This window comes from Camelus dromedarius, chromosome X (genome assembly GCF_036321535.1).
Source record: "Camelus dromedarius isolate mCamDro1 chromosome X, mCamDro1.pat, whole genome shotgun sequence".
Taxonomy (NCBI): domain Eukaryota; kingdom Metazoa; phylum Chordata; class Mammalia; order Artiodactyla; family Camelidae; genus Camelus; species Camelus dromedarius.
In genome coordinates this window covers 109,241,062-110,394,494 of record NC_087472.1, presented here as the reverse complement: position 1 = coordinate 110,394,494, position 1,153,433 = coordinate 109,241,062, and the positions used below count along the sequence as shown (strand labels likewise).

Below are 1,153,433 nucleotides of genomic sequence, written 5' to 3'. Positions count from 1 at the left end.
CTTCACAGTTCCGTGCTCATGACCACCACCATTATCCTTGTATTAATCAGTACATAGTGAACAAAGAGCTGAAGGACACGTTTATCCACTCTTGATGGAATACAAAATTGTGCGGTCAAAAGGCCATACTACAGATTTCATACTAAAGAAGAAATAAGTCCTTCAAATGGGCTATTTCATGAGAAGTGTGTGAGAGGGCGCACCAGAAACTCCATTATTTTATAGTTTTCTTCTAGCCCAGGTGGCTTCCTGCTGGTGCTTGGACTCTTGGGAAATAATCTCTTGGCAGATCCTTCTTGTTTGCGTGATGATGTATGGGTAACTTGAGTTCAGTTTTCTGTCATGGTGGTTGTTGGTTTCTCCAGTCACTGACCACTCTGTCTCACCTCTGCCCGAAGCGCCAACACACCCACGGACCCCACAGCTCAGCCTGAAGACCTCTCTCCCATCATTTGTAAGGGTTTCTCTCAGGATCATAGCTTAGGGGCAGAATGAGGCTGTTTCTGATGAGTTTGTATCTGCTTCTGTCTTACATGCAGTCCCAGGAAGTAGATTCTGGGACGAGATGTGCATTCAGGAGGGTTTGGGGTGGGGTGAATTCCTGGATCAACCCTCGTAAGGAGGATGAGGCCGAGGGAGGAGGTGAGCTGTGTTGCTGTGCTGTTGGAGACCTCAGCCCGTTACAGGGCAAACTCTAGAGCCAGGACGGTCCCTCACTTGTCCCACTTGAAGGCAAGGAGGCTGCCCCTTTGGGGACCACCCATTGTCTTTGGGCTACCATGGAAATAGATGATCTCTGAGCTCCCCCACCGGTAGGTGACATCACCTTGGGAAAAGAGACTCTGGCTGAAGGCTGGTCCCAAAGAGAGACTTACTGACATCAGTTTTCAACACGACCAGCCACTACAGGGTGGGAGACCTCCGTCCTCTGTTGACATCTACACTCTCCCTACACGTCCACCAAGAATATTCTGTTTGCAAATTCCTGAGCGCCATATCCTGCTGCTTTATGTTGAGAAGATGCTTTTTCACCCTGGATTTCCATCAGGCGTCTTTCATTCCTTCGGTCAGTCTCCTGAACCCTCACACTTGCCTTCACTGTCTGCTCGTACATGGAATATCCTGTAAGTTTTCACAGGTAAGTAGGCTTATTGAGACGGCCCCAGTTTGAAAACTAGAACCCCTAACCCCAGGGAAACTAGGTTCACCGGTCATCCCAGGGTAAACCCATCGGTCAAATGTCAGTCACCTGCCTCTCCAAGTCTTTACCGTCTTCCTACACCGTCTTCTTCAAGTAAGAGGCGTTGGAGGCACACCCCGGTCACACTGGGCTGTTGCTAATGACAAACGCTTTCTTGTCTTCCTATCACTGTTACTCGCGGGGTGTCTTGAACACTTCTTGATGTTTTCCCAGTGCAGTTGAAGCCTAATGTTTCCCAGCAAGGCACCACGATACTAGCAAACAGCAGAGGCGGGTGGGTCAAGACAAGACGGATGACTCCGTCAGTTCAGGTTGGGTTTTGCTGCCAAATGAAAAGAAAAAGATTTTACAAAAACCTTTTGGTTTCCAGGGCTTTGGGTGTCTCAGAATCAAGGACAAGGGACAGTGGGCTCTCACTCTGCCTTTAAATCACTGTCACGATTTTCAGATTTGAGTAACTAAAACCTCGTGCGTAGAAGGGATGAGAATAATGAAAAAAATGACCAACTGCATGACAGTTACGATGATTATAAACAGATTCATACATTACAGATAAACATGCTTATTATTTGTTAACTCACAGAGTAAATCAAAATATAGGTTCCTAGTGATAAAGCAGACCTCACCACTTGACCGCCTTCCATCGTCTTGTTCTGTGACTGTAACTGGGATTATAAATTTTGTCTAAAGCGACTTATTTTCATACAACTTACTATAGTCATAGTGGAACCACCACTCAGAATTGGCAGTGGATAATTGTTTGAACAACCTGGGTGTGACCCCCCCCCTCCAACCCCATCAAGGCTTTGGCCAATCTCTGTCGTCACACCCAACGTAATGATTGCTGGACCGGCCATCTGATGTGGTTTGTAAACCTTGGCACCACTGATGGTTGAGGCCAACTCTTTGTGGTGGAGGGTTGGGCTGGATGCTGGGTGCTGGAGGGCTGTCCTGTGCTTCATAGAAATTTGACAGCGTCCCTGGCCTCTACCCAGTGGATGCGGGTGCTCCCCATCCAGTTGTGAGAACCAGAGATGCGTGTAGACCCACGTGGGGCAGAACCACCCTGAGCTAGAACCACTCTAATGATACTTTGAAAAGGGGGCCTCTGAACAGGAGCTTTTCTGTTCTTCTTTGCGTGTTTTCCTTCTGCGGATAGAGTCCCTGGTGGCAATACCACTGTGGCTGGCACTGTGGCTTAATCTGTTTACATGTGTCTGTTGCTCTGCATAAAGTATTGAGTAGGGGATCAAAGGGCTCCGACTGCTGAGGTCTTACAGTATTTCCTGTACATAAAAGATGTGGGCAAGAGAAAGGGAGAGGAGGACTGAGATCTTCCCTGCCTTGCAAGGGGGCAGGGGGTCCCCCACTTGTTCAAATCCATGTCCTTACCCACTTGGTCTTGCCCAGTGATGTCATGGTGAGTGGGCAGAAGAGATGACCGTGCCCCCCCCCCAGATGGGGTGGAAGGTCAGTGCCCACCCACACACCATTCCTTTTCAACAAGAATCTAATGTGGAAAGCCACACGGGAAGACCGATGGCAGTTTCAAATGCCATCTCTGGGGAGGGGGAAGAAGGACATTTCTGGGACACTGGTGGTACCTAAGAAATTGTGGCTGGAAGCGGACCTTCAGTAAAGCAAGATCTCCATTTACAAAAATCGGTAGAATCGTCATTTTTCTGTACCGTGGCGTTGTCTTGTGCATCATCTTTACCAAGTGGGATTGTACGTCCTATTTTAAGTGGATAAACACTATTGTCTACACATTAAGTGTTTCAAGGCACGTGCTGGGTTTTGTCCAAACGCCAACAACTGAAAAGTACGTAGGTTCCTGAGGAGGTTCAGAGCCATCCAGCTGGTTTTCTTTGACTTCATTCTCAGCTCCCAGGGAGGGCTCTATCCCAGAGGTTGAAAGACTTTTTTCGGTAAAGGGCCAGATAGTCAATATTTTCATGTTTTTGAGCCAAACGATATTTGTCTGAACTACTCAGCGTGGACTTTGTAGCATGGAAGCAGTTACAGGTAATAAATGAATGGCCATGGCTGTGTTCCAATACTTTTGGGCTTTGTGGACCTTGAAATAAGGACTTCATGAAGGACTTTTCATATATCACAAAAGTGTTCTTACAAATGTAAAAACATTCTTACTTGGCTACAAAAGCAGCTGAGGTCAGAGTCCCATGCGCCGCTCTCTGTGACCCCAGCTGTATTTGGAAAATACTTTCTGAGCACTTGTAATGACAGACAGATGGCCCCTGCCATCTTGACCCATACAGCCTGTGGGGAGGACAGATACCAAATAAAAAGAAGCCAAATATAGTTTTGCAGATAGTGACAACTACTGTAAAGGGGAGAGGGGAGGTGCTTTGATTTATCAACACTGGGGCAACTGCTTTAGATTGTGCAATCATGGGAGGCTTCCTGGAGGTGGTGGCTAGTCAGCTGACACCTGTGGGTGACTAGGAGTTGGGCAGAGAGTGGAAAAAAGAAAGAGGCAGGGAGAGGAATCCCCTAGGCATGACAGAGGACCCTTTCATTGAAGTGTTTCAGGATGTGGTTATTCAGTACCTGACTCTTCTGCTTTTGGATGAATTCACAGGATGAGCCTGGCGCTACCCAGTTTCTCTCTGCTGAGAGGTAGTCACCGTCTCTGTACCTGCACATGGTGGTCTCAGTGACGGAACGTCTCCTGCAGGATGACCGCTCAAGTGTGAGTACAGCTGCTTTCGCTCTCAAAGTGTCACTGCCTGTTGACAAAGTGCTCCCCTCACCCTGACCACGTCGTCCAAGTCACGTGGGGCATTTATTTGGTGACCTTTGTAATGACGTTTCAGAGCATTCTGATATTGCAGGGATGACGTCCATTTGGAGCTGCCCCAGGTCTCCCTTTCCTTCACAGATGACTTTCCAACAAAAGGGGAGCAGCCGTGGGGACAAACATTTTCCTGGAGAACAGCTGCCCTGGGCTAGTCCGGGCCGTACACCCTAGTAAACTGTCATAATAAGTGTGTCGCTTGAAAGATCTTGGAGAATACAGGGGTGGCGTTTTATCGATGGTTTCACACGTATCCTGGACCTTCGAGGTGACAGTGGTTGAACCAGCAGAGGTACAAACACTTGGCACTGTGGGAAGACTCGTGGTGCTCGGGTTGGTCTCCACACCTGAGGGACAGAACAGCTTTCTTCCTGCAGCAAAAGTGAGTGTGTGGTGCTGATGGGGACGGGATGAAGGAGGCGGTTTCCAAACCCCTTGGAGATGAGAGTCCCTGTTATGCGCCCTCCTCTCCGGCAGGGGCTGCTGCTTGATGATGCGAAGAGGGCCATTGTGATGTCAGGGGGGCCCTGCTGGGCATTCAGGCCCCATGTAGCAGCAGGCTCAGAGAAGTGGGCAGGGAGATGCTGTCAGACAAGGTCTGGTTCACATCGTCCCCCAAAGGCCCCCGGAAGTGGGACCATGTGGAGTCGGGGAGACCCGGGCTTTGGATCCCACCCCTGGGCCAGTGTGCTCAGGAAGTAGGTTAACCTCCCCTTGCTGGGGCTTTTCTCTGTAGAATGGAGACTGAACCATCTTTGAAATACAGCTTTGGGACTCTGGGGCTACAGGTGGCAGTGTTTCTCCTGCACGGAGATTTTGCCCTCCAGGGGGAATATGGCCCAGTCTGGAGGCGTTTTTAGGTTTCATAAGTCTGGAGGGACGTGGTTACCAGCATGGAGCGGGTGGAGGTCAGGGTTGCTGCTAACCGTCCCGCCATGCACAAGACGCCCCACCACAAAGTGTTACCCAGCCCCGAATGTCCATAGCGCCGAGTGCAGAAACCCTGATCCGTGGAACAGGAGATTCAACTTAATCTTCTCTTTCTTCCTAGAATACTCGATGGTCTTTCACTGTAAGGGATCAGAGTTAGAATACGAATTAAAGAGAAGAAAAAGACAGTGACCTTCTAGGATTTCCTTTTGTGTTCAATTTAAGCCCCCCAACAGAGGGTTCGCGTTCGGCAGCAAACATCCTTGGAGGCTTAGCACCGTGGCTTGTGTTCCCTGTGAACGCTGAGCAGCTTAACAGATTCATTTTCCATTGTGATGTCTGTAATTTGTTCTTTAAAAGGATCATGTATGCCTTTTCTCTTTCAGAAACAAACTTTTTTTGGCGGGGAGGGAGGGTTTTAAAGAATAATTTATTTTCTAAAGCTATCATCAATGCAGGAGCCGGCTTTGATTTCTGACCTAGCTTTCAAAGCCTTAAGCACCTGCTAAGTAGAGAGTTTTATTTTTATTCCTCTGGAAAAACAACTGTGCGTTTTGCAGGGAAGTGCTTTGGGTTCTTTTGTTGTTGTTGTTGTTGTTGTTATTTTAGTCTGGAGGGGAGATTGACAGTCTTTGGACCCAGCTAGAAGGGCTCAGAAAAAAAAAAAACTGACAGACTCGGTAGCTAATTAAAAGTATGCAGAGACTCATGATTAATTCACAATAAATGAATACAGCGTTCATCATCCTTTTGTAATGCTCTGCTGTAAAGGGGGAGTCTTCCAGCGGGGGCTAGAAGTTCTGCTCCTGAATACGTAGTAACAATATCCGTTATATCTTACCAACGTGAAGCCATCCTCCCGGGGGATTCTGAGGTACCTCGCAGTCCAGAGTTTGGGGTTCTCGAATACGGCATATTAAACTATCCCTCTCCTTAAATGGATTGAAGACTTTGATGATAATCAAGAAAACGCTTTGATCTTGTCTCTGAGAGTTCTCATTTGTTCGCTCCAAAGAAAAAAACTTGACGGATATTGAAGTTTTCTTAGAAATGACGGAAAAAAGAAAAAGGAAATTTCCTTTTTATGAGATGTCATTCTAGCTGACAGGACCTGCCGTCAGTCGGTTGCTTATTCTGCTGATGTCCGTCCTGGGATAGTCAGTGATTTATTTTTTAATCCTTTGATGAGGATGAAAAGGTTTCTCAAGTGGACTGTAAATCCCTGAGAAGGATATTTTATGGCAGCAAATACCCGTGAAAATAAGCCCATTTGGGGGGTCAGGATAATCCAGAGCAAAAAAAATTACAGTGACCGTGTTGTGTGTCTCAGAGAAAATGGCGGAGAGAAGGTTTCATTAAAGAGGTAAATTGGGAGAGAAAATGGGACAATCTGGCGGCTTTCCTTCTAACCAGGAGACCAGCAAGAACAGGGCAGCTCGGTGTCCTGTGTCTCCTGATACGAGGCAACAAGGACACCAAAAAAAAATAGATAAAAAACCTGTGTGACACCCCTGCCAAAAAGGTTCAACCTGAATTTGTGCCCAAAGAAATGAACAGGCTAATCCAGAATATACGACACTGTATGAGACAATTGACCTGGATTCTTTCTCCCGAAAAGTCAGTGCCACGAACAAACCAAGAAAGGCCAGGGGTGGGAGTGGGGGTGGGGGGGCAGTTACAGTTTTCAAAAGGTGAAGAAACATAACCCTGAGTGACTCTCGAATGGATCCTGGATTGGAGAAGAGAGCACGGTGGTGCAGTTACCTGGGGACTGTGTAGGGTGCGTTGATTGACTCAGTGTTATTCTTCAGCGGTGTCGTGGTTGTGGGGGACGCTGTCCTCGCTCTAGGAGACGCATGCCGAACTTCCTAGTGGGGAAGGGCCGTCGTGTATGCAGCTCGCTGTGAAGCGTCATGGCACACAAACACGAGGACGTTCCTTGTCCTTTCTTAGTCTTCCGGGGCAGGAGAAACAGGATGGATGCATAGATTCATGTGTATGTATACACACTCGTGCACACATAGAGACACAGAGAAAGCATGCAAGCCCATGTGGCAGAATGTCCCACGCCCAAGTGAAGGAGCGTACCTGTGTTTGCTTTTATTCTTGCAAAGATTTTCTAAGGTTGAAAATTTTCCTCCTTGCAAAATAATGTTTTTTGGGGAAAAATTTGTATGACGTTTTATGTTGCTTCTCCTTGGTTTTTTTTTTTTTAATATTTTATTTTATTTTTTAATTTAAAAAAAATTTGGGGGGTAGTTAGGTCTATTTATTTATTCGTTTATTTTTGGAGAAGGTCCTGGGGATTCAACCCAGGACCTCGTGCATGCTAAGCACACGCTGTACCCACTGAGCTATGCCCTCCCCCGACATTGCTTCTCTTCGTTTGAAGGGATGCTTTAGTGCCATTGATTTTTGTTTTTAGAGTTTGGTACGGGATCCATCATAAGAGGTATGTGTTGCGTGTCCTCCTTTACCTGAATCGGGGGTGACTGTGCCGGCCTGGTGTCCGTGATACTCTGGTTCCCTTTTTCGTGGTGCGTCCCCATGCAATGTGGTTGTGGGTTGTACTTGGCAGAACCTCGTCCCTGTGACTCCAAAGTTGATGAATCCATTCCTTCATTGGCTGTATTTACAAAGTAACTGTGGCACCTTTCCATGTAGTTTCTCATTTTTTTTTTCTATCATTCATTACTTTTTCATCATTTACAGTAGTGTGTGAGTTTCTGGTGCACAGCATAGTGATTCAGTCATATACATTTTTATACATATGCTTTTCCATCTTCTTTCCCATTATGGTTTATGGCAAGTTACGCAGTATAGTTCCCCGTGCTGTGCGGTAGGACCGTGTTGCTTACCTGTTTTATATACGAGTTTGTATCTGCTAATCCCAAACTTGGTGAACTACTGAGTGGAGACTGGATTCTGGTCCAGAGGTGCATTCATAACTAACCTGTACCGTCTTCCAAACGCCTGTACCGCCTTCCAAGTCTCCCCGGCTCCTGGTCTCTTTGCCCTGAGACAGGGTTCACAGGACTGTTGAGTCAGTGCCGAGAGCCGTGGAGGGAGCTGTCTCAGAGCTTGCGGAAACGGCGTTCTGGCTCCTCCCTGCCATTCTGCGCTGGTCTCTGTGTGGTTTGCCGCGGCAGGGTTGAGGCAGGTGCTGTGGGTCTGCGGGTCCTACTGTGAAGATCAGGAGGAGCAAAACCCATCGGACTCCTCTGTGACCAGCACAGCCTGCCTTCAGAATTCAGAGCAGTATTTTTGTTCTAAGTTTTAACAGGTCACATGTGAGAATGCCTGAGCGACAAGGCCTTCCCTTTATAAGAAGACATCTGCAGACACAATCCAGGCAAGCACTGAATTTGCCATTGTTACATCCATTCCAGTGAAGACATTTAGAAGGTTAAATTAACCCGATCAGCAGCACTTGGCCGAAGGGCTCGCCAGGCTGCTCAGGCTCCTCCGTGGGCCTGGAGGGGGTGGTCTGAGTTGCTTCCACCCACCTCTGGTGGAGCTCCTCATGGACAGAAGGTCTCGTGAGGAAAAACACTGGCGGTTTTGTCTCCACCGTAAGTGAGGGCAGCACACAAGCTGAGGCGTGTTCAGTTATCCACATGGGCTGAGGCCCATGGCCTCACCTGTGTCTTAGCCAGAGTGTCTTCGCAGCCCTGCTGTCCATCCACGGGGACTCACAGCAACAACACAGAGCCCCATGGATGACCTTGGAAGAAACGACTTTTAAACGCACAGATCTCCAGTGCAGAGAGATCCAGAGGCTCCCTAAGAGGCCTTGGCTTCTCTGTCGTGGCTACATCCGGACCTGGCACACCTTGGGCTGAGCCGTCTTCAGGGGCTGAGCCCCTGGCCTCCGGGGATGTGTCTGCCTCTGTCCCCGTTAGAGCACCCCAGCGGCCTTCCACCGGAAGGAAGGGGGAATCCCGGAACCAGGGCTGCAGGGGGCTCCACGGTGGGGCGCCTGCAAGCCTCCCATCCCTCAGCTCCTTCCTGCACGGCGTTCACCTTTGCTTTTTTTCTTCCCCACCAACACCTCGTCTTAGGAAATCTCTCCTCCCCGCCGGGCTCTCCCTCCTGCTCTGGACCTCCGGCTAGCCATGCCCTCTCCGGGCCCCGCACACGTTTTTACAGTTTGGTACCATCCTGGATGTGATTGCCCGGTACTGATGATTTGAATTCGGTCTGTTTTTGCAAACGCGTGGCCAGACCTGTCTGTGCGGGAATCCCACGATGCTCCCTGTGGTTGTCCAGCAATGTGGGGTGCCCTGTGGCGGTGGGGCAACTCATTGTGGAAGACGTGAATGAAAAAAACTGTTTCCTCTGTTGTGTTCATGCTGATGTTCGATGATATTCTTGGCAGTTGAGTCAAGTAAGAAGGGTACATGCAAAAAAAAAAAAAGAAGAAGAAGGAAAGAGATCACCTTTCTGATACGATCAGCCCTCTAACGTACACATGTAAAGTACCTCTTATCTGGGATTGCTCAATCTTTGTCTTTGCCAAGTTCCGACGCGTGTATTTTAGTTGTCTTGCTGACAGTCATTGAGGTTCAGCATTTCCTTAATTTATGCTAGTCCCATGCTTTCATAACTTAAAAGATTGGTTCTTCCTTTGAATTCTTAGGTTTTATTAACTGGACGTCAGCCTCTAGTCCTTTGATTTTTGCACTGTGTTTCCAGAGCCCGAGCGGGTTTGCCGGGTACGTTTAATTGTGTGGTATTTCGTATCATGTGAATGGGGAGTCCATTGATTCTAGCTACCTGCCAAGTTTATTTATTGCCAGAGTCTCGGGTTCAGGGCAGGGGGTGACCAGATGCATAGCTTATGAGCGCTTACAAGGATGACTCAGGTGCCGTTTCCTCACTGAGTTACTTGTGTCTTTTGCTTTTTGAAATAAGCATCAGGCCAGTTGTTCTCAGGTAGGGGAAAGAAGAAACATTGCCTCCAGGATAAATTTACTTTTCAAGGACAGTTTTTTTTTTGATTTGACATGTAAGTGATATCATATGACATTTATCTTTCTCTTAGTTCACTTCTTAGTATGATAATCTCTAGATTGATCCATGTTGCTGCAAATGGCATTAATTCATTCTTTTTTATGGCTGAGTAGTATTCCATTGTATAAGTATACCACATCTTTATCCAGTCATCTGTTGATGGACATTTAGGTTGCTTCCATGTCTTGGCTATTGTCAATAGTGCTGCTGTGAACACTGGCAAGCACTATTTCTTATATTCCATAGTGTGAGTATGTCCATGGTACACTCTGGTTTTCTGGGCACCCCATTCATTTGCTGAGGTTCTAAGTGGGCGTCAAGGTCTCTGCTGGTGGGGTCCAGGAAGAAGGCTGGACTGCTCCCAGATCCAAATGGCATTGCCTTTCTTTTTCTTTCTTCCTTTCTTCCTTTCTTTCTTCCTTCCTTCCTTCCTTCCTTCCTTCCTTCCTTCCTTCCTTCCTTCCTTTTTTTTTTTCCCCAGTCTCAGGGCTGGAGCATCCCTGCCTTTCTTGAAGCGGGTGGAAGGCATCTCTTCAGGCTGGGATTAAATCCACGTATCTGGATATCCTCTCCTTCCCTTTCTTCCGGGGCCTCCCCCACGCACATCCATCATGCAGACACTTGTCTGTGGGTTCTTGATGCTCCCTCCCCCTCCTTGGACCAGTCAGCACTCATCAGTGCATCACTGCATCATTGCAAATAACTTAACAGTGCAGAAGCGAAAAAATTCAGTGTGGGCTGTGATAGCATTAGGTGTTTGCACATAAAACTGTGGCTTAGTGGAAGATCTGAATTGAGAAGGGGATGCACTTATAAATACTTAGAAAAGAACTGTGTCTCAAGGTAGATAAATATCTGTTAGACTTGGTCTCATTGAGCATTTGCTGTATAGAGAGGGGTTTCCTAAAATGGTGACACCTGATTTGGGGGTCTTCTTGCCCTGGGAGTTAGTTGTTTTAAATAGTAACCATGCACTGATTCTGAAGATAGTCACTCTGAGATCACGCAGATATTTACGTATTTACTTACATGTGAGTCATGTTTCTTCCCTTTCGACTGTGCGATGAGGCGCTGTGCTAAACGGGTCTCTTGCTAATAAGCGTGGTGTTGTCATGAATTTGCGTGATATCATTGTAATCAGCATTCATTGCAGGGGTAGCTGTCAGTGTCTGCACATCTCGTTGCTGTTGGAAATGGTTGCGTCTGAATTGGCAGAATCAACATACAATTTAAGAGGGGTTGTTTCCTGCAGGTGGGCAGTTAGCTCTGTGTGACTTTGCTGTAAGTTCTCCTTTGCAGTTACTGGTAAGGGGCCTTGTGCTATAACTTCACCCCAATACAGCACCTTCTGCAGATGTGTTCTGTCACTCCTGGATCCTTTTGGAGACAAGCCCGCAAGAATATGAAAAGTCCTCATTTTGCCATGGCAGCGATACATTGTCTGATCTTATTCTCTGGTGACGATCGGCTTTGGCAGCTGTTGGGGATAAAGACATTTTTCTCTACTCTTCTAGGGTTTTTTGGCTGGTGTAAGAATTAAATGGATGTGAGACAGATGAACAGGAGAAAATCACAAATGTTTAATGAGGAGAGACCCAGGAGAACTGAGTCACTCAACCAAAATGGCCAAAACCCTCACCTTAAATACCATCTTCAGCTAAAGACACAAGAGGACATTGAGGGTAGTGGTTTGGGAATTCAAAGGGGAGGAAGGCAATTCACAGCGGGATGGAAAAACAAGTGTTTCTTAAACAAATGTTTGCTGGGCCAGGCAGACCGTGGGATAGAGTGGACTCTTATCTCCAGACCCTACCACGTCTCTCCCACCACCGCTGGCCCGTATTTGTTTTACCAGATTTCTATGGTGATATCTCTGTTTAGAGAACAGGCCCTCTAAATTTTTTTAGGCAGTTAGGGGGAAGTTTCTTACTGAGTCTTTTGGGCTGTCATATTTTTTAGCCTGCCAAAGAGATGTTTTGGGGTAGTGAATTTTGCTCCCCTAAATAGCCCATTCCTACACCCACAAGGCCATGCATGGTGTCCCTGAAGAGGGACAGGAGCTGTGAGTTTGCAGCTCATGGGTGTCACAGGTGGAGCAAACATACTGGGCTGCAGTGCTCACTCAGCCCCATAGGGAACGTTCACCAGAGTAACTGAGTCCCAGCTTACCTGCCCTGCCTTACCGGACCGTCATGTGACTCGCATCTGACGAGACGCGGCAGGCACACGCCTGCACCGATTCTTGTCAGAATGATGTTTAAGTGGCACCTGGATCTCTGTAGCTGCTACACAGCCAGGACGTGGCACCGAGATCTGTGATCCTACAGTGTTGATGCTGTCTCACGGGAAAGGGAGGTTGATTTTATACAAAAATCAAACTTGAAAAGGGGCTGCAGCCCTGCCGGTCCAACTGTCTCCCCCAGCCAGGCTGGTCTGCGTGGTGTCCAGTAGAAAACCAAATCCAGTCTCAACAAGGAGAGACTTTTACTCAAGAGGATTGTTTCAAAGGGGGAGACAGATTATTGCTGATCTGCCGATAAGGTCTGCAGGCATCTCAAAGTTTAAGCCAAAAAATAATAATATTAATAATTTTGGGGGGAGGGTATAGCTCAGTGGTAGAATGCACACCTAGCATGCATGAGGTCCTGGGTTCAATTCCCAGTACCTCTTTTAAAATAAATAAATAAATAAATAAACCTAATTACCTCCCCCCATGAAAAAATTAAAAAAAAATTTTTTTTTTAATAAAGAGGAGTAAGGAAGGCTAGAAAGAACCAGGTGTGGGGAACGAGGATCAAAGGGTGGCATGATTGGATGGTCAATCAGAGAGGGTAATGATTTACCCGGAGGCCAGCCTGTCCTCTGGAGGGGCTGTCTGTTGTCTCAGGCTGAGTGTGGATCCAAGTTCAGGGTCCTGGGTTGAGGGGAAGAGAAAACTTGAACCAGTTCGGTTCACAAACATTTTGTTCCAGTTCATCCGTGGGGATGAACCATTCAGTGAATGATTAATGGGACAGAGGATGGGAATCCCCAGGTTCTGTGTCCGGCGTCGCCCTAGGTAGGCAAGGGAGGCGTCTGTGAAGTCACAAGGGGAAAGGGGCTTCTTTGAACGCTGGTCTGGTTGGGTTCCTTTCCTATGGCGTATGCTTTGTTCGTTTGTTTCCACTTCAGTGTCTCTTAGGTGACAAGTTTCCTTATGGACTCATGGAGCCTCCTGGTCAGGAAGGATTACACTACTCTGTTCAAATTCCCTGCTTCTCGGTGAGGTAATCCCTCTGCAGTATCCTGACAGATGGGGTCTTGTCAATCTTCTCCCTGGTCGTGGCAAGGGAAGGAAAGGTGGGATTTGACAGGCTGATCATTTTGTGGTCTGGCAGCTCTTGTAAGGTCATGGTCCTTATTTTAGAGACAGCCCTAGCTCTGGCCTTTGAGACAGCAGCTAAGTCCTTCCTTGCTCAGATGAGCCACGCAGAACAAATTGAAAGACAACTCAAGTGCCTTTCGAGCTCAGGGTGAGATGTTCCTGATTCCTGAGTGACCACTTGTGCAAAATGGTGTTTGCCCTCCTAGGGGTCCTGTTTGCTCTCATCTTATACACCCGTTTGTTCCCGTACTTCTTAAATATCAGAGGTCTGAACTGAGAAAAATTATTCCCACTAGGGTCTGACATGTGAAGAGTCAAGTGGAAATTCTCTTCCCGATCTCAAAAACATCTCCGTATCAACAGGCAATAAGTCACACTCCCTTTAGCCCTTGTGACTTCAAGTCCCGCCACTGCTTGCCTGGCTAATTTGTCTTAAATCTTCTTAATTTGATTAAAATCTCCTTCATAGGAGTTGCAGTCAAGCCGCATCTGAATACCAGCATCCTTGTGCCGATGACTACGCTTCTTAAATAAAGAGGGTCTTGCCGCTGAGTTTAATCCTGCTGTTCCATTTACCCATGTCTAAGACCTCATTCGCTTCCACAGCACCATCTGTGTCCCCCACGTGTTGGAGAAATAGTCTTGTTCGTTCATCTAAATCATTGGTTTAATTCATTGAACAGAGCAGGATGTTGAAGCACCTTCTCTAAACCTTTCCCGTTTCCTGCAAGTCTTTTACACCTCAGCCCTCTTTGGGGACATCTGTTTAGGTGGCTACAAGTCATAGACGCTATCGCATGAGATTTTTCAGATCCCAGGCTAAAATTACCGTTCAGTCCATGGCTCTTGTTACCAGGGGTAGAGGTCTGGTAGCTTGACCGTAAAGGATGGGAGATGTCCTTTGCGAGCTCAAGACGCTACCAGAAGTGACCGTCTCCCTTCTGCACCACACACAGACCATCTGTAGAAATATTAATTAGGGCCAGTTCCCTCTGGCTTCAAGGACTTGAATGCAGGGTCCATTCTTCCCCTTTTTTAAAGGCTTGGGAGCTGAGTATGCATGAGGTTCACAGGTATTTCTCTGCTTTAGAGCCTGGCTGCTGGCTCGTTGGGTCTTTCAGGAAAGGTCCTGTTCCCTCTCCTGCCGTGGTTTTGGTGATCTCACGTTCCCATCCTGGCTGGGGGGCAGGGACACGGGTGACTGCCCGTGGTGAAAGCTCAGAGTGCCTTGGGGAGTGGGGCTCTGTTTCCTGTCCCACGCAGCCCTGGTGTACCACCACCCAGGGGGTGAGTGCAGATTTGTAGAAATGGGTCCAAGGGTTGGGTGTAAATGGCTGGCTGGCTGTCTGTCTGGACCTTCTCAGGATCCTGGCTTTCCATGCCTATCAGCCTCCACGCAGCCAAACAGAGCTTTCCATTTCAACTGGCATCGCCCTCCTCCCCACTCCCCCCACCAGGGATGCGAGCAACCAAGGATCTGAGCTTTGCAGGAAGTGTCACCACAGCCTCGGCTCTGGTTCATGTCCGTTTCATGGCATCCTCAGCTTCCCGATGGGTTAAAAAGAAGATGATGATTTTCACTGAGAGCCTCCTGTTGCTGGTGAGAAGGTGAAGTGGTGCAGCCGCTGTGGAAAACGGTCTGGCAGTTCCTCAGTTAGTCAAACATAGAATTTCCACATGACCCAGCCCCACCCCCCCACTCCTAGATACCCACCCAAAAGACTTGTAAACAGGTGTTGAAACAAAACCCTGTACATCCATGTTCATTGCAGCACTAGTTAAAATATCCCTAAAGTGGAAGCAACACAGATGTCCATCAGCAGATGCATGGATACACAAAATGTGTCATGGCCCTACACAGGGGAATATTACTCAGCCCTGAAAAGGACGGAAGCACTGACACAGCCTTCAGTGTGGATGAACCTTGAACACATGATGAGAGAAGCAGACACAGAAGAGAGAAGAGATGAGAGATGAGAAAAGCAGACACAGAAGACCACATACTGTATGATTTCCTTAATAGCAAATATCCAGAATTGGCAAATCCATAGAGAAAGCAAGGTAGCAGTTACCAAGGGCCGGTGGGAGGGGGAAATGGGGCAGTGAGTGCTTAGTGGACGCAGGGTTTTCTTTTGGGGGTGATAGAAACGTTCTGGCCCTAGATGGAGGTGTTGGGTACACAACTTACAGAATGGACTCTGTGCCAGTGAGTGGTCCACTTCCCAGTGGTCTGCATGGGGGGGTTGATAGGACGTGAATTATTCCACAATCAAGAGAGTCGTGGTGATTTTGAGCCTTCGTGCTTTATCTCGTCAATGTGAGCAGGGCAGGGAGTGGTCTCCTTTGGCTTTGTACATCTTAAGTGCAGTGAATGCTGAATGCTTCTTTCATGTCCTATTTCTTTTCTTTTTTTAAATTTTTTTGGGGGGAGGAGGTAATTAGGTTTTTACTGATTGATTTTTTTTAACCGAGGTACTGGGGATTCAACCCAGGACCTTGTGCATGCTGAGCACACACTGTACCACTGAGCTATACCCTCCCCACTCTGCTTCTTTTCTTTGAACGTTTTCCACTGTGCACCTGTGTCTCGAGTGGACAGAGATGTGCTGTCAACATTTGTGTTCTGGGGTGTCCTGGAAGGGTATTTGGGGTCTGAAGGCAAACAGACAGACAGTGTGGATCTGGGGAAGCAAACTCAGACCCCAAGCCCAGAGGCCAGGAGCTGGGGAACTGGTGTGAACGGGGGGCTCTTGGAGGAAACAGAGCAGAGAGATGCGTGGGGTGCCATTCCCCGAACACCTGAGTGTGCTGGGAGGGGAAGTGCTCCGTTCATGGACTCCTGACGCTTAACACGTGCGTTCTGCTTAACCAGACATTTATTGGGCTTTTTTCCATTTATTTTTTAACCATCTTGAAACACAGAGGGTGGTTTCGGAGACAGCAAAGGGACGACGTTTAGCTCTGTTGGAGTCTGTGACTTCCTCTGCCTTGGCTGGTTTCTGAGCCCTCTTCTCTGAGCGGAAGAGGCTGCTAAGGTTCCCGCTCCAGTTTGCGTTCGCTTTTGCCAAGACCCCCGTGGTGGATAGGACAGGGGAGCTGTGTTACGGTGAGTGCCATTTCCACGGGTGCTTCGGCCAAACCCCCAAGAGGCCGCATCGTGAGCCTTGGGGACCTTGCTGGGATGCGGAACGCGGAGACAGCAATGTGAGAATCCCACTCACGGACTCAGTCCAGTGGCTTCCGAGCGGAAAGGTGCGGGCACAGAGGAGGGGCGTGTACAGTTGTAGCAGGCGACGTCTGCTCGCTTCCCGCTGGCTTCATCCACGGGATGCCTCTCTGACTGCCAGAACTTTGAACCCCCGTACAGAATGCTGTTTTAAAATTTTTCAGTCTTCCAAAGCGTATGAAAACGAAAGGAGATGAAGCGTTAGCAGGGATTTTCTCTGTGGTTCGTCAACGTCTATCACTGTGCTGGATTCTGGTCTTTATAGCACAGCTCCATCTCAGAAGGCGCTTTGCTTTTTCATTCAGAGGGGGAAGAAGTGTATCCAAGGGTTAAGATGACCTCTTACCTTAAAAGACAATGCACTCCTTACAAAATAACACTTTTCACAAAACATCCTTCATCAAAGCTCTGTCACGTCAGGTGTCTTCCGGGGAGCACGGGACAGGACTGAACATTTGCTCACGGTAGTGACGGGTTATGACGTGCGGAGTACGGAAATGGCTCATCTTCTTTTGTCTCAGAAGCGAGCCTTTCGATGTCAGTGTCCAGCTGCAAGAGGTTCAACTCCTCAGAATGAAAATAATGCATCAGCAGCAACAAAAATCTCCTTTGTGAAATTTGGGGAAGACATGAAGGTAGTACCATTTATGAAGCATTGATGTTCACAGACGTTTCAACGTATTAACCTAGGGTGATATATGTGTGCATGTGTGTAATCTATTTATCAACTGAGACAGAAGCATATTTTGTCATACTGCTTGTCACAACATATATATATATATATATATTGCATTTTTGTAATTCTATGTATGTATGTGTATATGGTATACACATACATATAGTGTGTGTGTTTGTGTTTGTGTGTGTGTATGTGTGTGTATATATATATATATATATATATATACTGTGCCCAAAGTGCCTTTTTGTTTTTCCATTATTTAAGAATTCAGTGAGTCCAGAACTAGAACAAATCATAATAAAATTTATATGGAACCATCAAAGACCTAGAATTGCCAAAGCATTACTGAAGGAAAAGGAAAGAGGCTGGAGGAATAACTCTCCCAGACTTCAGACAATACTATAGAGCTACAGTCATCAAGACAGCATGGTATTGGTACCAAAACAGACGTATAGACCAATGGAACAGAATAGAGAGCCCAGAAATGAACCCACAAACTTTTCGTCAACTAATCTTCAACAAAGAAGGCAAGAATATACAATGGAATAAAGACAGTCTCTTCAGCAAATGCTGTTGCGAAACCTGGACAGCAGCATGTAAAGCAATGAAGCTAGAACACTCCCTTACACCATACACAAAAATAAACTCAAAATAGATCAAAGACTCAAACATAAGACAAGATACAATAAACCTCCTAGAAGAAAATATAGAAAAAACATTATCTCACATACATCTCAAAAATGTTCTCCTAGAACAGTCTACTCAAGCAATAGAAATAAAAGCAAGAATAAACAAATGGGACCTAATGAAACTTACAAGCTTCTGCACAGCAAAGGAAACCATAACTAAAACAAGAAGACAACCTATGGAATGGGAAAAATTTTTTTGCAAATGAAACCGACAAAGGCTTGATCTCCAGAATATATAAGCAGCTCATACGACTCAATAAGAAAAAAATAAACAACCCAATCCAAAAATGGGCAGAAGACCTAAACAAGCAGTTCTCCAAGGAAGACATACAAATGATCAATAGGCACATGAAAAAATGTTCAATATGACTAATTATCAGAGAAATGCAAATCAAAACTGCAATGAGGTATCACCTCACACCAGTCAGAATGGCCATCATTCAAAAATCCACAAACGACAAATGCTGGAGAGGCTGTGGAGAAAGGGGAACCCTCCTGTGCTGCTGGTGGGAATGCAGTTTGGTGCAGCCACTGTGGAAAACAGTATGGAGATACCTCAGAACTCTAGGAATAGACTTACGTGACCCAGGAATCCCGCTCCTGGGCTTATATCCAGAAGGAACCCTACTTCAAAAAGACACCTGCACCCCAACGTTCACAGCAGCACTGTTTACAATAGCCAAGACACAGAAACAGCCTAAATGTCCATCAACAGGTGACTGGATAAAGAAGAGGTGGTATATTTATACAATGGAATACTACTCAGTCATAAAAACCGACAACATAACGCCATTTGCAGCAACATGGATGCTCCTGGAGAACGTCATTCTAAGTGAAGAAAGGCAGAAAGAGAAAGAAAAATACCATATGAGATTGCTCATATGTGGAATCTAAAAAAAAAAAAAAAAAAGAACATAAATACCAAACAGAAACAGACTCATAGACATAGAATGCAAACTTGTGGTTGCCAAGGGGGCGGGGGGGTGGGAAGGGACAGACTGGGATTTCAAAATGTAGAATAGATAAACAAGATTATACTGTATAGCACAGGGAAATATACACAAGATCTTATGGTAGCTCACAGAGAAAAAATTTGACAATGAATATATATATATGTTCATGTATAACTGAAAAATTGTGCTCTACACTGGAATTTGACACAACATTGTAAAATGATTATAAATCAATAAAAAGAATTTAAAAAAAGAATTCAGTGAGTCGTTACTATGAATAATGACTCACAGATAAAATGAATAAAAGCATTCCAGTTGTTCATAATGTACGTAAGTGAAGTATTTTCTGTTCAGAGCTGTGTGCAGCTCAGAGTGATCACACGTGTTACGAACACGTGCATTCCGTAATTATTTCTAAATATGTAGGTGTTCTCAGATGTGAATCCTGCAGACAGCCCAAAAAACAAGAAAACTGTGTAATAGTGGTCAAAAGTCCAGGGTTAGCGTTAATCGTGATTAATGATTTGGTGTCTCATTGTCTATTTTATCTTTTAAAATTACTCAGTTGCCATCAGCAGAGGAGTGCGTAAACAAAATGTGGTCCATCCCCACAACAGGATGTGATTCGGCCTTAAAAAGGGGGAAGATTCTGACACATGCTACGACACAGGTGAACCATGAGGATGTTGTGGTCAGTGACACACATCAGACACCAAAGGACAAATCCTGTGCGAGTCCACTGGCAGGAGGCACCTGCAGTCATCAGATTCAGGGAGACAGAAAGGAGATTGGTGGGTGCCCTGGGCAAGGCGATCAGAAACTGTTGGGGGGGGTGTCATTTAATGGTGATAGAGTTTCAGTTTTGCAGGGTGAAAAGTTCTGAAGATAGAGGGTGGTGATGGTTTTTAATGAGGTGAACGTACTTCGTGGTCCTCAGCTGTACGCTTAAAAATGATTATGATGGTAAATTTTGGGGGATGGGAATAGCTCAGTGGTAGAACACATGCTTAGCATGCACGAGGTCCTGGGTCCAATCCCCAGTATCTCCATTAAAAAACATAAGGAAAACAAAAAGGAAACATAAAAAAACAAAAAGGAAAAAGAAGATGGTAAATTTTGTTATGTGGATTTTATCACAGTTGCAAATAATTTTCAACTGACTCCACGGGTCATAAAATAAGTAATGCAGCCATGTACGAAGTATAATCGAATCCTCCCTCCAGGCACACGTGGCCCCGCCTACGTCCCGGGCAGTCACTACGGCACACTCTAGACTGGGCAGCTCTCAGGACCTGTCTCTCTAAATGGATCTGGGGTCCCACGGAGCTGAAATGTGACTCCTGCACTCATCCACTCGCCACATGTCCTCCAGCGGGTGATGTCACCTTTCAGCCTCACTTTGCTCACCTGTAAAATGGGTACAGTGCACAGCCTGTTGCATTGGTGGGGACCTGTATAAAACAGACACCTGGAGCTTGGCAGTTTGATGCCGTCTGAAGGGGCTGAGTTGTTCTTGCTGCCTCATTCTGAAGCCTTCTGCCCTCCTTTTCCCCACCAGGGTTGGATTTGTATTTTTCTGCTGGTCTGAACTCCAGGGGCCTTTCAGGGGCCTGACGTGGTGGGGTCTTTAAGAGATGGCAGGACAGTTAGTACCTTTGCTTGAGAAGTTCCCCGGCTCCTGGACTGGACCGGCAGGGACCAGGTGCAGTCACTTCTGTGCCATTACATCAGCCTTTTCTGTTTCTCTGTCTTGGACCTTTGCTGGGACACCTCGTGCAGCTTGAGGTACCCAGAGATGAACTCTGACAACTGGGAGGTGGGGAGGAATGCTTTTCAGGAGGTCAAATAGGATCCAGTGTCAAATGCTCCTCAGACTCCAGTTTTCACGGTTTTCCTGGAATGTTCTGCTGTGCGATGATGCCTTGAGAGCTTGTATGTCTTCTATCTAATGAGCAAACCATGCAGACTCGTTTCCAGGCAGACATAGAGAAGAAACATCAGGTGTGGGGGGCAGAAACAGCATGGGGTGTTAGGCACGCGAGGAGCCCTTTTATTGTACGAGGCAGAAATGAGGCAGTCTGCAGGGACCGGTGCTGATGGCTCATGGGTGGCTGCTGGGGGCTGGGAGCTGGGGGCGTCGCGCTGGGCTCCTTGCCGACAGCCCTCCCTCCTGTCTTGGGCTGCATCCGCTGGACCAGGGAGCCAGGGACGATGTGACTCAGGGCTAGCAGATTCTTCAAACGTGCGGAACAGAGTGTCTCCCCAACTCTTCTGCAGATTTCGGATGTCCACGTAGACGTTGGGCAAGACTCACTTTTTAAAAAATAACTTTCTTTGTGAATACTCTTTTTTAAAAATTTGTATGTGTGTGTGTATGTATGTATATAATTGAAGTCTAGTCAGTTTACAATGTTGTGTCAGTTTCTGGTGTACAGCTCAATGCTTCGGTCATATCTGAACATACATATATTCATTTTCATAATCTTTTTCTCCTTAAGTTAGTACAAGATATTAAATATAGTTGCCTGTGCTATACAGAACTTGTTGTTTATTCTATGTATGTTAATATCGGCAAACTCAAACTCCCAATTTATCCCTTCCCCCTCCGGTAACCATACGTTTGTTCTCTATGTCTGTGAGTCTGTTTCTGTTTTGTAAATAAGTTCATTTATCTTTTTTTTTTTTTTTAGGTTGCGCATATAAGTGATCTCATACGGTATTTGTGTTTCTCTTTCTTGCCCACTTCACTTAGAATGACGATCTCCAGGTCCATCCATGTTGCTGCAAATGGCACGATTTTATTATTTACTTATGAATACTCCTTACAGCATTGATTTAATTGTACTACGTGTACTGCAGTAGGCTGAAAACCACAGAGACCAGACCAACCAGCCAGGGTTGCACAGGCAGTGAAAACACTGAATACATGAGAATATTTAGTTTAGAAGAATCACAAGCGATCCAAATAGGTTATAAATCAATAGAAACAGTGTTTAGACACATATTCAGATGGGGTTTTTGCTGTCCTAGTGTCAGACTATTTTTCTTCACAAATTTAAAACAGGACATCTATTAGACAACACTTTGTGGACCTAATTTCATAGATACGTAGCTTGAATTGAACAAAAACTGCATTTCTTCTAAACAAAATATGCTTTGCAATACAGGTTTTTCTTTGTTTTCAATAACCCTTTTCCCCATCAAGCAAATAGATCGGGAGCATTTTGGTTGCCCTGGTAAACTTTCCATTATGTAAGCGCAGTGTTAATTTTCCTTTAATGAACAAATTTAATGTAATTACATCTCTAGTTATGAAAATGTTCTTTTGTCTCTCTGCTTCATAGTAATTCTGTTTTAGGAATAGCTACTTCTTTGAAAAAGTTTTTTTCTTCTGCTTGCTTTTTTGCCAAATTAAGGTTGTTGAGAAAAATAATTTAATATTTTCCAGGAGGGGAAATTATTCTGTTTTTCAGAAGTTAATGTGCCATACTTTTGATATCTTGGAGCACTTCCATTTAATTTTTAAGCACTTTTATCAACTACCTCTGTTTTAATAGTTTGAAACATCTTTATAAACACCTTGCTCTAATCCATGTTTGTGGGGAAAAAAAAGTTCCGGTTACTTCAGACAGTAATAATGTAAATGCAGGGGGATTCTAAGTGGCTATTAAGAAACGTAAAATTTCAAACATTCTCCCTTGGGCTGGTTGCTATTTCTCACGGTAGCCCTAATATCTACCCAGGCACGTTTTGGAGATATAATTAATGCTCCACTGTCCCGGCGAGCTAACCAAAACCATCTGGCAGTTCAGAAATGAATATAGATACTAATAATTATTAATGGGGTTTTACCCTATTGGATTTCAGTTAAAAAGTTCTACACCTGAACTAGCCCTCTCACTGAAAACACAGAAAGTTGAAATGATTTTTTTTTTCCAAAGGTCATACGTATATAGAATGGATTCTTAAGACGGTGACATCTTGGCACAGAGAGGGTTCAAAATCTTAAATCCTACGTGTTTTCTGCCCTCCTGGTGCTGTTTGACGGCTAACAGCCGCAATCTTGTTCCACAGAGCAAGTGTGAAGTACTGTTCACTGCCCTCTCTTTTTAAATCTTTTACCTTATTTTATTTTATTTTATTTTTTATTGAAGGGTAGTCAGTTACAATGTGTCAGTTTCTGGTGTACAGCGTCATGTCCCAGTCACGCACATATACGCCCTTTCTTTCTGACACTTCCTCTCTAGTCAGTTACCAAGCTCTATTGATGGCATCTCAGTGCAGTTCTGTTCTGCTCTGTCGCCTCTCCCCACCTCGTCTGGGTACCACCCTCTTTGTAGGGTCATGGCCATCATCTTCACATCCGCCACAGCCTCTGCCCGTCTGTCCATCACAGAGTAGCAGAAGGACCATCTGAGAAAGGAAATCAAACCTGCCTTTCACTCCCTGATTAAAATCTTCACAGTCCCTCCATCACTTCTAGATAAAGAGGAATATCCTTAGTAGGCTGACTACACCCTCCCTGTCTGACCCCTGCTATTTCTTAGACTTTTCCCCCCCTCATAGTAGGAGAAAAGACAGTTTTTCATGAAAGAACAAAAACAAACCAAAAAAAACCCACCAAGGCACGCAGTCACAGCAGTGCTGTGCATTCAGCCGTTGACACAAGCACAGGAAAAAAAAAAATCATCAAACCATGGAGAGAAATACTGTAGCTGAGTGGTTCTCCGAATAGCTGGTTTATGTTTGTTTGTTTTTTCCTTCTGTATGCTTAGCCTGTAAGTCAATATAGAAGAAAAATTTTATTTGGAAACAAAAAATCAGATTCAATTTTTGTGTGCAGTAAAAGCAGAGTAGCCCAAAGCAGGTGTCTGAAGAGCTGGATTTGGGGTGGAACTTTACTTGAGACTCACACAGAGCCTGAGTTTTGCTCCGTTTAATCTCTTAACCACATCTGTCTGGGCTGCTACGGACTTTCTTCCTCTTCTAGCATTTTCAATTTTCAATTGTAAAACAAATTCATTTTTTACATGTTTGTTGAGCTGAGCCACGTATCTCTAAATTACTTACATAAATTCTGACCACTTACTCATAATGAAACATTTTCTTAAAATGGGTCCATCATGACCTTGTGAGTCACCACCATGGAAAGCTTTTTTCAGGTCCTCATCAACACAACTGAACTCCTCATCTTCAGCTGTTATACTTTGTATTAGTTATCTACTGCTGTGTAACAAATGACCCCATCCCAAACTTAGCAGCTTAATGCAACAGACATTTGTTATCTCCCAGGCACTATGGGTCGGGAACCCAGGCACAGCTTAGCATGCTCTTCTGCTCTGATGAAGGTACCAGCCAGGGCGGTGGTCTCATCTGATGGTTCAATGTGGGCAGGGTCCATTTATAACCTCACTGAGATGGTTGTGGGCAGGGTTGAGTTCCTTGTAGGCTGTTGGCCTGAGAGTCCCAAGCTGGCCTCCCTCAGTTCCTCGTCATGGGATCTCTCCAGTGTGGCAACTCAGTTCATCAAAATCCAGCATGAGGTAGAATCTGCTAAAAAGATAGAGGTTATCGTGTTTTGCAACCTAATCACACAAGTGATGTCCCACCACTATGTCCATCTTCTGTTGGTTGGGACCGAGTTGCAAGGTCCAGCCACGGGGAGGGGGTTATGCAAGATGTGAATCCCAGGGTTGGTGTCATTAGGCCATCTTTTAGTTGCCCCCCACATTTTCTTTAAAGCTTTATTCTGCTACTTATTATTGGTTACACAGAACTGTAATGACAGTGCTGATAGCTACAACTAACAAGTCGTGGCCCCTGTGAGTCCCTAACTGAATCATAGTGGTACGTACACCATGTTATCCTCACAGTCATCCCCATTTTACAGAAGAAAATGTCGACCAAGAGGCTAATGAACACCCCATGGTTTCTCTGCTAGGAAGTAGGGGAGCCGGGATTGAGATCTAATCTGCAGGGACCCCGTCTGTCAGTCTGCTGCTCGTTTTAGTGGGTTCTGGGCTCACGGACTCCCTCCCTGGGCCAGTTGGGTCCTTGCAGAGCGGTTCTGTGTCTCATTCAACCATGAAACCACCACGAGACTGTCATGATGTCTCTTTGCCAGTTCTTAATGCCATAAGCATTTGTTAAATTGAAATGGATCTGGTTGAACTGTCAGTGAATGACTTTTAGTTGCAGGGGTATAGGTAGATTAGAATACTCCCAAAAAGTTACATTTGTCTCGCACTGCATCATTTTGGAAGCTTTTTATTTCTTTTTATTCTTGGAGGAAGGGAATGTTCTTTTTTTTTTTTTCAAGCTTAATTAAGGTATAATTGGCCAGTAAAACTGTATGTATTTAAAATGAAAATACAGCGATTCGATATAGGTGTACATTATACAGTGATTACCACAGTCAAATTAATTAACACATTCGTCACCTCACATAGTTAACAGGTTTTTTTTTCAAATGGTTAGAAGAATGCTTAAGATCTACTGTTTAAGCATATTTCAAGTCAATAGCACAGTATTATTAACTAGTTACCTTGCTGTGTGTTGCTTCTCAGAAGTTGCTCATCTTCTAACTGGAAGTTTATACCCTTGGACCAACATCCCCCCAGTTCTCCTCCCGCCTTGACCCATGGCAACCACCATTATACCCTCTGCTTCTGTGAATTCAACATTTTTTTTAGATTCCGCACATGAGTGAGACCATGTATTTTATGTGATTCCGCAGTTGGCTTATTTCCCTTAGGATAACGTTCTCCAGATGTATCCATGTTGTTGCACATGGCCGGGTTTCCCTCTTTTTGAGGCTGACTAACATTCCATGATACCATGGAATTCTCTTTATCCATTCATCCATCCCTGGATGCTAAGGTTGTCTCTGTATCTTGACTATTGTGACTAAAGCTGTAATGAAGTGGAGTATGGGTATGTCTTTCTGAGATCCTGACTTCATGGAAACCCTCTATTTCCAGCCTCTCAGTGGACTGCTCGATGCCACAGATGGCATCTCGGTGATACACAACTCACCCAAGTAGATCACGCTTGTTGCCCAAGACCTCATGACTGCCGGCCTGAGCTGAGACCCCTGACTCTTAAGCCTCCACTCCTTCCTCTACCTCCCAAGAAACAGAAAAGCCACCCAAGAGAGCACTCGAGAGAGAGTTGGGAATGAGAGGGTGGTTCCTAGAAGTGCAGATGGAATGGTCACATTTCCCTGGCTCGTTATCTTTAGAGGAAGGGCGAGGGTGCCGAGTTTGCATTTATGGAAAGGTCTTTGGAAGGGGGGTAGATGAGTGGGGAGACTGATCGAGAGAGAGAAAGGTGTAGCTCCAAGTTGTCCTCGCCTGGGGGTGAGGATGCTTTCGTCCGGGCAAGATGACTGGAGAAGGAATCTCTGATGAAAAGGCACAGCTGGGGAGATGGGCCGCGAGGACCAGAGACAGATGAGCGAGATCAGGCAAGAGGAGAAGGAATATTCGGAGGCTCGGGTCCTCTTTGAAGAGCCCCTGGGAGAGTGTTGCCCATGTGCGCAGGAATCCAAGGACTTCTGTGACCGGTGGGGGGATGTTATGGCCTGGGAACGTTATGTGTTAGCATTGAACATGTGCTTGTGGGCGCGAGGAGAAGTTCAGTCATTCTGATGGGTTGCACTTTCCAAATCCTCACACAGAAGCCAAGCTGCCCGCCTGTGAGAGCACAGGGAGTGACTTGTAATCATGTTACGTCCAGGAGCAAAGTTTCACTGATGATTTTATAGACGGTGAGAAGGGTGACAGGCGGATAGTAAATGGGTGGTTCTCCACTGGGGGTGATTGTGTCCCCCAGGGGATAGGTGGCAGTGTCTGGAGACATTTTGGTTGTCATGACACAGGGTGAGAGGGTGGGCTCCAGGCATGGAGTGGCTGGAGGCCAGGGACACTGCTGAACACCCGCCAGGGAGCTGCCCAGGCCCCATCACGGGGAATCGTCCCATCTCCCCCACACTGAGAATCATCCTGTCCCGAATGTCAGTGCTTCCAAGGCTGAGAAACCCTGATCACTGTCTGCTCAGTCATGTGACAAATAGGTGTTCTTATTTTCTTCACGGAGGTGACTTGATGAAGATGTAGGCAAAGCACCCAGAAAACTGTGGTTGTAAAATACGACATTTTGTTTATTTTCTACATAAAGTGAACCACGATAATGTGAAGTCCTTAGAAACACACGACCACGGCGTCTTGGCCGTTGATTTCTTGGGTCTGAAAGCTCTAGGCTGCCTTCTTAGGGAAGGCAAGAGGTCGGGAAGCACACTCTTCTCTGTGTTGCTGGTACTAGTTTTCATGCCGTCAAAGCCGTGTAGGGAGCCCTGAGCCCCCAGCCCTAAGCATTTCGCAGGCATCACGAATGGGCATCCTCAGTAATCTTCAGAACCTCTTGGGTGTCTCACGCTGTATATTTAGAGACAGATGCTAAATTCTAAATCCTCCCTGTTACCCACAGTAGGGTCATTGCAACTGCTGCAACTCCTGAAAACAGACTTTCCTGACCTTTCTCGTTTTCTCTTTGGTTGAGTCAGAGGGAGGAGTTTTAATTCAACAGAGTGAACGTGGATTCTTGGTTTCATGCAGTTTTCTTTGGTACTTGTTCAACCAGCCACGGCCCTCATGGTGCCTCCCGTCCAGGTAGGAAGGAGAGAAACCTTCCAATCTTACATCCACAGAAGCTGTCTTTACTCATTTGCTCAGTGACCAAATATTAGCTGTTTAGTGTCAAAGAGTGTGTTCCCAGAGAAGCAGCTTCTGGCATCCTCTGAGACTCTCTCTGGGGGAGCTGAGGGTGGCAAGCAATGCTGGTGTGATGGGAAAGGGGAGTGCAGACTAAGGCCAGGTGGTTCTGCCAGGGCACACCCTGACAGGCGCCTTTGTGCTCCTGAGACCCCGTGTTGAGAGTCAAAGCACAAAGAGAGAACAGAGGGCCAGCAGTGCTCAAAAGGGCCCAGTTGCAAAATCCAGGAGAATTTTCCCATCTCCAGAGCTTTCATCCCGTCTGCAAAGCCCCTTTTGCCACGTAAGGTAACACAGTTAGAGGGTCCAGGGATGCAGGCGTGAATGTGTTTGCGGACAGGGCTGTCGGCCGCCTCCCACACCAGGTGTGAGGGTCAGCTTGATGGAGAAGAAGGAAACAGATACAAGAATGGGGAGGACGAACGTCGGGGTGGCTGGGTTGGCGTCCAGGTGTCCTTGGAAGGCAGCACCGTGTTGTTTTCTCAAACGAAACCACCACAGGATTCCGGCTCCACGTGGCTGTCATGCCTCATGCAGAGACCCACAGCTCTGGTGGGATCCATGTGTCCCAGGCCCCTCCACACCCCAGTGAGTTCCCGATGCCATAGGTTCTGCTAAGGTCTTGTCTCGCTTGCCTGAGTCCTGAGTTCTCTTGGGGTGAGAGCAAGCTCGGGTGGGTGCGTCCTTCAGCCTGGCCCCTTGGTCTGGCCCGTGGGCATTTAACCGCACCCAAGGGATGAGGCCTGAGGAGGCTTCTGCCCCCGGCTGCGCCGATCCTGGCGGGTCCTGTCCCTCTTCTGAGTATTCACTGGGCTGTTTCTGTGGGCATCAGGGAGGGAGTTCCAGGTGTGCACCTTCCAGCGGTGTCTTCTCCCAGAGTCCTGCAGCCCGTAGTTCCCGACCAGAGTGCAGTGCCATCGGGTGGGTGTTGGGTGAACGGGTTCCCCTCCTCCGGTGTGCTGGCTGCCCCCCATGAGCTGGCGCCCGGAGCTGCCCCAGGCTCTGAACTTTGCGTACCTGGAGTTTGGAAAGGTTTGCGTCAGGCCCACGTGTACATGTTGCCTTGTAAAGGCTGCTACTCTGACACTTACAGCTAATTTTAGAAACCATTTCACATTGAGAGTTTGATGGCCCCGGAATGACTGTCTTTCCACGGTTAGCGGGTGACAGAGCCCGCCTTCCGTAAAGACATGATTGTGCTTTCATTTCTCCAGACAGAGTCTGTATTTCAGTTTGGGATAGAAAGGAGAGGTCGCACGACGATCCAGGGAGAAGGGCATGTTTGGTTTTGGAAACAACCATGCAGGAAAGAGAGGCTACAATTCAGTTTGGAGCCCGCATGGTCCGGGGCTGGCAGGGTGCGGGTAGAGAGCGCCCTCTTCTAGAAGAAGGGGAGGGTCCCAGAGAAGGAGAAGGGTCCCCCTCATGCCGCCAGCACCCCTCACGCGTCTCTTCCCCTCTGCCCTCTGCAGGAAGATGAGGACCCTTCTGCTCGTGATCCTGTTCCTGTGTGGGGCCCGGAGCCATGCGAAGTCAAGGCCCAACTTCGTCCTGTTCATGGCGGACGACCTTGGCATTGGGGATCCTGGTTGCTATGGAAACAAGACCCTCAGGTGGGGCGACGCGGCTGCCGTATGAACACAGGCCTCCCTTCGTAGGGCGTCACCCCATGACGGGGGACACGAGTTCGCAGGGCACAGGCCGCGTGGAGACGTTTACCGCCCCCCAGACTGCACACCTGGGCGTGTGACGTTACACATACGGGCGTCAGGAAGGGAGGTGTGATGGCGTTTCCTGTTGGAATCACCGTCGGCGGTTGGATAAACTCCAAAGGCGCACTGGGGAGACATTCACAGTCATTCTTTCTTCCTCGCCGCTACTACGCTGCTTTTTCACTCCCTTGTTTTAACTCCGTTTGGTTCACTTCTTGTGTTTTGCCTTCTTTTTCGGCGTGTGGCTCTGGTCCCAGCGGGGCCCCGTGCCACCCGGCGTGTGAACCGCTCATTTGCACCTCCCGACCTGCTTCCTGCTCTGGCCCAGGCTGTTCTGGATGGGCAGGCTGGGGACAGCTGTCCCAAGGACACGGGGCACGTTTGATGATGACAGAACTTTCCAAGGACCAGGGCAGACGGCAGTGGGAGGAAAAACAAAACACACAACAGGAACCGGACCCAGGGACAGAGGACGGCGTTGCGTGGGTCCCTTTGGTTTAGAATCGAAGTCGGTCCTTTTGCAGAAGAATATTGGCATTAGTGTTGCACCTTCTCTCTCTCTTTTTTTTTCTTTTTTAACTTTCCCTTAAGTTTTTTAAATCTCTTTATGATCACGGAGGAGGGTTGACATAATGCTGAGTCTTTGCAGGGCTTCATGTCGCACATGACTATTGCGAACGGAATTAAAGGAGAGGAGGGTTCCACTAGAATTTTCTTGTAAGATCTGTGAATAATTACTCTCTGAAGCTCAGGACGATGGACAGCTAAGGGTCGCACGGTTGGATTTTTCGTCACTTTGTTCCCTGGGAACCCTCATCGTCTTACCAGCATGACCGCGCCTCTGGGGAACTGCGTTTCCGTGTTACTGTCAGATCAAACAAAATGAAGTGAATTATTCTTTGGAGGAGAGCGGGCCAGTGAGACGCAGCCAGACGTGTGTCAGTTCCCACCCGAATCTGTGCATCACATGTTCCTTCTTATTTAAGATGTGTGCTGACCTATGACACTTGTTAGATTTTAAAAAAAACAAGTATTCAGTGTTCTCTTAAAATTTTAGCGGACCACGTATGTTTCCTTCCCCACCTTTTGTGAAAAGTTTAGCTCTCACTGTTTGGCATTTTTTGATATGAACCTTGTTATTAATTTAATTTTTTAATCAACGTCATGACTTCTCTTTTTTTCATTTGAAGTATTATTTTTAAATAGCACAAGATATTAGTTTAATATTCGACATGATAGTCCTCAAGTTTGCTGAGGTAGCAGGTAATTCTCCCTACTAAGCTGTCTTAATTACAAAGTTGCAGTCAAGCCTTTAAGGTTCAGAGTCTACCAGTTACCAAAAGAAAACAAACAAAAAAAAGCTATAAAATCCCAGAAAAGAATTCACGTCCATATTACCCTAAATCTGACTTCCTCTCCTTATGAGAGTCCGCTGATTTCTAGTTGTTCTTTTTTATTTTGCGGGGAGGTGGGAGATGCGTGTAATCAGGTTTATTTGTTCGTTTAATGGAGGTACTGGGGATTGAACCCAGGACCTTGTGCATGCCAGACAAGCACCTTACCACTGAGCTATACCCTCCCCCTCCTAGAGCCCACTGCTTTCTGAAGTATGTTTTTTCATTTTACATTTTATAACATCACAGTGTTGAATAATCAAATTTCTCGGTGCCCAGTCTAGTCACTGGGAGGTTTAAGTCAGATGCACAGACAGGTTCTGCAAGGGACAAGATGAATGCCCCCACCCCTTAGGCAGCCGTCTTGCAGGGAGTGCGGTGAGCCACGCCATCCCTTTACTGGGAGGCGGCTACCTTGGTGGGGGCTACAGAGGGGCCTTCTCCACGTGAGACAGGCCCCTCCCAGCGGACAAGGAGGCCATGGGGACGGAGGTGTCCCATCTACACTCAGAACTGAAGTGTAGAAGACGTAGAGCCTGGCAGAGAGGCAAGGTCTGGGGTTCATGTCGGGGGATGTGGGATAGCCTCTCGGCCTGGTCGCAGACCTGATGGACCTTCATTTCTCAGTGCTGAGGAGTCTGGCATGACTTCCTACGGTTCTGGGCCCAGCCGTTCCTGGAGAAGAGGCCCCAGGATGGTCTGTCTTATGTAACGTGTCATTCTAGAAGTGAGCCCACGAACAGGGGTTCATTTGTGTTAAAAGCCCTGAGCCCACAGAGGGTGAGTGACTCACCGCATGTCGTGGTTTCACACTGGCATGTGTCCATCTGTCCTGGAGTCTGTGAGCCCCTTTGTTACCGTTCACTGGCCGGTGCACGTGGGCCCCATTCTCTCTTTCTCCAGGGAATTCTCTCACCACCCCCCCTTCTTCCTGGGGGCACGTGGAAATTAGACAGAGCAGGTGATAGCTGGGTCGGACCTGCTCTTTGGCTGTGGTTGAGAAGAGAAGAGTCAGGCTGCCCCCAGAGCTTTCGTTCGGGGGCACAAGGGAACAGGGTAGGGGGCCCAGGTGAGGGAGGGCTGAGACTTTGACCCATCTCCCTCCCCCTCCTCACAGCAGCCCATCCTCGAGACTTGGGTCCTCGCTTGTAAACCAGGCCTCGGGGAACTGAAGCTCAGAACCTCCCAGGGTGGGCTCAGGCCCCTGGAGCGGGCAGACCTGGACCCCGTTGTCCCCCGCGGGGCTTTGTTCTCACTCTGAATCTTGGCTGTGTGTCACTGCTCCCCTCCCCCTCCCCTCCCCAACTGCACACAGCCCTCAGCGTCCCCATATTCCTGCGAAGTGACTAGCTTTACGAAGCCACAGAGAAGGCTTTCTTTCCAAGGTCACGATGGATGACGTGAGTCTTTTGTTCCAGGACTCCCAGCATTGACCGGTTGGCCAACGAGGGGGTGAAACTCACTCAGCACCTGGCGGCCTCGCCCCTGTGCACGCCCAGCAGGGCGGCCTTCTTGACCGGCCGCTATCCCATCCGATCAGGTAACCTCCCGGCTTCGTTACTGTGGCCCTGGTCCTCCAGCCAGTCTTGATGGCTCTCCCGTCTTAATGGCTGATTTCTCCTGCTTCAGGGATGGCATCTCAGTCCCAGGTGGGGGTTTTCCTCTTCTCGGCCTCTTCTGGAGGACTTCCCCCCAGTGAGATTACATTCGCCAAGCTTCTGAAGACTCAAGGCTATTCAACAGCTCTGATAGGTACGGGCCGCTGAGGGGGAGGCGAGGACCGGGACGAGATGAGTGCAAGGGTGGGGAGGGCGCGAGAGCAGCCTTCTTAAGGGTGACGCTGCTGACACAGTTTGCACAACTGTAAATAGGGAAGACATGATTTCGGTTCTAAATTAAAGCACCATGCTCCTGTGTGTGCTATTTGAGTGTGTAGATGGGCATCCTTCCCTGTGTACGTGTGTGGATGGATGGGTGACAGATGGAAAGATAGGTGAGATAGTTGATGGAGACAGGGATAGATAGTTCAGTTGATGAAATGGATGGTGGGTGGAGGGAAAGGACGGTTTGTGGGAAAGGAAGTGAACGTGGTCGAGTAGGGTTTGGCGGATGGATGTGCAGAAAGAGCCCACTGTGCTGTGCGTGGGGGCCGGCGGCGGACCTTCACGTCAGGGTGTTCACTGGGACTAAACGTGCCGCCCATTTGTCTGCTCAGGGAAGTGGCACCTGGGGACCAGCTGTCAGAACAGAACCGACTTCTGCCACCACCCCTTAAGCCACGGCTTCGACTACTTCCACGGGCTCCCGGTGACCAACCTGAGGGACTGCAAGCCTGGAGACGGCACTGTCTTCACCGCGGCCTTCCAGCTGCTGGTCTTCTCGCCCCTGCAGGTCATCGGCGTCACGCTGCTCACCCTGGCAGTGCTCAAGTGCCTGGGGCTGCTCCGTGTGCCCCCTGTCGCCTTCTTCTGCCTCCTCTTCCTGGCCGCCCTGATCCTCGTCCTCCTGCTGGCCTTCCTCCATTACTTCCGGCCCCTGAACTGCTTCCTGATGAGGGACCACGAAATCAGCCAGCAGCCCATGTCCTACGACAACCTCACGCAGCGGCTGACGGCGGACGCGGCCCAGTTCCTACAACGGTGGGTGTCGCCTCCGGTCCCCATGCTGCCAGGGAGACAGAACACGTGATTTCGGGTATCTCCACGGGGGAGGGGGTGTTGCCGGAGATTAGGTTCTTGTCTCTCCGCAGAGAGAACTCAGAGATGGGACACAGAGGTCAAGAAAGTAAAGTGAGGATTTGTGAAGTGATAGGACGCTCTCAAGGGGAGAGCGGGCAGGCTCAGGTGAGCGGCTGCCCTGAGTTTCTTTGGCAAGTTGGTTACACAGGGTGTAAAAATGAATGGGCGGAATACATTGAGGGGGGTTTGGTGTGGGGTCCTATTCCCTGATTTTCATCCCAACTCTACCTTCTCGAGGGTGGGAGAGAGTTTCGTCCTTATTTAATCTGGATCACAAGTGTCACGGCGGCGGTGCGTGGTGGGTACTTCTAATCTGCAAGGCTAATTTTGTTGTAATGAGGTCATAGTGAGCAGAAGGCTACATTCAGACACTGCAGATTCCTGCCCTTTCCCGCTTTTTTGTCAGCCTCCAGGGCACTTGCCAGCCTACAGTGTGTGACTACTTCTCAGCCCAGAGGTTCCTGCTTTCCTTTCTCTGCCCACGGGACCCCTGGTGCTTACATGATGTTGATTTTCCTGTATTTGGCCCCCTGCCTCTCTTTTTGCCCAATTCCTGCCATCTGGCCCGTGTCCCCCTTTCTCTGCTCATGTCTAGCTGTCTTCCTGCTCTGACAGAAGCACGGGATGGTCCTCCTCACCACGTTTCCCCTCCCATGCTTAGTGGATTTCCCCAGCCTGGCTCTCTGCAGGATGGATGGGGGAAATGAAATGGCATGTATTGGGGGCTGCGGGGGTGGTCTCAGGAATAACGATGCTGTAGGCTCTCCCCACAGACACTTTGCCAGTTTTCCCATGTCCTGTGCTTGTGAAGCCACACCCCAAAAAGTTCTGTGGGGTGACAGCTGTGGGAAGAGGGGACTGGGTATCAACACAGTCTTGAATCTTCCAATGGGCGAGCAAGAGAGGAAAAGGAACTGTGCGTTGTTGACTGTACACGCTGCCCTTGTGATGTGAACGGTGTGGAGAGAGCCAAGCGTTCTAGGCACGTTTCTGAGCAAAACCACCCTGTGAGGGCACTGGGTGATCCCTCTGGGGTCTGTTAGAGCTGCTTGAGTTTATACTTTTGGGGGACTGCAGTCAGCCAAGGGCATAACCAGGAACAGAGACACTGACACAAGTCTCTCTCAGTAACACTTGCTGTTAAAAACTAACAAAATGTTTTGTTCCCTTTGTAACGTGAGAGGACAGTCGACAGACAAAGATGGAAACTCGGTGTGGAAATCAGATGTTTGGTCTTGGTGGGTCCTTGCTACGCCCGTGAGAGCGGGTCTGTTCAGGCAGCAGAGAGTGGAGAAACCTCGTAAGATGGTGCGTTGAATGATGTAACGTAATTCGACTCTTTAGAGAAGGGGGAGGTGTTACATGGCCGTCGTGCTCGTGAACATCTATGTCTGTGATTCTGCACGTGGAGGTACCATTGGGTTATCATGCCTTCAGTAAGCCTAGCCATCTGCCCACAACGCCGGAGGCGGGCATGCCTGGGGTGGCCACCCACATCCTGGGCACGGCGCTTGCTCAGGACTGTCGATGGTGGGGTTGCCTCTAATAGCTTAGTACGTGGTGGCGAGTGAAATTGGGTCACTAGAACTTTCCACAGGTAGACCAAGAAAGGGAGAGGGGAGATGCTCTTGGCTGGAGGTGTAGAATTGCGATTCCTCACACTTTGTGTTGGGAGATCCTGGGATGTCGGTTGAAAGTGGAGAGTGCCAGTCCTCTCTGTGGAAATCCCTGCTGGGTGGCTCGAAGGTGACAACACTGTACCTCCCCAAGAGGTGTTTAACTGAAACGAAAGTTTCCTGAAATGATTTTTATTTTCTCTGTAGTGATCACGTCTGATGCGTTCCACCCGATCCTGTTCTGTTTCTTTTCTTTTCTTTAATACCTGACTGTGATGCTCCATTCATGTCATGACTCAGCCCTGGGTCCCAGTCTGCATGGTTGACAAAGCTTTCACCTCGCCAGTTAAACTTGCAGTGTCCTATAAACAAGAGAGGGGCCGTTCCAAGGTAGAACGGTGTTCCACGGAGGGCAAACCTATCCTTTTAAGCCAAAACGCACAAAAAAGTCTGCTGTTTGGCAAATTTGCCAGTATGGCTGGACCACTCTCCGTCTACAGCCATCTCTCAGAAGCATGCGGGGAGGAGATTAATACTTCAGAGCTCAATGCAAAATGACAGGAATCAGGAGTGTTGCTCAGCTTGCAGGGTGAATCACTTTTTTTTTTACATGTGGTATTTTGACGAAAAAGATTGAATCTATACAGACTTTGAATATTTATGTGATTACAAGACGTTTTCATGAGTTCCTCAGCATATGATTTTAGGAGGGTGGCAAAGCAAATTTGATCAGCTTCGGGATGTTGAAGCCTGGCCAGTTTTTCTTGATTACATCGGCGTTTCTTCCGTTTTCTTCCAGAAGTAGAGATTCGGGTGTTCTAGCAACACCATAGTTGGGGGTTCTGGTTACTGAGTTTTTTGGGGGTTTTTTAACGGTTTAGTCTTCAAACAGGTGACTGTAGAGTGAATGACCACTGCCCACGTTGGAGCACTGCACAGATGGTCAGTATCAGTGACCATGCTGCCATGTGTTTACCACGAGGCCATTCTCAAAAAAACTTCTCGCGTGTGTTATCTGATGATTCAATGATTTAAAGCATCTACGTAAAGTCTCCCCTGGGTGACACTGACTTCCTGTGTTATATGGTACATATCTGATCTGCTGAAGGCTGATGTCCAAGGTTCTTGAGAGAATTGCCTTAATGTGGCACCAGAGAATCGTAACCCACGGTGACACTACCATTTCTATAAACTTTTTTTTTAAGGATCCAGAGACACATTTATATGAGTTACCTCATTGACCAGAGTGTCTTGAATCATTGGGGCAGGTCTCACCACATTTGTGAGACACGCATTTTGGGCTCATCAGAAGCAGGGACAGCTCATCCAAGCAATGACAGTGTCTGTGCGATTGACTCAGGTGCCTGGGCATCAGAATTTCCCAGTCGAAACCAGTGCCTTATTTCAGTGGATTGCTGTGGAAACAGTTTTCGGGGGGACACAGCTCCCCTTCAGTGCACTTGTCAGAGGCGATGAGGAAAAGGATTTAAATGCTCATTTCTAATGTTCATATTCTGTCTCTGAGCCTGGGGACTGAAATGGTTTCTGCTCAAGGGTTTGTTCTCGAGATGCTGACTTGAGATTGGAAGACACGAATGACGGGGACTTAAGGGGAGGCAGTTGATTGCTTCTTGGTCCTCTCAAGTGTGGTCTGCTTAGCTGCATTCAGGTCCATGCGTCAGGATTACAAGTGTGTATTTCCAAATTGAAGAGAGCGATGGCTTGGAATATATAACCGTGCCCTCCACCACAATCCCTCACCCTAATTGACTCTTTTAGGGATAAAATTTGTCTTGGGAAGACGTTTCTATGGCTAGAGAGGTAGATAATTAGCTCACCATATGTTATAAGCTGTGTAGTAATTCAAGACACAGGGCATCCTTAATATACTTTAATTAGCGAGAAATCCCTGTTGCTGTTGCAGGCAGGAATGACCTGTAGATTTCTTGAGAGATACTCAACTCCCCTTATGTGTGCCGAAGGAAGGGTCCTTCAGCCATCCTGCGTTCCTCCCGTGCCGTGACTCTCTTCCGTGCTTTGTGAAACAGGTCCAGCTGGGGTGCCCAGCGTGGGGCACGTTCGTGTGTAACCGGCACGGGTTAATTACATGCAGTAGGCACTGCGGATACGCACAGCATCTTGGGCACGTTTCGTAGCCCTCACCTCTTACAAAGCTGCCCAGGGACCCTGGGAGGTGGGTAAAGAGACGGCTTCTTGTGGGAGAATTGGAGACTGAAAACTTGTGAGTGATGGCAAAAGCCGCACAGCCAGTAGTCGACCGTGGATTAAAACCCACATCTAACTCTCCACGAGGGCTCTCCTGAGCGAGCCATAACGAGCTAGGCATCTTCTTTGCTTCCACACCTATTCTGCCATCTTAGTAGTAAGGTCTGAGTATGGATTCATCGGAAGAGGGTAGGGAGTTCCACACCCCTTCTCCAAGCGGAGGAGTCCACGTCTCACACCCCAAAAGGAGAATGCGCCCTGCTGGCTCTTACACAAACTTTCACGAGCGTAGTGTAATCATTACCGTGGCGAGGGAGACGGATCTGGGTGTCCTGAAAAGAAGATGAAGGCTGCGTGGTGATGGATGGTGAACTTGAACCAAGTTAATTCTGTTCCCAAGGTAGTTTTTGTTTTGTTTGAGTCGCGGCCACGTGTACAAAGGTTCGATGCCAGTGGGTAGAGTGACATTCATGTTTCCAAGGTCCCCCAAAGAGAGCGGCGAATCCGGGTCATTCTGCTGGGTCAACAGCCAGGTTTGGTGGCTGGTTTCCTGTCTAAATTCTGTGAAAACAGTGCTTCGTTGCTAAAAAAACGTTTCAGTTGAAAGAAACCACCGTGTGTTTCTCTGCCAATCAAGACGTGTTCCGTCCGAAGAGGAAATTTTCTGAAACGATGATGACTTTATGCACACCCACTTGATTTGTGTAGCTCAGGGTGTCCAGTCAGCGGATTCGTAAGTTCGTATGAAATTGACCAGGAGTGTTCTCTTCTCAAAGTCCTGCTTTGCGGAAGTTGTGTCACCATATTCAGTGTGTATGTGTGTGTGTGTGTGTGTGTGTGTGTGTGTGTGTGTGTGTGTTCAAGTGTATTTTGAAAGGCTGTCATCAAGAGTGAAATACATGCTAATAACTTTCGTTTGAGTTCATTTGGGGATCTCTCTCAGGGTTCATAAACGTGTCCCTTAGGGACTGCTGGACAGCAGATCCGAAATTTGGGAATGACACAGAGTTCTAGTTTTCATCTCTGGCTCCCCAGAGTTGTAAGGTCGCTTTTTCTGATTTTAACAAAACTCGGTCCGAGACCTCTCTCCACGGGGAAGCCAGCGGGACATCTGAAGTACGGGGAGGGTGAGTAACGGGGAGATCACCTGCACAGGGAAAGGCTGAGCCCTCAGGGGGTCCTCACAGGGAGGAGCTGCCTGTAGCACTTTTCAGGGTCTGTAGTTTTGTGGTGAATAAATACGCCTTTCTTACCAGCACGGCTTATGTCATCATCACCCCCTAAAAGCTGTGACAGCTGAGAAATGCATCATCGGGAGCTTTGACCTTTTATCTTGTTCCGTTGCATCACCATTTGGCTCCGTCCGGTTCCTGAGATGCGTTTACAGAGCACCTCCAACCCAGCCTTTCCCAGGTCCAGCTGGGCGATGGTGTAAGTGGCCGTGATGGATGGCTGTGAGCTGACCCAGAGGTGCTTTCTAGAAAAGGGATCGTGGGATGATTTTGTTAGTTCAGAGAAGAGATTAAGCCAGAAAGGAATAGGGGTGACATTGATTTTTAATTCATGGGGAGAAGAGTAAATCAAATTGAAGATGAAGGGACACAGAGGGACACACACACATACACGTGCATGCACTCACTCTCAAGAGTGGAAAGGTTAAATAATTAAGGAGTGGTCTTGTTCCGTAGAGGCACATGGTACTTGACTGGCTTGTCACTTTGATGGTCCAGCGGGATATGAGTTTAGGGACGGGAATGTCCTTTGAATGCGCCCCCTCGTTCGGGCCGGGCCAACCGCAAGCTGAACGTGGTCATAGAGGAGGCTTGTCTTCAGCCGCACGGGGTCCGGGTCCACGGCACGCCTCCCTGAACGGGGCGTGCACAGAGCACTCTCAGACCACCCCTGCTTCATCCAACGCACAGATCCCTTTCAAGACCTGGGATTATGACCCAGACTGGAACCAGGAAAGGTGAGCTTTGCTATAATAGATTTTCAAGGACAGGTACGCAGGGGCCCCAGCTGGCGAGGAAACGCCTGATGTGAGGTGCGAGTCTGGGGGCCACGGGGGCTGCACTTGGCCCACCTCGTTCAGGCTGCTGAGTCATGAGGGCTCCAGCTGCCCGCGATCCCGCAGGCATGGGGGCCGGTGCTGCTGACTTCCCAACCTGCCACGGAAGTCAGAAATCAGAAATATTTTGCAGGGGGGAGCTGTTTGGGGAGAATTTTTCTAAACGGCAGGGGTCTCAATTTTTTAAATACTAGCTCGGGTTTTTAGCCCTGCGTCCCCGTGCTCAGTGAGTGGGTACAAGCACCGTGCTTTGAAACGGGTCCCAGGTACACACATTTCCCACGTTCTGTCCAGTGAGCATGAGGGCCGTCGGCTCACGGCCTTTCAATGTTTCTTTCCTGTCTCCGGGCGGGGAGGGAGCCTGTAGAAGAGGGGGCCTGTGTTTATATCGTGCGTCAAACTGACAGAGGTGTCCCAAACAGGGCAGAGGGACTGTGGTGGGCTTCTCACAGGCTTCCTTGTTTGTTTTCCGTGGAGGGTCCATCCAAGGAGGCGCCCCCTCCACTGGGCTGTACCCCCTTCCTTGTAAGACACTGCTGAGCGGCTGGCATCCCTCAGGCAGCCATGCTTCCCCTAGGTGCTTCCAGAACAAGTCACAACGAACTCTTAGGCTGGGCGGTCCCCACTCACCGCCCACCTGCATTGTCCCCAGAGATAGTCTGCAAGGATCCTTGCGTCCACTTAACCGACGGCTCCTCCAAAGACACAGGGTCTCCGTGTCGGAAGCTCAGAGTGGACAGTGTCTCTTGTCAGTGTGCTGGGAGTCTGTCATCTTCGCCAGGGACCCAAGGGGACATGGATGGACTTGGAGAAGGACGAGGAGGAGGAGGAAGAGGTTGAGGAGGAGGGGGAAGAGAAGACGCAGGCGAGAAGGGCCTAGAAGAAGAAGGACCCGTCCAGACCATGGTAACCCTGCTAGGAACTAAGCAGAGACACGACTGGTTCTCCAAAGGCAGTGTGGGACTCAGTCTTCTTCCTTGGTGCCCCATGTCCTAGTACAGTGATGCTCCATCCTTACTTCTTTCATAGGGAAATTTTTACTCTCTCCCCCTCCCCAATGTTCAGTGTCTTCCCCTCTCTGGGTTAGGATCCTTGAGGAATGCACAGCAGGTAATTTAAAGCCAGAAGCCCCCAAAGAATCTTTCCTCTGCCTGTTCCCTGGTGGGGCGTGTGGATGAACGCGGGCACCTTGATTAAAGTTCAGAGCGAGTGTGGGGGGTGGAGGGGGGTTATGGATGGTGTCTGTAGGCTGGCTTCCTCAGTTTACTCCACAGTGGGTAAAAAAAGCCATCTATTTGGTAGGAATATTACCGAGCCACGGAGAAATCTCTCCATGAACGATCCTGGCACAAAGAGAGCCCTTTGTGAGCCTTAATGGATGAGGTCATCGTGGGGAAGCTGGCGTGCTGTTTGTAGCTGGAGGGACGCAGGTGACACAAAACGCAAGGCAGCATCATAGGTCCCGTTACACACCTCAGCTTTCAGACCTGGCTGTCCCTCTCTTCCACCTCTGTCTTTGTGGGGACGAGGTGGCTGTCCTAGTTTTCCTGTCAACTTTTTAATACCCAAGATAGATCTTCATTTGTCTCTGGTTATGAACATAGCACATGCTACTTTGGAAAAACATTGAAGCAGGGTAAAAAAGGTAGACAAAGTAAAATTGTTACCAGCCCTCGTTCCCCCCACACCCCTCCTCAGCTATCTGTCTGTTCGCGGTATCTTTCTGTTGCAGGTAAAAGTCCTTGCCTATGGGGGTTTTTGTTAAAAAAAAAAAAAGTACTCTGAATTATTGAATGAGTAATTTGGGGCCCCAGGCCGTAGACACTGTGCTTTTAGCTCACCAGGTGAATACCCAGGTAATGTCTGTGCCACCGTCCCACGTCTGAATCTCTGAACATCTTACAGGGACAAGAGCTCAGACGCCGGCGTGTTTATGGAAAGCGTTCACGTACCCCGTTGCACTGCAGTGACCTTTGAGGTCTCTCTCTCTGGGAGCGCATTCTGACCCCTGCCAGGTAGAAATGTCCTCTCCTTCTCTGAGTCCGTCCTCTGATGCGCTCTGTCATAGCACTGAAAGCAGCTCAGACCAGTTACTAATGGTTTTGTCTGTGGGTCACAGGTGGCAGGGTCTGGTCCAGCTTACCTTTATATTTTTAGTGCCTGGTGTTGGGTCAGGAGGATCGATGTGGCAGCCTTGGATGGAGGAAATGAACAGCTGGGCATGTCCATCTATGCGCGTACAGAGTGGCGGTCACACGGGCTCCAGCTGGATGGCTGCCGGAGCCACTGTTTGGTTGATGCCTTGCTCGGGTCACCAGCATCCGAGGGCTCTCCGAAGGAATCCCCAGGCATCCCAATTTCATTCCAGTTGTTCCCTGCGGCACCGACTCAAGTGCGGATGCTTGTTGAAAAATAAAGGTCAAAATCTCCAAAGAGGAAGATGATATTCAAGAACATCGTGGCGGACAGAAAAGAAAAATGACGCTGGCACCATCCTCCTGTCTGGGTTTCACTCCCGCGTGGACAGGATGTAAATCTTCCGATTCTGAGATTGAAGTGATTGCAGGTTGCTGGGAAGATGCAGAGCTGCCTTCTGTATTTTTAACAAAGAGAGAGGGAAGGCATGTAGCAGCTGAAAGTTCTGTCTTCTCACACGGCGTGTGAGACAGTAGCAATAAATTCTCAAGAGTTGTTTACTGAAGTGCTCCAGCTAATAAAAAAAAAAAAAAAAAAGGAGTTAAGCTGTTATGGAGAACTCTCCCTCCCAACAACTTGCTCGAGTGTCATTTAGTTTTCAAGGTCACAGCGAGGAAGAGAGTCCTGGGCCGTCACAGTGAGCCTGGCCGTGACAGTGGTGGCTTTTCCCACTGTCTCAGAGGATATGGCTAAGGAAGAGTTCCTTCCTCCGACAGCCAGCTGTCAGTCACAGCCCAGCGGTGATGGCTGTCTGTCCAGCCCGCAGGCCTGCGCTCCACGGATCACACCTCTGTTCTGGGGTGGTGCATTTTGTGCTTCGGTGTTTTTGCAAGCCAGGTGTGTTTTCTTTAATGCTCCAGGTTTGTTTTCATGTATAAAAACAAATCACTCTGCTTGGATGCCCAGCACCTTGTCTGGTTTCTGTGATGTGGATTCTACTGGATGGTAGAGAGATGTTAGGGTAGTAATTCTCCACACGGGTGCGTACTGATAATCAGTGCATGAATGGGCCTCTCCCCTTCCACCGAGGGTCCCCCTCCATTCCAAGACAGAAGTCACATTCCGCAGTGCTTGATGGAACTCCAGAGTGTTCTGTCTTGGACTCGGACGCAACTTGACCGTTCTTCCTGCACGCATCGTGAAGGACGTTTACCTCGGCCTCCCTTATTGGCCTGTTGTGCCGACTTGATCGTTGACTCCTTCATTGTCACCGCATGTGTTGACATGCCTGCATCTTCTGACCCCTGTGATGCTATAAAACACCAGTGACGTCGTTGGCCGCCTCTTCCTTCAGCTGTTTCCTTTTTTGTCCAAGTTGCTAGGCACACAGTCGTTCTTCGTTCTCAGCACATACTGCCAGTCACATCTCGCATTTCCAGCTATGACCAGCTATGCCCTGGGAAGACTTGACTTTTTAAAGCTTCCTTATCTGTCTTCCTTAACTCTAAAAAAAAACGGGAGAACAGATGAGCCCGAGATCGTACTGAGATGGTACCCGTGCGTAGTGTAGCTTTTCTATTTAGGGACGAGTAGAAAGAGGGTAATTTTGTGTTTGTTTTGGGAAATCCAAGCCAGTTTTTAGGGCCCTCGTCTGCTTCTTGAGAAGGAGGTGCAGCTTGTCCAAGCACGGATATGCTTGCGCCCCAGAGCGACCAGGACGGACACGTCACAGACCTCCTTGTGTGCCGACGTCCTCAGTGTGCCATGGCTTCGTCTCATTCTTCCAGGTTCTTCAAGGATACAAACCCTTGGAAGCAGCTCACGGGACGCCTTTGGGACACATTCTCACATGCAGATTATCAGCTAGGAAGACAGCTCGCATGCTTCTTCTGAACAAAAATACGTCTTCTTTCTGGGGAGTAACAGAGTTACAGAGCAGAGGCTGTGGGTTCTTACTCTCTTGCCTTCAAACGTCAGTTGCTGGGAGATGTGGAACAAGCTGCTTACAGCCTTTGTGTGTGTGTGTGTGTGTGTGTGTGTGCTCGTGTACTTTCTCAGTTGTGAAATAATAATGACATTCCTTCACCATATACTCTTGTAAGAGAAAAAACAAGGCAGAATGCATCGCCGAGCCCCGGACCTAGGAAACACGACGCGACTGATTCACAAGCAGTTGCTCAGTTCGGTCTGTTTTCCGAAGAGGGGCCGTGCCTGGCTCACCCCGACTGTGGCAGGCTGTGCTTCTTTTTTGTGTCAAAAGGCGGGCGCCCTCGAACAAGCGCTGCCTACCCCAGACGTGTGAACCGCTGGCTCGCGGGTGCCGCAGCGGCTGCAGGAACCGAAGCCGCGTTCGCGTTAGGAAATTAAAAACGCGTCCGTCAGCGTGTCGTCCGTTTGTGTATTGGAAGTAAAGTCATTGCAGACATGCTGCCCAGTTACCCAGTTCCTAAATTTGATACGGTTTTGGGTACGATGAGGCCACACTGTGTGCAGAAGTCTGTGGGGTATCGTGAGGGGTTCGGGGATTAAGTAAACGTATAAAAGCACTGGTGACTTCGTTAAATAGGTTATTTCTTTAGAACTTGTACTTGCTGGCAAAGATGTTGAACAAGGGGTGTGATCCCTTCAAAGTGGCCAGAGACCCGCACAGTAACTGGGCTGCCTAGCAGGGGTCCAGAAGGGCCCCAGGTGCACATCGGGAATGGCTTAAGACTCTCCAGCGTCTTTCCATCCGCAGCAGTTCCAACAGGGGGTGCTCAGCGGTAGAACGTGTGCTGAGCATGTGCGAGGTCCTGGGTTCAGTCTCCAGTACCTCTGTGTCAAAAAAAAAAAAAAAAACCCTCAGGAAATCAGTTCCAGCAGGGTAGCTTTAGGTGCACTGTGGATTACGAGATGCTTTTGCAACACCATTCATCTCTCTCGACGAAAGCACTGATGATTTGGGCTGGTTCAGAGAACGGTCCATTTAACTTCCAGAACTCAGCATTGGCCATTGAGCGTTCGTTCTGGGACACCTGCTCCGTAGTAGAAGGTGGGCAGGATGGCGGAAGGCAGACTTGGCTTGGCGTTGGAAAGATGTGGATGTGAGTGGTTGACAATGCAAGATGGTGTCAAGACACTTGAGTGTGTCCAGTGTCAACTACTTCTGTATGTATATTCCAGAGAGGGTACTCTTTTGAAGGTGCCTGCATTCATATTCATCTCATACAGAGAGGGAAGAACAGAATTCAATTAAAAAAAAAAAAAAGAAAAGAAAAGAAAATGCAGGTGGTTCTCTGGTGCTTTTCATTCAAGGACGTAGCACTTCAGTGTGCTGGTCTGTAGAAGGTCATCATGAGTAACCTGTGCAGGCTTCTCTTCCCGTGAATCAGAGATTCGACATTAGGCTTCCTTTGGTGGTGGTTCCTGAATTCTCAAACGGCCTCGTGTAATCCTAGGGGGACCCTAGTCAGAACGGTGGCCGACGTGCTTATTTGGCTCTGGGATTTTTTTTTTCCCCTCGCAGGAATGCTGAGACACCTTTCCTGCTGGTCCTGTCTTACCTGCAAGTGCACACGGCTCTCTTCTCCAGCGAGGACTTTGCCGGCAAAAGCAAACACGGTGCTTACGGGGACGCTGCGGAGGAGATGGATTGGAGTGTGGGTACGTGGACCTTTATCTTCAGTCTGCCCTTCAAATGCGGTTCAGTCTTTTCTTGCTTCTAGTTGACTTCCTATGAGTTTCCACCCGTGTCCCTGACGCCTTGAGAGATAGCATGTGTTTTTTTTTTCTTTGTTTTGTCCTTTCAAAAAGGGTAACCAAACAAACACTAATAATGAAAGGTAAACAGAGTGTAAAAAGCATCTCAGCCCCGAGTGCGTGATTTGCAGTTGCCAATGGATACGGCACCAGGGGGAGTCTGTGTCTGGGGGTTGGGGGCTGGTGATGGAAGACATTAATGAAGAAAGGGAATTAAAGCGTTAATCCTTCTCACTGCTTTATTGTTTTAGCAATTAAATATGAGCAATCCCTTGCCTTTCACAAAGCTAGGTCCGTGGTGAATTTGGGGTACAGAGGCTCTCGGTGCCATAGCCACAGGGCCTTCCAAGGCTGCTATTAGCTCACATCATGTCTGCTTCTCCTGGACCTTGTGTTCTTCTTGCTGCAAAGACCACCTCGTTCCCTGCGTCCCTTCTCCTTTTCCTAAGAGGTTACCCTGTTTCTGAGAAATGGTGGCATTTTTTTTCAGAGGCCCCAGAAGGACGTCTTTTTTAGGGTCTTCCCTTTAAAATTGTGTCTCGCACGTCTACATGAGATGATGGAGACCTGCATTCTTCCGCACAGCTGAGCCATCTCGGGTCTGTTCCAGGGTGTGGGTGTAGCCAGAGTACGTCGGTTCAGCACAGGGACGGCAGATCAGTGGGCTCTGAACTTCTCACTCAGTTCCTGTCTTTTGTACTGCATCTCTCATGGTAACATTGCTTGGTCTGGCCGGGAAAAATTGGACAAAATTGGACAAAATTGAGCAAATGGCACCATCAACCAGGTTGCTTAAGATTTTTCTCTATTTCCTTTTTTCCGTGTCTCGTTCCTCCTTCCTTTTCTTCTTGTCCACTGATTGGACAGTTTTGGAATCTAGATGTTTTAGAGATACTTTAGCGTGGCCACAGAGTTCTCCTGTTGGTTTGTTTTAAGCAGCAGACTGCATTTCGTGAGGGCCACCAACTGTGTTGATTACAAGAGCAAGCGTTGTTCGGTTTCGTCTCCATCTTGGTGGGAGCATGGTCTTCACGACTAGAAGACTGCACCATTATTCAAGCTTCTAGCTCTTGCTTTAACGATCTCTGTGAACTTGAAAGATGTCTTCAGTCTCTGGGCTGGGTGGAGAATTCAGACGAGGCAAGTTCTCAGTGTCTTTCTTCCCTAACGATCTCTGTGATGTTAGTGGATAACAGAAGTGAGTACAAATGATGGATACGCACTAGGAAAAACAAAACAGAACATTCCCCCTAATGAGGTTCGTGAGGAGAATGCATTATACTCGGGGCTTTGACAGACACCAGTACAAGCCTGCCTGAGTCATTTTTCCTTCTGAAAATGTCGCATGGAAATTAGTTCACGTCGTCCACACCTTGGTACTGTGAATCAGTAGACTGTTCCGCAGTGTGAATCCGTAGCATATTTTATCTCTTTAATGAGTGTTACATGTTAATGTAACAGGTTTTGTCTGTGGCCCTCTAACGTTTGTTGGCTACGGAGCAAACTCAGGCTGCTTGCATCACACTGACTGATGAAGTTTTATTTAATTAGAGCAGCTCATATGCCTACCCTGACTTCTTAAAAAGTCTGACTTCCAATGCTTTCCTGCTACTGGTGCATCTGGAATAGAACGGAGAGGGGTTTTTAATCTTTGAGATCTGCGTTAGACCCTGATATCATACTACTAGAGGATTGTGTTGCTTCTTTTTCGCCAAAAAATATAATCTTCCCCTTAAGCCATCCCGTTCGTTTCTCAGGGTGTCTGTTGTTTTACAAATCCAGTACCTCTGAGCAGCTTGAGGAATATTCTTTCTTTCCAGGAATATTCTTTCTTTCACTCTCCCAGAGAAGGAGACTAGCGTTCTGAATAATCATGTCATAAAATAACACAGGGATATTGGCTTAAAAATGAATGCACCCAGCACCGGGAGCCGCTGAGAGAGAAGCAGTCAGCTAGAGAGGGCAGATCTCTGTCCCTGAGAGTATTTCCTTTCAGAATGCCTGGAGGTAGCGTCTTTCTATGGAGCATAACTTTCTCCTCTGCAGGTTTTTCTGTCCCGGGAAAGCCGTGTTCATAAAAACAACCTTTGTTATTGAATTGTCCTCCGCGGCACCCCCGCCCCACATCCTGGTGCCACAGCGTCTTATTCTTTGTGGCACGACCGTTCCAGCTTGTGTTATAATAACACCAGAAGAACTGGCCACACAGCTGTGGTGTGAGGGCTACACCAGGGGTGTCGTGGTGGCTGCAGACCTGGAGCTTGAACACCACCGTGCAATTCGAGGGGTGGGCCCATTATAGTCATCACAGCTACCGCCTGCTGAGCGCATGTCCCCCACACCTGGCCCGGGACTTCCCGGGCATCCCCTCCCTTTGTGCTGGCGACAGTCGGGGCATCACTCCCGTTCTGTGGATGAGGCAGGGGGAGGCTTGCAGAAGGCTGAGTGCACCTGGCTCAGGTCACACAATGCATGAGCAGTCGGCCCCCATCCGAATGCAGTCGCCTGAAGTCTGCTCCACCTCCCGCCACGGCTTTCCAGGTAACCGGAAAGGCCACATCAGTGTAGTGTCGTAGTGCACACAGTCAACAATAAATCACAGGGAAAGAGCTGGTTCCTTCATTCATCACCTTTATTAGATGCCCCCTCTGTGCCTCTTTATTTTTTTTTTAATTTTTGGATGCAGAAATTAAAATGTAATGATGGTAAGACCCTGGCTTAAGAGAATTGAGGTGCTGCTAAGGGGTTTAAGATTCTTCCAGGCGATCTAATAAGAACCCAGAGGAGAAAGGGACAAATGAGTGAAGTGCACATAATTCTTGAGAGGTTTGAAAAGGGAAAGGTCCCTGTATATCGGCCGATGGCCGGCCTCACCATTGCAGCAGGACACACAGGTGAAGCCTTTGGGCAGTTGTGGCACTATTGCAAGTCTGATTTTCAACCCCAATTAATTCCCAAGCTGCAGAGCTTTAGGGGAGGAAGAGCGAGTGGGTGAAATCGTGGTGTTCTCAAATGCACACCAGTTATTTTGGGTGGGAGCCATTGTAGCTGATTTTCTTCCTTCGGAAATGCAATGATATTTACCTGAGACCTGTGAATGGGTGGTGGGAGGGGACAGAGGGAGCAGGTGGAGGGATGGGAGGTTTGGAGGTGGTCCCAGCCAGTGCTTTCTTGTCTGTGCCACATCCGTTTGCAGCGCTCACGGCTCCAGGGTGTCAGGTGGCATTTGCCTGTAGTTAGCTTTTATTAAGAACCCTGTGCTATTCATAGAACCGCGTGAAGGAATCAAAAATCAGCACCTGCTTGGGATGAGACTAGCAAATTCTCTAGACTACAAAGAGGAATGCAAGTCGAGAATACAATAAGGCAATTGTGAAAATAAATCTCTGGCTTCAAATCAAACCTTCCAATTAAAAAAACAAACCTCTGTCACTTCTGAGGGTTGTGACCCAGTGACTAATGCGAGATTCTTTCCAATGAAAACAGTGAGTCTCTTTTTTAATCTGGAAGAAGCACCAACCCTCCTACTGGGACCCCAGAATCCCTCACGAGTTTGGTTGTGAGTTGCTTAGGACCTGTGATGTGGCACCCCCTACTGGCTGTGTCTGGTAAGGCAACCTCAGTTTCTCCCAGTGTCTCTCCCCCTGGGGCACCTTCTGTGGGTGCAGAAATGAAGCAGAGAACCCACCAGAAGGAAAAATAATGGATGAATTCATGAAAGACGAGCTGGGGGTGGGGGGGTGCAGAATGAACCCCTCTTTTCTGTGCCTGACGTATAGTCAAGACATGGGTCAAGATCGTGTGTGACTACCTGTCAAATGTGTCTTGAAGAGCGGAGAGTAAATTGGAAGTCCTCATTTAGCAAGAGGTCAGGATAGTCGCACAAGCCACGGGAACCACAAGGAAACTCTGAAAATCAGGAGCCTTAGGGGTCGGTCCAGGTCCCTCAAACATACAGCATAATTCTAACCAGGGTTTGGCTTATTGGATGTGGGTCCAAGGGATGGTCTGTTTAAAAATGGACTCTTTCTAAGAGTCGTGGAGTAAGTGAAATCATTCTCAGAGCCTGCAACGCAGTGGACGTTGAGTAACTGCTCGGTGATAGGTTTATTTACCCTGACAAAAGGGCTGTGGCTGAGTGTATGTAGAAGACATTTATTTTAGGGTGCTACAGACCAGGCCCACAGTGGGTGCCCAGTTAAGTAATTTTTGAAGATGGCGTCACGAAGGGCAGATGCCTGTTGGTTGCAAGGCCCTGTCCAAGGTGCTGAAATCACTAGGCGAGCTTAGCTTTCTCTTGCGCACGTGGATACCAGTCCAACGGTGGGAGTGCATAAGGATGCTTTGCAAGAATATTAAAAACCAGTTGAGGGGGCAAGGAATAGCTCAGTGGTAGAGTGCATGCTTAGCATGCGTGAGGTCCTGGGTTCAATCTCCTGTACCTCCGTTTCATAAATAAAAAATATACCTAATTACCCACACACACACAGAAAAAAATAAATTAAAACAACAAGACAAACAAAAACAGTGGGGGAGGGTATAGCTCAGGTGGTAGAGCGCATGCTTAGCATACACAGGGCCCTAGGTTCAATCTCCAGTGCCCTCTCTAAGAATAAATAAGTAAAGCTAATTACCTCCCACTCAGAAAATCAGTAAATACATAAAAATTCAGAAAACAAAACAAAAACAAACAGTTGAGCACCTTGTGACTCAAGATTTATCTCCATGTAAATCCAGGACCGAAGTTTACAAATCCACCTCCGGGTTCCTACTTCTCGAAAACTAGCATTTCGGGGCCAACCAAAGTAGTGCCAGGTATTCTGTCCTTCTTCTGTTCTGTAGAGAATGTCATCTGAGCTGTAAGGCTGTGTCTTTCCCTTGGGATTCCTTCAATGCATCGGTGTTCCATCTTGAAATTTTTAAATGCTCTTATTCCTGATAAATGGGACCTTCTTTAAAGTGTGAAAAATCAGGTGCTCACTTCTGAGGATTCCTAGAAATGGAAGGGCAGGGCCAGTAGAACATTCAAAGGAAGGGAATATCAGGAAGAATCCCCAAAAGAAAAATGAAAGGCCAGCAAGACACTCAGAAGAAAGACTAGGAGAAGTGGGGTCATGGGCCTCAGAGGGAGGAACATCTCCGGGAAGGAGGGTCAGCACCAACTAAGACTTCTGAGACCTCATTTGAGGAAGAGAGAAAAAGGGTCCAGTGGATTTCACTCCTGTGAACTTTAGGGTTATACCAGATTGCAAAGTGAGGGATTTGGGGGGAGCTGGGGGTAAGTGAGGTTGGATATTCCTTTTTAAGAAGCATGGGAGGACTTGGACGCAGGATGACTTATCATACTGTGTTGAACTTAGTCTTCCTGGAAATGGTGAGTTGGGTGTGGGCATCCATCAGTCGGAGTGTGTGCTTTTCAGTCCGACGCAGGGGCAGGAAGAAGGATCGTGACACTGATGGATAATTGAAGTTTTGCCGGGGAATGTCACAAAAGTTGACTGGGCATGGGACTTGGGTGATTGGCAAGAGAATGACGAGGATGGCAGAGTACGGGAGGGGAAGGAGGATGGAAGGGGGCTGGTGGCTTGGGAAGTGATGGGCTGAGAGTCCAAGTCGGATTGTAGGAGAAGTGGTGGAAGGCTAGAACAAGGTGCAAGTGTTTAACTTCAGAGGCAGAACAATTCCAGGTGTCTCCAGACCTGTGGCGTATATCTACGATGATGACTGAAACACTAGATGCAAGTTCCTGTGTCAGGAGATCAAGGAGCTGGGAAGCCAGGGCACCAGTTCGGTGGGCACCTTTGCTGTGACAGAGATGCAGCAGAGATGGCGAGCTCGGCCGTCCTGCAATGGTTACGGCTGAGTGGCTTCATTCACTTTCAGAGTGAAGGTCTACAGCTGGGGAGCGAGGGTGGCAGGCCAGTGGTGGGCTTTATGGGGAGAAATGTAGAGCCATTAGGGACGACATGTTCATGAGCTGAACTTCCAGTTGCATCAAATAGACACTCACAGTCGAGGTTTGGAAATTATTTCAGGGGTTGGTCACCAGCCAGAGGACCAGGTTTTTAACCGGTTTCAGGGAGGGAAGGGGGATGGTCCACGTACACTAAGAGCGTGCTGGCTCCCAGCTCTGTGCAGCAAAGCCCCATCTGTCGGCTCCGTGACGCCAAGGCGGTATTGAGAGCTAGGTGCTCATGACACATGCATCGTTGTCACGTTGTAGCCATGGTGCCCGTGATGGCGAGCTGTGCTGGGGTGCACTTTGAGGCCATAGGAACCAGAACGTGAAAGTGTTCCATCATTAAACTCCTGAACTCCTGAAGGAAAGCACACATGTATCTCCTGGTCTTTCTGCAAGCAGACGTTGGATGTTGTGTGAATTCTTAGATGTGTTTTTTTAACTTGCACTTTTGTTTAAAAATGTGCTCTACATAAATGCTCAATATTGCTAATTATCAGAGAAATGCAAATCAAAACTACAGTGAGGTATCACCTCACACCAGTCAGAATGGCCATCATTCAAAAGTCCACGAATGATAAATGCTGGAGAGGCTGTGGAGAAAAGGGAACCCTCCTACACTGCTGGTGGGAATGCAGTTTGGTGCAGCCTCTGTGGAAAAGAGTATGGAGATTCCTTAAAAAACTAAAAATAGATTTACGTTATGATCCAGCAATCCCACTCCTGGGCGTATATTCAGAAAAGATGAAAACTCTAATTCAAAAATATATGTGCACCCCAATATTCATAGCAGCACTATTTACAATAGCAAAGGCATGGCAACAACCTAAATGTCCATTGACAGATGACTGGATAAAGAAAATGTGGCATTTTTATACAATGGAATACTACTCAGCCATAAAAAATGAAATATTGTCATTTGCAGCAATATAGACGGACCTAGAGATTATCATACTAGCCAAAATAAGTCAGAGAAGGATAAAGTTCCTATCCAAATATAAAAAAAAATAAATGAATCTATATATACAAAACATAAACAGACTCATGGACGTAGAAAACAAACTTATGTCTACCAAAAGAGAAAGGGATTTGAAGCAGGGATAAATTTGGAGTATAGAATTAGCAGATACATAAAACAGATAATAAGGTCCTACTGTAACGCACAGGGAACTATACTCAATATCTTTTAATAACCTATAATGGAAAATAATCTGAAAAAAATGTATGTGTGTATATATATGTGTGTGTGTGTGTATATATGTGTGTGTGTATATATATATATAACTGAATCACTTTGCTGTACACCTGAAAATAACACAATATTGTCAGTCAACTTTCTACTTCAATTATTTTTTTAAAAGTTGTGCTCTGTAGAGTTTAAATTAAAATAAACAAACCATGTGGCCCTGGCTTCATAATAGACAGAATGATGGAAAAGAAAGAGGAAGTGGGGAAAGAGAATCTTGTGTAAATTTTAAAAAGGCAGTTCAGGCAGACAGGTGAGAGTAGATGCATTCACTGCAACAGGGTGATTGAACTTTTAGGGAGACATTATAGTGACCTCCCAGGGCCTGGCACGGTGGTGAGTGCTCTGCGTGCATTTGGAAGGTGTGATGATGGTGGCAGTGATGCAGATGGTGATACAGGTGATAACGGTAAATGAAGAAGGAAACGGCGATGGTGATGAGGGTGGTCCAGTGATGATGACGAGGAGGCGGAGAAGGAAGAGAGTGACGGTGCTCACGGGACAGAAGTCAGTTGTCCAGGAAACTGAAGTTTGGAATCCGAGAGTCGCTCAACCAAAGTGATGGATGCAGAGAGCTAGGAGTTCAGTCCAGTTCTGTCCTGCCTGCTGTGCGACCCTGCTGTTCTCCATTTATCTGAGCAAATTCCTTGGGCAGGTGGAATTTGGAAAATGGCGCTGCTGGAGAATGCGAGAAAATATATTGAGGTCTGTGTCGAGGGGAGCAAGGTCTTGCTGAGCATAAAAGCGAAAGAACCAAGAAGAAAGGAGAATATAACACATATATGTACATATATGTGTTTTCTTTTCACATTCTTTTCCATTATATGTTATTAGAAGAAATTGGATACACTTCCCTGTGCTCTCCAGTAGGTCCTTGTTGTTTGTCTACTTCATGTATAGTAATGTGTGTTTGTTAATTACCAGCCCCTACTTTATCCCTCTCTCCCTTTTCCCCTTTGGTAACCATAGTTTGTTTTCTATGTCCCTGAGTCTGTTTTTGGTTTGTGAATAGAATTTGTATCATTTTTTTTTAGATTCCACATATAAGTGACAGTATACGATATTTGTCTTTCTCTGTCTGACTTATTGTAATAACATGATGAAGAAGAATCTGGAAAGAAAAATACATACATGTATGTATATATGTATAACTGAGTCACTTTGCTGTACACCTGAAACTAGCATTGTAAATCAGCTACACTTCAATACAAAATTGTTTTTAAAACAGCCAAAGAACTTTAAAAAAATTTTTTAAAAAGGGAAAGATGGCGAATTTAATGACATAAGATCTAAAATTTCCTGCTGTGAAAAAAAAAACAACATAGTAAAGTAAAAAGACCAAGGACAGAGCAGTTAAAAAACATGTGCAACATTCATATAAAACAAAAAGAAAACGTGTGAGACGTGGAAAGAGGTTGTACAAAGAAGCCGGTAAAAAGATAAATATCAGAAAAAAGAACGGGTTGTACCAATTGATCGTATCAGTTGACTACACACGGCTAGCATTGTGATTTCTGAAACAACACCCCCCCCCAAAGTCTTTGTTAACGTAATGAGTGAAAGCGGGCAACTGTAATTTACTTCATTTTTTATTGAATTGTAGTTGATATACAACATGATGTAAGTTACATGTGTGCAGTACAGTGCTTCACATTTCTAAAGGTTATATACTCCGTGTATAGCTCGTATTAAAATATTGGTTATATTCCCTTTGCTGGGCAGTATATCCTTGTCAGGTTGCTTTATACCTAATAACTTGCACTGAAAGAGGGCAACTCTTTTTCAGAAAGTTACATATGCCGTACTGTATTGACTCCTAAACAGATCAGACGTTTTTCTTTCTTTTTTTTTTTTTAATTAAACAAACAAACAAAAAAACACGTTGTCATTTAGCCAGCATGGATTCATAAGTCCTGTCCTCCATGGATGACATGGCTCGGAGGAGGTACGCAGCGGAATCTTCCAGGAGTTTGCCTCTGCTAACCGTACCTCTGTGTTTAGCTTACAAAGTGTATTTTAAATATTCAGCCAGCAGTTTGGTTTTTTTTTTTTTTTTAATTTCTGCATCCCAAGCCGTCAATGACACAATTATTAAAACTCAACTCAAGCAACAAATTGGATTTTATTTTCACATGGGTGCTTCTCTTCATTGAAAATTCCTCAAGGGAATTTTCAAATAGAGTTTAAGGTGTCTGGGAGTGTCTCTGTGTGTGTGTGTGTGTGTGTGTGTGTGTGTTCATGTGTACATGTCCTTTTGCATTAAGTTCCTCTTCAACGGCATCCTAAATAGCACACCTTAAAAAATGCACGCGTGGGTAAAATTTGCTTAATCGCGTCAGCGTGATGCTAACTCCCTGATGTGGCAGCTGAATTTTTAAAATTGGAAATGCATGAGTTTACTGCAGAGTATCAAATCTTGGGTGTATGTGTGGAACGGCAGTTTAGCTCTGAATGAGACGAAAGATGATCTCCAGCCCCACCGTTGCAATCCCCTCTTACCCAGATAATCAGCAGATAGAGCCTGCAGACAGGCAGCATCGACCCTGGGACTTTTGACAGGGTCTGGTATTACAAAAACCTCTGCCTAATGAACAGATTTTTTTATTCAAGCCGATCTAGACAGGAGAGACATGAAATACTTTCCATTACAGCCCACTGTTTACCTGAATGCAAGATACATAATGAGGTTTTGAAACTTCAAGAAGACGTTTGGGAAGTGATGACAGCCCGTCCCTTGTAAAGGAGTGAGTCCTGCAGACCCACCTGTGTCTAATTTTCTTCCCACAACTGTCAAACTTATTTAATGAAGAGACAGTGTAAGAAAATCACATGCTAGATTTCCAAAAATAGACACTAAGCTTCAGGATATATGCAAAAACAAAAAAAAAAATTAGGGAGATGCGCTGTTAGACTGTTTGGGAGAGTTTAATGTGAACTTTTAAAAATGCAGGGCTTCCGTAAATAGTGTGTGGGCTATGGTTAGTGGGGTATACGTTTGTTTAGGTTCAAACTCCTTGCAGCCTTGAAGAAGAAAATGAATCTATGATACGTTAAAGTAAAATTCCGTTTGCCAGGATGTTCCATCGTTGACACTTTCTGAAATGTATGTTGGAGGGGTTCTTGGTGAGCGGGTGGCCATGGGGTAAATGGTGTCCCTGACCAGCCTGGGAGCGGATGGGCTTGGGGGCTGTTTTCTGTTCGTACAGGGTCCACCAGGTGTCAGGAGGAAGTGACCGCTGACTTCTAGCCTCCACATAGTTCCAGGGCAGAGTTTTGAAAGCCCTGTCCAGCGGCATCTCCTATACCCCTTTGCAAGAGAAAAACTATTTTTTTAATTGTTGACTGTGTCATCCGAATTTTTTTTTTATGCTGAGTGTTTGACTCACTACGTGTAATTCTTTTTCTGACGGCCCAGGTCATCCGTATTATACAAAACCAAAGAATGCAGAGACTGAGAAGGGAAAGGGGGTGCCGTATGTGACCCCACCCCATTAGGTAAACTCGTTCATGGGTCATTCCATACATTTCTTTTTTTTAATAGGTCGCCAGTGCTTTATAAGAATGTTCGGATAGGATTCTTAACTGTCGTGAGTGTTTGATACAAATTCCATCCAATGTTTTGCAACATTTCTTTATCCCTCACCTGTCTACTTGGGCATCTTTCAGTGTCAGCATTTCGGTTTTCATGTCCTCTCTCTTCAACGACAGTTTATTTAATCATTCTTCTCGGGGGTGGGCATCTGACTTCCCAGCAACTTTCTGCTGTTCTATTTACAGCTCTGCTGTCGCAAACATTCTTCTCTATGTATATCTGTGTGAATCTGTGGGAGCGGTTTTTACAAGGAAGATTTGCCAAGATTACAACGCGGGATCAGAGTATTTAAAAGTGGAGTTTTAGTAGCTGTTACCTGCAGCCTCTTACCCGTGCTTTTCGCCGGGACACCCGTTGGTCTGTGATGTCGCTAATTCCTCCGTCATCCTACGAACTCCAGATATTGTGATTCCAAAACTGCGGTTGCCAGAGGACGTTTCCTTGTCTGTTTGTCAGGTGAAAAATGCCTTTTCACCGTTTAAATTTCCCTTGCTGCTGCATGTGGAGTTGAGACTTTCCGTTTTAGTCCACGGTTGTCTGTTTTCTCCTCAGAATCCCCTGTTCACACTTTTTGGCCACTTTTCTCTTGAATTGTTGGCCCCCTAATTGAGTTGTATGGGCTGTCCATGCGTTAAGTCATGAATATTCACTTGTTATGTTGCAAATGGTTTTCCTGCTTTTTTGTTTGGCACGTTGCTTGTAGAGTCGTTTTGATGAATTCCCGTGGTCGAATTTGAAGGCCTTTTCCTTCATGACTTTAGGGATTGATGACTGGCGGGAAAAAGGGCTCTCTCTACCCACAAAATTATATACATTTCTCTCGTACTGCTGCCTGTTGTGTTTATGTTCTTACAATTTACAGCTAGGTGTTTAATCTATGGAGAGGAACGTGTGTGTGTGTGTGTGTGTGTGTCTCCATGTACAGTGTTTGCTCATCATTGTGGGCATCAGTCGGGGTTGGGTAGCACCCTTGGCTGGTGTGGGACCTCACAGAACTTGAGTGAGACATGTTTGGTGGCCCGAGGCTGTACTTTGTCTCCAGGTGGGAGGCACCAGGTCGGGCTCTTTCTGCAGGTCTCTGCGGAGTTCACAACAGAAGAGCCGTTACAGCCACCACGCGGCAGGTGGCTGTGGTCCAGTGGTCTCTTCCCAGGCTGAGCAGCATGGAACAGTTCATCACACGAGGTCTGCCCTGTGAGGGGCAGTGGGGATCAGCTCACGCCTGCCCCGACACCCCCGGAAGCTGATGTCAAAGCGTCTTAGGGCAGGTGGGGATGTTGGCCACACCCCTTCCACTACCTATTTCCCTCTGGAGTCACTGTTCCACCTGGCCCAGGGCACAAAGCCTTCAGATCATGCCGCGGGGAGAGGCCGTCCCACAGAGGGAGATCCCTGCTCTGCTCCTCAGTGTCTTCCTGGGCAGTGAGAGGGGAGCAGTTGGTAGGTGCTGTGTGAGCCCACCTGCATCCAAAGCTCCAGGTGGGCACACCTGGGACCCCGCTCTGCCTTCCTATGATGGTCCTCTGTCAGTTATTTTCCTTCTAGATCAGTTCTGTCACTTTTGCAAAAGAGAGTCAGGAAAAGGAGGGGGGCGGAAATGGACGTATATCCACCATGTTTCCAGAATCCTCACTAACCAGCGTGAAAGCTTTATTGAGTTTTGCTTTTAGAAGAGGGAAGAGGGGAGGGTACGGCTCAAGTGGTAGAGCGTGTGCTTAGCATGCACGAGGTCCTGGGTTCAATCCCCAGTGCCTCCTCTAAAAATAAATAAACAAATAAACCTAATTACCCCTCCCCTGCCAAAAAAAAAAAATAGAACAGGAAAAATAAAAATATGGGCTCATTCGAAGACTTTTATACTATGTGAGTGGATGTGCGGTTTCACGAAAGTGGGCAGTTCACGAGCGGAGTGCTTTCTTCCACCTGTTGAGACAGGCTGTTAGGGATGAGACCGCCCTTGGCTGTGTTCAGTGGGAGGTGTGGTGTCAAGTTGTCGTCTCTGGTCCCGGCCTTTCCGATTCTCACCACCTCTTCTGGCTTTGTACCCCTGTCACCCCACCGCCGCCCGCCTCGCCGACCGTGCTCCTGATTCTCATGGTGGCCGTGCACCTCCTCGCTGCCCACCCTCACTCCCTCCAGGTGCCATGCATTCATGGTCATCCCCGTGTGGTCCTGTGGGGAGGAGGCTGCATGAGCCCATTTTACAGATGTGAAAACCAGGGCACACAGCAGAGCAGCTTGTCTAGCAAGCTGTCACAGCTGGCCAAGGGCAGAGGCAGAATTCGGACGTGGGTCTGTGCCGTGACGTCCCACATGGTGTTAACTGGGATGGCTGTCCTTCCGGACGTGGCTTCTGTGGGTTGATGGCAGTGGGATGGCCAGGGAAAGGCGTAGACTTTGGGGCCAGATGCCTGAGGTTCCACCGCAGGTGGGTAAACCTGGGCAGGTTACCTGTCTCATGGGCCTCTACTTCCTCATCTGCAAAATGGGATTCCATCATTGCCTGTCTTGCTGGGATGTATTGGAGAAGGCCTGGGATGTATTCAGAACTGTATTGATGGCCCTTAGGATTATGATGGCTGCACACAGCTTCCGTCGCCTCGCTGCTCGCATAGTGTGTCTTCAACTCACCATCTCTCCTCTAACTAGACTTTCAAAGGCTTTTTTTGGTGGGAAAAGGGAGCAAATGGCCCAGTTTGATGTGTTAGGGTCTTGTGACCCTCTGTTGGTTTGATGTGTCGCCATGAGAAAATGGAGTATTTGGCATCCTTCCCTCAGCCTTTGCCATCTGAGCTCATTGGAGCGTGACTTGCTGCCCATGGTCTGAAGGAGCTGCATCTCCAGGGAGTGGAGTGGAAATTCAGGGTCGCCAACTGTCTATGTTTGCAGGTGATTTCTGGGCTCACCCACTGGGCTGCTCAACATGGTGCCTGGAGCCCTGGGTTGGGGGCAGCGATGGCTGAACGTTCTTCAGTTATCTTAGGGACGGAACCATGTGGGAAGGGAAGTCTTCTTTAGGGCAGGGCTCTGTTAGTCTCTTCGTTTGCTCCCAAGTAGCAGATAAAAGTGAAGGCAGGTTATAAAACAGCAGTATTTCTATAAACAAACTTCTTCTCTATCGCAAATAGATCTTGTCCATTTGGGTACCCCAAGCACCACGGATGTGAAAAACTGAGATGGAACAAGCTTCTGTTCTTTCTTGAGTTTACTGAGTACTTGCTGTGCTTAACACGAAATTTCATTTGCTGAATGTCGTTACCGCCGGCACCCCTATCGACTCTAATTTAGACGAAGATGACTTTGAACGCTTATCAGTTACTTAAATTTTAGAACAAACACTCAGTGACATTCCCCTCCATGGTCTCCTTGGAGTCAGTCGTGGCAAAATGTAACTTTGGCAACACATTCACATTTCCAGTTCGTAGAAAATTGTTACAGAAGGAACACTGTTGTCATAATATTTTTTCATTCCTAAGTAAGACAATAGCCAGAAAAGAGCAAAAAATGACAAAATTACAGCATTTTAAGCCTTTTAACTGGGATCATTTGAAGCTAGAATTGCCTGTCAGGTACTCCCGTCGACATGACCGTTTCTTGCCTGCCAAACCGTGTCGGTAACAACCATCTCATCAATGCATTTATGCATCTGATTTTTAGCAAGTAAAAAAGCCTTCCTTTTAGAAGGAGGAAAACCTGCAAGAAATAAGCTTCTCGGACAATCTTTGAAGCTTTGAAGACTGACTTCTCACTCTATCTGTACAACTTGACGTTTGGGTTTTGCCTAGCGCAGCTTTGCCGTTAAGCCGAGGCAGGCGGAGAGGACAGAAAGGGCGCTGTGGTTTATGCTGAAATAGAAGCACAATTACCATAATTGCCAGTAGGGTAGATGTTTCCGTTCTCTGCCACCTTGTCCTCGGAAAACTTCCAGAGAGGTCATCCCACCACGGGGAAGCTTCTGTAGAGAGCGGCTCTTCTGAACAGGGGTGAGGCTTGCTCAGACATCATGGCCACAGAGGGAGCCGTCCCTTCAGCTGGGGTTACAAGAAAGGGCACGTAGGCCAGGGCAGGAGAAATAGACTGAGGACATCCACAGGTGTGGTGAGCACTGATGACACCCCAGGGTGGAGTCCACACACCCCTGCAGGTGTGTGTGCCTGCACCTGCCTGCACAGAACTCCAGGTCGTGCCCTACACATGCGCCCCCCTTGTCTGCCCACAAGCCAGGAAGCCCCTTGGCGAATCGTGGCTCTGCACGCGGCCTCCTCTGGCTTTCGGCCACAGCTCTGTATCGCACGACCTTGTTCTGCCTGCAAGTCTTCTTTATTCTCATGGGAGAAAGCTTTCAATCCCTTTGCTCGCAGCTCTGCTCCAGAGTCCCACGTGAAGTGTCTCTTCCTCCAAAGGATGGCTCTTCTTCCTTTGAAACTAGGCAGGCCTAGGTGGACTGGAGGTGGGGGTCACTGGTCAGGGTCAGGTCTGCTGTCTGGCGTTGGTTTCTCATTCTGCTCTGAAAGCAACCGTGGGAGAGGGTGTAGGGCTTGCCGTTGTTTGAGGAGGGAGAAGAAAGACTTCCAGATTGTTGGCTACTTAAACCGTGGAGATCAGCTCCGCCAACCCTGTTGGCCCTCCGTTGCCGTCTGCACTGCAGGATCAGACATCTCCGCCCTTGGGCTGCGTCCTGGAGTCTCAGAGTTGAACCACTCTTGCTTGCTGGCCATGAGTCCCTCATACACATTAATCAGGCTTCTTTATTCAGGACTTTTTTGAGAGTAAAGAGGTGGAGTTCCTAACCCAGAGCCATTGCCAAGAAAATGTGGTTAAGACAAAGGCAAGTTAGGGCCACAGAGGACCTAAAGATTAGAGCCGTTTAATTGTCCCGCTTCCTCAAGCTTGTATGGGTGGCAGTGTTGAAGTTCTTTTCTGCTCTGTTCCTCCATGACCCCTGCCCCATCCATTTGTCCAGCAAGTCCACACACCCGACGCACGCCATGGTCAGTCCTGGGCTCTGCTCTCAACTGCATGCGTGTTAAATGCTTTGCTTGTCACATTGAGTCTCTGTCTTCCAAAGTGCAACTTTTTTTCTCCATAACCTATACTTGATTTTATCTCTGCGCGTTAGGTGCGCACATCTGGAAGGCTGAAGGTAAATCAAGGTATCAGAAAATCCGATGATAGGGCAGCTAGAATAAAGGGGAAAAATATACATATTTATGTTTTCTAGTTCTCCCCCCTTTCTGTGGGAGTTCCCAGGAAATCTGTATATGTCACATAATAGTGAAGAGGTTTTTGCAGCCTCAGCCCAGAAATGCAGACACTACAAAGTTAAGATGGGTGGGGAGGACACTGGAGCAGGACCAGTGCAATTCTCTCGACCCAAAATTTGGCCGTAAGATTTAGTTGGAAATTCATCATGTAGAATATTGATTTTCATTCCCTAAATTAATTAATCTTATAAATCATTAACCTCTGAGTTTTATAAACTCTGTAACCACATTACCATTTTTGCAAAGCCCAAAGCTTAATTTCATGGTCTTGGGTCTGAAGTGGTTTTTTTTTTTTTTTTTTTTTTTACCTTGAATTTACGTCTCAATTTAAAATGAATAGTTTCTTTTATGGAAGTATCATTGATTTACAATGTTGTGTTAGTTTCAGGTGTATAGAAAAGTGATTCAGATATATATACTGAATTCTTTTTCAGATTCTTTCATTATAGGTAATTATAAGATATTGAATATAGCTCCCTGTGCTGTACAGTAGGTCCTTGTTGTTTATCTATTTTATATATAGTAGTGTATATTTGTTAATCCCAGACTCCTAATTTATCCCTCCCCCAGCCCTTTCCCCTTTGGTCACCATAAATTTGTCTTCTGTCTGTGGGTCTATTTCTACTTTGTAAATAGGTTCATTTGTATCATTTTTTTTAGATTCTACCTATTAGTGATATCATATGATATTTCTCTTTCTCTGTCTGACATTTTACTGACTATGATCATCTCTAGGTCCATTCGCGGGGCTGTAAACTCTAAACTCTTTCGTAAATAATTTCCATAAAGAAGATAATACTGCTTGAGATTTGCAGATACAAACTACTATATATAAAATAGGTAAACAATAAGTTCATACTGTGTAGCACAGGGAACTGTATTCAATATCTTGTAGTAACCTACAATGAAAAAGAAAATGAAAATGAATATATGTGTGTATATGCATGACTGAGCTATCATGCTATACATGAGAAATTGACACAACATTGTAAAGTGACTCTACTTCAATTAAAAAAAAAGAAGATAATACTGTAAATTATCATGGAATCAAGCTGCCCTATTAATTCAAACATTATTAACAAGATTTATAGTAACATAGCAATAAAGACCATCACCACAGTAGTAGTAGACAATTATTGGCTAACAGCAGCTAAAATTTAAAAGCCTTTGATATGTGTGTTATTCCTTCCAGCTAGATTTCTGTCCACTCCTGTGTCCCCGACTTTGCCGCACATATTGAAGGTGTCTTTGTTCAGAACTGAACAGTGGATGCAGGGAACTGGAGGATGCAGATGGGGGAATCACAGGGGGGTTTTGGGTAATAGTCCCTCCACCTTCAACCCCTTCTAATGAGCACATTCAATTTGCTAGTTAAACGTTTCCAGGCCCAGAAAGAAAAGATACGTTAGGATTCGAGAGATGGGGTTAAAGCAATGCTCAAATAATATTCCACTGAGAACCAGTGTATATATTTGAAGGAGGAGGTCCAAATTCAGGGTCAGGAGTACACGAATACCTGTTGCCTTTGAGTCATGACCCAATTAGGGTCTGTCTAGAAGCCACATGCAGCAATCCCCTTGCAGTGTATAATGTGTATGTGCAGTCAAACTGTAATAAGTCTACATGATAAAACTGAAAAAGGAAAAACAAAATCCCCCTGCAGAGGTGTGCTGCACCTGCTCGAATTAGCTGAATTAACCAATCAGTTCAAATGAAGTTATGTATTTAGAGTAGTCAGCACGGTGCCTGGAATGCAGGGACTGATAAGTGCTAGCTGCCATTTTATTATTATTATTATTATTATTATTATTATTATTATTATTATTATTATTATTATCCCTTTCACAGGTGGGCAAAGCGTCTTTGCTTACAATGCGCATATGCCCCCATTATTTTGAGCAGAAAAATCATAAATGGGAAAAAAAGTCTGTGATGGAACAGAAGACACAGATTTGCAGTGTCTCATGGGTTTTTATATTATTAGCAGTATTTCCGTGTGTGTTTGAGATGTCCCCTTTGGACTTCCCAGTTTTTGGAACAGCCCATCTGCCCACAGCCTTGGTATTTAGGTTCTTGGGGGAAAAGCTGACCTGTATCTCAGAGCCTGAGCTCTCCCCCGTGAAGTTAACATATCATCCCAGAGTTAGGCCACCTGGATTCAGAGCCAAGCATGAGAGAGAAGCTTGGTGTGCGGTGTTAGTCAGCGTGTCTGGGTTTTAATTTGAGCGTCGTGTGTGAGTGGAACCCGTGATTCTTGTACAAGGTGTCTCCAAAGGGAAGCGTAATTTTCCATTTTGTATCTTCAGCTTTAGAGATGGTAGAATGTCCAATGCGAAAAAAAAAAAATCTAGTCCTGAAATAAGGAGTATGGACGATGTGGTGGAGCATCATAAATGAGAGTGTTCTGAAGGGGTTAATTACCTTGATCGTTGTCCGTGGCCTCGAGACCTTCTCTGCTCACAGCCCAGCTCGGGTGGGAAGCGTATGGCCATCTCTCCCACTGCTGGAGAAGCTCTGGCAGGTCTGTTTCCAGCACTGGCTTCAATCAGAGGAATTGCCCCGGGGGCGTGCAGGCAACGCCATACTCCGTCACAGAGCAAGTTACACCAGTGGCCACTCCAGACAGCAAACGGCTGCCCCGGAATCTGCAAGCTTTCTTTTCCGCAAGACAGTCAGGTCTGGCGAATACAGTGGCGTGGCCAGATCAAGAGACTGCGTGTTCACTCTGAGCGCTGCCCTTTACAAAGACTTCCTGCCGGTCTGATGGCCCGCTGCTCAGGTCAGCCAGCCCACTGTGATCCTGGTAACCCTGGGGAAGCCCTGACCACAGACCCTTCCTCGGACTCGCAGGCACACTGACTTCAAGTGTTCCCCTAGACACACTGTATGGTCAGTGACACTGTCCTTCTCTGTTCGCGGGAGAGCACCGGTGTGCTGGGTGAGAATGAGAACTGGCTGGAGTTATTTAAATTATTTCCAGCCAAGGTAACACCCTAGGGGGAGAAAAGAAAAAAAAAACACACACACACACAAGATATTGTCAGTCCGAGAAGATAGCTGAGCAGAGCCGTGAAGGTATCCCAGATGGTGCGAGCAGACGCCGGTGCAGCGGGATAAATCACACATTATGGCTGGGGTGAGGGTGGAGATAGGCTTCGTGGAGGAGATCAGAACATCATCATCCAACCAAGTACAACACAAAATCAGGTGGACTTCCTGGAAACGGTGTGGACTCAGATGGGGGCAAACCCAACAGGGAAGGGAAGCAAAGGGAAGGAAAGGGCGTCCATACTCCGGCAACATTTCCATCTTGCTGTTTCCTGTTTCTTACTTACCCTGATCACCCTAATGATCTGTTTATTGTGTTTAGGTACCATGTTTAAAAATTACATGTTAAGTTGCGTGTAAGCACCCGCTTGCTCCCCCTCCCTCCGTTCCTGAAACCATCCTGCAGGAGTTTCATTTTCGGTGCCTCCTTGGACCCTGTGTCTTGGGGGGGCATCTGAGTAAATGGGTCCCAAACTGTACCTCATGCAACAGTTGTGTTGCAGCCAAATAGAGTAACACAAAACGCCAAGTCTTTTTTTTTTTTTTACTTATATGTATTTTTTTCAGATTCTTTTCCATTACAGCTCATTACAAGGAATTGAATATAGTTCCCTGTGCTATATAGTAGGCCCTTGCTGTTTATCTATTTTATTTATTTTTTTATTAGTTTTGGTTTCCTATTTATTTAATCAGACTAGCTACATAAGTTATCAATTCATATTTTTATCCAAGAAGTATACAAACATGCTTACTTATACAATAGTATGCTAGAACCACCTTCTACTGGCTTGCAAAATTTCTTTTGCATGCAGGATCCATTCTACATTTTAAAAATCTATTTTATATATGTATATATGTATATGTGTGTGTGTGTGTGTGTGTGTATATATATACATATATATATAGTAGTTTGTATCTATTAATCCCAAACCCCTAATCTGTTCCTCTTTCCACCTCCCCCTCTGGTAAGCACAATTTGTTTTCTGTGTCCATGAGTCTATTTCTAAAATACCCCATCTTCTATTCACTATTACAGTATTTTGCTTGCTTCTGTTTAAAAATATCCTGGAATCAAATAACAAATGAAAACTGTGTCAAACGCCACCAGCTGTGTCCCCAACACACACCGCAGACACCAGCACATCATTTTTATATCTTGACCAGCTCATGGAATGCAGATAAATAATTCAATCCTACGACTTTTATTTTCGGCCGTGTCTTGTTTTTTGTTTTTTGTTTTTCCTTTTAGGTACAAGGTTTTCAACTTGACTTTATACTGTAGATTACTCATATGGTTTCAAATGTCCCATCTGGGGGATAACCTTGAGCTCCTTGTAATGGAGAAGATCAGGACTGCAGTTTTGGAAATCTCAAACGTTTATTTTGGGAGGAAGTACAGGGTTGAGTTTACCTGCACGCCAGGGGCATTGCTCCCAACCAGAGACATTAAATCTGTGTGTGCGTTAACCACACGTCCTGATATGTGGCGTGGCGGTTTTGCTTCTAACCCCCCGTAAGCTGACAAGGAATTGCCCTTCTAGGGCCAGTGACAGCGGAATTTCTATATGCCAGTCGGCAACCGACGCAGGACAGCATCGAATCATAGAGTGATGCTTGCTTCCCGGAGCAGCGCCTGGCGTTTTCCGTGCCCCGTGGACAGTCGGCGCTACCACCTCGTGCTGCAAATGGGCGCTCTCCTTTACCTTAAAATCCTTAAAGTATTTCCGTCCTGTCGTTCCCCTGTTGATCACAGGAAGGACTTACTAAAAATAGTTTCAGAGGAGCTTTTTAGGATTTCCTGTGTTCCCCAGAATTACGTTGAGTAGGTGGAATTCTCTCTTAATGGCTCATGGTGGGTGGCTGCTTCAGAAGATTTTTTTTTCCTCATGAGCTTGACGCATCCCAAGGGGTAGGCACGTCACAGCATTTTGCTTCCATATTTTGTCTGAGCCGACCTACATTGTAGAAGAAAAGAGAAAAGTCAAATCTGTTGAAATAGCAAGTCTTCTTTCTAAAAGGCAAGCTGATTTTTTACATCCTTTGAAGAGCTTGGCTGCACTGAACACTCACAGTCCTGCGCTCAGAGTTCTGAGCGCATTTCTCCTCCCTGATTTTCTCGTGGCAACTCTCTGCTGCTCTACATTCTCATCTGCGACTTAGACACGAAGGACCTCAGTGAGCAAGCCAGCCACCCAGGACTCAAACCAGGTCTCCTTCTCTCAGGACCCAAGAGCCACAGCCTGAGCATTTAATGCTACGTGATCACACCTCATGCAAGACCGAGGTCCTACCTGTGCGTCCGAAACCCTGCTCCCTCCCGCGTGGCACGTCCCAGTGCTGACCCCAAATGCTGTCTCAGTACTTGCTTGGGACCTGAATCAATGGAGTGAACAAACTCCCCAGAACCCAGGCCTCCTCTGCAACCCACATTCAGACCTGAAGGACGTAGGACCCCGATTTTCACATCTGCACGTTTTCTCTGTGAGGACGACGGAACACTGGCCAGCTAGCCCTCGTTTGTTTCCCATCACACTCGCCCTCGTTGTCGCCGGTTAAATAACAAAGTGCCCTTGAAATGGCTTGCTTTCTGCATTTGTCTCATCTCAGGAACCGTATGAGAAAGCTCTGGAAATAAAACATTTCATTTATCAGCTATCCTGCAGCCCGGCCCTGGTAATTCAAAACTATCATCCTGTATAAATTGGTATCATTATACCTTGAGAACCTTACTGAAAGATAATACTGGCGGACCCCTGACGTGCCATGTGTTGATCTGAAAGCAAGAATAAATACAGCAGTATTTGTTGCCACAGGAGGTTTCTGGGCAGAATTTTTAGGAGAGAAATACGTTAGGCTTTTATGGGATCAATCTCATGAAAAATGGGATGGTTCATGAGCTTTCCGAGTGAGACTCCGGCATGAGATCCAAACGGTATGGGATTCCAGACTGTATCCCTTGAGAGAGAAAGAATGAATAAAAAATCAGAAATCTGACACTTTATTCACAGATGGAGCCAACTTTTCCACCACGTGTACCTGCATAGTGGCCTCGTCTAAATTCTCTTCTATGAAGCTCCGCCCGGGGGTATAAGGTGCTTCTGATGAAAATGATACAAGTTGCCAGTCTTGGCAGTGAATCAGAAAAATGGATGGGGGCAAATAAACCATTGTGGTCATTTGAAATCTAGGAATTTGGAGGAATCCCTAGGGAGGTAGTGTTACGATGGGGAAGGATGCCTTATGCATTTTAGTAGAAGGAACGTGGGTAGTGAATGCAGGTGAAGGTTCGTCTGGAGATGAGAACAGCCTGGAGGGGAAACTGCAACCAGGAGATGGAGGTGGCTTGGGAAAAGACAAGGGTGCCCAGGTGGCTTTGGGAGCAAACACTGTCCCTGACACCCCACGTGCCCCAGTCTGTAGCCCGCGGGCGGGAGGCTTCTCACAAACACGTGTTGACTGCGTGGATGAGGAAGTGTACAAGCCAACAGTGTCTTTGAAAGGCATTTTTTAAAAAATTAGTAGACAATTTTTTTTAGCACTTTTAAGTTTACAGAAAAAGAGAGTAGAAAGTACAGAGAGTTTGCCTACATTCCCTTTGTGTTAGGGCTGGACATTTGTTGCTATTAAAGACCCAACACTGATACATTATTATCAGTTAAAATGCATAGTTTACATCAGAGTTCACTATTTGAATTGTGCCTTCTATGCACTTGGGCAAATGTATCATGATTGCAATATCATACACAATATTTTCACTGCCCTAAAAATCCTACCCTTGGCAACCACCATTGGGTTTTTTTTTGTTTGTTTGTTTGTTTGTTTGTTTGTTTACAGTCTGCATGGTTTTGCCTTTTCCAGAGTGTCACAGAGTTCAATCATGCAGTGTGTAGCCTTCTCAGGGTGAGTCCTTTTACTTAATGATATGCATTTAAAGGTTCCTGCATATCCTTTCACGGCTTGATGCCTCATTTCTCTGTATCACTGAATAATATTGCATTCTCTGGATAGACCACAGTTAGTTTATCCACTCACCTACTGAAGGACACCCCGGTTACTGCCAAGGTTTTGCCAATTATAAATAAACCTGCCATAAATATTTGTGTACAGACCTTTATGTCCACAGGAGTTACCATGGAAGCCACATGTTTTAAAAAAGGCATGACTGGGACATTGTGCTGTACACCAGAAATTGGCACATTGTGACTGACTATACCTCAATTTAAAAAAAAAAGACATTTCTTCAGCACTTCTGTGTACTGAAACACTTCTGTATATATGAAAGGTGAATTTCATTTGCAATAGAGGTGCATGGTTGTATGCCCATTTGCAAAAGACCAATTACAAGGAAGTAAGATCTTCAATCCTCTGCTGTCTGCCTAATCCGTGTTATTCTACTTAGAAATTGTTATACGCACCAAAAGGGGCATTTTCCCTTCAAAGTGTAAGTGGGGGTGTTAGTGGTTATTGCCTCTCCCTTTGTCAACTCACTAAACTAATTACCATTTTCAAAGTGATAAACCTGAAATTAGTGTCAGAGTCAAATTACCCCAAGCCCGAGTGCACAGGTGGTTTGCCTAGCTGGACCGAATAACACGGCAATAAATGTCTGCCCGACGATGATTTATCGTGGGAGACAACGCTCTAAAGTGGCCCTGTGTGTCTCATTCCTCGGTCCTGAGTATGACATTTATGTATATGGCGTGGCTTCTAGGAGTTTGTCATATGAGTTAAAAAAAAAAACTGAGAAAGATTGAACGTACTCTGGCCTGTGGCATTTGCAATCAAATAGCAAAAAATATGTCTGGGAACAAATGACTTGACTTGGGTCTTGCTTCTGCGTCGGAAATCATCTCTGCCACCTCCGTGGAGGGTTGACCCTGCAGAATTCTATGCCTTTTCTGGACCATGGCGGTGAGGGTGCAACCCCGGGGTGGAGGGCCTGCCTTCACTGGCATATGACCTACCTGCCAGGTGTCCCCATGTGCAGTTACTGTTTCTGCTGCAGAGGGTACCTGGTGTCCTTGTAGAAGTCCAGTTGTTGTGGTTATCCTACAGTGACGAGATGGACCCCACCCGCAGTGTGGGTCCCACATCTAAACTAGTTATGCCACAGCCACGCCAAGAGGCTATGGAAAGGGTTGTAACTCACAGAGTGAGGCTTTCTGGGAGGAACAGGGCAGCTCCTAAAATGGTCCGAAGATAGCTTGAGAGAGATGGAAAAGAGACAGAGTCAGCTTTCATGGTGGGTGGGAGCTGGATCTTGGATGTGGGTTCCTGCATGGAGGCAGGAACTGGCGTAGTTAGCACCTCCCACAGACACTGAAGGAGGGAACCAACCCCCAAGCTTTCATATTAGCTTACTGGGGACAAGTGGAAAAGGCAGAGGTGAGGATTAAAAGCTCTTAGTAGTCCAACATCAAAAGGCAAAGTCAGGGAAACAACCTAAATGTCCATCAACAGATAAGTGGGATAAAGAAGATGTGGTGAATGTATGTACAGTGGAATACTACTCAGCCATTAAAAAAAGAATGAAATAATGCCATTTGCTGCAACATGGAAGGACTTAGAGATTATCATACTAAGTGAAGTAAGTCAAAGACAGATATCACATGATATTACTTATATGTGGAATCTAAAATGTGATGTAAATGAGTTTATTTACACAACAGGAACAGATTCACAGACATAGAAAACAAACATATGGTTACCAAACGGGAAATGATGGGGGAGGGATAAATTAGGAGTTTGAATTGGCAGATACAAACTACTATACATAAAATAGATGAACAACAAGATTATACTGTACAGCACAGGGAACTATATTCAATATCTTGTAATAACCTATAATGAAAAAGATACGGAAAAAATGTATACATATGGATACTGAATCGCTGTGCTGTACACCAGAAATTAACACTGCATTGTAAGTCAACTATAATTCAATTAAAAAAAAACAAAGTCAGACCCTTTAATACCTCACACTATGACTGTGCGCATGAACTGACTGAGTTAAAGGAGCAGCATATGAGTACATAGATCTCTGTGTAAATTATACATTTTTTTCTTCTAGTTTGGACATCATTGCCTTCTGATTTGAAAGAGGATGATAGTAGCTTCCTAATCAGAGATAACGTTTTGGCCCGTGATTCAGTCTTCACCTGGCTTCTGTGGTTGGTGGTGGTTTTTTTCCTTATGGAAAATTTTAGGCATAAATAGAAATAGAAAAGTGCAGTGAACTCCCTTGTGCCCCTGATCCACATTTAACAGTGAACGAAGTCATCTTGCTTAACTCACATCCCTTCTTCCTGGGTTAATTTGAAGAAGGCAGCGGCTATCCGTGGGTCTTCCAGGAGGTAAATCTGATTTCTCTCCTGAATGTCTTTTTCATTCCTGTGTGATTCTCAATGACTTCATCCACTTAACTACGTGAGGTTTGAGACTGTGGGATTTGGAATCAGATTTAATTCTTTTTTCCTGGGTCTCCCACTTCCTAACTGTGTGGCTGTGAGCGGGTCATGTACCGTCTGGGAGCACTGTGGCTGTCACCTGTAAAATGGAGCCAATACTCCTTACTTGTGAGGGTCAGTGTCGCCTAAACAGGAGAACGCGGAATAAAGTCCTTCGCACGTAGAGAGTGTTTGACAGATGAGAGGCGTTGTTCTCATTGTTGTGGCTGGAATCGTTGTTTTGAAGGGTTGTGAAGTGGGGGTTCGTACACAATGTGGGTGTACGGGGTGGGTGCAGGGGGAGGACAAGGTGGGTGGAGAAGGTGAGGACAAGGAAGAGGAAAGCATGAGGAGTATCGATACTCGTGATGGGCAGTTTTAGATATGGGTGTCTATGGTAAATATTAAAACAGATCGTTCATTCATCATAAAATGTTTATAGGGATATTTGTTCGTGGGAGAAGAACACTGCTGGGTCGGGTTTTCTCCCGGTCAGTAAGGAAAACCAGTAGACAGCTTTATAACTTCAGGACCATGGACAGCAGCTGCAACCCAGAATCTTTTTCCAAGGACTCATGATCGGCAAGCCTGGTTCTGTTAGAACCCTTTATTCAATCTCTCTACAGAATCACCCCAGCATGCCTAGAGGTTCAGATAATACTTAGCGACGATACTTTATTCAATGACTGCGTCTTCTTGATGCAAGAGGCCTGGCACCCTTGGTCCTCCTCTTTAGGCTGCACCCCCTGTCAGGAGCAGCACGGGAGAGCTCAGCGTGCAAGACTGTCCCCTCCTCACCAGAAGAAATTAATGGACAAGTCAATGAGGGCAAACAACCTCCCTTTCTTTTGTGAAGACTGCACTGTTTTCAAATTGAATACTTTCTCCCCTTCAGGGCAGATCTTGGATGTTCTGGATGAGCTGAAACTGGCTAATAACACCTTCGTCTACTTCTCCTCGGACCAAGGAGCACACGTAGAGGAGATGAGCATCAGAGGAGAAGTTCACGGAGGCAGTAATGGAATCTATAAAGGTGAGAAGTCTGTCCAGGTGGGAAATGCCCATGGGGCTCAGCTCTGCCCACCCCACCCCCAGCTCACCCCATGGTCACCTTTTCCTGGATCTCGGAGGCATGGGGTTATTCTTCTGCAACTTGAAACATGTAGGACTTTGTTGGGTCACGCGCACTGAAACGTCAGATGGCCAATGTGGCCATTTCTGGAATGGTCCCCACAGAACTTAAGAGCACACATCCTGTGTCAAGACATTAGAGTTTAGGGCGTTGTCCCCCAAATGTACATGCAGCTCCATACCATGTAGCTGATTGAAGCAAGACCCCGTCCACCCTCCATGTAACCATTCCCTGCGGCCACCGTAACAAATGAACGCAAATGTCCTGGCCTAAAGCAACACAGGAGTATTAACTTGTAGTTCTAGAGGTCAGAAGTTTGAAACGGGCCTCACTTGTCCAAAATCAAGGTGACGGCAGGGCTGCGTCCTTCTGGAGGCTCTAGGGGAGAGTCTCTTTCCTTGCCTCTTCAAGCGTCTGGAGGCCACCTCCATTCCTCGGCTCAGAGCCCTTTTCTCCCATTTCTAAAGTTGACAATGCAGTGCCTTCAGACCGTACTCTCTCTCTCTCTCTCTCTCTCTCTGGCCTCTGCTCCCGTAATCTCATCTCTTTCACTTGCTCGGACCCTCTTGCCTGCAATTCCAGGGACCCTTGTGATTATATTGGGCTCACCCAGATCGTCTGCAGTAATGGTCCCATTTCTCGACCCTTCACTTAATCATATCTGCACAGTCCCCTTTGCCATGGAAGGTGACATATTTACAGTCACCTGGGGGCTGAGGACGTGGACAGCTTTGGGAGGTCATGATTCTGCCCACCCCAGTCTGCTGTAGCACCTTGGGCTGATGCTTGATTCCTGACACAGCATTAACTAAGCCACTGCCAAAATGGATCAGGCCTGTCACTGGGGATATCAGGTAAGACCCAGCTACTGACCCCAAGCTGCTTGTATAGGACAGAGTCGGCGAATACCAGACATACATATCTAACTATAGTAAATGTGACCCAATTCACAAAGACTTAGGTGAGATATCTCAGAGGGCACATCGGTGCTAAGGGTTAAGACACCCACCCAGATCTGCAGTGGATGTGGGTTGGTTGGAGGACGATGAGTGGAAGTGACCATGCAAAGAGGTGAAGCGTGGTGTCCCAGACAGTGGGGGCTGCCTGATAAAGCAAGAACACATGTAAGACGTAGGAAAGCACGTGACCATTGAATTTTGCTACTGTAAAGAGATAAAGTGCTTTATAGCTCCTTGGTTATTCTCTCATACGGACGTTTCACAGATTACCATGGACTCAGGAAATCAGAGTTTACCTACAAAGTTGTGAAAGGATAATGGTGGAATGTTTTCCTCCATTAGTTTATAAAATACTGATTGAGCTGTGTACCTGATACTGGGCTAGAGGCAAAAATAAATATGAAATGGAGTGTCTTCCCTGAAGGAGCTCATGGTCACTGGGTTGGGTAGGTAGGTGGTTGGTTGGGTGATTGGTTGGGTGAGTAGTTGGTTGAGTGGATGGGTGGGTGGGTGGCTGGTTGGTTGGTTGGGTGGGTGGCTGGTTGGGTGAGTGGGTGATTTGGTGATTGGTTGGATGGATGGTTGGGTGCATGGGTGCCTGGTTGCTTGGTTGGGTGGGTTGTTGGGTGATGGTTTGCTGGTTTGTTGGATAGGGGGTTGTGTGGCTGGGTAAGCAGTTGGTGGCAGGAAGCCGAAGGAGACCCATTAGATTTGACATTTCTTGGCACAAGATACTAGTGGTGCATACAGCAAGAAAAGAGCCTCAGTCGGCCAGTGGTGCCCAGGAAATGTTTTCAAAGAGGGCAAGGCTTGGAAGGAGTTGGCCGGTGTGTGCTCGCTCTCTTGTTGTTCTTCTAGCTCCTTCCACCCTCCCAACCACTTAGCCTCCTCAGTCGTGCTGGGAATGAAGAGAAGCAGGTGACGTACCCTGCACACTGCCAGCAGTGGAGTAAGGCTGGGTCATACCGGGCCTTAGCCAAAGGAGCAGGGAAAGGGTGATCTGTTACCCATCCCAGGGGTGACATGTAGCTTATGAAACCTTACGCTTCTGTTTACATCCTCATGTGCACATCTGAGTGTTTTAAATTCTTTTTAATTCTGAGTGCCTGGGGGCAGGGAGCTTTCCTTATGCTTTTGGTTACTTGGAATGCAGGTCAAAAGGATTCCAATTCAGTGCTGTCTGGACACCCTCACTAGACGCTCATACCCCTTCCTTCCGTTGTCATCGGTAGCTCGCCAGTGCAGGATACACGACCAATACTCAGCACGGGTGACATGAATGAACAGGGGTGTTTAATTGGAACAGGACTAACCTGCTCTCTGAGCTAGTCTTATTTTTGATGACTGAGGAATGAAAACTTGTATTCCTGTACATGAAGACTATGTGCTTTTGTCGTATTTCCACGAGGTTATGGCCTGTGTGTAGAGTTGTTTTTATGTTATTTTATAGATGATAGCATCTCTCGAGATGGAGTTGCAGACTGCATTTCATGCATCGGTTCCCCCGACCATTCATTCTCCCGACGAAGGTCTGTTAGTTTCCGAAGTAGCTTAGTGGCTGCAGGTGAGACATGTACATAAATCACAGTGATAAAAGTGGTTTTAGCAAGTAATACGTTATTTAAGAAAGTTACAGATACAGTGCGATGGAGCCTCAGTTCAGGGACAGATGACCAGATGACCACCAGCTGATAAATCTGAGGAAAACCTCACGAGCAAGAGGAGGGGTTGGCATCAGCCTTTCGCTTTGATAGTTGGCTCTTCGGAGACATTAAGTGGATGGTGAGGTTGGATCAGAAAGGGAGCGTCAGAGGTCTGAGTGATGGCTGGGAACTGGGGTTCTTACACAATCTGAAAAGCATGCTCATAGCGGCTCCCTGGTATTTGTAACAGACGCATTGGGTGTGCTGGAAATGCTTTGCTTGAGTGCTAGGAATAGCGTCAGTGCATGACACTGTATTAATATCTCAGCCGCCACTCTGTTGCAAACATTATCCCTTTGTCAAATTTAGTTGAAATCAAGTTCACAGTGAAACATGGTTACAGTATGATGCTCAAAGAAAAAAAAAAAAAAAAAAGACGTGGTTTCCATCTAGCTACGGGAAATGACCAAAGACTTCTAAATGTCGGGCAGGGAGGGTCTAGCTCAGTGGTAGAGTGCATGCTTAGCATACACGAGGCTCTGGGTTCAATCCCCAGTCCCTCTGTTAAAATAAAACAAATAAATAAAATAAACCTAATTACCTCCCACTCAAACAAACAAACAAAAAGACTTCTGAATGTCAACGCACCTTGTTTTCTAAAGCTGAGCACTCGCACGTAACAGTAATGATTTCCACTCTTGATCAAAACCACACAAAAAGATCTGTATGCTTTGAGCTCAGCGATTCCACTGTATTCCCCAGGCAGGTCTGTTTCGCTAATGAAATCTGTGTGTGAGCCACCTTGATAGAGTGCCTGTGACTAAGTCACTTCACAGAGTTCAATAGGTGATTCCTTTTAATCGTAGGAACGTTAAGTTCTGCTGCAGTCTGCATTTGAAAAAATAATAATAATATAATACTTGGGGGTTTAGGAAATAGTGATGCTACTTTTCGTTTCTCTCAGTTTTTGAAGGAAATGTGTTTGCAGCATAACTGTCCTGTTTAGATTTCAATATGGGTAAATTTTCCCTTTGTCACAAGCTGTAGTATGAAAGGGAATTGTGAATAGACGCAGGGTCCAATGTGTGTTTTGAATATAACATTAGTTAACACTTTAGCAATCTTGATGATGTCCGTCATACAATACTTTCTGAACTACTTACTTCTGAGAAGCTTCTAAAATCAATTTCCTTCTCCCGTCCATATGTTGTGAATAATTGTGTCAACCTGAAAAAAAAAAATGAGTTTACCAAGTAACAGCCCATCTTCTCATTTGAGAATTGAGGAATCATTGTTTCCTTTGGAGCTTCTGGGTCACCTGACAGTGTTCGCGTACTGACTTAATTAGGCTTTTCATCGAGAGTGAGATAAACAAGCAAACCCAAAAATCCCACGTGCCTTTTACACTGAGTAGCCTGTGACCTTCTCAGAGCTGTTAAATGTAGAATTTTCAACTTGGCTTTGAAATACTGAAAATGTCCGCATGACTGCTCTGGAACGTGGGATAGGAACCACAGTTTGAGATGAACAGAGGAGTTACAATTTCCTTGCGATCCTGAACCATCCCCAGGAAACATAGATGGTGGCTCTGAGTTGGTGTAAGTGCACACCTGTCCGTGGGCAGGTGTTGGGTCTCCTGAGGTCAGGGGAGTGGGTGCCCTTGTGAAGGGCCTTCAGTCTGCTCCCTTACCTGTGTCAGGGCAGGGCAGTTGGATAGGAACTCAAGACTGTAGTCTTGCAGATGGTGGTTCTCTCTTCCTTTAATTTTTATTTTTTGGAGCGGGGAGGTAATTAGGCTTATTTATCTCTTTACTTGTTTTTAATGGAGGTACTGGGGGTTGAACCCAGGATCTCATGCATGCTAAGCAGGCACTCTAGCACTGAGCTGTACCCTCCCCCGATTGCGGTTCTCCTGGGGAAGGAGCCACTGGCCCCGCCCCAGCTTCACAGGATGTCCCAGTCAGGGTTAAGCACCTGGGGCCCTCCGTACAGAGAGATGGGTGCCAGTGAACTCACGGATGCTCCTTCCTGACTTCATTGGTGCCTCATCCTTCTTGGATCTACCTCTCAAAGTTGGAGGCCTCTGGGGCCCTGTTCTGCGCCCCCTCCTTTCTTTCTCTGCACACGCACCCTGTGTGATCTCATCGAAACCCGTGGCCTCAAAGAGCACTTGAGAGCTGGTAACACCCATACCCAGTGCCGACCCTTCCTGGAAACGCCCAACTCTGAAAGGTCACCCAGCAGGAGGCTCCCCACTCAACCCCTTCCTCCCTTTTATTCTGCCTAAAGCAGGTAATAAATGTCAATGGACTGGCTACGTTAACTCTATAGACAGCGTCTGCAGAAGCACTGGTCGGTGGGGATGGAAGCTGAGAATCGTATTTTCCCGAGTGTTTAAGAACATAGACTTTCTCCACGCACAGAGGCGTGCTTTCAGAACTCCCTGATATCAGCATTGGGGGCACCGCAGCTTCTGGGGTTTCTCATCAGAGTGCAGACTCCAAAGCAGCTGAGTGGCTGGAGTCCGTTTCACTGAGGAGCCACCGCTTACAGCCACTGAGTTGGGCGTCTCTTTCCCTCGTGCAGTCACACAGCTTTCAGAGCAGTGGATACCTTCATTGTAAAAAACAAATAAATAAAAGCAAAAGGCTCTGGTAGTTTATTAGAAGCTGGCGACATTCAGGGTCATTCTTCAGATTTTAGCAAACGTTTTCACCGGCTCCCCAAGAATGGGCAAAACCTGGCCGGTCTCACCAGTATCAGTGTTTACGTGCCGGGAGGCATCCTGCAGCCTTCTCACCTTTGAAAGAAGCTCACGTGTCATCCTCAACTTAGCTGTTGACTCATTCAGTTAAATTCAACCGACAAGCATGCATGTGTTGAGTCTGTATGGTATGGCAGGCACCGGGCTAGTTTCTAGGTGCTAAAGACAATTGACCCGGGGTCCCTGACTGCCAGCAGCTTGTATTCCTTTTTGAGATGGAGGTGTAAGGAGGAGATTTCAGAATGGCAAACTGGTAAGGGAGCTCTGACAAGGGACGGTTGCAGATAGCTCATGCAACCTGGGAACTGAGAAAGCTTGGCAGCAGAGGCTGGCCTTTCTGCAGGCTGATGTTGGGAGGTGCTGGCTGGGAGAAGGAGATGTGGGAAGTTCATTCTAGGCAGGAGTGAGGGGCTTGTGGGTAGCAAAACGCCGCTCATTGTTGCTAGAGATGAAGGTGTGAGCAAAGGATGTTGGATGTGTGGCTGAGGCAGTAGCCTACGTCCACACTAATGTGTACAGTACAGTGAATTTGTGTGTGTGTGTGTGTGGCCATGTGCGTAGTAGTTACATTTAGACACGAACATTCTCAACAAAATCCAGTATAAGGAAAGGAATGGATTGTTATTCTAGGAACACCGTAGAGGACTGTCATGATTAAAAAGCCAGCACACGCAGGTTGTTTTCTAAGTGCCCTTCGTAAGTGCAGGGTGTGGCTGTTACCCGAGACACGACAAGAACCATGACGGTAGATGTGTTCTACTCACGTGTGTATCCCCATAACCCGACATGTTTTAGGAAATAATTTTTGACCTAAACCGTAAACGAAAAAACACTTGAGTTTCGGTTTGAAGGATGTATTGTTTAACCTCATGAAGATTGCAGGTGGAAGAGCATGGTGAATCCATTGGGTATGGGCGGTAAATCCTTTGCGTACTGGCGATTGATTGGATCCTGGGTTTCAGGGAAAAGAAGGCCTCAAAGCTGGCTCTCCTGTTTCTGGCTGGTGTCACTGGGTACGTGGAGGTTCCCTTGTAGGAATGAGGACGCCCAGGCAGAGACTTGTTTTTGGTTGGCATGCGGGGAGGCGTATGCGATCATTTGGTGTAAGAAGAGAGTCAGGGACCAAGACGAACAGAAAAGTCGGGATGGAAGATGGTGATGCAACGAAGCAGACGTGGAGAGTGTGACTGGGGAAGTGAGGACACTAGGGAGGGAAGAGTCAGGGAAGAGCACGGTTCGGAGAAATGACTGCTGCTCAGCAGTCGAGGAAGCTGTAGACCCCACAGGGCACGGCATGTATTACACACGTGATGGTAAGGCGTGTTTTTTCAGTGACAGTGAGGGTCAGGGACGAGACGGTGGAAGAGGAAGTGGAAGGTGGGCAGGATCTCAGATTCTTCTCAGAAATGTGTCTACGCAGAAAGGGTGGCTGTGAAAGGGGAACTTTGTATTGGGGGAGATCGGAGTGTATTTCATTCTCCCAAGTCAACTTCAACAGAGTTAAGAGACAAGGGATCATTGAGAATGTCAGGTTTCTAAGAAGATGGTAGGAAATGAGATCTAAAACTTACAAGGAAGCTTGATGTTTGAAAGGAGGCGGGACAGCCTCTTCTCTACGAAGGAGCAGTGACAGGAGGTGCTGGGGAATTGGGGAGCATAATGGTTGGAACTTGAAGACCTTCCCAAAGAAAGCTTTCAGTCTCTTCTACTGAGGAGCTGGGAAAACAACCCACAAAAGCTGCTCCCTGGGTCTTCGGGGGAAACGTATGCCAGCCCCTGACTCAGATTAGTTAGCCGTTTGGTATCTGGCTTAAATCGTCACCCTTGGGGGAGGGTCTAGCTCAGTGGCACAGCGTGTGCTTAGCATGCACGAGGTCCTGGGTTGAATCCCCGGACCTCCATGCTAAATAAATTGACCTAATTACCCCCCCCCCCAAAAAAAAAAACCTCACAAACCAAATAGTCCCCATTAACTTTTCCTACCATGTCAGTTACTTGATGGGTGTCCTTTCTGTGTTTGCCTCTCCTTGGACCCTGACGTGAGCAGATCGCTGTTCTTTATTTTTGTCCCCGATCACAGGTGGATGCTAGTTTGACAGAACCTGGACAGTGTCGTCAGCTCTCCTGTCTAGAACGGGTGGGTTTTTAGACTGGAATGAATACGTCGAGGAGAGTGGGAACCACAGCATCTTGGGTGAGAAAGTGTTTGGTGTGAGTTGCACTTGTCACGTGCCTGTTTGTGGCTCCCATCCATCCAGGGAGTCAGCGTTACCTGGGCGGGGAGAGGCCCAAGAGGAGGGAAAAAGACAGACAGACTGTGTCGTAAACGTCTGTGCCCAAATCAAGGAGAAAAATGAGGAGCATGTGCTCTTGCCATTCAAAGGCATTTGACCCGCTGGGTCGCAGCGTTTGTCGGGGCAAGAATAGAAGGCTGGCTTGCAGACAGCTGTTCCCAACAAGAGCCTCCACGTAAATGGCAGAATTGTCTCTGAATTCTCTCTTGCCTGCAGAGATTGAGTAACTCAGCCATCCTCCCTCCGTGACTTCCCATCATGGCCGAGTGCCACCAGGATGTTAAAAGCATGAATTTGACAATTACGCGACCAAACTTTAAATTTAGACCGTGCTCTTTTCTCTGCTCATACGTTTTTGGAAAGAAAGAATCTAGAATCCTTTACCTGTTTTTCTTGTATCTGCCCTGCAGTCTCACCTCCTCCTCTGCTAACCTTATTCTCCTTCACAAACCAACTCAGAGTCTGTTGATTTAGGGCAGGTGTTCTGCGGGAAGAGGAGTGCCCTGTGCTTTCTGTCGGCCCCCAGTCAGTTCTCTGTGGGTGTGTCTGAGCTCTCCTTTGAGACTTGGAGCTTCTGTCGGGCAAGAAGAAGCTTGTTGGCATATCTTTGAGCTCCCTTTGGGATTCTAGTCAACAAAATATTAGCAAACAAACTCCAACAACACATTTTAAAAAAAAAAGGTCATACACAATGATCAAGTTGGATTCATCCCAGGGACACAAGGATGGTTCAACATACGCAAATCAATCAACGGGATACACCACATCCACAAAAGAAAGGACAGAAGTCACACGATCATCTCGACAGATGTGGGAAAAGCATTAGATAAAATTCAACACCCATTTATGATAAAGCCTGTTACCAAAGTGCATATAGAGGGAACTTATCTCCACATAATGAAAGGCACTTACGACAAACCCATAGCCAACATAATACTCATTGGTGATGAGTTGAAAGCCTTCCCTTTGGGATTCTGAGAATAACAGCAGAATCTCGTAATTTGCTAGGCTAGGAGTAGAGTTTCTCAGCGGCACAGATTCTGATACCATCGCTTACTTGCTGTGCAGTCTTGGCCACAGTTTTCCCAACTGTGAAATGGGGTACTTACTTACTTTGCAGAGTAATGATGAGTTAATATCTGTCGCGAGCTTGGGTGATTCCCGGAACACGGTGAACTCCGTCACGATTCCTGATTCTAGTAAGCCACTGCTTGGCGAATGTCGGGTGAGCACATCAGGTGCGCGGGGCTCAGTCTTTGATTCCTGTGAACTTCATGATAATGACATGACATCTCCCAGCAGTTCCTGGGAGAGCAGCGTGCTGGACTTTTAAAGACACGTACATTTTGTGTGTATCCTTTTCCATGGCAATGCAGCAGGACGGAGAAGACTCAGAGCCTCGCCATCTGACCAGCAAAGATTGTTACTCATCAACATATACTTGGAAATGTGGAATCCTGCGCCGTCAAATGCCTTTTCCCGTAGGCAGTGTGTGCACGCATCTCTTAAAAGTTTTTAAATATATATATATATATATATTTTCAATCATATTAATAATCACTTTATTTTTTTAACTCTTTTTATTGAGTTGTAGTCAGTTTACAATGTTGTGTCAAATTCCAGTGTAGAGCACAGTTTTTCAGTTGTACATGAACATACATGTATATTCATTGTCACCGTGTTTTTCACCGTGAGCTCCCACAAGATCTCGTATGTATTTCCCTGTGCTATGCGGTATAATCTTGTTTATCTATTCTGCAGATGCCTGTCATTTTTTTTTAATCACTGTTGTTCTAAAAACACTGCCTTCCCCCAGCTTCCCCCAGTGTTAACTTTCTGCAGAACCCTCGTACATTTGTCAGGAAATGAAGCTTAGTCCATCGTTGTCAACCAAAAGACGAATTTTCCGCCACGAATGCCCTTTTGCAGTTTCAGGACCCAATCCGCAAGGCCACATTGCATCTGGAAGGGTAGACTGTTCAAGGATGCTTTTCCGTTAATCTTAGCATTTTGGTCCATCTTCCCATTTATTTTGTTCTGTTTTATTTTAACCAGGGGGGCGATCAGTGTACAGACTAGCCACTAGTTCAACTCGCCCTTTTTTGTTCGGTAGAAACCACTTTTTGTTTGTTGGTTTGTTTTTGTTGCCGTTAAATTTAAAGTGAGGGTGCTGTGAGCTTGATCTGCTGGAAGGTTAATCAGACACTAACTCACACGTTGAGGCGCCTTCTGCAACTGCTCCGCTAGTGACAGCTTGAATAAACTCTGCCAAGTGATGCAAACTTCTCATTTCTTCGGTGTGAAACCCACGAAGCAGGAATAACAGTATTGGTCAGGTAATTACCTTAAGGTCTCACTGAAAAGATGACGAGGAAGAGTTTTAACTTTCCTAGGAGGCCGGCCACCATAGAAATTGCAAACTGGTAAAGAATTCACATGTGAGTTTTCCCTAACTGTGCATGTAAAACATAACGGGTGCCGGCAGCGGAAAGATCTTGCCCGTATAAGGAATTGAGTCCACAGTCGTCAGCGTTCAGTCCGCAGTTCACTGGAAACTAGCGTTAAGAAATGAAGGTTTGCTTTTCAAAATCCCTCAAACCTAGGTCTCCATCATTTCATTTTTTAAGTTTAAGTGGAATTTATGTCCGTGTATGAACCATGCATCAGTCATGTCCAGGCACTGTCTCCCTGCTCTGAATCTGCATTCTCTTCCAACTTTATTTGACTACTTAATTTTCCATGCCAGTTGTGTGTTGGGAAGGTGTTTGCGAGGAGCTGAACTTGAACCCGCTCCATTCCTCCCCAGCCTAACTTCCCAAGGTTACGATTCCTCTGGGGTCCAGCTCTGTGCTCAGCTAGGTGTAAAGTCCTGGGGAAATACTCCTGGGGAAGCGGCACGTCCGGTTCCCCGTCCACGCGTGCGCTCCCGGCTTGAGGGACCCAGCCCCGACCTCCCTGAGCACGAGGCTGCTGGGCTGCTGTCTGTGTTTTGCAGGGTCCGCGGGGGGGAGGCCCTGGGGAGCAGCTTCTGTTGACATCGTGGCCCTCTCCCAGCTCACCCCTCCCGGCCCCTCCCAGTACCCGTTTCCTTCTCCGTTCAGTTAATTTGGAATCGCCTTATGCGTACGAAGCTGGTTTTCCCGACTGGAACAGCTATAGAATCACAGCGGTGGTGACAACGGTCATCGTGTGTGCTCTCCTGCCTTTCAGGCCCCGGGGATCATAACCCCATGTCGGACTTGCATCTAACGTGTCTGGACTGCGAGACGCAGGATGGTTGTTCCGTGTGCCCAGCTGGTGCTTTCACTTCCTAGGGCTGCGATAACAAATCACCACCCATTTGGTGGCTCAAAATAACACAGACTGGTGTCCTTACAGATGTGAAGGTCAGATGTCCAAAATGGGTCCACCTGGGCTAAAATCAGGGTGTCGGCAGAACTGTGTTCCTTTATGGAGGCTCTGGGGGAACGCCTGTTTCCTGGGCTTTTCCAGTGGTGAGAGGCCACCTGCGTCCACTGGCGTGGGTCAGCGCTCTCCATCTTCAAAGCCAGTGACGCAGCATCTTCCAGTCTCCCTCTCTGACTACGGCCCCAGCTGCTCTGACGCCATCTCTCCCGCCTCCCTCTTTCCCTAAGAAGGCCCCTCGTGGTTATATTCGACCCACTCACATAATCCAGAATAATCTCTCCTTTTGTCATATAAGGTACCAGGGATTTGGACGTGGACAATTGAGGGCACCATTCTTTTGTCTGCCACCGCTGGTTTAAAAAAAAAAAAAAAGAGGTAGAATAGAATTGGGACTCCCTGACTCCAGTGTCATTGTTGATAAGTCTTTGTTGCTGCGAGATTTGTGTCTCCCTGAGTACAAAGGCGTGACTTGTGCCCACCAGGCAGTGCCGGCCATGTGTCATGCCTGCAGTGACCATGCCGTGTATTTATGTATCTTTTTTTTTCACCACAACAGATAATGTGAAATTTTCATGGACTCCATGTCTTTAAAGCACTTCGTTCTTCCAAGTGGGCTGCCTGACGTTGGGCACTGAAGAGTGCACTGAAGTGAGTACTGGAAAGACGTGCACATTTGCTTCATGCTTCTCCTTCGGTGTTTGTTTTAGGGGGGAAAGCGAACAACTGGGAAGGAGGTATCCGGGTCCCAGGCGTCCTCCGCTGGCCAGGGGTGATCCAGGCTGGGCTGGAGATCGATGAGCCAACAAGCAACATGGACATATTTCCGACGGTGCTCAAGCTTGCCGGGTCGCCGCTGCCTGAAGACAGGTACTGTGACTCACGGGCACTTGCGATCGTCTCCTTCACAGTTTGCAGGCGAGGGCGTTCTGGTTTTGCCTGCTGGACCTGTTATCCATGCCCAGTTATGGGACTTACTGGTGGGTCTGCTGACGTAAAAATCTGCTCCGTCCACCCCATTATCCCAGTGGGAAACAAAGTCAGAGGTGCGATGGGATGTGTGGCCTTTGAGACTTACTGCTCCAGGATCCCGCTGATGAGTTCTGTCTTGTCTGTGCCCACTGTCAGCTCGCCGAAGGGCAGCTGGACCGATGCCCCTTGTAACCACCCACATTTCACCCCACAGCTTCCCGCCTGACCCCACTCGGCAGGTCTTGGCTGCAGCAGTGAGAAAGGCAGCTGCTTCCCGCCCTGGTAAGGGCCCAATTTCCCAGCACGTCATCATGGAGCGAGTTCTAAATCCGTCTTTCTCTCAAATTTAGATGCAACGTCGTATGACATGGCCGATGGTTTCTTGTTAAGTGTTATTGCCAATCTGAAGAGTCCTGAGTGAGGCACGCTGATGAATTGTTTTCATTAGTTTGGTGGCAGGCCACCGTAATGGCTGCAAATCTCATTTAAATTCAGCCGCCAGCAGAACCAAGAGGAAATGGGAAACTGGAGACAAAAACAATAGCTCGGCCGGAGCTGAAGTCCGTTGATAGCTTGGCTCCCCTCCTACTGTTGGCAAGCTGGTTTCGTTCTTCATTTTTTTTTCCCCCAAATTTCTGCTTGAGAGATGCCTTCGTCTCCAAGGGCACACATGCATGCACATGCACCCAAAAGGGAACAGCGGAATTGTAGAGTTCCGTGGTTCTCAAACGTTGTGGTCTCACGACCCAGGTACTCTCTTTGCTGATCCAGGAACCCAAAGATGTTTTGTGTCTGTGGGATGTACCTGTCAGTGTTTATCATATGAGCAATTCAACCAGGAAATAAAAGTTTTTAAACACAAGAACACCCAAGGAGACATTGCATCAGCTCACAGCTGGTGTCGCCACTGGGGAAATACACCGTAAGCCCCATGAAGCAGTGGTGCTCCAGGAGGCAAAGAATGTTTTGAATTATCGTGAAGATAGTTTGACCTGGTAGACCCCGTAAAAGGTCTCAGGGATCCCTGTGGGTCTCGGGACCACGCTTTGAGAGTAGCTGGTTCCAGGAGAAGAGCAAAGAGCCTAGAGGCGTACTGCTTGGCTTCAAATCTTGGCTTCACTCTTGCCTAAGTGTTTAACTTACTGGACCTTGACGTCTTCTCTTGCAAATGTGTTGTATAACAGCACTGCCCTCAGAGGGTTGCTGTGAGGATGGAAAGCGTGAGAGCATGTCATGTGCAGAACAGAGAACGCATGAACACTTGCTGGTTTTGCTTCGTCCGCCATATTGCTTTTCATCCGCCATGTTGAGAGGTGAGAAGCATTCTTTCCACTTCCACGTTTACTGTTCATCTGGATAATAAAGTCATAAACTCTGTGGCCCAAGGGGACGTCTAAGATCTTCTACCCCAGCCACAGTATTCTCTTTCCACTCAAATGACAGGCAGAAAGCTCGGCAGCTATCACTCGTCAAAATCTTTTCTTATAGAAAACTGAAACTCTCACCCCATGTGTCTGTCTGCTCTTTGGGAATAAATCTCAATATTTCTGTAAGAAGCTCCCACAGAGTGTTCAGGTAGTTTCATTCACGATCTTTTATTTGTCTCACGGTTCATGACATTAAAATCATCAGTCTCTTTAGATGGTTTTCCATCTGACTGGGAAGAGGCAAGGGAAGGAAGAAGTTCAGGGGCAAAGAGGAAAATCCCTAAAGGGAAGTTTGGTGCTGACACCTCCTACGCGCCCCATTCTGAGGCCGATGGAGGTCAGCCTGTTTATCTGGCACGAGCCCGTGGATGTGGGGAGCAGCCCCCTCAGTGGCAGGCCCAGCTCTTTTATACGTGAGCCAGCGTCATCGGTAGAACCCATTCTGAGTATCGAAGGTTCTTTTCTTGGGTCTCCCCCATTGATGGTCTCACTCAACCCGATGATAGTGTCTCGGGGTTGAGGTCCCAGGTCCTGCAAAATGTTATCACCATCCTGGAGACAGCAGACGTAAGAAAACAGAAATCTTCTTCCAACTTGCTCATGGGAATAAAAGAGAGACAGAGAGAAAGACGCAGTGCATTCATGGGGACGTGACGTCACTGTACCCCAAGGAAAGTTCCCCTCATGTGCTCTTTTCAGTTACATCACAGTCATCCCCGCGTGACCGAATTTGACCTGAAATTCAAACACAACGTTTCTTGGCACCGAATTGCTAATATCCACATGGCCATCGTGAGTCAGGACACCACAGAGGGTAATCTCACGTTCCAAATTAAAAACAGTCTCCAGTGAACACGGTTTTCACAGAATCAAGCAGACAGCAGGAAAGAAGGCATCTAATTGTGTAGCAGACGCTGTCTTGCAAACTTGCTATGAAAACTTGAATCCGTTTACAGAAAAGGCCAATGCAATGATTCCCACAGAAAACAGCAATGCTTTGTGTCACTTTGAAGGCGTGTGGGCCCCTCTCGCACAAGTCATGATGTTACAGAAACGTGTCCACACCAGCCACACCAAAGGAAATGTGCCGTTTCTGGGCCGTTGGCCACAGTTAAATGTGACTTGTACACGTGGCTTTAAACAATCCCGAGTGTTTTGATAACTCAGACACCATCTACAAGTTTAGCTCAGTGGGGTCACTTTTCATTTTTCATGGCAGGAATGAACCTGTTTTTGACAAGCTGTCTGTCCACAGCACTGTTCAACTGTGGTTTTTCCATCGCAGTGTGATTTATTGCCTGCTTCCAGGAAAGAGCACGTTAGGTGAAGGATATTTTAAAAAATGAGATCTATCTCTGCATTGGAAGAAAAAAAAAAGTTTGCAGAACAGACTTTGCTTCCCTCCTTAAAAAAAAAAAAAAAAAAAAAAAGACAAATGTCTTGCTAGGGAAGAAAAAAAGTTGGTGAGACTTGGAGTCTGGTTTTTGTCGTCAAATCCCCTGTTGTGTGATCATGGCCCAGGTCAGTTGTGAAATACTGATTTTCAGAAAAGACTTCTGTCTCCTGTGTTCTTAAGGGTTGAGTTTTGTTGGCTTGTGATGAAAAAGAGCTTCAAGAAATGGAGGTGGAGGTCACGTCCGAGGAATGGAAATTCACTCTCACTCTTGAGCTGTCATGGAAAGGCCTTCTGTCCCCTTGGAAGGGAGAGGTGGTGGAGGAGGTCCGACCCACCTGTCCTGGGGTTGCCTCCAGCTCAGGTGCTCAGCCCTCCTCCCTTCCTTTCTTCCCACCTGTTTAGTATCTCACCGTCTTCAGGCCTGAGTCTTTCTTCAAAGGCACAACACCTGTCATTTCAGGGTAGAAACAGCCTCTCGCGCAACTTGCCACTTCTGAACACAACTGTCTCTCTTCCCTGTTCGTCTCAGGCAGATAGGAACCAGGCTTGGGAAGTGAGCCAAGTCTGTCTTTTGTTCTTATTTTTAGCTCGGGATAAGAGGATATTTTCAGTTCTGTGGACCTCGGCAGAGCGCGTGATCAATAACTGAGGACTGGGGCTGGAGGAGCAGCGAGGCTGTAATTACATTAGGCGGATTTTAGTGACACCAAAATAAACCACAAAAAAAAAAAAAAGAAAAAAAGAAAAAAACTCAAAGGACGTAAGGCCTCTTAGTCTGCAATACGAATTATATCATCAAGTTAAACTTCCAGGTTCTCAATCCTTCAATAATGGAGGAGGACAGAGATGCAGTGGTTTTCATGAGAGGAAGAAATTTGTCAAGTCCAACAGTCTCTTTCCAAGTAGCTTTCTGCCCCGTGTTTCGGTGGAAGTAACCTGATGCTGTCAGTGACCATGTAATTTCCCTAGTGGCTGTGAATGTGTGTTACACTCAAAACAAAATTTTAGGAATAGACTTACCATATGACCCAGGAATCCCGCTCCTGGGCATATATCCAGAAGGAACCCTACTTCAAAAAGACACCTGCACCCCAGTGTTCATAGAAGCACTATTTACAGTAGCCAAGACATGGAAACAGCCTCAATGTCCATCGACAGATGACTGGATAAAGAAGAGGTGATATATTTATACAATGGAATACTACTCAGCCATAAAAAAAACAGACTTTTTTTTTTCTTTAATTAACCTCCAAATAGCCTTAATTTCCTCACTGCCAGTTGTCTATGGTTATTGTTTGCCACTAGAATGTTATCTGGTTGGTGTAAACATCCACCATAGAAGAGGTATATTTACTTTTTATACCCACGTAGAGGAATATATTTACTTTTCAGGGCATAGCAGTATGTGTCATGGGTGTATGTCATATATAAATGTATGCAAGAGTCTTTACATCCTCAGGGCATTTAATGCCATCATTGTTATTATTTACAGATTCATTCATTCAGACTTAGGACTTCGTTTTCATTGAAGTCTATCCAATTCGTGTTGTCCCGTGTTATATATTACCTTTTTTTTTTTAACCACAGATTGTCAGGAATTCTTATTTTTGATAGACCTGGAGTTTGTGAATAAACTGTTTGCCAAGGCACTAGGCAGAAAACTGGGTGTAGGAGAAGTCGTGGGGAGGGCAGTTGAAAGCATGACACCCAGTCAGCTGGGCGTGGTTCACATTGGCCCTTACAACACACAGGACGTTGGATAAGTCACTCCGTTTCTTCGTTCCATCATCCTAAGGTGATAATAGTCCCAACTCACGGAGCTCCTTAGAGGATGACATCAGCTGATTGCTGAGCCCAGCTGGCCTCCCCGCATTGCATATGGCGCCCAGCTGGGTCAGCTGGTGTTCTCAGCGCCAGTTGCTTAATTACCCCTTTGTAGCTCTCTCATGCTCTTGTTGGCAGGAAGGACCACTCAGACATCAGGACGTTGTGGCCGCCTGGTAACCACCTGGTTTTTCCCGCAGGATCATTGACGGGCACGACCTGATGCCCCTGCTCCGAGGGGACAGCCAGCGTTCGGATCACGAGTTTCTCTTCCATTACTGCAACTTCTACCTGAACGCCGTGCGCTGGCACCCGCGGAACAGTGAGTACACGCCTCTTTCTTTGCAGCCTTCTAGAGCTGCGTGCAATCGGCACTGTGGGAATAGAACAGATCGCAGGAGGACCTTGCTCTCACGAGGCCAAGACCTGCCTGAAGGATGCTTGGTTTTGATTTCCGCTTCCTCCACCTCCTCCTCCCTTCTTCTCTCATGCCTTCTGGTTCCATGGTCGTCCAGGTGGGACATCATCGGAGCACGGCCTCCGCCCACCTTTACACCAGGGCTGGCTCCTCTCTCCTGGGAGGCAGGGGAAGCCCCGGTTCCCAGCAGGCACCGCAGCCCCTTCCCTCCTGCTCCGCCAGCCACTCAGCTTCACGTCCTGGCCCTGCCTGCTCCCGGAGTCTCAGCCGACCCGCCGCTCTGCTCTGGGCATGCCTGTGGGGTGTGCTCGCGGCTCCCTCTGCCTGGAAGGGCTTGCTCTTCCTTCCGCGTTCATGCTTATCAATCCCCCCCACCCCAGCCCCCCGAAGCGCCGTCTGCTCGGCCTGCACCTCCGCCCTCCTGTAGCTTTGCACCGTGGCTCTGCGTGGCTTTGCACCGTGGCTCTGCGTGGCTTTGCACCGTGGCTCTGCACCGTGGCTCTGCGTGGCTTTGCGATGTTTACCTCGCCGTCCCTCCCGAGCCTCCCTCGGAGGTCGGGGGTCGTGACTTACCGATCTGTATGTGGTCTCGGCGCGTGTGTGTGTGCTAGATACAAATGCTTCGGTGTTACCCTGGCTCCCAAACCAGGTTTTTTTGTTGTTTGTTTGTTTGTTTTTAATCATGCCCTGTATCAGTGACGGGATCTACTTTGGGTTTTCCGGTTACCAGTCACAGAGTTGCATTTCTCACAGGCATTAATGGGCACGAGGAACCAAGTGACCATTCTACATGGAGGGAAAGGTTCCACAAATGGTTGTCGTGTATTTAAACTTAGAATTGCAGTTGGGTTCACATCACTAAGGTGGCTTGCAGTCTGTGGGGATCTCACAATGATTATACCTATGCTCGACGTGGGTGTTGGTGTTGGATTTTGAGTTCCCTCTTCAGAGGTAAAAGGAAAGTCCCCTTTGCTCTAGTGTGCCTTGGGGTTCTGCTCCCAGAGGCAAGATTCTCGCAGAATATCTTGTAACCGCTGCCGCCCCCGGCGGGTGGTGCATTCTTAAACTCACATGATGCTCCTTCAAACTGGTATTCAACGCAGTCCCCTCCCCACCCTGCTCCCCCAGCCCGTGTACCAAAGACGTCATGTAAAGAGCAGCTGCTCCATTTTTTTTAAAGTGGAAAACTATAGCCCTTCCACGGAGACCATGCCAGGTTCACCCTGCAGGGTTTATGCTTCCAATCTGAGCAGCTTCCTTGAGACATTTTCTGGAAGGAGACTATGGCAGAACCACACAGGCTTACAGTTCTAGACCCAGAAGGGTCCTGGTTACCTAGCTTATCCATGTGTCCATCGTTCCTACCACCTGCAGGAATGCTGTCTCTTTTTTTAGGTGAATTGGCAGCAAGTAGCTCTGACCCGTCTCATCCATGAGAGATGTGGCCCTCCCCATTTCCTTTTAGACAGAGCCCGCGAGGGACGTAAAGAACAAAGTTTCCATGACTGTTGGCGGTTGAAAGCAGGGTGACATCACATCCTGAACCGTTGCAAAACTGCATTTAAATAAAGCCGACCTCCCCGCCTCCAGCCCCGACGCCCTCAGTTAGAGAAGCCGGAAGGAACATATTGGATCAGGGGCTGGAGAAACACATTATGTGGAGGAGGAAAGAGAGAAGGGACAGGAAGAGACAGAAAATAGGAGTAAGTGAGAAAAACAAGACCCAGATTCTGATAGGCAGCTGGCCCTGGGATAAAATTTGCTTCGAAGACAGACACAAGCGACATTCCTTCTTATGCAGTTCCTTAGAATCTCCTGCCTGGAACCAGCAGCCAAAGAGGGGCCACGGCAGCATTTCAGTGCTGGAATCACTCACCTGGCCATGGGGTCTCAGGAAACCATGGCTTTTACGAGTCGCCTGATCTACTTCTCAGGGTGTCCCCGAAACTCAGTCCCAGGGGGAGCTGCCTCAGCTGTCACACTGTCCCACGTGGCTTCGGGGCTGTGTCCTCCGTGTTTTCATCTGTCCGTTTGTTGTGCGTGTATGGACTTGGCACCTGCTGGGTGGAACCTTCTAGGCTAGGCTGGGCTGGGCACCTGTCCGGGAGCTTTTTACATCTTAGCTCTGGATGGGCTGCAAGCCGTGGGAAGGGCTGGGAAAAAGCAGCTGTGTAAGGTAAGGGTCACTTGTCCTGTTGACTAAAGAAGACAGACATATTCAGCTGAGGTCATGTCAGATCTACGCTGCTGGCAGGGCGCCGTCCGTCAGCACTGGATGACCCGGCGGACACTTTCCGTAATTCTTAGGGTTAAGAGGGTGGCCCCCTGACCTCCAAGTGCTCTGTTAGGAAAGAAGAGAGGATTTTACGGTCAGGGTTTTGTAACCGGCAGCAGTGAGGTGCTCAGGAGTCTCGCCAGCCTGTTGTGAAACCACTGCTGACTTGAGGTCGGCCGCGCGGGGAGCGTCTGCGCCACGGCCACGGCCACGGCCACGGCAGACACCGTGGATCGCGGCTCTGTCCCTCCCTCGGAGACAGCCAGCTCACCAGCGCTGCCCTGGTTCCGGGAGACTGGAGCTGGCTGGAAATGCCAAGATCCAGTTCCCATTTGTCTGGATTAGTTGGAAGCTTGGATATTACGATTCCAGACTTACTTTTCCAAAAACGTAGAGCCAGAAGGCTGTTTCCACCCTTCCCAAAGCTGAATCCCTTTCAGCTTTTATATACAATGCCTTCTCTGTAATTTAATAATTCTGTGTTTCTAATGATTCTGTCATTTACTTGTCTCTGCAAATGGTGTAACTTCATCGTCATCTGAGAGCGTTATTTCCATTACGTGTTAGAAGTCACAAGAGCATTGTCATAATGTGGATAACTTTTCTTGCATTACAATGGGAATTTTCAGTTTAAATTTACTATTCAATATGTATTTTAAAATTTTGACTTTAACTTTTGACGTACAAACCAGTGTTACTAAAAATTAAATGCGAAGGCAGCTTGATTTTATGGTAAAATTTATCGCAGAAGACTGGTAGATATGTGACTCTGGGATTCTGTTGCAGATTTTTGAACGGATGGATGTAAGTCTGTAAGTTACATGCTTGCATTAACGTGACGGCCCCCCAGACCAGCTGATCATACAGAAATCCACGAGGGTTAGTCATTCTGGGGCTGATCCCACAGAACCTCATAAATCTGGCTGCTTTTTCCAACTCAGGTTTGTTGGAAACTTCTGTGATTTTGTTTTAAAGCATCCTTTGAAAAATCACAACAGTGCACCTGAAACTTGCATAATTAAGAGAAAAGGAAAAACAGTAGACAATTTTGTCTTCCAGAAAAATTAAAAATTTAAAATCACAAGAAAAAGCAGTAAGATATTCGAATTCATTCTAAAGGGAAGTGTTTATAAAAGGTGCCTTCTTTCCACAATAAGAAATAAGTGAGGTTTAAAATCAAAAACAGCATTACCGTGGTAATTGAGGGGAAATGCTTGCTTTGTTCAGCATCTAAAATTTTCACAAAGGTAAAAAAAAAAAATTTCGCCTCTAAAATACACATAAGAAAAGAGACAAGATTCTGATTACAGCTGTTGAGGTGTCGGGACCTAACCAGTGCAAGAAAGGCTGTGCGTGGCTTTTGTCTTTGCTAATGATTCTGCTGGGTGTTCACTGGATGCCTGTCTTTGTGTGATTGTCTGAAATTGGATCCAAAGGGTCAGAGATAATACATGGAGGTTCTAAAACTGAACAGCTGTGGGCTGTGCCGTTTTCAGGTGAACGCTTGCGGAAAACTGTCCCGTACTCCAAGTTAGTTTAAGGAGGACACACTCTCACCCAACCACGACTTTTGTGGCCATTAAGAAAAGCATGTCTGTGTAAATCCCTTCGAGGCTGTGTTTTTGAAGTCTTAGGATTTCGTTGTCCTTTTTGAAAACCTCGCCCAACGGCTGCATTCCCAAGCACCTTGGACCTTTCCGATATTCACCCCCTAACTCTTTTACCTGCCTTCTCAGCCCAGTATCGAGGGATGGGACGCGTGCCCGTAATTGCAGAAACGCAGGGTGACGTGTCCCTGGACGGACGCAGGCTCCCTGGCGATAACCTAAGAGGAGGGGTGACGCGGGAGGGTGGAGAAGGCTTCCCTGGAATTGTTAAATGTTTATGCAGTTTGTTTATCTCATCGTCCGTCCGTCTCTCCAGCCTCGGATGTAACTTCCTAACCGTTCATCTCCTTTCATGGAAAAAACCCTCCTAGGTGGATTTTTTTTCTCCCCCTTTGTCTATTTAAGATATATTTTCGTACCACCCTTCACATGACCTGATACGCAATATTAGACCGTTTTTGAAACCGATACATACTTTTTGACTAAAGTTTTCACGTGTCTGAGCTGCGATGACACTGCTACTTGGGTGAAAAATGTGGCAGCCACGGCTTCTGTTCGTTTGTCCCGATGCAGACCTGCTCCCTTGTAGACACAGAATACATCGACATGGGAGTTTGTTTCCGGAATGCCAAAAGCCGCGTTCCTGAGCGCTCTAACGCGGCCTTCGGTCTTAGCTCAGCACCGTCTGATTCCAGTCTCCTGCAGGCCTCCTCTTCTGACCGTCCCCCCTTCCATACTCACTCCTGTCAGCTTACCGATTTGCTGCAGTATCTGGCACACCTCTTTGCTTGGATGTCGACACGGGACATGTCTCCGTTCTCCCCGGATGCCAGCTTACTTCTGACTCCGTCCTGGTTCACCTCGGTCCGCCAGCAGAGCTGGCGTTTTCTGTGGGGACGTTTCGGTTCTAACTGAGGAGTCTTGTATTCCATGAGTATTTGGGCCTTCGTGCATTTGGATCTTCCCTACAAGAATGTTTCGTAGGTGGTTTTACGCGTCTCCCTTTGTTTGCTCTCCCTCTCTTGAAACGTGTCATCTTTTCCATGTGACCGTTCTGTATCGTTTGAGGACACACTTGGTAACAAGAAACAAGGACATTCCGCCCTGATGTTGCTTCCGTATCTACTCTCCGGCAGACTCCATGGTGGCAACAGGCAGTTTGCACTTGATCCTCCGAATTACAAGTGATCTTGATTAGTATTCGTATCAGGTTTGGCTATAACAGAAAACAGAGAAACAGGGGCTCACGTCAGAGGGAAGGTTCTATGTTGGAGATGATGACAGTGTCCGCCCAGGGTCAGCAGGATGGAGGAATGGATGGAAAAGATGAGAGGAAAAGGGTGCGTGCCTCCTACCTCCCATGGAGGGTGTCCTGCAGGCCAGAAGCTGGTCATCTGTGCACACCTAGCATCACGGGAGGCTGGGCAGTGTAGCCTTCATCGTGGCTGTCCCTGTGTCCTGCGGACATGACCGTGGGAGGCTGGCAGTACTTAGCAGTGTCTCCCAAAGTTATTTACACATGAGGAGGCAGAGGTTTGTAAAGTCACGTAATTGGCATACAGTCCACGGGGTTGAGGGCAAAGCTGGATTCGAAACCGGCCACCTGCTCTCGGTCTGCCCTGCGGTAAACTGGAACTTCTCCACCCAAAACCATGAGTTATTTTACTCACAGTCACAGGGATGATTCTTCCTCCTGAGTGTCTGTCTGGCCGTCTCCATGGGCTGTTTCTGGAATTCGTCCCTGTCTTCTTACTCCCTGAGTCCCGCCATCCTTGGGGACATCGGCTCTGGTCTCCCCTCAACCGACTCCACACCCTGATCCGCACGCTCCCAGCTGCCCGCCTGTCCACCCCTCACGCCCGTCCATGCTCATTCTGTCCTGAGGTCACGGGGGCTTGTGTCTGCTGTGTCAGTTCCTTGGGACTGCCCATTTTCTGATGCCAAGAGACCCCGAGATGGATGTACCTCCTAAGTCTCTGACTTCCTCGCTCATTTATCTGCCATGACCAGTGCCCCCAGGCAGCCTGCTTCTCTGCCTGGCTGGAGGCAGTGTTGGGCACTGACAGGTTTTCGGCAGGATGCTCCAGGTGGCTCTGCAGGAGAGACACACAGAACGCACTGGGCTTCCTGCCTGCCCCTCGCCGGCTTTCCTGACAGCTGGCTGCTTCTCCCCTCTCTTCCAGTCCCTTCCTGCTTGTCCCATCACCTCATTCATTTATTAATTCACCCAACACATTGTATTGACCATCTGTTCTACATAAGGCACTAGATACTGGGGATCTAAGAGGTGCATTGACCATCTATCCATGTAAGGCACCAGGTTCTGGGCATTTAAGACACGTGAGAGATACATTCTTGTGTTCAGAAAGTGAATAACCTAGAGGGAAATAGAGGCCGCAGACCGTGAGAGACCTCACGGGCTGAATGCGTGCTGAGAACTGCCAGACGAGCGAGGACCCGCTCATACCTTCTGTCCGGGGATCCACACAGGTCACAGAGGAGGCGTGGCTGCAGGGCCTTGAAGGATGGGTAGGAGTTCAATGTGCAGAGGCCAGAAGGGAAAGGAGCCGGGTTTAGCATGCCTTGGGTACCCATGTTGTGCAGGATTCATATTTGTACCCCCCAAGTGCAAAACAGAGGCTTCGTGAAAGGGAGAGTTTTGATGTCAGGCGTCAGTTGGTGGAGCTGGGGTGGTTCTGCCTTTAAATTGACAAGCAGCTGCTTTTGGCCACAGCCCTGAGCTTCTGCGTCTTCCTTCTCCCTCTTTTCCTGTGGCGAATGTCCCAGTGCCCCCAGCTGCGGGAACCTGGCAGGCATGGATCTATAATCCCCAAGCCCAGGGCTGCACCTTTGAGAGTCCGGGCGGCAGAGATGAGTAGAGATGAGCCTCAAGAGTGAAGAAAAAGGGCACCTGGGTCCACAGATCTCTGGGATCGTGTGTGACGACCCTGGTGCCCCAGGTGGGTCACATCCTGAGGTCTTTGGGCCAATGAAAAGACTGTGGCGTTGGTCCAGGGTGGCTGGCTCAGGACAGAGGAACGATGTTTGAGGGTGTGTCAGGGAAGCAAGGAGGTCTCCGTGAGCTTGGGGACCGTGGCATGGATTTTCAGACACTGGTTCAGAAGATGAGGTCAACATGACTGAGGGGACGAGCTGAGGGTCCCAGGGGTGTGGAACGCGTCACTCCTAGTGGGAGAACAGAGCAGTATTTGAAACGGTCCTTGTAGAACTGCAAGATGGCGCGCTGTAGTGCGAAACAGTGCTGAGACTGAAAACCCCAAAAATCTGTGTGTGGCTCCTAGGATATATACACGGAATTCTCCAAGCATCCAAGATAAATCTTGCCAAGACTAGCAGATGAACAGCATTCATCAAGGGAAGTCTGAATCTGGGTGATGAATTAAGAGCCCATGTGTTGAAGCCATTTCAGTGTAGTTCTGCATATTCTTTAGGAATCCTTCGTTGGGGGAGGGAAGTGTGTCAAGACTCGGATTACAGCAGCAACAGATGTAAGACCAGGCAGAAGCCAGCGTTCTTCTCTTAGATAGACGGCAGCTTTCTATACAGAGCTGACCCGTGGGTGGTCTTCGCGGTGCACTGGCCACTGGAATGAGAGCTTTACTTACAGGAATGCACGGTTGATCCCCAAAGGGAGGCCCTGAGGCAAGGACTCTCATTACCCTAATTTCTCAGAAAAGGAGGCTGGGGCCCAGAGAGGGTAGGGTGTCACACAGCTAGGGAATTGCAGAGCTGGGATTTCCACCCACACTGTCAGCACCAACAGAAAAGGGGTGGGAGAATTCAAACAGGTCACCCTCGCCAAGACAGCAGGACACTCGGAACAAAGGGTGTCCGCCGGTGATGAGGGTCGAGGCTCCAGACCCACGGGGTTACCCACACGAATAGAAATGCATTTGGAAAAGCGGATCTCTGTTAGGCAGACTGAAGCATCTTATAAATGTATCTGCAGAGGGGGCTTCCAACACTGGTGGATGGCGTTGGCTGGAGGAGTAAGAGAAACAAGATGTGTGTGATTTTTGTACCCCAAAGAGGCCCTCCGGTCACCCACAGAGGATTCCCCTTTAAAACGCTGGCCTGAGCCCCTGCCTTCTGGCCACTGCATTGTCTGTCTGTCTGTCTGTCTCTTTGTCTCTCTCTGTTGACTCCCGTGCTACAAGTCTCACATAGCAGCGTCAGGCCAAGAAAAGCCAGTGTGTCTAACTCTACTTTTATAAAGACATCTCTAACCCCCCAGAAGGAGGGAGGCCTGAAGGCCCCGTGCCCCGTTCTCCACTGTATTTTGGAAGAGCGCGACAAACACACATCCTGGCCTCCCCACTAGTTCTGCACGGCCACGGTCATCTGACACGTGCGTTTTCCCTTCTTCTGAGCTGGCCGTTCGTTCACTCTTCCAAGTCTCCAAGACTTAAGGAGGACCGCACATCTCACTCTGGCTTCTGATTTCTTTCATTCACAATAAGATATGTCATATTTTATAGTTTAGCTCTCCGATGGTCTACGAGCAGGGAGACACAGAGCTGTGCTGCAGTGACCATGAGCCCTGAAATCTCAGGGGCTCGAGCCAGCAAAGGTTCATTCTCACACGGACATTGCTGAGGCTCACTCACCCTGGGCACTGTTGGCATTTGGGGCCAGGTGATTGTCTGTGGTGGGCTGGGGACAGGGGACAGCACCCTGGCCTTGACCCACTAGACACCAGACACCAGTAGCAACGTCACTCCTTCACCAGCAACTGTGACAACCCAGCTGGCCTCCGGACATGACCAGATGTCCCCACATGGTGGCCCCCAGTGCAGGAGAGGGTCCAGGAGGAGGGGCCTCGGGCATCCTGAGTCCCACAGGGACACAGGCCCCACCGGCTGCAATGTCACCAGCAGGAGAGGCAGTGCTTCTGTGTTGTGGAACTGGGAAGGACACGTCCCGCTCTGTCCTCACTGGGCAAGAACTCCCCGAGTGGCCTCATCTCACTGCAGGGATGTTGCAAAAACGTGTGGGAGCAGGTAGCTTACCTGGGGGCTGGCTCCGTGCTCTCCAGGAGAGAGGAGTGGTAGTCTTATGTTTGTGGCATCAAAGTTCCAGGTTGGGGGCACCTTTCTTCAGCCCCCGTGGGCTCAGAGTGCCCGGTGGTGACGTTTGGCGTGTCCAGTCGTCTGCTGGGGTGCGTCATTTATATTCCTGAGGTACCGATCTCATTGCCAGAGGGACAGAGACAAAATGCGGCCTTGGGGACCGTCTCCAGGACAGCAGGAGTACATCTGTAAGGCACGGAGCGCGACCCCACTCAGAAACGTCACGAGGAAGCGTGATGCTGCATACGGATGCTCACGTCTGTCCGTTGCGGGACACCGCACGTTTCAGGTGTGGAGTTTCAGCCCCTTTCTTTACAGAGGAGCGGCAGCAGCCCAGGGGCCTTTCTGTCTCTGTTTTTGTTCTTTGTGCTCATTTCGGGGGCTTGTCTGCCGAGTCACCTGGAACCCTTCCCTGTGGCCAAGTACCCGCAGCCCGGACGGGACGGAAATCACAGAGGGTGTTCCTGTTCCAGGATCACGCAGCCCTGAGGTCCCCAGAGAATCCCACAGCATCCGAAACTCCTTGATTCAGTTTATCTCGCAGTTCATTTTAACACTGATGAAGTAGCTGTTTTAGGATTCCCCTTGGAAGCTGACGAATGCAGGGCCCAGCTTAGCTGTCAGGCTTTTCTCGCTTAAATTCCATTTTCCTTTTGGTCAGAGGACGGTCAACTTTCTTTTCTATTTAATCAAGTCATTTTTTTTTTTAAGAGATGATTTTACATAAAAATATCTTTCACCCGGTAAGTGCTGAGGATCACGGCATTTTGTATGCCAGTAACAGAGCCCTCTCACGGTATTATGTCACTGACAGCTTTGTCCTTTAATCCTGACAATTATTTCTCCTAAATTTCAGAGCATTTTTAAAACCTCTGCCAAATTATTGTTCCTGTCACTACTTAGAATACATTTTTAAAAATCCCATTTAATTTCCCCACATTGTCACTGTAAAATTTAATAACTGCTTCTTCTGGTCACTGGACCTCAATTACAAATGAGTTTAAGATCCCTTGGTGGTCAAAATATTTATCTGTGACAGGTGAGACAGAAACAGTCTTTTTTCAGAGTAGACTGGAATTTTAGCAATCGAGGAAACAATTTTTCAAAACCTCAACTTTTTTCAGTAGTGTAGAGAGAAATTCAGGATGAAATACGTCATCAAAATCATTTTGGAAAATGAGACTAAATCTGCCCGTTAGAAATGGAAGGTGATACCAGGTGCCTCCTGTCTTATCCCATGATTTACCAATTCGCTCTTTTCCATTGAAATGACACCCTGGACAATGTCGACGCCTGGGTTCCTGGTGAACCACAGACCAGACCCTGAAGTGAGGACTCCTGTCTTGTAAACCAACATTCAGTGAAGTGCAGCTCTGTTTGTCTCACGTGACCAAATCCAGAGCTGTCTAAAGAAATAATACAGAGAAGACACAATCTACTCTTTTTTATTAAAAGTTTTTTTTTTTTTTTAAATCCAAGTTGGGCAGTAAAGAGGCAAACGCACGAAACAGATTTTTGGAAAAGTTAATTCTGAATTCTGTGCTTGTCCGAGCTACGTGGCGATGCTGTGGCCCCTCGAATGTCAAGCTCGAAACACCCTCCAGATCTGCAGCCCTCGGAGCAGGAGCAGAAGAGTCTCCCCCCGACCCCCACCACGCGCCGTGCACGCCTCTGTCTGTAGCAGCCTTGGCCCCGCTGACCCGGCTTCTCCGTGGCTGTAGCTTCTTGCTGCTGAAAAGGCTTCTTTCTGAAACCGATCTGGGCCTCAGGGGAAGGAGAGAAGTGGGTGGATGTACGGACTGTCAAGGGAACCCACTTCGTCTGTAAGCTCCCCTGGGGAGGGACAGCGGGCCCTGCAGTTTCTCCTCCAGCCTTGCTCGACCGCGGGTCAGCCTGAACTCCTCCTTAAAAGGCAGGTGTGCTGAGCACCTGTCGCTTGTGTACATTGACAGGGATGTCCTGTGCTGCTTCTGCCAGCTTCAGTGATCCGCATAACGGATTCCTTTAAGTATAGATTCATCGTTCACGTCGCTTGTCTGGGCTTCCCGGTTCTCCTCGGAAACCAGAGAGGCTGCCTTTCCCTTGAATGTGCATGTCTGAGGTCAGGGGCTGTTTTGGGGCACGGCAGACACCCGTGACGATGGCTTTCAGTTGATTCCATTAATTTATTTTCCGTCTGCATCCGTGGGTCCCTCAACACCTGTAATTGCAAAAGCCACCGTTTGCATGATACAAGCAAACGATTGAAGTGAATTATGTAGGTGTGTGGTGCTCTGTAGTGGGAAAGCCTCTGTGGTTGTATGTGACAACGCTGTAAGGATGGAGCAAAACAAAGGACATTTTCAGGGAGGAAGGGTATATGTGGCTGAACTGGTAGAGCACGTGCTTAGCATGCATGAGGTCTTGGGTTCAATCCCCAGTACCCCCTCTAAAAAATAAATGAGTAAACCTAATTACCTGCCCACCAAAAAAAATAATTTAAAAATTTTAATAGGACATTTTTAGTACATGTTAGCTGTCTGTTTTTATCTGCCACCTTTTTCTACCCAGGAAACAGTTTGTAGACCTCTGTCAGGGGATGTGTGGTTAGTAGTCAGTTCTCAGGAAGTCTTATCTTTGTGGAATAAACAGGAGATCAGTCCTCTCACAATTATTTGTTGGCAAATCCCTTTTTTTCTAAAAATGTCAATATTGGGTATCTCAGGGAGCACAGAACTTACATTTTAAAACCTATTTAAGCACTCCGCCCTTGGGTGGACTTGGGATTTTTAACACCTTTATTAAGTATGCATTTATCACATACACAACATTAAATTCCGATTTAATCATTTTCAGTAAATGTACAGAGTTTTCTAACTGTAGTCAAAATCTAATGTCCAAATGTTTCCTTCACCCCCAAAAGATCGTTTCTGTAAGCCAGCTGCAGTCTGTCCACAGCCTCACTGAATTCTGGACTGGATTCATTTGGACTTTCTCAAAGCCAAGGAAATCGAATGTTAACCGAGGTCCTACCGTGTTTAAGATCATTCCTGAAGGCTGTGTGTGTGTGCTGTGTACCGAGCCTCACCTCCGTGTCAGCCTGCAGCCTGCCTCTTCCCTCTGCTTTGTTTTAAACAAAAGTACAGGCTGCGACCTTTGAACGTTGAAGGTGGAGAAGAGGGCCCGCGCCAGGAGCGGAGTCTGTTAGTTGCTGTGTGTGTCTGCTGACTGCCTGCCCTCCGGCTCCCAGCTGGGACGTTGATTCGGCTAAAATGACAGTCCTCTTACAGTTCTCTGCTCAAACAGTTAATAAGCTTTTTTCCTTTCTTGCCAGCACTGCCTCTCCCAAGAAATTAGGGATTGAGGAAAAAGAAGGAAGAGGGAGAGGGCAATAAGAGAGAGAGATGGATTCTGAAAAAGGAGAAAATGCCGGGGTTTTTGATACGGCTGAATTTGTACCGTAACAGCTACTCCTTTATCATCTTCTTTTATTGCTTCTCAGTTAAATAGCAGCGCATGTTTTTGTTTTGTTTTCTTTTAAGCTGTTGTTCTTACTCTTTTGAGCCTTAAGCATGAGAAATTCATTTCATCCAGAATCGACAGGTCTCTGCCTTCTTTAAGCACCAGCAGTGTGATTTCTGTGCATGCTCTGATTCGGGTGAGTGTGACCTAGTCCCCACGATGCCCACTTCTGTCCTTGTCAACCGCAGGCACGTCCATCTGGAAAGCCTTTTTCTTCACACCCAACTTCTCCCCCGAGGGCGCCAACGGATGCTTCTCCACACACGTGTGTTTCTGTCACGGACGACACGTCACCTACCACGACCCGCCCTTACTCTTTGACCTCTCCAAAGACCCGCGGGAGAGAAACCCGTTAACTCCGACATCCGAGCCCCAGTTCCGGGAGATCCTGGAGGCCATGCAGCAGGCGGCAGACCGCCACACCGAGAGCCTGCGAGACGTCCCCAATCAGCTGTCGCTGGGGAACATTGTCTGGAAGCCGTGGCTTCAGATGTGTTGCTCCTCGGCCAGCCTGTCTTGCCAGTGTGACAGAGAAAAGCAGGACGGAACAGGGAGCCGCTAGCTGTGTGTGTCTGAGGACGCACCGTGCCCGCCCCACCAGCTACATGACGGACGCACACTGGGAGCCACACTGGGTAAAGCCGGCCCGGGCAGCACCTGCAATTTGGATCATCCTCTGTCTTATCACGTGGAGACTCCGTCAAGAGCCCCGCACTTACCCCATGGGGTAAATAGAGGCACGGATGTGAGAGTTCCATCCTCCATGGCCAAATGCGGGAGAGGGGATTCCACTGGGTATGTCCGACACCGGTGCAGACAGAGCGTAGCAAGGTGCACAGCCCACCTCTTCACCTCTCAGCCAACGTGTATGATCCACGGCAGGAGGTGTCACTTACCCGACAAGCTGACGTGGGGAGGGTGTAGCTCAAGTGGTAGAGAGCATGCTTAGCATGCGGGCGGTCCTGGGTTCAGTCCCCAGTACCTCTAAAAGTAAGTAAACAGACTTTACCTCCTCCCCCCACAAAAAAAACAATAGTAAAAGAAATTTTTTTTTTAAAACTCTGTTTAAAAAAATAAAAGGTATGAGCTGATGTGATGCTGTGGGCACTGTGATTCTCACAGAGGTCACTGATGAAGAAGAGAATGACGTTTAAAAAGTGCTCTCTGCGGCTAACATACGCAACTGGATCATGAATAAAAGACTGCTTATTAAACAATAATGGATGATGGTGAGTTCCCGCTTGGCTGTTGGAAGGCGATTACTGTCAATATTATTTTCAAGACGTACGAAATGCTATCATGACATCTACTGTTGTGTATACGTAGTTTCTTCAAGAAGTTTGCAGTATTTAAAATCTGGAACTAGAAGCTTATTACTGTTTATGTAAGAACAACAGAGACTCACAGACAGATTTGTTTGTGCAGCAGACTTTGGGTGGAACCCCTCGGGAACAATAATGCCAAGGCAGATCTCTTCTGTACAAATTTCTGTCCCATAATTTATAGCATTGTATTTGGGTTCTACTATTTCTTTGGGGAACGGAGGTTCTGAACTGAAGGACCACTTCAGCGATGCTACGGTTCAAGGAGTCCCTTGTGATGTAATTCAGAATCATCGGCGTGGAGAATGTACGATATTTTGTGTGGTGTCAGGGGGACAAGCAATCCATGATCCTTGCCCATAACCATGACATCCTGAGTTCTCGCAGAATTTAGTGCTGAGAGAACAATAGTTAATGTCGGTACTTGTGTTTTGTGTGGTCTGATCCTGTGGCTAAGAAATATCTATTCCTGGAATCCGCCATGAGATGTGCACTGTTGTTTAAATTCCATTTCCCCCAAGCTCAGGAACGCAGGGACAAGGCGTCACCGGATCTCGTGGGAGATTGGCGGATAGGGACAGAGCTGGAGCGAGTTCCACCGGCCCCTCCCGCGGAAAGACGTCACCCACGCGGAGAACACACCTGTCACCTTCAGACACTGTGCATCCTCCGCCCACACCGCGCAAATTCCTCTGTCGGTCAGTCCGCAGGAGCTGCCGTCCTTCCGCCTCCCATTCATCTCTTTTGGGAACATGTCTGAACATCACTCTCAGCTCAGAGTTTTCTCAATTCCATGAGGGTGCCAGTAAATGGAATGCCTGACCCCGCCGTGCACTTTGGAAAGGATGCGTGCTCCTGTGCCTCAGGCTTTCCGAATGTGGGCTGGAGTTTCCTCAGTATGTCCCCACTGGAGAATTTCTGAGATTCAGAAGCCTTTCCCAAGCTCCTGTTGAAAGTCTGCTAGTTTGGGTTTTAACCTTTCTTTTTCTTAAAAAAAAAATAGAAATGATTTCCCCTGCCTCCCTGGGAATGGTTCAAAGTTGGAAAGCAAGCAGGATTCTTGCTTACAGTGTGGATTTCTCATTCCAAAACAATTGCCAAACATCTGTCACATCGTTGTAGGAAATACTCTCGTTAAAGAGTGCACGTTAATAATGTGTTAGGATTATTGCTCGTATTATCAGGGAAAATACTCTGTAAGATCACTGTTATGAACTTAATGTTTAAGATGATTGTGTTTACTCCGAGTTGAACATACTCAGTGAAAATGGACTTTGACGGAACACTTTATGACGTGGGGATGTGTGTTTGAGGACGAAATAACTTGAGGTACTGTCACAGTGTTTTTACACATGGCTATGTATGGAATTAGTTGTTTAATCTGTGCAATACTAACAGCCAAGAAGGACACACGTACGTCTGGATGTGCAAAGAGCTTTCAAGTATTTGCCTCAGAATAGCTTCAGTTGCCATTACCTTTCCGGGTATTTGAAAATCAGGTTTATTTATAATAATCACAATTACCTTTGACTTCAAATCACATACCGTCTGAAAGTTTTGCTTGGAATGTACAACAGGAAATTTCAGTTCCCATTGGTATGAGCTCTTGAGTTGCATGTCGAAACCTTAGTGGGTTTTGAAGCTTTAAACAAATTCTTCTTGGAAAGCAACTTTGTATTTCTAGCATTTCATGGATGTGAAAAGCTAAGCAAATGGTAACCTATAGATAGGCATTATTTTAGAAGGCCGGTAACGCCGCATGGAAAGCAGAATCCCGGCCTACCCATTGTGGGAGCTAAGGAGTCAAGACAGGAACGTGATTTCAGGTGGCCCTGAAGGGCATCCAGTGAGGCGTGGAGACGGACAAGTCTTTGGCACGCGTCTGAACAATGCTGTCTGTGAAGTGAGTGCACCTGTGAAGGTTTCCCAGGACCTTGTTCTGATGTTACTACAAAATTACAATAGAAGGTCTCTTGGCAATTAAAAAATTCCGTTCTCTGGGGCTGTGGTTTCTCACGGGACTCAGTTTCAGCAAGCGTGCGGAGTGTTTGCTGTGTTTGAGGCATGATGTTAAGTGAGGGGGAGACGGGTTTCAGGTCAGCACGTGTTGATGGAGACCCCCGCCCCCGGGGCTCCACGGAGGGGTAGGAAGTGTGGAGACGGATAAGAAATGCAGTAGCCCCTGACTTCCACTGACTGATTAAAGGGCAGCCCAAGGCCACATTATCCATCGCACACTCGGCCTCTTTCCAGGGGCTCACAAACAATGTCTTCGTTTCTTCTACAACCAGCAGGAAGAAAACCTGAACGTTTGCGGTTGAAGATCAGATACACATGGATACCAGCGCAGGCGTAAACTAGAATTTTTGTGTGTTTTCATCCGGTTTATGTTTTGATGTAACCTGTCTTTGCCTGAAGACATACTTGTCTGTGTGTCCAGCTCTTAACTGGCCCCAGACCCAGATGAAGCGGCTTCTTGGCTGGACAGATGTTTCGAGCAGAGAAGTTAGAGGAAGCTCAGTTTCGTTTTGTTTTTAACGGAGGTGCTGGGGATAGAACCCAGGACCTCCTGTGTGCTAAGCACGTGCTCCACCACTGAGCTGTTAGCCTCCCTCAAGAAGCTAAATTTTGGTACGAAGAACCTTGTCCACCCTTGTCTGGTTTTCGACTGGATTCTTTAGGAAAACAGAAGTGGAGTCAGCCTAAAAGCACTTCTGCTCATGAAGTTCAAATCCTCAAAGTGACCTTTTCAGGGTGACGCGGTTCATTTTACCCGGCACACCTGTCCCGTCTTAAGAGGAGCAGGTTGTCAAGTGAATCTATACTCAAAGCAGAAACAAACTTACAGACTGGAAAACAAACTTGTGGTGACTAAAGGGGAAAGGGACTGGGCAGAGGGAGGGACACACTGGGAGTCTGGGATTAACAGTTACACACGACTATACATAAAGGAGGTAAGCAACAAGGAGTTACTGTATAGCACGGGGAACTGCATTCAATACTTTGTCATAACCGGTAATGGAAAAGACTCTGAAAAAGATTAGGAATAAATGTATGTGTAGATAACTGAATCACTTTGCTGTACATCTGAAACTTAACACACTATTGTGAAGCGACCATAATAAACATCTTATGAACCAGAAGTCTCCATGGCTGTTTTGGACAGGACCACATTTCAAGGACCTTTTGATATGGATGAAATGTCTTATGGTTGTTTTGCACGGAAGCAATTATCCTACAAAAAATACATTTTTTTAGCATTTGATAAAATTCAACACCCATTTATGATAAAAAGTCTCGCCAAAGTGGGTATAGAGGGAACATATCTCAACATAATAAAAGCTATGTATGACAAACCTACAGCCAGCATAGTACTCAACGGTGAAAAACTCAAAAGCTTCCCACTAAAATCTGGGAGAAGACAAGGATGCCCACTGTCACCACTCCTATTCAACATAGTCCTGGAAGTCCTAGCCACAGCAGTCAGGCAAGAGAGAGAAATAAAAGGGATCCAAATTGGAAAAGAAGAGGTAAAAGTGTCATTATATGCTGATGACATGTTACTATATATAGAAAACCCTAAAAGGTCCACACAAAAGCTACTAGAGCTGATTGAAGAATTCACCAAGGTAGCAGGTTACAAGATTAACGTTCAAAAATCAGTTGCATTTCTTTACACTAACGATAAATCAACAGAAGAAGAAAGTAAAGAAACAATCCCCTTGAAAATAGCACCCAAAGTAATAAAATATCTGGGAATAAATCTAACCAAGGAGGTGAAAGAATTATACACAGAAAACTATAAACCATTGATGAAGGAAATTAAAGAAGACTTTAAAAAATGGAAAGATATCCCATGCTCCTGGATTGGAAGAATCAATATTGTTAAAATGGTCACACTGCCCAAGGCAATCTACAGATTTAATGCAATCCCTATCCAATTACCCAGGACATATTTCACAGAACTAGGAAAAATCATAATAAAATTCATATGGAACCATCAAAGACCTAGAATTGCCAAAGCATTACTGAAGGAAAAGGAAAGAGGCTGGAGGAATAACTCTCCCAGACTTCAGACAATACTATAGAGCTACAGTCATCAAGACAGCATGGTACTGGTACAAAAACAGACATATAGACCAATGGAACAGAATAGAGAGCCCAGAAATGAACCCACAAACTTTTGGTCAACTCATCTTTGACAAAGGAGGCAAGAATATACATTGGAATAAAGACAGTCTCTTCAGCAAATGGTGTTGGGAAAACTGGACAGCAGCATGTAAAAAACAATGAAGCTAGAACACTCCCTTACACCATATACAAAAATCAACTCAAAATGGATTAAAGACTTAAACATGAGACAAGATATAATAAACCTCCTAGAGGAAAACATAGGCAAAACATTACCTGACATACATCTCAAAAATTTTCTCCTAGAAGAAATAAAAGCAAGAATAAACAAATGGGACCTAATGGAACTTACAAGCTTCTGCACAGCAAAGGAAACCAGAAGTAAAACAAGAAGAAAACCTACGGAATGGGAGAAAATTTTTGCAAGTGAAACCGACAAAGGCTTGATCTCCAGAATATATAAGCAGCTCATATGACTCAATAAGAAAAAAATAAACAGCCCAATCCAAAAATGGGCAGAAGACCTAAACAAGCAATTCTCCAAGGAAGACATACAAATGATCAAAAAGCACATGAAAAAATGCTCAATGTCACTAATTATCAGAGAAATGCAAATCAAAACTACAATGAGGTATCACCTCACACCAGTCAGAATGGCCGTCATTCAAAAATCTACAAATGACAAATGCCGGAGAGGCTGTGGAGAAAAGGGAACCCTCCTACACTGCTGGTGGGAATGCAGTTTGGTGCAGCCACTATGGAAAACAGTGTGGAGATTCCTCAAAAGACTAGGAATAGACTTACCATATGACCCAGGAATCCCACTCCTGGGCTTGTATCCAGAAGGAAATCTACTTCAGGATGACACCTGCACCCCAGTGTTCATAGCAACACTATTTACAATAGCCAAGACATGGAAACAGCCTAAATGTCCATCAACAGGTGACTGGATAAAGAAGAGGTGGTATATTTATACAACGGAATACTACTCAGCCATAAAAACCGACAACATAATGCCATTTGCAGCAACATGGATGCTCCTGGAGAATGTCATTCTAAGTGAAGTAAGCCAGAAAGAGAAAGAAAAATACCATATGAGATCGCTCATATGTGGAATCTAAAAAACAAAAACAAAAACAAACAAAAACAAAGCATAAATAAAGGACAGAAACAGACTCACAGACAGAGAATACAGACTTGTGGTTACCAGGGGGGTGGAGGGTGGGAAGGGATAGACTGGGATTTCAAAATTGTAGAATAGACTACACTGTATAGCACAGGGAAATATACACAAAATGTTATGATAACTCACAGAGAAAAAAATGTGACAATGAGTGTGTATATGTCCATGAATAACTGAAAAATTGTGCTGAACACTGGAATTTGACACAACATTGTAAAATGATTATAAATCAATAAAAAATGTTAAAAAAAAGAAATACATTTTTTTGTAATTCCCCGCAAACTTTATCACTTTTGAAATATTTTAAAATTGCTTCGTGTGCATTATATGAAAGACAGCAGTGAAGGTGATATATTAGTTTCGTTGATCTGATTTTAGTCTTAGAAAAAGCTCAAAAGACAGTGGAATGTTTTTAAGCCACCTTCTTTCAGCAACCTTTGAAATAATACCATGTATCTTGAGTGTAATATTTCCAATTAATTCATGAGATGCTTGTTTCCTGTGCTTTCGTGTTCTTAAAAGTCAGGGTTGAAAACGTTCACTTAATGCAGAGCGTCAGCTCCGTGTTAAAAAATCTGAGGGACGTTCTGCAGCAGGATTCGAAAGCGGCATAGTGCGTCTCCACTAAGGTGACAAGTGCCATATGGAAAGGTTGGGAGAAGTCAAGAGTTTCAGATAATTCGGGAAAGGGCACTCGTGGCGTTTTATCAAGCACGGGAAATGCATCAGGTCGGTAACTGCCACGAGAGAGAGGCACCAGACAGCCCATCCGTCAGAGCTGGTACCGAGGGCACCTGTTCCCAGCGGCCACATCAGGAGCAGAGCCAGTGTGACTTAGTGCCACGTGTTTCAGTGCACCGAGGGTGAGGTGGGACACATCCCGGGGACACACGCTGCTGTGACCAGCTGGCGTATGGGGTGATGTTTGGTTAGACTCATTCATTCTGAGTGCTTCTGTGAGTTCATTTACTCAGTCTTCACTGCTTACGTATCAGATGTTATCATTGTCCCGTTACCGATGAGGAAACGGACGCAGAAAACAGGATCTAAATAGGCTGCTTTATGTTCAGATTTATGGAGTGATGTTTTGGTTGGAGAAAAAAAAAGCAAATGGATGGATTTTCACCCTCTCCATGGATGACTGTGTGTGCTGTCTGTTGAACAGCCCCAGGTGTGACATGAACACACCACAGTGGGAGCAGTGCTGTCTAAATCTGTGCAGTGCACAACCCGTGCAGCCGTACCTAGCAGCACTGGCTAGACTGCGACATCATACAGATAGCTGGATATGCAAGTCATCGGTGGAACTTATTCTGATCGGCCTCACAAGGAACACAGGAGGGCGCCGTTGTGTGAGTTAAACCCGGGTGTTGACTCCATGAGCTGGCATATAGACTTGAGCCATTTCCAGAGTCAAAGAAGCCATTTAAGTATACTGACCGTTAAAAGAGAGTTCAGATTAACGGATCTGATTTATTGCATTCAAAGAAACGGGCGCCTGGTTCTGGGTTTGTTTACCGTTGTACAGCCGGCCATCCCTGTGGCGTTGGCTGAAGGATTCTGGCTTGTTGCACAGTCCAGACACATAATAAGGTTGTGCTCGGGGGTAAAGGTCACGTGTCACTTCACAGTTACAACACTGGTTGCCAGCATAAAACATTCTCTGGGCTCGCTCAACATCCCAGATAGAGGCTGCTCCCCCAGGTGGATCTCAGGGTAAAGATGACACCAGAGCCCCAGGTGGCCCGTGATGAACATGTAAGGTGAGCAAGGAAGACTCTCCTTTGTTCCTGAAGTGACTGAGATTTGAATGTTGCCACTGCACCAAAGCCACATTCTTGTTGACTAACTCTGTTTCCGCAAAAGAATAATTATTACCATTTGCAGAATACTTCATCGCTCATTTTTCTCCGTTAGTGAATGTCTGCTAAGGAATCCTGGGGCATTTTTGGACCCTGGAATATGTGAGGCTTAATCAGGCTTAAAAAGAAACTCATTTTAGATAGTTGGACTAGAGGAAAAATGAGGATGGCTTTGGGCCAAGGTGAAAAAGCAAAACAAGAAAAAACCCCACAAAAATTAACATTTACGTTGACTGTATCTTCAGAAATATACACATCTCCTAACCTTTCCTGAGGGGGGATTAGGGAAGTAAATACCACTTCCCAGGGTGACATGTTACATCACATGGAAATTTAGCAACAACCGGACAAGTTCAATGTCTTTGCTTCAACAGGAACAACAAAGCCTGCACTTCATGCCATTTTAAATGTGTTTAAAATGTTTTCATCTTGTTTAATTGTATCCTAAGATCTTTGACACTCTATTTAAACTAAAGAGAATGCATGGGATGAGCAGGAATTTGCATCCTGCTATTAGCGGTTTCAGTGCCAGTAAACCATCCTCTGACCTTTTATCATTTGAATTGTTTGCCCTTTTCATTTTCAGCCCAATGATGTTTAGTGAATTCTGGTGCTTAAAAAAAGAAAAAAAATTATATAGTAGTATTGTTTTCCCACAACAGTGTTTTAAAGGGCAACTTGTGGTAGGGAAATATTTAAAACTGTATTGTATCATTTCCATCTCAGCGAGGCGGTGTTGAAGATTTTCTGGGACAATAAAGGGGCCTTCTGCTGGTGCATGGCTGCTTAGATGCAGCAGTGGTGACAGTTACAAGCAGGAATGAGCCCGTGAGTTATGTGCGGCAGTAGGAGCCCGGGGCGGGGGCGGGGGGGGGGGGGCGCGGAAGGCAAGAGGAAGATTCGTGTTCAGTTTTGAAGCAAGCGTGAGTCACCGCCACTTCTGTTTGTGGCCCAGTTCTCCTAAAAGATGATAAACTACAGGTAGGACGCCTGAAGTTGCTGTGGGTCGCAGGGTAGCAATTACCCCGAAATGGCCCGTCTTCCGTGATCTTCGATAATGCATGAGAGAGCACTTGATGGATACCTCTGTCCAAACGGCCGTTTAGCTCCAGGGCGGACGCAAGAGCCAGAATCTCAGACCTCCCTCGCTCACGGTCCTGTGTGTCTGAAACGCGCAGGCATCCAGTGTCAGTACATCCCTCACCGCGCTTCAAAACTACAGAGTTCTCTGCAAAACACGGCCTCTGTGCCTGTTCCACAGAAGCCTTCTAGAAATAGAAGAAATCCCTTCTGAAGACGCAGACATTTGTTCTGAGAAATGACAAGGCCTTTGGATCATCTTGCGATGGGATCTGGCCACGAGCAGGCTCCCTAACCGCTCGATGGCACGCGGCCTTTTCTAGAAATTAATGGCCGTGACAAAACTGGTTTTGCCCCAGCCCCGGCAGCTATGATCATGCATCCGTACTTAGTGTCGCCTGTCCAGTTTGAAACATTCAGCAGCAATGTGCAGCAAGCCCCGTCCCGCTCTGCCCCTCGGTGTCCATCTGGACTGACCTCCTTGGCTGGACTTCCAGTTTACTGTTTTTGGACCATCACCACAGAAACGTGCATGCCACAGAAGGAAAAGGATTTGACCGAAGGGATGAACGTGTCTCTAAATCACCGATTTTGAGGAATGAATTTCAACATAAAGTGGTTCCTTTATCCGGGATGCCAGTAACGCCAATGCCTGAGAAGAGGGGACGGTCAAAACGATGGCAGCTGGATTTTTAAGGCACCGTTACGATTAAACGCAATTATTTCATATAACATATTTTAATTATCCTAATAAAACGGGGTTACTCAACTAGAAAATGATTTCAGCAGTACCATCTTCAGACCCATTTTGACACATCTTTCCTGCTGTTTTAATTGTGGTCTATAAGCATAAGCACAAACTGAAATAGTACTCAAAACCATTTCCTAGTTGGTCGAGGAATATTTTCCTGAATGAGAAAACATGGATTTGCCAATGTCGGGAGTTAATCACACTGCCCTAGGTTTTCTTTCATGTTGGCAGAGAAACAGAGAGTTCTTTCCAGCATGGAACTGAGCGCTCTGATTACTCTGTGGCCCATTTTTGTGGCCAGTGTCTTAGGTGTTATAAAAGCAAGCCATCACCATCAGACAAAATATGACACGGACACACAGCAGACTGTGCATTTTGATTTTTTTTTTTTTTACATCAACTGGGATACGAGTAAAGATCATTTATTTATCATTTGCATGGGGTTGTTATGCTGAAAGGGAAGTACTTTCAATCTGCCTCTCGAAGTCTCAGCCATTTGAAACGAAGGCTTAGAAGAAAAATAACGTAATCATGTTGAGAGAGAGAGAGAGAGAGAGAAAGGCACAGTTGAAAATTTAAATCTTAAAATTCAGTCTCGTCCATGTTATTCTGAATGGCAAGGCGGGATAGAAAAAGTGCGTGGTGATTGCTAACCATAATTTTTAATAACAATAAAAAAAGCGTTGTGTCGTGGAAAATTTCAAACAAACACACAAGTAGAAAGACTGTGATACTAAACCTTCCGTGACCTCATCCGCAGGATTCAAGCATTGTCACCACTGTGCCAATCTTCGAATACAGCTGTAGCCCTGATATCTTCAAAGTTGGCCTGGTCGTTCGTGAGCCAAACATAACGATTCTGATGTTGCAAAGGCAGACTGCAGAAATGGCTACGTTGTTCTCCAGAGCCGATGCATGTTCATAGAGGGGTAGGGTGAAGACGGTGAATTTAATAAAGACGTAAACTGTGTCAGGGTTCTTTGTGTATTGCACCATCTCAAAACTTGGTGGCTTCACACAGTACCGACTTATTTAGCTCCTCATTTAGTGGGTTGACATTTACACAGGGCTCAGCTAGGTGGCTTTTCTTGTCCAGGATGGTCCCTGTGGGTGGATCTTGGCTCCTTCATCTGTAATCCATGGATGAACACCTGGGGTCACTGGGCTTAACAATGGCCTCATCTGTGAAGGTGGTAACATCCGGGGCCTCTCTCCACGTGGCTCCCACGTTCTCCAGCAGGCTGGTCCAGGCTTGTCCCTGAGGCTGCAACTCCAGTGGTTTCAGCACCAGCAGATGGGGGCAAGTACGGGTGTAGGTATTTTGCAAGTCTCTGCTGGTGTCTGTTTGCTACTTTCTGTTGACCAAATCCAGGTGCCAAAGCTTGATACATCTCAACGCTTCTAGGGAGTAATTGCAAATTCACATTGTAACACGACGTGCATACAGAGAGGAAGGTGGGAATCTGTGGCCAGTGTTACAGTCTACTTTATAAAGTTTTATCAGTGAAAGCAGAACAGAATGACTGTGGGTGGGAATGGAATTTGGTGCAGCCACTGTGGGAAACAGTATGGAGATTCTTTAAAAAACTAAAAATATATTTAGCATATGATCCAGCAAACCCCCTCCTGGGCATATACCTGGAGAAAACTCTTAATTCAAAAAGACACCTGCACCCCAATGCTCATAGCAGCACTATTTATAATAGCCAAGACATGGAAGCAACCTAAATGTCCATTGACAGATGACTAGACAAAGAAGCTGTTGTATATATATACAATGGAATGCTATTCAGCCATAAAAAAGAATGAAATAATGCCATTTGCAACAACATGGATGGACCTGGAGAATGTCATTCTAAGTGAAGAAAGTCAGACAGAGAAAGAAAAATACCAGATTATCACTTGTATGTGGAATCTAAAAAAGTGATACAAATCAACTTATTTACAAAACAGAGACAGACTCACAGACACAGAAAACAAACTTATGGTTACTGAGGGGAAAGGGGGTAGGGGAGGGATAAATTATGAGTTTGGGATTTGCAAATACTAAGTACTATATATAAAATAAACAACAAGGTCCTAATATATAGCACAGGGAACAATTCAATATCTTGTAGTAACCTATATGAAAAATAATATGAAAAGGAATATGTATGTATAAATGAATCACTATGCTGTACACCAGAAGTTAACACAACATTGTAAATTGACTATGTTTCAATTAAAAAAATTAATTTGGAAGAATAAAGTGTAAAAAATACCAAAAAAAAAAAAAAAAAAAGAGAGAGAGAGCAGTGAACATGGCAGAGTAAGGACCTCCAGAATTTTTCTTCTTCATAAAATCAGTGAGACCACTAGAAAAAGTTGTCAGAAATAACTGTTTCAGGAATCTGGAAATTAACCAAAGGCTTGCAGCCATCCTGGCAGCATTGGTTTGAGGAAAACAGTTGAATCTCAGTGAGAACAGTGAGCTCGGTCGTATTTTAACATGCCTGGTGCAGTCCACCTTGGCCCAGCTCCACGGTGGCCTTGAGCAACAAGAGCCCCCAGGTTGTCCTTGCAGGCTGCAGAGAGAGCAGGGAGGGCTGGGCTCTGGCAAAGCCTCATTCCTGAGGGATGGTTTATTGCTCTGTTTTTGACCTGACTCGGAGCTCGCCTCGTGCAAAAAGGCTTTTCCTGGAGGGAAGAAAGTGCTGATATGTGCAACATTGTGGACGGACGTCGAAAACATTGTGCTAAGGGGGAAAAGTCACAGACAAGAAACCACATACTCTATGATTCTGTCGATAGGAAATTTCAAGAATATGCAAATCCGTAGTGTCAGAAAGTAGATTTAAGGTTGCTAGGGTTCAGCAGACTGAACATTTATGTCTTGCCCAAAATTCATATATTGAAAATGCTAACCGCCAGTTGGATGACATTAAGAGGTGAGGCTTTGGGGAGGTGATTAGGTTGTGAGGGTGGGGCCCTTATGAAGGAAATCAGTGCCCTTATCAGAGAGACCCTGGCAAGCTCCGTCACCCCTTCCCCCATGTGAGGACACAGTTCAAGGACGTCCTTATGTGAACGAGGAAGGGGGTTCTCGGCAGACGCCAGGTTCTGCCGGCACCTTGACCTTGTGCTTCCCAGTCTCCAAACTTGTGAAAAATAAATTTTTATTTAAGCTACCCAGTCTAGGGTATTTTTCCTGTAACAGCTCAAACAGAGTAAGACAGAGGCTGAGGGTGGCTGGGAAGCGGGTGGCTGGGAAGTGACCTGTAATGGGTACAGTGTTTCTTTGTGCCGTGATAAACATGTTCTGACATTAGACAGTGGAGACAACTTTGTGACTGTACTAAAAGCAATCAAATGGTCTACATTAAAATGCTGACTTTTATGGGATGTGAATTGTATTGCAATAAAAAAAATGAAATCCATTATTTCAATACATGAAGAAAGAAGAAGGTAAGGTACGTCTGTTAGCTTTCAGTGATTCAAAATTGCCCCTGTAAATGGACTTTATTACAAAAGTGTTTAACTTCTACACCGTCTTTAGGATGGAGTCATGGGCTTTTAATGGCACTTAGTATTTTTCCCTTTGTTTGTTTGCCTTGGTAAATCCCCGAGTCTATGTTCCAGCTACTCTTCTTGCTTTGAATGCCCCCTTCTCTACCCACTGACTCTTATCCCCAAATTTATGAGCCACTGTTTTTCTTAGAATTCTCAGTTCAGTTATCTTCTCTGTGAAGCATACTGTTCCCTCATTGGAACCCACAACCACTGCTGTTATATCTTCTCTAATGTGTAGTTTCACCAAGATGTGGTTTAAACTGCCAGTTCCCTGAGGGAGGGGTGGATTTTTATTCATCTTTGTATCTGAAGTGAACAGAATGAAGCCGGGCACCTTCCCAGGAAGCCCCTACCGCCTCTGAACACTGGGAAGCTTATGCCTCCCACGATCTCTGCAGCTTTGACCTGGAATCAGTCCACAACATCCATTCCTAGCACTCTGCCCATGTTGCAGACACAGCGTGAACACAGAGCGATCCCAAAGGAGCTGGAAACTTACATGCATGCAAAAGCCTGCACATGGATGCTTACAGCAGCTTTATTCATAACCGCCAAAACTTGGAAGCACCCAAGGCGTCCTTTGGGAGGTGAATGAATAAACTGCGGTCCAGCCAATGAAATATCATTCAGTGCTAAAAAGAAAAGAGCTGTCAAGCCATGAAAAGACGTGGAGGAACCTTAAATGCATATTACCAAGTGAAAGGAACCAGTCTGAAAAGGCTGCAGAATGTGTGATTCCAACTATATGATATTCTGGGATGTGTGAAACCATGGAGACATTAAAAAAAAAAGAAATCAGTGGTCGCCAGGGGTGGAAGGTGGGGATGAATAGGTGGAGCACAGAGGAATTTTTAGGGTGGCGAACCTGTCTTCATACAGAATAGGCACTGTCATGGTGGATACACGTCATTCTACATTTGTCCAAACCCATAGGAGGTACCACACCAAGAGGGAACCCTAAATGTACACCGTGGACTCTGGGTGATGGTGACTTGCCCGTGTGAATTCATCTGAGGCATCTGGAAAGTGAGGGACACGTGAGAGACCCCCATCAGCTCAGCTGTCATCCAGAGCGGTCCCAACTACCCAAGTGAAAATGACTCTCTTGGGAAATACTTCTCTCATGGGAATCACAGTGAGCTACATTTATGTATCCACATTGTATCCATAGAATAATGTATCCATATTATGTATCCACATTATATCCATAGACTCTTCCAGTGATAATCATTTAATTTCTCATGAACCTAAAAATCTCTTTTGTGTCAGGCACGTGTGTCTTCAGTTTCTCCCTCAGTGGAGAACTCCTTGTCTTTCTTCAGGCTACTTTGAAATAGTTGAACTGTCTCATAGCATATCCTGTAATAGCAGATTCTTAAACTTTCCCCAGGGTTCTAGATCCCAAATTATATGTTGGTGTATGTGGAAATCTAGATGTTTAGCAATAAAAAATCAAAATGCAAACTTAGCTAGCTCTGGGAATAAAAACACTAAAACCCCAAAGCAAAAAGTTATTATTTTTTTTTTCTTTTTGCAGATAACACAGGCTTAAAATAGCTTAAACTCACACTTGAAGATAAGAGTAGGAAGAAGGCCTTGGCCTAATTAAAATCACTCCAAAAGCTATGGAACAAACGTTCAACTTTAGTTATCTAAGAGATCATAAATGTAGGGGTTTGCAAATGATAATTAAACTTTAGCCATGGAATTAAAGCCTTAAAAACCAGCAAAACAATTTGTATGTGTTTGTCCTACCGCTTCAATCAAATTGATTGTTTAATTATTCCTTTGTTGTCTGAACTTTTTTTTTTTTTTTTTGCTTTTGGGGGATAAAAGCCATGAAGTAATTTTCCTAAGCTTTGCTGTTCTGAAGAAGGTGTAGGTCTTCTAAGTACAAAGTAGAATCAGTCTGAGCTAAAGTGCTGAGTGTGGCATCCAGAATTGAATGCCTGGCTGTTACTCACTTACACGAAACTGCTAGACCCATCACAGAGGACTCAACTTTATGTAGATTGTTAGTGAACGGGCTTCATCATTTTGTTGACTTTAAAAAGCAACATTCCTTAGCCATGTAAGATGTGGTTATTTGTATAAACACCTACATACTTTGAGTACCTGGCATTCAGTGGATCTGGCTCAGAATAGACCTTCACTTGAATAGGTTTGTTTTCATACTATTACCAGTTTCTTGGTTTTGAAGCCATTTGTTGGCCGTCTTTGATCATTAGCTCTTTGATACCAGTGCCTCATTCTGTTTAATTCCACATGGCAGAGAGCCTCAGGAGCAGATCTTCAGAGAAATACATCAACTCTGTCCCAGGTCTCACAGGCTTTGTCTTGGCAATGTCCATGTATTAGTCAGCTCTTTCCATAATAATGGTGTGTAACAAGCCAGCCCTACTCAATGGCATAAAAATACACATTTGTTCTCCTCCTCTCCTACACCACAGACCAAATGTACTCCTCTACATTTGGTCTTTGGTGTTCCAGTGTGGCTCAGCTGCACATGTTACATTTAGGACCTAGGATCAAGGGGCAGAGAACAGAAGCACCCAGAGGAGCAGGAAGAAACATGTGCTGGTCTTCAGATTTATGCCTGTAACTGTCATTTCTGTCCACACTTCTTTGAGCTATGATTGCTGCAGGTATCAGTTGGGATGAAAGTTTTTGTGTGAGTCACAGAGACTGAGATTAAATGTGACTTACATAATATAGAATGTGACTAGTTTTTAGATGGCTTTCTGTTGAGACTCTCTGAGTTCAAACTCCTTCCATCCTGTTTTTTTTTGTTTGTTTGTTTGTTTGTTTGTTTTTTGGTCATCCTTAGCATGCTGTTTCCTAAGACGATTGACAAGCTTGTTTTGTAATTTGGACCATGTTTCACTTTCCTTGCTCACTGGCTAGAACACAGTGACATGACTGAACTGAGCCACCAAGGAGTCTGGTCAATGTAGTCTATATCAGGGTAGCTCCGTGCTCTGACAGTCATTCTATAATTAGGAAAGAAGTGCAGAATAGACATCAGCATGCCACTGGCAGCCTCCACGACTCTCCCTAATGACTTACGTTCCAGCCCATTTCAGTATTGTCTCCACTGTGTTCTTTTAGTGTCAGACTAGGTCCACGAGGGAAAAATGATCATCGATCATCTCCACTGACAGGTGAGGAAAAAAAAAAGTACTTTAGTTGAGGGAGTTGTTGTCAGTGGGTGGATAAAGCAGTGAAGGAATTCTAGGCAGAAGGTAGGGAGCCAAGGAAGGGAGGGAGAAATCGTATGTTATTTCTACCAATTGCAAACGCTTTGGCCTTCTGGCGTCTGCCTGTTGGTGTGTGTGTGTGTGTCTGTGGGTGTGGGTGGGTGTGGGTGTGTGTTTGAAGATGGTTTCATGTATGTTAATTGTGAGGGCTGAAAATTAGTACTGTGGTTGAGAAGGCAGTCATTGAAAGGTTTCAATAAAGGGTCTTCCCAGAAATTAAACTAGAGCTGCAGCCTCTTTGTTGAACCCTCTTGGTGCCTACAGAGTGTACGTGGTTCAGTTGGGCGATGAACAGGAAAGTACAAGGTTTTGTCCTTGAGGCAAGTCAGTCACTATGTCACTGTGTAGACAAGTGATGCTCAAACCTGGTTTCTTGGAAGGGACAAAACACCCCACTCTGTACAATATTCTGGCAAATGCAGAGATGCTCCCTTGTGCTTCGGGGAGTTAGACTTGACTTTTGCAGTTCAAAGAAGAAAAGTAGAGACTGTGCTGGGAATCTCCCTTCCAGTATTGAGAGCACCATTTTTACAAAAGGCTCGTGTGTCTCCTGGGATGCAGGAGGAAACGACCCTTCTCTAGAGGTGGCCGGCTCCCACTTCTTCCCGGCCCCTGTCCTGCTCCCCTCTGCGCTAAGTGTCTTTGCCAGAGGCTTGAGTATCATGTCTCAGGGCAAATTTCAATCCCGTGGGGACTGTAAGTGAATTCAAGCAGTAGCGGATGCAAGAAATGGGTTTCTGTCTCGAGATGTGACGTCTGTACCAAGCTGTATGTCTCTGAGGAAAGACGTCTGTTCTGTCCTCGTCCTTATGCACTCTGAGGCACCATGTGAAACGCTCTGCAATTAAATAAGCGGTCGCAGGACGGGAGCATGGGGTCTTTAAATCCCACACGTGATAGTGTGTGCTAGATGGGTTTTGAGGAGACCACTCTACCTAGAAGTCTTTTCTTTTTTTAATTGCAGTACAGTCAGTTACAGTGTGTCAGTCTGGTGTACGGCACAGTGTCCCAGTCATGCATAAACATACATATATTTGTTTTCATATTCTTTTTCATCAAAGATTACTACAAGATATTGAACACAGTTCCCTGTGCTATACAGTAGGACCTTGTTGATTATCTATTTTATATACAGTAGTTAGTATCTGCAAATCTTGAACTCCCAATTTATCCCTCCCACAACCCCTTTCCCGCTGTGGTAACTGTAAGTTTGTTTTCTATGTCTGTGAATCTGTTTCTGTTTTGTAAATTCACTTGTGTCCTTTTTTTTTTTTTTAGATTCCACATATGGGTGATATCATATGGTATTTTTCTGTCGCTTTCTAGCTTCACTTAAAATGACGATCTCTGGGTCCATCCATGTTGCTGCAAATGACACAATTTCATTCTTTTTTATGGCTGAGTAGTATTCCACTGTATGAATATACCACAACTTCTTTATCCAGTTATCTGTCAATGGACATTTAGGTTGCTTGCATGTCTTGACTATTGTATATAGTGCTGCTATGAACATTGGGGTGTATGTATCTTTTTGAATTAGAATATATGGCTAGGAATAGGATTGCTGGATCATATGGTAGGTATATTTATAGTTTTTTGAGGAATTTCATACTGTTTTCCATAATGGCTGCACCAAACTACATTCCCACCAGCAGTAACAGTAGCTAATTTTAGGGGAGGGAGGGAGACGAGAGGTTTACTTATTTATTTATTTATTTATTTATTTATTTATTTATTTATTTATAGAGGAGGGACTAGGGATTGAGTCTAGAACCTTGTGAATGCTAAGCACACGCTTTACCACTTGAGCTATAACCTCCCCACAACACTAGTTAATTTTGATTGACAGCTAGTTTTGCATGACAATTTTATGTATATATATATTTATAATTAGCTAATGTGTATTGCCTACGTCCTGGGTACCAGGCGCTCTTTAAAAGCCTTCTGTGTATTGACTCTGTCACTTCTCAAAAAGCATTATGAGGTGTTTCACCCCTACTCCCCAGATGTGGAAACTGAGACCTGGAAACGACAGTCCCTTGCCTTAAGCCGTCACCTAGGTAAGGGTTAGAGCTGCCATCTGCAGCTTGGCGGTGTGGCTCAGATGTCACACTGTCAGCCTGTGAATTAGCCACCCATCAGAGAGTCTCCCAGGAGCACATTAGGTTGTACGTTACGTGGAAGGAAATGTGGGTTTTATACACGGTGTCCTTGGTGTGTTTATTGGTCGGGTTACGATGTAGGATCCTTGACTGTCCTAGAACAGGGTCGGACCGGTGTTCCGTTAAGATGTCTGTGGATACCAAGCCAGGGGTTTCCAGTGATTCAGCCGATGAATGCTGTTGGATATTGTCGGATATTGCCAGATGAATGCTGTTGGATATTGTCGGATATTGCAGCTCTACCAGAAAAAGAAAGGAAGTGGCACGTATTGGGGGACAGTGGCAGCGGTGTAAGGACCAGGAGCACGTCACTAAGCGGGAGCATTGTTCCCTGGAGTGTAGCTGGGACGAGGTGTGGTTTTGACTGAGTCGGGTGAAGGCAGCTCTCCCCTCTGGACAAAATCCTCACTCACGTTCTTACCCCATATTCTGCAGGTGTCATCCAGGGAACCTTCTCTCGTTGTCTCAGAGAACACGGGCTTGCCCGCTACTGCACCTGCTTTTAAAACTCCACATCTGCCAGTGCTGCAGCCCTCTACTCAATTCCTTTCTGCGAGGTGGACGTACCTACCGCCTTGGAGGGTTATGATATGATGTGATCAAGACACACACGCTGGCATATCAGAGTGATCGCAGTATCTAGACCGTACGCCCCACGCTCGTTTGTTCACACTCTTTGGCGTCAAATGCCCCACACCCTTGGCACGCCCCCTGGTAGACCTTGTGTCCTTACTGCACGATCTGTCCCATTCCCCAAGGCAGCAGCTGTTCACACACTATTTTCTTGTTTCTACCCTTGGTCCCCTCCTCTCTCCCTGACTCTTACCGAACTAAGAACACGGTCTTCCGTGGACCGGGGCGTCTACCAGCTTTTGCACCTTCCATCTTGAATGTGCTCTGTGCCCTTGCATTGTCCTTCCATGTTGGCAGACTCCCCTCCAAAAGGCTCACCGGTTCTACTGGGCTCTCCTGGTCTTGAATCCACTCACGGCCCCCTCGCTCTGGGATCCTGACCCACCACCTGCATGTGTCTTCTGTAGCTCTAGCCTCTTCCTTTCCACCGGATTTCCCTCCCCTAGACATTCCCTTCAGCCCTCCTCGCCTGGCACGCTAACGCATCATCCCATTCTTGGTTGCGTCTCAAAGCCTTGCTGCATCATAGTGCAGAAGGGCACCTGTGTGGTTTTTGCCCCTGCCTCTCTGGCCCAGCCTCCAACGCTGGACCGCAGCGCCTCCAGTGCTGTCCACTTGGAACTCTCCTTTCAAAGGCCCCTAGTACCCTGTGCGTCGCCCACTCAAGTGGCCTCCTTTCAGGTTCATTCTAGTGGAATTCTTCATGCCACGCGACACGGCCAAGCAGCTCTACTTTTTAAAACCCTCCTTGTGGGTCCTGGGAACCAGTCATTCCAAGTTCGCCTCTAAGCTCATTAGATCACTCATTTTCCTTTGAGGAATTCTCTGTTTCCCCACCCTTTGTCCCTCATCCGACCCCCTGCTCCCTTTCTATGAAGTCTCGGATTTTCCGCTAGAACTCTCTGATCGCCCGTTTTCTGTTCACTCCTGGCTGTCACGGCTTCCTCACAGCCCCCTCCTCTGCGAGCCCTAACTTTACCTGAAACTGCAGTCAGTGGTATACATTGCTCACTACACGCTTTAAACCCAGCACATCCCAAACAGATTAATTAACCTCACCTTGCCCTGCGGGAAAGGAAAGAAAAGAGACTACAGGCAGCCCGACTCCTGCTCATAGCTAATTGCATTACCAGCCTCTGCGTCCTCTAGCCTCAAAATGTGGAAGTCACCTTTTCTCTCTTCCTCAGCTCTTCATGTAATTTTTACCGAGTTGTGTTGATTCCACTTTAGAAATGTCTCTTGAACGGGTCCACATTTATTGATTCCAGGGGCCACTCTCTTGTTTCCAGGACTTGTCATGTCTTGTCTGGATTACTCCTGACTGGTCATCCTTCCTACGGCTTCTTGCCCACGCCAGTCTGTTCTCCAGACACATGCTGGTACTTTCGTTCTGGATACTCATTCCCGAGCCTTATCCTCCTGTCTCTCGTTGGCTCTTCTCTCTGTATTTCTTACGTTTCGTCCACATCAGGTAACTTGCCTTTTCCTCTGCTTGGTCACGGCCACGTACCTTCGCTCATGCTAACCGAGCTTGCCGACCGGAATGTCTTTTCTCCTCTGCTCCCCCGCCCCCTACTGAAGTTTTCTCATCCCGCCATTAAACAGTGATCGCGAACTTAGCAGCTCCAAAGGTCACACATTTATTATCTCACAGGTGTTGCAGGTCAGACGTAGAGGAGACAAGGTTGCTTTGTTTCTCTGCTCTGGGTTTCCTAAGGGTAAACTCAAAGTGATGGATGGATGGAGATGCACTCTGGAGTTTCGGAGGGAGAATCTGCTTTCAGACCCTTTCAGGCGGTTGGCAGAATTCAGTTCCTTCTGGCTGTAGGACTGGGTTCCGTAGCTTCTTGCTGGCTGTCAGCTGTGGGGCCATTCTGAGCTCCTCATGGCCCCCCGTGTTCTTGCCACATCGCCCCTTCCATCTTTAAGCCAACAACAGCACACCGTGTTCCTGCCATGCTTCTCCTGACACATCTCTCCCACTCCAGCTGTAAAAAGTTCTCTGCTTTTTAGTATTCATGTGATTGGGTTGGGCCAAACTCTATAATGCAGGATTATCTCCATATCGTAAAGTCTGTAAACTGGATTACATCTGCAGATGTCATTGTCACGTAATTTGACATGTCCATTAGTTCAGGGGATTAGGGTGTGGACATCTTTGTGTGGGTAGGGGGGGGCATTCTGCTCACCACAAAAACCCAGCGATTTTTCACAACACAGATTCCGTCTCTGTAAGGCGACGTTTGCTCTGCTGCGTCCTACAAGGTGTTATTGTAACATTGCACTCATTCATGTCTTCTTCATGCAGGATCTCACTTTACACAATATTTAATTTATAGGAACTTGTTTGTAAGTCTGCTTCTGAACCAACAATGATAAATTCCTCAGAACTCAGGAAACACACTCTGATCGCCTTGATATTCGTAGGTGGAATCCAGCACAGAGGCCTCATGCATTTGTGAAATAAATTGAGAGCGTTCTACAATATTTCGGTGACACTTTCTTAAACACTTGCTAAATCTGAAGCACTTTGACCTCCGGATCAGGAGCAATTGAAGGTATCAGTAGGGGGAGGGTGTAGCTCAGTGGTAGAGCCTGTGCCTAGCATGCTCAACGTCCCGGGTTCAATCCCCAGTCCCTCCATTAAAAATAATAAATAAATATATAACCTAATTCCCTCCCCCCACCAAAATAAACCAAAAAATAGTAATAATTTAAAAATTTTTTTAAATAGAGATATCAATAAATGTAAACTGTGATTGGCGAGTCTTCGTGTGTTACACACATCAAGACCCACTCTGACTTACAGAGGAACAGAAGTGCCCCCCCACACCCATTGCATTCAATATTAAAAATGATTGGCAGTCCCATGGAAGTTTTATTCCTAGAGATTGTATCTATTGATGTTTCCCAATTAGAAATTAAAACAGAGACACTTAAAAATATTTAGACATTCATTTAAAAGTAACAGTAATAAACCAATGTTACATTAACATTAAAAACATGTCTAAAAATAGCTATATTTTCCTAAATAAAAGAAAATTGTTAAATGTGGCATTCTTTTCTTTTTTTTTTTTTTTTTACATTTTTGCAGATCTTTATAATGTCTGTTGTTACTGTCATATAATTTAATTATTTTGTTTTGTCAGGTAGGGGGAGATAATTAGGTTTATTTCCTTTTAGAGAAGGGACTGGGGATTGAACCCAGGACCTTGTGCACGCTAAGCATGCACTCTACCACTTGAGCCGTAGCCTCCCCCTTATAATGGCTGTTTTTAATAATAGCTGGATTCTCATAGCAGCTGATGCACCCAATCTGTTGCATTAGGTTGTTTGGGTTGGTGTGTGTGAAGAAAATCTGGTTTCTCACAAATACGTTGTTGGAAAAAAATAGGTAATTAAATAATCTTGGGCATTTTTCTTTAGTACTACACCAAAACTCAACAAGGATAGATTCTTACAGGTTAATTAAAAGTCTGATCTGAACCTATATCAAGATACCTTTTTTCCTCTGTGACATTAAAATCCATTTTTTTTTATCTTGTACTTAACATACGCCTTTTATCCATGCATAATTTCGTATCATGGTGCATTAATCATTTTGAACACGTCGGTTCACTAAGTTATGCAGGACTTCCAAATACTCACCCATTTCATTGCACAAAATGAAAAACTCACGTTTATTAGCATCACGACTGATTTTATTAGGAACGGATTTGAGTTTGGGGAGCCTATCAGGTTCCTATTGGCAGATACATGATTTCTAAAAGGGATTTTTCCCTGAAGTTTTGAATTTGTCATGCACAACAGATGCCATCAGCTGCTTTCCGTGAAGTGGCAGGTGCACTTTGTTCATTTGTGAGAAAATATTTGCCAGATACCCACGTCTGAGTTGCCATAGGTTGTCTGTCAGTCACTCTATCAAATAAGAATGGTCGCTGCCATTTCACCTCGCTACTCAAACAAACGTCAAGCATCATTACTTTTTTCTCCTGGAGGCAAACATCAAACATCATTGTGCAAGAAAAGACCTTGGTGTGGACCTCCCAATTCTTCACACAGAATATTGAAAAGGGAAGTCCTCAAGAGAGATGTAAGAAAACCGACAATGTTTACCACTTCGTCCGCAAACATTCTGAAGTGAAACTGGCACTCTTTTCTTGCACAGCGTGGCCGCGATGGATGTACCGTCTGGGGTCATGGCCTTGATCACTGCTCAGGTGCCAAGGGTTTTCCCTACGTTTGCACCATCAGTGCAACGGTGAACGAGGTGAAGACGGTAAATGACGCTTCTATATTAATAGGAAGGTGGATATATTCTCAGGGACCCTGTGAAATGTCGCCCAGACTACCCGGGGTCTGAGGTCCACACTTGGAAAACCGCCGTCCTGGAATTTGCCAAGCCACGTCCTTGAGTGACGCTTGAAGAGGTGACAAAAGTCAGCGTCTACTGACCCCGGAGTTCCTGTGCTCTGACCCATCAGGTCTGCAGCCGACACTCAGCTCGTCGTAGGGTTTCTGTCCAACCTCTTCTCTGATGCCAAAACTAAGCCAAACTTCGCCACTTAGAAAGAAACTTACCACTGGCTACTTCCGTGTGAATCCAACCCGGGTCTTCAGAGCCACTTGGGTTTTTATTGGGTTTTTAATATTATTGTTTCCAATTAATTTACTTGTAGCGTCTTCATTCTTTTGTAGCTTTTAGTCATTTACTTACCATAGTCTTTCTGTGTCAGCCACGGATGTATGTCCTGGTAGTTTTGCCAGTGCCTCTCTGTCCAGCTGGATTCAGTCCCTCTTTGTGGAGTGTGTATGCTTCCTAGTGTATTACACTAGACTTTGAAACATTCAGCACTGGTTAAAAAAACAAATATGTACCATCGAATGAAACTACAAAGAAAATAAAGGTGGAATTAAGCATAGAAAGCCCATGGAGGGTGCACGTACCCTTGTGTTTGTCATAGCAAAGGAGGGAAGTGGAAAGAAAAATCGAAATCATCCTTTAATTCTGTTCTGAAGCACACCTTGAAGGGCTCATAGAAATGCATACCAGTGGCAGCATGAGCGATTATAAATAGAAGTGGTACTAGAGAGAGAGAGAGAGAGAGACGGGGAAATGAAGATTGATTGAATACCTCCACAAGCAAGCGTTTCATAATTGTTCTTTAATCAGTCCAGTTTACACTGGGGAATGACCTTAAAAGGTCGCTGTGTGTGTGAACGTTCATGGCCCAACCACATCCCCGTTTAAAGCTTGGTGTGCATCATGTGGACTGGAGGCTTGTGTCAGTTCCTGACTGTGGACCGTTCTCCATCCCGGGTGCATCACTCCGCCTCTGCCCAAGACCTCAAGTCCCTGGAGGGCTTCTATGTACGGAAGCACCGACTTCTCCCCGTCTTCTCTGCATCCTGGCCAAGACGGGAGCGCTCTGGGGTTCCAGGAACCAGGCGGTGGTGCTGATAATGGAGCCTGCCCAATGTCTCTCCAAGCCTCAGTTCCCTCTTCCACGAAATGGGAATAAAACCAGTTATGGCCCAAGAGTGCTGTAAACATTAGAAAAAAATGTTTGCAGCACCTTTTGCCCATGCTAGGTACTCAATAAGGGTACTTGCTGTTTTTCTAAAGCCCTTTCTGTGCCTCACATACCCATGTTCCCCTTTCATTGCTCTCTGAGAAATGGATTTTCTGAAAAACTCTATTATCCCTGTGACTCAACCCGTTCCTGCAAGAAAACATTCTCAGAGGAATTCCGTTTGTCACTCGCGGCGCTAAATGATGTCTCCTTGTCTCCCCGACACAACTGTACCCTGGACGCATCTGCTTATCCGGCCGTGTGCTTCCATCCACACCTGGGGAGGGGGGCTTTAAGGTTGCGATGGTCATTTCTTCTTCGTAAACGTTTCCTGGGAGAAGCCCCTCCAGGAGGTGTACTTTTGGGTGACTGTCCACGGCGTGCGGGTCTGGAAACCCTCAGGAAGAGTGACAGCACCTGCGTCCCACACTGTCCTGATGGTCTCACTCCCACTGTTAAGAGATCCGAGATAAATGTGGCACGGTCCTGCAGAGAATCCCCCTTGAATACTCACTATGGATGTCTGCTTCCAAATTCTCCGGCCCCTTCATGCCCTTCCTTTGTGCGGCATTTCAAAAAGAAATGAAAGAGATTAAAAGAGAGAGAGAGAGAGAGAGTGCTTTAGTGGGTTTCTGTAATTACTATGCGTTATTAATTTTCTTAACCAAAAAAAGGCAAAAAAAAAAAAAAAACCAAAACCCATGTGCATGTCAAGATCGATTCGAATTCTTAACGGAGATTTAATTTCAGGGTTGTCGCACCACGGCTTCTACCCAACAGAACGGATGGTTGGAAGAAATGACTCATTGTCTACTAGTTACACTAATTCTTACACATGAAGATCGTGCCTCATGGCCTCAGACAAGCTGCCTGGGAACTGTGTGTCAACACATCCATTTACACGTGTTTTCCCTAATTGAAATTAATTGGAATAAGATATGTCAAAGAGTTAAACTCGGTAGCCTAATTTTAATGGAACGATGGAGCTGTTCTTCAGACGCCGGAGCCTGGCTGGGTTTTTTTCTTTCTTCCTTTACATTGGTCCTTTGACTGTGCCTTTTAAGGACAGTGTGCGTTTCATATCCTGGGTTTTCAAATCTCCCAGAAGTCAGGTGGGATTCAGGATGTGTCTGCAAAAACGGGAAAACGGCTTGTGTATTTGAGCAAGTCACGAAAGCAGTGACGGCAGAGAGGGATTAAGTCCTTAAAATGAATGGGTGGATGTTACGTTGAGTAATTATTCCATAGACGTTGAATAAATATGTCTGAAATGAATAAAAGTCACAGGTGAGGCTTTTTGACCTTGTCATTCTGCGCTCGTATGAACACAGCCACAGACAACTGACAGGCAGTCTCCAGAAGTTCTGAGGACCTCCTGCATAGTCGTGAACTCCTACGTCAGCACGAAGCCCATCGTTGGCAACGACCTTGCAGAGGACGCATACGACTCCTGTGTGCAAGCTGCTTAGCAGAGTGTCCGCTGTCTTCTCAGTTGAACGTGTTAACTAGTGTCACGTGGGATAGCCTCTGTGGTCCCGCAGAAGTTGTGCCCGCAGAATTTGGAATGCATTTCATGTGATGGGGTCAGATTCCTCTGCTACACTGTGGTGCTCATATAAACCAAATGACTCTGTTTCGCCTAAAGTTCCACCTACTGACGGCCAAGGAGATTGAGGGGAATCTGTGCACCAAGGGAAACCGTCCTGAAGCCAACGTGGTCTTGCCACGTTAAGCACTCGTGTTGACGGATTCCAGAAGTGTCACCTGCGTGTGGCCAACCGTATCTGACTGAATACCATCAATTATTACCCTGCTAATTACTGAGTCTGTCGAATGGATATCCATGTGGTTATTAACATGTTTCCCGTAACCTGTGGATAGATGCATGGTTGCTACCCAGGAAGGCCATAGCTTTTGCAGACAGTCCTGATGGCTGTGGACACACACGCACAGTGTGTCTCTAAGGGCGCGCTCTGTAAACCCAGCCCGAGCTCTTGGGGAAAGCGGCCGTCAGTTAACTGGATACTTCGGGTTCCCGTGCACCCTGCTGTCAGCAGTATACGCGTCGTTTTGCAGCCTCTGACTCACCAAACACGCATAGGACTAGACTGCAGGGGGTGAGTGCTAAGCGTCTGTGTCAGGCTGGCAGAAGAAACCACCTCGAGATCAGCTTGTGGGAAATTCACAGAAACAATCCAAGCAGAAGAGAGAATCGGGGCCACCGTGCCAGTCATCGGGGTAAGTGCTCTGAGTCTTTTTGGCTCTGGATTGGAGCCTGTTGGATGAATCCCAAAACAACCACCAAAAAAGGTCAAGGAAAGCGTCTTGCAATCGGTGCAGATTCCCGGGCCGGTAAAAAAACCTACGTCAAAATGTTCACACTACTTTTCAGGTATGCACACACACACACAGTGCTTTTCATTATTTTCTGTGTACCCTGATCTTATGGTCTAAACTCTCATGTGCAGGGGTGCCGAGGGAAGAAAAAAATCTCAAACTTCAGCTTGCCTTTCGGGAGAACAGACTCTGACGCTCTTATACTTTGGATAAATATGCAGTCAACTCTGAATTTGAACACCCCAGCACGCTAGAGTCCTCCTTCACCCCAGCTCCAATAGCAGGTCCGTGTCTAAGCTCTCAGTGTCTTTTTACAGTAGTAGGTCCTTAGATCCAAAGGTGGATGTGCGAAAGCTTTTCATATCTGAGCACTCAAATATCTGCGTGTCAGTCTCCTTCGTCGTCTTGGTTTGAAGGTCAGTGGAAAATCGTACTGATTCGTGTGATGCTGGATGGTGAGAAGGAAGGGCTTGGCACATCAGCGCTGGCATGCGCTGACTCCCTGGAGACTTAAAGAGGAGAACTGGTGTGCGCGTGCCCGAGCAATGGCGGGTCGAGTCCCAGGATGGGGGTGTTTTATATGTGTGGAAAAATCCATCTGCTGCCCGCCTCTAAATGCCCTGGCAGGTGTGCTCATATCCATGAACAAAACTCAGTGTCTGCCAGGAGAGCTGGTTTCTGTTCAGGAAAAAAAATGGCATGGATATGTGTTACAGCCGAAGCCGGGAGTTAGAGGTCAAGAGGAATAATCCTATGGGTGGGTAAAGAGGAAAAGTCAGAGAGAAGGCTGGGGTGGGTGAGGAGTGGGGGGCCGGCGAGGGGAGGGGGGTCGGAGACAGAGGGAAAAACAGGAACACAAGTGGATTCGGCTAACGTATGCCCATCCCTGAGCGCCCTCCTCAACCCAGTTAATAACCTGACACAAAACCACCGGTTTGCCTTGAAGAACATTTTCAGATTTCAATTCTTCGTTATTTTGTACACCTGGAGGTTCCCTGGTCTCAACCAGAAGCCGTCACAAGGCTGCAGTCACAGCCAGACACTCTGCTGCCAAGTCCTCCCACTGCTGAATTCAGATCCTTCCGACGGTCCCAGCCCCTCACAGGTGTGGGGTGATAACTCATTTTTGAACACACTCTTCTGAAATAGTACAAACGGTGCATGAAAAATATTCCATGTGATAGATTTCATAGGTCCATCCGCTCCCACGGCCGCTGTGCTACAGGACAGATGTGCAATGGGAGGGCATTGGCTGATGGCCCCCGTTTTATTCACTTCAGTGGTCGCTGCTCTCAGCCTCTGAGGTTGGCACCAAAGCACGCATGCTGTCGTTGAGAATGCTGCACGTCCTGTCCTGTTAAATGCCCGTCAGTCCTCACACGCCTGGGATGTTTGTGGATGCCTCACGTACCCCTAACCGCTGAGGTCCTCACCGATGGAGCCAGCGTGTGGCTCTAGCGGAAGACTGGGCTGCAGGCTTGGGAGCCCACACGGAATCCCATGGGTGCCGAAACCGGGCTGTGTGACCTCCATCAAGCGGTACTTCATTCTTCAGGCTGACTCGGGTCCCCATGAAGAGGCAGAGACTGAACCAACTCACAGAGGCCACCGTCCCATCTTTCTGGACCTCCCAGACCAGCTTCCTTGCGCCCTCAGGCGTTCCGGCACCCACCAGGCAGCATCCTCCCTTGGCGGTCCAGTCCCGTTGGCTGAGCTCCGCGCTTCCCGTGACTCTGGGTCTCCTAACCCCTCTCTCTGTGCCGAGCCGAGGGATGAAAGTCCCTTTGGCGGCTGTCACCTCTGCCTCTTCTGTGGCATCCCTTTTTGCTTTTTGAGGACTGAACAGCCTTTGAAACGGATTTGCAGTGATGAAGTTCTCTTTGTTGGATTTACTGAAGCGGTTTGTCCTTTCTCAGCCGGATCTGACACAAGAGCTGACAGCTGTGGTTGGAGAAGGGCTCCTTCCGAGCCGTCCTGTGTGATGGGGAGCAGAACCGTGGTGCTCACGGCCGCAGGGCTTCCCCCAGCCCGTGCTCACGTCCTTTCCTGTGTCACCCTGCAGGGGACCTGTGTGTGCGTCTTGGTCAGTGGGACGGGATGCAGGCAGAGGCTCCAGGAAGCATTAGCTTGCTTCCGTTTCCCCTTTCTCCCCGCCAAAACCATGGCGTGGCTGAGCCCAGTCTCCCGACAGGTCCCAGGAGGAGGATGGAGCAGCATTGAGGCACAGACTCATCCCAGTTGAGGTCATTTATCTCGCCCAACGTCCGGCGAAATGCCAGACGTGGCAGCACGGCTCCACCCCCAGATGCGTGGACACGACCGGCTTACTTCCCTGAGGAGGGGAGGGTTGGTTACGCGGCCGTCTTGTGGCTGGCGGAGTGTGCCACATTCACCAGCCTCGTGGCCCGTTCCTCTGCATCGTGGCGCGGAACAGATGCCCTTGAGGTGACTCTGGACGCGGGGCAGACCCGTCCCGTCCTCACTGAACATGCGTGGGCTTTGTTCTGGCGGGAAACCCACAGCCCCTTCCTAGACTTCAGGGCAGCCTGCTCGGCTTTTGTCAGGACCCTTTTGTGTTCTTATGGTTTCTTGTGCTCTCTCTGGAGAGTTATCTGAACGTCTCTTCAGCTGTGCGGTAGGTGAGTGTCCTCCAGGGGTCTCTCCTGGAGCCCACGACCTTCCTGGACGTCTCTGCAGGACACGTGTGGTCTCTACCCTGCACGGCTCACAGCCCTTGGCCAGTAGACCCTTCCGGTGATCACCCCAGTACTTCCCAGCCTCCTCTGCTGATGTGCAGGGTTCTGATATATTACCTTGAAGGCACCAAGTGTGAAATTAAACTTTTATGAACACTGGCTCCCTAAGGGGCGGGCCTATGCTCACCTCACTTTCCAGACGTGCAAACTGGGCTTGGGTCAAGCCTGCAGAGTTCGTTCTGCTGAAGCATGGAGGTAGTGGAACCTTCATTCATTTTTTAACACACTGTTTTCAAGCAATTTTTTCCAAGTGCCAAGAGGTGGCAGCTTCTGCGCCGAAGTGTGCCGTAGCAGGGAACGTAGGGGCCATAAATGCACACAGACGGGGATGGACGCGTCAAAGCCGCTTGACAGAAAGCGGTGCCTTCCTCCAGCCCAGGGGCACAGACGTCACCGTGGGAGACCTTCCCAGTGGGTTGCAGCCTGACTATGTCTTAAAGAAGGCGTAGGAGTCAGCCAGGTCAGGCTGTGGGGAGGGCGCTCCAGGCAGGGGCTGGAGCAAGGAGCAGAGGCGGGAGATGTCTCCTGGCATCTGGAGACAAAATGAAGTTGGGGACTCAGCAGGTGGACGGGGCATTTGTGGAGTTGTGTCTCGTTGTGAAAGACATGTAGTGGGAAATCCATATTTGTGTTTCAAAGAGCTCGTGCCAATAGCTTAAGAGTAGTTAGGGTCTGTTTCTGTTTTGTTATAGTCACTAATTCATTTTATTTTTTATTTTCTGGATTCCACTCATCAGTGATAACAGACTTGTTGGCTTTCTCTGTCCAATTATTTCACTAAGCGTAACATCCTGTAGGTCCATCCATATTGCTGTAAACGGCAAAATTTCGTTCTTCTGTAGCTGAGTAGTATTCCATTCCATTCCATATACATGAGTGCCACAGATTCTTTATCCAGTTGTCTGTCATCGGACATTTGGGCTGCTTCCATATCTCAGCTATTGTAAACGGTGCTGCTGTGAGCATTGGGGTGCGTGTATCTTTTCAAATGAGTGTTTTCATTTTCTTCAGATGCACACCCAGGGGGAGTCACATTGAGTGTTTTGAAAGGCAGACTCAGAAGAACATAGATTTGATTCATCACACGTCGTGACTCAGGGCTGCCGGGTGTGAGGAGAGGGAAGGTGGCAGGCAGACGGGCCAGGCCGGGCACGGGGACAGAAGCGTGAGGAAGGACCGCTGCCACAGGTGCACGCAGGCCGCAGCCCTGTCCGTCTGTGACCCTGCCAAGGTTTCCGGGCTGGACGAGGGGGAGCAGCAGTTCCCACCACGTCTCTCCGACTCGTCATTCCTGGGCAGGGATGCCCTTGTGAAGCCGAGTTACCTGGGATTTATCCAGCCGGTTCCTCCTCGTCCAAGAGTCAGTTCTCACGCTCCTTCCCAGGCAACGGTGAGTTCAGCCAGCTTCTAGTGACCGTCTTGTCTTTGTTCCCTGAGGTCACTGCATCGGACTCCCAACCCTCTTCAGGTACAGCTCCTGGTGCACTGACTCTTAGAGTCGGATTCACAGCGAGGTTGGAAGGAAGGAACTAAATGAAGACCTTCCTGTCGATTCTAGGGTCCGTTTCAGTGTGCAAGGCTCTCTGTGCCCTGTGCGTGGCGTTAGTGGTTCTCATCCTGTGCTCGGGCTGAAGGTTGTGGACCGTTGTTTTTATGGCACCGTATAACGTAGCAGGGAGTCCAGTGCTTTCCGAAGAGCCGTAGTTAGTGCTCAACATAAAGGAAGGTCAAAGAGGGGAAGTCTTCGGTTGAGCGGGATTTTCCTTGAGCCTGACTCCTTGGTGTGAGATAGGAACTAAGGAAGCTACTTGGGTGGGGGGTGGGGGGGGTCCTTCCATTGAGAAGAGCCTCCTCGTCTCGGTGGGTAGCAGTTCCGGGCGGGATGGAGAGGTGTAGTTCTGTTCTGCAGCTAAGAATCCCGTCTTCCAGGGTCCTCCATCCCCGTTTTCCTAGTCTCCTTCAAATCCCCTCCTATTTGGGGTGATCCTAAGCCTGTCCATCAGTTTCCAAACAAAGGAATCCATTAAAGAGGAGAGGTTTTGACTTCTTTTCACGTTCTTTTAAAGTCATGGGAACAGGCACCCACAGGCTGTATCTTCTTCGGAGAGACTGAATGGGTAGAGAGAGGAATGGAGCGAAAATGTGCATCTTGGTTGTGTTCATCAGTGTCCAGCGTGTGCCTCTGCACTGGGAATCCAGGAGGCTTTCTAAAATAAGCGGGCGTTATCCGGAGAAAATGCCTTCAACATCAGTGCAAGACTGTTGTCGAGGTCGACGAAGAGACAGCTTGCTTGTTGTGAATACGTGTTCTGTCTTTTCTTAACGAGAAATCAGGACATCATAAGAAAGGAAGGAACAGGGAAGGGAATGGAATGAAATTATCATTGGAAGACTAGATGCAGGCGTTCATTCTTGTAACTTTTATTTCTCATGTATGATTTATTCGCATTGAATCTTTCTATTAAAGTGGGCGTGCGTGGAGTCAATGAAATCTATTAGAGATACTTACTAAAGGTCTGTGTTCTAATCGATGTAAAATTCATTTTCTCAGTTTAAAATAGAGAGGCAGTTTTTTTTTTTTTTTTCCTGGCCATCTCATAAAAGGCTGGAACAAATCAACACCCTGTACAAACACAATAAGTGTGCTGCAAGCCAGTCGGCGGTTTGTCTGCTCCCGTCTTCCCAAAGGTTTTGGACAGGCAATCCACAGTGGAACTTCAGTTGACTAAAAGCTTGACCGATGGAATAAATCTAAGTGCCAATAAAAGAAAAAAAAAAACCTTTTTATAATGGAGAAGATACATAGATACGGATATATATATAGACGCACACATTTCATCCACAAGTTTTGTTCAGGACGTGTATCGGCATGGCTTTGCCGTTTCCCCAAAGCATTGCAAAAAGAAATGGATTTTCTCCACGTCGCGTGCGAATGTGCAGCTGACGCATTTTCAGTAACACAAACAGGCACTGCTCTTGCCAATTCCTCCTCTGACGCAACTCGTAAGAAAATAATAATCAGTGTGTCTAACTTTCCTTGGGCATTCGTTATGACCTGTGGACTAAGCAATTTGAATAGACTCTATAATCTTTTCCTAATGGCACAAAATGCTGTTTTCCCTGACTTTTCAGGTTATGATATCCGTACAACTAATTTCTTTCAAATAATAAATGCTTCTAGAGAGAGGATTCCATTTTTTTTTTTTTTTACTGAGAGCGAGATAATTAGGTTTATTTATTTATTTGTATTCGGAGGAGGTACTGGGGTTGAACCGAGGACCTCGTGCATGCTAAGCGTGTGCTCTACCCCTTGAGTTATACCCTCCCCAAGCTTGAGCTATACCCTCCCTCCAAGAGGATTGCAGATTAAGCCAAGAACGCTGTATGCTGGCAATCCATTTTCACTGGAGTACAAAGCAAAGAATGCATTCATTCACTTGTTGATTCACTTTTTAAAATACCTAAAATAGTGCTCAGCACTTAGTATGTGCTCAGGAAATATTTCTTCAGTGAATGAATGGATGCATGAATGAGTGGGTTGGTCACGTGCAAGAAGCTACGCTTAGGGCTCCGGGTACAAAGGTGACCCGAACAGGGGTATTGTCCTCCAGGCTGATTTGGGGGTCTGCCTTGCACCCGAATGGCAACAGTGGAAGACAGAAATGGCATAGTGAAAAGGAGTTGGGGGGGAAAATACAGCTTGCAGGTGAGTGACCCCAAAAGACTAGTGGGAGAGAGGGCGTTGTAATTTGACCAGCATCGGGGTTGAGAAGCCAAGATTCATACAAAGGAAAGAGAATGCATTTCACTGGGGACAAAGAATGGCTGGAAATTCACGAAGCAAAGACCTGGAAGGCGTAAGATCAGGCCATGGTGAGAATTCACTCTGTTTATCCAAGTAAGGAAGTGTCTTCTCAAAATCCATTTGAGGAGTCTGAGGAAATCTCTGGACATTCCCATTAGGATGAGTATGGTAAACAGAATAATGACCTCTCCCCACCTGCCACAGACGCTGACGTCATAATCCCCAGAAAATGATGAACCTGTCACTTTGCATGGCGAAGGGGCTTTGCAGACGTGATTAAGTTAAGGAACTTGAGTTGGAGAGGTTATCCTGGATTGTACCCACAAGGGTCCCTGTAAGCGAAGGGCAGAAGGTCAGAGCCAGAGAAGATGTGAACAGAAGCAGAGGTCTGAATGGAACCGAGGAACCTGGTCGCCTCTGAAAGCTGGGGAAGGCAAGGGAATGGATTCCTCTCGGAGTCTCTAGAAGAAACGCTGTTCTGTCAGCACCTGGATTTTATCCCCTTAACATCTCTTTCAGACGTACGACCTCCAGAACTGTAAGAGATTGCATGCGTGTTGACGTAAGCCCTGCAACGTGTGGTCATTGGTGACAGCAGCCGTGGGCATCGAATCCAACGACCTAACTTCTTAGACAGGCACCTTTTTTCTCTTCTCCTGTACTTTTTCTCCTCCCAATGTCCCCCACTCAGCCCAAGAAAGCAACTTTGGAGACATTAACCCCAGAGCATTAAATCCAGCGCCCTGACCCGTACGGGCGTACAGGAAGAGCCGTGTTTAACCCTGAGATGTTTCAAGATACAGCACGGCATCCTGACCCTCTGAAGTGAATCCTCTCTTGATCATTGGCCTCTTGTTGCTATGGCGCCCAGATAAAATGGTCCAGATGCTTCTTCCCCCTGAGGGCAAAACCATCAGCTCACATATTCCAAGAAAGACATGCCACTTGTCATCTTTATCCCAGGAATACAGATGTGCTTTTTTTTTTTTTTTTTGTAGAAGTGTATGTGTCAGAAAATCATTTCAGTGAGCCTTCAAAATATTTGGAAAGAAATGCAGTCGAAAATGCACAACTCTTTCCATCTATTCCGTTAACCTCTGGCTTGCTAACCTTTACTTTCTTACTTTCCCGGAGAAACTCATAAATTGTCTCTACAAAAATATAAAAGACATTAGCTAGTTGGACAGCATGTATTTTCTTATCTTTCCTCAGTGTCCAGGATGAAAAATGACTCTTTTTAGATCATCCTCAATAATTATGACATTTTTCTCAGTTGGACAAAAGCCCACCATCAAAGTCATCACCTTCAAGGATTCACCAGAAGACATGGGCTGTGTGCTGCGGTTTTGTTTCTGATCTGAATGACATGTGGACAGCGAGGTTCTTTGCTTGACTGCGACAAAAACGTCGCAGATGCTTTAGAATTCTGTGCCACTAGAGAAACCCAGCTGTGTTCCAAATTTAATGTAAAGTTGTCAGGACTTTTTCCACCTTCACCTCGACCCCGCGTGAACCGACATGGACACAAAGATGTATCTGAGCTGGTTCTTGATTTGAAAGCAGGACTTCTAATAGGACAGACGTCGTAGACACACCATGACTTCAGTGCCACCTTCTTGATCGTGGGGCATAAATCAAACCCCCAAATCCAGACAGTCATATCTTTAACTCGCTTTAAAGCTCACAGAGGTGAGTGAGCTTTGATCTAACAGGTTTCCTGTTTTCCAGGACCGCAGAGAAATTTTGTGCACATACTTGCATGGGTATAAATAAAGGCTAACGTTTGTATGATTCCACTTTTTGTAACTGGCCACAAGGATAACTGAGGTAGGAGGCAAGTGCCTATTTAGAAGACATCAGAAGGTGCCCACACGATGAGACGGGTTCGCCTGGTCTTCACGTGTTCAACTGTTCTCAGTAAGACCTAGGTGAGAAGATTTAAAGACCCCAAAATTGAACTGATATAAAGAACTTTCCCAAGTACTGGTACCAAAAAGTGTCCTATATTGTTTGATTATATGATGTCTTCGTCTGTGCAGGCTGGGCTATCACACTGAGGGGCGCAAACAACAGACACTGGTTTCTCACAGTTTTGGGGGCTGGGAGTCCAAGATCGAAGTCCCAGCTGCCTCAGTTCGTGGTGACAGTTCTCTTCCTGGCTCATAGGTAGTCACCTTCTCGCTGTGTCCTCACATGGAGGAAGAGGCAAGGGAGCTCCCCAGGGTCTTTTCTGGAAGGGCCCTCATCCCACTCGTGCGGGCTCCACCCTCACGACCTCATCACCTCCCAAAGGCACCACCTCCAAATACCATCACATTGGGAACATCAGCACATGGATCTTGGAGGGACACAAACATTCAGTCTACGGCAAATGATGTCAAGAGAAGGGCCGAGCAAGACAAAACTCGAAGAATGCCAAGTGCACTGTGGACATCCAACTTGAAAGGCAGGGTGTTAGGAGGGTGTGCTCCTTCAAGGTGTGCTAGATAACCTCCCAGGGCCCTAGACTGTTGATAGGCGTCACGCAGACTGCAGTGGTGAAGTCAGGATGGTGGTGAGAGTGTTTGTTGAGTAAATCTAAGCGCAAGTACCAAGAGCTTTTGCGCAAGAGAGTACCCGTGACATCAGCGTGATGAGATATTCATTTCCAGGAAAAAATGAAGACTTGGGATGACCTTTTCCCACAATAGCAGGATGAAGATTGGACTGATCTGTCAGTAAAAGTAAGGAGAGCCAAAAGCTATTTGAAGTGAAGCCATCCCGAGGGCAAGAGTCAGCATTTTTTTTTTTTTTTTTTTTTTTACTAATCACAGTGACGTTTTGTGATGAGAGAGGAAAACAGTGGAATGTGACTTTCTTATCGTGTGTCCAGCCACTTTTGAATATATGGCGTGATTCGTCTTGGTTTCCATTTTCAATATCCATTCTTTCTGTGAATGCTTAGTTTCGGAATTTAAGAAGGGAGCGTGTCCTCAAGGGACAAGAAGCATCAGGAAATATGTGCTGACGTCCCAGTGGGTTCTGGTCTGGCAACAGAGAGCGGGGAACCCTGGGCAGGAGACCAGGGTGGAGGTGGACAGTGAATGTACGCAGTGCTGGAGGAAGTAGTGTGTCTTTTCTGGGAGGGTCTCCGGGACATTGCAGAAGGGGGCTGCAGCACTGCACCAGGCTGCGACTTGGCTGTAGTTGCGTGTCTGCTGGCGGAGAGAAAGCTGTAACCCCTGTGTGCCTTTTCTCAACTACTCTCACTCTAGAGCAGGGAGACCCAGCTGGCGGCCGTCTACGCTGTGTGGCCTCACCAGTCTGCTCTCCAAGCCCAGCAGCGGCTGTGATCATGAGCTGGACAGGAGCTTAGGGGCACCTTTTTCGAATGGCAGTCTAGGTGTGGTTCTCCTGGTGGTCTGACACCATGCATCCCAGAAAACCCCTGATTTTCGGTGACGCTAAGGCCCACTTACTCTGGGGAGTGGCGAGCGGGCTCTGGGCTCGGGCTGCCCACACGTGCATCCCAGTTCTCCTCCTTTCCACCCTTGCGGTCAGGAAAAGTTTGTGGACTCTCCCCTAGGGCTCATGGTTCTCATGCCTGAAACGTGACGGATGAGACAGTACCTCTGTGATGGCACCGTTCGGAGGATTAAAAGGGGATGGTTCCCAGATGGTGCAGCGCAGTGCCTGGTGTTGGCAGAAGGTGCTCAGCCAGTGCTCACCACGATGCTTGTGGTACTGCTGAGAGGTCTAATGCTTACGTTCTGTGGACGGTGGGGGATCATCTCACAGAGCCGAGGAGGACTGCAGACTATCATGGCGCTGCTGTCCCGTGGGGATGGCGGCGTCTCCTCACTGTGCTACGTCATCCACTTCACCTGCCTACATCCTTTTTTTTTCCTTCTTGCTCTGGGCCCTGGGAGGCTGATCGGTGCGGATAAGATGAGTGGACCCTGTGTTTCTGGCTCTAGGGTGGTCTGATCAGCAGTGAGCCCTGGAGGCAAATAGGAGGGAGGGAGGGAGGGAAATGAGGACCGAGGTGCCTCTTATACTGACTCTGTCTCCGTGAGGACATCTGGGGCTGGAAGGGCCGTCAGCTGAACCTGGCCATCTTGTCCAGGTGGCTGCTGCAGACGCACCGCTCTGGCCCCAGTTGCTAGGAGCTCTGTCTTCGCCAAGAGGGGGAGACGGCTCCGTTGCTATAGTTCTGAGTGCCTGCACGGTTCATGGTTTCTCGACACACATTTCTAATGAGATCATTAATTAAAACAACAAGAAGAAGAACAGAATCCTTCCAAGGGTAATCCGTGTTTGAATTTGCCCTTGGTTTGTTGTCAGAACATTCCTATTCCCTGATGCTGTGTGTTCAGACACGCTTTGGAGGTGAGGACTCACAGAACGTGGCTCTGAGGATGCCAGCCTTTCAGGATTACACGTGGCACTCTAAAAGGCTTTGGGATCTAAAAGCACTGGTAAACCTTAAGGTCTGGCCATACAGTCATTTCACTGAGCTGTGTCACAAGGTGATACATTTAAGTCCATGGTCTGGGAGTGTGGGTTTTAGACTGAAATTTACCATCAGAAACCATTAGCATTAAATGAACCCACACTGGACTCACAGTCACAGGGATAATGCCATGTGTATATTCATCAGTATTTTGAGCATGTATCTTTTTTTATTTCCCTGGATTGCTGACACTCAGATTTTACCCTTCATTGCAATTGGTGATGATAATTTGTGAGTCTGGCCACGTAGACAGAGTAAATACATTACTTCTTTTTTTTTCAGATTTGTTGTTTAGATTCAGAAACCTCTGGAAACAGTACTTTTAAATTTTTACACAAATGAAATAGGGAAAGAGATTCTTTGATTTCTCCCAGCCACTGTAGGGAACCCTAGTACATCATTTCACTGGTTTTCAAAGCCCCATTCAACCTCTGTATTTCTGTCCGTCGGATACAATTACCATTACTTCCTTCTGGTTAAGACAGAAATTCTAAAACTGTTTTCTGATCCTTTCCTAATAGCCCATGATGCTAGATTTCAGGTTGGGTGTTGGAAGGACCAGCCAGGTATAGTAGAGTCGGTGGACTTTGAAGGGAACGCAAACATTGAGCTCTGGCTCTTTGACACAGGGGGCTGCATCCGATGCGGCGTGTCTCCCAGGGCGTTTGTAGAGCACAACGCTTTATTGTGAATTTGCCCCTACCTCAACCCCAGACCCTTTACCCATTTCTGGCCGCTTATGTGTTTCCTTCACTTCAGGCACATTCAAAACGCAGTGGGGGAGCACTGGAAACGTGTATTTGCAGAAAATGAATTGACAGATGCAAGCCAGAATCAATAAAACTGCCCCTACACCCGAAGCTGGATGCATCTGCGAACAGTATATGTAATTTTTGAGTTGTTCAGTATTTATTGAGGGAAAGCAGGTTTGATAGCCTTCTTTTGTATTTAAACGTTAGTCTTCCAGGGAATCTAAACTTCCATTTGATAGTCTTCCGTTGTATTTAAGTTGGAGCATGGAATATCAAGGTAAAGGATGGATTCCATATTAAGAATTCACCTTGGGGAGGAGGGTGTCGCTCAAGTGGTAAGATCGCATGCTTAGCGTACACACATGGTCCTGGGTTCAATCCCCAGTCCCTCCTCTAAAAATAAATTACTAAACCTAATTACCTACTTCCCCCCAAGTAAATTTAAAAAAAAGAAGTAAAGAAGCCCGGAGAGGATTGACCTAAACACCCAGTGCTTATCAGAGTGGAGTTTGGGGACCCCCCCTGGAAGCCTATTCATTACGTCTGAAAGACAGTCCACATCGTGGTTAGTTTCAGCTTGGGTCATACCACATCAGTGGTCCTCAAGCAGTGGCATTTTTGCCTCCCTGCCTCCTCCTGTCTCCACTCCAGGTGACACTTGGCGGTGTCTGGAGTTTTGATTGTCACTCCTTGGGTGCAGGGCTGCCACTGGCATGGACTGGGCAGAGGCCAGAGACTACGTGAAGCATCCCCTCGTGCCCAGGACAGCCTCCCCCGCCTCCCACAGCGCAGTTGTCTGGCCCCAGATGTCTGAGGAACGCTGACTTCATAAACTCTGTTTGTCAGACACTGCTTTTAGAAAAGAGCTACCCTGTTGCTCCTATTTGCTATTTTGCAGTGCTTATGCGGGCATAAATATTCACCCCTGCTGGCCGGAGCCTTTCATCGAGCTCATAGTGAGGATTCTCGCCTCTTACTTCTTTCCAGCTCTTTGTGTGTGATGTTTCCCGTGGGTGAGGTGGTGATGTTTGCCGCCGCCCCCCGCTTGCGTGTTGCTGTTTGTTATTTCCCCACGTTTGGCTGTTTATCCTGCGACCCTGCGATCCTTCTCGGGAGTGCAGTATGAAATAAATAACCACAATGACGACGTTTGCAGCACTCATCCCCGGCAATTTCGGGAGCATCGGGAGAAAGGACACAGAGAAACCAGTGACAAAGGAGTCTGTTTGCGTCTTCGCGTTCCGTCTATAAATAAGCACAGACCAGCTTTCCTCTGTCGTGAAGCATTCGTAGATTATCTTTTCGGCATAAGTACACATTTAGTGCGTGAATGTATTTCACCCTTGGATACATTCAATTTGTCTTCGTTTTATAGTTTATTCTGTTAATTAGAAAAGGTTATAAGATTGATAACTAGTCGTTGCTAATGCATTCAGTGGACTGCACCACCAGCTTGATGAGGGGTTACTCCCCCCAAAAGGGACATAAATGATCAGTTCACAGGCATCATATCAACCGTCTGATGAAGTGCACTGCAGAGAAACTGCTCAGGACCGCAGTGGTCTTTAAATGATTTTCAGAATCATCCGAACATCACAAGCGCAATTATATTCCACGTGCATAATCAATGGACTGTCGTAGGAGGGGCGAGCTGCTCTTAATTGAGATGATGCAAATCATGAGAATAGATTCTAGTTGAAGATGGATAATAATAATAATAGGATTCATGTGCATAACAACAAAACTTTATACTTGCACAGGGTTTTACCATTGCCAAGGGATTTTTGTGTGGATACACATACACACATGGATTTTCACAGTCAGGTCATGTATGTTTTTTTTCCCCCCATAGCCATTAAAAAATTGATTTAAGGTTATGTATTAGGTGAAAAATGAGAGCTAAACCAGTTTCTACTGAGTTCAAGTCCGTTCCTCTTCATATTATTAGATCATACTAGTTTCTGGGAGAAGGAAAGAGTATTTGCAAAATTATAGAGTTTGGGCATAGTGTAGTATTTATTTTTTTAATGGGAGCACTGGGGATTGAACCCAGAACCTTATGCATGCTAAGCACATGCTCTACCACTGAGCCATACCCTCCCCAGGAGTAGCATATTAAATCAATGAGTAAAGAAGTGAAGGAATAGTGTATTCAGAGGTTTGACAAAAAGAGCTCGATGAAATGATGATGGCCCCTTACCCATTCAGCTGAGTTCTTGCAACTGCCAGCAAATGCTCGAGAGGAACTGAAGCACAGAGGACACGAGTCATCGATAATTGATATCTGGCAGCTTTGCTGTAGCTATGAAGAGGGTGGGGACCGCCTTCCTGCTGTGTCCTCCCCTGGTGGAGAGAGAAAGAGAGAGAGAAGGGGAGAGGGAGCAAGCTGTCCGGTGTCTGTTCTCCTAAGGGCACTCATCCCATCATGAGAGCCCCACTCTCAGGACTTCCTCTAGCCCAGTCAACCTCCCAAAGCCTCCCATCTTTAAATACCAGCACAGTGAGGGGTGCAGCTTCCCCATGCGAATTTGGGCGGGATACAATTGAGTCTACAGCAGTGCCTCTGTTTATCGATTCGGAGGTAACTATTACATGGCATGTAATTTCAGAAAACAGATCTAACAGACTTCCTCTGAATTAACAGTGCAATTTCGGGATGACTTCCTGTTGTATTTAGAGGGGTCTGACTTGACTTTCAGGGCATCTGCATTCATGGAATAAATACCCCCAGTCATTTTTTGTTTTATGCCACAATAACCTTCTGCCTACTGGGTAATTCAAATTTTTTCAAGCACCACACTTTTAAATTGAAGTGGTACAACACTTTGAAAGGTGGAAAAGTGGCTTCCAGTAATTTTTTGCTCATTAGTTAAATACGAGAACCGATTTTACAGAAGAAATAGCACCGTGATGTTGGAAATAGTATTTAACATTCTGGCATTTTTTAAAAAAAAGTTTAAAAGTTTCCACTGAATAGATAATGGTACTACCTTAATTGAATGTTACTTTTTTTCTGATTATTTCAGAAAGGTAAGATTTAGAGAACAGGCATTGCTGTATCTTTCCTGTCTCATAATTGATAAACAGTTGGTTTAGCAAAACCAAAGGGAAAAGGGTAAGTTTCCCATGGTCTGTAAGTCGTGGGAAGGAAGTCAGCTTGAGTTAGTGGTGATGTCTCCTTGAAGGATCAGAAAATACTGCTTAGCTGTTGACACTAACATTGGGGATGACAGATTTTAGTTGGAAAAAAAAAGGCGGAATAATATAAAGTGCAGGAATCTGTCATGAAAACATGCCATGCAGAGGAGTGATGTCTAATATTTCTAGATTTGAGATAGGGACATTTGAATAGAGCCGTACATTTAGGACCATTCCCCCCAGTCATGTGACTTTGGGAAATTCTCACAATAACTTCCATCACTGTTTATACGTTAGTGGTAATACCCATCCCAGCACCGTGTGTTGGTTAAGTGTTGGTTAAGCATCAAGTTTAAAAAAACAGTCTTTTATGATATGACCCAGGAATCCCGCTCCTGGGCATATATCCAGAAGGAACCCTACTTCAAAAAGACACCTGCACCCCAATGTTCAGAGCAGCACTATTTACAATAGCCAAGACATGGAGACAGCCTAAATGTCCATCAATGGATGACTGGATAAAGAAGAGGTGGTATATTTATACAGTGGAATACTACTCAGCCATAAAAAGGAATAAAATAATGTCATTTGCACCAACATGGATGGACCTAGAGATTGTCATTCTAAGTGAAGTAAGCCAGAAAGAGAAAGAAAAATACCATATGACATCACTCATATGTGGAATCTAAAAAAAAAAAAAAAACAAAAAACACAAACAAAGCATAAATACAAAACAGAAATAGACTCATAGACATAGAATACAAACTTGTGATTGCCAAGGGGGCGGAGGGTGGGAAGGGATAGACTGGGATTTCAAAATTGTAGAATAGATAAACAAGAGTATACTGTATAGCACAGGGAAATATATACAAGATCTTATGGTAGCTCACAGAGAAAAAAAGTGACAATGAATATATATATGTTCATGTATAACTGAAAAATTGTGCTCTACACTGGAATTTGACACAACATTGTAAAATGATTATAAATCAATAAAAAATGTTAAAAAAAAAAAGTCTTTGAGAAGTTAAAAACTACACAAACAGAAAATGAGCAGTACATAATTATAAAGTAACAGTCAAGCATATTTTCATAAAGCTTTTTCCCATCTGGGAGGAAAAATGATTGCAAATTACTTTGTTAGGTGTTCCCTGAATATGTGGTAATGACTTGGCATGATATGGAATTAGCCTCGTGAATGATCACCGTTGGGTGATCTAGCAGGCTCTCCTGCATTTACAGATCTTGCAACTTGAGGACAATTTCATTATTTCCACAAAGGAAAAGGGAAAACTAATTTATTCCGCATACTTAAGGCATGTCTGTATGTTTTGAAGGGGAGGGAGCTACATCAAAATTATGTTGTAGTTCCAGTCTGTCTCTTACCCATCACAAATCCTGAAAAATGTGGCACGTTATCCAGGATGTTGGTACAATAGGTCATATGCTCTTGAATTTGATATATAAATCCTTTTCTGAGACCATGATGTTATTTCTGCTTTTGTTTCCAAGAGTTTAAAAATCTGTTGGAATTGGGGCATATGGAAGAAGACATAGAAGGTTGCCATAAATACACTGGGTTTGGCAGTCTAGATTTTCAGGGTTAAATCTTAGTGGCTTAAAACAACACACATTCATTATCTTCACCATTTCGGTGGGTCAGGCACCCTGGTATGGCTTAGCTGGGCCCTGAAGCTCACCGTCTCTCACAAGGATGCAGCCAAGCTGTTGGCTGGGCTGCAGTTTCAGTGGAGGGTTTGAGTGGGGAAGGATCTGCTTTCAAGCTTGGCTGTGGTTATTGGTGAGATTCAGTTTCTCGAGAGCTGTTGGGCAGGGAGGGTTTTCGTTCCTTGCCCCCTGTTAGCAGGAGGTCCCTTTGCATTCCTTGCCATGGAACAGCCAGCACGGGGTAGAGTGTCTCTAACACAGATCTTGTGCCATCGAAGGCAGAAAGCGCGTCTGCCAGCAAATCTTTTGTACGCTAATCATGGAAGCAACCCCCGTTACTTTTGCAATATTCCATCAGTAGAACTAAGTTACTGGGTCCTTGCCCACACCCGAGGAGTGGGAACCAGACAAGGACTGGAGAACCTGGAGACGGGAAACACTGGGGGACCATCTCAGAAATCTAACTTCAACAGACGTCTGTGCTCACTTGACAAAATCCCAAAGTGAAGGTAACAAAGACCAGTGAGATAAGTGAATTGGCCAAGTTTCACCCCAGGTTAGCAAGACTGCATAGACTGGAACTTTTCTTCTTAGTAATATGTCCAAGAAATAGGACAGTCTCCTGCCTTTTTGGTCTGTGGGGTATGATGCAAAGTGTCAAGCAGAGATTCAGCCTTGGACTCGCCTCCTTCTGGCTTCCGACTTCATGGTCCCACCACGTAGAAGGAATCAAGCAGTTGGTCACTCTCTCATCCTGTTGTCTCTTGGTGGACAGACCCTACCTGCATTCATGACCTTCAAAGCACCGTGGCAGCCAAGAGACGAGAATTTCTTTTAAAATGTGCTTCTGCATCAGTTTTACAGACTGTCACTGCCCGGAGCGATAACCTTGAAATCTGAGCCGCAGATCTGCAAACCTGTTCAGCTGCATGGTTTCTGGGCAGTCTGAGATGACAGTGCTTTTAGCTTTTTAATTTTTTTTTTCCCCTCAAACACTAGAAAGCTCTTTTATGATTGCTTTCAGGTCAAATAGTTACACTGCCCAGTGTTCTGAGGATGTCCCTTCCTTGTTTGCTTTCAGAGTAGGGTAATCCCTCTGCTTTAAAAATGGTTGTTTTCCGGAGAATGAGCTCTGGAGTGGACATGTCCACAGTCCTGCCCGAAGGTTGATTGTAAATTTCTATTTCCTTAGGTAAGAATTCCGTAACAAGGAGGATTTAGCTCCATTTTGGGAAAACTAGCCAGTGAAGCGTGGTGTCAGCTGGTTATTGGTGCTCTACTCTCTGAGCACAATGGTGGAAAATGCCAAGTAGAAAAACAGAGCTGGTCCACTGTTGAATTTCCCAGTTTCGCTTTCTACCGCATTTCTCTTGAAGGGAGTTGTGAAAAATGATGGCCATAAGGAATTTCTTAAATTAACAGTATCTGCTGTTTTTCTTCCCAACCTGACTCCCCACTTGTCCCCCTACTGTCCCCTTTATATCATTCTGGTGAAGAGACACATTATTATGTCTACGATTGATGCATACTAAGTACCGTGGACCAAAGGCTGGGGACACGAAGCCAAATTAAATCTGCCCTTTCCCTCGAAGAGCTTAGAGCAAGTCTGACAAGGAAACTGGCAAATAATCCAGCAGGGGAAGTCGTAGGAAATATGAGCTTGCTACTGGGTAGGGGGCAGAGGGTATAAGTTGCTGTTAACTAGACAAAGAATGGTGAAAATTTCTTCCTGGTGAAGCAATCAGTGTTGTGAACTGTTAGGAAGTGTTTAAAGAAAAAAATGTCATTTCTATATAATTGGCAAAAACGATGAATGACTAATTAAAAACATAGGAGGGAGTCAGCTCATGCCAGAGCCGGTGCGCTAAGCTAGAAAGGTTGAATTTTACCCTGAAGATGATGGGAGCCATTGAGGGACAGGGACTGTCAGGAATAACTCCCTAGAAAATGAATATTTAAGGGACCCCTGACAGAGGGAGCATCCATTAGGAAGATGGAGAATGGGTGACAGAGAAGCTTAGAGGTGACCTCTAAGGCGTGATGACACCGAGACCGTGAGATGGAAGTCTTAAGAAGGAAGAAGAGGTAATATGGCAGGCCGTTGTGTCTGACACAGCCGTCTTGGTGAACGCAGGTGAGATATTCACAAAGAAGTGTCCTCAGTAGGACTAAAGAGGTAACAAAATAGTAAGAGCTCATCTGGTCAAATGTAACTGATCTGGGAAATACGGAGAGGCAAGCAGAACGCGGAAGACACGATTGCTCGGGAGACATTCATGGAGCCATGGAGCTTTGATGAGGATCAGGACTGCAGGGGCAGAGGCGAAAGTCTGGGGTCAGGAGGGTCTGATAGAACAGCTAACTCCATGGCGTTGAGATGTTGGGATCTGCAAGAGTGAACGGTGTCTAAGGGGAACACATCTCACTCCAGCTCAGCCCCTAGAAGCCTGTGTTGGTGCTGTCTAGAGAGAGATTGGACTGCTGTCCCCATTTCCCCCAGATCTGAGATGCACTGTTTGTCAGCTCAGTACAGTTAATCCCAGTAGACAAATGATAAGTACACCCCATGCAGAAGGTTATCCGAGAAAGACATTTACCTTAACAGTGCGGTTTACTGGAAAAAGTAACATGGAAACTATACATCCGCATATTTTTTCTTTTAAAAATCTTGTTTATGGATAACATGAATTTGATGCAACAATTAGCCAGATTTAATTAACCCATGACCTACCTTCAGCCTTATTTTCCAAGCAGTCAGATCCTTCCTAACAAACTACAAGTTATTTCATGTGGGTTTTTTTCCTTTTTGGGGGGCGGGGGGGAGTAATTAGGTTACTACTTATTATTATTATGATTATTAACATTTATTTATTTAATGGAGGTACTGGGGATTGAACCCAGCACCTCGTGCGTGCTAATAAGCATGTGCTTTACCACTGAGCTATACCCTCCCCCTATTTCACTTCTTTTTGATTCAAGGAAAGCAATCAAGTTATTAATTTCATATTTAAATGCAAATAAATGCAATAAAAATGTAGTCGATAAGGAAAGGTTTTCAGAATGACACTAATAAGTTAAACTGGTGCTTTGCAGCCCTGGGATGAAGCCACTTGCTTATGATAAATTATCATTTTTTTATATACTGCTGGAAGTATTTGCTTAAAATTTTCTTTAGAGTTTTTTATTCTTTTTTGCGTCTGTTGAGAGAGATTGGCCCATAAGTATTCTTTCTCATGCCACCTTGTCAGATATTGGAATGAAGATTATGTTAGCATCATAAAATGATTTATTGAGTGTTTCTCTATTCACCATAGGAGTCTGAATAAAATTAGAATTACCTCTTCCTTGAATGCCTTATACTATGCATTGATGAACTCGTGTGAGCCTAATGTTTTCTTTCTGGAAATATTTGACTGGAAATTCAATTTTCTTAATGCATATAGAACTTGGACTGTTCTATTTATTCTCTCAGCTTTTAAGTTACATCTTTCTACGGGTTTATTGCCATAATGTTTTTCCTGTCGTCTCTTGAATGCTGCAAGATCTTAGGGTATTCCCTTTTTCATTTCTAACGTTGGCTATTTCTGCTTTCTCTCTCTCCCTGGACTGTTGACTCCCTGATCAGGTTTTCTCCTCTGTTTATTTTTTAGGCCTTTAGAAGAACCAGCGTATGGTTTCGTCAGCTGGACCTGTTACGTATGTGTTTTCTGTTTAAGCAAATAATGCTCCTGTCTCTCTGTTTCCTTCCTTCTGCCTCCTTCCTGGTTACTTACTAATTTTTTCATTTGTAAGAGGGTGATGAGCTTATGAGTTTTCAGTCTTTCTTCTTTGCTAATGCACACGCAACACTGCTCTTAGCTGTATGCAAATTAATTGCTATGTATTCTTCAGAGCATTCATTTAAAAATATTTTCGAAATTCCATTGTGCCTTCCCCAGTTACTTGTGGCTAATGCAGACTTTAAAAACCTATCCAAGGGGATGAAAATTTCAATGTTGATTGCATAGTGATCAGAGATCTGTACTGTATGTTTTCAGTCTTTTGAAATGTATTAAGACTTGTTTCTTGGTGCATCAACTTATGGGAGAGTTTTCTGTGTGTGTACAGAGAGAGTGTACTTTTTTTAGTGCAATGATGTCTCTAGGTATGTTAAGTCAGATGTGTTTATTGAATCATTCTCATCTCATCTATCTTACTAAAATTTTTATCGAGTGGCTCTTATCAATTACTGCAAAAGATATATTTAATTCCTCTGCGATAATTATAGATTTGTCTATAACTCTTTTTATTTCTTTCAATTTTTACTTTATATATTTTAAAGCTTTGCTGTGCTTTTCTCACCATAAATTTTATTTATCTAGCAGAGTCATTCTTAAAATACATTTTGTCTGAAAATACAACTGCACTAGTTTTTGTTCATTTTGGGTTGACAAGGTTTATTTTTTCCATCAGTTTATTTCAGTATCTTTATATATTTTCACTTTAGATATGAAAATACCCTAATACATTTACTCGTTCACGTCTTGATGGACTTTCGGGCTGTTTCCTATTTTTGGCTCTTGTGACTCAAGTGACTATGAACATTGGTGTACAAGTCTCTGTGTGAACATACGCTTTTATTTCCCGTGGATAAATATTTTGGAGCAGGTATGTTGTTTTCCATAGTGGCTGCACCAATTTACATTCCCACCGACAGCGTAGGAGGGTTCCCTTTTCTCCACATCCTCACCCAACACTTGCTAACTTGTGTTCTTTTTGATGATGGCCATGCTGGCAGGTGTGAGATGCTATCTCATTGTGATTTTGATTTGCATTTCTTTGCAGTTCTTCTGCCCATATTTTAAACGGGTTTGTTGGTTCTTTGCTTTTTAATTGAAGTACAGTTGATTTAAAATGTTGTGTTAGTTTCTGGTGTACAGCATGGATGGACCCGTTGCAGAATACAGGTATTTTTAATTGCCCGTTAACTAAGGAGATTTGACAGAAGCTAACTATAGACTGAGGCACGTCCAGAAATTACACTGTATAGGAAAAAATATCTGGATAGAGGAGTCCCATTGTCATAAAATGCTATTTTTGTTTTTTGGTGCCGAAGTAACAATGTCAGATTCAAAGAGAAACAGGTCCTCTTTTTTTTTTGTTGTTGTTACACACAGCTACATTTTAGGTACAAAATATGCTTATCATTAAGAAAGTTACAGGAGGTAGAAGGGTTTATGATCTAGGGACAAGGCTTACAATGTTTGCGAAACTGATTTCATGGTAGAACAGAATTAGATTTCGCATGCGTTTAATTTTAGGGGAGTAAGCTCCATTAACTTTGAAGGTTACCCACTCCTGAATGATAGCTTGATCGCTGAGACCTGGAAGAAATTCGAAGAGGTTTTATTTCTACACGGGAGAAAGAAGCAAGAGTGCTTTGTGTTTTGTCTGCATTTCCTTTTCCATATCATTTGAGGAGAGTCTCTTACCGCTATTTCCATGGCTTGTTCTTCTATGTATGTGTCTCCTAGTATCTTTTCTAATGTTTAATAGTTTCTGAAATTGTTAATATAGTCTGAATTTTTATATTTTAATATTTAATGATCTTACACGATTCAAGTACTCTATTATGTCCAAAAATTGCTTTCATGGTTCCTGAATTGGTTCTCAGTCACCTGTGTCCCCCACCAGAGGAACATCTGGCAGTTCCTGGGGGCATTTTGGGTCACAACTGGGAGGGAGTTTTACTGGCGTTCAGTGGGTACAGACCAGGGCTACGTCTCGATACCCTGTGAAGTCGGGACAGCCCCACCACAGAGTCCTGCAGCCCCACCTGTCAGCAGTGCTGATGCTAAGAAACCCTGCTTTAGAAATTCCCCTTTCTAATGCTTCTGTTGGCCCATCTGACTGGTCAGGAAGTGAGCAAAAACTTGTCAGGTCGCGAAGTCTATACTGATAGTTCTTCCATCCACTATTCTGTGGAGGCGGGGTTAGGTACTAAAGAGAAAGCCTCAGATTTAGTCTTTAAGATCCGAATTACACACCAAGACAATGTGGACCAACCAACATAAAAGGAGAAACCAGGCGACAGGAAATTAACCAAAACATGTCATTGGGTATAGAGTATGTGTTCTAGAAAGTTAGAGAAAAGAAGGATTATGATTTGAAAAAATGAACTAGGTCATGTGACAGTTTTCTCAAAAAACCCTTGTAAAAGTCTCCACTGTCAATAGCTTATCATTTCCTAGAGTCCTTCTTTCATGCTCAAATCTCCATGAGCTCCCTCTTATCTTTTTCACAGATGGCTCTGATTTTTCTTTGCGGTGCTCACAATTTGAAATTCTAGTTGTATTTTTAAATCTTGGCTACATCCCTAGGACACAGGCGTTTTTGTGTGAGTGTGTTTGTTTGCGAACGAGTGCCGTGACCCTGGTGCACAGCAGATGCATCCTCACTGTTGTCCAAGGACCACGACTGTCCCTTGTTGTGGTCCTTAGACGGTGGGGAGAATTTTGTGTTCTCAAGGAGGAGGCAGTGATGGCAGATGGATGCAAGTGTGACTAAAGAGTGTGCCTACCTTAGATGGTGGGCAGAAATAAGATGAACTTCCCAGTAGAGAATGCTGTAATGGGATCCAATTATTATGATGTCTTGACCTTGGAGGAATTTAGACCTCATGGCGTAGCTGATAGGGACAGAAACTGTTAAGCAGGAGTAAGACACACGAGAAGCTGTGTTTGTGAAACGTAAAATAATCTTCCATGGAGATTTTATTCTTGAGACCTAAACTCAGTGTAGGTAATCATCTCTTGCCTAGTTCATTGTCCTACATACTAGGTCCCTCCTCCAAAAATGTCTTCCCTTGTATGCCTGCCAGAAGAGGCATGATGTGTATCAAGAATGTTAACGGGGGGGAGGGTAATAGCTCAGTGGTAGAGCACATGCTGAGCGTGCACGAGGTCCTGGGTTCAATCCCCAGTACCTCCATCAAAAAAAAAAAAATAATAAATCAACGTAATTACCTCCCCTGGAGGAAAAAAAAAAAAAAAGAATGTTAAGAATGAAGTTCAACCCTAAGGAACTTTCTCTTGACTTATTTTGCATTTGTTTTCTTTGAATCGCAGTGTGTTTTGGTTTTGAAGAGCTTCTCTCTAAAACCCAACATCATAATTATTAGCAGGTATTTGGCTACTTTTGCTGGACCATGACTGCATTATGTGACTCTTATCAGTTTCCAATATCTTAGCCACATGTTATTTGGGGAAATTTTGCCTCTCTCCTTGTTTTTTTAAGTTTTGAATGAAGTTCCTGTGTTTCTCACTTTTTCTGGAAGACAGAATGTTGGAAAGGTCACGACAAATGGGAAGTAGTATATGGGAAAACAAATTTTGTCATAGATTTTTGTTGCCCCCCCCCAACTTCTGTCGCCTCTAGGTGAATTCCCTACAATGTGCAGAACCTAATGTGTAAGATGCATTTCCCACTCAAGATCCACCAACTCTGCACTCTTCTTAATTTTTTGAGTTTGCTTTTGATTCCCGAGTTCTGCTCCTTTGTATTTTATGAGAGACTCTGCCTACCAGGCCTTCTTTCGTGCCAAGTGAATTTCTAAGTCCCTCTTACCTTGATATGATATGATATCATTCTAATCTTAAACAGTTATGATCATTTTCTCTTTTTTTTTCCCCAGTGTAGACATTCTTCAGAGACATGTCCACCAGCCTCCATTTTCCACGTCACCCTCTGCTCTAGCCTGCAAGAGGGCTGTCCATCAAGACTACTTGTTTGTGTCTCTGTGATTCTGTCGTAGTCCCAGGCTCATTGAGGGGGTCCAAGGATGGACTGCAGCCCGGGGGACATGCTTCAAGTTCATTTCCCTTAGAGGGCCCAGAACTGGGTTCATGGGTATGTGACTTCTGGTTAGAAAGACCCATATGTCAGGACCCTGTGCTTGGGTTTAATGTTCTTCTGCCACTGTCTTGAAATTCTTGATAACTGTGAACAAGGGGTCCTCACATTTTCATTTTTCATGGGGCCCCTTCATTCAGTCTACTGACTGCCTACTCATTTGGCCGACAGTCCAAACTGTGTAAACCACACTGAGTTGCATATTTGCATGAGACTTTTACACTGTTTTTTTTCCCTTATAATACATATCTTCAAACCTTTCTCTAAATTTCCTTTTTACCTTACTATTAAATACAGATTCTGCCCCCAATTATTGTTAATCATTTGAATTGTACAGTTTATAGATGGTTAAGTAAGCTGCAGCTAATTCATAATATAAATAAGAAAGAGTATTTTTAAAATAGCTTATGATATGATGTCCTTATCAACAGTTAATGACTTATGACACATATATTTTTAATATCCTGAACGTTTTATCTGATATTGCAATGTGGCTTTAATAAGCTAACCTGCTGTTTCCTTAGAGCTTCCTCCATGGACTCATTACTAGATTCTTTTGTGTATAAAATTAACTCTCTCCACCTTTCACTCTTCATTTCCTGTTTGGTAAAGAACATCACCTACCCTCAAACCCACCCCGACCAGGTCGCCCGAGTTGAGACCCCGGAATCATCATCTCAGTCCCATCAGCCACCACAGTTGATGGAATCCATGGTCAACATCTCTTGAGCGTCCCCTTTGCTCTCGTCATTGCCACAGTCTTAGCTGAGGTATGTCCGTTACCACAAGAGTTTTCTCTCTGCTCTTCGGTTGCTGTCTGTCTGTGCAGGAGCCAGGAGGATCTTTGTAACACATCAGCCTTGTCACCCCTCTGCTTAGAACCCAGGAGGAGGCATTCCTCATTTCCTGTGAGATGCAGCTCCCAACCCTGCAACAGGGCATCCGAGTCCTGGGGGAACCTTCCTTCATCAGTGGGTTGCTATACAGTTACCCACGTCTGACCTCTTTCACTTTGCTGCCCTTCCTGGAAAGGACACCCCCCCCCCCCGGCCTTCTTTTCTCGGCTAACGCCTCCTCGTCCTCACAGCCTCACCCTCGCTTTCGGGGAGACTTCGCTTTTACTGTCTCCTGGGCTGTTACCTGACTTCTCACAGGTCCCCAACGCCATCCTGGGCTTGCCGCTGCCCCCACACCCGTTATGTTGTAGCTCTGTTCACGAGGGTGTTGTGTCTGTGAGGCCCCACGTGTGATTCAGTCAGACGGAAAGGAACTCTGTGGAACCCTGGACTATCTGCGACTCAGCGTAGTAACAGAGAGGAGTGAGTGACTGAATACGTATTTATGAGAATGCTCTCTTAGACTCTCTCGAATGTCTTTGTCACCTGCTGCTGTAATCACCCTGAAGTCATTTCATTCAGACCTCAATGCTTTCTACTTGAAAACCAGTGAAAAAAATATCCCCTTTGTCTAGATAAGCATTGACAGAAATTACAACAATTGAGAACCTACTTCCCACCAAATAATGCAAGAAGATAGTCTGCTCAGCTTCTTAAGTGTCAATAAAGCTCCCCCTACCCTAGAAGGTCCTTTGGAAAATACTGTTCTTTTTTGGAGGGGTTGGCGGGCAGGTAATTAGCTTTATTTATTAACTTATTTATTTAAACGGAGGCACTGGGGATTGAACCCACGACCTTGTGGATGCTAAGCACACGCTCTGCCACTGAGCTACGCCCTCCCCCCAGAAAATACTATTCTTTCCCCATTAACATACTTCCCCAGACTGAAGATAATCTATAAGCTGTCACATTAATGACAAGTAATACGTTTTCATTATTTACATCCAAATCCTTGAGTTTCGAATTAACAACACTTGAAGGAGACCTGCTCACACAAGTGAAATTTGAATTGTAGATAAAGTGACACTTTGGAAGGGCTAGGTCACGTTGCAGCTTCTCAGCGCCACCAAGATTTAATTTATGTAGTGTCATCGCGAAGAGAGGACTCTAATGGCTTTTTAATTATTCTCAACTTCAAAGAATAAATGGGAGAGAGACCAGTTCCCAGACAAAGGAAGGAAATATTGGAAGCTGAATGGAGATAATTATGCAGCAATGCCCTAGCGACAGTATCTGAGAACTTGAGAGCGTGCGACTCTTTCCTGCCCATCCAACGCAGACGGTAGAACACAGCTGTAACCTTCGTCCTCTTCCTTATCATCACGCTCCGTTCTCGAAGGCTGCTGATCATAGTAAGTCACGGAAAACTCAGAAAGCTGCAGTGAGATTTTCATGGGAGCCTGCTGGGCTGTGGATGAAGCAGTTTGCCGTGTCTGTGTCTAGGAGTCAGAGAGAGAGTGACTTGGACACAACGCCTTCAGAAACATCCACAATAAATATTGTCCAAAATAAAATGCTGTAAACATTGTGGTGATAGCAGGAAAATGTTATAAGCTTAGGTCTCTTGAGCACGTTTGGGCGGAAGAATTCTGGCCATTGCTTTGTAAGCACTGATGCATTGCCCTTCAACGCTGAAGGTGGATGTTGAGTAAAATGTAAGCTTCAGAGGTAGACGTCCTTCATACATGATTCTTTTTTAGTTATAGAGTATAAAGCTTGTGTGATAGCTCATTCTCTTGGAGGACATGAAACCGGTATGTTCAGCAAGCAAATGCATTTCTTAATAATGATAGTGAGCATTTATTGAATCTTGGTAGTAGGTCTAGAAATTTGCTTCCAAAAGGGCAACTCTGAGGGGCCTTAGAGATATAGAGAGATCCAGTTTTGTTCCAGTGAAAGTAAGGATAAAGAACAGACGGGGGGAGGGTATAGCTCAGTGGTAGAGTGTGTGCTTAGCATGCACAAGGGTTCAATCCCCAGGACCTCTGCTAAGGAATAAATAAATAAATAATCCTAATTACCTCCACCTCGCCCCCCCCAAAACCAAAAAACAAAGCCGAAAAAAGCTTTAAAAAAAAGACCTAAATAAATTAAAAAATCTAATAAAAAAAAAAAAGAACAGATGGAGGGCCAAAGAGGGCGTTACAGAAGCAATGAAGAACTGTGTAAAGCCAAAATATGGATGTCATTCTTATGAATACAGCACGTGGACAAAAGGCCTCTCCTCCAGCCATCCTTACTGCCCAGCAAAAACTCCATTAAGAGCATCTTGGGGGAAATCGGATATATGCACGTTTTTGTTAAATAAATCGGTTTATAAGCCAAGACATAAAGTGTTAGTCTCAGGGCAGAAACGCCCAGCCAGGCACAGTGTGGTGACAATATTTTTTGCAGGCAGTGTCTCTTACTTACATCGTGTATAGTTGGGTAGAATCTTCAGCGCCAGCTGGAATGAAGCTGCGTGCACATTTGCAGAACCTTCCTATGACATGTCTGCCAGTGCTGGTTTTCTGACTTAAAGTATTAAGACTTTAATTCCCTGTAAATGTCAACGTGGTATCAATGATACAGGGAAAGGTTTACAGTTGTGAAGTTTTCAAAACCTTCAGTTACAAGGCTCAAGGAAACAGTTACAAGTGAAGATATTTCTTCCTAGGGAAAGGGAAAAAAAAAAAAAGAACACATTTAGTTAGGAGGTTCTCCTGATACCCAAGAATTATTTTATTGACCCCACTTCTAATACTTAAGAGGTGCGTGTGTATTTTTGTGTTTGTACTTCCTGTCCCAGATTGTGAGCAAAAATGTCTTCTAATTCAGTCTCTTGTTAAAAGCTTAATGTCCCATTTTTTTAAAGTCATCGGGCGGGACTCATTGGCTTCCGATGCGGTAAATAAACTGCTGGTCCTGGAAAATGTTCCCATGAATGTGGTCTCAGGAACGGTCTTGAAAACGGGAGTCCTTAGAAGCTGTGGACAGAAAGGTCTTTTAGTTCCATGTTAGTTCCTTCCTAACACATTCTCGCTCTTTTTTTTTTTTTTTTTTTTTTTTGGTAGGGGACGTATTTAGGTTTATTTGTTTATTCTTAGAGGAGGTGCTGGGGATTGAACCCAGGACCTCATGCATGCTAAGCACACGCCCTACCACTTGAGCTGTACTCTCCCCACCCCCCAACACATTCTTTTATTGAGAATATGGACGCGATGTATATAGAATGGAGCTGGAGGTATTTATTTGTTCTACAGTGTGTCTTTCTTCCATTGCTGTTTCTACTGGACACCTTTGACTTCCCTCTTCTCTGGGCAGAGGTATCATTTTCATTCGCAGTCCCTCTCCCCTCCTCTCCAGCAATACACACCCAAGGAAGAAGCCAGGTAGGGCAGCCGGTGATGCAAACTTGCGGGAGATCTCAGGAAGGTGACCCTCTACTGCAAAATGTCAGAGACGTGCACAGATGGGCAACCCAACCCTCGTTAGGCAGACGTCAAGAAAGAGACCAAAAGGCAGGAAGCATTAGCAACTTTGAGCATAGAAATCTCTCAAAAGGCCATGAAATAAATCACCTCTAAGGCCAATGGGATGAAACAAGAGTGTTCCGTGTGTCAGGCCACCACAGCCAAACCCCTTCCTGCGTTTCTCCAAATCGCACGGCATCCTAACCACTGCAGGATTCAAACATGGACACGTGGCATCCGTCTATGCAGGGATGTAAAATGCAACACACATAGTATGGGATACATTTACCTGCTGCTGTGAACTGTGGGGCAACTTCTCAGGGATGCAGGAGAACCTTTCCCTCTTGTGGCGGCTCTTGAAAACAGAGAGGTCACGTCCTCTGCTCGCTGCCCGACTTCTGCTATTCTTAAAAATTCAGGACATGAATTTTCCAGGAATTTTTTTTTCCAGAATTCCAAGACATGAAATAATGCGACAAAGGGGAAAACATTCTATGGGAATTAATGAATGTCTTTTTATTAAACTTTATAGTGAAATGTTCCAGTTTTATGTCAGCAGATTCCGTGTTATGCACGGTTTATTTGCCAGCGATTTATAAGCATTGCATAGCTTAACGGCAAAACTAAATGGCTGTTATTAAGTAAACGGATTGGAGGCAGGACTTTTTCTTACCTCCCTTTGCATGATTTTGATTCTCAAGTTTAAACCGGATCTTTGGGTGCAACTGACATAATGAGAACTTTGGAGTGTTTGGGTTTCCTGTGTAAAGACACACGTGTTCCCATTACTGAGATTTTCCCTCTGTCCTTCTTTATCTATTCAAATTCCAGCTGTACTTGAAGGCATTCATTTCTTGGCTGTTCCTGTCTGCTGGTATTTCTCTCATGTGTGCTAACAGAATTCTCACTCCTTGGAACCTGCTCTGCTTTTTGACTTTTTACAAATCTGTTTTGCATTTATACTGTAAGATCTTGAGCTTTTAAGGTGGGCCCCCTGTCTTATTTATTGATTTTTTTTAATCCTCCTACGACCCAAAGAATGCATAACGTTGACTGAATTGTAACATTACCCAACCATGTGGTGCCTAGCTTCTTGGGACCTTAGGATAAAAATGAAATCTGGATAAATAAATATATTTATTTATTCATTCTTTTTCTTTTTTTGGCCCTTTTATAGTTGCTTTCTAGATTTGAAAATGATAACATGATTATACATTTTAACAACAGGATTACGGTACGTGTTTCTTACATTGAAAAATGACATTTAATTAACAGTTATAAGAATGTGTATCATTCATGGAATTTAAGATTTCAACTCATACTAATAATTCTAATTGCTGAAACTAGAAAAAATATTAATATTAAAATTAAATATTAATCAGTAAAGGGCATTGATAGAAAACTACCTGTATTGTAATTCCAGGCATTTGCAATTAAATCCCATTTTTTAAATACGCCAGGAAAACGGAATACAGAGGGTAGTGAGTGTTGACTGATGTGCTATTCATCATGATAAGCTACTTAAGTCTAAGATTCATGTTCCCATACAGATGTAACTCACTGGAAGATGTATTACTGAGATTAAAATTCAGTCTTTCCCTTGCCTTCCCAAAAAATGAAGAAGAAATCAAACTCAATTGCACCTTGGACGTTTAATAACAAATAGCAATAACAAATATTTATTTTAACTAGGCAGTAATCCATCTGGGAAAATGAGTATGAACACTGATAAAGAAGAATATGAATTACAGAAACAAAAGAAGACAAGACACCCCCCCCCCCCACTTGGAGATGTATCATTTGCCATGATTTATGCACACTTGCTGTTCATGTAAGGTTGACAGCTCCTCAGACCCCACAAGGCATAAGTAGGGAGTGAACATGCGTGAGAAACTCACCAGACATCTGTGATTATCCAGCAAGAATACGCTCGCTAACAATGCGGTTCAGAGACCCTTCCAGGAAGGATCAACTTTATTTTTTTTAATTCAAGTACAGTCAGTTACAATGTGTCAATTTCTAGTGTACAGCATAGTGTCCCAGTCATGCATATACGTACAGATATTAGTTTTCATATTCTTTTTCATGAAAGGGGTTTTTGTTTGTTTTTTAAATTTTTATTTATTTACTTTTATTATTTTAGGGGGGTAGTCAATTAGTTTTATTTATTTATTTATCTTTGGAGAGGGTACTGGGGATTGAACCCAGAACCTTGTGCATGCTAAACATGTGCTCTACCACTTCAGCTGTACCCTTTCACCAAAGATCATTATGAAATATTGAATACAGTTCCCCGTGCTATACAGAAGAAATTTGTTCATTTTTGAAAATCTGTTTTTATATATAATGGCTAACATTTGCAAATCTGAAACTCCCAAATTTATCCCTTCCCACCCCTTTTCCCCTGTAACCATAAGATTGTTTACTGTGTCTGGGAGTCTGTTTCTATTTTGTAGATGAGTTCATAGTGTCCTTTTTTTTTCTTTTTTCTTTTCTTTAGATTCCACATATGAGTAGTATCATATGGTATTTTTCTTTTTCTTTCTGGCTTACTTCACTTAGAATGACAATCTCTAGGTCCATTCGTGTTGCTGCATGTGGCATTATTTTATTCTTTTTTATGGCTGAGTAGTATTCCATCGTATAAATATACAGCAGCTTCTTTATCCAGTCATCTGTCAGTGGACATTTATGTTGTTTCCATGTCTTGGCTATTGTAAATAGTGCTGCTATGAACATTGGGGTGCAGTAGGACTTTTTGAAGTAGGATCCCTTCTGGATATATGCCCAGGAGCATGATTCTTGGGTCGTATGGTAGCTCTACTTTTGGTTTTTTGAGGAATCTCCAGAAGGATCAACTTTAGATGGTGTTCATGACGGACAGGAAATCCATGTATAGGAATTTATGGAAATCATGCAAGAGTATATACCAGTGTGGTAAGAAGCTCCATTCTTGCCAGCCTGTTCTCATGATGATTTTTGAAAACAAACTGATCTATCCCATTGAGTGCCAGTAATTATTCATTGTCAGACAGTTAATATGCTTCTCTAATATTGAGAGTACAAATACTATGAGAATAATTGATATATTGTATTTGTTTTCCGTTAGGAAAGAGGAGGGAACTTAGGAAAAACTGATTTTTATCCACAGCTCTGAGTATATTGAGTCATTTTAAGAAATGGGTTTATTTCTTGAAAGCTACTACAATGCAGATAAGGTCAGGAACCTATCCTTTGGCCATAGCCATTGGAAAACTGTGAGAGGAAATTGAAAGTTTCTTCAGTGGGGCAATAAAATTGATAAGAACTCGGGGGGAGAGTACAGTTCAGTGGTAGAGCACATGCTTAGCATGCACGAGGTCATGGGTTCAATCCCCAGTACCTCCGTTAAAGAAGAAATAATAGTGATAATAAGTAAAAGTAAATAAATATTACCCTACCCCCCAAAATGGATGAGAACTAAGAAAAGATAATTGCGCCTCTTTAGATTTGCATACTCGATCAGGAAGATCGTTTTTAATCTTATAAAAGGGTGTTTTACAGTAAGGTCAGTCACTGACCATATGCATTACTGAGTCCAAACTCTTACTGCTCACCGCACAACAGGCCAGTATGTCGAGAGACCAAGTGTTGGGGAAAGGAATAGCGATTGTGTTAGGAAAGCCAGCAGACCGAGAAGATGGTGGACTAGTGTCCCAAAGAACCATCTTCCCCAATTTAGAATTCAGGTTTCCTTTATACTAAAAGGGGAGGGAGTAAAGTAAAACATTTCCTGGTTCCAGTCAGCCTCCACAGGGGATGTGTTAACGTCTTCCTTCCTGCAGTCATTTACAGGTGGGCGGGGTCAGGATGCTTTAAAATACACAAATATTTTAGCTTAGCGCTCATTACCTGGGAGGCAGGGTTCCCAGAGATGGACCATTATGTATAATTTAAGCTTATAGGCAACATCCCTTTAGTGATTAATTTGTAGCAAAAGCAATAGACTACAAAGGTGGAAGTAAAAGAAACAGGTCCAATGTGGAGTCAGATTTGTTCTTCCTGTTACATCTATACTCAGAAATACATACAAAAGATAATATTTTGGCACTACGGTCAATGAATTAGCACATACACTCAGAAATGTGTTCAATTAAGAAAATGGCTGAAAGACATAAATGTATTGACTGAAAAGAGACTGGGAGTTGGAGAAATATTTCAAAAGTTACCCAGTCTTAAATGATTAAAAGACACATGAAAAAATGCTCAATATCACTAATTATCAGAGAAATGCAAATCAAAACTACAATGAGGTATCACCTCACACCAGTCAGAATGGCCATCATTCAAAAGTCCACAAATGACAAATGCTGGAGAGGCTGTGGAGAAAAGGGAACCCTCCTTCACTCCTGGTGGGAATGCAGTTTGGTGCTGCCACTGTGGAAAATAGTATGGAGATTCCTCAAAAGACTAGGAGTAGACTTACTGTATGACTCAGGAATCCTGCTCCTGAGCATATATCCAGAAGGAACCCTACTTCAAAAAGACACCTGCACCCCAATGTTCATAGCAGCACTATTTACAATAGCCAAGACATGGAAACAGCCTAAATGTCCATCAACAGATGACTGGATAAAGAAGAGGCGGTATATTTATACAATGGAATACTACTCAGCCATAAAAACTGACAGCATAACGCCATTTGCAGCAGCATGGATGTTCCTGGAGAATGTCACTCTAAGTGAAGCAAGCCAGAAAGAGAATGAAAAATACCATATGAGATCACTCATATGTGGAATCTAAAAAAAAAAAAAAAAAAAAAAGGAACATAAATACAAAACAGAAACAGACTCATAGACATAGAATACAAACTTGTGGTCGCCAAGGGGGCGGGGGTGGGAAGGGACAGAGTGGGAGTCTGAAATTTGTAGATACTGACAGGCATATGCAGAATAGATAAACAAGATTATACTGTATAGCACAGGGAAATATATACAAGATCTTGTGGTAGCTCACAGCGAAAAAAAATGTGACAATGAATATATATATGTTCATGTATAACTGAAAAATTGTGCTCTACACTGGAATTTGACACAACATTGTAAAATGACTGTAACTCAATAAAAAAAAAATATTGAAAAAGAAAAGTTCCCCAGTCTTTGAAACAATATTATCTCAGAAATGCTACAGTAAAAAGTGTTTGTTCTAAGTATTTCTCTCCTTGCCTGAGTATATGCATGGCTTCAGCTTTTGGAAAACAAGAGATGACAGGAACCATAAGACAGGAATGCACATGATTTTAGAAATGTTCACTGGACTGAGTCATTAGGGGACATTGGTCTGTTCATGTAAATGTGATGGAGACCCAATTCACTACTGAGCGATTCATCACCTAAAAGGTGTTGGAAAACATGCCCAGTTTATGAGTGGCATACCATTAACCCTTTTGAGTTAGCTGTGTCCTTTATGTTTGCGACTAGGAATGACATCCAAGGAGTTTTGACTCCTCTTACTACTTCGTAAGTAAAATGATGCTCTGTATTAATAAATTAAAAATCAACATTTAAATCCACCCGTGTGCCAAGTATGAACATTAGTCTACAGGCTCAGGAAGGCAGAGGCAGGAAGATGGAAGTAGGTAACTGTCCACATTTCCATCTGCCATTCCTGACAACTAAAGTGAATATAGTGGCTTCCTTTTTCCATCCGCTTATTATATTTTTGTTTCTCTTTAATATCTCCAAAAGCATCTACTTGGTAACCCTAGCCATATGCCCTTACCTACGTGAAAAACCTACGTAACAAGCCTGTGAATTTATGCGTCTTTGGGGGTTTGTGCTACAAACTGTGAAATTGTAATATATCAACCGTGAACACCACCTTGGACCCTCAGCATCAAAAACCACACCAGAAGATGTTGGCCTTTTAGACTAAAGATTTATAAATACCTGGAGGATGAACTGGACGATCTGATTTACATTGACTGGTCACAATGTCACGATCTGTGCAAAATGACTGTGTTTTGAATGTGAACGTCTTCATCTCAAAATACTGACATCGAGAGTAGAGTAAAACTGAACCTTGCCTAACATCTTTTGCTACTTTTTTCTTTTGGTTTTGTTTGTTTGTTTATTTGTTTTTTGGTTTCAGTAACAATGCTAGGATTAGACGGTGTTAAAAATAAACAACGTGGGGGAGGGTGTAGCTCAGTGGCAGAGTGCACGCTTAGCTTGCATGAGGTTCTGGGTTCAATCCCCAGTAACTCCATTAAAAAGTAAGTAAATAAACAAACCTAATTACCTCCCCCTTCAAAAAATAAGTGAAATAAAGATAAAGTAAATACATCTATTTTTAAAACAAACAAACAAACAAACAAACAACGCAGTTGTTATTATAATTTGGAAAACTTTGGAAATGTTTAGTGCTGTACTTTTGAAAGAGGATTATGTGACGGTCAAGACACATTTTATTCTTTGGAAACAGGTCCTGTAATCTGTGTCCAGTCGCGCTTCGTTTTTCCCTGGAGGGATCTTGCCCGCGTCTGTATCCCAGAAGCGTAGTTGGTTCAGTCACCGTGATAGCCAGTGTCCTCATAACTGGGCAGGAAAAAACATCCCGTTAGGATAGAGCTTTCTGCTTGAAACATAGCAGATGGTATGCGCTCTCCAAGAGGTGAAGTGGGGTGGGGGAGGGATTGGAGAGGAAAGCAGAAATAAAGACCAGAGATTACAGGAGCATCAGATAGCAACGTGCTTCTGGGTTTTGCTTCTCTCCTCTCACTTTCCTGGGGTCATACAATGTGCTTTTCTTAAAACAAATATAATAAAGAAACGCACTGTGCCCCAAGGAGATGGAGAACGGAGATGATCGTTCTCAACTTTCTCCTGGCGGCTCCCTTGTAAAGTTGCCGTTGGCGCACTGCGGCCGTCCCAGCACGCAGTACAGATCAGAGTCATTTAATCAGTGAAGTCTGCTTTAGACACATCTCTGTCATCCCCTAAATATTATTTGGGGAGGGGACGGTAGAACATGGTCAGCATTCAGCCATGGCCATTTTGTACAGCTCATTGTGTCTCTCTACAAGTAAGTTGAGTTAATTCTGAGAAATACATGAATGGTCTTTTTTAAAAAACGGACTAGGGGACTTCAGGGCAGTTGCGTTTTGCTCACCGTCGTGGTCCAGGCGTGCTCGCTGTTCCTTGCCCTGGCTGATTTGCATCATTAATAGCCCTACCTCTGCTTCTCCTCTTCTTCTGGGAACATGGAAGGAAAAGTCCATGCCTCTGAAGGCACACTTGCTCAGGTGACTCCCTCGGACTTTTCGTGATGAAACACAACGGGAAGTGACGGGCATCGCTTCTGGGCTGACGTAATCACCGTTCCTTGCCTCTCTGGTCGTCTGCCACTGCAACGCCTGGTGCTTCATGCTGAGATGTGGCATCGTAAGATGGTAACACCTCCTCAGTCAGGCCTGTGAGTGGTAAGGATGAGCAGAGTCTTTCTGCCCGCCACACTGGGGACGGAGTCTCAGCAAGAAAGAAACCTTTGTTTTACACCAGTGAGATTGCAGAGTGGTTAGACACTGTCGTGTGACCTGGCTAATTGTGGCTAAGAGAATCTTTGCAGAAAATTATGAAAGAAGGCGATACTCGATAATGCTTTCCACTGATGATAAGTTTAGGGTAGGGATTTCTCTACGTAAAATTTGCGGGGTATAAATTGGCATTCCAAAATCTCTGGCTGGTCCCGGAGATTACTACCCACTAGGAATCCTATTTGGAAATACCTTTTCCTGGGAGGTTATCAAAACTCCCGACATGAACTCTGAAGTTGTTGGCCCCTTCCTGGCTGAATACATGGCTGTGGTGCTTTTCATGAAGTCAGAAAACCTGAGACGGTAGGGTCTAGGTCTTTGCGGTGATACACAGTTCCTGGCTACGTCTGAGCCATCAGATGCCGCAGTAAAAACATCTTGAGCATTTATAAGCACTCCCAGGACCGCTAGCAATTAATAATAAATGACACCCAGAACTGACTATCCAAAGTCAATACACAGAAATGTCATCTCTTTGGAGTGAAGCTGTTTTGATATGTTAAGTCTCAGTATTAAACACAGCTGTCATTTAAGTACGCGTGGCTGAGGACGCAGGTAAAGTCAGAAGGTCGACCAAAAGGGGGAAATTAAGACAGGCTTGATGCAAAGAGTTGATCTCAGTAGGAAAATAGGAGAAAGGGTGAATTGATGCAGAGAATACCCTCCACGTCATGCCTTTTATCCGCCAGGGGAGAATACAGCTTTCAACGACTATGTTTATAGGTACAATTATAAATGTCATTTAATCCTCTTGAATTTTAAGAAATCCAGGAGACGAAATCTGTCGCAAACACAGCGACAATAAGCCGAAGCTGCATCGTTTAGGGCAGATAAAAGGCTTTTGCACAGAACAACCAGAAAGAAACAACATAAGCTTTGCTACTTTTTTTAAGCCAAGCTGTAGATCTCACAGGCAACTTTTGCTAAAGTTCCTGTTTTGTGATAATAACGTTTATTGATGACATTTATTTTGATGTTGCACTAATCTCGTTTTAAATTAAGTAACAGTAATTCTAAAAGAAGAAAAGAAGAAAAGGGCATACAGCGAGTTAGAACTGTTTCATCCGTACCTGGCTTTCTTTTTCAAGAAATCTGATTTTGTATGAAGAGAATTATTTGCTGCTTTGAACAGAAGTAGTGGATGGAAATGCTTTAGTCATTTGCGTCAAATTTAAAGAAATAGTTTAGTGGATTCAAAACTTTAGTTCATGAAAATCAAGTGACCGCGTGACCTTGGAGAGAGAGACAGTTTGGTGATCTATAAAGAATGTCAAGGTCATGACACAGGCAGAATTTGTCTTTTCTTTCATTCCCCTTCATTTCTCTGGTCTCCAGCCCCTTCCTACCTCCCCTCAGGGTCCTGTTTGAACGAGGATGACGACAGGGTGAGGTGAGACATAAGCACTGCGATGAGTGCTCTGCTGACCTCAGGGCAGTGAGGCTTCTCCCTGATGGAATTTGCCAGTCTTTGGGGCTCTGAGGTTTTAACAGCATTTCTGGCTTCTGACAAGGAACTGGGACCCACCTTGTCCCCTGGAGAGCAATGCTCTACCTATCTCCCCATCGCTGCGAAGTAGATCTTAGGGGCGCCGGCTGGAGGGGCAGGGGAATTGCACTAAAGGCACTTGTCTTGTGCCTCAGGCTCTGGTCTGTGTAACCCTGGAGGGAGAGAAATGAGCAAGATGATGAGGAAACAGAGGAAGACAAGAGATAGAACGTGTAGACAAGGGCCACGACCAGGAATGGAGGGCGTGTTCATTAGAGCGCTGCTTTGCTATTCCCAGGGAACGGGGTGGGTGCCACGTGGGAAGAGGCAAGGAGGAAGAGCATGACACCTTGCAAACGGGTGGGCGGAACCCCTGGAAACATGCACCTTCAGTGCCCTGAAGCTGTCTGGCGTCTCATCCACGCGGCCTTGCCTGGGCTTACAAGCTATGATGAAGGGCTTGATGTAAGCAGTATGGATATGAGTCTAACTCATTTCAGTGCCAAGTGGATTCCAATCAGCTGCCTCCTCCATCTTTCTTAGTTTACTCAAAATGCCACTGCCTTTCACTGCAACTTTTTTTCTCTGTCTGCAAATGAGACAGTCTCTCTTTTCAAACTCCTAACTGTCGGCCCTCCAAGCATCCCATTTTCCCCTCCTCCTTGGTTCCTATCAAAGCTGCTGCTTTATCCAAATCGACTGCACTGAGCACCTGATAAAGGTCTCACATTGTCCTGCACAACAACACAGCGACAAAAATCTTAAGACCTGGTTAGGTTTTTTTTTTTCTTCCTTCTTCCAGATTTACGTTAATCATTACTTTACACAGCCTTTATTTACTCTTAATAAGGATTCCGGCATGAAATCAATATGATATGATAGACTTGAAAGTCAAGTGGGTTTTGAATATTTTCCAAATTGTGAATGTGATGGCTGTCTGAGGTGACAGCTGGTTGGTTTGTTTGTTTTTGTTTTCGTGTTTTTTACGGGGGGGGGGAAGTAATGAGGTTTATTTATTTATTTATTTTTAATGGAGGCACTGGGGATTGAACCCAGGACCTCATGTGTGCTAGGCATGTGCGCTACCACTGAGCTCTACCCTGCCCCAAGTGGCCGCTGGTTTGGACAGCTGGTTAGTGCCCCCTTCTAAAATAACAAGGTTGAGGGTCAAACACGGTGCGTGCTGGTGGGTGTCTCTACCCACAATCCAAACCCTAACCCTGGAATCTGTCTCTTTTTTTTTTTTTTTTTTTGTAATTTTTGTTGGGGAGGAGGTAATTAGGTTTGTTTATTTATTTATGTATTTATTTATTTTTGATGGAGGTGCTGGGGATCCAACCCAGGACCTCGTGCATGCTAGGCATACACTCTACCACAGAGCTATACCCTCCCCACTGGAATCTGTCTTTAAACACACAGCAGGTCTCACTCAAGGGCCCAAACTCTCATGCCAGTTTGATTCCACTCTGGGGGCAAGGGCTCAGAGCCCTGGCCTCATGCCTGGTGGGTGTGCACCCTCCTTCAGAGGAAGGACAGAACCAATCCAGGCGGCTGACACAGAACCTAAGATCCATGTCTGTGATTATGCAAATCCATCCGATGTTGACACAAACAGAAGCTACCGACTATTGCTGTAGGACTTTGCATTTGAATACTTGAGAGTCCTCCTCTCTGTTTAAGGCTACCTTTGTTCCTCTGCTTCGTCCGAAGCCCTTTCCAGCTAATTGGCTTTCCTTGTACTGTAATCTGACATCAGAGAGTAACTCGAGTACAAATTGCCCCACTTCTCAAGAAACGCGCGCTACCATATAATTGAAACTGTTTCAAGTCTTTTGCAAAGCTATTATGAAGCACTCGGTCTGAGTCTATTTTTATTTATTGCAGGGACTGGCTCGTCTCTTTAAGAGCCTCCCTGTGTCCCCAGCAGGGGGAGGGGGTCCTTTTGCAGGAGAAAAGAGCAGAGATACCTGCAGTGTGACTGAGGCTGGAAAAGCCTTCCTTCCTTGATGCAAATGGGAGTGCGGCTTTAAAGACAGTTTCGCTGGTGCCTAGAATTGGTCACAAGCAGTCTATAATGAGTGATGGGAGGGGGGAAGTTAGAGCTCAAGTGTTAGAGCTCATGCTCAGCATACACAAGGTCCTGGGTTCAATCCCCAGTACCTCCTCTAAAAATTAATTAATTAATTATCTCCCCTCACCAAAAAAAAAAAAAAAGAGTGATGGGGACAAGGTCACTGACAAGGCCCTTCCTCTATGGTACCAGCTGAGTTACATCTCCCTAAAATTCATCAGGACCGCAGAATAATAAGATTGTATTTGGAGATGGGGTCCCTAAAAAGGTAATGAAGTCCTAGCCCTAATGCTGGGTGTCCTTAGGAGAAGAGGACACTGGGACACAGACATGCACAGAAGTGATGAAAAAAATGTCCGTAAGGAAATAAACGTCTGTTGGTTAAATCCTTCAGCCCGTGACATCTGGATGTGGCAGCCGAAGCAAAGTGATGCCCTGTGAAAGGGCACATGTCATGTGTGCGGGCACCCGTGTGCGCGTGCGTGCATGCTGCGTCTGCGTGTCTTTCGGGTAAACCCAGAGAACTGGCACACACCTGCCCGCTGATGAAGTGAGGAGAAGGACCTCAAGGTGGTCATGGTGTGGCACCGTGAGGCACGGTGGAAGGCAGAAGGACGGCTGCCCAGTGAGTCCCACGCCCTCATTCCCAGCACCAGGGAAGACGTTGCATCCCACGGCAAAAGGGACTTTGCAGATGTGATTAAAGCCACGGGCCTTCAAGTAGGGAGATTATCCTGGATTATCTGAATGGGCTCTGTTGAATCTCTTGATCTCTTTAAAGTCCGGACCGGAAGGCAGAAATGTCAGTCGGAGAGATACAGCAGCAGAAGAAGAGGAAGAAATACAGAGGCGTGAGAAGGAAGCCAGGCGTCCTTGGTGCTTCTGAGATGCAGGCGACTTCATTCCAGGACCCAAGAGGTGCCTCTAGGTGGGAAGTGTGGCCAGAAAGACAACAGGGATCTCCGTCCTGCAACTGCAGGGGACTGGATTCTGCCAACCAGCGGAGTGAGCTCGGATAGGGACCCTCCCCCAGAGGCTCCAGATAAGAACCCAGCCCGGTGTGCACCTTAATGTCACCCTTGGGAGACCCTGAGCAGAGAACTTCATGGAGCCTCCTGGACTTGTGACCCTCAAAGCCATCAACTAGTACATGGGCCCTGTTTCAGTGAAGCTGCTCAATCTTCAGTGATCTGTTACAGCCGTGGTAGGGAACTAATACAGCTGCATGTCACCGTGAATTCGGATCTCTGCCTGCTGACCCCCGGTGACTCTGAGCCTTATCCCACAGGATGGGGTCTTTGGAGCAGCACCATGGACATCCCTGGGGGCTTGTGGGGAGCACAGAACTTGGACCTGCGGGATCACAACCCGCATTTGGACAAGACGCTCTGGGAGTCTGTGGGCCACGCAGCTCCGACCTCTGCCCGTTCAGAGATCCGACCACAATGACAGGACTTACTTCTTAGGGTACGTTGTTTTCTATTTAATGACATTGTGAGAGGTTTCCAGCATTCTGTAGAGAAATTAAATCTTTCAGCTTCACCCCGGTTGTAGACTGTCTCTGAAACCTCACCTATTTGAAGCCCTGTTTGAATAGATGTAATTCGCGTGATCTGTTTCACGGATGGCAGGTTTGTTCCTGCGGGAGTGACAGGAGCCTTCCTGTGATCCAAACCGACTTCAGCCCGACTCTTGGCATTTTCCGTTTCAAGCTCTCTTCTCGGTGAGCGTTAATCCAGGCAGAGCCGGCCAGCAGCTGTTCCACAGGAGTGATGCCAAGATGAGAACTTGGAGAGTATTAGACATTTATAAAACTGCCTCAATATCCTCCGTTTCATCATGGAAACCTGTCCTCTTCCTGAAGTCTCTCTCTCTGTCTCTTCCTCTTGTCAGCTGGTGGAGTTTATTATCCTCTGAATCCAGCCAGCATCTCTCTTCTCCCTTTGCCAACTTCTTAAACCCGGAGTGATGGCCACTCATTGACAGCTGCTCTGGGGAACCGGTGGGCATGTTAATCATTGCAGCTTCTTTTCTCTCCTCTGCCTTCTGTCGCCTTTAGAACAGTCTCTGCCGTGCTTTTCCCACCCAGATCCTTGATGTCACCAGCAGCAGTAGTCACCGTAATAGTAGTGTGGTCAGTCCCTGTTCTTATCCTGTGCGAGATGTTAGCAGCTCAGATTTCCCCACCCTTCAGTTTCGTCTTCTCCATTCACTACTGCACCAACTGGGCAGTTTAGCTTTTAACTATGCTCTCAAGCATCCTGATTGTGAAAGGTTCGGTGAAAAATGCTGCCTTTACCTAGCATTTCAAGAGCTAGCATATTCCTAATGGTAGTTTCCTAGGGGCAAACCCAGATAGATGTCTTGAATAAAAGCAAACTGACTGCAGCTCAATGAGTAAATGTGATGAGTAATTCGGGTAAATTTGGGATTAATCTATTGAACAAAAAATGACCGCTAGTGCATCGAGAGGAAACTCATTTGATATGAAATTATCCTATGATTTCAAATATTGTAAACTTCCTGCTGAATTTTTTTTTTGTACTAAACAACTGGTGTTGCTTAAATCGTCACGTTTATTAAGAATAGAAACCAAGAGTTACTAACATTTACTAAAAGTAGAAACCAGAGAGTTACTATGATGTTACTACTATGATGAAGAAGACGGTCCTTTCGAGGTGGAGGTCCTGTTCTATGTATGATGATTGAAATAGACAAATGTACAAGGTGCAACTTGTTGGAAACGCATCTTGGATGCGTTCAGTGAAGACTGTGGCTGAAATGAGTGCTTCTGAGTACCTGTGGGTGGGAAGTGGAGTCACCAAGCAGATTTAGGTTATACCACAATCAAAGATAAAAATATTTACGACTTGTCTTCATCACAACACAACAGTAAATGAGTGAGAAGGCCAGTTAGAGAGTTGGAGAAAGTTGTTGCAACGCATATCTGAGATATATATATATATATATATATATATATATATATACACATATAGATAGATAGATAGATAGAATATATAAAAACTATATAAGTCAATATCAAAAATGCAGAAAACCTAATTGTAAGACGGATGGAATAGGCACTTTAAAAAGAGACTTCAGGGGTATATAGCTCAGTGGTAAAGTGTGTGCTTGGCATACACAAGTTCCTGGGTTCAATCCTCTGTTAAGGCAGGAAAAAAAGGAGATTGTCTAAATAACCAGTAAACATACTAAAAGCTTCCCAGGTTTATCAGTCATCAGGGAAAGGCAAATTGAAACCACAGCGTGATCCCACTATGCAACCGCCAGCATCTGCTAAAATGAAAAAAGACAACTTCAAGTGTTGGTGAAGCCATGGACCAATGGGAACTCCGTCAGGGGGTATGAACTGGTCGTCGGGGAAATTGCTTGTCGGTCCGCACTTAAGTGGAATGTTCACCCTAAAAACTGAGCAGTCCCACGCTTGGAAGTCCACGTATTTTCTCACTATCAACATGGAAAAGAAAAAAAACATTTTTTAACAGTACTGTTTATAAGCCCCTCAAACAAGCAGCAGCCCAAATGTTCCTCCATAGTAAAGAAGAGAAGGGAGCGTTCGGGAAGCCTTGACGAAGGCAGAGTCTTGTGGACCAGGTGGTGATGAGCTGAGTTTCATCCGTGGAGGGGTCTGAGTTGGCTTCTGCTCACGTCGGCACCATGCATACTCCTTTAGTGTCACGTGCCTCTTGGCGCCCTGAGCTTGCCCGGCCGTGTCTCTGGTTAATCACTGGTCCGCTTCCCCCTGCCAAACCCAGTGCCCCGCACAGACTGGATGCCTGTGAAGCTGCCCACGTGCGTGTCTACCGGAAGGAAAGTAAAACTGCTTCTCGTACCGTGGAAACACGGCCTGCTGTTTCTCCCCCTGAGGTTTATTCAAAGGGTCCTTTCACGTCTTGAAAAAAGGAGATTTAATTACAAGAGAGCATATCTTCCCTGTGAAATCTCTAACACTTTTGTGGGCTAATTGGATTTGGCCGCTGAGAAGGATGAATGGGCTTTGGAGAATGAGAATTGTAGGCCCCACCCCCATGTTAAAAGGCTGGTGGTGAGAGGCACCTTGGACAGCGAAGTCCTTGGCCATGATCCTTGACCTCTGTTTACTTCTTCTAAGAGACAGACTCTTCAACATAGGACCCTCATTTCTGAAAACTTCTATTATTCCTCACAGTCTGTACGAAAGCCAGCTTTCTTTTAGAGGAAGAGGTGATAATGATCACTGTTTGTTAAATAATAACGGTAATAATGAAGACCCTTGAGCTGTCTACTCTGGAGATACGGAATTCACAGCCCTGGCATTAAAAACGCACACACACACATACATTTATAAAGAAATCCTTTCAGAGAATACTTGTGCTTAATTTGAGGCATAAAAAAGCCTTTTTAAAAAAAGAAATCCTTACATAGAATCCTTGTGTTTAATCTGCAGCTACAACCACAAGAACAGGGAATGAGGACATATATCTTGTCATGGGGTGAGCCCTTGTTCTCACATTTCCAGTCTCTGCACCCACCCTCTTCTCCGATGTGGTCGGCAGCGGTTTTATGACTTCTCCTCAATGTCCTACCCTTGAAAATACATTTCAAGACCTCACGTGCAGGGGGAGACCCTTTGTGGTTCTCCTGATCTGCTCTCAGTGGAAAGCAGGTGCAAGCTTAGCCCTGATTCTGGCTTGTTTCTGGAGTTGTTGGTTTGACGTGTGAGCCCAGGCAAGCGGGTGAATCCTTGTGACCACTCGTGTAAGGAAGGTCCTTAACTAAAGGGTGTGACTCCATTCTCTTGACATTGGGCTGCGGACTACTACCAAGGCCACCTGTCCCCTTTCGCCTTCTGTCCACACCCGGGCAAGCTGGTGGGGCGCCCAGGTGTCCCCTCCTTGCTCATGGTGGGAGGTTTAAACGGTGCAAGCTCCAGCCCCTGTGGAGAAACCCTCACCCCGGGCTCATGCCCTAACCTCATAAAGGCTCTCATCTCCTTTCCCTGCTCTCTCGAGCCTTTTTGTACCATACCAGAAAGCCTCATCATGCGAGTGATAAACCTTTCCAAGCATTCTTGACGTTCGTGGCATCAACCATCTTGATCTCTAAACCAAACTGTGGGTGGGAGGAGGGGGTCCAGCCACCCTTGTGGAATGATTCTAACAGATGCTCAGTCCCAGCCCCGAGCGATGCCATGGATGAGTCCAGGATCATTTTGCAAAACAAGCAGAACTTTACTCCTTTGAGCCGAATAATGCGTTCACCCATCGATATTTGAATAACTTGCTTTTTATGGACTTTCCAATAGTGATGTGTTTCATTTACTGTCCTCTCCTGAGATGCTGCCTCCGTGGAACTTTCAGCCTCAAGTGATTGTCTTGCCCTGTGAACTGCCAAAGTGCCTTGGTCATCAATCTCTGAATGGATTACGGTTTTCCCTCTGTTACAGTTACGGGACACACTGCAGTGCTTGGGGCACGGCGGTTCCCTGCTCTCTGTGGGACAGAACCTCACACTGCGTGGAAGAGTGATTCTGCTTTGAGCCCCCACAGCAAAGACGTGATAGGAGCTCACTGCTGTTCATTTTACACCAAGCGTTTTAGAGGACACGTTTAAGAAGGCCCCTAGCTCCGTCCGCCACAGCCTCCTACACCCCCGTGTACAAGAATGCATGTTCTCTTGTCCGCGAACACTGGACAGGCAAGAGAATGGGCCCTGAATATGGCATAACCAAGTGTCTTCCAGAAATAACGGCCGTGCTAACTTCTTATTTATGGGAACTGGCCATTTGGCCAAGCTCACCGCAAGTAGTGGTTCCGATGTCCGTCACAACAACTTTATAAAGTGTATACCATTTTTAACCCGGTTGGGCAGATCTGTAGGCTGAGGATCCATGGAGCTCAGGAGAGGTCAGGGTTATTATGTTGGTGAGCTGGGATGAGCCCTGGTGTTCTGACAGTTCTGAAGAAGGCAGCTGCCACATCTCAGGGGCCCATGTGGCGAGGAACTGAGGGCCGTCTTCAGCCAACAGCCAGCAAGAAGCTGAGGCCTTCAGTCCTCTGCTTCACAAGGAGCTGGATTCTGCCGGCCACCATGTGAGCTTAGAAGAGAATGCTCCCCCATGTGACCCTCGGATGAGAACACAGCTGTGGCCGACACCTTGATTTCAGGCTTAGAGCAGAAGACCCAGCCAAGCCACGCCCAGATTCCGGATCCACAGGAACCCTGAGATGATGGACGTGAGCTGCTTGACGCCACTAAGCTTATGGTAATTTGTTGCACAAATATAGATAATTAATGCAAGAGGGTTAGTGTGTTTAGAGAACAGCTTGACTCTCAGAGAGTCTTTTATCGCTGGCAGCTTCATGGCTGATCACTTTTTTTCCTGCTTCTTCCCTCTCCATTCGTCTTAAAGTAGTGCTTCCTACATGCTCCTCATCTTAAGGATAACCTTGGGGTGCTTGTGAAATGTGCAGAATTCTAACCTTTTAGGACTCAGTTAATTCGGTGCAGCGCCTTGAATTTCAGTCAGAGGCTTGTGGTTTCCTGTTGCGCAGGCAAGGCTGCAAAAAGCAGAGATTGATGCGGTTGGACTTGACCTTGGTTGTAGTTTGGGCGCCTGTAGCATTTGGAGTGCCTCGTCTGGGGTGAGGTCTGCCGCCTGGTAATTTTTTTTAAGAGCTTACTCAGGTGATTTTAATATGTAAACTCTGTATCAACAACCGCCAAGAGCTCTATCGAACATCCATGCTGCTTGTCTAATGGAGAAGAGGGATGGAGGCAGGTAATATTCTAGCAAATGTCTACTTTCCTACAAGACTGACTTCCTCAAAACAAGATGGCCTGCTCCTCTTTCAAGTCCATCTTGTTAGTGACTCCTTCTGAAATTTCCCGGCAGGTCAGCGTCATCGCACAGCGTTTGCTTGTGTGATTTTCCAAGTGACGAAATAAAAGCCACCAATGACAAGAACTGAAGGATTTCTTTTTATGTATATATATATATATATATATTTTTTTTTAAATTGAAGAACAGTCAGTTTACAATGTTGTGCCAATTTCTGGTGTACAGCACAATGCTTCAGTCATACATGAACATACATATGTTCGTTTTCACATTCTTTTTCACCATAAGTTACTACAAGATATTGAATATGTCCTGTACAGTAGGACCTTGTTGTTTATCTGTTTTATATGCAGTAGTTGGTATCTGCAAATCTCAAACTGCCAATTTATCCCTTCCCACCCCCTTCCCCCCTGGTAACCATAAGTTTATTTTCTATGTCTGAGTCTGTTTCTGTTTTGTAAGTAAATTTGTTTGCCTTTTTTTTTTTTTTTTTAGATTCCACATATGAGCAATCTCATACGGTATTTTTCTTTCTCTTTCTGGCTTACTTCACTGAGAATGACATTCTCCAGGAGCATCCCTGTTGCTGCAAATGGCATTATGTTGTCGGTTTTTGTGGCTGAATAGTATTCCATTGTATAAATATACCACATCTTTATCCAGTCATCTGTCGGTGGACATTTAGGCTGTTTCCATGTCTTGGCTCTTGTAAATGGTGCTGCTATGAACGTTGGGGTGCAGGTGTCTTTTTGAAGTAGGGCTCCTTCTGGATATATGCCCAGGAGTAGGATTGCTGGATCATAGGGTAAGTCTATGTTTAGTCTTTTGAGGAATCTCCATGTGGTCGAGCTGAGATCTTACTATTGTAATGAGGTGGTAATGAGCTGCAGGGCAACCTTCGTCCACTTTTGGAGCTGAACCGACTTGCACAGTTTATCTTTGGTTAGACTCTCCTTGTCCTGCGGTGTAAACGCAGCTGGAAGACGTGGTTGGTTTCCGTTTTCTGCAAGTTTACCTGGAGGCAGGGGCAGAAGTCTGGTTCCGGGGCAGGAGCCTTGGTAACAATACCTGGGAGGCTTGCCCGTGTCTGGCACTGGATAAAGAAACAGTCCACTACCTTCCTTTTCCTTCTTACCTTCAGAGCCCTGCCGATCCTGGGACTATCATCAATTTTTTTTTTTTTTTTGAAACGTGCTCTCCCCTCGAGCAGCACACCCATCTAGGGATCCTGCCTGACCTTGGCCCATACGTCCAGCTTAACAGACCGTGGACCATTTGTCCTGCGAGGCTCTGCTCTGCAGGTGCATTTGTGGTCGGTCACGGACGTGCTTCCCGCAGGAAGCCTTGAGGCAACCGCAGTGGGGAACACAGCACAGCGATGACAGGTCCTCCCCCTGTCCAAAGGTGGAGCATTCCTGAGACACCATTTGTAAGCCAAAACGCTGTGAAGTGGGGAAGCAGTTACCTTAGGACACGTCTTGCCAATGGAGGCACTAAGTAAGCACAAAGTATAGGTGCTCACAGACTCAGCCCACAGCCCTGGCGGCAGGATGCTCAGATGCTGAGTGTGGTTCCAGGGGAAGGAGCTCGGGGGGGCCACGCTCTCTCCACTGGGCGTGCGAGCTGCCTCTGTGACGGCTGCAGCCAAGCACATGCTGGACACATCTTAGCTTTTCAAAAGTAAAATCGAGAATCCTGTTAGGATTTCTTCCGGTTGGTGAAAACAGGTAGCAGTCTCAGGTCTCTCGCGAAAGCAGAGCGAACTTTGGAAAGGCGGCGGGGGCGGAGCAGACCGTTATCTAATGAACACGTCCTTCTAGTCAAATACTTTAAACCCATTAAATACTGACTCTAAGCTCTTAAAACCGTATCGTGTCTCTAATGTACTGACGCTTATGAAGAGTAAATTTGCTTAAGAGTAAACTCAGCTTGAGGCTTTTTTTTTGAAGGAACTGTTGGCAGTCCTGTGAGCTCCATTTACAGATATAACCCCGTCTTATTGCCTTGTCTTGAAAAACTCAGGCCGCTGTATCCCATTAGCAATTATCTTGCACTCGTAATAATTAGATTTAGTTCATTAACCTGGATGTCTTAGGTTTTTGTTTTTTTTTTTTTAATCACAAATTTTGCATTTACTGATGCCCGGAAAAGAAAATGGAAACCTCAAAAAAAAAAAAAACAAAAAAAAAACACCCTCAAGCTGCTCTCATGCAGGGCCCTCGGTTTAATTTTCTTTCCCGTTTTCAAATTTGGGGAAGAAAAACTTTTCCTCTCTCATTTTAGGTTCGTAAACTGGGAGGGTGTGCATTAAACATAACAGAAGAAAGAGGGACAGGAGAAAAGACACACCATTTTTATTAGTATTTATGTGCACAGAAAAGTAGTGAGACACAAAGAAATGGTTAGACTCCAGGCCTTATACACTGGTTTTTGTTGTTGTTGTTTGTTTGTTTTTTGTTTTAACTGGAGATGGTTTGGGCTCCAAGGGACGGTCAGTTGTGGGAACCAGGAAATGGGTGATGAGCTAATGCAAGATGCAGGCTGTTTTAGGGGGAGGGTATAGCTCAAGTGGTAGAGTGCATGCCTCGCATGCACAGGGTGCTGGGTTCAATCCCTAGTACCTCTTCTAAAAGTAAGTAAATAACCCTAATTAACCTCCTCCCCCAAAAAAGAAAAAGATACAGGCTGTTTTAGTAAGTTCTGTTTACACAAACTCATCTTGTTTTTCTTGATACGAGACACTCTCTCCCTGACGTGCGCCTGCTTCTAGGCAGGTAACTCTCCCTGCATCTCATGGTTCTCAAGTGCCTGTGGCTCAAAGAGTTCTTTCTGTGAACGGGGCATATTTGGGAGAGCTGTATTCTGACTCCCCTCCCGTTTTTCCCTCTGTACACAGTTGGTAGCTGCACACTCTGTTTTTAATCTTTCAGTCAACATGTTTAGCTATAAAAATCTACTATGAATTAAAATCTTTCCTACCATTGGACTCTCTTAACTGTTCAGCTCCATGCTTTAAACAGAACATCTTCTCCCCACTCCGCAAACAGCAGTGACACCTTTGCCCCAGACCAAGCAGGGGTCTCTTTCTGGACTCCCCAGTCTTTTGTGTTTGTCCGTTCTTGCCCCAGAGCCACACGCTCCTAATTCCTGGGGCTTTACCCTGAGAGTTTGAGTATCACGTGGACAATGCCCAGCTCACATACAAAAACAGAGCTTGAACCAACCCAGAAGTCAAGCCAGAGTTTCTGCAGAAATTGACCCAGAATGGTCAGGACCTGGTCAGTGTCTGCCAGTTTCCCTAACGTCTCCCTTCTTCCAACTCAGAACCAACTGGAGAAAGTCAAACAGGCTCTGTCTCCAAGTTCCTCATACAAGAGCTTCCAATCAGAGCTCACCTGAAGCCTTCCCTGCAGTCCCTGGAAAGCTTTCCCACTTCCCTGCCTGCTCTGGGGAGGAGGGGGTCCTCAGCTAAATGCAGATATTGGCGGCTGACTCCCTTTTGCCGTAGCAACCTGTCAATAAACAGCCTCTGCTGGTTCTCATTTAGAATTAGAGGATGTTTATTTCCACAGTTTTAATCCCAAATTGGGATAGTAAGTCTTCCATCTTTATTCTTCAAGAATGTCTCGATTCTGCGAGGTCCTTTGAATTTCCACATACATTTTAAAACCAGCTTCTCCGTCTCCACAAAAGTCTGCTTGTTGTTTTGATTGGGATTTAATTCAGTTTATACACCAACTTGGGGGGGGGGGGACAGCAGAAGTCTTAGTAATACTGAGTCTTCCAATCCATGAAAATGGTATATATTTCCATCCGTGTGTATCTTCTTAAATTTCTCTCAGTGGTATTTTGGAAGTTTTGGTGTAGAAATTTTATATATCTTCTCTTAAATTTATTTGAAGATATTTGATGGTTTTCTTGATGCTCTTATGAAGTGCACTTGAAAATTTAGAAAGTTCTCTGATTTTCTAGATTTCTTGTGTATTTCATAATTATGTGTGTGAACGAGAGACAATTCATATGCATTGGAACTGGAATATGATTTGCAGAAAGTCTGCATTTTTAAATGATTTCTTCAGTGATGGTCTGTGTTTGCGTCCACCAGGCACCTCCTGACACTTATAGATTTGTGGACGTTGTAAAGAAATTGTGACTTGGCCACACGGGTGGTGTAATTCCCAGTGACGAACTTACCACGGAGGCTGTGATGGTTAGGGAGAGTTGGCTTTTTGCAAGAATTTCAAACGGCCCTTTCATTTTTCACACCGAATCCTTGGACTTCTGTCCTCAGCACAGAGACCCCTGGCATGACAGATTTGCGGCAGCTGGAGGGAGACTGGAAGACATCTTCGGGGCAAGCAGGCTTCCTCGTGTTAGTGCAGTCATTTGTGGGCTTCCATAGTATTTGATTCTTAGTCACCAGCTCAGATTTGCTTTAAGGAAAAAAACATTTAAAAAGGATGCTTACATTTCATCTGTCATTTTATAGTTTCTATACTGGGAGAGGTTGTTACAATGGACAGTTGGACCTAATGCTGGAAATGGAGACTCTAGACTGTTAAAAATGTTCTTTAATTAATGCTGCTAAGTTTTGCAGTCAATTAGGTAACCCTGTACCACATCATTACTGGATTTCCCCCCTCTAATTTCTTCTTCTTTCTTTAATACTGGGGCTCTAAGTGAAAAGAAATGGTTGTACCCGGAACTAAAAAAAGATATTTATAAAACTGAAGAAAAATTATTGACAGAATTTTCTTCTATAAAGAAGTTTGCTTGGATTTACATTTAGTAGTGTATATTACCAAAAAATATATACGTGTATATATATATTTTTCTTACCTATGTGAGTAAAGGTAATTAGAAAAAGTTTTCACAAAATTATTTTTGTAGAAAGAGCTACACACCTCTAACAAATTAAGATGTGTAGAGTCTTTTGGACTTTAAAATTACATTGCAAATACGGAGAGATAGACACATGTTGTTAATTTGACGTTTTATAAAAATTTAGCAGCATTCTTCTTTATAGACAAAGATATCTTTATAGCCCACTGAGTTTTCTCTTTCTGGGTTCCAATAACAGTGGTGATTAATCCGACAGCTCAGAACATTACCTCTTCAATGAGTAATATCAGTGTTATAAATCATATTTTCATATTTTTATTTTCCGTTCACTGACTTTTCAAATATTTCTGGCCTAGAATACGTTCTTTCCGTGTATTTCTTTCAGCGTCTCTGTGAAATGTTCGCCACGGCTTGTAAAGCCTGACAAATGGTGGAGAAGTTGGCTTTGCCTCTGGTGTCATGATGGGCAATGTGTGCATACTAGCATTTATATTATTCTGTTTCCTCCCTCCCCTCCCTCCCTCCCTTCCTTCCTCCTTCCACCCTCTCTCCCTTTTCCATCATCACAACAAGAGGGTTGTTCACTGAGTAGCTCTAAGTCCATTGTGGTTTGGGTACCATATTCAGGAGGCTGAGCCTCGCAGACAGTTCATTATGCTCTGTCGTGTGGTTAAAGCCTCCATCTACATCGTGGTTAGTGACCGTGGTCTCTGTTTCATTGGCTGTAAAGTGCTTTTGTTGTATCAGTACACCACGGGCACAAATCACGCTTCTCCATCATGTACCAAGGTGACGCACCTCCTCCAAAGGGAAAGCACACAGGAGTGCACACTCTCTGCAGTTACGCACACGGCACCTGCTAGGTGCTCAAATATCTGTGTCGTGGGTGCATGGGACGTTGACTAGCCAAGGATTTCCGGCCCTCACATAAACTTTTCTTTTCTTCCTAACTGGGGAAAAGAGGGGGCACTTCTCCGTGCCTGGTGTGTCCTGCCAACGGCTGATGTAGCACTGCCAACTTCTGTTGCCTCTCACCTACTGCTGGCCTCCCTCCCACCCCCGTGAGAAATGGACTGACTTGCCTGAGTCCTCAGGGCCAGCATCGTCTTTTCTTCTTTCTCCAGGGAGCCAGCAGCCAAGAGGAAGCAGTCATGCTTCTCTGTTTTTACATGTTGTGGGTCGTGGAAGGGAAACCTAGCTCAGACCAGTGTTGCCTGGAGCTGAATGGGTGGGTCGGTACGGAGGGGTCATTCCTAAATTGCCCCCGACCCTGACAAGACCCGCGTGGTCTGTCATATCTATGTTAATAAGGGTGACATTTTGGTCTCCATATACCTCATTTTTTTTTCTTAGTTACTTCAGTGCGTGGGTGGAAAAGTGGGGGGCTGTTAACTGGTCCCCTTTGACACCCAAAGAGGGAGCCTGGTTTCATGTGATTTTTTTCTTGAGAATCTTCTGGTAGGTGCCCTGTAAGCATAACAAAGTGTAATTTTCATCCACGTGTGTATGACACCATGAAGTTATGTGTTAGTATGTGTGTGTGCACACGGAAGACTGGGTATCCGTGTATCTCATTGCTACGATTCGAATGCTCACGTTATAAAGCGTACCCAACAAAACGATGCATTGATAGTGGTGCCGAGACAGGAAACGCTCACCTGTGCCTTATGTAGAGTGGCAGATCTCTGATTCTTCTTCCTTCCATGGAATATAGGCAGCCAAGCCATAACCTGGCAGTGGCTTGCTTTCTTTTCGTTTTGTTTCATTTATTATGTATAAGTCACATCTTTAAGATTCAATAAGCCTTCGAGTAAATTATATACACTTTCATGAGTGATAAAAAGCATTGTGTATCTTGGTCAAAATGTCAGTTATCTAAATAAAACATGGCACTCAAATTATGTTTACGCAGAGGGCCGTGGGCCAGTAGGTTAGGGTGGAAACGCACTTGGTTTAATAGAATCAACTGTGATTATGAATAAACTTTATAATCTGCATCTCCTTGCTGTTTTGTTTAAAGTAACTTTTTGGAAATGTTTAAAATCAGGCAAGTATGGGTTCAAAAATAACGAACTGTTATAACTCTGGAATATTCGCTACCAGATTAATAGCTCCATGACTGTTGATGAGATGGGTAGGATGTGATTTCTCTTAAAACCTGAAAGTTAACTGACCTTCTCATTAAGATCCCTGAAAATAATTTGCAAACACTTTCTTACAGAGCAGAAAGTTAATTGCTTCCTCTCTTTTGAAAATCGCTCAGCACATTTTGTCCACTACAAATATCCTTCAAGTTTGTACTTCCTTTAATGGAAATGCTGTAGGACTTCAGTTGTTTGAAATGACCTTGTGAAACAAAAGAGAAAACCAAATAGTGACCTAGCTTGCAGTGATTGCCTTCACATCCCAGATCACATGTCTGAAAATCAATTCCTGGAAGCTGAATTCTAAGTGGATCCCTCAACTCTCTTAAACCTATGCTAATGAAGAGGGGAAATGCTAATGAGGATTCAGAGGGAAATGGTGGCCTTGGTTTCATGGGGATTTTATGTTTAACTTGGGTTTTACAACCAACTTCCCAGTGATGTTCAGCTTAAAGTGACATGAAATGAATTTTTCACCACCAAGAACATATTTAATTGGGCAGAAGTGGTGCAAAATCCAGGAGTTAGTGGACATTGCATTGGAGCAAATCCAGGGTCATCTTCTGTACGTGTCGTTTGCTTTGGAGAAAATGAAGTGGCTTAATTATTTTCGCTAGATAAGTGTTTTTCTGGCATACAGGTATTCATTGTGACTGTCCCATCAATAGTGACTAGCTCTTCTCAGAAAATTAGAAGTGAACTAGTATCAATTCTTTATCTATCAACCTATCCATCTGTCCATCTATCCATCCATCATCCATCCATCCATCTCTGAGGATCTGTCATCTTTGACAGTAGAAAGTTCCAAACACAATTGCCATATTTTTTTCTATCTTTTCTCCATTCATTCCCATCTTGCCTCCCCCCCTCCCCCAGAAAAATCTGAATCCCACGTTTGGTATTTATTTGTCACCTGTTTGTCTTTAAAATGTCGCTATGGGTCAAGCATTCACAAACAATATGCAGACTTGTTTTGCATGATGTAAAACTTTACGTAAATGGTACTATATTCTGCACATCCTTCTGGTACTTACCATTCCCTGCCTCCCTTCCTCCAGTTTTGTTCGAGATTTTTGTACGTTAATATATGTTTAGTTGATTTCCTTTGATCTGCTACCCAAGTCTTTGAATGTCCAATACATGGTTTTACTTTTCTACTGATGGAAAATTAAGTTGGCTTCAGTTTTCTGCTGTTATAGGAGATGCTTCACGGAGCCTTCCTGTACATGTCATTTTTTTCTTCCTTTTCTTTTCTTTTTTTTATTAAAGTATAGTTGATTTATAATGTTGTGCTAGTTTCAGATGTACGGCAAAGTGATTCAGTTACATGTGTGTATATATATATATACAATATTCTTTCCATGTTCCCTTCCATTACAGGGGTTTTTCTGGTGCATGTCACTTTGAACACAGATATGAGTGCTTTATTTTAAACACAGGTACGTATTATTGATACAAAATATTTTATATACTATGTATTTATACAACAGGTGTCCTATAATGTATCTTTCTATGTGCCTTAATTATATATTACTGCTACAAAACTTTCATCAGTTTTATAGACAAAAATTTAGAATCAACCATGGTTTATATTTACATGTTTTGTTTCTTATGACCAAAGAATTTATTTTGTAAGTTTGAGGTTATTAATGCATCAATCATTTCCTTGTTGATTTGCATTCTTTGTCCTGGTAAGGAAAACTTTTGCTATTCAAAGCCATGACAACATTTTAACATATTTTCTTCTAGATGTTTTAAAGTGTTGTTTTTCACATTTGGGTACAATGGATTTTATTTTCCTTCAAAACCATCTGGCTTCTGAACTCTTTAATTGTCCTCCAGTCAGATAATTAATATGCAAGAAGCCTTATCAGAGTTGGAGAATGGAAAATAAAATGTAGATAACAGCCTCAGGCTTCATCGCTAATACAAGGAAAGATTGTCACTGTTAACTGTGAAGTGTCCTTAACAACCTGAACAGAAGCAGGCAGAGACGTGAGACTAAGTTGAGGACAAGGAAAGCATTTTGATATGAGTTACCTGCCGTTTGCAAGCAGTCAGCACTCCAAAGCAGTGAGCTTGGAGGCAGGCACATTTCCTGCTAATTCCACATGCAAATCCCTCCTGTTGAAGCTTCTCGGACGTTTATGCTGAAGCCTTCTAGGAACTTTCTTTTTTTTTTTTATGTTACTAGTATTTTTTTAAATTGAAGTAGTCAGTTACAGTGTGTCAATCTCTGGTGTACAGCACAGTGTCCCAGTCATGCACATACATGCAAATACTCATTTTCATATTCTTTTTCATTAAAGGTTATTGTAAGATATTGAGTATAGTTCCCTGTGCTCTGCAGAAGAAATTTGTTTTTTAATCTATTTTTGTATATAGTGGCTAACATTTGCAAATTTCAAACTGCCAAATTTATCCCTTCCTACCCTCTTTTTCCCCAGTAACCATGAGATTGTTGACCATGTCTGTGAGTCTGTTTCTGTTTTGTAGATGAGTTCATCAGTGCTCCTAGGGCCTTTCTTAAGCCTCTCAAGCCAACAGAAGGGACCAATGATGTCTCGGTACATCCTAATACCAAGATAATGCATCTCCCTTCCCCAGCCCATCATAACCGGCAGAGGTGGGCTGAGCTGAACACACGCCACGGTAACTAAGCTTGGTTTCATTCTCTTCGCTGTTACGTACACCGACATGTTGTTTCACAGATTATTCTGTGTCATCGTTCTGAATCAGTTTACCAGGGTCTGATCAATGCTGGTGAATAGATACAAATTGTATTTTTGAGCCCGTCCACACTGTGCTGATCCAAGAGCAGAGGTGACTGTATTAAACAATGGAGATGCTACCCTTTTTTGCCACCTCGGCCACTGATCAGAACCAGATGGAAGTATCGAGAGGTGGGCACGCAGAACGGGCCAGAGGGGTCTGCTGGGAACACGCAAGCAGCGATAGCATTGTCTGGAATGGTCACTCAGTGTTCCTTGGACTGAAGATGCGTTTGCATAGGGACTTTTCAATGATGTGAGCTGTGGCAAATTGAAGACTTCAAACAGAAGGAAGGGAGGTGGGGAGGAAGAGAGGAAGGAAGGAAGGAGGAAAGAGAGAGGAAGGAAGGAAAGAGGGAAGGAGGGAGTGAGAGAAGGAAGGAAGGAAGGAAGGAGGGAAGACAGACCAGAAACCCATCTCCATCCCAAATATACCTTGCAAAGAAAATAACATTATTGTTGAGGGTTTTCTCAGCAATCATCCTTAAAGAAAATTGCCTAGTCACAGAAGGTCCTTTTAAAAGCAGATTCCATCAGCCATGTGTGGCTGATCAAAGCTGGCGTTTGTAGGAAGGAAGGAGGCTGATCAGAAAAGACAGAGGGGACTTGATTTGGGGGAAGTTATTGAAGAGATTTATGCCGTGGCAGAAATGGTTATAACTTGGGAAGCAGCCAGAAAACGCTGAATCGGAGAGATTATAATATAATCAATACTCCAGGGAACAGGTTGCCGCAGAAGAAAACTACATTTTGTGAAGCGTGGTGCAAAAGCAGTGACAGCGTTTCGATTGGAGAAGAATTCAGAAGGTCAGTATTTTTCCCCAGTAAAGAGTTTTCACAATTGATTGTTCACTCACGTACTTGGATGGATTTTTACCTTGATGATCTTTAATATTATTATTATTACAGAATAGACACTGTTCTAGCAATTAGATACAAGGGCTGTTTCATTTCTTCAGTGTTCTTAACTAGTCAGTCCTTGTCAGCGTTTGGCACGGCAGGGCAGGAAGTGGAAAATTACAGCTCGTGGGCGAAATCCTGTCCACCACCTGCTTCTGTAAATAAAGTTTTATTGAACACGAGGGTGCCCGTTTCCTTTATGTATTGTCCATGCGTGCGTGCTTTTGTGCACCAGAGCAGAGATGTGTACTCGCAGCAGAGACCTTATGACCCACTAAGGATAAATTATTTACTATCTGGCCCTTTGTACAGAGAAAGTTTGCTGCCCCCTGTATTAGGGTGTGGGGGAGTTCCACGACCTTCAGCACCCCTTCCTTCCTCAACTGCTTTTTCCAGACTTCTGGGAAAGTATAAAAGGTCAGAATTGATTTCAAGAAAGACAGCATTTTCTATTTTCTAATCTTTTCTTTAAAAGTCTCCAAATTGCGTAGTGAAAAAAGAAAGAATAAAAACCACATGCAACTCTAAATAGTGATTTATCTCTGGGTGATAAAGTGATAGATGAATTTTATTTTATTCTTGCTACATGTATATAGTTTCCAAGCATTTTAGCAATAAACTTGGGAGAATACCGTCTGTAATAAAAAAAGTTTTTTATTTTTATTTTATCTATTTTTTTTATTGAAGTATAGTTGGTTTACAATGTTGTGTTAATTTCTGGTGTGCAGCATAGTGATTCTGATATATATATCAGATATATATCTATATATATAGATATATAGATATATATATATTTCTTTTCATATTCTTTTTCATTGTAGATTATTACAAGGCATTGAATGTAGTTCCCAGTGCTATACAGTAGGACCTTGTTGTTTATCTATTTTGTATAAAGTAGTTTGTATCAGCCAATCCCACACTCCTAATTTGTCCCTCCCCCACACCGCTTTCCCCGTTGGTAGCCCTAAATTTGTTTGCTATGTCTGTGAGTCTGTTTCTGTTTGGTAGATAAATTCATTTGTGCCTTTTTTTTTTTTTAAGATTTCACTTATAAGTGATAACATATGATATTTGTCTTTGTCTGACTTACGTCACTTAATATGACAGTCTCTTGGTCCATCCGTGTTGCTGCAAATGGCATAATACTATATATTTTTAGAACCTACAAACTTATGGAAATCTCAGACAATTCATTTTCCCCAATCAGTAGGTGCTGGGGTTGGGTCTTGGACAGAAACCGACGTTTAGTGAGCATCTTCAGTGTTAAGAAAAAGTCACGTATCATCCTGCAAGCATGTTTTTTTTTAAATTTAATTTATTTTTTGAATTTTGTTGGGGGGGTGAGTAATTTGGTTCATTTTTTTTTTTTAATGGAGGTACTGGGGATTGAACCCAGGACCTCTTGAGTGCTAGGCATGCATTCTACCATTGAACTATACCTTTCCTCCCCCTACCCCGCAAGCATGTTTTGATACTGATTTGCAGTGAGAAATATATTTCTGGTCTTTGCTGTGACTGAGCTCCGGAAACCTTTGGAATTTCCTAAGTGATGAGAGCAATCAAGGTGTTTTCATGTAAATGATGTGACTTTGGAAATGCACCTAGGGATGGGGGCTGGTAGCCAACCCTGAATAATAATAATAATAATAATAATAATAATAATAATAATAATAATAATAGAGGGAACTTTCAGTCCCACCCCTGGACCTGTGGGAGGGGAGAGGGGCTGGAGGCTGAATTAGTTCTCTGTGGCCAGTGATTTCGTCAGTCAGGCCTATGTAATGAATCCTCCGTAAAAAACCAAAAAGGAGGGGCTTTGGAGAATTTCTGGGTTGGTGAACACATGGCGAACTGGGGAGAATGGCGACCTGGAGAGAGCCTGGAAGGTCCGAGCCCTCTGCGTCTCTTCCATCTGGCTGTTCCCGAGATATCGCCTTTCATCATGAGTCTGTGATCTCGTAAGTAAATGTTCCTCTGACTTCTGTGGGCTGCTCTGGCCAATTAATCAAACCCAGGGGAGGGGATTGTTGGAACCTCTGGTCTGCCAGTTTGTCGGAACCACAGGTGACACCCTGGACTTGCAGTTTGTCCTCTGAAGTTTCGAGTGGGTAGGGTGGGGGACAGTGTAGCAGAATTGAGCCCTGAACCTCTTATGCGACCGTATCTCCCGTGGATAGTATCAGAACTCAGTTGAATTGTAGGACACCCAGCTGGGGGTCTGAGAGTTGCTTGGTAGCTTGGAGAAACCCCCACACAGCTTAGAATTGGTGAGCAGAATATTCTGATAGTTTCCTGGGTTAAGTGCTCGTACTTCAGAAGGCTTGCATAAGGTTTCCAGCACAGCTGTGTTTGTGAGGGAAGGAGTGTGGTTTGGATACAAAACTAGCTTTAAAGCCCATGGTCTTTTCAATATTTCACCTGTAAAACTTACCAAGGTCTAAGTGCATGGGAAACATTAAGAAGTGCATACAGATAAGGGGGAGCGTACAGCTCAAGCAATAAAAGCGCATGCTTCGCGTGCACAAGGTCCTGGGGTCAGTCCCCATGTCCTCCATCGAAAAACTAAATAAATAAATATAACTACATCCCTCTTGCAAAAAAAAAAAAAGAAAAAGGAAAAAGCAGTGTATACAAATAATACGTCGCCAACACAAGAGCACAGCAGTGTGCTGTTGGGGCGCTATATATGGTAAGAAAAAATGTATTTCCAGATAAAATATACTGGCACGTAAGAAGTCATAGGGTAAGTGAAGTCATTTTAGGGTGGTAATCTCCATTACAAATGTGTCTCGTAGGTGACCATCCATATTCAAAAGTAAATAATTGAAGATTTTTTTAATACACATTTGATGGTGGGCTCTATTTTCACAAGTGCCTGAATTAGGTCAGGTGCTGGCCTCATGTACTTAAAATAACACGAATAGGATGATTTCCTGGAATAGCTGTTACCTCATTTTCTTCTGTTCGAGGCTAGCTCTGTGAGATTGTGTCCTCTGGCCGACGGCTAAGTGCATTGGAACTTGCAGGCGATCTGATTTTCATGCCCCAGACCCTTTCCCAGATGGTGGTTCTCTGTGAACATTGAGGAGAGGTGTTACCGCATGGCTTTTCAGGGGACGCTGTTTGGCAAGGTGTGATGAACTCATTTTTGGTTGTTACCATTGGAGGGAGGTGGTGGTACTGTCACCCGGTGGGTCAAGGGCAAGGGTGTTGCCCAGAGTGCCCAGGACAGCCCCCACCCCACACGAAAGAATTATCCAGCCCCAAAGTGCTAGCGGCTGGAAAGTGCCAAGGCTGGGAAAGCCTGGACTGGGAAGGGAGGGGTTTGAAGAAGCCGTAGCTTTGTCTAGTTAAAGTCAAGTCTATGACGTGGCCTTGAGGCGTGTTAGTGCCGTCTAAGGCTCTAAGCAGTGCTCCCTGAGGAAATGAGCCGATGGGGTGGGGCTCAGAGTCCTGGAGGTTCAGGCGTGCCGCTGTCTGTGTGATGAGTCTGTGATGTGGTGACGCAGGTGTGCATGAGCATTGACGATACCCCTGTGAAGTGACATCTGATCACTGCCTGGAGGCAGGCGTTTCTGGGGATATCTGGTCAACCAGGAAGGCTCCGGGCTAATCCACCTGCCCTCAGCAGAGAAGGTGCCTGGAAAAAGCACTCACCCCATTAACGCTGACGGTAGGACAGAAGCCACTATTCTGTGATTCGTATCCAGACAGGAGCGTCAAACTTAAAAGGAGACGGTATCTGGGTGATATGTGCTCCAAGGGAAGATCGTAATGGTTGTGAAGGTTTCATAAAGGGATGTTCAGGTTTCTTGCGTGTTTCTCCTCGTGGTCAGTGACTGTGAAGTGTGAAAGCAGCACTTCACCAAAACAGGAAATGCATTTGGGAACAAACAAGGCAGTGTCGGGATCCCGTGACCGTACTTCACTCCAAGATAGCAGGTCCCTTCTCCCACCCACCTTCCAGCTCCTAGGGCTGCAGTCCCCTGCACTAGGGAGGTTTCAGGTGTGGTCTGGACGCCTCCGGTGGTTCCTGGCAGTCAGTTGGAGACATCAGGGCGAGTCGGGAACGAGAAGTGCCACTTCCGCGTCTGGCAGAGATAGGGCGGACTGCAGCACTGTGCTGGCTGCAGTGTGCTTCTGTCACTTTTCCCAAGAGGTGATCTCCTGGCCCTCCTAGCAAAGCAGGCTGAGTGACTCAGGTGCAGGAAGCAGACCAGGAAAGCCTAGGTCATTGCTGTTGGAGTGGAATCTCAGTTTGACTCTTAGGAGCATGAGACCATGGGAATTCAGCTGAGGTTTGGATTAAATCCAATATGGACAAATAAAAGAATAAACTGGAGAGAAAGAAAAAACCTGAAAAGTTATAGAGCTTCAGAAAATGTCTGAATGACCCAGAGGGAGTAACTTCTTATCTGGCAGGATGTGCGCAGATAAAGTAAACGTAGTTACAGAAATATCACATGGCTTTTCGTAAAAGAATATGCATGCGGCTCCTTTCTCTTTGCCACCTCCATCCTGTCCCTCCCAGCTCTCTTCATCCATGTGTGTTAATTGAGCACCTACTGTGTTCTGCATACTGTGCTCCAACTTGGGACCATAAAATGCTTCTTTACCCTCTGAAGGTCACAATACTTAGTGGAGGACAGACGTGTGCAGTGACAGGCAACATCATGGTGGCTACTTTGTCCGGGTGGACACCGTGCTTTAACACGGACAGCAATGTGATGATTTCTGATTATATTGAGGGAGTAAATTGTGGCTCAATTGGGCTTTATCGGACAGTGGAGATTGATAAGAGTATTCTATTCAAAGAGAGTAGAGAAAGCCAATCGTAAAGTTACTAACGTACACTGCGGATTTTAGCTACCTGCGAGAAGTTTTGTGGGGCCAGCGTGGTTGAGCAGGATTAGGCAGAAGTGGTAGGTGGGGCTGGAAGTGTAAGTTGGGGCCGTATTATCAAAGGCCTCCAGCGCCATGCACGGGAGGGTGGATCTTCAAGATACACGAGTGACACTTTGTGTTTTGCCCTCACGTTTTAATTTCATCTTGACCAACATGGATTATGTTTACATATGTATTTTTAGAATTTTTCTTTAATAAATGAAAGTGTAATTTGGGGGCAACAGATTTTATTTATTTATATTTATAAAATATTTTTAAAATACATAAATATGATTTTCTTTTCAATTTAGGTCGAAAAACATTTCTTCTTTCATTCCCAATTTCTTTACATTTTCTGTTGACAAAGAAATGAACCCATTTCCAGGTGTGAAATACAGCTGAACGCATGCAAATAAATAAAAGCCCAACCTCTGTGTTCTGATTTCCACTGGGGAGCAAGGCAGTGTTTCAGAAGGACCTCAGTTGCTTGCAGCCCCCATTGCCTTGGATCTGGTTTCCCCTCTACTCAGAATGTAAATATACTTCTCTTCCAAGGGATCCCACAAAGAAAGTGGTGGCTTCCCTGACCCCTTGGCGGTCACACAACACTCCAGCGTTCACGTTGCTTTGGTTCCTTATTTCCACCTGTGAGCAGGGTACACTCACACTTTCATCACCCCCCCAACTCAGAGGGGACAAGCTGACATGGCTTTTCAAAGTCAGAACAGTCCTTGCCCTCGACAGGTAGAGAACTTAACCAAGTCTCAGGATGTCAGGCTCCTTTGTCTGGAATTCCTGAGGTGTGTTATCTGGCCTCGCCACACACAGCCCTGGAATTTGCTAATGACTGATTTCACACTGAATAGGAAAAGGGGAAGGTGTATTTAATATAAGCACAGCATTTTCAGAATACCCATCATCTTTTGAGTTGCATCATTCGGAAAGTGGTTAAATTTCTCTATCCAGTAGCTCAGGGGAGTGGGATTTATTGAGAGGTGTAAGGTGAGGTCCATGTGGACAAGGGGTAAAAAAGAACGTGCTTCTGTCAGCTTTCTGTACCCTCGAGGTCCTAGGCCAAGGAGGTACTAGGAATATTGTTCTGGATAGGAGAATGGGATGGTGCCTATAATCTGGAAAAGGGAGTTTGTGTTCGTCAAACAAATTATGCGTATTTTAATTAATTATAAACTAACTATACATAATACATGAAACACTATATAAGTATAATAGGAAAATATGTCTGTGTATCTGTGAAGATACATGTATATGTATTTATATTCATATTTATTTTTTCATAGCCTAGAGGCTGGCCTATTTGCCCCCACGAGAGTTCAGCATGATAGCAAATTATCCAGAATATTTTCCAGAAGGAATAGTCTCTGTTGATGGATCGGATAACACGATTAAATTGAATGCATTTTAGAGAAGTTTTACTGTGGTTATAGAACTATTAATTTCTTTTAAAACTTTTATTGTTGTATTATTTTATTGTTTTCTCTTGGCAGTGGGGAGGTAATTAGGTTTGTTTATTCCTGGAGGAGGTACTGGGGCTTGAACCCAGGATCTCATGCATGCTAAGTGTGTGCTCTGCCACGGAGCTGTACCCTTCCCCCCCTCCCAGGGCAGTAGTACCGAAGTCATAATAAGTTGGTCGTAGGTCTGAGTTGCAGAATGAGAGATGCTCAGTTTTATCCTGTTGTCGTGTATCTGGTTTTACTCCAAAACTGTCTGATCAGGTTTCCCCGGCAGCAAGTTTCGCAACTGTTGAACAAACGCAATTTGACATTATAGGGAAAAACTCATGTTACTAATCCATCTGTTCACTGAGAGAAGAGAGAGAGAAAAAAAATCACTGTAAAGAGAGCACTGAGTAAGATATTTGCAGCACACAGCGCAGGCCAGTGACCCACACTGGTAACTTCTCTGTTTTGTGTAGCATCCTGTAAGTTCCAGTGCTGATAAAACGCAGATGCAGACCTGCATGTGCAAACAGTTGTGACGAGAGAGGAGAGTGGGTTCCCTGGCCTTGTTCTCCTGAGGCTTGTTGCTTGGGTTAGGTGGAACACAAATTTACTGAGCTGGCTCCAAGCCAGGCATGGGAGAGAGCAAAGGGGACGATGCCACCACCTTCTGCTTTATCAAGCTCAGATCTACTTGTGAATTATGTGGAGAACCCATCATCGAGAGAGGATGAATTAGGTGAGTCCAAGGACCAATAGGAATCTGGCTCCACCTGACTTTCTCCGGAATGGTAGACACTTTGCAGCTCCAAATCCCGATGACAGTTACTAGTTGAGAAATCAGGTGATCCTCACATTAAAAATGTAACTCATGATTTTTGCCATGCTCACAGGCTGCTCTAATGAGTATAAAACTTGAGTTTTTGTTTCTTCCCCTGTGAGAATAGATCAAGGATGAGTCAATCAATGGCAGTTTTTCTCTATGTATATCTATCTATCTGTCTATCTATCTATCTATCTACCTACCTACCTATCTATCCATCCATCTTATCTATCTATCCATCCTATCTGTGTCTACCTATCCATCCATCCATCCAATTATCTATCTATCTGTCTGTCTGTCTATCCATCCATCCATCCAGTCTATCTATACATCCATCCATCATCCATCCATCCATCTATCCATCTTGTCTTTCTTATCATTTTAAGTAGGTCCTTGGTATCTTGTTGATAAACGGTACGATAATTTGTTTAGCCAGCCCTGTTGATGGATATTTGGAGTGTCTCTAAACTTCTTTCTATTTCACACAGAAATAGGAGGAGGATGTTTGCGTGTCTCTGAACGTTTGTCTGACTGTCCCCCTGGGACCCGTTTCTAAGGTGGATTTCCTGAGTGGATGGGCAAGCACACTGAAGATTGCTGGTACTGTTTCCAACTGTTCTTTGATGCATTTGTTGACAGTGCATACTGATACTAGGTAGTGCCAGGCTTTTTCATCTTTGTCAGTCTAGTTGTGGAAACAGACATTTTTTGGATTCAGATTCATGACGAAGATGTTTGTTTGTTTGTTTTTTGGGGGGTAGGTAATTAAGTTTATTTATGTATTTTTAATAAAATTTTTTTTAAGTGGAGGTACTGGGGATTGAACCCAGGACCTTGTGCATGCTAAGCATGTGCTCTACCCCTGAGCTATACCCTCCTCTAGGAAACTGTTTTTTAAAACTCAACCCTTACAAGAAAAACAAATTTTTAATGTATTTTTTTTGAAGTGCAGTCAGTTTACGATGTGTGTCAATTTCTGGTGTACAGTACAGTGCTTCAGTCACATAGGAACACACGTACATTCATTCTCGTATTCTTCACCGTAGGTTACTATGAGATATGGAATATGGTTCCCTGTGCTACACAGTATAAACTTGTTCTTGTAGGAAAAAAATTTGTAAGATTTTCCCTCTTTGCCATATATGGACTTTTTTCTTTTCCTTAATATTACAGTGATTCCTGGTGAGTCTGTCTTGACCACACTGAAACTAAGTTTTTTGTTAAATTTTACTTGCAAAAAAGGGCTCATAACTAAGGAAAAGTAAAAGTTTCGAAGGCCATACAGTTATTTATTTGTTGGGAAACTCCCAGCTCTGAGTCTAGGAAACTGAACAGGAGTGTTAACACTGCTCAGACGTGGAGACCTTTTGTTCAACATTCCCTATTGAGCTCCTTGTTACGGAGAAGATATAAAAATCAGGGTCACTTAAGCACTTATAATTCTCTTAACAAAAACCCATTTCATCTGCTTTAGTCTCGTTAATTTTCATCTAGCGTGTGTATGAGAAAAGAATAAAGGTAGCTAAATCATTCTTTGAAAGCAAATGAATTATTAGTAAGAAATGAGAAACCAAGAGCACTCTGAAGCAAAATGAAATTAACGGACGTTTAAAATTTGAAATCCGTGGTAAAAAGGAAGTGTTCTACAGGCAATAGGGTGAGAAATGGCATTTTATCTGGAGCTTGGGTAGAAATCTCTTTCCATGGTATGGTGAAAATGGATTTTTCTTTTTTTCCATACAACGGCAGTGACTTTGATGGACAGATTGAGTCTGAATGACAGTTTGTGTACTATAATCTCATGGGAGTTTGTTGGGTCCCATACATCCACAAAACAAGGTCATCTCTGAGGGATCCTAGCGACTGTGACGAAGTTCCCACGTAGGGCCCAGAGTCATTCCAGGTGAAATAAAGACAAAAGAATATCGATTTTAGCTGGAAAAGGAGTAGCAGATATCCTGGGCCAGGCTGGGCTCCTAGGAGGTAAGCTGGAAGGGAGTGAGGGTTTTCCTGCAGGCCAGACCCTGGGGCTGGGAGTAGAGGCTGGGTTGGACACTGATGCCTTTGGGGGGCAGGTAGAGAGCCCTCCAGGATGGAACTGACAGAGTGGGAATGCCAGGTGGGGTGGGGCAGATGCTCCCTGCATGTACATCCATGGTTGCTGAGTAGAAATGCTGGCTATGTGTTACCAGACCCTCTGCTTTTCAATAAGAGAGTCCCTTGTCATGATGAGGATGATATGATCCCAGCCACTTGTTCCAAGGACAGTCATCCAAGACCACTGCCTTCTTTCCACTATTTATTTTATTGTGTGTTTTTTCTGGACCACATGCCAGCATCAGGGTGTTTGAGAAGTGTGTGGACATATGTGGCTGTCTCTATCCAGGGGACCCTAGGTCTTGCTTTGACCAAAACAATCTTGAAAAAGGAAACAAATCAAGGGTTCAGAGTTTCAGCAGCAAATTTTAGCTTTCTTCCCCCACCCCCACCCAAGGGCATGAATGTTGTCTTATCAAAGGCACTTTTGTTTGCAAACAATAGAATTCCTCTTACACAGGCTCAACAAAATGAACAGAATTTATTGCAAGGATACCACAGCATTCTTCAAACACTTGGAGGGGGATGTGGAGCAGGGCCTCTGGAGGAATGAAAAGATGGAGTGCCCACCAAAGATATGAGAAAACACACATTAGGTTTTCCTCCCTCTCCCTGCGTGGTCTTGTAGGGGAAAAAAAAATTGCACTTTAATGAAAACCTGCATTATAGCTGCCCTGCTCCCCTCCAGGCCGCTGTTCATTGTCTTTGAGCTATTTTCCACCTCTTTGTAAATTGGAGGTAACTGATTGATTTGCAAAATGCCTCGTTTTAACCGACCACCTCCTCTCCAAAAAGTACTTTCCTTCATTTGCAATTCAATGCCTTTGCTCTGTAAGAAGTTTTGCTTTTTCCCTGCCAAGGGGCAGGGCTGGTTTCCAAAGAGATGCCATACAGGGGAACAACTTGTTGCAAAGTTGTCCTTGGTTTTGTGGATGCAACGGTCCCCTTCCTTCTGGGTGTGATGTCCACCTCTGGCTTTGGAACTCTTCTGATATTCTTGTGCCTAGAACAAAGGTGCTTAGGAAAGGGGTCTGCGGAAAAGGGCTCTAGAGAAAAACGTGTGCAGTTTAAAGTCAGGTTGATAAATGCTTCTGGCATTTTAAGCAGGCTGAGACCTTCCTGAGACCTCTTGCTTCGGTGGTTGCACAGGCTGGGACAACAGAATGCGAAGAAATCATAAGGGGCTAAAACTTACTGCAGACATGCGCAGTTGGCGAGTGGTGAACAAGATGCACAAAACATCTGACTGCTGTCTCTGAGGTGCTGGGAGCCAAGTGGGGGGGGGGTGTGCAGATCACCCAAATTTCCCCTCCTCTCCAGCCCAATCCCGGTCAGCAAAAGCATGAGAAAAGCCATTTAAACTATTACACAGTTAAGAAGTTACAAATACCGTATGGTCGCCGATGACAATACGGTCCTGCTCGGTTACAGTGTCCATTATGTAAACCCGTTGCTATAGACTTGGTGTAGACCGAAAGGATACAAAAGTAGACTTCACGAGTCATATGATTCAAATTACTGCGTGGTAAGTACGGCAGAGAATTTCAGATAGACGTCTGTGGGGCTGTGGAAGGGGTCAGAATGCCTTCCTGGTTGAGGGGATCAAATAAGGCTGCATGAATCAGTGGCATTCAGTGTGGATCCCATATAAGAGGTCAGATTGAAACGTGTAGGATTCAGGGGTGTCAGGGAGGAAGACATATTTCGTCTGCCCTTCGAAGGTCTTTGGGCTGGTCTAAGAGTTAAATGGACATGAGGCACATGAACAGGAGGAAAGCACACAGAACTAGTCACCTGTGTATGTGGGTGAGATTCAGGAAAACTTGAGTCACTCAGCAGACTGACGGGACCCTCATCTTCAGCTATAAAGACAAAAGAGCATGTTGGCGGTAGCGGTTTGAGACTTCAAAGGAGAGGAAGGCCGTTGATATGCTGATAGAAAGCAAATGTTTGTAAACACATGTTGCAGGGCCAGTGCAGAGAGTGGGACACACGGTGGATTCTGATCTCCAGACCCTGCTGTGTTTCCCCCACCACACCCGGTCCATATTCTTTGCAGACATCTCTGCGGATGCTCTATTTGAGGAACAAGCCCTCTGTGTAAATTCTTTAGGCGGCTAAGGGGAGGTAAAAAGGAAAGACTTCCTGAATCTTCTGTTTCTTAAAAATAATCAGCCTAAATTAATCCTCATGCCAAAGAGACACTTTTTTTTTGGCGGGCGGGGGCAAATTGTGCTCCGTCCAGGAGGAGGGTGGTGATGTGTTAAAATGTAGAAGGATACCAGATGTACTTCCATAAAAATCCCTGCATTTCCTGTAGCCCTCAGAATAGGCTGATGTCTAGCACCCCTGTTTATTGTCCTTTAGATGTTTTGTGTCTGTGTTTAAATTGCAGCTAACGGATGGATATGCAGACTCTGTAGACTGGGGTAGACTTCCCTCCTCCCAATGAAAGAAAAGTTTGCTTCATTTGAAATTCAGTTCTTTTTAGTTCATATGCATTGTTGATTTTCCCTTTCCACAGATGGTAACATCTGCCTGTATGTCTCATGTCAAATGAATAAAATGAAATCTAACATATATTCATTTTGTATCTGCAAGAATCACAATTTTACCTTTTCTTGAAAACTTTACCTTTTCCCAGGACTGCATTCTTACTTTGCTGCAGTTTGTCGTGCTCCATTTAGCTGCCAGGTTAATGTCACCTGTGTCAAGAAACCGTTTCAGATTCCACGGGATACTTTCATTTTTAAAATTTTTAAAGCTTAATTTTTTTTTTTTTTACTGACATATAGTTGATTTGCAATGTTGTGTTAGTTTCCGAAGCACAGTAGAGTGATTCAGTCATACATCTATATATTCTTTTTCATATTCATTCATTCATTCATTCATTTATTTATATCAAAGTACAGTCAGTTACAATGTGTCAATTTCTGGTGCACAGCACAATGTCCCGGACATGCCTATACATACATACCTTCAGTTTCATATTCTTTTCCATTAAAGGTTATTACAAGATACTGAATATTCTTTTCATTGTCGAAAGCAAGTTCGTGCCAGTGTGTGATGATGCACTGTGAGACCAAACAAACTGAAACGTCAGACTTTGGAGCAGACACGTGTTTATTGCGGGGCTGAGCAAGGAGAAAGGCGTGGCTGAGGCTCAAGGAAGCCCTGAACTCCCTGGTGGGTTTCGGCAAAGCATATTTAAAGGCCAGGTGAGGGGCTGGGGGTGGGGGCTGTCTCAGGATATGTGATCAGTTCGTGCACAATTTTCTGATTGGTTGATGGTTGATGTGGAGGTAAGAGGGTGGTCAAAACCGTCAACCTCTAGTCACCCGAAGGTCTTGGGGCCACGTGTTCTCCATTATTCAAGTACTTAATTCCTTCCCTTTGGTGGTGATTTTTAGCATCTGGAAAACTCAGGAGATATAAACTCAGGAGATAATAAACTCAGGAGCTACAGCAGAGGATATGAGGAAGGAGTCTGTCCCTGGAAGGCCCCCCAGGGTCCTGCTCAGTTATAATTTCATTATAGGTTATTGCAAGATATTGAATGTAGTTCCCTGTGCTATACAGTAGGACCTTGTTTTTTATTTTGTATCTAGTAGTTTATATCTGCTAATCCCAAACTCCTAGTTTATCCCTTCCCCACTCCTCCCCCTTGGTAAACATAAGTTTGCTTTCTACGTCTGTGAGTCTGTTTCTGTTTTGTAAATAAGTTCATTCATGTCATTTTTTTTTAGATCCATGTGTGAGTGATATCATATGATCTTTGTCTTCCTCTGACTTATTTCACTTAGTATGATGATCTCTAGGTCCATCCTTCTTGCTGCAAATGGCAAAAATTTCATCCTTTTTAATGGCCGAGTAGTATTCCACCATATATTGGTATATAATTCCGCTGTATGTATATATATATATATATATATATATATATATATATATATATATATATATATATATATATATATATACACACACACACATACACACACACTGCAAGACATCTTCTTTATCCAGTCATCTGTCAGTGGACACCTAGATTGTTTCCATGTCTTGGCTGTTGTAAATAGTGCTGCTGTGAACACTGGAGTGCATGTGTCTTTTACAATTAGAATTTTCTCCGGATATAGGCCCAGGAGTGGGATTGCTGGCTCATAGGGTAACTATTTTGTTTTTAAGGAACCTCCATACTGTTTTCATAGTGTCTGCACCAAATTACATGGATGGGGTACTTTCAGATCCAGACTCCTGTCCTCAGAAGGAGGAATCTAATTGGCCCAATTTTAGTCGCAGTATTCACCCCGATCTAATTTATTGGCAGGGCAAGGGCCCATTTCATTGTGTGAGGGAAGAAGTTTTAAGACAAAAGGTGATCATCTGTATGTGTTCTCTCTTACAGTGAGGAGTTGTGGTCTTAACAGTCATTTCAACTTAATAAGCTTTTTTTTTTTCCCTTTTTGCCAAAGGAAGTATCACTTGATATTCTTCTTCATTAAAGGTTATTGCAAGATACTGAATAACCTAGTCAGCTCTTGATTAAGCATTATGCATCTGGAAGGTCTGATTTTTTTTTTTTTTAATTGAAGTACTGCCATTTACAGTGTGTTCATTTCTGGTGCACAACACAATGTCCCAGTCATGCACATAGATGCATATATTCATTTTCATAATTTTTTCATTAAAGCTTATTACAAGATACTGAACATAGTTCCCTGTGCTATACAGAAGAAACTGTTTTTTAAAATCTATTTTTATATATAGTAGCTAATATTTGTAAATCTCAAACTCCCAAATTTATCCCTTCCCTGGAAGGTCTGATTTTTTCCAGTGGTCTGATTTACTGCGTTAATGTTGATGGAACCCTATGTAATAAAAATGCAAGATAAAAGTATGAATGTTTAGACTCAATTTACAAAATGTTAGCAGTCCTTTTAATTTATGGTGTTATATTTTTCCTCCAAGGAAGCCTCAAACCTGTGAATCTTCTTTGTAAGATATTGTGAAGTAGAATGAGGTAAATTTTAGGAGAAACATATTTAGGACCTGTTATATCTCCAAAGCCACATTCTTTAAACTATAGGAATTCTTCTGTGTCAATTTTGGTATGATAAAAATTATTTCCCATTTCTACTGGCTGTCTCAGCCTCTTGGCACTACAAAACCATTTATTGTGTATTTATTCCTTTGCAATTCTTGAATTGAGGCAGCAGTGTAAGAGCGTTTTCTATCCAACTCGGGAGACAACTTGATTGCCCTGTTCCTACGGAGGCATCTTCACATTCAGTCTGGATCCCGAGGGCATGGAAGATTGAAAGGCGCCCTAGCAGAGGAAAATCTCACAGCCACGTTTCAGTGATGTGCTGGGAAGTCAGGACACAACAAATACAACACCGAGGTACGTGCTGCATCATGACTAAACTTTCACAAGACAGACTCGCAAAAGCAAAACAAGACAATGGATTTGAATTCAAATAATTCTCGAATCCACAGCACCGTGGTGTTGGTGATGAAAAAGGGGCCGAGGAGGAAGAATGAGAAAGGATAAGTCAGAGATAATCTCCTAAACATGACGTGTGGCTGGTGAATCCCTGGGCAGAGAGCTTAAGTTAAAAGAAAAACTTTGGCGGCGTTGTTTTTTTTCTAACCTCGGAATATTTTTGTTTCAAGTGGGTATCAGTGCTTGTGAAACACAGATGGTCTGCAAATCTCTATTCACTGGACCACTTGAGTACAGAAACTGGAAGAACTGGTCAAAACTGGGAAGCCAGAATTCAGATATTTAGATTTCACAAAATCAATACTGTATTACATCCTTTTGGTCCCTTTTTATGTGAGCATGTGTCCACTGCAAATATATATATATATATTTTTAAAGTGAAAGTGAAAATTAGGTGTTGGGGATTAAGAGACACACATTACTATAAATAAAATAAACCGAATTACCCCCTTTACCTCCGTTTATTGAACCCAGGACTTCATGCATGCTAAGCACACACTCTGCTCCTGTGCACATTTTATATACATTCACCAGTTGTGTACAGTTGGCTCAGTTTTTATTTTCCCCTCTCTCTCTCCTCCACTTTTTTCCCTGATCATCTGAGAGTAAGTTACGTGATCTTTGACCCCTAAATATTTCAGTGTGTATTTTTTTTTGAAGAACAGAGACATCTTTCTGCCTAACTAGGATACAACGGTCAAAGTCAAGAAACTTGACTGTGAGACAACACTATGATCTTGTCCACATTCTGTATTCAAGTGTTGTCAATTTCCCTAACCTTATGTATGGTTCCCAGTCACGGCTCTCGTCCGTTATCACACCTTACAGTTAGGTTTCCTTTCATCTGGAAGTCCGTTAGCCAGTTACTCGTAGACTGGCCCCCAGTGTCATTTGGTACGTTGGTCAACACTTAATTGAGATACTCAGTTGATTCCTCTCTGAGCTAGTGACATAGGTGTTGTAGCAAGTCTACCTGTAGGGCCAGCTGGAAGATAACAAACCAAAATTCGGTAGTCTGGGTCCTCAGAGTGGGTCTTGGGATTGGTCATACGTTGACAGAGTTATCCTGTCCCACAAGCGTCTTCTTCCAGGGGGTCGGAAACTCGATTTTGTTCCTGCATCCAGAGTTTAACAGAGAGAGCAAACATTAACCCCTGGGGAGCCAGGTAGGTGGAGGCTAGTTAACGAGCTTTTGTAGTTTGTTCACACCTTACCTTGCTCTCACTATTTGCAGATTCCCAACGAACGTTAGGGATGTTACCCGATGTGATGAGATTGGCTGTGAGACGCATGGGTGCTCGGATACATAGTGCCCAAGTACTGAATATTATGAACGCTGCAACAAAAGGAGCACGTTTTACAGGTGGAAACAGTTCTTGTTCAGGTTTCATGAGATACTAAACTGTAACGCCAGGGCACTTGGACACTGTCTTTCGACAGTAATTTGCGTCGTCATCTGTATACCATCTCACCTTAGCCCCCAGACAGAAAACTCATGTGACCAAGGTCTCTGGACCAAGTCCCAGGAACACCCATGTGGAGACATAACCCTGGTTACGAGGGACTGATAGTTTCCTTGAGATGTGGCTGTGTATTTGCTATTAAAGTTTCAGTGTGAGACTAGTGCCTACTGTGTATTTCATGGGTTCACTGCTTCTGCAGGTGTTCTGTCTTCTTTTTTCCCCCCCCAAAATTTCCTTTGTTAAGATTCTTCTTTTTTTTCATTTATTAAATCCATTAATTTTACTTTATTTTTTTTTAATTTAAGTATAAAATATTTGATCTACAGTGTTGTGTTAATTTCTGGTGCACGGCCAAGTGATTCAGTTGTACATATATATATTATTTTTCATATTCTTTTCCACTATGGTTTATTACAGGATATTGAATATAGGTCCCTGTGCTGTACAGTAGGACCCTGTGGTTTATCTGTTTTATAGGTAGTGATGTGTATCTTTAAGATTCTGTTAGTAAGCTGAGATAACCCAAAAGCCTTACAAAAACTCTCCTGGTTCTCAAATATTATATGCCAGGTGACTGGGGTTCATAGAATTGTTGGCCCAAAGGGTGGCCATTTCCTCCTTGACCAAGTTATGAAAATGAAAGAATCTCTTAAGACCGACAGAGCCCCTGGGAGGGGTGACAATCCCAGTGTCGCCCATCCTAGGTAAGCAAGTCGATTCAACAAACGGGCATTGGATGCTGCTGTAGTTTGGTTAGCAGTGGATGAAGGCGAACGTGGGAAGCATGATGGAGTGGGTCATCATCCGTGAGGTCACGGGTACTGGTTTATGAGGGTCCGTGGAGGTCGTGGTAAGGAGCTTGAATTTTATTCTAAGTCAGCTGACATCTGCTATAGAAATAAGACACATACGTTTAATCCGTATCTCTCCAGCTCATATATATTTATCTCAAATACTTCTGTTGCGTTCACAGAAGTGTAGAAGAAATGAAAGCAGAAGGAATAAAGCGAGAGATGCCCAGACAAGGAAATTGCTGGGTTATGATTCACTTGGAAGACCAGCATAAAAATTCATAGCAGAATCTATCAATTTTGGGAAATATCAAGGACAGAGGGGCTAAGGAGACAAGATGATGGAGTGTGAGGTTTTAATCTTAATCGTGACGGAAGGAAGCAAGATAGCAAGTGAAGTTAGAAATTTCCATGTTTCCCCCCCCCCCCCGTTTGCAAACATTTAACCGAAGGGGTTGGGCTTAGGCAATGGAGAATGTGGGAGAAGGGACATGCTTGGGGATGAGGAGATGAATACAGGGGGGTACTGGATGTTTTGGCAAAGATGAAGAGGTAAGAGCTGAGTACCAGGAGCCCTCAAGTTGTCTGTCTCAGTATCCAGGTGTGGGTTGTAGAAGCACCCCAAACTTCTGCTTCTGATTTGCTTACATTTTGTGTCTGGTTTCTACTGCTGCCGTCATATAACAGATGACCACAAATCCAGCAGCCTCAGCTGATTATCCCATAGCTCTGAAGTTCAGAAGTCCTGGTGGGCTCGGCTGGGTCTCACACATCTGAAGTCAAGGTGTTAGGCGGGCTTCCCTGCGGGCACTAGGCGAGCTTCTGCTGCTCATCTCATGCAGGTTTTATTGGTAGAATTCATGTCCATGGGAGAGTAGGGCTGAGGCCCCTGGTACTTTGTGGGCTTCCTGTCAGGGGTCAGTGTCTTCTACAGGGTACCTACAGTCCTCGGCTCAAGCTCCGTCATCGTCAAAGCTAGCAGTGTCATACCAAATCCTTCCTGTACTTTGAATGTCTCTGACTTCCTCTTCTATCTCTGCTTGTAAGGACTTGTGTGACCGCATTGAACCTACCTGGAGACTACCTTGATCAGCTCCCTATTTTAGTTAGGGTCGACTCATTAGTAATCTTAATTATTTCTGCAGAGTCCCTGTTGCCATATTCACAGGCTCAGGGGTGAAGGCATGGAAAGTTCTTGGGACTCTCAGTTCTCCAGATCACAGATGTCAACTCTCCTGTGGCCCTCGCCTAGATGTGTGAATTGGGGCGAGTCTTTGCATTCTTGCTCTTAAGTGTCTTCAAATGTGAACTGGTGGTGCTGCATCCTGGGGGGTGTTTGAAGGATAAAAGCAGCTAATAGCTGTAAAGCAGTTAGAATAATGCTTGGCACATGGACAGTGGTAGTTATTTAAAAAAAAGTTCTATTGAAATATAGTTGATTTACAATGTGTTAGTTTCAGGTGTACAGCAAATTATTCAGCTTTATATATATATATTCTTTTTCAGGTTTTTTTTTCCATCATGGGTTATTACAAGATATTGAATATAATTCCCTGTGCTGTACAGTAGGTCCTTATTTTTCACCTATTTTATATTTAGTAGTGTTTATCTGCTAATCCCAAACTCCTAATTTATCCCTCCCTCTCCTTCCCCTTTGGTAACCATAGTTTGTTTTCTATATCTGAGAGTCTATTTCTGGTTTGTAGATAAGTTCATTTGTATCCTTTTTTTTTTTTTTTTTAGATTCCACATGTAAGTGATATCAGATGGTTTTTGTCTTTGTCTGACTTGCTTCACTTAGTATGATAATCTCGAGGTCCATCCATGTTGCTGCAAATGGCATTATTTCATTCTTTTTTATGGCTGTGTAGTATTCCATTGTACAGATATACCATAACTTCTTTATCCAGTCATCTGTTGATGGGCATTTAGGTTGCTCCCATGTCTTGGCTATTGTAAGTAGTGCAAATGTTAGTTATGTTGGAAAATATAAAAGCAGCAAGCATCAGAATCTAGAGGTGAGTTGCTAATCAGAAAAAAATGGGAATCAAATGCTGAGGTCACTTGTTGGGTGGAGGGTCAGGCTAGGTCATGGAAACAAAAACAAATTCCTCCTGCAGGGGAGATGAGCTGAGTCGACTGGCAGGCAAACAAGCAAAATAGGATGATTTCAGGTACAGTTGAATGTTAATGAAAAAAGTAAAAGAAAGATGCTCCAGGGGGAATTTCCTATTCAAAACCTGCTAATTTTCTGATTTTCCTCCTTGGAAAAGGCTAAACCAGGTCTGAATTGGGGGTGGGGGAGTGATGGACGTACAGCCACTCCCACGTCTTTTCTTATCGACACCCATGCTTAGGATGCAGGCTTCAGCTGGAGTGAATTTGTGAGTGTGAGAAAACCGTCTGACAGCCACGTCTTGGCCCTGCCTTTCCATGGAAACTTACTCTCTAGGCATTTCTCAGTTTACAAAGGACTAGCCATAAATCCTACCAGTGAAGGGCTTCAGAGATGGGCTGTGAACCTAGGAGGAAGGAAAGAGATGTTTTCTCCCCTACCTGCCAAAGAGACCTTCAGAATGTGTTGTGCATTAATCCAGACTGTTCATTCACTGTGCCTGAATTTTAACAGATATTTACATAATTTTATGACATTGGTGGCTTGCAGTTCCTTCTCTCCCCACTTAAAATACATCTCCTTCATTCTGTCATGGGAAGAGCTTCCTCAAGGATATATGAATTTTTTAAACTTATCTACAGAGTCATTGAATGTCCTTAGAACAAGGAGGGTGAATACACTGCCCTTTTTTTTTTTTTTTTTTTTTTTTTGGTGCAAAGTATCAACTCTGCTTGTTCAGAACCCAAAAAAGAAGACATCGTAGGGACGTGAAGTCAGGGAAGGCCACTGCAAGACCTTTCTTAAACTTCAGAGAGGATTTAAAGTTTTCTACACTGTAGAACTACTAAAAATAAAATACGGCACTTTTATTAGAATTTTTTCCTTTCATTTCTGTGACTCCCATTAGCTAAAGTGCTGAGAAAAAGATACTGGTTCTGCGTAGGGAGAAAAATGGAGGATAATTCAGTTACATACGAAAATTGTCAAAGTTAAGAAGCTCTTGGCCAAGGTATTAAGAGTTGAGGTTCGCACTGAAATACACGTGTATTAAAATATAAACTGAAATGTAGGGTATATATCATGTGATATTCGTACGTTACAATGTATGATATATTAATATATTTTTTAAATATAGAGATTTTGAGTGTTACAAGTTACTATATATTATTATTGTATAACGATGCATATATAGAACATTATATTGCTTTTTGATGTAATGTGTTTTCTGTATGGTATGCAATGCTTTGCATGCGTACAGGTGCATAGGTGGATGTATGATTTAGGTACGTACACTGTGAACAACAGCAGTGCCTTTTCCAGTTTTCGATGTTCACTGTTGGGAGTAATCCAGGGTCTAAACGGGTCATCCTTAAAGCCACTTCTGTACCACTTACATACCTGTGTCACTTTCCAAGAAATGGGCGTTGAGGACATTGATTTTTGTTTGTTTTGTAACTCTAGCTTTAAATTCTGAGTTGACAGCAAAGAGGAGAGTTACTGAGATCTTCCCTGAAGATGAGCTTAGTGTTAGACCTCGTATGTCTACATGCCACGTCTTTTTACATTTTCCACACAGAATGCATATGTACCCAGAAAAAAGTCTGAAAATTGCCAACTTCCTTTTCTCTCTGAACGGCATGCTGGCAGTCATTTTCTGGTTATTCTTTTGTGGAACTCCCAGGTAGACAGCCCAGGGTCGCACCGGGCAGCCTGGGACAGTCAGGCAGTGGGGCAGGTGTTGCCTGGGGTCCTGGCATCCCGTGGGGAGGTGTGTTGGGCCGGCAGTGACTGGTGCTCTGGGGAAGGGGCACGGGGTACCCGAGGGAGGGTCGCAGTGTTTGTGGAGGCTCAGTGTGGGGCGCGCCCTCTTGCACTGGGTGCTGGCCTCCAGTGGACGCTGTGTGTCGTTGCTGGTCACAGCGTGGCTCCTTGGCCTTGTGGGTGGGAAGTTACACCCGTGCAGGGCTCTCCTGGTCCCAGGAAAGAGAAAACAAGCTGCCTCTGGCTCTGTCATCCCATACACAGCCCATTTGTCTCTCCACTTCAACTTTCATAATAAAAGGACGTAAAGTCAGTATCTGCTATTACTGCCTTTAAAAATATTCGTCCACGCCATACCACGCCCCCCGACCCCCCATCCCATAGCCTCCTTCATTGGGTTTATTCCTAAGTATTTTATTTGGGATTTCGGGATTTGCAGGTACACACTACTATACAGAAAACAGATAAACAACAGGGTCCTCCTGTAGAGCACAGGGAACTACATTCAATATCTTGTCATAACCTATAATGAAAACGAATAGGAAAAAGAATATATATATACGTATAACTGAATCACTATGCCGTGTACCAGAAATGAACCCATCATATACTAAGATGAAACAGACAAATAAACCCAGGCCAGACTGGCCCTAAACCAAAAAAAAAAAAAAAAAAAAAAAAAAAAAATCCTCATTCCCAGCAGTAATTACCTCCCATGTTACCTGCAAAAGAGGCGGACGTCCAGCCTGGCTTTCTCACTTGTGCAGAAACACTAGTTCCTAGTAAAATGCACTGACCGGACAGAGTTCTACTCATTTCACTTATGTTGAAACTCAACATGTAAGTGAATAACCTTGATGCAAGAATTATACACCTTTATGCATCTGAGTATGAACGTTAAATTCACCTTCTCGTCCAGACTAGAATGTGGGCCCGCTCTGGAGACAGCCAGAGCAGTCTCTAAGTTTTCCCTTCATGGGAAAACTTGTTTTCCCCTAATACGCAGAACTATTTCTTTTTCCTTCCATGTTTACATCATTCTGAGCTGACTGTTGTCCTCTGTTTCCTTTTTTGGCTCCTCTGAGCCAAGGAAGTCAAAATTTGCTCCATCAGAAGTACGGTTTCTCGTGCGGTATACCAGAAATAATCACTCATGGTAAACTGACAGTACTTCAATAAAAAGTAAAAAAAAAACAAAAAAACTAAAACACACACAAGATAACAAAGTTGCAACCAGCAGTAAATAAGCCCTAGAGATCGAATGCACCGTGTCATGAATATAGACGACAAAACTGTATGACAAGCACCAAACTTGCTGAGAAATTGCAACTCGATTATTCTAACCACTAAAAAGAAGGGATTAATTTACGGAACATAATAGAGGTGCCAGTTTTTGCTACAATGGCAATCAGATAATATACAAATGTATCAAATTAACATGTTACAGACCCTACATTTATACAATGTTAAATGTTTGGAATACTTCAGTTAAAAATAGGTAAATAAATAAATGAAACCAGCAAGAAAATAAAGATACTAAAAATATATATAGTTTTTTGCCCCTGCCCCCATTCCCTCCTCCCCCCACTCCCTCCTCCCCTTTCCTTTCCCCATCCACCCCCCCCCCCTTCCTCTTCATTGTTAGTATTATCCTCATGCTACGGTTTCCTTTTTACTCTTTGGTTCCCCAATCTAAAGCCATCCTCTCTGGAAAACATGTGGCAAATGCGATGTATTTGGCAGGGTGACTGTGTCTTCGCAAGCTGGTCCTGCCGCCTCTTGGTTTAAAAAGCCTTCATCAAAGGCATCATCCTTATGGAGGGGAGGAGGGGGAGGGAAATGTGTGGCAGTAAGGGTCCTCCTTATGCAGATAAGGGTCTCTTGGGTGGTCAGAATTGTCTCTGGGAGTAGCTCTCTTCCTGGCTTGGAGACGTCTCTGCAAATGGGAAACTGCCGTGTAAGTATAAGTTTCCTTTACGAAGAGGAAACTTGTATGCTCGATGAGCAGGCCGGTAGGGAAGGCAGAGAGCTTTCCGTGAGTCTGCTGTTCCTGATTGCCTTTAGCTCAGAGGAACTTGCACAGCAAACAGGCATATTTTGGGGTGGCGTGTTCTAGATCCCTTCAACTCAAGCTATGGGGGTTTGTCTGTAGGAGAACTTAGGAGTTGCCTGATGGGAAATACAGCATTAGCTGAGAATCCGATGTGCCTCATTCCTCGAACACGTGTTGGTGGAGCCCCTGCTGTGTGAACACAGCTGCCTAGGTGGGAGGGGTTGTCCAGCATTACAAATCCCTGCCCCCCCCAGCGCTGACGTCACCATGTGTGTCGGGGGCAGTGGTCTTATTCACGGACGTATCAATTTTCATCACAAAGGGCTACATTTTTTGTGTGTATCCTTGCAGCTCTGCCCTGCCCTGCGGTGGGTAAGGATGCTCGCACGACACCTTTGCTTTCAAGCTCTCATCTCTTTTCTTGGGAGCCTGGTCCTGCTTGATAATCTGTCTTGAATCTTCATGCTCCCCTCAGCTGTCTTTTTTCCTCTGCAGTTTTCTTAGCTGCAGATTTCTCTAGCTCCCTGGGATTAGTAAATACCTTAAAGGATAGTGTGTGTAAAAGAGAAATGCAACCTCTTTGTTTGAAAATGGGATGAGCAAACGTCTGCTCGCAACTACCTCAGAGGTACCTATCGAAGCACACCACATTATAATTTATTATGTTTAGATCGGAGGAGTCTTTGCGGGTGGCCAGAGACAGATGCCTCTGTCAAGCCAGCTTAATCAGAAAAGGAAATATCATTTTCCCTCTACCTTTCTGAGTGTGTTCTCAGCTGAGTCCCGTTGTCATGGAAGTCAGCAAGTAGTTTATTAACATGACTACCTCACGTGTACGTGGGAGATAACCAGCAAAAATGAGTAATTCACTGATAAAGACTAAGCCGCCAGCTTAAATACTGTCTTCAACTAAAGGTAAGGAAGGAGAAATGTGTGTGTGTGTGTGTGTCTGTGTGTCTGTGTGTCTGTGTGTGTGGTGGGGCAGCTATGGTGGGGTTACTGTGGAAACTACAGTAAACAAAGGCAAGGTTCATTATGCAGATTTGACTTGGTGCCTTTTTGCCTGATAAGATTTCTTTGTGATGTAGGGACGTCCTTCTCCTCCTGGCACAGAGAGGGAGACACCCTGACAAAAGGAGATTTCCTTTATAAACTGTAAGCTTCCCTTTCAAAAGGGTAACTTTTTCTGTCCTCAGGGCTTCTCCCCTGACTGCTGTTTCTCAAAATAATGAGCTCAAAAAAAATCCAAATGCCAGTTAAGAATATTTGGGGTGCACACAGTCTGGTACTTTACATCACTCTCTGCTTCTACACGCAGAACTTCTCCGAAGGACACGTACTAGACCTGCCGAGGTGCTGGACCCCCTGTGGGACAGGTGAACGTGTCAGAGGAATGAGCCATTGTGATTAGCCAGGGCGAGCTCTCAGGAGCTTCCTTGTGGCTGGGAGACAGGTGGACACCTGTAGCTGAGAGTCCTAACAGGGCTTGGGGGAGGTGATGGGAGGTACGTGGGGACCTACACCTGCCGGTCCCACCAGAGCCATTTAGATTAGAGGCAGGGCCGTTGTTCTGCGGGAAGAGCATGCCACGAGCCCCTTCCTCTCCCCGCACCCAGAGCCAGTGCTGTCAGTCGTCCTTCTGCACTGCTTTGTTGGATATCCGTTGCACTGTTCTTTGAATGTTTTATCTCTCCCTGCACTGAAATTGTTTTGCTGGAACACATCCCAAAGGATATGCTTTTATGAGAGGAAGTGTATGTGCAGTAAACATGATGAGAACCTTGATTGCTGGGGGAAAGTTCTGATACTGTTTAATCGTTTGGATATAAAACCGTGGTGCAGAGACATTTCCCTTCAGAACTTTGAAGTCGTAGGCTCTCTGAGTTCACGTCCCCAAGGATGTGATGAGATGTGTTTCTAAGAAACATTATCTCCTTCTCTTTCTCTAAGCTTTTGGACTTTGGACTTTTCATCCTTCTCATTCGGGTCTCTCACTCATCAGAATGTGTTGTGTGTGGCTGTTTTTTGTTTTGTTTTGTTTTGTTTTTTAAGCTGCTTTGTTCCCATTCAACCCCAAGTCACGATCATCGCTTTCCAAATGTTGGAGTTGTTCTCTGATTTAATTTATCGTCGCTCCCCCTAGTTTCTCAATTCCCTCCTCGGGAAATCCTATGAGCTTCTTAACGCTCCTTCCTTGATCTCGCCTCTGCGGCCCTTCAGTTTACTTTCTCTTTCTTTGTAATTTTTGCTGTAGGTTCTGGAATATTTACTCAGTTTTATCCTGCGGATCATAAATTTGTTCTTTGGGCATGTTCATTCTGTAATGTGACTTTCTATGAACTACCTAGTAACTATCATTCATGTTCCATTTTTTAAAATAACATGTCACTTTTCTACGAACATCCTTAGGAATCCCCCCGAAGGTACGAATCAGGCTCCTAGAGGACTTTCTTTATTTCTTCTGTTACACCTGTTTTGTATATTTTTACGTTGTTCCTTACTGTCTTGATCGTGACTTAAGCGTATTTTTTTTATCCTGCTCACTCGTTTGTTTTTCTACCAGCTGGTCTTTTTTGTTTAACTGTGTATATTACTGAATAAGAGACTGAGTTCGTGGCGGGGCTACAGTGACTGCTTTCCCACTGTGTGGCTTTGTTTTGTTTTTTCTTTTTTTTTTTTAAGTATAGTCAGTTACAATGTGTCAATTTCTGGTGTGCAACACAATGTCCCAGTCATGCGTATACATACATATATTCGTTTCCATATTCTTTTTTATTAAAAGTTATTACAAGGTACTGAACATAGTTCCTTGTGCTATACAGAAGAAATTTTATTTTTGTATGGCTCTGCTTCTAATGGATTTCTTTCATAAATGTGGAGATGCCAGGTTCTGTCAGCAGACAGATTTTTCTAAAAGGGCACAAGGGGGTCACACGGGCACTCTTAGGATCCCAACAAAAACAAAAGAAACGTCGACTTCGTTCTGGGAGGGGAGGACCCCGTGCGTTGTGCTCCTTGGTAAGTCTTCCTTTCAGTTCACTTTCTGTGTCCACAGAGTGATCTCCAGTCACCTTGGTTTTCTTCTTCTTCTGTTCTTGCATCCACAGCTGAATGAAGGGCTCCTCTGTGAAAATCCGTCATAATTTAGGAAGCGGGTCTGGGGCTTTGGCTGGGGACAGAAGCTGGCAGGCACTCCATGGCCACCTCGAGGTGTGGGGGCCTGTGTGGTAGACCTCCACACATAGGTCCCCATGAATCCAGCTGCGTGATCTCTCTGGGTCCTACACACATCACTTGCTAAGGTTCAGTTGTCATTTGTCTACCTGTGTAGTCTCATTTCTCTTTAAAAATGTTGTGGGAAGTTGGCGATACCCTTCGATCTTTTTGATCCTTGATCCTACCGTGAAATTGGCATTTATCTTCTATAATGTCACTTATTTCAGAAGCCTACCACGGGGAAGGTAGGCAAATGTGTGGCTGCTGTCCCTGGACTGAACCAGAAGTTCCATCGTGAGTTAGTATCTGAATTCCAGACTGGCCACATGGATAATATATATCGCTTCTAAAATCTCCCTTGCAGACTATTCGTCCTTAACTAGATGATCAGAACTTACTTTATATCCCACACTTACATGGACTCTGTCGTGATTTTTACATTTTCCATTTAGTCAAAAAATATTTGTATTTGTTGGCCTCAAAACAAAAATAGGTTGATCACATTGGAAAATGACCTTCTTTCTCAAGTTTGACCTTCATGCTGTTTTATGTTGAGTTGTATTTTAGAATCAGTCCTTCCACCTGTTGACCTTGAGATGGTACTTCCAACTATTTTCCCCCACCTCACTTTTTTTTTTTTTTAATTTTTTAGCTTTTTGCTTTTCTGTTTTACCAGCCCAACTGTGTACACAGGCTATGACTGATGATTATTTAGCAGCAGAAGATTGACCTCATCTTCATCAGGAAGCCTCAGTGTTGCGTTTAGGCAGATTCTGTTTCCAGTAATGAGGATACAGGAAACATCGCTTCCTTTGCAAGTTCTTACCCTTCCTCACGCTTAAAGAAAGACATGCTTTGTCGTATTCGGCTATTTCTCACCGTTGGATTTCCTGGTTTTGCTAGGAAACGTTCAAACAGAGCAAAGAGCAAGATTTTTCAGTAAAAAGTCATTTTCCTGTTGCATTGATGAGGTTGTGTAATGCCCGGAGCAAGTTAATCTTTATAAAAAGGCTTTAAGACGACATCTTATTTTATACGATACGGCCACTTGTGAGAGCATTCCACCAAGAATAGCAAACCTAAGACTCCGTTGCAATGATGGTGGTTTATTACAAGTGGGGCTGTTTCAGTAAGAGAAGCGCTTTATTGACTATTCCATTCTTGATGTAGATTCTAAATCAGTTTGATGCGGGATCTCAGCACTTGAAGAGTTGTTCACCAGTGGTTTTTCTACATCTGAAAGTAGCCTTTGCCAGTGAAGAGTGCTGGCAAAAAAAGCAGTTCACCCAAATTATGAGTTCCTTGAATTAGCTCAGTATACCTCGTCTAGCAAAGAAGAGAACGAATCTATCTTGCACCGAAATGAGAGCGTAATTTGGGTCAGATACTAACGAGTTAGGGTCCTACCTGATTCTGAGTTCAGCTGGGCGGTGAGCAGAGATGGTGGTGAGACCCCCGTGACCAGTAATGAAATGTTTTATGCTGTCGGGAGGGGAGCAAAGCAACCCGTGAAAGCTCAGGGTGGAAGAAGGTTCCAAACCTGGTTGACTAACCTCTGCTGGAATTAATGACGGTACCTCTCTTACCTCCGAAAAGCTCATAGATTCTCCTGTAAGTTGGATTCTCATTGAAAAGCCCCTATTCCTCCTTAGAGCCTCAGGCAAAACAGTTTCCTGAGCTTGAGTGCTTATTTGTAAAATTAGGGCTTGCAAAATTCCAAGTGATTTTTTTTTTCCTCCCCCTTAAACTCTGAATTGAGGAAAATTTGCCTAATAGAAACACGTTTGCATGGCAAGATGCTAGGCTCGGGGGACCCATTTAGGATCTGCTGTCCCTATTTTAAGCAACCCCATAAATAATTAGTTAAAAATCATGCTTTGTCAGTTTTTGGAATCAGTCATTTTATGTTATTCTAGTACACGGGCCAGTTTGTAGTCAAGGGTCGAATTGAACTTTTGGAATTTTACATGAAATAATATTTTTTTGAACCTTAATGTTGAAAGGAGATTGCTGAAAGCACACTGTTACAAATCCAGTTGCTGGATGACCTGGAATTTATTACTCAATATTCAATTGATATTTCTTGTCTGAATACATCTTTCCATGGAAAGAAATACTGAGAGTGCTGAAGAGTGTTAAACTTTCCAGAAACTACAGTTGTATGGAAGAAAACTGAAACAGCCCCCCGCATTTTTCTGTTAATAAACATGTGACTTGTCAGTGTAACAAACAGCACAGTGTATTAAATGAGGAAAACTTATGTTCCCTGTATTAGAAAGTGGTTCGTGCACATTCTCAGGAGAAGTTCAAAATGTTTTCCCTTTACATGCAGATAAGGGAAAAAAACACAAAGACTTCGCAGAAAAGGGCACTGTAACCAAACCGTTTAGTTATTCACGCAAAGAAGAGATAACATATTGTCAGGATTGCTAAAGTCACTTGACCCAGTTGAGGAGGAATTTATTCAGGTGGCTTTAATGATGGAGCTACTTTTGGTCGGCAAACCTGTGTTAAAAGGACTTTATAGAAAACTGTCGTTAATCCTTATGCCCCAGTTCCTGCAGGTGAAGCTTACTGTGCGCGTTTTACAAATGGGAAGATGGATTTTCATGATGTAAAAGGTATTTGCTGGAGCTCTGGTAAGCCTGGGAGCTGCATCCAAGACGCCCCTCTCAGTATTAAGCACCCTTTGTCAGGAGAATAGGATTGCGGGAATGGAAGTTGGGGATTTGTACCACACAGGACCCTGAAAGTGTGTGGAAGAATTTTAAATTTTTGCTGAAAAATGTAATCAGTGCAGACACCCCTTCCTTCTTCGCCCAGAGGATTCTGGAAGGGAATTCATTGAACTGCCTTTATTTATCTTTTCCCAGTTTTCACAGTCGCCCTTCATACAGGCAGACATTCTTTCATTCGCTTTTAGTATTCTTTTTTGTTTGTTTGTTTTTTAATTTTTTATCGACGTGTAGTTGATTCACAACGTGGGTTGCAGGCTCACTTTAATTATTTCGACAGATACCATGATGTACCTACCAGGAGTTAGGGTGCTGCCCTTTCTTTTCCTGCACTGCAGCTGGAACAAACATTTGTTTTTATTTCTGTGCATTAATTTTTAATTGAAGTACAGTCAGTTACAGTGTGTCAGTTTCTGGTGCACAGCACAGTGTCCCAGTCATGCATATACATACATGTATTTGTTTTCATATTCTTTTTCACACACACATATTGGTTTTTATATTCTTTTTCATGAACGGTTATTATAAAATATTGAATATCATTTCCCGTATTATACAGAAGAAATTAAGCATTTATTTTTAAAAGGGATTTTTTTTTTTAAAATGACAAACCACCCATCCTGGCCACAGTGGTTTCACTTTTACCACATTTAGCTAATGTTAGTGTCTCAGTTCTTAAATCACATGCCCCATTGTTTACACTATTACGTTGGGTCAGTTTGTTCCTCCTGAGTGTGAGATAGACCTTTTGGTCTTTTCTTTACCTAACAAAGCATTACGCTCATAATATGCACTCTTCTACTGGCATCTTACCTTGTAATTATTTCAAAATTATTTTCTCAAAACACTGCCTTGAGTGTTTTGAGGATTCTGACTTCAGTCAGACAGTGTGGATTTGGAAAGTTAACACACACAGCGGTGGGTTAGAAAAGGTATATTCTGGTGAGGGGAAGGGGTAGAAATCAAATGAGGACACAGGTGATTTTTCTCTTCACATCACAGACCCTTTGTGCTGGTTTCATGCTCCTTCTTGTCTTGCCGTCATCCATCGAGAGATCCTGGCTTGCAGTTTCATAAAGGAAAGAGGAGTTGATGGAGATTTATTTACACAGAGGTGGGGTCACTGCTCATTTGGGCTGCAGGATGTGGCCTGATTCCAGAGTTGCAGACCAGGGGTTGAAGGCAGTGCAGTCGCTGGGCTGGAAGCCAGGGCTCCGAGTCATTGTAATTGTAGATGAAATAATAATTATTCGAGATCGTTTGCTAATCAGCAGAACCTTGGAAGTGGCTGCTGACTCTCGAGGTGATTAAGGTGAAACGCCAAATTTGCATGCATTTTAGAATTCCACCATAGCTTGCAAGAGCCCCTCTCTAAAAATAGACTTTGCTTCTTTCAAGATGTGCGCAAAATCAAGGACCCAGAAGGAGTAATTGCAGTGCATCGATAATGCCTAAAACAAAAACACCACAGAATCTCCCTCCCATAGACAATTATCTAAAGATGCTCTTGTCTTTAATTATATGACAGGCTCACCTTGTGTTTTTAGATTATTAGCCATAGCGAATTAGTAGCTGCTCTTTGCCGTCTTCGATAAATACTGAAGCTGGGAGCTTTGCAAATGCATTCGAGATGCCTGCCCAGATGCTCTGTGACTCACTGGTCTCTGCCCATTTATTGAGTGGCCCAGCGTTGTCCGTTTTTGTTCTTTTCCCCGCCCCCTGGCTCTGGTATATCTGAAAAGCCGAACAGAAACGTCAGTCAGCGAGGCAGAGACATGGGTGCAGAACACTGGGCTTCAGAGGTGACTTTGTATAGACACAAGTTCTGAGGGTGACCTCTAATACCGTCCCAGGGAGATTCTTGTAGCAATTGGAAGACATTTATCAGATGGTTTCAGAGATGCAGGGAAAATCCGTACAGCGGAATAGAAGCTTTTGCTCTGCAATTTGCTACATCTAAGTGGTGCCCAGTGAACACCCGTGTATTTAAAACCCCAGGAGTTCTTTGTGTGGGGTTGTTTTGTCTGGGTTTTGATCCTCCTGCCTCATGTGATCCTAGACACACACCGCTGAAGGCTCTCTCCCTTGTAATGTGGTTTTCTTACCTATGGGCATCTGTAAGAAAGGGAACAGAAGATGAAGCAGTCTGGGTAGACACGTGTGATGTCGCTGTGCCGTCCGGGTCTCCCTGAGAAACTGTGAAGGCCCTTTGGTATCGTCTGTTCTAAGAGACACGCCTTGGTCTCTCCAGAAATTACACCCGCGCGGGGTCTGGGTGCTTTGAAGTAGCAAGGCATTGTGCAGTTTCATTCTGAGGCCGTTTAAGCAAAGAGAGACTGAAGCGCACGTTGGGCATTTGAGCCCTCGGAAAGGAGAGGACAGACAGCGTTTCTGAAAATAAACGCTTTTTGAACATAAAACAGAGAAATTGCACGAAAGCAATCTCCTGTGTTTGACAGCAATTTCTGTTTCTGTTCCAGCTGCTTCTGCAGATAAAATTACAGTGGAACTGGCTTTCCTATTTAACTGGCCTCCAGATAGAGTCACCCCAAATCTCCAGCTATTGACTTTTGAAACACCGCTTACGGAACAGGTACCTGGAAAAACATGCTTCTGTTGAATTTCTTTATAAAAAGAAAGGCCAGGAGGGCATTGAGTCTGTACCCATTTAGCCAAGCACGCTACCGCTAACATTAAAGGTCAACCTCTTACAAAAAGCCATTGAGATTAGACATTTTTGGTAAAATCTTTTGGTAAAGAAGCATATGAACTGGGGGAGTGGGGTGATTATCCACTGATTCCTATATCCTGTTGCTTTGAGGGCGGTCCCCAGGATGTTAACTTGCTGGCATGAGCCCCCTGTGGTCTTAGACTGTGCTGAGAACCGAGGGGCTGGCGAGACAGGATCAAAGGTGGGGCGTGGAGCTGTCCCCTCCCGCAGTGCTGAAACCGGAGGGGAAGACGGGCATTCCACATTGGGCTCCTGTGAGTGACAAGGCTCATTCAGTTGTTACATTCTGTTGATGAGATAAACGTATTCTGTGTCTGAGAAGGCCAGAAAGGAGGGCATTAAGGCATGGTCTATTCTGAAGGGAGTTTGTTATCTGTTTTGTCAGCTAGGGTGCCTGAGAGTAAAATTCAAGACCTACGGTTGGAAAAGTGAGCCTCTGGTGGGCTTGGGTTTCAATGTCATAAAGTCTGGACTTTGTACGTGAGGGAGGCTTGAAGTAGGAGACCTCTGTGTTTCCCAGTAAATAACACATTTTACTAATGAGCATTTTACTAATGAGAGAATGAGCATTTTGGTAATCATTAAAATGGGGAATCAGCTTCAGCTACACCACTCTGCTGACACAAGCCGGAGAAAGAGTAGAAACCATGGCACAGAGAAGACAGTGTCTGGAGAAAGAGGGATTCTGGTTTGGTGGGAGTTTGTGTTACGGCCGAATCCGATTACGGAGGGTGAGAATGGCCTCAACGAGAAAATTGAAATTCACAAGTTCTCGAGCTCCAAGGTGAAGTGAATCCATTTTGACTGAGACGGTTTTGTCAGTGACTTTGTGAAAAGAAAGTGCTGGCTTTTAGTTATTCACCAATAAAAAATGCATGAACCCTGCTCACTTCCTGGATCAAAGGCATTTTCTACAAAGTCAGCCCTTTGGTCTTTGCAGGGTGATAGTACAGAGAACCTCTCCCCAGTGCCCTTGTCCAACTCTCTCTGTACCACAGACATTTTGACGATCTGTTGGTTGGAGTGACTGTGTCTGTAAAGTCGCCTTTAGCACGTGTATGGGGTGAGCCATGCAGGTCAGCTAGACGTGAGGGCTACCAAGTCCTGCGTCATCCATTGCCTGTCCAGGGAGGCGAGACGTTGACCAAGCGGTGTAATCTTGAAGGCACCTCCATCAGAAGTGTGGGAATGGAACAACACAGTGTAACACACGTCCGTGGAATAGTGTGGAAGGGAAACCAGCTTTCAAGATGACGGTCACTACCCTGGAATACAATGCTCGTATCTTCTATGTTAGTGTACTGACTTAAAAGACTCGACCGTCAGTTTCTTATTAGAGCTTAATTTGCCCTTTGAGTGATATCCCCGTGTTGTATTTTTCATAAATATGTCAGGTTCTGTGTTTGTGGCTCTCAGTCAAAAGCTTGACGTATTTTGCACTCGTTCTGTTAACATTTCATCTATTTCTTTTCATTGTTTACTGACATAACCTGCTCCCTAAATTACACAAAGCATTCGGTAAGAAACCGCACCTTTGTTTCCCTGAAATGAGCTCCACTTACTTAGCCGCTGGACTCGTCTGAGGGTCAGTTAAGTGTGCTGTCCCCGTTACCTGTCAATACTGTCTTCTGTATGGATTTCCACTTCATGTGGTACTTTCTGCAGGGCGGGAATGCATCTTGGCTCTTAACCTGAACTCCCTTCTCGTTCACTTCTCATTTACAGCGTGTCGGTGGGGTGCTCGGCTCTGCAGCACAGCTTACACGTGCTCCTTCAACGTTTTCAAGATCCCTCCCTTGTGGCATAATGACTCGGTTTTGTGGTTATTCCTGTCGGCCGGCCTGTGAAGTCTGTTAGGGGGGTTAACCCTATGGTATTTATTCCTGCATTTTTATCCTCCCATCCATCTTTCCCTGAGCCCCCCATGCACAAATCCACCTACATACCCAGTGCATTTCTGAACTAGGAGAAGACACCCGGTAAGCATTTGTCAAATGAACTGAATAACGGCACCAAATACAGAATAATCCGTTTCCTCAGGCTGTTTGTAATCTGAGGTAAGAGTGGTGGACAATACCGTGTCCCGTTAGGGCCGTAAATATGCCTTTCCTCTTAGTGTGCACGGGCTGTGGAAGAGGTGTATTTGCAAGAAAAATCCTGAGCTTGTAGAGAAATTCATTGCCCGTCTGTTTATAGCATATATCTTCTTGTGTTTTTCATGTTGAGTTTCCTGTGACCACCATCAGAATGCTTCCTGCTTTGGGGAAAAAAAAAAAAGAAGCCATACATCCTTGATACATTGAGCTAATTCTCTGTGGTCCTCAGATGGTGTGTCCATGCACTCTTCCAGGAATGGACACAACTCTCCTGAAAGAACCAGATGTAGAAATGAGCCAGTGACCTCACTCTGCCTTGGATCATTTAGCCTAGACCCCGTTTCTGGAAGGGAGTGATGCAGCTGTCTTCAAACTCTGCAGCATCTGCGGCTGATAGTCCACAAGTCAGCAGTTTCATGGAGTCTTCTCCTCTTTACCAACCCCTTCTACCGAGAGCCTTGAATGATTCTTGAGTGTGCTCAGTGCCATGGATGGTGAGGGCTGGGTAGAGCCCTGCCTACGTGGCAGTGTCTTTAGATAAACAGTCCTCGAGGGACAGCCTGCAGGGCGTGAATGATGAGATCTCGCAGAAGGCAAGGTTTCATTTGCATAATTATAAGCTGCAGACTGACGGGGGAGGGGGGCGCTGAGCTAGTTCAGGGTTGCTTTGCCTGCTCCGTTTTGTGCTTAAAGCATCATCCACGTGCACTCAAGTTGAGTATCCCAGGGTTCAAATTTTCAGAAAATAACTCCTAAGTATTGTTACGTCAGGAGCTAATATGAACATCCTAGTCTGGGATTGGCAGACACAAACTACTACGTATAAAACAGATGAACGACAAGGTCCTACTGTACAGCACAGGGAACTGTATTCAGTATCTTGTAAAAACCTATAATGACAAAGAATATGTGTATGTATAACTGAATCACTGTGCTGTACACCAGAAACGAACACAACACTGTAAATCAGCTATGCTGCAGTTAAAAAAAAAAGAGCTCTAATACACTCAGGGCTGGGCTAGGAGGGAGTTCTGGGGACATCCAACTTTGGAATAAACATCAACCTCATATCCGTCATCTAGAGATTCTTAACTTGGCATCATGGATAAGCTTCAGAGGGTCTAAGAATCCCCTATATATAAAATTATGTATTTGCATTTCTGCATTTAAAGGAGCCGTATACTTCGTCACATTCTCGAAGGCATTTGTTTTAATCGTATGCAGAAGAAAGCGCCCAGGTTTGTTCCAAAGAGACCCGTTTCTTCTCTGGGCTGATTCTAGAGATAAAGAGAAAGCCACCATGGTTTGTTTAGTCTGGGCGGAGGGCCACCTGGAGCAGATCTGATCTCCAAGGTTGTTTAAAATCCAGCTTCTCCGTGGTTCATCTAAGCTTTCACGTCGTAAGGATGCGCAAGGTTGGAACAGTTCCTCGAGGTCTCTGTGTGCTCTGAAGTCAAGAGAGCAGGAACGTGACGGGGGTGTAGGCTGGTGATGCATTTGTGCGGGGATGGCAAAACAGGAAACAGCCTTTTCCGCATTCGTTGCCACTAGCAAAAACCTCCCTATTGTGCAAGCTGTCAGTTGGCTGCGCTGACCTGTGAGTCCACACAAGGGAGGCCGTGGGGGCTTCTAGGAGCTTTGCCTTCACTCTTTTCTGAACCTGTTCAACTTTCCCCTTTGAATTCATCATTAGAACTCGGTTCTAAGAGTTCTCCTGGAACCACCAGCCTCCCTGAAGACACTGAGTGATGGAGTGGCTTGCACGCTGCCTGTTCATTCTGCTCTTTCCTGAGCCCGCCTTGATTCAGTTTCACCGGGCAAGCAACTCGTCTGCCGCCACCTCCCCCAGATCGGTCTTTGTGTGATAAATCACGAGCGTGTAGTTCAGAAGAGCTTAACGCTGTTCGTTCTGGTCGTGCTGCATTGCGGTGATGGTGCACTCCCTGGTTTGCTTTCTTGAGATGCTTCCTGGCCTGGAGGGACTGTGGCAAATTTTGCAGATGGAGACCAGGCATAAATCAAGACAACCTTCCAGACATCAGACATGCGCTTTTAAAAATCTGTCAAATGAGAGAGCAGTTATGAGGCAATAATTTCACACCTCACATAGTCAAAAATATTAATGGGAACTGGGCAGTCCCAAGAGATTAAGCTGAGGGTTCTTACTGAGTGTCATTCATGGGCCCCTGGGAGCCCTCACACCTTCTTAGGGTGTTTGGCTAATCACGCTAAGGTAATATTTGCCTTTTCTCGCTGGATGGATTTTGTACTGATGGTGTAAAATCGCAGGAACCTCAGCACAGATCAATTTGCTGATGCTAAAACTGGGCTAGTGGTCGTTTCTGTTCTTCCCTGCTTATGTAGGGAGCTTGCCACAAGCCTGTTCCACTTACGAATGGCCTCAGTGCAGTAAGAAACAGTCTTAATCCTCCGCCCTGGGGCATACATGTCTTCTGAACATCCGGTGTGACCAAAGGGGAGGGGGTGTCAAGTCCTGACAGCCGAATAGCGTGGTTGTGGTTTTCCCGAGGGGAGGCACTTGGACCACGATTTGAGTTGTGTGCCAGACTGGACAGTCTTTTCTCCCACTGGATTCCACTTTGAGTTGACTGCTCAGTGAACGTCAGGCTTGAGGGTTTGGGATGGGAGACATGCTTTTGGAAGTGACCTGAGTGAGCTGGGCACTCCGAGGATCACAACTGACCGGAACTGTCTCTGGCGATGATGTTTGACAGCCTTCCAGTACCGACAAGACTCTTCTGAGAAGATTCCTGGTGACTTTAACAAGTGAGATGTTGAATGTTACGTGATACAATGAGTGAACATTCCTTAGAGGAGCTGCATAGCATTCTGAAGCAGGGTTTTGTACCTGAATGATGCACCCTGTTACAGAATCGTGGACGGTTAGAAGATCCACTTAAAACGCAAGACAGACGCATGGATTTTAATAGAACAGGATAGGAAAACATCATTAATACTGACTGCAGATTCCAAATTTCAAGTCATCCCTAAGAAACTATTCATTTTCAGAGTTTGGGTGCAGTGTCAAAGAAGAGTGTCCACTGTACTCTGAAAAAAAAGCTATTACAACACTCCGCTCTTTTCCGGCTGCACAGCTGTACAAGACTAGGTTTTATTCATAGCCTACAACCAAAACAACATATGACAAAGGAATGAGAGCAGGAACACATATTGGAATCAAGGCGTCTGATAGGCAGCCAGGTATTAAGGAGATTGGCAAGAGCATGAAACAGTCACTCTTGTTGCTTCTTCATTTTGTTTTGTAAAATCTGTTCATTTCCCACAAATATGCTATTTGTGTCTGACATAAATAGTATAGGAATGTCTTCATTTTCATTTCTGCTGTCGTGACATCACACGAGATCCACTCTCCCAAGCTCTCTGAGATCCTCAGTTGCCTGTAAGGATGTGAAGAATCCTGAGACGCTAACGGTTTGAGATCTGATGCTCTGATAGTGTTCTTGAAACAGAGGTGATTCCGAAGCTCGGCTGGGGAGTTTGACACATACAGAGTCTTTGGCTCCACCTGAAAATTCTAATTCTGGGATGTGCTTTGGGCCAGGTGCCCTCACCCCGGCTATGGTCAGCGGAGCCACTGTGGGGCTGAGAGGTGTGACTGGCGTCACAAGCTTTGCAAACACAGTTGAAAGTACAGACTGTGCCCTGCATTTTGTGTTTTTAAAACCTCAAAGTAAATGCCAATTTATGGTTTCTACACCTCCTGGTTTTTGGAGGTACTAAATGTAAGTGGTTATTATAGTTATTATTTTGGGAAGCTGTAAGTGACCTTTCATTGTTCTTTCGTGGGTCTTGATTGCTAAGTTACCTGTCCAAGTGGGGAAATCAGTCTCTTGTGTTATGATGTGTGTGTTCTGTGGGCTTGGCAGCATGTTGCTTGGATCTTATGCTCAGAATATAAAAAAATTTTTTTTTGTCTCCATTCAGTTTATTCCGCCAGGCATAAAACACAAATGTTCTTATTTACCAAACTAGTTATGAGTAAACAAGAACAGCTTGTTAAAAACCATCATTTCAATTAAAGAAAACACAGAGTACCGTTTAAAAGACATAATTTCTTTATAATTCTTGTGTTGTTCATCTTTATCGTGAAACTATAGCAACTGAGAAAAGGATATGTCCAAATTTATTTCATCATCTAGAAAGAGACTAAAATAATTGTGAACAGAGGTAGGGTAGGATTGATAATATGATTCAGGGAGAATTTCCAGAAGGAAAGATTTATAATGAGAATCTTGGAGAAGCAAATACATCCTGGAAAAAGAAAAAAATCCACCAAGATTCAATACGATTCAAAAAATGTTGAGTACCTACCATGTGTTCTACCCTGTGATTATGACATAGGAATGTGCATAAAACAGGGGCGTTTTCTTTCTCTCTCTTTTCTTTGTTTCTTTCTTTGAGAATTTCAAGTCTAGAGCAAGAATTGGGAAGCTGGAGAGAGTCAGACACAGTTTGAAGTATCTAGGAAGTTTTTACAAAACTTGACCAAAAAGTAGCTTTGTACCATGGAGGGAAGATTAAAGGAAGCTAGACAGGAAACTGTTAATAGCAGCAAAAAAAATTAAGAGATAGAAATTCAGAGTCATAAAAACTGTAGCGCAAATTGAATAGCAAAAGAAAACTAAGGTGCGGCGAGGAAGATCATCTCAGCAGATCTGGGGGATTTTAGTTCCAAAAGGAAGGGAAAGTAGGTGGAATTGGCACTGGATTTTTAGGAGAGGCCACAATTAGCATCGAACCAAAAAGACGTCTCTGAGATGTCGCTGTAGAGACAGAAACAGAAGCAGAGATAATTGGGTCTTGGGGTGGATGTAGAAAGAAAACGACTCTTTAAAGCTACAATGTAGAAATTCTCAAACATTTCTTGAACCCACATTTGTATTTCTTACAATTCAGATCCATCTCCAGTTACAAGCAAACAAAGCAATTCCGTTCTGGTGGTTTTCACAAACCAAACAGGAGGTGCAATTCCAGGTGGTGAGTCACCTGTCGGAGGCTGATAGTAATGGGTGACTGCCAAAGTCTTCTTTGGAAATGCTCTGTGTTTTCATGGTGACCCCCTTAGAGACCCTCCCCATAGTCGTGTGTGCTGTTGTATCACAGAGGAGTCCTTCACTGAACACCCACAGGGTGAGATGCTGATAAGATTCACAGGAACAATTTGCATCCACTTGTAACCTGGAAGAATTTAATGGGATACAGTTCATTACGATGGGTCCAGAAAATCCATCCGTCATTGCCAAGTTAAACTGGTCCGTTTCAGATTCAGAGCGAGAGTTTTTCTGAGCGCCATGACTGCAGAGGACCATCATACTGAAACTCTCTGCAGGTTGTTAGGACCATCCTAGTGAAAATCTCTCCCAGAGTTTAGGTTGTAGGTTCTGCCAATGGAGATGATTTTGACGGCTCATGAGGCTCAGGATTTCTTAGTGTGCCTGTCAGTGTATCTACACGTGGGATTCCAGACCGGACTAACCCTAGTAGGAGATAACTTATGGAATTGTTTTTTCTAGTTTACGGTAATGCTGGGTTTCACAAATCTGTTTTTATGTATCTTGTCATTCTTGGGACAGAAAACATGCTTTGTGAAAATAATGGGTCACTTTTCATTAATTAACTGAGGAACATCTCCCTGACTCTTGGATTTGGGATATATTCAAATAATAATAATAATTCTACAATACTGAATGATTTAATGGTTTGGGAGAGATAGCCTTTGTCATTGAAATATGCAGAACCAAACAAAATAAAACAAAAATTACTCTGAACCATCTGAAGTATCACAGACCTTCCAAAATATTTAGAAATTCAAACTATTTAGAAATACATTCATATTTACAATTCTCATGTAGAGATTGAAAATCCTCTCGAAGTGTAGCTGGAAGGAAACTGCAGACGGGGGTGCAGGGGTCGGGGAGGGGAGGGGTCTGCCATCTCGAAGGCTCTCCAGGCGAGCCTTACGTGTGCCGAAGTGTGAGAGCTCTGGTTTAAAATATTCCAGACAGTAGTGTAAGGGAGGAAAAATAACTTTCCCTTCTGAGTTGTTGGCTGGCAGCCCTGTAACGAAAGACAGATCAACAAGAGAGATCTCAACAGGAGTTTGCTAACCTGTCTACCTCGTGTCTACACGGGAGACGCCCCGGGGAGACGGGCAACTCCTGCAGGGGCTGAACACTCCAGCTGGTGCTGCATCTTCAGCAAAGAACAGACTTTGTGGGGCAGTGGCAGGAGGAAGGACAGAGGTGGTAGCCTTGAAGGCTGGAGGTCGAGGCTGCTTGGTAGCGTTTGTTACGTAGAGTCTTCCCCTGTCTTCTCCAGGCTCAGCGGGTCTCACGCTGTCTCTGGGTTAACCTTTGTTCCCCCAGAGAGAGCTGGAAATGTATGTCCTGCTTTTAGGCAAAGGGGCGGAGGACAGAGAGTTTTTCTTGTCTTCTTTTCAGTTGCCTTCAGATTAAATTAATCCGTTCGCCAAAGTGGCCTTTTTTTTTATATTGAAGTATAGTTGATTTACAATGTTGTATTAGTTTCTGGTGTACAGCACAGTGATTCAGTTACACATACGTGTGTGTGTGTGTGTGTGTGTTCGTGTGTGTGTGTGTGTGTGTGTGTGTTCTTTTTCCAATTCTTTTCCATTATAGGCTATTACAAGCTATTGAATATAGTTCCCTGTGCTGTACAGTAGGGGCTTGTTGTTTATCTGTTTTATATATAGTCACGTGTATGTGTTAATCCTAAACTCCTAATTTACAAAGTGGCATGTTTGGGGCTGGCATACTCTGTCCCCCTTCAATAGAAAATACACAGGTTGTCTAAATTCATTTTATACATTAGTATAACATTAATTTAAAAATTGGATGGTAAAATTGAAAACAGAATAGAGTAGTGTTCTTTATGAACACAGATGAAAAATTCTTAAAATGTTGGCAGGTGTCACAGAGGTCTAGCCACACCCCCAATAATGTAATCAAGTCGGTTTTATTTCATGAATAAAAAAAGTTTCAATTTCAGTTATTGTATCAATACAGTTAATGAAAAAAAGAACTGAGAGAAAAATCTACGTAACTGTATCAGTGGATGTTATATTGATATTTGATGAATGAAACAGTTCTTACAAATAACAAATAATATTAAGTGAAACAGATATTGAAACAAACTGCTTAAATATGACATTATTTACTTAAAATAACAATCATCAGTCAAATAGATTCTGGAGAATTTCTATCGCAGTTGGGTATGGAAGCATGACACCAGTTTTAATTGCTATTGTTAAACATTCTCTGTTTAGTTTTAATAAAGTGCAAAAGAAGACAATAAAGTTTACTTTAATGTTAGATCAAGAGACAAAATTGTCTCTATTTGCAGACTCTGTGGAGACTAGTGAAAACAAACCAGAATTAAGCAAGTCTTACCAGGGTAAATTAACAGTACAAGTTACACGCACAAATCAATAGATTTTTTTTTCCCTCTGGAGTTGATAATAATCCCTTAGGAAAATAATGAAAAAAATGTACCAACTCATAATTACGCTGAAATGATTAGTTCATAGACATAAATGTAATAAGAAAGACTTAGAATTTATAAGAATGTATAATTTATTTTTGCAGAAATCCGTAAAATCTTGTTAAGTACAAAATACAAAACCTGACTATATGTAGAGATAATCCATCGTCCTGGAGTTGAATACTTAATTTTATAAAAACACAAATACATAAATTGAATGCATACCAGTAAAATCCCAATGCACATAGGGGAGCGGAGGAAAAGGATTAAATATTCTTCACATTCCAGTAATAGCCAAGGATATTGTGAAAAAATTTACCATAACGTTCCTGTTAATTAACATAGACAATATTGGTGAAGAACTAGGTAAATACATTCATTAACTAGAAGAGATTACAGATACGTGTGTAAATACACATACATTCAATATATAACAAATAATACATATTAAATACGTATGTAATCAATCCAACAGTTTAATTCAGCAGGAACAAACTGATTAATTTCTTTGATAAATGGTTCTGTCATCATTGTCTATATGGAATAAAAAATGAATAAAAACCTTTCATTCCTATGTCCAACCGTATTTATAAGCAAATCCCACATGAGTTTACCAATTAATGAAAAATATACGCTGTTAGAAGAAAATTGAATAGACTGACGTACTGATCCTGGAGTCACCTTATTACTGGCTTTTTTTTTTTTTTTTTAACAGTAATATGTTTTTCTTATTTTTGAGTTATTTTGTTTTGGGTCTTCTGGTGTTAATTGAAAATATCTTTATTGCTACATTGGACAAGAAGAAACATCTCCCAAGCCTAAATTGTGTCGTCAACAAGCTGTAGATTATATTTTAAGAAGTTATAAATGCAAGGCGTTCACATGTAATTGAATACGTACTCATTTAAGGACAAAAACAGGAGACAACACTTCAAGTCCGTTGATACACAGAAATCACAAAAGAACATTCAACTTTTCTTGCCATCTGGGAAGGTCTCAGCCGTGTGATTTGTGCTGTTAGCATGAAATAGTACAAAATAGAAAAGTGATATGTGAGGGATGGTAATAAAAGATTTGTGAGTCAGTGCAGAGGAGAAAAAAAAAAAAGCAGCAGGAAACATAGTTTGCAGCTTTACATAATTCAGAAAAGAGTTTGAATACCCACCCAAAACGCAGCAGACAATAGATGTGTTGGCAGGGGAAAGGAACATGAATAAAAGGATGTTTTTGTTTTTGTTTTTTCAAACCAAGCTGGATTAGTGACAAGTAAATTAATGGCCTTGAAATAGGTCTCAGCAGTTCAGCAGAATTTCCTGAATCTCCAGAATGCAGGGCTGAGGTCTGCGGTGATACAGATGCACACTGAACAGGCACCAGGGATAAGATGCATATTTATTGGGTTTTGGGGGAAGAACGTAGGACTTCAAGATGGATTATGCCATCCTTGAAGACTATGACAACCTCGTGGTCATATTACTTTCAGACTAGCAGGTCTTGGTCCCTGATAGTTTGCATTTGTAACAGAAAGAGGAACATCGTGAAGGAATTAGGGAAACTTTTGCTTTAGCTCGTGAAGAATACACCACTGTGGGAATTGCCTCCTCGTTGTAAACAATTGGAAAACTCGGAAGATGTGAAACCACGGTTTTCAGACTTTGGACAATGGGCAACACGACTGTGGTCCTTGCGATGAGGGCAGCTAACGAAGCAAGCAGTCAGTGGCCCCTGCAGCTTACTGTCCAAGCCAGTTTCTAGACCTTAGCTGAAGTAGGAGGAAGCTAAACTGGGCTCTGTGTGCTGAATCGAGGTCACAGGGACCTGAGTTCAGAGTGTGAGGAGGCTGAGGGTGCCTGGTTACACGAGGCAACGTGGTGGAGAGGAAGGGCCGGCACACAGAGGGAGTTCGGGAGACCTACGTCGGGGTCTCTGCCTCACTTTGGTGTCTACGCCGGGAGTAGAGACCCAGCAGAACTCACCCAAGGATGGGAGCTGTTCACGTCCACACCACACCAGCCAGCGTGGAGACACCTGATGGTACACAGAGCTTATCACCGTGAGCACCGACCAGAAAGCCAACGGGCGAGACAAAAGCCTGGGAGAAAACATTCACGAAACAAGGCTCTGACAAAGGACTGAGGCCCACAGTATACGAAGGGAATGTGCTGCTCAGTGATAAAAAGACACACCGGGCGGCTTTTCCAAAGGACAGGGACTTGGACAGATGATTCTGCAGAAACACAAGTAAATGGCCAGTAAACACACAAAACCCAATTATATCCCAACGGTGTTTGTTAGGGGTCTGTGGGGAGATTCCAGTAGATACCAGACACGAACACTGAGCAGACTGACAACATCTGATGTTCACAATGACGTGGGGCAACTGGAAAGTTGGTACGTATTTAGGGCAAGTGTGAAATGGCCGTGATTTTGGAAAGACTGCTGGACGTTGAATAAAATACTAGATGACACAGTGACTTAGCCATCCCACTGCTCTTTACCTAAGATAATGAAGACTGATGTTCTGAAAGACTTGACAAGAAAATGAACAGCAACTTAATGTATTTGAGGTTAAGAAAGAAGAAAAAAGGAGGAGGTGGTCCAAGTATTAATGGACAGAAGAAAGAACAAAGCACTCTTTTGCAGCGCTCGGCAGTGAAGATCATACAACAGTGATAATTCTATGGAAAATGTTGGAGGGAATGAAAGGATCCTCAGCTAAATGAGCATCCACCATAGGACCCGATTGTCTCGAAGCTCCAGAACAGACAAAGCCCTTATTTGTTGGAGAAAGTGCGAGCTCCGCGTGGCCTTGGTCTGGCAGGTGCGGAGCTGGACTGAAACTTGTCAGGAGGGGACCGCCTGGGAGGCCTGTGCTCGGGATCCTGATGCGGTTTGGGCCCTGCACGTGTGCGCTGCTGTCTCCTCGTCCATGGCGTCCTTGACACTGACGTATCTCGGGCATCGGACCATCTGATCGTCAGGCCATCGGGGTGGTCTCCCCTGGCCTGGGGTGGTCACTGCTGGCTATCTGATCGCCAGGTTCTCGGGACAGACTTCGGGTATCGGGTGTGTCCCCTAGCCAGGGCGCTCGCTGTCCTCTGGTCTCGATTGCGTCCCCCAGGCCCAGTCCACCTCCTGCTGGGGTCCCTCGCTGACTCGGTTATCGACTCCTCTTCCTGGAGCAGCTTCACAGCGGCTTGTGCACCCTGGAGCGACTGTGCTGACAACTGTCTTCCCTGGACTGAGGGACTTACTTCCTGTCGCCTCCTCACTGTTGACCTCGGACTGACACAGTCATTCATTACTTTCCCTGTTCTGATGGAACTGGTCATCTCATCCTCAGTGTTTTCCCTGGACTTTCTCCATCATCGACTCGTTTCCCTAGACTGAATCGGTCATTGACTTGTTTCCCTAGACTGACTCGGTCATCGACTTGTTTCCCTGGACTGAATCGGTCATTGACTTGTTTCCCTGGACTGACTCAGTCATCGACTCGTTTCCCTAGAGCGACTCGGTCATCAACTATTTTGCCTGAACTGACTCGGTCATTGACTCGTTTCCCTGGACTGAATCGGTCATTGACTTGTTTCCCTGGACTGACTCGGTCATCGACTTGTTTCCCTGGACTGAATCGGTCATTGACTTGTTTCCCTGGACTGACTCAGTCATCGACTCGTTTCCCTAGAGCGACTCGGTCATCAACTATTTTGCCTGAACTGACTCGGTCATTGACTCGTTTCCCTGAAGTAACTCGGTCATCAACTATTTTGCCTGGACTGACTCGGTCATCGACTCGTTTACCTAGACTGAATCGGTCATTGACTTGTTTCCCTAGACTGACTCGGTCATCGACTCATTTCCCTGGAGTAACTCGGTCATCAGCTTGTTTCCCTGGACTGACTCGGTCATTGACTCTTTTCCCTAGACTTATTTGGTCATCGACTTGTTTCCCTGGACTGACTCGGTCAACAACTCATTTCCCTGGACTACCTGAACACGTTTCTCTGGGCTGACTCAGTCGTCCACTCTTTCCCTGGATTGAGTGATCATCTGTTTACCCTGGATTGAGTTTTCATTGACTTTTGCCTGGAGTGAGTAGGTCACTGATTCGTTTCCCTGGAGTGACTCGATCATTGACTCCTTTCCCTGGACTGACTCGGTCAACAGCTGTTTTGCCTGGACTGATTCGGTCATCGACTCGTTTACCTGGGCCGACTAGTCCTTGACTGTTTCCCTTGGAGTGACTGGATCTTCATCTGTGTTTCCACAGACTGAGGGAATCACTCATTGCCTGCCATCTCATCCTCAACTGTTTACCTTGGAGTGATTCGATCATAGGCTGTTTTCCCTCAGCTTAGGAGATTCTGTCCTCGCCATCATCAGCTGTTTTCCCTGTACTGACTCGGTCATCGACTATTTACGTCTCGAATGACTTTCATCGACTGCTTTTCCTGGACTGCGGCAGATGACGCGTCGCCATCTTGGTTCTAGTTCTTAAAAGTGAGGTTCTTGGAAATTAAAAATAGGTATTTGTATATTCATGCGTGTAGAAGCACACCGGTGTACCTGAGTGTCCCTCGTGGAGAGCCACGCCTCTGTGCGTCCCAGTGGAGAGTGTTGGAGGGTCTCTCCATGCGATAAACTCCCCGCGTGACAGGTGAGGCCCGGGCCCGAGCGTCTTGCGTGTTTTCCTCAGTTTTTCGGTCAGTGTACTTGGACTTGTTCTCCGGGAAGGGTTTCACTTTGCTTTCCTCAGACTTACTAAGAATTTAGTGTTAAGAATGTGGGCCCTCTCTTTGTTATGTTGCAAATATTTATCTTCACTTTGCCTGAGTTCTTGTGACTTTACGGCTTTTTTTTGTTTGTTTTTTTGGTTCTGCAAATATGTATATTTTAAATTATAGAGACAAATTTATCAATCTTTCTTTGTGTCTGGATTTTGAATGACCTTTAGAAAACAGTACCGCACACCAAGTTTCTGGGAGAGTTAATTTACTTTCCCCCCAGAAGGTGTGTATTGTTTCTGGGAAAATTAATTCACTTTCCTCGAGAAGATGTGTGTGGTTTATGGGAGAATTAATTCACTTTTCTTCAGAAGGTGTGTGTTGTTTCTGGGAGGATTAATTCACTTTTCCCCAGGTGTGTGTAGTTTGCGGGAGAATTAATTCACTTTCCCCTCAGAAGGTGTGCTGCTTCTGGGGGAATTAGTTAACCCCCCCTCCCCCCACCGCCCCCAGAAGGTGTGTGTGGTTTCTGGGAGGATTAATTCACTTTCCCCCAGAAGACGGGTGTTGTTTCTGGGGGAAAGTGAATTAACCAAATTCACTTTCCCGCATAAGGTGTTTGTTGTGTGGACTCAGCGGTGAGCGCGCGCACGTGCGTTCAGACGCCGGCTTCAGGGGAAGCTGGTCCTTGTGCAGGACTGAGATGCGCCTCCCGGTGCCGTTTTCCACGTGGTTCCCGGGCGCCCGTCACCGTTTGGCAAAAGTCCGCCTTCGCCGGGGTCGGAGGGGCCGCGCTCCCCACGGCTGCACCCCTGTGTCCGTGTGTGTTTCCAGGGGCGCAGGTCTGTCCAGGGCCCGCAGCGCGGCTCCGCGCAGACGCGGTGTCACGTGTGTGGAATCGGGGAGGACTGCGCCTCCTCCAGCATCTGTGGCCGCCTCGGGGCTGGTTCTTCCGCGCGAACTTCCCTGTCGGTTCATTTGACTCTCTACGTTGGCTAACACTCTTCTTTTTACTGTCATAACACTAATTTTATGTTACCCAGAATTGACAGCTTTATGATTTCAAGTCATCCTATTCAAGGATTTTTTTTTCCATTTCTTCAATCTACTTTTCTTTCCGTTTTCTTTTTTTTTTTTCCCCTTTTAATTTTTTTATTATAGATTTATTTGGCGTATTTTGTTTTAATTTGATTCCTGGGTATGTTAACTTCTTTGGTGCTATTGTATAGAGAGTTTTCCGTAATATTTACTACAAATGTTTATTTGGGGTGTATATTAATGCTTTCTGAGTGTTAATTTTTATGGTTAATTTACTCAATTATTTTGTCGTTTGAATTAATTATATCATTGATTTTCTAAGGTTTTCCAGGTATCAGCTGCACAACAATTTGAATGTTTATTTTTCTAATTCTTATACCTCTAATTGGTTTATTTTGTCTCCTTCAATTAGCAAACATTTCCAGCATAATGTTGAATGTTTTGGGTCTTTTCTGGCATTTTTTTCTAACTCTTTTTTTTTTTTAATTGAAATATCGTGCATTTTCAATATTGTGTTAGTTTCTGGTGTACAGCAAAGTGATACGGATGTGTATATATGCACATGTTTCAGATGGTATTAGGCCCTTTTTGCTTAGTCTTAGACTGGCACATGCCTGGATATTCTGTAAACCGGCAGTACATTTGATTTTAAAGATCAGGGGTCTTCATCTTTTTAAATGACTCTTTTACATCGGTTGGATTTTTTTCCTTGAAATACAGTTGATTTACAGTGTCATGTTAGCTTCAAATGTACAGCAAAGTGATTCAATTATACATGTGTATGTATATATATTCTTTTTCATATTCTCTTTTATTATAGGTTATTACAAGAAAATGAATGTATTTCTCTGTGCTGTACAGAGGGACCTTGTTGTTTATTTTATATATATATATATACATATATATATATATATATATGTATATATATGTTAGTTGGTATCTGCTAATTTATCTCTTCCTACACCCTTGCCCCATTGGTAACCATAAGTTTATTTTTTATGTCAGTGAGTCTGTTTCTGGATTGTAAATAAGTTCATTTGTGTCTTTTTTGTAAGATCCCACATATAAGTGATATCATATGGTATTTTTCTTTCTCTTTCTGGCTTACTTCACTTAGAATGACAATCTCTAGGTCCATCCATGTTGCTGCAAATGACATTATTTTATTCCTATTTATGGCTGAGTAGTATTCCACTCTATAAATATACCACAACTTTATCCAGTCATCTTTTGATGGACATTTAGGTTGTTTCCATGTCTTGGCTATTGTAAATAGTGCTGCTATGAACAGTGGGATGCAGGTGTCATTTTGAAGTAGGGTGAACATTGGGGTGAGTGTATCTTTTTCAATTAAGGTTCCTTCTGGATATATGCCCAGGAGTGGGATTCCTGAGTCATAGGGTAAGTCTATTTTTAGTCTTTTGTGGACTCTCCATACTGTTTTCCACAGTGGCTGCACCAAACTGCATTCCCACCAGCAGTGTAGGAGGGTTCCCTTTTCTCCACAGCTTCTCCATCATTTGTTATTTGTGGACTTTTGAATGATGGCCATTCTGACTGGTGTGAGGTGATACCTCATTGTAGTTTTGATTTGCATTTCTCTGATAATTAGTGATACTGAGCGTTTTCTCATGTGCCTACTGATCATTTGTATTTATTCCTTGGAGAATTGCTTGTTTAGGTCTTCTGTCCACTTTTTTATTGGGTTGTTAGGTTTTTTTGTTACTGAGTTGTGTGAGCTATTTATATATTCCGGACATTAAGCCCTCGTCACTTGCATTGTTTGCAATTATTTTCTCCCATTCCATAGGTTGTCTTTTCATTTTATTTGTGTTTTCCTTTGCTGTGCAAAAGCTTATAAGTTTAATTAGGCCCCATTTGTTTATTTTTGCTTTTATTTCTATTGCCTGGGTAGACTGATCTCAGAGAACATTGCTGTGATTTAAATCAGAGAATGTTTTGCCTGTGTTCTGGTCTAGATTTGTGATGTCTTAAATTTAAATCTTTAAACCATTTTGAGTTTATGTTTGTGTATGGTGTGAGGGAGTGTTCTAACTTCACTGATTTACATACGGCTATTCCCTATTGGCATTTTTTTCATGACTCCCGCTTGATTGTGGCATCTTTTCATTGTTATGTTAGATTCTGTTTGATAATATTTTGTTTAGTATTGAAGCATCAATATTCATAGTTGACATTAGTCTGAAATACCCTTTCATTATTGACCAGAGTACTTTTTAGTTACAATGGACAGTCTTTCATTATGAATGCACACATTTGGAAATAAGATAGTTTTCGGTTGTGTGTAATCTTGACATATTAAAATAATCTGTGACACTCTTAGAAGTGTATTCAGCTTTATCCTGGTATTGTAGCGATTTGACAGCTACAGGTGACCTTGAACAGCGTGGATTTGAACTCCCAGGACTCACTCGCACATGGATTCTTTTCACTAAACACGTGCTAAGCACTACAGGCAGGATCCACGGCTGGTGACTCCACAAATGTGAGAGCACAGAGCAGGAGGCCCCTGTGCAGTTACCCCTGGGTCTTCGCCTGTTTTGGGGGAGGGCACCCCTGACCCTCACGGCATTCCAGAGTCTCTTTTAGCAGTTGGACATTTTACATTCTTATTCTTTAGTCCATAAATTCATTTTTGTATTTCATCCTTGCCAGAGAATTTTAACGGCAACAGACAGACTTTTTGGAAACATTTTGGTTGTATGTCTGTTTCCCTTTCATCAGAGATGTTTATGAGCTGAAAACTAAATTTCCCTAATTCCCAAGACAGCTGTGACTCAGGTGTTAATGCTGCCCTCCGGATTGAGCTGTCATTGCGTTTTTGTTAATGATAATTTATCAAAACGGAATTACACAGCACATTTGTATGACATAAGTTTTCACGGGGGACATCTGGGGACAGTCGGGCAACAGGAAATTGTACATAGATTCCAGTGTTCTCTTGGCCCCCACCCTCCCAAGTGGACCTTACCAGTTGGGCGGCAATAGTTCTGTCCGTCCTGGAACCAGCAAGTCACTGGACTCAGAACCGCCACCCCAGTTACCTACTCTGGAGCAGGTCAGCACCGCCTGGTCAGGGACACCACCATCAGAAGTGAGAGACTTCGTGGTCCTTTTCCTGAAGCCTGGACTACAGGCTGCTCACACTTGCCTGAAACATTGTTTAAGCTCTGAGTAACATGTTCACCCCACACCTCATTCGTGCATTTTTTAGAAATATAATTGCATGAGAGTGGGGTTTTATTGTCTACCATGAATCACTGTTGTAGCCACAGTATCTCATACTGAAGTGCAGATTTAGGGTGGAATTTAAAACGTGCATACATGCCTTATTTGTGCGTCTGTGTGTGCAGGAAATAAAGATCTGAAACATTAGAATATAGAGCTGAAATGATGGGAAATGATGTTTTAGATGATTGTTACCACTCTCAGGAAAAAGATGCTTTAAGGCCAATGTGATAAATCGAGACAAAGGACAACACGTAACATATACAACAGAGGCAGGTGATTCACCAGTAAAAGATTCCAGATTCTGAGCTTGTACGTAACTGACAATATTGCTCAAAACAAGAAAATAAAAACTGCAAGGAAATGTTGACAGAAACTAAGGAAATACAGAAAGAAACAAGGACGGTGGAATTTGAGTCTTGCACGTGTTCTCCGTAGGAATGTGTTTTCTGTTGTTTGTCCTTGTGGGAACTTGCGAGGACAGAAGATGGTCGTGACCCTAGACCCTGAAGACAGAGTTTGTGCCTTTAATCTGTACGCTGTTGGGGAGGGTGGGGGCGGAGGCCCCTCGCCGGCTGAGTCCAAATCAGGCTGGAACAGAAAAGGGGAAGTTTCTCGTCAGATGCTGGCTGTCTCCCTCCTGTGGCTCTAGGTTCTGAGAAGCCCGGGTGGCAGCTGCTGGCGTCAGGGCGACTCCCGGGAGGGGCCTGCGGCTCGTGAAGCCGCAGGGCCGCCTGGACTGTCCGCCCCCAGCAGGGTCACCTTGAGGGCCCGGCGCTGGAGCGTGTCAGGGTCCTTTCTGCAGGGCTCCCGGGGACCCACGCAGAGGGGTCTGCGTGTAGATCAGCAAGAGCCGGGGCCGCCGCCGCCGCCGCCGCCGCCGCCGCCGGGAGGGACCCGGCGGGGCGCCCTCTGCGGAGCAGCCCCCCCGCCGGGAGCCGTCAGCTGTGACAGTGATGTCACAGGCGGGGCGGGACTGGACCAGACTGGGCAGCGGCAGCGGCAGCGGCGGGACCCCTGGCCCAGGGCTTCCGGGAGGGTGCAGAGGGCGAAGTGATGAGGGCCGGGTGTGCACGTGGCTCGTCGTGGGCAGGGCGTGTGGTCGTGAGTGAGGCAGGGAGGCCCTGGTGCAAAGACAAAGGGCTCAGGCGGGGGACGCAGTGGCGGGGACGTGGGGACGTCACACACTAGCGTAAACCCAGAGGGGGCTTTGCGCGGGGAAGGCCTGACCGCAAGCCCCACTGACACGTGAGTCCAGCAGCTTCTCTGGAACCAAGGACGCTGTGAGCGGGAACGTCAACGTGGGTTTGTGGACACGCGTGGGATGTCTGTCGTTGCAGGGAGCTGCAGGAGGCAGCAGTGGGGCTCTGCAACCCAGACGTGAAACAAAAATAAAAAACATTTTTCTCTGCTGTTAAAAAAGGAATTAAAGCAGAGCATCCATGATGAATAGAATATTGAAATTTGAAATAAAGACAACATCAGTATCACTGATTTCCTTTTGCCGTAAGCTCCAGTCTGGCCAGGCGCCACGCGTTACCCGCCCTGTAGTTATAATTTTGAGGCTCTATTCTTTATGGACCCTGGCCCAGGGGTAAATTCGGAGCCAAGGACACCCTTCTAGCCTGGAGCCAACCTTCCAAGTCAGCTCAGAATATTCATCCTATTTTACCAAATAGAACATGGGGAAATGCATTATTAAAACACATAGAACTTACGAGGTGTTCCACCTCAAGTGTTTACTGACTTAATGAGAGTAAAAGGGTTTGATGAACGTCAAATGCACAACTTTGGCTTACTATGTATTTTCCAGCGACAAAGTCTCAGTAGTTCAGCATTTGAATGTTACATGATTCATGAGATTTGGGGTTTTTTTTCCCTTCTCATCTACAGTATGTGACTCTCATTTTCTCATCCTGACGATCACGCCCAGAAAGTCAATCTGCTGTTTTTATATTCCTTTCGACTGCCAAGAAGAGAAAAAAAAATTTTACCTTCTGTTAAAAAGCTGTGAAATTCTCACACACAGTGGTTTTTCAAATTCCAATTCCATACAATTCCTAAGAGAATGATTTGTGCATTAACCAGGAGGAAAGGAAACAAATATTGTAATGCATGGCTTTTAATTTCACATTCTGGGGGTTCTCAATTTAAAAATAAATAGGAATGTTTAAAAGATCATATACTAATGTTACAGTAAACACCTTAATGCTTTATATTAAAACTGAGATATGTTGGCTATAAAAGCTCTTAAACCTTTTAATTCACAAAGTGCTTGAAAATTGGAGCATCCAGGCCCGCACGTGTGAAACAGCAGTTATGCCTTAAAGACTCTAAACGCTGTAAGATTTAGAGACGGAGTTAATGTGAGCTGCAGGCACGATCGTTGTGAGGGGAGTGGTTTTAGTGGCAGCAGTGATGGTCTGGGGGTCCACTCACACACACACACAGACACACAGGAAACCAAGGGCACGTCACAGCCTGTGCAGGAGTGTACGTCTCGGTCAGCTTTGGGTTAGACAGTTTGCAAATTGCAGCATTTTCAAAATTCACAAAAACCAGTGCAAAGTGAAATTTCCGCTAAACTCCGGTTGCCCTGTTTTGGAAGATTATTAAACATTAACATAGGTTCCCAGAAGACTGGATTCTGCTTCTTCAAGTGCATTATTCTCAGATGAGAATTTCTCCCATCTGAGCGTGTAAACTGCTTCCTCAGCCGACCCCGGGCATGCAGCCTGCTTTGGCAAGTCCTACTTTAATGGATTATTCAAGGCAGATCCTTGTAAAAATACTTACTCAGGTTTTAACTTAGTTAATGATGATTTAAACTCCAAGATTCTTTGGGGGATAAAATACATCATTAAGGTATACTGTGACACATTCCATGTTTACGGTGTTTGCTTTTTCAAGAAGGAGTATTTTCTTGGAGTATTGAATTTCTTTCTAAATGTACTGGAAAATTTTGGAGGAATTACTGTTGCTTGTGACAGGATATTCGTCACGGGGGTTGGGGACAGGGCTGGATTAGGATGAGGGAAAGGAAGTGAACACTTTTTAACAGGGCATTTGTCTCATGCAAAGTTTAAGTTCGTAATCAAGGTGACTTTTAATGCATTTTCAAATGAAAATTCATGCAGAACACCCATAAAGAATAAAACATCGAAATTATAAATTCAGGATGGATAATGTGTGACGTGTGGCCAAATTGGAGCTTAAAGCAAAAGGAAAATCAGTGTTACTGATGTTGTCTTTATCTCAAATTTCAATATTCTATTCATCACGGATGCTTTGCTTTAATTTTTTTTTTAATAGTAGAGAAATTTTTTTTTTATTTTTGTTATCTATCATTTTGGTAGAGAACTGGGTTTAAATTTTCTTTTTTTTTTTTTTTAACTGGAGTATGCTTCTCATTCATTCTTATTTTAAAAAATATTTCATTAAATATTTATCTCAATGACTGAGTTTTTTATGCACTTTAAATTTTATGCCCAAGCGTGGGCCTCACCATCCTTACCCTCTTCCCCCGGCCCATGTTTGGGGGAGGGCTGGTGTCCCCTCTCCTCGCCCCTTTTGGATGCTACTTCTGTACTGAGTGGGACTCGCGGAGTGATAAGCATTCCTGGTGCCATACGCGGTGACCAAGTTTGGCAAGGAAACGTCCGTGGTGTTTGCATGTTCACAAGCCGATTTGGAATTGCGTTGCCCTTGTGAGATTTCTTATGATTAGGGGGACCAAAGGGGGCAACAAGATAACAGGGCCCTCTTGGCTGTGGGATGATAGGTGGAGAGAAGAGGCCCCTGGGGTCCTGGAGGACCTCTGATCAGTCTCATTCGATAGCAGTGTTCCAAGCATTTACTCTGAGAATAAAAGTGATTTTATTAGTCGCAGCTCCTATTTACTCATTCCACATACAAATGTCAAACAGCATGTGCCAGACAGTGTTCTTGGTGATAAATGTGATAGGAAAATTGCATAGACATAGGAAAAATTCCCTACAGTATGTGTGTGCACGCTTGTGCACACGTATGTGTGCTTACCTGCGGCCAGGCCCCATGGGTGTAATGGCTGAGATTACAAAAGGGAGAAAGGGACAGATCTGCTTCCTGTCCTCTGGAAGCTTGGTCTAGTTGGGAGAGGACGGTTGGGCAGTTCTTCCAGGCAGTGGGAACTTCATGTGCAAAGGCGCTAGGGCAGCACCTGGGGTGGGGTGGGGTGGGGCAGCAGTTAGGGATTTCTATCTTTATCCTAAAAGGATAAGAAGTTACTAAAGGCTCTTACAAATGGAAGAGGGACATGACATATTAGTGGTTTTAATTGTGGACAAGATAGGGGTGGATCTGGGGTGATGGGTCCAGGAACAGAGGACTTGGTCCGTAAGGCTAGGAGGTGTGGACCATGGATGTAAAATATAGGTGTGTGTGTGTGTGTGTGTGTGTGTTTCCTTAAATCTTAGCTTTTGAGTGAAGAAATACAAGAAATGGAAACAAATCGACTGTGAGTCTTGCTATAATAATTTGGAACCAGATGAAGGACGTCTGGGTGATTTTTTTATGTCTAAGTCCTAGATTCTGATGTGAACAGCAACGTTCCCATGGGGTAGAGATGGGGGGGTCTTGGGAGAAAGTATCTCAAGTGTGGATGAGAAAATTCAGGAAGGTCTTCTGGTCCAAACTGGAGAAAATCTAGTTTTACGTAATGGTGGTTGATTTGGTGTGTAATCAGTAATCCCTGCCGCTAAAGGCTGTTACACGTTTATAATTTAGAGGTTTTCTGGTCCTTCCCAATGGTATTTGTTGTTTTGGTAGCTGCTAAACTGCTCAACCAAGGAGGAAAATGGCAGGAAATTTTTCAAAATACGGAAGTTCTGGAATTAAGTAAGAATTTCAAAATGCAGCTACACCTGCATAATGATTACCTCATGGCCCATTCTTCGAGCAAAGGCAGCCTATGAGAATATGGGAAAACCACGCTGAAATCTGACCTGTAGGAAGAAGCAAACTGTCTCTGTGTTTATGTGACTGCGGATCAGACAGGTCTGGGGGCTCAGAGCCAACAATCTCCAGGGCTCCCAGGACTGCAGGCTTTGAGCAGACCCCAGCGAGGCTTAGAAATAATCAAGGAAACTATTGCCCCCTTGCCAAGGGGCCGTGTTTGTTTCTTATTAGCAATGCATGAAATTGATCGGCCCTGCAGCCGGCTGCCAATACGTCAGATAAAGTAGATCTCTCCCGCGGTGTACATCACAGTGAGTGACAACTGTAAGCCAGTCTTTAAAAAATGATTTCGGAGGACAGACTTGGCTTCCATACAGCTTGCAAATGGTCTCCTAACACAGGCAAGAAATTAATTACTTGCCGATGGAATTCCCAGGGTGCCCGATATTGTGTGCATTAATTCTTTCAGTAGTGCCATGAATGATGTCTTCAGAAAAGAAAATAGGTTCCCTGATAAATTGTGCCCAGTCCCCCTCGCCCTACAGATGCCACATAGACACAAAAACATTGCGTTATTTTCAACGGCTCTTTTGCACACGTCTGCCTAAGTCTGTGGGCTTTTTAAAAAAATTATTATTATAATCTTCAATTCCAGCCAGGACCTAGAAGAAAGAATGTACCCGTCCAAGATCAAAGGCATGTAGTGTCAGCAGCACTGTTTATTTAAAATGTAAATGCTTTAGTGATTTACTCGCTGTAACACACACTTCAGCGTGACACTCTTGCAGGCTGCGTGCTTGGGAAGGATATACGTAATTTGGTTCCCTGAGGAGAAATCTGGCACTGTCATCTGAAAAAAAAAAAAATAGTATCTAATCTTGTATTGTCAATGTGTCTTCTGATTGTTTTTTTAAAGAGTTCAGTCTTTCTAAAAAAAAAGAAATCATAAAAATGAAATTAGGTATTTGTTGAACGTGGGAGAGGATTTTTTGCGGGAGGAAATTGTGTGAATTAGATGCAGGCAGATGGTAAGATGCGGAGGCTGCTGGCCCTCTCCATCGCTGGGGAAGGAGTCGTGGCAAGGTGATGGGGCAGTGGACACAGGCGTGCCCTGCACCGCCCTTAGCCAGAGAAGCCAAAGGGTGAATCTGACTCTCCTCCTCAGTTTGAAGGAAGGGTCTTTCTTGGAGGGATATTGTAATGACTTTAACACAAAAAAGAAAAAAAAACCCTATTCATTCTTTCTGTTTTTAGATACAACAGAGTAATACTAAGATGAAGGATTTTTTTCTCGGACTTTATATCTAGAGAACAGATCTTTCAAATGCAAGAGGGCAGTCTTGCCCCCTCTTGGGGACCCTTGTCAATACCTGGAGACGTTTTTGGTTGATGTATTTGGCAGGAGGAGGAGCTGGGTGCTACTGGCATCTAGTCATTGGAAGCCAGGGATGTTGCCAAAACATCGTACCTGCCACAGGGCGCCGCTCCCAATCCCCCAAGCACAGCAAAGAAATAGCCAGCCCAAACCTGCTCTGCTTTGGTTAAATAAAAAGTAAACGCAAAGGACTAGTGACGGCTGGAGACTAGTCAGCGCTGCCGAGGGGGAGAAACCCTGATCAGAACAGAGTTTCATCCGCCACGTAGCCCCAGTTTAGAGCAGCCACGGTCTAGGGCAGGTGGGGGAAGATTTCAGGCTTTCTTAAGATTTGCTCACAGAAGATCCTTCCTGGCTTCTACTGACTGCATGCTTTATAAATATACGTGAAAACAAAGAAGTTTGCATCCACAATTTTGAAAAAAAAGAAGTACCTTACATAACCAAAACGAACTGTTTTCTTTTGAACACTCACCTCTGTATTTTCCCTAAAGAAATAAACTACTTTCTCTTCCTCCTCCTTTTCTTCTCATTTCTTGGCTCTCTTTGTCGTAGGAAAGCTTTGGTCACCCCCATTAAGTTTATTAATACTCCCAATGCAAACGTCTTAAATTCCTCTCTGTCTTGTAAAGTCTTTTTAAGTTTCAGAGCATAGCTTAATTGCCTGCACAGCAATTAAGATTTCAGCTATCAATCTAGCGGTTTTCTCTCAAGGGCAAGTACCAAACACCGAGTCCACAGAATTCCCGGGGGTACGTAATTTACCCAAGAAGGATACAAATGAGAATCGTCCTCACAATCATCCCAGACAGTCATTTTTCTTCGAAAGTTCCCCGAGGAAAACACACCATTGTTCATCTTTAAATCTGCAGCCTTAAAGTTAATGGCCGTGAGTGATTGATTGTTAGCAATATTAATACCTGTGTGCTGGTTGTGGCTGCTTAAAATCTTTGCGGCATCCTCTCTTCCTTTTATACATCCTCCCATTGTCAGTTGACTTTGCCCCACAGACTGTAACAAGCGACTAATATAGTGAACACCCACTTCTAGCCTCTTGTGGTTAAGGTGCAAGCGTGGTGTTCTGTTGACTGCGGCAGCGTGGTTCACGAGTTGCTTACTGATGGAGCAGTGTAGCTGCTCCTTTATCAAACCAGTTCCTCACCGTGGTTCTAGGAGATTGTCTTGGAAATGTGTCTTCAGGTCTCCTTTTGCATCCCTTCCAAAGACTGTCCGCTCGCTCTCTCCCCACAAATAGACCCTTCTCTATGTAAATTCTCTAAAACGGATAGTGTCACCTGCAGCCAACTGTTGTGAACACCCCAAGCTGCCATGACATGAACAGTAGCACTGACAGCAACAGTAAGGTCTGTCGAATGCTTTGTGAAGAAGCAAATACCCACGTCTTCCCTCTTCGCTGTTAAACCTTCTGTTTGGGCATATGAACTGTCCATTGTAGGAATCAGACAATTTCTTGAGAGGAGGCGCCTGGCAGGTCTGACACCGATGGCATGAACTCTCCAGTCTGCTACAAGCTCCACCACTCCCTGTCGCCTTACACTCATTTCTACCACCTGCTTGAACACTGTAGGCAGCCTTAAGAATTTGCACCTCTTAAATATTCTGGTCCAATACCGCTTTTTTATTTTCAGAGGAAGAACAAAATCCCAGAGGGGGCAAACGCGTTGCTTGAAGTCTCAGAGTTTGCTGGTGGCATGAATGCATACACTTTTCTACTGTTCTGTGTATGCATTATTGACGGGCAGAATGCAAATCTAAAGATAGCTTTGTGTACGTGTGGGCAGGACAGGTTTTTCTTAACCCCAGATGTGTTCATGATGGAGCAGTTCATTGAAGCAGATGAGTATTTTATGTTCTTTTTCAACACTGACAAATTAAGACATCGTTTTCTAGGAAGATATTTTCTAAAATCTGCGTATTTGGAGGAACATTTGTCTTTGATTGCCTGTATGTTTTTATTATCCCTCCTACCATTTCCTCTCTCACCAACAAAGTAAGAGTTTAGTCGGTATTCTGTCCACATCCCACTTGTCGGCCTTACACGGAACCACCAACCAAGTGCCCAGCTTTGGTTTCCTAAGATGCAAAGGACATATTTCCATTAGGAGATGAGCATCCCACAGAATAAGCCAAGAGGCCAGTGAGGAACGAGGTGCTGAGGATTTACAAGTCAGATCTGCATCAGCCTCTTGTAAGTTGGCAGCTACTCAGCTTTGTTCTGCTTCCCGGCACCAGCAGCCTCTCTCTACTTGGAAAGACTTCCGTTTTGTTTTGTTTTGTCTTAATTAGGATGTGAATTTGGCCTCCATGAGCAGTGCTCCCACTTGGTAAATTCCTTAGTGCTTCCATGCTCGTTTGTTTCTGCTCTGCCCACAGGAGGAGCCGAGTGTCCTCCTTGGCCCCCCAGTGGGCCTCCTTTGCCTGGGCAGGGCCCGCAGGGCAGAGGAGGCACCTTCCTGGCTTGCCGCACGTGCTAATGGAGTAAACCTGCAGGGCGAAGCACTTTTACCCTCAGTGTTTCTGGAATGCAGGTGCCCGCGTGACTTAGGAGACCTTAAATTTTTCAGAGGAATTACTTGATGGGGAGATTCACTCTTCACAAGGAACCTGCTTTGAGATGAGCTAGGTTGGAATATTACTTTGAATAACCAATTCTCTTTTCGTATATACCCTTTGATATAATGCTTGAAAATATGGTTTGTGTTCAGGTCTTTGTGTCTACCAGCCTTCACTGAATAGGGCATCTCCTCAGTGCGAGGGCGGGACCACACCTGGGGGGTGCTGAGACGACTTGGAACCCTTCTAGACAATGGTGCCAGGACTTGAAGCCTGAGAAGAAATCTTCTTCGAGCTGAGCAGGGGGAAGGCATTCCAGAAACAAGGAGTGCCTATGAGCAGGCAAAGAGGCATAAGCAGACGTTCTGTTTAGACAGGTAGCAGCTGCAACAGAGTGGTTGATGAATCACTGGGCTCAGATGGGAACCCGAGAGGAGGTGAGGAGAGAGGAAAGGTGGGGAGACGTGATGCAAGGCGCTGGTGAACCATGCTAAGAGGTTGCCTTTTACAAAGTAGGAAATGCAGGGTCATTGAGGGGTCTTGTGCAGAGCAGTGCATGCTAACGTTTGTGTTTTAAAAAGATACAAACATAGGCATGTGAGCATCTTATACTGAATAGAATGGAGAAGGCCTGAATGTCCCTCATGAGAGATGCAGTGGAGTTTGGACGTTTCCAATGGTCCATGTTGAGTGAGAAAGAAGATAAGCCAGCTGGGTCTGCACTAGGGGAAAAGCAAATGAGTTTCGTGTTGGAGATAGTGAACTTGGGATTCCTATGGGGTGGTAGAGGGGAGAAGATGCCAGGAATTAGAGAGATGATTGAAACGTTTTGGGATTCTCATGGTAATTATAGCCCTGAAATTAGATGCCATCTGTAAGGAATGTTTAGTAGAAAAAAAGAATGGATAGGAGAAATCATAATTTTCACAGGGGGTACATCTTTATGATAATAGATCAGTAATTGTTGTTGTTGTTGTTTTTTCAATGAAATCTGGGAACGGGGCATTACCTGCATGGTTGTAATTTGCATGAAGTGGGAGGGTGTTGTCTCTCTTTGCCTCATTTTGTCTATTGCTACATTTCTAGCTTGTGGAATGATTGCCCCTCATATAAGCAATACTTTTTAAAAATGCTTACTGAATAAATGAATGAACAGAAGATTTTCTTCCATTATCAGCAAAGAGGGAAGCTTTCATTAAAAGTAAGTTTTCTAGATAATGCATGTTGAATTTCCAAGGTGATCTTGCCAGCAAACTACAGAAATTTAACCTTTTTTCAAAATGTTTACGTTCTAGACTATCTCCTGAGGTGTTTGAGACTTGCTTCTACTCAGCCCGGCGCCTTCAAAGCACCATGGCAGTCGCAGGCGCTTCTCAGTTGTAAGTGTGGTTTCTTATTTCGTAAGCTTTACATCGACGTGAGGTTGGTGTTTCTTCCCTTTCCTGTCACGCTTAGCCAAACCTGTGTGACTTGGCGAAGTGCTAACTGGAGAAATGAGATTATCGGCATCATTAATCAGTGACTTCATACACGTTCCCCTGATGGTGGGCTGTGGGTTGGGTCAGAGTTAGGCCCCCCTTTTAGAGAAAGTCTTGCAAAGCCGATATTTCTTTCCATGTCTCCCCAAAATTTCACAACCTGTAGCACATTGCCGATGGCTGAGGTGCCAGAAGATGGGGCCGCTGGGAAGGTGGGAACGTTACTGGAGGAAGAAACATTAGTACATGGAGATGTTTTCCCATCCCAGTTGGCGTATTCCTTCCTCTCTAGGAACATCTCAGGGGCTCACCTTCTGTTGCCATCTCATCTTTCAAGTGAGTCTCAAAAAACTTCTGTAGTTGAACACTGCATCCTTTGAATATGTATTTTGACTCCTTATGCAAAAATATGAAAATACGCAGGATCTGGGAGACACAATGTCATCAGCTTCCGAGGGAGAAGAACCATTTACTGCCTGCTGTTTGGGATTTTGTTTGAAGCACATCACTCATTACTCAGTACTTCACAGTTTATATAAGCCTTTTTTAAAATACATTTCTCTTGAAGTAGAGTCAGTTTACAATGTTGCGTCCATTTCTGGTGCACATCACAATGGTTCAGTCATACGTGAACATACGTATGTTCATTTTCATATTCATAAAACCTTTTTAAAATTAGTTTTTATTTTCTGCTTACAACCTCTTGTAAAGAAATGTGGGGCAGACATCGCTACTCGCACTTGACAAGCAAGCACGTGGAGACGGTTGAAAACCATCTGTGTTTGTCCTAATCAGTGACCCTAATATCCCACATTGCTGTGCTCTGAGACGATCCAGGGTGATGAGTGGAGATCTGAGAGCAAAATAAACGCAGAAAGCAAATTCCCTTTCCTCATCTCTTTTAGAATCCCATGGTTAGACCCTCTGCTCAGGGAATAATTCAGAGGACAAATCTACTTCTGAACTCTTCCTCCAGTATTTATTCTGCACTGAGATCTCTTCAGCATGGAGTTGATACATCCAAGAATGTAAAGCTTGTCTCTCTGGTAGGTGGGGCGGGGGTGGGCTGTGAGCCCCCCCTGCTCATTTCTCCCCTGCACTTTCTGACTCTCCTACATTCCTGCTCCTCTACCCACCCGAGAAACACAGTCGGAAATTCACTCTCTCATAAAGGAGTTTCCGTGTGTCCTTGGAAATGCCCAAAGTGAGGGTAAGTTGTAGTAAATCACGTCGTCTTTCTGAAATACAAAAAGAACGTGAGTTCGTCAGTCAGAACAAAACTGTTTGCTTTGGAGCCCACTGTGAAGGGGGAGGAAACATTAACGTTCAGAAATGATCTGCACGTTAGGAATTCACAACTGAGCTGAACAGAGCGCTGTCATCAGTGACTGCTTACTTTGTCGCTGAGAGTCACACTTTTTTTTTTCGTCTAGTAACAGTATGAGAACAGGAGTGAACCATCAAACCAGAACCCTGAACATGGGATCCCGTCCTGTGGAGATGGCTGCGTGTCTTTATCCCTCATTATCGTCCTTAACCCTCTGACAATAGACAGTCTACTTGATTTTGTTTTAATCTAGTGTCAGATTTCATGTCTCTGTCACCTAGGTTCCTCAGCTTTGGTCCAAGCCGGTGGGGGAAGGATGGGATTGTCCTTCCGAGAGTTGGCCTTGTTTCTGAGACGCTGAGCAAACACAGCGCTGGAAGCCGGCATTGCTCTGGTCTCCTGGGTTCAAGGCAGACAGAGGAATCGTCCCTTTCAGACATGTAAAAGCCAGCAAAATGCTGCAGACGCATAAATGAAGGGTGCATCTCCTGTTGATGTCTTAGGTTGGATGGGGAGATTGATGAGGTCCAGTGTGTTTTGAAGCTGCCTTGTTGCAAGATCAGGTACCCTCATATTGCTCTGCCCTCTCCCCTCCCGTGCGTTCACAATAGACCCAGAGTTTTTATAGGGAGAGAATTCAGGGCGCAAAATCTCTTCCTTGGATCTCCCAGGCAACAGCAAGGATGCAAATATAAATACTGAGAGGTAGAGCGGGATAGGAGAAAGAATTTCATTAGGATTTTCACTTATATATGCTCTTCCATCTAAGTGTCCCCCAGTCCAGTAAAAGCGGAAGGGCCACTTCTCTTTTGGATTCTCCGTGTTGATGTGTTTTCATGGTGGTTCTATGGGACCAGCTGCTTTTTTGCAGCCTTACAGTGGCCTCCACATTGCTTTATTCTGCCTGGCGTCTGTTCTGACTCCAAATAAATCTCTACATAATCGGTGGGAGCCACTTTCTGTGGCACACATCTGACCTCGGGCGATGGTTCTCCTGTTTGAGAACCTCCAGTATTTCCCGTTTTCTAGAGGATGGCATTCGAATTTCCTGTGGTAGATACAGGGGCCTTCACCGTGAGCCTCAGTCTCCCTGGGGAACCTCACCAGTTCAGCTCCCTTTCCCATGAGGGCGTGCTCCCAACCCCTTCAAAAGACTCGCACAGCTGCCTTGTTCCTTCTACTGGGATTAGCTCTTTCCTCCTGATCCGCTTGGAGAAACCCTATTTTACAGCACAGCCCAAATATCACACTCCTGATATGTTTTCTGCCAACCCCAGAAGAGTTCTCTTCTGCTTCTCTAAGCATCTTGCCGTGTCTGCCTTACATCTTTACATCCTATTCCATTGTATTCACGTGATTCGTGCAGCACAGGGGTTCTCCCCTGGAGATGACGGTGCTCCCTGGTGGATGGGTGACAATATCTGGACACTGCTGGTTGTCACTACTTGGGGGAGCTGGTGTCTGTTAGGTGGAGGCCAGCTTCCTCCAGTGCGTAGGACTGTGCCCCCACTCCAAAGCACCGGCACGCACAAAATGTCAATTTCGTACCACGATGGGGAGACCCTGCTTTATAGCGTGAGCCACATCCTGGTCGTTTTGGGAGTCTTCCTCTCCCCTCTTCCTCCTCCCATCAAAGAGCCTGGTACCAAGCAGGTACTCAGGAACCGAAGAATGACATGAAAATGTGGCTTTCTCTCCAACATTCAATGTAAAATAGCCGTGTCCAGCATTGACCTTAGGATTACCCCCGTTATTTTGGGGCCTCAGAAGATTCATCAAGGCAGGCAACCTAAAACGTAGAACGTATGTTTCATACGTTGCAACAAGACAGCAGCATACTGAATGTGTGATAAACAACACGGGTGTTTATTAGAGTGTGATGTGTCATGGTCAGAACCGGAAAGTAGCCAACGCCTTATGACCGAGGAATGTTAACAACCACACGATGCAATACGGTCATCCTTAGGAGGCATAATGCGGAAGACTAGAAACGGCATGACCAAATGTTCGCACTCATAATCACGGGGAAAAGTGGCTAAAAACGCGACGTGGACTTCCACACAGACACGGATGCTCGCACGTACAGGGATACGTACCGGCACCCACAGACACGACAGCGAGGAGCCAGCTATGAGTTTATCTCTCTAGTAGGCATTTCTGCATCTGCTTTTAAAATTCCTCTTAGTAGTGATGCTTAAAATACGTACAATAGAGTGCAAACCTTTTAGTTGTCCATTTCAATGAGCTTTGTCTCATGAAAACTCTGCATGACATCCACCCAGATGAAGAAATGATCTCGCCCGCGTTACTTTCTTGCCCAAATCCCCGGGTAGCCCCTGTTGTAACTTCTCTCCTGTTGCTTAAGTCCGAAGTGTATGTTCTTTTACTTTTGATGTTATCACAGTTGCCTTTTTATATGTTCAAAGGTTCTGTAATGCCTGTGTGTCTTACAGAAATTCTGTAGTTACAATTATGCCATTAGAATGAGAAAAGAAAATGAGGGAAGGAAGGAGAGGTGAGGGAAGGAGGGAGGGAGGGAAGGAAGGAAGGAAGGATGGATGGATTGATTCTTTTTTTTTTTTAACATTTTTTATTGATTTATAATCATTTTACAATGTTGTGTCAAATTCCAGTGTTCAGCACAATTTTTCAGTTATTCATGGACATATACACACTCATTGTCACATTTTTTTCTCTGTGAGTTACATAACATTTTGTGTATATTTCCCTGTGCTATACAGTGTAGTCTATTCTACAATTTTGAAATCCCAGTCTATCCCTTCCCACGATGGATTGATTCTTAAATCCTCCACTCCATTCGATTCTGTGTCTTAGCTATCTCCTTTGAAGGATCTTTGGGCGTATAAACTATTTTGATTCCTTTTGAAGAATAACTTGGAACAAACTCACAGCGGCATCATATCCTACGAGAGAATTCTTGTACACCTATTCCCTGCAAAAAATGAGGTCCTGCTAGTGCCTGACACAACGTCTATTTCTTGGCTCTGCCACAGCAGGCGAGAGCATTAAATGTTTTCCTCCTTTGTTGGCTTATTTACTGAGAAAATCTTTGTGACCAGCTCCCTGCTCTGTCCCCTTAAATTCTTCAGGGTCACCAAAACACTAGTAAATACCAACAGTTTGTGATCTCGTGAGCACACACAGGGCAGTCTTTCTCAGTTATGGCTGGAGGTAGGGTCCAAAATGGAAGCGGTTTGGGAAGAGGCTATGTTTTCCCTTACGTGGAAGTGTGAACTGTCAAGACAGCTATTAACAGAAAAGGTGGGCGTGGCTGAGGTTTAAGCATTTGCCTGATGTATTGGTGTGATTTTGAACAGCCTGCGTTTAAGTGGATATCCCAAATTCAGTCATTTCCATTAAATTAAAACGTGGTCCTGCTAAGTTAAGTTAAATTATGCGTGATCTTGCAAACATACCCCACTGGGTTCCTTTCAGTCAGCACCCAGATGACCCTCTGGCTGGAGCACGTGTGTGGATTTCCGTTTCCCGAGACTCTCCCGTTCAGCGGTGTCTGCCTGCTGTGCGAACCCAAGTCGTGGATGTCAGTCTCCAGGGGGCGGATCCTGGGTTTACATCTAGCTTCCTGGGTCTGGATGGACAGGAGCAGTGAGCAGAGGAAGGCAGGGTCTGGGGCTCCATCAAGTGAGAATTATTTCAGATGTTGAAACACTGCTTTTTAGATTCCTGGAGATGCAAACCAAATGGTCACGTGACCCAAGCGCGTCAGCTCTTTGGTCACGTTCTCGTCTTTCTGATTAAGGAGGAGAGCAGTGCCAGGGCAGACTCGTTGTGTCAGCATTTTCTTTAGATGCTCCTTTTCGTTGTATTTCATGTTTTCTCCCCCACAGGGCTTCTGTAGGACGTCATTAGAATTAATTTCTCTGCGAATGCTGTCAGTGAACGTCAGGCATGCCCCCAGATCCCGCTTTACTTACGTAGTTGCACGCTGCTGCTTTGGGTGCGTGCAGAGCACGGGTTCCCTGGGAATTCCCTGGGCAGCCTCTGCCCAATGACGGACGGTGCATAAATAGAAATAGCTCAGCTCCCCTGACCCTGCTGCGGGCACCTCCCGTCTTCATTGTTCTTCTGTAGGATTGAGTCCGAACAGAAGTATCACTGCTTCATCGCAAGGGCTTCTTCTGGGGAACCCAGGCTGCAGGAGCCTCCCAGTTGACCTTTTGTCTGTTAACTAGAAGAAATGGAGAACTTTCATTGCCAGTTATCCCACAGGAGAGATTAAAAATGCTGACATTTTAAAAACTCAGTGCTGCAAATGCAAGAATTTTTATGAACCGGATACTTCTTAGAAGTAAGTCTTTTGTTCTTCTTCCTTGGTGTGACATAGTGCAGTCATTTGAATAAGGATAGCACTTGTATATTGTAAGGCTGCTTTTGGTGGGGGCCTGATAATGCACAGTCAGGGAACTAGTCTTAAAAGTACTCCTTACTGATGACGGTTGATCTGGAGAGCTGACAAGGGAAGACTCGTTGGTGAGTGGCATGGGAGGCGGTGGGGGCACTGGAGATTAGGGAGGACTGAGGGTGTAGTCTGAGGGTTCTTTGGCAGGCACCACGGCGAGACTCCTTCGCTCGGAGACTCCAGCACTTAGCCTTATATCTGGCATATGCTAGTTCATGGAGCCTCAGCCCTAAATCAGACTGAGTGGAACCGAACACTGAAATGGGCGTGGTTTATCCGTGGACTTGTGACATACCCGGCAGACAGAAGACGGATATTCTACATCAGAGACAAATTCTTACATGCTGAAGATGGCGGTGGCAGGGGGGTGACATATGGACCTGAGCTCTTTACTCACGGTAGCCACTAGCCACATGTGGCTATTTGCATTTAAATTAACTAAAAATAAGTTAAACTTATAAGCAAGTTCTGTGATTGCACTGGCCGTCTTTCACCTGCTCAGCAGCCACATGCCGTCAGTAGCTGGGTCTAGAATATCTCCTCTTGTCAGAATGCCTTCTGGGACAGAGCTGATGTGGTGTTGCAGCGTTTAAAATCCTGGGGGTCCTTCTCTGTTCTGAGTGGCTTCCAAGCCAAGGATCCATAAATTCAATTGCTTCTTGGCTCTCTTTTTAAATGCTTAATTTATTTATTTTTTTAAACGTGGAATAGTTCAACAATGCAGAAAATTCCTTTAAAGCTGTAGGATCTCCTTCTATGTCTTTGGCTGTCCCACACCCTGGCCCCCAGCAGACTGCAGAATGGAGTTGCCCCGGAAACCTTTTTTTCCTTCATAAAGCACTGTGTTTTTAAAGGTTTTCCTATTTGACACTAGGGGAAAATCATGGAATGGTAATTTTAAAAAATAACAAACATAAATGCGTTAGAAAAGTTTGCTAAATCTCAGCTTCATTCATCTTCAGTGAAAAACCTGCCTCTTCGCCCTGCTGTATTTCCCTCCACAGTGTTGATCGCGCTCTAATGCACCGTGCAACCTGCTTATTTATCATGTTCTGTGACCTCCTTCCCTGACCAGAACCCAGCTCCACGAGGGTAAGGGTTTTGTCCTTTTTGGTCACCGCTGTTTAGTCAACAAGCAGGAAAGCCTCTGGCACGTGGACGGACTGCATGAATATTTACTGAGTGGAGGAATCGAATCCCACTGGCGTTCCCTGGTGGCTGTTTGGCTTTCATTACACATTTTGATTGGCTGGGGAGCTCTCCTTTTACCCTCTGTCATTCCACATTCACCACTTATTTCTGAGGGTGGACGGCATTATCTGCTCTCCAGTCTTGGGCAATAGCTAGTCAATATTAAGTGGGAGGAGGGAGGTGTGTGTGTGTGTGTGTGTGTGTGTGTGTGTGCGTGTGTGTGTGTACCGGGGGGTCAGGAGAGCTGGAGAAAACCACTGATAGCTAGTCAATATGAAGTGGGAGGAGAGAGGTGTGTGTGTGTGTGTGTGTGTGTGTGTGTACTAGGGGGTCAGGAGAGCTGGAGAAAACCACTGATAGCTAGTCAATATGAAGTGGGAGGAGAGGGGGGTGTGTGTGTGTGTGTGTGTGTACCGGGGGGTCAGGAGAGCTGGAGAAAACCACTGATAGCTAGTCAGTATGAAGTGGGAGGAGAGAGGTGTGTGTGTGTGTGTGTGTGTGTGTGTGTACTAGGGGGTCAGGAGAGCTGGAGAAAACCACTGATAGCTAGTCAATATGAAGTGGGAGGAGAGAGGTGTGTGTGTGTGTGTGTGTGTGTGTGTGTACTAGGGGGTCAGGAGAGCTGGAGAAAACCACTGATAGCTAGTCAATATGAAGTGGGAGGAGAGGGGGGTGTGTGTGTGTGTGTGTGTGTACCGGGGGGTCAGGAGAGCTGGAGAAAACCACTGATAGCTAGTCAGTATGAAGTGGGAGGAGAGAGGTGTGTGTGTGTGTGCGTGCGTGTGTGTGTGTGTACCGGGGGGTCAGGAGAGCTGGAGAAAACCACTGAATGCACGATACGTTGCGTGAGGGAGGGGTCCTGCAGGTACGTGAGTTTTAAGAAGCATATTCAATAAAGTAGATAATTTAGGCTGAAAGGCACTTACGTTTTCATAATGCAAATCACTAGAAGCAAGAAGTAAAACTGGGCAAAAATCTTGCCTGAGTGAAATTCATAGAAGTCGGAGCATTTCTCCTGAATAAGGCACTTTGTCGGTATCTTCTTGCCGACTGAAGTGTGCCTGGTAAGAGCTTTCCATGAGGATCAAAGGGAGTTGGAAAAAAGCAGTAACACTGGGGACATCGAACGTGGGTGCTGGTAGTGATTAAGGTTTTCCGGCCGATTGAGAGATTGAAATTCAGTGTTCTTTGCAGGACATTATGGGATATTTTAATCCCATGAGAGTTATTTAAGAGAAATTATGTCATCAGAAAATATACGATGTTCTCTATGCAGTGTCAGACCTCAGCTACGGGCACGCTTATCTGTAAGAGGCTGGTCCTGAATTCTTCTAAGGCTATTTATTTGCTTCTGTTAGAATGATTTGTCTTTTATGAGCAGACTTGTAGTAGCAGATTTCTGTGACTTGAGAAAAGCTTTTGGGAGAAACTCTTAGAATGGACTTTTTTTTTTTAATTGGAGCATAGCTGATTTACAGTATTGTGTTAGTTTCAGGTGTACAGCAAAGTGATTCAGTTATACATACATATATCTCTATTCTTTAATCGTCTGTTTTTGTTTGTTTTAATGGAGGTACTGGGGATTGAACTGAGGACCTCGTGCATGCTCAGCATGCACTCTACCACTGAGCTACACCCCCACCTCCCATATATCTCTATTTTTTTCAGTCTCTTCCATTATAATTTATTATAAGATACTGAGTATAGTTCCCTGTGCTGTACAGTAAATCCTCGTTGCTTATCTATTTTATATATAGTAGTTTGTATCTGTTAATCCCAAAGTCCTAATTTTTCACTCCTCCATTTTCCTTTCCCTTTTGGTAACCTTGTAAGTTTGTCTTCTATGTCTGTGAGCCTGTTTCTGTTTGGTACATAGATTCATTTGCATTATTTTTTAGATTCCACATATGAGTCTTATCATACATTTGTCTTTCTCTTTCTGACTTACTTCACTTAGCATGATAATCTCCAGGTCCATCCATGTTGCTGCAAAGGCAATGTCCTGTGACCTGGGGAAGGACATCATTTTCCATTGTGGCCGCACATTCTGTTACTTCAGTTTCAGACTGGGCAGATCTGTAGGAGAAGGTCTGCTTGCCATGGAGATGCAATCAGAACAGAATGCCAGCCCTTAAACAGAGTCTGCCCTGGGGTCTCATGGTCTCACATGGACATTTCTGAATACCAGGTAGCTATGTTTTTGAACTTCGGAGATAGGCAAGCGCTGTTCTTCTGAGTCCTAGGGATACAGGAGCGAGAAGGCACAGTGCCCTCCGGGGTATGAAAGGGAAGGATACGTGGTGAGCAAGCAAGTAAATCCAGCCTCGTGCTGGGCTCCGTGCCCCGTCAAGGCAGGCTCTCCCTGGGGACGGTCTCAGTTAAAAACGGCAGAGTGGAGTGGACCATCACTGCGTCTAGTAGAAGTGACTCCCACCAGCCTCCAGGGATGCTTGACTATTGCTCTGAACATTCTCCGTTTGAGGCTTCTCCCAGCAGCTCCGGCCCTGCTCTGGGCTCTGGGTGGCTGCACAAACAGATCCCTTTGTGCTTTGCTTTGTCGGTTAGGCTATTGGCGGGGCATCCAAACGAGGTGAAGGAATGAGCTCAGGCTGTGAACCAACGTGCTCTTTCCCTATGAGACCACACCAGCTGGTGCAGGGGGCTCCCTGTTTCCGGATTCTGGCACCTGCTCCCTCAGACCCAGGATGGGGATGGCTTCGGCTTTGCCTAAACTCACGGTGCTTCCCCACGGCCCCATGCATTCCCTTACCTGTCAGAAGCTGGTGTTCTGCACAGTCGTGAGTAGTTCTTCACTGCGTCTCAATGACTTGTCTCGGAGGATGCCGTCTTCTGCTGGGTGCAGTCTCAAATTTATAAATAACGTGCACGGAGTAGAAAATTCTCATAGAACGTTCTGTTACCCATTGCACTGTTCCCCTCACCTTTGCACATATATGCCCTCCTGCCCTCTTTTATCCTCTCCTTCCTTCCTTCCTTCGCTCTGTGTTTTTAGAATAAAGCAGCCAAAAGGTGACACTAGAGAATGCAGAGTATTTCGGTTCCTTCAATATACAAATGGCATTTCCACATGTAAAAAAGATTTATCAGAGACACTGTTCTCTCAGTAAGCCATTTTTATTTCAACCCCCTCAAGTACATGATAATCAAATTATTCCAGTCATTTGCACATTGAAAAAAGAAAGAAGGTATAGGTTTAATCTGTCTAGGCTGAAAAATGTTTTCCTTTGTTTCAACTCAAATACTTAGTGGGGGGAATAAGGAAGCCTGCAGTCCAGTGATTAAATAAATGGGAAAACAGCAGGAATGCAACTTCTCCCCCAACTGCTCCGTGAAATAGTGTATTTTAAGTCTTGTTTCCCACCGACTTGTGAATTGTGTATTAGTCCTGCTTAAACTCACTGCATCAAGCTTAAATTAAAAATAGTTCCAGTTCTCCAGCTCTTGATGGAATGTGAACTTAAAACCCGACTTCTGCTCACTTTTACTAACAGAAACTTTCGTGCCGCTGTAGGCATTTTAATTTGCAGCCGTATATTAAGTGAACCTCCTGTATACCCCTCCTGGACCACATCCCTCTCCTGTCCTCCCCCAGAGATGTGCCCTGTCTAGACCAGTTGTTTGCCACCCTTACTCACGTCTTCATTCTTTTACAAGAGACGTGCATTCTGAACTGATTTTTGTTTCACGTATTTAAAATGTTTATGAGCAGAGAGGTGTACCGTGTAGTTTTCTGCAGCTCAGGCATGGAATTTTGTCCTTAAGGCAGTGGGGTGTCCCTGTCGAGATTTCAGCAGGCAAAGCGATTTATCAGGCTGCGTTTCCTGAGGACGCCATGAAATACGTTGGCCTAGTGTGAAGATGAGATGATGGAGATGAGCAGACGTTGAGGAATCTCCTCAAAGGCATGCTTTAAGAGACTGAGAGACTGGGAAGGGAACCAAGCTCCAAGGCTTTTGCGGGGTCTCGAGGGGAAGGGCAGGCTTGAGGAGAAAAGCAGAGAGGAAGAGCTGTCTGAGGCTCAGCATCCTGGATGTCTTCATTCACCGCTGCTTGGGCCTGGCTTAGAGCCAGGGAGCCCCATTCCTCTGCATGTGTCTGAGTTACTCAGCGAGAGTCTGCCCTGGGCGGGCGAGGGCTGGTGGAAGGGACCCTGTGCATCCTTGAAGCCACGTACATCAGGAACAGGTCCTGGAATCGGGAGTTTTTGTCCTTCCATCTAGGCCGTCCTGATGCTGGAGCCAGTCTGTGTTGGAGTACCTGCCAGATGAGGCATTCTGCTCCCTTTGCTGTTGGGAAGCCCACTGTCTGTGGCTTGCATCCTCTCCGGGGTTGGGCTGTCCGCTGTGAAGGGGCTGGTGTTTTTGCCACGAGGTTTCCTAGCTCAGAGTTCATGGTGGCCGGCACTCGGCATGGTCAGCCCGATGTACTTCCCCCTGCAGCGCTTCCTTGGTTAGGAGCCCCTGCTCAGAAATTCCGAAAGAATGTTGATGGTGTTGCAGTCGTGACACCACCACCACCAAAAAAGATCCCTCTGACAAGTATGAGGATGGAAGAATCGTTGAAAATGCATGTGCTTACGTAAACCGGAGTACATCCTGACAGTGAAACACAGAGCGCTGGCAAAAAGAATGACAGAGTGCTTTCTTTGTGCGCTGATACATAAGAGCTCCAGAAAGCTGTGAAGTAAAAAAAAGTGAGGAACAGGAAAGTTTATATAGCATGCTACTTTTTGTGTAAGAATGCGAGTAATAATACATATCTATACTTAAATAGAGAAACGTTAGGAGGGTACGGAAGGGGTGGCCAGGAATGGAGGACACAGCTAAGTAGACACAAGACTATGATGTATGTGTTTTAGTATAAGTTTTGTTTCGAACCATATACGTTCTTACCTGTTAGAATACATTTCAACAAATAAGATCGACTCGATTTTGTTTTTAAGATCTACTTGAGCTGCTGTGTAATTGATATTAATTTCCTGTGGTTGATAATTATGCTGTGGTTATGTAAAATGTTACCATTAGGGAGTGTAGGGCGAGAGCAATAAGGAAACTATTATTTTTGCAACTTTTCAGTAAGCCTAACATTAGTTCAAAATAAAAACCTTTTTTTTTTTTTTAAGAGATGATACACAAGCAGCTGGTAAGCACATGAAAATGTGTTCAGCACCACTGGTCCTGTGAGAAACGCAAATTAAAAGCACAGTGAGACACTATTTATATACCAAATAGAATGGCTAAAATTATAAAAAAAAAAAAAAAAGACGACAATTTTATGGGAGAAACCAACTCTTATGTCCAACAACATTGGCATAAGGTTGGTCAGGTTCTTCTCAAATGAAATATGCGTCTATCTTTTGACCCAGAAAGCCTCTTCTTAGGTGTTTATCCGTGAAAGATGATGGTGCCACGCCGGCTTTAGCTGCAGTTGCCCCAGAGTGGAAACAAGCCAGATGTGCAACAGAGAATGGGCGAACAAGGCGTGTGCCTCCTTGTGCATCCGTGCTCTGCAGTCCCGCTCGGCTGTCCACAGGAACAGACTGTTGTCCCGACAGCAGGGGTGAAGCCCAGACTTACTAACGAGTAAAGGAAACTTGGTGCTAAAGAATTCCTGCCGCATTTCCATGAGCTGCTAGAGCAGGCAAAAGTAATCTAAGGGGAAAAGAAATACCAGAACAGTGGGTGTCTCCAGTTGGAGGACTGACTGGGGAGAGACGAGAGCTTTCTGAAGAGGTGCAGACGTTCTATCTGGGGTTGGTGCTCTGGATTTTGGAGGTGTGTCTGTTGCTCAAAATGGTGCACTTAATTTTTGTGTATTTCAACGTATGCACATTTTATCTCAGAGAAAGGACTGCAAAAATGGTAACTACTTGGGAGTTGGGGATGGACAGAAATACAGATAACAGACAGCAAAATACTGATAATGGTTCAAGGGGGGAGATAGATTGTTGGGGTTCACCACATTGTTCTCTTTACTTTTTTATGCATTCTGTATTTTCTACGGTGAAAGTTAAAAATAATTTAAAAAAGGAAAAGAAACACAAGTTTTTCTTTGAAGGGAAGCAGTAGTTTGGACCAGTAACTGGAGTTTTTGGGTTTTTTTCCCCCGTCTTAATAAGATGGGAGTTTTATGATGTGTTTTATGCTGACAGGAGTAATAGCGTTCTGGGGGCTGAGGAGAGCATTTGGCAACACAAGATGTCCCCTGATGACGCTGAAAATTAAAAGAACATCTCAAAATGTGCAGCAAAAAGATCATAATAACAGAACGTCAAGAGCATTGAATCGCACGCTCATGGAAAATGCTAAGGACATCTAAAACGCATTTCGGAGGTAGCTCTCGGGTAGGAAGACCCAGTAGATCCAAGCCCGTTGCCGAGAGCAGATGGTGTGTCAACGGATGTAAAGGGAGACGGGGACCACTTGAAATACTGGCTTTCCTTTGCCTTTCCTACACAAGAAAATGGTATTCAAGCTTTAAAGGTTAAAGCAAACAGAGTTGGGAGGGATGTAAGCCTTTGATAAGTGAGGGAACAGCTTTATAAAACAAATTCAAACTCAGGGACAAAGGCCATCAGCTAGTTTAGCCCTTGAGTAATCGTGGTTCACAGGAGAGTGTGGAAAAGTAGGAGATGGGTAAATGTTGACCCAGTTTTTTTTTCTCTCTTTTGAGGTGAGAATGGCATTCTGGAAATTGCAGACTGGTAAGGCAGACAGTAACCCTTACTGCTCTGGAAGAGGCCCTCTAACAGATGTCTTGAGAGCCCATGATAAACGAAACCGTGATTTCTTAAAGCTCCCTGGGTTGATTTGCTCAGAGCCAGACCCTGCGCTGGTAGGTTTAGGAAAACCTGTGGGTATAACTTGTCTAGTCTCGTCAACGTGAGACTTGACGATTTCCCTCTTTTGCTCTTCTGGAGGAGAAGACGCGTGTGTCAGTGAACGGGGGTGACACCGGAGAGCTCTGCCCCTGTCTGTCTACAGGCGTTTGAAGCGTGCTGGTGACTTCACCGCCCACTGCAAGGCTGCGTGTCTGCTTCCCACGTGGAAGACAAGATCCTGAGGCTAGTGTGTGCAAAAGACGTGTTTCCGTCTGCGTCCGTGCCTGCGTCCGCATACCCATCCATACCTCTGAGGGGCCGTCTACCTGCCAACGTAACGTAACACTAACCCACCGTCTTCCTTCCTTACTCGTTAAACATGAACCATTTGCTGTGCTCAGGGAGTGGAGTGGCCCCATTGTTTGCATGCTCTGTTTAAGGCTATTGGAAACACTTTCTACTCTGGCTCTTGCAAATAATCTAAGATTGTATCAGCGACACCTTCCAGTCTTATTAAAAGGAGAACAAAACTTAGCACGTGCTTGGCGATTCATCATCTTGCAAAGTATCTGGGAGGTTTGAACTTCAGTTATTTGCAGGGAGGGGCAGAGGAGGAAGAGGGGGCTGGAGACGGGACAGAATTAACAGGGGCAACTTGGGGTTGCTACTAGGATTAGAATTTAAATGATAGCTTGTGCTTTGCCTTCTTGGCTGTCCCCAAAGTGAAATTCTAAATCATTATTAGATACTTGTAGATATTTGTCTTCAGAGCCACCTGTCTTTTAATAAAAGTATTTGTGATGGGTTTTAAAAACATTGGTTAATGGAGGTGCTATTCTAAAGGGCTATTGTACTGTATGGAGAAAAGAGAAGCAGTGAAATGGAATCCTCTGTTCGCATAGTGTCACGCTTCAGATTCGCACTGCTGTGTGCACATGGCCCCTTAACTCATGATCACCCATCAGTCAGAAAACAGGAGATTCCTGACGGCACGTCCAACCCTCGGCACCGTTAGTGAGCGTTCCCGACGGCTCTGCAGATGTGAGATCAGAGCAGGTTGCTGAGGAAATACTGACATACCCGTAGCCTTCTCGTAGTTTTTTTCATTAACATTGTGCTCCAGTTTTAAGAACCGTCTCTCTTTCGTCATTAAACATTTAGTGAGGAAAATCAATTCTGGTTGTAAGACATCTTCCCACTTCCTGCTCAGCTCCCTTCTGACTTGCACTGATTAGTTTTGGGGGTGTGGTGGTACTGGCAGCCTTAAAAAAGAGACGATAACTTAGCACATAATTAGACGGCGTTCTCTAAAGTTCTCCTTGCTTGTGGCAACTGTCATCTGTTGGGGAGAAGGGATGGTGTCTTGAACTGGTTTGGTAATCTCAGTCTGAAATATACTTATGACTGAGCCGACTCCACTGGACAGTTGATGCTAACTACCTCAGTCGTTGATGTGCTGGGGGAGAGAGCGTGAGACTAGGGTCAGAAAGTCCGGGCATTCACCAGTTCTGGGACCCTGACGAGGTCACCGTCTTCTGCCAGCTTCTGGTTTCTTCCTCTTCGGAGGTGGGAGAATGATGATCACTGTGCAGGACTGGTGCAAGGCCTGGCCGAGGTGAGGCCTGGGCCAGCTCCGCGGAACGTATACAGAGGGACTTCTTAGCCTCCCTTCATGTTTCATTGTCTCCTTTCCTTCCCGTGTCCTTTACTTTTCAAATACCTTGCGGGACAGTTACATCCTTAAGACATTTAGTCCATCGCTTTTGGTCCTTGGTAGTTGGTTATATTTGGTCCTGTACAAAACGTCCATGGAGATAATTGGTCCACAGCAAAAGATCTTTGATGTTTGGTTCTGTCTAGAACTGTTTGGCATGGACCAAAGCTCCAAAGATGCTCATGGGTGTTTTGGACAGGACCAAATATCAAGGATGTTTCGGCGTGGACCAAATGTCTTATGGACTGAATGTCTTAATGGATGTTTGGGACAGGACCAAATGCCTGCTAACGTCTAAGTAAGTTTCTTTTCTCTTGCTGCTCTGAGGACAAAAATTTTCTTAGTTTGCTTTCTAGGCAGTCTTTCAGAATTCAAATCCTGACTGCATAATTGGAAAATGTATGCTGCTTTTGACCTAGCATGTGTAATTCGGTGTTCTTAAGTATCAGAAAAGCAAGTTAAAGCCAGATACTTCAAAGACATGGAACTCAACAGTTTGATTCTGATTTGCTGAGTCGGGTTCAGGTGGAAAGTCCCAGGAAGCAGAAATAATGAGGAGAGTTAGGATAGTAGAAAAATTAAAATAAAGAATGAATACCGAAATGTAAATGTAGGGAAGTTAACAGAGAAGACGTGTTTTTTAAATGGCAGAATCAGTATTAGAAGTAACATCGCCACAGACTTCTTGCCTAAGATCTCTGGGTGTCCTGCAATCAAATTCTTATAAAATTTCACTTTCACACCTTTATTAGCAGATTTATTACCTGAATAAAGTATAAATTGAAATTTTTCTTAACCGTAAGCAGAGGATGAAATACTTTCGAAAAATGAGATAGGCTTATTTGTTTCGTGGCTTTAACCAATAACAGAAATAATGATTTCTGGGCGTTGGTGTTTACTTCTGACACACTCTAGCAGGCTTGAGACCATGAGTGACTTTATGTGTATTAAGCTAGGAGACTGCCATGGCCTCCCGTCAAGCCTGTTGGAGTTGCTGATTAGAATTGCTGAATTTCCTTTTTTTTCCTTTATTGAAGTACAGTTGATTTACAGTGTTGTGTTAGTTTCTGGTGTACAGCATACTGATTCAGTTTTATATATATACAAAGTATATATATACATGTACAGTATATATATAGTATATATATATATATATATATACTTTTTAATATTCTTTTCCATTACAGTTTATTATAAGATATTGAAGATAGTTCCCTGTTTTGTACAGCAGGTCGTTTTTGTTTCTGTGTTTTATATATAGTGGTGTGTATCTGCTAATCCAAAACTCCTCATTTATCCTTCCCCTTTGGTGACTATAAGTTTATGTTCTGTCTTTGAGTCTATTTCTGGTTTGTAAATAAGTTCTTTTGTCTCTCTCTCTTTTTTTTTTTTTTTAGATTCCACCTATAAGTGATAACATATGATTTTTGTCTTTTTCTGTCTGACTTAACTTCATTTAGTATGATCAACTCTAGGTCTATCCATGTTGCTGCAAATGGCATTATTTCATTTTCTTTTATGGCTGAGTAGTATTCCATTGTATAAATACACCACATCTTTTTTATCTAGTCTTCTGTTGATGGACATTTAGGTTGTTTCCATGTCTTGGCTATTGTAAATACTGCTGCTATGAACATTGGGGTATATGTATCTTTTTAAATTGAGTTTTCTCTGGATATATGCCCAGGAGTGGGATTGCTGGATCATAGGGTAAGTCTATTTTTAGTTTTTTAAGGAATCTCCTTACTGTTTTCCATAATGGCGGCACCAAATTACATTCCATCGGCGGTGCAGGAGGGTTCCCTTTTCTCCACATCCTCTGTAGCATTTACCATTTGTGGACTTTTTGTTGATGGCCATTCTGACCAGTGTGAGGTGATATCTGATTGTAGTTTTGAATTGCATTTCTCTGATAATTAGCAATATTGAGCATTTTTTCATGTGACTATTGGCCATCTGTCTGTCTTCACGGGAGAAATGTCTGTTTAGATCTTCTGCCCATTTTTTGATTGGGTTGTTTGTATTTTGTCTTGAGTTGTATGATCTGAATATCTAAATTTAGAGAAAATCTGTTGCATAAACTTTGTACCCTTGGATACTGAACTGTGAATCATTAGACAGTGTTCCTGTGATAGTTAGTAGTATATATTGACTTGAGGGGAGCACGAGGTGCCTAGATATTTGATCAAACGTTATTCTGGGTGTTTCTGTGAGGGTGTCCTGGATGAGATGAACATTTAAATTGGTGTACTGAATAAAAAGCAAGGTGCCCTCCTTGTTGTGGTGGGCCTCGTCCAGTCAGTTGAAGGCCTGAGTAGAACAAAAGCCTGACCTTCCCCGGAATAAGAGGATTTCGTGCTTGACAGTGTTCAGACTGGTACGTCAACTCTTCTTGGTTCTACAGCAGCTTCTGTCTTTGCATCTGAGCTGCGAAATCAGCTCTGCAGATTTTGGATTTCCAGTCTGCATAATCATCAGGCAATTGCATACTTATATGTCTCTAGAGAACCCTATTTAGTCTCTGGAACCACCCTGTCAACTTACACAGACATCATAAAAATGGGCTGAAGCCATTCCCGAAAGCCCTCAGATCACTGGTCGGGACAGCAGCATTCCATTGGTTTAAGACCTCGTTTGGAATGAAGTGGCAAAATTCAGACTTCCTGCCTATGAACAAAGATTATGTCATTGCTTATCTTCCCTTTGTGCTCATATCCTTTCATTTAAATCAACAAACTGAAGCTCATACACAACAGCCATGATAGACAGGTTCTGATCAGAAAAGGTTCTTGCATAATCACATTGAGTTGTGTGAAGAAAAATAATTCTCTGGGACACTTGGAGAGAGAGTCTGACCTGGAAATGTATGGGAATCACGGTTAGAAACATACCATTATTTGAGAAGCTGCTGAGTTCTGAAGTTACACTTTCATAATGGGAACAAAACAGAGCCTTTCTGTTTATTTTTGTGTTCAGTCAGAGCCCCATCAGTGCCAAGCAAGGCACAGATGGACAGACTCCAGGAGACGTATCAGAGCTTCTGTATCCGGGGTCGGAGAACTTCTTCTCCAAAGAGCCAGTGAACGTTAGGCTTTGCTGGCCAGCGTTTGTCCCAGAGAATTGAGCTCTACCATTTGAGTGGGAAAGTTACCACAGACATTTCATGCACAGTGACGTGGCTGTGCTTCAATAACTCTGTATTTATGGACCCTCAGATTTGAATTTTGTATGTTTCACATGTGACAAGATCATCATTTGCTTTTGGGGGAAAACTATGTAACAATGTAAGGACCATCCCTAGTGTGTAGACTGCACGTAACCTGGGTTTGGCCCATGGGGTGCCGTTTGCCAAGCCCTGTTCTATAGAATCAGCTTCAGTAGAGCTTTCAATGCGCCGTGTGCACCAAGGGAAGGAAAAATGCCTTTGCACCCCTAGACCAAATACTACAGAAAGCACTTAATTAAACGAACATCCCTACTAACCTTTACCCACTTCTGCATTTATCTAATTAATGTGGCATAACAGTAACTAAGAAACAGTGGAAGGAGCCTTATTGTATGTGTATATGTATTAATATCTATGTATATTTATATGAGTATCAGTATTTCAGTCTTCCTCCTCTCTGAAAGGCGCCAATCAAAGTTAGTTATTCTACAAAATACTGTAGTTTTAGCCAGACCTCGTCGTGAGAAATGTTACAAAGATGATCTTGGAAGTTTCTCAGGGGATTTTCCCCCTGGTCTCAGGTGGGTCCCTGAATTGATGTGGGCGTCTGTCTCTTCATCACGAGAAGGGGACATTGGTCTAGTTCACCTGGAGGCAAACTTCTCCCTAAAAGGCCAGACAGCAGATACTTCATGGACCGTACCATTTCTGTTGGAACTATACCCGTCTGCTGGGATGGCACTTAAAAAAGGCTGTCACAGGATGGACAATACGTCAGCAAAAGGTAGAGGCTGGGTCCCAGTATAATGCGTATTTACAGACATAGGCAGGGGCCCAGATTTGGGCCACAGTTTTGTGATCTCTAGTCTAGTTGGTCTTAAAATACTTTTGCGGACCTGGAAATCAGATGACTGTTGCTTCACTGAAGCGGACCACCGGGTGAGGGTTGGCCATGCTTTCTTCCTTTAACTTTTCAAGAAGTCAGTCTTATCTTCATTTTACAAATAGAAAAACTGATATGTAAGGAGTGCTAGTTGCATGTGGTAACTGTATTTTTCCTTAACTAAATTCTTCCATAAGAGAAATCATGAGCTCAAAAAAATCAATATGTTTTCATAAAGAGCAGTGACTCACTTGGAGGTAAGTTACGGAGAAGCAATACCTACAATTATACCATTTCTTATTTGTTGGTTATAGAGAATTTATGCGTGTTACACGTTGTCAGCAACAGACTTCATTTGCAGCGTTTTCTGTCTCCATCTCCAAGGTAAGTGAAGTGTTAAATTTCAATTAAGCAAACTAGCGTATACCTCTGGTGGAACTCTCATTTCTTATTTAATTATTTCTTACATGTACTATTCAAGGGGAAGCAGCTTAGAAGTATATAAACTCAGCATACCTTAAGCAAAATATCTAATCATGAAAATCTCTGGAAATGTGTTTGAAGTCTCCCCAGCAGGGGCTTGAGTTCCTTGGAAGGGCAAAGGGCCATTCCTGAGCTCATTCACCTTCACTTACGGATTCTGAGTACTGTCTCCACACAGTGACTGACTTCATGGGAAGGCTTGGAGCCTCTGTGAACACACATGTGGGTTTGGTGTAAATGGTTTGCTGGATGGAATGGTGTCTGAATGACTTCCATGGGTCATGTATTCCAAGGGAATGCCCTGTGAGGGAGGGGGGATGCGCTTGTGAAAAACACACGGCAAAATGGCTCCCAGAACCTGCTGAATTAACAAAAATTAAGCCAGTGAAGAAGGAAACTTTTCCATAAATGAGCCCCAGTGGCTGACAACGGTAATTCTGTACCCACTTGGCACACTGCGATGCAGAATACTTCATGGATGCCTTTTCTTTATGAAACAGCTCAGTGAGAATGTCTTCAGGTGTTTTAGGCTGAGGGTTTTGGGAAATCTTTTCTCGATTTAGCTTCTCAAGAAAATGGAGCTCGTTAAGAGTTGCAGCAAACCAGTTAGCAACCTCTATGTGAAGCTGACTCTTCATGTCAAGTTTTCATCCAAAATGCGGCACGTCTTGGTGGACGATAGACTAAATGCTGACATTTGAAATTCCTGATTTGGGATTAATTTTTCTAATGATCCATTGAAATGTTTAATTTAAAATCTTATAAAATCAATGAGCGGTTTGAGTTACATTTTAATGATCTCCGATTTCTAGTGTATAACCAAGTGGCCTGAAGGCATAATTAACTTATGTTAAATAGTCGGTTACTTGCTTTAATTTCGGTCTCCTCCACTAGATAAACGTTCATTGAAGGCTGAGACTTTGTTGCCCCAGCATATGTGGTAGGTTCTCAATAAATATTTGTGCAATGAATTTAAAAATGGATGAATGTTACATATGAATATTACATTAAGCTTTCTCTTACCTTTGTAAAGTAATCAGTAAATATTTATTTTAAAGATTTCAATGGAAACACCTTGAGTTCATTTCTTTCATTCTAAAGTGCTAATCAGAGGGACTGTATTACCTGAAAAAGTCTAAGGTCCTTTTAGCTACACTAACATGTGCATATATAAGTCAAGTGCATATCAGCTCAGTGTTCCCGTGTTTGGTTCAGGGTCTGTAAGCATGCCAAAGGCACTTAAAACACCAGGGTTCTTTTGTATGGGACTTCGTGAGACCCGAGGTTTGTTTTGGGAGCTCTGTGTCTCCTGGTGTTTTTTTGTTTTGTTTGTTTGTTTTTTCACACCGAGAGGATGGGCTCCCTGAGATCATTCAGGGAGAGTATGTAGAGCAAAAACAGAAGAGGATCAACTGCAGAAAGTGTGTATCTACCTTAAACACCGAAACATGCATATAAACAAATACCTGTCGAGGTCCCAAACATCTGGGAATAAAATGAGAGAAAAGTGCGGCAGGCTTAGTAAGGCCGAAGGGTGGTATGATCTGGAGCATTGGATGGAAATTGTAACCAGGTCCTAAGTCCAGTGAAAAGCAACGTAAGCCTTGAACATTGTTTTTTTGTCATTTTAACTACTATGAGAGATCATCTGTAATGTCAAGCCAGAGTATTTAATTCATATTTCACAAGATTTCTTCAATTTGAGAAATACAGAAAAAACTCAGTATTGTAACATAACCTTCATGGAACCAAATATGCGTCAAAACTATGGTATTTTAACCTATGCATCAAAAATACACTATTTTAACCTACCAGACTGGATAAAGTGAAAACAAAGAAAATGCCAAGTATTGGTGAGAAAGGAAGCAACTCTCATGCATAATTGGTGGGGTTTATACATTGTTATAAAAAAATCATTGGGTAGTATCAATTTCAGCTGAAAACGTGCCCACTCTGCAAGTCAGGAACTCTAGGTTTGTGTCCATGGGAAGTGAAGGCATGTTCCCACCAAAGGACTCAGACGGAACTGTTTACAGGAACTTTGTTCATTGTGCCCCCAAACTGGAGAGACCCCAAATGTCCAGCATTGGATAATTGAACTGTTCTGTATTTTTTAACTGGAATATTACCTATTAAAAAAGGGAATAACTGCTTCATGCAAGAATCTGAGTGAATATCACAAATATAATATTGCACAATAGAAGCAAGACACAGATGAGGACACGTCTGTTTCCATCGTCAGGAATTTCCAAAACATTCAGAATGTCTGATAGGAACCTCCAGAGCAGTGGTGGACTTTGAGGAGATGCTGATTGGAAAGGAAAATACGGGAGCTTTTAGGTGGTGAGGGAAACGTTTTGTATATTAATCTTGGATTTGGTTGCAGGGACGTATCTATGCAGAAAAAATGATCAAGCTATGCTGACTTACCTTTTAATGGAAGCTACAGTGTAAATAATATGCACTATATTATATATTTTTTAGAATCCATTATTTTTTAAATTTTTTATGTATTTTTACTGAAGTACAGTCAGTTTACAATATTGTGTCAGTTTCTGGTGTACAGCATAATGTTTCAGTCATGTAGGAACATACATACATTTGTTCTCATAGTCTTCCTCACTGTAGGTGACTACAAGATTCTGAATATAGTTTCCTGTGCTGTACAGTAGAAACTTGTTGTTTATTGGATTTTGTGAGAATCCTCCTGTATTTGAGAACGAGAGACAGCCTCCCAGAGTTCAGTAGGTGTTCTGTGCGATTCGATGTGTTTGTAGGCGTCATTCTTGGTGTATTTGTGGGAGAGGGTGAGCTGTGAGTCTCTCTACTCCGCCGTCTTGGCCCCGTCCCCAGAATCCATCCTTTAAAGTTGAGTGTTTTGATACAAATCTGTTCTTTCCTTCTTCATTTCCAAATTGGAAATCTCACCATCTTAACTTCATGCATGTCAGCAGCATCTCTCGATGAAGAACTTGAATTAAAACATGTAGATTTTATAAGAGAGAGAAGTCTTCTAGATATCTCACTGCCCCTGTCAGTTTTCCTGGATTTCTGGAGAAGAAGTCGTTGTTTCTGGATGATTGAAAGTGGGGCAGCGTGTTTGCTTCCCACAGCCCGAGTTATGGTTCCTGCAAGAGTCGAGCAGTCGTGCAGTTACCGAGCAGTGTTTGTCAAGGCCACTCCATGTCCATCGCTGCTGGACGACTGTGCCCTTCCTTGTGTAGGTTTTTGCCGGGGGAAAGGCTGCTATAATCATGCAGGACCAGGAGCAGTTACAGCGCTCTCTGGACTCTCCTTTTCCTAATGAATACACACCTTCATCATCAGGGACTGACCTTTAAATACTAATGTAAATCTTTCGGCCAGTCGTTTTATTAATTGCTAGAACCTAGCTCTCTGGGGTTGTTAATTCACCCTACACAAGGACCACCTGCAGTTAATCTTTCTCTAATTCTTGACACCATGGTTTACAATTATTGATTTCTTTTTAAAAACCAATTAGATATTTTAGTCTTTTACAAACTGACACAAAACTGCAGGTCCCTAAAATGATTTGAGTGTCCACAGAGAAGAGCCCTGAGCAGCTGATCAAGGTTTGGTCTATAAAGCTTAAATTCACTGACATGTAAAAGCAGATTACCTGTTTAAGCGGAGAACACCCTTTGCAAGGGACGAATGAATCCAGATACTCCATCCACAGGGCTGTGTTTGACCTGCCCCATGTTGTCAGATGCTCGGTCAGTGACTGACAAGGACAATTCAGACCTGTCTTGTACCTTATAAATCAGAGCTGACAGGTACAGATTTGGCCCTCTCTGACTCTCTCTGTCCCTACGTGTTCAGGACCAGGAACAGCAGAGAAAGCACACAGACACCTTTACCCAATAGCTGTTTCTATTCTGAACTACCCTCTGAAGCAAAATGGTACCTGTTCATGGTCCAAGCCAACTGAAATATGATACGTGTCTCATGATTACAGGATGCATTCATTTCATGTTTTCCTTTTCTCAGTTCACTTTTCTCCTGTGTAAAGGAACCTTGGAGAAAAAAACTAACCTAAGGTAATTGACAGTAATTGACAGTCCTGACTGAGAGGAGCACAGAGACAGAAACACAGTGTTTGCAGGATTCATTCTGCTCTGTCTTGAACTCTCAACCTCTTCTTCTGTCTCTGCTTAGTTTCTGCTAACCCTTAAATTTATCTCTCGGACCTCCTGTGTGCTCCATCTCCGCAGCCTGATTGTCTTACTCCTACAGCTCTCTGCCCTTTGACTTGGTACCTTGGATTTCTTGTCTTCTTTTGCCTGTGTTGGCACTTCTGGGTACATCAACCTTTTTTGTGACTAAAATCTTCCGCAAGCCTGCCAAATCCCCTTTTATTGAAATATCCTCATAGGAAGATTTATCAGTTCTTTCCTCATCTGGATCCTACTGTGAATGAACTTGGTCCTCAATGCTGGCAGATAAATATTTTGCCTTTGAGTATGTCTTCTCTGTTACCTGAAGATTTAGGGGAAATTTATCCTGTGGAACAATACCTTTGGCCTTACAACTTTGTTTTTCTCAAAGATTAAAAATCTGTCCCAGTTAGCTTAAAATGCCAATTAATATTTCTTTATCTTTACTAGAAAACATGGCATCCATATATAGTTGATTTGAACAAACAACACAGAGGTTACAGGTACTGACACCTGGCATAGTCGAAAATCAGTGTATAATTTGACTTCCCCAGAACGTAACTGTCAATAGCCAGCTGTTGCCTGGAAGCCTTACTGATTCCATAAAGATGATTAATACTTATTGTGTGTGTAATATGTCTACCTACACATATTTTATGCATTCATGATAGACCTCTTTTGTAATCTTTTCGATATTTCTATGCTACACAGTTCATCTGCGAGTTTTTTCAAATTTCTGTGAATCTCTGCACATTTTTTCCGATATATTTATTGAAAATAAATCTGCATACTGGTGGACCCACCTACTTTAAACTCTTGTTGTTCAAGGGTCAGCTGAATTAAAATATAAAGCATTTGCATTTATGTGATTTATTTTTAAATGCCTGTTCACTCTTGAACCCGTTCTAGTTGAATTTTTCCCAGTATCAACAAAACTCGCCCTGTCAAGATTGCCAGTGATCTTCCTCATAGTAAATCTAATGGACAGTCCTTCACCCTCATTTTATCTGATCCATTAACACTGTTGGACATTGTTAAATACTCCCTCCTACTTGATAAAATTCTCCTTTACTTGGATTCCAAGGAAACATACTTTGCTGATTGTCTTCTGTCTGCTCTGGTCAGTTGTTATCAATCTCCTTAAGTGGTTTGTCCTCTCCTGATCCTGAAAGTCAGCATGTGCCCCCGTGTTCCTGCTTTGGACAGTTTCTTTCCATCCCCGTTCACTCCCCTGATGATTTAACCTCATCTCAAGTTTACAGGTTTACTCCGTGATTTTGACTCTCACACCATAATACCTTCACCCTGAAATCCAGGCTCATAGAACTTTTCCTCTCAACATTTCTGCTGTAAGGTCTTACAGGCGCCTCTCCCTTAACATGTTCTGTATTAAACTCTCGAGCTTCCTCCTGAGACCTGTTGATGGTCTTCACCAACCGAGGAAAAGACAGTTCTTTCCTGCCAGTAACTCATACCTTTGGTTCTGAGTGCCTCTCCTCCGATTTCGTGCGCTTCTGTTCTGACACTCCCATTTGCAATCTTCTTTTGGAGAACTGTCTGCTGAGACCATAGTCAGGCTATTGGAAGCACATTCTCTGCAGTTTTCAAGTGCTGGGAGACTTGCTCTTATTTTCAAGATGGCTTGGAGGATCTAAGTTCTTTGCATTTTCATATAAATCTTAGAATCTGCTGAAGAATTCCTACAAAGAAGCTCCTAATGGCTTATACTTGGATAACATTGAATCTATGCGTCATTTGGGGGCGGGGAAATTGACATCTCAAAAATAAGAAGAAATCTCACAATCCGTGAAAATGATAAGTCTCCCCATTAATTTATGTCTCTGTTAATTTCTCTCAGCAGTATTTTGTAGTTTTCAGTAGAGAGATCCTGGGCAACTTTTATTAAATTTATACCTAAGCATTTTTGGTGGGTGATAACAGTGTAAATGATGATGGTTTTTTCAATGTCCTTTTCCAATTGTATGCTACTAGCATATAGAAATACACACGATTTTTTTAAATTAAAAAACATTTTTTAAAAATGGAGGTAGTGGGGATTGAACCCAGGACCTCATGCATGCTAAGCATGTGCTCTACCACTGAGCTATTACCCTCCCCCTGACAAATGATTTTTGAGTATTGACTTTATATTCCTAAGATCTTGATAAATGACATATTGTAGTGTTTGTTTGATGGATTATTTAGTAAATTTCATGAAAGAAATAATTTTAAATATAATTTGACTTCTTCCTTTCCATTTTTATGCCTTTTATCTCTCTCTCTCTCGCCTTAGAACCTCCAGTACGGCGTTGATTAGAGATACTTACAGTAGACTTCTTTTGTTCCCAGTCTTTGAGAAAGATCATAATGTTTAACAATTAAGTACGATTTTATCTGTAGATATTCTTTATTTGATTGAGAAGTTCTCTTTCCTGGCTACTTTCTTAAACAATCCCTTTTATATATATCTTGTTCTTAGAGGCCATTTCTGGAGACCTGGCTTGAGACGAGTAGGCTTAGGAGATTGTTGTAAGTCTGATGTGTCCAACATTGTTATGTAAAAATAATAAAGAACACGTCTGCGTGTAGAGATTTGTTCTTTTATCTGTCATGCTGTTGAGACAGGTGCAGTGTATACAGCTAATGAAATCTCATAAGGCCAAAATGAATTTCAGAGTGTTTGCTCAGGCAGTTTTGGCTGTCCTACTTCTGTGTGCTTTGGCAGATTAAATCATTTATTATTTAATAAATGACCAGTAATGACAAATAATAATTCGAAATATATTTTCTGTTGTTAGAGAGATAGGAGAAGACATCTACTCCATGCCTGTAGGGGGTTGCAGTCCATAAGTCAGGGAGACTAGCAAAACAGGCTTTCTCTCATCCACAAAGGGTGATGAGTAGGTTACAGTTGGAGGAGAAATCTTGTCCTTCAAGGATTCTGGCTGCTACATCTTGCTTAGGTGTCTACAGATGGTCTCCACTCCAAACATGATGAGCTTGAAGAGAAATTCTCTCTTGTTCTTCTAATTAATTGGGTTATGAGTCAGTTTCTGTCTCTTTTGACCAACAGGCAAGCTGAAACACTCCAACTAAAGAGAAAAAATTGATTTTAAGAAAACTGTGAACAGTTAGACATTACTCATCCCGTGAGGTAAATTCTCATTGCTTCATGAACATCCCCAGGGAAATACCACCGTTTCACGGTGACACAAATGTGGTACCCACGACAAGAAGTACAGCTTGTTTTTCGTGCGCACACAGCTCTGTGATTTATGCTAACGTTAGAAACAGGAACAAGAGTAAATGAAATCTCCCAAGTAGTCAGAGCCTTAATTTTATTCAGTAGTCTTAAACCCTTCCATCTCAGTATTTGTGCAAACATTGTTACCAGGTAACCAGTTTCACTAGATTCAGTGCTGGCTGCTTTAATTTCCATTTTGCTCTGGCCAGTAGCATTATCCATAATTGATGAAATGGCCCCGAAGGAGGCAGACATCAGAACGATGGCTTAGATTACGTACCGATGAGCGTCCAGAAATGAAAGGTGCTTGGATTTTCAACACGGTTAAGATACAAGTGGGAGCAAGCTGTGAGCTATCTAAGGAATGGATAAGTCAGTCTTGAGTGAGAAACTGAAGGAGTTTGGAAACATTAGATGAATATTTTATGCTTGTCACTTGAGTAAGACAGCTTAACGGAGGTAACTAGTCGCTTAGCAGGCACACTGTAATAGTTTTCTGGCAAGGTGGCCAACTTCACAGTAGTGCCAAACGTCTCTGAGTCTCTTCTCCATTTCTCCATCTTACAACATGAAGCCGCAGTCAAGTGCTCATCCTTTTGCACCTGTAGAGTGTCATGGTCAGTACGTGGCTCCGTTCAGCCGCCATAACCTGGATCAGGCAGCAGACGCCATTTGCCTGGGCAGAAACCTGCAGTGGCGCCATGCTGTTTCCCAGAATGTAGATCTGTCGGGGTGAAATCAGCGCCCTCGTGGCAAGTTAAATACTGGAATTTCAGACATGGCTTCTCCCCTTTCCTATGGCCAGTCCTCTTATTGTCCCTGGCTTATGTATAACACACCACTCACCCGACTGTCATGGCCTTTCTCGTGCTATCTCCCCTTCTGGAATGCATTTTGCCACCTCACGACGTTGCTTAGAGAGTTCTGCTGTGGCTGGTTCAAATATCACCTGTCACCCAAAAGCCCTGTCCACCCCCAGCACTCACAAGCCACATCTGTTGTCCCCACAGAGCTTCGTTTATGGTCCCTGTCCCTGCCATAACTGGAAATTCATTCCTGGTTTCAAACATTTTGAGTGTTTAGTGATGGCGGAACATTGATGAGGATTCATGGTTAAGTGAGGACTCTGGAAGTAGAGCTCAGTGGAGTAGTTAGGGAAAAGATACTTGAATTCATACACTTTGATGGTCTCTCTGCTTCAGTTTTCAGCCTCTAATCATCAATTTCTTCTATAAACTACCGTATTAAAGTGCTGGACAAACATCATGAAAATATCAAGTACGCAGTGAAACCATGATTTCTAAAAATTTGAGGTATATGTACCTCAACTAAAGTGTTGATTTTTCAGCCTCAATATCAGAGATTCTTAAGCAGCAATCCTTGTGTAGTGTCAGGGAATCTGATTTTATAAAATAGCCTTATGTTATTATGATAAAGGTTAAATACACACTTCTAGAATCACTAAAATTAATAGACTTGATTTTAAATTGGTCCAACAATAAGGGGATGATTATGCAAATAATGGCATATATGAAATGCAGTGTTGTACAGTCATAAATATACGTAGTTTTAAAAAAATACAGCAACCTGTTAATATACTTGCAAAATTGAAAACACAGCATAGTATGTTTGCTTTCCATAGCAGCAAGTGTTAGTGGAAACATACTTGAAGAGACAAGTGGTAGTCGGCCATTTCGTATTTTAAGCACAGTTTTACTCTGTAGCCAATCAGTGTCTAAGAGTGGCTCTAAAAACTAGCTGGGAACCTTGGACAGCTCCCCACCGCTTGTCTTTGCAAAGGAAAGAGGCTGCTCATTGGAAGAGGTCTTGAGCTGGGAGTAAGTGCGTGGTCTTTGCATTGAAAGGGGTTGAGCGGATCACACTTGTTTATCTTATCCGTCCCCTTAATGACAGGAAGAGCATGAAAGTGGTGAAGATAATAGTAGAGTATAGGTTTGAGGAAAACTCAGGAATTCTGCACATAGAAAACGAGTCGGACAGGTAGTAGCTGGTGTGGAAGAGAGGACCCTTTTATTAGATGCTCGTTGAGGGCTATTACGGCAAAGAGTTAGTGGTTCAACCCCGAGAGGCTTGTGAATCGATGAAACAAGGCACGTGACGGTTATGAGACATGGGATGAGAGCATTATATACGTGTCAAATTGTTGAACCGGCCCCCCTTTTCTCTGTCCACTGCATAGGATGCTAGTTCAGTGCCTGGGACATAAGTGAAAGAAAGTAAAGAAAGTAAGTACCTAAAGAAAGTAAATGTGACTGTGTCTAAATGATACCCGTCTGCATTCAAAGGACATCATAAATGCAACCAGCAAACACGCAGGCGGGTGATATATATTTGCAACAGATACAAGTGACTAAGGATTTGGATCTGAGATCTGTAAGGAATTCCTCCACGTCAATACGAAAGGCCAGCCACCCCGTCTAAAAGTGGGGAGAGGGGACAGACCGACTTGTGGAGAAGAATGAGCCTGATGAGTGTTTACCAAAATGTAAATTCACATCATAATGCGCTGTCACATGACTGCCGCTATAAAACACAGCGGGAAAGCTACACACCAACCTTACAAACTTGGTTATCTCTAGGGAGAAAACAGAGGCACTGAGCAGAAGGAAAAGAGACCAGAGTGGGTGTCAGCTGTATCTGCAGCATTAAGAAATAAGAATGGAAAGGGGGTGAGGGGGTGGCAGTAAGGAAATCAGGAAAAACCGCTCAGGTGATTATAAAGGTGCTCTTACATCATACGACTTTGTACTTTGTCTTCTGCCTCTTCCTACATTAAAAAAAAAGAGACTTTGCAGAATGAAATCATACGTTTATTAAGGTTGTTTCCCATCAAACATGCCAAGAGGTGTGTTTAACAAATACCCTGTGATTTGAACCTACCTTTAAAGGGTAATTTTCTGTAAACATAGAGATAGCTGAGGAAATGACTGCCTTCAAGCCTAGTTGAATATTTCCATAAAAGCTAACATTACCTCTGTATTGACAGAAGTAAATTCTGTGGTATTCCGGGGGGCTTGCTTTTGCTCCCGGAGCTCTGTAATGCAGCCGTGCGAATCGCACCATGCAAAAAAGTTGAAAGTAAGCCAGAAAACATTCCTTCTCAAAACTTGCTACAGTTCTTCTCAGAAGCAAGGTGTTTGGACAGAATGTTTCATCTTCCTTGGGCCATGATTATTTGTGAGGAACGACTTTGAATGATTTGAAGTGTGCTTATCCATAAGGTATGTACAGAGGCGCCCAGCTCACCTGGACTCTGTCTGGTGTCCAGGCTAAATACTCTGTGTACCAAGAATTACCTGTAATGCTCATAGCAACGGCCTAAAGCCCAGTGAGGAATTTGGAGGGTTTAGGTGTGATGATTCCCACGGAAATGAAAGAAAATATAGGCGGACGTGAAAAATGGTCTCGGTGAACGGCTTTGAAACTAGCTACGTTTGTTAATAGAAACATCCTTGCAGAGACAAAAACCTGAAGATGATGCCCCTAGTTTAAGATTCTGTTTTTAAACATCCAAGTATACCATGGCATCTCTTTTGTAGGCAGTGTTTTTAATTATTATCCACCCAGGGAACCAAAACCAATTTTCCTGAAGAAGAAGAGAAATTAGTATTGTTTTAAGAAGAGCTGCTTCATCTATCTTGGAAGGAAGGAAATTAACTTGCGCCCCCCCTCCCCATTACTTCTTGCTTCATTGGGCTTCCCGGGGGCACCCTGCATTGACGGTCTGCTAAGCTCTACAATAATGCTGCTCTTCTAGAGCACTGCCCTGCTGTCTGGCTGCATTTTGGCGACTGCTTATGTTTATTTATGAGTCTTGCTTGGGAAAAGATTTGTGAAGTCTGGCTGGGAGTCCTCAGATGTATGTTTCCTCTTTCCCCGGGGTGGGCATTCCCAGGAGTGGCCAGAATGTACCAGCCTCCGGCATGAATTAACAGCAGGGCGTGTCATTGATAAGCAGGCTGGACGCTCCCCCAACATCTCATATTCGAGGGCAGCGTGGGAAGAGGGGCATTGGGAAGTCTCCAGGTGCCCTGAACCCACTGGACTGAAGCAATCTTGAGAAGCAAGTCTTTGGCTGTTCTCGCAGAGGAGGGGTAATTATCGGGGGTAGAGCCGTATTACTTGTCCCCTGGAGAGATGATGAGGACACAAGATAGTGCTGGTAGTTACTCTCTCTGTAACTGTGGTTTTTGCTTCCTGAGACTAGCTTTCTTGCTTAGGTGAAGGACTACATCAATTGGGGTTCTGCAAAACAATAGGAGGTATATGCATATATATTATACACACACACACACAGAGACACATATCTATTACTTTATATATATGCACACACATATATATGAGAGAGAGGTTTATTTTAAGGAATTGGTTCATGCAGTTGCAGGACTTGGCAAATTCAAATTCCAAAGGATAGGATGGCTGGCTGGAGACTCAGGCAGGAGTTGATGTTACAATCTGAGTCTCCTTGAGTCTAAGTTCTGTCTTTAGGGCTGACGCTCAGGCTGGACACTCACATAGGGAATTGGTGTTGTGTTCTTGAGTCTGAAATCTATTGGGCAGGCTGGAAAATCAGGCAGGATTTCTATGTTACAGTCTTAAGACAGAATTCCTTCTTCTCCAGGAACCTTCAGTTTTGAGCAGGTATAGCCTTCAGCAGATTGGATAAGGTCCACTCGTATTAAGGAGGGTAGTCTTGTTTGCCTAAAGTCAACTGATGGTAGATGTCAACACATCTTCAAAGTTCCTAATTCTTAGCAACCTCTAGGCTAATGTTTGACCAGCCAGCCAGGCACCATAGTCTAGCCAAGTTGGCATAAAATTTAACCTTCAGAAGAAGCCATGGCATCATAAAAACAAGCATTTCCAAAAAGGCAGCTCTTGAACAGGAGCCAAATCAATTTTTTTTCCTCTCTCTCCTCTCTTTTTTTTCTTTCTATGTTTGTATTCATTCTTTTTTTGTTTTTGTTTTTAACAGTTACAGTGTGTCTGTCACTTTATGGTGTAGAGCACAATGTCCCAGTCATGCATGTACATACATATATTCATTTTCATATTTGTCATTAAAGTTTATTAAAAGATACTGAATCTAGTTCCCTATGTTATAGAAAAGAAACTTTTTTTTAGCCTACTTTTATATGTAGTGGCTAACGTTTACAAATCTCAAACTCCCAAATTTATCCCTTCCCACCCCCTTTCCCCGGTAACCATAGGATTGTTCACTATGTCTGTGAGTCTGTTTCTGTTTTGTGGATGAAAACCACTTCTTCTTGAACAGAGCGGGGCATGACCTTCTGTTCATCGGCAGGTCAGTTCGAATGTCTGCTCTTGCAGCCGCCTGACTCTGAACACACGTCATCTGTGGCATCCGCAGCTGGCAACACTTGTGAAATGTAGGTGATGAAATACCTCCAGATAAATATTGGAGAGTCTCCTAGGAGTGATAGTCCGCCCCTGACATTTAAAAAAAAAAATTTTTTTTTTTCAGGGGAGAGGTAATTAGGTTTATTTATTTGGTTTTTCAGTGGAGGTACATGGGGATGGAACCCAGGACCTCACGCCTGCTCAGCATGTGCTCTGCCGCTTGAGCTTTGCCCTCCCCCCTGTTCCTGACATTTGAATTGAGCTACTTTAAATGCTGTAAGAAAAGGGAATTAGCTATGGGATCGGCTTTTAATTAGAGACCAGGCTTCCATACAGTACTGGGAATCAATGCGATACTTAACTTTTGTTGAATCTCTCAGTGAATGACCAGCGGTTGAACAGATGCAAGAAGACCCAGCAGGAGAGGAGAGCCTTTTAGGATTCTTCTTCTTGATTCTGAGGTCTGGGAGGGAGGTCTTGGTGGGCTGGGTAGCAGCTGTCCTTCAGTGTCCAGTTGTGAGTCAGCACGGCAAGGAACGGAGATTTCTCTACCAGATTGTGGTAAGAAATGCCTTCCATCTAGGCAGTGCGTGGTTCCTCAGTTTGGTCTATCTGCTCCCTGTGCTGTCAGTTCAGACAGCTCTCCGAAGTTTGCTTTGTTGTTGTTGGCTTTCAGCTGGTGTTGCCTGAATACACGTGTCAGGAGGGGCACCCCACACGACCCAGTGTGGTCTGGCCACGGAGCAGGACCCTGCTTTGCTGTTTCTCAGTGTGCATGTTTATCCTTTCTGTTTCTGTAATAAGCCAAACCCAGGCACGTCTGTATTCTGTCAGTAGGCAGTGAGTTAAGTCCCTCGGTGGGAAGGTTGAGGGTACTGAGCATACAATGCTCACTGAGGAAGGAATCTAAAGAAATTCAGGGTCTCTGGGCTGGTTTCTTAGCCTGTATGTCTCAGTTGCAAACCCACCGTCTCTGTTCTCCATGGGGATGACGGCACCTTTCTTCTTAACAGGCACCTTTCTTTATCAGCTGGCTCCCTATTCAGTGCCACCCATGGGGGCACCAGAAGATGCAGGAAGGCAGCAGGAGGGGAGAGAGGATTTACTCTTTCCTGTTGTCCCCTGTTGCTGTCTCTATCACCGCAGCCATGGTTCTTGCCTTGGTGGGCTCTGGTTTCCGTGTTTCCCCTTACACACTGAGTGACTTCTCAGTGCAGTTTTCCAGCCCCAGTCTCCTTGCTCTATCCCATAATGGGAGCCCAGGACCACTCTGGTAAGCTCTTCCTGAGCCCACATCCTAGAAGAGCTAAGTCGGGTTATATACGACTGTGTTTACATTTTGTGTTGTGACGTCTACATGTTATGACGTAACCACCTGGAATTTTTCATTGTTTCCTAGACATTCATCTTGCATATCTACCTGGGGAAAATGAACAGGACATCTTTCTTTTTAGCTTCCCAGCGTTCCTAAAAGTGCTTGATCAGTATTTGCTAAGGGCACAAAACAATCTGTTATCTTAGGAAGTTTCTTTGTAAATGTTAGCTTTCAGAAACTGAAATATTCATTCAATCCTCAGATAAATAGAAACTCTATCCTTTACCACCCACCCCTCCAGCCCCATCCATTTCTATCATCAGTGAAAACAGCTGCTAGCAAACATAAAAGTTCAATGCTGATTTTAATGGAAAACTTGTTGGCTAATCACCGTAGTTTACAATCAGCACACTGCCGTTCAAAACCAGGACTGGTGAAGGGGGCTTCAGACATTTCACATCGGCTCCCGACATTTCTGTCTGGCTAAGAAACACTTCATAAAAATAGAGCAGCTACGTGAGTAGTCCATTTATTGTGTTTGATGAAAACAGTCCCATTTACATTTTTAGGTCGACACACAAGACATTTTACCTATGACTTAAAAGTTTTGGATTGAAAGCAAACAGAACAGTGCAAATTCTTGATGTTAAGAAACTATTCTTAAATTAAAAATTTTAAAAATTGTGGTAAAATATACGTAACATATTTAATGCACCATCTTAACCATTTAAAAATCTACAGTTCACTAGTGTTAAGTATATTCACGTGGTTGTGCTGCCAAGCTCCAGAACTTCATTCATTTTGCAAAACTGAAATTGTGTATTCATTATATAACAATTCCCCACACTCCTCTCCCCCCAGCCTCTGGCAGCCACCATTCTGTTTTCTTTCTCTATGAATTGACGACTCTAGATAGCTCACGTAAGTGGACTTATACAGTATTTCTTTCATGACTGGCTTATCTCACTAGTATCAGGTCCTCATAGTTCATGCATATTGTAGCAGATTTCAGAATTCCCTTCCTTTTTAAGGCTTGTAATATTCCATGGTATGTGTAGACCACATGCATCTGTTGATAAGATACTTGGGTTGCTTTCATCTATTGGCTATTGTGAAAACCACTGCTCTGAACACGTATATACAAACGTCTCTTCAAGACCCTGCTTTTCATTTCTTTTGGGTATGTACCCAGAAGGAGAATTGCCAGATCGTATGGTAATGCTACTTTGAACTTTTTTTGTAGAATCCCTGTAATATTTTCCATAGTGGCCACACTATTTACATTATAGTAAGTGCACAAGGGTTCTAATTTGTCCACCTCCTTGTCAGCGTTTGTTACTTTCTATTTTTTGATAGTCACCATCCTAATGGGTATGAGGTGGTATCACGCTGTGGTTTCGATTTGCATTTCCCTTCTGATTAGTGATGTGGAGTCTCTGTTCATGTGCTTGTTGGCCATTTGTATATCCTTTTTGGAGAAATATATATATTCAGGTACTTTGCTCATATTTTAATTGAGTTATTCGCGTTTGTTGTTGTTGTTGAGTTGTAGGAGTTCTTTATCTATGCTGGATATTAACCCCTTGTCAGGTATAAGATTTGCCATTATTTCCTCCCATTTTGTAGGTTACATTTCACTCTATTGATTGTGTCCTAAGATGCTCAGTTTTTAATTTTGATGTAATTCCATTTATCTTTTTGTACTTGTATTGCCCGGGGGAAACTATTTTAAATAAATCAAAAATATTTCAGAATGTAGCCATTAGCCTACCTCTTGACAACATTATTAGCCGAATGATGATGAGAAGTCTAACCACTGATTGGAGTGCATAACCCATTACAGTCTTACTCCTAATAGATGGGCATTGTGAGTACTGATGTTCCCATGTCCTCAAACTAGATTCAGAAGATACCCAATAAATCACATTTTTCTAGCCTCTTGTCTCGAGCAAACAAGACATTTTTGTGGCTGATTCAGCTCAGGCAACGTTACATTGTCCAATTGGATCTAACACCTGTGTATAGGAAAAACTGTAACCCATGTGCCCTAGACTTTTGTTTTGTGTGCCACGGTTTCAGTTTAAAAATAAAACTCCTTTTACTCTGGGTCAAGTTCTTACAATAAGCAAGAAAACTAAATCAGCCATCCCTCACCCTAAATCAAAGTAGCAGAGATGATTAAGGTAATGACTTTTAAAGTGAATATCACTCTATCATAGTACATAACCGTGCCAGAAGGTCCATTTGGAAGTGGCCCAGATGAAATAGGCAATAAAGCCAGAAATTATAATTCAAAAGATCTCAGTGAAAACCCTCGGGTGTCATTTAGGCAAGTGGCTTTGGATTCGTAGTTGGAATACAAATGTCTGTTTGTGCCCCTCAGCCTTAAGCCAGAGTTTTGTCTCTGATGGGTCTGGTGTCACCTCTGGAAAACTCTGTGGCTACAAAAGCTCCAGTTGGAGCCTTTGAGTTTGTTATGGAAGGATGCTGGCTGAGGTATTTTGTATTTTGAATTGCTCTTTCTATCTGGGGTCTGCAGAAATTTATTAAAAAATCTAGTTTTTTAGCTACTGGATAAAATGATTTCCATACTGTCTATTCCTAATTAATTTACCAGGCCTTACTAATTTGCCATAAGAAACCAGTTGCCCCAGTCTTTCCTAGACCGGGACCATGAACTTTGTGTCGTCGTCTTTTCATCTGTAGATTGCTCCTTTCTTGTGTCAGTTCTTTAGGATCTGTGTCTGTTCTGTCCCTTGTGGTTCCAGGTGAACTGTCAGTCCAGTAGGTAAATGAATGGGTATGATTGTGCTTCCACAATGCTTTATTTCCTAAAGCAGGTGGTGACAGGATTTGGCCCCTGGATCACAGTGCATAGATTCCTCCTCTAAAATTATCGATGTGTTTCTCTGTTTGTATCCAATGAGTGATTTAAAGGATTTAAAATCCAGGTTTCATGACCTATCTCTGATGCAGAGATTCAAAGAGGGCTACTCAGACATGTATATATATCTCCTTTTTCTAATGGAATTTTATGCTTTCTGAGGGTACAGATGGCATTTTACTGTTCCTTGTACCCTTTTCAGAGACAAGCACAGTTCCTTAGAGGCGGTTGGGGTGGTGGAGGCAGGGCATCCTCCCTAGACACTCCTGCAGGACAGAGGTGTCTCTTCCCCCACCTTCTGAGAGTGTTGTGTTGACAGATCTCAGTTGAATCTCTTCCGGAATCGATCTCATTTGAAGACAGCTGCCTCACCCAGAGTAGTGCCCTCACTCAACTGGCAGCCTGCCTTTAATACCTGGTCCTAGCAGGGGCGTAAATGCTGATCCTCCACCTCACTTCACAGTTGGGTCACCTTCAGGGGCCGTCCCAGTCCCAGAGACCTCCGTCAAATCAGCTGAGGTCTTTGATGATGATTTTTGCGTCAAGTCTTTCTCTGCCTGACCCTATATCCTTCATGTCAAGAGTGCTACTTAATTGGGGGATTTGAGTATGAATTTTGGTGGGACAGGTCATTGAGGGGAGTGGACAAGAAGTGATATGAAGGAGAGAGGTCAGGAGTGTCATAGTGGGGGGGCAGTCCCACAAATTGACATAGGAGGGAGGGGACAGGAAGTGACACAGAAGTAAGGAGGGAGGACAGGAAGTGACACAGAAGTAGAGGAGGGGACAGGGAGTGACATAGAAGTAGGGAGAGGGGACAGGGAGTGACACAGAAGTAGGGGAGGGGACAGGGAGTGACAGAAGGAGAGGGGACAAAGTGACATAGAAGTAGAGGAGGGGACAGGGAGTGACACAGAAGTAGGGGAGGGGACAGGAAGTGACATAGAAGTAGGGGAGGGGACAGGGAGTGACACAGAAGTAGAGGAGGGGACAGGAAGTGACAAAGAAGTAGGGGAGGGGACAGGGAGTGACAGAAGGAGAGGGGACAAAGTGACATAGAAGTAGAGGAGGGGACAGAGAGTGACACAGAAGTAGAGGAGGGGATAGGGAGTGACAGAGGGAGAGGAGACAAAGTGACACAGAAGTAGGGGAGGGGACAGGAAGTGACACAGAAGTAGGAAGAGGGGATAGGAAGTGACAACTAGGGGAAAGAACAGGAAGTGACAGAATTAGGGAGGGGGACAGAAAGTGACATAGAAGTAAGGAGAGGATTGGAAGTGACATAGAAGTAGGGAGGGGACAGGAAATGACAGAAGTAGAGAGAGGGGACAGGAAGTGGCAGAAAGAGAGGCAGGGCCTTGGAGGGAGGTACGGGATCAGAGAGGGAAGGTGGGGTTAGGGTTAAGGATAACAAAATTACAGTGATTTTAAAGGGTTACCCTTTGGATGATTATAAAACATTTTAATGGAAAGGTCTATATTTATACCACCAGAGTTTAAAAAAAATATATGTTTGGCCTTGAGAGTTAATATACCTTGATCACCATTATTAAAAGGTACAAGTGCAGCCAGCAGACATTTGCCAGCATTTTAAGAGTAAATCATGAGAAGTACTAAATTACATCCTTATGTCCAAAAGCGCCCATTGGTGTAAAAAGGTAGCAATTATCTGCTATAGCACTATACTCACTCATGGTATTTTTGCCATGAATTTGGAATACTGCACAGAAATGCATTAGAAACTAACTTCAGAGGCATTAAATTCTCAGCTGGCCAGTGCTGGCCTTTTTAAAAGAATTCTACAATGAAAAATAAACAAATGGGACCTAATCAAACTTACAAGCTTTTGCATAGCAAAAGAAACCATCAACAAAATGAAAAGACAACCTATGGAATGGGAGAAATTATTTGTAAACCATGTGACTGACAAATTAATTTCCAAAATATTCAAAAAGCTCATACAGTTGAATATCCAAAAACAAAGAACCCAATCGAAAAATGGGCAGAACACCTAAACAGACATTTCTCCAAAGAAGACATACCAATGACCAACAAGCACATGAAAAGATAATTGGAAAAAAAAAATTGGCATTGCTAATTATCAGAGAAATGCAAATCAAAACTAAAATGAAGTATCACCTCTCACCAGTCAGAATGGCCATCATCAAAAAGTCTACAAATAATAAATGTTGGGAGAGTATGGAAAAAGGGGAACCCTCCTGTACTGCTGGTGGGAATGTAAATTGGTGTAGCCACTATGGAAAACAGTATGGAATTTCCTTAAAAAACTAAAAGTAGAGTTATCATATGGTCCAGCAATCCAACTCCTAAGCATTTATCCAGAGAAAACTCTAATTTGAAAAAATACATAAACCCCAGTGTTCATAGCAGCCCTTTTTACAGTAGGGAAGACATGGAACTAACATAAATGTCTATCGACAGATAAATGGAGAAAGAAGTGGTGTATACACACACACACGCACACACACACACAGTGGACTACTACTCAGCCATAAAAAAGAATGAAATGCCATTTCCAGCAACATGTATTGGCCTAGATACGATCATACTAAGTGAAGTAAATCAGACAGAGAAAGACAAGTACCATATGGTTGAACTTATATGTGGAATGTAAAATAGGATACAAGTGAAGTTATTTATAAAATAGAAATAGACTCACAGACATAGGAAACAAACTTATGGTTGCCCAAGAGGAAGGGCAGCAGGGATAAATCAGGAGTTTGGGATTAGCAGATGCAAACTACTATATGTATAACAGATAAACACCAAGGACCTACTGTAGAGCACAGGGAACTATGTTCAATGTCAGTTGTGGTCTAGACTCCAGTTCCCAGTGGTGCCAGTGGCCATTTTTACTGCTCTCACCAGAATGTGCTAAGACACACTTCAGAACTGATTTATAGAAGCTCACTACTTGTAAAAAATTGTATTGCATGACGTTCATGCATAATCCATGTTAATGTTTAATCAGTTGAGTACAATTATTGCTATTTGGGAATAGGATTGTTTCGAAAGCCTGAGAGCCCTTTTCTAGTTGGAAGAGTTTCTAGAAAAGTTGAGAATTTATGATGGTCTTCATAACAACCAGAAGCCACATTTACTTGCTTTCGACTGCAAACATGTAGAAAGAACAGTTTTGTGGAGCTGGACTTTTCAAAGTAACTGTATTTAATCTGTGAGCATCCAGGGATTGAATCAGTGGCTCTTGTGATTTATATTCCTGCTCTGGTAACAGAATGTCTCCGTATCCCCTGAAACTGCCTGCACTACATCTTAACACTAGTGGGTCTGTTTCATGTCTGGAGGAAATTTGAAAAGTGAGGTCATTTAAGAATTTCAGTGTCGGGCTCCGTCGTATCTAAATTTAGTAGTTTACCAGAGCCTCCTCTCCTTGTTCAGAATCCGTAATGGTCTTCTCTGTGTGGGCAATTCCATAAAAACAGCGCTTGGGCTGATAGAAAATACATCTAACAGCAAAAGTAGTTTGCAAGAAACCACAAACATAGTTTGCAACTAACAAGAAGAGGCAAGGCAGGGGTAGTTTTCCACGCTGCAGAGCTCCCAAGGATGTGTGTGCAATGCCATTGTTACAGAGATTCAAAATCTGGACATATTTCTAATTGTCAGCCGTTCATCTGTGGACACTTTTTAAGCCTCTTTAATTTTTTAGGCACCATTTTAGCTCCCTTAATAGAACTGTCATGTGTGAATTTTTCTAGTACTCATTGGAAGCTTTTTTTTAAAATATTTGCCGTTGGCCTCTGGTCTTCTAGGTCATGATTTCCGCACATTGGGTCCTTGCTACCTGCTCTGTTTTGTTAAATTATCCTTTCTCTGTTTATCCTAAATTTTCTTCCTTCTGGTTGTGAGGGGAAGCGTGTCAGCATGGTATACTGGGATTTGGCGAACAAGTCTGTGTTCATCTCAGTTCTACCTTTTACGAGTTTATAGACCTCAGTCATCTCCCCTGCCAGCTCTGGCTTTCACAGATGGAATCACATTAATCCTTCAAGGCTTTCTGCATAGAGCAGCAGCTCTGGACTTCTGCTCATTCTGGCTTCCCTTCCCTGGACCTTTTCCTGCTCTGTTATGACTTTATTGAAAAGCAGAGCTATAAGCAGGCACAGTGTTCTTACTACAGTGGGTTTTTTTTAACATTAAAAAAATTCATAATGTCCAAGGTTTCCCAGGAGAGGGATGGGATCATCTCCCTCCCAGGCAGCAGGAACATGAAGGAAATTCATGAAAGCATTTTAGGAGCCAGGCTCAGAGTGTTACACATCACTTCTGCTTATAAATGATCGGCTAGAACGTTGTCAAACCTACACATTTATATATGTTTCCTATCAACTTTGTGGGGAATTTTCTCAGAGTATTTAATATTTCGCCAATGCTTTATCACATTCCAGCATGGTGAATGCTCAGAAGGTGTGAGGGACGAGCCCTCAAACACATGAATTTACGTGGAACAGGGTCTTGAGGGAGGGGAAGAATCTGAGGCTTTATACCAGGGTCGTCTATGCCTCCGTAAGCAATGGATTGAAATTCCACCTGTGTGTTCTTGAGAGTCAGCTGGTGCTATAGAAAACACATTCAGCGGAAGAGAGGAAACCTTGTTCATCTGGATACCCCTCCCAGGGAGCAGATGCTTTGGACTTTCCCAGAGGGTCAGGACCATTCCGATAGCTAGATTTGCTGAATTCGTTTGAGTATGCCAAACTGCTGTAACACCAGTCAAACAGAAATGATCAATGGCTCCTCTAGTCCGACAGAAGTTATCTTCTCACTAGTGGTCCAAGGTGGGTGCACCGAGTGAGCAGGCTTGGATGGAAGGGTATTGTCTGCTGCAAGCAGTCTTCCAGGGACCTGTCTTCGATTTTCGGTGTCCAGGGTTTTACTGCAAGGTCACCCCTCCCCCAGCAGCAGAAAGGGGGAACGCATGACGGGGACTCACAGGTGATGTTTCTGAGCCAGGCTTGGAAGGGGCACACTTCTGCTGGCCAGCCACCGGGTAGGACGTCACGAGGTGGCAGCACCCAGCTGAGAACAGGCCCCGAGGAAGTGGCGTTGGGGGCATTGCCAAAGAAGAGGCCAAATGAAGAAGGGCAAGAGGATTTGGTGAACAGCTGGCAGCCTTCATCACACCCTCATTGTAGAGAGGAGGGTTATAACTCAGTGGTAGAGCGTGTGCTTAGCATGCACGAAGTCCTGGGTTCAATCCCCAGCACCTCCATTAAAAGTAAGTACATAATAAATAAACCTAATTACCTCCAGAAAAACCCAAACAAATTTTTTTAAAGATTAAAAGAAACTGAAAAAAAATTTAAAACAGAAAAACACCTTCATTGTAGACTTTGTAGACCCTTCAGCATGGAAATGGAAAAAGAAAACTCCCATTTGGGAGGATCTGAGTGAAATCCAGGGTGATTGTGGAACAACCTGAAGGTCGGTGCCCAGGAGAACACAAGGGTGCGGAAGTAAGTACCACCTCTTCTTGTTCGTGCCAGTATCAGGCGGCTCCGTTGGCCAAGGAGAGAGTGAGGGGCGGGCCAAAAATTCAGAAATGTCACACATGAAGCACAAAGCTTCCTGAGTGAGGATGGGGACACTGAGTCCAAGAACAGCGGATGGAGCAGAACTGTGAATTCCCCGGCGGGAGAAGGGAAGATTTTAATAGGGCAAAAGTGGTGAGAAAGTCAGCAGGTGGGAGAACTCATACAAGCCGTGTTCTCATTCCAGGGTTTTATTTCTATAAACTGTACTCTGAATGTTACAGTACAAACATAAGTCCGTGTTTCAGAGATCACCATGTAGCCCCCCGACTGTGGGAACCAAGGAACGAGCCTTGGGCCGGAATGGGAAACAAGTTGTAAAAAGCTGCAGACTCAGAGGTGAGAAGGCTGGTTAGCCAAGGACGGGTAAGGTCCCCAGAGGGGGGAACCTAAGACACACACAGCCGCCTGAGTCCAGGAAGAATGTTGTGAAGCAGCCGTTTCTCATACGTTCCGCCCTGATAAGCTGTAAGGCTCGCTGGTGCCAACACGAACATGATTTACCAACATAAAGGGTCTTCTGACCTTGAGCCAGACACTGCCTGTTAACCATTTCCCTTCTCATTCTTCTTTGCTGTATAAGACTGTGCAACTTAATAAAGCTTCAGAGTAGCCATCAGCTCTCTCCGCATACGGTATGTATGTGAACATAATATCGCGACACCAACACACTATTTGTACATATTCTTGCACCTCCTTCACTTGGTCTTAAGTGTCATCTCTATGCACAGATACCAGTACCTCTACTTACTTTCTGGTTCCTAATTCCCAAGTCTGGCTGAATAGCTTGACCTTGAGATACCACTGGGTCCCCCGTATTTTCCTTTGGAATAAGTTCAAATGGTCATGTTTAAAGAACAATGAATATATGTCCAGGGTGATACTAAATGCTCTACCTGGATCAATTTAAAATTGAACTGGGAAATACCCATAGTTTACAAAAATGAAATTGAAGGTTAGAGGTTAAATAACCTTGTCTAGGTCACAGAGGCAGCCAGGGATGCAGCTAGAATGTGAAACTCGAGCCATATTTTTAAAATGTAATTTTTTTATTAAAGTGTAGTTGATTTACAAAGTTAGTTTCATGTGTACAGCAAAGCAATTCAGTTATACATATACACACATATTTTTTCATATTCTTTTACATTATGGTATATTATACGATATTGAATGTTATCACTCCCCTGCCTTTCCCCATTGGTAACCAAAATTTGTCTTCTATGTCTGAGTCTGTTTCTATTTTGTAAATAAGTTCATTTGTATTATATTTTAGATTCCACATATAAGTGATATCATATGATATTTGTCTTTCTATGTCTGAATTACTTCAATTAGCATGATAATCTCTAGGTCCATCCATGTTGCTGCAAATGACATTACTTCATTCTTTTTAATGGCTGAGTAGTATTCCATCATATATATACACTACATCTTCTTTATTCATTCATCTGTCAATGGACATTGAGGTTGTTTCCATGTCTTGGCGACTGCAAATAGTGCTACTGTGAACACTGGGGTGCATGTGTCTTTTCAAATTAGAGTTTTCTCTTGATATGTGCCCAGGAGTGGCATTGCTGGATTATAGACTTGCTGTATGATCCAAGCCCTATTTTTATTGGGCTATAAAAATAGTTGCAATTTATTTCAGTTGTAGGGGGAAGAAAAACAAAACCCTGTCACTCATTTGTGGGACACTTGATAGGAGGCTCCATCTGACATTACCTGGCCTGAGCCTTCTTACCTGATCTGATCCTTCTTAACCTCCAGGGCAGGCATGTCTTGAAACAACTTTATCCGTTCTTTCTATTTTTTGTTTATTTTTATTTCTAAACAGTTTTGTTGGTGTATAATTTACATACAAAACTGCACATACTTAATATGTATAATCTGATGAGTTTGCACATAATCCATGTACCTATACACCAAGGTACCATGACCACGATCAAAGTAATAGACCTCTCAAAGTTTCCTTGTGCTTCTTCCGTTTTTGTTTTTGTTGATTCGTGGCTGTTGTAGGAACACTTAACGTGAGATCCACCCTCTTGACCACTTCTTAAATTCACAGTTGTGTAGTGCTAGCTGCTGGCGTTATGTTGTACAGCAGATCTGGAGGATCTGTTCGTGTCGCATAACTGAACATGTAGACCATTGAACAACGTCTCCCCCTTTTCCCTTCCCCTCACTTCCTGGCAACTGTCACTCTCTTATTCTATGAGTTTGACTGTTCTAGACATCACACGTCAGTGGAATCACGCCGTAATTTTCCTTCAGTGTCTGGCTTATTTCACTCAGCATCATGTCCTCCAAGTTACTCCATGTTGTTCCAAATTGGAGGATTTCCTTCTTTAAAAAAGACTGAACAATATTCCTGTATGAATACACCACAAAAGCCCTGATTTTTGAACTAGCAGTTGTAGTGACCCGTGTTATCACTGAGGGTCTGTGGGTCTCTCAGGCAGGTTGGTCTGGGGAGAATGGTCAAGAACTACCAGTCTAAAGTCTGTGTACCATTCACTCACCTCTACATCAAGTCAAGTAGACATAAGTGATACTCCATTGGTGCATGGTATTTGGTTCTCTGCCATGTGTTACATTCTGAGTTTTCATTCTTTCTTGTTATTTTCTTATTTCCTGCCTTTTACTTAATTGTTCAAATTTTCCTTCTCTTTTTTCCCCTGGGTATTTGAAAATTCTCCAAAAGAAAAAATACTTGGATATTTCGTTCTAAAATAACATCATTTCTCTTCCCCTTAGTAATGATTTTGCATGATTTTTAGCATCATTTAACTTTCCTCTGCTTAGATTTTGGTTGAAATGAATTGATTTTTTTAGATCAAGATTATTGCAGCCATATTAGTTACAAAATAATGTGAAATGGGCAAACAGGAACGGGGCAAAAGAGCTGCTTTCATGGAAACCATCCTTCCGGTTACTCCCCAGACATGTGGTGGGGTCAGGCCAGACCTGGCTCGCCTAGAAACCTCGTAATCCATGATAAAGTCAAGTAAAAGTCACCACTTTTACTCATTATTGACGAGATTGCTTATGGTCTAACACAATACGTGCTTACATGATCATTATTAAAACTGAATAATGGAAACTGGTTTGTTTTCCAGGTTGTTGCAAATAATGGCTGATAGCAAGGTGTTAACAGGGAGTGTAGGCCCCAGCAGCTGTTCAGCTCATTTTTACAAGTGATTTTTGTATACAGCTCACACAGTACCTCCATTCAGCAACAAACACAATCCTGTAGATCGTGAGCATTTAAAAACTGGGTGACAGATGGCCACTACTCCTTTCCTGATGTGTTTTGTGATGGAAATTTAGCCGAGAAGACACTAATAATAATGCTGTTAATATAGTGTCTTTTCCCTAGGAGCTTCAAACACTTGACACACATTACATAATTAATGCTTAAATAGTACACAAACATCCACAGGACGTGGGAGAGCAGAGAGGACTGTCAGCCTCACTGCCTGGGCTGCAAACCACACACACACAGTCACAGGCGGACACGCTCCTAAAAGAAGGTAACTGGTAAAGAAGTGGTTGCCCTTTGTTCCTGGACATCAGGAAAGTCAGCGGCAGGAGATTAGGAGGCAGCAAAGTAAGAAAGAGGTAGAAAATAGAGGAAGAAGCAGGAGAAAAAAAGGAGTGGAGGTGGGCAGGGGAGACTGGTGGGAGGGGAAAACCAGAGTGACCAGCCTTCTCATCTCCCCCCAGAAATACCCTCCACACCCTGATTCGTTCCGGTCTGCTGGGAGATGTGAACGTTTTCACAACCACCCCCAGGGAATTCTAATGTGATTCTGTGTCCATCCTCATGCTTAAATGTTCCACTGTGACTTGTGAAGTCAATGCCTGAACTTGAAACCCACCTGTTACTTTGTTAAACATCTCAGCTCAGGATGCCTGGTCCTTATTTGGCGAGGAGACGGGTTTTGGGTGCAAGTTTTCCAAACCATGAAGTCAAGTGGGACTTGCCTTAGCAATTTTGTGATTTTTATTGCTGGTTGTAGCTAAAGCATTGCCTTTGATGACTAATGCAAAACAGATTACCTCCTTGGCCAAAGGCGGGACCCAGGAATGCCGAGAATCATAAAAACCCTGGGTTGAAGGAGAAATGGGTTTCCCCACTCTCGGTACCTTTCATTCAAAATGCTGAAGTGAGACTTCAGAATATTGACTGATGGTTTTATGAGTGCCTCTTTGTGTGAGGATGAAGAGATAAATAAGAAGTTTATTAACTGGAAAAGTACCTTTTGTCTAGTAAACCATAAATGGCTCTCTTGAGTGTTTCAGTCTGGAATGAAGCTATAGGAAGCTGAAATTTCTCCAATAAATCAATATGTAATTGATGCTGCCAGGACAGAACAGCTTGGGGCAGCTTTATTTCTAAGTCCTTCTGTTTGAAGTACAATCGATCCACTGCTTTCAATGATCGGGCCCAGGAAATGCAGCCCCAGCACCACTGCATCCACAGCTGAGCAGTTTCTAAACATGAGCCCATAAAGAGAGTTTAATTACTGTCTCAGAGCAGAAGGGAACTTGGATATTCTGCTCCTTGATTGGATTTCACTGTTGTAGCAGCAGTTTTTTAAAAATCTGAGATTTACTTCATCATGGGGACCTTTTCCTAGAGGCTGGTTTGAATGGCTCCATGTCCAGTATATCATTTTGCACTAGACACAGTGATGGATAATGTTTAAACAGGTGAGAGTATCTGCAGTCCACGTGCAAGTGTGAATCTCCACACGAGGAGATACTGTTGCACAGTGACGGATGGTGTTTAAATGGATAACAGTATCTGTAGTCCATGTGCAAGTGTGAATCTCGGCACGGGGAGATACTGTTGCACTCTGGTGGTCTAGTGTACACAGATTACCCTTTTTCCCAAAGAGGAATTGAAATGATGCTCCTGTTTGCTGGTTTGGACTTCTGTAGAATTCTAGTAATTCTTGGTATCAAATGATACTAAGAAAATAAATAGTGCAGATCACTACTGGTTGAATGAAACTCCTAAGGTGATTATTTAATAGCACCTGAAGTTTGTGTGGCCAGGGTATAAACCAGGTGTTCTCAATCTGGGGACGACTGACATTTGAGGCTCGATGGCTTTTTGTTTTGGGGGCTGACCTGTGCACTGTGGGATGTTGAGAAGAGTCCCTGGCCTCTGCCCACTGGTTGTAAGTAGCACCCTCTTCCTTCCCCCAGTAGTGAAAACAAAAAGTGTCTTCCTACATTGCCAGTTGTGTATGTGTGTGTATGTGCATGCAAAATTGCCCCATTTGAGAATGACAGATGACATAAGTCAACTTCCGTGATGCTTTCAATGGAAACGTATTTGCTGTGTCACTATTGATCTCCTTAAAATGAAATAGTCTTATGAGTTCTTTTCACAAATGTGGCCCCATTGTCACTGTCTTCTGCTAAATGTCTGTAACACACACTCTAGCATTAAAGGTGTTAACAAAAATGGGTTCTGTGGTTTTCATCCTGCACATCCCTGTCTCTTTTACATGGGTTCTTTCTGTCCTCTGTTAAGACCAAGTAGGCTGTTGATTCTCCTAGCTTGTCTTCTATGCCCTTGAGCACGGAAAAGGTTATTTTTAGAAAAATTTAATTTTGAGAAAACAATGTATGGTAACTGAAGTGTGGTTGGCACTAATTCATTGGTGTGATAAAAATGAAATTGAGGCTATGTTTTATTTAAAGGCCATTTAGTGTTAGAGGTCTTCAGGGATGTTGCATGTGTTAGTCACAGTGCGATTGGAGACCCAGCCATGTAGGCAAGGCTCTGTGCTTTCAAAATGCAAGCTAGTACCTTTAAGCTCCGTGATGAAAGGGAACAGTAGCTTTCGCGGATTGAGTGGTGCAAAGCCCGTCAGGAACCAGACCGTCAGAAGTGATTAGCGTCTGAGAGTTCCTGGAACTGCAGAAGCTCGGTTCATAATTCAGCCCTGCCATTAATTGTCTGCTTGACCTTGGACCAAAATACTTCACCTCTCTAAGCATCGGTTTCTGCATTGTCACAGTGAGGTGGGGCGTTATTTTCCAGGGTTTTATGAGAAATAGTAAAAGACTTCTGCAGACTGGCTGTGTTTGGCACACATCAGGGCCTCCTAATTGCTACTTCTCTTTCTCTGCACCGGCATGCGGGCTCTGGGACTTGTTCTGGGAGAGAGACTGCAGAGGACAGGACTTGTGCCCTGTACTTGGCTGAAACCACGGGCATTTCGAGCTCAGGTGGCCATGGAAGAGTTCACAGGTGACTGATACTTGTATTCTGAAGGGCAGCTAGATTTCAGCTGAAAGAGTTGGGTCTGGAAGCCGTCGAAGGATCTGCAGTTTCCTAGAACAGGAATAAAAATACATATATGTGTTGGCCTCTGTCCCTCCTGACACAGAGCTCAGAAATCCCTTGGAGTTTCCTGAGTAATAGGGGACTCGTTCGTTCAGATGAGGGCATCCTTGTTGGGCTCCTGGTTGAGGGCTGCTCGCAAGAAACAGTAAGCCGTGAGTAGAAGCTTGGAACTTTCAGCTCCACCCTCCATTCTCCAGGAAGCGTAGGGGGCTGGAAATGCAGTTGATGATGGATCATGTCTACCTGATTAAGTCTCCATAAAAAAATCCCAAGGCTGTGGGGTTGGGGAGCATCCAGGCTGGTAGACGGGTACCCTCAGGAGAGGGCAGGGAAGCGCCCCGCCCCTTGCCACATAGCTCGCCCTGCGGTCTCTGCCCTCCGCAGGTTCATCTGTGTCCTTCGTCACATCCTTGTACAGTAGATGGGTCAACAGTAAGTCAAGTGTCTTCCTCAGTTCTCTGAGCTGCTCTAGCAAATTCACCGATCCTGAGGGGGGACCTCCGACGTATAACCTGTTGGTTGGAAGCACAGGGGACAACCCAGACTGGTGATGGTTGGCATCTGAAGTGGGGGTGGTCTTGTGGGGCTGAGCCCTTCACCGCTGGGATCTGACGCGCTCTCTCAGTAGGTGGTGTCAGAACCGACTTAGATTATAGGACACCCCGCAGATGGCACAGAATCCTGTGGTGTGCGCAAACCCCCCACATCTGGTGACAGAAGTGCTGTGAGTGTGGTGGCTGTGGGTCACTAGAGGAGGAACACAGGAGTGTACGTTTTCTAAACCGGGAGGATGACAAACATGAAATTGTGTGGACAAGTGGATTCATGGTCCTTAAAGATAAGGTATTTCATTGTTCCTGGGCTTGGGCCATTTCGGCCATTTTTGCTTTTGCTTTCTCTTTCTCTTTCTCTTTCTCTTTCTCTTTCTCTTTCTCTTTCTCTTATCTGATAGCTTTAGTGAAGTGTAATTTATATACCCTAGAGCTTGTCTGTTTAATGATTTTTCATCACATACAGAGTTGTGCAGCCATCACCACAATCCAGCTGGAGATCGTTTCCGTCATCCCAAAAAAAGAATCACCGATGTGAGTGCAGTCAGTCCCTGCCCCCACCCTCAGCCCCCAATTTCCAATTTCTCTGGCTGTAGACTTGCCTGTTCTGAACTTTTCATGTACGTGGAATCATACACCATGTAGTGGTTTTTGTCTGGCTTTTTAAAATTAGCATGTTTTGGAAGGTTTTGTAGCAGGTGTCAGTACTTTTGCATTTTGCTCTTTTTGTTTTTAATTGATGTGGTGATACTGGGTGAGTTACTATAAAACCTTATTTGGCATCTCTCTGGAGGAGGTGTTGATAGGACCGATCTCAGGTCATTTTGCTGATGATAAAAATAACACACGTAGAGGGTCTTAGTTAGGCATCTGGCTCAAATGAAGAGCTTACTGTGCATTGGTTTTGTCGTGATGATCACGGTAGTTACAGTAAGTTGTCTTCTTTACTACTGTTCCCACCACAGTCCTTTCCCATTCAGTGCACACAGCAGGGGGACCATCCCTTGCTGGTCTTGCTTATAGGACCTTTTACCAAATCTATTAGGACCATTTTTATAAAATTTACTGTATTCACTGCTAGACTCTGAAACTGGTTCCTGAAGCTGGGAGCTGTTCAAGAAACGCTTGTTGAATTGAGGAAAGAAAGGGAGGATGGTGGACTCCCAGCACTTAGCATGGGGATCTCGCGCATGGTGGTCTCCAGTAAATAGGTGTTGAATGAATTCAAAAAGAGTCCAAAAGTTAAAATAGTGCATGCCTATAACCAGGGGTTGAATGACTTAAAGGCAAATGGTCCTTACATGTTTGATGCTATGACCTGACAGTCTTTCTTTCCACTGGACTGTTATCTAGCCGTGGGGCTGGGATTTGAAGCAAAAATCAGAAATTGTTGGAAGTACTTGTTAAGTAATGTGAAATAGGCAAAATTCAGATGTCGGATCAGGTGGCTTTCCCTCGGCAAAGACAGATGTGGAATCCTGGTACTGTTACCGGTCAGGGTCCCTGGACTCCTTCCTTAATCAGTAGGAATAGATAAGAGGCCGGACAAGCAATTCAGGAGAGGCTTTATGGGAACTCGTGCAGCAGCAGGAGGGAGTGAGAACAAGAAACAAGTGTCCTTGGTCATTTCCTGAGAGGGGGATGAGGGTGGGGGCAGGCCAAGAGGGTGGCTTAGGTGGTTTGCCAGCCCCCTTGGTGGTGTGTGTGCAGGCATCATATGTGGTACCTGCTTCTGCTCCCGGCACCTCAGAAGTGGCAGTTGGGTTTCGCCCTTTTGTATCTTACTGTTCATAGTTTGCCCCAGCTGTGTGTGTACTAGTTCTTTCTAGTCCCTTATAGTTTCTTCGCATTCTGTTGCACCAGATGTCTGTCCAGGTGCAAGCACTCCAGTAAAGGGCCCCAGCCTATCTCAGTGCAAGGAGGAACAGGGGAGAAGACTTCAGTAGCAGTAACCATGTTTTCTTCTGAACACAGATTTGAGAAGACTTTTCAGACTGCGGATCCGTAGCCCTCAGGGTCTGTTAAACCCCTTTGTAAGTCTTGGCGCTCACCCTCATTGGAAATCATCATGCATAAGGAGAGGTGTTAGTGACACAAGCCTGTCTGCAGGGGGACAGCAGACAGGCACCCGGAAAGACTCAGATGCCCAAACTTAAAGGGCAGGAAAAGGGTTCTCCAGACTCCTAGAAGCCTGACAAATACTGGGGCCTGGTTAGCAGTTTCAGAAAGGAACAATAGTTTAAAAAAAAAAAAAAAGTCTTGGGTTTTGTGATCTAGAGGACACACTTAATAGTGGAGGGAGGAAAAATGTTTTCAAAAATCAACATTTCTCAAATTAATTTTGTGTCATTCCATTAAAGCTGTTTGTGATTTGGTAGGCCCTCAGGTGTGGGTTTAATTTTGTTTGCGTATGATGTATGTTTGCAGAAAGGTGTTATTCTTGAAAAGCCATCAAAATATAATTAAAAAGTCAGCAGAGGTGATGTCTCATCGCTGGCTTTGTTTATTTTTTTAATAAAAAAGGAAACCCCAGTTGTGCTCTGTTTGGAGTTATAATGACCATAAACCAAGACAGAAAATTCACACACTTGGAAAAATCGCAGACTGGGTTTTCCTTCAAAAGGGAGGTGGGTTTCACTGTGGACTCTTTTGGGAGACTGGGATTTCTTTCTATGTCACTTGATCCTGAACTCCTGAAGTTGATGGTTAAAAGGACAATGAAAACTCTAAACTGAGCTAAGGGCAACCATGAAACTCTCCTCTGGGTGGGTCTTTGTGCAGACTGTTTGTTCTCTCATATTTTACCCGCCCCCTGTTTGCATCAGTGCCAGATAGTGACTCCTTTCAAAATCCTACTTAATATCATGACTGTGAAGCCCTTCCTCCCGGACCCCCCCTGCAGGTCATTCTCCCCTCCCTCTGTATTTTGTGTGTCCCTTTCAGATCTGTGCATGCAGGTAAGGCTTACCTGTTAACTTTCCTATTCCACTTTCACATCCTTGAATAGAAGAACCATGTTATTCATTCTTGCACCCTGGATTCCAGGTAAATGGCCTGAAGTTGGAGATGTCAAGTTAGAATTAACTGAACTGGGTTGTATTAAATCATGTTGATTACTGTAAGACTTTTTAGAAAAGTATCTATTTACACATTTAAATTCCACTCATGTAAAATAGCTGTAGACTTTCTATCTCGAACTGTTTGCTCAAACGTTAACACTCTGTAGTTGCTAGACGTGGCTGCTTTGCTTGAAACTGCCTTCCTGGTCCCTGCCTGTCTCCAAAGAGGGGAGTTATGTTATTAAAGGAGGCACTACAGCCTATTTCATTGGAGCAAATCAACAACATAAATTTTGGTGAGAACTGAAAACGCTCTTAAGTTTTCAAGGCTTAAATCTGGGAAGTGGGTTTAGGAGAGAGTTTTGCTATTTTCATTATGGATTTGCATATTTCCTGTATCACTGACAATGAAGAATCATTTTACAAAGATGAAAATTTTAGCACCTATAATTGAATGCGTGTATCCGAACACTGAGAAACTGAAAGCACTCTCAAATTTCCTTCAGTGTCATCGAGTCTTAAATAAGTCATTGTTAGAATCTCCTTGAAGGATGACAGGGCTCGTGAAAATGAGGTGTTACATCGAGTGGATGATGGGCTGTTGAAGTTTTTCTCCAAATATACGATTTGGAGGTTTTAAGAAAATCCTCATTCCATTGGTGGATGGAAACCTGGCTAGATGGTTCCGTGCAAAGCTCCTTGTTGAGAAATCCTGTGTCTGCTGAAACGTGTGATTCTATTGTATCTGGGGAGTTTGGTCAGCAAAGAGCAGTTAGGGTTGTGGCTTCTTAATGTAAATTCCACTTCTTGTGCGCCCCCTGTATTTGAATGCGGGCCAGGAGTCAGTCTGCCCGCCTCTGAGAGCTCTCCTGGGCCTTGTGTCTTCTGTCCCCTTGCATTTTGGGGTGCTCAGTCTTCGGACCACTGTTTCTAGGTGACTTTATCCAGTTTCGTGATTCTAAACACTGGGTAAATTTTGACAACTCCTCCTAATGCAGACGTAAATATTCAAGTGTGTCCTCAACACGAACCTTCAATTTCATGTCTCAAATGAACAATTATTGTGATTTTCCCCCAACCTGCTCCCCACTCTGTTTCTTACCTCAGTAAATTGAATCATTCTCCAGTGAATTGGACCAAAACTTTGGATCAGCTTTGAATGCACTCTTTCTGTCCTCTGCCACCAAGCTATGTGTAGGACGTTCACATAGAACAAACTGTAAGAGTTTACCTTGTAAGAGTCATCCTGGCATGCTGGAGACCACTGGGCCGCTAAACCCTCACCAGTGGGGCAGGCCGGGACGTCTTTGTTGAGTTAATCTCCCATGTTCTGGCATGCCTGTGTCTCACTGGGGGCATAAAGGAAACATGTCACCTCCGGCTAATAATGTCATGTCCTAGACACTGGAGATGTGATGTCATAAAGACACAGGATGTGGTCTCCTAAGTACAGTGGACCAGTGTGATGTGGTGCAGAGTGCCAAGGTGTCTTTCCAGAGGACAGAGAGCTGCGGAGTCAGCATGGGAAGGTGAAAATGCTTTGATCATCCCAGATGATGAACCACTTCTGAAAAAGTGTTAACACCCAACATCACCTTGACCTGCTCCATTCAGTAGACCATCTCTAGAGTAGTGGCTCCCATTGCGGCTACTGTGGTAAGTTTATGGTGGTTCCTGGTTAGTTTCCATGATGCACTTGGTTTTTGTGTAGACTAGACGTGTGATTTGAACAAGGATAACATGGCACCCACTGCTCCAGCATCCTTCAAGTTTTTTAATCATGGACTAACCTTTGCAATTTCTCCTGAGTGTATTAATGTTACAGATCTACTGTCTTGGCCAATTTAGGGGATTCCACTTGGCTCTTCTTACTATGACAACCTTTACGCTTCAAATCAGAGAACCCATGTGAGGGAGGGGCCAGCTCTATGCAGTTACAGCCCAGTTATACACCTGGGAATTGGGGAAGATAACTTGGGAAGGTCTGTGGGACCATCGGAGGCACTATGAGGAGAAACTGGGTCAAAAGTCCTTATACTGCAGTCCTAAAGCTTTCTGGGTGTTCCGTTCTCTCCAGTGTTCGAGCTGTTGTCTATGGACACTGGGGAGGAAAACGAACAGAAACGTGGACTGTACATTTTTGTACCATATTACAGGGTTTTGCCTCCAGTCAGTGGGTGTGTGAGCTGCCATCCTGCTGGAAATTGAGTAAGAGACTGTGATTACCGTACTGAGGCCGTTGATGGCGGCTTTCTGCTTGACAGTTCTAGTTTCTTTTTATTAGAGAAATTGAGAGCCACCACTCGCCTCGCAGAGATGTGTGAGCCACAGATTCCCCAGGAATCAGAAACGGCGCCTGTTACTCTGGGTTGATGCCAGTTACCGTAACTAGCTTCACCTTGCTTCTGAAGACCACGTGCCGGCTCCCTTCCCGTGCCGTTCCAGGATCCAATCAGTGCCATCGATATTAGGGCATTCAGCTGTGTGGCTCCAGCATCCACTCTCAACCCTGGCCTGTGGGTAACAGCTGCCGAGTCACTCCTAAAATATTCTGACGGTCCCTCACCTGTGTGTTCCTTACCGCTTTCGTGAACGGGGCTCTTTTGAATCCTCCCAGAGCAGGGGTCAATGCCACCATGCCAGTGAATCCTCTTAACCGGTATCCAGAATCATCTACCCTGCTCCTCTGATCCCAGTCCTAAGATCCATCTCCACTCACGCCCCGGTAGCTGTCTGGGTGAGCAGCCCCTCTGGGACGCAGGCTGTCCGTTTCCACAGAGAAGGGCTCGCACTGTGATGGGACCTGGATCTAGGACTGAAGCGGCGGGTTCTCCCAGTGTGGCCAACATCGCCTGGGAAAGACTGAGGAGCACAGACTCTCCGGCCCCGCCCCGGCTCCGGCTGCATCAGAGGCTTTGAGCGGAGGGCTCAGGAATCTGTGCCTTCGCTCACCTTCCAAGTGATTCTAGGTGTGCTCACGCTGGAAGACCACAGGTCTGAGGAACACTAGGAAAGAAGGTGGTATGAACTGAGGAACATAAGCTGTGTTTTCAGAAGGTACCCCTTCCAGGTGAGACCACTGCACGGGAAGAATTGGGGCCACGTGACAGTGAGTGTTTCACAGGATGCGTGGCTGTCAAGAGCCTCAGGCTGGTTGGTTCGGGTGCTGCTCTTCCGGCCCCACGGGGCCCTGCTCTCACAGAGCAGCCCCGTCATCTTCCAGTCATCTCTGCAGCCCTGCCTCCTGATTGCCCGCCCGGGTCCTGATTTCCACCATACCCTGTCCTGCGGCTGCAGAAGCGTCTTCCTTCCAGCTTTCCTGGAGCTCTCCTTGCTTTCGCCGCAGACCGTGAATGGAGAATTAGCCACCCTGAGCTTCTCTTGCTCTTTCCGCAAGGCTTCTGACATGGTTGAACGCAGCTGCTCCACCAAGCAATCTGCCAATTATCGCTGGTCTCTGTTCCAATTAAGGGCAGAAGCCACGTGATCTCCCAAAGCCTCATCTTCCCCCAATCCCGCAACTGATCGCACTTCTCCGCAGATGAGTGTTACCAAAGGCAAGTTCGTGCAGGACGCACAGTGAGGCCAAGCAGACCAAAATGTCGGAGTTTGCAGCAGAGAAGGCTTTATTTCAGGGCCGAGCACGGAGGAAGGGGTGGTTCAGGCTCAAGAAAGCCCTGAACTCCCTGAAGGGTTTCAGCAAAGCATATTTAAAGGCCAGGTAAGGGAGGGGGTCGGGGGGCGCAGGGTAGGTGATCAGCTCCCGCACAATCCTCTGATTACCTGGCGTTGAGGCAGTGAGGCGGTCAACACTGTCAACCCCCAGGCTACGGAAGGTCTGGGGGCCTCACTCTGGTTGTAGTTAATTTCTTCCCTTAGGTGGTGATTTTTAGCATCTGAAAAACTCAGGAATACGCATGGGATAGCATTATGTGGATATTCCCGAGCAGAGCTACAGCAGAAGACATGGGGGAGGGGAGGTCTGTCCCAGGAAGGGCCTCCCCCCCCCCCCCAGGGTCCTGCTCGGTTACAAGAGTGTTTGTCATTGTGAAGCCTCTGCCTGGGCAGTGTAAACAGCACCCCATCTTCCCACAGGCCAGAGTCCCTACTGCTTCACAGAGGTGGACAGTCCAAATCCTGCATCGTCTCCTTTGGAGGACGTCGGCTTTTTAGTCCAAGAAAGGGCCTGGGTTCCCTGGAGGGCAGCGCCTGAGGCCGACCTTGTGGACGGATGCTTTATGGGGCAGATGAAGCGCACGGAAACTGAGTGAGAGTTGGTGTCTTACAGAACTGGTCGCGCGGCGAGGCTGGAAAACCCACTGGCTGCTCAGGTGGACGGGACTTGTCTGAAGAGGAAGCATGAGGCCAGCAGAAGTCCCTGCAGGAGAGTGGAAGTACTGTTTGTGCATCCCACGGGAGCAGCCCCACAGGATATGAGTATTCTCAGCTGCCGTGGTGGTAAGTCACATTTCACTACGCTGCGTGCTTTCTTTCAGAAACATTTGGTCCTCGATGCTACTGGAAATACATTCGAGGCTTATTACCATAGTTGCTGCCTTACAGAAGCTGCCTGGACAGGGCCAGGGTGACAGTAGGCAGTGCCAAGGATTACGAGCCTTGTAGGAGGCCACGTGATGAGAAATCTCTAACAGCGTTGCCCGTGTTCCCAAACCTAGTCCTCTGTCACTACTCCTCACTGGTAGCCGGCAAAGGTGGACAATCCCAGGGGTATGACTGCCTGCCCGCTGGGACCCAGAAAAGTAAAGCTGCTGTTCCAGCAGCTGGGCTTGGATTTTGTCAGACATGTCCGAAAGCAGAGTTCAGCTCAGGGAGGTGGTTGCCTCAACTGCATGGGAGGTTGCGTTCCAGGCCCCCCAGAAAACAGCATCCATTGGCAACAGGGACCAGCGTCTCTGCACTAAGGACTTTATGACAGTGGCGGGCGGTCGGCTTCAGATTGTCAAGGAAGAGAGCATTCCCTCCTGATTTAAGCCGTTTCTCTTTCTTCTTTGATTGAAAGGTAAAAGGCGGTTGATCATTTCCACCTGGCCTACGTCTGCCCCCCGTCAAATCCTTTTTTTTTTTTTTAATTAGTAATTATGTAGACAGGAGGACTGTAGGCTGTTCACTCAGAAAATGCCGTATACCTTGACTTTATAAAGTCTCATCGCATAAGTCTTGGGAGATGGAGAGGGTTTGATTTCATCATTATGCTTTCTGTGACGTCATTGTAGTATTACCTAGCTGTGGAAATGTCTGTGGGTCATTTTGAATTTGTCCATTCATGTTGTGTGTGTCAGACACCGTGCTAGGTGTGAGGGATACAGGAATGAGTTAAAAACACTGAAGACTTCCTTCTTGGACTTTTTTTCATCTTCTTTTCGACTTTAGCTTCCTTTCAAATAATTCCTTTGAGAACCTAACAGTATTATGATTGTTGTTGAGGCTAAGTAAATTTCCCTTCAGTTGTCGCCCAGGATCCAGACCCGACTTAATGGGTTATTTCTCAAATTCTGTCAAAACAGTAGTCTTGAAAGCCAGCTCTAAGTGAGTACTTAGCTTCTAAAGGAGATTGCTTTGGATTACCCGTCAGTTTCTCTCCATTGATCTGTTCTCTGGTCTCTGCTCATATTAATTATTTTGCTTTGATTACAGAATCAAATAGAAACTTCTTTGATACCTTTAAAATAAAAATGCAGTTAAGAACCACAGGGTTTTTTTTTTTCCCCCCATACAGAATATTTTATGTTTTAGTCTAAGAACATTTTTTACAAAGTCATTCACTGAGTTGGCCAACCACTGATGCTGCTCTGCATATATCTCACCTTCGCTGGTCTGGAGCCTCACACTGGATTTCTTTTCCAGCCTGTTCTCCAAATGTGAGACTCTGTTCATAACGAGGTGTTGAATTAAGCTGCTCAACAATCACCTCATTGTTCTCTTAATTTTATTTCCTAAGATTCGGTGCCACTTCTATCTTCTTGTCTTGGCCAAGGACCAAAAATAAGATAATCATTTTGATTTTTATCTTGGGTCTAATTAGGGGGAAAAGTCAACATAAAGCGTTTGTTAATATACTCGGCCGTATACAGAAGTCTATTCCCAGGAGCTTTCTGATGAAATTACATGAGATACATACTTTTGTACATGAATTTGAAATATTAGGAAGAGAACGCTGGCTGACTTCATCCTTTCTAAAGTCCTTCCTGTGGTATTCTCTACTTACAGTCAAAATGTCATCTTTCAAATAATTTTTTACACCTAAACTAATGTTATTTTTAATGATATACATATCTATGTGTGTAAACACAGCCACACTCCCCTTCACCCACATCCACATAGTTACAGAAATACATTAATTATGGGCTTTGGAAGCATATAGCTATGAAAAAATAGATGTTTATAGTAATCTGGCTTTAAGAACCTTCCAAGATAGAGATTTTTAGTAAATAAACTTAAAGGTAAATGTGTAAACAGAATCCAGTGACACCGTGCACTTGGACCATTTCTTACGGTGTCTTGTTGGCATTTTCTGCCCCCGAGGTCCATGTTTTAAAAACAACTTTTAGACTCCCCATGGCTTACCCAATCCTTAGGAAATAAATCATTCTTGAATGTAAATGTCAGTACTTCCTTCACTTAAAGGTTGCCTTGTAGTTAAAATTTCTATATATATATAGAAATTATATATATATATATGTCATGTGTATACAGTATATATAATAATATACATAATAACTAATGTATGTTGGTATAATATGTATTACAACTAATTGTTTTTATAGATTATGTAGACTGCAAATATGATATATAATAGTGTATATGATGAGTAATGTATATCAGTAGATAATGTATATTACAATTCATGTTACCCATGTATCTACACATCTGTCTTTATAAAAATCTTCCAGTCTTATCTTTTCTACAAAGTCTTAGGGAGAATTGCCAGTTTCGACTGGAGCACCTGTTACTCCGAAGTCAGCTGAAGTAGCTTTTCTTCAACAACCGGGGGGGTGGGGGGTGGGGGGAGACTAGGCTGAGATCCCATATACAGCAAAGTTTTGCATAATCAAAGAAAGCAGAAAATCCTTGAAAAAAGCCAGACATCAGTTAAGCTTTCAGCATCTGATAGATAATAAAAGGAAGCGCATTCCAGCCCATAGAGTGATTAGGAGATCTAAGAAATCCTGCCGGCAGAAGTTGAGCAGTGCCCTTAATCATCTCCCCGTAGGAGAGGAGAGTAGGAGAGGAGACGGGGCTGAGGATTAAAGGGTCATTCCCCAAGCATCCAGAGCTTCTGAAGCACTAGTTTAATTAAAAGGTGAAGCAACTGTTCACGCAGTTGTCCAGAAGTTCACAAGTTAACACACTGGGTTGAAGCCGTGTTCCTGTTAATCATGGGAGAAAATGACAGGCTTCTTCTTTGGGAAATCTTGGCAGGGAAGCAGATTTTTAAATTTAGAGAAATCGAGTGAAATTTGTGGTGATGGAGGTTAACTATACTTATTGTGGCGATCCTTTTATCATATATACACACATCACATCATTCTGTTGTGCACCTGAAACGGATGTAATCTTACGTGTCAATTAGATTTCAATATTGAAAAAAAAATCAAGTCAAATTTAATTTTTTTAAGTTGTGGATAAAAGAATGTTGATGAAAGATTCCACTTTCAAATGCACTTCAGGATAATTAATGAAATACAATAGTAAATTTTAAAACATTGTTTAGCAAAATATTCTTGCAAGCACATGACCTTGACTTTTCTGTGATTATTGTCTAATCATGTCTGTTGATTAAGGTATTGCTTGTGAAGTCCTTGTATGGTGCTAGAGAAGGGTGTTAACTTTTCTATTCCCATGTGGTAACTGGAATTGTGTTATCTCTCTCCCACACCTTTTCCTTCCTTCTTTCCTCCAGTATTTATTTAATAAATGACCATGTATCATAACACATTCTAAAATTTGAAAGGAGAAAATTGATGAAGCCACAAAATGTATCTTTATGAAATATTATGCCCCCCCCCCCCCGTCGACAGAACTTTACCTGTAATGTGAGGAAGACTGCTCTGAAAGACACCTGGGACATGAAGAGCAGTTGAAATTACGTTTTGGGGACTCAGTTTAAAGGGTCAGAAGTTACGTTTTCAGAGTGACTACTCGTGACTGGGGTTGAACACTTTTTCCCTAGAGAGGGCAGATGGAGCGCTGGGATGCTCGCTTCATGTCCGAGGATTTGCTGTGCTGGGGTGGGGCTGGGTGGCAGCTTTTGGTTCGACTTTCTCTGTAGGAGACGTGGCCTGCTGAGTGTTTTGTGAACCTCTCCCTGTGGTGGGGCTTCGGGTGCTAAGCGTGGCAAGACATCTTGCTCTGCTTTCTGAGCCAGGTACCGTCTTCCAGGCTGAGGCGGGCACATTCCGATCCGTCAGCCAGCCCGGGAGGTGTTCAAGCCTTAGCTGGACTTCCCTTCCCCAGCGGTGTCTGTCCAGCGGTGGCCAGTCCCTTCCTCTCCAGGCCTTTGTGTCTTCGCTTAGCAGAAATCTCCCGACAGGAAGAGGGTACAGCCCTTGCCCACTGAGGAGAAGCTTGATGTCTGCTGGAGTTCAGATTCTTGGTGGTGTTTTTCTTTTTAATTGAAGTATAGTTGATTTATAATATTATACTAGTTTAAGGTGTACAGTGTAATGTTTCAGTATTCTTAAAGATTATGTGCCATTACAATTTATTCCAAAATAATGGCTCTAATTCCCTGTACTGTGCAATATACCTCTGTTGCTTATCTAATTTATACGTAGTAGTTTCTGGTTCTTAATCCTCTACCCCTATTTTGCCATGTCCCTCCCTTCCCTTTCCCCACTGGTAAATACTACTTTGTTCTCTGTATCTGTGTGTCTCTTTCTGTTTTGCTGTATACGTTTGTTTATTTTTTAGATTCCATATATCTACATATAAGTGATAACATACAGTCCTTGTCTGACTTATTTCACTAAGCATAATATTCTCTAGATCCATCCATGTTGGTGCAAATTTCAGCATTTCACTCTTTCTTTATGTCTGACTGATACTCCATTGTGTGTGTATATATACACCGTATCTTCTTTATCCATTTGTCTGTTGATGGATACTTGTGTTGCTTCTGTATCTTATTTATTATAAATGGTGTCACTATGAACATCGGGGCTGGAGGTATCTTTTCAAATCAGCGTGTTTCTGTTTTCCTGGATATATACCCAGGAGTGGAACTGCTGGATCATACGGTCGTGCTATTGATGACGTAGCTTGAAATTAAATTCACTTTTACTGCGGTGAACACAAAACATCTTCATTGTAGATTCCATTCTTCTCTGCTCCCCAAGTGGAGCCATGACCCACTCTCTAAACCATGCCCCTCATGGAAGTGTTCCCTTTTGTTCAAAAGACACCAACTTTGCTAAAACTATTTTTGTCAAGTAACTCTGTGCAGCAGAGTTCTCACAAGCAGGAAGAAAGCCATTCTTGGCAGGACCAGGGACAGTTAACTCAGGTTGGTTTCTGTGTCTCGCTCAGTTTTGAAGTTGAAGTAGATGACAGCATTGTCCTCGCGCCCTCTTGGCAGGTGCAATATGGCACTTGCTGTGAGAGTAGCCCTGTTCTGGTCAGTCCTGCACTGTGATCCCTCAGAGTACAGAAGACTTACGACCCGGAGAGATGCAGTGCGTTTCTCAAGCCCACGGTCGTCCCGTGGCAAAGCCACAGTCGAACCCTAGAGCCTGTGAGTCCGCTCCTCGTGGTCCTAACTGCTGATTCTATTTTCATAATCTCTCACTGGATACTAGGTAAATGCCTTTGTCGTTAAAGAAATAAACATCTGGAACACGGCGTCAGTGAGACTGTGAACAGCAGAGCTCTAACCACCGCTCTGGTGGTTTTATGAAAGACAGTGCTGCGTGGAATTTAGATCCGACACGATCCCTCATTAGTGAGGTAATAAGCACTAATGCATGGAAAAGTGTCTGACGAGAGTGCAAACAAAAGCCTTCAGCTCCTCAGCTCAGTGAGGAAGCCCGGGTTTCATGGACTTAAACTGCTCAGTGATGCGTGACGCAGGCTTTGCTTGGGGCGGTCGTCCTTACGTTCGGTGCATTTTCAAACGGAAAGGTGCAGTTCACACAGACACAGTGAGAAGTTGAGGTGGAGGTGGATCTTCTTTTATTTTAGAATATTAAAATGAAATACATCTTAGGTTGTAACTGCCACAATCAGTTAATTTGAGGAGAATCATCCTTTAGTGATTTGATGAGGCCCGTTGATGGCGGGGAACTAAGGCTGCTCGCCAGAGACCCCACGCTTTCCTACCACATTCAGCGTGGAAGCAGGAATCCCGCTCTCAGCGAGATGCTGCGGCCTGTGTCTTTTGGGGCAGTGGGAGCGTGTGAGAGGGGAATACATGCAACGACTTGTAGAGATGTTTTGTAATCAGCTATATTTTTTAGATTTGGACTTTAAGCAAAACTGTGGGAGCTATTCTGGTCCAGAAAGAACAGACAGTAACCCACTTCTTTAACCCAAGTGCCCCGGAATCCAAACAAGCCAAAGGACATGGTTTCTCCCTGCTGTTACCTGAAAACTGGGTTCACCTCTTGGTGGGGGTCCAGCCAGAACACACAACCAAGCCAAAGAGTGGGAGAAGGAAGGTTTATTTCTTCCAGCAAGTAAGGACAACACTGGGGATCTTTCCCAAAGCAATGTCCCCCAGAACAGCAAAATTGGGGAAGTTTTAAGTGAAGGGTCCATGTATATCCAGGAAGGGACCTGGGCATTGAATGCATGTTCATGAAGGGGCTTGAGCAGAGAAGAATTTGGCATAAAATTGGGGCAAAAGTGTGTAGAGTCTAAGCTTTAGTTAATTGAAACCACGAAGGTCAGAAAAGGTTAACGTCATTGTCCCTTTGGTTCTGACCAGTCTGGGTCTCAGTGTGAAGTCACCATCCTCCGCCTGGGCGAGGGCCTTGGTGCCTGCAGAGCTCATGGATCTGTGTCCGGCTGTTGTGTAGATCCCTTGAGGAGGAACCAGGGCTTGGTTGTAGAGCTGAACTCTTGTCTGCCTGCTTTCCCTTTGTTCTGGCATTCCCTCACTTCCCTTAAGACCGTGAGTTACTGAGACCTGTTCAAGGGCACGCCTTGTGGCCAAGCTTTGATCACAAACTGGCTTAGGCCCAACGTGGCTTCTCTTAGGTCAAGGAAGCTATGCCTGGTTCCCTGGTTCTCTTTCTTCAGGGAACCCCTACCCTGTCTGCTTGCTACAGCCAAAGCCCAAAGTACACATTCAGAGTCGATGACCTGAATGTCAGCTGCTCATAGGAGTTCTGCGCTCACCGTGGGAATGTGTGTGATGTTCTCAGGCGCCGTTCTCTGTGTAGTACACAGCCTGAGTCAGACCCTGAGAAACTCCCCCGTGGAATTCAGTTCCTCAGTTCCTTGTTCTTTATTTCTCCACTACCAGCAAAATCTAAGGAATATACTCATCTGTTGTTGCCATTTGTTTCTTGGGAACAAACAGAACATCTAGAAAGGAGAGGCGCATGATTTGTGTCAATTGAAAAAGAAAAGCTGGCAACCTGAAAGTAGAGAGTTATGCCTGATTTGGAGACCTTACTGAGGATTATACCTGGGGAGGCAGCCTCTCAGGTAGCTCTGAGGAACTGTTACAGAGACGTCAGGGAGGAGCTAGGGTATATGGGAATTTTTGCCAGGAAATGAAAAGAAAAACTTACAACATACAGGTGAACCTCAAGAGATTACTGCTAATTGTAAAAAAAACAGCAGACATCTCAAGTTAATGATTTTAGTGCTTTTCTATGTGTGGGAAGATGCAAGAGTCTGGGGTCACTGACAGGATTCCTTTGATGTGCATCGTAGCTCTCGGGGCCAGTGTCCTGTTTTTCTCCATCCTGAATCCCTTGGTGCAGGGGCTGATGGCTGGATGGCTACAGCATCCTTTGTGTAGTGAAATGGCAGGTGACAGCCTTTGTCCACGTGTGACTAAGATGAGACTGGACCCAGCCCTTGCATCCTGATGGCATGAGGGGCTTTCCAATCTCAGACGTTTCCAGTCTCCTCAAATGGATGGGAATCCTGCTCACCTTCCCTTGCACTTGGCAAGATCTCCTTTCTTACCAGGAGTGGCATTTCTCTGTCATTGAAATACCCAGAAGAGTGACAGAAGCGTGTTATGTGGATGTCATCTTTTTCCTCCTGGAATCTGTCCAGATTTTCAGCGCACACCTATGAAAAAGGAGCCTGAGCTTAAGCTAAGAACCAGCCAATTTCACCAACAAAACCACCCTGGTGTTTCCATCACGGCTTCTTCAACTTTCTGTCTGCTTTTAATTTTGAGGTTTGTTTTTATATAGACTTTATTTTCTAGGAAAAATTGAGCAGAAAAGTACAGACAGTTCCCATACAACCCCCAGGTTTGATTTTAATGATGGTAGAATCTTTTATTGTCCTCTAGGAAAAATAACATAGAAAAGAAAGACTCTATCCCTGTTTTGCAAAAGGATAAAAGAGTGGATATCAGATGATGGCTGATACTTGGCTGCCTGGAGCAGGTTTTATCCCCCTCAGGCAGGAACTTTGTCCCCCAGGGGGTCTTTTCTTTGTCCCAATTTACCACTAGGTTGGACGTTTTCATTATTACGGTTTCCCTAGAGTGTCTCTTCCTCCCTCTTAGCCACCACTGTATCAGGTCTGGGGCTTGCAGACCTTTTATCACCCCAGAACGATTTCCTAGAAATGGATGGAACCACCTGTAATATCAAGTTATTGTCATTAAACCCAGTCTGTTCTCGTGGCAGGAGTTATTACGTCTTGCAAAGAGAGACTTTGCAGACACATAAGTCATCGAAGCCCAAACAAAAGAGCAAATAAACCACTTGGCCTGGGGATTGGACGGTGGGAAGAGGTAGCATTCAACAGGGGAACCTTTTCAAATTCCAACCGTGAGCTTTGAACTCCACAACTTGCAGCGTCTTTATGTCCTGACTGATCCCAGCCTGCTTTGAAAATTGTTTTATCTCCTACCATTCAGAGCCTGCTAGTCCATTTCGATGAGGAATTGATCAATTGTGCATCATCTTTCTGCATGTGCTTTTGAGTGGCTTGTATAGGTCTTGAAGACTTGCCAAGCCCGGGGTCATTAGCAAGACACAAGTTCCCCTTAGAAAGGGAGCTGCAGACGCAGAATGACGGTGGTGCACATTTGAACCTGGAGGCAGTGTGGGGAACCTTCCCCCGTAAAACCGGGCCTCTGGGCTCAGGATCGTCAGCCACACAGTGAGCAAAGTACGGACACAGCTCTCCACCTGGGAAAGAAAAATGATCGCACCTGCAGAGGTGGTTTACAACCCACAGTGCTGTTCTTCAGGGTCAGGCGAAACAAAGATGCCTTTCACCAGCACCGGCTCGCATCCTAATCCACTCTTTGTCAGTCCGTGTCCCGCCGTCTCCCCCCCCTGCATTTGAGTTATTCCTAAAGCCGTGGCTGAGTCGTGCTGGAAGAAGCAATTTTATGACGGAGACATTGTCCGAGCAGAAACCCCGGTCCCTGGGAATTCTCCCATGGTAGTTATGAAAGTTCACGGTGACATGAAATGACATCATGGAGACTTAACAACTATGGAGCCAATGAAACAGGCGGTGATTCTAGGGGAAATGCACGTGTTTCTGTTTGGGTCTCTCTTCCTATTAGAAATGGCATGATTGACTCAGCTGGGGAATGTATGGTGCAGCGAGGATTCCATTGGTTCCGTGTCCTCCTTCTGTCCCTCGTAATTACATTTCTTTGTGGTTGTTTCCACCCGTGGTTCATAAATCATCATGTACAGGGAAGCAGTTGCCTCATCACACAGCACTTCCAATGGATAGAGACATCGTGTCTGCTGTCCCACATAAGCCACTGTCCTCTTAGCAATATACGTGAGTAAAACGCTGAACGTAGGAGAAAAATGCTGCCTCCAGGCCTCATCAAGATTCAAGTCCAAGGTTCAGGAAACTCCTTCTGTAAGGATCTGATTGTAAAGTTTTTGAGCGTTTGCCAGCCGAGAAGCCTCATGCCGTGTTTCTGTGGGTGAAAGCAGACAGTACAGAAGTGAATGGAGGGCTGGCTGTGTTCAGGGGGCACAGGACGGGGCTGGCCGGATGTGCTCCCCCTCTCTGACCCCCGGGTAGAAACTAAATGTCCCTTCAGGAGCCACTCCCGAACGTGGGCAGTGGCCGTTTGGAAGGCTGTGTATGGGGGCTGAGTCACAGCCAGCTAGATGAAGGCCACTGATGACTTCTTCCGTGGTGGCCTTGGTGCTGGCTTAGGTGTCCCTACAATAACACAGATCAGGCCTTGCAGTTACTGATCCCATTCTACCGGCCGAGAAGCGGAGGCAAAGCAACACGGAGTCTTTTCAAAATCTCACTGGTGAGAGGTGGATGTCTGTGTGGACATAGCTGAGCTTGGGTGGGAATGTCCGCCAAGACGCTCGATGTTGCCCAGTGAGCAGGGTGCACACAGAGGTCTGCCTCTCCCCTCTAGCCTCTCCTTTCGAATTGTTTTTCCATCTCATTTGGTAATGTTTATCTTCCGACCACATCTGTGTATATTCACACATAAATGTGTGTGTATGCACACACGTGTCTGTGTATGTCTGTGTGTGTGTGTATGCATGGCATGTATTTACAAGTAGCATTCTCTAGTCATTCCCATGTGTGGCCTAACCACTAAATTGTATTAATTCAGCATCGTTGTGATTAAGGTAGCCTTGGATATTTAAACAGCCTTAGACTGTGGAAGTAGGTATTAAAGCTGTTAAATCTTTGACCTTTATAGTCCCTTAATATGATTGCTCTGAACCAGTTTGAGGAGGAAATTTTGAGCAGGCAGCCACAGATGCGCAGACGGGCATGTACCATCACCCAAACTTCATACCTGGAGAAAAGTCATGAGTTGTAACTGAGGGGATCAAAATGTGTTGAGGCTTACAGGCTCCATGAACTCTTAGTAAAATGATTCTACAGGAAAATTCCTCCATACACCACTAAATAGGTGTGATTTTGGTATCTCTCCTACAGCTTTTCCTTTTTTTCCATTTTTTACGATGTTTATGTATCTGCGTATGTATTTATCCATGTCTTTCAATCATCTGTCCACTCATTGCCTTATTTTAATAAAATGCTATAAACATAATGCATACATACATAGGCTCCTGTTTTCCCTCTGAATATTTTGTCACAAATGCTGCCCCATGTGGCTGAAAATTCCTCATATGGTCATGATTTTTAATTTTCAGGTTTTGTCCACAACTTGTTGGCTATGAGTTTTTTGTTCATTTTGAAAAGTTACGTGATCAGGGTTTTTGCTATCATAGTCAAAGCTGTAAAGGCTTATTTAATATCAGGCTCAGAAAATGTGTCGGTTATCCTACTTGTTTGTGTTATGTCAAAGGAGAAAAAACAGCTGGTAACGTTTAGCAGTGATGGAGAAAGTTAAGGGGATTTCTCCACGTTTCCAGCTTAGAGTGTTTTGCCGTTGTGTTACGTTTTAAAAGGTTACACAAGTGTTTATCGGCTGTTACCTCTTCAACTGTGTTTTGCCATCTTTGGGGTCACCCTCTATTTGTGCATCGCTCTTGGAATTGACGTATGTTTGTTCAGAACAGAATGCCATTCAATTGGGCATCCTGGCTTGAAATGGAACAAAGTAAATAGAACAAGGTGGTAAAGGGTTCTGTGTTCTAGCAGTGGATTAGTACATTATGTCCCTGGGGAACACTGTGTGTTCAGAAGATTTGACAGACCGTGATCGATGAAGGCAAAGATTATTTTCAGTGGTGAGTGGCTTAACCGTGTTGCTCAGTCTGCCACGGCCTACACACTGATTTGGGTGCTAAAAGTGAAACAGAATTAAAACACACCAGGTCAAGAGATCCCTTTAGAGTCTGAGTCTAGAGAAAGTTGACGTGGAAGTTAACACATTTATTTCTTTTTTGCACTCATGCATATGTGTTCATGTATACACACACACACACACACACATACGCACACACACCTGGCAATGTATTATCTATCTATTTATGTCTCTGCCTATAACAAGCATGACAAGGACCTTTGATGGTGCGTGGTTGTGTTCTCATCCAAGCTCCCCTCAGCCATTTACAAAGACGTTGATGAAGTTTTACTACCAGAGACGTGGCGTTGCACCTGTTGGGAAGGAAGAAATATTCCTCTACTTTTCTAGGTTGTCCTGGCTGGTTTAGGAATTAAACTGACATGATTCGGGTTAGCAGGAGAAAAACAGGAAACAAAAGTTGAATGACATGTATACATGGGTGAGACTCAGGGAATACAAAATGACCCAAACCCTCAGCTTAAAAAACCATCTTAAGGCAAGGACAAAAGAGGATATTGGAGTAGTGGTTTAGGACTTCAAAGGGGAGGAAGGCAGTTCACAGGGACATGGAAAAGCTAATGTTTGGTAAATAGACATTGCTGTGTGAGGCAGACAGTGGGACGCGTGGTGGACTCCTATTCCCGGGCCCTGCTGAGTTTCCCCCACCACACCTGGGGACACCTCTCTTCCTGGAACTGGCCCTCTATCTAAATTATTTTAGTCAGCTCAGGGAGTTGTCTACCTGACTGGTTCTTTTCAGTTCAGAGTAACCCGCATGCCAAAGAGACGTTGTGTGGGGGGTGGCCAGTCTTGCTTCCCCGCTCAGTCTTGGTGATTGTCCCTGTCTAGAATAAACAAATCTAAAAGGTCTGAAAATCATGGCCAGAAAACTTGGGGAAATCTGGAGAAAGTCATACCTTCCTCAGAAAGTATGGGAAACGAGGAGATAAATCTTCACTATCAAAACCCCAGCTTTTGCGTTTCTCCTAGTCCATCGTCACTTGGGCTCCCACACCCTGCCCCCCCTCCCTTCCCCTTTAAGCGGCAGTCAGGGATCCCAGCTGGAAATAAAAGACGGAAATCAGCCCCAGGCTTTTACTTTCCTGCAGGAAAAGGTTTTAAATTAGGAGACAGGAGTAGAATGTAAAAATACGCATGACATTTACATATGAAGCGGAAGCCTTGGAAGAGTTGTGGGTAGTTTGTGGTTTTAGCACATTTTTCTCCTCCGACCCCTCAGTTTAGTCCCCTTGGGGCAAGAGCAGAGTGTCTGGCCATGAATCCTGCCTGCTTGGGTAATACAATTTCCTCAGCTCTCCAGTGCAGATGGTGACAGACCTCATTTCACTTTGTCAATTGCTGGGAGGATTAAATAAATTAACACTGATAAAGTGCCTAGAAGGCAGCGTGGTCGCGGTAAGCATTGGACAGGTGTCATCTGTCACTGTGTACCGAAACCCACAGACGTGTGTCCTGTGTCATGGCGCGTGCTGCTGCTGGAGTTAACATCCTCCAACTCCCTGTGTCTACAGTCTAGAGGAAAAGACAGCCTCTAGTCAGATTAGCATGCATCCTGCTTCTTTAAATTTGGAGTTTGGAATTTTCTGGATGGTGGCCATGTGCATAATGGGGGAATCTAAGCTGGTCTGGGATGCCTGAAACTTTCAAGAGATGAAGGAAGTCAAATACTCATACACAGAAAATGTCAAAGGAAGATATTTTGGGCTGATGGGAGAGTGTTTCTTACCAGAGAATGGTAAGAAATAAAAGAGTTAATAATGTTCAGCTTCTGACACCACAAATGTCAGAGACCTGATTTTGTCACCCCAGCACATGCCATTTTGGCATAAGGATTATTTGGATCTGAAGGCAGTAGGGAACAGGGGGCACGGGAGGCACTCAGCAGGCCATACATTGCCTTTACAAAGGTAACACATTTTCATTTGTAAAACTGTCTTCTCCCATATTAAGAAGAGAACCAGTCTGAGTCCTGGGAGAAGACTCTTTACTGCAGAGGCCACCAGCTTGAGTCTGCATTACACACCTTACTAAACAACCTTTATCTACCATTAGTTTCCCTCATATATTTATGTTCCCACCCCTGGCCATCCCTAGAAGCCCAAACTCTCCCTCCCTCCGTTGTCTAGTCACTTCACCGTTTATTGCCTTTTGTTAAAGTGATATATAAGCTCGTAGGTCTAACTGCTACTTTGGAATTTTCATTTCTTTTCTGTGGAGCCCCACATACACATAAAATTATTAACATTGGTGAAATCTGTCTACATTTTCTTCTATTAATCTGGTTTTTGTTGGTTTAATTTGCAGGTGGCAGGGACTGAACCTAAAAGGGTAGGGGAAATGTTGTTCCTCTGCTACAGGAGGAAGGGAGCTGGACTAATACTATTTGGGCTTTCGTGGGTGTCCCTGTGGTGAGGGGTATTGTCACCCCCAACCCCAACACCCTGGCAAACACTGGGCTAGCCTTCCTGGCGAAGGGGCCAGAGGGAGGACGTGGTGCTGCCTTAGAGTCCATGGTACCAGGAAGGGCAAATTCAGGCCAAGCTAGTGGGGGAGGCCTACCGGGTCCTAACTGGGACTGGAGTGATCAGCTCTCCAGGTTTCCATGGAGAATGCCAGCAGGGCAGTCCAGGGACCAGGCAGTAGGAACCTTCAGAATGCACCGCCCAGGAGACCACGGGAGCCACAGGAGGAGGCTGTGTCCAGCCACCTTGCCTCTTCCTCTCCATCTTGAGTTCAGAAAGCTCATACTCCACATCCTGGATACATGGGCAGTGGTCCTGTTCAGAGAATAGACCTTGGGAGTCAGTGCTCAGACCCTCCTAACACATTTCACACCAGACAGGATTAAAGGGTAATTTTCCTCCACAAACACATGGGTACATATAATATGCATAATATACAATATAGCAGTATGTATTAGGAGACAGAGTAAAAAGTCTACTTTTTTTTGGCTGAGTATCCCTGTCAGTTGGAGAGCGAAAGAACTTTTGAGGAAAACCTCATAGTTTCTTTCCCCTAGTCTAGTAGAGGCAGCCCTTGCACCGGAAGGACTGTGACCTCCTCCTCGCAGTGTCTCAGGTGCCTGGGTCCGGGTTGTCTGAGGCCAGCAGCGTCCACAAAGGGAGGCTGCGGGTCGTGCAGAGTCTCCTGCCCTGCCCCCGAGCCCTCGAGTCAGCGCCGCATTCTGACGGTACCCTTGGGTGATTTGTATGCCCATCAGAATTGGAGAAGCACTGCTCTAACTGGTGATCAATAGTCATTTGTAGGAAGAGTGAATAAATGAGGGTGTAATGAATAAATAATCGAATAAGTGGAACCATTAAGAACTCGCTAATGGTCTTTCTTTACTGTTGTTTAGAAAACGCTTAAATGCGGAGGCTGTGTTGCTGGCTTCTGCATCAGGCTTCTCTTAAAGAAAGGGCTCCCTGTTCCCCACCAGGCGTCATTCCAGACTGGACCACTTGGGTGGTGGCAGTGGCGCCAGGTTCCTTCCCTGAGTCTTGCCATCCGATACGCAGGTGAAGGTTCACTCAGCTCAACCTGTCAGCTTAAACTGCTGGTTCTTACAGAATCTAGTCCTTAGAATTTCAGCATCGATGCCTGTGTGACATGCTTTATATTTCCTTTTCATAATTGCAGAATTGTTTGCCTTGAACTCAGTCTCTGTCTTGTGTTTTATCTGGTGATTGTGTAATAAGATGGCCCGTGTCCTTGTTTGCTGACACCTAGCAGGGGTTTAATACTGTGCATTATTTTGATTTACATGCAGGTTCCGAATGCCACTTGCTTTGTCCTTATGAGTTTCCCATAATTTTTGTCCTTTTTTTAATGTGTGAGGTATTTTATTAGTTTTTTTCCCTTTTTCAGTTTTATTATGTAGAATTGTTAACAGTTCGACTGCGCATACACATTATATTGCATGTAAATACATATATACAGTATGCTGCCCTTTTTTTTAGTTTTCATATATGTACTAATTATTGTTTCTAAGAACAGATTAAATCTAGCTTTTTTAACTTACATAGGAATAAATAAATAATAAACTTATCAAAGGAATAAAGCCAACTTCAAAATAAAAATCAACAGAATGCAGTAATCCAATCATAAAGGACAGTCAAATGTGCTTACACGTACTCAGGAGATCAAAATAATATTAGTTCTGCACATGGGGAAAAAGTAAGAATGTCAAACTTAAAAAAAAAAAGATTGTTTTCTTCTTTTTAAATTGACATGTAACTTTGTATTAGTTTCAGATGTACAGCATAATGATGCCATGTTTGTATGTATTGTGAGATGTCCCCACAGTATGTTTAGTTGATACCCAACAGCACACAGTTAAATGTTTTTTCTTGTGATGAAAACTTTTAAGATACACTCTCATCAGCTTTCAAATATACAGTATTATTAACTGCAGTCACTATGCTGTACATTACATCCTCAGGTCCTATTTATTTTATAACTGGAATTTTGTACATTTTGACCCACTTTCCCCTTTTTGACACCCCGTCCCCTGCAACCTCCATTCTGTTCTCTGTATCTGTGAGTTCATTGTTTTGTTTGGTGTTTTAGCTTCCATGTGTAAGTGAGATCACTCAGTAGCTATCTTTCTCTGTCTGACTTAATTCGTGAAGCGTAACGCCCTCAGCATCCATCCATGTTGTCACAGATGGCAGTATTTCTCCTCTCTCATGGCTCAGAAGTATTCCAGTGTGTGTGTGTGTGTGTGTGTGTGTGTGTGTGTGTGTGTGTGTGTATCAACGTTCTTTGTCCATTCATCCACTATCAGATTGTTTCCATAAGTAATTGCTGTTCACTAGCTAGTATATCGTGAGGCCTTTCCCAGAAGCCTCTCAGACATCCAGAGTGCACGCACTGGCGCCAGTGCTTCCCAGCTTGCTGGTCCTCGTTAAAGTACCCTCCTTACTGGTTCTGCTGGTACCGGCCCAGGGTTCTTGGACCCTCTATTCAGTAGAAGCTGGTAAGAGGCCAGAGGAGGATTTCAGGCAAGGCTTCACGGGGACTCGTGCTGAAGCACAAGGAGCGGAAACAGTAACGGGCGCCCTTGCTTGTTCTCTGAGAGTGAGGGGTGAGCTGCCCCCTTAAACGGGGCGAGGGTGGGTTGGGCAGAGGCGTGGCTCCGGGAGTCCGCCTGCTCCCTTGGTGGGGCGTGTGCAGGGATCTCGCCTGGCACCTGCCTTTGCTCCCAGCGCCTCAGACGTGGCAGTTGGGTTTGGCCTTTTTGTATCTTGTTGTTCATAATTTGCCCCAGCTGCACACGCCTGCGGTTATTTCTAGTCCCTTGTAGTTTCTTTATGGTCTGTTGCTGGAGGAGACGTTTGTCCAGGTGCGGGCGCTGCAGCACGAGGTCCCAGGTCCCAGCCTGTCCCACTGGAGTCTGTCATGTTAGGAAAACAGCCTTGTCGACTCCCTTTGTCAGTGAGTACGTTCTGTACCCTGCACCGCTCAGGCAGAGGGTTAAGGAGAATCCAGGCTGACCGTATCAATTCTTGCCTGAGGAACGCTGTCCTCTCCACCTTTGCCTTTTCAGTATCACATAAAATGCTTTCCCCTCAGATATTCTCAGACAGGGGAAATCGCTCTCTAGAGAAGAAAGGAAGCCTTTGGCCAGTACCTCTAAACATCCATCATGCTGGCTTACCTGTAGGACCAAGCAGTGAAGCTATGCATGTCCCCCCTCTGTGGCAGAAAACAAACTTCAAACAAAAGAAAACATAACATGGCACAACAAGAAAAATGTCGCTCAGTGGCCGTGAATGCAAATGCCTTTTGATTGGCGGAAGGGATGTATGTTTTTTTAAGTGAGTGAGAAAACTCCAGCACTTGCAAACAGCAGAGTCTGGGCGCAGGAGTGGAGTGTGTGTTTGGAGTGGGCTCATGTTCAGTGTCAGAGCTGCCCCACACTCCTTTCTCCTTCCTGTCTCCCATCACCTACGTCGTAAATGGTTTTCTTACTGAAAAAAGAAAGTCGTTGTACTGATGGTGGCTAAGAGAGTAGTCAGATGAACCAGCAAATTAGGGCTGGTCAGAGACAGAGGGGAGGTCGTTCAGGAGACCGGGAAGAGAACAGTGCTGTTGACGGGGAGTGGGGAGACGGATGTCTGCTGGTCTACACCTCCATTACTCCGAAGTCTTACAGAAACAGGCTCTTGACCTTTTTCCATGGAGCCAAGTAATCCATCAACCAGACAGATCAGTAGACAAACTCTAAACTGGCACTGTCCTGTCTTTTGTAGGGAGCAGACTGTTAAGAACGTTGGCACTCACCCTTTCAAGATCTTTTGTTTCCTCTTGGGCTTTAGAAACCAACTTGCATGGAAGGAAATCTTTTGACCCAGGCCTATTAGTTTGCAGAACGTTCAGCGTGACTCAAAGTTAGAATGAATGTAATTCATAGAAGTTGGCTGTGTCCAAAGGTCTGACTGCTGCTGAAGGCTTGTGGTAGGTGAGGCCGGCTTACTCTCTGGGAAGGTACACCTGTATTTCCATCGACCCTCGTAGAATGTTGCCGTCTGGCGTTTCTGTAGGGGTTTTCCTTTGGATCACTGCCTCGGGGTCAGTGGTTATCAACAGAGTCTTGGAGTGACTGGAGACAGGGAGTAAAGGAAGGGATGTCATCCCACTGCTGAATACCTACTGTGTGCTCGCAAGATGCATCGCTGATGTTCCAAGGGTACAGTGGTTGCTTCTTTCGCAAGCACCAGTGTCCTGCTACTGGGGTCCAGTGGTGCCACTGAAGTTTTCCATACATAGGTGGATGGCACGGTTTCTCAACCTTGTCTTGGCTGACAAGTGGGGCTGGATCTTTCTGGGCTGTTGGGGGGCTGTCCTGTGCATTGTAGGGTGTTTTGCACCAACCTTTGTGTCTGCTTACTAGACTCCAGTAGCGCCCGTTTCCCTCAAGTTATGACTGTCCAAAATGTCTCCAGACGTTGCCAGATGTCCCTGGGAAGGAGGCATAGTCACCCCCAGGTGAGTCCTGCCACCAGTCCTTACATATCTGACTGGAGAACTGACTTATCAAAGCAGACAAACAGCAACGAACAACTTCTACAAGGTTTGGACCTCTTCTACTAACACATGCATACACGCAGGGATCTCCACCCAGGGATCTGCCGGTTTTTCTCTTCCAGGGGAAGAAAACTAATTGAATCATCTCATCAACAGTGAGATCTGAGTGATAAAGCTTTGCTTCTTCCAGGACAGTGTTTGAAAACTACACAAGGCTAAGTACTTAACAAAGGTTAAGGGAACTCAAGCAAATATTTATTGAGTGCTGTCAGGGAGGAAGACGACTTGATCTTTCTCTGTTCTTCTGGCCACGAATTAAATTGACTTGAGACAGATGAACAAGAGAAATTCAGATTTAATTTTGTACGTGTGGGAATCCCACTCACATGAGAGTGTGAGACCACACATTCTCGAGAGGCTCACAGACAGGAGGGTAAAATGAAGGGTCCACCCCACCCTGAGTGAAGGGATGGGTTAGGGGTCTGGGCCTTCAAGGACAGGAGGGTTGTTCACAGGAGGGGCAGAAGGAAGGCAGATGTTGGGTGATCAGACATCTCCCCTGCCGTACAGATGGGGGCCACTTAGGTAGCATTGTTCTCTGGTAGTAACTCTTCTCTGGGAAGAAGCCCCAGCTTAATTATTCTAAGTACCTAAGGGAGGGGCAGTAGTTTCTCTGGAACCTGCAGGGACTGGGTTGCCTCTGGCAGAAAATAATCCTCACGTAGAAGTGGCACGTTGTGTGGGCGCGGGTATCATTCAAGTGGTAGGGCGCAAGCTCAGCATACACACGGTCCTGGCTTCGATCCCCAGTACCTCCATTAAAAATACATAAGTAAACCTAATTACCTCCCCCTCAAAAAATAAAACAATAAATTTTGAAAGAAGTGGCACATTTTGGGGAGCCTCTGCAGGACCGTCCCAGGTACTTGAAAAGCAAAGATAACTTAAGCATGGACTTTGCTGCCAGCATTCCCTGGGGTGGGTGCGGTGGGCTTGCTTAGGAGCTGGGAACACCTCCGGTTAGCATTGGGTCTACCTGCACCTAAGGCTGATTCTATAAGTAAAGGTACTCGGGGTTGGGGTGGGGAGTAGTGGTGGTGTGGAATCTGAACCCGTGATTTGATCTCAGTGAAGAGTCGGGATTTGAAGCTCTAAACGAATCTTCTCGGAGGTCGCACGCTAAGACATCCAGCTAGTATCTTGCTAATGTTTCTATTCGGATCATCAAAGAAATGTTGAGAATCTTGTATCAATTACTTGTTCATCGTTTCCCTTCTGTTCCAGTGTAACAATATAGCTCTGTTCCGTTTGAAAGGAGTCAGGTCTGTTTTGGATGCGATTTCCTTTCCCTGATGGTGTAACGGATCTGTGACTGTCTGTTTTCAGAAACAGAAGCAGGCCAGGTTTCCTCATGCACCCGAAGGAGCAGAAGAGCGCGACCGCTCAGCTGGAATGCGTTTCTCTATAGCAGCGTTCGCGAACACACTGCCCGAGTCCGCTCTCCTCCTGGAGGAACAAATCTTAACGCTTGGCCATGTTCGTGATGGGTTTTGTGTGGTAGCTCCTCTCCTCCTGAGGGGCTGAGAGGGAAGGGGGAAACGATGCAGCTAATACAGAAGTGCTGGCTCAGCCAGCGAGCCAAAATAGGTCCACGGTGCAGGTGGTTCCTTCCCCATAAAGATGTCTGTCGTCACAGGCAGGATCCAGGCACAGAAAAGCAGCATCTGAGTCATGCAGAGAGTTTGGGGACAACACCGAAGTGCACACACATGCCCCCCACCCACCGACGCATACACACACTCACAGAGCCCTTACTTTTTCTTTCTCTTTTCGTAAAGGATGCTTTTTCTTTCTTTTCTTTTCTTTTCTTTTCTTTCTTTCTTTTTTTTTTTTTTTTTTTTTTTTTTTTTTTTTTTGAGCATGTAACGGAGGAGAAGGTTTTTTCTTTCTGCCCTCCTAGGTTCAGTTGCTGGGGCTAAGAATCAAACCCATACAAGACAGGTTAACAAGAGAAAGAAAAAACGGTTTGGATGCGCTGGCGTTGGCAAAGAGAAACACGGCTCAAGGAGGTGGCCAGGTGCCTGAGGCTTATTTACCGTTTCAGGCTAAACCAAGAAAAAGAGCTTCTGGTAGGAGGAGGCAGGTGAGGGGTCAACAGACTTGACTCTTTATGCAGGTAAGAGTCTCTCAGGTAGTAAAAGATACTTCAGGAGTAGCTCGCTTCCTGGTCAGTGACATCATTACAAACGGGAATTTTCTTTCCGCCTGTAAACTTCCTGTCCAAGGAGGGAATTGATATGCTCCATTTTGAGGCAGTCTGAGCGAGGTGAAGAGCTTTCCTTGTGTCTGCTGGTTCTCAGTTGCCCGTAGCTCACAGACTCGCTCTGCCCAAGAGGCTTATCTGGGGGCCAAGTGTTCTGGTAACTTTCAAACAGCATAAGGGAAAAAGGCATTTCCAGGCATCCCAGGACCTTGACCGGACATCCGAGCACAGAAGGCACAGGCAGCATGACACTCACATGCATCCTGCGAGCCAAGGGGAGACACAGGCACCCCACTCCCGCCTCTGCTGAGCAGTCGGGGAGGACCTGCCCCTTGGGAGAGGCTCCACGTTTCCTTCCCGCTGAGGAGCTTTGGATCACAGGAGACACTTTCTGTAATCAGCACAGAGTCACCGCACAGGCTGGTGCTGAACTGAGCCGCACCAGGACGTAGCCAGGCTGTCCCCATCCAATGGGAAGTCCCCAAGACGACCTTCAACTGATCGCCTCAGTAAAAACTTTCCCAGGCCATTCTGTGATTCATAGTTCTTCCTCTGCGCCTGTCAGAAGTCTCCCTGTGGCTCTGAGGGGCACAGGGGAAATGTCTTAAATGGGCTGAGGCACTTTCTCTCCTTCCTTCCATGGTGGCTTCCAACCACCAAGTCATTCATTTGGCGAAAACATTTCTGAGACTGTGTAACTGGAGGAGGAAAAGTCAGCTGCTAACCCACGATGTTTTCCGTGGGTTGAGCCCACGTTTTAAGTTTTATCAGAGTGATATTTCAGGGGGTTCAGAAGTTCCACCTTCTGTTGCATTTCCTAGTTCATGTCTCTCTAGAGTCATTGTCACCCTGACCCTGGTCCAGCCATAACAGCGCCCCGTGGAAGATAAAGCACACTGAGTCATCACGGCGGGGAGGACCGCGTGCCCTCCGTCTCCTGTCCTAGGAGCTCGTTTCACACGTGAGAAGAGTGTCTCCCCTGCAGGAGCCTTCCAGGTGGCCCTCCTTGTCAGAAAGCACTTCTTCCTCCAACGAGACCTCTGGGGCCTCGAAGCACGAGGGTAAATCACAGAAGCACATGGGCGCGCACAGTCCCCGCGGCTCTCAGACGTTGATGGACAGGCTGAAGCGCCGTGCTCACTTGAAGGCACCAGTGGGCACTTTCCTTGGGCTCCCGCGAGTTCCTGTCCCTACTCTGTCACACAGTGTTGCCGGGGACTAGGTTCTTGTCTCGCCGCAGAGAGGATTCAGAGATGAGACCGGGAGGTTAAGAAAGTAAAGTGGGGTTTATTAAGGGATGGAAAGTACTCTCAAGGGGAGAGCGGGCAGGCTCAGGGGAGCAGCTGCCCTGAGTTTCTGCGGCAGGTTGGCCACAGAGAGTGTAAAAACGAATGGTCGGTATGTTCGTTGGAGAGGAAGGGTTCGTGGTCTTCCCTGGTTTTCACCCCAGCTCCGCCTTCCCACGGAGAGGAGGGATTTTTGTCCTTCCTTAGTCAGGATCGGACGTGCCACGGCGTCGGTGCATGATGGGTACTTCTAATCTCAGGGCTGATTTTATTAAAAGGAGGGCATAATGAGCAAAGGGTTACATTTGGACAGTGGAGATTCCTGCCTTTCCCCGCCTTTCTTTGTTGGCCTGCAGGCCTGTTGTCACCCCAGAAGGTGTGACTGCTTATCTGCCCAGAGGTTCCTGCTTTTCTTTCTCTGCCCAGGGACCCCTGTTGTTCTCACAGTGTACGGTTTCCTGTGTTCGGCCCTTGCCCCGCCTTTCCGCCCAGTTCCTGCCATTTGGCCTGTGTCCCCCCTTTCTCCGCTCATTTCGAGCCATCTGCCTGCTCTGACAACTGGCGGGTGGTCACTTCCTATTCAGGGGAGCCTTGTTGTTTCTGTTTCCGTTTTTCATTTTGCAGCACGAGGGATAAGGAATCTCAGTGAAGCGCAGTTCTACTTTTGAGACTGACCTACCCGTCCCCTGTTTATTAGTGAGCCTCTCTTGTTGAAGTTCTAGGCAAACATTTAAAAGTACAGCGAAAAAACACCAGGAAGAGTCTCACAGAGCCATACTTCTAATAGAATCTTTGCCCCTACGTGGATTTTTCCCCCCTAGGGAAAGTCTTTTACTAGCAAAGGGTGACTCTCTAGAGTATGTTGCTATAGTGATGCAAATATTGCAACAGAAAGTGAAATAAAAAACACGCAGGAAAGGTTTATCATGGTCTTTAGTCTCTTTTTTGAAGTATTAATTATCATAAAATTGTTCACATTCGTAGTACCTTAATATTTCTGATTGATAAAATTTTTAAAATAGTCTTTAGAGATAGATTCCTAATTTGAGAGAAAATGTCCATTCTGCAGGAGCTGCAGTGGATTTCCCTCCCTGTATTTTCATCTCACGAAGCTGAATTCACTGCCCATGATCACTCCATACTTGGTATGAGATTCATTGGGATCTGGAGGAACAGAATTGTCTCCTTGCCTCTGTGGTCCAATGTGTGTTTGTTACATGTCGAAAGATAATGAAAAAATACTTGGTAAAGGAGATAGCAGTCCTATCTTTTTTTCTCTCTGGTGGAAAAAAAAAAAAAACAGACAGCACTTACTTAACATTCTCAGATATATGGCCCCACATATTTTGTCTGGTGAAAGGGGGAAAAAGGATATTAGGATACGGTCTGTGAGTTTTTGACAAACAACCTGATACAGCACATACTTTGCCAAGTCTGTCAAAGTGAAATAGTTGTGGAAATAGAGCAGGTGATATTTTATGTGTGCTTAGGTTAAAAAATGGAGTGGGTTTCCCTGAAATATGATTTCCAAGTTTAGAAGTCATTATGCGTGAAAGCACTCTGTTCTAAGGAAAAAGGGCTTCCCAGGGAGAGTTTGATGGGCAGAGGGTCAGACACTCTTGTGACCGTCGTGTTTTGTCCGCATTCAGTAAGCTACGCAGAGACATCTTTTTATCAGTGTTAATGTCCTTTTTTAAGATTACTTGTTATAGAATTGTCTCTCTTCTTAATACACTTTCCCTCTGTGCAGTGATTTTAAGAAACCATTATTCTTCTATTTTTTTTGAAATTATAAGATTCCTGGCATTAAGTATTAACGTTTCATTTTTTTCTGCATCTTGACCAATTTCTTAAGATATTGCAGTAACTACGAGGGAAAACTATGGAGTCAGTCTGCTTGGTCACTTATGTTAGTTGTGCCCTTAATGTCTGGTCTCAGGCAGGTGACTTACGTTCCAGGTTATTCAGTTTATTTTGCTATAAAATAGGGACACCGCAAGGACCTATGTTATGGTTATAGTGAGGTTTTTCAGGAATATATATGAAGTGCACCGAATGTCACACGGGGTGCAGTGAGCAATACAGAAGTGTCTGCTATTATTGTGATTCCATAATGCACCTTTTGCATTTGCTTTGCAAGTGTCAGAAATCTTTTGGTTTTTGTTTTCTTATTTTTAATTCAAAAAAAATTTTTTTAATTGAAGTGTGGTCAGTTTACAATGTTGTGTTAATTTCTGATGTACAGCATAGTGATTGAGTTATATACACACACACACACACATATGTATATACCTTTTCATATTTTTTTTTCATTATAGTCTATTACAAGATGTTGAATATAGTTCTCTGTGCTGTACAGTAAGACCTTGTTGTTTATCTACTTTATATACAGTAGTTAGTATCTGCAAATATTGAACTCCCAATTTATCCCTTTCTACCTCCTTTCCACCCCAGTAGCCATAAATTTGTTTTCTATGTCTGTGAGTATGTTTCTGTTTTGTAAATAAGTTCATTTGTCTCTCTCTCTCTCTTTTTTTTTTTTTTTGGATTGCACATATAAGTGATATCATATGATATTTGTCTTTCTCTTTCTGGCTTACTTCACTTAGTATGATAATCTCCAGGTCCATCCATGTTTCTTCAGATAACATTATTTTCTTCATTTTTATGGCTGAGTAGTAACCTGGTGTGTGTGTGTGTGTGTGTGTGCGTGTGTGTGTGTGTGTGTGTGTGCATATAACTTCTTTATCTAGTCATCTGTTGATGCAGATGTTGGCAGTCTTGATGAAGATTCTCTTCTTGGCCAAACAGTAGTCATACCCCTCTGAGTTTGACTAGGCTTCATGCTTGAGCAAGTCCTCCAGGAGCACAGTTTTAGCAAAAATTCCGTCAGTGTGTTTTAGCCAGAATCTCCCACCCTTAATATCTGATCACTGTCCTCAAGTCGTCCCCCCTCCCATCCCCTGGGTGCTATCCAGTCACCCTCCCCAAACCTCAGCAAGAAACCAGTTAGGTCCTTTTAGCAAAGGATTCCCCTACCCTCTTGGTAATTTTCCATCCACCCCGGCCGCACCTTACACACTCTGCTTTTTGGCTTTCCTTCCCGGGTTTGGAGATGATCCCAGTGTCTGTCCCCTACTGTGAAACTCTGCAGTAGTTCCTGTATGTTCAAGACAGTCCTGAGTAAAGTCTGCCGTACTGTTTTAACAAATGTCATGAATAATTCTTTTTCTTAATAATCTTTATCTTAGTCCCTCTGACCTCCATTTTCTTAAGCTATCAAAAATGTGGAGTAGAACTACCGTATGATCCAGCAACCCCACTTGTGGGTTTGTCTGCAAAGGAAACAAACCATTATCTCAAAGATATGGCTGTGTCCCCATGTTGACTGCAGCATTGTTCACAATAGCAGTGTTCACAATAGCAGTGTTGCCATATTATTGAAAGAACCTACATGCCTGTCAAGAAATGAATGGATCAAAAAATGAATAAAAAACGATACACACACACCATGGAATATTATGTAGCCTTTAAATAAAAGGAAATACTGTCATTTGCAACAATGTGGATGGACTTGGAGGGTATTACGCTAAATGAAACAACTCAGACAGAGAAAGACAGATCTGTATAGTATGACTTATGTGTGGAATCTGAAAAGCAGGGAAGTTAAACTCACAGGAACTGATTGTGGAATGGTGGTTGCCTGGGTCCAGGGGTTGTGGGAGATCGTAAGGGGGTTAGTTAAAGGGCACAGACTTTCAGCGATAAGATGAATCAGGTCTGAGGACTGAGTGTGTAACACGGTGGCTGTAGCTGACACCACTTTTGGATGCAGTAGTATGTAACTGATCCTTGACGGAAGACTCGCACTTAAATGCTGTCAGACACACGCACAAAAGGTAAGTATGTTTCGGGGAACCCTTTCACAAAGTCTACGTGGTCAGGTCATCACAGTGTGCTCTTTAATAAACATTGTACATTTTACTTGTCAGTTACACCTCAGGAACACTGAGAAAAAACAGAATAAATAAATACGTTTATTTATTTGGGGTAGTGTTGACCAGATCTGCTATGTCAACATTTGATTTGCCTTTATTCCTCGCTATAAACAGTGATTAGTAGTTTTTTTTTTTTTTTTTTTTTTTTTTTTTTGAGTCCACATAGAGGAGTGACTTAAATTCAGCCTTGATTTTCAGCTTGAAAAAGAGAGCAAAATTACAGCCTTACTTTGGGGAAAATGAAAGATAAAGACAGGCAGACCACTTCCAGATGATGCACACTCTCCTCACCGACCCATCTACTTCAAAAGTGCTAGCGTAGCAGAGGGTTCCTTTGAGGGCTGGGTTGGAGGAGCCCCTTTACTCAATTTATTTACTTACCTGTTTCCTTGAGGACAGCACAGAGTACGAGTCATCTTTGTAGACTCTGTCTCCAGCACTTAATACACAATAAATGACTCTTTTTTTTAACTCAGCACATTTTAAGAGCTGTTCTTGTGAGCATCTTCTGATTTAAGCGCTTGCTAGGAGTGCAGCCTCTACTGACGAGTTGGGCGGCCCTTGAAATCGAGTGTTGAGGAGGGAGACGCTGAGGGAGAAGAGGCGACTGCAAAGGAGGCAGGGGGAGGAGCTGGAGGTAGCACGGGGACTGGGGAGAGAAGGATGGGCGTGTGAACCAGGGCAGGGGAGCGCGCGGATGCACACGGAGGGCAGGAGCGGGTTCAAAGGCTCACACAAACAGCAGGCAGGACAGTCAGCCCTGGTCGTTCATTTATCAAACAGAGTCCGGGGAGGGCGTAGCTCGGGGGTACAGCACGTGCTTACTGTGCAGGCGGTCCTGGGTTCAGTCCTCAGTACTTCTGTTAAAAATGAATAAATAAACGTAATTACCACCTCCCCTCCCCACAAAATGTGGAGGGTGGGGTTAGGTGAGGAAGAGAGGAGTCAAATGCCAATCCCGTGTTCCCTCCCATCCAGGGTGACAGGGCGATGCTTTCTGTCAGTCACACAGCAGGAGGGCGTACTCTCCAGCGCTCAGGACAGATAGCAATGAGATGTCCAGAGCTGACTTCATAGGTGAGTCCTCAGGACAGGTGACAACGTCTGGGGAAATTGGTGACTCACCAGGTTGTAGAAGCCGGTGACCGTGAAAGGAGGACCAGGGGTGGTTCAGAACAGAATGCTGCAGAGCTGTGTCATTTCAGAGGGTTTGGACATCTTGGTGAGCCAGAGGTGAATGGAAGGCACATCCACGAGAGAGTGAAATGACCAGAGCCCCACTATGTATGAAAATAGGTAAAAGACAGATTTCTTCTATGTAGGACAGGGGACCGTATTCAATGTCTTGTAATAGCCTTGAATGAAAAAGAATGTGAAAACGAATATACATGTGTATATGCATGACTGGGACGTTGTCCACAAGAAACTGACACGTTGTAGCTGACTGTACCTCCGTAAAATAAAATAGAAAAGCACCCTAAAAATAAAAAGGGGAGAAAGGAATGGAGCCATCAGGGAAGAAAGGAGAAAATGAGGGGACACAAAGCTGAGCGAAAGGATGCCAGTGTCATACTCAGCAACTGCTTCAAATATACCCTGAGGACCAAAATGTGTGTGCTTTTTTTCATTTATTTCATTATAGTACTATTTGCATACAATAAAAGCCCATTTAAGTGTTTGCTTTTGTGAGATGGAGAAGTGTGCCCTGCTGTTCAGCACCACTGTCAAGATGATTCCATTAGCACTCCTGCTCCCCCTGCCCAAAGATGCTCCTTGAAGCATCCCTTCAACCTGTCTCCCCACCACCGGTGATCTCTTCACTGTCCATATGGTCTTGTCTTTGCAAACATATTACGTAAATGCAACTATGCAGTGTTTATTTAGTCTTTGAATCTGGCTTCTTCCCTCAGCATCATACGTATCAGATTGGTCCATGCTATTGCATAATGTTAGTAGTTCCTTCTGCTTTATTCCGGCTGTAGTATGAATGCATCAGTGTTTATGTATGCATCTCCTGGATGAGGGGCATGTGGACTATGTCTGGTTTTTTGTCTCTTAATTACAGAAATATGGTTGGTGTCCAGTGCAGAAGATGCTTTCGTGAAGTGGCTGAGATGACAGCCAGACATGGGAGTTGTGTGGAGAAGTTGTCAATTATAGATTAATATTTCATGAAACTTGCCTGTGGAGTAAGGGATAGCCAGAAATCTGTAGTTCCAGTGAGAAATAGGGTAAAATGAAGATTCTGTTAGATTTATTATAGGAAGATAAGAGGTGTTTGGACATACGGATATTCTGAGGGCAAATACAGGGTTTATAGTTTCTTATTCTGTTTCATTTTGTTTTTTGGGGGGGTTTATATATATATATAAAATTTTGCTTTTACATTGTTGCTGAACTCAGATTTAGCTGATTGCTGCTCAAAATTCAATAATCAAGAAGCAAGTGTCAGTATAAAGGAAAGTTGCTTTAATCAGAAAAGCCAGCAATCTGGGGAGAAGGTGGACTCATGTCCCGAGACCACCTGTACAGATTCTGCTCAGTCATGACAGTTTTTAAAGGAAACAGAGGAAAGAATCTCAGTGAATCATCAAGGGAGGCAGCCAAGCTCTGTGTCACTTTGCATTGTGTGTGGGCTGTCTGACTTCATGGTCTTTCTTCAGATGTGATCATGTACGAATGGTCTGCTTACAGGATTTCTAACTGGGCTGCTGAGGTAGAAAGCTAGTCATTCTTTACTTAGCTCTTCCTTCCTATGTCTTTTAATCTAGGGGAAGAGTCAACAGGTCAGGGAAGGCATGGTGTGCATTTAGTAGAGCATGAATCAGGAGTTAGGTTCAATGTTACCTAGCCATCTCATTTTTATAAATCAGGTTTAAGGGGGACAGAAATAGACAAAGAGGAGGGGGACAAGAGGGCTGCTCGCAACGTGATACATACTCACCTGAAAGACAGATTTAGTAGTCAGCTAAATCGTCATCTAAAGACAGCAGGGCTCGCGGGAGAATCGTGGGGAGTGTTTGTCTCAAAGCCCTTTGAACTTTGTAACCTGGATGATAACAAAAATAAATACAATTATATCAAAACCGCTGGCAAATGAAAAAGACACGTACAGTGCTAATTTTAAAAGGATGCCAGGATGAGTGTAGAATATTGTCTTAAAGTTAAGAATGATAGCTTGATGAGGGGGAGTGTACAGAAGGTTTTAGAAGATAAGGAAAAATGCACCAGAGTCAGGGAGAAACAGGTAATTAGTGTGTCCAAGATGGGGGAATGGCTGGCCACGTGGGCCAGAAAGAGAATACAGAGTGAGTGGGGATTGTGTACCTCTGTCTTTTTTCCTGTGTGCTTGACGGTTTCAGCTGTGTTCCTGTACTTTGCATTCCATGGCTGTGACTGGCTGATATGAAACATTAATCTCTGGTGTAAAATTTATATGAACCAGTGCAACTTTCACATTCTACTGACTCCGTTCCTCCAATGAGCAGTGGCGTACAAGCCAATTTTTGATACAGAAATAGGCGTGTATCACTAGAAAGAATGATCTCAAAGGTACAGGAGGGAAAAGCTTGCAGAAGGGAGGTCCCAAATAATTTAGGATCAGAGAGAGACCCCATACCAGTAGTTGTGATTAGTTCCTTACCCCTAAACTCTTATTCGGAGTTCCTCAGGTCTACTCCATTTTACAAAAGGATCATATTCAGTAACTTACAGACGTCAATTTTAGTTCCCACGGTTAATAGGCAACATTTTCAGTTGCTGAAATCGTTATCTACTGTTTCTCCGCGTTTTCGGTCCATAGCTCATAACAGCCGGGAATGCAGTGTCACACTGTAGGGATGTGTTGGGTGCATCGTAATGTGGTGAGTGTAAAAGCTATCAGCAGGTGACTTCTTTACAGTCCCTTCTAAATGAAACGAGAGAAGGATTCTGTTTCCTTCACTTCGAATTCTAGCACTGGCCCCCTATCTGGCCTGAGAAGGTGATGTAATGAGAGCTTAGGAGATGAAGGAAGGGAAGGAGGGAGGGAGGGTTGCTGCACCTCACACCTCGTGGTACAGAATCTGAAACAACAGCCCAGATGGCCTGTGTGCTCATTGTATCTGGAGACACACTGGCCTCCGCTCTGAACTTTGGTCTCCTTAATTGTTAACAAAAGAGAGAGAGATGGGGTGGGTGGAGAGAAAGACAGAGAAACTGACCTACCTGTACAGATATGAGGATTCCAAAAACGCATGTGAAATGGTTAGCATGAGGGGGTGGTGCAAAAATGAAAGGTACTGTTAGCGAGAGTAACGAGAAAATGCAGCAGTAGGTGCACTAGATGTTGGAGATGAACGGAGCTGTAGGGAGGGACACTCTCTCTCTTGCCCTCATATAATTTCCCTGTCTCAACCCCTTGCTGGCTCTTTGCCGTGCTGTAGCAGTGGAGTTCCTAGATGTGTGTTTAACATCAATCGTGGCAGTGGTTGGCGACCGAGGGCTCTTCCCCCAGGAGACATCTGGAGCCCTTGTTGGCTGCCATGACTGGGTGGTAGAGATGTTACTGGCATCTAGTGGGTGGAGTCCAGGGTCGCTGCCAAACATGTTACAACGCACAGGGTATGTCCCCAAAACAGAGCAGAATCCGGTCCCAAACATTAATAGCGCCAATGCCGAGAAATCCCTGAATTATGATGATCTAGAGACCTCTGTTTGCAGAAAGGACACATTTTGCAAGTGAAGGTCTTCCGACAGGGACACGAATAATCTGTAGACATACTCAAAGCATAGACTATGAGTAGACTCAACGTATTAGTTGGGAAAAGGAATCAAGGAATGAAACAGAAACTTTCTCAAATAATTTTGTCCCCATCTCTAATAGATCTCTAATAGATGTTGTATTAGTTGTGTAAATAGTAAGGCAAGGTGGGAGAGTTCTAGTCTGCTAGGGGATTGTAGTAAAAGCTAGAGATCGACTATTCAGGCACCCGATGAAGCAGATGCGATACACTAAAGTGGAACCTGCAAGAGACTGTAAATCAAACACTGGTCTTTCAGAGAAGGACTTAACCACCTTTACGCACAGAATCCTGTTAGTGATGTTAATACTCAGCTTTAATCTCATAGGCAGTGGGTGAGTATCAACGGGAGAATGATTTCATTTACAATAAATGGTCAAAGTTCTGGGTCATAAAACACAGTCTGGGTCATAAAAACACACGTCAAAGGAAAAATGTGGCTTAATTTATTACTTCAATTTTCTGCCCGAATTTCCCTGGCTGTTGCTCTTTTTATTAATTTTATGATTTGGGGGTTTATTTATAAGCAGAATGCTGTCCCCAAATGGATGAACCTGTTTACTAGTAAATCAGTGAACGGTAAACACTGCTATAAAATAAATCAGGTAGTTGTGAGCCATCAAAAATGAAGAAGAATTCTAGATCTCCCAGGAGAGCATTTTGGTAGGTTACATCAGCTAACTCCAATCCTGCACCCGTGAGTCAGGAACGATGGTCGGTTTATGAGCCTTGCAGAGCACACGTTTTCTTTCTCCTGCTCAGCCCAGCTCTCTCGTAATAAATAGCTAATTGGTTTTGTCCTGTTTCACTCATTCTACATTACTCTTTGCAATAATCACATTTAGATCCGTAGGTTTATGGTTTCCTTTATTATGAACTTTTCACTAGTTTAACCCCTCATCTTTCCTTTCTTAGTCATAGAACACACCCAAAATAATGACAACAAACTCAGCACAGGTATTTCTGCTTTTTTGTACTACAATTCCTTTGTTATATTTATTACCGTTAATTATTTCCTTAATCCTGTAAATGTGCTTAACATCTAAAAGTACATTGTTTTTTCCTTCCACAGAGGACTCCCTAGGAAATTCCCGATACAGAGCAACAACTCCGCTTCAGAGAGTCCCGTGAAAAGCTGCGTCAACGAAATCCGAGGAGAATCGTCCTTGAAAAAGGTGAGGACGCGTCTTGTAGAAAGAATTCGCCAAATTTTTGTGCAAAGTTTCTACCATGTACTACACACAACACATAGATAAAAAGTCAGATAAAATGAAATGTGCCTTAAAATTAAAGTGAAAAGGAATTGCAACGTTTTCGATAAGAATGCATAACATTTTGCAGATGTTCGTGGTATTTCTAAGCAAATATAGTTTCTGTACCTTAATGATCATCAAACTAGCGTATGCTTTTATTTATCAGCCTTTCACGCTTTCTCTTTTTCTTTCTGCTCGTGAGACTCTCTAAAGACCCACTCGGAAAATACTTGTTTTTCCTCCAGTTGGCTCTGAGCTTGTCTGATTCATACACTGAACTACCCAGGGAAGAAACGGTCCCCCAGCTAGACACGCTTTCAGTGCCTTCCCGTGCAGATAACGCTGCTGCGTTTGGCTCCGGAGGGGCATGCCATGCCTGTTTCATGTGTTAAGAATGTTGTCTGGGGTCACTGATTTGGACACCTGAGGGAGCATGTGATCGTCGCATAAAGGGTCGGGGAAGAGCCCTGTGGGGTCCCTGGGGCCGCCCCCTTTTCCCACCATGCACCTTGTCAGGACGAATGAAGACGCCTCCCCCGGCTGGGCAGCCCTGCAGGGCTCGGATGCCTCTCGGGCGCCTCAGCGCACCAAGTAGAGAGCCCTGCTGAGTAGACGTGCTGCCTGCAACATGGGGGACGTGAACAGGTAGTACAAGACACAGGCAAAGAGTAACTTGCGGTGCCTCTGGGTCACACCTGTTACTTCCTGTCTGGCTGTGTCTTACACAGTTACATGCTTTAATTAAATACCTGATTTGCTCTTCCTGAAGTGGTAGGGCGTGTTGGCCATAGCGCTTAAGCATCTCACTGGCTACCTATGTTGTTGAACATCAGCGTGGGTCTAGGTAAAGTCAGAGAAGGCGGGGACATTCCAGAGGTGTCCAGGGCTCTTCGCCAAGGGACGAGGTTGTGGCTGTCTCCCTTCCAGAAGCTGTTAGGCACGTTTCTGTTGTATGCGGAATTGCTAGAACACGTTTGGTGGCGGATAATACTGAAAATGTGTGTATGAAGACACAGGTTTTCCGGAGAGCAGAGAGGCAAGGAGTTTGACAGGCGTGTTTGTTTTGAATAGCTGTTACCCATTCACCCATCGCACTCTCTTGACTAGAGCATCCTGGCTTCTTTTAGGGCGATGACAGGCTGAGACAGCCCCCTTAGCCTTCATGGCATCCCAAGGATGCGAATGCATAACCTAAATGAGGGCAGTTGGCTCTCTCTTTAGGGACTTTGGATATTAAACAGTAGATAAAGAAGGGCTGCCGGGGACTCATGGCAGTAGTGGTACCCAAGTGAAGCAGTCCACCAGCCCCTGCCGCCTGCATCTTAGAGATGCCTTCCTTGTCAGGGCTTGGCTCTCATTCTCTCTGACCTTATTTTTGTTTCTTTGTTTTTATTTACTTAAGAAAAAAAAATTTTTATCCCCGTAAGTTAGCTAGCATTGGTTTGTTTCCGGGGGACCAATACTCCAAAATTGACAGTGCCCATCACCGATTTCAAAGAATCACAGTTAGTGAATATGAATGACTTTCAATCTGTTTTCAATCTGGTTGGAAACACTGGACTGTCCATTTTCTGTTTGTACATTTTTCATCATCAAGGGGGCCCAGTGCAGAATTTTCTTCTTATAAAACTTGTATTTATAATGGGGATTGCATGAATAACTGTGAAGGTTTAAGATGAAAATTAGACCACTTAGTAAGTACAGCTTCTTCCAACAAATGACTCAAAACAACAGACGCCGAGGAGCTGTCTTTCACACTGTAGGGTTCATTTCGCGTGGGGAACCAGCTGTGGTGATGGGCAGTATTAGTATTCCTGTCTCCGAGTCCCCCCGGTGGAATGAGGTAGGGCTGGCTCTGCATTCAGTCAGAGGCAGAATAACAGGCATTCTAGTAACAGGACGGATAGGAACGATTACGGGCAAACTCACTGCGACACATTGTAAATGAGGCCATAGTGGTCGAGACCAAAACTGATGGGGCCATCACCTCGGGTAGAAATTGAATCCGAAAGTCCCTGTGTGGGCATACATCAGCACGCTGTCAAGAATTAAAAGAAGAGATGGATGATTGATTAAGTTTGTCAATAGCCTGTGACGGCTGACTTCTCTGCAAACCAATTTAATGACTGCCAAGTGAGTGGACTTGACTGGTAAGTGTGACTGTTCCGTACTGGGGTACTTTACTGGCTGTTTTTATGTTTTATCTTCCTCCTTCCCAACGTTCTGAACGTTAGGCCTTTTGGAGTTGCTCGTTGAATGTGAACAGGACCAACAGAAAACATAGGCACTGGTGAGAAAGCCCGGTGAACGATCATTCTTGGAGGTCGCCCCTTACAACCTGGGCTCTACACCAGCTTTCTTTGGGGGTTGAGTTAACAGTTGTGCCAGAAAAAGCTACAGTCCTCAACTTGTCGGCTCTTCCTTTATGATGAAGGATCGGAGAGAAAATTCCAAAAAACTGCCTGGGTCACCATCAGAAGAAACAGGGATTGAAATCTAAGAAAAACAGAACGTTAAATGTTTCAGCTGCTCTTAAGTGTAGGGCCCCTGGGTCATCTCCAAGAAATCCTTGCCCAAAGGCAATGAGATAACCAGCTGAAAGCGTCCAAGGGCAAAGCCGAGCTGACTGTGTATTCGGATGGCTGGCTACGGATCAGTGGGTTATGATTCGTGGCCCGTGGAGGTGCTTTGTGTTGGGGCTCACAGCCTTAGAACATATGTTCTCCCATAGTCAGCAGCAGAAGGAACAGTTCAGGTCAATTAAAAAACAAAGACGAAAACCTGTGATTAGGCACGTGTCCACTTAAGAAAACTAATCTAGGCTGATGCTTATTCCCTGTTTCCATTTTGTGGCTGTTCAGGGTTAAATCTCAAACTTCCTCAGATTCTCGCGCCGTGAAAACTAACGTCTCATCGTCTGCTATTTTATTTTTAACTACAATACCCACGACTCCAGTGAGCTATGAATCAATTTGTTTGCATTTCCTCAAATTGACAGCCCTGTCTTGATTAATGTCTAGGGTACCCATTTTCTTTAGAGTGTACCTGTCAAACTTTCAGGTTTGTATGAATCATCTGAAAAAGTCTTTAAAATGCAGATTCTAAGTCAGTGGTTCTGGCGCCTGGCCTGGGATTGGGTGTTTCACACGAGACCCCAGGTGACGTTGCTTCAGTTCCTTGGAGTAGCAGGCTTAGGTCTTTTTCTGCAAAGCACCACACAGTAAACATTTCAGGCTTTATGACCCAGAAGCAGCCAGAGACAATGCAGAAGCAAACATGGCTGTATTTCAATCAGGTTTCGTTATAGGCACTAAGACTTTGAATTTCACAGAATTTTCACATGTCACAAAATATTCTTTTTAATTTCTCCCAAACGTTTGAAAATGCAAAGAAAAAAAAATTTAAATCCTCAGTTCTTGCAGTGTATAAAAGCAAACACTGGGCCAGGTTTGGCCTGGGGCCATCATCCGTGGATGTCTGTTTTAAGTCAGCGTTGGGTCTTAGATTGAGTTGTCCGCAAGACACGGAACAAGCCTGAATAAGGAAGATGGCTTTCTGAGCCATCTGCAGCTGCGGCTTGTTCAGAGGAGTTCTCTGAAGGAGCAAAGGCAGGGAAACATTTCATGGACATTTAAAAAAGTATATTATCCTGGTGATCTGTCATGGGAGAGTAGACAGTGTGGCACATTGGAATTTCCACATGTTTATCTTAACTCCTAGGAATTATGTTTAGATTAGATGTCAACGATCTGTTGAATTGTTGTCTATTTAATATTATGGTGCAGTCAGTGGGACGTATCAAATGCAGATAGCAAGGTTTAATAGAAATCAATCATCGTCTAGTTATGGTGCGACGGGAGCTTTAGGACTTGACGGTGGTTCCTCCTCGTGCCGTATTTCCGTGTGTCCGTGCTGCCACTGCTATGACAAAATTAAACGTTGCATCCATCCTTATATTAACGTTTTGTCTCAGGCAGATACTTAGCTTGGGGACATCAGAAGGTCCCTGGTGTCCTGACAGTCTCCAACCCTGAGGATGTAGCCCTGTGAGCAGACCACGCCGGATTTCATTCCCTTGGCCTTGACTGTGGAACACCCTAGCTTTTCTCCCAAATGTAGCCGCGGAGAAGGGTGGCTTAATCCCGGAGGAGTAGAATCTGTGGCAATTACAGTCCTGGAATCCAGCAGAGAGAATGCCACTTCATCAAATCTCACAGCGTACATTGAAAGTTGTAGCTGCATTAAAAATACTGCTAAGAAAATGTTTCGAAATGTCACTTTGACCATGCCCATCTGTTGTAAGACACGCGCTAATTTCACACGCGGTGCTTAGAATCAACGAAATACAGCGTTTAAATCTCAGGTGCGTACTTAGGTGAGACCTGCATATTTCTACATTCATATCAGATGAGGGTAATGCTAATACTACATTTGGCTAGGAATGATTTTTGTTTTCATTTGCTTTCTTTCCTTCTCATAAATTATTTTCTGATGAGTAAACGGAATCTCAGACACATGGCATGTCTTACCTGAGGTTACTCAGATACCACGTTAGTGAGGGAATTCTAGCTGCTAAAACAAATCCAGACACGTGTGACGACCGCACATGTGATGGAAGTTCTTTCCTCAGTCCTGTAAAGATCACCACTGGTATTTCCCAAGCAGGAATCTGGGACCCACGGCCCTTGCTTCTTACGGAAACACGGTCGTCCATGTGGAGTTTCCAGGTTCTCCACGCCGTGGCTCCAAGCGGGGGGAAGTGGGAGTGTGGGGAGGCTCACGTGTAAGGTTGTCATGGTGTCAGGCGACAGTTCGCGGACACTCCTTACCCTGGAGCCCAGTCACTTGACCCCCCCCCCCCCCCGAAGGGGAAGTTGGGATGTGGGTCTCACCTTCTCTCAAGAGAAAGGTTACTTAGTACTGAAGCTAGGCTCCTTGAGGTTTCTTTCCTCCCTAACTGCGCCCTTTCTAATCTTTCTAATGTGTACACCCTCCACGTTCTACCCCAAAGGGAAAGACTACCAAGATCCAGGATTCAGGTGATAATCATCTTTCCCTGTCTTTCCACCCCTCTTTGTCCCTCTGTGCCTTCTTTTAATTTCAGGGCCAGGAGATGGGCAACTCTGAATTTCATTTCCTGCGAGTTTATGATAGCGCTCTGTAAATTATTCAGGGTAATATTTCTTCCCACGCTGGGAAGATTATCATTGTTTTAATCTCCTAGCCCATTGTATCAGCTAGTGGAACTTGTAATATTTGAGCACCTTGGAATTTTAGTGTCTCAGTTCCGACTTCAGTTTAAATTTGCATGAAGGGAGGAGCTGCTTTCGGAGGCTCTATACCCACGTTCCTGCATTCCATCCACACTTTAGGGTGAAAACCCACGACTGTGAGGGGGAAAAAGCCAAGCTGGAAGTAGCCAGGGCTAGAAGAAAGCTAGCTCATTTTAACAAGTGACTTGCAGAATAGATGAGCCTGGCAAAGATTCTAGAGTGATTTTGCCTTCCCCTTCCCTCTGCGGCCCTCTCTGAATTCATTGTATGTTTCTGATCCTGGGATGTGACTAAAAGCCCGTCACTGCCAGCTGGTGGGTAATCAGCCAGGCACGGAGGCAGGAGCTGCTCTCCGAGCTGTGGTTCGTTATTGAAACATCTCCATGAAGGGCCATCCAACAGTTTGGGCTTGTGCTCATCTCGTCCCTCTGTTGCTGTGATTTTTTTTTTTTAAATAATGAATCAATTATCCAGATATTGTAGGGCTGTGCACTACAGAGATGGTGTCTCTTCAGGGACCGCACGGACAAGTGTGCAATGCAAAGATGCAGGGAAAAAAGTACCAGTGTTGCTCTTACATACAGAAAACCTTAAAGCGTCCACCGAAAACTGTGGGAACTGATAAATGAATTCTGCAGAGCTGCAGGATTCAAAATCAGCTTGCAAAAATCAGTTGCTTTCTATACATTAATAATGCACACTCTGAAAAGGAAATTAAGAAAACAATCTCATTTAAAATAGCCTAGGGCTTGTCAGCCTCAGGTGGTGGAATCATGCGTGTCCACCATGTGGGCAGAAAGTTCCGGGCAAACGGGAAGGGCGGGTCAGTCTGTGAGAGCTCACGCATTGACCTGTGCGTCCGGTGACTTGACTTCTGTCATACTAGTTGTACTTTGCAGCTCATTTGTTGGAGGTTATAGACTGAGGGTCTTCTGGCATGGCTTAAAAGTGCTGTGTGAACCAGCTCTCTTTTAGTTTTGCTTTGCACTAATATATGCCAATTAGACATGTAAACAAGATTGATATGTGGGATTATGTAAGGATTATGGGGGAAAGCATGTTGAATATGCAAAGCAATGAAAAGTACCACTTGCTTTCGTTTTTAGTGTAGATAAACTACAAAACGAAAGAAATCTTTCAGAAAACAACCCGAAATTATTACCACGTGTAATCCTGTTCTGAGATAAATACATTCATTGCAGCATATTAATTTTTACTCCTTCAAACACTGTAGTAAAGTCGAATTTTACACCCCTTCTCAAGTGTGACAGTTTGTTTTGAATGTTGTAAAAATGCTCTCAAATTGTTTGGGAATTCTTCCCACTGAAGGCAGTCATAAGAGCTTAAGTGTTCCAATCCAAGCTTTCTGCTGATGTGAATGGTTTTTCTGGTTCATTCAAGCCTGTTAGAATACATCCCCCTCCTCCCTTTTTTCCCCGGTAAGATGACATCTGAAATTAGGGGAAGCTCATTTTATTAAACAAGACTCCACGTCGGTCACTTGTCTTGATCTCAGTGTTTTTAACCATAACCGCTAGTTCTTCCTTGAATATCTTCATTTAATCACTATTTATTGAGGCATTACATTGATTCCTTCTAATGAATCATCTTTTGCTATAGAAATTATCTAAGGTGTAGATTTCCTTGTTAAATTACATTTTCTTAGTAAACACTCAGCATTTTTACTTTGTTAAAGACATTGAATTGACCGTCTCGGACTGTCTGTCTTGCATGTCTCCCTGCTATGGATGGAATTTGATAGGGAAAAGCAGCAGTCACCGTTCAGGCACTGAGAGTACCTGCCTTGCAGTCAGTCAGAGGAGAGACACTGCTGATCAGCTGCAACAGCTCTGTCACTGAGTTTCTCCGTGTCCGCCTCCTAGGTCGTAGCTGGGGAGTCATGCTCCGTCCATTTATGCAACCCCCCCAAAAATGGGGGTGTATCATAAAATCATTTATTTTGCTCAGTTTCCCTTGTCGTTAAAATAGGTATTTGGGAAACCGTTCTCAACATTCTTTCGGGTGAGAACACAAATGTATTACTCCGTCTCCACGCAGTAAAGAGTATACTTGTACAATGTTTTGTGCTTGTATTTCATGATACTAAAATAGTGAAGTTAAAACTGGCAAAAAAAAAAAAGGAAATCCACAGAAATCTGAACAAGAGGCTGTAAATACACCTGAACGTCTCTGACATATTCATATTGTTGTGTGGGAGTGCTACCCTCTCAAAGTGCACATTGTAGCCGGCCCAAAGCAGACTATAGATACTTGGCAGAGTCAGCAGGGCATCTCCCTGGGTGCCTGAGTAATAATAACTTCAGCATCCATAATGCTTTGCAGTTTACATGGGTTTTTACCATGCGTATGGTAAGCATGTATTTCCATTTCTGTCGAACCATCCTACCTTCAGATACCTTGCCCAATGTCAGGTTCTGTGACAGTGTGTCACCTCTGTGGAGTTATAGACTATTTCCCATCGTTGAATCCTCACACAGACCCTGTGAGTTGGCATCTGAGATAAGGGATCCCTTCCGTGAATCCTAGAGGAACCCTCTCTGATGAGGAATCTATGTTCCACAGAAAAGAAGTAACCTTTCCAAGCCCAACTTGCTTAAAACTCCCACCCTGAGCGTTAAACTGGGACCTCTTCCCCCTAATTTGGTCATCTCTATGCAAGTAATCCCCACCAGTGAAACATGGTTTTAAAAGCATCCTTCCACGTAGAACTGAATTTTACCACCAAATCAGAACCTCCCTGTCAATACGCCAAGGGGGAAGATGGGTTTTTAAGGCAGAATATTCTCGGAAGTGATGATGGAGAAGGGTGAGACCGTCTGGTATGAGGTGATCCATCAGGGTAGGATTGTTCATTTCCAGTAGCTCATCAGGATTGGGGCTGGACCTGCTGTCAATGTAGCATCTAGTCCTGAGGATAGTTCAACACAACTTTGAGAGGTTTTTTGTTCTTTTTTTGGTTTTTGGTTTTTGTTTTGGTTAAGGTGGGTGCTGGGAATTGAACCCAGGACCTTGTGCATGCTAAGCATGTGCTCTACCACTGAGCTATCCCCCCCTACCCCACAGCTTCGACCTAAAGTGAGGTAAGAGCGAATCAAAAACATGTCTTTGGATGCACCATGAAATGTGCATCTGCTGTTCGTGCCTGAAGGCTTGATGCTAGGTTCTCAGGAATGAAGTGTCCTAAACTGTGCGAGCAAGAACAATCCACAGACTGACCAGCTTTCCGGTTTCTAAGGACATGGTGAAGCTCTGGTCCTGCCCGATCACCACAGCAGTGTAATATACCATGGTCACACGTCATGTGTAGGCGAACCCAGTGTCTGGGAGTCATGGTGGAAAGAGGAGCTGGACCTTCTAGTAAAGGGCTGTGATTGTGAACCACCAGGCTGTACCCCTGCACGTCCTGCTAAGAGGAGAGGGCACCTCTTGCCAAGTGTGGAGCTTTTCAGCTGCTGCCACACACACGGACAGCAACCACCATCAGGGCAGCATGCCGTGTGAATCATTTCCCCTGAAACTTGTCTTGAGGCAAGTGCACTATTCTCATTTGCCAGCCACAGACAATGCAGATAGAGCCTCAAAAGGCTGAGAATTACAAACTTGGCTTTCCTAGTAAGTGACTTCAAGGAGCACCTGAGTTAAATACGAGACTCAGGAAGGAACACTTGGGGATCTCTCCCTTCATTTAATCTTGAACACCAAGAGACCTCCTGTTGTGCAGAAGTGCCAGTATTTATGGAAAAGGTCGAGTGGAGAGTAAAACATTGTGTTGTTCAGCTGTGCAGCACAGTATGTACAGGAGACAGAATGAAGCAACATCCTGTTTGGGGAATACAGTGTGTCAAAATGACAGGGAGGCTTTGGCCGCCAGGGATGTTAAGACGTTGGTGTTCAAAGGAGTCCTCTGCGGTTTGGGTCTGTGACTAAGGAAGATTGAAAAGCAGGAGGTCATCAAAAGCAAGGATGTGGGAGTCAGCGAGGTCAGGAGTGGAATGCCTGTCTCAGTCCTGGTTTGGGTGAGGATATACTTGGCAGCAGGAGTGTGTGCTGCCGGGTTGTGAGTCAGTGCACCTTCCGAGTTCTCGGTGGTGCCGCGTTCGTGTCCAGAGTGCTTGCACACTTGCCCCGGTGGCTGCACTTCCACAGAGGGCCTGGGGGTTTTGATTCCCTCCTGTTCTCGAGTCTGGTGTCCTCACTGGTACTATAAGGACAGTTGTGCATCACAGGGTGGTTGCTGGCAGATGGGAAGAGAAAAATGTGTACAAAACAACTTTGCAGACTGCGTGATTTATAGCTGCCCTTCAGTAGTGCTGCTCGCCTTTCTTATTCTTCCCTGTGCTTTCATAGCACACGGTACCTCTTCGCTAACACACTAATTTCGATCTATTGGGATTCCAGTATTTACAAATGAAATTACAGGCTTCTGGATACCAAAGGCTCTCTTATTATCTGTTATATGCCTAGAACTTAGTACATGGCATTTAATGGCTATCCTTTGAAATACCCTTTGAAATAAAATAAAAGATTAATGGTCTGAATTTATATGAGTACATTTCAATATCGTAGGATATTAAGGCCCATAAAGTTTCTCTGGTAATAAATGCTTCTTCATAAGAGAAAAAATTACATTAATTTAAAAACACATTGTGAACTATTATGTATATAACATATGCATGGAATGTATGTGTATTATATTATACCCTGACTAAACTGTAATTTATTTTTGCATACTCTTGTTAAAGTGGTCATGTGGGTGGCCCTATTGACTGAATGTCCCTCCAGATTCCTATGTTGAAGCCCTGATCCCCAGTGTGGTGGTATTTGGACATACGGCATTTGGAAGAATGTTAGGGTTAGGTGACAACTTGAGGGTGGAACCCTCAAGGTGGGAATAATGCCCTTATAAAAGAAGAAGGAAGAGACAGGAGAGCTCTTTCTCCCCATCATGTGAGGTGTACAGCAGGATGACGGCCATCCTCCAGCCAGGAAGAGGGCCCCTCCCCAAAACGCAACCAAGATGGCACCCTGATCTTGGACTTCCAGTCTGCAGGCTGTGAGAAATCGGTGTTTGTGGTTGAAGCCGCTCAGTCTGTGGTGTTTAGTACTGCGGTTCCAGCTGACCGAGACACGTAGCGTTCATCTTTTTCCTTTTTCTTTATGTTGTGCTATGATGAATATTGATGCCATGAAATTCATGGGCATGCACCTGTCTTCCATATACGCGTTTCAGATTTCCTGTAGGCTTTCCAAGTGGTTACTTAGGACTGGGATTATTGGATCATGGAGCACAGGCAACTTCAAAGTTCTGGATTACGCCAAGTTAATTTCCAAAGTACCTGTACCAGTGTGCACGCCCAGCAGAGGTGTTTGAGAGTTTTACTTCCCCCACTTCCTAGACAGCACTGGGTATTGGTACATTCTAGTGTTTCCTAATCAGGCAGTTGTAAAAGGGTGCACATGCAACGTTGTGGTTTTAACTTACATTTCCCTGATGACCCGTAAAGTTGAACATCTCTTTATAGGTTTACTGGTCATTCCTTCATTATCGTTTGTGGCAAGTGTGGTCACAGTTTTACTTGTGTTCCTGAAGCCTAGTCCCTTCTACCCTTGCTTGAGGAGTTCAGCCACCAGTTAAGTGTGTGTAGGCATCTGCTCCTGCTTTGCCGATACATTGCACTGGACACTTTGTCCGCCAATGTCACACCACCTTAATTACTCTGTTTGAGTTGATATCTGCTAGTCCGTAAGTACCCTTGTCCAGGACTATCTGATGATTCTCGACCACTTATACTTTCATATCAATTATAAAGCTTCCATTAAGTTCTTTCAAAACTCCCTTCTTTCTTCTTCAATCCCTCTTGCACTCCAGATCTTCCTTCTGGGGTCACTTTCCTTCTCCTCTAAGTATTTCCTTCATTAGCAATTTCTTTAGTGTGCCTCTCTTTATAGTAAATTGTCCCAGTTTTTTTTAATCTAAAAAAGGTATTTATCTCTTCTGTCCTTGAAAGAGTGTTCTGTTGGGAGTACAATTATTGGTTATAGTTGTTTTCTCGGGGCAGACTGACCAATGGTTTCCACTGCCCTGGGGCCGCCTGTGATTCTGTTGAGAAGTCAGCTCTCAAAAGACGTATAATATCTTGGTGGTAATCTATCTGTGCGTGTGTGTGTGTGCTGTCATCTCTTCCTTGACATCAGTGTTCTTACTGTCCAGCATTTTTACTACTGTCTTTAAGTGTGGATTTCTCTGAATTTTTTCTTCTGGAGAAATACAACAATTTTTTTGTTGTATTCACTGAATCTATTCACTGATAGATTGTCAATTTCTTGCGTTACAGAAAACATCTCTTCCAAAGTTGGCTGCCCACCTTCTCACTCTCCTGCTGCTTGTAACCTCGCTGTGTCTTCCTGCATTTCTTTCCATATTATCTTCGGTTTTTCCAGTTCACTAAGTTTCTCTTTACCACTCTCTCCTCTGTGTTTACACTCAGCCATTCAGAGATCCTATTTTTTATTAGTCAAGAGGGCATATAATGGTAACAGATTGCTGGGTTTTATATCCAATTTCTGAGACTTACTAGCTATGTGACTTTAGGCCAGTTAATACCTATCTTATTAAACTGTTTACACCATTAAAATGTGAAATCATGTAACTGTGCCTCCCACGCACCAAACAATAACTTATTTTGTCTGTCATTTTCATGTGTGTATATATATATACACACACATATACATATGTATGTATGTATATATATATAAAATTTTAGATGTTCTCTTAACTCCTCTAAGCTTTCTTTTGCATTCTGATAATATTTTCTCCTTCTCCATGATTTTAATCATTTTTGTTTAATTGTATCAACGTATTTATTTGATATTTTGTATTCTGTAAATCTAGTATCTATTTGATATTTTGTATTCTGTAAATCTAGTGTCTATTTGATGTTTTGTATTCTGTAAATCTAGTATCTATTTGATGTTTTGTATTCTGTAAATCTAGTGTCTATTTGATGTTTTGTATTCTGTAAATCTAGTATCTATTTGATGTTTTGTATTCTGTAAATCTAGTATCTATTTGATATTTTGTATTCTGTAAATCTAGTATCTGAAGCGTCTGATCTGTCGCTTGCTCTTTCTGCTCACGTTTTCTCGTTCTCCGGATCTTGTCGTGTGTCCTGTGGCTTCCGACTGTGACCTCATGTTTTCTAGAAAGAACTGTAGACAGGAGAAATCGTTGCAGCCTGAGTTTTCAGCCAGCTCCTTTACAGAAGATTTATGTTTTCATTTGTCAGGGTCCTGGAGGTGTTGCCAACCTGAAGCCACATTACGTCAGATCTCTTGAAGTTTTTTTAACTATGTAATTGGTGTGAATTTATGTCAGAAACCTATATGAACTTTTAGGAGTCCCCTCCCCCAGTACACAGAAGCCAGTCTCAAAAAAGAAACATTTTGTTGTCCCCTGTCTCAGATATTCTTGTTGTTGTTGTTGTCGCTTGCAGCTCACCGTTTCACTGAGATGGTCACATTTTGAGGGTTCTGGCTTGATCCTCGTCCTCTGAGGGTCTTGGACTTTTTCCCCATCACCTTTGCAGTTACTGGAATTGAAGCTCTTGCTTGCTGGGATGGGCAGATAAGCCAAGGGCTGGTGTGGGCCGTGAACTAGTTTGTTTAATTCTCTTAATTCATTTTTCTATTTCATTTTATCTCATTTCTCAGGATTCATCTTACTGTTTTTTTGAGTTCATGTATGTGTTTGGAGGGATGTTTTAATATATTTTGTCTGTCATTTCTGGATGCTTTATAATAAGGGGGAGTTTCAAAATATCTAGTCCATGACATTGCTAGAAGTAAATTATCTTATAACTGAGTGGAAATCCATTTAAATGTGTGTTGAGCTCTTATTGGATTTTCCATCTTTTTCCTCCAGCAATTCTCCTTCCTTCGGCATTTGTTCTAGATAATTTTTCCCGTTTTCCTCATGTGGCAGCTGGTCCCCTTAGACAAATGGCTACTTTTCTTTATAGGCTCACTGGTATTCAGGTGTGGTTCTTGAACTACCTGCAGTGGTGGAAAAATGAGGGTCATTTTAGGCACAATTCGTGGCCTCGACAATTTCTCCATAAGTGAAATTCTGCTGTCTGTGGGGTGGATGACAGCACAATTTTCATCCTTTAATGTCCATGCAAGTCACCGAAGGATCTTGTTAAAATGCAGATTCTGATTAATTTAGTCTGGCGGAGACTCTGAGATTCTGTATTTCTAACAAGCTCCCAGTGATGTGATGCTGGTGGACCAGGAACCACATGTTGCATAGCAAGGGGGCAGGAGATAAGGATGCAGTCTGCAGGGAGGAGGACTCTCAGGGAGAGGCAGCGTTCCCAGCTAACAGGATGGGGGTTAGAAGTCACCTCCACCTGTCAGCAGGATAAGCAGTATAACACCCTGAAATGGATAAAGATTTGAAGTCAGCCGAGTCTGGACTGAGTAGATGTTACACTACTTCCCGATCGGTGTGCTTCCTTTACACCCTGTCAAAGGAATAAAGTCTGCTTCCTTATCCTCTTCAAGTTATGTCTTGCCCTGTGACTTGTTTTGGTCAATATAATGTTGGCCAGATATCTCTTTCTTCATCTAGAATCATCTTCTTGCCAGGGTACCACTTACTGCTTAGATTGCGGTCACCAGAACCCAACATCACCAGGGAGTGATGGAATTCCAGGTCTCAGGCCCCACCCCGAAAACTCTTGTATCTGAAACTTCACTTGAATAAGCTCCCAGATGATGGATATGCATGCTCAAGTTGGAGAAGTTCTTCTCTAGACTCCTCTTACTGTAGGAAGGTGGAATTTATTGGTGCAGAGGTAACAATCTGTAAGCAAGCATTCTGGTCAGGAGAGCTGCACCTGGAGAATTCCCTCAACTTTCCATAAGGAAGAAATAGATTTTCATTGGTTTGAACTGCTGAGTCTTGGGGATTGCTTATTATTGCAATGTTGTCCAGCCCTTCCTGATTCAAACACTGATTAAAACAGCTAAACGTATGGAATCCAAAGCTTCATTCCAAATGTTTGGCGATGCTAACCAGACTAGTTTACTAAGCTTAGTTATTGTTTTGTCAAAAGAGACAACTATCTTACAGGGCTGTTATACTGATGAGTACATTGGCTCAGGGTGCACAGACATGTCGTACACAGATACATAATAAGATTAAAAAGATGGCAATTATTTTTGTTACTGTTGTTATTGTTGGATTGGTCTGAATTCAGTAGATTAGTGGTGAAGGCAGAAGTCTAGGTTGTAGGTCAGGAAACCACAAACCCTGGCTCAAACCCAGCCTCTTGCCTGTTCATATATGTAATGTTTTAATGAAATGCAGCTTCACCCATTCATTTATCTGTCATCTGCAGCTGCTTTCGTACCATAGCAGCCGGGTTCACTAGCTGCCACGGGGATCCTGTGGCCCACCGAGTCCCAAGTACTTACTTTCTACCCTGGGTGACTTCTGTTCTGTGTCCTAGGCTAGTATGGGATGGCAAAGGGGACAACCGTGCTTTCCTTGGCATGTGGACATCTGGACTCCTTTATGTCTGCAGGGACTGGAACATGTGACGCTTGTCTAAATGGATGATTGGATGCAAAACTGAGAGGCCAGGACACCAGTGTTTAAAAGGACTCAGTTTCCATGATGGGTCTGATGGGATATGAGATTTATGAAGTGGGATCTGTACACAGGGTCCTCATGGATGTGAAATATGATACGTGGATTTATTACAGCATGAAACAAAAATGTCCCCCTGTAGTTAGATGGTCCTTCCCGTGGAGCCAAAAAATCAAGAAAGGACAAGCAACCGTAATCCTCCAGACGGCAGGTTTCTTTGTAATAGTTATTTAAAAAGCTGCTCTTCTATTTCTTTCGTACTGTAGAAGACACGGGCTCTTTAATAGAGCCGCTCGCAGGCTGTGACAGCAAAAGGAACAGCCAAGATTTCTGGAAAGAGCTGTAACTAAAATATGGCAGCATTTCAACACTGTGGAAGCAAAGAGCAGTAATCGAAAACTAGGAAACGAAGGGCGGGGGACATGCCTTGGAGCAGCTGTCACCCGCGCTGCGGGTCTGCCTGCTGATTCAGTGGAGTTGTCCCTGCTCTCGTAGCCCGTGGCCAAAGGAGTAATGATATGTAATGCCCAAGCTAATGGAGAATAAAATACAGAGGCAAGAGGGAGATGGCAGAGGCGGTAAGTCCCTCCCAGCTTTGTAGACTGGATCCTTGTCCGCCATGGGAATCACGGAGATTAGCCAGTTGGCGGAACGCTAATCAACTGAAAGAGACACGGTTTTCTTTTCTTTCCTTTTTTGCCACCGACTATCCATTTATCTTTCTTAGTGAAACATCATTGTAATTTCCCTTAGGAGAATCCTGGCTCCCCTAGACTGTGTGTAGTTCTGGTGAAGCTGGGAACATGAATGGCCTTTCCGCCTGTTGTCCGGGAGTGAGCAGTGACCGAGGCTGGACCTGCGGGATGCTCCCCTGGGACGCAGAATCCTGTGATGAGAGTTTATCCCAGCAGTGGTGTGGACGAAGGAGGGAACTTACCATCTCCTGCTACTTGGATTCCCTGCAGCTGACCTATGCTTTCCATTTTTGCCCTAAAGTTTTGGTGATTCCTTGAATTGCATGGACTATGCCTGTTTCTTTTCAATCATTTTCCTTTTTCTCTCAAGTTAGTTGTGAATTGTTCTGTTGTGTTCAACCAGTGACCCTTAGCTGACACACCTAGGTATCAAGATGTTCACTTTGACTCATGATTCAACAGTTCCGTGGTGCCCAAGACCAAAAATTATGGATGCGTAGCGCCCGTTAAGGGCTGAATTGTTTCTGCCCAAATTCATATGTTGAAGTCTTAGCTCCAGTGCTTCCGAATGTGGCTGTGTCTGGAGCCAGGGCCCTTGGAGAGGTAACTGAGTTTAAAATGAGGTCATTAAGGCCTTATCCAGTAGAACTGGTGTCCTTATAAGAAGAGATTAGGACACAGACACACACAGGGACGACCATGTGAGGATACAGGGAGAAGACCGCCATCTACACACCAAGGAGAGCGGCCTCAGCAGACACCAGCCCAGCTAACACGTGATCTCTGACTTTTAGCCTGTGGACCCACAAGTAAATTAGTATCTACTAAGCTAGCCACGCAGCAGTGGGGCGCTGTTATGGCAGTCCTAGAAAGCTAACACAGTAGCCATCACCTTTATCCGGCATAGAAGCAGCTTGATAAACTTGTAACTGCTACGCCTCCAATTATCGATGACTGCGCAGTTCTGGCCGAGACTGGCCAGGAGTGAATGCGCGGCTGCCGTCCTGGTGCAGCGCAGCAGGCGCCAAGTCCTCTTGGGAACTCTGTGCTGGAATGAAAATAATTGAGAATTCTTAACAAATTCCTTGTTCCTTTTCTTTAAGGATTTAATTTTTAAATGCAAATTCTGTGGGAAATGATCTGTCTTATCTCGGCTTCACTGGAAAACAGAGCCTGAGGAAAGGATTATGTTCAGGTGTTTTATATGGAAAGTGAGGGGGAGGAAGTGAGGATGAGCAGGAGGCTGTGTGACTGCACCTGCTTCTACTCCACAACAAATTGTGCGGATACATAGATTATCTCTTGCGTCTCATTATAGATAAAAGATGGCTTAGAGGATCAGTTGTGCTCACTCAGCCTGGTGAGCTGTCTGCGGACAGAACAGAGAAGCCCCTGAGTAAAGGGAAAAGCAGAAGGAATGCATCTGTTGAGTGCCCTTTTGTGTTCTGTCTCCCATTGGTGTAGAAGGGTCACTTCACATTGTAGAACTTGGCGTTATCACTTAGCCAGGGGGAGGCAGCGACTCCATGCGACATCTCTTTGGTCCCATTCTTGCACAGACTTGTTCAACCACTGCAGTGACTGAAGTAGAAGAAGAAGTCGATGGTCCAGGAGAAACACACAAGGTTTCAGAGCTAAATAGTAGATCTCCAAGTTTTAGTCATCACTTATGTTTTAGTTGTGAATGGGGTTAATTAAAGGATTACGCTAAGTGAAGTAAGCCAGAAAAAGAAAGAAAAATACCTTATATCACTCATATGTGGAATCTAAAAACAGAAAGGAGACAAATAACTTAAATATAAAACCAGAAACAGACTCACAGACATAGAATACAAACTTGTGGTTGCCAGGGGGGAGGGGAGTGGGAAGGGACAGACTGGGAGTTTGAGGTTTGTAGATACTGACAGGTATATATAGAATAGATAAACAAGTTTATACTGTAGAGCACAGGGAGATATAGTCGAGATCTTATAGTAGCTCATGGTGAAAATGAATATATGTATGTTCATGTATGACTGAAAAATTGTGCTGTATACCAGAAATTGACACAACATTGTTAGCTGACTATAACTCAGTTAAAAAAATAATAAAGGATTTTGCAGTCAGGTTTTAAGAGCCAGACTTAGAAATGCTGCCCATCATTTTTTTTAACCTTCCATTTATTTATTTATTTATTTATTTATTTATTTATTTATTTATTTATTTATTTATTTATTTATTTATTTATTTATTTATTTATATAATGCTTCTCTCTCTTTAGTTTTTTTTTTTTTAATGGAGGTACTGGGGGTTGAACCCCGGATCCCCTGCATGCAAAGCATGTGCTCTACCACTGAGCTTTACCCACCCCTCACGCCCGTCTCTACTGACTACGTTCCATTGTCCAGAACCACAGCAGGTGTTACATGGCCCCACCTAATTGTAGGAGTCGGGTGCTGGCTTTGTGCCTGGATGGAAAGTCCAACGGGGTTTGAAGTTATCCTTCTGCAAGACCAAAGTCACACTGATGATAGCCGTGCTTTGAACCTCTGCACTGTACTGTACGTGGTACAGTTGTGGAATAAAGACTTTACGATTATTGGCTAAAAGTGCCGTTGCATCCCTGGGTAATATCCTTTCGTAATTGGGGAACTCTGTCCCGTGTATGTGGCCTTATATAAAAGAGTGTTAATGATCTTAGAGAGGGCTTAGGGAAGACTATTAAAGAAGATTAAAGGGATAAATTACATGCAGATAGATGAAAGGAACTGGAATTGATTAGCCCAGATTAAACAATGACTGAACAGGAGAGATTTTCAACTCAAGATAACTTTCTATTTACCTTCCTCCTTTCCAAATCCAATGAAAATGACCAACATGTATATAATGAAAGAATAATTTATTTCTGGAAAGTGGCAATTGGTGCTTCTCATGTGTGAGATACAGATAAGGAAGAAGGACAGTTTTGTTAAAGGGCAGTTTACACGTGAAGGAAAGCTTCACCGAGGCATACCCTTTATAAGGCAGAAGGAGAGAGCTGGAATCGAGATGAGGCTGAGGGCAGACAACACCGGGGAGAAGACAGTGCCCGTCTCGGGGCACTCTGAAAGGGGGAGCAAGGTGGAGCATGATCCTTGTCCTGGGATCTACGATCTTGCCCAGTCTGTCTACGTTAGGACAAAGTCTTCGCAAGGAGGGGCCGCCGCGCTGCTCCCGGGCTAGCTGCTGTGTCAGCTACAGGCGGTGCTCTCAGCTCCATCCACCTGTCCACAGCCACACCAGACCAACAAACGGCTGTCCCCACCAGAGAGGCTGCCTCTGTCGACAGCAGCCCTCAAGTCCATAGCCCTTCTGACTCCCAAGGGACCGTGGCTTTGGCCATAGAGAGAAGTGAAGTTGCAGAAAACCTGATTTGGAGGGGAGGGTAGAGCTCAGTGCTAGAGCACGTGCTGAGCATGCACGAGGTCCTGGGTTCAATCCTCAGTACCTCCATCAAAAACAAAACAAAACAACAACAACAACAACAAAAAACAAGACTCGATTAGTCTTTTTCTCCCGTTTGTATGAAAACTGAACTACCTAAGTTGGGAGCCACCTAAGGTAGATCAATGCCCAGCTCCCCAAACAGAGAAACGGTAAGGCAAAAAATCATAAACTGTCTTCCACAGTGATGAGCGAACAGAATAGTGACTGTCTAGATATTTGAATGCCCGTAAGAAATCTTCTCAAGGGTGTTGTCACTAGAATTTGAGGGATTATGAAACAAGAGCAGTCATGGGAGGATAGATCAAGGATGGGAGAGATTAAATGGGGATGGTGTCTGAATATTTAAAATTACAGTTAGAGCGGGGAAGTGTTCACTGGGTACTTAAAAAGGGTGAATTGGAAGGTGAAATCTAGACATTATCCTATTATTGAGATTTAAAAAAAAATGAAGAGGTAAAATTGGAGAGAGGAAGATGTGTTATAGAGGGAAGTCCAGCGTGATTATAACAGTTAAAGTTAACTAGCAGTCAGGCGTAACAGAGCCAAAGGCGTCCAAGGAGGGGACCCTTGGATGTCATAGTGAGCCACACAATGAATGGCACCCCTGTGTTCTGCTGATTTTCCTCCTTAATGTCAACCTGAGAGAGACAGAGCCTATAAGCTTTCTGACAGGGTAAAAATATTAATGGACAAATGGTTCAAAGGAGGAAAATAATCAGACTTCTCCCTTTGATAGTAAATTCCAGAACACAGTATGGCAGCAGATAGGATTATGAGAATAGATGATTGTGGCATGAGGTTTCAGTATTCATTTAAGACACTCATGTATAAGGGTAATAGAAACATGTTCTTAAAGAGGATGATGCTTATAAAGTTCAACGGCCACAGTTTTGTCCTGAAAGCTACTTCAGGAAATTCTACGACTTCTGGATATTCATGATAGGTCAAACTGCTCCTTTATGAACGTACTTTTTCCAACTCCACTAATAAAATTATGGAAATAAAGAATATATAGTTCCATAGGGATGAAAACACAGATAAATAATGACACAACTAGGCAGTGACGGGTTAAATTTTTTTTGGAAGTTAAAAAGCATGTGGATAAATCGTAACTTATGATACAGACCAAAGTTGAAACTCTTGTGCAAATCAGCTTGCCTCCTTCAGGATAAGATAACCCTCAAAGGCTCAAAATTTAGATAGAAAGCTACCTCCCTAGGTAAGGGTAGAAGTTGGACTAGAAGTAAGACTGGTCAGAAGATTGTATATGAAGTAGGTAGATTTTTTTAATCACCTGGTTTCCGTGACTCCCCTCTGTGATTCTGGTATAAATCTAGGATACATTTATTATAAATTTACTCCCTGAAATCTCTGAAGCAGAGGTGCTCTGGATTTGAGACAGTAATGCAATGAGGTTTCACTGAAAGTCTGTATAAAAAGCAGTGAGTCCAGTTACATGTGTATCAGGCCGCTTGAATTTGTCCCACAGCGAATGGAGGGTCTTACTCCTTTTTAGTTTTTTCTCTCTTTGTATTTCATTATGTATAGTTTTTGTTGCTGCAGCATCAGGGTTGCTAATCTTTTCTTCTTCTGCAATGTCTAATCTTCTGTTCACCTGATGTCCTGTATTTCCATCTCAGACTTTGTAGTTTTGTTCATAAGTGCAGTCTGGGTCATTTGTATATCTTCAGTGTCATTGCCTCACTTTGCAAATGTAGAGATTACAGTTAACAGTTACTTCGAAAATACATACTTTTATTGAAGCATAATCAGTTTACGATGTGTCAGTTTCTGGTGCACAGCACAATGCTTCAGTGCTATAGGAACATACATATGTTCTTTTTCACCGTAAGTTACTACAGTATATTGAATATGGTTCCCTGTGCTCTACAGTAGAAACTTGTTTCAGTTACAGTAACTTTTAATGTTTTATTCTGTTGTTAGCCACAGGTTAGTTTCTATTGATTGGTTTTTCTATCATGTTGTTCCTCTGCTTCTTTCTGGAAATTTTCTTCTGTTCTATCTGATACATAAAAATGGATGAGAGATAAAAGTGTGATTTTAAAGCTATCATCATCATTAGTGTAGTCTTGTTTCATTCATGAATCTTGAGATAATTACCCCTGTAATATAAGTAATTGCTAGAAAGCACATACATTTCATCAGCTAGGAAATGTCTATCTGTGTCACTGTAGCCCACACAGTACCCCACAAGGCATTTAAAATTGAATTATCTTGCATGACTATTTATTTGAGAGGGAACTGTTTTACTTGTACATAAAATCCTGTCCCCTTTCATTCATTCAAAACTGCTTGTATGCTGCAGGTGAATGAATACCTTTGTCTCTTGACATCCTCCAAATGCCAAAAGACAAAGATACGTCTTATTCACAGAGCAGCATTAGTAAAATGAAGAACCATATAGGAAGCTGAAATAATTTCAACTCAGGACAGAGATCTCTAAAAATATATTCATTTTGATCTTGGAATAAAGAACACCTAAATATAGTGGTTGTGGATTAGTAGAATTTATAAGGCTGGATGATACATCTTTAAACCACCAGAAGAGTATTATAGATACGACGTATCTTTTGTCGAAAAAGAAAAGCACGTTGAACGTCTCTCTCTGTCTCTCTCTCTCTTTTTCTCTTTCTTTCTTTACATTTTGCCGATGATCCATTCAATTTATTTGGATAAAGTCAAGGGAAGTATTCTTTCTAAACAATGTTTGTACATAGGATGGATACTGTTCTGCTGCTTTTTCACTCTTGTCTCTCCTCTGCGGTCTACAGGGATTTCTTTGTCTGGGATCCTTCAGTAATTTGTGTGGTGGGGTTTGGATGGGAGGCAGTGCCAGGGCATGCCTTCTCATGCCCCAGAAACATCCACCCACTCTTTTATTCACTCACCTCCTGGAGAGTGACACGACGTCCTTCTCACCTCTCAGGGTCTTATTCTTGCAGTCCTGTATTAAGCCTTCCAGTCTCCTCACATCCCTTCCATGTCAGTCTCCACTTCCTTGATCATTTTCCCCCAACCTCATACTTTATTCTTTCAGTCCTCCTCTTGTAGCGCTGACGATTTTGACTTACAACATAGCCTGCGTGCCCTTCTCCTTCCCTTGAGGTTACACAGCTTTTTCTTTTTCACCCCCATGACCTATTTCTTTTCTCTGGCTTGTTGATTTCTCACGTGTGAGCACAGCTGTCGAGTCCCCTGTAATATAGGCTACATGCTTCTCACGCCCACCCTTTCTCACGATTTGTATGTTTTTTTCATGTTTCCTATTTTGTTCTTAAAACCAACACTTGCCCCCACCCCTCCTCATGACCCACCCCCATGTGCCCTCTCCCCACAACCCCACTCACATCTGCCTCTCTGCCATTATGTTATCCATGCATTCATTTAGGGGCCTTTTCTGCAGTCCTATTTACCAACCCTAATTAAGACTGAGTGGGTATTTTTTCCTGTTCAGTCTTCTCTCCAGGGACCAGCTTTCCGTTCCAGTGCTCCATATGGAGCCTGACGTCTGCGCTTTGGTTGTAGAAATGTAAAAAGTAACGTGTATAACCCTGAGAATCTTGGTGTCGAAACCTAAGAACTGTTTCTGTGCAAAGCAAAGCAGTCTTCCCTCTGCTCCAGTACTTTCTTTGCTTATAAATTCTCCAAGATTCGGAGTAGAGATTCTGTTTTCTTTCCCTTACTCCTTCGCTGATGAAAAAAACCGTTCTTATTATCTGCAAATAAGTCAGCTGTTCCTACTACTAGATGGTTTCCTATGGTTTGCTCTCAGTCCCTCCACTACTTTCATTCCATTTCCTGCTCACCCCCAACCCCTCACTCTCAGGTCTTCGCTCACCACCCCTAGTCTGTAGATCAGCTATGTGCAAACTCAAGTGTTAAATGTGAATGGTGAACCACACGCTCTTCTCCAAACCTTTTCTTCCTGTACCCACTATTTTAAAATAGTTCTGAAAAATCTATTTCCCCATCTATGTTAAATTTGTCATCTAAAATGTTCATATGCTGAGCACTGGCAAAGTATTTCATCATCAGTGTCTTATAACATCTGTGTACATATACATGTATTAGGTACGTAATACATATATCAAATACACATACAGTATATCAGATGTATTTCGGCAGACATATTGGGCCAGCAGATTCAGATCTCCTGGTGGAAAAATGTACATTCCATAATGAACCTTGTAAAACTAGTCATCAGTTGTCATGGTCTGATCAAAAATAGAAATTGGACCTATCATTTATCAACAAAAAAACCAAGATTCTATTTTTCAGTTCAAATAAATACGTTGATACTGTGTGGGAGCACTGTCACTGTAAATTTTGAAGGTGGTTTGCTCACTGAGGTAGTTTGTCCTCGGGTGAGCATGAGGAACGTGGGGTGTGATCAGGATGCAGAGTTGCTCAGGGAACGATGACCGGATTGTTGATGCCACTTCCTCATTCTGCATGGCGCTTTGGGAGGTGGCTGGGAGTGGGTGTCTGTCTCGGTCAGATCTTTCCCCTGAAAGACAGACCTGAATTGCCACTGATTCCGTTTGGATGTCCCATTGGCAATGTGACCTGCACTGTCCCCTGGGTAGAAGTTCCCGCCCTCTTTCTGGCCACCCTGACATCCACAGGAATAGCCCAGGAGATACCTTGGCTAGGTGGTCACGGTCTAGCTCAAAGTCAAGAGGAGGGTCATTACCAGTGTAAGTCAGGTTGTGACTCTGTCTCCCGGGATATGAAGTGAGCAGAAAGGCCCTTCACCTCTGTCTGCAACCCAAACCCTGCCTAATCATGAGAAAAACATCAAACTCAGAAGAAGAAATGTTCTTCAAAATACCTGTCCACTATTTCTCATGGTTGTCAGAGGTATGAAAAACAAGGAATGTCTGAGAAACACTGTGTATTTAGACTGTGGCTGGCCCAGCCAAGCCCCTGGACACTGATTCAGTGGGCCTGGAGCAGGTCCCGGGAATCGGCCTGTGTATCAAGCTCCCGGGGAACGCTGATATCCTGGGTCTGAAAGGCACGCTCTGCGCAACACTGCTTTCTGAGATCACCCTGGCACACTTCCCTGGGCTGCCTGGTCCTACAGGAGGGTTTCGCTCACTTCCGGAAAACGGTCGTTCCTGCTTTACCCTCCTCATGCATCCCTGTGTTCTAAAGTTGCTAGCAGATTGTCTAAAATAAAGCAGGCTGCTGTGCTGGGAGGTGGCACTGTGCTTCATTCCAAGAAATACTGAGTTGAAGGAAAATCACTGAACGTAAATGTGAATTCAGAACAGAAGACTTTGGGTGAGCATGCAAGACAGCAAAGTTGGGAGGCATGTGTTTTTCAGACGGGGTATAGACACTTGAATCCTATGGAAGTATTCAGCAGTGCTTTCCTGCAGCACACTGAGAACTCACACAGATAAAAGCTGTAGGAACAATGCAGTAAAATGAGGCGTCGTCTTACATAAGCACAGCTGAGTGATCTAAATCAGGAACTCAACACGGATCCAAAACTCTTCTCTCTAGACCGATTCAGATGCTGCCAGTTGTAAGAATAAGGTCCCGATTATCCTTCAGCTGCCCTGTTTCTTTAGTCTCTTTTCATCTGGAATAATTCCTGAGTCTGTCTTGGTGTGGCCGGACATTGACACTTTTGAAGGGCGCAGGTTAACTGTTTTGCAGAATGTCTTTTATGTAGGCTTGTTTGATCTCTTTATGGTTACATTCAAGCTAGGCTTCCTTTATTATCTTTTTGGGGTTAGGCTTTGTTTTTTTTTTTTAATAAAAAGTTGTAGTGTACGGACAATTACTTACTCTCTTAGCTCAAGGTCCCTACCGGGATGGAAGATGAATGGCTAAACAGTGCTGGAAAGCTTTCAAGATGAAATTCTGAATTTTATAAGGTGAAAGATTTCCGTGAGGGATAACAGAATTGTGTATGGTGGGAACCTTTATCTGTATTCCAAAGTATGTCTTTTTGTTTTTTCAAATTTTATTCTGTCACCCTCGGCCTTTTTCTGTGCTACCAATTTGTTGGGGAAGCCAGGTCATTGACTGCAGAATACCTACATTTTAGATTTTGAAGGATGCTTTTTCCCGGTGTCTCTGGCAGAGGGGGGCATTAATTGAAGTACAGTTCATTTACAATGTGTTAGTTTCAGGTGTACAGCAAAGTGATTCCGTTTTACATGTATATAGATTATTTTTTATATTCTTTTTCATTATAGGTCATTATAAGATACTGAATATAGTTCCCTGTGCTCTACAGTAGCACCTTGTTTTCTACCTGTTTTTTCTGTAGCAGTGTCTGAAAAATGATTGGCAGAATCTTCCTGTGTGTAATGATAGCGTTGACCATCTCTCGAACGCCTCTCTTAGGTCAAGAACTTGATAAATAGCATGTGAATCTCAGGACTGTGAAAATCAGAATTCAGGACCCAGACAAAATTACATTCGCCCCTGCCTCTTTCCACCTGCAGGAGCTCGGGTGTGTGAGTTAACCTCCTTAAGACTCAGCGTTCGTATCTGTAAGACAGCGATCGTTACAAGACCTCCTTTACAAAGTATTTGTGAAGAGGAAATACTTTGAAGATCACATGCATCTGAAAATCTTAACAGGCCACCTTGTTGGGTCCTGTCATGCAATATGATTATCAGCAGTAGGGTAACCTATCAGCTAATTGCTTTTCCTATTCATTGAACGTGGACCTTTGACAGTAGACTAGACACTTAGGGTAGCTAATTCCCTACGCGGCTGGCATAAGACGCTCCTGAGGTCTGCGCCAGACCTGTGGTCCCTGGCACACTGCTGAACTCCTCAGTATGTCTCAAAGGGAGTCTCACACCACCGTGGGGAAGATTCATCCGTTGGCTATTCTTCTGTCTCCGTCCCATGGAAGGAAGAGCACACTATGTATGGATGCTCAGGAAAGCACCGCATGTCTTTGTGAAACCTGCACAGGGATCACATTTTAACTCTCAGCTGTCACTGTAGATGGGCTGCTTTTATGACAGTAATGGCAGCCCTGAGTTCACGGCGAAATAACGCACCTCCTGCCAAAGAGGAGGTCGACTCCCTAATAGCTATTCTTAGGTGTGCCCGCCTGCTTATAAAGGGAGACAGGAAATCATCCAGAGATTACAGAGATTGCTTTATGGCCGCGGCCCTATAATTAGCCTTGTCGAATGATGCCTTCTGCCTTTTGGGTCTGAATGAGACATCCAAGTACTTGAACTGAACACTCACTGCTGAACCTTGTCTCCTGTCAGAGCCGCTGGAGAGTGCATTTCATTTGCTCCCTTTTGCAAAAAGGCCTTGCTGTCAAGATAGCTCTGGTGTCTTTGCCCTTCTTGTGCTAGAAATGGGCATCACTTCAGATGAAAAAGCCACAATTATATCCATTTGGGTGTAGAAGAGGGGTGAGGGGAAAGGGAGATGGAGAGAAATCTCTGCTTTCAAATGCTGCCTTTGTGGTAGCTATCTTGCTTCGCTTTGAGATGATTGTGCAAAACTGAGATTATGGAGGGAGACCTCAGTGTTTATCCTTCAGTCAAGAATTCAAGAGAATCGGGAAATGCGTACTTAATAAGAAACAAGCCCATGAACTTGTGTTCTCCTCTCTTTAAAGTCTGGTGACTTAATTTGGTAATTTTACATTTTTGGCTATTTCTAGACCTGACTGTGGTTTTAGGCAGATAGTTGCTGGGGGGGCGGGGGATGATTTCGAGGTCCCTATTTCTTTGATTTTTAATGTTTTCTTAGTACCATGCTGCATCTTGTAGATGACGTGGGAACAGACACACATACACATCCCATATTTATTTTAAGATCTGTCTACATTAATGGAAAAGATAAAGTATAACAGAAAACGAGATTAAAAACTTGTTTTAAACCCCAGGACATCTATAATTCAATTCACTCTTTTAAGTATTTTGAGAAGATGTCACAAGCTGTGTCAATATATCGCAATTAAGTTCTGTTTCACTGACTCTATAATTCACTTACACTATGAAATCTCTGATGTTTCCTTAATTGATGAATCTTGTATTCACTTGAAATATACATGAATTACTTTCATTTATATTTGAACTGCCACTGACCAGGTTTGGATTTTCATTTCCTTAAGTGGAAGTCTAGCATTCCGTTACAGCAGAAGTCTGTGTGTTTGTCCCAGTGACTGCCTGTGGGGGTGAATCACTTAGAACTTACCCTGTCTCTTGCTGTGGTGGATTAAGAGGGTGTGGTTGGTTGTTGCAAACTTCTTGGTGTCCATATCCTTTGTTCTTGCAGCTGTCTGGGTAGGTCAGGTCATGTTCCCATAAACCTCCAACAAGAAAAATATTATCCTCTGTTCTGCAACTTTTTTTCTCTAGATGAATGGGAGAGTGTTATAGTCTTAAAGGTCAGAGCCTTGAGAAGGGGCTCTGCTGTATATTTCATTCTTTTACAAAAGGCGCAGCTGCAGCATGACGAAGCACAGGCTTAGAGACAAAGGGACAGATCTAACATGGAGCCGGACTTGTTCTTCACTATGACACCTTAGCTGTCCCAGCCGAGGCCCCAGAAATATGATCCAGAGATACGCAAGCCGCGGTGTTGAGGGATATTCGCTGAGCCCTCCCCAAATGATCACCCTGCCGTATCTTGAGAAAATAAACAGTCTCTGTTTTGAACCACTAAATGTGGAATGTATAACTCTGCAGCAAAGGGCAACTGAGACAATACCCTCTACCCAACATGCCCAAAGAATTCATTATAAAGTATACATAGGCAAATGCTTACCAAGGGGAATTCCAGGGATTCAAACCTCGGCTAATGCAGAAACTGCAAGTATGTGCTAATGCTTGTTCTGTTCTTTTTGGAGTAAGATAAGGCACAAAATTATCTTATTTAAAGAAATCTGATACAGGAAGCAAACAAGTTCATCGTGTGAATTTTCTCCTGATGCCAAATTCTGGAGGGATTTTGTCTCATGGGCCGTTTATGTTAAAGACAGCACAAAAAATGCTTTTATATGTCTGATTGTAAAAACAGATACCTAATGAGTAATCAAAGGGAGTTACTCTAATGTGAGAGGGGTGATTATTTCTGGAGACATATTTTGATTAAAAAAAACACTTAGAAATTAAAAAGTTTAGGTGAGATAATATGCCAATTAAAATACTTTGCCAACAGATGTATAATTCCAGTTGTGTTTTTGTAGGAAGTTGTATACTAAATTCAACATTGCACTATTTGTCCATGAATGAATGCCTTTAATAGAATTATTCTGAGGGCAATGAAGTTGATGTTCTACTGTTGAAAGAAAGATCTTTATTTACATGTTTGTCAAGAAGGAGAGTCTTTCTCAAGTTTGTCCACACACCCAGTTTTTATCAATATTTATCTCATGAAATGGTAACCGTTCAACACTGTGTAAGTTACTCATTTGAGACTTCTCACTTTTATGACTTAGAGCAAAAAGATACTATTTTGGCTTAGAAAAGATTGTGCGTGGGTTACCCGTTGATTGTTGCAGATGTAACAGCATAACTGCATTGTGGTTAGGCAGTGCCAGTTTTCATCATCCTGGTCTCCCCAGGCAGCTGCCGGGATGAATTAGGTATGAGGTCCACACTGGGTAGCAGGCACTCTTGTTGAATTAAACAATGAGGGGCAAAAACAACAACAAAAAAAAAGTGAGGAGGATGTGCTCAAAACATTCTGTATCATCTACATGGCTGCCATTGGGCTTCTCTAACATGTATTTTGCACCGTATTCAGCTGTTCCTTGAGGTACAGAGATGGCACTAGTGCCCCGATCCATCACCCCTTCTTGCAGCCACACCCTTCACAGCGTGAGTTTGTGGCGCCTCATGGCACTAGATGGGGCAGCGGTCTGCACCCACGGTACTGAGTTCACCCTTGTTACATGCTTTAGCTAATGGATGTCAACACTTGTGACAAAAGCAAAGGTTTTATTTAGTAAAAAATTAAATAATTTTTTAAGATGCTTGAACCATATGGTTTATTAAATTAATTTGAAGTGTACAATGCAAAGCAAAGGAAAGTAGATGAAAAGCAGAGGTTCTAAAAGAACTTGTGCTTTTCCGAATGCTCCCACTACTCCCCCAGTCCTGAGAGCATGCCTGAGCTGGCTTGTTGGCAATAAGAGATCTATGGTGACGTATCTCAGCTGACAGCCAGACCATGGCACACCTTGCGAGTGAAGTCAGCAAACAGCAGAGAACTGCCCAGCTAAACATAACCTAAATGTCTGCCCGTCCTCCTCATGAGCTAAATAACTGCACTTTATTTTAACCCACTGAGCGAAGGGATGTTTGTTATGTGGTTTTACAGCAGTACTAGATAAGCAGTCTTTTCTTTAGTATATCCTTGTTTGACTGAGATCGCCCCACTGGAATAGAGAAGAGTATGTTACCTTTTGCCATAGTTGCAGGGTTGCAATCAATCATCTTTTGGTTAAATGAATAAATTTATTATAATTTAATATACCATCCTCTGTCCCTCTGTGTCAACACAATATGTTAATTATTATAACAATTACCTTAATACAAGAGGAGCAGAGTTGTACTGTTTCATACCATTATGCAATCAACAGCTATGCCACCAAGGTGCAAAGTAGGTTTGTCATCAGTGAGCATCTGGTATTTGTAACTGCTTAATTGCATGATGATTTGGATGGTTTGTCTCATGCTTTAGCCTGTAGGTGTTGGAGTGGAGAGGTGGGCGGTTTGAGTGGTCTGTCCAACACCCTGATTATGCTGTGTGCAGGCATCGTGTGCAATGCCCTGCTTTTGCTCCCAACACCTCAGAAATGGCAGCTGGATTTCTGTTTTCAGTATCTTGTTTCCCATAATTCGTCCCAACTGCATATGTTTGCAGTTATTTTAAGTCCTGGTGGTTTCTTTGTATTTTGTTGCTCAAAGTGCAGGTCCCAGCCTGTGCAGGTGCTGCAGTAAGAGGTCCGAGGTCTCAACCTGCCTCAATACTAGAAACAAATATCAACCTCACTTTTTTGGCCTTTAAAGGAGAACCACAAACTAAATTGAATATTATTTCACAGATACACAATGCTTTTTTTTTTTTTAATTTTCTGAGAAGAAAGCAGGTGTTATTTCATTGTCGCTTGACAAAGGATGCTGGAACCATGAATCTCAGATTCCAAGTTTTTCTTTAGAGCACTTTTCCATAGACCTCCTTCCTAAATACCCTTTGCTCTAAGCACGAGATTATTAGTAGATTCCCATAACTGGAGATAAACAACATACCCAGTTGAAAGGAGGCGACCACTGCATCTGCAGAAACAAGAACAACATTGCAATAATTTGTTGATGTGTATGGAAACCAGAACCACTCCTTGAACTTTTACTGTAAAAACCCCTACTTTCTCTCTCCAGCACACTCACAGACTTGAAGATGTTGGCCCACTGTGACCCTCTTTGTCTGGCAAAGAAATGAAGTTGCCTTTTCTACTTCATCCAAAACTCTCTCCTCGAGTCTTGATTTGGTAATCGAGGTACGAAGGCTGAGCTTTGGCAGTGGGTTTACATCACTTTTAAGGCATGCTTGTACTAGTTCCTCGTTCTGGACGGAATCAACTAATAAAGCAGGAAAACCTTCCAGATATCTTCAAATATTTATTAAACACCAGGAAATGGGCTACATAGTCAAAACCCATAGGGGACCTGTGTTTGTGGGACTTAGATTCTTGCTTGAAAGATAAAGCAATATAGTAGACACTGGTGTTGAATCACATGGCAGTTTGGCCTGCTAACTTTGCAGCAAAAGAGCCCTGTGTTCAAATCCTAGCATCATTGTTTCTCGGGTTGGTGAAGGTGGATATAATTCTTCAATTCTCCAAGCATCAGCTTTCTCATAAAAAAAATATTGAGGCTGTTAATATTACTTCTATAAGAGGGTTGCTTTGGGAATTAAATCAAATGGTATATTCAGAATGCATAGCAGAATACCTGGCAGATATTTAACTGTTCAGTAAATTATAGTTATTACTATTAAGACTGCTTGCTGCTCATATAAGCCTGAAAATTCAGGAACGGCAGTTTATTAGGGACAAAATTAGTGCAGAATTCTGATGAGCTGTGCAGAAAAGTAATGAATCACCATGTTTGTGACAGAGAAAGTTTTCTCTCTTTTAAAATGGGGAATAATTTTTTTTTTTTTAATTTCCTCCTAAGGGACCCAGACTTGAGGTATTAGAAGCAGCACCATAAGGACAGAGGTCCCTACCATCTGAAACCAGATGCGAGCACATCTGGGAAAAGCAGATCAGTCAGAGCAATGCTCAGCTAGGTTATTAATCACAAAGATTACAACGGACCTGCAAAGTTTCTGGTGCTCCCAAATTACTAATGATTTTGAGAGTCCCACGAAGACTAGGAACTATGAAAGTTAGTTGGTGAACTTGGCTATATGTTCAGTACTTGCAGTGAGGAAAATAATTCTCCATTAGCGGAAATGCAGAAAAAAGAGGCAGATAAAAACAAGAAACAAAACAGAAATCTCTTTTTCTAGAGAATCAGTGTTGTGGTGGACTGTCTCCCAAGATTTGTGTTTCTTGACATTTAAAGGAGAACTACAAACTAAATTGGATATTATTTCACAGACACGCAATGCTTTTTTTTTTTTAATTTTCTGAGAAGAAAGCAGGTGTTATTTCATTACTCTGACATAGGATGCTGGAGCCGTGATTCTGAGATTCCAAACTAAAGATTGCAGTAAAATATCAGAGTTACCGTTTGCACCCTTAAGATTGCTGTAATAGACCTTGGCACTTTTGAACCTTTGTTCTACTGAAAGGTGAGAGGAAACTGTGCACAGGTGTCTGACATAAACAGGATGGTATTATTTCCAACCTGCTAAACAGCGCTGTATTAGCAGGTTGGAAATATTCTGATGAAACAGAACTACACAGTATCTTGAAGAAAAACCAAAACTACTTACTCTGGTCTCTCTTAAAAACAACAAGAAAAGCAAAACTCTGAAATCTGCTTTGGTTTTGAGCTTATGGACACTCTGAGTTCTCTCTTTTCTTCCTTAGGGTGTTTGAAAATAATCTCAGAATGCTTCGCATCAGCATAATCCATTAATCATAGTGGTAGAAGTTTACTCGATTTCCTGAGACCCGTCCTAGTTAGGCACAGGTGTCTGTCTAACTGGATGCCTCAAAGTTATGTCCAGAGGCCTTGGACATAAGGATCTGAAAGGAGGTGGGTGCAGTACATACTGACCCTTGCTCAGAAGGCTGTTGGGAAGGTAACTGGGCAGTTGCCTTTTTAGGATGTAAGGTTGGCTCCATGGATCCTTGTTGGAAGTGTATGTATGCCTGGAGATAAAGCACATCCTTGGGACCTGATAAAAACATCTTGTCCTGGAATGCTATAACCTGGGTCACGCCCTGCACACTGACTGAAGGACAGTCATCCAGCGTCTCAACTGACCAGCTCTGAATGTGCATATCTGCGCCTGTGTTCTCGACCTGGCAGTGTCGAAGTACCTTCAAGTACCGAAAGGAAATTGCAGTGAACCACTTCTGTGACCAGAGATCTAAGCCAAGCCACAGTCAGAGAAGAAATGCCTGTTCATCATCCCCTTCCCTGCATCCTACAGAGGCAATGGGAAAGCTGAAGAGAGCTTTTCAATGTGTGTGCCAAAGACCTGAATTTCCTTTTTCATTCTCTGTAGAGTTATTGCCCATAGATTCAACAGAAGATAACAAAGTGATAATTCAGTCCCCGCCAGATCCGTCCGTCTTAACGCAGAGCCATGACTGGTCGTCTGCCAGGTGACAGAGGAGTCCCTCTTCAAATTATTGCCTCGACTTGGATTTACAAACAGATACTTAAAGTACAGGGTTGGGGGGGGGGGGTCCCAAATCACCAGCTTTCACCGTGAACATCCAAGGAGCTCGTGATCATCACATTTTTTTCCTAGCCAATACCTTGTTTTCTCCATATATGAATTAAGCACTTGCTTGTGTCCTTCTGTGTCTTTGCTGTTGATACACTGTGGTCTTGTCACTTCCTAATCAGTGTCCACTCAATACATTTAAGCTTCACCTTTTCTGTCTTCAGTCAGCTAGACGACTGATGCACTACACAAATATACAAATTTTGCTCATAAAACTATAAAATTATGAACAGGCAGTAATGGCTTAATGGAATTTCTCCCTCTGTTTCAGTGTTTCACTGAAGAACTCCATGTTTTCTTTCGAGAGTATGGCTGGCTGCTAAATGCAGTGCAGGAGTGAAAGGGGAGTTTGGCCACTTCCCTGCCCACAAATTACATTGCCTCAGCGGCTGGCTCCTCTCCTTGTTGGGCTGACTCTAAGCGAGAGATTTTAGGGTGAAGGAAAGTCTGGATCTGGGCTCTGAAAAAGTAAGTGGGGGAAGAAGATAATAGATGGGTTCATGGCACAATGAACATCAAAGGTCATCGGGGATCAAACATTTGCCCTGTATGGATATGAAATATCAAAGTCATGTATTCACGTTAGATTCTGTTTTTTGGAGGTTTCAGTTCCTTTCTTGGCCCCACTATATAAAAGTAATTGTAATTAAAGAGAGAATGGGAAGCATTAGAACAGGTGGAGATGTTTAACCTAGAAAAAAGACACTGTATTTTTTCCTTTTTATTGAAGTGTGGTTGATATGTTACATACTATTTCATATGTGTTACAGTTGTACAATATGGTGATTCACAATTTTTAAGTTTATACTCCATTTATAGTTGTTATAAAATAGTGGCTGTATTCCGTGGCTGTGCAGCATATCCTTGTAGCTTATTTTATGCATAATAGTTTGTGCTTCTTAATGCCTTACCTGTGTATCGCCCCTCACCTCTTCCTTCTCTCCCCTGGTAACCACTAGTTTGTTCTCTGTATCTGTGCGTCTGCTACTTTGAGAAAAAAGACCTTACCTTGCTGTTGAAACATCTGACAATCATACGGTGGAAGGAATGAACTCCCCCTTTTGAAACCTCGAGGGCAGTTGTACATCTCGTGGGCGAAAGTCACCAGGAGGCAGAAATAAGAAAAAAAAAAGCATTAAAGTAAGAAAAATTATATATTAAATATACAGATTCTAAGCATAATACTGTTTTGGAAAGAGCATTGATGAATATGGTTAGAGTTTATATTCAGTTTCCCAAAAATATTGGAGTTATTTTCATGATTGTGTTTCTAATGCCTTTTACAGTGTCTGCTGCTTAAGAAATGTTCAGTGAGTCCTTCTATCATTATTCTTGAGGTTATACTCTTATCATTAATTCAGAGTCTTCCCGGGCAGACACAGAGCACATGTCACTTGTTCACTTCATTATCAGTAGTACTAAGCATTTTCCTGATATAGAAGAGAGTCAGTTAACATTTGTTAAGTAATAAATAAAAAGGAAACAATGAAAGCAATGTCCCCATTATCGTCTGGTGGTCAAAAAAAGATAAAAAGACATTGGAACCCATGTAGAGAAAACAGGATGTGAATTAGATTAGGAACCACTGTGAAACAATCACTGACATTGAGCAATACGTGTAGTCCCAATGGACCTTTGTGTCAATCAAAGGAGGCATGTTGCCAGCTTACACTGTGTGCTGGAAAATGGAGACATTGGCAAAGATGTCAACTGGGTCCCTCAAGAGAGGACCAGGTGCTTCTATTTAGATTGGTCCTGGACTCCAAGACACACATGGGTGACTTAGGAGAACAGAGTCTTAGGGCAACTTAGGTGTGTCATGTTAATCTGACAATATTACGGAAACCCTTTCTGCTTTAATCAAATTACTTGTCATATAGAATGCGTTTCCTTCAATAACGGGGTGCCCTGGAGCAATGACTATTTGATAAACAAACATTCTGGGGATGGGTACATCAGTCTGCAGACTGTACTGGATGTGAGTAAGCTGGTCTGCAGACTTCACTGGGAGTAAGTAAGCTCTTCTGTCGGCACCCTCGGGCATGGAAGCCAGTCTGTGAACTTCCCAGGAGTCTGTAGACTCCACTGGATGTGCGTAAGTTAGTCTGTGGACTTTTTCCATGGAAATGAATTTATCTATGTGTGGAAAATGGACATATGTACACGGATAAGTGTCAGGATGAGTCAGCATTGTTGGGGACAAGCACCTGAAGACAAATGTCAGCCGTGTTATCCACCGAGAAAGAGCTTGAATCTGTTTACCGTGCATTCTGATACGCATAGGCACCAACAAAAGAAAAAGGGGGGAAAAAAAAGAAAAACAGAACAGCCCTATCACCAGTGCTTACTCGCGTTTAAGCACCCTCCTAATTGCAAATAATATTACTAACAGCAATAACTAATAATATTAAGTCATCAGAAGAAGTCCTTTGGCAGATGGGAGTCGTGGATAAATTTTTCTCAATAATGAGTGACTGGGTAGAGAACGGTTCTTAGGACATCAGATGACTGATAGTGTTGGAGGTTTAGGAAGAATTTTAGCAAATCAAATTAGATGGTTTTAAATAAGTATACTGTTACTTCAAAGGTTTTAATAGAGGACTAAAGCAAATTTTAAAAATTGCCGGCTGCTCTGAGGGAGGTATTCCTCCAGTTTAGGTTTTCTAGTATATAGAATATCTTGATTAATACATTTATAGTGTTGATTACAACTAGACAACAAATACTGGATTCAGACATTTAAAAGCCACGCATTTGAAACTTTTTCTTATTTTTCAAAAGTGAAAAATTTTCGTAGTTTGGAATTAGACTTTCATTATAACATGTCAGTATTGCTTTTTTTTTTTTTAGCTTTTTGGTAGTTAATTGTTTTCTCTGACTAATAAATGTGAAGAAACTATATTTAGATCATGTCACTTTCAAGAAAAGTCTGACTATGTATTTCCTATCTTCACAAATCCTTCTGAGTAATTAAGTGTGTTCCTTGACAAAGGCTTGTTGAAATGACAAGTTGTTTACACCTCTGTTTTGGATGCGTGTTGTCAGTGGCATTTTAGTCTCCCCGGTTTGTGTGTTTTGAGATGTGCTAATTGTGTAAGAAACCAGGCCTGCCCAGTCTGTAACCACAGGCAGGGATAATTCAGATGGCAGAGAGTTTGTAATGGAGTTGAATGAGTGCTTTGGTTTCTGTAATGCTACATGCTCAGCTCTCTATTAAACAGAAATTATTATTCCATGTATGTACTGCAGAAAAATGGAAGTTGTTTAAAAGACAGTATACCTATTATACGCTGGAATTAGGAGTCTTTTATGGCATTAAAATACCCAGGGAGGGAGAGGATCCAAATTACTAGACGTATTTCATGGCGGCACTGAGCCCTGACAGATCAATTTAGTACTTTTGAATATCATTAATGTGAGCATTTCTTATGCAACTTAAGGCTCTCATATTTAACATGGGGACACAGTCAAGATGTGGGCTTGGAAAGATAGATAAAAAACACCATTAAGGTTCAGGAATAGAAGAAATTACACTGGGTAGTCAAATAGTGTGGGATTTTCTAGAACTTTCTCCATTTTTAAGATGAGCAGATCCTGAAGATGGAGTGAAAGTTTCTCCATGTGATGGGGATAATTGTTTCAGAGCTCATACGTATATATTTTATCCAGTATGTATGCAGAAGTTAGAGACACTGTTCATCTCTATTTCCAATCACCTTTTCCTCAGTTTCTTTCCTGGAAAGAATAGAGGTTGCAACACACAGCAACGTGGAAATCCGTTGATGAAGAATTGACTCTACCTATTAAGCATGTAGTCCTAAAATAAAAAATAGTCGCTTTTCTCTCTTTTCCTTTGGAACATGAACAAAATCTACAACTTTTTAGAACCACATACGCTTTCTTAAATAAAAAGACACAAAAGACATTTCATTATGTCCAAACTGATCATAATCATCACCATAAAGTAAATAATTCTCATGATCATTCTGATCTCCAATATTTTCTACTGCAAAGAATGAGTTTCTTAATCATGTTCCAGATCTTTGGTCTTGTAGTAACAGAAAAGACACAATCATAGGGGATTTGACTTAAGAAACTCTTGATTAGTTCTATTACAAATAATAATAATAAGGTAGAAATTTCAAATACATTTGATTTCATGTTATTGGTATCTTTTATTTTAAATGACATCTATCATTTTATTTCTAGTTTCACAAGCATATCCTTGCAGACAACTAGAAATACATAAAAATGTAAGGTAAAAAATAGCAATTACCCAGAATGCCCAGAACCCAGAGATAACCGCAATTAGCATTTTGATGCATTTCCCCTTAGTGTCTACAAATTTTTAAAAAATAATTGAAGTGTAATTAATCCAACACTATGTTAGTTCCAAGTGCACAATATAGCGATTCAGTATTTCTATATGTTACAAAATACAACACAACAAGTCTGCATACCATCACTCACCATACAAAGATATTAGACTGTAATTGACTTTGTGTCTCATGGTGTACGTTTCCTCCCTGTGACTTATTTCTTTTATAACTGGAATTTTGTACCTGTTAATCTCCCTCACCTATTTCACTCATCCCTTTACCTGCACTCTGGCAACCACTTGTTTGTTCTCTGTTTCTGTATGTATATTTACATTTTGTTATGTTTGTTCGTATATGTATTTATAATGAATGTATAGAGAATGAGATGTTAGTAACAGTTATACACCACATCTTCTTTATCCATTCATTTACCAGTGGGCACTTAGGTTTCTTCCATACCTTGGCTATTGTAAATAATGCTGCAGTAAGCATAGAGGAGTATGTATCTTTTCAAATTAGTGTTTTGTTTTCTTCAGAAAAACACCCAGAAGTGTAACTGCTGGATTGTGTGGGCACAATTTCTAGCTTTTTAAGAATCATCCATAGCGTTTTCCACAGCGACTGCACTAATTTACATTCCCACCAACAGTGTACAAGGGTTCCCTTTTCTCCACATCCTTCCAGCTTTTGTGGTTTGTTGCCTTTTTGATGATAGCCATTCTGACAGGTGTGAGGTGGTATCTCATTATGATTTTGATTTGCATTTCCCTCATGATTAGTGATGTTGAGAATCTTTTCATGTGCCTGTTGTCCATCTGTGCATCTTCTTTGGAAAAAATGTCTGTTCAGATCCTCTGTCCATTTTTTTAATTGGGTTTTTTTTTTTAATGTTTAGTTGTTTGCATTCTTTATATATTTTGGATATTAACCTGTTATTGGACATATCATTTGCAAAATCTTCTCCCATTTAGTAGGTTGTTTTTTCGTTTTGTTGATTGTTTCCTTCCCTATACAAAAGATTTTTAGTTTGGTGTTGTCTTGTTTATTTTTGCTTCTATTTCTCTTGCCTGGAAGATATATCCAAAAATATTGCAAAGATCAGTGTTGAAGAGTTTACTGCCTGTGTTTTCTTCTAGAAGGTTGGTGGTGTCAAGTCTGACATTTAACTCTAATGTGTTTTCAGTTTACTATTGTATACGGTGTGAGAAAGTAGTCCAGTTGGACTGTTTTGCATGTTAGCTGTCCACTTTTCTCAGCACCATTTATTGAAAAGGTTGTCTTTTCCCAGTTGTATATTTGTGCCTCCTTTATCATAGACGAATTGACCATTTAAGTGTGGGTTCACTTCTGGGGTCTCTATTCTGTTGGATTAATCTGTGTGTGTCTGGTTTTGTGCCAGTACCATACTGTTTTGATTACTGTAGCTTTATAGTATTATTTCAAATCAGAGTGTTTGATACCTACAACTTGGTTTTCCTTTCTCAAGATTGTTTTGGCTATTTGGGGTCTCTTGTGTCTCCATATAAATTTTAGAATTATTCGTTCTAGTTCTGTGAAAATTGCCATTGGTATTTTGATAGCGGTTGCATTGAAGCTGTGGATTTGTACTATGGTCATTTTAATAATAAGAATCCTTCGAATCCATGAGCATGGTATGCCCTTCCATTTTATTTAGGTTGTCTTCAGTTTCCTTCATTATCAATATCTTTAAATTGAAATAAGATTGTATTTATAAAAGGAGATCGAGGTGTGAAACCGTAACTGGCCTCTCAAACATATGAAATTACAGGTAATGTGTGGATTAGTTAAATTTGGGAAGGTGATTTCTGCTGGATTTTATTTTGCCTGGAATTTGTCGTTCTCAATCACATAGTTTGTTATATGTGCTTTAGACATCCTTGTGTATACAGGAATTTAAGATTTCTATCACAGAATAACTATATTATTCTTTATTTAATGATTCCTATTTTGAAACAGTTTTATTGTGGAGCCATATTTGATAGGTCCTGTCTTTAATAATGGTCGTGATGAGAATTTTTTTTATTGGAATGAGACAAATGAGAAATACCACCCACCCCGCCCTGCGCTTACATTTGCCTATCTCCATAAATATGTGGAGCTGTGGATTTTGTTACCAATGTGGATGTGTAGAAGGGAAACCCTCTTGCTTTTAGCAAACTTAGGCAAAAATTATGATAGAAGAAATTCTGTGTGAATAACCAAATGGCAGTTTATTAGGTCCACCCCACATGTGAATCACTTCACCTCCTATTCACCTATCCTAGTCACTGTTGTGAGAGTTTACATCTCATGTTCCTTCTCCAAATATTTCTGGAGTCAGTGAGATTAGAAGGAAATGAAGGGAACTGCTGAGAGGGACCCAACTTCAAGGAGGAGATTCCACAAAGAGTTTTTTTTTGTCTCTTTGTCTTTATGCTGCCCCCATTTACAGGGGGAGGCAATGCTATATGTACTGATGAGGTATGTAATGAGGCCATCTCAGTTTCCATAAATTTGAGATCTAGTTAAAAAGAGGCTCATTAAATTGGTGAATTCAGATTACTTTTCTCAGTTTATGTTCCCTCAGAAGTGCTGAACTAGTAAAATAATACTCCATATACAGTGGAACCACTAATATGTATTATAGGTTTATATTATATAAATATGTGATCGTGAGAATATGATTATAGAAGTAAATATATCTATGCAGTGTATATATATCATATGTATATTATGCATATATATTATATTTCTGTACATTTGTGACATGATTTTATATATCCAAATATATATGTGTGTGTAATATATATGTATATATCTAAATATCCCTGTCCCTGAATTTTATGGTTCCTGTAGTATTAATATTTGTTCCATATATTTCAGTACAGTGGGCATCTTTCTCCTTTTCTTACCTTTCTTGTGTTCCCTCTCTCTTTCCAGAAGTTTAACTTACAATTTGACTGGCTGCAAGTCCTAAAATACCATGATATTTAAACCCACTCATTTTAAAAGAGTCAAAAAGAGCTTGTAGAACTTATTTTTGAAATATAATATTGAGGAACAATGATAGATTTTGTCACTCAGTAGCAAGAATTAAATTAAACCAAGCCATTGTTTCACTGTAATGGCAATGTGTTCACAGATTAATTTCACTCTTTGGACTTAGGGGTGAAAGTCTGAAGCTTTCTCCTCATCTTCTACCTGGTTGCCTCGTATAATATATGTCGTAATTTGATGGTGTGAGAAGTTTACAGCACACCCTTCTAAACTGCAGGCTATATGTATTCTTAGCAGTTCACAGAAAAATTATATGTATGTTCCCTAGAAAGAAAGCATTAGTGCATTTTTTTTGTTGTTGTTATTTGTTTTTAACATAGGCAGTTCATCTTCAGGTATAGAACAAGAATTTTCCTCCCATGGCAGGTTTGTATTTGACAGAATTTGAAGTAACCGTTATCTTAGTGAAAGGCATCCAATTAAATTCTACCTGTTTTGTTGATTTCACCCCCAGGGGTTTCTTTATTTCCCATAGCTTTTCTAAGAGTAGGGGTGTGGGCATCAGATAGCTCCTGAAATCCTATCTAAATGGGAAGAGCTGAAGGTAAGCTTGGGGTTTGCTTTGGTTTTCTTTCTTGGAGACTACCGGATGCCAGGTTGGGCCCTGAGCTTCCCTAAGAGCCACGAAGTAATGCATTCTGAAACATGAGGGTAAACTACATCTTACCGTGAGGAGCCAAGATGTCAGGTGATCCAGAGAAACACCTGCTCCATGAAGGGTGTTATGGGATCAGATCACGGGCATTATTCAGTAATGACTGAGGACTGGGCCATCAGCTTCAGTTCCTCCAGCCGTGTTACAAGACCTTTAGAAGACGTTTTACTGGGACAGGTCTCCATGTTGCTCAGGGCAGATCCATGAAATGTTCCTGTCTTTTGTCTTCTACTAGATTATAACATCCTAGACTTATTTGGGGAACAAAAGATTCTTATAAAGCAGCATTGTTTATCTAAAAGATTTATAGAGATAAACAAAGAATGGAAGGATCCTGTAACTCATATGTGCTACATTTAGCTAATTTGTACCGTGGTGCAGGGACTGTACGTGCTGGTCTATGCTTTATAATACTTATGCCCAGTGTGTAAGAAATGAGTCTGCTCAGGTTGAAAAGATAACTGCATTTGACCAATTGACATCCTCCTTTATAAACTTTTCCTTCCCCAATTGCTAATAAAAGTTTAGGAGACTTTTTAGAATTTAAGGGTTTTTTTCCTGTTGTTACTGTTACCATCTTTTGTAGCAGTGGTATTTCAAACGATTTTGATGTTTTTATTATACACATGTGATATATGAAGGAAAAAAAGATCTTAATGCTGTTTTCTCTATTTCCTGAAAAATGCCATAGGTTGCTCATGAAGGGGCGTTTGGTCGTAATAACTTTTTAGTGTGGAACATAATTACATGATGATTGCATGAGGTGTTCATTTCTGTCACAGTAAGGGGACGTGTGTCCTCACTGTGTCCTCAATTTAACTGAAATCTCATGATTTCATGTTTTGAACAAACACCGACTTAATGTCTGGCATTTGTCCCCGTCCCCCACTGGTAGTCACTGCCTGGCAGCCGGGATTATTAACACATCTGCTGATGGCCAGAGGAAGATATTAAGTGAAATCTTGACTTCACAATGGTGAGAATTACTCAGAGGGCAGCAGCATTTTCCTATCACTTTTAAAATATTTATTAAAGTAAATAAATAATCTCCTGAAGCCCAGTGCTTTCTTTTTTATCACAACCACCCAGGTTCTTTTTATTGCTCTCAGCGTACACACAAGAATCAATCCTTGGGGCAAGACTTCGGTGTTGACTTATTACTAAACTCATTAATGAGAGAGGAACTGAGGTGCACAATTACCTGAAAATGTGTGCCTGCAATGCCCCTGAATCCTGAGAGCTCTTTGAGTATTTCTTCCTGTGCTGATGGGAAGAATCGGCCGAATTAAATGACACATCTGGGTGAGTTGTTAGCAAACACCCGTCATGCATGCGTACCCCATGTGATCGAACGGATGGGGACAAAGGTGACAGATGCTGATTCTGTAAGAGCACGGAATAGGCGCATCTCCTGTTAGCACATGCACAGAAGGCGGTGAAATAAGCCCAGTGCATTCAGTGGGATCCTTATATTTGCTCTAAACAAATGGCGTATGATTGTTACCAGGTCCAAACTTGTCCTGCTCGCCACTCGACAAGCCAGTAAATTGGGAGACAGGGTGCTGGGACGAGGAATGATGGCTTTATTTGGAAAGCCAGCAGACCCAGAAGGTGGCAGACTAACATCCTGGAGAACCATCTTCCCCAAGTCAGAATTCAGGCTCCTTTTATGCTATAAAGGGGAGGGGGTGTGGTTGGTTGTTGCAAACTTCTTGGTGTAGGAATTCTTTGTTCTTGGAATCCTTTGTTCTTGCAGCTGTCCGTGTGGGTCAGGTCATGGTGCCTCTATAAAATCTCTAACAAAACAAATTTTATTTTCTATTCTGCAAATTGTTACCTTTATACGAATGGAAAAGTGTAAATACCCTTAAAGGTCAGAGCCTTGAGAATGGGCTCTCCTGTCCTTTATGGAAATATTTTAGGCTAAAAGCAACATTCTTTTGCAAAAGGTGCAGGACCAGCAAAACTAAGCCTAGAGAACAGCACAGGGCTAAAGCCAAAGGAACAGATCTAATACGGAGTCAGGTTTGTTCTTTTCTATTACGTGATGCCTTCACTTGTGTATATTCACTGCCACATTTGGCATCTGCTGTATGTAGGGTTGAGCTTTGCAGCTTCGTGTGAAATAACACTTGAAAAATGTTTTGTGCACCTACAGAGCTTGTGTCTACCCTCAGGGCATGGATGGCATCCTGCCTGGGATCTTGCGCGTAAGCTTCCCTTTCTGAGCCCTCCTTCCTCCTCCAGGGGCTTGCGCGGGGCTGGTGAGGCTAAGACCAGCCATCACTTACACAGAGGAGTGAGAAGCCTTGGGCTTTTGGGTCCTTACCTCTTGATCTAACTATTCCCTTTCCTCCTCGGTGCCTGTCATTCTGCCCCTCCATCAGGAAGCTGAGCGTCCTCCAGTTCTGCCTCCGCTCTGTCTGAGACCTTCCCTGGCACATGCAGCTCCGTCTCCACACTCTCACAACTGCCAGTCTCGCAGCACTGCCTCTTGAAATGGTGCTTCACATGAAAGCCAGTATTTGCAGCCATGCATTCACGAGAGTTCCCCTGGCTGTCTGCCTGGAACCGAGTCCACGTGCTGGTAACTGCTTGTGCACCTAAGTTACCCTAATTCCCTGTGCTTTTCTTCACGCTGGTCATCCTGGGGATAGACCACATCCTCATTGCGGTGCCCGGTGTGAGAATTCACAGTTTAAGGGCTGATGTCTGCTGTTTCCATGAAGGACAGCTGTGTAGTCCAGCACAGATAATTGTCGATATTTAATAAAGGCCGTGATAGCCTTTGAAACGTATAGGATTGATTTGGTTTATTTCCCGATACACACCACTATATGTAAGATAGATAAACAACAGGTTTCTTCTGTATAACACAGGAACTAAACTCAGTGTCTTACAGTAATCTATAATGTATGAAATAATAGGAAAAGGAATGTATGTATGCATATGTACAACTGAAACACGATGCTGTACACTGGAAATTGACACAACATTGTGAACTGACTACACTTGAACTAAAAAAAAATTATTTAAAAGAATCCTTTTAAGCTAATAAATGACCCAGATACAGAGTGCCCCAAGTAAACACACACACATATCTTATTAATGTGACATCAATGTGTATTATTAAATTAAACGATTATTATTTAGTCATTGTGAACAGAAAATAACCTCTAAAGTCACAGGGGTCCAAAACATGTGCCAAGGAGTAGCTTTTGCCCAGCTGGCATCAGAAAAGCACACGCTGAGGTATCGGCATGCGTTGCAGTGATTGGATTGACACACATTCTGCAGGTCGTTTCCAGATGCTTCTCACACGTGATTCTGCTGAGAATTCATGTGATAGCAGGGCGAGGAGGGCAGGCTTTCTGCTCAGCACTTTTGGGGCTTGGCCAAGACCCCGGAGAACAGTCCCCGTGAGGACCAGGACCTGGTTTCCTCCAGAACGTTTGCCCCACTCATCAAGCCTCACAAGGCTGTAATCCTGTGTCTGGACCTGCGTGTGAATCACTCGAGCTCTGGACACATCTTTACACACCTGTTCAGTGCTGGTGACACACCTCAGATGGACACATTATGAAAACGTTGTCAAAGCACTGAATCATTTCCACACCTGTCAGGACGTCCATTTAGCTGAGGCCCTGGAGAAAAACTCTGATTCCAAAGCTCCACCCCGTGGGTCATGCAGTCAGATACTCGAGCAGTATCAGAAATCCCCGTTGGGGAACAGGACCAGGGTCATATTCGGGAGGTGACTGTGGCTTCACTCAACCTGTTGTCGCAACCACCCTCTCCATCCGTATTGCCTCTTACCTCTTTGCTGATCCAATCTCTGTGATAAGAACCTTGGCTGAAATGATGGGAAGGGTATTCCAGGCTTCCAGTTATTTTGTGCAGGAGAATGCAGCTGGGCAGCCCTCCCCTGGGAAAGACTGAGGAGCATCCCCAGTTAGCTAATACCCTCTGCCTCTGCTCATTTTTTTTTTTTTTACAAGAAAACGTGAAATACAGCACATGATTAATTTCTGAAGCAGAAAAAAAAATGGAAGAGACTTCAAAGGTTGGATCTGTTTTATACAGACTGTCTCTAAAAGTATTTAAATAGGCACAGGTCGAGTCTCAGTCTCTGTAATGTCCTAATGCTTTTGAATATTTCATAATCAGTGCCGATCATTAGTTAATCAATTAAATGATTGGGAATGATAGTCAGAAAGCTGACACACTGTTCATGGTCCCCTCTGCTCTTGACCTACTTGTTAAAATATGTTTGTGTCAGAAATCTGACCCCTGACTCTGCATTCATAAGACCATCCTTCAAGGTATGTGTGTGTGTACATGCGTTCGCACACCGCACACACACACACAAACACACACATATCCAAAGTAGATGGTCATTGATTTATTCATAGGTTTTTACTCATGGAGAGCTATGACCAAACAGTTCGAATCAGCATCAAAGGCACTCTTATAAAATTCTTTAAAATGACATCAATGAAGCTCCCTAATAATTACCATTTTCCATTCTTTCGATTTTAGCTTCTGTAGTTCTGGAGGACAAATATGCTTTTCCCTTCAGTTGTTTTATACATATATCTGATTTCTGTGCCTCAGTAAAAACACCAGCAGAGTTTTTCTTTTTTCGCCTTCTGTGAAGAATTTTTGCAGAGCTACTAAGGAAACATAGAAAATAAAGGCTAAGATATTGTACAGAATAAAATTCATAAAAAGCTCTTGGCTAGTATTTCTCCAGGTAGCATCAGCTGCAACTTTCTGCAGAGGGCTGAGTTTCTCTGATGATTCAGTGGTGCTAACCACCCTCCAGTGTAGTTCTGCAGATGTAGGATGGCTTACTTTTCAAGTAGGTCATGAAACACACCATTTATAAAGCACTTAGCTCCGCTGCCTATGCAAAGAATAACATGTTGCAACACAGAGAAGCCTTTCTTAAGGAGTTTGATGTTTAAAGCATCACAGTGCAAAGATTCCTGCTCACAGATCTGCCTTGCAGAATTCATGGTTTACATTAAAGAACAATTGCAAGGAGCAGCACTACAGAAATTGCCAGATCTGGGGGACTCCTGCTGTCCTGTCACAATGTTTCTGATAATAGAACTAAATACAGAGCTGGCTAGTTTCTATGCTGTGTCTCAGAGTCAGTTATCAACACTAGGTGAACAGTGAAGAGGTTTCAACATATATTCGCCCATGACTCATCCATGAAGTGTATTGCACAGTGAATTTTATACTGTACTAGTAAATAGCAGATTTCTCAGGCATGATTTTGAGTAACAGCCTCCACACGGGTTTCTCAACATGGGCACTATCTACATTTGGGGCTGGATAACACTTTCCTGAGGGGCTGTGCTGTGCATTGCAAGATGTTCAACAGCATCCCTGGCCTCTACCTTTTCCGTATCAGTAACCTACCATCCCCACCTACACTGTGATAATTCAAAATGTCTCCAGACATTGCCAGCTGGGTACCGGGTGACAGAATTGCCCTTGTTGGGGGGTTCACTGTAATTTTCAATTTGCTGATTATTAAATTAGTATGTTAAAGCTTTCCAGGAGATTCCAACTGCAGCCAAGTTTCAAATCAGTGGTCCACAACCCAGCACTGACATCACTTGGGAGCTTGTTGGAAATGCAGACTCAGACCTGCCTACAGAATCAGAATCTGCATTCTACCAAGACCCCAGGGGATTCCTGTGCAGGTCAAGTTTAAGAAGTGCTGCCCTCTCTTTTCTGAGAAATCTCTGTGTAACTCTCAAATCCTACTCAAGGGGCAGTCCAAGCAAACAGAGGAAAGGACTGTGCCCTGCTGCCCTCACAGTAGGTTCAGTTGGACAACATACATGGCCTGGGGGTGAGGGTGGGGCAGAATCCATTGCAAGGTCAAGGGCAAGTCAGATTTTCTGTTACCATAAAGGGGTCAAGAGATTTCTGTTACCATAAAGGGGTCAAGAGATTGTACTGGTTCTTGTTGGAAGTCAACAAGGAGAGGACATCTGGGTAAAGCTGAGTGAGTGAAATGGCCAGTGGTGATGGAGAAACTCCACCTGGAAATCTCAGTCCTCTTTCTTCTTTTCTGTTCTTCCTAGCCCTGGTTTACAAATATTTCTTTGCCTCCAGCCCTGGTCATACAGTGAGTCAGCAATTCTTGACTTAGCCCGAGAGCGTTTCTCTCCTGGCAACCTGTGATATGCAGCAAACATATGAGAATCTGTTTTATTTTAATAAAGTTCAGTGGGAAGGGCTTGTAAAATAATGGTAGTACACCATGCCAGTACATTCATAATGAACATTCCGTAACCACACGTTGTTTGTTGGATGAACTCTTCTGAGAGAAAGTTTGCTAAACTGAATATATTTTCCCCACTGTGTGTTTTTGCCTCTTTTGTCATAGATTGACCATAAGAACGTTGGTTTATTTCTATTCCATTGATCTGTGTCTGTTTTTGTGCCAGTACCATGCTGTTTTGATTACTGTAGCCTTGTAGTATAGTCTGAAGCGAAGAAGCATGATTCCTCCAGTTCTGTTCTTTCTCCAGATAGTTTTGGCTTTGTGAGGTCTTTAGTGTTTCCATACAAATTTTAAAATTAATTATTCTGGTTCTGTAAAAAATGCCATTGATATTTTGATACAGATTGCATTGAATCTGTGGGTTGCCTTGGGTAGTATGGTCATTTTAACAATATTAATTTCTGCAGTCCATGAATGTGGTATATCTTTCCATCTATTTGTGTCATCTTTGTTTCTTTTATCAGTGTCTGTCTTACAGTTTTCTAAATACAGTTCTTTTACCTCAAGTTTATTCCTAGGTATTTTATTCTTTTTGATACAGTGATAAATGGGATTTTTCCCCTTAATTTCGCTTTCTGAAAGTTTGTTGTGTATAGAAATGCAACACACTTCTGTACGTTAACTTAGTATCCAGGAACTTTACCGAATTCATCGATGAGGTGCATTTTAGGTTTTTTTAATTAGCAGAAGTACAGATTTGAATAACTTGATTGTGGCTGCCCTCAGAACCTTGCCACAGTTGGTGTGACTTTTGTGGAACTACATAAGGTCTCTATATCTTTACTTTTTTATCCATAAAATGAAGATGACTATTATAGTGTGGGGACCGTGGTATTCTTTTTTTTTAATTAACAGGACCCTTTATATACAAAGCTCAGTGCATTGCCTGGCAAATTATTCCCATCAACATATGTCAATTGTCATTGTTTCTGTTGTTTCCATTTTATGTCAACGTCAAGTCCATGTGAGAGAAGGTAATTTTGTGGCCCTTGCTTTGTATTTTGCTATATTTTCTGTCTCATTATTATGATTTATAATCAGTAATATTTAACTATTATGTATTACTATGTCTGCATACTTCATAAACTTTATAAAGATGATTTAATGGAAATATTGAAAACAGATCCATTGATCCATGACTATGTCGAAGGTTCTGGCTTGAATGGATGTATGGAGACGGAACTCTTCATTAAGAAGGCCTACTTCAAAAGCACATCTGTACAATTCACTTTTTATTAGACTGAGAATTTTTCTGTATTTTTAAATGTTATTCAGATCACCTCACCTATTGAAGTTATTAACTCCATCTAAATCCTTCATAACTGTTACATGCTAGTTTGCCCCCTGGAAATTTGTTATTGGAAGGATAAGGTCATTACACTGCTGTTCAGTATCATGGCATTTTTTTTTGGTCTCCGGTCAACTAGATTTTTATAGTCAGCGTTTTAGCAGTAACTGCACCATCTCAGTTCAAATCTATTTTGAATATTCTTAATATATTCTTGATATGGTCAATGAGAAAGTTATACTTCTTTCTCTAAAGATTTGTTTTTAAACAAAGCTACTGTAGAAAGTGATTCAATTAGATATAAAGGTATGAACTCTCCTTGCTGTTTGTAAGCACCCCTGAGTGAATCAGTTGAGTCATCGGGAAACAATGTTCATCAAACTGAAATCTGATGGAGCAGCGCTTGGTGAAAACACCATCACATTCATCATTGGGCACTTTGTGGACAACAGTTCCCATGGAGTCTGTCTGTCTTGGATGTGCCTTGAGAGTTAGGTGCTGTCTACCTTTTGTTCCAGACCATCTTTTCAAGGATGTTGGAATAGTGAACAGCGCTGGAAAGACAGAGAATCGTGTCTTCCTTCAAAGCACAGGGCAAGAATGTCTGCTGCCTGTTATGAAAGATTCAGGTTCCTTTAGCTTAGGATTCCTCTCCTGTAATGCAACGCACAGCTGGTTGGGCGCCCGTCCCAGCCCATGTGCTTCACCCATGGGCCGTGGGGGCAAGTACAAGTGATAAAACCATGGTGGTGCTCCTGCTCCTGCTCCTGGCTGTGTTATGAACACTGATCCATCTTTTGTTTATCACCTTGCAGTCTTTTTTCTCCTGCAAACGTCCATGAAGCGGTAGCCTGCTATCTTGATGACTTGCAAGTAGGCAAAATCTCCTTCACAGTTCTTGATGTGTGCTGGTGTCAGCATCCTTAGGTCCTGAGGTATAAATGCTTCTGTGGCACTTGTGGGTAAACAGTCTTAGAATTTAAAAGCTCTACCTTGTCACAAAGTGTCTTTGTTCCTATGCAAAGATTTTCAAGTCTTCTCAACCCATGTAGGGTCATACTTGTATTTTTAGTTCTAACCATCCCTGATCAGTTTTTGGGTTCCTTGCACAAAATTGTATGTTTCTATATATTCATACACAGAAATATAGACATATAAATATGTATGTATATATACATGTATACATACATGGTAATTTGCAAAGGCTAGAGATTTCTTTTCTTCTGAATGCTAATTAAAACAGCAGTTCTTAATCTTAGCCTTACACTATCCTGAAAGAGGGGGACTTTTAAAAAAAATCCCAATGCCTCCCTAGACCAGCTAGGTCAAAATCTCTTTATTAAATTTCCTAATGCAATTTTAAAATGTGTCACAATCTGAGATTCACTGGACTAAAGTTGCAAAATGGGATGTCCTTGCCATGTCTCTGTGCATTGTTTCTTAAACTTTACGGTGCAAACAAATCAGCTCAGGAGCCTGTGAGCATTCAGACTCTTCGTTTGGCAGGTTGGGAGTAGGCGCTGATGGTCTGCACTTACAGCAGGCTCACGGTTGAAGCCTTTGCTCCTGTTCCAAGGTGAAAACTTCGAGAAGCAAGGTCATAGAGGGTATTCCTGCCAAAGAAAGCAAAAGCAAAACAATAGAAACAGAACTTAAGCCAAGCATCAAGTATTTCAGTGAATAAGATGTAGACCTTTCTCTTCAAGCGACCTTTTTGGGTAATATTTGTAAGCTAAAGAGTGAGGTCTCAGAGAAAGAGCAATATAGCTGTGCCAGGGAAGCAGGAAACTCCCTGTTCACTCAATGCACTGGTCTTTACCACGCAAGTCAGTGTCTGGAAGAGAATAAAGCTCACCCAGTTCAAAAATCTGAATCAACTGAAGCGCCCCTGCCTTGCCTTAGCATTATGTGCCTGACAGAGACCCTTCCTCTAGAAAAAGATTTCTTTCTCAAGCACATTCTTGGTCACCACCAGGTTGTCCCTGCGCTCCTGTACCAATAGCATGCCGTCCTGCAGAGACAAATGTTTCCGGTGAATTGCACCGTGACAGTCGCACCACGTGGGTCGTTACCGGTTGTCTTATTATGGTTTGAAAACAGAACAGTGGAAACAGAGGGACGAGTATGAGCTCATGAAGTGCCTTCCTTTGGTGACGATGTTGGGGGGTCGGTTTACCCTAAACAGTGAGATGAGTTTTAAAAGGCAAAGAAAACATTTAGCACCCAAATGAGAATGGGCTGTGGCTCAAATCCTGCCCTTAAGCTCACTCACACTCACACATACATTCAAGTTCACATCTGGCTAGAGGGGAAAATTGAGTTGCTATTGTTAGATAAATAAACTGAGAAACCAGGCTGATGGCCATGGGCTCCCTGCACAGTCTCGTTGTTTTTCAAGAGCTGGCAGGTATGTGCACCGTGAAACAGCATCTCTCCTGTGGGCCAGAAAGGCCCTGGGGAACAGAGGGCAATGGAGGAGATACACAGTAGTTGTTAGAGAAAACCCCACAGGAAGCAGAGATGGAAGCCCAGGTGCAGCCTTGGGTAGGGGTGTGCCAGAGCACAGGGGATCAGTAATCAAGGCAGCATATTAACACAGAAACATGCAAGCCTGTGTCCTCATGGGCGGGGTGGGGAGGCTTGGAATGCAGCAGTGTCAGAGGACGTGCTGTTCAGAAGATAGACGGACACACTGCAAGCCGTTGGGGTCACACTGTGCATTCTGGGCGTCTGAAAGTTCCAGACGCCTGTTAACCTGAAGGATGGTGCGCCCCGTTAGGACTGAGATCGCTGGAGAGCTGGGTGACTTGGTGTGACGGAGGTGGGAGGGAATGCAGGAAACGTTTCCGAACAAAAAATCACCAGAGACCTTAAGCACAGCCATAAACAGTTGAAGGCTACTTTCTGGGACTCACAGAGTATAAGAGTCTGACTCGCTGAAAAATTGAAAAAAGAAACTGAAATGAATTAATATTTTAATATATGTTTATACATATACATTTCAGTATATTCCGAATGCTTGTGTATATGAATGCGTATATGTAAGCCTGTAACTGTATGAGCATATACACATCTTCATGTACACATGCACACATATTTCCTTCTGTATACATACTTACAGGCATACACATACCAGGTGTTTTTACATGTGCAACGTCTGAATTTTCACAAAATCCTGTGTAACACCCCATTTATAGAGCTGAGGCAACAGACTCTTGAGAATTCATACAATTTATAAGCTGTCACTCAGCTAGTGAGCGACATAGCTGGCAATCAACCCCAAAATTGTTTCAGAAAATATATTAAGTTAACTTACCCATACATATCCGCTACTTTATTAGAACAAGAATGGGTTCTAAACTGTATGATTGTAAGCCTGTAGTTAATGCACAAAAGGAAGTGGGGTTTTAAAAAGGAAGAAAAAGAAAGTGTCAGTCGGCCGTATTTGTACCAGATGATGGTGCTTCCTGACAGAGAAATTGCCTCTTGTCCAGAACTGGACGTGTGATGTGAATTTGTCACTCATCCTGCAGGCAGTGCCAAAAGTTAGATACAACAGTTCTCAGTTCCCTCGGGGGCACCTGAGGCCGGGAGAGGTTTCAGTGCCCCTGGTCGTGCAGGTAGCATGTGGCCAAGCGCCCTCCCCTGCTGCTCCCTAGAGGGTGTGTGTCCTGCCTTCTTCCTCACTCTGCGGTTTGACATCCCTGCACCCTTCCTTCCAAAGAATGCACCTGTTCCTGTCCCCCACTGGCCTTGCCCTGCCTTAGTTCATTCCCGGTCTCCATCCCCATCTCCCAGTCTGCACATGGATTCTGACAGGTGTTTCTCAGGGGCAGCTACTGCTCCCCTTTCCCCTTGAGTCACCCTAACTGATTTTTGCAAGGACACAATTGGTTTTGGACCCCACACTCATCCCTCTTCTCCAAAGGGCTGGCGGTCCCAGAGCCTCTGTCATGATCAGAGTGAGCTGCCTGGACGCAGCCTCCTCGCTTCCGGCCAGCAACGTGGCGCCACTCAGAGGAGTTACCGTAGGAAGGAAGACGTGCTGCCTGTGGCAGGCTGGAGCCTTTGCACTGTTTAGATGTTATTAAGTAGACAGTTCATCCAGCTGGGAGCCCCAGGCCTCCCTGCACCGCCCTCTGCTTGACGGACTCAGAAAGGATCTCTGACTTTCTATCCGGCAGTTTTCTCGTTCATTTTTCTTTTTATCAGACTAATGCTGGGCCGACTTGGAAAGTGGTCTGTCATTCTGTTAGTGATCCTTTTGTGCTCCTGGACAAAACATCCATGCCCAGCAGTCCCTGAATTGAGCTATGGCAGCTGATCAGAATAGGAGACTCCCCGGGGGCCTGAAAATGGAGCAGATAACAGCTTCCTAAGGTGGGTCCTGCAGCAAGCAAGTTCACCTCAACTCAGCTAATCCAAGCCCATTTGAGAGTTGCCGCTGGGGGGCTTTGCGCTACAGGTGTGAGGAACAGCATGGGATATCATTTACTGCCCCAGCTGATACGTACTGCTGTGACGCGGCCCCGTTATTAAATATAAGTACGAGTGGAGAAGGAATGAGGATGAAATTGGTCAGAAACTTGAGGGGTGTTTTTCCATGTGGTGACTCGCTTTGCAGTCTTCCTAAGCAAAATCTGAGTTGCGAGGACATTATTTTTGTTTTCAGTAATCTCTGTTTCCCAGGGTACTTGAGTCATAAATGACAACAGCCACACTGGCCAAATAACGCGTCTTCGGTGGTATCGTGAGGACTTCTGCCCTTGTCTTGGCCCTTTTAGGCTGCTGTAATGAAATTCCATAGACTGTGTGGCTTACTGGCAACAGAAACTCACGTCTCACTGTTCTGGAAGCTGGAAGACCAGCATCAAGACCATGGCAGATCTGGTGTTTGGTGGGAGATTGCTTCCTGGTTCCTGGACAGCCGTCTCCCTGTCCTCACATGGTGGGAGGGGTGAGGGAGCTCTCTGGGGCCTCTTCTACAGGGGCACTACTCCCATTCTGAGGGCTCCACCCTCATGACCTAACTACGTCCTGACGGCCCCCACTTCCCAGTCCCATCCCATTGGGGAAATGTTTCAACATATGAATTTTGGGGAGTCATACACATGCATTCTGTAGCCGTCCCTAAGGCTGGGTTGGCATCTTGAAGGAGAATGTGATGCAGTGGAAGTCACAGACAGACAGGAAATGCAATAGGAAGTCTGCCCCTCTGTCCCAGTGGACTGTGAGGAAGCCAGGGAAGGCAGAGAGAGAGTGATCAGAAACCAGCATCCTCACCCCCTCCCCGACCCCAACTGTTTTAGAATGGAGCTACATAAACATTGAGATGGTACGAAAATGTCCTGCAATGTTGGAGCCATCTGTCTGGTCTGTGCTGGGAACATGAGAAGCTCCCAGAGAAAGCCAATCCTCTGTTTCCTTTTTTTTTTTTTTTTTTTTTTTTAAATTGAGGTATACTCAATTTACAGTGTTGTGTTCATTTCTGCTGTACAGCATGATTCAGTTTTATGTATATATTTATTTCTTTTTATATTCTTGTTCAATGTAGGTTATTAACAGATACTGACTATGGTTCTCTGTACTATCCAGCAGGACCTTATTGTTTATCTGTTTTATGTATCGTAGTGTGTATCTGCAAATCTCAAACTCCCAGTTTATCCGTCCCCACCTCCTACCCCCCTGGTAACCATAAATTTGTTTTCTATGTCTGTGAGTCTGTCTCTGTTTTGTAAATAAGTTCGTTTGTGTCATTTTTTCTTTAGACTCCACATATAAGTGAAATCATAAGGTATCTTTCATTCTCTTTCTGACTGACTTCACATGGTATGATCATCTCCAGGTCCATCCATGTTGCTGCAAATGGCATTATTTTATTCTTCTTTATGGCTGTGTAGTATTCCATTGTATACACATTTTCTTCATCCAGTCACCTGTCGATGGACATTCAGATTTTTTCCATGTCTTGGCTATTGTAAATAGTGCTACCATGAACCCTGGGGTGCATGTATCTTTTTGAATTAGAGTTCCTTCCAGATATGTGTCCAGAAGTGCATATATAATAGGGTAATTTTATTTTTTAGGTTTTTAAGGAATCTCCATACTATATCCTATAATGGCTGCACCAAGCTACATTCCCACCAACAGTGTAGGAGGGCTCCCTTTTCTCCACACCCTCTCCAGCAGCTACCATTTTTGGACATTTTAATGAGGGCCAGAAAGCCAGTTCTTGGAATGGCTTATGTTCTCTGATGGTCTGGGAAGGGCAGGGAGATACTGTCTGAGGCATATGTCTTGAGAAGATGGGGGCGAGCCTTGTGGCTTTCCTGAGACTTTGTGTGACATGTAGGGGATGTGAAACTTTACATAACCTTGAGTGAGGAATTATAGATGTCCTGAGAAGGCCTGAGGGCCAACAGGCTGGGGAGAGGACAGGAAGGTTGCCATGTACAGACTTGGAGACCAGGGACACATGGCTGGGACTATGGGCTCCCGGGTACATCCTCCCTGAAGGTTAGACAGGACAGATCTCACTGAGTCCAGGAACAGGACCTTCTCAAGCAGGGAAGAGTGAGGATTCAGGGCTTCCATGTGGCTCTAAGGCCCCCTCACCCCAGCTCAGAGAGATCATGGTAGTTTGCTTGCACACATGGTTGTCATCTGAGAGAGAAACATGGGGCCATGGATTTGGCAAGGTGGAGCATTGACCAGGAGACCAAGACATTCAAGAGACTAAACTGAAGAAACGGTCCTGGTCTGAACTGATGGGTTGAAAGTTTGCGATCATCTCCCGCTCTTCATGAGGAGAGAAACTCTTGATTTACTTTCCAACCAACACAGGAGATGTTTTCTTTGCACATCTGAGAACAGCATGAGCACCTTCTCCAATGGAGAAGACCAAAGTGGGATGTAGGTTCCCAGTCTCAGCCTGAGATGACGCAGGCATCCTAAGTGGGGACCAACACGTTGCTTTTTCCATAGAGCCGGGAAGGGAAAGCTGGCATTGAGGTCATGCTTCTGTGAGAGCTTGGAGAGACTTCAACGTTTGGTTGGATTCTTCGGTTCCAGCGGAAGAAAGGTGACCCTCACTCGAGGTGCCCACAGGAATGGTTCCTTCTGGGCCGAGAACTGAGGTGTAAGTCCCCTCCCGTTAGCTCTGTCTTCCAGCCAGCGCCGGGCACCGCCGCTCCCATGCCGCCTTTGTGATCGAAACGCTGCAGTGCTAAGTAGCAGAATGAGCACTGAAGGTTGCATTATTAAAACCATATTTTTGCTGGAGAGTTTTATCAAAATGAAATTGTCTGGCTCCTATTGGTCTTAGGAGAGATCTGGCTAGTTTTAAAATATCACAATTACAGAGCTTTGAAAACACAGTCATTTCTGTATGATTATATATGTATCAGCAGAGCTTACACACTGATTTCTTTCCTGAGGTGACCTTTAAAAATGCATAGCTTGGATTCAGAAATAATCTTTTGCAACACATCTCCAAGTATCTAGCATAAACACTCGATGCTCTGGGAGCTACTTTCCATTTCCCTAATGGTTTACTTGCTAAAGGAGTCTTAGCTACCCTCCACATCAGAGTGAAACAAAGGCCCCTTGTTTTCTCAGACCCATGCTGGGGAAATACTGCATTTTAACCACATCCCATTTAGAAGGGGAGTCAGAAAGGCCATGTGCAATTTTAACTTTAAATCATTTTTAGGTGCGCACAGGACTGATGCAAATGCCTTAGTATTATTGTTCATTCATCAAAACCTAATTCTTTGGAGGAACTCTGGGTCAAGTTCACAAACTCAATTTACAGAACTGTTCAGTGGCACCCAGAGAGCATCTTTGCTAAGTTAGAAACTTGGAAATCTGAAACTTGGAAATTCTGGAAGAATGAGTAAGGTGTTCACTCTTCATGGGATGTGCTTTTACATGTGGAATGAGATTGTTTCAATCATATGCACACGTGAGCTTATTCAAGCCAAAGGTAACTCAATAGCCCAGTAAATACGACAGGCAATACAGTCTACCTGTATAATATCAGGGGTTTTTTTTTTTGGTTTTTGTTTGTTTGTTTTGAAGGATTAGGTCGCAAAGGCATGTGGCCAGTATTTTTATTGTTGTTGAGGTTTTGTTTCCTTGTTCGGTTGTATTACAGTTTGACTGCACATATACATTATATTGCATGTAAATACACATAGACGATATACAGCACTCTTTTTAGTTACATATATGTCCTGATCATTGTTTCTAAGAACAGATTAGAGCTTTAGCTTTTAAACTGACATAGTTATCAAAGGAATAAAGCCAATCCCCAAATAAGAATCAACAGAATGCAGTAATCCAGTCATAAAGGACAGTCAAATGTTCTTACACATATTCAAGAAGTCAGTCATGTAAGTTATAAATAATAAGTTGTTCATTTGTGTCCTTTTTTTTCTAAGATTCCACATATAAGTGAGATCGTATCATCTTTGTCTTTCCGGCCCACATGTGGCCCGTATTTTTTTATGGGGAGTCAACATTTTAAGTATTAAAATTGTATGTGATCAGTCTATATTCACACAACAAATTTTTTTTTTACGAAGTACACTAAAATATTTAAAAACAACATATTATCCAAGAGATTATTATTCAAAAGAAGACATACCAGTGTCCAGACAGCCCATCAGTGATTCGTCTGTTCATAATAAATTTCCCTGGAATGGCACAGATTTCAAATGGGATGTGAAATAGGAGGTCTAAAAACATTATCCCTAATATTAAGCTCTAACAAAACAGCACAGAAATGAATTATTTTATATATCTATATAAAGATTTGTTCACATTTGTCATTTTAAAAAAGCTTGAGGTCTTTAACGTTAGTATTCATGGAACACTTTACTCTTATACCTTGTAAGTCGAAGACAAGGAGAAAATGAGTGCCTTTGCCAGATGTGACTTTGCCATGCCTAGGTGACGACAGGTTCACACAACAAATTATTGATTCAAATTCATATATGTAATTGATACAAACTAATAAGTTATTCAAATAATGACTGAGTAAATAAATGGGGGAGAAAGTAAAATCTTCTGTTCAGAACAATTCCAAGTAATTTATGTAGTTCCTGTGCCCTCAGTCCAGAAATAGCTCGTCACTCCCTAAGTGTGACTTGCTTCCGAGGAGGACAGTGTGGAAGGAGGTGGAAACAGTAACTTTACCATGGAGAAACCTGACAGCCATGACCTCAGCCAGGTAACCAGGTCATTATCGGAGAGGGGGAGATTTCCGCCTCAACCCGTCTTGAATTCTTGTGGCTGGACTAATGATACAATTGACACACAATAGATTAACGGGAAAAAAAATTCATTTCAATTTGCGCACAAGAAGTTCTCAGAGAAATGGGATCTAAGAAGTGGCCAAAGCAGGCAACTTTTACACTTTTTAGACAAGGAAACAATGCATTTGTAATTGATAGAACTAAGAAACTTGGGTTTTGGGTGCTCAGTTGGTGAGGAATTTAAACAGAATTTGGGCTTGGGGCAGTAAACTAAAGAAGTGACAATGTTTGTTTATACAGATTTCTTGGGCCCGAGTTCCCTATCTCTGGAGATAAGGGTGTCTTACTTCCAGATGCAAGGAGGGCACCTCTATCTCCTGCTTTCAGTCAGACAGAGAGGAGGGTTCATGACCCCTCTTGTATTGGTTCTTTTAATAAAGTAACTTTAATACAAAATACTGAGTATGCCATCATGGCATGTTTTGGGATGACAGGTGGGCCACCCCAACGTCATCAACAGTCACGTCATGTACCTTTGACGTGACATGAAGAAAAAGGGCCATTAGCTCTGGGTGTTCTTCTCCAAAGCCTGTAACCCTTGTCTAATCTCGAGAAAAAATCAGACAAACTCAAATTACCAGACATTCTCCAAAACACCTGCCCAGTGTGTGTTACAACTGTCGAGATGTGAAAAACAAGAAGAGATGGAGAAACTCTCACAGCTAAAGAGACGTGACAGCTAAATCTCATGTCTCCTGGATGGGGCATGAGGGTGAAAACGAGGGAAATCGGGGGGGGGGGGGACATGGACTTGGTTTAATGATCACGTGTCTCCATTGGTTATTAATTGTGATCAATGTCACAGTTAACCAGTTAATAACAGGGGAGACTGAATGTGAGGTTCCTGGGAACTCTCTGCACTTCGCAGTTTTTCTATAAATCTAAAACTATTCTAAAGTTTAGAAGTGTGTACAAAGATTAAAAGTTTAAAAAGTTGTACGTTGTCAAAATGATGGCCAATAAAACCAGTGTTTTCTGTAGAGACCCACTCCATTTGATGTCCTGCGTTGCACAAGGCTCTCCCTGTCTTTCTTGTAGGCTAGATCGCACACGTTCTGCACCGTCTTGTACGGCTGCCCAGAGCTCTTAGTTACGTAACAACTATTGTCCTGGGTCGCTCCTGTCTCCTCCACCATATGGGATCCCACTTCAGTGCCTTATTTATAAACACCCTTATGCACTTGAGTTTCTTTAGCATCGGATCAGTACCTTTGCTTCTGTGCTCTGTTTTCTGCCTTAAATCCGCCCATGGGGGCTCTCCAGCGGTTTTGTTAGGATCGAGGGAGACACAGTCATGCCCATCTTACTTCCTCAGTGCGTTGCCTCATGTGTAGTGCACAGCATGTGGTATGCACTCTAAATGTATTAAATCAGTGTGCACCATGGATTTGAGGGTCTTAAAACAGTTATGGGGAAAAAAATGGCAGTTTCAAACCCTCAGATTTTGCTTATTCATCTTTATTTTGCTTGTAGCTCGTTCAGGGAGATAGATAACTGTCAATGCATTCTTCAGGATTTCCACCAGGGACAGTTCTACAAGATTCTGCAGGACTCCATTTCAGAATATTACGACTGAAATGGATTGAAAGGAACTTCTCTTCCTCTCTAGCATATATGTGAGGGTTTTGATTCATGTGTCCTTATGCAACAGAAGATGGTAACTAGGAAAACTGGAAAGCCTGTTTTTTGTTGCTGTTATTGTTAATTGAAGTACAATCAGTTACAATGTGTCCATTTCTGTTGTACAGCGTAATGTCCCAGTTATACATATGCATACATATATTCGTTTTCATATTTTTTCATTAAATGTTATTACAAGGTTATTATTAAAGGTTACTACTATATTGACTATAGTTCCCTGTGCTGTACAGAACAGTATTTTTTTTGTCTATTTTTATATATAGTGGTTAACATTTGCAAATATCAAACTCCCAAACTTATCCCTTCCCACCCCCTTTCCCTGGTAACCATAACATTGTTTACTTCGTCTGTGAGTCTCTTTCTTTTGTAGATGAGTTCATTAGTGTCCTCTTTTTTCTTTTCTTTTCTATTCTTTTTTTTTTTTAGATTCCACATATGAGTGGTATTATACGGTGTTTTTCTTTCTCTTTCTGGCTTAGTTCACTTAGAGTGACGATCTCCATGTCCTGTTCTTGAGGACACCTGAGTGGTCACCTGGGAGTCTCATAGAAACAGCTCAGGGACACCTTGAGAGAGGCTAACTTCTAGCAGCTTGACTGGCGGGAGGCTAAACTAGGAAATTCAAGGCACTGAAAATAAAGTCAGCTTTGTTGTCATGGGCTATTGTTGTCTATAGCGCATTTACTTAGATTTCTCTGTAGGGGAGCAGAACTTGCCACCCTCGAATGTCTCTTTAGCATACTGATTATTTGGAGCTGAAAGCAATCAAGGCTCAAAAGACTCAGGAAGGAACTTTGACCTTCTTCCTAACTATCTAAAAGAATGTAGATGGAGGACCTGTTCCAGGAAGGGAGCATCATCCCAGGTAGCTGTCCTGTGATCCAGGAGTGCAGACTGGGAGGAACCCAGCAAGTCTGTTTGTTAAAATACTTCCTCTCTGTGTCCCGCTGTCTGTGCCTAGCCCAGCAGACATTTGCGTACAAACATTTGCTTCTCCATCTTTGTGTGAACTACCTTCCTCCCCTTTGAAGTCCCAAACCACTACCCCCACATCCTGTTTTGTCTTTTAGCTGGAGATGGTATTTAAGGTGAGGTGTTTGGTCATTTTAGTGAGTGACTCAGTGTCCCTGGCTGTCTCCCATGTATACATGCTATTAAACTTTTGTTTGATTTTTCTCCTGTTCATCTGTCTCGTATCAATTTAATTCTTAGACCAGCCAGAAGAATTTAGAAGGGTTGAGTAAAGTGTCTTCCTCCCTGACAGTTTCTTGCCATCTTTTTGGCATTTCAGTATTTTTTATTTTTATTTTGGTATAATATTTGGTACACTCGTGTGAGTCTGCACGCATGTGTATGTGTATGATGAGACACAAAGATAAGTCACATGCTACCCGACCTGAGAAAGAGGACGTGACCACTGCTCTCATGCACAATTGCATATACTCGGGCAGTCCTTCAGTACACCATCCCTCCATCCCTACTCCACGCTAGAATCACCGCTCACACTAAATTCCCTGCTCATTATTTACTCCATTTTCCTGACCATTTCATCAGGATGTATGTGTAAAACTAAACAATCAGTTAGTTTCCTTGCTTCTGAACTTGGTGAAAATATCCTGTTGGATGTACTCTGGTTCTCTTTTTGCACTTGGTCGTCTTAAACTTGCCAACTTTGCTTACATAGTGATAGTTCACTTATTTTCATTGCTGTAAAATACTGCATTGTGTGCGTGTATCATAATCTGTTTATCCTATTCCTGTTGAAGGAAGAAATGTTCACATATTGAGATAGAGGGAAGTCATTCCGGCTTAATCGTGATTTGGTTTGAATTTTAGGCTCACTAAAATAGCCTGTCTTGTGGTCTATCAGACATACATTGTGCACGTGCTCTAACTGGTAAAGAAAATTGTGCCTTGTCCAGAAGTAAAGAATGTCCATTCTGAAGCTAGAGAAGGATGCCTCCCTTCCTGGGGCATGAATGCTTGCACTCCTTTGATGATCAGGCCGTCTTCCCAGGAGCCAAGGCCGTACTGATTTGCTGCGTATGGGCTAATATGTCCTTTTGAAACTTGAAGAAATGTACCCCTGTCATATTTGATGTTCTCTGTCCGGACAAGATATAAAACTGTGTTGAAAACCATGCTTCTCTGGAGCAGTTGCTCAGAGCTCTCTGAGAGGCTGTCTTCTGGGATCTAGTTCTCAGTTGGGCTCAACAAAGCTCTTTATTATTCCCATTATAGATTTATCATTTCCACTGACAATTGCCATTGGGGCTTTCTGTATTTTTGGAATTATAAACAGTGCTGCTTTCAACATTCTTACTCTTGTGGGGTGCACATCCAGACATTGATATAAGGCTTGTTCCTCTTGGCAGTTGACTTGCTGAGCTGCTAATGTGTTCCTATTCGGCTTTAGAAGTCGGAGACAAGTTGCTTCTAAGTAGTTTTGCCAGTTTGCACCCAAAGCGGCCCAGCGTCGTAGTAAGAGTTCCAGTGGACGCTTCCTACCATTCAGACTTTTCAGTCTTCTTCATTTTATCCATCTTGTAGCTATGAAAAGGATATGTTTGCAGTCTTAATTTGGATTTTCTTGATTATTTTGGGCACCTGTTTATATATTAATGAGATAGTCTTGTTTCCTTATCTGTGAGAACTCTGTTATATGTTTTGTCCACTTTTATACTAAATTGTGTGTTGTTTTCTTTTTGATTTGAATAATTGGTTTTTTGTTGGTTTATTTTGGCTTGGTTTGCTTTCTTCTCTTAATGGAGTCACTGGGGATTGAACCCAGGACTTTGTGCACCCCGAGCACACACTGTACCACTCAGGTGTACCCTCCCAACCCATTTAAGGAACTTTCAGTGTTTCAGTTACTTGCCTACTATAAATTATTGGAGTCACAAATACCCTCTTTGTTTGTAGTTTTCCCCTCTCCCGTGCTTTCTTTATTGTGCCTTTAATGAGCAGAGATCCTTAATTTTAATGTGATTGAATTTTTAAGTCCATTTATTTATAATTTATTCTTTTTTGTGTCTTAAGAAACTATCTGTTCTACCCAGGAAAAAATTACATTATATTTTCTTAGAAAGTGTCGTCAGGTTTCTCTTTTACTTTCATGTCCTTAACCTGTCAGTAATGAATTTTGTTCACAGGTAAGGTTTGGGCTCTTTATTTTTTCTGTCGATCACTAATTATTCCATGCCATTGATTGATGAGTCCATCTGTCAGTGGAGGATATGCCGTGCTACCTCTGTGTTAGATCGCGTCTGCATACATCTACCAGTATTTCTCTGGACAGGTTTGTCTGCTTTTGAACCAACAGTTTTAATTGACCATAGAATGTGTTAGTGTTTCCTTAATGTGCTTCTCCACACACTTCTTGTATATTTGTTTTAATTTTATTGTTAAATACCATATCTCTTATGAGAAACCATAATTTAAAAAAATAAATTTTTTTCTGAGTTGTTTCTAATAAGTTCAAATGCAGGATAACTTTTATATTGATCTTGTGACTAGCCAACTTTTAAATTCTTGTATTTATCTGCTGATTGATCTGTGGCATATTTGGGGGTTTCCATGGAGCAGTCATTTCATCTAAAAACCATGGTATCCATTTTTCTATCCAATCTTTTCCCTTTTAATTTATGTATGCATTTAGCATTTGGTTACATGGGATATGGTCTTCAGTACAAAACTGAATAGAATTTGTTCTTCTCTCGCACTCGCTGTGAACTGTAGGTTTATAGTAGTTTATCAGGTAAAGATGTTTACTTCTATTCCTATTTCACTAGGTGTCTATATATGAATAAGTGTTGAATTAAATCTTTAATAAAGTTGCTTTAAGGAGACCAACTTTTTTCCCTTAAAAAAATCGCATTTGTAGCCTTTTATCAATAAGACAAACGTGTAACATGATGAGTTCACGCCAGTCCTTGTGAAGAGTAAAAATTAGCCTGTTCATAGCAAGATGCCATCAAGCAGATAGAACAGCAAATCGGCAGTGAATCCTTATCAAGCGTGGTACACTTCCATACTTTATCAGGACCTATTATTGATAATTTGATACTGAATTATGAGACATAGTGCTTTCACATTGCAGCTCATTATCCTGAAATGGATTGGCTGTTAGTGAGAGGATTAAGATCACACCACGCACCACAGTTTATTTACTTAATATCTTGAATGCCATTGATAGATACCATTTGGTAGAATCACAAAATTTCAAAAAGGGTTTTTTATTTTTTTCAATAAGTTTGCAAAAGTATTACATCAATGTGATGTTCACACAGATGACATGGCTTTGCCGAGCGGCACCTGTCTCGTAAAGGTAGTGAGTGCCCCAGGATGTTCTTCCAGAGGGCCACACTGGACACCGCACGGACCAGAACGGTGTCCTTGGACTGAATCAGGTGGCCTCCTCCGTGTGGAGCCACGGGACAAATCAGCTTGACCTGCAGGGCTGGGGACCCGACGTAGCCTCTTGTTGGTCCTGCTGGATGCTTTCTGCTTTACCTTGGGGCCACGGTGCCGTATTTATTCTCCAGCATTTCCAGTCCTGCTGGAGCATGCCTTGGTGGTGCTGTGACACAGATATAATCATCTCTGTGTGCAAAGCCCCCAAGGTGACTTTCAGAGAAGAACACATGCACATTCAGATCAGATGGCAAAGCACCACTTCCTGGCAAGCCCTCTGCTCCATAGTGATGTATGGCATTTAAGATGGCACCTTTTGGTCTTTGGGGTGAGAGTGTGGTCTCCAAACAGATTTTTCATAATGACGTTCTGCCATCCTCTTGTCATTAAGCGGTCAGCATGTTTCTCATCCAGTCATATATTTACGGGATTTTTTTTTTCTGTCTCTGGGCTTTGCTCAACTCAGAAAAGCCGAGTCTTCTCCAGAATGACATGGGAACTCTGAATGAGGACCTGTGTGCGGTGTCTCTCTCTGCTGATCAGCAGTGGGAATTCTCTGTTCATTTATAACCGTCAATTATTTATTTCCAAGAACTGAGTTCCTGTCCTTGCCAATCCATGTCATCTTGTTAAAGGAGTGGAGTTGGATGTCTAGACAGGGATAACACACGCAGGCGTCTCATGGCTTTTTGCATCCTGAAAGATGTCACTGTAGTGGTTATTTCAGGGTAAAGGTGCGTCTGACCATCCTCTTGGGGCAGAGAAATGTCCATTTAGTTTGTGCAGAAAAAGGATGAAATATAGATTCCATTAACCCTTTTTCCCCCTTTGCCCACTCAAGGCTGTTGTTTAATATTAATGAAATAACAAAAAAACTTATTCAAGAAAAGAAGCTTTGAGTTGAACTACTGTCCTATGGATTTCCTGATGTTGTGAATTTAAAATCTCCCAAAGTGGTACGTGGTCCCCAGCATTTTCCTTTAGATCATTTGGCTTAAAGTGAAAACCCCAACTGTCAGTGAAAATGGATGCTTACCTCTCTCGAGCCCTCATTTTAAGGCCTTTCTTTATAAAGTAGCTTGGTTTCGTTAACTTGTATCGTGGACATCCCACCCTGAAAATCACAGAAGCCGGGGATTCCTATTGTTCATGGTACAAAGTTTTCTAGAGTAATTTCAGATTTGGGGGCTATGTCAGACATGTGGATTATTTCCCACAAGCACTTCCTAAGGGAAAACAGAAAAGACAGAAAACATCTTAGGCTTATGTCCGAGGAGCTTTAAACCGGAAGAAGTCTGATTTTATTTAGTTAGCACCACCCCCTCTACTTCAGCCATGGTCCTGAGCTTTGGAGCTATTCGTATGTGTACAGTTTCCTATTAAAGACCTATTTCATGAGGCTTACTCGTCGGCACAGAGTTCTTTCTAATTCTATAGGTTTGTAAGTGTTGCTAGAAATCCACATGAGACCTAAGAGACAGAGACTGAGAGAGAGAGGCAGAGACAGACAGACAGACCAGACAAAGAGACAGAGCCAGAGAGACAAAGTTTCCTCCTCTTGTTCTGCAGGTGTACCATGAGCTCAGGGCTTTCCTTAGTTTTTTTTCCTGCAATTGTAGATTCCTTAGCTCAGTTTTAAACTGTAAGTATTCTCTTCTGTTATTTTAACTTCTTGGCTTTTGCCTTCTTAGTCACTTCTTAGTGGTTTGGGATTTCCTTTACTCCAAACATTTATTATTGAGCATCTTCAAATGTTTGTGTTATAAAATATTAAAGAGTAAAATGAGATCACTTTGTAGGTTTTTTTTTTTTTTTTAACGTAATCTAACCTTCAAGAGTATTCAAGAGTTCTAGACCAGACATCAGCAAATGCTTTCTGTAAAGGGCGAGATCTTGAATATTTTGTCTTTGGGGGCCCTTTGGTCCCTGATACAACCACTCAGCTTGGTCGCTAGAGATCAGAATTAACCACAGGCAGCACATAAACGAACAGGCGTGGCTGTGTTCAATAAAACTTGATGTCCAGAGTCTGAAATTTGAGGTTCATAGACCTTTCACATGCCATGATAGCTTCTTTTTTTTTTTAACCCCCATCCTGCCCCACGCAAAGATTTAAAAATGCAAAACCCGTTCTTACCTTGTGGGCTGTACAAAAACCGAGTTTGGACAGTGAGCCCTTGTTTCTAGATTCTGGGTCATGCTCAGTAAGCACCTAAATGGAAGAGGGGCTCCCCTAATCCTGCACCAGCAACTCAAGCTCTGCAGCCATCTGGGCACAGCAGAGGGACACATCCACGCTGCCCCATGTATTTACATCAATGTGATGTTATTGTTTGTATGAAGTGGAGAGCGTGAGGGTTATTTATAGTAGTATTTGAGAGCAGGTTTGGGAAAGATGAATCACTAATGAAATAACACACAGAGACTCTTATTGAATATGGACGGCTCACTTGGTCTTCAAGGACACCAAAGGGTCAGCTGTGTGGTTTATTAGGGTGATGACTTTCCTCATTAAAGTAACTAATAAATCAAATAGGTTTGCTTAATGAGAGGTTCATTCTGCCTTTAAAAAATAACTTATATCATATGAAATCACTTATATGTGGAATCTGAAAAAAAATGATAGAAATTGTATTTGCAAACCCAAAACAGACTCACAGACGTAGAAAACAAACTATGGTTTACCAAAGGGAAAAAGGCGGTGGGGGATAAATTAGGGGTTGGGGATCACCAGACATGAATTACTATATATGAAATCAATAAACAAGGACCTACTACATAGCACAGGGGACTTCAGTCAATTTCTTATAATAGTATATAATGGGAAAGAATCTGAAAAGAAGAAAAAAAATGTATAACTGAATCACTTACCTGTATACCTGAAACTAACATTGTAAATCAACTGTACTTCATTAAAAAATTTAAATATACATATACACAGACATATATACATATACATCATATACATATACATATACATATACATATATATGTGTGTGTGTGTGTGTAAATATTTAAGCTTACTCATATATACACTGGTTTTGCATATTTTTCCAGAAAAGTTTCAACAGTCTTGGGATTGAGTGGTTGAATTCCATCACACCCGGAGTGACCCGGCTCCCCACCTAACACTCAGTCTCCCACCACCAGAAGTCTGGCATCTTCTCCTCACACTGCCTTGAACCGCTTCTCAGATATCACTAAGGACTCCCCAGTGACGGAAGTTAGCCGTATCTTCTCATTCTTACTACACATGAAGGAGGAAGGCAGGCGGGCCTGTGGCCGCCGTGACGCGTTGAGGTCATGGGCGGTGACACGCCAAGTCCTAACGGGCAACGGCTGGTACAGCTGCTTCACATAATCTCCTCTGGTTGTCAGGCTCATTGTTTAAAGCCTGCCCATGAGCCTCATTCATCTACTGAATGAACAGCTGTTGATTACCCACTGTCTTCTAGACACTGCGCCTGGCCCTACAGAAACAAATATTTCTCTTGTCCTCTCATACAGAAATAATTAACATGGAAAATCCTCTCTTCATTTATTTGGATTTTGTTTTGAAAAAAAAAAAAAAAAGTGGGAAGGTAGCAGGTCAGTTTTACCCGTCTGGTTTAAACCTGTAGCAGTCCAGATCTGCCCTGTTCAGAGGCCACGGGGAACACTTAGATTTAAATATCATGGTTTTTGAAGCTCCCCAAATCGTATGTTCCACACTGCTTTAGCAAAATGCATTTTAATGTTATATTTTAATGTACATACCCAAATTGTGAAACATGTTAACTGCACACACTTTCAATTAACTGGCCACTCAAAGTGTGACTATGAGATGAAAATAATGAAAGCTGATTATTTCGGTATGCATTTTTCAGTGTAACTCTAACTCTGGCATTTAGAGCCACGTAACACGCAACTAAATACTAAAACATCATGACTACCGCACGCATTTAAACTTTAAAATTAACTCACAGAAGATGGCATCAAATGGTGATTGCATGTGTAAATGACTGTAATCCAACTCCATAAATATTGATGAACTTCCAAAGTTTGAGATCATTACTGTTGAATTTTACTGCGTTCCATTTGTGTTTGTAAAATTGAAATTCTTCTCTGGAACGTGGTAAAGTTCCATTATTACGGTGCCCAAACAGGTCACGTGTAATAATCTAGGTGATAAGAAAGAGCGAACTTGTGAATAGGATTCTCTCCTTTGCGTTTAGCTTGGTCAGTCTCTTGAGTCTGCCTCAAAGTCTGTCTTTTGAAGAAACCTGCAGACGTATCCTGAGACAGTTATTTCCTGTGAGGACGCACAATGAACTTTTGGTCGTATTAAAAGAGCAAGCTCCTCATCTCGTGTATTAGAACTGCCCCCAAGAAGGTTTATCCTGAGGGATGACTTAGCCACAAATCCCAGGAGGCTGAAGAGCCTGGACCATAATCAGCATGGCCTCTAAGTCCGAACAAACAAGACGCTGTTTTCAGAGGCAGCAGAGCTGTGTGAAGGCATAACTTTCCTCTCCCTTACCTTTGAAGCACATTTCAGGGCTGTGAAGGCTTTTGTTTGGCTGACTGTTGCACAGGATGGAACATGGGATGCAGCCTGTGCTTTGTTGATAGATTCCTTCCAGAGCAGGAGAGCTATCACTCAGGCGTTGCTAAAAGGTATTTTTTGGGCTCTAGAGGTGGAAAGGTGTCACTTGGGTAGCGACTTGAGTTCTGCAGATATTAGAGCATTGCTACGTACTGTCATTTTTCTAGCAAAAATTACTCAGGGAAAAGGAAGTGTAACAGGATGCTTTAAAAAAAATCTGACAGAAAGGTTCAGAGACTTCTAATAATGCTCTTGGGTGGCCCTCCTGTGTCATCTATTTCTGTACCAGCTATGCTGTGAGTTTTCATAGCCCTACAAAGAGTTTCTGTCTCATGTCTCTTCTTCCCTTTGAGCCTTGAAAGTATTATGGATTTTGGACAGACTTGAGCATAAACTAAACATTACAGTCCAAGCTGGATGAATCCAGCCCAGTGGATGTAGACGGGTCAGCTGGTGGCCAGCGTGGGGACCTGCTCCCACTCATGCATTCCACCCAGACCCACAGAGGAAAGAGGCGACTCTGAGGGGTGGTAAAGAATTTTACCCATGGGAAGATGTAACAGAAGAAACTCAAGCTAGTTTAAGCCAAATGCTCAACTCTGGGAGAAAGAATCTACCTGACACCCTGTACCACCAATCAGGACCTGTGAGTCCAAGGATGTCCAGCTTGGGGGGGATGCTGTTCAATTATGTGAGCTCCCCTAACAATTCTGGAGAAAGGTTAGGTGGATTCCTGGAATGGGAGATTGGCAAGACTGGCCGCCTCTGATCCAGATGTGGAGCACCAGCTGTACTTTGGGACATCAGTGTGGAGCGTAGCAGATGCTGGCGTCACCCAGACCATGTACGCACCATCCCCAAAGGTCACCCAGTGGGCGTTGTCTGACCCCAGGAAGGAGGAGACCCCGAGCACTGGGCAGTTGCTTTGCCAGTGACCCCAAACCATAAGGTTTAGAGTTGGTGTAAGATATCCCAGCTTCCCAGACCCCCAGTTGGCTCACTTTGAGGCATGTTCTGCAGTCTCTTGGGGGACTGAGTCCCGTCCTCTGCAGGGCTACCCATTTGTTAGCACCCTCTTTCTTGGCTTTTCCCCCTTCCCTGTCTCCCCTCTTCAAGTCCTCTTCCCCAGTAAATGATATGCAGCCTAAACCTTGACTCCTGCTTTGAGGGGGAGTCCAGACTAAGACAGTGCTGGCAATGGGGAAGCAGGACCCTCTGGGCTCACTGAACCAGTCGGCACGTCCACCAAGCACAAGTGGTGCCGCGCGGTAACTTTCACGTGCGGCCCCAGCTGACAGGCGCATCTGACTGTGTTCCAGCTTGCTGTCGGTTAAACTGGTGACTCTACACAATGAGCAGGATTATTCCCCTTCGGCCCTGAGTTGTATGTGTTTTGAATCAAACTAACGCATTGTCACTTCACCCTCGTGCATGTGTGTGCACGGACACACGCACCCACACCCCACTGCTTTCCTCTGTCGAGTGGCAGCTGGGTTACCTCCCGTCAGGTTCCAGGGATCTGTTGGTGAAACAGCCGTCCGCACACTCCTGGCTGCCGTGTTCACTGTATGCTGCCCAAACGCTGTGCTCCAGGCAACGGGCATCAGTACCTTTCCATCTGGGTTTCAAAGCACAGGCCCTAACAGTTGACGCTGCTTGTTTACTTCACCAGGAAACACTCCAGCTTTCTGGGATTCTGCCTCCCTTGAGCGCATCTAGGTCTTGCCAGCCTTGAGGGGAATGTTCACGGCAGCTACTGGTGTCTGAGAGTCAGGGAAAGAGGCTGCTCATTGTTCTGACCCTGAAGTGTGAGGGCTAGAAGACAGCGTTTAGAATTTCCCTTGGGTCTTAGGCTGAAGTTCTTGGTAAAATGAGATTTAAAAATATAAAATGACTCAGTAGCAAGAATAATGGCAAATGACAAGGACGTTGAAAGAATGAAGGGAAGTCTGCCTCTTCGACTCATTTATGATCATGCAGGGCATAGCAGGAGACTGTTCTGAATGTGATGTGACCCCAGACATGGCCTGGGGAGAACCATTTTTGGGGTCGAGGTAATTAGGGGGCAAACTACATGCTGCAGTGTGGGCTGTTGGGAAAGAAATGACACACACAAATTGGGGCACTGTGCTACAGGTCTGGGTTTTATCATCACACTGAATTCTCCCTAATTAAAAAAAAACAAGATTGGCCTTATATTTTTAATTGCCTCTTTGCTTGTAGTTATAACCTGCAAAGTCAATAGGACACTGGAGTCAGTCAATGCATAGATAGTTCTTGAACGAAAGAATACATTTTGTGTGCGTGTGCGTGTGTGTGTGCGTGTGCGCGCGTGCGTGTGTCTGTGAATGTGAATGTCAGTAAATTCCACTAGGTACCTTCTGGCTAATTCCTGATTACCCCTTAGTATTAGACTTCCTTACAGTTGATCCTAGTAATATAACACAAATCATGTTACCCCGTTTTCCAAACAACAACCCAACAGTTCCAGCAGGAGCACAGCATGCAAGTGGTGAACGTGTACTTTTAGGCTTTATTTGAAGGGGAGCAGATGAGGAGGCATTGCCGCATAGAGATCTGTGTATGAAGAACACAATTTGGAAACGGATGCATTTGTTTTGACAACCCGAGCAGTGCCTCATCCCGTCTTTTATCCAAGCTTTTCCCTAAACAAATGCAGGAAGGGATCTCACTGGGTACATCCCCCGCTGCAAGACTTGAAACTGAACTTTTCCTCCATAGAGTGAAATTGACAACTGATGGCGGCAAAGGCTTATGTGTGGTCGTGATTTCAAGGTGGAGAACCCGTGCTGTTACGGAGAGAAGTTTGATGACAGTACCCTGAAAACTTGGGATGCTTACGCATTTGCTGTATTCCAGCATTGCTAACACGTGGCTGGTAATGACAATACTTCATTTATGTTGTCCTCCAGTTTTTCATCAACACTGTCCCATTCTCTAAACCACGTGGGGATGCTTTAATTTGTATATTATGTTGGAAGGAAATAAACGTGCCTTTCTACCAAACCTGCACGACAGTTCTGATGACAGAGTTGGTGTTTGAAGCTGCCTAAATGCTCAGAGTCTTCTGATAAATACAAAGATTGGATATCTGACTTGAAATTCCTCCAAGTGATAGTCCCTACCCGAGGGCACTTCAGCGAAGGAACATTCTTACCTGGGGGCAATCCCATGACACAGACTCTAAAACGTACAGTGATCAACTTCAGTGAATTTCATCATGTATCAGGTCTCTTTTTTAAAAATAGCTGGCTTAAGACTGATCTTATCAATTATTCATCATTCTTTGGACACTGTGAGATTGCCTAATTCCCAAACTCTCAAATACGACTGTAAACATTGTTTATTTCTTCTGGTAATTCTTTTTCCATACCCCAAAGCCTTCTCATAACCATCAATTTTATATAAAAGAAACAGTGACTTAAGTGAATTTGAAGATGAAGTATTGGATCTCTTTTACTACCTTTCATGACTGAGAATCCTAGGTTAGTGCTTAAAAACTTTTACTGTCAAGCCATTTGTTCTAATCTCTAACCACACCTTCCTTTATTAAAAGGCATTTAAATCCATTTATTCTTGCTCTATGAAGGCTAAAAAGAGTTGGCTTGAGTTGTCTTCAAAATAACCGTTCATTTACTTGAAAATTAGTCACTTGAGGGTACATGTCTCCAACTTTCTTTGCCTTTCCTCATTCCCACGTTTCTTATTCCTCCTGTGTCTTATCCAAGATGCTGTGATGCTGTAAAAGCCAGGTGTAAATTGGCTGTGAAACCTCATTCAGGGCCTCCCACCCCTTCTCTGCCCATGGCTGTCAGTGGCTAAGCCCGAATTTCAGCAACACTGGTTCCAGTGGTTGGTGTTGCTTGATCCAAGGGCACACGGCTAATGCAGGTTGGATCATCATCCATTTCTTCAGGAGACTGAACTGTGGGACTGAGATTCAGAGGCCAGGACGTTAAGAGGCTGCACTGTGTTTACGGTTACTCTCCAGGAAGTTGCCTTTAGCTGACATCTCTAGAGTAGTGGTCCTTGTTTCTGGGATTCTGGTTTTGTTTTGTTTTGTTTTGTTTTTTTTAAACTCTTCCAGTTATTTATTGAAAAACCTAGTAAACTGTCATGTAGGGCTTCACGTAGCAGAAACTGATACCTGATTCTTGAAGTCAAAAGTACCCGCATAGTAAACAAACTTATGGTTCCTGGGGGAAAGGGGTAAGGAAGGGATAAATTGGGAGTTCGAGATGTGCAGGTTTTAACCACTATATATAAAACAGATTAAAAAAAACAAGTTTCTTCTGTATAGCACAGGGAACTATATTCAATATCTTGTAGTAACTTACAATGAAAAAGAATAGGAAAAGGAATATATGCATGTATGTATATAAATGAATCACTATGCTGTACACCAGAAATTGACATGTTGTAACTGACTATACTTTAAGTTATTTAAAAAAAAAAAAAAAGTACCTGAATGCCTGTTTCGTGACCCACCTCTCAAAGAGAGAAGAAAAGTGCTGCTCAGGATTCCCATGGAAGGTTGTGACCACACGAAATAGCACACAGTGCACGTCTGTTACTCTGGATTGAGGGATGGGACTACGCACATCACTTCCTGTTTTGTAGACATCAGATGTGGCGCACATGACAGTTTACTTACAGTACTTGTTTGCACACTGGTCTCCCACTTTCTCCAAGTCTCTGAAGGAGAGGACAGGAGATCCTGCCCTTGTATTTTGCAGGGCTCTCCACTGGGATTTGGTTCTGGGTTTCCAACATGTGTTTAATGAATGAAAAGACTTTAACGGGTCAAAGTCAATGAACCACCAGGGGGGTGTCGTCCTGTGCAAAGAGGAGAATTGCAGGCACTCTGACTGCAACCATGTAACCAAAACAAGACGTAACCTAGTGTGCGCAGCCTGAAGATGTTGACAGTGGAGCTGTCACAAGTACCGAGAGCCTGTAATCAGGAATGACTGCCAGGTGCGTTTCATGCGCTGTCACGTTAGGAACGAGAAGAAAAATACAAATATGATCGAAACACATAATCCTAGACATGTCTGTCTGGAGGGAGGAAGGGGAGAGGTTTGGTTACGAATAATAATGAAGGGAGAGTTAGTCACCTTTCCCCCAGCCTCATACTCCTATCTCTCATTCTGCTCTATTATCTTTTCCATGCTTGTCACGATCTAGTATGATAGAATTTGTCCTTACTCATCTGATGTATGTTCAGCCTCCACATCCTGAAGGCCCTGGGATGCCTGCTCTTGTCTGTTTTGTTGTGTCCATAGAGCTAGACCTGTGCCCAACGCAGTGGGACCCGAGAGTACTTGTTGACTGTCTTGTGCTAGATGAAAGCCCAGTGCAGGAGTGAGGATGCTGTCCTGGCAGCTTTGTCCACCCTAAGACTTTTGCACGAAGGCAGTGAGATTCTCTCATGAACCAAGTTGTTGAACTGAAGAACAGGCTTCTGTATCTCGGTCATTTCTTATATTCCTTCAGCAGCCGCAGCAGAACCAGCTTGTTCTCAAGGAGAAAAGCAAGACAGAAAACTGCGGTATTTGCCTTATCCAGCAAATCCCCTTGGAAAAATCAACGTAGGTTCACCTTCAGGGCTGTTGCAAAGACCTGGGAAGCCACATGGCTCCCCTTAGCCCGCAGACCATTTCTATATCTGCTCTGGAGTATCTGCAGGTGTCAGCTTCACAGTGATGAGTGTGTTGGTGCAGTCAGCTGAGATGTGCACTGTAGGCGAACAGGCATATGGGTATTTTACTTTTTGGGGGATGCAAGTCCCTGTCTTTGGTGCCGCAGAAACTGCAAGAGAGGAAGTAGAACATATATCATCGTAGAAGCTTTAATCTAGAAAGAAAGTTGGTATGTACAAATGTGTGTGATTAATGCTCTACAACGTACAGCTATTTTTAAAATTACTATGATAGAAGGGAATTTCCTTTTCATTTTAAACACAAAATTCAAACATAGTAAGTGTTTTCTAAAGAGCTTTCCCTTCATGGTGGCCCCACTGGAAATGGGTTTGTGAGTGAATTAGCTAATGCCTCCAGACAGCTTGAGACATGTTTTATTTATCAGCGTTGTGTTCCTCATCATTACTTTACATGTAATCAGACAGCTGGCTTCGCACTGTACAAGTCTTAAGACCTGTTTTAAATGTTTCACATTTCCTCAAGGTTAATGAGCTTGACAACAGGTATGCAAATTAAACGCTGTCAGGCTTCTGAACAAAGGCATTATGTCCAAGGAAGTGTCTTGTGATGAGGGCACAAAAGAAAGATTCTATATGTTCATCCTTAGGGCGGTTGTTAAGTGCCTTCTGAAAGATACGGTGCTATTGTTAACGAGAGTAAGTGAACGACAGCTACCGGTTCTGAAGCATTTGTTTCGTGGGTAACCCTCTTCCACTCTCTGACATGTTGGAAGCATGCAGTCCTGACACTCACTCTTCAAGGCCAGTGATATTTTGTGCTCATTTTATTTTTTAATTGAAGTATTGTTGATTTACAATGTTGTGTAAGTTTCGGGTGTACAGAAAAATGATTCACTTATACAAGTTATATATTCCTTTTCATAGTCTTTTTCATTATAGGCCATTACAAGGTATTGGATACAGTTCCCTGTGCTGTACAGTAGAACTTCGTTGTTTATCTGTTTTATGTACAGTGGTGTATATACGTTAATCCCAAACTCCTACTAATTTATCCCTCCACTATTCCCTTTGGTAACTATAGTTTGTTTCCTATGTGAATCTATTTCCAGTTTGTAAATAAGTTCGCTGTATCATGTTTTCTTTCTTTAGATTCCACGTATAAGTGATATCATAGGATGTATTCCTTTCTCTTCTATTATCTTCTCATTCACTGGGTCCTGGCTTTTGCCTGGAAGCACAGGCAGTGCACCCCCAGCCCCCACCTCCCTCCCCCTCCGGTGACCTCAGGACGATACATGATCTAGGACCTCTCAGCATGCTTTCCCACACGCTCTGCAGCATATTACAGACCAGCCAGCGATGGGAGAGGCCGTGGTCCAGCTTCCAGAGCCCCAGGCACAACATTCTCAACTGGCTACCTTGTCTAAATAATATCCCACCCAATTAACGTCCCGTGATTTGTGTGGATGCTGGCAGCTTTGGCCACGTGAGCATGCTTCCCCGACAGTTGCGATCATGTTTCAGATATGTTCAGGATGGGCTTTACAAATATGAACACCGAATCAAAGGCTATAAGATTTTTTTCCATTTGGAAACGTATTTCCAGGTGGGTTTCTCAGAGTTGTGCTAATTTGCAGGACCTCTGACGGTGTTTGGTTCCTGTAGTTGTTAATCTTACCCATTACAGCATGTGATTCCTGGTAAGCCTCCATAAAAATGAGAATTACAGCTGGGGCCTTTTTCCTCTTTTACTTTGTACAGTCCCCTGTTGTTCCTCATAAAGTTTGATGAATCCTTGTAATAAAAAAAGTTTAAAGTGGGGAAAATACATGAGCAATTCTCTTTAGCCAGAAACTGGTTTCATCCGCCCTGAGATCTTGAAAGGCTTTTCCGCTCCCGTGGTCCGTTCTCCACCGGAGAGTTCTAGCTTCCTTAGGGTGCAGTTCTTTATCCAACCACAGAGCCAGTAAGCGACGATTTCTCCAGGAGACCGGCCCATGCCCCAGGACCTCTCAGTCGTGCAAAACTGCCTGAAGTCTGGAGGCCTGGTTTTGAAGAAAGTGGCCCTGTTTTAATTTTTAGCATAATTTCAGGATGAGTTAGAAGACCTATGTTTTGCTTAAAGAGGTTTCCATCCGCAGCTGAGTTTACTGCTAAAAGAGATTAACTACAGCCTTCAGAAGTTGAGTCAATATTTGACACTGCCTCTGAGTGTTCTAATCACAGTTATAATCTTCCTGATGTGAAACAGGGAAACGTAATCAGGGGAGCCAGACGAGCAGGTGAAAACGTGTTCTGTTTGGAAACGACTTAACCCTCTTTGTCTTTGATTTAAACCGTATCTGTAGTTACTTTCATTCCCGGGCCACGAGATTTCAGGGAGTAGAAAGAATTTGATGCTGACGTGGGCCCCATGGAAACAGCAGCATGGCATACCCAAACTCCTACCACAGAAACAAAATAGAGCTGGCGACACAGAATTGTTACACAACGGTCGTTGGTAATTTAATCAGCAAAATCCGCCTCCCTCCGTCCTGTGATGTGCAGGTTTTGCTTTGCTGCTCTGAGAACTCCTAGAACTCTTTGTCTCACTCTTAGAGGATTTCGTGTGGCCTGGGAATACAAATATTTGTGAACGTGCCCTATGCAGCCTCACCCAAAACCTAACTGGAAAATGCAGCTTTTACGCGTGTGACGCCGGATAGCTTACAATTCTCATGCACTGAGCCGATTCTCCAAATTGGCGTAAAAATAGTATTTATGACATTCTTTATCTTAAACCACGCTGGACAGACCACCGTGGCAGTGCTCCCAGCACTAGTCAGATGAGTGGTATCCGTCAGTTTGACGGGCGTGCCTCAGTAGATGCGCAGAAACGCGGTGATTTTATTCTCTGTGGCTCAGTGTAAAAGGAAGGGTAAGTAAACATTCTGTCTGAAGTGCTGTTTGTATTCTTGCTTGACAGAACTCCAGACATCCCAGGAGGCAGATTTAGTATCCACCTTGGTTGAGCACAGCGGTTTCTGTTTTTTTCTGAAATCATGATAGGAAGTGAGCCTCTCAGCCCCACTGCTCTCCAGAAGGCGAGAGGAGCTTTGGAGAGACTTAAGTTGCAAGATTCAGTTTCCAAGAGTCTGTAGTTATGGCAGGATTTGTCAGCCTTGATACCGTCACCCTGGGAGCTGAGTAATTCTTTGCTGGGGTGGGGAGGGGGCTGTCTTGCATGTTAAAGTCTGTGGACCAGCCTCATGGTTTCTACCCCATAAGGGTGTTAGCACCTTCGCACCTGCTCCCATTTGACAAACCAACATGTCCTCAAACTTTGCCAAATGTCTCCTGGCATGGGGTGGGGTGGGGTGGGGTGGAAGAAAATGGCCCCTGGCTGAGCATCATGGCTTTAGTATCTGCTTGTTTAAGAACATCACTGGCTGTCCCCTGGGACTTCTAGGTGACCCTTGTTCATGGGCTTTGATTTAATCACTTTCTTGCCTTCACTCTCCAGAACTAGGGCATCCAGTATAGTAGCCGCTAGCCGTTCGTGACCCTTTAAATTGAGTGAATCTTACTCTTAGTTTTTTTTTTAATGAAGTATAGTCAATTTGCAGTGTTGTGTAAATTTCTGGTGTACAGCACAGTGATTCCGTTATGCATATGTATATATATTCCTTTTACTATTTCTTGTCATTATAGGTTATTACAAGGTACTGAGTATAGTTCCCTGTGCTGTACTGTTGGACCTTGTGGTCTATCTATTTTGTATGTAGTAGTTAATATCTGCAGTAAGTAAGTTTTAAATAGATACAGTTCATGTCCCTAGCCACTGCTGACTGGGTACCATCTATAATAGAATAGTGCCTTCATCACAGCAAGTTCTCTGGGACAGTGTTGATGGAGAGCAAACATCTCAGTGGGTTGGTGGGTGTTGGGAGGATGGTGCTTAACAGGAGGGAAGCCTGAAAAACAATAAAAAAAAAAAAGTCAACGCACTGTCGTTATATATCACCTGTGGGAGAATAGAGCAAGGGCCTTTTAGTTTCTTACTTTCAGACCCTGGACATTCATGATGTCAATAAAAGAATTAAGACGTCAGAGCCAGCGGCAGTTTTGGGGGGAAAGAACACAGCGCAGTGTTCAAACACTGAGCCGTCGAGAATAGCAAGACGTTCCGGTGTAAGAATCCAGGAGATAGCTAAGGAAAAGGTTTTGGATCACCAGGGATTTGGGTTAGGGCCAGAATCAAAGATTAGAGAGTGAGCTCACGGAGCTCACAGGGTTCAGTATTGTAAATTCTTCCTGTTTCATCACATGGTAAACCAGTTGTCAGTGCCACGGAGGAGGGAAGACACAGGCATTCGTGTCATACTGTGTGTCAAACTGATTTAAAATGGGTATGTCTGAAACTGTTGTCCTGCTCAATTATGCGCCACCTTGACTTTGCTTGACTTACGTGCCATGAATGCTCGATGAGCAGGGTGTTTCCATTCATTTACATCTATTCTCCTTTTATTCCTTGGAAGGCGGCAATGCTTACCTTGTCCACTGACCTTGTCCTGAGACCCATCAATACGGTCCATCTGCCAGCAGAGCATCCGAGAGCCATGACTGGATGCTTTTTCTTCTGGTCACGATTCTTCATGTTGTTTTTCTTCTCGGACAGTGGCCACACTCCAACCTCATAAAGCAGTGGGTTATCCCGCGGGGATAGACAGAGTGGGCCGTTCATCACCATCTGATCCCAAACATAACTGAAGTGCAGCCTTAAATGACTTTTAAAACCTACTTGAAGTTCGGGGCCATAAAACATATTTATTTTTTGAGGCAGTTCAAAATAAGAAAGCCCAGAGAAAGTGAAAAGATTACTGCTGCTATTTTTCAAATCCTAAAACTCCAGATGATCCTATAAATTTCAGATTCAAGAAGAAGCTGGGAACTAGGTTACAGAAATAAGGCTGACGTGTGGAATTGCCATGTGAAATACAGTGCTTAGGAGAACACCACGGGTGTAACTGTTTTCTCATTTGCGTGGCCATGCTGCTGGTTTGCATCGATTCCTCTTCTGAAACGCGTGGACGTCTCTCTGAAATAGAACCAGCCCACCAGAGAGAAAGATACATCTAAAACTTGTGGGTTTACCATTTGAGCACAGGGTGGTGCCAGCTAAGTGTCTTTTTGGCCAATTAGACTGAGGGTGAGGGATCGCGCCCCCTCACTGCTCATCTGGGTCACACTGAGCTTTAGCGGGGCTGGGCCAACAGGCTCCTCTTTCGGGATACGTGGCAGGAGAACCCCGGACGCATAGACTGGACATCTGGGGAATAAGGATGGACCACAGAGAAGGGGAGCAAAATTGATGGGGAGATCTTGAGGATCCAATACCTAAACCGTGTATGCTCCCAGGGGACGCATGGCTAGCCATTGCGAGGATTCCGTGGGTACCGGTAATACCCACTTTGTCCTGTCCTTTCCCACAAAGCTGAGACCCACCAGCTTCCTGCATGGCTTAGGCTGTCTCTTCAGCCACATCATACTTCCTCTGACCTTGTCCTGATATCAGAATTGGCCCTGGATGGTGACTTTCCACCCTTGATGAGCCCTGTCAGCTCTCTGTTGGCATGCAAGAGTAAGGAAATAATGTGGAATGAGATGATTTTGTGACTCCATGGCTGGAACTAATTAGACTTACTCAAATGGATGTCCAGCCAACAGATCTTACTGTATTTTAACAGAATCTTTTGAGCTACCAGTGGTTCATAAAAACAACGTTCATGGTTAGACACTGGAATCAGACATAAACGGGCAGTCGTGAGAGTCATCTTTAAGGACTGCCAAGCATTAGTCATAGACTGTCAAGTGTCAAGTAGACATCACAGCATTGCTTCTCAGCTGGAAGGTATCCCCGCTCCAGGGGATGTTCGGTGATGTAAGGAGGTATTCTGCCGTTGTCCGAGCTGGAGAAGGGTCCTACCAGCATCGAGTGGGTAGATGACAGGGATGTGGCCATACATCACACAGTACACAGGATGCCCCCCAAGGATTACCCACTCGACAAAATACCACTCATGCCAGGCTTGCGAAAACGCCTGATGAGACAACTTAGTGGCAAGAAAACGGAACTATGAATTACTTTCAGTTCCCTTTTAGTAGACCAGTACTTCTGACTTCAGACATTTGCAAAAGGATAGAACTCACCATTTCTTTCTAGAAAATCACGACTTGTAATTATAGTTGCCCATTATTGCAGAAGTAAGATAGCAAAGGTGGGCCTATTTAAGTATTTCTAATATTTAAAAAAAATTTTATTGAACTGTAGTGGATTTACAATGTTGTGTTAGTTTCTGGTGTACAGCATGGTGATTCAGTTTTATGTATATGTGTGTGTGTGTGTGTGTGTGTGTGTGTGTGTGTATGTATTCTTTTTCAGATCCTTTTTCATTATGGGTTATTACAAGCTATTGAGTATAGTTCCCTGTTGGTATATGGTAGGAACTTGTTGTTTATCAAAGCATTCCTGGTATTTAACCGGATTCTCCCTGCACTTGCTTCTCACTTCCTGTAACTTACCAGTTTAAGTGACTTTTGTAATCTGTGTGTTCTCTGGCCTTCCTGAAATGCCTTTTCTTCTATGAGAATCTCATTATATATGTTTAACCCTTGGCACTGGGGAAGAGGAAACCTGGAACCTGGGTGCTCTGGTGGAAGATCAGAGCAGGTGATTTTGTCCATCACCCTGGCTTGCTTTAAGGGGTCCACAAAGCTTTATCTTTCCTTCTCTCTTCACTTTGCTCTTCCTGTGGACGTCCTCTGCCCCTCCATTCACAGTGCCCACGTGTAGCTGCCACGATCCCATGTTGTCCCGACATTTCCCACCAGCTGACTAGTGTCCCAGGTGAGCGAACGCACCCGGTGTTGTCCACTTCCTATGGCTCGGGGTTCATAGCTCCGAGGAGCAGGCGCTGATGCAGGCTGATGGTGCGGTAGAGGAGTTTGTTGAAGTCGTACCGAGCCTCTTGCATGATCACCTAGAAAGCCAGAGATACATGCTTAGAACGTGGGTGGGACTTACGGGAATCCTTGGCAGAGAGATCCAGCAGGTGTGGCCACTGAGAAAACCACACCAGAGTCTGATGAGGACGCCTCTGTCTTCAGCACAGGTGGCTGATAACGTAGCTGTCCTTTTATCCAAGAAGCGCGGACCCAGGGTCCACTGGCCCCTGTAAAAGGTGCTGTGGCCACCTGTTGCACGGCTAGCGGGAATCTCCTACGTGCCTGATGTTCTGCATCACTGTGGACAGTCTCAACATCCTCGTGAGTGATGTCTGGTTAGAGATTCTGCCCAGCTGTCTGAGAGGCTGCGAGAACACACACTTGGCCTTTTGTTTTCTGTAGTGAGAGGTGGACCGTGATGCTCCCGTGACAGCAGGCATGATGAGTGTGTCACAGTTGGCCCTGGTGAGGGGTTTCAGTACCAGTTGATTTCACTTGGCCCCCGGATAATTCATGGTAATCTGTCTCAGCGTCACCTAGTTATCAGCCGTAATTCCACGTGCTACCTTGATTCTTCTTTGCCAGACAATGCAGCATACTCACAGGTCCTGGGATTAGGGTGTGGACATCCTTGGTGGGGAGGCAGGGTTCTGCTACTGCAGTGAGTTATCCAGCCAGTGTGGACATGAAATGATGCGTTTGAGAGGCCTAGATAAGGAGTCAGAAGAATGATCTTGCATGCTGACTGCAGAATTTATCAGGCACGATCCTGGACAGTGATGAACCTTCTCAATTAATCTCTTCAGTTATCAGATGAGAGTCATTGTGCCTACTCCGAAGTTGTTTTGCTAATCTGAAACTAGGTAGTTTCTGCAAAAGGAATGAAGAGCTTGTCTTGAGGTTACACGTGATGCCGTGGGAACCAGATGGATCTTGCCTGGAATCCTGGCTCTCCCTCTTTCTAATTGAGGTAAATAAGTGTCTAAATTTTTCATTCTCCATTTTCTCATCTTACACAAAAAATGGGCAGAACCTCCTTAAAAAGCTATGAGCATTAAATGAGACAATTTTAAAAAAATTGAAGTATAGTTGATTTACACTGTTGTGTTAGTCTCTGGTGTACGGTACAGTGATTCAGTTAAACATGCACCCACACACATGTATGTATCTATACTTTTTTATTATATGCTACTGTAACATATTAAATATATATAGTTCCCTGTGCTATACAGTATGGTAACCATAAATTTGTTCTCTATGTCTGAGTCTCTTTCTGTTTTGTAAATAAGTTTGGTGTGTCACTTTTTTAAGATTCCACATATAAGTGATATCATATGGTATTTGTGTTTCTCTTTCTGACTTACTTCACTTAGTATGATCATCTCTAGGTCCATTCATGTTGCTGCAAATGGAATTATTTCATTCTGTTTTTATGGCTGAGTAGTATTCCATTGTGTAAATACACCTCAGCTTCTTTATCCAGTCATCTATCAGTGGACAGTTAGGTTGCTTCCATGATTTGGATATTGTAAATAGCGGTGCTGTGAACACTGGGGTGCATGTATCTTTTCCAGTTTTCTCTGGACATGTGCCCAAGAGTGGGATTGCTGGGTCATATGGTAAGTCTATTTTTCGTTTTTTTAAGAATTTATACTGTTTTTTGTAACGGCTCGTTAAATTATGTTCTGACCAGCGGTATAGGAGGGTTCCCTTTTCTCCACACTCTTTCCAGCAGTTATCATTTGTGGACCTTTTTAATGATGGCCGTTAGGTCCAGTGTGAGGTGATAGATACCTCATTGTAGTTTTGATTTGCATTCCTCTGATAATTAGTGATATTGAACATCTTTTCATGTGCCTATTGGCCATCTGTATGCCTTCTTTGGAAAATTGTCTGTTTAGTTCTTCTGCCCTTTTTTTTTATTAGGCTGTTTGTTTTTTTGTTATTAAGTTGTATGAGCTGTTCGTATATTCTGGAAATTAAGCCCTTGAGAGTCACATCGTTTGGAAATATTTTCTCCCATAAATGAGGCAGTTTAAACAAAGATTGTAAGTGTTGTGCCTGGCTCATAGTGAATTCCTCACACTTGAAAATACCACATTTATTTTGACCTAGGTTTCTCGAACCTGACACTGTGAATATTTGAGGATCGATAATTATCTCTTGTAGGGTTAAGAGGGTCAGTACTATGCATTGTAGAGTGTTGAGCAGTATCCTTGGTCTTTTCACAGTAGCTGCCAGGAGCCTCCTTCCCCTCGGCAGTGACCGTCAGTGTAGCTCCAGGTGTTTCCACAAGGCTGCTAGCGGGAAGACTGCTTCCCTTTTGAAGACAACTGACCTGGACGAATACTTACTGGATGACAGTTTGTTCTTTATAATATTTAATTTTAAGTTGTACATTTAAGTCCTACATAAAAACATAAGCACTGACATATTCACAAGCTGTCTTACAAACATACTATGTGAGGTAAGCTTTTCTCCATCCCTGGACTGGGGACAAAGATTAAATGAGACTTTTTTTTTTTTTTTTTTTTTTTTGCTGTTGGCAGCAGATAAATACCTGATTTACTTAAGACCAAAAAGCCCATGTTTAACATCCCATTTAGTTGGGGATAGTGTTCCTTTTTTTTTTTTTTTTTACTTATCTACATTCATTTTGAGGCAATTACCGTAAAACACTTATCAGTTTAACTTAATCAAATGTGTACGATCCTATTTTGTTAGAACACAAATCCAGAATAACAGAGAATGGGGAAAGCTTATCTTTTTCACCAAAATCTATCACTTCTGCTATTAGAAAGAAGCCTCAAGCTGCGTCTGTCTAAATGTAAAACTCACAGGAAAGCTAAAACATGCTCAGTATTTTAATTCAAGTTCTACTTGGGGTCGAGGTGGTAATGACCCCTTTCTTTCCCCTTTGATCCGAAGGTAGGTGCAAATTAAGTGCTCCAGTAGGTGCGAAACGGTCAGCATTGGGAGTTCCTCAGTTAACGTTTCACAGAATTATATGAATTACTGATTAGATTCACAGTATGGAACATTCCAGAAAATTCACCCTCCAGTGGCCTTAGCAGATGGCGAAGTTTTTTCCAACACTGACATCATCATTTTGCTGACTGTCCATTTACATCGATCGAAAAAGTCTTTCCTCATAATTCAGACCCCGTTGGATTAAAAGGCAGACGTGAGAACTTAGATGTCACTGAATTTTACAGCACAGTCATCAGAGCTAAGAAATGGTCAGATGCCCACGTAGTGTCCAAACGTTGGTTGAGAGGCTGGGACGTGTCCCACGTCCAACTTGGGTGTAAGGACTGAGGCAGTTCCATTTAATACTGGAGTCTTCAGGGTTCCTAGATAAGTTCATATGAAAACTAGTCCACAGTGATAGGGCAGCACGAATTGGACAGAACTGAGCAAGGGTCTTTAAAGATGTCCAACCCAGAGCATCAATGGTGACCCAACAGGTGGGCAGATGGTGAGCCCAGGGCACCGAGGAACAGGTGATGATCGTTGATTAAGCCAATTGAGAGGTGTCTCAACTGATCAAAGGTCTCGACGACCAGGTCATCCTCCTCCCAAATTATACTGATCTCAGGGGAATGTGAGCAGGAACCTCTGAGAGGAAGGCCATGCCCAAGGAGAAAGGAAATTGGACCTGGGGAAGGTCACTCAACCTGGTCACCCACCGAGAGGAGACTGGACCTGGCGGAGGTCACTCAACCTGGTCACCCACCCAGAGAAAGGAGATTAGACCTGGGGAAGGTCACTCAACCTGGTCACCCACCCAGAGGAACAGACAGGGACCACCTATGAGGACAAGGGCACCAGAGGGTGGTCAGCTGGGCTCTGGAATAAGAAGTCTGGCTTTGAGGCTTGGATCCCAAGGCCAGAGATGGAGGAGCATGGAGAATTCAGGGAAACTCTCAGTTTACCCTCAGGATGGAGCTTGGCAAACTTCCAGAATTTTGTCTTGGGCGCTATTGTGGTTGAAGTCACAGTAGGGACAGGAGTGGACTGTGCATTTCGATCACAACCCAGAGACTTGAAGGACAGTCAGCTAAAAGCTAGAGCCTGCTAACGGTTCCCTATTCAATGAAGGCTCTGCTGTTCCCTTCTGAAGACGGAACCTTGTTTCCCCACCTAATTTGGAGGAGTAATTTATTTTCAAAACATACATAGCCTTGGGTAAGGTTCTATTTTTAAGACCATCCAAACTCAAGATAAAGCTTCCTTCTGCCTAGAATATAAAAACAGAGAAGTCCATATCAGCGCAGGATTTTTTCTGTCAGTGAAATTATTAGCATTATTCTCATCTCTGAAATAGGGAAGTTGGGAACTGTAAATGGGCCAGAGTCACTGAACCACAAGCATGCATTCTGAATGAAAATCACCTTTATTATCTTGCCAGCGGACTGTCACAGTAACTAGTGTCTGAGTATTTGTCAGGTATCGTCAGTAAAGGGTCTGTAGACCAGCCTAATAATAATAGTGTAGAAAGTTAGAAATGAAGAGGTTAAAACGATAATCAACAGGGGAGGAGAACAGTGAAAACATCCATCTGTTTGGAATAAAAGAAGATGAGTGCCTGTTGTCCCAAATGCGTTTCCTGGGTTGGCTCACCCTGCGTTTTACCCAGTGAAGATTACTTCCTGTCCCAGCAGCTCCAGGCTTCAAAGTAGCAGCGGTGGCTTCAAAGGGGAGAACGTTCCCAACCTCCAGCTGCTCCTAGGGACTGGTGGGAGCTGATGGGAAGAGACAAAAAGCAATGCAGAGATGCAACTTTTGCAGAAGAACTCAAATAAGGTCAGATTTGACATGTGTGAGCCCCTGGCGGAGTCTTGGAGAGCGAGTCCTGGAGGTTGAAGCCAGTGCTGGAGGGAGATTGCATCCCTCTAGGGTCGTCCTTGCCTAGTGCCCACAGTGGCTGGGATGCATTCACTGCAATAGTTTGTCCAGATCAAGGTGGCTTTTTCAGAAAGGCGACTTCTAAAAAAACTGTCCATGGGGTCATCAAGGACTGTTGTCTTGGGCAGTGGAAACCAAACAAGACTTACGTTGAATGCAAAAGTCAAGACAGGGCAGTCAGGGTTACCTCACCGATGTGATGGTCCAGGCTGGGCCGGGTGTTCCCAGTCTTCATGCATTCCTTAGGGTCTCAGCGGTTTCTTCGTGATCCCTCTGGCATGAAAGGAAGGTCCTACTGTTTGGGTCCAAACAACGTAAGGATTTATACACCAGCACTTCAGTCAACGTGGAAAAAGTAACATATAGAAAATTGAAAACATGTATGTTTTTATTTCATTCTTAACTGACCATGACTACTTACCAGTGGGATGGGTAGGGCACTGCATGACTTCGCCAGACCTGAAATGAGATTGCACTCACCCACCCTCGTTTCCTGTTGCACTTTGAGTTTTCACACAGCAAGAACCCAACACCCGGCTCTGCAAAGCTGTGGCACCATGGAAAGGAAGGTAACACAGCAACTGAGTGTTGAAACTTGGAACAACCTGCCTGCAAGTAGTTTGCTGACGTCTGACCGAACTCAAGAGTTTCTGGGTTTGCCTCAGAAGTTTGAAATATCTTAGGCTGGTTCTTTAGGTCACACAGTCTCTGTTGGTGCAACTTCTCATCTGTGCTGTTGGGTCTTGAAGGCTCTATAGACAGTCCATGAACCAGTGGGTGTGGCTGCATCCCAGTTAAATGCTATTCGTAAACATACCCATGTTTTGTTAAAACAGGTGGGTGGTGTGCTTAATTTGGCTCTCAGGCATGGTGTGCTGACCTTTGTGCAAATACTTCCTCTGCTGTATTACATGTGAGTGTCTCGAAGGTGGACATAGCCATAAATCGTCAACATTTCATTTATTTCTGATAAAACTCCATGTGTTAAAAAAATCTGTTTTCTGGATGAAAGATTTGGTCTCAGAGATATAACTTGCTAAAGGTAAAGTGCTTAGCGATGAGATGGGGCTGATACTTGGGTTCATACCATTTCCTACAAATTGACAAAGCCCCATGGTTTTCCACTCGCCATATTGAAATGGATTCTGGACTCAGCTTCCCACTGATTTGCTGTTAAACTTTGGTCACGCACATTAGCTTCCCCGGGATATGTTGCGTTTTATAATCATGTAATTGGAGATAGCCATTTCTCTGTCCTTCCTGGTACTGCCCAGGTACAAGAGGGTCATAGATGTGAAAGATTCTAGAACAGCAAAGGGTATCTAAACTGTTTCTTCCTCTCAAAAATGATATCTTCATTCTGTTTTGCTTATCCAGGCGGGTTTTTGCACAGTACTGTCTGTGTCTGATACATTTTGGAAATTCTTTTGTGGTAAGAATGCTGCAAGTTGTTATTATTCACATCTTGACGGCTCTTCTTTCTCCACAGCACCGAAGTTTATTGATTCCTTGTCATTTCTGAATTCTTCATGTCTTGACTACCACAAATTCTTCTCTTGGGCCCTTTTACTCCTCTGATCATGGCTTGATGTATAGGGACTAAGTAAGCGATCCTTCTTTGGACAGGCAAAACCATTTTCTGTTTCCAGAAGTACCCCTTTTCTTTTTGTCTGCTCTCAGAATCATTTTTTAAGTTGCTTAGACTCCTAGAGGCATAGAACTGCAAGGCAGTAGCAGACATGGTCACCTTCATAATAAGAAAGCCAAGAAAGACACCCACAAATCCAGTTAAGATGGTGGTTTTATAACTTCACAAAGAGGAAATTATTTCTGCATCATGCAGACATGGGAGCAATGTGGTGGATGCCTGCCGTCCTTCTACAGACTTGTACTGAATGTGTACGCCCTGTTTCAGCCACTGTGCACAGAGAGAGTAGTGACTACAAACAGAACATTATGGAGACCATCTCAGGGAAGAGAGGGGGTCGGAGTCGTGAAAATTGGCAGACATACAGGAAAAAAAATTAGGGCATGACATAGTAAGTCCTCATTATTGAATAATAAACCCCCATGCGTCATTGCTTACGACGCCACCCCTCCCAGTCTCCATATTCCTTGCCTTAGGACTATAGTTCTCTCTACTAGGGGCAGAGTGTACTCCCCATTCCTTGGCCTTGGGCTTGATTGTGTTACTTGTCTTGGCCAGTGAGATGCCAGAGAGGCTTTTGATCTGTTTGTATGATGAAGTCACGCTGCTTTGGTGTCTGACCTAGTTGTAAGAGGGAGAAATCCCAGCTAACGGGCCCCTGCAAAGATTGCGTGAAATACATGGAGTTGTGCCGCAGGAAGCGCAGCCTAGACCAGCTGACCAGCAGAGGACCCACGGACATGTGAGACAGAATAAATAATATGCGCTTACCTCACTGAGTGTTGGGGAGGTTTGTTACACAGCAAAAGCTGACTCATACACTCATGGGTGCATCATGTTGATTGAAGCAATACTTTAATTCTTTGAAATAAATTACAGACACCATGACATGTCATCCCCAAAATATCTTTTTAAAAGGTCAGGGTATCTTGACCAAAATCACAGTAATGTTTTCGAAACTGATAGTGGAATATTCTGAATATCGCCTCGGACACAGGCCATATTTAAATTTTCCTAGTGCCTCCAAAAAAAGTGTTTATAGATGCTCTGTTCAAAGCAGAATTTATTCGCAATTGTATCATTAGGTCTAAATCAGTATCTCCAACTTGGTGACATTGACGTGATGAAAACAAAACAAAACAAAAAACCAGTTGCTTTCTGGGGTGTTTTGGATTTGTCTGATGGTTTTCTCGTGGTGTGTTCTCTTGCCGTCTGTCTCTGTATCTCCTGTCCCCCTGGAAGTTAGCTCTAGAGCTTTTTAGATTCAGTGTCAACATTTTAGTCCTGAAACCTTCCTGAGTGTTGTGTGATTAACTGTGTTAAGCGGCCCTGTGGGGCTTGGTTGTCCTGTACAGACGGGCTAAGACCCATCACTGAATTCACAGCCCGTCTCTCCCTTACAGGGTTACATTCCCCGCACCTCCCTGTAACCAGCGATTTCCTAGGGTGGCATTTTGGCACCAGGTGAATAGCCAGTTCCCAGCAGTAATCCTTTTTTTTTTTTTTTTTTTTTTAATGTGCTTTTTAGTTTTAGGATATGTCTACATTTACAGAAAAATGGCAGCAAAGTACAGACGGTTCCCATATACACGATGCTCCATTTCCCACATTATTAACATCCTGCATTCATAGCGTCCATTTCTCATAATTAATGAACCAACATGAACACATTTCTGTAACCAAGGTCCGTACAGTATTCAGATTTCCTTAGTTTTCCCCAATGTCCTTTCTCTGGTCCAGAATCCCATCCAGATGCCACATTACATTTAGCTATCATGTCTCCTTACGTGCCTATGGGCTGTGACAGTTTTTCAGACTTTCCTTGGGTTTGATGACCTGGAGAGCTTTGAGGAGTGCTTGGCCCCTATTTTGTAGAGTGTGTGTCAATTTGAATTTGTTTAATGTTTTTCTCACAATTAGATAAGGGTTGGGGGCTTGGGGGAGGCAGACCACAAGGGTAAACTGTCGTCTTCATCACATCACATCCAGGCTGCACATGTGATGTCTCACGGTTGAGCCTGACCTGACACCACCTGTCTGAGTGAGTGTCCGTCAGGTTTCTCCACTGTAACGTTACTTCTTTGAAAACTCCCAACTGTCCTCTTCGGAAGAAAGTCACTCTTAGGGACTTTTTCTCCACCCCCTGAAGGATGGAGAAAACATACGTTATTTAGAATTCTTCTGCCTGGGAGATTCGTCTGTTCTCACCTATGTATTTATTACATATTTCATTCTTATCACCAGGGACTCATGGATATTCATTTACTTCTTTAGGTCAATAATCCAATATTACTTTATTCATTTTGCCCATTAAGCTTTTACATAATGGTTTTCATCACCATTGATTCTTCCTTGATAGGTATGCTTTTATTAGGAATTTACAAAATAGCGATTTGGCTTAAGTCTCTCATCCCACGTGCATTTATTAGCTCGCATGTGCTCACAGAGAAGAGCTTTGCGTCCTGACCTGGGGTGACCCAGCGCCCTGAAACAGGGCTCCTCCTGGAGGGGCGGAGCGGTCTCAGCTGGTGGTCTTGAATCTTGCGTTTTTACAGTAGAGAGCTGGCGTGATGGTCTACAAATAATGTGGTGGTCATGTATTTTTTCAAAGCTTAATGAGCAATTATGACATGGATGTGACTTCAGATTGTTTCAAATACCCCCTCACAGTGATGCGTGCACGTTTTAAAGACCGAGGGCTGAGTTAGCCCAGCCCTTCTCAACCAGGGCTGCATTTTACAATTGCTTGGTGACATTTCCAAAAATACTGATGCCTGCAGGATGCATAAGTCCTGGAGATCAGACCAGTGGGGAAGGTCTCCCCCTCATCAAGATGTACAGTTCTCTTGAAATTTGCTAGGAGAAAAGATATTAATTGTTCTCACCAAGAAAAAAAAAGTAACTATATGAAGTAACATATATTAATGAGTTTGATGGTAAACATTTCACAATATGTACATGTATCAAAATATCGTTTGTACACCTTAAATAGATACATCTTTTATTTGTCAGTGATACCTCAGTAAAGCTGGGAGAATCTCTGCTCGCAGATATTCTGAATTAATTTGTCTAGGGGTGTGTCTGGGGTGTGGTTTGTGTTAACACTGTCTGGAGAATTATTCTAATCTGAAGCCAGATCTGAGAACTAGTGATCTAGCTCCTTCTCCTTCCATCTGTGCCTCTTCCTGATTGCTCCTCAAAGTGTCATCTATGCACCGTCTGTGTGACAGCCACATGGGTCTCTCTCCATTAGAGAAGCCTGGTTTAGAATTCAGTCTCGGGACCTGCCCCCGAGATGCTGCATCAAGGCTTCGGGTGATTCCCAGCTTGTTGAAGCCTCGTAGCACGGCCCTGGGGCTGTGAGCCCCGAGGGATGTGTCAGGGGTCCTTGAGTCCACGCTGGGTTCAGGGGTTCACTTGAGGAAGTCACAGGACTCAGAAGTTGTTACACTCATGGTTCCGGTTGGTCACCGTGAAAAGATACGAAGGACAATCGGCAGAGGGAAGAGGTACGTGGGGCGAAGCCCCGGGGAAGCCAGGCATGAGTCTCCGCGAGACCTGTCCCCGTGGGGCAGCACAGGGCACGCTTAGTTCCTCCAGGCACGAGTTGTAATGACACGGGCAGGGTAGTCTGCCAGGAGCACCAACTCAAGTCTCGGAACTCAGCGTCTCCATCCAGGGTCGTGGTTTACAAAGCTCCAGACCGCTAGAGGGAGAGCAGACTGCAAGTCACATGACTTGACAGCTACACAGACGGTCTTGGAAGTAAGGTTCACGGTCCCAAGTGTGAGAAGCACTCTTAGCAGTTGGGACATTCCAAAAGCTTAATTCACAGAGGTCGAACAAAGGTGAGTTACCCCAGTGGGCATTTCTTGGGCTTGCGCAGCCCGGGCCTGCTGGGTTCTCTCTTTCCTGTGCAGGGGGTCAGGTTGGTGAGTCCACGAACTGGATCCCCTTGACCGCAGCCTACTTTGCCAGGCTCGTGGTGGGACAGTCAGAACTGAAGCAAAATTCACTGGGAGTTAAAACTCTTCTCTACCCCTTATAAACTCTATTAACTGACACAAATTACATAGCTTAATTTGAGCAAATTGCTCAACCTAAGGTTTTGTGAACCTCCAAAGAAATAAAACTAGCATGCCTTATAAAATGTACCCAGCAGACCAATGGGATACAGTAGGTGCTCTGTGAATATCAGTCTCCTTCTCCGCTGGGCCTGGGAAGGGGGACCCCTGGTGCGTCATTTCCCTTATGCCCTGTTCCTCTATTTCCCAGCCCTTCTCAGACTTCAGCGGGCACACACATCCGATGGGGATGTTGACAACATGCAGATTTGAGCATGGGCGTGAAATTCTGAGTTGACACAGCTTCTGGGTGATGTTGGACCGTGGACCGTGTGTTGAGTAGAGAGGTGCTACTACACCCGCCATCTTCCCGGTTGTGGCAGTGTTCCGTCACGGAGAAAACCAGACCGCACGTTCGCTGTAGGCTCCTTAAACACCCTCCTCCTTTCCAGCCGCCCCTTGTCAATCTGGTAGACCCACAGTGGTATGGACAGCAGTTTTCAAGTGTTCAAAGAATTACCTCGCTTTCCGGTTAAAAGGGTAGATTCTGGATCTCCAGTCCACTGTGGTTCATGTGCAACAAGCAGTTCAGGGATTGGGTTTTGTTGTGCTGTGTTTTAAAGGGGGAGAACGCTGCCGTCGGATCCGGGTCCTGGAGACTGCAGATGTATGTGAAGGCACCGAGGCGCGCCCAAAGGATGGAAGTGAGGGTGTGGAGGCTGTTTTGAAGGCATGTTTGTATAGTGAGCACCCCGTTTTGGATGGCTAAGCTTGTGTATCTGCTGCGGTGACGCTGGGGGGGGGGTTGATGGAGGCTTGGGGGGTCTCTGAAACCTTTCAAGCCCCTCCTCGGTGCCGCCTTTGGAGGGCAGCAGTCTGAACCACACGGCAGAAGGAGCGAGGGCCCGCCGTCTGGTGCCTTGCTCTGGGCAGCCTGGCGTGTCCTGCAGCTGCCCGCGGAACGGGAACGCCCCCCTTCAGTAGGATGTATCATCACAGAGCTCGAGGGAAATGCCCGGGAGATTGAGTGTCCTCTGGTTGGTTCTCTGGTCGCGGAATTGAGTGGGGACGCCTTCGGTACGCAGCTTCTTCTCTTTCTCTCCTTCACAAGTGTCCCAGAGCGGGGTTAGCAGCGTAGCTGAGGAGGAAAGGGACGCCTGGCCCCACAGGAACGTTGGCCCTTCTCCACCAGCTCGTCCGGGGTAGCCCTCAGCACAGTGACACAGAGGCTCTCCTGGAGTCGTGCAAATCTGGGTAGGGAGGGCCTAGATTTCCGCTGCCAGGACCCCCTTCCCCTCCACACTCGCAGGAGCACACTGTCCCTGCAGCCTGAAATGGAAGGGACGCTGGAGTCCAGCCCCAGCCCTGCCTGTGCTTGCAGAGTCGAGGAGCCCGAGGTAGGAAAGGTTGGATGGTGGCTTCGGTGACAGTGTCAGGGCTGCAGAGCCTGGCCCTTATCTCCCAGATGCTTGTTTCAGTCACTGCACCATCTGCTTCGCTGCAGACAGGAGCAAATCAGCTTCTTCCCAAACAGTACACCCTGCGGGAAACCGACTTGAGGGTCAATAGCACGTATTCACATGGACTTAAGGGGCAGTCAGGCTGAGGAAAGGGTGCATGCTTCCTTTCCTTCCTTGACGTATTCATTAGCAATGTCGGCTGTGGGGAGAACAGGATGCCTTCTGGGACGGATATTGGTTGTAAAGCATTGTACGTCGGCAGGAAGAGTGACATTAAGCCAGGAGTCCAAAGTGTTAGACAGCGACGTCCACATAATGCTAATCATTTCGCATTAGATGGGTGGATAATGCAGGAGGTGAGGATAATAACTGTATGTTGTTTTTTCTTTTTCTTTTTATGGTGGTTTTTGTTTACGGTAGATTGATGGTCCTGATGTTTGAATTGCCTTGAAAAATGGCACCAAAACTCCTCTATCCAAATGAACATCTCCTTTCAAAGCAGTCGACTCGTAAGGCTGCATCCTTGTGCCAGTGATACTGACACTTCTTAAAAACGTTCTTTTAAACACCTCTTTCAGAGCCTCAGGCATTTTCTTTAAGTGTTCTCAGTCATAGCAGGTTTTTCCATGGAATCTAGGTTGATATTTGGGATGATGCCCCCAAGTTTTTATTTAGGAAAATCACATGGGGTTTTATGAAGGATGTGGACGGCTGAGGAAATTATTAGGAGTCAAACGGAAAAAGGAGTAGATGACCCAGAATAGGGCTCGTGTCTTGGAAGTTGATGCATGTGTCCTGCAGGTGTGGCGGGAAGACGGACTGTGAGGGACGAGCTCACCTTCAGGTGTGCCCCGGTCTGGGCTGTCGCCTACCCAGATGACTTTACTGAGTTTGAGTGAAGCCGTTCTTACAGTGAACATACTCTGGGCTGGTTTAGTCAAACCCTTAGCCAGGGTTGAGTTATTCCAGTGTGGCCGTGGTGATGAGATATGGAAATCCATGCTGGGCGCATTGGACCAACACAAAGACAGGCAGAGGATGTCTGATGATCTGTCCATTACACGTGGGACCCTCCTCTCTGTCTCATGCAAAGAAGAGGAAAAGGGGGAGGCTTTTAGACCCAAAGTCAAGTCAGAGAGGCAGATGGAGGATTCCTGGGTTTGCTTGGACTTAGTAAAACAAGAGTCCCAACCCAGGTCTTCTGTGGTCCGCCCAGGGCAGAGCGTTTCCTGGAGCATTTGCTCTTTTCTGTAGTTGAGAAACTCAACCCTTTGGTGCTGCAAAGATGTTCTTTCCCAAGGACGGAGGAACTGCATTGCTGCCCAGGGAGCCTCTAGGTCAAGGCCAAGTTCAAGAGAGCCTATTTTGAAGGTCGTCGGGCAGGGTAGAAAGATGGGAGAAGCCTGGGCGAGTGTTGAGGGTGATGACCATCCTGTTATTCTTTCCACTCACCCTAAGGGCGTCCCTCATTACGGGAGGCAGCTGACAGAGTAGAAATCTGAAAGACCGAAGGTCCTAAGGTGGGAAGAGATGTGATGTATATCCAGATGGACAGTACACAGTGTGTTAATTTTGTAGTTGCGTTTCGTAGAGTTTAAAAAATGTAGGTGTACACCAAAAAACACAATTGCCAGGGCAAAACATGAAAAACAAAAATCCTACTTTCTGCTGATAGAAGGGCACGGGGTGTGAGGTGGAGGAGCTGAGAAGATACAGCCTCCCTCACCTGCGTGGAGCCTGCGCTGTCCGTTGGCCGCGGTCCCGCAGTGCCTGTTTTGTACGGCCTCTCGCTCTCTAAGGGTCTGCACTTGGCTTCCTCAGCGTAACAGGGTCTCCGAGTGCCTTTCCTAGGGTGCAGGAGTGGAACTACTAGGTTGCTTGAGGTTTACTCTCCAGACCTCAGAAAGCACCCCAGGTTTTGGTACCCCGCAGTTAAGCATATTTATCTGATGGTTCAGGTACTTACTTGGTTAACGTATCTCAGTAACGCATGCATATGGTACAAAAGTCAAAGGTACAAAAGGACGAACAGTGAAAAGCCTTCTTGCTGTACTGTTTTTCTCTGCCGCCAGGTCCCACCTCCAGAACCAACTGTGCTGCTGTATTTTTGCCAAATGTGCATTTACCTAATTTTATCGTATTCAAATCAAATGCTCAGGACTAACTGGGGAGAGACCCATTTGGACAGGGTCGGAGGTGGTATTTATTTAAAGTCAGCAACCAACGGTACCACTTTCTGCTGCTTCTAAACTGAGAAGCACCGATGGCAGGGGGAGAAAGGAGAAACTGGGAGGTGGATACAGATGAAAATCCAGGGGGCCCCGTAATCTATCGTCCTGAGCTGCAAACATGCCCTGTAGGGCGACAGTGTGGATGATGATAAATTACCAGTCTCCTCTCCCAAAGCATTTGGGAGAGCAGCTTTTTAAAGGACAGATAAAATATTAACAAGGTCCACACATTTACTCAGCCAATGCGTAATACTAATGCAGCGTGTCACCAGTGGGCCTACTTCCACACTTGTCTGCGATGCTGCAAAGTGACTGTTCCGGCAAAAGAAGACTCGGAACAGAGACTTGAGCTTGTTGAAAGGCGGGGCGGTTTGCAGAGACGCGTATAGTGTCTGTGATTCACTTCCAGAGCGTGCTTGGGGCAGATGGTACGCTGCAGCGGGTTGGGAAGTCGTAGACAAGAGAGAGAAAGTCATAGACAACTCTGTTAGTAAATCTGGCTGGAAGCAGAAAGAAATAGCTGGAGTCGGTCGTGTGACCACAGCAGTGAATCTTCTTTTCCCTGTAGGAAGGGCTTGAACGTCAGCCTTTCCTGCTGCTACCAGCCAGCTTACTGTTGGAACAGAGCGAGTTGTCTGGATAGTGGATACCCGACCCCATCTCGAGTAGTCGCCCACCTCCAGCAGCCACAGAGAGACCTTGCCCTTTATGTATTTGCATGTGTATAGACACACACACACACCTATATAAAGAATATATATGCAAAGGATATGCATGTTTGTTTTCAGATTCTTTTTCATTATCGGTTATTACAAAATATTTAATCTAGTTCCCTGTGCTGTACAGCAGGACTCTCATTTATTTTATATAGAGCAGTTTGTATCTCTTATTCTCAAACTCCCAATTTGCCCTTTCCCTTCCCTTTTTCCCCTTTGGTAACTGTAAGTTTGTTTTCTGTGTCTCTGAGTCTTTTTCTGTTTTGTAAATAAGTTAATTTGTATCATTTTTTAAGATTCCACATATAAGTGATCATATGATATTTGTGTTTTTGCTGAGTTCCTTCACTCAGATAATCTCCAGGTCCATACTGTTGCAAATGGCATTATTTCATTCTTTTTTATGACTGAGTAGTATTCCATTACACACACACACACACACACACACACACACACACACACACACACACAACTTCTTTATCCGTTCATCTGTCGATGGACACTTACGTTGTTGCTTCCATATCTTAGCTGTTGTAAATAGTGCTGCTCTGAACATCAGGATGCATGTGTCTTTTTGAATTAGAGTTTTCATCTCTTCTGTTCATCTTTTCTACACGAGTGTTTGTGCTAGTGCAGATGTTGGTATGAAGGTATTCTGCAGATGTGATTAACACGGGCTGTCAATTGACTGTAAGGAGACCACCCTCCTTAATATGGGTGAACCTCATCCAATCACTTGAAGACCATAAGAGCAAAAATCAAGATTTCCCAGAGTAAAAGAAATTCAGCCTCAAGCCTGTAATCTAGAAATCCTATGTTTCTAGCTGTCCCTGCTGATTTCAGACTTGCCAGAACCACAGACCTACAAGCCAATTTCTCAAAGGTAAATCTCAATAGATGGATAGACCTCCAGACCTATGTAGATATCCCTCTATCTACCAACCTGTCATCTGTCTACCTTTGTCATCTACGCATCTGTCTGTCTGTCTATCCATCCATCCATCCATAAGTATCTACGTGTCTATGTATCTATCTATCTGTGTATCCATATATGTTTCCATCCATCCATCCATTCTGTGTTTCTATGTATCTATGTTTCTGTGTATGTATCTGTCTGTCTGTCTGTCTGTCATTTCTCAACTGTCTATCTTACAAGTTTTGTTTCTCTGGAAGATCCTAGGTGGTACGGTCAGTGTGAGGAGACAGATCAAAATCATTGAGAGCTTACAAGTAACACTATTTCCATCACCAGTTTTCTTTCTTTAAAGTTACCTGTGTCTTGACTGCTCACATCTCAGGCTTCTGTCTGGATAGGTTCACAGCATTTCATCTTTTATTGCCAACCACTCTTCTTTGTTCATTCATCTTCATCAGCATATATTTCTTTTTCTCTCTTGGTTTATTTGCTTTCTTTTCTAATACTTCAATTGCAATCCTATGTTCTTTTACTTATTTCAACAGACTTGTCCAATATAGCATGCCTACAGAGCATCACTATTTACCAGTCACTTTAACATGTCGTTTAAGAAACCTGATTTCCTGAGATCCCAGGAGACGAGCACATGCTTTGTCTGTAATGGATTCAGGTGGATATCATGTCTGATGAAATTAATTAATTATGCAGTTAATATCTGAACATGTCTTGTACGTCTGTCAGTCTGCTACCTAGCTCTCAACCATGTAACCAGGCGTGAATTCTGATGGACTTGCTTTATTTACAACAGTAGTAATACCTAATCATTGTTTTATTCCATATTTCCTTTGCATCTTCCAACTACAAACCTAACTGTTAACTCAGATAGTTAATGTTCACTGAAGCAAAATGAGTATTATTTCATCGAAGGCCATTCAATACATTTTAATAGAGGTTTGGTGCCAGGAAAATCTCCTTACAAAAGCATAGCTCTTGGCAGTTTATGATTTGAAAGCAAAACCAATAACCTTTTAATCTCTACAAACGTCCTGCATTATTTTTATGCAATATTCCGTAGCTAAGAAATCTTTGCCTTTTTTCCTGTGCCAGTTAGTATGTGCACTTTAAGTGTTAAGTGGAATAAACAGATCCCATGGAGAGAAAGAACATACATATATAAAGATAGGTGAATGGTTAATCATGAAAGTAGAAAATAAATTACAAAATAAAGGAAGAAATTTTCTTGTTTACTAGAGTGTCCTTTTTCTTTTAAAATCTTTTGGGGTTTTTTTTTGTAAATTATTTTTCTTGGTTCCCCTCGCTGCTTAAATTTTCCCTGATGTCTTTGCAATGATATTGCTCTGCAGATACCTGAATTCTGTCAGAGCTACAGATCACATGAGTATGTAACCATAGCAACAGACAGCACAGGTAATGGTTCTGATTTTATATAGATTCATGAGCTCTTAAAATTAGACCTTTTCTACTTCAAGGGAAAAAAAAAAGAAAAGAAATAGAAACATCTCCACCCTTAAGAACTACGTATACTGAAAATTTGTATCCATCACAATCATATGCACAAATGATTGCTTCATTGTTAAAGTCTGAGTGAATAAGATGCAGTGAATAAAATGTAGATTCTATCTTGAAAATGTCACAAGGGTAAACTGTACGTTGAGATGGAAAATCCATAAGCCTCACTACTTCACTTGAGTGGAAGGAATCATCTAAATTATATTACAGTTTGAAGGGACGTATGTGTTTACTACTTTAGGAATTTGACCAGTATATGAAGGAGAGCTTTGCTTTGCAAAGATAAGGTTTTTCCAGGTGATATCTAAATCTTGGTGAATTCTTCATTAGTTAGGTCAGCGATAATGAGGCATTGTTGCACAAGGTGAATACCTTAATTAATGAATGCAGCTTAATCTAGCATTTGCAGAAGTGGCTTTCTGTCAGGTGGGGAGGCTGAATGCACACCCGATGTTCCTCTGCCTGCACCACGCTTTCTGGCACTCAGGAAGCCCTCCTGTAGAATACATGAAAATGAGGAGGAGCAGTTGTAGACTCCTGAAGGCACGTATTATGCTGCACATTTGCCAAGGTAATATTTAAACCAAAAAGGTTGACATCAAGAAACCCTATACATTCTGTGACCACCTCATTTTCCTCCTTAAAAATTGCTGGCAGATCTCCATCATAAAGGACATTTTAATTTTCAAGTCGTCCCCCAGTTCGTTCCAGCCCCGATTATGTGCACCACTCCCTCCTCTGGACCATCCATTACTTTTGAGAATCAGTGTCAGTGGAGGAACCTTAAATGCGTATCACTTAGCGAAAGAAGGCAGTCTGAAAAGGCTGCGTGCTGCATGGTTGCACCTGTTTATGACATTGTGGAAAAGATAAAACTGTAGACACAGTGACAGTCTCAGTGGTTGCTTGTGAGGGAGAGGGTCGTGAATAGAGAACAGAGACTTTTTAGGGCAGTGAAACTGCTCCATGTGATACTATAATGATAGATACACATCACTGTACATTTGTCCAAATGCACAGAGTATACAACACCCTGAGGGAACCCTCGGGTGAACTGTGGACTTTGGTTATTACGATGTGTCCATGTAGGTTCGTGCTTGGTTAAAAGAAAAAGGTACCTCTGTGGTGAGGGGTGTTGGTAACAGGGGGGCATTAGTGTCCATGTGTGGGGGTAGGGTTAGGTAGGAGATCTCCTACCTTCCTCTCAATTTAGTTGCAGACTTGCTCTAAAAAATTGTCTTAAAAAAATCAAGACTCAGTTCTCCTTGCATCCTCATTGTTCTGTGTGTTCCAAGGACATCTCTCAGTTCCTGTGCCCCCGTGTCTCCTCAGAGCCAGCGGCCAAGGGAATTCGCTCTCCCCTCTCAGCCGGCAGCCCAGCATGTCCTCTGCCTGCAGCTTAACAGTTGGACACCTGCTGAGACGATGTCATATAGGCTGGTCGCAGCTACCCTGTGGGAAGGTCTGCGTGTGTCTCCTCCATATACAGTAGGGACCCTTCCCCCCATTCCTTGGTTTCCGTTACCCTCAGTCAACCGCAATCTAAAAATATTACATGGAAAATTCCAGAAATAAACAATTCGTAAGTTTTAAATGCCGCCATTCTGAGTAGTGTGAGCCCTGCTGGGGATACGAGTCCTCCCTTTGTCCAGCGTGACTCGCTGTTACTGAGTCCAAACTCATTCTGCTCACCGTACGATGGGCCAGTAAATTGGGACACGAGGTGTTGGGGCAAGGAATAACCAGTCTGTTCGGAAAGCCAGCAGACCCAGAAGATGGGAGACTAACTCCTAGAGAACCATCTACCCAAGTCAGAATTCACACTCCTTTTATACTAAATGTGGTTGGTTATTGTGGACTTCTTGGTGTCAGAATGCTTTGTTCTTGCAGCTGTCCACAGGGGTCAGGTCACAGTGTTCCTGTAAACCTCCAACAAGACAGATGTTATCCTCTGTTCTGCAACTTTTTACCTCTGTATGAATGGAAGAGGGTTACAGTCTTAAATAAAGGTCAGAGCCTTGAGAATGGGTTCTCCTGTAGATTTCAGGCTCGAGGCAACATCCTTCTACAGAAGGTGCAGCACCAGCATGACTGAGCCCAGGGTGCAGCACAGGCTTAGAGCTAAAGGAACAGGTCTCACGTGGAGTCAGATTTGTTCTTCCTGTGACACCGCCTGCTGGTCAGTCAGCAGCTGTTGTCGTGGTATCACCGCGCGTGTATTCAAATAACTCCTGCTTCACAACATCCTGCAGTAGGAATTTTGGAATTTTGTCCTAGGTAATGCCTCACGGTCCTTGCAGCTCTGAAGTTCAATATTTAAACTTCGTCTTGCAAGTCAGTAAAATGAGTCTCAACTGAAGAATCTGGAGATGGCTTTTCCTTGGTGAAGAAAAGCCCTTCCCTGTGTTTTTAGCTGGTCTTTCAGATTGAGGGCTGCAATGTGAGAAAAGACTTGGAATTAGAGAGTGATCCTATGGCATTAACATAGCCTTTTCCTAGTGGATAAATCATATAATCTCATGTTCGCAGGATGCTAACTTTGATGCTGTGAAAAAAAAATTTAGTGACCCCCAAATTTGGGAGTCCTGGATTAATGCATTCCAAAGGTTTTCGTGTTCTGCATTTGTTTTATTTGTATGTTCTTAAAAGCATCCCTTCCTAGAGTATTTGTCATACTCAGTTCCACCTCTGATGTGTGATAACGCGTTAAATCACAAATCCCTGCTTTTCTTGACTCACTCAACACCTGTTAGTTAATTTCAGGAGAACAACGTTCTTCTAAGAAACCGGCGAGTTAAGGCATTATTTTTTTAATGCCCTGATTGTAAATACCCTTACATGGTTAATAGAATGAGCCAATGGCCTTCTCTTAGACCAGAGTTGTTGGCTGCCCGGTAAAATCAGCAGAGGATGTTTTAAAACGTTATTGCCAGATTCTGATTTAATTGGTCTGGAGAGACCCTGGAATTTGTGAAAGCTGCCCAGTTCATTCTAGTGTGCAGCCGAGGGTGGGGACTTCGGATAGAACTGGGTTTTCCGATTGCTTTGCCGTAGTGCTGCCGACCTGTGCGCTGATTTTTTGAGGATGAGGCTTAGGTAAAGTTATACACACAGTGATGGGGAGAGGGGTGAAGCGTATGCCCAGACCCTAGGAGCAGCCAGTGGGGAAAACTCACTTGGGTTTGAGGAAGACCTGAGGTTTCTAAGATGAGTGTGGGCAGTAATATAAGAGAGAAACTTGAAAAAGAAAAGATGGAGGAATACACTGTTCTTCCTGCATCGTGTGCTTTCGCTTTCTTCCAGTCCTAGCAGCCTGGAGCCACGGGAGGTGGATATTTACCTTCAGGTGGCAAGAGGTGTCGAGCAGGGGGAGGGATTCCATTTTTGTGTGAATGGTACTGTTCCTACCACGTGTCGGTATCAGTAAACATTCATCAAGGTAAATGCAGAGTCCTGATTTTTAAAGTCTGAATTAACACTTGATAGAAAGCACATTCATCAAGAATCAGCAGTGATAATCATTCAGCCAATTCCAAAGGAGAGATTGTACTCCTATGAAATTGCACCTCTCCCTTGCGGTGTGTGCCAGCTACAAATAATATGCTTTCCTCTTTGCTTGTGCATGGTTACATTCATTAAAATGCATTCAATTTCTCTTTAATTTGTAAACTGAAGCAAGCAGTCAGTAAGTTTCCCTGAAACCTATTTATTCCATTGCCTTTGTCGCTAGTCTGCAATGCCATCTCTCTACGGGAAATGGGTATTTCTTTCCCGATCTTAAATAATTCACCAGTGTGGTCCCGATGGTGAACATCCATTTCGTTTGCTAGTACAGCACTTCCATCCCCTTTCCTCCTATGATGAAAATCACAAGCCCATTTCAAAAAGTATAGGCAAGATTTATTTTTAAGCCCTGTCTCCTTTCAGAGGAAACACTCTGGACTATATATTTGACTGAAAGAGAAAATGTAAAATGTTTTTTTTTTCTTTTGGCTTTTATGCTTCAAATCTAAAAGTCATTCATTTTTAATCTTCATCCTGAAAGCATTTTCTTTTCCATCTGTACAGTGCCCAGGCATGTCAGGGATGTTTAAGCAGTAAAGACAAAAAGTTTTCTGTGTCTGTTTCTATTCTTTTGACAACATAGAGCTGAAAATATCTGGGGAAAGAAAGGCTTCTGGAAATACCACGTCGTGCACTGTGCTCATGGCTCTGCCTGCTGTGTATTATTTAGTATATCGTAGATGGGGAAACTCACTTTGCGCTCGGGGTTTGGAAAGAGATTTTCCAAAGGTGGCTTTGGGCCCGAGTTCTGCTGCTGCCAAATCACATTTGCAGGGATGCGTGTCTCCGGGTCCCCCACGCTCAGTTTCCACCTGATGCACACAACTGCTCTTGGTCTCCTGCTCTGAGCATGTTGTCCTGTTACCGCAGAGTCTGATAACTTTAGAGGGCTCTCTGCATTTCCCCAGTACCCCTGGCCTGCTGGCCTCACACAGGGATGGAGAAGGAGAGTGGGTACCAGATTTGGGAATAGACAGCTTACGAGAAAATGCATGGGCAAGCGCCAAGCAAAACACGGAGCTGGCTGCCTTTGTAACTTCCTCACTCATTTGGTCTTTCCCCAGCCCGGTTCCTGGCTGCTTCCTCTGGGTCTGGGGTCTTGGTGCCCAACGTGCCATTGTGGCTGTAACCGTCTGGATCTGGGAGGCCACCCCTGAGCTGCCTGCCTGCCTGCCTGCCTCTGGGATACACGTCCCACCCCCAGAACCACCTCTCCCTCATTCTGTCTTTTTTCCCATCATAATGCTTCCATCAGGATAAACTTCAGCAAATCAAGGTGACTGAAATCCTGAAGGGAAAAGAGGTTAGCTCGTTTCACAAAGTAGGCTAAATGCACACGACGCACTAATGGGCTTCGTCTGCCGTGTTCAGACTGTCTTCTTGCCCTTTGAATACGTCTGTATTTGAGGCTTGGTTCCAAGGCCACCCCCCCCCCCCCAGTATCGCCCACTGCCTCGCGCCCCATTTTCACACCACCTTTGTTGGAATGAATCTTACTTAGCATTGTCACCATTTTTTTTTTTTTAACTTCTTCTGGGCTTTTTATTCTGCCTCGTAGAGTAGTTGTTTGTCCTGATTTGTAGAAGCTATGTGAGGGCAGAGGTCAAGTTGCTAATGGTCTTACCATATTCCGACAATTCTGGTGGATACAACAATTTTGAAACCCAGAAGGCTCACCCCCACTATGCCTCCATCCTTGGCTCCCCCTGCTGAGGTGAAACACTGGATTTTGTTATTGTCTGCATCCCTTGATACGTAGACCTGAATTACAAATATGTCGATGTTGTTCATTTGTGTGTGATTTGACTGTTTTTAAATGCACAGTTCTTTAATTAAACATTTGCAGTTTTGTGAAACCATTTTCATCCATCTGGTGAAATCAAATACTCAAAGCAAAAAAAAAAAAGATTCTACTTAAAATTTATGCTTTTCTAAAAATTGTATATGGGGCCACTATGTGATATGAATAGACTGAAATAGGATAGCATGTTTTTGCAAAAATAAGAGTTGTTATTCTTTACGGCAACTTGTATAGTTAGATTTTTCTTAATCAGTGGACTGATTTACTCCATTTTCTATCTTGTTGTTGTTGTTAGCTGAGTCACATACGGCTATTTTTAACTTCTCATAAGCATATGCAGAAACCCTAAAATTGAGAAAGGCATTATATTAACAATGTCTATTCTCCCCGAGTGAAAGAAGACTTCTGCTTGTAGAAGTTTAATTTGCAAGGTACAATTTATAACACTGCGAAGAGACATTTCTCTTGAAACCACGAGCCATATCATTTCTTTCCTCATTCGACATCTGCAGAGTGAGAGTAAATATTTCTTAATTTAGAGGAAGGTAAGGCTATTTTTCAAGTGAATCTTCTAAATTAATCACTGGAGTAGGCGTGATTTCCTCCATCCCACGTCTGCCTTAAATGTGGTACCTGCACAGATGGACCGAATGCAAAAATAGCTCAAGATTGAAATAGGTGATACTGTCTCACAGAGCAGAGATGTCTCAGTGACATGAAAGTAGCCGTTTTTTATACTTCTAGATTTCTGATGGCTTTATTTATTTCACAGAGTTTCTCTGTTTGGGATGTAATTATTGGAATGGTTTGTCTTTCAAAAGCTTTTTATTTCTCTCGTAAAATTGAATCACTTGTTGATAATGAACCAGTGTTATATTTTTGGCTACCTCTCCATGTGTTTTCTACCTAAGTCATTGATTTAGCTACACCTTGTCTTGTTCCGGAAGCTTCCAAGGAGGTGTAACCCTGTTAGGAAATGTTACCATGTCTTGTTCTCCGTTTGGAGATAATAGAACTCTGGCAGATGAAGGTTAAAAGGTCAGGAGAGGATTCTAGAGTAGGAATTGGATTCTAGTCATGTGTTCAACAAAATATGCCACGTCCAAAGTATTTCAAGTAAATGTACCTGTGATGGGGAGGAGGGTACAGCTCAAGTGGTAGGGCGCATGCTTAGCGAGCACGAGCTCCTGGGTGCAGTCCCCAGTACCTCCATTAAAAAGAAAAATTCAATCAATAAACCTAATTACCCCCCAAAAATAAAAATAAATAAATTTACCTGTGAAGATGCTCACAAACACGCAGACGCACCTATGGATCCTGGTCGTCAGGCCCAGCCTCGACTGGCTCACTCCATGCAGTTCCCTGGCCCTTTCGGTGGAGGGGTCATGTCTCTTGTTGCTTCTCGTCTTAACAAAATACCACAGATTTAAACATCGAACACTCGTTCTCTCACAGTTCTGCAGGCTGGACGTTTGAGGCCAGGGCACCAGCACGGTCAGGGTTTTAGTCCATTAAGGCTGCTACAACAAAATGCCCCAGACTGGGTGGCGTATAAACTCTAGGGACATATTCCTCACGGTTCTGGAGGCTGGGAAGTCCAAGCTCAAGGTGCCACCAGATCCAGTGCCTTGTGAGATGCTGCTTCCTGGTTCACTGCTGTGTTCTCACGTGGTGCGAGGGGTGAGGGGCCCTCTGGGCTCCTGTATAATGGCCCGAATCCCAGTCGTGAGGGGGTAGCCTTACCTCCCGAAGGCCACGCCTCAGAGAACAGTCCTTTTGGAGATTAGGATTTCACGTGTGAATTTGCAGGGAGGGGAACACGAACAGTCAGTCTGTGGCAGTCGCGTTCTGGTGAGGGCTCGCTTCCTGGCTTGCAGACGGCCACCTTCCTGCCGTGTCCTCACCCTGGTGGAGAGAGGAAGCTCTGGTGTCTCTTCCTCTGCTTATAAGGACCCTAATCCCATCCCAGGGGACCCATCCTCTCCATCTCATCCAAACCTCATCCTGTCCCATGGGCCCCACCTCCAAATGCCATCACATGAGGGATCAGGGCTGCAGACTGTGAATTTGGGGGGCACACAATTCAGTCCATAGCTCTGCCCGTTCTGTGTGAAATTTTAAATTCACTGTGAGATCTTGTCTTTGCTTCTAATATGAACTGAGAGAGAAAACGTACAAAGTAAAACTTGAAGAGTGATGGCCAAACACCCAAACAAGGAAATGATTTCCTTGGAACAGAAACCAAACAGGAACGCCAAGCAGCCACGGCCAGGGATGTTGGGCCATAGGTCCAGAAGCAGGGAGACACTGGGCATTCAGTTGTTACGAAACAATAGGCCAGTGTCCTTGTGAGTCTGTGAAATTGACCTCATCCTTTCCTGAAAGACGAATATTTACATGATATATATATATATATATATATAAATTTTTTTTTTAATGGCGGTACTGGGGATTGAACCCAGGACGTTGTGCATGCTAAGCATGTGCTCTACCACTGAGCTGTGTCCACTATTGCTACTTTCAATCCTCTTGGAAGTTCACCCTCACCATTAATATTTTATTAGTATCCATCTCTGTACTGGTTTATTTTGCCTTTATTCAGGACCACTTCTATAATGAAACAGAAGATTTTGTAGGGGAAATGTAAATGGGATCAAATCTTCCAAACTGTTCTCCCCTTAGAAGTAACCGTCTACACAACCAGATGAAACGTGCGATTTCCCACAGTGATACAAACTTCCTTCACGGGTAAGAAAATCTCTTGAGTCTTTTTTCCAGTCCTTACTGCTCTTTGCAGACCGGCAGTATCTAGCTTGCAGCATTCCCTGCTAACGTAGGCAAGGGAGACATGGGAGGGGTAACATGGGGAAGCCCTCCGTTTTAGACCGGGTTCTGAAGGTCTTTGCCGATACAGACATTTTGCCTTGTGATCCATTCTGCCGTGTCGCCGAGCACTTTCTTTCTCTGACCTCCTCTCCAGCGGCACCGCTGTTTGCCCACTGCAGACCGCGCAGTGTCTGTCCGTGGGCTCCTGCCCTGCAATGGGGGACAGCAGCTCAGGTCCTGGCAGTCGGTCTTGCTTGGATGCTTCTCTCTCTCTCTCTCTCTTTTTTTAATTGAAGCAGAGTCAGTTACAGCGTTGTGTCAGCACCATGTTTCAGTCACGCACACACACACATAGATTCCTTTACGTGTTCTTCTTCACTGTAGGTGACTGCAAGGTACTGAGTATAGTTCCCTGTGCTGTACAGTGTAGGCTTGCGTTTTATCTCTCTTAAATACAGTCATCAGTGTCTGCAAGTCTCGGGTGCTTCTTACTTGTATTTTTCCTCGTAGCGTTGCTCTTGTGCTCAGCATTATAGCCTTAGGGTACACGTGTAACCAACGACTCTATTACCGACATAAAACATACGGAAACGTACTGCCCTGTTTTTTCAAAAAACATACAACATCACACATTCAGATAATTAATAAAATAACTAACCACAGAAAGTCTTTAGAGAAAGATTAAAGAAAGGATGAAGTCGATTTGATTCTTCCATCGTGAGGCTCAAGACCAGTGACCGTTCTTTCCTTCTGCCAGTGCATCCTCTTTACAGACATAGGAATACTTTGATTGAATAAGTGATCCCAAGAGAAGGACAAGGATGACTCTCCTAGAACACACAGACACACGTGCACACACATGGGCATTTCTCAGGGAAACCCATGCCTGGTCTGCCTGCTGAGGGCTGCTTCTTGCTGGTCGCCCAGCTGAGTAATACACGAAATTGTAATCCATGATACTGGAGAGGGAAAATGTGCAAATAATATTGTGGGCATGAACCTTGCCTTTCCGAGGGGCCAGTGCTTGGACAGAGTGGTTAAAAAAAAAAGAATCACCACTGCACAAAATAGAACTCAGTCACAGTGACTTAGAGGGGAGAACGCTTGGATATCTGGGGGGCCAGCAAAGCTGTGTGGCGTTGCCCAGGAGAAAGAGACATACAGAAGGCTAAGTATGGGGGGTTCACATTAAAAACCATCTGCCCAGCAGCTAGGACGTCCATTCACTGACGGTCAGCCCCCTAACGGTGCCTGTCCGTGCAGACTCCACCGGACTTGGAATTGAAGAAAGGCTAGTGGATCTTGGCTTAATCAAGGGTACCCTTTGTAGAATGATGGTACCATTCCTGATCCGATGAGCTCCTTTAGTCCTTCCGGTAAATGTTACCCACCCCGTACCGTCACTTCCTTTGATACACCTTGCAGTGGAAGGAATAACTCTTATGTGCTGATTCATCGTAACTTAAAGAGCGACAGCCTGCAGCGTCTCCGTCTGGATTGGAAATCCATGGCCAAGCCCGTATCTGGGGGACCGTGCCACCAGCCCGTGGTCCTGAGATGAGGTGGGACGTGTGTCCCCACCCCTCTTGGCTCAGGAGTCTGTCAGCATACAGCAGCGCACGGCCTGCAGGGCAGCACGTCGTGCTCCTATCTCGGCAGAGGAAGCCGGAGCAGTGTCAGCCCGCGCTCCCGCCCCGGCTCCCTCACCCCATCCTTTCCCGCTTCCTGAGCCCAGCAGTGTGTTGACTTGACATACAGGGCGTGTGCTCCCACCTCGGACAGCCTGGGTGTATTCCTGGTCCCACGTCTGATCTGTAAGCCCGGCGGTGGATTCCACCTCTCGGCCCGCACTTTCCTCCACTGTGAAGTGGGTGTGTTCATGCCCGCCTCACTGGGTAACTCTGAAGACTCACCTGTGGACGTGCCTAAGCAGAGAGGCAGGATGTCTCACGTTTAAAAGACCCGATAGAATCAGCAGTGCCTTTTCCGTACGGACCTCTCTCTGGGGAGGCCCGCCGGGATCGAGCCTTCCCCGACGGGCGCACCGCACGTCAGCCCCCAGCCCCAGGACGGTGCAGGGTCAGCGCTGTGCTGGCGGATGATACCGCCGTGTGTGACTGCCCACGCCAGCTTGGAACATAACTGGATGGGATTTCTCTCACTTGGACGTTCCTCCAGTGCCTTCCCCCACCATCCACGTCAAATCCTCGGTTTCATCAGTCGTCCACAGGGAGACACCATTACCAGTCTCTCACCCCTGCATCCCACAGGCTTTCCTTCAAAGGAGAATTTTAACCAACCAGGACCCTGGGGGGCCTTCCAGAGTCAGGCTGCTCCCCATATCCTCTCTGAAGGACCCAGATAATAGTATCTCATATATATTTTCTGAGTTTTTCAGATGTTTAAAAACCACCCCCAAAGGGAAGAAATTAAGTGCTTCATGATGGAGAGGATGTAGTCCCCAGACCTGGCGCCTAGGGGTTGACCATGTGGACCACACTCTTACCTCCACGTCAGCCATCACCCAGTTGGGCATGAGCTGATCACGGACCCTGAGCCCCACCTCCCTTACCTGGCCTTTAACCATGATTTGCTGAACCCCTTCCAGGAGTTTGGGGTTTTCTTGGGCCAGAGCCACCCTGTGCTCCCTGCTCGGCCCTGCAGTAAACCCTTCTCTGCCTCAAACTCCGATGTTCCAGTTTGGCCTCACGGTGCCTTGGTCACAGGGACTTCTATTTGGCAACAAAATCTCCCAGCATGGGAATTGTACCTCTGAAAGAAAAGAAAAATAAAAAACCCCGTGAGGGCTGCATGTGTATAGATATTAAAAATGACGGTGGGTCCTTGCTTGTCTGGGCCATGACTCTGGCCAAGCGTCCTCATAGTGTCTTACATGTGTGTAAGCTGCTTACTTGGGCTCAAAGTCTGATAAAAACGAGAAAAGCAGGAGGATGTGGGTTTGAGCATTTCAAGCACCCTACGGCAGGGGAAGGTGCCAGTTGTTCTGTCTGGATTCTAGCCTGTTGTCACGAGGTGATTTTGTTCTTGCGCATCTAGTGAGCGCGTGACATGTGGTCGTTTCATCAGCAGTTGTGGCCCCGGATGACACCTTAAGTGTGATGGGCACACATATGCTAATTTTCTTAAAGAAAGCAAGATTATTAAACCGGTTCCTGTCGCAGGTGGCAGGCAGGGGGTCTGCCTTCTCCTGGTTCTCACAAAGCCTCCTGTTTCCCAGTTTAGAGCACCTCGTGAGGTCTGGTCAGGGCAGCGGGACGCGGGCCCTATTTAGTCAGCATGGAATTTGCTCTCTTCTTTTGTCCCCAGTGATTAAAGCAAAAGTCCAACCTTTCTGGGAGTTTTGGAGCCACGGGCGAAAGAGAGAGACAGGAGAGGAGAAAATGTACTTTCTGGAGGGAATCCTAGCCAGACCGCAGCTGCTGCTTCTCTGAATTGGCTGCTTCTTTTCTCTACAAACATCTTTTTCTTGGTCTGTTTGCCTCCCCTGACTTGAGATCCAGAACACGCTGTGGTTCTTCAGCAGCCTGGTTTACAGACTTGCACACGTCTCTTGAACGTCACCACACCCAGCTGAAATACCGGATGCAGTGGGCATGGCTTTATTTAACGAACACTCCGAGTCCTTTCTGACTGCGGGGCGCCATGTGAAATGGTTCACCTGCACTAAGTCCACTTGCTGGGGGCCCCGCCACCTACAGGGGAAGACGCAGAGGGCCTGGGAGGTGACGTACGTGTCAGGATGCTGGGCGCTCGCTGTCGGATCTGTCTTCCCAAATCTGGGCTCTGAACACTTGCCCCCTCCCCAACCCTGCATGAAAGTGTTAAGATAATTAAGCAAAATGATGGGTGTCAAGCATCCAGCAATCACGCATGGAAGTTGCTCTCAGTTTTCCTGATGCGGCTTTATTGCTGTGACCTAGCGTTCTTGCCTTTAGCCTCTGTCCCCCACGACTCAGCCCTTGCACTGCAGGACTTGTGTGTGCTTTAACCTCCACTGAGGTGATCGTGGCACCGGCTCCTAGACCGATCCTTTAGCCAGGGCCTTCCACCAGCCAGCATCCTCCCTCAGCAAGCCTGTCCCTAGTCACTCCCTCCCTCAAGCCTTGTAAGCTGCTTGGAAGCAGGAGGTCAGTCCCTGAAGGGCTACCTTGCGTTTGTGGTTCCATCGGCACTTACTGATTGACCGCTGACCACACAGAAGGAAGATCCCGGGATGAAGCCTTCCTCGGACTTTGCCTCCGTACCATCCGGCCTCTGAGTCAGTCCTCTGCCGTCTTGCTCCCTCACAGGATGGGTTAATCTGGTGTGAGATAGACGCTTATTTCAAAGAAGAGACAAATACAGTCCTTTGGAATGTTTTTCTAATTCTGTTATGGGTTATCTGTGGATGTGTAAGTGGTTCCCATGGGAGGGCTGCTCTTCAGAGAACTGTGTGTAAGGTGCAGACTTCTCCAGGTTTGCCGCTGCCTTATCTTTGCAAAGGGGGAAACCTTTGAAAGAGAATTTCTTCCTGAAGCATCATTTGGAAAATGTTCTAGGTCTTCCTGATACGTAATCAGCTTTATAACGACTTGAGATTATTTTGTAATCAGAATATCGAGAGTTAATATATTCTTCCCTTATTGTATATACAAAGGCATTCACGGAGTGTTAAGAAGAGAACAGGATAAAATGTACTCAGACAGGACTTAAGAACAAAGAAACAGAAACACAAGACTCAATGACCAAATTTAAATTTGCATTGAAATTATGAAAGAATGGAACTGACAGGAAAAAAATAATCCATTTTCTGGCATGCAAAAACATGGGACACTTTCCCAGAAAAATAGGAAAAATAGATTTAAATGGCAAGAGACTAAATTTATAAGTGAAAAGAAAAGAATCAAATTATAATTAGTGTTCTGGAAGATGATTTGAAAGTAAATGGAGCAGAAATAATAGTCAAGGTTTGTAACAAAAGAAAACTCAACTAAAGTGAGGAAATAACAAGGTTCCAGTTTGAATGGCTTCACTTGGGGTTGCAGTCAGTAAATAAGTTAATAAAAATGAAATCCAGTCGACATTCTGGGCTGCCGTAGCTTAAATGAAAGTGAAGTAGCATCTCTCAGTCCCCTGGGAAATGAAGCAGGTGACATGGAACGAGAGAGCAAGACAGGGCTGGTCTCGAGCACCATGTGCTAAAAGATGGGGCCTGTCTACGGAATGTTGATCAAGGGTTAGTATTCCTGACCCAAGAATTCAACCCAAGATTTTCCCCAAAGGTGAAGGCGAGTGAAAGGTATTCCCAGGCGTGCGGTGGTTCACAGTGTAGACCACGCCCATGCAAAGAGAGTTTTTGAAGACAGTTACTTGAAAACATATGTCTTTCTACCAAGATACAGATTAAAATAATGAATAGAATGTTGTTCTGGTGATGGGACTCTGATTTAATTGTCTGTCCAGCTTTCTGGACAATGATGGAAAATGTGATTGTGATTGAAACAGTGAACTCAAAGTGATTTTTGAAAAGGGTGACATGGGGCAAAGAATAGTCACCGTAGTAGGCACTGTTAGGCACTTCCTAGGCGCTACTCACTGTATTTTGGAGTTTATCCAAGTCATCTCTTCAGTCTCCTGGTGATCACAGGAGTTACGTATTAGAGATACAGTTACGTATTATAGATAGATTTTAAAAAACAGGGTCAGATGACATTATGTCCCCAAGGTGATAATGGAAATTGTGTAAGAACCAGATTCAGGATTACAACAACAAATGTGATGACTGATTAATTACAATACATTAGTCCTCCAATCCTCCAACAGCTTCCTCATATCCGCTCAACAGACTTACGTGGGGAACATCAGATTTCAGTGATGTCTATGTGCCCCCCTTCAGAGATCCTGATTTTATTTCTGGGGTGCCGTGTGGTCTTTGAAGTTTTGTGCAAACCACTGGCTGAGCCTAATATGCATGCAAATTTGGGAGCCACTGATCTAGACAGTAATATTTCATTTCCTCTTCAAAGGCCTGGAAATGGTGTGAGAGGAGCAGACAGAAGTTTACACCTGTCATTGTTCAGATGGAATCATCCACAGTGATTGGTGTGTTTCTCATTTTGACACTGAAAGATTCGTTGATCTGAACTGAATTCACTCCAGGGAACTCCCTGGTACGGAAAATGGGAGAGTCTAATGGGGACGTTCCCCGGGGATGGGGTTGAGCTCGGCCAGCGGGGCTCTGCACGGTGACGGTGCCCCAGACCACACCAGGCCATGTCTGGGGGCATTTTTAGTTGTCAGAACTAGGGGTGGAGGGCACCTTTTGGCATCAAGTCAGTAGAAACCAGAGATGCTGATAAAAATTTGGTGGGATGGCACAGATTCCTGCTGGGGGTATGTGATATGTCCTGAAAGTCCAGGTGATGGTTAATTCTCCGTGTCAGGGCCAACGCGGTGCCCGGATGTTTGTGAAACATGGTCCCGGGCGTGTCTGTGAGGGTATTTCCAGATAAGATGAGCATCTGAATGGGTGGACGGAGGGAAGCAGAGGGACCTCTCCAGGGTGGGAGGGTGTTTTCCAACCCGTCAAAGGCGTGAACAGAACAGAAGCTAGAGGACAGGAGAACTGGCTCTCTGCCTGACTGGGGAAGCTGACAAACGTCTTCTCCTGCCCTTGGGCTGGCCCTTACGCCATCAGTCCGCTCTCTGGTTCTCAGGTCTGCAGACCCGGGCTGGAACTACTGCACCAACTTCCTGGGGTCTCCAGTTCCCAGATGGCAGGTCCTGGGCTTCTCAGCTTCCATAATCACGGGGCCAATTCCTTACACAGGCACACCTCGTTTCATTGCGCTTTGATTTGTTTTGCTTGGCACATACTCCCCGTTTTTTTGTTTTGTTTTCTTTTTTGATATACAAATAGTTTGTGACAAACCTGCATTGAGCAAATCTGTCAGCACCGTCTTTCCAACAGCATTTCCTCACTTCATTCTCTGTGCTGCATTTGGGTAATTCTCACAGTATTTCAGACTCCTTCATTATTACTGTATCTGTCGTGGTGATCTGTGATCAGGGATCTTTGATGTTACTACTCCAAAAAGATTACGACCTACTGAAGGCTCAGATGATGATTAGCATTTTTTTTAGCGATAAAGTGTTTTAAATTAAGGTACACACATTGGATTTTTTTAAAGACATAATGCCATTGCACACTTAACAGACTACTGTGTAGTGTAAGCGTAACTTTCATGCGCACCAGGAAATCAAAAAAATGTATGATTTGCTTTATTGCAATATTTGCTTTATTGCGGTGGTCTGGAACTGAACCCACAATATATCCAAGATAAGCCTGTAATAAACCATGCAGATGTATGGTCTTGCTGCTGTCTGAACGGAACAGCATGGTGAGAACTTGCTTTAAAAGGACCTTTCTAAAAAAAAATGCAAACCATGTTTCATTCACAGGTACCTGAAGCCAAAAACCGTACTCAAAAGTGTAGTGCAAAAGAGGACAACTAACGACCCTAAAACTTAACAGTCAGTCAGTCAGCAACTAGATAAGAACTCCAGAGTGTCCTTTGGGACACTTTTTTGGAGCTGTGTTCTCTACCAAGCATTGTAAACACTCAGTAATGTTTGCTGGCAATTGTGCGTTATGATCTTATTGGAAAATTGTAACATCATTTATTCTGATGAAAGAAACCCATAGGCATTCATTCTTAGCATTGACAGACCAACTGTTCAGAGAAATTCTTTCCTGAAACTGTTTCATTAGTCATTTTCCATACACCAGCAGTGTGTCTAAAAGAAACAGTATCAGACATCTTCCAGAGAATGTATCAGAAGGAAAAAAAAAAGTAGGTTGGAAGTGGAAACCAGTTTTCAGAATAATTAGTCATGTACTACTTTTAATCAGCAAAAATTTTAAGTCCACCTGTTGATTTAGCATCATGTCCTCCAGGTCCATCCATGTTTCCTTCCTTTTAAGGTAGGGTTTCTTCCTTTTTAAGGCTGAGTAATACTCCATTGTGTGTATATACTTTTTCTTTATTCATTCATCTCCTAATGGACACTTGGGTGTTTCCACATCTTGGCTGTTGTGAATAGTTACGCAATGAAAATGGGAGGGCAGATATTTCTTTGAGATCCTGATCAGTGCTTTGAGATACGTCCTGAAGTGGGGTGCTGGTCATATGGTAGTTCTGTTTTTTAATTTTTTGAGGATAATACATTTTCCATAGTGTTCACAGTTATACAGTCCCAACAGTGTACAAGAGTTCCAGTTTCTCAGCATCCTCATCAAGATGTTATGTTTTGATTTGGGCTGGGGTTTTTTTGGTTGGTTGGTTGTTTGGCTGGCTTTTCTGATCAGTGATCATCGTAACAGGTGCTGTCTCACTCTGGTTTCGATTTGCAATTGTGTGATAATTATTGGTGTTGAGCATCTTTTCATACACCTGTTGGCTATTTGTATCCCTGGAGAAGTGTCTTTCTGAGTGAAATAAGCCAAGGTAATGGAAGGATGTTTTGCGAAGTATCTAAAATAGTCAGACTCCTAGAAGCAGAGAATATAATAGTGGTTTTCAGGGGCTCGAGGCTGGGGAAGTGGGGGAGGTATTCAATGGGTATAAAAATGGATATAGATTTTGCAAGATGAGCAGGTTCTAGAGACCCGCGGTGCAGTACAGTGCTTGTAGATGACAGTGCCGTAGTGTGCACTTAAGTGTTGTTGCACGTCAGTTCCATGTTTGTGCTCTTACCGCAGAAGCAAACAGCAAATGCACACAAGGAAACCGGGAGGTGTTGGATATGGCTGCTACCTTGATTATGTGGGTGGCATCGCAGGTATTGTCATATGTGCGAACTCAACAAATTGTACACATTAGATAGTGCAGTTCTGTGTGTATCATCCATATCTTTGGTTAGGGGGAGCGGTAATTAGCTTTATTTATTTATTTATTTATTTATTTATTTATTTATTTAGGAGGAAGTCTTAGGGATGGAACCCAGGACCTCGTGCATGCTAAGCACGTGCTCTACCAGTTGAGCTATACCCTCTCCCCAGCCATACCTTTATAAAGCTGAAAAACATTCACCCATTGAAAGCATTTACAGTTTCAAAAGTAGAGTGAAGAAAACAAATTATGTTAAATTGAAGGCAGAGTAGAAAGCAAATAATGTATTTGAAAATCAATAGTATGACTTATTTTTTTTTCATTTCTATAAGCTATAATATGATCTATCAAGGAAAAATTGAGAAAAGCATTTGAATAAAGCAAGCTTGCCTATTTAAAAAGTCACAACTAGATAATGGGAAATTTTCCCATTTAAAAATTATTAATCTGTATCAGAGAAGTCCTGCCAAAAAAGAACTGGGAATCTTTCATGAATTTATAGGCACCGTTTTGCCAACCTGGTCCAATTTTTCTCTTGTTGAAACTGCTTCATTAATTTAATGTGCAAGAAATAAATATTTGATGTGCAATTAGTTGGAGATTATTATGGCCATAAAGGAACCTTTCCAAATAAACAGCTGCTCCAGCACTTTAAATGCATGAAAAGCCAGGCACAAAATGGAAAACAGAATGACACACCAGGTCTACAGAGGAAAAAGTTGAAATATTCAAGTAGTTATTAAGATGGCTGCTCATTTAGAAGTTGGGTGATAGTTTATCAAAGCGTAACCACAAAAAAAGCTGCCACACATGTAGGCAAATCCACACACCTGAATTTTCACAGAAATGTTTGTCTGTAGATGTAGTGCGGTTTTGCCCGAGAAGAAAATGTTATGGAAATAGATACTGCCCCATTTCACCGGTTCTTTCAGATGATTCACTCTGTGTGTGCGGATGTCTGTCCAGGTGTATTTGCTGAATTTGGACTATTCTGTGTTAGCATTTATGTGCGTGCTCTCAGTGTCCGTTTCTCCATCCACATATGAATCGTCACGATTCCCCTTCAGGAGGGAATGGTGTCTGCTGGAAAGCTGGGTGTTGATTGAGCTGTTTTAATTCTGAAGAAGCCTTTGGGGTTTCATAGCACGTGCTCCGACCGTGTGAAGGAACTGAACGTCACTCAAGTACCTCAGTTCCCTTTGAGCTGAAAATGCTACGTTCCTTTCAAGATAGACCGAAAGAACCAGAGCTAGGTTTCCCTCCCCCGCCTACCACATTGCATCCACCTGAGGGTAGAGACTGACAGAAATCTCAGTGTCTTCAAGTCGTGGCAGAGCTCCTGACTCCGAGTAGCTCAGTCACGTTCTTTGAAAAGATGCCTGAAGCTGTGGAAAAAGAGAGAGCGAAGGTGAGCGCTGTGGGCTCCACACGGTTGCTGGCTAAGGAAACGGATGTCTCTTACTAAGCGGGGAGCAAGAGGAAGGCTTCTTCTCTTGGGGAGCCAGTAGCAAAAGAACAAAGGGAGCTGCTGCAACTGGTAGAAATCTGGCTTGCAGTTACAGGTTTGAACGTCCAGAGGGTCCGTGGGAAGCGCTCACAGTCGCCAGTGTTCTGGTACACTCTGCTAGCAGACTGAGTTGGGGCGGCTGTGTTACTGAGGGGGCTCTGCTCCGTCCTGAGGGGAAGGCCTGCGATCCGTGGCACTTTACCTTTCCTCTGCTCTGACACACCCACTGGTCCACGGGAGGCCACGTTCTGGTCTTGTTTGGCTCAGCTTGCCTGCTGCGTGCACGAGCCAGACACACATACACAAACCACAAACAGCAGAAGGAGCAAAAGCGTCGATTTCACACCGTTTTGCCTGGATGGAGATGAACTGCCATGTGATCTGTTGAGGCAGACTGTCTCTGACGGTCTTCTCAAGACAATAGATCAGGTTAAGTTCCCTCTCCTGGCTCTGGGTGGGTCTCTGATGGGACCAAGACAGAACGGATGCCATCTCCAAAACCTTGGCACCCAAGGTAACTCGGCTTCTTCCTAGTGCTTATGGCAGTCACACCTGGGAACCCAGCCACCCTGCTTCAGGGAAGCCAGGTAGCCACACCGAGGGGAAACAGGCCAGTGCCCGCCCGGCAGCCTGGCTGAGGTCCCGGGGTAGCCGGCATCATGCCCACGTGTGTGAGGGATCACATTCAGATGACTGGGCCCCCAGCTATACTACAGCCAGCCAGCTGTCACCGCAGGAACAGAGACACGCTGTGTCCACGGAGACGTGCCCAAATTGCAGACGTATGACAAATAAAAAATATAAATGATGGTTGCTGGTTTCAGCCAATATGTACTGGAATTGTTGGTTACAAAGCAAAACATAACTGAAACACATCAGTGCCAGAACTGGGGCCACTTAGTCAATAAGTGTATTTTTCGCTTATAACGTGCAAAAAGCTCTCCAAACGTGCGGCATTGCTGGAGACCATAGCCTGCTAACCGCCCATTACGCAGCAGGCAGAGGAGGCTGAGTATAAACATCTTTGCATGAAACCAGAGCCTAAGTCATTTGCGCTGGCCGGGAGCTTACGTTATTATAGGGGGAATGGGGACAAACACATAAATTCGTACCATAAAGTAGCACACAGGAGTGCTCTGTAAGTTACCCATCCAACACTTGCATCCTGGGCACCGCTGTGCGCCGGCGGCATTGCCCTCTGCGCTGTCAGTGCAGCGAGGACCACCAGAGGCCCTGTTATCAGAGATCTGTTCCTGTGGGCGCAGATAAGCAACATGCTAGCAAATGAATGAAACGGCTTCCGATAAGGAAGAGTGCAGAACACCGGAAGGTGGAGGAGCTGACGGGAACCACGACCTGAGAGCATCAGGGGATGCCTTGATACTGTGACCTTGAGGCCTAGATCTCAGGGTCTAAGGAAAAGATGACTGGGCATGGCCAAGGCAGGAGGGACTAGTGAGGGAGGCAGGTTCCGACGGAGACTCGGAGAAACAAAGAATGTAAGGACAAAGGAGGAAAAGGGGAAGGAGAGTCATCTCTGGGGGTCCTTGCGGGCCCGGAAAGGTGCTTGAATCATACTTTGTTCATTGCAGCTGGGAAGCTGCCGGTTATTCATGGGCATTGTCTGCAGGTAACCTGGCTGCCGCCTGGTGGCTGGACCACAAGAGACACAGGGAGGCCAGTGAGGAGGCAGCCATGCCTGCTCCCCGCCCTCGTTTCCCGCGCCTTCCGAATTTGCACCGTATTTGCAGACCCACCCGTGCCGCTGTAATATGTTTGAAACCGGAAGATCAGTTCTGCAGGTACTTTCCGGCCCATTCTCGGACAGGCTCAGCTGGGGTTGGACAAGGTGGCGCTGCCTTCGGGTTTCAGCTTTCAGGCTCTAAGGAAGTGTCCCTTTTTTGGACTATTTAGTGCCACGTTTTCACATTTGTGTGTCCTGGTGTTGGGACTGACACCTGAGCACAGTCCTCGAGTGCCGTCTGGAAGTCCAAGAAGGCTGCAGTGTGCTTTAGGGAGATAATAAGTGAGTTAGACAAACATCTTGCAGGCATGAACGTAGTGCGGATGGCCCCAAGGCCAATGTGGATGACTCAACAGTATCAACCCAGTAAGGTGCCTGGAAACAGAGACACCTTCCACACAAGGTTCTCTGCTGACCAGTTGGTGACAGTGCTGTGACCAGAGGCACCCAAAAACCTAACCCTGAAGCTCCCTAGAAGCAACGGGTCAGTACTGACTAACTCAGCATTCATAACGACTTTATAGAACATGATTACAAGAATGGGGAGGACTGACTATTTCAGGAGTCCAGGTTGGAGGCAGATGTTGTGGGGTGAGCAGTGGTTGAAGTTGGTCAAGTGACAATGTTTGACAGTGACAAATCCAGTGACATCCCCAGGCTTTGATGCTGAGTGTCAAGCTATAAAAGGATTCTTGCATTGGAGGACGAGAGAGTCACCTGAAGGTTTATGACGAAGGCAGCATTTGTGAAGAAGGCAGTTTTGAACTGCATCTTGAAAGAATGGGTTAATGTAGGTGAATTTATTTAATCACAGACACATGTGTTTATGTGGGAATTGTGTATTCATGTGGCACAAGACAGTGCAGCTCAGAACACTTAGTAGCAAATCAGACTTACAGTATGTCTTTAAATTGAAGGACAGTTGATTTACAATATTGTGTTAGTTTCAGGTGTGTAGCAAAGTGATTCAGTTATACATATACATACATATATATATATATACATATATATATATTTATTCATATTATTTTCCATTACAGTTATAAGATATTGAATATAGTTCCCTGTGCTACACAATAAATCCTTGTTGTTTATCTATTTTATTTATAGTCGTTTGTATCTTTTAGCTCCCATACTCCTAATTTATCCCTTTCCCCTTTCCCTCTTTGGCAACCATAGGTTTGTTTTCTCTGCCTGTGAGTCTGTTTCTGTTTTGTATATAGATTCATTTCTTTTATTTTTTAGATTGCACATATAAGTGATATATAATATTTGTCTTTACCTGTCTAATTTAACTAAGTGTAATATTCTCTAGATCCATCCATGTTACTGCAAGTGGCAATATTTCATTCTTTTTCATGGCTGAGTAATATTCCTCTGTGTGTGTGTATCTCACATCTTCTTTATCCAATCATCTGTTAATGGACATTTATGTTGTTTTCATATCTTAGCTATTATAAATAGTTCTCCTGTGAATATTGGGGTGTGTGTATCTTTTTGAATTAGAATTTTCAAAATCTCTTAAGGTATTTTTAAGGGATATACTTTGTGCATATCAGGAACCTTAGCCCTTACCCACAGCCTGGAAATATACTAGCTCACAATGAATCACAGATGCATGTGGTAACAAAGGCCTTCAGACTTAAAAAATACTGCAGCAGAAGTAATAAATGCACCAGAAATGAAGGTTCTGATGTAGGAGCACAGCCAAACTGCAGAAGTAAGGTGGTTTCTGCTGTCAGTCACTAGAGAAAATCTAGATAAGAGACCTAGTACTTTACAAATGCATAAAACCATCCCTGCCCTCCCTCCTTCCGTCTCTCCTTCCATGCAGTTCTTCAGTATTCATCCAACCTTTCTGATGTTTGATAGACAGCTCTACACCTAGGAGTCCTATATAGCTTAACATTCTACTGAGGGTGAGAGGCATAGAATTATCAAGCGAAAATACATTTCACAAGGTCATTGAGTTTTCAAGCGAAAATACATTTCACAAGGTCTTTGCTTTAAAGGGGCTTAAATGCCGTGAGGAAAATAAGCAGATGATGTGTTACAGGTTGGGGTGGGGTTAGGGCGAGTGTGGGCACTTTTATGTAAGATGCTTAGAGGAGCCAACCCTGAACAGTGCTGTTGAGGGCTAGGGAAATCAGTGGAAGTGTCATTCTCTGCTAGGTGCTGTGTTTCTGGACAACCTCTGCCTGTAAAGAAGTAAACAAAGACAATTTGTCCCTAACTGGTATTTAGCTCTTATTTTAACAATGGTTTTGCTTACTAGAGACTGGAGACCCAGTTGAGGCCAAGTGGTGGGACACTTCAGTGATGAACTGGTGGCACCTCCGGGTGGTCAGAGCTGACGTGCAAAGCCCACTGCCCGACTTAGTGGTTTCCAGTATAGTGTCCTCGGGCTTCGTGCATCAGAATCACCTGGAGACCGTATTTAAAGGGCAGATTCCTGAGTCCCACCTTCTGGCAATCTTATCTTTAACAAGCACATGGAGTGACGATTTGGCACCTGGAAGTCTGAGCATCACTGACTGGTTGGACATTCGGAATTTCTGGTGTAAGGTTGAGGGGGACATATTTGACTTTGGGTACAGCAGACACATCCCGTCTTCGTGAAAACTGGCCACACTGGACCTCAGCACTTCCTTCAGGAGTGTCTTCGGCTTTCCAGACTCCCAGTTCTTGCGTTTCCAGGAAAACTCTTGAGATGTCAGCGTCAGGCCTTGGGGCCGGAAGTGGTAGCCAAGGCAAAGCTGTGCTGCCGCAGGAAGAGGCTCCTGCCTTCCTAGAGTCTCAGTCTGCACACTGGAGTGGAGGGTCAAGGGCACGTGAGCGCAGAAGCGTGTTACCACCCTCCCAGCCCCGTGGAGTCAGGAAACAAGGCTCTGCACCAGATGTTGATGTTATGTTTCCCAGAAAGAAAAGTACTGAAAGTGATCAAGTTCCTACCGTGGGCCAAAACCGCCTAAAATATTTCAAATCAAATCGATGAAATGCTCACCAAAACAGTTTGAGGATAGCATTGCTGTCTGCATCCTCTAGGGAGAAATTACTTGATGAACAGAATAGAAATGCAAACCCAAATCTTGCTTTTGCCACAATTTCAGATTAACTCTAAAGCCATTATTTGATTATTTCAAATTCCTTTAAAAAAAAATTCAGAGCATTTCGTGGGCTCTTCGTAGGCATGAACTAGGAAAGGCTTGCATTTGGCTTCCCTGAAGTAACCTACCATCGTCCCTCGTACCGTTTAATAACACGTTCTAATACTACGATATCACGGCTGAGTTCTTAAAAATGCATTTCATAACTTATATGGTGGCTTATCAGTAGCGGCAGCCTTAAATAAGAGTTATAGGGACCTGTCTCAAGCCTTTAGGCATTTCATTATTGATGACCATAAAACTGGTAGACGATGTTTTGCCTAATCATATTTCAAGTATCGTGTTCAATGAAAACGTATTTTTTTAAAACCTGTGGAAGTGTCAGCAACACACAAAAATACATGTGAATAAGCTTTTCTATCTTGGTAATCTTTGGGTTTCTCTGCTCGAGAGTCACGTTAAAAATCCCAAGCCAAAGATGAGTCATGGTACTTAATAATACAGTGTCTGTCACGCGAATCAAAGCACGGTTTTAACTGCATCTGTTCAGTTACGTCTTGTTTGCTTATTGTTCAAACAGTCCTATGCCCTGGAGTGAGGAGTCTGGCCATATTTTCATTAATTCATTTTAGTACATTTTTGAGAATCAACATTTCATATTGAATATTGAATTTAACACTGTTAATTTACAGTTCATGTTTCAACCTATTTGCCAAGTGCATTACTGATGCTTCTGAAGAGAGGAACACAGGGTCACACAGACGAACTTGAAATACACATGTTCAGTGCTTAGATACCAAACATGAAAGGGAAGGTATGTTCGGATCAAGACATACACGGCGCAGTCCGTGTGAACAGAGAAATGCCTCCTTCAGTGCTGAAGTGTTAAACTGACAAGGTAACAGTCGCTAAGATCAAACATTCAACTTACCATACACCTTGAATTTAGAGAAATGGAGTTAATTCAGTTTGGGCAAATACACAGGTTCTGTTTTTGTTATTACGTAGGCATTCCTGTTGATCTCCGAATCGCCACTCGTACACTTGAATTCAAGACAAATAAGTGATCCTGAATTATACTCTGTTTTCTACTTTCATTAAAACATTGAGCTCTTAATGATACAGAATTGAATATATTGAATATTTACCAATTTGTAATCAAACCATATTTAAATATGTTTGGAGCATATAGTATGTGACTTAATTAGTCTAGTGCCTCCGTGTGTAGGTATGTATACATAGATGCATACATAAGCATGTATGCGTGTGTGTGCTTACATATAGGATATATGTCCCTTTAAATTCATATACATGTAAGATAGAAAAATTTTTTTAAATTATGCTCAACCATGAAGCTCTGACCATTATTTGTATGGAATCTAAAGGATCAGATTCATTTATATTGCATACATAATTCACTTAAAAACTTTCCATTTAAATCAGTAAATAGTACATTGCGCTCACAGAATTTAAAAGTCTTACATGATTTTAAACATTAATTCCCTTATTACACAGCAAACATCCACTGGAGAATGTCTTACACGCCCGCGGTTAACTGTACAGTTTAAACTCAATAAAACTTAATAAAAGAGTACCTTACAGACAACAGAATTAATTTCTATTAACTATTTATTTGTATAGTCCGTGGCTCATCATAAACCAAACAAAAGCCTGATACCCTGGAGCAGAGAGAGGTACGCAGTATACCCGCCCTAACGTGAGTTTCATTACCTGCCTTTCCCTCCGGAGGAATACAGTGGGCGAATTAATGAAATCGACTTCTATTACTGATTCATTGCATTTAAAATGAAGAAGCAACGCTGGATATTCAAGAGTTTAAATGGAAAGTAGACTGGGAATTGTACAATCACTTATGAAGACAAAGTAGAGGGTGGTTCTTGACGGTGGCGATTTTCTAGAGGGCGAAGGGTGGGTTCCCGGGGCCAGGGGACTACAGCCCAGAAGCATCAAAGCCTTCGCCCGATGTGTTTGGCACAAAGTCCAGGATGCCTGTGGGAAACCCAACTGACTGTTAGCGCCCCCAGGGGCATCCAACCAACTGGGCTGGTGGTGCAGACCCTTCCAGAACTGGGGCACTGCACTTTGTCCAGTGGTTTCCTGTGAAGTTGGGGAATCGATTGTTTGAAGCCTCCTCGCGTGGCCATTACTTTGAGAGACGTTCCTTGTGATGGACAAGGTGCAAGTTATTTCATTTCTTCCCCCCGCCTGGGATTTAGCTTCACCTGGGTATTTATCAGTGAGGGAGAGTCATGCTGGGGGATCGTACAACTGATGCGTATTGAAAATTTGTGTAGTGCGCAGAGGGCGCAGCAGAGGGGCTGAAACAGTTTGTAAAGCGTGACTTTGGTACCGTGTGTGTCCTCCAGGTTTGCTGTGCCTGCCCAAGGCAGTGTTTTCTCCTACTAAAACACTGAGCCCCCGGAGGGCCAGCACTGGGTCTGCTTCTGAACCTCAGTGAAACCCCATCTGGCATAACGCGGTCCAGGATTCAGATTTGTGGGACAAGTGAATGAGAGAGAGCAGATATACTGAATGGTGGGATGGACGCATGGGTAGATGGGTGGGTGGTTCATGGTGTGTACAGACATATTTAAAAAAAAAAATGATGGTAATCCCTTCAAAGAAATACTGGTTTGGACAAAGCCTCCGCTGCCAGGTCTTACGTCCCCTGATCCCTTGACTACCTCCCTGGTCAAGAACCTTCTAGCCCCCGTTCAGAACATCAAGACAAGCTCTGGAGAGTTTAGCCTCTTTCACTGGTATGGGGCTTGAGGGCTCAGAAAACCCTTCCCGCTTCCTGCTGGGCAGGTGCGCTGTGCTTGTTTGAAATGTAGCCACTTCTCTAAATTTAGGCAAGAGTGCATGTGATGAAAATGCAAAGGTTATTAAACCTCCTCTTAAATCAGACTGCTTTGGTTTGGTTTGGTTACCTGGCACTGCATCCAGCTAAACACAGAGTTTGACCAAAAACCACCAGAAAATCATCAGTGCTTCGCAGAAGACGGGATCCCTGAGGCGGTGGAACTTTGTGAGGGCATCAGGGAAAGGGAACTGGGCAACGTTACAAAGAGAGGTCAGAAAAGCTGATGGAACTGCTGTGCAGTTCTCATTTTGTGAGAACACTCCTGATGAAGGTAAAATCCGTACAAAATAATGAAGTCCTAAGAAGGTACGTGCACAGGTGAAAAGGGAGCTTCCCAGGCTGGCATCTTCAGGGGGTCCCCGTTACAAGGCTAAAGGAAACGACCAGCACATGAAACGGAAGGCGTGTTTGGAAGGATCAAGGATGATTCTGTAAAGCACATACCTTGAGGATGACAAATAAAGACAATGAAGTGAAGGGATGGGTCGGACTGATGAAAAAGAAGCCGAGAAGTCGAGGGAGCTCAGGATGGGGTGAAGGTGCTCAAAGTGATTCTAAGACCAGCATTAAAAGGGGTTTTTTCTAAGTGTTAGAACATGCAAAGGAGGTTCACAGAGGTTTTTATCAGGATCTAAAGGGACTGCAATGGAAATAAAGTTTCCATTTCGTGTGGTGGGCACGCATGTATGTTTAGAGAGGGCGATCAGAACATTCTGGGCCAGCCTCTCGTAAGCCCTACTGTATTCTTTATCATCATAAAATACAGCACGTCAGGTGCCTTCTCCATGAACATAGTTGCAGTGTCCTGAAGTTGAGATGCCCTCCGGTTGTCAGATTCACCCACAGACTCGCAACCGTGAACATTTATGGAAATGCCTAAAAGAGCCCAGTTGTCTACTTTCCTTAATTGAAGTATAATCAGTTTACAGTATTGTGTCAGTTTCTGGTGTGCAGCATCATGTTTCAGTCACATATATATACATACATATTTGTTTTCATATTCTCCCTCATTATAGGTTACTACAAGATAGTGAACGTAGTTCCCTGTGATACACAGTATAAACTTGTTGTTTATCTCTTACATATAGTAGTTAGTAGCTGCAAATCTCAAACTCCCAATTTATCCCTTCCCACCCCCTTTTCCTCAGCAACCATAAGCTCGTTTACTGTGTTTGTGAATCTGTCTCTGTTTTGTAGATGAGTTCACTAGTGTCTTTTTTTTTTAAGATTCCACATTATGAGTGATATCATATGGTGTTTGCCTTTCTCTATCTTACTTCACTCAGAATGGCGATCTCTAGGTCCATCCATGTTGCTGCCAATGGCATTACTTCATTCTTTTTTATGGCTGAATAATATTCCTTTGTATAAATACACCACACCTTCTTTGTCCAGTAATCTGTCGGTGGACATTTAGGTTGTTTCCATGTCTTGAGCCCGGTTGTCTGTTGATGAAACACTTTTTTTTGTAGGCAGGGGTAATTAGGTTTGTTTACTCACTCACTTATTTATTTAGTTTTGATGGAGGTCCTGGGGATTGAAGCCAAGACGTCATGCATGCTAAGCATGCGCTCTGCCACCTGAGTGACACCCTCCCCCCGATGAAGCACTTTCAATACCTCGTGTGAACAGAGAGCACACAGTTGGACATGTCTTCTCATGACCTCACACTGACTCAAATCCCCAGGGTTCTGAGAGGCAGGCACTCATCTCACTCTACCATGAGAACGTCAAGGGTCAGAGAGGTTAATAAAGGGCAGAGTTGTCTCCATGCCTGTTCTCTCTGTATCCAGCATCCTTCCCTCTTTTCTGTAAGTGTGGAAACACAGCAGGTATCCCCCAGACGTCTCCTGTGAAGTCAGTCCTGCAGGGTACCCTTATGTACCTGTCTGGGAAATAAATGCGCAAGACTGGGAATTTGCTTTTCTGCTCAACTGCCCCACCTGCAGAACGCTACTGATAACAAAAATACCTAAGATGTGGCATGCTCTGCGAATTCTGTAAATTAACATGTGCTGTGTTCCCGGAAACGCACTTCCCACACAGAGCAGGCATCCACCGTGATTCCTGATGTGGAGATTGTATTGTTACCACTGACGGGGACACGTTTTTCCCGGGAGATGGAATGCTCATTTGTGAGGCATCTGCAGTCTGTAACAAAGCCTTTTTGTTGGTTCCCACAGGAAGCAGGGAGATACCTGAATTGGTGAGCAGGGAGGAAGGTCCAGTTAAGCTGCCTGTCCCTGCCCACGTGTTCTCAGGGCCTCCTGCGTCAGTAACACACGCACACACGTTCACTCAGCACACTCACTGCCGCGTACCTGGAAGGATACATCCTACCAGTCAGGGACGCCGTCCTCCTGGCAACACTGAGAAGCGAGGAGGAGGTCCGCTCGGCCGTGCCAGGACTGGTCCTTCCGAGCCACACGCCGGCAGTGCAGTCTTTGGCACCTCCACTTGGAGGCCATCCAGCCGTGGGAACCACTCCTCCTCCTGGCATCTCATCCCCATGGGGGTGCTGACCCCTCCCCAGGGACATGGGTAGAGCACACCCGTACGAGTGATCACTCCCAGGTTCAGCGTGCGGCATGAGTAAATGCTAGTGTTCACTCGGGATGGCTAACAGCAGATTAGCAGGGGCCAACAGGAGGGGCCCGGGGAGTGGGCGGCCGTCCACAGCGGCCACCTCACAGCAGCCTCTGAGGTCACAGAGACCTCCGTGTCAGGAGGGCAAAAGCAGCAACTCCAGGGCGGGGACCGCACTGACAGCTCTCCTGCCTGCCTGCCGCCTGCTCGCTTCTGGGAGGCGCCAAGGATCGGAGTCATCCATTGGCTCAATAAATATTTGAGAGGTATATCCTCTGTATATGCCTGTGGGTGGGTAGGTGGTTTTAGGTGCTGGAAAGGAAGAGCGAGTGAGACCCACAAGGCTCCTTGTCACATGCAGCTGACATTTGTAGGGATGGGGGACCGATGGTACACAGACCCAGGAGCAGATGAGATACTACGGGCTGAAATCAGGCACAACGAAGAAGATGAAGGAGAACGATGGAGAGAGGGTGACGTTTTTATCAGCTGCTCTGTAGAAAATGGAAGAGACTGAGGACCTGGTGGGAGCTGGGCAGGAAGAGAGTGGTGGATGCGACACGTGGACTGAAGGATAGAATGGTTAGGAGGAACCAACCTTGGAAAAGAAATGTGGGGATTGTGCCTCTCTAGCATGAGGACCAGGAACTGCCACGGTGCTCAGACGGACTTTGGGAGGTTCCAGAAAGGTCCAGAGGGCTCAGGGTGTGAGGCAGGGAGAGGAAGGTTGTGGGAGATGCGCTCAGAGAGGTAGCGGCGCCGGTTCACGTGGCTGAGCGCCTGGGGGAGGAGTTGGGTTTTATTCAAATCAGGACGGGGGCCCATGGGAGGTTGAGGGACCGTCCCATAAAAACAACCCCCTTTATAATCTTAGGGGATCAGTCTGGACGGTGGACTGGAGTGGGCGTGGGAGGCGCACGGAGAGAAACAGAAGGACTTGGCAGGGTTGGGAGAGAGTCAGGCAGACAAAAGGGTTTTAAGGAGACATGGCAGGAAGCCATCGACTCACAGCCCGTTTGCGAGACAGAGATGACCACTTGCTCTTGGTTGGGATACAGGCTGTGAGTAGATGATTTAGGAAGTGCTCTTCCAAAAGAAGTATCAAATAAAATAAAGATAACTGAAACACTACAAACCCAGTCCTAAACAGTTGCCAGCATCAGGGCTAATGGTTCCCCCTGGCATCTCCATCACTTCCCCCCTCCCTGCCATGAGCGGTCACTCATTAAAGGGCCTTAGATCTAAAACACTGGCCTTGAACAGCATAAAGCTGGGAGCTAGTCAAAGGGAAAAGCTTCTCTTGGGAATGTTTCTGATCATGCTTGGCTAAAATTGCTCCTGTTTAATTTTTTAAAGGTGAATGAAATTGAAAGTTCATGTCCAATAATTTAATTGACATATCAAAATAGGGTGTTTTTTTCCCCTTCTTTTTATTCTTTGTGTGAACACAGCCACTTTATATATGACAAGATGCCTTGCCATCTGTGAACGGACCACTCTGTAACGCTGGCTCCCCTTTCTTGGCATTTTGTAAAGATGAGCTCAGATATCCTCAGCCATTAGGTGGTAGTCTGTCATCTCACTTCCTGGAGTGGCTCAGGCGCTAGTTTTTTATTTCTAATTTGCCATTCCCATCCCCACCTTTTAGCGTGTTTCATTCTGCACATTCAACTATTGTAAAATGATTTCCTCTTGCCTAGTCTGGGGCAGAGATTTGTAGCAATTTTGCTTTTTTTTTTTTTTTTTTAAGATAGGCTCGTCCCAGAAGGCAGTTGGCTGTCATTTAGAGAACTTGACCTCTGACGGAGAGTCGGATGTGCTTAGCATAAGGACATTTCCATTGCTGTTCCTGAAGTTAATGCTGTGTGAGCTCCAGCGGCCACGCCGACGACATGGAGTGTGAGGTATGAATCATTTCCATTTTGATTCTTCTCAGTGTGTCAAAAAAGGACGAGGAGGTATGGCTGTGCTGCTGACAGAACTAGAAGCTTTTTCAGAAGATGAGGATGAGAATGTCCTTCTTATGTTCTGCATTCAGAGAGGGGGCAGTTTGGGGGCGAATATCTTTAATCCTCTGGCTCGGGCAGAGAATATCAATCTGAATAAGGGAGGAAAGGAACCTGTCCTGCAGTCGCATATGCCATTGTCAGGAATGAGTCACCCAGCTACCTCTGCATCTGCAGCTTCTCACTGTAGGGATTAAAAACGGAGAAAGACACTGAAAAATCGTGCTGTCGGTCTCCTTCCTCCCTGGCAAACTGCTTCCCCAAATACCAGCTCGAGAAAGTTCTGAAAACGGCAGCAAGATCAAAATCTATTGTTGCAGAAGAAATGTAGTTCCTGGTTAGACAGAAATGTCTGGATACGGGGCGGATGGGGGTGGGGGGAGAGCTTCAGTTGAGGTGTTGATGCTTGAACGTGTGCAGTCTTTCTGGCGTCAGCAGAGATTATCGGGGTATCAGGCATGCACACTTCCTGGACCTTCCAGAACGTGTCTCCTGAGAGACAGCTGGATATTCTCTGCCCATCTTTTCTCTACAGAATCTCTCTGTAGAGAGATTCCTGTATGAGTAGAGGTTTTGTAATTTGCAGGTGCATTATTGTACATATCTGTCGCTCATAACAGCCCACACAACAAAACATTCCTTGAATTTTAGTTTGGGAGTTGGCAAGGGGCTCAGGGGAAGGAAGAGATGTGTTTCTGCAAATAAATGTGTGTTTTCTCTTATGAGCAAAAGAAAATAGGAGAGCAATGAATCTCTTTGGCTTCTCTTTCAATACATGTCAACCTAAATTCTCCACCCAAGCTGCTCAGGGAACTGAAGTCTGCATACCTAGGAGCACCAAATTCCTCCAGGGTCTCTGATGGATTGCGTCCTGATTTATTCTTTTTGTTTTCATTTTGTGCTTTGTCTTCGTCTGGGAGTTGGCGCATCACGTTATGTTTGTCAGCGTATGTGGGCATCGAATGAACGGACGTGACTGTCTTTTATTGAGGCTGTTAATGGCTTGTCTCCCTGAGAGTCTCAAGTTTCTTGGGGGTGTCCAGAGTCCTTTCCTCGGTTACGTTGAGGCTACAATTCTGGGACATAAAGCAGCCTCCCTGTCAAACCCATCCGTGGGCATCGCACAGTGGACCGTGTTTCTTTCCTGAGATGACTCGGCAAAAGGGGAGACACCTACATAATTCTGTCTCAGGGGTCAGTGACACATCACATCTGTGAAGGATAATGACACCAAGGAAGAACAAACATGATGTGGATGAAAAATACTGCCTGCCGTATCAGTAAGCAAAGGATGCTGTGGCCCCCAGGCCGTCAGCCACCACCGCCACCCTGACAGCGAGCCGGAGCCAGCTCAGGAGGCCAGCAGGCCGCCAGGCCTCGGCTTCCACCCTCAAGGGTGCCCCGAGGGACTCGGGGTGTGAAAGAACAGGATACTGGCCCCTGGACAGCTAGGCGCGTATCAAAGAACGGTTTCAATGAGCTTGACCCTTTGCACCTTCCCACACACAGAAAAGTGCTAAATTCCTTCACTTGAGATATCTGGCTAACTAACTGTAATCTTTGGGTCTTCCAACTACCTGGTCTTTGTTGCAAAAACTCATGTATATCGTGGCTCCTCCTCCGCTGCTTTGAAGGACACCCTCTGTCCCAGTGTCTCCATCTCGGTAAACAGCCTGAGGACCCAGCTTTACACATCTGATTCCTTTCTCTCGTCCCCCTTCCATTCACAGACTCTATTAACAAGCCTTGCCGACTCTCCTTTTAAGTTCCATCCCAGATCTATCCAATTTCCTTCATTTCTACTAGCGATACTTTCCCAGGCTGCCGTCATTTCATCTTTGTTGTTAGGAGAGCTTCCTCGCGGTCTCCCAGCCACCACTCTTCCTCTTGACACAACTCAGGATCCATTTACCAAGAATTCCATGGTTTGGGTTGTGACTTATCGCTCCTGCTCAGAACCTCTAGTCCTTCCAATCACATTTCAGTGGAAGCAGAACCGACAGCCTGGCCTGAAGGGCCTTAGGTGACGTCCTTTACTGCCCTCTCCAGGGTCACCCCCACCCCCCACCCCTCCACCATGACCTTTCAGCTCCACTGGCTGCTTCTTCAGTTCCTCAGACATGCTCCACTAATTCCTACAGAGCTGCTCCCTCTGCCTGGAATAATCTTCCCCGGGACGTCCACATGTCTTGAGTCCTTCTTAACTTCAGGTGTTAGTTTCGGTGTCACTTCAAAAAAAGCCAGGCCTAAGCGTACAGTATGAAGGAACCCTACCACTCAGCCTCCGGAACATTTTCCTGGTTGGTTTTCTTCATAGCACCTGTCACTTACTATTTATTTGACTTTGATCTAGAGATCTCATTTTCTTGCTGTTTAAAAAGGCATAATAATATTTCATAAAGGTGTTTTCAAGGTTAACGGAGTTCATACATGTCAGCTAATCAGAACAATGTTCACACAGGCAACCAGGATATCTGGTTTTACACACAGCCTTCAATAAATAGTACCTGCCTAATATTAACTATCATCTTATCAAGGATACGAACTATTTTTTTTTTTCATTAGAGCAAAGTTGATTTGCAATGTTATATTAGTTTCAAGGGTAGAACATAGAGGTTTATATTTTTATAGATTACACTCCATTTAAAGTTACTATAAAATACTGGTTCTGTTCCCTGGAATGTACACTATATCCTTATATCTCATTTATTTTATATCTAGTAGTTTGAACTAACCTGCTTTAAATCACAAGTAATAATTAGGGAAATATTCTGCCACGAAGTGCCCATATCCAATTTCCAAAGCGTCATCACTGCTTCCAAACTCAAGCAGGTCAGAGAGAAGGCCTTAATTTTATTCTCAAAAGTCTGTGGCTTAAAAATACTACAGAGTGGCAGTGTCACCATTCCTACACATGTCTTTTGGTGAAAACACATACAAATTTATGCTGGATATTCACCCAGGAGGGGAAATGCCGGGTCACAGAGTAAGCATGTATTCAGGTTGTAGGTAGCACCGAACAGTCTTCCAAAGTTCATTTTCCAAATTACATGTCGACATTATTTTTTTAGGTGCAGTCAGATGGTTTTCACATTAACATAGTTAATGTGAAGTAATTCCTCCGGAATATAATGCATCTGACGAAACGTATTCCTGTTAGCTCAGAGATTATTATAATTAGGAAGAAGTGTATCAGCATAAAAATGACATAGGAATTATAAATGACACATCACTCTGCGCTGGTACTGCGGGTGTCATTATTTAGCATATCTCATTATTTTAATTGCAACCAATTACCCGGGTTGGAATAGCCACAGCAAAGCAGTATTATGTATTTTAGGAATAAATTAAATACAGCATCTAATGGGTCACCCTAACATCCTGCTTTTGCATTCATTACAGCATCAGAGTTCCCATTAATGCTCACAGGAATTTTGAATCCACATAAATACGTCATTCGGCTGAAGGGGAACATCTTGAAGGTAGATTTACCAGAAGGTTGGAATGTTAAGATGACAGCTAATGTGCATTTGTTCTTTTAATTCATCACGTGCAGTTATGTTGCTGATACTCACACTGACTGTACCACCTGTAAGGCTTAAACGTAACGGAACCTGAAGGTGATACTCTGTAATTGTTTTATTGGGTTTTCATTGTATGTAGATCCGCTATTGCCTTCATTTGGCTTCATCCTGGATTCTCTAGGTAAACGAATTATTTTCCAGTTTCTTTAAGTAGACATACATTTATTCAGTGAGACAAATGAATATTTTTGGAAAACAATTTTGAATAACAACATCCTGTGTTTAAGATAGAATTTCAGAGATTCTGGTGTAAAATAATCACTGAATCTAACCATGTAAGTTTTTCTACTTGACTTTTCCTCTGTTTACCAAAATCAGAATCCTTAGAGGTGACGTTTTCTGATCCGGAGCTGGCGGTGCTACACATTTTATTCCCGTGTTCCATCTTCACACTTCTTCCCCCTCTGCTCGCCCAGCATACTTAGTCTGAGTTGTATGCGATGTGTTGTGTGTGCTTAATGCACCGTCCCAGTTCACGTGCAGGTTTGCTCATTATTTTTAGTTTGGCATTTCACTTTTGCTGTTTAGCCTGATTCTAACCACATCAACTGCCCACTTTTAGCTAAATTTACTCCCTTCCTGTGTTTTCCTCCTGCTTTGTCACTGGTTTCCTCTTTTCTTTGTATCGTTTCTTGTGCATCTTTAAACTGGGGTACATTAATTTATATAGATTAAGAAGTAAGTCTTACAAAAGTAAAATTATATATTTTTACAGGCTTACTGTTGGGGGAACTAACCAATTTAGCTTCATTTTCTGCAGTTCGGGCTTTTCTTTTCCAATATGCATTAACAAGTGGGTAGAAACTAAATCCATTTGGAACACAAGCCCCGTTTTGGCCTAAACGTCTTCATAGGTGCTTTGTGTCCTAGTTCATCAAAAGCCCAAACTCTTGTCTTAGCTCATTTGGGCTGTTCTGAAGGAATCCCATAGACTCTGTGGGTTATGACCAACAGACATTTATTTCTAATATTTCTGGAGGCTGGACAGTCCAAGATTGCATTTTCAGGAAATTCAGTGTCTGGTGAGGACCTGCTTCTCAGTTCATCATCTTCTCACTGTGTCTTATCTCTGGGGTCTTTTGTAAGGGCACTACCCCATTCATGCGGCTGCACCCTCACGAGCTCATCACCTCCCAAAGGCCCCACCTCCTAATGCCATCACATGGCAGGGGGCTAGGACTTCAACATCTGAATTTGGGGGAGGGGGGGACACAAACATTCCATCTACAGGACACATTTTAATACTATTAAGCATTATTATGAGGGAATTAGAATGCCACAGGAATATTAATTTCCCCATATCGTGGTCATTTCTTAGAGAAATACAATGATATTTTTATAAAATTTTAATATGAAATAGGTGTGCGTTCTGGTGCCCCGTCCTTGCTATGTAAGAAGATCCCAGTTTATTACATAAGCAAAACTCAGGCACCATGACACTGTGGGACTTACGTTTGCATCTCGGCTTTGGTGGGAGGGCGCTGCGACAGAAAGGCATTGAGCCCTTCGCCTCTTGGCTGCCATTCCACCCGCTGTGGATGGAGATCAGAAGGCCTCGGGAACTATACGTGAAGCACTCAGCAGAGCGTAAGGCAAACAGGCCTGCAGAAGAGCTACGGCCGTTGGCCACCCTCCAGGGCCACGTGGGGGCTGCACTGAAATCCCTCCCCTGTGTCCTGCACCCAGCCCGCTGCAAAGCTCCTACTGTGTGGTCTGGAGCAGAGTGAGGAACGGCTGTAGGGTTGACACTTGGACTGGGCAGGTCGGGGGGTGATGAGTGACGGTGCCGACAGTCCGGCCGCGTCTAGTGCATGGAGAACCTAAGCGTCGTATGCAGTTAAAGTCGGTCTTTCCCCGAAACGGTGAGGCCTTTCACCACGTTCTTCCCTTTATCTGGACGTCTTTTATCCTGTCTTCGAGACCTCCGTCCCACCAGCCTCGGACTTTCCTTCTTGAGGAAACAGGAACAGGCCCCAGCAAGTACTGATTAGACGGCACAGGAACGTGACAACTATGAGGGACACGGGGCTCTTCTTGACATGCTTCGAATGGCTGTGCTCACAACTTAAGTTTGTTTTTGTTTCTGCTACTGCTGCTCAGAATTCGCTTCCTTTTTCTTCCATTTCCTTTTAGTGAGTTTTCTAGTTTCCCCTAAAGATGTATTTAATCATAGATACTGTAGCACGTAATTAACTTCTATTGAGTATGGTCTCAAAATACAGAATGTGTAAATGCAAGGTCTACTGTTTTCCATCAATGACTTTCTTGGCAAATATTGAGTTATTTACCCACAGAGCAGGAAGTACACACAGCCTCATTAATCTCTACTCTGCCGGACCCAAGGCCCCTCCTCCCAGACTTCGGTGTGAAACTTACTGAGTATCCAGTCTACTACATTATTTACAGAGCACCATTGATTTATGCCGCTTTTCCCAGGTCAGAGGTCTGGTGATTCATTGGCCCCATATGCAGTTTGACTGCAGGAACAGCTACTGTTTGTGAGAATACGGTTTCCCAGTGCCCGAGACTGCCGCAGTGGGTTTCATGCGCTAAAGCTGAACAAGAACGCTCTGTGGGTGTAATAACCCGAAACACGTGTGGACCATTTGGCGGCCAATAAATTCTCTAAGTATAGGGTAACAGCGGAAGAGAAACTGCAACAACTATTAAAGTGAAAAGGAATCAGAAGTTATTTCATCACCAGTAGGCAATATGGATATTTCCAGACCTTTTGACAATAGAGTTGAACAGAGAAGTAGGGTATGTCCAGAACAATCTCCCTTTTTTTTTTTTTGGACAAGTGCCCATTCCTTACAAGAAGTCCCCAGGAAACTTTTCTACTATTGCTTTCTTGTGCTTGTCTTAAAATACTGATATTAGCTCATCTAACTTCCTAAAGGTATCTGAACACTTGAATCTTGACTAACTCTCTGTATTTTTTTGATGTTTGAAAATTTAAAAATAAAAGAAAAATAGTTCAGAAAAAAATGCCGAAATTTTAACATATACGGAAAAGAAAGGCTTAGTGGCCGTCTGGGGACCCATTTTCTTTTCTGACTAAAGATACTGAGAAAAAGAAAGAAAGGAGACCAGGGCCATTCTCCCCAGAGAATATCAGATCACTATCAGATCTCTCGGCAGACGCTGAAACGGTGGTTCCTAATGGGAGAGTCCGTATCTGTCCACTTCCAACAGAATGTAACTGGCCTACCTAGTATCATTTGAGTTTAGGGACATCCTCCCCAGGAGCTGTTGCAGAAGCGATGTAACTAACTGAGCATAAAAGGAGATGTTTCATGCAAGCAGTAGGTCCCTTCTGTGTGGAGGATGTTCCCTTAACTCAGTAAGAGAGCGCGTATGTTAAACCAAGGGCAGAGTGTCAGAGGAAACAAGAACAGATTGCCTGTGTGGGAAGGCAAGTCTGGAGTCATCAGCATCCAATTATTAGTGAAGTTCCATGCCAGGTAAGACTTCACAGTGAATCTCATTTGATCATCCAATGCATCTTACCTTTATGCTGATTTTATTTTAGTAGATATTCCTCACCTTTGTCCAGAAAGATGTCATATTTTAACATTTTATACCGTAATGCTCACCTAGCTCTGTTTGTAAGAAGAAAGTCTCTAAATTAATGCAGAAAGCATCCAACTTTAGAAGACAAAAGAAGAAACAGCAGAGACACCTTCCTTTAAGAATAAATTTCTGTTCCCTCTGAGTTCCTTTTTTAGCTCCTTTTTGTTTGGCTTGGTCTATTCATCGTGTTAAAACTTACACTGTTTGGTCATCCTGAACTGACCAGTCCACTTCGAGAGTGACACTAAAATGTCAGCTTCTTATGGTGGACTTCACAATACAGTAACTCGGTAGAGACCATGGATTTTTGCTATGGTACCACCAGTCAAAGCATCCAAAGTTCTTTCCCTGTGGGTTGATCTGTTTGTCGAGAGAGGAATTCTGCTGTCAGCTGCTGGTAGACAGATGGGGAATGAACTGGACTATTGATGATTTTGAATGAAGAATTTAACCTAATTTGTAGTTTTCAAGGTCAAGAAACTCTACCTTGACATAAAAGTAATCAGTAATCACGTTGCTATGGAACTTTGTAAACAGAAATGCTTGAGACTAGAAGCCAGTGGAGCAGCACCTTCAAAAACCCATCAGAAAATTATTCCTCACCTGGAATCCAATACTGAGCAAAATTATCGATCAAGTCTGAAATGTAAGTATTTGCAGATACTGAAAAATCTCAAAAATATTCTCTTTTCTGAAGGAAGTACTAAAAAGTATGCTTTACCAAAAGAGAAACAGTTGAAGGTAAAGACGTAATGTCTATGAGAGAAGTGTCGAGATGAGAGAGAAGCCAAAGAAATTGCAAAAGTTAATGTGAAGAGAAGTATCAGTATGGGAGCTACATTCCGTGTCTGCAGACAGTCTATCCAGTGGTTCAAGATGACAAAGATGTGTCTGAATATTTTTGGGAACAGATGTATGCTTCTGTGGGAGAAATTGGTTATAACTCAACAAGAACTAAATAAAAATTAGGCAAGCTTATAAGTAAAAACAATTACTAATTCCAGGAAAACCAAAGAGCTGTACAATGAGCATGCAATCACTGTGCATGACTTGGTTTGGCTGTGAATAACAGATAGACAACTTTAATAATATAAACAAAGTATACGGAATAGCTAATACCTGTGATGGTTGTATGAAGGTAGAGATAGGAGAAGAAAAGTATTTGAGGGGAAGTGGTAACAGACAGAAGTCAATAAATAATAGGTAGACAATTTCTAAAGCTGAAACATTCAAAGGTAGCATCTGCTTGCTATTTGAAAAATAGAAAGTAAATACCTGAAGAAACAGGTAAAGTAATTTAAACAGCATGACTCTGGATTCTAGAGGTGGAGAAGAGTGATGGGAAGGATTGCTAGTTTTCATCAAAGTGCAAGCAAGACAGTTTTATTAAATATATTCAAAACTTTACGATAGATTTAAACTAAGCGTTTTTACAAAATGAAAGAGACGGAGACATTCCTGCTTTCTAGAAACACCTCAGCTTCCAACTTCTGCCTCGCTTTTCTGCCACAAGAAGAATGACTCGCAGAAGGATGCGTTCATTTTGGGGCACCGTCTAATGGTGTTTTTCTCTTACTCTTCCTGTGAGTAGGCACCAGACGCAGGTATTTTTTTCCCCCTACGCTGCCAAAGGAATACACGCACTGTCCTTTGTAAATGTAATAGTTTAATTTGCATAAACTTTGAAAGTGTTGTCCCTTTTAAATGTTGGTGCCATTGGGCAAAACTGTGTCCCTTTGTTCTAGGAAAGCTCTCTATTGAGAAAGAAAGTCTGTCAAAATCTGGCCTCACACTTTCTCAGGTTTCATTTTTTCCACACCCCTCCCCCCCGACTGTTTCCACCTTGGCCATGTTGAAACTGTCTCCAGGCCTTTTCATACTGTGCACGTACATCAAATTCCTCTGTTTACCCCAAGAGAATGAAAAAGTTAGAATACATTTGGTAACTTTTTAATCCTTCAAGACCTATTAAAACCAAGATTCCGGCAGATCAGTCTGGTCAGTCTCTGCCCACAATACTACAGTTCCATTCCCTCTCCCTTCCCTTGAGGAATTAATACTTAACCACTTACATGATTTCCTCTTTCAACTGCGAACCTCAAAGGTAGAGAAGTATCCTTAATCGTCTCTGTGTTCCCGGGGTCAGCTAGCACGGTGGCAGACAGTTAGCAGAGGTGCAGTTCATGAGTATGAAGCGAAGGAGTGGATGCTAAGGAGGTCAGCGGACAAGTGAGCAGCCCCAGTGTAGTGTGAGGAGAGAGGGGTTGTGGTTCTTGTACGTGTCTTGTCTGTCCGGCCACTGCTGTCTGCAATGTCCAGAAACAAAAACATTAAAAAAGACTTACAGTGCCCCAGTTAAACCATTGTTCAAAGACTGTTTTTCTGAACAAAGAAATGAATTAGCTCCTTTATCAATTTTCAGAACATCCAATTTGATGCTAAAACGTAATGCCATTTTAATGAGATGGTCGTCATAGTTGAGGTAATTGTGTCTATCCGCGGAATAAAATTGTTTCCATAATGGAAATCAAGCAAAATACCACAAGATGTGTGTGCTCACTCAGACTGAACTTCCTGAAATGCTTTTCTTGAGTTCCCATGATGTTTGACACTGTGTCTGTCTTCGCCGTACAATTATCCATTATGCAGCCGGAGTATCAGTGATAAAACTCGTCTATGAATGTTACGGAGAAATTACGTGCAAAGTTCTCTGAGTTGATTGTGAGCTGTTGTTAAACTTGTCTGGGTTTTTAATGCGTGGAACGGAATGTTGAGTGGTGGCACTTGCCAAAGCCTACAGGTTTACAGGGCGGTATGTGCCTTGTCCCATCCGAGCAACGGAAGCTGGAGTGTTGCCCTCTGCCTGCCTTCTCTTTCACTCCCGTCGCTGTAAGCGCGCTGAACCAGGGGCAGGGTGGGGGGCTCAGTGTCCGCTTACTTTTATATACTCAGCGCCGATGCGCTGGCTGACTGCTGCTTGCTTTGTGCTTGCTTATTGTTTTAATGAACCATGAAAGAGATACCCAAGCTCTACATATGAAGAAAAAACAAATATTCCAACATGTTACCAGTGGTAAATTAAGAGTAGGGAGAGCACAAGATAGCTTACTTTCCTTCTTATATTTCAGTATTTCTTCATATCTCTAAACGTTTTTTAAAAAACCCTCTAAGGACCTTCTACTCACATTGTAGCTCAGCTGCCTCATGGACATCCCCTGGGAGCATCTCAGAAATGCAAATCCTCGGTCCTCTCCCCGGAGCCACTGAATCTGAATTTCCATTTTAACAAGAGCCCCAGGTGTTTCATGGCGCGTTTAAATTTGAGAAGCACCACTCCAACAGGTTTTGTCTTAATAGCTAGCAAGATAAATGTCTCATTAGAACGAGATGCACTTGGTATTGCCAGCAAGACTTTCAGTTTTCTTAATATAAATTCAAAATACTGAGAAATACTTGGTGAAAAGTGTCCCTGCCTGTTTTATGAGCCCGTGGAGAAGGTCACATCTCAGACAGAGCGAGCCATGTGGCTTTCTGGGGAGGAGCGTTCTGAGAAGAAACGGGCGTCGCCCATGCCTTGAAGGGTGACTGGAGTGTTCAAGGCTCAGAGAAGGGCTTACAGGATGCCTTGGGATGGGTGGTGTGAGCTAGACTGTTGAGAATTCACAGAAGAGGGTCATGTAGGGCCGCGGTGCTTTTCAAGGACATGGATGTTCACTGGCAGGAGAGCGGTGACCTGCTGCAAGGCTGGATCCGAGGCTGGTGTTACCTGTGCTGTGTGTCTCTGCCTACGGTGGTGGCAGTAGGCTGTACGAGGGAAAGCGTGCAGCGAGGACTCCAGGTACAGTGTGACTGCTGTCCTCCAGGAGAGCAATGATGGTGTTCTAGAGGGGGAAGTGGAGGAAGCGAACCTGTGTGTGCTTGGAAGACGGGTGCCATAGGACTTCATGAAACAAGGGGTGAGAGGGTGTGAAGAAAGAGCTCAGGCAGTTTCTGAGTCTTGTCTGAGTCGAGCTGACACTAAGACGGACAGGGCTGCAAGGGAAGTAAGGATCTTTTCTTCTTCCGTGTGTGTGTGTGGTTATGACATTGGTGAAGTTTGAGGGCATCAGATTTTGATATGTTGAGATTAAGGTGAGTGGTTCCTTCTTTCTCATGGTTGGATAAGCCGTTTGTGACAACAGGGGTGGACCTTGAGGGAACTATGCTAAGTGAAAGAAGGCAGACAAAGACATACGGTAGGATCTCACGTATATGTGGAATCGTAAAAAGCAGAAGTGACAGAAGCAGAGCGTAGACGGGTGGTTGCTGGGGCTTTCGGGGCTGGGGAAATGCGGGGATGTTGGTCAGACATTTCCTGCTGTGAGATGAGTAAGTTCCAGGGTCTAACGGACAGCATTGTGACTTTAGTTAGCTGTACTGTTTTATATACTTTGAAAGCTCTTCATAGAGGAAATCTCAAAGGTTCTCACCATAAAAAGGGAATGTAACTAGGTGATGGAGGCACTAACTAACCCTGTCGCGGTATAATCATTTCGCTGTTATGTATGTGTATCAAATCATCAAATGTACATCTTCAACTCACATAATGTTATATGTCAGTTATGTCTCAGTCAAGCTGGGAAGAGAGATTGAGATGAGTATTGTGTATCCATGTAGAACCATTAGGGGAGAAGAGCTGAATGCATGAATCTTTCATTTAAGCGAGAGATACAGACTGAAGATAGAAATATCATCAGCATAGAGGTGGGGTTCCAAGACCTCAGGCTGGATGAGATCCTGGAGGGAGTATCTGTAGATAAGAAAATAGAAACATGTGAAGGCGAAGACGGGACCCTTGCATCGTTTACAGGTCGTGAGGACCAGAAAGCAGACAGAGGAGCCCGGGAAGAAGCACCCAGTGAGACAGGGAGGAAGAGGGCGGAGAGCGAGGTGTCAGCTTCTCACTCAAGGAGAGCTTTCCAAGGCGGGAGAGTCACATGGTGCTGGGAGGTCCATGGGATTGAGTGTGGCGTCGCCTACAGTGTCCTTGAAAAGACCACTTTCACTGGAGAGGTGTGGAGAAACCCTGGTTTAAGACAACAACGGAAAAAAGAAATCAGGATAACAAAGGAGTCATTGTTCCCAAGGGGCTTTAATGTCAGGAGGCAGCTTTGGGGCCGTTGGTGAAAACAGAAAATGGGAAGAGAAAGAGACTTATTTTCTCCTGTTTTGAGGGGGTCATGATGGGAGAGTCATGGTCTGTTGGCGAGGGGAGGGGTCTAGTTCAGCCGCACTATCTCATAGAGACCGGGAGGGAGGGAGAAGTCCATTCTCATGTGATTTCTTCAGATGGGAGCGTGGATGTCTGAGTCCACGGGAGGGATGGGTGGCTGGTGTAGGCATTAAGGCCGGTAAGGGGGTGGATTGCAGCCAGAGCTTGAGGAATCTGTCTCCAGCAATCCCTCTCCAGCGAGCATGGGTTTTCCCACTGATGTAGGAAGAAGGGCACGAAATGACGCCAAGGATGCGGAGAAGGACCTGGGCTCCTGGACACTGCAGAGAGGAGAAGGTAGACTCCTCTGCTCTCTGCCATTCCGAGTGCGGTCTGCAGACCGGCAGCAGCAACATGGCCCGGCAGTTACTCCCTCATCACCGACCTCTCCCGCAGGGAGCCAGCCAGAATCTGCACTTTATCAGGAGGCCTAGGTGACCTATAAGCTGTTCTCAGATTTGCACACTGCATTCATTAAGGCAGATTTTAAGAATCTGCCTGCCCAGGCCACCCTCAAGACTGCTTCCTTGAGAATGTCTTGCTGGTGGGACCGTAGCATCAGTATTCTTCACAGCTCCCCCGATGACGCCAGTTTTGATGACTGAGTGTTCCCGGCATGTGGACAAGTGAGTGCACTCGGGAAGGCCCCCCGGAAGGTTAGTGGTCCTGTGTCTGTGGACTGTTGAGTGTCTCTCCAGCTGCGCACGACTGCACAAGTGCATATCTGGAGGGGACGATGAGGTAGGTCTAATGACGCTCAGGGTTTTGCCAAGTGACTCAGAACAGGAGGTGAGGTTCCAGGTGCTACCCTGCCTTCGCTGTCCCACACCCACCTCTCCCTTCCCAACAGGAACAGCTCCATTTGTAACTGTTCTCCCTGTTTTCTGGGAAAGGTTTGAAAGGAAGTTTTGAAGAGTCGAGTGTACTGCTGTGAACTATGCTTTTTTTTTTTTGCTGTATTCATCAGATTTTCTCATCAGAGTTATACAAGCATCTGGTGATACAATGGACTCCCCATCCTGTGTGTGTGTGTGTGTGTGTGTACATGTATACACCGGATTAATTATATTTTATTGTTTGAGCTTGAATAAACTCAGAAAACTCATCGGGAAATCTATGTGACCCCAGAGCTGTGACTATCAGTTCTTTTTTTTTTTTTTGGCTTTCTTTCTCTTTTTCTCTTTTTTTCTTTTATTGATTTATACGCATTTCCAACTACCTCTAAAATCGTTGATTTAATTTTGGTATTTTATACTTTTGAAGGATATTCTCCACCTTTCTAAACATTTCCAGTTTATCTGTAGGGATCTGTACATAATATTGCCTTACAAATCTTTCATCTCTTCTCTGCCTCTGTCATACTCAGCTTGCTTCCCACGCCTAATTTTGTTGATTTCCTCTTCTGCCATCTTTCCTGCTTTTTCATTAAATTTTACAGGGTTTTGTCTACTTTACTGATTGATTTGAAGACTAATTTACTGGGCTTATTTATAATAAATAAATATGCTCAGCTGTCTTTTTTATGAAATTAAAATACACACACAACTAACATTTTAAAAAGTATTTTAATTGAAGCATAGTGGATTTACAGTGTTGTGTTAGTTTCTGGTGTACAGCATAGTGATTCAGTTATATATATATATTTTTCCTATTCTTTTCCCTTAGACATTACTACAAGATACTGAATATAGTTCCCTGCACTATTCAGTAGGACCTTGTTGTTTATCTATGTTGTATATACTAGTTACTATCTGCACATCTCAAACTCCCAATTATCCCTCCCCTCCTTTCCCCTGTGGTAACTGTAAGTTTGTTTTCTATGTCTATGAGTGTTTCTGTTTTGTAAATAAGTTCATTTGTGTCTTTTTATATTCCACATGTAAGTTGTCATAGTATATTTGTCTTTCTGTGGCTTACTTCACTTAGTATGATTTCTAGATCCATCCATGTTGCTGCAGGTGGCATTTTATGACTTTTTTATGGCTGTGTAGTATTCCATTGTTGATGTATACCGCAGCTTCTTTATTCAGTCATCTCTTGATGGACATTTAGGTTGCTTCTATGTCCTTGTTATTGTAAATAGTGCTGCTGTGAACATTGGGTTGCGTGTACCTTTTCAAATTTGCGATTCCTCACGATGTATGCCCAGGAGTGGGACTTCTGGATCATGCAGTAAATTTAAGTTTTTAAGGAACCTCCGTACTGTTTTCCATAGTGGCTGCACCAATTTACATTGCCACCAACAGCGTTAAGAAGGTTCCTTTTTCTCCACACCCTCTCCAGCATTTACCATTTGTGGACTTTTCAATGACGGCCATTCTGACTGGTGTGAGGTGTTTACGGGAGACAAATTAGACTGCATGTATAGGAACAGGGAGGAGAAGCAGCTATCAGAGACAGCCTGTGTAGTACTGGATGGCTCTCTGCGAAGATGTTTCCAGTGCTTTGGCGCGCAGGGGCCACGCACCTACACGCATCTGCGCGGGCCTCGCGGTGCGCACCGCCGTAGCCATCTGCTCTGCTTGCTCTTCTCAGTTAGGCAGTGGAGGAGGTGAAGGAGGTGGAGATGGAGTTAGGGAGCCGGGAGTTCAAATTCTCAGCCTGTCCGTTTGCTTTGTAACAAGAAGCACATCCCTTATCTCCTGAATGATTCCTCATCAAGAAGTTTGTGTGGAAGGCAGGGACAGTCACACCCACCCCGCAGGGATGCTGAGGTGACCATGATAAGGAGCAGGCGCCACCTCAGGAAGCTGCCTGGGTGTCAGTGGCTGCTTTACAAGCACCGCTTATTATACATTAGCTCGCTTCAGTCCTTACTACTATGAACAGGTTATTTCCAAATCCCTCAATGTGTATTTTGTGTATTTACCTGACAGTCTTTGCATTTTCTGGAAGTACCATTGGTGGACTAAAGGCCTGAAAGGGTTTTAAATAAATAACCCTTCTGAAAGTTCAATAGTTGATATGGTAAACAACACTTGACATTGTAATACCACATTTTCATAGATAAAGGAAATCATGTTGTGTTGGTAAGCGTTCATTTGAATGCTGTGGGGGTTCAGCATCTGTTCCTCAGTAACGGTGCCTAAGAGTGTAGCCGTGGAAAGTCACGTAGCCCTTTTAAACCCAGATTCTTTGAAAGAAGTAGGCCCAGAGGTAGTGATTTTTCTTCTGTGCATCTACATTACTACGAGTTCCCAGAAAATGGTCACTAAAATCACTTTAATATTTTGCAGTTCAGATAAGCAGCGCTGCCTGAGAAAAAAAATTAAAGGGAAAAATTGATTCAGATTCATTTACTATATTTAAGATGAATTTTCCTTAAAAATGATTTTACTAAATTTGTAAGTTGAGTATATTCAAAGGCAATAAATTGGTTTAGAAGAAAGGGTTTTCAATATTTGGCATTACACTAAATTGTGAAAATTTGGTTGTTTAATAAATAGACCTGGAGCCACACAATTTCATATACATCTATTAATTAAATCATATTATTCACATTTAATCTGTCAAGAGCAGGAAAATAGGTTATATCCTCAACTGTCACGTTTCTATTAATTTGCCAATTTTTTTTCTTTTGTTGATTCACATTGTCCTCAACTTCCTACTTTTATCTATAGTTTGCTGTGCTTTTTCCATTTTGTTTGCTTTTCTTTTCCTTTTTATAACTAAGCTGAAAGAATAGTGAATCTTACTGATCTTCTGTTTGTTTGCTTAACGTGGAAAACTTTTATGAGTATGAATGTGTCTCTAACTCCACCTTTGACCTCATCCCCTTTGTGTCAACATTTACCCACTTGTGATCAACATCACCGCCAGTTCCCGCTGAGCCACTTCCCCCTCGTGCTCCAAGCACATCATGCTTCTACACGAGACGGATCAATGAATGCCGCTGATGTTTTGTTTTCCTCTTTAACCCGACATCCAATTTATTCATTTAAAAATATTTATTTATTGATGCCTTCCTTGAAGGCAAAGAAGTCAGGGGAAATAGCGAATATGTAAGGGAGCATTGGAATAAAAAGATACTTCTTGACCAAGACAGTGTAGTGTTGGCAAAAGGACAGACAAATGGATGAAATGGAACAGAGAGCTGAAAGCAGACCCTCACAAACGTAGTCAGGTGGTCCTTGACAAAGGAGTCAGGGAAGTACAATGGGGAAGAGAGTCTTTCCAGCAAATGATGTGAGAACAACTAACTGGATGCCCACATGTTAAAGAAGTGAATCTAGACACAGACCTCACTCCTTCTAAAAAGTCAAGTCAAGTCATAAACCTATATGTAAAATGCAAAAACAGAAGCTTCCTGGATGGTAACATAGGAGAAAGTCGAAATGACTTGGAATTTGGTGATAACATGGTAAAGACAGCACCAGGGTACAAAAGAAAGAATTGATAAGATGGGCTTCATTGATATTAAAACTTCTGCTCTGCAAAAGACTCTCTCAAGAGAATGAGAAGACAAGCCACAGGCTGGAAGAAAATTTTTGTAAAAGATACATTTGGAAAAGGGCTGTTATCAAAAATATACAAAGAACTTTTAAAACTCAACACTAAGAAAACAAACAATGGGTAAAATATCTGAACAGACACCTTACCAAAGAGTGTATACAAACGGCAAATAATCGTATGAAAAGAGCGTTCTCCATCACGTCATTAGGCTATATTGCAAAGTAAAACAAGGGGACAGCACTACACAACTGTTAGAATGTTGAAAAGCCAGAACAGTGGTCACACCAAGTGCTGGCGAGGGTGTGGAGCCATGGGAACTCCCCTCCATGGCTGGCGGGGATGCAGAGCAGTAGGTACAGCCATTTCGGAAGACAGTTGGATGGTTTCTTACAAAACTAAACATCCTGCCACCGTATGAACCAGAAAGTGTGCCCCTCAGTATTTACCCCGAGGAGCTGAAATCTTACATCCATACAAGAAGCTGCAGCACGTGGGTGCCTGCAGCAGCTTTATTCACAACTGCCCAAACGGGAAGCAACCAAGGTGTCCTTCGGTAGGGGATGGAGAAGTAAACTGTGGGCCGTCCAGACAACGGAACGTCACTCAGCAGTAGACGGAGATGAGCCATCAAGCCATGAAAAGACATGGAGGAAGCTGAAATGCACATTGCCAAGTGAAAGGGACCAACAGGGACAGGCTGCACGCTGCGTGACTGCAATCTGAGGATATTCCAGAAAGGGCAAATCTATGGAGACGTCTGAAACACAGCGGAGTCGGAGGGAGGGTATGGCTCAGCGGGAGAGCACCTGCTCAGCATGCATGAGGTCCTGGGTTCAGTCCCCAGCTATTTAGGCATTAATTAACTTAAAAGCTGTGGAGTCTACTTTAAAAAGATATTTCAGCTCAGTGTTTTGAAGAAAATGCCTGCAGCTAATATAAAAGGGTGTAGGTAGAGGGGGTGAATTTTAATGGCTTATGGCTGTCCTAAGGGTATTTAAACTTCCCCTTTTGGGGTGAAAAAGGCTAATTTCCCATCATTTGCCGCTGCTGCTATTTTGGTGAGGGTAGTGTCATTACCATACTGTTATCAAACTGTGTGTGTGTGTGTGTGTGTGTGTGTGTGTGTGTGTGTGTGTTCAGGACAAAGAATATTTTCAGAATCATATCTTTAAAAACTTAGTTTAACATCCTTTATCACCTAACATATAATCCTTTTGGTGAACGAAGGTGCATGCATACACTTGCAAAAACAGAAACAGCCTTGTCTGCCCCTGGGACGCACCATTTAATTTGTATCTATTAACAAACATTACTGATCACAGCGTACATATTCTCTACATTTTCTTTTATTTCTGTTGACTTCTTCTGTCAAAGTCTAGGAAATGAAAACAGTTATCTTTGCATTTCAAAATACATTTTGTTAAGTACATTTCAGATATATTTGGATGCTCTCATTCAGCTCATAAATATTCATGACTGATACCTCCATTGACGTTTAATCCTAATTGATGGGTGCTTTCAAATTTTGTCCTTGACATATTTTAGTATCACATGTTTGAGCAAATCAAACTCTGTTCCATCTAAGAGTCCTTGTTTTTTAAAGCTTCTTTCTGTGCAGATGGAAGTGGGTAAAGAATTGGAACATTCACTTTTTATGAAGTTGAAAAAAGATTTTGAAAAAAAGATAAAACTAGACAGAATTACTTAAAATAAATTTCAGATTATTACAAATAGAGAAAAATGAAAAAAGAGAGGAAATGCTATGAATAACCTTTCCTAGGGTGATTAAAATAAGTAAAACATCAACCAAAACACTAAATGCAGTACCACTCCACGTGCACTAATTTTGAAAGGAAATGAATGGCAGAGTCCAGCTCAAATTAAAAAACAAAAAAGAGAACTAATCAGTAAAAAAAAAACATTGGTATACACATTTCTTGCTTAAGAATACTGATGCTTAATTTTTATTCAAAATGCTTTCAAGTGTCTGATAAAATCGTGGTTCACACTGTACTGAATATAATTCAATCTTAGAGCTCATTGTACCATGACATGTCTTGTTTTATCACATTTATATATTTCACTTAGTATATTGGTAAATGTTAATATTTACACTCTTAGAGGTTTAAAAATAAATGCATGTGAGTTTAGTGTTCTCAAGTCTAGGATGTGTGCAAAAGGCACATAGATTCCGTTTCACAACCATTTTATTGGAAATAAAGGTCAAAATTACATACACATGGACAAAAGCAGTTTTGAAACAGATTCATGAGATTTTAGGAGTAAATTCTAAATTTTATCCCTTAAACATCAATCACATAAACTTTATAGACTTCTGTTTCAAATTTGTGAAATAAACGGAGTCAGATGGTTGCTTCTGTAAATTCACTTGCTTACAATTTAAATACTTTGCCTAACAGCCAGTAGACCTTCTGTGTTGGTAAACGTCTGTCCTCACAGCAACAGAGTGATGGTGAAGATGGTCCGGTGATGGGAAGGGGTCACCCGCTGTGCACGCAGCTCTCCTGGGACTTGGCTTTCCAGCTCATCATGCTGAACTCGGAGTGTCCATTTTTTAAAAGGTAGGATCGTTTGAGTTTTGCTCATCGTTTGTTGTCGCATATCCATGCCAGGGTTAGATGGAAATACAGTAAGAGCTTAATTATGTTGCTTCCTATTTTATTATTTTCCTTTAGTTTGTAGTAGTAATGAAATGAAGCACATGTCTGAATTTAGCAGAGACACTCCCTGATAATGACTTCCTTTAGGCATCATTGAATTCTCTCATTTAATCAATACTTTCATTATTTTATGGAGGGCTTGGTAAAGCCCCCTGTTCTTGGTGTGCTTGTGTATCTCCAGGCTTCTTGTTTCAAAACATTAGTTCCTGTCAAAACTATTTACATAATTTTAAAATATTGTAAAGCTCCACATTTATTTCCTGTTACCATACTGTCTTGACAATGTTATGGAATATCATTATTTAGATCTGAAATCTTGACAAATGACAACAACTCTATTGATTCATTCCATCCCATTATAGGAAAAGACGTGATTGGTAGCAATGATGCTGAGCTTGTAAACCGTCTTCTCTTGAGCACACGTGAGCCCTGGTTTTGCCTCTGTTTCAGCACCTGGTGTCGGATATAACGCAGGTCCGTACACCTGCCCGAGGCCACAGCAAAGCCAAAGTCATGGAGGTATCCAGGGACATCTTCCTCCATATTCCTTGCTCGCACCCACCGAGATGTCATGGAAGGAGATTCACAGAGACTGTGGAATCTCCACTGGTGAAGCGTAAGAAATTTTTAAGAGGGAAAATGTGCTTTTTTGTTTCTCTGACTTAGCAATAAGGTTTTCACCTAAGAAGAGATGACCCTCCCTTTTCTCCTTGAAATGTTCCTTACGTTTCTATGGAGTGAGTTTAACTAGTTCACAGACAGTTCTGTTTCCCTCCTGAAGTAACAGATGAAGATGTTTCCTTCTTGTGTAAGTTTGTAGCGAGCCTCTCTGTGACAGGCCCTCCTACCTCTTGTCTAGGCATACATCTTTTAAAAAACAAAGACGTCAGAGTTCTGCAAACTCAACACCGCCTTCTGTTACAAATCATCTTATACTTAGAGGAATTTGAAACCTATTTTTCAGTTCAGTTCTTCTGTCCTTATGTGAAGGTGACTTCAGGAGTGAGGTCTGTGTGCTGTAGAGAAACAGTTGATTGGCATTTTGGTCCCCAAGGGTCCTAATGGCATTTTTAATTGAAAAATCTACAGAGGCACTGATCCATATTTTAGGATGACAGGAAAAAAGGAAGCCATGTCGGCCTGGGTTGGTGTCCCTGCTTTGAAGAAGAACCTGCAAACATTGTTTTACAGGACAGGGAACCAGTTTGTTGCGCTGCCAACTTCTCTCATGTTTTTCATTCTCATAACAGCTTCAGAGTAAGTCCTATGTTCATCTGATAGATGAATGCATTTAGGTTTGGGGTTTTTTTTTTTTTAAATTGTTAAAAAAAAATTTATTGTTTTAATTAATCTTTTTAGGAGGAGGGGTAATTAGGTTTATTCATCTGTTTATTGGATGGAGATGCTGGGGATTGAACCCAGGACCTTGTGCATGCTAGGCATGCGCTCTACCGCTGAGTTAGACCCTCCCTCTCAAGATGAATACATTTTTGTTCAGGAGATGGCTTAGAGTGAAGCAGAAGCTAAGAGAGGATTAGAATTTGAGTTTGTCTGTCTGTAAAGTCCAGGCTCTTGCTTCTGTCTTTTCTTTTATTTTCTGTCAGAGAATAAATATGGTTAACTAGGCAACTCACGTCACTGGACGGTTTGCAGGGGTTTGCAGACAAACCACTGAACCCTATCTGTTTGTCCAGGAGAGCTATAGAGGACAGAGTTAAACAGATAAAAATAGCAGTCATTTGAGAAATCCAGATTTAAAAGAGGAGTAAACGCACCAGGCAAGATGATGTTTGATTACGGTACGTAATGGATTCCTGAAACTCTTAAATGTAATTAAAGATATAAAAAGGAGACAGGGAAACATAAAACGTCACAAATATGCAGTTCTGTAATTAGTTGCTTTTTTGAGACATAGCACTAGTTTCAGACTCTTGTCCATTAAAAGAAGAAAAAAAAAATCAAAAGAGGAGAGGCAGCTTTGGAAGACAGAGATGAAGTGAATGTGGAGCCTGAGGCAGGTGGTGGTGACTGTGAGCCTGGGGAGAGGGGCGGAGGGCAGAGAAGTGCCGGGGGCCGGGGGGGCCTTGCAGGAGACCCTCTGAGTGACAGAAGTGCTGTCAGGAGCGCTGGGTAAACATCACAATTTTACTGTCATTTTAATAAAACTGAATACAGTTCAGCTGCAGGCGCTGTCCTGGAGATTCAGTATATTTACCTCTATTTCGCAGCGAGCAGTGACTGCAGAACTTGTGTGTGGCAGTACCGTCAAAAATGAAAGCAACGCATCTCTTGCTGTGCCTGCGCTGCTAATGTGCTCATCGGACGAGACAAACGCGCCTGCGGCTCACGGAGAGTCCAGTTATACTAGGTTCAAGATGCCGACGCAGCAGGGCGCCTGGAACCTTCCAAGACTTTCTCCCGCTTTCAGAAGTCACACGTGCAGAGTCACAGAAGCATTCCTGGAAGCGAGTGCTTTGGCGTTGGTCAGTCTCACGATGAGGGTGGTCACTACTGTGAGGTTTTGACAGTCACACCCCTTCCTCAAGGAGGCATTTCTTGGAAGGACAGTGGATCATTATATAAGGTAAGGAAGAAAAAAAATCTTAAAGATATGCTCCTTTTGAGGGGAAAAAATGTAATTTTTAATTTAAAGACACTATTGGGGGGGAGGGTACAGCTCAGTGGTAGAGCGCGTGCTTAGCGTGCACGAGATCCTGGGTTCAATCCCCAGCCCCTCCTCTAAAAATAAATAAATAAACCTAATTACCTCCCCCCGCAAAATAAAAAAAGAGGACACTATCAGAATTCCAAAGCAGTGACAGTGTCTTCTGTCAGTGTGGTGTTGGAGAGATGACACTGTTTCTTATAATTCTGCTCTTGGGGAGATTTCTTTTCATTTTCTTTTCTTTCTCTTTTTGTTTCTAAATCCTTGGAAATCTTCCTAAACTCACTTCCCAGAAAATAGAAGTTCCCTGAGAACAGGGACCCAGTCCAACCTGCTTAGCGTACTCAGAGCTTATCAGCTTTAAAAAATAGTTGTTGGATCAATGAATAGAAATATCATCAAAATAAATCCGCTCATGCTTTATTTGAGTGGGTAAAAGATGATGTGATTTCATCGATTATGTGTTTCAACCTACGTGAGTTATTAAGCTTTGTATTATACGGAATTTTCTTGACCTTGAAGTAGTGCATGTTACAAAAAATAGAAACTTTTCACTTTTTTTGTCCGGTCGTCTCTCTCCTAACTGGATTAAAAATTCAACAAGTAACCACTGTGTGCAAGAGAAATACGTGAGAAGCCTATGAGATATTCTGATTGCTTGGCAATTTATAAACTGGGGAAAACGCTACAGAATCAAGACAGATTGTCGGTTGAAAAGGAAACAGCAGTGCACATATTTAAAGTGCTTGTTGGGCTCTGCTTGCTTTTCGGTGGGATGTGCTCGGGAGTGAAGTGACGTGTTCTCACTTGCAGGAGGAAATCGATGGTGAGCCGGCTCCGGGCTCCGAGAGGACGTGGAGTGACGAGAGCAGCTGCGGGGCAGGCGGCCAGGGCGCTCCAGTCACTGAAGCCGGTACACAGGGCGTGGGGGGACCAGAGTGCTGAAGTCTGGGGCCAGAAGCAAACATCCCAGTGGCACCTGAAATCCAGTGTGTTTCTGCACGAGACCGTGGCGTCAGGGCCGGAAAGAGCAGACAGCTAGCAGAAGCCACAGGCGGCAGGCAGCTGTGGTTGGGGGTTCCGGCAGCGGAGAAAGCCGCGGCGCCGGAGAGCCGGGTAGGAATTCGGCCTTCTGGGGTGCTGCGGCTTACCCCTGACGGCAGACTGGGGGCTCGGGGCCGTGAGGGGCTGGGGAGAGCCGTCGTGGGGGCCAGCAGGCTGGTGCGCGGGCCGTAAAGAACTTACCAAGACAAAGGATGAAAGTACGAAGGGGTTTATTAGGTGGCGCTGCCAGAGACGACAGCAGGCCACACGGAGGGGTGCCTGCGGGAGCCCCGAGGGCGGGCTGCGCTTGTGCACAAGTGTCTGAGCGGCTGACGTTGAGACGGTGGGGAAGGGAGGGGTCGTGAGGGAGTGGGGCGACAGGACGCTGCCGGGGCTGCGCCCGGTGCTGGGGGCAAGGCCTCCCGGCATTGCGCTCTCGGTCGTTACCAGGGCGGTCAGCTCACCTCAGGCAGCTATGTGTCACCAAGGGAATGCTCTTTGTTACCTGTGAAGGGCAGCACCTGGGCGCCGGAGGGGCCTTGGAGCAGGGGTCTGGCAGATCTCTGTGGACCTCACAGTGGTGCGTTCTCCTGGGTCTAGTTGGGGTAGATGCTTGTTTTCCCTGGACTCCACCAAGTGCCCAGTAGGCGTGCTCTGGGCCCTCTCCCTTCCGTCTCACTGTGGGGTCAAGACACATGCAATGTCTGCTGCTGTTGGGGGACCGAAGGGTAAGCTGTTCCTGTTGTGTGGGAGGAGGGAGAGACAGAGGGAGGAAAGACTATGATGGCAGGAAAGAGCACAGCTTGTATGAAAGTCTTAGTTCGTTCATGGACTTCATGCTCGAGTTAAAAGTGCAGATTACCCAGCTGCAAAACCAAAGTGTGTGCAAAGTCATTTCCTGTAATTGTTTTCTGGATTCCACAGTGTTGCGCGCCTGAAGAGCCCTCCCCGGAGTTTTCCAGACAGGATTCCCTGGAACTGAAGCATGCCTCACCTGCGAGCTGCCAGGGCTCTGTTCCCAGAGCAGACGAAACGTGACGCACTTACGGAACGCCGTTTAGTAAGACTTATTTCCAGTCGGAGCGCGATGGGGGCTTTCTACAAACGTGAGTTGTTAGCAGTCGTTTGGGGCTGTGACCGTATTCAGATGCACTCTGTGGAGAGCACTTCTCCTGCGAGTACCCCCTCAACACGGGACTTCCTGCCGCCGTACTTCATTGCTGAACAGCCCAGCAGGGACTTTCCTCTTGCTCTGTGTGTTCAGTTCTCACCCTTTCATTTTTCCTCCCTTAAATCCCGCTTCCTCCTCCCAGGGCTTTCCTGAAACGGCTCCCTGGGGTCACAGATGAGTTCCAGTCCTCTTGGACCTCTTCAGTCTCTGCTTGGCCTCTCTGAGGAGCTGGCTACCGCTCACTTCCCTGCACACTGGGATCACACAAGCCTAAGGGACTTTCCTCCTCTTTTGTTATGTCGATGGTGCCCCTGATCTGCAGGATCCTTGAGCCCCGGCTCTGTGCCTCTGGCCCAGCAGCTGCCGGCTTCTGACAGCTCCCACCAGGAGCGACCTGGCTGCCTCCCCAACCGGTTTCCCGCTGTCCCTTAATGGTTTCTCCTGAGGACACTTCACATCCCGTGCACATGAACCTGTCTCCGGGAGAAGCTGATACGCCCCGTCTCCTGGTCCTCCATCTCTGCACGCCCTACAGCATCTTTCCGTCTGGTCCTCTCCTCCTCCTCCTCACTCCCATAGTTCTATCCCTCCAAGGCAGCACATCCCTGTTGAGTCCTCAAACCTAACCTTCCTCGCAGAACTCCCAGCTGGGTTAGTTTCAAAGCGGATGCCAACCATGTACAAAAGCAAATCCATCCTGTCTAGACCCGTTTCCCAAGGGCGTATTTTTGTTGTTCTTGTTAATCATGCCCTTCCTCTGCTCTAGCCCAAAGCAAAGCCGCCTCTGCATGCTGTGGTTTCAGTGGAACTAGGCTGGTTTAGTTCTGATTTTCACCGATAGGAGGCCCCACTTTAAAGAGATGGAAGCATCTCTTATGAGATCTTGGTCACCCTGTCCCCAGGGCAGGGCAAGGGCTACACTCAGATGCAAACCCACATTTGTGGTATCAGCCACTCATGTCTGGGCCAAAGCAGCTAGAAGGGCCCAATACTCACCTGATTTCTCTGGGTTTAGGCTTTTCCCCAAAATGACTGGTCTCGCAGTTCCACAGGGTCTTTGCAGCTCTTTGATGCTCTGAAGAAGTCTTTAAAAGTAACTTTGTCCAGGCTTTTTAAACATTCTTTTTGTTCAGGGTGGGTTGGTTTGAATGACCAAAGTGGCCTTACGAGAAAAGCCGTTCAGTGATTTCTCTCTGTTCTCCACTGTGACTCGACTTCAGAGTGTCTAACCCTGTCACACACTCGCTCATCTCTAAAACTGCTTCCTCACCTCTTTTCTCATTCCCGCTCCATGATTTCAGATTTACCTTCCTGAAATGTCACATTGACGCCCCCCTCCCTCCACGCTCTGGAATCAGCGTCTCTCCACTGCCCAGGGAGGCATCACACACTCCTGAGGCCGGCCAGGCCGGGACAGGTTGGTTTCCAGGACACGCCCTAGTCTTATCTCCCCTGGTCACCACCCTGCACGTAGAAGATGCTTCAGAGAAACATGACACATTAGCGTGACCTCCTTCCAGATACCCCTTACATCCTGTTCCTCCTGCCTGGAGATGTCTTCTCCGGTTCGTAGTCTTCCCTACTTCTTCCCCAGCCAGTGCGTGTTAGTCCTTCCTTAATTTCAAAGTTTCCCTTTTTAGAAACCCACTCTAGCACATATGAATTAATCAATGAGGAGAATTTTAAGGCAGTTGGGTGTCACTCTTACCAGGGTTAATTGGGCATTAACCTAATTAACAGGCAAGCAGGCCAGGTGCTTACAAATCGGAAGGAGGGGCGTAAGGGGTAAGACAAGCCGAAATAGAAGTGGGCTTTCAGAACGGACCTTGTGCAAGGTGTCAGATGCTGAGGGAGAGCAAATCCAGGTTTTAGAACTGCCTTCCCACACCTGTTATGAAGGAGAACGCCCAGACGCAAATAAGGACTGAGAATGTATTTCAGCACAAAATTAGCATGGGCAGAACTATCCTCCAAGTCAGAACTGCAGGCTGAATTGGTAAAGGAGAGTCTGCACTTGGTTGGTTGTACATTGTAAGCATCCACACGAGTCTTCTGGGACAGTGGTGGGGACTAGCAGATAATGCTTAACAAACTCAGTTCTTAAAGTCAGGCTAGCATCACACTGATACCAAAAGCAGACAAAGCTATCACACACGTATACTAAAAGGGCAAAACACAGCATTCCTCAACAAAATACTAGCGAATTGAACCCCACAGTACATTAAAAAGGATCATACTTTGTGATCAAAGATTTTTCAATATCTGCAAATCAATCTGATATACATTAACAAACTGAAGAATAAAAACCATATGATCACCAGAATAGATGGAGAAAAGGCTTTTGATAAAATTCAACATCCATTTATGATAAAAACTGTCCAGAAAGTGGGCACAGAGGGAACATACCTCAACACAACAGAGGCCACATGTAACAAAGCCACAGCTGGCATCACTCCCAGCAGCGAAAAGCTGAAAGCACTCCCTCTGAGACCAGGAGCAAGACCAGGATGCCCACTGTCTCCACTGTTGTTTAACAGAGTTGTGGAAGTCCTAACCACAGCAGTCAGGGAAGAAAAGGAATCCAAATGGGAAAAGAAGACCTAAACCTGTCACTGCAGATGACGACGTAACGCTATACGTGGAAAACCCTAAAGACGCCACCAGACAACGACTGGAGCTCATCAGCGAACCTGGTAAAGGTGCAGAATACAAAGGTAACACACAACCCTATTCCATTTCTCTACACTAACAATGAACTAGCAGAAAGAGAAATTAAGGAAACAATCCCATTTACCATCACATCAAAAAGAATAAAATACCTAGGAGTAAACCTACCTAAGGTGGCAAGAGACCTGTGCTCTGAAAAGTATAAAAAATTGAAAGAGGACACACAAATGGAAAGAATACTGTGTTCTTGGATTGGAAGAATACTCTTAAAATGACCATACTAACCAAGGCAACATACAGAGTCAGTGTAATCACTTATCATATTACCTATGGCAGTCTTCACAGAACTGGAACAATATATTTTAAAATTTGTATGGATACACAGAAGACTCCAAATAACCAAAACACTCTTGCGAAAGAAGAATGGAGCTGGAGGAATCACTCTCCCTGACTTCACGCTACATTACAAAGATAAAGTCATCAAAACAGCATGGTACTGACAAAAAAGCAGACACATAGATCAATGGAACAGGATAAAAAGTCCAGAAATAAAGCCACACACTTACGGTCAATCTGTGACAAAGAAGGCAGGAATATACAATGGAGAAAACAGTTTCTTTAATAGTTGGTGCTGGAAAAACTGGACAGCTGCATGCATGTAAGTGAATAAAATGAGAACACAGTCTCTAGCATCATATATAAAAATAAACTCAAAATGGATTAAAGACCTAAATGTAAGAGCAGATACTATAAAACTCCTAGAGGAGATCATAGGCAGAACACTCTTTGACATAAGTCGCAGCAATATTTTTTTAGATCAGTCTCCTAAAGTTACGCAAATAAAAGCAAAAATAAACAAACGAGACCTAATTGAACTTATTATGCACAGCAAAAAGCTTTTGCACAGCAAAGGAAACTATAAACAGAACAAAAAGACAACCTATAGACTGGGAGAAAATATTTGCAAATAATGTGACCAAAAGGGATTAATTTCCAAAACATATGAACAGCTCTTACAGGTCAATATCAAAACAAAACAAAACCCCAATTAAAAAATGGGCAGAAGACCTAAATAGACATTTCTCCAAACAAGACCCACAGATGGCCAACAGGAATAGGAGAAGATGCTCAGCATCACTAATTAAGGGGGAAATGCAAATCAGAAGCACAATGAGGTATCACTCCACACCAGTCAGAATGGCCGTCAGTAAAAACTCTACAAATAATAAATGCTGGAGAAGGTGTGGAGAAAAGGGAGCCCTCCTACACGGTTGGTGGGAATGTAAAGTTGGTGCAGCCACTATGGGAAACAGTATGGAGGTTCCTTAAAAAGAGAAAAACAGACTTACCATACGATCCAGCAATCCCACTCCTGGGCATGTATCCAGAGAAAACTCTAATTTGAAAAGACACATGCACCCCAGTGTTCATAGCGGCACTATTTACAGTAGCCAAGACATGGAAGCAACTTAAATGTTCATCAACAGATGACTGGATAGAGAAGAGGTGGTGTGTATATGTGTGTGTGTCTACAAACATAAAAAAGAATGAAATAATGCCATTTGTAACAACATGTATGGACCTAGAGATTGTCACACTAAGTGTTAACATAAATCAGTCATAGATAAGAATACGTATACGTGGCATCTAAAAAATGATACAAATGAACTTATTTACAAAATAGAAATAGACTCACAGACGTTGGAAATAAACTTAAGGTTACCAAAGGGGAAAGGGTTGAGGGGGTAAATTAGCATTTGGGGATTAACATATACACACCTAGATATAAAATAGATAAATGACAAGGACCTGCTGTGTTGCACAGAGAACTATAGCCAATATCTTGTCATACCTCTGATTGAAAAGAATCTTAAGAATCTGAATCAATTTTCTGTACACCTGAAGCCAGCACAACATTGTAAGTCAAATATACTTCAATTAAAAGAAAGGAAACCCAGCTGAGCCCTGACAACCCAAGAACCATGAGGAATAATACAATTTTTTTAAGTCCAGAAAAAGTATTCTTTACGATCTCCAAGTTAGAAATATTAATTCAAGTATCGCACCATGCTGAAGACTTGTCGGTCACAGATACACGATCTGAATTAATGTAGAAACCTCCCTCTAGTTAGACACCCTTTGGGTGTGAGCAGAGGAAATCAGCACAGTAAAATCTCCTAAAAAAAGATTAATCGCGGAGAAGCACAGCAACTATGTGGCTCAAGTATTTTGAGGACTGAGGATATTAGACTCTGCCTCTGCTCTCGTAATGACCAGCTCAGACAAAAGGCATGTGAATATCTCAGTCAAGTCTGCATCTGCAAACTGTAGGGTGTCTTACGTATCTGAAGATAAATTAGACTTGAAGAATCTTCCCACCTCCCAATGACCCCCACCCTCATTTAAACTTTAAAGTCCGTCGTTGGAAAAACTAGAGTCAACTGAGCAAGTTCCAAACATCGATGCCAAAGCTGGACCTGTGAAAAAAATCAATCTTCGTGACATCTTTTGTGCAAAGAAGAGAAGCAGAAGGAGGCGGGCCTCCTGTGCCTGCATGTGGAAGAGGTGCTGAGAGAAAGTCTGCTTGAAGGCAGAGTAAGCTTCTGAGCGAGAAGGAACAAGAGTCTGCACACAGGCCACGCCAGATGCCCTCCAACTGGAGATCGCCGGTGAGAGAACTTCCCTCTCGGACCGATGAGAATGAAGGTGAGGTCGTGCGAGTCTTTTCCCAACACCCGCCCCTTTCCAGTCATGGGGCAGAGGTTTTCTTCTAGATGGAAATACCAAAAGGAATGTCACACAGCCACCCCCCCCCCCACCACTAAGAAGCAAAGAAACACATTCATACAGAATTAAAATAGAACACAGAGCTTAGGGCCTGAGTTTCTGAATCTGGACAAAATGGATCCTTCGCATGATAAAACCAACCCACCTGAAGATTAATGTGTTCTCTGTATTAAAACAAGGTGCACTTCCTCTTGGTTTCTCTCTGCCTACCTCATCACCCAAGTCTGAAAAGACTGACACTGTCTGTTCTTAGTGAAGGTGGCGAGAACCATGTTGTCCAACTGCTGAGAGTGTGTCTTGTTACCACCTTTTTTGAAGGGCAGGTTGCCTAGAACCTTGGGGAGTTTTAATCTGGTTTCCCCGTTGAGCTGGCACTTCAACCTGTACTGGTTTCTCCTACAGAAATACCTGCTGTGGACAAAGAGATGCACAGAGATCACAAAGAAGCTAAGGGACCCCGAACAGGCAGCGATCTGCTGAGTGTTCATGTGTTCAGACAAGGGCAACTTAAAAGAGTAAGTTAATTCAAAACATGATTGCTTTGATATGCTATGAATGGGATAAAATAAAAGTTACAGAGGAATATCTATTCTGTACAAAGTATGAACCAAATCTATTGTTGTACTAAATAACAAGAGGTACTTTTGCGTCTGTGTATATACACGGAAAGAAACAAGCACCAAACAGATAATGAGTATTCCTCACCTCATGGGAGATGCTGTGACGACACTTTTCCTTTGTTTTTTAATGTATGTACAGATTTTTTTTCCAATGTGCCTATACCATTTTGAATGAAAACACCACGTAATTTTTAAGGAAGATCGGCTGCCACGTTTGAAGTTTCTAAAAACACACAGACTGCATGTAGTAGGAGGCAGGTGCTCATGGAATATTTGTAGCTTGACAGCCTCAGAGATTTTCCTGTATCTTTTTTTTTTTTTTTTAATAAGTATTCTGACTTGTGCAGAGGAAGTAAACCACCTGAAACTAACATGTCACACGTTGTCAGGCTCAGAAACCTCTCTTTCTTCAAAATAACCCCAAGGGGAAAATGCATCAGCCCAAATAATAACAGTTTGGAAATGCTTTGCATGTAGAAGAGAAATGTAAAAATAAGTGACATTTTCTTACTACAAAATTCTGAAACATAATATTTTTGTAAATATTGTTGCAGATTATCTGGTGTCATGAAAGGTGATAAAATCCAGAAAATCCTGCAGAAAGCGAAGAGAGCTTTAAATAAGTGTGTTCATCAAAGGTATGAAGACACGTCATTTAGATGCCATCGCAATCAAGACACTAGTGAGTACAAAGCTAAGGGTAACTGACGTGTTGATAACTATGTACAAGAATTCAGTACCTTGCATAATTCCCGCTTTCTATCCTTCTATTTTTATCCATTTTCTACATTTTCATAAGCCATAAATAAAAGTTTGTTTCTTTCCCTTTTTCATGCCTGTTCTCCCATAAACAACCTTCTACTGACAGTCGTTGGTTATTCAGGAAGAACAAGATGATGGGAACTAAAATGAGTCGGTGAGGGGCATTTTTCTTTATTCTAAACGTTCCATCTGCCTAACTGTATTTATGGCATGTCAAACACCTGTTTTTATTGCCAAGGGACCAATCTGGTTCTAAAGTCGCAGCCAGTGATGGCCTGGGAGGGTATTCAGATACCATTTCCCAAGCAAGGCAGATGGCAATCAAAAGTAACTTCACAATTTTACTTTTTACCACAACCGCACAAACCTGAAGAAACGCGTGGGGGCAGCACGGCCACGACTTCACGGTAAACGGTGCGTGGCCCGCGTTCAGCATGTGCGTGAGGGACGGAATGTGGAGATCGATAATCCCCACCTCACGGTGGTCAGTCAGAAATCAACCCCGAGCGCTCCGCGGTGGGCGAGCAACAGCAAAAGTTGTCTCTGAGAGCCCCGCGGACTGCACTTCCACAGGAAAGCAGTCCCCTTCAGGCCCAGCAGGGGCAGAGGTGGCTCCTTCCAGTCAGTGCAAGGACGTGGTACTCAGGGAGGCGTGTGATGAACTGTACTGAGAAGATGAGATTCCAGACCAACTGACCCTTGGGACAAAAGCTAGAGTTACTGAAAAATAAAAGTGACCAACTGTCGGAGGCAGTGGTTTGGACAGTTCCTTCCATAAAGGACAGCAGTTAACTATGAAAGCAGGACCCCTCTCCTGTTGAGTCATCAGCTCAAGGACAGTCACCTTGGAAGGCGCCAAGACTTCTCATGACCTAGCCCAGTAATAAACTGATGGATAAAACCAAATCCTTCAACCGTGGGCAGCAGGAATGCTCTCCATCTTTAGGGTGTGTAGGATTATCAAATCACTGGACATGGATGGGTACAGGGGGTAAAGCTGATGAAAACAAGAGAACCCTAAAAATGAGTAAGAGAGTAAGAATATAGACAAGAAAAAAACCCATTAAATTTATTAGCACTTTTGATGTGATTAGCCTAAGTGAACCAATCCAGTTTTCAACAAATTTAATACTATGTGTGTATTCTCTGCTGTTTAATAGTGCTTAATTAAAGCATTTAAGAAAATCAAATGTATCAGACTGGTTTGAATTAAATAATTAGAAAGAAATTCATTAGGTGTGCAATCAATGTTTTAAGGCCTATGGAAATCTGTTTAATGAATAAGCTTTTGCTTTATTGGTTATATAAATAAAATATGGATCTTTAGAAGAATGCTATATAAGTAAATTAGATATCAAAGTACAAACAGTGGTGTTCTTCATGCACATAAGTGCTTTGGATATTAAGGAATCTATCAACATTAAAAATGACACATGCATCAAGATCTCACATTGTTTATAGCTAGTAGAGATGGGTAAGACTGAAATTAGACTCCAGAAGTACATGTTTGTTAAGGAGAGAGAAACTTAAGGACACAGTGTCCTCTGGAATATGATAAAGGTCCTGTAACTATGGAGTATATTATCACTAAGAATATGTGATGTAGAAATATTTAAATTAGCAGGAAACAAACAAGATCGCTCCATGGAAATATGTGTTAGTTATTAACAGAACTGATCTTTAATAGAGATGCTTACCACTGAACGGAAAGTAGGTGGTATCGTTCAGCAGTTAAAAGATGAAAAAGTCAAAAGCCAAAGGATAGCTTGGGGCCAAGATGGTCGGAGTAGAAGGATGCTCGTAGCTCACCCTCTCCCACAAATACACCAAAACTCACATCCACTGACCCACCCAGCCAGCCAGAGCACCTGCGGAGCTCCAACAGAACATCAACCTCTTCAAAAGACAAAGACACCATGAATCTGGTAGGAGAAAAGGAAAAAAGAAAGAAGAAAAAGCAAAACTGTGGGGCGGGTCCTGCGGGGAGGGAGCGGCAAAGGAAGACTAGCGCTCGTTCACTGAATCTACCCCTCTCCAACGGGGAGTTCAGCGGGACAGAGGTGGGGCCACCTCGGATCTGTATGGAGCAGCCCTTGATCAACAGAACTAAGGTAAATGGGCATACAAGGTCTCTGCAACTCCGAGCCCTAGAGGCAAAGCAGCAGGAGGGGACCGGGACAGGCTACGCGAGCTGCGCAGAGGACTGGGGCGGATGCAAGGTGCTGTGCGCTGTGGCTGGGAAAGGATACAGAGCAGAACAACTTGGGCCCCCCATAAAACAACACGGCTGATGTGCCCTCGGGGGAAGGGTGCCACACCCCCATCTCTGAAAATCCTCGGAAGGTTTTTGGGCGAAGAGAGGCGGGGCTCAGGCACAGCCACCATATCTTGCTGCGCTGAGCACCCAGGCAGGGGCGAGGCCGAAACCTTAATTCTACCTAAGGGCTCAGCAGCCTCAAAGGCCAGACGGAGACTTGTCTGCAGCCCGAGGCAGATAGGATCCTTCCGCCCTGGGACCTCAGCAAACTCACACCACCAAGACAAACAAGGAGCTGAGTTTTGGCATGGAGCAGGGGTGCGGCTGTTCCGCTGTCTTCCCCGAGCCCGCCTACAATTGCGGACCCGGAGGAGTGGAGCGGGCAGCTGCACAGAGCAGCAGAGCGACCGGTGCCGGAAGAGGGCGGGGGGGCCACCTGCCTTCCTGGCAGGAACGCAGCCCCTGACCGCGGTGCTGGGAGGGGGCGCGCTCTGCTTGCCAACAGGCACTGGGAGCAGCACAGACGAGAGCGCCAACGGAGGGCTTCTGGAAACAGCAAGCTGAGTTCACGAAACCGGGCAAAGACAGACCTCTCAATAAAATCATTAACAGCACAGTCTCCACGAGAACATATTCTCCCCACATTTTTTTTAATCTGTTCTATTTTCTGTTACCTTTTTTAACTTTTGCTTTTTAAACAATTGTATGTTTCCGATTTTAATCCCTTTAAAATTTTTCTTTTAAAATTTTTTTTATTATTTTTAAAAACCCACCTCATTTCATTTTTATTTCTCTTGGTTTTGATCTCATTGATTACACACAGGTTTCAAATTTTTTGTTGTTCCTTTCTCCTTTTTTAAAGGTTTTTAAAAGACATCTCAACCTGATTGCTATTCTGCTTCAACTTGGTCTTCTATTATTGATGATACACTGTTCTCAAACCTTTTCTTTCCTCCCTTCTTTTAAAATTCAGTCTTTTTATTTCATCTTTTTTATCGTTCTATTTTCTATCACCTTCTTAATTTTTACTTTTTAAACAATTCTGTCTCCAGTTTTGATCGCTTTTAAATTTTTCTTTTAAAATATTTTTATTATTATTTTTAAAAATCCACCTCATTCCATTTTCATTTCTCTTGGTTTTGATCTGACTATATGCAGATGACATGATACTATATATAGAAAATCCTAAAGGGCCACACAAAAACTACTAGAACTAATCGAAGAATTCAGCCGGGTAGCAGGTTACAAGATTAATGTTCAAAAACCAGTTGCATTTCTTTTCACTAAAGATGAATCAACAGAAAAAGAAAGTAAAACAATCCCCTTTAGAATAGCACCCAAAGTAATAAAATACCTAGGAATAAATCTAACCAAGGATGTGAAAGACTTACACACAGAAAACTATAAACCACCGATGAAGGAAATTAAAGAAGACTTAAAAAAACGGAAAGATATCCCATGCTCCTGGATTGGAAGAATCAATATTGTTAAAATGCTCCTACTGCCCCAAGCAATCTATAGACTTAATGCAATCCCTATCAAATTACCCAGGACATATTTCACACAACTAAAACAAATCATAATAAAATTTACATGGAACCACAAAAGACCTAGAATTGCCAAAGCATTACTGAAGAAAAAGAAAGAGGCTGGAGGAATAACTCTCCCAGACTTCAGACAATACTATACAGCTACAGTCATCAAGACAGCATGGTATTGGTATGAAAACAGACATATGGACCAATGGAACAGAATAGAGAGCCCAGAAATGAACCCACAAACTTTTGGTCAACTAATCTTCGACAAAGGAGGCAAGAATATACGATGGAATAAAGACAGCCTCTTCTGCAGGGAAAACTGGACAGCAGCATGTAAATCAATGAAGCTAGAACACTCCCTTACACCATACACAAAAATAAACTCAAAATGGATCAAAGACAAGATAAGACAAGATACAGTAAACCTCCTAGAAGAAAATACAGGCAAAACATTATCACACATACATCTCAAAAATCTTCTCCTAGGGCAGTCTACCCAAGCAGTAGAAATAAAAGCAAGAATAAACAAATGGGACCTAATTAAACTTACAAGCTTCTGCACAGCAAAGAAAACAATAAGTAAAACAAAATGACAACCTATGGAATGGAAGAAAGTTTTTGTAAATGATGAAACCAAGAAAAGCTTGATCTCCAGAATATATAAGCAGTTCATATGATATAGTAAGAAAAAAACAAACAACCCAATCCAAAAATGGGCAGAAGACCTAAACAAGCAATTCTCCAAGGAAGAAATACAAATGATCAATAGGCACATGAAAAAAATGCTCAATATCACTAATTATCAGAGAAATGCAAATGAAAACTATGATGAGGTATCACCTCACACCAGTTAGAATGGCCATCATTCAAAAGTCCACAAATGACAAATGCTGGAGAGGCTGTGGAGAAAAGGGAACCCTCCTACACTGCTGGTGGGAATGCAGTTTGGTGCAGCCACTGTGGAAAACACTATGGAGATTCCTCAAAAGACTAGGAATAGACTTACCATATGACCCAGCAATCCCACTCCTGGGCATACATCCAGAAGGAACCCTACTTCAAAAAGACACCTGCACCCCAATGTTCACAGCAGCACTGTTTACAATAGCCAAGACATAGAAACAGCCTAAATGTCCATCAACGGATGACTGGATAAAGAAGATGTGGTATATTTTTTACAATGGAATACTATTCAGCCATAAAAACCGACAACATAATGCCATTTTCAGCAACATGGATGTTCCTGGAGAATGTCATTCTAAGTGAAGTAAGCCAGAAAGAGAAGGAAAAATACCATATAAGATCGGTCATATGTGGAATTAAAAAAAAAAAATAAATGCAGAACAGAAACAGACTCATAGACATAGAATACAAACCTGTGGTTGCCAAGGGGGCGGAGGGTGGGAAGGGACAGACTGGGATTTCAAAATTTGTAGATACTGACAGGTATATGCAGAATAGATAAACAAGATTATACTGTATGGCACAGGGAAATATATACAAGATCTTGTGGTAGCCCACGGACAATATATGTAAGTTCATGTGTAACTGAAAAATTGTGCTCTACACTGGAATTTGACACAACATTGTAAAATGACTATAATTCAACTTTAAAAATGTTAAATAAAAAAGCCAAAGGATAAATACAGGTGCTTAGTCCCACATCTGGACGGGAGGTGGGGCCCTTTGGGAAAGAACAACACAGTTGAGGGTCTCAGCGTGAGGGTGGTGACAAAGATAAGTCAAGTCTGATGGTGCCTCAGAGAGCGGCAAGTTGAGGCATTCCAAACGCAGTCAGATAAATGGGTCTGGGGGGTGGGGGGCGCGGTCATATGATGGGAAGCCTGGACCCGAGCTTGATCCTGGGCGTCATCAGCCCAGAGAGTGCATTTGTAGATCCGTGCACTTCCTGAGAAGAAGGAGCAGGAATGGGTCAGGGCTCACAAGATGACCTGAAATGCACCAACGTGAAGAGGCTGTGTTGAAGGGAGAGGCTGACACAGAACACTAAGGGCCGGGCGCGTAGGAGGAAACAGATAGGAGAGCGTGCCCGTCTGGGGACAGAATGTGTCATGCGGCCGGGACATCAAGCAATGTGAGCAATGACACATGCCCCTGTGTCTACTTTCGCCCTTCTGCTGAGAGGGGGCAGTGTGACAAAGGCATGGGCCACGCTGGGACAGGAGAGGGTTTACAGAGAGAGTCAAGGTAAGTTGGGCTCTGAGTAAGCAGAGAGACAGTGGTGTCTCAAAGGAGAGTGGAGCCCTGGAGAGCTTTTCAGTTGTAACATGGGAGATGCTGAAGCCTGTTGGTGATGGAAAGTACCAAAGAAGAAGGGAGAGGGTGGTGATGAAGCAGAGAGGAGATAAATGATGGAAAGAGCTCCCTGGACAGATAAGAGGTGATAAGACACGAGGTAGTCTTACAGAGTAAATGCACAAACTGGGCTATGGGAGGGGGAGAGACATTGTCTCCAGGGTGGGAGGACAGGAAGATGTGATCACTGATTATGAGAAGGGGATGGAATTTCCACGGGATGCCTTTTATTTCCCCCACAGTGTATGTACAAGGGGAAGTTCTAGGCTGATTCTGAGAAAAACTGGGGAAGCATAACATTTTAGCAGAAGACAAGGGAGAGGTTACAGCTCAGTGGTGGAGCACATGCTTAGCATGTACAAGGTCCTGGGTTCAATCCCCAGTGCCTCCTCTATAAATAAATAAACCTAATTACCTCCTTAACACCCCCCCCCAAAAAAAATTAAAAACAAAATTTTAAAAAAAGCAGAAGAGGAAAGGAAGCACAGCATTACCACAGCGGAATAACAGAGGGGTGAATTCACTGGGAAACATCGTTAAACATTACAACTAGTTTAACAGAATTGGAAAACAAGATTTTTGCAAAATTTCGGTATAATAAAAATGTAACACATGAACTATTTTATAAAGTCTTAAACTCTATAAATTATAAAGTAAACTGCTAAGTAAATGATTCTACCACTGACGGTAGAAAGGCAAATAGCGTCGTTACCAATCACTGAAATCAGTTACTGCAGAACCATCCTATCCCCTATTAATAGACTTTTTCCTCAAATGGTAATGGAATTTGGATATTCATTTTCTATTAATGTCAAAGGTAAAGCAGTTTTCTCTAATGAGTTCAGAAAGTGGCCGACAGTACAGCGCTACGTACAGCGTGTCTTATGGAAGTCCGCGTCAGAAAGGAACTACCTCGTGCTTGTCATATTTCCATGTTTCTCTCCCAGACTCAGGTCTCACTTCTCCCAGTCCATGCCTCCACCCCACCACATCAGGCGCCACTCTGACGCTTAGCCTCCTAGCATCCTTCATGCCACAACCTTCCACTTGCCTGTGCCACCGTCAGAGCCCCCTCCCTGTTTGCAGGTGTCGGCTCTTCAGTTGTGCTAGAAAGCTACAAAAGCCAGTTACTGGTTTCATGAATAGTCACGGTAAATGATCGCGGGGAGCCTGGCAGACCCAGTTTTTGTTACATGAATGTTCTAAACTTAGATGCTTTGTCTCTTATTCTGGAATGAAAGGCAACGCCCTGTTCACTTTCTCTCCTCTACCTGACAAATACGTTTCTTTGTTCTAGCCCACGTCTCTCTTCCTAAAAGAACACTTTAGTCTCGCACTTATGCCAGCCTCTCCGGTGTCACGAGAAACTTGCTCAGTAAGTGGACACTTTGAGCGTTCTCCTCCTCTCCTGCATCCACTGGACCTTCCTCATTTGCTGACAAAGATGCCAAATACTTTTTTCCCCATCTCTACGCTGTCCCCAGCCAAAAATATGCATCCACATAAATTTTCAAGTTTACTGTTCTCTCTCCACCTCTTTAATATCAAACACCTTGGAAGGAAATCTGTCTATAAAATACAGCAATGTTGTGTGTATCATCTGCCACTTACAGCCCTCCTAGAACAATGTAGTCCCGTCACCATGGAATCCACCATCCAAGCAGCATTGCTCAAGACTCAAGGCATCACTTGGGAACGCTGTTATAATGCAGACTCTGTCCATGAGGTTGGGGATGAAGCCTGAGATTCTGCACTTCCAACAAGTTCCCAAGTGATGCCCCAGTGTTGGTTCACTTGAAATGCAAGGACCTAAATAAAGCACCGTCGCTCAAAAATGTACTAGTTTTTTTTTTTTGCAAGCTATCGTTTGACAACGAAGACTGGAACCTTGTCGACAGGTTTTCTCGTGTTTTCACTCTTCAACTCAATGCTGTTGGCTGAGCCCATCCCTCCACAGAGTCAGCGCTCACAGACAGTCCGTCTCTATGATGTCGCAGCCAGGAACTTTTCCATGCTTAGTCTAGCTGGCCTCCCTCCTCTGCTGAATTCAACACAGCTGACCACCCATGTGATGAAATTGTACAACTGCAGCTTCCCAGAGGGGAATAGATTCTTTTAATAGCATCACTGCACAAACATCACTTTTATTCTTTAACAAAAGGCAGGAATAAAGGTACTTCCGTATTTACCTCTTTCCGTATCATTTGAGCCTCGGGCCAAAGAGGCAAACAGGCTAACGTGGCCTCTGAGGCTGAAGCACCAAAAATACCCACCCCCCACCCCCACCCACACCCAGGACGTCCGAGACGGCACGTGGCCCAATCACACCCAATCAGAATTTCCTCTCAGACTCCTCTATCAAGTCTATTAGAAAAATGTCCTCCCTACGCCCTGTGGCTGCCAATATAGTAAAATTTGAGTTTTGCTCAGAGACCAGCCACCTTTGTCACCACCTGGGCAGAACCTGTACTGAAGACAGTGGGTACCCGGGGACTTACCTGGGCAGCTGTGTGCGCCACGTAGACTCTGGACTGTACACAGAACGTTCCAGAGACTCCATCCTCTTTCTTTTACCTCTCCTTGGCTGAAGGTAATTTGAATTGAGGTTCCAGCATGTGCAAAAACCTGTGACAATTAACTGTCCTAAACATGGTCCCTTTATTTGAGTTCCCTTAAATAAGAAACGTCTCTAATGCTTCCTTAGAAAAATGCACAGACGACACTGAGAAATTACCTATCCGTCCTTGGCTGTCACTGAGTATTTATCCTGCCAGATGAACTTTACCATCTGTTTGTCACATTTTCAAAACAAAAATATCAAGGGTGTGACTGAAGTTTGTAAAATGCATGGTTTACTATAAGGAGACTGGACACCGCACAGAATGTCACCTCCCCATCCCAGATTATATGTCATTACCACGTAACTAGGGAAGACTGTATGGTTTTCAGATGTGCCTTACACATTAAGATGTGATGCATCTCTTGCTGTGGTGAATGTATTGTTCCACTTTTAAAATTCTACTGGTATAAAAGTATTATAAATTTTCATAAATTAGTATAGAATTTTAAATGACTTCTTTAAATTCTCATAGTACTTTTTCAGTTGACTATCTCAGATTTTTAGGCATAGAATCATTTGTTCCCCAACTATTAAGCATCTGGGGTGTCAGGTCATGGGCACAGTGCTAGACGCAACTTACAAATGACAAAGGTTTTCCCACTGTTTCCACTTTCTTCAGCTTTTACTTATCTTTGCTTCTGTAATTTCTAGACCTTCCACAACCACTGGCATTGTAGCAAAGATGTCAGGCATACGTGTTCCTGATTTAATGCAATGTCTTTCACACCTTATTACTAGGCGTAGGCCTGTCATTTGACTGGGAACGATTTTTCTGAATGATTTTTTATGGAAACCTATTTTTAATTGAGTGTCACTATTTGATTAATCTAGCATGTATACTGAACGTTACCCAATTAATGCAGGAGACAAATTTTTTTATCTTTCTGGCAATCTGCATGGTGCCTTAATTTAGAATGTTAGTGCTGAACTATCAGAAGCTAGTTATTGAACAATAACAGACAGACAACATACCACAACCAAGAAGGCAAGCAAGGAGAGCATATATATATATATTAGATAGATGACTGATGGATGGGTGGATGAGGTGGGGGTTGGGTGGGTGGATAGATGGATGGATGGATAGACAGACTGATCGATCCAAGGGGATGTAAGTAGGTAGGTAGATAGGGATAAGGGATGGATGGATGGGTCCAAGGGAATGTAGATAGGCAGATAGGTAGGTAGATGGATGGATAACAGATGAGAAACAGATCGATAGCTGAGAGATAAATATACCCAGATGTAAATGTTGATATTTGTATGCACACGTACATATACATCCACATTTTTAGGCTCTGTTCCCTAAGAGGACCTGGGAGACCCATCACACCAATAACACTGTTATTTGGATGATAAGTTTCATGTATACAGACCATAAATATAAATACCATTTTCTACTGTAAGGAATTACAGCCTTTGGAGAAATAGCTGACTCCAGAGCTAGGGCAGAGGAGGTACGAGATAAGCCTGCAGAATATTGTTCCAGAAAGTAAGGAATTGCTCAAAGAATGATGAGGATCTGTCCAAAGGACACAGGAACAGCCAAAATAGTCTTCCACTGACCAAACAGCACAACCTGAGCACCAAAATATGTGATGATCATAGCAGATGATAATTCATTAAATAAAAGAGGAAACTATGAGTTCATACAGATATAACCAAATTAAAATCTTGTTGAAGGTGGCGGGATTTATATGATTTTGAAATCACTTCTCCACCAGATAGTTATTAATTATAAAGGGGAATAGAGTAACTTCAAAAGGAAAAAGCCTCACAGACATCAATTTTAACCAAGGTTAAGCTGCCTCTCGTCTGGTAAGATGCAACGAGAAGGAAGAAGGAAACTACACCTGTAGTTTTCCTGCCAGTCATAAGGACAAATGAGATAAACCCCAAATGAGGGAGCCCCTATACATAATGACTGTAGTGGGTTGAACAGTATGCCTCTATAAGTCACGTCTACCCAGCACCTTAGATTCTGACCTTATTTGGAAATAGGGCTTTGCACAGATAATTTGTAAAGAATTTCAAGACCAGATCATCCTAAACTTAGGCTGAGCCCTAAATCCAATGACTGGTGCCCTTAGAGGAACCTAAGGGGACACAGAAACACACAGGGAAGAGGCTCACATGGAGACAGAGGCAGATACTGAAGTGATGCTGCCACAAGCCAAGATATGCCGAGGATGGTCGGCAGCCACAACCACAGGGAGTTAGGAGAGGCCTGGAGGAGACTTCTCCTCAAAGCCTCCAGAGAGAACCAGCCTTGTCAACAGCATCGTTTTTGGACTTCTAGTCTACTGAACTGTGAGAGGCTAATTCTGTGCTGTGTTAAGCCACCTGGTTTGAGGTACTTGTTACTGCAGCTCTAGGAAACTCATACAACAGGCAACTACATTCCATATCTTGTAGTAACCCATAATGAAAAAGAATACAAAAACAAATATGTATGTATGTGTATGACTGAACTATTATGCTGTACACCAGAAGTTGACACAACATTGTAAACCGACTATGCTTCAGTAAAAAGAATAAACTCATACAGTAGCACACCCATCGTCTTGCAGACATCCGGTGCCATGAAGTCAAAGGCTGAAAAAAGGATCCAGAACTGAGGGAAACTGAAGAGATAGCAATACAGCATGGAACAGGTGATTCTTACCTGGCTTCTTTTGGCATAAAAGATATTCCTGGGACACTTGAGGAACCTTAAATGGAGTCCGAGGACTCAACCAATGTTCATTCCCTGATACTGATTATTGTATTGTGCTTGTGTGGAGATGTCCTTATTTACAGGAAGTACCACCAAAAGTACGTGGTGGCTGGTGGGACATCAGGTTGGGGACCTGACTCACAAGTGACTAGGAAAAACTCGTTACTAATTCCAGTATTTAAGGTTTTTGTTTTTAAGTTACTATTGTTTAAAAATGCCCACTTGTATAGTAATCAGAAATGTAAACTGAAAAAAGGTTAGAAAAAATTAAGAAACCTGAGGAAACTAAGTAGATAAAAATGAGTGATAGGAGTCCTCGCTCCATGTTATGTGTGTGAAACAGGGGCCTCTGCTTTGGAGAGGAGTTTGCAGAATCTCCTCGAGTTGAAGCCATGTGACCTGGGATGACCCAGCAGTTCCACGTGGGCAGAGATACCCTTGAGTTTTACAGAAACTGTACAAGGAAACGTGTCTCAGAGTCACCGTACCAACATTCTTTGTAATTGTGAAAAACTTGAAATGACTGAAATGTCCATTGACAGAAACAAATTCTGCTGCAGTGACAGACGAGTTGAGTGATCGAGGCTGACCTACAGGTATGGCAAGGATCAGTCTTGAACATGTAAAGTTGAGTGGGAACAATGAGTCTGAAAGGACACCCACTGAGTGAGGACTTTGTGTACAATTTGTAAGGCACCCAAAAATACTCTCATCTGTTACGTATGCATGTGTGTTTGCATGTATGATGGATGTGCATTTGTAACAGGCCAATTCCAGTATAACTCTTACCTTTGGCAAAGGGGAGGGGGAGGGAATAAGAAGAAAGGAACTTTAGCTGTAAAATGTAGTATCCGTGTGTGTTTTTTAAATGTCAGAGCAAATATGCTAATCATCAACTGTTAAATTAAGGTATGAAGTATGAGGTGGTCCCTTTTACGGTCTTCTGTTTCTTTTTCCAGTATTGAGAAATATTGTACAGGTAAGTAGAGGCCTATTTTCAAAAGGAAAGTCTGTTTGGATAAAATAAAGCAAGCACACAGGGTGGAGTTGTGCTAGAACAGGAGAGACGTGTGGATGGGGTGCCTGTTTCTCTGGTACGGCACTCAGAGCATTCCACACCACCCCACGACAACAACAAGGCTGTTTTTATTATTGCTCATGAATCTGCATCATCTGTGCCAAAAGCTCATCAGGCTAACCAAGAGGAACAGCATCCAAAGGAGACGGACCACAGCCAGCAGACACAGCAGAAGAACTGCAATGCCGGTCTCAGCAGTGTGTACGCGCTGGCAGGTGCGCGTGGCTGGGCAGGCGTGATGCACCACACACACAGTGGAGGTAAGGACGAAGACACAGTGACTGTCCAGCAAACGGCAACAACACATCCTGAGGAAACAGCGCCCTTCTCTGACCCCTAGGACGGTGCCAGTGGGGGTGCCCGTGGTGCCGGTGCAGAGTCGCTGTTACACTACAGCACGACATTCTGTTACTTTTTGTCAGGTGATACGGTCTGCATTTCTTAAACCTTGTTTGTTTGCTCTTTACTTGTGACTATCTTCTGCTCTCCTACCCAGTAGCGCAAATATTCTATGAAGTCAGGGACCTAGCCTGTATGTCACTCACAACTTAACCGTCTAGCCCAGACTCCGGCACAGGCTAAATTCTCCATCAGTATTGATGGAACAGACACAAAAGCAGCAGATGAAACATCTTCTATCCGGTCCCCCTAATGCACGTAAACATCTTGCAAGTCACTGGTATTTTGAAATGTACATTAAAGCTACACTGTTGCTACTTCCATCTTCCTGGTAATAGCCAATTCTTACATGGCACTGTTAAAATAATATGGATGTCAACCAGTGAATTACTGCCTATGAGCAAATGGGATAGATCAGTCTAACACTTGCATAACAGAAAGCTCTTTACGCAAAGTATTTCACCGTCCTGCGTGTGGAGTTGATTCTAGCTCCGTGTGCATCTATTTTTAATAGCAAGTTGATTATATTTTACTGACAAGGAGAGGGCAGGCACTGCAAAACAAACATAATGCATATTGTTGGTGTGTAAAATCCCAACAAATGACATCAGCTGTACCTTTTCATACAAAAACTGAATTAGCTTGGAATACTAAATTGTCCAAGAGAGACTCCAGCTAACTCATTATATATTTATTGTTGAAAGGGTGACCATGACCTGCGTAATATGTATTTACATATTTAAAGCTATAGTCAATATGAAAATGAATGAACAAGAGTATTCATGTATGACTGTATTGGCACAACACTGTAAACTGACTATAACTCAATTGAAAAAAAAAAAAAGAAAATCCAGATTTGTATTATGGAAACAATGCCACTCTTCTCAATTTTTTTGTATTGGAAAATATACCTAGTTTATAAAAAATATTTTATTCATGTTAACATACAGTAAACAGCATGTGTTTATTGATGTTGTGTTTAAATGCATTAATAAAGAAATATTTCTAAAAAAATAAAGCTATAGTCACTTTACTATTTGAAAATCCACAGTGTGGCTGAAAAATAGAAATTACTCTTTAGGTTATATAATGATTGATTAAAGATTTCTATCGTGTGATCACTACCCCCATTTCAGTAGATTTTTATAGATGAAATACACATAAATCAAGGAATTTTTATTTATAGCTTTCTTATAGCGGGTAGGAAAATAATATATTAGGAGAAAACTATTGTGGTTTTGGAACAGAAATTATTTCTGTATGATATTCCATAGTCATAAAATTAGATAAAAAATATATCTAAGAACTTATGCTGAGAAAAGAAATAAAAAGCAAATTATTTCAGTTATAGTAAAGCAAGTATATACATGCCATACTTGAAGGGTGATTTTTTTTTTTTTAAATAAAGGCATTTTAAACACAAATTGAGAACTTCAGTGACTGATGTTCTAAAACTGGGTTAGACCAGTATTGTCAGACTGTAGATCCTGACTCATTAGTGGCTGTGAAATAATTTAATGTGTCATGACAATATTTTTAATAACATGCAATAATAATATGTCAAACAGCATTATGTGTAGGAGCCATGTTTCATGCAAATTCTTTTTATTTATACGTACTTAACGTATACCATACTCAGTGCATAGAGGTACTGGATCACCATATAAAAGTAGGTCCTATGCAGGAAAATGTAGGAGTCTCTGAAGAGAGTGGTACTCTGTCACAGCGGCCCACGTGGACTCGGATGCCGTGACAGGATGTGAACGCCATCTGTCCACCACCAGGGTTCTGTTCACCCGGGGCAAGTCAGGAAAGGCAGAGTGAAGCGGACCCCTTCCTTTTCATGCTTGTGACAATTGCCTTGTTTCAGGAGTACTGGATACACTATTATGTGCTGTGCAGGACTGCAGATTCAGAAATGCTTTCTATAGCAAGGAAGAGATTAAATCATATTCTTGTCCCTCTTTAAGCCTGTCAGGAGCAGGGGAAACTATCCTGAGGGGACATATGTGAGGGATACATAAATATATGTGTTAGCATCAAGTAAGCAAAGTTTGAGTTGTGTCAGAGGCCAAATTAAGTACAGAGCTGAGCAATTGAATTCAGCCCTAGTAAACCGTCAATCGGCTAATAATAATAATTACTATTTTAAAAGTACTATATAACATTAAATTATAATAAAAATCTTATTAGATAGTAGCAGTTATTACTGTTTAAAAATTTACCCACTTTTCTGGATCTGCAGTAATTGCTTTTCCTCCTGCTTTGAGTTATATGGATAATTACTTCAAACTTGTTTTATTCTGCTATAGTGTAGACATAAGTTAAGGAAGAAAAACCTCAAAACCCTGAACTTCTCTAATTATTGGTTCCCCGACTATAAAAGTAATGGCCTAGATCCAAAAACACTTCTATAATTAATATTTATGTATGTATATATAAAGGAAAATAATTATATGTAACTATTTGAATCATCAGAAAAAAATTAAAAGCAGCGCAAGTGACATCTGTCTATTGTAACTGCCCACGTCTGTTTGGAATCCTAATTCAATGTCCAGAGCCTCCCGGCTCTTCCTCTGCAAGCAGCCAGTGTGCATGCACTGTGCCCAGCAGTCTGAAATCGGCATCTGAGAGTTTGGTTTTGTGTTCAGTACACAGCCTGCTCCTTTAGCACATTATTTAACTTCAAAACCAAGTCTATTTTCTCTAATTGTCAGTGGAAGCCGTAGGTTACTATAGTTACGAAGTAAAGACTGTTATTGAAAAGAAGAAAAGACTAATGAAATTTTAAATGACAGATTCCAAGGTATTAGGAAATTGCCCCAACAGGGAACTGGGAACTTATCAAGCTGCCAATCACAGTAATTACCGTGCAGACCTATTAGGACGTGGGTCAGAAGGTCTCCTCAGATTTCCCAGACACCAGTGCCACGGTGCTGTGAAATGCTGATCCCAGGGACACGCGCGGCCTGCTGTTAACGCCTGTTCCCCGAGCACAGCTGCACGAGGACGCCCTGCAGCCGCCCCAGGTGAGGATCTGGCCCAGCACACCTGGAGAACAGCGAGCTGCAGGTGACGTGCTCTGTGACACCGCCACGTCTCCCTCACGTCAGAACGGTGCTGCCCCGCAGACCCACCTCTCAGCCGTCTTACAGTGTCTTTCACGGAAAGCACCACCCACTACCACGGTCGAGGACAGATGCAGTCGGTAAGAAATATGTAAAAGTCTAACCTATTAACATTTGCTCTTGCTCAGGGGGAGGCACCCAAAAATGTTGCAAAAACACACAAATAGATTATTCACCCAAAATGATATAAAAGGAAAATTTAGTGAATTTTTTAGTGATGTCAGAATGAATTGAGAATCCATCCACTTCACGTCACTGATTAAAACAACATATTACGGTTGAACTGCATGTTTGCTATAGTTGGAAAAATAGACCCCCCTCAAGGCGCATCACTGCTCCACGTGAGTCTCAGCATAACTTGTTAGAAAAGAGGCAATAATAGTTGCTGTTTATGTGCTAAAGTTGTGTATTTTGGGCTTTTAGGAGCCATAAAATTGATTTAAAGAATGGTTTCAAATGGTAAAAAGAGAAATGCATAACCATTAAAAACATGCAATTAAACGGGTTTGTGTCTCACTGCTTCTTAGTAATTAAGAGTTCACGCTCGGCAAAGCCCCATAAAACCAGACTGAAGATTGAAGACGGTGTACGCAAATTAGTAGAAATTCACACGCGAATCCTCCAGAGATACGACAACTACTCAAGAAATGGGAGACTGGGAGTCAGGATAGCATGATTTAAGAAGAAGAAACGAATGATTATTCTGGATTGAATTCTTTGCTAGGCTATTTGGTTGGCTCGGTTCTTCACGGTTCGCAGAGTTGTCTCTAAGTTCCCAGGACAGAAAGACAAAGTGGGGCCGCAGGACATCACAGTGCAGGATACACAGTAAGGCTGAACCGCGTGAACTGTGGCCTTGGAGGAACGGGGAGAGGGACAGAGAAACCGTGACAGAGACACAGTGTGAACAGCCGCCTCGGTTTTAGAGCAGGGAGGCATCAAAACAGCCTCGTCAGCACCTTAGCCAGTGGGCAGGCTTGTGGGGGAGGAGGAGGAGGGGAAACACACCTGTTTCAAAGTCTCCTGCGTTTCCGGTCCCCCTCTGCTGTCACCGTCCTGACCAGGAGCAATTGCCCACGCCCTGGGAAAGCAAACCCGTGTTCCTCCACCCCTTGTTAAAGGCCTTCCGAGATGCCAACTATTTCTCCAGTCTTTCCTCTCCCATCAGAGAGGGCCTGGAGATCAGCCTCAGAACATGGTTCCTTCTGTTCTGGACCATGGGACACCAGTATCTCCTGGGAACACCCACGCTCCACGTCTAAAGGGTGCTGCCACCTTCTGTGTGTACAAAACCTGCATGCAAGGACCCCTCGTTTTCACCAACCACTCCAGGGTTCACCCCCAAGAGCCTACTCCTTAAATTTCATACGGGCTTTCAAAAGGCATGACGGTTTTCTTAAAATGGTTCCTTATCACCTGAGCGTATCTCTCTTAATGGCGCTGCCAGATTCTAACAAAATACCTCTTATTTCCTTGTACCAAGTAATGATTTAAATAATTAACAATGACAAAGATTACAAAAGCTAGTAGTACAACTGATAAGCGTTATGACAGGCTTTAAAAAAAAAAGGATTTAATTAGAAATTTCCATCAAAAACTGCCGGAAATATGTTTTGCGTTGCAAAGTTTTAAGCACTCTCTTCAAACCAACTTTCTTTAAGTAAAAACTTGGTGGTGTCATCAAAGCCACGTTGATACAGTGATTCCATTTTCCTCCTGTTTGGTGGGAAGAGGGCTTGGTTAAGCCTCACCAAGTTGGCCATGGACAACTAGGACAGAAGAACAAAGTGGGGCTGCAGGACATCGCAGTGCAGGTCAGCATATGGAGTTCCGGAAGCTCTCCTACCATAGATACCATCACAGAGTTTCCAGAATCGAGAGGAAAAGAATTAAACGTAAAAATTCACCTCCACCCACACACAGGGTGAAGGTCTCTCAGCCCTGGGGTACCGATGGATGAAGGTACTGATGGATGCCTTGGGCCAGGTCCTCCTCCGAGGTGGGAGCTGTCCTGTACAGCTCAGGATGCTAAGCTCATCCACCCTCTAGACTCCAGGACACATCCTAGATGTGACCACCCACAATGTCTCCAGACCCTGGCAAATGTCTTCTGCTTATAGTATCAGCCCCTGCTGAGAACCATTACACTAGATGAAGGAAATCAACATTTTTATGTAAATTATTGTTAGGTCCCTGAGTTTCCCTTTTATATTTTTACATACGTAATTACTGCCACCTTTTTAAGCAACTAAAGAACCTAATTCTTAAACCCTGCCAAGCTTCTTGATTTGAAAAGTAAGCGAAGACATGGAAAACATTTCACAAAGAGACAAGTAATGAACCGCGAAAGGACAGCACACTCACGGTCTACAGGTACCCAGGTCCACACGCGTAAAACGTGCCAGAAGTTACTAAAAATATGTATGACGGAGTTGGCCAAGTTCTGGAAGCATGTGGGAAGTGTTAGGAGATGAGCTGTCTTCAAGCACCGGCGGACGTAAGTACCTACCAGGATGTTCTGATTGGTGACGTTAACGTAGAGACCCAGCTGCTCCTCGTCCTGCGGGGAGATGTCCAGTCGTCCGCTGAATGGGGAGATGGTCACCGTCCGGCCCACAGGCAGGATGGGCAGGCTGTTGGTGAAGCCACCGTCCACCCACTTCTGTGGGGAGAAATGCCCTGTCAGCACGCGCCAGTGACACAGCTCCCACCAGGAGAAAGCGAGCCTCGGTTTCTCAGCAGCACAACCCCTGCCTTGGAGGGACTCTTACATTCCTATTTATGAGGACTAATCAGATTAGATTTGTTTTGGAAGCAAAGCCAATCTCTGCATGCCTGTCATTTACCCATAGAATAAGAAAGCTGGACCCAATCAGGAAATCTCTCCAATTGTCTGAAAGCTTTAAATAGATTGCTTTACATAAGAAGCACCTAAGTTTTTACTGATGACGGCGCAAGGTAAGAAGCCATGTGTAATTAGGTTGGGATTCAGTATCTAATCAGAGTGGAAAGCCATACCACCCCCCCACCACGGGAGGTTCTATCTTTATCCTAAAAGTGGAAACTGGCATTTTCTGCAGCAAACTTAAAAATAAACAGACCAGCCAGAAACCCTCTTGTTTCCACAGTGGCTCCCAAGTACCTAAGGCCTTCAAGCCGAGCAGAATGAGAAATGCTCTGTAAAGCATGAACAGGACTCAGAGTCTGTGCTTTCAGACCCAAGCCCAGAGGAGGGGGGAGGGACAGAGCAGGTCAGGAGAGCTTCTAGAGGCTTCTGCAGAAGTGTGTGCTGAGAAAGGGCTGAAGAAACACATGGCAGCATTCCTTATGCTGTCTGAAGGCAGAAGGGCCTCAACCCGTCCTTGAACGGACGTATTAACGTAATCAGCGCTAACAAGTAAGCAAACACAGGACACTGAAGGTCAAATCCAGTTATATCTATGTTGGAAATGTTCTGCAGCTGCTGTGCCCCAGGGGGAAAGGCCGGTAACTGTTGAGACCCCCTGGCAAAAGAATCTCTCGTGGCAAAAGCAAGGAGGTGGGGTGAGGAAAGAGGGAAGCTCAAGCATAAAATGTCCTTAATTCAGTTAAAACCATTCTTTTCTAAGATGTCTTTTTAAAAGTACCACACTATTTACAAAGGCCTTGGCCAACCACCAACTCCCCCACAAAGGGAATAAAAGTAAGTGAATGAAAGGTGAAAAATGTGTTGAAAATCTCTTTCGAGGGAGTTCCATTTTGGTGGAGGAGACAACCTAAGTAGGTTAGATTAAAATGAACCTGACCTGGATAGTTTGCTTAATGTCATTATTTTTAAAAGAACGTAGCACATATAATTGTACAATTGTATCATGTGCATTATACAGGCACATTCATATACATTTGTATATAATGTTTACGTGTGTGTGTGTACATATATACACACGTGACTTACAAACACAGTCTGGAAAAGGGAGATTTGTAATGAGAAGGCCACCAGATAATCTGGTTCTGTGCCTAACTGTCCTGGAGCTTTTTTTTTTTCCTGACTGCTTTGGGTTTGGATACCAGTTCCCGGAATAGGTTAATATCACGAGAGGGAAAAAATTACCTTTCATATTCTCAACAGAACATTCCCCCAATGATGTACAGATTCGCATAGGTTTCATCAAGGGAAATTACAAGTATGTACCAAGTGTCATTCGGCTTAAATAAGAGCTCATCTGACTTGCTCAACTTAAGGAAAAGAAGGGCATTCTGGCTTATTAAATTGCACAGTGTTCTAATTTACCATGGGGCTAATGACTGCGGTTTCAGGGAACTGAAAATCCTTCTTTCCAAATTTTGTTCACTCTTGTTGGCTTTTTGTGATTGGACAAATGACTAGGGAAAACAGATAGCTTATCAAACGACTTGATTAAATTTTCAGTGTTACTCGCGCCTCTACTACCGTAACCCCGGCAGCTCAGATGCTCTGAAGGCAGTGCCTCTCACTCCGGATTGATGCTCTCATGAGCTGTATCACCCCCACCACCACCACACGTGCATTCAGGCACGCTGATTCTAGCAAAATTTCTGGAAACTATCACAGCAATCAACACTCCTCAGTACAAATATTTTATATCTCGTGCACTATGGATAGTTTAAAATTCTGCATGTTACAGACTCCTGCCCGTTAATTCTCTGGCTGTTTGCTACACATTCCTGAATGTCATTCCCACCTTGTGGGGCAGCATTTCCTAAGCAGGGAGCTACTGCTCGGAATCCTAGGATTCCGAAATCTTCCTCAAGAAAAGGAACTCAGGTGGTTCCTCCCATGATGGTTTCACCCTGCGTTTGTTAGTTTCCAGCACACAGCACCATCCTCCTCAGAGGAAAGGGAAGGCCACATGCCTAAAAAATATTCCCGGGCAGAATGTGTTTCAAAATCAAATTTGCTGCTGGCCTCACAGCTGCCTTCACTTGTCCTAATAACACCCTTTATTCCGATCTCTGACCATATTCTAAATGCGCTCCATGGTAAGTCAGCTGTCTGAGTCCAAAGAGTTGGGGATAAACACGTGATCAATAGAAAAGAAATTCTGAAGCCGCAGTCGTGGGGGGAGGGTCCCAGCACTGAGAACCAGAGTTCACGGAATCATTCTAAAGGGGCAGTGGCACCTGTCACCCCGCAACAGGGCAGGGTTTTCATCAGCACTGTCAACTTTTCCTGACACATGATATGTTGTGGGTGCATATGAGGTTTATGACTTCAAGCAACTCTTGTTATATAATTAAAGGGGAAAACTTTAAAACCCAAGGTGGTCGCCTCTACTGAGAGGACCCATTTGTTCATTCAGAGAGTATTTTCAGAACATCCAGTGTGTGCCTGGATACACATTCCACATGGGGATTTGCTCGAGACAGACCCTCGACTCAGAGCGTTGTTTCCTTCGAGTGTAATTTGCTCAAAAACCAAGTGAATAGAAAATACTTTTTTGGAAGAATATTGAATGAGAGGTTCAGATACATAATTATCATAAATTCATATAAATACCATGGCACAGAGCCTGTGGGTTTATTCAGCAGTTTCTCATGTGTCATTTAATTTGACCTTCACAAGAACCCAACTGGATAGGAAGGTACACTGGTAGTATGCTCAGTTTCCTCCTTTTACAGAAAAGGAAACTGAGGAAATGAGAGTGGATCCTCATGCATCTGATAGAAAGCCATAATAACAAGAGAAGTTTTACTTCTTTCTGGTAAAAGGAATATAGAAGGTAAACTAGTAAGGTCCTCCTCCTCAAGTCCTTCAGGGCCCAGGTCTTTCTAGCTCATTATTTGATACGTAAGGTGTGATCTGTGGCCTCATGATCCACAATGGCTGCTAGAGCTCTGGTCATCACGTCTGAGTTTCAGGCAGCAAGAAGAAAACAAAGGTATACCACTCCCTTCCTGTAAGTGCCAAAGTAACTCAGCGTACCTCACCTTGGACAGCACTTGAGTAGGTGGCCACGCCTAGCTGCAAGGGAAGCTAGGGAACGTGGCCTTTTTGCTTCACAGCAATAGGTCCAGCTAAAAACTGGGGTTCTGTTACTAAGGAGGAAGAGGAAAGTGTATGTTGGAAGAAACTAGGAGCGTCTCTCACCTGCACCCCCTTCATAACAGTCTTTACTATTTATACAACAGAAATGTTCCGCTCAGTCTCAGAGCCACTAGGCTTATGGGCTCTGTTCTAACCTTGATTCCATCATCCTTTCCCTCCCGTTTTCTTTCTCTCACTGAGATACTATTTCTACACCCCACCTTCTCAGTCACCACCTCTTAATGTATCCATCACATCAGCAATTCCAACTCTTGGATTCTAATTCCACTTTTGATGATAATATATAATCTCATGAAACCCCTGAGCATTTTGTGTGCATTTTTTAAAGACACTTAGCCATCTCTGTCGTAATTATTACATATTATAAAGCAACAACGTGATGTAAAATCACTATGTTTCAGTTCATAAAATTAAAGTTCATAATCGTAATGTAAGGTTGATTTTGATAGCATCTTTATTCAAAATTTGTATCTAAAGATAAATGAGGATTTTTACTGCTCTAAGAGGGAAAATACATTATGTAAAATGGGACACCTCTCAGATTTTTAAGTGACAACAAACATATGCTACTTGGTAACTGGGTTTCTGCTAGCTCTGAGACGCAGTATCAAAAATAGGGAAAAACCAGGCTTTCCATGAGCTTATGCTTAAGTTATTTTACATTGCTTTAGAAAAATAAATCAGAGTATATTATGTGTCTAACTGGTCACAAAGACGGTTTTAGCCTGCTGCATATAAGCGCATCACTGCAAGTAACGTATCCATGCATATGGCTGATCAACAGCATCCACATTGGACGTGACGCCCACCCTTGGGTGCCCCATCCTTGTGTCTTACACAGCCTCATCCAGGTACTCCCCCTCCCCCCTCCTCATTGTCCCTTTTAGACAGCCATTCCAGGGGAGACTGGTTTGGACCAAGAATCCTATCAGAAGTGCAGCAAACGGCTGGAGGGACCAGGAAAACTCAGAACAAGAAAGTCGTGAGGACTGATGAGGTCAGAACACAGTTCCCTGATTATGTTAGCTAAGAGATGTGTAAGACTCAATTCCTTCGCTGTCAGAGCATTAAGTCATTAATCACGGACTCTCTGCTGGGCCTTCAAAGCGGATGAATGGCAGCTATTACACACTTTCCGTGTGCATGTTTATGCATGCATGCATACAACATAAACTGAAAACAAATGGTACTTATCCATCCATAAATATGTGCCTGATCTTGAGTAGGTGTTAAATAGATACTGTATCTGAGTGTAAAATGCTTCTCTTTGTGTGTCAAACAGATGCTGTGTTTGGTTATAAAGTACTTAGCTCTGGTGTGTGTTACATAGACACTGATTACAAAAGGCCTGTCTCGGTTGAGTGTTAGGTAGACACCGAGTTTGTTTACGAAGTGAGTGCATGCCGTGGAGCGGGCTGGGGTAGGATGGTGGACATTCAGTAAGAACCTGGTGCAGAGTGAGAAGGGAGCTGGCCGAAATGCCCTTGGGCAGTGCTGACAGCAGGCTGCAGGTGCGTGCTCTCCTCTGAATGTCTCTAAGGCCTCCTGCCTTCAGGGCCAGGTGCCAAAAACAGCTCTCCTGTCTTCTCTGGCTGTTTCTGCCCATCCTGGACAGACACATCTTGGCAAGTGAAGGCCTGGCTGCCCAGCAGGGAACCCTCGGGGAGGGATGGAATGATGTGTGTGTGTGTGTCGGGGCGGTGGGGGAGCTCACTTGTGGGGTGACCTGATGTCTTCCCCCCCCAACCGACAGTGCCATTCTGCTCCTAGCTCTTTATAGAAGGGGCTGTGAATAGAACTTTATTAAATATATTTTTAAAACGTCTTTTGCTCCTTTATATATATAAAAATAAGGGTAGTTTTTTTTAACAGATGAAAAAAAAGAGAGAGAGCATCCCCATCAATCACTTTCAATCTCAAGATGTTGACAATGAAGTACCCCAGCCCTTGTACTTCTTTTCTGCTAAACGGAAACTAAACCATTTATGGAAAAAACGACATATAAGCTGAGTTGGAGCCACCAAAATAATGATAAAACTATGTCTCTCGAAGGGAACTTATTAACAAGGGAAGCACTGCTAATTCGTGGGTTAGAAGAACATACCTGCCCTCTGTACTCCACTGGTTTCAGCCCTGCATACACCGGCACGAAGCTGCTCGCTAAAAGCACCTGGATGGGTAAAGAAACAGCTCGTCAAAGCAGGCACTGCCACTCATACAATGGATTTCCCAGGTTATTTACTATGAAATCAAAAATTGTTAAACACACAAAAATTTACTATAAAAAAAATGGAATGAATACGACCATTATGCCAAGCACACAACGGGACACACCTCAACAGAAGATAATATATTTCCTATCGGGAAAGACCTTAGAGAGCTACGTACAATCACGTTCTCTGACTCCACCGGCTTCCCCGGGGTGAAATCGGCTCTTAGACCGTAGACAGCCGAGTCATCGCAGAACCCCAGTCCATGGAAGTCTAAGCTCTTGAGTGTGTGTAGGTTACAAATAAGTTGTTTACCATGTTCTACCCTACCTTGTCAGAATCATTTTCAAGTTTCCTCTATGTTCCAGAGGCACAAAGCCCTCTGGGTACCACAGGGGAGATGAGTCTGCAGCTCAGGGATGTTCTAATTTATGTCACCAGGATGTCGCTGGGGAAGGAACGCATTTGATGAGCTAGTGACACGGCCTGGATACATAATGAGGCCGTGGCAGGTCGGGGCACCAACTATACTTTATCTTCTATTTAAAAAGTCAGAAAAGATCACCCTTTAAAATATGACCATTTCTTCCCACAGGAGCAGCTGGGCTCTGGGAGCTTTTCTGACATGAACATGTTTTATTTTGCAGTGCGGTTTCCAAATCGCTAGGGTGCTTTTTGGAAAGATACAGCCTTAGATACGGAATGTTTAAGCTATTATCTTTCAGCCGATAAGGGAAGACTCTATGGCTGTTGGCTGTCAAAGATTTCATGAGATTTTTTTCCCAGCATATATTATCCAGAAATGGATTATGGCCCCAGAATTGATTTGGAAATCATCCATTCAGAACTGTCTAGAAGTCAGAGGGCATTTTCTCCAAAGAAACAATGTTATAGGTTTGATTGCTGAGGTCAGTTCTCAAAAGCTGATTTATTCTGAACCGCAACTAAGCACCAGACCCAGTCACCAGGGTAACAGGACTTCTAGAGGACAGGACAGTCCTCTCTGGGTGGCCACCTGACCCAGCTGCACTATGACACACCTGGGCCGTGGCCCAGGCCTGCGGATGCGATGGTTACTCCTCTACTGTGTCTCTTGTCTCCTTGCACCAGAGATCCCGGCGACAGGAAAGGGTCCGCCCCTCTTCCACAGGGTTACACACTAGACACCCCTTGGCACCTCCCCTTCCCCATGGTACAGATGAGACCGCCAACGCCTCCCCCGTTGTCAGCAGCAGGAGGAGCTGCATCCTCCCAGGTTGCTGGTGCACACTGAGTGCCAGGGAACAGGGCTGCGATGCAACAGCTCCCTTGGAAACGGGTTCCTGCCAGGCGACCCAAGGAGCACCTGGGGCATCAGGTTTGAGTAGAAGCAAACTCAGAGGTGCCAAAGCACATCACAGGGCCTCCAGCAGGACGGAAGAAGGGATAAAGGCCTGTGTTGCTGCACACCTGTGTGGTGCCAGCCTGCTGCTGGGTGCCAGAATCAGCTACACAAGATGGGGGCCCAGTGGGAACTGAGAATGGAGGTACTAAGAACTGTAAGGTGTGGTGAGCAGAGCAGTAGATCAAAGTACAATGACAACCCTGCACAAGATTCTGAACCTTCTAAGAGGAAGGGTCAGAGCAGACTGCCCTTGCCTAGGCATTCATCTCAAAACCTCAGCCTTCATTGTGGGGACGGACAGAACAGGGCGACACTCCGCCATCCACAGCCCTTCCGCAAACGCAAAGCAGGAGTGAGAATCCCCTCCGGTGATTTGTGCAAAGCTGTGTCAATCAGTGGGGCAGATGAAAGAGAGACCAAGCACACTCAGGCCCCACCTTGCCACCCCCCGGAAGCCACGCCATGGACAGCTGAGTGTTTCTCAGAGCAAGGCTGCTTACAGTTACGGTCACGGCCTTCACCCTGACCAATCTGGCCCCCTCATCAATTGACTGCTCCTTTGAAAAGTAATTACAGATCCCAGGTATGTTTTGCAAACACAAGGCAGCTGTTTAATGAAGTTATTTGGCAAAATGCAACATCGCACCATAGCAGTCACTGGAACAATTTGTGCACGGTACACGTATTGCGAAACGACAGTACTGAGAGGTCTTTAACCAACCAAAGATGCTCTATAAATGTAATGACTTTTTTCACTATGCTACACAGACACATGGCCTGCAAAAAAAACCCCACTACTCTTAGAAACAGAATTACGTGAGTTATCCCACCTGTGTCAAAGTATAACGTAAAGTTCGCAAGTTAACGCTTGGACCTTGCTGTTTATCTATTTTCTGTATAGTAGTGTGTGTCTGCAAACCCCAAACTCCCAAGTGATCCCTTCCCACTCCCTTTTGCTCCTGGTAACCGTAAGTTTGTTTTCTATGTCTGTGAGTCTGTTTCTGTTTTGTAAGTAAGTTCATTTGCGTCGTTTTTTTTTTTTTTTTTTAGATTCCTCATATAAATGACATCATACGGTATTTTCCTTTCTCTTCCTGGCTTCCTTCACTTAATATGACAATATTCAGTAACTTGTAACAGCCTATAATGAAAAAGAATATGAAAAGGAATACATATATATATCACACAAAACTGAATCACTACACTGTGCACCAGAAATTAACACAATGATGTAAATCAAATATACTTCAATTTAAAAAAAAAAAAACACTTAACACTTGGCACTCTTTTGAGGTGTTTAAATGATAAATGCTGTCCAGTTACTTTTCTACAGATAATAACAGTCCTCTGAGGTGACAGGAAGAGTGCAGTGAGCTGAAAATCCCTGTCACTCCCCCCAGAATCAATGCATTTGTTCTGTCATAGTTTATATGGGCTGGTGATTTGTATATCGAACTACGGTTGGTGGGAAAATTAGCTTTCAGTACTTAAGACTAAGTGGCTTTTCTTATTTGTCATCAGCTCATGGCCATTTTATTGCCAGCTAATAGGGTTTTCTGGGGGGAAGACAAAGACAGACAGTCGAGGGACAGTTCAGGAAATACTACGCCTGGTTTGGGTGGAGGACAGTGACACAGAAAGCAGTGGCCTACTGTCCACGCCCCATAGCTTGGTCCAGCACTTGAGGCATTCCACGAGTGTCAAACCACCGATTTGGTTTTTGTCTCCTTCTCATCAAATACACAAGGATAAAAATCAAAGTTAGCGGCTTCCTGCAGCAACTGTGTACAACACGGCCGAGTGCCTATTCAATACCCGTTCAGACTAGCTCTTTTCATTTTACAATTTATAGAAAAGGAGTGTTTGGAAAATTATGTGGCCTGGCTTCCTCAGAGAATAAATTCTCAACAACTCTCATTTATGCCTGAAGTTTACTGGGGAGTTAACGAGAATCTGGCTGTTTATTCAGAACCTGCTGGTGTTGTTGAAATTCAAAGGCAGATTCAAATGTATCTTTCCCAGTCTTCCCAAGATAAAGACCAATCTTAAATTCAGTCCTTAGTTCCCCTCCACTGAGGCTAAATGTGAGGTCTTGCTGTAAGAGCATTCTCGCTGGGTCCGAGGAAATTTAGGACAACGTAGCGATGGATACGGGGTTCTTCCTCCCAAGAGGGACACCAGTCTGCATGAATGCTTTCCTGGGAGTGTCTATCAAAGAGCATTCCCGAACGTCAAAAGACCGTCTCAACACACATACTTGGTTTATCAGTTTGAAACACAAATTCAGAGATTTGTACCAACCGCAACAAGAGACAGAACACCACCACTCTGTGGCACGGTTAATTTCAAAATCATTTCTGCTCAGCTGTAGGGGGTGACATGGGACTTTCTTTGAAATAAAGAATTTACTTCCCTAAGTATGCTTTGCTGAAGGCTGATATTAAAAGCTGTTTGGATTTCCTGATTGCATGTTTTCTTCTGAAGAAAAATAGCCCAGAGTAAAATCTGGAACTTAAAAAGAACCAGTTGATCTACAAGGGATATACACTTGGACATTCAGGGGACAATAACTAAAGGGGCCCACAAATAAAGGCATGGCTAAGTGCCCATGACAACTGTTTGCCTCTGTACCTGGGTCTCCTGCCAGAGGCTCCCCAGAGCTGGAATCACTGCTCTACAGGCTGGGGTCATGGGGTGATGTGGGGAGTGGGGGTTGGCCCCAGCCTCACGGCTCTGCTGGGCCTGGCCCTAGTGGGAGGTCTCTGCAGTGGCCCCGTGCTGGCTGGGGCCCTTGCACTCTGGGCCTCTGACGTAAGGAGCCGCCCTGAAGATCTCTGAATTGCCTTCCTCCCTGTCTGGAACAATAGGTCCTGGCTAGTCTAGAGGGCTGACTAACCTTATCTCCTTATCAGATGGGTATCTGGCCACATGGCCACACCTTTCCTGTTGTGTTCTCAACAAGCTCTCTCATGCTTTCCAGTTATGGGCTGAGAATGTTCCATATCTTTAAGTAAGTCATTTCTGACTTCTTGTATTTTACTATAAGCAGTCAAGAGAAACCAGGCTGCACCTTCAACACTTTGCTTAGAAATTGCCTCAAACATCCAATGTCGTCGCTCACAAGTTCGACCTTCCACAAGACACTGGGACAGGAACATAAGTCTGCTATTCTTTGCCAGTTTACAACAAGGATGGCCTCCACTGCCTGGTAACACCTCCTCATTTCCATCAGAGACCTCATCAATATGGCCTTGACCACGCACATTTCTCCAAGAAGACGGAGGCTCTGTCAATGGCTTACTGGTTTCTTTCCAAGTCCTCCCCAGAACCACCTACATACAGCAATGCAGGCTTTATCTGGCAGGTCCCTCAGAACACTTTGGGCCTCTGCCCCGTTACTGAGTTCCAAAGCCACTTCCACAGTTAGGTTCAGCAGCATCCTCACCTCTCAGTGACAATTTACTACCTGACAGCAGCCCCATGAAACAGCAGACTCATGAAATATCATGGACCGGGTGGTTTGCAAATAACAGAAATTTCTCACAGTTCTGGAAGCTTACACGTTCAAGATCAAGGGGCTGGCAGATTCAGTGTCTGCTGAGAACCCACTTCTGTGCCCTCACAAGGTGGGAGGGGTGAGGGAGCTCTCTGGGGCCTCTTTTATAAGGGCGCTAATTCCATTCATGAAGCCTCCACCCTCATGATCTCATCACCCCCCCCACAAAGACTCCACCTCCTAATACTGTCATGTTGGGGGGTTAGGATTTCAACACAGGAATTTGGCGGGTTGAGGGTGTGGACACAAACATTCAGACCATAGCAGGGAGTTAACTTACCATGGACATAAGATGCAGAATACTATGGAAATCCAATCCCAAATAAAACTAATCTTTGGACCACATAATTGGTCAACAGAGGTTCTCAGAAAACAGTTGAGTATCATCGCAGCTACCAAATGAAATTAATTTTTTCATGCCACCAAAAGTGAAATTAAAGTAATTTTAGTATGAATTACAACACAAAGGCACATTTAAAAAAAAAAAGGCCAATTGTAAAGAGGTATAAAATCAAATGCCTAAAGGCAGCAAAACTCTCAGTAATAATCCATTTCCTGAGATTTTATAGATGTAGGTTAGCCGTGTTGCTCATGAACAAAGATGAAAAGGGGTAAAAGGATAAAGTGTTTAAGAAAAGGTAAATCCTACGCAGCCTGCAGAAAGCAAGCTAGGACTTTAAAATTTCATGACAGACTCACACCGGGGTGTAACCAGTCATGAGCATGGCTTATTATCTTATCCAATCAATGTTTACTAAATATTAGCTGTAATCATCATGTTTAGAGGGCTGGAGTGTTTCAAACCCACTTTTTACATGACTTTTCCAATTTACTCCCCATGGTAACACTGATTAGCTTCGTGTCTCCATTTCACAGTTGAGAAAACTGAGGCTCAGGCATCACCAGTCTCAGAGGACACTGTGGAGAGCGACAGGCCTAAACACGAACACTGGGGCATGCACATAAAGCCAGAGATAACCCAAGACAGCATAACACCAGACACATACTTTAAGATGCAGGTTTCTAGCTGGATTTTCCACATACACGGACACCCTATCTGTAATAAGAGGCAGCAGTCAGCTGGTGGGTAATGAAGGGCCTGGCATTAGAAAAAAAATCGAGTAATTAACAGAATAGAGGAGCCACCAGTATTGAGTGCTCTCTCCCGTTCCTTTACTGGCTACCAACAGGTACCCGACATTTGGTACCTCTGGCTTTCATCTTAGTCTCTTTCTCCTGCCCACGACTCTCCAGACAGTAGAGGTAAAAGCCCAGCCTGAGGGGACAGAGCCGGCAGGCAAAGCCCCGGGGGGGGGACTCCAGTTACACACCGTGGCTGCTTTTGCTCTTGGCTTCTGGAACTCAGAGCACTCCACGCGCCAGCTAAGGAGGTGGGGGGCATGGCAGGGGGCTCTCTTCTCTCGCCCACACTGACCCAGGTGGCCTGAGCGACTACCTCACACAGCGTTCTCCAACGGCCTCTGTCGTCAGAGCAGAGAAGGTCGCACCCAGAGTGGGGTGGGGGGTAGTCTACCTTCCCTTCATGCTTTTCCCTTTTTCCTCCTGTAGTCTTTGCCAGTCTTCCTCTTTGAACTGCCTGCTTCCTAAGAATGCAGGCAGATGTTTCACGCATTTTCACAGCTGCCATCTGCTGTCAAGGAACCTACACCCTTCCTTACTCGAGTTCTGAACAAGGTTAGAGCCTCTCTACACGTTAATTATTCAATTATTCTCCCTACGAGGCGTTATACATTTGTGTCAACTGTTTCTCTCCTGTTCAGTGAACTCAATTACACCAATTCTCTGAATAGTTATTATCCAAAACAAAGCAAATTAAAAAAAAAAAAAAGTCGTGTTTACTTACTGCAGTCATTCGCTATTGCTGCTATAAGAAGTTACAACTAAGAGGCTTAAAAACACCAGTGTGTGACCCAGGGACCTGGAGGTAAGGGTCCAGGATGGGTCTCACTCGGGGAGAAAAATCCAGGTGTTCGCAGAGGGCTCTAGAGGAGACTTGCATTTCTGCTCATCCCAGCACTGCTAGAATTCAGTTCCATTGGCTGTAGGACTGAGGTCCCTCTGCCTTGCTGGCCGTCAGAGGGGAGAACCCCCAGTGCCCTCCTCCCACGGAGGCTCCTGCATCTCAGCACCAGCAGACGTCTCCATTTTTAACACGCTGATGGCCATGCCACCCAAATCTGAATGACAGCTGTGTTTCCTCAAGGGCCCTGTCACCCATGTATTGGCAATGCTTTCCTTCATCCAATTGTATGGAATTTATTCTGAACTTATCCTCTGCAGAATAATGACATTCCAAGAAGAAATAAAGCCGTAAAGAGGTTGAAAATTGAAAATAAGAAATTATTTTTTAAAACAACTCCAGTTATACTGGAAAAAGAAACACATTAACTATACAGACATACATCGTTGAGTGTGTCACACTGCAGTGAAGTGTGAATTTGGGTCCCGTGGGAAACACACCCAAACCACAGTGGGTCATCAACGTTCAAGGAGACATGTGCTTAGTTTAGGTATGCGCAGATAACCCGGGATCAGCTCCACATCTCAAGACCCTCACCTAAACCACATCTACACAACCCCTCTGGCCATGGGGATGCTGTATCTACAGTCCTGGGGGTTAGGGGGCGGACCTCCTTTGGGGACAGTATTCAGCTGACCACACGCCCACATACAAGCCACTGAGAAGAGGATGACTTTATCCACGTGGGGGCAGGTGAGGGATATGAAGAAGCATGTTAGACACCTGGACTGTCGTCCCAGCTGCACCACTGACTAGCTGCATTATTTTGTCCAGGTCACTGGACTTGAAGGATCCACCGTCTTTGTTCTTTGAATAGATGACACCTTAGTTCATCGATATATTCATTCTCTGAACACCTGCTGACAGAGCTGGCACCATGCCAGGTGCTGGGAAGACAGCAGTGGACAGAACAGAGCACTCCCTGGCCCGCCCCCTTCATTCCAGGGCAGGCAGACAAAAGCCAAGTCAATAAAGCAGTAAAACATGTAGTATGCGGAACACTAATGAGTAAATCCGGGTGGGACCCAGGGGAACAGCAGGGGCTCTGCCACCATAGGGAGAGCAGCCCTGGGCAGACGCAATGAAAAGCTAGTTTAAGATAACTGGGGGTGGAGTCCCCCTCTTGTTCTGTGATAGGATGACAGTGTCTCATTCCCTCACAAAGCGGAAGAGGCATTCCGACCCACCGCTAGCCTGACGTGCCTGCCTGGGCACTGACAGCTTGTGACTATTCAGGCGTGGAACACCAGCTTCCCCTCTCCCCTCTGTAGGTCTACACAAGGTGGTAACGACATTAGAGAAGATAGCTTTTCCTAAGCTAGAACGACCCTTAATGTGTAAGTGAGAGACTGGCGTAGTCGGTACACCGAGTGAAAATATTCTAATCTCTGAAGTCACTAAGTAATTTCACTTGTCAGTTCAACATTTCATTAGGCATTTCAAATCATATCATTCAGATGTGAAATTTGAATAGTAAGATTCAATAGTGAAAAAATCAATGCATTTATCATCTAATTCAGGGGGAACTTTGAACGCTCACCCTCAGTCCATCAGCTTCTGCTTTATCCACACACGCCTTCTCTGCACCACCTGAGGTTTACTAGGATTCTCGCAAAAGGAAGACAAAAAAACCACCTGGCTTTTCCAAGAGAAGTGCACCTTCTCCTGTTCACAAATATTTAATGTGGTACCTTCGCAAGTGCATTGTTATTTGCAAATCAGCTGAAGTATTTCCCAGAGACAATAAATTCTCAACCAACTAACCTTTCATGTGTGTTTGGATCAAAAGGCATCAAAACAAAATGAAGGAAACGATAGGGAACATTAGATTGAAAAGATACGAGACCTGGATTCCCGCTAGCAATCAGTATACCCCCCCCAGGTGAGTTGCGTAACAGCTTTCCATCCATTTCTTCTGTTTAAAAAAAACACGGGGGGTGGGGGCAGGGTCCAGCTCAGTGGAACAGCGTGTGCTTAGCATGCACGAGGTCCTGGGTTCAATCAATCCTCAGTACTGCCATTAAAAAAATAAAGAGAGAGAAAACAAGAAAAGCAACAAGAGGACAGGAGTCACCTGTGTCCTGGCTGGTTTACAGCAGGACCACAGAAGGACTGAGCATGATGCTACGTAGAGGACAGGAGTCACCTGTGTCCTGGCTGGTTTACAAGAGGACCATGGAAGGACTGAGCCTGACGGTACGTAGAGGACAGGAATCACCTGTGTCCTGGCTGGTTTACAGCAGGACCACGGAAGGACTGAGCCTGATGCTACGTGCACAAAGTCTTTCATAAAGAACAAAGCACTTGCTACGTCAATGTAAGGAACTGTTACTGCCACCCAAGCCTATGCACAGGGTAAGCGAGGGCCTGCTAAACATCACAAGAGAAAACACGGAGCTACTCCGGGGCCTCTGGGAGCCGCCTGTCTGGAGGTGGCTTCGGAGGAAGGCTGGTTGATCTGTTCATCAGACGCATACTTTCCCAGCACTTACCAAGTGCGCTCTGCAAGGCTGGGTCTAAGGAACGTGCTGATGCTCACCGCTTGTGACAATTATTTATATCAGCACTTGCTCATTTCCCCCAAAGCGAAATGCGGCCGGGTTACCTTAATGAGGTCCTCCCGGGAGGAGAAGCTGGAGACTAAGTCATTTTCTCTGGTCTTGGTGTTGGTGATGGAGATGTGCAGGCGGTTGTGGGCCAGCTCGTGCGCGTTGGCAGGGAGAATCGACTCCATCCCGCTCCTAAAAAAGAAAAAAGTGACCCGCATGTCGGGCTGCACCCGGCAGGCCTGCAAGCCTTGGACTGGCCCAGACTCGTGACCCAAGGAAGAGCCTGAAGCCAGGGACAGGGACACCAGGGGTTTACTGGACGGGGGTCTTACACGGCCAAAACGAAGGGTCCTGGTGCGATACCCCACTGTGCGCAGCAGCCAGCAGGCGGGGCAGGGCAACCATCTTCCTCCTACTTGGGGGAGGAGGCGGCGGCTACCATTTATAGGCGGAACTGACGTCAGCTTGGCTCATCAGTTACCAGGGAAACCAGCAGCTCCCAGCCCCTCTGGTAAACGACCACTAGGTGGGCAGGTGTTTCCCTTTAATAAACTGGCAGGTGAAGCCGTTCTGGCCTAAGGGCTGGAACAACCGCTAGCTGGGGTGGGGGGAGGGGGCAGGCACGTTCACGTGAGTTGCCCTCAGGTGAAGCAGGGACTGTTGGAGCAGAGGATGTAGAGAAAACAAGAGGACAGCCATCTTGAGGGGCCTGACCGAACACCGCAGGATTCACCTTTAATCTGACCGCCTTGTAAAGGTTTCAGAAGAGAGGATGCTGACTAAGCTTGCCACAGTTTATACAGAGCATCCTCCGTCTTCACACGCTTTGCGGGGAACGGTAGCCTGTGCATACCTCAATCGGGCCATGAAATCATAGCCAGGCGTTACTGCCCCAAGCAACTGCCTTCGAGTTTCTTCAGCAAACTTGTAAGTAAACTCGTTACATTCCTGGAAAAGAAAATCAATAAGTGACCCTACGTTTCTGCCCCCCAAAAATCATTCTAGTTCCAGAAATCACACAAGGCACGTGGACCCTATAAACCCAACCCCACACTACAGGTGAGCAAATCCCCATGGGACCTGGTCCTCACCCACCATGCCAGGGCCTCAGGCAAGCTCTGTGCTCTCAAGTTCCAACATTTTTTTTTTTTTCTTTAACCACCTCAAATGGCTTTGTCTACCTGTGGAAAATCCTTGAAGGCTGGATTCTAATTCTAATTGAGCATGTTGTTTTATAGATTTCTCCAACACCATTAACCTCCTCTCCCACCCCAGGTCTGTGCAGACGCGTGGAATGCAGCTCTGCCGCAGCACTGATGATCAAGGACAGCACCAGTAACAGAGACAGGAGTGGCGACGGCTGTCGTGTGCAGGTACTGAGTCATGTGAGTCTTTGGAGGTAAGCCTCGGGCACGGGGATTTCACAGATGTCCCCCAATGGGGTCTAGCAGCAGCCAGGGCTGGGGTCCACAGATGTGGCCCCTGTCAGCCCATCTTCACGTCACGCTGCAAGGTGGGTACAGTCACTGCACTCGACAGGTAAGAAACCTGAAGTTTGGGGGGTAAGTATCTTTCCCACTGTGTCGCAGGAAACGAGTGTCAGAGGCAGGATCTGAACCCAGGCCTATCTTTCATTTATTAGTCTGTCCAGCCAGCAGTCTGCGGGGCACCAGGTATTGGGACAGCACTGGGATTCGGCAGAGAATGAGCTCCACAGAGCCCTGCACTCCTGAGATTCAGGAGTCCCTCCATGAGTAGGTGACAGAATGTTAGGAAACACCCGTGTGGGGGGTAGATTCAAGCCCCTCCCTGCCCCAACGATGCCCACATTCTAGTCCCTGGAACCTGGGAGTATGTTCCCGTACACAGCCAAGGGGGCTGCCAGATGATTACGTTAAGGGTTCTAAGATAAGGACTTGACCCTGGATTTTCTGGGTGAGTCCAGTGTAATCAAAAGGTTCCTGCAGGTGAAAGAGGGAGGCAGGAGTGTCACAGTGAGAGAGAGAGAGGTGAGGGTGCTCTCCTTATGACTTCAAGGATGCAGGAAGGGGCCAGGAGCTGGGGAGTGCAGGTAGCCTGTAGAAACTGGAAAGGGCAAGGAAACTGAGCCTCCTGCCCAGAGGGAGCACGCCCTGCAGACACTCTGATTTTAGCCAGTGAGACCTTTTCAGACTTCTGGCCTCTGGGACCATTAGAAAATCAATGTGTGATGTCTTAAGGCTCTTAGGTTTATGGCCACTTGTTGCCATAGCAACAGGGAACAAATACAGTGGGCGCCAGCCTCAACTTCACTTCCCTGCAACTGGACATCTAGGCTGAGACCTAACGTACGGACAGGTGTTGGACAGGAGATGGAGGAGGAAGAGGAAGACAAGCAGGCAGGAAAGTGACAATAGCGCAGACAGAGTCCAGACTGGAAACGCAAGCTCAGTGAGCCACGACACGGCCACAGTACACGTCGCCTTGTAAGAAACCTGCAGCCTGTCCTGAGGCCAAGGGAGCGCCCCCTACACCGGGGTGTGTTAGGGGGAGGTAGGGGAATGAGATATCCCGATTTCTGTTTGGGTAAAAATCACTGTAAGTGCAGAGGTGGGTGGACTGTGGGCAGCAGGAGGGGACGCAGGCCTGCCTGGCATGCAGCTGCTGCAGACTTCCGGGGGAGAAACGGGGGTGGCCCCCCATGTGTGCTCTTTCTACTGAGCCAGACTGCGCACTCTGCTTATTTCTTGTCTTAACTTTAGTTACACACACACACACCCCTGACAAGACTGGAAACTCATGAAGGAACGCACTTACTCATCTTTGAGTTAGTTCCCTGCTGAATCTAATGCCATGCCTTGCAAATTATGAGGGCTGAGGAAAGGCTGCAGTGCAGAATTTCTAACACATCAACGTCGAAATCTGCCTACACCTAAAATACACCCGGCGTCAGGTGCTCCTCTTAATTATACATGCACAAGTTCGGAACTAGATTAATTACTCACATATTTGTCACAACACCACCAAGCTCGAGGAACTTACACCACCCGGGAGAACTGAGCTAACAGGGACTTGAGTAGGTAGAAGACAGTGCTAAAAAGAAAACTCAAAGCAGTCCTACAAGGGGTAGATTTCAAATGCTAAAAGGAAAAGAAATAAACTAACCGCAAGGCAAATGGCCGAAAGCTTACTTTGGAAAAGTAGGAAGGACGATGCCCTAGGTAAATACAGAGAATCATTTCTGACCTTCTAAGGTGAGCACCCGATAAAGACTCACCCGTAGGTTTTACCAACAATGAGACGATATGACAGGGTCTCCAGTTTATTTAAAGTATAAGTAAGAACAGGTAATCTGACTGATTCCAAGCCTCAAGTTCAGGTAAAGGATGCAAGGTCTGAACATCACAGAATTTCACTTAAGCAGCTGTGTTATCACAGTATTTCCAAAACACATTAATTCTAAATCACACATTTCTAAATCTGCTAAGGATTGGAAACCAAATCTACTTAACTCCAAAGCCCAGGGTTTGCTCCCAACTGAAGGCTAGCCTACACTAAACAGGCGGAAACAGCCCCTGAGTAGCCATGCTTCAGAAAGGAAAGGAAGAAATGTGAAGGAACCAGCTCACAGCTGACGGTGTAAGGGAGCAGGACCCAATGGGCCTTCCCAGGACAGACATGCCCCCTGCCAAACGTCTTCCACCTGCCTTTCGTCTGTAGAAAAAGTTTAGCCAAAGAATAAATCTAATCATAGAAATGGAAAAAATGCAGAAGCAAAGAAAAGCAGTCAAATAGGTCAAAATAATAGTTTAGCCATTGAGCAAAGTCAAGGATCTAGAGTTCTTGACTGAAGTTACAGACCTCAAGAGCCACAGATCATATTCTGAGCCATGTCCTTTGAGCTGTTTTGCAGATACTGGAACCCTCACCAGGTGGAAGATGTTACCTGCATGATGACCAGACTGTAGCCACAACATAAGCTGCTCCATCTTACACAGTTCCAAGAACTGGCCTCGAGGAAATGGGAACAAACCGACCCTAGAACTGAAGATCAGCTGCACTTAAAACAGTCAAGATGACGCTGATCAGACTACCGCACGCCTAACCTCAGGATGATTCTGTTGAGTGTGCTGTTCTGCACGTGGCCCCTCCCTCCACCTACACACCCCTGAAATTCTTCTTTAAAAGCTCTTGCCCCTGATCGGCAGTGGAGAGTTGGTTCTTTAGGACATAAATCCACCTTTTCCCCAGGATTGCCGGCTTCCTCAGTAAAGCTGTTTTTCCTTTTACCCAACACTTGTCTCTCCATATGGATTCTTGAGCAACGAGCAGCTGAACCTGAGTTTGATAACAAGAACACACGACTCTGCCCATTTGGGAGGAGTTTTCACACTTTATTTATGCTTTCCCTGACTTCACGTTCTCATCCCATACAATCACTAAAGGTTTTCATCACTTTTCTAGTTTCCTATTAAGCAACTGTATAACGACTGGAAAAAAAAGAGATGTCAATTTCTGAATAACTGGCCTCAAACCCCATTTGTCTTCCATAAGCAGCTCACCATAGAGCTGAAAACAAGATTTTTGGCGTTTAAAATGTTGTCACTTTGAAAATTTAAATGTGACTTAAATTCACTCTTGGGCATGAAAGTGTTAATCATTATTTGATGACTGTTCCAAGCCACTAGAGTACGTAAGTAATTAACAGGTATAATATCCTCCACCTGCAGAAGCCAGTGCCCACAGTCAAAGCATGATGGCTGTCTAAAAGCAGAAAATAGATTTTAAAAACATAGTTTGCACTAAACGAAACACTTAATGAAGGCTTATTTTTATTACTTCTAGATAAACTTGGAATTTGGGGCTTCTTCTTTCTGTGGGAATGAAAAACAACCTAATTTCCAATATCATTCCACTCAAAAGAAATTTCAGGCCCACATTTTAGCTTACAGGCCTGTCTGTAAACAGGACTGAGCAGTTATCAGCCCCTGTTCAAGGCCTTGAGAACAGGCCCTGTGCTCTTCTCATGATCAGATAAGGGAGAAATATCCTTTGCTTGAAAGAAACGAAGCTGGAATCTTAAGACTAAATAAACAATTCAAGAGTAAAATAAGGCATTTACTTCCTTGTCTTATTGTCACCCAAACAATCTTTTCCAAATGCAGAACACAGATCCCCAGTGATTATATTTTAAAAGAAGTCTTAACTTTTTCTGTTTCCCAGGCAGATGATTATTTTTCTGTAGTTAACAGTATAGTTAACAATCATCTTTGTTGTTCAGTCTTAATTTCTTGATGAGGAACAGAGCCTAGTTATTATTTAATTACCTCTATTTTTTCTGGCGCTGTTAGCAGGACGGAAGCAACCAAGGATCCTGCAGAAGCTCCCGCAAAGGCCTTGACATCCTTCAGGAGCTTTTTTCCGTGTCTGCGAAGTGCAGATGCTGCCCCCAAGTGGTAAATGCCCAGAAACCCACAGGCTGCAAAGGACAAGTTGATGTGCTTCATTCTAGCAGCGAAACTGGCGACACAAAAACCAAAAATGCTTTAAGTTGGTGTGGTTTGTAGTCGTTCCAGGGCTTTTTAAAAAAAAAAATATATATATATATATATTATATATAATTATATATATATATAATTCATCTGTTCTAAGCACAGTACTTTCTATTAAACTCTAAACACCTCAAACTTTCAAGGAAACATTTTCTTCCCCCCTCACCTTGAACAAATATAATTACATTAATTAAAAAAATTTTTTACAATAGTCTATTATTTGTTCAGTACATGGGTTACGCAATCTATTTTTTAATTACTTGGTAAAAAACAAATTTATAAATTCCAACCGGCAAGGCGTTTAATGTTTTTTCTTGACCTTTGGAAATTTGAGGGGTAGGGTATTGTGGAAAGGTAAAATCATTAGAGACTGCAGCAAATTCCAAATGTACCACCCATCTGCCCTTTACAAGTGTACCAGTCAATTTAAAACAGTATCTCTGCTCTTCACTCTTTTCCATTGTGAGCATCCGTTTTATTTTTAAACGGATGCTCACAATTATTTCATAATGCAACACTCAATTATTCAGCAATGCAATGTATTTCATAGCCAAGCTTCAAGACAAACTGAGGTCATGCATGACTGGCAAGGGCAACTGAAGGCTCAAAGCAATGTCATCTGCAAAGCCTGATACTTGTAACAAACCTAACTATAAAATTATATTTCCGAACCCGGAGCGGGCATGATTACACCACGTGTATAAAATAGTCCCCCCATCCCCACCACGCTGCTCACTTGGCAGCCCTCAGGCCTTCCTCCGCGGCCCCAGGACCCTGATTCCCGGACCTTTAGATGGGGCACTTGGCCTGGGCCTCGAATTTAGGAACCTAAGACTGTTGCTCTGACGCACAGAGCCGGGCCCTGTGCGGAAGGAGGCTCAGCCACTGCAGCCAAGCCTCGGTTTTGATTTAATTACTGCAGAAGGGAGGGGAGAGACGGTGAAGTGAGCTCAGTCTCCAGGCGGCCGGCCCAGGGCGCGCAGGCCCAGAGTCTTTATCCCGCCCTCCCCACCGCGGTCTGGCGGCTGCGGGGCAAGGACAGCAGCCACTACAGCCCCGGCGAAGCCTACTTGCACCCGCTCTCCCGGGAGCCGCCTCCTGGTGCTGAAACCCGCCCCCCGCCCCCCGCCCCCGCTGCGTTCCGCCCTACCAAAGCCGGCCTGAGGCACTTCCATGTCGAACAGCCCTCTCCAACTCCTTAACCGGAAGGTGGGGCCGGGCCGTCACTCAACGCGGCCCCGCCTATCAGGGCCGGACCACGATCGCCTTGCGCCCGCCCAGGAATGTTCCGCGGAAGGGGCTGAAGACGGACTACTCGCGCGGCCCTGTGACGTCATCACGCCGACGCGGGCGTCTGCTGGGCCCCGCCTTCTCAGTTTAAAACGCTGGACTCAACGTGCCGGCGCGCGCTCTGCCGCTTGACCCTGGTGTTCCCTATCGCCGGTAAGGGATAAAACTTTCTCGTCTCGAGTCATGCTGTCTGCGGATACCTAGGAATGCAATTTGGTCCCTTTGCGCCACCTGCGGGCCTGCCCTCACCTCGAGTCGCTGACCCTGAACAACCCTCATTGTTGCGCACCGGAAGTGCTTGACCCTCTTGGGGTCACTTTCCCGGATGTGGGCCCTCTCTTCCTCACCGTCGGGGCGGTCCAGCGGTACCTCAGGGCGGGGTGCAGGAGCTAGACTGGGACCGAATGGCCCACAGCTTTTTCCCTAAGCACTATTGGAAAGGCTTTGGGCAGCGTCCACATCCTCAACCCGCGTTAGGCAGTGTGACCCTAGGCGGATTGTATAACCTCTCTGAGCTTCCCAGGTGACTTATCTGCAAAGTGCGATAGTAAAATCCCAGTTGGCGCCATAAAGCTCATGCCACTTCATGCCGATTAGTGGGCCCTCAGCAGACCAGCCTCTGTTGCATCTTGTGGCCCCACACGCTCTGGATAGACGCGAGAAGCAGCTTTAAATGGCGGCCAAGTCGGCTGACATTCCCACTCAGATTCAGAGGACTCTGACAATTCTCTCTCTCTAAACAATGTTTTTCCCGTCCAATCCTAACAACCAAGCCAGGAGGAATTGCATGCTTTATTGGTTGAAGGTTCTCCAAGTCCCCTTGTTTAAGGACAGATTTACCCTCAATTGAAGCAATAGGGGGAGAATCTGAAAAATCCAAGTGTCTCTACCTTCAGCATGAGAGGAGTGAGAGCTCCCCAAATGGCCTTTACCTTGGACTTTTTCCTTCTCTCCCGTTTGGGATGCCAGTAACCTGGGTTCTGGCCCACAACACTCTTCTGTAAGCAAGAACCCTGGATGTGATGACTAAGGAAGAGATTTTGTTTTTTATTCTCATATATAGACTTCTCAGTTCGATCCTGCATTCACGGTAATGCCTAAGCCTAGCACAACTACAGTGCTCTATGAATTCTTTACTGCCGTTAGAATTTAGTGAAGGGAAGGTGAAGTTTATCTCCATGAAATACAGAAGGATAAGCTCTTCATTCTTTAACCCTTCCACTGCCTTCTGAATCTGTGGTAGAGAGTGGTCTTCTCATGAGAGCATCTTGCAAGAAATTTATTAGGAGGGAAGAATCCCAGGCCTCATGTCCAGTCTCCTGAAGCAGAGCCTGCATTTTAACAGAATCCCTAGGAATTTCTATGTATGTTAAAGTGTGCGAAGCCCTGGTCTAACTCCTAGGGTGATCTGGTTTAAAGTGATGTGGTGGCATCAAAAATTAAAGGAGAGACAATATCCATAGAGCCAGAATCTGGGGTGGTGTTGGCAGAGCAACTGTTTCCTGCATTTGGGCACTGTCATCAGGTCAATTCAGAAGACAGATGGAAAATTTGTCACTGGGGCAGCCAGGAGGAACACCACGACTTTGGGATTTTTTGCTTAAAGGAAAGGTGAGACCAGCTGTTAGTACCACACCTGCCGGTGAGTGAAATCCCACTAAATTTAAATCTCATATTCACAAAACTCCATAATTTAATTCTTAACATTTTAAACTCTCTCTATAAAAAGAAAAAATTCCTTTTTTTTCTTCTACCCTGTATCATATTTACATGCAGCTAATCAGAAAGTTCAGGAAAGAAGAATATCAGATTCATTCACGTTTGTCTTTGTAATCTCAGTGCTGTGCACAATACTTGGTGCATAGTGTATGATTGATAAATATTTGTTTTGATTGTTGGGTGTAAGTAAATTACTCTTCTGTTGTGAGTATGTTATAATTGAATTACCCTTTAAGGACATTTTTCAGTAATTCATCTATGTGTTTTTTACTTCTCTATTTTCCTTAGTAACTTAGTTTTGAACTGGTTTGTTAGCCATCTATTAAGCATCCATTGTATAACCAACACAGTACTGGTACAGGGCAGACAAAGGTGACTAGAATTCAGTTCCTCTTCAGCAGTCCAGGGGGGCGGGGAGACATCCGGTATGTAATGACCGAGTCATAATCATGTGCTAGGACGAGGCCACACGCAGGTGCTCTGGGTGTGCACGCGGAGCTAGGGATTGGGAATCCCTTAGCCCTGGGGACACCCACCAGAGCACTTGGCACAGAAACTAAGTGCCCAAGTATTTCCCTGTCTCCATCTTCCTCCCAACAGATTTCATCAGGTATTCTCATAAAGAGGGAGAAGGATACAGGGTGAGGGATGCTTGCCACGCCTCTACCCCCAAGGACTGAATCTTATCTCCAAATCTCCGGGTGTAATCTCTCGTCCCAGTCTCCTGTTCACGTGGTGGCGTTTTGTTTTCCAGTCTTGGCATCGTAACACCTGAGAACACCCCTGTGCAACCTGCCACCTTGCCCAACAACACCCTCCCCCTCCCTCTGTTTGCTGACCCATCATCCCTGTCCCCGCCTCCCAGAATCTCACATGCTGAGCCTGAGGAGCATTAAAGATGACAGGCGCCAGCTTTAATCTCTGGCTACACTGTTGGAGCACACAGCAGTGCCCCTTCTACATGGGCACTGAGGTAGTTCCTCTGGTCACCATGCTCTCTGCCTGGTGGAAGCAGCCCCTTGTTTTGAGTAGATGGTCACAGAATTCTGAGAAAGGCACTCCTGCCATCCTGGAATAGAACATCCCATGTGAACCCCCTGAAAAAGAGGCCACATCCTTTCCCCTGGGTCGCTGTCTCCAAGGACCAAGGGCAGGCGGCCACGTGGAGGGGCCAGCTGGAGAATAAAGACAGCCCACAGGGAATCGGGGCTGAGGAAGAGAGAAGCTGGTCAGTAGGTGCAATGGCATTTCCTGAGCCCAGGAGGCAGCTCTGACTGTCCCGGGCTCACTCCCACCTCGCACTGACCCTTTTCTATTTGTTTTCTTACGTGAGTTAGAACTAACATTCTAAATCTTGCAAACGAAATGCTTCTCACTAATAGAAGTGCATTTTCTATTGCATCTGCTTTCTCTCTGCTTGAAATACGCTGCAAGGACTGACCGCTTGACAGAAAAACGGGTGAATCTTTTCTAAATGGAAGAATAATTTTTTCAAAAAGTCTATGAGTTACACATGTCATTTACATTTCTGTTATGTGTACATATACATCTAAATGTGTATATATAACAAAAGACTCAGACAACATCTGAAAACAGTTCAAATAGGCATCCTTAAGAAGTGTAATTTGCTTGTGATTGGGTACATCTAAGGCTGTACAATAATCTATTGCTCTGAACATGGCATAGAAGCTAAGTATCAGGCTACTTCTATTAAAGAGAAACACTGAAAAAACCATAATCTTTATTTATAAGCTTTATTTTTACTTAATATGTGAGAGGTTCCGAATATAATATACATTGAACTGAGAAATCAAGATGGAAAGATTTTCTGAACGTTTCTCTTATTGCATTAGAAGTACTTAATTGTGGGCTTGCGATCGATATTCTGCAAGAGCGTGAGGTAGAGCAGATAAGCTTTCAAAATGTTCATACTGAAAAAGTATCTTTTATGCAAAAAGGGCTCAGATCTTCAGTAGCCAGGCGCTGGTGTTCGGGGTGACGGTGGGACTGGAGTACCGATGCACTACCGCGTCCTAAATATTTCTAAAAGCCTAATAGAAGAAAATCTATGTCCTCTGCCCTGTTTTCTTTGTTGCAGAACAGCTATGCCCTTGACCTGGCCACTTGTGGTCCACAATTGCTACAGATGGTTGGAAATAGTCCTTCTTATTATATTTCAGATAATTATTTTCCAGTGGAAGGGATTACTGGGGAAACAGCGTCAGTGTCAAAAAAAAAGGGTATCGCTGAGTGATAAATGGAATGTCAGCTTTGGTGCCTTTGCCTCCTCAAATGCACCAACATGCTGCTCTGTTTTAGTTTGGAGTACAGGATCTAATTATTACTGACTGATGCTTTTTCAAAAGAAAAACTCTAAATTGCTAAATCACCAGTTATCTATTCACCTCATTTCAAAGGGAGAAAACGAGAATTTGGATCTGCTTTGTGTCTGCATGCACTCCTATTGACTGGAATCACAGTATTAACAATGATTCCGCCGATTGACCGCCCATTCCGTACCAGTCTTTGCACCCATTGTCTCACTGTGACTTTTACAACAGTGATGATAGGTGGGGATTTACAGCAGATGAGAAATTAGGGTTAAAATGACTTTTCCACATCCACACAGAGGGGAGATGGTCAGCCCAGGTCTCCCTCATTTCAGAGCCTGTACACAGACCTTCCTCCCCTACCCTGGTTCAGAAATGACCTCACGAGACTGTAAGTTCGTGTTATGTGCCCAGCATGGTGCTGTTTGGCCATCATGAGCCTCAGAACCTTGTTATTCCTTCACTTCTTTCTTTGGTCATAATGTGTAATTGGTCCTCATATTTAGATGTTTACAATTTTACTAAAAAGTGGTAAAACTTTATGAAATGTGATGTATGAATTTGTTTATTGATAAGATAGGAAACTTGTTTGCATCTGGAAAAGAAAAAAACAAACAAGTTCAGCAATTCATTAAAGCTACCCTTTCTGCATTTATCAGTGAAAGCAGTCACTTTTTTTTTTAATCAGTCCTTTTCCTGGAAGCTGTGTCAGAAAGTAGGTCATTGTATAGAGAACATAATTTCCATTAGGAACAATGTTATAAAAAGGGGGCCGTGTCATTGACCAAGGTCCTCACTCCAGATAAATCATATATCCAGTCAGTTATCTCCATGCATTTGTCACTCTTTGAATAAACTTTAGTGTCTAGTACATGACAAGGACTGGACCAAGCACTAGAAAAATTTTTTTTAAATCTTGAGATAAACTGTCCATTTTTAATTCACTGTTTTTTCTTGCTGGAATGTACTTTCACATTTTTCTATTCTGTGAAGTCCTCATTATTCTTCAAGGCGTAAACAAATTCTACTGCCTCAATATATCTTTTTGGATGAAATTTAAGCACCTTCTGTCAATATTAACCATACCCTCCTCTTTGTTACCCTTCATGAGGCATTGCAGTAACATTTGTCACCTTTTACTTTGCATAGAAATGTGGTTGCCTCTCCTTGCTATGTTCAGAGTTGGTTTGCAACAGGGACTGTCTTGTACTTGGTTTTTGCCAGCATCTAGAAGGTGGCTAAAGCATAGTGAATGTTTGTGAGAGTTGGGAATGTTTAGTTGGTATGTTTCAGAAACCTAATTGGCTTAAGCAAGAAGAAAATGGCTGGTTCAAGTAATCGGGAGGTTTAGAGGCAGGACTAACTGTAGATATGGCTGGATCACGCATGCAGCGGATGCTAGAAGGCCACCATTGTGCCATTTCCTGTCTGTTGTTCTGGTCTTGGTTTCATTCTGCAGTCAGGACATCCCCAGGAGGCTGCTGGCAGCCTCACAGCCTCTTAGAGTATCAGTGGGAAAGTTCTTCTTTCACTGCCCAGCTCTCAAACTTAGAAAAAGACTCCTGCTGGTTCTATTTTTATCACATGCATGTCCCTGGAAGAGTTCGTGTGAACAGCAAATTGTGATACAATGATGTGAGCCTGTGATGGGGTGGGCGAGAGCCATGCAGACGATGGACAGGAATGCAGGGAAGCGTTGCCAGGTCCAGATGGAGGCACTGGGCGCTCCTCCCTAGGAAGAGGTCTGGCAGTCTCAACCAGCATATCCCCTGCGGATCTGACAAATATTTGTTGAATTAAACAAGCAAAAGTGCGGCTATAATCTCTATAGAAAACAGAGAAAGTTGGTCCTTTAGGTAAATAAAACAGCGTGATACATATTCATCTGGTGAGTATTTTCCCAAACAAATAAGAACACAACTGTGATGTTTGGTGCACTGAAAAGTTGGTTGCAGTTTTAGATGCGTTTAGATGAACAGTACACATTATTTGGCGTAAAGGTTGTTCAGCATTGAATTAACAATAGTTTGGCTTGCCTTTTTTGAATTATATGGGCTTTTTGGGATACTAGAGATGGCAGAAGATGCTTGTTCACCAAGTCACTGTGATTTGGACGCGAGTGTTTCCCTGTGATAAATTTCCCTGCAGGAAGCTGTAGTTCTCGGAGTCCTAGCAAGGATCTTTTTCACGAATTGGGTCAGAGAAGTAGATGCTGAGTAAATGTTTTGGAAAGCAGTTGACAGCAATGACAATACCCTTCTACCAAAAACATTTTGTACCGTAGAAAGCCCAAATATCTTCCCATCATCCCTACTGCAAAGCATTTTGGAAAAGAGTATAGTCACCGTTTATTGAGTTCCACTAATGGATTTCATATTTTATTTTAAAACCAAAATTAAATATACCACTAACACAGACTTTCAAAAACATTCTTTACAGCATCTTCACAGAATTTCTGAGACGGAAGTGAAATAATAGTCCAGACTATACAGATGCATTCCCTATTTGGAAAACTACAAAACAAACAGGTAAAATGAATCAGAAGTCTGAAATGGAGGTCAGAGTGAAATTTTGAAAGGACCCAGGCTGACGTGGAATTTCAAAATCTCCTGTTAGGGCTTGAGTTCTCAGAGCACTAGCAACTGAGTGGTGACTGTTAAAGTGGGATGGTGTTAGGGAACCGTGTTTGTTGAATCGTATGGACTGATTCAATTTTTCCTGGGGTAAAAAATTCCCAAGTTCTGATGAACTGTCCTAGATCCCAGTAGACAGGTATATTTAAAAGAATGGAAACACAGAATTCACTCTCTGTGAGTGAAGGAGACGGCACGTTGACAGTCATTCCCACAGCACCCACTGTTTGAGGAAGCCCACATGTCCAGCCTAATGTTAGTTTTGAGTTTCTAAATTCCTGTACAGAAGCCAGAGAGCACTGTTTATATTGTCATTTTAAGCACCAGGCTTTCTTTCCAATACTTCCTTCTGTCTCTCCTCACCTTGAGGGAGCATGGGCCCACTCAGCATGCTTTTGAAGGGCCATGTACAGAAAGTAAACTTCCTAACAGAGTCATTGGAGGGGCTGCCAGTCCACATCTCACGTAAAAAGCAAGTGTAAAGGCAGAGCCGTAAGGTTAAGGGTCTCCAGAAGGTGATCGTAATTGTGAAAGTACATTTTCCTATCTCTTCACATATGTTTACGCCAAATTTTATTTTTGTTTACTTTTTTCAGACACTCTAAGTTTTAGAAAATTAACTCGTCGCCAAAGATGGCCACGTTTTCCCAGTTGTATCATAGAAAAAATTCAGATTCTGTGGGGGTAGGAAACATTCATAAGAGAACATTTAGGATATCAGTAAACTTAATTTCACCATTCTGTGAACGTAGATCAACGTAAAGGTGATATTCCTTCTGTTAGAAGAGAAGCTAAAGTAACATGTTTGCTTAATGTTTGAAGAGAAAGGCCTCGTAACCAGGTAGACAAGAGCTTCATGTCACTAACCCCACTTGTGCTTCTACCTAACGCCCACCCAATGTCTGTTTTCATCAGATGTTGACACATAATTGTTAAAATCATAGGTGTTCCCATTATTCACATGTGTTTCTTGACATTTGACTCATAGCTCTTTTTTTGTTTGTTTGTTTTGTACTTTCTATGCTAGAATGGTAAATCACTTAGATACGTTCTGCAGCACAGAAACTCCGCTGTACTTTTTATTCGCTTTGTATTTTGGTGCTTAGAGGAAAGAAATGCTGCCAAATGTGTATTCATTTTTGTTTATTTAACACACACTGCCGCGGTCCTTACTGTGTGCCTCTTCTGACGGCCTTGCACGTGTCAGTGCATTTGACAGTCCCGTGAAGCCGGCGGGGTCAGTACCCATGGCAGCACTCACCTGGCAGGGATGGCAGAATGAGGCACAAAAAGATAACGTTGTCGAGATCACACTCCATCACTGGCAGAGCCGGGATGCGGCTCTTGACTGCTCTGCCAGGCTGCCTCCCCTGTGCCGGCTGTACAGAAGCAGATGTGCACTCAGGGGTGTTTACCACCATCATCGTCTTAAAGACGTGGATCAGGGAAGCTGGTGATGATGTGGTCCAACTGCACCTTTCCACGATCTTTAGAGGCTTGTCCTGCTCCAAACCGTTACGCACTCAAGTTCTCAAAACTTAGACTTGGGGTCTCTTTCCATCTCTCCTTGTTTGTTAAAACAAGGCAGGGCCGTTCATGCCCAAAGCTTTGGTGCAGCCTCTAGGCCTGTGGCCTCCACATCGGGTCATGTGATGGCGCCGGGAATGCTAATTTGGTTTGGCTACCTGGGGATGGACGGAATTCAGGATATAATTTAGGGCATGTCTCTGCCTGAATGAAGAGGGAAGACGCATCCCGCCCACTATCACAGCTGAGTGAGGAAAGGAAGCAGGGACACGGAGATAGCGTATTAGAGCTCTAGTCCCCGTGCTTCTCATGTTTGTGGGTCGACAGGGGCTTGTGGACCCAGGGGGACGAGTAAAGGCCACGCCCTCTTCCCCAGACATAGCTTTGGGGGGCTTGATACTCTAGTGCAGTTGTTCCTAATTCTGCTGCCTTTGGCTAGTCTGCAATGGAGCCTGGACATCAATATCATCATCAGGGAAAAACAGGCAGCTGCCGGTGAGTCTCATGTAGCCAGGGTTGACAACCGCGATTCTTGGAGTTGTCAGTGTGGCCACTGTGGCGCCAGAGCCACCGTGCAGGTTTGGGAGAGGGCGGTGCCTAGGCAAAAAGTCGGTGCTAAAGGAAGCCTCAGCCTGGTCATCAGGAGGTCTGGAACATTCTGCACAGCCTGCTGAGCAGTGGTAGAGGGCTGGGAGACTCGGACCGGCCAGAGATTGGGACGCAGAGCCTGCAGTCCTGGTGAAATTTGAACTGAGACAAAAAACCAGGACCATGGACTCAAGCAGCAGGAACGAACCTGGCACCCCAGAATGCCAGCTGACCTCAGTGAACGCCAGTCCAGGAACCAGACCAGACCAGCAGAGCCCAGCACAGAGCCTGCGTGCTACCCGATCACACGCCCCATCTCCACCTGTGCCACAGAGCCCCGGGAACAATGCACAGTGCGAAGTGTGCGGGGTCTGGTGCAAAAGGGAAAGGCAAGGACCTTTGTTCAAGGAGCTTGTTCAGAGGAAAAAAGTGCCATTGAAAGCTTTTTCCTCACTTCCATGGTGTGTCCGTCTCAACTTGTCATGGACTTTATTTGCTATTTCATGTTTTTCTAAGTAAATAAAAATTAAACTTTGCATTTTGTCATGAATTTTAACACTCACGTGGCCCTCGCCTGTTGCCCACGTTAGAGACGAACATCAGACCATTTAGGGTGCAGAATCCCCAACATCACACAGCTCATCATTTGTAGCTCACACGTGCATGTATGTCTCCTTTTTACCAGAACAATAAGGATGCTGTGCAAAACCAACCCAGTTGTTTCGATTTAGCTTCTCAATACATAGGCACTTCACCAACATCCTCTACCTGACAAGTGTGCACGGACTGAAGGGAAAAGGAACTGAGTCACTCTGTCTTTTCCTTGCCCTCTGTGTCATCACCTCTAGCATAAGAGGTTGGCCGATACAGAGGTTGGGAAGTGACTTGAGGAAGAAAGGACGTAATAGGGTTCTATCTCGGTCATTTGTGTTTCTTAGTGCACGCTTGCCTGCCTTCTGCATTTGTAGAAGGTTCCGGCGGGGACAGGATAACGTGTCCTTTGAGGCTGGCAGCACCCTAGTGGGCTCCCCCCTGGATGCAGTGTGCTTACCTTCTGCTGGCTGGGAGACTTCCTGACCTCCCACACCTTGTGGCTCTTCCTTAATTCTGCCCTCCTGGCATCGCAGACCCTGTGCTTGGTGGCAAGGAAAAGCAGAAATGTGCATTTCACACATCCTCTCTACTAATTCGTGTGGATACGTTACTGTCCCATTGGACTTCACTTATCAAACGCAAGTGCAAAGAGAAGATGATCACTAATTCCCAGATGGTGACAGCAGAGCGTTAAACCAGGTGTGGGGTCCTAAGCGTGGGGCCCATCACGCTAGCCCTGCTCAGAGGTGTTCTCCTGTATACACAGACATTATCTGGGAGGGAAAGGGGAGAGAAGAAATTTTCTTCTACGCCTGAAATGAGACTGTCTTGACTATTGGGTTCTACTTATTAAATAAGGAACTCTAAAGGAATCTGTTTCGGAGATTTTATTGCCTTGGTTCCGTCTCCTTTGATTGCTCAGAGTTAAAGCAAAAATCATCGTATGTGGATGAAGAAAATTCTTGTTAGAATATAGAACCCAGGGAAAGGTGGCAGCCCAGAGGATGGGCTCTAGGAAGGGGAAAGCCCTCAGAAGGCGTGCTTCCCCTGTGGCTGGCCAGGGCCCTGTGGACTCTCGGGCAGCATCGCATTCCCCGTCCTCTCAGGACATCTGCTCTCTGCGTCTCAAAGTGCACGTGATCAAACATGGAGCCCCTCGTTTGAAGTTTACAGAGCCTCAGTTCAGCCATGGGCAAAAGAGTCATGTCCCTGTCCCTCTGGGCTGAATTTCTGGCAGAGAGAATGTATGATTGGCCAGATGTGTATCAGGATCCATCCCTGGTCCAGCCAGTGAGGAATGGCCAGGGGTGGGTGCCCAGGCCTGGAGGCTCACGGGCTGGACGGAAACTCCTGCTGTTTTCTGCTGCACCCTTTGTTTTCGGTTAAATGTCCTGGGCATAACACATAACCATAATTAACAATCAGGAAACAGTTACTGAACCCATACTGTGTACCTTTGCTAATCAAGTTACATTCCTCACCTCCATCTCCACAATAAATGCTCTGCAACAGGAAGAGAAAGCGGCTTCACACACGCTAAAGCTCTTTTCCTGGATGACCTGGCCAATACAAGGGAGCAAAGGAATGAAAACCAGGTTCACCAGAGTAACAGTTCACTGGAAAGTTATAAAGGCTGGTTTTAGTATACACTCTGTTGAGAGATTCTTATCACTATCTTAACAGTTCCCTTCCCCCCGGTTATTCATTGGCTGCTCTCAAAGAGTGGAGAGAACTTCTTTTTTTTTTTTTTTTTTTAACATTTTTTATTGATTTACAATCATTTTACAATGTTGTGTCAAATTCCAGTGGAGAGAACTTCTGATCCTTGATTTTGTTCAAGGAATCAGATTAAAGCCATAGTAGCAATTAAGCATAGTGGATTCTCAGCAATGTTTGCCCTTAGTTAATGAGTGACTTTCACAAGAGTGGCCGTGCGTCCTTCAAGATGACGTATGTAATCCCACAAAATTAATGCCAGATGGATCTGACCCACCTGTGAAAATAGGTTTCTTGGCACAGTCAAGGTGTTTATTGTTCTCCATAACTGTTTCCAGGCTGCCCCCTGCCGGCTGATGAGCATGGGACACCCCAAACCCCAGAAGGATGCAAATGCCAGGGAGAAGCCAGGGTTGAGAGAGCCAAGGAGGGCTGTTTTGTTTTGTTTTTTGTTTTAATTGAAGTGCAGTCAGTTATAACGTGTCAGTTTCTGGTGTACAGCACTATGTCCCAGGCTTGCATATACATACATATATTTGAAGGAAGTCTCAGTTTAATGTGGCCTCAGTCCAGTTACCAACCAGTGGTCTCTCCACTCTGTATTTTACCATTCCCCAAATCACCTCCACACGGAAGTCAGGAAGTTTTCAGACCAAATGATTACCATCCCTTTGAGTCTATACATGCTGCATCAAAAGGGCAACTTGGGGTGGCTTCCTTGAGTCATGACTGAAATCTCCCTATAAAACCAAATATATAAACATCGGAAAGAGGATACCTTAGATCAATATGGACGTTTTTGTCCTTCTCATCCCCTCCCCCTTTCACCTTGACTCTGTAGAGTACTTACGGATTTCATGGATAGATGAATTCAGTTCTGTCTTGAACAGAAGTCAAATGGCTGTAGAGTATACTTTCTTGTTTAGACTGTTCCTATGTTTATTTTTTATTATTTTATTATTTTATTTTAAATGGAAGTACAGTCAGTTACAATGTGTCAATTTCTGGTGTACTGCACAATGTCCCACTCATGCATATACACACATACATTCTTTTTCATTAAAGATCATTACAAGATATTGAACATAGTTCCCTGTGCTGTACAGAAGAAACTTGTTTTTTAATCTATTTTTATATGTAATGGCTAACATTTGCAAATCTCAAACTCCCAAATGTATCCCTTCCCACCTCCTTTCCCCCGGTAACCATAAGATTGTTTACTATGTCTGTAAGTCTGTTTCTGTTTTGTAGATGAGTTCGTAGTGTCCTTTTTTTCTTTGTCTTTTCTTTTCGTTTCCTTTTTTAGATTCCACATATGAGCGATATCATATGATATTTTTCTTTCTCTTTCTGGCTTACTTCACTTTAGGATGACAATTTCTAGGTCCATCCATATTCCCGCAAATGGCATTATTTTATTCTTTTTTATGGCTGAGTAGTCTATGTTTATTTTTATCTAAAATGTTCATTGAGGTTCCAAGTAGCCATTACTTTATGAGTCCACTTTATGAACTCATATTTTCTAGTGAAGAAAGCTAAATTTAAAAAGTAAACATAAGAATTTCTATATTAACTAGTATAATTCTATTAATTAACTCTCATAGTTAGAACTATTGCTAATGTAACTGCTAGGTCATGAAAATAGGCTTTTAAACTACGTTTATGTATGGGGGTACATATGCACTCCAGGGGGAATAATTATTTCACAAAAGAAGTGTGAGTTATTTCTAGTCCTGTGATTTTAATTTTTTGAGAAATAAAATAATTGTCCTTATTTCTAAAGAAACACATATTCCCCATAGAAAATTTAAAGAATCCAGACAAATTCAAATTAGAAGAAACAAAACATTGTCTACGCATGTGAAATTCATATGTATGATATATATCCCACACACATAGGGAAATGTAACGTATAATGTACTTTCTAGCGATTTCTGTCTCAAAGTTAGTGCAAAGCATTACGTAGAAAGCGATCAGTGTGAGAGAGGCTGACCAAGTAATTGCCGATAACTTAATGGCTTATACAGTCAATGACCTAACATTAACTGTATGTAAGGCTCCTTTTTGCGTATTGCTTCCAGGCAGCTAATCAGTAACCTAGACTCGTGAATTTCCTTTTAACGCGTAAGAGTGCCCACTTGTGAGGGATGTGAAGAGAACAAAGATTATCTTAGATACTGATGTTTAATTATTTACTAGGCTGCTTTTTCACCGCCTAAATGATGTCTCCCCACCCGCTTGAACAACCATGCTGTCTGAATTTGTGTCTTGATAAATTTCTAAGTTACGGCAGGCCCTGGGTGTCAGTGCTAGAAGTATTAAACACGCCTGAAGAGCAAGGATATCTGTAAAGTGACATGATAGATTTTTTTTTTAACACACCTATCAGAACTCAGAAGGTGATTTATTCAACACAGTCACGGCAAGGGCTTATGAACTGTCTCCCTCGACTATGGATGTGTTTATTCAGCAGTGTCGACAGAGAGGCCTCTGTGTGTTGGCATTTTCAGAGGCCCTGTGGATGTCATAATGATGAGAGAGGTGGGCCACAGTCTTAACGAGGGAGAAAGGTGACGCCCAGTCATTGCGAGAAAGGAGTTTAACCCTTAAACTAAGATGGCACCGGGTGATTTTAACGTTAATCCAACCCAGCCCCTGGAGTCACCTCACATGTGAAAGAAAACATGACTCCTCAGCTGAATAGTGGCCAGTGGATTCCAGAGTGTGGGTAAAGAGTTTAAAAGTGCATTAATCAGACCATCAATCATTACATAATGTCTTTGTGTGGGGACAGATGGTAACTCGACTTATCCTGGTCGTCATTTTGAAATGTGTAGAAATATCGAATCACTGTGTTGTGTATCAGGAACTAACATAGCGTTTTAGGTCAATTATACTTCAAATCAAACAAACTCATAGAAGAAGAGATTAGGTTTGTGGTTACCAGAGGTGGGAGTGGGAAGAGGAAATTAGATGGAGGCAGTCAAAAGGTACAAATATCCAGTTATAAGATAAGTAAGTCCTAGGGATGTAATGTACCGCATGATAAAGATGATGGACACTGCTGTATGTTACATATGAAAGTTGTTAAGAGAGTAAATCCTAAGAGTTCTCATCACAAGGAAAAGTGCTTGTTTTTTTCTATGTCTTTAATCTTCTATCTGTATGAGATGATGGATGTTCCCTAATCGTGTGGTCATCATTTCATGATGTATGTAAGTCATATCATTATGTTCTGCAGCTAAAACGTCTACAGTGGGGTGTGCTGCTGTATCTCAGTGAAACTGGGGGAAAAAACATTCATGAGGATTGTGTCATAGTCACAGATAAAGCAGGGAGCCCTTTTTTTTGGAACCATCTTCTGAAGTTTAGGGTATTTTTTTGAATATCCCATAGAAAGGCAAGTGATAAGTATTTGGTGTAAATTGGACTCTTCCTGTGAGCACCTGCTCGTTCAGTAGAGTGTTGGAGTCACACTTACCTTTTAAAAGCTCCCGGATGTAGCAGAGGGAAGGGGACACAGTAGGTGTGGGCTGCTAACTGACTCCAAGAGCTCCGACGAGATAATTGAAGCGTAACTGGAAAATTCTAGTTCTGGACGGAAACCCAGCAGGTCTGAGCGCTGAGATGGCTTTGCTTGCAGGGCCTGCTAACTCTTCATATCCCTTCCAGGAGCAGCTGTTCAGCAACATGAGCCTCCCTGAAGCAGGACGGGTGGGCTGCCAAGGCACAGTGAACATGCCTCGAATACTCTGGGTGAGTACTTTGACAATGATCAGGACTATTGGAATTTTAACATTCAGATCGATTTGTCTAAGTCAAATAGGTTTGACTTAAAATTACTCAGTTTGCATGTGCACTGATACATTTACATCCACATACACACTTACAGACTAGAAATTTAATTGACGTAGCTTAAGGTAAGTCAGCATTTGTTTTTCCTGGTTCACGCAGACTGGTTCAAATCCAGGGTCTGCCACTTACAGCTGTGTCACCTTGCGGAAGTTACTTAACCTCTCTGGTTTTCAGTTCCTTAATTTATAAATTATGAATAATGATTATACCTAAATTACAGAATGTGGATGAGGCTAAATAAGTTAATGCATGTAAGAAGCCTAGAATTTTTTTTGTTGCATAGTAAGTACTATTTAACTATTGTGTTGTTATTATCTTAAACCATAACAATATTAACATTAAAAACATTTAATTCATGAGATCAAATAATCTGTAAAATGTTTGTTAATATGTACGAAAAGATAATGATTTTGCTTCAATTTTAAAATGTTTCTAAAGCTAAATGAGTTAATATATGCAAAGAATATAGAACAACTTGGGCACATCGCTATTTTTTTTTTTTTTGCTGTTCTCCTTAACCACAATAATATTAATATTAAAAACATTTAGATTACTAGATCCAGCTATTTTTAAATTGTCTACCCTTTAGCATAAAGCATCTGATTATTAGTGTTTTCAATATGTTGAAAAGCATGAATTAACATGAGAATGAAATTAAAATGGAAATGCAGTAATCTAGAATACCTTTCTTGCTCGATGAAAAAATACAGTTTCAAGAAATCCGGTTCTTTGGTACTAAATAAGTTTGAAAATTCTAATTCATTTTTCTTGCAATTTATAGATCTGGCATTATTAAAATATTCATATCTTTGAGTTAATGTGGCAAAGCAAATTTAATTTGCACAACAAAGATGACATGAATAGAACATGATCTATAATCACCTTCTTTTAAGCCTCCTGTTGTAGACACTCCTTTAGAAAGAGAGACAAGTCAGACATATTTTATAACTCCGGAGAACTTTTCAAGTAAATAAACTCTTAGAAAATCATGAAAGAATAGAATTTTGGAACAGAACAATTTTGTGTCTTTTTCATTGTGTCTCAGTTGAGTAGGGTGCTGCCCCGCTGTCCCTGGTGGGGTTGTTGGACATGTTTGGGGGTACCTTGGCTGTTACTTTTCACCAGGAAGTCTTTGCACGCACCACAGTGTCATCTGAGACCGTGAAAGGGTGGGGCATTGGAGGAGGAGTGGGTAGGAAGAGCCAGGGGTTGCACTGCTGGCCCATGGGAGCTCCACTGCAGAGATGGCCTGGAGAGCAGTGCCACTGGGCGGAAATGGTCAGACCCCAGTACTGAGGCCAGTACTCCACCAGCAGTGGGAGCTTCCCCGAGGAGAGTGTGGCCTCCATATAAACACAGAGCAGATCCCAGGGGTCTGCGGTTGGAGGCTGCCCATGAAGTGCACCCCTGTAGCTGATCAGTAGGTTCTTCTGGAAGGCTGCCCAGAGCTGCTTATCTCCAAGGTGGCTTCCAATCAGGTTTCTAAATCCAGCTGATCGTCTGCTTAGAGTCTGATTGTTTGCTGGATCTGCGAGACTTCCAGAGTTGTCCACGTGGATACACATCCGGGCTGTCTGATTCCTTAGAGCGTCTTATTTGAAGATTATTCATGTTTCCTTTTGGTTTTGTGGGAGGGTGTGTGGGAAGAGGGTAAAGATTAGCTCAGAGGGTTTTACTGTGATTAAGCTTGTCTGAAGGGCCATTTACTCTGCCTTTAGAGCAGGAATGATGATTATTAGTTCTGGTGATGGTAGTTATAGCAGTAAAGGAAGGGGGAAGAGGAAGAGAAGGAGTAACAGTAGCAAAATAGTAACAATCACAACAATAATAATTGTTAATGTTTATTGGACAGGGTGTTAAGTCCTGCCACGTGAAAGCTCATGCAGTGCTTACAACCACACCACACTGCAAAGCACATGTCAGTATTATTTCAGTTTTAGAGATAGTACATGCAGAGGTCACGTAGCTTGTCCCAGTTTATCAAGCTAAGAAGTGACGGAAGTGGAGTTCAAGCCTGTGCGGCAGGAATCCCAGGCACCTGCTCCTGTCTGCTCCCGTTCCCAGTCTAGGTGTGGGCGTGACAGTTCCACATGCTCGTTGTGTAATATGACTAGTACCTACGGATTTCATCTGCTAAGCCTCAGTTTCCTCACCTATAGATAGTCAGTAATAATAGTAACCAACCTGACTTTCTCAGGAAATTAATATGAGAAAAAAAAAGATGGTGCTGAGAAAGCATGTTGTAAAGTGTAAGCTCTTCATAAATAAATGTTGACTGCTGTCGTACTGTTATGAAATATTTTGTGTTCTAGAAATGTGGTTCTAGTATGCCTTTATAAAAGTTTGACTGTAACCAGGGTGGCAAATACATTCTCAGGAATCATGATCCCATAATTTGAGAGCTGGGAATGCTTTGGAGGTTATCATTTTCAGTGGTCCTCAGCCCAGCTGCCAATGTGTATCACTTAGGGGGAGCTTCTACGAATTCTTGAAGTCTGAGATTCACTCCATTTTCGGAAATCTTATTTAATTGGTCTGGAGTAGGACTTGGACATCTCAGTATATGGATGTGTGTATGTGTATGCATATGTATTTGTGCACATAGACGTGTGTACATGTATGTAGGTGTAGGTGTATGCTTGTGTGTGTGTGTATGTGTGTTTTCTCCCAAGATGATTCTAATGCGTAGTCAGGGGCAAAAATGACTGACTGGAACCAACAGGCTTCTTTCTGATGGTTGGGGTCGCCATCTGTCTCCCCGGGACAGTTACGGCTGACATCTGTTGCCCAGTGTCCCAGCTGGTTAGCCATGCCCTTTCCCTCTCAAGTGTCATGGTTGGGATGAGAAGTTATGCCGCCCCTTGCTGATAAGGAGCTGAGCCTTTGGGAAGCTACTTCCCGTCTGAAAGGAATGGAATATAGTTTCCACCGTGGGCTTTGACGGGTTGCTTTGGAGTCATGTTGAAGACCATGTGAGTAAGCAGGGTGCTTCTTGAGAGTCTCCAGCTGAGGGAATTTCTTAATTTTGCTTTGATAATAAATAAGAACTCTTTAAAATAGAGCTGCGCTGTGTTCCCATGTCATCCACCTACGTTTTGTGACACTGCGGTTCTCCTCTCAGCTGATTCATTTACGCAGAGCACATCTCATCGCTCTGTCCACTGCTGAAAGCACCTTCTTGTGAATGCTAGCAATTGTTATTTGGGAAGTTAAATTTAGAAAACAAATCAACAGCTTTATCAGCTGTCTCAGCACTTGTTTCGTGAGCGCCGCACAGGGCACTGTGGGCCATTCTGGAAATGACATGCCTGAGGACGTTTGTGAGTCCCATGTCCAAATGGAAGTTTGATATTGACCAAGAGGGTTTGATCTGTTGTTGCTCCGACAGGCTGTGATGCCATCTTCTTGGCTGAGACTTTTCTCAGCCGATGTCAAACCTGATTTTGGCAGTGAGGCCAGCATAACCCAGAATATACATGCACCAGAAGAACTAAGATACTTCTCAGCCAGTAGTCTGGCTTTTAGGGGATACACAGGAAGTCTGTATCCAGTCCATGTATCAATCCATGGATGGGGGCATGACTCTGTGATAATAGCAAGGAATTCTTCTCATTGTTGGGTGTATTGTTCTGGAATGACCCAATCAGAAGTGCAGATCTAGGAAAACAAAATGTTTCCACTGAAATCCATTTGATGGAAATCAAGGACAGTAGAAGTTCCTGTCCCCTAGCGTTAGTGACTTCACCTCCTCGTGGAACCCAGGGATTGTGTAATACCCCGCAGATCCCGCGCGCTCTCTGGGTGACTGCGGTCGTCGCTGTTTTGTTGGTGTATTGTGGGTGAAAGTCAGAGATTGGTTTTGATGTGTCAGAGATTCCTTCTTTCACGAGTCTCAGAAAAACCCATTGCAAAATGCTGGCACTTTCCTTGATTTCAAATTTCCAGTGGTCTGACTGTTGGTATTCCTCAGCAAACAGCTCCTATTATTCAAAAAAGGAAAGTATGACTCCTATTATTAGGATTTAGAGCCCAAGAAATTTATGCCCTTATAATTACATAATTTGGAAAAGAGAGATTTCCCCAGACTTTGTCTGAGGAAAGGGGAGAATCAAAAGAGACATTTAGTGCCGTTCTAAGTCTCTTTCCTGATTCTCCTAAGACTCTCTGGGTGTCCGTCCTCTGATTCTCAGGGCACCGTGCACATTGCTTTATCATGATGCACAGCACATTGTACTGAAATTCCTTCTTTGCAAGTCTCTCTCTAGTACTATACTGGAGAGCAGAAACCATGTCTTTCTTTTATTTGCATTCCCAGCAGTCAGCAAAGAAATGAGCACATACTGGATATAAAAACCCTGAAAAAAAAAGTGTTGAATGATTTAATGACTGGCCACAGGACAAAAAGGAACTTCACTATCCAATCAAGGATTGTGTCCTTGGAGAGGACACACAGTCAGTGAGCTGAAATGAAAATGTGAAATGAAATGTCGTGGAAGCCAGACAATCCTTCTGAATAAGGTGCTTGAGTTCATTCACTATTTGGAGAGAATCAACTCCTTACTATACCCGCTTGGAAGAATGAGGGAGGTGTGGAGAGATTATCCCAATCTGGTTTTGCTCAGATTAAGCAATGTGTTTTCATGACTCTTCTGTGGATACTGAGACAGTCTTGTTGATCAAAGTTCATTCTGAGTGAATCCGATCAGTGCGGAATGTCTTTCAACGGGGAAATGTCCAGAGCTGCATGGATACACTTTGTGGAATAATGTGATTATGAGATCAACCAAGGATGACCTAATGCAGAGCGTTTAAGAAGTCCTGGAAAGTTCTGGGTGAAAATCACCACATAGTAACAATGAGAGTTAATTGCTAAGTCCCCTGTCACCTGCTTGGAATGCTCGTCCGTAAAACCCCTTTCCGAAGAGGCAGTTGGGTTGTCACCCTCAAATTGTGAGAACGCTGAGCCTCCCTGAGTCCATTAGACTTTCAACGTGTTTTTCCTGTATAAAGATTTCCATTTCTGAACCACTGCATCCCCTACATGGCAAAGCAAGAGAGCAGTATGTCGAGTTGGTCTCTTGAACAGGAAGGTGCTTTTTGTAATATCAAGCAGTTAGAGTTGTCCCTGTGTGCATTCAGAGGAGTATAAAGCACCTGGCTGAGCAGAGCTGTGCCTATCCATAAAGCGCCAGGTGGCCCCTAGACACCAGCTTTGCTTACTAATCAAAAGCAGTGTCATCTGTGTACCGGCTTAATGCACAGGTTGATTAAGTTATGCAGTTATCGTGGGACTCGGGGAGCTTTATAACCGTGCCAGCTTCTACGCCTTTACAATTCGTAATGTTTATGGACCACTTTGGGGATTTTTCTCCAAGGATAAATCAGTCCCTTTAATCTGCTATCATCTGTACATCAGCGAGGTATTTTTCTCTGTGCGTCTACCTGTTTGCAGGATGAATGAAACTCCTTCTTTTGGATCTTGATGCAAGAACCAAGTGGCAGCTCCAGACCCCTGGGAACCCCGTCACACATCGAGCTTTTGGACCCATGAGCCATCAACATTTTTTTAAAACTAATAAGGATTTGGAACTATGTTGCTGTCCCCAAACCAGATTTTAAAAACTGGATACGGTGGCAGAGTTGACCAATGCACCTGGCCTTTCTTCAGAGAGCTTTTCTGTGCCTTTCTGCTTGAAGAAGGGGAGTTGATACCTATGGCTCTCTGCCATCCCCTTTAAAGGAAATCTTGCCAGATAGTCCTCTTCCCAGTTTACCAATAGCAGTAACTATTTCACATGGTGATTATATGTTTCTATTTTTTGAAAAACAGGAGAGACTTTAAAATGTAATAACCTTGGACAGCAGTATGATTTTTTAACAAGGATATGTTTTTCATAAGCTGCAGTGGAAGACTAGTTAATTGTCTAATACATTTCATCTGAATGCTGTTTGTTCTATTATTTCTATATTTCAGTTCTTCATATTTTTTAATCTTAAAAAAAAGATGTGTTTTAGACATGGGTGGCTCTGACATTGTCCAGCTCTAATTTTCCAAACAGACATTTCTGAGATGATTAAAAAAATGTTACAATTTGGCTTTTGCACAAGTAATTGAGTTATACTTCCCAAGAATAAAGCTTTTTTTTCAATAAAATTTAAACTATAATATCCATCATACAGTGAACTCCGGATTTCAAAATGATGAGGAAATCAGTGTATTAATTTCAAGAAGTGTCACTGGTAGAGCTGTCTGCTGCTCTCTTGAGGTTAATAGTGCGTATCTTTCTACAGTGGAGACGTCATGAGAATCAGCTTTTTAAATGGCTTGATAAGAAGTCTGCAGTGTGTGCAAGATCCAAGAATCTGTTTATTTGTTCAGCCTTTTAATGAGAGTCTAGTGGAAATGTGGCTTCCTGTTTCTAGGAAACTGGCTTCTCACAGTAATTGTGAATATTCTTTTGTATTTCATAGACCTGTATGTTCTGCTAAGTCAAGATTTCAGACAGAGCTTAATAAAATTCATTATGTTACTTGGTGACTCAGTAGGGCTGTAGATTTTTCCTTGTCCAGACTGTCCAGAAACCGTCACAGCCTCTTCCCATCAGGGTGCTGGCTACCTACACTTCATGCGGGTGGTGGCAGCCCCTCTCTGGCCTGGTGTCTGACTTTGTTGCTACCCTTCCCTTGGCAGAAGGTCCACTTGCTTTCACATTGCATTACACTCAAAGTCATAAGGAGAGCCAAATTCTGGGACTGTAAACACAGCTTCTCTTTCATGTCTACCCAGGCATTTCTGTTACACTACAGTGAATCTCTATCAGTTAAAATTCATAGTGTACAGATGGCAAACAAGCCAATGAAAAGATGCTCCACACCATATGGCTTCAAATGTAATTTAAAACAAAAACGAGATACCACCACCCAACTGTTAGCATGGTGGGAATGCGAAACACTGACACCACCAAGTGTTGGTGAGGAGATGGAGCCACAGGAACCCTCTCTTGTCCATTGCTGGTTGGAATGCAGAACGGTACAGTCACTTCTTACAAAACTGAACATACTCCCACCATACAGTCCAGCAAATGTGCTCCTTGGTGTGTATCCAAAGGAGTTGAAAACTAACACCCACACAGAAACCTGCACATGGATCTTTATAGCAGCTGTATTCAGAATTGCCAAGACTTGGAAACAACCAGGATGTCCTTCAGTAGGTGAATGGATACATAAACTGTGGTCCATCCAGACAATAGAGTATCATTCAGTGTGAAAAAAGAAATGAGTTATCACACCATGAGAGACATGGAGGAACCTGAAATGCGTATTACGGAGCGAAAGAAGCCTGTCTGAAAAGGCTGCATTCTGTATGATTCCAGCTGTGTGACATTCTGGAAAAGGCAAAACTGTGGAGATAGTGAAAAGATGAGGAGCTGGGCTGGGCTGGGGAGGAGAGGTGAATAAGCAGAGCTCAGAGGAAATTTAGGGCAGAGAAAATACTGTGTGTGACACTATGGTGGTGGACAGGTCATTATGCATTTGACCAACACGTAGGGTGTATATACAGCACATGGACTCAACCCTGATGTCAACAGTGGACTCTGGGTGACAGTGACGTGTCAACGTGGGCTCACTGATTGACATAAGTGAGCACTCTGTTTGACAAGAGAGGAGACCCTCCATGTGCAGGGGCTGACTGTACGTGTGAAATTTCTGTACCTTCCTCTTGATTTTACTGTGAACCAAAAACTAGTCTCAAAAAATTGTCAATAAAAACAAAAACGAAACTAGTAGGGTAGTCACATTTTGGTGTACGATGTCTGATGATTGTAAGATATTGAAGGCTAATTTATTATCTTTAAATGCAGTGTAGTCCTCTGGTTGTTACAAAATCATGCATACCTGTGTTTTCTCTCTTGGTTTACTGTGTAGTTCCTTTGCAGTCATTCTGGCCCTCAGCCCTTGCTGGGGTTATTTTATGAAGCCCCTGTGTGTCCTAGAACCAGAAACATGCCTCCTGACCCTGCCTTCCAGGCTGCATCCTTTGCCTTTCCTCTGGGTTGGTTTTAAACCGTATGACCCAGCCCCTTTCTGTGTGTTTCCATATTTCTCTCTTTTTGTCCAAACGTGTTTTTTTTTTCATTTTTCAGTTTTATTAGGTAGAATTGTTACAATTTGCACATATACAATATATTGCATGTAAACACATACAATATACTGCATGTATTTTTAAAATTTACATATATGTAGTGCTCATTGTTTCTAAGAATGTTTATAAAGAGCTTTAGCTTTTTAAACTTACATAGTTATCAAAGGAATAAAGCCAACCACAAAATAAGAATTAATTCAAAAAGATACATACACCCTGCTATTAACAGCAACATTATTTATAATTGCCAAGATATGGAAGCATCCTAAGTGCACATCAATAGATGAATAGATAAAGAAGATGCAGCATATATATTTAATGGAATACAACTCACCCATAAGAAAGAAGGCTATTTTGCCATTTACATCCCTTCATTCACTTTTTTTTTTTTCACTGCAAAAACTAGAATTTTATAACTGGCATGAACATTTCCATTGCATCAAATGCATGGTGTTTTTAATAATTTTAGGAACAGTTTGCTAAGTGCCCACCATGAGCTACCTATTCCACTGAACACTAGACATCACTCTATCATTTATTCTGCCCAACAGTGTGGGCCAGAGCTGGGCAGTTATTTTATCCCTTTTGAGATCAGGGACTTGAAATTTATGGAAATTCTGTAACTTTCCCAAGGTTGTGCAGCTGAGAATTGGACCAGCCTGAATCAAAGAGCTATGTGATCCCAAAGCCCCTACTGCCCCTGCCCCGCACATCACATTATTTTTAAAAATTAAAAAAAAATTTTATTGAAGTATAGTTGGTTTACAATGTTGTCTTAGTATCTGGTGTCCAGCAGAGTAATTCAGTTATACATATATATTCTTTTTCATATTCTTTTGCATTAGAGGTTATTACAAGATACTGACCGTAGCCCCTGTGCCAGAGCCCCAACTTTTGATCCCCAGGGTGCCTCCTGGTGGAGATCCTGGCTTCCGTCCCTGGCTCTCTCCCAGGTCTAGTGGAGGCCAAGCCATCTTGGCCCCTGGCTCCGTTTGCAGCGGTGTCCAGTGCTTCTCTGTCTGTCTGCTAAATTTCCGTCCAAGTTATTGACGCTTCCCCATACGTGTGTTCCTACATGCATTCCTTCTTTGCACATGTGGTTGCCTTGGCTTTCCTGGTGTTTTCTCCCTCCTCTGCCCATTTTGTTAAGTTCTCACCCTACAGCGCCCACTTCAAGCATCACCTGCCATGTGTAATGCTTCCTCATCCGCCTCCTGCCAAACGCCTTGGGTCTGAGCTCTGTTAGGTCACTCCTTGCATCCAGCTGCGGTTGCTTTCTGGTGTGACTCTGTTTTACTGCAAGTTCCTTAAAGACAGGGTCAGGTTTCATTCATCTTTGTATCTCCCACACCATCCCCAGGGATGAGACCTTGATGGTGATGTGGTAAATATTACCTTGTTATCCGCGTTAATGTTTCCTGCCACTGTGCACGCTCCTCCCCACCAGCCCTGTTTGACCCTCGTGCCTACTGTACCGTCACCGCAAGGTCATGGCATCTAAGAGCATCCCTCCACTACGTCTTCTCCACTCTCTAAAACGGATCAACTCTGCGCCTCTTCGCCTCTGGGGTAGGGCGTGGGCATCTTACGGGCAATTTGTCTTCGAAGCTTTTGCTCACGTAGTCTTCCTCGTCTGCAAACCCTTGCCCTCCCGCGTCACCCTCCATCAGATTCCACGTGTCCTACTTTTCCATCAGTGTCTAACGTGGCGCCCACCTTTGCCTTGTGCTTCTCTGGACACGCTTCTTGGCGATGCTTATACCCTGTGGAATGACATTACTGGCATGACCTTAAGACCTTATTGTGTTTCGTCTCCTGTTTTCCCAGAGAGAGAGAGAGAGAGAGAGAGATGAACCTTGAGATCAGAAACAGCTGTCTGTCTTTCCCCTGTTCGTGTAGTTTTCATCAGTGATGGTGACGTGCTGCATGTTTTTCCATCAATAACTGTGGATTCAGCATAAGCAGTAGTGTCAGGGGAGGGCAGAGCTCAGTGGTAGAGCACATGCTTAGCATGCATGAGGTCTTGGGTTCAATCCCCAGCACCTCTGTTAAAAAACAAACAAACAAGTAATAAATAAACCTAATTACCTCCCCTCAAAATAAAAAAAAATAAAATAAATAGTAGCGTTAATAAAAGGATAGCCGTCGGTGGGCACTTGTAAGAAGAGCCCCTCTTTCTTGTCCCTCCGTGTCCCTCCGTCACCAACTTTCTTCACCTGTGTGTCCGGTACCTACTCAGCCTGCGTGCCCAGTTCTCAAGAATGGCGAGTTTGGTTGCGCCTTGGCCTCTGCACAAACTGTTTGCTCCCCGAGCCCGCCCTCCTCCCTCCTCTGTTCCCACTCTCTGTCTGGGGTCTCCCCACTGGTGATTTGGACCAGCTCAAGTCTGCTTCCCTTCAGGTTGGCATCTCAAATGCTGACCTTCCTGGTTGAGGCAGACAGAGATGCCGTCTCCTTCCTGTGTTCTTGATCCTCTAGCACAAGATCTGTCGACTGGCTCATCGCTGCTTATTTACAGAAATATGTTTATGTATGGCACTGTTTATGGATGGACAGAGCCTGAAGTTATCCTGCTCCTCTTTGTGTCCGAGTGCCACGCCCTGTGCCTAGTCCGTCCTGGCCAGGAAGTAGTTACCGAAAGGTCTTCCAACTGCAGACACACTTTACAGACTTATCCAGCCTTGGGCTACCTTGTGATGGAAAAGAGTGACTTTCTTTCATGAACAATAAGCACAAACGTCCACATCAATGCTTTTACTTCAAGAATTGAACTACTAATTAAAAAACAAAAATCCTCCCATTTTTATGAGTTTGCTAGGATGTGTAAATGAGTTAGTGTCTTTCACCCAAACTGTAATGAGATAGCTGGTCACTTTCTTTACGTCTGCGTTGCTAGAGCTGATTAGAATGGGGTTGTGTAGCCCCTTCAAAGAGCAAGTGTTTTAGAGTGCGGTGGAGAGTCCTGATTTCAGCAGCTCCTGAGTGACGTGATTTTATGGAAATAAGAGTCGTGGTACCTTTCCTGAGACTACGGTTGATCTCTCACTTTGCCTTCCGTCAGATACACGACCCGGGTGTGTCCCTGCCAGGTCCGGCGCCCTCATTTGTAAAATACAGTATCTCACACCCTGATTTTATAAGAGATGGCGTGAACATGCTTTATGAATATAAAGTGTTTATTAGTTTAATAATAATTACTCAAATTCATTTCACTCCATTTGCCAATACATATACTTTAGCTGCTTCTTATTTTTATCTTATTACATCCTTATTTCTTCTTTCCCTTCTTCTTCTTTCCATCTTCCCCTCTTCCTCCTCCTCCTTTTTGTCCTTCCCAAAGGATGCCTTCTCATAACCGGCGTTCACCTGGGCAGGAGGTTTTTGTTCTGTTGTTCATTAAGATGATACAGTAGGGGGCTTCAGGAATTTTAGCTCAAATGCATTTTTTTCTAGACAAGAAAAATAAAAGATAAAATGAAAGGCAGCTAACATTTCTGAGGCAGCTCCACATCTCAGACAGCGTTGCTGCTGCTCCCCACTCAGTGATTCACTCGCTCCTCCCCGCAGCCCTTCTGGTGGCCGTGGCCAGCTTCACTTTCAGGGAAGGATGCAGGCAGCGTGCCACCTGCGCCCGTCAGACCCACAGCCTGTGCAGAAAACTGTAGCACGTGCCTGAGAGACATTTCACCATTTAGCAGCGTTCGGAGAGTAGTTTGGGGGCCCTGGTCGAAAAAATAAAAATCACACTCCGTCTTCATGGATGGACGTCTCCCCCAACATCTTTAGGTGGAATTCGTACCAGCATGTGAGTCAGACACACCCCAGGCTCTGTTCTGAGCTATTGGGTCCAAGCCATTTGTTCTGGCTCCTCATCTCCTTACGCTGACAAACTTAAGTACTTAATACAAATAACAAAAACGTCTTCAGAGAGGAAGGTGGTGCTGACAGCGGGCACCCTACTTCACGCTCTTTCCTTTTTAATGTCTGTTTGTTTGGGCCCTGACATTTCCATATGAAATATTCTTCTGCCTAAAACTGAAACGCCTCTATTTCATTTTCTTCAAGATAATGAATTCTTGATAAAGACATGCTGTCTTCTGTGGGGCCTTGTTTCTGTTTTCTTACTTCGCCTCTGCTTTGTGATTTATTTACAGTTCTGTTCTTTGATGAGAACACGTCTTTGCCATCTGTCTCCCACTTTGTTTTTCCTGCAAACAGCTTTCCCCCCTTTGTTTAATTTCCCTGCAGCATGCGCGCTCTGTACATTTTCACGTGTATCTCATGGTTACTCGATTCACTTCATGAGCCGTGATTTGTGTCACCCTGAGCGCAACCATCAGATGAACGTTCTCAGTCAGCTTCTTGAGTCACCCGTGTACTTGGGCACGTAGCGATTCTGTGGAATGCCTGGCACTGGTGAGGCTGGTTGACTCTGCAACACTGGTTTCCATTTTTTCCCTAAGTGTTCCCAAAAACTCATAAGAAACAAACATCATCTGTTTTTATTTTTCTCCTTAAAAAGGTTTTCTTGTCTATTGGATGGGACACATGTCCTTATGAGTCAGTCCCTTGTGTTTGGGTCTTTCGCAGCATTTATTTTGAAAATAAAATCAACAGACTTTTATAGATGTTGGGTTGGAAAATAAAGCCCTTCATTTACAGAGCTATTGCAAAAATGTAAACATCTGGAACATTGATAGTTGGCTGAAGAGAGCAGTGGTTCTAGGGGTTGCCAGTTCCCTGACAGTATTTTCTTTTCCTCTGATTCTGAACGATGTCTGCTTGTCTAATCCTTCTCTAAGGGCGCTCAATAAAGTAGACAATTTTAAATAATGATTTGCTCCCCAGCAAGGAGGTGGGAGATGTATGTGTATACACACACGCACACACACACACACACACACACACAGTTGTACATGTATGTATCTGGACATCTGTGCACCCAAGCACATACACCTCCATCACACCTGTGTGTGTGCATACATATATGTGTAACAGTAACGCACAGTTAGGCTGCAACCTGACATACAGCCGACGGCAGGACCTGCGTAGGGGTGAGGGAGAACTGGAGGGCAGAAGGCCAGAGAAGCCCCTGCCGTCACACGCGTTCTACTTAATTCTAGGGCAGGACAGCGTGTAAACCTAGGGTGTGGGGCCGTGGGTGACAAGGGTGTTTTGGTAGCTTCGATGGTATACGTTACCACTGAAGATTAGGGAGACCCAGACAGGGTCAGGGAAGAGGAAGTAGAAATTGAGCCCCTCTGGGAGACGGAGAGAAATGCTAGCGACAAGAGTCCGCATGGGTCACTGTGCAAACCAAGCACCTGGAATTTGAGTGGATGGCCTGTTTCCAACAAGGGGCCGAGCTGGAAAGCAGGAAGCAAAGCACACATCCACAGGGAGGCTTAGCGCTAAGTGGGCCCAGAGCTCAGCAGCTTCCTCAACTTTCCTGTTATTAAAAAGATAAAGCATATTCAGTGAGAGAAACACTTTACAAAATGAAGATATCATTAAAAAGATAAAGCATATTCAGTGAGAGAAACACTTTTCAAAATGAAAATATCATTAAAAGATAAAACATATTCAGTGAGAGAAACACTTTCCAAAACAAGAAAGAAAACAAGGAACATGGAAGTCACTGCCGAGATTCGCTTTGACGTTGTGTTTTCTATTACTTGGGGGTGGGGTTGCATTTCTCTCTGAGCTACTTGCAGGTGTGCCTGTCACAAAATCCAGGTTGTGTGCCGTTGAGGGAGCCCATGGGCGGTGGGGAGACGAGGGACGTGGGGGAGGAAGGTGGGTATCGGGAGGGCTGAACCTCGACAGAGGTCATTATGTCCAGACGTCAGGGATTCTGTGCAGGAAGAAAGGGACGACAGGTCCCTGACATGCTGGCAGATGCTTCCGGGCTAGGGGCTGCTGAGAGCAGTGCAGCTGGGATGACCAAGGTGGAAGTGAAGAGAAAAGGAAGATCTGAGCTCTCTCAGGAGTTGGAATGGGGTGACGTGACGTGGCCTGGATGAGGGCTGGGGCTGAAGGGGGACGGGTGTTGGGGAGCAGTGAGGCTCGGTGTCCTGGTGACACCATTCAGGGGGTGGGGCCGAGAGGCAGTCATGGATCTCAGGGCCTGGCCTTCAGGGGAAGGTGGAGAGATGGGAACATATTGCACCAGGCTGAGGAACTAACTATGTTTTGGAAATGGCCATACAGAGGGTAAGCTGGAGCCTGAATTCCTCTTGTTCATACAGATACCACTGCTTTGTTTCTTTATAAGTTTTATGGCCAAAGAAGATCAGGGCCCGTGTCCAAATAATGATTTGATGAATGAGTGGAGTCTCTGTTTCATGACTTTTTGTGGCCCCTTTGCCATCTTTCCTGGGTTCAGGATTCTTGGTGCAGTGTCCACAAGTCTAATGTGGGTATTGCAGTTCCCCAGTGGAAGCCGGCATTGCAGGTACGGTCCAGTCCAAGAACCATGGGCTTGTTGAAAGCTGTTATAAGAGGAACAGATCAATGGGCTCAAATGCACGTTAAGATGCATTCCGCGTGAGGCTGCTGAAGCTGCACTGGGAAGTGACAGATGGCGTGTGTGAGGGCTTACTGCAGGGGACGTGCCCCAGTCATCCCCAGCATGGGTGCGCAGGGACTTTCCAGGCACTGGCGATGAATTCTGTGACATTATGACAGATTGGAATCTCTAACATCAGCCGCAGTGCTGGAATGGGGTTTGAGGAGGCTCCTCCATGTCATTCCCTTGCCTTTAGGCCCTGGCCGTCCTGTTGAGATAGCACTTCAGAATAGGACTTCCAACCTGCTTTCTTAGTCAGATCGTGTGAGACCGTGATCTATCCCACAGTCCCACTGGAGCGATATAGAAAATGCAAATTACAAAAGAGCCAAGCCCCAGCTGCTGAGTGTTTTATACTCGGATGACACACAGCTCTCTCCCAACAACCCACACACCTCAACTTTCTCTCTCTTGCCTTATGTGTATAACTTTACTTGGGCAAACATGGCAGTATCAGCCTAGATTTTAAAGACCCGGTGGGTAGCAAGGATGGAAGAATTGGGAGCTGGATGTAAAGTAGGTTATAAATATAATCACATGCAAGATCGTTCCATTAAATCACTGTACTAAAAACATTAGAATGTAAGTGAACTAGCCATCATGTTTTATAGTTAATCCAAATAGACTTTTTATGAGCCTGAAAGTTACAAAGCAATATTTACAATGACAGAGATAATTTGGTTTCATGTATTTTGCACCAGAGAAATTCTTTATAAATTAATCTCAAAATACTGTGTAGAAAGGGCATGAGATTTTGAATTAGAAGTCTTGGGTTTGGGTTCTGGGTTGACCGTTGAACTCTTCACCCTCAGCAAGTTCAAGGTCACTTAGGATTTTCAGCCAAATCATCTATAAAGAGGGGCTGCGGATAGCAACTCTTCCATTGTGTTCGTACAGGAGCCTCACGGAGAGCTAATGTATGTGGAAGAATACGGCTAGCTGCAGAGTTCAGTGCAGATTTAGAGATGTCATAAAAGTATATAGTCCTTGCTTTAAATAGCCATATATATACATTTTTCTTTTAGAATTTTATTCATAAGAAATTAATATGAATAGTAATGGTAATTCTATTACTTGAATAGTAATTCTAATTCCTTGAGTAGTAAAACTAAGTGTAATTTCTTTTCCTGTCTGTGCCATTTGATAGCAAGACAATGATGTTTAAGGCTTTCATGGGTTTAATAGATAGTGGAGATTAGAACTCCTTTAAAAAAATGATCAAATTTGTCCTTGAATAATAAAAAGAGATTGCAGTCAAATAAGTATTCAGTTGGCCTTTTTCAATCTCAACTTTCTGAGCAATTTCCTAAAGAATCATTGATATTTGGCACCTCTTTAGAAACTCACAGAATAAATATTTAGGAAAGAATTCTCTTTTAGAAAGATACAAGGTGTAAGCAGCATTGAGTGCATGTCTAAGGTGTGCAGAATATCTAGAATATGTTATATAACTGGAGTTCTGATGGGGCTCAAACTGGGAACACAATGGGACCTTCTGGTGAAGCTTGCTAAAGCTTTGTCCTTTCCACCCACCTTAATTCCACTTGTATGAGCCAGTTCATTTGGGGCCGTAAGAACACTGGGGCAGGGCAAGAAGCCTCAGACAGTGCCAGCAATCGCAACAGACAGATAAATGTCTGGTGGATTGTGGTCAGGGGTAGGGCTGGGGTAGGATGGGGAGGGAGAGACTGAGACACCTTGAAGAGCCAGGTCCCAAAAGTGGCTGCTGAGGTCACACTCGTAATACAGGGAGGAAGCTTTCAGCAGCGTGGTAAGAACGATGGAATGGCAGACAAGGTCCAGGTTCATCCACCATCCTGGTGGCACGTGAGGGCTCTTGGAAGAATGCTCAGTCAGAGACAGAAGGGCTATTTCTGTGAAAAGGAGCTTCCTGAAAGCAGTAGACCCTGTCCTGCTGGATGTAAGCCAGTGCGCATGACGCGTGGAGAAGTAGCTTCTCCTGAGCCCCGGAGGGGAAGGGGAGTCCCTGAGCTGCTGGAGTCCCATTTCCTGCTATCCAAAATAATAACTTCCCTCAGTGTAAACGCCTTTTGGAGTTGCAGTTTCTTGACTTACAGCTGAAATTGTCCTGAATGATAGAAGTCTTTTTTCTGGGGTAAAGGATGGGTTATTAGAAGACCCAGGGGGAAATGACAAGGGCGCTGTGCTTTTATTCTCTCCACCACCGCCTGTGTCTGACGAGAGATTGAGGCCAGGAGGAGAGAGGAGTGGTGACCTTGCTTCTCCTTGCTGTTGCGTGGTCAGCCCCCTCTCCTTCATTCTGTCACATCCCCATCCTCAGTGTAAGCAGTACTGATGACTTGATGATGGCTAGTCCTAACACAAACCTCGATTCATTCATCATACACTTGCAGAGAAAACCCATCATATGCAGGGTAAAACTCTAGATTGCTGGGGAACCATAAGTCAGTGAGTAGACCTGGTGTCTTCAACCAAAAAGCTTAAAGGAATAATAAAGTGGAAATATCATCCAGACGAGAATGCTCTTCTTAAACCCTTCAGTATTCTCAAAGGCTTCTGAAGAAAGGGTGGGTGAGAAAAGCATGAGTCTCTGCTTGACTCTGGTTTCGGCAGAACTTTTACTTAAGACCGTGGTGTCAGAATTAAGCTCCGGGCTGTGGTGTTTGCCTTCCAAGAAGTCACTGGCAAACACCCACCTTCGGTTTGTTTTCAGGTTTGCCGCCCGGCTGATCCCCAAGCTCGTCAATCAGCCAGGAAGCATGTATCCTACACACCCCAGGTCGGGTAGATCACTGGGCCAGAGCCAGGCTGCCAGTTTCAGAAGATAAAGCATATTCCATTCAGAAATCACGTTCACTTACGCAGAATGTATGTGTTTTATTTTTCGTAACTCTTGAGTGTTACGCCATAAATGTGAGCTGATGAGAGATACGCCATGATTAGGCATTAGAGATAACCTACCAGATTAGGTGGATAGCAGACACGCAACATACAATGCCTTCCCTTCGTCTTGGACTTCTCTCCCTTTGCTCTGCGGGGGAGAAATAACTTGTTAGAGGGGGTTAACTGATACAAGCTTCTGAAAGTGAGTACAAAGTGGTGCCCATCCGTGTATGATGGGGTAGTTGGGAAGGTAAGAGTAGAATGTCTAATGGCACGTTTCTTGGTGGCCAAGGCTAAGGTATGCAGAATAATGAGGGCATTCTAATTATCAGAATGTAGTGCACCCTGTTAATTCACGTATCGCTGGCTGCTTACAGTAATGCTACACTGAAAGCGGGTGACCAAGGCCTGTTTCAAATATAACTGAAGAAATACCTAAGGGGCATCCACGGTGCAGGAGGAACAGATCTGGAGACTAAGGAGATGCGTTGAACGCCTCCACGACTCCAGCACCACCAGTGGTACATTTCAGACTTCAGCTCTGCCTGCTCCGCCGGTGCCTTCAGCCGCCGCCGACTGGACACCTTCCCTGATCTTACCTGGAGTGTGGGAAAGGCTCTTGTTGGTAGTGTTGAGAAAGAAATCGATAAATAAATAACGTAAGCTGAATACAGTGCGTGGCGTAAATGCGTAGTGAGGAGAGTGCCTGGCGATGCATTTACGCAGTTTTAGCCACGCTCATATTCACTGGCACCTCTTTTCAATTGATAATTTGGTAAATGAGACATGGAGGTCTTTAAGACGAAGATACCAGGATTTGGGAGATATGTGTTCTGTACTTCTAGTATGCTACAGTATTTCTAGATCCAAAATGTTGAAATTTTGCAAGGCACAGTAAACTAGAACTGTCTTTTCTGGGCACATGGATAAAAGTTAAAAGGAGCAGAGGCAAAGTTCACTGGGATGTAATGAATTTCCCCGGGGTTTAAAAGTGTAAATTTAAAAAATGTGACAATGAATGTGTATATGTCCATGAATAACTGAAAAATTGTGCTGAACACTGGAATTTGACACAACATTGTAAAATGATTATAAATCAATAAAAAATGTTAAAAAAAAAAGTGTAAATTTAACAATTGCATCATCAATTAACCTGCTGGCTAAAGAACATTGCTAGGCCCTGACAAGTTAGAGTCAGAGGGAAGTGGGATGTTCGTTCATGATTGGAATTCCTTACCAGGCTTTTGTCTAAGACGTGTGACTTTGAGATTTTGCCCAGTGACAACCAAGAAAGATGCTGTGTGCAGTCCATGAAGGCACAGGTTACACAGAACAAAATTATATCACTGGCAGATCAGTAAGGCCAAGTCAGAGGAGCACATGGTATCTGACTTAGAAGCTTTGTGACACGAGTGAAGTGACCAGTTGGGAGACAGATTCTGCAAATGCTAGAGATGGCTTTGATGGAGACGTTTAAGGAACTGTACCTATGCAAGACGTGTGATGGCTGAAACTAAAATGTATGGAAATAAACACGCTGCAGATAAAGTTCGTGGCTTTGTGTGACGCTCTTCCTTAGAGCAATCTTCCAGTTCTTCCCACCATTTCCTTTTGGACCCAGCCGCATGCCTGGCATGATGTTTTGCGTAGTGGCCACTCAGAAAATTGCAGTCAGTATTTAAGTATCGGATGGGGGGATGTCATCGACTGTAATGCTAGAAGCCATTTCAGCCCTCATCCTCTGACACAGCCTCTTCCAATTCAACAGAGTGCCACGCAGGGGGGAAAACTCGTCTTTTTCCTCTATTCCTTTAAATTATCAGCTGGGACCCCTGGAACAAGAGACAGGAAAACAAGAGAAAAGCATACACATTTATTTAGCATAAGTTTTACGTGACGCAGAAGCCTACGTCGGGAATGAAGATCTGAAGAAACGGCTAAACTTAAGTATTTCTGTGCCAGGTTTGATGAAGAGGGAAGGTCGTGGATCGAGACCATAGGACAGAGGTGACGGGACAGCAAGGAACGGGGGGAACCAGGCAAGGCCTGTGCCTTTGGATTCTGCTGCGTGTCCCTTCGTCTGCTGAGGTAGAGATGCTCCTCTCCTCCTGGTGTGAGGAGGGGACCTCCAGTTGAGGGCTTTCTGCAAGTGCCATTCCTCAGATTCTTTCAGCAGGGAATATTCATTTTGCCAAGGTGCCATATTTTGAAGTAGTGTGTCCTGAACCCCAGTGGCAGAAATCCAAACAAATAACGTGATTAAAACCCCTCTCTTACACTCAATCCAGTGCTCTCGACTCTGTGCAGTTCCGTGATCTGTAGTACATCTGTGCAATACCACTCTCCATAGTACATCTATGCAGTACCAACTTCCATTACTGCATCTGTGCGGTACCATCCTCCTAGCACGTCCGTGCGGTACCATCGTCCACAGCACGTCTGTGCCATACCATCGTCCACTAGTACATCTGTGCGGTACCGTTTTGTACGTTGTTTGCATTCCGTGACTTGACTATTGAATATGTTAAGTTGGAAAAGTCAAAATCTTATATTTAGTCATTTAATAAGAAAAAAGAAAAAAACCTCGTGTTTTCTCATACTTAAATTCTGTTTTCCTGTCATGGCGCCCAAGTATATTCTATAAGAGTCTGCATGTATTTCTAGAAAGGAATTCTGTGAAGGCATTATATAGCATTGTTTTAGCGCAGCAGGTCAGGAACACGTCTGTTCTCTAAATTAAACTACACTTACTACGATTTCCTGTTTTATTTGGTCACATGGCTGTCGTGACCATTTATGGACTCATTTTTTATTTCTCTGAGGTTTCTTATTGGGAGTTGTGCGTTTTGGAATGTTCATTTCAGCAATGTTTGTGGAATACCTAATATTATTAAGCAGTAATTGGAGGGGGCTGCCCAAATCAGCAAGACTGTTACAGACACAAGGGATCGCAGAGCAGCTAACTTGGAAAGAGCAGAATGTGAAGCGTGTGGGGAAAGTGAAACAGGAAGAGGCTGTGGAAATGCTGGACCCCCCCCTTCCCCTGAGCTCTGTATTCAGTGTCCTTTTCATTTGCGTTCTTTAATCTTCGTGAGATAGTATGTGATTCATTTGAGTGTGTTTTCTTGCTTTCTCTTACATGCTGCCTGCAGGCGATTAAATCTGAACATCTTGGTTGCAAGATGTATTGTGTCCCCTTCAGCATAGTGACGGAATGTGTCTTGATTCATTGCAACCTTGGTTAATCTACTGCAGGACAGGCGCGAACTACAATCATTTACCTCCTAAGAGGGTCAGTGTGTTTCCCTCATTCCCAGGGTCTCCTTGTCTCCAGATACTCTCAGGCCCACGGAGGAACTGCCTGGGGCCCCGGTTCTGAGGCTTCCGCTCACATGATTTTCTTGGACCGTCCCCTTCGTCCTGTCCCCACCTCCCACGTCCTCCTCACCCCTCAAGGTCTCCTTCAGTCCCTCTGTTATCCCCATCCCTCTCTGTCTTCCCCCATCCCTCCCTCTGTTGATGGTGCGTGGCCCTCCCGCCCCTCACTGGTGGTATCGTTTGTATTTACACTGAAGCTGATAGTTTTTGAAAAATATTCCTGTGCTCTTGCTTGTCCTTGGGCGCAGCTTCCCCCCTCCAGTGAACCAGAATCATCCATCATCTGAAATGCCGATAAGGATTTCTAAAGCGGGACAGAGAAGAAATAATGAGGTCATTGTTCACCTCCACTCCCAAAGCCTGCTCTTTCTTTGAGAATATAAGGTGAAGCAGGCAGTCTTGAAAGGCGGGCTTTAGCTGGGAGACAGGGGATTTAGAGGCAGCTTTACATATCAAAAGGAAAGCTGGGCGGCCAGCCTGTCAAGTCTTACTTAAGTCCTGGAGTAGAGACTAGAGAGTAGGACTTGCGTCAGGGACCGACAGACGTGCTCCGTCCTGTGTCATACAGTAAGTATTTTAGGCTTTGCAGCCAGTCCGCTTTGCATTGCAGTGTGAAAGCACCTGCAGACAAGGCGCCAGCCAAGGAGCCGGTCTGTGCGCCAGTGAGATGCTGTTTATGGCCGAAACTTGAATTGAAATAATTTTCTTGTCTCACCAAACCTGCCTTTGATTTTTCCCAACTACTAAAAAAAAATGTTAAAAAACAAAAACATTCTTTCTTTCATGAACCGTAAAAAAACAGGGCCAGACCTGGATTTGGTCCTCTTTGGGCTAGTTCACGGGCCCCTGACTTAAATGAAGACTCTCTCCCCGCAAAAACTTCAGGCAGGCACAGGAGGCAGGAAAGGAAATAGCCATTTAAATGGTGCAGTAGTGAATCACGACACTCCTTTGGAGTTGCCTGCAGCGGAATAGGGCAACACAGAGGAAGGGAAGCCGGAAGCAGAGGGGCATTTGCCCTGCTTGCAGTTAGAAGTTCTAGAACACAACAGTGTTGGAGACTGCCCCCAGCGGACGTGGGGAGAGAGGGGGTGTTTGGTGGAGTAGAAAGGGTGGCGATTCTGGTGAAGAGGAGGGCTGAGCCTCCCACGTGTGAGCCTGCTCTGCTTCGCGCTGGCAGAGGGGAGCCAGCTGGTCGTAGGGACTCTCTACGGGGGGACAGAGAAAGTGGCTGTTGGTGGTGACTCGATATGGTGTTGTGGCAAGGGGCAAGGTGACCTCACAGCAGAGGCAGTCGGGGTGGAGAGTAGGTGACACTTGGAGGAGGAGGAGGAGAGAAAGTAGCCCTTTCAGGAGCCGACTCATAGAGATGATGCAGGAAACACGTGGGGCGAGAGGATGGCCGTGTCCCAGGTCTCAGCTGAGTCCCTGGGACGTGCCCCGCCAAGTGTGGGTCCTTGGCTTCTCTCAGGAAAGGATTCAAGAGTGAGCCACAGTAGAGTAAAGGCAGACTTATTGAGAGAGATACGCACTCCACAGAGTGCAGGCTGCTTCAGGCCCGAGAAGGGCCGCGAGGTGTGGGGTTGTTAATCGTTACGGGCTCCGTAACTTCACATGCCGACAAGTGGGAGGCTTATTCCAGCTGCTTTGGGGAAGAAGCGGTGATTCCGAGGAGCTGGGCCACTGGTCAGCCCCGGAGCTGTCGTGGCGCTCGTGGGAATGCCACTTACTGCTACTGTATTACAGGGAGCGTTTCATGAAGCTCAAGGTCATTGGAGGTCAAGTCTCCCACCATCTTGGACCTCAAGGCCAGTTGGGAGTTGAATTTTCCACTGCCTTGGTGTTAATTGCTGTGTCATTTCTCAAATAGAATGGAAACAGCAGTACATTTCATGCATTTCCTCCTAAGCTGCCTCAATACTGTTACTCGTTATTTATCTCCTCTCAAAACTGGCAGTTCTTTGAGAATATAGTTCATTACTCAATGCCTTTTGTCACTCAAAGTCCAGCCTCGCTAGTTTAGAAATAACAGATGCTTGATGATTCTTTGTTGAATTAAGATGTTATGGCTTATTATATACACCCCAATTATGTTATGAAGGAACCAAATACCGAAACTCACATGTTTTCCATTGAGGCTCTACTATGGAATTATTTCATGGTGGTTTGTCTAATCTTCACTGTCATTAATGCTCATACATTCTTTAGCGAGAATATTTATACATATTGATAAAATTTGCATCGACTATATCCTTGACAAAGTTAATGTTTATCTTCCTCTTTTCTCTAACTTTTTAGTCATCTCTCAGTATTAGTGTTCTTTGTCAGTGTAGTGTGTGTAAACTGACACTTTCTTCTCTTTCTTGACGCCATCTGACACTTATAACATAGGCGGTAAATTGGTTTGCCAAGAGCTGTGTTTGCGGAAAGATCTTTATGGAGCTTTGAAAGTAAAATATCTTGAAAGGTATCTCTTTACCTGAATTTCATTTGTCCAAAAACATGGTACTTGGGACAGGATTTCATAATGTGGACGTTTTGGCACTTTGGAGAGTGTATAAAGGAAAATGGATTGTTTTTCTTAAACCCCAGTGCAAATCTGCACTGAATTGAGTGACAAGAAGAAATCTGACAAGGATTTCAGTGTTGTATTCAGTGAAATATGTGAACGCACAATAGGAATATTCTCTAGTCTGATTATAATATGGGGGTGAGCTTGAGCTTTGTTCATTTCTCTTACTATATCAAATGGAAAATAAAATGACCATCCATCACGTATAATGATTATAGTTTCCTGAAATACAATTTTTTTCCCCTGGGAAGCTGTTTTAGGCTGAATTGTGTCACTCTAAAAATTTACATGTTGAAGTTCCAACAGCTAGGACCTCAGAACGTGACTGTGTTTGGAGATAGGGTCTTCAGGGAGGTAATTAAGGTGAAAGGAAGTCATTAGGGTGTGCCCTAATCCTGTATGACTGATGTCCTTATAAGAAGAGGAGATGAGGACACACACACACACACACACACACACACACTGAGGGACGACCATGTGAGGACACACGGAGGAGATGGCCATCTACACACCAAGGAGAGAGGGCTCAGGAGGAACCAGCCCTGCCGACATCTTGATCTCAGGTTCCAGCCTCCAGAGCTGTGAAATCCATTTCTGTTGCTTTGTGGTGCTTTCTTATGGCAGCCCTGGCAAACTAATGCAGAAGCATTTGGGGATTTGTAGGCCCCAGGGGATTTGGATGATTAACCTGGGTGTTACTACAGCATCCTTCCTCTCGCTGGGTGTCTCTTAGCCCACGACCTCCCTTTATTCAGACAGACACACACCTGGAACGGTTCAAGCACACAGGACAGCAGGCCTAGGTTGTGCTCAGTTGGACAATGTCTGGATGTCGAGGTGTCACTAGGGGATGGTCCCCAGAGGCCTCTTGGAGTACAGCTGACTTGAGTGAGTCCTAGAAGTCCCAGGTTTCATCCTTAGCTGTGAAGCTGCAGAAACTTGATCCAGTGGGAACCCAGCAGGGGGTGGGTTCACTTTAGGGTTGACAGCACAGTCCGTAAGATCAGTCAGGTGATCAGTCAGATTTCGGTCCTCTCATCTGCCTCCTCTTTAAAGGTCCCCTGGACACCATTATTCTAAACGCGGTGTGTTGGTTTTGTTCAACATTCGGAGGCGTGTAGACACTCACGTGCTTTAACAGCCCTCACGGGGTTATCCTTCTGTCCAGAAGGCTGCTGTGCATGCACGTCGCTCAGTCATTGTGACTGTTACTTGGGTGCTCTCCTTGGTGTTATTATGAAGACAAGCAGCTCAGGTTACCTGAATATCTCCTGAAGGCCAGTGGGCACCGTAACTGAGGAGGTCTGCCACTCCTGCTGCTTTTTCTTCTTCCTCCTCTTCTCCTTCTTATCCTCCTCCTCTTTCCCCATCCCCCTTATTTGCAGGAGAAATGCTGCAAATAAAAGAAAGTTAATAAAAACTAGTTTACAGAGAGGCTGTATCCCAACAGTCTACTCACAAATTAATTTGTAATTCTGTGGTTCTTTGGGATACAAATGATAAATGGAAGTTGTTTTCCTGGTCAGTTTGCAAAATGTCTGTGAACCATGATATACATGGAATTAGTCAGTCATTCAGCTGCATTTGTTTGAATTAAATGTTCTGTATTTGGAAGTCGAACCACCATTTATAATCATGCGTATTTTTACAGTATGCAATAAGAGTGTATATTTTGTGCATTGATCAAGGAACAACAATACTAAAAACGATAATTTGAGGATATTTTCTTGAAATAAAGGATGCTTTGAATCTCCACATTGGAAAGGCACACTCAGTAGGTAGGAAAACCAACCCCTAAATGACAAGTGTAAAGATATGTTATAAGAATATGATCAGACTTTAAAGAAGCTGAAAAATAGCATCTTCCCCTAGAGCCTCCAGAAAGAAAGACCGTCCTGCCAACACTTTCATTTTAGGACCATAAGATGTTTTCAGACCTCTGATCCCCAGAACTATGAGACAATTAACTTGTGTTGTTTTAAGCCACTAAATGTGTGGTTGGCTGATACAACAGCAATAGGAAAACCGTACAGTATCCGTTTTGTTTTCAGTTTCTCTTTCTATTTTTTGGAAAAGGACTTACGGAGATTTAAAGAGCCCAACTACGGTCATCTTGTCTCTGTCCAAGGTGCCATTCTCTAGACAATGATTACTTTAAACTTTAGGGCATAGAATGAACGAGTGCAATTTACCAAATATTCGCTTCCTCCAAACCATGACTGGAAGCAATATTTTATGGGTAAGAAAATGGAGTTCATGATACTGCCTCTTAAAAAAAACTCTGTTTTCATAGAAAATATTCTGGGCTTGCTCATTGTTTACAGCAAGGAAAAAGAAGTTTGTGTTCAATTTTTCATTCCCTTTCACCAAGACACTTGTTATGGATATTGAAATCATTCCTGGGTGTCTTCCCTGTAAGTAACACATTTGTACCTTCAAAAACCATTCTAGAGACATCAAAGCTCTGAGCTAGTGAAAACCATCTGTTTGTAGCCAAGAAGGGATGAGCCACAATTGCCTGAATCTTTGGGGACTGCAGTGTATGACCCTTTGATTAGCAACTGTGAAGAGATGAATAAATACAAGGACTTCTTGCAAACGCCCTTTCAGATGTAGTGAATGCAGATGCTTGATTGGTCATGTGACGGATCGACTCACAATATACTGAAGGGAGATAGTTAAATATGTGAAACTGGCTCTGCCATATTTTTAACAAATAGAATGTTCCTTTCTAGGTTCTTAATCTTTTCCATTATGGTCAAGCCTTTTTGCTTAAGATGGAGAAAAAAAACCCCAAAACCCCAAACCTTCTAACCCATCTTCCTATTTGCCCTGGTAAGACACTGTCTGCACCACACCCTCTCAAAGTTCTGGTGCCCTAGAGAATTTTCAGGAAAGGATGACCTGTTGTCCCTGACCTTCGCTTGTGACTCGCCCTGAAGCAGTGGTTGACAGAGATACATAACTTACAGTAATAGTCATCTGGAACCTGGGACTCATCTTACAACGTCGGTCACATTTTGTGATGATGGAAATCTCCTGTGTGCCGCAGAAGGATGACTTCAGGGCATGAGACTTCAGGGAGCCTAGATTCTCAAATCAGATCTCAGACCAAATCAAATGCAAGTTTGCAGACTTGTGTACAGTTTAACGCTCTCAGTGGAGCATGCGTTGGCAAACAACTTCACGGCGCAGAGTCAGTAACCACTGAAGTGCTTTCTCCTGAGTCCGGTGTCTCGCAGACCCTGGAGTTACAATGAAACATCTCTCTCTCCCTCTCTCTCTCTCTCTCCCTCTCTCTCTCTCTCTCTCTCTCTCTCTCTCTCTCTCTCTCTTATACTACATATATTTTTACAAAGATGTCTGAACTCCTGCAATTACTATTTCATTAATCCTCCCTCCAGCAGTCCAGGGGACTAGGCATACAAAGCATCTTATTTCCACAGAGGTTAGAGGAAAAGTCCAGAGAGGTTTCAGAGTTACAGCGTGGCCAGTTAGTGATGGCGTGCTTGAACACACACACGAATCTTATTCACCCCCGTCCTCTGCAGAGAGAGCCAGCCTTTCTCACTATCAAAGACACAGCCAGAGACGGGTAGGGGGTTAAGGGGGACACACTACTACGCATAAAATAAGTAAGCTGCAAGAATATATTGTACAGCTCATGAGATATAGCCAATATTTTTTAATAACTGTAAATGGAGTATTATCTTTAAAAATTGTGTATCAGTTTATCATATACCTGAAAGATACAATATCTTACAGCAACTATATGTCAATTAGAGATTTAAAAAAACCTTTTAGATAGCTAGAGAAAATTACACAGCTTTTCTTTTCTGCCGTGTGACTTTAGGGCCACATTAGTAATCAAAGCAGTAAAACAGACAATTGCCCGAGGCCCCCCTTTTCCCACGTTTCTGACATTCTTTCCCCACCCATCCTCTGGTGCTCTGTGTCAGGAATGATCCAGCTTCTTCCGGCTAGTCTTCCTTCCTGCTTCCAGCTCCAGCCTCTGTCCCAGCTTCTGCTAGCTGATGCAGGCCCCCAACTGTGGGAACAAACGGACGAGCCTTGGGCCGGAATGGGAGACAAGTTATAAAAAGCTGCAGACTCAGAGGTGAGAAGGCTGGTTAGCCCATGACAGGTAAGGTCCCCAGAGGGGGGCAACCTAAGGCAGGCACAGCCGCCTGAGTCCAAGAAGAATGTTGTGAAGCAGCCGTTTCTCATACATTTCACCCTGATAAGCTGTAAGGCTCGCTGGTGCCAACACGAACATGATTTACCAACATAAAGGCTCTTCTGACCTTGAGCCAGACACTGCTTGTTAACCATTTCCCTTGTTGTTTATTTATTTATTTTTTTGCTATGTAAGACTGTGTAACTTAATAAAGCTTCAGAGTAGCCATCAGCTCTCTCCGCATACGGTGTGTATGTGTGCATGGTATTGCAACACCAACAGCTGAAGCTTCCCCTGGGCGTGCCAGAGTTGGGGGGAGCAGTGCTCTGACTGCTCCAGCCCTCCCCCCAGCACAGCTCATTCATTCCCCTCCACACGGTGTTCACTGTGAGTGACTGTGCCCAGGCATCTCCAGAAAGAGGCTCACTGTCAGATGTTTGAGGGCTGGCCTTGTGTCTCACACTTCAGTGCACCCTCGTAGCTTATACTGTGATGGTAGTTTGAATCTAGTGGATGGTCAGATAATAGGCAGTAATTCATTGGATATGTGAAGTAACAGAGCTAAGCTGTGGATACCACAGGAAACTTCATTGCATCTCTATCCTACCAAAGACTCTGTAATTGTGAACAGCTTCTTGGGTTTTTGCCTGCAGTTTTGGCCTTTTTACAGTTATACTGCATACCTTTTGACCTATACAGCCCCTGAAATAGCCCATCAAGGCACGTGCAATCAAAGTTTCCGTATTTTTAGGCACACAGGTGCCTAAATACATTGTGGATGTTCTTAGGATTTTGTAACTAAATTCAACAGGAGAAAAATCTTAAAGGCAAACACTTCACTCATTTTGAGAAAAGTGGAACTGTTTTGAGGATCGATTGGTCTGGTCAATAAGCACAGAAGAGAGTGGAGAAAGCAACTCTTTGTAGAAGGGCATAGTGATAGGTGTAACATCACCAATGTTATTTTTTTTTTTTTTACTGAAGTGTAGTTGATTTACAATGTCAGTTTCAGGTGTACAGCAAAGTGATTCCATTATACATAAACATACTTCTATGTTTTCTTTTCAGATTCTTTTCCGTCATGTTATTACAAGAAATTGAATCTAGTTCCCTGTGCTGTACAGTAGGTCCTTGCTGTTTATCTATTTTATACATAGAAATGTGTGTCTTAAACAACATAATTAATCTAACTTTTAAAAAAAGGTTAGCACCCGGCTTTGTGCAGAAATTTTCCCTGTCTTCTCATGTGAAGTCCATAAACATTGTGTAAAGTATGATTACATAAAATAATTATATTCATGTTATAGCTGATAAAATGTCCCTGAGAGAGCGTTGCCTTGCAGAAGGCCACGCCATTAATAAGTGATGGAACCATGATTGCCACGGAGGCTTTTGAATGCAAACTCAGCGCGTGTTCTGTTTCACCCTGGCTCCCAAATTCTAAACCCACAGAATCTAGTCCCAAATCTATGGATGTCCTTTAGGGAGGTCATCGACAGCTGAAAACTGTATGTGCGTGTCCAAAATTACATTTTTCTCAGGGAAAGCACCTCGATATTTCAAGTTTCTCAAAGGTTTTATGACTCTTACAAGCCGTCAGAGAGAAAAAGCACAGGAAATGGAAACTATAAAACTTAGAGGCAGGTTCTTATCTTTTTTTTTTTGTCTAAAAAATGTGCACATCACTCTCACAGAATGGACCTTCAGAAAAACTCTTTTTCACACTAGTGGTGTGTTGATTTTTTTTAATGCTAGCAGTGGAGATTTTGGTGATTAATGGTGATAATACTTCTTTGGTTACATATGACTGATGTATGTATAGATCATATAGTATTCCCAGTAGTCAGGTTATTAGGTTATTAGATAACAGTGTGTCCTGATGAAGATCACCGATGACAGTCATTTCTTTCTCTCCAAACACCAACCTCTCAATATAAGAAAGCACCTCTGAGCCACGATTATGGACTTAGGTATGTCTTTTTTATTCAGTAGACATGGCATTGAGCTGTGTTCTTTTTTTTTTTTATTGCCTCATTTACACATCTTTATTGGAAAGTGAAATTTTTCTAGTTAAGCTGATATTCAAGGTAACTGACATGTGGTCCATCAACATCATTTTTTTTTGTATATGTATTCTTTTTGAAGTATAGTCACCTCACTATGTTGTGTGAATTTCTGGTGCCCAGCACAATGCTCCAGTCACCCATGAACACACATACATTCGCCTTCACACTCCTCACTGCATGTTTCTAGAAGATACTGAATACAGTTCTGCTTGGGCTGTGTTCTGAAAAAACTGCACCCACTGTCCTCAGAGACAATCCTTTATAAAGTGCGCCCCCTGGTGTTGGGCACTGCAGAATCGCACAACTTCCTGCAGTGCCCTGATTCCAAGAGCAAAAATGAAAACACAACATCAGGGCAGGAATCTGAGAACAAACTCAGGAATAAGAAGCTAAAAACTGACCGCATACCAGTTAGAAATCGGACGATGTGCAGGTGTCAGGGGACAAGATAACTACTGGGTGAGAAATGAGGCAGCAGTCAGGCTGCGTGTGAAAATGGGGTGCTGTTCTTCCGTGTGTGGTATCCACATTTAAAGGTAGGATGTGGTACTGTGTCTCCGGTGAGATGGTTACGTGAGTCCTGGAGCCAGAGGGTAAGAGCAGGAAGGTCCCCAGTCTTCACCACTCCCACTGACCCAACGGGGCCCTTTGTGTTTCCTGTCCCTGGAGCTCTCAGCCTTGCGGGATTACTAGTGCTGCTCCCTGAAGGCAGCACACATTTGCCAGGGGACAAGAAAGAATCCAGTTAAACTATAAGCTACAGCTGCTGCCTTGGCACCCCAGGCAAGAAAAGAGGGCATCACCATTATGACCCTCATATTGAGAAGAGATAAGAAAGCTCTTATTAACCCAGTGAGGGAGGGGTAAGAGGTGTGTCACCCAAGTGACTTATTTTCACCAAAAGAGGTGCAAGAAGGCTGCCTGGGTTCTAGCCCCTCTGGGACCAGGACTTTTGTTCCTCTGTCAAGGAAGCCAACAGCTTCCTCAACAGAGATGGCAGCGAGCGCGTGTTGGGATACCTAGCATAAGGTGCAGAACTGGGGGCCATGGTCTGTCCTGTGACCTCTCTGTGCTCAGCTCCCCTGGGAGGAGAAGCTGGGACGTGCCCCCTGGACAAGGAGGGGTAACAGAGGAGACAGTTGGATCCGTGACCTGCCGCCCACACCCCTTCCAGGAAGGCCTTGCAGCCCAGTCTGGGTGGGGGGGTTGGGGGTGGTGAGAAGGCAGCTCCCTTAGACTTGCTTCAGCTGCAGAGTGTCCCTTTGCTCGAGGGCCTGTCTCTCTCTTGCTGACTCACAGCCAAAGAGTGCTTGAGCTACGGGTAGAAAGCCCAGTCATTCCAGTCCGACCCAGGACAGCTCTAAGGGGGCACACCTGCACCTGAGCTCCTGCGGGCTCGGCCAGAGCTTTGTTGGGGCTGCACTGCAGGTCAGCCCTTCTCCACCACCTCATGTTTCCTCCCCCTCCTTTCCACCAGTGTTGATCCATAATTAATACTGCGACTGAAAACAAATGTTGCTCACTACCTGGGTCTACAGGGATTAAGTCGTTACACTGCAGTCGTAGACAGTGCGCCTTGAAAGGGGCTCAGGATGAAAACCAGGACGAGGCACTCAGTGCTGTGGGTAAACCAGCCCTTCAAGTAGTTAGAGATATTTCAGGAAAAAAAATTAAGAACCTGGATTTGTGCATGTCTCCATATATAAAAAAGCACGAAAATCATTAACAGAGATACCTGTTCCTAACGACTAGCTGTAACCTTCTACCGAGTTGTATGCTTGACTGCAGGTATTTAGCCCAAACCGTAAATACACTGTTCTCTCCTCCCCCCTCTTCGGAGTCCCCTCAGAGCTGCTGAGAGGCTGCTTTCAGGCTGTGGTCCTCAGTAAGGTCCCCGAATTAAACTGAAATTCACAGCTTTCACATTGTGCCTTTCAAAAAATTTCCGTTGACGATGCCGTCTTCCAGGACCCATCTCAGTATCTGCTTCCAGAGAGCCCAGTCTGCAGCTCCTTCCTGTACTCTCAAAAGATCATTTCTGAGGAGAAATATTTCAGGTGATTAGCTACTTTGAAAAAAAAATTTTCAATTTGTTTTCTTATTCCACACCCCTTTCAGAGTTTAACTACACTTACTCAGCATTAGACTAGATTTGTGGAATTATTTTATCTACTGTAAGCGGGAAGTACGATAGTTCATTGGCAAACTTTAGATAGAGTGTTATTTTAAAGCAAGGACGGATCTGCAGAAAGACCTTTTATTTTAATTAGTTCTCTGACTGTGGGATTCGTTTCCCCACTGCCGTGAAGAGAAATGACATGTACCGGTGAACTTTGGTGTGTATTTTTTATTGCTTAAAAGGGGATTTGTGTCTGTTTATTATATATGGTTGGCAGACAGCTTCCCTTTGTGGCAGTTTTTATAATGTGGTTTAATATTTTCTTAAGAAACTAACAGATTTATTTTTTGCACATTGTATGTGATCTGAATTAGTGCTGCAAGCATAGTAGCATTTTCCATATGAAATATCCTAACAGACTTCGCACCTCTCCGTTACTTTACTTAACCAAACCTAACACAAAAAATTTCATTCGCTGAAAACCTTTACTCCGAAATAAAGAACATTAGTTGTTCCTGCAGGGGGCACTGTCCTACAATATAAAAGAGTGATCCATGCACTGGTACTCTTGACTTTGCCCTGCCCTCCTGTTTTAAGTTTAATACTAGGCTTCTTGACTTAATGTTTTAAAAAATGTATTTTCCATAGTGTGGTAATATACCAGCAGCTTATCTTGGTCCTTTATCAGATACGTATGTCTACAGTTGGAACTTTTACTATTGAAAATCAGATTGTTATTTTTAAATAGACTTAGAAAATTAATAGCCCAAAGTTTTGTTGAGTCATCCTGAATGTAGTAGGTCAATGGCCGATCTCTCGGTGAAGACTCTGGAAACGGGGCCTTGATCCTTGTGCGGTTCTGAGGGCATCAGGCCAGCCCCCTTTGCACAGGCATTAGGACTGAAAGAGTAAATGTTTTGGCAAATGGGTCACTCTGTACACCTCCCAGGATTTAGGAACTTAATCCTATGCCGGAAACCTTGGAGTCTTTCCCCTTGGAAAGACCAGAGTTGGAATATTGTTACCAACTTGAATTTCCACTTCAAGAGAAAAAAGAATGCTTCGCCCTTTGCAGGCTCCAGAGCTGGGATTCAAATGCAAATTTGGCTTTGCCTGCCCGACCACAGGGGAGGGCTGAACACTTAGCATTCTGAGGTTCCAGGAACTGGGTGGAGGCCCTCATTTTTTTGTCTCCTTTCTTTTAAACCCTTCCTCAATATAGAGCGCCCTCTCTCCGCGAGAGGACGTTTCATGTACACGCTCAACAAAGCAGCCCGGGAGTCAGGCATCTGGTGGCTTGGGTACAGGGTGTTACCTTTTCACATCTGTGTCAGCACACGACCTCATCTCTTCCCCTCCGTCCTCGTCTCCTCCACGCCCCCCCCCCCCAGCTCCGTGGGGCCCCTAAGACCCTGTGTTGGGTTGCCTGCTCTGTTTGGGAAGTCTGCCTGCTAACCTCAGTCAGGACGCATCACCCCAGGACTTCACGTGTCTAGGCTGTTTTTGCATTTTACCGTCTGTCCTAACCCTCTTCTGCAATTTCATTTGAAGGTATGGGTTCTGTGAATTTAATATATAGCACACCCACTGAGTCTCGTTAAGACCAGATCTTTAACGGGTGCTTCTAACTTGGTTTGCTCTTTTTTCCCAGTATTTTTGAGGTACAGTTGACAAGTAAAATTTTAAGATACTGTAAGGGTGCAAGGTGCTGATCTGATGTACGAATCCACTGTGAAAGTATCCCCCATAGAGGTAACTAACACATCCGTTGCCTCACGTGCTTCCCTTGGTGGAAGGGAGCCTGTGTTCAGGTTGGAAAGGAAATGGAACCTCACAAGTTAGGCACTTCCGTAATTATTTTCCTCCAGGATAGCAGGTGGGCAAAGGCACGTACTAAGGAAGTCTGAAAGGCCAGAGCTTGTATGATAGCTGGGAAGACGCTTCTCCAAGCATGGCGTGCAGACGCTTGAGGTGCACTGGGCTGAGCTTTCAGCGTGGCCCTCACTGCTCCCTCTCGGTTGCATGGACGTTGGGCAGTTTGGAGTCAAGGGGCTTCTTCCCCTTTCCCCAGGGTGTACGTGTGGTGGTGGAGGGGGAGTGTTGCACACACACTCAGCTCCTCGTGACAGGAGGGGCTGTAAGTACCCAGTGGGACCCAGAGTGCCTGGGTTCCCAGCAGCTGTAAGTGGCTGGTGCCCAGTTCTGCCCAGCAGCTGTAAGTATCTGGTGCCCAGTTCTGCCTGCCAGGCAGCCAAGAAGTCTGCCTGTGACTTCACTGCTTGTGCTACAAACAGAGGAGAGCAGTGTAGCCTAGACCCACAGTGTGTGTCCAGCCATGCTGGCCTCCAGATACATGTCTGGAGTTTGACGAGTGGACGGAAGCAATGGCTTCTCTTTTCTCACTGCCCTTGGCTTTGGACTTTTCCCTGTTCTCCACTGAATCCCTTTCTTTAACCCATGCTGTAAAATGGTGGGCTTTCTCATAAATGCTGGTACATGAGAGAGAGTGACCAGGATGTTGCCCACATGCCCCAGTGACCTAACGGCGAGCACCTCAAAAAACTAAAATTTCTGGTACCCAGGCACCGCCTAGTGAATCAGGATGGAGCTTGCATTTTAAACAAGTTCCCAGGAGATGTGTATACACACTGGACTTTGAGAACTAATGATCCAAGACATTGTTTCTCAAACCCTAGAGTTCATCATGTGATCTGGAGAACTTACAAAGACACAGATTGCCCAGCCCCACTCCCAGTTTCTGATTCGGTCGATCTGGATGGACCTCAATGACTGGCACTTTTGCCCAGCTTCCAAGGGAGGCTGTTGTTGCTATTTGAAGATTAAATTCAGAAAACCTCCAGTTTAAGTCCTAGACTCTAAGAGAAAAATGGTACTAACTTGGTCATAGTAGCCTTTGAGGAAAAGGAAGCTAAAACAAATTTCTCTGGAGGCTACGTTCCTAAAATAAAAGAGAAGAAATAAAAGTAAAAATAAAATTCCTAAGACACATGCTTCTGATACTGCTACCAAATGCAAGTTTGTGTGCCCGACACACAGTGAGGCCAAACAAACCAAAACGTCGGAGTTTGGAGCAGAGAAGGGTTTATTGCAGGGCCAAGCAAGGAGAACAGGCAGCTCGTGCTCAAAAATCCTGAACTCTCAGATGGTTTCCTGGGAGACGTTTTCATAGGCAAAATTTGGGGTGAGGGCTGCACGACGTGTGACCTTCCCTGACTGGTTTGTGGGGAGGTACCAGGGCGGTGCTCCAGGAATCTTGGGCTCAGCCTGAAGTTACCATCCTCCACTAGGGCGGGAGTCTTGGTTCCGGTGGAAGAACTCAAAGATACGGTTATGTGTATTCCTTAGGGAGGAACCAGGACCCTGCCTCAAGGCTGCACTGTTGTTTCTTGATTGCTTCTCCTTTGTTTCTGCACCCCCTCCCTTCCCTGATTAGTAGCTGTTTGAATCTGCCCTTTGGGACTCGGGGTTGGTCTAGGAGGCTGATACCTTTTTCCTGCAAACAAGAAACTGGGGACATGGAAAGGCTTTGTATCCAGGAGGGCGCCACAGGGTCCTGCTCATTTTCAATATCCTCATCAATATATCTGAAAAATGGGAGGAGAGAGACATTAAGAAGGGGTGAGTGAAAGAAAGAATGACATAGACAACGTGAATGGGGAAACTGGGACACTCTGATGCCATAGTCACTGCAGCTGAGTGTTTCTGAGTACATGTGGCATAAACCAGGAACAAAGTGGTATTTAGTAGACTTCCAAATACTTCATATACTAGGAATGTGTCAGTGTTGTAAAACCACAGTTTAAAGACTCAGGTTGTTTAACTGAACACACCAAGCTGCCCCTCTTCAGTAAATAAGGATCTAAAGGCTAATGTGGATGCCAGAGATTGTGAGCATAATTCGTATAGTAATTCCCTTTTCTTGTGCTCTCATTTATGAGGCTTGGTATGCGTGACATTTAAACACATTTTTGCAGGAAAATGGGGTGTGAGATGATGGTCGTGTCCCATATCTTGGGTGAGTCCCTGGAATGTGCCTTGTCAAGTGAGGGTCCTTGGCTCCGTGCAGGAAAGAATTCAAGGGCGAGCCATAATAAAGTGAAAGCAAGTTTATTTAGAGAGAGACGCACTCCATAGAATGGGTTCTTCTCAAAAGGGAGGGTGGCCCCGGAGTGCAGAGATGGTTGGTTTATATGGCCAGAGTAGGTTCATAGGCTAACAAATGGGAAGATTATTCCAGCTATTTTGGGGAGGGGGCAAGGATTCCCAGGAATCGGGCCACTGCCCACTTTCTGGCCTTTAATGGTCAGCCTCAGAACTGTCATGATGCCTGTGGGGATGTCATGTAGCAACTGAAGTTTTACTCTGAGCATGTAACGAGGCTCAAAGTCTACTGGAAGTCAGATCTTCCACCATCTGGGGCCGGTTGGTTCTAACCAGTTTGTGTCCTATCCTCAATGGCTGTGTCATTCTTCCAATCATTGTGACCTGCCCCCTTCCCTCCTGTTTTCAACATGGCTAGTGACATAGGAAGGAATCTTTGGTAGCCAGTTTGCCATGTCTATTCCTACTCGTGTTTGACTTCAGCAACATTCAGTGGCAAGATATTTGCTGAATAAATGAACCAATGGACAAACAGAGTACATTGTGTAATTTACAAAAATTTTAGGAGAGAAGAAAAATAGTACCTGACTCTTTTCTTAAATAGCCTTATTTAGATACATTTCATGTACCATAAAATTCACCCAGGTGCAGTGCACAATTCAGTGTTTTATTAATATAGTCATAGATATGTGCCACCATTACCTACCGTCAATTTTAAGGTAGTTTTATCACCTCAAAGAGAAATCTCGTATCCTTTAGCTGTCAGTCCCAGTGCCTCCTGCCCCCAGTTAACCTTAAGCAACCACTAATCTGCTTTCTGTTTCTGTTGATGTCCCTATTCTGTACATTTCACATGAATGGAGCCATACATGTGCCCTTTTTGTGTCTGGCTTCTTTCACTTAACATAATGTTTCCAAGGTTCATCCATGTTACAGAATGTATTAGAAGTCCATTCTTTTTTATGGCTGAAAAATACTCATGGTGTTGGATATGTGACATTTTGTTTGTCTTTCATCAGTTGATGGGCATTTGGGTTGATTTTACCTGTTGACTATTATGAAGTACCCACCTCATTCAGTAGTAAGTAAGATATTCTTATGGGCATAACCTTAAGTGAACACATTTCATTATTAGTTTCTCAGTTTTATGGTATGGATAACTTAAACTTTTTCTTTTTTTTTTTTTTCTGGAGCAGTATGGCTTCATTGGGGTTGAGTTGGTACTGATTCAAAGGACATATATATATCCCTACACAACATTATAAATTGACTGTAACTCAATATAAAAAATCTAGTTAATAAATTTAAAAAAGCAACTATATATCCTTTTTGAAACAGTAATTTGTAAATATATGTATACAATTTTGAGACAAACTATTACACATGTATTACTTTGAAACAATCACCAACTTATAGAAAAGTTACAAGTAGAGTACAAAGAACTTTCCTTTTTCCTGAAACATTTGGAGGTAGATTACCCATGTGATGCCTCAGAGCCTAGTTTGGTGTGCATGTCTGTTTGTATGTAGACACAGTACAGGCATCCAAATCAGGGAATTAACATGGATATATTACTACCTCCTCCTCATCAGACACCACTGAAGCTTCGCCAGTTGTCCTAATAATGTCCTCTGTAGCAAGTGGAGCCAGTTAGAATTAGGTACTGCCAAGAGTCTCTTTAGTTGCCTCTGATCTGCTTCCTCATCTTTCTGTGACTTTCTTGATCTTGGCGCAGTTGAAGTTTACCAGCCAGCCCTTTCATGGAATGACCCCTCCGTTGGAGTTTATCTGATATCTCCTCATAATTCTGTATAGGCTGCACATCTCTGTCACGGTAGCGCAGAAGTGATGCTCTGTTCTTTTCATCGCATTCTATCACAGGGCATACTGTTTTGATCAGTCTCATTGCTACTGCTGATTGGATTAAGGTGGTCCCCAATTTTAACACTCTTATTTTAAATAAAGTGAGATCTTGACTTGATGCTAGTCAAGCAACCAAGATTAGAGTCTATAATAAATAATAGTTCTATGAAAGTTTTAGAGATGAAAAATACCAATTTCTTCATTTGACAAATGCCCCTAATATCTAGATTGCAGGATGAACACTTAACTTATTTGTCTGGTAGATTTCAACTTTAATTTTGAAATCCGTGTGACATTTTAAAAGGAATTGAACAGAAGTTGAATATTTATGATTTAATTTCACTTACCGTTTCAATCTTTTTTACTGAGATGCCTTTGGAGGAAGAACTTACGAAGTGTTTCTTCAGGAATATAGGAAAGCACATTTTGGAAAAAAGGATATAAAGAATTTTACTTTCCGGAAGACTATTTCCTATCCTTTATCTAATTTATTCATATTTATGTGGAAAACCTCAGAATAAGTAACATTTAATTTAAGGAATATATTTTCTCATGTCTTAGACTTACTTTATTGAGAAACGATAAACACTCAACATAAACCATGGTTTCTCATCTGTATCATTGTGGTCATTTTGGCCGGATGATTGCTGTGGGCTGTTCTGTGCACTGTAGGATGCTCAGCGGCTGTCCTGGGCGCTGTGGGATGCCCAGCGGCTGTCCTGGGCGCTGTGGGATGCCCAGCGGTTGTTCTGGGTGCTGTGGGATGCTCAGCAGTATCCCTGGCCTCTGCCCACTAGATGCAGAGGCATCTCCTTGTCCTGACAACCAAAAATATCTCCACACATTGCACATGTCCCTTCCTGGGGAACTGAAGGGTGGACAAACAAACCTGCCCCTACTTGAGAACTACTGAGGCAAATCATGGGATTTTTATATAAATTTTAAAACATTCCATTTAGAAACTGGGGGTAGAATTATAGATTATTACTGAGATTTCTATTCGAGTAGAGTTTTCAGCATTTCCATTATTAATTGTATGGGGTTTTAAACATGAGTTTCTAGAGAAAAGTAGACCAGATAAAGTTACATTTTAGGTGTTTCTGGAGACATATTTTTGCAGTGTTAATATATTAAAATAGGTGCCATAGGGATGACAATAACTTTTTGTTCAGTTTCATCAGAGTTTAGATAAAGAATTGGCCTTTTTTTTTTTCCTGTCAATTGAGCAAGTTATCATATCCCTGAATAGACGCTGGTAGAATTTCTTGTCAAATACAGGGATGAATTCTGTGGCACTGCAGTTACCAAAATGATGCTGTGCTGGTTATGACTGGTGAGCATGGCACCTGTTCCTGATGGATTTAGGTGGGAATGTTTTTCCCCGAGGCAGTTTGCAGTCAAAGCAAGACCTGCTGTGATTGCTTCTCAGTGGTGCCAAGTTTTACTTTTTTCAGCCCTTTCTGTCAGATTGCCACTGAGAGGACTGAATTGCAAGGAACTGCAAATAATTTGAATTGGGTGTGTATTAACTACAACAATCCTCTTTCTGGCAAATGCAGTGTTTTTTTTTTTTTTATACTAAATTCACTGTGTGTGGCAGGGAGGAATTGGAGAACAAACACTTCACTCAATATCTCTTGAGTTTTGGGACAAGTCAGAAATGAAGCCTGAGTAACCACAGGTGCTCAGAAAGGAATGCAAAAATATTTCTGATGTGCTGTTTGCCCATTATGCAAGTATTTGTTTTATTGCAGCTATTGAAATACCTTTACAGATATTTCCTGGCAAAGCAAGCATTTATTTTGGAAACATTTACTTGGCTGTTAAGGTTGCTGCTACTCAATTGTCTGCTCAGTGGAGGGAAGAAGTGTTTGGGAAATGCCTTTCAAGTTCGTTGTCGCCGGACGGACGGCTTCTTTTTTCCCCTCGAGAAGAAATCTTTGGGGCTAGGTGAGTGTTAAAGTGCTTTGGGAGTCAGAGAAATACCCGAGGAAATCGGAAGTCAGTCTGATTGCTACAGGAAGGTGACAGTTCTCGGCACAAGGTTAAGAATTTTAAAGAAGGAAGCACAGGAACCCCAAAGATAAAACCTGCAGAGAAACCCCAGGCAGATGTGAGACTAACGGAAGTCAGCAGCAGAAGGAGCTCCAGGGGAACAAGGAACTGCATTTAGCTCTACGTTTCCTGCTTTCCTCTTTTCCTTCCTCAGCCCGTCTCCCCATCAGAAGCTGTCAGGGGAAGTTAGGAGGCAGGAGAGTGAGGCAGGCTTTGGTTGGGTGTGAATATATTTCCACTCAGCTAGATTTATGAACGAAGGAGAATATGTCGACTGAAAAACGCAGAATGTGAGAGTTGTGACGTTAAGTTTTGCTGGAGGCAAAATGAGGACTATAGCCTGGGAGACAGCCTCTCAGATCGCTCTGAGGAACTGCTGTGAAGAGCTGAGGGGGGGAGATCAGTGCATACGAGGTCTCAATAAAGGTGGGTATGTCCAGTCAAACACACATTTAGGCAGAGGCTTGCTGCTGGTCACCGTGCGTCTCCGTTAATGATTCTAGTGATTTCTGCATGTGAGAAGATGCAAGAAATTGGGCTCATAAAATCTCCTGAAAATACCTAGCTGAGGGCCTGTTCTGCCCGTTCTCCCAGAGCACAGAGCGCCTGGTTCCTGATCTCTGCCCTGAGCTCTTTTCAGGGGATGGTAGAGGTCACCATCTGAAGTGGTTAGTGACTTCTTTCTCGTAGAAACAGGTGGCAAGTGACAGTTTTTAGTTTGGCAGTCCCGAAGACAAGAACAAGATCAGTGTAATAGTGAGATTCCATGGGATGTCGTGGGTGAAGAAAAGGATGAGATGACTCAGCAATGAGATTAATCAAGACGTGGTGAGCTGCGGGAGGGAGCAGTGGCCTGACACTCCTGCGTGAGATGAGTGTTGGCAGTCCCCAGCGGACAAGGCAAGTGGAGGGATGAATTCTGAGGGGCAGCCTGGGACGGCTTTCCTGTGCAGCTGCATTTCTATTTCTGCTGCTGCACAATTTCTCCTACGATGTAAGCAGGGCACACGGTGACAAGACTCGGGGCAACAGAGCCCATGGGAGAAATATTTCATCTAGATTGCAGAGATATGGGAAACAGTTAAAATAGCCTTATTTTATTAATCATGACATTTCTCATAGTGTTGCCTCAAAAGTATTGTGAAACCTCCCCCCCATAGCATCCCAGCACCAAGTTTGAGAGCATGGCAAAGAACAAAACAACACGCCAGGTTTATCCAAGTGGGGAATCTGATACCTATAGATTTTATTAGCTTGATTCAGAAAGTTAACAGATAACACTTCCACTTCTAGATTTTTCCCTCATGACCTGGACAGACATAAATGTAGTCAGTCATCTTTGTTATCAGGAGCATTAGATGTGCTGCCTTTCACCCCCTCCTTCTGTGAGAGCCGTCTGCATATCCCCACTCCTCTCCTCTGTGCTGTTCGGAACCTTCTCTTCTCCAGATGTCCCTGACCCCCAGCTCACCTCTCCTCTCTGACTGGGCTGGATGCCCCATTTCAGGTCTCTGCTTCTTGGCTTCTGGCCACATCAATGCACATGGCTTCCTAGGAACGGGGGGAGCTGCAGGAGAGAGCAGAGGTGATCCTAAGTCACGTTCTGTGAACTGTGGGAGAAGAAATATTAACGGAGTGGTTAGATCAGGCGGTGTCTGAGACCCTCACGTTCCTTGCGGGCACAGGTTGGATGGTGGACTTTGGCCCAGGCTGATTTGTCACAGCACCACTGCCCCTCGGTTTAGCTAAAGGCAGGAGCGCTGGGCGGCAGGTGGTGCGTGCACCTCCGCGTGCTTCAACAGCACATTAGAAAGCTTCCAACTGATGTAACTGACTTGCTTCTCACCAGACGGTAAAACATGTGACTCTGGAAATACAGAAAGGAGCCTTTACCTCCTTTTCCTCATCATGTCTTCATCGAATTGCCTCCTTTGTGGCACCAGAAACCCTTTATTTTACAGTCTCTTTCAGCGCCTTATTTTTTCTGGTTGTATTATTAAGGGTGTGGCCCAGGGGAAGGTGCCAGTCGAAGGTGGCTGTGATCGTGAACAGAGAGGTGTGATTCCTCCTCCTCCTTGTGCAGGTCCGCAGGGTACTACCCGCTTGCTTCTGAAAGGGCTGTCCTCTCTCATCCTGAGGAATGAAACTGCTTTGATGGGTAATAACCAAGTAGCTCCCATGAACAGCAATATGCGTGGTCATTTATGTCCACTTATGTTTCCAGGGGCCCCATGCAGTGCCTCGTGCATGGAGAGTGCTCAGTACACGTTTACGGAAATGAGCTAAACTAAGATTAAATTGCTCTCTGTAAAGCTCACGCTAGAGTAAAAATTGGGGATATGAGAAAGTGGGCGGCGTCCGTCATCATGGAGATGAGTATTTCTAATAAAGTTTAAACTCTTGAGGAATTTGCCTTCATCCCAGGCCTTCTGTTAGGACTCATTCATAGGTTGGTATAAGCTGAGAAGTCCTGTCATCACCACATCAGGGGCAGCACAGAAGAGTTCTTTCTGCCCTGAAACGTTATCCAATAGGACGTGGCTGCCGCTCTCCAGGAGCATTTGAAACCCAGGATTAGAGCTACCCAATCCAGCGCTGATACCATCAGAGTTTTATTACAGAATTTCCATCCCAGCAGCCCTGTCACCTGAGGCCGGCCGGTCACGCAACGGCAGCCTGTTTCTCAGATGACTGAGAACATGCTCGTTCGCGTAGGGGAGCTACACACTTTATGCTAGGGGGGGCGTGGAAAGCTAACGCTTGAAATAAAGGTTAAATTTTCTAACTTCATGATTGAATATTCTGGCGATTCTGATATATACAAGTATTAAATTAGATATTGTGACACTCAAGATTAAAAAAAATCTTTGTTTAGTACTATTTCATGTTAAATAAACAAAATACGTGTGCTTAACGTTTTGTATTTAAGTTTTCATCAGCTGAGTTCCCTTTAATGCTTTCTCCCCAAACCCTTCGAACTAAATTCATGTTAGCTAGGCTGATAAAAATATCACCCATATTTCTGGTTTAAGGAATGTATCTCTGCGTGCATTACTAACAATAGAGTTCACTTGCAAATGTTAATCCTTATACAGGTAAACACAGGAGTGGATGATGGACTTAATGGGAGGGGGGAAAGGCGGAGAATGTGACTAAGTTGTGTTCCAAAATGGTGCCAAAAAAACAAAAAGAGAGATGAGAAGAAATAGAATTCTGCAACAGTGTTCAAAGGTGATGCTAAGAGACTGGAAAGCGGTGGATAGAGACTCAGTTTTCATGTGGGATGTCACTGTGGTTTCATGTGGTTTTCATGTGGGATGTCACTGCTTCTGAGGGGGATGGTTGAAATCTAGAGGGGGCCATGCATTAGTTGTCACAATCCTGGGAGGGAGGATTCCACAAGGATTGTAATGCACTAGAGGGTTCTGCGACAGCGAAGGGCCTCGCATCACACGCAGCTTCTGAGTGACTCACGGCGTAGAGCTGTGTGTAATTCTCCAGAGCTGAACACTAACTTCATTATACATAGAAACTCCAGGCATTCTCTTTATGGTTCTAATATATATTGAGTATTCTAGCAACGCAGCCTGCAGGCAGCTTGAAGAAATCTTTTACTTTGTTTCCTTGAGAATGTCACTGACAGTTGTTCCCTGCTGGGGAAAATCTTGTCACTTTTGACAATGCCCCTTGCTGTCTGAGTCGGGGGTAGACACTCCTGTATCAGGCTGCACGTGATATTATGTATTTATGGTAGATTTCACAACTGTACACTGATAAACTTATCTGTTTTCAAAATATCAAATTTTGTCAGAAGTGTCATTATTCAGTTGAGCAATGTCTTCTTATATCCTTGTGCCCAAGTATTTACATACTTAAAAACAGAATTATATATAAGAAAAACAGAATTATAATAAATTAGACTGTATTTCAGCTTTGTATTGCAATGGGCATTGTTCCCTGTAACGTTTATAGTAATATTTGTAGGTAGACTATAGTACCTGTGAATTTTATCTCAGGAAAGTTAAAAAGGTATGATGAAATGGTCATGGTCCAGAAAAGTCGAGAGAAAAGAATCCTTGATGTAAAGGATGCAGGATCTGGGAGGAGCCGTAGGCGGTGGGGGCGTGGAAGATCATCAGTGGCGCTCTAGAACATCAGGGAAGTTTAGGCTTTAAGAAAGATCCACATGCAAGTATGGGAAGGGCCAAGCAGATGCCAGGGACGCCCAGGGTGGAATCACTCTGGCACAGTGGAGTCACTGCTGCAAAATGTTGCACGTAAATTAAAAGTAAATATGTAGCATTTTTCTAAACCTAAATAATAGGAGGAGTTCACATCCTAGTTTGAGTGAAAATACGTTAACATCAATATGGGAGAAGACGGTTGGTTCCAAAGTTTAAGAATGGAATCAAGTTTGTAAAAAACATGACTAAAGGGGCTGATTCTTACAGTGTTAAGATAACCTTTATAAGTTTCTAAAAACCTTATGATTAAATTTATATATAATTGTATATATTTACAGTTACTATGTATCATTATAATAGAAAAATGATTTTTTCTCCACTGTTTAAAACTTTAAAAATTCTTCACCTTGAGAAGATCAGACAGTCATCTGCGCTTTCTTCTTGACATTTCATACTTTAAATTGAATTCTCTAAACCATTCAGGATTAAAATTAGTGTTTGAGATGCTGTAAAACTCTGAATCTGTTGTCTTACCTGGATAGCTAGCCAGTCGTCCTGGTACCATTTACTGCACAATTCTTTCTCTCTAAATAGAGAAGTTCTGGGTTATTAATCTTACTCTCCCCTCTCCCCCCATGGAGTTATGCTTAATGTATTTTACCTGTTTCAGCTCAGGCACATTACACGAACAGCAGCCTGACTAAAGTCCTAACAATAGAATATGAAACAGCTTATTTCCGTGATCCCTCACACACACTGGTTATTTCCTATTTTTATTAATTCTGATTGAATTTGGTAGATGAGAAATGTCTCATTATTTTGATTAACAGTATTGAGATTAAATTATTTTAATATTGAGGTTAAATTGTTTTAAAAAGCTACTGGCATCTTTTTTTTTTTTTTTTTTTGGTGTACCAAGTTTTGTAACATCTTCCCAGTGATTTTTGAATATTAAATGTATTTTAACATCCATGTTAGTCAGCTTGGGCTGCCATGACAGATACCATAGGCTGGGTGTTCTGAACAAGAGAAATGTATTTCTCACAGTCCTGGAGGCCGGAAGTCCTACATCAAGGTGCCAGCAGGGTCAGGCTTTTGGTGAGGGTTCTCTTCCTGGCTTTCAAATGGCCAGCTTGCCCTTGTGTCCTCACTGGAGAAAGCACTGGTGTCTCTTCTCAGGGGAGTAATCCCATCGCTGGGGCTGCACTCGTATCATCCAGTCATCTCCCATAGGCCACACCTCCGCAGACCATCACATCGGATGTTAGGACTTCAGTATATGAATGTGGGAGGGGACACGAACATTCAGTCCATGACAGCATCTCTTCCACTACATAGACTGCAGTTATTTTCCCAGATAATGAATGAGGGAGGCTTCTTTTTCTATGTTTCTGTTAAAATGCAAAAAGATTAAGTTTATGTATACTGAAAATTTTAAATTATTTTGGGTTTTGTATGTGTATTGCAGTATCACATAAATATTCACTCGTTTTCATCGGTTCTCAAAATTTTTATATTTAACTTCTCAACCTTCTCAAAAGGAACTGATTGTGTCCATGAGCTAAAATGTTAGTTTTCTGGAAGCGTCAATATAGTCTTCCTTTGCTCTTTATCTTGAATAGAATGCTTAAGCTTGATCCTCAGTAGCGAGATTAACTGTTGCTACTATTGATACTCAAACTATTTATAAGAATTGGCATAAATAAATACACTATTATAATTACTGCACCTTTATAGTACCCTTAGTGTATGAGGGTGCATATCCTACATTACTTTTTTTCTTGTTAAAAATTTCAAGGGTATTTTCAAACAATTTTTCCCAGTTATTTTTTTGTTACAATTTATGATTCTTTTTATGTGTCCTGTACATTCTTGATTTTTTTTCACAGTAACCCATTTATTCTTTTATTATTATTTTATTGTTATTATTAATCGTACCTTTATTTCCCTAGTAGGTAAAATAGGAAATTATTATCAATATCTCCGTATGTATTTCAGTCACGTTTCTTACCTGTGACTTTTAAACAGGTGAACTTAGTAGTTTTTAAGCCTAATCTAATAGTCTGTATGCACGATCTTAATTTTATCCTTTTTTTGGGTGTATTATTGTGACTATCATAGTTTCTGAGTGTGTGTTCATGTGCCCATCCCCCCACCTGTACCATTGTTGTTGTCTTTCCGTAGAATTCTAGGATGCATGCGACTCTTGTCTCCTGAGTCATGTAACTCCTGAAGGTTACTTTTACGTTTTAAAGAACACACTTTAATCTGCTTGTCTTCAATCATCGCCATTGTTAATAAAATTTTATCTTTCAGTGTTCTTCTCTTTCCTCACTCTTCCTAGTTCTCAGCTATCATTTGCATTCTGTAGAACTTTGCATCTGAACTCTTATTAAATGATGTTTTACACTGATCTTCAAGAATTATTTGTACATTTTAATTAACTTTTACGACAGTATAAATAACATGTGTGTTGAGTTTTTCCTGTTACAAGTTTCTCGACTTGTCACAACTATTTTCACTGCAGCTTTTCTACTCTAGACTTCAGGTTTATTCATTCTAGGGTGGTGAGTGTAATTTGCTTTTCACGGATGATATACCCCTGATCCTCTGTGTGTCCTGAAATGGTTTTTCATTGCTTCCGTTCCCTGAATCACAGTTAGATAGGCAGAAAATTCTTGGCTCATGAGTTGTTGCCTCAAGTGCTTATTAACTTGCATTTAATGTCTTTGGTACTTAATATAATGGAGGAGTTTTGAGCCAGTCTGACTTTGTTCTTTTGATGTACTTTTTTTTTAATTTCTATTTTTTAAATGGAAGTGAGAACACCTTTAAAACACACACATTTTGATGGGTCAGGTAGAGGTATGGATGTCACAATCAGTTTTTTCTGCAGGAAATCAGTGCTTACAATCTCCAACGCCACTGTGAATTCCCCTTCAGGGAAATCCAGAATTCCTACCTCAGCCCTTTCTCCTCTGTACATTCCCTCTTTTCAGAGAGATCTTACCCACTTGTCAAAGCCCTTCTTTCCTAATAGGGTGTCTAAAGTTTGTCCTCTCTCTCAATAACCCATTTCTTTGCATCATTAATTCTGCTCTGTATCTGGGTGTCACCGTGCCCGATGGATGTAGAAAGACTGGGGGGAGGGGAAGGGGACTGGACCAGCATCCCGGGAACTTCACAGCCTGCTTCCGCACTGTGTTTCTACCTGGCTGAATAATTGGAGCTGACTTTGAACTATAGATAATACAGTGGGTCAGCAAGGGCCTCTGATTTATGACTTGTGGACAGGAATTCCCAGAATTGAATTAAGCTGAATACCAGCTAGTTAACTCTCCAGAATACCAGCTCCTTAAGTGCACACACACACACACACACACAGAGACCATTAGATGAGTCAATTAATTCCTGTTTTTATGTATAACTTCGTACGTGACAGGAGAAGTGTGAAATTGGTTACACCCGTGAAGTAGATGCAGTGTCTTCAAGTTTAGCTGCTAAAGAGGAAAACACTCGTCTGTGAAGCTGAGGGACTTCTGGCTGACCGTCAAACTCTGAGGCAGCTGACAGTCAACTGAAATACTCTGTTTCAGTCATCTGAAATTCTGCAGATTAATAATGCACAGGACGGTGCGGGAAACTAGAAACAGACTTTGTAATTCTACCCACAGAGGCTAAACTCAATCCTTAATAAGGATGAGTGGTTAATTTAACCTACAGTGACTCTTCTAAATAAGCCAGGATATTATGTTGCGTGCATGAAATACACTTCTTACATCAAACACAGAATAGTATGCATATGGTTATTTGTATTTGAGTATTTTCCCTTCTCCATTTAATAAATAGTACACAGAGATAGATATTTAGGGAATACAGATGCACCAAGTTATTAGATTACCCATGGTCGCTATGTACGTCAGTTTGGCTTTAGGTAGCTACTTACTGTTTGTTTGTTTGTTTGTTTTTCCCTTACCCCCATCATCCTTGTTGTGAGTGGAGATTTTTCTTGCCAGGTCAGAGAGCTTTCAGTGGTGGTGTGAGAGATTGCCTTTCTTTGTCTCAAAGGTCTTTCAGTGGGAAGTTAGAAATCACAGGAGCCACGTTTCCAAGGCTGGCTGCATTCCCTACCAGCTCTGTGACCTGGGGCACATCCGTTTCTCAACCTTGTTTGCACGGGTGTGATCAGGAAGGAGAAATGGGCTCGTTAGCACTGTCTGGCACTTGCGAGCAGTCAGTGACTGGTCCCTGCTGTCAGTGTTTGCAGAGTGGGAAAGAGGTAACAGAGGCTGAAGGGTGCTGATCTCGTCTGCAGGGACTCCACCACACGTGGCTTCCGCAAGCAACTGTTGAATGAATGACAGCGGGGTGAATGAGCGGACTCCTCAACAAGCCAACACCGTGGCCCGCAGAAGGCATCGTCCTGCTCAGACGAGAGCAGCCCACCTTCCCCTGGCTGTCATCCACCTTTTCCATGCACCTTGCGGCTTCTTGCCCATAAAGACGAATTTCAAATGTGCAGTCTTCTGAAAGTCAGCTACCCCAGATGACACGTCCTATCCACCCCTTCTCTTCTTTTGAACTTTTCTCAACCAGGTCTCGACTCCCTGGCCCAAGACTTCTTGCCTCGTTCCTGCACTGGGTCTTCAGGTTTGGGGTTTTTACCTGCCGGTGTCTGCGTTTCTAACTTTGATTTCTCGTAAGGTCGTTGACTGGGTTTAACCCTGCCGTTCTCCGTGATCTGAGACACAGTATTCATTCCATTAAAACATCTGTGAACTAATCTGTTTCAGGGGAACAATAGTTCCAAGTTACACGTCTTGAATTTTGGTATCACTCTGCTCATAGGTTGATATTTAATGCATGAGTATAGTATGATAAGTAATAAATGAAATTTAAAAGTAGCTATGAGTTAAAACCTATTATTTTACAAGAATTTAAGATAAAAATCAAGTAAAGTTAGCATCATTCATTATTTTGGATCAAGTAAAAAGAGCTAACATTGCCTGAAAATGGAAAAAAATGAATACATTTAATTAAATTCTATTTATTGACAGGTATGTAATGAATTCACTTTGCTTGTTGTTTGACCCTTAAATCAGAACATGCAACACATGTGCTTTCTTTAAAAACATCAAAAGGGAACCCCCTCTCAGTGATGACAATATCCAAGAAACTGTCCACCCGGAAACTGTAGGTGCCCTGCGGACGGAGGGCAGCAAAGTCTCTTGTTGTCACAGTGTGTTGCCACAGTTTGCATCCACAGCTCTTTGCAAAGCTAGTGTCTTCCACCTAATCTCACTGTGTCCTCTTTTCAGATTTCTCTCACTGCCTCTCCCCCTACAGTCACTCCCTGTCAGTAGCACAGGACCTCTGGTTCATGAAGGGTACAAGACTCTACGACTTGGGAACCTTCTTTAACCTCCCTTGAGATCTGCGTCACTCTGCTCGTAGCCTGAAGGTTGTGAGGCTGTGGAGTCATTGTGCTGAAAATCCAAAAGGTCACGTTGTCCGTCACTGTGCGCACTCGAAAATCAATGTTCAATAATCATGAAAACACGGTTTTTGAAAGTATTACCAAAAATAGTATCCTTACAGAACACCTCGGCAGTGTGCCTTAAAATCATTCCCTGTTCCCCTGTGGGTCACTTGGAATCTACTTCTGACCCACTTAGTGGGTAAACCCTGGGGGACAAACCATAGTAAGCCCCGTCCCTCAGACAGAGGTCTGGCAGGAACCTGGCCCGTGGCTCTGAGCTCCTACACCACCGACCTGCAGAGTGGGGTCGTTCTCCCCGGGGGTGGTGTGCTGTGCCCGGTAGCATGTTCAGAAGCTCCCCTGGTCCGAACCCACTGGGTGTAAGTGGCCCTCCCCCTCCCCCCCAGTTATGACAGCCAAGAATGTCTCCAGATGTGGCCTGGTGTCCCCCGGGGGCACAGTAACTCCCAGTGGAGAATCACTGAGCTGGATCGACGTCCTCCTCATACCAAGGCTTGTCACTAGCCCCTGACTGTGAGAGATGTGGCATATTACATCAGAACAGTGTATAGACGCTGGGGAGAGACCAGTCTCTGTAACATAACTTATATCACCCAGTTCAAAGTCCCTGCAGGTGCCCCTCCTCATAGCCATCTGGACTGTTTGAACTCCACCTGACTAGGCACGCAAGATTCATGCGCCTCAGGGTTTTGTGGTCAAACCAAGGTGTGCACCAGTCATTAGTGTTAAACTATCTGAACTTGAGCAATATGTGTTTCATATACACATACACATGCATCAATTTAAAAAAGCAGCTTAATCTAATCAAACACTTGGGCTCTGAATAATATTTTTAAAGAAGGCAGTTGTACAGGCAATATAGCTCTCCTTGATATTAAAAAAACTTAAAGTGGAAAGAAGTCAATGGCATTTTTCATGTAAGATAATATTTCTTCATTCATGCTCCTTAGCAAATCCAATGTCTTTGAGTACTAAGTATTTTTATTATGCAGAAGTAAAGGTTTACTTATTTCCTAAGTTATTTCCGGTGTCTAACAATGTGTATGGTCACCAGTGCATTAGCAAAATATTTCTAATCATTCACAACTAATTTTTCTGAAATCCTTTAAAATTCCTGTTGGTTTGAAAGAAATTTTAATCCAAGTATATACTTCCTGCTTTTTTTTTTTTAAATCATCTTTAGCATAGTTGCCAAAAACATTCTGGAAATTTTTATTTTTCCTGAGCCATTTGAAGCCAGCAGTTGACATGATACTTAATGTGGGTGTTTCATGCAAAGTAGGACATTCTCCTACAAAAGCACAGGACAGCCATCAAAATCAGGAACTTAACGTTGGCGTGGACAACGACAGACCGTGTTCAAGTGTTGCCAGTCATCCTAATAGTGTTCTTTACAGCAGAAGGATTCAGGACAGATCGTGCATTGCATTCAGTTTTCCTGTTTCTGTTGGTCTCCTTCAGTCTGAAATAGCCCCTCAGCCTTTCTTTACCCGTCATGACTTTGATATTTTTGAAGGTTGCATGGTACTTGCTTTGTCTCCCAGGCCTCATGTGGAGTTTGTCTTGTGTTTGCTCATGGCTAGATTTTGTCAGCAGGACCACCGTCCGTGTGATTCTGTGTTCTCTGTGAGTCTCCTCTGGCGCTGTGCTTGTCTCATGACTTGTGGTTTTTACACTTGATCACTTGACTGAGGAGTAGACTTCCAGGTTTTCCCATTGCAATCAGTAAGTGTTTTGTGCAGAGGTACTTTGAGGCTATGTAAATATTTTCTTCCTCATCAAACTTGCACCCATTAGTGTCATCATCCATTGATAATTCTCGAGTGAATTAATTGTTGCAGTGATGGTTCCCAAAGAATGAGGTCCTCATTCTGTCACTTCTGCTTTCCTTGGTTAACACTGTATTGTATGGGAGAGTTCTCTCCTTTCTGTATATATTTATCTCAACATAGACCCAGATTCCTATTTTACTTAGAGGATTATAATCTATTTGTTTAATGCTTGTTTATTTAATGGTTATTTTCCACTAAGTCCAACAATGTATGCATTCATTCTTACAACTCTTTTTCAGGTAGTGCCTTTCTTAGATTTTTTTCTCTTACTATGTAGTCTGCACTTGTCTTTTCTGCATATTATGATGGTCCACCCTGGAAGATTAATGCATTGACTCTCTTCAGATTCCATCAGCCTTTCTTAAGGTGGGTGCGTAACTGATTCACGGTCCAGCCGGATTCTCCTGGAGCAGTAGGAGCCCACAGTCCTGCCACCCTCAGAGCTGTCTCATGACCTCGTGGTCCGGTTTTAGCCTCTCACGAAGGTCCCAAGACTAGAAGGCGTCACATACCAGTTCTCACCTTGCCATATTCTGCTTTCTCCTGTCTTTTTGCCCCCAGACCACTTGAGCCACAGGGCTGTTGCTGCCCAAGGGAAACCTGCGTTCTCCGCACTCACGCACTCATCGCAGCTGGGCTGGCCTAGGGTTCTGGTCACTGTCACTCAGCTGTGACCTTGGCGGTGGCTGCCTGCTGCTCCCTTAGCAAATCCGTGCTGGCGCATGGCAGCCACACACCCCAGCCTCCTCCGTGGACCCAGAGTGTTTCTGCAGCCCCAGTAGCATTCATTCCCGCTCTCCTGCTCGCCCCCTCGTTCTGTCAGGATCAGGTCCCCGGCTTGTTTCCCTCAGTTTCCGCACCCCTCCTTCCCTTCCCACCCCAGACTTAAGGCTAAGGGGCTTCGGGGAGGTCGGTGGGTCTGGTTACTGGTCATCAAAGTGCTACTGACGCTTCTGTATTTCTGGTTCTAAACTGGAGGTGGTTTTTCCCCCCTCCAAGGGGTGCATGCTGATAGCATTAAGTGGCTTGAGGCCACGGGGATGCTGGTAAACACTTCCCCACAGCCAGAAATTACCCCAGCTGTTAATAGTTCCAAGTTTCAGAAACTCTATCCAATATAAATGGTATTGTCTTGAGATAATTTTACATTTATAGTTCTTTCCATATTTCCCAAAGCCTTTCAAAAATTGATTTTCTTAACTGATGCTTTCAGGATTCAAATTGTTCGAGACTTAATTCAACCTTCTCTATCTCATTGTTTATTTTCTCTTCTGTGACGGTCACCATTCGCCCTCATATTCAAGTTGGGGAAAGCGTGGTAAAGTTTCCAAGTTTACTTTGAGTCTCTGACCATTAAGACGGAGGCCTGAGCCTACTTACAGTCAACTTTGGTTGTAGAAACAGCTCTCACATTGACGCTAGCTGTGTTTATTCTGTTTAGTTGTTTTGGAATGTATAAATAGTATGCAGTTGATTGATGTCATAGCACTGTTTTCTTTCACTTTTTTTGAAAAATACAACTGGAAGTTGGTGTTTTCAGCTTTCCGTAGTCTCCAGTTGGTGGACAGTTGAGCTTCCTCATGGCGTGTGAAGAGCTGTCCTCTGAGGCAGGAGTAGCTGCATCCAAGCTCGGTCAGAACGGAAGTCTCAGAGTGGAGTGTTCCCAAGGCCGCGCCGGCGCTCTCTGTCTGCAGATGGCTTGACCATAAATGCGCTTTATGACTTCTTTTGTTAATTTAAGAGGACAGTGTCACTTTATTGTTTCCCACTTAATTGTAAAGACCTTGTATGCTTTGGGGCGGTATTTTACCCATGAGTACTGGGCTGGACTGTTTTCCAAAATGATCACATGGTCGTAGTTAATTATAGGAACTCAACGAACCTTAAAAAAATAAACCCAGACACCTGGATTTGAGGGAAGAAAAGCTGATGAGAAATTGATCCACATTTAGATCTTAGCACAGTTGTCAGAATCCATGGGTCTGGGCTGATTTATATAGCACACCATTCCAGAACGGCAGTTTCCTGTTTTCTGGCTTCCCACAGCGCCCCAGTTAATAATTTGTAACTTACCCCCAGACAGCGGAGCTCCTTGCCTAAACTATTAGCTTCAGGAGCTTTGTGTCCTTTTCTTGCTTTAACAGATGCCATGAACTGGTCTTGAAGATGCAAAGAAATCTAGAATTCCTCCCTTCAGACATTGAGAACAATAATCAGTATAAAGTATTTGTTGGTTGCATCTGACTTTGCCGATTTTGAGCAACTCAACAAGTCTCCTGCAAAGATCCTGGCCGGTATGGGAAGATGTTTGAGATTCCAGTCGTAGACTATGCAAGAGCAAGATGCCAGTCAACTCTTAGTTCTTCCTAACACATAAATACTACCTTGCATTTGTGTACATAGTTTTACAGTTTATTTCATATGCTACATCATCTTGTTACATTCCTCCAAACAACCACAGTGTATTACAATATTCGTTTGGAACTTGGATAACAGACAGGGTAACATGGGTGCAGATTAAAGTAAATAGAAGGTGGCCTTGTGGGTCCTAGAATCATGTTCTACGATGCCAGGTCCAGTGCCCTTTTGTCTCTGAATCTTTCCAAACATATAGGGCACACTTAGTAACTATTTTTTTTTTTTTTTGAATGAATGAATGTTTGTGCTTGAAGCAGAGAATATTGCATTTTTGTTGTTCTTTTAATAATAGTGGTTTTTATTTATGACTTAGACAAGTAGGCAGGAAATATTAAACTAGGTTTCCTGAAAACAAATTTAAATCTCAGTTCTGTTGTTAACAAGATTGTAACTGCAGGAAATTCTCTTAACTTCTTTAGGATAGGCTGTCCTTATTTTTGGAAGAGCAGTCTGGGGGAGGGAATTTGGTGGAGACTGTGTAGAATAATTTTCTTACATAGGTATCTAGGGTTTTACTTTTAACTGAGCAGAATGGAGGTTTAATTCAAATGTTTCCTGTAAAGTTATTGAAAGGTAATACAATTTTTAATTGGGTTTGTAAAACTTGTTCTTGTTTACAATAACTTAAGAATTTACTTAAATATATCACATGACTATGCAACAGTTATTGTTAATAAAATTAGAAATAGTTCTTTTTTATCTAAAGCTCCCAGGATTCAGTTAAAGGTCTGCCCTGGGATATGAATTATGTCAGATAATATTACAAATCTCTAGGAAATACCTGTTTGTGTATTTTTGGTAGTTCAATTCAATTGAGTTTACATTTAAAGTGCAGCATATTCACTTAGGTCTTACCGAGGGATTTGATTATGGAAGACGAAATGTAGGCTTGATCATTTAACTTGTGGTTATTCAAAATTCTGTTTACACTATGCCTTCAAACTTCCCCAGAGTGCCTGGTGAGGGCCTGGCCCTGCTCAAGGGTCTCAGCGGATGTGCCCTCTGAGCTCCAGCAAAGAATGGAGAGGTGGCTTCTGTGAGATGGTTGAGAAGGTGCTTAGGAACAGCTTCCCAGTGGAAATATTTGAACTACGTCTTAACAGGTGATATTTGAACTGGAAAAGTGTAGTCCGGGCAGTGAGGGAAAAAAGTAATTTTGGTACAGGTAGCAATAGGAACTATGGCTTGGACCCATGACACACTTGTGACTTTGGGCAAATGGAAGTCATCAGTTTGTCACATGCATCAGTGAGCAAGGGGCAAGAGAGGGCTGGGACGGGCAACAGAGGGCCGTGGATGTCATGCTTTGTACCTTATCACGTTGACCCTGGGGAGCCATTAGAGGGTTTAGGTCGGGCAGTTCCAAAGTCAGGGTTGTGTGTTGGAGATCCCCTCTGTTGGCGGTGTGGATAAACTTAGTGTGTGAGGGGAGAGGGATATTCAGGACTCTAGTGCCGCCATCCGGGAAGGAGATTTTGAGAACCAGAGCTAACAAGCAGCAGTAGGATTAGCGCAAAGAGATGCTGAAGGTGCATGTTAAGGAAAGTAAAAGTGAGGCTTTAGGAAAGGGAGAGAGATGTCCAGGACTCTTGAGTTGAGTGCTTGGAAAAGGGGGAAAAGGACAGCAGTGACGTGGGAGAAAGTAATCTTAGTTTAGGGATGTGCCCGCTTGGGGCTCGCAGGACATTTCTTTGGATAAATCTAGATGGTAGCTGAATACCCAAGACAAGAGCTTAGATAAATCTGCTGGATGGTTGAATTCCTGGGCTGGACAGAACATGGAGACTTACGCCTCTCAAACACACTGATGGAGCCTCAGCAGTGAGATTTCAGAAGGCACCAGGGACAGACAGAGTCTTGGAGTGGTGGCGACATTACTGGAAGAGCACACAATGGAAACTGGATTTAATGTTCAGAACCTGCACTGTGTTTTGTTAGGATGGGGTGAGAAGGGCTCTCAGGGTGTCAGGGAAAATCCTGTGAGATGACAGTTTCTGGGACCACAGGTTCTGCTAAGTCAGTGCACCTGTACGGTGGGGTCGGAGACGGTGGCAAGGTCGAGAGGGGCATGGAGAGAAAGTGGGCATTGAATCCAGACCTGCTTTGAGTTGGGATCCAGAACTGGGTTCTGCTTGCCGTTAGCCACCAGGTCATCACTTCGTGTCTGTGTCTCTGTCCTGGTAGCATCTTAACTCCTGAGGGAGGAAGGACCAGCCTTATCCCAGTCCTGAATCCTGACCCTTAGTGTACCCAGTCATGCCTGAATATCTGCTGCTCACTGCCGTGAAGCCAGGCTCTGTCCACTCTCCAGTGGTCATCAGTTAGACCACCAGGAGACACCCCCATGTTACATCATTTCCACTATGTAGCCTTCTTGCTGTATAAACATTGTATTTGCCAACTGCTGGTTAGTGTGGGGTGACCCCAGAGCTGATGGTTGGATGGATTATTTATGGTCCTATCTGAAAATAAGAGTAAGAACCAGATTCACTGCTGTATTGGTAAGTCGAGTACTTTTGCGCCCTTAACATGTGTAGAGAAGAGTGCTGGACGCTGTGGAAGATTCAAAACTTGACCACACATGAGCCCCACTTTAAAGAAGCTTACAGGTCAGAACCAGTCGGCTAGGAGTGCTTCTAGAACTTAACAAGCCCCACATTGTTCCTCTTTAAAATTTTTTTAAAAATTTATTTTTAAATTAAAAACATTTGAATTCATACTTGGTTTAAACTTGTAACAGTAGCTATGGGCTTCAAGTAGCCGTTATTAGAGAAGCCTGGAAATAAAAGGGGATGTGTGTACACTTGCTTTGAGATAGTGACTTCCACTTTTTAAAGTGACGTGGTGAAGGTCGGTAAACAGTTACACAAGTGCTGTTACAAAGTAAAGAGAAATCTATCTTTATTCTGAATTTCATCATCACAGAGTCGAAAGTCTGACTGAAAGGGCAGAGAGCTTCTGTGTAGCATGGACATATACTTTTCAGTAGTTCCAAAGATCACTGACCTGCAGCCTGGGGTCTGGAATTTGTTCACCGTTGATGGACATTTGTGAGAACGTTTGCTTCAGACAACGTTCACCTAAGCTTTTAAGACGTTTACTATAGGAGGTTGAGTTGACTACTAGTTTTATCACTTTTGAGAGAGAGTCCGTTTTGGTGCCTCACTGATCTGGTTAAACTCAGTATAGGCAAAACATGTCTTTAGGTAAAAATACGTCCTCAATAAAATTAAGTAAGTTTGAAAAGTAACTGACAAATGAAATGCAGAATCTCAGGTTTTCATGTTAAGTCCCAGTAACAAATGAGGGAAATGTTGTTAAAAAAAAAAAAAAGGAGTTTTCTGGGCAGTGGCAAAACCAGAACTACAGGAAACCACGTCTACATTGAGTGAGTGAGTGGTCCGTCCATGCATCCATCCGTCCGTCCATCCATCCATCTATCCTTTCTTTCTTTAATTAATTAAAATTTTCAGTCAAGAGAGGATGTATTGGTTACAGTAAAGTGCCAGGGATTGTGTTAGGTTTGGAAAACAGAAAGAAAAGCAGGACGTGCTCTTTTTAGATCGGTCGTTGGAAAGGTGGTCCCTCAGAGGTGTTTCTGTAGGTCGTAAAGGCTTCCTCAGGAGAGCCTTTGACTCACCATGTAATTCCACAAAGAGGCATTTACTAAATCTTCCTGAAGCGTGGGGACTGCAAGGGTTAATCCCCTCACTTGCTGCGGGGGGAAGGGAACTGGAAAAGGCTTCAAAGGAGCCTTGGCACGCCCCAGGCTGAGGACCCTCATTGCAGAGCAGAGCCAGAGAGGCATCTGGCTGGCGAAGCGGGAGCCCTTAAGAACCTGCTGGGATGATGTGGGCGCAGTCCCGGCCGACAAGGGGGCACCCACGGGGACCCAGGCTCCAGGCCCCAGAGCAGGCCCCGCTCGTGACAGCAGGGATGAGGTCAGTGGTGTCAGTTCTCAGCCTGGCATTTAGGAAACACTGCGTCCTCATTCTGTCAGGTATTTGCAAGGCTGCCTGGGGTGAGCTTACAAAGATATTCACACTGTGATTTTGGCAGCTCTTGGGACTGCTTTCTCAACTGTTATTTCAAGAAAACATTTCTTCTTAATTTTTTTTTTGACTGAGAATTGATATAACAGTCACGACTTCCTCACATCTACCAGCCTTTCTGTGCCCAGAAAGATTTTTGCCTGCATCATCAAGTTAAATCTTCACAAAAGATTAAAGGTGTGCCACTGATTTTATTCTAAAGAGACGTAGTTCCAATATAAGGACACTGTAAAAGGGAAAAGAATCCAAAAATGCCTGAGGGAAGGGAAGCACATTTGAATGAGTAAAGCCTTGAAGATGAGTGCTCAGAAGGACGGGGATGAGTTTGGTGTGTCCATTCCCTGTCTTTGCCGAAAACAATCTCTGTCTCTGTCTCAGAGACACACCCTGTAATGGTTTCACAATGTCTTCGGTTGTCAGCGTGTAATCCTGGGGCATCACTTCTAAAGCCAGCAATGCTACCGGCCACTTTCCTGCGTTATAACCTCCCCTCTCCTGTTCTTGGGTGCCAGCCCGACTACCTTGAATAGCACCCAGTAGGCTTAATGCTATCTGATGCCGGTAACAGGTGGGAAGACCCTCTATGAGGGCTTACAGGGAACACAAACACTTGTTCAGTTGGAGGAGTGTCTATTTAAGTCATTTCGAGGGAAATTAACTTTGGAACATTTGAACTGTTCAATGCTGACATTCCTTACCTCAGCATTATGAAAATAAAAGTTACGGTGTGTTTAATATGGTGCCTTTTAGTCAGGTGTTTAGTGTTGCGTTTGGCTCCATGAAGTTTGGAATTTTTATGATTGTCGTTACAGTGGGCAATTTCAAGGGAATCATTTTATGGCATATATTTTACTTCTTACTCATAGCTTGGCTTCTAAGTCTATAACGTCCAGTTATCTTTAACTTTGTGAATTAAGTTCAAATATTTTCAAAACCCTCTTTGTGTTCTAATTGTTCTTGGCTTCAATAGGTTACAGCAGAGCCAAGTAGAATAGAAAAGTGAGTCTTAAATAAAAATTAGAAAATATTGGATTGGCCAAATGCTTTCTCGTTCGTTTAGTCGGGAAAGACTTGTTATTTTGCCAAAATTGGAAACAAAATTCCATTGTCTTTTACGACATCTCTTCTTTAACCTGGTTAAAGTTCAGCATTGTTCCTGTGCGTTAGAAGAGAGGGAAATGTTTACATTATGAAAGTAGGGTTACTTATTCCCGTATTCACATTTTCAGAGAGTGACATCAACACATTACAGCATTATGCAAGTAGGAAAGTCGTGGATTCTCCTGGCCCCTTAAGTTAGGGTGCTCATTTTGCACAGTCTGAAGTGGGAGGGTGGCTGGAAGCAGGAAAGAGAGCAGCACAAAAGTTTAAAGTTTAACCTTTGGAAATCTGCATGGTCAGAGTAAAGATTACAGAATGTTACATTTGGAAAGGACTTAATTGTTCCAATCCAACCATCTACCCAATTCAGAGACATTCTCACCAAAACCCTGCAAAGACCGTCGTTAGAGAAGGATGCGCTCGCTACCTTCTGAGACAAGCCTTCCAGCCCTGAACAGATTGGAAGTTTCTGTTTGCTCCAGAACAGAAGCGCTCTCTGGAATGCCGCCGCCTTAGCTCTTGGGCCGTCCTTGCCCGCGACACTGAATAGTTCGTTCTCAACGTTTTCTAAATGAAACAGCTTCTGTTCTTTGCGGATTGTCACTGTGTCTCCACTCGAGGTTTTTGTTTCACTTTTCCAACCCTCTTTTCCAGGGGAGGGCTTCCCCTGCTCCAGCTGTTAGGCTCACCCTTTAGAACATCTGTCCAAATTGTTAATACCCGTGTCAAATGGCTTAAACTGAGAACAGCACCCTCGGGGTACTCTACAGATGAGCAATGGACTGGAGCTATTATTTATTTTTCTCACGTTCGTCGTTTCCTTAATGAAGTCAGAATTCCATTAGCTTTTGAGACAGTAATTACACTGTTGATTTATATTGAACTCATAGTGAAGTAACTTTTTAAAGTAACTGTATTTACTGCTCTCCCACATCTAGTATTTGTGGATTTTTAAAAATCATACATTCAAGGCTTTCTATATTTCCCCATTCTGTTAAACTAATATCTGTGAGTAAAGTAATATTTGAGAAAATCAAGTTAAAAATATGTAAAATATATTATGGGGTTGCAAAATTGAGGGTAGGATGGTTTTCTTTTTATCATTTTTATTGTTATTTTTGAGTTTCTGTTCATGTTGAAAGAATATTTGTGCCTTTGCACTTAAAAAAAAAAAAAGGTTGATCTTAAGAGCTTGTTCCAAATGGTTGAAATTAGATTCTCTTCCTTTTCTAACTCATTGATTTTTTTTTTTCTCCCCAAATCACTTCCCTCGGAGCACTCATATCATTTTGGTCACCAGGTGACCAAAAATGCTGACTAAGGACCAAATTGAGGAATGAATCTATGACCCACCAGGTTCATTTCTCCACAAGTCAGCATCAGCTCTAACTTTGGCCTGTTCATCAGCCATCCTTTTTTGGAGTCAGTTAAATATCAATCAGAGAAAATCACAGTATTTCGTAAGCATGAGTTCAAGGATTAATACGGCTCAGGAACACATTTTTAGGTATCCATAAAATAATTACTTTGAAAAATAGATTATCTCTTAAAATGTATAAACTCAAAAACCATAACAAAATGATTTCAGCCTACCTCCTCTGGGTTTAAAAAAAAAAAAAATCAGACCTCTGCGAAGACTGCAGAGAGGAGGGAAATTCGGTTGGCAAGGGTGAGGAGAAAAGGGAGCCCCCTACACTGCTGGTGGGAACGTAGACTGGTGCGGCCGCTATGGAGAGCCGGATGGAAGCTCCTTAGAAAGTTAGAAACAGAGCCACCGGACAATCCAGAAATCCCACTTCTGGGTATTTACTGAAAGGACTCAAACTCAGGATTCCGGGGAGGTAACTGCGTCCTGGCGTTCATGGCAGCATTATTCACAGTAGCCGGATGTGAACACAGCCTGGGGGACGATGAGCTAGTCAATGAGGTTTGCCGTGAGCCGCGCAGTGTGCGGTGGCTCATTCCGCAGCAGTGGGCGTGAAGGCGGGTGGTGAAAAGAGGGTAGTCGCGGAGGATGAGCAGGAGAGCTGTCTTCCCCGAGTCCGCGACCTGTCGCATGAGTCCATTCCTAGCCCTCAGTGTCCCCAGAGGCATCCGTTTCACCGGTGTGCTGTTGCTGCTGTGTTTCCTTCTGTTACTGTAACAAATTATCACAAACTTAGCAGTTAAATCAGCTCGAGTTTGTTATCTGACCGATCCTGAGGTTAGAAGTCCAGCATGGGTCTTACAGGCCAAAATCAGTGTGTCCACAGGGCTGCTTCCTTCTGGAGTCTCCAGAGGTGAACCTGCTTTCATTCTTTAAAAAAAATTTTTTTTAATTAAAAAAATTTTTTAATTTTTAATGGAGGGAGTGGGGGTTGAACCCAGGACCTGCTGTATGCTAAGCCTGTGCTCCACCACTGAGCTACACCTGCCCCCTGGTAAACCTGTTTTCTTGTCTTCACCAGCTTCTAGAGGCCACCTGCTCTCCTCGGCTTGTGGTCACTCTGACCCATGGTTCCTGCCCTACAGGCCCCCTCTGACTCTGACCTTCCTGCCTCCCTCTTACAAAGCCCCTTGTGATTACAGGGGGCCCACCTGGGTAACCTTAGGTGATCTCCTTGTCCCAGGATTGCACGAGCCTCTCGCGGGGGCTGTAGCATCCCACGGAATTACAGAATCAGACTGGCTTCTCTCTGACCACAGTCTCCACATTGCCTGTTCTATTTCTTTTCTTGCTCATCTTCTTTCAGATCAAGTCCTGTGAACTTGCCTGAGTTTCCTCCTTTCCTTCTCTCCCTTTTGCTACAGGCTGAACACAGGCATCTCCATTGCCTGGTACGTTTTGTCTTTCAGAGTATTCATCTCTGCTGTCTGTTTCCCGTTTGTATGCTTGCACTTTTCCAGCAACCACAATTTCCAGTCTTCATACGACTACATGGGACTAATTCCGTCCCTAAGCAAACCTAAAACCTTTGTTCTCGGTCACCTCCTAGGACAACTAGCCGTTGTCATTTCTGTTTCCTCCTCCTTTTTATCCGATTTCCAAAGTAATGAGTAGTGAAGTTCTTCTCTCTGTCTCTCTGTCTCTGTCTCTGAGGATCTGACCTTTGTGCTGTCTACAGAATTGTCCACCCTCCCTTGGCTTTATTACTTTTTTGTTTTCTTATTTACTAATTAAGGTTTGTGTCTGTTGATCATTGTGGATCTTGTTGGGGAAACAACAGACACACACAAACACATAGACACATGCATATACAGATTGATAACACATTAAATCATTCTCTCCTTAACTATCAGAACTTGAAGTCATACGTTCTATGCAAAACCATAGCTAAGAAAGTCTTTATTCTTCTGTTCCCAGGATCTGTGTTGTTGTATCTCTTTGTCTTCTGAAAGAGATCTCCTTCTTTTCAAATGCATGTGTTACCTTTTTTTTTTTTAATTGAAATACAATCAGTTATAATGTATCAACTTCTGGTGTCCAGCACAGTGTCCCAGTCATGCATATACATACATATATTCATTTTCATATTCTTTTTCAGTAAAGATCGTTACAAGATATTGAATATAGTTTCCTGTACAGAAAGATGTTAGTCACTATATGTAAGAATAGATTTTTTTTTAAAAGCATGTGTTACCTTCTTTAAAGCAACTTCCTGTTTGAGTGCTTGTCCCCCTGAGACAAAGATTCCCATGCATTAGTTTACTTGGGGGGGGGGTCCAGAGGAACAGTGGGTGGTGGGGGCCTGGGGGCTGAGACAAGGGAAGGAGGCTGGCCAATAGGGTGCTTGCTGTGACTCGGGGCACCCAATGGGTGACTGCAGCTTCATTCCCCTGGGGATTCTGGAAGGGAGAATTGAAGATACTGCAGAATTATCCTCACCGAGGGCAAAGGAGGGTGGAGCATTTTACACAGATGTAACCCTATCGGTCCCTGGTCGGAGCTGCTCTGGGGTGTGTGACTCCCTCAGCAGGTCCAGGCAGACTAGTATCCGGCCCTCCAGGTAAAGGTGAGGAGGAAGGTGGCTGGGTGCTCGCAGCATCACCTCCTCTCCCCTATGTAAGACTGTTTCCACATGTAACACCCTTTTGAGATAGGTTTACTTTAGAGATTTAGGACTTGTCTCTTCTATGAATCCCAAAGACATTTCTGGAATATTCTGTGGCTTGGGGTTGTGAATAGGTTTCCAGAGAAATTTCTGGAAACTTCTTTGTCTTGGGGTGTGAATCTTGTGTTCGGACGTGTATTTTTCTAAAAATCTGGGAATTTTAATGTGCGAGTAAGGAAGTAGGTGTTGGAATTCCAGGCCCTGGATGGTGAGCATGTTCCTTCTTCTCTCCTTGCTTCCCAACCTTGCGTGCATTCTCTTTTCCACCCACCACCTGGCACATGCAGTCCCTCTCGCAGACCCGAAACTCGCCTCTCCTTCTCTGTGTCTTCCTGAGTCTGTGCCTCTCTGCCCCTTGCCCTCCTTTCTATCTCAGTGTCCCTTCTTCATGACCTATGTGCTTGGACACCTCCTGTGATTAGTGGACGTGAGAGTCCGTGGATCGTGGGTCCAGGGGGCTGAGTCATTGCAAGATAGTGAGGGGGAAGACCCTGACGACGGGATGTGATGTGTGGGACAGTGGCCTCCCTGACAGCTGGTCAGAATCAGCAGGTGAGCAGCCTGGTCGTAAGACCGGGACTCTGCTGGGAGAGAGTCCGCCGCTCCCCTGGACTGAGCTAGTCCTGAACCTCCGCTCCCCTACCACGCCCAGCACAAGCTCGGACACCGTGCGCCTTCAGGGGTTAGCAGGTCCCTGTGCACCCTCCCCTGAATCTGGTCCTGCTGCCCTCCCTCCCCATTGCTTTTGCCTTACCGTTCACAGTCTCACCCATCTGCTGAACTCAGATGTCAGTCCTTGTGACTCTGTTAGAGTTGTTTGCGGGAGCTTCTGCATAACACACTTTAAATCTTTTCTTTATAAGATGCATATATATATAGTATTCATAAACATTTTGTATTTATGTTTATATATTTATATGTCTGTAAATATATAAATATTTATGTTTATGTATTTTATGTAATTATAAATTATATGCATATATGTAACTGAATAAAAGAATGCTGAGTACACTCAGTATGAATCAACAGAGTTGAACAGATTGTTGAAAAAGGAAGGAGCTACGATGGTCTCTCTTTCACACTGTACCTGAGACCCACAGTCTGACGTCTGCCCTGATGGATCCATTATCACCACACATGCAAAGCTTGATGGAAAAACTGGGGGGGGACATTACAGTAAATATAGCAAATATATATGAGCTAGACAGTCTATAAACTGTCCTTCCCTACCCAAATTCTTGTTACCTGAATTCTTGCTCTCCAAATTCTTGAAGAGAATGGATTCAGATAATTTTTGAGATAAGGTTATTTGGAGAAAACTTGCAAAGCTATCTTCCCTTGGATTCCCTTGGGTAAATAACACACTGACCATCTGAACCCAGGACCAGAGCTGATTTGGAAGGAAGAAAGCCTCCCTTTCACCATCCTTTAGAGACGTACTTTGGACAAAAGCAGTCGTTTCAGAATATAACTTTTTGAAACTGTCAGAGTTCTTCAAAGTCATCAGCATGCAGGCAGTTTACCGGGTAATACTGAGGTGAACTGACGGCCTGGGTGCAATGTGGTAGAGCTCAGCATCTTCAGGTCTGTGCTGCACCCTGGAAGGGTTTGGCTCAGTCTGTGTAACTTCAGCACCAAAGGCCCCGTGTCTGTTATGTAAACCAGGCAGCAGAGTCCCACACAGTAAAAGGCGTTTCTGAGATTTAAGGATCTTGCACAGTGTGACTCTTCATTTTTATGAACACGAGCAGGGGAGATTCTGCCAGGCAGTGTTTCAGGTAGAGAGTTCAGCATATGATGGGTGTTAGTTTTGGCCCAAGGTTCGGTAGGTCATCAAAAGTCTCTTGTAGGTGTTCTTGCCTTCTTTGATTTGTTTTCAAATCTCTCTATGGTTTTTGGTGAGTAATGAAGTATGTTAATTAGTTGATAACCATCACAGTCAAGAGGACCTCTACCTTTAAAGTGTCCGTTGGATACCAGTGACACTTGAGGATAAAGTTGTGGTGGTTTATATATATATATATATGTGTGTGTGTGTGTGTGTGTGTGTGTATGTATATGTATATGTATATTTTTTATTGAAGTAAGTCATTTTACAATGTGTGTCAATTTCTAGTGTACAGCTTAATGCTTCAGTCATACATGAATATACATATATTTGTTTTCATATTCTTTTTCACCATAAGTTACTATAAGATATTGAATCTAGTTCCCTGTGCTATATAGTATAAACTTGCTGTTTATTTTATATATATTAGTTAGTATCTGCAAATCTCAAACTCCCAATTTATCCCTTCCCACCTCTTTCCCCCATGGTAACACAGTTTGTTTTCTATGTCTGTGAGTCTGTTTCTATTTTGTAAATAAGTTTGTTTGGCTTTTTTTTTAGATTCCACATAGAAGTGTTATCATATGGTATTTTTCTTTCTCTTTCTGTCTTACTTCACGTAGAATGACAATCTCCAGGTCCATCCATGTTACTGCAAATGGCATTATTTTATTTTTTATGGCTGAGTAGTGTTCCACTGTATAAATATACCACAGCTTCTTTATCCGATCATCTGTCAATGGACATTTAGGTTGTTTCCATGTCTTGGCTATTGTAAATAGTGCTGCTATGAACATTGGGGTGCATGTATCTTTTAGAATTAGCGTTATCTCTGATTATATGCCCAGGAGTGGGATTGCTAGATCATAGGGTAAGTGTATTTTTCATTTTTTGAGGAATCTCCACACTGTTTTACGTAATGGCCGCAGCAAACTACATTCTCACTGTGGGTTTTAAATTACTGAAGTGTCTTTTCTGATCTTTGTCCATTAAAAAAAAATTTGTTTATCTTGTTATTGTAAGAGTTCTTCAGATACTCTAGATATGTGCCCCTTTTTAGGCACTGTGTTACAAATATTTTGTACTACTTTGTATCTTGCTTACTCATTTTTAAAGTGATTTCTTTTGAAGAGCAGAAATTTATAATTTTTTTTTTTTAATGGGGGTACTGGGGATTGAACCCAGGACCTCATGCATGCTTAGCATGCGCCCTACCACTGAGCTACATCCTCCCCACTGTAATTATCTTGAAGTCCAATTCAGCAAAACATTCTTTTAATCTTGTGAAGGGTGCTTTTTTTTTTTTTTTCATCCTCAGAAATTGCTATGGTCTGAATGTTTGTATCTCCCCAAAATTGGTCTATTAAATCCTAATGCCCAGTGTCGGGGAGAAAGATGTGGGGGATGGGGTAGTAGGGGGTGGGGGCTTTAGGAGGTGATATTTCCTAGATCTTCAACACATGAACTTCACTGCCTGCTGCTACGAGGGAGTGGTTTCGTCTCTCTGTGCCCTGTTGCGAGGTGCAGGAAGACGGAGGATTTACAGAGCACTTTTTCTTTCAGATTAGAGGAAACAATATATACGTTGAACGTCCCCTAAGAAGTGTTTTCCCATCATTTGAAAAAATACGTTGCAGGGCTGTTGTCACATTGCAAGTCTGTCATCTTCCTAACAGCAAGTCTTCCTACCACGTGTCTCTCCTCCTGAGTGGGGTTTATAATCAGCAGCAAGAGAAAACTTTTGTTACTTTTGAGGGAAAAACTTAGGGAATGGATTTGCAGTGTGCTGGCAATGCACGTTTTGCATTCTTAATGGATATTAGGGCTTTTAACATCAAAACGTACTAAAAAATGAAGGCAAAGATCTTGTCAGAAAATATCTATGTCTGTATGGTTTTGCACGTAAGTTTTTTACCAGAGAGAGAAACAAATAGATTCATTTCTTAAACAGTGCAAGTGCCAAGTGGTTTGTTTTCTTCACAGCTTCTCAGCTCTCTAGTAGTGTTGCACAAGTCTCTTGTTGGAAACATCAGTGTAGTGTGACCCAGGCATTTAACTCTAAATGTTGACCTCTACGCCTTCAGGAAGAATATAAATTTCTGTGGGACTGGGGAGAAAAATAGCAACAATAACTCTAATGAAGCTTAGATGTCTTAGGAAAGCTGCCCTTTGGCCAGGCAGCAGTTGCTCTTGTAGTGGGAGCTGATGTGAAATTTAGAGCTGGGTGCAGGTGCTCACAGCACGCACGTCTCCCCGAAGCAAGGCTGACTGAAAGGACAAAACAGGTTTTCTTTTCAAGCAGCAGCTGAAGCTGGTCGATCAGAGCAGCGTATGTACAGACTCAGAAGAGGATATATTGTGTTTATTCTGACTGTGCCTGCTGACCATATGCATGTCCAGAAGTACTGCTACCTCCTTGAAAGGCCCGGGAAAGTGGCCAGAGAACATTCCTATTTTGGCATTAAAAAGGTGTTTGAGAAAACATCAGAAAATGTCTCTTCCACCACATGCTGGTGGGGCTGGGCTGAGAGGTGTAAGGTGAAAAGGGCGGGCCAGACGAGGACACAGATGTGTCCACAGATGTCCGCGTTGGCCATGGCGCGAGGCTCCTCCCAGTCTGGGGAATCAGCTCATTTCAGTCCATCAGGAGTAAGGTGGGGAAAGTCCCGGTGACCCAGAACTCCCACTGTACACCTCGTATTCCTTTTCTTCACCATGCTTGCACGTTAGGTCTTCATTTCAGCCTGTCCTGAAAGTATAAATTCAAGATAAACCTATATGTGCTGTAAATAAGTCTATTAAGGTTTTGGAAGAAGATTCTTTCTGTGCTAGATTATGTGAAGATCCTTTCTGTTCCTGATTACTCTTGAATTTTGAGAGCATGTGACATCAACTTTATGTGAAAGGAAATCTTTGTAAAAAAAAAAATAGGTGTATGTGTGTATATCTGTAGATACACACACACATATATGATATGTATAATACACATATATGTACCATGGTAGCAGTTTTTATGTAGACGCAATCCATAGTCCTAAACTCTCTCATCTAAGGGCATCCCGTAAGAATTGATAATTGCAACCCCACTCTTAAAGGAAACAGAAGAAGAAAGCAGGTATTTGAGCCAAGCACGTCACGGGTTAAGGAGAAGACTCGTTTCCTTTCTGGCTGTGTGATTGGATTCCATTTTCACTTCTGCAAGCTTCAGTCTTTTTCTGGACAACTGAAAAATACATACAGAGGCTTCGAGACTTAGCAGTGTTTAATGAACTCTCATTTACTTTATTCCTATCTGCCTACCATCTGTCTATCATGTAGAAATGTATCTGTCATCTTTCCAGTTATTTATTTACGTGTTCCTCTGCCGTCTGTGTACATATGGATGTATGTGCCTATCTGCGGCATTTCTGAAGCTGTGGTGTGTGGTTAAGACACACCCTTAGTAACTGAGGAACAGTCATATATTAATGTCAGCTTGAGAGTTATTGATGGATTCGGCAACTATTTAATGAGTATCAGCTTTGTGCAAAGCTGATAGCAGAAGTTACTAAATATTATTCCCAATTATCAAAAATTATAGTGCACGTTGCCTAAGCGTATGCATGCAGAGAGCAGTCCAGATTTTGTCATTGCTGTCCCTGGGTTCTCTTTACACAGATACATTTTATTTGTTAACAAGCGCTTGGGAAGATGTCCCTGAGTGGAGCCAAGCATAGGAATTATGGAAAAGATGGTATCACACTGTTTTTGTAGGAAAAAACATGCCTGAAACCAAGCCCCACACAAGAAGGTAATCATTGCGGTTCAGAAAAATGTTTTCTCAGTAGATACAGGCTTTGTTTGTCTGTGTTGGTGTGGCATTTCCCGTTTGTTGAGCGGTGAGCAGTGCTCCCCCTCGTGTGCCTGAAACCCCTGCTGTTCCGAAAGGTGTCCCAGAGAGAAACGTAGCCTTAAGTGTCTGTGTCCCTAGGGGGCCCAAGGTTTCTGCTAAATTAATCTCTTCAAGGTTGGCTTGGGGAGGTTGCAAGATGCTTTTTTAATCTCTATGCCCTGAACTCTGAGTTAAGGCCTTCCAGACAGCGCCTTTGTGACAGTCAAGGGGGAGTATAGCTTTTATTCCTCATTGGAGCCAGGAGCAAATGCAGAACAGAGGGTCAGAGATCCGAGGAGGCTTGTTACGAGGCATGGAAGGCAGAGGTCGGCTGCTGCTGCTTAACGAGCTGCTGTCACATTTCCAGCAGGGCCAGCGTCTAATCAGAGCTGCTGCGCCTCTTAGGAATGCCTCTTAGGTTTGAAAATGGACATGACATTCCCCAGGTAGCTTATAATTCAGGCCAGTTTGATCCATGAGATCATCGTGCATTCTTTAAAGGAGTCTGTGAAGTATAACATGGGGGAAAGAGATGACAGAAATCAGAACTGGCCTTACTCAAATTTAGATTGCACGACTACTTTCATGGGAGAGAGAAAAAAATAAAAATTAAAAAATCAAAAATCAAGTCCTGGTCTGATTTTTTTTTTTTTTTTTTTTTTTTTGGTTGAATGTGTTATGTTTCAGCGAGTACCACAGGGAGATAAAATACTAATCCATTGTAGTGCAGTCCTTCTCTTTTATTAGCAGAAAAGCATTCCGAGGAAATGGGAAACCACTGTTGTCATTCTATGCCCCTCCTGCTATTCTCGGGGCTGGCAAACTGTAGCCGCTGGGCCACATCTGGCCCACTGCCTGTTTTGTAAATAAAGTTTTATTGGAAGACAGCCATGGGCACTCATGGGAGAGCAGTCATTGGCTGCTTTTGTGATACAACAGCAGAGCTGAGTAGTGAAACAGATTCTTTGGCCCACAGAGCCTAAAATATTTTTCATCTAATTCTTGACAGGAAAGCTCGCTGACCATCTGAAGGACCCTTCTTGTGCTCGGGGTCTCCATTGCCCTCTCACGTGTGAACTTCTCCTTGGCAGAACCCTATTCAGCTACCAGAATAGCTTCTCGCACATGTGGCTACAGAGTACTTGAAATGTGGCTGTCATGACGGAGGAGCTGAGGTTTAAATTTTGTTGAGTTTTCATTCATTTGAGTAGCTTCTCATAGCTGTTGGCTGCTCTGTTGGGTACATGAAAGACTTCTTTGGTTGCATCACAATCTAAGGGAAGAAGAAATCTGGCAACCTCTGGTCACCCTGTGACACTCCTTTTCTAAGATTTTTCTTCTGAAATATAACACATACAACATAACACAAACACACGTGCAGAAACGTTAATTATACCATTTTTATTTAATGTGTATCAGATTATGTAGGATTTCAATCTTTCTGAGTTCACCTTAATGTTTTTAAAGGAATGTGTATGATTTAAAATGTGAAATTTGGGGTATAATGTCATTGTCTTCCCAGTTCATTTTTGGCATCAATTACGTGTGTTCTCTTTTTTTCCTTTTTTCCGAGTCAACTTTCCAGTTGGTTACCAGTTTTACCTTTGTTTTAAAAGACTGACCATTAGCTCTGTTCTACGTTTTCTTCTATTTTATCTTTTTTCTCTAATCAGTTGGTGCTGTCTTTACTATGACCATCCTTTTCCTTTCTTTGAGTCATTTCTTTGAGTTTATTCTGTTTCTTTAGCTGCTCTGTTTGAGTTCTTAGCACAGGAATCTATTTTTTTTCCCTTCATATATGCCTTTTAGGCGCGAAGCTTCTGTCTCTGTGTCTTTGATATTATCAGTTTGACTAGCACGTAATTCAGCTTTCTTTTTAATTATCCAGCTTGAGATTGATTGATCTTTGATTCTGAAGATTTGTGTCTTTCACCAAAGCTGCAAAGTTCTTGACCGTTTTCTTTTAATGTTGCCTCTTCTGCATTAAAAAAAATTTTTTTTTGAAATATATTTTGGATCTTGTCATTCAGTCAGCTAAATCTAAAACTTCGGTTTCATTTTTCTACTTCACTTTCCTGTAGTCCATTCTGCATTATTGCTACACATCTGTGTTATAATTCATTAGTACTCTCTTCGGCTTCCTTAGTCTGCCTATAATCCTTCCACTGATTCTTAAAATTTCACCTTTTTTTTTTTTTCATTTAAAAAATTTTACATGGTAATCTCTCAAAAATCTGCCTGGCCATTTTTATGGTATCTTGTTTCTTACTGATGTTGTCCGTTCCTTCCATGTTTGTTTAGACATTTAATATACACCTATTTTATCTTCTGCGCTGAGTGTTAATGTCTGATAGCTTTGGGGGTTATACCCTACTGTTTGATTCTAATGACTATCACTCTTGGTGGGCGGAAATCTTACCTTTTATTTTTTTTATTATAATTTTTTGGGTCTGTCTCTATGGAATTTCTCTGAGGCTCGGGCTGAGGGTCTTTTCCTGGAGGAAAATTTGTGTTTGCTACTGATGCCTTGGAACATTTCAGAACCGAGGCCACTTTCAACACAATTTCTTCTTGGTGCTTCACTGGTCACTCAGACAGTCTCCTGGATATTTCTGCTTGGGGTTAGCTTGTCGCCAAAATTTCAGGGGAGACAGTTCTTGGTGGTTTTGTATTTGTTTGCTCTGCTGTTACTGACCTTCATGCAGAGCCGAGAGGGCAGGCGCTCGTCAGCCTGGGGACGAGCAGCAGGGAGAGATGGGTGTGCGCGACCGGAGCCCTCCTGTAGGAGACGCTGCCCGCTGCTTCTGCTCGGTCCGGGGCAGATGTGGAAGAAAGTTGTGCTGGTCTAAGGAGAACTGGTGGTCTGCCCCCTCACACACACACTCTTTCCTTAACCACCCGGCGTGTGTGAGCCCAGCTAATGTCTCTGAACCCCTGCACCAGCAGTTTTATCAGTGCGCCCAAGTGCACACAGGTACACTCCTGTGTCCTGAGTAAATGGCTCATCGAGAAATTGTTTTAGGGTGCCCCTCTGAGTTTTCCTGTATCTGGAAAAGACTGAATAGTTCACAGGCAGTGTAGTGGGTGGGGTCTGTTTCGTGAAGGCGTCTCTGAACCTTCAAACTGTGAAATCCGTAAACCACACGTGGTTGGTGCGAAGGGTCAGGTGCGGAGCCTGCCGGAAGAGCCTACTCCTTTCTGAGGCTGATGTAGAGTGTAACCTGACGCTCAGACCATGGTAACACATTGATCATGGCAGTCTGGGACACATTCAGTACCTTCTACCCCGACAGCTTTTCTCTAACCAAATGGCATCGGGTTTGTAAAATAAAGAAGATGACTTTGCTTGTCTGTACAAAAGCAAAGACAGGTTTTCTTAAAGACAAATTTTGGGCAGTGGAAACATTTTACTATCCTCAAGCTTAGAAAGGTATCATAGTTGTCTTTTTGCTTGCATCCTTTAAACCAGGATCAAGATGGACATGGGAAACTTTACAAAATGCCCTATATGCCTGGGGAGATTTTTTTTCCCTCCTACTAAGGACTAAAGTCAAGTTACAAAATTAATATATTTGGTCCTTGGAAATTTGCTAAATTGCAGATGAAACACATGGATGGACAAATGTCTGTTTCCATCTTCTTTTAGTACTTTTGGTGACAGCAACTTGAGGGCCTTTAGACTAACCTAACATTTTTTTGTTCCTTTGGTGTGTTCCTTTCTCTACTTGTTCTGAACCAACACCATTAACTGACTGATACGCAGGGCACGGTGGGGAACTTACTCCCTTTGATACTTTTAGTTTGGTGTCTCCAGCTTTGATATACAAGAACCAGGACTTCTTACAAGTTCCCCAAAGTGCTCCTTACCATCAGGCAAATCCGGAAACACTAATTTAGCGAATTCACTCTCCATTAACCGCACACTCACTTTACAAAATGACCTCAGTGCTTGTGGAAATATTTTTATTTTTCCCTATTAAGCACCAAAGTCAAGATACAAGACAAATATAGTTCACTCTTGGAAATTTGCAAAATTCTCATAGCATATGAATTCATACATTATCCTCTCATTTGTGCGTATCATGTTGAAAGTTTCATTTGTTTTCTGTTGGTCCTCAATCACTTGCTCTTAAGCTCTTTCCCACATGGGTCAAGGAAAGCACCTTGTGAATTAGAATTTTGTTACCCTTGTAACGCATGCTATTTACTGGGTTAAAGGTCTTTGTGTCCCAGACAGAGGCCTTGTGGGCACACGGTGGGGAGGAAGCAGTAGCTCAGCTCCGGGGCTGTAGACTCGTTGGCTCACTGTCACCTGTGTCACTTCCTGGATGGGTGACTTGGGCACCCTGTATAAACTCTATGAGTCTCACGTTCCTTTTCTGTAGAGTGGAGTTAACGATTCCTCTTACCATATGGGTTGATGCTAAAGGAAGGTAACTTATATAAGATGCTTTCATGAGGTTAAGTATTCAAGAAATGACACTAAACCTTAGTGTTACTGTGAATATTGGTGTAATTTTGTTGCTGTTGGTTATTACTATTATCATTAGAAGACATGGCAGTTGTCTGTGAAGATGACAGGGAACTGTACATGAAAAAAGAAATAAAATTCAATAACCTATTAGGTGAAGGTTTTGCACAATGTATTGCAGTAGACAACAGGAAAGATTTATAACACTGGACCCTTTGAACATCTTTTTCCTTCCCAGTAGAAACCTTATGTCCTAGTCCTGTTTTGATATGTCAGTTCTTAACAGTGATCAAATAATGTAGTAAACTTTGTTGCTCAATCTATTTAACTTTTTATTTAAAAAGATATGAAACGCTAATGACATACTAACATGAAAAATGAAAAGATGTATTGTTAGAGTGGTTATGTGTGGTAAGATTCTTATTTTTAAATAGGGGGGGTGGGGTATAACTCAGTGGCAGAGCACATGCTTAGCATGCATAAGGTCCTGAGTTCAATCCCCAGTACATCCATTAAAAAAAAAAAAACAAAAAAGAAAAAAGGAAAGAAAAAAATCTTGAAAAAAAGACCACAATCCTGATTTTGTGTGTGCTAGATGAAATAACATTGGAATAGCTAAACTGATAAAAAAAAATGTCAAAGGTAAATGAATGGCAAAACAGTTTATATACACACGTATGTAAAAATCAAATAAAAATACACATCATTACATTTTCTCTGACATATATTGGAATATCTAAGTGAAAACAGTGAGATTTGTACAAGGAAGTTCATTGTTTAATTTTTCACTTTCTTGGTAAAGAAAAAAATAGGAAAAACTCAAGTATTTATTAATGGATAAATAGTAAATTTGGGATATATCTGTATGTGATATAATAATTATAACATTTAAAAGGAATTTGCTATGTATGTGAAAAGATATCAAAGTCGTAATGAAAAAGATAACAAGCAAGTTATAGACTGTATACTCTCTATTGTTCATGTGCATTGAAGATGCACAGAACATTGTGGTGTTTATGAAGGGTAGTTATTTAACAGAACTTTACCTAAAAGAAGAGGCTGATTATGCATTAAATTCTTATTTTTTTATTTATTGAGTTATAGTCATTTTACAATGTTGTGTCAAATTCCAGTGTAGAGCAAAATTTTTCAGTTATACATGAACATACATGTATTCATTGTCTCATTCTTTTTCACTGTGAGCTATCACAAGATCTTGTATATATTTCCCTGTGCTATACAGTATAATCTTGTTTATCTATTCTATATATGCCTGTCAGCATCTACAAATTTTGAACTCCCAGTCTGTCCCTTCCCACCCCACTGCCCCTTGGCAACCACAAGTTTGTATTCTATGTCTATGAGTCTTGAGTCTGTTTCTGTTTTGTATTTATGTTCTTTTTTTTTTTTTTTTTTCAGAGTCCACAAATGAGCAATCTCATATGGTATTTTTCTTTCTCTTTCTGGCTTACTTCACTTAGAATGACATTCTCCAGGAACATCCATGTTGCTGCAAATGAAGTTACATTGTCAGTTTTTATGGCTGAATAGTATTCCATGGTAAAAATATACCATATCTTCTTTATCCAGTCATCTGTTGATGGACATTTAGGCTGTTCCCATGTCTTGGCTATTGTAAATAGTGCTGCTATGAACATTGGGGTGCAGGTGTCATCCTGAAGTAGGGTCCTTCTGGATATATGCCCAGGAGTGGGATTCCTGGGTCATATGGTAAATCTATTCCTAGTCTTTTGAGGAATCTCCATACTGTTTTCCACAGTGGCTTTACCAAACTATATTCCCACCAGCAGTGTAGGAGGGTTCCCTTTTCTCCACAGCCTCTCCAACATTTGTCATTTGTGGACTTTAGAATGATGGCCATTCTGACTGGTGTGAGGTGATACCTCATGATAATTAGTGATATTGAGCATTTTCATTGAAGTACAGTCGATTTGCAATGTTGTGTTAGTTTCTGGTGTGCAGTATGGTAGTTCAGTTACACATTTTTATGTATACATATTTCTTTTAATATTTTTTCACTATAGGCTATTACAAGATACTCAGTATAGTTCCCTGTGCTATACAGCAGAACTTTGTTGTCTGTCTATTTTATATATAGTAGTATAGTATATCTGCAAATCCCAAACTCCCAACTTACCTGTTCTCACCCTCTTCCCCCACTAGTAACCATAAGTTTGTTTTCTATGTGTGTGAGTCTGTTTCTGTTTTGTAAATAAATTCATTTGTCTCATTTTTTAAGATTCCACCTATAAGTGATAGCGTATAATATTTGTCTTTCTCTTTTTGACTTAGTTCACTTAGTATGGCAATCTCCAGGTCTGTCCATGTTGCTGCAAATGGCATTATTTCATCCTTTAGTATGGCTGAGTAGTGTTCAATTGTATATATACACCACCTCTTCTTTATCCAGTAATCAGTTGATGGACATTTAGGTTGCTTCGATGTCTTGGCTATGGTAAATAGTGCTGCAGTGAACGTTGGGGTGCCTGTATCTTTTTGAATCAGAGTTTTCTCTGGATATATGGTTATGCATTAAATAACTTACAACAAAGAGAAAGAAAAAAGGTAATGAATGTGACCTGAGTGTTTCACAGACGACTTCATCTTCGTGTGAAACGCCTTCTGCTCTTTTTTAAAAGCCTGAAACGAAAGTGAAAGACCTATTGTTAATTCCGAGTGACGAGTACACACACATTTGTTTTAGTATGTTTTCCGTGATTAGAAATAGTAAAGCAAGACTTCAGTAAATTAAAATACACGCCCTGAAGATGATGTTGTTTAGAGAAATGCTGTGGGAGGAAATGCTTCCAATGTGTTTGGAAAGTTGGACTTTACATTTTAATAAGACAGAGGAACAGAGGAAAGAAATATCTTTTCATTCCTGGGCCATGTAAATGTAATCAAATCACAGCCAATTAAATCCTATCTGTAATTTTTTTCTTTAAAGGAACCAAGCCATCAGAATTCTCATAGCATATCGATAACCAGAGGGAGATACTGAGATTCGTTCTCGACCCTGGCAGCTCCCAACAGCTGCACCAGGGTGTCCACACCTGTTAAATGTGCTTTGTAATTTATGGCACTCCATGATTTTGGTGCAGTCAGGAAATAATGGAGCATCTAGAAATAGAACTTTCCATCACTGCTCATAATTAATATTCACTCGGGATTTTCACAGAGAAGTCAGTGGTATTATTCCAATACAAGTGTCTCTTCCTCCAAGTTATTTAGGGCAGGAAGCCTTGAATATTGAGAAAGGAGGAGTAGGACTCTAACAAAAATTAGTAAAATGAAAATTTTAAACAGAGAAAAAGTCTTTAAAACTCTCTGTTGCAAATTGTTGTCTGATGATGGTCTTGTGTCCAGAGCAATCCTTGATGTTTCTTGATACTCTTTTAATTGGGTAGAATGATGTCTGTCCATACATAGAGCACAAAATAAACCCCATTTCTCTGGTAACCTGTTTTTTTCCCACTTGTAGATGACATTTCTTGAATTCCTGGTCCTGAATCCCCATCGGCCTAGAATGGTTTATCCAGATATCTACCTGCTCAAATGTTACCTCCCCTCTGCTGAGTTCTCACACCCCACTCCGCTCTCAGTTACAAGGGTCCATGTAGTCCTTCCATGGACTATGCACCAAGCACACTGATCACACCTCCTTACCTGTGTGCACACCTGCGTGCCTGTGAGAGCCTGTGCACCTGTTAGCTGTCTGAGGGCAGGAGTCATGTTGTGTTAGTTGTTCTGGACGCAACACTGAGGACAGTAACTAGTCCATGATGGGCAGTCAGCGTGCAAATGTGAAATGATTGGACAACATATTAATGTTTTATAAAGAGCTTGAAAATAGACATGGAAATCGCCAATAAGCCAAATTCAAACAGTCTGACAAGAAGACATGACTGAGTTTGCGTATAGGAGATATAAATGGCTAGTAAAAAGCATGTTTTAAAAATGTTTAGGTTTTATCATTAAACATTTTAGGCAAATGCAAAAGTTAAGAAAATAATATATTAGACTCCCCATCGCTCAGCTTCAGAACATGTTCTTGTGACCAGTCGTTTCATCGGTGCCTCCCCTCCCTCCATTGTGGATTATTTTAAAGCCAGCTCCACACTCACATCACTTCTTTGATAAACATTTCATCGTTTATCTCCAGAGTGCAGGAATCTTTGATTACGAGTCAGGCGAAATGTGTGACTGTGGAGAGCAAGTGGGAGCCTTTGAGCCTGATGTGTGATCTGCAGGTGACATGGCATGATCTGCAGACGACAGAGACGGTGCGGACAAGCGTCCTTGAGTGAGAAGACTCATCAGACAGAAGCGGTTGTATGGATTAGAGGAACAGAGTACATTGCTCACTCTGCATTTCCTTTGAAAGCTCATTGTCTCCCAGAGACACCTTTCTTAATGACTCTGGCCGTAGCTGACTGCCAAAGCCTCTTTATGAAGACAGTAGTTTCCACATCCACAAGGACAGGAGACAAAACCTTATTTGATCATTTAACGTTTGCGACAAACAGAGGCTCTGAGTAAATCAGAGCAGGGCAAGAGATGAGGTGGCCAGTTTACATTATTTGTCTAGGGCAGTCTCAAGACTTTTGCTTTTTGTTCCAGAGCAGGGCGTGAGTGCAGACTGTCTCTGCTCAAAAAACGTCCAGACTTGAATCGTGCAGTGCACGGCAACTGTAGGCAGAACTGCCTTCAACTAGGTTAGAGGCTGATGGTTATGGAGGACCACTGACCCAGATGAAGTGTGTAGCCAGCTGTCATGAGGGACGGGATGTGCAGAGAAGCCAGTGGTCAAGTTAACTGATTCACGAGCTCAGTCAGCTGGGCAGACGAGCGCACAGATAGTACTGAGTTCTGGGTCCTCTGATTCCAGTGCTGAAAATAAGTGATCTCTTCGTCTCATTTCTGCCCCCTGCTCGGGGAGGTAGAAATAAGCTGTCACTACACCCTGGGGGCCTGAGCGAGTCTTTCACAGGGGCCAAGACTGCTGATCTCCACCAAGACGTGGCTGGGTCCTTCTGCCCTCCTTCCAGGTTTAACGTGTTCTTGGTGCTCAAGTGAGCAGGACTTATTTTGCAGAGGAAACCGTAATCTCCTGGCGAGCAGAGAGTTTTAGTGACTGGTGGTGGTTTCACGCGGGTATGGATACATAGGTTTCTTCATGTGTAAACTCATTGAATTGTATGCATTAAATATATGCAGTGTTTTGTGTATAAATTATATACTTCGATAAAGCTGTTAAGCAATAGCAATAACAACAAAGCAGAAAGTTAACAGTGAAAGGAGCCGGAAGGGAGTAGCGTCTCATGATGGAGAAGGTGGCCGTCCTACTGTGTGTACGGTATTGTCGGGGCAGAGACAGAGGGGACAGGCGTTTTTCCTAGTCGCTGCTGTAAATAATAGAGGCAAAAAGTAGGAGAGTGTATCTGACAGCGAAACCATGGATTGTAAAGATGTTATAGAGGCAGAATTGGTAGGCACTGATGATAGATTTGCTTCAAGGGACAAGAAAAATTGAAAATGACAAGGTGAATCAGGTGTGTCAGAGCACGTTGATGGGGAAGGTAAGGAAAAGCAAACCGAGAGAGAGCAACATGTGGTGAATATTGAAGATTTTCAGTGGAGATTGCTTTGAATAGACTAGAACGGATAAAGGCCTCAGAGGAGCAGGACGAAAGGGGCTTAATCAAACAGGGATTTTTTTTTTTTCCTCATGTAACAAATGGACCAGCTTTAACACAGTTTTGTAGAAGCGTACCCAGACCTTGTCTGTAATTGTGTTCAACAACTCCTTAAGGAGTGTGGTAATTTTGTGGAGAGACAGAACTAAAGCAGAAAGAACTTTCATTTTTCTATTCCTTCACCTATTGCTACCTTACTTTAAGATACAGGTGTCTAATAGATGCTTCATGAATATTTCTAGGTGAAAGGCTGACTTAACCTTACTGCGCAGGGACTCACAACTGTTCAGGATTTTTCTTTTTTTCTGATACCCACCATGGTGAGGTGAGAGTGTATCCCATCAATTTGTGATTTAGTTTAGAAGGTTGTATGTTTATATATTCAGACCTATATATTGTGTGTGTGTATATATGTATTTATATATACAATCAGATGTGTGTGGTTCATTAGTGTACGTCAAGTATTTATAGCCATAATTACAGTTTGAGATTCACACAAACTCATACCCTTTGTGTATTTCAAACTATATATATGGCTATAAATATTTGTGCATTCCAGGAACACAGGAAAGAAAAAGTACCAGCCACTTAAGTACCAGTACTAAAAAGGGGAAAACATTTTAATATGGAATTTTATCATGTGAATTCTCTCACCACAAGCCAAATATTTTCTGCCAGTATCCTCCTGCCAACACTCACCCCAAAAATAAAATAATAAAGCAAAGTTCTACTTATATGGAAAATATGGTGAAAACCCTCTGTAACCCAGTAAGGCTGTATTTTTATTCTTGTGTGCTGTGCACACTCTGAGAACTTGCTGTGTATTCACAGTGTCCTGTGCATACGTATTTTTCCTTCTTGAGTGGGGGGGGCTAGTAAGACAATGGCTAATACAGTGAAAGGTTTTGATGAATATTCTGCTTCCTAAAACAACGGGTGATTGAAATATGTTTGAGTTTCCCAGAAAGAATCAATGAAATCTGGAAAATTGTTAGTGTTCACCCCTTTAACAGAAAGTCATGAAATTAGGGTCTTCTTCCTCCTAGATTTGGCTTCAATTTTAGAGCCCAGTGGTTTGTGTGTGTACAAATCTAAGATAGGAAAACGCTGTTGGATCACGCAGAGCGCCTGACCAGTTCAGTTGTGGTCCTATAAAACAGCAGTGCTGGGTCAGAATTAAGGCCATGAAAGAGTGCAGTTAGCTGTCTGAGTGGGTCCAGTCGGGTGAAAAGCTGGGGAACTGGTTGCGATCAGACAAGAGCGATGAGTCGCCTTCATTCAGGAAAGTGAGTTGATGACCCCAAGAGCTGATCAAATCAGGCAGATTGTTCACATCCATCCAATGAGACTGGGCGATACAAAAAAATCCCTGGAGCTTGGGAAAGTGCTTCAAAATAGTGAAAACTAGTGAGCGTGTCTGCCGCATTTCATTACGCCAGGGGTGCCCACTCTGATTAGCACTTTAAGGTGACAGTGACCTAAGATGTTGGTAAGTCACATTTCCTTAACTCTAAATACAGGAGACAAGGTTTTAGGGAGAGTATAATGCTTGTTCGAGGTCGTGCGGTCAGTTCATAAAAAAAACAAGGACTAGAAATCATTTTTTTTCAGATTCCAGCAAATAGTCTGTCCACCACACTGACTCTTATTTTTCCTATTTAAAATAATTTAATCATTGTTACTTAAGAGGACAAAGGAAACAGCCACCCAGTGTTTGTTTAATTTCCCCCATTGTTTTTAAACATTCAAGTGTATGTAAAGTATGTGTGGGGAGAAAAGTATTATTTTGAGCATCGTGACTAACACTCGCTGTGGATCTCCTCCTCCGTGTCACCATGACAAACGTGTGACTCATCCATCGCCACCCAACATAAGGACCCCGCTAAACACCTGGCCTTGCTCCTTGGAGTGACGGGTTGAGCGCGGTTGAAAGCGTAGATCTCAAGTGTTTGGCACTTGCTCTCTTCTCACTGTTGTTTAGAGAAATAAAGTCTTTCCAGATGCACCGTGTTTTTCTACTCTCATTCCCACCCCCTTATGCATTTTATCTGGCTGCTCTTGGTCTTCACGGCATGACTTCCTTGCACTGTCTGCAGGTAGCGTCAGCCCCTGGCAGGCACTCCCGCCCGTGTTCAGAGGAAGGTACGGTCTGGAGGTGGAACGGAGCAGGACCCTCTGGGGTCCTCCCTGCTCCAGAAGATTTCTGTCCTCCCTACTCCCCACCCCCACCTCCAGCCCCATTTCCTTTTTGTAGGAAACAAGCTTCATTCCTTGACCCTCCCCTGAGTTCCAAAGGGCAAAGTCAAACAGTTGCTAATCAGGGAAGGGTGGGGGTGCAGAGACAAGGGAGGAGCAGTCAGGAAACAATAGTGCAGCCTTGGGGCAGGTCCTGGCTCCTCCTTAAGGAATATACAAGACAATACCTTTGAGTTCTTCCCCAGGGACTGAGGCTGCCACCAGGCCTGGGCTGGCAACTTCAGGCCAAGCACAAGATTCCTGGAGCACCGCCCTGGTACCCCCCCCCGCAACCAAGCAGAGGACAGTCACCCACCCCTGCAGGCCCCACCCCAAATTCTGCCCATTAAAACTTCTCCCCCTAAACCACCAGGGAGTTCAGTCTTTTTGAGCACCAGCCACCCATTCTCCTTGCTTGGCCCTGCAATCAGTCTTTCTCCGTCCCAAACTCTGACATTTCGGTTTGTTTGGCCTCACTGTACAGCAGGCTCACGGACTAGTGTTCGGCAACAGAAGGAAGTTTCATCAGTAAGCAGTGTGTTCTGGGACCCTAGTTTTCCACTTCAGCGTTAGGACCTTTAAATCACACTCTCAGCTGTAAGGAAAAAATCCGCATAAAAGTTTTTTTACTGGGAGGCAAGGCAGGCTGACTTCTGGATGGCTTCTGTGACTTTTGCCCCCAGTGTTACTTTCATTATTATGTCACCTTATGTAGGTGGCAGAAGGACCTTTGCAGATAGAATTCAGGTTCCCAATCTCTTGACCTTAAGATAGGGGATTATCGAGACAGGACTGACCTAATCACAGGAGCCCTATAAAAGCACAGTTTTCTCCAGCTGGTCAGCGGAGCAAAAGTCAGATGTACAGAGGGGTTGGATGCAAAGGAGGCCCTCTGTCACTAAGAGATGTCCAGGGGCCTGGGAGCAGCCCTGAGCAGCTGAGAGGGATCCCAGCCAACAGCTGGAAATCAGATGTGGGCTCAGTCCCACATCCTACAGCTGCAAGGAGCCAAGGACCTCAGTGAGCTTGAGAACAGTTCTTCCCAGGAGCGTCCAGGTGAGAGCCCAGCCTTGCCAGCACCTTAATGTTGGCCTTGTGGGACCCTGAGCAGAGGAAGCTGGGAAGGCTGTGGTGATGTGTCATGCAGCAAAAGAAAACTCATAGTTTCCTGGGGTAGACAAGACTTTGCCATCATAAAAGCAGGAGAGAGAGAGATAAGTCAAAACACGAGGGTGTTAAGTTGTGCTGTAAGGAAGGGCGCTAATTGAGCTTGGGGCTTGTGAAGAGAAATGTGTCCATGCCAGGGAGCACAGGGGAGGAGAGGTCACTTGGCTGAAACAGGCTGGAGCAAAACAAGGGCGTCTCCTGGCCTTGCGGTGTCTGTAAGCCCCGGGAGGAAAAGGAGGGCTGCACGTGAAGGCGTACCGTCAGGGAAAAGCTAGCTTTCTGCCAAGGAGAGACGGTGAGAACTTGTTCAGGGAAGACCTGGGGCTGGAGAGGATACAAGCCTGGTGCCAAAGCACCTTGGAGGATTTTAGAAGGGTGGTGGGAGAGAGGCTGCTGAAAGGAGAGGCAGGATAGTAGGTCTAAGAGTGAGGGGCAGACAAAAGGGTGACCTGGTGGGGTCCCCTGGTGGTGCCTGATGGCAGCTGTTTTGATGGCCCTTTTGGACACAGTTCAGGAAGAGGACACAGGGTGACAGTGGACTCCCTCAGCTCTTGACAGGTCAGGCCGCCAAGCACAGGGGAAATTCTTCCAGGCAGCCGCGAAGGCAGGGATCCAGTCTGTTTGTTCTCTGCTGTAGCACAAGGTCTTGGAATAGTGCCTGGCACGTGGCGGGTGCCCCACCCATATTTGTTGAAGGACCCATGAGTCATTTTTTCTCTTCTGTGTCCTGGTCTTACGCCCCCTGGAGTGAGGGGAGTTCAGAAACTGCCTCTTCTCCCAGGCATGTCACGTATAAACTCAGTCAGCCTTACCTGGAAGTCTCAAAACCGTTAACCCAGATACTTCTATAGGAGAGACATTCAAATTTATGTTTATCTGTGTTTCTTTACACAGAGAAACTGTCCATCTGTGAGAACTGTTGATCTCCATCACCCCGCCCCTACCCTGCGTCCGACCCCACAGAAGAATCTGGCTGCCCCCAGTGGTCTTCCCCAGTGTAGCGGAGGGCAGCCTTGTCTGCAGTGGTTCCCCCGCAGCAGCTGGGTCATTTCTGGGCTCCCTGCTGCTCTTACAGTCTGTATGTAAACACTTGACGTCCTTGGCAGGCTCTGACTTCCAGCCTCTTCTACCTCTGCCACCCTAAACCAAGTTACCAAACAGGTATCATAACTCACCTTGAAGGCTATGAGGGCTGTCTGACTGGTCTACCTGCTTCTACCCTTGCCTTCCTACACAGCCCAGTGATGATTCTATGAATGCGTATGTGATCATTCTCATATTAAAGGGTATGTCATTGTACGTACATATTTAAGTATAAGTCATAGCAAAGCCCTCTATTACTTTCCTTCTCAAGCAGGATGAAATTCAGAGTCTATGCCAGCGTCAACCATATGGTCTTGTGCCCAGCTATCTCTCAGCTATCTCTCATTTCACCCTCTTTGCCTGTTGTTAAGAGGTGGAGCCCACCACACTGCTGTCCACTGGTGGCATTTCTGCTTACTGTTTCCTCTGCCTAGAACATTCTACCCCTCTGGATACCTGCAGTGCTTCCATTCTTAATTGCCACTATCGAGATTTTTTTCTCTGACTGCTCTGTTGGAAATTACACCCACCCCATCGCTCTCCATCCCCATAACCTGGCATATGTTTCTTACTAGCTTTCATTATCACGTGCCCTATTATATATCTTATACTACATATTTGTATTGTAACTGTCTGATTGCTTTCTACGTCTCCGAGTTAGAACGTAAGCTCCGTGAGAGCAGGGCTTTCTCGGGTTTGTTCACGGTTGTATTGCCAGTATCTGAAACTCGGTCTGTGATTTGGTAGGTATTTAATGGGTGGTAGATTCAAGGAATGAATGACTTCACTCCTTTCCATGAAAGTCATTGGAGACTTGGCTTGCAGGTAGAGTCTTTCAGGAGAGAATGAAAATTGTGTTTCGTGAAAAGGAGCAAAGAAAGGGAGAGGAAACAGAGGGAGTGTGAAGTAACCAAATGACTGTACGGACAAGCCCCAGAAGACGGAGCTCAGTTGTGCCTCAGTCTGCACATGAAGACAGTGAGACCGGAGAAAGTCAGTGCCCTTTGAGGCTCCAACCTTACATGGAAGCCTGGCCAGGACCAGAACAGTCTGAGCTGTCCAAAACGTAAGGTCCTCCACACGAGGCAGAAGCAAAAGAGACCTGGGAGGCGAGGGAAGAGCAGAATTCTTCATCGAATGCCGGTCACAGTGCTGGACATTTACACAGTATCTCTAAACGTATCGATTTAACAGAAGGGAAATTCACATCAGAGAACAGAACAGACTGCCAACTTGTCTTATGTTTTTCATGCCTGGTGAAATACCTTTGGTTTTTAACAGTGAACTTATTACAGTTAAATTTGAAGAGGCAAAAAATGTATAAATGTTTGCAACCTAGCATTGAAGGAATGAGTATAAATAAAAATTATGGATAAAACATTTAAAACAAGAGTGTAACATTCAGAGGAAAGGCTTATTGATGATTGAGAAAGAAGAAGCTATAGTGTAAATAAGGATAAATGACTACATCAGGGCTAAGGGTACTCCATGAGGAAAGTTTTAAGTGTAGGTGCCCCAAACAAAACTAGTTTAGAACTTCATCATAAAACAGTTCATGGAGCATCCCCAAGCTACCATTTCAGCCGGGTCAGCCTCACTGACTGTCACGCTGGATGACATATTTATACTTGCCAGTCCGCTGCGGGGAGATTTATGTGGATACATCACCCTTATCCATCCTCTCTTGGCCAATGTCCTGCCTCAGATTAAAATATAAACACTTTTCACTCCTGCCCTGTGGTTTTGATGCGTCATTAGCTTCCTCTAAGAGCACACTTGGTTATGAGCAAATAAAATCCTTACAGCTTACATTTAAACAAGATCTCACTGATTTGTCATCTTCAGTTCATTCCCCTTTATCTAACTGTCGAGTTGGACAAACTATACTCTAACACTTGGGGCTCAGCCAGATCAAAGCGGGGTCTCCTATAAATTAAAAAGATGCGTATCTCCCACTAAAACTTGCATTTGGGCAGCTGGTGTCTGTTTCCCACCTGCCTCTTCTCCACTCCACTCCCTTAGCTCTGTGAATCTTAAAATGGCCAGCTGGCTGGTCAGTGTCTCTCTACAGCTTACTCTCCCTTTTTCAAGTTTGAATTGGCCCCTTCCCAAAACCTCAGAGTTATCTGTGCTCTCCTCTCCCACGTTCCTTGTCTTTCAGTAGCAAAACCCTGCTGATTGTCTCTCATAGGTACTTAAAGGACCTGGTCCTGCTTGCCCATGTCCCTGATCAGACGTATGACTTCTCTCCAGAACAGTCACGTTAACTTCCTGACTACTGTCCCTGCCTCCAGTCTTTCCCCACGCTAATCCATCCCGAACACGCTGCGTAACCTTTGTAGAGCTGAGCCTTTTCATTGCCCCTCACTACCTAGAAAGCAACATTCCAGAGTTCAGCTTGGCACACAGGTTCCCCAGGCAAGCCTGAGTCCAGCCTTTCGCCTCATCTCACACCCTCCCTGCCTTTCACATACTGGAAATTATCAGCCCCATAGACATCTGCCCATCCTCCAAGGACACCAGGCACATTCCACTTCAGTGACTTCCTTCCAGCTGTGCAGCACTTTTAAACCTGCTCAAAGCCCATTGCTCCTCTGAGCTCTACATCTCAGCTCTTCTGACCTTTTGTTTCTGACTGACTTACAGCCCCATCAGAATCTACGCGGTCCTCTGTCTCGTTGTGTTTGCATCACAGATGGCCACACTCTGAAGTGTATGTGTTGTGTACTAGTCATCATTGTAACCTACCCACTACTTAGGAAAATGCCTTGTACATAAGGGGAGCTCCAAAATATATTTATGCTGTTTCCTTGTGATTCATGACTGAGGTTTGTCCCAGAAAAATGTACAGCGTATCCCTGATCATCTTCTCCACAATACAGCAGTCTGCTAGTCATTATCGTGGCTTTAATGAGCGATCAGTTTAATTGGCAAGCATCTACCCTAGAAAACCAATGTATCCTAGACTCCACATCTTAGTAATGAATTCATATATTTTCTCTCAGATGGTTCAGTTACACTTTGGTTTGGCTCCTTACTAAATAAATTCAGTAAATTACCTGTGAAAATGTCGACACTGAGTGTGGCTGATGATAAGACATTTGGGGTCCTGGGCACTTTTAGGAACCCCTGACCCACATCACAGAGAGGGGTTCATGGGTCAGGATGTTGCACTTCTCTGAACAAGGACGTCCAAGGAAACGCATCCGGCTCTCCCACGGGCCTCCGTGTGCTGTGAGCCACAGCCTATCCTTGCTGCCGAGTCACCAGCTGTTAATCCTGAGCAGCTGCCTTTGAGCGGCTTGATTTTGGGGTCAAATAGTGTTACAGGCCACTCTGCTTTCCTAATAGAGGAACTTATGTTGCCCTTCAAATTCTACCCAAAATGATAAACAACTTCTTCCTCAACGTTTCGTTGAGTTGGAGAGAGAGCAGTTTTGATGGGGTCTGTCATACCTGCAGACTATGTAGAATCTGAGAAAAGAAAGATTAATGAGGAGTGAATTCAACATCTCCATGAGGAAAGAGTCGTCAGTGAATTATGAGCCTTTGAGAGATAAGGTAACTTAGTGACATGAGTACCTTCTCTCTTCTTATCTCATGCCTACCAAGTCTTCCTCATGTGTGTTTGTATACGATGGTAGATAAATCATTGAATGAAAATGTGAAAAAGATTGATGTTGGATGAAGATAATTTCATAGTTATATATATATGTAATATATATGGAACAGGATATAAAATTTAGATTATATCTACCTTTATGAAAACCACAGATATGATGATCAAGACTGCATTGCTGGATTTCAGGGCAGCCATTTAAACTCTGCACAATTTCCCGTCTTCAAACTTAGACTTCTGATTTATGAAAAAATGTATTAAATTATCACATTTCCATTCTTAAAAATCAGAGACAAAAAATAGTTAATTTAATTTTTTTCTTTTTTCAGGTTTTTAAAAAAATTGAAGTATAGTCATTAATAATGTGTCCATTTATGGTGTACAGCACAATGTCCCATCATGCATATACATACATATATTCGTTTTCATATTCTTTTTCATTAAAGGTTATTGAATATAGTTCCCTGTGCTGTACTGAAGAAATCTGTTCCTTGAATCTATTTTTATATACAGTGGCTAACATTTGCAAATCTCAAACTCCCAAATTTATCCCTTCCCACCCTCTTTCCCCCATAACCTTAAACTTGTTTACTATTTCTGCAAGTCTGTTTCTGTTTGTAGATGAGTTCATTGGTGTACTCTTTTTTCCTTTTTTTCTTTTTTTAGGTTCCATATATGAGTGATATCATATGGTACTTTTCTTTCTCTTTTTCTGGCTTACTTCACTGAGAATGACTGTCTCTAGGTCCATCCATGTTGCTGCAAATGACATTATTTTATTCATTTTTATGGCCAAGTAGTATTCCATTGTATCAATATTACCACATCTTCTTTATCCAGTCATCTGTTGATGGACATTTAAATTGCTTCCATGTTTTGGCTACTGTAAATAGTGCTGCTATGAACATTGGGGGTCCGTGTATCTTTTTGAATTAGAGTTCCCTCTGGATATATGTCCAGGAGTGGGATTGCTGGATCATAGGGTAAGTCTATTTTTAGTCTTTTGAGGAATCTCCATACTGATTTTCCACAATGGCTGTGCCAAACTGCATTCCCACCAGCAGTGTAGGAGGGTTCCCTTTTCTCCACACCCTCTCCAGCATTTATCATGTGTGGACTTTTGAATGATGGCCATTCTGACTGGTGTGAGGTGATACCTCATCATAGTTTTGATTTGCATTTCTCTGATAATTAGTGATGTTGAGCATTTTTTCATGTGCCTATTGGCCATTTGTATGTCTTCATTGGAGAATTGCTTGCTTAGGTCTTCTGTCCATTTTTGGATTGGGTTGTTTGCTTTTTTGTTATTAAGTTGTATGAGCTATTTATATATTCTGGAGGTTAAACCTTTGTCAGTTGCATCATTTGTAAATATTTCCCCCCATATCAGAGGTTGTCATGTTGTTTTGCTTATGGTTTCCTTTGCTGTGTTTAATTAGGTCCCATTTGTTTATTCTTGCTTTCATTTCTATTTTGAGGTGTATGTGAGATAATCTTTTGTCTATGTTTTCTTCTAGGAAGTTTATTGTATCTTGTCTTATGTTTAAGTCTTTGATCCATTTTGAGTTTATTTTTGTGTATGGTGTGAGGGACTGTTCTAACTTCACTGATTTACATGCTGCTGTCCAGTTTTCCCAACACCACTTGCTGAAGAGAAGAATAGTTAATTTTGAATAACTATTTTAGCAGACATGATTTTTTTCTTCATAACAAAAAATGTAATGAAATTTAATTCTAAAAATACCTCTTAGTAGTTTTCTGTACTGCACAGCAAGTTGTCATAAATGTACTGGTTCAGAATCAAACGCATTTATTGTCTCACCATCTCTGTGGTTCAGGAGCCCTGACACTCCTTAGCTGGATTTGCTCCTCAGAGTCTCACACAGCTGCATCAAGGGTAGTCCGTGATGTTCTTTTGGTTAGAAGCAGGTCACAGCTCCTGCCCACACTGAAGGGGAGGAGGATACACAGATCTTTACTTTAGGGCCACGGAGGCCAGCTTGGGATTCTGCCCACAGCAACCGTGTGCTTCAGAAGACTTTGTTTCTTTCTCTCTTTCTCTCTAGGTGTATGTCTGTGTGTGTGTTTATGTATATATATAATTTGTGTATTTTCTGTAATATTTGTATTACCTTATCTATAAAGTGCTTAGAAAAATCTAACTAAAGCCTTGACTCTTCTTGAGTTTTTAAGCATTAAAAATGTTTTCCTGACCACATCTTTCGATACCTAATTTAATTCAATTAGTCTTCCTCATCTTTGTCTTTTTCTTTCATGAGCCCTGAATCAGCTCTGCTGTGTGTGTGTGTGTATGTGTGTGTGTGTGTGTGTGTGTGTGTGTGTGTGTAGAGTGCATCTTGAAAGAGTGTTATCAAATTACCTGGATGTTTTGAATGACCTAAAGAAAGGGAATTAAAAACAAACTTACAGAACTACAACAAAAAATTACCCTGCAAAGACTTGCTAGTTCAGACTGCAACTGACGTGTTCCTTACATGATAAAATTTTTGTTAGAGTTGAGGAGGGTTGAGCATTCATCTTTAGTTACAGACATTTCACAGGAATGGACTGCATTAATCTAAATGAAACCACAAAGGAGATTTTTTATTTCAAGTTCACTGCATCCAGCCATAACAAATCCATGGAAAATTCTTACTTGGAATAGCTCTCCTCAGTCAGACACTCCATTTATGGGTACAGGGTTTTAGATGTGATTCAGACATCATGAGAAATTGAAGTGATGTATGTATGTTTGCCACATTTTATACAATGTCCGTATAAAACAGAAATGGGAATGTTTTATGTGTCTCGCTATGACTCAGAATTAAAGCCATTATTTCTGGGGCTATTTGTATCCTATATTCAACATGTCAGGAATTTCTCAGACACGGATTTTTACCCAGCTCAGAACTGTTACTCACCGCTTTCCCCTTACCTGCATCTTACTTCTATTGCTCTCTCCTGGTTCTGCTTCCTCCTCCAGCTGCTTTATCTTTCTTTCTTCATGGATTCCTCTTCCTTCCCCGCCCTGAACAGTCCTCCCCAAACCGTTCTCATTCTCCTCATTCTGGGGGGAGATCTCAGCTTCTTTGTTACGAGCTCTGTGCTGTGGAGTGTCAAATGGGATGCTCATGGAACCCCATGTTTTAGACCACAGTACTGTGGTGGGCAAAATAATGACCCCTGCCCCCCAAAGATGTGTCCATCCTAGCATCTGGAACCTGTGAATTTGTTACCTACATGGCAAAGGGGGATTAAATTTGCACATGGAATTAAGGCTGTCCATCTGCTGACCACAAAGTAGGGAGATTATCCAGGCAGGCCCAGTGTAATCTCGGGGGTCCTCAGAGATGGAGGAGGGAGACTGTCGCAGTATGAGAAGAGCTTGAGCAGTGGTGGCTGCCTGTGAAGGTGGAGGAAGGGGCCATGCGCCAAGGACTGTGGGCAGCCTCGGGGGGCTGGAAAAGGCAAAGGAGTGGATTCTCCCCAGAGCCTCCCGGAGGAAATGCAACCTTGCAGACATCTTGTTGTTGGCCTAGTGACGCCTGTTTTGGACTTTTGACCTCCAGACCCGTGAGATAATAAATTCATGCTGTGTTAATAAAGCATTGTGTTCGTGATCATTTCTGCCAGTATCCGTAGGAAAGAGTGCAGACGTCAGCTTTGTAGTGGACACATTTACCTGGATGCGTTACAGGCATCCAGCTAATTCTCCTGTTCTCTAAGTCGAAAGCACCCTATCCCTTCTGTGCCTGATTCGGAAGACAGTTACCCTTTCCTTCTCTGTGCTCTGTATCCGATGGTTTATCCCAGACCTGCCTCTGCCTCATGTCCCTTCTGGCACTGCTTTAGTTTAAGCCCTTGTCATTTCCCATCGGCAAGAGGTGGTGGTTGTACTAACCGGTGTCCCTGAACATACTTTGGACATCTTTAAACCCATGTCCTAGTCGTGATTGGTAATCTGGCCCACACAGAAATAGGTCTTGCCACTGCCCTTCTAAGAGCCTTTTATGAGTCCCGTCACCTGGAGACTGAAGTGCAGGCTCGCTGGCCTGCAGACGTGGTGCTCAGTGATCTCTGTCTTCCTTGCCATTCTCCACATCGGCCTGCAGACGTGGTGCTCAGTGATCTCTGTCCTGCAGACGTGGTGCTCAGTGATCTCTGTCTTCCTTGCCATTCTCCACGTCGGCCTGCAGACGTGGTGCTCAGTGATCTCTGTCTTCCTTGCCATTCTCCACATCGGCCTGCAGACGTGGTGCTCAGTGATCTCTGTCCTGCAGACGTGGTGCTCAGTGATCTCTGTCTTCCTTGCCATTCTCCACGTCGGCCTGCAGACGTGGTGCTCAGTGATCTCTGTCTTCCTTGCCATTCTCCACGTCGGCCTGCAGACGTGGTGCTCAGTGATCTCTGTCTTCCTTGCCATTCTCCACGTCGGCCTGCAGACGTGGTGCTCAGTGATCTCCGTCTTCCTTGCCATTCTCCACGTATGCAGCGTTCCAGCCGAAACTCGGACAGTTCTCTTCCGCCATGCTCTGACGTCTCCCTGTGTCTGCCCTGGTCTGGGGCTGCCTTCTCATCCTTCTTCATCTGCATCATTCCCACTTCCCCCAGGTAGCTCCGGCACCGTTATCCTCAGGAAATCTTCATGTGCTCCAGCTGGGACTTGTGTCCCTCACTGGGATCCTGGTAGCATCCTCCAGCCACATCACATTCATTATTTCAGATTAGCAGGATCACCTCTGAGGGAAGAAACACTGCCTTTGTAGATCAGAACCTGGAATGCTGAGGTGAAATTCATCCGCTAATAAAACTTTTTTTTTTGACATTTTGATAGAGAGATGGTGGGACTCTGATGACGCCCATATACTGGAAAAATAGCAAAACTACATATATCCCTTCAGCCAGACAGCAATTACGTTCATCTAACTAGGAAGGATCTCTTAAGTCCACAGCAGCCAGCAGTGGTTCTGAACACGGGTAAACATTAGCGCTACCTGGGTAGGGCAACCATGAGAACTAGCTGGGGGTGGGACCCAGGCATCATTATTTCAAAGTCCCTGCACAAATCCAAGATGCAGCCTGAGTTTACAACTCCTGCAGCCGAGAACTGGCCGTGAGGTGGTCAAGGATGAATGGAACCCCCACGGAGCTGACCGCGACACTCAGGGTGTGAACTGGATGGAGCCTGCAGCCACAGCTTGTCTGTGGGTCTCTGCCCCCACTGGGCTTCTCTTTGTTTCTGCTCTCTCTCTGTAAGCACTCTCATCCCTTCTCCTCACTTCAAACGTTGGCTGCTAGTTCCTAACACCTAAATGTGCATCACTAGTGTAGACCTCTCCTGTGTGCTACAGAATCTGACCCAACTGGTTGGCGTTTTCTTGTTTGTTTGGTTTGTTTTGACATTTCTGCTTGGATGCATCCCGAACGTGTGTACCAAACTGATCATTTAATTTTGTGTAAAAATATCTCCTCGGTTTTACCGATCTTAATAAATGATACGACTCTCCACCCAGTGTCTCAAGCCAAGTATCTCCAAGTCATTCTTTAATCCCTCTCCTTGAACCCCCACGTCCCTGTGCTTGGTCTTTTGAGTGTATCCCAGCAGGTCCGTTTTTCTCATCTCTTCTGATTCGGGTTCAGACGTCCATCATCCCTTGTCTAGAGCTAGTGATAACTTCCTGAACAGCCCCGTGATTCTCTCCCGATTCCCTGCAGTTCATTTTCTACAAGCAGCCAAAACAATTCTTAAAAAAAAAAAAAAATTGGACAACAGCCTCTCTCTTTGTAAGCCTTTGATGACTCTCCTCGGCACTGATGCAAGACCCTGCACGTTCTAGCCCTGCAGACATTCAGACCCAGCTTGACCTGCTCCGTCCAGGTGGCTGAGGAGTTTGTTGACTTGTTTGCTTGTTTATTGAGGAGCCCTCCCACGGGCACATAGCCTCTCAGCACGGACGCCTTTCTGTTCTGTTGCTGTACCTCTCACAGCCCCTGGGAGACGGTCGCCATTCAGTACGACTCGTACTGTGAAGAGGGGTGGGGGGAGATGGCCCCATGGTGCCCCATGGTGAGAACTAATTTATTTTTGTGACTCTAATGCGAGTGTGTAGTTTATGATTTAGGGGAAACGGTACCATTTTTCAAAGACAAGAACATTTCCACAGGGGAAATAATAGCACAGTGTGAAACTCTGAGAAATGCACTTTGATAGTTAGGGAAATACACTAGAGATGTAAGAATGCAGATGACCTGTCTTTCGAATGCGCAAGGATTTAAATAAAGGATACAGGTGTTGGGAAAAAGTACCAGAATAATTGAAAATAAAGACACTTAACCAAGTCAAAGTGAAGGAAGGCTTCAGTAGCAGCAAACACTGAGGTTCCCTCAGGAACTACTCAGGGTCACTTCCAAGCCTAACTTTGGTTTTGCTGAAGTAAGAGGCATTTTCCTCATCTCTGCTGCATGTGGTTCAAACGTCCATCATCTCTTGCCTAGATCTGGTGATAAGCAAAACACGAGTAAATGCTAAGGATTTTTGAGAAGATGTGTTTTAAGGAGGAGGCAGTATTGACACAGGTAACTCCAAGCATGGAGGTCAGTAGAGTGGTCAGGATGGAGATAACACTATGAGATCGAATGAAGAAATTTCCGTGCACTGTCACCCTCTGCATCTCCCCGGAAGCCTCTGTGTTGCTGGGTTTGTTTGGGAGAATCTGTGAAGGGACAGGTCTGTTTTAAATAAACTCCTTGTGAGAGTGCTACGACTTTCTGAGTTCTACGTGGGAAACGATTGTTGATATACTTACTTCTTAGCGGGTGGAGCTTTGCATGGTGCAGGGAAAGGGATTTGCGGAATGTTGCCCATCGAACTCCAGACAGGAGACAAATACCACACCAGCAACATGAAGCAGTAAAAGTAAGCAGAGAATTGTTGACAACTAATGAAGTTCAACTCTGAAGAGGAGGCAGAAGGAACCCTACAGAATACTGCAGGGCTGAGGAGGTGGGAGGGGACAGCTCCTCCCCCATGGGTGGGGCTCAGAGTTAGGGGACAGGATGTAGTGCAGCCTGTGGAGGGTAAGTTTTTGCTTTGTCCTGGAAGAGAGCTGGTCCAAGTTAGCAGGTTGACGCTAGTGGGCTGGGACTGAGGACCAGAAGTTACTGGAGGGTGACCACTGCCGGGTGTCCCAGGCGGACCCTTTGGAAACCTCATTGTGGGAGCAGAAAGGGAGGGAGGGTGATCAGAACTTGGAGGAGAAGCCCCTGCCCCCTCCAGGGTCCCTCCTGCTGATGGTTGATGTTATAGGCATGTTCTCAAGGAGGGACGTTTCACTGGGCAGAGGAAGAAGGGTGGTTTGAAGCCGAGAGGCAGCTCCTTGATAATCAACACAGGCCAGTGCCAGGAAGACCTCTGATTGCAGGGGCTGCCCACACCACCGCCCCCTGCGTGAGGAGGGTAGGGGGGCCGAGGCTAAAATGCAGACACTGCATTTACATTTGTGATGTCAACTGTAGCTTATTTACCATGAACCCTTTTGTTTTAGAGTCAAAAGGGAAGGTCGATGATACCACAACCAAGATTATTGTTTTGAAACATTGCTGAGGTATGATCTGTTTCTAGATTTCCTGATGATCTCAAAAATGAGTACGGAGAACATGGTGATCATAGCGGTTCTTCGTTATGAGGGATGGGATGCAGGTTGCTGTGCAGGTCAGGAAATAAAGTCCGTTCCTTATGCTGCAATTATCCCCGCGGTCAGGCTCGCTTACAGAGTTCCTTTAGCACCTTCTGTCACAGTAAACCACTTGGTTAAAACTACTGGCACACTTTTAGCCCAGAATCAGGGATAATGGACTTTAAAATAGCGTCCAAGTATTCTTATTCATAAACCCCATAAAATTATTTGCCAGGACTATCAATGTTCCTATGATCCAAATTTATAAATCTGGGAAGAACTAAATGCTCAGAATAAACCAAACTTAAGTCAGATACTGGCCCATTAAAATAATTTTTTAAATAAAATATTTATTCCTGGGAAGGATGAGTGATACATAGTTTACTGTTGATTATATATTGTTGTATTTACCGCTGTCATGAACGATTGATAGATATCACCTTTATATATATGTATATAAGCAGCTGTAAGTCTATAACTCAGAGTATATTTTCATACAGTTTTTATAGATACTAAATTTTTCATTTTTACCCATAAAACCCAATTTGGAAACAGTATGTTCAGGCCCAAACAGCCTTGTTTATTTTAGTTTTCAACATTTCCATAACTTGTGTGGATTTTATTTCAAACCATATAAAGCATCCAATTTACAGCTGAATATTTATTTAACGCAGCCAAATTAATACTAATGCAAAATAACCATCTGTCTTTTGGAATCGGCTCTAAATGTTTGGGCTTCAGACTTAGAAAAGAAAAAGCAAATGAAAGAGAAAGAGGGGAGAGGAGAGAAAAGCTTTTAACCTCCAGACATACAGCAAGGTATCATGAGAAACACTTCTGAGCTTGCCCGTTTAGCAGGGTGAATAACCTCTTTCTGCTTCTCAAGGATCAAAAGCATCCACTTAGCAGTGACAACAGCCTCCCAGTCCTGTGGGCCCAGGCAGAGGAACACCCCCTCCTTGCTCTTGAGCTTTATGGGGTGTTTGTTAATAGCTACTCTCAAAACCTCCACTCATTGTCGCATTGAACACTTCTAATTCCAAGACGATGATAGATTTTTCTCTTTCACTGCCTGTTTTAGAAGAAGTTCTTTCCTTGGCTCTCAGAATCAAATCAGCACACCTCTACACCTCACTTTTAAAAACATAATTATAGAGAAAGGAAAGAAGAGTCTTTATTTTTCAGGTCCTAAGTCCCTACTATATCCCACACTGAAGAGTGTCTTCTCAGATGAGAATTCTCTTAAATTGGCTCTGTGAGCCGATTTGAAAGGATGGCTAATGAAAACATCCTAGTAATTGTCAGAACAAAGAAAGCCGTGGAGCATCCAGTCAGCTTCCTAACTGAATGGTTCCAACTCTTCCTGTGTCTCTAGGCCGTTCAAACTTTGTCAGTTGGACCTTTGTTTCTTTCTTTTTTTTCTTAAAAAGCTTCATTTCCCTCCACACAAGGATCCCTTGCCGTCTGCCAGTGGGTGTGTCCCCACGGCAGCGGTCTTTGATGTCGGAAGTAGGAAAGCAAGCTTCTCCTGAGGGTGACTTCACCGAGGTGACCTCCCAGGGCCGTGGAACAGGAGTGACCAGGCCTGGGTAGGATGAAACTCAGGATGGAGAACGCCAGTCTGCTCCAGTTCTCCCCAATGAGGCGGGGTTGCTGTGAGGACGGAGGTTCCTTCCGATCTGGTCTGAGCGAGGTGATGAGCAGCTCTGAGCGTCTGCCTGGTCAGTTAGTCTGCCGCCCTCCCCAACGGGTAGGGGTACCACTGTTCTTAGTGTCAAGGCTGCGTTTGCTTGTGCTGTGAATCCCCTGCTATCAGGACAAATAATCCGCTTGTCCTCATGAGCACCGAACTCTGGAAAGCCGACATTTCCCTTTCTTGAACTTGCTGGTATGTCAAATAAACAAATTAATATAAGTGAAGACATCGTATATATGGAGGCCAGCTGGATTCAGGTCTGGAGTTACTTGAAGGAAGTTTAGACAAATGTGAACTAATATCATTCTCAGCAGACATTTAAAAATAAGTCTGCCTGTTTGTGTTCTTTGGAAATGTTATCGTGGTTTCATCCCAGCATGAGTGACTAATGAGAGAGAACCTGTAGGTTTTTTTTCCTCCAAACTCCAGAGCATTTGCAATGTTAATTGTCTCAAAGGGAAACCAAGAGTTGAATGGTTCCCCACAGGTAATTCAGTGTGGAGGAAGAGAGAAAAGGTGAGTTGAAATGAAGCACAAAATGGGAAACGGTGGATTCCCCCAAACCGAGCCGCAGGTGAGGCGCCCTGGGGCCCCCTGCGTCCCCAGGATTGGTGGCATTACCAGGGTAATTTATTTCTGGGGTCTCTTTCTGTAGCAGGAGCCCACCATGCTCAGCACAAGTTCTACCTCTGAAATATAATTACCAAGATGTGAAAAATGACGGAATTCATTGAAATGATAAAAGAGCATCTGGTAAGATAACTTTTGGCAAGGTTCCCAGCTTTTCATTACTTAAGAGAAGTAATGATGTGTTAGTCACTGTGGAAAAAAGAAGCGCGGAGAAAATGTTAATCATGACAACCGTGTAAGGCCATCGTGTACATCTTAGGATACCCTGTGACTGATGCCTTTGGCCTTTACAGCTCTTTCTTGTCCCTCTGAGGTGCATTTGTACAGTGAAAAAAACTTTTTATGTGCAAAATACACTATTAGCCAGGAAATTCCCTTTATGGTTGATTCCTTATCACGTGAGGGTACAATTCAGTGAGGGAGTAAACAAAAAGAAAAAAAACACTTCGCAAAATGATGTTTTAGAGTCACGTAAACCTGAGGGACACAGTGGAGTCAAAGTTCAGAGCTAAGAGTAGGTAGTTTCAATTTTCAGAAGATTGTCTCGATGTGGCAGTCTCTGGACACCACCTCACAGTATTTTAAGTCTCCATCATCCACACTAAATGCCAGAGGCCTTTCATCTTTGTCTTCTGTGGTGTTCAGGGCTGCCAGAAGAAAGACAGGGCCCAGTTAAATCTGAATTTCACATAGACACATTTTTTCTTTAATCCTGATATATATGTGTGTGTGTGTATATGTAAACAATTACCTGCTGTTTATCCGAATCTTAAATTTGATGTGACATCTTGTATTTTTATTTGTTAAATCTGACAACCCTTGGAGTGGTGCCTATTTTTGCGTATAGGAAGTTATTTGGTCAGTAAAGATAAAAGGAGCCGATTTGATATCACAGTATAGCAGCTGTTCAGTGCGTAGGAAAATACGCTATAAAGCAACGTGTGTTTTGGCGGTGGGGAGGTCATACAAGTTTGGGGAATAGAGCATACTATAATTCAGGCTTGAAGAGTCAAAATTCACATCAATACATTAACATCTCTAGGAATTTCTAGCTGGGGAAAAGGTAGGACTTTTCTGTAGCCCAGAACTGCTTCATCTGATTTTTACCGAGAGCCAGATTTGTTGCCTTTATTTGTGGGGGCGGGAAGGAAGGTACTTCGTGTGTGTGTGTGTGTGTGTATACACGCATGTGCCTGCTCATGATTTCATAATATGCCTCTAGGAAATATTAGGAAATAGGACTGAATGTGAATTCTGAGATTATAATTTCTGCAGTTGATTCCAACACAACGTGAAAAATACCTGTTGCCTTTAATTTTCCCCATGTGTCTCCTGAAATCTTGGCATTAGGTGAAGAGGGTGGAAATTTTCTTAGGGGCATTTGGAGTCAGGCTTACGACTCACAAAAACTAAGATGACTTTATTTTAAAATACATTGCTGGTAAACTGATTATGAACTAAAGGTAATGTACAGCATGCATGGTGAGGAATGTTGCAAATGAGAACACTTGAAATATTGAATAACCAGAAAATGTAGCTTTGAGAGACTTGACTCAGCTTTGTGTTTTGTCCACACATTTTCTCTGTGACCCTCCATCCCGTATACGTGGTCTGTAATTCCAAGGTGTTAAAAATAACCCTGTTCAAAATCTCCCTCTACTTATTTCCTGAAGTCTGAAATTCCGCAGTTGTGAACGTGTTATGTGGCTTTTCATTTTCGGTCCTGTAGTGGTCCGCATTTGGACTGAGACCTGAATTCACAGTTTGGTTTTGCCAGTAATTTTCTATGTGGCCTTGAGCAACATATGAAGTTTCCCTCACCTGTTAGCTCATCTGTGAACCGTGTGAAACGGTGCTTCCTCAGAGGCTCATGAGTGTTACACCAGGTGACGCGTGTGACGCCTTCAGAGTAGCAGGACCATCATTAGGGTTGTCTTCCTGGTTGCTGTTTTATTCTGCTTTGCGTTGTTACTGCTGCAGCTGCAACTGTCAGACACCCTTGTTGGCAAAACACACTGGGAACAGGGCTGTTTCTTTCCAGGTGTGGTCCCAGGAGTTAACCGAGATGCTCTAACCCCAGGCGGTCCTGTGCTCTGCACGTCACGGTGGTGTCATGGCAGAGAAACCGCGGGTCCTACCCTCTCCCCGCACGGCTTTTGGTTGACGTGGTGGGCTTAGAGGAGGGAGGAGGGAGGGGGGAGGGGAAGGCCGCCAAAGACGAGGAAAGGAACGCCAAGATGACCAAGGACAGACACTTCCTACATGGTCATTCTCCCCAGGAACAGTCTGACCTCCATACAAGCCTTCGTTTCAGACTGTCTCCCGAGGAGGGCATGGAGGGTTTCAGTCAGGCTTCTTCAGCAAGCAGACGGGAAACGGCACACGTTGTATCCTCGTCTACATCTGTTCAGACCTAGATGGAGAGATTTATAGTAAGGAACTGGCTCATGCGGCCATGGAGGCTGAAAGCCCCCGGACCTGCCATCAGCCAGCTGTAGACCCAGGAGGGATGCTGGTGTAAGGCCCTGCCCCAGGAAGAAGGCCTGAGGCCCAGGAGGGCCAGTGGTCTAAGTTCCAGTCCAAAAGACGGCAGGCTCGGACAGGAAAAGCCGGTTTCTCTGTTGGGGTCTGAAAGCAGCAGAGGAGTGATGACCCAGCTCCCAGCAGTCAGGCAGCAGGAGTTCCCCCTACTCAGAGGTATCATGTCCTGAGCCCCATCCCATTACAGACCTCAGGCTTATAGAAAAAATAAATAAGGACAGCAATCCTGGTCCAACATTAAAATTATTAAAGATGAACTATGTTGGAGACTGATGCTCGTCTGATGCTTTGTTGAAGACAAACGGGGTCAACACGAGAACTGATGGTGGGTTGGCTCTGTCTCATCTGAGTGATGGAACTCAGCTGTCAGCATCAATTTGCAAGTTAAAAATAAAATGAGTGTGTCTAAAAAATAACACAGATTAGCTTATTTACAAAGCAGAAATTGACTCACGGACACAGAAAACAAATTTAGGCTTAGCAAGGGAAAAGGGAGGTGGCGGTGGATAAATTAGGAGTTTGGGATTAACAGACACACACTACTGTATATAAAATAGATAAGCAACAAGGTCCTTCTGTCTAGCACAGGGAACTGTATTCAGTATCTTGTAATAACATATAATGAAAAAGAATATACGTATATATTTTTTCAGATGCATATATATCTCTCTGAATCACTGTGCTCTCTAAAACTAACATGGTATTGCAAATCCTGTATACTTCAATAAAATTAAAAAGGAAAAAAAAAAGGGTGCTCGACACAGACCTGAGTGGTGCCTCCTCTGCTCTCTGTTGACTCAACTTTGTTAGCTTGTAGTAGTATTTTTATCTCGTCTGGGCTGATAACGTTTGCCCTCTGCTCTCTAATGATACTGCCCTGGGGGTTCAGTTGCTCTGTGTCTGACTGTAGCAGCACTGCTTGCTCTGTGTGTTTGGCAGCCTCCGTGTCTGTAACTGAATTTTAAATACTCTCATAATCTCGTAAGCGGCTACATTGTTTTCTTCATTGTCATGTGTGTCTAGGGCCCACTGTATTCCTAAATTCTCTGTCATTTCAGGTGTCTGTTCCTCTTACACTTCCTTTAATAGACTCAGAGTATAGAATCATTGGGTAACACATTTCCCCCAGGAGAAATGTAGAAACCTCACCATTGCCTTCTGGCTTTGAGGTCTGAGTTTATCCTTGCTTTTTCCTGCTCTGGTGAAGGCGTCTTGCTTTTCTGTCTACACATCTGAATGGCTTTTTCTCCTTAAAGCAGGAGCTTTGGGCTTTACCCAGCACAGTAAGTCTTCCCCAACCTGTCCCCAAACTGTGTCCTTTTCAGTCACATGTCTCCTTTTATATTATTTCAGGAGAAAATTATTTTGTGTTCATAATCATTCATTTCATATTTTAATGTATTAAACAGTGCAAATATGTTGATTTCACAAAGTTTTGAAATCATTTTTCCATAGCTGCTTTCAGTTTTTTTCCCTTTGAAATTGTTTTTATTTTAGTTGCTTTAAATTGAAAATAAAAGCTACTATGACATTCTCCTGTCCTTCCCCTCCTGACTCAAAGACGTCAGCTTGTAAAAGTAACATCTATGCTTCCTGTAAAAATTTTTAAAATAAGCATGTGTTTCAAAATCCTGCTTTATTGGGGGGGGGGCAGTTCTTAATCTTTTTGTTGGATCATCGTAATCCTCTTAATTGTCATCATGTCTCTTTCAGATTTTACTTCAGCCATATTGTCCTTCTCAGGTCACCCACTGTGATTCTCAGATGGCTCCTTGAAAACAGTCATTCTGTGTACAGTCACCTGCATTTTGTGTTCTTTTTTAAAAAATATAATTCTTTTTCTAAAATTTTTTTTTTTTTTTGAATTTTCACCATGTCTTTATTGAGAAAAGTTAGCAGGTTTTACACTAGAGCTCTCAATATCATATATATTTGGCTGGGTATAATATCACTTAACTACAGAGCAAACTGCACTTAAGTTCTCTTCCCACTCAGTGGATCCAGTAATTCTGCACGCACTCTTCTATGTTCTTCAAGATGCCTGAGCTAAGAACTCATCCAGGTTTTACTGAAGATGGGTATCTGGATTAGTGAAACCACACATGACTATTTAGTCAGCTGCCTTGTGGTGAGTCCAGTCTGTATGAGCTACACATTTCAGCTACTCAGCAGCATTCTGGAGGCATCAGGAAAAATTTCACACAAGACGTGGATCCAGTATGATGTGAACACATTTCTCCCATTAGAGACCAAAAGAATCAAGGTGATAGTATCTTTCTATTTAAACATGCTTTTCTAATTCTGAGTTTCCACTTAGTGAGAAATACATTACAGAGGAAGGTGTTGAAGTGTTACTGAGCTGTCCTTAACCTTCAAAAAATTCCAACTATGTGCTGTAGGTATAGCCTATAATATCCAGGGATCTCCATTTTCTCACCATAATTCCCAGTGTTTTTGTAAAATATAGATTCTAGGGAAAATGTTGCCTATGATTAAACTAAATTCCATTATTAATTCTATTTTTTTTTTTAAATTTAGAGGGGAGGTAATTAAGTCTATTTATTTATTTATTTATTTAATGGAGGTACAGGGGATTGAACCAGGAGCTCATGCATGCTAAGTGCACAATCTATCAATGAGCTATACCCTCCCCTCTGATTCCATTATTGATTTTTATGACCTCATGCTTCCTTTGCTACAGTATTATCATTACCTTATGAAAGAGTGAAATAATAGATGACAAAACCATTCACTGAATTTCCCTCTCACCCAAGTTATCAACTGGAATCTCTTGAGTTTCTCAACCTTTTTTTTTTTTTTTCAGTTATATATGAACATATATTAAAGCTTTTGATTATTCCTTTTTTAAGCATTTCTTTTTACCATTTCACATTTTTATTTCTATTTAGAGGGGAGGTGTTTATTTTCAGTGGAGGTGCTGGGAATTGAACCCAGGACCTTGTGCATGCTAAGCACACACTGTACCCCTGAGCTATCCCTTCCTCTCCTGTATCTAGTCTTCTGATGATTCCTTCATTCTTTGTTTCTGTGAATGATGAGGCCTCTCTTCCCTTGGCTCAGTAATCATTCTTCTTTAAATCTCAATGCAGTGCTTTTATCATCTTTTCTTGAAGCTCTTTTTTAACAATTGGAAGTCGTGCTCTTAAAAGGTTTTTCTAAATTTAGCTAACATAGAGCTTTTGGGGGAATTTTTACTTCCGTTTTCTTCCAGAATGGATTTAGGCACCTTTCTGTCCCTCTGTCTCTCTAGCTCTCATTCCTTCATTCTGTCTGTCTCTCTGTCTCTGTCTCTCTCTCCCGATCTGGGGAGTGGAGTGTCTACTCCGTCTTGGAGGAGGCTTGCTCCCTGTGAGAATGTGGCCTGCAGCCTTGCCTTCCTCCCGAACAGTCAGACTCACCTCTTGGTCCCCTTCCTTTCACCTTATCCCCCGGGACCTTTTCTTTACAGCTTTCCAAATGCAGGAGTGTTACTGAGAATTCTCAACAAGTTACTGATGCTCAGGTATGTTCTCAGAGACATGGGAATAGACAAATAATTAGCAGTGAGTCTTGTTCTTTTCTCAAAGACTAGTTTAGTTTTTTTTTTTTTCCTTGTGTAGTACTTTTTGAAAGTTTGTGGTGTAGCTCTTGATAAATTCAGGAGGTGGTCAGTTTTCACTTTCTTTGGCATTTGCCATTAGAATATGGGTAATTTATCACATGACTTCATTCTACTGTCTCTCCCTGGAAGGAAGGAATGGATATTGTATAGATGTGAAGAATATTTTATGGATTTAATGCAGTTCTTACTAAACTCACCATGTCCCAGACTGCATCCATTGTCTTCTCTGTCCTCCATCTGCTTTTCTTTTCCTTTTCTGATTTCACTTGGGGGAACACACTGTCTTAGTTATCCAGGAAAGCTGAACACCAAAAATATATAGATGCACTTTAAGAACCCAGAGTATTCAGACCCATTTTGTGCTAATTTGGGGAGTAAATCAGGGCAATGTTTAGGAGAAGGGTACTCAATGAGAAGTTGAATGTATTAGCTCTGTAATTCCAATATACAGTATATAATTCAGCAATGGATTTAGGACAGAAGGTATAAAAGTATTTTGCCAAGGTCATGAAAATTATGGGAGTGATTGCAAACCTGAGATTTCATAAGTTTATTACATTAATTTTTATTTTATTTTATTATTTTTTTAACTTTTTTTATTGATTTATAATCATTTTACAATGTTGTGTCAAATTCCAGTGTTCAGCACAATTTTTCAGTCATTCATGGACATATACACACTCATTGTTGCATTTTTTTCTCTGTGAGTTATCATAACATTTTGTGTATATTTCCCTGTGCTATACAGTGTAATCTTGTTTATCTATTCTACAATTTTGAAATCCCAGTAATTTTTTAAATTTTAAAGCATTACTTCTTAGAGTTGTTTTTTTGTTAGAACATCAAAGCCATTTGAGTGATTCAAACATTAATTTTGTAAGTGTTGAAAATACTATTTTGTTTTTTTTGTTTTGTTTTTGATTGTCTGGAGAAAGCTGACCACTAAGACGTCAGATTCACATCAGCAGTCCCCATTCAGACCCCGTTTTCTCCAGGGTTATCGAAGGTCACCATCTAGCTGTGCCAAAGCCCGGACAGGAAGACCCGTTCTTGCTTGAGTCTTTCTTCCCCCTCAGCGACTCCTCCCCAGTACCCACCTATCAATTATCCATCATTGTCCTTTCTGCGTTTTCTCAGGCTCTGTTTCCCGTCTCTCAGGCCCGGGATATAGTTACTGGCTGATAGCTCAGCGGGGCCTCAGACTTGTTCTCTGCCAGCCCATTGTTCGAGCAGAGACCAGCAGCACTTTCTGGAATACAGCTCGGGTCCTTTCAGCATCTGCAGTGTGCGAGCCCGTGGCAGCTCCCACTGGTGTCCCGGAGAACCTCACGCCCCCGGTGCACCCAGGCCCTTCTGCAGAGGCAGCCTGGGTCCTCACCTTTGTCTGTCTTTCCCCTCCCGGAAAATCGCCTGCCTTTTGAGGGAAGAGTCCTGTTGGCTGCTGTATCCTCTGCACCTTGCACCCTGTGTGGTGCGTGCAATGTGCTCGGTGAATGTTGGGCAACCTCATGAATCACGGACTAGCTAACTGTCTAACTGGTGGGCCTGCAACTTCGGTGTTCCCATTTGTTCACTCACGTAGGCCAGAGGTTTGCAGCTCGGCTTGATTTTGCTCCAAGTGATGCAGGAAAGCAGATGTGGGGCATGAGAAGGGCTGTGTCCCAGGTTGAGCCCCTGGGACGCGCCCCGCCAAGTGTGGGTCCTTGGCTTCGCGCAGGGAAGAATTCAAGAGCGAGCCACAGTTGAGTGAAGGTAGATTTATTCAGAGAGATACACTGAAAGGCAAGAGTAGGCCACAAAGTGTAGGGGTCGGGTGCTCAGGTTAAAAGTAGGTAGGTACACACTCCATAGACAGAGTGTGGGCCGTCTTCAAAGAGGGAGAGAGAGAGGGGGCGGCCACTAGGTGTGGTGTTGTCACTTTTTAGGGTCTCAGTAGCTTCACACACCTACAGGTGGGATCAATCCAACTGCCCTGGGGAGGGGGCTGGGATTCCCAGGGTTTGGGCTGCCACCCATTCTTTGGCCTTTTGCGGTTAGCCTTGGGGCTGTCATGATGCCTGCGGGCATGTTATTTGATCACTCTGTTACAATGAGCATATAATGAAGCTCAAGTTCTACTTACTAGAAGTTAAACCTCTTAATCCTCAAGGCCAACTAGGAGGTGACTCTTCCACCATTTTGGTTGCTGTCATTTCTTGAGTGGCTGTGCCCTGTCCCCTTCCCTCCTCTCTCACAAGCAGCATTTGGCAGTGTCTGTAGACGTTCTTGATGGTCACGGGTGGAGGGGGTGGGGATCATGGCATCAAGGGATGGAGGCGGGGGTGCTGCTGCGCAGCCGAGAGCGTGCGGGCCACTTCCTTACGGCAGGGAGTCCCTTGGCGCGCGGTGTCAGTGCTGCCGGTGCAGAGAAGCCCCGGTACAGAGTAACTGTAACATCAAGCCTGTCAGTGTTTAGTGCATTATGTTCACTTGTTAACCAGCAACAAAATAATTTCCTTAATTCCTTGTTAACCGTGTCTTTCCCAAACTTTAGAGATGATTGTTTACTAGAACTTTCAAAATGCAATCCATTTTTTGATGCACAGTGGTGAGTGTGGAGAATTAACATAAGTACTATGTCAGTGTTCCAGTTTGCTCCCCTGGAAACGCTGAAGTGCATCTCGACTTGTGTCCTCTGTTGCTTCTTTAGATTTACTAGCAAGACAGATGCAGCATCCTTTTCATTTGTGAAGTACATTAATATTAAACTTATACAGAAATAGTTCTCACCCTAACAGTCTTCCTTTTTGGGGAACAGACTGGATGTATTTGAGGATAATTAGTTTACAAAGTTGAGGGTTGCTCCGTGATTTGGAATAGCACCACCAAGGCAGGGAGAGAAGTGGTTTCCAGACCCTTGAACTTTAATGCTCAGCTAAGACCCTAAACCAGCAGCTGAGTTCAGAGTAATGGGTTTGCTTGCAGCAGTGGAGTGCCACAGCTTTGTCCCGTTTATCCGCTGTGAGTGAGAATTAGCCGGCTGGGAGCCACCAGAGCAGCAGCTGGAGGGGGAATCCGTGAGCGTTAACAACGCATGGGTGACTTATCGCCAGCTGCTCAAAGTCGTGTGTCTGTGCAAACCAGGGACCCCTGACGGACAGCTTTGCTCCAAACAGAAAATCTTACAAGGGTCACCTCTGCAAATAAGCGGGCCAGAAGGATTTGGGACTTATTTTCTCTGAGAGCCAAACAAAATGTAATTGCATGATGGTTTGTTGACTTCCAGTACTGATTCAGGGGGGCTCCAGTTCCTCTGAGAGTGGAGTGGTGATGGGGTGATTGCCGGGAGTACTCCAGTCCAGCTGGTGGGGAGAGGACTTCATTCATGGTTTATTTATGTACGTTGGTATGAATTCACCCGCCTGGATTCTCCTGGCTTCTTCTCTTTGATTACTAAACCACCGCCAAGTTGGTAGAGTGGTTTCAGCCATTAGCCGGTTTTGTGGCTTAACTAGGCGCTCAGAACGTAAATAGTTAAGATGTGGCAACAGTTTCGTGCTGTTGGGTCATGACTGATGAGAAGATAGGTAGGTAACTCGCTGAAACACTCTGTGCAGCGGTGTGAACTTCCCTGCGTACAGGCAGACGTGTATACGAATATCTGGAGAAGAGCTGGCCTCACGTTTCTTTCCTGCTGCTGGTTTTCGTGAACTGCCCTGGAGTTGGTCGATGCTTTCCCCATGTACCATACAGAGAGAGAAGCAGTGTTAACCTGATCGGCTGACAAAACAGTGCACCGCCCGTGTTGTGGCTGCTTCCTGGGGTCCCCGCTCTTCTGCGTAGATCATACTTGAAAACATGAAAGTGTAGTCTGAGTCCTGCTGCTCCTCTGTTCGTTCCTTTGAGCAGAAAGATAGATGGTCTCCAGTGGATGGCGTGGACCAGTGTGGGGAGACTGTGGGTGGTGTGGTAATTAAAGCTCTGAATGCTGCACCGTTTGGGAAGTCATTAGAGCAGTACGTGGAGGAGACTTTGTCAGGCCTAATTGCCACAGCTGCTTTGATTTATATGAGGAAACGCTTGTCCAGCATGATGGAAAAGGCAGACAGAATGCCGTCTCTGGAAGTCTCCTGGTGTGGTTTCTTCTCCTTCTTCAGAAGGGAGCTAAATCCCACTGTTTGTTAAAATGGAGCAAGAGGAACGTAGGCAAAGCTGAAAATACGGCAGCAGGTTATCTGAGAAGGGCTGGGTCTACACCAGTTTTTTAATTTCACCATGTGTTTTAATTTCTTGAGTCTGAAAAAAGTTTTGGGAGAAAAGCAACTGTTGGCTAAGGGTTAAGGAGTGAATCCAGATGGAAGCCTCCATCCAGTTACCGCCATCTTGTTGACCAAATTGGTGTCCACCCTTCGTAATCACAGGTTGGGTATCAAACCAGCCACGGTTAGGAGTTGGGAGAGTGCTATGCGGAAAGGAAAGATCAAAGAGGGAAGCACAGACGTTGCGGTGGGGGTGGGGGGGGTGTCAGGTAGTTAAAATGCAGCAAACATTTACACATGAGATATATAAGTTAGTCATTAGAACACCAGAGCTCTCGAAGCTTCGCTGTCGTAGTTAATGGAAGATTACCTTTCCCATGCCATTTCAAGTGCCCAACACTTGTTGAAGGAGAACAGAACTGATTTTGCACCTTGCAGCAGTTTTGAGAAATAGAACAGAGCCCAACATGTTAACGGTATTGAAGGGCATAAACACTTGGCACACAGACAGGACGTGGTAGGTGCATTTCCAGGTGACTGGTAACGTGCCCTTGAGTATCTGACTTGGTAGAGCCAGTTTCTTGGTCTCTGAAACATTGTTTCCCTCAGTTGGTCAGTTAATCCTCAGTGTAAGTTCAGTCCCCTTCTATGGGTAGGACCATGGTGGTACCTAGTAGTGGCAAGTCCCCATCTACTAGTCTAACTCTGGTTTTGCACAAATTATGTAATAACCAGATTCCGTCGTGCCCCTCTCTGGCGACATGCCACCTGCCTTTTCTGATTCTGTGCCCAGATCCATGCTCTATGCCCTCAGTATCCTGCCCCAAACCCTAAACTCCTAGAAGCTGGAAGTCTCCCAGATCTCGCTTTGAAGATGAGCAACCTAGTTAGCACCTTCTAGGTGTGTGTATCTGTTGTAAGCGCTTAGGGTGGTTGGCAAGGAAGGAGCGGTGGACCCCTCTGAAAGGTGCATTTGTTGCTCACATGCCTTTGGTGTTGAGTTTGTTTCCTTGGAGAGGCGTTGGAGGCCACTCTTGGTGGTGGTGTTGTTGCTGGTGGGGATTCCAAGGTCACTGCCTTGAGGCACAGTTGTCGGCTCTGTGAGCCATGTGCTGCTCCTGCCTGCCCGCGCCCTGGTCCACCTGCCCCTCTGCTGGTTTGCATTGGTGTATTGACCCCTGAGACCCTGAGTGCCTCTCCATCAAGTCATATTACGTGGTGCAGTCAGATGAGTTACGGTGGTGCACCAGGCACTTAGCACACCGTATTTACTTGGCCTCTGCAACAACTTCATCAGATTTAAAGTGTTATTCCCAGTTCACGTAAGAAGAAACTCAGAAGTTCAAAAGCCCAGTGTAGTTTGCATAAGTATTAAGTGTCAGCGTCTGAATGACCTATTCCAAAGCCGAAGATTTTAATCTCATGCTGATCTGCTGCTCTTCTGGATAACTCCTGTTGACTTTTCTTGTACACCTGGCTGGCTCTCTGCTTATCAAATATCTGTCTTCCCTTTGTTGCATTGGGCTTTGTTGGATTCGAGTTTTGAGCAGCTCACCTTTTCCAAATGGGCAGGTTTAATTTCTAGGTCTTTTCCAATCTGTTATCACCTGTCCCACCACCGATAATCACACCATGCCAGGCAGATTCCTGAGATACGAAGCAGTAAACTCTATTTCAATACCCAGAGGAGAGCAGGTTTCCAAAGTCCACTGTGATCTAGATTTTCACTTATATAGGTCTTTGGTACTCCCTCCAGAATCAGTACACGTCTTCGTCCTTTTCCAGCTCTGTAATATTCCTGTCACACATGGGGAAGCATATTAAGCCATTTTTCTTATTTCCTATAAATAACTCCTTAAGATTCTAACACATAGGCAAACTTCCCCAGTTTCATAAGGGTTTCATCAGATATAATCACACTCCAACTCTTAACAACCTGTGGCTATGCAAGGTATCTTGTCACTGAAGGTAAATAAAACTCCCCCAGATATTCAGCAACATTGTATATTGTCCTGGTGACGTGTTCATTAGATTTGCAACGTTCCAGCAATCCCTTTGTAAGTGGTTGTTTGGAACTCAGAACGTATTTTCTCATATAAATGATAAGTCCTAGGAAAATTCCTGGGATAGTACATCAAAAACGACTAAATCCATAGACAGCTGTGCTAATGCTATGGGAAGAGTTCATTTCATTCAGTTCCAATAGGTAAACCGTGTGTTCTACACATGAACATTATTTTAAACAAATGGAACCTGCACCTTAAGTAGAAGATATTGTTATATTTTAAAGCACTTTGAATATGATACTCTCCTCTAACATATTTTAAATTCTTTCTTCCCAACTTTTTTTTTTTCTTAATTAAAGTACAGTCAGTTACAACATGTCAGTTTCTGGTGTACAGCACAATGTCCCAGTCATGCATATACATACATATATGTGTTTTCATATTCTTTTAAATTAAAAGTTATTATAAGATATTGCATATAGTTCCCTGTGCTATTCAGAAGAAACTTTTTAAAATCTATTTTTATATATAGTGGCTAACATTTGCAAATCTCAAACCCCCAAATTTATCCCTTCCCACCCTCTTTCCCCTGTAACCGTAAGATTGTTTACTATGCGAGTTTCTATTTTGTAGGTGAGTTCATAGTATCCTTCCCCCCCCCCTTTTTTTTTTAAAGGTTCCACCTATGAGTGGTATCATATGGTATTTTTCTTTCTCCTTCTGGCTTACTTCACTTAGAATGATGATCTTTAGGTCCATCTGTGTTGCTGCAAATGGTGTTATTTTATTCTTTTTTATGGCCGAGTAGTATTCCATTATATAAACATGCTACAACTTCTTTATCCAGTCATCTGTCGATGGATATTTAGGTTGTTTCCATGTCTTGACTATTGTAAATAGTGCTGCTATGAACATTGAGGTGCAGGTGTCTTTTTGAATTAAGGTTCCCTCTGGATATATGCCCAGATGTGGGATTGCTGGTTTTACATAAAGGCTGCACCAAAATCCATTCCCACCAGCAGTGTAGGAGGGTTCACTTTTCTCCATACCCTCTCCAGCATTTATAGTTCCATCCCATCTTAATCAGCGTGTTTTGAATGTGTTATACTCAGGGCCCTCACATTTGGAGATACAAAAGATATCATTTTGTTGAAGAAAAGTGTCGCTTAATCTCTTTGTCTAAATTCTTCGAATTTGTTCTCATACTGAAGAGGAAATATGCTAATCTGCCAGCGAAAAGTGGTCAGATACAGTATGTCATCTGTGTGCTGTTAAGTGTCACTGTTCAACTATGTGTCGATCAGTGACAACATACCTTGAGTAGCCTGTGGTATTAGGAGTCGGAGTGAAACCCTTAGGAAAGTGGGAGGGTTTGCCTAATGTGTTTGAATCTTATCTTATCACTTAAAAGGAATAGAACCATCTTTCCTCCTTTTTCAAATGAGTAGTTTAAAACATTTTTAGTGAATAAGGGCTAATGCAACTTAATGCTACAGTCTGACCTCATCTCCTGTTGTAACTTGGTGGAATCATGCTTACTAGCATGGTGATGTATCAGAGTATTAATCTGGGTAAATTTTGAGGATGATTTTGCTGTACTTTGATCTCAAAATATGTTAAAATGCAAAATAGGGAGTTTCATTGCATTTGCTTAATTAATGCATTCCCCCCTCCCCCCACCAGAAAAGATTAAGTTACTTTTAAGAACATTTAGAGTGTATAGCCATTAGACATTCCAACTTTTTATTCCAACATAGTCAGACCAGGTGAATTTTCAAATGATTTAAATTTTGCTTCATCTCCTATCTTTGCCTCATGTAGTGCCTTGAGGGACGTCTTCCCCACGAAAACCATCTTGTAGTTGCTATGAGCACAGCTGTGTGACTTGGTACATGATCGATAGCCAAGAAGCCTTGTTTATTTCTTCTCCAGCTGTCAGTTTTTTTTTTTTTTTTTTAACATTGGCATCTTTTTTTTTTTTTGCTTGTACTGAACTGGATCCACATTTCATAAGAGCCAGCAAGACAGGAAAAAAAAAGGCTTCAGAAGAGTTCTTGAGCAGGGGATTTGCTGTGGCCAAACTGAGTAATACACTGTATGAAGAACTCTGTACTTTGTCAAGTGTCTAAAGGTCCTCAGTGCAGAATTACACAAACACCACACGAGTTGGCTGCATCTGCAGTTGTATGACTATAACAAACTCCCCTGTTTGGGGCATTCAGTGAATCTGTAATGTTAGGTCTATAGGTAACGCAGAATCTTCCGAGTAAACAGGTCAGTGGTCACAAGTGACTGAATATGCAACTTAAGGTTAATTTTTATCCTGGCATACTAAGGTATACGTAATTGTGGAGTCTTATATAAAGATTTATTTTACTAAACTGTGTGTTTTGATTTTTTTTAAATTATGAGAAACATTATGTTCCATGTGATTTTGGGATCAGGAAGTTGAGTTAAGCATCATGAAGACAGAAGCAGAGGCAACAGTGTCCCTTATGTGAAGTGTGGATCAGGTCAGATCAGCACCTCGTGATGAATTGCCCTCATTAAAAATGGAACTGAGTGTGTCTGGCTTGTCTTTCACCGCTGAGCTGGTAGGAGGAAGAAATGACAGGCATATGAAAATGCATCTGGAAACTAGAAGCTGAGAAAATACATTTAAAAATATTTGATAGTTATCTTTATTTGTGTGGGTGCGCCTGCTGCAAACTAAAGCTGGTACATTTAAACATGCCTGAGGAAAAGCCATAAGCAATGAGATAAAAAATTACTTGTGGGGCGAGCCCTGGGAATCTGAAGACGCTGGGAGGGACCGTAAGATGTAGAGATGAATGGAATAATATGAAGCAGAAAGAGCCCACAAGTCAATACTTTGATACGAATTGGAAAAAATTGGGTGTGGTGACCACTGGTGACAGGGCAGGGATAATGAGGGAGTGAGGACGTGATCATCGCTCCAGGGTTTCAGAGGGGAAGGCGGCTGAGGATGGAAGACAGGCAGGGCTCTCCTTGGAAGATGAAACTGGACTTCAGCCTCTAGGGATGGATTCGGTCCGTGAATTCAGGGCAAGTAGATGGCCATCCGCAGAAGGGGAAATAGCAAAACCCAGTTGGCGTGTGCGGGACCTGATGGAGGCTTCCCCAGCCGAAATGGGGTGCTCCTGCGTCCTCATGATCGGGTCCTCGGAGGGGTCCTTTGGCCACGGAGGAGATGCCGATCCCTGGGCACCGGTGTTCATACTGCACAACCTTGTGTGGCTTAATCCCCACTGAAACCCTGAGACTCCACTTTTTGGTTGCTCTTCACAGATTTGGACACTGAGGAAAAAGATAACAAATACGTTCAACAGCACACAGTTAGTGGGGCTTTGCAGGGAGCCTGGTCCGCCTCCAAATCTCCACTGTTTGCACAACATTGTTGTAGCTGCTTGGCTTCTCAGGGGCACCCGGCTGGTCACATGGCAGGGTCGGCCTCGAACTTGGTTTTCTGCCTTGAATTCCGGCACCTCTGTGTTATGATGCCTTGTACGGCATGATGTAGGTCTTCTCAGTTGGCCAAGTAAGTTCACAGATCTCGGTCTCATCTCATTTTATAAAACTAAACGTCTCCCGGGGAGTTGGATCAGATTAAAGGCACACACGAGAGAGAGGAGACAAAGAATCCAGCTCTCTCATGGGGCTGCGAGGGGCCTCGCCGCTGGTCGAGTTTGGTATTTTGACCCAGATCTTCTGACCCTGTAGCCCTTGCTCATTTTTATGGTGTTGAGTTGTTTTTAAATCAATGATTTTGTGTTGCTTTATTTGGAATCTTGACTTGTGCTCACTCTCTTTGATAAAATCAAGAAAGTGTCAGATACCAACAGAGAAACCGGGAGGCATGTATAAAGATACACCAAAGTCACTTTGAACATAGCAGGTGAAATCGTTTACAGCAGGCTGTAGGATTTACTAACAAAACGTACGGAACAGGTGCAGACGGGAGAGAGGAAGGCTACCGGACGCTAGGCAGTAAGAGCATGACTGATTGAGGCATCGCACTGCTTGTGATGGGCGTAATTTGTGTACTTGCATTGTACCACAACATACTTACTCCAATGTTCCAAAAGCTTGACTTTTCACAAACTTCAAACATGCCCTTTTACTTTACATGTGAATTTTTTAAAAGACATGACATCCTACGATTTTGGCAGGGAGGTGAAAACTCCTTTGTTGTTGAAAAAGTGACTATGCAGAAATCCTACAACCCCCAATCTGTTTCTTCTGGGGATTCTGAAATCTTTGCCTCACATTGCTCTGACAATCATTTGTGTCTCTGTGAATCTCAATCTCATCTTAGGTACCTGCGCCTTCTGAAAATTGCAGTCATGTCTGAGATCCTACGATATTACAAAGCAGAACCCAGTTTAATAACTTCATCTTTTTTTTTCACACTTTTCAGAATTTGTTTCTGCTTGCCCCATCATTCCTGATCTTGCCAACGTTTACCAGAACTAAAATATATTTATTTGCATTATTGATTCCTTATAGAAATAGATTCTTTAAATCCAAACCTGAAGATCTGAAAGAAGAAGGTTGAGTAGGTGGGTTTCAGTTCCTCAGTGATCCTAAAATGCAAACGAGTTATTCCTTCCTCATCTTGTTCCAAGCTGCCTGAATCTCTGTGAACCCCTAAGAGAGCAGGCACCTGTGTACATATCAGCAGGGAGTTTTCAAATAGCGGGCAGAGCTCAGCATCGAGGTTTCCTTTGTGTTTCCAAAGGCGTCCTAAGGGTATGATTATTGTACCCAAATCTAATTTTCCCTCAAGGTCAACAGTTGGGAACATTTTTATCTCCCATTCTTTCTGAACTAGGAGTACTGTCACATACTGTTTTCTTTTGGATTGGTTTATTTTTAAGATACTATTATTCAATGCGCCTTGGTTAAACAATTTTAGATTGATCATAAGAGTGAAATTGTATCCATTGAAACATTGACTGAAAAAGACTTTTGACCCATGAATCAAATTTAATTTGGTTCTCAACTGTCATGCTGACTTCGCCGGGGGTTTTAAATGGGCTCAATTTGACTTGGCATAGTATATTTTATTCCCTATACACCAATGTCCTTTGTGCAGTAATTCAAGACAGTGAGCCCTGTTATAGTACCTAATGCTAAAACTGGTTTTTTGGGCTTTTTTTTTTTTTTTTCCCATTTTGTACAAGGACTTTCTTTTCACTGATGCCTGTTCTAAACTGACAGAATATCTAAATTTTTAATCACTGGAATCAATGTAATGTCTGACTCCCAAGTAGAGCAAAACCTTTGAGAAGAAATAACTGACATTAAAGCAGATTGCAGACTTGCTAAGGAGAATGAAGAAATTTTTACTATTAAAATTCTTAAAAATACTAAATTTTCCTTGCAAAAAAAAGCTATCATAGCCTCCTCTAAGATTGTTTCTTACAGAAAAGAAAATACTCTGGGAAGTTAACTGTTCACTGACACCACATTATTGTGTTTTTTTTTTTTTTTAACTCAATTTGAAGGAAGAAGTTGAAAGGAAATTGCCTTTCGTTGTTTGTACACTGTCACTGCACACGGCATAGGCAGAATCCACATGAGAAAAAGAAACATGTGAACATATATCTGCACTGTATCAGAGTTCATCTTCAAGACAGTGTATGCAATTCCCTTTGAAAGTCTGATACTTTAAACTTGAAGTTGCAGTGTTTCAGCATCTAAACGGTCACAGGAGTGTCAAAATTATTCCTCATTTTCTTCCATTCACATCACCTTCTTGGGTCCTTGGTATGTACCAGGGGTCAGCAAACCACAGCCCTTTGCCAAATTCAGTCCACTGCTGGTTTTATTGACAGTCGTAGAGGGTCACTCGTTACGTATTGTCTCTCCTGCTTTTGGCGCAGTGGCGGGGATGCAGAGCTGCCCAGGCTGCCTGCAAAGACAGACGCCTTTCCATCTAAGCCTTTGCTGACAGTGTGCCGCAGGGCCCTGCTGTCTGTCAATTTACATCATTTTTATAGGAAGCACAGATGATTTATTAAGTTCAGGACTGCATGAATGCGGATACTGTAACTTTGTGTTCAGCTCTGCTAAAGAAGGTGCAGAAGGTATATTCATGGTTGGCTGTGGGAAGTCTAGTAAACTTGAGACATTTTTACACAATATATATTAACGTCCATTTCACAGCGATTTGATTTGAGGCAGTGACAGTGTTCTAGTGTGTAGGTGTTCTGAAGCCATTAAAAAAATCATTTTATTGCAGCTAACATTTTATTATATGTAGTATATAGATGTGGTAGCCAAAAAACTATTGTATTTAGAGTTTTAAAGGTAGAATGGATCATAGACATGATCTGATCCTTTTTTCAAGAGAGGAAAACATGCTAGAGAAATTAAGTATTTCTTTTCACAATCACCTTGTGTTAAATAACAGAGCTGAATTTAAATCCTGTGTCAACTACCATTCCCATCTCTTTGCCTTTGAACCAACCTGAGCATATTCTTGGGAGAAATGTGAAGATAGGTCAATATTGGTCCATCAGTCATGGAGTCCAATCTGCAGTCGACAAACAAACTTGGGGTATTTGGCTGATTTTCTGCCATATTGGTTCTTATTACTTTTTTGTTTTCATCTTGATAGTAGTCTAAAATGGATGGACCATGCCCTGCATCGTCAAGATGGCTAACTTTACACAAGACTCAGTATCAGGTCTCAGCATGGAACCTCTGTCTGCATTTACCATTGCCTTGGCACCAAATGGTACCCTCTGCTTGTCTCAAGTAGTGGGAGAAGAGAGATGGACTGAGTCCATCAGCGATGCGTTTATCCCAGTGAATACCGAACGACCTCAACGCAGGTGGTTTGGGTGAACTTTGTTCTTCCAGAAAGGAAGAAGGATGCTTGGGTGGGGAGTTTGAGGGGCACTGCGGTTGAGTGCATCACTCTGCAGTCGGCCGTGCCAAGTTCAGGGCACTCACACATGGTGGCCGTTTCCACAGTTATGTTCTAAGCAGCCACTCAGCTTCTTGCCTCTGTCACATTAAACTAACATATTGGTTTTATGGTTTTGTTTGCTTTAAGTTGCAAATTTGGTTCGGTTTTATCGTTGTGAAGTGCTGAAAGTCAAGGACTCTATAATCAGTTTATGTTTGCCTGTATTTATATAACATGAAGAGGGTCATTTTAGTTGAGGCTGGAGATTGAGGAGAACTTTATTGTTTTCTCTGTTATTATTTTTCTTTATTAGGACTATTCTGAGAGCAGTTCTAGGTTCACAGCAAAATCGAGGGGACGATACAGAGATTTTCCGGTCACCCCCACCCCCACACGTGCACAGCCTCCCCCACTGGCAGCGCCCCCACCACGTGGTACCTTTGCTGCGACCGATGAACGTGGCACGTCATTGCGATCCAGAGTTCACAGTTTGCGTTACGGTTCGTCTTGCTGTTGTACATTCTGTGGGATTAGGTAAACGTGCTGTGACGTGCTTCTCTCACTGTAGTGTCATTCAAAGTATTTCCACGGCCTGAAAGTCCCCTGTGCTCCATCCACACATCCTTCCTCCTCCCCGCCCCTTGGCAGCCACTGATCTTTTCACTGTGTATCCGGACTTGACTTTCCCGGAATGTTATAGTTGGAGTCACGCAGCATGTAGCCTTCTCTTATGGGCTTCTTCCCCTTGGTAATGTGCGTTTACGTTTCCTTCGTGCTTTTTCATGGTAGTGCGTTTGTTTCTTTTTAGCACTGGAGAATATTCCATGGTCCTGATGTACCAGTCTGTTTACACCTTCACTTGCTGCAGACGTGTTGGTCACTGTTGTTGCTTTTTTTTTCCCGGGTGAGAGGGGAAGTAATTAGGTTTATTTACTTATTTATGATGGAGGTACTGGGGATGGGATGGAACCCAGGCCCTCATGCAGGCTAAGCACTCACTCTACCACTGAGCTATACGGTCCCCCCGTTTTGTTTTTGTTTTTTTTTTTTTTACTTAATTTTTTTTTTTACTTGAGGTAACATACACGTAACATAAATTTTGCCACTTTAACCCTTTTTAAGTGTACATTCAGTGGCATTAAGTGCATTCACGTTGTGTGCACCCGTCACCACCAGCCATGCCCAGAGCGCTCTCATTTTGCAAAACTGGAGCTCTGTCCCCATTAAACAGCACTCCCCTTCTCTCCTCCCTCCAGTGCCCACCGTTCTCCTTTCTGTCTCAGGTGTTTGACCCCTTTGGGGACCTCGTGAGTGCAATCTCCAGAGTTCGTCCTTTTGTGACCGGCTCACTGCACTTAGTGTGGCTCTCCTTTTGGAGAGCGTCTGTGCTGTGTGCGTGTGAGAACGCCTGTGGCCTGTGCAGCGCTCTCCCCGGCCCGTCTCCCCTGCCTTCTGTCAGACACACCCAGAAAGATGTGATTGTGGGGGTGGAGGACTGCACTTGTGCCAGACAGAGATGCATTTTATTCGCCAAGCAATTTGTGGGAAGACAGTGGGCGAGGCAGCCTCCTCTACTGCTCTGTTTAGCTTGAGAGGTGTGGCCGCTGAATCTAAGCACCGCCCTGGGCGGGCGGGCGGGCGGGCGGGCTCTCCCGGGGTCAGATTTCACATCCTGTGCTACCTGGCTGAGCACCGTTGTTATAGCAGCCCAGGCCGGGCTTGGCACCTGACTGTCGGTTGCGGGCAGACTGTCTGTGCTGGGGGCCCAAGCTGGGTGGGCTCTGTTGTGCTGAGCCGGGCTTGTTAGAGACTCCGAGGGCAATGTATGGATCCTCCAGGGATGTCGTCCTGACAGAGAGCAGGGAACACCTCCAGTGGGCATCCTTTCTGGGATGTTTGGGACACACTTGTCCACTGACCCTTTACCACAAATGATCAGAGTGACGGCCATGCGGCAGTGATGGTTCACATCCTCCAGAAGAAAGGACCTGTGTGGATTCCTTCCCCCACCACAGAGGCACGCTTTCCCCCTCAGGCTGCTGGAAGCTTATCTCACTCAGTGATACTTTTGAACGGCTGGAACCATCCGGGGCTCTTTCCACTGATAGTGATGAACAGACCGTGGAAGCCAGGTAGAAACGAACAAGACCTCTTTGTAGAGACCAGCTTCTCCAATTTCTGGACTGTTCAGCACCTTCCCTGTTACCATATTAGGGTAAAAGCCAAGCAGCTGGAGCAAAGGGATAGCCTGTGGCAATTGGTCAAAGAGACAGACATGCTTTGCTCTCTTACCCAGAGTGTGAAGGCAGATCTGGCTCCAGATGGTTATCCCAGGCCCCAGGAGAGCAGGGGACCTTTGTGTCATCACACGGCTCCCAGTGCCCTTCTAGGTGTCACAGATTTTAGCCAGCAGGAAGGGAAAGGGAGAGAGGCTGGCAGAGGCACCCAGAAGGACCCAGAAGTTTTATGCAGCAGTTCTGTTCATCCCACTTCTGAGAACTAGGTACTGACCACACCTGTACCTGGACTAGGGATAAAGTATACAGTGACTGTGACCACAGAACAACCACCACCACCAAATTAGGGACACATCCAGAAGTCAGCCAAAGCCCAGTCCTGCATGTACCGCAGCATATGCACACGGCTTGCTGTCCATCCTTAGAAACAGCTGGACTCCATCCTCAGGGGAGACAGCCCGAAGTCCCAGGCAGTGAGAGTGTCCAGCTCAAAACACATGGTCTTGAGGGAGGTGTCGTCTGCTCCTTTGGGTCCATGGGAGCCTTCTCATCACCCACTTTTTGATTTAAAGAGTGAAAGCCAGGTTCCCTGCCTTCTTCTGTATAAAACGTCAGTGCAGTGACCGGTCCACATGAATGTCTTTCATTCAGAAAAGGGAAGCCGGGGAAGCAGATGGAATTACAGGTACATGACGAACGTGGAGTCTTCCCAGACAGCACGGCTCTGGCAGGAACTTAGCTGCTGGTCTCTGGGGGGGGCTTATCCTTGCTCGTTACTGTCCTGGGCGACGTGTGAAACGATCCCGGGCCTTACGCCCCACTTGGGCTACTGCTGTAGGTCCTTAGAAGCTCTTCTTCTGACACCTATTCGAGAGCTCTTGAAGGTGTACTTCTGCAGGCCAGGCTGTAGTTTCATTAAAGACATACATTCTTCAAAAGTTAGTAGGTTTGCAGTTACTGTTGACTACCCCGTAGGTTCATGTGTCTGTTGTCCTTGCCGGGGCTCTTTTCCAGAGAGAGCTCTCAACTCTGCCTTGCGTATTTGCCGTGTTAGTTTAACCCGAGACTTTCTCATCTTGACTCTGCCTACCACAAGACCATCTAATATGTGAGATGACGTCGTGAATCAGATCACGCCTTCGGGCTTGATCTCTTTCTTGTGTCTGAAATGACTACATATGGCCTTTGAGAAAAGCTTTGCTCAACATCTGTAACTCCTGTTGGTGGAGGACAGAAGCAGTTCTCCTTTTCTTCATGACCGCAATTTCTGACACCCCTGCCCCATTTCATTACATTGCTGCCTGCAAATTGGCCTGTTATTGCCTAAGTTAATTTCCTTTTTTGTAACACCTTAGTAAAAACAGTTAGGGGCAGCAAATGTAAGAACTTTCTGGCTTTTTTCCATTCGTATCCTGCAAAAATCACATATTCCACCTTTTAATTTACCATATGTGACACATTTACCAAGTATTTTCAAGGCTTGCTCAAGGTCATCAGCTTTTTACCCTGAAATGTGAGTTTCCTTGCTACCAAAACAATAAACCAGTGCCATTTGTTCTGTTGTTGTCTAGGGCTGTAGTGGGGGTACCAGTTTCCATGTGGGGTAGTTTTATTAACTTGTCTTAGTCACATGCTGGATGCTCACTAGACACCATGGAATCTAAGCATTTTGAAGAAGGTTATTATATGATCCTGGCTGGTTATTGAGAAAAGTTTGGAAAATCTGGCTGATCCCTTCACATGCTGTTGACCTTTAGCAAGTATTTGCATTGGTTTATATTTGAAATATCCTGCCAGGGCTGCTTTTAAAGTTTGTTGAAACAAGCCAGCACTTTGGCCAAAGAATTGGAGGCCACTAGTAAAGCTGAAATGGAATGGGAGATTTTACAAGAGTTGGTTCCGAACGGTCAGCCGAAAAAAGATGGCCAGACTGTAACGGTCCTGCGCTGAGGAGTGTTTAGTGGAGGCACAAAGGCCTGGCCACCATTTTTTTAGTATTGGGGAACATGTCTATTAAATTTCCTTGTAGAAATACTCCGTTCCCACCAAACTGTCCTGAGATTCTTAGATTGCTCTGGGGAAGGTGGGTCATTCCTCTATAAGTGACTGTGGGAAGAAGCACCCTGTGTTGAATTTTAGATTTGTTAAATCTTTCCTACTGAGATGACATGAAAGATTTTTCAATTCTGGCTATTGAAACAGAAAGTAGTAGTGGACAGATGGTTTCCAATGTGAATTTAAAATAATTTTCAAGATGGGTCATAAAAGGAATTTGTCATCATCATGTTACTCTGTGGTAACTGGAACTATCCAAAACAGGCAAATATTTTCTAAATGAAAAATACATCTCTTCACTTTTTCCAAAGGGAATCATTTACTGATACTGTAAGAAAGGGTCTTGCTTTCCTTCTTTTTAAATTCTAATATTGGGCTGCTATTTATGTTTTCTTTCTCATGTCCACAGTTTTTGAGAATTGACCAAGATGTTCATTTCAAAGGTCCTTGTGTAGCTGGCACCCAATTTTGCTGCTCTTCTTTCGTGTATGTTCCCAGTCGACTCCGTGATATGAATTTATGGGTTATTTAGCTTGTTTTGGACACCATTTTACAAGAGCAGTAGCACAAGCTTATTTTTAAGTATGATTTTTGATTTGGGGAATTTTCCGTCCTATTTTGACATTTTGGGATGGATTTTAATAACTTCCACGTGTTGGCCGTTAAAAAAACGACAATCCATTGTGACTAACCAGAATAATTCCAGGCTCATGGGAGGTGTTGAGAGGAGGATGCAGTTTCCTTTGTGCTCTGTCTCTCCGCATTTCCACAAGAAGAACGTCTTGCACAAGAGTCCTGGGCTCTCTGTCCCTCACTCCCTCGTCCCCTGGCGAAGGGGAGTCGTGTACCTACTGTGACTTTGGGACAAGGAACTAGGGGTGAAGAACTTTGCTTCCCTCCTTCACTTCCCTTCTTGGGGGTAGGCTGCCCAGGGAGAGCATGTGTCGGGGTGTGACCCTCAGTCCACATGTGATGGGGGGTGGGTGGGGTGGGGCTGAGATCATTGGGCATCCTCTTTCGCTGAGTGGGAAAATGAAATCTTCTGGGATTCAGTTTTAGCCCACTGTTGACAAACATCAAATACATATCTTGTAATTTAGCCCCTATCAGTAATGAAGCTGGGAGTTAGCCATCTACCTGACTGCCTACTTTGCAGAAGGAAAAGTGAAATGGTCTGAGAAAGCCCAGATGCTAAACTCTGGCCCTGGATTGGGAACCTTGAGAAACAGACATGGATTCAAATTTGGGAACCACGTTAACAGGAAGTTAGTGAGGCTTCAGGAGGGGTTGGGCTCAAAGCTTCTGGCCCTGGGATCACCAAGTGGCTTTGCTAGGAGTTGAAATTTTCCCTTTAGTGAGTCATTCCAGTTTGGGCCATATTAACAATTGACAAGAAGGTGTTTCCACGGTGATAGATTATCTTAAGCAGAAGCCAGCCTCAGGAAGGACACTGGCTGCACATACTTGTGTTGGACTCAGCAAAATATGGTCCCTAGGGTGTAGGGAGAGGTGGCTTGACCTTGAATCACATAGCCCTGGACCTATGAAGACTGTCACTGCTGCAGCATAGCTTGAAGACCGCTGAGGCATCATAAAGAAGGACAGGACTTGTTCTTGGAAAATGTATTGTTTTCACTTTCATATTCATGATTTTCAGATATCTTGGGAGCAGGAATTGGAAATCATTTGCCTTCTTTCTTAATAAGGCATTTCATAGCCAGCATTTCATGGATTCATGCCAGGACTTTAAATTGCACCCAAGTTCCATGCCTGTGGGGGAGCATGAGTCTGTGAAGCTGGAGCTTAAAAAGAACCATTAACACCACACTGATACTGGCAGAGGGAAAAAATGGCTGCAGCCAGTCCTGTTGCAGCTCAACTTCTTAGCCTCAGTCACCTGAGGAACATGTGGAGGGCAAATCTCTTGGATTCATGTCTTCAGGTTATTCAGCATCTCTTAGCATCATGTGGGCTAAATTGGCTTTGGATTTGCATGTTATCTAAGCTTATAAAATGGCCCTAGGCATCGGAACTGAATGGGATATGACGTAACTTTTTGGGACTCTGTCAAATTTGGGGAAAAGTCGAGGAAATTCCTTTTGTATGTGTGCTGCGAGGTTGGAAGACATTTCTACAGACTAGCTTCTCTCTATTTCAAACCTTGTTTCTCTTACACTTCGGACATGCCTGCAGTTCTGGGACCCGCAGAACAGTTTTATGTAGAAAGAAGGCACCTCTGTGTCCTGTCAGTAAGAGAAAGGATGCCATTCCTGCACTGGAATGGTGTAGCAGGCAGAAGAGTGGCCCCAGAGATGCCCCTGTCCTCATGCCCAGGGTATGTAAATAGCTTACCCTGCATGGTAAAGGGGACTTGGCGAGTGTGATAAAGAACCTTGATACGGGCAGGTGATCTTGGGCCATTCAGATGGGGGTGCCAGTATCCTCATAAGGGTCCTTATGAGAGGGAGGCAGGAGGGTCAGAGTCAGAGAAGGAGCTGTGAGGAGGGAAGCAGAGGTTGGAATGATGTGGGGCTTTGAGCCGAGGAATACAGAAGCTTCCAGAACTGGAAAAAGCCAGGAAGTGCAGTCTACCCTGGAGCCTCCCAAAGGATGCAGTCCTGCTGACCCATTTTGGATTTTCTGGCCTCCAGACCTGTTCTGATGATAAATTTGTGTTGCTTTTTAAGACACTACGTTTGTGATAATTTGTTTACAGAGAAAGATGAAACTAATAGAATTGACCAGCAGTAACTTAAACATGGAAAAATATTGCTGGGATCTTTAAAAAACTGTTCTGCTAAGCTGAAACGAAATGTTACTCCAACTCACCCTTCCCTTAAAATGACCCCCACAATGTGCTTGGATTGTCCGACCCGCTCTGCTGGGAAGGCAGGTACGGGAGAGAAGTTGGGAGTGAAGATATAGAGAAACTGTAACTGACTGCAGGAAATGTGAGTTACTTCTGCCGATGTTACAACAACAAAAGGCCACGGGAACTGTACAGATTATTGGGGCCCAGGGCCAGGATTTGGTGAGCCGCTCAAGTCCAAGATCCCACCTGTCCTTATTTAAAATTTCGATATTTTGTTCCTTGTAGGGTTTTTGGGTTTTTTTGCATTAATGTGATTTTTTAAAAAATAGTGCATTAAAATATTATTTATCCTGATCACTTACTCTGGCCCCCCTTCAATGTTGCGCAGAGTGCCTCATTCAGCCCACTTCAGGAGTGAAGGCAGAGTTTCAGGTCTGTTAGCCTCACGGCAGTCCACCTCCGCACCAGCAAAAGCCATGGGGATAAAGAGAGACACCGCTGTAGCAGACAGGTTTTCAGGCCTCAGCGTTTCTGTAGCAAGAGGCCATGACAGCAGGTACTGGGACCGACGATTTCACAGGCTGACTCCCCTGAAGCAGCCTCGGTTCCAGAAACGGGGCTTGGAAGAACTGGAAAACTGGTGAGGGTGTCGGTGGGGAAGCGGGCAGTGACTGGGCTGGCACTTCCGCTGCTTTGCAGATTTTACAAGACACTTGTCTCCAGTGCTGCACCTGGAGAGAAAAGCACGCTGTCAGGGTTTTGAAAATGAAGAGAGGATTTGGGGGGTTATCGGTCAGTATGTGAAACACAGCAGAGTAAACTGTTCCATGCACACACGTGTGGATCCCTGTCCTGTGCCCTGTACACCCACACAGCACATGTAGCAAGCCCTTCCAGCCCAGGTGAAAATTTTCCTGGGTGTCAGCCCAGCTGGATCGGGTGCATGGCTGGTCAGCTCTGTGCATCCCGCTGAGACGGACACCAGGCTGACGGTCTCCATCTCCCACCTTCTGTCTGACCCTCTGTCTCTGCTCTGATCGGAGCAGCTGCACCCAACCTGATGGACGGCCTGCCTCACGGTCCCCGCGGCACGGAGGAGAGGACTGATGTGTGAACTTGATTGGCTTGGAATCAGGACCTGGATCTGCTTAGCCTTCTCCCTCCTCCCGTCCGCCTGTGATTGGGGCATCCTCCGAACAGGAGAGCAGGCACCTGGTCTGCCCGTCCGTCCCCCCAGGGTCCCAGGCCACACTGGGGGACACTGGCGGTGGAGGTCTCACTGGGGACGAGGACTAGGATGAGCCCGTGTCCTGCACTTCTAACCTGCGTCTCCCAGTCCAACTTTTATCAGGCACAGAGTGTACGTTTTCAGTTACATTCGTCTGACTTTCCTCTCTCTCTACTGTTGACACATTCAGCTAAGAAAAAGCTACTGTTAATTTAGTAGGTCCTCTTAATCACCAATGGTGGATGATCAGTAAATCTTTGCTGAAGAAATAAGCAGTCTCACTTTTATGCTTGGTCCCAAGTTTATGTGTTTGCATAGTTTCAAGAAAGTATGACTCATTTAGCTAAGGTTACCACAGGGGAGAAAAATACTATATATGTATATAAAACTCACCTTAAGTATGTTTTACATCCAAATTTGATTAACTTTCTTTTGGTAAATACAGTAAAACTACGTATACATTCTATCCATTTTTGAAAAGAAATGTAATAATTTTTAATGCATCCCATTGTAGTTTGAGTGTGTGTGTGTGTGTTGGTGGAGGCAGAGGCCAGATCATGTGTATGTGTCTGTCATTAAGGCTTTGGCCATGCACTTTATTTGGTTTGATTTGAATTTGATCTGTTTTAAGTTCAGGGTGAAAAATAAAATCCAAGTCTGACAAAACCAAACACATTAGGAAAATCCTGCAGTTTCAAGCACATTCTTCATTTGGATACAGACTCACACCCGACAGTGATTCAAGCAGACGGGTCTCCACTGATTGGCTTGGTTTTAGATTCCGCCAGATTTCCCGCACTTGGAGCTCTTTGTTTGTCAGGCGGCCTGGATGCTAATTGGATATCAGACATGTCAAAACCCAGAAATCCTTCCACACTGCCTGGTTCAATCAGTGTAACGAGTCCGTATTCCTCATGTCCAGGTCAGTAGTTTTAACCTGGCATCCTTGGCTAAAATTGGAGCCCGAGACCCAGGCGGTTTTCATTAATGTGTTTCGACTTCATATCTTGAACATTGTCTTTTTTGAGGCATCCTACCGCAGTGGCTCCATCCATTCAGAGCCGGTTCCCAAACTGTATAGAGCCTGTCTGGCTTCCGTTTGTGACTCAGCTCAACATCCGTTAGGTCGTCGGCGTCCTTTGATAGGGCTCTCCCCTGCAAAACCTTCAGAAACTTGAGGTGGGTTGTGAACTCTCTAAACAACAGCACCATTTCTGTGAAAAAGTACAATGTCAAGATACTGAATATTACTGTTGAATTCCCATGTGTTGATTGGTATAACAAGACAAAACAGTGGTACTCTTAATTTTAGTTTGCGCTTCTTCTGTCCCACTGCCCTGGCCAAGATTTTCAGATGTTTTTAACAAGCAGGGCACACAGGTTGCCAGCACGCTGTGTGCACCACTGTGTGCAGGCAGGAGTCGGACTTCTGACCAGCCAGCATTCCCACCACACTCCTGCTCCTCCCCAGTCCCCCTTTCATCATTTCCTGGCTGATACCAAGGCTGCTGGGAAACAGACATAAATAGAATGTCCCTCCCCTGCAAAAAAAGCCAAAAAACAAATGTTAGGGACACCCAGTGAAGGCCAGCACCGAGTGCTGCTGGGCGTTACCTGGCCACGGCGGTGATGCTAATCGGTGTGGTTGCACTGGATGTACCTGACGGGCTGCCCGGTGAGCGTCACGGGTCCCCGTTGGTGCGCACGGGGCTTCTTATCCCCTAGACCGCGGCCTACGCTCCACCGCCACGCGCAGGGGGACTTTCAAGTTTCTGTGGTTCCTGTCCCGTGCTTCCCTCATCAGATCCTGCAGGCCTTGCTCCTCTTTCTCTGCAGTGTGTAAGCGGTGCGGCATCTCATCTTGTCAGGCACGCGGCGGCACCCCCGGGAGCATCACACCCTTCTCCAGACTGAAGGGGGATTTGTCACTGCTGCTGCTTCTGCTGGGAGAGCTGGGACACTGGCAGTTGAGGTCACTTCCTGATGTGTACCCGATGGTCCCGGGTCAACGTGCCCTTGTGAGTTTGGGAGCTACGTTTTCCGTAATCCCCTCTGAATGTGGGTCTCAGCGTAGAGCTCCCCTAACATCATCCGGCCCACGGGCTCCTGTACTCACTGGGCAGAGGGTGGTGGGACTCTCTGCAGTGACTCATCTCTGGGCAACCTCCTGTCTTGGCTGAGCTGCTTCTGGGCCTCCTGCCCCTTTGTAAGTGGTTCATTTTCAGTCACCTCCCTCTGTTGGAATCCACAGAGTGCTCATGCCTGCCCGTCAGACCCTGGCAGATGCAGTCAATAAAATCTGTGGCTCTTCTCATCCTCGGAAAAAGAACAGAAAGGCACAATGTCATCAGATTACTAAGGGGATCTTAGTTAAACAAGTGCTCTTAAAGCTCTTTACAGTGGCTTAAAGTATTTCTAAAATCACGTTCTTCTCTTTAAGGAAGTTCCCTGAGCTAGAAATGAATCTAGAAAGAATTCCATTCACCTTAGTGACTATGGTTTCCCTGAGAATTTTGGGGTGATGGCATTTTTTATATTTCCAAACACTGAAACATTTTCTAAGCTTCATTGATCGAACCTTCTGACGGCTCCATGAATTATATCTGTGTCTGAAGTGGCACAGAGGAAAATGCCCCAAGGTTCTCAGAGGTGTTTGGCGATGATTCAGAGTAAGAACTGTGTGTAATGGAAATGACAGGCATCATTTATTTATGAAAGCAGAAATGAAGTCCAGCCTTGACTGCAGATGGGCCCTTTTCCACAGTGCCATGGAACTCGACTGCTTCTGATGTCTATGAAATTGTGGGCTTTGACTTCTTGTACAAAAACACCAGGTCAGCTTTAATTCATAGAGTCACTCAGCATCTGTGTTCAAATGTATGATAAAGATAATTGTTTAAAAGTTGTTCCTTAGATTTAGATAAAGCTGTTGACTGTCTTTTAGGGCAAGCTGGACTTCTGTGCACAAGAAAGTGCAAAAGGCAGGCTTGCCTCCAAAGGCAGTGCTGGTGTGATATTCTTACCTGGGGCTTTCGGGGAGATCCATGTGACCGTCACTTTGTGTGGACATTGCAACTCTAAGCATCATGATAAGCAGAAATGTGTGCGCGGTATATCAGGCATAGAAGGGTCTGGATAAATGAAGTGATAGGAAACATGTGGTGTGGACTGTGACAGGCACGTTTTATGGAACCTGATTGCACATCAGCTGGCAAAGAGGAAGACTGAAAAGCAATTCATAGGACCGTGCATTTTGCCTGATGATGTTACATGTATTTTCTGGTCCATATTTTCCCTGGAAAGCAGCGCAGATAGTGCTACCCCCACTATTTCACGGGTGAGGAAAGTGCAGACTGTGAGGGGAAGGGCCCTGCCCAGCAGAGCCAGGTGTTCCAGAGTCCCGTCTGCTGCGGGGGCGGGGAGGGCACGTGAAGTCCCCCACGTCAGAGCGCTGGCGCGTGCGGGTTCCTCCCCAGCCCTCCTGTTTATTGTTACCACCCTTCTCCGTGGCTCTGCTCACGTGCCGCACCCTCCACGAAGCAGCCGTTCTTCCAGTGCACCAGCGAGAAGTGACGTCTCCGTCCTGAGATTGTTCTGGGCTCTTCGAGCCCCCTGCCCCAGTCATGCCCCGCCGCTCTAACTGCTCTCCCGATGTACTTTCCTACTCCGCCCTGAGAGGCAGCACATTCTCCGGGGAGAGGGGCTTTGCCTACAGCCTGGAGCAGCCTTCTTTGTTCAGTCTTCTTTACTACATCAGAGCTGCCTTCGGCCTTCTTGAGAAGCAGGGAAGTGAGCCGTACCTCACATCTCTTAGTGAAGCTCCTGTTCTCTGCCAGCAACCACGTGTAGGATCTTATGTGTGTAATTTCTAGTTTCTTTCTTTTATTTTTTTGGTGGGGGGAGGTAACTAGGGTTACTTATTTATTCTTGGAGGATGTACTGGGGGTTGAACCCAGGACCACATGCATGCTAAGCATATGCTCTAACACTTGAGCTATACCCTGCCCCCTAGTTTCTTGACAGTCCTGGAAGATAGCTGTTATCATTCACGTGTAGGGTCCCCTAATTTATAAAGGGGTGTTTAAGCTGGGCTCAATGTCCGGTCTCACCTCACCCTCAGCCCGCTCTGCATCTAATACACCACTGCCATGCAGCCTTGGTCCCAGTAATCCCAGGTTTCAGTAATTATCTGTCAACTGATGAATGAGTGAGTGGATGCAGGAGTGCACTGTAGAGCATCATTTCTTCCGTACATAGAGAAAGCGAAGATTTCACATTGTGTCTGTGCAGTGAGGGGCTGTGGTAGAACCACGTGGCTCGGAAGTTAAGACGTGCTTCACGGCAGTGACCTGGCTGTGCGCCTTCCAGCCGGGACACCTGCTTCTGGTGGGCGGGAGACCGCCCTGGTTTACCCTGTGGATCAGTGGCCCCTGTGGGTGATTTTTAGCACTGCCTTTCACTCTCAGATGTGTTTGGTTTCAGCAATTCCTCACACAATCACCCAAAGGAAACTCTATACAAATTTTGACTAACAATTATACATGAGAAGAAGAGGAGGAGGAAGAAAAGAGAAAAACCTCACACACAGGCGACAGGTGTTTACCAAGGGCAGGTGTCCACATTCGTTGTTTCTAAGGCATTTGCTAATACCATGCTATCAGCATTACAAAATTATTTTTCATCATAAACCTCAGGGTCCTTTCTCAGAGCATAGCTCAAATGAGTTCTAAAATCAACTATACTTTGAGGGAAAAAAAGAAATTAAAACGGATATTTAAAAAACTGGCAGTCAAACAAGGAAAAAGAATAAAATAGTCAGGTATTAACAATGACAAGAGAGGATGTCATTTTGGATCCTTAGAGACGTGAAAATGTAGTGAGACGACATTATCAACAACTTTAATTAAAGTGCAAAATTTCTGAAGAAAATATTAGCAAGTTAACTCAATTAATATATTAAAAAATTAGCATGTGAGCAAACTGAGTTTAATCCGGGAGCACAAGATTGGTTTAATGTCATTTTACACTTTAATTTTATAAAGGAGAAAAATCGTGTGATTATCTCATTTTCCGCCAATAGAGTATTGATTGAAATTCAAAAAACAAACAAAAACCAAATCCCCTTGGTTATAATTTTCTCAGTATAGGCTTTATACTTATTTAGAATTCTAGTGTTGCATGGTCTTGAGATGTTAAGAACAAGTTTGTTACTTCTGCGTTGTTTCCCCTCGAGTTGTCTAGCGTGTTCTCTTAAGGCCCAGCCCCAGGCCTGTAAACACGGGGGAGGAAGCTGGATGTAATGGTGCCCCTTCCCAGGGCAGGGCTCCTTGAGTGTCTTGTAGACTGTCTTGCAGAAGGCCTGTCTGTGCACCGGAACTAGAGCCTGCTCTAGGTTGATGGGGTCGGCTTGCCAAGTTTGAGAGTGCTGGGGAAAAAATAATGTTTGTTTATTCTTCTCTTCCCCAGTGTTTGGTAAAAATCAGAGATGACGTGCATTTGGAGAAAGTGGGGGACAGAGTGATGTTTGTCTGGATCTTGAGTTGTAGAGGCAGCACACTTTCAGAACTCTCCCTGCACCTGTTGGCAGCCTGAGAATTTTGAGTGTGGGTAATTTTGGTAAACAGAGCTCCATTTGGAAGGGGAAGGTGTGATGGCAGAATTCTAACCTAACTCCCAGGATTCCTGCCTCTCTACTGGCGTGCACACCCCTTCCAGTCCCAGCCTTGAATGTGCATATAATGAAGGCATTCCTGAGGTGACATCAAGGACACAGTGAAGGGGCAGAGAGTTGGCAGAGGTAATTAGGTCCCTGGGCAGGGAGGGGACTTTGAGTTCATGGAAAGGAGGTAATGCTGAATGGGCCTGACCAAATCAGGTGAGCCCTTTCAAGAGGCTCCAGGGGCTTCCCGAAGGGATGTATTTGCAAGAAAGAAAGGCTTTCCTGCTGATGAAGAAGCAAAGCACCATGTTATGAACTACTGCTAGGGGGCCCATGTGGCCAGGACTGAGGGTAGCTGTCAGCTGCTGGCAGTCAGCAAGGAAATGGGTGCTTCAGCCCCACAATTGCAAACAGCTAATTCTGTCAATAGCCTGAATGGACCTGAGGAGGGACTGTTTCCTGGTGAAGCCTTGGATGAGCAGGCAGCCCATCTGGGGAGACCCTGCGTGGAGGACCGGGTTCATCCACGCCTGGACTGCTGACACAAAAGAATCAGCACCCTCGTACACAGGCGTTGTTTTAAGACGCTGAGACGGTGCTAATTCCTTATGCAGGGTAGAAACCTAACGCAGAGGGGAGACGCTCTTAGGAGATTACGTTCAGTGTACATGCACACTACAACACTAAAATGCTACGTAAGGAATCCTGTGTAATACCCGCCTGGTTGGTTGTCACAGGCAGTAAAGAGCCTGGGTTGCTTAACGTGCTTACATGGGACACACCAGGCTGGAAGCTCAAGGTCACGCTTGCCACCTACTTTGAGGCACCCGTGTCTGTTCAGCTCCACATAACGTCTACCCTGCTTGCTCTTTGCTTGACTCTGAACAGATCTGTTTTCATTAGCAGTTACTTGTGTACTTGTTACCTTTCCTCCTCTGTTGCCAAGCCCCCGCTAGGCCCAGGGACCCTTATCTGTCTTTGTTTGGTTTTTAATCGAAGTATAGTCAGTTTACAGTGTTGTTTCCCCTAAGTTCATAGAATGAAGAAAACAAAATGTTTGTTAAAAGAATGGTGGTTTGGGGACAGGAGACTGGATTCCTCTACAAATTACCATCCCCGCTGAGGAACGAAGCGAACAACACCGCTCCGCAGCGCACGATGTGGGGAGGGGGCTTTTCCAGGTGCCCCGTGATTGTGATCAATTTCCAAACTTTGGTTAATGGCCCGGGAAAAGGGGGGTGTGTCCACCTTCTCCAGATTCCAGCCCGGGCCACCTGCCTAGAACCTGAACGCAGTTTTGAGAAGAAGAGAAAAATCTTTGCTAGCCTTTGTGTTGTGGTGTCTGGAACTCCAAGTACTGCCTTGACACAGTGAAGCCTCCGGGCCCTAGCGGTCTCTCCCCGGGTGTGCCCGGCTCCCTGCAGGAAAGGCTGCCCACCTGGCTGGTTCCCGTAACCGCGAGGCCAGCTGCACGTTCTCGGGCCTCGGCCTCACGCGCCTCACCGCCTCGCCCTCCGGCCGCGTTGCTTCAACGAGCGCTTCCCGCGAGAACGCCGAGGCCCCGCCCACTCGTGTTCCGGAAGCCAGGCTCGCGCGGCCGCTGCGGGTCTGCACTGCTCGTCTGCGAGCGCATGTGGGCCCCCACGCTGGGGGGACGCCCGGCTCCCCCACACGTGAGTATGTGCGTCTCACGGAGCGCTGTCATGTCGTGGGCCCAGCGGCAGGCGTCCTGGGCCCGGCGCCCCCACCCCTACCCCCGGCACTATTTAGGCCGAAGGCTCCCGCCTTCTCCGGCAGGCTGACCGCGAGGTCTTCAGAACAGCCTCCCGTGGAGGGAAACGGCGTGGTGGGCCCCTCTCCGGGACCTCTGCTTCCCCCAGCACGCCCATCTCTCTGCTCTGGTGCACTCTGGGCCCGCGGGGCGGCCACACCCCATCAGGTAGGAGACGCGCGGGGTCTTCAGTGGGCACAGCTGGGTGGAGGCTGCGCGCACCTCCCCGCGCCCTGCAGCGGGGTTAGGCTCTGTGCGTTGTGGTGGAAGCAGGTTTACAATTCTGTGGGACACAGAGGCAGGGCTCATGAAGCCTGACTGTGGGGAGACATTCGAGGGCGGCTTCTTACAAGAGGTGATGTTTGAGCAAAGCCTTGAAGGAGAGGCGGGTGTTGGCAGAGGGACTGAAGGGCGTTTGGGAGAGAGAGGCGGCGGTGAAGAAAGCTCCAGGCGCCGTGAGCGGGAAGGGTGGTGAGGAGGGCGGGGTAGGGGTGGGGGCGTGCGGTCCCGGCAGTGATTCCAAGGTGGAAGCGAGACTCAAGTCTGAGGGGAACAACTATGAATGCAGTGACAAGGAGCTCAGCCTCTAATCCTTCCGAAGCGGGAAAGCGTGGAGGGGGAGCAGGCGGGGAGTTTGGATTGAGACGCTGACATGCGCAGAAGCTTGTTTGAGCAGCCAGAACTACTAACAGCCTGGGAGGGATGCACCTGCGCTTACCATGCGCGTGGTACAAATTGGTAGAAATGTGCGTTAAAAATACCCAAGTGACAACTTAGAAGTCTCTGCATGTCCCATTGGTTCATCCGTAATGACCAAGTCTGAGGTAAAATGTTTACATGGTAGAACAGCCTTCCAAACTCATCTCAGAACGAAATTGTTTCGAGCCACTTTCAATTTATTTTTCCCTGTTACATTTTAGTTTTTTTTTTTTTTTCTTAATAAACTTTGCATTATTAAAGTCTTGGCATTGATTTAGGGGAAAAAAATCAACTCAGGTCGTTTCTGAAAATTACAACTTAATAGAAAGTTGTAGATGGAAAAGGTTTTCCATCAACCTGACTGAAGCCTTTGGCTTTTACTTTTTCTTGTGTGTTGCACCAGTATTTCACGTTTCAATGTGATGAAAGATCAGGAAGTCATGATGGGCGGGCCAGGGTGAACACTCTCTCACTGCCATAGAGAAGAATCATAGTTGTGTGTGTTAGTACCTTGTGCAGTTTAGCAATTTGAGAGCAAACTTGACTATGTAAACCAGATTGCACTTGCAGAGTCCTGCCCACCCACTCATCCTCTGACTGTCCCCTACACATGCGTTCTGTCTTTTAAGAATAAATCAGATCCACGAGTACCTCATGGATCATTGAGGGGAAGAAGTCTCGTGTGATAGTCTACATGGTTATAAATTGCATCTTGACCAAATTGATTCATGTTACCCCTGTAACAAGTCCTGTGTGAAAAGAATTATTAAAATCTGGAGAGTCAGGTGCCTCAAATTTCCTGTTCTTCCCCTAAACTAGTGAATGTCTCACAGTAATAACTAAAGTTCTAGCAATTAAGGAAATGATCATTTTTTAAAATATAATAAACAGAGACATAAAAGTTGTCTAGAAAAAGTGATTCTAGGTACAGTGATTTCTGAAAGAAAACAGGTCGGAGTCCTATTAGTATTAAGTCTCTGTATTTTTGGTGGCCTTGCTACATCAGTACGGTTCACAGTTTCTCCCATCTCAGATCACCGGAGAACCATGCAGTACTGACATCACTAATGTGCCCCTCTAAACACTGAACTTCTAGACCAGTGCAGAGCGCAGTATTTGCATGGGAAGGGTGAACTTGACATGAGTAAGTACACTGTGCAGGGGGTCGGGAGTGGGAAACATCAGTAAAACTCAAACCTGAAAGGTTTTGAAACCATTTTCACCTTTTTTTGAATTACTAGAATGGTGAGACGTTGGAAACATCAACGTTCATGCATAGGGCAATTCAAAAACATTCCTTCAAAGTCTTTGGGAGGAACATGAAATAGCTGTCAGAGGCTGGCAAGGTGATCTTTGCGAGAATGATGCAGAAATTGTCATGCACGTTACTGTTCCAAACAGTCTCGTTATTCAAATCAGAAAACAGTAACTTCATTTTCTGTCTCAATAGGATCCCTCTATTATGATGGTCATACATCTTACAGATGTAGAAAGTCTCTAACGTGGTCTTTAATGGTCCAACCGGGCGGGTCTGGAAGATGCTTTTGATTCATTTCAGAATCTGAGAGGCACATTTGTTTATGTTCATTAGCTTAATTTGGCTCGTTTTCTCTGAAGAATCCAAGGTGCTCTTGAGAGAGGCTGCGTGTAAGGAGCATGCAGCGCCTCTTAAACCAGGAGAAAGAGGCCATCAGGGAGGTAGAAGGAAATGAGGAAATGAGGGACGTTGAGATGAGAGTTAGAAAAAAGGGTCAGATGATGCTACCAACTCGGCAGGGCTTGTGCAGTTTCTAGAAACAGGACGTTTTTGAGAGGGGCGTTGGCCATTCACTAAGGCTGGGGGGTGATGGGCAGAGGGTACCAGGTACCTCTGGATTCTCTGGAGTTGAGGAAGCCCACCGTCTCCAAGTGTGGAGAACACCCTGGTGCTCTCATTCCCCAGGTATTGACATCTGGTGCTGACTGATGCTTAGCTTTCTAGAAACCCTGTTTTCTCAGCATCTAAGTCTCCCTTCCACTCGTCTTTCCCACCCAGTGCCCTGCCCTTCCTGCAGTCGGACACCCAGGTCGTGACCACCGCCACCCTCCCCTCGACTTGCCTCTCCGTCACCGTTCCTTCCATATCCCCCGCCGCTCTCAGAACGTTGTCCGTCTGCAGTCTTGCCTCCTCCATGTGCTCCTTCTCCTCAGCCCTTTTTCATTCCTGCTCTGTCCTTCCCTTCTGTCAGGCTTGTTCTCCAAAACTCCAGTTTTCTTCCCTGTGTTCTGTCCCTCTTTGCGTGTCCTCTGAATGGAACTCCCTGCCCGCCAGCAGCACTGGGGCCCTTTCCTCCCCGTTCTCCACGTGACAGAGTGTGTGGTCCCCCCAGGTTTTTGCTCTTCCTCCATCCTCCAAGGCTGGCTCCCCCATCCACACTCCTGGTTCCAACCCTTCCCCACTGTACGATCCTCACCTGAAACGGGCAGCTTTGTCTCCCAGCTCCCTGTGGTCCGGATGCTCCTCTCCAGGGACAAGGGCCATGGCTGCTGCGGTGTCTTACACAGACTTCACAGAGGCACCTCCCCTCATTCTCACAGCCCTGATGTCTAGTTGGAAACCAGGGAAGCTAAGGTGCTGCCGTGGACTGAACTGTGTCCCCAGAATCATATGGAGAAGCCCTGCCCGCGGTGGGATGGTGTTTGGAGCTGGGGTCTTTGGGAAGTAATTAGGGTGAGATGAGGGCAGGAGGCTGGGGCCCATATGCTGGGATTAGTGGCTTTATAAGGAGAGGAAGAGAGATTATCCCGTCAGCCAGCACCTTGACCTTGGGCTTTCCAGCCTCCAGAGCTGTGAGAAATAGACGTCTGTCCTCTAAGGCCCCCAGCCTATGATGTTTTGTTACAGCAACCGAAACCCACTGACATCGGTACCTCAAAGCCTCTGACCCCACCCACTTCTCTGACACCGTAACGTCACAATTTCATAACACAGTGTCTATCCCGGGAAAGTGCTTAGCACCTCCAGTTCCCCTTTCTGAGTCAATAAACTAAAAACATGTCTGGGTCTTCCTCTTTTTCGGAATGTTCTAAAGACCAAGTGCGTATGTTCTGAAATCATGTCTAGCCAGAAGTGGGAAAAAAAAAAAAGGTGATTTATAATCGAAGGAGCAGAAATCTCACACTGGAAGTTTACAAAGTTGTGTCCAGTGTTGGAAAGCTTTTTGTTTTAGTTTGTTATTTCATAGATTTTTGTAAAAAAAACAAAGCAAACCCCAGAATAAGAATAGTGACCCTGGTAAATACTGACTGGTACCATAGGCTACAAGAAAACAGTTTTTGTCAGAATATTTTTCCACATTTTCCAATTCTGCCGTAAAGCTAGAAACATGTAGAATTCTCTGAGCGCTGTAGTTATGGGATGAAACAAAGAATGCTTTGGGCCTGGTGCTGCAGGGAGATGGAACTTTTCAGGGGTAATAACTTGTTTTAAAAAATGAAATTTGCTTTGCATCTAAAAAACATATATACCTAAATTATGTGCTTTTCTGCTTGACTGGAAGTTGCAGAAAGGGGATTGTGGTATCTGTGCCTTGTATTTTTTACAATTTTAATTTGAGTTGAAAGTGCAATCAGAGAAAATGTAGCTTTTCCCAAGCAGAACGGGACTTTACTCGTAGTGCGTTTCAGTCCACTTTGACCAATGAAGCCTGGCAGAGACGAAGCCAGGCCGTGAGTTCCTGATTAAACAGGGGAGCCACAGAATGGAAAGTTTAATGAACCCTGCCCCTGCTATAGGCTCCCACGCTGTAATCACATTTTCATTCATAATCATTTAGAATCTCATAGAAAGTTTGCCACTTCTGAATATCAGTCAAGATAGAAATTCATGGAATTTCTTATTGTTTTTAGAACAGTGAGACTGAATCTCAATGTCCGTTAGATTTTGGTCCTTGTAATTATCTCTAAAATACAAAACATTTTCCTTGACTTCTGTTGTTAAAACATTAAGTTGTATTTCATGCTCATTTGTTATTGTTCTAAGTTTGGTTCAGGTATGATTAGGTTAAGAAAAAAAATCATTTCTGAAAATTAAGGATGGGATTATTAATAGAAAATCAAATGGGATATATTCAAAAGCCATTTGAAAACCTTCAGCAAAAAAATCTTCTTTGTAAGGAGAGTTGTTGCACAGTTTCCTTGAGTGCAAAGGATTGAGCAATATTCCAGCAAACTCTTTTGGGTGCTGTGACTCATGCTGTGTGAATGCAAAAGGTTTCTGACTCAAGTCAACCGATTTTCAAGTGCGTTTGAAGTCGAGAGTGCTTCACTGATGAGCACAGAATCTGCCGGGCAAAGCAAGTCGCATGTTGAAACCCAAGGCTTGGGAAGGTCTCCGAGGTATTAGCGTGTTAGATGTTCGAGAAGAAAACACTCAGGTTTCTCCTGAGGCACCTCCCGTCTGCAAATAGCTATCTCCAGTGCTCTTGAAAGATGTTACTCTGTCCTTTCTGAAAACCTGGTTGGGGAGGAGAACGAACACATATTTTAGACAGCATGCAACTCGGTTCTATGATTTTTTTGAGGCATCTTTGCAGAGTGTTGGCCCGTAAGAGAGAGTGCTCGCAGTTGCAGTAACTCGCTGCGTTTGGCATGACTGCCTTGTCCACGCCGACACGATCTGCCCAGAAGGAATTGGGAAGAGGGGTCTCGGGCCCTTTGAACCGTCGTCAGCGGGAGTTGTCCTTTTTGCCAGTTGACATCAGGGCAGACAGAAAGGCTACCGAAGCATGACGAATCAAACAGAGCCTGAATCCTGACGCTGCCGTTTCTTGCTGGGTGGGGGTAGGAATCTGAACCAACTTGCTGGACCACGTGGATTTCCGTCCTCGCTGTGAAAGAGGGAGGAAGCGGACCCCTGACATAGTTGCAGGCATCTGTGCCCAAATGGTAGGCCATACAGAGACTGCTGGTGAAGACAGTTAAGAGTGTGGGGTCCGGAGGCCGACTGCCCAGTGGGGATTTCAGGCCTTCCCCTCCAGGCTCTGCGTCTGAATGTCTCTGCCCCAGGGGACAAATGTCCAGTGGGGATAGTAATGGTTACCCTGTGGGCAAGTGAAATATTGACCTTGGTGATGCTCTTTCTAAATCTGTAATATATTTGAGCTGTTCTTCAAATGAAAATGGTTTCTAAGGAGTGACAAGGAAATTGTAATAATGGGCCATGAAATTTACAGGAGCCCGCGTTTGACTTAGGTACCACTACTCCGTCAGGAATTGGTAAATTCAGGACTGAGGGATTAAGAAGTGCTGCCATTTTCAACCGGTAGAAAAGTGGGAATGGCAGTGAAAGAAAACAACCATAGGTACTCTGTTTAATGGGGGAAAAGTCCAAGTATTTATCCTAGTACTTCGTGTTAGGAATGGAAACACTTGCCATTAATTCGGGAAATGTCGACGGAAGTGCTGCGGTGTCTGCTTTGTTCTTAGGTCTGTGCTGGGAACCAGGGCTACAGAAATAACGTGCGCTGCCCCAGGGAGCAGCCTCTTACTTGTCGGGTATCGAAACACTCACAAGACCATGGCAAGATTCAAAATACTGCTGTGTGCTGGCCTCTCAAGGGATGTTCCGGGGCAGGTACCCTTGGGTCTCCTCTCCCAACCCCTCACCCCTTCCCCGGGATGGGGGCCCCTGTTAGGAGTGATGATGGACAAGATTAGGCGCTTTTCTTGGAATTTCCTCTCCGTGAGATTCCACCCCCTCCACTAATGCAGGATTTCTAAACCGTAGCACTGATGACATTAGGGGCCAGATGACTATTGTGGGTGCCGTCCTGTGCGTTGTAGGGTGTTCAGCAGTCTCCCTGGTCTGCACCCATTGGATGCCAGTAGCATCCTTTCCACCTGTGACAACAAGGTATAGCCATTTGACTTCTGGGGAATATCCCCCAGCTGAGAACCATTGGACGAGTCATGTGGTATGGAAGCAGGGACCCATGAATGTCCCCACGTGTGAGTTACTCCTGTCCCAGAAATGCCTGGGCAGGGAGAGGAGAAGGTAAGTGGGGACGGGAGAGGGTTGGTGGGGAGCAAGAAGGTAACTGTACTGTCATTCTTTCCTCCTCTCCCTGCTCTTGGCTTGTAAATATGTATATATTGTCTTTTCTCCCAAATGAAAAATGTAGGTGACTCCATGCGGAGCAGGAATGTAAAACAGACATTCATAAATTCATAAATGTCTGTTTTATGCAGACGGCAGCCCCTCCCTGTTCCTAATAAGACACCAGGTTGTAGGACAAGTCCAAACTCCCCTCTGTTCCTGGGCACCTGTGTCCTTTTTTGCTTTGATACAACAAAGCAAGGAACTTGGTTTTTGTGATGTGTATTATCTTGGGTTGTGAAGGTAGCTACATCAGATTGCTAGGGCTGCCGTGACCCGGCACCGCAGGCTGGGGTGGCCTCAACCAAAGAGGTTGACTGTCTCAGAGTTCTCACAGCTGGGAGTCCAGGATCCAGTGCTGGCAGGGTTGGATCCTTCCGAGGGCTGGGAGGAAGAGTCTCCATGGGTTCCTCCTTGCTCCCGGTGGTTTGCTGGCAGTCTTTGGCGTACCCTGGCTTTCAGACACATTGTTCCCATCTCTCTCCGTCTTCACAGGACCTCTCCCTGGGTCCCATCACACTGTCTTCCCTGACGCATGTCTATCTCACGTCCAAATTTCCCCTTTCTGTAAGGAAGGACACCAGTCCCATTGCATTAGGGCCCACCCTCATGACGTCATATGAAATGGATTACTTCCATAAAGACCTAACCTCTAAATAAGGTTACATTCTCAGGTGATGGGGCTTAGGACCCAACATACGAATTTTGGGGTTACACAGTTCAACCCAGAACAGTAACTAATAGAGAACGTCTACACAGTGATATAATTATTAAAAAAAAAAAAACTTATGAAGAAGGAGATATTGTAATGTAAGTAGATTTCATGTTTCATAAGAGGAGATCATTATATAGCGTTAACAGATAAAAAATAGCAGTGGAAATGTATCACTTGGTGAGGTAAAGGTAATTACTCAAAGAAATAAAGAAAAGATGGTTGTAAGTCCTCACACTGGAGGACTGGTCCTGGAGTTGGAGCCATCGGGCTCACAAATGTTTGGGTCTGATGATACAAATCTGTGTTTCAGTGTTTGTGCTCAAGGAACTCAAATGTCTCCTCGAATTGTGCCGACCAGCTTGCTCATTCAGATTTAATGTTAATGAAAGCCGAAGCGTAATTAATTACAGTAAGTAATTAAAATCATAACATGAGGGTGCCCAGTAGGTTTCCATTGGTGTCGTAACATTCCCACAAACGTACTGACTCCAAACAACACTCATTTATGACCTTACAGTGCTGGAGGTCAGAAGTCCTAAAAGGTCTTGCATGGCTAAGATCCAACAGTTGGCAAGGCTACATTCCTTCCGGAGACTCTAGGGGAGAATCTGTTCCCTTGCCTTTTCCAGCTTCTAAGGGCCACCCGCCTTCCCTGTCTCCTGCTTACCACCCTCCGTAAAGGACAGGACGCAGGCTGGTTTAGGTGGAATGTGGGGTCTGAGACAATGGAGGATGGCAAATGCTCCAGTCGAGAAAAGCCACTGGCTGTGTGTCTCGGAGTCGTACCAGCAATACCAGTGAGCTCCTTCACCAGGGGTCCGTTTATCAAGTGTCCTGTAAGGGTGAATAGAATTCAGCAAGGTCGAGCCACTGATCTGTGTGACCTTGAAATCTTGGAGGGTTTTGTGCAGTACATCCTTGCTCAGCAGTGTTATAACAGAGTGGGTGCAGGGTAATTATTCCTCTAAGCCAGGGGACAGGTGGTAATGGATGACATTCCAAACAGAAACTGTGAGCAAATGTAGTTTGATACGTACATAGATACCTAACTTGGCAAAGCATTGCAAAGAAGAGCTTTGAGTTTCAGCTTACAACCCTGTTAAAAACGGAATGATTTAAAATGCAGATTCTGACGTATCAATAATGCTGCAAGAGGCCAGGTGCCATTGACCCCTTGCTGCCCTGGGGCATGTGTTCAAAAGGAAATAACAACATCATTGAGTTTTTTCTGCTACTTCCAATGCTGTCTGGGGGCTACGGATTCAAACTTCATGATAAATTTAACTAAAAAGGTCTAGTATCTAACAGTGACTGAATTCAGTCATCTTTGCATGAATCCCCATGCAGGCACAACTGCATGCAATTTGATGTCAGAAGAAGGCAAGCCAAGAAGTTGAAAGCAGCCTCTGTTCTTCATGTTTCTAAAATAGTATACTCGGGCATTTTTTCCTAATTACCATTTGAACAGGAAAATTATATGTTGACTTGTTACTTTCATGTTTATTTCTGAAAGAGGTAAAAACCTTAAAGAGTTGTCATTAAAACCATTTTTGAGTTTTATATCAGAAAGTATCACTGCTGTGAGTTTCCCGGTCTTAACCAACATGAAATTCATGCGAAACATTCCGATCGTTTCTGTTCTCATTACCCCAGTCTAGGAAGAAAAAGATTGCTTAGTTCTCCTCAAGGTCAGTTTTTATGGATAGCATGCTCTTTCGAAAAAGTATTCTGTCCAGCTCAGAGACTGAGGTTGTCTTTGCCAATAATGTATTTAATACAGGTTCACTGCAGAAATTATAATTTCACAAGGCAGTAGTGTACAGGATAATGTCTCTTAATAAGCCAGTAAAGAAACAACATACTCCAAACCAATAAGAGCTTAATGACACTGTTGTTCCAGGCAAGGAAGGGATGAAAGGAATAAAATCCAGATTTAGTTGAGGTGTATCTTTCTACGAGGTGGTTCTCGGAAGGGTTGGCTCGGCCACCTGGGGCTCTGTCTCGGTGCCTGTGCAAAGTGAGCACCGCCTGTTGCTAGAGCAGCTTGCTGGGGAGTGAGGGCGTGGATGCTGCTGGGTAAATTTGTCTCCTTGGGACTGCATGGTTTCCACCACTGGTGGCAAGGGGTCGTTTTGCCCAGGCAGGAGCTAATGCCACCAGCTCTTCAGAGAGCTCTTTAGGTGAGCATAGAGTCAGACAGAACCGTCTCAGACAGTCTGCACAAACTCTGGGCGTGCAGTCTGACGGCCCTACTATCGCTGCTTCTGTTTTTGCTGATGTGCCCCCAGCGGCTGAGCACCGAGGGCTTCTGAGCAACTACAGACGGCCCTGATGCCATCCTGACCCAGCACTTTCCCTTTTATATCAAAACAGCTGTAGTTACAGAGATGGCTCCGTCTTTGTCGTGAATAAGTGGGCTTAGAATCACATCAGACCAATACACAACAAAGAGGTTAATTCATCTTGGGAAGGTAGCTGTGTACTGATCAGGAAACCTTTGGTTTCAGGTGAGTGAAGCCCAACTGTAGTCACTGGAAGAAACAGAAGGTTTAACCTCCATCGTGGTGAGAGGCACCGGTGGATGCCAGAACTCCAAGGACATCTGATGGTAAGTGAGCCCCTCCACTCTGTTGAGTTCATCTGGTTATGCCCTTGTCGTTTACGAATGTGCAGACTGCTTCATCCTTAGTGTCTCCCCTGGCATCCATCCCTCTGCTTCATCCTCAGTGTTTCCCCTGGCATCCATCCCTGGAGAAGTCCTCAGCACTTCCCAGCTAACAGCATCAATCCCTCGGTCTCTCTGCTCATCATTTCAGTGCCTCATTAGCCAGAACTACTGAGTGCTGTCCATCAACCTTGAACACTCAAATGGCGATTACTTGACTAGCTGTTTTGTTGGAAGTTCATTATTAGAAAGCAAAAATTTACACAAAATTCGAATGGTGCACATCCATAGCAGTAAGATGCTTAATATTCTGTCAATGCTGGAGCAGGTCTTAAAACAAAATTGAATCTGTCAGCGTGTCACTTATGTCAAGAAAGACACAGATTACATTTGAATATTGTGCCTTGCATGCACAAAGAAACTGATTCTGATGTTTGTTTGCTAAAAAGTGTTCCCTATATAACAGAACAAAACCCTCCCCATTTCTTTTTACAGAGAAGAGAGTGAATCAAGTTATTTCTAATTAAGCTGAAAGCAAGGTGAAACTTCTTTTTAAAGGTATCCAAAGCATTGTTTCAGTAAATTTAGTAAATATATCAAGAGACATGTTTCATTTCAGGCTTCTTCGGAATTTAAGACTGTTCTAACTTACAAAGTTTATTTTAGCTGGAATTTTTGTTTTGAAATTCAGTAGTCAAGTTTGGGTATTGAAATGGTTGTCATTAATTGCATTTTGTCCTTGAGTCAGAAGATTATGAACGTGTCTTCCTGTTTGTTTTCCCGCATTTGCCATTGAGATGGGTAAATGATGAAGCATTGACTGAATTTATGTAGTTTTACTGTGATACCTATTTTTAAAACTCCAAAATGCTCAGAGTGCAGAGTTACTGACAATGTTTCTCCTTGCTCATGGAGGGGGGTTATGTCTTCATAGGTAATGCAGCGGCCTCAGGCATAAGTATGTCTTATCACTGGACTATTTTATTAGGCTTCTCTCAACAGTAGGTCCTTTTCTATTGAAGCAGAGTTGGTTTACAATGTTGTGTTAATTTCTGGTGTACAGCATAGTGATTCGGTTACACATATATTCCTTTTCATGTTCTTTTTCATTATAGATTATTACAAGGTATTGAATATAGTTCCCTGTGCTGTACAGTAGGACCTTGTTGTTTATATATTTTATATATAGTAGTGTGTATCTGCAAATCCCAAACTCCCAATTTATCCTTCTCCACCCACTCTACCCACTGGTAACTGTAAGTTTGTTTTCTGTGTCTGTGAGTCTGTTTCTGTTTTGTAAATGAGTTCATTATGTGTCATTTTTTTTAGACTCCATATACAAGTGATATCATATGGTATTTTTCTTTCTTTCTGGCTTACTTCACTTAGAGTGACGATCTCTGGGTCCATCCATGTTGCTGCAAATGGCAGTATTTTATTCTTTTTTATACCTGGGTAGTATTCCATTGTATAAATAAACATCTTTATCCAGTCATCTCTCGATGGAAGTTTAGCTTGTTTCCATGTCTGGGCAATTATAAATATCAACAGTAGATCCTTAAATTCAGTCACTTCAGCATGGTATCACAGGGTTGCTTTTGCTGAATACGTTGTAAAGAACTGGCATGGTTATGTAAAAAAGGTACAACCTTCAGCAGGGTATAAGGACAAGATCTGTCACTTTTCTGTGTTCCTAGTTGTTTTCAGGTCCCATGATAGGTCCGCTCATTACATATCCTCCGTCTCATCCTCTTTTTCATTTTCTTTGTGTTGGAGGGTTTAGGACTCTTACTACTGCTCCTACTTGATCTCTGCACATGAAACATGTTAGGACTAGGAGACAGAAGCCGGGTTGAGCTCAGAAGCAGTCTTAGTATCTCAGTCAGCCCGAGACCTCTGCCTAGAGGGGAAACCATGCATCCAAGACCAGGTAGCTGAGATGGTGCTCCTGTGCGGATTACACATCCTCCTGGAGCCTTCCTCCAGGGCGCTGGGGACCCTTTCCCTGGGTGTCTGAAAACTACAAAAGGGGAATTCATTGTATCTTAGGTTGTACTTAACACTACCTCTGATTCCAGCCCTTGGGTCCCAGAGTGTAGATGATCCCACCAGTCAGAGTGGGGCATTCTGGGAGTCAGAGAAACACAGAATTGGGGCGCAGGCAGAGAGCTCACCCTGTCCTTCCCCCAGGACCTGAGTGCACAGTTGGAACAGACAGGGGAGGCACCTGGAGAATCCCCCAGCTTTGCATGATCCACAGAGTGAGGATGTGTATGATAGGAAGCCCACCTGAAAGCCTGTTGAAAAGGCCTCCTTACTGAAACAGTGAAGCAAAATTAACCTTGCACTTCTGGGGAGAGCAGCAGAGATGAGGGCCACTGGCTAAACTTAAACTTCAGGTGCATTTTTTTCTATCACAGCCCCTTTGACTCACTCGCTCAAGATGTGTGGGTGGGGTTTGGATAATGACGCAGATTAGTAAACTCAACGAGATGCTGATTCGATTTGCAGCTTTGCTCCAGATGTTCTCTCTTTATTTGAACAAATGAGAAACAACCTGACACCACGGGTTCAGTTAAAGATCTGCTATTTTTTTTTTGTTATTGATTTCTTTTTTCCTTTTTTTTTTTTTTTTTAATTGAAGTACAGTCAGTTACAATATGTCAATTTCTGGTGTACAGCACAGTGTCCCAGTCATGCACATACATACATATATTCCATATATTTTTCATTAAAGATCATCACCAGATATCGAACACAGTTCCCTGTGCTATACAGAAGAAACTTTTAAAAATCTATTTTTATATATAGTTGCTAACATCTGCAAATCTCAAACTTCCAAATTTATCCCATCCCACCCCCTTTCCCCTATAACCATAAGATTGTTTACTATGTCTGTGAATCTGTTTCTGTTTTGTAGATGAGTTCATAGTGTCCTTGTTTTTCTTTTTTTTTTTTTTTTTTTTAGATTTTTCAGAGTGATATCGTGTGGTATTTTCCTTTCTCTTTCTGGCTTCAACTTAAAATGACGATTTCTAGGTCCATCCATGTTGCTGCAAATGGCATTATTCTATTCTTTTTTTATGGCTGAGTACTACTCCATTGTATAAATACACCACAACTTCTTTAAGGATTTGCTCATTTTGACCAGTATTTCTTCTCCCAGTAGCCATTCTCTTCTAGATTGTTTATTCATATAAACCTAACCAACTTTTAGCAAACAAATGGGCATCCAGTTAGACCCTGCCCTGCCTCACTACTTTGGAGCTTGGTATGCGTTCACATTGCTAAGGTCAGGCCAGTGGGATATAACAGTGGTTACATGAACAATTTCTGCCTCTGATTCTTGAGAAAGAAAGACAGATGCCTTTCATTCATCTTTCCTTCCTGTTGGTTTACCAGCGTTGACAAATGGAGCAGTTGTCATGTGTTGAGGATGGCAAGCTAACCTTCCAGCCCTTGGCCATCCGCCCACCTCTGGGCTCTTGCATGAGAGAGAAGCAAACGTCTAGCCTACTTGAACTTTTGTGTTTAGAGTCTGCGTTACAGTGACTTAACTTGCTTCACAAATATTGAAGAATATAACCCTCTCCATCCACTGAAATTCACGATTCCACATTCAGCACAGGGTGCTTGTTCAATCCCAGATGCTTTTGTTCCCTGGGTCACTTGAAGTCTCTCTTCTCTGGAGTGCTTGGGTTGCTCTGTGTCTCTCCCTCTCACTGTGCCTCTCTATCCTTGTGCAAAATCAAGGTGCACTTCCACAAAGGACTGCTCACACACATGCGTAGGTGTGACAACATTCACTGGTGTTCTAGATACTCCAAAGTTAAATATTTGTATCTTCTGTTATTTAAAATGTTCCTCAGAAGTAAAGGAAGAGAAGTTATTCTAGTCAGAAAACCTGATAATAAACGTGCCATCAGCCCAGTGATGGTCAGCACCAACCAGGACATGTCATGTTGACAGCGTGTAAGCTTGATATAATAGAATGAGAAGGGCACTTCACCTCCGTGGTCTCCCTCCCAAATACCCATAACCCCCATCTAATCATGAGAAAAGCACTGGAAAAACCAAAATTGAAAGACATTCTGCAGGCTACCTGGCCTGTATCCCTCAAAGCTGTTAGGATCATCAGAAACAGGGAAAGTCTGAGAAATTGTCACAGCCTAAGGGGGACCGAGAAGATGCGACCACTGAAAGTTGTGAGATACCCTGGTTGGGATCCCAGTGCAACGAGCAGACATTAAGGAAAAACTGAGAAAATCCAGATAAAGTATAGACATGAGTTAATCATAATGTGTCACTGTCAGTTCGTTAGTTGTAACAAAGTACCGGATGCATGCTGACGATGTTAACAGCCCGGGGAATGCTCTAACATTCTTGTAAATTTCCTGTAAATCTATGCTATAGGCAAAGATTTACTAAATGTTTTAAAAGTGTGTTTCTAAGTGTTTAAAAAACGTGTTTCAGCATTTTCTCTCTTGCTTAGAGTGGTTTCTTTCCATTTGAAGGGAAAGTTTAATGAGAGCTGAGAAAGTGCAGAATGCAGATGTAGGGACCCCTGGCTGTCTAGAGAGGACGAGTCTGGGAAGTAGCCTGAAGGTGAAGGAGAGGGTTTGTTTTGCTTATTTTTAAAATGAGTGTCTTTAAATGGGGGTGGGAAAGGAAGCATCGGAGGGAGAGCACAGAATTCTGGAAGGAGAACAGATAACGGATCTAGCAAATACCGTGAGACGTCAGGAATCAGTGGGCTCCAGAACACAGGCAGACAGTAGGCATCTTTGCAGTTGCAGTGGGAGATACGGAAGGAAAGATAGCCCCTCTCGTAGGTGAAAATGTCATTTTCACAGGAAAAGTCCCGATCTGAGAACTTCAGTTTCCTCTTCATAGGAAAGTCCACAATTCGGCTGAAAATGAGGGATATAATCATGGGACCTAAGGTTTAGGCATTGGAAAAAAAAAAAAAAGCATCATCTATGCAAAGACTCAGAAAAATGTGAGAAATGTAAGGATATATAGTAAGTGCCTAAAAACCTAGAACCAGAGACTAAGTACCACAAGGAGTTGCTCTCTCCTTGCTCAGTACTCCGTGTTTTGTACGTTTCTCCCTGATTGTTGGCTTCATTTGATGTACTGGCCACTTGCACTGTGTTTGGGTTATCAGGGTTCCTGCACCCCATTCACCAGGAGAGATGTGCTTGTGGTCTTGACTGGTGCAGAGAAATGGAAGCCCCAGTGAGGAAGGCTAGGCTAGGCTGTCCAGTCTGAATCTTGCATGTAATTCTAGGCAGGTACTTTGTTTCTCAGTTTTCTCATCTGTAAAATGAAGATACTATACCTCTGGAAGGGCAATGATAATTAAACAAATGCAAATACAGGACACGTACGCCAATATACGTGGTATAGATCGGTTTAGTAATGAACTTCTGATAGGGGCGTGGGTGTAGAGCACGGGAGCTGAAGGCATTGGCTGGATACCCAAGGAGACGGGAGGTAGCTGGATGATGGAAGGGGGAAGGTGGAATGGAGGGGCTGCAGTTGGAAAATGTTTCCAGGAGGACGTGAGCCAGAGGAATAGAAGCACTGGTGGCCAAAGAGAGGAATCCTTGATACAAGATGTCTGAGCCGAAGGCATCCCAAATGATGACAAAGATTGAAGGAAAGACAGGGAATATTTGGAGCAGTCAGTGTCGGGGGACAGCCAAATGACAAAGTCATCGTGGTTTGTTTGTTCTGTCAAGGAAAAGGTTAATAGAAATAGGAAGATGGAGAAAGGAACAGTGCTCTGTGTATCAAGGAGAGGACCACAAACTGAGGAACAAGAGGAGATGAGGGCAAGTGAGAGGTCGGCTCCTGGTACCCAGGGAGCAGAAACAACACCACTGAGAACTGGAGCTGTAATCAACACAGCATTCACAGATTTTAACAGTGCTAAAAAGAAACTGAAGTTTACTGAAGATAGCACTGTGTCCAAGTAGATGACTTTTTGGAATGAGTTTGGTTCCAGATAGCCATCAGAGTGAAATACAAATCTGTATGTTCCTCTTAAGGTGTAACGTATGACTTCGTACCTGATACTAGACCCCCTTTGGTGGACGAGGAATGTGGGCGGTTGGTGTGGATTTCCGGAAGTTGGTGTACTGCAGTGTTCTCATTATCTGCTGGAAGCTTGATGATGCCTTTAACAGCAGAGAAATTCCGATGGGGCTTCATGTTCTTTCTCAGCTGCACTGAATTTTCCGTTGTGGGGGATGCCAGCCATCAGGAAAAGGGCATGTTTTGTAAGGACAGGTGTGGTTGCCAAAGCAAAATGATGATAATCGAATTGTGGTTCTCTCTCTTGTAAGTTTAGTTCTGCCATTCTTCGTTTGGAAGGAGATAATATCTGAACCCTTCATTAAGTGATGGCTTCAACATTCACATGTCATATGACATTTTAAATCTTTCATTATGTTCTCAATGCTGGCTTTTAGTTAACTGTGAACTTGACCTGAGAACTACTGTTGTTTTCCTCTTCATCTTTTTGAAATCACTAACCATAAATGTGATTCTCTTTTAAGAGCCATTTATGCCAAGAGTTTTGAAAGATACTAATGTCACTAATCTGGGTGGTAATCTGGGTTAATTGAGCCTGCATTTTGACTGGATGTGGCATTTGTGAAAAGATCTTATGTATTGTCCTAGTTTGCACAGCTGTCATACGGTGTAATTGACTCACAATCATGTCTTTAGAAACTTCACTCCTTACTCCTGGTATAATAGATAATCTTGATAACACTGGCATTGAAAATCCTTTCCCAAATAGTGGAATGTAATCACAGAAAGCAGAATCACCACTTTACTGCCAGAGAGTGAGTTCATTGAATTTTCAAGGTCATTTTGCCCTTACTGAATTCTCTTGAAATTGCAAGCAAACGGCACCTAGATCTTACCGAGAGCTCCAACCCTGAGCGTGTGTGGAAAGTTGCTTTCTTCCGTTTCTCTGTAGTTGGAGTATGGAATTGAGGAAACTGAGTAGCTGGGGAGTCCTGCATCGGCCCAGGGCTTAGAAGCAAGGCGACTGGCAAGTTGACCTCTGGTTCTTTTTCCATCATGCGACTCTAGAATGTCTATGAAAAGACCGTGTGACCTGCTGCTGAGCCCAGTAATTGCTGAAGAAATCTGGAGTTTTATTCCCCCACTACTATTGGCTTCGGGTCTATTCCAGAACGAGCCACTTAGCCTCTGTGATGACATAAGCCCCTCATCAGTCAAGTGAGGGAGGTGGGTAATGATTACCTGCACTTGAGAGCAACTGATAAGAGTACTTGGTGATGAAGGGGGAGGGTGCAGCTCAAGTGGTAGAGTGTGTGCTTAGCATGCACGAGATCCTGGGTTCAATCCTAGTACCTCCTGTGAAAATAAATAAAGCTAATTACCCACCCCTCAAAAAACAAAAACGAGAAAGGAATTGGTGATGGATAACGTTTGGATTAAAGGTGCCGTGAAAGTTGCGAATTCAGCCCCGTTGTCAGCCATTTCACGGTGTCGTCATGTAAGCAGAGGAAATTGATGCCACTACGGAGAGGGAGGTTTGGTCCTCAGTAGGGTTTCTCGCAGTGTGGTCTTTGGTCCAGGAGTGTCAATGTGGCTTGGGAGCTGGTTACAGTGCAAATTCTCAGGCCCCTCCTCAGACCTGCTGAATCAGAACCTCCCCTGGGGGGTGGGGGCAGCTTATCTGTAAGTCTCAAACCTCCAGGGATTCTGAGGCAAATACAAGTTTGAGGTCCACAGCTCTAAGCCAAGGGCCAGCAAGCCTTTTCTGTACGGGGATGGATAATATATATTACTGACTTGGCAGGCAGTGTGGTGTCTGCATCACCTGCTCAACTCTGCTGCCTTAGCCTGACAGTGGCCATAGACAGTATATGAATTAACAGACGTGGCTATGTCCGGTAAGACCTTTACACAAAAATGGGGGCTGGGCTTGGTCAGCAGGCTCTCATTCACTGACCCCTATTCTAAACCTCTCTTCCTCGTTTTAGGTCATTTTGGCTTGTTTTCTGTGAGTTGAATTGAAAACGTTTATCTAACTATGATGTATTTTTAAATGATTCTCTTTGCCCAAAATACATTGTTTCTGAGTGCGAATTGAAAACATGATTTTTAAATTGGAATTTGTAACATTTTTGTGTGTAAACAGAAAAGGAGCTGCTTAAGGTAAAGTTAACTTAGGGAAGATAGGTATTTACTTAAAACCTTAATGTATTTGGATTCATTACTGATACACAAGGAGCAAAATCTTCCTTTAGATCTTATTACTTATTTAGGAAAATCTATCATATGTCATAATCTTTATATTACAGTAAATTAACTTGAACATCTCCTGAGTCTAGGAGGGTTTCATGTACATCGCTGCCCTTGCCATGCAGCTAACAAAGGAACACCGGGGTTCATTAGTGAAATGAGACATTGGAAGCTGTATCAACACTGGCTGTTGACTCGTACACATGTCCCCAGTCATAGATGCGCGTGGTATCCGGCAGTTTGGACTGAGAGAATGTATCAGCCAAAGGTTACACAGCTTCACGTGACTTTACAGCGCGACCGTGCTGCAGCCCTGTGTTGTAATAGGTGTCATTTCCGATTTACGGTTGCACAGATTCTTCTGGATCGTTTCAGGTGCTTAGCACAGAGCTGTGAATTGGTGCTGTAGCGTATTTCTTTTTCAGTGTAGATACATGTGCTTATTTCTAAGTCTCATCAGCTGCCACAAGGGTCCAGGGAACAAAATCTAACTGCCTCAGAGTGATTCCTAGGAGGCATTTGGAATGGAATTTGATGGGATCACCTGCTTTTCCCGCCATGGCCATCTGGCCAAGCCCCCTGCCCCCCATCATTCCCTTTTGGGTTGTAATACTGTTTTACCAAACACAGAAACAGTAATGTAGAATCTAGAAACTTGTTAGTAGAAGGAAGGAGAGGCTCTCAGTATGTGTAACTGCCTTTTTTCCTAAATCCATAAACATGATTTAATAGTACCCCATGTGTGCATTTTAATAATATATTGTAAATATTTGTATATTTACACATGCAATAGATGGTGAATATAAACTGTTTTCTGCTTCTTCCCATGGCTTAAAATTAAAGCTGATATTTTAAGTGCAGTTATATAATTTATTGATACAAGAAGATTATTTCCTACACTTCTGTAAATTTACAGAGCCCAAGGTTACCATCAAACAGATGTGGATATCTTACAGTGTTAGCAGAGTCTTTTACTGAGAAGAAAATCACTATAAATATTTGCTGAGATCTTGAGTGAATGGATGGATTAATGAATGAATCAATCAATGAAGCAGTGGCTGAATTTAGGGCAGATCTTTTTCAGGAACATTAACTATAACATGTTTTAACAAACACAGCTCCATGTCACTGGCCCAAAATGATAGATAATTGCCCTGTGTTCATATGTGGAAACACGTTTATATTAATTTATACTATCTATGTATTTCTCTTGGTTAGTGTACCTAATTTACAGTGTATCTTTTTTCCTTCCTTCCTTTCTTCAAAATTACTATAAAAACCTGCTTGTTTATAATGAAGTTTCCACAGACCCTAAAACCAAAAAAATAAATTAATTCTATTCCTGCCATATCCACAATTTGAAAATTGTTTTTTTTTTTGAATCATTTAAACCATGTTCTTCATCATTTTTTTCTAAATTTGGCTATATTATGCTTGTTTTTTAATATGTGCTTTTTATTTATTGCTTGCTAGGTTTTTTTTTTTTCACATTTAAAAATTGGTTTAGAAATGGCATAACCCATCAAGACCTCAGTTATTCTGTAACCATTCGTGGACACACACTCTGCTAGCCTCCTGTGGGTTGGGCTTGGTGTATGGTACAGGTGATTGAAAGCCAATTAGAACTTGTATTCTGGGACTGGAGAGATAGACCACACAAAATAGTCAGTTTTTGACAAAGGAGACAAGAATATACAATGGGGAAAGACAGTCTCTTTAATAAGTGGTCTTGGGAAAACTGGACAGTTACAAGCAAAAAAAAGAAACCCAAAAAAACTGGACCACAATACAAAAATTACAAAAATTAACTCAAAATGATTTAAAGACTTAAATGTAAGTCCTGAAACCATAAAACTCCTAGAACAAAATATAAGCCAGTACATTCTTTGACATCAGTTTTAGGAATACTTGTTTTGGATCTGTCTCCTCAGACAAGGGAACAAAAGCAAAATTAAATGGGACTAGCAGAAAAAAACAAAAAAAAAAAAAGCTCTTGCATAGTGAAAGAAACCATCAATAAAACAAAAAGGCAACCTACTGAATAGAAGAGGTTTGCCAATGATACGTCTGATAAGGGGTTAATATACAACATATATAAAGAACTCACAACTCAATATCAAAAAATAAATGATCTGATTGAAAAATGGGCAGGAATATGAGTAGATATTTTCCAGATAAGACTTACAGATGGCCAACAGGTGCAGTGAACGGTTCAACATCAGTAATCATTAGGGAAATGCAAATCAGAACCACAGTGAACTATCACTTCACTCCTGTCAGAACGACTGTCATGAAAAAGACAAGTAATAACAAGTGTCGCTGAGGAGGCACAGAAAAGGGAACCCTTGTGCACTGTTGGTGGGAATGTTTTTTGTGTAGCCACTAGGGAAAACAGTATGGAGTTTCCTGAAAAAAAATTAACAGTAGAACTACTGAATGATCCAGCAATTCCACTCTTGGGTATTTATCCAAAGAAAACAGAAACACTAATTTGGAAAGATACATGCACCCCTATGGTCCTGGCAGCATTAGTTAACAATAGCCAAAACATGGAAGCAGTCTAAGTGTCCATCAGTAGATGAATGAATAATGGATATCCTGTTGGATAATGGATTTCCCATTTTGTGTTTATGTATATACACACACACACACACACAGTGAACTACTGTTCCGCCATAGGAAAGAATGGAATTCTGCCATTTGCAGCAATATTGCTGGACTTGGGTGGGGGTGCGTGTATCATGCTTAGTAAAGTAAGTCAGACAGAGAAAGACAAGTGCTGTATGTTTTTACTTATACTTGGAATGTGAAAGACAGACCAAAAGGACAAATAAAACAAACAGACTCATAGACACAGAGAACAATCTAATGGTTGCCAGAAGGGAGGTGGGGTGGAAGGATGGATAAAACAGGTGAGGGGAGTAAGAAATACAAAATACCAGTTAGAGCAGGGAGGGTGTAGCTCAGTGGTAGGGTGCATGCCTAGCATGCATGAGGTCCTGGGTTCAATCCCCAGTGCCTCCATTAAAATAAATACATGAATAAAGCTAATTACCCCCCCCCCCCAGCAAAAAAAAAAAGCAAAACCAACAAACAAAATACCAGTTACAAAAATAAATAAGTCACAGCGATATAATGTACAGCCCAGGGAATATAGTCAATAATATAACTTTGCATGGTGCATAAAATAAAGTATAACCCAAGATTTCAAGTAAAGACACTAAAATTTCAGGGGCTTAAAGAACATGCTCAGAGTTACAAATCATTTTTTTGACAAGGCGGGAATCTGACTGGAATTTTTTCTTTAAAAACTGATATACCTCCTCGGATTTATCTAAGTGATCACACCCAGGAGAAAAAATAGTAATACATGAAATTGACCCAAAAAAAGAGAGGCAGCAAAGGTGTGAGTAGACTTCCCCATTCCCAGAGGGCCCTGTTTATCAGGCAATGCTCTGCCCAGCTAAACAAGGTCTGCTTCCGTGACTGGTTCACCAAGTGAAGTAACACGTTTCTCTGAAGGGTTTTCAAAGGGAAAAAATAAAGTGGGCCAGCACAGAGTGAATTCTGATCATGCATGCAGATTAGGAGGCTCTCTGCAAGTGGGTATATATCTTTAAGAGGTGTCCTCACGTAGCGCCTGCATCAGCTAACAGAACTGTCAGTGCACAAAGTATACAACGTTGGCATCCACGATTTTTCAAATAAAAGGTAGAATTACGCATGCATGTGAAAATACAGAATTGCTCATGAATGTATCACCTATTTCAATATCATGAATTTCTGTAAATAAATAGATCCCCTGTGATCAGATCAACACAAGCAGGACTGTGACAGAGAGAGGACACAGAAGAAGTCGTGCGGCGTTGAAGGTCTTTGGCCACTGGGTGTCATGGTTTTCCTCGTAGTGTTTAACCCTTCAGCTGTATTTGAGGGGTTCCTCCACATATTTAAACGTCCAGGAATTATGTAGTTGTGTTGGTCACACTTAACGTTTTATTGCATCAAACTCACATCGGAGGACTTTGTGCAGTGCCTTTATGCGTGTGCTCGGGTGTGCTTTTAAAGAACTTGTTGCTGTAGCAGAGCTTCCATAGCTCAGAGACGCATTGACCGTATTTCGGCGTCTGCTTGTTCTTAGCCATGCCTGGTGTGCATACATGTGAAGGCAGACGTGTTATGGAAGTGTTCCATTAATGAGAGGCTGACAGCCCTGTGTCTTCCTTGTGGGTATGGTGCACTCTGCCAAGGCTGACGGGAGTGAGTGGTGGTGACGATGAAAGACAGGTGTGCTTGTCCTGTCACAGAAATGCTCCTGAATTTGCTTCAAAAGCCCTGTGCAGATCAGACGTGCCAGATGAGAAGACTTGGCCAAATGCTGTGAGGACACCAGGGAAAAATTCCTTGGGTTTTGTCATTTGGAGCCTAGTTATTGCCGGCATGGCCGAGGTGAATGTGACGAAGTGGTCGACGGGCTGAGAGGTCAGTACCTAAGCCTGTGACGGGGCGTGTGTGGGGAGTTGTTGGAAAGATGAAGATGGGCCCATGGAGCTGTTTCATTTATTTTATCTTATTTTTTCTCATTGCTCTTTAAAACTAAATCTAGAAAAAGTCCAACTTCTGCTTAAGTGCATAGCACTACATCTTGGACTGAATCTTTAAATGAGTTTTTGCATATTCTCATTGTTGTGGACATTTAATAAACGGCTTTTTTTGTGGGTCATGCTGATACCTTTGCTTTTGACACAGAAGGGTTGACAGTGGTGTCATGATTTTCAAGAAATTACTGAGAAAGCTTCAACAGGAAGACGTAGCAGAATGTGCGGCTTCATGGAATGTCTGCTTTCGTTTGAATGAAAGGAATTTTTCTGTTTAAATTGGAAAGACACAGCCAGTGCCCAGTTCTGTCGGATCTGTGCTCAGTTTTCTTTGTGGAGGTTGATGGCAGAGGAGGAATCAGAAATCAGTGACAAAATGGAGAGGTGCTATTCTTGGTTACAACTTTGAGTAGGAAAATTTTAAGAAGATAAAAACCAAGAGAAACTTTAAAGCACTCAGTAAACAAACCTTTTTAGGGCGCTTACTACTTGATTGAAACTCACGTCACACTGCTTTCAGGGAGCCATCCAGCTAGTGGGGAGTCAGATACTAAACAAATATTCACAAAGATACGCCCTTAAAACGTGACACATTTTGTCGGTAGACGTGTCCTGTGTCGGGGGCCAGAAAAGGTTTTCCTGATGAGTTGGTATTTGTTCATCAGGCCAGCGGGAGCAGGGCTCGGGACGAGGGTGGTGTGAGTTGTCCAGGGCACACTCCCAGAGCACACGGTGAATGGGTGGTAGAGGGACCGAGAGGCCGTCACGGAGTTAGAATGTATGGGATGGGAGCGGCCGGGCAGTACGAGCTGGAGGCAGAGCACACGGTAAATAGGGAGGGGAAAAGGAGGGCTGTCTTGTAGGGCTTTTTCGGAAGTACTGAGTCTCAGCCGTTCCTTAAGAACAAGAGAGAGAACAGAAACGCAAGAAGGGGACAAGGGCTGTCACGGCAATTGAGCTCAGAGACAAAGAGGGCTCGTGTGCAGGTGCCCTGTGGTGCGTGGAACAAGTTAGATGCCCTTGAGAGGTGGTCTGGGGACGAGCCTGACGGTACGGTGCTCATTGGTGTCTCGGTGGTGGTGGGAGAAGGCTGGGGAGGGGAGCCCTCAAGGGTGCATCTCAGGTCTGTGGTTTGATTAACTGGATGGGCAGGACGCTGTGGATGCTAGAAGGAGCCCAGCCTGCAGAGAAGGTTATGAGTCCTGTCTGGAACTGTGAGCTTGAGGTGTCCTTGAAACCTCAGTGGAGGTAAATATTAAGTAGACTTGGCTACTGGTCTGAATCTCAAACGAGAAAGATGAGCTAGGGGTGAAATGATGATTAATTATATTTGTCTGCTTGGCTGGGCCGTGGCGTCTGGAAATGTGGTCAAACATTATTCTGGATGTTCCTGTGAGGGTGTTTTTGAATGAGATTAACATTTAAATGGGAGGACATTGAGTAAAGCAGATTGCCCTCCCTGATGAGGGGCTGGGGAGCTCATGCAATCTGTTGGAGGCCTGAATAGCGTAAGACTGGCCTCTCCTGAGTGAGAGAAAATGCTGCCAACACATGGCCTTCGGACTTGAGCTACAGTGTCTGCGCTTCCTGGGTCTCCAGCGTGATGGCCCGGCATGTGGGTTTAGAACGTTCCCTCCCCCTCTGTAACATGAGCCGGTTCCTTAAAATAAGTGTCTTTCCACATGTATGTACCTCCTGTTGGTTCTGTCTCTCTGGAGAAGCCTGACTAATACAGACGGTAATTACAACATCGTGGGTGTAACTGAGTTGCTCAGGTGGGAAGTCGGAGTGAGAGGACAAGTCAGGGAAGTTCCAAAGCCTGAGGGCTCGCATAGCAACGGTCCAGTGTGCTTCTACTCAGCACTCCCTGTCTCACCGCAGAGAATTACTCCTGTGCAGACATTTCTTCCTGGAGATGCAATGGAACTGGATTACCCATGAGATCTTCCTGTAGTCTTCTGAATTCCTCTGTTCTGACAACAGTTGATGGCTCCAGTGGTGCAGTGTGACCCAAGAAGACAATTGACTGTTCTTTCTGAGAAGCTTCAAACTGGAGCTAAGAGTCACTTTTGTTCCTGTGCAGAGGTTCAGAGATAGGAAGCGTGGGAACTTGAAGGTGAGGGACACCTGCGCAACCGTGTTTCCAGCTGGATCTGCTCATCGGAAAGAATAAAGCCCATGCGTGGAGAGACGTGGACACTCCTATGCTCAGGAGGTGGAGAGAGTCGGAGCCAAGGGGAGACGGCACAGACTGGCTCCTGGTGGAATTCCGTCCCCGGTGTCCAGCTGTGCCAGCAGCCTTCCTTCCCCTGCTGGTGTTGTTCGTTCCCCCCATGTTCTCTCCTTTTGCCTCAGATAGTTACAGCTGGCCTTCTGTAATTTGAAGCAAAAGAAACCAGAGATAGATGAGGGCGGCCAAGCCAACCAAGTAAAATGAGAAGGAACATTTGACTTTGGGAGAAGAAAGAAAAGCGAAAAGCATCCGTTGAGCTCTGCAGGATGGCTGTCATGGTGACCCTAGCAGGAGCCGTGTTTTGGAAGACAAATGAGTAGTGTGAAGAGAGAACGGGAAAGGGGGAAACGAAAACAGTAACTGAGGAAATTATATCAGGAGCTGAGAAAGTAGTCACTGGAGAGGGAAGTCAGAATAAAGGAGACGTTCCCCTTCTTTCCTTTTCATTTTTTCTTTCCTCTCCCTCCCTCCCTCCCTCAGTTCTTTTGTCCTACCTTCCTGCCTTCTTTCCTTCCTTTCTTGATGAGAGACTTGAAGATATGACATGTAGATGTTTTCCTGAATATTCTAGTAGAAGCGGGAAGAGCAGAGAGAGAAGGTGGAGTCGAGTGTGATGTCCCTGAGAAGGAGGGGATGGAATCCAGAGAACAAGTGGGGGCTGCTCTCAGGCGGGGACATGAGGGGTGAGGAGGGGACGTGCCCTGGTTGGACGACTCCTGGACCTGGAGGTAGGGGCTGCGGAGTTCCTACTTGAAGGATGAGGGAAGGACTGTGTCCTCTGTGGAGACTAAGAAGTGAGGCAAGAATGGATTGGAGAGGAGTGAACCTTGAAAAGAAGAATGGTGAAAAGTGCTTATGGGGTTGGACTAAAAGAGGTGTTAGTTTTTCTGGCTATTTTAAAGTCCCTAATTGGTTTTGGTGATTGGTAGTGCATTGTTGTCTACCTGTCATTCGGGTGTGGGCTTCCCAGCAGGGGTCACCTAGCGGGGTGACGGGAACCAGAGTATGATAAAGTGCAGAGCCAACGCCAGGGGAAGCGATGCTGAAGATGAACGTTTGCTGTGACCTAAGTGCATGTGGAACAAGAGAAAACAAAGGGCAGTGGGTCCCGGGAACACGTGGGCCGGGTGCTACTGAGAGTGGTTGGTCAAGCGACCATGAAGGAAGGAAGGTGGAGGTCTGAAGGTGAGACGCTGCCACTCGCCCTTCGGAGAGAGCGCAGTAATGGAAAATAAAATTAGCCGGTAGATGACCACAGATGGAGTTCAGGTCTGGGCTGCTGCAGCAGATGCAGGGATGAAACAGAGACATGATGATGAGTGTGGCCTCAGTTAAAAAACATCTGACGTTGCAGAGGCCTAGTGCAACTGTGCACGCCGTGTGCACCTGGTACCCCAGCCCTTCTGTGCCCGGGAGCAGACAGATGGCAGGACTGCCACTGCAGAGGACCTTCCTCCCACCACTTCTCAGTTTACCGCAGGTTTGCTCTGATGGGGGAGTGACCTGCAGTCTGATGAATTAGGACCTACGTAAACATAGACCAGAAGACAGTGACAGCACAGTGGAGCTCGGTTTGTGCAGGGTGGCAGTGAGCTACTGCCGCGTGTGTTAAAGGTGTGCTCTGCAGCAGGGCCTGCACTCCAGTCCCACGGAATTCAGCTGCTGCCTCTCATAGATATCCCAGAATTTTAACCTGGAATGCCCTGGCTGCTGCAGTATTCATATCTGGGTGTCCTTTCGGTCCTCCCCCAGGTCAGCTACAGTCTGACCTCTGGAACCGAGCTGAGCAGGGCTGTGTCTTCCCAGCACGGATACAGCCTGGATGTGTGTCTCAGGGAGGGTTCGTGTGGGCCTGAAGAGCCCAGACAGCCCGCTCGTGGCAAGGGGCCTTGTTGGGAGGCTGCGTTACATTCACGGACATGAGCGGGACAGCTGATAGAGGTGAGGAGACCAGAGAAGTCCGAGAACGGAGAGGCTCAGACCCGGCAGGCCGCTTGGGCGGAAAACCTGGATGGAAATAAAAAGATTTCGTGAGGAGGAGAGTAAGAGCAGTAAGAAAGGACAGTGGTGCATGAGTGAGGGGGAAAGAGTCAGCCGGGGAGAGAAGGTGTACAGAGACAGAGGAAGAAGATGTGTGTGTGTGTGTGTGTGTGTGTGTGTGTGTGTGTGTGTGTGTAGAAAGACAAATAGAGACATAAAGAAGGGGTCTTGTCACCCTTAAACCAGAGTGTTCTTGGTTCGAACAGGCAAGGCTTTCGTGGGAGATGTTAGAAAGTGAGCTGTGCTCTCCTTCGTATCAGGAGAGCATGACGTCTGCCTCTAAAGCTGTAATAGTAGGTGTGTTTGATTCTTCTGCTGTGTTGACCTATGGAAATTGTAACGTTTTTGATCAATAAAATGCAGCATGCATTTTCTAATACTCATGCTAACTATATATGGACTGAAACGAGTTTCCAAAGAGTTACCATCGCATGCCCATTAAGTCTACTTCCAAATGCATTGACTGGATGCATAATATGTGTCAGGCATAGAGGGAGGCTGATGCCCAGGACCCAGGGACGTGAAGAAATCCTCAGGTGACTGACCCACAAGCCATGTCTATTAGTCATTGAGATGTATGGCGACCACTCACCTCCTGTGATGGTCCAGAGGCTCCCTGTGCGCTGTCCGGTATGGCGACCACTCGCCTCCTGTGATGGTCCACAGGCTCCCTGTGTGCTGTCCGGTATGGCGACCACTCGCCTCCTGTGATGGTCCACAGGCTCCCTGTGTGCTGTCCGGTATGGCGACCACTCGCCTCCTGTGATGGTCCACAGGCTCCCTGTGTGCTGTCCGGTATGGCGACCACTCGCCTCCTGTGATGGTCCACAGGCTCCCTGTGTGCTGTCCGGTATGGCGACCACTCGCCTCCTGTGATGGTCCACAGGCTCCCTGTGTGCTGTCCGGTATGGCGACCACTCGCCTCCTGTGATGGTCCACAAGCTCCCTGTGTGCTGTCCGGTATGGCGACCACTCGCCTCCTGTGATGGTCCACAGGCTCCCTGTGTGCTGTCCGGTGTGGCGACCACTCGCCTCCTGTGATGGTCCACAGGCTCCCTGTGTGCTGTCCGGTGTGGCGACCACTCGCCTCCTGTGATGGTCCACAGGCTCCCTGTGTGCTGTCCCGTATGGTGACCACTCGCCTCCGTGATGGTCCACAGGCTCCCTGTGTGCTGTCTGGTATGGCGACCACTCGCCTCCTGTGATGGTCCACAGGCTCCCTGTGTGCTGTCCGGTATGGCGACCACTCGCCTCCTGTGATGGTCCACAGGCTCCCTGTGTGCTGTCCCGTATGGCGACCACTCGCCTCCTGTGGTGGTCCACAGGATCCCTGTGTGCTGTCCGGTGTGGCGACCACTCGCCTCCTGTGATGGTCCACAGGCTCCCTGTGTGCTGTCCGGTATGGCGACCACTCGCCTCCTGTGATGGTCCACAGGCTCCCTGTGTGCTGTCCGGTGTGGCGACCACTCGCCTCCTGTGATGGTCCACAGGCTCCCTGTGTGCTGTCCGGTGTGGCGACCACTCGCCTCCTGTGATGGTCCACAGGCTCCCTGTGTGCTGTCCGGTGTGGCGACCACTCGCCTCCTGTGATGGTCCACAGGCTCCCTGTGTGCTGTCCCGTATGGCGACCACTCGCCTCCGTGATGGTCCACAGGCTCCCTGTGTGCTGTCCGGTATGGCGACCACTCGCCTCCTGTGATGGTCCACAGGCTCCCTGTGTGCTGTCCGGTATGGCGACCACTCGCCTCCTGTGATGGTCCACAGGCTCCCTGTGTGCTGTCCGGTATGGCGACCACTCGCCTCCTGTGATGGTCCACAGGCTCCCTGTGTGCTGTCCGGTGTGGCGACCACTCGCCTCCTGTGATGGTCCACAGGCTCCCTGTGTGCTGTCCGGTGTGGCGACCACTCGCCTCCTGTGGTGGTCCACAGGCTCCCTGTGTGCTGTCCCGTATGGCGACCACTCGCCTCCTGTGGTGGTCCACAGGCTCCCTGTGTGCTGTCCGGTGTGGCGACCACTCGCCTCCTGTGATGGTCCACAGGCTCCCTGTGTGCTGTCCGGTGTGGCGACCACTCGCCTCCTGTGATGGTCCAGAGGCTCCCTGTGTGCTGTCTGGTGTGGCGACCGTTCGCCTCCTGTGGCTTTTGAGTCCTTGACATGTGGCCAAAGTGGTTGAGAAACTTACTTTTAAATTTTATTAAATTTTAATTCACATAAATATAAGTGTGATGCGCCACGTGTAGCCACTAGTGACCGCGTTCATGTAGCTATGCAGGGTTGTAGTGAAAAAGAAAGCTCATAAAGCACGTTAAACAACGTAAGATCGATTTTGGCCCTTTGAGATCAAGAAGTTCCTTGTGTTTCCATTTCTGATACTCTCTCGAGTTCATGATGGGGAAGTTTCTGCCTCACTGTGAAACTTGATGTTTAGGACATTATCAAGGACGCCCCAGAGGGGGTAATGGACCAGGAGTCTATGGCCTAATCTAATTTGGCGACTCACAGTTGCTGTTTTTCTATCTGTTACAGTTACTTGACCAATTTTAATTGAACGTTTCCGTGTAGTGTTTATCAAATACCCTCAACCTTTTCAAATGCTTTGCTTGGTGGCTGCTCATTTTAGAGAGTGGATTTCTTCTGTTGGCTGAGAGAGAGGCAGCTCCAAGAAGTCATTTCATGCTCGGAGACTCGTGCTGCTGTAATTGATTTAGGGGTTGGGCAGAGCAGTCCAGGTGAGAAGACACACGCCCTGAGAAAGGTCAGCTCAGAGGGAAGAGAAGTGTTCACAGGAAGAGTTCTTGGATGGGAAGAGCACAGGCCAGGACAGAAGTAATGGGAGGGGCAGGCTTTTTGAGAAAAACCCAGCCAAACCCAGGGATTCCAGATCACAAAGTGAAGACTGTGCCCATGGGACTGGGCTGACAGGCTACTAATAACCTTTGAGGTGTGACCTCTTCTCCGGTAAACGTAACACGGTGGCGGATGGATCAGAAGGCACATGCTTGACCCCAGTCCCACTCCGCATTGTCCTTCAGGCATGTTCCTGGAGCCCAGTGTTGAGAGAGAACGCAGTCAAACAAAATAAAATTGTGTCTAAATGAGAAGAAATGACCTCAATTCTATGTTGGAAGAAAGCAAAGATTCCTTTTCTCATCAAGGTCACCCAGAATAGTGAAGGAACTTAGGATTGCAGTTCAAAGACGGTGTGACCAAATAAACCCAAAGACAAAAGACCCAGCTCTGTGGATGAGAATCCCAAAGTGTCTGATTGCAGTATGAGATACTTGTGGTTTAGATTAGCATTTGATAGGAAAACTAGTTGTCTATTTATGTACTGCATTTCCAAGTGAGAAGAAAAGATCTCGTAGACACCGTAATAATGAGAATTTCTATCAAAATGACCTTGATCTATCAACACAGAATTTAATGTCTCAAGAACAGAGAACATTACAGAGAAAGCAAAGAACAGCGCACAGCATTTCTAACCCTAGTGCAACCTTCTTGGTGTCACAAATGGGATCTGAAAGTCAGCTCCGTGGGGTTTCTATGTGGGAAATGGGTTTGGGCTCATGAGGAACCCATGGAGGGCACCAGTTAGGCATTGGGTTCCGTGTGAATCCTACAAGCTCACGCTGGTTGTTTAGCAGCTGCTTCCCCAGAGGCATATTAAAGACAAGAGGAAGACTCTTAAGAACACTTTGTAGTTTCCACTCATGCTGTGCTTCTCAGAAAAAGGTAGTTTTCCTTCGGAGTGTTTCTGAATGTTGACTTTAGTTGATGAGATTGTGAGAGTGCAGTCATCATCGGCCTGCCTGGTAGCGCAGGGCGTCAGGACCTCCTGCACACATGGTCAGGAAGGAGGAGGGCCATTTCGTCCCGTGGTCCTGCTTAAAGAGCAAATACGCTTTCCCTGGAACACCCCAGGAAGTCTCCCCTTTACTCTCTTCAGCCTGGATGGGTGGCATGATGTCCGAACAACCGTTTTCCAAGGCAGCACAACCTGCTTCCTGGTTTCGTACAGACTTTCCTCTCCTCTGGCGTACCCCGGAGCATCCGGCCCTGCCCGGTTGAAATCCTCGGCCCCACACCAGTCCTCATTCAAATCAGACTGTTGCCCGAGGCTGGGATGTGTTCAATTCCCCGGAAGTCCAGGGCTGAGTGTTGCAAGGAGAGGAGCTTAGAAGGAGTGGGATTGGGGCAGGGTAGTGAGCAAGTCAGGGAGGGGCAGGTGGAGATGCTGGTTGAGTTACTTTCCTCAAGGACACAGCTGTCTGACTGCTTTCTTTTCCCCTGAGCGGAATAATGCCTTTTATTCTTGCACAAAATGTAATTGTGGCAATATCATGCCTTTTGCAGCGTAATTAACTAAATCTCATATTAGAACTCAGAAATCTAGAAGCAATGTCGTGTGTGAATTAAATGTCACTAGCGTGTTCAGAAATGAGAGTGAGGGGAAGGATTAAGGAAGGGGGCGTGGAGGGAAATGTTGCTGTCTTTGGGAATTTAGCTGATAAGCATGAGCTAACGTTGGACTTCAAATGTCAGATACTGCTTGAAGGACATTGTAGAAAAGATCGTTTTTAACACGTATGAGTTTTTAATACATGTCATGTAGGACATTTTCGGTAATTTGTATCACTTTTTACTCTGAAACATCTGAGAATTTCTACTTCATTAAAATACGTTATTGTTATACCGCAGAAGTTCCTGGTGACCACAATAACGTGGAATAAAGACTTCTTGCTTCTTTAGGGAGCCTGATACCTAGCTTTGGCTGAAACCTTAGAGAATTCTTTTTAGTTCAGAAGGAAATATAATACCCCTAACCATTCGTAGCTAACATAGTTATTAACACATGTATGAAAACCACCTCAGTGTTTTTTTAAACTACCCTGGGTAACAGTATAATTGTTCTACCTGGATATCAGGACATATTATAAACAGATCATTTTCTAGAAACACAGAAAAAAACAGGGATGAATTTCAGAGCCCCTGCTCTAATCACTGGAGACCAAAATTGCTTTACTTCAAACTCTTGGAATTCAGTAAAAATACCTACTCAAGTACTTAAAGGAGTTATTTGTTCTAGATTTAATCTTGCAGCTTCTTAGGGGAAAAATTGAACCTAAAGGGAAAATGGCACTAGATGTATTTTCAAATCTTTCTCAAAGCATGATTACTCTGTTTATTTTAGTTATCTTGAGAGTAACATTTCAGTGCTTACCTCATGTTCCCTGAAAACTCCTCGTGTATTTTTGAGATTAATATCTCCGGAGGAGAGAGGAATGTCTGTGTCTTGCGGCTAGAAATTTAGGACCAGGCAGTGGGATTGCTGGAGTGACTGGAGGCTGACAACTGGTCCTTCAGACATCAGCTGATGGTTTATCAGCTGCCTACTATCACGGATAACCTTTCAGGCATCTGCAGTACAATAAGTGTTGTAGGTGTGGCTAAGAGGAGCTAGGAATGTGAAAGGCAGGCAGATATGATAAACAGCTGGAGAAATGTAACCAGTGTCTTGAACGCTGACTGCAGCTCCAAGACCAGGATGTGCACATTCCTGTGAGATTCCAGCAGACAGGGTCTAGGTGGTCACCAGTGTGTGTTTGGATGGCGTTTAAAGGCACAGTCTTCCCACCGACCTCTAAAAATCCATTTGTAATTGATGCGCGCGCCATATTATTTTTCCTGTGGAGTTGAATTGGGCATTTTCCTTTGCATCTTCTCATATGGGGATGATAAAAATGCTGATAAAACACATCTTATTGTCCCAAGGAGAACGCAAGTGGGAACAGAGGCATGATACTGAGAAAGGAAATGGCAGTCCAGGCTGCTTGTAATACTTGTGAAACCAGTGCTGTGCTAAGAGCTGTCTAACTCAGAGCAAGGAGGCACCGCTTGGAGGGGTGTAACAGCCTTTGCAGGAGCTATAAAGCAGACGAGACCTGGCAGAGCCAGTGCAGGCTCAGGAATGAGGAAGTTGGTCTAGGGGGCGAGGGGTGAGTTCAGTGATGCTTCTTCCCAGCTTTACTGCAGTGTGATTGACATGTAACATTGTGTAAGTTTAGGATGTATGTGGAGTGTTGATCTGATACAGTTATGTGTTGGAATATGATCACCACTGTAGGCTAGCTAACACGTCCATCAGGTTATGTAATTCCACGTCTGGTCTGTGGGGAGGACCTTGGACGTCCACTCTCTTGGCAACTTTCAAGTGTATAATACAGAATTAACCGTGCGCGCAAGGCTGTACGTTGTAGAAATTGGAGAGAACGTCGGTATCGTTTCTTCCTGTGAGTGGTTCCCATGATAACTGAACTAGGGATTTAGCCAAAGGAGGTTTTCTACCCTGGGTCTTCTGAGAACGGACTTCTAAATAGATTGGGGTGTGAAGCGGGGGTTTGGTAACTTTAGTGGCCTTCTCTACTCTTGGAACCATGGTCTCTCACGTGTTGTTTCGCATGTTAATTCACCTTTGTACACCGCAGAAAGTAGCTTCATGAAATCTTCCCGTGTAAGAATGGTGGTTTCCTAAATCCATGATATGTCCAGGGCTTACAGACAGCTCCGGCTAGGAGAAGGGGTCATTACAGAATGAAATTATTTTCAAATATAAGATAGGTTTTCAGGTGAAGATGTGGCTTTGTCAGATGACCCATAGCAAGAGTACTGGGGCTGCAGAAATGCTGGGACGGGATGCCTGACCACTTGGCTCACTAAGTAATAAGGAGAGTTTGGTTTTTAGGCAGGTGCCTTGTGCAGCAGGGAGCAAGTCCGTGCTGCAGATTAAAGTGGCAAAAGCGGGAAGCGGCCTGGTGGCAGGCGCACGCGGTGCCAACGATGAAATATGCTCTTTGTCTGCAGCACGTGGTGAAATGATGCCGTGTTCAGAATTAGGTTTATTGTGCTATGAATTCTTTGGTGTCTTTAGAATTAATCTTCTGACTCATCTTTTATCGAGTATCCATCTCTCCTAACAGTTTAGATGCTGATGCATAGCTTGGGGCCAGTCGGTTGAAGGGAGTGCTCTAGTTCACTTGATGAAATGGTACAATAAGGACTCGAATCAACTCCTGTCTGCCCAGGAGCGAGTCCCCATCACCTCCCCACCCAAAGGGAAAAAAAGTCATTTCACAGCACTCTGTTTATACAGGTATTTCCAAAATATGAACTCAGTGTGACCTTGGCACTTACCAGATAATGTGAACCATTATGTAACTGAGAACATATTATAAAAACATAGCAGAAGACAGGCAAGTCATAATTTCTGCAAAACCCAGTTGTTTCATTATAGCAGCATTTTTCTCATTATTTGCTGGAGTAACTAAATATCGAAGCCAAGGATAAATAACTTATTTAAAATTAGTAAGATGGCCAACTCTCCCGACGAATACGTCTTACAATAAGGAGTTGGGCTGAAAACACCACATCGTGAATTTAGCAGAAGAGGTAGAACGCTCAAGTTTGCCCTCAGGCCTCCCATGTGGCCAGTGGCAGCCCCCCAACCTCATTATCCCAGGAGGCGGGGATGAAGGGAATGGGCGCAGCGTTTGAGGGGAGAAGACATCGCGGGCTCCAGCAGGGAGCGCGCTCCTGTTGTGTTTCCTGTTACTTGTGGCCACACTCAGGACAAGAGAGGGGAAGTCCTAAGACATGTTTGTTGTGCTGTGGAGCCAGGGCGAGTCCAAAACATGTGACGTCTGGAGCAGACTGATAAAAGAGCGATCCTCACAGCTAATGTTAGCTAAGTCCGTTTCATCATTTATTTTGTGACAGTGCAGAAATCTAATTTTCTTTTCCCTGCTGTTTTATTAGAGTGTTTAATCAAAGCATGATAATGCTGCATGCATGAAGTCAAGCATTATGAAGGTGTGTAGAGAAAAAAAAATGAATTTGCCCTTACACCTGACCCCCTCCCACCAACCGCTCCTCCCACCTTTTCTCCATGAATACACAAAGGTCCTTGTCCATTCACACTCCCAGCAGCTTGTCTGGTCTGTTCTTCATAGAAATGCTTTACTTCCTGGTAGACCGTACATATTGTGGTCTTGGTCTATTATTTGTCTCTTCACCCTAAAATCTCTCTTCAGAACCAACTCATCAGTTTTGATCATTGCCGCATCACCAGGCTGGTGTACAGAAGGCTCAGCAAACATTTACTGGGTGGCTGAGTTGCATTACCTTTATATAGTTGTTTTACCTGGATTGATTTTGTAATATATTAAATATTAATACACACATGCCACACAGCAGATATCCTGTAAATAGTTATTGTTCTATACGTGCTATGTCGTTATCGTACCTTCATGAGCATATTGTCTCAGGTGGAGAAATCAGAATGGCGCTGAGACATGCATTGTCTTCCATGGTTTTTAATATATAAGGCACAAGGCATTAAATGATGGATGCAGAAACGGAAATGAGAAAATGATTACTATGTTTATCTGACTTCCTTATATGACAAGGTTGCTGTCAGTGGAGCTCATGAGAGCTGGGTTCACTGCGAGTTTGTAAAGGGATGTGCCGTGTCGGGTACCACTGTGCTGAGCATCCCACATGTGTGAGAGAGTTCATTCGTCAAAACAGCCCAATAAGGCAGGTACTACTTACTGTTAACTCCCGAGGCTTGGGGAGGCTAAACTGCTGACTCAGAGAGGGTGAATGATGAGGAGAAAGTTTTAGAGCAGGCTGGAAGTATTTCCTGAACCCAGGACAGGGTCTGGATACAGATAATGTACAGAGATCCTTACAGTGGGTACGCAAAAGCATCTGAGGCTGATGGCCTCATGTTTTCCAATTGGAGTCAGAGGTGGTGTCTTCAGTTGAGAACAGATTTTGGGGAGCTTTGAAGACACACCATTTGAAAGGATTCCAAGAGTCTGAGAGAGGAAGACAATGTAAAGGACCAGACGGACTGGGGCCACTTTGAGACGTCTGAGGGAGATCAGCTCAACCCTTCAGGAAGTACGGCCGTCTGAGGAGTTGTAGACAGATAAGCAAGTAGCTGCGGGCTTTCCCCGGGTAGAGCCAGGAATCCTGTTCTTTGTTGTGGCAAAACCAACCATACAAGTCCTCAGATTCCGAGAATGGTGACTCTAATTTTGTTTGTTTTTTGGTTCTTATTTGGAGACATGGCTGTTTTATCTTTAAATCATCCCAGAGCGCTTTGCAACCAATCTGTGTGTTTCTTCCCCCGGATGATAACATTATTTTGTTTGGTTTGGTTGGCGTCATTGGCCTTGGCTCATGCCTGTGTTTCCAGCCCTTCTTCGCTTTCCAAACTTCCCCGATGACTTAGCTGCACAGGGCATTGTTTCAGCTCCAGTCCCATTAATCAGGCTCTTGCCAACTTTTCACAGCTTGGGAAGAATTTTTACTCAAAACATTCAAAACCAGCATTTCACAGAATTGAGCTGTGGTTAACAATGGGCGGCCTTGTTGGTGGGGACCACATTCAAAGTTAATGGGCTTGAAGGAGCGTTTCCGTGCCTGTTGGAACGCATGGGAGCTGGAGCCGCGGTGGCTCCGTCTGAGCTGCTGACACCCAGCCCTAGAGACGGGTCCGCTGGCTCTGCGACGTTCTCAGGGCCTGGGATCTGGAGAGGTAGACGCACCTCCAGACGGCTATTGTGAACACTCCCCGTCAAATGCAGGGAGAGTAAAACTGGGGACCGTGCCCTGGGGCTTTGTGCCGCACTCACACTGAGGTCACTCTGGCCTGATTTTCCCCTCTGCCATGGAACAAAGCCCGCTAATAAATTTATGAAGTCGAAGTTATTTGCAATTCATGTGCTGTTTGCAAATCAAGGCTAGATGATGAGGAGATGCTGCCTGCTTTACACAAAAGAATCTGAGCGTGGGGAGCAGGGGGAGGAATGTAGGCGGCGGGTGAGGGCAGGAGGCCCTTCTAACTCAGCTCATACGCCCTGCAGGTAGGTTTCTGTACAAACCGTGTGTAACACTCCTCTTGTTTTCATACTTTGCAAAAAATTTTTTTTTTAAATTTTTGATTGTTAAATTCAAAAATTACATTTTACGTATTGTGACATTCTGTGCCATTGATTTAAAATATCTCAGCAACTTACTGATGATGATGGTGGGGAATTTACGTGATGCCTTAAACATTTTAGCTTCTGAACTCTACAGATGGAATTTTAAAAAAGTAAGACTTTAGAGTACTTTGAGGTTTACAGAAAAATTGAACAGTAAACACATAGTTTGTGTATACAGTGCTTTCTCTCTCTAGTCAGTTTATAATTAACATTTTGTGTTAGTGTCATCCGTTTTGTTACAACTGATGAACCAGTACTGAGACATTATTGTTAACTAAAGTCTCTCATTTACATTAGGGTTCTCTTTTTGTGTTGTACATTCTGTGAGCTTTACCAGATACACTGTATCCTGTATTCACCATTACAGGATCATACAAAATAGTGTCACTGCCCTAAAAAGCCTCTGGGCTCCACCTGTCCATCCCTGCCTCCATCCTAGCCCCTGGCAACCACTCATCTTTTTCCTTTTTTTTCCTTTTGTTTTTAAAATCTGTAAATTTTGCCGTCTGAATATTTTCTTTCTGATACTGACCAACAGCAAAAAATTGTGACAATAGTTCTAGGTTCAAATCATGTATTTGTCACATATAACATGGTATAAACAGTATAATAGACATTATATATTCCTAGTCAAAAATGGTAAAAAAAAGTTATATAGAGTATATTACAAAGTGAGTTTTCCGATTAATTGTGATTTTAATTTAAGGAAATGTATTCTGAAGGACTTAGATAAAATAACAGTTTAAGAATTACGTGTATGAACCATTACATAAGTGTCACTGGGTTTCGATAAATACCTAATTATAATTTACCTGAAATGAGGAAAAGAAGTTATATTTAAACACTTCTGATTGAACAACTGATGACTCACAAAATGTATAATGATTAAAAATTTTAATTAAAAAAACTTTAAAAGATATCCATTACCCTTGCCTTCCCTGAGGCCATGGATGCAGGTTGAAGGGGAGGGGTAACTGTGTCTCAGAAAAGTCACATTGGCAGTGTGCCCAGGTCTCCCTGTCCAGCTTTGCCTCTGGATCTGGTCTTGAGAAGTCTGTTGGACCCGGTGCAGCTGTGGTGTGTGTTTGGGGAGCTTCCATTCGCTCTGTGCTCGGACGAGTGCTCTGGGCATGTTGTGGTGCTGGAGGAGCCCGGATAAACCCTCCTGAAGAGAAGTCCATATTATGGAATCGGTGAGGACCCTCTGTTGCCGCAGCCTCCTGTGGTCCCACCGAGCCCCCCGTGGCCAGGGAGGAGGCTGGCTGACATCCGCCTGCTTACTGAGCCCTGTCTCTACAGTACCCCCCACCCCCAGGGAGCATCAGCAGACTGCAGGAGTACACCCAACTCTGCCCGTTCCAGCACCCCTCACACACCACTTCTCCAGACGTCCTTATCACGGTCTTCAAGTCTTATCCTTCCCAGAACCCGGCAGCTGGCCCAACCATTGGGCACTGCCCTCTGCCGCTCCAGGTCCAGCCTTGGGCCTTGTCCCCGTCACAGCGAAGGGGACAGCTAGACATACTGATTCAGGTCTCGCCTGCACGGAGGGCTCCTTGACCTCGTGTTTCACCACTTCCATTTCACAGAGGACCCTGCTGTGTGTGTCCAATGTCAGGATTGGGCGGGGGTGGATGGGGGTGTAGGGGCTGTATCTTGAAATGTAGGTTTTACTATTGTTCAGGTATGGTCAGGCCACCAGGTCAAGAGATGACTTCCATGGAGAAGTTTGTCACTCACAGTTCCAAAGAGGAGGGGCCAGAGCAGGCGGTGCAGGGCTGCCTAGGGAAGCAGCAGGGCTGGCCCGGAGGGAGAGCGGAGAATACAGACAAGAGCTTTCTATGTGGGAAGGAATGGCTGAGATAAGCAGACTAAGCAGGTTTCGGATGGGTTCCCCTGAATAATCTCAGCAGGCTCTGGACTGGAGAATTATGGCTTGTGTTCTGACTCGTGACCCTGGTGTGATTCAGGCAGGGAGGTAGTGGCCTGGAGTTTAAGAGCCCAGTGAAGGTAGCATTTTGGCGGGAAGCAGTAGAGGACTCTGTACTGCTTGGTTTGCACGTGAACGGTGTTCTCCTGGGTGAGACATTCACTGTGTCTAGGAACTGCCTAGCCTGGAAGGGACCGTTCTGCCAGGGTCAAAATACAGACTACAGAAAATAAAAAGGTGTGGTTAATACAGGGGTGTCACATGGCACCCAGTTTACAGTGGACAGCTTGCATCTCATGGTCACTTGCTGTCACATGACTGGGGATATGTTAGGCTCTGCCAGGATTCTGTGGAGAGCCAGGGGTGGTTCTTAAATGAATCAGAACGGTAGATGGAAGAGGGTACACGCTGGTTCGAAAACACTGGGGCTTTCCAGGATCGTCATTTAGCATCCCCGTCTGCTGTTTGGTTTTCCGGTACTCTCCTGTGAGCACCTGGACGATAGATTTTGGATTACTGGTCCCAGGAGCTTGTAAAGTAATTTTCTGCTTTTCACTTACTAAGGTCTCATGAATAAGTTGGGAGAATCCTAAAGTGGAAAGAATAATGATTAAATATGTGATACATATATACATATCTCAGATGAATGCTATATGTAATCTCATATACAAAACGTCATATATAAAATACATACATTATATATATCACACACATGTGTGTGCCAGTGTATCTATACCTCCCAAAGTGGGAAATACATACGTATTTGGAATAAAAAGAGAGAATGAAAGTAGTGGATTATTTGCTTGCTTGGCTTTTAGCTTTTCATTCTTCTGAGCTTTTCAGTGACTTACTTCTACCTTTTTATAGCTTGGATTGAACTTAACTAAATTTCAGACCAAGGGCCTAAGTTTTTAAGGAAACAATGTTAGCTGTAATAGATGTTTACAAACGTAATGAAGGGCAAATTGAAAATATATTGCCATGTGTATTGAAATTCAGTCTGCAGTCTTGATTGCAGCCTGAGTGCTTAATACAGCCCATATGGGTTATTGACTTGTGGTCGTGAGGCCCCCAGTAAGACAGGTTATTCTCGAGGTAAAAGCTTGCAAATGTATCACAAGTGCTTTAATCTTTACAAGACACTTTATTTTTGCGTGACATCTGTGACAGGCTACTTCTTAGCATCCATCAAGTCATCAACAGTTGTCTCTTCTGGGGACAGCAGAAGAGGAGGCTCTGGTGGAGAAAGGGAACCTTAGCTCCACTGAATAGAAAGCCGGACTTGCCAGCACTCCCTCGACCTTCACGCTGTCCTCACAGCATGAAGGCTCATCTTTCTTGGGAGCGACGCGACGTCCCCACAACGAGGCAGGGAATGTTACTCGCTCCACACGGAGAAGAGTGAGGTAATGAAGTTATTGGGATTTGGCCTATCCACACTCCATCTGGTTACGAGACTAACTGAAGGTCAGATATACAGATAGGTATTTAAACAAAAACAAAACACAGCCTCCTGTCAGCTGTCAACTGGGTAGAGATGGTTAGAACATCTTACCGTTGAGAAAATGGTGTATTTCTGTGATCCTTTTACGAGAGCCAAAGAAATGGCCTAAAATTACACTTAAAAACTCCTGTGCTTCCCACAAAGAAACAGAAATGGGAAAGACACAGAGAGACACCTCCGTCTATGGAACATACCATGTAAAATGGCACGTTTAATCTCACTGCCCTTGGACAGTAAGTGCGAATAGGGTCTCTGTTAATGTAAAAGAGCACTCATTACTGATTAAGATCAGATGATAAATTGTCAGCCAGAGACACACCTAGAACAGACTGATACAAACAGTTAGGACAGGTGTCGACAAGCATAAGTAAACTGAATGTGCTTGATCATCACGGGTAAAACCGTTAGGAATACGGGGAGGAGGGGAGGCTCAGGCTTCCAGGCATGTAAACAGCGTTTGGAAAGTTGGAGGATGAACTAAACAGAACAGTTACCAGAACTGAGCGTGTGTGTCTGTGTTTCTAATACCCACGTACACAGTGCCAAGGTATGCAGAGCATGCCTTCCCTTCCAGGACCCACAGAACACTGGCAAAATTTGCCTTTCTGTTTGGCCACAAGGAAACCCCCCAATAAATCACTGGAGGGGGCAGTAGGAGACGCCACGCTTTATGACCAGGCAACAATAAAATTAGAACTTAATAACCAAAAAGTGTAATAAAATCCTGAGTGGGTGTGTTCCTTGAAAAACAGCACTCTGTAAATCACAAGAGTTATTCAAGAGGGCATTTAGAGATTAGGGACATTAAAACAAGAGAACATTTAAAATGTAATTGCACGTTATTTAGAAAATAATGCTGCTGAGTGGAGTACAAGTCTAAACGCACCGGAGATGGCTAGGGCTGGGCGGGTGACTGGCAGCGGCTTTTGTAAGTGTATTTCAAGCATGAATGGCGTCTGCGTAATTCGTTTGTATTAATGGGTAAGACAGAAATAAAACAGGGAAGATGGAGGTCGGAACTTCACTTGTGCGTCAGTCACTGAGCCATTTCTCTGCTGAGCTGTGTTGTCGATAGGCGTCAAATACTGGAAGATGTTCCCTCCACTTTCCGTGTTTGTTACTCACAGTGTAATGACTGTAGACATTCTTCTCTGGTTAGGCTGTGCTCTGAACATTTCCTCTGACATTTTCTTGAGTCTGGATAATCAAAGGGACGATAAATTAAGTCCTGATTTATACCACTTGCTGATTTCTGGGGTGGGAATGCCCCCACCATGGCCAATGTCAAGCTCCCAACATGGTCACTGGACGTGGAGCAGGAGGAGATGTGCTGGTGAATGTAGCATTTCCACCGTAGACACAGGCAGCCTCCAGAGCAGAGACACTGAGTAGTGAGACAAGTAGAGAAAGTAGAGCGGTGGTTTATGACCCTGCTGTTAATACTATTCTGACTGCGTTTATATAACTTTTAACAACGACAGCATTGAACAGCAGGCTCCTGAAATTCCTGAGTAATCAGCAAATCAGTGTGAGGCAGCTCCAGACATCGCTGACACACAGTCCAATCCAAAATGGCCTTAGATGAAAATTGAAAGAGTATAATATTTTAATTTCAAATCCAATGAAGTAAACTTTACAATAATTTGACTAGATAACCCTAAAAATGGGAGAGAGGAGAAATTAATAAAGTTAAAAACAAAAATGGTACTTAGAAGTTAGGAAAACAGGGTAGAATGGACAGATAAATACTCTCCCAGTTTCTTTGAACAAACTTGCAGTGTTTACAACTTGAATCTGGCAGCAGCATCCTTGTTCCAGTTGACCCCAATCCTCTTAAGAGAGAAGGTGCCCACTGTGGAGAACAGAACACGTAAAGCCAGAATAGGAAGCAGAGGACCGTTTGTGGAAGAGGATGGGCTGGGTGCAGATGACTCTGTAGGGTGACTGGCTGTCCACCTGTTCTGGAGCTAAAGTCAGTCTAAGTGCCCAATAATTGGCCTCATTCTAAGAGCTGGGAGATGAGAAAGTTCCACTGCGGTCACAGTATTAGATTTGGCTCAGTATGGCTTCATCTGGTACATGCTGAGGACATCTCGTCAGAGTGTAAATCTAGGGTCTGGTTCCAAGGATGTGGAGAGACTTGATTGGACCAGCTAGGACCAGTTTATACCAGTCTGGCCTGTTCAGCTCTGCCACCTGAGCTGATCACATTAAGTATTTTAAGGAGTCAGGCTCTGCCCAGACCGACTCATTTGTGTGCAGAGGAGAGATGGGGAGCAGTGGACCCAGGGTCACTCTTAGTCCCAGTGTTGGGCATCCTCCTGGTCTGGGGGTCTGCTCGGAGTGCAGGTGGTTGACGTGGGACACGAGAGTGATGTTCCTCGCGGCTGGGCTGCGGCTGGGCACCCACCGCAGTTCCACATTCTGGCCAATTCCCAGAGCAGAGTCAGGGCTCAGAGCATTCCCCGGACAACAAGCCGGCCGTGCCCGCTGCAGCAGCCTTACTTCTGCAGAGAGCTCTGCATTTTTTCATTTCTTTGTTTTCTGGCTTCATGTCATCGGGTTTGGTAGCTTGCTTCGCGTTTTCTTATTCCTTCATGAGACAAACGTATTCGCTTTAGTGATGATTTCATCTTGGTTCCAATAAGTTTCTCCATGCCATTTATGATAAGCGAAGGATTTGTAGGTGATTGCAGATCTGCATTTGCTGTCTTAGAGCTGGCCTTATAATCTAGAAACAAACCTGCTAATTATTTATAGAGTCTAATTTCCTAAGGCATGGTGCACATTGCAGAACCAAAGGAGAAAATCCTGTGTACACTAGTCCAAGTGAGGAAACGTGAGAGGTGGGAAATAGAAAAAGGGAGGGAGAAAGAGAGGGAGGAAGAAAGAGGGGAGGGGGCGGTAAACATAAAGGATAAGTAAGAATGTAAAATTGGGATATATAGGGAAAACAGTGGAATACTTATAAGGGAGTATGAGATGCATCTTTTCCTTGGTGAAATTTTAGGAAATTTTAGTTTAACTTTAACTGATAGTCATGTCTCAACTGAAAAAAGTTATCAAAAACTACGTCCGCTCTCTGCTTACTTAACAAAGTGACCAAGGAAGGTTACTTCAGAGGTGATTTACCCCCATAGTGTAAGGAAAGTGAAATCATTGTGCTGTTGAACTTTAAAGGAATAATTAATCCCTGTGGTATTAAAACTGACCCTGGCCGTATAAAAAGAAGGAGTAGTTGTATTAAATACTGTAAAGATAGGTAAACTCTGATATTAAAATCTGACAGTGATCGGGAAGTTAAGAAAGTTTTATGCATACATGTCATCTCTATTATATAAATATTAATGCAAACTCTTTATGTGAACATTTAAGCCAGCAGTGTATTAAGCAGTAATACTCCAGGATGAAATAACATCTATTTTAGGAATACGAGAATGATTCAATACTAGAAAATGTATTAATATAATTCATAACATTATTAAGTTAAATGAAGCAAAAAAACTTTGCTGTTTCGATAAGTGCCAAAAAAGAATTTGATAAAATCCAACCACTATTTCAGATCAAAGTTCTAGGTAAAATAGAAATGAAAGTAATAAAAAGTAATTTCAACCAAATGCCTAAATATGTCTTGATGATGAAGGAAACATTTACCAGACTCAATAAGAAAGAAGGGTGCCTTCTCTCACTTTATTATTAACAGCAGTATGCAAGGGCTAGCCAATACAATTATTTAAAATTTTGGAAATCAAAATTCACGTTTTTAAAGATAGGAAAGCTGAAAGAATGAATGGTGGTAATAGTAATAATAATAACAATGAAGTAATAGAAAACATAAGCATGTTTAATAAGGTAGCTAGTTAAAAATCAGGCATACATATTTAAATACGACATGCAGAATAAAGAGAACGATCATGTTAAGGGCACCTGCCATTCATTTAGTGCTTGCTTCGTCTCGAGTTCTTTGGACATGTTAGAGGCACTGCATTTAAATACTCCTCAGAAACCCGTGAGATAAATAATATTGTTCTCATCGTAATGGCCAGAGGGGGTTACTCACTGTAGATACTGTTTAATGCCTGTGATGACACCATTGCATGGTGATTGGCAGAGAGTCATCTCAGGAAAATGCATAAATACTCGAGAATGCAAATGATCGGTTTGGGAGAAAAAAATAATTTTTTTTTTAACATAGTGTTTATTGCAAATCCTATTAGAGGTGCCTCAGAAGCATCAGAAAAGCTCGGGCTCGCACGGGAAGTGAGAGTTGGGTTCGTAGATTTGGAAGTCCTCACCTTACTGACAGTCAGGGATGCTCAGTTTTCATCTGGAGAGTTAATGTGTGAATTACTTCTTTTTATAATCGATTTAATATTTAACTTTCATGTTGGTGTCTAACAATGGGCAGAGTTCAGGATTGAAATTACATACTTTTAACTTTCTGCCATATTTTAATATTATGACATTTTATCTAATTAATTTATTTTTATATGTATTTAAATTAGATGTTGATGGGCACTCAGACTATTGCCTGGTGGAGGTAGATATATACTTTCAAAAACTGGATTATAGCTACGTATGCTAACAGATCATCTTTTTTTTTAATCACTTAGTATAATATTTAGGAACTTAAGTTGGTGATAATAAGACGATCTAGATTATTTTAATGACTAACAAATATTTTATGTTTTAATGGCTAACAAATATTCTCTGAAAAAAAATTACGCCTTCAACTTTGGGGCAATAAAGCGGTTCATTTTTTTTTTTTTTTTTCTAAAACAAGTGATGGTATGCCAGCTAGTTTTCGTAAACTTTGAATATTTGTCTCAAGTGTTTCAACAAAACTTCCTAGAATAAGAATTTTTTTTTATTAGTTACACTTCTTAAAATTTAAGAATTTTAAAATTCATGTTATTTTAAAATAACATGAGTTTATTTTTTAATGTACAGAACTATAATGAAGAAAACAGAAAATGATTCTTAATATCACCATCTGGGTGTCACTACTGTTAAAATAGTAGACACATGTTTAAAAATTTATAGAGCACTAAAACATTCAAAATGATAAGTGACAACTTCCTTTTTTTTTTTCTTTTCATAAAATATATAAATTGGAGAGCTGTGAAAATGAGCATATGCAAATCTGTTTCATTATTTACACGGCTGTGAATTATAGAAGGGCCCTTTTCCAGGGGTGGAAAATACTCCTGGGTTAAGTCAGCTTCCTGGAAGTGGTCCCTAGTCTCTTGTTCTCCATGCTTTGGGCTCCACTTTCTGGAATATTCTTTCTTTTTCAACATGTTCCTTAGCTGTTCAATAAGAAGAAAATACATCCTTTGAACACAGGTCTCTGCCTGCTTCCTGCCCTTCCGTCGCTGGAGATCCTGAGTCTTGCGTTTGCGTTTTGAACTAAGCCACTCCCTCTTATCACAGTCTGGTGATGCTTTTGCCAGTACAGCAGTCTCAGAATTTGAGAGGGTGTCCTATGAACTTGATTCCATGCTGGTGCCAGAAGGAAGTAGCGCTTCTCTTTGAGAGATGCTTTACTCTCAGACTCAGCCACTCCTTGGGGTGTGCAAGGCCATGCAAAAACAACGCCCTCATTTTCGTAGTAGCTGCTGTGCCCAGTCAGGCGGTTCTGCCAGGCCCTGTCTTCCCCATTTCAGAAATCTCAGTACAGGCTCTCACTGCAGCGCTCTCTGTTTGGTCATTACCCTAAGGCTACAGCTTTCTGGGAGTTCTGGGGTTTTACCCCCAGGATTTTAACTTTTGTGGGGATTCATGTTCTCATTCAGCGGGCTGGTAATAAGACACATACTTGTTTTCCAGTTTTGCTCTTCCCAGACTCTGCTTTCTCCAAATTCTGTCTCCAAATTAGCCTGCCCTTTCTACATTCATTCCATTTATTTTAGTACCTTCTCATATGCAGTTAGGAAGGCCCAGATGACTCTTGTAGTGATTTGCATAGTAATCTGTAGTCATTTGTAGTATCTGTCCCAGTACAACAATTCGTTAGGTACGTTATCTGTCTTCCAACGTTGCCAGAGACAACAGTTTTACTAGCACACTGTGATGGCAGAACACGGTCACATGTTTTCCCAGCCTCTGAGAGCTATTTCCTGGGCACTTTTACAGCCTCCTGCGTTTTCAGAGATTCTTGCTTTACTGTTCCATTTTGACCATGTTTGTCATGGGTGGCCCTTTGCAGAGATTTTACTGATAGGACACGGACAAATGCTTCTCAGCACCTTTCCCCTTGTGTTTGTCGTGGGTGCGATTTGAATACCGAGCTTCCTTGAGCCCTTGGACTCGAAGAGGGTTGGTTTGTCCTCTGATGCATGTGTAGCAGAATCCTCCCCGTTGGCTTTTCTCCAGGGAATGGCTTCTCCACCAGGAAGGTGGTACTCTCAGGTATCTGATTATTCTCTGAATTCAAATTAAGTCCCTCAATCCTTTACTTCCATTATACAGTCAGCTTGGTTCTCTTTCCGGCCAGATTCAGCACTTCATCTGAGGCATTTCCACAGCCCCTCTCAGAAATGGAAAAAGTGAGGGAGAGTTGGGATCTGATCCCAGCCTTCCATCTCCAGAAATGGGGAGGTAGCCTTCATGCGGGGCTCTCCACGTGGCCCACTTCACGTAGATCTTGAATGACTCGATTTCTCTGTAGTTTTCCTCTCCCCTAAGTTCCTGAAAGCCGGGAAGGCAAGGGAGGAAATAAATAAATATAATGGAATCACTTTGCTGGACACTAGAAACTAACTCAACATTGTAAATCAACTATACTCCAATGAAAAAACTTTATGTGGAATTTTGTAAAGAAGAAACATGAAAGCTTTATTATAGAATCACGCCTTATCAAATACATGTTATGACTCTTAAATATGTTATCCGTCTGTGAAGTGTGTATTTCACCTCCATTTGCAGCACCTACAAACAGGTGGGAGTAGATGAGGAAACTGACTCAAGTGCATGACCAACTTTTATATTTAATTTGATTTGATTTTATATTTAATTTGAACTTTTATATTTATATTTAAAGTCTGTTAGTTTTTAACATCCATTTTAGTTATTTTTGGAAGAAAATTTTGGGTACAGGAACCATAGATTTTCTTAACTGATGTCTTCTGAAGCCAGAGTGCTGACGACTGCTCTGTTTCCCTCTTCCTGTGCCTGCCTCAGCAATAATTCATTGCACAAAAAATAACTTTGTTATTGAAACACTGAACTAGTTTAAGAACAAATTGCAAGAAATAACAAAAGAGGGTGCTGAAGTTCATCTGTTTGCCTCTGGCCCCTTTGTATTTTGCAAAAGCAAAATTCCTACATTTTCCATGTAAGCAGGATCATCATTAAAAAATAAAAATAAAGTGGAAAATTATGAGCCCTTTAAATAAATCTGCTCGTGTAGACATACACTGATTTTCTGGATTGTAGTTCTGTCTCGGTAACGTTTCATCAGCATGATGGGTCGATCTCTTAAGATCTCAGCTCTGTATTTATTGGATCCCTAGAAATTCTCCAAGGAGGAGTCAGAATGTAAATCAAGCAAAAACTCTGATCCTTAATTCTCTCAGAGCCTTAGAATAGATGAGTATCTGAAGGTAAATTAAACTTTTTCTACACTAAAACTTGCCCCTGTTTGGAAACTTCCTGTTACACCCCTGCTCCGTGGGCCTCCAGTGTTTGAGCAGGTCCAGGGATGAAGACCTGCACAGTCCTCAGCATTACCATTCTAAGTGGCAGCAGAATAAAACTAGATACTAAGATACGAGTATCGGCATTTCAAAGAGTGTCTTGCCTTCCAATTTTCAGGCACAAATACATCACACAATAAATTACATGAGTATCACGTAAGTTTATGTAACTTATTTGAAAATCATAGTTGCTACAAGAGGATCATTACTAACCCAACACCAGCAGTGAGATTTTTCTGGTGGTTGAAAAAGTTTGAGACCCCTCAGACTCAAAGCAATCAAGTGATCGCTAACTTGGAAAATGAATCCTTTCTAGACTAATCAGTTGAAAATCACACCGAGAAAATAGACTCAAGATGAAAATAAGAAAAATCGAAATTCTGTCAAAGATAAAGTCACCATGTCCTTCTGTTACGGAGATGTAGACATAAATTCTTGCATAAGGACACTCTTTTAAAGGCTATTGGGAGTGGTCATATAGAGATTTGGAAGTCTTAAAACACATACACCTCAAGCATGTTCTTTTCTGAAAATAGATTAAATCTTTATAGTCATTTTTCTGAACTTCGTGAGTCTCAATCACCACCATAATACACACTTTTCTTAGCTCAGAGACAGGTATATGCCGTGTATTCAGGGAATACTTGCTGAAAAAGGAGTGAATATGTGAATTTTCATAATGGCACCCTGAAAATAGATAAAATGGAGATAATATGCCAAATAGTTGAATTGAAGACACTGACCATAGTGGCCATTTCACGTCTTCAGAAATGATGGTCTTTGTTGGAAGATTCTATGTGCAATAGAGTCGGCATTCCTAAGAAGGCAAATTGAGGGGAAAGCTTAGAATTAAGGATATCTCCTGTCACAGACCCATTTGTCTCAGTTTGATGCTACTAAAATGTAATTAATACCTATTTGGTTTTCATATAAAATTGGAGACATTTAAAATCATACTGTGCTCTTCAAATGGTGTATGTAAAATTTATGTAAGTTACCCCTTTTAGATTCATTTTTCGGTCTTAGTTATTTCCTGTTATTTTAGTTTTTCAGACAAGATGAAATTCAATCACTTAAGAAGAAATTTACATCTAGACCACTACACAAACCCCAGATTCAAAAATTACTTATCTTCTTGGTTTCTGTAGAAAAAAAATGTTTTGAGTTCCTTCTTTCACGTAGGTCCCGAGGTCCGATCGATATGTTAGGAGCGTTTTTGACCATTCTTTGGAACCTAGTACTGTTAGACTGTGAGCTGTGGATTCCGTCTAGACTGTGCCTTTTGTAAACTAGCCAGGTAGCAGGGGAGGCAGGAGAGGACCTAACTCTTAATCTTGGACCAAAGAGGGCATATAGGTAATTACTCAAAAGGGTGCGTGTTGATTGTAGCCACTGAAATTATACTTGTAAGAGCGGTGACTTCAGGATCAAACAGCATCTATAGGTACATAGGATGGTCTTAACCTTTAGACGTCTTTTTTTCTGTATAAGCTGTGGTTGTAACAGCTGGGGAGAATATAAAAAAGTATGCAGAAGAGAATGAAGCTGCATATAGATTAGTTCAGTGTATCACGTGGTGTGACTGCTTGATTTGAACATCCTGGAATTGATTTGCTTAGTTACTGTTGAACACAGAGGCATTGGCTCTGCACCACACCTCTTTTAAAGGGTTTGCATGTATTACAGAGGAAAAAAAAATAGAGGTTTCAAGATAGCCAAAAGGATGTGAAAGAAAAACATTGATCCTTCATGACGGCCATCTCCATCTTGCATTTCATTCATTACTCTTTTGGCTGTCGTTTACTTGGGTTAAATCAAAGACCAGGTACACACATGAAGTAGAATTTTCCATTCAGTTATTTCTAGCCCTACACTGGAAACTGTCCAGGTATCTATCCATAGAAAAATAAATTATCTTACCTCTTACATATCTCTGTAGGGATATGTAATTTATCCTTAGCTGGGATTGTCCAAGTTCAATGTTTTTGATTATCTCACCATTCTAAAACTGTTCTCTGATTATTACACATGGTCCCATGCTGGCGAATTTGCTTCTTGTTTTATATTTTCTTCATAGGATTTATAAACTAATAGAGTATTACCACTGAAGGCAAATTAAGAGATGGCCTCCAAAGCCATCCTTTTTCAGGTAAGGAAACTTATATTCAGAGAGGTTACACCAATGATCCCTAAATGCACAGGTTGTTTATAGCAAAAGACAGCTCACACTTTGTCCGGGGTTTTTCGAATGGCAAAAAGGTGCATTAATGGCATTATTATTTTTTTTTCATTGTAAGACTGCAGGCTTAATGGGTCTCTGTTTTGTTAATCAGCTCTAAATTGGATTCTTTGAAGATTTTCATTAAGTTCAAATTACACACGACTGACACTATCTCAAATGTCAAAAGCCCACAGGCCCTCAATAAAATGGTTTGATCCCTCACCAAAAACAAAAAACATGAGAATTCTCACGTACTAAAGTCACATTTTTAAATGAGTTTTAAATGTTGCATAAGGGTTATATTTCATATGTTAGAAATTGTAGTCTCCATAAAGTGTTTTAGTCTGCTTTTCATTTAATGGCATTATTTTCCATAATATCAAATACATTTCTGAATTATAAATTAAAAGTCAGTTCTTGTCTTTTGATCAATATACCACACCTTATCTGCTCTTCCCTTCTGTGGGCACTTCAGATAACATGTGGTCATAATATGTTATGAATAGTTCCATGCACCCGACTTTTGATTTGTTAGAACGGTTTCCTTCTGGTCAGGGTTTAGGAGGGAGGTTACTGGGATGAGCGTTTCAAGAGCATGAGCACGACACTGTGATACAAGGCACAGGAGCGGATGAGTAAATACTCCTTCCCAGAAGTCTGATCATATTTTCCTCTCCAGCCATCTGCCTGGACTGCACCGCTTCGTAAAATGTCTGGCTTATGGATTGAGCCTAAAATTATACTTTAATTTTTCTCTGATTTTGAGTTCTCTCATTTTCTCTGATTTTAGCCTCCTTAAATTAACCAAGTAGTTATGACGTTAGGGAAAAAAAAAGTAATGCGTAAAGAGAATGCCCATCCTATTGATTGATTAAAACACCAGATAGTATTTTAGTGGCTATTTTATCAGGCTTAAAGGCCCATTAAAACCCCCAGGTGACATATCATTTCTCTAAACATATGACGTGTATAATACTGGATCCTAGACATTTGGAATCCAGAAATTAAAAAGGAAAAAAAAAAACCTACAGGCATTTAAAACATTAGAGAATCTGGAGAAATATTTGGGGATTCTCCTCCACCTTTGAGAAAACTTGGAGATACTATAGTGATGGGGAGACATGGCGCTGCATCCATTCTGAGATACTGAGGTCCCATTCTGAGAAACTGACGTCAACTAGGTGTGGTGGCCGTTTTGGGAACCAGAGCTCAGTGTTGTGAATGAACTGGTTTCGGCAATTATTAGAGCAGTGGGGGATGCTGATGTACCACATGTGTCTACATGCTGTTTGAGCTCAGAGCCACCATCTCTGGTGCTCTTCCTTTGCACAGACTTTATTTTTCAGCGGCAGTTGTAGGTTCACTCAAAAACTGCCAGGGACGTACAGAGATTTCCCGTATACTTCCTGCCTTGACCTGTGCGTAGTTTCCTTCCATCATCAACATCACTCACCAGAATGGTGCATTTTGTAACCAAAGGTGAAGCCACATGGGCACAGCATCACCACCCCAAATCCCGTAGTTTACGTCAGGGTTCACTCTTGCTGTGGTCCACTCAGGGGGTTTGGACAAACGTAGAATGAATGACAGGTATCCACCATTATAGTGTCTTAGGGGGGTGTCACCGCCCTAAACATGCTCTGAGCTCCACCTGTCATCCCCTCACCTCCCAACTTAGTGATTTCCTAGAAACAATGCTGTTTGTTTTTCATTAAAAGTGACACATGATAATGAAATACAGAAAAAGAGAAGAATCAGAAAATCACCCATGCCCTCTCCACCTTTATAATCTTTTCATACGTAGATGTATTTCTCTCCTATCTTTTGTATATGTGTCAGTTTTAACCAAAGGACTTATTTCTTACATTGTGTGGTTGTAGTTACAAGTACTTCCTAGAGCAGTTTAAAAAAAAAAAATGGCTTTCACATTAATCGCGAGTGAGTCAGCAACTTATGCAGGGAAAACATAATGGCAAGTCCTGTAATTATTTTCCTTTGTCGTAGTTGTTAGCTCTTGATATATTTTCCTGTGGGAATTAAGGCAAAGTGTATTTATCTTTTTAATTGGAAACGTGTATATACCGTATGACACATAAATACTTACTGATTTTGCTTTTAAAGTATCTGAGTGTAACTTGTAATCCTTTCCATGGTCCACGGAGACTATTTTGTACCTTAATATATTTAGTGCAATATGCCCTTTTCATGGAGTCATTTTGTTTAAAAAAAGAGAGACTTCGGTACTTTTTAGTAAGTTAAAGTGGAAAATTAAGTCGGCAAGGAAGTGGATAATCACATACCCTTCCCCTTCTAAGTAAATGTGTAATGTACACAGATAATTGATGATTTTAACCTCGAACAAGAAAAGAAAATACTCTGCCTCAAGATAACTGAAGAAAAAACGGTCCTTCTTCTTCTTCTTTGGCAATGCCTTTTGGGTGGACGCCTGTTTCTGTCATCTCTTAAAAGAATTAAATGCAAACTGGAAACTATGAGAAGAGAGAGAAAATGCCACAGAAATTGCAGGGTAAGATTTATAATGTGAATATTACTAACAATGTTGCTAAATCTTATGTGCTCCAGTCATCAGTCTATCCTTGGTCAGAGCATAACCATGAATCTCAGACATCAGAGATTAACGGAATTAAGATTCGTTGGTAAAAATTTCAGAAGAATCATCTCTAGAGATCCTTAGATAAGATTATGTGAACAGGACACATTACCAGTAAATCCGTCACTCACTTAAAAATGTTTAAGTAAGTGCAACAGAATAACTTTTTACTGATCCTTCCCAGTGTCCAGGGTGGAGGGGCAAATAGACACATAAGCAAGAATGATTCCTTTGATCTTTTCAGGTAACATGCAGACCAGGATAAGAGAGCTAATCAGATGTTTAAACATCTGGATGTGCTGAAGGTATGCCACTGATGAGAAGGGTGGGGGAAGTCACCCAATTAAATAAGCAACATTCACTGAACTTTTACCAGATGAAGCATTTATGGTGATTTTCCCGTGGAGAAGAAGTTTCCCAAATCCAGGAAATAATTAGATCTTTGGAGGACATGGGGACTCACATTGGGGGAAAATGTTAGATTGAACTGTATTTTTATAAGGTTCTGTGTTTTGAAATCTCCTTGACTTATTTGTGGTACTTGGTCAATTGTATCAATCCAGAAGAATGGCCAGTTGAAAATGAGTTCAAAAAGGGCTTCGGACATGAATTTTTTAACTGAGTGAAATACTTGAAAACCATCGTAACCCACTTGAGCTTTAGCCACGTGAATCTGTGTGCCTGGTTTCCGCTTGACAGTTCTTAGGGAAGGCCAGTCTTCTGATTTGCAAATAGGCCCAACTGTCCGTTACATAATTGTGAATCAGTTTTAAGAGTAGTTTTAGGGTCAGATTTAGGAATACCTATGACAGCCTTTATGGAGCACGTGGCATGTGAAAGGCAAGACATGGTCCATTAGGGACAGCTTTCAGCTGGAAGGAAGAATGAGGCGGGCATAAGTCAATACCAGTGTTCCAGGTGTGATGAAACATGGGCAGAGCATCTTTACTGGAAACATCTCCATTGGACAACACATCGCCTGTGTCGGGTCTCAGTAGCTTAGTTGCTTGCTGTCATTTTTTCTCAAGCCTTGTTGGTTGCACATATGGTCAACCAGAGAATTTCTCTTAAAGATGCTGGGGGGACACCATGCCCAGAGATTCTAATTCAGCTGTGTCAGGGGTGGTAGGGTTGGGGGAGGAGGCCTGTCCATTTCTCAAAGCCCCCGTAGCTGATTTGAATAGGTATCCAGAGCTAAAACTCTTGCCTTGAGTTACACATAGAACTGGATTCCATACTTGGATCTTTTTCTGTGTCACCTCTCTTAGAGTAGCAAGACCTGGTTTGAAACAGACAGTTGCTTTCCAATGTATTTTAGAAACATCTTTGCATATTACAGTTTAATATCAGAATGCACGTAATGTCATTCTAAATGAGCATTTTCCCTGAGGACTGACCCCTAGTCGTGGTATGAAAAGAAAATGTTTCCGGCACCCCCATTTTAAATTAATAAAAGGTGGAAGTTACGGACCCACAGAAGGCCCAGCATTCCTTTAGACTAAGGATGCCAGCTGGCTGGTTCTGGTTCTTATAAAGCGGCCAGCGTGTGGTTTGGAGCTGTGATGATGGGAAATTTTGGTAACATTAAGAAACCGTCCTTCTGCTTTGTAACAAGCCAGGAATGTATAAATACTCAAAAGACAGAAACAGCTTAATGAAATACCGTAAAACAAAGAGCAAGAGGAGCATGTTCTCCGGGTTTAGATGAGCGTCTGCAGTGATGAGAAAGCGAATGAACAGCCAGGAGAGGGGAGTGAGAAGCAGGCCAGCCGTTGAACGTTGACAGTGTGTCTGGAGGTGACAGACGCTTAAGACACACAGTCACAGCAGCCCTGGGGCCGGGGACGGGGGGATACTAGTGAGTCCGTCTGTGGAGACACCTGCAGCACCAGCTGCACACACATTGGTTTGTTCATCCGTCCGCTTACTCAGCCATGTATTAATGCCTGCGTGTGCTTGCATTGGTTTCTTACCGCTGCTGTAACAAATACCCACACGCTGAGTGGCTTAAAATGGCACAGACTGTTTACCTCACAGGCCTGGATGTTGGAAGTTTGAAACGGGTCTCAGTGGGCCAAAACCCAGGCGTTGGTAGGGCTGCATCCCTTCCAGAGGCTGCAGAGGAGAGGAGAGGAGAATCCATTCCTTTGCCTTTTCCGGTTTCTGGAGGACACCCGCATTCCTGAGCTTGCGGCCCCTTCCTCTGTCTTCAGAGCACATCCTTTCATCTTTGCTTCTTTCCTCATGTCATTTTTCCACATTTGACCATCTTCCACCTTATGACCTCATAAGGGCCCTGGTGATTACGTTGGGCCCGCTCAGATAGTCCAAGAAATGATTTTCTTTCTCAATATCTTTGATTTCATCACATGACACCTAGTCCCCTTTGCCGTATGAGGTAACACATTCATAGGTTTCTGAGATTAGAGCATGGACATCGTTAGAAGGGAATTATTCTCTCTACTACCGTTTTGTGTAGGCACTTATTAATCAGTTTCTATCTGACAACTCTAATTGTTTTTACTGATGAACTTTTGAACTGGAAAAAAAAATACATTTTTCCATTAGACACTTTCTGTTCACTGTTAAGTAAGCTGAGAAGTCTAACAGCCCTGCTTTTCCTCCAGTTCTTCCTGACTTCCTACCTCTTGGAGATGGAAATATATATATTTTAATATAATTATATATATTATTTTATATAATTGTAAAATAATAAAATTAGATAAAATATTTTATAAAATATATATATTTCAGTATCCATTGTTAAGTGCTTATGACACCTATATTTTGTTTTGGAAACGGTGCGATCTTTTTATGCTTTTTGTGTAAGTTTATTCTAAACTGTGAAAATAAGAACAAAACTTTCATCAGGCCACAGCCTGACTTTGCCAGGGCCTGGACACTTTGGCCTTGGTGAGCCCCCTCCCACCATAATAGATTTTCATATACCCTGAAGTTTTTTTTTCCCCTGACATGAGGGAAAAAAAATTGAAGCATTTCATATGATCCTAAATGTGTGGGTTTTCCCCCTGATTTTAAAGGAAAGCAGTGCACTTCCGTGGACCGCTGGAAATACTGTGAGGCCCGGGCCCTGTTTCCACCATTGGCCTTGCTGCCCGTAGTGCTGTGGCTGCATGGAAAGAGCTCGTGGCTCAGAACGCACTGAGGACCCTCTCCAGGCTCCTTGTGCTGCGTGCCTCGCATCACGCAGGAGAGTGTGTTGTCAGAGTTAAAGTCTCTTGTGTGGAGGTGTCTAGTCCTCTTTAATTAGAGCGCTCTTACAGTCAGCCCCCCTCATTCGCCTGTTCCCCAGCCGCGGACTCAGCCAGCCGCGGGTGGAGTGCTGTATTTACAGTCTCTGCCTGGTTGAATCCTCGGATGCAGACTCAGTGGATCTGGAGGACCAGCTGTAAGGACCTCGAGTATCCAGGCAAGTTGGTAACCGTGGGGGCACTGGAACCCATGCCCTATGGACACCAAGCACGGTCGTATTCTGTTCACTTCATATTTGAAACTTACGGCCCTCCTGACCATGGGCCTTTTCCTGGAATTTCTAACGGTCTTAGTTTCTTGTGAGACTAAGCACAGGCGTTCTAAAGTGTTCACTGAATTATTTATTCTCTTTATTCATTTATATGAATTTTATAGAATCCCTTCTATTTTTCTCTTAAGTTACTTTTTTATTTTCATTTTCTTCAAGGTCTGTAAGTTGTTAGGACTACTTCCTTCCTGGATGACTTCTCAGATGTCATATTTTAAAAAAATACACTCCTAGGTGACTACAGTCATTTCTTGAAACCAGTACATTGTCTTCATTATATTTGTCACTTGTGTTTGTGGAATATATCTTTATGTCACCAAGAAGACTGTGTAGGATGTGAATTTTGTTGAAGCCTGAGTAAGTTCATGCTCAGTCTCAGACTTGATTCATAGTTTGACTGGTTTCCTGCTATTTTTTCCTAACAACTCGGAGATGTCACCCTTTATTGTCTACAAGCACAGTCACAGATGACGTCTCTAAAGGAAATCGTAATCTCACTCATTTGTATGTAATCTACGCTGACTGTATGGTCTACCGTTCAGGGACTGATTTCATTCTTGGGGTTCTGAAATTCCACAAGGGCATGACTTCTCTTTCATTTATCTTACCTTTTACATGAAACCACATTTCCAATTTTATATTTTTAAAAATAATGCATTCTATTTTGTTTTCTCTTTTCAAAAATCCTCCTGGTTTGATCCAAGGTCTTGACTGATGAACTAAATTGCTTGTATCTCAAATTGTATACATGTATCTTTTAGTTGGATATCCTAGGAGTTTCCTGACCTGCTTTCCATCCTTCCAGTGAACCATTTTCATCCTTATATTTTTAATTTTCAAATATTGTTTCTGGCTTTCTCATTATTTCCTTTTCATATAAATCTAATCTTTGCTAATGGATGCAGAGTGACTTGAATGTTGCTACGGGTTCAGTCAGTGTGTGTTTTATATTCTTTCCCCTAAATCATCTCAGTTTGCTTTGAGATCAGTGTTTATCTTTAATTTACACACTCTTTTGCCTCACCTTCTGCCTGACTTCTTTTTGACTAATGACTTTTGGTTTTCAGAGGATGGAGTTAATTATAGTAGGTGGTTGGCGTGAGTTTCTTTCACTGTGGTTTCATGATGTTCCCTTTTCCATCAGTTTTCTCCACTGAGCACGGTTTGTGAACAGTCAGGTGGTGTTGGATTCAGCTTTTGAGCGTTGCATTTAGTGTCACGGGGCTCCTGAGAGATAGAATATGGGTATCGCGTACTCTGATATATCAAAACCCGCCCTAGTTACTTGTTTTCCCCAGGTGGTCCTTCAGCTTAAGAGCCTTTGGTTTTTCTGTTGGTTGGTTTTTGTGCAGGCATGAGGAAGGCAGGTTGGGAAACTGGACTCTGCCTTCTCGCCAGCTGTGATCACCCAGCTCCTTTTCCCCCACCGGCCTGTCCCTCTTGTTCTGAGTCTGATCATCATCAGAGAATACATACAGCACATGTTCTGGAAGGTGGGCTGCACTGCTGAGGTTCCTACATTAATAGTCCTTCTGTAAACCATTTTGAATCTGTTGTTCAGTGTTAAACTTCTTCCACTTTTCTTTCCAACTGTCGGTTCCTTCTTTGTATTTTTCCCTTTTTTAAATGGGTGTCTGGGAATAAGGGAATATGTGTGACTGTTCTGCATCCACAATGTGGAACCCGAGGATACTGAGCAGTTTATGTTTAAGTAATTTACAGGAAGTTAGGATTCCATCAACACAATTTCATATGTGCGCTGTGCAATTTGGTGATTCAAAATGAAGGCACAGAGAACACAATTCACACAATAACCCCGCATTTCACTGACTTTTTATCTTCTCTTGTAAAATGAAATTGGATAAATGATCTGTAGTTGTCCTTCCACACTAATGATCTCCATCCTTCCAGTCTAATATACTACAGGGAAGCATTTAAAGCACTAAATAACATAGGCCATTTTTGAAATTTGACTCACAAACAAAAACATACAATTACTAATGACAGCCCATTCCTGTGAAATGTTTCCATTTTATGTGACATTTATGCTAATAATTTGACATTATAACTTGACATATAATTTGACATTTATAATTTGACATTATTTTATTGGAGTTGTTTCACTTCCAGCCTTATGTCCGCAAGGACAGAATATAAAAACATTTTTATATGAGCTTTAAGAAAAATATTTTGATTTTGTAAGTATGAAAGCACATCTTAAACCCCTTCTTTTTCCAGTTTTATTTTAAACGGCAGTTACTTTGTTTTCACTGTCATCTGAAATGATGGAGATGGAAGTTGAGAGCCTGCCTAACGATTTCAAGGCTGCAGAGCTGTATTACTGTACTGTCTCTTTTCAAATAAAAGCAAAGGAAGTGCCTTCCAAGCAAGGACTCCTAGACTTTGGATTTTTGCATCCATCCTGCTTTCACTGGATACGTTTTACATCTGACCCCTACTGTGTGCCGAAATTAGATTGGAAATTAAAGAGCAAAGGACGCCTTTGGCAATGAACAGCTCATTTTTGGAAGTTTGAGAAAATAGCAGAGGAAGTGTCAGTTGGGCATTTTCACCTAGGACTCATTACATCAGCCTGGGAATTGCTAATGGAGGTGGGCATAGTATGTGAAATAACAGTAAAGACTTAATCGGTGAAACATGCACAGCACAAAATAGAGTGTTGTGTATTTCACTTCATCTCGTTCACAGGAAGTCGCCTCTCAGCATTTAGTCATTTTACACCACTGGAGTCCAATGTCCTTTTCTTCTTTTCTTTTCTTTTCTTTCTTCCAAAAGTGAACCAAAAAACAAAGAGTAACCACAACAACAAAAACGCAGATTATCTTGGGCTCCATGTCCTGTAATCTGGCATTTTTTAACTTAAATGTGTGTTATATGTATTTTCAGGAGGCTCTCACATCCTTAGATATTCTTTACAGCTTGCACAAGACTCATCCTCTTGGGGAATCTTCATAACATTAGGCAAGGACCAAGTGATGTATCCATGGCCCAAGGAGACAGTGATGCATGTAGTGGAGATTTTGTCTTCCATGAGCTTACCAGAACTAAACACACCCTAGATCACGAGGCATAGACTGCCCAGGGCCACAGCCTTGGGCCATGGAAACCCAAAGTAGAAAAGACACTCAAACAGTGCAAGAGGTCCTCACATAGCAGGTCACATCTGAACTAAGCCGTAAAGGATGGGCGGCATCTTGGTAGAAATGTTAGCGGGTAGAGAGACTCCTGTATTAAGAAGCCCACCAAAGTGTGGGTCCTTGCCCCCGGCTGTGGAACCGTTAGGGCAGCAGAGGCAGAGGGGCGAAGTGAACAAGCCGCCTTATTGCTCAGAAGGGGAAGGGGAAGGAACGCACTCCAGCAGGGAGCCGCCAGCTAAGAGGACCGGGACAGACGTCTCCATCTGTGGCTTGGGCGGTGTGGAGTCCTATGGGAGGCTTCTGCCATCATGTCCCCGTTCCCAGTGTGCTGGAGCCTGTCACCTTTCTTTTGTGTCCTTGTACCTGGGCTTTTCCAGGTGTTGTCATGGCCCTGGTGGGTGTGTCATTTAGCAGTTAATGCATGGCAGTGAGCATGTGACAAGGTTCCAGGTCCCCTGGAAGTCAAATCCTACCCGGTCTTGGGCTTCACAGATTCTAACCTGTTCCTGTTTCTCCGCTGCCTTCTGAGACTTACATAAGAGTAACTGGTTTCTATTTAAGGGAGGGGCAAGGGTATGATCCTGGGGCAACAGCCTAGTAACAAAAGGAAAGTTGCTTTTAATTAGAATGCCGGCATCTGATGGACCCAGTGTCCCCCAGAAAAAAACCATCTAAGGCCTCAGAGACTTTGAAGCTTTTCTATAAACAGAAGGCAGGGGTTGAGCAGACCTTAATTAGTTCCTGCAGAAATTAAAGGTATTGTTTTGTATTCCTTGAGGAGGGTTCCAGGACCTGCCCCAAGGCTGCACTATTGTTTCCTGACTGCTCCTCTCTCGTCTCTGCACCCCCTCCCTTCCCTGATTAGCAGCTGTTTGACTGTGTCCCTTGGAGCTCAGGGAGGGTCAAGGAGGCTGAATGAAGCCCATTTCCTACAAACAAGAAACAGAGACCATGGAAAGATTTGTGCCAGGGAGGGCACCCCGCAAGCTGCTGCTCAGTGTCAGGTCTACCAGAGACACACCTGTGCAAAGGCACAAGTCAGAACACACTACAAAGGCATTGGTTTGATTGGAGCCAACCCTGTGTGACGTCAAGAGAAGGGAAATAATGCCAGAAGGGAAGACGGGATACAGGTCTTGGAGAACTTGAGTTCCAACAGGAGGGTTTTAGCCACAATAAAGTAGGTAATGATAATTCTTTTTTTTTTTTTTTTTTTTTTTTCCACTTAGAGGCATTGCATGGTCACAGTTACGTTTCTAGAGGATGAATCTAGCAGTGAATTATTAGTGAGCTCCGGGAGGAGACAGGAGATGAGGGGAGTGAGGAAGTTCTTACCAATGTTGAGATGAAAGTCGCCAGGCTGAAAATCAAGAAAGGGCTGGATTTAAGAAATGTACAGATGACAGAAGGAGCATTACTTGTTCACTGTAAGACAGAGGGTATGGATGAATCCTCCAGTGGACATTTATTGCCCATTGTTGATCTCAAAATAGCAGATCCCAAGTTTTTTGTCTGTTTGTTTTGGTGTATTGCATTTTGTTTTGTTCTCATTGAAGTATAGTTGACTTTACAGTGTTACATTAATTTCAGGTGGAAAACACATTAATTTAGTATTTTATAGATTATACTATATATTGTATTATAGATTAGAGAGTATACGAAGTTACTAAATATGGACTGCATTCCCTATGCTGTCCATTGCATCCTTGTGACTTACTTAATACCTAGCAGAGCCTCAGCTTGATGGAAGGCATTGGTATTAATCTTCTGCTTCTTTGTAACAACTGACCACAGATGTGAGGACTTAACACAGCACCTGTTTATTAGCTCACAGTTGAGGATCCAGCAACGCCTAGGGTCTCACAAGACAGAAGTCTTACAGTGTCCTGCAGGGCAGGCTCTTCACTGTGGGCTCCAGGCAAGACTTCGAGTCTGAGCTCATTCCCAGGGTGAAGGGGGTGGGGGTCCTTGCTTTACTGGTAGATGCTAGGCTGCATCTAGACGCCTCTCACCGGTCCCTGCACGTGGCCCCTCTGTCTTCTAAGCCGTACCGACGCAGTGTCTCCTTCTCATGCTTGGAGTATGTCTGGCTTCCCCTTCTTCTGAGAGCTGGAGGAAATCCTCTGCTTGTGAGGGACTCAGGTGACAGGATTAGACCCACTAAGCTAACCTCCCTTTTAACTGACTCAAAATCAAATGATGGGTAACCTTATGTACATCGTCCAAAACCCCCTTTGCCTCGCGCGGGGTGTGAACCCTTGTGTTTGTAGTTCTGCGGGCCGGGGCTCGGAATCCTGGGGTGGGGGCATCTTTGAGCTGGGCCTGCCCCGGTATCTCTTCGGGAATTGCTTGAATCCAAGCACATCGTCTCTGCTACTTTCTCCTTCACACCAGCTGTGTAGTCGGTTGCCTTTTACATTTTAATTCAAGAAACAAAGGCAAAGCAAAGGCACAGGTGAGGAGTAAAGAAAATTGCTGCAGTAAGACAAGTACGGGGCCTTAAAATAGCGCCGTCTTTGCAAAGTGTGGGCTAAGCACATATGCTGTGAGTTGCTGCAGAGTTGGGCTTGTCAGGGGCTGGGAAGATTTTCAGAAATGAAGAAATCTGTCACCACTCAGCTCATGCCAACAAAAACTTCAGACCGCATCAGCAACGTGTGTATGAATTGGGTTGCAGTAATGTGATAAAAATAGAGAATTATAAATGTAGATTGTGAAACTGGCCAAATCTACAACTTGAGAATTATAGTGCTTGTTTTATGGCTACAAGGTATATATAAAAAAAAAAAACAGTCATTTGAAATTTATAACAGTTGCAAGTGTAAAATTCTGACTTTTTGTGTGTGAGTGTGGCTGAATAGACCTGCTGTCTCCTAGAGATGAAAATCCATGGACAGTTTACCTCCATCTGTGTGTATCTGTGCTGACTGTGCTGCAGAAACATTGCGTCCCATTGAATCTTCATTGTGGCTTTTCATCTCTGGCTGCTCACGTAAAGAGAAATCGCATATGCTGGGGAACCAGCCTGGCTCCTTATTTAGAAGAGCAAAAGGATTGGAGAATCAAAGATGGTATTGATATTGAATGGAAATAGAATTTTTAAGGGAACTTGTTTCTTGCTTGAGTTTTTTGTTTCATTCTGTTTTGTTTACTCTAATAATACAATAACCACATTGCAACGGCAAGTCATGATACAGAGTTGGAGCCAGTTGCTGTAAAGACAGCTGTCTGACAGGACAGCCAGGGGCCTCCCCAGTGATGCTGAGACAAGTCAGAAAACAACTCTTCCTTCTTTGCAGTTCACTTTTATTCTCTCTCTCTCTTTCTGTGCTCCACTATGTATATGTATTTTTAAAGTCTTTATAATTTAGATTTTGTGTTTAAAAACTTGTATAAAATCTTTGGTTTTTTTCCTTGTCACACATTTATATGAACTCTTTTAGAGTTTTCTGATCAACATGGCTATATTTATTCTCAGCATATTTCTTCGGGGGCTCAGATACTTCACAGCAAGCGAGAGCTTTTATGACAACTGATTATCATAATTTCAGCAGTGATGGAACTGTCCAACTAGCTTGTTTCGAATCAGTTCAAAGTCTTATAAAATTCCACTTGTGATATTAATAATAGACCCAGGAGTAACTACAGAATCACTTATGCTTTTGACCTTAGTTTACTGGAAAGTAGATATGTGTAAAGTCTTGTCGACTAAAGAAGACACCTTTGAGAAGTGTGACTTTTTCTTCATGGGGAAACAGATTTCAGATAAATACAATGGAATTAACTATTTTGGAAATAAAATGGAGCTTAATGCTCCACCCTCTTTAATATGAAAAGGTGGTGCAATTAACAGAATTAGATCACGTTTTAACTTTAAATCTCCTTGCTTCTACTTGTCACAGATCTTCTTTTAGGGAGTAGATATTTAATTGAATGAGTAAAGAAGCACATCATTTAACTATAAATACTTTCTCTGTAGTCTCTGAGTAAATCTTAGATGGCATTAATGTGACATTTGTTGGATATTGTAAACAGTGCTATATAGTATTTCTTAGTTGTCATGAGTTTGGATTTGGGATAAAATTCCAGCATTAAAGTTGAAGTAATCCCCATGCTGTGTCCCATACTTTGTTCTTGGCCCAAGGGACCATCACTTTGGAATCCAGTCACTTTTCTCGTTGTGGGAATGGGAAAAATGTGTGCAGGGTTATTTGCCTACAATTTCTCAAAGTAAACTGTAAAACCTCAACTGTAGCTGCCAGCTATCAGCGGTCTTCATTTTCTAGAACCAAAGCACAGATAAAATGTGAGCCCAAGAAGTGTATTTTCATGCCCACAGAAGAGCTGGCTCCAAAGCTTGGGAATATCCTGGAATCCATGCTTAGATGCCTGTGGTTGGCAGAAGGAACGGGGAAGTGAGAACGGAGAAGGGGGCAGTTCCCCAGCCTGTGGGACAAGCCAGCATGGAATGACAAGTGAACAGTCAAGTATTGCTTAAGAAACGATTTTATCCCAGAGAAAGATGAAATCTTTCTTCTCCATAGAACAGTAAAGTCCTATGTATAATTACCTAGTTCCAGAGGCAAGTGTTTTTTTTTTCCCTTAAATGAATAAAGCGTGTCTTGGAAGCGATGAGACCCCCATAATGTTTTTACTGTGACCAGAAGGAGCCCATATGTGACCTCATAGCAAAGAAAACAAGCAGCATTTGTAAACCAAAGACGTGTGAGGAAGTAGGGCCCACGTGGTCATAATCAGCACCACAGGAGACTGGACAGAGCCCAGGGTTTGCTAGTATCCTGAAAAGATGAGGGCACCTGAGTCCGAAACAAAAGACGGGCACAGCCATCTGTGTCGACAGAAAAGCATGAGTGTAGAAAGTCTTGGGCACGATGCCCCCTCCCGTACACAAGTCAGTTACAGTGAATAATGTTGTGCAGCACTCGTGGTTTCAGAAGCACTCTGCCTTTCAGTGATTGAAGGTGCCTGATGTATGTTTGTGTGGGATGCCTCAGCTTGGTCCCAAAAATCTCAAAGCATCACTCAAGGGTGAACCGCTGGAGATGACAGATGTCTCATAAAAGATGGTTAAACACTCAGAATTATGGGCATGCATTGTAAGAGAGAACAGTATCTCCAAATAAATAATGTTTAAAATACAACCTTTGAAAGATACTTTATCCCCTGAATGTTGAATAGCATACACCTCGGATTATGTAGTCACTTTTTATGGGCTTAGAGTTAAGCCAAGGATAAATGGAGAATGTTGATTTTTCTCTCCATTCCCAAATGCGCACCTGGGCTTAGAGCTCCCCGGAGAACTGCGACATAAGCAATGCACGATTTATACTCTTAATCCATTTTATTTGTTCACCTTTTGGAAGGGAGGTAAATCCCAGTTCTTCTCAGATTGAGGAAGAACATAGGCAAAGCTGAAAGTATGGCAGCAGGTAATCTGAGAAGAGCTGGGCTCACACCAGATTTCTGACATCACCATAGAGTTTGAATTTCTTCTGAGTGGAAAAGAAGGTTTTGGGAGGAAAGCAACTGTTGGCTAAGGATGATGTAATGAATCTAGGTGGAAGGCTTTATCCGGTTACCACCATCTTGTTGACGAAATGGGTGTGCATCCTTCAAAATCACGCGTTGGGTATCAAACCAGCTACAGTTGGGAGGTGGGAGAGTGCTACGCATAAAGGAAAAATCAAAGGGGCAGTCACATGAACTGCAGTTACGGGAGTCAGGCAGTTAAAACTCAGCAAACATTTGTACAGTAAGCATTTAAATTTGTAATTAGAACAACACTTTTTCAAGTTTCTCTGTCTTGATTAACAGACATTTATTTTCACCCTCTAATTTCAGATGCCAACGTAGTAGTTGAAAAAGAATAGAAGCAATTTTACATCTCGTAGCTGTTTTAAGAAATAAAATTGAGTGAAATATAGTAACGGTATTGAATGGCATAAACATTGGGTACCCAGATAGGACATAGTGGGTTCATTTCCAGATGAGTCGTGGTGTGCCCTGTACACTTGGGTATCTGACTTGTTGGTGGAGCCGGTTTCCTGATTGTGGGCAGATTTCACTTCCTCATAGATTACTGGGCTGCAGGCTTCCATTCTTTACTGAATGTTGGCTGAAGGATGCCCTCAGTTCCTTGCCGTGGGGGCCTCTCTGACATGGCAGCTTGCTTTGTCAAAGCCTGTAGTCCTAGGACATAACATAGAGCATCTGCTAGCAAGACGGAAGTTGGTGCTCTGTTGCCTCGTCACAGAAGTGACCGCCCATCACCTTTGTTTGCCACGTGCTTTTCTTTAGAATCAGCTCACTGGTGAAGCCCACACTTGACCAGGAGAGGCTTGTACAAGGCATAAACTCCAGGAATGGAGAAACCCTGAAGGGCGTCATACCAGTTGGCACCCCACCTTTGTATTATGCCCTCTTACATTTCATGCTGCGATTTTACAGTAGACATCTTTTTTTCAGTGGAAGCAATTGGAACACTTGGTTAAAATAGACGGGTCTTAAATAATAAAAGCCCCCGATAAATGGAAAACTCAATTCCAGGCAGCCCAACTTGTTCCCTGGATAAGGATGTCTCTCCCCCTTGAGGATTATCTGACCCCATGGGACTCAGGGTGGGTCCCATGTCTCACTGGGGAGCTTGTTGAGATGCAGTCTCAGGTTGCACTCTGAGAATCAGTGTTTTATGCAGTTGCCCTGGTGACTCGTGTGCTCATTAAAGTGTGAGAGATACTGATCTAGCCCAGCACTTCTCAACCTGGACGCACAGGGGACTCACCGGAGCAGGTGTCTGTGTCCCATTTCCCAGGCATTTGTGCATCTTATTCATCATGTGCACGCCCTGGGCAAGGTTCTCTCCTGATTCTTAAGGTGTACTGAAAGTGCTAATATGTCTCCATGTGGACTGGAATAATCGGTGATAGGTGAATGCCAGAACAATTTTGTGTATATAATTTTTCATTTCTATTTCTGTAAAATCAAGTTATTTTAAAAATTACTTTCTTTTGTGTCACATAGAACAGTTGAGGGTGTGTTTTTCCATCCCGGTGTAATTTTAGTGTTCAGTCTTGATCACAGATGTCTTAAAACAAACATTTCCTAAAGTTCTTGATGATTTAGCTATGTAGTAAAGATTCTAAAGTTCTCCATGGCACTGCTAAATATTTTTAGGAGGCATGGTTTCACTTCTTATTGTTTTTTTTTTTTAACATTTTTTAAGTTGAGTTATAGTCATATTACAATGGTGTGTCAAATTCCAGTGTAGAGCACAATTTTTCAGTTATACATGAACATACATACATTCATTGTCACGTTCTCTTTCGCTGTGAGCCACCACAAGATCCTGTATATATTTCCTTGTGCTACACATTACAATCTTGTTTATCTAGTCTACATTTTGAAATCCCAGTCCCTTCCCATCCCCTGTCCCCCTGGCAACCAAAGTTTGTATTCTGTGAGTCTGTTTCTGTTTTGTATTTATGTTTTTTTTTGTTTATTTGTTTTTTTTAGGTTCCGCATATGAGCAATCTTATATGGTATTTTTCTTTCTCGTTCTGGCTTACTTCACTTAGAATGACATTTTCCAGGAACATCCATGTTGCTGGAAATGGCATTATGTTGTCAGTTTTTATGGCTGGATAGTATTCCATTGTAGAAATATACCACCTCTTCTTTATCCAGTCATCTGTTGATGGACATTTAGTCTGTTTCCATGTCTTGGCTACTGTAAATAGTGCTGCTATGAACATTGGGGTGTGTGTATGTTTTTTAATTAAGGTTCCTTCTGGATATATGCCCAGGGGCGGGATTCCTGGGTCATATGGTAAGTCTGTTCCTAGTCTTCTGAGGAATCTCCATACTGTTTTCCACAGTGGCTGTACCAAACTGCATTCCCACCAGCAGTGTAGGAGGGTTCCCTTTTCTCCACAGCCTCTCCAGCATTTGTCATTTGTGGACTTTTGAATGATGGCCGTTCTGACTGGTGTGAGGTGATACCTCACTGTAGTGTTGATTTGCATTTCTCTGATAATTAGTGATATTGAACATTTTTTCATATGCCTATTGATCATTTGTATTTTTTCCTTGGAGAATTGCTTGTTTAGATCTTCTACCCATTTTTGGATTGGGTTGTTTATTTTTTTTCTTGTTAAGTCATATGAACTGCTTATATATTCTGGAGATCAAGCCTTTGTCAGTTTCATTTGTCACTTCTTATTGTTGATAATTACCTAGTAAAGCAGAAAACCATCAAGTTGAATACTGGTCCCATTCTATATGAGTTACCAGTCCCATCAGACAAGAACTGTAAACCAGATCTGCACTTGTCCAAGTGACATTTAGATTTTTCTCAGAATCCACTGATTGGAGTTGCCACCGATTGATATTATAAATGTTTATTCATAAACATTTGTATAAGTTGATATTACACATATCAATATTTAGTTAGAACATTTTCCTGAACATCTGCTCTGCATCAGTTATGCTGCTTGAGGGTTCGAAATAACAAAAAACGGGGAAGAGAAACACGCCCACTTATGTGGAACCTACAGGTAGTTTGGCAAAACCAGGTATGATTCGTATTGCCATGCAGTTCTGTGTTTAACTGAACATCGTGAAAAATGCTGGGACAGAAAGGCACACGGTGTCATGTCAGCATAAAGCTGGGGGACACACCTCCTGGTGGGTAGGAAAGAAGACTGCCCTGAGCTTTAGGGTTTAACTGGGGACGAATAGATGAGCAGATGCTCCTGTGATAGGGATGTGGCAAAGCTGGAGTGGTGGGGACGTTATTGCCGTTATCGGCTTTTTGGAGGAGAAGGGGGCTGGTGAGAAGGCTCATGAGCCTGATACGAATGGAGAGGGAAGGGGTGGCCAGACCACACATGACCCTTTGGCCGTCGAAAGAGATTTTGACTCTGCAAGACTAACAAGAAACTAAGAGCCCAAGAGGCAAATGACGGAGGAGAGAGTGAGTAAGGAATCATTTCTGTTTGGGATCAGCTCAGATTTAGGGGCAAAAGCATCTTATAACTATGGATCTCTACAGGGAGGGGGTAAATTCTCCCGTAGGTGCATGTGGAAGGGCTGGGGCGATGAGAAGGGTGTGATCCAGTGTCTCAGGGCACTTGGGCTGCCGTGACTCATCAGAAACTCGCCACCTGTCTCGGCCTCAACAGTCAACTCAGACGTAGTGAAATCCCAAGAAAAATCTGAAGCCACCAGAACCTCACACTTTTAGAGAGGACTCTTTCCTTTTTATGGACTTACATCAACTTTCGGTGTAATGTTAATGACTTTCAGCTTAATTTCTATTTCTCGAGTTTTAAAGTTAGCGTTTTGCCTGTTTTGTGTTTTTAAATTTTGTGTGTTTCTTATTTCATTCCAAGCGCATTCTTCTAATTATGAAAATAAAATGAGTGATGGTATCCAAGAGGAAACTTTCTCAGGGGTAGGCACCTCTGGGAAGTGATGCAGTCAGGGAGAGGTGAGGGAGGACTCGCAGCTGTGTCCACAAGGAGGCGCTTCTCTGCACAGTTCCCTCATTCTTCCTCTGTCTTGGGCTCAGTAATTCCATTAGTCTCCGATGGTGTCAGACAGTCTCCGTTGCTCGTTGCCCTGCTCTGTAGTTATTGCATGGATCTATGAATCTCCTTGCGGATAGAGGCTGTCTGTTATTTCTTGGTGCTTATGCCAAGCTCCCAGGCATACGGCAGGCTCTCTGCAAACAGTTGTCAATCAAATTAGGCTTCAGCCATGGGAACACAGAAATAAAACTCAATCCGATTCACTGGAGACTCCTTGGAAACCTGAGAAAAAACGTCAAAATCCTAGCACAACCACAGACTAAAAGGGTGGCCCAGAACTGTCTTGTTCCACATTGTACAGAAATTTAGGGAAGTCTCCAGTTTATTTTTAGTTGGCAGAAGACCCCGTTAAAAAATACGTATGCATCTATTTATCTTTAACTATGAGAATATTTCTTGGTTGCTCCCCTACTAGCTCAAGTCAGCCCCGTATGGCGAAGGAAATAGCCAAGAATAAGAACCACCTTTGACTTGCGTACTTTTTAAATGAAAGAAACAGCATTTGTATCAGCATTTACTATTAAATTAGCCCACCATTTCCATATGATAAATATTACTGGAAATTGGCATCGTTCACGTTTAAATCTTTATCTCTGTATCTTTAGATAAGGGTTTTACTTTCAAGGCCACGTGTGCGCATGTTGCTGCTTTACTAATTGAAAAGAGATGATCTGTCTTTTCACATCTGTTAGGAAGAGAAAAAACCTATTGAGTTAAAAATCTTTAGCAGCATTTGCTGGGTCGTACATACTAGGCTACATATACTGCTTTTATTTGTCAAAGGAGAGATAGACAGGATTATTTCACGTGATTCCTGACTGTCTTCAAAAGACGGGTTGTCTGTTATATCATGAATAGAATGTGAATGGATGGGTAACGTAGAAATTATGCAGGAAAACCTGAGAGTAAACAGCAGAAATGCCACCAGGCACCCACGTGAGAATCGCTATCACTTCCTTCTTATGCATTTAAAAAAAATGCATCAAGTGATCGAAATGGGCATGTCATTAACTTGTAATAAATTTTACTACCACATTTCACTAGCCTAAGGGGAGTGACTTCTCATTCAGCAGACTGTAGAGGTTTGTAGGACTGGAGTTATTTTATTTACTTATATACATTTTATGTTTGTAAACCGATAGGTGCAAACAATCTTCAGATATTTCCTGCTTTCAAAAATTGATGTGAACCAACGAGATAAATACAATAGAGCAGAATTTAGAGCTTCAGTTACATCATTTGGTGTAGAGGCACTTCAGGGTATCTGTCCCAAGTTTTCTGTTTGACAAATTTTAGTTTTGTGGGTGCGATGCCTTTAGCATGAAGGGGGCAGAACTGGAGAACTTTATTAACGACATCAACTACTAAACGGTTAGAAAAGATGACACGGATGGGCAGCGGCATAGAGAGATGTCAGATGGAGAATTGCCAGTGTGTGCGCTTAAAAGATCTGCAGCTCTGCTGTCCACGGTGGTAGCCACGAGCCACCGGGGACTACATTTGCATTATTTAAGGTTAAGTTAAATTTAAAAAATGAATTCCTCAGTTGTGCTAGCCACATTTCGAAATGTGATGTCATCTTGGAAAGCACCACTGTAGAACATTCCCATCACTATGGCAGTTTCTGTGGGAGAGCCCCCGGAAGGCTCTCTCCACCGTCCAACTCCAATAGCCAGTGAGCTTGGAACGACTTCTGAGAGGAGTAATTACTTTCTTCCTGTCAAGTCAGCCTCCTCAACCTGCAATTCTTTTAAGGACGGTTTCCCTCGTTTTTTTCCTTGACTCAGTAATATGAACTGGACTAAATAATATTGCTGTCACAGTGTCTACATGTATCAATGGGATAAATTATTCCCCAGCATTCAGAGCTGTGTTGAGATCCTCTAAGAGGCAGGGAAGCTGCAAATGGGAATATCGGCGTTGTCCTGTGCCTGCATGTGAAGGAGTCTTTCTAAGGGGTATTGCAGTGCATTGTAAAAAAACAAGTATCTACATTTCCCCTATGATTTCAGAGGGTTAGAGGAAACAGACGGATGGATGAACAAAGCTTATAGTTCCCAGAGGACAATGTGTCTGCAGTTAACTTTTCTTATTGGTTTTAACTCATTTATTTAGTTAGGTTTACTTGGCTTCCCTCACTTAGAGCAATTAGTGGCGAAGTACAGAAACATTAACAACAGTCGAGGGAAAATAAATGTAATTAGAGTAAAGGAAAGTAAGGCTAGAATGATGAGCCCAAGCTTGAGCTAAATGCTTGTTATATTGGAGGCCATATTGCCGCACCCCGTTCCCAAAGGCCAGAACCAAGGATGACTCCAGAAAGCACGGAGAGCTTGCATATCCCTCAAGCACTTCTCCATGAATATGAAAATCTGCAGCCTAGTTTTGGTGAGAATTTGACAGCAGAAAGTATGATGTTAGCTGGTGGTAAGAAAATAAGTTTGGAGTGTTTTAACTTAACAGTTTAAGGGCAATCTGTATGGCTTTGCCATCTTGGACACAGAGAGCCACGTTGGCACATTCTTAAGAAAATTAAGGGGCCTGGTTATGGAAACATAGACCTTTCAAAGTACGTGCCTAGTTCATCGGCAGCCCATCAGAGAACTGGCTGACCGATCGCCTTCACACGATGTTCATATGGGAGAAGCTGTCATTTGTGATTGAATGATTTTATAATTTAATACCTAAATTCATATTGTAAATTAACTTTTCCCCAATGACCTATATTTGCCTACATACATAAATACTTATCATTGTCTTTCTATATTTAAGACTTGTTGTCCCTAGTAAGTGGACTCTTAGACAGCTAAGATTGTTTATTCAGTTAAAAGTGTATTTTTATGGCCGTGGACCAAAGTTAGCTGCCCACCTGGACTTTTAACCTCCCGTCGACCTCGTTAGCACAGGGTCATAACTGACCTACCTAAACCTGCAGCAGACAGGAGACTCTGCCTTGTACTGTTATTTGATCTCCATGTGTAACTTATCTGTCAATGCAATTTACATACCAGTCATGGCTTCTCTTTCAAACAGAGCAGTGGCTTTGATAATTTGGGTCAAATTTTATTTTTCCTGTTAACTCGATAATTACCTTCTTCTCTGTTTTAAGTCTGCAGTCAAGTGTGGATGCTAAACTCTAGGACTAATAAGTTACAGACAACTTGCATGAAATCCTTCGCTTTCTTGTCTAGAGATCCTCAACATGAGTACAGCTGAAAACTGCCTTGAGGGAGGAATTAAGAACAGGAACTCATTCGCTGTTTTGCAAAATCTAAAATGAGCATAGGGCACAAGAAGTTAAATTTACATTAAAGTAAGACTTTTTCTTCCTCATCAGATTAGTCTAACTCACTAGTTCAAATTATAAAACCACATGATTTAAAACTTCAAGCACATGACATTTCTAAACATTTAAATTAAAACTAGGGATTTTTTTTTTTCTTAAGAAAAGGGAACATTGCTTTCTGTGTAAGTATCGGCAGATTGGCTGGTACATTTAATAAAAAGTCATACATCATTTTAACATTCAGCAAAGCTGCTTTAAAGGGCATCCAGGATAAAACTACTGACTCAGAAGCACGCAGTGCACTGGAGTTATAAAATGTCACTTCAAGGACCAACAGTCTAAGTTTTAAGTGAATGTGATTTTTCAAGCTCTGCTGATTTTTCCAAGGGACAGCAATATATTAAAATAAAACTGTAGTTTAATACAACAACAATATTCTTCCTTTCCACTTTGGTAGAAACACCTAGTTTAGAAGGCACATTCTGTAGTTTTTGGACTAATTTCTGTTGTGGGACAGAGCAGGGTGGCATGGTGATACACAGGTTGGTGAAAGAATTTATCAGAGATGAAGTATGAGAGTAGAAAAGGAGTTTTGTAGGTTATGCTGCCGTAGACCACAGCAGGCCACACAGATGAGGGGTCCCTGTGTGAACCCCGACTGCTGGTGGTTGGGCTGTTGTATAAGGTCGGTTCACAAGGTGTCTGATCAGCTTGTGTGCAAGTCTCTGATTGCTTGTAGGTGAGGTAAGTGGTTTAGGTGAAGGGGCAGGATTTCTGACTCTGATAAAGTGGGCTGAAACTAGCCAGCCTGAGCTATTGTGAGATTAGGCATTATCTGGGGCTATTATTTTGTTAGGAGAAACATGCCCAGGAAAGAATATACTTTATCTGTTGAGGTATCACAGGCAGACGTCTGAGAGCCCAGAAATGGGAGCCATTGGACTTGGAAGGATGTCAGTTGGCCCAAAAATTTCTTCATCAGTACTGGGCAGACTAGTTGACCTTTGTCACTTGAGAACCTGAAATCATGTAATTTAAAGAAGTATGTTTTTAAGATGCCAGGTGAAGCCGGGAATTTTGTAAATGTAATCACATAGCCACAATATTTTTAAAAAAATAATACAAAAAACAAATTTTTCTAACCAGTAAGGTATGGTATGAGTTGATCATCATCAATTTGACATGTATAAATAGCATTTTATGTTGCAAAACAAACAGCTGTTAGTACATTTCTGGTCAGAGTACTTTCATAAACACTTTATGATATTTTATCTCAGGTCTTTCAGTGTGGATTGCACCAAAGTCACATTAATCATACGAGTGGAAATAATTTTGATTTCTTTTTTGTACCCCATCAAGAGCTGATGTTGATATCTGCTTTAACACTGATTACTTCATGTGTTTGAGCAAGTAACTTTTAGCCTTGGTTTTGTCTGGGAAATGAGCTGTTTGAGCTGAAGGCTTTCTGAGGTATTTTGACTCTTAAAAACTCTGTAATTCTAAATGTTAGCTGGAAATTAGTGTTTAAAACTCTTGTTGGCAAGGAGGTTCTTGACTTGTCCCTGAAAGAATTCAGAAACGAGACCTGGAGGTCAAGAAAGCAAAGCAAAGATCTATTAAGGTATAGACAGTACACTTTCAAGGGCTGGGCGGGCAGACCCAGGTGGGTAGCTGCCCCGAGTTTCTCTGGCAAGCTGGTTGTATGGGTGTAAAAACGAATGGGCAGAATGTTCAGTGGTGGGGAGGGGTGTGGGGTCGTCTTTCCTGATCTTCATCCCAGCTCCACCTTCCCAGGTGGGGAGGAGGGATTTTTTTTGTCCTTATTTAGTCTTGATCAGGAAGTCAGATGAGGTCATGATGAACAAAAGGTTTACGTTCAGTGGGGGTAACATAAGCAAAAGGTTACCTTCGGATGGAGATCATAATGATCAAAAGGTTGCATTCGGATGGTGGAGATTCCTGTCTTGTCCCACCTGTCTTTGCCTGCAGGACACTCATCAACCCAGAATGTGTGGTCACTTACCAGTCCAGAGGTTCCTGCTTTTCTTGGTCTTCTCAAGGACCCCCGTTGTTCACAAGCTCCATGATTTGGCCTGTGTTCCTCATTTTCTGTTCATAGCTAGCCACCTGCCCACTCTAACAAAACCATGGCCAGTAGGACTTAATACAGTGTGACAGCAATTCCCCCATTTACTCAGTGCAGAACTGCACTGACGTAACCCTGTTGGTGTTACAGTGGGGCAGAGAGAAGCACAAATGAACGCGTCTGGAATGAAGTGGACAACGAAATTGTTACTGTGTTGTCGAGTCCGCCAGGCAGTGACGTAGACGTGGAAGAGGGGAGATGGATGCGAAGTATGGAGACTCGTTCCTTTTTTTTTTTTTTATGACACTTTTAGTGTGCTATGAGTCCTGTACAGTGAACCACATATATTTCAGGAGTACAATTGGATGAATTTTGATAGAAGCTGCCACCACAATCAAGGTAGCTAATGCTTCTGTCACTCCCCAAGAGGTACAATTTTCGAATTCCCAGTTTATCCTTTCCCACCCTCTCTCCCCTCTGGTAACCATAAGTTTGTTTTCTGTGTCTATGAGTATTTCTGTTTTGTAAGTAAGTTTGTCTTTTTTTTTAAGATTCTGCATGTAAGTGATCATTTTTCTTTGTCTTTCTGACTTCATTTAGAATGACAATCTCTAGGTCCATCCATGTTGCTGCAAATGACATTATTGTGTTCTTTTTCTTTATGGATGAGTGGTATTCCATGGTGTGTGTATGTATGTATATACATATATATGTGTGTGTGTGTGTATATGTATGTATACACACCCTCCCCCCCAACATTTCTCTGTTCAGTCATCTGTTGATGGACGTTGGACATTTGGGTCATTTCCATGTCTTGGCTATTACAAATAGTGTTGCTGTAAACATTGGGGTACAAGTGTCTTTTCAAATTACCTTACTCTGGATATACGCCCAGGAGTGCGATTGCACATGGTAAGTCTGTTTTTAGTTTTTTGAGGATGGTGATTTATTCTTGATTGTTTTTGGAAGAGGCACCAATTGGTTGGGGCCGAGTGGTGAGAAGCTTTGAATGTTGAGTTCAAGTTTCAGCGCATCTTCATAACTTCAGGGGAGCCGTGTCATGGGTAGCGAGAGGGGATAAAGTGCAGAGCCCTGTGCTTTGGGGGGGGGGGTGGCAGTAGAACTGTTTAGATTGAATTGAGGCAGCGGATGACGGGGTTGATTCCAGTGGAGGTGGAAGCAGACAAGTCAGAGGTCCCAGGGAAGGATGTCCAGGCTCCAGTTGGTTTAACTCTCCCCAGTTACTTGGTCCCATGACCCCACTCTCATTTTCTGTGATGACATTTCTCCCTCTTTGGCTCTTCCATCTCAACCTTCTTTTTAGGGGGTACATCCTTACAAAGTTCTATGATAGTGCTCTCACCAGAGTGGCATTCTCAGCTACGTTTTTACTCTTAAGACCCTGGAAAAATATTCCATTGTTTTCCAGTAATAGGAACTTTCTCCCAAATCTCCATCATCTCCAATAGCAAATACACAGGAATGACTGATACCCCACAAATGCCTAACTCTGTCACGAAACTCTCTAGCTTCCTCATATGACCCAGAGTCCCACTCCTGTGCATCCTTATAACCTAGAAACTGTTAAACTACTTTTACCAAGGGTCCCTTGAATTAAAGATTCTCAAAATTCAATTATTTCCCTCATATCTGTGCTTCCTTCCACCTTCATCTCCTCAGTTAAAAGCAACACCATTACATAATGGGTCAAGCTCCAAATCTTGCCCACACCTTCTGTCTTCCCACTTATATTTAATAAATTAATGCTTAATCATATTTCCGCTCCTGAAGACTCAACCTCCTTGTCATTTCTGTAAGCCGTCTCTTCATTCCACCAGCTGTTGCCTTTTTGATTTGATTATTGCATCTTCCTACATCTTTAAACTACTGCACACCAAACCGTGCTGCAGAGAACTGTTGGGACCAGCAGCCCAAAGAAAGCAATTACATAAATCCCTTGCTTCGGTTCTTTCAGTGGCTCCTCATAAGCATTAAGGCAAAATCGAACTTCTATAGCACTGTTGGAAAAGACCTTTTATAATTCCGTCCCTGCCAGCCTCTAAATTCCCACCTGTCCTGCTGGCCCTCTGTAGCCAGGTGTTCTGCTCATTCTGAATGACCTGCAGGTTCCCCCATCTGCTGGTCCATGCTGAGTTTCAGATCCCCACCCAAGTCCCGCCCCCCCGGATAGTTTCCTTAGGTTCACAGACATCCAGATGTACACCAGTATTGCCCTACACGTATCTCCATCAAGCATTTGTACCAGTGTTCGTGACTGTATTTACTTGGCTTTACCATCTGCTCTTTCTTACATGCTAAAGCTCTTCTTCATCTAGAAACTGTACTGATAACGGTGCCCCTTTTTTGACTCTCAATACCTGTGTATGAACACACACACACAGAAGGAACAGTCCGAGAGAATGTAGTAAAGCTGAGCGGGTGCTGTTAGAGTAGATGTGAAGTAAAGAGAGCACTAGACAGACTGACACCTGGCTCCTTAGAAGTCAAAGGAGGGAAGTCGCAGTGATGGAAGTGTATGTCTTTTGGGGCTGGGGGGTGGGTGGTTAGTGGTGCTTGTGATCACGGTGTGCTCCAGGAAGAGTGATACATTTGAATGTGTGAATAGGAATTCTCTATCCAGTAAAATGCATCTGATCCATCTGGGGCCCATCTGTATGGAGATGTCCAGGCGGCAGCTGCAGAGAGAAATCTGGAAGGAAAGTAGGAGATGTAAAGGAGGAAGTTACTGGCCTGGAGATGTAGTTGTAGCCGTGGTCAACTGTAGGTGATGCTGCCGAGAGTTTAGAGTGGAAAGGTGATGGCTGATGATAAGCCCTGAATAGATGTCATCACTCAGGGGCAGGGCGGGTGGGAGGGAGAAGACCCAACTGGGTCTTAGAAAGTGCAGTCACACGGAAAGAGAGAGAGCTGGCAAGTTGGAGAACAACAGAAATCAAGAAGTGTGGTCTGTGGTTTTGAATGCAGCAAAACTGATCAGATTCAGCAAGGTATCAAAAAAAAAAAAATCGTCTGCTGAAGCAAATGTAGTTTCATTTCTACAGCAGAGGTAAAGTCAGTTTTGCAAGAAGCTGAAAGTGTCAGATTATCAGTGTGATTTCACAATATTATTTTTTCCTTGAAGGGAAGAGGAGTGAGTGCAAAAATTTAAGAAAAATTGGAACTGAGGTGGAGTTCTTTGAATGCAGAAAAGTTGAGCATGTCTTCAAATCTTGCAGGGGGGGAGTTAGTAATAGAAGAATAGAAACTGAGGCTGAAGGAGGGAAATCAGATTGTAAATAGGGCAAAATTCCAGACGTGCTTGAAGCACCTGGAAAGGAGGGAACAGGAACGAGGTGGAGGTTTTGTGTTGATATGGAGAAGGGCTGTGAATTGCGCTCAGTTATGAATGAAGGGGAAACAACACAGGGAACATCTGAGATGGAAGGGGTGATAACCAGTGACGTTGTGCTGGGTGATAAGCATGGCATTAAAGCACAAAATGCAAAATACGAAAAGTCTTGTTTCTTATGACTGAGGGACCCGTGTGAAAAAGAATGGTCTCAGCAATAAAATAGAATTAGTTTTCTATGTAAGACTGAATGTTGATGATTAGCATTGCGTATTCATTAATTGATGCAGTGTTACAAAAATTGTGAATTACTGGGCCATGAAATAAGCCGTAAAACTACATATGTGCACTTAATTCAGTATTACAAGGAAATGCTGATAAATATTAGATCACTTCAAGCACATTGTTGATATATTCCACTTCATATGTTAAAAGCAAGCAACAGCAGGGGGAAACTGACACCATTTCTATAATAAAGGTATGTTCGTACAGTACTGCACTTTTTGAAAAAGTGGAACTAGATAAAGTGATTTTACTTTGATGTTAAAAAGTGTGTCATATCCTTAGGCATTCAGTGTCTAAATATTTTGATTCATTATCGCTAATTTAAAGGAATAATCGTAAGTGAGGACAGTAATGAGATTCAGCTCTTCATTAGAAATGAAATCGGTAACAGTTCTACACCATCTAAACCTAACGTGCAAGGAGCAGTTAATAACAGCACAGCCTAGTGCGCTGCCGGCTAGAAACGTGCTGTGTGTGCTGGCATTCTGCAAAGGAACAGCAAAAACACATCGACGTACAGAGTTTACAGTATGAAAAGCATTTAACAAATTTAACAGCATTTGAACACATCAGTGAAATACTTCTGTCAGATCAGAGGACAGTGAGTAGGGTCCTTACTGTTTTTGAGCAAGTAGTTAACCTATTTCTACTGGGGAAAAAAAAAAGGTCTTTAAAACACATGGAGTAATTTCATTCATCTAAAATATTCCCTTTATAGTAACTACATTTCTAAAAGTATCCTTGTGGGGTTACATTACAAGTGGAAATGTTTTAGACATGTTCATGGTTTCATTCATAAGCAGAGACATACAATTTTCTTTTCCAAATTATCAAATCACATTAGAGGGTCTTAAAAATTTAGAAACCCATATTACGTATGTTATAATCCAATACCTGCATTTTGTAGATTTAAGAAATGGAGACTCATCAAAATAAAGGACTTGACCACTGTAGTAATTCAATAAACAAGGTGAAAATAACACTGCTTTCCACAATTCTGTCTCTAGTTTTGAAGTATAATAGGTTACTGGTGTTTATATATCACTTCCATGCTGAAGTGTACTGTCTACATTCATTCTTTGATTTACTCATTGAGGCGTTGTTTTTATATTTCTTTCTCTGTTTAAACACGATGTTAAGTTCACATTGTATCTTGGGTTGGTAGAATGTGCTTCATTGTTATTTGAGTATTTCAAATCAAGTGGATGTGATTCCTTATTAATATCTGCCTCATTACATTTTGTAGGAGGAGAACAGTCATTAATACTTATGAGCACCTACCATGTGCCTATTAATCCTATTCCTTAAATTATGCAATTAAATACTATGTCCCAGTTTTTCATATCAGAAGACCAAATCTCAAAGAAGATGAGTTATTTACCAAAGTTTCTAGCCAGGAAAAGAAGAAACTGAGATTAAAAATCAGGTTTGTGTGATTTCATAGTCACTCTTCTTTCTGCTATCCTCTGGAGTTTATTAAGTTTTAACTATCTTGAAAGATAAAAGTGTATGACATTAGAACTGTTCAGGCGCCAGGAAAGTGAAGACAGTCATTAACTCCAGGCTTTATTAACATAAGCATGCAGGGTAAGTCCCATGAAATAGCCACTAAAATAATTTAAATAAAACACAATAAATGGTCAGGAAGTCAAGAAGAAGAGAAGAAAAAGACAGAGAGAAATTGCAAATAATAGTATGGTGTTAGGCACAAGATGTCAGTTATCAGAACAAATGTACACATCTGCACAAAGGGATGAACAACACTAGACATAGTAATTCCACAGGTAAACAGATAATATTTTTCTATTTAAACGTATTTAACATCTAGTAGATTGTTTTAACTAAAACGATAAGAATAGATTGTGAGGTTTTTAACCCCTGTAAAAGTAAAACACATGAAAACAGCGTAAGTTGCAGGATAGGAAATGGAAGTGAACTATTTTAAGGTCCATGTACTAAATGTGAAGTAGTATCATATCGTTAAAGATAGATGATCATAAGTTAAGGATGTATAAAATGTGAGTCTACAGCAGCCAGTCAAATGAGAAAAGGTTTTAGCTAATACCCTGAAAAGGAGGTAAAAGGGAATCGTAACAATAGTTAAGCCAAAATAAAGAGGGTAAAAAGCAAGGAATAGACAGGACTGACAGACAGCAAGTAGCAAGATGGTAGCCTCACCCCTCAGCATAGCAATAATCACATTAAATAGAAATGGTTGCTCAGTTGCAGACATTTCTCAAAATTCTTTGAACATTGAACTTAAGATGTGGGAACTTTATCATAATAGATGATCCAGTTTTAAACACGATAGCGCAAAAGAAAAACTCCGCAGGCTGAGAGCAAATGTTTACAGTACAGATGGTCTACAACAGATTATTCTTCAAAATGGGTAAATAACTTCCACAAATCAACAAGAATTCAAACAGAATGAGGGGAAAGTAAGATCACTGAGAAAGCGATTCATAGAGGAAGAAACACAAATAGCTAATAAATACAAGACAAGACACCCATTCTCATTATTAATGGTAAAAATGCTAATGAAGACTATGATAGATACCATTTGCCATTCATCTGACTGGCCAAAGTCTGGCTGTGTGAGGAGTCTGAGACGGGGTGTGGAATGATGAGACACCATTGCCTGGGGCTGTGGGGAAGTATTCATTGCACTCTGTAAGAAATGTTGAGCTACCTAATACATTTGAACAATGCATAATGTGCAACAGATTTCATTCTGCTCCTTAAATTCAGTGAAGTGGAAGATACCAGTGAACCCAGGAAGACCCTTGATTGGTCCTTAAAATGGAGCCCAGAGTCAGATTGGAGTAGGTGGTAGAAGGGAGGACGTGCAGGTCTGGAATATATGGTATTCAGTAATGTGTTACTTGGAATAAGTGAAGCACTTTGTGAAGTTTTGTTGATGCTATGATTGTGATGGGAACAGCCACAAGGAGTGGTAATGTCCCTGTGTGTACGGCAGGTGGGGCAGGGCAGGTTACGGCTGATGTATCCTCTTTTGATCCTGGAGATAAAAGAACAATTATCAGGAATGTGTTGGAGGAAAGATGTTGAGGTCCAATTTGGAAAATCTATAATCTCACATAAAATAATCTTATGATAACATATTTTCACAAATGTGAAGATGGCCAGGCTGCCAGGTAAACCAGCCTTCTTGGTGAAGAACTTAAGTGCATATGCCCCCACAGAGATACCAGTATTTAAACTGTGGCCTGAAAATGTTTACACAACACACACAAGGAAATTCGTAAGAATGTGAGCAAAAGCAGATGAATGTTGGAAATCTTTTGAAATCTCTCTATCGTGAAGAAAGTGGGTAGACGAGCTGTCAACACGCCGGAAAGCTGTGATATATGTATGAAGTGGAATACTACTCACCCATAAGAAAGAATGAAATAATGCCATTTGCAGCAACATGGATGGACCTGGAGATTACCATACTAAGTGAAGTCAGTCAGACAGAGAAAGAAAAATACTGTATGATGTCATTTATATGTGGAATTTTTTTAATGATAAAAAAAGACATAAATGAACTTATTTCCAAAACAGAGAAAGACTCACAGACATAGAAACCAAACTTATGGTTAACAGTGCGGAAAGGAGGTGGTAGGGGGTACATTGGGAGTTCGAGATTTGCAGATACTAACTGCAATATATAGAATAAATAACAGAGTTCTGCTGTATAGCACAGGGAACTATATTCAGTACCTTGTAGTGGCCTATACAGAGAAAGAATATGAAAAGGAATATAAATATATCTATGTATAAATGAATCACTATGCTGTACACTAGATATTAACACAGTATTGTAAGTTGACTGTACTTCAGTTAGGAAAAAAACCAAAAAAACACTTGAGCAGAATCCATACACTAGTTGTCATATCACAACCTGAAACTGACTGATGGAACAGTTCAGTGTTTGCTACTTGGATAATAACTGTGGTTGAAATTTTAAAGAAGAAAGTCATAATCAATGAAAAGACTGTATTTTTACAACTTATCACTGTTTCATTTCGAGGGAAAATTTCATAGGCCTTATTTTTGTCTTAAAAACATACACCAGAAATTGAACTCAAATAAATGTTTTAAAGATTGAAGAAACTGTGTATTCCGTTAAATGGTTCCACTCACTTACATATTGTCAATGTACTGTTTTCAGTTGAAAACTAGTACTTGAATCTTTTTTAAAGGCAGTTTTATGAAGATAATGAACATGATGTGAAACTAAATGACCCAGATTTGATTTTCTTATTTAGTTTATATAATTTTCACTTTCTCTCTAAAATTATGCAAAAGTGTCCTTGAGTGATAAATTCTACACCTTATATTGTCTGGAAAATATACTTTCATTGAAGTCTTAACATGAATGCAGTATTGCTGGTGACAAGAATAATTAAGAGATGTGTATGGTGATAAAATGAAAGTGCTTAAAATAAAAGGTGTTCATAAGTAGTTGCATTCTGATATCTAGGGTTGTATAATTTTTGTATAAGTTCCATTTTTAGAAGATTAAAAGTTCGAAGCATTTCAGAATGAGAACTAGTACTTACGTTTGCAGGTTAGGTGAGGTAGATGGAGGTGACAAAGAGCAAAGCGCTATCGCATCCACTTGGATAGTTAAAACCTCTGCTGTAATCAGTAAATGTCCTTTACAGATCCCTCCAGTTAAGTACCAGTTCAGTCTATTCCATAAAGTACCCCAAGGAAAAGATAAAAATTGGACTTTTCCTTTTAACTTTTACCCCAGAGGTCTGTCCTGGGAGAACAGGTGAAGTTGACACCAATACCTTTGAATGTTAGTAAATATTTCATGAAGTTTAAAGTTTAGAATTAAGAACTGATCACACAGTCAAGGGAGGACAGTATAGCTCAAGCGGCAGAGCACATGGTTAGCGTGCGCGAGGTCCAGGGTTCAATCCCAGTACTTCCTCTAAAAATAAATAAACCTAATCACCCCCCCCCCGATAAAATGGAAAAAAAAAAACACCTAATCACACGTTCAAACATTTTATATGAAAACATCCGTTTTTTCTTATTATACAGGATTACCCTTGTTTCTATGAGTTGAAGAAAATTGAGGGGTTTAGCCTCTAATAGTACCAAGTGCAGGAAAAGCGATACAAGACAAGGAAGTAAATATGTATATATTATTGTATGTAATTATGTGTATACAATCCAGACGATGATGAAGCTGAATAAAGTTGGGGTGCTTCGGTTGTCTGGTTTCAGTACTTACTCTAATGCTACAGAAATAAGGACAGTGTGGTATCTACCACCCAAAGCTGCACAGTAAATGGAAGCAACAGAGGATAGTCCAGAAGTACACCTAGTCGTGTGTGATCACTTGTCTTTGCCAAGGCACCCCAGAAATTCAATGGAAATTGGGAAGTCTTTTCAACAAAGTGTGCTATAGAAATCGAATGCCTATATGGGAACCAAGTAAACCTTGAACCTGATTCGTAATAATTCATTTGAGGAGTTACGAAGACAGAAATGCAAGGGCTGGGATGATAAAGCTTCCGTAAGACATGGGAGTGCCTGATCTTACCTTAGCATAAGTGATCATTTCTTGGTCAGAGTGCACATAGCACTGTTTATTAAAATAAGTTGGATGACATTAAAATAAATACGAACCACCTCAAGAAAGGCACAGTTGAAAACGCACATCCTCACCCTGGGAGAAAACATTCATGAGTCATGTTCTCAACAAAATACTTTCAATCACCGTTTATAATAAATTCTTACAAATCAGTAAAAAGAGAAGCAACTTACTTTTTAGCGGGTCCAGTTTGTTTGAATGTGCAAAAGTTTTAATCAGGCAATTTATGTAAGAAGATAACCAAATATCCAATAATGTAGGAAAGGTGCTTGACATCGCTTATCAGAGAATAATAAATTAACATCACAGTGAGATACCAGAACATACTCAGCAGAATGCTAATTTAAAAAAAATATATATGAAGAGTTGGCAAGGATGCAGAGTACCTGGAACGCTCACACTTTGCTGGTGGGGGATAAAATGATACACTCCGAAAAATTATTTGACAGTATCTAATAATACATGGTTACTGAATCATCTGGAAATTCCACTCCTACGTGTCCACCGAAAAGAATGTGTTTCTCCACAAAAAGAGTTAGAGAAGATGGAGAGAAAGTTAATTCATAATAAGCAGAAGCAAAAACAATGGAAGCGTCCCTTAACCTGGAGAACGAAGAAACAAACTTTCATGTATTCATACGATGGAATACGACTCAGAAAAAAAGAGGAACAAACGGTCCCTGTGCCCAGATGGGTGAATGCCCAAAATACGGTGCTGGGTAAAAGGAGACAGACCCAGACAACTACGTACTGTATGAGAAACTTTTACATCCAATTCTACAACATGCACAGCTGACTTCTGGAGTACGATTTAGAGCAGTGGCTCCCTTGGACTCCCTTGACTGGGTCGGGGCATCAGAACTTTGGGTGAGAAGGAAGCGTTCTCTGTATCTCGATCTGCGTGGTCGTTGCATGAGCCTGCGCCTGTCTGAAAAGTTAGCAAGCATCACACTCGAGATGCGTGCATTTTACTGTGTGTTACTTGTGCCTCAGTGAAAAGGCACACATTTAGTAAATCTTAAGATGGAACTTATAAAGGCGAATACGTCAGCTGTCATCACAAACGTGACTGCAGTGAAACGTCCAGTCAGAAGGCAAAGGCAGTGTCAGGTTAGGTCGGCGTTCTAACTGCAGCAGTGCTCCTCCGTCCAGGAATCTCATCTAAAACTAACTGAGGAAGGGAGGTTAAATAGAAAGGCATGGGCCGGGTCGCATCGGCCAAACGCAAACACACGGAAGGCAAGAATGTCAACATCAATAGAAGTGAAGCAAAACCAAGCTCAAAGCACTATCAAAGCCAAGAAAACATACTGATAAAATAAAAATACTGAGTGTCAAATTTGGTTCAAGACGCAGTCAAATCCCTGAATTAATCTCAGACAATAAAAGGAATACAGGCTAAATAAATAACTTCCAAACGACGACAGATCGTTAATAGAAAGATAATCCCCGTGGTGTATCTTTGTCTATAGCTTGTCCGAGGAAAGAAATTAAAATGTCAGAAAGCTACGCACGTAAGTCATAGAAGCACCTCACATGAAAAAGCAACTGAGCCATCTCACTTAGGGACATCGACACATAGGGACATTTAAACCCAGAGTCCTTTGGTGACTCGAACTTCTAAACCCCCTTGAGTGTCCATGTTCTCAGCCGTTTTCTGCTGCAAGCCTCCTTTCATGAGAAAGCCTCGGGAGTCCCGTCAGCACACCCTTACGATATGGTTTTTCTTTCCTTCATGCAGTAGATGGGATGGCCTGAGAGGGGTAACTCGGTGATGTTAGTGGCATTTTCAACAAAACAGAGTGATAAGGCAAGAGAACACACATTGTCAGGTTCTGTGGGAAGCATCTCCTTGCTCGCAGAGCGTGCACGCTCGCTGTGTGACTACTCTGGTGGACAGTGGGGAAAGCTCTGCTCCTCGGTGTTAGAAGGATTTTAACTGCTTAGAAGGATTGGGAGCGGTCTTCCCATGGGGGTCATGAGACTGCGTAGCCAAGCTGTGAGGCAAACAGTCCTTGCCAGGGCCCCGGAGGATGCCACAGCAGATTCCCACCTCTAGAAGGAGTCTGCCAGCAGTCGGGTCCCGGATCCTAACTCCTGAGCAGAAAAAGCATCCGGAGAAACACTGGACTGTTCTCTCACTCTTGGTCTCCACACACACCCAATTTCAAAGCTCGAAGCTTCTCCCAGGAGGGAAACGCATTCCTCGTTGTGGTGGCCTCCTTAAACCTCGCATCCCTAAACTATTTCAGAGGAATACGAATTAGAAACAGCAGAAAGGCTTGGCCTCTCAAAGCCTTCCCTTTGGATGCCATGAATAGCAAGCACTAATCAGTCTGATGTCTATGAACAAGGCTTCTGGAATGCCGTCTCCCCGATGTGATGACTGTTAAAACTGTAGTCAGAACTCAACACATGCAGATCAGTGTTCTCCTTCAAAGTGGTCCCCTCAAGAGGCAACACCTGTATTCCAGAAATGTTATCCTGGCCCTAAACAGTGCTGAAACCTTTTATATTTGTTTGTTTTTTAATTGGTATCAGAGCCAGCTTATGAGTCATGTGAAGGAAGGTAACTGATAACGCATTTGAAAAATGTGTCCCAGACACTGTTGAAATACTTGCCAATAGACTATCTCAGGTGAAGTAAATACAATTATTTTCTGTTTTCTACAGATGAGGAAATGAGGCCTGAGACTTTGTCGTCAAGAGTTAAATTGAAATACTTCATTGTTACTCCTTTTCTGTTCACAAAATTAATATCATCAAATAAAAATCCCTTTCTTCATTCACTTACCCATCTCAGTGCCAGATTAGCTATAAATAACTCTTTTGTAGTAACAAGTTTGCCTCCAAAGATTGACTTTCACGGTCATGATGGTTCAAAGACTAAGCTAGAGAAATTTCAATAATAATATTTTGCATGACCAGTTAAAAGTTATTCAGAAATTAATTGTACTCACTACTAATGGAAAATGAATGAAGATAAAGCAGGAAACTCTTTGTAGGGATTCTGGATGATTCCAGAGGAAAGATTTATTTTTTGTTAGTTAAAAATACTCACCTCAAATGATTTTTACATCTTAATATTTTAAAGAAATTACTGTTGCAGCTTTATGGGAACCTCAAGTGGCTGGATTTAAAAATGATCAGGAAATGCAGACATCTTTTTTGGATCGCCTCCTTTTGTTTGTGGGGAAAAGGGTCTTCTGGAGTGTAGTTCTCGGTTACCCAGAGGTCTTCTGGCATTTGACAAGGACATTAATGAAAAGCAATGATTGTGCCATGCATTTCATGTCCTAGGGAGAAGTTGAAAATGACTGGGTCTTCTGGGAAAACAAGATTGTAGGAAGGAGCTCTTGCTAGGATCCTAAGATTCCGCTTTCCGGAACCGGTGCTTTCTTGATGCTAAAAATCAGCTTGGTTTTGCTGTGCTGGGAGAAGCGCTCTAGTTCGTGGTACAATAATAAGCCATGTTTTTGAGTAATGAAAACGATAGCTACCCTGTCATCTGGTAATAACAGCAACTTGCAGTAGAAACCCAAATCTGCCCTGAGTGCGTGAGGTCCCTTCTCTGTACGTGGGATTCGACCAGTATTTTACAAAAGCCGTTTCAGGCAGTTTCTTAGGTTATCTCTTTAATCTTCAAAGACTTCAGGGGCTGGTTCTGAACAGGTCACACAGATCCTAAGTGATAGAACTGGAATTTATTTCCTGGTTTTTTTGGCACCACAGTTGGAGTTTTCACCAGTTATGTAAGGGGATTGGCTAAGAGTTCGTATCGGAGGAAAATGGGTGATAAAGGAGAGATTCGGGAATGTGCTGGGGTTGGGGAAGGGCGTGGTCAGTTTCACCTCGTGAGTGCCACCACCAGCAAGCTCAGTTTCCCGTGGTTGCTCAGGCTTCTGTCTGTATCAGTGTCTGCTCTTCTCGTCTTCTGTACGGGGGTCGGGTGATGGGTCTCTCTTACCTGTTGTCAGTCCTCCTCAGTAGGACGCAGATTCAGACCCAAGACACAGAACTTGGTGTCCTGTAACTGCACCTGGAGCATGGCTCCCTCGGTGTCTTATCCCAGGCCAGCTCGAAAAATCAGCATTGATCGTGTTTCAAAAGGCCTTATAGTTCATAGGTAAAAACTTTCCCAAAAGAATGAGGAGGGAAAAGCTCTGAAAATTAGAGAATAAGATACACTACAGTAAAAATCCTTTCCAGATAATTAAAACTATGTATTTTATTTCCTATTATCTTTTTCCTTGAAAAGGTCCATTTTGTGTTAAAAAATCAATGTTAAAGGTGGGAGGGGTAGATTAGGAGTTTGGGATTAACAGATATAAATTGCTACATATAAAACAGATAAACCAACAAGGACCTACTATAAAGCACAGGGAACTATATCCAATTTCTTGTAATGACCTGTAAGGGAAAAGAAACTGAAAATACATTTTAAGGAAATCAAAGTTAAAAATTTTCACTTGTTCTGTGATGTGAAGCGGGTGGAAAAGGTTGCTTTCCATTTTAAACTTACTATAATTATTGACTTGAAGATTTAGAAGTAGTAACCAAATATGGAAGTATTATATTTTTTTCCTCATAAGATGTGAAAAAAAAAACTTCCATTTTTATTAACTTCCAGTATTATTTTTCCTAATTGTGTTGTCTTCTGAAGAAGTTTTAATGCCAGCAAATACCATTCAGATCATTAACGTGATGCCAGAAATAGCAAAATTGAAAAGTTTCATTTGTGATGACAGAGGAGGAAGAAATAAGTAAAAAAAGAAAAAAAGCTTCAACTTACTTAAAAGGACCCATATGGAATGATTTATTCAATCTAACTTTACATTAGTTTTCTTCATAAATTCTAAATTTGCACTGCTTTTGAGACGTGATTGTTTTATGTCCCCTTTTAAGTTTTACATGGTTAATTTCAGAGATTTAAGATTAAATTGAAACCATAATATGCTGCTCTCTTATTACTAATGATTTTCTGTAAGAGATGCTTAAAAGATACGAAGCTCCTTGTTTTACATACATTTGGGGAAAAAAGTACATGAAAAATTGTATTTTACAAATCTTTCCGGGAGGTCAGGGAAAAGTTATGAATATTAAAAAATAAGGTTTTTTTTAATTTTTTTGGCTCAATGGCTGTGACGTGTGTCGCTCACACTTTAAGATTATCCCACCCCTGCTATTTCCCATTTGTAAGAGAAGGTATTTTTAAGTCATTTGGATGAGCGAAGATAACTTTCTTCTGATCTCCTGTGCTCAGGAAAATAAAATGGACCCTGTGGTTTCTGGCTTTGAAAATTAACCTGACCGTGCTCTAAAGGGACAGTGTTGTGAATTATCCTGACAGCAACAAAAATCTGTCATTTTGTTGTGGGCAGTTTTCAGTATAATGTACTCTCGGGTGGTTTCTAGTCAGCCTTTAGAAAAGCTAGGTATCTCAGAATGAGTCGTCCGTCGAATTGTTGTGCAATGATCTGCTTTACCTCAAAATATAGTAACAGTTCAAACACAGACCCTGCAAAACGGGAATCGTATTAATTCAACAGGCTTTCGTTTGCTGTACAAAGAAAAGAAAAGATGCACTTAGCCATACTCTGGTTACTTTAGGGAGAAATACAAACCAGTGTGTACTGCACAAGTTTACGTGGCAAGGCCGAGTGTTCTGTATGTCTTTTTTGCTTTGTTTTTCCCTGTGTGTATTTGTGTATGTGTGTGTTATGTGTGTTTTTTATATTGGACTTATGAGTTTGGTAAGTGCCTTCAAAGCTCTTGCCAAGAAAACCCCAAATAATAATATCCTTTGATTTCATGGCTCGTACCTCTGCTTTATGTCCACACAAAAACCTGCACATGGATGTTGATAGCATCTTTATTCATAATTGCCAAAATTGGAAGCAATAGAGCCATCCTTCAGTAGGGAACAGCTGAGTAAACTGTGGTACCTCCAGCCAATGGAACATTATTCATTGCTAAAAATAAAGGAGGTACTGAGCCATGAAAAGATATGAAGGAATCTTAATACGTGTATTACTGAGCAGAAGAAGCCAATCTGAAAAGTCTGCGTGTAGTAGGATTCCTACTATGACATTCTAGAAAAGGCAAAACCATAGAGACAGCAGAAAGATGAGGGGTTGCCAGGGGCCGAGGGTGAGGAAGAGATGTACAGATGGAGCACAGGGGATGTTCAGGGTGGTGCGTCCACTTTGTATGACGCCGTAAGACAAATTCATGTTTGTTAGGCATCTGTCGAGATCATAGCACGTGCAACGTCGAGGGTGAAGCTTGATGTAAACTGCGGACTTTGGGTGATAATGATTTGTTAGTGGAGATTCATTAGTTATAAAAAATACCCTTTGGTGGGAGTCATGGATAGTAGAGGAGGCTGGGTATGAGTCAGGACGTGGTATAATGGGAAATCTTTATACCTTCTGCTCAGTTTTGCTATGAACCTAAAACGACTTCAAGTCTATTTAAAATATTTGTGTGTTTGTGTGTGTGTGTGTATAGCCTCCCAATAGAGCATTCTATCCATTTTACAAATGGAGGCAAGATTGGAGTTTTATGAGCCATGGCAATGAAATGAAAATTTATTAAGAAAAAAAGAAAAAAACCTTAGCTCCTGATTGAGATTCAAGAAATATGTAGGGCAACACATCTTCATTTTGTCAATGATTTAAAGCCTTCGTACACAGCATATTTTGCTTAATTAATTTCAGCAAATAGATTGATTTTAAAAATACTGGGAATTAAATACACGCTAGCTTTTTTCTTCGACAAATTCTCTTGGGCATCTATCTATAGAATCAGCTGACAGAGTTCATGTATCAGAAACAATCATGCACTGGTTTCAGTTTTTGATAAATCTGTGCAGATCATAACTTTTCTACAAGTAGGAGGCAAATATTTTGCAGGCTTATCATCTTTGGGAAGCAAATGAATAATTCATTTCTTACAGAAGTGACTTCTCTCGAAGAGATGAAGGCAAAATTGGTGCTTGGTAGTTGCTCATTGTGTATATATTTTTATTGAAGTCTAGTCAGTTTACAACGTTGTGTCAATTTCTGGTGTACAGCACAAAGCTTCAGGTATACATGAACACACACATACTCGTTTTCATAGTGTTTTTCACCGTAAGTTACTACAAGGGTAGTTGCTCATTGTAGACACACACTAAAAGAACAGTGCTTTTTCATCAGATACACACTGCTAACCTCAGTATGACCTGAGTATCTACCTAGTTCAGCCAAGGCCCACGACCTCCTTCTGAAATTCCTTGTGTCTTAGCACTTTGGTGTATAAGTGTATATATGACATTCCTTGCTACAAATGGGCAGTCCCATCTCTTCACTTCCCAATAGTCTGTGAACTTTTGTCAAAGGCTTTCTAGTTTCCTGGTGTATGATAATCTCACTCACTCACTCACCCGCTCAGCAGACCCTAACTTGTGCAGTGTGCTTTTCTATCTTTGATAAGCATCACAGAAATGAGGGTGAGGGGCTGCCTGCCTTAAAAACTGCTTCTTCAATAATTTTCTTTGGCTGGATATTGGAATAAACAGTTAAGCGCTACAGTGGTTTTGATGATTACTTACGGTCTCCTGAGTTCATCCTCCCTGAAGCAGGATCGCTTTGCCTCAGAGACATCACCATGGAAGGGAGTTCAGACAATGCACAACCACGGGACAGAAAGTCAAAAGGGTTTTGTAATTTCATTCCAGTGATCGTTCAGTGACCCATCTGGGGATCATACTTGCAGATTTTTTATTCAGTAGTTTAGTAGCTGGCTCTAGTCATCTTAACTGGAAGCACCCAACTGTCAAATCCTGCAAAACGTACACATTAAGTGGAGACTCTTCATTACAGCCGTCCACTTTAAACAGTGCATTTTATTTGAAGTTCGGCATACTTGGATGAAACACATATTTATTTATTCGTTGACTTTGTTCTGTAAGAGCAAGGACTGTACTTTAATAAAAGTCTCCATTTTTCCTTTTTTTAACTGTTTTCCGTTTTCCTTACAACTGTTCACTCCATGAATTTTAGTTGAATTAACTGTGCATAACCAATGAGCCACAGTTACATATAACCCTGTTATTAATGTCATGCTGGGAGTAAAATTACCTATTTTCATGTAACTAATTCCCTCTTTCAGTCAAATCCATCCAGAGATTGATATATAATTTGAGGCCTGGAGGGAATACAGTGTCTTTAGTATTGGTCGTCGTTAAGTTAGATTGAATTGACTGGACGCACTTTCTCGAGATGGGCTCAACTTCCTTCTGAGACGGTGATGGATGAGTTAGGCCTGTAATTCTGGGTTACTGCCAATGTACGACAGTGGTTTCTTTGAATTTCCTAGAGCTGGAACTCATACTTAATAACTTAATGTGAGATTTAAGAAACTTGATCTGTGTTTTTTTTTTTTTTTTTCAAAATTCTATAGATTAGTTAGATTTTTCCATTTGCAAATGCATTCATAATATCTTTGCAGGGAACAAAGGGATAATTTAATTTGACTCCTTTTGCATTTCAGGAAACTATGATCTAGCATGGTTTTAAAAAAAAAATCTTGGAGATAACATTCAGAAGGAAGTAACTGAAATAGCAGAGTGAAGGGGGTTGATACTCTGATACAGTGGTACTATTCTGCATGATGCTTTCATGGTGGATACATGTCCTTATACGTTCGTTAGAGCCCTTAGGATATACATCACTAAGAGTGAACCCTAGTGTAAACGATGGAAGTTGGGTGATTACGATGTGTCAGTGAAAGTTTATTGTTTGTAACAGTACTGATACCAGTACATTTATGGTGCCGACCAATTACACTATAGAAACTTCTATCAACTTTAATGACCAAAAAAGCATATTTTTTTTTACCTTTTTTTCTTACTGCTGATGGACGCGGCTTAGCAGTAATGGCATAGGAGATCTTGCAGAAGTGCCCCTGGTCTTTGCCCTCTCCCAGTTGCCAGGGGAGTCTCCTCCTCTGAGTCATGATTGTGAAGAAATGACCTTCACGTGCACTCTTCATGCCAGCACCACTGTCAGCTGAAACCAAGAAACTGTCCACTCTGCATCTTCCGTATCTGACCCCTCATTTGGACAGCCACTGCCCTGCCTGCCCTGGGAGCCCAGCGGCTGCTGTCCTGAGCAGCTCTGGGCAGGTCTGATTGGCTGATCCTGGCAGCATCACCCTTCAGAAGTCCACACTGCTCATCTTGTGTCTTCTGCTTTGAACCTTTCTCAGATTTGTGCTTTGTGGGACCCCAGAGAAACCTCTCAGCATACTTGCTAGTCCAGAAATGAAGCGGATTAACACCCCTGGGACCACCCACAGTCCATAGAGCATGGATGCTGTTGGATACACTTGACCCTTGAACAACACAGGTTTGAAATGCGTGATCCCTGATTGGTGGGTTTTTCTCAGTAGGAAATACTTTAGTACTATTACATCCCTGATTGGTTGAACCTCACAGATACGGAGGAACTGTGGACACAGAAGGCTGACTGTAACAGTGTATTAAAATGTTCCACTAACCCCTGTGTTGTTCATGGGCAACTGTAAATGCTCCTACGGAAGGTGAACTCCCCGAAGTCTATCTGTAGTACAGACCTAAGCAGACAGGGGAGGATTAACGCCATTTATCCACAGCTGTTTCCAGTCTTTACCCTGATTCCTGAGATCACCACCTACACAAGCCACTTGCCCAAAAGCTATTGTGGAGGCTTTCTTGTGGGAGAAAGCCAGGATGACTGTTTCTTTCTTCTTTTCCTCCCTCCTTCCTTCCCTTTCTTCCTTCTTCTCTCTTTCTCTGTCTGTCTATCTGTTAGATAAGTTATTATCATCTTATCTAGTCTGTCATGTACCGCCAAACATGAAGAAATACAGTGACTTCTAAAGAGTCATTTTAAAGGAATGTCTGTGTATGAAAGGCAGCTTTTCTAATCACTGATTCTTCTTTTAGTTACTAAAGTTTATTGAAGACTAAGTGTTGGTGGGGTGGGTGTAGCTCAGTGGTAGAGTGCCTGTTTAGCATGCACGAGGTCCTAGGTTCAGTCCCCAGTCCCTCCATTAATAAATACAGAAACCTAGTTACCTCCCCCCTAAAGAAAAAAAAAAGACTAAGTGTTATGGGCTGAATGTTTGTGTACCCCACATTCTTATGTCTGTGAACCAGGAAGAGGGCCCTCGCCAGAACCTGACCGTGCTGGCACTCTCACCTGACTTCCAGCCTCCAGAGCTGTGATAAAACAAATTTCTGTTCTGTATAAACCGTGCAGTCAGAGTATGACAGTGTGTTACAGCAGCCTAAGCTGAGACAGATTTCTGTGTATTTGAAGGAAGGTGACATGGTGATTGTAATAGAAAATTTGAGTAAGTTCAGGAACAGAAAGTAAACGACAGAGCCTCTGTAAAATCTGTTTGATTACAAATGTAACATGTGCCTGTTGTTTACAGAGATGCCACAAGTCAGGCAGGATGCTGTCAAGTGCACTCTGCCCATCTCACGCTGGAAATGCGCTCCCTGGCATGAGTGAGCTCTGTAGCAAGCCTTCCACATTTCCTTAATCAGAAACACAGTCACACGGTTTTTGTAACAATAGTGCGAGGACCTTCCCTGCTGCTTGGTTTTTCGGCTTTTTGATATACGTGAGATAATTTTCCTTGATTTTTCTTCAGATGATGAGCAGCCTGTGACGTCTAGTGTAAGCGTGGACCGTCTCCGAAGTCCGACCCCACTTAGGGCGTCCTTGGCGTCTCCCTGTACTAAATGTTGTGTCTGTGAGCTCATCAGAGAAGGGCATCCAGTTCACAGGATAAGCCCACCTTCCTGGCTCAATCGTCTGCCGGAGCTCTCTGTCTCTTCCACTTAGCCGTGACTGGGCAGGCAGCTCTGGTGCATGAAGGCATTTAGCACGAGTCAGGTCCAAACACTGGCTGATCAACCTCTTGGGAAAGAGGTGTATGGAATAGACGTTAGCTTTGGAAATGCTTCCCCTCTACGAGCAATTTCATCAGACCATGTAATTCAGCCTGTGCTGAGTGTCTTTGACATGGACTGTCTTGCGGGGCTGTCAGGAGGCCACAGGCAGCTGTGGGCAGCATGTTGCAGTGCTCTCTGTCCATCAGTGTGGACGAACATGAAGAAGAGGAAATGCTGGAGGCTGTCTGACGTTCACCAGAAATGAGTTTATGTGTTTATGTCTGTGTTATTTACTTGATAATATAATGCAGTGGATGATTTCCAAATCATGACTTTTGAGTCTTTCCATATGTGCGGGCACTAGGTATGTTGAGTATTTCAACTCATCCTGCTGTGAGTCCTCCCGTTAAGTAAAAAGTGATTCTTTTGTAGAAGTTATCCATCTCTCTCTTGATAAACTTTGGTTTTGCCCTCCTATATGTATTTCTTTTTTTAAGGAAGAACCACTTCAAAAATTAATTTGATTTTAACAAGCTCAGTTGTTTTTTCATGTTGGAAGAATCTCAACTTTCAGCTCACTAGTTACCACAAAGAAACAAAAATTTCTACTTTTGTAAAGAGACTATAATTTTAAAGGTGATGAAGTTGCTGCTACGTGATCAGTCATGCAAGTAAAGGAGCCTGCGGGACTGTTTACTCAAGAGCCTCCCTCTCAACCCCACCCTGCAGGCCTGCCGTCATGTGTGCAGTTGAAAAATGTGCACATGGATTTTAACATGAGGTTGTCTGTGAAAATATAAAATGCTTGGTGACTGGCAGTGATCTCATAAATGCTAAGAACTTTTCAACATGGAGTGTGATACTCCTGTTGGAATTAGGTTTATGGAAATGCTCAGCAGTGTGCTGCCAAATGGTGTATTGCAGGCAGTGTCTACGGGTTACTGACGTGGGTGTGCACAACTCACAGACTTGGTGTATTAAAATCAGGAGAAGAGAAGAGGCCTGAATTGGCCAGCTGGCACAGGTTACATTTAGAGCAAGGTGTCTCACTCACCAAAACAAAGTAAACTTGCAGCTCATTAGTTAATTGTGTAATTGTATCCACGAAGATGCAGTCCAGTACTTGACTCAGTAGGGGATATACTTGACACTTGTCTGAGATTTGTAGGTTGCTGAATTTTTTTGAAAAGAATTCTGCAAGTTTGAAATCTCTTTATGACTCTGCATGAAGTTACTCTCTTTGATTCCGTACTTCACAGTTTTTGAGATTTAAAATCTGTAGTTTCTTTTGCAGTTCATATCACCTCAAAGACTTTTGCCGGTAAATTAAAATAGCATGAAGTCAGTTGTTTTTCAAATATAGGCATAGATACCTACATATTCTCCCTCACCCTCAGCTACGGACTTAAACCTATGTCGATAGACATGCATCTCTTCTGGAAGAACTACTTCAAACCAAATACTTGAAATCGCTCTTACTTAAATAATTGCAAATGGCTTAATTATAAGGGGAACTTAATCACATTGCCCTCGATAGAAATCTTGGTAGAACTCAATGCAGTGGCGTGAACTTCTGTGTAATACTGAGCCTAGGATGTAAGAACAGTGAAAACTCGTGTCGATCACACCTATGGCTTTTATACTGTCTACGTTTTCTGTATTTTGTGCAACTTAGGACTTGCCGATATAATAAAAAAAAAAACAAACCTCTGTCCCCTGCTTAAAACTTACAGGCACGTGCCTTCACATCCAGGGTAAGCGTCAAACATGCTGGCATTGTGTAAAAGTCTTGAAAACTGAGGGAAGCCCACTGAGCCGTTTCTTTTCTCCACTGTCCCTACTCCCACCTCCCCGTCTTCCTGCTACATCTCATATCAGCTTCTCCTGAAGAATCCAAGAACTCGATGGAAATACCATACACTGGAAGACTCCTGGGATGGGTTAATCAAGTTCTTTCCTGTATCTGGAATCTTACTCTACCCTCTCCTTGGCAGGACCCTACAAAACCCAGCTCAGCAGTCCCCTGACCCTGTCACAAGAGCCTCTAAGCCGAGTTCGTCACTCTCCATTCTGTTTTTCCGTAACCTCTCGTACAATGACGAGTCGATAGGTTTCTCCCTACTCAGCAGCTCTTCACAGCAGGGCAGGGATTTCAGTGAGACTTAGAGCTTGGTTCTGTGTCTCCAGTTCTGTTGGGCGTGTGTCAGATTAAACGGAATGATGTGACTGGTAGGATCATCTTGCTGCAAACTGTACAAACCGGAAGAGCAGTAAAAGTGTTAGGGTGTTGAGCTTTTGTGTGAAAGTTTTCGCACCATGAAATAAGGACCAAATAGATCATAATCACATTTCACAGAGCTGTCATTTTAATTTCAGGTAGCCCCCTTCCATTGCATTGAATAAAGTGTGATGAAATCCAAAAAAGCTACACGGTATGTTATTGGTTTACTTTTTTTCCTAAGAAATACATAATATAGACAGGTGTCATGGGCAGGGCGCATCCGTGGGCTGATGGAGCAGATCTTGTCAGCACACCGCCCCGGGGACTGGTGTGGGGGCACACGGAACCGTCTGCACAGAGAATACATTCTCCCTGTCTGGTGGGGTCCCACAAACATTCTTAAATTTATTTATTTTTTAAGTTGAAGTATAGTTGGTTTACAGTTTGTCAGTTTCTTGTGTACAGAATAGTGGCTCCATTTTATGTGTGTGTGTGTGTGTGTGTATATTTTTTTTTTCATATTCTTTTCCATTATAAGCTATTACAAGATATTGAATGTAGTTCCCTGTGCTCTACAGTAGGACCTTGTTGGTTATCTATTTTGTATATAGTAGTGTGTATCTGCTAATCCCAAACTCCCAGTTTATCCCTCCACCTGCCCTTCCCCCCAGTAACCCTAAGTTTGTTCTTTGTTTCTGAGTCTGTTTCTGTTTTGTAATAAGTTTATTTGTATAATTTTTCTTAGCTTCCACATATAAGTGACATCATGTGATATTTTTATTTCTCTTTCTGACTTACTTTCACTTAGTGTGACAATCTTCAGGTCCATCCACGTTCCTGCAAATGGCATTATTTTATTCTTTTGTATGGCTGAGTAGTATTCCATTGTGTATATATACCACAACTTTTTTTATCCATTCATCTGTTGATACACATTTAGGTTGCTTCCATGTCTTGGCTATTGTAAATAATGCTGCTGTGAACATTGGGGTATCTTTTCAAATGAGTGCCTCTTTCAGATGTATGCCCGGGAATGGGATTGCTGGATCATAGGGTGAGTCTGTTTTCAGTTTTTTAAGGACTGTCTATACTGTTTTCCATCATAGCTGCACCAAACTACGTTCCCACCAACCGTGCAGGAGAGTTCCCTTTTCTCCACACCCTCTCCAGCATTTATCATTCCACAGACGTTTTTAAGTCTGAGTACATACTTGCCTTTTGAGTGAAATTCACATATGCATTATGACTGCATCAAACACAGAGCCAGAATCTGAAAGTGTTGGGGCCACTCAGGTACATTGAGACAAAGGACTTTTCGATTTTTTTAAAAAACCCTGAGCCAGTTTTATAAACTGGCATATTGCACGGAACCCTGAAGCAAAGACCTAAGAAAGCAGAGCTGATGAGGTTGAGTTGGAAGGCCCACATCATCGTATTCATGCGGAGTACAGCATGGGTGGTGCCCCGTGTGGGTGGTGGGCAAAACCGCACCTGCTCCGGCGCCTCGCCCGCGCTCCTCTGGGCGTTGGCAGAGACTACTCTGTGCAGCCCTGGGGCTCCTTCATGTGCAGCGTGGAAAACCAGCGACTCCAGACTCACTTCTTTATTCTACCTAAGGCAGCAGGAGCCAGTTGCTAAGGCAGGCATTCTCATAAAAGGTTCTTGGGGGTGGAGAGTGGGGAAAAAAAGTCTTCCTGTATTATATATAAAACGTGAAATAATACAGTATATAAATAGATAAAAGGATATTGGTGGGATTAGAATTTCATGGGGTGTTGATTAGGAAAAACCTCCTTGGAGGGCAGTAATATTAATGAAAAGTTTCTTCACTAACACTGTAGCGGATGGGGTGAGGCTTGACTGCTCAGAAGGTGAGAGCAGCGAGTCTGGAGAAGTTGGCCTAATGGAAATACCACAGAGGAGAAATGTACCCGAGGGTCTTCTAGGGTAAGAATGGATCCAGTGAATTGTGCAGCTCCGAACTAAGTGAACAACGCAGAGGGAAACGCTTCCTCGAACGTTGCCTCCACGTGTCACATCTTAAGGACCTTTTCCTAACCCTCAAAGACATCTTGACCGTATCCTCATGCTCTCCAGACATTTCCAGTTTCAGGAGCAAGACTTGTTTTTGCAGTGAAGTCTCATTTTCCTGGTATGAAAAGGTCCCACCCAGTTTCAAGCTTGGGTCCCGTACTAAGCGTCTCTTCTTCCCCAGCCTGTGGTGGAGGGACTCACAGAAGGGAAGGGTCCAGGGTTTGACTCTTCTCTCTGCCTCCTTTTCCCACTTTGCCTCTTCCAAAGTTGGAGCAGGAAATAAAGAAGAATTTTTAAAAGGGGGTTCACGGAACTAGTCTCGCTCTTTCACGGTTCTCTTGGCTTCTGTTGGCCGCTGATGAGTGCCGACTTGGTGGCAGGTGTCTTGAGTGTGAGTTGCCGCGGCTGGCTCTCGGGGAGACCCAGGGGGTCCTCGGCTTTGCACAGCTGCCTGTTAGGGCGACGTGTTCTCCAGCTCTCCTCTTGCTGACCTTCCAAGCTCCCTCCCCACGCATTCCACCCAGGCTTCTTCTGCTGGAGCCCTCTGAACATACTAACTCTAGGAGAGAACAGCGCCTGGTGCCCCTTCTCATTGTCCACGGAACCTGTGGAAAAACATTCTTACCAAACCAACTTGGATGTAGGCAACCCTGCCCACACACTCTCTGCTTGCTTTTGGCCACCCCAGCTTCTCTGGCGCTCACAGATTTTCCAGCTCATCAGCAGGCAGTACTCACGGTCTTCACGTAGACCCTCAAACTCTCAGGGATGTAGACAAGGCTCCCAAGAACCTTTCAGCACACATGGCCATGTTCAAATGGCAGGAAAAGAAGTCACGTTCTGCAGATAGCCAACATTCAGTGCAGAGGATGCCTGTCTGTCGTCACTCAGTCCCTGGGAGTGGTTTCGTTGGAGCCCCTTCACTTAGCATTAAATACCAGCAGCCCGCTCCCTCCCCAGCTAATGCCGGGAGATGTCCATCTGGGTGATAACCCGTTATGAACACACATTCCCTCTTGTAACCAACTTCCCTCCAGTTTCCAGTCTTCTCTTTGTTATGGGGCAGAGGGGGGTGATTGGGAGGCTGTTACCGGGTCTGTCATCTTTACTATGAATCGCAGAGGGATGGGTCCAGAAGGTTCTTATGAATGTGGGGGTACTGAGTGACTCCTCCCCTCCGCCCCACGCAGCTTCCTGGTATAATGACATCTGTGTTGCCAAAGACTTGTTCACTTTATGGTTTGGATAAAGGCATTTAATTCTGCATTACATAACATATTAGTTGTGAGGGGGAAAACAACCCCATCGTGTTGATTTATAAACATTTTCACTCATTCTTATTTAATTATTTAGGCCGACTGACTTCACTGTGAATGTTCAGATCCAGTTTTTAAAACCCTTCATTATGCTACCTGGAAGCATTTGAACCCATGGGGCCAATAAATTCTACATGAGTACAATAAAAGAGTTCAACTCGATCCCAGCTAAATAAGCTTCTTTTTAAAATTGTTGAGTCTAACACACAGGTGAGTCTTTTCGAACGGAAAGAAAAGTACTCTGTCATACGAAATAAGTTAAGGTTCTGTCCTAAGGTAGCCAAGCCTGTGTCTACAGGGCATAAAGAGGGTCAGAAGGTTTCACATCTCTGGTCTCGGAATTCTGGTTCCATACCCCTTTCCCTCTAGCCAACACATCCTTAAGAACCCAACTCCAACCCAACCCTGAGCCAATGCTAAGGTCTCTTTTGAGCGGCCTGCCTCTGGCAGGACCCAGCATAGCTCTCCCATCCTTTATACAGAACTTTCCTTCATAGGGCCCCTCCTTCCAGACCCACTATTTATCTGTCATGTGCAAAACAACCTTTAAACTTCTGCATGGAGGGTATTTACGTTTACTGATTGCTTCTTCCAGAGATCAGTGTGTTCCAAGGTTAGCTGAACTACCTCGGAGAGACCCTGAATGGAAGACTCTGATCCTAGTGGAAGGGATGTGAGCAGGCCGCTCAGGCGTACCTTCAGGGAGCTATTTGGAGAGAGCTTTCCTAGTGAATCTTCAAATCCCATCACAGAATGGAACTCTGAGTCTTTGTTTGTGTCATCTGGACCCAGATGTACCACTTGGGTCATTTCTTTCTCTGTATCCTTCATGTGTTCTGTTTTCTGTCTCAATTTGACGCTCATTATTGCCTTTGTTGATTATGCAGTAAAGTGCAGTTTCCTTCTGTGCATTGGATTACTTGTTTATTTGGGTGGGGAAAAAGAAGCTTATTTTTTTGGTGGCCTGAAAGACTCCAGAGAAAATACTGGATTGGGTTTGGTCCATCGCTTAGATCTCCTTGCTGTAGACTAAAGAAGGGATGAGTTTAAGATTGTAGCTAAATGCAGATTTTTTTTTCTTGTGTTAAAATTACTTTTATTCAGGATGAAAAATGCAACACGTAACCAGTTTAGATGATAGTCTATGATTAGTTCTGTAGCACATGTTGCAAAAGAACTGCATGCTTACTTCCCCTTGTTGTCACCGCAAAAGCTTTCTTTTTATTTAGTATGACTTAGGTTACAATGTAAATACAGATAGGATACCTTCGTGCAGGGCTTCCGTCATAGATCTGATTCTCTAAAATGAAACTCTCAGAGCAGATTGGTACGGTTCTCTTAGATAAGAGATCTTTTTCTCTTCTGTTAAGATCTGGGAAGTAGAACGCTCTGATTTTGATTTACTATGTGCAGAAGTAGTGTGGCTGATGGAGAAGCTGTTTACTCTTTGAGTAATTAACTATCATCCGTTGCATATTCCACCCATTGACATCTCCATCTGTGTCAAGGTGGAGAAATCACACTCTTATTTCTGTTTCCTGATCTCTTGGTTGAAACACGATTGACATCATCTGAAATGCGCCAAAGCTTATTCCAGTTGGAACTTACCTAGGGCATCACTTCTTAAATTAGCAGGATGCTTTTCAGAGTGCAGAAGAGGAGACCTTTTCCACTGGAGACCCGCATTCACAGAGGGAGCCCAGGAGTCCCGTGGGAAGAGGTCTAGGGGAGTAAGATGAATCCCAGGAAGCTGACTTGTGTGTGTTCCTCCTTCTCAGTTATTTACTTCCTATCAAACTCTGTGTTTTGTATCTCTGCACGTAAAGAAAGCCTGTAAAAAAAAGAACCTCTTAATTCTGAGAAGATAGAAATGAATTTTTACAGAGGGAAAGGGGAAAACAGACATTTTCTTTAGAGAAGAAGGCATTTTACATCCCAGTAAGAAGTGATTCTTTTTTTTCTGGTGAAAAAGGAAAAAAAAAATGTAGGCCCACGATCCGAGCTGCCGTCACCCACCTCAGCCACAGAGAATGCCTCCCAGAGCTGGGAGTGAGGTCGCCACCCCACGGGGCATTCTCCGGGACTTCCGGCTGAAGGGAGAACTTGGCGGACGCTGAATATGGTCTCCTCCAAGTCCCCATAAATCAAACCAGGTTTGTCTAAGATTGTGGCATGGGAGAGGCCAAGCTCAAACAGACCTAATTGAGGGTGCATTTTACAAAACTGAATCACTGCAGCTTGAACATGTTCTTAAACATAAACGTTGAATTAGACAGAAGCTGTTTTGAATTGTTCCAATTAGCAACCTGCCAAGCTTGATTCCTGATGGGATAAGTGGGTCATCTAAGTCTCACTGAAGTTCTTATTTTTTTTTAAGAGTTGTTTGTGTGTATATGTTTGTCTATGTGTGTGCTTACCATTATTCTGTGTTTTAATCTCTTCCATGTTCATGGTAGCGGGTGTTGCCTCCATATTGCAAATGGTTCCCATCAGCAGATTCTCTGCTAATTAGAGAAGTCGTCTTCCAAGGGACAATTCAAAGACGTAAATTTCCACGTGAAGGAAAAGGCTATTCCAGAAGCCTTGGTCACAGACCTAAAAAGGAATAGATGTAAACTGCTGTTAAATGTTTTCCATTTTCCTATTTTGCAGGTATTCTGGCACCAAGAGGGTTCTCCTCCCCCGCTCTTGGGAAAGTTTCGCATTCTGGGCGCTTCCTCTCCTCACCCAACAAGGGTGTTTTGTGTCTTGATCCCAGTGGAAGAGCCTGGCACACAAACAGCCAGGCCCATTCATTCCTGGAGCAGTTTTACATATGCAAGACTGAAGCCAAGATTAACGTCTTCATCCCAGACGTGCTCATTCAGATCCTTTCGGGTAAGTTCAAGCCCTGAGCGCGTTAGGATGGGAAGCAGGATTTGAACACGTGTTTCCGATCAGTAAGTCTGCTCTTGCTCGCGTAGGTACCTCTTTGTTGCAATCCAGTGATCCAAATGGATATTTAATAGAATGATGTTTACTTCGTCCAACTGGAGTTCTTCCAAGGGCCAGAGATGGCGTCACCCACCCGGGTGGTCATGTTGGCTCTCTGCTGGGGCAGGGCCACTGCCAAGCTTGACAGAATCCCCCACCCTGACTCCCAGACTCCCCAGCCAGCAGCTTCAGACTGGCTTCCTTTTGGAAAGGAAAGCCTAGAACTCTGCGTTTTCACTGGCCAGATATTTTGAATAAACCTTATGCCCTTGGTGCTGGCCATTTTTCACAGAGTTCTTTGAGACTTTGATTACAGGTGCTAAAGAAATGCCCCTTTCATTTGCCACAGAGATGAAGGTTATGCAAGTGAATATTATTTAAGGTGTACTGGTGGGGCCAGAAACGATGTGGGATATCAGAGGTGGGGGCTGAGGCTGAGTGAGGTGGGGGAAAGCCGTGGGATTCAGTCCAGGAGGCTAGAGGTGGCTTCGTGAAATGGGCAGGAGATGTGACAATACAGGGCTGTCTTCTGGGTACCCATGATAAGACCCTTTGGGTACCAGAGAACTCCTCAAGGCCTAGGTGGGTGGAAAAAGCCGATGCTGTTGGATGACCTTACCCAAGGCTGTTTTCAGAAGAGCTGGTAGCTCACCCCCGCTTCTGCTGCTCAGAGCAGCGAAAGAGAAAAATCAGACCCAAAGAAAGCCTGAGCCATGTTCAATGTTTTTCTCTTTCCTACTTATTTTCCATGTTTTAGTAATTTTTACTTTGCAATTTTCCTTTGTTCCAAGAACAATGCCACCTTTATCCTATTTAAATTATACCTTAGAGTTTAGATTCAAAAGCTCACAGGGCCATGATGTTATTCTCAGGATCCCATTCACCTGAAGGCATAAACAGTAGATTTTACAGGTTGACTTTCCATTATGTCTTTACCTATATCTGGGATCCAGTTTTAAATACATCTTCTTCTCCAGAAATTATCAGAAAATTTAATGTTTCCCTGCCTTGATGGGATAATTTACTAAACTTAATCTTAGTTGGAAAATCCTCAGCCGAACCTTCATGTGGTGAATGTTATATAGAAAATACACAGTTGATCCGTACAGAAGCATGCTGACCGATGCCATCTTTTGCTCTGTCTTCTTTTCTCTGCAGTAACACCCATGGTGAAAGGTAGGGACACACAATGATTTGCTTTTTCTTGGGTTATCTGCATAAGAGATGGGGAAGTGACTGCCATTTGGTATGCGAATGTAACCCTGCGGGCTAGATTCAGCTCTACTGAATCCTATCAAAAATACCAAAAAGGCAAGATGCAGTTACTAGCCGGAATTGGAATCTTTCGCTGGTTCCACCACCTGGGTACTCTGCGTGCTGTGCAGGGGGTCAGTATAGTCTCCCTGTAAAGCGTCAGATAGTAAGTGTGTTACGCTTTGTGAACCACGGTGTCCCTGTTTCACCCACTGAACTCTGCTGCTGTAGTAATGGCACATCCAGAGATAGAGAACATGTGAACAAATCGGCGTGCCTGTGTTCCAATAAAACTTTATTTACAAAAAAACTAGGTGGGGGCCATGTTTGGCCTGAGAGCCATTGTTACCCATCCCTTGCACAATATCATAGTTTTTCTTTAAAACAATACGCCTTTTCCCACTCTGATTTGTCCAGATTTTTCGCCTTTGCAGCATGCTATGCTGTGCTATACACCCCCCGCCATTGCTTTTGCCCATAAATTCTAACATATAAAACCACCTTCATAAACTTCTGCCGTCACCATGCTTCATGGCAAGGTTAGTCTTATGTCAGAAGTTTATTATCCTGCTCAAAACTGCCTGTTAAACAGATTGCATTGTGGTTTCTTTTGGGCAACGAGGCCTGCAGGCCACAGGCCTGCATGACTGTGGGAGAGAGTAGAGAACTGGGGAACTCATGACAGTGTGTGTTTATGGCAAAAACAGGGCGAGCCGGTAATACTCAGGAATGAGAACAGTAAGTAGCTATTGTTGCAGCAAAGATTCTGAAAGAAGAAGGGGACAGATGTTTCAGGCCTCTAGGAGTTGAGAAAGAGAAGAGGCCCATTCTTGTTCGCCGTTACCATGGTGAAAAGTGTGGCGTATTATGCAGCTCCTTTTTATGCGAATAAACACAATTCTGTAAACCGACATGATTCAGGGAGGCCTTCTGCTTGACCATATTCTGCTGCTAAGTTTTGCATTTTGAGATTTAAGCTTTTACAACAAGGTAAACCTTGTCCTCCAGAAAAACGTGGAGTGGCCGACAAGGCTCAGTATGAGATGTTTGTCTCTGTATCCCTGTTCCGTCCGCTCCAGTGGTAGGGCGATGTTCTCCTGGTTGATTGTGCTGTATCTAACTCACATCACGTGAGGAGACCTAATAATCAGATAGAGCTGAATCAAAAAGTCAAGGGGAGACAAAGCCCAGTCACCCTTTGTGTCCAAACGTGGTGTATGTTGATATGTTCCCTTATTTTCCTTCAATTGATCTCTCCTAATTGGTATCAGATAATGTCATTTCTTTCAGTTTATTCATTTAGCTTTTAAATCCACTGCCAAGCACCTTATGTTCTCTGCGGTGCACGCATCCCCTTTCGTTGAATTTAGTTAAGCAGCACTAACTCTGGTGGTGAATGTTCTGTGAGTGCTTGTTAAGTGCTGAGTGGTGCTTTGAAGATGTCCGTGAGTGATCTCATTAGACTTCTGTATAAATGTGGGATGGGTATTATAATAAATTGCCCAAGGTCACTGATTTGAATCAAAGTGGTTCGACTTTGTGAAGCCAGAGCTATAAACTTGATGTGGAAGTCGAGAGAACTCTGTGCCACAATTCACAGAGCTCGGAGTATCTGGGAGCAGTGAAGACCAGGTTGTCTTGGGATCAGAGAGTTGACTTTTGAGGAGGCTGAAGTCACTTTGTATCCGTTACCTGTCACGGTGTAACAAACTACCACGCGCAGAACAGCTTAAGACATGCTTGTTATCTCTTGTTATCTTAAAACATGCAGTGTCTGTGGGTCAAGAGTCTGGGCGAGACTTGGCTGGGTCCTCACACAGCTTCATTCAAGGTGTCAGCTGGGCTGTGTCCCCATCGGGAGGCGTGACTAGGGGAGGGTCCACTTCTGAGCTCCCTCAGGTTGTTGGTGGAATCTGATTCCTTGTGGCTTTAGAAATGTGCAGAACTAAAAGGGAAAACAGGGATGGTGACTTCACAGATGTAATCTCAGAGAAAAAGGTACCACCCTTTCACTGAGCAAATGAAGGCAAGAAGTTGGAATTACTGCATAAGCCACAGAATTTGTGGCAATTTGTTACTCGGCAAGAGAATTAAGATATATATTGCAACATGGCTAGATATCAAAGACACAGTTTGGGTGAAAATACGAGCGTGTAATAGGATACGTATCAACATGATTTACAGAAACATGGAACACACCCAGACCACTATACGTTTCATAAAGACAGATGAGCAGATGACTCATGTGACTCATATTACATAGCTGCCATTGGGACAGGGAAGGGAATTGAGGTCGGGAATAGGGATCAAAGGGAACACACCGTAAACAGTGGAGGGTTTTCGACCATTGGTGATAATGCCCAGGGAGCTGACCAGTTTGGCATATAATTTACCCATCCTCCTGTACCAGAGACTCAAAAGAAGGGACGGGGCTGTATTTTAAAGTATCAGTTAACACATTCCACCCCCCCCCGCCCCAAAAGTTCATTAAGATGAAAGTAAACAGACAAAAATTACTTCCCCTGTAGATAGACTTAAACTGTTAGAGTTATTTTGGTGACCAGAATCACAGTTACGTGGAATATTGCCAACCCTAGAAATTTATGTTTAAAAAAATACCAGCTGGTTCACCTTGAATTTACTGCTCAACCCAGCTAGACAGCCCAGCGCCTCTCACAGCTGGATAATTACTTTGCACATGAGTCACGGTACTCTTTCTTTTGTGCTGATGCTCTGATTTCTTTGTCATTAGTCTGGGCAGGAAAGGTCACAGAGAAGCAATTTTCCTTTAAAACTGAGAGTTATGAAAAATAATTACGTGTCAGCCAGTGATGAGAGGGTCTTCTCATCAGAAAGTCCAGACTTGGAAAGCAGGTTCTCTGTCGAGGCTTTATAATCCTGACGTGTTACAGTGGTTGCTGCTCAGTCTGTGTATGCATTTGTTATGTTCAGTGAGGCTCCTCTCCTCCCGCTGTATAGAGGAAACCGAATGAAGCAACAGCGGACTTTGTTAGGAGCCCGAGTTTGGTGATAACTTCAAGTAGACACTCAGGTTCCTCATTTTCAACTGTCAGTAACTTCCCTGTAGGTGAACAGAGCATCTTCTTGTGCCCGTGACCTCCGCACCGGAAGAGATTTGATGAAATGAGTGAAGAACTCCTGTCTGTGTTTTTCTTTCCTAACAGAAGCTCAGAAACAGTGAGTCTGTGTGAACTATTCTAAATCCTTTTTATGTGGAGCTCTCAGGAAGCAATGTAGCCATGGCTCAGTGTTAATGATGTTTTGGAAACCCGGTTCTGTTTGAACTCCTGGGACTTCAAAAACGATGGCTTTACCACAGTGACTCATGTACCGAGTCTGGATGCAAAGTAAACAGGAGTTCCCCCGTTTACTGTTTGGAAACTGGGGGCCTGCAGAAGCCATGTTAAATCTTGCTAACAACTTGTTTATTGCATTGAGCATTTTGATCTGTGATCGAAGAGGAAGTGTGGGTAGAGAACGCTAGCTTTAGTCAACAAAAGTAACTTGATCCACTAAAGATATTTTCATTACCAGTGAGACACACTTTTCTGTTGGTATTTCAAGTCTGACATTAGTTCAAGGTTAAAGCAAAATGCTGATTCACTACCCCCCCCCCATTTTTTTTTCCTCTTGAGAAAATAGTATACACAAAACAAAAAGATGAAAAATGAAAGATTCTCTTTTGGGATAATGTAGTCTTAGTGGGATGAGTCATAAGTAAACAAATAACACCAAAATGATAAGGACTCCGTGCAGATATGTTTAAGGTGAAGAGAAAACATCTGGGGATACATTGTCACTGAGAAAGTCGCCTAAGAGATGGTCTTGAGCCAAGCCTTAAGTAGAAAAAGGTGGCCAAGGAAATGTTCAGTTTTTTTTTTTTAAGTTATTTTTTTGGCGGGGGGGGCGGTAGGGAGGTAATTAGGTATGTTTGTTTATTTACTTTTTTTTAGGTACTAGGGTATGAACAGAAATGAGTTTTAAGATGGCAGGAGGATGTCTCCACTCCCCATGGGAATTTGTGTAGGACTAGGGACTTTGAGATAATTTGGTGTGTCTGTGGTGTGAAACATTTGGGCAGGTAGATGGCGAGCAGGAGGACTTCAGTCTGCCAGTGCAGGAAAGATAGGCCACACCGTGAAAATCCACAGGGACAGTGGCATCATGTTTATTGACACAGGCAAACTGTGAAGGATTGTGAGCCAGAGAGCGGCGTGGCCATATTTGCAGACTAGAATGGTTATTCTGTGAACAGTGTGGAGATAACCAGTGGAAGGGATGGAAGACCTTGCTAGCGTGGGAGAGCAGAAAAGACAGGACCACAAAGTGCTGGCTGTGCACATGGGGAGGACAGAGGGAAGAGCAGTCCCTGGGGACCCCTACGTCAGCACATGTGTAGAAGGTCTGGTTTATTAGGCCGTGCTGACTAATAGGATCGAATGTGGACATAAGTGCCCTCGTCCGCTGTCTCTCTTTCCATGGTGTCAGTTTCCTGCGGTCAACCAAGATCTGAAAATATTAATTGTAAGATTTCAGATGTAAAGAATTCATACATTTTAAATTGCACGCCGTTCTGAGGAGTGAGGAAATGTCTCAGCATCACCCCATTGTCCAGGGAATCCCACCTCTTGGTGACTTAGCAGCTGCCTCAGTCATCAGATGGACTGTCGTCGCAGTGTTTGCGTTAAGTGACCCTTATTTTACTTAATAACGACTCCAAAGCACAAGAGTAGTGATGCAGGCAATTCACCTGTGCCAGAGAGCAGCCCTAAAGTGCTTCCTTGAAGCGAAAAGGCAAAAGTTCTCAACTTAAAAAAAAAAAAAAAAAAAAAAAGTATGAGGAGGTTGCTAAGGTCTACAGTAAGAAGTCACCTTCTGTCTGTGAAATTGTAAAGAAGGAAGAAGGAATATGTGTTAATTTTGGTCTTGTACCCTTAATTTTCCCTCTACCCTTCCAGGTTCTTGGCTGAGGCATGCTCCCCCCGCCCCCCCCGTAATAAAAGACAAATTTCACTGGAGAAAAACAGAAGCTTAATAACGTGTATACCTCCCATATACATGGGAGATACCTAGGCAAGCTGAGTAACTCCCTGCATTGGCCCAAGCCACCGCCTTAAACACTATTTCCAACTAAAGACAGAAGAAGGTGTTGAGGGTGGGAAAAGTCAGTTATGGGAGGTGACCAGGAAAAGCACATGAAACAAGAGTGAGGTCCTTAGGCAGATTTAACTCCTTACCTTCTCCATTGGTAAGACTTTCTTGAAATTTAGAGTCCTGGTTCTGAGAGAGAGAGAGAGACACCCTTACAAACAGAGGTTTCCCTTGTAAATGTGAACATCTCTTATGAAAGGGTCACTTCAATTGAGTTTACAGAGCTGTTCCTGCATCTCCTGTTTCTTTAAAGTAGCCTTAAGATAATCCTTAAGCCAAATAGGCATATTTGGGGGTGTCACATTCTGCACCCTTCAACTCATTAGAGACTTCAGAAACCATTGCCTCAAACTCTTACTTGTAGAGAAAGATGATTCCAGAGAAATCAAGTAACTTGCCCTGGATACGCCGTGAACTACCATTAGCCGTGGGGCATTGCTGTTTTCAGGGTGTGCCACTTCTCTTTGGTAAACAGTGTAGAACACATATCCAGCATCAAAGAGCTTGATTAAATATTTTTAGTCAGTAACAGAAGAGTATCTGAAACATTAAATTCTTCTTTAGCTATTGAGATAAAATTCATTGCAGAAGTTATCTGTGGAAATGAAAGACTAAAAATATATGTGCGTTTACGTATGATTTTCTCTATAAAAAATATGGTCCTTAAGGTTCATTTCTACTCTGTTTTTCTTCTATCAGCCTCAGGGAAAAAAATACAGTGGGTTCAACAAAGCATAATGTTATGGTAAATGGATTTTATGTTTAGAGAATTTTAGTCTAAAAGAAGAATTTAAGCAGAACTGTTTGGTAAAAACACTTCGACTCTGATAAAGCAAAAGCAGTTGATGAGCTATTGTGATAGAGAAACAATTTGAAGTTCTGTCAAAGTCAATGAAATTTTGTACAGAATTTCTCACATAGCACATTTCAGTCTTGGAGGAGAAAGAATCTTCCCTTGAAAAATCAGTTATGCCCATCTAGTCATAGCCATAAGCAACCTAAAGGAAAAAAAAAAAACCTAAGAAATGCTTTTTCCCTGAATCATGAAGTTGATTCTTAAGAACTTGGAGATATTTCCTAAAAATGATTTCTTTCTGAACTCTCTGAATTATTACTGAGATCAAAAGCCAATTTGCCTACTTCTTTGTACATAAGAGAAGAGGTTCATCATTCTTTTCTTTTTTCTTTTCTTTTCTTTTCTTTTCTTTTCTTTTCTTTTCTTTTCTTTTCTTTTCTTTTAACTGAAGTGCAGTTGATTTACAATATTGGGCTAGTTTCAAGTGTACGGCAAAGTGATTCAGTTATATATATATTTAGATTATTTTCCATTGTAGATTATTATAAGATACTGAATATTGTTACCTGTGTTACACAGTAAATCCTTCTTGTTCATCTGTTTATACATAGTAGTTTGTATGTGTTAACCCCACACTCCCAATTCCCCTCCCCACTTTCCTGTTTGGTAACCATAAGTGTGTTTTCTCTATCTGTGAGTCCATTTGTTTTATATATAGATTCATTTGTAGTATTTTTTAAGTTCTACATACAAGTGATATTATATAATATTTGTCTTTCTCTGACTTACTTCACTTAGTGTGATAATCTCTAGGTCCGTCCATGTTGCAGCAAATGGCAATACTTCATTTGTTTTTATTGCTGAGTAATATTCCATTGTGTGTGTGTCTGTGTGCGTGTGTATAAATATATATACACATACATAATAAACACCACATCTTCTAAAACCAATCATCTGTTGATGGACATTTAGGCTGTTTCTGTGTCTTGGCTATCATGACAGTGCTGCTGTGAGCATTGGGGTGCGTATATCTTTTCGAATTAGAGTTTCCTTTTTTTTTCTAGTTACATGCCCAGGAGTGGGATTGCTGGATCATATGGTAGGCTCTATTTTTAGTTTTTTTAAGGAATCTCCATACTGTTTTCCATAATGACTGCACCAAACTACATTCCCACCAGCAGTGTAGGAGGGTTCCCTTTTCTCCACACCCTCTCCAGCATTTATTATTTGTAGACTTCTTAATGATGGTCATTCTAACCAGTGTGAGATGATACCTTATTGCAGTTCTGATTTGCACTTCTCCAGTGATAAGCAATGTTGAGCATCTTTTCACGTGCCTGTTGGCCATCTGTATGTCTTTGGAGAAACGTCTGTTTAGATCTTATGCCTGTTTTTTGATTGAGTTGTTTGGTTGTTTTGATATTGAATCGTATGAGCTGTTTTTATGGTTTGGAAATTAACCCCTTGTTGGCTGCATCATTTGGAAATATTTTCTCCAAGTCCAAAGGTGGTCTTTTCATTTTGTTTATGGCTTCTTTAGCTGAGAAAAAACGTTTAAGTTTCATTAGGTCCTATTTGTTTATTTTTGCTTTCAATTCTTTTGCCTTGGGAGACTGACCTAAAAAAAAACATTGCTACGATTTATATCAGAGAATGTTTTGCTTATGTTCTCTTCTAGAAGTTTTGTGGTGTCATGTCTTGTATTTAAGTTTTTAAGCCATTTTGCTTTTATTTTTGTGTGTTGTATGAGGGAGTGTTCTAACTTCATTGATTTACATGTGACTCTCGAGCTTTCCCAATACTACTTGCTGAAGAGATTGTCTTTTCTCCATTGTATATTCTTGCTTCCTTTGTCGAAGATTAATTGACCGTAGCTGTGTGGGTTTATTTCTGGGCTCTCGGTTCTGTTCCATTGATCCATATGTCTGTTTTTGTGCCAATACCACACTGTTTTGATTACTGTAGCTTTGTAGTATTGTCTGAATTTAGGGAGGGTTATGCCCTCAGCTTTCTTTTCTTCCTCAGGATTGCTTTGGCAATTCTGGGTCTTTTATGCTTTCATACAAATTTTAGGATTATGTATTCTAGTTCTGTGGAAAATGTCATTAGGATAATTTGAGAGGGGTAGCATTAAAACTGTAGTATGGACATTTTGACAATATTAACTCTTTCATGCCACAAACATGGGCTGTATTTCCATTTCTTTGCATCATCTTCAGTTTTCTTTATCAGTGTTTTATACTTTTCTGAGTATAGGTCTTTCACCTTCTTGGTTAGGTTAATTCCTAGGTATTTTATTTTTTGAAGATTTTAAGCAGGATTTAAAAAAAAATTGACTTTATTCTTTTAGAGCAGTTTCAGTTTCACAACAGAATAGAGCAGAAAATACAGAGTTTGCACATAGCCCTCCCCACCCACACATACATACTCCCCTACGCTCAACATTGCTCATCGGTATAGCCTATTTGGTACAATCGATGAAACAACATGGGCATATTATTATCACCAAAGTCCATAGTTTACATTAGGGTTCACGCTTGATGTTGTACATTCTATGGACTTTGACAAACACATAATGACATACCGCCACCACTACATTAACATACAGAATAATGTCATTGCCCGAAAAATCCCTTGTGCTCCATCTGTTCATTCCTCCCTCCCTCTCCCCAAGCTCCTGGAAACTACGATCTTTTTATTGCTTCTGTAGCTGTGCCTTCTCCAGAATGTCAGTTGGTTGGAATTGTACAGTTTGTAGCCTTTTCAGACTGGCTTCTTATCATTTAGCAATATGTCTTTTTAAGTTTCTTCTATGTCTTTCATGGCTTGATAGATTTTTTTTTTTACTGTGCATATGTTTTAAAATTTACATATATATACAGTTCATTGTTTCTGAGAACGTTTGGAGCTTTAGCTTTTTTTAACTTACATAGTTATCAAAGGAATAAAGCCAACCGCAAAATAAAAATTAGCTAAAAAAGATACATACACCCTGCTAGTAACAGCAGCATTACTTATAATTGCCAGGATATGGAAGCATTAAACAGGATTTTTTTTTTAACTTTCTCTTTCTGATATTTCCTTTTTTTGTAAAGAAATACAACAGATTTCTGCTTGTTAATCTTGTATCCTGCCACCTTGCTGAAGTCATTTGTTAGTCCTAATAGTTTTTGTGTGGTGTCTTTGGAGTTCTCAGTAGAGTATTATGTTATCTGCAGATAGTGAAGTTTTACTTCCTTTCTTCCAATTTGGATCCCTGTTATTTCTTTTTCTTGTCTGATTGCTGTGACTGGAACTTCCAATACTTTGTTGAGTAGAAGTGGTTAGAATGGGCATCCTTGTCTTGTTCTTGAATTTAGCAGGTATGCTTTCAGCTTTTCACTGTTGAGTATTATATTGGCTATGGGCTTGTTAAAAATGGCTTTTATTATGTTGAGGTCTGTTCCCTCTATCCCCGCTTTGTTGAGAGATTTTATCATGAATGGATATTGAATTTTATCAAATGCTTTATCTATTTAAATGATCTTGCGGGTTTTGTCCTTTCTTTTGTTAACGCGGTATATCACGTTGGTTGATTTGCGTCTGTTGAACCATCCTTGTGACCCTGGAATGAATCCAACTTGATCATGGTATATGATCCTTTTTATGTATTGTTGAATTCAGTTTGCTAATATTTTGTTGAGGATTTTTGCATCTATATTCTTCAAACATGTTGGCCTGTAATTTTCTTTTTTGTAGTGCCTTTGTCTGTTTTTGGTATTGGGGTGATGCTGGCTTCACAGAATAAGCTTGGAAGTGTTCCCTCTTCTTCAGTCTTTTGGAAGACTTTGAGAAGGATTGTTATAGGTTCTTTGTATGTTTGGTAGAATTCCCCAGCAAAGCCATCCCATCTTTGACTTTTGTTTGCAGAGAGTTTTGTTTGTTTGTTTGTTTTTAAATTACAGATTCTATTTCACTTCTATTGATGGGTCTGTTCAAATTATCTATTTCTTCTTGATTCAGTTTTGGCAGTCTGTATATTTCTAGAAACCTGTCCATTCTTTTCCAGGTTGTCTAATTTCTTAGCATGTAACTGTTCATAGTAGTCTCGTGTGATTTTGTTGAATTTCTGTGATGTTGATTGTTATTTCTCCTCTTTTGAGTCTTACGTTATTTATTTGGGTCCTCTCTCTTTTCCTCTTGGTGAGCCTGGCCACAGGTTTGTGGATATTGTTTACACTTTCAGAGAACCAGCTCTTGGTTCTGTTGATTTTTTTCTTTTGGTTTTTAATCTCTGTTTTATTTATTTTCTCTCTGATCTTTATTATTTCCTCCCTTCTGCTGATTTTAGGTTTTGTTCTTCTTTTTCTAAATCTCTTTGGTAGTTTAGTTTTTTTTACTTGAGATATTTCTAGTTTTTTGAGGAAGGCCTGTATTGCTTTGAACGTCCCTATTAGAACTGCTTTTGCTGCATCTCATTGCTTTTGTAAGGTGTTTTTATTGCCATTTGTCTCTATGTATTTTCTGATTTTGTCTTTGATTTCATTACTGACCAATTGGTTTTTTAGTATCATGTTGTTTAGTCTTTATGTGATTTTTTTTTTAAACTGATTTTCTTTCAGTAGTTGATTTCTAATTTCATACTGTTGTGGTCAGAAAAGGTGCTTGAAATAATTTTTATTCTCTTTTATTCTCTTGTTCAGGCTTGTTTTGTGTCCTAGTACGTCATCTATCCTAGATAATGTTCCATATGTGCTTGACAAGAATGTATATTCTGGGGTATTTTTGGATGTGGAGTCCTATGGATATCAATTAAGTTAAACTTTTCTATTGTGTCATTTAGGGTCTCTGTTGCCTTACTGATTTTCCATCTGGAAGACCTGTCCGTTGATGTCAGTGGAGTGCTAAAGTCTCCTACTATTACTGTATTCCTATCATTTTCTCCATTTATATCTGTTAGTATTTGTATTTATATTTATGTGCTCCTGTATTGGGTGTGTATAAGTTAGGTTCAGTATTATTGAAGCTGCTTTTAAAAACAGATTGTCAACAATGAAAGAGAAATGCATTCACCTCGTTTTCAAATAGTTTTTAAAGTTTTCTTAGTCTTATTGAGTAATAGTCTCTAGCTCTTTTTGATTAATAGAAGGGCACAATACCAGGGTTTTGTCTGAAAATACCTTCAGAACATCCTTCCTTTTCATTACCATTATCAAAACTCTATTAAAAACATTGTGAAAAAGATTTTAAGACAAAAAATAAAGATAAAATATAGAAAAAGTGGCAAATATGTCTGTCACAGTAATCAGTGTAAATGAGTCCCTTTCACAGGAAAAAATATTTTTATGACTATGTGTGCTGCAGGTATTAACTACACTTAGTGTTGATCATTTTGCAATATATATAAATATTGAATCGTGGTGTTATGCTCCTGAAACTATTATAATATTGCATATCAATTTAAAAATAAATGTAAATGAGATAAATGTATCCACCTGTTGAAAGCAAAAGATTTTTCACACTTAAATACACACACACCTTAAATAATTATATCAAGTAGAAATAGTAACTACTGTCATATTCCATCACAATCAGTAAAATGAGAAATCAGCCACAAAAATAGAAAGTGAAAAGGAACACCCTGAAATTTTTAAGTAAAATAAAACAAATTACAATCTATGTCTTAACTATTGAGTAAAAGAGAACATAAAAACTCAAAATGCAGAATTTATAGAAAAGAACAAATTTTTGTGTGTAGCTAAAACATGCTCATAAGAAACTGAGTAACTTTCAGTAAGTGTATTAGTGAATAGAAAAGAGAAAGTATGTGAAGAACATTCAACTGAAATTGTTAGAATAAGCAGTTTAAAATAAAACTAATATATTCCTTCAATTTTGCTCTGAATCTTAAAAAGAGATAAAGTCTGAATTAAATGAAAAAAAGTAAAACTAATTAAAAAACAAAAATGAAATTAAACACTCAAAAACAGACATATGATAAAACATAAATAAAACATAAACAAATAAACTCTTTGGGAAAATGAGTAAAATGAGTAAGTTAGTAGATTATATAACTTAAAAGTTGGTAATAGCACAAATCCAAAATTTGAAATAAAGAAATAACAGATAAAATTAAATGAATTACGGACTGACTTACTTTACTGTAGTCTATGGAAATAAGTTGGAAAACTGTATAAGAACAGATATTTTTTAAATACCCTGCAGAAGTGTTTTGATAAAATTTATTACATTAAAGGACAATGATGAATATCTGTTTCTGAAAGTTTCTCTTATGGACCTCAAAACAGTCTATATTTTCGAGTAAAAAGAATAAAGAAATAAAAAGCACATAGAGACAGTAACTGATGATGTGTCTGTGTTAGTTGTTGATGTCGGCATACTGCCATTTATTTAGTCAAGAAATAGTGATTGGAAGCTGCTGAGAGCCACGCACTGTGTCAGACACTGAAGATGCACTGGTTAGAAGGCAAAACTGAGACCCTGTCCTTGAGGGGCTCACAGCCTAGTCTTGGAGGAGAAGCATCAAATAATCACACATTTGTGTATGCGCACACACACACAGACACACACACAGTGGCAATAATGACAACTGCAAAGGGGAGAAAGTTCAGGGCTCCAAAAACATTTTATAAATGGATGTACAGTTGGGAAAGAAAATGAACTTATTTAAAATTGAAACAGTTTATGGAAGGGCTCCCTCGCACCCTCTCCTCTCCACTCCATCCAGCCGAGCCCACGCGCTATAAATAATGCCTTGTATTAGTTTCTTTATGCAAATATAGACCATTAAACACTAGCCTTTTCCCATATCTTCTGTAAAGGTCTGATGCTTTCGTCTTGTGCATGTGTGTAGTATTTCATTGTGTACCATATCATAGTTTACTGAGCTGTTCCTGTTGACACTTATTTCCAGTCATTTGCACATTTCACATGTTGCTTGGATCTAGCCAAATGATGGCAAATCAGACATTGATAGCTACTGTGAAAAATCGTGTCATCTGTTTTTCTGTGTCTCGTTAAATGTAAGAGAGCAATTTTCTCTGTCGACAACATTGTGCTTTGAACCTGTGTGTAAACTTTTTTCTTCCGTTCGTGAGTATGACTGCTGAACTCACTACAGTATTTCAGCCTGCGTCAGTTCCCCTCCCGCCCAACCACAGAAATGGTCATAAAATGAAAACACAAATAAAGCTATACTAATCCATCAGTGTTTGACAAAGAGTTTGTTATTAATAAATGCCTTTGATGATTTTTAAATCCTTGCCGGCTGTTTAGAAATAATTCAGGATGTGAAGTATGTAAAAGTGCCTCAGTTCCCAAGCAAACTGAATTTTATGGCTGAGGTGTAAATTTCTCCCACTGTTATTTTTAGATGCTAATGTCTTGACGCAAATTAACATGTGTAGCCCCATCTCCATCCAATTTGGAAACAGGAAATGTTTCTATTGCATACTTTCTATTGAAGTCTTGACTAAGTAATTTGAACTCAGCTGCCTCTTTGAATTGCATGAGATCTGGGCTGAGATGAAGCATGCCTAGATATATTTAACCCCAGGGTTATCCCACTTGAATACACCAGTATGGGTAGACCTGTTGTCTGTGATGGATTTCAGTCTGATCAAGCCTGTTCTGTTACGATTGCTGTGTGCCCTTATTCTGTTAGTTATTCATTATTGAAAACTACCCTGACTGTTAGTGCTCATTTTTTCTGCCTGTGTTCTGATATAAACTTTGTGAACTGGGCCAGGTACACCCTCTGAGTCCAGAATAAATAAAGATTTGGCACAGTACAAGTACCCCAAGAAACTGAGACAGGAAAGTCTTCTGAGAACACACTGACTCATCAGGGAGGGCAACTATTTACGTAGCGACGGTGTTCATTTTGCCCAAATTGAGGAAGTTTATCATCCAAAAATTATAACTTAGTGGCTCTCATGAAAGTGATTTATGAGATATAAATCTATTCATACCAATTGTTAAACCCAGGCTCCAACATAATTGGGTTTAGGAAAGTTACATTTTGAGAAAGAATGCTCTCCAGCATGAGTTTTATTCAAAACAAATGGTGCAGGTCAGTGGAAGAGGGATTGTTTCTGCCTGTGCCAACCCCATGGAAGAGCCAAATTCCCCCAAATGCAAGCAAACTTCAGTCGAAATTTATACTCTCTCCACCATCATGAATCTGCTTTTCAAAGTAAATAATATCAGGTTAAAATGATTGATATCCTAATGCCTTTGTAATTGTTTCTCAGTGTTTACGTCCAGTAAGTACAGAAAGTCTCCTAACTTCAAAAGCTTTTCATAATATGACAAACTGGGTAGGATGCCATGTTACAATTATAAATTAATTCTAGAAACAGTTCAAGAACAGAGGAGTTGTTGACCCTAGATTGACTCTTTCATTCTCCACTATCTGTATGATTTTAGGAAAAGTTCCAAAGTTAAAGGAAGGCAGAAATAACAACATGTGACAATTATTACACATACGTATTGCATCTCCCCATCATTAGGGATTTCCTAATGTCCGTCAGTGTCGTCTGTATTTATAGGCCATAGCATGAAGCAGACGGAGCCAGACAGACTTGCCTTCAGGCCATAACTCCCACATTTACCAAATGACTGAGTTCAGGCAGGCAGTCGGATCCCTTAAGCCTTGGGTTCCTCATCTGCACAGTGAAGATGTATGGGGTTTAAAATAACATCATGCATCATGCCTTGACCAGGGTGCAGACCCCACACGAGTATTTTCTGTTGGGACTCAGCTCTCTTGACTGCCCTCAGATACGTAATTACTTCTTTTCCAGTTGCCTGTCCATGTATTATTTCTAATTCAAATCTTTTTAAAGACATGTGGCAGTGTACTAAGGCTACAAAGTTTGGGATTAAACTGCCACATTAATCAGCAGTGGAGCAGTAGTTATGGAAGAAGTGTAAGGAAAGGGCACGTTATTGGAGGGTAGCTGAAGAGTTAACCCTGGGTTCCTGGGAATGATGGCGAGGAGAGAAATGTGAGGGGTTGAAGGTGTTTGTTTTCCGAGAGGTGATGCTTGCTGTACCCTCGGAAGACACCCGTGGGGCCCTGGGTCTCGGTGGTGTTTATAGCACATACTTTTTAAGTAAGCTATGGAACAGACAATGTTGTCAATGTTAGCTTTTCAAAAAAACTTTACGATGCTGACTTCCATTGGCCCCTGTAGCAGAAGGGAGCTCATCCAGAGCTCAGGTTCTGGGACGCAGACTGTCTGCCCAGGTGTGGGTTACCGTTCTGTTGTCTGGAAGGTCTTCCTGGCCTCACTGGGGCTGAGAACCCCCCCCCCGGGCAGCCATGACTAGCAAGTACAGGGGGTTAAGGCCCTGGAACAACGCCCAGGGGTTAAACCACCCATGGGGGATCAATTCTGGATTTTCTGAGTCTTTAGTTGGGAAAAGCCCTACATACCTATGGTGAGAACCTCTTCTCACTTTTCTCCTTTGTTTGTTGAATGTCCTCATGTCCTCAGCAGATGCTTCCTGGGTCCCCTTCCAAATAAACCACCTGCCGTTCAGTTCCTGGACTCAGGGGTTCCTTTTGGAGAATCCACACTAAGACAGATTCCAATAGAAGTCAAAGCACGTGGCTAAATTGTAGCATTGAAGGCTTTCCCATGGGAAGATGATGCCACCAGTATAGCATAATTCACGGGAAGCTGGGTCACAAACCGCTGGGTCACGAACCGCTCTCCTGTCGGCACTCAGTGTAGATGGTCTCAAGTGATGAAGAGAGAGCGTGTACAGTCTCCTTACGTGATCCTGTTAACTCGGTCAGGCTCATGTTGAACATTCCAGAGAAACAAATAGAAATAGAAATGCAATGAGAGTGGCTTGAAGGATGCTGGTAATTTTCCCTTTTTTTTTTTTTTGGTTTGTCTGTGTCCACTTTGTGACATCCATCTGTGAATTTACATCATGAATTCACTGTGACATTCATGTTTGCTATTTTCTGGATTTTGTTATATTTCAGTGAAAAGCTTACCTCTAACTAAATTTATTTAGAAAACTATTCAAATTTAAGATTTCTAGCCCAGGCCTGAAATTCAGGCATGTTGGCTTCCTCTTCTGCAAAAAAGAATAGTTCCTCATTGTTAGGACTATGGTAGGTACTAATAATGCAGAATTATGGTTGGACTATGATGGGCATCAGTGATACAGGTAGAGTTTTCGGCCCTGGATTGGCACAAGGAGGAACTCATTAGACCATTTGCCCCTGTGTTTTCAAGGGGCATCATTTGTTTCCTCTGTAACAGGAAAGCAGGTGGCACGGTGGTAATTTATCACAAAAACGAAAAATCCTAACGTACCTTCTTAACCTGGTTGATGAATGCCAAATATTCCAACAAGTAAACTTCATTTTGGTTTAAGGAAGTCCTTGAGTTAAATCAGGGTTTATTGAAGGCTGGCAGGGAAATCTGATGATTTTGCAGACGGGAAATGCTCTACATTTCTTTGCTTTTCCTCTGGATCGAACCCAGTGAATACAGAATTTAGCCAAATCATGGAAAAAGGCAACTCCTGGTAGCTCAATGCGTACATGCTGTGTTCAACCAGATGAGATGTTAAGGACACCTTCAGTCTATCCAGTAGGGGACCTGGTTCTCGGAGAGGTGCAGTTGGCAGTCAGTGAGGGTGCGCATTGCCTAGGTTTTACAACGTATGATGTGATTAGGGGTCAGAAGGGGTGGTGGAAGTTACACTCTCTGGGGATCACGAGGGTCATTGTGGGTTGGAGTGGTTAAGAAAGTTTCACCAAGACTAAGTTTGTCCTGAAAGGGGAAGGGAGTTGAATTTGGATGAGTGGTCAGGCATCAGAAAGAGTCTTTGTACATTTAGCAGGGCACAGCCTGAGCAAAACTATGGAGCAGGTAAGAAAGGACATGACATGGGGTTATTGCAGGATTGTGGAAGTCAGGGGCCAGAAGTTAAGTTTACGACCTGAGAGGAGAGACTTCTTAGGTGGGTGACAGGTGTGAGGACGTAAGACGGAGAGCTTGAGGGCCGTGGGTTCCATTTGAGGAAAATTTTGCAGCTGTGAGCATCCTGACCACAGGACTGGTGGTCCACGCTTTGTTTCTCCTCAGCAGCCGGGGGAAAGCAGGTCCTTAGGACCATGTGTCTGGCTGCCCGATGGATTGCTTGAACTCTCATTTACTAATTTATGGGATATCATTGTATTTAGTGTTAAAAGGGGATGCAAAGTAGCAGCAGCGATTAAACCAACAGTCAAAAATTATTAACTAAGACAGACTGAAGGCAGAAGAAGTGTCGGCAGACGAAGGTGATGGATAAGGAGTGTCTGGTGAATCAGGGAAGATTTCATGCTGGGAGACACTTTGGAGCTGGACTTGATCTTGGAAACTGTCAGGCCCACTCTGCAGTCTTCCACATGAGGTCCGTGATGCTGCAGAGGGGTGTCATTCGTGCTGTGGCTCCCTGAGTATCAAACCAATGTAGGGGGGGGATGGCGTAGGAACCCTGGCGCCCCAAATTTGCCCCTGAGGAGTTTTGTTTTCCTCCAAGCCATGTGATTTAAACCTCTTCCCAAATATCAGGAAAATTATTTTATGAAGGGGGGCTGTTTAGGAAAATATACATATATTTTTCTTCTAAAGAATTTTTGTGTAAATAGCATTTACATAAGGAAGGAGAGTGTTACAAATGTGTGTGTGAATCTGTTTAATTTTTAAGTGAGGGCAAAGCTTACATATTAGCATTTCGGAAAGGGTCTGAAGTCTTGGTGTTCAGTACTGGTTAAGCGCTGCATCCCAGGAAAGTACAAATGTGTCAGGGACCCTAACAGCACTCTCCCGGGAATATCTATTTTTAATTTCTCAGTTTTGCAGATAAGAAAACCGAGGCTTAGCTGATGCAACTGGTCCACTGCACATAAGCTAGCCAAGGCTGTTGAGCTGGAATTTGAAACAAGGGACTGTGTTTCCAGCATCCAAACTCTTAGGCATTGTGCAAGACCACAGGGCCTTCTAGGATTCAAGAAGGGAGCCAAACACGAAACCACTTGCATGGCAGTGCAGAATTCATCACCCCTCTCCTGGGGAGTAGTGTCCGCTAACCATACATCTGTTTCTGCTTACCAGCTTTGGGATTTTCCATTTTCAAATGGTTTCAGAATATTTTATTTGTGTGCAGTTTAGTTATTTGATTAAAGTATCTCTCACAGGGTTTTCCCTGTAAAGCAAGCAGAGTATTTTTACAGAGGTGGTCTAAATACCTTTACTTCGTAAAAGCAGTAGAATTTAGTTCTGTCCCTCATTGGGATCTGGTTAGTTTCTTTTTTTTCCTGCATAAACTTGTGATGAATGTGGGAGACAGGTGGAATCTCCCCTCTGTTTTCTGCCACAGTTTTCTTGCTGGGCATCCAAAAGGGAAAAACAGACAAACAAACACATCTTCTTCTCTGAAATGCCTCCCCTTCCTGAGTGGTCCTCCGATCTCCGGTTGCCACTTTGCTTTGCCACCTGGGTAGCCAGTGATGTGTTTGGCTTGAGTCATCCTGGGAAGGATGATGGTCTTGGGAAGCGCTTTGGAGACAGAAGGGAACAGAATCCTTTGTACTGAGTCACTACGATTTTAAGACATCATTTCACTTTTTGTGAAACAGTATTTTTCAGCGTTTTTTGCTTGTTTCTGTTTGCTTGTCTGAGACTGAGGAAATGTGGAGCTCACGGTGGGGATTACTCTCTGGATCTCATCCGCAGTTATTTTCTTGGTCCCACTGACTGTATCCGCTTAGCATCGTACCAGGGTAGAGTTTGATGTCTGGCCGATTGCTCTTTAATTAAATAATTTGGCTAAAAAATGCATTAAAATGTTAACTCAAACTTTTACCTTTGCTCGGATGACTGATTTCTCTGATGACACTCCTGGCAAAAAATTAAAATTAAAAAAAAATCCTCCTCCACTAAGAGAACCTTTATTAAACTGATAAAATATTGCAGCCCTCTTGAAATTCTGAGTATGAAACAGACTGTCTTAACACGTGAAGCTCGGAAGCTGAATGCTGTTTTATGCTAACCACGTCTAAAAATACTTCTGGAACCTTCATGGTCCCCCCCCCCCCAAATCTGTCCTGTTTCAAAAGATGAACTGATGAAGTTGAAACCTTTTCCCATTTTCCCACACATACATATATGTAGTTGATGCTTCAAGAAGACGCATCATTTGCAGAGTAATTCACAGACAGAAGGACGAGCCATTCTTTGAGCTTCTGTTGAAAAGGGGGAAACAATTCTCTTACACGAGAAATCCCATTCATGCTTTCTGCCTCACAAAGTGCTGACTGTTGTGTTTGGTTGGGTACCATTTCAAAGCTTGTTAGTGTGTGATGTCCTCTCTTTAACTGTAAAACCATTAACCTCTCTTCCCCATGGAGGACATCACTTCAATAAAGAGTCACTACCCTGGAAATGTGGACTCTTGGGAAAATTTCCAATTTCAAACAAACTTTTCTCTGGATATAAGGAGTATAAACAAGGTGCAGTAAAAGTGAAAACACAAAGTAACTTGACTGTAACATCACTAGTGTGATTTCCTGTGGATTTATGGTTTATCAGTGTACATTAGATGTGGATGTGCATAAAAAATGTACTTTAGATTCGTTCTACGTGGATAGGAAATGTTTAACAGGAAATTGCCATTTGGTGCAAGGAGGAATATTTTCCATTACATGACACAAAAGCTACCATAGATGTAATTTTTTTTTCTCGTGATGAAAAATTGGTGGGCTTGGCAGATCATTATGGGAAATAACTGTGGACCAGAAGGAAGCGGAGCTTGGACAGGGCCAGCAGAGGTGAGGACAGAGAACAGGAACAGGTGACAAGAGGAGGGAGAATATACAGCGCTCCCTTCGAGGGCAGGTAGCCCTCAGTGTGAGGACAAGTACAGGTGCCCAGCTGCTTTCTGTCTTCCCGAAGAGACTCTGTACGTGAGATTTTTCATGGGAGACAGCGCAGCTTTCTTGTGCTGCTGCTAGAAAGTAGGAGGCTCGTTAGAAGATGAATATAAAGTTAGTAAACCCACATCGAGTGGTTGACGAACTACGGTCATTGTGCTGGATTGAACAATACCAGGCTAAAATGCGCATGCATCTGGACCTGAGTGCCGTCTTATTTGGAAAGAAGATGTTTACTGATGCAGTCAGGTTATGATAAGGTCACACTGGCTTAAAGCGGACCTGATGCCATCACTGGTATCCTTATAAGAAAAGGTGAGTACGGGCAGAGACATGCCGACCCATGCAGGACACCGTGTGGCAACCATGATGCATTTATAAACAAGAATGTCGAGGATTGCCGGCAACCACAGGCATTAGAAGAGGCAAGGGAGGGGCCTCCCCTGGGCCCTTCAGAGGGAGTGTGGTCCTGCCAGCACCTTGCTTTCAGACCTCTGGCCTCCAGGCTATGAGAGGATAAAAAAAAAAAGTCCCTATTGTTTTAAGGCACCCAGTTTGTGGTACTTTGTTACGGCAACCCTGGAAGCTAAGACAGAGACAACGAGGCTTCCATTCTGATGGTGTGTAACAGGAATGGTTAAAGTCAGAAGCATAGGGCCTGGACTTCCTGGCCGCCTGTCCTGGTCCCTTGTCCCCTGGCATATGTGGTATGTAAAGCTCTTCTTTCCTTAAACGCCATGTCCACACGCTGTCAAGATGTTGACTGGCTCCCATTTTGAGGTCTTTTCTGTTCGATTCCCTTCCCTGCCTGGGAGCCCCTCGCCTCCTGGATTTAGTGAGGGGATAAAGTAAACAGGGGCCACTGAGTCCGTGCTGTATTCGGGAACGAAGCCTGCTTTTTGCAGACCTGACAGTAATCCAAATCCAGAACTTTCTAGGCAGTCCACAATGTCCAGATGACCGGGACACATCATGCTGGTGAGAAGTCTACATGGTTAGGAATTTTTGAAAGCTGGGGTTACAATCTGGCCTGTGTGCAGGCGAGAAAGGACCTTGGCCCCATGGCCATCAGCCTTCTCCTGTGGGCTGTGGGGCTAACACGAAGGCCCTGTGGACTTATTTTTGGGGATTCTTGGCGCTGACGTTTGTCATCCGCCAGCCGAGAGCCTGGGGCAGAGTCCGCACTCGGTGCGTGTTAGTGTTCTCCGTCCACCTGCTCTCCAGCATAGCGACATTGGAGCAGTTTGTATTAGGGATATTTGGGGTGGATACATACGTACACACGTGTGTGTGCACATATATGTGTATTTTTAAGCATCCCCATTTGGGACATTTTATTAATTACTCTAGGATGACAAGCATAGATTGGAATCATCTGAGGGGAAGGATGTCATCGCTGTTACTCAGAGCGAAACATTGACCCCATGAATTCTCCGTCCTGCTGATGGTCGGATCCATGGTTTAGTATACGAGCTTTTCCAGCTTGGACCACCATGCAGAGGGTTTCTCTGTCCTGTGCCTCATGGACATGGCAGGAAGAATTCGAGATGCAGGGAAGGGACCCTCCTCGCTCGGTCCTCACAGCCCACCAGTGTGGTACCCTTCTCCCTCTGTGCCCACGCCCCCCAGCATCTCCGCCCAGCACCGCTGCCTCCTTCTGTCCTCCCAGTCACCCCATCCTTCCTCCATCCAAGCCTGTGTTCGTTCTCATCCCGGCTCAGAAACAAACGTATGTGTTCCTGGCAGCTTGCCAGTCTGTCCTCCATCCTGCGGTCGAGGGGACTTTGTAAAACGCAGACTGATTCTGTTCTTCCCCCACTAGTCCTTCACAGGGATGTAGAGGCTGGCAGGACCATGTTTTAGCTTTCTTTCCTTTCTCAGCGTTCTACTGAAAGATAACATAGCAAGAGCCCATGTCAGGAGCAGACAGTGCTGGGAAGCTGGGTAAACTGAACACAGGGGCAGCCCCAGATCAGCCTTTCCCCTGTGCCCTCTCTCCTCCAAACTCCACTCCCTTCTCGAAAGGTCACCCCGGCCTCCGGGAGAAGTTCTGAGTCCCTTGTCAGCCCGTGCGGTCCAGCTTCATTCCTGCTCCCGGAAACACCAAAAACCACACAAGGTTTTCCCTTCTGCCACTGAATGTCTGCAGACCCTCATGCGTGCTCTTCCACTGCCTGGAACACTGTCCCCTCCTCTGCCTCACTCCTTTGTGCTTTCAAAGCCCATCATCAGGGTGGCCTTGGGCCAAGGGCTTTCCCTGACGCCCCAGACTGGTTCCTGTGTCCCTCCTCTCCCTGCACGGCTCGCTCTCCCTCCCTACAGCGCATCCTGCCATCGACCTCGGTATATTTCCACGAAGGCTTCTTAAAGACAGGGCTTGTGTCTTTTTTGTTAACCTTGCATCTAACAGTATGAAGAACAGTCCAGAGAACTCTGTGAATGCATGTGTGTGTGTGTTCCAAGTATATCACAGCCTGTATTCACAGACCTCAATGTATCCTTATAGGACTTCATGAATATAGAGTGTGATACATAATTACTTGTGCAGTAAATCAATTAACAAATGAATAAATGAGCGGAGCTCGCAGTTGTGACTCCCTGTCTCCCCCTAACGTGCCAAGAAGATGAGTGTGAAGTACGATTTCCAAGCTGTGATGTGCTTTCAGTATTTACAAGTCAGGCAAGAGTGTTGGGAACTCTCTGTATAAACAAATATCCCAGCTGAAAATGTCACTAATGTCTCAGTGTGCTGAATAGATTAGTGATGGGACGTCTTCATTTTAAAAAACCACACAGGACCCCAGAAGCCAGCAGTCACTGATATGTGTCCATAGTTTGCCCGAGGAAACTTTTTTTATTGAAAAGATTTTTTTAATAAATTAAAAACCCCACAGCGTGCCCGATCACATTGTCGGTCATTAATGGCTGCCTGCGAACAAATCGCCTTGAGCGGTAGTGTCCGCCGCCTCCTCGTTTGACTTCTCGCATATCTTGCCCAGCACTGACCACCTCTACCCACCTGGTTTCTTCCAGCTCATACATGTGCTGCTTGGTCGCGTGCTTTAGGGCTTTCTCGTTCAGATGATGAGAAGCTTCCATCCCACCCCACGTTGAATTTAGGCTCTGCCCTGTGCCTGAGCGATTGGTGCCAGGTCACTCTGACCACAGACTTCCCTCGTCCGCCGACCGATGTTCCTCCCTGTGCCCATCTCTCAAGCATATCATCCCGTGTTGAGCTGATCCTCTGGCCCTGTCCCTGGGCCACACCCATCGCTGGAGTGGGCTCCTGAGTCCCGACACAGATCCGGAGATAGCTCTGAGCAGCCTCGCTGGCTAATTAGAAAGCACGTGTATGTTCTTTTTCATTATGGGTTATTGCAGGCTATTGAATGTAGTTCCCCGTGTGCTGGACACCAGAAACTAACACAACACTATAAATCAGCTGGACCTCAATAAAATAATTTTATAAACATTTTAATTAAAAGAAAAAAATCTAAGCAAAAACCTAAATTAGAGGGAAAAAAAGCAAGCACAGACCTTTCCGGGGCTCTGTCCTGTGAAAACCTGCCACCCTGCCTTCCCTCACCACCTCTCCAAGCACACACAGCCCCGGGGCTGGGGATGCCTTCTTTGGTCACCTGACAAGCGTTGGTCCCAACGCAGGCTCTGGTTCGACCCCTGCAGCATCAGGGGATCGTGCGGTGATGTCTGCCTGGCTGGCCTGAGCTGCCCCCAGCACCTGGGGCTGGATCCTGCCCAGGGGGTGTGGTTTCTGAGAGTAACTCAGTCCGTTCCCTTCCTCGGATTGAATACATAGGTTGATTCTATTCGGTGGACCTTAAAGAGGTAAATAAAGTGGGAAGGAGTCCATCCCCTTACACAGCTGACGTGTGGCAAGTGCCTCCTATTAGCCAGGCAGGGTCTACCTCGGTGATACGGGGACGCATTCTGTCTGCTCTCCTTGTGCTGGTGGCTCAAGGGTTATTTAAATAGTTATTTAAACAGATACAGAGGTACAGAATGGATATAAGCCAGCAGTTGAATGGTAAGAAGAAGGGAGCCACGCTCAGAGTTAGAGGGAGAGCATTCCAGGTAGAGGCTGGCAGCCTATGTATGGGCACGTGCAAGGGCATCAGCCAGAGTCACCTTGTGCGTTTTATTTCAAGCCAAGGCAAGCCCAGGTGTTGATGTGAGGGAGGGGCCCAGGGAAAGGAGACCAGCTTCAATTCCTTCAGTTAATTATCTGCTGAGACCCACTCACTCACCAATTATATTTTAATTTTCCTTTATCTGCATTCCTTTATGTACATATTCTTAAAGCATTTGAGCACCACAAATATATCTGTTCAAAAGGTTTTTTTCTGTTACATCTTATCTTTTAAGTGAAAGTTGAACTATTTTTCCAGTTTCCTTCTACCTGTAAAGGTATACACTGTGGATTCCTGCCTCTGTATAGTCCAAGACAAGAGAACTAAAATTTTTTGTAAACCTTCTAAATGTCAGGCTCAGAAATTAGTGATTTTCCTGCGATTTACCAAACTGGGCAGAAATAATTGTTCATTCAAAATCTGGACACACTAAGCGTGTTTGTTTAACAGAGCGGTAGTTTGTCTTCAAAAAATATATATACATAGACAAACACACTTTATATGCAAAATTCCCAGGAAGGCAGAAGATTCATTCTTACCTCTTCTTATTTTCCTGTGCATAAATAATGGTTACTCTGATTGGACATGCTCTAGTTTGCCGCAATAGTTAAAACCTTGTAATGTTGAAATCCACCACAAATTAGGGTCCCCAGGGAATTAAGAATATGTTACCCGTGGGATACGGTTATGTTCCAGTTTCTCAAAACCATCCAGTACATCCTCCAGAATTCTTCAGCCTTTGACATGTTATCAAATTTGATATTATACTCGTCTAAATGCATGCGATCACGTTCTTGAAGTTCTTTAAGACTATCCTTGGCATTTAAACAACTAAAAATCTTGACAGCCATAATTCTGCATTGTAACCAGCCTCTCCACACATGATTTGCCTCTCTGCCAGGTCCTCCAGCAGACTTTGTGATGTGCGGGGAAGAATAGCAGCGTTTTTCACTTGTCTGAGTCCTCCCTCAGTGTGGACACTCGTAAGGGAATTCCAAGCTTTCTGAAGGGTGCATCGGTGCTGCACCGACGGGGCAGAAAGCTTGTGGGTTCTCATCCCTGATTCGTCCCCCGAGCGCCATCCTGCCCCGGCACATCCCAGCGCTGCAGCCCGCTCCCACAAGGTCAGACAGGGCTGCTAAATCACAGTTTATTTCTCTGTGAACCAGAACCATCCCCCGGGTGATCCAGGCTGTTGTTTGTTTATTTGTGCCTTCGATGGCTCAGCCTCCGACTTGGGGAGATACTAAAGATGTTGGTGGACTCCAAGGTCCAAAATCACTTCAGTTTCACCGAGAGAAAAGAGGAGGCACTGGAAATAAAGGAGTCTTTTATCGTAGGAATGAGTTCTGTAACTAATCCCATGTAATGGGAGCATAAACATAAGCCAGACACCGAGCTGAATCCCGGGTCTTGGTGATAAAAGTACCAGCCAGGGCAGTTTAATAAGGGTCACACTCCAGCCAGATGCCGTTTTGCTTTTTTGTGTTTTTTGTTTTTATTAGGGGGAGGTAGTTTGGTTTATTATTTATTCATATTTGGAGGAGATACTGGGGATTGAACCTAGAACCTCGTGCATGCTGAGCATACGCTCTACCTCTTGAGCTATACTCTCCCTTCCAGCCAAAAGGCTTCTAAAGATGGTGTTTCCAGTGGCTTCATGTCAGGTCAGAGAAGGGGCCCTGCTTTGTCAACAGGAAGTCAGCTACTGGTCCTCCAGATTCCGGGGAAGGTCCTTGACTTACCTGAACCCAGGTGCATCATTGGGGAAATGAGTCGCCTCGGAGATGCTCTCCTGTTCAGTTCTAAAAGTCTGCGTTTCCGTGCCATTTGTCTTCCCATAGCACAGGTCTCCTGCTTGGGGAAGCCTTCTCTGTCCCCAAACTCGAGTTGTCCTTGCGTCACAGGGTGCGTCGCGTTGGTACTGTCGGTGGCTTGCCATCTGGTCTCCTCTGCTTAACTTGGCATCTGCTGAGCCCTGCCGGCCCCACGCCTGGCACACACCACCCCAAAGGGCACTAAATAAAAGTCCTAACCAAAGGTGGGGCCGTCTTTCTGAGCTGCAGACTTGGTCCTGAACGCAGGACGGAGGGCTTGCTTGCTGCCCGCACAGACTCAGCCACTGGAAAGCAAGGCAGAGGATTGCACAAGTCAGTGAGTTAAATGGAGAGCCAGGTCAGACCATCCAGCACCCTAATAACACTTAACGTGATTTCTCTTGACATGGGGTCAGGCTACTCCCCATGAAGAGTCATTAAGACTTTCTCTTCACTAGTGTAGAAGGGCAGTGTGGAAATGTCTAGGCAAAACCCCCGGATTAGGGCGTTGCTGCTCCAAGGGTGGTCCCTGGACCCGCAGATCCATATCCCCAGGGAGCTCCTTAGGAATCTAGAACCCAGACTCCCCGCCACCCAGGGAACGAACATTGCATTTTCACATCATCTGCCAGCTCGAGAGGGGAGGGTCCCTGCTTCGCTTGCGCCAAGCCTGCAACTGGTTTTTGTGATTTCAGTCATTTCAGGGTCAACTTTTGTGAACTTCTCAGTCCAACTCTCCCTTCTGTTTTGCTTGGATGAGTAACTGTATGGGGAGGCATTTGCACGTGCGTGTGTGTGCGTGTACATGCGGGAGCCAGGCAGGCTGTGGAGAGTAACCGCCTCTTACAAGCAGCCTGACAGGTTCTGCATCTCTTTATAAAGGCGCTACCGTTACCCGCCGTATGGCAGGCACCCCAAGCGAGTCCACATAGTGAAGGTGGGCTCAGCTGGCTGGTCTGCGTGGTTGTGTCACGCACTTCCGTGGTGCTGTCTGAGGCTCCGTTTTGTTCATAACTGTGTGCAAAAAACCAGCTTCCTTGTCACAGGCCTGTGACCCAGGTACAGCAAAAGTTGCAGTAACCCCGTGCTCAGTTCCAGCAAAAGCAGTTACAGTGTGACACAGTGTGAAACCGTGCTAACTGTTTCAAGAACTGCGTATTAAGAGATAGGAGGAAGTCTTTACTGAAACACCCACAAAGCATGTGGGCTCCCATTAAAGAGCCCCAAATACCAAGACCCTACGTGTTTTCCTTCAGCTTCCTTTCACTTAAAAAAAAAAGAAGTCTCGTAATTACCTTGTTATGTTCCTGTCTTGTCTACTAGACGGTGAAGTCTGGGAAGGCAGTGATTCTGTCTGCTTCTTGTTCCAGATCGAGCGTTGCCAGGTTTAGCAAATAAAAGCACAGAACTCTGAAATCTGAAGGTCAGAGAAACAGTGATGTGATTGGATTTCAGTAGCAGTGTATCCCATGCAATATTGCAATCATGCATGTATTTTCTAAATATTTGTTTTCTCTGAGCTTCAAATCTAACTCGGCGTCTTGTACATGATCTGGTAGCAGCATGTGGACCTCAGCACTCACCTGAGTACCCAGCCCAGGTGGGGTGTTTGGAAAATATTGAGCACGTGTGATGGGGCAGAGGTCTGAGTAAGGCAGTTGTGTTGAGGGAGCAAAGAGGTGGGGAAAGGAGCAGTGAGCCCTGAGAAACCAGAACTTGGTTTGTTTTAAGCAATGTGGAAAACCTCCAGGAAGAGCTTAGAAAGGAGAACATTAATAGATGAGTTATTTCTGTGAGAAAAAAGGGGGAAGAGTACCTTCAGAGCAGTTCCCTGTGGCTCTGAGCTCATGGAAGTCTCAGACTTCCCTCAGGGAGGTTTCTGCTGTGAAAGATGGAGCGTGAATTGGCTCAGAAGGGCTTGGTGGCTTCTCGGCAGGTATAGGAAGATTTAATGGCAGAACCAGAGATACCAATGATACATCCCTGTTTCTCTGGTGAACTTAGGAAATTCAGTGTCAAAAAGAGGGAAAGTTGAGATAAAAACAAAAGTTTAAAAAGTAGCTCTTTTGTGAAACAGAAAAGTGGCCATAAATGAAAGACCAGCGTATTAAATTGAAGGAGAGTAATCCTGTGCAGTGATTTAATATTTAAGCCACGAGTATTAGCTTGTATCATTATCCCCAGTTCCTCGCCCTTCCCCCATCCTGGTCTTTATCTCGTAACTATGTGTTGCTCTTCTACCATTTAACCTGGGACTCTGGTCTCGCCCATGTGACTTGCTTTCACTGATGGGATGTTACCAGATTTGATGCCAAGAGCTTGGGAAGTGCTTGCATGCTTGGGCTGGACCTCTCTCCTCTGTTGGCCCAACGAAGGCCAGCCAACCAGCGAACCCCTAGGTGTGAATGAGCCCAGTGATAGCAACAGGACCGCCTAGCTGACTGCTGCTTACATCTACCACATAAGTATAAACACTCACTATTGTGTGCCTGGGGGTTGTGATTGTTTGTTACACAGATGCATCCTGGCAATAGATAACTGATACAAGGACAAAACAACCTGGAAACAAATGTACGAACCCAATCACAGTTATAAAACCCAGTTTCTCTTGTTCTTTTCCTTCCCACTCTGTGGGAAATCTCCTTCCTCTCAGTGGTTCTGCTAATCCTAAGCAAAGTGTTCCTGTCTGTTTGGTAAACGAGTCCTGCTGGCTTTCAGAGCATTTCCACCACTTTGATCATGCTACTCCAGGTAGCTGTGGTGAGGTTTCCTAATGTTGAAAATGCTGCAAGTTCTTCCTCTGTGACTGGTACCTCCCCAAAGAGCCCCGGTGCTGTCCAAGGATGGTCCCATCCCTTCTGACACCAGTGCCTGCGGCAGGCTGCCACTGCCTGCTGCCAAGAGCACTAAGGCCACTTGTCCTCACCTACCCGTGTCTCTCCATCACTCCTAATGCCCGTCGATACTCAGATAGAGGTTACAAACAGCCTTACGTTTGTATGTTTCTGTTTAGCAAAGTCAAGAATGAATTGGTATGTTTGAAGTCCCTCTAGCGCACACAAGATACTCATTGTACGTTTACTGGCCTTGTATCAGTTTCCAGTGGCTGCTGTAACAAATAGTCACAAACTTGCTGGCCTAAAACTAGACACATTTAATCTCTCCCGGTTCCAAGATCTCGAGTTCAAATTGAGCAACCCTGGGCTGAAATCAAGGAGTCTGCAAGGCTGCACTCCTTCTGGAGGCTCTCTGGTGCCTCTTCCAGGTCCCTGTGGCTGCTGGTATTGGCTGGCATGTGGCCCTGTCCCTCCGTTACTCTGGCATCACGTTGTCTTCTCCCCACTGTGTGTGTCTCACATCCTCTCTGCCCCCTTATAAGGACATTTGTGGTTGATCTTCCGGCCCATCTGGATAATCCAGGATGATCTCCGCACCTCAAGATCCTTAGTCATGTCTGCAAAGTTTTTGTCATACGTTGTACCATTTAGAAGTCCCAAGGATGAGGACAGGATATCTTTGGGGGCTGCTGTTTGGACGTCTCCAAATCCTATTCTCACCCAAAAACTTGATGAGAAAATAATCCATGTTAAAGTTACCAAGAATGGATTTTCAATTCTGAGAAAGCCAACCAAACATTCAGCAACTGTTTACTGAGGACCTATTATGACATTTAAATAGTGACCCCCTCAAGGCTTAATTGCAGGCTCCCTTACCCGTGGTGAATCAACAAGCACGACACCTTTCAGTCCCAAATAGTATCTACATCTCAGACTCTTCTTTAAACTCCACACATCCAGCTGCATCTACTGTGAATTTCAAAGGGACCTCAAACTCAGCGTTTCCCAAAATGAAACTTACTCTCTTCCCCAGTCAGTGTGCTTCTTACTGCACACGACACTGAAATTCACCCCAAACAGCCATTGGGGGGAGGCTTTCTGGGCTCCTCTGTCCCTCCCCTCATCTACTGAATGTGCAGCCAGTTGTTCCATCATGTGAATTTTTTATCCAATCTCTTCATTCCCGTCAGTGTTCTCTGCCATCACTTTGCCAAGGCTCCCATCTTGCCTCACCCAGACTACATCAGGGCCCTCCTCACTGGTCTCCCCCCGGATCTCCTCCAGTCCTCACTACAACCTCCACTTGCCAGAGAGGTCTTTTTAAAACACAAGAGTTCATCCTGTGACTCCTCCACTGAGAACTCCTCAGTGACTTTCCACTGTTCCTGGGGTGAACTTGACCATCCCTCACCTCCTGCCAGGCTTTCAGGACCCTGCTGCTCATCTGGCTCTCTTGGACCACTTTGCGTTATCCTTCCCTTTGAGAAGCATACCTCACCTGTGCCAGGATTCTTTGCTCCAGGGAGCCTTCTGCGTCCCACGTGAGCATCACCTCAGTTCTGGGAGAAGTGTTCTGTCATCTGGTTTAAGCACCTGCTGAGCCCTTAACCTTCCCTGAGACTCACACCACACCTCCTCAGCATGGCTGTCGCCGACCCCCACAGCATGATTGATTTCTTGACAGCATTGGTCATACGTAGCAGTAAAAATTAATTGGCTCATGGTTTATTTGTTGCCTGCTTCCCGGTGAAAGTCTCTTTTCTCTGCTGTAGCTATATTCTCCAGCATAACACCTTACATAATACGTGTTCAATAAATAGGTCTTCAGAGAAAACAAACGAATGCATCCTAGTGAATGAAACAGACATAATCCTTGTCTTCTCTGAACGCGTGTGTCTGTTACACTCACACACATCTTGGTTGTAGCAAGTTCTTCCCTGCCAGTCCTGATAACGTTGATCCTTTGTCTTTTGGTTTTACTATTGCTAGTTTACAGGGAAAGGTCAGCTTTATTTTAGACTGTCATAAACTTGTTTATTTTCCTTGGTATTTGAGGCACTGTCTTTCTTTAAACTTCAATTTTTAACATCTTCATAGAGAATGTGCATGTGTTTTCATTCGTTTTGCCAAGAACTCAGTGAATCTGCTAATTCTGTGTATACTTTTTGTCTTTAAGCTCAGGAAACTTCCTCATTTAAAGTTTGATACTTTCGAGAGAAGAAGGTAGACATACTGTAAGATGCCTTTTGACACTTCAGTTTGTTCGAAGCTTTTTTTTTTTTTTTTTTTGCCACTTCTGAGGTTTATGGGATGTGTTTTCACTTTTGTATTTTTCAGCACTGCTCCTTCTGTTAGCATTCACTTTTATTTTCTTTCTGTTTGTGCAGCTCATTGGTGCCTACAGTATTTATTGCCTTCCTTCTCCTATGTTCATCTACTTTCTTGCTGCATCTTAACTGTAGCCTAAATAATGCGTGGTTAAAACAACGTGTTCCTTGCATTAGTAAAATGAGTAATCAAATAACTAACAGGAAAGAAGGTCACAGAAGGATCAATAATGATAGTTCTTTTGGACTAAGGAATGTAATTAGTCCAGTGTGTACTCTTAAGATCCGAGACTATTTTAATCTTATTTAGTACACCATTAGCAAAATACTGCCTCAGATGGGCATTTAAATACTGCCTGGCTCATTGCTGAAATTTAATACAATCATTTGCATCTCATTTTGGTTGCAGTTGGAGTATGCAAGCTTCATACAAATTTGACATAAAACGAATGGTAAATCCATCTTTATTTGAGTCATCACTAAGAATATACGGTAAGCACATGAATTATGAAGATAAATAGAGCATTACCGGGAGTAATTGGGAAGCAAACCTGTGACAGGGAGGGCGCTGCATTCTGATAAAATAGAGCCTCCTTAGCACTGTAGTTTATCCTGAAGACTTACTTTGTGTTGTGTGTATTTATCATGGGTCTTAAGGAGAATGACTAAAAAATCATCAATCAGGTTATTAAAATAATATCATGCTTACCAGCAGAAATTGTTTGTTAAAAAGTTTTTAAAGCCTCCTTGGTTCATCTTGTGGTGCCGTTAAAAGAACACAAACGTTTTGGTTAAGTAAAGGCAGGCTTCATGTTTCACCTACACCCTCTTCTAATTTGTTTAACTTTGAGGAACCACCTCTTCCATTCGATGTCCTCTTATGTTAAATGGTCATAAAATTACCGTTAGCAGTGGTTCTAGATCTTGAGTGTGCACCATGGGCCCAGAAAACACAAGCCTTACCCTGGCTTCACCCTCACAGTGTCTCATCCATAGGTCTGGGCTGAGGCACAGAATCTACATTTCTGTCTGGTACCCAGGCGGCACACGTGCTTCTGATGCTGATCTGGGAACCGCAGTTAGAGGGGATAACCGTTTGGTAGTTCTGAAGGCTGGATGAGGAGCTTTGAAGTAGGTTGTTCCCCCCCGAGATTCTGGTTGAAGTGACCTGGAGTGGGTGGCGGGGCAGTGGCTTCATACACTGCAGGCTGGGCCGCCTTCAGTCTATATAAAGCTTTTGGCTCCCTGGGTGGTGATTTGGGTTGCTCAGAACAAGTTACTTCTATGTCTTTGCATGTGCATTTGTCTTCATTCTGTTTTCGTAGCTGAAAGAACCCAAATTGGTCAACAGGTCTTTGCTTGTCTGTTTCATGACTATATACATTTCAGCCTTGACTAATAGAACTTAAGCCCTGCAGAGTTCAGTCTGACTATTGAGGGCTGGTGACTGTTGTCTGTCCCCACACCTGTGACCTCTGTGGGCCCACTGCAGAGATTGCTCTAGTGGTAGAGTTGGGTACAGGCCGTCCATGGACACAATTCACTTAAAATAAACCTTGTGTTGTGATTTGGGTTCCAGTTCTAGGATAAACAGTTTCTACTCCAGAGCTCATCTTTATAAAGGTTTCATTTTTATAATAAACCCAAGATTAGCGAGTCTGGTAGTTATTTGCGTAAGTATCCAAGTGCAATCAAATGCTTACACAAATGGACAAACGGAAGGGTTTTGAAAGGGGGAATAAACAAGCTTCCCAGGTCATTACCCACTTTTGAAATTGCAGATAATTCTCCTGAAGCTTACCCAGTCCTGTTTTCTTAGAACATAAAGAAATCTCCAGATAAAAGATTTTCCAGTATCTGATGAGGACACTGGAGTAATTTATGACCGAAAGACCTCCTACGCCTAAAATGACTGGTCTATGATTCAAGCAATCTGAAGTGTTGCAAAGAGGTACCTGGCTGTTCAGGGCAAGCGCAGTTACTTCTTCGAGCCCAAACTGCTCTGAAGTGTGAAGAGAATAAGGGACAGCGTACTCCAAGTACTGTTATTTTAAACACATAAATAGGATATCAGGAGTCCCAGAGAAGTCACCAGGAGAAAGGAAAGAGGTGCCTTAAGAAAGAGACACAATGCTGAGAGTCTTTTTTTTTTAAATGAACATATTTTATGAAATGTCTTATTAGATGAAAATGGGCTGTAATAGTTATCTCGTTCTGTGGGACAAGGATCCGACACTTAGGAGTTTAAAGCAACCCACGTACGTATGTTACCTCATGGTCTGTGTGTCTGCGGAGTGGCTGAGCTGTGTGCTTCAGGCTCAGGGTCTCGCACGAGACTGAAGTCGAGCTGCTAGTCGTGGTTGTGGTCTTGGAAGGGGTTTAGGAGTCTGGAGCATCTGTTCACCAGGTAGCTCGCTCAGCTGGCTGTTGGCCTGAGGCCTCAGTCCCTCATCACGTGGGCCTCTCCAGAGGGCTGCCTGAGTCTCCTCACAGCAGGGCAGCCGGCTTCCTCCCAAGGGAGTTACCCAAGAGAACGTGAGAGGGGCCATAGAATGACTTTATGACCTAGGCTCGAAAGCCACATGCACTCGTTTCCCCAGTCTCCTGTTGGGTGTACAATCCAGCCCTATTCAGCACGGGAGGGACGACACAAGGGCACAAAAACCGAGAAGTAGGCCTCACTGGGGGCTGTCTTGGAGGCTGGCTACTGTACTGATCTTAGGACCAGCTGGGAAAGGATTTCAGCTAACTTTCAGGCCACTGCAGTGACTTTTGGAGTAAGAAATAGATAAAGCAATTTTATACTTTTGAGAGACAATAAAGCCTCGTTCCTGAGGCCTCACCAGTAAAGCATCTAGGCCAGAGAACTCAAGAAAATAAAGAGCCATGTGCAGCATTAATGTGCCCTCAGACTTCGCTAACTAGGATGCTTGTATTCACATCACCTCTAACTCAGAAGTGGTGTTCAAAGTATGGACGTCAAGGTTGGTGTAATCCAGTTGAGTTTTTGCAAGTAAGTTGTAGTGCAGGTTAAAATCTTCATGTTACATATCATGAAGACAATTCAAAATTGGTTAACCCACTGTTATCCAATGGAAATACACGGAAAGCTGCACATGTAAGCCACTCATGCAGTTTTACATGTTCTGGAAGAAAGAGGTGAAAGTAATTTTAATCGTACATTTTTTGCCTCAGTATATCTAAAATATTATAATTTCAGTGTGTAGTTGGTATTAAAGAATTTGTTGTGCTAAGTCTGGAATCCAGGGTGAATTTCACACTTATTGTACCTCTTTATTGGATGAGCCACGTTCCAAGTGTTCAGCACACACATGAGACTAGTGGTCACTGAGTTGTGCAATAAAGGCAAATTATTGGAAAAAAATTCCAGCAGTCGATCTCACAACAGGCCAGACCCGATCAAGAGGGCTCCTCAAACCAAGTCACCAAGGCCACATCTCTGTGGCTGAGCCTCTTCCAGTGCTGGCTTAAACCAAAGGCTGCAGCTGTGGCTGCTGAGCCTCCGGGTCTACCCTGTGTTAGCTGGGGCGTCACGAGCCCAGCACCAGCCTCACGGCCTCACGCCAGCCGTGGGGACGTGAAACATCCCTTACAGCTCATGCCGGCAGATGCATTTGGCGTTCATTTTCTCTCAGTGTCCCAGGTTGGGTAACCTGACCGTTCTGGCACTAGTCATTGTGGCTAGTATCACTACCACTGATTGTGTAGGTGTTTGAATTCTGCTCCTGGAATTCAGAAGTGGGCTCAAGCCTCCTGAACCACGTGGTTAAGGTTAGGGACGGAGTTCATTGCCCAGAGGGAAATCAGAACACTTACAGCAAGACATGAGGTGGGGAAGAGGTGACATGGGGTCAGGAGTGAGCACCTGTCCGTAACCCACGTAACAAAGGAGGTGTGTAGGCAGAGGTCGTGAATTCCATCTCTTGGTGTCCTACCATGAAAGGAGAGGCAAGTTGAAGGTCACCGCAGGCTAGGAACATCTGCATAACTCTTGCTGGTGCTGACCCAGTTATTTGTCCAGTAGAAGATCTGGGACCCACTTGTAAGTCACTAATGTGCCAGTGGCCCTCTTGAATCTCTCTGTTGACAGGAGAAGCATCCCGAATTTTCAGTATGATAGAAAATGTCCTCAAAACCATACACACTTCTGTGTGACAAGGAAATAATATGAAATGGACTGTGATCACTAAAGCATTACTCGGGGCTTCAGTGTTAACACAGACTGCTTGCTAGCATCGTATAGCTGTTTCTTTCTTAAAAAGACAGAATACAGAACTCTATTCTTTCCTGATGTCTGTGTAAGGAGTCTTTCTAGGGAGTATTAAATGTGTGTTACTGGATTCGGTGGGTCTTATTTGAATAAAATTCCAGTTCTGCAAGAGGCCACATCAAGTAAAAAGAATTCCTTTAAAAAAAAAAAAAAAGGTTCAGTTTGTACTCCGTGCTGTCTGCACCTATGTGGACAAGATAGGACTTTTTTTAATTAAAAGAAGGCATGTGTTAGGGTGGAGAGAGTGTGAGTGGTATTTTTCTCTTCAGAAGTCTTATGTTGACGTTATAACAGCATCTGAACACGTTTTAAAAGAAAACATGTTTCTAAAAATCACTGACTCACAACCTATTGAAGCAGCTTCCATGGACTCGCAGCCTGACAAGGGAGGTGGTGACACGGAGGCAAAGAAAGACTATTTTTGTTTGCTGAGTCTGTCACCGTGCAGTGTGTCGTCGTCCAGAGCTTGCTTAGGAAGCAGAGTAAACTTACCCAAAGATGCACACAGTAGGAACAGCGTAGAAAGGTCACAGTGGGGAAAGCTAGGTTTCTTCTAACACGGAGGAGATAGACTGTCTTCTTCATTTGTAAGTGACTGTCATTTGTTTGCACTCTAATTTGATAGCTGGTGACATGTGAAATGTTTGTCTCTCAGATAGAGTCTAAGCTCCCAAATCCTCCTTCCCAAAGCAGCTTTTCTCAAATGGAGAGTGAGGGGGCAAAAAAAGTGAGCGAGGAAGAGAGGGAGGGAGGGGGTTTCTATTTCAGCAACAAGGCTAGATTCTCATGCTACTTGTAACTCAAGCAAAACTTTCCCAAGCACAACCGAAATAGCTCCCCTAGAATTTCAGAAGAGGAGAACCAAGCCCAGATGGTCTGGACTGAAAATGTTAAATCTGATGCTATTACTATGGTCAAGTGAGATGACATATTTGCATTTTTCTGATTCTATTTAAAACTGGTCTTTTTAAGAGGTCCAGCGGCTTCAAAGTATCTTCCTACCGTAGCCCTGCCAGTGCATGCAATTTCCACCCTGAGACGTGCAAGTGGGTAAAAAAGTGGAATTTTTAGAAGGGCCTTGATAAATAAGACATGCATCTGTGGAGCAGATAGGACAGCAGCCCCAAAGTACCCAGTTCTGCAGCCGCACGAAGCGTTGAGGGGACGGCAGGGAAGTCCTGAGAGAACGGTGCCGAGTCCCTTTGGCTAGACCCGGAAAGGAGGGAAGTGAACGCTCTCGACTTTCCTAAGCACTGATTTTCTGGTGCCAAAATAACAGCTAAATTACATGTCTCCTCCTTCTCAGTCTACTCTGGGTATTTCCATAATTTATGATGAGCAGCCCTCTGCTGTGACAAAGCCGAGCAGGGTCCTGGTGGTCCTTCCCTTCTGCTCAAGTCAGCACAGTCACACCCGGAATTCCTGAGTTGCCAGGTGCGTTCTCACATCATCTTCTTTGTAGACGGCTAGCTTTTATTCATTTGTTTTGTTTTCTTTTGTTTTGTTTGTTTTTTCTGTGTCTTTCTCAAATCTCAGTTTTTCTTACTCCGCGCCGACCTCTGGGCACTCGAGACAAGGAGTCCATGCTCACTTTCCAGTATCACTCATCTGATTGCCTAAAAGAAGGAGAAGAACCTTCCTGTTCTTCCCCCACTGATGGGTGAGGAGATGTAGATTCAAATTTCTTCATCATTTTTCTTTTTCTGGCAAACTTCCATGAATAAGAACTTTTGTTGGCTCCAGAGACGAAGAGAGAGAGGAAATAAAGTGGCCCTACTGTGGCCGGAAGATGTAGATGAGCTCTGGACGTGGTGTGGCTCTGACCGAGGACAGAGCTGGTCCCTCAGCAGCACTCGCCCCCCGCATGTGTGCTCCATGGGAGACAGCCTCACACGTGGAATGCGCACTAGTTACCCTCCTCTCTGCTTGACTCATAGTTGGTGAATGGCTTTTGGAGCTGTGTGCGGTCTCACCTCCCTTCCTGATCCGCTCTTTATTGATTAAATCAGCAGTCGATGTCTCTGCAGTGATTAGAAAACCAAAGAGAATGACTTCAGATGGTTATAGGTCGCACTAGTAAGCTACTTCTGCAAAATGAAGAAATCTATTATGGGAATTAGCAACAGACCTACATCAGTTCTGTGTGGCAAGACAGAGGTTTGATGCCAGGAATTAAATATGGAAACTGGATAATATATAGCAGGTGTGATTTACAGTCTGTCTGTCCCTGTCCTTTTTCCCCGGGTGTCCAGCCACACTGTTGCAGAATGTAGACCGCTCACGCCAGGACATGTGAGTCCCCTTAGACTTGGATTTGTTGAAATGTCGCATTGGATCAGGCAGCCTCTTCTGTACGTTAGTTTTTATCAGTTACAGCTAACCCCTCTCTTCCCAGAAGTGACCCCTTCTAGCTGTCAGTAAACACAAAGCATGTTTTCTGTCACCCGGACTCAATGCAGAGACTAAATTCACAACTAAGTGGTGAAGGGTGGATTAGAGGCAAGACCTCGTCCTCGTCACTCTCATCTCTCCGTTTGCCGAACCCTCCTACCTCGTGGACACTCTCAAAGCAAGTGAGAAGGTCAGGGCTCTCCTATCTGTAGTGTGTATTATTAGCTTATAGGGAAGAATTCACACAAAATGAAGATAACTTAATGCAAATCAATATGAGGAGTCTAAAACTTTGTGTAATGTAAATATGTATTTATTAAAAAGAGGTAACAGCAGAGGAAAAAAAAAGAAAGATTGAGCAGGATTACAATTGGAATTTAGCCACATTGCAAGCATGTGAACAATGATTCTTAAAATCATTTTAATTATCCAGGAGTAACTCACAAAGGATTCCAGACACTAATTAAAATTTTTTTTCATGTTGCTACCAGCCCTCCCTTTGGGTTAATCAGAACACAGCGTGGTTAACCCAAATGAGGCTAGGTCTCATCAAAGATTTTTTTTCAATTGTATAGTTGTATTTCTTTAATAGTGCTATTGAGATGTATTTACGTACCATTAAATTCACCTCTGTAAAGTGTGCATTTCAGTTTTTTTAGAATATGTACAGCATTATGCATCCTTCATCATAATCTAATTTTAGAATATTTCCATCATCCCTAAAAGAAACCCTGTACCCCTTAGCATTCACTCCCCCATCTCCATCCCTGCAGCCTCTGGCAAACACTCACCTCTGTTTCTATGCATTGGCCTGTTGTGGACATTTTATGTAAACGGGGTCATGCTGTATGTTTTTTTGGTGGCAGCCTTCTTTCACCTAGCTTAATGTTTTTGCACTTCATCCGTATTGTGGGGAGTACCACCCCTCCATTGCTTCCTCTCGTTGGATGGAATTATTGTTACCCATCGGTTCATTGCTTCTCAGCTCCCAGTGCACCTGTCAATACATGTTCTGTTCTAAACTGTGGAATCCCTGTAAGTACCTCTCCATTGAATATGAGCACCTAGTAAGGTTTTCTCGGTAGAGGTCGCTGGAAGGACATTGCAGGAGGAGGAAGCCCCTCAACTTCCGGGGCAGGTGGGTGGGGAAATCGGAAGTGTGGTGAGCACTTCGGGGGAGCCAGCCCCAGCCATGGACTCCACACCCAGCAGCCCTGACACCCGGGTCCGGCAATAGTCTTTCTCCAGCCCTCTCAACGCAGAGGCCAGGTCCACACGCAACTTAGCCCTCTGCAGGCTCCCCACGGGGCCCTTCCCTGGGGACACCAGTGCACAGCTTACCCTTACCTGCTGGTTGCTGATCACCTGCTCCTTCATCCACGTTCTGGGTGTGCCCTGCCTCTGCCCAGCCCTTGGCTGTTGTAAATAGTGCTGGTATGAACGTTGGGGTGCATGTATCTTTTTGAGTTAACAGTCCCTCTGGATATATGCCCAGCAGTGGGATTGCTGGGTCATATGGTAAGTCTATTTTTAGATTTTTGAGGAATCTCCATCCTGTTTTCCATAACGGCTGCACCAAACTCCATTCCTACCAACAGTGTAGGAGGGCTCCTTTTTCTCCACAGTCTCTCCAGCACTATCGTTCATGGACTTTTTAGTGATGGCCATTCTGACTGGTGAGAGGTGATACCTCATTGTAGTTTTGATTTGCAATTCTCTGATAATTAGTGATACTGAGCATTTTTTTATGTGCCTATTGACCATTTGTACGTCTTCATTGGAGAATGGCTTGTTTATGTCTTTCTGTTTGTTTTTGGATTGAGTTGTTTGTTCTTTTCTTATTAAGTTGCTAAACCCTTTTCTACTTTGTCCTTTCTTAGACCCTCTCCCTGAGGCCAAGTGTACCATCTATCATTACCATATATCTTATAGTTAGTTACCTGTTCATCACAGGTTATAATTCTTTACCCCCTTAAGTTATTACTATATGATTTCCATCACCGGTGGGACCCAGCCTACTGCAGTGGTCCATGCATGGTATATACCATGTATTATTTATCCATTCGTCAGGTGATGGGCATTTGGGTCATTTCTGTTTGTTTGGCTGCTAGAAATGATGCCACTGTGAACAATGGTATGCAAGGCTGTAGAGACATGTTTTCATTTCTCTTGGGTAGATACTCAGGAGTTGAATTGCTGGGTGACATGATACGTTTGGATTTAACTTACTGAGAAACTGCCAAACTATTGCTGGTGGGAAGGAAAAATTGTACAGCCACTATTGTCCAAAGTGGCTGCACAATTTTTCCTTCCCACCAGCCATGTATGAGGGCTCTGATTTCTCTGCATTCCCATCAGTGCTTGTTACGGTTTTTCTTTTTGGATTATAGCCGATCTGGTATGCTTTATACTCGAAATGCAGGGCGTTGGCACCAAAAATGAAGTTGAGTAAAACGGTCAGAATTGTGTCCAGTATTCAAGAAGGAAAAGCAGGGCTCTATCTGTTATTTTCTTCATTTCTTAATCAAAAGTCAAGGGGCCGATTTTGGGGGGCTGCAATCCTGGTAGCGTGGCCGTTCCTGTCTGCTGTGGCGCCAAAGATGAGAGCACACTCGTGTTTTCTTCTGGAACCAAAGCAACAGAAATTTTTATTTCAAGAAAGAAGAGAGACTTCAATAAAATGTGAAGAAAATTTTGAGCCAAAAGACAATTTGATTTTGTGTCTTTTTACAGGAGAGTAATTTTTCCTTTCTTCTTCTTTTTTTTTTTTTTTTTATAGTAGGTACTTCAAAACTAACTCATCAGTTGGTCCAAAAATGACATTTAATTATTATTTTCTAGGCTACACGTTTGGGCCCAATACAACTTCAAGGAAGGGAGAAATAACTCTATTTCCACTTGGAATTCAGGGAATCTCTTTCTGGCTGAGGTTCAGACTTCCTGTTTTTGCTCGAGGATGGTTGAAATTTGGGCAGTTCAATCAGGTTCAAATTATGTTAGAATAGCATTTGCATTCTAGTTGCAGCTTAAGGCTTTGAATTCCCACCCACTCTTTCTTGGCTTGAACCGCCATCCTCATCAGTCTAAAAAGATTTAAATCTTTTAAACAAGACTAAGATGAAAGAAAGGGTGGGCTGAAAGAGAAAACCTTAGGAACTCTCCTGATGAAGTGAGACTTTTCCTAAGGTGTTCAGATGTCCACCTCCAAGCCCTTCCAGTTTGAGATTCCACTGAGTACAGTGCTCAGTGACCATGATGACTCAGTAAAGGTTGTAGATTAAAAAGAAAAAAAACATGATGGAAGCTGTTCATTCAAATCTTACTGGATTTCTAACTAGTTTATATATTAGACAGCAAGTCCAGATATAGACACGTGAGGTTTTTTAGTGTTGGAAACTATTTGGTGCTCTGATATCTCCTGGTTCATAGCCACTTTGTGATACTGAAACGTGTCAATTTGGGGGGCTGTTTGGGCTTTAATATGTACACATGCCAATAATATTTAAAGTCGTTTGGAATATAATTCTTAGTGAAGTTCATAGCAAGTTAGCATAACTCTACGTTTAGAGACAACTATTGGACTCCAAAAAATGGCATGTTAATGTAACTGATTTGTCACTTCACAAATAGGTCATTTCAATATGATCCTCTGAGATATCTCCATGTACAAGTTGTGTGTGTATATATAACTATAAAAATAAATTAAATATAAAATGTGGGTTTTATTGAAAATATACTGATTGGAAAGTAGTTGTATTTATTCTGATTAGTTACAAACATTTACACGATTTATTTAAAAAACTCTTTGTAGGGATTGCTGTTGTTTGCACAATACCAAAAATTATTGTCTGGATGTTTTGTGATTAGCTTTTTACATAAAACAAGGTAGGGGTTTGGGCAGAGGGTACACTACTACACTGTTTGAGTAGGACTTTGGTTTTATGATACATTAAGAGGAAACGTTTGGTGGATCATTTGTCAGTTCGGTAGGTGTGTATTTTCAATAGTTTTGATTCAGAACAGCATGACCTCAGCATGTTTCCATCTTTTGGAAGGGTGATGAAGCAGGTGGGGCTTGGGGACCACAGCTGAGATGCAAACATCAGCCTTTGGAAAGAGCATCTGAAAGCATCATGCTTTTACTCAGTTCGCTGTTTTTCCAGATCCTGGTGGCCAGGTTGCATCTGACCTTTTTAAAAGCAGAGTGTGAAAGAAGCATATAGTTTGCATGTTTTGTCCTTTGATGCAAACAGCATTATTATTTTAGAAGAGAGGTTATATCAGCAGCTCTTGAAGAAACGAGAGAGGAGGGTCACGAGGAAGGCGCAGCCTGGAAAACACACGACACGTGTCCTGCACCTTAAAGGGATTCTTGTGTTTGCCTTATAATTCTGTTTCTAGGAGTCTGGCCCTGGTCCACAGTAAAAGATGTGCCACTTTAAAGGTTTAAGTGCAAAGCTCTCCCCTACATAAAAATGTGCAATTGAAAAAAGTCAAGCAAAATATCGACTTAAGTAAATTATGAAAATAACTGTGTGGTTCTATGGATTTTAAAGTCCTGGAGAAATGAAACATTGCAATGACTTGCCCACATTTACCCTTGGACACAGTCTGTGCTGATGTTCAGAGAACATCTTTCCAGGGTTCTTGGTGTGTGGATACCAGGTATGCTGGACAGCGAGAGAGAAATATTTTTTAAGGATCATGCTTTTTAAGTATAGTTATTAAATGCATTTTTAAAAAATTTAACGATAGACAAGGGAGCTGGAGTGATTCTTTTAAAAGAACTGCTGAACTGCAGGTATTTGAAGCTAAAACGTCTAGGGACACAGTGGGAGAGGAAACCTTACAGGTGAGGCGGGGTCAACAGCATGGGTGAATGTGTCTCAGACTCATCTGAAATCGTCTGAAATCTGATATTTGATAATGCCCACCATAGCTTACAAAACGCAGTTATGTTCTTGAATTAAAGCAGAAACTTTGTGTCTTTCTTTGCACACCTCTTCCGTTTCCGATCCTCTACCCTCAGTGTCCCGTCTCAGCTTGGCGTGTCCTCCCCTCCCCGTGAGAAGTTGTCTGGGACAGAGGAGAAGTCAGGCCATTCTCAGGCCCTGTCTCTCACGCTGGAGAAACCAGACCAGAGCTAACTTTCCCAGTTAGAACGAGAGAAATGCAGACTGCTACGATTGGCTGTCCATCAGGCGAAGAGAAGAAAGTCCAAAAATGAGCCAGTCTCACGGCTCTCCCCAAAGGGCTGTTCATGGTATTAGAACAAACAAGAACACTCACTCATGTGTGATTCATGTAATCCTGCAATCAGATCAGTAACTAAGAATCAATTCTGCTGATTGACCTCTGTTCATTCATCTTCACTGATGAGTTCAATATCCATTCATGGCTAACAATTTAGCATAAAAATATTTGGTGAATAAAATGCTTCTTTACCAAGAAAGTTGTATCCTACAATGAGAATTTTAGAAACATTTCTTTTCTATTTTAAAGTTATTTATAATAAATTTTTTTTTTAAATAAAGTGAGGATCTTACTGGAAGAGTAACTTTCATGAAAAGTTTTGCAAACAAATGGGATATAAATAGGAAAGTTGAAAGTTAGCACCAGGTGATTCTCCTTCCATTTATACATAGTGAAGCTAAAGAACAAAAAGCTGAGTGGATACATTTACTTTGAAATAAACTTTGCAACTTTCTTACAACAGAAAACTGCCCTCCCAAGCCCTAATGCTTGAAACATACCTCGTGCAGCTGAATGCTCCAGTATCCGTGTTCTTTATCAGCTCTGTCCCTGCCGTCACGGGCCTCAGCAGAGGGGTGATGTGAATAACGTCACACTTCCTGCCTTAGCTTCCCTGTGATGGTTTGTGAAAGAGACTTCAGTGAATGGTTAGGAATATGAAGAGCTAAACTGAGTGACAGAAGACCAATTAACCTTCCCCACGATGAGATGCTAAGTATTACTGTCCAAAGGAACAGGAAGAAAACTGTTTTCCGTGGCATCATCTCTTGGTATATTCCAGACCTAACCATGCACAGGAATCCTGAAGACTGCCAGGCTTTTCTTCCAATTAGGGGGAGAGAGAGACAGAGTGAGAGAATGTGAAAATGAAAGGTAGGAACTCTAGACAGAGAAGGGATTAGAGAGATGGAGATGGAGAGAGAGGAGAAGAGGGGCAGGGGAGGCCTCAGTGCTCACACCTCCAGGGACCCAACCCTCAACTCACTGTCAAGACAACACCACTCCTACTCGCCAGCTCGTCCCCACCTTGGGTTACCCCTCATTCCTCTAGGACTGCAGTCCATGGACTGTGGTCCCTCAGAGCATTGCCTTTTCCAGAATCTTGAGTTCATTTGGTTCTGCCAGTGTTAGCAGAAGAGGCGTGGCCCCCTACTCCTGAGAGCAGTCCAGGACCACGCCGTCCAGTAGAACTTTCTGCGACGGTGGTGGTGCCCTGTAAGCCTGTGCTGTCCAGTAGAGCAGCCACTAGCCTCCCTGGCTGTTGAGCACTTGACATGTGGCTCGTGTGACACAAGAACTGAACTTCTCATCTTATTTCCTTCTAATTAAGTTGAATGTAAATGGCCGCACGTGGCTAGTGGCCACACTAATGGACAGGACAGCTCCTGTACGTGCTGAAATACTCCGTGGTTAAGGCCCTCCAGGTCGCTCTGTCACTGTGAGGGGAGGATTTACCTCCTCAGTCTACTTTCTTCAAGAGGGTAATTATTAGAAAGCAAAAAGATCAAGCACACACATACATAGACACACACACACAAGCACACACACACTCTCTCTCTGCCTCTCTCCCTCTCTCCCTCTCTCTCTGTGTCTCCAAGAATCAACAGCAGTTCTCAAAGGTAGTGCAGTCAAATGGAAATCCATGTGCAGGAAGAGAAACTGTTTCCTAACTGGGGAATAATCTCTTTCCCGCTAAGAAAGTATGATCAGTTCTCTTGAACTTCTTCCACACCAAGCCCCTACTCCCCGTAATGCTTGAAAAACCAGCCCAGCCCCTCGTATTTACAAACAGTAGAGCCACCTTTTTCTCAAACAGAGGCTAAACTCACTAAAATTCCAGAGTTTAGGCACTTATTTCTTTCATTTACAGTGATTCTTTTAGAGGGAAATATTTTGATCACATGAAGCCCAAATCATGAGCTGTTGCTCAGTGGCATAAAAAATATATTAAAGTGGAATAAATGGAAACAAAAGACTTCAAGTATAGAAAAGGAAAAAATAAATCAAGATATTTCCCTTCCTCTGCCTGAGGCCCAAATTTCTTGTTTTCTTAGCAATTGTGTTATTTTATCAAGGGATGGTAGAACTTCTTTGAGTACTATGCATATTCAATGTGTAACAAAAATTGAATACCATAAATATGCGTCACATTAAAAAATATTCCACATTTTGTTTATTATAAGATAAACAAGAGGCAAATTTGTTGTTGTTGTTGTTGTTGTTGTTAATGGCCGGACAGTGACATTTTAGGGTTTGCATTCTCTGTCAGAACTACTCAGCCTGCCCCTTTTAGCAGAAAAGCAGCCATAGGCAGCACATGAACAATTGGGTATGGCTGTGTGCCAATAAAACTTTATTTACAAACACCTGCTAGTGAGCCAGGATTTGTCCTGTAAGCAATAGTTTGCTGACTGATGGAGTAGAAGAAAAATTAAAATCTGTACTGTTGATGAGTACTGCCTATCAACCAGGAGAATAAACATAGAAATATCTCAGTAGGCAGGTTGGAACTTGTTACTGTGAGGGGTGGGAAAGAAGGAAGATTTTAAAGTAGGCAAATGACGTTCTCTGAACTTGATCATAGGAAGGAAGCAGTGACTCTGTTGACTGAGTATTTTGTACAGAAAAGCTAAGAAAGGGTAGGACAGAGGCTGTCTTACCAGGACTGGACAACAACTGGTGTTGGAACTGGACGCCTGGACTTTTATTTCACTCTATTGAGAATCTGCCCACATAATCTTAAAAGCACACAGGGTGCTGTGTCTAGCTCCCTCATTTAAAAGATGAGTGTGGAAAGTATGTCCTTAAAGCACACTCTAAGAAAGATTTCCATTATGGGAATTTTGAGCACATACAAAAACAGACAGAACTGTGTAACAGGCCTCCCTGATCCTATTCCTCAGCCCCCAAACCACTGACCCTTTGTTGGTCCTTCCCATCCACACCTCCATCCTGTGCCCATAACATTATGTTGAAGAAATTTTCAGGCATCGAATCATTTCATGTGTAATTATGTCAGCTGGTATCACACTGAAGATCCAAAGTATATGTCTTTATTTCATTCTTTTTCATGGCTGAATAGTATTCCATCGTGTCTGTCTATCTATTCATCTATATCACAACTTCTTTTTTTAAATTTTTTAACATTTTTTATTGATTTATAATCATTTTACATGTTGTGTCAAATTCCAGTGTTCAGCACAATTTTTCAGTCATACATAGACATATACACACTCATTGTCACATTTTTTTTTCTGTGAGCTGCCATAACATTTTGTGTATATTTCCCTGTGCTATACAGTATAATCTTGTTTATCTATTCTACAATTTTGAAATCCCAGTCTATCCCTTCCCACCCTCCGCCCCCCTGGCAACCAGCAACCACAAGTCTGTATTCTCTGTCTGTGAGTCTATTTCTGTCCTGTATTTACGCTTTGTTTTTGTTTGTTTGTTTGGTTGGTTTTGTTTGTTTAGATTCCATATATGAGCGATCTTATATGGTATTTTTCTTTCTCTTTCTGGCTTACTTCACTTAGAATGACATTCTCCAGGAGCATCCATGTTGCTGCAAATGGCATTATGTTGTTGGTTTTTATGGCTGAGTAGTATTCCATTGTATAAATATACCACCTCTTCTTTATCCAGTCACCTGTTGATGGACATTTAGGCTGTTTCCGTGTTTTGGCTATTGTAAATAATGCTGCTGTGAACACTGGGGTGCCATTTGCAGCAACATGGGTGGACCTAGAGATTATCATACTGAGTAAAGTAAGTCAAAAAGAGAAGGACAAATATCATATGATATCACTTATATGTGGAATCTTCAAAAAAAAAAAAAAAGATACGAATGAATTTATTTACAAAACAGAAACAGACTCACAGACAAAGAAAGCAAACTTATGGTTACCAAAAGGGAAGGATGAATTAGGAGTTTGGGATTAGGAGATGCAAACTACTATATATAAAACAGATAAACAACAAAGACCTACTGTGTAGCACAGGGAGCTGTTCAATGCCTTGTAATAGATCATAGTGGAAAATAATACGAAAGTGAATATATGTATTTATATATATAACAGAATCACTTTGCTGTATACCAGAAACTTAACACAACATTGTAAGTCAACCCTATTCAATAAAAAGTAAATAAGCAAAAAACAAAACACTTCTTTATTTAGGGTCACCCTGTATGTCTATACATTTGACTAAAATTTCTCTCTTTATCCCACATATTAAACTAATTAAAACAGATTTTTGTAGGTAGAAGTTAAAGTGGTTTGAAACAGGAAAACAAATTGATTGCTGGAAGTTTGTAGAAATAAATTCCATTTTGTCTTTTTCATTTTTTCCTAAGCTTGATTTCATGCAGTCAGTGAACAGGAGCTGCTTTCGTAGCAGGAAGAAACCTTCAGTACGGTTTACTAATTCTCAGGAAGTGCAGCGGACATTCAACAAAAAAGCAGTATCGTGACTTGTTCCCTCAGGAATTATGACCCCACTCAAATAACAGAAGAGAAAGAAATGTCCTAAGAGTGCAGTCTGAGGAAGTGTTCCTTCCTTCCTTCAACAAGTAAAAATAACCTTGTCTTACGTTTGCATTTTTAGAGGACCGTAGCAAGTGACGTTAGAGTTTCAGGCTCAGGTCCGAGCCAAGTGACTTCCTGTCGTTAGCAGAAAGTAGAATGATTTAAAAATAAAAGGAGTGCACTTTCATTGGCTCCTTTATGTGTGGTTGGATCGCCACTCATCCATGAGTCCGTGCAGTAGATATGAGTTCACTCAGACAAGGAAGGGACGTTTCGACCGGTGCTGGAGCAGGAGGTGTTAATTTTCCTAGAAGTAGAGCTTTAGTCACGGCAGTGGACTCACCGTCGGTGTCAGCGTGTTGATCAGCATCAGCAAAGCAGGCATCCCACTACCAGGCCTGGGGATTTGGGCTGGAGCTAGTTAGATGCGAACTTGACTACTAAAAATACGAAATTATAAAATAATTGAGAAGATCCAAGATACTAAAAAAAAAAAAAAAAAAATACTGATGGAATAAGCCACCAAAAGCTTTACTGAAAGGCGAATTTTGTCTTTCTCTCCTTTACTGAGGCATTCAGAACGTGGGCACTGGTGACGCTTGGGGCCGGATAAACCTGCTGTGCTGGGGCTGCCCAGTCCAGTAGAGGATGGTAAGCAGCGTCCTCAGCTGCTACTCCCGAGATGCCAGTAGCATTTCCATTGCCCCGTTTTGACAACAGAAACTTTCTCTGCGTATTGCCACATGCACCCAAGGTGAGGAAGGAGCAAACTCTTCCTTCGTCGAGACAGAACCACAGCTTTTGAGGTGCATAAAGGAGCAGGGGTGTGTTTTATAGGAGAAATTATCCCCAGAGACATCGTGTGTTCAGATATCATAATTTTACCTCATCACCATAGCCTTAAGGTAACTTCTGACCGAAAGGTTTTTCTTTTTCGTCATCAGTTAGATAAGTGATTACAGCCTCTGTCATGTTAACAACAAAGTTAAGTGTCAGAGTGAGGTGTGCAGGCAGGTTTCCTCGCAGAGAAGGCTCTGCTGGTGGGTGAGAGAAGCATCCACTATGGGCAGAGGGAAGCTGGCATCTGAAAGTGCGTTGCTGAGGGAGCTGACTGGCCTTCTGTGTCTCATGGGGCATACGCTGCATTGTGTGGGATGATTTTGTATTAGCAAAGGGAAACCCCCACTCTGAGAGAGCACTGAAGTGAAATCCCTGTTTTGGAAAATACTTCATTTGTTAATGATGTATTAAATCACTGCTTGCTTTGGCAAGACTCACCGAGCAGCTCGGAAGCTGACGGGTGTTGCAAAGCTCAGTGAAGTTTTCAGCAGGCGGCTCTGGTGAACATTCAGTGACCATCAGGGACCATCAGTGATTTCAGAAGGAAATGTACAGGAGGAGGACCCTTCTGTTTGAAATGCTGGAGTCAAAATCCAAAAAGTTCAATACGCCATGGGTAAAACGTGGGTTTAACAATGTTGTTAAGCCCATGGCTTAATGTCGTTGTGTGACCCATTTTGCCACGCAGTTTACAGCTGACATCGTGGGTGTGCAGCTGTCCTGGCTTGTTGGCTGAGAATTTGCTTTTCCTTCTGATGGAGTGATCTGCAAAGGGGTACCTGTCCCATGGTCACAGGAGACCTTCTGAAACTTGTGTAAACTGCCGTAGACAGGGTGGTTCTTGCACTGAGGCCCCGGGCTTGGTGGACGCACAATAAAGTGGAAGGACGTACGCAAGGGAGCGACAGCCAGTCCAGTCAAGGGTTCCTCTTGTAGATGAGGCCAGTGAGACTCACAGAGGTGAGAGGACACCCCCAGGATACTTCAGTGAGGTCGAAACATCCTTACGTCACTCTCCTTAAATCAATTTTGTATCGAAATTGCTTAAACCGGTTGGTAGTTCTGGGCAGGAGAATGTGTCGCCAGAACTTCAGATTGGCTCCTCAATCTGTTTTCAAACCAGAAATAAAATAATTAGCAGTAAGTCCATTGTTCAGGGCACTGAGTTTTAATCACATGACTGTGCATAACTGTACACACTTCAAATGTCCTTTTCAGCCTTTACTCTCAGTCCCACACTCGTTGCCCTTGGCTATTCTCTCATTGTCTGTGGACACCGTTCTTTAGATAAACTTAGAGCCTCTTAGAATTGTGAAATCATGTAATTCATGTAATGTAAAGAAAGTTGCTTGAAACTCTGCTGTGACCCATGCCAAAGAAAACATGGGAAATACATTTCTTTCTCAAATTCCTGGTGACAGTTCAACATCTTAGCTCCTGCCGGTGAGTACAGGCCATACCTAGTCACAGAGGAGGAAAGATGAAAAGACTTTGCAGAATGTGAAGTAGAGGTTGAAGGTCTCATGAAGGCACCTTGCCCCCTCCATCTCAGCCGTGCAGGTTGTATTACTAGAGATCTGAGGACCAGGAAGGAGGAGGGGAGGCAGTTATGGAAACTAGAACCTGGGACCGGAAGTTAAGATGGCAGGTGTGTTTGCTGTTGGACATGGGCCAGCCCTTCGGGGAAGGGCTGTGTCCCTCCTGCCGGGGATGAATAGGCGGGAGGTGTTTAATCTGCTCCTCATGAGAACCAGCTCCAGGGAGATACACGCTGGAGTCTGTGGGCCACCGTTCTGGGGGGGACCACATGGGTGGGATTTGTGTGGTTTGTCTACTGAGGTTCCCTCCTTGCTGGTCTGTGTCTCGCTGGCTGTTCACTCGTGGCACAGATACTGACTGAGAGCCTGGGAAGGGCATGGCCCTGTTCACCATGCTCCCCAGCAAGTCCGGGGTCCTAGATACTTCATTGTGGGGGCAGAAACGGACAAATGAAGATGTGGTGTATCTGGTAGTGAGGAGAGCTGTAGAAATAGAAGCAGGCTGGTTAGAGGGTCCTGAAGGTTAGGGAAGTGGGGGCTGAGCGATGTGAAGTTTTCCAGGAAGTAGGCAAGTCAGGATGGTGGCGAGAACAAGGTGGGGTGTGGAGGGCCAGACCGGGCGGGGCTGGGGGCTCCTCTGTTCCCACTGAACTAGCTAGAAGTCACTGGGAGGATCTGAGCAGAGAGGGAATAAGATCTGACTTACATTTTAATAGGTTTACTCTGACCTCAGGGCAGGGGGGTAGACTGCGTGAGGTGAGGGTGGAACAGTCCAGGTGAAACATACAGACGGCCCCGACCCACCTCGCCAGGAAACCCTTCCCAGGCCGTAGGGATTGCTGTTAAATCCAGAAAAATAAAATCCATGCAGATGAAGTTGAAAGCAGGGACTCAAGCTTCTTTTAGCATACCGCGAACACCGAGACACAAAAGCCCACTATTCCTGGGGATGTATGTTTTGGCTGGATCTCCTCTTGCACAAAATACACACACACACACACGTGCACGCAGACACATGCTAGCTGAAACATAACCTCTGTTCCTTTATACTATATAGTTTAAATACAAACTCTCGAAAAGTTTTAATGTCAACCGTGGAATTCAGTGTGTCTACAAGGATCTTGCATTCCACCTTTTGAACCCATTTAATTCTTTATTAACTATTATAATTCTTGAGTGCCTTTTCATCCTTCCACAATACATGTAATGTCTCTCTTTTTACTGGTAGGTCCTGGAGACGAAGGTGCTGGCTGACGATTTATGAAAAGTGACATCTTAGAGTGGACACCACCTCTAACCGGAACCACTTTTGGGGCGGAACCGTGCTTAGAAGAGTGAAAGGTGGGTGATGTGGGTCTAGAAATATTGTCCCGATTGCACTCGAGGGAGGCCGCTCTCCCAGTCTGTTGTCACCCCCCAGGTCCTCTGTCCTAGCTGACAGTCCCTCTTCCCACACATAATCGGACCCTGGATGACTGCCACGGTGCTGGGTTGTGATTCTGGCCAGAGGGGTTTAGCTTCACAGCTTTCAATCGGAATATGGACAGTAAAGCCTGTTTTTGGCTAAACAGTTCAAGGGAGGTTAAAAAGAATTGTCACCTGTAACTAGGAAGAGCATGACGGTCGTTCTGCTCATGAATGAGGGGAAAGGCGTGGCCTTTACAGCCCGGCGTCTGAGACCGGATTTGCCGGCCTTGTGCCCAGGGTGAGACAGTCAACCTCTTGGAAGCTGGGTTGTTCTGTGTCTGAGGCAGATAACATGAGGACCCGTGTCACAGGCCTTTTGAGGTGTACGTGATTGATGCCCAGCATTTAGCATGGCTTACGTGCCGTGTGCCCCCATCAACAGGGACCACGCGCTATTTTCCCGAGGCAGTGCCAGCCTTTTTAGCTGAGGACCCATTTTGTGAGTTTTTCAGACAAGCCTCCAAAGCAGAGAAGGTTGTGTAGACTCTCGCACGTTGGTATTACTAGGTAACCGCAAGCGTATCTCCACTTCTGAGTCAATCGGTCCGTTAACCGTGATTGGAAAACAGAAGTTTTTCTAAGAGAAAATGAGTTAACTAGGCCATATGAATACCAACGTGGTCCTGTCTGTCACTGCAGATACACTACAGTGGAGGGTTCTTGTTCAAAGAATGCTGCCAATCCTGGTTAGCACGCGGGGCGGCGGCTCCGACCCCTCACTGCACACCAGACCCACGTAGAGGCTCTGCTGACGGGGAGAGCCGGGCCCCACCCCGAATTCCTGATTCCGTAGGTCAGTCTCCATGGGGCACAATAATTTCCATTTGCGGAAGGTCCCCAGGTGATACTGGTGCTGCATTTTGAGAATCACTGATCTAGAGAGTTGTTTTTACTCCTGTGAGTGCAGTGTCAGTATTTGTTGTTCAAAACTACATTCAATCAAATACCGGAAAAAAAAAAAAGAAAAAGAAAAAGAAAGAAAGGTTGTGGCTGTTTAAGCCGTACCCCTGCGTTCATTCTGTTGTCTGCATTTCCTAGCATGCGCAAGGAAAGAAATTGAAAGGTTTGCTTGACACCCAGTGAGTCCACCCCGTCCCGCCAGGGGCATCAGTCGTGAAGGGAACACAGACTTTGACACCAGTAGCCCTCAAGGCCCAGGACGCGGGATCTCTGAATTGTGCCCCTTCCTTCTCGTGCAGAAGTGGAGGAAGTGTCTGTTTGGAAGGCTGCGGTTTTTCCCTCTCTGCAAACCTGTTAGAAATAATGAGGTAACCAGGCCCGGTTCCTTTCAAGGTGATTTATCTGCCTCAGTAAATGAGAGGGAAAAACCCATTGTCTGTTGAAGTATTTGATGTTCCTTATTGGAGAGATGGCTTTAAAATTCCTCGAGGCATTCGCCGAGCCAGGGGAGCTTTACACGCCTCTGCTGTCTGGTAAGAGGCCCTCATCACTAGATGACCTTCCTCATGAGGGCGTTGACTGTGACCAAGTCCTCCGCTGACAGACACAGACGCATTACCTAATTTGCTAACAACAGTTTAGGAATTGGAACATAACAGAGGATGCAGTTAAACCGAGCCCGGGGGCGACTTGATCTTGTATTCTTTATTTTCAGTTTCACACACAGCCTGGGGCCGCATGAGAACAAATTATTAGGGAATCGTCCTAATTTAAACTTCCTGGTGACCTCATCTGGGTTTGATTTTCCGTCCATGTTCTAGCAAATGCTGCTGCTTTAAGCTCTTGTAATTCTACTTGGTGAGACGGCTGTCATTGGACGCCTGTACTGAGAACTTGGGACTGAAGCATGTTTGGGAGAGCAGGGCTGCAGGTCTCTTAAGGATGTGGCATTTCAGCCGTGTGTGTGAGAGGAAAACCTGTTCCTCCTGGGGACCGTGGCTTGCGCACCTGGTTGTACTGATGCTGGGGTCAGGGTCGGGGGTGGGAGGGTGCGTGTCTGTGTTGACTGACTTCAGAGGTGCCTGTGGGCGTTAGGGCAAGTTGAATGGCAGGTCCCAGGCTGGTAAAATTAGGGGCAATTGATAAAACCCTCTCAGGCCGTTTTAATCCTATTAGAAAAGTGCTCTTTGTCTCTTCCCTCACACAACCTTACGAAAGATACACCACTTTTTTAGATGTTTTCATTTGGTAACTACGTTTTTCTCCTGGAATTCCACCCAGTTTGAAGTCTCAATGCCTCCATGAGTGATTTTCCCCTCAACTCACATGCATCAGTCTCTTTTTTGCTGTCTCTCCCCCTCCCCTTTTGTCCTGACCACAACCATTAGTCTTGGATTAAATATTTGAACATTACCTTAAATTCTTTTCATGCTTGCCCTTGACACAATTGTACATGTCTGGGGGAAAACGTCTCTAGTGCAGTTTAAAAGAAGAATCTCCTAAAATGGTTAACACAGAAGGAAAAGTCATAATATATTATGGATTAAAAAGAAACCTGGAAACATTGTAGCACACACGTTGTAAGAAAGTTCAAAATGGTAAAAAGATGGAAACTGAAAAGTCAAGATGCTTCCCTCTCCGTGTCTCTCTCCTGCCTGTCCCCTGAAATGTGGACTGTTGTTGAGAGTATTTTTACTTCAGATGTTTTGCTCACCCTCCTTCCTTGTCTTTAGCGATTCCTTCTGTTTCATAGCTGGAAAATCACACCATTTTATGGTTACGTCCTCATGTATTATTTAACCATGACATTTCTGTTGTTTCCAGTGTTCAGCTCTTAGAACCAGCATAGCATTGGGAATCCCAGAATAGACTTGGATGGGAAATTCTGTAAAATAAGTAAGAAATGGAATAGTGTATTCCAAGAATTTAACAAATTCTGATTACTGATTGCTGTTTATTTTTTTCCCCACAAAACACCTAATAGTTGAAACAATTACAATCTTTTGATTGAAAAATGCTCTTTCCATCTCCTCTGACTGCCTTCATTTAGAATGACGATCTCCAGGTCCATCCGTGTTGCAGCAGATGGCATTATTTTATTCTTTATTGCTCAGTAGTATTCCATTGTATAATATACCACAACTTCTTTATCCAGTCATCTGTCAGTGCACACTTAGGTTTCTTCCATGTCTTAACTATTGTAAATAGTGCTGCTGTGAACATTGGGGTGCATGTATCTTTTTGAATTAGAGTTTTCCCCAGATATATACCTAGCAGTAGGATTGCTGGGTCATATGGCAAGTCTATTCCTAGTCTTTTGAGGAATCTCCATACTATTTTCCACAGTGGCTGCACCAAACTGCATTCCCACCAGCAATGTAGGAGGGTTCCCTTTTCTCCACAGCCTCTCCAGCATTTGTCATTTATGGATTTTTGAAAGATGGCCATTCTGACTGGTGTGAGGCGATACCTCAGTGTAGTTTGGATTTGCAATTCTCTAGTAATTAGTGATGTTTAGTGTCTTTTCATGTGCCTGTTGACCTTGATATGTCTTCTTTGGAGAAATGTCTGTTTAGGTCTTCTGACCATTTGAGGAGAGGGGGTTGTTCGTTTTTTTGCTATTGAGTTGTATGAGCTGTTTGTGTATTTTGAAAATTAAGCCCTTGTTGGTTGCATTGTTTGCACATGTTTTCTCCCAGACCATAGGTTGTCTTTTCATTTTGTTTTTGGTTTCCTTTGCTGTGTAAAAGCTTATAAATTTCATCAGGTGCCATTTGTTTATTTTTGCTTTCACTTTTATCGCCTTGGGAGACTGACCTGAGAAAACACTGGTACAATTTATGTCCAAAAATGTTTTCTCTATGTTCTCATCTAGGAGCTTTATGGTATCCTGTCTTCTATTTAAATCTTTAAGCCATATGCAGTTTATTTGTATCGTGTGAGGAAGTGTTCTGACTTCATTGATTTATATGCGGCTGTCCAGCTTTCCCAACACCACTGCTGAAGAGAGTGTCTTTTCTCCATCGTATATTCTTGCCTCCTTTGTATAAGATTAATTGACCATAGGTCTGCAGGTTTATTTCTGGACTCCCTGTTCTGTTCCATTGATCCATATGTCTGTTTTGGTGCCAGTACCACACTGCTTTGATTACTGTAACTCTGTAGGATTGTCTGAAGTCTGGGAGGTTATGTCTCCAGCTTTGTTGTTCTTCCTCAGGATTACTTTAGCAATTCTGGGCCTTTTATGGTTTCACATAAATTTTGGGATTACTTGTTCTGGTTCTGTGTTAATGTGATGGAGATAATTGAGGGTGATCACATTAAATTTGTAGATTTATTTGGGTAGCATGGCCATTTTAATAATATGCTTCCATTCCATGAACATGAGATATCTTTCCATTTCTTTGAGTCATCTTCAGTTTCCTTTATCACTGTTTTATAGTTCTCAGCATATATTGTCTTTCACCTCCTTGGTTAGGTTTATTCCTAGTATTTTATTATTTTTTTTTTTGATGTGATTTTAAAAGAGATTGTTTTTTAACTTTCATTTTCTAATATTTCACTGTCATTGTAAAGAAATGCAACAGATTTCTGCTTGTTAATCTTGTATCCTGCTACCTTGCTGAATTGGTTTATCAGTTCTAGGAATTTTTGTGTGGAGTCTTTAGAATTTTCTATATATAGTATCATGCCATCTGTATATAATGACAACTGTACCTCTTATCTTCCAATTTGGATCTCTTCTACTTTATTTTCCTCTTGTCTGATTTCTGTGCCTAGGGCTTCTAATACTATGTTGAATAGAAGTGGTGACAGAGAGCATCCTTGTCTTGTTTCTGAATTTAGCAGGAAGCCTTTCAGCTCTTCACCATTGAGTATTATGTTGGCTGTGGCTTTGTCATACATAGCTTTTATTATGTTGAGACATATTCCCTCTGTACCCATTTTGGTGAGAATTTTGATCATGAATGGATGTTACATTTTATCAAAGGCTTTCTCTGCATCTATTGAAATAACTATGTGATTTTTGACTTTTTTTGTTGTTAATGTAGAACATCACATTGATTGATTTGCATATGTTGAACCATCCTTGTGACCCTGGGATGAATCTCACTTGATTATGGTGTATGATTTTTTTTATGTATTGTTGGATTGATTGATAGATATAGATATAGATATAGATACAGATTTTTTTTTTTTGTAGTGTCTTTGGTTTTGGTATCAGAGTGATGGTGGCATAGAATGGCTTTGGGGGTGTTCCCTCCTCTTCATTTTTTGGGAAAAGTTTGAGAAGGATTGGTATAAGTTCTTCTTTTACATGTTTTGTAGAATTCCTCAGTGAAGCCATTTAATTCTGGACTTTTGTTTGCAGGGAGTTTTTATTATTATTATTATTACAGATTCTGTTTCAGCACCAGTGATCAGTCTGTTCAAATTATCTTCTTGATTCAGTCTTGATGGACTGTATGTTTCTCAAAACTTGTCTGCTTCTTCTAGGTTGTCCAATTTGTTGGTATATAATTGTTCACAGTATTCTCTTACGGTTTTTTGTATTTCCATGGTATCAGTTGTTATTTCTCCTCTTTCACTTCTTATTTTGTTTATTTGGGTCCTCTCTTTCCCTCTTGGTGAACCTGGCCAGAGGTTTGTGGATGTTGTTTACCCTTTCAGAGGACCAGCTCTTGGTTCTATTGATTTTTTTTTTCTATTGTTTTTTAATCTCTGTTTTATTTATTTCCTTTCTGATCTTTATTATTTTTTCCTTCTGCTGACTTTAGATTTTGCTGTTATTCTTTTTTCTAATGCTTTTAGGCGATAGGTTAGGTTGTTCATTTGAGACCTGGTTTTTGAGGAAGACCTGTATCACTGTGAATTTCCCTCTTAGGACTGCTTTTCCTACACTGCATCCTGTAGATTTTGTGTGGCTGTGTTTTTATTGTCGTTTGTCTGAAAGTATTTTTTAATTTCCTCTTTGTTTTCATTGATGATCCATTGGTTTCTTAGTAGCATGTTGTTCAGTTTCCATGTAACTTTTTTTTTTTCCCCCACTTAACTTTCTGTGAATGGATTTCTAGTTTCATGCCATTGTGGTCAGAAAAGATGCTTGAAATAATTTTATCCTCTTAAAATTTTTGAAGTTTGTTTTATGACTGAATATGTGGTCAAGCCTAGAGAATGTTTCCTGTGCACTTGAAAACAGTGTGTATTCTGGGTTTTTTAGATGAAATATCCTGAAAATGTTAATTAAATCTAACCATTCTGTTAGATTATTTAGAATCTTTGTTGTCTTATTTTTTGTCTGGAAGATCTGTCCATTGATGTGAGTAGGGTGTTAAAAGTCTCCTACTATTATCACATTTCTGTCAGTGTCTGCCTTTATGTCTGTTTGTATTTGCTTTATGGATTTACATGCTCCTTTATGGGGTGCATATATGTTAGCAAGTGTAATATCCTCTTCTTACATTGATCTTTTTATCATTTACTTAGTGTCCTTCTTTATCTTTCTTTATGGCCTTTGTTTTAAAGTCTATTTTGTCAGATAAGAATATTGCTACCCCTACTTTCTTGTCATTTCCATCTTCATGAAGTATTTTTTTCCATTTCTTCACTTTCAATATGTGTGCCTCCTTTGCCCTGAAGTGAGTCTCTTGAAGGCAGCATATTGTGGGCTCTTGTTTTGTTATCCAATCTGCCACTCTGTCTTTTGATTGGAGCATTTAGTACTTTGACATTTAAGGTAATTATTGATAGATAGGTATTTATTGCCATTTTAAACCTTGGTTTCCAGTTGATTTTGTATTTCTTCTTTGTTCCTTTCTTTTTCTGTCCATTCTTCCTTTTGTGGTTTGTTGATTTTCTTTTCTACTATGGTTGTATTCTCTTCTTTTTGGTTTTTGTGAATCTGTTGTATGTTGTGATTTGTGGTTACCCTCTTTTTCAGGTGTGTTAACCAATTACTATATCTCTTTGCTTTAGACTGGTGGTCATTATAGACTCAAACACATTCTGAAAAAAAAAAAACATTTTCTTACTCTTCTCCCCCACATTTTATGATTTTGATATCCTCTTATATCTTGATGTTTATCCTTTTACTTCATTGTAGTCACCACTGCTTTCCCCAAAATTTTTGGGTTTTTTTAATCTGTATACTGGATTACTACTTTCCACTTGTGATTTTCTCTTTTTTATAGATTCTTACATCTTTGCTGTTTAGAGAAGACCTTTCAATATTTCTTTTGGAAGAAGCTTAGTATTGCTGTATTCTTTTAGTTTTTGCTTGTCTGAGAAATTCTTTATTTCTCCTTCGATTGTAAATAATAATCTTGCTGGGTAGAGAATCTTAGGTTGCAGGACTTTCTCTTTCAGGACTTTAATATCTCGTGCTACTCCCTTCTGGCCTGCAGTGTTTCTGTAAAGAAATCAACTGATAGCTTCAAGGAGGTTCCCTTGTAATGAACGCTTTGTTTTTCTCTTGCTGCCTTTAGAATCCTCTCTATCTTTACCTTTTGTCATTTTAATTATAATGTCTTGGTGTAGGTCTGTTTGGGTTCATCTTGTTTGAGACCCTCCATGCTTCCTTTATCTGGATACCTCTTTCCTTCTTCAGGTTTGGGAACTTTTCAGGCATAATTTCCTCCAATACATTTTCAGTCCTCTTACCTCTTTCTTCTCCTTCTGGGACCCCTATTATGCATAGACTGGGGCACTTTATATTATCCTGTAGATCTCGTATAGTGCTTTCTTTATTTTCATCGGTCTTTCTGTCTGTTGTTCTGATTGGGTGATTTCCGTTATTTTATCTTGCAGATCACTTTTTTGTTCTTCTGCATAATTCAGTTTGCTGTTTATTGCCTTTAATTGAGTCTTTATCTGGGCAAATGAGTTTTCTAATTTTAATTGGCTCCTCTTTATAGTTTCTATTTCCTTTTGATAGTAATCTTCATTTCTACAATAAGCTTTCTGAATTCCTTTAGTATTTTCATTATCTCCTTTTTGAATTTGGGAAATGGTAAACTGGAGATGGCTTTCATTGTTTGTTCTTTCAGGAGAATTCTCTTGGTCTTTTATCTAGGAGTCTTTCCTCTACTTCTTCATTTTACTTATAGTTCTCAGACTTTATGAGTTTAGGAGAAACAGTTATCTGCTCTCGTCTTGAAGGGCTATTTTTATGTGAATGTCCCCCTGCATAGGCTCCGTGAGTCTAGTATTTTTGGTGTAAGGGCTGTTTGTAGCGCGGGAGCCTGCCACACCTCTCCTCTTTGTGTGCTGGCTGTTATCCCCTTGGTAGGAGGTGTGGTTGGTGTTGCGGTGACCAGAGCCCACACTGGACGTTGAGTGGAGCCACCTCTGTACTCTGTGGTTGTCATAGCCCTGTCGGGCGCTGGGTCTGCTCTCCTGTTGTTGGAGTAGAGGCCCCCAGATCCGTTTCTGAACCGTGGTGGGAACTGGACAGGACTGGGGTGCTCGCACTTGGAGAGGAGCCCCTGAGTATTCCCCTGTCTCCTGGAAAGTGTGCTCTGTGGTGTTGCCTGTCACCTGTTGTATGGGCTCACAGAGTGCACCGTTTCTGTTGCTGCCCTTGGCTTCACGTCAGCCCTGGGAATTCAGGCAGCTGCCCTGGGTGTCCCTCAGCCTCTGTGCTCGCAGAGCTGCTAGTGCAGATCCGCTGGTGTGGGACCCCGCGGTCGGGTGTCAGCACTGCCGTGGTCGTGCGCTCGCGCCTGCCATGGGGGCTGTGGGGTCAGCCACCGCCCCAGCCGTGCCTCTGCGCACGTGCACTCTCACAGCCTGCCCCTCACCTGCCTCAGCCACGGACACACCAGTAATCCACTCGGATGTCCCGCAGGCACTGAGTTTACAAATTCGCCAGCAGCACACAAGCCTACAAATCACAGAGCCACGGGGACACGCAGATTTCAGCTCCACTTCCACAGTCATGCAGCCCCTGGGGATCGGCTTGTATTCGGCCTCCACATGTGGGCAGCCTGCCTGAGCGTCAGCACTCCCAGAACCTGCAGAGCGGAGCCACGCCTGCTGTGAGCTCCCAGAGAGCGGGGCCGCTGTGGCCGCTCCACCTCTCCCTTCGAGCACTCGGGTTAGCAGTGGAGCTTCAGTGGCACATCTGGCCTCCTGCCTGCACACGCCCTCGGTCTTCCCCCAGGTCTGTCCTCTAAAACCCACGTTTCAGCTCCCAGCCTCTGCACGCACAGCAGGCGTGCTGCTCAGGCTAGGGAGTGCAGCGAGGTGGCCAGGCCCACCTGTGCTGGTCTGGCCCTGTTCTGCCTGCTGCGCACTGGCGGCTGCATTCTCCTCTGAGCCTCTGAGGCTCCCTTTCTGTCCTGGCTGATCTACCCACCAGTGAAGGAGTCCCCAGGATGCGGGAACCTTCCCTCTTTCGCAGCCCCCTCCTAGGGGCGCAGGTCCCATCCCAGTTCCTTTTCCCTCCTTTCATCCTCCTGCCTGGTTACCTGGTGAACTTTCTTGCATTTTTGGTTTTATGACTTCGTCTGCCAGTGTTCAGCGGGTACTCTGTAAGAACTGTTCCACAAGTAGATGCATTTTTGATGTATCTGTGGGAGGAGATGAGCTCCATGTCCTCCTATTCTGCCGTCTTGATCTGGCAACTCCGAATGCTACTTAAAATCACCTGTTTGTAGAAATAGAGAATTCCCACTTGACTATTAGGGCTGTGTCTTTATTGTGAAGCCCTATTTTGCGTGTAATTTTCTGCTAAAAAAAATTGCAGTCCAGTTGATATACTTGTGGGTGTGCAAATATTCCCCACAGTACACCGCAGGAGACGGTAACTAACAGCTGAAGGGCTTGTGTCAGGAAGTCACAGTTCAGGGATGGTTTTCAACAGGAAGGTCCCCGATCAAGAGTCCCCAGTCCAGGGGTGGTTACTTAGCACCTAAGCTTCGCTGTTGAAAGCTGTACCAGTTAACTTGTTAAATAACATCAACGCTGTTAGAAACAACAATAGAAAATACACATGGCATGGAATGAACGGCGCTGGTCCAGAGAGCACGGGCAGGCCCACCTGCCCCTGGCCAGCACGGCGCCCGAGGCCTGCGTTCAGTGCTTGGGTGGGAAGACGGGTGTTTCTGTGACATCTGCTTCCCGGCGGAATTCTGCCCCGAGGCCGTGACGTGTGGGTGGAGGTGCACGTTTGAAGCAAAGGTGTGCTCCTCAGAGAACCTAAGAGCAGAAAGCGGGGCTTCCCCTGGGCTGCTGGGCCAGGCCGTCTGACGGGTTTGTGCTGGCTCGCGGGCACGTGTGTATGTGTCTGGCAGACGTGAACCTACAGCTTGCTGCTGCTGTACCGCCTCATGAGGTAGTGAAGTTCCCAGGGACGGGGCCAAATCTGCCCCCTCCCTCTGAGGGCAAGGGGCTGGTCATTGCTGAACAGCTGAATCGATTAGGGCAGTGAATAAAAGGTGAAAGGATCTAAAACAGTGCAGGGCACATGGTTATTCCATCAGTTCCACAGTTAGATAGGTCTGTTGATTAGTTTAGGAGCGTCTGTATTTGAAATGAGGGGATGCTGACTGCCTCCAACTCTCTCTCTTCTCCCCTTCTCTTTTTCTAAACATGGGCAGATTCTGGCACATCTAACTTCATGAGTTTAGAAAACCTGTTCAACCTCCAAGTTCCTGCCCAGTGGCACTCTGTGGTGTACAAAGGTGTTTCCCACTCTCTCTAAAACCTAATTCTCAGTCCAGACATGGCATCACTCTGGGTTAAGAAATTACTTTGGGTTAAGAAATTTCCATTAAAATAAAAACTACATCTCTGCAATTCATAGTCTCCCTCTTTTAAATAAATACTTTAAATGCAATTATATATTTTAATATACCATACATGTGATTTACATGTATTGATGTGGGAATAAAGTTAAAAAGAAATGTATTTGTTTCAAATATGCCCATCAAGGAACAGAAAGCTTACTTCATTCAAATATGGTCAATTAGAGGTGATGATAATTTTACCTAAAACAAATCTTTCAGAAAATACTTTCTTTTAGTGTTGCTTTTGTTTCCTGTTTCAAAAAAAAATGTAATGTAAGATGAAGAAAACTACTTTACATTTTTGTAAAATAAAAAGTGTTCACAGGAATTGTTAAAAGTTAAGGAGGGACTTTTCTTAAGCAGGCAAAGGAAGTGTAAAGACTCTCGTGATTATGTAGACATTGACCATCAAAGTATGATCCTCTTGTTCCAAGAACCAAGACTAATCTCACAACAACCCATCTTTATCAAGGTGCAGGCGTCTTATGGACACAGCGCAGGGAAATCTGAGCTCAAGCTGCCCAGTCAGAAGCTGATTGTGTGATTCAAAGGAATAATCCTCTTTACAAGGAGCACACTATGCTAAAGCAGTTCATGTGCCTTAAAAACCCGGTAGAACCCCCTGAAGGGCGCTCCTGAGAAATGTCTGTTTTGGGTCGTCCAGCCACTCTCAGTTACAGTCGACTCGGCCCTGTATCACCCACAGCTGTGTTTCCCCTTTAAAACACGAGCCCACGGAGAAGGCAGACGATGTAGCTGCAATCTGTGTGCTTGTTTCTGGCTCTGTTTCTTCAAAGTTACGTACACCGTTTAAAAGGTACCTTGAGGTGTGGTGCAGGCCGGAAAGTCTTCTCTTTTGGAATCCCAGCAACATACCTCACATTGTCACGTTTGTTAGCTTGTCCGACCCCAGACATGCTAGGTCATTTGCTGTAGTTGGGAACTGAGAACAGGATTAATCTATTAATTGCTTAAAGCACGGGTTCTCGGTTGGGGGTGACTTACACCCCTCCCTGGTGGTCAGTGGTTGGGAGGAGAGGGGGTTCTACTGGCATCTGGTGGTGGAGACCAGGGGGCTTCTAAGCGTCCTACAGTGCACAGCCCACAGCAAAGCACTGCCCACACCCACACGTGAATAGTGCCGAGGCTGGGAACCCCTAGAGTAAGGGAAGGCCGGTGTTTTACCTTCTGGAGCTTCGGCTTTTTGTTGGCCAGGCTCCACTGCACTTGGGACGTGATCCCTCTGCTTTTCAGGACAGAGCCGTGTAAGTCCAGACCTGCCTGCTGCTGTTCAGCTTAACCGAAGCCTGCGGTGCCCAGCCTGCTTCACTGTCACTTGTGTCTGACATCACCCAGCGCAGCCCCATAAATCTGCACCAGGAAGCCCACCTGAGTGGCGCCCCTCTGTACGTGGGGCCGCCTGACCAGACAGACCCTGTGTGGTGCAGCTGTGTTTCCACTCAGGGCTTTGTTGTAACAGCCCTGGCCATTTGTAAAGCCTTTCTGAAAGATGGGAAAGTACTTAGGTACATAGAAATGCAGCTGGATCTAGTATTACCATATAATTTTTATAGAAAGGGACATTGTTGCTGCAAAGTGCTTGGCAGAGCAGATTTTAGGGCTTTCTCTTTTGTAAGGCGGATGATTTACAGTCCTTTACGAAGTATCACAGGTCTGAGGAACTAGGGTGAAAAAGGAAAAGGAATTTTTTGCTATGTTCTGCAGATATCTATGGTGTTTTTTATACTAACACAGCACAGATTTTTTTAGTTACTTATTGCTGGGTACCAAGTTAGGACGAATTTCTACCGATGACGGAGACTCACAGGTGATTAACTCAGCCTCCTACGGATTTGGGATAGGAACCTAGCTCTTTCGACAGAAAATCCCACGCTTTCTCAGAATACTGATCCAGTAGGCAGAATCCCTACCTGCTTCAGTAACGCCCTATGAAATCTGTCATCTTGAACTGGGGCAAGACCTGTGAATTTCTGTGCCCAACGTCCTGACCCATGGAACCCGTGAGATAATAAATATACATTCTTATAGGCCACGAAATGGTGATTACTGTCTGTGAGCCTTAGTTTCCGCACCTCTGAATTGCTGCTCACTTCCAAGGGCTGCTGCGAGCATTAAATGAGGAAGCCCAGAAAGAGGCTGGAGAGTGGATACTCAGTAAACGCTGGTTCCTTGCCTGCACCCCCTCCCTTCCCTTTAACTCTGGGTCCCTTGTCAGGAGGAACAGAGCTACTGGTAACAGTGTAGCAGGTACGGTTCCAGCCCAGAACCTCAGATTGCAGCAGTGTATTAGAGTGTGATAAAATTGTCCCTGGGTGCTGAAGCACTTCACTGCCCAGATGGATTATTCCTGTGCTTATTAAATATATTAACTGATCATGTCCCTGGACTATGTTTATCATGGGATCTAAGAAACAAGCAGGAATCCAGCGGCTGGCATGGGATCCTGGAGCCCCAGGCTGGGGAGGGAACCGAGAAGTGAGGAGGTCGTGTGTGTGTGTGTATATGTGTGTGCGTGTGTGTGTGTGTGTGTGTGAGATGGCACATGGCGGGGCGTTCCCTCGGTCCGCGGGGGCCTGGAGGAGGGGGCCAGGGAGAGATGGGAGTGCAGCGGTAGAGGGAGGATGAGGAGGAGGGAGTTTAGGCTGGAGGATCATCCAGTGCAGAGCCTCGACGGGCACGCAGTCCCTCGTACACCATGCTCTGGAGTTTGCGCTTTCCTCCTGTAGCAATGTTGAAAGGTGTTGAAGCTGTGAAGGTTATTTGCAAGCTGTAGGCAGGCTTAACTGTTGACCTGGTCCCTCTGGTTGCATCTGGACTCATGAATGGTGAAGTGAACAATTGGAAGTTGGAAAGCTGGGTGCTCAGGGTAGGAAAGGCAATGGAAGCTCGAGGGAAGGTAGAGACAGCAGGCCCAGGGAGACGAGGCTGCCTGTGCATGAGGGAAAGTCTCAGGGGCTTGGTGCTGGATTCGATGAGGGGTCAGAGAGGCCCTGAGGTCTTGGCTGGGGAAGTTGAGGTGATGGTGGCGCCCTGTGCTGAGGCTGGGAACCTCGAAGACACTCAGACATACAAGCGAGGGGGAAGATGGGTTCAATGTGGGCAGTGTTCAACTTCCATCCCTGTGTGTCAGGGGTCTCCAGACGGAATTACCAAACAGGATGGAAGAATCTGGTGCTCACGAGGAAGGTCGGGTTGGGAATATACATGTGAAAATGTTCTGTTACGAAACGTCACACACATACTGATTAAAGAGGTGGGCGGTGTGTGAAATGGTGGAGCTCAACCTGGCGTGACTTTACTCCCAGAGGACACTTGGCGATGTCTGGAGACCTCTAAAGTCTTACAGTCAGAGGAAGGGGTGCCACCAGCCTCCGGCGGGTAGAGACCAGGGATGCTGCTAAACCTGCAGCACGGCGCCACGAGAGAGGGGTCTGCCCACCAGGTCAGTGGGCCAAGGCGAAGCTGAGAAGCCATGAGGCAGAGCCCAGGAGTGGGGGGATGGAGGTCTGAGGGCCACATGCTGCTGTGCTCCGACGTTGAGAGGAAACCAGTAGGAAATGAGCCTGCAAAAGAGGCTGTGAAAGAAAACCAGGCAGAGGCTCAGAAAACCAAGACCTTGTGATGTCATAGAAGCCAAGGGCAGAGACCTAGACATTAGGGTCAGATGCCCCAGAGAGTTCAAGTACAGAAAGACCATGAAGGAGTCCCTGGGTCACACAGTCGGAAGGTTGGGGGGACCTTCGTGGGAAGTACTGTGTTGGCGTGGTGGTGGCATGGCCCTGCGATGGTGGGTTTAGAGTTGAGCGGCGTCTAGGGGAAGAAGACAAGGAAGATGGAGACTCATCTCTTGGGAAACGTGCCCCTGAAGGGGAGGAGAGACGTTGTTTGTGGGATCTAAGAGAGGGCCAGACTGAGGGAAGATTTTTTAATGGATATGCTTTACGTATGGATACACAGAGAAGGGGACCAGAGAGAGGGAGAGATTGAAGGTACAGGAAGAGCCACAGAGTCCCTCAGCGGGGCTGGAGGGGATGTGTCCCGGGCTGGGGTGGAAGGACTAACCTTAGCGTGAAGAGAAGTGCGGCTTCTTCTCCATGGAGGCAAGCGGGGTGTTAAAGAAGTTACCAACAGCGTGAATTACTCTGACTAGAAGGAGTGCGGGGTGCTCTGGGAACCTCAGTTCACAACTCCACCCCTTCACATCTGCTCATCCTGCGCCCGGAGACATCACCCTCTCCACCTCCCTTTCTTTCGTCAGCAGGTGGAGGGATACAAATGACTCCTGTGGCTGGAGTGATGATTGAATATGTGACCATCTTAAAAGGGCTGAGACTGGCTCCTGGCCTTTGGCAAGAACTCGGTACATGTTTGATAATTCTTTTTATCAGCTGAGCTTAGACAGATGTAGTGGTGGAAGGTTTAAAGGGAGTAGAGCAGTTTTAAGTAGCCTGTGGGGTGAGTGGAGCAGACCCGTAAACAAGAGAAAGGGAAGTCCCTGACGGGTGGCTCGGGGTCCAGTTCACTGTGTGCCCAGCGCGGCCTGGCCGCCAGCCGCCAGACCCTTCGCGGCAGGGGCACTCATGAAGGACGTCTTGCTCCCTGTCTTTGGCTTCCTTCCTGCATTCCTTTTCATCTTCTCCTGGTTCTGGAGTCAAGCAGGTGGACCCTAGTCCTCACCTTTCAATTCTAAAAAGTAGTTATGGTTAAAGATTTGAGACTCGGCTTTGCCACTTTGTGTAAATGGCGTACTATCTGGGCCCATTCCTCTGTTAACAAGTACGTTTGTAGCATCTTTTATGTCCCAGGGAAAGGGAGGAGAGCAGCGAAGTACAGGCAGTTCTCCTGGTATCGCTCGTCGACCACCTCATCGTGGTGAGGCTGCAGGAGGAAGGATGCTAAGGGTTGTCGTGGTGGGCGGTTTGCATCTGATCTCAGAGAAGTGGTTCTGGCTCTGCGGCCTGTGCAGAGATTTGAGGAGACTCCAGCCAGATGGTGTACCTGTAAGTGCTCGGCATAGGCTGCAGCTTCATAGCAACGCCTGCTCTCGGGATTCCCAGATATGGAATGGCGTCCAGCTGGGCTCCCCGCCGCGTCATGCTCAGGCCCCCTTTGGATGACCTCACTCTGGTGGCCACACCAGGTCCTCCCAGACCTGAGTGTCTCAAGGGATCATCCTGATTTTTGGTCCCTGACTGCCCCGTGCTGCCCCTCCCACCGCCTCCACACACACATCTTTGCCAGGCAAACACTCCCAAGTATGCTGCCCCTGCCCTGTGGCGAATCAGCTCCTCTCAGCCAGTCCCACTGGGGCCAGCCTCTGCTTGACCTATTAGACTTGGATAAAGACAGATCCTGGAGGGTCCGGATTTAGGATTTAGGACTTTAGACTGGAGGAGGCAGGAGTCTATAAAGTGTGCATTTTTAGGGGCCTTTCAGAGACAAGACAACACTGACGCTTTGTAGAGCGTAGACTTCTGGCCCATGTTGTCTCCTGACCTTGGCAATCAGGGCATCACTCTCTAACATTATGCTGCCTGAATAGATTCATTCTATGAACCACTGACTGATGGGCTTCGAGTGCAGACGTTTGTGCCTGAGAGGAAGAAAAATGCTAGAGATAGGAGGTCACACTCAAAAAAAGAAATAAAAGAAGGATGTGAAATTGCCTAGTTTGTCTGCAGCATGAGCATACCTGTTAAACTTTTGTATCCAGTGACCTAACAGTCCGTAAGCACTGTTTCCCTGGCAGTGCACATATTTCTTACAATGGGAATAACAATTACCAGCCCGCATGGTGAACTCCACGTCCAGCATGAACATATTTTTTCTTCAGCAGCACGTGATGGGATTTTGCTGGCACATGGCGATGATATATGCACGCTGATGTCATGGTCTGGAAGCTGAATCCAGACGCAATACATAAAGTCATCCTGTCTGTTCATGGGTGGGGGGGGGAAGGTTTTTAACAGTTATCTGTTGTTATTATGTTTATGGCTGCTGGAGGAGGCCAGGTCCCCAGATTTTACTGGCAATCATTACGCACAAAATCAAGCTTGGTACTAAGACCGTCTCAGCTGTCTATTGAGTTTACACATTAGCTCCCAATTATGATCCAAGTCTTTCCCCTCGGCCGGATTGCTCTCAGCAGATGTTGGGTTCACTCCCCACGAGGAAGCGTTCTTTCAGCTGTGTGTGCTTTCCATGGGAGGGAACAGTTAAGTTGCCCCAGGGTCCAGTTTAATAAAAACCTGCTCATAACAAATCAGGGAATGTGGGATAGACACACATCGAGCCCTGTTTAGGTTGGACGCGGCCCTGACCGCCGTGCTCTGCGCATCCTGACTCCAGCCTGGACACCTCTTTCCCCACCTCTTCAGGAAAGGCCACATGCAAGTCTGCTTTGTTTGTTTAGCAAATTGTGAACACACTTGTTGAAGCACACATGGAGAGACAAAGTTCTGTAGAAATTTCCTTAGCTGTTCAGGACTGAGTATTTGGTGAAAAGATAAGATGAGATCAGGACAGAGGCAGTAAAGGAACCAATGAGCCTAGTGGACTTTTTCATGATTATTTTAAAGTGTGGTTTACTGTGCTCCTAGACACAGAGTAATTTTCCTCACCGCGTATGTTTGTGACAGTTTTCATTGAATCTTTTGCTGGTTAAATAATTGTCTTTCAAATTAAACATTTTTCCACCATTAGAAATTTTTTCTTGACATATTTTGCTCTGTCCAAAGGTGTCATGACACCTTTGACTTTTCTGCTGTCTCAGACCTTAGGTAACAAACCTGCAGCTGCTTTTTTTTTTAAACAAACTGTTGATCAGCAAAAATAAAGGGGATACAGAAACACTCATTTTTATGCTGTTCCCTTTTGGGCTTCATGCAAAGACAATTCTGTGTAAATTTACTCTTGACTCTGATTTGCAAATCTGAAAATCAGTCCATCCTTGTTACAAAAATTTTTTTATAATTGTGATTATATTGATGTTCATGTTGTGTAAAATAACTCATTTAATAAAGTAACATGAATTTTACAACATCAAAAGAATACTCATTTTGCTCTGTGAGCAAAGCATACAGACATAGATACCACAGTATTGATGTGTATGTAGATAGATGTTTATATAACTACATATCTCACATACATACACACATCATAATGTTCCGTGCTTATTGAGATGAACCTGCAGGGTCGTGAGGATGACCTTTCAGGACTCTTGTGGTTGGGAGCCGTCTGCCATGTTGTGAGGAAGCCCAGGGCAGGTGTGGAGGCCTATCTGGAGAACAGTCAGCGCCTTTAGGTTTTCCGCTGACTGAGCCCTCAGGTCTTAGTCAGCATGTAAGTTGTCACTGTGAGTCATTGTGAAAGAGACACCCTCAGTTGACACCACTCGCGCTGACACCATGTGAAGCAGAGACCGTCCCGCACCAAGCCCTGCCCAAATGGCTCAATCAGAAGGACCAACCCACCCTCACCGTCCGGGTAGACAGAGTTCTCATGCAGGAATCAGAGAGACATGCAACACTGGGGCCCGGGGGGCTGGACTCAGGCAGGCAGCTTTGTAGAGGTACAGAGATCACAGAGAAGCCACCATCGCTGTCCTCAGCCTCCCACAGCACCCTGTGCACGGGAGGGGTTCTCAGAAGGCCACCTAAAAGCCACGGGGGCAAGTCCTGTCTGCCCCCAGCCAGCACCCCAAGCTGCTGCAGAGGGAGCCAGGAACTACGTCGGCTTTCCCTTCCACCTTTCACGTTTTGCCAAAGTACCTTCATTATCAGGATCTAAACAGGAAAAGGAAGTCTAAGCAAAGTGCTTTTCAGGCTTTATGCTCTGCGGTACAGGGGGCTGCTTAGAAGGGTGAGTGTGATGCTGAGTGCTACACTGTAACCGGTATAGCTGGACTATTAAGCTATCCTTCCGTTCTGAGGAAGCAGAGCAACAGGAACAGCACAAGACTTCTCTTGACTTGTTAATGTTAACTGCGTATGTATGGCTACCGTGGAAGACGATACTCTTCCCAAATGCCCCAAATGTATTTCCAGTCCTGAATGCTCTTCCAGAACCTCCCCCTCCCCCATCAGGAGGGGGCATCCTCATCTACTTTGGCTAATAAGGGATAGTGGAAATGACCCCGCATGACCTCTGAGTCTGCGACATAAGACATGATTCAGCTCCAGCTTGGTTCTCTGTTGTGAGATAGAGCAAATGCTCTGCAGAGAAAAGCAATGCCCCGATAGTCTCGTGCCCGTGAGGACTGGCCCGAGTAGCGCACAGCCCTGGAGGCACATCTTGCTTCCACCCTCACCGTGTGTGCAGGCGGCTGTTTCAGCTTCTGAGACAACATTAGTGCTGCCTCTGCCTTTCCGTCTCTTCCATTGTGAAAGGACCCCGCTGGGAACGAAGCCTCGGTTCCCAGGGGCAGCTTGCCACCCGTGCTGGTTCCCCAGCTGCCTGCCACACTGCGGGTTTCACAAGAGCAGCACATGTGGCCTTTGAGCATCTTTCGGTTCTGGGCAAGGGGATGGTGTTCAACTGGGCTGATGGTAGCCCTTCTCCCGTGTTCGGCTCAGTCTTGTCCCATTTCAGTGCTGCTGGCTGCAGCTTTTTTTTTTTTCCCTCCTTAATGCTACTACTTTAATTTTTTTTTTTTTTTTGATCTGAGCCTGAATACCACACATTAAAAAGCATGATCAGGAACTTAATACGAACATGAAGAGTTAATCTCTCTGTTTATCCTTAAAATAGAGCTTTGCCCTCAAGTAGTCACATTCAATTAAATATCATCTCTGTTATTTCTGGTGCAGTGAGGATTAAAGGCCATCGGGATGACTTCACAGAGAGGCCAGAAATGCCCTTGCTTCATTTTCTCAGAATAGAGAGCATTCGTCAGGGGAAAAAAAATATTAAACCCTCATAAAGTTATGAAAAATATACAAAGAAAAAATTAAAGGATTATATTTTAAAGCCTTGGGACATAGAATATTATTTCTCATGAAAGACTTTCCATGGTATTATTTCCTGGAATGCTAGGGATCTGTTTTAACTACCTAATGACTAAACCACAAACATGCAGATGATAAAAGCTTCAGAGAAAATATGTTGGTCTTTTTCCTTAATGGGGTGTAGTTGTAGCCTCTAGCACTATTAGTGTGGAGTGTTACATCAGAACAATTAGTCCTCAAGTAAAAGTGCCATTCACAATTTGTCAAATACTGTGTGATCTCCACGGCACTTAATGCAAACTCTGTGAAATGGGTACGAGCTCGTCACCTGAAAGGCAAGTAAAGCTCAGATGTTAGACAAAGGAAGTTCCTGTAAGAACCAGAAGTGGATTCCAGAGCTTCTTCTCATGTAATTTCCCTCCTCTTTCAAAACCCAAAATTCTGTGGTGGTTCCATGCCACTGAAGATGTAAGTAATACTGGAGTCCTCAAGCTGTCACTGACCTTCTAACACTGCAGACTCGTCATATCCATGTTCCGGTTGACTGGGCATGGTTGCTCCCAGGGGTTCTACACTGTGATTGGCACCAAATGATAGTCTGACCACTTGGTTTTGTGGTGTGTGGGGCATTTTCACGTACAAAGCATTCCCCAGACGTTGAATAATCTCTTAGCATCTCCTTTGTGAGGAGTGTTGGCTGCCTGGAGGAGCAGGGATATTCTAAGTTCAAGAGTGGGTCCCGTGCTTTATCCGTTCTTCTGTCAGTGGACATTTAGGTTGCTTCCATGACTTGGCTGTTGGAAATAGTGCTGCTATGGACAAGGGGGTGCATGTCTCTTGTAGAATCAGTGTTTCAGTTTCCTTCAGGTAGATACTCAGAAGTGAATATTGCTGAATCATATGGCATTTCTACTTTTGATTTTTTTGAGGAGCCTCTGTACTATTTTCCATGTGGCTACACCAGTTTACATTCCCACCACCAGTGCACAAGGGTTCCCTTTTCTCCACATTCTAGCCAACACTTATTTGTTATCTTTTTGATAATAGCGATGCTGAGGGGTGAGGTGATATCTCATTGTGGTTTTGATTTGCATTTCCCTGGTGATTAGTGATGTTGAGCACCTTTTCATATAGCTGTTGGCCGTTTATATGCCTTCTTTGGAAAAATGTCTGTTTAGGTCCTCTCCTCATTTTAAAAATCAGGTTGTTTGTGGTTTTTTGATGTTGAATTGTATGAGTTCTTTGTATATTTTGGACATTAAGCCGTTATTGGATAGTGTTACATTTACAAGTAACGTCTCCCCTTTAGTAGGCTGCCTTTTTGTTTTGTTGATAGTTTCCTTCACTGTGCAAAAGCCTTTTAGTTTGATGTAGTCCCATTTGTGTATTTTTGCTTTTGTTTCCCTTGCCTGAGGAAACATACCTAAAAAAATAATGCATAGTGTGTATTTTCTTCCAGTAGTTTTGTGGTTTCAGGCCTTACATTTAAGTCTTTAATTCATTTTGAGTTTATTTTTGTATATGGTGTGAAAAAATAGTCTAGTTTTATTCTTTTGCGTGTAACTGTCCAGTTTTCTCAACACCTTTTATTGAAAAGGCTTTCTTTTCTCTGTGGTAAATTCTTGCCTCCTTTGTCCTGATTAGTTGACCATGTAAGTGTGGGTTTACTTCTGGGCTGTTTATTCTATTCCATTGATCTATGTGTCTGTTTTTGTGCCAATACCATATTGTTTTGATGACTGTGGCTTTGTAGCATAGTTTGAAATTAGCGACCATGATACTTCCAGCTCTGTTCTTTCTGAAGATTTTTTTTGGCTATTTGGGGTCTTTTGTGGTATTTTAGAAATTTTAGCATTATTTGCCCTAGTTCTGTGAAATAATACCATTGGTATTTTGGTAGGGAGTGCATTGAATCTGTAGGTTGCCTTGGGCAGTAAGTTCATTTTAACCATACTAATTTTTCTGATCCATGAGCATGGTATAGCTTTCCATTTGTTTGTGTCATCTTCAATTTCTTTCATCAGTGTCTTACAGTTTTTGGAGTACAATTCCTGTACCTCCTTGGTTAGATTTATTCCTGCGTATTTTATTCTTTATGATACAATTGTAAATAGGACTGTTCTCTCAATTTCTCTTTCTGATGGTTCATTGTTAGTGTATAGAGAAACAACGGGTTTCTGTATATTAATTTTGTATACTGCAACTTCATTTTTATGACAACATGGATGGATCTAGAGGGTACAATGCAAAGTGAAATAAGTCAGAGAAAGACAAATACCCCATGATCTTATTTATATATATGGAATCTGAAAAACAAAGAAAACAACATGAGAACAGACCTGTGGGTACAGAGAACAAATGAGTGGTTGCCAGGGGGGAGGAGATGGAAGGGGTGGATGAAATAGGCGAAGGGAATTAAGAGGTAGAGACCTCCAATTATATAATATATAAGCCATGGGGACATAATATACGGCATAAAGAATATCATCAAAATACTATAAAAACTTTTCACAGGGGCAGGTGGTTACTAGACTTGTGATCATTTCATATTGTGTTGTGAATGTCAGGTCACTATACAGTACACCTGAAACTAGTGTAATAGTGTATATTACAGCTGGGAAAAAAAAAGAGTGAGCCAAAGAGATGGGGATGGAGGAATGGATACAACTAAAGTCCTCTGCTTGGTAAGAAGGAGCAAATGAGTGACAAAATTCTGACTCTTGGGGAACAAAAAAAACTTTTGTTGAAAATATCAAGCCTTTGACATGCAGTGTGATACATACAATTAGTGCCAAAACAAGAAAAGTGTTCTTTTACTTTAAATTTGCATCGAGCAGTTTGGTAATGAGTCCCTCTATATCTTGAGAAGCAAATGCAATTAATTAATTATAAATTGCATATTTGGTTTCTGTTTACTATGGTGGGGGAGAAACAAATGCATGCTAGGGAGGGGATTGGAATTCTGGTACCTTCCTGACGGGTGTTACAGGGCTTTGCAGAGGCAAAGGGTGTTTCCACTTCCAGTGTTTCAAATGTGGTGACTTGTCTGCTTTTTTATTTTTCTTGCATTGTAAGGGCTTCTTTATTTGTTTGCGTTGGCAGTTAGAGTCCTTCCTTAAGAAATGACCACTTTCAAGGAGGAGGGTGTAGCTCAGTGGTGGCAGAGTGCCTGCTTAGCATGCACAAGGTCCAGGGTTCCATCCCCAGTACCTCCACTATAAATAAACAGATAAACCTAATTACCACCACCACCCCCAACCCCCCGCCAAAACAAACAAGCAAAAAAACTTAAAAAAAAAAAAAAAGAGACCACGTTCACAAACCATTCTGAATTCATGTTATAGAAAGTAACGGGATATTGGACAGTTTTACATTTACAGAGAATTCTGGCACGTGTGATGCTGTTTTACTGGAAGAAGAGATGCAGGCATAGGTTGCCGTGTACGTGTAGGTATAGCACTCACATTTGATTGCTTTACTTTTAAGGAAGGAAGAAAATATCCACGTACTTACCTTAACTCTCAAAATTCATTACCTGTTTTTGGCCTCCAGCAAGTCTATCCTGGACTAAAAGGGGGAGACATCGGTGCACTAGTTACGAGCACAAACTCTGGGGCAAGATGTCTTCACATCTCATTTGCTGTGTAACCTCAGACAAGTTTCTTAATCTCTCTGTGCCTCAGTTTTCTCATTTTCAAAATGGGGATAATGACAGTACACCCACATGTGGGGTTGTTGTGAGAATTAAGCCCATGAAATGAAAGCTCAGTGGGACAGGTCGTGGCATCTGTTAAGTGCTGAAGAAGTGTTTGCTGCTACTGTTATTATGGTTCTAGAAAACAGTGTTCTAAGATGTTTGTTCATGTTCCTGAGTTCACAGTAGCCGACTTGTGGTTTAAATGCAGGTCTAGTTCCAGGTTCCTCTAGTAAGGACAGCTTTGCTGGTGGCAACTTGAGTGTGACGCCTTGGATTCTTGTCTCGGCTTCCTGGAGCTCCAAGTCCACAGACGGGGGCACGTTCCTCTTAAATCTGTTGTCCTCCTTTGTGGATCATAGTGGCCTCTTAATGGAATTCCTGTGCTTCTCACAGTAAGGGCAAGAATCAAATACTGTTATAAGCAGTTAAAAATTACAGAGGGCTGAGAAAGGTTGGGTGGTATTATGACTTCCTGGTTTTAAGTAAAAATTCCTCATTAGATGCAAATATATGGTGGAAGCGTCATCCCACGTGTGGGTCCTTAAGTCAAGGAAAGTGACATGTGCAGAGATCCCTCAGAGCGGGTCTGAAAGGTACTGGATGTGTTGTGTTCCCTTATTCCTGCCATTGCAGTTTCACAGGAATTTATGTTTTTGGATTGACTTGGGTATTCTGCTTGCGTCTTTATTTGCTTGGGTTTTTCACTTGAGTTATAGATAACACGAAGAGACGTCTAGATGTATAGAAAGAGTTTTGAGGAGAAGCAGAACAGTAAAGAAAAAATAGAGGGCCAACATCAAATGTTCCCCAAGCAGGTAGAAAATATAAACTAAGCCCAAAATGTTGGGTGCACAATTTGATAGATTCCTGGCACACATGGGCTTCTGTCTGTAAGAAATCAGACATGAACCATTGTTGGACATCAAGTAGCTTATAAAAGAAAATATTTGATGAGTTAAGCAAAGGCATGAACAATAGCCATACGATTTAAATTTCCTGAAAATTCTCTAGAGTTGGAAGTGAAAGGAATTTTGACTTTGGCACAGTCCATCTCAGAGTTGGCTGAACCAAACATATTTCAAAACTAATTTGAACTCTCAGTTGAGCCTAAAACATATTTTTTTTCCACAAGCCTCAAAAACCATGTCCTATTTTATCCAGAAACTTTAGTTCTTTATCCCAAGGGAAAACGTAAATTTGGACACTTCTGAAATGAATAAGAGTTTTTAAGTTATGATGAATGGTCTGTAAAATGTAGTTAAAAACTGTGGTAGGCCGTCTTTAAGACGCTCACACTCCTGTGTTGTCCTCTCCCTCATTGGACATGGTTGGTCTATGTGACCAAAAGAAGTTACAGTATGACTCTTTTTTCATGTTTCCATGTTCTGTATCAGAGGGGAGCTTGATTCCCTATAATGGGGACACATTTTCAGATCAGTTGTCAACGTATCAGTTTCCTACTTTACATTTTAAACATTGGTGACTGCAGGCAGATGAGGCAAAGAGAAGCCAGCTTTTTGATCAAAGAAAAAATTATATATACATACACACACATATATATTTTAGTTATTTACATCCCAAGATACACACACACACACACACACACACACACACACATATCTCCGATTGGCAACTTTATTCTTACATGGACTCTGCACATGGAATTTCATTATTTACTAATTCAATCTATCTGCATCTTTTGCTTCTGTTTTATAAACATTACAGAACATTGCTTCTCAAACTAGATATTCTGTTTTGTATCCTTTCTGTTTATGAGGCTGGGAATGATGTTGAAAGACACATCTGTAGCAAAATAATATTTCATCAGGAGAAACAATCAAGCGAAAAATCTGTAAGTTTCCAACTACAGTATCACCTAAATGTCTCATAATAACGCCATCATCCCCTCATTGGAAACGACTTTGTACAGAAGTAGTTCATTCGCTGGAACCCGCATAAACACAGCATAAACGTCCTAATCCACTTCTGTGGGGTCCTGATATTTTTCGCTGTGCATTTGAATATTTTGAAGTTCCTGGATGGCGGCAAGATGAAAAAGTCACTTTTTCCCTTAAGTGACTGCTTTGTAGAAATGAATATACCCGTTGTTGTCTGGACTTCAAACACACGGCAAAATTCTCATGGACCTTTGAAGTCAGGCAGGCTAGTTTTTGGCACCAATTATGTTGTGGCCACTGGAAAAGCTTTCGTGGTCCCATAGACACAACCGTAATATTTGAAATCGTGGTTTTCACCAGACCTGGTTTCCTGGGAAATACGCACACCCCGACCACTTCAAGCAAGGATGGTGAATACCTGCGTGTCTTTCAGGTTTTACCCACGTTCTCCCAGGTGTGTTAGTTTTTGTTAGCCTTTGGCACGTGTAGCCTGTGCTGTCTTTTCCCGCACTTGACCGAGCTTTCTGCTGATGCTAATTCATGACTGCAACCTGTGTTTCTCACTCCCGCTATGGCAAATTACAGCCAATCACAAGTGGCTCATCATAAAAATTACGTTAGAGAAAATCTCATTTGCTTAAGACAGTAAGAGGTTATATCCATTTTGGGGGGGATGGCAGAAAGAATTCAACACAGGACTAAGTCTCAGTATTGCTAGGATGCAGAAGTTTAACTGCTTTGCTTTATTTGCTTCTTAGGTGAATAATTGAAACTCTCCTACTGAATTTTATTATCTCTAAGGTAGAAGACATGCAGACTCCACATGATACCAGATTCTCAACACTAACAATATCCTTCTCAGCAGGTGAAAGCTACTCTCAGCTTTACATACTCGGATACGTTACTTCCGCCATCAAGCAGATAGCTCATATCCCACCAGGATAAAATATGTATACGAGGCAATTTAACTAATAGCAAGGGGCATTACTTTTACCTACAGGTCCCAGTGAAGATTTTAAAACTTAACCCTGCTGAAGGTGAAATGCACCAATGCCGTAATATGGAAATACATCACATTGGTCTTTATAGACAACATTATGCTAATTTGTCGATTTTTTGGCCACAAAGTCAAACTTTGTGAAGCCGCTCTTCCTAATACCTCTTGTTTTTCCAGGCAGAGAAACTACATGTGAAAACACAGAAAAGGTCTGGCAAAACAGATACTGAGATTTCTTTCAGTGGTTCTTTCGCCATTGCTGTATTGGATAAATATCTTAAAGGGTTTTTCTGTTTGTCTGCTTTTTTTTTTTTTTTTTTTTTTTTACCAGGCATGCAGTGTCCATTTTGAATGTATATTTACTCTCGCAAATCACTCTCTTTTTTTCACATTGTTGGAAATAGTTTTGTGCTGCCTTCCTGATGCCTGGCTCATTACAAACACATGAAAGGCTCTGATTGTTTCTCCATTGACTGTACTCAGCTTCATCCTGAGACTAGAGCAGAACAGAACATCATAGAGTCTCTTTCAATCTGGTAAAATGAACGGGACATTGCAAATTAGACATATCTGGGTGGGGGTGTTTGACTTGGGTTTGGGGGCATCACTATGGCTCCCAGGACAGAGCTCCTGCACCGCAGCCATCAGATTGCCTCGTGGACCGCCTTCTGCTCGGGCTGTAACCTGGTTTCTTACACGAGGTCTGAGTCTACATACTAGGATGATGGAATGCCATCACAGAGGGTCAGGTCTTGTATTTTTGCGCGTAGGAAATGCAGGACTTCGAATATGTCCTGTCTAGCACATGTGTTCATCAGTGTGCAATCCGGGGGATTACGCATAATAGCGAAGCATTATGACAGTTGTGGCATCTTTTAAAAAGTCACTTATTATGATCTTCAGTGCACTCTTTTGGCACGAAACTTTGTCAGCAGAGTTAATTATATTAAGTTGACATTTAATATCAACCATTATAAAGTGTTAACGACACATTTTCCAGCATCAATGTTCCTGTTGAAAACCTGTTTCAAAAAGAACCCATGTGCGATTCCACTCGTCACCAGGATTCACCACCCAACACTTGGTTTCCGCAGGTTCCATGGCAACACCAGTCTTAGAAGATTTAAAAAAAAGTCAGCTGATAAAGAGAAAGAGTTTGTTTAACTTGAGCTTGTGAAAAAGGTTGCTTCCTGCAGAACGGAGCATTCTGTTCTGCACAATGTGTGAGTCCAGACCAAAGGAAAAATCAGAAGTGCATACAGATGTCTTGCACTCAGAGATTTTCATTTCTGTTCGTTGTTTCTGCAGCAGAAGCAGAAAGGCAGGACTGGGGGAGGATGGGAGTGCCAGACTCCACGGCGTTTGGCCTCCCAGGGTCACGGTGACGGGGACCGTTGTGATGGGCTCAACGTGGGGAGGGTCACAGCATGGTTTTGTCTGCACAGTTTTGCAGTTTCAGGAAGCCTCCCGGGAGTCACCAGTTACACTGTAGACCTCACTTTTCTAGATTAAAGATACAAGGTGGCCATGTGATGGGAAGCTTATAATGAACAAGAAAGCTAGTGAAAGGAGGAAAGGCCTAGCAGGACTGCGTGAAATAAATACCGGCCATCTCTGTCTTCCTGTCTTTCTCTTTCTGCAGTACTGCCTTGTTTTCACCGCAAAGAAAAAAGGCTATTATGACTCCCATTTACTGGGCAATTTAGTGTTTTGTTTTTTTTAAACTCTTGGAGTTTAGGCTGATTTAAGAAGATTTTTTTTTTAAAGAGAGTAAATATCTTGATTTTTTTTTTAATTGGGATATATTGCACACACTATCAGTCACCCTTTTAAAGTCTACAGTGCAATGTTTTCTAGTCTTAAAGTTGTGCAACCATCACCACTAATTCCACAACGTTTTCATGTTCCTAAAAAGGAAACCTGTACCTTTGTGCTGTTTCCCTCACAGCCCCAGTCCCCACCCCACCCCCCACCACCAGGCAGCCACTAATCTACATGACTCTCTGCATGTTTGTGTGTTCTAGACATTTCATGTCTGTGGGATCATACAGCAGGTGGCCTTCTGCAGCTCGATTTTAGAGAAAAGCAAGTCTGTATCTAAAGTGAGATAAGATGGTGATATTGGGAAACTTTGGGCAAAGGCAAGAAATGAAATTTCTGCCATCAGCTTTGAAAGACGGCTGGCTTCCTTTTGGCTTCCACTGAGGGAATTTTCGGGGACACTTGGGTCACATCCGCTCACTGTCCTCCCATAGGGTTTTGTTATTCCCACGATGAGTGAAAGAACACAGGAGGCAGCAGTGAGTAAAGACGCTTGTTAACAGTGTTAATGTCGTTGTTTAATTGTTGGACCTGCTAGTTTCTGAGGTCAGGCTGGCTGTGTGCAAACACAGACACACAGCCCATTGAGCTGAGTGGTGGACATGTACTGAGGGTGTGCCTGTGGCTTGACCTCCGTGTGCTCATTACTTAGCCCAGAGATGGACGGAGCAAAGGACCAAGTGAGACGGACAGACCAAAGGGACTGAAGAGAGAGTTGAGAAACAGAACCACACAAATGGAGTCCATTGATGTTTGATAAGGAAGCAAAGGCAACTCAGTGGAAAATGTGTAATCTTTAGGTAATGGAACAATTGGACATCATTATACCAAAAAAAAAAAAAAAGGCACTTAGCCTCAGACTTTCAAAGAAGTGATGCCTTTCAAAACCATCTCAAAATGGAGCATTAGACCTAAATGTAAGATGTAAAACTGTAGAAGTTCAGAAAATAACATCGGAGAAAATCTAGGTGACCTCAGGTTTGGCAGTGAGTTTTTAGGTATGCCTCAGAAAGGGTGACTTGTGAAGGAAAAAAATTAAGTAAGCCTTCATTAAAATCAGTAACTACACTATTAAAGAATGAAAATACAAGATAGAGACTGGAAGGAAATGTTTCCAAACACATAGCTGATAAGAGACTTGTGTCCAAAATATGCAGAGAACTCTTAAAACTCAACAGTAACCACACAAACAACGCAGTTAAAAATTGGGAAGTAACAGACTTGTCGCCAAAAAAGATATGCCAGATAAGCATTAAAAAAGGTGTTAAACATCTTTTTTTTTTTTAAAGGGAATTAAAAGTTAATACTATGAGTTGTATCCATACCGTTAGAATAGCAAAAATCAAACAGAAAACAACAGACAAACCAAAAAACCACCAGTAGTTGCTGGAGAAGATGTGGAGTGACGGGAACTTCCCTGCAGTGCTGGTGGGAGTGTGAAATGGTCCACGCTGAAACCCGGCTGGCACAGTAGTTCACGGTGGACGCGTGACACTAGGCATTTGATGAAACGCACAGAACTCGAAAGCACAAGTGAGCTTGAATATATACGGTTCTTTTCAAGTTACAGAGGAAGTTAGACGGTTCAGAAGAGAACGCCAACTGTGGCAAGATAGTCTAAGTGTATTCCAAGGACTGCGTGTGAAAGAAGTGACCGTGGTGGGTGGGGGGTCTGTGATGCCCTGAGTGATGCTGGGAATGAGTGGAGACTAAGATGAGGGGCCAAAGAAAGTGCGTGAGCACTAGCGATAAAGCTCCGTCTCTCTCCGTGTGGATGCGCGTCACGTGTCGTGGCAGGGCTGGGCACGTGGACTGGGCTGGAGCCTAGTGGACGGGGCGGAGCCAGATTTCTCCCTGTTGGGGTGGAAGCTTGCAGGCTGCCCGGGAGGAGGCTATGTGGATCACTGTGTTGGAGGTGCAGACATCAGCCGAAACTCACATGTAGCTTAATAGAAAGACAGATGTTCACAGGTAGGGGTATTTCTAGACATCAGTCTATACGTGGGTTGCTATACTTTGGAAACATTTGTACAAAATTTAAAACCAGTCTGAACTAACCCATGGCGATTGCAGTGAAAACAGAGGTGATCTTCGGTGCGCTCAGGATGTCAGGAGAAGGACATTTGCTGAGGTGAAGAGAACGCTCTGCATTGTAAGCCAGGTAATGTTTGTGCAGGCGTGCACACAGGTAAAGGCCAAAGAGCTGTGCACGGAAGAGCTGTGCAGTTCACACTAAGTTAACTTACGCCTCGATTTTTAAACAGTGGAGTAGATCGTTCCAAATGGTACTGAGAGGATTTGATTGCATGACATTTGGAGCATCCATTCTGCTGGGAGCAGAAGTTTCGGTGACAAAGCGCAGAGCTCCTAACAGATCTCAGAAGTCAGGCGCGCTGCATCCTTGCTTGCTAATGACGTGAGACAGGGATGGAGACGCACCTTCAGCCTTCTCCTGGTCCCTCCTGACGCTCCCCAGAACATTTGTATTTTGAGAAATGTTTGCCTCTACTGTGCGGTGTTTCAGTCAGCCATCCACGTGTTAAAGACAAACAGGAGTGTATCCTTCGCTGGTGGGCTTTGGGGCTTCATTTGCTTGTAGTCACATGCTGAGGTTGGACTGTACAGTCCCTGCCATCCTCCCACTCGGCGTTAACAATGGGTGACGATGCAATCCAAACAGAATTGTGCCTTTCCATTATTTTCACCAAACCACAGTCAGTTAACATTCTTCCCCACTGACTTTGATAACTTACTATTGCCTTGGCTGCGTTCACATTCTCAGGAAGGTCTGTGACTAGTAACTGTGACCATGAAACCCAGGTGCTTAGAAGGATGGGACGACGTTGAATTGATTTCAGGTTACACACCTGCCTTTTCTTCACTAACGGTGTGAGGGGCGGTCTGCAGTAACTTTGACCTTGGCTTATCCATAGACATCTGTGTTCTCAGTGTTCCTTCCCCGGGCTCAGTGCCTTGGCCTGAAACTGAAATGCTCTTGTAACAAAACAACAAAACAGGAAGGCCCTCACAGAATTAAAAGTACTAACTTCCTTAAAAAGTTCCACTCTAAAATTCCTCCAACAGAGATCACTAAGCCAAGGCCAGAGAGAATGGACTATAACGGGGGAACGGGATGTTCGAGTGGAAGGCTTGCTGGACCGTCCACAAGCTTCTGAAACCTAGGAATGGGGACGCCTGGCCATGTGAGTGAGTGTGGGCAAAACTGGGACTGTCACCGCAGGCCATGGACTTGGTCTTTTTCTTTTCTCATAATAATCCAACGGTTAATTTAAAGCTGCTTCTTAACCCATGAATGGTCTAAACGGTGTATTTTTTTAACTAGACGGATTTTTACAATATGCAAAGTTCAGGTTTTAATACTCTTCTTCTGCTGTTGAGCCAGGCGTTGTGGTCTCTGTGGAGACAGTTCTGAATTAATGATTTTGGAGTGATGGGCGTCTCTCATCACTCACATTCCCGCAGAGGGGAGTGTACGAGGAAGCCCTCTGTGTGTGTTTCCCAGAATGCCGTGTGCTGCCCGGCCCTGGCTCGGACTCATGCAAGATTAATGTCCAGAAGGAGGTACCAGCTGGCACTTGGTTATTATTTCTGCCTTTTAGCTGTCAGACCTGTCCTCTAAATCTCGTATCAGTATAAGACAGAAAAAGACTGTTAAGAATTCATATAGTGACCCAGCAAGCTGGCCAAGTAAGTTCTAGGAAAAGCCAAGCATTGTATAGAAGCTTAACAGGGGATGAGGAAAATTACAGCCTCGCGTCAGCGAATTCTGTCCACGAGGACTCTGGAGTGTCTTTCACAGCCTTCTCCTTCTATCCAGTTTCATCTCTACCACCTCCCGACCAGAGGTGCAGTGCGGTAGACACCCAAACAGTTTCTCTGCTCCCACTCCTCTTAATCGGTGCACAATGGCCCTGGTGACTTTTACCTAAAGACTATTTTTTAGGGGACTTTTAGTTTTACAACAGAAGTGAGGGAGAGATACAGGGATTTCCCACCTGTCCCACCCCTACACCCTCTCCCCCTGTTGCCAACACTAGTCATTAAAATGGTACTTTTTTTATTTTTAAGCAAGGATGAACCTACATGGGCACATCACAGTCACCCAAAGCCCATAGCTTACCTTAGAGTTTGCACTTGGTGGTGTACATCCTCTGGGAACCGACAAATGTACAATGATACGCTGACATGTATCCTTTAGTAGAATATCGTAATATCACACAGGGTGCTTGACTGCCCTAAAAATGCTCTGTGCCCTACCGATTTATCCTGCCCTCCCCCGTAACCCCTGGCCACCACTGATCTTTTTACCACCTCTGTAGTTGTGCCTTTTCCAAAGTGTCTTGTAGTTGGTATCACACAGTGCGCAGCCTTCTCAGAGGGGCTTCGTTCACTTAGCGACGTGCATCTCCGTGTCCTCCACGTCCCCAGTGATCTTTACAGACACCAGTCAGATTGTGTGCCACCCTTCCAAGTAAAATTATATGACTGTCTTCGAAAACTTCTTAGTATGTCCCCAGAGTCTTGCAGCTGGTTTTCTGGACAATCTTGCTGCGTCAGACAAGACCCTAACATTACTGCTCACCACGGTGGATCCCGCATTGCAGAGAAGTGGGGTTAAAGATAATTACTTGGAATGCCCTTGTAATGTTCTAACCAAACACGAAGAGCTCATTTTTAAAACTAGAACTTATTATGCATGTTTATGTATACGGACAACGTATGTGTTGTAGATGTATAAAATTTGAATAAAATCCCTGTGGACCCTCCAAATGCTGTGAAGCTACGTTGACCTCTGTATCCTCTTGTACTGTAGCATCTTTTCTCTTCCCAGTCACAGCCGTGAGATTGAATTTTTGTGCTTTGTATTATCTTTTTAGTAGAAATTTATTGCATGTGTATTTGTCCCTAAGTAGATTGTTTGGTGAGTTTTCCAAATCAATTTCATACATTAGTATTATCTTTGTTGTGGTTTCGTCATGTCCAGTGAGATGCATGTGTTTTCAGGTTTAACAGATAAAACTCAGGTAACCACCACCGTCATGAGGTGGAGCAGATTTCCGTCACCCCAAAATGTAATGTTGTCTCTCTTGGGGCTGAATTGCCACCATCCTCCCCCTCATACATGTCCGGGGCACTCGACTGATAATTCTCACTATCATTCATCCCAGAAAATGTAAATTAAAACCCCAGGAGATGTTAGTACATCCTGGTCCAGAGGATCAACATGGAAAAGACTGACCATAGCAAGTGTTGCTGAAGATGTGGAGCAGCTGGATCACTCTTTCCCGGCTGCTGGGGACTTAGAATGTCACTTCACAAAACAATGCGACATTTTTTCAGAAAGATAACGCACACCACCCACCGTACAACCCTTCGGGTAGCGAAGACGTGATAACATGTATGTCATTGCAGAGATGGATGCCCCAGTGCCAGCAGCTTTATTCCTAATAGACCCACACTGGAAGTGACAGCAGTGTCTGTCCACAGGGGAAAAGATAAATTGTGGTATGTTGATAGTTACTTAGCAGCAGAAATGAAGGGACCATTACTACATGCGACAGAGTGGGTGAATGTCAAAATTAGTATGTTGGTGGAGAGAAACCAGATTTTAAAAAAGAGCACTCACTGCCTGATTCCATCTGTGTTAAATTCTGCAACAGGCAAGACCAGTTTTAATTGCTTCTGTGCTTTATTTAAAAAAAGATGTTCAGTATGCAGTGCTTAGTGACTTGAGTTTTTCATTTAGGATCAGGTTCCTGAGACACCGCTGCATGTTGCTGTCGTTCACTGTCGTTCCCGTATCCTTCTTGTGTGTCACATTTCACGGGTCACCTGGTGAGATCTGGTCCACTGACTGCACTTTGCCACCCTCTGCTTTAAGCTCTTATCCAAGTGCTCAGGACCCCAGACTCCGGATACCTGGACATAATCAACCTCTAGTGCAGGAGTCAACCAACTGCAGTCTGCGGGTCAAATCTGGCCCTCCACTTATTTTGTTAAATTAAGTTTTATTGGGACACAGTCAGGTTCACTTGCCGTGGATTGTTTCTGGCTGCAAAGCAGTGTTGAGCAGTTGCAACAGACACCACGTGCTGTGCAGAGTTTAGACTCTTCACTGCCCAGCACCTGACAGGAATATTCTGCAGAAGGCCCTCTGCACCAGAGTGTGAACAAAGCTTCACCTAGAAGTGCGTGCTGAGCAAATGCAAGGCAGAGATGCCCTTCAGGGCTAGCTGGGGTGAGTTACTTACATTATGCAGCCTACAGCTATGGAAAATACCCAAGGCTGAGGCTCCTGGCCGCACTGGAAAACACCCCACTGCATTTAAAATTACTAGATCTCTGTAGCCTGTGCACCCCAGTGTCCATGGCTTTGTGATTCTCACACCTGAACGGGCCAGGCAACAGTCTCGGCATAAGCAGAGGCATGTGACGGTTTTACCTGTTGGTTTGGGGTGCCCAAGACTTGGAGGAAGTCAGAAGACCCCAGAAAGACCCTCATCAGTCAGTCTTGAGATGGGCATCTTAGCAGAGGCTGTGTTCAGGGCCGGAAGATGCACCCCTAACATGGTATGCTCCTACTCCAGCTGTTCCAGTTCTCTGCAGAAAAGTAACCTGTCCAGAACATGGTTTTCTTCTTCTTCTTCTTCTTCTTCCTCCTCTTCCTCTTCCCCTTCTCCCTCCCCCTCTTCTTTCTTCTTTCTTCTTCTTGTCACAGACTCTTCTTGGCAACACTGCGTGTTTCCGTGTTCCGGACTGTCTTCCTGGAATGGGAAACTGCACATTTGTGATGGGGGAACAGGGTTTTACTTTCAGCTCAGCAAACAGACCTCTTTTATTTTCCTAAACCTTTTAAAGACGCTCTGAGCTGAAGTTATCCTTAAAATGCCCTTTTTTCCCCTCCTGACTTATTAGCAAAACCGCTTTCTACCCATTGGCTTTCTCTTGACCCGATAAGCCCCATTCCTAAGAAAGCAGGCAGTTGACATGTTGCCAGAAATGTTCCAAAATGAGTAGCAACAGCCCCACCAGGTATTTTCACACTCACCAATCTGTGGCCCAGTCTCTCCTGGAAAATAATGAAGAGAAGGGTCACTCCATTCAGAAATTCTTTCCTTAAACATAACCAGAAAAGGGAGCATCTGAAACACACGTTATTTGGGGAGAGAAAAAAAAAAAAAGGACCCAGTGTCTTGTGTCAAAACTCTCTTATTCTCATTCTGCCAAGACTACAATGCACAGAAATGTGTGTCTGGATTGAACTTTTTGCCCACTGATTGCCGTTTCCCCAGCGTCATCTGCAGGGTCTTAAAATCAGGCAAAAAATCTCTATTGAAACCACTAACCATGTCTCCTGGACTGAGAGAGGACCCAGATGAAGAGGTGAAACTGTTCCAGGCCTCCGTGCCAATAAGACACTGAAGAAAGTGTCCAAGTTTCTCTAGTCTCCTGATAACACGGGGTGGCCGGCTCTGCCGCGGCCGTAAACCTGGAATGGGAGCCCCCGCCAACCCAGCAGGAGAGCTGGTGGCTGGCTGCCGCGTGGATCACAGTACCAGAAACACGGGTGGTTGTTGACGCCTCGAGTTACCAGCCCACAGCTTGATGAGTTTGTAAGACGAGAATCGTCCTTTTCCTTTTGGATGGGGCTTTTTCGGCTGGCACGTCAGCATTTCCGTCCTCTTATCTGATGTGAAACTCATAAATGTACCTGTGAGGCAGGGAGGAAATGTGTCCCCGCTCGCAGCTGGGGAAAACGGACGGAGAGGAAAGGAGCACTTCACCCCGTGTCCAGAGCTTCAGAAAAAAGATCAGCGGCCTCCCAGCTCAGGATATGACCGACCAGGCAAACCCAGGCCCTTGCTTTGGCAGAAAGTTCTCCGCTTCTTGTGCATGTGAAAGAAAGATTGGGGAATGCTGCTGGGCTGCTGGAAGAAAGCGGAATCCAGAATGGTCTCTCCCTTGCTTCAGGCCGAAACGCAGGATATCTGCACTGTTACTTCTCTCAAGAGCCTCGGGGAGGAAGGCTGTAATCTTGATGTAACAAGGGTGATTTATTTACACCATGGATTCAGGAGTCAGGGGGACATACAATTAGAAGATAATTTGTGTCCAGTGTATGTTATCTGCCTAAGGATTGTTATTGATTCTGTCTGTCAGGATTTTTCCCCCACCGTTAGAGGAATTGTTCCTAGAAATCTGGACTGCTGGGGTCCGCACAGCTCTGTTTAAATCATGAACGCATAAGCCTGGCTTGTGGAGTTGCGGTTCTTGCTTTAATATTTATTTTATGAACTTGGACGTTTTTCCTGTAAGTAGAGTCTTTGCTCTTAGCCTTTCCTGCTTACAGGGCTGTGAGTCAATCCTGCCTCCCACCCTGACCTGATCTCCACCCACCCCAGCACCCAGACACACCCCTGGGCAGACCCAGCTGCTTGGTTTATCTGCACCTGAGTACAGCACACCCATTCAGGAGCGTGCGGTGGACAGTAAAAGACTTGGCCAAAATCTTTTTTCTCCCCGCTTGGCTCCCCGGGAAGGCAGTTCAGTCTATCACCAGGAAGTGGTTAACATGACTGTTCCGAACAAGAAACCATCAGAGAAGTGTTACTAATGTGGATCGTGAGATGTACCTTCTTCCGGGAATTTATTCACGATACCCCCTTGGTGTGACAGGGATCTCTTTCCAGCCTCTCAAGTCTGGCTGGGATTTTGCCTTTACCTCTCTTGAGCAAAGGGAGTTATTACAGAGAACAGTAGGAGAACTTTAATCTATCAGTTTTGCACTTACTGCCTACAAATGTCTCCCCATCTTTTTCATGCAATTTATCACAGCTTACGACTGCCTTAACTTGGGGGGTGTATCTTATATGCTACCGTTACCTCTGGCAAGCTCAGGATTTCCTCCTGGGCATGCAAATAAAATCCTACATATATGTTCATTTTGGTCATCAGACTCCATCTCACACTCTGCATATAACCTGAAATTGTCTCTCTCTCTCTCTTTTTTTTGGTTATACAGGCTGTCCCTGGTCTAGTTCGGGGCTCTGAAATAAAATGAAATCAAATAGCAAGGAATCTCTTCTACCACCTTCTCAGGTGTGTCCTCAGTTATCAACAGATTTACTTGTGTTGATATTCTTGTCACTTCAGGGTCCAAAACTGGACCAGGGCATAACTTAAAAACAGGACAGTGTGGGTCACAGTGAAGGATGGTTGAGTAATTTAGATGTGAGGATCCACTACTGAAACAGACAGTTGTAAATTCCGGTGACTCTCTCCACCTTCTCAGAGTATCCACCTCAACAAAGTTCTGACCATCAGTGAGCTGAAAGGAATTTCAGAGTCCAAAAATATTTACCTCCATCCAAATAGGGTTAAGAGCTAGATGCAAACAAGAATTAGGCTCCCTGAGCATTTGGGCAAGTGTCTGTATACACATTAAAATTGTAGAGACCCAATCAAAGTGGTGTGTGGACTAAAGTAAAAGTTACGTCGTGATAACACGTGATGAAACTGCGTTAGCGGCACACAGCCACACGAACGAGGGCCTGCTTACTGGGGAGGCTGGTGGACGGCAGTTCTGCAGGATGCTCCTCTGACAGGAAGTGGATGAACAAGACTTGAGCGCTCTCTGCGTTATTTCTTACTTGCACAAGGATCTACCGTTTCCTCAATATAAAAAATACAATTGAAGGCATTCCATGGAGGGAAGGCACAAAGATCGCAGAAAAGATGTACGTGTAGGGCTTTGGAGATTTTCCACACAGGTTAGGTAGGCACGGGAGCTGGATGTGGTGTTTGGGATCCAAGGAGTAACTAGTTGAGGGCTTAGGAAGGTTCAAGAATCCTGCATATTCCTGAGGAGAGAGAGCAGACAGCAGGACATGGTTGTGGCAGCTGGAAGGAATGTGTCCAGGGCCTCCCACCAGTGACGCGGATACACGGACACAGTGTTGGCGCCCGGATGGAATAGGAGCCACCAGTGCTTGTCCTGGGTGTCAGCACCAGCACGAAAATGGAATCCCGGGTCCCAGGTCGCCTTCTTTTACAGCTGTGGAAGCTGAAGTGTGGCTTCTGAGCCGAGCAAAACTGAAGTTAAAAAGGCAGCGATGTGCTGCCTGTTTGGAAAAACCAGCCCTAGGGTGGAGATGGTAATCCAGCGTGATTTTAAATCATGAAAAGCAGGGTTGGGGGAAAGGAGACAGGCATCATAGACGGGCTGACATTTATGTTCAGTGACGTCTCACAGCCAGGGGTACTGCTCTGCTCCCGCCGTGGAGGCTCACACCTTTGGTCTCCTTTCCTAAGGAGCTTTCCTTGGTAGAGGAGCCCGCGTCCTGGGGCGCTCAGGTCTGCCCCCTGCACTGATGTTGTAGCTTGTTCTCTTCCCGCACGTGGGCTCCGAGAACAGGTCCCCATTCTGACAGGGCCCTTAGTCTCAGTGTTGCCTGCATCCGTCCCTCGTGTTTGTTGTCCGGGAACATACCCTCTCTCTAACGTGGTTGCTTTCACCACGTGCATGCCCGCCTTTCTCCAAGGAGGAGACCAACAGCCGATTCTCTTTCCATGAATCAAAGCTCAAAGGGGCTCCTGACGTCGGACCCCACGGGATGCCCACCCGCTGCAGCTGCCCATGAAGAGGACATCTGATGAGTCACTGAAGACCACTTGCTAGTTGCTTTAAGGTGAATGTTCAAGGATTCAGTAGTGAAGTTGCCATTTCCCTGTGGTCGTTTTCTGCACGTTTCCAGCTTCAGTACTGCTCAGCTCACCTAGGCAGTATCATGTCTGTATAAATGAAGGTTCAAGCAGGGAGCTCCTAGGACAGGTAGATAGATGATGTTTGGGTGGACAGATGGATGTTGGTATAGATATGTAGGTATGCTATAATTATGTGTAATATAAACCTCCAGACAGATGGATAGATGAGGATGTAGTCTGTTGTATGTAGCTATAGATTGTATGAATATTAAGCATATGTAGATTGCTATCGTATTAATGTAGATACTAATTATCTATAGATTATAGGTAATGAAATGGTAGGTAGACAGAGATAGGTACATTTGTCTGTATTTGTCATCTAGCTAGCTAGCTACGCATAGGACAGAGAAATAGAAAGGTGGATATTGACCTATATCTATCCGTTTTTCTGTCTCTCTGCATCTATCTGTATCTGCCATCATTTGTCTGTGGAGAAATGGGCAAGTCTAAAATCTGCAGGGCATATCGGCAGGAAGGGCAGACTGGAATTCACCACACAGTCCGGGGCTGCTGAATTTTCCCTTCTCTCGTGGAAGCGTCAGCCCTTCTCTTCCCACTCCTCCCCCACACCAGTTTTATCGAGGTATAACTGAGAAATAACAATTGTATATATTTGAGGTACACAGTGGAGACGACTTGATACCTGTATACTTTGTGAAATGATTACCATCAAGTTAACACACCCATCATCATACATGGTTACCTTTTTGTGTGTAGTGAGAACGTTCAAGATCTGCTCTGTCAGCAGATTGCAAATACGCAATGCAGTAGTATTAGCTACAGTCACCATGCTGTACACTAGACCCCCAGAATCTCCTTGTGTTATAAGTGAAAGTTGGCTCTCTTTGACCTGTGTCTCCCCATCCCCCCACCCCCCAGCCCCCGGCAGCCACCATTCTAGTCTCTGCTGCCATGAGCTTGATTTTCGTCAGTTCTACGTATAAGCGACGTGATGCAACGTTTGTCCTTCTGTGTCTGGCTCGTGTCACTTTGTATAGTGTCCTCCAGGTCCATCCGCGTTCTTGCAGACGGCAAGATTGCCTGCCTTTATGTGGCTGTGTAGTGCTTAAGTGCATAGATGCCATTCCTTCATGCGTTCATCCATCCAGGGACATCTGGGCTGTGTCCTTATCTTGGCTCCTGTGACTAACACTGCGTGAATGTGGATAGTGGATTTGGGAGTGGGGCAGCCCTGCAGCCGGAAATCAGGCTGGTCCAGCTCCCTGGCATGGTCTCTCCCTCACTTGAAGTCCGCTGACTGCGGGCTTTAAGGACATATTCGTGACAACGCCTGTAGGCGTGTTTGAGTAAGTAGACGCTGTAGCCTCGCCAAGCTGCCCCACCAAGAAGACCATCACAGAATCAAAGCAAGGAGGGGAGACACTGTACACTCCTTACAGTCATTGGTTACTTAATAACTCCTCGCCTTCCTTCTGCAAGTGTGTTCAGAAGGGTTTATGTGGATATGGTTTCATGGGCCGATTTGGGGGCCCTCTCTGCACTGATTCTGCTTCCTTAAGTCTGTTTTGGGGGAGGAGACAAACATTGCCATCTTTAACTAGCAATTAGGGAGTCTGGAGCTGATGAAAATGCACTGTTGTCTGCAAGAAAACTGCCGTGGAGAGAGGCAAAATAATCAAGCGCTTACACAATACAGATTTATTTTGTCACACTTCTGCAGACCAGAAAATCCATATCCAGGCCCAGCATGGATTATGGGTGTCTGATGAGGGCTGTCTTCCTGGCGTGCAGACGGCCACCTTCCCACCATGTCCTCACCTGGAGAGGGAGATGCTGGTGTCTCTTGTTCTTCTTGTAAACTTCTCCCCTTTTAGTACCCCACCCATATGACCTCACTTAACAATTATCACCTCCTCACAGGTCTTGTGTCCAAATACAGTCACCCTGGGGGTTCAAGCTTCTACATAGAGTACGGGGGTCCCAGTTCAGGCCGTAGCAGCGTTGACATCTGCTCAGATTAGTCAGTATAGCAGTAATTCAACCAGAAGGCTTCCAGACAGTAGATTTGGAAACTGCAGAGCTTAGCAAAGAAATGAATCTATGATGTGAATACACAGTATCAGAAAAAATTCCAAATGAGGACTCCAAAGGCCAAATCTACCAGACCTTCCACCCAACCTTGTGCCGTGTGAACCTTGCCGAGCTGCATAGTCTCTCTGAGCATATTTTGTTCTGAATATGGAGGTAAAAACTCCTGCCCTCCTTTCCATAGGGGCTGACTTCTGGGGCCCGGTGGCACAGTGACTGTCAGGAACTCTGAGGTGCTTTGCGGGCATCAGTGACTTTTCCCGCTGGTTTCAGTAAAAGAACAATTTGAGTGAGTGCTGGGGAATGCTTGTCCACGTTGGAAACGGTTAAGGACATGGGGCCAGCATCTTCCGGGTCTACAGAAGCACTGCTGGTTTCCTTGCTCCACTGTTCTGCCAAGGGAAGAGAAAGAACGAGAAAAAGATAGCTACTTAGTTTAAAGAAGGTCTTTTCCTTACAGAGAGATCCTCGGACAGCTCTGGGCAGGCACCACCGATGGTCGAAGTCAGTGGTCAACCAGAAGGAAAAAAGAAAGCCAGACTGAAGTTAAGGAGTAACTGAGAAAAAGTTAGGTTTACTGGGTTAACTGTTTACCCAGGACTTAGGTACTTAAACGCATTGGTTCCTTACTTTGCTTAAAGCCAGCGAATAGAGTGTTTCAGTACATTTCATCCTGACATTGTAATTTTTAAGTTTTTCTTTAATAGAAAGTGCATTACTACTTGTATCTGTCGCTAAATGTGCAGAAAAATGAGAGAGTGAATAACCCCCTGGCTGGCCCTGCTTTTCATCCAGTAGCAGCTTTGGAAAGAGCAGGAAAAGAGTGCTGGGGGGTCACCAGCTTCGTGGAGGATGGCTTTCATGTTCTAAACTTAGGACGTGAGTTCACGTCCCAGAATGTATTTCACTCAAAGTTGGATGTGTGAACCATCTTCTCCACCATTTTACTCTGAGTGATGCTTTTTGAAATGGGTACACGCAGTGTCTTACAGATTACAGATTTAGAGGGGAAAAGAGCCTTAAGTGTCACCGTCACCTTGGCGAGGAGGGATGGTGACACCGTGTGACATAGAACAAGGCCGAGCCGTTTTATTACTGTCTCTGGCTTCAAGAGCTTCACCTTCTCCAGAGTGTGTCAAAACGTCCAGCCTTTCACCAGCTTAACCAGAGCAACCCTAGATCAGGTCAGGAGGCAACATTCGCTACCAGACACATTTTGCAAACACGATAAAACCCAGAATTTCCATGAGTCTCTAAAACACAGTCAGGGTTGCTAATAGCCTATGTCAGCAAGAGCAGAGAAAATCTTGGAACTGTAATGAAAAGGCTGGTTTTCTCCCCCAAAGAATTCTGTGGAAAAAAAAAAACATCTTACAAGGGAATTGGGTTGTGTTGTATATTTTTGTAGTGGCTGTGTTGATCACTGATCCATTTGGGTCTTCTCCAAGCTCTCCCTTATTCTCACAGCTTAAAACACATTAGCCCAGTCCTCCCTAACGCGAGGACTGTGGTAAAACGAGTGACTCATTTCAGGGCTATACAGTTAAGCTGGCCCACTTGCTACTATGCGAAAAGGAATTGTGAACCCCACTAGCAGAACCATCCAGTAAGCTTCATGAAAGACATTATTTATCCAAGTAAAATACAGCTCTCTAAATAAGATCTGGTATATTGCCATTCTGTCTTATTTTGAGGGGAAAATCACTTCGATCAACATTTATCAAGTTTCCAATGATGCGATCATTTAATTCAGATTTCTTCTGAATAGTCCAGAGGAGTAAACCGTTCATGGCACGGTCATTTAGGTATTCTCTTTCAAATGATAGATAAATCTTACCCGTGGGCATACACTAGGCTGTGAAAATGCCACGCTTTCTGCATTTGCCAGCTGCAGCACAGTGATTGCCTTATGAGATGCAGACTACACATTGGACACGAGTGTGGTGGGAAGGTTACTGGAAGATCCAATAATGTGTCAGGTTAAAATAAGGATACTTGTAGAGATGATGGAAAGAAAATGGGATGGTGGCCTGGAGTAAAAGGCTCGATGTCCCCTGTGTGTTCTTGACTATCAGAGAGAACCCTGCAGCCATCCTCCCGACGCTTAGGGGCCCTTGAGCACCCCTGGGTTGGTGTCTCCACCATGGTCTGAAGCCCGGAGGGTGCATCGTTACTCACTGCCTTGAGGAGAGATGGTCCCACTCGAGGGAGCTGAAGTAGACCTTCAGCTCCTGAGCCACTGAGCTCCACTTTGAAAATACAGCCTCCTTTTTATCACCTCCATCCTTCACATCTTCCCTCAGTTGGTGACTGAAAACAGCATTCAGATACGCTCCACAGGGCGGTCAGTGGTTTAAGATGAAGTCAGAGCATCAATCACCCTTCCATCCAAAGCCTGCCAGTGGCGTCCCCTGTCTCCCAGAACTAAAGGCATCTTTGCAGTGGCCCTCGAGGCTCTAGGTGATGGATCCGTGCCTCCCACTCAGCCCCGACCTCATCTCCTAGGATGTGCGTCCTGACTCACTCAGCTCAGCTACATGCTCTCCTTCCTCCTCAGTCGGGCAGCTCACTCCTGCCTCTGAGACGCTCCTGCTGCGTCCCTCTGCCCAGAGCGCTCTCTTCGAAGTTCCTGCGGGACTCACCCCTTAACTTCCCGCAGGCCCAGGCTCAAATGTCATTTTATCAGCAAGAGATTTCCCTGGCTACCCTCTGTAAAACGACCATCTCTCCTCCATCGAGCTCCATGTCCCAATGCACTCTGTAATTTCTCTCGTAGTCCTTGTCACCGTGTGTGTGTGTGTGTGTGTGTAAAGCTGCTGAAAGCCCCTGAGCTTAAAGGGGACCACTCAGAACACAGTCCACGGAATACTTTTTAGTGAATGAATACATGGCAGGGTTAACGTGGAGACTGCAGATCTCAAGGAGTTTGTAAGGGTCTGAATAAACAGGTGCCTCCGCCCTGGTAGATGCTGGATGCAGTGGAGGGGGTGGAGTTTTTCTGACCAAAGACCCACTGGAATTTCTAGGAGATATTTGCATTTCCCTCTCTTCACATATGGTACATTAAATAAGCAAAATAATTTTTAGATTGAGTTCTTAACCTCTATTTCAGATATCCCCAGGTGTTCAGGAAATTAATGGATATCACACTTAGGGACAAACATTCTGTGAAAGGAAAGACTGAATTAATGAAAGAAGAGAGTGCTACATTTAAAACATCAGGGCCCCCCAAAAACAACTTGCACTGATGGTTCTAAGATACACACACAGATGCACACAGCATTATGGGCTTAATTGTGTCTCCCTAAAATTGCTGCTTAAGCCCAAACCTCCAGTGTCTCAGAAAGCGACTGTATTTGGAGAGAGGGTCTTTGAAGACGTAATTGGGTAAAGCGACATCATTAGGCTGGTCCCTAATCCAGTAGGACTAGTGTCCTTATAAACAGCAGTGAGGACACAGAGAAAGACAGCAGGGGCGTGTGTGCACAGAGCATGGAAGGTCACAGCCAGGAAACCTCCCCTCACCAACACAGCAGGGCACTAAGTATGGGTGGCCTTGTTGCCACGCCATTACACGTCTGATCTCATAAGAAGTCAGTGAGGCTGGCATTTTCATTGGCCCTTTTTATATGAGGAACCCGAGTGTAGGTCCCCCAGGGTCCCAGAGATGGTGAGACGCAAAGCTGGGAAGGAAACTGGCTTTACTTTAACTCCACAGCCTTGACCCTGACGCCACGCCATTGCCTTCTGATGATATTTGAGGAAAAAAGCAAAAACAAACAAAAGTCGCAGGTCAGGGACCCAGACAGACACGTGTTCGAATCTTGGCTGTGCTTCTTCTAAGGCAGAGTTTGACCCGCACACGGTCACCTCGTCTGACGTGCCTGCACACGGGAAGCCCTCTGTACCATCTGCCTCTTTTAATATCAACTTACTTTTGTTAAAATACTATGAGATGATGTCTCTGTCTGCCAAGAGCTTTGCAGAATATACTTACCCAGAATCACATGGAACCCGAAACTACTGGCCGAGCGGAATTTTCCAGTGATGCTGTTGCATTTTGCATCATTACTTACATGCTTTAAACTAGTTAAACTTGAATTGTTTTAGAATATGAGCCTTTAGGTCAGCTGGTGAAGCTTTCCATAAATGTCATCATACACTGTGAAGCGGGGAAGATACTTATATTAAAATGAATATCGGCCTACCTATTTGAGACTTACAACGGCTGTTATGAATTTATTCCGGTCAGAATTACCCAACTTTGCAAATTCAGCACCTCATCTCCTGTATACTATCAAAGGACCATTTTCTTTCCTGAGAAAGCTATAAGATATATTAGAAAAGATGAGAGAGCTGTTACGGTCAGGTACAGTGTAATTCTACCGGGTAACATTGCCTTTGAAACACTGCTATATTATGTGATCAGGGTAATCATTTTTGTAAAAGAAGATAGTTCGCTTTTATGTTTCCAGTCATTGCTATGCTTCTCAATAGCCTCAGGCTTCCTCTTTTTTCCTCAGGAAAGGGCGGAAAAGTGTATCTCTCTCCATTGTTTTGCTGAAATGCATAATATATGAAAATGTAGATGTGAATGGGATTCTGGAGGGAAAAAAAATGAACTAGGTTTTTGGCTCCTTTCCAAAAACTGCCTTCATATTGGTTTTTGTTAAAATGGAACATTTCATAACATGCTAGGTAAGGGAAACATTAGAGTTTTAAGAATTATCATTATGTTCTAGGCATAACATATATAAACAGTGCACAGCTTTAAATGTGACATTCACTGATACTCCACATACGGATGTACTTACTGTCACCAGCATGCTGGTCAAAACAGAGACATTTCCGAGACCCAGAAGTTTCCCACCTGCTCCTTCTTAACCGGTATCATCCTGTTAGCTGGAAGCTGCCTCACTCTCACATGTGCTCCCGTGGGTTGGTTCAGCCTTCCCTAAACTGCAGAGGAGTGGGGTCAGACGGGGCACAGGGTTTAGCTTCTGGCTTTGTCTGCTCACCACTCCATCTGTGAGAGTCATTCCTGGTGTTGTGTGCAGCCATAGTTCATCCTGTTTATGTTATTTCTTGGTAATATTTTTTTGTGAAAATGCACCATAATTTTTTTTTCATCCACTGTATTTGTGATGGATATTTGGGTTGTTCCAGTTTGGGGCTATCGTGAGAAGAGGCACGATGAACACACTTGTACTTCTGTTGGACCTGCATATTCCATTGTCTTGGTTTACACCTAGGAATGAACTGTGTGGGTGTTTGTGGGGTACACAGGCACTTGGCTTTAGTGGACACTACCAAACAGCTCTCCAAAGTGACTGGGCCAGTTCACACTCTCCCAAGTAGGTTCACGGTCATGTCACTTACTTGAGGTTGTCAATCTTTTTTTTTTTTTTTTTTTTTTAACAATTTCATTCATTCTAGTAGCTGGGTAGTGGTATACATTCTTGCATTCTGGCTTTCATTTGTATTTTCCTGGTGAGTGATCATGTTAAGTAGCTTTTCCTGTGCTTTTTGACCATTTGGAAATCCTCATTTGCAGTGTCGGTTCAAGTCTTTTGAAAATGTTTAATTCAGTTGTCTTTTCGTATGGATTTGTAGGAGTTCTTTATATAGTCTGGATACTGGTCCTTTTGGGACTATCATGTCCTTTCCCCCGTGTTATCCTTTAACTCTCCTACTGATGTCTGCTGATGAACTAAGGCTCTTAATTTTAATGTAAAACAATTTATCAGTTTTCTGTTTTGTGCCTAGTGATTTTTGTATGCTGTTTAGAAGCTGTTTTACACCTCGAGTTCATAAACATAGTCTTCTTTTTTTTTTTTCTACAACTTGTACTATATATGTTTTACAAATGGTCTGTGATTTATTTTATATGCATTTATTTGAGGTGTAGAGGTAAAGATTCCTTTTTCAAAAATATTAACATCCAGTTGAACTAAAATAACTGACTTAATCGACGATCTTTTCCTCTAATGAATTGCTATGGCACTTTTTCATAAATACGTTGACTGTATCAGTGGGTCATCCAGATTCTGGATGGTTTTCCACGGATCTTTGTTGTTCCTTTGTGCTTCTCTCTTGGCTTCTGTGGCTTCACTGTATGTCTTGATAGCCGGTAAATTATGCCCGTGACGTTTGCTCTTCTCTAAGATTACCTTGGCTAATCTAGGCCCTTTGACTGTCTCTCAGTTGCCACAAAAACCTTGGGGTAATATTGATAGCGATTGTGTTGAACCTATAAATCAAGCTGGGAAGAACGGGTGCGTTAAAAATATTGAGTCCCGCAAGTCAATAAACATGATAAATTTCTCTATTTAGGTCCTCTTTAAATTCTCTCAGCATTTTGTGTTGTTTCCTGTGTGAAAGATCTCCCATAATTAGATTTATTTCTTGGTATTTGGCACCTTTGGTGGTGCTGTAAATTATATGTGTGTGTATTTATTTGTTTGTTTCCTTGCATTTCAGTTTCACAGTCATCGTTTGTGTCATTTTCAGGTTCTCCTAAATCATGAAAAAAGGTTATGTGACCTTCACCTTTGATCAAGCTAGTAATAATTGAAGTAATTTTTCAACTCTTCCTTCACTGCACATTTATCAAGACAGACAGCATTCTACGTCCATCTTCCTAGCATATCCCTTGTTTTTAAGCCTATTACAGTTACAGCTATTTCTCAGTGACTTTTCATGGCAGCCCCCAGTGAATCTTCTGTTGTATTTCATACCACTTCATCCACACACTGTTTAGCACAGCTCTGATCATAGCATTCTCTTATCAGTTCTTCTTAGCGTTCTCGTATTTTTAATTGTGTCATTACTCCCATTTTTCCAGCTTTATCTCTGTCTCTTCCTCTTTATGTGCTTCAGACGCTAAAGCAAACCATCCACCGTTACACAGCTTAGATGTGTAAAAGATGTGACCTTTGCTCAGGACACTTGATGCTTATGGAATCTCCATCCATATCTGTTGGTTCTGTATCCCTCCCTCAAGAAATGTGTAGATCACAATTTGATTTAAAATAAGATGTTTTATGAGCCGTCAATTAAAGATAATTAAGTGCTTCATAGAAAGCAGGAAACGCTTTCTGGAATCACACAGCACACGTTTTTCACTGTTCCCCAGAGACTACTCATTTAAGGAGCCATTTTCCCCAAAACGTCTTCTGACACCGTCCAGCCCACCTTTGAATGCCTCATAGCATTCTGCACAGTCTTTGGCTCATGGTCGATACTTAATACATATACGCTGACTTAAATTTTTTTTAATTTATTTTTTTATTGAAGTACAGTCAGTTACAATCTGTCAGTTTCTGGTGTACTGCACAGTGTCCCAGTCGTGCATATACATACATATATTGGTTTTCATACTAAATTTAATGTTGATAAATGCAGATGGAATACGACCATGCACCGGGCTACCTTTTCTGTCTGGGTTTGGCCAGCCATGGGTCCCTGAGCAAACCTTTTGAAGCCCTGAAACAAAAAACAGGCAGAACTCCATTCTGCTCTGGCTAGAGCATCACTGAAGAATTCTGAGCCTTCACTTTGTTTTTTTAAAGCATATAATTTATGTGCATGATAAAACAGCCCTTTGTCTTCCCAAGTCCACATTCTTAATGCAGCCGTCAAAGTGCATTCTCAGTAAATTGCTTTGATGAACATGCCAGACCAGTTAGTTTCTTCTAAGGGGAAGAGAAGAAAGAAGGGGTAAAAAAAAAAAAAACTTTGCACAAGGGAAAAAAAGAAAGTAAATAGAACAGGTCTAGACTTTACTGCATATTTTTACATCCAAGGTGGCAAATAATTTGGCTTAACCTCTCATGAGCCAGGATTCTACCTCAAAATTTGCAATTCAAAAGGTCTGCTTTCGCCCCACATAAGCACCCATTAACAGGTCTCAAGCATGCACGGACTTGACATAGTTTTAAATGTACAGCTGGGAAAGCAGTGCTCAGCTTGACAACCCTGAGGTCTGGCACTTGGAGGTTCCATGCAAATCTCTTTCGTAGCGATCCCCGCAGCAAGATCTCACCCGTGGGACTTCGAGGACTGGGTCCTGGATAGTTTTGAAGCGCCTTTTCTGTATGCAGGACCTGGTGTAGCTAAGAGGACCCAGTAAAACTCCCTGCATGTATTTTCCTAGAGTATTTCAAAGAAAATTGTTAGTTTCCTGCCCCCCCCCCCCCCAGGGGCGGTGGTGGTCTCTGTGGCAGTGTTGGAAAACAGAGTAGCAGAGAGATGCATTTGCTGTCTCTGTACCCGCTGGAGCTTTGGGTGAGCTGAGACTTAGCCTCCCCCTTTTTGCCCTCATGAAATTCAGTTCTGGGGATGAAGACATATTGCAGAGGTGACGCTAGGCTGTTCTTGACAGTGCCCTGCCTTCCAGTTGCTCCTTGGATGACGGGGGATCAGCTGGGCCAGTCCCTTCTGCATACCAAATTAGTCTTCAGAGAAGTGAGGCTGGGGCAGTCTAGGGCCCTGGCTCTGAGCCCCCAGCCCCATACAGACTGACTCAACTCTGTCTGTTCCTTGCGTCGTTTCCAACTTGTTACTTAAAGCCTCTTTGGTCACTGGCAACCCATCCTTCCTGGGGGACTAGAGCTGTGGTTCACTCCTCACGGCCCCCAGTGCCTGGCGCAGGGAGTCCTTGCCCCTGGGCACGTTCATATGGGTTCCTTCTTTTCTCTTCCCTGAGGTTAGACTTTGCTTGCCGTGGGCCCTTATTCAAGGAAATTAAGGAAATTTGAGACCTTTTGCATCAATGTTCATTTCACAAGCAACCTGTGAAGGGATGGCAGCTCCTGGTTCGTTATTTCTGAATACGCGTGTGTTACTGGGACGCGACGTGGCTCTCCCTTGACCTGCAGTCTGAGTGGCTCTTGTTACGGTGATGTTAAGTCTAGACACAGTGCTGCCACAGAGCGTCGTCCTGAGTCCCTCCACCAGTTACTCGGGGACCCGGAGGGGTGCGGCCCCAGCTGGTGAAGGAGTCTGTGGCCCGCCCTCCACCCCGACGCACCTGGCCTGAGTCCGGGCCGCCTCCCTCCCTCCTTTGACATCACTGTCAAGTGGGGCTAATATTTACCTTCTCCCGAGTTACGCTCTTACGTGCTTTGCATACTCACGTTGGTATTTGCGACGTTCCTCAAGTTCCAGAGATTCCTGTGCGAGCCTGAAGTGTGGCAAAGGACGATGGGCTTGGAGAGCTGTGTAAATGTGCAGCGTGGGGCACTTCAAAGCTGGGTCATAAGAGCACTCGTCTCAGGCGATTCCAAAGCTTCCCTGTGCTTCCTTTTACAGCCATTTGCCAGGGGTTTGGTTGACGTATTGTGACTCAGTTAAGTTCCAGGAGTCTCTGATTGTTACAATTAAAAGGACTAAATGAGATTATTTTTAATATGGCTCCCATGTATTGATGCTGGATTTACTTGTGACCAGTGAAAAATCCTAAGCCTGATCTGCACTGGAATATAAAGCATTCATTCTTATCAGATAATACATACCTCTCCGTCTAAACCCTGTGGTTTCACGAAATAAGCTGAATTTTTCTCCTTGGACAGAATATCTGAAAACAACATGGGACCTTAGCAAATCCAGTATGGCCAACATTTGGCTCAGCTCTCGTACTGAGACCTAAAGGTTCTCTGTTTGCATTGTTCCATTTAAACGTATTATTTCCCAGGTATTTAAACGTAAGCAGTATGATTATGTAAGTCGACACAGGTTCACAAACATTCCCTTATCTTGGGTATTTTTCCACCTCGCAAGAGGATTCATGAAAGTTTGGTTATGGGCTTAAGTAAAGAGTCATAATAAGCAATCTATTATTTTGTAGGTTTGTATCAAATGTCCCAAATTGTTTTAGTTACTCATAGAACAAACACTGAGCACTGACGTATTTGTCCCATGGAGGAAATGCTCTGTGAGACTCTGGCGAGGGAATTGCTGGGAAGTTTCTGGGCATTCCTGGGGACTGCGTGCACCCTGATTTCATTTCTGTGTGGTTTTGTTTGTTGCTCCAAAACATTACAATCAGGAGCCAAGTATTCAAGAAAGAAGATTTGGACAATGTTTATATTCTTGTGTGGATCATGTTAGACACCAAAAGATGCCTGTGAAAGTGGATTGCAGGCGATCTTGTATGTAATTTATACATATATGTAGTTTATATAATTTTATTTACATGTATGTACTTTATTTACAAGTAACACATACAATCACAGCATGTTGTACATGTGATGCTACATGATCTCATCTCTCTGTATAATATTAGCTTTATAGCAAAACAGACAAAATGGAAGACCAGTGGTTATGAAAAGCCCACAGTGTTTCTACCTGCAACACCTCACTGAAAGCTCAGTAAGCCCCAGGTTTGTTCCCGTCAGCAGCCCACGTGCAAGGCCAGACTTTCCATCCTTCTGGAATCCTTGCTGCAGGCCCGGCGTTCCAGTTCTAGGCCGCATCACTTGCCCTGAACGCAAGGAGGAAACATTTTACCGAGTTCCGCTTAGCTTGTCAGACCCTCTCACTTCCGATATGAGTTAACGTGGACTCAGAAAGAAGAGAGATGAATACAAAGCAGGTTCTCAGGGTGCCAGACCAACATCAGGTCTGGTTTAAAGCCAGAGAAAGAAGCTTCCTAACAGTGACTCTTCACGTTCTGGCCCCTAAGTATGAGTGTCCAAAGAGGCAAAGGACAGCTTCAGAGACTTCAATCAGTTCAGTCCCTGAAAGGGTTGAAATGGCCCTTGACAAGTGATTATTCCAGGTCTTTTAAAGACTGGGGCTAAATTACCATTTGACATTTTAAATTATTCTTCAGGAAGGTAGTTGTAAATAATTGCCTAGCCGTTTGTTATTTTTCTTACATAGTCACTTCATCTTGAAACTGCAGAATGCTATCAGTGAGGAAAACTGTTTCAGGTAGAATAAAATCTGACTAATGGCCAAGATAGGAATAAATAATCATCTATCCATGATTTCGTTCTGTTCCTACGTCCCGTAATATTCTGCATTTTAGGAGGTTATTCACTGTATTCTGCATCAGTCCAAAGGAAAAATGCAGGGGCTATTCCGAGTGATGACATTATTGTCTCAGTCTGTTCAGGCTGCTGTACAGAGTGCCATGGACTGGGTGGTTTACCAACAACAGACATTTGTCTCTCACAGTTCTGGAAGCTGGAAGCCTGAGGTCAAGGCGCCAGTGGATTCAGTGTCTGCTGAAGGCCTGCTTCCTGGTCCATAGACAGCCGTCGTCCTGCCGTGTATCCATGCAGTGGAAGGTATGAGGGGGCTCTCCGGGGTCTCTTTTCTAGGGGCACTAATCCCATTCATGAGGGCTGCACCGTCATGGTCTCATCCCCTCCCACAGGACCCGCTTCCTAATACCATCACATTGGGGGTTAGGATTCCAACATGGGAGTGGAGGTGGGGTGGGGACACAGCCAGTAACTGTTCTGTGTGGTGCGCGGAAAAGATGCTCCTGTACGTGTCGTATGACCGCTCTGACAAGCGCAGCCAGCCTGTGCGGGAGACAGCGGGGGTGCCCGATGTAAAACACAGATACTAGCAAAGAAGTGTGTGAACGCCCGGACTTAAGGAACTAGATGTTGAGAGTTGTTGGCTTCTCAAAATAACACATGTGTGGGCAGCTGTACAAAAAGGGGTTAAAAAAATGTGTGGTTGATGGATTATCTGGGAAAATGTTGCTTAAGTTGCTTCCTCAACGTGAATAAGGAACGGCTGTTTTAGGAGGTAAGTGTTCATTAACTCGCTTACCTGTTTTACAATGAGTATTTTAAAATGTGTGGTTGATTGCCTGCAAAATGTTGTTTAAGTTGCCTCTTCAACATGAAAAAGGAACGGCTGTTGCAAAAGGTAAGTGTTCATTAACTCACTTATCCCTTTTACAATGAGTATTGATTTGTTTGGTGTCTGTCCTGTGCAAGGATTGGGTTAAGCATTAGAGAGAAAAATAGCAAACAAAACGAATTTCCAAGCAAACTGCATAGTTCCTCCCTCCCTTTACCAACTCTTGGTAAAGACAAATGTTAAGCAAACGGTTTTTAGAATGTGAGTTATGTATGTGTTACCCGACATGAAGGAGTCACCCGTGTGACTTCTATGTGGGAAAGTAGGTCATTTTCTGTGACAGTGACGCTTGAATTGAAGTCAGAAAAAGTTAAGTGAAATTTTTACGTCAAGACCAAGTCATCCAGGCGAGTTCTTAACCAGACGCATGTGGACACTGATGCTCTGAGGTGGCCGAATTCAGTGGTGCTAAACTCGGGACCGAGGTCTCAGTTTTTCCTGCTCCACATCTAGCTAAGTTTCTTCCCATCACATCGTGTTTTCTCTTCCAGTCTGCTTAGTTTAGGAACAGTAGCTTAGAAATGTTGTATTTGATTGCAGTGTCTTTGACTTACGCTTTGGAATTCTCGTTTGGTTTTCTTCTGTGTAGATTTAACTTATGTAAGTGTGTTTACTTCTTGATTAAGGTAAATTATTATTTAATCAAAGTGCGTCAACCAAATCCTAAAAAAAAAAACACAAAACCCCCCTACGCCATTTTATATTACTTACTGCTATTCTTTTAAAATAGCGAAGGAAAACTTGTACCATCCAAGAAACATTGCAGCTCAGGACGAATTTGACCTCCCCAGACATATTTTAAGACACTCACATATGTGTGATAATTTTTTCTTTTTCCCGACAAGAACAAAAACAGATTTATCTAGAGATTTATTAGCAAAACATGCTTTTGTGGCAAAATTAGCATGAATCTAACCTCTGAGATTTACACAAACAAAACAAGAAATTAAAAAAAAAAAAGAAACTTTCCAGTTAACCTCTCGTTCGCAAGATAGAGCATATTTCAAAAATCCTCTGTGCGCGAGGGACTTCGGCGTCTGTTTAGACGTTGGATGATTTGGGGTTCTTCCGTGAAAGGATTTTTAGGTCTCCTTTGGAAATGAAAACAGACCTAAACTGTGAAAACGGAAATGCTTAAAAACAAAGCTTGTAATTCTGCTTTTGCTCCTTACAGCCGTGTAAATGGTAAGCTTAGTTGGGGTTGAAAAGTGAAAGGAAGAAACACAGATATGTTACTGGCTTGTACACCGTGCAGCCACAGTGAATTGTGTAAGCCTAGGGAGTGAAAAGGAAGCAAGATTGTCACGTTTCTGCTTCCGGACTGAGATTTCATTGTATGTAATTTTTTTTTGTTGTTTTGTTTTGTTTTTGCTCCACTGGGATTTTATCGCCAACTAATGCTGAAACGATTGTGCGTGCGGAGTGGGCACACGTCTCATCAGTATTTATTCTTAGCAAGATTATGCCTTTTCCCAAACGTAGTACAATAATGCCAAAAATGTAGGAGTCTTAGGTTATTCTAGGTCAAAATCGCATTTACCGTGAGTCCTTGTAGGAGCTGTCTATCTAAACGGCTTTTCCAGAAAAAAGTTCAGTCCTCCTGGAACTTCACACAGGGGTGAGTTAGAAGATAAAATGTGTTGAAAGGTCCAGGAGACCTATGTAGATGGTGATGCCAGTGTAATTCCGCTGGATGGGAAACTGGGAAAGAAAGCATGCTTGGGGAAGAGTGAAGCACGTGCCCCGTAGACGTACACGTCCTCTGTCCGGAGCAGCTTTGCCTACTCTCCAGCTCAGTCCTGGGGGGAGGTCAGCCTCACCTTGACGCCTGGATCCTGGTGAGGCCTGGGGGCATTTTAGAAGCCCAGTGCTATACTGTAGTTGAGATTTGGAACTGCTCTTGCTAAAGGTGCCCTGAGGGTCTGCAGTGGTCCATCAAACTGGCTCTCGTCCCCGGTCTCAGATGCGAGCCGGGTTCCCTGCTCAACAGGGAACCAGCAGTAATGCTTCAGAGCACAGCCCTTCCTCTGTCCCTGTCCTGAACCATCAGACCCTCCCGTCCTTTCCCCATCAGTGTCCCTGGGCCTCCCCCCATACCCAACCATCTCCTTAGGGACATATCACTAATACCCACTGATTCCTAGAATTTTCAGGCCAGGAAGAGCCAGATGCTTCCTCACGTGGGTTTCCAGGAGGTGGGAGGAGGAAGGGGTTCAGGGATCATCTCGCCTGGAATCACGCTGCTTATAAGAACGGTGGGCTTGTGAAAGGGGACGTGTGGCCACAGACAGTTTCTGGAGCCCCCGGATCTACAGGAGGAGCACTTTCTAACACAGTCCTTTGGGGCAAAGAAAAGCAGAGCTGGCAGACACGTGGAACCTGTCTGCTCTCACCCCACTTCCCTGCCAGAACCAGGGACGAAGTCCAGTCTGCCGAAAACTTCATTGAGCTGGTGTTGGCACAGGTTGAGATTGAAACGTGCTTCATTTTACATAATCAGACCTCAAGTATTTAAACAATAGTCCTCCTGGAACTTCACACAGGGGTGAGTTTGAGGACAAAAATGCATTGAAAGGGTCCAGGACACCTCCTACGTAGATGGCCATGTCATTGGCAGATTTGAGTGCATTTCCTGTTAAATCATGTGTCTTCCCTGATCTTGGTCACATCTCCCCACCAGGGCTCCACCCAGAGCAGAGGTTAATTACTTCCAGGAGGCTATTTTACCAAATGATTCCTGATGGGGAAGGGGACATTTGAGACACTGACTGGACAACTTAATTTGTGGGCAGATACTCATTCTGGTGGGAGCAGCAGGCCTGTGTTAGACATTTCATGCTGCACACAGCTCAGGAGTGGCACATAGCTAGGAACCTTATGTGGTTCTGGTTATGTGGTTTCTGGGAGAGGAAATACCGTGTGTTTTACTGGAAGAGCACCTGAGGAGGGAGTCAACTTTGGGTAAGGAAAAACACACTGAGCTTCTGGAAGCTTCTAGAAGCTTCTAGAATCTGAAAAGCATGATTTCCAGAGTTGTTGGTGCTTCCGTGTCATAATGACTTGTACAATTCATGTTACCCTCCCCAGAGGGCAAGGAGACAGACAGAAATCAAGCAAAGAAAACCCACTTTTCTCAAGTTTGTTTTACTGGGGGTTTGTTTTGTTTTGTTCTGTTTTTTAAAGGAAAGTTTGAAAATAGTAGTGTGGATTAGCCAAGGTTAGACATGCTGCTGTTTTCACTGGAGCAAGGATGGTCATGTCTGTGCCCTGCCCTCAGAGAGCTCACAGTCTGTTGCAGGGGAGACACACTGTGAAGCGTCACTATTTGTAGAGTCAGTATTTGCGGGTTACCTCACTTGCTTACGTGTATCTGTAGCCCCCAGACCAACACTTGCCCTGTACCTGTCATCATCCGTGGACAAGCACGTGGCGAAAATTCTTAGTGGAGCAGCTCCCGTGGTCCCCCTGAAGTCAGAGCTCTGCCTGACTTTCTCAGCTCGCCTACTCCCAACAGGTGTCCTTAACTGGTCTAAAAAGTTGCTCACATTTTTGTGATTTCGGCTGACGATTTCGCTGCTTAAAATGACTGTGGGCGTGGTCTGAAGTCCCAGGGTGGTGTTCCTCCTTGCGGGAAGACGGTGGTGAGTCTCATGGAGAAAGCACGAGTCAGATAAGCTTCGTTCGGGGATGAGCTAGAGGGCTGGTGGGCGTGCGCTCAGTGTCAGTGTGTCAGCAATATCGCTCCAGTACGGGTCTTCCTGCGGAAATGTGTGAAACGAGGTTACGCACTGATCCAGGGATGCAGTGTTGGGCCTGGAGCTTGCAGGCATCTGACCGGTGATTCCTCCAGGAGCAATGGTCCAGTGTCCCCTAATTCATTGAGTGTGGTGCTTTATAGAACAGTAACACCAGAGGGGAGGAGGGTTGGCTCTGTGTATGCATGCAGCCACGTTACTGGGCTACAGGAGACATACACGGGTGTCATGGGGACAGAATAGCCTCACCCAGAAAAGGGAGGGCGCTGTGAGGCCCAGCCTAACTGTACCTCAGAGCCATAAAACCCAGCCCTAGAAGGCCATCTGCTGTCTTGGTGACCACGCCTACCTGTAGCTTGATTCTCCCACCAGCTGACGAGTCCCTGGAGTAGTGACCGTTATCTAGATAATTTTGGTCCGCTGACAGCTAAACTATAGAAAGGAGATTGAAAATATTCTCCTGGATACTGTAATACCAAAGATTTCACATAGATGGAGCCTTGTTTTGTAGAAAAGGCCCTTCAAAAGATACTGCAAATGCCAAATGTGACCAAAGTGAGATTAGTGTTGTGTTTTAAATATTAATGCAAAGAGCCAAATAAAATCTTGGCTCATAGAAACTTGTTTCCTTTTTCCCAGTGTTCCCTTTGTACGATAAATTACCTGGCCAAGAGCCAGAGTGATGTTTTGAAAATATAAACTGAGGGGGTAGAGACAGATGAACAGGTGGAGCACAGAAGAGTTTTAGGGCCGCGCAGGGATTCTGGATGACACTCTAACGCTGGATACATGTCATGATACCTTTGTCCAAACCCACAGACTGTTCAGCACCAAGCGTGAGCCCTAATGTTAAGTGTGGACTGTGGGTGACCATGATGTGTCAGCACAGGGTCTTCACTTGTAACAAATGTATCATCTGGTGGGGGATGTTGATACGGGAGTGAGGGTATGTGCATGGTGGGTATATGGGAACCCTCTGTCCCTTCCTCTCAGTGTTGCTGTGAGTCTAAAACTGCTATCTAAATACCTAAATAATTTAAAGTCAAGTCTAATACATGTTACATATATGCATATATTCACATACTAGGTCAAGCTGCTCTCTTGTTTCTAAATCTTGCATTATCCTTAAAGGAAGGTCTACATTCCTTCACATAACCTGGCCCAAAGCTGATCAGATCTCATCTCCTGTCACTATCCTTCTATTATTAGCAGATACAGGTACAGGTACTCTGAGATGCGAAGCTTAAATAGCTATTTTTTAAAAGAATATAAAACGACAAAATCTGAAGTTCAGTGCAGGGTCTTAGAATAGAAGGAGCCTTCCAAAGACTCATTAGTTTTATGGTAAATTCAGTATCAGTCATTAATCCACTGCCAAACTGGCGTTCTTTTAAAATGTTCATTGAAGAGGCCAAACCCATTCCCAGCTCGAAGTGCTCATGTTAGCTCCAAGTTGGATCCTTCTCATCATTCAGCCACCGGAAGTGTCAGCTTTTCAGAGATGAGGCCTTGGGTGCCACATCTAACGTATTTCACACACACCCCAACTCCTAAGTCAGTCCATGTGCTGTTGTGTTGTTTCATCTTTTCACGCTCTGGAGTTGCACTGTGTTATGTTACATTATGTTGTGACATTGTTAACCTTACGATGCATAGGTTGGTTTGGAGCAAATACAGATTGAATGAATGAATGAACGAATGAATACAGGAGTAAACTTACCTGTACTTAAAGAGCACTTCATGCAGCGTTATATCCCGGAAATCTAAAGATTGGGTCGTGTTCACCTTAGTAAACATGTTGATGGGGATGGTCACAGTGACAAAGCAATGAGATTCTCTCACTAGTGCACAAAAACAGACTGTCTGAAAAGACAGTCTTTTTAACAGAATTCCTTGGTGAAATCAGAAGTGCTTACTGCTTTCTTAATCTGAGAGTTGACAACACTCATCTCGGCCTCAGCTAGGCACAGAGGCAACAGAAGCCTTCGTAGGCACAGTCAGAACTAAGAGAAGTGTTCTGTCATCCCCAGAATGTTTAAACAACTCATGGAAGTGCTAGCTACTAAAACCTTACGGGAAACTTTGAAAGGATTCAAAGAATTCACTTGTGAAAGATACTTGTATAAAAAAGTTTCTATACCCAAATAACACTCAGGAAAAAAGTATGTAAGAAATAGGACATTCATACTTGCAAACAAAATAATTACATTCCCAGGAGTAAACGTAGCAAGTACTATGAATGAAAAATATGAAGGAAGCCATAAAGATACGAAAATTAAAGTGCTTCAGAACTCGGAGGCATAAATTGTCACCGAGATGGCGCAATATTGTGGAAATGTTGATACTCCCTGAATTAATCTCTAAAAATTCAAATCAACCCCAGCCAGATCCCCTTTGTTGACTTTTAAGTTTCATCTGGAGTGAAAGAAAAGCCAGAAAAATACTGAAGAGAGAAATTATGGGGCGTTGGAACATACGGACCTATAAAATTAAAGCAATAATAAACACATCCTGGAAACAGGCACATGAGAAAAGCAAGGAGATGGTAACAGACAGCTGGGAGCAGTAGCTCATAAAGCTGGCATTCCAGATCTGTCATGAAAAAATGGATTGCTCTAATGGAAACTGGATGCCTCTCACTCCACACAACAAAAGGTGTTATATAGATTTTTTTTAATTACATGTAGTAAACAAACTATAACACCACAGGAAAAAAAATACCCATGGGTGACTTTTGTAACGTTCTACTGAAGAAAATATTCTCATGTTATGATGATTAGAAATGATCTTGTGAAGGAAAACCTTGATATTTATTCTATATGCAAAATACACTGTATAAAAATCCAGAGGACACAATTCCCTGGAAACAAATGGCCATACTTCAGTAAGCAAAAAATTGATGTCCATTATTGACCCCTCAAAATAACCTTCACAGTCAACAAAACAAAAATGAATGAAGACATGAACAGGCAATTTCCAGAATAAGAGAAAAAAATAGCCAATAAACACATAAAAAAAATCAAACCTCTCTGCTGTCCCACCTGCCGAAAAATAATTTTGCAAGATTTTACTTTTTTTTTCAGTTATTTTGGCAAAGATTTAACAATGTAGTAACATCATGGTTTTTTTGTATATTTTTTTTATTGAAGCATAGTCAGTTTACAGTGTTGTATCAATTTCTGGTGTGCAGCATAATGCTTCAGTCATGCATATACATATATATTTGTTTTCATATTCTTTTTCATTATTGGTTACTACAAGATACTGAATATAGTTCCCTGTGCTATACAGTAGAAACTTGTTGTTTATCTGATTATATATATAGTAGTTACTATCTGCAAATCTCGAACTCCCAATTTGTCTCTTCCCATCAACTTCCCCACTGGTAACCATAAGTTTGTTTTCCGTGTATGTGAATCCTATCCTGTTTTAAGAGCTAAAAAATGGACACCACTGTACAATTTGGTGGTATTAGGAATTTACAAATATACTCAAATTTATGTTTAATCACTGTATGTTCACTTTTAAAGTGTATATACTTCTTGCTAGTGTGATGAACTTCTGATGAGCTAATTTTTGAAAATATTTGGAAAAGTGCACAAAGATCTGGAAACTAGGAATAAATGTACAGATACACAAGTTCGATTATTTATTTTTATATAGCAAGAAGTGAACATCTATTGTTCACAGCCGAGAATTATTAAATGACTTGTCTGACATTTAGCCGGTGGATAGCATCCAGCCCGCAGGGTGACACTGTGGAAGTGAAAGTTGCTGTGAAAAGGTGTCGATAGTGTCTTGTTAGGTACACGTGTAGTAAGATCCAGTGTTTGCAGACATACGCAGCCAGTATGCTCTGTGGCTCTCTCTGAGGGGCAGAATCATGAGGGATTCTTGACGGAGTGTTTAGTTTAAAAATCTTAAAACCTATCTCTATATACAAATCCATTACTTTGAGAACAAGGAAAATAAGTAATAATATGCACTGTTCAAGCCAAAGTACCTAAATCATAAGAAAAGAATCTGTTCCAGAAATATCACTGGGGAGGCAAGATTTGTGTGAGCAAAATAGGCAGCTAATACTTAGAATAAGTGTTTCTTCCCCCCTGAAAATGGAAAGCAACTTTATTTATTCATTATATTTTAATTGATGTTGAGTCGGCTTACAGTGTTGTGTTAATTTCTGGTGTGCAGCATAGTGATTCCGTTATACACATATACACACATATATATTCCTTTTCATATTCTTTTTCATTATAGGCTATTACAGGATATTATTCAATAATATGTTCCCTGTGCCATAGGAGCTTGTTGTTCATCTGTCTTACAGATACTACTTAGTATGTACTGGTCCTGAACTCCCAGTTTATCCCTCTACCCCCCAGTAACCATAAGTTTGTTTTCTATGTCTGTGAGTCTGTTTCCGTTCTGTAAATAAGTTCATTTGTGTCATTTTTTAGATTCCACATATACGTGATAGCGTACGATATTTTTCTTTCTCTGTCTGACTTACTTCACTTAGTATGACAATCTCTAGGTCCATCCATGTCACTGCAAATGGCATTTTTTATTATTTTTTATGTCTGAGTAGGGTTCTATTGTGTGTGTGTGTGTGTGTGTAGTGTGGAGAAAAGGGAACTCCTACACTGTTGTTGAGAATGTAATTTGGTGCAGCCATTATGGTAAACGGTATGTAGATTACTTAAAAAACTAAAAATAGAGTTACCCTATGATCCAGCAATCCCACACCTGGGCGTTATCTGGAGGAAACTCTAATTTGAAAAGATACATGTTATCCCAATGTTCATAGCAAAACTATTTCCAATAGCAAGACATGGAAGCAACCTAAATATCCATCAACAGGTGGTCGGATATAGAATAAATGTTTTAACTTGAGGACAGAGAGCAAGAAACACAGGCTTTCTAGTTGAAATATAAGAGATGCCTCCTTCATAGACAGAGAGTCAACCTCAGTTTGCTAGCATCTTGCAACTCTATTTCTCCCGATATGTTGAGGTGACTGTGCTGCATACCTGGAGAATAAAATAATAAGTGGCCACCAACAAATCCTTCTTTTCTGTTCAAGTCAAGAAGAGGAGTAGTTTATACCCGGTAAGCCCAAATTAAGTGCTTTATGGCATAAAGAGGTTGAAATCTTTTTTCCCCTGAATAAATGCTGTTTTATATTCATACTCTTGCCATAAAAACATAATGGCATGGTCTGGGGCAAGTCTTTGAGAATTGTCATAATTTTTCTATCATTTTGGAAACAAATCTCTAAGACTTGGCCTGTAACTTGAAGATTGGGCCATGGTAAGACTCGTAAGGTCTTCCTGGGGCCCAGGGTCAGGTTGACTTTGCAAACTTTCCAATCTGGAAGAAATCGAGCAGGTCTCTCCAAAAGCTGAGGTGTGAATGGTGGAGACAGATGGTGAGTGCACATTTCATTAGGTGTCTGAGTTTCCTAAGCACTGGAGGTTCCGTTTTTCCTGGATTCCCATGAAATTTCATAACACATTTAAATACCTTTGTGTGAGCGTGTGTGTGTGTGTGAGCTGGACTGATGGAGTTTCCATTCCTCACAATCAAAAGAGTTCCCACCGCATATTTCCATGTGTTTCCAGCACGACAGGAACAGCTCCTCTCTAGGACAGGTGGGAAACAGACATCAGTAAATGACCTGGTCAGAAGGCAAAAGATTCACTTGGCCCTGGTTACTTCTATCACATTCTGAGCCTCCAGCACACGGTCGGCAGGAGCAAAGCGTCACCTGCAAGTTGTAACACTGCATCGGAAATGGTGGACACGTGGGAGGTGGGTAAGGATGTAGGTTTCATGGTTTGTAACTCAGTCGCACATTTAATCTGCTTCGTGATTGGTAGCGGTTGAGAGTGTTTTTGAGTGAATGACAGATTCCACCCGAAGTGTTTATTCAGGGAAGTTCTGCAGCACGTTCAGAACAAGCCGAATAATTGAAAGTCAATGCCGGTAACTCCACGTTGACTTGTTTTATTGTTTTCCTGAAGGATGGTATATGGGAAAGCTTGGAGTGGACAAGCTTTCTGGCACGACAAATCACCCCTCTGAATTGGTTGGTTTGGAGTTTTCTGTTGTTAAAATAAATTGGAAAAATGGAAAGGCTTTTGGATTGTTTTTCCTACTTAACTCAGTTCAGCTTGGATCAATCAACCAGGCCCTGAAGCTGTATTGGATGCTGTTGTAGGCCTCAGACTTCTGTGGGTGGCTCCACGCCTCTGTGCTGTGTCCAGACAGACAGCCGGGACTGTGAAGCTCTGCTTTGCAGGGAAAGCAAGAGGCAGAGTTATGAGCAGTGACTTCTGTAATCACAGAAACATACATTTTCTTGTTTTTCCATGTTGCTTCCCAGTAGCAGAGGAACTACGGGAGGGACCACAGGAATGCCAGATGACATTAAAAAAATTTCTTCGCATAGAAAATATTTCCTCTTGATTCATATTACAGGGTGACAGCAAGTCTTTTTTTTTTTTTTTTTTTTTTTTAGATTCGTGCAAGTTGAAGACATAGTAAAGCATTTTGCAAACTGTGTCATGCAGCAGTGAGCGCTCGCTAATGTACTCATGCATTTGAGATTCAAGTATTCATTTCATTGCTTCCATATCTTTTGATGAGACTTATTTTTAAAAACCTACCCCCAACAATACGTATTTCTGATAATACTGCCAGTGTTAGTTTAGAGGGTGGGAAACGGTGGTTAACTAGTAGTTTTGTTTATCTGAGAATAGTTTGGCTGCTGCTTTCTCATCAGGTAGCAGATGTGTATTACTGGATTTCTTTAGTGCTGTGAATTGATAATTATCCATTAGTTAGGACACTAAGCAGACCTTCCTTCTCACTATAACTCTGTGTCTCCATCTGAGATTTTGAGAACTATATTTTGATAAGTCTTTAAATTTTTTCCAATAATTCTGTAAATTCAAATGATTATGTTCCAGGTAGAGTATAAATATTTTAAAATTAAGCACATTCCCTGCCCCTTACAGTGACATGACCATAAGGGACATGCAAGGTACATTCTGAATTTTATTCTGATCCATGTAATTATACAGAAGGTTTTACAGGTTCGTAGGAAAAAGGCAAGCCCAGCGGGGAAAAAAAGCAAGAAATGTAATAGACCGTTTCAGAATTATAAATTGCATATGAAATGCTCACTGAAGAAATGCTTAAACTGAAAAAAAAAAAAAGAATTAAAAAGACATTACCAGAGAAGATAACATTTTAATCTATCAGTTTGAAAAAAAACAGCCAAGAAAGCTAACATGCAGTAGTGGAAAGAGGAGCATGTTTTTACACACCGTTAGTGGCGATGCAAAATGACAAGGCCTTTGCGGAGGACGTCAGGGAGAATACCTATTGTGAATTTGCATACCTGGCATGAACATTTCCATTACAATTCTCAGAAATTTTACCACAATCACACGAGACAAATATACAAGAAGTTCTTTTCAGTGTTATTTTGCAGAGATGTAACAAACTTCCCATAGACCAACATTATAGCACTGGTTTAAGAAAATCACACGTCAGCACGTAGAGCTGCTAAGAACTGCTCCAGACGTGTCTCCATTGCTTACAGAAAGTTCTGTGTTACATGGTTTTAAATTTTAAAACATGTAGTACTGTTGGGGAGGGTATAGCTCAGTGGTAGAGTGTGTGCTTAGCAGGCACGAGGTCCTGGATTTAAGCCTCAGTTTAATAAATAAATAAGCAAGCCAAATCACCTCCCCCACCAAAAATTTTAAAAATAAAATAAGTAGTACAATTAATTAATCTTAGTATAATAAATATTAGTACTAGAAGATACGTATGTTCAGTGCAGTCATATCTGCAGCCAATGTGTAGAAACAGTGTGTACTAAGCTAAGTGTGTTGTGTAATTTGGGGGGACAGAGGAATGGGGGGATATAGATCCAAAGGCCAACTTTTTCTTTATTCCCCATTTTAAAAATTTTTAGAATTCTTATTAATTGAACTTGTAGATTGATAAAAAAACAGAAACAATGTGTTTTCAAAATTTTTTTTTATAAAACACACAAATTGTAGAAGCCTTTTGTGTCCCTCTGCAGCTCACTTTCTTTTCTCTGCAAAAATATGATAAAAACAGTCCAGTGTCACTGCATCATTGGGAAAAAACTACACAGCATTACCTGGGAATGATCTGTGGTTTGTAAGAGGTAACGCGAATGTCACTCTGTGTGATTATACGTGTGAGTGCAAGTTACTGTTCACTTAAATGACTCAGGTAGCTTTTGCTTAGTTACGTAAAACTGGAGACTGTTTCTCCTCAAAATATTTTGAAGAAGCATCTGAGGCCCATGATTTTGAAAGTCAGAACCAGGGTCCTCATGAATGTTACCAATTGTAGCATCACAGTGAGCATATTAGACAAGTGTCAGGCGTCAGTGTTTCCTAAGTTTTCTCGTTTTTGTCCCTTCCTTTGCCACAGTGAAGAGTGGGCCGCCGTGCTTCCCTGTCTGTGGTCTGAGCTCGTGCGGCTGCATCTGTCTGGTGGGACTCGGGCGGACGGGGGGTAGGTTGAGAGTCTCATTCATGTGGTGGTACCAGGCACACAGTGCAGTTCCGTGTCCAGGACGTCGCCTGGGTCGACCCCATTCCACAAGCAGACCTTTTGTACGTGTACGTGATGGATCAGCCCATGGGGTGAAGTGGACTAGCTCCACCTGGCTTATCACTGATGTTCACGTAACTTTCCAAAGCCGAGCAAGGTGCTTTCCACTGCTGCTTCTGGGTGGCTTCTCCGTTCTCGTGCTGGCTTGTGAAGCAACATTCTTATTTCTCCTTTAAAAAGTAAATGGTAGAAATAGATTTAGTAGAATGCTAGAGGTTGGCCGAGTGCTAGCGTACCCACTGGGATATATTATAAAACCTGAGAGTGGGTTTCAGAACAAACCCAAGTGAATGTTGGAAAGATACACATGGTTTGGGAATACTGTTTTTATTTTTATTTATTTTTATTTTTTTAATCGAGGTTTAGTTGATTTGTAATGTGTTAGTTTCAGATATACAGCAAAGTGATTCAGTTGTGTGTGTGTATATATATATATATATATATTTTAATATTCTTTTCCATTATATGTTATTACAAGACATTGAATATAGTTCCTGTGCTACACAGTAGTTCCTTGGGGAATGTTGTTTTTAAATGAAATTAAGTTAATCTTATAATGTTTTAAAGTGAATACATATTTCTTATAAGCCATTTCGAAAAAAATATAGTCAGCTAGCTGTTGGCAATCATTATGTGGTATATGGCCTTACGTATTTACCAATTTATGGCTTTATATTTGTTCTGTATTTACCAAAATGAGTTATTTTTTCATTTTATGTTATCATATCCATGTGAAAAATGTTACTAATTCCATAATGTACCATCTTATTTTTTATATTTTTCTGTTGCTGAGCATTTTTTTCTTTTTAGCTAATCATTCATATTGACTAATACTTTGACAAAATTGTTAATGTTTGGTATATGTTAATAGTTGATACTGTTACAACTTTTTAATATCCTTGGGATGAACTTCCAAATGTGAAATTCTCAAAGAAAGCACGTACTCGTATTTTAGGCCTGACACGTTATGCCGAAAAGCTTACCGGGTTGCAGTTCATAGCCACTGCACACTCTCAGACAGAAGACGGTCTTAACTTCTCAAATGTTTGGCCATTTTAATCAGCTGAAAGCTTGGTTTTTGTTTTTGTTTTTGTTTTTTGCGATGTGTGTTACTTTCAGTAGTGAGTTGAATACTTTCCTATACGCTTTTCAAGCCACTGTACTGAGGTATGATTGACGTGTAAAAGCTGTGCTTCGTTAATGTACACAGCTCCGTGAGTCTGGGGATATGCATACACCTTTGGAAACATCCGGCCATCAAGGCCATGGATACACCCATCACCTCCCAAAGTTTCCTCCCCTCCTCTTTGTTATTATTTGTGTGTGTGTCTGTGTGTGTGTGTTAAGGATACTAAACATAAGATCTACCTCTTGGCAGATTGTAATTGTACAATACAGTCCTGTTTGCTGTGGATAGCGTGCTGTATAGTAAATCTCCAGAATTGACTCATCTTGCAGAACCGAGACTTGGTACCCTCTGAGCATCACTTCCTGTCTCCCCCTCCACCGTACCTACTTCTTTTTTCACCATACCTACCTCCCAGTTTGCATGGCAGTTTTACTTTAATGAGTAGAACCACATGTCTTCTTCATAGCTGTCTCTTTGAAAATAAACTTAATGTATCTGCTGCTCCGTGCTAGACATTTTGCAAAAACACTGCTACTTAAGAATAAGAAAGTTGATCATAGTCAGACATGACTATATTATTACACTCTGATGTAATTAATGAAAAGGTAATAAAACATAAAACAGTATATTGTACATACAATAAAATGATAATTACTGTACTCAAGGATTGTAGAGCAGGGTATGTTTAAGTTACATAATTATTTGAGTGAAACTTAGGTGATGTAAAATGTCTTGGGAATCCCATCTTTGAAGTTTCTTCAAGAATCACGACATAGTCCTTTAAACATTTTAAAAACAAATCTTAAAAAGATGATTTTGGAATTCTGAAAAAGGTTGTAAGTTATCTGGAGACTATATCATTAGGAGAAAAAAGTAGGAAACATTATCCTCAAAAATAAATTTTTAATAGCAAAGAAATAGAGCTGTAGTCATGAGAGATCATTAGTCATAAGATCTTGGTGCGCGCTAATCACACTGCTGCATAGTTTGCAGAGCTGAACTTTGGGGGTAATGAATGATGTCTGTTAGGAGCCCACCTAGAATCAAGGACTCCTGGGAAGTCAGAACTAGAAGGCCCATGGACGTTGTCCTGCTTAAGTCCCTTGTTTCAAATGAGGAAACAAGCCCAGAGAAGTTAAATGGCCTTACCGAGGCCCAAATTACCCCAGGTGCCATTCTGAGGAGGAATAAAATCACAGTCTCTGAATTCGGTCCTTCATGGAAACATGGAGAAGCCAAAGGATATTTTGGTAGCAGTGTCTCCTTTGTGAGGTGACAACTCATGAGAAAATCATGCTGAAGAAATGGATGAATGGATGTGGACGATCATAAACTAAAACTTAGAAACACTCCAAAAAATATCGTAAATTAAGTGACGATGTAAGAAAAAAATTGTAGAAACACTTAATCTACTGAACCATGAATTTTGAGAGAAGGGATTGTATTTTTTGAATCTCTGCACTTCAGGTCCTGGGCGAAAGCACCCCACCCATAGAAAGTTCTTAAAGCTGTTGTTGAAAAAATGCTTAACAGTTTCACAAGGGGTCCATAAAACAATGAGATGAGTTGCATCAGGGTTACCCTTCATCGGAGGAGACCTGGCATCGGGCAGGTGCACAGGAAAATGTGTGTTTTCAGCTGGAGTATTTGCACCGCCAGGACTGATTTTAAATCCCAGCTAAGTCCTGTGTATCATTGTGGACTGTGCTATAAAAGCGACTTCTCTTCAGCATCATGTAACTTCCAATTGGGAAAGTCACCTTCAACCAAGATAAGTGAAGAGAGAAGTTCTGGGGTTTGTGGGTGAGGCTGAAACACTTGGGATCCTTTTTGCCCCTGCCATCTGTGTGGGGTACAGCTCCCTCTCGACCTTGAACCCCTTTGTTCTCATGGAAGGTCACTGTCCAAGCTCAGGGCACCCTGAAGGGTCTGTTGGGTGTTGGTGGCAGTGGCAACGTGGCTGCAGTCAGCTGATTGCCCAGGACACATGTAAGGTGTCCCGGATGCCCTTGGGGCTCCTGCAGTGGTTCACATTAGACACCAGAGAGTTGAGTTTCCCTTTCCTCGCAATAGCTTTCATCTGTTTTCAATAAGAGGAAACAGACACAGGTGCAGTTGTCTTTTGCAGTCCATAAATCTCACAGAGAACGCATTCTTTTTTTTTTTTTTTTTTTTTCTTTTTGGCCTCCCTACGAAAGGCTGCCGAGGTTTGCCAGGCATCCAGGACCTTGCTCTGGAGGCGTAACCTCTGAGCCCCGCTCAGTCCACAGCGAGAGACCCAAGCAGTGCACCTGTTTAAACCATCTGCAGAGCCAAAACGGAATTCTTCTTTTTTTTTTTTTTTTTTACAGTTCATTTAAACTAACGGAATTCACATGGTTGGAGCCAAATTCTGCAGTCAGGGTATCTGTGGGGACATAGCTGGGTCTACCCGCAACTAATGTGCACAGTTAGTGCTAACACACGTTTATATGCGGAAGTGCTTTAGAAATCGTCTGTCCATGAGCTCATGTCGGAAATGAAGAAACCAAAGCATCTGATCAGATAGAGTGACCTGTGTCTTACAAGGTCACTGAAATATGGCAGACACAACTAAACCGTCTTTACAAATGCTCAGCTCGATTCCCATCTGTTAAATCTGTCCATATTAGCTAAATCCTAAATAGACAGTTTGTTTCAAGGATCTTTTTAACGAAAAAAAAAAATCGTGCCTACAGTTGAAAATCGTACAATGATGATCGATCTGCTGTTGTGTAACTGTTGTTTGAGTAACCTTCCTAACCTTTTCATTTATAAAATCAGACACTTAAATGCTAACTTGTAAAAATAAGCTACTAGGATGAGTCTGTCCTGCATACTCACCTCCTCGGATGTGTGTGTATGGTTACCTTTAGTCTGAAAGAAGAAATGAAGCCTTTGGTGACATCCTACACCTTGAGCAAACTCTTCTGTTCCATTACCTGTTTCCTCTTACCTAATGTAATTAATGCCTATTATTGACATTTTCCTGCCCTTCCACTAGTTTTCTGCTTGAGGAAGGACTGAAAGTATGCTTCAGATCTCAAGCATTATGAGCAGAACGAATCATTCATGACTGAATTTCTAGTCAGAAATAGGGCTTCATTATGCCTGAGAAATATGCCCTTATGGGAAGCAAAGCATATGCCCTTATGGGAAGTGAGACATCTTGACTGATGAACACGGATGTGTCAAGTCTCAGCTATTAGTCGAGATTCTGCTATAGTCTTGCCCTGATTTCTGTGATACTTTGATACTATGATCACAGAAATCAACATCTGCTTTTAAAAAGTGACATTATCGTATTTAATAATATTGGTTCCTAAATGACAGTCTGTGTAAAGAGATGCTTGTATAAAAACATAAGGGTTTAATAGGACTGATAAAAACTAATATTAATGAATTTCCCAAGATTAAATCAGCCAGTTAAATTACATGGCTGCTTGTGAATTTAGAGCAATTCCAAAAGGTACATCGTGTATTATGTGGTTGCGCCGTCTAGTTTTTAAGAGGAGATATTTGAAACTAAATTTCCATCACTACTAAATTTTAGGAGCTATTAAGGAGGGATGTGAAAATGGGTAAGAATAGATTATCTTCTCATTTGAATTATCATTTCTTTATGCGATTCAGTATACGAAATGTAATTCCTACGACTCTAATCAAAACATTTGGAAGGAGGTGGGGGCCCTGGAGCACAGAAATGATGAAATAACATAAAAAAAAAAAAACTAGAATAGATGTAGGACAAAAAAACTGAACTGTTTTTGAAAAGCAGCAGTGAATGGGGCCTAAGTGTTGAGAATTGGGAAGTGGCCACCAGGAAGCACTGAGTTAATGGTTCAGGAACTGATAGACGTACACATGTAAATTTCAGAAGTGTTTCCAAAGATGGTTAAGGAATCAAGCTTACGATAAAGGTAGCATCTTCATCCGTGGAAATGGGTCACGTTGCCTGGTAAGCGGGAATGAGACAGCTGGCTATTGTGAAAACAAAGTTATGTCTTAACTCACAATCTACAGCACAATATCCAGATGGAGTAAAGATTCAAAAATAAAAATAAGAGAAATTCTGAAACAGAAATATAGTTTTTAAAAATCAGGGGCTAAGGTAGTCTTTCTAAGACTTGCACAGTGATTAAAACAGTAGATATATCTATTTTAAACTGCTGGTGTATCCCAGGGGCCGGAAAGCTGGACCAGTGCACCACTTCTAACCTGGGAGTGCATTTGGTGTGGTTCAGTCTAAGAGTGGTTTTCATATGTTCAAAGGGTTATTAAAAAAGAAAGAAAGAAAACAAGAAAGGACCAAAGGAAGAAAAACAGAAAAAAAGAGGAAAATGAAACAAAACAGAGAATGTGCAACACAGATTGTAGGTAACCCACAAACCATAAAGTACTCTCTGTCTGGACTTTACAGAAAATTCTGTGTCCTGCCTATTTATCCTGTGTTCACACCAGATAAATGAAAATGTTAACATCACCAGAAACAGTAAGAGTCAAATGAAAATTTGGGGTGAGAAGGATTTGAAACGTATGTGTCAAAAACTTACCCTCCTCAATACAATAGTGCAAAGGTTCACCAAAAAAACCCACAAAAAACAGTTTCATATGATTTTCTTTTGGTATTGGAAGCCTTTGGAAATGTTTAACTTTTTAATATAACTCTTAATAATCAATTTTCTGCATGGTTTTTATTAATCTTTACTTACAATTTATTGTATTTCCTCATATAAGGAAAAAAAAAGACTTTGCTACAATCAGTAGCCACAAGCTGATCACTAAAAAGCTACTTGCCTGAAGTGTAAGGTTGTAACATCCTGGGGTCACATGGATCAAAAATAGGTGGTCTCCTTCCATTCTTAACTGTGGAGCCAGTGGTTTCGGTGTCCTGGAGACAGCAGGGTGGGACTGACTGCCCAGGGACCACTAAGTGGCCGTGAGGAGAGGGACGCTTCACTTTTGTCCTGCCATGGCTTCAGTTAAAAGGAACGACAGAAGTGGACACTCGGGGAAAAGGCCGATGGGAGATGCGTCCTGGAGACCCCCTATGGCTACATGATGTCCCTTTTGTCCAGGCCAATAGGCAGTGAATTCAGGGTATTACTCAGAGTACGCATTCATGCATCTACTCACATCTACTGTGCACCTGCCCAGTTAGAAGACATTTTCTGTCCACAGGCAATTGAAAGTAGAAGCCACGCTCCACTTTGTCACACGCAGGGGTCCCGTTGGCCCTCCATCACGGCAAACCACATCTTGTACTGCGGCTGTCCCCTGGTGGCCCCTCACGTCTGCGGCAGTCAGACCAGTTCACCCCTTGCTTCAAGCCGTGTGTGCGTCCCCAGGTTTGGGGGGGTGGGCGCAAAATAGATAAATGCAGTTTTAAAATACTAAAATCAGTTGTTAATCCATTTTTAACTGGATTTTCCTTTTCTTGCCTCACTTCTTTGTGTATTGGGTTTCCATACTGAAGTACGTACAAGAAACTTAAACTGTCCCATCTCACTTGAGAAATTGAAGCACTATATTATACTGGTAGAAATTCTGTTAATAATTAACTAATGCATATTGATAATGAAAATGCACACATACCCGTCAACATGTGTCCTATTTCAAAGGAGTCACCCAGAAAATACATATTTAAGCGTTCCTCAAGGGAAAGATCATTTAATTTCATTTATTTGTGGATTGTATGGATTTTTTTGTTGTTGTTGCTCCTTTCTCGTTTTTAAAAAATAGCTTCTGAAGTATAAAGATGTGGCCTGAAAGACAGCACTTGAAATGGAGGTGTTGTTCAATGCTTATTTGATTGGACTTCCACGAAGCCATTTGGCCTGAATGATGCAAGTGTAGACCTTCGTTTGATTACGGTCTCGTTAACGCAACATTGATTTCTAAAGCACAGAAGGCCTGTCTCCTGCTTTCCTTTGGAAAATACAGAATCCAGCACTGGGGCTTATTTATTGACAAGCCAGGGTACCGAGGGGAATTTCTGACCTGGGTCATACCAGCTAGTGGAGGTCTGTAGGGCAATTAGGTCAAACCCTGTTTTAATTAACCTGAATTCATTTCAGCATCACTCCAGATTTTCACTAATTGCTGTCTTCCTCAATTGACTTGTGGGCTCTGCTGCTGCTCCAACATTCAACATAACCTTCTCATTGTTATTTCTTGATTATATTTCAAAAATGCAGGCTTCCTGCTTTAAAAGTAAATCTCATTCTTTTTAAGAACTACCAGTTAGCGTACACACACACACACACACACACACACACACACACAGAAGGTAATAGTTAATCTGGAAATTTTAATGTTTTCCAGTTGGTGAGTGATAAAGTCTATAAACACAGCACAACAAGGCATGTTGTTCATGATGCTTGAAGAAGACAGTTGAAGTGAAAATACTTTATAAACTAACAGAGCCATGCAAATATGTGTTATTAGAATAGAGATTTTCAAATACTAACCACTACATATAAAATAAACACCTTTCTTCTGTAGAGCACAGGAAACTGTATTCCATATCTTGTAATAACCCATAATGAAAAAGAATATGAAAAGGAATATGTGTATGTATATGCATGACTGAAACATGATGCTGTACACCAGAAATTGATACATCGTAACTGACTATACTTAAAAAAAAAAAAACACAACAGAATAGATTTGATTTTTGCAAAGGATATATTCTGAGATCTTTACAGATTTCCAAATTAATGAACACCACGAGAGTGTATACTTGAACTCACAAAGTCGGTGAGGAGAGGGTAATGTTAGTGTCTTTTGTCAGTATCTGGACAGTAGAGATGGATTAAAGATGCTCCGTAAGAAAAAAAACAGCTTTTACAATGATGATTAGAGAACCAAAAAAAAAAAAAAAAACCCAAAACAAAACAAAAAAAGGTATGCCAAACCTGGAGTTCTGTTAGCATCACTGTAGGAGGCTGTGAACCAGATTAACCCAGAATTTGAATCGATGCCTCAGCAGAATTCATACTCACTACTGGTTATGGAATTTTAAGGTCACTTATTAGCCCATCGTGATATTCGTGTCCGACAGTGGTGTTTGCTGTTTGTGCAGCCTGGAAGGGAGGCCTGCTCCCCCACGCAGCACAAGTCCAATTACCATCCATACCCTTCCTAGGGCCACTGTAGGGACTGTGAACTTAATAAAGAGTGGAATTCATGGACACAGCAAGTCTTTAGGGAATTAAAACCTCACTTCTCCCTGTCCTGAACACGCCTCTATCCCAGTTCTCCTCTTATGGGAGAGTGTCCAGAAACACAGCATCCTCCCTTTGAAAAACGGTTGTTTGCCAGCAGTCCACTTTCTTCCAATGTGGTGGAGAAGTGTTGCTGGTCACAAACAACAAGAACACGTCCAACACAGGAGGACAGGTAGATGTCCTCATGTGCTTCTTACCTATAAAATTGTTTAATGTTGGTGTGTGTAATAAAAAGATTTGCTGATTTCTCAAGGAGATATATGCTGGGGAGTTTAAGCATATTGTCTAAAAGCATCTAATAAACACCATCACCTCAGTAAGTCTGTCTGCTTGCCTCAATTCTTTACTGAAAATACGTGAAATGCACGTCTTTAACTGGTGGGGAAGATGTTTTCACAGGACGGAAGGAAATGAGTTGCTCATGTCTTACTGTATTTAGGCTTTGTGTATTTTTCAAATATTGGATAATACAAATTTAAACTGTGTCATTGGTTTAGACGGTTCGCCAGGTCCTGGAAGTAATAACATAGATATCTCTGAAATGGATCCCTTTCTGAAAATTATTCAGTATTGGGGGTTTGTTTTTTATCTTTTTAAATTTTTTTTAAATTGAAGTATAGTCAGTTACAGTGTGTCAATTTCTGGTGTACAGCAGTGTCCCAGTCATGCATATACATACATATATTTGTTTTCATATTCTTTTTCATTGAATGTTATTGCAAGGTATTGAATATAGTTCCCTGTGCTTGACCACTTCAGTTACCCAAGACCTTTTTGTGTATGTAAATTTTCATCAATTAATTATCACACTTCTGCTCTGTGATTCATATTGAGGTTCTATGCAGTATCTTTTGCTTTTGCTGTCTTCATATCTTCTTTTGGTTTCATTGTATTGAAGATGTTTAAATATTAACACTTAAAAAGAAAGAAGTTGTTTTAACCCTCAAAGTTACCCCGTAACTCTGCCCGTTGAGAAGATTCAAATCTCTGTTGTTTTAATCTTTAGGGTTTTCGTTTACATACTCAAAAAACGGATAAAAGATTTTTTTAAATGACCTGAATTTTTTTGTCTCCGTCTCCACCGTATTGCCCACAGACAGCGGAATGTGAGAAACACACACATTTCAACAGCAGTTAAAGTCAGGGCCCTCTGCCGTGAGATGCTCCCTGCTGATGGATGGGTTTGACGGGGCGTTCATACATGTGCCGTCGCGCTGGGTCAGCTCAGAATCACAGGAGAACAGGGACAGCTGTAGGTCGTGTTCATTTGACGGGAAGCTGGGGCAGCGCCTAAGACCGGACATCACTTTACAGCCGGAGTAGCACAGAATTTGTCTCCCAAGGCTAACAGTGTGAATTTAGGCAAAGCCTGAGATCTTACTTGAGACATGTCTGTATGACCCGAAACTATATAGTTGACATCTATGCATTGAAGATTTATAGTAGGTGAAGCCCAGAAATGCAGGAAGTAAGATGTGGAACAGTGACTCAAAACCAATTCAACATTTAACGTGTGTGGCCTTTTAAATAATGAAGTCGTTTATTTAATCATTAAGCATGAATGATCTTGTTTGGAATTACAGATACACTTGGCCGCTCCAGAGAGCCCAATGTCTAGTTCAGGGTGTGAAGAAAACATAATTTGAACATGATCAGAATATTATTGGTGTGTTTTCTGCATTTGGTTATGAGAAGCAGAGTTGGAAATGTTTCTGGTAGTTTTTAATGGTGAATGGAGCTCTTGCAATAAGTGCATCGACGGGAGGCTAGGGGAAGGGGACTTTCCCAGGAGGCAGGCTTCTCCTGCACATCCCTGTTGCTCTTGGAAAGTCCCAGGGCAGCAGGAGGCCCTAATGAAATGGGCGTTTGTCGGGGAGCATTGCTGCAAGTGCTGGATACCATGGGGAATCTGCTGAATGGTCAGGAGATCGGAATTGACAGACAGACTTAAGGTTAAGATTGTACTGCAAACTTACTTCAGAACAGGTGTGTTTTGTAGCCAGGGTGGCATGTCTTAAGAGAAGAATCATTGTATATCAAGGACTCTGTGTGGCTTTTATTTTGAAAGAGCAGCTCACTTTGCTCAAGCCAGAGGCCCTTGTGAGTTCCTCAGGTCTCTTTTCCCAGAAGTGGAGCAGCGGCTGGTCGTTCTCCCTCAAAACTCAAGACCAGCCTGTCATGCTGACGGAAGCAAAACGCAGACATGTGCCTGTAGGAACTCACAGGACCTACTGATGGTCACCTTCCGTGGGTGTCATTGTGCACATAGGGGGTGGTTCCCCATGACGGTGCCAGTTACAGAGATGACAAAAGTAATTGTCCTGCGTGTGTGTGATGCCCAGTAACAGTGTCAGTCAGTAAAGGAGAGGTGGCGGGGCATGAGGGAAGATTCCTAGCCGATTTCCAGGGAAGAAGTGGTGGGTTCCCGACGAGCATGGCAGGGAAAGGCTTTCTGGAAGGGTGGGAGCTGACCCCGGCTCTGCAGGGTGCGTTTATGAGTTTGTTCCGTGCCACCTTTCGTGTCTGCTAAATCCCTGTCAGTGTGCACGAATTGCTGTGTTCTGCTCCGCTAACCCAGGCGTTCATTTTCCCGGAGTTCATCTTTCGAAAAGCAAAACCTACCGATACACTGTGCGTCTGCCCCATGCTTAATACTTTGCTGCATTTGGGAGCCCTTGCATGCTTCCCGTTTTGCAATCAAAAGTATTTCAACGCTGTCTGAATTAAACCCACATTAGTCTTGCTTTGGTCCAAGAAATAGGATCTTGTGGGTGAGGATATAAACATAAGCTGTCAGTGAATGGCTCATTCATTTCCCTTAGCAGGTTATCTTTTGAGTGTTTCTGATGGACACACTTTTGCCTGAGACAGGACTCCTGTTGCATGAAGGCAAGGACTCCTGGAGCAGAGGCAGGGAACCCACAGAGAAATGGGAAACTCTTAAGTGAGATGTAAGGCACCAAAACACATCAGAGATTTGTCTGGGATGGAGGACAGCACACATCCTCACAGTCTGCAGAACAGAGGTACGATTTAGTTTCTGTGTTGTATTAGTCAGGGTTCTTCAGAAAAACAGAACTAGTGGAAGGTAAATATATACACATACACACATATCTACATGCACACGTGTATACGTGTGTATATATATTTGGAGATTTATTGTGAGGAATTAGTTCAGGGGATCTTGGAGGCTGAGAAGAGCTCTGTTAGCTGCAGGCTCAGGGAAGCCAGTGGTGTACTTCAGTCTGAGTCCAAAGGCCTGAGAACCAGGAAAGCTTGTAGCGAGACAGTCACCACTGAAGCACCAAGAAAGATGCCTGGGGAAGGCATTTCCGAGAGGGAGCTGGCGACTCTTGTACCTGGCTGTGGATGACTGATTTGACAGGCAGGGACTGAATGCCGAACCAGTACAGGAGTGAAGTTTTGAGCCTGGCTGCCTGGGGAATTTCTGTGTCCTCTCCAGAAACGAAGTCATGTGGGAGGGAAGTGGAGAGGAGGAGGGAGAAGTCACCCACTGACTTAGGGAAGGGATAGGACGCCCCAGCAGAGGGGACTCTCGTGGCTTCATAAGTAATTTTGAAAAGGTGTCTGATGCAATAACACAAAATTGTGTAACCTCTGAACAATGTGTAGCCAGGGTTGGGACTCTGAGCTCGAGCACTTCACAGGGAGGAGCTGGTGCTGGACTGGCACAGGGTGTAAAGGCAGCTGGGGTCTCCGGGAGACTGAGGAACAGGGTCCACAGGAGTTTCAGGGGCTCTGCATGGTCCCTGGTTACAGCGCAGCAGATCAGGGAGGCGCCCAGAGGAGGCGGCGGTCTAGCCACAGGGGTGACACTGGTGCGTCCCTAGGGCTTTGGAGAAGTCGCAGCGGTGAGTCCAGTGGAGACCCAGAGAAGGGTGGTTTCCATACCGTGGTTCGGACGGATGCCGATTAAACAGAGCTTTACGGAGAGAGAAGCGGAGAGGGATGTCTTAAATGTTCCAAAAGCGTGGTGATGGAGAATCAGTGCACCCTGGGGATTCTCAGCCTCAGCACTGCTGACACTGGCGCTGGATAAGTCTTCGGTGGGCGGCGTCCTGTGCCCTGAAGGATGGTGAACAGCATCCCTGGTCTCCACCCGTCCGATGCCAGTTCCACCCCCTCCCCTAGTGGAGCACTGTCACACGTCCCCTGGGGGTGCAGTCAGGATGGCTGAGAACCACTGGTTTGGAGTCCAGTTTTAGCTTGTGAGGGAGAGAAGACTGGAATGGAAAACAAGAAAGAAGAAAACATTTGCATCTATTTCTACTTTGTGAAACTCTCAAACTCCAGCCAGCAGCATCAGTACACTCAGAAACACCATCCCCATGGTGTCTGTTGGATGCATTTGTGGACAGGAAATGTGTGTCCTTTCAACCAAGCTAAAGTTTCACAAGGACTCATTCCCTCGCAAAGTGGGAAGAATTATTCTATTTTTGCAGGCCCAGATCCCAGGCAGAGCTGGACCACACAGAGAGCCACAAGTGCCCAGGAAAACGTATTGTTTGTGCACGTGAGGTGGCACTGTTTGCAGGAGGGTGCAGCTGTCTATAACAGATGCCAGAGAGACAGAATCAGGGTGGCAGCACTGCTCTGAGGGCCAGCAGAGCAAGGAGGCCTTTTCCAGGGTAACCATCTCCCACCTGCTTTTTTGTTTCTTCAGTTGTTTGCCTAATAATTGCTCAATTATCCTTGGGCCCATCCCTGAGTCTTGTGAATGTGTGACGTGCCATGATCCGGACGCAGCCGAGAATGCCACGTGCCAGGACGTTCTGAGCCAAGGCATTCTGAGAAAGAGGGTAGTTTCCAGAAGCTTCACAGACTGTTTCAGAACAGGGCACTCCCTGGTAGTACAATGTTGCTTCAAGGCTCTTAAAACGGCTTCTTTACTATGCCCCCTGGTACGGGGTGATGAGAAGGGTGGTTGCCCTCTGTGGTGCTCCTCCCCATAACCCATAACTCCGATGCTCCTAAAACATCCTTCAGGCCCAGATTGAGGGACATTCTGCAGAATGCCTGAGCAGGACTCCTGAGCTGTCAAGGTCATGAAGAACAGGGAAAGACAAAGAAACTGCCGCATGTCAGAGGAGGTTGAGACGTGATGAGTGACCAGTGCGATGTGGGATTCTACCTGGAATCCTGGAACAAGAAAGAGGATGTGCTTGGAGCAACCAGGAAATCCCAATAGAGTCTGGAGTTTAACCAATAGTTCCACAGCAACCGAATTCGGTTCTCAGCGGTGACAAACTCGAGGTGATATAAGATGTGAACATTAGGGGAAACTGGGTCAGGGACATGGGGGAACTCTCTCTGTGAGTACCTTCCCAGCCTTTCAGTGGGTCCAGGATTACCAAACATGAGAAGTGTACATAAAGAAAGCTGCACCTTTAAAAGGGGTTGGAAGTGTGTAAATTTTAAATTCAGAAAGTATTGACTGGGTACCTCTTCTATATCCGGTCTTGAATCTCATTTGCAAGCCCACAACAGGGCCAAGAAGGGACAATCCTGGGTGGAAACTTTATGAAGCCGTTAGACGTGAAGGAAAACGAATGTTTACCAGGTCAGTTGGAAGGCAGCCATTGAGTCACTGTGACTGCGTCCTTTTCTCACAGCAGTCTTGCAGAGAGGGATTTCTTGTCACAGATGAAGAAAGTTCAGCTCACAGTGCTGGAGCCACTTGTCCAGTATCACACAACTGCAGGGAGCAGACTTGAACTCAGTTTCATCTCTATCCAAATAAAAAGCCCCAATTTTGCACTCATGACATCCTCCCACCCATGCAGGTTTGGTCCAAAAGCGTAGGACACGGGAGCAGAAATTGAGGAGGGTCAGGAGAACTACTGACATGCTGCCAAGTTCCCAGTAGCCAGAGAGAGTGGCAGGTGTGGGACAGGGCATGGAGGGAGCAGCTGGGCGGGGTGCAGAAGCAGGGACTGTGGGGGTGGAATGGGGAGCCGTGGAGAGTGGAGAGACACACACTGGAGAAGCATCGCCGTGGTGGCGGGGGGTGAACTGGCCCCATGGGAATGCGGAGTCCACCACGCGCAAGCTATGTAAAGGTGAGAATGTGCACGTCTCCCAACCTCATGCTCCTACATAAGAGAAGGGTGAGAACACACATTTCGTACCGTTTGGGAATTCAATAAAATACTGTATGTAAATCACGTAGACTTACCCATGTAGCACATAAAATGCGTCTGAATGTAAGTTTCTTTCCCCTCCGAGGACTCTCGCTGCACGAGCAGTATTTAGTAATGTTTGCACCTTGGATCCCTGTCTGTAGGAAGTGTATTGTGCGTGGAAAGAATGTGAGGGTCTGGAAGCTGGACCCCCATTGCTGCAGAGAGAAACTGAGGGCGAGTCATGCCCTGGGAACTCCATTTCAACTCGGTCGTTCCACATTGGTTACGGTGGACGGACCTGAACCCCAGAGGGACGTGGGTGATGCAGATGTGTTTTGCTGGAGTGTGGTGTCAACTGTAAACCTCCCAGGGTGTCCCAGGATCAAGTAACTGCTATTCTTCCGTTTTGAAAAGTAGCAACTGTTTTGAAACACGTTTTCCATGCCAGACCTCTTTTTTCACCTCCCTGGATTTCTCATTCATGATGTTAGAAGGAGTCTGACAGCTACAAAGTGACATTTCCAACCGAGAAAAGAAAGCAAGGCAAGGTTTTTACAAATTACTTAAACAGTATGTTGAGTTCAAGAGAAAAGTTGCATTTTGCGGTGAAGAACGAAGCCTTTCTAAACCTCCTGGTAAGCTGAGAACCCGCTCTGGGAGACTTTTCATTGGAAATACCCAGTAACCAAGGCACTTCTTATCCTAAAAGGTATCCTGAGTTCACACTTCATCAGGCCGGGGGTGTTAGGGTCTGGAAGCAATGACGAATCAACCAGATTCCAACACTGAACTTGAAGTGTTCCGTTTCGCAGTGAAATTCAATCCTATTATATGCATTTTTCTCTAAAGATGAATAAACCATATTGGAAACACTATAGAGTTGAAAAATCTGTGTAGGTTTTCTCCTTCGTTAAGCTTATTCTCTCAATAACAAAATGAAAACGCTGAAAAGGGAAGGAATTTTAGGGAGGAAAATAGAAGACATGTTAGGAAAAAATTAGTCAGTATATAATGTTAAGCATAGAGAAAGAAGAAAATTGTTAATAAGTAAAAAGTGCTTTGGTGTTAGACCTACAAATGTATGTTAGTTCTGCTGCTTTCTTGTTGGTTACATTTTTCTTTGTGTTTATTACAAATGCTTTGCCAACATTTTAAAATATTATTTACATATAAATAATACATAAATAAAGCATTATAAAATGATATAAAATATTAAAATATTTTTAACACAGAGAACTATAAGGAATGTCATAATGAACAGCTTTGCAGCTTGCACTTAGATTTTGTATGTTGCCTTATTTGCTTCAGACTTTTAAAAAATATTACAGACAGAATCATGGACCACATGTGCTGTTCCCTGTCCCTTTCTGACCTACCCTTCCCGCACATAACTGCTAACCCTGCTTGCTTTTTATTGTCCCCGTGTGAGCTACTACACTTTAAATATGCATGTGCGTCTGTAAACAATACGTAGTATGGTTCAGTAGGGTTGACTTAGGGAAATGGCATCTTAGTGTCAATATTCTTTTGTACTCACTTTGTTCACACAAAGTTATGTGTTTGAGTGGCAGTCACATTATTACATGAGGGTGTAAATTCATTGATTTTAGATGCAGGATGGATTACTTGGTGTGTGTGTTACAATGTACATTATCCTATCAATGTACCTTACGTGGTATATATGTTACAATGTACCTGGACATTATCCTATGAATGAACATCAGAGTTGCTCCCAGTTTTTTTTCACCATTACCCACGATGCTGTAATTTGTTTACACAGTATTTGGAACCCCAATCCAGAGATTTTTGGATTGCATCCTGGGTGTCCAGAGTTTTGAGAGTCCCCCAGGAGATCATAGTGGGCATCCCAGTTTCCTTGATCTGATCTCTCCTGACCAGCGTAGTCATGTTCAGTGAGTGGTGGGTGACCAGGCTCTGCTCTTTGTGAAGAGCTCTTTGGGAGGGTCTTACAGGCACCTGGGATTGAGATAAACCCTTCCTCTAAAGAAATGCTTGCATTTGGTGGGCAAGGAATGAGGCACAAGAACATACATTGCTCCGCATTCTAGAATAGTGACTCTAACGTGCCACCAGGGTTGGGAACTTGTGCCCTAGCGTGTACTCGTGGGGGCAGAATTCCCAGGTGGTCCCAGTGGCAGCAACCAGTGCAGCATTCACTTGGCTCAGTGTTGCCAGTCGCCCACCCAGGGAATTACATCAACAGTGTATGTTCCCACAAATGCAGAGTAATCCTGCTCATTTGGGGTGGACACGCATGCCTTTGTCATGTTTTGTAATTCTTGGACTCACAGTGAGGTCCAGCTCTTTTCTGGACATTGTCCATTTGGGCTCACCCTTCAGTAAAATTGCATCCCATATAATTTGCTGATTTTTTAAATGTCTTGAGGAATTTTAAAATTAACTATCACTTTAAAAAATATATATCCAGATACAATCTATGTCAGTAAATTGAAGTTGCATAAGCAGTCTTTTCTTCCGTCTCTTGATTTTTACCTCATTCGTGGTGTCTTTCCCTGTGCAAAATAAAAGGAAATAATGTCCAATTTTCAGTTTTTTTATGAAGTGTTAAAAGTTGATTTACATTGTGCTAGTTTGCGGAATTCTGTAAAGTGCATACACTTGTGCAGAACACACCCGGTCAATACACAGAACATTTCGTCACCCCAGAAAGTTCCCTCATGCCCCCGCCCGGTTGGGTCTCTGCTCACCCCACCCAGCCCCAGCGCAGAGCCAGCTGTTCTCAGTTCTTTCACCATGGGTTAGCTTTGCCTGTTCTGAAACATCCTGTAAAGGTGATTCTTTCCAAGTGTTCTGTTTTCTGTTTGGCTTTTCTCCACTTAAGCAGTGTTCTCGAGGCACAGGCACGTTAGGGGGTGTGGACACAGCTCATCCCTTGGACTGCGGGGGGTGCTCGCTGCATGAATAGGCAGGCGGTTGGTCCCGCCTCCTGCGGGTGCCCCTTTCGATGGTCTCCAGTGTTGGGCTGTGACGAATAAAACTTGGGCGAGCACGTCCTTGTGAGGACGTGTATCTTCATTCCTCTCGGGTCAGTATTTGGGAATGGAATCTCCGGATCGTGGTGCACGTCTGACTTTATAAGATACTGCTGAAGTGTGTTCCGAAGGAGCACAGCCCACGTGCCCCTTCAACAACATGGGGGTGATGGTGGCTTCCCAGTCGCGCCCACCTTTGGTCATCTCAGTCATTCGGGGGGGGGGTGTTGAGTGGGCTCTCTGTGGGATTTAAACTTGCCCTTCTCCGGTGGGTGATGATGTAAAGACTTTCTCTTGGTCATGCACATATTTTTGTGGAGTGTCGGCACAAGCCCTTCACTCGTTTCCATTTTCTTCAGAGAAACGAGTATTTTCTTATATAGTATATTGTAACGCATGGACTGGCCAGACATGTGTTTGTGATTATTTTCCATTCAGCATCTTTATTTTTCATTTTCTTAAAGGTATCTTTTGATGACTAGGAGATTTTTTTTTTTTTAATTTTGAAACGCCTAATTTGTTACCTTTTCCTTTATAATTAATGCATTCTGCGTCCTGTTTAAGAAGTCAGTCTTTGTCCACCTCCGTACCATACAATGTACTTTTGTTTTCTTCTAGAAGTTTTTTGTCACGTCAGATTGGGTGTTTTGGTCTCTGATGCGTTCAGATTTACAATGTAGACATCCGGTTGTTTGATCACCACTTTTGGAAATGTATTTACTTCTTTAATTGGCATGTGGTCGGTTCAGTTCAGACCCTGCCTTCTCTCCTCCTTTCTCTGGGTGGCAGTGCCAACTCAGATCGAGTTTCAGAGCCTGTGCTGGGCTGTGTAAGTCTGTCTGATGCATGCCTCCCCTGGAGGCTAATCCGATTCCGGAAGTGGTTTATACCCGAGTTAAGGGCTCAAGCCTTAGCTCTGCTTCTGGGGTCTGCTCCGTGCATGCAGTTTTGGAGTTAAGATCAAGAGCAAGACTTGAGTTGGCTGGTGCACAGAGTAGAGGATGCCTTTCCTCACTCCTCTCTGTCTGGAATTAGCCCCACGTAGGATCTCCAGATGAAACTTAGAACCGTTCAGATACACAACGAATAATTTTTCAGTAGAGAGCATACTTACGTTAAAGAACTACTGTTTATCTCAAATTTTAATTTCACTAGGGATCCTGTATTTTTATTTGCTAAATCTGCCAAGCGTACCCCACACTCTGGTTCCCAGGTACCTGGGATTCCTCTGGCCAGAAGGAAAGACAGGTTTTTATTAGGGTTTTAGCTGCATTGCCCCCACCCCAATTATGTGTAGTTCTGGGTGGCCCCTTTGGGACAACTTGGAGAGAGAGAAAAGAGAGAAGGCGGTACCAGGATTCAGCAGTACTCCACAGGCAACAGAGTTTCTTCTCCCTTTTTCTCTGGAGAAAAGAAATAGGATGGGTCTCCTTTGGGGACGTGACCTGTCTGCCCCTGTAAGCTGCCACCACTACAGTGCACCCATTCAACTGGGATCAGCCAGGAGAGAGAGAGAGGAAAAACCCAAAGCTGCAAGAAACATGTGTTTCCAGCACTCTCTCGGGCACACAGGGGCCCCTTCCTCTGGGTCTCTGGCTGGAACCAGGGGCTTCCTCCTGGAGTTATGTTGTCTGTGCTCACTGCCCAGTTCCGGACCAGCCAGCTGTCTGGTCAAAGCTGGGAGACGAACAAGGCAGAAATGGGAAACTCAGTCCCGTTATGGGACCTAATTGAGGTTTTTAAGTCCCCTGTGTGCCTGTTGTTTACTTCTTAGAGATTTCACGTCGTTGTTGGGGGCTTTTGTCTGGAGATTTTAGCTGTGCTTAGAGGAAGAAGGAAGCCATCATTGGCGTACTCCCTCTGGGCCCCCATGATTGTTTTTTGAAAAATCTCTTCTTTTCTTCATTAAACTATTTTGGCATGGTTTCGTTTCACGATACATACGGTGTGTGTCCCTTTCTGAGCACTCAGTTTTGTTTCCTTGATCTCTTCATGGGTCCTTCCCGTAACCCCACTCAGTCCTGATTCAGTCTTGGCTACTCTGGCTTCAGAAGAACTTTGGAAAGCACGCCATGTGAGTCCTCCAGGTTTGTTTCTCAAAGTTGTTTTGGCTGTTCTGGGTCCTTTACGACTCCCTGTAAATTTCAGGAATTGCTTGTCAACTGAGTTCGCTGGAGATGGAATTAGAATTGTGTTCCATCTATAGATAATCTGCAGAGAACTGAGCTCTTAACAATATTGTCTTCTAATCCGTGAGCATGATTTATCTTTTCACTGATGGAAATCTACTTTAATTTCCTCTCAGCAAAGCTTCATTATTTCAGGGTAGAGGTTTTGCTCCACTTTTGTTAAATTTATCCTTAACGTTCTGTGCATAATGATGTCATTGTAGGTGGCATTTTTGGTTCTTAAAATTCCATTTGTTTGTTAGTACTGTATAGAAATAGAACTCACCTTTGATTGTTGACCTTTAATTCTGTACCATGCTGAATTCACTGATCAGGACTGATAGTTGTCTGCGTACCTCAGCATTTGCTACGTGCAAAGCCATGTTTCTGCAGTGATACTCCTCTCCCTTGTTAATAGTCTTACCTTAAGTAATACAGCTTGTTGTTTTATTACATTATGACCTCCAATACAATACTGCCTAGAGATGAGAGTGAATATTCTCTTTTTCACCTTTATTTTAATGGAGCATGTTTGGCTTTTTTACAATAGACTTCCATAACCACAGCTTGGTCTTGAATTTATCAAAAGCCCTTCCTACATCTACAAAAATCACCGTATTTTTCTCTTGTAAATTACTAATACAAGGTTTGTTGGTTGGTTTTTGCACGGCTAATCCAGCCTCGCGTTTGTGGAATGAATCTCACTTGCCCATAACATGTTACCTTTCATTCCTGATCGCCGCTGTATTTGATTTTGTAAAGAATTGTTGTGTTTGTTTTATTTCTTAATCAGTTCTCAATCTGGTTTTGGCTTCAGGCTTATTCTGGCTTTGCTAACTCATGTGTATAGTCTCGTCTCTTCCTCTATTTTCTGAAGGAGTTTGTAAGTTTTATAGTGTCCCTTCCTTTAATGTTTCTTAGAATCCATCAATAGAGCTGTTTGGTCTCCAACTTTGTTTGGAGTGAGGTTTTCGTTACCAAATCAATGTCAGGGCTGTTCTGCTGATTTTGTGTCTCTGGTGTCTCTATTCTGATAAATTAATGTCAGTTTTATCTAAGTGTTTAAATTTATTGCCCTGGATTTTTTCTCAGCACCTCCTTAATGTCACGTAGTAAGTTCAGTGATGTCCCTTATGTCCTTAATACTAGCCATCACCCCCTCTGTCCTCCACCTCTCCCTCCCTCTCGTCCTCTTCCATCTCCCTCTGCCTTCCCCATGCCACCCCCCACCCCACCATGTTGGATCAGGTCTCTACATTTTATTGATTGTTTTCAATGGACGAAATTTTGGTTTGGTTGATATTTGCTATTATTTCTTCTATGTCCTTAATGATTTGGGGGAGGGGGAGTCCTGCTTTTTGTAACAATTCCTGAGAGAAGATCTTTGACATGTGTCTTCCCTTTTATTACCTTCTGGCACAATTTTATAAGCTAGAAATTATAAATTTTTGAATGAGAAACCTGCCAGAACCAGAATTGCAGCTCATTTCAGGTAAGCTGTGCTACCTATGTGGTGTATTCGATCACTTTAACCCTCGGAATTTGCAGTTTGACTAGGGTTGTCAAGGGTTCGGTCATTTTTGGTTGATCCTGCTTGGTGTTTGATTGCACGCTTGATTGGCGTGCTCTGGCCTTTCTTAATTTCTGTGAAGTTTCCAGCTGTTGATTTTTAAATGTTTATTTCCTCCTGGAACTTTAATTAAACGTAGGTAGCAGCTTTTCAATTTGTTTCCCGTATTGCTTAATCCTTTTTTGTATTTTTCTTCTTTCTGTCTCAGTGCCGACTCTGAGTAAATTTGTCCACACTGCCTTCCTGGTTACAAATTCTCTATTTGGATTTGCCCAGTCTAGTGTATATTCTGGTTTTTTGAGTATTTAAAATTTTTTTGAGAATGTATTTTTCATCTTAAGTATTTCTAATTATCTTTCTTTTTTTAATCCATCTTTATTCCATATCACACTTTTTCCCGATTTCTTTTCTTTTTTTTTAAGATTCAACTTCCATTTTATCCTTTTGGATACATCCAGAATACTTCTTTTTAAATCTCCATCACGTTTCTGTGTTCTTAGTTTCATGCGGACTAAGCTTATCTTAGAACCATTGGTTTCTTTGGCTGTCTTTTTTTTTTTTTTCCACTGAAGTATAGTCAGTTTACAATGTTGTGTCCTTGGGGCTGTCTTTCTTAGTCTCATGTTGCTCTGTATGCTTGTGAATGTGTATTCGCCTGTTCATTCAGAGAAGGATTTTGTTAAGGGGTCCTTACTCCAAGGGTCCACCGTGGTTGTTAATCTCTGGCCACAGTGAGTCTGGGAGCAGAGCTGCTCCTCACAGCTCTAAGTGAAGCAGTCGCTTTATCTCCTGGTTAGAAGTGTGTCTACTGCATCTGGGCCCTGAAGGCACACCCTTCAAATAAGCTCAAGCCACCTGGCAGCACAAAAGAGCCGCCACTTCGCCCCTTCTGTCAGTGTAGTTTCTAAGTTCCCCTCTCCCCTACACCTGTAGGCATCAGTGACCCCGATGCTGGTCTGTGTCCTCCCCATGGCGGTCAGACCCAGCAGGCGCAGGGGCGTGTTTGGATCCTTACCCTGGACGGAGGACTGAAGCCCAGCCTGGCAGCCCTTCCGCCGAAAAGCACTCTTTGGCCTGGCCTCCTTCTGGTCCGGGAAGTGGACTGAACCGCCTCTCTCAGAAAGCTGTAGGGGAAGAGGATAGCTCAATTGGTAGAGCAGATGCTTAGCACACAAAATGTCCTGGGTTCAATCCCCAGTACCTCCTCCAAAATAAATAAATAGTAAACCTGATTACCTCCCACCATCAGAAAAAAAAAGAACAAAAAAATAGAGAAGCTGTAATGGGAGCGTCATTGATCTTCAAATGAGAAAAGGAACAGAAAGATGAAGTGTTGAGAGAAAACTGGTTTGGTGGAATCCATCAACCTTTTCTTTTTTTGAGTCCCTACTATGTGCTGTGTGCACAGATGGAAAAGAAAAGGATTCCCCGCCCTTAATGATTGTGTTACGGTCAGTTGCTTACAGTCAAGAGTCAGGAGGCTTGCTAGTTACATGAAATGGGACAAAGCGGTATATTCCTCTAAGACCTCCATGTCCATCTCTGTGCCACAATAATCTTGATTAACATCCCCTGAGCTTCTCCTAAGGGCTGGCAGCTAACTGCTCTACGTGGAGCAGCACATTCAGTCCTGGAAGCTTCCTCATAAGCAGGCACCACGGTTGCCAATCCCTTTTCCTAATTACCCAGCATCACGCAAGACAAAATGCGTAGTCCTGAGATTTACACAGGGCCCACTCCTTACATGATGCTGTTGTGCCTTCTGTGCCTAAAACAGGGAAACCTGTTTTCCGCCTTAGCTCTGAGGAGCGAGTGAGGCCCCGGCCCCGAGCGCACACGCAAAATGTTAGTCCATCAGCAGTGTGGGGGCGACACCTAATGGTGTTACACCCAGTGAGAGATGTCCATTCGTTTTTCCTGGGGTTTCTTCTGACGTCCCCTGCCATCCCTGCACCGTGACTGTCCTTGACACAGCCCCATCTGTCTCATTTTCTTCCTCCGTTTGTATACATTTTGTAACACTAGCTGGTTGCTGTCTCAAGGGCTGAACTTAAAACCTTGAACTCTTCAAAGGCCATGTTTTCTTTTCAAATCTAATGTTATGATTTGCATCAAGGGCCATGCATGATGTGTCACGAGCGGGGTTGAGACAATATTCTGACGCGTGTAAAGGCAGATCCAGGACAGCACCTTCGGAATAAGGAGGAATGTGTGACTCGAGTCACGTTGGGAACGTGGTGCTCGGGACAGAAACTGGGGAGGCGGCGCTGGGAGGATCATCATGCTGCATGCATACCACAAGGAACAGACCCCAGTGAGGCTGATTGATGTCAAGCCGTGCATACTGACGGGACAGGAAGCTACACTGCTGGCCGGGCGGTCTCCATCAGCATCTCCCCAGATCCAGTCACTGAGTGAGTACCAAGGTCAGGAAGTCCGCCACGTCCTCTTGGCCCCATACTCCTCTTCAGTTACGTGTTCCTTGAACTCTGTGCGATTTAAATAACTATAACTGGAAGCAGACTGTGTATCGTGACTCTGACTTTAAGCCCATTGCCTCATGTCAGCTGAACGTCTTCGTGGGCTTACGGACGGGTTAGTTGGGGCCTGGGATCTGGTTTTCTGCACTTTTCCGGGCTTTTCCTGCTGTCACCCCGTCATTCTGGCACCCTTCATGCGCCTGCCCTCAACACCCCTTAACATCAGCACCAGGACTTTGCAGCGTAAGGCCACGCGCTGCGTTGCTGGGTCACCTCTGAACCTGTCAATGCCCCGGCAAGAAGGCCCCCTTGGTCTCCAGGGCCTGGGGTACCTTGGTGAGTCACTGAGGGAGGGAGAGCGGGATGCACCTGATTGCTGGTTGCTGTGGAAATCGGGACCCGCCTGCCCACACTGCGTGTGATGATGCCCTGGCGGGTGGGGTGAGGGTCGGGGGTGTGTTAGGGGGACCAGGGAGACTCATGCAACACTGACCCAGCTCCACAGTGACCTAATTAGTGCGTGACACGTCATGTTAAATCTGGCACGCTTAAGAAACCAGTTAGCAGATATGAAAAGCATCCATTTTACACTCTTTAGTGAAGTCAACATGCGCCTTTCATCTCTGGAGAAATCTTAGAAATACCTGGACAGCTAATCCTAGGCGTCTTATTATTTGCATTAAAATTATATAAGTAGTGTTTAAGAGAAACAAAGGTTAAATTTTTTGTGTGTATGTGCAAAATAAATATCACATAGAATCCCATCTATCTCTGCCGTTGGATTATGAGATATACATCTTTTTTAATTGTTTACCAAAAATTTTGTAATGGTTTGTAATTCATCTTTAATACCTTCAAATCATAATTTACGCCTTGTCCGTACCATGCAAGAAGGTCCTACCCACCCTGTCTTTGGTGCTGTTTCGGGGGCATGTTTCACTTCAGCGTATATGTTAAACCCAAAATGTATTATTATATTTCCCTCTAAAGTGTTAGATATCTTTAAAGAAGTTTTAAAACAAGGAGCTGAAAGTCTTTTCTGTTTGCCCACGTACTTACCATCCTGTCACCCTTCAGTCTGTAGAAATTCCATTTTCCGCCTGGGACCATTTCCACTGTGCCTGAGAAATTGCGTTTACCGTTTCTTAATGTGCAGGTCTCCTGCGAAAGCTGAGGAATTTTCACTGTGTGAAACGTGATAGACTGACAGGTGGCTGGTTGTTTATGTTTTTTTTTCCTTTTCTGCACTTTCTAGATGCCATTTCACTGTCTTCTGGTTATTAGCACAGTGCCCGTGGGGTGAGCCTGTATGTCTTAATTCACAGAAAGAAAAAAGGAATACAGAGCAGTTAAGACGTTGATCCAAATTGATTTCTGCATCCTCAGAATTGGCATCTCAATCTGCTAACGCCTTCACAAGTTCACGTCAGCGAGATAGACTCCAGTTTTCTCCTGAGAGTTTGTACTCTGCATGTATTTTTGGGGGGCTGATGGACAGACACCATGTGTCTAAAGTGGACTTGACTAGTTTTGAAGAAGGAAAATGGTTAGGAACTTAACTGGCTAATTCATCACAGTAAACAAAGGGTTTTCCAAGGGTAGGTGACCCCAGAGACATCACTTCCTCCTTAATTAACTCCGTGTGTGCTTGGCATTGGTGTACCAGTAAGCACCACGTAGGCCACGCTGTTTTGATGGCCCTGGAAGCCACGGTTATTTCTGGACATTCCTCCAAAGCCCATTAGTCCAAAGTTTGACTCATTTATCTGGTTCTGTAGAAATGCCTGTCAGTTAGTGCAGGGACTGCCTAGGATTTTTTTTTTTTTTTTTTTTTTTGCCCTTCGTTTAACTGGGGAAACAACGAATTGGACTAGAACCAGCTGATTTTTTTTTTTCATCCTATGGACATACTCCTATAAATAATAGGATTAAATAATTGGATAGGTGTTATTTTTATTGCCAAAATTTCAACGAAGAGCTTCACATGTTGATGGCAGTTTTAACTTTCGGGAACCACGTTCAGCAGGGATAATCAAGGAACACACAGTCTTTATTTTGTCTCCACCGAGCGTCCAGGAATTGGAGGGGAGGGCGGGCCTGTGTTGTGCTAAGCAGCCATGTGCATTGGGTCTGGTGGTTTGGTTCATTTCTTTAAAAGTAAAATGGTGCTGCCATTTAGGGTGTTTTTTTTTTAATTTTTGAAACATTTTATACAGTTTTGAAGGTTACTTTCCATTCACAGTTATGACAAAACACTGGCTCTGTTCCCCGTGTTTTACAGTCCATCTCTGAGTCTCTCTTACGTTTTTGTACCTCCCCCTCCCCTACCCCGTTACTGCCCCTCCCCCCTCCCTGCTGGTCACCACTAGTTTGTTCTCTGTATCTGTGAGTCTGTTTCTGTTTTGTTATATTTGTTAGTTGTATTTTTGAGATTCCACATATAAGTGATACCACACACCATTTGTCTTTCTCTGTCTGACTTGGCATAATGCCCTCCAAGTCCACCCATGTTACTGCAAATGGCTAGATTTCATTCTTTTGTATGGCTGAGTAATATTCCACTGTGTGTGTGTGCGCCTGCATCTCACATCTTTTTTATCCATTCATCTCTTGATGGACGCTTAATTTGCTTCCGTATCTTGACAGTTGTAAACAATGCTATTTCACAGAAAACACGGATATTTTTGGTGAAATTTATTTGAACTCTCACAAATGAATTCCAAATTATAAGAAAATTGTTGTCTTGGTTTTATTGCTCTTGTCTTTGCCATATTACAAGCTTCCAAATTATCAAGGGTGAAAGATAAAACTATAAAAAAATTAAATTTTGAAAGACATGGAATGGAAAAAAAAAAAGCAGAAACTGGTTGATTATGAAGCAATGACAAAATCCTTAGAAAACAGAAATTGTGTGTTTCTTCTAGGAAAAGAAAGTGCATTTGAAAACACTATTACTGCTCAAAATACCACGTACAATGCCAAATTGCCCAGAAATGTATTACTCTGGATGCAGAGCGGAAGGTGGTTTGTTCTAGCTTGACTTTGCAGTGAGCTTAAAGTTATAAGGAAACCACTGGTTGGTAATTGCTTCCAAAGTGTGTGGGCTGCAGCCAGCAGTGCAGCCTGGGGACGGGCAGGGACCTCCACATCTTGGGCTCCAGGCAGCCTCCCTGACAGTCCACAGTAGGCAGCAGGTCATCAGTGCTCCTCCCCACAGGTTAGAACCACCACCAGCCCCTCAGCCAGCAGGTACCTCAGGCGTTGGAATTCCTGAGAGGTAGTGCACTACTCATTACTGTATTGAACTGAACGCAAGGACCAGTGCATAAAAGTCATAAACATGATAGCAAAGGGTGACAAGCTGAACTGGCTTGGAAAACTTCATCTTTGTAAGCACGTGATGCAAAGTGACCAACTGCGGGCTATTCACAAACTATCACACAGACAGAAAAACACATACAGTTGGCTGCAACCCTTCCTCAGTGATTTAATCACATTAATTGAGCATCCACTGGATGCCAGGCAGTGATGAATGCCTTGGAGGAATAAAGAAGACAGATTCCCTGCTGGGTGAGGGAGCATGTGTACGATGGTTCTCAGGCAATATGGTCATCGATGTGGGTTCTCCAAGCATCATTCTCCAAGCATCTTAGCAGGTGATGTGTTAGACTGATCACCGGTAGGCAGGTCAGGGTGACTGTAACAGAATCTGTGATTCTCATTAGATAAAGTTAAAAGGAACATGTATCTTAAGTGCTGGAATTATTTATCTGCAATCTATGTTAATCGTCCTACACTGAAAGTTAATGCCTACACTGAAAGTAGCTTTTCAGGAGTGGTTATAACTCATTAGCCTCTAGGCTTGGAGACCAAGGGACGTCTACGGCACATAAATATGTAAAAAGGTGACACCACAGAAAAAGAGCACAGGTATTTTTTTCTCAGAACACTGGCCTTAATTTTACCGATTTCTGAAAGCAATGTCATGATTTCGAACAGAAAAGAACATTTATGGAGTATAAATTTCACTTTTACGCGATGTTAACAAAAGCTTTCGCAAGAGTTTGTTTACTCGTTTCTCAAAATGTGTCCATCTGTGCCGCTGTATATTATATAATTGACCTACTCATTACATAAAAATAAGCTTTATTAAAAGGCACTGAAAATGATTTCTCCCGCTTCTGTGTGGTGGAAACGGTAGAATGTTAACGTGGAGGATGATCTGGGCCAGCACTTGTCCACGGTCATCGTGCCCACAGGCTGCAGGGCTTGTGTTAGGAGGCAGGTGCTGACCCAGCAGGACTGGGTTGGGGCCTCGGGTCCTGCATGTCTCGCCGTCTCCTGGGGCGTGTTGATGCGCCGGTCCAGGGGCCACACTTGGAACAAGCGGTCTAGACCACGGTGTCTGATTCCTTTTGTTTAGGCCATCACTGCACTGGGTCCTACTGACTTTCCCTGGAACCATCACCTTTTCAATTTGCAACACACAGTTAGATAAGGTCACTGTCATGAGATCCACGGCATTAACTGGCTTTCATCCCAGATCCTAGTCCCTTACACAACTTTGTCTTGAAGTGATTGTTTAATTGGGAGAGGGGGGCATTGCTTAATTTGACGCGTCCTAGGCAACATGGAAGGGTTTCCTTTGCACTGTCATGATCTTGACAGCTGCCCTCACAAAGTGGTCCATCTAAGGTTAACATTAGTCCTGCAGGTGGTTTGGAACGCTCTGGTGTTTGTTTTATTTTAGCATAAGGATGGCTCTGTGCTAATGGAGAAATATGTTGTGCACAGTTTACGCTCATCTCGTGAAATCCGGACACAGTGATCACAGTGAATCACCGACATCAGAGGCTTGTTTTTCGTAACAGCCAGAATGATAGCAATCACAGTATGAGCCACAACTTACTGAACACTTGCTGTGTGTTATTCGCTGTGTAATTACGTCGAATCCTAGCTTTGCTCTGATACTTAGTTTGGGGGAGGTGAATCGGTTTATTCTTTATATCATTTATAGCAAGTTAAAAGGTGGAATCAAAGATTCAAGCACCCACTCATGTTCCTTTTTTTTCTCTGTGTCGCGCTACAGCTGAGCTCTCAAACCTCCCCTCGGCCTGTCCAAAGGCTGTGGCTTCCGGTCCCCTCGGCCTGTCCAAAGGGTGTCGCTTCCTGTCCCCTCGGCCTGTCCAAAGGCTGTGGCTTCCTGTCCCCTCGGCCTGTCCAAAGGCTGTGGCTTCCTGTCCCCTCGGCCTGTCCAAAGGCTGTCGCTTCCTGGAGGTGAATGTGCCAATGTGTTTTCTGTCTTGTCTCTTTTCCTTCGGGGAGGTCTCTGTCCAGGAAGTTAGCTGTTGATTTCTGCTGAATTGTGAGTTCATCTTGGCCCCAGTAGCCCCCATGTACCTCTCTTGTTCTGAAGACTCCCCATGTCGCCAGGGTCCACAGAGAATCAGAAAACTGTCTGCATCTCTCCTTTGGCGGGACGAGACTGCTTCTTTAGTGAGAGCTTCAGGGGAGGAAGGTGTCTGAATGCACGTGGACGGTCATGGGCTTCCTGAGGCTGGCACACCTCCCCACGGCCACAGCAGGGCTATCGGGGATGTGGTGCAGGACAGGACGTCCCTTCCTCTGCTCTGTTCTGTCGGGCTTTCCTCTCCCCCCGCCCGGGGAGGTGCTTCGCTCCCTGTCCGTTTCCCTCACTCCAGGGTTAATGGCATAACCTTAGTGTTGTGAGTTCTCCAGGATTCACCACTTGATATTCCAATGCAAAATTTGGAATTAAAAAAAGATACTTTGTCAAGCACCAGTCTCTTGGAAGAAATGCTTTGCTTTCAAGATCTGTATTTCTGCTGTGAACTGAGAGTTCTACTTTGCTCCTCAACGCCGTGAAGGCACCTCTGATCTTTCTTTTGTGCTTGTCCGTTCCTGGGGCAGTAAGCTTCAGGCAGAGGCTGATTTTAGTGGTGAGGATCTGCAGAAAATAAACAAGTACCAAGAAGAAAACGTGCACAAGAGACTGTTTCCAGAAAATTAAAGTAGGGTCCGTTCATATGGACTGAAATAAGAGTGCAAATCTGAATGAGATGCTTTTGGACATTGATCATCCAGAAAGTAATTAAGCAACTGACAGATATTTTCATGTACACTGACTGCTGTAGAGATTGAATCAAGAAATTGTGCTTAGTGGGAATACTTAGATTTTTATAGCTTTATCTGAAGCCAAAAAGATAAGGGATTTATCTGGGACAAAATGTCACCAGAGTTTTATAGAAGCCCTGAGTGTGTCTCTTGAAACACTTTCAAAGTGTTGATTCGGCAAATCAAAATTTTGTTTTCTGTTTATTCTTCTTTTCCAGTCTCTTTGATTAAGATTTTCTTACGTAGATGTCACCTCCCAAATCTCCTATGAAATCTCTTTTTACTCCCCTGTCTTTTTGAATTGGTGCTGAAGGGAAGTTTCAGTTTTTAAATACTAAAGTGTTTTCTAGATGTTCTTATAATCCCCAAACTGGTAAATTGATATAATTTACATTAATAACATAAACATTGGCAATCAGTGTGGGGTTTTTTTCGCCCAAAGACTTTTTTTAACCAAAGTTGTGAGTGATAGAAAACAGAGATCTTGCTGAAATGGAAAGGAGAATTACATACGTGGTTGAACTCACGCTGACAAGCCTGCAGACTGTTTACCATGGGGCCGGAGCGGGCAGGAGGAGCAGTGTCGTTTCACTGAGTCATCCTGGAGCAAACCGGTATCGTGTGACTTGTAACACCCCTCGACTATCTTGGCGAGCGACTGCACACAGATGTCTGATGGAGCAAACAGACCAGGGCAACGCCAGCCTCTCGTGAAGTCTCCACTTTTAACCTGCTTCAGATTTATGGCTTCTGACTCCAAAAACAGGAACACAAATCTTATTTCTCCCATCGCTTATGTAAGGTGATACCAAGTGTGCCGTGTTGTCGGCAGGCCTTGGGCGGTGCTGCGCTTTGAGTGTTTCTCGTGATTACCGTTGCATTAGGGGACGCATGGAAAATCACTTCGCTGTCCCCACTCCCCATCATCTCCTAGGGGTGCTTCCTCCTGAGGCGTGTGAGGAAACAGAACCACCGCTGAAACTTGCAGGCTTAGGAATACAACACCTCCACGTGAGGTTTGTAGTTCTTTATCCACCAGGGGATGTACACTGCTCATCTAGGGAGTCACGTTTCTGGCGTTGTACAATGATTTGTCTGAAGAATAAAACCCACTCAGATCTTCTACCAAAATGTGTACAATTAAACAAAGAATTAAATATGCGCTTCTCCATTTCTCCGTCTTAGCGCTGTCCGTGTTCTAGAGGGAGAAGTTCGTGGTGTTTAGGGAGCTCAGAGGACCTCCGGGGTAGTGTCTCAAGTTTTCAGTGATGTTATAGAAAACAGCTGAGCAGTGTCACTGCAGGTCTTCATGGGAAACACAGTTACTGTTCAGTCCACCTCAGCTGGGAATTTAGCTTCTAAGTTACGGTTCTTCTTGTGTTCATTTTAAAAAATTTTATACAATTATTGGAAGTTTCTCTCCACTTACAGTGATTCTACAACATTGGCTCCGTTCCCTGTGTTGCCGGTCCCTCCTTGAGCCTCTCCGCCACTCAGTCCTTTGTGCGTCGTCCTCGCGCACCCACATACTGCCTCTGCACCACCCCCCACTGGGAACCACTAGTCTGTTCTCTGTATCTGTGAGTCTGCTTTTTTGTCATATTGACTAGTTTGTTGTATTTTTTAGATTCCGTATGTAAGTGATACCATGTCATCTTTGTCTTTCTCTGCCTGACTTATTTCACTTAGCGTAATGCCCTTCAGGTCCATCCATGTTGCTGCAGATGGCAGATTTCATTCTTTTTTTTTATAACTGAATAGTATTCCATTGTATACATACACCGCCTCTTCTTTATCCAGTCATCTGTCGATGGACATTTAGGCTGTTTCCATGTCTTGGCTGTTGTAAATAGTGCTGCTATGCACATTGGGGTGTGTCTGTCTTTTCAAATTAGAGTATTCTCTGGATGGATGCCCCAGGGATGGGATTGCTGGGTCCTGTGATGTTCACTTTAAATGGCATAGATTTGGAAGATAACGAATTTAGTGGGAGAGCACACAGCGTGAGTGAGGTAAGGCCTCTGTGGGCAAATTAGGTTCACAAGTTTGAAAAAAGAAACTTATTCCATGACCTGTTACTTTAGAAAATTGGTCCCCAGCTCACAGAAAGGAGCAGGGGTTTGGGGCAGGGATCTGGGGAGTAAGGGTAGGTGGGAGGATGTCTTGCTTTGGAAGTCAGGTTGTTACGTGGGCAGCTTGCAGCCTCAGAGAAGAGACGCAGCCGGTGATGGTGGAGACTGACTTCCTGTTGGAGCTGCCGTCTTCATGTCAATACCACACGCTTTCGTGAGTAACACACCTGTTCTGTTCTCCGGGAGCAAGGCTTTCCTTCCAGCCCCGTGTCACTTGGGTTCCGCAGACCACCAGTAACTTGCTGGTTGCAGGAGGAACCGTTCCCCCCACCTGAGGAATTCTGAACCCCAAGGTGTCCCTCCGTCTCTCCCTGGAGGCGGCTCTTCCGCCCCCTCCCACCCTCTCCCGTTTCGTGGGAGCTGCCGTCACGAAGACCCTCCGTGATGGCCTTCCCAGTCTCCAGGGGGACTCAACGGCGCTGGGATTGCAAGAGCCTGCGATGCGCGGGGCCATGGCGCTTCCGCTGGGACCCCTTGGCCACACGCCTTCTGCTCTTTGTCCATCTAGGATGCAGGGTTCAGGGTCAGAAAGACCCCACGCTCCTTCTAGAACAGAGAGGGAAGAACCCAGGTTTCAGTATCACGGTCGTTCATCGCCATCTTGGCTTTTCTTCGAGTGGGTAGAACTACTCAAAATATTCTTAAGACCCATCCAGGACAGAGATACGAAGCTCGGAGATCACTGGTTTTACTCAGTCCTGTTTTCTGCCTCTGGTCCTTCTGCTGTGTCTGTGCCTTCCCCTCAGACGAAGGGATTAGAAAATCCAGTTTTCCCAGAAGCAGAAAGATTCATTGGCACCAGAGATTTCTGTCCTAAATTCCTCCAACACATACGTCATGTGCATACATTTCTGAAGATCACTGAAGTCCGTGAACGATATGAGCAAGTCGTACCCACATAATTATGCTTGGATTCTGTCTCTGGAAGCAAAGTGTGCGTTGCCTATTTTCTTCCCGTTTCCTTTGCTAATGCTGCTTCTGTGAACATTTTATATAACATTCGGAGTAGCCACAGAAGGAAGCAGATACCACGTTGGATCGCGGCTCACCGTAGATAAATAAGCACATTATAAAATGCGTATTATTAAAGTACGAATGCAGAAGAGCATGATCGTTTCCAGCTTTTACATTTGACCTTGGGCTTTGCAGAGCTTTTGCCATTGCCGTTGAGACGTTCAGGCATCCGAGACGTAACATAGGCACGATGGCATAATCCCAGGCAGCTCGGGAAACCTAAATATTACTAGGCGTGTTTCTGGATAAGGCACGTTTCACTACATTTCATGTTCCAAGGTATTCTGGTCTGTTCCTCTTAAATGTTTACTCCTAAGTTCTTGTACTTCCTTCCTGCTTCCTAGAACCTGACTTTCGTACAGCGGATAGCCGAATAGGACCGTGCAAGGTTATCGGAAAGCAGCAGCTACCGCTAGAGTGAGCGCAGCACGAGCTTCAGTCAGAATGACCTCGAGAGCAGCTGACCCGTTGCCCAGAGATGTCTGGGTTATGTATTTAGTTTATATTTATATTTAGTTTTTATTTGTATTTTGTTTTCATCTATCTTAGTTTTTATTCCTATTCCTCTATTATGTTAGTCACTGTTTATTTTGATTTATTTTCAAGTATACAGAGAATGTCTAATTATAGAAGAAACTGAGAGTGAACATTTACCCAGATTCAGGTCCTGTTAAAAGTTCGCCACATTTACTTTGCTCTGCTCTAGCTGCTAATCTGTCAACTATTAGTCTGTCTGTCATCTGTCTGCTTGTATCACCTGTCTGTCTAATGTCCTCTCTCCTATCTTTTCATGTGCACACACACATAAGACACACACACATAAGACACACACACACACACACACACACACACCTGGATATAAAATACCTGCTTCATTTTCTGAACTGTCTGGAACTACGTGGCAAGCATCACATCCACGTAGCACTGAAGAGTTGCGTGCGTATTTCCGAAGGGTAGCGACTGCGCGAACCCAGGACAAGTGTGAATTCAGGGCGTTGAACTGGTGCGGTCCTGCTGTGTCTGATTCACAGCCACATTCACACTTTGCCCACTGTCTCTCTAATTCCCTGTGTCGCTGTGTTTCCTGTTCCAGGCTCCAGTCCACAGTCGTGAGCTGCATCCCATTGTCATGTGATTTGATTTCCTTCCCTCCGGAGCAGCCCCTCAGTCTCTTGTCTTATGACCTTGATATTTCTGAAGATTGCAGGGCCAGTTCTTCTGTCGAATATGTTTCAGCATGAGTTTGTCTGGTGATGCCTCACGATTGGATTCGGTTCATTCATTCTGGGCAAGACCGCCATGTTAAGTGGGTTCCCTCCAGGGCGGTGTGTCGGGAGACGCACATGATGACCCTTCGTCTCACTGGTGCAGTTACACTCCATCAGTTTTTAAGGTGACGTCTCCCCGGTCTTCTCCCACGAAGTTACTAATTCTGCCTTGGCAGTTGGTAAGAAATTTGTGGTATTGATAGGAACTCGGTGAGTTATTTTGAGATGGAATGTGTATCATCTTGTTCATCAGTGTCACTTCGACGTCTAGTTGCCACAGATGCCGATGTGGTGACTGCACAGTGGTGACAGTTCTAAGTCCATTTCTTCAACATTTATTAGTGGCTAAAGAAGGGATCTCCATTCTCCTCTGTGGTTTTATTCACCATCAATATGGACTCATGGATAACACAAATACTGCTTTTTTAAAAGTGAATCCTTTCAAACTGGCATCTGGGCACTTTTGAGATGTCCACAGCATTTCTTAAGCACTTGCTGACATAAATTATCACCGTTTCTTAAATGTCAAGATGGAGATAAAAATAAATCTAAAATGACAGTCTCCACCTATTAATTTATTAAGAGAACGCATTAGCTTTCGTGATGATAAATACTTTTTTCTCCAACTAATGTTTCCAATTTTTGGTGGTACCCACAAGTGATGCAGATAAATTCATAGACTGTGTGGGGTCTAAGGATCTAGTTCAAGGTTTTACCCAAAGAGCTTCCAACAGAAGAGATGTCCACAGTCTTCTCTGAATACAGAAATCACACCTGCAAATCAAACTGTGCTTAAATATTTGAATTTACTGAGCCATAATCTCTGGTCTAGATGTTGACAAAACAGTCATTTTCATGACAATGTAAGAGTCTTTCAAGGTCATAATCCAGCCTTTGGTTGTTCATTGAGTGACTGTCTGGTTCACTTTTAACCAAGTTCTTCTTGAGCACTGATACCTCAGCTTCTTTGGAATCGTTCCAGGAGTCCGGTACATATGCGTTGTAAGAGTGCTGCTTCGACTAGTTTTATGAATTAGCATTTCCTTGCTTATTATGGGCTAGAATCCTCCATGACATTCTCGACCTGTTCTTTGTTTCCATTTGAAGAGCTGTAACACACAGGGCATCTGCTTCCTCTTTGTGCTTCCTGCTTCCTTCTTCTTCAAATGTTCAAAGAGAACACAGGCTCTGTTGGGTCTTGTCGCTCTTGGCTAAACATTTCCAATTCCCGTCTTCATTTTCAAAAACCTGATTTCCCTGTTGACTTGCTCCGCTCCGCACAGGCCGTCCAGTCTGTATGACAGGGCGGACCAGTGCTGGTTAATTACCATGACTACCTGCACTGGTAGGTTCAGGCTCTCACGAAAAGAGTGCTGCCGTTGATTATTAGTGTCTGCCAGGATCGTGATTATTAATGTCTGCCAGGATCGTGGGGGAGACTGCGCTGTGTGTTTGCCATTGTCTGTTGTGAACTGAGGCAGTGGTTTGGGTAATATTTAGATGCCGTCTAACCTGGGTAGCATGCCTGACACTGTATGAAATTAAATTATGCTTTGAATGTGCTGCTCTTTAAAGTCATTTAGATTTTATCACACTGTTAGCGTAGAACAGATTTGTAGTCAGCTAAAATGTCAGGGCTTTTGTCTCCCTGTAACTTGCTTTCTGGATGGTGGCCTGTTAGATAATCTCCAGAAGGCTTAGAAAATGTCTTGACTGGATAAATTGAAAGTAAATACAATGAGGTGAAAGTAAAGAAATGCAGAGCAGCCTTCTATTTTGTTGTAAGAAATTATCATGCAGAACTGCAGAAGAGGTGAGCATTAAGTCACTTGTAGGAAAATTATTTTGTGTGTCACAGCACAAGAAAAGTATCTTAAGGTTTTCAAGGGAAAAGCTGTATTTACATGTTTAGTCTTTATCTTACGTTTACCTAGCTGAAAAGAGGAAACAGTTACACTTTGCTAACGTTTTTTGTGACGTTTCACCATCATAGAATACATACATATTTATTTTTCATTTTGTGTGCTTCTCCATCGTTTACTGTGAATAAAGACAATTTTTAGGGAAGAAATAGTAAACCATGACTGTAAATATTTAACCTAAAGGAAAAGATCATTCAGGGCTTATTCTTTGATTAAGTAAATACTGGCTTCGGATTTAACAGATGTTAGAAAGGCTTTAAAACTTTTTCAGAGACAATCAGCTATACCATAGCCCTGTAGTCTAACATGATAACTTTTGAAAAGTGGCTACGAACTATGAAACAGAGATAGATGTGGCAAAAAGCAAAATAGCTTTGGTGTTGACTTATCAAAACGTTTCTCATTTCAACACATTCAGAGTCATTCATATTCCATAAAGCACTCACTCAAGAGAAGTCCATGGTAATGGTGCCAGGAATACCGTCTTCCTGAGGGTGAATGTTTGTGTTGGGACATGTGTACTTTTGACAGTCACTGTTTGATTGTTAATAGAAAGTGTTCATCATGATTTTAAAAATCATAAAAATTCCAAAGCTCTTTGTAGGAAAGTCTCTGTAGGATAGTTTATTCAGGTTGTGTTCATTGTCTTTTTGGAATTTTTTAAGTAGAGTTGATTTAAAGTGTTGTGTTAGTTTCAGGTGTACCGCAAAGTGATTCAGTTATATGTATATATGTGTGTGTTCTTTTTCAGATTCTTTTCCATTATAGGTTATTATTACAAGATACTGAATATAGTTCCCTGTGCTCTGCATAGGTCTTTGTTGTTTACCTATTTGTATGTAGTAGTTTGTATCTGTTAATCCCAAGCTCCTAATTTATCCCTCTCCCTGCCCCCTACTTTCCCCTTTGGTAACCATAAGTTTGTTTCTTTGTGTGGAGAAAAGGGAACCCTCCTACACTGTTGGTTTCAATGTAAATTGGTGCAGCCACCATGGAGAACAGTATGGAAGTCCCTTAAAAACAGACTTACCATGTGATCCAGCAATGCCACTCCTGGGTATGTATCCGGAGGAAACTCTGATTTGGAAAAAGAGTGGAATAATGCCACTTGCAGCAACATGGATGGACCTGGAGGTTATTGTACGAAGTGAAGTCAGTCAGCCAGAGAAATAACATATGATACCACTCATACGTGGAATCTAAAAAAAAAAAAAAAATGATACAAATGTGTTCATTCCCTTTGCTGAACCAGCAGAAATGTGAGTTCTACGCAAAAAGAAGGAATAATTGTCCTCTTTCAATGGCCCCTCTCAACACAGAGGAGAACCTGGTGACGACTAACTCTTCCTCACAGATCCCTGCATTCTGGCAGAGGTGAACAGACCGTGGTGGACAACAGTGACAGTGACAGCAATCATAGTAGCTTATGTTTGCGTAGAGTCTTCCATTCGTGTGACAGGCAGAGGGACCATAGAGCGTGCCTGTATCGCTTTGGGGCAGCTGTGGTGCGGTCAGACGGCTGGGGTTGAGGAAACAGGCTGGGGGTCTGGGGGACCTTGTGCTTCTGCTTCACACCTGAGGAGGTGGTTGCCACCTCCCTTTTCCATCAGAAGACTCCAGAAGGAGCCTGAGACTTAGCTGTTCTCTCACACCGAAGCTGCTGGCTCTCCACGAGCTGTTGACGAGCTGCAGTGGGTTCTCCTCAGTCCTTGAAGCAGCGTGGTGTTGACTTAAGTAAGGGCAGTGCAGCAGCCAGGCAAAACAGAGGGGAAGTGTCCCAGCATATACTCATAACTGGTTCAGCTGGGAAGGTAGACCTAACTATATTTTGGAAGGAGCTGGAAGATAAGGAACTCACGCTGCCCAGTGAAGTTGGAGAAATGCGCTCAGTGAATGCTAATTGAGTATTAAAACAAAGTAGTTTGCAGTGAGACAGTTTTATGAGGTGTGTGTGCCTTATGTAAATTCCCATTTCCTCAACATGGGGCTGAAGAAACACTTAATGAGGCTTTTTATATTATGCAGATCTGGCATTATTATCAGAGACAGTGCACTGGATAGTGAAATAGGGACAGCCATTCATTAGGAACAGTATGCGTGTATGTGTATGTGTGTGTGTGTATTTCACACAACATCTTTGCACTGCTGGTAGTTGAATTATAGATCAAGCACTGTGTTCTCTTCCTTGTAACTTAGGAAAACTCTTAAGTGATTGATAAGTCTGTCTCACCTTCAGAGCTAGCTAATGAAGTCTTACTAAATAGGGCAAATTAGTCCTACAGATTTTTCATTTTCCTCAGAGGCAACCAACCAAAGATGTTCTCAGTATTTGGAGGAAGGAGTGATTGCCCCTTAGCCTGTATTCCCGTGGTACACTGAATCCATCTCCATTAAAACACATAGCATACTTTCCCATAATCATTTCTGTCTTCCTTATTAAACTAAGAGCTCTTTGGTGACTGGGAACATAAAAATAATATTTGTGGTGGACTAAGAACCCTCTGAGTGTCAGAAGCTCCACGCATATCATTTTAGTCTCACAAAAATGCTACACGCATTTCCATTTAGCTAATGAGACAGCAGACTCAAAAAGAGCAGGTTACCTGCTCAAGCTCCTGCCGCCAATCAGTGGTCTGTTTTGGACTTGAAACCAGTTCTGCCAGAAATCACCTTTGGAGGCATTTCAACAACACGGGTATTCATATCAGTATTCTCAGGAACTGGCCTGTGCTTAATCTTTAATTCAGGTAATTCCAACCAATATTTCGTAAATACCTAGTTCTTTCCTCACATATCAAGAGATAGGACCCAGCACTTTCTATTTACTTGCTTATAATTGATCTAGTCAGTCTGAAGTATCACTTTCAGAGATGGTGTGTGGTGAATGCATTAGTGATCTGTAGCTGTGTAACAAGTTATCCCAAAATGTAATGGATAAAATTTTATTGCCCACCCTTTCTGTGCATCAGGGATTTGGTGGCTTGACTGGGTCCTCTGGCTTAGGATTTCTCATGAGGTTCTGATCACCTGGGGCCTGAGACCTCTGAGGCTTACACTCAGTTTCTTCCAAGCTCACCCTCGTGTTTATTGGAAGGATGTCTGGACTCAGCTCTTCATATGCTATTGGACAGAGGTTCCTGACATACGGGGCCTCTGTAGGGCAGCTCACAAATTGCTTCATTGAAACAGTTTGCTGTACACCTGAAGTGAACACCACTTTGTAAATAAAATGTACTTCAGTTTAAAAAAATAACGAATGAAAAGAACCAGAAACAGAGGGCCATCAAAATAGTAGTCACAGTCATTTGTGACTTAATTTTAGCAGTGTTATCCTGACATGTGACAGTGTTCCATTGCTCAGAAGTACAGGACTCCTTCCCACTCACATTTACCAGGAGGAATTACACAACGCATTGCACAAGGGAAGGAAGCAGGGCTCACTGGGGGTCACCTCAGAACGCAGCCTACCACAATGAATACAAAAGGGAGGGTTTGGAACATTCTGTCTCAAACAGGACACTGACAGTTCACCCAGTAGAAAAGAATTGTGTGAATATTTCCGATTGTAATTTCAACTGATACCCAGTTGGCAACATTAAAAGTTATCTTTTAAGGAGAATCATATCAATACCTTTAAATAATTTGCAAGCATATTCCTTGCAAGACCTTTCTTTTTTAGATACCATAAAAGTAAGTATACACACTTAGTCTTTAGAGCCCTGAGCACTATGCAAATTAAGTAAGCACTCTGATTGTATTATTGCCTGTCATGGCTGAGATGTCAGGCCAGTGAAATAGCTAGCTCTACCCCTTGACTTCCGGGCTCTGAAGATTTTTAAAGATGTGAGAAAAAGGGTGTGTGTGTGATGTGTATAGAATATAACATGAAAAAATAAACTGCCTCGTTCTAGTTTTATTTTTTAACAGTGATACTCAATTCAAACCTTAGCTTCAACTACGTGAAGAAGTCACTTTTCATAAGTGGGACAAAGCAGATTAGGCTAGAAAGTTTTAAAATATGTTCCCCTGAGGTTTTCAATAAGATCAGCCTAGAAACCGCACACTAATGATGACAGAATCAAGGCTTATAAAACCTGTTTTAGGAGATTCTGATTTTTTAGTCGTGTTACAAAGACTAGAGCCTCATTTTCTTTTATCGTTTGTACTTTTGAAATGCTAATGTATGCATTACTTTTCTATACATTATTAAATTTCATTTTAACTGGGAAGTATTAATATTTTAACCCAGGAGTTTAAATGCTATTAATACTAACTTGTCTTTCTACTTTCTAAAGGGAAAGCTTTCCAAGTTCAATTTGAATCTTCTTAACTTTTATTTCTGCACTATTGGGAAAGGATACTCTAATGGCATGGATTATCGTAAAAGTAAGGTAATGAAAAACTGATTTATGTCTCACTTGAATGCATTTGGGGATTTACTTGAACATACATCCTTAATGTGTGAAGAATTCATAACGAAACACAAATGTGAAATAGAGCAGTGTAGACTGGACTCAGGTGAAGCAAACTTTTTCAGCCTTCTGATCTACCCTTCTAAGCAAATCTTTCCCTATTTTTCCTTCTTTTTTTTTTGTTTCTTTTTTTTATTGAAGTATAGTTGCTGTACAATATTATATACATTACAGGTGTACAATGTAGTGATTCAGTTTTAAAGGTTATATCCCATTTATAGTTATTATACAATATTGACTGGATTCCCTATGATGTGCACTATATCCTTCTAGCTTATTTTGTACCTGATAGTTTGTACCTCTTAACTCCCCTCCTCCCTATGTTGCCCCTACCCCTTCCCTCTCCCCACGGGTCACCACTAGTTTGTTCTCTATAGATCTGTGAGTCTGCTTCTATTTTGTTACACTTACCATGTTGCTGTATTTTTTGGATTCCACATATAGGTAATACCATACAGCATTTATCTTTCTCTGTCTGGCTTACTTCCCTTAGCCTAATGCCCTCCAAGTCCATCCATGGTGCAGAAAATGGCAAAATTTTATTCTTTTTTATGGCTGAATAGTATTCCATTGTATATATGCACACATCTTCTTTATCTGTTCATCTGCTGATGGACACTTAGGTTTTTTCCACATCTTGGCAACTGTACGTAATGCTGCTGTGAACACTGGGATGCGTGCATCTTTTTGAATTACTGTTTTTGTTTTGGATATGGATACCCAGGAGTGGAATTGCTGGGTCATGTGGTAGTTCTATTTTTAATTTTTTGAGAAGTGTTCATACTGGTTTTTATAGTGTTTGCACCAATTTGCATTCCCACCAACAGTGTACGAGGGTTCTCGTTTTTCCACATCCTCACCAACGCTTACATTTGTAGACCTTTTGATGATGGCCATTCTGACAAGTGTGAGGCGATATCTCATTGTGGTTTTGATTTGCGTTTCCCTGATGATTAACGGTGAACAAGCATGTTAATTAGGCTTTCCCAGTTTTAAAGCCAGAAAGTCATTCCATTTATGTCAAGCAATGAGGAAACATGAAAATAAGGAACCTGTAGCGTCTCCATCGAGAGGCCACCATGCTGAAGAGGTAGGTATTCAGCTGGCATCGCCCAGAGCAGCCTCACTGAAGAACAGGGATCCAAATACAGCCAGAATCATGGATAAGAGAGTTAAGGGCAGTTCTGACCATCCATTTCTTTGTTGCTTTCCAGCCTTAGAAGTTGCTAGTTTTCCCTACCTTTTCTTTCTCTTATCTCTGTTACATTCTCTTGTCTCCAACACAGTGGCTCTCTCCTTTTGCCCAAGATTTGTAAACTACAGGTCAGGAACTGAGGTGTAAGAAACCACCTGGTGTGTTTGCCCCGCAGGGGCTGTGGGTGGTGGGGGCTCCTCCCAATAGGCTGTGAAGTGTACCAGCCCCAAGACCTTGAGCCAGGTAGTTCTTTATGTGAACTGTTCCAGTTTTAGCTGACTGGCTTTCAGGCAAGTTATGGTTCCATGGCCAAACCGTGGTTTGCAATTGCCACGATAACGCTGAGAAAAAAGAAATCTAAATCCCAGCCAACAGCAGCAAACGTATGAAAGCCCATAGGCAACCTGGGGCGCTCTGCTTCCGGCTGGAGTTGGTGTCCAGTTAGGTGCCACGTGTCACCCCATTCTTTTTTATCAGTGACTCCTTGGGACATGACCTCCCAAAGGCCAGGTCACAGGAATGTGAGCAGTGCGTAACGCTTCCTGGTGCTTCAGATCCGAGCTGGACCACTGTCATACCACTCCCTTCCCGATGGCCAAGCCCAGTCCTCTGTCCAGGCCCAGCAGCCCCAGGGCGGATGCTGGAGCTCACACTCCCATGGAAGGGGGTACAGTTTTAGGGGCGGGAGAGCTGGAAAAACAGAGAGCAGTGACTCCGTCTTCCACTCGTGATGGCTTAGCCTCGCTCTCCACGAGCCCCTGGAAGAAGGTCCCGGATACAGGCTTTACTCTCCCCACCTGTAGTGAGAGTGTATATGAAAAACAAAACCATCGCTAACAGCAACTTTGAGGTAAGCCAGACTACATTAGCGAAAAATCAGAACTTTGTTCTCAGGTTTATGGAGAGGGAGTTTTTGTTACAAATAACGTAAGAGTAATTATATAATACTCGCGTCTGTCCACGTATACCCAGTGTATTTACTGAGAAGGTTTGGTAACAAAGAATTTAACGTTGTCTGGACTGTTTAAAGACCAAGAGTTTATTTTGTCTACATCATCACAAACCGAGTGGGGAACTGTTCGGTTGAGTAATAAGCAGAATACTTGAAGTATTTAAACATCCTATCCCCAGGGTCCCCAAAAGAGGGGACTGATTAATAGTTTTGACTAAGTTTTCATGAAATCAAGCAAATCCAAGCAATAACTTGGACGCAGTACACACTTTGACACGCAGGTGAACTCGTGACCTCTGCGATCATCCATGATTAAGAACTCCTGAAAACCCTCCTGCACGCCGGATGACTGGATAAGCCTGAAAGAGGCTTCGGTGATTTAAAGTAGAAACGCTCTTGTTATTCTTTTAAATACCCCTGAGAAAGACCAGATAGTAGAAAGCGGGTTTCATCTCAATTTGTGTCCATTCCGCTTCTGAGCGTTTAATCTCTAGCAGCAGTTCGTGCATTACAGGATTTAGGGTCTGCATGCGGAGATGGTGTGGAGGAGACCGAGGACAATTTACCTGTCCTCTGCTAAGCCACTTCTGGCGTATTACAGCCTGGGCCCCAGACCATTAGTTAAGAACTTTAAAAGGATTACATTCCAGGATCCCCCTTATTCGTACCAGTTTGAATGCTCCAGGGATGGGAGACGTTGATGGATGTCTTCCAACTTTAGCTGCCTCTGCTTTGAAGTGATTACAGAACTGTCATTCAGCTGCACATACTATATTTACTTCTTTTTTTATGGGGGGGTTGGGTTTTTTCCGCAATCCAGCCACTGTACGTAGACCTAGGCTAAATCATACCACATATCACATCGTATGCCAAACTTCTCATACTATTTTTTTCTTTCTCAAAATAGAGGTTGCTCACATACTGATTTGGATTGTCCCAACTTAGGTTTCTGTTGTTATTTGGGAAGAAGAGCCTGAACTCAGGTAACACCAGCTTCTACTGGGTTGAAATAATCCCGGGCTTGATGTGGGGATGACTCACCCGCGTCAGCTGTTGCTTTGAGAAGCCTTATCAGACCAGCTGCGTACTTAGCAGACTGGGGAAGGACGCCGTCGTGTGCCAGGCTTTATGTCATGTCGCTTCCTTCAAGATAATAGGTTGTCATCTGAATCAGAATAGAGTTTAAATTCTGTGATATATGTATTACTCATACATAGAATGTTACAAGGTCATTCCAGATCTTTCTGTTCTGGTCAAATTAAGTAAGGGAATGAGCTGTCCCTGGACATTAGTAGAGCGGGAGACAAAATTGTGTTTTACTTTCCAGTGTGTGTGTGTTACTCAGGAACAAATGTTGAGACGAAGATTTGAATGTGAGCAATTTATCTGGGATGTGATCTTAACAAACGTCAGTGAGAGAAAAGGGAAGTGAGACGAGGGTAGAAGCTCAGAAAAGGGTTTTCTCCAGCCAGTTATTCCTCTGGACAGCTGGACCTGAATTCCATTGCGGGTCTCTAGGAGGCAGCGCAGGACACAAACCTAGGAGTTCTCACTCCCAGGAGAAGAGGGAGCTGGAGCTGTTCGGCATCAGCCCCCGTCAGCCATCGGTTGGGGCCACTGTGGGAGGCCTTCATCCCCTGGCACTTCCGGCATGCTGTGTGCTTGGCCAGAGCGGGCTCGGGCGGCCGGACAAGGCCTTGAGCCAAGGAGACACAGATGCCAGCACTGGAAGATGGGTAGACAGACCAGAGCAGTGTTCATGAGAATCACAGGGACTAAGAAAATATGGGCAGGGTATCTGAATCAGTGTCTGTATCTGAGTGTCTGTCTTTATCCACATCTCTCTCTGTAATTGTATCTGTGTCTGTACATGCATGTAGGTATGCATATCGTCACATTCTTATTATGACTTAGTTAAAAAAAAAACGAATAAAATCTAGAATGCCCAGATTTTACAGAACACTTTTATACACAAGGCTAGATATCAGCAATACAGATTGATCCCCCCAAACTAATCATTTGTAAACTGAGTCGTATGTAAATTGGAGAAAATAAAAAAAGCATTGTGTGAAGCAACACCCAGATCAAAGGGAAAATCCTAACAGAACTGTGAGCTACCTTGCAAGTAATAAAAAGGGAAATTCGGTACGCCAAAGCCTACAACAGACCTATTTATATTTACCTAAGCTTTCGTTACTAAAATGAGAAAGACTGATTATAAATGAGCTACGTGTTCAGTGTAATAAACTAGAAAAAAATATCATTAGAAAAGCAAAATAGTTCCACAAGAAAGGAGAAAAATCAACAGCTCTTCCTAAATCCATGAGCGAGAGGAGGACACAGAGCAGACTGCCCCCAGGATCGATGGATTACCAGAGACTCAATGTGCACAAGTCTGAGAGTTAAACATTCCGGGAATAGGGGGCCAGGGTTTAGTGAGTTTACCCAGACCAGCTCAACTAGTTCCTTGCAGTAAATATTGGAGAGAAGTCCCCTCTGGATTCCAGTAGGAGGAAGGGGAGAGGAACTCAGATACATCAGGAATGAGCTGTGTGTAACTGACACCTGTAGGCTCCTTCATCCCACAGCAGGGGACACATTCCTCTCAAGTTCACAGGGAACATCGACCACGGCAAGACCCTATTCTGGGCCAAATAACACAGCTTTGTGAATTTAAAAGAATAGCAGTCATGCAATATCTGCTGTCAGGCCACAGCAGAATTGAAGTAGAAATCACTAATAGAAAGAGAACTGGAGAAAAACATATGGAGATTAAACAATACTTTTTTTTTTTTAATTTTATTGAGTTATAGTCAGTTTACAATGTTGTGTCAATTTCCAGTGTAAAGCACAATGTTTCAGTTATACATGAACATACATATATTCATTGTCACATTCTTTTTCACTGTGAGCTACCACAAGATCTTGTATATATTCCCCTGTGCTATACAGTATAATCTTGTTTATCTATTCTACAGATGCCTGTCAGAATCTACAAATTTCGAACTCCCAGTCTGTCCCTTCCCACCCCTCTCCACACTGGCAGCCACAAGTTTGTATCTATGTCTATGAGTCTGTTTCTGTTTTGTATTTATGTTCATTTTTCTTTTTTTCTTTTCTTTTTTTTGGATTGCACATATGAGCAATCTCGTATTTTTCTTTCTCTTTCTGACTAACTTCACTTCTAATGACATTCTCCAGGGACATCCATGTTGCTGCAAATGGCATTATGTTGTCATTTTTATGGCTGAATAGTATTCCATTATATAAATATACTACCTCTTCTGTATCCAGTCACCTGTTGATGGACATTTAGGCTGTTTCGATGTCTTGCCATTGTAAATAGCGCTGCTATGAACATTGGGGTGCAGGTGTCTTTTTGAAGTAGGGTTCCTTCTGGATATAAGCCCAGGAGTGGGATTCCTGGGTCATATGGTAAGTCTATTCCGAGTGTTTTGAGGAATCTCCATACTGTTTTCCACAGTGGCTGCACCAAACTGCATTCCCACCAGCATTGTAGGAGGGTTCCCTTTTCTCCACAGCCTCTCCAACATTTGTCATTTGTGGACTTTTGAATGATGGCCATTCTGACTGGTGTGAGGTGATAGCTCATTGTAGTTTCGATTTGCATTTCTCTGATAATTAGTGATACTGAGCGTTTTCTCATGTGCCTACTGATCATTTGTATTTATTCCTTGGAGAATTGCTTGTTTAGGTCTTCTGCCCGTTTTTGGATTGGGTTATTTGTTTTTTTCTTATTAAGTCATATGAGTGGCTTATATATTCTGGAAATCAAGCCTTTGTCAGTTTCATCTTTTGCAAAAATTGTCTCCCATTCCATAGGTTGTCATTTTGTTTTGCTTATGGTTTCCTTTGCTGTGCAGAAGCTTGTAAGTTTAATTAGGTCCCATTTGTTTATTCTTGCTTTTATTTCTATTGCTTTGGTAGACTGCCCTAGGAGAACATTGCTGAGGTGTATGCAAGATAATGTTTTGCCTATATTGTCTTCTAGGAGGTTTATTGTACCTTGTCGTGAATGTTTAAGTCTTTGATCCATTCTGAGTTTAACAATACTCTTGTAAATGACATGTAGATCAAAGAAGAAATCTCAAGAAGAATTTTAAAATGTTTTAACTAAATGAAAATGAAAACACAACTTACCAAAATTTGTGGCATGCCATGAAAGCAGTGCTTAGAGGGAAAAGGACAGCATTGAATGAATATTTTAGGAAAGAAGAAAGCTCTAAAATCAATAATCCAAGTTTTTACCTTAGGAAACTGGAAAATGAGGAACAAACTGGATCCAAAGTAAGCTGAAGAAAAGAAACAGAATCAGAGCAGAAATCAATGAAATTGGAAGTAAGAAATCAATAGAGCAAATCAGTGAAACCAAAAGCTAGTTTTAAAAAAAAATGAATAAAAGCAATTTTATTTGCTTTTTTCAAAAATTTTATTTTATTTGCTCTAGCCAGGCTAACTAAGAAAAGCAGAGAGGGTACAAATTAATAATACCAGAAATGAAAGAGGATCATCACTGTGGAAGGAGCAGACCCTGTGGAAATTAAAAGGAGAAGAAAGGAATTCTGTGAACAGCTCTAGGCCCACAAATATGATAACCTAGGTGAAACGGACCAATTCCTTAGAAGATAATGACCTCCCAAAACTAAGACTAGAAGGAAGAGATGATCTGCACAGACCTCTTTTATGTAAATTGAATCAATAGTGAATAACCTTCCAAAAAAGAAATGGGTTCACTACTGAATTCTACCAAACATTAAAGAAGGAACGGTAACACTGTCTCCAAGCTCGTTCTGAAGGTAGAAACAGGGACTAACTACTTCCTCAGTCATTCTGTGAGGTCCAGACAGGTATTACAAGAAACCGTTAATAAGTGTCTCTCGTGAACATAGATGCAAAATCCTCAAGAAAGTATGAGCAAGTCAAATCTACAAGAGTATAATGAGAATTATACACCGTGACCAAGTGGGATTTACCCCGGAATTGAATCCAAAGCTGGATCAACATTCAAAAACCAGTCGGTGTAATCCATGACATCAACAGGCTAAGAATGAAAAAATCACAGGGTCTGTCAGTGGATGCACAAAACGCGTTTAACAAAATCCAGCACATGTTCATGATAAAAACTCTCAGTAAACTAGGTATAGAGAGGAGTTTCCTCAACTTGATAAAAAAAAATTGAAAAAGCAAAATTAAAGAGTAAAGATAAAACTAGAAATTACTAAAGTAGTATAAATAGTAGCAATCTTAAATGTCATAAATGTATCCAAACACTATTTCTTTGAACTTAAATTTTTTTTTTCAGAAAGTTGGATGAGGGAAAATTAGACAAAGCAAAAACTGGATGAGATGAGGAGTGAGACTAGCAGTGTAATTTCAGATACCAAAGAGATGAGAAGATTTACAAGAGCATGCTTTGTGCACCTCTGTTGCAATACATATGAGAATTTTAAAGCAAATGATTGATTTCCTGAAAAACTACCCAAACTTCTTCTCAAAGAGGCAGAAAACTGAATCTACAGATAATCAAGCAAGATGCTGAAAAGGTAATTTAAAGAGATGCAAGTTTAAACAAATATACATCAGGCCCAGATGGTGTCACAGCTGAGGTCTATTTGAGATTTAGGGTACAAATCATTTCTATGTAATGTAAACTTTCCTAGGCTATAGAAAAAAAAAAAACTGGGAAACAATCCAGTTTCATGATATCAGCATAATTTTAATGCTGTAACTTGCTAAGGTACAAAAAAATTGAAAAAATGTAGAATAATGTATATGATTATTGTACATGACTGGGTTCAACAATCATAAATAGATTATTAGTCAACAGAATCTAAGATATTCAAGAAGATAGCCGATATTTTAAGCCTGGGATGCAATGATGGTTAAAGACCTTTTGTTCTAGCAAACAAAAGGAGAAAACCATCTGTGTGCATTCATGGTGGCTGATGAAGGATGGCTTTTTATAAATTTAGCAGCTACTCCTAAAAAAAAAGTCTGAGGCAGGACCGGAGGACAACAACCTAACCATGAAGCAGACTAGTTACTCCCTCTTATCCTAATAAAGAGAGAAGCAATGCACAATTTCTATTAAAATCAAGATAAAAACCAGGGATGCAGGCCCTCACCACTCTTAATCAACTTTGCCTTGAAGGTTCTCGCTGAAGCACAAATGCCAGGAAAAGTAATCATTATATATACATGTTTCAAGTTACAGAGTTCAGTACGCAGTTGCTAATACTATGTATCTAAGAAATTAAAAAATTAGAAGTGTTTAAGAATGTGTAAGATAAACTGCTGAGACAAATGATACAAGTAGTCATATAGAATAAAATTTTCTCCCTATTCTGGCCATACCCCATAGAAAATAAGAAAAAATACATTGTATTCATAATAGCAGCCAAAATGATAGGATGACTAAGAAAAAATTATTGCAATATTTATACTACATACAAACGTATCTTTCTTTTCTTGGTCATCTCTACATTTATTTGTATAATACACATTGTATAATATGTAATGTATTTTTCTAATATATTTCTATGCCAATCTACTTCAATATACTATACGTTATATATTATATGTATATAATATATAAAATCAGGAGTTTTGAGTGCATGTTGAAGAGAACATAGTCTGCTTCCCCCAGCTTAGTTCACCAGGATGCAAACATTTGCATGTAAAACACTCCTGGGAAGTTAATGTCTGAGCGTCGTGGAGAGAACTGTGGCAGCTGGCTGACCGTACAGGGCAAGGAGGGCGACTGCCCGTGACCTCCTAGAAGGCGTCATGAAGGTGTTCTCCCTCTTTCTGCTTCTGTTCACTGCTGTCTTGCATTTGTAGCCACGGCATTGGCACCTGGCAGGCGAAGTCTCATTTCCCTTTTCCAGGTGGTAGAATTAAGCAGAAAGTTGTACCCAGAATCAGTGGTGGAATCTGCCCTTGAAACTCAAAAGACATTACTCCACAGGGTTGTCTTTTCTCTGTCCTGATGAAGACTTGCACTGGTCTTTTGAGGGGCTTTTTTTTTTGGTGAGTCCTATTTTAAAAATAATAATTTATGTTTTTTATTTAAATTCATTTTTGTCTATGTCATTATCTTTTAAGGAAAGAGGTAGTGCATCTGCTAATCATTTGGCATTGGACATGAGGTAGTGTTTTGGTGAAGCTTGACAACAAATGTTTCCCTCTGGAATTGCATACTCTGTCCCTTCCATTCTGAATTCCAGGGCTTTTCTCAGTTCTTAGCATTACAACATATCTCAAGGAGGTGAATATTATTATTCCCTTTTTTTCTGAAAGTTACTTCAACATGAATCTTATTGATTACATTCTTTTAGTGCACAAAGGGTTTTCTTGAAATATCATTGTGGACTTTGTGTGTTCACGTAGCCCGATGCTTCCAGACCACTACTGTCCATATAAAAGGAATGTGCACACAAACAGTTGAAGTTCTGACCAATTGTTCTAATAACTTTAACTGGAACTAATATGAAATGAATAGATAAAAAATTTTTTAAACCACTATTTTTAAAAATAGCCAAACAATAGTTCCCTCTGCCTGAAATACTCCCTAGACATGACGTAACGCCGGGAAGCCCAGGTGGGTATACTGCCCTTTCTGTGGCTGCAGAGGACGTCCCAACACTTGATGGTGTCACAAGGTTCCATGTGCGTTTTGTGACTTTTGTCACTATGCTTTGAAAGATCAGCATGGTTTGAAAAGAAAAAGAATACAAACATAAATTAAGACTCTCCAATAACACAGAATTTTTAAATGCCTTTGTTTCATATAAAAACCACGATGTGCAAATGATTTCAGATACATAATCTTTATTTTTTTCCCTTAGAATCACATGTATAATGCTGTTTCTTACCAAAAAATTTAAAAATGACCACCCTTAGACTATACGTTTAAGCTTTGCACACAGATGGGCTGAGAGATCTTTATTTGATTAATTACTGTTTCGTGTTGCTATCAAGGACAGAAACCACATGATCTGTGTAGCAGACATGTTCTTAGAGTCTAAGAATGCTTGGGGGACACAGCCAGTTTCTGCCAACGTCTACCAGAGGTTCACGTCAACGTGCTCAACAGTGTCAGGGTACTTCAGAATGCTGTGTTGTCTTGGAGCTCAGATGCATTAACAAGTTTTATGTTCTCAGTATGAGAAGGAAAATATATTCACAGGCAAGCAGACCTCAAAGCCATGCCTGCCAAAATCAGGATTTGAAAGACCCTTGAGGAAGACGTCTCACTCTACCAGTATGTCCAAACTTCGCCTTTGACTGTTCCTGTTTCACTTACTTGATGGATGATAGTTATTGTTTCAGCAAGGGTTTCAAGACAAGATGAAGTTTACTGAAGTCATCAAGGACAGCTCATCAGAACACCGAAGCGCTTCCATCCACGGGACACTGCGACGGTGATCTGGATCTTTGGGTGTGGCACACACCCCTTGATGGAGGTTAAGTAAGATGTGTTGGATTGAGGAGGATTGCTTAAGAATGGAACCACTGACATAGCAGGCTTCGTTCCAAGGCAGGGCTTCCAGTCCATCACAGACGACAGCCCTTTGGGTCCGTCACCTGGCGGGAGTGGTTTCCACATCCGGCCGTTACCGTGCTGTCTGACGCTTCCACCTAACGGGAAGGCTCTACAGACGTCGTCCTAATGCAGGCGCTCCTGAGGGTTGAGGGGTGACACAAATGTGGTTCTGTGTAGTGGAATTGGCTAAGATGCTATTGTAAGAAATTGAGCGAAATTTGGCAGAAGCCTAGAGCCAGTGGTCAGGATTCTCCTTTCATAAGAGCTTGGGGAGAGCGGTGTTGTTTTCTGGGCTTTTCTAAGGCTACCCATGCACTTGGCACACGAGTCGGTCTTTGTGTTTTGTTGGGTATCATTGCTTCAAAAATAAAGCAGGTACAGTTAACCAGTAAAGCAGTCTCAGGGCAAGAGTACCTAGAATTTATTCCTACTCAAGGCAAGTTGTTCTACATGTAACAACCATGTCCAAAGAAGTTTACTGTCCTTGGTTTTACCATAAAAAAGGAAACACATTGAGTTCTTCAGTCAGAGCAGGTATCAAGATTTTTTATTGCTACTTTTTGTGCTGAACAATGGATACAGAATAAGCGACGGGGAGGGGGAGGGTCTAGCTCCATGGCAGGTGCATGCTTAGCACCCATGAGGCCCTGGGTTCAATTCCCCCGTCCCTCCATTAAAATAAGTAAATAAACCTAATGACCTCCCCCCTCAAAAAAAAAGTCAAAATAACTTACTGGAATATTCAGATAACACTTGAATACATGCCACTGATGGAGAAAGGGCTTGTTTTCCCAAGAACCAATATTATCCCTTCCTCCATTTTTTTTTTTAATTGAGGTAGAGTCAGTTTACAATGTTGGTCGATTTCTGGTGTACAACACAATGCTTCAGTCATATGAGAGCATACGTATATTCATTTTCATATTCTTTTTCACCGTAAACTGTTGCAAGATACTGAATATAGTTCCCTGTGCTATACTGTATGAACTTGTTTATCTATTTATATATATATGAGTCAGTATCTACAGATCTCGAACTCCCAGTTTATCCCTTCCCATCCCCTTCCCCTCTGGTAACCATAAGTTTGTTTTCTATGTCTGTGAATCTGTTTCTGTTTTATAAATAAGTTCATTTGTCTCTCTCTCTTTTTTTTTTTTTTTAGATTCCATATGTAAGTGATATCATATGGTATTTGTCTTTCTCTTTCTGGCTTACTTCACTTAGTGTGATGATCTGCAGGGCCATCCGTGTTGCTGCAAATGGCATTATTTTATCATTTTTAATGGCCGAGTAGTATTCCATTGTATAAATATACCACAACTTCTTTATCCAGTCATCTGTCCACGGATATTTAGGTTGTTTCCATGTCTTGGCTATTGTAAATACTGCTGCTGTGAACATTGGGCTGCAGGTGTCTTTCTGAATTAAGGTTCCCTCTGGATATAAGCCCAGGAGTAGGATTGTTGGATCATAGTGTAAGTCTGTTTTGAGTCTTTTGTCCCTCCCTCCACTTTTATCCAGTGTTGATCCAAACTATCTTCTGGAAAATTTAATTTTTAAAGAACATGCACTATCTCTCAGCTACTTTATGAACAATAAAATAATGGGAAGAGGGAAGTCAATCTTTGTCATTCAAAATCAGCCTTCATTCGTTTTCTCTGAAGCCAACTGTTAGGACTCAATGCATCTCAACTACTCTCTTAACTGCTCATGTAGAAATAACGAAAATTGGAAGTTCTAATACTTTCTACATTGAAATCAAGCGTGTCTCTTGATCTTGAGCGGTACCTCAGGAACATCCCATGTCTCCCTCCAAATTAGTGTGATTTTTGTTCTTGGCCTCCATCTCTCCCTCTGGGGCTCCTGGGCCACAGTGAGAATCAGTCCCCCCAGCTGCTGCTGGACACATGGTACCAGCTCCACACTGGAAAGGCCGCAGAACCCCAGGAGGAAAGGGCGTTGTTGGCCACGTTCTTAATTCTTTATTGGGTCCCCTTAAACAATCTCAAAGTTTTTATCTTGAGTAGGCACTCCATTGTAGTTCAGAATAGAAGTTTAAAAAAAAAAAAGAAAACAAAAAAAGATATGCGAGGAAACAGAGCTTTGGAACATAACAGTACTTTTTACCGCCATGAAGGGGGATTTGAGTACCAGATCAAGGAGCCCCAGATGCCCACTCGCACAGAGTCAGCACGACGCCCTTCCATTCCCTGTGGCACATGCTGGTGGCCGCCATCCTGAAGGATGGAATGCCCCGTACGGATTATGTCAGAATTCAGGAGGAACTTTCTTCTCTTTGTTAATACTCTTTTTTAATGTGGGTACTGGAGATTGAACCCAGGACCTCATGCATGCGAAGCACACGCTCTACCACTGAGCTGTACCCACCGCCCCAGGGGAACCTTTTTATCTCTTCATGATTCATTGGTTCCTTCATTCATCATATAAGCATTTCCCAAAAGCTTCTTTCCTTGGAGAAATAGCTGGAGGATTGTGTCACCAAATTTGGGCAGCCCTGGACAACTCTTGTCCTGATACCAGAAGAGCTGGTGTAATTTGTGGAAATGGACGCCGCCTTAAGGCCTTCCATTTCTCGGTACCTCAAAAAGTGTCCTTCTCCCACAGGACTCACCCATCTACGAAATTAACTGCAGAATACTAAAGAGCTTTTTCTTTTTAAAATTCCCCCTGGGGGTGATTCCACAGACAGCCTTAATCTGTCTGCACTCCCTGCTGGTTGTCTGATCTGATGGTCTTCAGCATGGGGTGAAGTCCATAGGACAGCCAACATGGATGTAGAAAGAAGGTACTAGGACTTCCATTCGTATTTATTTCTACTGAAATAGTTAAGAGGGTGATTAAGTTGTATTGATTCCTAACAGTCGGCTTGGTACTGAGTCCTCGCTTGGTTGCGCGACAGATGGGCTGTGTCCTGCCCTGGGAACGTGACCTATCCTGAGGGCTAGTCAGGAGTTTGTGCAGCTTGTAGGAGCCCAGAGCCGGCTTTCACTTCCTTCCCAACTTACAGTGTCTGCTTAACATGTTAAGTACATTTGTGGCTTCTTTCATTCAGGTTCAACTAATCTAGCCCCCACAGAATGGACTTGTAGCTTAAAATTTTCCAGTAAAGGAACAGTGGATTGGAAATATTTATCCCTGTCTCTAGTCCAAGAAAACAAGATAGGAGGACAGCTGACCGTTCTCCTGTATGACCCTGGTGGAAGCATTTCATTAGCCGTATCATGGGGTCAAGACAGTGAACACTGAGTGAGATCAGACAAGCAATCGCCTGCCGGATCTGAAATCACAAAGCGCATTATTGAAGACGTGTATTTACACACACTGTTATTAGCCATGAACTTCCCTGGAGTATGTGTTACACCTGGAGATCATCGCTAATCATATGTTAAGACAGTACAATTAACAAAATAATTAAAAGTCAGCCGTCCCGGACGTTCTTAAAGCTAGTATATATTTTAATGTGAATAAAACTGACTGTGCATTATTTGTATGTAAAAATACGTGGAAAATATTTTTGCATTATAATTTGATGTTAATCTCATCCTTTCTTTAATCCAGTGTTGGTTTTACAGTGTCAATAGTATATGAATACAGTGAACGCAGGCAAATAATTTGCAAAGTAATAAATACCAACAAGTTGAAGATGAATACTTACACATTTTTACAAGTAGGTGTAAGTGAACAGAAAAATGTTTGGAGCCCCTGGCTGTGCTTGCTGGGAAAGGGGGTCTGGGAGACAGGCCCCACCGCCACCCTGGGGGTTTCAGGCACATTGTACTTTGTGATGTTACTACATTATGGTTCAGAGGAGGGCTCTTGTGTTCTTTGTAAAATGTGCCTGGTAAAGTGTAACAAAGAAATTTCCGTGAATGACTCAAAACAATTAACATCCTGCACCAAGATTTTCCAAAATGCCCCAAAGACTTCCCTGTAATAACGCCGTATTTCGGACACGAGGCTACTCCGTATCTGACAGGGAAGCTAAAGGTAGCAGTATTCACTTGTGATATAAGGAATTCTTACATGCGTTTAATTCTTACATGTATTAGGTATTTAAGAGTTTCACCCTGCTTGGGCAGGGAACGGATGCTTCCAGAAGGCTTTCTCACTCACGTGTCTGGCGGTTGAGGAAGACTGGTCATTGAGACAACAGAGGGGTCTGTCTGTTTGGCTGGGGCTTCCGCACAGGCTGGGCGCTGGGTTCCAGGAACAAGGTGAGAGAGACAGAGACAGACACAGAGACAGAGAGAGAGCAAGGGCGTGTCCCCTCTTACGACCTAGATCTGAAACTCATTTTTCTTGGTCACTTTCCCCCTCGTTGTGTTCCTAAAACATGGGTCACTAAATCTAGCCCATCTTCAGTGGGAGAGCTGTGGTTCCTCAAACTGCATCCCTAGGAAACGGTTGCGTCCTCTATGGTATTCAAGTCTGTGGCATTCTAATTAGGACAAGATTTGCATTGACATGGAAAGTTCAACAAGGCCCATTAATGGATGAGAAAGGCAGGTTGAAGAATAACGCATCTAGTTTGAACTTTGTATTAGAAAAGGAGATTTTGTGCTGTAAAATCATAGAGGAGGAGATACAAGGATGCACGCGAATCCGTCAGCAGTGAGCACCTCTGGGTAGCTGAGCGGCAGGGCGTAGGAGACGGGCACTGTACACGTTTGTGTGTGTGTCTGCCACCTGAACGTCTCTATCTGAGAACATATCCAGCTGCTGTGGAAGGCAGATTAGCTCCTCCCCCCGGCCCCTCACACGTGCCCACGTCCTAATGCCTGGAATCTGTGATGTGTTACACAGCAAGGGGGGCTGAAGGTTGCACCTGGAATTAAGGTTGCTGATCAGTCGACTTGAGAACAGGCAAGGCACCCTGGACCACCTGGATGGGCCCAGCGTCATCCCAGGACCCGTAAAAGTGGACGAGGAAGTCTAATTCAGGGTGTGAGAAGGACCTCCCCCCATGCCTGGCTTTGGACAGGTAGGAAGGAGCATCCAGCCAAGGAAGGCGGGAGCTGCTCAGAGATGGAAAAGGCCAGAAAACAGGTCCCCCAGAGCTAGCCCCACGCCTCAGTTTTCCAGGTCTCTCCAGTCAAGGACTTTGACTGTTTCTGAGTGGAGTTCACGGTGTGTCAAGCACCAGATGCTCTGCAGCAGTTAAACACAGAGGGAGAGAGAGGAGTAACTCAAGTTTTCTTCTTCCAAGCCATTTGTTGCACAGAAGAATCTAGAAAACCACGCGATGGTGGAGAACACTGATTTTTAAGCAGGTTAAGAAGCAGCCTGTACACATTTCTGACAGAATGATAAAGGGTAGATGCCAATGATGACACACAGACTCTGGCTTCCTCAAGAAAGTGTGGCTTGGAGAGTCATTCCTGGATGGGACTCCAAGCCCCATCTGAAGACTTTCCCAGGGTGGCCGAGGGCGTCACTGCTGTGTGGTTTGCAGGCAGCCCCGTTGTCTGCATTGCCCAGTGGGCTAGAGCTTCCTACTGAATTCCTGCGTCTTTGCAGGCAGATACCCCACCTACGTTTCTCACCGCCGGCCCAGTGAATGGCCCATTACTGAGCAGGGCGGTCAGCGCCCCCGGCCCGCCCTGTTCAGGCATCCTGAGGTTGACAAAGCTTTGCCGTGGACACAGATTAAACGCTCCCCTTTTATGCTAGAATTGACTGGAAGGCCCCCTCCCAGCCCCGGAGCCCAGCTTTTGTTTCTGGGACTAAAGCTTCCGAGCCTTTGGATTCTGGACAGACATCAAGAGAACAGCCTCCAGCCGAGTCGCAAATGTCCCGTGGGGGGGCAATGTGAACAGACAACAAGAACACAGCAGAAAGCAGCCCGCAGGGCGTGACTTCTCGGGGCAGTAAAAATAAAATAAAACTTAAAAAATCATGCCAAAGACTCATCTCTTGAAGGCTTTCCAGAGACTTCACGGAGCTCACCATCCAGCTCGAGAAAGTACACATCCCAGGCCCTGGGTCGTGCCGTCTGCTGTACAGGCGAGCTGGTTCCAGCTGAGCTCCTGTCACACAGCGGGGCTGCAGTTGGCCGCCGGCACTGCCAAGTCCGCTGGCAGGATGGAGGTTCTGCTCCCCAGGCAACTCCCACCCCTGGTGTTTTCTTTTGCATTTTACAGGTGCTAGCTTGTCAGCAACTGGCTAAATGCCAGTGGTTTGGCTTCCTTGAGGAAGCGTCATTTGCTCCAATGACAGACAGTTCAGCACCTGTAAAGGCTGGGGATGAAGGTCCCCGGGTATCTGGTCCATGCCGTGGTGGAGCCCTGACGCCCGCGCTCGGACCACAGCTGCAGGGCCCGTCTGTGCCTTTCCGGCCGTGCGGACAGAATTTGGCCTGGGCTTCAGTCTGGGACACTCTGGGAGCCTCTGGGAGATGCCAGGGGACAGGGTGATAGATGGTGCGGCCCGGAGAGGAGTGACAGCTCGTCTGCACCCCTCGCCCCATGCCTGGAACCGAGTCCCACCCTGACATGTCAGAGGAAGAAAGTCTTCAAAGCGAATCTGATGCTAACGAGAGCACAGAAATGCTTTGCATCACTGGTCGTGCAGATTCTGGAGCATCTTTTAGCAACTGTTCCCTCTTGCGTGATCGCTCTGTGAACGGAGGACTGGTACATCCTTTCGTTACGAAATCTTAAACCATCTCACGGAGTTATTTTGGAAAAAATCGTAATTATCCTCATGTGGACAGAAAGTAATACTGGGCCTTCGCTTTACTGCTCAGTCATTAAATGTGTTTTAAGTTAAGGAAAATAATTACCTCATGATATTTATGTTTAATCTTTGATACAGTTTATCAAATAATCACTTACTTATATACAAATAATGTTTAAAACACATTGAAAAATATAGGGAAACATCTGCCCCTGTAAATGCATCTTCCCCTTGTGGACATAGAGTGCTCAGAAACGTGAGACCGGGCCAAAGGTACAGACCTCACCATTTGTACCATATTCCAAACCATGCGGAACTTTCCTTCTCATCAAACCTGCAAAAAGGAGCTGCTTTTTCTTTCTCTTAAAACCTCTAGACAGACTTCCAGATCTGCCATCTGACTGGCAAAGAGTTGCCAACCCCAGCGTGAATCTCTGCAGACGTAACTCGTGACTGTATAAATGCAGCGCTTTTATTCAGGTCGTCTACCACGTCCTCCAAAGTGTGTCCCCCGAAGTTTCCCACACTCACTCAGAACCGAAATGGAACGATGATTTTCTGTGTAAATAATAAAACAGTTACACACTCTCCCTTGCTATCTGGATAAGGCAGGGAGGAGAGAAAAAAGGAACAGATTTTGTAAAAGAACTTCAAGGTTATCCATATTCTGTAGTTTGCACACCAGTTGCCAAACGCAAGTCATACTGCGAGAGAGTTACATCTCGGGCATCTTGCAGGAGACTTCTGTTCTGTGCTGAGAGTGTGGACCACCCCGGAAGTCAGGGGTCTCTGGCTAGCTGCATGGTACAGTCAGTCGGAAGCTCTAAGGACATCCCACGGAACTGGTCGTGTGTAGCTCAAAAAACAAAACTGAAACAAAATGTACAGATACCCCCCTACATATCAAGCCACATCTATATGTACAAAGATATATTTAGTATCATACACATTTAGTATCCTAAAGTATTCACACACATCTATGTAATAGGTTATACATACATACATAGTATTTCACAAACACGTAATACATAGTGTTTCATGAACGTATATCAATTACACGTGCATACATAAACTCCTGTGTTTACTTATTTACAGACTAGATGGCACCTTTTGTAACCTGAGTTTGTGGAAGACAGGCTGGCAGGCAGGACAGTTTGGTGGTTAGTGGCAAGGATGCTGTGCTGACATTCGTGGCCTGGGTTTGCTTTCAGATTCTGGACATCGCTAGGCACCTGCTCTGGGCAGTTGACTTAAGCAATTTGTCTCGTACTTGTCAGCTTGAAGATGCTGCCAGCCCCGCGGGATGGTGGTAGAAATGAGTGAGTTCATGCAGGTAGCACACTCACAAGTGCTTCACAGTGATTCAGCCTACCAAATGTTAGCTGTGAGGTTAATTCTTTCAGCTGTTTCCCTAGTGAAATACAGAGAGGTGGGGGTGGGGGTGTTACAGTCGACCCAGCACGGTACCACACAGGTCCACCCGACGGAGAGATGAGGGCTGGTTTCCATTAGTCATCATGAACCGAACCGCATGGGATGGGCTGTTGTCTGAGATGAGGGGGGAGATACGTGGGGTGACAGGGTCAGCCACAGTCAGTTTGGGATCGCGCACATTCTGGGGCTGGAAGCATCCCGACTGCTCGGCGCTAACGGGCTGTCCTGGACTGCATTTAAATCACTATAAGCTGTCTCTCTGAACGCTTTTTCACAGCAGTCAGGAAAGAGACGTCATTTCTGCTAACACACACACACAAGAATGTCCACAGGTCTGTTTGACTAACCCCGTGTTTTATCAGTGTTTCCCACAGTAAATTCTCAGTTGCACCCAAAAGACTGAACGAGAGGCGTCTGTCTGTAGGACAGGCCACCCCCGTTCCCAGCTGGTATATTTGCCTGCGCACTCAGGTCTGCACAAGGTGGGGGGAGCGAAAGCTGCGGTCGCTCTGGCTCAGTCAGGATGTGATGCTTCCGCAGGACTTCTGCCTCTTCAGTTCTGCAAGCAGGATGTTCACAACATTTATCATCCAGAACCTCCTCACGGTCTGGAGGTTCTCAGCGTGGGCACGTATTAGCATTACGCAGGGACCCTTTAAACAGCCCTGATGTCCACCCTTCACTCCAGACCTAAAGGGGCCAGAAGATGGTAGTAAAGACTCCCCGGGGCTCTAACTGCAGCTAGTTTAGGAAGCATCCGAGCCAGGGTGAGGATCGCGCTAGTAACTGGAGCTGATTGTTCAAAATGCGTCTTTAAGGGGTACGTCAGCCTGAAACGCGAATCTGTTTCCTACTTTGGACAGTGTCTAACTTTCTAAGCAGTAATGAATTTCCATCTCCCTTTTTTTCCCTCCGTAAAAGCCACTTCTACACCGTAAATATGCATCTGAATTCCTCTCAGTCTGTGCAATGGCTTTTCAAATCTGTGGGTTTTACTTAACACAGAAATTTAGTTTCACTGGACAAGACAGACTTCTCTAGACAGACGTGTTAGGTCTGCACCTTTAGGAAAACAGTCCATTGCCTGAAATTCAAGACAGGATCAAAGGCATATTGAGTTGATCATTTCAATAGCATGTAACTTAAAATCAGCATAAAAAAAATGGCATTCCATTGCAAACATATGAATACTTCCTGAAAATGAATTTCTTCAAGTAATTATCTTTTAGACAGTCTTTTGCTTAAAACACAGTGGCATGTAGACATGTAATAAAACCACATAGAACTAAACACCCACGTGTGTGTGCGTGTGAATCCAGGGAAATCTGAATCAGCTCTGAGGACGGTGTCAGTGTCACTTTCCTGGTTGTGACGTTGTAGCTTTGGACATGTTACCAGTGGGGGGAACTGGATGGAGTTGTAGGGTAATAATCTATTACTCCTTTTTATTAATTGAAGTATAATTCACTTAAAATGTGTTCATTTCAGATGTGCAGCAAAGTGATTCAGTGAGACAGTAATAGATGCATGTGTTTTTAGATTCTTTTCCATTGTAGGTTAATACGAGATACCGTGTGCTCTACAGTAAATCCGTATTGTTTATCTGTTTTGTATGTAGTGGTGCATATCTGCTAATCCTGTAGTCCTAATTTGTCCCTCCCCCACTTTCTTTCCTCATTGGTAACCGTAAGTTTGTTTTGCCTGTAAGTCTGTTTCTGCTTTGTAAATAAGTTCATTTGTTTCTTTTTTTTAGACTCCACATAGAAGTGATATCATATGATATTTTTCTTTTTCTGTCAGACTTCACTTAGTGTGATCATCTCTAGATCTAAGTTGCTGCAGGTGACCACACTTCATTCTTTTTATGGCTGAGTAATATTCCGTTGTGTAAATACACCACATCTTCTTTATCCAGTCATCTGTCAGTGGACATTTACGTTGCTTCCACGTCTTGGCTACTGTAAATAGTGCTGCTAGGAACACTGGGGTACAGGTATCTTTTTGAATTAGAGTTTTCATCTTTTCCAGATATATGCCCAGGAGTGGGATTGCTGGATCATATTGTAAGTCTACTTTTAGTTTTTCAAGGAACCTCCATCCTGTTCTTCATAATGGCTGCACCAAACTACAGCCCCACCAACAGTGTAGGAGGGTTCCCTTTTCTCCACAGCCTCTCCAGCATTCATCATTTGTGGACTTTTGAATGACAGCCATTCTGACTGGTGTGAGGTGATATCTGCTTGTAGTTTTGAATTGCTTTTCTCTGATAATTAGTGTTACTGAGCATATCTTCTCATGTGCCTGTTGGCCATGTGCATGTCATCTTTGGAGAAATATCTTTAGGCCTTCTGCCCATTTTTACATAGGGTTGTTTTTTTTTTTTTTTTTGATATTGAACTGTGTGAGCCATTAGTATATTTTAGATATTAACCCCTTGTCAGTCCCATCATTTGCAAATACTTTCTCCCAGTCTGTAGATTGTGTTGTTTATGGTTTCTTTTGCTGTGCAAAAGCTTTTAAGATAGATTAAGCCCTATTTGTTTATGTTTGCATTTATTTTTTGTGCCTTGGGAGACTGATCTAAGAAAATGTTGCTATGATTTATGTCTGAGAATGCTTTGCCTATGTTCTCTTGTAGAAATTCTATGATGTCATGTCTTAAACTCAGAATGGCATAAAGACCTAATTTATTTGTGTGTAAGGTGTGAGGGAGTGTTCTAACTTCACTGATTTACATGCAGCTGTCCAGCTTTCCCAGCACCAACTGCTGAAGAGACTGTCTCTTCTCCATTGTGCATTCCTGCCTTCTTTGTTGCAGATTAATTGGCCATGGGCATGTGGGTTTATTTCTGGGCTTTCTATTTGGTTCTATTTATTCATGTCTGTCTTTGTGCCAACACCATGGTGTTTTGATTACTGTAGCTCTGTAGTACTGTCTGAAGTCTGGGAGGGGGATCTTTCTGGAGCTTTGGTGGTAAAGAGATCTGTCAGTTTCCGGGTGGTTTTCCGTGAGAACAGCTGCACATGTAGATGTATTTTTGATGTGTTTGTGGGAAGCGGTGGACCCCGCATCCTCCTGCTCCACCATCTTCATCCTCCTCCTCCCTTTATTATTTCTTAAAATTGCACATGGCTTCTTTAAGAAGATCAGCAGACCGTGAAACCAAATGCACATGGTGAGGCTGGACAGCAGGCTTCCTCAGCCCCTGGTTCTCCCTCAGGTCCACACGTCGCAGGCATCTTCCCAGCAAGTCTTCAGTGATCGTGTCCTGATGTCACGGTCTCTCCCCACTTCCTCTCCTCCTTACTCTTTCTCTGCCCTATTCTCCGCATCTTATAAATGCCCTCTCAGTGCCTCTGCTTACTTTTCACACTTACCGTTTGTCTTTTTTTTTTTTTTTTTAACATTTTTTATTGATTTATAATCATTTTACAATGTGTCAAATTCCAGTGTAGAGCACAATTTTTCAGTTATACATGAACATATATATATTCATTTTCACATTTTTTTCTCTGTGAGCTACCATAAGATCTTGTATATATTTCCCTGTGCTATACAGTATAATCTTGTTTACCTATTCTGCGATTTTGAAATCTCAGTCTCTCTCCCCACCCTCAGCCCCCTTGGCGACCACAAGTTTGTGTTCTGTGTCTGTAAGTCTATTTTCTTTCTCTTTCTGGCTTACTTCATTTAGAATGACATTCTCCAGGAGCATCCATGTTGCTGCAAATGGCATTATGTTGTCAGTTTTTATGGCTGAGTACTATTCCATTGTATAAATATACCACTTCTTCTTTTTCCAGTCATCCGCTGATGGACATTTAGGCTGTTTCCATGTCTTGGCTATTGTAAATAGTGCTGCTATGAACATTGGGGTGACGGTGTCTTTATGAAGTACGGTTCCTTCTGGATATATGCCCAGGAGTGGGATTCCTGGGTCATATGGTAAGTCTATTCCTAGTCTTTTGAGGAATCTCCACACTGTTTTCCACAGTGGCTGCACCAAACTGCATTCCCACCAGCAGTGTAGGAGGGTTCCCTTTTCTCCACAGCCTCTCCGGCATTTGTCACTTGTGGACTTTTGAATGATGGCCATTCTGACTGGTGTGAGGTGATAGCTCATTGTAGTTTCGATTTGCATTTCTCTGATAATTAGTGATACTGAGCGTTTTCTCATGTGCCTACTGATCATTTGTATTTATTCCTTGGAGAATTGCTTGTTTAGGTCTTCTGCCCATTTTTGGATTGGGTTTGTTTGTTTTTTTCTTATTAAGTCGTATGCGCTGCTTATATATTCTGGAGATCAGGCCTTTGTCAGTTTCATTTGCAAAAATTGTCTCCCATTCTGTAGGTTGTCTTTTTGTTTTACTTATGGTTTCCTTTGCTGTGCAGAAGCTTGTAAGTTTAATTAGGTCCCATTTGTTTATTCTTGCTTTTATTTCTATTGCTTGAGTAGACTGTTCTAGGAGAACATTTTTGAGATGTATGTCAGATAATGTTTTGCCTGTGTTTTCCTCTAGGAGGTTTATTGTATCTTGTCTTATGTTTAAGTCTTTGATCCATTTTGAGTTGATTTTTGTGTATGGTGTTAGGGAGTGTTCTAGCTTCATTGATTTACATGCAGCTGTCCAGGTTTCCCAACACCATTTGCTGGAGAGACTGTCTTTATTCCATTGTATATTCTTGCCTCCTTTGTTGAAGATTAGTTGACCAAAAGTTTGTGGGTTCATTACTGGGCTCTCTATTCTGTTCCATTGGTCTATATGTCTGTTTTGGTACCAATACCATGCTGTCTTGATGACTGTAGCTCTGTAGTATTGTCTGAAGTCTGGGAGAGTTATTCCTCCAGCCTCTTTCCTTTTCCTTCAGTAATGCTTTGGCAATTCTAGGTCTTTGATGGTTCCATATAAATTTTATTATGATTTGTTCTAGTTCTGTGAAATATGTCCTGGGTAATTTGATAGGGATTGCATTAAGTCTGTAGATTGCCTTGGGCAGTGTGACCATTTTAACAATATTGGTTCTTCCAATCCAAGAGCATGGGATAACTTTCCATTTTTTAAAGTCTTCTTTAATTTCCTTCATCAATGGTTTATAGTTTTCTGTGTGTAATTCTTTCACCTCCTTGGTTAGATTTATTCCTAGGTATTTTATTACTTTGGGTGCTATTTTCAAGGGGATTGTTTCTTTACTTTCTTTTTCTGTTGATTCGTCATTAGTGTAAAGAAATGCAGCTGATTTTTGAACGTTAATCTTGTAACCTGCTACCTTGCTGAATTCTTCGATCAGCTCTAGTAGTTTTTGTGTGGACCTTTTAGGGTTTTCTATATATAGTAACATGTCGTCAGCATATAGCAACACTTTTACCTCTTCTTTTCCAATTTGGATCCCTTTTATTTCTTTCTCTTGCCTGACTGCTGTGGCTAGGACTTCCAGGACTATGTTGAATAGGAGTGGTGAGAGTGGGCATCCTTGTCTTTTCCCAGATTTTAGTGGGAAGTTTTTGAGTTTTTCACCATTGAGTACTATGCTGGCTGTAGGTTTGTCATACATAGCTTTTATTATGTTGAGATATGTTCCCTCTATACCCACTTTGGTGAGAGTTTTTATCATAAATGGGTGTTGAATTTTATCAGATGCTTTTTCTGCATCTATTGAGATGATCATGTGGTTTCTGTCCTTTCTCTTGTTGATGTGATGTATTACATTGATTAATTTGCATATGTTGAACCACCCTTGTGTCCCTGGGATGAACCCCACTTGGTCATGATTTGTAACCTTTTTTATGTGTTGTTGGATTCTATTTGCTAATATTTTGGTGAGGACTTTGGTGTCTATGTTCATCAGTGATATTGGCGTATAATTCTCTTTTTTGGTAGTGTCTTTGTCTGGTTTTGGTATCAGGGTGATGGTGGCTTCATAGAATGAGTTTGGGAGTATTCCCTGCTTTTCAGTCGTCTGGAAGAGTTTGAGAAGGACTGGTATGAGTTCTTCTTTGTATGTTTGGTAGAATTCCCCGGTGAAGCCACCGTTGATGTCTTAATTGTAAATGTTGTCATTCTTAGTCTTTGCCTTGCCAAGTTCCTCCTACTTTGTTGTCCGTAGATCAGAGCCTTTCACTCTTAGAGACCCTAGATGAGCTGTTCACTTTCCTCATCTTATTGTAAAATACGTTCCGTGACCCCCAGGGATTGATGACAGAAAGTACTGGTGCAAATGTAATTAATTCCTATTAGTTGCAGTAAATTATTTAGGGATAACCCCCCAGTTATCTGACATTTTTAGACACACACACACACACACTCTCTCTCTCTCTTTGGAATTTCGCAGCACCTCTGCATAGCTATTTACAACCCTCACAGTATCCGTGGAGAGGGAAAGTCTTTGCACTGGGGGTCAGAGGCAGAGAAAGGACAGGCACCGTCCATGTTCATGGCACAAGAGGGCCCCTATCCTTTCTCTTTTTAAAATTCTGTCAGTCACAGCTCCGTCTCTGCATGTGACAGTTCCCTTCAGTGGCTGGTGTATAGAAATGTCCTCCAATTAGAGCAAAGTCATGTTCTCAGGACACATCTGTGTGAAAACATGTCCCCAAGAGAAACAATGTTAAAAATACTCATTGGGTCTGAGTCTCTGCTGTGGCATCCCACCTGCCCAGCAGCCCCCTGGACCTTACAGTGTAGCCCGAGGGGAAAGCATGTGGCGGAAGTCGAGTTTTTCTTGTAGCCCTCCAGCCTGACCTCTGGCGGGGGACCCACCGTTGCCCTGCTCTTTGCAGGAGAAGGTGCAAGACTGGAGGGTGGAGGGCCCGCAGGTGGGCCGCAGGCCGTGCAGTTGTGGGGAGCAGCCGGGGACATGGGAGCGTCCGGGGCGGGGGTCATTCAGGCTGACGCCTCTGTGGTGACGGGGCTCAGGCAGCAGGGTGGCCTCGGTAGCCGTGCTCAGGAGGGTAAGGGTCAAAGCCAGGGCAGGACCAGGAGGGCTCCCCCGACGTCGTCGTCACCTCTGCTTACTCTTCATTTGAAAATCAGAGGGATCATTTACCCCGCAGACAAAGCCAGGGCTCTCCCGCCATTCCTAGTCAGGGTCCCGCCCACAGGACGGGACCAGGCCCACGGCAGAACCTAAGGGCATTTCTAATGAATAGATGTATACGTAAATAAATAGGCGAATTTATGCAGAAATAAGCCAGGTTTTCTAGGTAACACTTTACCCCTCATGTTCACGGGCCAGCATTCTTCTGATTCACCCAAGGAGATGCCCTGGGTGCACCGTGTGTCAGCCCGGGGGACACAGTAACCTCTCCCACCTCCTCTTGGACACAGGAGCCTCCAATGGCCTGAAAACACAGGAATGTGGGCGAAAGCTTACTAGCCCGACCCATACCTTCCATTTTACGGATCTATTCTGGGGGGGATGGTGATTTAAAATCAGACTGTTGGTAGCAGATGCCACCAAAACCATCAGTAGTGGTTTTAAATGCGATGAAAGAATTCTGAAGCGTTGACTGTCGAACCATAAATAATTCCGTCAGGAGGAAGTTCTGACTGGTGCTGAGCAGCCCTCAGCTTCCATTCAGACAGACAGGGGGAGTGAGCTTGTTAAGTCTCCCTGAGATCACAGGGAACTGTTAATTTTCCTTTTTAGATGGAAAAAAAAATGGGTGTGTATGTTTTTTTCAGGCAGAAAAGGAATCTAGTCCCCTGGGCAGGTTTAAAGATCCTTTATTAGGGAATCAGTATGTACAAACTCTAACATGAAGACAGTAAGTCACGGAATATCTACTTACAATAGATAAGTGTCTATTTACAATACTTTTTTGTTTTTTTACAAACTTTTTTACAAGATTACTTCTCTCTAAACATGACAGACACACACACAGAAATCAATCTTTTTTTATTACATACATAAATAAATATTGACTTTAAGCGACCACTCTAAAGGACGTGTCTATAAGCCGTCTGGATGAGAAGGGAGCCGTTCAGTCATCTGCACACTACAATATAATTAAGTAAACAAGAAGTAATGACAGCTCTGCGTACAGACCTGTGGTCATTACTCTGTGAGCTGTGTAACTTGGTAAAACATTCAGAACACGGTGAGTCCATGCAAAACCACAGAGCAGAGTCGCCTTCTTTACGCGTTTATTTGTATTTTAAGTGAATTTTAAAGTACATGCAACAGGTACTTAGCCTCTGTGTTCTGGTGACAATGTGAACGTTCGCATAACAAGATTTAGAGAGATTTGCAGTCCCGGGAATGAGGACACTTGCCTCCACGGCACACACCGCCGCCGCCGTAGGAAGGGCACTAAGTGAACGCGCTGTTACCATAGGTGACGGGGATGCAGCCGTAGGACAGAACTCCCGTGCGTCCTTGTGAGGCAGACACGAGCCCAAGCTCAGCCTTCTCGTCAGCTTTTTCAGTGGAGATAAAAGGTACACGTAGGGCTTTAAGTCACGTGTGATAACCTCCCAGCTGTCGCTTCTCCTGCGGTTTACTCGGTTCCCCACCCAGGGCAGATTCTCATCCTTCAGTAACGATTACCCTGGATGCAGCGACTCGCCACCAGGGGCACCCTCATCCCCCGGATGGTGGGCGATGTCTGGGACCTGGTGCTGGTTACACCTGGGGGGGGGGGCACTCCTGGCATCACCATCCTGCAGTGCCCAGGATGTCCCACCACAGAGGACCACGCAGCCCCAGATCTCAGCAGTGCCGAGGGCAGAAAGCCGGCTCTGTGGTGGGTTATAGGTTCTTTCAGGTTTCTGGGGCAGAGAGGTATTTTTAAACTTTGAATTTTGTTTAACAAGCATTTCAAAACATTACCTGTCATCAACCTTACTGTCTTTAATATGTCATACTAAACCAGCGGCTGCTGTGAAGGGACACGCATTTGTTTATGGCCCCACAGAGTCCACTTAGAACACAGGGCAGCGCAGATCAGCCCACCGCTGAGGACGGATGCTCTCAAAAAACAGAACACGAAGCCGCGATGTAAACTGAGTGAGCCCCTGTGTTGGGTGACTGCATATTTCTCATGAGCTCAGTTTTTTAGAGAGTAACTACTATCACTTTGTATTTTTTTTATGAGAGAAATGCATCTAATTTCAGTAAAACATATCAGAGAATCAGCCACTAAAACTATGTTTTAAATAAAAAACAGACTTTCAGCTTTTTATTAGGGCAGTCACATTTGAAAAATTCAAAAGGTTGTCATTCTGTCTTTGCTCATTTGCATATTATTGAAGATGACTGAAATTTACAAAAGAACCATTTTTTATTGCCTAATTTATAGCATTTTTCTTCCAATAAGACTAATGAAATTTAAATTACTGAACATTATAGAAAAATTAAATGCTCATAAGAGCTGCTTTAGATTTTTCAAGGAAGGTGTAAGCTTTAGAACCTTTATCTGAACTAAAAATATATTCACTCAATGTCTATTAAAAAGAAACATCGTTAAATGTTATAAAAGTAAACTTACTTAATAATTTAATCGTATTTTGTATCTGTGCATATATGCCTGCATTTTAAACTATACAACAGTACAAAGATTTGCTGGCACAAATACCTGGATTTGTTCAGGGCAAATTAAGGTAGAAGAGACACTCGTGGCCAATAATTTGAAGTCTCCATTTTTGAAATTTTAAGAATTTGAAATTCAGGTGCTGGCAGTGGCAGTGGAATAAATGGTAGTTTCAGAGAAGATCTGTTTGCTCAAGCTCAGGGGTGTTTCAAATGAAGGCCGCATTTCCTGTTCTCTCCACTCAAAATATGTAACTTGTGGAACCAGGGGGTTTCCCTGACCACGGTAGGAAGGCTGTGTTCCTGAATGGTAGGCATCCTGAATGTAGCAATAGAAATAGGTGCTCTGCGTCTTCTGTGGCCTCTGCTTTTAGACAGAGCGTGAAGCCTCACACAGCAAACTTCTGTCTCCTCTTCCACCTGCCAGGAGTGGTCAGGGCACCTGCTGGCTCTAAGGAGCCCCGACAAAATGACCGGCACCAAGTCCCGCCGTGAAAACCCAAGGAAACCGATCCTGAAAATGTCCTTGTTTGACTTGACCTGTGTAGAGCATGACACGAGGGAGCCTTCCCATTAAACTGTTTGATTCTGATAAGTTGTTCTTTCCTCATAGAACCAATATCGGTGGGGAAAATAGATTGTCCTCATGATCTTTAGAAGAACCGTATCTTTATCCAGCTTGGTGAGCTGTGAAAACAGTTCCTTAAGTGATTTCTACTTCAGGCATATGTGTGTGTGAGTTTGTGTGTATGTTTACAGGTACATATATGCATGTACACACACGTGCATATACAGACTCACATACACATACACCTATTTCAAAATGTATATATGGGTATTTCCTGGAGGAAAAAACCGTATTAAACTAAACATTTCTGGGTTTAGGGCTGCCCCAGTGTATCTTGCAATGCTATATATTGACAACATGTTTTGACTAGAGTTTATGCTATAAAGGGAAGGTTTAGAGCCTGGGAACATTTTTCAAATAAGATATAATAGATTTCAAAGAGTAAAGAAAGGTTAATCAAAGGTAAGTAGCTGTCCTTCTGTACCCATCAAGGCCCCTCTGCCTTTCTTTACTGCACGGAGATTTTAATTTCTACCAAACCAATAGCTTGCTTTGAGAAAAAGCAGGTCTCAGTAAAGATCAGAAAATATGCCATAGTTGGGATTCTTTCCTTTCAAGCAAGAGGTTTTGTCAAGTTTTCGATCCATGAAAGTGACAAAGTACACCAGCAGCTGATTTCCACACTAAGGGAAAAATAAATAATGTATCAGGGAAATCTCTCGTACTGTAGGATGAAATATTTAAATGTATCCCCAGAAAAGCATTTTAATTTCTCCAAGGCAGAGCCTGGGTAGCAGCATAAAGCACTGACTGACGCCCTCCTGTTGTGGATGTGTTCTGCTCATCCTCGTTTTCAGAACTCTTATTTGCCTTCGTACAAAATGGAGCTTTGGTGCTTGAAGCGGGTGCTCGTTAAGTTCTAATTAATTGGTACATGACAGGTCACAAATTTTCCGTTAAAAAAAAATCACACGTGATAAAAAGCATCTTAAGAAATATCTGAATAAGTCGGCCCTAAAACTGTCTAAGCTTAGTGGGGTTTTCCAGTCAAATCAGTGACTTAACTTCAGAACGTTCGCTGGTACCTTTCTGCTTCACACGCGTATACCTCGGACGTGCGGAAACTGTGTGCTGCGCAGGAGTGTTTTGAGAAGCCGCGGCTCCCAGGTCAGGGACGTGTCAGACCTGCAGGGCTGCACTGGGGTTGGCCAGGCCACACTGGGAGGCAGGATTAGGCCTGGTCTCCCCACCCCCGGGGGCTCGCTGGGTGTCCGTCGCTGGTTTCCAGGTGCGTCCAGGGCCGGCGGAAGGCGGGGGCACCGCGGGTAGACGGGAGCGTGAGGCCCCTGGAAGCACCTCCCGCTCCCGCCGGGAGGCGGGCTAGTCCTGGACGTCCCGCTAGCGTGCAGGTCCGCGCGGTTCAGACTCCCCGTGGAGCAGCTCAGTATCTTCCTGGAGAAGGCCTGTAATGCTGGGGATGACGGTGCTTAAGGTGGGGCCCTAGAAAGTGACGGGACAGCGGTGTCACAATGCTGAGCAAACAGCAGGAGGCATCAGACACGGGCTCGCCGCCTGCGTCCACGTCCGTCCGGTCCTTCCCGTGCTGACTCTGAACTTGCGCGCGTTCCTTCCTTCCGCCTCTCCTCTTCCCCTCCCCGTCTCGTCTGTTCCCTCCCCCAAATCATAAAACCACAAGAGAAAGGCGGCAAGCTCCTTTAAGTTTACAGTTACGTAAGCAAACCAAAATCCTCTGTAGTTCCTCAGAAAGTTTAAAAATTAGCATATACTTCTATTACCCAGAATTTCAGTGGGGGAACATCGGGACAGCATTCAGCCAGCCCTTACAAACAAGGGGCCACGAATCTCTCCCTCCGTGGTTTTATGTGTCCTTAAATTGTAAGTGTAAAAAGCCACGGGGGCAAATGTGAGCCATCAACAGAAGTAAAACTAGGGTGACGTCTCAATTTTATTAACACACAGCCCTTTGCCATGGCTTTTTTTTAGGTTTTAAGCTGGGGAAAAAATTAACAAAGTACATAATTTGAAAACCAACAAGAGGCTCACTGTTTTGAAAAGAATAGGTGACAGCTCTTTGTAATCTAGTTGATTTAGCAGTAAGTCAAGTAGAGTGATTTGGGTCAGAGTCTTAATTTAGATGACTACTCAGATACCTGTAGAAAGAACATAAGCTCCTTAGCAAAAATATGACTTCCTATATTGTCCTATTTGAAAATCCTAATTTAAAAGAAAAATGAAGATTACTATGAGAGTGTAGGTTTTTCTGCCCCCATCTGTATTTATGATTAAAAGACAAGGAAGAGAATGCATTATGTGGGAAAAAACGGAAGTGTGGAAAGGAAGAAGAGGGGGGAGAGGGCAGGGCACCAGGAACAACTCAGGCTCCCAGGGAGGTGTAATAACCTCCCGGAAGTAGGCCCACATGGGAGAGAGGAGCTCAGACACAGAGAGTGCTCTCTTCGTAGGAACCTGCACTGACGTATCTATTCTGGCTTTTCACCAGGAATGTCCAGGTGCAGGGGGCGGGGCTAGAGCGGGGTGAGGGTGGAGCCAGAGCAGGGGCGGGGCTACAGCGAGGGCGGGGTGGAGCCAGAGTGGGGGCGGGGCCGGGGCGGGCCGGGGTGGGGCCAGGGCCCGTCAGGGCGGTACTCACGGTGCGCCGCCGCTGGAGGCGGGAGGTCCGGGGTGCGGAAGGTCTTGATGGTGGCGGGTCCCTCCCCGCCCGCGGTCAGCACCTGCACCTCCAGGCGGTAGAGGGTGGCCGGCCTCAGGTTGGGGACTGTCAGGACGTAATGATCCTGGGGGCGGGGCAGAAGGGGAGACCCTCATCAGGGACCTTTGGAAAACCCCACACACAAGGGCCTCTTGTTCCGTGACCCTCTCCCTCTGTCCCGTCAGCGCAGGACGGGTTGCTTTTTCCGCCGCTGCATAATTGGGGGAATGTGTGTCCCGTGGGCCAGGATCCTGCCCGGCTGTGTCAGCACCCAGCGCCCGGCAGCAAAGGCCCTGGGCAGAGTTAAAACGTGCCAAGAGGCCGGTTCTCAGGGCTCACCCTGCAGACTGCATTTTTTATTCCTCAGCGTAAGACTTTCCCAGGGTTTCAAGTTTTCCTCTGCACATCTTGTGATGTGAATTGTTGATCATCCAAATCTCAGTGAACGAGCCAACTGCGTTCCTTAAAATACAATATCTGTCAATGCTCCTAGCTGAAAATGTTTATTTTTAGGCCAACACATTTTTCTCAAAATTGAATAAAACCTAATACCCATACATAGAATAATTACTTTCTAATTCCATGGAATTTTTTCCTTTTTGGAGCAGGAGTTGCACATTCTAAGGGCATTTTTAGAGAGGGTAAAAGCCCACACGTGTTTGTTTTTTTTTCCCCCCAAGCCAAGGAATTAAGTGGCCTGGAAGACAGGCCAACTCATTATGGGCTCTGGCCCAGTTTGAAGGGGAAAGGAAGAGAAAGAACAAGCTTCTTTGAGCTGTTTTCCCCCAATATAACGCTTCAAACAGGACACGTCCACGTGGACCTGAGGGACACGGGGTTAACAAAGATGGAAGAAAACGGTTAAATCACTTGCAGACCACAGAGACAGGATGAGTCTGTTGACGAGCTGGCTGTGATAATGAGAACTGACCTAGACGATGGTTTGTAACACTTGTTAATACTCGCAAAACCACAGTAGGAAGACAGGGTACACCGGACACTCAGTCACGTGGCCCTCGCTCCCGTGACAGAAACAGCCGCCTCTGACCCTGAGGAACCCCGAGGACGGTCCCAGTGGCGGGACCCCTGAGGGGCCAGGGCACCCACCGAAGGCAGGATCTGGGACTGCGAGATGATGCTGTTGGGGAGGCTGTTCTGTCTGCTCTCAGTCGTGACCTCGGCCCACGTCACTTGGAAGCCAGTCCTGGGCTGGAGGAGGTGGGCCTTGGCCATTGTCCAGGAGAAGTGCCCTGTGATGTTCATGTCGTGGACCACGAAGGAGGCAGACAGGTTCTCGGGCTTGGCGGGACCCCTGGAATGAACGTGACCTGCACCAGCAGGAAGAGGGAAAAACCAGGGTTAGGACCGAACAGCGATGGGACACGGCCGTGTCACCGGCCTCCTGCGGATTTCTGGCAGCCACTCTCGGGGGCTAGGGTGGAGGCCATGCATCCTCCGTCGTGAGCCCGGGGTCAGATGGGCCCCTCTGCGACCGAGAGGGTAAGGGGTGGAGCAGGAGCCTCGACCGGCGCCTTTGTGCTAAGTCCTTCCAGGCCAGAGTTCTGCTTTGGAGATGGAAGGAGGAGAAGGAATTTTGCGATCTGGCAGGACTGGGCCCTTTCTTACAGCACAGGGGTGACTGCAGTGAGAAGGGTCAATATGAAAGGTGCCACAGGTTTCTAGGATTCTGGGGACTGCATTTGAGATAGTTGTCCCAATGTAGGAAAGGAGCTTTAGAAGATCCAGACAGGGTAGGGCATGGGGTGATGTTGGAACGTCTGAAGATAACTCCCCTGGTAAGGATAAAAATGACATAATTTACATGAAATGTGCACAAGCAGTAGACACATTTGGCTTCATTTCTAGATAGTAGTGCCAGGGAAGGACGTCTTTCCAGTGCTGCTGGAATCATGAAGTGATGCCTGCCTTCACACGACACTACCTGTCACCTTGGCTACCGCCCTGCAGCTTAGAAAGGGGGGGTGCCTTTGTTTTGTAAGTAAGTACATAAAAAACAAACTTTTGGTTACCAGAGGGATAGGGGAGGGATAAGTTAGGAGTTTGGGGTTAGCAGATGCTACCTACTATATATAAAATAGACAAACAACAAGGTCTTACTGTACAGCACAGGGACCTATACTCAGTATATAATATAATAGGTAATAACCTATAATAAGAAAGAATAGGAAAAGAAATACACGTGTAACTCAGTCACTGTGCTGTACACCAAGAACTAACCCAACACTGTAAACCAACTATACTTCAATTTAAAATGTTTAAAAACGGGGGGTGGTACTTTTAGTTTTGAGGGTCTTGTGAAAGGAGGTTTGGGAACAAGGTCAGTGGCCAGCATCACAGACGCCCTCCTGGGGGCTGGGGGGAAACGGACCTGCTTCTCCGGGGCAGCTCACGTGCTTGTGGTTTTTCGCCTTGAGAGCGGAGCACGGCGGAGTCGTAAAGAAAGCGGTTTCCGCCTTCAAGCGGCCCTTCGGCCGCGCTGGTTGGACGGTCACCTTGTATTTGCAGGAAAATGACAGATCTTGGAGAATCATGTAATTTTCCTGGAGCAAGAGAGAGGGAGAATACGCTGGCACGAACTCTCATGGGAGGAAATCGTATTCCAACAAGGTGGCTTTCCTGCTACGGACTGTGCAGCCTGGCTTCTGTAGAAAGCGCAGGGGAGGCGGTGGCCCTGCCTGGATGAGTTACAGCTGCCACACGCTCCCACGGGGTGGGACACAGCCTCCCCAGACGAACAGGGCCGTGGTGATGCCACATCCGAGCAGCCGTCACACCAGTGTTCGGGAGTTGGCAGCAGCGGGGGCGGTGGTGTAAAACTGGAAATACAAACCTAGCTTTTTCTAATATAAAAAAGCGAACGTGGCGGGGAGGGTCTAGCTCAGTGATAGAGTGTGTGCTTAGTATGCACAGGGTCCTGGGTTCAATCCTCGGTGCGCCATTAGAAAAAAACAAGAACGCTAACTCAGGCTCCTCTGAGACACAGGCTCAGGTCTACGCTTTTCCTTAAGAAAATGAAGATGCTCTTCAGCAGTGTGTGTTTCCTCCCCTTCTTGGAGCGCTGCGATTGCTTCCCGCCGGAACAGTGATTAAACAGGATTACGAAAGCCAGACTCAACCTCGGAGGAGTAGGAGGCTCAGGATGTAACGTTACACTAACAGGGAAAGGCGACGTTTAGACTCGGAACAAGCTCGTAACGAGGTTTCTCCCTCGGGGCCTGCTGGGTTCCGCGTCTCCGCTGCGGCGTAAGTTACCAGGGCTCCGCGGACACGTGCGAAAGCTGCAGGCGGAACGTGTTTGGGACCCTTGGGGAGAAGGTTGGGGTCCCTGCCACACAGCACCGTGGGTGAGGGGAGAGCGTGAGAGCAGAGTGAAAACAGAAGGGGAGCCACGTCCTTCCCTGAGCGCTCGAGGCGGGGGCTGGGGGCGGGGGGGGGGGCCACACACGGCCGGTTAGCACTCGCGCCAAGTGACCCGGAGGCAGCACCAGCCTCTTTCCTTCAGCACTTCGTACGGGAATACACTGGGAGCCAGAGGGAGCCTCTCAGGACCCGCCTCGCAGGGATCTCAGGGGCCCTCGCGCCGCGGACGCGCCATCGCCTGAATTAAGTGGGTCTAAGCGCCGTTTAAAAATGGAAACAGGCAAGTTCCGAGCCCTGAGCTGGGCGCTCTTTGCGGATTCTGACTCTTATTTCTACCTGACACGTTAGGTACACTCAGTAAGTGATGATTGTCATCTTCGAGCTCCTGAAGATAAGCCCGGGGTTGGCCAGCCCGGTGACAATAAGCCGGCTTCCTCACGGTTCCCCGGCCGCGCCGTCTGCCCGCAGAATGGTTACTGAGCCCTGCCGCCACTGCTTATTCCTTGCTCGGCTTTTCAAGGGGGTTTCCCTTCTTAAAAGGGTTTCTTTCCTTCGATCTTTTTTAACCAAAGGGCACAAAGTCTGGGAAGAGCTTAAGGATTTAAGGAGTTAAGTCTGGTGACCACAAGTGGGGACAAGTCAAACCCAGCACTAGGCTGTGTGTTTCTGCAAACCTGGGGATCTGTTTTATCTGCCTGCTTAGGTGATGAGATACGATTCTAAAAACACTGTACTGGGTGCTTTAGAAAATGTACAGAAGGTAAACTGCCTTGTTAAATATCACACGTCAATATTTTGTACCCTGGGGACCATGTCTTTAGACAGTTTCTACTGTGTGATCTATTACACAGGCATTGCTGTCACGGACAGCGGGTACGCCCTCTGAAACATTTTGTTGGTTTGTTGATTCTCTGCCATGACTTCTGCATTACTCCAAAATACTTGGAATAATGTCTTGAGTCATCCTGACAGTTACTGGCCCCAAGGATTTTAATAGACCTTAAAGTCGGTGTGTGGTGTACAGGACAGGCCATATATTTCCCTACCTGGATGAGCGGGCGGGAGTCAGGGACGTAACAAAGCAAGACGCTCAGTGACTGTTGTACAGAAATTCACTGAGGAAATGAGACATTAGGCCCAGTGCCAGGTCAGAATTCAGAAAGTAATTCAGAGCTCTTGTGCAATTAAGCTGGAACACACAGAGACTGGAAGCATGAGCCCTGAGCCCTGGCAGTCCCCCTGTGGCACTGTGAAGGGACAAAGGGGTGAGTGACCGTGTGACCTCTGTCTCCTGGTGTCACCTAGTCACCTGTCCCACAGCTACATGGTGAGAACGACGGACCCACTGGACATGGAGTTCGCACCTCTCTCTGTCCAGTTTTACACCCAGATCCGGTGAGTCTCAGTGACACTCAAGCATCACGGCCACCCCTCACCTGGGTCGTGCCCGAGGACGCCTCCAGCCCGGCGGATGTGTTTTGGGCGCAGACTTCTGGAAACCACTGCACGTGATACCGACTGACACCGGGATCTGTATTGTCAAGACAAAGCAAAAAGAACAGTCTGCAAGACACTCCACAGAGCCCCATGGTCTGAAAACACAAGAGAACACAAGGAAGAACAACCCTGTGCGTGATCTAAAAATGCACACGTGGACCTGAGGACACGGGCCTCACAAAATTCTCATCACTGGTTCATTATTAAAAATGAAGTCGGGTGTGGTTGCTGGCAGGGAAGGGAGTGAGGAGGGGTTAACTGGGAGTTTGGGATTTGCAGATACAAACTGCTGTATATAAAACAGATAAACAAGGTCCTACTGTAGAGCACAGAGAACTACATTCAGTATCTCGTAGTAACTAACCTACAATGAAAAAGAATCTGAAAAGGAATGACTGAAACATGCTGTATACCAGAAACTGACAGGACATTGTAAGCTGACTACCTCAAAAGAAATTTCAAAGAATGAAGTTAGGGAAAAAGTAATGTGCTGTCACAGGAAAACTGCACTGAAATAAGAGAACCAGATTAAAAAAGTGAGTAAAGTCATAGCACAGTGACTCCAGGGAGGTGTTGAGAACAGCCTAGCCGCGGCGTCCACGGTAAGACAGTCCCCCGAGAAAGGGTGACACTGAGCGGCCGTTCTCTGACTTCCTGGACTGCGAGACAGAGTCCTCACAGGTCTCTGGATGCTACGTGTTTCTGATAAAGCAGAGGCATTTGAATCCAGGCAAGAACAAAAGCATTGCCCTCAGCACGAAGATGGCGCTGTGCTCCGTCTGGAGCCCTGCGGAGAGCAAGCCCCCGCTCAGACAGAAGACACAGGGCCAACAGCCCCCCCCCCCCGCCACCCCGCCTTACACAAGCGCCTCCCTGCGTTTCCGCGTGTGGGATCCCTCCTGAAATGAGACCTGCTTTCCAAGCCAGGCAAGAACACAGACCCCTTAACCGTGTTCACTTGCTGCTGGAGCGGCGTATTTTCTGTCTGTCTCTCCTCTGGGCAGCCGAGTGTGGGAAAGGAGGTCTGGGCCGTCCTGGGTCTATTAATCACCCAGGGTGTCCCCGGGGCGTGAAAGGCAGCACCCCTTGGGTGATTAGCATCTTGTCCCGAACGCTCACGCCAAGCGTTTGATGGAGGATTTCAGAGGGGAAAACGCTTTGATGAAATGGGGTAGGTCTGGTGGGAACTTGCTCTGAGCACTTTGGAACAAGAAAAAAAGAACTTTCATTCTGAGAAAATAAACAGATACCAAGCGGGCAGCAGGGGTGGTTAAAAGAGGAACCCCCTGATTTGAGGTTTTCACTTTGTATAGAGCAGACATCAAGGGGTTTTTGTTTTCTTTGGAAAAGAAGTACACGTGATACATTAAGTGTAAGTCAGTCAATGAGCGCATTCAGACCCCTTCTTTCAACAAGGGTGCTGTTCTAGGCATCGCAGCAAAATAACCTCCCAGAAGCAGCTGTTCCCGTCGACCTGAAACACTCAGGGGGTGGGACAAATGATAAAGAAAGTGCGTGAGTACGATAGACGGGGGATCGGATAAACACAGAAGGTGAGAGCAGGACGCGTCCTGACGGAGGGTGACAGCTTTAAATGAAGTGGCCGGCCTGGGTCGCGGAGAAGCTGACCTTTGAGGACAGACTGAGAGGAGGGTGGCCGTGGGGGTGGTCAGCGCAGAGCACCCTGGGCGGGGCCGTCCAACATACTGCCTGTGATGACCGGATCTTCTGTACGTGGCGACCCCCAGTCATGTGGGCCTGGCAAGCCACGGACATAGCGCTAGTGCACCTGAAAAATTCTATTCTTAAACTTAATTCATTTAAATCAATTTAAAAGTAAACTAAGAGTGGCTACTGGCCACCGTCTAGGGCAGCACGGTTCTAGCCCCAGGGAGGGGCGGGTGTTGAGCCAGGTGAGGGCGGGCCTGACGCTCCCGGGTGGAGAGCGGTCAGGGGGTGGAGTCCAGTGTGCTTTCCTGTGACTCTATGATGGTACAGCTGATGCCCCGCGGCTCTGGGCAACCTGAGCGGCCGCTACCTACTTTATGGCGTGATTCGGTTCTCCCCAGAGGAGCCATGGCCCTGTGGCCCCATCCGCCGCTCGGCTCCCAGGGCCGCCCAGCCCAGGGTCACGCCCTCGTCTTCTCCCCCTGCCAACAGCTCCCCATTTCTGTGTCCACCTGGGCTATTCCCTGGAAGGGCAGGTGCCCCCAGCTTCTTATCACACTTCTTTTCAAACTCAAGGTTCCTAAAACTACACCCTTGGCTTCTGCCCTCCCGTTGCTCCCCGTCTTTTCAGCTTGCCTTTGATTGAATCATGCCTTTGTGTTCTCTTGTCTGTCTGTGATGCTCTGACGTCCCAGGCCACGCTGGCCCCGGCAGGCCGCCCTCTCAGGGTAGCCAGTCCCTAGAGTAAACCACTTACCTGCGTATCTTTCCTGCACAAACCAGCTGGTCCAGAGACCACACTCCAGCACCTGCTCTGGGGGCCCTCACCACCCAGGGCCAGGTGCCAGACACACAGACAAACCCCTGCCCTGGAGCCCACGCGCCAGGCCCAAGACTGTCTCCTGCCTGCCTGGCCCCTCCCCACAGGAAGCACAGCAAAGCTTCGACCACAGCTCCCCTGCCTCCTGACCAGCCCTGGGCTTCCCCATGTGGCCCGTGCGGTGGGACGGGTCCTCCCCTTGGGAACTGTCAGGAACAGACTGTCTTTCCAATGACTGACTGTTGTCTCTTGCTCTGCTGCCTTCACCAAACCCGAATGACAGTAACACCGGCAGCTGAGAACACGCTGCAGGTGAACAAGCTGCCTTGTCAGGGGTCCTGCACAGCCTGTTTTCAGATGCGCACACAGGCCACTGTCTTCCAAGCTTCAGCAAACACTGGCCTGCGCTTCGCGTGGAGGTCTCTGCAATGAGCATTATTCACAGAGGTTATGGTTTATAAAATCCCTGTGGACCCCAAATAAGCAAATTCTGGATTGCTGCTTCTTGGGGACATGCTGGCATAGATTCCTGGGAGCTTCTGGTCCCCAACTTTTGTCAGCCAACCAATACCTAATCTTATTTTGGTATATTTCTGGGTTTTTGGTTTTTTTTTTTAAGCTTATACGTTTCTTATAAATTCATAATTGTAATATTTCTTTGCTTAAAAACCTCAAGCTGAAAACATTTTGGGGAGCCTGGGGAGCAGGGCTGTCAGTTTCTTTAGCATTCAGCCTCGCAATAATGCCTGCCCTGGAGTTTCTTATCTGTTCTCGTCTCAGAAACCACACATTTAGCCACTTTGCCACCTTTTCAGAGCTTCATCACCAGGACCTCACAGGCAGCCTTGTGTATAAATCAGCGACTTTCCTCTCCCTTTTTCTGGGTGCACCACGTTATTGCTTCCTTAACAGTGTACTCAGAGCCCACAGCTCCCTAACTCATCCCTGAACAGACAGGATGTAGCCACGTCCGTTCACTGGACAGCACAGTGCAGCCCTTCCGGACTGTGCTCAGGGCCAGTTTAACCAGAAAATATCTCCAGCAAAAAGCAAGAAAAGGCAACAGAACAGACCAAAAAAGCCCATGGCACTAAACAGACCATGCAAAGGGACGCGTTCACAGCATGAGAGTTGAAAGAAGAAAGCAGCGTCTCCAACTTCCAGCGGGATTGTGGCCGTGCGGTGACTCCGCGTTGTCACCACCCTGCACGGGCATCCCCACTGAGGACCACAGAAGCTCCCCCACGGTTCGTCTGGGGTTACAAACAAACCTTAGTGAGAAGACAGATCTTCAAATAGAGAATCCGTGAGGGGCAGGATCCACAGTAGCCCGTTTCATTTCAACATCAGTAGCATAATACTCACCCAATTAAACCGAAAACCTTTTGCACAGCAAAGGAAACCATAAACAAAACCAAAAGACAGCCTACAGACCGGGAGAAAATATTTGCAAACAGCTCAAACAGTTCAATATCAAAACCCAAACAACCCAATTGAACCAATGGGTTTAGATCTAAATAGACATTTCTCCAAAGAAGATGTGCAGGTGGCCAGTAGGCCCACGAGAAGACACTCAACATCACTAATTACTAGGGAAACGCAAATCCAAACTCCAGTGAGGTATCGCCCCACAAACAGTAAGTGCTGGGGAGGGTGTGGAGGACAGGGAGCCCTCTGGTGGGAGTGCAGGTTGGTGCAGACACTGTGCCGAGCAGTATGGAGGTTCCTCAAAAAACTTAACAGACTTACCGTATGACCCAGCAGTGCCACTCCTGGGCGTATACCTGGGGGGAACTAACTTGAAGAGATGCCTGTACCCCACTGTTCACAGCAGCACTGTGTACACTAGCCAAGCCCTGGAAGCAGCCTCAATGCCCACGGACAGAGAAATGGATAAAGAAGTCCGTTTATTTGGACGCACACACTATGACTTGGCCATAAGGAAGAATGAAATAATGCCATTTGCAGCAGCACAGGTTACTATACGCAGTGAAGTCAGTCAGAAAGAGAAAGACAACCATATGGTATCACTTACCCCTGAAATTTAAAAAAAAAAAAATGATACAAATGAACTTATTTACAAAACAGAAATAGACTCACAGATACAGAAAACAAGCTTCTGGTTACCAAAGGAGAGAGGGTGTGGGAGGGATAAAGTAGGAGTTTGGGATGAACAGATACACACCACTATACACAGAACAGATAAGCAACAAGGACCTGCTGTCCAGCACAGGGAACTGTATTTACTATCTTGTAATAACCTGTAATGGAAAAGAATCTGAAAATACATACACACACACACACACACACACACACACACACACATATGTATAACTGAATCACTTTGCTGTACACCTGAAACTAACACATTTATATCAACTCTACTTCAATTAAAAAGTAAGGATTAAATAAAACCAGTAGCATAAGTTAGCTTCTTTTAAAAAAGAACGCCACCACATTTTCATCTGTTACCTTTAAGCCAGTCCTCACCGTTTGGTGCAAAGATACGAGACTGAAGTGGTTCCAGTGGCATTGGTTCCTTTAAACGTGATCACTGCAGGGCCGCCCACCCCCGAGGACAGGCCCCAGCCTTCACAGGAAGTCTCAGCCGCATCTGGCATCCCTCCCCTCCCTCTTCTTGGAGCCCGTGGTCCCGTGGGTGTCTGGCCTGTCTCCCCATCCTCTGCAGTTCCTCTCGGTGCCCCCTGTGCGTCCGGTGCTGGGTCACCCCTCTGTGCTGCCACCAGAGCTGGGGTTGCAACACGCCAGGTCCTGCTCGCCTTCCATTCACTGTCTAGACTCTGTAGGTGACCCTCCATAATGCATGCCTGTCACTTCTGCCAACGCAGACTTCTCCCCTTCTAGCCCTGGCCGGAGCTCCACGCAAGGGCAGCTGCTTGCAGCTGGTAGGCTGTGCATGGCGTTGTCCCAGGGGAGGCAGGGACATGGCCTTCACCCCCCAGTGTAAGCAAGCAGCACCTCCGGGCACTTGGGAGTGGCCAGCATGCCTGGTAGTGCGTGGTGAATGATGTGAACCCCAACTCTTCTCCGCTGGCCCCATGCACCTCCCACCCAGAACATGCACCCACCACAAACTGCCCGGCATCCCTGACAGCCGTCAGGCACTGCCAGCCCAGGGGCAGACCCCACTCCCCGCGTCTCCTTCCTGCCCCCTACACGCCCAGCCCATCACCACGCCCTGCAGATTTCATCGCTGAGTCTACCTCAGATCTAGTCACCTCCCTTCCCCTGCCCCATCACCACCCGTTACTGGCCGTACCTGCTCCCTCCTGGCCTCCCGCAACGTGCTCCCAGCACCGTGGGCCCCAGACGTGACGGTGCCTTTCACGGCGGTCCTGCACACTCAGCCAGGATGCTCCTCTCAGAGCCGTCTGTCCCACGTACAGTGTCCAGTTCCCTTCACTCTCAGAGCGAACAGTCCCCCCCCAGCGTGGCCTTCCGGGTCTCAGGGTGATGGCTCCGCGACCTCTGAACCTCCATCTCAGGTGGACACCCCTCTTCTTCCCAGTGCTGTGTTTGCTGCCTGAGTGTTTGATTAATCTCTGCCAACCCCCCCGGTTACCGCCCCACGAACACAAAGAGGGTGTCTCCTCGGGTCCACCTTTGTACAAACAGAGGAGCATGGTTCTGGCAGGTGATAATAAATATGCACTGAGAGGATGGGCGGATGGATGAGTCAAGGAACACTCATTCACATGCACTGTTATTTCACTAATTATCATTCCGCTAATGGAGAAATCGACTTTGTTATAGTCTAAGATACGAGAGAAAAAGAAAGTTCGGAAACAAGATACTGTATTACGTAAGAGAATAAAAAGTAATCTGAAAAAGTAGAACACTAAATAAGCTTAGATTAAAAAATTTCTTCAAGCGTCTACAATGGTGTCTCCAGAAGCCCAGTGTAGGAACATTTAGTTTAAAAACGCCAACCAAAAAAGTGCCCACACTTGTATATGTTATTGGAGCACACAAAAAATTATGAATGAATACAATTAACTAAGTGAACTGCTCCTTTTAGAATAATGTTTGCTCTACAAATTCACTGTTGAAAATAACCTACTTTCTGCCAGAACATCCACTTCTGTAACTCAAATAACATAAGGAGTAAGCTGAGAAGGGCTAATGTTTCATATTTAAAACTGAATAAGGTTTGATTCATTTCCCTACAAAATTATATGCCGCATCACAATAAATGCTACCAAAATGTTAAGCTCCCTCTTTGGGAAATGAATAGATTTGTGCTTTTAAGTTCCTAACGTCCAGGTCCTAAAACCACACCCTGCGCTCCATGCCTTTTAGGAAATGTGACATCCAAAAGCCAGTTTCTCTAAGCATTCTGCACTGGTTTGTGAACAAGATTCTACTCTACCCTGGTCTGTCACAAACATTCCATCCTTTTAGTTTTTCAACTCATTGAAATCGACTTGAATGCAAGAATATGCAGTTCCTTGCGTCAAGGAGTTTAACCCCCTTTGAGACAGCTCTCTTGAGTCATACAATGTATGATTTTACTGAATCGAAAAGTCCAGGAAATTGAGCCAGAGCAGCCCTTTTTACAGCAGAAAGAGCACATCTCTGTTCCTACGTCTGTGATCATTATGAACATGCACGTAATCTGTAAATGTCTGGGGAAGCTCCGGTTTGGGATTCTGTGGGTCACATGGTGACTGCCTCAAAGATTGCAGGAAGGAGGAAAAATGGGGAGTAAGTTTGGGATACACGTTCTCCACCCTGTTCCGCTAGGGACGCCACAGACTTTCCACGGTCTCCTACCAAGTGCCCTGGCAGAGCGAGCTCTGCTGTTTTATATACATGCATTTGACTTTCCAACTTACAATCAGAAGGGAAACGGAATGGCTATAAGGAAGAGGGCTCTCTGGAAAAATAGACTCTCGGTAGAGCAGACTTGTTGCAGTACCTACGTAAGTGACCGTGTGATCAGGCAGAAATCAACTAACATTTGCAGACTAACAGCAAAGTAAGTTACTGTACTGCCATATTTCCACGACACAGCCACCATTGACAGCAACGTGTGTGTGTATACACACACACACACACACACACACACACACACACACACACACACTTCATGACAAATGTGATTCCTTAGCTGTCATGCACTCACATGTTTCTTGGATGGGAATTCTGACCATATTCCTGCTTGCAGACATAGTACAAGAAAGGTTAATCTCTCCTCACCTGCCAAATTTTGTAAGATACTTAAAGGTTTAATAGCATGTCCATTGCAAAGTAGATAATGAAAACATTTTTAAAGCATTGCACTTTGTTATCTGCACAGGAGAAAAACACGGAGTCAGTCCCAGAGCAGTGTGAAGCCCCCAGCTCCAGGTCCCTCTCCCTCCGGCCTGAGTCCTGTCTTCTGTCTGACCCCGACCACCCCTTACGGCTCCGCCTACAAGAAGCTCCGTAAGAACCCTTAATTTATAAGGTGTCTGCTTAGTGCCACGCACTGTGCCCGAGCACTCGGTATGTGTAATCGCACTGGATCCTCGCGAGGAACTCAGGGGTGATACATCATTTCCCCTTTATTAGTTCATCATGTTAATAGAATACAGGAGAAAAAGTCACTGATCAGCTCATTACTTACAGAAAGAATATTAGATAAAAATCAGTATGGGTTCATGATGAAAACTTTGCAAGTAAGAGCAGCGGGGAATTTTACTCATCTGCTAAAGGGTGTCTACACAAACCTTACAAGCTCACCTTACTATGGTGGTCTTTTTGCAATAGCTGTATGTATCAAATCACCACTTTTGTGTGCCTTACAATTAACATGTAACACTGTAAGTTTATCTCAATAAAGATGGAAACAATAGAAGCAGATACTCACATATGTATGTGTGTGTATATATATGCATTACACACACACCCCATTATTTTGCCCAATGCCCCTATGAATGGGTATCATTCCATTTTATAGGTAAGAAACTGAATCAGAGTGATGGATTTGCCTAGGGTCACACAGCTGCCCAGCGGTTGGCCTGGGCTTTGAAACAGAATGTATCTTCGTTAAGAATGTATTCTTAAACTCTGTTATTCTGGTCCAAATACTACTTTACAGCTGTGCAGTGTTTTACATGCAACAGTTGCTTACAGATACTTGTTTGCAGTGCCCTTGCTCAGTTACAATACTATTAACTTGCTCCCACGTAAATATTCCAGTGAGTTACTGGGAAATGCACAGCCAAGTAAGAAGAAAAAAGTGCTTCTGTTTAATCCCTGTTTTGAATAAACAGAAATGAAAGAACCAAAGAGCCAAAAGAAAAGGTTTTAAATAAACACGATGTCCGCAGTCATCACGTTGAGTCAACACCGCACGGAAAGCCTCAGCCACTGTGAAGCACGGGGAAGGCGCGAAGTGAGAAGGGTCTGGAGAGGGAACTGTGAGACTCTCGTTACGGACAGACTACATGGTTGTTTTGTAGAGAAATGGAAAAGAATCATCAGATGAAGTGTTTCAGTGGACAAGGTAATATCATATTAAAAGCTATGATGGCCTCTATATATTACAAAACGCAGCTGATAGAAAAATGTGATCCTGAAGAAAAAATCATCTCACGTTTGTAGATTTTTAAGATACGAATCCTCCAGTCATTGACATGGAGATTACTTGTAATCTCAGTAAAGATCTCAGCAGGTTTTTGTGGAAATTGACAAACGAATGCAAATATTTATATAAAAATACGAAGGGCCAAGAACACTCAGGACAATGCGAAAAAGAAGCTAAACAAAACAAAACAAAACCCAGAGGACTGTGTTTTAAAATATTTGTAAGTCTACAGTGGTTAAGACAATGTGGTATTGCCACAAAGTTGGAAAAATACGTAAATGACTCTATAGAGAGTTCAAAAGTAATTTGTACACATCTATTTGATGTACGGCAAAGAGCTTTGGGGAAAGAAGTACGTTTTAAATGGAAAATCCTCGATCAGGTGGAGACTCAGAGGGAAAGACAAGTAAAAGGACGCGGATGCCCTCCGTGAGGTCCCTGCAGCAGGAGCCAGTTCTGGGCAAGAGTGAGACCGAGGCAGAAGGAGGAGACGGTGTAACTCCTAGGAGATACGGAGACGGTCTTTCAACCCTGCTCAAGCAGACGTTTCTTAAACAGGACGGGAAGGGCAGTACGCAGAAAGGACACAGAAAGATGAGCTGACAATCTCTAAACTTAAGATGTGTTAAGAAAGTGAAATAAATAAAAGTGGGGGAGGGGAGAACTTAGCTGAACCCCGCAGATGACTCACGTACGCCACCTGTAAAGGCGCCCTGCGGGCAAGACTGGCTGCACAGCTGAAGATTGCTCCCAAAAAGAGGAGGTCCAACTGTCACTACACTTACGAAAAGATGCTCAACTCCTGGGTGACCAGAAAAATGAGGTTCAGACAACGTGGAGCCATCATTTCATTCGGACCGGGGTGGCTGAACTGAGAAAGGTGGGGAATTCCAGCCAGTGGGGGAGAGAACGCCGGGCAGCCGCGGCTCCCTCACCCTCCTGGGGGAGTGTGCTCCGTCCAGCCACTTTGGAAACCTCTCGTATCTTCTAAAGATCCACATCTCTGTGACCTGAGGATCCCACTTCTGGGGAAGAACACGCACACACTCGCATCCGAAGCCCTGTGTTCGTAGGCTGTTCACGGCAGCCCTGCTCTTAATGACCCATCACTGGAACAAACCGCATCTCCAGCAACTGCTGCAAAGACACAGCCCTGAGGCACACCAGGGACAACTGCAGCGGCGTAAACGTACGAGTCAGCTTCACGCAACACGACGGATGAGTTTCCCACATGAAATCCTCACTGCCACACTCCTCCAGACGCAAACCGGGCAACTCCACTTGTGTGACTTCAAATACAGGTCCAACAAATCTCTGATCTGAGAAGCCAGGATGAGGGTGACTACTCTAGCTTGCGCGAGATGTTCGCATCGTCTGTCAGGTTTACATTTTCAGTATTGTATTAGTTAAATATGTTTTGTTAAAGTAATATATCAACATACAATTCTAATTTAAAATTGGTTAATACAGACATCCCTCAGTATCCACTGGAGATGGGGGGGCTGGATCCACGCCTCGGGTACGAAATTCCAAGGATGCTCAAGTCCTAAAGCCGTGCCTTCAGACCTGCCAGCTCTGCATCCTTGGATTCAGCCAACTGCAGATCTTAAACACGCCCCACAGCTGGCTGAATGCGCAGATACAGACCCTGCTGATATGGAGGGCTGACTGGACAGCAGATCAAATAAATTTTACAATTTAGTATTAATTTAAAACTGATATTAAATGTAGTACTAAGGATATATTAATATATAATCTTAATAATCAATATTGAGTAAGTAAGATTTAATTTTAAGTATCACATGATAGCAGTAAGACATTAACATTCCTGGTAACGTTACTGCAGCCTCAGGATGCGTTTCAGCAGCTTGGAAGAAAGTTCTGGAACAAGAAGGGCCCCAACACCAATATCCCTTGTGGGACATGAGCCAACACCCTGAGTAGCACTTTGGAAAAATACGAATTGATAAAACTGAATTCCTGAAATAATCTATTTGGCTTTAAAAATGTCTTAAATACGCATAGAAGTGATAAATATAAAAATGTATGTCAGTTAACCCCATAAGTTCTCTCTCAATAATTCAAAGTAAAAATTATGACTCAAGAAAACAGAGGAAGAAAAGGAATTTACCCCAGAGGTAAGAAGACAAAAAGAATTAGGGATGAATGTTCACTGCAGTATTATTTATAAGATAGAAAGTGTGAAGGCAGCTCAATGCTTGGCCGTGATGGAGTCATGACATATACTATGGTATTTCATTATGTCCACCAAGGCGGCAATTTAAAAATAGAATAAAAAAATGCATGACGACAATATAGAATGCAAATATAAAATGAAAACGTGTTTCTTTCACACACACACACGACTGAGTGAAAACAGAAGCATAGGAAACTTCTGAAAGAAAATCTGCTAAGACGCTATTTCCATGAAATGATACTGAGAAGATAATCTTTTTTTTTTTTTCTGTTTTCCAAATTATTTGTGATGGAAAAAGAGCACGTGAGCGTTCTGCTCGGCCCCCGTTTTCCGTAATGCCAGCACGGTGGCCCGCTGCTGGCTCCTCCGTCAGCGCGCTCCTTCCCACTCGCAGCGGCCAGACAGGCGGACCGCGCGCTCACTCACCTTCCGTCTTCTTCCAGTAGACCTTCACTTGCAGCTGGCTGTCCTGGTAGAACGGGGCTCCGATTTCCAGGAGGCGCGAGGGCCGTCGCCTTTGGAAGGGGGGCTGTACCTGCACCTCACTTTTTCGAGTTTTCCCAAGGTGGTGTTCTACAACAAAGCACGACAGTCTCGTTTACCTGTTAGAAATAATCACGGAACCTGAGAGTGGTCCCAGTGTGTTTAATTTCCGCTGCCGTTCATGCATGCTTGGTGCCTGCTTTTAAAGTACAATGTGATGCAACTACAGATGCCTTCACGCTCAAGCTGGTAACACCCCCCTCCCCTTCGTAACAGGCTGGAATGAATACCCAAAAGTAGGCTGTATATATTATACACAATCCCCTGATTTAAACCGCTAATCAGCCTACATTCATCGGCCTTGAAAAGACGCTCCAATTTAGGTAACAGGTGTAAACAGTATTTCTCACATAGATTTTTCTTTTGTAGTTACGCAGGAAGTAAACGAAATAATATTCAGATACCATTTCATGAAAACAATGTAGGTAGCTTTTCACAGAAGTACCCGCGTGATACATCAGGACCTGGTGCAAAGAAAGAAGGTTCAACTGTGTCAAATGATTGGTGGAAAGCACAGACTGCATCAACCCAACGGACTTCCAGATCAGTCCCAGCCACCAGCAACCTTTCGCTGTCCTGTTCAAACTGGGGACAGATGTCCAGGACTGACGGGGTTACTGTGAGGTGTTCAGACACGCAGCACAAGAAACGAGACGCAGTGGCAGCTGGACCTGCGACTGGGGAATGGACTGTAAGGGCCCGTTCACTCATCCATTCATTCTCTTCTTGTAAATGCTGGTGACCACTTCCTAAGCGCAGGCACTGAGCAAGGGGCTGGAGATACAGAGCTTTTCTCCCTGAGGCCTCTTGGGAGAGCGGAGTCCTGTCTGCAGGTAACGACCGCTCGCAGGGCAGGACAGGGCTGGGCTGAGGGACGTGCCCAGGGTGGTGGGGGCACACTGAGAGGGGACAGCTCAAGCTGTACTGATTAGAAACCAGTAAGACCCATGTTCCGGGATTTTCTAACAGCGCTGTGAGGTTGGAGTTGTTGGGAATGTGGAAGGAGGAGGGAAAGATTAGGGTGAAAGGGGAGACGGGGTGAAGCAGGAGAAAGGAAAATGAGGACCCCTGAGGAACAAGTGCATCGAACGTGAACATCTCCCTACACAGGCGGGCCCGTTAAGTCATCCACCCAGTGGATCTGATTAAAAGAAAAGGGATACTTACATTAGCTGGGTTCATATTTAGAATATTTTAAATAATTCAGACGAACGTCTGGATACCTGAGACACATTTACTAGGTGTCAGGGTTCTGCAACCAAACCCAGTGTGTGTGTGTGTGGGGGGGGGGGGGTTCCCCACACCACCGACTCTCGGACACCGGTGGGGTGTCCTACAGTTCAGCTCAGTTCTGATGTGTTCTACCCACAGACGGCATCAGACCCCAAGGGTCGGGGCTCCTAAAGGCTCAGTCCCTAAAGACCACGTCTCCCACCTGCAGACACTGGTCCCAAGTCTAGGTTGTCACCTGTGCGTCTGATGACCTCCTATAGATCAAAAGTTTCGAAGACCCCCCCCCCACAACCTCCTTAGATGCAACTAATTTCCAAGAATGGCTCATAGAACTTAAGAGAAATATTTGACTTACTAGGTTACCTGTTTGTTATAAAAAAATATATATATATATAACTCGGGAACAGCCAGATGGACGAGACACAGAGACCAAGGTCCAGGGGAGGGGGTGGAGCTTCTATGCTCAGAGCGAGTCACACTCCCAGCCCACGGTCACCAACCCGGAACCTCTCTGAACCCCATGCTGTTAGATTTTCATAGAGGCTTCAATCCACAGACACAACTGATTAATTTATTGGCCACTAAGGACTGAACTCAACCTTCAGCCCCTCTCCCTTCCTCAGAGGCAGGGGTGGGGCTGAAAGTTCAAACCTTCCAATTAGTCCTTGGTTCCTCTGCCGAACACCAGCCCTTAGATGCTCTCCTCATTCACACAACAAAAGGCACCTTTATCACTCACTCTCATCACTTAGGAAATTTCCAGCAGTTTCAGGAGCTCCATACCAGGACTGTGCCAAGACCAAGTCAGTCTCATTCTAAATCCCAGTCAAGTCAGTCAAAGGCGACTGCTTGGTACGAGGTGCTGCGCCTCACCCTGCGGACACAGCACAGTTAGCGTGGAGCCCAGAGGAGGAGCCTGGGGCTCAGAGAAAACTCACAAGACTCCGGACCAAAACGCATCCCTTTCTCGACCCCACCGTGGAGTTCCGGAATCCTGCTGGCTGCACCTGAAGCATTTTTGCGTAAGATTTTTCACAAGCCCATTTATGCAGCTAATTCCTTTCATAATCTGTGGTGTTAAGAATTCGCCAGCGGGTAACCAAGACAGTTTATATAAGCATGTTTAATCTCTGTGTGAATTCTGTCTTCCTGCTTTCCTTTATATCCCATGCACACTTCCATTTTTCAGTGTAGACGTAAGAACATACTTGTAAGTATCTATCTATCTCAAGACTGAAACTTTGTCGCTTTATTGAAATCATTCAAGCACAGAAGTGGATGGACGAGCCACGTGCAGGAGGCAGAGAAGTGATGCTTCAGTCCTGGGAGGGTGTCCCTGACTCTGAGTGTGTCCGCCACTTCCCGCCAGAGACAGAAATGGAACACAGGCCACTTCTTCACGTTCTGAGGTTTGAGGTCTGATTTATACCCTCTAATAGTCCTGAAAGTTAAGAGAATTGAGCGACTAGGCTGTTTTTCTGAATGTCAGCATTTTGCTAACCTTACAGATTAAGAGATTCAGACCATTTTCTCTCTGCCCCATTTTTGTTTAGTTCCAGTTGTATGAGGCAACTCTGTAAAACATTCGGCGCCTGTCAACCCTGGAAATAGTCCGCCTGCCTCCAAAAAGGCAAGTCACGTTTCCATTAACGATAGTATTATGTCTTTCTTCCTTCAAGGGACCCTGTTCTAAAACCAGGTCAACATGCAGCCTTTGCTTGCATAGAAATATTTATCATTATAGCACCTAGTAGCCTGCAGACCTGGAAAGTATAATTCAAGAAGTAACTCATATGCTGACATTTACTGCTCTCCTCCCTGTGAAACAGAACTCCCGTTGCTCACACAGTGAAGCTGTAATTACTCTATTTCCACTTGGTCCGAGATATGATATACAGTGTTCTTGTAAAAGTCATGTAAGAGTGTTTCTGAGATTATATATCAACATGGGGTCAGAAATCAAATGCTGACACTCAGCTGTATGCTGCCTGATCCTTTGTAAAGCCAGTCCCTTCCAGAAGCTTCCTGACACCCAAGTTGTATGTGTTATGCTGGAACTTTGCACTGTTACTTCTTTTTTTTTTATATATTTTTTTCTGAATGCACATGACAGAAATCACTTCACGCCAGCATAAAGCAGTTAGTAGGTTCACTGTCATGTCCCTTTGTTGGTCAGGTAAAATGTTACCTAATTTTAAAAGAGGGTTAGAAAGTGACCAACACTCAGCGTCGGCCTCCCCAATGAAGAGGAGCTGGTGGAGGTTGCAGGTGAGAGAGGGAACACCCGATGGCCTGGAAGGACTTCTGGAGCGATGCTTACGGCTGCATGGCCACACAGACAGTCCGTCTTCTCTGACCTAGGCGAGACCTTGCTTCTGTGCATTACTTTTCAAGGTCAGGAAGGGCTGGGTCTGGACTCACACGGTGGAGTCCACCACGGGTAAAAGGAAGGACCATGCCCCGAGATTACAGAGGACAGGAGAGGAGGGGGCTGGGGCTGGGGCTGGGCCCACCCGGTGGAGTTAACCCGAGATTACAGAGGACAGAGAAGACAGACGTGGTGAGGGGACAGGTGAGCTTGTGTCCGCGGGGAACTGTGTGGCTTACCGAGAAGGAGGCGTTCAGATGATGTGGCACTCTAGGACCTAAACTGAGAGGAAGGTTTATCATCACGCTTGCGAGGCTGGGAGAAGGCGCTAACTACAGAGGGTCTCACGGAGCCGCTTACGGGGTTGTGCGGGGTGCCCGGGAAGAGGGAGGAGGCCCCGGGTGGGCTGGACCATGACGAGGCCCCAGGTGACGTGACCTCAACAATGTCACGATGTGGATTTCTCTCTCCTTGTTCTTGGCTGTGGGCATAAACACATAGGAAATTGTGGGAGCCTGCAATGCCATGCCAGTTTGTAACAGGGAAGGAATGCTGTTTATTGCAAAAGCCAGAAGGAGACTAAATGGCAAACTTACTTCACAAAACAGATAAAACCCGCCACCAGCAGAGAAAAGCAGGGTTACGGGAGAAGCAGAACTTTAAAGGGTTTGGGTCTGAGAAGAAATGTGGGGACAAGTAAGTGGGAAACAGTAAAGGATGAGATCTGGGGAGGAGGGGAAAGAGAAGACGTAGGTGTTGATCTTGAGAGAGGAACTGAGAAGACAGAGAAATCCGTAATATGACTAATATTTTCTAAAGAACAGTTTGGCAGCTGTCTACACAACGGATATTTAAGAAAGAGTGGAAACCAGTGCTGATTAGGAGATTATTTTAACTTAATACGAAAGGTGACAGTGGCCACAACAAGGGAGGGCACTGGTCAGATCCCACAAAGAATCGGAGGTTAGACAAAAGGGCTTTCTAAATGAACTGCATTTCTGGAGAGAAAGGAGAGAGGCACGTGAAGAGGGGCCTCTCCATCCAGCACAGGCAGTAATGTGTGTGTGCACGTGTGTATGTGTGTGTCTGTACGTGCACACACACACATAAATGCACGGTACGTACACCTATATAATGTGCACATCGTCTGTATAGGATACAGTGTGCTTGTGTTTATACTAGAAAAGAGTATAGAACTGTAGAACATAGTAAATGCACCACTAGACAGTTTGATGAATGGAGGACTACATTTTAAAAAAAATCAATAAAGCTACTAGAAAAAAAAGAAAGGAAAAAGAAGGAAAGAAAAAGAAAAAAGAAGGAAAAAAATTAAGCCACTAAATACATAGAAATGTTTCCATGAGAATTTTTTAGGTACAAGGGGCACTGTACCCAGATCTATACATAGAAATAGTAGACCTTTCCAGTCCATTTACTGTCCAGAAGGACTGTTTCTCACGTCGGCAGGAAGCGCTGTTTCTAGAACTCTCTGAGACCACCACTCCCCGAGGACCTGCTCGCCGGGTCCTGTTTCTGCGCCGTGCGTGGCTGGAGGTGATTCCAGGCCATCGCTGCGTTGAACTCTGCAGACCCAGCCTGGCCTCTGCTACACGCAGACAAGCTCAGCACAGCTTCCCAGGCGGACCCAGGCCCTCCAGCCCCGCCACGAGCAAAGGCAGACACCAGGGCCTGGCCCTGGCTGCCGTCGAGCCGCGCGTCCCCAGAGCCCTGGCCGGGAGCCTCCCCGCGGCCCTTCCAGCAGCCCCACCTCGGAGCTGAGCCGGACGCCCCGAGGAGCTCGTGCTGGCTCAGGGATGAGCGTCTCGGAAGACTCTCCTGTTGCTTCGCCCAGTTCACGGCAAACAGGCTAGCTTAGAAACACTGGAAACGAGGAAAACGGATATTGGAATGACCCAGCCCTGCCCCCAGGGGAGAATGAGGTGGCCTTTGGCAGTAACTGTGGCAGCTGTGTGAAGCCAAGAAAAAAGGGGCGTGTCGTGTTTTTACAAGGGAAGCAACAGTTTCCAACAGCTGAACGGTGAGGATCTTCCTGAAAAACAAGGTCACCTCTGCCTAAGGGTCCCAGATTCGTACATACACACATTCGTCAGCATGAGACCTGCTTTCTGGGGGAAGGTACGGCTCAGTGGCAGAGCGTGTGCTTAGCACGCCCAAGGTCCTCGGTTCCATCCCCAGTCCCTCCATAAAAAGGCAAAACAAAACAAACAAAAAAATACTGAGCCATGTTTTCGTGTCAAATGTCCATTCTGACACCAAAATACTGTGCATAAAATAGATAAAACCACAAGAAAACTCAAAGGTAAAGCTTGCCTGCATCATCGTTCAAAGGACAGTGACGCGGCTGTGAGCGTGAAGACCTTCCATGTAAAGACTCCAAATCAAACAGCCCTCAGGCTGCGCGGGGCCATGACGTGGTGCGGGCTGGTGGGAGGCCGCGTCAGGAAGAGGATGGGGGGCACTTACTGTTGTGGGTGGCGCGTGTGGACGTGAACTGCAGGGAGACCTTGGCGCTCTTGAGGCGCGTCTGGCCCCAGTACGACACGGCCTGCAGCTCCACCGTGTAGTCGCAGTCGGGCTGCAGCCGCTCCAGGGTCACCGCGCGCTGGGCCTGCAGGCGGCAGAGGGTGCTCGGACTCCATCCCACGCCTTCCTGCCGCCCAGCTTCACTGCATCGCCTCCCGCGGCCCCAACAGCCACACCAGCTCCCAGCCCGTGTGCCCTGCACTCTCTCCCATCACCAACTTTCCTAAGTCCTCAGCAGCTGAAAACCCAGTCTCCCCAGGGAGCCAAGTAAACGTCACAGAAAGGCCCAGACACATTTTTTGGAAATCGTGTTTCCACTTGCATGACTGGATGCTCTGCAGTAGCAGGGGAACGAGTGATTCTGCCACCCCAGCCTTCTCCTAGATGCCACCTCATGAGAAAAGAGGGCTGTTTCAAACAAATTAGCGGATACTCGTGTTAGCACAGACCTGGAAAAGTTACTAATCGGCATTAATTACATTTCTTTGATATTTATTCTAAATCTTCTATGAGTAAATTTCTCCCAAAAGTTGTAAGAAAAATCGATTAGGCGAAACGCCGAAAGCTTTTTTTTTTTTTTGACTTGCAGGTATAATGACATAGTAAGTCCCTTATAAGAACTTAGAATTAAGAGAAATACTGTGCTTGTCTTAGAATTCAAAACGTTTGTCACAACATAGTGTGTGTGGCATCACAATGCCCCTAGGCTGAAAGACGACTTGTCTATAAATGGTGAAGGGGGTGACATTAACATTTATGAAGGGAAAAATGTGTCCAGACATCAGCCCATGCTTCCCAGCAGAGAACAGTGCAGTCCCAGGCGTGCAGTGTGCTGTATGAAGGGCATCGTTATCTGAAACTGCCAAGCACTGAATCATACACATGAATCCCCTGTTGAAACTCCACAGTGGCCCAGCCACATGCTCGTGATAATTCTGGGTCACGTGGGATCCCTTTTCAGGGAGAGCGCAGGGTTTTCACGGGCATTTCAGAACGAGGTTCAGTCTGGGTTCAACCCCCAGCACTGCCATTTAAAAGTAAGTAAATATATAAACCTAATAACCGCCCCCCCCCAAGACAGCTAACATGTCCATCACAGGACATTCTGAATGATGTCGTTGCATATGGCTGGACACTGTTTTTTCCCTTTGATTCTGGACTTGTGCCGGCCATTTGGATCTGAGCAGGTCAGCGGGCTAAATTAAACTATTTTCACCTGAAATGTAAAAGGCTACGTGGTTGGCATGGTCCTGTTTTCTGAGCTTCCGCCGTTTAAGGGGAGGGGACGGGAACCTGTCCTGTATCCCCCCCCTCTTCTCGGCTCATCGAGGCCACTTTCACACCAGCTGCCGTGACTTCAAACGCCCGCCCCCAAGTCCTCCCAGTTCGCACTCACCCCGTCCGTAGTCTTCCTCCTCTTCTTTTTCGTCGGCACAAGTGACTTGCTGCTGACCATCCAGCTCCAGAACACCTTGTAGTGGTGCACCGGGATGTCCGGCTCCTCGGGCAGATCCCAGACGACCGTCACCGTCACGCTCCCGTCGCTGGTTATGCTGGAGTTGGCGAGCCGGAGGTTGGCCGGAGCCGGTGGTGCAGATGGGTCTGAAATCCCAGGAGAAAGACAGGCCACATGACTCAAGTACCACGGATGACCACAAAGCCACTGTCTCTGCACGTGTAATGACAACACAGTCAGCCCAGGAAGGCTGCCCTTTAAATGCAGAACAGCTGGAAACACGCACTGAGTACAGTCCCCTTTTTAAACCTCAAACTGAAATACAGTGTCCAAGAGAAATGTGTTGGGGCCACATCTGTCATCCAAGTATTTGCACAGCACTGCAACCCAGGCCCATGTTCACTGTACCAAAACCGATCGATTTCTGTAAAACACGGTCAAATTCCATTTAGGTTGGTTGACATTAAATAAGTAAGCGAAGTCGAAATGCCTTTGAAAATTCTGAAAATGAAGACAGAAAGCTCGGGCCAGCTCACACGCCAGCTTTCATCAAAAGCCTGTAGCTTTCGGTCCTTGCATCAGAACACAGATGGCAGCAAACACAAAGCATCTTTTGTATCCACATTACAAGCTGGATGACAGTTGGACATGTTTGTAATCCCACCATTTCTAGGTTGTCACATAAACCAAAACCTTCTCCACTGTCGAGAGAGATGAGGTTCTGGAATGATGACTCCACAAATCTCCATTTAACAGAGATAAATGATGACTAAGTGTGTGTGAAGCTGAGGGTCTTTCCTTCATTTTTTTGGCCACAAAGTGAGCAAGTCTGGATGCCGCTCACCACAAATGGTTTACAGACGGCTTGTTTCAAGCTGCCTTCCCAGGAAAATGCTGTCAATAATTCTAATTGTGATACCATCTGCGTCGCAGGTACAAAGTTACATCTGACTCGATATAAATGAAGAAGGGTGAGAGAAGAACCCATGTTTTTCACTTTTGGGATCATTTGTGTTTCTGGAATGATGGAAACATGAAGTATTTTTAAAATCTGTTGCATGTCTGTATGATGTGTAAGTTCTGGAGGTTTGGTGGTTTGCTTAGTTAAAAAAAAACATTGCAGTTATTTTCCTAGAGCAATGGCTGATGCAAAGCGTGTTCCATGGTATTTTGGACCAAGTGGTTCTCAGTCAACATCAGGAACCCTCTGGGAGGGCCCGAGGCCGACACTGAGACATGCCGAGTCACTGAGTCTGGGTGGGGCTCACAGCGATGTTCACGTTAAATATATATTACCTATATTAAGTGTTCATGTAACTACAAACATACACACGTTTCCTATGAGACATGTTTTTATGTAAAGCCCACACACAGTCGTGAAGTTGATGCTCCGCAGGCCGGAAGTTGAGAACCGCGGCAGCCACCCAAGAGCCTCACTTGGTTCCGTATGAGGGCAAAGTGCTTGCTCCTGGCAAGCCCTACCCCGACCACCTACACGGTCACCGCGCTCGCCTTCAGTCACCCACCTACACGGTCACCGCGCTCGCCTTCAGTCACGTTCCCCACGTGCCTCCACACCCTACCAGACCTGCCTTTGGTCCCTTCTCCGCCACCCTCCCCCTGGCCCAGATCCTCCCCATCGCACCATCTCTATAGACGGGAGAGCGTCCAGCCTCGGCGCAGGGGGCCTCCTTCCATCTACACCCACTCTCTAGGGGTCTCAGCCAGTCACAACTTTATAAAAAAAAAGTCTTTGTGCTGATGACTCTCAAAGGACGTCTTCCACGTAAAATTTGCCCCTGAACTTGGGTTCAGGTATAGAAGGGCATTTCCACCAGCTCCACGTGGAGGTCTCGGAGGCAACCTGAAAGTAACGTGTGCAACACCAGAGTCACGCCCCTCCCAGCCCCGCACCCCACCAGACACCGCTCTCGGGAAATGCAAACGCCTCCTTCCAGCTGCTCCCACCCCAGACCTTGAGGTCGTAGACTTCCTTGGTTCTCATTCTTTAAGCAAATCCTGTTGGCAGTACCTTTAAAATCTATCTGGAACTTCACTGTCTTCACTAGAACAACATCGTGGGCCGAGCTGCTGTCCTCTCCCTGATTGCTGCAAAGTCCTCCCACCCTGTCTCAGCACAGCCGTGGTGATTCTCTACCACACAAGCACATCCTGGGGCCCCGCAGCTTGGAAGCTCTCGGCGGCCCCCGTCTCACCTAGACTCAGAGGCCAGCAACCTCCCCAAAGTCCTGCACATTCTTTCTGCACATTGCCTCCCAAACCTCCTTCCCCGCCCCCACCGATCCTGCTGCTCTAGCCACACCGGTTCCCATGTTACTTCTTGGAGATGCAAACCAGGATGCTGCTGAGGATTTTCCACTGCCTTTGCCTAAATGTGTTCCCCCAGAGACTCCCGTGCTGGCTCTTTACCTACTGCTGGTCGACCAGACTTACTCAGAACGGCTCCATGTGCTTCCCTGCCTCACCCGCGAAATCTCACCGTGGTTTTCCCCTGCTCTGCTCTTTTCCAAGCCCCTTACAACCAAATGACTTACTGTATGCTTTATTTGCTGTCTGCCTCCACTCACGACAAAGAGAGCTTCCCGGAGGGAGGCATTTTTCTCTATCTCGTTCACTTCTGTATTCCCAGGATTGAGACAAGTGCCCAGGACACAGCAGGTGCCCAGTCGCATTTGCTGAATGAACAACAGAGTTTGCCCAAATGTTGACTTCGTTTTGTAAGGTGATGCTTCAGTTTCAGGTTTAAGCCCTGTCAGTGGAAATGGATAAACCGTTCAAGACCCTAACGTGAAGTACAATCAAAGGAGTGCTATTCCCCGTTTGAAATAAGAGACTCAAAGCGTCCGTCGTGTGAGTCAGTCCTGAACCGACAACAGGTTGCTGCCGCCCTTTCTGAGAGGGAAGCCGGCTGGCACACTCAGCACCACCTCAAAGCAAGAGAAAAATGAAAATGTGTGAAGATCATCGCAGCCGTGTGCACCTTCAGTGACGCCCCTGGACGTGTCTGCTGAAGATTAGCTACGTGAATCTTCTAGATACTCTAGGTTCATGGGAAAAGCTCAAAATCATCTTTTCTAAAGAATTTCCAAGTCTGAGAAAGCAGCTTCTATTGCGTGTTTCATCATTTCCTTGATCCACCTCATTCATCGCATCATTACTCACCGCCCAGAAAAGACGTCTCAAACTTAGATGTGCTGATGACAATCCAGAATAACACCATCCGGTTCACAGAACATCATAAAACACGAAACGACGTAATTCATGAAAACATTAGGAAACTGTTTTCCAAAAACTGAATTAGTATTTGCTAAACGCTTACTTGAAAGTAAAGCCCGTCTGACCGTTCACCATACCAAGGTGGCATACTCCTGTTACCGAGAGGAGACAACCCCAATCTCTTCCTCCCCAAGAATAACCACCTGTACATTACAAAGTCAAAAGGGAAGAGCAGAGATCTTGTCTTTATCACCCCGATTACCCTCTGTAAGCCAGCTCGTCATTTGTCCCCTGTTCACGGCCAACTTCGGAGGAGAGAGCCAGTCTCACCGGAAGGGTCTCATTCAGTCCTAGTGAACGCCCATGCTGTAGCCATTCACTGCCTTGTGAAACGGGTCCCTACCTTATGGAAATAAAGTAGGCTCACTTTCTTGAATTATGCAAAATCTTTTCTTTCCGTTTACATACACTTTTAATTGTATTAAAATTTAGAAATGGGGTTGCAAGTTTGCATTTGGAAAAAATTACTTGTATATCCCGATTCCACATTTTGATAAAGCCTTACAGGATTCTGTAATTCATCTGGCCTCCTTTCTAACTGCTGAGGATGTCAAGGGTTGGACAGGTGCAGTGACCTGCCCGAGGTCATTCACATAACTGGGGGCAGAGCCGGGAGGACAGAGACTGGAGGCTCTCACGGTGCACACCAGCCACACCTCTCCATGCATCACGTGTCATCATCGTAACGATGGGCCACTGTCCCTCCCAAAGTAAACCGGTAAAGCCCTTGGCTGGGGAACATGCCTGTCCTAACAGTCTAGTGCAGGGACTGAGGGCCAGACGGTAAACATCAGGGCTTTGCAGGCCACACGGTGTGCGTCACAGCTTCTCCACTCCGCCCTGGCAGCCTGGCAGCCTGACAGCAGCCACAGACAGGAGGTAAACAAATGACCCCCGCTCTGTGCCAGTAAGACATTATATGCAGACACAGGCAGCAGGTCACTCAGGGACCACAGGCCACAGATTCCCCACCGCTGACCTAGTCTTTCCAAAGCAGTGACACCATCTAGCTTCCTGAAACCAGACATGACTACTGCTTACTCCTGATTTTATAAGATACAGTTCTACTTTGGTTTTTAAATGTTAGCAGTTTGTTCCCATTTTACAGATGGGGAGACTGAGGATCAAAGAGTTTAATTCACTAGTTAAGAGTGTAGGGCGAGAGGGTCAGAGTCACATCACAGGACCAGGGCTCCTCCGTCCCCTTCTCTGAGGCTTAAATGAGAGCATTTCTCCCCATCGCACTTCTCTCTGTTTCATCCTCTCCCCGCTTACAACCGTCCCAGGCATCTGCAGAGACACTTCAGAAACCAGAAGGCAAGCACACTTTCAAACATGAGTGAAGTAGGAGGGCTGTACCAGCTCCTTTTACAATCTGTGATTTCCAGGGCAAGATACACTCAGCGTTTAGCATGAATATCCACCTTCAGCCTTAGAAATAGTTCCTCTTATTAACGATCCTATGTGGCGCTTTTGGCAAAGGAAGGCGGAACATTTGGGTTTCAGAAAGATGGATTTAAGGTTTCGTCCCTGAACCTCTTGTGGTTAACAGTGCAAGTGGCAAAGTGACAGGCACTGTGGGCCTGCAGTGGGCAGGATGCCGAGCAGAGTCCCCTGTCAGCCCCAGACAAGTGCAGGCCTGTCGTGGCAGTGATGTGAAACCTCATGGGAAGGGAGCCCTTCCACCCACCCTGGGAGAGACCTTAACTTCACTTGTGATGACGCAGACCCCTCCAGGTTTCCAGACGATGCTGTTCGTTAAATACGGAGACCCACCCCTGAGTCAGATGAAAAATGGAGTGGCATTCAAATGCCAGGAAAGAGAGAGACCTTTAGATGATCATACTGAGTGACGTAAGTCAGACAGAAAGACAAATACCATATGATACCACTTATATGTGGAATCTAAAAAATAATACAAATGATCTTATTTACAAAACAGGAACAGACTCACAGAGATAGGAAATACACTTACGGTTACTGAAGGGGAAAAGTGGGGAGGGATAAATTAGGAGTTTGGGATTAGCACATACACACTATTGTATATAAATTAGAGAAACAAGGACCTACTGTACAGCATAGGGGACTCTATTCAACATCTTGTAATAAACTCTAATGGAAAAGAATCTGGAAAAGTATACACACACACACACATATAACTGAATCTCTATGCTGTACACCTGAAACACACACAACATTGTAAATCAACTATACCTCAATAAGAGACCTTTATCAATAAATAATCCTTAACACATGTATGTGTATACTATATATGTATGTATACACAGACCATTAACAAGTATATGTATGTATGTGTACATAGACGGGAACAAGATAATGCTTTAAGAAGACGAATGTTAACTTCATTACTTGTTTGATTTCCTCAAATGATGTCCATGGAACAAACTTCAGCTAAAATGCACCTCGTAGGTAGGCGCCAGTGACCAAGGGCAGGTATATTTCTAAAGCACTGATATACCCAGTCTCACATTTTCCAACTAATTAGTAGGTTGGTTCTGATATTTAAACTTCTTTTCTTTCTAAACACAGCAGTTGGGATAATTTTCCTTTCCCCACACGGAAGAAAAGAAAGACAAGGAAGGAAAGGAGAAAGGGAAGGAAGAAGGGAAGGAAGGAAGGAAATAAAGAAGGAAAGAAAGCAGGAAGCAAAGAAGGAAAGGAAAAGAAAGAAAGGAGGAAAGAAAAGAGAAAAAGAGAGTCACCCCGCAGTATCAACAGAACAGCTTAGGGAAGGTGCAGGCGGTGGGCGGCAGGCAAATTTCCAGCCATGAGCTAGTTTGGGGACACGTGCTGGGCGCGGTCTTGCCCACTGGACAGGCACACACAGAGCAGCTGCCCAACAGTGTAACAAGTCGTGGGTCCCCCTGGAGCGACAGAGAATTTAGGTCTCCCACTGGTGTCTGTTCTTTTACTGATACTCTGTAATGTACACAGGGGGTGACAGTGAGTGTGATATTTGTACGCTGTGGAAACAGTGATGTCTGCCTTCTCCTTTTTAAGGGATCCTATACATATGGGGAAATAAGGGGGAAAAGATGCAGGGGAAACTTTGAATTCGGAAGGCAGTGACTCACAACTGGATTATGTACATTAGAGGATGTATTAGGTTAATAACAACGGGAGATGGATTTTTTTTCTTTATGAGATCCCTTAAAAGCATATAATTTCATAGTGTTAAATTGACATTGACTTATCTCAAATGTCCACACAAATGTGTGCCTGCTTTTGGCAACAGGCAAAAAAAAAAAAAAAAAAATGGATCCACCAAACTATCAGTGTTCACAGCAGCACTATTTATAATAGCCAAGACACGAAAACAACCTGAACGGCCATCAACAGATGACAAATGACAAATGCTGGAGAGGCTGTGGAGAAAGGGGAACCCTCCGACACTGCTGGTGGGAATGCAGTTTGGTGCAGCCACTATGGAAAACAGTATGGAGATTCCTAAAAAGACTAGGAATAGACTTACCATATGACCCAGGAATCCCACTCCTGGGCTTGTATCCAGAAGGAACCCTACTTCAGGATGACACCTGCACCCCAATGTTCATAGCAGCACTATTTACAGTAGCCAAAACATGAAAACAGCCTAAATGTCCATCAGCAGGTGACTGGATAAAGAAGAGGTGGTATATTTATATTTATTATATGGAATACTACTCAGCCATAAAAACTGACAACATAATGCCATTTGCAGCAACATGGATGCTCCTGGAGAATCTCATTCTAAGTGAAGTAAGCCAGGAAGAGAAAGAAAAATACCATATGAGATCGCTCATATGTGGAATCTAAAAAGCAAAAACAAAAATAAACAAACAAAAACAAAGCATAAATACAGGACAGAAACAGACTCATAGGCAGAGAATACAGACTTGTGGTTGCCAGGGGGGCGGAGGGCGGGAAGGGATAGACTGGAATTTCAAAATCGTAGAATAGATAAACAAGATTATACTGTATAGCACAGGGAAATATATACAAAATGTTATGGTAGCTCACAGAGAAAAAAAGTGACAGTGAGTGTATGTATGTCCACGTATGCCTGAAAAATTGTGCTGAACACTGGAATTTGACACAACATTGTAAAATGATTATAAATCAATAAAAAATGTTAAAAAAAAAAAAGAACATGTGGTATATTTATACAATGGAATACTACTCACCCATAAAAAGAATAAAATGCCATTTGTAGCAACATGGATGGACCTGGAAATCATCATTCTAAGCGAAGTTAAGACAGAATGAGAAAGAAAAAAAATCACATAATATCACACATATGTGGAATCTAAAAAAAGAAGTCACTAATGAAGTTATCTACAAAACAGAAACAGACTCAGACATAGTAAACAAACTTAGGGTGACAGTGATGGGAAGGGATAAATTGAAAGTTCAAGATTTGCAGATACTAACTACTGTATATAAAATGGGTAAACAAGAAGTTTCTTCTGTAGAGCACAGGGAACTATATTCAATATCCTGTAGTAACCTATAATGAAAAAGGTTATGAAAAGGAAGATATGTATGTATATATATGTGTGATTGAAACCTGATGCTGTACACTGGAAACTGACACACTGTAAACTGACCAGACTTCAAAGGAAAAAAAAAAAAACTGTCAGTCTTCCTTCTTTTACTGACAGACACACAGAAATCGTGTCCATGGCACTTTATTTCCCAGATTCTGTAAACTTGTAAATAATGCCTCGTAGCAGGCAGTAGTCCTAGTAATACGTATTTCCAACACAAAACCTGCAACGTGTGCACATTTTTTTTTGCCCTGTCCCTAACTAGCAGCATGATGGAGAAAAGGTTACATGCCAGTTAATACCAGATTACGTTTTCCCTTGGCACAGCTGTCACTCCAAACTGATTCCAGGCGTGTCTGGGCCCTCTTATTTAATAATCAACGGTTTCTTACTCAGAGAAGTGGACAATAATGTGAAATGGATCTGATATTGGGCAGGGTGGTGGGACCGGAGGGGAAGTGAGCCTGGAAAGGCCTGTCTGTCTCCACCTGTTAAGTCTGTCCTACGGAGGACCAGGACCAGGACCATCCAGGAACACAGAGGCTCCTTTCATGATCTCACCAAATTCCGTCCATGAAACCACTGATCTACTTATTTTACAGAATTCAAAATACATTAGATACGTTCTGTAAGGGGAATCACGTAGATAACTGAATAAAACAAGATGTGAACCACAGATGACTCTTGGTAACCCACGCATTCCCTTGACCTTTAAATGCCAGCCTCCCCCCCGCGAGCCTCTGGACCACGAGCAGGCCCCGCCCACAAGCCAGCCCCACCCACGAGCAGGCCCCGCCCACGAGCCAGCCATGCCCATGGACGTGCCCCGCCCACGAGCAGGCGCGCGTGCCCCCAGTAGCCTGCAGCCAGGACCGAGTCTCCCACAAGGAGGAAGGCTTGGCAACTAGAGGGAGAACGTGCCTTTTAGGTTCTGCCTGCTTTTCCTGGTCACACATCTCCTCTAACCCCTATTTCCTGCATCACCTCCTAAGTCAGCCGCTTTCACTGACAAAGGCTTTAACTTGCACGGGTGTCTGGAGGAGCTCCGTCTCTGACAGGTGGTCTCCACGTGTCAGAAGTCACATGTGCAAACGTCCTTATGAATACAGACGTTTCCACACCTGTGTCCTGAGGCTGAAACGGGAGAGACCCTAGGGTCTGGCGGGCTTGGTGGCCAGAAAAGCCGTTCACCCCAGTAGTAACCTAGGAAGGCCATTCACCATGTGGAAGGACCATCACTTCCATTTTCTCCATAAAGAGACAAAAAGCTGAGAAGGACTACATATAAAGGACAGTATACATTAGTCTGCTAAATTATTTGTAATGTTAATTTTTAAGGTTGAAGCCAGTTTTCCTTCTCAAGTCTCAGGGAAAAAGACAGTATAGAGAATTTAAATAAGTAAATAGAGAAATTACCCCAACGTCTATTACAGCCTTCCCACTATACCAGCAGAAATTACTGATTTCACCCATTCTATAATCGTGGATTTCTTCTGGGGAGATGTAGGGGTTAGCAACAAAAACATCCCCCCCAAATGGTATTCCCTTGGAAAGGAAAAAGCATGCAACTGATTTACCAATCTATGAATAACTCAGAATTTTCTCTAAAAACAGGTATTTGGAGTGTTAGCATTGAGTTACAGGGAAATAAATGAGTTAAAGGGAAATTAAGTGAGTAGCCCATCCACTCCGGCGAACCACACACTAATTCTGTATTTTAACGGGAGCACAAAGACAGACAAGAATGTCGGCTTTTCCATGAGAATCGGGAGTACAGCCTGTGAATACCCGGCAGCACATGTAAACTAAACGAAGCCCGTTTTATCACGTTTTTCTCCTGTCCTGTTCCATTTTACTTTTACTTTCAGGTGTCCCTGGAAGATGGAAAGGATCTGGCCCTTTCCCTTGACCCAGCCTGACATGATCCAGGCTGGTCATCTACAGAACTCAAATACACTACATCACTGCCCACCCTTGGCACAGATGATTATTTTGGAAGCAATATTTCTTTCTTAAAGTAATTTTAAACCAGGAGAAGACTTACAACTGGTACAGCGTCCAACTGGTACAGTTGTGGAGCACAGCAGGAATAAGCGGGCTTTTTATAAAACAGAAATGCACCAGTTTTGGAAGCACAGCAGTGACATTAAAAAGTAGTAAGCCCCACACCCATCCCTCCATCTACCTCACTGCCAGCAGCCTTCCAGACTTTAGTTCCCGTGCTCTGGAAACCAAACACTGCACGAGGGTCACAATTGATGCTACTGTGGTTTCGGTGAAGAGGCATCATGAAATGAGGGGAGGGAACCAGATCCACTCAACGTCTAAAGACGTTCACAGCAGGGTACACCATGTATCTCCCCACCTTACTCCATTTCAGGCACAAAGATACAGAAGTGCTTGCTGGACAAAAACATTGAACAATCTTATTGAAATATAATTTATCTACCATACAGTTCACGCATCTAAACATGCAGGCCAGTGAGTTTCAGTGTTTCCTACACTGTGCAATCATCAGTATCATCCGTTTTAGAATGATTCCATTACCCCAGTAAGATCCTTCCTGCCCTACTGGGGAGACTTTATGGTAGAAACCAATTTGTCTTTCTGTCTTCAGCTTCTAGTTCTACCGCTTGTGTTTCTCGACTGCAACCCTGTGGGGTGTCCAGAGCCCTGCCCGTTGGTCCCTCCACCCCTCAGAAAAGCCTGTGTGCAGAAAAGGCCCTGGAGCTCGGCAGCCACACTGACTTGGAAAGGATGACTTTTCTTCTGGAAATATGTGTGTCCCCAAGGAAAGGAAAGAGTTTTCCCTTAAACCCTTGTCTCAGGCATCTCTGTTTTAGTCAGTGGCAGCACCATTCTGTCAGTGGTTGGTGACAAAAGAACCCTGAAGACACGCCCTCCGTACAAGCCACTGGCAAATTCCCGGATCCTGTCAGATTGCCCTTTCCACACGTACTCCCCCAACAGTTCACTTCTGCCTTTATCCACGTTACATCGTCTTTTGTTGTTATATCCGCTAGCTGGTTGTGTTTTTTAGATTCCACGTATAAGTGATGCCATTCAGTATCTGTCTTTCTCTGTCTGACTGACTTCACTCGGCATAATGCCCTCCAACTCAGCATCATCTCACACCAGGAATACTGCCTTGGTCTCCCACTGGCATCTCTGCCTCAGCCCCCTCCACCTTTCATGTGTCCACAACACAGTGGCCTGAGTGGTCCTAACTCTACTGAAATCTAAGTGCCATCACGTCAGCATCTCCCAGCCACTCCCCATCGAACTCAGGAAGAACCACGCCGTTACCAATGACAACGGAGGCCCACAAATCCACCTCCCTCCTTCCTGTCCATCTCCGTCTTCCTCTGCTCCACCCTCCAGCTCGTCTGCTGCTTTCTGAATCCTGCACACCCACTACTGCCCCAGGATCTTTGCACCTGCCACCTCCTGGAACGGGAAGACTCTTCCTTCAGATTGTGGCAGGGCCAGCCCTTCACTTTCTTTATACAAACACGTTTTCTTTGCCTGCCCTCCCCAAACTACAAAAATCAAAACCAACCTCCTCTCCACACATCTCCTGTATTCTGTTCCTTATTTTTTTTAGAGTCAGATATCACTGTTTACCCAACTATATGGGAGGATTTCATGCATTTTATGGATTGTTTACTGTGTCCTCTCGCTTCTAGTCAGGATCAATCTCTGTGTGTTCCACAGGAGCAGACATTTCTGTCTCTTCTTTCACTTACCCCCTTGGTGCCTAGAACAGTGCCTGACACATAGTTGGTGCTCAGCTGTAAACACTGTTTAATAAAAAAGGGAATGAATCATGAGTGATAAAACAAGATTCAATAACGCTTTGTTTCTGCCTTAAAGTTCTCCCAGGAAGGCAGGGGAGATTTTGTAGGATTTTAAAACTGCATGATGGTGATGGTCACATGACTTAGTAAATTCTAAAAATCATTGGCTTCCACACTTAAGTGACTTTCATGGTAGGTAAATTGTATCTCAGCAAGGCTGTGAAATTATTTTCTCAGCAGGACACATTTCTATATCTGAGGAACTGACTGGGGAAAGATGTGGTACCATCTTGTCCACGACTAGACACACCTTGGAAGAAACGCCTTCAGCTCTTTGTTGGAGCTACTATGGTCCCATCATTCTGTGAGGCTCCTTCACTGAAAACGGGAGAATCCACTATGAATTCTGGGCATATATTTTTGGTTTGCCCAAACTGCAAGAACTGAAGTCTGGAATGATGACTGTTGGGCATATTTGTAATAAGAGCCAGAAACAGGGCAATTTAATGGTGACTGCAAGACTTACCCGAGATGGTGCACAGCCATTCACCAAAGCCCATGAAAGTGTGAGGGATGCAGCTCTAACTGTAGACGGCTGAGGTGCTCAGATTCGCCAGGAGTGGTGGGACAGCATGGCCCTGCTTCTTCCCCAGGATGGATGACTCTTTGGCAGCTGGCAGTCACAGGACTGACCCTGGGGACTGTCCCAGGACCTCTGCCCAGATGCTGCACAACTCTCACAGGTATTTAACCTCTGTCCCCAGAGGCCAGGGGCTGCATGTGTCTCACGTCTGCATGTGCAGCCTTGATCTGATTTTCAAAATGTTCTCCTATTCTAAAAAGCTAATCTGCAATTTAAAAATCAAATGGCAGTTGCCTTCTCATGTTTCTTTTTTCTAAGAAGACAGTGCCTCTGCTTTTCACTCTAAGGAGACTTATTTATGAATAAAGTGTGTTCTATCCAAAAAAAAAAAAAAAAAAGCACCAGACAAAATCCTGTGGGCAGCGGGACAGGTGGCAACACATTTGACCACAGCACACCTGCGTCGCGTTTGAACCATGAAACTCACGGTGAAAGTGCTTAAGCCCCGTCGCTCACCTCTGAACCCACCGTCAGTTATTCATTAAATCCTCAGACCAGGGGGAGGAAGCCTTCAGACGGGGAAGGACGGATACCCTTATGTTTCACTTCACCCTCCGGCTTACTCGGTGTCTCCACCCCAGTGGGGGTGGGGTAAGGACGCACTTTCCCTTTCTTAAAAGAACTCTTTAAAACAAAGACTTAAAAATCTACAACATACACTGCAATAGAACCCAAGTATTAAATTATTTTGGATGCAAGTTTTCCACCTGAGACCTATGATTATGCAGAGAAAGGGGTGACAATATTATCTAACGAGAAATGGACAGACTAGTGAAAACATACATTTCCCCCCAAATGGAACAGACATTGCAAGTCACAGCAGCCAGTTCAAACCCTCCTGTATTGAAAGATATGACTGACGTTATACGTCTTACATAATTCATCAATATCACAGTGCATGTTTGAGATAAATTTAAATTCGCTTCCATGTAAGGGGATTATGCTGATTAGTGACTAACTCACTGCTTTACATCCACGGAACTGGACTGTGATGATGACCAAGTGGACATACTCATTCAGAATGCACACAGCCGTCTCAGCGCAACTGGAGAAATAAACACGGAGCTGTTACAACGTCCAGTCAAATTATGCCCTTCAACTGTCGCCTGAGTGACTCCACATGTAACACGGTCAGTATTCATCAGAGCCCACAGAGGCTTCAGAACAGCAGTGAAATAGGCACCGAACAAAATGATGGCGATGATAAGGCGACTCGGGAGGGATTTAAATTCCGGAGGTTATGAAACAAAAGAGATTAATTCACACTCAATTTGGCAGCTGTTTCAAGAAACCCGTACAGTCTGATGCAGCAGAAACTAAACCTTTCCTCCAAAAATTAACTGAGTGGTGCCTGAGGCAGAATATCCTGAGAGACCCAGGGGAAGCTGGTCGTGGAAAACCGTCACTTCCACGTTGAGAAAACCCATCCTGTTACCTCCTGCAGTCTCTCAGAGGTAAAGGCCCGGCGACGGTCCTGACCACAAATTCACACGGTACCTTCAAACACATCTGGTCCCCTCTGCGGAGACCGGCAAAGCCACCTGTTGGCCAGCTGTAAATCTGAACTTGGAGACGTGATGAATGTGTCCCCAGGTGTGCGTGGGAGGCAGGGGAGAGTCGGGGTGGGACTGACCTTTGGAGGAGCGGAAGTGTTTGCTGGGGGCCGTGAAGCCCCGGGTCCCGTGCACGTTGACGGCCGCCACTCGGAACTGGTACCACCTGCTGGGCCGTATGTCGGTCAGCTGGACCCGCTCATCCGTGGTCTGAGGGGACAGAGCACAGGGAACCCTTTTATCCGGACGTGCCCATCGGGTCTGTTTTAGAAACACTCTTAACTCATCCGCCGATGCAACACAGCCTTGACCTGTCCCACGTGCCTGGATACCTGCAGCCAATCCCACTAGTCATCAGAGAGTTGTCAGGAAGGTTTCAACTGCTAACTTCCATTCCTAGGCCTTTCATCCGAAAGAGTTAAAGATCTCTGGAAGGCAAAGTCTTCTGAGGATTGCTTGGGCTGTTTTTAAATCCAGCGACTAAAAACAGCATTGGAGGATTACATCAATCAGTGATACACAGAAATGAATAAATATATGAAGTAATCATGCCATTAGAGAGAACATGAAATCATGTCTACACCGTAGAAGGAAAGGCCTCTTACTGGCGTGCCAAATTTAATCCTGTAAGTAAGTAGGTGCGTGAACCCACACACTTCAGTTCTGGAAGCACACTGCCACCCAGACTTTTCTGTCTTTGAATTTGAGCAAATGACGTAAGATCTGCAAGGACCCAGCCATGTTCCTACAGGGTGAGGTCTGTTAATACCTCTTGGTCCAGTGAATGTGCAAAGAAGACAACTGGACTCTGGGAGTGGTCCACGGCTTTTGCTGTCTCTGCTGCTATGTCCCAAGATACCAGGTAACGTTAACGTTCTTCCCACTGCCTGACTTCATCCAGCTCAGGGCCCACACGCCCGGTGCCAACCACATCCTACGGGAGGTCGGGAGCCTTCGCCTCGACGCCGGGGATCAACGCGGGCACGCGGCCCCACCTGGCCTAGTGCCAAACTCCACCTGCTGCTCAGTGGGTGACACTGGGGACGAGTGAGCAGAAACCCTCCCAAACCTCAGTTCACTAGAGCTTGCTGAAGAGGGCTGTGCTGTGTACTTCAGCTTTCAGAGGAAGCGCAGCGTTTCCGAGATCAAAGGAAGAAGATGAACTCTCGGGCGTGGCTTTCTACCTCATTTGGCAGAATCTGAGACAACGTGGTCACCAACTGGTTCAGTCAGCTGGAGCCTTCAGTTTGAGAAGCTCACGTCAGCACAGCAGCCACAGCACTGAGCAGACAGAGCGAGGAAGCACCAGGTGGTGTCGCCTAGTGAAGGCAGTAATAGTAATAAAGTAACAACAGTCCAAGGCCTTCCCTCTCGCTCCTAAACAGAGGATATGAAGGAGGAGGTCTGCCCATCAGTTACTTTCGTACGTCTTTCCATTTAAACTTTGGACCTACTTGGAAATTCCATCGTTTGGGAAATTTACAAGTGATACTACAGTAGCCCCCTTGAAGGGAGCACACCATGGAAGTCAGGTCCAACTTGGGGTTGTATTCTGAACATCTTTATGTTTTACTCAAGCAAAAAATTTTAACAAAATAGTTACAGAATAGAATTACTAAATTTGACCGTTCTCCCCCCCCCCCCAATTTATGCTCTTTCTTTTTAACGTCAAATTTCTCATTTATTTTCAGGTCTTTATTGCTTATCTTTCTGAGATACTACCATTTGGAAGAAAGACTAAATTCCTCTTCCAAACATCTCAACGCTGAAATTTATTTTATATTTACTGAAAAAACAAAATCATGGGAATCTCATCCTTGGAGAAGGATGATCTGATCACCGAGAGGAGAGGATTTTTCCTCTACGGATACACGTGGAGAAGGCATTTTAGTTGTTGAAAAGCATGAAATAGTTCCATATTGAGAGTTTCTCCCTTTTCCCCATCCGTGGAGTTTTCTGGCAGCTGGCAGTCCATTGAACAGCTCTTAAAAAGAAAGTAAATATTTTGCTTTTCGAATCCACAAGACAGAAGAGGAAGGCGCCCTGGAAGATACACCACAGGGGGCTGCCATCCAGGTGGCCTGCCTGTTGGTAAGTTGACTCGGATGAAGAAGGAGGCACTTGGAGAAGACTTATGAGCCGCTGGCTCCTTCCCGGTAAGCCCCTCTGTGATACGGATGTTACCCCATGCCCCTGAAGCCCTGTGTGGAGCACAGGCTTAGATGTAGGAGAAATACCGGGGAAGTCGTTTAGGTGATCAGGTGTCACATGAACCAGCCCTCTGGGTGTTGCATTTCCCTTAGTCTGGATGGGTTTAAGTTTATCTCAAGGGCATGTGGTTCTGGGCGGAAATAAATGTGAACACTCAGATTAAAAAATTATCTCCCTTCTGCTTGCACTGTGGGTAAGTTAAGCCAATAGTCAAGTTCTAGTGGTACTGGGTTCTACGTACGGAGCTCACCCTGTCTTCCGCCGACGGCACAACGCCTCCACACCAGATTAAACTATTTTGGTGGTCACACTATGCTGACAGAGGCAGAGCGAGTTAATCTTCTCTCTGCAGGTGTGTGGGAGACACTACTGCAAGGGAACAAAAACGCCCACGAAGCACTGACCTGGGCTACCGTCTGCCAATGTGTGGCGTCGTCTTCGCTCGGATGGATCCCGTAATTCCACCGTCTCTGCACCACGTAGATCACAGGCTCGATGGAAATGTTGAACTTCGAGGACCACTTAATCTCCAGCTGTCCGGACCGCAGCTCCGTAAATCGTAACTCCTTCCTGGGCTTCAGGGGGACACCTGAAACAGAACCACGCCAGTGAAAACCACCCACAAGGGGCTCAAAACGGAGGTGACAGTTGAGGGAGGAAAACCTACAGGAGAGGCAGGCAGATCCCGTCTAATGACAACTGATCCTGTTTCCTTTCAGAAAAGCGGCTTCTCCGTCTGAAGGCGTCACCTTTGAGATCTTCTGACACTGAGTTCCGTTTCACTTTCCCATTTTTTTAGAGGGTCTGAATTGAGTCCTGATTCTGGACTAGTTTTTATCTCCCCAGTAAGCTTGACAACTCCTTCACGTGCAGTCTTCTGAATCAGTCATGTTACCGAGCCGCCCCATGTGAGGCTGACGGGAACTCCCACGAGCAAGTGTCACGGAGAGTTGCCAGTCCTTTTTGACACTTACAGGCTCCGTCCCTACCCATGGACCCCAGGGTCATTGTAACACCGTTCCTGAGTTTGCCATCCTTCCCATCTCGGGGAGTTTTCCTTTTAAGGCAAACATTATAAAGCCCAGCCCTCTCACAGGGTCAAGTCTCACGAGAACGATTTCCAAAGCCTGGGTCTTGTGGGTTCCCCAGTGACTGCCAGGGCCCTCCCGACAGACTTACCATTTAAAATTGGAAAATGATGAATTTATAATGTTTGGTTTTGGCACGCCTGAGTGCCTGGCTTCAAAAGTCCCTCACAGGTGTCTCATCCGAAAGTAGTTAATCATTTTGATTCCTTTTTCCCCTGACAGTGCGTGCAAGTTGCCTGGTGACTGCAAGATTTAAGAACCATGGTTCAAAATCACAGCCATTATGGAAAGGACACTTTGAAACAAATGTCTAATACTAACAGGACATATAAAACTAACCGAATTCGGTAGGGCCTGTGGCATCATGATGTTCAGTATCATCAGAACCAGGAGCCCCAGTGGCTGATGAAATCATTTTCTGCTGAGAATGAGCGTTTGCCTAAACCACTGACAACTCATTTGCAGTGGCTGCTTCAGAAGGCTGCGTTTCTTTCTCCAGTTCTTAAGTTTAAACCAAGGAAACGGGGACGCGTGCAAATACAGACTCTACCTAAGAGCTGACGCACATTAAGTGATGCGGCTGAATGTCAACTTGTTTCATTTTGAACTTCGTTCAGGCTCAGTCTTGTGAAATCTTAAAGTCGTTAAACACTGAGGGGTTGGATAATTTAACAATGGCATCTGTACATCTGCCCAAAAGCTCACTGACTTTTAAAACCACTTCTCCAGAGAACTACATCCCCCCGACCAGTAGCAGCCTCCACTTTGATTTGCCGACGGGCGATGTCTGTATATACGTCGCCTTTCCTTCACCATAAACTTGCCTCCCCTGGTCCTTCCTGTGCCTTCATGAAGCGGGTGAGGGGTTATGTATCTACATTTGGAACACCAGGGAATGGAGTCTGAGGAAGATCAAATAAATTGCTTGGAGCTATGACCCAATCTCCAGTTTCTCTCTGAATTTTATGTTTCTCTCCACATTTTAGAATTAGGAAAAGCCACTTAGGAAGGGAGAGAAAAGAAGTGGTTTTCATAGCTCCGAAAATCCCTGGGACGTCCTGGTTCTAATGTCTCTGCTGTTCCTGGTTGCCCTGGGACTTCCGTTTGTCTCTGATCCTGTTGCGTGAGGCCCTGCGTGAGTGTTCTCAAACTTGGGTTGCAAACTTTTCTTCTCGGTGCATAATCTTACAGTAACGCCTTCATGACTTGAATATTGCTGCTAAGCAAGGGTCTCTCAAATCTATCCCCAGTCCCTCTCTGGGCTGCTGCCCCACCGCCCCGTCCCCATCCACCTGCGCAAGTCCCATCTCAGGTGCCCCTCCCCAGCACGTGCCCCCTCCCCGGTGACGCATCTTCACGGCAACTCTAGGCTCTATGGAGAACCACGTCATCTTGTTCCTGCACCTACCAACATCCACAGTGCACAGCATCCTTCCAGGAATCCCTAAGTCTTTCTGTCTCCATGGCGACCACCTGTTCTAGGCACTTTCCTCTCCTGTCTGAACCCATCTCCCTGCAAGTCCATCTCTTTTGTAATTCCCTCTGTACAATATTTGTGGTTATTTTCCTAAAGTAAAAGAGGAGGCTGTCCTTTACCTTCCCCGAACACTCAACTGCATCCCATTTTCTGTAGGGCGAAGGGGAACGTCTCTGTATCTCCCTCAAGGCATCCATCTTCATAATCTACTCCCCGTTACCTTTTGGTTGACCTCCTGGTACGTTGTACGTTTACTGCACACCCTACCCTTAGACCCACCCAGCTTTCCCAGAAACTCACTGCCAGTGACTTCCTACTGCCACGGCCTGTTTATGTGATTGCTTTTTTCACTCTGAAATGTCTTTCCCTCTATTTTCTGACTACAGACCCTTGAACACTTCCAGGCTCAGCCCAAAGGCCACCCTTAGGAGCCACTTTCCCTAAACCTGCCAACTGGAAATAAAGGCTCCATTCTTCCGTCCGGCTCTTCAACACTTAACCTGTAACTGTCAAAACGCACATTTCACCGCCTCCGGCCGCAACAGGCTGGTTTAAGGCTGTCTGTCTTCCCCACGAAGCTACAGACCCAGAGGTCAAGAAACGTGTCTCCTCCCTCCCCACACCTCACGGTGTCCCGGGAGAGAGCATTCTGCGAGAGCAAATGGTCTAGAAGTGTTGGCTGAAGGAACGGCCTAACCCTTCTCGGTCATCTCTCAAGAACACAGCTGGAGAAGTAAGTGGTTATAGGGGAAGAGGGCGTGAGAAGGGATACATCTGGGAGTTTGCGATTTGCAAATGTTAGCCACTATATGTAAAAACAGACGTAAAACAAATTTCTCCTGTATAGCACAGGGAACTGTGTTCAATATCTTATAATAATCTTTAATGAAAAAGAATATGAAAACAAATATATGTATGTATATGCATGACTGGGACACTGCTGTACAACAGAGATTGACACATTGTAACTGACTGTACTTCAATTAAAAAAAAAAAAAAGACACCAGAACACTGATGCGAGTCCTTGCAACAACAGTACACCCCTCTCTGCTCAAGGTTCTCCTAGGAAAGGAGAGGACTTTCACAGGTGTTCAGTGCCACCTTCTCCAGCACAGGTAGAGTCATATGACTCAGACGTACGTTTACTTACTTCTTAAAGAGGGGAAGACTGGTTAGTTCCTTAAACTCATAGAGCACTCTCTCTGAGACTTCCAAGCCCATCTTTTTCGGGGGCGGGGGGTAATTAGGTTTATTTATTTGTAGAGGAGGTACCGGGGATTGAACCCAGGACCTCGTGCATGCTAAGCATGCGCTCTGCCGCTGAGCTATACCCTCCCCCTTCCAAACCCATCCTGGCTCTCCCGGGTATAATCCTCTAGTGTAAATGCAGCCACAGCCAATACTCCAGCCGCTGCAGTAACCTGGACTCACTGGAAGCAAACCCAAGCATCCGAGTCCCCTCCCACTAAGGCTTTAAACTTGAATGTCATTCAACTACCAAGAGCCTTAATCGGACATGATGAGCATCAGGGCACTGTCAGCTGAAACTCATCCGTTTAAAAATCTCTTTAATTATGATGTGCAGTAATCTTGTGATGCGCATGTTAAGGAACGGCCCGTCTGCTCTGCGTTAGGGTCAGCGGGCTCCGTTGTTGGGAAGAACTCCTGTACCGGCCATAATTGTGTGCAGGTGGCGCTCGGCCCCCAGGCCCCCAGCGACGGTCGGTCGGTCCGTCCATCGTCCTTGCCGGCTCAACCAGCATCCCAACTGCATAACCAGACGGAGAGAGTGGAACTCTCCTCCGTGTGGTTTTTATTATGTCAATGACTAGGATTTTTCTTTTTTTAGTATTATTATTTTTGAAAAAATTAGTCATCTGAACTCTAAACTAGTCTGTTAAAAAATTCAAAAATGCTCTCATATAACACCTGACAATATGTGACAATACAGGTGCATTTTTTCTTGAGGCCATAACAAGTATTTTGGTGAGATCAAAGGAACAGAACTTCTATGTGTCAAAAAATATTAAAGACAGACTGATGGAAAAATCAGCAGTTACTAATCACCTCAAGATCTAACTCTTGCTGTAAAAATACTTGTCACAAGTCTAAATGGTTTGAAAATGCACCAAAATATAGTGTTCCAGTGATTCAGTAATTAACCACCTCATAATAGTTCTCAAACAGACAAGTGTACTCAAGGAATCTGGGCTTAGATCACATTAAGTCATTCGGTCACTGTATTCAAAATGTGATAAATGAATCTGTGAAAAGTGGCCCGTCTCGAAAATCCTAGGTTTATATATTTCAAATATTAAGAGATTCATGGAAATAGTAAACCCAACTCCACGATCAGACCTTTTTGAAAGGAAACGAACTGATACACGATTAATTCCACGTTAGCACCTGGTGAAGGAAATGAGTGCTGTGCGCGTGGGCATCTCGATAACTGAAGGCCACAAGCTTCTCTGACTCTGTACATTTGGAAAATCATTTCAGCTTTTCTCCTTCCCTCCCTCAACCAATCGCCACAGTTGAGAGTCAAGAGAGACACTAAAATAATAAAGCATCACCTCTTGAGAGAGCCTAGTCCAACCAGCGGTAAACCAGACCTGCAACAGGGGAGAATCAAAGGGGGAATCAGGTCGCCACCGAACCACAGCTGTGTTTCACCTGCGGACGGCCCACCGTGTGAACTTCCCACAACCCTGTGAAGGCGTGCGTTTCAGAGAACCAGCACCTTGGCGCGTGGCTGACCCATGGCCGCACTGTCAAGTCTTCCAGGATGCTAGCATGCTTTATTTGAAGGGGGAGGGGAAAGCTCACTGCTGTTGTCCGTTGGCTGATTCAGAACATAAGTAAAGTTAACTCAGAGGCATCAGCTAAGGACCGTTCTCGCAGCATAACCTAGATTAATAGGTTAATTAATAGGTTAATTAATCTCGCAGCATAACAGATGTAATGGGCATTCTGTTGATCATCTTTTCAAAACACACAATGGTTTTAAAAACTCAAGCTTCCAGCATATAAAGCTTTTGAAGCTAGAAAACCAGTCCAGCCCTCATGCCCTCTTCTCTTCCACAAACAAGGACCAAAGTGGATATGTGTTTCCATATATTTTGAAAATTTTTCATTAGCCCAAGAAGCCTGGAAAGGAGAAATAGGACGGGGGGTGGTACATCTCAATTTATGGCAAAAGTTAAGAATGGGATTGGCCCATTTAAATGAGTGTGTGTGCACGGCCCCCTTGACGAGGAACTCCTGGACCTGGTGGAGGCTGGTGTCCTAGTGACTCTGCCCCGCAGCGCCCAGCACGGCGCACAGCCAGCTCTCCTCATGACCCCTCACAAAGAGTCCATAAATACTCACTGAGCTGAAATGCTCAGTAAACCCAGGTGACATCCGTCCATTTTAAATAGGGAAGACATTAAGGGCATGCTCTTTGGGATTTCCTATGAGATGACACTTCAATAAGTAAATCAGGAATGGATGAGGACAGGAGGAATTTACAGCTTTGTCCAACAGAATCTGGTTCTTTGTAGGGTGTGCTCTGAATCTTATTTAAATAATTCCACAAATTAGTAGAAAATTAAGATCAGAGAAAAAAAAATCTCCGTGTTATTCATTAGCCTAAAACAACTGCTAAATCAGTGATTATATTAGACTTAAACTATTTGATACTGATAGATCTTTTAATTGACCTATAATAATACAGTGGAGCCCAAAAAGAGGTTGAAGTTTAGGGTCCTATTATGGTAGCTGGATAGAGCACCAGAATCCTCTTTGGAGAGTGAGCAGGCAGCTTGGCTCCAGGTTGGGAGCGCCATCAGGGACTTCGAGTGGCCCATAAGGACCTGAGATTGTCCCTGCAGGGGTGCAGAAGGCTCTCCCGGAGCCCCTCTTGGGGCTCACTGAATACTGACAGATGCTCCGGGGACACGGACGCCAGCCCTCCTTCAGGAGCTGCTGCAGACGGCAAGGAAAGAATGTCTAAGACTTGACGAGACCGTGATCCTTATGCTTATTATGCAAAAGTCGCTGTCAGGCCAACAGGGGTCTGTTGACTCTGTGGTTAGTGCTCCCTCCATGAACTGTCTCTCCACAAATGTCCAAGTCAAGGGTTACTTGGGCCAAAGGGAGTAGAGGGATTTGTAACTGACTGTACTTCAATAAAAACAATAAAATTTAAAACATTTTAAGAGTACAGTTTAGAGAAGACTGAATACACAAAAGAAAAAAAAAGAAACGGGGTTGAGGGATAAATTGGGAGTTCAGAATTTGCAGACACAAACTACTGTATGTAAAATAGATAAACAACAAGGTCCTACTGTAGAGCACAGGGAACTATATTCAATGCCTTGTAATAGCCTATAATGAAAAAATACAAAAAGGAATATATGTATGTGTAACTGAATCACTAGGCTGTACATCAGAAACTAACATTGTAAGCTGACTCTACTTCAATTAAAAAAAGAGCTACTTGCAGTAGAAAGGTGACTTTAGCAAAAATCCATCCTATTTAGTTAAGCGTGGGTTTAAACTGTAGGTATCTTTCAATAATTAATCATTTACGTTGGCCCTTTGTAGAATTATTTCCCCTCTTCTCGGTGAACCAGAATATACTTGAAGTTTATACTGACTTCAGTGCTTCACATGAAAAGCCTATTTTATTTTATATTGCCTCTTTTAAATGCCCTACTTTTACAACAACAAAGGTTTCACAAATGGGTTTTCAACAATCATTCTAAAGCATCCTACTTTTATGGTAAATGCTAATATTTAAACAGCAAATGATCTATAACCACAGAAAAGGTTTCATAATAGTAGATTTTTAAGAACTTACATGGGAGTAGATTTCCGTGGAAGTGATTTTTATGTAGTTTACAATAAAAGGTACATAAACAATAAAACTTTGAATCCATTGAAAAAATGTTCAGTCTGTTAAGGAAAGCAGCCATGATTTTGAATTTGAGACAGTACTTGTGCCAGGTTTCCAGGCATATTACAGAAAAAAAAAAATGGAAAACTGTATGGATTATACAGATTTCAGATGAGAGTATTTCCAAGTGGGAGCCAGAGGAAGATGGGGCAGGTACGTGAATTCCAGGAGATGTCAATTGTTATGAATGTAAGAATGGCCTTCTGAAACTAGTCAGCAAGCCCGGAATCAAACACCAGCATTGCAACAACGTACACTTGACGTGTGTGAGTGCAAGTGAGAGAGAGGAGGTGAGACACATTTTTTCTACTGGTCGTGAATGACGTCTCCTGATGTGTTCTACTTTCCTCTTCAAGTTAGACCCAAAAAGTAACAAACTCTTACATCTCTCACAGTGTACCTGGATGATACCCCAAACTATACAACAGCATCGGTCTGACATAAAAGAACTCAGCCACGTTTACAGAAACAGGCAAGAAACACTCAGCGTAAAGGCTTTACATGCTCTAGAAACTGCCTATGAGTGTACACTTACACCTGCTAACCTGTTTGGTAAGTTGCATTCCCCATCTTTTGGAAAACAGCAGTTCCTCCACCTAGAATCTTGAGACACTAATCCAAACATTTAAAGTCCCTGCAGACTCACTTCTGTTCTTGGATCACGACAACAGAAAAACCACGAGACCCGTGCATTTGTTATGTGTTTTTCAACTCTGCTGCATCCCCAGCCCTTTCTTCCAGGGATTTAAATCTGCTGACACCACCAGGGTAGCCAGTGGAGCTTAGCTGATTCAGTGGCACTGGAGAAAAACACAAGGTTCCCAAGCTGATGGTGGCCTTCCTAGGTGGTAAATTTGAAAGGATTCATAGGCGAGAGCTATTATTTTGTTATAACTTTCAATGGAGTATCACCTATAAAAATACTGAATCACGATGCAGTGCACTTGAAAACTAATAATACTGTGAATCAAACATACCTCAATTAAAAAATAAATTTAAAAAAAGGATTCAGATGAATGCTTTGCTGTGCCCCAATCTGGGTTCACTGCAGCTGAGTCCTGTGGTGCAGTGAATATTTTCAGATGATCGTAGCACAGAGTACCGTTTCTTAAAGCTCTGACTTTTCCTGCAACAGTCGCATCTTTGAGTGACACCCTCCCCCACGCGCACACGGACCGTGATGGCAAGGCCGCTGTGTGTCCCCTGCTCTGCCCCTCACCTTTGTACAGGGTCTTGGGCACCTGGCAGGTGTGTCCGCAGCCATTGGAACAGCACTTCTTCACCCCCGAGCACTCGCTGTCCACTTCACAGCTTTCAACGCAGGCAGCAGCGAAGCCGCTGGCTTTCTCTGGGGCTGGGCAGTCGCCCTGCTTCACCGACAGGATGTACTTGAGGAACTCACAGCTGGTCAGGCATTCATAGTTCTTCTTGGGGAACAGAGGCTGCGAGAGGATGGGAAATCATTCTTCCGTTAAAGACACCTGACGTCTGATTGCCAAGACATCAGAAAATTCTCATTCCGTTGCATTTTCCCTTGAACGGTTTGCATGCTTTCTTTCCCCCGAAGAAATGATATTTTATGCTACTTTTCTGAAGGAATATGACCCATGAGTTGTAACTTTATATTACATGCAACAGACACACATCCATTACACACACACACATTCACAGATTACATTCCACCTGAGTTCGGATGTTGTACATTGAATGTACGTCAGCACCTCAATACACTGACAACTAAACACAGGGAAAGGGCTCATGCTCTTAATTACAAAAGGTGGAAACCTAGAAACACTAGCTAGAAAAAATACAATTCCTTAGAATTGCAGATGTCAATGAAATAGATTGTTAATAATTAATCTTATATAATATTTGAGAATAACATGAACTGACTGGATTAAAATAGTGTCTCAATTCAGGAACTTCCCAGGTGAAACAGAAGAAAGGCCAGGGTTTCAATACTGAAGTACCACAAATACGGAGCTAGTTAATTACAAAAACTTTATAAACATTTAGGCATCATCAGTTCTTAAGGGTTTTGTCTCATCTTCAATTTCACAGTTCATTTTTCTGTTTGCTGCTAGATGTGTTTTACTTCGTTGGTTTTGAAGTTCTTGATTCAGGTCCAAACCTAACTTAGAAATCAAAGAAGCACAGAAGACTAACAGTTATGCAGTGCTGGCCACCTCTTCTCTTTCCACAAAATGTATATACTTTATGCCCCGAGAGAAAGTACTTAGTTCCCCAAATCACTGGCCCCTGCCACATGGGCTGAGATTTCCAAGGAGAAATACTTGTACTAAATCTGCCAAGTGTTTACTGCTTGCTAATTTGGAAATCACGGGGACCTCGTGTGCACAATCGTGTGATCAAATCAACTCAGCGGACACTCCATCGCACGTGAAAACGGGGTGTAATCTGAGAATCAGGTAAGAAAGTCAGGGCCCTCTGTTCATGTGATTCTCACATGCCAGCCACCACACCCTTGAACTGCGAAGGACAGGAAACCAGAGACGCTATCTCCTCATCTCACTAATTTACTCATGGAGCTAAGGGGGCAGAATTAAGAACAAACAAACAAAACCAGTGGCCGAGACAGATCTGCAACATTGGTTCCGACTGAGCATAAGAGCAGAAGGATCATAACTGGAACGCTCAATGACTGGCATCTTCCAGTTGATGTGGGAGTTGTTCCCCACGTCTGTTCAACATTTTTCCTTTTTGCTATGGATTACAAAATGTGTCTTTAAAAAAAAAAAATTCTGTTACTATTTTGTTGGCCATGGAAACCAAAAACGGTCATCTCTGCCCTGGCACTTTCTAGACTGGTACCTGAGCTTGAAACGGTGCAGATTATGTTCCGAGTATTATGAGGTTGTGCAGACTGAGAACTAAGCTCTGCTCCCAGAGGTGGCCACCCCAGGTGCTCAGCTGGGCTGGAGTCCCTGGTGTCTCTCTTGTTTTCCCTCTGCTACAGGGTTACGGCTTAACACTTCCAGATTCTTCTGTAATTCTGACAACAATGTTCTAAGAGCCGAAGGCAGCGAGTTGGCTCGGCTTCTACTACAGTGTGACCCACCATGAGGGTCCAACATGCTTCAGTTACATCAAGCACGGAAATCTGCAGGGAGGGAACAGAGCCCTGTTGGAATTTATAAGAAAGAACCAGTCTTTAGTTTGTGAACTTAAACAAAGATCGTCTTACAAATACATGGATTTGATACAGTACCCTTAAGGAGGTGGTCTACTTAACTGCTCTGTTGTTTCTACCTATTGAATGCAAATTTTGATGTCCTCTATCAATTACGTTGGATAATCATCTTGGAGTAGGTTGAAAAATGTTAATGGTCTGAATATAAATTAGAGAACATATGGTCCCCATACACAAGGTCTCTCTCCATGTCTTTAATCACCGCTTAATGAAAATTTACGAGTTGAATGGAATCAGGACAAAAATGCTTACAGATCAGAGAAAATGATGTGCGAGAATACTAATACTCTACATATGAAGAAAATGTGTGAATTGGTCCCTTAATGGCCAGTTGGAAATCCTGTGAACAAAAGGTCTTCTGGGTGCAGGAAGAGAGACTTCTGACCATTAAGCATGTAATATTCCCTGTGATACTACAAGTTAATTACTCGTGGACTTGTCAAGAGGGATGTGAACATTTTAGAAAAGGTGTGAGTTACCCAAATCATTATGGGTGTAACGCCCATCAGCTTTATGGAAATGAAAACACACGTAGCAACAACAGATGCATATGCTAACTGCTGTATCTGTTTACACAATTATACCCAGTCTAGTAAGACCAATAATGAACTGTACAATTAACACCACTACAGTTCCTTTATAAAACTATTCATAGTAATAATTTCACCAATCACACAAATAACCATCTTTTGCCAGGTCACTGGCTCCAGTTGAAAATTTGGAGAAGACATGGTTGTTATGCTTATTAATTTTTGTTTGTTGTTTGTTTGTTTTCTTCCCTGACCGTATGCAAAAATAAGAAAGGAATTGTCCTCAAAGGTCATGGCTTTTTCTAGGGTGGTTAGTGCCTAATGTATGTCATTAAGCATCCAGAGAACGGCTTAAAAAAGCAAAGTGGTGAAGGAAAATGTCCCTGGGTGCACTGGATTAAGAGAAAAATCCTTCATATTTTAATGAATAGTCTACATAATATTAATTCTTATAAATCTCTCTTACATCCCATCTCTTAGCTAAAAACTAAAATGTGTTTTTTAGTGCCTTACCTGGGCAATACGCTAAGCTCAACTTAACCTGTGGCAAATTGTAAAAATACAATGATATACAACAGTAGGTGACAGTTCTTGGATACTTTTTTAAAAGACACTGTCTTTGTTTTGTTTGGTGTAAAATGCAAGGTATTATATAATAAAATAATCTGTGCAGCAATCATGGAATGATGGCCACAAACACATTAAATTCAGTGAAATATGTTACTATATTAGAAATCATATAAATATGAGGCCTCAAGATGTGGAGAAAATTGCGCATTTGGTATTAAGTTCAATTCGCCCAGAATCACTCCATGTGCCAGATCTCAAATACAAAGCTTTGCCAAGAGCCAGGCCCTGGTGGGCTCCCTTCCTGCTCCAGGCAATACACACAAGTGCAACCCTGAAATGAGTTCCGTGCCACCCTCATCACCACCGTCACCGTCACCAGTGATCAGATGATGGACCGGCAGTGGTTGTTAACTGCTAACAGGTACAGAAGGTTTGCAGCTTCCCTCATCCTCTGCCAGGTGCCCTGCCCTCCACCAGTGCCCCACCCCGACACATGTCCCGCCTGACACTGCCCCACCCCCTACCCCTGACACTGCCCCACCCCGTGACCAGTGCCCCACCGTCAACAGTGCCCCCACCCCACATACACCCGGCGCTCCCTGACACGTTCTCCTCCGCCCTGACACACACCCCACCCTCTGCTAGCTGCTTCACTAGCTCATCCCACTGATTCCTCCCCACACCCCACAGCCATGATTCTTTCCATTTTATAAATGGGGACACAGAAGCTCAGGGGGATTACAATTTAACCAAAATCACAGACAAACAGGAGTGTGGGCCACTGTTTTTCTAAGGGCTGCCTCCATCTCAGTGTAAAATCAGATGATGGCTAAGCCACTGGCTCTCAACTTGCTTCCCTATTAGGGCCACCTGGGGGCTTCTAACACTCCAGAAATATCAGGTGGTAGAGTGGAGGGGGAAATGCACATAGGTATGTGTAAATCATATGCATGTAAATCAGAAGGGCAGTTAAACTCCAGAGATATTGATAAGAACAAGCAACACGGAAACAGAGCCTGCAATAATGAACTTCAAGAATAAAAATGTAATTTTCCAGGCATCCAGGTAGAAAAGGCAAGTTGACTACGAGGGAGAAAATAAGGGTTCCCTCAGGTTAATGTCTATAAAATGTAATGTGTGAAGCCAAGATATGGTTTTATGATAATAAAGAATACATATGCATATATGTGTGTGTGTGTGTGTATAAAATCAATCAGCTAGGTGGTTATTCTAATACACATGTGACAGGAATATTCTCAAAGACATAAAGGCTCAGAGAATTTAGCACCCATGAGCCTTTCTTGCAAAACTATACAATGTTCCACAAATTAACAGAAAACAAGAAGAGATGGAGTCAGGCAGCACCCAAAGAAAGTAACGTGTATACTTATACATTACATGAGAAAACAAAGTTTGTGCAATCCAACTTGGACTTCAGGTGTCACAGAGGCAAAGTCTGTCATGAACAATCTCAAAGAAAATGATCCCCACGGACGCCTTTTCTGAAAGAAGCTAAGACACGATCCAATTTAGAAAGCCAAGAATAAAGAAATTAGCATAAAAGAACCACTAATCATTCAATCATCCACATAAATATAAAACTAAAATTGAGTAAAGTAGGAGTTATGGTTTAAAAGAGAGAATTTGATGCAATAAAACTAAAGGTAAAAGAATATATTTAAAACACTGGTAGGTAGAAGAAGTGTGAGAAATCTAGAACTTAATTTTAGGACATCCATAAATAATAAAATAAATATGGAATTTTCAAAAATAATTATTTCAACCTCATAATATTTTTCATAATCTTTTTCCCCCAGAAATTTGGGAGGTTCCTTCTTCTTCTGTTATATTCATACTACAATACCACAAGACTACAATAATATTAAACTTTAAGCAGTATTAAAGCTACCTTGCACACTGAGATGCCTGGTGAGATGTCTGCCTGATATACTGGGGTTTCCATGAACACCCCCAGGTTCGATTATCCCCTAGGAAGACTCACGGGATGCAGCACATACTCATATTCAAGGCTATGATGTAATATAGCAAAAGGATGCAAAGCAAAATCAGCAGAAGGGAAAAGGTCTATGGGGATAAATGTGGAGGAAAGCAGGTGCAGGGTTTCCCAACGGAGTCACACAGGATGCGCCGAATCCCTCCAGCCGTGAGTTGTAACAACACCCGTGAAATGCAGTCAACCAGACAAGTTCAGTGGAGACCTGAAGCCCAGAGTTTTTCTCGGAGGCTGGTCACACAGGCACCTTCTGCCTCTCATGTACCCAAAATCCAGACTCCCAGAAGGAAACAGGTGTTTGCCATCAACCACACTGTTTGTACCAATACTTTAGGAACAGTGCACCCCTCTTATCAGCTAGGAATTGGTGAGAAATCTCCCCCAAATCTAAGTTTCCAGAAGCCAGCCAAAGGGCAACCTTTCAAGTAGAAATGTCTCAGGACAGGTTTGCTGTGGTAACTCTTCTGCACAGGTAACCACGGCTATTTCTGGATGGTAGAATTTGGAGTGAAGGTTAAGTTTTACTCTCTTGTGTGGTTTGTTATATTAATGATTTAACGGGCATATATGATTTCTATAAAAATAAAGACATTATACTGTTAAAAAAAAAACTGCCACTTGTATCTTTCAAAGAAGGCATCTAAATACAAGGGATGCACGAAAGAGGAAAAAGCATTCTCAATTCAAATTCAATTCCAATGTTTCTAATTTGAATTTTCTAATGCTTGGAAATGCAATTATGATTTGCTTGGAAACCCAGTTACACATCCCAATTTATTAGGTGAGATTATAATTAATTTGGTTCCCAGGCAAACTAGACGTTAGCCATGAATACTATAAAATTAGGGAAAAAAATCAGAAACATTTATTTTTAAGAAAGTCCCTTTCCTATAGGTACATGCTCCTTTGGCTAGAGTCATTTTTACTCATGTTTATCTCAGTTTCCTCTCGGTTGGCTTGCTTTTCTATTTATTTTGAAGGTCAATGTGACCCTCTGTATGGGGATGTCCATGTCAGATTCTCCCCTGGGAGCAGAACTCCAGAGTCACACTGGGAGACCTCTGGAAGATCATCAGGCACCTGAATAATTCCCCAAATCCAAAAATTTCTAGAGAACCGGGGACGGCTAAGACACTTGAGTTAAACCATCGTTTCCTTCTCTCCCCTCCTTCCTGCATTTTGTCAGTAAGAGCTACCAGGCATGCCCGTGACATGAGAAGCCCACTGAAGCATTTACAGACTGACTCATACGCCAGATTGGCATTCTAGGTACTAGGTGTCTAATGATGAACAGACGGAAGGATCAAAATGATGCCACACTGTGCTTACAGTTTAGACTTTTACTAACAAACAAGGAAGATCATTAAGCAGTTTAATTTGTATTAAGTAAAGGTAGTCACAGGAAGTGATGGAAGCACATGTGAGGTCAAAAGAGGATTAGACGAGGAGAAAACTTTTTAAGATAAGCCATCAACACGTTAGGATGAGTGAGGTGGGTAAGGGTGATGTAGAAGACAGGAATATTCTAGAAGAAAAAAATAAGCATTACGAAGCGGCAGAAGCAAATACAGGGCACCCTACACGAGTCACGGCAAGTGCGTCAGCCACGTAGGAGCTGAATGATCTGGAGGCAAAGATAATTCCGCAAGTCTCCCTGTCTTCACAGAAAACAGGAGGACAGTAATTACCACTGTGTATCATCACCCTCAGCATGAGCTAAAGGATGTCGGACACTTAGCACAGGTTCAGCCACGCAGTAATGCTGTAATGAGTGCTAGCCCCGATTACAGGTATTAGAATTTTAATCCCCAGTTCTTACTGTATCACCGGTTTATTATAAAAGGTTTCAACGCAGGAACAGCCAAATGCAAGAGACACACAGAGCAAGATACGGGGAAATGGCAGAAGACACTCTCCCCAAATCTCCATGTGTTTACCAACCCGGAAGCTCTGTGAACCCAGTCGTCTGGGGTTTTATGGAGCTCTCACTGCAAGCGCAAGACTGGTTAAGTCACTGGTCAGTGAGGCCTGAACCCAGCCTCCAGCTCTTCTCTCCTTCTGTAAATCAGAGATGGGGACTGGAAGTCTGATCCTCTAATTACAGCAAAAGCCCCCTCATTATCATAATAAAAGACCTTATTTATTGCTCACATCACTTAGAAACTCCAAGGGTTTTTAGGAACTTTGTGCCAGGCAAGGGGTCAAGGGCCAAATCTACATTTCTTACCATAAATCATAATAGCACAGAAATCTTCCTTGAAATCTCTCATTCCTTCGTTTATACACAACTGTGTGGATATCATACCACTTTTAGACAGACCAGGTCATCACAGAGTGAGAGAAAAATGAATGTGAACAGAACGTTATTTCCTCATTACGCACATGCAAGGGAAATGACAGATCCCACAGGTTAGGAAAATGGTTCTCAGCTGGAGTGCGCTTCCCCCCTCCCCCTGCTCCCCGGGGAACATCAGACAAGGCCTGGAGACATTTCTGGTCGTCACAACCGGGAAGGGGGACACCTGGCACCTACTGGGGAGAGTAGGGTTGCCCCACCACAAAGAAGTGTTTAACTTACAAAACAACAATAGTGTCAGAGTGGAAAAACTCCAGATTAGAGCAATATATTGATTCCTTGGCCAGAAAAACACAAACGTGAAAGGGAGAGAAGACCACATCGGTCTCTAGAGGAAGTCTGTCACCTCCTGTAGGACACAGACGTTGCAACAGCCAAACCACAGTGTCATGAGCGCTGGGACAGACACGTGTACAAACCCAGTGAGAACCACTGTCAGCACATACTCAGAAAACACCTGGACAGTGTCCAGCAGTGTCCCAGGACAGGGGCACAGCTTCTGCTCCTGCCCCTACTGCCTTTCGGTGGAGAAGACGTCAGTCACCATCACAGCACAGCTAATAAACACAGGAGAGACACCAGCTCCAACGGAGGAGGAGGTCAAGAAGGTTCTCAGAGGCTGTGACAGCCATCTTTAATTAGGAGAAGGCACGGGAGAAGGGGGCCGTTCAAATACAGGGTTTTTTTTTTCCAGCCGTAAAGAATAGATGGTGCAAACCCAGAGTCATCAACAGCACAGACTGGAGAGCTCCAGCTAATTCGGGTTATTTGGCAAAACCCCTTTCATGCCTGTTGAGGAGTGTGGGAGCTGACTGCTGTGCACAACCATAAAACCGGACGCAAGATGTGCAACACCTTCATGTAGACGATGGCCGACAGGTGGCACAGGACTGGATGCCCTGAGAGGAGACGCCAGTGCGGTGAGCCCTATGTGTCCAAACAGGAATGGCCAGAGGGAGTTTCAAGTCCACGGTGCCAAGGGAGCCCTCAACTTTTATGGAGAAAGAGGTCAAAGTTTGAGGAGGCTAAAGTGAATAGATGCTGTGGGCAGAAAATGAGGAAGGACGAAACTATGCCAAGAGAGAAACCCGGAGAGTTGTGAGCAACCCCTGGAGTTTGGGGCTGAATCCTGCTTTCTGAACATGCATGCGGTGGAAGTGCACAAGATGGGGGCAGGGGGACAATCAGAAAGCACTGGAGCTGACAATTCCTACAGCTCTAATATGGCTAATGACTCACACTCCAGCCACCAAAGAGAGGACACATAATACACAGGGCATCGCATAGCGTCCTCAGAAAAATATCACCTTAGTAATGGGGGCAAATTAACCCCAAACTAAAGGCTGTTCTGAATCTCCTAAGAAAGTTTAAAAGCAAGTCTTTAAAAAAGCAAACTGATCTCAAGTAATGAACCGCATGCCAGAACAGCCTACTGCTTTTTAGAAAAATACAGCGAACTTTAGAACACAGAAGTCTTACCCAATCAAACATCATCAGGCATGCAACGAAGCAGGAAACTGACACACCACCAAAAGAGGGGAGAAAAGGAATCTAAAGAAATAGAGCCAGAATGATGCAGGGGACGTAATTAGCAGAAAAGGAAATTAAAAAAAATATCCTAAACATGCTGTGTGTGCCCAGGGTGTAGAAGAAAACATGGACACAGACAGGAGAGAAACAGAGGATACAAGAAAGACTGCATGGAACTTTCAGAAGCAAAAACGGAAAAACAAACAAACGGAAAATGCCAGATGGGATTAAAAGCGTGTCCGACATTATAGAAGAGAAGATCTCTTGATGGGAACTCAAAGATAGAGTGATAAGAACTATCAAAATGAAGCAGAGAGTGGGGGAAAAAATGAAGGAAAAACATCATCAGAGACTCACTGACCCAGGAGACCATATAAAGTCTATCATGGATAATTAGAATCCCAGAAGACAGGAGACGGAGGATGGGACGGGGGGAAAAAGGTCAATATGTTAAAAAGTTGATTAAAACTATAAGCCCACCATCAAAATTCCAATGACCCCAAGGAGAACTTGGAAGACACGCCATCTAGGTGTACCATGACCATATGGCTTAAAACCAGATAGAAAGAAAAACTCAAAAGCAGGCGGAGAAATGAAAAGACACTTTATATACAGTTTTAAAAAAAGAACATCAGAGATTTTTTCAGAAAATATGCAAGACAAAAGAAAATGCAAAAATATTTTTAAACGACTAGTTAAAAAAAAATCGTTACCCTGGAATTCTACACCCAATGAAATATCTTTTGTTTGGGGACAGAGACAAAACAACTATAATTATAATTCTGCATTTTGAATGATAAAAAGAGGGTTTTTTCCCCACTTTTAAAAACGATTTTCATCTGTTTATTTCCAATCATTATTATCAGCCCACTGCATATTTTGTCTGTATAGAATGCGACAGAAGAAACCACAAGGCTTCATCAAATTAGGGGGCAGCTCAGAGCAAGTGCTGACAGGGAAGCCGTGTCGCAGACCGGCATCCTCACCCCGGCCAGCGCTCACGCGTACTCAGCACCAGCACCGCCTGGGAAGCGCAGTCTCGCGCCCGCAGCCTACACCCGCTGGGTCAGCACGAGTCCCAGGTGCTGTGTGCGCGCACAGAAGCCTGGGAAGTGCTGTCCAGGACGTCCCGACCCTCGGGCAGAAGCTGGCTCTCTCCATCTCTGCCCGGAAACTTGATTTAATGCTGCCTTCTGACCCCAGAAGTCTGGGCTTTCCCCCCAGTGTATCTCCACGTCACATTCCCGGCGAGATTCACTTCCCCTCAGTTTATAAATATATTCAAGTCTTCCCACGATAAAAACACAAAAAAATCACTTCCACCAAATGAAAGCCCCTGACCTGAGTCTCTCCTCTTCTTCACGCAGGCAGTTTTCAAAGAAGGAAGGGAAACTTCCGGAAAGAGTTGTGTGCACGTGGTGGACCTGTTCCCTGTATGTGCTGTGTACTGACTGCTACCGGGGGGGACCTTTTGAGTCCATGTCCGACGGACCTATCATAGAGTTCCAAAGCGGTGACCTTGCCCTCCTCCTGAGTCATAAAAAGAGCTACTGTTAATCCAGCGTGGATGTTCAGACACTGGATAAGTGCTTTACATGCATCTTTGATTTTTTGCTTGAAAGAGATGCTTTTGCAATGCCCATGACATTTCCCCACCTCCTTCGTACATGGCTACCTGTCTAGTCCTTCTTTTCAGACATAATAGATCTTTAAATCAGTCAGAATAGCCTTCAGTCTCAGCCTCTTATAAATTTTCAAAACTCATCAATTCTCAATAGAGTCCCACATAATTCTACACTCCCCAGCACCATATAAAAATTCAATGAAAACTGAGCCTCACTGTTTAAAAAAAGGAAAAGAAAAAAAAAAAGGGCTACATTCCATGGAGACTATGTTCCACTTAGTCAATAATTTACTGAACAACCATAAAAAGTCATTCAATATTCTTGATATTCGCATTTTCCAGGACTGTAGAAGTTGATGTAATGAGGACAACTTCCTTTATGAGCTCGTGGTAAAGGAAATCTCCCAACACTTATAAAAATTCATCAGCATTCCTCAGAACATTTCAACCCCAGTAACCCCACGACCACTAAGTTAAAAGGACAACTTGGACCAAATCTGCACCACTGCCCAAGGATCACCATCAGAATATGTAACTAACACTTTTCTGTCCTATAAAAATATAAAAAGGCAATGTGTATCGTTTGTAAAAATACAACTTTATTCATTACAGCAATAAAAGCTAACACTTCTGAAAAACACTACGTGCTGGTCACCCCAGCCTCCACCACTCTCGGCCAGTCACCCTATTTCACCAAGAAAAGTGACATGTTTGGAAGACCACCACCATGGCTCCCCCTTCACACCCACCACTGCACCTGAACCTGGGCCCACGTGCTCAGACCTCATCGTGTCCCAGGACCTGGAGGGACGGGCTTCGCTCCGACCTCAGACACTGGATGCACTGCTGCTTCCGGTCACCTGCTTCTGCAATTCTCCGCCCTCTCCTCCAGCATCAAATACCCTGCCTCTTCAGGATAATCCCCACCTGCGTATACTATGTGCTGATTTCCTCCCCCTAAAGGTAATTACGTGTGGGGGTGCCCTGCTCACCCCTCTACCCAGAACCTCGCCTGGCTCCTTCCTTTCACAGGAACCAGTGCTCCTGAAATGGTCCTCACACCCGCTCTCCGTCTCTCCCTACCTCTCCTCTCAAACACGTCAAGCACACTTCCTCTTCAGCCACCCGCCAGCCTGCTCTCGCTCAGGTGGACCATGACCTCTGCGTCACAGTATCCAATGACCGACGTTCAGGCCTCCAACATGCATGCAGATGCCACCAACCGCCCACTGATTCCTTCCTGGAAGGCTTTTGCCATTCGCCCCTCAGAACTCCCCTTCGCGTGGACTCTCTCCCTTCTGAATGGCTCTCAGTGCACTTGCTGGTTCCCCGCTGCCTCCCCGTCCTTATCCTGCTGTGACTTGGGGCTCAACCCAGGAAGCTCTTCTCTTTCCTCCACTTCGTCCAGCTTCATGACTCTAAATATTGTCTATGAACAATGACGTCTGGATTTCCAGCCTCACCTCTCCCCTCGACTCCAGACTCAGGTATCTATGCCCAGGACACATCGCAAGTGGACACTAACGTACATCTCAACACAGCAGGCTCGACACTGGACCTCCATCATCCTCTCCCCGCTCCCCATCCAGCCTTGCCTGACACAGTCTGCATCTGACCATCAGCTCAGCGTCATCCCAGTCCCTTCCCCAAGCAGTTCATGACAAAGACAGGTTACCAGCTTGTGCTGCGTCCTGTGTGCTGACCCTTCCTCCCACAATGCGCACAGCTGGGGCATGCTGTGTCATTTTCCTCTGTGGTCTCATCAGGTTCCTTCGGGCCCTTTAACTCTTGGAGAGACGTTCCCAGACAGCTGTTGGCTCTGCTCGAATTCCTGAAGTGAGGCATTTGCTTAATACCCTCGATTTCAAGGCATAGCTACTGTCATGTAGCACTGTGGCAGGAGACCAGGTTCTGACGGCAAGAGAAGGGTGTGATAAATCTGAACAGCTTCGTTTCTGCGCTCTCCTTTCAGTAGTGTCAGAACATCCCATGGACAAAGACACCCGGAAACTGTAAGGAGCCTTCTTCTTTTCAACCCCTTGCAACACCTCTAGTTAACTATGATTTTGCATCATCCAAACTTCATTCTCACTGAAGAGTAAGGCTGCTCAAACACAAACGGTTGGGCCGACAGTTTAACACAAGAGACAGTCCTGTTCCTTATTTTCTGCCCTGAGAAGCAAATCTCACCCTCTCCTCAGTGCTCTGCTGCACGGAGCAGGGTTAGATGCAGGTGCCTGGGACGGAGAACAGCGGGAGAGACCTGACTCGCAGTCACACCACCTGGATTTTAGATCCCACTCCTCTACCTGTGAAGCATGAGATCTTGGGCAAATATGACCGTTTTCTCCTTGTGTGTCAGTTCCACTTAGCAAAATTCAGACCTCACTTCGTGTAAGAATCACTGTGAAAATCAGATGGAATAAGACTGGAAAACATTGTGAAAATCAAGAAACACAAAGGGATGCATAAGCAGCTGTGGCAGAGTGAAGGCCTCTTTCTTGTCCGTCTTTTCACCCTGGCCAGGACTGGATCTGTCAGAATCCTGGCTGATCCAGTGACAAGTTTAGTATCAACAATGAATGCTTCCCTCGTGGAAAGAGGGTGGATCCCTGAAGCAGATGGGGCCGCAGCTCTCCACGACCCCCAATGCACATTTCACACAGCTAATGTTGACATCCTAGGGAGTTCCTATGAGGGTGGGGACATGATGGCGTCAGAAACATCAGAATTAAAGACGGGAGGGGCATCGTCCCAGCAAGAAGGCTCCCCATAAACTAGGATGTACCACATTTCATCCAGACTAAGTCAGCATCAGTTGTAACACACGATTATTTTATATACCATAAAAGGTAAGTAAAAGGTGCTTTTACTCATAATTTAAGAATCCAGCAATTGTAAGAAAGGAACATTTAAACACGGGAAGACACGCATTTGATGACTAGTAAGAGACATTCAAATAGTTTGTCATGGCTCTTAAGATTTTATAAAAGTGGAAGGAAGTGGGTAATAGTTAATAAACTAAAGCAGTAAACCACAATCTACGTATGTATCTATCATGGAACATAACACGTTTCAAAAAAGGACACGTGAAAAATCATCCCTTATGATCCAGAGAATTCCAGAAAGATTCCTGTTCTAATACACGTAATTTCTCCATTTAAAAAATAAGATTGTTGGAGGAGAGGGTATAGCTCAAGTGGTAGACCGCATGCTTAGCATATACACAAGGTCCTGAGTTCAATCTTCGGTACTGCCTCCAAAAATAAATAAGTAAACCTAACTACCTCCCCTGTGAAAAATAAAATAAATTAAAAAAAAAAGAAAAAAAAGATTGTTAACTCTGGCACCAGCCTGAAAAAGTGGCAGAAGTAGAACCCGGTATGGATAATCAAGCGAGAAGTTAAAGAGATCAGTGTCCGTTACTATTAACGCGCCCCTGAAAATCTTTCCCACGTAGGACAGTTTATTTTATAACTAAAATTACCAAGAACAATGCTTTATGTTTACAAATGGGTGCTAGTCAGACACAGAAAACAAACTGTGGTTACTGAAGGGGAAACGCTGGGGGAGGGACAAATTAGGAGTTTTGGATTAACAGTTACATGCTACTGTATATAAAATAGATTTTAAAAGTGCACCTACTGTACAGGACAGCAAACTATATTCAGTTTCTTGTAATAACATTTAATGGAAAAGAATCTGAGAAATAAATATGTGTGCATATGTATAACTAAATCGCTTTGCTGTACACCTGAAACTAGCATTGTAAATCAACTATACACTTCCATAAAAAACAATTAATAAGAAAAATAAAAGAAATGGGTGCTGGTGATACAGACTAAGAAGTAATGACAGTCTAAAAGGTTAGGCGGCCTTTGTGTCATCATCATGACTGTTGCTCATTTTCTGAGAGCAGGAGTCGGAACACATTTTCTGTAAAGGACAAGACTTTCTGCAAAGTTTCAGCTTCATGGACCATAAACTACCCAATTCTGCTGTTGTAACACAAAAGCAGCTACGGATGATATGCAAAAAAATACAGGTTTGGCTGTGTTCCAATAAAGCTTTACTCAAAGAAAAAAAGAGGCAGACCCGTTTTGCTCTGTGGGGTGTGGTTTTCAAATTCATGCCTTAGAAAACAGAGCTCAGAGCATCTTGCAAATAAACCATAGGGCCAAACATATCTAACCGTCTAGGTGTTTCTGTAAGAGTAAGATCTAGGATCCTTCTGGGTCTGAACCCTGACAAAGGGAAAGGTTAGGTTCGTGACAGGATGGACCCTGTATGCCTCCTTAAATACATAATGTGATAGATAACCAAAAGGGTGGACAGGCTTGTATCAGGTCTGTCTCCATGAATGAGTAGCCTTGAAAACAGTGAAACAGGGGTTACCCTTCCAGGATTCAGTCTGTTTCAGCATAATAGTCATTTATGAACTGCTAAGTAAAACAGAAGCAAAACCACACACAGAGACGTAAGAAAAATCAAAGCAAGTAAAACTGAGTGTGGAAGCTTGAGCTACTGGGCCACGGGGCCGAGGTCTCCCCACAGAGTTCCTCACATGAACTGGCCTCTGTTTTCTGCACCGTTCAAGTTTCAATTAACCTTTCCTGCCACAGCAGATCACAGTTTGTACACACGAGTCCCATTTTAATAAAGCAGATGTGGTTCTGAAGCCCTTGCATTGATTTCAGACAGGGCGGCAATTACAGAAGCCCGCCCTCACATTTGGAATTTGCAGGGAGAAAGGTTTCCAGTGACCTTCAATTATATCTTCCTTCTCAGGTTCAGACACAAAACTACCCACCCAGAGTCGGTGATATGAAGGATAATGTGTTTGTCAAGCAAACAGCAGGGCACATCTTGTTCCTCAAGGTTTTCCAACAGCAAAGTTTAGTTCAGACAGACGTACCGTTTGTGTGCAGAACAGAATCCAAAATAAAAGTAGGAGGCACTTCACAGAACACGGAAGACACAGGGATGGCCCCTGCTTCTTGTCTTTGCGTTAATTCATCAGTTTTGTTTCGTGTTTGTTTTCATTTCTGATGAATCGGTTCTGTTCTATGTCTCCAGGGGCCTGAATCTGTTTTTCAATCTGCTTTCTGTAGTAGACAGAGCCTAGAGTGAGCCCCTTTGAGTCACGACCTGCCCCAGAGTGAACACCTCCCTGCCCATGGTGGGGGGGGGGGGCGGCGTTGCTTCTAACCCACAGAATACAGCAAAAGTGCAGAGATGTCACTCCTGAGATTATGTTGTGTTGTCAGAGCAGGCAGGTGGCTAGATATGAGCAGAGAAAGGGGGACATGGGCCAAATGGCAGGAAACTATACATCTTATGAACAAGGGGGGGTGGTCCTTGAGCAGACCGAGAAAAGCAAGAACCTCCGAACTGATGAGAAACTACATATTTTGGTTTGACAAGTGTCCTGGAGGCCAACAAAGAAAGGTGGGACAAGGCAGGAATCTCTACCACCCAAATGTAACCTTTTACTCATTATGACCTCATCCAAATGCAACTTTTCACCCATTATAACCTCATCCAACTTCCCCATCTTGACTAAATAAGGACCAAAAATCTCTCCTTCCCTCAGGAAGGTGGAGCTGGGATGAGGATCAGGAAAGAGGACCCCCAAACCCCTCCCTGTCAATGAATATTCCATGCATTCATTTTTACACCCATGTAACCAACTTGCCAGAGAAACTCGGGGCAGCTACCCACCTGGCTCTGCCTGCTCTCCCACAGGAGAGTCCTGCCTGTCACTTAATAAATCCCTGCTTTGCTTTCTTGACCTCCGTGTCTCGTTTCTGAATTCTTCCTGTGATGAGACAAGAACCTGCTCTCAGATACCAGTGTTATATAAAATTCTGTCGCAGCAGGCTGGAGATCCGGATTCTTGCTGGCCTCGAAGAAGTAAACAGCCCTGCTGTGACCTGTAGATGAAGGGTCTACTGGGGAGAAACCACTGGCGACCTGTAGGAGCTGAGCACGGACTCCAGCCAGCAGCCATCAAGAACAGGACCGCAGTTTTCCCAACAACTGCAAGGAGCTCAGAAGTAGCTTCTCCTGCAGTTGAGCCCGCAGATGAGAATGCAGCCCAGCCAGCAGATTGATTACAACCTAGAAGCTTAAGCTGTGCACAGATTCCCAACCCACAGAAAGTGTGGGGTAAGAAATGTGTGCTGTGTTCAGCCATGAAGTTTGGGGATAATTTGCTGTACAGCTAGAGGTAAGAAATAGAAAGATACATTAAACTGAACCCCAGGTAAGCATGTTTGCTGGAAAAGTTTGGACTGGAGCCCTGGAGAAGCCCAAAGATATTTTGTAAAAACTGAAGGATAATATGTCAGCTCCCTTGGCGGAGCGGATACCATGATTTACGTTCCCCTGTACCATCTCCAACATCCAGAAAAGGGCTGGATACGAAAAGACACAGGAGAGTTCTTCTATCTGATTTGACACTAAGTCATTAGCTTAGCCACAGGGGTCAACAGCAGAGCAACTGGCTACGTAACTTTGAACATCTGCCAGTGCTATATATCATTTGAAGCGTTTTAACGTTCACAATTACAAAACGCTTCCAAAGACTTCAGTGATGGTAATCCTCAAGCCCGAGGTGCTTCTGGCAACAGATGCTATTATATAAGAGTCTGCAAAAATCACCGAGATTCCAGACAGTCACAAAACGCTGAGTAGAAACTTTCAGAGCAAATTAAAATTGAGATTGAGGAAGATCATGTATTCATTGTGTGAGCAGGTGAGAAATGCTTCCATTCCACTTTTTTAAAACAACACTCAACACTTTTCTAAAATAACCCTGTAACATTACGACCCCGTGGAACTGTCCACGGGGAGTCCAGCCACAGCAGCACTTGGACACAGTGGGACCCATCGGAGGCGGGGTTTTAGACCTGGTCCTGCTACCTGGGTGGGACTGGACAACTTCCAACATCCCAGTCCCCTGCGGCTTCCACACACAACTCTGTGGACTTACTGCATGCCTTGATTAATCTCCATGCTTACTGGGAAGGTCAGAAGATGTCATAACTACAGACATTATGGTATGCACCATGAAACTGGGGAAGTTATCATTGTCTCATTCCACCACTGTGCTCTCAGAATGGAAACTGTGCATCCTCCAAGGTGACCCCCAGGTGACGACCACACATGCACCTCCTGCACAGCACAGAGCTTAGACCAGACCTCCACGTCTGTCTGGAGAACCTCGGAAGTCCCCCACCAGCCCCAGTTCCATGTGAAGAAGCCCTGCAAGGTCGTTTCACTCTGATGCCACATGGGCATGTCCTCTGGTCCCTCCCCACCACACTCCACGGCGCTGCTTGGGCGGCCGTCGTGGGCTCTTCCAACCCTTGTTCTCACAGCCCTTGTGGACTTTCCGACCTTCCTGACCTCGAGAGGCCACCGCGCGGTCAGCTGGGTGCACATCCTCCCGGCCGCTTCACAGCAGCCCCCTGGGTCCCTGGTTTGCCCTGGAGCAGACAGTTCAGCAAAGCAGCTCTCCCGTCTGTCGCACAACTGATGATCTCAGACAGTGGTCGCCCAAGACAGTAACGCTCTGTTACCTACGTGACAGCACAGGGAACATCACATGCTTCCACACAGGAAAAGGTGGGCCAGAGTCAGCCCAGGACACGGGAGGCCCGAGGGGTGAGAAGTCAGATGAAAATGTCTGAGAAACTGCACCACGAGTAACGGGTGTCCTCTGCCAAGAGGCGTGACGATGTCAACATGGCGCAGAGAACGACCACAGAAGCCAAGGCGCCAGGTCGGAGGAGGGCAGCCACTCGCACCTTTCTTTAAAGGTAATCAGAGTAGTTTTTCTGTCTGATTAATCAATAATGGGAGCATGAGTGGCTCGGTTTTAAGACGCCTCAATAATTTTTTTAATGTGAATTCACACACACGCCCACAGACATGCACCCCCAAGCTACAGACGAACACAGGTGCCCCTCGGCCCCTGGGCCCCGTGTCTTACCTCACAGAAGCTCTGGCACTGCTGCTTCCGCAGGTCCCAGGACGCCTTGCAGGGCTCCAGGCACTGGGAGAGAGGAACGAGGGAAATAAATTGGTAAACACGGTCAGGAAACAAAGCGGAAAAGGAAAGGACCCGCTTGGGCGCCATCCTCACTGTTCGGTGCCTACTTTCCTTGGTGATTTTAGGAAATCTACCTAATCAGAGGCTCACGTTAACCATGTGTCCCAGGGCTCTGAGCGAGAGCATCACTACAGAGCGGGGACAGCTGGACGTGTGTTTCAACACGGCTGAAAAGGAACAGCGGCACAGTCTGGCTGGAGGTGACATCTAGGAAAAGGTGTGACACTGCCTGGCAGGCACAGCGACTTGGACAGGAGATATTGTTTATTCAATAACAAATATCTTCTAAAGGCTGCTGTTACAGATCAATGTTTTCTTCTCATAAACGTCAATAATAACTTGCTTTTACTTTGGCTGTGGGGTGGGGGGTATAGCACGTGCTTGGCGGGCACGAGGTCCTGGGTTCAATCTCTAGTGCCTTCGTTTAGGGGGAAAATATATATATATATATATATATATATATATATATATATATATATATGCTCTTCTGTAAGTGACTGAAGTATTAAATATATGTATATACATCTCACACATGTTAAGTTATGTCTTTATGTCAGTGAATCCAACATTTACCCAATTTAAGTTCTCTATTAAAATATATTGAATATGCTGAACACAAGATTCTGACATGCGAGTTTCAGAATAAAGTTTGAATGTGTATATTTTTATATGTAAGAAATTTAGTATTACATATAATTTATACTTATACTCAATAATTTATATGTATTTTAATAAATCAAAGATAATACCCAGGATCCATTGTTCAGTCACAACTGTGACAATAAACAGTAACAGAACTGAATGAACAAAGTGCGTATGTCAAATAGTACTGAATAAACAATAGCACAGAATGATAAACAGTAACATTGAATAAACAATGTAAATACAGCTTATTAATACATATACAATGCATAATTATCACACAAAACATAGTAGCAGAGAGCACTATATATACTATCTGTATAATACATTGTAGGAAGAGGCCTCACGATGGAAATTGTTACATTCATATGAATGGACATCATATTCTCAAAATTACATTTCAACACAATTTTTAACTATTAAATTATTAATGATTAAAAGCTAATCATCATGTATCGTTAAATGTCGGTTGTCTAAATAACTGGCATACCCCTGGCTCCCAGAGGCTCGTGATTATTTTATCTGTATGACTCTTATTTCATTATTGATTAATTTTCCAATTGAGATCAAAATTCTCAATTAAATTTCTGACATGTATAATGTAGAATTCAGGATATACACCTGTGCTATTCTTTCACTCTACTTTCTAGTACCCTCCCTGTTTTAAAATAAAGATATAGTTTAAAAGATAAACTGGAAAACTCTATGGTGAAATTTAATTTTCAAATATCCATTGCTATTTTTTTCAGTCAAAAATGCACATATGAAAACAAACCACTGCCTGTGTATCAAGTGTCCATCTGTCACGGCCCTGCTCTCACAGTGTGATCAGTGACCAATAATATAAGCATCACGCTGTTGTTTATTAGAAACGCAAGCCTGTGAGTGGCCCCCAGACCTACAGAGTCATAGCTCTGCAATCGGGACCCAAGAATCTCTTCCAGCAAGCTCTCCTGGAGATCCAGATGCTACACTGAGCTTTAAAAAGAACTACCTTATTGTGGAGAGCATTTCCCAAAATATATATGTATCGAATCATCACACTGTACACCTTAAACTTACACAATGTGCAATTAAAATTATACAATGCGTGTTATGTCAACTGTATCTCAGAAAGGCTGGGGAAAAAAACTGCTGTAGAATTTGATGGAAAACAGTCTATGATGTCACTTTCTTGTTTCATGCACGTTACATTAAGAATTGATCTATTTCTTATGAAAGTATTCTAGATGTCATATTCTTTACTGTTGCATATGAACAATTTGTCTTTAGTTATTTTAATTTTAAAACCCTGTGCTCTTCAGTGATTCTTTCCCAAGACCTCTATGAGCTTGTCCCAAGTTTATCTGTATTCACTTCTCCCAAGCATGCTCTAAAACAAGTGTACAATTTTTCACCCCTACAACAATTCTAAATTTTTTGAATAGCAAGGAAATAATCTTGAAACCTGTCTACCTTATGCATTCCCTAGAGTCAGTCTCGTTTCCTAAAGGTACACCCAATGCCTTACTCTCAGAGCTATCCTTATGCGTGTCAAGACGTTGGCTCCCAGCCAAAAAAAATTTAGTCGTCATTTAATAAATATGCTTAGATCTAATTCCTTCTCAAGAGCACTTAAAATGAATAAATGGCACTCTTTAAAACACCTTGCAACTTTGTTCATTTGGAGAAGTGTCGCACGATGGAGAAGAACCAACCACTCCACAAGATCTGGGTTTTTTCATGGACAGACGTTCAGCAACTTACAAGTTAAGTTCTCTGTCACTTCATTCAGGAAACATCCAACAAGCATTTGTTCCCACATAAAAACTGTTCAGTGCAATGAGGCTAAAAACATCTCAAAATAATAATGCAATTCTTGCTTTCTGTCACTGCTGAAAATGTAAATTTGGAAAACACAGTATCACATGCATACGGTTACACTTTCACAACTACAGGACATGAAAAAGTCAGTGCTTTGTGATAGCCACCATTCCAAGTCAACCTGGAGAACAAATACCTTATACGAAACAGGTGTTGTTTACAAACATGGGTATACTTTTAAAATGCTAACGGCAGCAACACATACTGCACCTCTCCTTATTAATCGAACCTGTTAGCATCGGGTATACACAACATATTTAAAGTTCTGTTTCAATTGCATGCTTTCCTGATTTCCAGTAACCACTAGTCAGTAGCATCTGAAGATATGTTTCAAAATGCTATTAATGACGGCCAACATTTTCTTTCAGTAATCCTCTGTGAAAACCGCCTGACCAGAACAGCCCAGATGGGGACACCTGAGTACATCTCTGTAGGATAAATCTGCCAAATCTCTATTTTTTTATGGGGCTGTTGTCCAGGTAAAATGCGTTCAACAAAAGACAGAGAGGAAAAAAGTGACAGCCATTTCTCTCACACTTCAAGCAAGAAGAAAACATGTCCTTTTTCTCCGAGGAATCGTAAGAAAAGGTAACATTAAATAAATAAAACATAAAGTTTTGCCCCAAAAAAGGGTAGCCCTAAATCTCCCTTCCATGAGAGAAAAGAACAGGAGAGAAATAACACCACAAGCAGACAACTGCACATTTGAGGACCGTGATTATATATTGCCTCAAACTACAAAGAACAAAACAAAAAACAAACAAAAAAACAACCAAACAATAATCAAAGAATATTTTAGCAAGTGTTTCAGGCTTTCAAGTTTAGGACGATCAGCTGTTTGAAGTCATTTCCTCCTAGGCTATTGCTTCAGGCTCAATGAAGAAAAACGTCAAATTTCAGAGAAATTTTTAAAAAAAGGTTGAGCCAGCTAATTCCACAGATCATCATTTGGAATGTAGGTTATCAATTATTTTTTACTTAATCTAGGAAGACACACTTGCAATAGCACTTGCTCAGGTGACAATTCTACATTAAAATTTATGTTTTAAACAGTCCAGTAGTAAACATGTTCATTCAGTGTCCCACTGGGATGTAAGGTGCACGAGCACAGACTTTGTGACATTTACTAAAGTATTCTTTGCACATTGCAGCAGCTCAGAAAACACCTGTGAAATAAATTTATTGATAAATTTAAGTGTTTTTATAACCAGCACTTAAGGTTGAGACACCCAGATATTTCCAGGGACCAAGCAAATAATGACTACGAGTTATGGGGGTAAATATCGGATAACTGGGAGTGTGAGGAAGGATGGTACACTGGGGAGCTCACCTCAAACCCAGGAAACAACCGTTCCTCACTACCTCCGCTTCTTGTCCAGAATCGCCTGGCACTCAAACTTTACAGAGAAGCCAATGACACAGAATGCCTGTAAACCCGCCCAATGTTTAAATGTACTGGCCTACACTGTACAGGTTTTTTTTAGTGTAATTTATTTACGTCATAAGATACGCAATAAATTATTTTAATTGCTCGAAGGAAGTGGTTCTGAAATGGGAGTGATTCTGTATTCCCAGGGGACATGTGGCAATGCCTGGAGATCACTTGTTTGTTTGTTACGACTGAGGGGAGAGGCACTGGCTTCTTGTAGGTAGAGCCTAGGAAGTCTACTTAAATTCTGCAACGTGCAGGAGAGCCCCCCTACCCAATAAAAAAAATTGTCTGGCTCCAGATGTTGACTGTGCCAAGGTCTAGAGTTTGTGAACAACATGCAACAGAAATGCAGTGTGTTAACCACAGTAACAGGGCTGATCCTGAGAAACGACTTCCCCAGGATGGAGGAGCAAACGCTACTTAGGACTACGAGCTCTCATCACGGAACAGTTCTATGTAATCTGGTCACACTCGCCCTTCTAAAATACAGTTTTGAAAATGTGAGGTCCCTGATACAAGTAGTCAATAATTACCAAGTGAAACCCAAAATGTATGGTTTTACATTTAAAACATCTGGTCAACCAGCAAATCATGTCTAACCATCTTCTTCAACCTCGTATAAATTGTTTCCAGTGAAGCTGGTTGCTTTCCTCTTCCCCAAACCCAGGATCCTTTCCAATTCCAGTTTATTACTACATTTTTTTCTTAAAGAGAAGCCATTCAGTCCTTCTTCACTCAGATCAGTAGCTGCTTCAAACCATCTAATTTTCACCATTGCTGTCCACACAGTGCACGCTGACTTCCTCTCTCTGCAACCGTGGAGCGTCTAGGGTTTCTGCCAAGAATCCTCACATTTCACTTTTGACTGATTTGTGGAGTCTATGACTTGTACTGAAGTGACACAACCTTCAGTTGGTCTTCAGGAGGGAGAGTGCCTGCTAACCCCCTTGCAGTCCTTCACGAGGTGCATGGGACTGAGCAGGCAAATGAGGGGACGGAGTCTAGAACTACCCAAGAGCAGGACCACAGTGCAGCCAGCACAGAACAGGGCAATGGGAGCTCCGGTGTGAGCCCCAGCTCTGCCACGTGTCTACTCCACAGCTGACCAACATCACATCTACTCTTGAGCCTCGGTTTGCTAACTCAGATATGGGCACACAATCCCCCATGTTAACTCACTGAGCTATCACTGAACATGAAAGAGTGCCAGAACCTTTACAGATGTATGGAGCACGCTTAAAACCATCTGTTCCACGGTGCCTCACAACAAAGCCACGCGGGAACATAAAATTAGGTACTATTATCCTTACATTTTGCAGAGAGGGAACTGCAGTTTAGCGAGGTTGAGGAAACAAAGCATGCGACAATGGTTGAGACTGTGGGAATTAGAATTTGGACCCAGGCTTTGGCACATCCAAAGGAATGTTATTTCCACCATGAAGCACTGCTCTATGCATGCCACATGCTGCAAGGATTTAATGAGATGATACGTGTGAAAGGGATTTAGAAACTGAAAAGTACTTCGCAAATCCAAGAGATGACTAATTATTACCATCCCAAGGAGGACTCGGCTCCAGGAAGCTCTAGGTGCTACAAATTCCAAGGTGTTTATGTACACCACCAGCAGAGAGATCCAACTCTTATGAGCCAAAGTACTGACGAAGAGGGAAATGATTGATATTGCTTTGGTGAACTACCATCCGGACAGCTTGGCACAAAATCCCATACCTTATATTTAATTAAACACTCTCATAAAAGTAATAAAAGCAACAGAAATTATATCATCTGCACAGCAACCACCAAAAATTCTGAAGCAAAAAAGTTCCCTATAAGATACAAATGTCCACACATGCCCAGTCGTCAAGGAAATAGAACCCATAATTACATTACGCTGAATAGACGGAACCTAACGTTAAAACAAAGCAAGTAGAACTCCATACAGCTCAACCTGCTCAGACTAACATCTGCTAAATCAGCAAATACGGATTCATATTTCCTTTGTGCAAGGTGCTCATCTATTCAGTAAGGAGGGGAGAAATCTGGTCAAGATTCATTCTGCCCTAAAGCAGCCTATAATCTCCATGGGAGGGAAGCATGTGGATAAAGCAGGGGACAGCAATGAAGCACACAAGAAATGACCGAAGAATAACGTCCCATAAGAAACTGAAGAAGTGATACGTAGCTCCACGTGGGATAACTGGAGAGCATTTCACAGAACGGAGGGCTCCTGAATTAGCTTGGCAGGGTGAGGAGGACTTGAGCATTGTCAGTAGATTCGGGGCCAAGACAACACTGTAAGTAAGTGGCATGTGACTGCTGTAAGGCGGAAGAGGCGGCTAGGAAGATGGCCCATGCGGTTCCATGAGGAGCCACTGACGCGCTCAGAACACAGTTGCTTGCCCCAGTTTGTGTTGGAAATGACTTGAGTGTTAGAATAGGTGATGGATGATGGAGGGAAGATACGCAGCAAATGAAAACGAAAGCTTTTACAATGTCGTCCAAATCTCCTACCATTTTCTAGTGCCCTCTGGAAGGCAAAGGACATTGAGGAAAAGGATGGGGGAAATAAACCTGTGAAAGGTAGTGGGGGAGCAGGGAGAATGGGAAGGCACCAAACTGTCTGGGTTTTTAGGGGGGTAATTAGGTTTATTTATTTATTTTTATCAGTTTTTATTTAACAGAGGTACCAGGGATTGAACCCATGACCTCGTGCATGCTAAGCATGCACTCTACCACTGAGCTATACCGTCCCCCTGGCACCAAACGTTCTCAACCCACTCAGAAATGACCTGACCATGCCAATAAGAGGGAGGGTGCAGGAGACACAAACACAGGGAGAGACGTGGAATTAAGTGTTTAACACGACGAGTCTGGGGTGTGTAGTGCATGTACAGGAAGGGATGCCCGCCAAGCTGCTGGAACTGTGGACATGGTGTTCTGGAGAAAGGGGAAGCTAGTGATGCGCATGTGCAAGTCTCTTTTCTCTTCCTCCCTACATCATTCATTCCTTTCATAAATATGTACTTAATTTCATTACCACAGTGTCATGCTAAGTGGTGTGTCTGCTAGATTTATGAACTCTGCACACACACACACATACACACACACACACACACACACACACACTATGAAGACTGGCGCGTCTAGACTGTGGGGGACTGGGATAGGCAAGAGCTAGAATGGTAACACGGGACGTCTCATGGTTCAGGAAAATGTTCTTGTTTGCTCCACTTCGCTCCCTCTTTTTGCATCTGTGCACGAGGAGACTGAAACGTGAGGAGACGCGAAAAAGAAGAGAGGGGGACACGTTGGCTGGCAGAAAAGAAGGGTCAGGTGAACGGGGTCTGATTGAAGACGCAGGACAAACAAGAAATAATCAACATACAAGGTCCCAGGGAAAGCTGCAAGGCTTATGACGTGGGAACACAGAATTTCAGAAAGGCAAGGAATCTCTGATGGCATAGAATCCAACCCTGCATTTTCCAGATTTGGCAACTAAAACAGCTTCACAGCAGCAATGGCTGGGTTGCAGCATTTAGGTCCACGGCTCCAGCTGCGATTGGACACAGGCCATTCAATTTGCTGTTCGGCTTAGCGGATGTAAGAATTTGGATGCAGAGATACATGCCAGTGGTCATGAGTCACACATGCCAGCCAGTCACAGTTTTCCAACGTGGTGAGAAAGTGCTGACAATTAGATATGGGTCCTTCCAGGTACAATTCTGGGGCTGGGCCTGAGGGGTCTTCAGTGGATAGACCACACAGTGAAGGACACAGAAACTGATGATCCCAGTCAGGTCTGAGGTTTCTGATATATAAAAGAGTAACAGTTGCCCAAGAGGATTCTTTGGAAATAAACATTTTAATGACAACACTTTTAAATGTTTACATATAGTAGACGCTCCATGAATCTGGTCCCCTTCCATTTCCAGAGGACCATAAAGGGGAACTGATTTTCATTCTTTCACATTTCCCTGATATCTACCTTCTTCCTTTTAATTGAAGAAGAAAAAGTTCTTTTAATTCTGGTCTCTCAAGCACTTTCCAATAATTGTTTTTAAAGTGCCATTTTGGGGCCCAAATTACGACAGTTGTGCACTGTTCTTGTCTGTGTGGGCAGAGGTGGATTCAGAAGGGAAAAAATCTAAGGCTACAGCCCTGCACGTTTTACAGAACATATGGTATGGTTTCACAAAAAAATTTTCTGTTGAATAATAAAAAGTCAAATAGTGATTTATAGTTAATTTTTGTCTGGATGGTTGCCTGGATGTACAGAATAAATTTGGAGTTTCACAGAAAATATTCACTTTTCTGTTCATACAGGTCTGTACTCACCACATATAATAATACTATCGACAGAAGTTTCCAAAGACCTCTTCTGTTTTCTGAATTAATAGCAGCAAGTTTCTCTGGGAAACTGTAGATCTGTTTTTTAGATGGAAGTGGGTTTTCCCCCCAATATAGTTCCTAAAATATGTGCACCGTACTGTCTTTAGAATTATTCATGGACTTTCTCCAGTTCTCAATTGGTCTAGAAATTGTTACAATCCTGTGTGTGGAAAAGTGCACTGTGTCTTGCCAAAATAATGAAATCTTTTGGCGGACAGCCCATGAAAGTACAGTTGAACAATCATCAGAGCCTAAACCACAGAGGATTAGCAAGCCAACCCCGGAGAGCAATGTCACGCCTCAGATATCTCCAATCACAAGTCAACTTTCTCTGAAACATTCACAGGATAATTACTCTCCCTCATGATGTTTATCAAGAAACCTGGGCCTCGTTTCATCACAACCATCTCTCACAATAAAGGGAGTTCTAACATTAAGAGTTCTTTTTAGTTTCAGCAAAACGTGTTTAGAAACAAACATTTAAAATGGAAAAAAAGAAATGAATCCAGGAAGTTATCATCGGAAGACCCTCCTCTCACTGTGTCCTCTCTCATGGGAACTGCACCATTATGCATTCCACGAAGTCTTTTGAAATAGATCCATCAGGGAATTCTGTTCCACTGAAGACGAAGCACATGTCCTCAGCATCTCGATTTTCCTCCTGACCTGCTATGGCATCTTGGCATAGTGCTCAAGTGTCAAATAATATCCCCATGGTTATTTCTCAAATGAAAAAGATATTATGCATACCTGTAACTTATATAATATTATACATCAACTATACTTCAATTTTAAAATTTTTTAATAAAATTTTTTTAAAATATAAAGGCTAAAAGGCCATTAATAATGAGGAGAAAGTGACAGCTTTACAGTGGGGAAACCTGGAGAAAACACCGTAACTGAGTGATAAAGGAAACACCTCCCGGGGAAAGCCACCTGGTGTGCCCCTGGTTTTAGCACAGCAGCATCACCACTGAGGCAGCGTCCCTGCGCAAAGAGCAGAACCTGACTCCAACCACAAGGAAATATCAGACAAGCCCAGAATGAGGTGCCTTCTACAAAGCAACAAGCCTCTGGTCTTCAAAGCACCAGTGGTGTGAGAGGCAAGGAGGGTCAAAGATTGCTCCCAGAAGAAAGGACACTAAAGTTGTGTGACAACTAAATGCAAGCATGCTGATGGGTCGGATCCTGAAGCAGAGAAAACAATGCTAGACAGGGCATTACTGGCACAATTAGTGAAATTTAAACGCAGACCAAATATGGGGTCACAGAAGTACATCAACGTGAAATTCCCTGTGTTCGAAAGTTCCACAGCAGTTGTGGAAGAGATATATGCTGAACAATTTAGGGGTAAAGGGTCATGGTGTCTGCAACTTTTTTAAAAAAATGGATGGAAAGAATAACAATTATAAGTACTCTGAAAAAAAGAGAGAAAGAGAATGCGGTAAAGCAAGTAGAAGTTAACAACTGATAAATCTAGGTTGGGGTCAACAACTCGAAAGCAGGACCCAAATGTGACACACCATCTGTTTTTGCAAATAAAATCTGGTGGAGGAGGTGGGTCTGAGGCGTGTCCTCTGGTCTCTCCTCGCACAGCTGCCTTGTGAATAAGCTTGCTTGGCCACAAACGTCGGCCTGCATCTCAGCAGTTGGCAGGCTGCGACGCAAGCAAATGGACCTGGTGGGACAGTCGTGCCCTGCTGTAATTTGACCCAGAGGACACATGTCTAGAAACATCACCCTGGCTGTACTGCATCAAAAAATCTGAAGAGGCTGCTTCGACTAAAACTTTCCCACTGCCGTGGTATCTTTCAAAAAGAAGCAGTTGTGCCTCTCAGTGCTGCGGAGATGCAATGGAGTGGAATGAATGAAACAGAGGAGTTGTGGAAAGTGTCAGAAACAGTATTCTCACCGTCACTGACGAGGAAAGACTTGTTCCTGAGGATGATTCTAACACTAAAGAAAGAAGTAGCAATTCCGTGCCTCTGAGGAGCATTATTTTCTAGTCTCATCTCCAATGGCAAAAGCTGGACAGCTTAAATCTGCATCTTGAAAGCATCGACCACACTGGTCTGCATTTTGGTCCCAGAGAACAGAAAGGAGAAAACGTTGTCTGCCGGCAGCCAAGATGCCGGAGGAGAAGGAGTTCCTTTCACGAACATGCCAAAATCACAGCTAACTACAGAACAACCATCGACCACAAAGACTGGAATCTACCAGAAAAGGACACATTTCCTACCAGTAAAGGAACATTTTTCCTTAAGTAAAGACATAAAGAAGGACCCACAGAGAGATGGGCAGGAGGGGCAGACTCGTGATATAATCAAACCCCACACCCCTGGGTGGGGGACCCACAAACTGGAGAACAATTATATCACAGAGGCTCTCCCAGGAGTGAGAGTTCTGAGCCCCACGTCAGGCTCCCCAGCCCAGGAGTCAGGCACCCCCAGAGCACTTGGCTTTGAAGGCCAGTGGGGATTAACTGCAGGAGCACGACAGGACTGGGGGAAATAGACTTCACTCTTAGAGAACGCACACAAGATGTCCGACTCATCAGCACCCAGGGCTAAAGCCGTCCTTCCACAGGAGCCTGGGCCAGACCTACCTACTGGTCTTGGAGAGCCCAGAAATAAACCCACCCACTTACAGTCAATTAATCTTCGACAAAGGAGGCAGGAATGGACAATGGACAAGAGACAGTCTCTTCAGTAAGTGGTGCTGGGAAAACTGGACAGCTGCCTGTAAAAGACTGAATTTAGAACATTCTCTAACATATATAAGAATAAACTCAAAATGATTAAAGACCTAAATGTAAGGCTGAATACTCTAAAACCCCCAGAGGAAAACAAAGGCAGAGCACTCTTTGGCATAAATCGCAGCAGTGTTTTCTTGAATTCGTCTCCTCAAGTAAAGGAAATAAAAGGAAAAATAAACAAATGGACCTAATTAAACTGAAAATCTTTTGCATAGAAAAAGAGACCATTAACAAAACAAAAAGAACCTATGGGATGGGAGAAATTATTTTCAAATGATGTGACTGACTGACAAGGGATTAATTTTCAAAATATACAAACAACAGCTGAAACCCAGCACCAACAACAAAAAACCCAAACAAACAAAAACAAATAACCCATCAAAAAATGGGCAGAAGACCTAGACATTTCTCCGAAGAAGACACGCAAATGGCCAACAGGCACATGAAAAGATGCTCAACATCACTAATTATTAGGGAAATGCAAATCAAAACTACAATGAGGTATCACCTTCCACCAGTCAGGATGGCCATCATTAAAAAGTCTACAAATAATAAACGAAAGAAACATTGCGTAGAAAAGGGAATCCTCCTGTACTGCTGGTGGGAATGTAAATTGGTGCAGCTACTATGGAAAACAGTATGGAGGTACCTTAAAAAACTGAAAATAGACTTACCATAAGACTCAGCAATCCCACTCCTGGGCATATATCCGAAGAAAACTCTAATTCAAAAAGGCAGACGCACCCCAATGTTCATAGCAGAACTACTTACAATAGCCACGACATGGAAGCAACCTAACTGCCCACTGACAGATGACTGCATAAAGAAGACGTGGTATATGTATACAATGAAGTATCATTACTCAAGCACAAAAAAGAATGCAGTAATGCCATTTGCAGCAACATGGATGGACTTAGAAATTAGATCATACTAAATAAAGTAAGTCAAAGACAAAGGTCATACGATATCAGTTATATGTGGAACCTAAAAAAAATGATACAAATGAACTTATTTACAAACTAGAAATAGACTCAGACATAGCAAACAAAGTATGGTTACCAAAGGGGAGAAGGGGAGGGGGAGAGACAAATTAGGGGTTTGGGATTAACATATACACACTACTATTACATAAAACAGATAAACAACAAGGACCTATGGCATAACAGTATCCAGTATCTTGTGATGACCTATAATGCAAAAGAATCTGAAAAAGAATATATATATGTATGTATATGTGTGTGTGTGTATATACATATATATATTTGTTGTGCATCTGAAACTAAGAAGATTGTATGTTTTGTCTTTTTTTTGGGGGGGGGGGGAAGCAATTGGATTTTATTTATTTTTTAATGGAGGTACTGGGGATTGAACCCAGGACCTCGTGCATGCTGAGCATCTGTTCTGTCACTGAGCTATACCCTCCCCCAACACAACATTGTAAATCAACTATACTTCAATGAAAAAGGTTGTTTAAAATTTATTGGAACACAGCCACATGCACTCCTTTATGCACTTGTATATGTGGTTGCTTTTGTGCTACAAGAGCTGAGCTGAACAGCTGCAACAGTTTGCATGGCCAAGAAAGGCAACAATATTCACTAGTCCTTGTCAGCACGTTTTGCTGTACCCTGATTTAGAGGAAAGGTATATGAAAGTTCTTTGTACTATTCTCGTAACTTTTCTGAAGTGTTTAAAATCAAGTTACAAATTAAAAATCAGTACATCAAGTAATGTTAAAATTACTCAAAATCTCAAATTTTCTTCAACAGGCATCCTTGAGCTCTGCTTTGGGCATATATCTACAGAGGAAAGGTGATTTTAAAAATAGCAAAGTGGCTATAAACAAGCTGTAAGAAGAAATGGAGACAAATGCATTAGAAACAAATGCTTGAGATATGAAACCCCATCCTGACTAGATGGCATATCTTCCCACAATGTTTAACAAGCACCTTCTAGGCTTTGTAAAGTTGTATCTACCAGGTTCTATAAACAGGTGGTTAACCACAGCCTCAGGAACCCTAAGGGTCCTGAGGCCAGAGCAGCCCCAGGCGTCCTGGGGTCCCAGGGTAATTCCACAGAGGTTGTGTGAAGACCCCAATCATCCTGACTCTGTCTTGGTTTCTAATTATAAAGCACAGGAAACGAGTTCATTCAGCCATGTGGTCCAGTTCACCTCTTAGAATGTCCCTCCTTCCTCTGTCTTAAATAAACCCTTTTTGCAACATCAAAGCAAAGCATTTCTCACAGTGAAAATAGGAAATGAGTATAACCTACTTATTTTGCCATTGCAAACCATTCAATGACACATCCTGGGCATTGATTCGCCTTCAGGAGTATTTGCACTTGCTGCGTAAAGTCATACAGAAATTCTAAAATCAGCAGAATCAGCCCATCTCTATTACAAATCCCCCGAGGAAAAGCTGACGTTCGTGCCTGGCCAAGGCAGGGACGTAAAGGTTCTTCTCCCTCAGATGAGGAAGCTTAGGTCCTAACTTGAACATTTTCCTAAAGACACTGGAGAAGTGACCCTCAGTGGGAAGTGTACCACAGAAGCAGATGGCTCAGTCAGATGACGTCCACAGACAGCCTCTCCTCCGGGAAAATTAAAAATGTGCATTTCACCCGTGTGCTCAAAAACTCAACGACGGCTAGAAAAAATATTCTCTCTGTGTCATTTCAAGACCAGAAAGTGTAACACGCACACACGTGTACACTTTTTGTTATAGTCTGATCACAGCATCTGTATCCTTTGCAGGTACCAAATCAACCACTCCCCTTTCTCCCATGTGACCCCCAGGTAATCAGAATACCTCAGGGAAGCTGTCATTGCCGTTAGTCAGACATTCAGGCTGAATCAAGAGCCATCTCGTGCTTCCATTCGGTCCGATTCTGCACAGCTCCACGGGAGTCCCCTGTCACAGCGGGCTGTGGGCTTAAACAGCCAGGCGCCACCTCCCTGCTGAAAGGCAGAACTGAATCCGCACAGCAGGGTCCTGACGTGGCTGAGGCCCAGGTTAAGGGGCTCCTCCCCGACATGCCCCAAGCTGAATGGAGATTAGGACTTCTCTCCCTTCATGCCACATTTAAAAGCTTAGGCCAGTCTAGCGTTGATCCTCATCTCCGTATATATTTTTCCTACACACTTTCTTAACATCACACAATTCTTAAGAAATCGTGTAATTGGTGATGTTGGAGAACCGTGTCAATCGTGTTCCCAAGCTGGGTGGCCTGCTGTCTTTTCCCCCTGAGTTCCTGGACTTACAAACTGTGGCGTACGTCACGGGAGTCACTCGGTTTTGCAAATGTGCCCCTATGTTAAGCCTCTCAGAGCTACTTAAAAAAAATTTTTTTTATTGTAGTCAGTTTACAATGTGTCAGTTTCTGGTGTACAGCATATTTCAGTATCTTATTTGTACTATGTGCTCTGGGTTAGTAAGATTGTTTCTATCAGCAATACGTAAGAAGGGCCTAGGTAGACAGACACTGTGGCCAATTAATTTCGAGAAATTGAATCTACTTGTCTGAGAGGTTAGTGATCGTGGCAGGTACTAAGCAAGAATGCAGGAAAGAAGCAAATCCTTACAGTCACGTTGTCCAGAGTGTCAGCAGTAACCCTTTTCACGTAGATGCAGCCTGTTACACTGACAGCTTAATATGGATCTCTGGGGTTCGCCTGCCGACACTTCCAGCTCCAGGAAGACACGGCATGCTCCTGAGAGGACCAGCGAGCCAAAGCTTGTGAGGATGCCCGTCTCCTGTCTCCTGTGCCAGATCAAAGCACCCCAGCTTTGTCGCCAGTAAAGGGCCTCTGGGACACGAGGGCATCTCTGAACAAACCCATTCACGCAGGCATAATGTGGGAGGTCCGCTCAAAATTAACGATTGAGGTGTAATTTTCGTTACTTTACAGAAGCTGAAAAGAAGACACTGGGGAGGAGGCTGTGGAGTAGTTGGGGTGGGGGACCCTATTTATATAGAACCTATTCGGTCTTTCAACCCATACTCAGAACTTGCACAATCTCACTTGGATATTTAGCTTTATTCTCCCTTCACCCCCAAAAGAGTGATATTGAGGTTCTTGTGTCCGATGGAATTCCTTTATAATGAAGTAACAATTAAAGTGACTTGTGTGCACAGTCAAAACTAACAGCAAGTGCAAACTTAGCAGGTCTGGATCATCACGAAGGTTCGGTAATGATTCAGATTTTCCGCAAGGGCTAGGAAAGCCTTCCTTACACCGTGGGCAAGGCGGACACAGGTTTCTTAGCTGATTTCCTCTCATGACTCTTTTGACCTGAGACACAATTAAGAACCAACCAAAGAAGTTTCCTTTTGTTTTGCACATCACAACTCAGCAAATTCAACCCCGTTTGGTGAAGTCTAGGCTCACTTTTTCCACTCATTTATTCAATCATCAGTTGCTCTGCGGAACCAAAAAGTGCAGAAGACGAAGGCATTTTGCATCATCTTGAGTAGTGGTGCCCAACATAATGCACGAGTGGAAATGCTGTATGCGTGCACGGCCCAATATGGTAGCCATCAGTCAGAGATGAGAGACATACATGACCTATATAATATGGTGAGGGCTTGAAATCTGCCCTGTGTAACCAAAATACTAAAGGTTTAATTTTACTGCATTTTAATTCAGTTAAATTTACACAGCCATATGTGGCTAGTGGCCACCAAATTGGAGAGGACAAGAGTGTTAAAAGAAAAGTACAAGAGTTTGCCTTCAGCATCCATTATACACTCCCTCTAGTGGGAAAGGGAATAAAGTACACTTCCCAGATGACCTTATCACTAAGATTCTGAATTTAATTTGGCTGTGCTAATGAACGCACTGATGCAGCATTTGAAGGCAGAAGTGAAGCAGAAGGTGTTTTTCTTGCCTGTCCCGTGTTCACTGTCTCTGCTGTTCAGAACCACAGTGGAAGAGTGAAGATTTTCTGCCTGTAGTCCTCAAGTCCTCAGCTTCCTGGATGTCTCCTGGGGAGACTTCACTGGGGGGGGGGGGGGGGATGCTGGGCTCTGAGATAGTTGTTCCCGAGAGGCCTCAGAGCCAGCGAGAGGTCAGCTCTACAGTGCACTGGAGTCATTTCTGCAGGTCTGGATAGAGCCCCTTCCTTCAACACTTCCAGTCATTTCAGGAGCACCAAATTCCCTGTATTAAATTCCTTCCTGTTTATGTACCTAGAGCAGTTTGTTTCCTGCATCAACGCTGGCTGACACAAGGGACTAAAGATGAGAGATGTGCATTCAGATTTAACCCCTATGCTATCAAAAACGTGAAGAACATAGCCATGGCTTCTCTGATTGTCTGCTGTGTCACCCGCGTTAATTTATAAATGGCCTTCACTTTGTTACCTATCTACCTTCCCAGTATGCGTATTTGTTGAGCCACATCTATGCGTCTGACACTGTGAGAGACACGGGGAAAACAGACACGGGGAAAACATGGGCACGTAAGACAGTCTGCCTGCTTCAGCCTTAAGTGTGCTGGAGGGCAAAATTAATCAAGCCATTAGTACACGTGGGATTGAAGCTATAGAAAAAGGAGAGAAGGACCAGTGGGGACCACCTCCCCCTGGCACGGAGTTGGCCAGAGCTCCCTGGGTGAAAGGGATGAAGGGATGACTAGAAAGAAAATAGAACAATGAGTAGGAAGAGAATGAGGAACAAAAGCAGTGGGATGTTCTTGTCGGATTTGATCTTCAGAAGCATGAAAATAAAGCTGTAAATTTCAGCAACGTAGATCCACCCCAAAGGTTTCTGCTGGTTTGTGAGATGAAAGGTGTTTGTGATTTATAACACACAGGCTACTCAGAGTAAGCTGTAGCTTTTGAGCAAAGAGAATCTGGGATCTTAGCAATCCTCAGAGTAATTGCTGAATGTGTTTCCAGAAGCACCACAGGCATGATGTCAAAGTGTAAAACGAAGGAAAGAAAATAACTCTGTTATTGAAGAAATTTATGTTCCCTTTATCAGAGACAAATGATCCAGCTTCCGTTTCTCCAAATATCCAGCGCCATTTCTAGAACCAGTCCTTTAATGACCTAATAAATACAGCCTGGGAGAGAGAGCTGCTTTATGAAACGGTAAAATTCCTAAGTAAGATTTCATGCACTTGGAAAGAACATAGAGTCAGACACTCCTATATTATTACAGACACATGTGGTATTTATGACCTAGTTGGTATATTAAAGCCTGCTTTCTTCCATTTTAGAGGAGCTCAAAAATAGTCTCCCTCACACATGAAACTATTTAGGAAATTTTAGATAAGATGTACAAAGCCCATAAATCTGAGCAGGCAGCTCAGGGTAATGGCAGATGACTCCACTGGGCGGTGTAACTGCTGTCTCTATAATAAAGCCAAGGGTATTTCTCCCACAGGTTTTATGATTTTCTGCCCAATTCAGTTTGTTGTCCACTTGTGAGTTCATGAGACTGACCTAAAGCACGCTGAATCCGCTGAATAATGTAGCAGTGAACTCAGCCAAGACTCTGCTCAGCGATGGTAATGCCACCACATCACGGAGGGCCAAGCACGTCTGACTGATTCCTGGTGGCACCTAACAAGTGCGCTTTTACACAGTGAGCGACGCTTCTCCTCTGTCTCTTTCCCATGCTCGCAGCATCTCTACGTGTTTCTGCAAAACAGCAGAAACTCGTACCCAGTGTATGAACTGTGCGTAGGAAATGCGACTGGCTCGTATACAGACCGTATTTCAGGAGGCACAGCAAAGAAAAACAGAAGGGTGCCTTCTACAGGAAATGCAGCCTGCTCATTCCTCCTAGAGAGTCAAGACTAGTCCAGCAGGGTAAGTCCTTCCCACGAAGCGGTGACCTTCTCTCGCTTTTATTTTTGGGAAATGGAGTTGCTGCCATTTGCTAATGAGGCAGACCAGGGACCCTCGTGTGCAGAGATGGCTCCCAGTACCCCCTCCAGCCCATCCACATCCAGAGTAAACTGGGAAGACGAAATGAGCTTGTGCCTGGTGGACGAGGACGATTCCTCAGCAGTTGACAGACCACCTAGCAGTCAGAGAAGGGGGGCAGGCCCCTTGGTGCGCTGCCATTTTGTCCTTTTGTCCATCCTCCCGGCCCTGCTTCCCCGCCCTCCCGCAGCACCATCACCGCTGCCTGCATGGCTAGGCAGCCAGAGGCAGGGCTTTTCACTCCGAATTTCACGGCCTGATAAAATGCAGGGGCTGTTTCCCTGGGGACCTGAAAGCCCTCCTTTGTGAGCGGGCGGAGGGTCAGGTTAAGTCCTGCGTTTTGGCAGCAGGCATCTGTTTGTCTTCAGCGAGGTCTCCCAACAGGAGGGAGGGAGGCAGGGAGGCCGGTTCAGAAAGCCCTCTTGGCAGGGCAACCCCCCTTCTGCCTGCACTCGACAGACATCAGGCACTTGTAAATCGGCTGCCCACCACACCGATAGCCCGACCGAATCAATTCGATTAAGCCGTGAGACACTCAGCCTTCTCTCTCTTGCAGACTCAGCTCTCACTTGTTGCTTTAAGGGGGTGGGGAGCAAAGCATAGCCTTTTGCTCAGACTTTTTAATTAGCAAAAGGAACCTGTAAAACATCAGATTGGAAACATTGAAGATATTACTTATGGGGCTTTTTTTTTCTGCTTGCAATAAAATCGTAGAGCTTTGAAATTAATGCTTCTCAATTCAGGAAACTTGTTGGGCTATTAAGAGACGTTTGCTATTCTAGGCCGATAAAGAGCTCATTCTATCAAAAGAAAGTCTGTATGAGAAAGCTTTTGCGGAACATGATTAATCTTGGTTATTTCTGTAAGTCAAAGCTACAATTTCTACTCCAGAAGGAGACGGTCCCTAAAAACTTAAATCAATGAATATGACCCAGATCAGTAGTTCAAAAACAGAGTTTTCTAATGTCATTATAATTGGCAAAGTGATGCTTTCCCACTGTAACAGGACTGTACTTTGTCCAACACTGTTCTTTAAGATGATACTTCAGTAGATCAGCTTATATGAAGAAAAATAAGCATTTGTAAATTGGGAGGAAATTACTGGAAATAAGCGGGTTAGTCAGACACAGGGAATCCCAAAGAGAAAGGAATTCTACAGGCAAGAAAGCAATAAAAAATAATATATTTGATGAATCTGAAGTCATTCTAAACATAACCGAGTACAGATACACACACACACACACACACAGCAAAGAAGTAAAAGCAATACACTGCCAACTAAATGAGGGGATAGTAATCAGATGTGTGGGAAGAGGGAAAAAGAGGCTTCAGGAAAGTGTTTGGTGAAATAGAATAGTGGTCCTAACATTCATCTTCTCATTAGAATATTTTATTTCCTGTGATCCCCTTTTTCTCCCTTTTCTGTAAGGTGGATGCAATTACTCCAGCGTTCTTTTTAAAAGAAAGGCAATATGCATTGGAAAATTAACCCCCTTAACAACTGTCATCCTTCCTCACTCCATTAGAATATCATAAAGACAAACATCATATGATATCACTTATATGTAGAATCTTAAAAAAAAAGATACAAATTTTATTTACAAACCAAAAATAGACTCACTCACGGACTTAGAAAACAAACCATGGTTACCAAAGGGGAAAGGGCGGGGAGGGATAAATTAGGGGTTAGGGTTTAAAAGACACACATGGCTATATATAAAATCGATGAACAAGGACCTACTACACAGCATGGTGAACTGTATTCAATACCTCGTAATAACCTATAATGGAAAAGAATCTGAGAAAATATATGTATGTATATGTATAATTGAATCACTCTGCTGTACACCTGAAACTAACACTGTACATCAACTGCATGTCAATAAAATTTTTTTAAAAAAAAGAATATTATAAAGACAAAGTGCAAGACGTGAAAATCAGAAGATGGAAAAGCTAACCACACACACGGACACATACAAACAAATACACATGCTATTTGACTGGAAACCTTGTGGATTTCTTAAACCCAGAGAGATGCCACCTCTAGTACTAAATACAGAACCCGGTTACGTTCATGTGCCCACGGAATGTCACCTGACAGAACGACATAAATGGTGTGGATGTGTGGGGGCAGCCGACTCGTCTTTCCTCAAAAGTATTAACCACATCGCCCCTCATGCTGATTTAAGGTTAGTGTTTAGTGTTCCAAAAAGGCACCACTTTGGTTTTGTACTGTTGTCGTAGTCTTCATGTCAGACACTTGAGTTTTATTACATCAGGAATTTGCAATGTGGACCAACGCCGAAACAGAGTTTATATTCATATTATAACAGACGGTTCTACAATAAATTTAATGCAAAATTTTAAGGATAAACTAAGTCCAAGAGGTTTATAATCCCATCCATACCACCCAACATTTGTACATAAATCTTGGTAACAGCACTATTCATAGTAGTCAAAAAGTGGAAACAAGCCTCATGCCCCTTAAGTCATGAATGAATAAATGAAATGAAAATGCACAGTGGAATATTATTTGGTGATGAAAAGGGGTGGGATACTGATGAGATACTTGCTACAGTACAGATGAGCCTTAAAAACATTATGCTTAGTGAGAGACGCCAAATACAGAAAACTATGTATATATGATTCCATTTAAACGGAATGTTCAGAAGGAGCCAATCTACCCAGGAAGGAGAACAGATGAGGGCTTATCCAGGACTGGGGAGATGAGAGGGAACTGGGAGTGACTACTCACGCCCACAGTGTTTCACTGGGGGTGGTGTTTAAAATCGCCTGTAATTGTGCTGATGGCTGACTACACAACTCTGCAAGCACACGGAAAACCACTGAATTGTTCAAATACGTAAACTGTATAGCACGTGAATTATATCTCAATATTGTTACTATCTTTTATGTTTATACATTTACCAATATATAATTATATTAAGAACAATTCAAAATGAAAGTCATGTAAGTTAAAAATGTAGCAATCTTTAACTGTCCTATTTTGAAGAGATCCACATTGTCAGATGTGTCTCTCCCACTTGGTAGGCTGAGCATGAGACCAGTCTCTTTCAGAGTGTGGGCTGGGCTCCTCCTCACCCCTCACCAAGACGGGGACTAAGTAAGTCTGAAGGAACACCCAAGAGGACGTGTCCATGCGGGCTCCAGGTGATGCTCATGCAGGCTGAACTTGAGGACCACGGGCCAATGACAGCAATTACTTCAAATCACACCGAGTCCAGAAAAAGACACTGGCCGTGTAAAAATGTGAAATCTTTCTAAAGAACTTTAAATGTTTCTACTTTCATGTTAATTCTGGAATAACTATTTTCCAGGCAGCATATTTAAACCACCCACAAGCAATAAATCTAGAAGATGCATGAAAACAATGAGGTTATCTCCTGCTTGATAGGACAGTCGAAACACTTTTTTTTCCTCTGTGTCTGTCACCTGGAAAAAAATGACCTCTTGAAAATGAAATGGCTTCTTGAAAAACAGATACATTCTAGACATACCCATGCAAGAACTGGCACTCATTTATTCATTCCTAACAGTGCATATGTTATCCAGGAAAGGTCTTTACCATGAAAAAAAAAAATTAGGCGTTGTGTCTGCAATTTGTAACCACCAGATTCTCTGCTAATCAGTCAATGTAGCAAAATGATGTATGACCCCGAGATACAGGTGACCACGATTTTAAGCTTAAATCCAACATTGCACGACTGAATCTGGCCCTCCCATTCTCATACCATAAGACGACTCACCTTCAAGTACAAGTCCCTCGACATGCAAGCCCAGGTTCCTTGTGGGAGAAGTGCACTGAGGCAGAAGAGTACCTGGGCGGTGTGTGCAACCTCACATAGATGGAGGGTGGTCAACATGTCCAGCTGCCCAGGGGTGGAAGGAATGCCCACGCCCGCCTGACCCAGAAGGGTGAGCCGAAAGGCTTTTGGCAGAGGTCAGCAGCAGAGCACAAACCGCCTGAGATTTCCAACTGCCAGCCTTCCTACAGGAAGACTTCTCATGAAGCCCCTCTGATTTTGGAAAAAGATCGACTGTTTTAAAACTCCCCATAATTCACTTTTGCAAAAGAGGCAAGAGTATCTTTAGCCATACCTAGGCCTCTAGCCTTATGGGAACCCTTACCTGGGGAAGGAGGGCACTGTGATAAGTGACGTCTATCACAGACTCTACTTTCCAAGTTAGCAAAGAGCAGAGGAGCAGCTGCTGACTTTGGGGACAAGAGTCATAAGCGTGGGACAGTCGCGGGAGACACCTCTAGGCGTGTGAGACCTGAATTCTGTAGGTCTAGCGGTTTGGGAGACTGCTGCTAGTACATTCAAGGGCTGTGAGAGAGGCTACTTGAAATGACGTCACACTTCTCAGCATGAACATAAAGGTAAGCAGTAACAGCCATCCTTCCATCTTTACTTGACAGCAATAAAAGCTTTATATCTTCTGTACATTGCAATTATTAGTAAAGTAAAGGCTACCCCTGCCCCCCCCCAAAAGGGAAAGTCTTGAAAACAGAATCCTATCTGAAGAGAACATGTCACACAGCATTTGCATTACTCCTGAGATCAAGGTTGAGGGCTTCACACCGACGTGGCACAATGTATCGCATGCTGAGAAAATCTGTTCTACCCCTGAGAGCAACATGAGCAGACTTCTGGTAAGAGATGCACTGTTCATCCTGAGGACACAGGCAGGGTTTCTCAGCCTTGGCACTGTGGACATTTGGGGTTGGATGTATCCATGCTGGGGGAGGCTGAGCTGTGTCATAGCATGTTAGCAACACCCTTGACCCCTACCCACTAAATACCAGCAGCACCCCCACCTCCATCTGTGAAAACCCAATGTCTCAAAATACGGCCCCTGGTTGGAACCAATGGGAGAGGGTAAGAGCATGTTAACAAATCAGCTTAAAAGCATCACCACTGAGGGGAAAAGCAGTCAGAGCACGTCCTACTGATCCTGAATCAGAACCCTCATCTCCGCAATACAGACTTCTCAATAATATAACCCAGACTGAAACTCTGACGTGAGGTTACTACGAATAGGTTAGAAGCGATTCATGGTAACAATTCAAAGGATGAAAGAAAACAGTAATAATTATAAGTAACACTTGAAAGTAACTTCCGGGGTTGAAAGTATGTTCACACATCAACATGGCTCTGTATAATGCTTCTGTGGTGCTTTTGGAATATTTATGTAAAGAAGTCAAATCGGTTAGCTTTTTAGGGAACAGACTGTTTCCAGCTAGAAGCTACTTTAGAGATACTTCCCCTCTTAGAAGCAATAAGTAAATTGAGCTACTATGTTCAACCTCCTTGAGAGAAGACCTGGGATCTCCACGAAGATGAAGAAAAGAGGGAAAAATGAAGTGTTACATTATTGAAATTCCTCATTATGTTCTTTTGAGCCAAAGGAGCCCCTTAAAAACACACATTTTGATTGTATCTCATTTCAGCACTCAGCTCTGTTCGGTTCAGCCTTCTACTGGAGGGCATCAAATATCATCAAAACTTCCCATTTCCACAGAGCATTTGAAACCCGGTGAAGTTCATTAAATTCCAGTGACGTTATCAATTGTGAGATGAGCCAATTAAATTAATGCTTCTCAGGTTAATCTTCATAGCGGAAAATAATTTATATGTTTCCTTTAAAGTGGACCGATGTGACATATTATAATAGAATAATTATACGAAGATAATTTTATTACAAAGGAAACAAAATGCATCAGCTCAAGTAAATGCTAAAAGTAAGCACCTAATAAACATCGAAGCTAAGTTACTACTGGCCATAATTCTGGAGTCGAAAATAAGCAAAATAATTCAAAAGTGGGTAAATTTTTTTTATCATTTTGCTATACCAAAGCCAAACTGAAGAATAAAAATTCTTTAATATATGTTAACTTTATATTCTTTGTATTTTGATTATATATTATCACTTCATACAGTTAAAGAACTATAGAAATTTGTTACTCTACTAACATTAAGTAACAATATTATATTGAATACTCTTACGAATCTTTAAAAGGACCAGAGTTACCAAACAGTGAGTTACTAAATAGTATATATGCTTATTTGCTTATTAATTTACTTTTTAATTTCCAGATATGTCACTGAATAGCCAGTGTTAACACATGTGCTCATTTACTTTTTAACACCCAGTTTTAATACTCGCTTACAGACACATGGACATGTGGTATTTTAAGGGCCACTATACACAACCAGCTGCACCCTAGATGTTTAGTCAATAAAAACTGAAGCCAGGACTGAATATCCCCTTAGACAGCCTCTCTTTAACATAAAGAACCAAGCAAGGAATGGCACTGTTCCAAGCCAGCATCTCCCTTATCACCAGACTCTCCGTTAAAACGGTGACTCTCCGTTAAAATGGTCCCAATAAATAAGGTTTAAAGACGTGAAAATCTACTAGAAAAATCCTACACTACCCTAGTCTATGTCTCTCCCAGGAATGCCACCTGAATTCCTCTAGCACCCCGAATATTTAAAAGGGGCTCATCCTCACCTTCAAGACATCCCGTGAAATGCAAATTCAAAACTATCCCAGCATCTCTAGTAAGTCAGATGTGGATGGAATCGTTGGGACAGGGAGTGAGAAAGAGAAAACCAAATGTAAGGATTCATAAATCATAAGAGCGAGCCAGAAGAGTCTAAAGGATCCCGTTTGTCTGCTGAGGACTGCAGGGCCCAGGGAGGTGGCGTACATGACTAACTCCTCAACATGACAAGACCAGGACTTGAAGACATCTCATCAAGTCCCGCCAGGCCCCCAGCACTCACATGCCAGTCACAGCATCTTCCTGAGCCTTGAGAATGGACCTCCCAGCGCATCCCTACCTCCCCTTTCGCTTTTTAAATTTTTTTTTTTTTTACCACTGCCCCATCACCCTCTTCTCTTGTACGCATGAGGACAAGATGTGTGTCTCTGTTCTTGGGGATGCTGTGCATAAGTAGGAGGTCCTCCCTTGAATGAAGACAGCAGTACAGACCCAGCACCCTCCATCTGCACAGGACCAAGTCCTATCATTTAAAGTTCCTCACAAATGGGAATGGTCACCTCAAGTTTCAACAGCACAAAATGGTGCACCCACAAGTACCAGCCATTTCTTTCTTCTTTTTTTTAAATTGAAGTAAAGTTGATTTACAATGTTGTGTTAGTTTCTGGTGTACAGCATAGTGGTTTAGCTACATATACATATATATATTCTTTCTCAGATTTTTTTCATTATAAGCTATTACAAGATATTGAATATAGTTCCCTCTGCTATACAATAGGTCCTTGTTATTTATCTGTTTTATATATAGTAGCTTGTATCTGCTAATCCCAGACACCTAATTTATCCTTCCCTTACCCAATCTCCCCTTTGGTAACCAAAAGTTTGTTTTCTGTGTCTGTGAGTTGTCTCTGTTTGTAAACATGTTCATTTGTATCATATTTTAGATTCTACATATAAGTGATATCATCTGGTATTTTTCTTTCTCTGTCCATCTTACTTCATTTAGTATGATAATTTCTAGGTCCATCCATGTTGCTGTAAATGGTATTATTTTATGCTTCTTATGGCTGAGTAGTATTCCATGGTGTATGTATATACATACACACCACAACCTCTTTACCCAGTCATCTGTTGATGGACACAGGCTGCTTCCATGTTTTGGCTATTCTAAATAGTGCTGCTGTGAACATTGGGGTGCATGTGTCTTTTCAAATCACAGTTTTCTCTGGATAGGGATGGCTGGATCATAGGAAGTACCAGCCACTGCGAAATACACCTTCTGGGGGCAGCAAGTGGCTGAGCCCTTTCCCTTGGCCCTGAGCTGGATTTCCCAGGACGCTCACCAAGTTGAAAGCTCAGGGCTCCTCACTCCATATAAGTCCCCTCCAAGGCCCTGGAAGACGACATCTTTGCAATGGGTTCACAGATAAAATTTGCAAAATTAACATATCTTCATTCATTTTTCTTAACCACATATGGTTCCATTCCACACACCTCCCTAGTATGATGACAGGCTTTATTTTTGGCAAAGGGTTGGTCAGGGTAAGTTTACTCTGCGGCCCATGACAGCTGCCCGGGGGACCCACCACTGCCCCCTCATGGAGACATGTGACGTCCTCCAGAGGACCCAGGGCTGCAGGGTGTCTCCTGGGTGCTAAATGGAGGCCTCAGCACGTGTTCATGACCTGTCTGCCGCCGCACTCTCCCTGCGCCCTTTATGAGAACATCCCCGAAGGCGTCTTGGACGATCAGGAAAAGGCCCGTGAGAATCACCCAGTGAAAAATCGTGTTCTGTTTGTAAAGAGAGAACAGCGTCGTCGGAACTGAGAGAGAACTAGAATTGGGGTGAAAAGAATCGCCATAGGAATTTCAAAAAGCAGACAGCCCACGAGAGAGGGTGGACGATCTCCCGCCGTGACACACAGTCTGGCAAAGAGGCACAGGCTGCTGACGGCTGTCCCCCTTGGGAGGCTGTCCTTTCAACCACACTGCCCAGCCCAAGTAATAGGAGAGGTGTAGACGGAAGGGGGTGGGGGATCCAATTTGTAGTCACAGAGGGAGGACTGGGTGAAACCCATGTGAAAAGGAGTCAAGGCTTAACAGAACTGGTTTATCAATGAAAGACATTTCAAAGCCTTAAAAGGAAAATTACTAATGACCATTGCTAATGAATCATTCCACAGATTCTCATGCAAATGTCCTTTGGGTGGCTTTGATCTGCACTGACACCTGAAAGAAAGCATACAGTGTCTCCAGACTGGACAGATGATTGGGAAGAAATGGCCCGGTCAGGACGCAGAGCCCCCGGCCCAACACCCTGGGAACTCTGGGGCCGGCGGCACACGGCTCCCTCCCTGCCCACCGGAGGGACTCAGACACGCTCGGAGGTGGCCCTCCACCTCTCAAAACCGCAGAACACATACCCTGCTCCAAAGCACAGGGCCTTCTCATGCCCTCTGTCTTAAAACCAATGCAAATGCCTCCCAGAACCGTCCAGCACTATCCTGGGCATGAAAAGGACAACAGAGTATGTTCAGGCCTTGAAGAACTCGGCAGGGGGGATGTCACATAAAATTAGCCAGAGATTGGCCAAGGAACAGAACTGTGGGGTTGCGGGGGGGGGGGGGAGGAGATAACTTGGAAGTTCAAGACAAATCCTTTTTCAGGACCACGTTCTCAGCTAACAGGTGGCCAAGTATCGTCAAATTCATCGTTTTTATCTGAGGGAGAGCAGTTGGTCTGAGGGATGGGCCTCTGATTTGTGGACCACTAAAGTGGGGGCACTGAAAACCATTTAAAATGATACGAAATCAGGAAACAATTTCCCAGATTGAGAATTCTGCACTGGCTTCCATAAGGTCACACGATAAAACCCTTCAGAGCAGAAAACGCCTTGCAGAAAACAAGGCAGACTGCGGCCGGATTTATCTATGGGAAATAAACTCCTGCCTAACTGAAATTCAGCCTTCGCTGAAATCTCAGTTACTTCCCAAAGGTTTCCGTCATAACTAGTGAGCAAAGGGGTCAGAGGTCCGGTCCCAGGTTGTGGTTTCCCCGGGGGACACGCACTCCGGACAGCAGCCCAAGAGAATGCGGAGGCCACCAGCAACAGCGTGGTGTCCATTTCATCCTTGGTTTTTGTTTTTAGGAATCACTGAAAAAGATACTCATACTCATAAAAAAACAGAAAAATGACCTACACTGGAAGTTAGTGAGAAAAAATCAAAAGGAATTGAGGACGTGAAGTGGAACCAGTCAAGAGTCTGATGCCAAATCACACCCTTCAGAGGCCTGAAGACTCGCTGACCGGAGGCCACAACTATTGGTGCTGGCTTCTCACGACCCAGCGGGACGAGAAGGACCTGGTCAGTCCATGCGGTCCAGGTATGCATGGGTTAAAAGCGAGGAAGTGGGCTGGGGGGACTCCCAATACAAAGACTACGGAGAACGTTCTTCTGAAGGTCAGAAATACCACATTCTAATAACGGCACATTTTCCAGAGTATGTTCCTGGCTGCGAGGCGGAGGGGTTCAGACGGCCCTTTCTCATAACTTGTTTCACTTCAGGGAGCATCTCTGCGGAGCAAAGTCGCTGCCCTCAGTTCTGCAGGGTCCGGCCAGCTGTGTGAGCACAGCCCGTCCTCTGTCCGCTGCATTAAGCCGGTCTTGGTTCCATTTAATTCACGACACTCACACGGAGATCTGTTTCTTTCGTACTCAGTTTTGTCATGTGCTCACCTCTTCCCTGAACGTGTTTTAGATTTGGTGACTTTGAGGAGGGAGAGGGAAGACACCGAGCTCATCTTACAGCCCTGTGTGAGCAGGTCTACGAAACCCAATGTCACGTTGCAGGGATGCTCTCCCAGGTGGAAGAGAAGAGCCCAGATGGTGAACGCTGGGTCTCCACCCCAGGAGGTGCCATCATCTCTCCATCCTCAGAGTCATTCTTGACATCTTGCTTTCTCCCACTTCCCAATTTCAACCCATTAGCAGGTTTTGGTGGCTCCACCTTCAAAGTCCTTCCCACGTAGCTACATACTCTCCCTCCCTTCCTCCAGATTGCTGCTCACATGTGCAGATACGGAAGGATTTTTGCAGGGATTTTCGCAAAATAAACACTCCTTCCCCAAATTGCATCTTCCCCTCTACTTGGCTTCAGTTTTTCCCTTGCTCTCTTCGCCAAGCACAGTATTTAAATTTACATCTTGTCACAGACACAGAAAACAAACTTGTGGTTACCAGGGGGTTACAAGGTGGGTGGAAGGATAAATTAGGAGTTCGAGATTTGCAGATATGAAGTACTATATATAAAATAGATAAAGAACAACTTTATACTGTACAGCACAGGGAGCTGTATCCACTATCTTGTAGTAACCTATAATGAAAAAGAATATGAAAAGGAATGTATGTGTGTCTATGTATGACTGACACATGATGCTGTACACCAGAAATTGACACAACACTGTAAACTGACTGTACTTCAATTAAAAAAATACAAAAAAAAGATAAACAAAGTCCTACTTTAGACCACAGGGAACTATATTCAATACCTTCTAATACTCTATAATGAAAAGGAATTTGAAAAGGAATTATATGTGTGCATAACTGAAACACTATATTGTACACGAGAAGTTAACACAACACTGTAAGCCAACTGTAATTCAATAAAATAAATAAACATCTTGTGTTTCTTGTTTGTCCTCTTCTGCGTCTTGTGTTTCTTGTTTGCCGTCCGCCCTAGAAGGTCCTCTGTGAGGACTTCTCATCAGCACCCCAGAGTCCCTGACAGTCTGTGGCACGTAGCAGCATTCAGTAAACTTCAGAGCCCGAGTGAGGATGAGCCGCCATAACCCAGGGCTGCAGACCTGACGTGGCGTCTCTGCTTTCCAACTGAACTGCACTGAGCACCAAGCATGGGGCCAGTGCCGAGGATTCAGTGGGGACCAAAATAGACCTGCCTGTAGCTTCCAGGGGGTTGTTTCAGTCCGTTCCTTGGCAATGACCCTGACTGGGATGAAATTCACGCCTCAGCGTTTCAGCTTCAGCCTCAGACCCTGTCTCTGCCCCAGCTTTCAGGGCCAAGCCTCCCAGCCCCAGGGCCAAAGCTGACACCTCCTTTCCCAGCCCCTGCCCCTTTGAAGCTGGACCCAGTGTCCTGTCCCCATTGGTCTGCATAAGGAGGGCAGTCTGCTGAGACTGGACTTGAGTACTAGTGCTTGGATAATTACAAAAAGCATTCCAAAAAATGAAATACAAACCCCCTCCCCCCCAAACAGAAATCTGGGCTCTGCTAGTAGGAAATACAACACCTTTTAAGAAAAAATAAACTATAATCTTGGTGAAGGTCTATCTCTACTCACTCTACTTGCCCCAAAGCAACAAAATACATTTCTGATCTTTTGCTAAAAATTCACCATGATGGGGACTTAAAAAAAATACACAGTTTTCAGCAAAACAAGATTTTACATTCCTTGATTCTTGGCTTTTAATCTCCACTTAATTCACCAAGTGTAGGAACGGTTGCAAATTCTGAAGAATTAAACATTAAAAATTAACTTATGTCCAAGAGCAAAACGCAGCCCCGGCCTACTGTGTGGTCCCTCTCCCATGACTACAGCTCTGACTGCGTGGGCGGTGACGTGACTGACCTATCTGCTTACCCTTCTAGAATCACCCATAATAATCTCCTTAAAGCAGGGGCTGTGTCTCATCCAGGGTTTGGCAAGCTAAGGCCGTTGGAGGCCAGACCAGCCTGACACCTGTTTTTGGACAGCCCACAATCGAGCCACAATGTTTACCTTCCAAATGGTTGGGGGGTAAAAAAAAAATCAAAAGAGGAGTGAGATATTCATAGCATGTGACAATCATATGAAAATCAAATGTCAGTGTCCAAAACCAAGGTTTCATTGGCACAAACGTCCATTCATTTACATACTGTCTACACTCGGTCCCATTCCCACAAAGTTCCAAATCCTTGTTATCTGGCCCTTTACGGAAAACTCGCCAACCCCTGTTCTAATTTATACCTCCTCCCCGCAATACAGCAGGGACCAGGAACACAGCGGCGTTCCTCAAATCTATATGAATGTGAACTATACTACTACATGTAAGACAGATAAACAAGTTTCTACTGTACAGCACAGGGAACTACATTCAGCATCTTGTAGTGACCTACAATGCAAAAGAATATGAAAAGGAATCTATGTATGTGCATGTATGACTGAAACATGATGCTGACACATTGTAAACTGACTATACCTCAATAAAAAAATAAAATTTAAAAAAATTTAAAAACTTAGTGCTATCTGCAACAACGTAGATGGACCCAGAGATTGTCATTTTAAGTCAAGGAAGCCAGAAAGAGAAAGAAAAATACCGTATGAGATCACTCATATGTGGAATCTAAAAAGAGAAAAAAGAAGACATTAATGAACTCATCTACAAAACAGACTTGAAGGCATAGTAAACAATCTTACGGTTACTGAGGGAAGGGACTAGGAAAGGATAAATTTGGGAGTTTGTGATTTGCAAATATTAACTACTATATGTAAAAATAGATAAAAACAAATCTCTTCCGTGTAGCACAGGGGAGTATATTCAGTACCATACAATAACCTTTAATGAAAAAGAATATGAAAATGAATACATGTATGTATATGCATGACTGGGACACTGTGCTGTACACCAGAAATTGACACACTGTAACTGACTATGCTTCAATAAAAATAAATACAAAAAAAAAAAGCCCTTACAGCTAAGTTAGTAATAATCAAAAACATAAAAACAAAAATAAAATGAACTGAAATTGTCAGCAGAATTCTGACCTCTGGAAAGAACCTGAGCCCTCAAAATTGTTTTCCTTTATCTCATAAAGGACTTCCACTAGCATCAGCAAAACAGGGCTCTGGCGGCTACAAGGCACGTTTATCTCCCATAGGAAGTCCACGGACACGGTGAAGCAGAGAGGGTGGCTTTATCTGATGGGATGTCACTCAGCCCAATCCCCCGACATCGGTGCAGCAAGCGGAACTGTGAAACAGCCCCTTTGATTCCCAGGATCTTAGAATCAACAGCCAGCCCTGCTATCGGAGACGTCAGCACACACCTTGCCAAGAGCAGCACTTGGTAGATACCAGTTGAGGTGAGGAAAATACCAGTTGCGTCTCTGCAAAGGCGTCAAGTTGGGAGAAAATCCCTCCTTACATTCCAGCAAGGTTGGTCCTGTCCCCGGTCTATTCGGGGTCCAGCAGTGCTGGTCAAGAACACACGCTGAGCAGTAGTACGACGCCTTGCTGTGAAACGCCACAGGAACTCGGCAAGTTCCCTGCCTCAGTGTTCTCATCAACATAATGGGGACAAGACTACACTTTCAAGTCCTGCCCACTGACACTGACGGCACTCACTCTCCCTGGTTACCCTTCACAATGACTCTGCCACGCACTGTTCACCCGGCTGCCAGAATTTCAGCGCCGTAGACCTTTGGAACAGCCTTCAGATCCCTCCATCTCCTGGACCGCTCCCCCACGCAGGCAGCTAAGCTTTCCTACCCAGGTTCCCGCGAGCACCCTCTGGGTACACCCCTCGGATGTACACCCCTCTTCTGCTCCTGTTGCTCAGGTAAAAGGCATGCACCAGAACGCTGCAGAAAACAATGAGATACAGATACCTTAACCCACACTGTATTAGTCCTGCTGAGGACACAAACTGTGCCTCGAGCTTCAGTTGCAGACGTGCCCCAGAAAAGGGGGGAAGTATCTCACAGTCAGTCAGTCCTCACTCTACATTTATCAAAAGAAAGAGAACTTCAGTGGCCCCGAGAGTGATCCACACCAGGAGAGGCCAGGAGGCTGAAGAGGAGGCAGAGGAGACAAGAGAAATACCGTAGTGCCTGTGAAAACAGTTTTAAATAGTACGCCGTAGGTTAGAGCAGTAGACACACGAGCCAGGTGAGAAGCTGTAAGATGTATCGGTTTGCTAGGGCTGTCCTAACTGCCTCCCACACACGGCGGGGGTGGGGGGGGGGTGCTAAACCACGGAAACCTATTGCCTCCTAGTCCTGGGGGCTGGAAGTTTGAGATCAGGGTGTCTACACAGCTGGTTTCTCCCAAGGTCTCTGTCCTTGTGTAGACAGCCGTCTCCTCCCTGTGTCCTCATGCGGTCGTCCCTTCTGCATGTCTGTGTCCTAATCTCTACCAAAAAGGACACCTATCCTGTTGGATTAGGGCCCACGCTACTCACTTCCTTTCACCTCAATTTCCTCTTTAAAAACCGCATTCCCGGATAAAGTCCCAAGGAGACATGATTCAGCCCAGAACAGGAGATTTTTTGGAATTCTATTGCTTGTTTGATTTTTATAAGGGATTGGCTCCAACCACAGTCCAAAATCCGGCACTAGCCAAGAGTGGCGGCCGCCTTAGTCAAACAGTAAAAAGCCAGCACTGGTGTGCTGCCCGGGGGGTCCCATGTCCCTGATGGCGAGGGACTGCCCAGTGTCAGACACGACGGGCCATCCCCAACTCAGCTTCGCTGTCTCAGAGAGGAGATCAGAGAAACAGCACATCCAGCCCCCAACCTGCCCTTCTGCAACCGTCCGGCTCTGATTTTCCTTGACAAGGAAAGTACAAATTCATGAGTCCACACTGACAATACAAACACAAATTTGAAGATAAAGCTCTTCCTTAAATAAAAAAAAAAAAAAAGTGCAAATGAATAAATGCGGCAGGAAACAGGGAGCCGGTGGCTCCCACAGCTGGCTCTGGATGAGCTGTGCTGGCGATGTGAGCTGGTCCCTGACCCACGGCACCTCAACCACCAGAACAAGGTTCCACTGGTACCAGACGGCTTCCTACTCCCAGAAAAATCACGGGAAGCAAATGCCGCCCAATGTTCAGGTTTGAGTCGTGGAACCATGGGAGTCACTTTCCTCCTCATTTCCATTCTGTGTGTTTTTGAGGAGGTGTGTATTGCCTTCATCACAGAAGAGGAATTCTTTCAAGACTAAAATTTGTATTACAGTACCTGGAAAGCTCAGGTTACAGAACAAACCTAAGAGCCTGAGGCGGGGAGGACTGGAAGTCAGAACGAGGCATCAGGTCAGGGGTGTGGGGAGACGGTCCCCGCCCAGGAGGGGTCTTCACCCTTGGTTCCAAGTCTGTGGTGAGAGGCAGCAGTGCTTTTTGGTACTCTGCAGGCATTAACACAATTACTGAAGCCTAAAATGTCAATTTTTTTCCTTCTTAAAACTACTCAATAAGGATGTGGATATTTTAGGTGCTGAAATGTTGGGACCCACTTGAGGTAAACATTTTTAAAAATTCTCCTCTTGGGGAAGTTACTATATGGAAAAGTAAAATGGCCATTTAATTTGACCTTCAAAATATTACAGCAGGTAATGGTGGCAACATTTACTGGGCTCATGCAGCAAAGTGAACGACTTTGATGATATTCTTTAAAACTGAAAATATTGACCTTCTGTCAGTCCAACTCATAGAAAAGAAAGAAAGAGAAAAAGGTCACACCTTTCAAGTTTATTGTATAATCTCTGGTATGTAAGTACCAGCATGAGGAATTCCCTTGTTCATTTTTTCACAAATTTGCAAGACTGACAGGTACAGGACCCAGTGTTTATTTTTCACTATTAACAATTCAGGGATCCCCAAACCAGTATTAGGTTGTTTTTTCCTATATGGTAGATGTTGCAACAAAAACTTAAACAACGCTGCTACTGTGACGTGACGGAAAATTTACAGACACATGCACACAAAATGGAGTCCAAAAGTTTGCAAACTTGTGATGTTTTCCAGTTTTAACTTTTAACATGTTGATGTATCATGACAGTTGGTTACAGAGGGATTGAAGGATTGAGGAATTTAGGAGGCATGATATGGTGTCTATGACACGGTGTGAACCTTGAGAGGAAAACGGTCTACACTCTGCAGGGCCCAAGAAGTACCAACAGACAAGCCGGTTTTGTACTGAGTGAAACAATGGCGTCTCTCCAAGACGTGCAGATTCACATGGCTCCTGATAAGCGCCCTTGAACTCTGTGTTTCCTCTCAGTCTCCGGACTTCTTGATAACTCGAAAATTCGACTCTCACTGGCTCCGTTCACCTTATGAGCCCTGGGATGAGGGCCAGAGGTGCCCAACAGCTGACAGTATCACCCACGCCACAGTCCACCCTCCCGCTCCCCGCCCCAAACAAGCAGCCGAGTGCCAACACTTGGTAAGAACCGCCTGGGAGAGAGATATCCTGCTCTAGGCCAGTCAGAAAGAACAGACAATAATTACTGTAAATGTCAATGGACTAAATGCACCAATCAAAAGACACAGAGTGGCAGATTGGACAATAAAACAGAAGTCTACAATGTGTTGCCTATGAGAGACCCACTTTGGAGTAAAGGACACATATAGATTGAAAGTAAAAGGATGGAAAAAGATTTCATGCAAATGGAAATGACAAGAAAGCAGAATTGGAAATACTCATATCAGACAAAATAGACTTTAAAACAAAGGCCATAAAGAGAGAGAAAGGAGGACACTATAAAATGATCAAAGGAGCAATACAGGATGAGAAAAGAACAGAAATCCCAGCCATCACCCGCGGCCTTGGGCTGGAAAGCACAGAATTCCAAGGAAATTATACACTCCATCCAGTCTTTCACCCCGCCCTGCCCCCTCAGACGTGCAGTCACTGAAATTTTCCCTCAAACTTTAAGCATGTATCAAACAAAATTCACATCTGAACTGAAGAGAAAAAAACAGTTTGTGTTTGCTTTATAAAAGATTCAAGCCTTCCTGTCCTGCACAAGTGACATTCTCTCATTTCACACAAGTTTTAGAACTTCATCCTTAATCTCAGAGGAAGAACCCGGGAGAGCCTCTCATCACAACACTGTACTTCTCAAACAGCAAGTCTCAGGGAAGGGGACGGGTGACGGTGGGCCCAAGGGGACAGGCTTCCGGCTCTAGGAGGAATTGCTCCGTGGACCTAACACACAGCACAGCGGCTGCAGTTGACAGCGCTGTCCTGTGCCCTAGACAGTGGCTAAGAGAACAGATCTTAAATGTTCTCACCTCCACACTTAAAAGGTAAAAAGTATGTGAAGCAGTGGTCATGTTAAGTCACCTGACTGTGGTCGTCATTCCTCAACAGACACACTCCACAAGGGCAGACTCTGTATCTATATACAGAGCACCTGGCACAGGATTATGTGCCCAAATGAGCATTCTTCAATGAAGGCACGAATAAATGAATGAATGAACGAATCCTTTTAAAGTAAACATGAGAATACGTTAGATGTCAGAAATCATTCATTGACTTAAGTATTTACCACCCTCCACACATTGTGTCACAGGAAGGGGAAAAGTCCTTCCCATAATATTAAATATTTGTCATGCATCACATGATATCAAGGGAGATACGTTCTACCTATGAGAGAACGTCATTTCCAGAACAGAGAGGTTAAATACTCCATTCTGACTAGTATTTCTATTTTTTATCATTTGACGCATATAAGAAAAGGTCAAATAATTTACTTCAAGGAAAGATGCTTTCATCTCTAAGGTGGAAAATTGCTTAATTTAAATATTTGACATTCGAATATACTTCTTTCTAGAAAAGTGGGTCAAAGCATGTAAAAATCAGGTAAGAGGGTATTTGTAGAAAGGTGCAAATTACATTTCCTTTCCACTTGTTACGGAGGGACACAGTGCTAAATTAATCTTCTTAATCGTAATCTCCTGCTGATTTCAAAAGACAGGAAAAAAGAACACGGCCATAAAGCCTCAGTGCTGGGCAGGGATGTAAACCTGACCAAATGCCCAGATCCGCTGTGAGTCATCCATGTTATTAGGACTTAGGAAATATTTTTGCACACTTATAAAAACCAACTTTATGTCAAATGAAGCAACATTTATATACATTTTATATTACGATGATACACATTATGCGTTTATATATCATGTGCATTTAAAAGGCCATTCGAAAAATCCAATGATGGGGGGGTGGGGAGGGTACAGCTCAGAGGTACAGCGCATGCTTATTATGCACGAGGTCCTCCATGAAAAAAGCGCATTTCAAAAAATGCAGTGACAGAAATTAATTTTCTTAAATTGCATTAAAAAAAAAATCACTTCCTCAGAGAAATGAGACATAGACACACACACACAGAGAAAGAATTAAAAACTTGGACCCAGCCCATCGCACCAAAGAGAGTTTGGAAACCTACTTGCACACCAGGGAACGCCAGGTTCTCAGTGGCCTGGGGGACATACATGGAATGCACCTGCTCCCCATGTCCTAAGATGTGCATACAAATTCCGAATCCCTCAGCCCAGGTCCCTGTGAGTGGTCTACTCAGGCTTGGCTTGAAGCAGTGGGAAGTCGGCCCACTCCAGAGCGTTCCCAGTCAAGGGACCGGAGGTCAGTTTTATGATCTCTGCCGGGGCCAGCAGTGCACTGCTCCCAGCGTGCGAGCCAGCCGTTCACTGCTAACAAGCTCTGCTGCACTGAGTCAGCCAGGCGCGCTGGGCAGAGGGGCTGACGCCTGTCCCCTGCACGAGAGCTGAGAGCCAGATGCCCTCTCCCTAAACCGGCCCGTGAAGGGGCCAACCCATCTGGTAATTCATCAACTGGGGTCTTCACCTTGAACACTAGTCACATCCTGACTGTGAGAGGAAAACTCATCACCTGAGGGTGGCTGACCTCACGGAGCAGGACAGCGTAACGGACCTCAGTAACATGCATATTCTTTCAAGAAGCAAAAGACAAGAGTGAAAACGCATTTTCTTAACTGCTCTAGGGGACCTGAAAATAAAATCTACTAAAATAACAGAACCAACAAAGAAGTCAGAACTGTATCTAGGTACGTATTAGGCATATAAGTAAATAAACATTACTTACTATGGGGTATCGATGCAATATTCAACTTCACTATACACATTATGGTACAAAACAGATACGTCCACCTGTTTCAAAACTGAAATTGTTTGTTACTTCAAATGTCTTTTAACATGAAAACACAAAGGTGATGTGACATGATTTTAACACAAAACCCCTATCTTCACATTGTTACTGTGAGACCCCCATCAATTCACCTTTTGGTATTAGTTTGTTAAATGCTACTTAATGCTTTGTGCACTAACTACCACTAATCTAATGTATTTTTTTTTTTTACTGTTTTTTTTTTTAATGGAAGTAGAGCTGATTTGCAATGTTAGTTTCAGGTGTACAGCAAAGCTATTCAGTTGTACATATACATATTTCACATATGTTCAAAAGATGTAAAATTTTGAATTTAGTTCCCTGTGCTGTACAGCAGGTCCTTGTGTATCTGCCTTTTCCACAGTGGTGTGTCTGTTAATCCCACACTCCTCATCTGTCCCTCTTGCTCTTTCCCCCCTGGTAACCACACTTTGTTCTTTAAGTCTGTGAGTCTGATACATTTTTAAAACCGGCACGTGACACTGAATTTGGCTCTCTTCTCTGTTCACTGATGTTATCAAGAATGATGTTTCATTGTTCTTTTTCACAGACTGACAAGAGATTTCATATGCCATGACGGTGGTTCAAAAAGGCCGGGAACAATGCAACTTGGCGGTTTTACACGTTTCTGTTCAGCATTACTACAGTCTTCACGGAGAAGGAACGTCTCTGTCAGACAGGGCTGGAGGTCTTTCCAAATGCTGTCAGAAACAGAACCCCGGTTTGCACAAAGAGTCAGAGCAGCCGGCGGACACGTCACGTGGCCCTCTAGAGCCAGGACGACGTCGGCAGGGATGTCAGCTTGAAGGAGGCTCCGAGGGGCTCCCCGGCGGCACGAAGCCAAACTGCCCTCCTCCCCGGTTGTGGTTTTGAAGTTTTAAGAGATGGACAGTGAGTTCTGGTCTGCCTTGACATGTAAAATAAAGTTAACTCCCATTTTGAAATAATCGTGTTGGCCGAGTTTTCCAAATCTCTACAGAGATGATGCTTAATTCATTTTCCAGGTTGAGTGCAGTCGATGTTTAAGTAAGATGCAATGACCGAACCTGCAGGTCCTTGGAGACCCGAACGGCAGGGGCCGAGACAGGGTGGAGGCGGCCGGGTGAGCTTGACATCGCCAGCCAGGAGCCACCCCCACCCAGCCGACTGAGTTCCAGGTCTGCCCGGCGTCTCTGCCCAAGGTGTCAGCCAGCTTCGTCCACTCAGCCTGTCACCACGATCCAAACGCCAGCAGTGAAGGAGACCTCACAGGCTTCCCAGAAGGGCCCCAGAAACCAAACATAAGCACCTTTGGGCTTTTTTCTTTACAACGAGAAACTCAGGGTCTGGATTTCTTTTTCTTTTCCTTTTTTTCGACGTGGGAAGACCCCATGAAGCCCCTTCACTTTTCTGTGACAGAAAGGGGTGACTTAGAACCCATAAGCCTATCTGTGGCGGGAGTACAGAGGGCATTTCCTCAAAGTCCCAACCAATTTATAATGTGAAAATATTACTCCTGTTCATTCTTTCTAGAAATTAAAAAATGCCTACTTTGTTTTGTGGTTTGCATTGCATTTCTGTGATCCCGTTAGGTCAGACTTAGAAAGTCAACAAGTCTCGCAAATAAAATAAAAATGATCCCTAAAAAACGACAAATACTGCTAACGGAGGATGGGACTGCTTTATCTGCTTTTTAAGGTCTCAAAGACATAGCTGACTCGAACAATGAGCAGAAAACTCTAGGCCAGAGGAGTTCCTAATAAAATGCACATGCACCATTCATGTGAAATTCGTAATTCACACCCAGAATTCCCTGACTCGCCCCTAACACGTGAGGGAGCCCAGGAGCAATGGATGAATTCCAAACAGACTTTCTCTGGCAAACTGCAGCATCTCCACATCTGACCTCCCGACGCGGCCGTCTCTGTCCTGACTCCACACCATCAGCTCCGTGTAATACAAGAGCAAGTGCTCACTTCCTCGGCCCCTTTTTGACTGTAAGTCATCTTGCCAAATTCAACCTCAAAGGCGTGTGTGGGCCACGGAGGGAGTGGAGAAACTGAGTGTTGTGTGCGTGGACTGCCGGACATCCATTACAAGAAAGGAACTTTTCAGAATCCCAAGGCTATGAATTTGGTACCTGTCAACGAGCGGAGATCTCCTTTCCGGAGTTGGCACCCCTCAGCCAGCACGCAAGTTAAGAGAGAGGAGCTCTCGAGTATTTGGTAATGAATTCCACATTTTCACAGGCATCATTTTCAGGCCAAAGCATGTCGTCACACATAAACACATAAATTGATCATACGCCGTCTGCAACTCTGAAAGCAGAGGAGCAGCATCCCCAAGGATCTCCTCAAACAAAGGCGTGGTAACCGTTTCACCGTAAATCACTTCCTTTCTAGGGCTGTTCAGGGACAGTCCCCCAAGGTGCCTAATAAAGTCTCGAGAAATTCATGACAATGACCATCTCTGTCTGAAAGTTAAGCTGGAAACAGCCATGGTTCTTAACCACGCGCAGAACACAACCATCTAGACAGTTAAATATAAGAAGCCCATTTCTTTGTTCCCTAAAATGAAACATTTCTGTATCAACAATGCTGCTTAGAAATGGTTGCGAGGAGTTTCTCTGCGGGTGTCCTAAATTTATATTTCTTGCTGTTTTGACTGGTTTCTTTTTCATTGAACTCAAATGACAAACTAGCCAAAGTTGAATAATGGGTTCCCACGTAACTGGTTTAATATCGTATAATTTGATTTCCTCTCCAAAATTGCTCACTTGGTTGAAATGGCATAACTGTATAGGTTTAAAGGCATCCACAATTCTTCTTTTGAAAGAAACGAAGAAAGCTTCAGAAAACTAAAGAAAACGAAGGCGCATACATATGTTATCTGCATTTGCATAAACTACTCTGGGGGAAATGGACTTCCCAAATGTGAGGAAATAAAATGACTTGGTACTTTTTGTAAAGTGAGGCATCACTCGTCCATCGCTTCTACTGGAGTTGGGTTGGGGCAGGGGGATGTCTTCTCTTGTGAAATGAAATGTTCCAGTAACAATATTTATGCAAACATGATCTGTATATTTAGGAAGATTCATAATTGTCCCATAATTGTTTGATAAAGGGCAAAGAATCACATTTTTAAAATATCTTTCTTTTCCTTCCAAGAGTGACTACGGAAAACTGAGCTGTCAAAACTGCTGTACACCAGAAACTGACACATTGTAACTGACTATACCTCAATAATAATAATTTTTTAAAAAACTGTTGCCAGTTTTGACACTTGGCCTATTTCTAAATGTTCTATGTTGACTACTTCAATCTTTAAAAACTTTCTCAAGGGAGACAGTGTGACAGAGTGGAATGGGCACTAGCTCCGAAGCCAGAAGACCAGGGCATCCAACCCGTAACACGGGCCTGGCCAAACCAGTGTTCTATTCAAAAGATGTCAGTCCTCTCACATAAGAAGACAGCCACATAAGCCACTTACAGACTGTCTGTGGAAAAGGAAGATGGAATCTGCAGTGATCCATGCAGAGAAATCTGTTTTAAAAGAATCTTACTTCCCTCCTCTCGCTCTTCCTCACCTCAAGTTTCCTCACATCTTCTCTCTCACCTTGGCTGGAGCTTACCGATGGAAACGTCCGCAGCGAGGGATGGCAATGTCCTCTGTCTGTGCTGGCCCATAATGCAGCCGCCAGCTCTGAGTGGACACTGAGCCCTTGAAATGCGGTGAGTGTGGGGGTTCTCAACCTCAGCACTGCTGACGTTTTGGGCCAAATGCTTCTTTGCAGTGGGGCTGTCCCGTGCACCTTAGGATATTTACAGCAGCCTCCCAGGCTGTACCCACGAGATGCCAGCAGCACCTCCTCCCCCGAGCTGTGACCACCAAAACTGTCTCCAGACATTGCCCAATGTCCCCTGGGGGCAGCAAAATTATCTCTGGTTGAGAACCACAGGCTAGTGCCATTGAGGAACTGAATGTTTAACTGCCTTCAATTTAAACATTTAAATAGCAGATATGTTGGGCAGCTACTATTTTGGACAGTGTTGCCTCAAAACTTCTGAGATTATTATGAAAAGCTAGACTGACAGGCAACAAAGATGCTGGGAAGTGTAGAATTTTTTTTTCTGGAAGGGCTAAGGATGGGTTAAAACAACTTTATTTGCATAATAATTATTTATTTGCTGTCCCTCTAACTCAGAGCAGCTAGAGTGACCCAGCAATGTGTAAAAAGGTACAAAGTTAATAATAAAAGGAAATTGAGAAAAACCCACCACAGGGGTTTTCTGTCCATACCTGCCACCCAGGGAGGCAATAATGAGATAAACAGAGATCCGTCAGTAGCAGGGGCCAGAACCAAAGAAGGTTAACAGCCGTGACCACCCCAAGCTGTTCCTTCTAGGTCTGTCTGTCCTCTCCCTGCCGACCCCCCGGGCCACGCAGGACCAGGTGCGAATGCTCGGGGCAGCGCGAGTGACCTGAACAGCAAGCTCCCCACTAGCCCGTTGGGGTCACCCCCCCATTTACATCACTGGACCCTGGTCGCCCGGACCTTTAAATTGGGGTTACATGGGTTCATTCAATACATGGAAAGTGTAGTAAGGACGTATCTCTTTCATTTGAGGCGAGAGGACAATCCCCCAGTGATAGGAGATAACTGCGTTAGGTCAGAGAATCCCAGAAGCAACTGAGAGCCCCGGAAAGAGTCCAAGTTCAAAGGGAGTCATGCAGAAAGCAAGCTGCTCTCTGCAAGGTCAAAGGCAACTGAACCCCCACGAGCCTGGAGGCTGAGATGTCCCAATTCCCAGTTTTCTGTCGCAAGAAATATATGGGTACTGCTGGAAAGAAACAATATCCAGTGTGGTGAAATACACTAGCATTTTATATTTCCTCCCAAACGTTCCTGATGCCAGGAACAGTCAGTTGAAGTCACAAACAGAGAACACGGGCTGCAGAGACAAACAGTCCTGCCACTTGGCCCACAAATGGCCATGATTCCAGGAACCTCGGAAGAGTCCTTATTCCATCCCGTGTCCAGCTGTCTGAACTGTGAAATGTGAAAAACAACAGCCACTTCCTGGGGTAACTGCAGAAACTGGAAAGGGCGTCCCTCTATATGTGACGATTGTAGACTCCGCCCATTTCACGTGCTCTCACATGCAATTTCCCTTTACTGAGGCGACTCTGTGCTCTTGGGGCTGGAAGAGGCAGAAAAAAGGCTGCCCCACCCAACAATGAGCTCAGGAGCCCCAGAGGCTGTAAGCTCGGTCTCTCTGCTCCAGGAGACGCCCCTCTAGGGACACAGGCACACAAACACCGCACGAGATCAAAGAAGTCCAGGGTGGGAGCACACCACGTACTGTCGGAGCAACCAGGACGCCACGGCTCATATACTCCCGACAGGAAATGCCCCCTAAGTGAACAGCTACCAAAAGGGAGCAAAGTAAACAACTCTGTGAACAACAAGGGTCAGGCATCTGCTAGTTTCAAGGGCTCTTCCAAAGGACAAATGGTTCCCAAACCATTCATTCACAAGAGTGCGTATTCAACTCAAGAGCCCTAGAGATTAAATGATGACACTGTCCCGTCAACCTTTTTTCCAACAATTTAGAGTAAAAAAATACCAGTAATGACCAACGAAATGAAAACCTGGCTTTAAAAGATGTGCGTCAGGCCAAGTGAAATGTGTTAGACACAGAACGACAAATATGGCATGACTCCTCTTATATGAGGTTCTTTGAGGAGCGAAGCTCGTTGAGTCACAAAGGGGAAGGGTGGGGGCCGGGGGCTGGGGAGGGAGAAACGGGGAGTGTTTGGTGAGTACAGAGTTCTGGTCTGGGAAGACGGAAAGTTCCGGGTATGGAAGGTGGTTGATGGCCACACAACGACGTGAATGTCCTTCATGCCAGTGAACCATGCACTTGTAAGTGAGGAAAATGGTAACGTTTTAATCGTGTGTGTTTTACCACAAAAAAAGGAAGAGATGGACAGCCTGGTTATGCAGCAGTCCCAGTCACACACACAGGGGCTCACACCTGCACACACACACTGCGCACCCACGGTCCCCTCTGCATCAAGTTGGGCGAGGACAGCGCAGGAACCTCTGGGCTTGCCCGCACAGCACACTGCCACACACAGAAAACAAGCAGCCCTGAAAGGATGCCCCGCTGGCAGGCTTCTCTGTTGCAGCTGCGCTGTAAAATCAGTGCTACAGAGGGACTATTAGACACGAGCTGATGTCTCCCGGGCTGTGATACGATGCTTCAAGTGCCCCCTCTCCTGCCTAGTGCCCACATTCTACTGGGTAACGTGATCCACTGTCTGTGGCCACATCACAGAAGCTTTCTGGTTGATGAGCAGACGGCTAACAATGAGACTCCCCACCCCCACCCCAATGCAACACTGCATAAAAAATTCATATTTTAGACCAATCTCTCCTTCTTTAAGTAATGACAATAAAAGTTCCTGGAACCCAGCCTGTCTGAATGAATTTTAGTTCGCGGTGCAATAATAAACTAATGGCTTGGGCACAGAAGCATTTCTATGAAGAGCAAAAAAAAAAAAAAAAAAAAGAAGAAAAGAAAAGAAAAGAAAACCCAGTTATGCATAGTCAAATGGAAAATTCACTCAACCATGTGTCCTAACCTTTGCCGCTAACGGGCAACGCTATTCCAGATACGGTGCTACCCCCACGGGCTGCGGTGTTCCCGGTCTGATTGGTTAGACTCTCGCTATTCAAAGCGCGGTCCATGGACCTACAGCAGCAGGCTCCCCGGGGAACTTGCTGGAAATGCAAAAGCTTGAGCCCCACCCGGACCTGCTGAACCTGAATCTACATTTGAACGGTATCTCCAGCGGATGCACGTGAAAGTTGGAGGAATCTCGTCTAGAGAAGCAGGCCCCCAGACAGGGCGTCTGGACACACTGGTGCATTGCACGGTGCTGTGACATGGCACCAGTAACCCGTGGTCTGTAAGGGCCAAAGACAGTTACAAATGTCATAGAAAGACATCTGGGCAGATCTCTGATTATTCATCCAAAATGAGATGCATCTCTCTAAGGTTCCCTGACTGGGAAACTGTGAGGGGAAGGGAGGAGATACAGCCAAAGCCACAGAGCTGCCTGGCTGCACCCTGGGATAATTAAGCATCACGAAGACATCAAGACATTGAGCAGAATAACGTAAAATAATTTAAAATCTTAGCTGGTAGAAAAATGATTTCCAGCACAGCCGTATGCATACAGTGTACATTAAGTAAGCACTGCCTGAAATCTCACCCATTAAAGAATGACACCATTTCACCCAGGTGAGTTGCACTAAGCAGTCGTACCTCAGAGGAGTTTCATGCCCGTGTCAATGCGAGAGCACCGCTCCGAACACAGCTCAGCAAGCAATGGCTTAGGTGTGATCACTTCAGGATAAGTGGGTTAAATTATCTCCTATCACTGCCATTATTTGCAGACCTGTATAAATGTCTAATGATTAAACCCAATGATTCATCATTCTAAGTGCTCTTCCTAGCGATGCAGACTGCACACTGATCCCACGTTTTCTGCCCTCCCTAGAAGAGGATGGTCTGTGACCATGACGACACACACTTCTCGGTCCCACTGATGTCATCCTGGGTGCTGTGACGTGCTTGGCCGAGAAGCTGTGAGGAGCAGTGGCAGGTACCACATCACAGCAGTTTTACGAGACGTCCCAGTGCTGTGCTATTTGTCTTCACCCTGCCTTGGTACTGGCCTAAATGCCAAGTTCTAGCCAACAGGCTGAGCGAGGGAACCCAACAGGGTCAGGGAGGATGTTTTCCTTCTACACTAGTCTAGTCACCCAGCACTTAGACACAGGGCAGTGAAAACCAGTATCAACATAGAGCAATGTGAGGAGGAATATGGATTTATATACCTTCAAGAGAAAACAGCTGAACCTGTCTGAGAGATTGTCCTGCCTCTTCAAACCCGGATTTCCCTTTTTCTCTTCGCCTTACGGCCGAACTACCAAAAGGAGAGGGTACCATACCTGAATCAAATCTCTCCCTTTCCAATTTCCCTCAACTCACATGCAGTCAGGCTCCTGGCTTCCAGGCTCTCCTACACCCTCTTTCAAAGTTACCAACGACACTAGGGTCCTTTCCACTGCCCTCACATCCTATTAGCCATGAGACACTGAGAAGGCTACTCATTACCTCGTGTCTCGCACACTGTCAAACAAAGTTAAAACTTTCCCTCCGCTTCTCAGAAAGATGCTTTGAAAGGCAAATGCTATTCATTTACGTGAAGACTCGTGCACACTGTCAATCTTAACCAAATGAAAGATATTCATATCAGGACTGAAGTCAAGCCACAGCTGCTATCAACACATTTTAGGACAAACCTTGATGTACTAAAAATGCCAGATTACCACCAATGTACGTCAAGGACATGAAAGACATATACTGATCAGAAGGCCCTTCTCAGAACGGAGACGTGAAGGATGCTGATACAGAAGACTAAAATTATATCCAGCCCACATCCCATCGCCTCATCCTCATTATCCGTCCACAGGCACTGGTCCAGGCACACGGGCACAACATAAGTAAAGCTGAACAAATGTAAGGGAGAGAAGGAAGATAAACAAACTATAATAAAGCTGGGGGTGGTGGTGAGGGTAACGAGGCTCCATGACTCGAGCATCTTGAGTTCTACATGCAAACACAAAGAAGCAAAAAACTCCAAGACAATAAATGTGAACACAGCATTGTGTCAGTGCACAGGAGGGGCTGATTAATCAGTCCTGGGACTGAGGAAAATATAAAGGTCAGGAAAGGCTGCACAGAAGGAAGGAATTCAATCTGGCCACGGGTGGAAAATGAGAGTTTCACAGCAAAAACGTTGGCACAGTCACCTCCAGTGTCTAGTTCCATAGGTAAGGAATCTGGATGTCACCAGTCCATCTTCACAACCAATAAAAAGGTGAACAGACTAAAAAGTTCACAACTTTGCCTGAAACCCGTAAGACACGGGAGGACACAGAACAAGCCAGAGCTCCCAAGACTGGAGAGACAGGTGAACACAAGAAGTTATGGCTTTCCAGAGCAGAAATCCCCAGGTGGAAAAAACCACCGCGGGAACCAGGGCCAGGGTAGGGAAACTGAATTGCAATTGACCAACTGCTGGAGACTGCAGGTGACAAGTCTGACAGTTAAAACTCCAGAGGGACTCCAAAAGGAACCATTCTGAAAGATGTCTTCTTGGGAGGGCCTGCTTCAGGGACACCAGTTAACCAGACCCTGACCTGCTGGGTATTATTATCAGAGCCTAACCGACCTGGGGACAGGAAACGTCCAACGTCAGCTAGCTTCCGCCATTCTGTCCCACCTAAGGGAAGAGAAAAAGCTTCAGAAACACTTAATACGTTCCTAGTTCAGAGGCACAGCCTCACTAAAAGACTGAAATCTAATCAGAAGACTAAGAATGTTTCCACTCCTTACACACCTTAACCACTGCTTAACTGAAGTTCTTTTTACAGCATTTTCGTCTATGGTAGACATATCCAGCTTTCAAGAGAAAATGACAAGGCATACCCAAAGGCAAAACAAGACAATTTGAAGAGAAAAAGTGATCATCAGAACCAGACAAGGCAGGAATGTGAGCATTATCACATCAGGAATTGAAAACAACTCAGACCAATATGCTAAGGACTCTAAAGGAAAAAGTAGACAGCATGCAAGAACAGGTGGGCAACGTAAGCAGCGAAGTGGAGATGCTAAGAACGAACGAAAAAAATGTCCCGGCGATCAAAAAGTGTAACAAATACAGAATGCCTTTCCTGCACTTATGAGTAGATAAGGACACAGCTGAGGAAAAAAATCGTATCAGACACAAAGCCACAGCTCCAGAAGCTCAATGAACAAGTGGACTAACTGTCAGACATCGACACCTCAGCATCTCACCTTCAAGTTATAGAAGATCAAAGATAAAAAAGAAATCCTCAAGAAAGCCAGAGGGGGGAAATATATTTTACCTACAAAGAAACAAGGAATCACATTTAACGTTTCCTCAGAAATCGAGCAAGTAAGGAGAGTGGACAGAAATATTTAAAATGCTGGGGTGGGGGGGTGGGTGGATTCCACTAGCTAGAAGTTTTTACCTTGTAAAATCATCCTTCAAAAGTGAAGGTGAAATAAAGACTCAGACAAACCAAAACTGAGGGGATTTTTTGCCACTACACCTGCCTGGCAACAAATGTTAAAAAGTTCTTTAGAGAGAAAAAATAATACAGGTCAGAAACTCAGATGTACATAAAGAAGGGAAAAAAGGATATCAAAGGAGGAATAAGAAAAGATAAAATTCCAAATTTTATCTTTTCTTATTCTTAATTGATAACAGTTTGTTCAAAATAATAACAGCATCAAGTTATTTGATCATGTGTGCCTATGTATCTATTATACATAAATAAATATATATTTTATATACACATTTTTAGTTTATAATGTATATGCTTATATAGAAATATATAATTTTATACATATTCCTGTCTACTTATTTTTAAGTAAAATGAAAGAGAAAGGAATTAGGATTATTTTGTTATTATAAAGTACTCACACTAGCCAGTAAAATGGTATGGGATTATATGAAAGTGGACTTGAATTTATTGTAAATGTATATTGTAATCTCTAAGGCAATCACTAAATAGAGTTAAAAAAAAACAGTGTAATATGTTAAAAAAGGAAAGTGGAATCACAAAATGCTCAAAGCCACAAAAAATAGGAACAAAGAACAAAAGCAACAAACATTATCATATATGATAGATATGAATCCAACTATATCAATAATCACTTTGAATGTCAATGGTCTAAATGCACCAATTTAAAAGATGGTGACTGTTAGTGAATCAAAACACAAGACCCAAAAAACAAGAAGTCTGCCTTAAATAGACACACACAGATTAAAAGTAAATGGATGGAGAAAATACACCAGGCTAACACTCATCAAAAGAAAGCATGAGTAGCTCTAATAATTTTAAACAGAGCAGACTTCAAAACAAAGAAAGTTATCAGGGATAAAGAAGGGTACTTACATAATGGTAAAGAGGTCAATTCTCCAAGAAGACATAACAATTCTTCATAAACTCCGTGAGACAAAAACAAATAGAACAGCAAGTAGAAACCGAAGAAATAGATGCATTCACTATCATAGCTGGAGACTTCAACAGCCCTCTCTCAGAAACGTACAGACCCAGCTGGTAGAAAATCAGTGGAGACATAGCTGAACTCAACAGCACGAAGGATCAACTGTATGTAACTGACATCTATAGACTAATTGACCCAACAGCAGCAGCAAACACACCAAAACTGACCACATTCGGGGCCGTAAAACACATCATAACTTAAAAGAATATACATCATACAACGTCTGCTCTCAGGTCACAGTGGAATGAAAACTAGAAGTTAACAGAGGAAAGATCATTGCAAAACCCCAAAACATGTGGAGATTCAACAACACACGGGTTCTAAATAACACATGGGTCAAAGAACTCTCAGAAGGAATTTAAAATTATTTTGAAGTGAATAAAGACAAAAACACAACGTTTCAAAATGTAGCCTGTACTGAAAGCAGTGTTTAGAGAAAAATGTATAGCATTGAATGTTAATATTAGGAAAGAAAGATCTAAAGTCAGTAATCTAAATTTCCAGCTTAGAAAACTAGCAAAGAAAAGAACAAATTAAATCCTAAGTGAGGAGAAGAAAAGAAATAATAAGAGTTAGTGCAGAAACAAATGAAATTAAGAACAGGAACTCAATAAAGAAAAACCACAAAGTCAAAATCTGTTTCTTTTAAAAGATCAGTAGAATCATTAAGCCTCTAGGAGGGCTAACGAAGAAAAAGAGAAGACACAAATGACTAATATGAGAAATGAAAGAGGGGACATCACTACAGACCGCATGGAAATTTAAAGTATAATAAAGAAGTACTATGAAAAACTCTATGTCCACAAATTCAATAACGTAGATGAAATGGAACAATTCCTTAAAAAACAGAATCTGTCAAAACTCACAGAAGAAAGATGACCTGAGTAGGCTTGTATCTATTAAAGATACTGAATTAATACTTTCGTCTTCCAAAACAGAAAACACCAGGCCCATGTGGGTTCACTGGTGAATTCTGCCCAACAACTAAGAAAGGAATTAGACCAATTCTCTACCATCTGCTTCAAAGGATAGAAGCAGAGGGAACACTTCTTCACTCATTCTATGAGGTCAGCGTTACCCCAATAGCAAAACCAAAGACATCAGACGAAAGCTGTAAAAAATATCTGTTATGAATATAGATGCAAAAATCCTCAAGAAAATATTAGCAAACTGAATCCAAAGCTGTATGAAAAGAATTACACAAACATTTGACCAAGTGGGATTTGTCCCAGCGTTGACTCCAATGCTGGTTCAACATTCAAATACCAAGAGATGTAATCCATGACATCAATAGGCCAAAGAAAGAAAACTCTTACGATCATATCAATAGACGCAGAAAAAGCATTTAACGAAACCTGACACTCTCTCATGACAACGGCTTTCAGTAAAGTAGGCATCACGGGGAACTCTCTCAGCTTGGTAAGGAGTACCTGCAGACAGCCCCACGGCTATCGCCAGGCTTGATGGTGAGAGGCTTGAAACTACCCTGGGCCAGCAACAGGCCCCACTGCAGGTCTCCTAGAAATACAGACTCTCAAACCCCAGCCCAGACCCACTGAATTAGAACCTCTGGAGGTGGGACCCAGGAATCGGTATCTGAGCAAGCTCACCAGGAGACGTAAGCACAGTTATGTTTGAGAAGCACTGCTCTGAGAAGTTGGGAGTCTTAAAAGAGCAGAAATAGGGAGCAAGGTAGAGGCCATGGGGCTTGTCTATGCCAGGGACAACACATGCTGGAGTTACATACAGCAGGGAGGATGGCGAACTGGTTGGAGACCTGAGTCTGAAGAACTCTGCAGAAGGATGGTACCAAGGTAAAGGAGAGGACGGCACTAAGGAGGCTGGTGAGTTTTTAGGTTGAGTGGCTGAGTGAATATTTATGTTTTTAATTAATTGGAGACTCTAGGGAGAGGGACAAGTTTGGGGGTGACAAATAAGCAGCTTGGCCACAGAGCTCCTAAGTGACACCGTCAGCACTGGAGCCCAGAGACCAGACTCTCTCCACATGTCGCTCACTGTCTCTCATGCAACAGGGAGGAGAAACGTGTCCAAACCAGGATAAAGCAACTTAAAGGGATTCAACAGGACCATAAATCAGAAGTGATGAGTATGGACTTGAATCTGCATCTCAGGATGGAAACGTGGTCGTGGTTTGTGTATGTACAGACAGAGGAAGATAGGGAAAGGTGAGGCAGGTAAAAAAGGGACATTTCATTGACCAACAACGAAGTTCTCATTCTGCCTTTCAATTGTCAGAGAGCAATCACCATCGTCCCATTGCCGTTAGATTCTGGTGGTTCAGAAAGAGCCTTCAACTCTATACATTAAGTACCTTAAGACTTGATTAATGCTACTATAAAGGAAAATGCAAGCAAACTAGCTTTGCCTTCATCCTCAGCAAGACGGCACCCCTCAGCAGAATGACAGCTAATGAGGTAACACGGGGGATTTCAGCACAGCGGCACACAAAGGCCTGGAGATGTGACTCTCCCAAACTAGGTTATTTTTCCCTCCCAGATATTGTCCCAGGACCGAGCAGAAAACGATTCAGAAGTCACACAGCAAAGCCTCCCAGGGTGTGTAACTCAACATTCCACCAGCGTTCACTACCCCTTATAATATTCTCCATTACCAGTTGGAAAACAAAAGTTCTAAGGAGTTCCATTGTCTTTTTGTCTCCAAATGACAAAGAAACGAAAGAAACATACACAGGATGCAAAGGACAAAGGCGAGGGTGGGTGCCGAAGGGGCAGCATCGCGAGGCTTTAAAACACAGCAAACCCGTGTGTTTGCTGCGGATTTTCCCTGCCTCTTGAAACTGGAGTCCGTCTTCACACAGACAGAGTGACCGGTTTCTCGGGGATCGGAACACTTCTCGATGCGACTTCACGCCATACTTTCGGGATGGCCAAGATTTACAGCTGATTAGCCCGCATACTTCAGTCGCTTTCTCAAAAGATTCTAGGAAGGGATTATTTCTGTGCCCAAAGAGCCCTAGAGAATAGGCAGGGCGGCTCGCGGCCGTAATGTGAATTCCCCGGACTCGGTACACTGTGCTCATTGAAGCAGATAAAGCAAAGTTAAAGAAGCATTTAGTTCTTCAGAATGCCAGCCTTAATAAGTATCTTTTTGTGGAAGGATTTAGGAGGAGGGGAGGGTTACCCTTAGTGCAGGCATTATTTCCTCATACAAAAAGGGAAAATGTGCATACAGTTGGATGTAAAAAGCCAAAACGCACACGCCCCCCTCCCTCCCCAAGGAAAACTTGCTGAACACACACTCCCAAACGCCAGAGCATGAATCTTCACAGCTTAATAGTCCCGAAGCCATTGTGCACTTTCTCTTGGGAAAGGCGGCTCATTCATCTGCAACCGCCCAAGTTCAACCGTTCAGCTGTGAGAACGGGGAGCTGCGCGGCCCTCCAGACCCCACCTTCATCAGTAAGCAGGACCCAGTAGGAGGAGGAGGGGGGCAGCCCCCCCCCCAGGATGCCCCCGTCGAGGAACATGAGAAAGTCTGCCACAGGCTCAACTGGCCACATCGGCGGGCGGCCGAACGCTTAAAGTGACCTCTGCTTGCACGGTGCAAGGTCCGCCTGGCCCCAGGAACTTCCACAGTTCGTGTCGTAAACACTGTCCCACGTGGAACAGGGTGCAGAATCAGTCACTCGTGATTACTTAAAGTGCGTGCCGTTTACTAAGGCAATGGCACAGGATCCCACTTCGCTAACCACCAGCAAATGTCTCCTGCTTGACCTGGCCTTCCCTGCAACCTGTCTTCTAACATGAATATGCACATGGAAGGCAACTGAGCTATGGGTACAACGAAAAGCACGTCGAGATGCCCATTGTGCCGCTGGAGTGGAGTTTCCGCTGTGATTACAGGAGGTGAAATGCCCACTTCACCCGCAGGTGCTTCTCTATGTCTAAAATTTTCCATACGGACTCCAGTAACCTAAGGCAGATTGGTAAGGTCCTTCACAGAGAGCAACGTCAACACTTAACTACTACTAATAAAAGGGAGGGAGAGAGGGAAGGTGGGAGAGAGAGAAAGGAAGAAAGAAAAGGGAGGAAGGAAGGAAGAGAGGGAGAGAAAGAAAGAAAGAAAGGAAAGGAAAGAAAGACAAATGAACTTTTTTACAAAACAGAAACAGACTCACAGACAGAAAATAAACTTACGGTAACCAGGAAGAAAGGACAGGGAGCAGTAAGTTAGGAGGCTGGAGATTAACAGGTACAAATTACTATACATAAAAGAGATAACAAGGGCGTACGGTATAGCGCAGGGAACTACACTCAACATCTTATAATAAACTATGATGCAGGGGGGAGGCTATAGTTCAGGGGTACAGCAGATGCTTACCATGCACGAGGTCCTGGGTTCAAATCTATTAAGTAAATAAATAAACCTAATGCTTCCTCTCCCCCCCAAATTTTTTTAAGAAAAGAAACTATAATGGAAAAGAATAGAAAAAGAATACATGAATAACTGAATCACTTTGCTGTACACCTGAAACTAACACAACATTGTAAATTAACTACACTCCAATTTTTAAAATGGTAAAAAAAAAAAAAAAAAAGAGAGAGAGAGAGAGAGCAAGCGAGCGAGACATAGAAGGAAAGACGTTCACAAAGTGCCCGCTTTGAGTCATCCCTTCCCCCACACAAATGGAAAATGAACTCACCCACATTGGTAGCTGTCCTCTGAAAAGACCCAGTTGAGAGAAGTTCTTTCTTTATTGTGTGGTTTTAAAGACTATCCTCTGACCTCTGCTATTTATGACTTAAGATCTGTGAAGACAGGGCCAAACCCCTTTGGCTCCAAAAGGCGACACAAACAAAAGCTTTTCACCTTTGTTCCACTTACCTCATTTCCCATCAGGACACGTCCCTCCTGCACCCCCTGGTTTCACCATTTAAGCTGCATTTTCTTGTTTCTTTTGCCCAGCCACAGCCATCACCTAGCTGACAAGTGGCCACTGTCACTCCTTTCCAAGGACAGAGTCCCCCGTCATCACGGCCCAGCGGAAGGAGCTTCGGTAGGAATACAGCCGCCTCGTCCCCTCACCTCAGCTCACCATGAAATTGTGTAATAAGTGGTTCAGGAAGCTCAACAACGCGCCAGGCAAGTCTCAGCCCCAGTACGGCGCTCCTCAAGTTACTTACTAATTTATGGATTTATCTACAGCCTTTCTCGCCCTTAAAAGGATTCAACACGATTTACAGAGGCCCATAGGATACAGCCAGAAAGCAAATCTCACATGGTTGAGAAAAATGAGATAAAAGAAATAAAAACTGGAGTCAGGTACAAAGCTGGTTCCCAAAGTACATGGGATCAATTTCAGTAACCTTGTTAAAGCACGAAATTTTATTTATCTTCTAGCTTTGTAATGGCCAGTTCTAAGGGGAAGACAGTTTGGTTCCAGTGGCTCCAGGCTAAAACATCTACCAGTTGCTGAGGGAAGCATATTGAGTACTGAATAGATGCACACGATGAACGTCTTCCCACGTTTTCTCCTGAAGACGGCACAGAGTAACAGACCGATGTTCTCAGCAAGTTCCTCAGAGTGACTGGTTTCTGAGATGGTTTCTGAGAATATTACACGAGCTGCATTGCAGCAAATGGGGTTCAGTACATGCCAAGGACGACTGTGAGATGGTGAAGGGACACAGATCAGTCCTGTAATCAAGGCATGGCTCGAAGAGCTTCTGGAGACCATCCATCCACGAGGCATGTGTAACCCCTGCTTCCCTCTGGCACCTCTTGTACCACGAGGTTATGGGGTGTTGATATGAGTCCTTGGCAAGGACCAGGGGTACAGTGACTTGTCGACACATCACTGTCATTTCACAGTTACCAGAACTGCTGTCAGCTCTGACATCCACTGTGAGAACTGAAGCCCCTAACGAGGATGACTATTTGAATAAAAATTCCATCCCCTCTCTGCCTAGACATGTGTCAAGTAGCGTGAAGGGAGGACGTGACAAGGATCCTCCTCAGGAAAAGTCACTCTCTCTTCCTACCTAGGGGAACAGAAGCTACACATTCAATGCTCTATCCCATACAGCACAGCAATGGTAATTTTAGGTTGAAAAAGAGTTTAGAGCAAATGACTGGCTTAGCCACGAAACACTCTCACACACACTTTGCACTGTAACCCGGCAGCACGCTATGGGGCCTTCCAGGGACAGACTGCACCCCGTTACCCCGCAGCCCCATGCCCTCTGCCTGCCTCTTGTCTGTAGAAATATTTTAGCCTTCTAGGCCTTCCCTGAGTTTCAAAAAGCAAATTTAATTTCAGAAGTGAGAAAAGGCAGAAACAAAGGGGGACAGTCAAACAAGACAAAACAGTGATAGTTTAGCTGTTAAACAAAGTCAAGGACTCTGGTACATCCTCAAGGGCTATCGATCATATCCGGACCCACATCCTTCATCTGTTTTGCAGACAGTGAAACCCCACCAGGTGGGAGAAGTTAACTGATGCTGACCACAAGCCCATCCCCAGACCAGCTGGAACCAGAAGGTTGGTGATGTCGGCTCCCGACGGCCTCACCACCACCCAACCAGAAGAATGTCCACGAGCTGATCAGGGCCCCTTCCTCACCTTGTCTTTAAAGTCCTTTCCCTGAAAGGCCTCGGGGAGTCGAGTCTTTTGAGCATGAGCCACCCAGGCTCCTCTGTCACACCTTCAATAAAAGCCGCACTTTCCTTCACCACAGCCCAGGGTCGGGAGACTACTGCGTGGGCGCGCGGACCCAAGTTTGGCTCAGTCACAACATGACCCAAAGAACATCATGCTTTGAGCAATGAGTCTTACAAGAAAGTTCTCTTACCCCAAATAGTTGCAAAACAAACATACTAAGGTAGTTTAACATGTTTGTTTACAGGGTGAGGGAAGTTCTTCTACGTCAAAGAGAGGAAATTGAGAACTCCTGTAAGAAAGGAAAATTAATTCTCCCAATAATTAGCCTGTATTCCTCCTTCAGGCAAATTAGGTAGCAAGCCTACCTCCCAGTTCCCCCAGTTAATAAAAAGCCAAGTTGAAATGCATACCTGGATTCCTGTTCCTATAGTAACTGCTCTCTTAAAAACAGAAATAATGTTTCTAAGACAGACTATGTCCCAACACAAATCAGGCTCCCAAGAGGAATTCCTGTGTGTGAGTAGGTAGGACAAGTTGACCCTCATGTCAAGGACTGCCAACACGATGGAGTCAAAATCACAGAGAGAGAAAAGCAAATGGTGACCCCGTCAATTCAAGGGAGCGTCTTCACTTCGGTCGAGACTATTTTGACAGGGACCATCCTTGGAGAAGGGAGGCAACCCAGCCCAGTGACATATTCAGTGCCCACAAGTTCTCCCTCCCAGCTACTAAAATCCAATGTGGTCTCCTTTCTAGAACATAACCCTCCTGTTCCACAGTCAGCACTGGTGCTCTTTGCTGGTCGCCAGATCGAAGCCAGCGTCTTTCAACAGTCGGAGCGCCTCCGTGTGCCTTCTGATGAATGCACGACAATGTCAACACACCTGTCAGCCCACAATCAGCATGGAACACGTCCTGACGGACACGTTTTTCACATGTTCGAAACGGATTCCCTTTCTAACGCCGGCTTTCAGGAATCCTTCCTCTGTCGTGAACCACACTTAAGACATTCCGTTTGCATCTTCTTTCATGAGATGGGAGCAGAAATTACCAGGAAGAGGTGAGGCTAAGGACTTCCACAGAGATGCTTTCTCTCCTCCACGTGGCTTTGCTTCAAAGTTTACAGCAGGTGGAAGACTTTCACACTCATAAAAATTGCTACAGAAAATCAAAAGCACGTGGGGCTGTTCACATGTCACGTGTTGGATTTAAATCCAAGTAAGCACCTGTTCTTTTCCTGAATTGCTGACTGTGCTGTGAGCCTGGCAGGAAGTTCTGTGTGTTATTTCAGCACACAGCCTAGTTTCTAGGCTAGAAAACCCTGCAGTGTTCCAGTGACTGCAGGCTAATGATCGCCCCAAAGCACGCTAATATGTCTGATAAAAGTTCCCAGCGTGAAGGCAGAAAACACTTACCATAAGAATGACAGAGCAGGGAAAGCAAATCGGTGACACCAGCTAGGGCTGCCTTCAGGCTGGAGGCTCCAATTAGAGCTGAGCCCCCGCGTCCCCCAGGCTGGGGCCGGAAGAAGGCACTGCAGACCTCTCCTGGGTACAATCAATGGCTCGCCTTCCTCTGAATCCCAGCACTTACCACTGAAGGAAGGAAGTTCTGAAACAAGGTGTATACGTAGCTGCCTCATGGACAGGTTCTTTCGGTTTTTCTGTTTCACATGCTCTCACTTGGTTCTTCCTTTTTTGCCACGTCTGCCTTTACCTGAGAGATGACATTTGCTTGAATGCTCCCTGACAGCGACACTGGATGGAGTCCTGAGAATGAAGCTGCACGTCCAGCCCTAACTCGAACTTGCAGATTATTCGATTTTTCAGCTGCACGGCGACTGGGAAATCCACGGGCTCAGGTGTGCCTGAGGAGAGACTCCATCTCTGGGTAAGCACTAAAGTGCCTAATGGTCCTTGGGGTAGTTACAGTAATGCTTTTCCTGGCATGTTACAGGACAGTCCAACAAATGTACACTCAACAATACTCATCGTGCTGTCACAACGCTGCACGCACAGACGGCTTTTCCAAAAGAACATGAGCCAAACTCTTACACACCCAACCATTTCTTTTCATATGCATCCCATACAAACTGCAAGTCCACCACTGGCTTAAGGAAATAGAATATTCCTCTCTTCTCTTTCCAGATTATCACGTCCCACTTGCTTAGAAATAATGTCACGATCTTTACTTACAGAAATGGTAACACTGGCATCCAAAATAAAGGGAATTAATGATAACACGTGAGAAGTTCTGTACTCTTCTGGCAGTACAAACCTACACCTTCTCTTGACCATCACTGTCAGGGGCGCTCTGTCTATGAAATAACTGGTAATGTCGACTGAAAAAGAATGCGCACCGTGAGACTTCTGAGTTAAGTTTTACTTGGGCAAAATGAGGACTAGAGCCCGGGAGACAGCACTCAGAGAGCTCTGAGGAACTGCTCCAGAGAGGTGGGTACAGGGGAATGTCACTGTTATTTATATATGGTTTCAGTGAAGGGGGTTACATGCAGTAAAGCACACACTGAGGCAGAGGCTTGTGGCCAGGCGCGAGGAGATGTCACCATTAATGATTTTTAGTGCTTTTCTACATATGAGAAGATGCAGGAATTTGGGCTCATAAAATCTTCTTCTCAAAATATCTAACTATCTGAAGGCCTGTCCAGCCAGTTTTTCCCAGAGCACAGAGCTCCTCGTTCCTCATCTCCGCCCTGAACTCCTTTCAGGGGGTGTCTGAGGTCAGCAGCTGCAGCAGCTCGTGATTTAATCCTTGTAGAGGTAGATGGCAAGTGCCAATTTTTAGCTGGCAGTAACTCCCAAAAGATATCAATACGTTGGACAAGAGATTCTCATTATAGATCAACTTTGCCCTTGAAGATGATAATACAAAGTCAGGGAAAACTGTGAATATTAAATATTACAATAGAGATTTAATGCAGTAAGTATTACAATAGGCTTTGAGTGTTTTAAAGTATATAATACATCTGAAATTTCAATCTGTTGTTTATTATTATTGCAAAGAAATAAAGACCTCAACTTTGGGTTTTGGGCATTTAGACCTAGCGCATTTCCACGTGTGCCTGAGTTTTCCTTTTCTTCCTTAAGATCTGTTTTCTCGGGGCTCTGTGGATTTACAGTCATTACCACATAAATCACAGAGAGCATCTAATACAAAACAAAAACCTTCAACAGTCACATTCAGTTACGTTCCAGAGGTTTGACCTTTATCCAGTACATTTCACAGATGTCAAATGAAGCCGTCCAGATGTTCACGCAAACAAAACCAATCTTCCTCACCTCTAAATGTGGCTCTGAAAACAACTTGGAAAATGACTAAGAATTTGGAGTTACAGCCCTTACAAGAACCGCACTCCCACTGAGATCAAAGCAGCATGCCACTGCTCCAAGATTGAGCCCTGAATTACTGCTTTTCAACACAAATCCTTACAACTAATTGGGAAACAACAGTCAAGTGAGTCACAACATCCCAAAGGAGAAGGATGAGCACACGTGCTCCGCAGACACGGGTGGGTGTCACCAGGAGTGCCACTCTTAGGTGCAGGTGTAGAAAGGTAACTGAGCGCAAGGTCAAAGGAGACACATCTCTATACAGTAAATGCGTGACTCTCATGCAAATCTAGAATGAACAAGTGCCAAAGATTTGGTTTAACTTGTGAAATACTGCAAGAACCAGTAGTAAGTTACATTTGGTTCAAGAGGAAACCCAAATACAAGTATGTCTGCACACGAGAAGGAATGCTAGAACGCAGTTACAAACAGATGCAAAACGGTCTATTCACGGGGTCTGCATCAACTGCATTCCATGGGACACAGTCATCTGCATTTCCGTGGACAAGAATCGTCTGAATTATCATCAGCCTTCTACCATTTACAGAGAAAGAGTACAGCTCAAAGATGACAGACAATGGAGGTGACCTGGCAGAGTGCCACAGAGAGTCCATCCAGTCATCTCTCACCTGCCCACTTGGAAGTCTTTTACAATTTTTACTGGCTTTAATAATCACATTTTAATACTGAACTTTCAAAAATTAATTGTGACGTGCTCGACATTTTCCTTCTATTGTTTACCATTCATTCATTCAACAAATCCTCACGTGCTGACCACCAACGTTCCGTACATGATCTTAGAAGCTGCCCATTTTTTAGTTTGAACACATCAAGATATACCTTTGTAATGAGAGACCGACACAATTTTACTGCTTTATTTTCGATTGGTTTTGCATATGTGAATGTAAGGCACAGAAGAGAGACTGGCAAACTATGGCAAATGGGCAAATACAGCCCAGCACCTGTTTCTGCATCGCCAGTGAGCGGAGAACTGTTCTTACATTTTTAACTGGTTGGGGAAAAGTAATGAAATGTCATGATGTGAAATTCTATGAAATTCAAATTTCAGTGCCCATGAATAAAGTTTTATTGGACCACAGGCACATTCCTTGGTTTACGTATTACCCATCACTGACTTCATGCTACAGTGGACGACTTGGGAGTTGCCACAGAGACTTAATGGGCTACAAAGATGAAAATATTTACTATCTGGTCTTTTACAGAAATTGTATATGATGAGAATTAGAATTCCTTACATATAAAGAGTTCCTTCAAAGGTGCTTGGTGCATACCACACGCTCAGTAAACTGTATGTTTGTTTTCCTTCATATAATAAAGCAAAACTACTGAGACTTAGAACTGTGTTCTTAAATTCTTTTCTAACTCTCAAAATGCACAGATCAGGTTTCTCAGCCTCCTTTGGCCCTGCTGAACTTGGAGCCAGAAAACTCTTCACCGTGAGGGTGTCCTGTGCATTGCAGTTTTTTGTCACCACCCCTGACCTCCACCTGTGAGATGCTAGTAGGTTCCCACCACTGACAGTGACAACCAAAAATGCCTCCTGCCATTGCTCAGTGTCCCCCTTGGGAACAACATGGTCCCAGGTTAAGAAGCACTGGCCTAAAGGGATGCTGGGCAGGAAGTCGCTGCTCTCCGTCATCTAAGCCCCCGACTTCACAGTGCTGCCTTCACTACAGGGAAAAGGTGCTGATTTTCCTAATTCGTCATACATCATCGTGTTAAGAGGCACAGACACTAAATGGATCGCAACTTTCTTCCTGAAGGTACTAGAGTCATGATGTCCTTCGGGAGAAGAAAAAAATGTAATGAACAGGTTTCACTCATGGATTCATCTACAAACAGTTGTTGGCAACTACTCTGTGCCAAACAGCGTTCTACACTCTGAAGAGACTGCAATGAACAAGGAGTACGAAGTCGGTGCCCCCGGGAGCTCGCTTTCTGGTGAAGGAGGCAGACTCTCAGAGATAAAGGACTAACTCAGTAATGTTGTGCAGGGGGTCATGTGGACGATGAAGTGTATAAGTGGGTGGGAGGGGGATCTGGGAAGGCAAGGCTGAGGTGACGACTGTGCTGAGACGTGAACGGGAGGGGAGGGAGTGGCGGTGAGCAGGACAACTCTGCAGAAGGAGCTTTCTGGATAGAGGAAAAAGCAGCCTTGACAGGGCAGAGACAAGGAGAAAAGTGGACATGGAACATAGGCGGACAAGACAGGACCGAGGCCTCAGACTGAGAAAGATGGGAAGATATTAAAAGGTGTGAGGAAGACCACAGCAGGAATCAGCTAATGTGTTCAAAGGGTCTTGCCAGCAGCCCCACGGGTACAGTTGAAGCTGAGAGACCCAAGAGGATGCTCCTGGATTCGTCCAGGCAAGAGATGATGGCAGACTGGACACGGGAGGCAGTCAGATGGGAAGAAGAGACCCTATTCTGGAGGATTCTGAAGGTGATTGGCTTTGCAAACTTCACCAAGACTAATTAAAAAGTCCTATAAAATACTGTGTAACATATATTCAGAAAACATGCACTTTAACATACATTTAGAAAATTATATCATCAACATTGCTTCTTGATTTGATGGTTTGTTTTTTCACTTGACTGACGCAGTCTTCTAACTGATTTTTCAAGTTGTTGATCTCTCTACAACACAGCGTAGGGGGCGTCATTCTAAACTGGAGTTCACCTCCAGCAGTCTGCTGAGTGACTCCAGGACCAATGTCAAATGTGTATGTGCCTGAATTTCCCCATCTGTAAAATGGAGTTACCATCGCTCACCACTCACCCGATTAACGTAAAGATCAAGAGGAAAAGCCTGGAAAAAGCTTCACGAATCTCCAAACAAATACAAAATCGAATTATTTGCAAATATATCCAGTGCAGATAATATCCAAAGGAGATAAACTGTGATTAACATGTAAGATTCATTCCCGAAGACCCAGGCTAAAGACAACCTTTAAATTTATGTCAGCTTTGTAAAATATTCCAGAGTCTCTCTTGCAGTTAGCTGTGACTTATTGATTCACTTTTGCTTTCAGGCAAAAGGAATTGATTCCTTTTCTTGTGAAATTCAGTCTCTCATGTCAGCCTTGATCATTCAATTATAAAATATGGTTTAACAATCTGTATTCCCTAGAGCTGCAATTTCCTTTAATTAGGATATTCTATAAAAGCAGTTCCAATGAACCTCTTTCCATTCACATTTCAAGTGTGCAAAACAGACAAGTTAATTTCTTGCTGGGCCAGGACAAAGGGATGCTTATGAGAAGTAACACTGATACAACAAATTACCATCCATGTAACATCCAACTAACTAAACTGCACAGAAACACTACTCATGAAATTTAGTCAGCCTTACGGTCCTATCTACACATATATGTGTCCTTTCCTGCAATGGTGACCCAAACAAATTACCCAAACATCAGATGAATAATGTAACAGATACCAGAAAATGCCTTATCAGAGCAAACGCCTATGATATTTTATAAAAAGAGCAAAAGGATCTTAAACCAGACATTTCGTCTCTGCCCAGGATCTAAAGAGCCAGAACTGAGCAAAGCTTATTTTCGCCAAGTTATTTCACATTCACATAATAATTCTGTTCTGTTTTTAGTAACAGTCATGTGGATTAAATGACACAACACATGCATAAACGTCAGAATGTATCACTGCGATAAAGTTCTAGGTTGAAGAATGTTTTTTCTACAATCATCTACTTTGAGATAATGTGAAAGATCTTTCAAAATAAGGTCCTTCATACATATGCTATTTCATATATCGTGTATGAACACTCTGATGAAATTTTGGTTGTAAAACAAAGGAATGCTTCAATTTTCAGTTCAATAGTAATATCCATGAAGGGAATCTCATCAGACACTCTTAAGATCCCCAAGTGCTCCAATATTCATAGCAAGTTTAAACTTTATTCATTTACATAATCTGAATATTAAACCTACTTCGGACTAGAGCTACACACACACACACACACACACACACACACACACACTTTTTAAGGATTTTGGTGTTTGGGGACTGAGGTAAGAAATTTATGCTAGTAAGTATATGAACGAATATAATGATAACTTTAGAGAATGCATATGCAACAAGAAATATTCAAAAATGGAAAAGAAACTGCTTAAAGAATCAAATTACTTAACCAGCAATTCCTACACACAAACAAAATAAACACATACAAAATAACTCACGTGTAAGCAGACTGCACTAAACCTTCTAGTCTAACCAGAAGATGTTTTCTCCTTTAAAAATTTTTAATTAAAAAAATTACAGAATAAGGAGAGAAACAAGGTAGGGTATAGAAATAATGATACATGTAGCCTGACTGCAGTGCTGGTTACACTAACTGAATCTACACATGTGGTAAAACCTCACAGAACTATCTACATACATTATACCAACCTCAATCTTTGCTTTTGATACTGTTCTACAAATACATAAAGTGTAACCCCTGCTGGGAATGGGGTGAAGAGTGCATGCGACTTCTCTGTACTAACTTTGCAACTTCCTGTGACTCTATAGTTGCTCCGAAATTAAAAGATTTTTAAAATACTGACACAGTGGTAGGGAACATACCTTAGAACATTGCTTGTGATTCTGGCACCAAACCAGGGAACCATTGTTCTGCAAAAAGAAAAAGAAATATCGAGTCAATTTTCTAGTTGAAAACTACATATCCCCATGTGTATGAATATAATTTTAAAATATTTGCATTAAGGAAAGATCGATTTTGCCATCCTGATATGTCTTTGTTCCTAAAATAGAAAATGTGCTTCTAATGGAAGAGTTTGAGGCTGGAAGTCAGATCCCATGGTAAAGGCTTCTCTTTCCCTTTCCCTGGATGTGTGACTCTGGACAAGGGACTCAGCAGCCCTGTGCCTCAGTTCATCCATCTGTAAACATAATGACACTATCTGCTGCATGGGGTCAGTGGGAGAATATATGCAGACCATTTAGCACGGCTTGACATTTACTCAACATGTACCAAGTACGAGGGCTATGACTCATTAGCCAAGTACTGAATTTCTGCGTGAAACTGTCGTCCCATGACTGAAACTTTGGTGATGGGTGGGTTGTCATGTATTACATCAGACTGTGCAAGGCTGGGGTGGTTAGTCGAGATAGTAGAAACCGTCACCCCAGAATTGAATGTTGTGGCCTCCTGTTTTTTTGAAGTTTGAGGTTGGGTATGAGATAAAGTAGTCCGTTTCCCATGTTTGAACACCTACATTTTCTTTTTTTTTTTTTTTTAATTGAAGTACAGTCAGTTACAATGTGTCAATTTCTGGGTATAGTACAATGCCCCAGTCTTGCATATACATACATATATTTGTTTTCATATTTTTTTTCCCATTAAAGGCGATTACAAGATTCTGAGCATAGTTCCCTGTGCTATATACAAGAAACTTTTTAAAATCTATTTTTATATATAGTGGCTAACATAAACTTTCAGTTTTAAGAATATCAGCAGCTTTGTTTGCAGTTAAGGAAAAAGAATGTTCAACCTACAATATATCTTTTTAAAAGTATTCCTATAAGAAGCTAATTGATACATAAATCACATACACAAAAGTCACAAAGGCCAGGTCCCGAAGAGCTTTTTCACCAAGGTCATGGTTAAGGACCTTGTGCCTCCTTGAGTCAGGTCAGAGGGGCCTGCTCCTTGCTCTGGGGCAGCTTCCACCTCTTCCCTTCCAGGTCTCTCTCTCCCTGGACGATGGCCAGGAGCTCTGGAGGCCCCCCTCTGCTGCACTGCTCCTGAGAGATGCACTGTACCCCTTCCCCCCACAGGATACATATATTTTCTTTGATCTGAGTCTTAGGTCCTGAAATAGAGTGTGGTCCAGGTGACAGGCTTCCCTGCTTCCTTTTTGCTTCAAAGTTTCACACTAGCATCAGGACCAGCTCCTGGCTGTCACAGAGATGGCCTCCAGCAAAGGCCACGCCAGGGTGACTGGGGCAGCAAAAGCAGGCGTGGCACCTGCGGACTGTCCCACAAGAGTGGTCAACAAGAATACGACTAATGGGCTCATATGCCTTTGACAAGATTATTACCAATCAACATCCAAAGGTTGTATGACTGACCACGTGTAGGTAGCAGGCACTTGCCGTGCTGTGTGACACACTCACCCCTCAGTCATCCCACATATGACACAAGCTTCGTGCACCCACTTTACACTAAGAAACTGGGAGTCAAAGAAGGCGATGGAAATGTGCACACCCCGGAGCTACTGGTTAACTCAGCCGTCAGCACCACAACGAGGGACAACAAGGGACACAATGGGCGAGAGTGACCGTGGGCTTCAAAGGCAGGTCCAGATTTATAATCGTGGAAGGAGAGCAGGAATTGGTCCAGACCACCCTGAACACTGTAAGCTCAGGAAACAGCACATCTGGAGCACGGGCTGGGGTGGGGACGAGGAGAGGAGACTGGCTAAACAGGTAGAAAGCAGCTTACAGTGGATTTTGACTTATCATTGGAAATCTTTTTTTTTTTTTTTTAATTTAGTAAATGTCAGGGAGTTAAAAAGAAAAACAGAGGATGGGAGATGTGAGCAGCTCTGTACAAGGCACACCTTGGGTAACTGCCTTTTGTTTCCTTGGTAGATAAAATGGCCAAACCTCAACAGCAAAAACAGCGAATGCAGCGAAGCCTGCCTTCGGTGACCCAGCAAGTGCAAACGCTCCTGTCCACCCCACCCTGAATCACAGAGCTCCCCGTCCTGCTCAGACACCCTCCCCACCATGGAGAAACCAATACCCACGAAGCCTGTCTGCTGTTTACATTTTACTGGGAATTAATACCACTGCATTTCCACAACCAAAGCAATTTCATTTAAAGCAAAATTTCCCATTAATCATAAAATGAAAAACTGTCCTTAGAAAGAAGTCTTTGGGACAACAGCAAGCAGGCTTGTGAGATGATTATGATTGTAATCATTTCTGCTTTTATTACTGAAGATAGTATGCCAGAGCTTGCTTGGGAAGATTAAAAAGATAATCCATGTAAAGTATTTAGGAAAATGTTTGGCACAGAGTTAGATGTGAAAAAAAAAAAAAAAAGGCCATTGTGGTTTTTGATGTTACTGCATTTGCCATTATTAATATTCTGAGGAGTAGAGGGGATTCCCGGACTGAAAATCTCCCAGCTCTTCTGTGTGGCACTCAACCGGCTCAATCTTATCAGTGCGGCTCAAAGGAGCGGTGGGGGTGGGGGTGAGGGTCATGCTTTTTCCCCCGGCTCGTGGCCGTCTTCCTGCGTTTGCCAGCGGCTGAGGGGCAATGGTAGTATCTGCGCTGTAACCGTGTTTGATTGGCCACCTGTACTTCCTTCCCAGTGAACTGTCTATGCATTTTATCATCTCTATTTTGGATTGTTAACCCTTTTCTTAGCAATTGTAGCAGCTGTTAGCACCAATCAGGTTTCATAGTCATTTGGTCTGTAACTGGTGCTGTAAAATTTTTCCAGTGCATCATTTGTCTTTGAATTTACTCATGGAGTTTTCCCTATGCAGAAATTTCTACACACACACACACACACACACACACACACATGTTTTCCCAAATTTGTCTCTATTTCCTTTTTGAGGTCGGGGTTTCCTATTTTTTTTTTAAAACAATCCCCCGAATGTCAAGGTTTTGTTCTTTCTCTGCTTTTGCTTTTGTCAATCAGCATCTCTCTGCAATCTGATTTATCTCTACAAAGGACTTCTAAGAACCCGGCCTGTTGGCCCCAAAGATGTCTGTAAACCCCCGATTAACTCCGGCCACTGTGTTTCGGCCAGGTGTGCATGCACATTGCACCAACCACCTATGTTGCTCACCTGGAATGCTCTTTGAGCAGGAGAGCCATGGAAAAATACAAGAATCCAGTACGTTTCAACATCTCGCCTGGGGGAAGTTTTTGGTCAGATGACAATAGCCTTCACCAGTTAAGTCACTTGACAACAAAAATAAAATACATAGTATGTGCAATAAAGTCTCGCTCTGGCTTAACGCCAGCAAAATAAAGAGACAAAGTACATTAGGCATGAAAGATGTTTGCCTCTTGAATCATCATTGTAACCTCCAGGTAGGCTCAGACAGCGGGACTTTTGTAATTATAGAAAGATTACATCCTGTATTTTATTGGTTTAACCAGATCAAACATGAATGCCAGTCAATCCAACTTTCAAAGAGTTTATATAAGTTCAATAACTGCACCCAGACACTATTTCAATGACGTTTTCAAAATCTCTCCATTTCTAGTCTTTTGATTTTTTTCCTTAAAGAAAAATAATTCTTCAAAAGCTTCAAGTAAAGAAAACACTTCACTCAAAGACAACCCACAAGGGAAGGATAAAGACAGATGAATATTAGTTATCTACATATAACCATCTGAAAAGCAAAAAAAAAAAAATTAGAACAGATTTTACTGTTGTTTTTTTTTTTTAATGGAGGACCTGGGGATTGAACCCAGGATCTCATGCATGCTAAACACGTTCTCAACCACTGAACTATACCCTCCGCACTCCAAATTTACTTTAAAAAAATAAAAAAATAAGCAGGTGATGGTATGGAACAGCCACAAGGACTAACTAACCAGTCTGCAGTTTCGGAAACACAACGTTGAACAAGAATATGTTGTGTCCAACAGCAGGACAGAACATGTGACCTAAAACTGGTCCAGAAAACCCACAACAAACCTAAATTTTACAAATCAACCCTATGAAACCACAAATAATTAGCTGTGACTCTTAATCAATGATTGTTTTCATGTTACATGAAAGATTTTTAAAATGAAGGCATGGATTAAAGTTCAGGAGTTCATTTTAAACCAGAATATTTTCCTATTACTTTGGAATTGTGGAATAAAAGAGTTGATTTCAGTCATCACAACCATACATTCATCCAAATTATTTCTCAGGAAACTTAAGCGCATATTACTAAGAGGAAAAAGCCAAGGCTACATATTGTATGATTCCAACTCTATGGCATTCTAGAAAAGGCAAAACTATGGAGACAGTAGAAGGACCAGTGGTTGCGGGGAGGGAGAGGTGGACAGGCAGAGCACAGAGGACGTTTAAGGCAGTGAATCAACTCTGTCTGATACTGTCATAGTGGATATGTCATTACATACTTGTCCAAACCCAGAGGATGTATAAGAATGAAACCTGATGCAGACAATGGGCATGGGGTGATTACCACGTGTCAGTGAAGGTTCATCAGTGCAGCCAGTGGACCACTAGGAAGGGATGCTGTAGCCAACGGACCATTAGGAAGGGATGCTGCAGACAGTGGACCATTAGGAAAGGATGCTGCAGCCAATGGACCATTAGGAAGGGATACTGCAGCCAATGGACCATTAGGAAAGGATGCTGCAGACAGTGGACCACTAGGAAGGGACGCTGATAATGGGGGAGACTGTGCATGTGTGAGGGCAGAGGGTTATGGAAACTCTTTGTATTTTCTGCTCAATTTGGCTATGAACCTAAAACTGCTCTAAAACAAGTTCTATGTAAAAGGGGGTGGAAAAGCTATATGTTTATATTTGCTGTTTATGAATAAGATTTCAAATGTGTGGTTCATCCTCAGAAAATAAACAGCCTTTTCATTAACCTCGCCCCTAAATCTTCCCTCTGGACTCTACAAATATCTGACGTCGAACTCAGTTCTACAGGGAAACGGTATATGGCCACACAAATCCACCTGTGCAGACACCCAGCCCTCCCGACCGGCCCTGCCACTGGAATGCAGGCTCTGGTCACATTCTCTGCTTCACTTCTTCACAGCTGGCAGCTTGCCCGGGAATGAGAACCTTTATAAGTGCTGTCCTTCCACCCACAACTGGTGCCCTCTGCAAGTCACCTCCCCTGCATTTTTCAGGTCACTGCAAATGCCTTCTTCCAGGAAGCCTTCCCTGAACCCCACAGCCTGCTGATAACAGCTCCCCTGCTGTGCACGCTCATGTGGCTCCCTGCACTTCTCTTCCAAAGCATTCTCGCACAGTCACCAGATATACATGTATTTGTGTTTTTATTTAATAATTATCACCCCGTCCCTATTCCCTGTCGCCTGTGACCTCCTTGAAGACAGAGTCTGTCTGTATCTCCCGCTCAGCACTGTGACCGTAATAAATATGACTGAATAAATAAGTGAATTGAATAGGGAGTCGTACAAAAGAATTTAAACTTTAATCATGAGACCATGAGGAGCTGAAAAGAACGAAAGAAACAGACAGAGCTGAACAAATGGTTCATCCTCGCTGGGTAGAGCTCGTAGGAAACAGCTTCATCACTGGGTTTCCTACAGAGTAAATGTCTGAGAGATTCCACATGAGAATATTAAAAACTGAACAAAAACCTGTCTTCAGAATTGAGTACAAATTATTTACGAAGGAATCGTGCTAATTATCTTTTTATAGATGTAGATAAAGTCACTGAAAGAAAGTTTATAGAACAGCAAGCTCTAGACTATGCCATATGGGAAAACGTAACGTTTTATTAACACTTTACTATGAGTTTTAACAAGGAATATGCTTATGAATTCTGTACGTGGGACAGCCCTACATCAGGACAGAAGTCTTGCTACTTACTGTCCCAACGGAATGACGGGGCCCCCGAGAGAGCCACAGGTCCTGGCTTCTCCAAGCACATTTCAAGCTATAGTCTTCCAACTGTAATCTCCGCCAAGAGGATGTGCTCATCATGAATTCATTCTTGTCACAGCTATGATTTTGGATGTTTTCATTAAACCAGATCTGGTGTTAAAATTTATTTCGGGAGAAAACTCTGGTAAATTGTGCACTTTCCACAAAATCACATAAGGCCCTGGAAGACGTCAAGACTGAGTAAGTGACTTGCGCAGAAATACATTCAAACATAGGTAGGTTTAGAGGGAGCATTAAACGCAATAACTAAAAATTAGTAAATGACATGTATTACAGAATACAGGAAGCATGAGCAATAGAGGACATATGTCAGTTAAGCAACCACAGCATTGTTCCCGGGAAACACAAAAAAGAAAGAAACGTCTCTCCCTAGCTCCTCCTTCACGGCAGGGACAAGAAAAAGTGTTGGTGAAGACACGTTATAAAGACAGGCATGCTCAGACATCACTCTCAAGTTTTTACTTCGCTGGCGAATTGTGTGGATTCTCTCAATTCCCGGAACCTCTCACAAATCGCAATACATACTTGTCTGGAAGGTGAACAAAGGCTTATGGAATAAAGTGCCCAGGCTAGTAGGGCACAGGTACAGGGTTCACTGTGTAGGAATGACCATCTGCTTCAAAGGGCTGGAAAGGTGGTCTCCAGGTGGGTGACTGGAGTTGGCCACACATGTTTCTGTTTCCAACATTTTGTTTGGGTCTAAGGGGTGGTAGGAAAGACAAGACTGGGAAGAGAAGAGAAGGAGCCACAGGGGAGGAAGTGGATGGAATAAGGAACAAAGACAGAAAGGGTCCCGAAAGTCTGGGGTAAATGGCCTATTAGGTCCCTGCCCATAAACATGAGATGTTAAAAGGCCTTCAAAATTGAGCATAAAAAAGCACATTTTGTTTTCGTCATCAGAGGCAAAGGCAAATCTTCTGCACTACAATTATTATAACTGAACCACACAAGAGCCATTGGCATGAGGACTCTGGTCAGCTGCCGGGGGCTGCAGCTCAGTGGTCCCTTGGCTGGGTGTCCAAATGCAGAGGTGGCACTTTCTGACACAAGGATGCTGTGCTCCATTATGCAGCGTCAGCTCAGTCTCCATGGCAACTGCCCATACTGTCCAACCTTGGATACAGGGTCCCCAACTCAAGCCTGGGTATCCCAGCGACACCTGCAAACCACAGTAATTACAGACAAAGCAAAGGAAGCAAGGCTGGTGAACGTAAGAGGGGAGATGAGTTCTGGAGACAAGATTAATGACCAGGATCCACTTGTCTGGATCTAGAACATGGCTTCTCAACAATCTTAAACAAAGTCCTGAGGTATCACACCACGTGGAGACATGCCATCTGATTGTCTTGGAAGTCACAGTGGGTCTTACCCCGACTGTGATGAATGTGCCACGGTCACTGTTGGCCAAGTAGTGGCCGTGACACAGAGGTCAACACTTCATGCCTGTGAACGTGGTCATGGCTGTGCATGCTACCACCATCAGGTTCTAACAGCTGCCTGGATGTCAGGTCAGTGCTGGGTACCACCAGAGGAAACCTCACACCCCTATGGAATGGTGTGATGACAAACCTGTCATTCTCAGCCTTGGGTGAATGTCTGAACTATCCATCAGTCCCCAGCACTGACGCGACATCCAGGCAGCTATTAGAGGTTGATGGATTTAGTCAGAACTTTATAGCTAGAGAGTAGCCAAAGGGCAAGAAATTGAAACTTTTGGGGGAAAAAAGATTAAAATGATGCATCCTGGGCTCTAGACAGGACTTGGCAGGAAATTAAAAGAAGGGCCAATGTAACAGGACTTCCTAACCTCCTGGTTCAACAGCCAGCTGGGAAATCTGTTAGACGTGGATGTTTTCAGGGACCAACTCAAGGAGATCTAGACCTGACCCTGGAATCTGTAGACTAGGAGGTGCCCCAAATGTTTCTTACAGTGCGGCACACATGCTCAGCACTGGGCAACAGACTGTCTGAACTTCGAGGGGTTACGGAATGAAGCTCTTGTGGTGAAAGACACAAGAGCAGCTGCGGAAAGTAAATAAAGCACACAAACGGTAGGTATTTGTGCTCAGTGTGGAAAAGCAGCATTTAAAAAGTGTCAGAGACTGGAGTTCTGGTGGCTGACAGGTCCAAGGTGTGCCAATGGTTGGAAATGGATCAACCCCGAAGTCAGAGAACTTTGTTATACAAAATAAAAGGGTAATTGTAGTGAATACTGCTGTGTACCGCCCGATCCCCATCACTGAAATGCACACTGTCCCGGCTACTGAGAGTGTGAGAGCTGACGGTTCACATCCAAACTCCCTCTTCCTGCCCCCCGCCCCTAGAAGTTGTACTTGGTTGCAGAGAGCTAACCCAAGGCCACGTTTCTTTAGCAAGAAGCGTATATCCAATGACTGGCTGATGCTGGGGTACAAAGGTTCAACCCCCTGTCCCATTCAGGGTAACCTTCAAGGCATCCCAGCTCCCGAGTGTGCAGTGGGGTCCGCTGTGGCCGTGGTGGCTACCGCAGGGCAGCCCCACTCCTCCTCCTGCCCCACGCTATGCCCTTCACTCCCCCATGCTACGTCCTTCACCGCCCCCTGCCCCACCCTAGAGTGGACCAGGAGTGAGCCTTCTCAACTGAAAGGCTTTTGGAAAAAGCTAAGTTTCAATAATGGCAAGTGGTAGATAGGAGGCAGACTTCTCAAAACAGATGAGGGTGTTGAAGAAATTAAGCACATGGTGCAGGGTGGGAGAGCCACATGGAAGTGTGCCCTTCCCGGGCGGAAGTGACAGTGGACACACATGAAACAGTTGGCGAGCAGGTCGGTATTTCAGCCCAAGCACACAGCTCCTCGTTTCAAGTTCCAACAAGCCCTTTTTCAATCAAGTTCAGGATGCACTACAGTTTCACTTCAGGTTGATCCATTTTTCCTAAAACTAAGAGAATCGTCGTCTTTTGAGCATAATCACCAAAGAACGTATTATTGTTCCAGTATGTTTCAACTTGTTATTGTCGGCCATTTTCATCTGTGCTTTTGAAAGCAACTTTAGTGTGGGGCTGTGTACCGAACAACTGAAAGGAACAGTAGAAACTTTTTTTTATAAAACATGCCAAAGTTCCCATGAAGAATTAAAATCATGATCGAAGCAGAGAAAAATGCAAGAGCAACGCAGAAAAGCAATTTTAAAAAACATAACTTTACACAAGTCTTAATTGCAGCCTCTACTACGATTCTCTGGGAAGATGGGGTGCCATGTGCCACAAATGCACAACTCTCTGCAGTCCACTTTAAGCAACTTAAATGACTAGTGATGTTTAGCAGTCTTCCCAGGGTTTTCTTTCCTTAATTGTTGTTGTTCTTGCAGCTGTTGTATTTTTTATTGCAGGATATCTCATCCACAAACAAAACAGAAAATTATGAGAAATTTTAGCAGAAACTCAAAGGATGCAGCCAGCTACTGAAACAATGACCTCACAAGATGTCTGAGCTGCAACGGGATTCAATCTTGTCCTACCTGGGAAGGGTAGTGTACTAAAGCTCTTATTCATAATTGATTGAAAATGGATTTATTAGTAGTATATCAAGACTTATTGAGGGCTCTTAGAATTCTGACTCTCCACAATTAGTCACATGAGCCACGGAGGATTCCAGAGTTCTGAGATCTCCTGCAGCATTACTAATACAGTGGCCCTTTGTGCAAGCCATTTGCATCAGTGGACATTTCTGTCAATCCTTCTCTGTGGAAGTATAAGATCTATTTAACTAGGGCCAAGCCTGTTCTCTAAATACAACCAGGACAAGGGACTCAAAACATGATTCCAAATATCCACTCAAAGTGTTTGTAAACTGCAGAATCCTGACTCAGATGCTACCATATAATCATGCATCAGAGAAGACCTTTGAGGGGCATATAATCCATCCTCTTGCTGAGAACAAGACAAACATAACTGGTTAATGACATGTCACTGTCTTATAATACAAGGAACTTTCCAAAGGAAAGAAGTTACAGTGCCCCAGTAACACGTCACCCTGTCTCGTCAACTTTTCCATCCCCGAATTCCTACCCAAACCTCTCAAATCCATTAAAGATCAAAGGAGTGAGCAGTTACTAACTTTCAGACCTTCTGCCAGCTAAGATTTGATTCTCTAATTAACCAAACCCTCTAATGACTCTCTCCAAAACATTCACAATGCCTGCAAAAAAGGTCGAAGCCAGATGAGAAAGACACGAGACAGGATGCACCCTGTATGAGTACTGAGAGGGAAGACCACATAGATGTTCTTCGACCTCATGATACTCAAGGAGGGGACCAAGATAAGGACGCAAATAACCCACATCTTGGAAGTGAACATGAAAGGGGGAACTTTCTGAAAAACGCTCCCTCTCGTCTGAGAAAGGAAAGTGACAGACGGGTCAGGAGGGAAGATGTCAGCACCCAGGGAGAGCACCAGACCTCAGAACCACCATGCCTAGGACTTTCTGACCACGTCAGTCACTCATTACCATGGATCTGAATAACACGTGACAGCCATTGGCAATCCTGGCAACACCGGATGCTGAGGAAAATCCTAGATCATGAGAACTGTGACAGTTAATGGAGATTCACGTCCACATCCTGTCTTTATAGATGCAATGGAGCACAGGAAGCCTAGAAATATGCAACAAGTTGTTGATTCAAATTAAAATATTTTAATAGATAGCACACCTCACATGGAATCAAAAGATCCTACTTCACAATCCCAGGCTATTTCTCCAACATAAATGGTGAGCTCTTAGAAAAATTAATTTCTTCTTTTCCAACATGCGAAGAAGAGTATTTTTACAAGATCATCACAGAGATGGTTACGAAGACCCCTGTTATCATCTGAAGTCAAGGCTGCTGTCTAGCTGGCAAGACGCAAAACCCATTAACAACAGTGCTCTGCACGCAAAGAGTGACTTAATAATTTAGAAGAAGTTAACAGAGAGCTCAGGAGTCCTGCGTGGCTCAAGTGAGTGATTAACCGTGGAGAAGGCAGAATTCTAAGAGCCCTCGTTAAGTTCTGATTTAATGGTAAAGAAAATGATCTTCAGTTGCTTGGGAGTAAGATCAGTCTTAGAAATAACTTATTCTTTCGAGTCTTTCTAAAGGCACCCTGTCTAAGGAAAGCACAGGATCGCCACAGTGCTTTGCTGCAGGGCTGCACTAACTGAAAGCCATTACCCGTAACACCATTTTGGGGAACATGAAAATCCAGTAACACCAAATACTATTTCTTTGGGGTTCCTGACCCAATTCCAACGTGTGTGTTGGTGGAGGCGGGGATGGCTTCCCCACACCATCAAGTCATTCTTGCACACTAACAGGGTGACTCAATTCTGACACCGTCTACCCCGAGGTAGCACCAAATCCCACAGGTTGAGGGCTCAGTCACACGAGCCTCCCCTGGCCTTCAGATGCCAATGGCAATCCCAGGTTACCACCTGTGCTTCTGACCAACGAACTACAGACTGGAGGTTCCAACGATCGCATCCTTGGACTTTAAAGACCACTTGCAAATCCCAGCTGTGACTTGTACTTCTGACCGACTGGCTACACGTCAGAGATTCCCATGACCCTCCCTCGGATTCAATTAATTTGTTAAAGCAACTCACAGAATTCAGAGAAACATGTTTCTTGCTGGATCCCTGATTTACTATAAAAGGATGTGACTCAGGAACAGCCAAACGGAAGAGACGCAGAGGGCAGCGCGTGGGGAAAGGGCAGGCAGCTCCCGAGCTCCCTCCAAGCACAGCGGTCCACAGAGCCACCCAACCAGAAGCTCTCTGGATCCCGACCTTGGGGTTTTTATAGACACTTCGTTACACAGGCGAAATTCATCACGGGTTGTTGGCGACTGCTCCAACCTCTGGCTCCCCTTCCCTCCCCTCCCAGGGGCATCCGCTGTGAGGTTGAAAGTTCTAACCCTCTAATCACGTGGTTGGTTTGACTAGCAACCAGCCCCCATCCATAGGTTATCCAGGGGCTCTCCAAAAGTCACCTCATTAATATCACAAAATACACCTTTATCACTCCTATCACAGGAAATTGCACGCATTTTAAGAGCTGTGAGCCAGGAACTGTGGACAAAGAGAATATACACAGTACCACACTCTCCTTAATATTATTTAAAATTCAAAATGAAATACAGTGACAATAGGATTCCTAGTACTGCTGCAATACAGTACCACAAACTAGGTGGCTTAATCAACAGAAACTACTGTCCCACAGTCCTGGAGGCTAGAGATCTGAGATCAAAGTTTCAGCAGGGCCATACTCTCTCTGAAGGCTCTGCAGGGAATGTGGTCCAGGCCTTTCTCTTATTTTCCAGAAGTTCTTTGGCTTATGGTAAAACTGAGTCACCCTAAAGTCAAGTTCCTCTGCCAAGTTTAAGATTAACCTCTCTACCCAAAATTGTATTCCCTTTCCTGTCCCGCCCTGTACCTATCAAAATCACACAGGACATATATCACAGAACTAGAACAAATCATAATAAAATTTATATGGAACCATCAAAGACCTAGAATTGCCAAAGCATTACCGAAGAGAAAGAAAGAGGCTGGAGGAATAACTCTCCCAGACTTCAGACAATACTATAGAGTACAGTCATCAAGACAGCATGGTTTTGGTACAAAAACATATAGACCAATGGAACAGGATAGAGAGCCCAGAAATGAACCCACAAACTTTTGGTCAACTAATCTTCCACAAACGAGGCAACAATATACAATGGAATAAAGACAGTCTCTTCAGCAAATGGTGTTGGGAAAACTGGACAGCAGCATGTAAAGCAATGAAGCTAGAACACTCCCTTACACCATACACAAAAATCAACCCAAAATGGATCAAAGACTTAAACATAAGACAAGATACAATAAACATCCTAGAGGAAAACATAGGCAAAACATTATCTGACATGCATTTCAAAAATTTTCTCCTAGAAGAAATAAAAGCAAGAATGAATAAATGGGACCTAATGAAACTTACAAGCTTCTGCACAGCAAAGGAAACCATAAGTAAAACAAAACGACAACCTACGGAATGGGAGAAAATTTTTGCAAATGAAACCGACAAAGGCTTGATCTCCAGAATATATAAGCAGCTCATGCGACTCAATAAGAAAAAAAATAAACAACCCAATCCAAAAATGGGCAGAAAATCTAAACAAGCAATTCTCCAAGGAAGACGTACAAATGATCAATAGGCACATGAAAAAATGCTCAATATCACTAATTATCAGAGAAATGCAAATCAAAACTACAATGAGGTATCACCTCACACCAGTCAGAATGGCCGTCATTCAAAAATCCACAAAAGACAAATGCTGGAGAGGCTGTGGAGAACGGGGAACCCTCCTACACTGCTGGTGGGAATGCAGTTTGGTGCAGCCACTGTGGAAAACAGTATGGAGATTCCTCAAAAGACTAGGAATAGACTTACCATATGACCCAGGAATCCCACTCCTGGGCTTATATCGAGAAGGAACCGTACTTCAGGATGACACCTGCACCGCAATTTCATAGCAGCACTATTTACAATAGCCAAGACATGGAAACAGCCTAAATGTCCATCAACAGGTGACTGGATAAAGAAGAGGTGGTATATTTATGCAATGGAATACTATTCAGCCATAAAAACCGACAACATAACGCCATTTGCAGCAACATGGATGCTCCTGGAGAATGTCATTCTAAGTGAAGTAAGCCAGAAAGAGAAAGAAAAATACCATATGAGATCGCTCATATGTGGAATCTAAAAAACAAAAACAAAAACAAACAAAAAGCGTAAATACAAGACAGAAATAGACTCATAGACATAGAATACAGACTTGTGGTTGCCAGGGGGGTGGAGGGTGGAAAGGGATAGACTGGGATTTCAAAATTGTAGAAGAGATAAACAAGATTATACTGTATAGCACAGGGAAATATACACAAAATCTTATGGTAGCTCACAGAGAAAAAAATGTGAGAATGAGGGTGTATATGACCATGTATGACTGAAAAATTGTCCTGAACACTGGAATTTGACACAACATTGTAAAATGATTATAAATCAATAAAAAATGTTAAAAAAATTGAGGGGTATCAAAGAAAAGGGGGGACAGAAACCAAGCAGGACCCTGTGGGGCCCTCCTGGGTACAAAAGCCCCTCTGTGTACCCCATTTCTTGTTTGTACAAAAAGGTTTTAGTCTCCTGGGCCTTCTCTGAGTTCTAAAGAGCGGACACAGGAGTTAACTAATTAAGGAAGTGAGGGAAGGCAGGAACAAAGGAAAAGCAGACAAGGAAGAAAAGTGCTGAAGCTTAAACAACCGTTCAGTGGTAAAGCAGAGTCCTAGTTCCTCCTCAAGGGATGTATCTAGCCATCGGACACTTGTTGATGGTTAAGATTCCAGAAACACCACCCAGCTGCCTCCCCACCATCAATCAGGAGCAAGTCATGCGCCCTGCAACCCTCACCCAACATGATGCCTTTACAAACCCTTCCCTGGAAGCCATCAGAAGTCCGGTCTCTTTAGCATGAGGTGCCAGTTCCCCTTGGCTGGTGCCGAAGTGACGGACGGGTTGGGAGGGAAGATGCAGTAAACTAAACGCTATACTGTCCTTCATCCCAACCCAACATCAGTAGATTAGCTTTGTCGCAGGGCAGCGGTGAGGACCCAAGTTCAATTCAGGAACAACAGCAGCAAATCCAGTCTCCACATACCTTCCAGCTGTGTCCTCATCTATGTCTGTCTGTGTCCAAATTTCCCCTTTTTATAGGTATACCCATCGTATCGAGTTAGGGGCTTACCCCACTGAAGTATGACCTCCTCTTAACTAATTATATCCCCAACAACTCTATTTCTGCATAAGGTCATTTTTCTGAGGTTCTGGGGGTTAGGAATCAACATATGGATTTGGGGGGACTTAATTCATCCTGTAACAGTGACTAAAAATATATCATATGCTATGTTGTTTCAACCATACCCCAACCTACAGCCCAACTAAGAAATCTCTGCCTCAATATATTCATGCATTTTTTTTCCCATTTGCTTTAAAAAATCACTATCAGTGTTTGCTCCTTAACTGTGGCCTCCGTGTCACCTCCCAGCATGTCAGAGCAACGGGTCTCACAACCCATCTGTCTCTCCATCTTGCCAGTGATGACTAGTCCCCTGTGTTTCACATAAAGTGCTTATATCTTGAGCATATGTTTCCATCATAAGGAGACAAGTGTTAACCATAATGTAGACTTGGTAAGATCAAGTAAGTTCAGCTTTTGGTGGAAACAGGCTGCTTAAATAACCAGCACACAGGCACAATGAGATGACGTGGCCACGTCCAGAATCGGTGCCCCCCACCCTCCCCCACCGCCGGGGGAACCAACCTGTTCTTAGACGGTGCTCTTTCTGCCCTGTGTCCAGACCCTCAACTTTACACTCTCCACCATTCCGTAACTGGACCTTGACTGCTAATGACCGCTGCTCTCTGAAGTGGCCATTACGGAGTCTTGCTCCTGAACTCCTAGGCTCAGAGGGAGCACTGATGGAATCTTTCCCCATCAACAAGCTGGAGCCCAAACCCATCTTTCAAAGAGACGGCGGCCGACCACAACTCCTGTCCTCTCCTTGACTAACGGCCATACTGAAACCGAGCGTGTCCTCAATGACATGCCCGCTGAGGAAGCCTACTTCACAAGCTAAATCTTCTTCTTTTTCCTCTCCTTTTTCAGTTTTATTAGGTAGGATTCACAAGCTAAATCTTAATAAATGTTACGTAACCCTGAACAAAGGAAGGTTGGTCAGAAGAACAACGCTGGGGCCAGGAGGCGGAGAATGTCAAGTTTCGGTGCTAAAACGTGGCCTGTGTCATCAAGCAGAGGAAGGCACTGGAGAGAAGCCCCAGATCCTAGATAACTCTAAAGCAGTGGTCCTCAAAGTGGGGCCCAGGGACCATCACCAGAAGCTTCTTAGACACACAAATCCCGGGTCTTACCCCAGACCTGCAGGGCACGGCGAGCTGTGTTTTAACAAGTCTTCCAAGTGACTCTGAGCCTCGCTGAAGCTGGGGAACCTCGACGCCAAGGGGGGACAATTCGTCTTTCTTCACTGCACGGGACTTTACGAAATCCCACTCCTGGTGTTGCTCCCTTCCCTCCACGTTACCACTTACGTACGCTCTGACTACCTAGCTGGCTCTGCAGGTACACAACAGGCCGCTTAAATAAGCCACCACACAGTCATACCGAACCTCCACACTGCTCGCCATGCGAGTACTCGTAGCACTGCAGTTATTGAGAAAGACAACCCTCTTGATCAAGCAGTAAGTCAATCTTTGGATGTCTGTGTGTGTGCATGTATAATTTCCCACCCAGTCAAGTGCATGTCTGCTCCTGAGCCTGGGAAGGGACTGCCCAAGACAACGGCACCCAACACCATCCAGGCCTAGCTGGCCTCCACTCTGCCTCGGCCTCACCTCTGTCTCCAGGCATCTTCCTAAAACACAACTGGAGTAAGATGTTACTTATTGTCTGGGATGACAGTGAGGAAACAAAAGCAAAACGGACTCTAAAGGCACTCAGAAATTCCCCTATTTCTCAAAACAGACGCCTGACAGGTGTGAAGCTTGAAGGGCGTGATCTGTGGTTCCCAGTAGGCAGTCCCCGTGAGGCACGTTACAGCCTGGTTTCTGACACACTGGCCAGCAGAGGTGAAAGATTTATTTTTAAATGATCAAGCTAATTACTCACAAGCATCAAGAGTAGCCGGAGAGAATATGTCGCCAGATAAGAGAAACTGAATTCTGTTGTTATTGTCACTACAACCATTTAAAAAAATGTCGACTTAGAAAACGACATACAATGCCCCATAAATGAAAACTACTATTTCTATTTGCATTCCTACAGAGTATGTTAGTGACACGTTTTGGAATACACCGAATAAACCCTAGAAGTACTTTTTCTAATATTAAAGCAAAGCCGACACACCTTGATACACACGTACAGGCTGGAAGCCTCAGGAGAAACTTTAGCTGAATGTCATCTGCAGTGCAGGAAATCTAAGCAGGAAAAAAGAATGACCAGAGATACGTGCTTTTCCCAGTCTGACTTTACTAAGTCCCATTTTTTGGTCACACGGTTTTCTTATGATATATGCATCTTGATTGTGCTAATTTATGTGTTATTCATTAGCGAGCACAGAATAATTAATCGCACTAAAATGGAGCACCCCATAGTCCATTATGCCCTGACTTATATGATATCCTAGCCCATTCATCATGATTCGGGGTTGTTTTAATATGAACTTCAAAAGACAGCATGTTCTAATGAGCGATCACTGGAGAAAACATAATGAATTAAATGGGATGCAAGAGAAAGAGCAATAATCCCAAGAAAAGACCTCAGTTTGCAAAAAAAAAAAATCAGTTCCAAGAAAAATGTTACCTCCAGAATTACAAGCAACCCTGCATCCGGCAAGTCAGGTATGTTTTCCTAACAGAATAGATACCCTAGAATTCAGCGGCCTTTTCTCCTTACACAGTATGTATCCAAGATTTCAAATTTCAGTTTTAAAATCTACTTAAACTGTTCCCACACATCACAGGGGAACAGAAAATCTTTATGTGACAAGAGCATGTGAGACATGCGTTTCACCCTCTATATATAGAACAAGGTGCTTTCAGACAAATTTCAAAGGGTACATTTTTTAAATTAAAAAGTTGCATTAAAATTTTTTATTTACAAAAAAAAGATTTTACTTTTTGGAGGGGATTTAGGTTAACAACAAAATTAAAAGAAAGGTACAGAGGTTCCTATACACCCTCTGCCCCCCACAACACAGCCTCCCCCACCATCAACATCCCCACCGGTGCACAGGTGTCACAAGTAATGAGCCTACAATGAAACATTATTGTCAGACAGCGTCCATGGTTTACACTAGGATTCACTCTTGGTGTTGTACTTTCTGTGGGTTTGGACGAAGGGATAATGACATATACGCATAATTATAGTATCACACAAGGTATCTTCAGTATCCTAAAAAAATCTGTGCTCCACCTATTCATTCCTACCCCAGCCTCCACCCAAACCCCTAGCAACCACGGATTTCTTTACTGTCTCCATAGTTTTGGCTTTTTAAGAATGCCGTACAGTTGGGATCATACAGTATGTAGCCTTCTCAGATGGGTTCCTTTCACTTAGTGATATGCATTTGAGTTTCCTACATGTCTTTTTGTGGCTTGATACCTCATTTCTGTATAGTGCTGAATAATATTCCACTGTCTGAATGGACCTCAGTTTATTTATCCATCACCTAAGGAAGGACATCTTGGTTGCTTTCAAGTTTTGGCAAGTCTGAACAAAGCTGCTATGAATATCCATGTGCAAGTTTCAGCGTGGACAAATTCTTATCTCATTTGAACAAATACCAAGGAGCACAACTGCCAGATCAAGGGCATGTTTTGTTTTGCAAGAAACTTCCAAGTGACTGTTCCATTTTGCATTCCCAGTAGCAACGGAAAAGAGTTCCTGTTGCTTCACATCCTTGCCAGCCATCTGGTGCTGTCAGTGTTCTGGTTTTTGGCCATTCTCATGGGTGTATAGTGGAATCTCACTGTTGTTTTAATCTGCATCTCCCCGATGACATATGATGTGGAGCAGCTTTCCATATGCTTGTTTGCCACTTGTATATTTTCTTTGGTGAGATGTCTGTTCAGGTCTTGGCCCATTTTTAAATCAGGTTGTTTAAATCACCTTTTATGACTTTCAGACCAGCCTTTGCAGGATCAAGGGGTGCCCACTACTCATCTTTGAGTCCCAAAATCTTCAGTACCAGGCACTCATTCTGTGCCTTCCTTGTCTCAAGAACCACAGCCAATGCTTCCATAGAGCTAAGTACACGTGAGGTTCTGCTCCACATCAACTGTGTGGCATCATAGCACAACCCAATGAAGTGGTGTTACCATGGCCACCACTTTGCAGGTGAGACAACTGAGGCAAAAAGCACTAAGTGGTCTGAAAGAAGGCCCAGAGCCCAAAGGTTTGTGTTTTGGGTTTTTTTTTTTTTTTAACTTTTTAAACTGAGTTATAGTCATTTTACAATGTTGTGTCAAATTCCAGTGAAGAGCACAATTTTTCAGTTACACATGAACGTACATATATTCATTGTCCCATTTTTTTTTTGCTGTGAGCTACCACAAGATCTTGTATATATTTCCCTGTGCTATACAGTATAATCTTGTTTATCTATCCTACATTTTGAACTCTCAGTCTGTCCCTTCCCACCCCCCCACCCCCCTGACAACCACGTTTGTATTCTTTCTATGAGTCTGTTTCTCTTTTGTATTTATGTTTTGGTTTTTTTTAGATTCCACATATGAGCGATCTCATATGGTATTTTTCTTTCTCTTTCTGCCTTACTTCACTTAGAATGACATTCTCCGGGTCCATCCGTGTTGTTGTAAATGGCATTATTTTATTCTTTTTTATGGCAGAGTAGTATTCCATTATACAAACATACCACACCTTCTTTATCCAGTCATCTGTTGATGGACATTTAGGCTGTTTCCATGTTTTGGCTATTGTAAATACTGCTGCTATGAACATTAGGGTGCAGGTGTCTTTTTGAAGTAGGATTCCTTCTGGATATACACCCAGGAGTGGGATTCCTGGGTCATATGATAAGTCTATTCCTAGTCTTTTGAGGAATCTCCATACTGTTTTCCACAGTGGCTGTACCAAACTGCATTCCCACCAGCAGTGAAGGAGGGTTCCCTTTTCTCCACAGCCTCACCAGTATTTGTCATTTGTGGACTTTTGAATGATTCAGAGGCCAAAGGCTTTTTGAAGGGAAAAAATGTTTACTTGCAAATAAGTTCCAAGGGAATCAGACTTTAGGACCAGCTCACCAAATTTAAAACACACAACAGGCATTTAAAGGAAAAGCTGCAATACGGCCGACTTTACATTTGTCTGGTCATGGCTGGAAAACTCCAATTTTCTACATGGCTATCACAGTCACAGACGCCATGACATACCTTCAGAATCGTCACTGCCAAGACAGAGATACAGCTGTTTTCATTTAGAAGAATGTTTGCTATAGAACGGAAGCAAAGCATTTTTTTCTAACTGCATTTTATAGACCCAATTGCCTTATTCTTTCCTAGAATCTCAAACGGAGACATAGATGGGCACCTTTCCAAACTCCCACGTTATGAGTGAAGGAGAACACTGTGAACGCCACCAATTTACTGGCTCACGTATCTGAGCCTATTCTTTCAAAGAGGATACCTGAATACGTAATAAAAGAACCATACATGCACACATGTTTAGATAGGGATATACATATCTGAATACAGACAGTGACCTCCAGACAGCAGATCCAGAGAGACAGAAAGTAAAAGAGATAGTACTAGGCCAGCGGTTTTCAACAGGGGCGATTTTGTCCTATGGTGCACAATGGAATGTCTGGAGATCATTTTTTTGTCACGACTTGGGGTGGGAGGGATGCTACTGGAACCTACCGGGTAAGGACCAAGGATTCTGCTAAACATCCAATAATGCACAGGACAGCCCCACAGTAAACGATAACCTGGCCCCAAATGTCAATAGTGCCAAGGCCGAGAAACCTGAACTAGACACCCTTGGATAATACACAGACAAACATATATATGGAAATACACTTTGGCCCTAATTTCATTTGGTGGTTGAAAAAAGAACAAACTTTTTTTTCAAAACTGTGAAGTAATAAATAGAATAAGAGTTTACAATATTGCCCTATTAAAAAATAGGTTAAAAACATTATTCAAGTCCATGAAGGGTCCCTGAAAAACAGAAAGCTCAAAATACACAAATGGATATCTGTTCTCACAGTCTCACCTCTAAACACATTTCTCTCTGGTGATACTTAAGTGAATATAGTCCATGCAGAAGTATTATTTTTTAAATTTCCTTGCAGCTGTGAGGACATTATCTCATAACTCTGGATTCAAAAATGTGGAAACAAGAACAAGAAAAGATGTTCCCTACTTTCTTTGCGATTCTGGCCAAATGGGAAAATAACTTCCCAGATGCAGGCCATTTCTGGAATGATCAGCAAATGGGTTTGGCTGTGCTGCCTTCACAATGGTACAGCCAAATGTCAAAACAAAGGAAGGAGAGGGAAGGGGAGGGAGAGGGGAAGGGGTGACAGAAAGGGAGGGAAAATACATTTCTAGTCAAAGACATGTCAGGGATATCCATCAAAACTCAGCTGAGAGCCCACCGTGTCTAAAGGAGGAAGAAAGGAGCTGGGGTACCTATTTTAGATTTAAAGGGCACAGTTCTAGATCTCAAGGGCTATAGTAGCCCAAAACATGGAAGAGAACACAAGAAACCAAGTGGGTGCCCACCTTCAACCAATGATGATCTTCATGATCTTTCACAGTGCACAGCGTCTTGGGTGATTTCTCTGCACTTCCTTGCCACTGAAGACATTTTTTAAAAATCCCAGTTACCAAAAACTTTTATAGCAACCAGCCTCCTATTTCCTTTTCATTCTTTCTGAAAGTAATCAGTAACTTCCACATAAAGCTGGCATTCTTGTTGTTAACAGGCTTCCACTCCAGAAAGCAAGCTCCGAGTTAATGCTACCCTGTGGCTTGTAACTTCACCTCCGTCTGAGTCATCCACACAGCAGGACTGCTGGGCAAGAATGGGCCAGCCTAGATGCCTGGCTGGCCTTCTGCTCCTTGTTTCATACGCAGTTACTCCTCTGTGGAGAGCAAAACCCTGTTCACTGGGGGAAAGAGTCATAGAGGAAGGGACAAGACATCAGTAAGCGGGGCAAAACTAAGCCGCTTGTCATGATGGACAGGCATGGAAACCTGAGTATCTCAAGAGAACTGTCTGCACAGAGATTTCTAAGGAAACAGTCTCACATTTCCAAATGTGGGGGTGATGAAGATGATGACTGTGGATGCTCATGGTGATGATGATGGTGGTGGTAGTGGTGATGATGATGATGGTGGTGATGGTGGCAGTGATGGTGATGATTATGACAGTGGTGACAATTACGATGGTGATGATGGTGGTGATGATTTGGTGGTAGTGGCAGTGATGGTGATGATGGTGATGATTATGACACTGGTGACAATTATGATGGTGATGATGGTGGTGAAGATTTGGTGGTAGTGGCAGTGATGGTGATGATGGTGATGATTATGACACTGGTGACAATTACGATGGTGATGATGGTGAAGATTTGGTGGTAGTGGCAGTGATGGTGATGATGGTGATGATTATGACACTGGTGACAATTACGATGGTGATGATGGTGGTGAAGATTTGGTGGTAGTGGCAGTGATGGTGATGATGGTGATGATTATGACAGTGGTGACAATTATGATAGTGATGATGGTGATGATGATTTGGTGGTAGTGGGAGTGATGGTGATGATTATGACACTGGTGACAATTACGATGGTGATGATGGTGATGATGATTTGGTGGTAGTGGCAGTGATGGTGATGATTATGACACTAGTGACAATTACGATGGTGATGATGGTGGTGATGATTTGGTGGTGGTGGCAGTGATGGTGATGATGGTGATGATTATTTACTGGTGACAATTATGATAGTGATGATGGTGATATGATGATGGTGACTGTGGGTGATCATGGTGATGATGTTGATGATGATGGCAGCAGTGATGGTGATGATGACTCCCCCATGATTGGAAATGGTCTTGGTATTTGCATCCCATAGGGGTCTGCTCATCAACTGGAAAGCAAACTGATGGCCCTGAAATACCAGGATCCTTAGCATATGCAGTTTGTTATAACAGCACTTGGAAATCTGGCCAGGGGGTGGGGTGACATCTCACTGTAAGGTGTGCATCGTCTTCAAAATCTCTCTTACTATTCTAGGTTGGTAAGTGTTTTGTCAACTTTCCTTCCAGTCCACAAAGTATAACGAACAGCATAAATTTCAAAAGAGTGCCATTCATTCCAGTAGTACAGGCAGTCAAAGGCAGGAGCCGAGACGTTTATTTAAGTCTAGAAAGGGCTGTCTCCCTCAATTACGTGTTATGAAACAAAAGTTGATGGACTTGCATCAGATGAACCATTTATACAAACCCTACAGGGACACAATAAATAAAAGGTGAAATCACCTTTAACCTGAAAGCTTTATTTTTGCTTGTATTTAGAATTTTTCAACTGTTTAGTCTTTCTTTTAGAGAAGCTGTCAGTAATCTCCCAAGAATGCCATCCATCTGGTTTGTCTTTAGGTAAGAATGCCATTTGCACTGGAGGGAGACAGGAACAACAAAAATACTGTGATGCATTTCAGATGTGTGAATTATTAATGCATTAGAATATTATAGTGGGTGAAAAAGGTATAAACTAAAAACAGAATATGGAGAAAACAACTCTAAATTGCTTAACTAAATGAATTCCCATCATTTCTCTTGTCCCCGGCACCAGTAACAATTAACGACATTTTTGGAAGGTGATGGATTGCTTTAGAAAAGTAATGTTTCTGGTTTCATTAAAAGGACTCTGTTATATATTCATTTATAGACTTATAAAACTGTCACTTCTTTGGATATAATCAGAAATTAGCTATGAAATTTAAAAAGTCATCAGTGACAATGAGATACTAAACGGAGAGGAAACATGCATTTTCGTTCGCTGAAGGTTATTTGACATCCTGTGAGTACCAGCTGGGAACAAGCACTTCTCTAAAATGAAGATTGTGATAACCATACATTATATGACTTTCAAGTGGTGACAGCCTATCTGCCTTTTCTTTCAAAGAAAGAAGGTGATACGAAATACCAAATTACACATTTGGAGGTCAGTCTAACACAGTATTATTTTCAAGTTGGCAGGACATTAATAACTTGGAGAGCAAAATCTTATTAAATGACAGAAGTTACCATTTAAAACAAAAGGGTAAGTAGAATGTGAATTAAGAGCTTTAGTTAGCTTTTTTTCCCCTCTTGACGAGCCACTGTTTCTCAGATTCTCCTAAGGATAGACTTTTGCACTTCGGGGGATTCAAGGACTGCATTCATCACCATTTTCTTTTCATGTGCAGCCTTGAGAACTGCCTAATTTCTTTTCTCAGAATCCCTTATGGTCCAACTTTTTTTATCTTACAGAAATGCTGAGAAGAATCATAAAGGGTAAACACAAACACACACACTCCCTGAACCAAAATAAAAGGAAAGCAAGCATATAAAGCACCCTGAGTTCTTCGAAGTAGCTGTCACGTTAAGTACCAGCTATGCTGACCACTTGCAAATACTCCGAATGTGTCCTGCCACCACGCAAAACAGCCATGGCAGCCAGGAATGAAGGTCAAGGCTGAAGCCCTGAGACTTGTTATTCCCAGACAACAAATTCATCCTCTATGACATCAAGGGGTCCAGCTGTTCGTGAAGCATTTCTGCAAGGATCAAACTAACACTCTGCTATTTTGTTAGACAGAATTTTGGTGGACCTAAACAAAATCAATTTATAAGGGGAAGAAATAGTCTTCACCTAAGAAATTATGATAATGTGTTCAGTGATTATATATAAAAATTTAAAAGATGATTTATGATTATCCTTTCTTCACTTCAACAACTCTTGGTAATGATTTGCATAAATGTCTGTCTCTTTTTTAGGAGAGAAGAATTCTTTTGCGGGCAGGAAGCGCATGTCGGTCATGCTAGGTGCCCAGAATCTTAAGATACCTGCAGGATAATTGTGTGGGGCAGATTCCTATTGGCTGGAAGAAGAGCTGGGCTGGACAAATGCACAGGGGACGTCACTGATGGGCTGATAGTTTTCAAGGTTTTTTCTATCACCAAGCAAGCTTTCAGTTGTCCACAATTGTGCGGCTCCGTGATGCAGTGGTGCCCCCGGGCACCAACGCAGAGGGAGAAATGGAGGTCCCTTTCCTCTCAAAACGCCGGGATTCTCAATTGCATTACCAGTTGGTATTTCTCGTCTGCCTTGTCTCACTGTCAGCATGCTGAGAAGCAGGGTCATGTAGTATAAATACTTGGGAATATGATGATTAGGGCTTGAGCTTCTGCTATGAAGCCTTGGTTATCTCACTTCCCGAGACCTCACAACCTTCAGCTGTCTTATCTGTAAAGCCTCACAAGAGTTGCTGTGAAGGTCAAATAGATATTTATCTGACACTACTTTGTCAACACCAAGACTGTTATAAAATGCCAGGAACCTTCTAACCTGAGGCTCAGTAACCCAGGTGAGTTTCTTAGTTTGGGTCCAGCCCCACCCACATTCAGAACAGGGGTCCTCCTGCAGCCAAAGTATGATGGCAGGGAGATGAGGGTGGGGAGGGCAGACCCCTTCTCTCCTTCTTATGCCCACGTGGGGCTCTTTCTTAGGGATGCTGGTGAGGATCCCCAAGGAGATCAACTGAATAGATGAGAGCTGCTGGTGGTGTAGACTGGCTTCACCCACATCAGCAAGAAGCAGGAAGACACCTGTAAGTGTGATAACCGGCTCCCAACCAGTCCTGCGGAGCAACGCTGTGTCACAGCTCCCCCAGCGGGCTCCCAATGCACGGCTGCTGGCTGGGGGCGCTGATGCTGCATCCTGCCCATTGGGAGCCACTGAGAGTCCCCAACAGAGGGACCTAACTGCTGCGAGAGTCTGCATTTACTCACATAGGCTGTTCTGCGTGGGAAGAGCCCAGCTTTCGAGGCTCAGCTCAAGCGTCATCTCCCCTGGGACATGTTCCCTAAAGCGACAAGCCCCCTCCTCTGAGATCTCATACAAATAACTCTCCCTTGTGGACTGACGTGCTCTGTATATAAGTCTTTACCACTACTAGACTATACATCCCTCAAGAGTAGGGCTTTTACAGCCTCATCTTTGAAATTGCAGCAATCCATCGATATTAGCTGAAATAAATGGAAGTGATTAAAGGGGTACTTTTTAAAAGAGAGAGACAGATCTAGCATTCACAGTCTGTGATTTGCATTAAAATGAGCCATAAACACTGCTTCCATAAATCTTTCCTTGCTTACTGGCCGTCAGGGATAACTACTTCTATCCAACCTGCTCCACCATCAGGGAAAATGCCTCCACTCACCATTTTGAAACCATGTGTGAAATCTTTTAAGGCTATAGAGGGGACAATAGGTCCTGGGGGATGTGGTGCCTCTGGCTGCCTGCTGAGTAAATCCAAAGTTGGTTAATATCTGAATTGGTCCTCCCTGCTATCTCCTTAGACCCATCGGGGGCGCTGTGGTTAACGATGTTCCCCACACCATCCGCTGTCCACCTACCACACAACCATTTCAAGGTTGCTGTACTAGTACAGCTGTCCCTTGAGATCCGTGGGGGACCCCCGTTCCAGGACCCCCGTGGACACAAAAATCCACGGATGCTTGAGTCCCTTACATAAAACGGCAAAGTACAGCCAGCTCTCTGTATTTACAGGTCCCTCACTTACGGATTCAACCAACTGCAGGTAGACGGAACCAGCACATACAGAGCACCAGCTGCGTATGTTTTTCATGTGGGCAATGAAGGAGCAGATCTGCTTATATACTGGGCTCAGGAGCTGAAACTTCTGTGCTGGGATCATCAGGAGAGATAAAGTCAAATAACAAAATGTTCTGACTCTTAGCACTTCCTCATGTAGAAAGATCCTTTTTTATATTTGTACAAACTCTCAAGATTTTTGTAAAGGGACAGTGGGGAAAAGTCTGAGCTCAGAGTTGTGAAAGCTGGGATTTATTTTCACTTCTACAGTCTACTATCTGTATGTGCTTGAAAAAATCATTTCTGTAAGCATCAAGCTGTCTAACCTGAAAAACAGGTGTTGAATTAGGTAAGGTATCTCTCTGAAGGTGGGGTGTGTGAGATGGGGTTTCGCAGAAGCAGAGGCTGAAGGGGGGATTTCTGTGTACGTGATGTACTGAGGGGAGCTCTCAGCAGAGGGGGAAGGAAGAACGGGGGGGAGCTCAGTAGGGTTGTGATCTCAGCTAGAGACCTGCATGAGCCTGGCCCCATGCAATGCTTTGGAGCATAAATTGCACAGAAGAGTTGATCCCAGCAGGAGGCTGGCCTCCTGCATGCCCAGCAGTGTGCCACCGGCCATGACTCGCCCTGTCAAGGGAAGAGGATACAGTGCCTTGCTGGCAAGATGGTAACCCATGGCGGAATGTTAGTCTCTAAGGGGGAGCAGCTGTAAGCTATTAGCAGCCAATACAGGATGCAGGGGGCCAGCAGAGTGAGGGACAGAAGGTAACCAACAGCATCTACTGAGAAGGAATAGGTTCTATGATCTATCTTCAATAGGTCAGAGAATCCAAAAGAAATTACACATTGTCTAAGGATAGATGGCACAAAGATAACTAAAATGTTAAGAATATTAGTTTTATCAGTCTACTATGGTATTGTGGGAGACCTCATGCCGACCTGAAGCCCGAGTTATGGATATCTGATTAATGTAAAGAGGAAAAGCTAGGTCATACTTAATAAATGCCGTATGTTGACAGACAATATACTTTTTTACAACATGGAGTCCAGGGTGAGTGAAAAGGAAGAGCTGCGAGGTGGCCGACGTGAGAACTCCAAAGAACTGGGAGCTAAGACGAGTTATGCAGTCATCCGCACAAGGCACTGCAGCGGAGGGAGTGCCTGCACTTGCCCCTGCTACTGCTGTTCACACACAAGACGTCTCCTGACAACACAGGGCTGCTTCAGTGACCACCATCCCAAAGCCCCGACCCTCAAGACTGTTGAAGAGTCACGTTTCTGGAAAGCAATACCAAGTCACAGGTAGGAACTTCTCCATTTCTGAGTTAACACAAGCAGTGCCGACCAACACCTTCCTAAGCTTCTCTACCTAACCGTGAAGTTTTAGCCCATTCGCTGAAGCATACCAACATAGATTCACCAGATTTCATTGCATAACCTATTTCAAAGAAATATAATAACCTCCTAACTTATAATTAAGTTTCTAAAGTGAGAATGCTTACACCAACAGCATTAATTTTAAAGTGCAGATCTCCAAACACCCATACACATATGTACTGAAATGCATATAAATTTCACTATACACAATATACATAAATATAAACCTATTTCTTGTCTAAGAAAGGCACAAAGAAATGAACAAGTCAGTATTTTCCAATATGTTTGACAAATGTTCTAAAATAGTCACAATATGATAGATTTTTAAGTGACATTCAAGGAGAAACACTGTATTAAAGACAAAACTTTGCCATGAATAGCCTAGTGTTTAGTTTGGAGCAAATTCAGAAATTCTTGGAAACAGAGCCAAATGTAAAGGTCAAACCTGAGGATGGCCTCTCTTCCCAGGGACTTCCTGGCATCTAACTTAAATCTCACTGAGGGCCAAAGTGACACACCAGGGCGGAATATATTCCTCACAGAATCCCTGCTCCAAAACTCTGGGAGCCCCAGGGCTGATCTGTGGCTGCTAAAGATTTTTGATGTGCTAATTGTTTGTTTACTTTTTCTTCGAGGAGAGGCTGGTCCTCTAAGCAGAATGAGCTAATCACCAGCTTAGTTCCCTCTCTTGCCAAAACAAACAGCTTCCAATTACTGCGAGAAAAAGCTCCTGATCTCTAATCAGCTACCCAAAGGAGCCTATCAGGGGTAGTTCAGAGAGTGAATAATGTCCCATTAAGCAAGAATCTCTTAACACTAATAAAAGTCTAGAGCCCTAGGGCAGAGGCTGCCAGCAACCTGCTACTTATCTTAGACAAGATTCCGTGCCCCTTTCCCCAGTGGTCTGAGGTCTGGCGAAGAAACAGCAGCCCTCCTCCACTCGGGCCACTCCTCCTCCTCAGGCCTGTGCTACTGAGCCTCCCTTGAGCAAACACAGGCAGAGGAAGGGCAGGTTGCAGGACTGCTACCAGTTAGTGGGACGACCGTCTATGAGGCTCGGAGACTTGGTTCCACCACTGCCTGGAGGAGCAGGACCTGGGGAGACAAGCGGAGTCTCCACCACCAACGTCCCAACTAGCGTAAAAGAGGAAGTCCCTCTCCAGTTAAAGGAGGTTCACCTAAAAAGAGCCCTAACTTACGTCAGGCACATTCTCCCTCCTTTCCCTCTAATATTCTAGCAAAGTTGAGAAAGTAAGTGCAGAACAAGCAGGTTACACCAAGGAGAGCATCGTAACCTTGAACGCCATGGACAGCCCTATGAAGAACCGCCACAGGCGGGCTTAACCCCCTGCGAGGGCCCAGCCCCCTTGACATACCAAACCCAAACCAGGGCTGGCTTCAGGGACCTGTGACCAGTGCACGTGGTGCGTGCCCAGAAAGGGCCTGGTGCCAGGGACTGACAGCTCCGAGATTGCTATACTAAAATCCTTAGTTATTTTATCTTTGAGTTTGCACTTTGTACGTGAAGTCTGATGGGATACTGGAGCGTGTTCTGGAGCATCATGCATGATGCTGTCTCCCCTCCCCCTCCCCAGGAAAGATTCTCAGCTGCCCAATCCCTGGCCCCCTGGCACCCCAGTCCTCACCCAACCTTTCCCTCCTCACCCTCAAGTCACTGTTACACTCTGCCCCCTGCAGGGACCTGGGAGTGGGCACAAGGAGGGTCAGAGTTGGGCATGTGTGTCTTGAATTAGAGGTGGTTTTCCCCATCCCACTCTGGGAGCACCATGCTGTATTTAGTCCCCAAAGTCCAAGACTCCACGGTAACAAGCCTATGCCCATCCTTGATGCAGGTACCTAGCTGCACCCAGCCTTGAGGCCAGGCTCATGTGGACTCTCAGGGGTGAAGCTGCCAGGCCTCGGCTAGGAAGAGCCCAACCTATACACTCATGGTGTAGACAGAGACGGGTGCCCTGGGGGAGCAGGCCTGCAGGGGAGGCTGGGATCTAAACATCTCCGCCCCAGTGCCTCACACTTTCCAGTGCCTCCCAGCCCTGCAGCAACCCTGCTGGAAAAAGATGGTGCACACCTGGTGCCTCCACATCTGGGCCTGGGTTGGCTTCACCTGCCAATCATGGGGCTGTCAACCTTGCCTAAAAGCACCCACCTGGGGACTGGAGCAGCTGGATGGGGACACCCCTGGCTCACCTTCCTGAGGATTTGGCCAGAACAAAGTGCGACGCACTGGTCCAGCAGCTGGCAGAGCAGGGCAGGGGGCAAGTGTCACGCTTGCTCAGGCCCGGGTACCTGTGATGCTCCCCATGTGTCCTGCAAGATCTCTTCGTGCGGCACCCATTGGGCACACCCTACAGTGCACACGTTTGTGGGGGAGGTCCTCTCTTCCTCCTTTCCATCTTTCTGAGCCTGGTCCCACTCGTCCCTCCAGGGATGAGCCAGGACATCCACATTGTGTACCACTGGTGATTCCATGTATGGGTGAAATACTCTGATGTTTGCCTATAACTAACATGGGTGCTGCACAAGAGAGATGAACAATGAAATCCAGGCCAATGACTTACTGTTTAAATTATCCTTTATCGAGAACAGCCCTGGACAAAAAATTTAACACACCATGACAGGTCAAGAGGGAAGGGTCACAAAAGAAAGAAAAGGTTTTATATTTTAATTCCTTCAACAACACTTCTTTTCTTGCCCTTTGAATAATGGACAACCTGCACGTTTCCATATTGTCCTGGTTCCTGAAAATAAGATAGCCAGTTCTGAAATAAATTCACCAACCAAGAAAATCCTAAACATAAAACAAACAAAAAAAACTGGTAGCCGCTCTTGCTGGGAAGCCAGCTGCACCATCTATTAGCTTCTCCACATCCCGGGTCCTTAGCAGTTACAGGAGATCAATGGCACCCTCCTCGTGGTGGTGGGATGAAATGAGAGGCTTGGAAGACACTGAGAACAGGGACTGGTACTTAGTGGTCTTTCAGCCCCTTTAATACCACTGCTTTCACTATCCCCAACAAGTTCTATGATCTTCACCTTGCTAGGCAGTTTTCCTACCAGACACATGAGAGGCTGAAATTTTAAGAAGGTGATCTGCCCATGCTCCCCATCTGCCAAGTGGCCAAGCCTGACGCAGAGCAGACCTGCCTGGCTGCAAAGCCCACGCCCCTGCTCCTTACCCTACAGCTCGGACCTCAGCTGCATTCACTAATGAAAGTGTGTCCTTTCCAACCACCTCCATTGGCAGGATGTTAACCACATGTACACGTGATCCATGAGAAATTGAAGCGGCAAAGTGCTAAAGGCCCTGCACCTGGCATCAGGGAGCTAGGTACCAATAACCTGCGAGGTGCTACCTGGTGGGGCATCGCTTCATGAGGGCAGCACCAAGGAGTGAAAGAAACGACGTCATTCAGAATCCATCTCCCTTGCAGCATGAAATTCTAAGCTCTTACAGGTCGGGGGACTGTGCCCGCATAATCCAGAATACAGATAATTTCAACCTTCACTGTCATCATTCCCACTTCCAGGCATCAGTATGGGGTCCCTGTGCTTTCAGGCAAGGTTAACAGCCCCATGATTGACAGGTGAAGCCAACCCAGGCCCAGATGTGGAGGCACCAGGTGTGCACCATCTATTTCCAGCATGGTTGCTGCAGGGCTGGGAGGCACTGGAAAGTGTGAGGCACTGGGGCGGAGATGTTTAGATCCCAGCCTCCCCTGCAGGCCTGCTCCCCCAGGGCACCCGTCTCTGTCTACACCATGAGTATATAGGTTGGGCTCTTCCTAGCCGAGGCCTGGCAGCTTCACCCCTGAGAATCCACAGTTTGTTGGCCTCAAGGCTGGCCACCAGTCTTCTCCCAGCCTAAAGAAAGCAGTCTGAAACTGTGCAGAAACTGAGAATTGGCACCTGCTCCAGAAAAAAGCCTTCCGCTGGAGTGAATCTGCACAAGTGGGTGGGGTGCGGGCACCCTGATAGAAGGGCTCTTCACAGCCCTCCCCACCCATTAATAAACACCACGTGCAGGGTAATAAGTTGGCTGCAGCCTGCTCCCTCCCTGTCCTCCCAATTTATTGAAAAAGGGGGAGGGACAGGGAAGCCTGAGGGTTTGTTGTTTTTTTTTTTTTGTAAGGAGTTTGTGCTGCTGTCTTTTCAAAACTTAAGAAAGCTTAATCCCTGCAATTTAGATAAATCAGAGAGGCATTACCAGGTGAGGGTTAAACCGCCAAGAATGGCTTTGCAATTGATTGCAGAAACAGCAGTTATTAAGTCCTAACTGAGTAATTTGCAGCTTATTTCACCCCAGCTAATTAAAATGTAATCAGGATTGTCTGGCAATGTGTATTCTGTCAGCAGTTTTTCTTCCGAAGAGAAATCATGCCAAGAGACCACAAGGAAAGCCTTTCACGCGAACTGGCTTGATCTACACTGCTTCTTTAGCTGCTGCAACTGTAAAACAAATAAATTACAGCAACTGACAATTCAATTTTAAAAGAGAGAGGGAAAGGAAAGGAAGAAGAAAGGAAAGATACTCTTTCTGCCTGGGGATGGGCTGCCGCTTTGTTCTGTTTTCTATCCATGTTTAAACAGTGAAGCATCTTCTCAGGAGAGTGACTCTGAGCGCAGGGCAGGCGGTTTTGAAACCAGGTGGCTGGGGAGGAGCCCTCTCCAGGATGACAGGGTAATTTCAGCGCTGGAGACCACACTCCGCTTTCCCTTTCCCTGCAGACCCAGGAGGACCTCAGAGCCTGCCACGTTCCGAAACCCACGGGATGTCGCTTCTTTGGGAAGAAAAAGAACCACGCTCTCAGGCACGTGCAAACTTCCCGAGCTGGTTCACCCTCTGAAAATCCCAACTTTTGGTTCTCCTCGTGCTTCCGCGCGAGCTTTCATTAGCTCTCACGCCAGGATGAACATCCCTGAAGGCTTCAGAGGATCAGTGATCGCCTCTTGTCGCAGTTTAGTTCCCAGGGCCCCTTGGAGGGCCCCCTTTACCCCGCCCAAGAGGAAGAAGCGCCCCAGTTTCTCTCTCAAGGGCGGAGGGCTCGGCTTAAAACCCCACCAAGGGGCCCCCGTCTCCTTCTGGCCTCCGCAGTTCTCCCTGCGGCGAGAAGTTGCGATCTTAGGACAGGTGAGCAGCTAAGAATAGAGATGAGAAGGCGAGGAAGAGAACCAGGACAGACAAGAGAAATAAAGTGTCTGCGTGAATAATTTCAGAAAGCGCGCTCGGATGGGCTGGGGAAGGCAGCTGCGATATGCTCCCGGGTCGGGGCCAGGATCGGCTCCCGTGCGCCCACCAGAAGCCAGGGTCCCTGAGCGAGTCCCGCGGGGGTCCTCGCCACTGTGGCTTCCTCCAAGGCGAGGACAAGGGTCCCGGCCATCCACAGGTGATAAGCGTGCTATTCCACGAACCTCCTCCACACCCACACCCGCTCCCCTACTCTCAAGAGAACAGAACCTCCGAGGGCTGGGGGAGATACTGGCCCCGAGAGTTCTGTCCGAACAGGGCGCCTCCGGGTCCCTTGCATCCCTTCACTTGCTCTCCACGTTATTTACGAGCGAGACCTAGAAGCTTTGGCGCTCCAAACTGGGGCGCACCCAGCTGCCATCAGCCCCTCCCCCGCCCCAACCAACATGCTGGAACACATGACTTCGTCCAAGTGCCCAGCCTGGAGCTCGAAGGGTGGACCGCCAGCTCTAGGCCCGCTGAGTGTGAAAGCACAGTTGAAGAGAGACAAAAGTGTAGGCCCGCGGGCACCTGCGGGGCCGGGGTTCGTTGAGCGGATCCCCGGGCGCAGCGGTGCGCGCCTCCCGGCCTCGCTCGCTGTGTAGGCGGCTTCGAGGGCCCGGAGCGCGGGAGAGTTTGAGGGTCTCGCTACCAGACTGCAGGTCCGCGCGCGGAAGTCTCGGGCAACTAACAAACCCACGCTCCCACCCTTGGAACCCACAAAACTGCTCTCCCTCACCAAAGAAACCGCCTTTCGTTTTCCCGTGGTTAGAAGGGAGTTAGAGAAAGATGCTGCAGGCTTCCTTTTCCTTTCGGGAGCAGAGAGGGAGCTGGAAAGGAGGGTTCTCAGACCCGACTGTAAAACTCACGCCGAGGGAAAGCCGAATCTGCCGGCTGAGCTGGGAGACAAGTTTGGGCGCCGAGGCTGGGAGGCGCGCGCCCGGTACGCGGCGCCAAGGAGGACCCGGGCGGGCGGCGGTTCTTACCTGGAAGTGCTGGAAGAAGGCGGAGATGCGCGTGATCTGCAGGCTGAGGCACCTGGAGGCGCAGCGAGCGCGCTGGACGCTCCCGGCCGACAGCGACTCGTCCAGCCGCCGGGCAGCCGCCGCGCTGGGACCGGCGGCCAGGCAGCCCCCGGAGGCCGCCAGCCAGAGGCAGAGGATCAGGGCCGCGCCGGGGGCCCCGGGCACCATGGCTGCGGGTCGGGGGCGCGGGCGCCGGGCGCTGGCCGAGCCTCCCAGCTCCGCGCCGGGGCCGCACTGCCGGGCACCTCGCGGCCGCCGCAACTCCGCTGGAAAGTTCAATCATTCAACTCCGGCCCCGCGCCCTCCCCGTCGCCGCCCAGCGCGCTCGGCCTCCAGGGGTGGGGTGAGGGTGACAGGCGGCCGCGCCATTGGCTGGGAGGAAAGTGAGTGACGGGGGGCCGGGCGGAGGGCGGAGGGCGGTGGGCAGGTCCAAAGGGCGGCGAGCCCTGCGCTCAAAGGGAGGGGGACGCCGGCCGGGTGCCCAGCCGGTGGTCTACTCCCCAACTGCACGCTTTCGCTCCTGCCTGCCCCCACCTCCCCCCGCCAGCCAGGTAAACGTCAGGCGAGAACCAGCCCAGGCCGGGATGGGAGATGCTGTCTTGGAAAGCAGGGCTTGGGGACCCTCCCCACCCCAAGGGCGTCGGAACAGACTAAGGAAGGACTGCGCGCCCCTAAGATGTAGGCTTCCTCCCCGGTTCCTACTCTGGGTTCAGCTCCGCCCGGACTTTCGCACATTTGAATTTCCCCTTTCCCGAGCAGTGGAAGAGAGCCAAGGAACTGACCTGAGATGTATGTCAGAGCAGACCAACGCCCGGCAGGGATTTCGACTGACACGTTCCTGCTCCCTCCTTCCCTCCCTCCTTCCTTCGTATCACCTGGGCCACATTGGTTAATGAGACCCACGCACCTAGCTTCCTCAGGTGTCTGTTGTTCTAGGAAGCATGGCAGGCCCAGCGTGAGGGAGTTATTCAAAATAGAAAGCTTTCCTACACCCTACTTGTATTTGCCCAGGTGTCTTGATTTCGCCTTTTTAGCAGCAAAATCACCTCTTGTAATCTGCTCCAATGCTCTTCCCCCCCGCCACACACACACGTCCCCAGCGTGGGCCCCGCAGAGGAAAGAGAGGCCCGGCATCTATAACACAACACCCCTCACAAAGCTATGTGCTACCCTGAGCTCCACTGAAGTGATGGAGCCCAGCCCGCGCGCGCAGGTAGGAGACCCCACAGAGAGCCAAGCTCTGCAGAGGGCTGTACTGCACACGTGGGCGTATTTATATAACACGAGCCAGTCAAAAAGCCGCATGCACACTCACTCATTCAGATGCGGGGCAACGCACTGATATTCCTGTCAACTGACACCCCCACATTCTCTTACAGAATTGCACCAGTTCTGCAGCCTAGGATCTTGGTGAAGCGCACAACTGAGCACAGCTGGAGTGTCTCTCTGCCCTCCATGCGCTCAAAGGTACAGCACCAAGCTGCAGGCCCCTTTGCATAGAGCCCATGGCTTCCAACCTCAGATCCTCTCCCCCAAAAATTCCACACATTTTCTATTCTGAGATTCTGAGATCTTCCTGTTAAAGGGTAATTACAACCATCTGCAGTTGTCCTGGTATGCCGATGCTTCCTTTACCTCACCTTAAACATAGATTTCACATAGTTTAAATCAGCACAGCCAGAAGAATTTATTGCTTAGGGTTGTTTCCCAGTGAACTGAAATATCAGAGTTTTCCTCAAAAGGCTCTGTAGGCAGAGCCGGCCTCAAGGGTGTGGGCCTTAGAAGGATCCACCCTTGGTTTAATGTTCTTCTGTCACAAAAGTGAGTTAATTTTGAATAAGGTTCTCTGAATTTTCGTTTTGCCCCACCCAGCCCTGTATCTGTAGGTTTTAGCATGACAGTTCTGCACATAAGCCGGAAACATAACAAAGTTAGACGTGAGCTCACATGAACTCAAACAGAAATTTGAGATGCTCAGAATCATGAAAGGAAATCTATTTTAAGTAGGTTAAACATACTTCATGTTGACTAAGAGTGAAGAAGCTAAGCATGGTGACCCCAGCAGGAAGGTGTATGGAGCCATTTGTCAATGAATGGAGAAGTGACAGCTGAGTAAAGGGACTCTCTTCTGAATGTTACCACTTTAACTGGGGAATTACTAAAACCATTTCCAAAAGCTGTAACAAATTCCTCCAACATGTTTGACTTTTAAAGGTAAACAAATACCTGGTCTCGATGAAGACAGGGCTATTATGCATGCCTACAGTTTCCTACGGTGTCTTTGATTTATAAGCCTGTGTGTTACATCATGAAATTTATATTCTACAGAGTGAAATCATAAAGACAAGCTTGCTGAACTTTTAAAAACAGCTTTTAAATGTTCAAAGGGATCACTGCTATTTGTTTAAAAATGCAATGTGGGTGCTACTTACATGGGTTCTATAGCATATTCATTTCCATGAATAAATGCATTTTATGATAAACCACAAAAGGGAACATCTAGTCAGGTGCACAGAAAGCTTAGGATTAAACACATAGGGCCGCTTTATCATGCATATGTTAAAATAATACTTGTGGTTATATTGCTTTCTTCTTTCAGACTATCACAGGCATCCTCTGTGATGATGCTGGCCTTTTCCACCTTATCGATTTTCATTGCAGTTTAAAAGAAAACCATTTTGGTAAAGTCCGAAGAACAGTCAAAATCTACTATTTTATCCTGCTCACATACGCCCAAGTTATCATGCAGCTCACCCTTTGAATTGGCACCGAAACTCTCTAATTTTTAGCATGCCTGGGTAAACCACACACTAAGTTCCAGGAGACCAACCACAGGAGAGGGGAGCCGCCAGTATGTACAGAAGGAATGACAGGTAAATGGACAGGTGGGAATCGTCCAGATGCTTCAGGAAGAAAGTGCTTAGTACATCTTTCCTCAAAGCCAAGTTGAACACCACGGTCTGCATTTGTCTGGAGATGAACCTCATATAGACTTCAGGGGGACTTAAACAGACAAGACACTCATCTATTAGAAAGAGTAGAAAAGGGCCTTAGTGGACTTTTATTTCTATCTATGAATGAAGATGGACCAGAATGGGTGGCCCGTCTCTGTCAGGTTATAGAGGAAAGAAAAAACAAGGCCCTCCCTCAATCCCAGCTTCCAAAAAGTGAGCTATGCTTTTCCTCGTAACTGGACTTAGATGATCAATTTCTTCTCCTTTCTTTACTTTCTCCCCCAACCCCAGCGGAGAATCAGAAGCCCCTGGGAAGCCTGTTAAAGGTGTACTCCAGGACCCCACGTTCAGGGACTCTGAGCCAGCATATCTGGGGTAAAGAACAGGGATCTGAGCTCTGAAACACCTGCTGATCCTATCAAGTAAGCCGCGGACAGGTGTCAGAGATAACTGATTTAGAAAACACATGCCCTGTAAAAATGTAGCAGCTTTGATTTTAGTAGCACCTACGACTTCATTTTGTTTAAAGTGCCTTTTTAAGGTATGTCTGTTGATATAAATTGTACCTACTTATCAATTTCTTAATCACATAGATATATTTTTTCCAAAACATGTAGCCAAGATACCCTTAGAGTTGTTTTGGGGGGGGCCAGTAGCTTGTCTCTTTAAAGGCTTTCCAGCTGCATTTGGTAAGGATAAACTGTGAAGGAAGCACAATCTTTCTCTGACATGCCCCTCTTGGAAAAGCAAATGGAGAAAGACCGATACTTTCATGTGATTGCATTTATGAGTCTTAGACCGAATGTAGTCCACAGTCATTGCTTATGGGTTAGAGGGGATGGTGAAGTAAGGGCACAGAACTCACATATGGTGCCCATTTTCCTTTTAATTGCTTTCACTTGGCGATGCAGTAACATGCATCTTCTCTGAGCAAGTGCAGTGAACACCCAGCAAAGTTAAAATTACATTTTAAAAGTTAAGAATGAGCATCTTAGAAAAACCAAGACTTGCGGCCTGCAGGAGCCGTGGCCCACACTCACCTCTGCATTTCCACACCGAGGTGTCAGAATTTCGTAGCCAGATTCAGATCTCTTCTTTAACTGTGCTTTCTTCCTCCTCCAGTCTTAATTCCCTTCTGCTCAGCTTTGAACTGCATGATCCAGGAAACACAGAGGGAGGTCTTTGGGAAAAAAAAAAGGAGGGGGGGGGGAGGGTGAAATCCGGAGCTGGGATGCAACTGAATCAAATGGATAAATAACAAATTTGCATCCTTTGTAATGTGATTTCACAAGAATAGGTGACCCTCTGTGTACTGGTCCCTGATGGCAAATTTCCTCAATTTACAAATGAAAATTAGAGCTTTGTCCACTAGCTCACTGCATATACACTCCACTTTTTGGAACGGAACACCCTCATCCCTTTGCTTACTTTTGTCCCCTCGCAATTTAAGTAGCCTATCTGGAGATCATCTTCTTGTACAAGACGTTTTCCTCTTCAGCAAAATTGTAAAAATTCAGTTGCAGTATATACAGGGTTAAAGGTGTTATTTCCTCAATTTTTACTACGATGTTACTGAGAAGTACCAGAAATGTATTTGCTATTTTGTGTGCCAAAGAATATTTTAATGACATTTTTAAACTTTGGTTTTGCAAAATATACAAAGACCTGTCAAATAACATGATTTCAAGTTACTACTACTCTTTAAGAATGTCTCCTCGCCCCTCTTCTCTTCCCTCCCCCCGCCAAAGTCACCATAATCCATCCATCAATTAGTGTTTGTTTGGTACCTCTTCTGCAGCCATGCTAACAGCCTGTTCTAGATTAAGTCATCACCGAACTTTTATTCTATCTATGCACTAATTACTAAAATTTAAATAAATACTAAAAAATAAAATGTCCTGGAGTGGGCATTTTTATATTTCAGGGGTCAATTGTATGGTGATGGTGGTGTTCGACTGTGAATGTGTTTTTCACTCCTGTCCCCTCCCTCTGCTCCAGAAATTTTTAACTTTAGATTATTTGAAGGCTTTTGTTGATTTGTGTCTTACTGAGCATAATAGCTGCTGGACTATGCAGGGAACACTGGGGTTTTGAAACCCAATGGTTTCAAATAATATTCAGTGTCAGTAAAATTGAACACTTGTCCCAGTGACCAAGGCAATTAAGTGATTTTACCCAAGTTCTAATGTTAGCAACACTACCGTGAGCGAGCATAAAGTCAGGCTTCTCACATGTGATTTTTATAAATAAGCTGTAGATACTGAAAATCATACAGCCATAAAAGAAATGCTATATAACAGCCTAGTGCAGGAAACTAAAATATAAAGAGTAACTGGTGTATTTCTAGTTCTTGACATGACCAAAATAGTATTACTTTGCCCCCAAATGTGCATTTTAAGAGGCATAAGCAAATTAAAAGAAATAGAAATTATATAATTTTAGCCAATCTTAAATGATATAACTTTAACTAAAAACCTCATTTCTCACTTCTGAAGGGCCTTCTCTTCATGTGAAATGAATAATGAATTTTTCAGTAAAATTCATGTTTAAAATTCTGTGAAAGGAGTCCTTTTTAGCTCTTTAAAATGGAGCTCAAATAATCATACTTTCATTCTGATTTCCATTCCTAAACATGAAAAGAAACCTACAGGTGCTCTTCAGAAATACTGAAACTCTATTCTGTTGAAAGACTTAAGTGGGGTTTTTCTTCTTTGATGTTTTTAAGCCTACTGAAATTTACATTGAGCCGTGTAAATACCATAGATTTGTAGAGAAGTTTCTGAAAATGAAAAAGGCAGCTTTTAACAGGTAACAGCGCCACTCGCTGGCCATATAAATAAAATGCAAAAGCAGCAGAGAGAATACTCTGATAACCTAATTTGTGGACTAAATTGTCAACTTTAAAGCATAAATCTGGAATAATCATGCCAGGTTCTTAATACCAACTAGATTAACTCCATTGTGGACTTAAACACAGGAAAGCTTTCCTGCGTAACTACAGTCACACTGAACTGAACTGGGGAAATGAGCATAGCAGTCTTCAAAGGAATTTTTCGCTAGCTTTGGAGCACTTCCCAGACTATTCACTACAAACTTAAGTGACCAAGGCATCCTGTGTGCGAATTATACTTGAAGTCGCTCCTGGTCAGAACACCTCTGCAGCTCACATACTGCTTGCTTGTTTAGGTTTCATAAAGTAGGAGAATATAGGAATACAATTCAACACCAGGCGAGACTAAAGTGAGGGAAGTTGACAGGCTTTATCTTCAGTGTTAACAAAAAGAAAGAGGACACAGAAACAGCCTTTCATCGCTCACTGGCCACTTTAGACAAGATAAACCCACAGTCAAGAGTTGAAGAGAAACACATGTAAGAACTTACGGGAACCACACTGATACCTGAGGCCAAGTGAACGGACTGATAAATGTGACCAAGGAGCGAATTAACACTTCTTTCTTCTGAATCCGCAGAGGCATCAAAAAAAAAAAAAAATCCCTTAGGACCAAAAAAAAAACAAAAACAAAAACAAAAAAAAGTTTTGGTTTACTTGCAGGGTCCTCTGCAGTGGGTAACTGGAACCAGCTGGGGAATATTCTGCTCTCTGACTGAATGTGGGGTGCTTCCAAGAGTCAGAGGTCAAAGGTCATTCCCATCCCTTTCCTTCTCCGTGCAGTTGCTTCTGGACCTCCCCTTGCCCAGCCCTTCTTCACAGGCTCACACACCCTCCCACACAAAACGTTGCCTTTGAGGTCCAGGTCATGAATGAGGGCCAAGCCCACTTGGCTTGGTCCACTGTGTTTCCTTAGCAACCTGTGCTTCCCTGGGACCCAGAGAGAAAAGAGTTGATCAAAGACGGTAAAGGGGTTTACGAGGGATTCCTAGTGGGAGTACTTTTCCTATGGTCCTTCTATTGCATCATGTACAGAAAGCCCTCAGCGACACTGGAACGACTTCTCAGCTCAAAAAGAACGTAAGTGAAGGAACGGACACGAATTCACCCCGCTTCTTCTTCTTCTGACAATAATTAGGAGCTGGATGATTGTGGTCAGGCAGCAGTCGTCATCAAGGCACCTATTTTCAACATCTTATTCACATCACTCTTCATATAGGTGAGGACTGTGCTAGGAGGAGTGTTCACCTGAGAGCCATCACATGGGCACACGTGTACTGGGTCACAGATACACAACACGCCAGTTCAGAGGAGAGCGGATCCCTGGAGAGCTGGCTGACTGACCCCGTCCCACTAGCAGGACCTCACTACGTGAATTACTGCTTCCTGGCCTTATGCTCAATGAAAGAAATGGAAGTGACCTAAGCCCCTTCTTGTTTTCAGAGAATTAGGTGCACATGTTCAATGTTAATTTAATACCAAATAATTTCTACTCTAGGTAGAGATTTTTCCCTCCCCGTCAAAAAGATTAACTGAAATTATAGCTATGTCTGCAAAAGTTTTAGAGTTATGACTTTATCATAATTGCCTATCCAGAGATTAAGGGATTCTGAGCAATGATGTAGCCGAAAGACTAGAAGTAGTGAAGCGTATCAGTCTGGAATCAACCTGGTGTTGAAATCTCAGTAGTAGCAAATTCCTCCACGTCCTGGATCTCCGCATCTGCCCCTCATGAGAGACTGTAATAGAAACTACCTCCCAGAATTATTTCGAGACAATATTTCGTAAGGACTGGGTAGAGACCTTCAATGAATGAATGCCCCAACTAGGCAAGGCAAATAGAGCAGTCATAGTTTTAACCCATGCATTTATCAGGGACATTTTATGTTTGTTTTTAGCGACTCTTTTAGTATAAATTTTATACCAGGGCTTCCCACTTCATCACTGCTGACATTTGGGGCTAATTTGCTGAGGGAAGCTGTCCTCTGCAGTTGGGAGCTCATCTGGTTTCCACCACTAGGTTTCAGTAGCATCTGCCCTGCCCTACACCTGCAACCATCAGCGCCAACAAAACCAGCTCCAGAAAGTACCAGGTGTCCCCTCTGGGACAAACTCGCTCCCAGCTGAGAACCACCCTGTTAGCCCAATGCATCTGGTAGTTTATAAGAGTCGACTCCCACTCACGGAAAGGTAATGTCAGCCAAGGGAGGCTGGAGACAGATCCAAGAAGGTGAGCTGCCCAACTGGAAGAAGGTGCGAGGAGCCGACATAGACCAAAACAGCAGCTTATTGCAGTACCAGTGGGTGGCGCGTGCGCTCAGGTGTACGCACTTGTCCTTTTATTATGTCCACGCATGCGTATTGTTCATAATGCTGACTCACGCTACTGGCGCACGCGTACATTTACTTCTTGCCTCATACTCATGCCAGTTATTGTGAACTTTGACCTGGGTTCCACGGCCTACTCACTTAAGACTGCTGACAGGTAAAAACAATTTTTAAGTGACTTTTGAGATGGACATTAGGTTCTGAACGTGAAAACCAAGTCTACTTTCCAAAATGATTCATCAAAACAGCTTACTTGACAAAAATGGTATTGGTAATATAGAAACAATGACAGACTCATGGGAAAAGCAAATATCCCAGACAACCACTGTCTGCCTCTCCAGAGAATTCAAGATAAGCAGTCAAACCCAAGATACTATCCAAAAGGAACTCACCCAGAACGTGCAAACACCACAGCTGTTCTACACCCAGTCCAACACTCCACCTGATTTTAAACACCTGTGTTTAAGGGCTTGCTGCATAGAACTACATCATGGGGAGTTAATTTAATAATACTTCTTTTTCTTATTTTATTTTTTACTTTTTAGCCGGCTTTATTGAGGTAACTTCACTAAAAACAGAATTAAGCTCCATAAAAATAAAATTAGCCAATTTTAAAT

The 1,153,433-nt window shown here is 44.0% G+C and overlaps 3 protein-coding genes, 6 long non-coding RNA genes and 2 other non-coding genes across 25 annotated transcripts in view; 6 read left to right on the top strand and 5 right to left on the bottom strand.

The window, feature by feature from the left end:
- Positions 1-105,996, top strand: part of LOC105086567 (steroid sulfatase) — a 137,690-nt gene extending 31,694 nt beyond the window's left edge. For both annotated transcript variants that reach the window (XM_031445988.2, XM_031445987.2), the window contains exons 2-11: positions 3,804-3,914; positions 29,117-29,257; positions 32,169-32,290; positions 32,380-32,502; positions 32,966-33,389; positions 45,040-45,176; positions 71,723-71,860; positions 83,735-83,894; positions 88,844-88,965; positions 101,723-105,996. In XM_031445988.2, coding sequence (XP_031301848.1) covers positions 3,901-3,914; positions 29,117-29,257; positions 32,169-32,290; positions 32,380-32,502; positions 32,966-33,389; positions 45,040-45,176; positions 71,723-71,860; positions 83,735-83,894; positions 88,844-88,965; positions 101,723-102,096 — 1,755 coding nt within the window. In that variant the 5' untranslated portion in view covers positions 3,804-3,900 and the 3' untranslated portion in view covers positions 102,097-105,996. The remainder of the gene's footprint in view (positions 1-3,803; positions 3,915-29,116; positions 29,258-32,168; positions 32,291-32,379; positions 32,503-32,965; positions 33,390-45,039; positions 45,177-71,722; positions 71,861-83,734; positions 83,895-88,843; positions 88,966-101,722) is intronic.
- Positions 105,997-148,861: 42,865 nt separating this feature from the next.
- TRNAN-AUU (transfer RNA asparagine (anticodon AUU)) lies at positions 148,862-148,937 on the bottom strand. Its single transcript is given in 2 exon segments — positions 148,862-148,897; positions 148,901-148,937. It is a non-coding gene; the product is annotated as a tRNA-Asn (tRNA).
- Positions 148,938-184,558: 35,621 nt separating this feature from the next.
- LOC135320214 (uncharacterized) lies at positions 184,559-218,549 on the top strand. Of its 2 annotated transcripts, XR_010379458.1 has the most exons (4): positions 184,559-184,619; positions 185,677-185,832; positions 186,671-186,758; positions 218,234-218,549. It is a non-coding gene; the product is annotated as an uncharacterized LOC135320214 (long non-coding RNA). The 2 variants fall into 2 exon arrangements; XR_010379457.1 differs by lacking the exon at positions 184,559-184,619 and having other exon boundaries at positions 185,448-185,832.
- A 14,095-nt stretch (positions 218,550-232,644) lies between these two features.
- Positions 232,645-485,728, top strand: LOC116150842 (uncharacterized). Its single transcript, XR_010379274.1, has 6 exons — positions 232,645-232,779; positions 247,313-247,396; positions 304,380-304,549; positions 336,458-336,560; positions 466,063-466,216; positions 485,599-485,728. It is a non-coding gene; the product is annotated as an uncharacterized LOC116150842 (long non-coding RNA).
- LOC135320213 (uncharacterized) lies at positions 437,617-446,790 on the bottom strand. Its single transcript, XR_010379456.1, has 3 exons — positions 446,166-446,790; positions 442,044-442,672; positions 437,617-437,835 (listed from the first exon to the last, which is right to left on the bottom strand). It is a non-coding gene; the product is annotated as an uncharacterized LOC135320213 (long non-coding RNA).
- Positions 447,680-538,254, bottom strand: LOC105086566 (patatin-like phospholipase domain-containing protein 4). Of its 7 annotated transcripts, XM_010977086.3 has the most exons (8): positions 538,110-538,254; positions 536,735-536,927; positions 532,282-532,376; positions 531,485-531,620; positions 521,793-521,858; positions 516,134-516,286; positions 490,074-490,307; positions 485,368-489,503 (listed from the first exon to the last, which is right to left on the bottom strand). In XM_010977086.3, the coding sequence occupies exons 2-8, from the start codon at positions 536,912-536,914 to the stop codon at positions 489,426-489,428; spliced, it is 942 nt and encodes a 313-aa protein (XP_010975388.1). In that variant the 5' UTR covers positions 536,915-536,927; positions 538,110-538,254; the 3' UTR covers positions 485,368-489,425. The 7 variants fall into 7 exon arrangements, with proteins under 7 accessions (XP_064338685.1, XP_010975390.1, XP_010975392.1 ...); XM_064482615.1 differs by lacking the exons at positions 485,368-489,503; positions 490,074-490,307 and adding an exon at positions 447,680-447,914; XM_010977088.3 differs by lacking the exons at positions 485,368-489,503; positions 490,074-490,307 and adding an exon at positions 474,200-475,781.
- Positions 486,365-511,450, top strand: LOC135320092 (uncharacterized). 5 transcript variants are annotated; one of them, XR_010379271.1, is made up of 7 exons: positions 487,010-487,116; positions 488,088-488,443; positions 489,338-489,640; positions 490,493-490,674; positions 496,596-496,708; positions 497,368-497,495; positions 508,874-511,450. It is a non-coding gene; the product is annotated as an uncharacterized LOC135320092 (long non-coding RNA). The 5 variants fall into 5 exon arrangements; XR_010379270.1 differs by lacking the exons at positions 487,010-487,116; positions 508,874-511,450 and adding an exon at positions 486,365-486,475 and having other exon boundaries at positions 497,368-497,641; XR_010379273.1 differs by lacking the exon at positions 508,874-511,450 and having other exon boundaries at positions 489,338-489,437; positions 497,368-497,641.
- Positions 538,255-538,328: 74 nt separating the features above from the next.
- On the top strand, positions 538,329-1,021,744 carry LOC135320091 (uncharacterized). Of its 2 annotated transcripts, XR_010379267.1 has the most exons (9): positions 538,413-539,891; positions 544,738-544,826; positions 553,029-553,112; positions 695,474-695,574; positions 788,885-789,109; positions 841,569-841,681; positions 893,890-894,002; positions 1,019,203-1,019,667; positions 1,020,075-1,021,744. It is a non-coding gene; the product is annotated as an uncharacterized LOC135320091 (long non-coding RNA). The 2 variants fall into 2 exon arrangements; XR_010379268.1 differs by lacking the exons at positions 538,413-539,891; positions 544,738-544,826; positions 1,019,203-1,019,667; positions 1,020,075-1,021,744 and adding exons at positions 538,329-538,402; positions 992,062-994,960.
- TRNAA-CGC (transfer RNA alanine (anticodon CGC)) lies at positions 960,734-960,805 on the bottom strand. The gene has a single exon. It is a non-coding gene; the product is annotated as a tRNA-Ala (tRNA).
- Positions 974,257-1,144,887, bottom strand: LOC105105077 (anosmin-1). 2 transcript variants are annotated; one of them, XM_031445982.2, is made up of 14 exons: positions 1,144,606-1,144,887; positions 1,110,457-1,110,504; positions 1,047,058-1,047,120; positions 1,028,446-1,028,668; positions 1,020,127-1,020,311; positions 1,017,592-1,017,721; positions 1,003,615-1,003,820; positions 1,002,159-1,002,303; positions 995,957-996,103; positions 984,193-984,287; positions 981,765-981,936; positions 980,483-980,703; positions 979,316-979,460; positions 974,257-978,144 (listed from the first exon to the last, which is right to left on the bottom strand). In XM_031445982.2, exons 1-14 carry the CDS (start codon positions 1,144,810-1,144,812, stop codon positions 978,086-978,088), a joined length of 2,046 nt encoding a protein of 681 aa, XP_031301842.1. In that variant the 5' UTR covers positions 1,144,813-1,144,887; the 3' UTR covers positions 974,257-978,085. The 2 variants fall into 2 exon arrangements, with proteins under 2 accessions (XP_031301842.1, XP_064338684.1); XM_064482614.1 differs by lacking the exons at positions 1,110,457-1,110,504; positions 1,144,606-1,144,887 and adding an exon at positions 1,100,543-1,100,602.
- LOC135320093 (uncharacterized) lies at positions 996,070-998,940 on the top strand. Its single transcript, XR_010379275.1, has 2 exons — positions 996,070-998,715; positions 998,860-998,940. It is a non-coding gene; the product is annotated as an uncharacterized LOC135320093 (long non-coding RNA).
- Positions 1,144,888-1,153,433: the final 8,546 nt, after the last annotated feature.

Coding starts and splice junctions, on each gene's coding strand:
- LOC105086566 (XM_010977086.3), bottom strand. CDS start 536,914: ATGAAGCACATCAACTTGTCCTTTGCAGCCTGTGGGTTTCTGGGCATT. Junction 532,377..536,734: donor CAGCGCCAGAAAAAATAGAG/GTAATTAAATAA, acceptor TTTCTTTTCCAG/GAATGTAACGAGTTTACTTA. Junction 521,859..531,484: donor CCCGGGAGGACCTCATTAAG/GTAACCCGGCCG, acceptor TTACCCATCCAG/GTGCTTTTAGCGAGCAGCTT.
- LOC105105077 (XM_031445982.2), bottom strand. CDS start 1,144,812: ATGGTGCCCGGGGCCCCCGGCGCGGCCCTGATCCTCTGCCTCTGGCTG. Junction 1,003,821..1,017,591: donor ACACTTCCGCTCCTCCAAAG/GTCAGTCCCACC, acceptor CTGGGATTTCAG/ACCCATCTGCACCACCGGCT. Junction 996,104..1,002,158: donor CACACGCGCCACCCACAACA/GTAAGTGCCCCC, acceptor GCTTTGTTGTAG/AACACCACCTTGGGAAAACT.